Source organism: Melanerpes formicivorus, unplaced genomic scaffold (assembly GCF_026170545.1).
Source record: "Melanerpes formicivorus ecotype bairdi unplaced genomic scaffold, bMelFor1.0.p_v2 SCAF_2, whole genome shotgun sequence".
NCBI classification, from domain to species: Eukaryota; Metazoa; Chordata; class Aves; order Piciformes; family Picidae; genus Melanerpes; species Melanerpes formicivorus.
In genome coordinates, this window is record NW_027142354.1 from 40385680 (window position 1) to 41421438 (window position 1035759).

The following is a 1035759-nucleotide window of genomic DNA, read 5'->3' on the forward strand; positions in this document are numbered from 1 at the left end:
AGTGTGGCCAGGAGGTTGAAGGAGGTTTTCCTCCTCCTCTACTCTGGCCCCAGGGAGGCCATTTCTGCTGTACAGGGTCCAGCTCTGGGCTCCCCAGTTTAAGAGAGACAGAGAACTACTGGAGAGAGTCCATCAGAGGCTACAGAGATGCTGAGGGGCCTGGAGCAGCTCTGGGAGGAGCAAAGGCTGAGAGCCCTGGGGGTGCTGAGCAGCCCCAGAGGGGAGCTGAGCAATGCTCAGCAAGAGAGAAAGGAGCTGTGGGGGGCAAGAGGCTGGGACCAGACTCTGCTCAGTGGTGCCCAGGGACAGCACAAGGGGCAATGAGCACAAACTGGCAGCCAGGAGGTTCCATGTGAAGAGCAGGAGCAAGTTGTTTGGTGTGAGGGTGCTGGAGGCCTGGAGCAGGCTGCCCAGAGAGGTTGTGGAGTCTCCTTGTGTGGAGAGCTTCCAACCCCCCCTGGGCATTGTGCTGCTGGGCAAGCTGCTGTGGGTGCCCTGGGGGCTTGGGCTGGATGATCTCCAGAGGTCCCTTCCAACCCCAGCATGCTGGGTTCTGTGATTCTGTTTAGGGATGGCCTCCCTGCAGACACCAGGTGGACCACCTTCGTAGCTGGCATGTAGTTAAGGCCCTTTCTGCCTGCTCAGGGTGGCTGAGCAACACAGGCAGGAATGAAAGCTCCTTGCAGCAAACTCCTGCCCACTAGAATCCTCTTGTATCTTTGCTGCTAGTGACTACAGGGCTTGTAATAAAATGTCTTCTCTGTGTGGCTTCCTGAGCTGAGGCATCCAGCTCCCAGGCATTTAGGTAAAGAAAGGCAAGAATAAATGATTAGCAGGAGTTTGAATAAATCCTGATGGGGTCTTTTAGCCTGACAGATCCCCAGGGGTTGTTTATTACTGTGCCTTGTAACTCACCCAACCTGCTTTATGGCCATGCTTACAGCTCCCTATGAAATGTCTGCAACACACTTAGAGAATCAGAGCATTCCAGACTGCTTTGGGTGGGAAGGGACCCTGAAAACCCACCCAGCCCAACCCCCCTGCAGCCAGCAGGCACATCTGCAACTACAGCAGGTTGCTCACAGTCCCAAATGACCTAACCTGGAATGGTGCCAGGGATGGGGCAGCTACCACTCTCTGGGCAGCTTGGGCCAAGCTCTCCCCACCCTCAGTGTCAAACATTTCTTCCTTCTCTCCAGTCTGACTCTCCCTCTTTGAGTTCAAACCATGACCCCTGGTCCTGTCACAACAGCCCCTGCTCAAAACTCTGTCCCCAGCTTTCTTCTTGTACCCTTGAAGCACTGAAAGGCCACCAAAAGGTCTCCCTGGAGCCTTCTCTTCTTCATGGTGAAGAAGCCCAGCTCTCTCAGCCTGGCCTCACAGCAGAGGTCTTCCAGTGTTCCAAGCTGTGCCTCTTCCATTTGTCCAACATGTTGGCAATGTACATCCTGGAGAAGAGAAGGCTCCGGGGAGACCACTGAACACCCACCAGGTCTTCTGTCTGTCTGCTTGTCTGCTGGTGTTGATGCTGACCCTCAGTGTGTCCCCCAAGGATCAGTGCTGTGCCCCATCCTCTTTAATATCTTCATTGATGATCTGGTTGAGGGGATTGAGTCAATCATCAGCAAATTTGCAGATGACACCAAGCTGGGAGCAGATGTTGGTCAGTTAGAGGGTGGAAGGACTCTGCAGAGGGACCTCGACCGACTGGACAGATGGGCAGAGTCCAACAGGATGGCATTCAACAAGTCCAAGTGCCAGGTGCTGCACTTTGGCCACAACAACTCCATGCAGAGCTACAGGCTGTGGTCAGATTGGCTGGAGAGCAGCCAGGCAGGAAGGTACCTGGGGGTGCTGATTGACAGCTGCCTGAACATGAGCCAGCAGTGTGCCCAGGTGGCCAAGAAGGCCAATGGCATTCTGGAATGCAGCAGGAATAGTGTGGCCACCAGGAGCAGGGAAGTCATTGAGCCCCTGGACTCTGCACTGGTTAGGCCACACCTTGAGTCCTGTGTCCAGTTCTGGGCCCCGCAGTTTAAGAAGGACATTGAGACACTTGAACGTGTCCAGAGAAGGGCAACAAGGCTGGGGAGAGGCCTTGAGCACAGCCCTGTGAGGAGAGGCTGAGGGAGCTGGGGTTGTTTAGCCTGGAGAAGAGGAGGCTCAGGGGAGACCTCATTGCCCTCTACAACTACCTGAAGGGAGGTTGTAGCCAGAAGGAGGTTGGTCTCTCCTCTCAGGCAACCAGCACCAGAACAAGAGGACACAGTCTCAAGCTGTGCCAGGGGAAGTTTAAACTGGAGGTGAGGAGAAAGTTCTTCACAGAGAGAGTCATTAGTCATTGGAATGTGCTGCCCAGGGAGGTGGTGGAGTCACCATGCCTGGAGGTGTTCAAGATGGGATTGGATGTGGCACTTGGTGCCATGGTTTAGTCATGAGGTCTGTGGTGACAGGTTGGACTCGATGATCTTTGAGGTCTCTTCCAACCTTGGTGACTCTGTAATATCCATGGTAAGCCACCCTGTGCCCTCACCACAGTGCTGGCAATTCACAGGGGCCTAGAATTGTTTCAGCTGCAAGAGACCTTTAAGATGCCTGAGTCCAACCTTCTACCTATCACCACCATAGCCACTGAACCACAGCCCCAGGTGCCATGGCCACACATTTCTTGAACACCTCCAGTGATGGGGACTCCACCACCTCCCTGGGCAGCCTGTGTCAATGCCCTACAAAGCAGCTGGAAGCACAGCCCCACAACCACTGAGAAGGAAAGTGGCTTTTGGAAGATGGGACACACAACCACAGGTTGCAAAAGACCTCTAGGATCAGAAAGTTCAACTTTCAACCCAACACCTCCATGACCACCAGACCATTCTCTTCATCTTCCCCAGCAGTGAGGCCCCACCAGTTCTTAAGACTTCCAGAGGCTTTTGGAGACCTTGTGCACAGTTTAAATTTTGAGCATTGATTTAGTTAAAAGAAATCACTGAGAAAGCAAAGGCCAAATGGTGCTTTCCAGCTCTTACTAAAGAGCTGGTGGGTTCTGACCTTTCTCAGAGAATCATAGAATCAATAAGGTTGGAAGAGACCTCAAAGATCATCAAGTCCAACCTGTCACCCAACACCTCATGACTAGACCATGGCACCAAGTGCCACATCCAATCCCCTCTTGAACACCTCCAGGGATGGTGACTCCACCACCTCCCTGGGCAGCACATTCCAATGGCTAACAACTCTCTCAGTGAAGAACTTTCTCCTCACCTCCAGCCTAAACTTCCCCTGGCACAGCTTGAGACTGTGTCCTCTTGTTCTGGTGCTGCTTGCCTGGGAGAAGAGACCAACCCCCTCCTGGCTAAAACCACCTTCCAGGTAGTTTTAGACAGCAATAAGGTCTCCCCTGAGCCTCCTCTTCTCCAGGCCAACTCCTCCTAGCCATGTCCCACATCAGCTGGTCCCTGGTCATGTGCTGATCTCCTTGCAGGCTCTCACCCCACTAAAAGCAGGCTCTTGCTAGGCAGAAGCAAGTGAAGGCTTCTCCAGGAGCTGTGCTGAGGACAGCAGCAGACTCACGTGTGGTCAGCCCCTCGTTACCCTCATCCAAAGGCAAGAGTCACCTGGCTGGAGGTGCTGGGTCAGCTGTGGGTGCTGAGCAGCCTGCTGGGGTTTTTTGAGGAGGGGGAGGAAGCTGCTCCTCTTTAGTGTGGCTAATATCAGCAGTTGGCAAAAAATAGCAACAGCAGCAGGCTCCTGAGCCCCACGGTCTGGAGGCACGTTGTGCTCAGCCTGGATCTTGCAGAGAAAGGGAACTGCAGCTTGGGACTAAGACATGAATTTAACTCCTGTCTTTTTTTCATGCTGTGGCTCCAGCAAGAGACTGCAGCTAAAAAAAAACGACCAAGGTAATTAATTACCAATGTCTGTCGCCTGCTGAAGGACCAGAAGGAGGGAGAAAACAAGGCTGAAGAGGACAGCATTCCCCACAGACGTGGGAAGACCAGGCTGAGGAAGCCTTCTGCTCCACCATCACACAGTCTCTGTTGACATGAGCTTAGGAGACAGCCAGGTTTGGCCAGGTAAGAACAGGATAAAAGGAGGAAGCCTTCAAAGCCTTTGCAGGCTGCTGGCCTCCCAGGGTACCTCAGGCTGGGAGCATGCCTGCCATGCTGGGGCCCTGCAGTGCCACCCACCCTAGGTCACAGAGGTCACGCTCCTCACTGAGCAAGGATCAGGTGATGCCAACCCCTAGTCCATGCTGCTGGCTGGAGGCACTTGAACCCTGTCAGGGAGTGATAGGACTCAGGGGGATGGAGTGAAACTAGAAGTGGGGAGATTGAGATTGGATGTGAGGAAGAAGTTGTTCCCCATGAGGGTGGTGAGAGACTGGCACAGGTTGCCCAGGTGGCAGCCTCATGCCTCTTGCCCCCCACAGCTCCTTTCTCTCTTGCTGAGCATTGCTCAGCTCCCCTCTGGGGCTGCTCTTCTCCAGGCTCTCAGCCCCAGGGCTCTCAGTCTTTGCTCCTCCCAGAGCTGCTCCAAGCCCCTCAGCATCTCTGTAGCCTCCACTGGACTCTCTCCAGCAGTTCCCTGTGCCCCTTCAACTGGGGAGCCCAGAACTGACTCCAGTATCCTACATAGAACCTCACTGGGGTTTCCTTCTGGAGCAGTGCAGAGGATTTCTGACTTCTGGGGATGCTCATGGGCTCAGGAGAAGGTAAAGCAGCTAATATATTTAAGGAAATTAAATTAACTAAACTAATTAATTAATCAAATAAATAAAGTGTCAGGAGAAGCAAAAATAGTTTAAACCTCCCAGAATTATATTTGTCTTAGCTCAGCACATGAAGCATCTCTGAGAGACCAAAGCCAAAGCCTCAGACATCTCCTTTGAGGGCAGCTTGGCCATCAGGACTGGTTGCAGCAGAGCTTATTTTCCCCTTCCTAATCTCGTGCCTAGGATGGCTGCTGAGCTGCTGCTGCAGGCAGGGGAAGGGAGGGCAGGAAGAAGAAGGGAAGCTTGCAGCATGTGAGGCTGCCCATACTAACTCCGAGACATACCTTGGGGGGATGTCACAGCAGACCTCCACTCCCCACCCTCAAAAACACCCTCTTGGCAACCACCACACCCAGCAGCCTGCAAAGCAGTCCCCTCACCCTGCTCTAGGTCTTCAGCAGCTCAGGCAGGAGGCTCACCAGAGGAGACCGAATGCCCACGTGCAGCTTTCTGGGTGAGGAGCTGGCAGCAGGGTCTGGAAGCAGGAAAAGAAGCATCAGAGAATACAGAATTAACCAGGTTGGAAAAGACCTTTGAGATCATCAAGTCCAACCTGTCACCCAACACCATCTAATGAACTAAACCATGGCACCAAGTGCCTCAGCCAGGCTCTTCTTAAACACTTCCCGTGATGATGACTCCACCACCACCATTCCAATGGCCAATCTCTCTTTCTGGGAAGAATTCCTTCCTAACATCCAGCCTAAATCTCCCCTGCTGCAGCTTGAGACTGTGTCCTCTTGTTCTGGTGCTGGTTGCCTGGGAGAAGAGACCAACCCCCACCTGGCTACAACCTCCCTTCAGGTAGTTGTAGATGGCAAGTAGAGCTCACTGGAGGGCTGGCAAGGGACAGGCAGAGTGATGTGCTGATGTGGACACAGTCTCAAGCTGCACCAGGGGAGGTTTAGGCTGGATGTTAAGAAGAAGTTCTCCATAGAAAGAGAGATTGGCCATTGGAATGTGCTGCCCAGGGAGGTGGTGGAGACACCATCCCTGGAGGTGTTTAGGAGGAGACTGGATGGGGTGCTTGGTGCCATGGGTTAGTTGATTTGATAGTGTTGGATGATAGGTTGGACGGACACAATGATCTCAAGTCAAGGTCTCTTCCAACATATTCTATTCTATTCTATTCTATTCTATTCTGTTCTATTCTATTTCTATTCTATTCCTGGAGGGAGGGGAGGGTGGCTGTGGTGCTGGCTGTGTGCAGACTGGGGTGTGGAGCCAGCACCAGGGGACAGGTTGCAGCAGAGCTTTTTTCCCCCTTCCCAAACTAGTGCCTAGGATGGCTGCTGAGCTGCTGCTGCTGCTGGCAGGGGAAGGGAGGGAAGGAAGAAGAAGTGAACCTTGCAGCCTGTGAGGCTGCCCATACCATCTCTGAGACATCTGACAGCTGTTCCTTGATTGCTCAGTGGTTTCCCAGCCATCCCAGCTCTCAGCAGGCTGGTGTGAGCCTGTGAGCCCAGATGCTCCCAGCTCTGGCTGGTGACAGGCCGAAGGACACCTTCCCCCCAAAGTTTATTCACTTCAGAATGGCCAAAACAAACAAAAAAAGCCCACAAGATGTGGCTGAGTTTTGAACTAATAGCAATTTTGTATGCATTTGACCATTTCTGCCCTGTGTGAGCCAATATCAACTCTATCTCATTTATCAATTAGCATTTATAAAGTCCTTATCACCATGGAATCCAAACACTGTAAATGGATTAAAAAAACCCAACCAAGAACACATCAGCAGGCTGCCTGGGGGCAGTTGGTAACTTCATCTACTCCCAGGCTTTGTGGAACAGCAGTGTGATCTCATTGTGGGTGACAGGGACAGGCAGAGTTTGGAAGGCAGCAGGGATTTAAGGCAGGAGTCATTGAAAAGAATTAGAGCAATTATTCCTGAATGAAGTGGCTCTTTGTTCTCGTCCTGAGTGTGCATGAGGGGAGCTGTTCTGGAAGGCCTGTCCTGGAAGAGCTGTCCTGGAAGAACTGTTCTGGAGGAGCTGTTCAGGAAGCCCTATTCTGGAACAGCTGTTCTGGAAGATCTGAAAGACTTACTCTGGAAGCCCTATTCTGAAAGAACTGTCCTGGAAGATCTGAAAGACTTACTCTGGAAGCCCTATTCTGAAAGAACTGTCCTGGAAGATCTGAAAGACTTACTCTGGAAGCCCTATTCTGAAAGAGCTGTCCTGGAAGACCTGCTCTGGATGATGCATTCCAGAAGAGATCTTCTGGATTACCTATTCTGGATAACCTATTCTGGAAGAGGTGTTCTGGAGGACCTGTTCTGGATTGTGTATTCCAGAAGAGACCTTCTGGATTACCTATTCTGGAAGCCCTATTCTGGGAGAGCTGTCCTGGAAGACCTGCTCTGGATGATGTGTTCCAGAAGAGATCTGGGCTACCTATTCTGGAAGAGCTATTCTGGAGGACCTTCTCTGGATTGTGTATTCCAGAAGAGGTCTTCTGGATTACCTACTCTGGATAACCTATTCTGGAAGAGCTGTTCTGGAGGACCTGCTCTGGACTGGGTATTCCAGAAGAGATCTTCTGGATTACCTATTTTGGAAGCCCTATTCTGGAAGAGCTGTTCTGGAGGACCTGCTCTGGATGATGTATTCCAGAAGATATCTTCCAGGTTACCTATTCTGGAAGCCCTATTCTGGAAGAGCTGTCCTGGAAAATCTGCTCTGAATGATGTATTCTAGAAGAGGTCTTCTGGATAACCTATTCTGGAAGAGCTGTTCTGGAGGATCTGCTCTGGGAGACTCCACTGTCCAGTAGCTCTGCTCACTAGCTGACACTAAGTGATTGGAAGAGCCTGAGCTACACATCTGCCCATCACCATGGGGCCATCCACATCAACACAAAGTGCCTGCAAAGCAATGTCAGTGCAGGCTGCTGATGCCTCCAGCCACTCTGAAGTAATTGATGGCAGCCAAATGAAGGTAATGTTCCTGCTGTCATCAGGAGCAGGAGATGTCCCCAGGTGCCTCATCACTTAGCATAAACACAAGCCATTTGCTCCAGAGCTGGCCAACCATGAGCTGGATCGGTGCTTCATCAGTGGGAAGCTGAAATGGGTGTCAGGAGGCTTTGCTGCCAGGATTAGAGAGTGAAACTGGCAAGGGCTGTCTTAACCCAAGAGCATTTTAAGGTTGCAGCTCAAGGAGCAACATGTGGAAATGAGGATCCTGTTTCCCCATCTTCTCCCCTGTCACCTCTCCTGCTATGGAACTAGTGATGTGTCCCACTGCAGCAGGAACAGTGGAACTGCCACCCCGTGCTGGTCACATGTGAGGTGCCAGAGCCCTGGAGCAGGCTGCCCAGGGAGGCTGTGGTTCTCTGGAGAGCTTCCAGCTCCCCCTGGCCATTGTGCTCCCGGGTGCCCTGCTCTAGCAGTGGGGTTGGACTGGATGAGTTCCAGAGGTCCCTTCCAATCCCTACCACGCTGTGATTCCGTGAGACAATCACTCACTGGGTTGCACAAGCAGCAAGCAGTTGTGAAGCTCCTGGAGCTGAGAGAGATGTCATGGGCTGGGCAGCAAGCAGCCATCCCTACTAATGCAGGAGTGGTGGATTTGGGGAGCAGCCCAGTCGCTAATCACCTGCAGCATCTGGGCTGTAGCCACCAGGTATTATCAGGCATTAGATTAATGATCCAGCAGTCAGAGCAAACAATTCACAGCCAAGGCTGGGCTGGATGCTCACCCCCCTCCTTCATGCAAGAGTGGTAATCCTGGCTTTGGGTCTTTGTTTTATTGCTGCTCAGGGTCAAGCAGAGACCAAGAGCTGTACAGCTGCCCTCTGCCCTGGACAAGTGACCCTGTGCCACAGGACACTGCTTTTCTTTCCCCCCCTGTGCTAATGAAGCACCACACAATGTCACCTCAAACTGTCAACAGCAAAAGGGGGGGAAAAAAGCATAATGAGAATCTAGAGAGGACATTTTGTCATTCCAGGGATGGGTTAAACCAGGAATATTCATGAGAGATCATTTGTTTATCCAAGTAGCCTTGAGCACTCATCAGCGAAGGAATGGACTCCTAGTAGCCACAAGTCAATATTTGCCCAGCATTAGCAGAGCAGAAGTGGTCATTTGGGGGCATCAAAGGAGCCACCAGGCTTTGATTTCAGAGATATCTGCTTGGTTCCCTGCTGTGGTGTGAGAAACAAAACTAAACAAAACCAAACCCAAACAAACCACAAGCAACAACCCCCAACCTCAGTGAATATTGAATGCCACATCAAGGACAAGGGCCCAGGAGCTAAGAGGCTGTTTGGGTGGTGTTTGCACACTGAGCATTTTCATGCTGAATTGGCTTTGGGCTGCAGGTGCCAGCTGAAAATCACCACAGCCATGGGATGCTGCTGATTGCTTAAGCAGAGCACAAGCACACCGAGCACACACAAGCTGCCTGACCTTTGCTTGCGAGAGGTGGATGGGCTGGCTGCCTGCTGGGCCAAGCATAGCATCCACACCAGGCTGCTCTTGAATCATGGAAGCATGGAATGGCTTGGGTTGGAAGGGACCTTAAAGATCATCCAGCTCCAACTCCCCTGCCATGGGCAGGGACACCTCCCACCAGCACAGGATGCTCAAAGCCTCACCCAGCCTGGCCTTGAACACATCCAGGGAGGAGGCAGCCACAACCTCCCTGGGCAACCTGTTCCAGTGTCTCCCCACACTTACTGCAAAGAATTTCTTACTAATATCTGTCACTCAGTTATCTCCTGAGCTTCTCCACCAGCCTGGTTTTGCCCACTAGGTATGCCATGAGTGATGTCTCCATCTTCCCCTGGATGAGTTGTGTTTGGCTTTGCCCTTGGATGCTCACAGGTTGTCAGGAGTTTTTTGTCCCCCCTCTCTTCTCCTTGGATGCTCACTGGTTACAAGAGTCTTCTTTCCCTCTCTTTTCTCCTTGGATGCTCACAGGTTCCAAGAGTCTTTTTTTTCCCTCTCTTTGCTCCTTGGATGCCTACAGGTTCCAAGAGTCTATTTTTCCCTCTTTGCTCCTTGGATGCTCACAGCTTCCAAGAGTCTTTTTTTCCCTCTTTGCTCCTTGGATGCTCACAGCTTCCAAGAGTCTCAAGAGTCTTTTTTTTTCCCTCTTTTCTCCTTGGATGCTCACAGGTTCCAAGGGTTTTTTTTCCCCCTCTTTGCTCCTTGGATGCTCACAGGTTCCAAGAGTCTTTTTTTCCCTCTTTTCTCCTTGGATGCTCACAGGTTCCAAGGGTTTTTCCCCACCTCTTTGCAGTAGGTTGTGGGTTTGCATCACATCTCTGAACATGAAGGCCTTGTCTTGGATGCTCACCCTGGGATTAACTTTTTCTGCCTTACCTCAGGCTATCGAGCTGGTGAAGGGCCTTGAACAGAAGCCTTATGAGGAGCAGCTGAGGGAACTGGGGTTGTTTAGCCTTCCAAAGAGGAGGCTGAGAGAAGACCTCATCACTCTCTACAGCTCCCTGAAAGGAGGTTGGGGTTGGCCGCTTCTCACATGCAACAAGAGACAGAAGAAGAGCAAATAGTCTGAAGTTGTGCCCAGGGAGAGTCACGTTGGACATTAGGAAACATTTCTTCCCAGCAAGGGTTCTCAGGCACTGGAACACGCTGCCCAGGGAGGTGGTAGAGTCACTGCCCCTGGAGGTGTTCAAAAGCCCTGTGGATGTGGTGCTGAGGGGGATGGTTCAGTTGCAGTGACTTAGCAGCAGTGGTGACATTGTGAGATCTAGTGGAGTGGCTGAGCTTGGAGACCTCAAAGGTCTCTTCCAGCTTCAACAGTTCCACAGGCTCAGAGGATGTTAGGGATTGGAAGGGACCCGTGAAGACCATAAAGTCCAATTCCACTGCCTGAGCAGGACCAGAGAATCCAGCACAGGTCACTCACTCAGGAACACATCCAGACGGGGCTGGAAAGTCTCCAGAGAAGGCAGCCTGTCCCAGTGCTCTGTGAGCCTCACAGTGAAGAATTTCCTCCTCATGTTGAGGTGGAACCTCCTGTGCTGGAGTTTGTATCCATTGCCCCTTGTTCTATCACAGGGTTCCATGATTCTGTGAATAGGCAGACCCACATCTAAAGCCACAGCATCAAACCTCTAGCAGAGCCAGGCTTCCTTGGAGCAGCTTTTGCTGTCTGAAAAGCCTCAGCAGCCGAGGAGATGGGCACACATCACCCCTGAGAGCTGTTCTGCAGTGGCGAGGTGGCAGGGGCAGGGAGAGGAGCACGGCAGCGATGAGCAGGTCTCCGGCAAACAGCTGTAAAGGGGCTGTACCACAGCTGCTGTGCCAGGTGGTGAGAGCACAGAAGGGCACTGGGAAATAACTGAGAGCAGGCTGTGAAGCCAGTGAGGGCTCCTGTCGAGAAGCCTCTCCAGCTGCCATCACTGCTGCCTCGGCCCCAAAATATCCACACCGCATCCCTGCCACCCACCACCCCTTCCTCCAGGCACCTGCTCCACACTGGTCACGCTGCTGACCAAGCATCCCCCACTCCCTCCATCCTCACCAGCATGCTAGGACCTTGCACAGCAGCACAGAGCTTCATTCCAGCTGTCTCCATCATTTTTCCTGCTGCTTCAAGGCTTGCAGCTCACATTTTCTGGGCTTGCATTTCACGGCTAAGCTGAACTTTGCTCTCAGGAAACCTTTGTGTTAGTAACACCAGAGGAGCTGCAAGCCAATCTTCTCAGATGATAGTATCAAGTGATAGGACACGAGGAAATGGCCTGAAATTGTGCCAGGGGGAGGTTTAGGTTGGAGATGAGGAAAAATTTCTTTTGCTACAAGAGTGGTCAGGGACTGCAAGAGGCTGCCCAGGGAGCTGGTGGAGTCCCCATCCCTGGAGGTATTCGCATGCATTTGGTACCATGGTTTAGTAGTCATGAGGTCTTGGGTGACAGGTTGGGCTTGATGACCTCTGAGGTCTTTTCCAACCTTGTTGATGCTATGATTCAAGAAACCTGTGGCCATGGCACCTGGGGACATGTTTTGATGGCCATGGTGGGGCTGGGTTGATGGTTGGACTGGCTGATCTCAGAGGCCTTTTCCAACCTAAACCATTCTGCACAGAACACCTTTACTGCAGCCCTTAATGCATGGCGACAACTTTGTGTCTGGGTAAAAGAGGAAACAACACAGTGACAGAGCTTCCCTGATGCTTCCTTTGTGTAAGTGTGGGGTCACCTTAAAGCCCCAGCTCACCCAGCTCCCCTTTGAGGCACCTGACAACCCTTCCACTTCTCCTGCCCAACAGAATGGAGAGGGTAACGCAAGAAAATCAGTTGCTGCTGCAAAGCACCTCCACCCACAGTGGCAGCAAACATCCCTCCCCTCACCTCCCTCTTGTGTGGCAGCTGCTGCAGTACTGACACTTGGGTGCGCAGCATTGCGCCCAAGGGTGCTCGCTGGGTGCAAATGGTTCCAGGAGGCAGAGCAGTTAGGCAGCACTGCCTGGAGAGGGGCACAGATGGAGCCCTGGGCTGCATCCAGCCATGCTGTCGGAATGCCAGCCAGAGCTGGAGGCATAGCCATGAAGGCACAGCATGAAGCACATGCACAGTGACAAATAGTCACATCTAGGAGGGGAAGGGTAGGGCAGGGGGCTGCACACCTCTGCTGCCTGCTGAGGAGGGTCTGCAAGAAGAGCCTCTGCTACCTGCTGGGCACTAAGAGGGCGATTCTGAGATGAATCCTCCTAAGCTGTGTGAAGGGAGGTTGAGGTTGGGTAGTAGGAAGAATTTCTTCCCAGCAAGGGTTCTCAGGCATTGGAACAGGCAGCCCAGGGAGGTGGTGGAGTCCCCATCCCTGGAGGTGTTTAAAAGACACCCGGATGTGGTGCTGGGGGATGTGGTTTAGTGGCAGTGGCTTAGCACTTAGTCGTGGTGACACTGGGAGCCTTAGCAGCAGTGGTGGTATTGTGAGCTCTAGGGGAGGGGTTGGATCTCCAAGGTCTCCTCCAACCTCAACAGTTCTGTTTTTTCAGGTTCCCAATTAGCAGGTGTGGGCTGCTGTGCCAGGCTGAAAACAGCAAAGAAAGTGCTTGCCTGAGGCCAAAAGCTGGGGCAGCTCCTGCCTGGGGCTCAGTGGAGTGTCTCCTGCACCGTGCAAGAGGCAAGAGCAGCACAGCCTCCCCCCCCCACCCCCCCCAGCCTGGACAGTCGGCAGCAGATCCACACAGCTGTGAGGGTTTACCACGAGAACTGCCCTCAGAGGCAGCACTGGAGCAGCGGTGGCACGGCAATTTGTATCTGGCACAAACCCCGGGAGGAGGAAAAAAGCCCCAGCAGCACGCTGCTGCTTCCTGCCCTTCCACTGTGACCCCGCACCCACAGCTCACAGCTGACACGAATCCTTTGCTTACAAAGGTGACCCAGCGCCAGCCACCTGGCTGCGGTGGCTCTGTGCAGCAAGGCACAGCTCCAGCAGATTGATGGGAGAAACTCAGCTCGGGCGCAGAGGGAGCTGGAGATGTGTTCTCCTCCCCTCCCAGGTGGCTTTCACGCCGCTCCTGAGCTCTCGCTGTGGAATCCGTGTTCCAGCCAGCTCTCCTTTTCTTCCCCTGCCCTGTCATCGGGAAGCAAGTGCTGCCGGCAGAGGTGTGTGCCCGGCTGGTGTGTGGCAAGAGCCTCTCTGACTCGGGCTGGGCGTGCTGGCGCTTGCTCTCCAGGCAGGCTGCAGGCAGGCAGCTCCCAGGGCCATCAGCCCTGTGCTCAGCAGCCTTTTCTCTCTCAGACTGGGCTTCAGGCTTCCATTCTCTCTTATCTGCCACGATTATCCTGGCAGACCTGATTCATCTCTACTGCCTGCAGTTCTGGTTCCTCTGGGAGCAGCAGGGATACCTGGTGACATACAGCCTCCTTAAGGCAAAGGAGGATTTGGAACCAAAGCCAGAGTAGCACTTGGGGAGGGGAAAAAAAAGGAAGAGATCATTTAAAACAACAACCTCCACACCCTGCACCCTAAACCTCACCACCCTGCACAAGTGCTGCTCTCCTTCCTGAGCCACTGCTGGGGTTGGTGTTTCTGAGGCTTTGTATCTGAGTAGGGAGGGTCCCTTTGGATGCAAAGCTAGGCTATGATGTGTGCAGGACCATGGGAAGGAGCAGGGAAGATGCAGCCAGCACTTATAAACATCCTCATCAGGCCCAGGAGAAACACTGAGAGTGTGGCTTGAGGATAGCAGAATGACAGTCTGCATCTCAAGGGCTGGAACAGGTCTAGAGAAGGGCAACAAAACTGGGGAGGGGTTTGGAGAAAGGGCTGGTGAGGAGCAGCTGAGGGAACTGAAGGGACTGCTCAGGATCTCAGGTAGTGATAGGACTAGGGGGAATGGAATGAAGCTGGAGGTGGGGAGATTCAGGCTGGATGTGAGGAAGAAGTTCTTCACCATGAGAGTGGTGAAACCCTGGATTGGGTTGTCCAGGGAGGTGGTTGAGGCCCTGTCCCTGGAGGTGTTTAAGCCCAGGCTGGACAAGGCTCTGGCCAGCCTGATGTAGTGTGGGGTGTCCCTGCCCATGGCAGGGGGGCTGGAACTAGATGATCCTTGTGGTCCCTTCCAACCCTGACTGATACTATGATACTATGAACCTGCAGAAGAGAAGTCTGAGGGGAGACCTTCTGGCTCTCTACAACTCCCTGAATAGAATAGAATTAACCAGGTTGGAAGAGACCTTTGAGGTCATGGAGTCCAACCTATCATCCAACACCCTCTGATCAACTAAACCATGGCACCAAGCACCCCATCCAGTCTCTTCCTGAACACCTCCACTGAAAGGAGGTTGGAGCCAGGTGGGGACTGGTCTCTTCTCCCAAGGAACAAGTGTCAGGACAAGAGAAAACAGCCTCAAATTGCACCAGAGGAGGTTTAGTTTGAGGAACAATTTCTTCCACAGAAAGGTGGTCAAGGCCTGGCCCAGGCTGCCCAGGGCAGTGGTGGAGACCTCATCCCTGAAGAGTTTTCAAAGCCATGGAGATGTGATGCTGAGGGCCATGGCTTAGTGCTGGACTTGACAGTGTTGGTTTAATGGTTGAACACAATGACCTTAAAGGTCTTTAGCAGGCTGAATGATTCCATGATGCTATCTTGAAGCACAAAGCCACAAACAAGTCTACCTTCTGCCAATGCCTCCCTGGCAATGCCCAGGGGCAATTGCACACATCCAGCATCGACACCTTTGGAGGCTGACTCCATGCTTCCCTATTGTGATTGGAAAAGGAGAAAGAAAAGAACTTGGGGTTACTGGTGGAGGAGAAGCTCAACAGGAGCCAGCAGTGAGCACTTGCAGCCCAGAGAGCCAAGCAGAGCCTGGGCTGCAGCAAGAGAAGTGTGGCCAGCAGGGGAGGGAGGGGATTCTGCCCCTCTGCTCCACTCTGCTGAGACCACAGCTGCAGCTCTGTGTCCAGGTCTGGAGCCTCTGTGCCAGGAAGGAGCTGGAGGTGCTGGAAGGTGTCCAGAGAAGGGCCATGAGGATGAGCAGAGGGCTGGAGCTGCTCTGCTCTGGAGACAGCCTGAGAGAGTTGGGGTTGTGCAGGCTGGAAAGGAGAAGGCTCCTGGGAGACCTTCTTGTGGCCTTCCAGTATCTGCAGGAGGCTCCAAGAAAGCTGGGGAGGGACTTTGTAGGGTGTCAGGGAGTGATAGGAATGGAAGGAATGGAGCAAAACTAGAATCCCTCTGATCATCTTCCTGGCTTCCTCTGGACCCTTTCCAGCAGCTCCAGGTCCTTCTTGTGTTGGGGTCCCAGAACTGGAGGCTTTGCTGCAGGTCTGGTCTGAGCAGAGCAGAGGGCAGAATCCCCTCCCTGTGCTGCTGCTCTCCCTGCTCTGGATGCAGCTCAGCACTCAGCTGCCTGCTGGGCTGCCAGGGACCATTGCTGGCTCCAGGGGAGTTTGTCACCAGCTGACACCCCCAGGTCCTTCTTCTCCAGGCTGCTCTCCTGCCACTCTCTACCTACCCTATCTATGTGCTCAGGCTTGCCTTGACCCATGTGCAGGACCTTGTTGAGCTTCACGAGGTCAGGATGGGCCTCGTTTTCTTTGCTGGAGTTTCATCTTGCAGATCCTGTGTCCCACCCCCCGCTGCCTCCTGCTTCTCCATCCCAGCTTTAGCATTAGAGAAGATCTCTGGGCCCAGTGGAAAGGTAATAATTGACTCATATGCAGCATTACACTCTGAGGTTGGATTCATTTTCACACTCCCAGGATGTGCAGCGTCTTACAGCCGAGGTCTCATCTTCAGCCTGTCGCCCTGCCCGGCGACAACAACTTCAGGCACACACCAAACAATAAAACAAATAGGTAAAATAACAAAAATGAAGGGGGAAAAAAAAACCAAGAGGAGGGAAATATTTCAAGTCAAAAAGCTGAGAATTACCTCAAACCATCTTCTGGAGCCTTTCATTCCCGTGTCAGGAGCTGGCTCCCGCAGCGCGTTAGGAAGGCAGAAGCCCTGCGACGCTTTCAGGGGGTCGGATGTGGCAGCATTTCTCATTTCAATTAGGGGGGAGCAGTGCAATTAGATTCCTCAGCCTGGGCTGGAAAGGAAACACATTTCTTGCCTCAGGGTGAAGATCTTAGCAGGATTCATCAGCACTCACATCTTCAGGATCTTCTGCCAGGTTGGCCCCGCAGCAGCCTGGTTGCCAGGGGAAGTTGCTAGATTTATTAATCTATTCTCCAACTAATCCTCCCTGCCCCAGAAGGGAGAGGGGAATCAGAGCTGTCTCAGCAATGCTATTCTGCCTTTCTCAGCTTGCTGAGGTTCCTCCTTAAAGGTTTGCTCCAGGGCTGAGGAAAGTCATTGTGGTGGGCTGAAATTACCACCTCCCACCCCCCGCCCCCCAACTAATTTCAGAGAATGACTCCCCAAAAGGAAATTGCCAGGCCAGCTCAGTTTGGGATGGATGCAAATGAAGCTCCATTTACAAGCAAACTCAAAACATCAAGAAATATGAAATGCAATGAATAGGTACAAAACATGCAATATATGTCCTATATATAGAATCACAGGATCAACCAGATTGGGAAAGACCTCAGAGATCATCAAGTCCAACCTAGTACCTATCACCCAACACCTCCTGGCAACTAAACCATGGCTCCAAGTGCCACATCCAAGCCTTTTTTGAACACCTCCAGGGACAGGGACTCCATTACCTCCCTGGACAGCACATTCCAATGGGAAATTCCTCTTCCTGTGAAGAACTTTCTCCTCACCTCCAGCCTAAACCTTCCCTGGCACAGCTTGAGACTGTATCCTCTTGTTCTGGTGCTGGTTGCCTGGGAGAAGAGACCAACCCCCACCTGGCTACAACCTCCTTTCAGGTAGTTGTAGAGGGCAATAAGATCTCCCCTGAGCCTCCTCTTCTCCAGGCTAAACGATTTACAAACAACACAGAAACTTCTCAGACCCCCTGGTTCGATCCAGGGCACCATTCATCTCCTCCCCTCCTCCCTCCCTCCTTCCCATTACCTCAGACAGTAGTCCCAGAATCAACCAGGGTGGAAGAGACCTCCAAGATCATCAAGTCCAACCAATGATCTTTGAGGTCTTTTCCAACCTTATTGATTCTATAATTCAATCACCCAACCCTAACTGATCAACTAAGCAAAGCAGAGATACCCTGCAAGGCCACAGGAAGAGAGACAGAGAGAGAGAGAGAGAGGTTGCAAGCAGAAGCAACAGAAGAAGGAGAGCAAGAACTGTTTCTGCCTCTTCTCTATATCCCATTAGCAATCCAATGAATTCTGTAGACCTTAACATTGTTTTACTTCTACAGCCAATGGTCATTTTGCAGTCAGGATCTAGGCTAAAGTTCCCCCTTCAAACTGTAACAGTCATGGAATCATAGAAACATTACAGTTGGAAAAGACCCTGAAGATCACAGAGTCCAACTTTCAGCCTATCACCACCATGGCCACTAAACCATGTCCCAAAGTGCCCTGAGGGTGGTGGAACACTGCAGCAGGTTGCCCAGGGAGGTGGTTGAGGCCCCATCCCTGGAGACATTCAAGGTGAGGCTCAACAGGGCTGAGCAACCTGATCTGGTGGAGGATGTCCCTGCTGATTGCAGAGGGGGTTGGGCTGGAGGAGCTTTGCAGGCCCCTTCCAAGCCAAACCATTCTGTGATTCTGTAGAGCAGACCAGCCATGGTCAGAGAGTGAAGAGCAGCAGGACAGAGCTTCTTCCCCAAGCAAAGGAAGCACTGGTGGGAAGTGTAGCAAGGGAAGCAGACCTCTGAGCTAACCGCCAGAGATGCACAGCACAAAACCTTGCAGCCCATTGACTGCTTTTCTCCAAGCTGTCTTTACCTGTAGTGCAGCTGCATCTTGTAGGACACTTTCAAGTTGGATCCTTTGAACTTTGCTAACCTCAAGCAGCATTTGCTGGTGAGAATTTGGACTTCTCCCAGGTCCCAGCCATTTTTTGGCCACGAATGGTGTAGTGAGAAGCTCATGGAACTTGCAAGTCATCGAGTAAAATCACAACTATCGTCAAATCCCTTCCCTAGTTCAAGAATTTTAGTGCCTGGCGACTGAAGTTCACAAATTTAACATGAAATAAAGCAAAGCTTTAGATTTGAGAAGCTGGGCTAAGCTAGTCTCAAGGCTCGTGTTATGAAATCTGGCAGAGGAGAAGCTGCAACTCCAAGGGCTTTGCACAAAGGTGTTTGGAGAGCTGGAAAAACTGAATCATGAAGTTTCCTACAGCATAGCAACCAGGGAATACCTTATTAAAAACAAAACCAGCACAAAAAGCCAACCTCAACATAGCTGTGGGCTCCTGCCAATCCCATCCATATCTCCTTGGCTACCCAGCCCCAGGTGCTGCAGGGAAGCCTGGTCTTACAGAGCACAAAATCACAGAATCAAGGAATGGTAGGGCTTGGAAGGGACCTCTGGAGCTCATCCAGTCCAACTACCCTGCTCCAGCAGGGCACCCACAGCAGCTTGCCCAGGAGCACAATGGCCAGGGGGGGTGGGGGAGGGTTGGAAGCTCTCCACACAAGGAGACTCCACAACCTCTCTGGGCAGCCTGCTCCAGGCCTCCAGCACCCTCAAAGTAAAGAATTTTCTCTTGTAGTTCAAGTGAAACCTCCTGGGTTGTCATTTGTACCCACTGCCTCTTGTCCTATCACTGGACATCCCCGAGAAGAGCCCAGTCCTATCCTCATGACCTCCACACTTCAGATTCTTATAATGATGTGCTCTCAGGCTGCTCATTTCCAGGTCTCTCAGTCTCTCCTCTAATCATCCTCATGGCCCTCCATTGTACTCTCTTCAGTAGTTCCCTGTCCCTCCCAAAGTGAGAAGCCCAGTATAGGCATCACAATCATCACCCAGGGCATCCAGCAGGCTTCATGTCAAGGCAAGGAAGCACAGACATCTTTCCCACATCAGTATGAGGAGAGCATAGTTCCAGGGGTCTACAGCATCAGCTATCTTCAGAAGTGATTCAAGAGCTGGAGTGCAAACTTACAGGCTCACAGGATGTTAGAGCTTGGAAGGCACCTCCAGAGGTCCTTGAGTCCAAATTCCCTGACAGAGCAGGACCAAGGAACCCAGCAGAGCTCACACAGGACACATCCAGACAGGGCTGGAAAGGCTCCAGAGAAGGAGACTCCACAACCTCTCTGGGCAGCCTGTTCCACTGCTCTGTGAGCCTCACAGTGAAGAAGTTCCTCCTCATGTTGAGGTGGAACCTCCTGTGCTGGAGTTTGCATCCATTGCCCCTTGTCCTATCCCAGGCTGCAACTGAGCAGAGCCTATTCCCTCCCTTTTGACCCCCCAGCCCTCAGATATTTACAAACATGTATTAAATCCCCTCTCAGTCTTCTCTTCTCCAGGCCAAAAAGCCTCAGGGCTCTCAACCTCTCCCCACCAGGCAGTGCTCCAGTCCCTCAATCATCCTTGTAGCCTACTCAAGACAAGCCACAGCAAGTGGCATTTGAAAAAACAACCAACCAGTGGGGAAAAGGTAAAGAGGTGTAGAAGAGCAAGATGAAATCAGAGGAACTGAGCTTCATCACCTAGAGGATAGGACAGAAGGTGACACCAGTTTAGTAGTCACAAGGTGTTGGGTGACAGGTTGGACTTGATGATCTTTGAGGTCTTTTCCAACCTTATTGGTTCTATGATGTGGAAAAGGCAAATATTTAGACTGAATTTTCCTCTCTGAATGGGATGCAGAGAAGAGAGACAAAGCTTCTGCACCAGCACTGTGAGTCCAAGGAATATCAAAGGGAAGGTGATGCATGAAGGGAGCTGAAGTTCACACTTACCAGTGGTCCATAAGCTGACCACCACTGCTGAGGAACATCACTGGCTTGGGGCTGCGAGAGAAGCTCCTTGAAAAGATCAGTTCAGGGCACAGTGAAGACAAAACTCACACAGTTGAAGCTCTGGGAAGCGACCAGTGAGGAACTGAGAAGAAGAATACACAGCAGCAGCAGCACATTGCTCTGTAAGCTCTACCTATGCAGCCCTGGTGCCCTCAGCCCTATGCTGCGGAACGTGCAGGGACCCCCTACAGACTGGGAACAACTGCCTAACTAGGCTGTCAGTCTAGGAGAGAGGGAAAGGGGGCTGTGATGAGCAGGGGCAGGGACATCTCAAACCTGGGGACACCTCACACAGCTTTAGTTCTGCAGCATCCAACATGCCCTTCAGTCCTATGCCAGGTAAGTGGCTGCTGGGGGGAAGCACAACACAAGCAGCATCTCCACCAGCGTGGTACAGCTTGGCATTAGAAGAGGCAAGCAGCTGACCTGCTGGCTTTCCTATTTCAAGGCTGCTTGGAGACAGAGATGATGATTCAGCCAACTCTCAGCTGAGGCTTTGGCTCATTTGCTGCAATTACCTAAACAGAAGTGCTTGGACCCAGAGGTGAAGCTGCCAGAATGAACACCTGGGCTTGTTTCAGACCAGACAATAATGTAAGGTGGAAGATCCCAGAATCCCAGAATCTCATCATGATATGGGTTGGAAGTGACCTCTAGAGATCATAGGCTGGTTTGGGTTGGAAGGGACCTCTAAAGGTCATTTAGTCCAACCCACTCTGCAGTCAGCACAGAAATCTTCCGCTAGATCAGACTGCTCAGAGCCTTGTCCAGCCTGACCTTCAATGTCTCCAGGGATGGGGCTTTAACTACCTCCCTGAGCAACCTGTCCAGTGCTAGACCACCCTCATGGTAAAGATCATCTAGTCCAGCCTCCCTGTTAAAGCAGGTTTGCCTAGATAAAGTTACAGAATCATAGCATCATAGAATTATGGAGGTTGGAAAAGACCTTTGAGGTCATCAAGTCCAACTGGTTGCCTAGAGCTCACAAGCCCATCCCTGCTGCTAAGACACCACCATTAAACCATGTCCCTAAGCACCAAGTCCATAACCCCAGGGATCCAACTCCAATGGATTGCACAGGAACACATCCAGAAGGTCCCAAGACCCTGAGCTTGAACTTGCCAAGCTCAAAAAGTCCTAAAGAAGGCACATTTTCTCACGACCAAAGCTGGATCCTTGCGGGATTGGGTCTGTTGAATAGTCTCTCAGGCTGAGGGGACAAGTGGGTCACAAGGGAGGGCCACAAGGATGATTGAGGGACTGGAGCACTGCCCTGTGAGGGGAGGCTGAGAACCCTGGGCTGGTTAGTATAGAGAGGAGAAGGCTAAGAGGGGATTTAATCAATGGCTATCAATATCTGAGGGCTGGGGGTCAAAAGGGAGGGGACAGGCTCTGCTCAGTTGCACCCTGGCATAGGCCAAGGGGCAATGGATATAATCCAACACAGGAGGTTCCACCTCAACATGAAGAGCAATTTCTTCACTGTGAGGCTCACAGAGCAGGCTGCCCAGAGGGGTTGTGGAGTCTCCTTCTCTGGAGACTTTCAAGCCCTGCCTGGATGCATTCCTGTGTGACCTGAGCTGGATTCTCTGGTCCTGCTCTGGCAGGGGGATTGGACTGGAAGATCTTCAGAGGTCCCTTCCAACCCCTAGAATCCTGTAAGCCTCTGATCCTGTGACAAAAACCCATGGAAAAAAGACAGCTGAGTCTACTCCTCCCATAACCAGAGGGCAGACAGCAAGGCCCTCACTTCTATTTCCTACATTTGCCCACAAAGATAAACATGCAAATGGATTAGGAAGTCAAAAGTGAGCCATTTTCCGGTCAATTTTGATTCAATCAGGCCAGCCAACAAATTCAAACTGGTTCTTGGGCAAAACGTGCCAGCCATCATTTCTGCCTCAGCTAGCAAGCGTTGGGAACACAAAAAACCCACCCTGGTTTGCAAACGGTCTCTCTCTCTCCCTCTTTCCAAGCAGCTCCGGTCCAGACGCAGCTTCCATTTTTCCCTGTGCCTAAATAATGCTCTGGCAAGCTTTAGAGGAGCAGCTCAGCCGTGCTGCAGCTAAAGCTTTCTCGAAACATCAAAGACCAGGAACAGTAAAACCCATCAACATTTTCCTAATCAAAAGCAGATGTAATTGTCAAGCAAAGGCAGATAACAGAAGCCGGGCAGCCTCTGTGAACCCCCAGCTTCACTCAGACTTAGCAATTAAGCATCAGCTGCCGCTGCCAGAGTAGCTGTGAAACTGTGGGGTAAAAGTCACAGCTCGCCAGTACCAATTAGCTGCTAATGAACATCAGCAATCCTCGCCCCCCTCCCCCCCCCCGCCCCGGTGAAGGGAGCCTGAGACCAAATGAAGCCCCAAAATACCACCCACGCCCTTCTGCCACCGCCGCTGCCAGGGGATGCTCCCTGTGCCTCTCTGCCCTGCTGCATCCCCGTGGCTAGGCAGTGACCAGGGCAAAAGGAGCCACCCCAGTGGATTAAAACCCCCTCTGTTGGAGGAGAAAAGGTTGGGTTTGAAGTGTTGCTTCTCCCAGGTCACTCAGCTGCAGCGAGGGGGAAGAGGGGGAGAGGGAGCCGGGGCTGTAATAATTTAAGCGGCGCTGCCATGCCATGTGAAATCAGCAGCCTTAAAGGAAGTCAGTCAATTTCAACCTCGTTCCTGAAGGGGAATAATTAAACACTCGAAAGATGAGGGAGAATTTTAAGCAGTCAGCAAGGATTTAAGACAACACATCATTCCTACCCCGAATAAAATTAAAAGGAAATGATAAAATGTAGGCGAGGAGAAGCAGGACTGATGGTGGCTGGATGAAAAGAGAGCTACGTCAAGAGGAGCCTCAGTCAATCAAAACCAGCTCACCTCTCCAGGCTGAGATGGAAGGGTTGAAGGAAAGCTCTGTGGTTGCATGGTTTAGCTCAACAATAGTGGTGTATAACTCGAGAGAAAGAGGGGGGGGAAGATGGAAAGGTCTCAGGAACAGGGGAATTTAAACACAGCTCCAGAAACAGGCAGACTGACCCTTAGGAAAGGGGTAGAAAGGCAAAAGGCTTCCAAGGACTTTGAAGCATGGGTTGGTGCACGTGTGGCTGTCTTGTAGACACAGGAGACCTATGCAGGACCATCTCCTGCAAGACCTGTCTGTAGACACAGGAGACCTATGCAGGACCATCTCCTGCAAGACCTGTCTGTGATACAGCAAACTGCAGGAAGATTGTGAGTGTGAGAGAGCTAACTGCAGCGGAAGTGTGATTAGAATAGAATAGAATAGAATAGAATAGAATAGAATAGAATAGAATAGAATAGAATAGAATAGAATAGAATAGAATAGAATAGAATAGAATAGAATAGAATAGACCAGGTTGGAAGATGGGGAAGGTGAGGGGATGGTTTGAACTCAAAGAGGGGCATTCAGACTAGAGAGAAGGGAGAAATCTTTGACACTGAGGGTGGAGAGCCCCTGGCCCAGGTTGCCCAGAGAGATGCCCCATCCCTGGAACCATTCCGGGTCAGGTTGTTTGGGCATCTGAGCAACCTGCTCTGGTTGCAGATGTCCCTGATGGTTTGAGGGGTTGTGGAGTGGATGAGCTTTAAAGGTCCTTCCCAACCCAAACCAGTCTATGATTCTAGGAAGTTTTCCAAGTGTAAGATGCTTTTGAGACTTCTGGATTCACCAGAGTCCAAAGGGAACTTCAGATCCATCTAGAAGTGGAAAGGCCTGAGGCTGCAAAGCATTGGACATCACTCACTTGTAAGTTTATCAGGTTCATAATATTTATGTGAGATGGAAGGAAGAAATTCTTCAGTTTGAAGGTGGTAAGACACTGCAACATGTTGCCCAGAGAAGCTGTGGATATCCCATCCCTGGAAGGGTCCAGGGCCAGGTTGGTTGGGGCTTTGAGCAACGTGATTTAGTGGAAAGTCTCCCTGCCCATGGCAGGGGAGATGAAGCTGGACGAGGTTTAAGGTCCTTTCAAGCCCAAACATTCTATGTTCATGCTGAAAAGAAGTCTCTGCTGACACAGTGGAGCCACTCCTGCCATTTCCTAGGCATCTCTGAAGCATCCCACTCTCCAGAAGACTACTCCCCACCCCACTTCCAGAAGACTAATCAGCTGCAGTCCATCATTAACCAGAGGGGAGCTCACACACGTGTCACAGGGAGAAGGAGATGAGCCTGCTGGGGGGAAAAAAAAGGAGCAGAGCAAAAAGAGTCAGCACCTTTTGGTGTTCCAAATGATAACTGCGTGCAATATGGATTATGGAAAGGTGCCTCTGTGAGCATTATTCAGTGGCAATAGTTCAATCTTAATACTAGTGTGAAGGATAGAGCCCAGGCTCCAAAGATAACTAAAAAATCCATCTTAGGCACCGTAAAGCAGTGTGACATTAGAAAAGGCAAACACAGAAAACAAGCAGATCCCTGCATTTATGAAACCAAAGCCCTCTGTAAGCCTTTTTTTGAAGGTAATTAGGGTGATTTGGGGCATCTCAGTCACATCTGACCCAGCAGATAATCATAATAGCAATGCTGGAATCCAGGAGAACTGAAACAGTTCCAGGAGGTGCCCAGGAAGGCAGCTCACTATGCACCCCAAACAGGTGTTGACCTAGATAGAGATGAGGAAAGGGCTGGGAATGGAATGGAATGGAATGGAATGGAATGGAATGGAATGGAATGGAATGGAATAGAATAGGGAAATAGAATAGAATAGAATAGAATAGAATAGAATAGAATAGAATAGAATAGAATAGAATAGAATAGAATAGAATAGAATAGAATAGAATAAGGAAATAGAATAGAATAGAATAGAATAGAATAGAATAGAATAGAATAGAATAGAATAGAATAGAATAGCATTAACCAGGTTGGAAGAGACCTTTGAGATCATCAAGTCGAACCCATCACCCAACACGATCTAATCAACTAAACCATGGCACCAAGCACACCATCAAGTCTCCTCCTAAACACTTCCAGTGATAGTGAATCCACCACCTCCCTGGGCAGCACATTCCAATGGGCAATCTCTCTATGAAGAATTTCTTCCTAACATCCAGCCCAAACCTCACCTGGCACAGCGTGAGACTGTGTCCTCTTGTTCTGGTGCTGGTTGCCTGGGAGAAGAGACCAAGCCCCACCTGGCTACAACCACCTTTCAGGGAGTTGCAGACAGCAAGAAGGTCTCCCCTGAGCCTCCTCTTCTCCAGGCTAAGCAACCCCAGCTCCCTCAGCTTCTCCTCACAGGGCTGTGCTCCAGACCCCTCCCCAGCTTTGTTGCCCTTCTCTGGACACCTTCCAGCAGCTCAACATCTTTCCTAAACTGAGGGGCCCAGAACTGGACACAGGACTCAAGGTGTGGCCTAACCAGTGCTGAGCACAGGGCAGAATGACCTCCCTGCTCCTGCTGGCCACACTGTTCCTGATGCAGGCCAGGATGCCATTGGCCTTCTTGGCTGTCTGGGCACACCACTGGCTCATGTTCAGCCTACTATCAACCAGGACCCCCAGGTCTCTCTCTGCTTGGCCGCCCTCCAGCATAGAATGGAATGGAATGGAATGGAATGGAATGGAATGGAATGGAATGGAATGGAATGGAATGGAAAGGACTAGACTAGGCTAGACTAGACTAGACTAGACTAGACTAGACTAGACTAGAATAGAATAGAATAGAATAGAATAGAATAGAATAGAATAGAATAGAATAGAATAGAATAGAATAGAATAGAATTAACCAGGTTGGAAGAGACCTTTGAGATCATGGAGTCCAACCTATCACCCAACACCATCAAATCACCTAAACCATGGCACCAAGCTCCCCATCCAGTCTCTTTTTCAACACTTCCAGTGACGGTGACTCTACCACCTCTTCCTGAACACCTCCAAAAGTGTGGAGGGGAACTCTGGCTCTTTGTGAATCTCTTGAAGTCCTCCAGAGCTGTTAAAATAGGTGTTGAATTCTTGGGGGGGAAGCACAAAGGGGAAAAAATTGTGCTCAATCTGCAGATCTGCAAGGAAAATAGAAACAAATATCTGGCAGGAGGATGGGAGGAAGGAGCATGAACTCTTCAGAAAGTCAATGCTTTTTCCTTCAGAGGGCTAAAAGCAATCTATTAGAAGATCACACACAGGAAAGAAAAAATAAACACATCAGACATTTCTTGTCAAGGAGGGGTTGGAGAGGAGGATGAACATCGAGCAATAGCTAGAGAAAATATCTCCAGGCATCACCCATCTCAGGATTGCCTGTAGAAAGAGCATGGAGATGAGAAGGTAAAAAAAACCACCCTACAACCAAAAAGCAGACAGCATTTTTTTCTTTTGCAGGCAGTCTAAGGACACAGTCCAAGACCCATCAGCATTTACAAATTCTCCAGGAGCTTTGAAGGCTTCTGTCATATTGCAGCGTCTTGAGCTGGCTGATCCCGAGCTCACGTTCAAAGGTAGACACATCAAAGGCAATGACAACGCTCAGTGAGGCTGCAACATGACTAGTAGCAATTATTTGAATCACAGGGTTCAGTGACCAAGTTCTGCCCAAAGCTTCCTCCAACCCACCCTGGGAAGCCACAAGGAATAGGCAATCACAGCCTGGGCTGCAGCAAGAGATGTGTGGCCAGCAGGGCCAGGGAGGTGATTCTCCGCTTCTGCTCCACTCTGCTGAGACCACAGCTGCAGCTCTGGGGCCAGTTCTGGAGCCTCTGTGCCAGGAAGGATCTGGAGGTGCTGGAAGGTGTCCGGAGAAGGGCCACGAGGAGGAGCAGAGGGCTGGAGCTGCTCTGCTCTGGAGACAGCCTGAGAGAGTTGGGGTTGTGCAGGCTGGAGAGAAGGCTCCCAGGAGAGCTTCTTGTGGCCTTCCAGGATCTGCAGGTGGCTCCAAGAAAGCTGGGGAGGGACTTTGTAGGGTGTCAGGGAGTGATAGGGCTGGGGGGGCTGGGATGTGGAGCAAAACTAGAAGTGGGGAGATTGAGATTGGATGTTAGGAAGAAGTTGTTCCCCATGAGGGTGGTGAGAGCCTGGCACAGGTTGCCCAGGGAGGTGGTGGCAGCCTCATCCCTAGAGGTTTTTGCAGCCAGGCTGGATGCAGCTGTGAGCAACCTGCTGTAGTGTGAGGTGTCCCTGCCCATGGCAGGGGGGTTGGGACTGGCTGAGCCTTGAGCTCCCTTCCAGCCCTGACAGTTCTGTGATTCTGTGAATAGACTTACTCTGGAGATGGCTGAAAACATCCCCTTCATGCCTAGCCCTCCCACCCCCAGAATGAATTTTTAATGTGAAGGGGGGAAAAGGATGCGTGGCTGCCCTTCAGCTGCTGAACCACTTCATGCAAGCCCTTCCCCAAGTGAAGCTTCCTTCATTTGCAGCAGTCCATGCAGCACAAACCACCTGGCTAGGTCACCACTGACAACAGAGTTGTTCTGCTTTCAGCTGGGATAAAGTTAATTCTCTTCCTAGTACCTGGTTCAGTGCTGTGGTTTGGATGTAGGATGAGAATGGTGCTGGAGGGGTTGGACTTGATGTCCCTTCAAGGTGTCTTCCTACCCAAACCACTCTCTGATGGTTGGACTCCATGATCTTAGAGGCCTTTTCCAACCTAAACCACTCTATGATGGTAGGACTGGATGATTTTAGAGTCCCTTTCCAACCAACAGTTGCCTTTGATGGTTGAACTCAATGATCCTTGAAGTCTTTTCCAACCCAAACTACTCCATGATGGTTGGACTCTATGATCCTAGATGTCTTTTCAAAGCCAAACTACTCTATGATGATTGAACCCAATGATCCTTGAGGTCTTTTCCAACCCAAACCACTCCATGATGGTTGAACTCAATGATCTCAGAGGCCTTTTTCAACCCAAACCACTCTATGATGATTGAACTCAATGATCCTTGAAGTCTTTTCCAACCCAAACCACTCCATGATGATTGGACTTTATGATCCTAGATGTCTTTTCCAACCTGAACTACTCTATGATAGTTGGACTCAATGATTCCAACCCAAACCAGTCTCTGATGCCTGGACTCAATGAACTTAGAGGCCTTTTCCAACCCACAGCTGCCTATGATGGTTGAACTCAATGATCCTAGAGGTCTTTTCCAACCCAAACTACTCTGTGATGGTTGGACTTGATCTTCATTTCCAACTGAAATATTTCTCTGACTCTGTGGTAACTTGCTGGTGGTTTGGTTGTTGCTGAGCCACCAAGGCAAGGACTTTTCAGCTTCTCATGCCCTGGCAGCAGAGGTTGAGGGTGCAGAGGATGCTGGGAGGGGACACAGGCAGGACAGCTGACCCAAATGGTTATTCCATGGCATATGACATCATGCCCAATACATAAACTAGGGAGAGTTGGCTGGGAAGGGCAGATCATTGCTCTGGGACAATCTGGGCACTGGTCAGTGGGTGGTAAGCAGTTGTCCATCACCTGTCTTTTCTTGGGTTTACTTCTCTCTCTTTTTGCTATATTAATTATGATTATTATTGGACATTATTTTCGTTATCAAATTGGTCTTCTCTCAATCCAGAAGTTCTAATTCTTCTTTGTTGATTCTCCTCTGCATGCCAGTGAAGGGGTAGGAGTGAGTGAGCATCTGCATGGTCCCAGCTGCCTGCTGGGGTTAAACCACAACAGGAACCCCAATGCTAGGGCTCCTGATGTCTGCTCAAAATCACTGCAGCTTGACAACTCAGACAACCCATCTGACAAGAACTCACTCTGCCAATCCACATTCACTCAAGAGCTGTTGATTGCTCAACAAAAGAATACTGAGAGAGTACAGCCTGGTCCTGTCTGTGGCACTCCAGATGCCATAAAGCCAGCATCAGATCCTGAAGCTGCTATAAAGCCTGAGCTATGTCTGCTGGCTCCATCAGCTGAATCTGCACCCTAAGGTGTTCCAGCAATGCAGAGATTCAGCCTGACTGATGTCAGAAGACGTTCAGATGCTGCTGAAAAGAGAGTTGGTTTAAGCTCAGTGCTAACAGAAGGCCATTTTAAGCTCAGTGCTAACAGAAGGCCATTTTAAGCTCAGTGCTAACAGAAGGCAAAACCTCTGGACAAGAGCATCACGCTGGTGTTGCAGCAGGTAAGTGTTACAGGGCTCATTTCACTTGGACAAGACCTTTAGGATCATGGAGCCCAACTCTGCCAAGCCTGGCATTAAACCATGTCCCTCTGCACCACAGGCCTTTTGGGGCCTGTCCCTTCCCTTCCAAAGGCCACACCTGGCACTCTAGGGTGCCTTATTTCTGCAAGCACCAGGGCTCAAAAATCATAAGTGTTGTTGGCAGTGGCCATGATTGCTATTACCATGGACTCCAGTCCAATTTTTGTTCCTGTCTCCCACTCCAGTACAAGCCAAATGCTGGTGGAAGGGGGTTAATTTCTTAATTTAAGAATCGTTAGTGAGAGAAATTGCAGCACACAGCTGTCTGGGGTCTTTACTGCAATGTCTCCACCAGCTGTGATTCCAGCTGACCAGCTTTGTTCTCCTAGCGTTGACACCGATAGCAACAGTCAGCTTGGGTCAATTAAATGTTTTCTTCTTTGTTTATCACCAGAAGGCTTTATAATGCATCTGGCAGCCTTAGTCCACCCAAGCAGGACAGAGCATCCATAATGTATGGGGACTTGCAAACCAGCACCAAAAGGCCTCCTTTCTCCCAGATGAATTCTCCCTCTCCCCAGCCGCCCAAGGGCTTCGCACCAGCGTTAGGTGCAAGCTCGGCCTCCACCTAACGATTTCCCACCTGGCTTTTAATTGCTTCCTCCTGCCCCCTGAGAAGGCAGCTCTGTCAGCACAAAGTCCTGAGCAGTGATGAAGGCAGCAAAAAGCCAGCCCTGGTGCGGCATGTGCTGGCCTGCCCAGCCCCTCTTCCACCAAAGTGACACCAGGCGAGGGGAGAGACGCAGGAGCGTGGACTTCAGCTTCTGCTGGAAAGCAGCACAGTTCCTCGGGAGCTTTTCCTCTGCTTGTTAGCAGGAGCTAATACCCATGTTAATGCTATTGTTACTGTGCCCTAGAGCCAGCCTGGTTACAGCAGCAGACACTGCAATCACTCCTTCATTTGGTTGTGTAGGCATGTCTGCTGCTTCAGTTAATAACCTCAGTCTTGGCCTTAATTCAACAGAGCCAGGTTGATCAAGCTTTTGACGCCGGCTCCCTCAGCTTTGCTCATTTGGAAGCTGAAGAAGTAGGGGCTGGATGAAAAGGACTATTAGATGGCTTGAAAATTGGCTGGGCTGCTAGGCTCAAAAGCATGGTAATCAATGGCTCAACATCTGGTTGGCAGCCAGTAATAAGCAGAGTGCCTCAGGGGTCAATACTGGGGCTGATATTGTTCAATATCTTCATCAGCTACCTGGGTGATGAGACAGAGAGCACCCTCAGCAAGTCTGTGGACAGTACTAAATTAGGGAGGATGATTGGCACAGCAAACAGTGGAGCTCCAATCCAGAGGGACCTTGAGAAACTTGAGCGTGGGGCCAACAGAAACTCAGTGGAGTTCGACGAGAAGTGCAAAATTATGCATCACGCCTGGCACCAGCCCAGGCTGGGAGCTGATGGGCTGCCAGGCCAAACAAGCCTCCAGCACACTTTCAGCCTGAATAATGCAAACCTCATCTTGGGCTGCACTGCCATGAACAAGGCCAGGAGACTGTGAGAAGTTACCATCATAGAACCACAGAAGTGTCAGGGTTGGAAGGGACCTCAAGGCCCAGCCAGTCCCAACCCCCCTGCCATGGGCAGGGACACCTCACACTACAGCAGGTTGCCCACAGCCACAGCCAGCCTGGCTGCAAACACCTCTAGGGATGAGGCTGCCACCACCTCCCTGGGCAACCTGTGCCAGTCTCTCACCACCCTCATGGGGAACAACTTCTTCCTAACACCCAATCTCAATCTCCCCATTTCCAGTTTTGCTTCATCCCCCCCCAGCCCTATCCCTCTCTGACACCCTACAAAGTCCCTCCCCAGCTTTCTTGGAGCCCCCTGCAGATCCTGGAAGGCCACAAGAAGCTCTCCTTGGAGCTTTCTCTTCTCCAGCCTGCACAACCCCAACTCTCTCAGTCTGTCTCCAGAGCAGAGCAGCTCCAGCCCTCTGCTCCTCCTCGTGGCCCTTCTCTGGACACCTTCCAGCACCTCCAGCTCCTTCCTGGCACAGAGGCTCCAGAACTGGACACAGTGGGGTCTTACCAGAGCAGAGTAGAGTGAGAGCCTCTGCCCAGTGAAAGGAAGGCAACACCTCAGTGCCATGTCCAGCTGTGGGCCTCCAGGTTCAAGAGTGACTTGGGAAAAGCAGAGATCAGCCAGCAGAGGTTAGCAAGATTTATAGCTTGTGGGCTATGAGGAAATGGGATCCTGGGGTGCATCAAGAAAAAGTGTGGGCAGCAGGGCTAGGGAGGTTCTTCTTCCCCTCTACTCTGCCCTACTATGACCACATCTGCAATCCTGTGTCCAGTTCTGGGCTCCCCAGTTCAAGAGAGACAGAGACCTGCTGGAGAGAGTCCAACAGAGAGCCATGACAATGATTAGAGGACTTGAGTATTTCCTCTGTGAAGAGAGATTAAGAGTCCTGGGGCTGTTTAGTCTGGAGCAGAGAAGGCTGAGAGGGGATATGTAGTGGGTTGAGAGAGAAGGCCTAGCTTTCTCTCCCCCACAAAGAGGAAAAAAACCACAGCTAACTCATCTGGAGAAGCAGAAGGAATGCTATGTTTTACAAGCAATATGGACATCTGATCAACGTCTATCAATATCTGAGGGGTGGGTGTCACAGGATAACACAGGCTCACAGGATGTTAGGGAGTGGAAGGGACCTCTGGAAATCATCCAGCCCAACCCCCCTGCCAGAGCAGGGCCAGAGAATCCATCACAGGTCACACAGGAACACATCCAGACAGGGCTGGAAGGAGAAGGAATCTCCTCCAGAGAAGGAGACTCCACAACCTCTCTGGGCAGCCTGCTCCAGTGCTCTGTGAGCCTCACCGTGAAGAAGTTCCTCCTCATGCTGAGGTGGAACCTCCTGTGCTGGAGTTTATATCCATTGCCCCTTGGCCTATGCCAGGGTGCAACTGAGCAGAGCCTGTTCCTCCTCATGTTGGGGTGAAACCTCCTGTGCTGGAGCTTGTGTCCATGAGTTTTGTGGAGACAGTAGAAGAGATTCCAACCATCACCCACCTCTCCCACTCCTTCTGCCACAACAAATCACTGACAGGATCTCCTGATGTGCTTTTAAATAGGAGAGATCAAATTATATGTTTGCAAGTCGTCATTAAAAAAACACCCCTAATAATAATAATAATATCTCAGTAAAAAATCTGCAGCATTGTTACAGAACAATGGGTTTAATTATTGAGAAATGAGCTATTTGCAAGCAATTTCACTCATCACTTGTGCTGCTCCTGGGGCCTGGGAAGCTCTGAAGGATAAGGAGATTGAAGGGAAGCTCTTGGAGGGTAATTTGAGTCCCCGCATGCAAAGGAGTGAACAGAAGAGCTTCTTTCTTGGAGGGCAATGCACAGTTTGAGAGTGCTGCCAGCCAGGTTTAAGGTCTGGCCCCATCTGCAGCCACACACTGGCTGAAGGCACAAGCACAAGCCCTGTGAGGAGAGGCTGAGGGAGCTGGGGGTGTTTAGCCTGGAGAAGAGGAGGCTCGGGGGAGACCTTATTGCCCTCTACCTGAAGGGAGGTTGTAGCCAGGTGGGGGTTGGTCTCTTCTCCCAGGCAAGCAGCATCAGAAGGAGAGGACACAGTCTCAAGCTGTGCCAGGGGAGGTTTAGGCTTGATCTTAGAAAGAAGTTCTTCACAGAAAGAGAGTCTGCCTATTGGAATGTGCTGCCCAGGGAGGTGGTGGAGTCTCCATCCCTGGAGGTGTTCAAGAGAGGATTGGACGTGGCACTTGGTGCCATGGTCTAGTCATGCAGTCTGTGGTGACTTGGTGATCTTTGAGGTCTCTTCCAACCTTGGTGATTCTGTGAGATTCTGTGATTAGTTAGGGTTGGGTGATTGGTTGGACTTGATGATCTTGGAGATCTCTTCCAGCCTGGTTGATTCTGTGATTCTGTGATCTGGCATATCTTGAAAACATCCTGGGTCCAGGAGTCCCTCTGTGGGGAAGATCTCCAGACTTTTCTACCCTCTTAGGTTTATCCAAGGCCAAGCTGCACCAGGGGAAGTTTAGCCTCGACGTGAGGAGAAAGTTCTTTCCAGAAATAGGAACTGGCCATTGGAATGTGCTGCCCAGGGAGGTGGTGGAGTCACCAGCACTGGAGGTGTTCAGAAAAGGATTGGAGGTGGCACTTGGAGCCATGGTTTAGCTGTCAGGAGGTGTTAGGTGATAGGTGATAGCTTGGACTTGATGACCTCTGAGGTCTTTTCCAACCTGGTTGATTCTATGATTCTATGATTCTAAGGGCTGCACCTTAAACCTCAGGAGGACAGAGCTGAGGCTCCCAGTTTGAGAGCTAGGATAGCTGGCTGGGAAAATTCACAGCCCTTTTTTTTGGGAAAGCACAGCTCATCCCAGAATGCTGCTGGGGTTTTCATATTTATCCTTAGATCTAAGCAAGTCCTTTTTATCCCTTGCATTCCAAACCTTGGCTGCAAATCATTGGGAACAAACCACGTCCGACTCCTAAGAAGATCATTGCTGACAGGCAACAGGAGATTCCCACTGAAACAGAAAGAATCACAGCACTACAGAATGTTAGGGGCTGGAAGGGGCCTCAAAAGCTCACCCAGTGCAGCTCCTCCTGCCAGAGCAGGTCACACAGGAACACATCCAGGCAGGTCTTGAATATCTCCACAGAGGGAGACTCCACAACCCCCCTGGGCAGCCTGTTCCAGTGTTTCATCACCCTCACAGTGAGAAAACGTTTCCTCCTGTTTCCATGGAACTTCTTCTGCCTCAGCTTCCACCACTGCCCCTTGTGCTGGCATTGGGCATCCCCCAGCAGAGCCTGGCTCCAGCCTCTGGGCACTCACCCTGCACATCTTTATCAACAGCAACGAGGTCACCCTCAGGCTCCTCCTCTCCAAGCTACAGAGCCCTCAGCTCCCCCAGGCTCTCCTTATAAGGAAGAGGTTCCACTTCCTTCATATTTTTTGTGGCTCTGTGCTGGACTCTCTCAAGCAGTTCCCCGAGGTCCTTCTTGAACTGAAGAACCCAAAACTGGACACAATACTCCAGATGTGGCCTCACCAGGGCAGAGTGGAGGGGGAGGAGAACCTTCCTCAACCTACTAACCACAGAATGCCATTGGCCTTCTTGGCCACAAGAGCACATGGCCAACAGCTCCTGCTTTGTACTGTTACTTCTGCTGCCCCTCTCCTAGGCTTCATTTCACTCTTAAATCTTAATCACATCTCCAAATTAAACTGCTATCTGCACTTTTCCACCAGGAAACTCAGGTATCTCTAAATTCTTCCCTCCTGGGTCCTCCTGCAGTGCCTGGCATTCTGCCTTTGCCAGCTAAATCAAGGTCCACTATTTTCTTGCAGTCTCCCCATCAAAAGCAGTTAACAGAAGGATCATAGAATTACAGATTTGTGGGAGCTGGAAGGGACCTCCAGATACTGAGTCCAACCTCCCCTGCCAAAGCAGCATCACCTAAGGCAGGTCAAACAGGAATGTATCTAGATGGGTCTTGAAAGTCTCCAGAGAAGACCACACACCCTCTCTGGGCAGCCTGCTCCAGAGCTCCAGCACCCTCACAGGACAGCTTTTCCCTCTTGTTGAGCTGGAACTTCCTTTGCTCCAGTTTGTGACCATCTCCCCTTTTCCTGTCACAGGACACCACTGAAAAGAGACTGGCACTTTCTTGGCACTCACCCTTCAGATATTTCAAAACATTGCTCAGCTCCCCTCTGGGGCTGCTCTTCTCCAAGCTGGGGGGAGGAGTTGATCTGCTGGAGGGTAGAGAGGCTCTGCAGAGGGACCTCGACAGGCTGGACAGATGGGCAGAGTCCAAGGGCAGGAGATTGAACACATCCAAGTGCCAGGGGCTGCACATTGGCCACAGCAACCCCATGCAGTGCTACAGGCTGGGGTCAGAGTGGCTGGAGAGCAGCCAGGCAGAGAGGGACCTAGGGGTGCTGGTTGATGGTAGGCTGAACATGAGCCTGCAGTGTGCCCAGGCAGCCAAGAGGGCCAATGGCATCCTGGCCTGCATCAGGAACAGTGTGGCCAGCAGGAGCAGGGAGGTCATTCTGCCCTGTGCTCAGCACTGGTTAGGCCACACCTCGAGTCCTGTGTCCAGCTCTGGGCCCCTCAGTTTAGGAAGGAGGTTGACTTGCTGGAACGAGTCCAGAGAAGGGCAACAAAGCTGGGGAGGGGTTTGGAGCACAGCCCTGTGAGGAGAGACTGAGGGAGCTGGGGCTGCTTAGCCTGGAGAAGAGGAGGCTCAGGTTAGACCTCATTGCTCTCTACAACTACCTGAAGGGAGGTTGTAGCCAGGTGGGGGTTGGCCTCTTCTCCCAGGCAACCAGCACCAGAACAAGAGGACACAGTCTCAGGCTGCACCAGGGGAGGTTTAGGCTGCAGGTTAGGAGGAAGTTCTACACAGAGAGAGTGATTGCCCGTTGGAATGTGCTGCCAAGGGAGGTGGTGGAGTCACTGTCATTGGAGGTGCTCAGGAGGAGACTGGATGGGTGCTTGGTGCCATGGGTTAGTTGTTTAGGTGGGTTGGATTGGTTGATAGGTTGGACATGATGATCTTGAAGGTCTCTTCCAACCTGATCTATTCTATTCTATTCTATTCTATTCTATTCTATTCTATTCTATTCTCCAGGCTCAACCACCCCAGGGCCCTCAGCCTTTCCTTATCCAGTCTCTTCTCCATCCTTGTAGCCTCCATTGAACACTCCCTAGTACTTCCCTGCCTCTCTGGAACTGAGGAGCCCAGAACTAGACAAAATATTCCAGATATGGTCTCATCAAGGCAGAGCAGAGGCAGAGCAGAGCATCCCTTGAGCTGCTGGAAGGATGAAAGGACATCTTCCTATCTGTCACCTCCTTCTACCTGGTACCACATGCATGTTTAGCATGAACTGCAACACCTTTTGAATTCATCATTCCAGTGCTGGCCAGAGTCACTTGAGGCTCAGGGTTTGATGCAGTGAACCCCATTTTGTCAGCCCTGAACATCTCCAGGGCTTTTTTAGAATCATCTCCACCACAGCAGAATACTGGACCACAAATCTCCATCTCTGGAGACATTCAAAACCCACGTGGACATGCTCCTGTGTGACTTTCTCTAGGTGATCCTGCTTCAGCAGGAGAGTTGGACTTGATCTCCAGTGGTCCCTTCCAACCTCTACCATTCTGTGACACCCAGCTGCAGCTCTGACTGATGCCTTTGCACAGCCTGCTTGGCATGGGGTTGGGATTCTACAAGCAATGACTTTGCATTCCTGGCTCCTTCCTGCTCCATCAGCCCCACAGATGAGCTACCTCCACTCACACAACCTCCAGTGGTCCCTTCCAACCTCTACCATTCTGTGACACCCAGCTACAGCTCTGACTGATGCCTTTGCACAGCCTGCTTGGCATGGGGTTGGGATTCTACAAGCAATGACTTTGCATTCCTGGCTCCCTCCTGCTCCATCAGCCCCACCTCCACCCACACATTGTGTGGGCACCCAAGGGGAGCAGGAGTGTGTGTGGGGAACCCCTTTGCTGCAGTACCCTCACAATACCCCACTCACAAGCATCATCTTATCCTTCAGAAGTACAGGCAGCTTCCCAATCATAATCCCCACCTAAGTGTCCTCCAGCTTGCCTTTCCTGCCAGAAATTGGGCGAGAGCACTGTGCTGTAATCACATAATTCCTGTCAGCAAAAGTAAACAAGGATGGCTGAGTGATTTCCCAACAACACACTAATGGCCAAAGCTGGGGGAAAGAAAATAATAATCCACCTCAAAATCAAAATCTCCTGCTTCACTTCTCTTGGAACCCTTCTTGAGTTGGTCTCTTGCTGTTCATATTTATTGTAGGCTTTTTCTCCTCATTTTTTAGGTTTATTTACCCAGAGCTAATGAATAAACCAGGAAAGATGTGCAATAAACCACCATTAAGATGAAATTGGGAGAAAAGAAAATGCCTTGGGTGGGAGAGTTCAGGGGATGCAGAGCTAGCAAATGGCCAGGACAGGCCTCTGAAGCCTTCTTAAGGAGAGGTCTCTTGAGGGTTCTTGGTCAAATAAAAAGAGGCATTCTGGAGGAATGATCTCTTCTCAAGGCTGTATTCATTTTTCTAACAGTTTGATGCTGGCAGAAGTGCTGCTGGGGACCTTTTCCACATTGAAGCTTTTGTATCTCGTTTTCATAGACTTACAGAATGGGCTGGGCTGGAAGGGACCTCCATAGGTCATCCAGTCCAACCCTCCTGCAGCCAACAGGCACATCCCCCACCAGATCAGGTTGCCCAGAGCCTCACCTTGACTATCTCCAGGGATGAAGCTCCAACCACCTCCCTGGGCAACCTGTTGCAGTGTTCCACTACCCTCATGGTGCAGAACTTGTTCCTCACATCCAATCTCAATCTGCTCTTCTCCAGTTTCAAGCCATTGTCCCTGGTCCTGTCCCTGCAGGCCTTTGCAAACAGTCCCTCTGCAGCCTCCTTGTAGCCCCTTCAGGTACTGGCAGGCTGCTGTTAAGTCTCCCCAGAGCCTCCCCTTCTCCAGGCTGAACACCCCCAGCTCCCTCAGCCTGTCCTTGCATCAGAGATTCTCCAACCCCCTCACCATTTTCATGGCCTCCTCTGGAGCCTCTCCAGCAGCACAGTGAGCAGTACCAGCAGATGACACCTTGCACACCAATTTCCCTGGGGGGCTTGGGTTTGTTTGTTTGCTTGACCACCTTTCAACAAACTCTTGCAAGGACATATGTGAAAGAAACATTGGGGAAGTATTTAGCACAGCACCAGCTCCAAACTTGCTGGAAACTTAGGTTTGCAGAGGAGCTGTTGTCAGAGTGAAAGACATCAAAGGAGACTTTTCCAAAGCACATCTGTCTAATAACATTTGATTTCTCATTAGTGACCTGAATGCTGCCCTGTAGAGGATGCTTATTAAAGTGGCTGGTGAAAAGGCCAGGAGGAGCTGCACACATGTTGGAGGACAGGATTAGAGCACAGAATACAGCTGAAATAAAAAGAAAAGAAAATACTTTGTTTCTTTATTTTTAATTAAAATGTCAGATTCCAAAGGGATAAGAGAAAGATCCTCTGCAATGCTTGCAGGATGTTTGGTGCCTCTAGCTCCAAAGCAAATCACAGAACGGCCACAGAATAGTGCGGGTTAGAAAAGGCCTCTGGAGAGCATCCAGTCCAACCCCTCTGCTAGAGCAGGGTACCCACAGCAGAGACCACCTCAGCTCTTAATAGCTGCTCCATGTTCAGAGCTTATGATGTTCACAGAATCACAGCGTGGTGTGGGTTGGGAGGGACCACTGGAAATCATCCTCTTCGACCCTCCTGCTCAGGCAGGGCACCCACAGCAGCTTGCCCAGCAGCACAATGACCAGGGGGGGTTGGAAGCTCTCCACACAAGGAGACTCCACAACCTCTCTGGGCAGCCTGCTCCAGGCCTCCAGCACCCTCACACCAAACAACTTGCTCCTTATGTTTTGTTGGAACCCTTCCTAGCTTCCAGTCTGTGCCCATTGCCCCTTGTCCTGTCCGTGGGCACCACTGACATAGTCTGGCCCCAGCCTCTTGCCCCCCACAGCTCCTTTCTCTCTTGCTGAGCACTGCTCAGCTCCCCTCTGGGGCTGCTCTTCTCCAGGCTCAGCACCCCCAGGGCTCTGAGCCTTTGCTCCTCCCAGAGCTGCTCCAGGCCCCTCAGCAGCTTTGTAGCCTCCTCTGGACTCTCTCCAGTAGTTCCCTGTCTCTCTTGAGCTGGGGAGCCCAGAACTGGACAGTGCTTCAGCTGTGGCCTCACTGGGGCAGAGAAGAGGGGGAGGAGAATCTCTCTGGACCTGTTGGCCACTCTCTTCTTCATACACCCGTGGCAGCACAAGCAGGATCTGAAGTCCACTTCCTCAAACATCTGTTGACTTTCAGAAGACCTTGAGAACCTGGTTGGCCATCAAGGAAAAAGCACATGCAAGACACAGACAGGGAAAGCTAATCAGCTTGAGACAGTTCCTAAGTCTGCCAGCTCCTGAGGTGCAGCCAGCAAAAATGCTCAAATCCAGGACCAGGCATTTGAAAGAGCACAAAAGACCACTTAGACAGGAGGGCTCAGCATGCCAAGAAGCAACTGGAGCCACAGAGCCGTGCACATTAACTCCAGGTTCAAAGGTGAAGCTGCCATAAACCTTTGGAAAGCAGCAGGAGGGAGCAGCCAAGCAACTGCAGCGCACGTTGCAGAGACAAGCAGTAGGACACGGGGATGGAGTGCTTGCCCTGGGAAGTCAATCATCCTGGCAGGCACACAAGCAGGCACAGCTTCCAGAGGACATCTGAGGGCCTTTGGGGCAGAGATCAGTTTTATGGACATGCAACATGCTGATAAAAGACCTGAAGGGAGTCTCCAGACACCTCCTTTCAGAGGTGCAGCTCACGAAGGCCATCCCCGACCAAACCTGCGGCGTTCATTGGGTTTAGGTGGTGAGCTCTGAAGTGGCTCTCAGAGTTATTGCTAGGAAAAAAGTTATTTCCCCTCTGCTTCTCCTGGTGGGCATGAGCAGTGAAATCTCCAAGGCTCCAAAAGGACAGGCTGCACTTGCCTGGTGGATTCAGAATGCATTTTGGGTGTGATCTGAGCTATCGATTCCTTTCCCCCGGTCTAATATCGCTGCTCATGATTCTGGAATCCCATCAGTCATGGCCCAACAAGCACCTTTGAAACACAACTACATCTCCTGTCATTTGAACTGAAGCACAGGAGCTGCAAGAGGAGAAGCTCCCACAACAACCAGGATGCAATTCAGGTTTTCCTGGGATTTCAGAGGGCAAAGGGTATAGAAAGTTAAATCTGTTGGATGGCTACGGAGGAGCTAAGCTTTATTGGAGTAACTGATGGCTTCTTTAGGTCTGAAGGAGATGTTAGGGGTTGGAAGGGACCTCTGGAGTTCATTGAGTCCAACCTCCTGCCAGAGCAGGACCATAGAATCTAGTGCAGGTCACACAGGAATATTACAGTATCACAGTATAACTTAGGTTGGAAAGGACCTCGAGGATCATCGAGTCCAACCCATAACCCATAACCCATGAATGCATCCAGACAGGGCTGGAAAGGCTCCAGAGAAGGAGACTCCACAACCTCTCTGGGCATCCTGTTCCAGTGTTCTGTAAGTCTCACAGTGAAGAAGTTCCTCCTCATGTTGAGGTGGAACCTCCTGTGCTGGAGTTTACATCCATTGCCCCTTGTCCTATCCCAGGGTGCAACTCAGCAGAGCCTGTCCTCTCCCAAGAGGGGATAGAGATGCAAGACTGGGTTTGATGCTGTCAGCCCAAGCCAGTGGCCATGCAGTGGAGCAAGAGTGTGTTTGGCCATGCCAGTAATAAAAGAGAAAGGGCAATCAGTCCAGCCCAGTGAAACCACCTGGCAAACTCGAATCAGCAGGTTTAACCTGTGTGAAGTTCAGTGGTGACTTCCAGAGAGCCAGGTGAAATGACAGCTTTCTGGGAGCTGCACTGCAGCCCTCCACTGGCTGGGGCTGCTCAGCTACCAGGACTTGAGGCTCCCTTCGCAGCTCATCCCATAGAATCATAGAATCATAGAGTCAATAAGGTTGGAAAAGACCTCAAAGATCATCAGCTCCAACCTGTCACCCAACACCTCATGACTACTAAACCATGGCTTCAAGTGCCACGTCCAATCCCTTTTTGAACACCTCCAGGGATTCCACAACACAAGCTGGATGATTCACAGCATCATGGAATTGTTTTCATTAGAAAAGTCCTTTGAGATCTTTGAGTCCAACTATTCTCTAACTCTACCAAGCCTGGTGCTAAACCACAGCCCTCAGCACCACATGGGTGGCTTTGAAACACCTCCAGGGATGGACATTCAACCACCTCCCTGGGCAGCCTGTCCCTGTCTTTCAGCAAAGAAACTTCTTCCAATATCCAACTTAAACCTCCTTTGGTGCAACCTGAGGCCATTTTGTGTTATCCTGTCACTTGTCACTAGGGAGAAGACCCCAACCCCAGCTTCACTGCAACCTCCTCTCAGGGAGCTGTAGAGAGCAATGAGGTCTCCCTTCAGCCTCCTCTTCTCCAGGCTAAAGAACTTCAGTTCTCTCAGCTGCTCCTCCCCAGGCCTGTTCTCCAGACCCTGCCCCAGTTTTGTTGCCCTTCTCTGGACCTACTGCAGCTCCACAATGTCCTAATTGGAGTGAGGCCCCCAAAGCTGAACGCAGATCTCAAAGTGTGGCCTCAGCAGTGCTGAGTCCAGACCTGCTTTGGGAGCTTTCTCCTTCTCCCATACCTAGCAGACAACGCACTTCCAACCCACCTCCACTACCTGGGGCACATGCACTGGCCTGGCCTCAGGGCTTTTAATCCTTGCCTGTCCAGCTCAGGTGGCCTTGCTTTTCAGAGCCTTTTCCCCAGCCTAGCTGTGGCTTTGCTTTTTGCACTTCAAGTGAAGCCCAACGAGCAGCCCAAGTGAGTGTGAAACCTTCAGTGTTTACATAGGTGCCAGAGCCTTCAAACAGAAAAGCCAATTGCAAACATCTCTGCAGCCTCATTTGCTTTATGTCCAGCGATGATGACTGTAGCAGCAGCTGGTGCTGCTTCAAGGCTGTCTCTGCCAGCCTTGCTTCCTTGTCTGTTTCCTCAAGCAGCACCACGAAAGGCTCTGGTTTCATTTTCTCCCTTTCATCCTTGCATTAGCTCTGCAAACAGCCCTCCTTGCTTGCTCCTCGAGTAAACCCTTTGTCGAGAAACCTCAGCTGTCTGAGGCCAGCATTTTGTTGTCTGTGGTCCTAGTCGCTGCTTTGTTTGTTCATTAATGACACTCTGCTCTTCCCTGTGATCCGACAGCACTTTCTTCTTTGCTTGCAGGGTCCTGAACTTAATGACTGGGGAGTTTTCTCTCAAGGCTGAGCAGCAGGCTCATGAAAAGCATCCAGCTCAAGAGGTGCTTGTACCTGGAGAGGCATTCAGGAGAGCAGAGCTGGCTGTTCAGGCAATGCTAAACAGCCAAGTGAGAGATCATTTCTTTTTCCACTCTCAGTGGGGGGTGTGGGGGGGGAAGCTTGGTGTTCTCCAAGAGACACTGTCCCAGCTTGCACACCTTGTAGAATCACAGAATTGTCAGGGCTGGAAGGGACCTCAAGGCTCAGCCAGTCCCAACCCATTAGCAGGGACACTTCACACTAGAGCAGGTACCTCACACTAGAGCAAGTACCTCACAGCCACATCCAGCCCGGCCTTAAAAACTTTTGACACTCTGAGATGATCTTTGCAACTTACTGGTGACCCTTGAGCCTAGATGCCAAGAGGCTCAGATCATGGAATACACAAGACCAGGGTTAGATTTATTGGGGTTTTTAAGCAGAGCTGTGAGAAGTGGTACAAGGAATGTGGAACATGTCCAGAGAAGGGCCACAAGGATGAGCAGGGGGCTGGAGCTCCTCTCCTATGAGAACAGACTGAGAGAGTTGGGGTTGTTCAGTCTGGAGAAGAGAAGGCTCCCAGGAGTCCTTCTTGTGGCCTTGCAGGATCTGCAGGGGGCTCCAAGAAAGCTGGGGAGGGACTTGTTAGGGTGTCTGGGAGTGATAGGGCTGGGGGGGATGGAGCAAAACTAGAAGTGGGGAGATTCAGATTGGATGTTAGGAAGAAGTTCTTCCCAATGAGGGTGGTGAGAGCCTGGCACAGGTTGCCCAGGGAGGTGGTGGCAGCCTCATGCCTGGAGGTGTTTGCAGCCAGGTTGGATGTGGCTGTGAGCAACCTGCTGTAGTGTGAGGTGTCCCTGCCCATAGCAGGGGGGGTTGGGACTGGCTGAGCCTTGAGGTCCCTTCCAAACCTGACAATTCTGTGATTCTATGATTCTAAGACCTTAACCCCCCTGCTGTCCTGAAAAGGAAGAGAAACATCTGGTAGGTCATTATCAGGGATTGTAAATGGCCCATCTGGAAACCAGCAGAGCTAGGCTTTCCAGCCCTCTTTCAACACCTCTGGAGACTGTGAGGTCTACACCAGAGCCTGATTAGCATCCTAACCTCTCTCACAGGAAGACACACTGCGATTCTTCTATAAGCAGCCCCATGCATCCAGGTCTTGCCTCACCTTACAAAGGTTCTTCCACTCCCTGGGGAGCTCTGTTATCACCTTCAGTTAAGGCAATGTTCTCTTTCCCTCAGTGCAGCTTCTGAGTAGGACCTGCAGTGGGCTGGGTGTCATTCACAGCTGCCTTTGCCTAGGCATGAGCTGTCCTGTACTCAAGTAGCATCGAGGTGGGAGCTTGACTACATCAGAAGCTGCATCCAAGATTTCATCACTTAGTAAAGCAGCTGAGCTCACTGTGGAATCTTGCTGCAGCCCTATTTCATCTTCTTGCCCTCATACAAAGGCTCCAGACTCATGGTTTACAGCCAGCTAGTGGGAGGTGCCCTGCTGATTCCTTCCTGGCCCTTACACTTTGAAACACTTGGATGCTGTGTGGGCTCTGAGCATCTCATTAGCGTGGTCTTAGCAGGGGAGCACGCCCCTGGAAATCACCACTCAGATTCATATTACAAGGATGGAACAGCAGCTGCTGAAATACAGAATACAGAATTTACCAGGTTGGAAAAGACCTCAGAGATCATCAAGCCCAACCTATCACCCAACACCATCTAATCAACTAAACCATGGCACCAAGTGCCTCAGCCAGTCTCTTTTTAAACACTTCCAGTGAGGGTGACTCCACCACCTCCCTAGGCAGCACATTCCAATGGCCAATCTCTCTTGCTGTGAAGAACTTCTTCCTAACATCCAGCCTAAACCTCCCTTGGCACAGCTTGAGACTCTGTCCTCTTGTTCTAGCGCTGGTTGCCTGGGACAAGAGACCAACCCCACCTAGCTACAACCTCCCTTCAGGTAGTTGTAGACAGCAAGAAGGTCTCCCCTGAGCCTCCTCTTCTCTAGGCTAAGCAACCCCAGCTCCCTCAGCCTCTCCTCACAGGGCTGTGCTCCAGACCCTTCCCTAGCCTTGTTGCCCTTCTCTGAACACATTCAAGCAATTGAACATCTTTCTTAAACTGAGGGGCCCAGATCTGGACACAATCATCCCATTTTCCAATGCCAGGGTAGAGATCAGGCCTCTGTGCTCCCGAGGTCAGCGCAGTCCAACACACCTTCAAGTGTCCGTCAAGTTCAAACAGATACAAGTTCATCCTTTTTGATGCCCCTGGCAGCACTCCTGTTAAAATGGTTTCCCAGCCTCCAGAAAGGCCAGAAAGCCTCCTCACCTATTAATTTGCCACTTGCTCTACTCTCCAGACCAGCACTCCCCTGCAAACCCTTCCCTCCAGCACCATGTTTCCAGAGCCACTGCAAGACGTCTTCTCCCTTCTGCAAGAGAACTACAGCTAGTTTCCTACTGAAGTGTGGTGGATTGAAAATTCCCCCTCCACCCCCAACATTAAATTGCCAGACCAGCTCAGCTGGAAGCAAATGAAGCTGTATTTACCAGCAAGACTACAATCTACAACCGAGTGCAATGAATATGTACAAAGTATAAAATATGACAATGTTGTCACCCTCAAATGCTTTCCTGCCCTGACCAAGTCATAGAATCATAGAATCATAGACTTGTCCAGGTTGAAGGGACCTCCAATGCTCATCCAGTCCAACTTCCCTGTAGTCAACAGAGACATCCTCAACTAGGTCAGGTTGCCCAGGGCCTCACTGAGCCTTGCCTTGAATATCTCCAGGGAAGGGCCCTCAAACACCTCCCTGGGCAACCTGTTTCAGTGTTCCTGCACCCTCATAGTGAAGAATTTATTCCTGATATCCAGTCTAAATCTGCCCTTCTCTAGTGTGAAGCCACTGTCCTTTGTCCTGTCCCTGCAGGCCTTTGAAAACAGTCTCTCTGCAGCGTTCTTGTAGCCCCCTTCAGGTTACTATTGGGTCTCCCCAGAGCCTCCTCTTCTCCAGGCTGAACAACCCCAGCTCTCTCAGCCTGGCCTCATAACAGAGCTGCCCCAACCCCCTGATCATTTTCATGGCCTCCTCTGCACCCTCTCCATCAGGTCCATGTCCTTCTTGTATTGAGGGCTGCAGACCTGTACACAGTACTCCAGGCGAGGTCTCACCAGAGCAGAGTGAAGTCCACCAGGAGTGGGAGAAGTAGTAGTGAAGCTTCCCATCCAGCCTGCAAAAGAAGTGGGAGTTGGTGGCTGTTCTCCTTCTCCTCTTCTCTGACTATGTGCTACTGGAATTTTAAACAGCTTATGTAAGTGGCTCTCATTTAATCCATCTGAACCATCCTCTTTTAATCACACACCAGATCAAAGCTCCTGCCTGTGAAACGAGGAGCGAGCAGCCCAGGCTCTCCCCCAGTGTGAGCTGGTCTGCAAGTGGCTGAGGAGGGGACAGGTTGTAGGGGCACAGGGCAGGATGGGATGCTTTGGGCACAGGGCAGGATGGGATGTTTTGAGCACAGGGCAGGACAGGATGCTTTGAGCACAGGGCAGGACGGGATGCTTTGGGCACAGGGCAGGACAGGATGCTTTGGGCACAGGGCAGGATGGGATGCTTTGGGCACAGGGCAGGACAGGATGCTTTGGGCACAGGGCAGGACAGGATGCTTTGGGCACAGGGCAGCATGGGATGTTTGTTTTAGATGTGATCATAGAATCATAGAATTATCAGGGTTGGAAGGGACCTCAAGGCTCAGCCAGTCCCAATCCCCCTGCCATGGGCAGGGACACCTCACACTACAGAAGCTTGCTCACAGCCCCATCCAGCCTGGTCTCAAAAACCTCCAGGGATGAGGCTTCCACCACCTTCCTGGGCAACCTGATGCTCTCTTGGTTGGGTTTTGTTTGGTTTGGGTGAGATGCTCTCTTGATTGGATTTTGTTAGCTTTAGGTGAGATGCTCTCTTGGTTGGGTTTTGTTTGGTTGGTTTAGGTGAGATGCTCTCTTGATTGGATTTTGTTTGGTTGGTTTAGGTGAGATGCTCTCTTGGTTGGGTTTTGTTTGTTTGTTTTAGGTGAGATGCTCTCTTGGTTGGGTTTTGTTTGTTTTAGGTGAGATGCTATCTTGCTTGGTTTCTTGTGTGTTTGTTTTAGGTGAGATGCTCTCTTGGTTGGTTTCCTCTGTGTGTGTTTGTTTTAGGTGAGATGCTCTCTTGGTTGGGTTTTGTTTGTTTGTTTTAGGTGAGATGCTCTCCTTGTTGGTTTCCTCTCTGTGTTTGTTTGTTTTAGGTGGGATCTTTTCTTGGTCGGATTTTTCTTTGATTCTTTCAACATCAATGTGGGAAACACAAGTGCTGCTGTTGGAACAGGTTGCCCAGGGAGTTTGTTGAGCCCTGCAGATATTCAAGGTGACAGAGGCTTGATAGGGGGTCCTGCTCTGGCAGGGGGCTTGGACTAGATGATCTTTAGAGGTCCCTTCCAGCCCCTGAAATTCTGTTTTTCTGTGATCTAGTTGTGGAGAGGAGGAGACTCAGGGGTGACCTTATTGCTCTCTACAACTACCTGAAGGGGGGTTGTAAACAGGCAGAGGTTGGTTTCTTCTCCCAGGCAACCAGTACCAGAACAAGAGGACACAGTCTCAGGCTGCACCAGGGGAGGTTTAGGCTGGAGGTTAGGAGGAAGTTTTACACAGAGAGAGTGATTGCCCATTGGAATGTGCTGCCCGGGGAGGTGGTGGAGTCACCATCACTGGAGGTGTTCAGGAGGAGACTTGACAGGGTGCTTGGTTGCATGGTTTAGTTGGTTGGGTGGTGTTGGATGATAGGTTGGACGTGATGATCTTGAAGGTCTCTTCCAAGCTGGTCTGGTCTATTCTATTCTATTCTATTCTATTCTATTCTATTCTATTCTATTCTATTCCATTCCATTCCATTCCATTCCATTCCATTCCATTCTATTCCATTCCATTCTATTCTATTCCATTCTATTCCATTCCATTCCATTCTATTCTATTCTATTCTATTCTATTCTATTCTATTCTATTCTATTCTATTCTATTCTATTCTATTCTATTCTATTCTATTCTATTCTATTCTATTCTATTCTATTCCATGATGTCCCTGATGGCTGCAGAGGGGGCTGGACAGGATGACCTTTGGAGATCCCTTCCAACCCAGACCATTCCATGATTCTCTGCTACCTCCAGCGTGCCTCCACATCCTGGAGGGTGCTGGGAGGCGCCTGTGCCGTGGGGGGCAGAGTAGCTTGGCTGGGGAGCCGTCCTTCAAAGAAAGAGCGCTCTCTCTCTCTCTCTCTCTAACTCTGTCTCTGTGAGATTTATCCAGTTTACCTTTTTTCATTTCTTCTCCTGAAAGGCTGACATTTAAAAATGTGTAATTGTGTTTATCCCTGGCAAGCCGTGAATGGCTCCCCGGGCTGCCCGAGCCTCCCGCGCCGCTGGATAAATTACACTGACAACCCCTTATTACAAAGGGAAAAAAATAAGTTAATGGGGGGGGGGGGGGGGGGGAGGGGAGGAGGGGAGAGGAGGGAGGGGGGAAGGAAAGGAAAAAAAGCCACCAACAAAAACAGGCAAAGCAGAAAGAGATGCATAAACCCCCCCCCAAATCCCCAAAGTGCCTGAGTCAGCAGAATCGGCCTCACGTGAGAGTCGTTTGCCAGGATTTAATTAAAGAGCGATCGATCGGGTGGGTGGGTGGGGGGTGAGCCAGGGTGCCCACACGTGCAGGGCAGCAGCTGCTGCCTTTCCACTGCCTAGGAGCTCGGGAGGAAGGAGTCAGCAGTGTTGCAGCAAAGGGTGGTGAGCGGTGTGGCCTCAGGGAGGGAGGGAAGGAAGGAGGGGTACAGGCAGCTTGCCGTGGGCGCGTCGCCCGTCGCTGAGGGATGGCAGGGAGGTGGCATTAGAGAGTGGGTTGGGTTGGAAGGGAGCTTAGAGATCATCCAGTTCCAGCACCCCTGCCATGGGCAGGGACATCTCCCACCAGCCCAGGTTGCTCAAGGCCTCATCCAGCCTGGCCTTCAGCACTTCCAGGGAGAGGGCAACCACAGCCTGCCTGGGCAACCTGTGCCAGTGTCTCACCACCTTTACTGGGGAGAATTTCTTCCTCATCTCCAGTCTAAATCTGCCCTCCTCAAGCTTTAATCCATTCTCTTTTGTCCTATGACTCTCAGCCCTTGTCAAAAGTCCCTCCCCAGCTCTCCTGTAGCCCCCTTCAGGATTCTAGAAGGCTGCTCTAAGGTCTCCCTGGAGCCTTCTCTTCTCCAGGATGAACAGCCCTAAGTCCCCAACCTCACTGAAAAGAGTTTCTTCCTGATGTCCAATCTAAATCTACCCTGCTGTAGTTTCAAACCATTGCCCCTTGCCCTCAGCACCAAAGCTGGGGAAGGTCTGGAGAACAGGACTGGGGAGGAGCAGCTGAAGGACCTGGGGTTGCTCAGCCTGGTAAAGAGGAGGCTGAGGGGAGATCTCAATGCTCTCTACAACTCCCTGCAAGGAGGTTAGACTGAGGTGGGGTTGGGCTCTTCCCCCTAATATCAGGTGACAGGAAAAGAGGAAATGGCCTGAAATTCTGCCAGGGGAGGGTTAGGTTGGAGATTAGGAAACATATCTTTGCTGCCAGAGTGGTCAGGGATTGGCACAGGCTGCCCAGGGAGGTGGTGGAGTCCCCAGCCCTGGAGGTGTTCAAGAAACCTGTGGCCATGGCACCTGGGGCCATGGTGTGGTGGCCATGGTGAGGTTGGGTTGCTGGTTGGGCTGGATGACCTCAGAGGTCTTTTTCAACCAAAACAATTCTATGTTTCTGCCACCTAATAAATGCATCAGGGGAAAGAGCTTGGGTACTGCAGAAATGCCAGGAGCAGCCAGGCTGCAGTTCCCCCTGCATTCAGGGCTCTGCATCACAGTGTTGCCAAGGCTGGAAATCCACCTGCCCCAAAGTGTGAGCAGCACACCAGGAACAGAAATCCCATTGCCTCCCAGAGCAAGGCTTGAAGCTTTTGGGAAATGAACATCTAGATGAAGGCTCAGGAGGATGTGTGAGGAGCCATGAGGGAAACCCACCCCTGGTCACTCCTGCACTCCTGTCCTGCTCTCCTGTCCCGCACTCCTGTCCTGCACTGAGAAACACTGAGCACCACAAGCTGAGGTCTGGGACCTTTGGGCTGGGATTTAAGGTGCTTCAGAGAGCTCAGACATCCTGAGGATGCTGTGAAGAAGAGGGAGATGCATCAGCAAAGCTGGGGTTCATGCAGCTCATCGCAGCTGATAGCTCCCATGGCATGTCCAAGCTGACCCAGGCAACAGCCACAGAGCTGGATCAGAGCTGGAGAGCCCTGAAGTGACCCAGAAACCCTGCAGAGGGATGGAGTTTGGAGGCAGGGGAAAGGGGTCTGGTGCTGCCTAAGCCTCCTAACCCAGATTATGAGGAAATCACAGAGTGTTAGGGGTTGGAAAGGACCTCCAGAGATCATCAGTCCAACTCCCCTTGCCCAAGCAGGATCACCTAGGGCAGGTCACACAGGAACACATTCAGGTGGGTTTTGAAAGCCCCCAGAGAAGGAGCCTGCTGGGAGCTATGGGAGTGGAAATTTCCTCTGCCTCATGGCTGCTCTGAGTCTCTCCTGAAGTCCAGGAACTTCTGACACGGTTCTGTGTGCCTCTGCTTCCCTGCTTAGTCACACAAAGCATAACCTGCAGGGTGAAATGCCAGCCACCAGTCAATATCTGAGCAGGCTGCTGGTGGAAATCAGAAGCAGGTTTTGCAGAGGTTCTGTTTCAAGCCAAAGAGCCAGGCAGAGGTGAAAACGCTTGGTTGGAAACGCTAACCTCTGCCAATAGGAGCCGCAAATGTTTCCTCCTGGGACACCAGTCCAGGAGCTGCGCCTGCTGAGTCTCCACCTCCCTCCTCTGACCCTGACAAGTCCCCCCCATCACTCTCATGGTCAGTGGTCCTTGGCCTCTGGGCTTTGACACGAATGTTGTGCAAAGCATTACGTGGAGATGCGCAGACTTCAGCGCTGGACTCCATGGCCGGATCGATCCAAACTCAACCATCTTGGGAGCAGAGCAAAGAAGTTAACAGCAGCTGGAAGCTGCACACAGCTCCCTTCATTCCCACACATTTTTCTCGCCTAATTGGAGTGAGCTGGGTGGTTGGGTAGGAGCTGTGAGAGGTTGAGGAGCTGGACACAAGCTCTCTGTGACTCGTTTCTGCAGGAGGGAGGAAAGGAGGCATTGCCTGCTCCCTGGGGTACCAGTTGTACCTAGCTGCTCTTACTGGGGGAAGAATGCCCTTGTAGCACCCACCCATGGCCTTTGGGGGAAGACAAAGCCCCTTGCAGCACCCACACATGGCCTTTGGGGGAAGAAGCAGCCCCTTGCAGCACCCACCCATGGCCTTTGGGGGAAGAAGCAGCCCCTTGCAGCACCCACCCATGGCCTTTGGGGGAAGAGGAACCCCTTTGCAGCACCCACCCATGGCCTTTGGGGGAAGACAAAACCCCTTGCAGCACCCACCCATGGCCTTTGGGGGAAGACAAAACCCCTTGCAGCACCCACCCATGGCCTTTGGGGGAAGACAAAACCCCTTGCAGCACCCACCCATGGCCTTTGGGGGAAGACAAAACCCCTTGCAGCACCCACCCATGGCCTTTGGGGGAAGACAAAACCCCTTGCAGCACCCACACATGGCCTTTGGGGGAAGAAGCAGCCCCTTGCAGCACCCACCCATGGCCTTTGGGGGAAGAAGCAGCCCCTTGCAGCACCCACCCATGGCCTTTGGGGGAAGAGGAACCCCTTTGCAGCACCCACCCATGGCCTTTGGGGGAAGACAAAACCCCTTGCAGCACCCACCCATGGCCTTTGGGGGAAGACAAAACCCCTTGCAGCACCCACCCATGGCCTTTGGGGGAAGACAAAACCCCTTGCAGCACCCACCCATGGCCTTTGGGGGAAGACAAAACCCCTTGCAGCACCAACCCATGGGCTTTGGGGGAAGACAAAACCCCCTGCAGCACCCACACATGGCCTTTGGGGGAAGACAAAACCCCTTGCAGCACCCACCCATGGCCTTTGGGGGAAGACAAAACCCCTTGCAGCACCAACCCATGGGCTTTGGGGGAAGACAAAACCCCCTGCAGCACCCACACATGGCCTTTGGGGGAAGAAGCGGCCCCTTGCAGCACCCACCCATGGCCTTTGGGGGAAGAAGCAGCCCCTTGCAGCACCCACCCATGGCCTTTGGGGGAAGAAGCAGCCCCTTGCAGCACCCACACATGGCCTTTGGGGGAAGAGGAACCCCCTTGCAGCACCCACCCATGGCCTTTGGGGGAAGACAAAACCCCTTGCAGCACCCACCCATGGCCTTTGGGGGAAGACAAAACCCCTTGCAGCACCCACACATGGCCTTTGGGGGAAGAAGCAGCCCCTTGCAGCACCCACACATGGCCTTTGGGGGAAGAAGCAGCCCCTTGCAGCACCCACCCATGGCCTTTGGGGGAAGACAAAACCCCTTGCAGCACCCACACATGGCCTTTGGGGGAAGAAGCAGCCCCTTGCAGCACCCACACATGGCCTTTGGGGGAAGAAGCAGCCCCTTGCAGCACCCACCCATGGCCTTTGGGGGAAGACAAAACCCCTTTCAGCACCCACCCATGGCCTTTGGACAGCATGGGGCAAAGGGTAAGGACAGGTCTGCACGCTCTGGCCGTGTGCCCTGGCTGTGGTGCTGCTGCTTGGCTTTCCCACACCTCCTCCCCCTCTGCAGCAGCAGCAGCCAGGTTCCAGCCCTGTACAGCTTAACCACGAATCCAATGCAGAGGAAATAAAAATAAGAAAGGAAAAAAGAAAAGAGGAGGTGAGAAGAAAAAAAAAAAAGGCAGAAAAAGCCCCAAACCCAAAGGAAACAAGAGGAATCATTTCTATTCTTGCTCAGTTTGAAGATCAGTCTCACAACCCTGACATCTTCCAGATAATGACTGAAAATCCCTTCTGCCTGCAGCCCGGACACCAATCAATACCCACAAGCAATTTCCAGTGCTGGGCTGCCTTGTTAAAGGCCTAACATTCCCTTTCCTCGAGAAGTGGGTGGCACAGTGAGTCACAGAGAAGCTCAGCAGGATGCAGCTTCTACCTGATGTAATGCTGAAGCCAGGCTCGACATCAGAAATCAGCAGGAAAAGCTTTTTCAACCCTCCCTCCCTCCCCCCTCTCAGCCTAGGACTGCATCTCAGTGGTAGACAGGAGGAGCCTGAGGAGCCCTGCTGGGCAGCAGATCTCTGAGGTCCTGATGGTGCCACCCTTGCTGGTCCAGCAGCAGGAGCAGGACCACAAGCAACCTCTGGAGAGCTCATCCTGATCTCTGGGGCTTTTGAAATGGGTTTGTGACATGAGTCCGTCACAAGTGGCCACTCCTCCCCCTGCCAGCACAGCCATGCTGCACAGAGCCTTTTGCTCCATGCAGAGACACACCACAGCACCCCAGAATCACTGAATCATTTCAGCTGGGTGAGACCATCTGGTCCAACCATCCTCTAGCTCTGCCAAGGCTGGGGCTAAACCATGGCCCTCAGCACCACATCTCTGCCTCTCTGAAACACCTCCAGGGATGAGGATTCAACCAGCTCCCTGCAGAGCCTGCTCTAGGGCTTGATGAACCTTTCAGTGAAGATTTTTCTTCTAATAGCTGACCTAAACCTCCCTTGGTGCAACTTGAGGCCAATTTCCTCTCATCCTGTCCCTTGTTCTTTGGGAGAAGAGACCAACCCCTACCTGGATCCATCCTCTTTTCAGGAAGTCATAGAGAGCCAGAAGGTCTCCTTTTGTCCAGGCCAAACAATCCTAGTTCCCTCCAGCTGCTCCTCAAGAGATCTGTGGATGTGTTCAAGACTTAGCAGGGCTGGGCTCCAGCAGCATCCAGACAGCCCTGCATGAATCCTGGCCCCCTTTCCCCACCCCCATGCTGCCACGGTGGATGGAGAGCTGTGATAAGATCCTTTGCAAGAGGAAGCAGCAAGCTGCTGCAGGAGCCTAAGTCCCCTGTGAAGGGCAGGGAGCTCATAGAATTGTTAGGGTTGGAAGGGACCTCAAGGATCAGCCAGTCCCAACCCCCCTGCCATGGGCAGGGACACCTCACACTACAGCAGGTTGCTCACAGCCACAGCCAGCCTGGCTGCAAACACCTCCAGGGGTGAGGCTGTCACCACCTCCCTGGGCAACCTGTGCCAGTCTCTCACCACCCTCATGGGCAACAACTTCTTCCTCACATCCAATCTCAATCTCCCCATTTCTAGTTTTGCTCCATTCCCCCCAGTCCTATCACTCCCTGACACCCTACAAAGTTTTCTTGTAGCTCTCTGCAGATACTGGAAGGCCACAAGAAGGTCTCCCTGGAGCCTTCTCCTCTCCAGCCTGCACAACCCCAACTCTCTCAGGCTGTCTCCAGAGCAGAGCAGCTCCAGCCCTCTGCTCATCCTTGTGGCCCTTCTCTGGACACCTTCCAGCACCTCCAGATCCTTCCTGGCACAGAGGCTCCAGAACTGGACACAGAGCTCCAGGTCTGGAGGTCATCAGGTCATCAGCTACTGAAGGAGCTTCTCCAGCACCCAGAGCCTGGCTCTGGCAGACAGTCTCACAGCCAGGAGGTGGCTGGGGCAGGGAGCTTGTAAAGCTCCTGTCTTCCTGCCATAATCAGGCTAACCTTCTCCACAGCAAGGAAGCCCCCAGGGGAGCTCCTCAGCCTGACAAAATGCCTTTCTTTTCAAGTTGCTTTGCTTAATTACTCTGGGAGATGGTTAAAAATATGAAGTGCCACGAGCCTTTGAAGTTCAGAGAGACTTTAGCAGGTGCAGTAATCCCCTTATTCTAATCCTGATGACAAAGATATGTTGGCTGCCCTTTCTTCCTGGTCTAGTGGGACCCAAGGGGTTTAAAACCTGGGGTCTTTTCCTGCTGTTCTAGGATGGGACTTGCAGAACCATGCTGGCCTGTCCTCAACTTGAGTGGACCAAACCTGCTAATGTGTTGATGCACCACTGTGGCTTGTGTATGCCTTCCTAAAAGCCCAGGTGAACATCCAGAAGGACAGTGGTTGGGCACCTCAGTCTGGAGCTGATTCTGCTGAAGCAGGAGAAAGGTTTAATCCATCCCTGTGAGGAGCTGGACCCATGCAGCTAGGAATGGGTTGGAGGCTGCAGACCAAAGCATGCAGAGGCAGGAATCATAGAATCCTACAACTGTTGTGGTTGGAAAAGGCCTCTGAGACCATCCAGTCCAACCAGCAACCCAACCCCACCATGGCCACCAAAACAAGGCTCAAAGTGCCATGGCCACAGGCTCTTTGAACACCTCCAGGGCTGGAGACTCCACCACCTCCCTGGGCAGCCTGTGCCAATCCCTGATCACTCTGGCAGCAAAGATATGTTTCCTAATCTCCAACCTAGCCCTCCCCTGGCACAATTTCAGGGCATTTTCTCTTGTTCTGTCATCTGATCCTAGGCAGAAGAACCTAACCCCCATCCCACTCCATCCTCCTTTCAGGGAGCTGGAGAGATCAATGAGGTCTCCCCTCAGCCTCCTTTCCTCCAGACTGAACAACCCCAAGTCCCTCAGTTGCTCCTCCCCAGCCCTGTTCTCCAGACCCTTCCCCAGCTTTGTTGCCCTTTTCTAGACCTGCTCCATCCCCTCAGTGTCCTTCATGGAGTGAGGGGCCCAAAACTGAACCCAGCACTCAAGGTGTGGTCTCCCTAGTGCTGAGTCCAGGGGGACAATCACTTCCCTGCTCCTGCTGGCCACAAAAGGAGGACCCTCTTACTCTGTGAGTGGTCAGGGAGAGCACTGCAAAAGCTGAGTGTTGCTGCCATCCTTCAGTCACAACGAGCAGGGAGAGAATTCATTTCTCTTATGCAACCAACAGGAGCTATTGCCTGAAGCACAGGCTGCTGTGCAAGACTAATTAAGAGCTGAGCTATGTGCATGAAAGAGCTAAATGGATGTTGCTTTGTTAGAGAGGTCTACGGGCCTGCCTGTCTGAGGGAGAGGAGGCACCACAGAAACAGTCTGAAGCAACACCAGAGAGCCAGCAGTGGCCAAAAGCAACATCAGAAAGCCAAGGGTGGCCAAAGCAAAACTTTGCAGCCTTCAAAGAAAGCAAAGGTCAGGAGTTTGGGCAGCTGGGAAAAGAGGCTTGGGAAGTCTGGTGGCATCTCAGACTGTTAGGGATTGGAAGGGGCCTCGAAAAATCATCCAGTCCAACCCCCCTGCCAGAGCAGGGTCACCTGGGGCAGGTCACACAGCAACACATCCAGGTGGGTTGGGAATCTCTCCAGAGAAGGAGACTCCACAACCTCTCTGGGCAGCCTGCTCCAGTACTTTGTCATCCTCGCTGTGAAAAAGTTTTTCCTCATATTCCCATGGAACCTCCTCTGCCTCAGCTTGCCCCCAGTGCCCCTTGTCCTGCCATTGGACATCCCTGAGCAGAGCCTGGCTCCACCCTCCCAGTACTGCCCTTCACATCTCTATTAACAGCACTGAGGGGCACCCCTCAGGCTCCTCTGCTCCAAGCTCCAGAACCCCAAGCTCTCTCAGCCTGGCCTCAGCAGGAAGATGTTCCACTGCCTTCAGCAGCTTTGTGGCTCTGTGCTGGACTCTTTCATCAACATCTCCTGCTGCACCAGTGCATGGTGATGGTTTCTAGGCAAAACAACATCCCCATCGTTCTGTCAGGGATTGGCACAGGCTGCCCAGGGAGGTGGTGGAGTCCCCAGCCCTGGAGGTGTTCAAAGAGCCTGTGGCCATGGCACTTGGGGCCATGGTTTGGTGGCCATGGTGGGGCTGGGTTGCTGGTTGGGCTGCATGATCTCAGAGGGCTTTTCCAGTCACAGCAACTCTGTGTTTGTGTCTTCTCCAGCAAAGGTTTTGCATACGAAATGAACTCCCCCAGCAATACCTGGCTGCCGCGCAAGTTCCTTCTGCATGGGCAGAGGGAGCTGCCAGAAGCCAGGCCTGAATATGAGCTAACAGCTTCAATCAAATCACCTAACTACATGGTGGTGGTGAATAAGATGAGAAATAAAGTCAATTGTGGGAGCAGCAAGTGAAGTATTTCCTGCCCCAGAGGCTCTCCAGCTCCCCAGGCTTGCAAAATGTCTTCTCTTTGCCTTTTTTTTCCCCCCTTTCTTTTTAACTTTTTTTCCCTCCCTCCAAATTAAATTTCCTTGAAATCAATGCATTCCCATGGAAATTCTTTGTTACAACAAAATGCCATTGAAATGCCATTTTTTCTGGTGGAAACGCTCTCTTGGTGTGCCCCTGACACGGTTTGATTGCTGCAGCGCTCTGCCCCACGCAGCACCCAGGGTGTGCTCCTCTCCTCCCCTCCTTCACCTGGTGGTTTGTCTCCCCAGAGAGTCAATGGCTGAACTCCAAGAGTCCCTACAAGCCCTATGAGGAAAGGCTGAAGGAGCTGGGGATGTTTAGCCTGGAGAAGAGGAGGCTCAGAGGGGACCTTATTGCTGTTTACAACTACCGGTAGGGAGGCTGTAGCCGGGTGGGGGTTGGTCTCTTACCCCAGGGAACCAGCACCAGAACAAGAGGACACAGTCTCAAGCTGTGCAGGGGCAAGTTTAGGCTTGATCTTAGCCAGAAGCTCTTCACAGAAAGAGAGATTGCCCACTGGAATGGGCTGCCCAGGGAGGTGGTGGGGTCAATGTCCCTGGAGGTGTTTAAGAAGAGATTGGATGAGGCACTTAGTGCCAGGGTCTGGTTGATTAGTTAGGGTTGGGTGATTGGTTGGACTTGATGATCTTGGAGGTCTCTTCCAGCCTGGTTGATTCTGTGATTCTGTGATCTGGCATGTCTTGAAAACATCCTGGGTCCAGGAGTCCCTCTGTAGGGAAGATCTCCAGACTCTTCTACCCTCTTGGGTTTATCCAAGGCCATCTGCATGATGAAGTCGGATCAATGCTCATCAATATCTGAAGGGTGAAGTTCTGGGTGCCCAATTCAGAATGAACAGGGAGCTACTGGACAGGGTCCAGTGGAGGCTACCAAAGTGCTGAGGGGCCTGGAGCAGCTCTGGGAGGAGCAAAGGCTGAGAGCCCTGGGGGTGCTGAGCCTGCAGAAGAGCAGCCCCAGAGGGGAGCTGAGCAATGCTCAGCAAGAGAGAAAGGAGCTGTGGGGGGCAAGAGGCAGGGGCCAGACTTTGCTCAGTGGTGCCCAAGGACAGGACAAGGGGCAATGGGCACAGACTGGAAGCCAGGAATGGTTCCAACAAAACATAAGGAGAAAGTTGTTTGGTGTGAGGGTGCTGGAGGCCTGGAGCAGGCTGCCCAGAGAGGCTGTGGAGTCTCCTGGTGTGGAGAGCTTCCAATCCCCCCTGGACATCATGCTCCTGGGCAAGCTGCTGTGGGTGCCCTGCTTTAACAGGGGGTTGGGGTGGATGATCTGCAGAGGGCCTTTCCAAACTACACCATGATGGAATTTGGGGATTCTGTGACTGTCTGTCCACGCTGGACTCCATGAGAGAAGCAAGGACTCAACCCAGCCATTATATCTGTTGAGTGTTCCTTAGAAGAGAGGTCCCCAGACCTGCTGAGTTTCTTCTTCAGGCATGGGAATCATTCCTTTGACTCCCATCTCATGCTCCTCTGGCAAGGGATTTGCATCTTCTGCCTTTGCATTTTAGGTCTGTGATTTCTCATGCTCTGGGATCCCACAAGCCCTCTGAGGCTGTCATCAGACTGGTTCCCACCCAGCCTGTCTGGTTTTGTCCCAGAACGCCCTGGACCTGTTGGAATCACAGCCCTTGCCCATGCCAGGCTGCACACAACCCTCAGCTGCTTCAAGCTTAAGGCAGCTGTTCCTTGCATTCTTTAATGTAGTAAACCTGGACAAGCATCAAACCTTCTTTGAGAGGCATCACACCAGCTTCTACCTTTGGAAGCCATGCTGCAACCAGGAAGGCAGAAAACAAGTTTCCTTCCTGGATTAAGCTGATCTACAGTTTGGCAGCCTGGATAAGCTCCTAAAATGCTCCTGCATGGCTCATTCTGTCCATCCCCATCAGCAGGGGCTCCCCAGGAACAGGCCTGCAGATGCAAGCTGTCTTCTCCTGCATGCCACTGCCAAGCTGCCTCAGCCCCTTGGGATGCCATGAGCCCTTGCCAAAGTACCAGCACTTGGCTTCAGCCACCCAACCTCCCTCCTGCAGGGCCTGCCTAGCCTCCTGTCTGCACACACTCCACAGCCATGAGGACCTGAATCCCACCCTGCAGCCATCCCTCCAGAGCTAGGCCACATGTAGAAGGGATTAATTTTATCCACTTTAATAATTTGCATGAAATGGGCAAAACTTATTATTTGTCTGTGGTCTTCATTCGCCACAGTGACCCTGGTTCTCCTCCACAGCTGCCCACAGCTCATGTACATGGAGAGTAAGAGACTCAAAGTTTATTCTCAGAAATAAACCCAGGAACCTGCAGACCCACACCACTAACATAGGATCCCAGCATGGTGGCATTGGAAGGAACCTCTGGACATCATCCAGTCCAAGCCCTCTGCTCCAGCAGGACACCCACAGCAGCTTGCCCAGGAGCATGATGGCCAAAGGGGGTTGGAAGCTATCCACACAAGGAGACTCCACAACCTCTCTGGGCAGCCTGCTCCAGGCCTCCAGCACCCTCACACCAAACAATTTTCTCCTCCTCTTCACATGGAACCTCCTGGCTGCCAGTCTGTGCCCACTGCCCCTTGTGCTGTCCCTGGGCACCCCTGAGCAGAATCTGGCCCCAGCCTCTTGCCCCCCACAGCTCCTTTCTCTCTTGCTGAGCATTGCTTAGCTCCCCTCTGGGGCTGCTTTTCTCCAGGCTCAGCACCCCCAGGGCTCTCAGCCTTTGCTCCTCCCAGAGCTGCTCCAGGGCCCCTCAGCAGCTTTGTAGCCTCTGCTGGACTCTCTCCAGCAGTTCCCTGCCTCTCTGGAACTGGGGAGCTCAGAACTAGACCCAGTACTCCAGGTGCAGCAAAATTCCAAGCAGTGATGTGGCTGCACAGCCATCTTCAGCTCCATTTGTTACTTCAGCTTTGGCAGTTCATTAATTACAGCCCACTGGTGTGGAGGGAAAAAAAGGCAAAAACAAAACAACAAACCACACCAAGCAGTCAGCATCACAAAGGCAGGATCCTCACAGTGCTGAGAGGGAAAGGAAACAACAAAAGGCCACAGAAATGCAGCCTCCCAGTTACAGGCAGCCAAGTGAGTCACTGCAGACACTTCATTGGATTCACTTTATCCTTTTCATACACTCATAGAACTGTTTGGGTTGGAAGAGAGCTCTGAGATCACCCAGTCCAACCAGCAACCCAACCCCACCATGGGCCAGCAAATCACATCCCCAGGTGCCATGGCCACACATTTCTTGAGCACTCCCAGGGGTGGGGACTCCACCACCTCCCTGGGCAGCCTCTTCCAGTGCTTTATCTTTTCATGAATCACAGAATTGTCAGGGCTGGAAGGGACCTCAAGGCTCATCCAGTTCCAACCCCCCTGCCATGGCCAGGGACACCTCACACTACAGCAGGTTACTCACAGCCACCTCCAGTTCCTAAACTGAGGGGCCCAGAACTGGACACAGGACTCAAGGTGTGGCACATCGACCCCAGCACCTCCCTGGGCAGCCCAGGCAAGGCCATGCATGCCAGTGGTTACACATATCTTGCTCTGAGCAGGGGAACCTCATTCCATGGCTCAGTCCAGGGCTGCCACCATGAAGAGGGGAGCTTTGGGGGGGCTGAATCCAGCAAGGTTCCCCATGGCCCGAGGAGTGAGGAGATGTTCTGCAGCCACTGCAGCCCAGGAAGAGCTGGCTGCAGAGGGGGTGTGGTCTCCTTGGTTCAGCCTGCAGAGAGGAAGGATCATGCTGCTTCTTACAGCAGAACCTCCTTGGGATGAAGGACCCTATGATATCCTTGCAAGTGCCCACATGTCTTCGTCATCATTGGAGAAAGGATGATCACTGCCTGATGGGGAGGAGCAGGTTTGCAGTCACACAGAAACCCAACCTTTGGTCTCTTCAGATCCTTATCCCAAACAGCTTTGCAACAGCTACTGCCCTGTCCTAAGAAACTCCTGAGATCCTTGCTTCCTGCTCCCCTTCCCCACAGGAGCTGCTTTCTGCCCTAGGGTGAGTGGGCAGCAGCAGCTGGCCAGCTGTGCAAGTGGGTTGTAGAATCAGAGAATCACAGAATTGTCAGGGCTGGAAGGGACCTCAAGGCTCAGCCAGTCCCAACCCCCCTGCCATGGCCAGGGACTCCTCACACTACAGCAGGTTGCTCACAGCCACATCCAGCCTGGCTGCAAACACCTCCAGGCATGAGGCTGCCACCACCTCCCTGGGCAACCTGTGCCAGTCTCTCACCACCCTCATGGGGAAGAACTTCTTCCTGACATCCAATCTGAATCTACCCACTTCTAGTTTTTCCCATTCCCCCCAGTCCTATCACTCCTTGACACCTTACAAAGTCCCTCCCCAGCTTTCTTGGAGCCCCCTGCAGATACTGGAAGGCTACAAGAAGATCTCCTCAGAGCCTTCTCCTCTCCAGCCTGCACAGCCCCATCTCTCAGTCTGTCTCCAGAGCAGAGCAGCTCCAGCCCTCTGCTCCTCCTCGTGGCCCTTCTCTGGACACCTTCCAGCACCTCCAGCTCCTTCCTGGCACAGAGGCTCCAGAACTGGACACGATGCTCCAGGTGTGACCTCACCAGAGCAGAGTAGAGAGGCAGGCACAGCTGTGGGGTTTGTTTTAGGAACTGGCTGATCCTTGAGGTCCCTTCCAGCCCTGACAACTCTGTGATTGCAGGAAGCTGCTCCTTGCAGGATGCCAAACGACACAAGGAGGTGCAGGCAAAGATTCCAGCAGGGAGAAGCCAGTGTGGAATGACTGATTTTCATTTAAACACATTAACCAATACACTCTTTTCAAATATAGGCTCAAGCCTACTTAAGGCAAAGTTCAAGTTAATATTGATATTTGAAAGGGAGAAGCACTTTCATATTAATCACCTCACTATTAAATGTCTGTTATGAGGGAGAGCTTATGGGCTGTGTCTCCAGACACATTTTCAAATGGTTCAGGCTAACTTTGATCCTTCCTAATGATGGAGAGCAATTATATAATGGCTTCAGAAACACTCTGAGCACACAGCTTTCATGAGAGCTGGTTGGGGTTGGGGTTTGGGTTTGTGTTGTGGTGTTGTTTTTTATCCCTCCCTGCAGTGTTGTCAGATAACATCTCAATAACAAAGCCAAAGCAACCATCCTTGGCTCACCCTGAGTCTTGCTTTGCAGCAGGCCAGAGTCTGAGGAGCAAGGAGCTGCATTGAGAGTGTCCAGCAGATCCAGAGGGGTTCTCCTCCCCCTCTACTCTGCCCTGGTGAGGCCACACCTGGAATGTTGCATCCAGTTCTGGGCTCCCTAGTTCATGAGGGACAGGGATCTGCTGGAGAGAGTCCAAGGGAGGGCTACAAGGATAATGAAGGGACCTGGAGCACTGCCTGGTGAGGAGAGGCTGAGACCTGGAGCTGGTTAGTCTGGAGAGGAGAAGGGTAAGAGGGGATTTAATCAATGTCTATCAATATCTGAGGGCTGGGGGTCAGGAGGAAGGGGACAGGCTCTGCTCAGTTGCACCCTGAGATAGGACAAGGGGCAATGGATATAAACTCCAGCACAGGAGGTTCCTTCTCAACATGAAGAGGAACTTCTTCACTGTGAGGCTCACAGAGCCCTGGAGCAGGCTGCACAGAGAGGTTGTGGAGTCTCCTTCTCTGGAGCCTTTCCAGCCCTGTCTGGATGTGTTCCTGTGTGCCCTGTGCTGGATTCTCTGCTCCTGCTCTGGCAGGGGGGTTGCACTGGAAGATCTCCAGAGGTCCCTTCCAACCCCTAACTTCCTGTGAGCCTGTGCTTACGAAAGCACAAGATGTTGAAGTGGTGCAGAACCTTTGTGGGCTTCTCTTTCAGCCAGGGATTCTCAGAGTTCTCCATCACAGGTAGAGAAGGAGCTGGGGAGTGTTATCCTCTGCAGGGCTGCTGCCAGGCAGTCCAGACCCTCAGCTCAGTCATTGCCATGGCAACTGCATCCTGGGGCAGCAGAGATGGTGAGGAAGCACAGCAAAGCTCTGCTTATACCAAGCCTGGCCATAGTTGGGAATGCAGTGGAGCCTGACACTGTGGCCAAGGTAGGAAGGGTGACCCAACAGCCCTGGTGTGGGGGGAAGGGACGTGAATTTCCTCCCAGAGGTGTCTGAGAGGGGCCATGCCCTTGGGAGTGTCAGGGGCTGTTGGCATGTGGAAGGATTGTGCTTGGAGAAAGGGATGAATGAGAGCAGAAGTGCCTGTGGGGAGCCTGTGTGTGCACAGGAGTTGGACTAAGATGATCTCCAGAGGTCCCTTCTGACCTCAATCATTCTGTGCCTCTGTGTGATTCTGTGCCTCTGTGTGATTGTGTGCCTCTGTGTGATTGTGTGCCTGTCTGTCTGTAGGTGACACCAAGGTGGGTGGCAGCCTTGGTCTGCTTGAGGGTAGGAAGGCTCTACAGAGGGACCTAGCCAGGCTGGATCAATGGACCAAGGCCAATGGGATGAGGTTCAACAAGGCCAAAGTCCTGCACTTGGGTCACAGCAGCCCCATGAAGGCTTCAGGCTTGTGGCAGTGTGGCTGGAAACTGCCTGGTGGAAAGGAACCTGGGAGTGCTGGTTGACAGCAGCTGAACCTGAGCCAGGGTGTGCCTTCTTGGCCACCAGCATCCTGGCCTGGATCAGCAACGGTGTGGCCAGCAGGACCAGCACAGGGATTGTCCCCCTGTAGTGAGCACTGCTGAGGCCACACCTGGAGTGCTGGGATCAGTTTTGGGCCACTCACTCCAAGAAGGACATTGAGGGGCTGGAGCAGGTCCAGAGAAGGGCAACGAAGCTGGAGAAGGGTCTGGAGCACACAAGTCTTGTGGGGAACCTGGAGAAAAGGAGGCTGAGGGGAGAACTTCTGGCTCTCCACAACTCTCTGAAAGGAAGCTGGAGCAAGGTGAGGGTTGGTCTCCCTATTAACAAGTAGTAGAACAACAGCAAATGGGTTGAAGATGCCCCATGAGAAGTTTAGGTTGGATAGTAGATGAAACTCCTTCACTGAAACGGTTCTCAAACACCGGTCCAAGATCCCCAGGGAGGTGGTGGAGTCCCCATCCCTGCAGAGGTTGCAATGCCTGTAGATGTGCTGCTAAGGGAGATGGTTTAGTGGTGACCTGGCAGTGCTGGCTTGGGCTTTGTGATCTGAAAGGTCCCTTCAAGTCACCATTCTGTGACTCCATCTTTGTGCTTGTGTCCATTGCCTACGTGCAGCTGCCCATGCAGACCTGGAGCTGTGCAGGCAGGGGCCCAGATGGCCAGGAAGCTCCACCTGTGTGCACTGCCACACTCCTGCATGCCCTGCAGCACACGTGGCTGGACATCCACAGCCTTTGGTGAAGAGGCCAGGGGATGTCAGAGCCATGCCTGTGCTCCCACTGGCCAGGGCCTGCCCAAGCACCTGCATTCATGTCGAACAAAACCAAAACAAAACCGGCCAAGCAGTACATCTTCCTTTCAGCGTTGGTGGGGAGGGGCTGCCAAGACCACAAGCAGGGGACAGGGCTCTGTCAGAGAGAGATGGACTCACACTTGGCTCTTCCCCACTTCATCATCTCTGCATTTTGCAGCTGAACATTGACCTTTTCTCTGAGAGCAGGGCCATGGCTAGCCAGCACATGCAGGTGTGTGGAGAAGCCTCACACCCACAGCCAAGGCATGGAAATGTCCATCTGGGCATGTAACAGCACTTGAGAAGCCCAAGCAGCCCCACTTGCCCTCCTCAGCCTAGCAGAGCTGAACAGGTAAAGCTGCTGCTCACCTATGGACACAGCAGGAGCAAGCAACCTGGCTCTGGGGGAGTCCTGTGGGCCAAGCTGCACATCCTGGTTATAGAATCATAGAATTATTAGGGTTGGAAAGGACCTCAGGGATCAGCCAGTTCCAACCCCCCTGCCATGGCCAGGGACACCTCACACTACAGCAGCTTGCTCACAGCCACAGCCAGCCTGCCCTTCAAAACCTCCAGGGGTGAGGCTGCCACCACCTCCCTGGGCAACCTGTGCCAGCCCCTCACCATCCTCATGGGGAAGGACTTCTTCCTAACATCTGATCTGGATCTACCCATTTCTATGCAGCTCCTTAGGAGGGTCTGGAGAGGGTTGTAGACCACTGAAAGGCTGCAGCAGTCATAACCCATTTCTATTTTGTTTCCATTCCCTCTAGTCCTATCACTCCCTGACACCCTAAAAAGTCCCTCCCCAGCCTGAAATCATCCCCAGCTAGAAATCATCCCCACACTGTACTCACATGCTGGGATGCATCAGCTCTCCCTCTCCTTGGGTTTCCAGTGGGACAACCCCAGTGAGAGGAGGAGAGCAGAGATGTGGGGGAAGAAGGGCTGCTGGGTGTGCCCCACATGTATGCATGTTCAATACCCTCCCAGCCAGCCAGCTCCAGCCTTCTGCAATCCCTTCTCCCTTTGAGTGTCAGCATCTGCTCTGTCATGACCAGGTCCCCATCACATGAAGTATCCACTCAGCAGGGTCTGTGCTGCATTTGGCTGCAGACACAGGCTGCAGCTGCCTGGTCAACATCCTGCAGCCTTGTGTTCCTCAGCACAGAATCCCAGAATCGATCACAGAATCCCTCAGCCCTATGAGGAGAGGCTTAGCCTGGAGAAGAGGAGGCTCAGGGGAGACCTTATTGCCATCCACAACCACCTGAAGGGAGGTTGTAGCCAGGTGGAGGTTGGTCTCTTCTCCCAGGCACCCAGCACCAGAACAAGAGGACACAGTCTCAAGCTGCACCAGGGGAAGTTTAGGCTGGATGATAAGAAGTTCTTCCCAAGCAAAAGAGATTGGCCATTGGAATGTGCTGCCCAGGGAGGTGGTGGAGTCACCATCACTGGAAGTGTTTAAGACGAGGCTGGATGAGGCACTCAGTGCCGTGGTTTAGTTGATTAGATGGTGTTGGGTGATAGGTTGGACTTGATTATCTCAAAGGTCATTTCCAATCTGGTTCATTCTGTATTCTGAATCAGAGAATCAGAGAATCATAGAGTCACAAGGCCATAGGATCACAGAACCATAGAATCACAGAATCATAGAATCACATAATCATAGAATCACAGAACCATAGAATCACAGAACCATAGAATCACATAATCATAGAATCACAGAACCATAGAATCACAGAACCATAGAATCACAGAACTGTAGAATGGTCCAGGCCGAAAGGGGTCTCCAAAAGTCATCCAGTCTGACCTCCTCACAGTCGGCAGGAGCATCCCCAACTAGATCAGGTTACCGAGGGCCAGGACATGATCTTCAGTTCTGCAGAGGAGCCCAGCACAAAGCCTCAGCACACCAGACCCACTGAAGGTAGGTTAAACCAGTTAGATGCCTGGAAGTTCTCCCCAGAGAGAGTTGTTAGCCGTTGGAATGTGCTGCCCAGGGAGGTGGTGGAGTCACCATCCCTGGAGGTGTTCAAGAGGGGATTGGATGTGGCACTTGGTGCCATGGTCTAGTAGTCATGAGATCTTGGGTGACAGGTTGGACCTGATGATCTTTGAGGTCTTTTCCAAGCTTGTTGATTCTATGATTCTATGACAGAAGGGGAAAGAGCTGACAGCACAAAGTCCTTCAGTGCCTGCTCTCTTGAGTCCTTCCAAATTTCTCCTCTTTGAAGAGTGGAGAGTTTCACTCTGCTCCGTTTTGTTACCTTGTTTAGGCTCAGGTTTCCTTGTCTGGCTGAGTGGCTCATTAGGGAGCGGATAACGAGCTTCCTCTGCCCACTGCTGATAGCAGTTGGTGCAAGATCTGGAGCAGATACACTGTGTTCCGGAGGAGTTCCCCGGCGTTGGCTCCAAACTGACGGCAGCAAAACAGAGCAGGGGGCGAAGGTTTCAAAGAACTCCAGCACAAATAAAGTCTCTTTGTTAAGCAGAGTTTGCCACCGTGCTGTCAGGCACCCCACTGCTCCAAGGCACTCCTCGGAGGTGCAAATCACACAGCATGGTGAGGGGTGGAAGGGACCTCTGGAGCTCATCCAGTCCAGCCCCCTGCCCCAGCAGGGCACCCACAGCAGCTTGCCCAGCAGCACAATGCCCAGGGGGGGTTGGAAGCTCTCCACACAAGGAGACTCCACAGCCTCTCTGGGCAGCCTGCTCCAGGCCTCCAGCACCCTCACAACAAACTTGCTCCTGCTCTTCACATGGAACTTCCTGGGTGCCAGTCTGTGCCCATTGCCCCTTGTGCTGTCCCTGGGCACCACTGAGCAGAGTCTGGCCCCAGCCTCTTGCCTGCCACAGCTCCTTTCTCTCTTGCTGAGCATTGCTCATCTTCCTTCTGGGGCTGCTCTTCTGCAGGCTCAGCAGCCCCAGGGCTCTCAGCCTTTACTCCTCCCAGAGCTGCTCCAGGCCCCTCAGAAGCTTTGAAACCTCTGCTGGACTCTCTCCAGTAGTTCCTTGTCTCTCTCCAACTGGGGAGCCCAGAAATGGACCTAGTACTTCAGAAGTGGCCTTCAATGGGCAGAGTAGAGGAGGGGGAAAACCTCCTTCAATCTGCTGGCCACACTCTTCTTCATGCACCCCAGGAGACCATTGGCTTCCTGGCCACAAGAGCACACTTCTGGTTCTCTGTGACACTGTGCTTTCCCAAGTCTTTCTCCATGGAGCTGCATCCTAGCAGGTCAACCCCTCAGCTGCACTGGTGCATAGGTAGCCAGGTTCTCCACATATTAGTGAAGGAAAGCAAACTCCTGTTCTGAAAAACCATCAGGTGCCACTAGACCTGCTAAAGGTCCAAGAATTTAGAGTCACAGGAGCCAAAACTCCTGTCCAGAAAAAGGCCACAAGGTTGATCAGAGGGCTGGAGAACCTCTCCTATGAGGACAGACTGAGAGAGTTGGGGCTGTTCAGTCTGGAGAAGAGAAGGCTAGAGGAGACCTTCTTGTGGCATTCCAGTATCTGAAGGGGGCTACAAGAAAGCTGGGGAGGGACTTTTGAGGGTGTCAGGGAGTGATAGGGCTGGGGGGAATGGAGCAAAACTGGAAGTGGGGAGATTGAGATTGGATGTTAGGAAGCAGTTCTTCCCCATGAGGGTGGTGAGAGACTGGCACAGGTTGCCCAGGGAGGTGGTGGCAGCCTCATGCCTGGAGGTGTTTGCAGCCAGGCTGGCTGTGGCTGTGAGCAACCTGCTGTAGTGTGAGGTGTCCCTGCTCATGGCAGGGGGTTTGGAACTGGCTGATCCTTGAGGTCCCTTCCAACCCTGACAAGTCTATGAAACTCCATCCACACTGAGGCACCTGACCAACCAACCTGTTTTGCAGGAGTTCTGAGCTAGCCAGGGGCTCCTGATGGTTCTTCTGCAGCCCCTGCCACTGCTTAAGGCACAAAAGCTGGTGGCTTCAAGTGGCCCAAACGTGCCAAGGGGAAGTGATGGTTATTGGGCAGCATTTTTTTACCTGAAATGCAGCTTTTTATTTAGAAAACAAAGATATAGATATAGAGAGTATAAAGACATAGATATAGAGACACCAGAGAGTGGTGGTGAATGGTGCCACATCCACCTGGCAGCCAGTCACTAGTGGTGTGCCCCAAGGATCAGTGCTGGGCCCTGTGCTCTTTAACATCCTCATTGATGATCTGGATGAGGGCATTGAGTCCATCATCAGTAAGTTTGCAGATGACACCAAGCTGGGGGCAGGAGTTGATCTGCTGGAGGGTAGAGAGGCTCTGCAGAGTGACCTTGACAGGCTGGGCAGATGGGCAGAGTCCAAGGGCAGGAGATTGAACACATCCAAGTGCCAGGTGCTGCACATTGGCCACAACAACCCCATGCAGTGCTACAGGCTGGGGTCAGAGTGGCTGAGAGCAGCCAGGCAGAGAGGGACCTGGGGGTGCTGGTTGATGGTAGGCTGAACATGAGCCTGCAGTGTGCCCAGGCAGCCAGGTGGGCCAATGGCATCCTGGCCTGCATCAGGAACAGTGTGGCCAGCAGGAGCAGGGAGGTCATTGTGCCCCTGTACACTGCACTGGTTAGGCCACACCTCGAGTCCTGTGTCCAGTTCTGGGCCCCTCAGGTTAGGAAGGAGGTTGACTTGCTGGAACGAGTCCAGAGAAGGGCAACGAGGTTGGTGAGGGGTTTGGAACACAGCCCTGTGAGGAGAGGCTGAGGGAGCTGGGGCTGCTTAGCCTGGAGGGGAGGAGACTCAGGGGTGACCTTATTGTTCTCTACAACTACCTGAAGGGAGGTTGTAGACAGGCAGAGGTTGGTCTCTTCTCTCAGGCAGCCAGCACCAGAACAAGAGGACATAGTCTCAGGCTGCACCAGGGGTGGTTTAGGCTGGATGTTAGGAAGAAGTTCTACACGCACAGAGTGATTGCCCATTGGAATGGGCTGCCCAGGGAGGTGGTGGAGTTGCCATCATTGGAGGTGTTCAGGAGGAGACTTGATGGGGTGCTTGGTGCCATGGGTTAGTTGATTAGGTGGTGTTGGATTCATTGATAGGTTGGACACGATGATCTTGAAGGTCTCTTCCAACCTGGTCTATTCTATTCTATATAGAGATAGAGATAGAGATAGAGATAGAGATAGAGATAGAGATAGAGATAGAGATAGAGATAGAGATAGAGAGAGATAGATATAGATTATAGATATAGATATAGATATAGATATAGATATAGATATAGATATAGATATAGATATAGATATAGATAGATATAGATATAGATATAGATATAGATATAGATATAGATATAGATAGATATATTAAGGGCACCTTCAAGTGAAGCTGTTTGGAGGGTGGCAGCAGAAACCCAGCATGAACAATGCCAAGGGACTATGAAGTCCTCCACTTGTCAGGACTGTGAACATCAGAGGTCAATTAATCTCCAGCAAACTCTCAACCAGCTGGACCTGACTCAGCTGCCCCTCTCAGGACTGTGTGGTAGCACAGCTGGGCTGCTTGGCTGGAGAGCAGCTCCACGTGCAGGATCAACAGAGGTCTGGAGGAGCCAGGACGTGGCTTTTCTCGGCCCTGTCCACTGGCTTCAGCTGCTGCGACAGCAAAGCGAGCCTCTGCCAGGTGTGGATCTGCAAGCCCCAGCTTCTGTGGCATCATCTGAAAAAGAACCTGGGGCTTGGGAATGCATTTGAAGCAATTTTCTGTCGCAGCTGCTCTGGTTTTATGCCTTGGTCGATTCTCCTGTGGCAGGAAGGAGGCTGGAATGCAGAATTAACAGCCTCACTCAGTGCCCTTGGAGAAGCAGAGAGATAGGCAGTTCTTGTGGATTCAGATAGGTGTTGCACCCTCTGCAGCCTTCAGAACTGTGCAGAACAGGGGAAGCAACTTCCAGGCAGTCACTGGAGAGATGCCTGGGATGCCTCACACTACAGCAGGTTGTTCACAGCCACATCCAGGCTGCCCTTAAAAACCTCCAGGGACGTGGCTGCCACCACCTCCCTGGGCACCCTGTGCACCCTGTGCCAGTGTCTCACCACCCTCACAGGGAAGAACTTCTTCCTCACATCCAATCTGGATCTACTCACTTCTATGCAGCTCCTTAGGAGGGTCTGCAAGGCTGCAGCAGTCATGACAGAATGCAGGAAGAGTCTCTCAGCTCAGGTAGAGCAGCCAGCCTGGCTGCAGAAGCCCTCACCCACGGCCTGGCTCAAGAGATGTGCTTCCTCCTGAGCTGCCCCAGCCAGGGCTCAGCTCACAGGCTGCTGGATTGGAGCTGACACCTGTCACCTCCAATGTCCAGGGAGACAGTGCAGAGCCCTGAGCCCAGAGCTAACCTTGGCTCCTGGCTTGGCCTTGGAGCTTGCCCTCTCCATGCATCTCCACTATTGGGGACAGCTCCTGCCCCTGTAGTGCCCTAGTGCCCTGCTCCATGAATGGAGGGTGGGGAAAACCTCCCCCACTGCTGGGTCTCTAAAGCCATGAGGACTGCTCTCAGATGGTGATTTGGTCTTCCAGAGGGGATATGGAGGTGCAGAGCTGGGAGGAGGCTTTCAAGCTTAGCTGGAATCAGTAAAGAACATAGTTCTTTACTATGAGGGTGGTGGAACACTGGAACAGGTTGCCCAGGGAGGTGGTTGAGGCCCCATGCCTGGAGATATTCAAAATGAAGCTCAACAGGGCTCTGGGCAACCTAATGTAGTGGAGGATGTCCCTGCTGACTGCAGAGAGGGTTGGACTGGATGACCTTTGGAGGTCCCTTCCAACCCAGACCACAGAATAGTCATAGAATGATTCTATCATCTCCTTTTGAGGATCAAGGTGGGACAGAAGGGAGGGAAAGCCAGTTCATCTGTCTTCTCCATAGCAAAACAAGCACAGAGGTCCATGCTCCTCTGCAGAGACCACAATCATCTGGGCTATCTCCAAAATCAAAGGTGAGATGTAGAGGGCTCCAGAGAGTGATTTCTCCAGGCTTGCCTTTGACACCTGCAGCACAGAAGAGGGGAAGCACCCTGAAAACATCTGTGGGTTATGGGATCCCACAGAGCCATGGGGTTAACTGCTGTGAGGTGGCAGGCAGGTCACAACCACCCACCAAGCTTGAGCAACAGCTCTTCTACAGCCAGAAGTACCATTCTCTATGCAGAAGACATCTCTGTGGGGGTGCATCCTACCAGCTGTGAAGATCTAGAGAGAGGTTATTGTGAGCAACATGGGGCTGGCCTAGCACTGATCCCACTAGGGACAGGGTAGAGGAGCCCCTGGGGATGCATTGGATTCAGAAATCCTCATCATCAGTGGCAGCAAGGTGTAGGCCTTCCAGGTGAGACCACCTGATCTCATAATAGGTGCCTCATGTTCAGGGCTTATGATGTTCACAGCATCCCAGCACGCTGGGGGTTGGAAGTGACCTCTGGAGCTCATGCAGTCCAAGCCCCCTGCTCCAGCAGGGCACCCACAGCAGCTTGCCCAGCAGCACAATGCCCAGGAGGAGTTGGAAGCTCTCCACACAAGGAGACTCCACAACCTCTCTGGGAAGCCTACTCCAGGCCTCCAGCACCCTCACACCAAACAACTTTCTCCTGCTGCTCAGATGGAACCTCCTGGATGCCAGTTTGTGAGCCACTGAGCACCACTGATAACAGTCTGGCCCCAGCCTCTTGCCCCCCACAGCTCCTTTCTCTCTTGCTGAGCATTGCTCAGCTCCCCTCTGGGGCTGCTCTTCTCCAGGCTCACCACCTCCAGGGCTCTCAGCCTTTGCTTCTCACAGAGCTGCTCCAGGCCACTCAGCAGCTTTGTAGCCTCCTCTGGACTCTCTCCAGCAGTTCCCTGTCCCTCTTCAACTGGGGAGCCCAGAACTCGACCCAGTTGCCTTTAGCTGCCGCTGGCTTTGAGGAGCTGGAAGTGCCATTCTGCTCCCATGGTGCTGCTGCCTGCAAGGCTATGTGCCAATGGCCACTTCATGGGCCCTGGGAGCAGGACACCAAAGGATGTGCCAGCAGAGATCCTCCCAGGTGGCATTGCTGGAGCAAAGCCCTCACTGGGCAAGCACTCTGCTGCCACCCATCTGCCTCGTGCCAGGAGTGCTCTGTGTCCCACAGGAAAGGTGAGGGAGCATTTAAGCCACTTTTAAAGCTGTGTAAGGCCTTAAACCCTTAGTGTCACATAAGGACTTAAATGCCTTAAGACTGCAGCATGTCATAAGAAGACAGAGTTAAAGCCACATAAGCCTCCTTTAGCTGCTGTGGTCCTCAAGGGCAGTCTTATGGCATCCCAAAGGCTCCTGTTTGAAAGGTCCCACAAAACTGGGCTTCCAGAGAGTTGTTCCTTTTGATAGGCTGCTCTGATAGCTCTCATTCAACCCTGGCTGCCTCAGGCATGCAGGAGAAATCTTGCCCTTCCTTCAGCAGGTTTGGATACCTCATGACAGTCAGACTCCATGATCTTAGAGGTCTTTTCCAGCCAAAAGAGTTCTGTGCTTCTACGAAGACAAAGGGCCAGGCCTTCTGGAGCTTGCCAAACCCAGATGGTTTTCTCCCTTTCCTTGACTGAGGGCTTAAAGAAGCAGGTCACAGAATCATAGAATCACAGAACTGTTTTGGATGGAAGAGACCTCTAAGAATATCCTGTCCAAGCAGCAACCCAACCACACCATGGCCATTAAACCATGTCCCAAAGTACCATGGCCACGGGTTTCTTGAACACCTCCAAGGCATGGGGACTCCACCACCTCCCTGGGCAGCCTGTGCCAATCCCTGACCACTCTTGCAGCAGAGAAGTTTTTCCTAATAGTAAACTTAAACCTCTCCTGGCACAACTTCAGGCCATTTCCTCTCCTTGTATCACCTGAGAGCAGGGAGAATAGCCCAACCCCCACTTCATTCCAACCTCCTTTCAGGGAGCTGTAGAGAGCAATGAGGTCTCCCCTCAGCCTCCTCTTCTCCAGATTAAACAACCCCAGGTCCCTCAGCTGCTGCTCCTCCCCAGCTCTGTTCTCCAGACCCTTCCTCAGCTCTGTTGCCCTCCTCTGCACCCAGCATCCACCATCCTTAGAGATTCTTTCTTCCACAAATAACTGATTTGCAGCATCTGAGTCACTGGAAGTCCTTTTGGTGCACCTGGTGTGTCTGGGAGAGGAAAAGGCTGCTGCAAGCTGAATCAAGAGCCTTCTCCAGCTGGCACAGAGAGTGGTCCAAGCACAGAGGCAGGAGCAGCAGCATGCAAGGTCAGGCAGAGGCAGGCAGATGATGGTGCACACAGCCCCTGATCCGTGGGGCTTATCACAGCCTATAAAGACACATTTTGTGGCAAAACCCCCGTGTTAAGATACTGTCTGCACATCACTGCTTTAAGCCCCTACAGCAACTTAAACTGGCTATAATGTTAAGCCTTTAGAGTATTTTAAAGTGCTTAGATTGCTCAAAAGACCAAAAGCTTAATCTTAAACTGCAGTGCAGCTGCTTAAACAGTTTAAGCTGATCTAAAAGCTTGCAGGAACACGGAGTGCTTGAACTGTGCTGAGCCCTGCTTGTTGGCTGAAGCAGGGTGCTGGCCCTGTCACACCCAACGTGACAGGGGGGCTGACACAGAAGCTGTTTTCCTAAATAGACCTTGCAGAGCCTGAGGGAGAGCACAGACCTTTGGTTACACAGCTTCCCAGGTGAGAACACTCATCTCTTAAGAGCCTGGCAGGGGGTTCCGGCCCTCTGCTCTGCCCTGGGGAGACTCACCCCACCTGCGGCACTGCACCCAGCTCTGGAGCCCCCAGCACAAGAAGGAGATGGAATGGTTGGGGAGGGTGCAGAGGAGGCCGTGAAGACTATCAGAGGGGTGAAGAACCTCCCTCATGGGGACAGGCTGGGAGACTTGTGGCTCTTCAGCCTGGTGAAGGTTCCAGGGAGAGCTTAGGACAGCCTTCCAGTACCTGAAGGGGCTCCAGGAGAGCTGGGGAGGGAGTTTGTACAAGGGCTGGGAGTGCCAGGATGAGAGGCAATGGCTTTGAGCTGGGAGAGGGGAGACTGAGACTGGAGATTAAGAAGAAATTCATTCCAGTGCATAGACACCTCATCCCTGGAGGTGCTCAAGGCCAGGCTGGATGAGGTCTTTGAGCAACCTGGGTTAGTGGAAGGTGTCCCTGCACATGGCAGGGGGGTTGGAATTGGATGACTTTGAAGGTCACTTCCAACCTGAACCATTATATGGTTTTATGATTCTATGATTATCCCTTCCTGGTACCGGGAACAGCTCCAGGTGTGCTCATCCTTCTCAGCTCCACCAGCTCCCCAGGAAGAGGAAGGTCTCCAAGTACCATGTCCTCAGCTGAGGAGGGCACAGCATAGCAGGAATCATCACCTTTCCCTTTCTGTCAGACACAGTTAGGCTTTGCAAGCAGAGCCTTGCAGGGGAAGCTGCTCCCCAGTTGGGTTATTAATGGTGCTTTCTTGCACAGCCCAGCAGGAGTGAATGTTCCTTATCATCCTCCTCTAAAATAAGTAATTGCTGGAATCTCCAGCTAGGAGGACAGATGCTCCATCCCTCAGCAGGATCTAAACCAACACCCTGGTTCCCATTGAGTCAGCCCAGGCCTGTGAATCTCTTCCCAACGGGGCCATTTTTTTCCCCCACTCTCACAGGGAAAACAAAACCAACCCCAAACAAAACACTAGGTTGTTTCACTGGGTTTTATCTTTTTTATTATGATGATGAAATCTTTTCCCCCTCCCAATTTATTTGTTGTTTGGGTGATTTTTCTCTCTCTCTCTATTTTACCACCCATGAATGCAGCCAATGACTTGTGCAATATGTGTGTTGGCTTGGGGAAGAGCTGAAATCATTCTCCAAAGTTCCTGAAGACTGGCTGGAAAAGCTGCCCAGGTACATGGAAACATGCAGATGAGGGTGGCCCAAAGTACAAACTGTGTCTGGCTCAGCAGAAGCACTGCCCAGTGGCTGAAGTCAACTTGCTGAGAGGCACCTGGGTGATGATTTTGGGCGGCCACCTGAAATTCTCAGCTTTTGTGCCATCATGATATGCAGAAAAATAAATAGAACAAGGCATTCACTGCTCAGTTGTGCCAAACACTCATGGAAAACACAGGTTGTGCTCTTCCACCTCTGCAATACTGAGTGCATTAAGGAGAGTGCAAACAGCAGATCAAGGGAGGTTCTCCTTCCCATCTCCTTTGCCCTATGCGAGGTCGCTTCTGGAGGACTGGATCCAGCTCTGGCCTCCCAAGGTCAAGAGGGACAGGGAACTGCTAGAGAAAGTCCAGCAGAGCTTACAAAGCTGCTGAGGGACCTGGAGCAGCTCTGGGAGGAGCAAAGGTTAAGAGCCCTGGGAGTGCTGAGCCTGCAGAAGAGCAGCCCCAGAGGGGAGCTGAGCAATGCTCAGCAAGAGAGAAAGGACCTGTTGGGGCAAGAGGCAGGGGGCAGACTCTGCTCAGTGGTGCCCAGGGACAGCACAAGGGGCAATGGGCACAGACTGGCAGCCAGGAGGTTCCATGTGAAGAGGAGGAGAAAGTTGTTTGGTGTGAGGGTGCTGGAGGCCTGGAGCAGGCTGCCCAGAGAGGTTGTGGAGTCTCCTTGTGTGGAGAGCTTCCAACCCCCCCGGGCATTGTGCTGCTGGGCAAGCTGCTGTGGGTGCCCTGCTGGAGCAGGGGGCTTGGACTGGGTGATGTCCAGAGGTCCCTTCCACCCCCAGCATGCTGGGATGCTGGGATATTTAACATTTATATTCATATGTGTGGGTGTTGATAGTAGAGGCTGTACAAGTTGCAAAGGTGTTGGATTGGTCTGAATTGTCTTGTGGTGCTTTTGTGGTGTTCCCTACAACGATATCTACACTATGCTCAGCAGCACCACCCACGCTATGGTGTTTGCACATCTGATGTTCACACACAGAGGGATCATCACTGCTAAGAACCATTCCCCAACATGAAATGCTGCAGGGTTCTGGGAATGTGTCCCACTGACCACAGACTTACCCAGCTCTTGCAGTGGGCTGCAAGTCCAGACCCATCTCTGGTAACATCTGAAGCTAGTTCATAGAGTCTTGTTGAGATATGAAAATCTCAGAGATTCAGACCTGTGAAAGGGCCTGGAGGTATCAAAGAAAAGGCCATGAGTGTCCCTGGTGCTGTGGATGAGCTCACCACAGATTAGCTCTCACCACCTATCAGAACTCCACATGGATTAGATCTCAACACAGCTTCCTCCAGCCCTCCTGGCAGAATTCAGTGCCCACATCAAACACCTCTGTTTGCCCAGAGGGGGGTCATGCCTGGTAGGGAACACATTCCCCCTACCCTTTGCTTTCCTGCTCACCAACACAGCAGCTGCCAGCCCCTCAGCAGTGCACCAGCACCCCAATGCTCATCTTAGCAGCATCCTTCCTCCTGTGTGTCCTCTGGGAGCTCCCCCTCCTGCTCTGGGAGCCTCTGGGACTCTGAGCTGGCTAGCTGGCTTTCTGACTCAGGAATCACCATTATTTATTGATAGGATGCCTTTTGCAAGCCTCAGGGCTCTCCTGCAGCCTTTCAGGCTGTGCACAGCCCGCTCCAGCTCACCCAGCAGCTGCTGCATGCAGAGGTGTTACAAAACTGTCTTGGCCAGGAAGCAAAAAGCAGCTTCTCAGTGTGTGTGCAGCAACTGCAGCAAAAGGGCTGGGCTCACCAGCCTGGAAATGTGTGCAGGAGCAGCACAAGCCCAGGGCTGGGAGCAGGGCTCCTGGGAAACACCACAGGCTTCTCTCTACACAGGGTCTACCACGCAGAGCATGATTCCAACAACATCAGCCCAACATCATCTACTCTGTCCCCAGCTCCTGGACACCTCCACCCAGCTGACCCACACTTACCCTCTGCCATTACTCCCACACTAGTCATAGAGTCATAGAACCAGAGAACTGTTGAGGTTGGAAGAGACCTCTGAGATCATCAAGTCCAAGCCCTCCCCTAGAGCTCCCAATGTCACCACTGCTGCTAAGCCACCACCACTGCACCACATCCCTCAGCACCACACCCAGGGGTCTTTTAAACACCTCCAGGGATGGTGACTCCACCACCTGCTTGGGCAGCCTGGGCCAGTGCCTGAGAACCCTTGCTGGGAAGAAACTCTTCCCAATACCCCACACTCAGTGCCATGGTTTAGTTGATTGGATGGTGTTGGGTGATAGGTTGGACTTGATGATCTCAAAGGCCTTTTCCAACCTGGTTCTTTCTGTATCCTGTAAGTGTCCCTAATGGAGGACCTCCAGAAGCTTTGTCAGCCTTCCTTCCACCCTCAGCTACTGCCATGGGCAGACAAACTCATTCTACAGTCCGAGTTCCTCAGGGATCTGCCTCAAAAGAAGGAGTGTGGCATGTTTGGAGCAGGTTTTTCCTGGGCAGCTTTTGGCCCTGGATTGAATGCAACATGGTCTCCCGTGGTTGATGGTTGGAGGAGAAATGCAGCAGCCTTCCTTCTCAGCTTGCCTGGAGTTCTCCCATGAGAGGATATTGCAGTCGTCAGTGATCAGAAATGGAGTGACTCAGAGAAATGCACCATTTCCAATAAATGGGCAATGAAACAAGCTTGAGGTCAAAGAGAAGCTGCCAGCTCTTTCTAATGGCTTGCTCCAAAGTGCAGATTCATCCTTGGGGCTGAGACTTTAAGGTCACCTCTGCTTGTTGAAGGCTTCAAGGTGAAGATGGCAAAGCTCTCGAGGCTTCTGAGATGCCTGATGGAAGCATTTGGACAGACAGCAATGATGTCCTCATGGCCTTGAAGTGGACCATGTGGAGATGGGGATGTTACACCCAGGTGCAGCAAGGACATGGATGGGTCCTGGAGGCTGAAGAAAGCTGTTCTGCTGAGGAACACCATGGAGATGGCTTCATGTAACTGCATGGTGCAGCCAGGACGTGGATGTGTCCTGGAGGCTGAAGAAAGATGTTCTGCTGAGGAACACTATTGAGATGGCTTCATGTAACTGCATGGTAGAGCCAGGACGTGGATGTGTCCTGGAGGCTGAAGAAAGATGTTCTGCTGAGGAACACTATTGAGATGGCTTCATGTAACTGCATGGTAGAGCCAGGACGTGGATGTGTCCTGGAGGCTGAAGAAAGATGTTCTGCTGAGGAACACCATTGAGATGGCTTCACGTACCCCGTTTAGCCAACCCTTTAAGGAGAGTTTCCATGAACAAATGGGGCCAGCAGCATGCTGATATTCATTGCAGCCCACACATGCTCCTCTCACCCCTGAGGACTGTGTGCCTAACCTGCCAGAGCACATCCTCCTCCCGGGGCCCCAGCTCCTGCATCTCAGCAGCAGCACCGAGACAATGTCCTCCCCTAACTGGGTTACAGGAGATTGGATTAGCAATTTGTGAGTTAGTAAAAGTCTAAGAATGGAAGATAAAACAAAGTGTGACAGGCTAAGCAGCCCTTGTCACCGGGGATTGATCACAGTGCTAATAGCCAGCGACAGCCGCACATTAATAACACAATAACCCAGCTCTGGATATTGGCACTATCACAACCCCTTAACCTGGTAATAACTCATTGGGAAAATGCTAACAATGTCATAGCCAACATGTCTCTGCTGCTCACATCCCTCTCTACCTGCCAGCAGGACCACCGCGGGGTCGTCGGCTCCGCCACCCATGCAGGTGTCAGGTCCTGACTGAAGCTCCATGCCTGGCCGTGGACATGGTGCCCTGGGGTAGGGGGAGGAGCTGGGAAGGCAGAGAGAAGAAGATGGAAGGCAGGAGAGAGGCATCGTGGATGCCTCCTCCACTGAGGTGTTTGCAGCCAGGCTGGATGAGACCTTGAGCAACCTGCTGTAGAGTGAGGTGTCCCTGCCCATGGCAGGGGGGTTGGAACTGAATGATCTTGAAGGCCCCTTCCAACCCAATCCATGCTATGGTTCAATTCTATGATTATTCCTTCCTATGATTTCATGATTTCAAAAGCCTCTTCCAATTCTACCCATTCCATGATTCTGTGATTCTGTGATTCAGGGCTGAACTCGTGGTGGTGACACAGGACAAGGAAGACCTGGACTGTGGGGTCTGGTGGAGTTAGAAAGTGTCCAAGTTCATGGTCAGTCATAGAATCATTGATTCATTGAAATGTTTTGTTTGGAAAGGACCTCTAAGATCATTGAGTCCAGCCATCAACCACCATGGTCATTCAACCAAGTTCCAAACTGCTGTTTTATAAACACCTCCAGGGATGGTGACTTCACCACCTCCCTGGGCAGCCTGTTCCAATGCCTGACCACTCATTCAGTTCCCTCAGCTGGTCCTCCTCAGCCTTGTTCTCCAAACCCTTTCCCAGCTTCATTGCCCTTCTCTGGACACACTCCATCACCTCAATGTCCTGCTTGGAGTGAGGATCCAAAACTGAACCCAGTGCTCAAGCTGTGGCCTCAGCAGTGCTCACGACAGGGGGACAATCCCTGCCCTGCTTCTGCTGGCCACACCATTGCTGATCCAGGCCAGGATGCTCATGGCCTTCTTGGCCACCTAGGCACACACTGGCTGTCAGCCAGCACTACCAGATCCTTTTTTTTATGAGTCCTATCCATCAGGGACATCCAGGAGAATTCACAAGAAGCAATTTGAGGCTTTTTAATCTTCTCCCCACCCCAATACTCTGGGTTTTAGTGCTAGGAACCATGCTCAATTTGCCTAGGAGTTCTTCTGCTGCTCCTTGTGGTGATGGTAGAAGAGGCGCTGTGGAAATTACAAGGAAAAACAGCAACAGCAACAACAACAACAAAAACCACCACAAAAAAACCACACCACCTCAGGCTTATTTAGAAGATGGAAAATGAAATCAGAGATCAAGCTGTATGAAAAATGGAGATCAAAATCGGGGGGGGGGGGGGGGGGAGGGAGGAGGAAGCAAAACCCTGCCTTAAAAGCAGGCAGCACCACCTTGTTTACAACGGATCTTCTGAAGGCTGCTGGGTGTCACTGAACACCGAGGGGGAGGAGAGACGGAGAAAGATCGCTGCTGTTTCTCCACCCCGCCACCCCCCGCCCCGAGCGGGAGCAAGCAAGAGGCATCTCCCTTCCTCGGCTGGAGCCCAGGCTGTGCTTTGGCACCCACCCAGCCGCTGCATCTCTTGGCTGCGCTCGCCGGAGCGCCGCGGAGAGCAGCCGAGGGAAGGGATTCAAAGGTCAGCAAATCCTCAGCGCCAGTCGCGGGAGGGCAGGGCTGCGGCACCAGCCGGGCAGCTGCAGAGGAGCCCAACCCCTCCCGGCAGGGCCCCGCTGCTGGCCGCTGCAGCTGCACGCAGCCCAGGACCCCCCCCCCCAGGCCAGGTGGAGGACACACCCCGGGCTGGGTCTAGCAATAATTCTGGGGATCCCAACACAAGAAGGATGTGGAACTGTTGGTGTGGGTCCAGAGGAGGCCACAAAGATGATCAGAGGGCTGGGGAACCCCCCACTATGGAGACAGGCTGGGAGAGTTGGGGCTGTTCAGCCTGGAGAAGAGAAGGGTCCAGGGAAACCTCAGAGCAGCCTTCCAGAACCTGAAGGGGCTCCAGGAGAGCTGGGGAGGGAGTTTAGACAAGGGCTGGGAGTGATAGGATGAGGGACAATGGCTTTGAGCTGGAAGAGGGGAGACTGAGACTGGAGATGAGGAAGAAATTCTTTGCAGTGAGGGTGGGGAGACACTGGCACAGGTTACCCAGGGAGGCTGTGGCTGCCTCCTCCCTGGAGGTGTTCAAGGCCAGGTTGATCAGGGGGTCTTGAGCAACATGGGCTAGTGGAAAGTGTCCCTGCTCATGGCAGGGGGGTTAGAACTAGATGATGCTTAAAGTCCCTTCCAGCCCAACCCATTCCATGATTCTATGAACAAGAGGCCCAGAAGAAGTAAAGTTACATCAATGATGTAACTGCAGCTGCCCCATTTTGGCCAGGTCAGCGTTTTGGGAATGCTTATGGCCAGCTACATCCATGGGGTGTGTAGAACACCCTCTGTATCATCCTTCCAGCACACCCTACTGTCCTCATTTTGGGCTCAGACAATCCTGGGAGTGACTCCATGTCAGAGGAGGAGATGCTGGTGAAGGAGCAAAGTCCTGTGCCATAGCACAAGGACCTGTGTCCCCTCTTTTTTTTCCTGGGGGGCTGCTTGCTGAGAGCAGAAAGCTCCACCTCTTGTGCACCAAGCCATGAAACTGAAGGGCAGAGGACCCCCAGCTGTTGCAAAATGGTTTAGCTAACAGCATGGTGTCTTCTGCTCCACCACCCCAAAGGTTCCTGCTCAAACCCTCCTTTGGAGCTGTGACCACTTGTAGCATCCAGTCACCACCAGCAAGGGGGTTGTGGGAGGCAGGGCAAAGTGGGGTGGGAAGGTTATCTGGGGAAACAGTGGGGTTGCTGTACCCAAGGGGAAAGCAAACCCCTGCTCACCGCACCTTCCTTCAGCAGGCCAGGAGAGAGCTGACTTTCCTCCCTTCCCAATGGGCTCCTGCCCACATGGTGCCACCTGCCATCCCTCTGGGACAGAAGGCAGACCTAGAATGAAAAAAGGAAAGGTGGAAATGCAATCTAGCTTTGAAGGATTCCCTGACTAATTAGTTCTGGAAGCCAGGCTGGCTGAGACCAGCTTGCAATTACTCTGACAAGAAAGGACCCATTTGAGTCTTGCTGCCAAATGGGACCAGTTCCCCCTGCTGCCCAGCTCAGGGTGCAAGGAGCAGAGGACTGAAGGCATCCTGATACTTCCATGCCGTCTAGCTGCTGGTTTTCTCCCAGGATGCCCTGACAAGGGCTTTTGCTGCAGTGTAGCTCTGCTGCATGCAAGAGACATGCATCAAGAGTGGGGGAAAAAAAAAGAAGGGAGGGCTCAGCTTGTTTGGCTTAATTAGAATAATGAAGCTGTGAGCCTAATAGGAGGAGGTTGGGAGTGCTGGGGCTGTAATTGGCAGAGATTGGGAAGCGTGAGGCTGTCGGCTGGCAGCCATATGGAAGCAGCAAAGTGAGGGCAGTGAGTGACAGCCCGAACCTGTGGCGCTCTCATTAATTCCAACAGCAGAGCCGTGATTGATGTGTCAGCTCCCTGCTGCTCCGCGATTCGGGCGGCTGCTTCCACCTCGCTGCTGCTGCTGCTGCTGCTGCTGCTGCTGCTGCTGCAGCAGCCGCAGCCCCGGCCCCGGCTGCCCCGGCCCCGGCCGGGGAAAGGAGTCAGGGAAAAGGGAGGAGAGGGGAGTAGGGGAGGAGAGGGGAGTAGAGGAGGATGAGGAGTAAAGGGAGGAAAGGGGCAAAAGAGGATAGGTTGTGGGGTGAGATGGAGGGAGGAAGGGAGGGAAGGAAAGAGGGAGGGAGGGAGTTGGGGATGGATGGAGTTGGGGATGGACAGATGGAAGGATGGGGGCATGTAAGTAGGGAGGGAGGGAATGATGGATGGATGGATGGATGGATGGAGTGGGAGGTGGATGGATGGAAAGATGGAGGAATGGATGGAAGGAGGGAGGGAAGGAGGGAAGGATGGAGGGATGGATGGATGGATAGATAGATAGATAGATAGATAGATAGATAGATAGATAGATAGATAGATAGATGCATGCATGTAGGGATGGATGGATGGAGGGATGTTTTAACCTTACTGTGCCCTGGTGAGACCACATCTGGAGTACTGCATCTGGTTCTAGGCTCACCAGTTCAAGACAGACAAGGAACTACTGGATAGAGTGCAGCCAAGGCTATGAGGATGATGAAAGGACTGGAACATCTGTCTGATGAGGAGAGGCTGGGAGACCTCAGACTGTTTGGCCTGCAAGACTGAGAGGAGATCTTATTAATACTCATAAATATCTGAAGGGTGGGTGTTAAAAAGAAGGGGCCAGACTCGTTCCAATGGTGCCCAGTGTCAGGACATGGGACACTGGGCACAAACTGGAACACAGGAAGCTCCACTTCAACATGAGGAAAAACTTCTTTGCTGTGAGGATGCTGGAGCCCTGGAGCAGGTTGCCCAGAGAGGTTGTGGAGTTTCCTTCTCTGGAGACTTTCAAGATCAATCTGGATGCTCTCCTGTGTGACCTGTCCTAGGTGATCCTGCTCTGGCAGGGGAATTGGACTGGGTGATGTCCAGAGGTCCCTTCCAACCTGCACCATTCCATGATTCTATATCCTGCACCAGCAATCCCAACCTCATGCAGCAGACACAGAGTTAAATGTAGTGGATTTAAATCCCTTTTTACCTCTCTTTAGGGAAGGGAGGATGTCTGGGCAGATCCACCTCGGTGCTGTGACTAAATGGGTGCTCTGACACAGCATCCAAGCAGTTTTCCCCTCATGGAGCAAGTTGCGGCTGTGGGAGGACGTGGGACAGAAGGCCAGGAGAGTCCTGTCTGTGTCACCATGATCTGACGTTTCCTCCAGCCTTGCCTGCCTGCGTGAATCAAGACTTCTCATCCCTCCCTCGGAGGGAAGCAGCTACCCATGAAGGGGAACGGGGGATAAACTGCCAAGATGATAACTCATTTGGGTAAGGCTATCAAGGCTCATTTGTTTTGCCCTGTTGCCTTCCTGAAGGAGCATGCAAAGTGAAGGATTAGCGTGTGGAGAGCAAAACTTCAGCTTCCTCCCCCCCTCTACATTCCCTAGTCCCGGCTGGGGGGTGGGAAGCCGAGGTGATACCTCACTCCAGGGCTGGTTCCTCTGCACTGCAGAGATACTGGGGGGAAATGAGTTGCCTTTCACTTTGGGCAACTCCACTGCAAGCATGCAGCCACTCCACTAATTGGAAGAAGCATGAAAAGCAAGATGGAGAAGGGAAGACTCATTTTGATTGTAGAGCTCCAGCCGTGGAGTTCCTCTAACAGGAGAAGAAGTACCAGTCAGGGTACCCAGAAGCTTTGTATCCACCACAGTCTTTTTTTTTGCAGTGGGTAATCACTTGTAGGCTAAAGACCATTAGGTAAAGTGTCTCAGAATAACTCATTTGCAGGCTACATGGTGAGGAGGTGGTTTCTCAGCAACTGGTACCTCCTACACAGAGACTGCGACTGTTCCTGGACTAAGATGAAGCTTCTGCTCATGATGATGCTGAGATGTGGTTCATGCAGCTCCACTCTGGTCTGGGTGGTTTCCTCAATGTCTCCTGTCATATCTGGACATGAACAAGTCATAGCAGGGTCCACGATTAACTGAAGGTCTTCTGCCTGCTTCCTCTGCACAGAAAAGCTGCCAGGCTGAGGTCGCTTGGCTGATGCAGTGTCTGCGGGGAGGGGGGGCAAGGCAGTAAGCTTCTCTGTGAGTCTGGGTCAAGCAAGCTGTTCAGCAATCAGCTTGTTCCTCAACAAGTGAGTTTCCTAACAGCTAGCTACCACTTCACCCCCAAGCTGGGCAAACCAGACTGCCACAAGCTGTTCTCACACCCACTCTGCCAGCCGTGCCTGTATCTTTGCTAACCAAGGACAGCGCTGGCCCCATTTACCCTGGACCCATCATCAGTGCAAGACACCCACTGCCCTACCCCACCTCAGATGACTCCTGCAGGGCTTGGCACCTGAGCTAGACCATCAGCCCACAGCTGGCTCTCTAAGGGGCCAGGCTGCCCTACAGTCTTTGCATGTACTCTGCTTGCTCCTAGCTGGTTTGGCCCAGAGCAGAGCTGGGCAAAGCTTCAGGTCCCCATTGGGGGCTGCGGGTCAGTGCTGCAGGAGTGGCTGGGCTCCTCCAGCTGAGCTAAAGCATGGCATGGGTCCCAGGTCTGAGCAGCTTCAGCAGGCAGCAGCACTGATCCTAGGCTGCAGCTTCACTTTGGAAGAGCAGTGAAGAAATTAATTAGAAACCTGCACCAGCAGCCAAATGCAGCAACTCTGTCAGATTTTTTTCCCACACATTTCCCTTCCTATAGGTGTTTCCAGGGGCTGAAAGGCAGCGTGAAGCTGGCTGAGAGACTGTGATGCTGTTTCCAAGACTCTGTCCCTACAGCTCTGCAGGCAGCCAGCCTGTCTTCCAGCTACCCTAGCTGAGCAGATGAGCTGAGTGTTAGGTCTCTGGAGCCTCCCAGGTCCCGCATGGGTGGTAGACAACAGAAGGCAGCATTTGTTGAGTAGCCAAGAGAAGAGAAATAACCACATGTCAGCACATGATTTGTCCTCTGTGTCCACCTTAGAGCTCCTGAAGCTCATGAATGAGCAGCAGAGCGAGGTGGAGTGGGGATGGCTGGTTGGCATTGGCCAGGGTATTGGCGTTGGCAGTCCTTACACGGCTGGGGCGCTCTGAGCTCCTGCTGTGGGCAGTCTGGAGGCTAGAAAAGCTGTAGGGATTCATGGGCAAGGTCTAAAGTGTCCATTGTTCATTGTGATCAACATAAGAACGAGACAGAAAACTATGAAGGTGGTCACAGCATCCCACATGCTGGCTCAGGGGGAGGTCTCATGTACCTGGTGATGTCTCCTATATGGCTGCAGGCTCAGCTGAGTGGTGGCCAGAGATCATGGCCAGGCCAGGCCCCCTCTGCTTGGTACCAAAGACAGAATCAAGGAATCATAGAATTGTTAGGGTTGGAAGGGACCTCAAGGAGCAGCCAGTTCCAACCCCCCTGCCATGGCCAGGGACTCCTCACACTACAGCAGGCTGCCCAGAGCCACATCCAGCCTGGCCTTAAAAACATCCAGGCATGAGGCTGCCACCACCTTCCTGGACAACCTGTGCCAGTTTCTCACCACCCTCATGGAGAAGAACTTCTTCCTAACATCCAATCTCAATCTACCTCCCCTGGCACAACTTGAGGCTAGTGTGCAGCTGGGAGGTAGCAGGTCCTCAAAACCACTGCTACAGCTGCTGAGATCTAGCACCAAGCCACAGATCTGGCTCTGAGAGAGCTCTTCACCGTTTCCCACCAGTTCCTTGCAGTGAAACAGGGTGGAGGAGCAGCACCTGTACAGCAGCTGTGTCTCAGCTGGGTGCTGCTCTCTGTGACAAGCAAAATACAGCAGCTTCCCAAACTGCTGCTGGCTGGTAGGAGCCCAGATGAATTCCTTGTTCCTGTCTCCATGCATCCCTGCAGGGGCAAGGGGGGGCTCAGCTTCCCCTGCCAATCCATCACCCTCACTCCTGCTCCACAGCAACCTGTGCCAGGGCTGTCACTGAGCTGCAGCACTGCAGACATCCAAGTGCAGGGAACAGAGGGAGCAGCACCTGGGACAATCTAAGCTGGGCCTGCTTTGGACACCAGACACTAGAACACATCTTAGTATTGCTGTTTAATGTCTTCACCAGTGACACAGACAGAGGGGTTCAGTGCACCCTCAGCAGGTCTGCAGGTGACACCAACACCAAGCTGAGTGGCGCAGATGGCACCATTGAGGGACAGGGTCCATCAAGAGGTTCAACAAGGCCAAGTGCAAGGTCCTGGCCTTGGGTCAGGGCAATCCCCAGTATCAGTCCAGGCTGGGGATGCAGGACAAGAGCAACCCTGTGGAGAAGGACTTTGGTGTGCTGGGGGCTGCAAAGTTGGACATGAGCTGGCACTGAATACTGCCAGCCCAGCCCCAAGCTGGTTCAGTGTGGGCAGCAGGGGCAGGGGGGGGATTCTGCCCCTCTGCTGTGCTCTGCTGAGACCCCTCCTGCAGTGCTGGGGCAGCTCTGGAGTCCTCAGCACAGGCAGGGCTGTTGGAGTAGGGCCAGGGGAGACCACAATAGTGCTGGCAGGGCTGGAAACCCTCTGCTGTGAGGCCGGGCTGAGAGAGTTGGGGTTGTGCAGCCTGGAGAAGAGAAGGCTCCAGGGAGACCTTCTGGTGGCCTTGCAGTGCTTAAAGAGAATGAGAAGAAAGCCATGATGCCAGAGAGCTGCAGGTTCTCAGTATCTCTCACCCAGCTATAACCTCAGTCTCCTGTGGGCCACAGAGCACACACCAGCCCCACTGAGCAGGGACTTCCCAGCACCTCTAACGGCTTTAGGTGACATCAGGGTTCTACCGTGGTTAGTTCCCCTTTTTCAAGTTACAGACAGAAAGGTCTGATCTCCCTGGTCACTAATTGTGCCTGGCTGGTTTTCATCAGTGTTTGTAGGAACCACCATGTGTCCTCTTGGCAGAGCTCCCTGGAAAAGCTGCAGAGCAAATCCCTGCAGGGACCTCCTGGCAGGTTGCATGGCTAAATGCAGTGCCTGGTGAAGGGCTGCGGGTATGGAGGAGTTCCTTATTCTCCATGGTTCACCCTGCTGCTGCTCTGCTGAGACCCCACCTCCCATACTGCCTCCAGTTCTGGTGCCCCCAGTAGAAGGAGGACACAGAACTGAGCCCAAAGGAAGCCACAAAGATGGTCCAAGGGCTGGAGCACCTCTGCTGTGAGGATAGGCTGAGGGAGCTGGTGGTGTTCAGCCTGGAGAAGGGAATACTCCAGGGGTACTTTAGAGCTGCCTTCCAGTACCTGAAGGAATCCTACAGGAAGGCTGCAGAGGGATTTTTCATGAGGGTGTCGAGAGGCAGAAAAAGGTGGAATGGTTTGAGCCGAGGGAGAGTAGGTTCAGACTGGACCTCAGAAAGAATCATAGAATCACAGAATTATCAGGGCTGGAAGGGACCTCAAGGCTCAGCCAGTCCCAACCCCCCCACCATGGGCAGGGACACCTCACACTACAGCAGGTTGCTCACAGCCAAATCCAGTCTGGCTGCAAAACCTCCAGGGATGAGGCTGCCACCACCTCCCTGGGCAACCTCTGCCAGTCTCTCACTACCCTCATGGGGAAGAACTTCTTCCTGACATCCAATCTCAATCTACCCACTTCTAGTTTTTCCCATTCCCCCCCAGTCCTATCACTCCCTGACACCTTACAAAGTCCCTCCCCAGCTTTCTTGGAGCCCCCTGCAGATACTGGAAGGCCACAATTAGATCTCCTCAGAGCCTTTTCTTCTCCAGACTCAACAACCCCAACTCTCTCAATCTGTCTCCAGAGCAGAGCAGCTCCAGCCCTCTGCTCCTCCTCCTGGCCCTTCTCTGGACACCTTCCAGCGCCTCCAGCTCCTTCCTGGCACAGAGGCTCCAGACCTGGCCCCAGAGCTGCAGCTGTGGTCTCAGCAGAGTGGAGCAGAGGGGCAGAATCCCCTCCCTCCCTTGCTGGCCACACTTCTCTTGCTGCAGCCCAGGCTCTGCTTGGCTCTCTGGGCTGCAAGTGCTCACTGCTGGCTCTGTTGAGCTTCTCCTCCCCCAGCACCCCCAAGGCCTTTTCTCCAGGGCTGCTCTCAAACCAGTTCCTGCCCAGCCTGTATCAGTGCCTGGGATTGCCCTGAGCCAGCTGCAGGACCTTGTTCTGAAGAAGTTCCTCAGTACAAGGATGGTAAGACACTGGAATAGGTTCCCCAGAGAGGTTTGGATTCCTCCCCTCTGGAGGTATTCAAGGCCAGGTTTGAGGAGGTATCCTTGCCTATGGCAGGGAGGTTGGAGTAGATGAGCTCTGAGGTCCCTTCCCACCTAAGCCATTTTATGATTCTTTCAGCTATTAACTGAGTTTTGTCTTCTTCCCAAGGACACCTTTCCTGCTGGCTTGCCCAGATGATGCAATCTCATCATGTCTCCACATTTAAGGATGTTTAAGGATGTTGCTAGGTCATGTAGGAAAAAAACATTAGAGAGGCAAAAGCCCATTTAGAACTTACCTTGGCCACTGCTGGGAAGCACAATAAAAAATGGGTTTATAAATATATTAATGGCAAGAGAAGGGGCAAGGACAACCTCCACTCCTTAGTGGACATGGAGGGGAATAGAGTAACAAAAGATGGGGGAAAGGCAGAGGGACTTAACGCCTTCTTTGCCTCCATTTTCAAGAGCAGGATAGGTTGTCTGAAGGATAAGTGGCCTCTTGAGCTGGCAGATGGAGTCAGGGAGCAGTACAGTCCCCCTGTAATCCAGGAGGAAGCAGTTAGAGACCTGCTGGGCCACTTGGATCCCCACAAGTCCATGGGAGTGGATGGGATCCATCCTAGGGTACTGAGGGATCTGGCAGATGAGCTGGCCAAGCTGTGAGGAGAGGCTGAGAGCCCTGGGACTGGTTAGTCTGGAGAAGAGAAGACTGAGAAGGGATTTAATAAATATCTATAAATATCTGAGGGCTGGGGGTCAGGAACAGCCTCTGCTCAGTTGCACCCTGGGATAGGACAAGGGGCAGTGGATATAAACTCCTGCACAGGAGGTTCCACCTCAACATGAGGAGAAACTTCTTCACTGTGAGGCTCACAGAGCACTGGAGCAGGCTGCCCAGAGAGGTTGTGGAGTCTCCTTCTCTGGAGCCTTTGTAGCCCTGTCTGGATGTGTTCCTGTGTGACCTGTGCTGGATTCTCTGGTCCTGCTCTGGCAGGGGGGTTGGACTCGATGATCTCTAGAGATCCTTTCCAACCCCTAAGATCCTTTCAGCCTGTGAAAAACTCTGAGGAGGGTCACCTTGGCGTCCAGGGCTGGTCTGAGAGCCCAGGTGAGAGCAGCCAGGGTGGGCTATGCTCAAAAATCTCCATCCTACTTGTAAGGCCAAGCATGATTATGAGCCACCATCACCACCTGATTGGGCTTTTCCCTAGCATTTCCTGCAGGCACAGCATCCCACAGTACTGTGATCATCTCCTCTGCAGGCAGAGGCTTTAATGCTCTCTCCTGCTCACTCCAGGGTTTTATTAACCCCAGCACACTGTGCTGAACGACTTCCTGCTTCATGCCTCACGCCGCCTGCTCAGCCGGCCCCGCTCAGGGAACAGATTCACACCGAGGTGGAGCTGGGTGTGGGGGAGAGGTACTTCTGCCAGCAGCTGACCACCTTGGGGCTGAATGATTTTCCTCCTTCAGAGCTGGAGCTGTGGTGACTGCAAACAAGCCGTGCCATGTGGATCTGCTTCTTAATCACAGCCGACTCCTCGGGTTTCCAGTGTGACTACTCATAAGTTCAACACTCATGTCTGAAACACATGCTGCTGCATCTTTGTGTGGGGAAAAGAAAACATTCCTGTTGGCAAGCTCTGCAGGAGTGCTTCTAAAGAACAAATATCAAAGTGTGACAACCAGGGCTGATTACAAATAGCAGGAACATTTGCAGAGCACTGCTCTGCAGAGCTGCCGGCCCCCACGCCAGAGGCATTCCCCAGCTGCCCTCCAAGCGGAGCTCAGGGGCTCCCCGGGGATGGTCTGACTCTCTGCATTGCTACCCCAGCACCACCAGAGCCAGGGAAAATAACTTCAATGTGTAAGGAGGAATCTACCCTCCCCTGATGAAAGGACAAGGGGCAATGAATCATAGAATCACAGAATTATCAGGGTTGGAAGGGACCTCAAGGCTCAGCCAGTTCCAACCCCCCTGCCGTGGGCAGGGACACCTCATACTGCAGCAGGTTCCTCACAGCCACATCCAGCCTGGCCTTCAAAGCCTCTAAGGATGAGGCTGCCACCACCTTCCTGGGCAATGTTTGAAACTAGAGCAGAGGAGATTTAGATTGGACATGAGGAAGAAATTCTTTGCAGCAAGGGTAGTGAGACACTGAAACTGGTTGCCCGGGGTGATAGGATAAGGGGCAAAGGATACCAACTCCAGCACAGGAGGTTCCACCTCAACATGAGGAGGAACTTCTTCACTGTGAGGCTCACAGAGCACTGGAGCAGGCTGCCCAGAGAGGTTGTGGAGTCTCCTTCTCTGGAGCCTTTGTAGCCCTGTCTGGATGTTCCTGTGTGACCTGTGCTGGATTCTCTGGTCCTGCTCTGGCAGGGGGAGTTGGACTCGATCTCCAGAGGTCCCTTCCAGTCTCTAACATCCTGTGAGCCTGTGACCAGGCTGGATGAGGCTTTCATAGAATCATTCAGGTTGGAAAAGACCCCTGGGATCATTAAGACCAACTGTTAACTCTGCTCTACAAAGTTCACTCTTAAACCATATTCCTAAGCACCACATCTAAATGACTTTGAAACACATCCAGGGATGGTGAGCAACCTGCTCTAGTGGGGGTTGTCCCTGCCCATGGCAGGAGGCTTGGACTAATAGAATCAAAGAATCACCAAGGTTGGAAAAGACCTCAAAGATCATCAAGTCCAACCTGTCACCCAAGATCTCATGACTACTAGACCATGGCACCAAGTGCCACGTCCAATCCCCTCTTGAGCACCTCCAGGGACAGTGACTCCACCACCTCCCTGGGCAAGAATCATAGAATCACAGAATGTTAGGGGTTGGAAGGGAGCTCAGGAGATCATCCAGTCCAACCCCCCTGCCAGATCAGGATCACCCAGGGCAGGTCACACAGGAATGCATCCAGACAGGTCTTGAAAGCCTCTATTGAAGGAAACGAGATGATCTTTCGGTCCCTCCCAACTCAAGCCATTTTATGACAGTAAATCCATGCAAGAAGATGAATCCTGAAAGCAGGAGCAGGATTAGGAGGAAAGCTGAAGAATTCAGCTCCTGCTGTAGCCTGCACAAAGGCAGAATGATGGACATGCAGAAGTAATCCTTCTGCTGCCTTTCTCAAGCGGGAATCAGGAACAGGTTAACCAGCCTTTTCATGTCGCTGCTGCAGAAGGCACTGTCCCACGCCAGGACTGCCAATCCCACTCCAAAACACCAGAACAAGTTCTTGCAGCCAAAGCAAAACACAACAAAACATCTTCTTGTGATTCCCACACACACACCCCCGGTGCATTCACGGGCTGCCTCTCAATATCTGTGCAAAGTGTGCTGCCTTGGGCATTCTGTCTGCATCCACATCAGGATGTCTGAGATGAACTTGGTCTTCCTTGCATCAAATGGCAGAATGGTTTGTGGGGTTTTATGGAGTCAGACTGAGAGAGTTGGTGCTGTTTAGTCAGGAGATGAGAAGGTTCCCAGGAGACCTTATTGTGGCCTTCCAGTATCTCAAAGGGGCTGCAAGAAAGTTGGGGAGGGACTTTGTAGGGTGTCAGTGAGTGATAGGACTGGGGGGAATGGAGCAAAACTAGAAGTGGGGACATTCAGATTGGATGTCAGGAAGGATACTGTGATACTGTGATTTCTTCTGCTGAGACCACACCTGGAGCACTGTGTCCAGTTCTGGAGCCTCCATTACAGGAAGGATCTGGAAGTGCTGGAAGGTGTCCAGAGAAGGGCCACAAGGAAGAGCACAGGACTGCTGGAGCTGCTCTGCTCTGGAGACAGACTGAGAGAGTTGGGGTTGTGCAGTCTGGAGAAGAGAAAGCTCTGAGGAGACCTAATTGTGGCCTTCCAGTATCTGCAGGGGGCTCCAAGAAAGCTGGGGAGGGACTTTGTAAGGTGTCAGGGAGTGACAGGACTGGGGGGAATGGGAAAAACTAGAAGTGGGTAGATTCAGATTGGATGTCAGGAGGAAGTTGTTCCCCATGAGGGTGGTGAGACCCTGGCACAGGTTGCCCAGGGAGGTGGTGGCAGCCTCATGCCTGGAGGTGTTTGCAGCCAGGCTGAATGCGGCTGTGAGCAACCTGCTGTAGTGTGAGGTGTCCCTGCCCATGGCAGGGGGGTTGGAACTGTATAATCCTTGAGGTCCCTTCCAGCCCTGACAATTCTGTGATTCTGAGTCTGAGGCAAGCTGGAGGATTTCTGGATGTCACCCATAAAGCAGTGATCCAGTAATAGCAGCACAGGCTGCTAGCAGTCAGTGTGCTCAGATATTAAATAAATGCTCCTGGATGATTTTCAGGCTATGCATTGTGCCATCTGTCAGAGCAGCACTGGTAGGTTTTAATTACTCTTTATACTCTGTCTTCTAGCACCTGGATTCATCTTCTTTTTTTTTTTTCCCATCCTGTCTATTATTCATGTTGATGATCTGCTAAACTGTGCCTTGCTTCTGTGTTCTTCTAATTCCTCCCAACAGCTGGACCAGCAATGTGCACGGGAAAGAGTCAGAGGAGTGCAGGATGGGAACACAGCTCTTGCTTAGGCGCTTGCTGATGTGGGAGTGGGATTCCATGACCATTTTCACATTCATCTGGGGAATACTTCCCATACTTGAAGGGATCCTACAGGGAAGCTGGAGTGGGATGTTTCATAAGGGTGTCTAGAGACAGGACAAGGATACAAAATGCAGAATACAGAATGAATCAAGCTGGAAAAGACCTTTGAGATCATTGAGTCCAACCTATCACCCAACACCATCTAATCAACTAAGCCATGGCGTTGAGTGCCTCATCCAGTCTGGTGTTAAACACTTCCAGTGATGGTGACTCCACCACCTCCCTGGGCAGCCCATCCCAATGGGCTCTCTTTCAGTGAAGAATTTCTTCCTAACATCTAGCCTAAACCTCCAAGGAGGAATGGCTTGAAGCTGAGGGAGAACAGATTAGAGAGAAGGTTAAAGAGTAGGAGAGTAGATTAGAGAGCAGGTTAGAGTGGATCTTAGGAAGAAGTTCTTCAGTAGGAGGGTGGTGAGGGTGGGAACAGGTTGCCCAGGGAGGTTGCAGAGGCCACCTCCCTGGGGTCGTTCAAAGCCAGGTTGGATGAGGCCTTGAGCAGCCAACTCTGTTTGAGAGGTGCTCCTGCTCACAAAAGGGGGGTTGGAATACATGACGTCTGATGTCCCTTCCAGCTTAGGCCTTTCTGTGATGCTGTGATTCTATGAAGATAATTCACCTAGAGAATTACTTAGATAGAATCATGGAATTGTTTAGGCTGGAAAAGGCCTTGAAGACCATGAAGCCAAATCATGTGGCCCAAAACTACCACATCCTCTGCTAGAGCCTGTCCCTCAGCACCACATCTAAGCACGTTTTAAACCCCTCCAGGCATGGGGACTCCACCACTGTCCTGAGCAGCCTGGGCCAGAGTTTCACAACCCTTTCAAGGAAGAAATTGTTCCTAGTCATAGAATCATAGAATAATAGAATCAACAAGGTTGGAAAAGACCTCAAAGATCATCAAGTCCAACCTGTCACCCAAGACCTCATGATTACTAGACCATGTCCAAATTAAACTGCCCCTGGCCCAATTTCATTTCTTCTCATCCTATCACTTACTAGGAAGACCAACCCCCACCTGGCTCCAACTTCCTCTCAGGGAGCTGTAGAGAGCAATGAGGTCTCCCCTCAGCCTCCTTTTCTCCAGGCTCAATGACCCCAGTTCCCTCAGCTGCTCCTCCTCAGCCCTGTTCTCCAGACCTTTCACCAGATTCTCTGTCCTGCTCTAGACCTGCCCTTCTTGGAGTGAGAGGCCCAAAACTGAACCCAATATTGGAGCTATGGCTTCACCAGTGCCAAGTGGGTGAACGATTTGCAGAGAGAAAATGGCTCACAGCAGCTTCCCAAAGAGGAAGGAGACCTTGATGCAGAAGAAATAGCCCTGCTCCAGTAATCCCCCACGCAGCCCCCGCCAGCAGCAAAGCCTCCTGCTTGCCGTCTCCCTCCAACCTGGGTATTTCAGACCAATTTGCTCTTGTCAGCTCAGCCATGAGACAGCTACTGGTGGAGGTTTGCAGCTCTGTTATTAAAGTTACTGCCTGTGGGTTGTGAGCATCAAGGGATGGCTCTAAAATCATCACTGAGTTGCGGTGAATAACGTCTTCAAGCTGCACTAAAGCCACCGATGCAGTGAAGCTGTGCTCAGTGGAGTAGCTGGAATGCCACTACAGAAAGTCCAGGAGGGGTGTGGGATGGGTCAGAGAAGACCTGCTGCTTGCATGTTGAAGCCAGGCAGGATAGCATCACCTCACAGCGACTTCACCATCCCTGGAGGTGTTCAAGAAGGGATTGGATGTGGCACTTGGTGCCATGAGGTCTGTGGTAACAGGTTGGACTTAATGATCTTTGAGGTCTCTTCCAACCTTAGTGATTCTATGATTCTGTGAAAGCAGAGCTCTGAGTTTGAGTATCACAGTATGGTAGGGGTTGGAAGGCTCTGGGGGTCATCCAGTCCAACCCCCCTGCCATGGGACGGTCACTTAGAGAAGGTCACACAGGGACACATCCAGATGGGTTTTGAATGTCTCCAGTGATGGAGACTCCACCACCTCTCTGGGCAGCCTGCTCCAGGGCTCTGTCATCCTTAGATTAAAAAAGTTCCTCCTCATGTTTAGGTGGAGCCTCTGATGTTCCAGTTTGTGCCTGTTAGCCCTTGGCCTGTCACTGGGCACCACTGAAAAAAGCCTGGTCCCATCCTCCTGACACCCACCTTTGAAGTATTGATCAGTATTGATGAGATTCCCCCTCAACTTTTTACGCATTCACAGATTCCATTGGGTATGAAGGGACCCTCAAAGCTCATCTTGTTCAATCCTCTTGCAGTCAGCAGGGACACCTCCAACTAGATCAGGCTGCCCAGGGCCACATTGAGTCTGACTTTGACTGTCTTCAGGGACGAGGCCTCAATTACATCCCTGGGCAACCAGTTCCAATCTCTTCCAAACCAAAAAGCCTCAATTCCCTCAGTCTTTCCTCATGAGAGAGAGGCTTCAGCCTCCTCAGCATCTTTGTAGTCCTTTTCTGCACCCTCTCCAGCAAGTTCCTGTCACAGGATCACAGGCTTACAGGATGTTAGGGGTTGGAAGGGGCCTCCAGAGATCTTCCAGTCCAACACCCCTGCCAGAGCAGGACCAGAGAATCCAGCACAGGTCACACAGGAACATCCAGACAGGGCTACAAAGGCTCCAGAGAAGGAGACTCCACAACCTCTCTGGGCAGCCTGCTCCAGTGCTCTGTGAGCCTCACAGTGAAGAAGTTCCTCCTCATGTTGAGGTGGAACCTCCTGTGCTGGAGTTCATATCCATTGCCCCTTGTCCTATCCCAGGCTGCAACTGAGCAGAGCCTGTCTCCTCCCTCCTGACCCCCAGCCCTCAGATATTTATAAACATTGATTAAATCCCCTCTCAATCTTCTCCTCTCCAGACTAACCAGCCCCAGGGCTCTCAGCATTTCCTCATAGGACAGTGCTTCAGTCCCTTCAGCATCCTTGCATCACAGTATCACAGTATCACATTATCACCAAGGTTGGAAGAGACCTCAAAGATCATCAAGTCCAACCTGTCACCACCGACCCTCCTTTGGATTCTCTCCATCAGATCCCTGTCCCTCTTGACCTGGGGAGCCCCAAACTGTCCTTCTTGCCCAAGCCCACCACCCTTCAGGGCTCACAGAACCCAAGTGTGGTCCCACCACCTCCGCAGTCTCTCTTTACCTCCACAGTCTCTCTTTAGCGTGAGCTAAACCAAACCCTCAGCCCCTGTGCCCTAGGAGAGAGTGTGTCCACGAAACAATAAAGGCAGGGACCCAAAAGAGGTGGGGAAGAGCCGGGCTGCCAGATCCACTCCCATCCATGATGTGGCACTTCCAATGAGTAATCCCTTGCCAATGCATATGGTGTTTTTGTAGATGTGAAATGTCAGGGAACATAACGTGCTGGTATGTTTAAAAATAAATTGCTGGGACAGCTCAAAAAGAGAGAAAAAAAGAAGAAGAAGAAGAAAAAATGAGTGGAATGGAAGTGCCTCGTGGTGAGTGCCTCTGCTGTGGATTAATCCTGTCGTCCAGCTTGGGCAGAGCTTCCTTCAGGTGTCAAACCAAACATCCACTTAATAAAACTGGGTGGGTTTTTGGCTGGCTCCCTGAGGAGTGCTGGCTACCCAGGGCAGCCTTTTAATTAATCTATGCAAATGGCTGTTTTCTTCTCCTCTGTTTAAATGTTAGTGATACCTGTCTGAGCTCCTTAGAGCTAATTGAAGAGCAACAAAGACAGAGCCACAGGCAGGACTTCAGGAAAGGCACAAGCAGGTAGGAGGAAACTCTCAGAATCAGGTCAGAACAGCTGCCAAGTGCACACAGACACAAATCTTTAAGCTCTGCTCAAAGCACAAGATACCAAAGTCCCCCCCATGACCATCAGGATGTGTTATCTGAAGGCATTATGACAGCAGCCTGAGCTCCCACCACAGACCTTGCTCTGTGCATAGAGCAGAGAAGAATTGAGTCACAGAGTAATAGGATCAGAGTCATAGAATCATAGAATCACAGGATCATAGAATCATAGAGTCATAGAATCACAGAGTCATAGAATCATAGAGTCATAGAATCACAGAGTCATAGAACCATAGAATCACAGAGTCATAGAATCACAGAGTCACAGAACCATAGAATCACAGAGTCATAGAATCACAGAGTCATAGAACCATAGAATCACAGAGTCATAGAATCACAGCATCATAGAATCACAGAATCACAGAGTCATAGAATCATAGAATCACAGTCATAGAATCACAGAGCCATAGAATCACAGCATCATAGAACCATAGAATCACAGAGCCATAGAATCACAGCATCATAGAATCATAGAATCATAGAATCATAGAATCACAGAGTCAGAGCCGTACATTAGTAAAATCATAGAATCATTGAATTGTTTCAGGTGGAGAAGTCCTCCAAGTTCATCCAGCCCATCCCTACCATGAAGGTGGTGGAACACTGCAACAGGTTGCCCAGGGAGGAGATTGAGGCTTCATCCCTGGAGATATTCGAGGTGAACCTTGACAAGGCTCTGGGTGACCTGATCTAGTGGACTGGATTGGGTGATCTTTGGAGGTCACTTCCAACCTAAACCATTCTATGATTCTCTGATCAATCTAACACCATCATAGCCATCAAACCATGTCCCAAAGTGCCATATCCACACGTTTCTTGCACACCTCCAGGTGATACCCAGAGGCTGTTTGCAGGAGCATCAGGCATCAGGCATGAGGATCTTATCAATGCATGTAAATATCTAAAGGGTGGAAGTCATGAGGATTGGGCTGGGCTCCTTTCAGCTGTGGCCAGTGATAGGACAAGGGGCAGGAGGTACAAGGTAAAGCACAGGAGGCTTCACTTGAATTTAAGCAGAAACTTCCTTACTTTGAGGGTGATGCAGCACTGGAACAGGCTGCCTGGAGAAGTTGTGGAGTGTCCTTCTCTGAAGACTCTCAAAACCCACCTGGACATGTTCCTGTGCAACCTGATCTAGACATACCTGTGTTAGCAGGGGAGGCTGGACTGGATGATCTCCAGAGGTCCCCTCCAACCCCTTCCATTCTAAGATTCTATGATTCCACCATTCTATGAGCTTGGCAAATCCACCCCCACATCCCCTTTCTCAGCTTCCCCCATGTTTGCCTCATGTCTTCCACCCACAAGCACGTGATTCCACCCCCCCACCCCCCCCCCCAAATCAAGAGCTTGCCTTCCAAGTGCAGCTTTGCAGAGTGATGACTCCATCCCTAGAGCTGTGCTGTAAGCTGAGAGAGGAACACACAACAAAGAACTATAAGAAGCCATCCAGCTGTTGAAAGCGGGATGTAGAGAAAGGTAGGGTACCATGGGGATGGGCAGGATGGGACCTGGCACTACTGCTGTGGTCACTGAAATAATACTGCAAATGGTGCAGATTCCTGCCCCACAGGGAGCAGAGTTAGGGAAATGAGCTAGGAAAGGGCTACAGATGCCTACCAGCTCCAGTTACTGCAATGGGAATGGTGTTCCCCACAGCCTCTCTCACTCTGCTTATCACAGGATCCCAGCATGGTGTGGGTTGGAAGGGAGCTCTGGAGATCATCCAGTCCAAGCCCCCCTGCTCCAGCAGGGTGCCCACAGCAGCTTGCCCAGCAGCACAATGGCCAAGGGGGTTTGGAAGATCTCCAGAGGAGACTCCACAACCTCTGTGGGTAGCCTGCTCCAGGCCTCCAGCACCCTCACACCAAACAACTTTCTCCTCCTCTTCACATGGAACCTCCTGGGTGCCAGTTTGTGCCCATTGCCCCCCGATGCTGTCCCTGGGCACCATTGGCAAAAGTCTGGCCCCAGCCTCTTGCTCCCCCCACCCTTGGGCTGGGTCCATGCAGATGGAAAGCCTGCCTCTTTCCCTGGTGGCAGATCCTACACAGCCAGCCAGCAAATGGCCACAAGCTTCTTTCCAGGAATTTGGGAGGATCGTTTGTCACAATTTCCTTCAGATCTTTTGCTTCTTATTGGGAGGGGGAAGAAAAAACAAAACCAGCAAGAAAAAGTGATGCTGAGGCAATGGTTTAATGATGGCACAGCAATGGTGGCTGCCAGCTGGGCTCAACAGCCTGCAAGGTCTCTTCCAACCCATGGTGTTGGTTCTGTGATTCTGAGTTCTACGCTGGGTGCTTGTTCTGCAGGTTCCTGGACAAAAGCCTCCAGCACTATTTCTAGAAGGTCTTCTTGGTTTGTTCCCTTCTTTTGCATTTTTTTGTTCTTTTTCTTAAGAGAACCACTAGGAAAAAGAAATAAATCCAAATTGCATTCACTGGGAAAATCAAACCCAGCAGTGATGACAGCCACCTACCCTTGGTTGTGCAGAAGAGAAGCAGCCTCAGCCCAGCAGGAGAGCTGAAGGTATAAGGGCAGGAGGCTGGCCCATTACCACTTCTATGGCACAGCAGGATCCCTACCTCTCCTTTGCTTTTTGATGAGTAGAGTAAACAGCAGAGCCACTTTTCCCAAGGAAAATGTTCTCTGTTTTTTTGCAAAGCTGCTCTCCTGCCTCCCCACCAGGGCTCTTCTCTCTAACCCATCTCATCCTTCCCCTGCATCCCTTCAAGGTTCAGCCCAGCTGTTCAGGCTCCCCTGGATGGAGATGAAAGTGTGGGTGTAGGTGAGCTTGTCCACCTACCTCTCTCCACATCACAAGTGTCATAGAATCACTGAGTCAGAGAACTGTTGAGGTTGGAAGAGACCTTTGAGACAGAGCCCAACCTCTTCCCTGCAGCTCCCAGTCCCATCACTGCTGCTAAGCCACTGCCACTAAACCACCTCCCTCAGCACCACATCTACAGGGCTTTTAAACAACTCCAGGGATGGGGACTCCACCACCTCCCTGGCCAGCCTGTTCTAGTGCCTGAGAAGCTTTTCTGGGACGAAAGGGTGCTACCAGCAGACCCAGACACCTACAGAGGGAATTCAGGATGCTGATGACTTAGTCCTGAACAGCATCCCAGCCCCTGGGGCTGGCTGCCCAAGCATTTCTCATCTATTTCAGTGCAGAGTCATAGATTCATAGGATGGATTGGGTTGGTTTGGAAGGGACCTCAAGGATCATCCAGTTCCAACCCCCCTGCCATGGGCAGGGAAACCTTCCACTAGAGCAGGTTGTCTAACCTGGCCTTGAACACCTCCAAAGAGAGAGCATCCACAGCCTCCCTGGGCAACCTGTTCCAGCGTCTCCTCACCCTCACTGTCAAGAATTTCTTCCTCTTCTCCAGTCTCAGACTCCCCTGTTCCATCTAAAAGCCATTGTCCCTTATCCTGTCCCTACAAGCCCTTATCAAAAGTCCCTCCCCAGCTTTCTTGCCCTTCGCTTCCAACCCACCCCCGGCACTGCCGCCGAGCCTCTGCCAGCTGTGTGGAGAGGCCTCAGCACACACAGGAGCCTGAAAGGCGGAGGCAAATTCGGTGTTGGAGCAAAGTGTGAGACTGTGGGAAGCGTCTGGAGCCGTGGAGGCTCCACTGTGACTGGCAGTGAATCGCTAGGTGCCAGCCTGGCAGCCAGCTGCCACCGTCCGTATGGCTCTGCCCACATGCATCCCCTCTGCAGCGCTCCCTCAATGTGCAATATCAACATTGCAGGAGCACAGGATTCTTGGGGGTTTTTTTGCATGTAATTATCCTAAGGTTTATTTGAATAACAAGATGGTTTGGGGTGGGGAGGGGGAAGAGGAGGAGGAAGAGCTCAGCTACCTCTTGCAGATCATGCAAAGTCTAGCAGCTCTGCCAGCAGAGCTCGGAGATGCCGACAGACAGGGAAGAGCTTGCAGACACACAGCCATGTCTGTGTTTGCTTTGAAGAGGGCTGCTCCAGCAATGTTGCCATTGAGATTCCTCAGCCCCACATCCTAAAATATTCATTGCCACAGCCCAGATTTTCTCTCTCCTGAGGAGAAGCAAGCCAGGCGGAGAGGAGAATCTATCTGGCATCCCCTGGTGGCTTTGCTTCTCCCTGCTGCAATGGGAGAGCCAAGTCGGAGACTCATGGAGTTGTTTGGGTTGGAAAAGGCCTCTGAGATCATCCAGTCCAACCACCAAACCAACACCACCATGGCCATCAAACCATAGCCCCAAGTGCCATGGCCACAGGTTTCCTGAACACCTCCAGGGATGGAGACTCCACCACCTTCCTGGGCAGCCTGTGCCAATCCCTGACCTCTCTTGAAAGAAATACATTTCTCATAATGTCCAAACTAACCTCTCCTAAGCCTCTCCTGGCACAATTTCAGGCTATTTCCTCTTGTTCTTTCACCTGATATTAGTGAGAAGAGACCAACCCTCCACCTGGCTCCAACCTCCTTTCACTGGGAGTTGTAGAGAGCAATGAGGCCTCCCCTCAGTCATACAACCAAAGGACCCTCCAGATCTTTGTGGATCATGACCAGACCTCATGGCAGAGAAGAGAGAGTCTTCTTCCAGTTATCTCACCAATATCTGTAGCAAGGAGTTCCAGGGTAAAAGATCAACTCTGATGAATCCCACAACAAGTTATCCTTAAGGAATATCTATACTCCCATCAAGGGCTGCAACAAGGAGAAATACTGCGGGAAGAGTCCTTTAGTGACACACTTAGGGTCACCTGGGTACCCTTAGAGACACCTGAGACAGTTGTGCCATGTCCAGGGGCAAGATGGATGCCCAGGATTGACCTTGAAGCCTGGACCTTCAGCCCTGCCCTTCCTGAGGTCAGCTGTTTTGTTCCAACCCCCAGCATGCTCTGCTTGCCTTTTGGAATCTCATTCAGTTCCTGCCCTGGCTGCTGCTACTCACAGATGCCATGAATGGCTTTAAGCGAGAAAAATGCACACAGCATAGCCAGCAGGGCCAGGGAGGTGATTCTGCCCCTCTGCTCCAATCTGCTGAGACCATACCTGGAGCTCTGTGTCCAGCTCTGGAGCCTCTATTACAGAAAGGATCTGGAGGTGCTGGAAGGTGTCCAGAAAAGAGCCATGAGGATGAGCAGAGGGCTGGAGCTGCTCTGCTCTGCTCTGGAGACAGACTGAGAGAGTTGGGGTTGTTCTGTCTGGAGAAGAGAAGGCTCCCAGCAGACCTTCTCGTGGCCTTCCAGTATCTTCAGGGGGCTCCAAGAAAGCTGGGGAGGGACTTTTTAGGGTGTCAGGGGGTGATAGGACTGGGGGGGATGGAGCAAAACTAGAAGTGGGTAGATTCAGATTGGATGTGAGGAAGAAGTTTTTCCCCATGAGGGTGGTGAGACCCTGGCACAGGTTGCCCAGGGAGGTGGTGGCAGCCTCATGCCTGGAGGTTTTTGCAGCCAGGCTGGCTGTGGCTGTGAGCAACCTGCTGTAGTGTGAGGTGTCCCTGCCATGGCAGGGGGGTTGGAACTGGCTGATCTTTGAGGTCCCTTCCAACCCTGACAATGCTATGATTCTATGACCTACAACTGCACTACTGAAGTTTTATTCTCCCCGACATTTCCTTCAGGTCTTGGTGACAAAGCAGGGATCAGTGCATCGAGCGTGACCCCAAGGCGACCACAGCTGCTTCCAAATGACCTTAACCTGGGGACAGGGGTCCAGTTTCAAAGAGCTCAGGCCCTTCGCTGTTAGGTGCAGGGACCGATTGAGCCTCGGCCCCGTCAAAAGGCTGAGATCAGGAGCTGCCCCAGGGGTTCCAAGCCGGGCTGCAAACCACAAAGTGTAGCTGTTCTTCCCACAAGCACCCCCTCCCCCCCGCAATCTGCAGATCAAACCATCCGGTTTGGGTTTGTGTTGGGTGGTTTTGCTTTGGGGTTTGGTTCGGGTTTTTTTGGGGGGTGGAGGGTGGTTTGGTTTGGTTTGGTTTGGTTAGGGGTGGGATTTTTTTTGCGGGTGGGCGGGTGGGTTGTGGGTCAAATTTCGTTAGAGGAAGGCCGGCTGCTTCTGAGACATTTAACATTTGTCTGTGGTTATTGTCCTGGGTGATTTGCATAATGGATTAGTACAGATTAGCCCCGTATCCGGGGAGTCGCTGGGTTGCTTTGCATGCACCATAGGCGAAGGATTCAGGCTGCAAATGGGATGATCTAATAACGAGCGTAATTGCTGTTTTATAGACTGTAAGTACTGCCGTGTCAGTAGCTTGTCTCTCTCTACAGCGAGGCCATTGTACAAACAGAAATCCCCCAGTCACCAAACAGCTCTTCAGAGGCTGCTCCCTGCAGCAGCTCCAGCGAGGGTCCTCTCGCTGCCGCGGGCGCAGGAGAGATGCTGAGCACATGTGTGAGGAGCTACCAGCACCGCAGCAACTGAGCCAACCCCTCGCAGCTGCTAGCCTGAGCAGCAGGGCTCCCTCGGTACAAACACTGCTGCTTTCCCCAAGCGCCAGTGTGATGGCTGAGAAGGGGAAACTGAGGCAGCAGAACAGGAGGACCCTCTCAAAATGGAGCATGGGCTATAGGAAGGGATTTTTATTGTATCTCCTCCTGCTTTGAGCTAGACCAGAAGCAGTTCTGCTCAGTGCTGTCACTTCCCAGCTCAGGCTCTGCTCAGGGAGGCACTTGCTGCAGTTCAGGGCAGCTTGGCGCAGTCAGGGGCTGCTTCCAGCAGGGAGAAGCTCATGAGAAGAGTTCTTGCCAAGGGCTGGGCTGCAGAAAGGCTCTGCCTGAGACTTGCTCCTCTGCAGACCAAGGGCACTGCCACAGCTTGTGCCACACCTTGGGGTGCAGGAAGTCAGAGGAGGCAGCTGCAGGGAGGAGCAGACAGGACAGGTGACCCTCAACTACCCAAAAAGGGATTGCAGCCCATGGATGGCATCTTCAGGAGCAAGCTGAGGCATCCCAGGATCAAGCTCTTCTTCCACTGCAGGTGTCCCAGGAGGACTTTTTCTGTTCTGCCATTGACCTCTATCTATGTTTTCCTGGATCCAGTTTCAGAACCCAGCTCCTGAATCTGGTCCCTGTTTGCTGCTGAGTCCAGTCTGGGACTTGCCCGGTGCCTGCCCCCAGCATCAGAGGTACCAATGGTGCCATCAGTGCCCTCAAGGGTTGGGTTCCATATTGGTTTGTATAACTTTGTCTCTGTTTCATTGCATTGTTCTCATCTCCATCCCAGCTGGTTCAGTTTCTTCCCCACCCAATCAGTCTCTCCTTTCTTCCCTTTCTCTTCCCTTTGGGAAGCAGAGGGGTTCATGGTGGCCAGCCCATTCCCAACCCTTGCCATATCCCTATATTCTTTTCACAGCATCACAGAAAGCCAGGGACTGGAAGAGACCTTCAAAGCTCATCCAGTCCAACCCCCCTGCCAGAGAAGGGTCACCTAGAGCAGATCACACAGGTAGGTTTTGAGTATCTCCAGAGAGGGAGACTCCACAACTCCACTGGGCAGCCTGTTCCAGTGTTCTTTCAGCCTCACACTGACAAATTTTTCCTCCTGTTTCCATGGAACTTCCTATGCCTCAACTTCCACCACTGCCCCTTGAGCTGTCATTGGGCATCACCCAGCCTGGCTCCAGCCTCTGGGCACTCACCCTGCACATCTTTATCAACAGCAATGAGGTCACCGCTCAGGCTTCTCTTCTCCAAGCTACAGAGCCCTCAGCTCCCTCAGGCTCTCCTTGTAAGGAAGATGTTCCACTCCATCATTTTTTGTGGCTCTGTGCTGGACTCAATTCCCTGAGGTCCTTCCTGAACTGAGGAGCCCGGAACTGGACACAATACTCCAGATGTGGCCTCACCAGGGCAGAGCAGAGGGGGAGCAGAACCTCTCTCAACCTACTAACCACAGCCCTTCTAATACAGCCCAGGATGGCATTGGCCTTCTTGGCCTCAATTCCCTGAGGATAAATCCAGGGTGCAACAATTAACTTCTCTCAGGTGTCTCTCGGTGCTGGGCGGCAAACCAGCCTCGTGCTATTAATGCTCCAGAGCCCTTTAGCAGCACAGAGGCTGGCAATCACGACAGCACTCTTGAATCATTCATCATTTTGCACGGGGGCCACTTCTGTAGGTGTCTTGTTTCCTCTGTGTTTGTAATGTTTGAGGACTAAAAATAACAAGGAGCTGCTGTTGCAAATGTGAGCAAGGAATTAAGAGTGGTGAAGAAGCTTTGAGAGGAAAGCCTTGGTGGAGGACATCAGAGCTTTCCCACAGCCGTAGCTACAAACCCAATTAATCCTGGGTTAGGCAAAATGAAAATGTGCAGTTGGAGAGATTCACAGGGAAGGCTCTGAAGCAGCTTTAACTTTCCCTCCAAGCAGTATGCAGATAGTGAGGAGAAAAGGCTTTGGAAGACATTTTTGAGCTCCTTTGTGACCACAAGCACTGCACCGCTGTGATCCTTCCCACATGGCTGCTTGAGAGCATCACTTGCTTCCCTGTGGTTTAGCCTGTGGAGGGCTCAGGAAAGAAGCGATGCTTTGGGGCACCAGAGCTTCACTCCTGCCATGGGGCTGTTCCCATCTCTTGGACCAGCATTCTGAAGCAGCTTTGAACAGCTACTGTGGATCATGGAATCATAGAACTGTTTTGGTTGGAAGAACATCCTGTCCAACAGATAACCTAACACCACCAAGGCAATTAAACCGTGTCCTGCAGTGCCATGGCTACTCTTTTCTTGATCACCACTAGGAATGGTGACTCCACCGCCTCCCTGAGCAGCCTGTTTCACTCTTTCACTGAAGAAATTTTTCCTGATGTCCACCCTAACCCTCCCCTGGCACAATTTCAGGCCATTCCTTCTTGTCCTATCACCTTCTAGGGGGAAGAGGCCAACTCCCACATAGCTCCAACCACTTTTCAGGGAGTTGTAGAGAACCAGAAGATCTCCCCTCAGCCTCCTTTTCTCCACGCTAGACAACCCCAGGTCCCTCAGCTGCTCCTCCCCAGCCCTGCTCTCCAGTCCCTTCCCCAGCTTGCTTGCCCTTCTCTGGACCTGCTCCTCAACTCGATGTCTTTCTTGTAGTGAGGGTCCCCTCCTGCAGATGGGCTTTGGTCTCCTTGCTGGAGCTGCCTGGGCTCATTCAGTGGTGAGAGCCATGGAGCTATGCAGATGGGCTTAATGGTGGGAGCCGAGGCTGCATGGGGAACATGGCTGTTGCGTGCACAGAGGCACCAAAGCTTCAGGAAATCACAAGCAGGGCAATCTGGAGAGCTGGAAATGGGGCAGACACTTGTAGTGGCGTGGGAATGGGGCACGAGGTGACAATCCTGCTGTAAGGATGCTTTCAAAGATCTGCAAGGGCAGAAGATAGTCAACAGCACCTTGGGGCTGCGAACAGGGCATGTGCAGGGGAGCATCAGCATGCCCCTCTGTGACCCTGCTCAGGACCCTGAGATGACCTGAGGTGGTTTGAGAAGGCAAACTCATCACAGACCCCAACACCTATGCTCACCAACCCCTCTCACCAGGAAGGGACACATGGCTTGGAGTCAGCCCCAGCCCTTAGCTCTCTTCAAAGCACATTTTGCTGTTTGCTCAGGGCTGGGCTGAGCCACACAGATCCTCCTCCTCCTCCCTGCTCCGTGGGGCTGGATCAGAAGGACTGGCTGATCCCCCGCGACTGGCAGAGCTGCTGACCCGAAGCCAAGGCCACCCTCCAACCCCCTTGGGTGCTGGGATAAGCCGAGGAGCGGGTCACTGCCTGCGTTCCTCCCCGCAGTTCCCAAGCACATTGCCGTGCCCATCTCCTTCAAGCAGCGGGTGTGTGTGTGTGTGTGTGTGTGCTGCTTGAACTCCTTGCCTAACGATTTCCACGCCGACTTCTCCTCTGAGCCTAGGGGGCGGTGGGAGGGGTGGGGGGGAGCGGGGGGAGAGAGGATGAGAAGAATTCACGTCCTGGAAAGTTTCAGCCTCTTATTTCAGAATTAATTTTGCAAGCTCCTCCTTGGACCCAGCTCTCTGCGGGCTCAGGCAGAACAGGGCCAGCGAGAGGGGAAAGTCATGTTGCTGGTTAAATCTCCAAAGCCAAAAAAAAACAACCCACCAAAAAAAAAAAAAGATAATCCATTTTAATGAAGGTTCACAATCTGCAGTGAATGTGAAACAATGTTGTCAGCTAAGCTGTTGCATTATTCACTTTTATTTGTACAAGGTCCTTCCATTAATATTTGACTACAAGAGAATGCAATTAAAAATTTTCTACTTGAATAAACCTCTCACCACTGTGTTAGTTAAAGGATAAAAACCTTCCCTACGTCGCCGGAGAAGAGAATTTAGCACACTCCGGGCTCCGGGCACGTGGGTCACACGCTGACTCTCGGCGCTTCCCTCCCCCGATTTTGTTCCCTGCTCCCTTTTCTCTGTGCCTTCTCTTCATCCCTCACCCCCATACCAGCTCCTCTGCGCTTCCCTTCTCCCTCTCCCTGTCATTTGGAGTATCCCAAAGCAATCATTTCCTTCTGAGCGGAGCCAAAACAAGCTAGGATGCGAGTGTCTCTGTGTGTGTGTGTGTATGTAGAAAGGGTTGTGCAGGCAGATGAGAAGCACCCACAGTACCCAGTTCCCAACAGTCTCAGTACCCAGTTCCCAACAGTCTCAGTACCCACTTCCCAACAATCTCACAACAAAATCATGGTGGGCTTGTCTCAGGGTGAGACAGAGCCACCCCACCCCCAGCTTGCCAGGAAGCAGTGGGGCATTGCCTTTGTGCGCAGGGGTGTTGGCTGGCAGGGAGAGGTGATTCATTATTTACATTTTTGCATGCATGGATGGGCGCTGCATTAGTTGTGGTCTCCCAGGGAGGGAGGGGGAAAAAAAAAGCACACCAAAAAAACCCCACAAAAAAAACCCTTCCAGGATCCTGGAAGACAGTTCAGAGAGACATGAGGTCAGCCCGCAGAGTCGTCACCAAAGAGTAGATGTTACAAACAAGGGCATGGAGGAGGATATGCACAGCATGGGGTTACATGTTTAAGCTTGGTGCACCATTTCCCCTTCCAGAGCATCCAAGAACAAAGAGCTGCTGGTGAAAATAGAGAAAGAGAGTTTGGGTGGGCACAGAGTGGCTGTGGTTGGTATGTGGAGCATTCTGCCACAAGGCACTGATGAACACTGTGCATGTGTATACAGACTTGGTTGCAGAGAAGAGGGCAAACCATGTGGGGATGGGTGACAAGCAGTGTCCCTCAGGATCTTTGTGGGGACCACTGCTGTTCAATATCTTCATCTATGATATCAACAGGGAGATTGAGGCACCCTCAGCAAGTCTGCAGATGATACCAAGCCGAGTGGTGTGGTTGATAAGACTAACGGATGGGATGGGTGCCAGCCAGAGAGACCTGGACAGGCTGGAAAGGTGGCTGAGAAGAACCTCATGAGGTTCAATAAGGCAACCCTTGGTATCTGTCCAGGCTGGGGGATGATGAAATAGAGAGGAGCCCTGCAGAAAAGGACTTGGGGGTGCTGGTGGATGAGAAGCTGGACAGGAGCCAGCAATGGGCACTGGCAGCACAGAAGGCCAAGGGCAGCCTGCAAGATCTGCCACGGGACACAGTGGACTGCCAGCTGTTCTCAGAGGTGATGTATAACCCCAGCACATGTTAAGACCTCACTGGTCCCTGTGGGACCATGAAACACTACCCAGGGACATGGCAACATTTGTAGATCTACGTCTGCCTCCTTTCAGGGCCAAACAGCACCTTCCCACTGGGCAACGAAATCTGTACCATGGGGTAAGAAGCTGCTAAGTGTTGTCTCCCTCTTCCAGCAATGGACTTTTCCCTGTTTCTGTGACAAACACAGCCCCAGAGCTATATGTCCCCCTCTGAGCTGCTGAGATCCATTGCTGAGGTTGGAACAGCCCAGGTTCATGGATCCTGGGGCAGAGGGACACAGCCACCAACCAGGAGCAATTGCCACTGATAATTAGGGAGCATTCAGCCTTTCCATCCTCTCCTTGATCTCAGCTGGGCTCTTTCCTGGTTGTTAGTAAGGAAATTGGCACTGATGTCCAGACTTCATGAAGGAGCTGCTGGCACCATCTGGGGGCTCTTCTGAGCTGCTCCAGCTGCAAGCCTGGAGATCTCACATCCCACAGCTGTTACTGCAAGTGGGGGAATTAGCTCCTCTAATGCTAAGCAATCCATCCCTCGAAGACTAAGCACCTCCTCAAGCAGGTCTTAGGAGTCTCAGGTTGCACAAACCACATGCAGAGGAATCTTTGGACCTTAAATGCTTCTGCACTCCGACTCTTCCCTGATAAAATGAGGATTAAGAAGCCCATTCATCTCACAGAGTGTTGTGAAAAATCAGTCCATTAGTTTGCGTCCCATTAACGTTATCTAGGCCAAGGAGATGAATAATTCTGTCCCCAGAAGAAGATTTGTATAGTGAGCAGCATAGAAGACAAGGGACCAAAGCAAACAATCAAGCTGAAGTCAGATGCTGAGAAATGGTTGTTTGAGTGGGTGCCATTCATTCCAGCACAGGGCCAGGCTGTGCTGGGCAGGAGCAGGATGTGTTTGTAAGCAGAGGCTCTGCCAAACACCCTGGATGGAATGTGCCCAATCCTTCATGGAATCAGAGAATGGCTTGGGTTGGAAAGGACCTTAAAGGTTATCCAGTTCTAACCCCCATGCCATGGGCAGGGACACCTCCCACCAGCCCAGGTTGCTCAAGGCCTCATCCAGCCTGGTCTTGAACACCTCCAGGGAGGAGGCAGCCACAACCTCCCTGGGCAACCTGTGCCAGTGTCTCCCCACCCTCACCGAAAAGAGTTTCTTCCTCATCTCCAGTCTCTATCTCCCCTCTTCCAGCTCAAAGCCATTGTCCCTCATCCTGGCACTCCCAGCCCTTGTCAAAAGTCCTTCCCCAGCTCCCCTGTAGCCCCCCCCACCTTCAGGCACTGAAAGGCTGCTCTGAGGTCTCCCCACATTTATTGCCTGTATTCCCCACCTTTGTTCTCTGAAGAGTGTGACTCCTTCCTTACCAAAGATTGCATCTGGACATTTAAATGTCAGAGCTCATGAAGAATGCATGAGCTTGGAGCTGCGTCCCTCCTCAAACACACAAATCTCTGCTTGAGGAAGGGTGGGTGCTGCCAGCTAACTGCAAGGAGTTCTGTCTTTGACCCCTCTGGACCCTAACCTGTCCATCTCAGGCACCCTGACATCACCCACAGCTGTCATAGAATCACAGGATGATAGAATCACAAAATCCCAGATTGATTTGGGTGGGAATGGACCTTCTGAAGCTCATCCAGTCCAACCCCCCTGCAGTCAGCAGGGACATCTGCAACCTGAGCAGGTTGCTCAGAGTCCCAAACAACCTCACCTGGAATAGTTCCAGGGATAGGGCATCTCCCACCTCTCTGAGCAACCTGGGCCAGACTCTCACCACCCTCAGTGTCAAACATTTGTTCCTTCTCTCCCTCTTTTGGTTTAAATCCTGTCACAACAGGCCTTGGGCTAATGCTCCTCTAGCCATTGTAAGCACCTGAGCACAGACCCCTCTGCTCTTTGAGGTCCTGGAGAAAGAGGCCCTTTGAGCATTCAGAAGTATCTGCTGCATGGCCAGTGCTGCTTTCCAACACAAATGCAGAGCAGGAGGGGGATTTGAAAGAGGACAAGTGTGTTCAGTGAAGAGGACAAGTTTTCTGATGCCTCTCCTGGTTCTTGAGGAAGCCTTGGTTGCTTTGCACAGCTCCTTGCAGGCTCCCATCAATAATACCAAATGCCAACAAAATCCATGGCTTCAAGGCTTGTTTTCAGAGGTGAAATACTTAGATTTCTTCCTCCCTGTCCTGCATCAGTCTCTAGTCGGGAAGGATTTGGGTTAAAATATCCCATTTTGTTTCCTTTCCCCTCTCAGCTCTGGGAAGAGCTGGAATACATGTAGTCTTCAAGAGCTGGGCTTATGTACTGAGCCTCAGCCAGATTTCAAAGCCTCTGCAGAATGTGTGAGTTCTTTGGGCTTCCAGCCAGAGATACCAGAGCTTTTCTTCTGTCAGAGCTGGTTGAAGTTTGCCTTCAGCACAAGAAGGACATGGACCTGTTGGAGTGGAGCCAGAGGAGGCAAAAGTGATCCAACCCACAGGCTGAGAGAGTTGGGGTTGTTCAACCTGGAGAAGAAAAAGCTGCAGGTGGCCTTTCAGTGCTTAAAGAGGCTGATCAGAAAGCTGGGGACAGACTTTAGAGAGTGCTGTGACAGGACAAGGGGTCATGGGTTTAAGCTGAAAGATGGAGATTCAGAGTAGAGGGAAGGAAGAAATTTTTGGTGCTGAGGGTGGTGAAACCCTGGCCCAGATTGCCTGGAGGGGTGGTGTGGATGCCCCATCCCTGGAAACATTCCAGGTCAGGTTGGACAGGGCTGTGAATGACCTGCTCTAGGTAAAGGTGTCCCTGAAGGTCAGGTGCCTTCAATCCAAACCATTCCATAATGGTTTGATTCTAAGTGGAGTCTCTGGATATCCAGGAGATAGAAGACAACATGGAAACAGACACCTCCACACAACCTGCTCAAGTAATGTGCCCCAGGGCTCCACAACTGGGCAACCAACCCAACACCCACATTTGAATCTGGGGCTTTAAAAGGTGCACCCAGTGCTGCACCTGGCAGCTTTGGCATTTGGCCTGCCCAGGGAGGTGGAGGAAAAGGTTCAAGAGGGGATTGGATGTGGCACTTGGTGCCATGGTCTAGTCATGAGGTCTGTGGTGACAGGTTGGCCTTGATGATCTTTGAGGACTCTTCCAACATTGGTGATACTGTGGTATGGTGATACTCTGATACTGCGATACTGTGAAATGCCTCTTTCTGACCACCTCCAAGGCACTCATGGGTAAGACCTGTGACGAGAGAAAGAAATATTTTCCCTTCATTCAAAACCACCTCTGCTTGTCCTTTTAGCAGAGACTGATGTGGGAAAAGCTCAGTGGCAGAGAGGCAGCCTGGAAAAAATTAGGAGTAAATGGAACAGGCAGTGGCTGAACAGGAGCTGGCAACTAATCTTCTCTTCAGCGAGCCCCTCTTGTAATAGGTACTGAGCTGCTTGGGAAGGACTAAAGGTGCTAAAATATGATGTTTATTGAATGATCAAGGAGTAGTGCTCTGGCTGTTCAGGGAGATTTATTCTCCATCTGTGCTTGTTTTTATTCTGCTGGCATGCCTAATAAATATCAAATCTCTTAAACAAAAGCATCTCCATTTGCAAACGCGTTAGCAAGCCTTTGGCATTTCCCAGTGATTCGGCCTCAAACCTCCCCTCCTGGAAGCCCAGGTGTTCATCCTCAGCACTTGCTGGGATTTCTCAAGCTGGAACTCTCTCACTCCTCTGCTAGTTGCCTGGAAAAAAACAAACCACCAACCAAAACCACAAAGATGTGTGTGACCAGCAGGATGAGGGAGGGGATTCTCCCTCTCTACTCTGCTCTCCTGAGACCCCATCTGGAGCACTGCATCCGGTTCTGGTGCCCCCAGCACTAGAAGGACATGGAGCTGCTGGAGAGGGTCCAGAGGAGGCCATAAAGATGATTAGAGGGCTGGAGAAGCTCTGCTATGGGAATAAGCTGTAAGAGATGGGGCTGTTCAGCTGGAGAAGAGAAGGCTCCAGGGAGAGCTTAGGGCAACCTTCCAGGACCTGAAGGGGCTCTGGGAGAGCTGGGGAAGGACCTTTGACAAGGGCTGGGAATGAGAGGGTGAGAGGCAATGGCTTTGAGCTGGAAGAGGAAGACTGAGACTGGAGATGAGGAAGAAATTCTTTCCATTGAGGGTGGGGAGACACTGGAACAGGTTGCCTGGGGAGATGTTGAAGGCCAGGTTGGTTGAAGCCTTGAGCAAGCTGGGCTGGTGGGAGGTGTCCCTGTCCACGGCATGGGGGGGTCGGCACTGGACGATCTTTAAGGTCCTTTCCAATTCAAACCATTCTCTGATTCCATCATCTATATTTTTTATTCTTTTTTTTTCTTTCTTTCTTTTCAGCACAAGCACTTCCAGATGCACACACAGATGACTCCCAGTAATCCAGGGAATTGGAGAAAGCAATCACCAAGTGGAATGTCCACGGCACACGAGCACACCAAGGCTTGGAAAACCTTTGTTGTGCAGCGAGAGAAGGATCAAAATGAAAATAAGAATAGCAATTATTTTTTTTTTAATCTAAAAAAATATTAAAAATCCCCAAATCCCAGAGCCCTCTGAGGCAGTGAGTAAAGTTTGGCAACTTCCAAATGCATAACCCGTCGCTACAAGCTGTTCCATGTGGCTCCCCAGAGGGCTGGTCCATAAAGGATAACAACCTTTGCCTGCTGGGAGCTATTAGCTTAAATGGTAGCGGGCTGCTGCAGCATTTAAGCCTGATTATAATAGTGTCATTGGATTTGGATGTGCTGGGATCCATGCAGATGGATTTCACACACCAAAAAAAAATGGGAAGAAATTCCATCCAGGAAAGGGAGTTAAAGGGAGGTCTCTGTGCGTGGCAAGCGCTGGCTGACTGCAAGTGCAAATCGAGGCTCGCCAGAGAGAAGGGGGGGAAAAAGGAAAGCTAAACACACACAAAAATATAAACCCCAACAGGAAACCTCTAGGAAGTTAGATGAGGTTCAGCTTTGTCATGGGGAAGTTAGGAGAAGAAATGTTTCCCACGCTCTGGAATCAGCTGGAATGGGCTGAGCTGTAGGATTATAGACTCATTTTGGTTGGAAGAGACCTTTAAGATCATCGAGTCCAACACAACACTACCAAGTCCACCACTGAACCATGGCCCTCCATGGTTTTTAAACCCCTCCAGGGATGGGGACTCCACCTGGGCAGCCTGGGCCAGGCCCTGACAACCCTTTTGGAGAAGAAATTGTTCTTAATATCCAACCTGAACCTCCACTGACACAACTTGAGGCCATTTCCTCTTCTCTTATCTTTTCCTGCCTTGTCTATATTAATGATCCAAATGCCCACACCTCTCTGCTTCACTTTTGCATTAAATTCATATTATTTTATTTAGACAGTCCCTGGGCACCTGCACATTGCATAGGTGAGCACATTAAATCATGAACTGTGTCACACGTGGTGCTGCACAAAATTTGGCAGGTCTCATAACCCTCCATGCAGGTGTTACCTGCTGGGTAGCACTGCTCCCTTCCCATCATTTCCAGGGATTCAGAGGGCAGACTTCAGGCAAGAAAATCCCATTGGATCAGAGAGCAAACCCTAAACCTCCACATCTTGAAAGCAAGCTGGGAATTTCCACATGGCTAAGGGACATGACCCAGAAAAGCATCACTCTCGTACAATTCATTCTTCTGTCTTTGACTGGCAGACCTCAGGTCATTTACACACAGTCACAGATTGCATCAGCTTGGAAGGAACCCTCAAAGTCATCCTGTCCAACCCCCCTGCAAGCACCAAGGACACCTCCTAGATCAGGCTGCCCAGGGCCACACCAAGTCTGATCTTGAATGTCTCCAGGGATGGGACCTCAACCACATCCCTGGGCAACCTGTTCCAGTGTCTCACCAACCTCATTGTGCAGAACTTCCTTCTGATGTCCAACCAAAATTTCCCCTCCTCCAGTTGCAAACCATTGCCCCTAAGACCATTACACACGTCTTTGACATGCAGCCCATGAAGCTGGGCCACCACAAATGCAGCAGATGATGCCACAGACAAACCCAGAAGTGCCTGGCACTGAGGCACTGAGCTTTCCAGCAGCTTCTTTGTTTGCAGAGGCATTTATAAGCTTCCACTTAATTAAAATAATCACTAATCAGCCTGGCAGCTCAGCAGAAGCAGCCTGCATTGCTCATGTCATTGCAGAGGATCACCTGCTCCCAGTGCCTAAAGCCATTGCTGTGGCTCAGTCATGTTCTACCAGGGATGTTTTAGCACAGACATCTCTCCAGGGAGACCCTAGAGTGGTCTTCTAGTACCTGAAGGTGGCCTACTAGAAATCTAGGGAGGGCTTTTTACCAGGGCATGTAGTGATAGAGAGACCTTATTGCTGTCTACAACTACCTGAAAGGTGGTTGTAGCCAGCAGGGGGTTGGTCTACTCTCCCAGACAACCAGCACCAGAACAAGAAGACACAGTCTCAAGCTGTGCCAGGGGAAGTTTAGGCTGGAGGTGAGGAGAAAGTTCTTCACAGAGAGAGTTGTTAGCCATTGGAATGTGCTGCCCAGGGAGGTGGTGGAGTCACCATCCCTGGAGGTGTTCAAGAGGGGATTGGACGTGGCACTCGGTGCCATGGTTTAGTAGTCATGAGCTTTTGGGTGACAGGTTGGACTTGATGATCTTTGAGGTCTCTTCCAACCTTATTGATTCTATGATTCTATGATAGGATGAGGGATGATGGCTTTGTGCTGGAAGAGGGGAGATGTAAACAGGACATTCAGAAGAGATTCTTTGCAGTGAGGGTGGGGAAACACTGCAACAGGCTGCCCAGGGAGGTTGGGGATGCCTCCTCCCTAGAGGTGTTGAAACCAGGTTGGATGAAGCCCTGAGCAGAAGGCTTGGAACTAGCTGATCTTTAAGGCCCCTTCCAACCCAGCCCAACCCTAACTATTCTCTGTTTCTGACTCTGTGCTGGAGGGAAAGAAAGGACAAGAGGAGCCATGACTTCAGACTGCCTGAAACAATCTGACAGTAATCAGAGCCAGGCTTCAGCATCGCATCACGTCTCCCTCTTTGCAAAGAGGACACAGAAGGGCAGAGTACCCACAACCTGTGCCCAAACACAAGCCAGCAGCCCTCTGTTTTCACTCCCCCACACACTCACCAGGGCAGTAATTCTTATTCTACAGCCTCGGCCAGGGTCACCTCCCCAGCTTCAAGAGCTTTAACCCTGTGTTACCTCTCCAAATCTCCACTGCTTGGACAAGCAGGGTCTCATCACCCAATAATCCTTTTTTTAACATTTCATCAAATCTTTCCTTCCTTCTTAAGGCTTAAGGAGAACAAGAGAAAAAAAAAGAGGAAGGAAAGGGGGGGGAAGCAAAAAGCACATTCCCTATTTAGAAACATTCCTGTGATGTTTATTGGAAGGGGCTGAAAGAGCTGAGGTTTGAAAATTAGTGTCTGGCAAGGAAACAGTGTCCTCAGGGGCCAGAGAACAAGCTGCACTGGGAGGAAAGCGATGGGACCAGCCTTTAAAGGCTGGAAAATTGCAAACCAAGTGTGCTCAGCAGTATTTCCCTTTGTGCACTTCTTTTATTCCTAAGATGAAAATTGCTCAGGACAAAAGCGGCGGCCTGCTACCTGGGACAGGCTGCTCCTTGCTCTCCCTTTCTCCCTGGGAAAAAGGACCTGGCTCTTTGAAGGCAAGAAGTGTTCGGCACGAAGCAAATGCCAACGTGACCGTTTTTAATGCAAATGCACCCAGATCGCTCCCTGCTCCTCTAATACCGCCTGGGAAATGTGTGACAGTTCTTTGGCAGGGCTGTCACTCTGCCCTCCCCTGCGCTGTCAGGAGAGGAACAGGGGCCTGTGGTGGTTCTCACAGAATCACAGAATCAACCAGGATGGAAAAGACCTCAGAGATCAGCAAGTCCAACCTATTACCTATCACCTAACACCTCCTGACAACTAAACCATGGCTCCAAGTGCCACGTCCAGTCCATTTTGAACACCTCCAGGGATGGGGAGTCCACCACCTCCCTGGGCAGCACATTCCAATGGCCAATTGCTCTTTCTGGGAAGAATTTTCTCCTCACCTCCAGCCTAAACTTCTCCTGGCACAGCTTGAGACTGTGTCCTCTTGTTCTGCCACTGGCTGCCTGGGAGAAGAGACCAAACCCTACCTGGCTACAACCTCCCTTCAGGTAGCTGTAGAGAGCAATGAGGTCTCCCCTGAGCCTCCTCTTCTCCAGGCTAAGCAACCCCAGCTCCCTCAGCCTCTCCTCACAGGGCTGTGCTCCAGACCTCTCCCCAGCCTCGTTGCCCTTCTCTGAACATGTTCAAATATTTCAATGTCCTTCTTAAATTGAGAAGCCCAGAACTGGACACAGGACTCAAGGTTTTACATGATGAGAAAGCACCTCCTTCCTTTCTCATCCTCTGATCTCATCTCTACATGACAGCAAGATCCTCTTCCACCCCGCCATGGAAGTCTATGGGATTTGCAATCCAGTCACTCAGAGATTTTATTGAGTGGACACAGGTGATGCTGGAGGTGTCACTGTGAGGATGATGTCCATAATGCCCATTGGATGGAGGGACAGGCACAGAGGCATGTCAGTACTGAGTCCTGTTTTATTCAACATAGAATCATAGAATCCATAAGGTTGGAAGAGACCTCAAAGATCATCAAGTCCAACCTGTCACCACAGACCTCATGACCACTAAACCATGGCACCAAGTGCCACGTCCAATCCCCTCTTCAACACCTCCAGGGATGGGGACTCTACCACCTCCCTGGGCAGCGCATTCCAATAGCTAACAACTCTCTCTGTGAAGAACTTTCTCCTCACCTCCAGCCTAAACTTCCCCTGGCACAGCTTGAGACTGTGTCCTCTTGTTCTGGTGCTGGTTGCCTGGGAGAAGAGACCAACCCCCTTCTGGCTACAGCCACCCTTCAGGTAGTCATAGACAGCAATAAGGTCTCCCCTGAGACTTCTCTTCTCCAGGCTAAACAATCCCAGCTCTTTTAGCATCATCATCAATCATCTGGATGAAGGGATGAAGTGTGCCCCCAGCAGGTTTGCTGATCATAGAATCATAGAACTGTTTTGGTTGGAAAAGGCCTCTAAGAGCATTGAGTCCAACCATCAACCCAAGATCTCCATGGCCATTAAACCATGGCCCAGTTTGCCACATCTACACATTTCTTGAACACCTCCAGGGATGTTACCAGACTGGGAGGAGGGGCTGACATTCCATCAGCTGTGCTGCCAGTCAGTGAGATCTGGACTGACTGGAAAGCTGGGCAAAGAGGAACCTAAAGCGGTTCAACAAGGGGAAGTGTAGAGTCCTGCATCTGGGCAGGAAGAACCCTCTGCACCACTACAGATTGGGAGCTGACCTCTCGGAAGGTTTGTGGAGAAGGACCTTGAAGTTCTCATGAGCAGTAAGTTACCCCTGGCATAGCAATGTGCCCTTGTGGCCAAGAAGGCCAATGGTCTATTAAGATGCATGAAGAGTGTGACCAGCAGGACCAGAGGTTCTCCTCCCCCCTCTACTCTGCCCTGCTGAGACCACATCTGGAGTATTGTGTCCATTTCCAGGCTCCCCAGATCATTAGGGCCAGGGATATACTAGAGAGTGTCCAAGGGATGCTGAGGATGATGAAAGGACTGGAACATCTGTCTGAGGAGGAAAGGCTGAGAGCCCTGGGGCTGTTTAGCCTGGAGAGGAGAAGGAACAAACTGATTATGTTTACAAATGTTTATTAATGTTTACAAACATCTGAGGGGTGTGTCCCAGAGGAAAGGGCCAGTCTCTTTTCACTGGTGCCCAGTGACAGGGCAAGGGGCAACAGTTGCAAACTGGAACACAGAAACTTAAGATGAGGAAAAACTTCTTCACTGTGAGGGTGCTGGAGGCCTGGAGCAGGCTGCCCGGAGAGGTTGAGGAGTCTCCTTCTCTGGGCACTTTCAAGACCCATCTGGATCTGTTCCTGTGTGACCTGCCCTAGGTGATCCTCCTTTGGCAGAGGGGTTGGACTTGATCTCCAGAGGTCTCTTCCAACCCCCACCCTTCCATGATTCCGTATCCTGCACCAGCAATCCCAGGCTCACGCAGCACGCACAGAGTTAACCCCCGCTCCGGCATTCCCAGGGGGCTCATACTTTAGCTGCTCTGACTCCGGGGGGATGAGGCTGTGACTTTCCCAGCAGTTCTTCCCACACTCTCCCTCCGCCGGGATTCGGCCGAGCCCCGCGCACTGCTCCGTGGAGCATCGCACCGAGCCGCGACCCCGCCCGGCTGCCGCTGCTCGCCGCCCCCGCGGATGGACGAACCCATGGATGGGGAGGCCAACGGTTCCCACAGCCCACGCTGGGGAGCAGGAGGAGGTGCAACCCACCAAATGCAGCCCCTGGGAGTCATCAGTCACATCAAACCACCACCACCGCCGCTGCTCTCCCCTCCGCTGCTCTCCGCTGCTCTCCACTGGTCCTGGCCCGACTGCGAATGCTGTGCCGGCAGCTGTACCCCGAGCTATAGCCGGCGCTGTGCCTCTGAGCCGTACCCCTGGGGGGTCACTGGGATGAGTACATGTGCCTTCCAGTGAGTGTCCACACTCCTGTTCAATATAGTGCCCATCCTCCCCAGAACAGACCCACACCGATGGAACTCCATCCACTCACTTTGCTATCATCTCAGCACCTTTGTGCACTGATCAGCATCCAGGGAGAACTTCTGGTGGCTTTCAGTGCTTAAAGGGCTGATCAGAAAGCTGGGGACAGAGTTTTGAGCAGGGCCTGTTGTGACACGACAAGGTGGGATGGTTTGAACTCAAAGAGGGAGACTGAGAGTGGAGAGAAGGAAGAAATGTTTGACCCTGAGGGTGGTGAGAGCCTGTCCCAGGTTGCCCAGAAGGGGTGGGAGATGCCCCCATCCCTGGAACCATTCCAGGTCATGCTGTTTGGGGCTGTGAGCAGCCTGCCTCAGTTGCAGATGTCCCTACTGACTGCAGGGGGGTTGGACTGGATGAGCTTTAAAGGTTCATTCCCACCCAAATCATTCTGTGATTCTGTGATCCACAGCACTGCATGCTGGAGCACGCAAGTGCAGACCTGCAGGGGATGGATGCCTCTGGCTGACTGCTCCTCTGACAGATAAATCCCACCTTGATTAACATCCCATAAACACCATAAACACAGCCTCATTTGCAGTCCTGAGCCAAGCATCACCTGTACCACCACATGTGCCACAGCACAGTCACCCACACAGGTGCTGGAGGAGCACAGGAGCTCGTGCACCATCACTGGTAGCCCAGAGCAGTTTCTGCAAGCTCAGACCTGCACCCTCAGGCTAACTGAAGGTGACTTCAGTGCCCCAGAAATGTCCATACTGACTGCAGCTGTGGAGGGAACACTGAGTGTAAGGGTTCAGCAAGTGATGATTCAGAGTTTCCAGGTGCTTTAGTAGTATTAACTAATTCATACTCATTAATTAGTCCCATCTGACCAGCAGGTGTCTGAATGTGCATGCAGGGCAGGTCATTCCCACCATGTGCCCATACATCACCTTGTCTTTCCCTGTGGAGACAACATTCCCAAAGCAGGAAAGCACTGGGATGGAGAGCAAAGGGCTTGTGAATAGTGTCCACATGTTCAAGACAACCAGAAGAGAGTCACTCCTGTGAGATCATAGAATCAGAGAATTGTTAGGGTTGGAAGGGACTTCAAGGATCATCACAATCCCACAGCTTAAAAAAGGAGCTGAGCTGCTTTAGCAGCCTTCCCCAGGGGAGAAGGGCACATGAATTGTAGAATTGTTGGGGTTGAAAGGGACCTCAAGGATCAGCCAGTCCCAACCCCCCTGCCATGGGCAGGGACACCTCACACTACAGCAGGTTGCTCACAGCCACATCCAGCCTGCCTTTCAAAACCTCCAGGGATGAGGCTGCCACCACCTCCCTGGGCAACCTGTGCCAGGCTCTCACCACTCTCAAGCTGAAGAACGTCTTCCTAACATCCAGTCTGAATCTCCCCATTTCTGGTTTTTGTTCCATTAATGACTCCATTGCAGACTAGGAACACCCAAGCTGATTTTCCCATCAGAGATGCACAGGAGGTGTGAGGGAAGATGGGAGGAGAGCCCCAGTGACTGTTACCAGCCTCCAGGACACCCTGGCAGGCAATGGAAACCCACTGGAAGTCCACAGCAGGTGGGGAGCTGCCGAGCTGTAATCCAGCACGCTTGGCTATTTAATGCTGCTTATTGCAGCCCTCAATTCTTCCTCTCCCTGCAAGACAAATGTGATCACTGCTCCATATGCTTCACTAGCCTTCCCCAGCAACATTCAATCCACCACTGAGTTTAGCTGGGGGGCAGGATAAGATTGTGCAGATATAATAACTTCATTCATCACCGCCGAGCAGCGGTGGGCAAGCAGTGCTTTGTAAATGACTCGGGAAGTTTGGCAGCTCCCATCCCACCAATCTCCCTGACAGGCAATACCAGAGTGCCCTCCAGCCCTGGAGAGGCACTGCCAGAGGAGCCAGACCCACTGTCACCCAGCCATCGTGGTCCTTGTCGCCCCGTGGTGCACCAGCCTGTGTGCACATGGGAGCTGATCCCATTGCCCAGCCTCTCCCAGGGAAAACACTGACAGCAGCAGGAACAATAAGCCTGGAGGTGCTGCTACCCCCGTGAGTGATGATGGTCTGAGGCTGGCTGCTGCAGACAACCCACCCACAGCTCCTAGAAGGACCTATCTGCAGCATCCAGGAGGCTTGGGGAGCTTTGCATATGGATCCCACCAGGTTGCTGTGCTCTGCCGTGGCTGTTACCCGTGGTGGACCTGAATAGCAAAGGGGTTTGGTGGTCTCCCAGCACACCCACACACACAGACACACCACAGATGCACACACACGCAGCCTGGTGCTGCTGCCCCAATGCATCCCCTCCTGATCTCTCCTGCCTTAGAGAAGCAGTTCCCACTAGGCACAACAGAAAAGCAAATCACTGGTATTTTTAAAACAAAAGGTGCAGACATACCCAGCAGCTCCAGCTGCATCCCACGCTGCCTCCTGAGCCTCTAACCACCTGAGAAATGCAATCCTGCTGCTGACATGTGCCTTTGATTCAGGAGCTGCATTAGCCCTAATTCCTTGTACTCATATCCTCTGCTGAACCAGGATCTGTGGGCAGGGAAGCCTGAGCCAGCACTGCTAATTTCCATAGGTATCCTTCAACCTCTCTTGCACCCCACATTGGAAACAGCTCTGCAAGTCAGAGCTGTGGGGAAGTGCTCCCCATGTGCTGGGCTCACATGGGGTGGAGACAAATCACTGCAGGGCCATGGCTTGGTGACCTCCTGGGCATGCTGGCTGTTACAGAGTCATGGAATCACAGAATGGTTTGGGTGGGGAGGGACCTTTAAAGCTCATCCAGTCCAACCCCCCTGCAGTCAGCAGGGACATCTACAACTAGAGCAGGTTGCTCAAACAACCTCACCTGGAGTGGTTCCAGGGATGGGGCAGTTATCCCCTCTCTGGGCAGCCTGAGTCAGGGTCTCACCACCCTCAGTGTCAAACATTTCTTCCTTCTCTCCACTCTCAATCTCCCTTTTTAAGTTTCAAACCATCACCCCTTGTCCCATCACAGCAGGCCCTGCTCAAAACTCTGTCCCCAGCTTTCTTCTCAGCTCCTTGAAGCACTGAAAGGCCACCAGAAGGTCTCCCTGCAACTTTCTCTTCTCCAAGCTGAACAACCCCAACTCTCAGTGTGGCCTCACAGCAGAGGGCTTCCAGTCACCTCTTCTGGACCTGCTCCAACACCCCCAGGCTGAGGAGATTGTCCATTATCTGCTCAATTTTTGGCCTGCATCTGTTTGAGGGTTTTTTTGTATGCTGGGTTTCTCTTCCAAACCTTTCATTACCAGAAGGAGAACCCCTTGGAGAACTCCTGCTTCACTGGGGGACTTGCTGCTCTCTTGGGCTAGCTTCTGTTAAAGGAAATACAAAGGGCTGCCACTTCTTTTTTTCCCCCTCCTTCCTTGACACAAAACAGCCTTTCCAGAGGCTTAATGGAAATTTGAGTCAGGCACTGGCTGCCAGGGATGCAAAACACCCAAATCGATTTGGTGTGTTCAGGTTCATTCATTACACTTCACAAAATTATTTGGGAGGGTGAAATTCCCTGGGTTGGTTTTCAGCAGTGTCTGCAGGAATGTGGGAAGAGGCTGCTCAGGAGAACCTTGATCACTGCATGCTCAGCTGCAGCATTAAAAAACCATAAAGACCAGGTTCTCACCACTGTTTTCAAGGGGAAAAAAACAAACTCTGGCAGCTTTCTCCACAAGCATCATCTCCTACAGGAAGGACATTGAGGTGTCCTTGTATCCTGTGTCCAGTTCTGGGCCCCTCAGTTTAAGAAGGACATTGAGAGACTTGAATGTGTCCAGAGAAGGGCAACAAAGCTGGGAAGGGGTCTGGAGCACAGCCCTGTGAGGAGAGGCTGAGGGAGCTGGGGTTGCTTATCTTGGAGAATAGAATAGAATTAACCAGGTTGGAAGAGACCTTTGAGATCATCAAGTCCAACCTATCACCCAACACCATCTAATCAACTAAACCATGGCTCCAAGCACCCCATCCAGTCTCCTCCTAAACACCTCCAGGGATGGTGACTCCACCACATCCCTGGGCAGCACATTCCAATGGGCAATCTCTCTTTCCATGAAGAACTTCCTAACATCCAGCCTAAACTTCCCCTGGCACAGCTTGAGACTGTGTCCTCTTATTCTGGTACTGGTTGCCTGGGAGAAGAGACCAATGCCCACCTGGCTACAACCTCCCTTCAGGTATCTATAGAGAGCAATAAGGTCTCCCCTGAGCCTCCTCTTCTCCAGGCTAAGCAGCCCCAGCTCCCTCAGCCTCTCCTCACAGGGCTGTGCTCCAGACCCCTCCCCAGCTTTGTTGCCCTTCTCTGGACACATTCCAGCAAGTCAACATCTTTCCTAAACTGAGGGACCCAGAACTGGATACAAGACTCAAGGTGTAGATATAGATATAGATATAAAGGTATATATATCTGTATATATATAGAGAGAGAGAGAAGAGGAGCTCAGGGGTGACCTTATTGCTGTCTACAACTACCTGAAAGGAGGTTGTAGCCAGGAGGGGGTTGGTCTTTTCTCTCAAGCAACCAGCACCAGAACAAGAGGACACAGTCTCAAGCTGTGCCGGGGAAGTTTAGGCTGGAGGTCAGGAGAAAGTTCTTCACCAAGCAAGTAATTTGTCACTGGAATGTGCTGCCCAGGGAGGTGGTGGAGTCACCACCCCTGGAGGTGTTCAAGAGGGGATTGGATGTGGCACTTGGTGCCATGGTTTAGTCATGAGGTCCGTGGTGATAGGTTGGACTCGGTGATCTTTGAGGTCTCTTCCAACCTTGGTGATTCTGTGATTCTGTGTTGGAGAGGGTCCAGAGAAGGGCAGGAAAGCAGGTGAAGGGTCTTCAAAACAAGTCCTGTGAGGAGAAGCTGAGGGAGCTGGGGTTGTTCAGCCTGGAATATAAAGAGGCTGAGGGGAGACCTCATTGCTCTCTACAACTCCCTGAAAGGGGGTTGGAGCCAAGTGGGGCTTGGTCTCTTCTCCCAAGGAACAAGTGATAGGACAACAGGAAATGGCCTCAAATTGCCCCAAGGGAGGTTTAGGTTGGGCATTAGGAAAAACTTCTTCACCAAAAGGGTCATCAAGCACTGGAAAAGGCTGCCCAGGGAGGTGGCTGGGGCTCTGTCCCTGGAGATATTCAAGGTCATACTTGATGTGGTCCAGGGCATCCTGATCTAGTTGGAGATGTCCCTGCTGACTGCAGCAGGGGTGGACAAGGTGACCTTTGAGGGTCCCTTCCAACCCAGTGCAATCTGTGAATGTGTGAATCTGTGTTGCAGTCACTGTCCCTGGAGGTGTTCAAGAGATCTGTGGACATGACACCTTGGGGCATAGTTTAGTGGCCACAGGGGTCTTAGTTTGATGGTTAGACTTGATCAAACCAAACCAATTCTGTGACTCTGACAGTTGTACACAGGGAGATGTTAGGTTATCAGAGAATCACAGAACGGTTTGGGTTGGAAGGGACCTTAAAGATCATCCAGGTCCAACCCCCCCTGCCGTGGGCAGGGACACCTCCCACTAGCCCAGGTTGCTCAAGGCTCCATCCAACCAGGCTTTGAACACTCCCAGGTAGGGAGACATCCACAATAGCCCTGGGCAACCACCTTCACTGGGAAGAATTTCTCCCAGTGATCTTCAGGTCGTTCCCAAGCAGGCACTTCTGCAATTCTGAGGCTCTAAGCCTCTCTCTCTACAAAAGCTAGGGTCTTGTTGCAAGTAAGAATTAATAAATAAGTCATGAAATGACACAAATCATTATCAAAATGCCTTCCAGCCACATATATTCCAACAGAGTAATGAAGCCAGGCAGGCATTGTACTCTGTCAAAGCAAACAACTCACTTTTAGTGTCCCTCCAGCGCTTTCTTCCAAGTAAGAGCTGTATTTACTGCCACCCTGCTATACAGGCACTATATTTACTTATATATGATTATATAGGCACTAGATTTGCTTAGATATTTCCTCCACTTTCCATATTTCAAGGCAAAGGCATCACAGGTGCATTACGTCAGAGGACAGAGAAGAGTCATCCAGAACATGCAAGTTAAGCCAGGTTTGGATCAGTCCTGCAGTGCCCATTCCTCTCATCCTGGGAGCACACAGGATCACAGCATCACAGATCACAGAATCACCGAATGTTAGGGGTTGGAAGGGACCTCAAAAGACCATCCAGGCCGACTTCCCTGCCAGAGCAAGATCACCCAGGGCAGGTCACACAGAAACACATCCAGGCAGAGTTTGGAATGTCTCCAGAGAAGGAGACTCCACAACCTCTCTGGGCAGCCTGCTCCAGGGCTCTGTCAACCTCACAGTGAAAAAGCTTCTCCTCGTGTTCCCATGGAACCTCCTCTGCTCCAGCTTGCCCACAGTGCCCCTTGTCCTATCATTGGACATCACCGAGCAGAGTGTGTCTCTCCTCATGGCACTGCCCTGCACATCTTCATAAAGATGAATGAGGCCACCCCTCAGGCTCCTCTGCTCCAAGCTGAAGAGCCCCAGCTCCCTCAGCCTGTCCTCGGCAGGGAAGGTTGTGGAGCAGCGCACTTAGGAGTATGGGGACACAGCAAACAGACCTGTGGCTGGTCTGGTATGGGCAGACTGGGAAGACCAGCTCAATAGCAGGCAGGGCAGGAGCAGCACTCTAGGAAATCCACACAGGAAGTGGCCACACAGGACACAGGCAGAGACATCACTTGAGAGTGTGTCCACAAGCAAAGGACATGCTGCAAGCACCCATGGGAAACAGCCACACACAGCAGGATGCAAGGGTCATTGGACTCAGGTTCAAGGACTTCTGGCAGGGTAGCTTTATTTTGCAGAAAGCTTCAGGGTTTTTTTATTGCTTCTTGGAGTGTCCTCTCTGCATTTATTGTTTTGCAATAGATGAACATTTTCCCAGAGCCTGTGGTGTCTCCTGAACAGACCAAGGGATGTTGGGAACATCATTCTCATCCCTGCACCTTTGACTCCTTGAGCAGCTTGTGAACAGTGCCCAGAAGAGATAAGGCATCACAGAATCATGGAATGGGAGGGGATTGTAAGGGACCTCTGGAGGTCATCCAGTCCAACCCTCCTGCCAGAGCAGGTTCACTCACAGTGGGCTGCCAAGGATGGTGTCAGGAGGCTTTTGAATGATTCCAGAAATGGAGACTCCACCACTGCTCTGGCCACTTCTTCCAGTGGTCTACCACCCTTGCAAGTAAAGGAGTTCCTCCTCATGCTCAGATGGAACTTCCCATGCCAAGTTTGTGCCTGTTAGCTGTTTTCCTGTCACTAGGCACCACTGGCACCTACCCTTTAACCATTTCTAAACGTTGAGAAGATCCTCCCTCAGTCTTCTCCAGGCTAAAGAGCCCCAAGTCCCTCAGCCTCTTTTCTTTAGCCAGATGTTCTAGTCCTTTACTCACCTTGGCAGCCCTTTGCTATACCCTCTCAAGCAGTTCCCTGGCCTTCTTGGTCTGGGGACCCCAGAAGAGGACACAGTTCTTTTCCCACAGAGCTGCTTCCCAGCAGGTCCCCCCTCACCTGTACTGGTGCAGGAGGTGATTTTTCCCCAGGGGCAGGACCCTACACTTGCTCTGGTTGAACTTCAGGAGGGTCCTCTCTGCCCAACTCTGCAGCCTGTCCAGGTCTGACTGAATGGCAGCACAGCCTGAGGGGTGTCAGCCACCCCTCCCAGCTCTGTGTCATCAGCAGACTGGCTGAGGGTCCTCTCTGTGCCTTCATCCAGGTCACTGAACAGGACTGGACCCAGTGCTGGCCCCTGGGGAACAGTAGGGATTACAGACCTCAAGTAGAGGTTGAAGCAAGGAGAACTGAGCTGGGACAAAAGAGGGGCCTGAAGATGTCATGAGACCCAAGGCCAACCCGGGGGTTGACTCCATTCAGTCTTCTCCATTATCCTTCCTCTCTTCTCTTCCAGGTGCAGCCCCCATGGAGCATTGGGAATGAGAAAGAGCTAAATGCAGAGGTCCAGACCACTGGCAGAGTCACACAGAATCAGTCAGGGTTGGAAGGGACCACAAGGATCCTCTAGTTCCAACCCCCCTGCCATGGGCAGGGACACCCCACACTAGATCAGCCTGGCCACAGCCTCATCCAGCCTGGGCTTAAACACCTCCAGGGACAGGGCCTCGACCACCTCCCTGGACAACCCATTCCAGGGCTTCACCACTCTCATGGTGAAGAACTTCCTCCTCACATCCAGCCTGAATCTCCCCAGCTCCAACTTCATTCCATTCCCCCTAGTCCTATCACTACCTGACATCCTGAGAAGTCCCTCCCCAGCCTTCCTGTAGGCCCCCTTCAGATACTGGAAGGCCACAATGAGGTCACCTCGGAGCCTTCTCTTCTGCAGACTGAACAGTCCCAACTCCTTCAGTCTGTCCTCCTCTGAGCAGTGAGGAGCAAGATCAGGCTTCTGGAAGGCGCAGCCTTGAAACCAGCCATGAAGTGGGGAAACAAACTCGTCTGTCTGATGGAAGAGATGCAAATCTGCCAGGCTGCAGGGACGTTTTCTGCCAGTGTCCTAATGAAGCCCAAGCACAGACACATTTCTGACTGGGGCTGTGAAAGAGCCATTTGCATAATGTTTGCCTGCAGATTGCTGTGTGTTACGCTGCGGTGGCTTTAGAGGAAGGACAGGCTGTCCTCTTGAAAGTGTCACTGAAAAATGTGCTTCCCTCAGAGACAGAGGGGCAGCATTTGTATGCTCCACTCGGCGGGAAATAAGCAGCCCAGAGGCGGCGCGGTGAGACGCTCCCCGGGTCGCCCTTGTGCCTTGGGACAGCAGGGAGGGGGCAGGAGGCTGCTCACAACCTTTCCCAGTCTGGAAGGAGCCAAGACCACTGTGTCAGGCAGATGCCAGGAGAAGGAGGTGCAGTGAGGAGGGATGTGGTGGCAAGAACAGCTGAAATTGGGACCCATCAGCCCTAGGAAGAAAGGTTTTGGGCCAAGGAGCACCAATGCTTTAGACTCAATCATCTTCAAGGTCTTTCTATGAAGGAGTGGTCAGGCATTGGCACAGGCTGCCCAGGGAGGTGCTGGAGTCACCACCCCTGAAGGTGTTCAAAACACATGTAGACATGGCACCTGGGGCCATGGTTTAATGGCCATGGTGGTGCTGGGTTGGGATGATCTCAGATCTCTTTCCCAACCCAAACAATTCCAAACCAGTATACAAGCCTGGGTGTAGGGCAGGGAAGCTACTTGCCAGCTATTGGGAGGCAGGAGATGTCAGGAAAAGACCAGGACAGATGAAAAAGTTGCACAGGTCAGCAAGGTGGATGGCCATGCACACGAGGGCTTGGTAGGAAATGATCTCCTGATAGAGCTCGAGTTAGTAAAGCTGGATAAAAGCAGGCAGGATTTATGTGCTTGCTTGAGGGGTGCACCAGACAGGGAGCTAATTACTTGTTGCAACCTGAGGTTTAAAGTTGGTGGGAGGGGGGGGGGCGGAAAGCCACCGTGTGGGCATTAGAAATGCTGTTTTCAGTGGCCTGGCTGCTGCAAGAGAGGGTGGAAAAAGCCATGGCAGTACCACCAAACCCATCCTTCCAAGTGAAGGGGATGTGAGATCCGAGGAACTGGAACCATAGCCAGCCCCCCACTCAACCTTCTCAACCTGCAGGAGGGCTCATATTAGTTAAACTTGGACTTCAAGAAAGCTGGGGAGGGAGTTTTTAAAGGGGCTTGTTGTGATCAGATGAGGGGGAATGGTTTGAAGCTCGAGGAGGGTAGATTTAGACTGGGGATTAGGAAGAAATTCTTTCCAGAGAGAGTGGGGAGACACTGGAACAGTCTGCCCAGGGAGGGTGTGGATGCCCCAGTCCCGGAGGAGTCCATGGCCAGGTTGGGTGAGGCACTGAGCAACTTGCTCTAGTGGAAGGTGTCCTTGCCCACAGCAGGGGGTTGGAACTGAGTGATCTTTAAGGTCCCTTCCAATCCATTCTGTGATCCTTCCCAGATTCCAGCAACAGAAGCTGACAGCAGACACCAAAATGGACTATATTTTTTTTTTCATTCTCCTTTTTAAAGGCTTCTATACTTGGAAGTCTCTCTCCTGTTGGACCTCAAAGTGGACTTGTTACTCTGTGCTCCTTAGATGATTTATTAATTACAGGCAGGCAGCGTTAGAGCTGAGCTGCAGCTCCCTCAGTCCTGGTGATTTGTGTGAGAGGGGAGGGGGGGAAAAAAAACCACCCACCCAACCTTCAGCGTTTGCAGGAACAAACCCCATGTGCAGAGCCAACAAAAAAAAAAAGTAATAATAATAAAAGAGGAGGCAATGTGGTCCTTAAAAGACAAAACACACACCCAAAAATATCTATTCATATATATTTTTATATATATATACATATAGCTTTGGGTGATGTGCATCATGCTTCAGGAGACTGGATCTATTTTTGTGCCTTCATAAATGACCATGGAAGAGCATTTCAAATGCATCTCAAAGAATAAGATCCTTTTGTTCCCAGGCACAGACCCACACAGAATGGACTTGGCTGGAAAAAAAGAAAGAAAGAAATACATAAAATGAGACTTTGAAAGAAGGAGGCAGAAGAAAGTTACCTGAATAACTACTACAGGCTTTGGAGTTTCTCATCTTGTTGTCACAGCAGGAGATAGTCCTCTGGTGTGGAGGAAGAGCTCGGGGTTCCCATCTGAGTAAGGATACAGAGAACAATAATCGAATCTCCTGCAAGCTGTGAATGAAGAGAGGCTTTTGGTACCGTTTTGGAAGTCATTAAGTGCTGAGGATGCTTTATAAAGACGTGTTAATTATGGAGCACTCACTTCTGGCTGGCTGGATGCTCAGCCATGGAGGATATTTTAGTGCGTTCAAGGAGACAGTGAGAGCAGACACAGCAAAAGCTGAATCATTAGGTGGACTTTTATGGTCTTTCTTAAACTTCAAGAGAGTGCCAGGCTTGGAGGAAAGAGCTGATATTGTTTCTTACTGAGCAAATTGAAGAGATCTTGGCTTTATTTCTCCAGGCAGAAGGGCAGGTACGTGGTGGTATGAACCCAGAGGCAGAAGTTCTTCACTCTGAGGGTGGTGAGACCCTGGCCCAGCTTCCCCAGAGAGGGGGGAAATGCCCCATCCCTAGATGTATCCCAGGTCAGGTTGTTTGGGGGTGTAAGTAACCTGCTCTAGTTGCAGATGTCCCTGCTGACTGCAGGGAAGGTGGAATAGATGAACTTAAAAGGTCCCTTCCAACCCAACATTTGGACTTGATGATCTTAGAGACCTTGTCCAACTGATTCTATGATTCTATGATTCAATGATTCAGTGATTCTATGGTTCTGTTATTCTGTGCTACTAAGATTCTATGACTCTATGACAAGCACAGTCCCTCAGAGATCAGTCCTGGGACCTGTCTTGTTCAACATCCTTGTCAGTGGCATGGACAGTGGCATTGAGTGCACCCTCAGCAAGTTTGCTGATGACACCAAGCTGTGTGGTGCAGCAGACATGCTGGAGGGAAGGAAGGACATCCAGAGGGACTTTGACAGGCTGGAGAGGTGGGCACAAGCCAACCTCATGAGGTTCAACAAGAGCAAGTGCAGGGTCCTGCATCTGGGTCGAGGCAATCCCAGGCACAAATCCAGGCTGGGCAGTGACTGGCTGGAAAGCAGCCCTGAGGAGAGAGACTTGGGGGTGCTGGTGGAGGAGAAGCTCAACATGAGCTCTCAGTGTGCACTTGCAGCCCACAAAGCCAATCAGATCCTGGGCTGCAGCAAGAGAAGTGTGGCCAGCAGGGCAAGGGAGGTGATCCTCCCCCTCTACTCAGCTCTGGGGAGACCCCACCTGGAGTACTGTGTCCAGTTCTGGAGCCCCTATTACAAGAGGGATGTGGAGGTGCTGGAAGGTGTCCAGAGAAGGGCCACGAGGATGATCAGAGGGCTGGAGCACCTCTCCTGTGAGGACAGACTGAAGGAGTTGGGGCTGGAGAAGAGAAGGCTCCGAGGTGACTTAATTGTGGCCTTCCAGTATCTGAAGGGGGCCTACAGGAAGGCTGGGGAGGGACTGCTCAGGATATCAGGTAGTGATAGGACTAGGGGGAATGGAATGAAGCTGGAGGTGGAGAGATTCAGGCTGGATGTGAGGAGGAGGTTCTTCACCATGAGAGTGGTGAAGCCCTGGAATGAGTTGTCCAGGGAGGTGGTTGAGGCCCCATCCCTGGGGGTGTTTAAGCCCAGGCTGGATGAGGCTCTGGCCAGGCTGATCTAGTGTGGGGTGTCCCTGCCCATGGCAGGGGGGTTGGAACTAGAGGATCCTTGTGGTCCCTTCCAACCCTGAATGATACTATGATACTATACTACGATACTATGATGCTGATTCTGTGATTATACGATTCAATGATTCTGTGATTCTGGTATTCTGTGATTCTCTGACTCTATGATTCTCTGATTCTATGATTCTATGACTCTTAGTCTGTGATTCCATGATTCTATGATTCAATGATTCTATGACTCTACGATTCTATGACTCTATGATTCTATGGCTCTTATTTATTCAGTGACTCTATGATAAAATGATTCTATGGTTCTATGCTTCAATGATTCTATGCTTCTAAGCATCCACAACTGTGTTCAGGACAAATATTTAGGATGCTCTTGGTGTGACACCAACACCGAAGAGGCTGATGGGAGCAAAATGTTGGGTCACTGACATTTCTGGGGGGTTGTGGTCTCAATTAATTAACCCCCAGTGGGCTCTGCACCTTATGGCAAACCTTGACACCTCTGTGTTGGGTGGAGGCTGGGTGCTGAGCTGTGCAGAAGGCAGGCTGGGAAAGGCTGGGGCTAGTCTAGCCTCAGGGTACATGTCTGTGCTCGGTACCTGCTTCTCCAGCTTCATCTGAAGAAACCACTCCAGCTAATGCACCTTTATTTGGTTTGGAGGAATTAAATTTCAATTCCCAAGGAAATTCAATGAAACTGGGTAATAGACAGCACAAAGCCCAGGAGCCCAACCTCTGCCTGCCTTCAGACCAGAACAAAAATCCATCTTTTCAAGACACAGGGATTGCAAAATGAAAGTGTCTTCTTCTTAGTTTTGTTGGTTTGGTTTTGGTTGGTTTGGTTTGATTTGGGGTGGGGGTTTTTTTGGCTATTGTTGTCAGAAAGACACCTGGACCAGAGCCAGGTCTTGAAGCAAGCAGGAGGCAGCCTGGCCTGTTGCTCCAAAGTAAGGATTTGGAACACAGAGTTCCTGCAAGACCCCAGAACATGAGATCCAAAGCGAGGATCTTCAGTCCCCTTTGTGTTGAGAACATCAGCAGGAGGAGGGCTAAACAAAACCTGTCACTGTTATTTTTCTTCCTGTTGTCATTAGGTGGTTGGAAGTGAAAGCAGAAGAGGCCTTTTTGCAGCAGAGGATATAATACAATCTGTAGGTGTTGAAGGAAGAAAGGGAAAAGAATAAGCAGAAGGGGAGGCAGAGAAGATGAGGGGAAAGTTACATAAAGCTGCAAAGCTGAAGCCATTCTGGGCAATGCAGGTATTTAGGAGACTGAAAAATCATGAAGTCTGGCTGGCCTTGAGCTGCTGTCCTTGGTGTCATCCATCTGATCCATGCCCTAAGATGGAGAGAGGCTACCCATGGGGTTGTCATGGAGCAGGTATCCACACAGAGCTTAGCCAGACACCATCAGCAGGTTGGGTTGAACTTCTGAATCCCAGCAGGGGATACCCTGGACAAGCTGGAGAATTGGGTCCATGTGAACCTCATGAGGATCAACAAGGCCAAGTGCAAGATCCTGCACCTGGGTCAGAGCAATCCCCAGTATCAGGCCAGGCTGGGGATGCAGGGCTGGAGAGCAGCCCTGCAGAGGAGGACTTGGAGATGCTGGGGCGTACAAGGCTGGACATGAGCTGGCACTGAGCACTGCCAGCCCAGCCCCAGCCTGTCCTGGGCTGATCCCCAGCAGTGTGGGCAGCAGGGGCAGGGAGGGGATTCTGCCCCTCTGCTGTGCTCTGCTGAGACCACCCCCCTGTGCAGTGCTGGGGCAGCTCTGGAGTCCTCAGCACAGCACAGACAGGGACCTGTTGGAGCAGGGCCAGAGGAGGCCACAGCAATGCTGGCAGGGCTGGAAGCCCCCTGCTGTGAGGCCAAGCTGAGAGAGTTGGGGTTGTTCAGCTTGGAGAAGAGAAGGCTCCAGGGAGACCTTCTGGTGGCCTTTCAGTGCTTCAAGGGCTGAACAGAAAGATGGGGGCAGAGTTTTGAGCAGGGCCTGTTGTGATGGGACAAGGGGGGATGGTTTGAACTGAAAGAGGGAGACTCAGAGTGGAGAGAAGGAAGAAATGTGTGACAGCGAGGGTGGTGATACCCTGTGCCAGGTTGGCCAGAGAGGCTGGAGATGCCACGTGCCTTGAACCATTCCACGTGAGGCGCTCTGCACAACCTGCTCTAGTTGCAGATGTCCCTGATGATTGCAGGTGGGGGTTGGATTAAATGAGCCTTAAAGGTTCCTTTCCACCCAAAACATTCTGTAATTCTACAATGAAGAGGATGAGAGCCTCTGGCAGGTGCCTTCAGCCTGTCTGAGCTCCAGGAGCTTCAAAGCAACTGGATCTAGCATAAGGTTTCCAAGTCAGCAACAAAGCCAAGGGGAAAGGTGCGGGTTCCCTTCCATCTGGGAGAAAGATTCTGAACCCAGAGGTAATAACACAGAGTCACAGAACTGTCAGGATTAGAAGGACCTCAAGGATCATCTAGTTCAACCCCCCTGCCATGGGCAGGGACACCTCACACTACAGCAGGTTGCTCACAGCCACATCCAGCCTGGCTGCAAAAACCTTCAGGGATGAGGCTGCCACCACCTCCCTGGGCAACCTGTGCCAGGGTCTCACCACCCTCATGGGGAACAACTTCTTCCTAACATACAATCTAAATCTCCCCTCCTTTAGCTTAGATCCATTTCCCCAAGTCCTGTCACTACCTGACACCCTCCAAAGTCCCTCCCCAGCTTTCTTGTAGCCCCCTTCAGATATTGGAAGGCCATAACAAGGTCTCCTCAGAGCCTTCTCTTCTCCAGACTGCACAACCCCAACTCTCTCAGCCTGTCCTCACAGGAGAGGAGCTCCAGCCCTCAGCAGCAGCTGCAAGGTGGGGCAAGTCCTGCTGCCCCTCAGGTGCTCCTCAGCAGGGATGTGTGACACCAGGCAGTGGGAGAAGCGTCGTCAGAGCCCACCCAGCACGGAGGAGAGGGTAGTGGGATCTGATGCCCACAGCTGGGGTTGGGCATTAGGGCAGCAGCAGAGATAAAAGCAGGAGTAAGAGCAGAGCAGCGCAGAGCGCGGCTGAGCCGCGGGGCAGAAGGGAAAAGCACCACGCAAGAAATTGATTCCATTAAAAAGTAATCTCAAATTTAATAAAAGTTATGATTTGATTATAGCTGTAGAACTGGAGGGCAGAGAGAGAGCTGGGCTGGGGGTGGGGGGGAGGCACTGGGGAGGGGGGAGAGCGGCTCTCAAGTCTGGCCAAGGCTCCAGAATGGTTCTCCCAGCCTGCCTGCCTCCTGCCTGGCTCATCCCCAAGGACCTCTGCTCCTGCATCCATCCCTGCCCAAGCTGCCCGTGCTGAGCTCCTCCATCCCCACCATGGGACTCACACATGGGAGGGTGCCACAGCTGGGCTGGATGGGGAGAAACATGAGGGAGCTCATCCAAATAAAGGCAAGGTTAATGAAACCAATTCCTCAGCATGCTTGCACGAAGGCTGAGAAGCCCCTCTGCAGCCCAGAAAATGCTTTGGCATTTCTGAAGCCTGCTGGCACTGCTCTTCTCTGCAAACCCACCTGCTCCACTCCAACCCAGCTTCTCCAGCAAGGCAGAAGCCCCTACCTCTCCTCTCTAGGTTCCCTCTGGGCACTGGGACAGGGATTGGCAGACTCATTGGCTTGGGACAGGAGAAATACAACAGAAAACAGAATTAACCAGGTTTGAAAAGACATTCAAGATCATCAAATCCAACCCATCACCCAACACCATCCAATCAACTAAACTATGGCAAAGAGTGCCTTATCCAGTCTTATTTTAAACACTTCCAGGGATGGTGACTCCACCACCTCTCTGGGCAGCACATTCCAATGGCCAATCTCTCTTTCTAGGAAGGATTTCTTCCTAACATCTAGCATAAACCTGCCCTGGTGCAGCTTGAGACTGTGTCCTTTTGTTCTGCCACTGTTGCCTGGGAGAAGAGACCAACCCCCACCTGGCCACTACCACCCTTCAGGTAATTGTAGGCAACAATAAGGTCTCCCCTGAGTCTCTTCTCCAGGCTAAAAAAAACAACCAGAGATCTGTCCACACCAGGACCAGCAGATGCTGAGCTGAATCAGGTGGCTGCTGACAGAGCCCAAATGCTAGGGAGGAGCTGATGAGGCTGATATTTTGAGTGTGCTCAGCTGTGACACATCTGCAGCCTTTAAAAGCTTGTCCTTGCCCCTGAGAATTGCTTGGTTCTCTTTCTTTTGGTTCTGGTGGAGAGATGGCTCCTGGTCACAGTGTGTGCTCTCTGGGTAAGCTGAAGCCACCTTTGGGGGCATGGCTAGGAGGGATATGTTAGGGTAACACCAGCAGAAGGCTGGTGTGGGGATGGGTGGGTGGCTGGCAGCCTGATGTTCATCCAGACCCCACACTGATACATGGTTCCTTCCCTTCATTTTAGCTGGAGGATGCATGAGCGCGGTCTTGGGGAGGAGGAGAGGAGGAGCAGGGTGGGGAGATTCTGTTTTGATCCTGTTGGTGTTGAGCACAACTGGTGGTGAAGGAAAACAGAGAGGAGCTTGCTTGTTCCCAGGGAGGCTTCTCTTGTATCTGTTCTCTTAGATACCCCAGACCTCTGATTCTGCTCTGCAAAATAAACATACACAAACTGTTTGGCTGGTTAGAGTAACCCAAAACCCCAACAGGGTCTAAAAAGAGCAACCACTCAGTCTGTGAGTTAATATCTGTAGGGCCATCATTTGTGTCCTCTGCTGGGCCACTGCCCCTCAGCCAAGTCTCTCAACTTGGCATCCACAGGACTTTTAAATACCTGTAGGGGTAGTGACTGCACCACCTCCCTTAGGCAGCCTGTGCCAATGCTTGAGAACCCACTCTAGGAAGAAATTGTCCCTAATATCCAACCTGAACTTCCCCTGACAGAACCTGAGGCCGTTTCCTCTTGTTACTCCTTCCACTTGAGAAGAGACTGAGCCCCACTCAGCTCCAGCTTCGTTTCAGGTAGTTGTAGAGGGCAATAATGTCTCCCCTCAGCCTCCTTTTCTGAAGACTAAACAATCCCAGCTGTCTCAACCATTCTTCACAGGAGTTGTGCTCTGGACCCTTCAACAGTTTGGTTGACCTTCTCTGAACCCACTCCAGCACCTCAAAGTCTTTCTTGGAGTGGCCCAAAACTGAACCCAATATTTGAGGTGTGGCCTCACCAGTGCCAAGTGAGGTGGACCTTTGAAGTTGAGCTATTACCACAAAATCACAGAACACTAGAGGTTTGAAGGGACCTCCAGAGATCATCCAGTCCAACCCTGCTGCCAGAGCAGCATCACCCAGGGTAGTTTGCACAGGTGGGGTTGGAAAGTCTCTAGAGAAGGAGACTCCACAACCTCTCTGGGCAGCCTGCTCCAGGGCTCTGTCACCCTCACTGTAAAGAAGTTTCCCCTCGTGTTGAGGTGAAACCTTCTCTGTTCAGGTTTGCATCCATTGGTCCTTGTCTCATTCCAGTGCACCACTGAAAAGAGCTTGGCCCCCTCCACCTGACACCCACCCCTCAGCTATTGATAGGCATTGATCAGATCCCTCTCAGCCTTCTCCTCTCCAGACTAAACAGCCCCAGGGCTCTCAGTCTCTCTTCACAGGGGAGATGCTCAAGTGCCCAAATCATCCTCCTGGCTCTCTCTTGGACTCGCTCCAGCAGGTCTCTGTCTCTTGGGAGCCCAGAGCTGGACCCAGGATTGCAGCTGTGGTCTCAGCAGGGCAGAGTAGAGGGGCAGAAGAACCTCCCCAGCCCTGCTGGCCACACTTCTCTTGCTGCAGCCCAGGTCCCCATTGGCTCTCTTGGCCACCAGGGAGCTTTGCTGTCCACCACCAGCACCCCAAGGTCTTTCTCCATGGAGCTGCTCTCCAGCAGGGCAGCCTCTAACCTGCCCTGGTGCCTGCTGTGATTCCTCCCCAGCTGCAGGACTTTGCCCTCGGGGTGGTTAGGGCAGCACAGAAGAAAAGAAGGAAACAACCTGTGAGGACTAAAAGCAATGTTGACATGGGGAATTAAAGAGGAAGTCTAAAGTTGGTCTGAAGCTGAAGTGGGCTCAGTAAGATTGATAGCAGCTTCAGTGAAAAGTCAAATGTGTTCCCCAAATATTTCTGCTTGGTAATTAAAAAGGAAAAACTCAACTAAAATAAACAAAAAGAAGAAACACCCCCCAAAACCCAACAGGAATTGCACAGTGCAAGTTTACAGAACTAATGAGGTATTTTTCATTCTAAACAGTAACTGTGGTGGTTATTAAATTGTATTATTGAGTCAAATGCATTCAAATTAGAGATGCTGTGCAATGGGCTTCCAAGTGGGCTTTGGAGAAACTCCTGGGGAACTTTGTGGCTTAATCATAGGGAATGTGATAATGTGAAAGACACAGAAAGCTTCAGAGGATGGGGGGGGGGGGGGGGGGCGGGGAGGAGGGAGAGAAGGGAACACTGAGCTAACACAAATAAAGGGAGGAAAGTTATTCTGCTGGGCACTGATCCTGCAGGAAATAGCAGGACAGCTGGTAAAAAGATCCAGCTAATAATTAAATGAGAATAAAACCTTATATGAAGAGAATATTGTGGCTGCTCAGCAGGCTTTTCAGAGTGCTCTTGGTAAGGGGCTGTGAATCAGTGAGGGGAACAGCTGGAGTGCTTTTCTTGAGTCGTGTGGACAGCAATGTGGCCAAAAAGGCCAATGGTTTCCTGGGGTGCATGAAGAAGACTGCGTAACAGGTCAAGGGAGGTTCTCCTCCCTTTCTATTCTGCCCTGGTGATAACCACATCTGGAGTATTTGGTCCAGTTCTGGGCTCCCCACTTCAAGAAGGACAGGGATGTGCCAGACAGTCCAACAGAGGCTGTGACAAGAATAGAATGGAATAAACCAGTCTGGAAGAGACCTTCAAGATCGTGTCCAACCTAACATCCAACACCACCTAATCTAAACCATGGCACCAAGCACCCTGTCAAGTCTCCTCCTGAACATCTCCAGTGATGGTGACTCCACCACCTCCCTGGGCAGCACATTACAATGGACAATCACTCTCTCTGTGTAGAACTTCTTCCTAACATCCAGCCTAAACCTCCCCTGTCACAGCCTGAGACTGTGTCCTCTTGTTCTGGTGCTGGTTGCCTGGGAGAAGAGACCAACCCCCACCTGGCTACAACCTCCCTTCAGGTAGTTGTAGAGAGCAGTAAGGTCACCCCTGAGTCTCCTCTTCTCCAGGATAAGCAGCCACAGCTCCCTCAGCCTCTCCTCACAGGGCTTGTGTTCCAAACCCCTCACCAACTTCGTTGCCCTTCTCTGGACTCGTTCCAGCAAGTCAACCTCCTTCCTAAACCGAGGGGCCCAGAACTGGACACAGTACTTGAGGTGTGGCCTAACCAGTGCAGTGTACAGGGGCAGAATGACCTCCCTGCTCCTGCTGGCCACACTGTTCCTGATGCAGGCCAGGATGCCATTGGCCCTCTTGGCTGCCTGGGCACACTGCAGGCTCATGTTCAGCCTACCATCAACCAGCACCCCCAGGTCCCTCTCTGCCTGGCCACTCTCCAGCCACTCTGACCCCAGCCTGTAGCTCTGCATGGGGTTGTTGTGGCCAATGTGCAGAACCTGGCACTTGGATGTGTTCAGTCTCATGCCCTTGGACTCTGCCCATCTGTCCAGCCTGTCCAGGTCCCTCTGCAGAGCCTCTCTACCCTCCAGCAGATCAACTCCTGCCCCCAGCTCGGTGTCATCTGCAAATTTACTGATGATGGACTCAATGGACTGGAGCATCTATGTGATGAGGAAAGGCTGAGAGTGCTGGGGCTGTCTAGTCTGGAGAAGAAAAGGCTGAGAGGGGGTCTTATGAATGTTCACAAACTTCTGAAGGGTGAGTGGCAAGAAGCAGGGGCCAGGTTCTTTCCAGGGATGCCTTGTGATAGGGTGAGAGGTAACGGACACAAGCTGGAACACAGCAAGCCCCACCTCAACAGGAGGAGAAAATTCTTTGCTGTGAGGATCACAGAATCACCAAGGTTGGAAGAGACCTCAAAGATCATCAAGTCCAACCTGTCACCACAGACCTCATGACTAAACCATGGCACCAAGTGCCACATCCAATGATGCTGGAGGCCTGGAGCAGGCTGCCCAGAGGTGATGTGGCGTCTCCTCTGGAGACTTTCAAAACACATCTGGACGGGTTCCTATGTGACCTGCCCTAGGTGACACTGCTTTGCAAGGGGTGTTGTACTTGCTGAGCTCTGGAGGTCCCTTCCAACCCCTACCATTCTCTCATTCCATGTGCATTGCTGTGTAGCTGGTAAAACAGGAGGATGAAGGACTGCATGGGGCCACCCTGAGCTCAGGCAGCTCTGAAATGGAAATTAAATCCAGAGGCACAGAAGAAACATCCTGGAGCTTCAAAAGCTACAGATAATCCTCCAGCATACTTTAATGTACTTAATTCCAGGTCTAAAATCCCAAATACTACACAAAAACAGTGTGGCAGGGGTAGAAAGAGGAGAGGCTGTGAGTGCTGAGTGTCATGAGGCTCCTGCAGCAGTGTGGCATTTGCCCAGTGGCAAAAAGGCCACGTGGCTTTTGATGGTGTGATGCCATCTTACAGAGGAAGGTGGAAAAACATTAAGGCACCCCTGTGATCCTTTATTTAAAGAGCATCTTCTTGATCCCAAACCTGGTGCTCAGCTTAATCCTGGGCATGCCAGCAAGAGGCAGCTCCCCATGCAAAATCCACCTTTACCTGTGGCTGTTTGCTGATGCCAGAGAAGGGAAAAACAACACTCAAAGAGCAGTCCCCAGACCAGAGAAGAGCAGCCCCAAAGAAACAAAGAGCAGCCCCAGACATCAACAGGCAAACAAACAAACAAAACACCCAACAACTAAACAACAAAGAGCCCCAAAGGGACAAACAACCAAAGAGCAGAGCAGCCCCAAACAAACAGGAAGAAAATAAACCCCCACAACCAAACAAAAGAAGCCCCAGCTCAAAACCCAACTCATGAATCAAGTGGCAGAAATGGTAATTCTTCCTGATCCCCAAGTCCAGAGGATTACCCAGCATGGTGGGACTTCTGGAGATCATCCAGTCCAAACCCCCTGCAAAGCAGGGCACTCACAGCAGCTTGCCCTGGAACACAATGGCTGAGGGGGAAGGAGGGGTTGGAAGCTCTCCACAACCTCTCTGGGCAGCCTGCTCCAGGCCTCCAGCACCCTCACACCAAGCAACTTACTCCTCCCCTTCAGATGGAACCTCCTGGCTTCCAGTCTGTGCCCATTGCCCCTTGTCCTGTCCCTGGGCACCACTGACAAGAGTCTGGCCCCAGCCTCCTCCCCCCACCCCCCAGGTCCTTTATCTGTTGCTAAGGCTTGCTCAAATCCCCTCTGGAGCTGCTCTTCTCCAGGCTCAGCAGCCCCAGGGCTCTCAGCCTTTCCTCCTCACAGAGATGCTCCAGGGCCCTCAGCACCAGGGACAGAGGTGGTGGAGTCACCATCCCCGGAGGTGTTCACGAGGGGATTGAATGTGGCACTTGGTGCCATGGTTTAGTCATGAGGTCTGTGGTGACAGGTTGGACTTGATGATCTTTGAGGTCTCTTCCAACCTTGGTGATACTGTGGTACTGTAAAGTAAGCATCTGGAGGGCCCAGAACTGGACCTAGTACTCCAGGTGTGGCCTCACTATGACAGAGCTCATCAGGTCCAACCCCCCTGCCAAAGCAGGATCACCCAGGGCAGGTCACACAGGAACACATCCAGACAGGTTTTGAACGTGTCCAGAGAAGGCAGCCTCTGGGCAGCCTACTCCAGGGCTCCAGCACCCTCACCATGAAGAAGCTTCTCCTCGTGTTGAGGTGGTGTCCTTAGTGGGAGGCAGGATGACTCAGCTGCTGTCATGGTTGGTTCTACCAAGAAACCAGAAAGAGGAACTCAAAGATCTCATTGCTGTGTTTTGGGAGAGGAGCAGCTGGTTGCTGCCTGTCCCTCATCCCTTCTTCTTTCCTTTCTTGCTCTGCAGAGCTGTCTGACTCACCACTGCTGAGTGGGAAAGTGAAGTTTGCTGTGAACCCAGGCAGCTCAATTTTTAGCTTTGGATCAGGACCTGGTTCATCAGGAAGGCTGGAAGGCAGAGCTGGCCCATGGGTGCAAAGTGGGGGTGATAGCTGATGGGTCTGAGGAGACCTTATTGTGGCCTTCCAGTATCTGCAGGGGGCTTCAAGAAAGCTGGGGACGGGCTTTGGAGGGTGTCAGGGAGTGATAGGACTGGGGGGGATGGAACAAAACTAGAAATGGGGAGATTCAGATTGGATATTAGGAAGAAGTTCTCCTCCATGAGGGTGGTGAGAGACTGGCACAGGTTGCCCAGGGAGGTGGTGGCAGCCTCATGCCTGGAGGTGTTTGCATCCAGGCTGGATGTGGCTGTGAGCAAGCTGCTGCAGTGTGAGGTGTCCCTGCCCATGGCAGGGGGGTTGGAACTGGGCTGATCCTTGAGGTCCCTTCCAACCCTGATAGTTCTACGATTCATGTGTCCTTCTCCCAGTTTCTCCATGCACTGTGCCAGCTCTGCTGCAGGCAGGAGCCATGGGGAAGGCTGCTAAAGCAGCTCAGCTCCTTTCTTAAGCTGTGGGATTGTGAGGTTTTGGCGTCATGTCAACTCTCCTTGAGCTGCCTCCCAAGGAGAGGCCTTTTCTCCGTGGTTTGTTTCTTCAAGTGTGGTGTTTTCCTCAGACAGTTGGTGTCCTGGTGTTCTCAGAGACGTGAAATGGGTCCTTGGGAGGCTTTTCAGCAAATGCTTGTCTGGATGCATTTGCACTTTTATTCTTCTGGCTTGTAGCTGAGTCATTGAAACTGTAAACCGTGGTCTCACACACAAAATAACACAACTGTGTGCTTCTGTGGTTCTGTTTTCATCTGTGCAGGCTGCCTGGTGCAGAGCTGGCTGTGGCACTCTTTACATCAAGTGACAGCCCATAACAACTATGAATCCTGTGATTGCTTGAGCCCTGGCAGCATGAGAGAGCTCAGAAACAAGCAGGAGAGCAAAGCCTCAGCTTGCAAACATGCTTGGTCCAGCAATTGGAGCAGGTTGCCCAGGGAGGTGATAGAAGCCTCATCCCTAGAGGTTTTTAAGACTTCCAGTGGGTTTCCATTGCCTGCCCATCAGCTAGGGTGTCCTGGAGGCTGGCAACAGTCACTGGGGCTCTTCTCCCATCTTTTCTTACACCTCCTGTGCATCTTTGATGAGAAAATCAGCTTGGGTGTTCCTGGTCTGCAATGGAGTCTTTAATGGAGCAAAACTACAAATGGGTAGATTCAGACTGGATGTTAGGAAGAAGCTCTTCAGCATGAGGGTGGTGAGAGACTGGCACAGGTTGCCCAGGGAGGTGGTGGCAGCCTCATCCCTGGAGGTTTTGAAGGCCAAGCTGGATGTGGCTCTGAGCAACCTGTGAGGTGTCCTTGCCCATGGCAGGGGGTTTGGAACTGGATGATGCTTGAGGTCCCTTCCAACCCTGACAATTCTCTGATTCTATAATTAAGCTCCACCTTCCTACTAGTCAAAATTAAGCTAGGTTGTTACTAAGCAAGACACCAGTTTGTCCTCAGGGAAAAAAAAATCAAAGGGCACCTGAAGGATGGCCAAGGGATCAGGTCCAGCCAGCATGGATTTAGGAAGGGCAGGTCCCGCCTCTCCAACCAGATCTCCTCCTATGCCCAGGTGACTGCCTGGTGGATGTGGGGAGGCCTGTGGATGTGGTCTGCCTGGACTTCAGCAAGGCCTTTGACACTGTCCCCCATAGCAAACTCCTGGCCAAGCTGTCAGCCCATGGCTTGGACAGCAGCACTCTGAGCTGGGTTAGGAACTGGCTGGAGGCTGAGCCCAGAGAGTGGTGGTGAATGGTGCCACATCCAGCTGGCGGCCAGGCACCAGTGGTGTGCCCCAAGGATCAGTGCTGGGCACCATCCTCTTTAACATCTTCATTGATGATCTGGATGAGGGGGTTGAGTCAGTCATCAGCAAATTTGCAGATGACACCAAGTTGGGAGCAGATGTTGGTCAGTTAGAGGGTGGAAGAGCTCTGCAGAGGGACCTCGACTGACTGGACAGATGGGCAGAGTCCAACAGGATGGCATTCAACAAGTCCAAGTGCCAGGTGCTGCACTTTGGCCACAACAACTCCATGCAGAGCTACAGGCTGGGGTCAGAGTGGCTGAGAGCAGCCAGGCAGAAAGGGACCTGGGGGTGCTGATTGACAGCCACCTGAACATGAGCCAGCAGTGTGCCCAGGTGGCCAAGAAAGCCAATGGCATCCTGGCCTGCATCAAGAACAGTGTGGCCAGCAGGAGCAGGGAAGTCATTGTGCCCCTGTACACTGCATTGGTTAGGCCATACCTTGAGTCCTGTGTCCAGTTCTGGGCCCCTCAGTTTAAGAAGGACATTGAGACACTTGAACGTGTCCAGAGAAGGGCAACGAGGCTGGGGAGAGGCCTTGAGCACAGCCCTGTGAGGAGAGGCTGAGGGAGCTGGGGTTGTTTAGCCTGGAGAAGAGGAGGCTCAGGGGAGACCTCATTGCCCTCTACAACTACCTGAAGGGAGGTTGTAGCCAGGAAGGGGTTGGTCTCTTCTCCCAGGCACCCAGCACCAGAACAAGAGGACACAGTCTCAAGCTGCGCCAGGGGAAGTTTAGGCTGGAGGTGAGGAGAAAGTTCTTCACAAAGAGAGTCATTGGTCATTGGAATGTGCTGCCCAGGGAGGTGGTGGAGTCCCCATCCCTGGAGGTGTTCAAGAGGGGATTGGACGTGGCACTTGGTGCCATGGTTTAGTCATGAGGTCTGTGGTGACAGGTTGGACTTGATGATCTTTGAGGTCTCTTCCAACCTTAGTGGTACTGTGGCTTCTAGAGACAGCAGCAGGTTGGCTCTTGCAGAAGAGCTCTTCCTCAGTGTCTCCAAAGAGGTTTAGGTCCAGGCCAGGCAGATGTGAGTTGAAGCAGTTCCTCCTCGTGGTACAAACTTCATCCAGGGAGTGCTTCAGAGAAGCTTGCTGGAGAGCTGTTTCTCACCACACCTATTCTCCTTAGATCTTTGGGGGAATGACCGTTACTGGCTGCTGTACTGGGGCCTCTAAAGACAAGTAGGAGAGCTGAAATGTAGATGTGCAAGTTGAAAACGTCTTTGGGCAAGTGACAATTAAATCTTGGCGTGTCCCTGAAGTGTAGACAGCAGAGTGTGTTATACAGCAGAGGGCTGAAGAGCCTCTGCTATGAGGACAAGCTGGGAGAGTTGGGGCTGCTCAGCCTGGAGAAGAGAAGGCTCCAGGGAGACCTCAGAGCAGCCTTCCAGTACCTGAAGAGAGCTACAGGAGAGCAGGGGAGGAACTTTTGACAAGGGCTGGGAGTGACAGGATGAGAGGGAATGGGTTGAAGCTTGAGGAGGGCAGATTGAGACTGGAGAGTAGGAATAAATTCTTTCCAGTGAGAGTGGTGACACTGGAACAGGTTGCTCAGGGATGTTGTGGATGCCTCCTTCCTAGAGATGTTCAAGGCCAGGCTGGATGAGGCCTTGAGCAACCTGGGCTGGTGGGGGTGTCCCTGCCCATGGCAGTGGGGTCAGAGCTGGATGATCTTTAAGGTCTCTTCCAACCTAAACCACTCTATTAATCAGAAGGTGGTTGAGATGTGAATAACCCCAGGGTTCTAGGACTGGTCCTGCTGTTCTGCTTTCAGCCCCAAGTGATGGTCTACATCAAGGGTCTGGAGCACAGCCCTGTGAGGAGAGGCTGAGGGAGCTGGGGTTGCTTAGCCTGGAGAAGAGGAGGCTCGGGGCAGACCTTATTGCTCTCTACAACTACCTGAAGGGAAGTTGTAGCCAGGTGGGGGTTGGTCTCTTCTCCCAGGCACCCAGCACCAGAACAAGAGGACACAGTCTCAAGCTGTGCCAGGGGAGGTTTAGGCTGGATGTTAGGAAGAAGTTCTTCATAGAAAGAGAGATTGGCCACTGGAATGTGCTGCCCAGGGAGGTGGTGGAGTCACCATCCCTGGAGGTGTTTAGGAGGAGACTGGATGGGGTGCTTGGAGCCATGGTTTAGTTGATTAGATGGTGTTGGATGATAGGTTGGGCACGATGATCTCAAAGGTCTCTTCCAACCTGGTTAATTCTGTTCTATTTCCTCTTGTCCTATCACTTGTTACTAGGGAGAAGAGACCAACCCTCACCTCGCTGCAACCTCCTGCCCTGTCTTTGGGCTGTGCTGCAGGCCCTCCCTTGGCTTGCTGAGTTTCCCTCCCTGTTCTGCAGCACCTTTTGAGTCCCAGGGAAATGTGATTTTTTTCTTTTATCAGGCACTGATTTTTTTTTTTGCTACTGAGGCAAAAAAATCTTTGCTGTTGCTCATTTCTGTGTCGTGCTGTCACAACATTTCCTTGGACCTGGCTCTCTCTCTCTTTTTTCATTATTATTATTTTTATTATTCATTATTGATCATGGGAAATTGTTTCTGGGAGTGTGGGATGTGATTTATTTATTACTGAGCCTTCCAGTGGGATGTGATTTGTGCTGAAGCCCTTTTCCCTGTATTGTGCTTTGGCAAATATGATGAGGCTCTGGAAGTAGGACAGCTTTGATGCTGGGAAAAGTCACTCTTAACATCCCAAACACACTGCTGTAGATGTGGCTGCAACCTCCCACCCCCCCTCTTCCCTTCTGTGCTGTCTTTCTGCTGGTGCCAGAGGCTCCCCCATCCCTTCCTTTTAAAATCCAGGCTGTCTCCTGCCATTGGTGGCAATAGGTACAGCCTGAGGCACATCAGATCCACTCATTTCACATCACATCAATATTATTACCCTTGATAAACTCATAGGAAGCTTCTTAGACAGATTAAACTTTTCTGGGTTTTTTTTCTGGATGTGAGCAAATGGAAGTGATTGTGCCCTTGTACTCTGGTGGGACCCCACCTCCAGTACCATGTCCAGTTTGGGGCACAGTTTTGAGGTGCTGGAGCTGGTTCAGAGAAGGGCAGTGAAATTGGTGAGGGGTTTAGTAAGCAGGTCTTGTGAGGACAGGCTGAGGGAGCTGGGGTTTCTTAGTCTGGAAAAGAGCAGACTGAGAGGAGTCCTTATTGCTCTCTGCAGCTACCTGAAAGGGGCTTGGAGTGAGGTTGGTGTTGGCCTCTTCTTTCCATACACCTGTCCAGAGAAGGGCAATGAGGTTGGTGAAGGATCTGGAGAACAGGGCTGGTGAAGAGCAGCTGAGGGACCTGGGGGTGTTTAGTGTGGAGAAAAGGAGGCTGAGGGGAGACCTAATTGCTCTCCACAGCTCCCTGAAAGGAGGTTGCAGTGAGATGGGGGTTGGGCTCTTTTCCCTAGCATGAGGTGATAGAGTGAGAGGGAATGGCCTGAAATTGTGCCAGGGAGGGTTAGGTTGGAGATTAGGAATAATTTCTTTGCTGCAGAAGTGGTCAGGGATTGGCACAGGCTGCCCAGGGAGGTGGTGGAATATCTATCCCTGGAGGAGTGGCCATGGCATTTGGGGCCATGGTTTGATAGCCATGGCAGGAAGGTTGGAGTGTAAGGTGATGATCTGGAAGGTCCCTTCCATCTTAAGCCATCCAGTGATCTTATTATTTATATTCACTGCTGTGAGAACATCCACAAGAGCCTGCTGCAGCTGAGGGCATGCTGTGAGCTCCAAAGATAACTGGGGGAGAAAAGAGGAATGCTCCTAAAACTGGTGCCCCCATCTGTAATGCCAGAAAAGCTTTCTTAATCTCGCCTTGATTGTTTTCCGTCAGGAGGTGCCCTCTCTTTCACTTCCTCTGCTCTCCCTCTCTCCTGATTTGCTTGCCTTCCCACCCATAAAAGCCTGGAATGTCCTCTTGCACTTCTGCTCCTCTTGTACCCTGGGTTTTAGTGGGAACATTTGAAAAATAAATAGTAGCCAAGGAGCACATTCCTTTTTATTACAGCTATTCTCCCTGCATACGCAGCGGTGAATTAACTCCATTTCTGCGAGTCTCTTGATTTTTATGTATGGGTGGAGAGAAGCTGGGGCCATAAAGCTTGGGTTTTTCTGGTCCTGTAGACATTTGTGTTCTCACACATCTGAAGGCACCCCTAGCACAGCCCATCCAGTCCCCCCTGGTCCTGGTGCAGTTCTATTTCAGCTCGTGCACCGCCGGTGATTTCCATTTCCTTTAATTCTCTTTTAAAAGCTGGGGGGGGAGGAGGGAGGAAAAAAAATCTCTCAATCTTTTTTTTTTTTTCCTCTTTTCCTATTTCTGAGACTGCTGGTTATTGTTGCAGAGTTATAGCATGACACTGCCTGAATATAGGCAATTTTCTCCTGCAAACATGTTATCATTACTCTGTCAATACATTTATTGCTTCAGAACCTCTGGGGCAGGAATCGCTTTGCTCGAGCGAGCACCAGAGATAGACACTTGCAAGGTCTGAAGCTTTGCAGTAGGTGCCCTGGTCCTTATTACACTGGCTGGAGTGTTGTGGTAAAACCTGTGTCTGCTTAAATAGCATTTTCAGTGCTTCCCTCAGTGTTATTTGGGGTTTTTTTTTTTGACCTGATCCCAATGTATCCCTGGGTTTATGGTGGTGGATGTACAGATTGGAGCTCTCGGTGCCTTGTTTATTGAGTTACTTTTATGGCAGCTTATATCCTTCTGTCTTAATCTCATTTTATGTCTCCTTTTTTTTTTTTTCCCCCCTTTCCTTCTCCCTCTCCCTGTCTTTACAGCAGTAACTGTCTCTGATATTTAAATGCCCACATACATGATCAGTAGATCTCAAGAGCAGTATTTTTTTCTTCCTCCATTTAGCCAGTGCTGGGCCTGGCTGCCTTTCCAAGTCAGTCTGGATGATGTGGTGCTCACATGGCATGGGCTCTTCTTCACTGGTCACAGTGGTAATAAATAGGTTTATTGCTATTGTCAGAGACATATGTTTTAAGGCCAGCAGGGCCTTTATGATTATTTGGTTGGAGATTATGGATTGCTCAGAGCAGAATTCAAAGCACTGAGTCAAACTTAATAATGTGAAAGGGAGAACGCGTGAGCTGAATACATCACTGGGGAAGACACAGCCCTTCTGGAGGTGTCACTTGAGTGTGGCATGCAAGCCGTAGTTGTGTGGGCAGTCATCTCCCTTCTCCACATCCACAGTGCTCTCCTGAATCAAGGTCTCCCAGGCTGGAGGTGATTTAAACTCAACGTGAGCCAGCAATGGTTGCTGGCTGCCCAAAAGGCAAATGTGACCTGGGCTGCATCAAGAGAAGTGTGACCAGAAGGACAAGGGAGGGGATTTTGCCCTTTTGTTCTGCTCTGGTGAGAAGCCACATGGAGTGTTGCAACCAGTTCTGGTGTCCCCCACACAAGAAGAATGTGGAACTGTTGGAGGAGGTCCAGAGGAGGCCACAAAGATGATGTGAGGGCTGGAGAACCTCCACTATGGGGATAGGCTGGGAGAGTTGGGGCTGTTCAGCCTGGAGAAGAGAAGGCTCCAGAGAGACTACAGAGCAGCCTGCCAGTACCTGAAAGGGTTACAGGAAAGCTGGGGGGCGAGAATCACCTCTGTGGCCTTGCTGGCTAGGCTTCTCTTGATGCAGCCCAGGATGTGATTGGCTTTCTGGGCTGCAAGTGCACACCACTGGCTCATGTTGAGCTTCTCAAACACCAGCAGCCCCAAGTCCTGTTTCTTCAGGGCTGCTTCTCAAGCCAGTCCCTGCTGTTTTCCTTTGCAGCATGAAGAGCCTGCACATTATTTACCATTTGTATTCCTGCAGCAGCCAGACCTTGGAATGACAGCGTCTGTCAGCGAGCTGGCTGCAGCCTCTTAATAAGTATTACATGAGCCACTGCCTCCTTATGGTCCTGGAGACTTTCTTTAGCTGAAGGAAGTGCTGCTCCCAGAGATGCCATCTCCAAATGACACCTCTCCCCCGACTCCCCCCAGAAAAGCACATTCCTCAAGGGGTCTTTAGAGGCACTCTGCTGCACTTAGGCCCTGCTGAGTTGTGTGGCTGATTATGATGCTCTGCAAAGTGTTGTTTCACAACTATGATTTTCCAATTACTTAAATCACCTGGAACTGCAAACCAGACCACAGTTCCCTGTGATTTGTTCTATTTTCTCTTGGATTGTTTTTGGTGGTGGCTTTTTCTTCCCCCTATTTGTTTTAAGTGCAGTATTTTGGGTTCTATTTTGCTTCCTTCCAGAAAGCACTTTCCTAATGCCTGGCTTTGCTGGCTGGGTGGAGAAGTGCAGTCCCAGCCACCCTTCCATTGGAGGTGGGCTTCAAATTAAATTTAGGGCATGATTGCAGGTGTCTACATGAGAGCCAGGTGTCTGAACTGCTGTTAAAATGACAGCAGCATTCACAGGGCACACAGGAAGCTACACTGCAGTGCCTTCAGCTCCAGCTCAAACATATCCTTCCTAGACTGGCTGTCCTTTTGCTGAAACCAAAGGAGAAAAGTTTCCTTTGGTGGCTTTATCCATTATCTGTGTGAAGAGGGTGTTGAGGGCACTCTTGGTCAGTTGGCAGAGCAGCTGGCCAAGTTAGGGGGATGTGTCAGTCTGCTTGAGGGTGGTAGGAAGGCTCTGCAGAGGGATCAGGACAGGCTGGGTTGAGGTCAGCAAGTCCAGGTGTCAAGTCCTGCACTTGGGTCATCCCATGAGAAGCACAGCCAGCAGGGAGGCAGGTGATTCTCCCCCTCTGCTCTGGTGAGACCACACCTGGAGTACTGCATCCAGTTCTGGAGCCTCTATTACAAGAAGGATCTGGAGGTGCTGCAAGGTGTCCAGAGAAGGGCCACGAGGATGAGCAGAGGGCTGGAGTTGCTCTCCTGTGAGGACAGATTGAGAGGGTTGGGGTTGAGCAGTCTGAAGAAGAGAAGGCTCCAAGGAAACCTTATTGTGACCTTCCGGTATCTGCAGGGGGTTACAAGAAAGCTGGGGAGGGACTTTGTAGGGTGTCAGGGGGTGATAGGACTGGGGGGGATGGAGCAAAACTAGAAGTGGGGAGATTGAGATTGGATGTGAGGGTGGTGAGACACTGGCACAGGTTGCCCAGGGAGGTGGTGGCAGCCTCATGGCTGGAGGTGTTTGCAGCCAGGCTGGATGTGGCTGTGAGCAACCTGCTGTAGTGTGAGGTGTCCCTGCCCATGGCAGGGGGGCTGGGACTGGCTGATCCTTGGGGTCCCTTCCAACCCTGACAATTCTGTGATTCTATGAACAATCCAGGGTTGAGGAAACTTGGATGGTAAGTGCCTAGCAGCAATAGAAGCTGTGGGTGCTGGCTGACAGCTAGCTGAAGATGAGTCAGCAGTGTGCCAAGGTGGCCACCAGCATCCTGGCTGGGATCAGGAATGGTGTGGTGAGCTGGGCAGGGTTTGTGCTTCTGTAGTGGACATTAGTGAGTGTGCACCCTGAATATTGGATTCAATTTTTGGCCCTTTCTTCTGAAAAGGACATTGAGGAGCTGGAGCAGATTCAGAGAAGGGTCTGGACAACAGGGCTGGTGAGGAACAGCTGAGGGAACTGGGGGTGTTTAGCCTGGGGAAAAAGAGGCTGAGACCTCGTTGCTCTCTATAACTTCCTGAGAGGAGATGGCAGTGAGGTGAGGGTTGGTCTCCTCTCCCCAGGAACAAGAGACAGGACAGAAGGAACTAGCCTGACTTTGTGCCAAGAGATGTTTAGGTAGCACAGGAGGAACACTTTCTTCCCCAAAAAATTCCTGCTTTCAAACTTGTTTTAGGTAACTGATTCACTGATTTCAGGGTTGCTGCAGGCTCTGCACAGCTGCTTCTCATCCTAGATCTTCCTTTTACAGTCTCTCCTAGGCCTGGCTTTTTGATCCCTGCCCCTCAACATGGACTATCTAACACTTCTTGGATTGCAGATTCCCATCTCCACCTGTCCCACCCTGATACCACCCATCCTCTCCAGCACCATTTTTCTGGAGCAAGCTCAGCAGCAATTATTGGTTTCCCCCTCCCTCCATGGCATGCCACCTTCTCTAAACTCCTTTCAGGAAGATGAGACACCCGAGGATGCCTTTTCCACCCAAGATGCTTCATAAGGGTCCTGGTGAGAGCTGAGGGTAGCTGGCTGTGCCGTTGGGGGAATTCCCATGACAACTATAAATTGGTTTTTAGCAGAGGGAGGGGCAAGGCTGGATAAGGACTTCACACAAAGCAGTCCAAATCATTTGGAGACAGGGAGCCAAAGGGTCTGAGCTTCATCTTGCCCAACCTTTTTATAGCCCACACTCAGGAGAGGCAGAGGGAACTTGGAATTACCTATCCAGAGCAGTTCCCCATCTTGCTGCCTCTGTGAGAACAATGTGTTATAAACCACATACCAGTTAAGTTTTAATTAACCAATTATCTCTTCTGAGTTTCTCATAGCTCTCTTTATCTCTCTTCTTTAGCTACAGCACAATCCGGAAATGAGAGTAAATGAGAGCACTTGGAGACAAAATGGAATTAATAAAGAGAAGCAGAAGGTACAGCCAAAAACAACCCAGGCTGACCATGCTTGTGACGTGTGAAGTGATGGCTTGAGCTGTTAAAACAGACAAGTGAGTGTGGTGGGCTGAAAATTTCCTCTCCCCCTCCCACCTTCAATTTGCCAGGCCAGTGCAGCTGGAAGCAAACGAAAGCTGGATTTACAAGCAAAGCTACAATCTACAATGGAATGCAGCTAATAAGATCTTGAAAACCTCCAGGGGTGGGGATTCTGCCACCTCCCTGGGCAGCCTGAGACACTGAAACAGGTTGTCCAGGCAGCTGGTGCAGGCCACCTCCCTGCAGGTCTTTAAGGGCAGGCTGGATGTAGCTGTGAGCAACCTGCTGTAGTGTGAGGTGTCCCTGCCCATGGCAGGGGGGCTGGAACTGGGTGAGCCTTGGGGTCCCTTCCAACCCTGACAATTCTATGATTCTGTGATAAAGCATCATGAAATCAAGCAGTTCACCCAAGTCATCCTATAGTTGCATCCTAGAATCATCAGGGTCGGAAGGGACCTCAAGGATTATCCAGTTCCAACCCCCCTGCCATGGCCAGGGACACCTCACACTACAGCAGGTTGCTCACAGCCATGTCCAGCCTGGCCTTAAAGACCTCCAGGGATGAGGCTGCTACCATCTCCCTGGGCAACCTGTGTCAAAAGAAGCTGTATCTGCAAGCTGCTGGTGAGACAGGTGTCTTCTGGAAGAGTGTGAAGCCCTCACTAGCACTGTGTGAGCTTATTGTTGTCTGCAGGAGATCATCTGTGCCTGCATGTCCTGTCCTACTTCAGGCTTGTATTGGAGCAGCATTTCAATATCTGTAGGGGACCTACAGGAGGGCTGGGGAGGGACTGTTCAGAAGGCCCTGTGGGGGTAGGATGAGAGGTTTGAATGGTTTGAAACTGGAGCAGGGCAGATTTAGGTTGGAGATCAGGAGGAAGTTCTGCACAATGAGGGTGGTGAAATATTGGAATAGGTTGCCCAGGGATGTGGCTGAGGCCCCATCCCTGGAGACATTCAAGATCAGGCTTGATGTGGCCCTGGGCAGGCTGATCTAGCTGGGAGGTGTCCCTGCTGACTACAGGGGATTGGACAAGATGACCTTTGAGAGTCCCTTCCAACCAAATGCGATCTGTGAGTGCCCTTTAAACTGCGGTTTCTCCCCAGTGGGACCTAATCTGCAAGGCTTCCAAAACGCACATGAGAGAAAGCTCCACACAAGATCCAGAGCTGCTGTGTGCTTTCAAAGCACAGCAGGAGAATCCCCTCTTCTCTCCACACTTGTTGAAATAAACCCATTATCAGAGCACTCATTTGAGGCACAGGGCAAATCCCATCCTTGCCTGAGGGCACAAACACATCATCTACCTCCAGGCAGTTTGTTGTCCCCAGCTTAGCAGCAGCCTTGCAGGCAGTGCTTTAATGAAGCAGCTCCGGTCAGGATGGGCAGACTGGACTGAAGAGGATTGCCTGTTGTGGTGGGTTGAAAAATTCCTCTCCCAACATCAAATTTGCCAGCCCAGCTCAGCTGGATGCACATGAAAGCTGGATTTACAAGCATAACTACAATCTACAATGGAGTGCAATGAATAGGTACAGAATCTACAGCATTTAACCACATTTAGAGGGATTTACAATTGATGAACAGCGCAAGGACCCCTCCCTGCTCAAAGATTAAGGGAAGCCAATAGCTTCTCCCTCCCTGCCCTGTATATAAAAGGGACAAGAGAAAAGAGCAGAGAGATGCTAGAACTTAGCCAAAACAATGCAGCCAAGGTCAAGCAGAAGCCGGGTAGTATCTCCCAGCCCCAGGAAGCCAGAAGAGGAGACTGTTTTAGTCCAACCAGTTGAAGTCCCTTATCTCTCCAATGGGATTGTGTAGAACTATCACCGTTTTCCTTTTTACACCCACTAGTGATTTATTGACATTTGACTACTGTCTGTGAAACATTTTTAAAGGCATAGCCTAAAGCTACCACACCTGTCTGCGGGGTGCTGGTTTTATTTCCCCTGCTTCAGGGTCCTTGCTGGATAATGCAGCAGGGGCCAGCACCTCTTGGCCCCGCCGTGGCGGTTCAGCTTGTTCACAGCACGACTGCTGTGCCGAGACAGGCAGCAGCTTTCCGTGCAGGCGGGTTTTTGCCGCGGAGACCGTGTGTGCTGAGCAGGCTCCAGCTTCTTAATACAGCCAAAAAAGCAGGCAAAGGGAGGCTGTGATTTCTGCCAGGCTTCCTCTTCGCAGGTTGTTCTTCACACCGCTATTGCCTCCTGCGCAGCGGCAGCTCCCTCTCCTCGGGAATCAAGGAAGAGCATTAAAGGCTGAGGTCCCTTGCAGGGCTTTAACTAAGGTACGTGCTTTCAGGGAAGCATCTGGGTACAAAGAGTTGTCTTGTCACTTGGGTAAACAAGACACAACTATCAGGCTCAGTTTGGGGCTTATCAATTGGAACCAGCATGAAAGCGAGTTCTCCAGCTCTGGCTCGCAGTCGCAGTGACTGGTTTCTCAAGATAAACTAAGAGTGCATTCAAGTACTTTTTCCCCCCCCTCTCAAAGTGATATGAAAGTCACATTGTTGTTGCTCCACATCTTAGGAGCCTGTTCCCTAAATAGGATTTCAGAGAAATGAAGTTGCTGGGATGCTCGTCTGGGATGCGATTGGAGCGTTACCGGATGGCTTGGTGACTGCCAATCTTCACTGCTCCCCCAGTCTTCCTTGGGATGCTTTGTGCTGCAGGGAGAGGAGTGCTGGGGAAAGAAAGCCTGTTCACACAATCCCAGCATGATGGGGTTTGGAAGGGACCTCTAAAGATCATCCAGTCCAAGCTCCTTGTTAAAGCAGGGCACCCACAGCAGCTTGCCCAGGAGCAGAAGGGCCAGGGGGGGCTGGAATCTCTCCACAAGAAGAGACTTCACCACCTCTCTGAGCATCCTGCTCCAAGCCTCCAGCACCCTAACCCCAAAGAATTTTCTTCTCCTGTTTGTATGGAACCTCCTGGTTGTGCCCATTGCCCCTTGTCCTGTCCCTGGGCACCACTGACAAGAGTCTGGTCCCAGCCTCTTGCCCCCCACCCTTTAGCTGCTGATTAATGCTGATGAGGTCTCCACTCAGTCTGCTCTTCTCCAGCCCCAGGGCTCTTGGCCTTTCCTCCTCAGAGAGATGCTTCAGTCCCCTCAGCATCTTTGTAGCCTCCTCTGGACTCTCTCCAGCAGTTCCCTGCCTCTCTTGTACTGGGGAGCCAGCAACTGGACCCAGTAGTCCAGCTGTGGCCTCACTAGGGCAGAGGGGGTTTGGAGGGGAGAACCTCTGCTGACCTGATGGTCACAGGTCACCTTCACTCCCATGGCATACTGCTGGCTGATGGTCAACTTGCTGTCCACCAGCACTCCCAGGTCCTTCTCTATAGAGCTGCTTTCTGGCAGGTCAGCTTCTCACTGTACTGCTGCAGGACCCTACACTTGACCTTGCTGACCTTCACGAGGTTCCCTGTGCCCCGCTCTCCAGCCTGCCCTGCTGTTCCTCTTGGCAAAGTGTACCTTTGCTAATCAGATGATCAGATGGGTGAACAATCAGATGTCCCCCTGGAACAAGTCTTCTCTTGGCACTTCCCAAGAAGAGAAGAAAGCAAATTGTGTGTTTCAGTTGTTCGTTTCTGGGGATGTAACAGGAAGTGCAGCCTTCCAGTCTGGGTAGCAGCTCCAACCATCTCTGACCTCTAATTAATTGTACAGCCACAACTTATCCTGGGATGTCTGTCAGCGGAGCCACTGACCAGTAATGACTTCTGCATGGTGCAGATTCACTGACCTGCAAACTGAGAGGCCATCCTGAGCTGTCCACAGCCATCCTTCTCCAGCCTGTTCAGACACTGGTGCTGGCTGGAGATCTCCGTTTCAAAGCTGTAACAAGGTCCCCTGGGGATTCTCCTCCTGCTCACAGGAATGGCACTGATGGGGGGGAGCTGGGAGCTGTGCCTGCCCTGTTGCCCCTTCACCCTGTCTCACCAGCCTGTTAGACCCAAATTGTCATTAGGGGTGAAAGGGAACCACCTCTTCCATGGAGCCAGAGGTTTATTGTTGGTCTAATTATGGTCTGAACAGTCTAATCAAAATATTACAAACAGTTATTATCCCAGTTACAACAATGCCAGCACTCTGAATTCTTGTGGCAAAGCTTCATTAAATACTACAGTCACAAAAAACCCTGCTGCTATCTGCATCAGGTTAGCTCCACCCTTCTGCTGCTCCTCAGCCTCCTGCCCCTGCTTCTCCTGGAGCAGAAAAAGAGTCTGGGTGCCAAATGGTTTGGTGATGTCTCAAGGCCATTATCAGGATAAGCTCAGGACCCCTTTCCTGGGGTGCTTGGTGTTACCTTATTGCTCTCTACAACTACCTGAAGGGAGGTGATAGCCAGGTGGGGGTTGGTCTCTTCTCCCAGGCAACCAGCACCAGAACAAGAGGACACACTCTCAAGCTGCGCCAGGGGAGGTTTAGCCTGGATGTTAGGAAGAAATTCTTCACAGAGAGAGTGATTGCCCATTGGAATGTGCTGCCCAGGGAGGTGGTGGAGTCACCATCACTGGAGGTGTTTAGGAGGAGACTGGATGGGGTGCTTGGTGCCATAGTTTAGTTGATTAGGTAGTGTTGGATGATGGGTTGGACTCGATGATCTCAAAGGCCTCTTCCAACCTGGTTTGGTCTATTCTATTCTTTCTAATGCAGCCTCCTTTCTTGTAGACTTCAGCAGTGACAAGTTGCATGAAAGGTCCTCAACCTCAATTCATGTCAGGGGTTGGTGGTTATGCAGAGCTAGAATAAGTTAAGCAGTAGCCACTGACCAGCTAAACCCAGCTTGTGGGCCAAGGCAAGCCCAGCAGGTCCCAGTATCTTACTTTTCAACTGGAATGCCAGCAGATGGTCCCAGGTGCTGTGTGGTGAACATCAAGTTGCAGACAGAGGTATTTGGCCCATTCAGTAGTGGTGTCAGTGACAGCTGATGGGGAGCTCAAGGCAGTGAAGAAACCCTTTTACTGTTTTATGAATCACAGACCAATGTAGGTTGGGACCTCTGGAGCTCATCCAGTCCAACCCCCCCTGCTCCAGCAGGGCACCCACAGCAGCTTGCCCAGCAGCACAATGCCCAGGGGGGGTTGGAAGCTCTCCACACACGGAGACGCCACAACCTCTCTGGGCAGCCTGCTCCAGGCCTCCAGCACCCTCACACCAAGCAACTTTCTCCTCCTCTTCAAATGGAACCTCCTGGGTGCCAGTCTGTGCCCATTGCCCCTTGTGCTGTCCTTGGGCACCACAGACATGGTCTGGCCCCAGCCTCTTGTCCCCCACCTTTCTCTCTTGCTGAGCATTGCTCAGCTCCCCTCTGGGGCTGCTTTTCTCCAGGCTCAGCACCCCCAGGGCTCTCAGCCTTTGCTCCTCCCAGAGATGCTCCAGGCCCCTCAGCAGCTCTGTAGACTCCACTGGACTTTCCAGTGGTTCCTTGTCCCTGTTGAGGTGGGGAGCCTAGAACTGAGCAGTTACTCCAGGTGTGACTTTACTAGGGTAGAATAGAGGGGAAGGAGAATCTGCTGGCCACACTCTCAATGCTCCCCAGGAGACCACTGGCCTTGCAATGCTGCTTTGGACATTGTTTGTTGCATTAATAACATTATATTACAATATTGATTTTATTTCAGTTTCATGTTATATTGCTGATATTTAAGTTTATATATTTTAGACAAATTAATATAAACATTTTATCTTGCTGCACTTTTATGAGTTATCAAATATTACAGCCAGGGAGATTTTAAAAGGTTTGGGGGTTTGTGTGTTTTGAGGGTTTTTTTTTACCCCCCCTCACAAAATGCTGCTTGGTCAAAAAGGAATCTTTAAAGCAGAGCAGGCTTCTACAGAGGCTCTGAGGCTTTTATCAAGGAGAGCCAGAATCATGGAATTGTTTAGGTTGGAGGAGACCTCCAAGATACAGTCTGCAGAAGAGAAGGCTCCGAGGAGACCTAATTGTCGCCTTCCAGTATCTGAAGGGGGCCTACAGGAAGGCTGGGGAAGGACTTCTCAGGATCTCAGGTAGTGATAGGACTAGGGGGAATGGAATGAAGCTGGAGGTGGGGAGATTCAGGCTGGATGTGAGGAGGAGGTTCTTCACCATGAGAGTGGTGAAACCCTGGAATGGGTTGTCCAGGGAGGTGGTCGAGGCCCCGTCCCTGGGGGTGTTTAAGCCCAGGCTGGATGAGGCTCTGTCCAGCCTGATCTAGTGTGGGGTGTCCCTGCCCATGGCAGGGGGGTTGGAACTAGATGATCCTTGTGGTCCCTTCCAACCCTGAATGAAACTATGAAACTATGAAACTATAATAATGAAACCCAACCATCACCCCAACACCACTCTGGCCATCAAACTATGCCCCCAAGTGCCATCTTTACACCTTTCTTGAACACCTCCAGGCATGGGGACTCCCCCACCTCCCTGGGCAGTCTGTGCCAACCCCTGGCCCCTCTTGCAGCAAAGAAATTGTTCCTCATCTCCAACCTAAACCTCTCTCAGCACAATTTCAGGCCATAATGATGACAGATACTCTCAAAATAATTTCTTTCTTTCTTTTTTTTTTTCCCCCCATAACTTTTTATTTATGGACAACTAGCACAAAGAGTCTTTAATCCTGGAACTACAGCAGGATGATTTGCTGCAGAGGGTTTGATCCAGTCCCTGCTCTCGCTTTTAAACGTGATGGGTACTGAGATTTTCAAGGTGTGTGAAGGCACCATGGGAACTGGCTTCTGACTGAAGTTCTTCTGCCTTTGGGCCTTGAGTTTCTGGCATTAGTAGATGCTCCTTGGGGACCCAGCTCAACCTATATGAGATAATTGTGTGAAATCTGAAAGGGTTCCCTTATGCCTCTTCCACTCCTGCTTTCAACGGCTGCGAGAGAATTCCAGCTACAGCAGCGTGCAGCATGCAGAAATTTTCACTGACTCCCTGATTTTAGTGCTGGGGGAAAAAAAAAAGGCCTGTTAAATGACACAGCCTGATGTGCTTCAGACAAAGGCTTGCTCTCTGCTTGGGATTACAGAACCTTCCATAGAGCCTGAGAGGTGTCACAGGCAGCGGCATCCGCAGCTGGTTCAAAGCAGAGGGGTGAGAGCTTGTTTTAATAATATATTGCAGTGTTCACACTGCCCAAGCATCTGCTAACTGCCCTCAATTTTAGGTTAAAAGTTTTGAAAGCAAGAGGAAAAAAAAAAATAAAAGAGAGAGAAAGGAAAATAAGTGGACCTCTTCCAGGGAGAAGTGCATGTTTATATCTGCAGGCAATAATTAGAGGATGGTGATTCATAGTTTCATAGTTTCATAGTTTCATTCAGGGTTGGAAGGGACCACAAGGATCATCTAGTTCCAACCCCCCTGCCATGGGCAGGGACACCCCACACTAGATCAGGCTGGACAGAGCCTCATCCAGCCTGCTCTTAAACACCCCCAGGGACGGGGCCTCGACCACCTCCCTGGACAACCCATTCCAGGGTTTCACCACTCTCATGGTGAAGAACCTCCTCCTCACATCCAGCCTGAATCTCCCCACCTCCAGCTTCATTCCATTCCCCCTAGTCCTATCACTACCTGATATCCTGAGAAGTCCTTCCCCAGCCTTCCTGTAGGCCCCCTTCAGATACTGGAAGGCGACAATTAGGTCACCTCGGAGCCTTCTCTTCTGCAGACTGAACAGCCCCAACTCCTTCAGTCTGTCCTCACAGGAGAGGTGCTCCAGCCCTCTGATCATCCTCGTGGCCCTTCTCTGGACACGTTCCAGCACCTCCACATCCCTCTTGTAATAGGGGCTCCAGAACTGGACACAGTACTCCAGGTGGGGTCTCACCAGGGCTGAGTAGAGGGGGAGGATCACCTCCCTCGACCTGCTAGCCACACTTCTCCTGATGCAGCCCAGGATCTGATTGGCTTTGCGGGCTGCAAGTGCACACTGAGAGCTCATGTTGAGCTTTTTGTCCACCAGCACCCCCAAGTCTCTCTCCTCAGGGCTATCCTCCAGCCAGTCACTGCCCAGCCTGTATTTGTGCCTGGGATTGCCTCGACCCAGATGCAGGACCCTGCACTTGCTCTTATCGAACTTCATGAGGTTGGCCTGTGCCCACCTCTCCAGCCTGTCAAGGTCCCTCTGGATGGCCTCCCTTCCCTCCAGCGTGTCTGCTGCACCACACAGCTTGGTGTCATCAGCAAACTTGCTGAGGGTGCACTCAATGCCACTGTCCATGTCCCCCACAAAGATGCTGAATAAGACAGGTCCCAGGACTGATCCCTGAGGGACTCCACTTGTCACTGGCCTCCACTGGGACATGGAGCCATTGACAGCCACTCTTTGGGTGCGGCCATCAAGCCAGTTCCTTATCCATCTAGTGGTCCACCAATCAAACCCATGTGTCACCAGTTTGGAGACCAGGATGTGGTGTGGGACAGTGTCAAAGGCTTTGCTCAGATTCAAGGTACTGCAAAAGAAAGAGGAAGAAAAGAAAGCCTATGGGGAAAAAAGAGCTGAAAAGCACTCAGCTACTTGATCTAGGATAAATTCAACCTTTCCAAAATCTACCCAGGCTGAGCCTCTCCCTCCTCGAGGGAGATGTTGTAAGGCTGGCTGTAGCCAGTATGTGTTCTCCATGACTCACCTCACCCTGATCCCACCAGATGCTCCACTGAGGGGCTGGAGTGTGTGCAGAGAAGGGCAACAAAGCTGGGGAAGGGTATGGAGAACAGGGCTGGGGAGGAGCAGCTGAGGCACCTGGGGGTGTTTAGCCTGGAGAAAGGCAGGCTGAGGGGAGACCTCATTGCTCTCCACAGCTCTCTGAAAGGAGGTTGGAGTGAAGTGGGGGTTGGTCTCTTCTCCCTAGTAACAAGTGACAGGATGAGAGGAAATGGCCTCAAGTTGCAGCAGGGGAGGTTTAGGTCGGGCATTAGAAGCCCTGGAACAGGCTGCCCAGGAAAGTGGTTGAATCCCCATCCCTGGAGATGCAGAGATGTGGTACTGAGGGATGTGGTTTAGCATCAGCCTTGGTAGGGTTAGAGAATGGTTGAACTTGTTGAGGCCCCGTCCCTGGAGGTGTTTAAGCCCAGGCTGGATGAGGCTCTGGCCAGCCTGATCTAGTGTGGGGTGTCCCTGCCCATGGCAGGGGGGTTGGAACTAGATGATCCTTGTGGTCCCTTCTAACCCTGACTGATACTATGATGGCCTTACAGGGCTTTTCTGAAAGAAATGATTCTGTGATTCTATGTCCCCAGTGCCTTTGGCTTCACCCCCAGGTACAACAGGAGCCTCCTCTGATGCAGACTCCCCCATCCTGCTAGGTGAAGGCCTAGCTCCCCGTTTTCTCCCCTGCAGCACTCAATCCCCAGGTACAAGGCTGCTGCAGAGAGCTCTGGGACTGTTCCTGTAGTGCCAGCCACTTTAATCATTCTCTTGCATCCTACAAGAACATGTTCACAAACTTTTAATAGCTGATCTGCAGAGGCTGGGAGCAAGGCTCCTGAACAAGCAGCAGGGCTTGACCGCCACTATTAAATAGTGATTTTTATCCATGTTCACACAGGTCCTGGGTGAGGGAGTGGAGAGCACACAGCATAAACCAGGTTTATTTATTTCTTCCTTGTACAGGAGAGCTTTAGATTCAATAAGTTTGTGGGAGCTGGGAGGACAAATTAGATAGGAGCTGGAGAGAGATAGTGGGAAGGATTAGTGGGGGCTTTTAGCAGTAATGGAGAGCAGGTCAAAGGTGAGAATCATAGAATGGCTTTGGGTGACAGGGACCTTAAAGATCATCTACCCCAACCCCATCTGCCATGGGCAGGGACACCTCCCAGCTAGACTTGGTTGCCCAAGGCCTCATCCAACCTGGCCTTGAACACACCTCCCTGAAGGAGTTATCCACAACCTCCCTGGGCAACCCATTCCAGAGTCTCCCCACCCTCATATCAGAGAATCATAGAATTGTTAGGGTTGAAAGGGGCCTCAAGCATTATCCAGTTCCACACACACCCCTTGCCATGGTTAGGGACACCTCACACTATGTCAGGTTGCTCACAGCCACATCCAGCCTGCCTTAGAAACCTGCAGGGAAGAGCTTCTTCCTAAGATCCAGTCTAACCCTGCTCTCCCTCAGCTTAGGATGGTTACCCAGCAAGTTGAGGGTCTCCAGGTTCCAAGGGAGCACAGCTAACACCAAGGCTGTGTAAGGACCAGCCTCAAAATGTTCTCATGTCTTCATAAGCTATGGTGTCCCCCAGCTGCTTTTGCACAGCCTAGTGTGATGGTAACATCACTCTGCAACGAGAAATTCTCCTTTAATTGGCTTTTGGGTTGTTTTTGTTTTTTTCCCAGGGGTAGGGAGCAATCTGGGTAAACTTGTGAAGAAATCCAGGAGAGAACATTAATTCTGTAGTTCTCCTCTTCATCAGATAGCTGCCTCTTAAAATATGCTCAGGAACTCATTTTGCTCTTGCCTTTCTTTGCAATATCTACAGTGAAGAGGTACTCAGGCAAAACTTTTGTTTCCTGTGCCCTCCTCGAGTGCACTGTCATTGTTTGCACATTAAAACAAGAGTTTGTCCCCCGCTCCTCACTGCGTTTCACCTTCACACTTTGAAGGAGTTTCTTCAGTCCTCTCTTTGCTCAAGAATAGTTTTGTTTGGGGAATGCAGTTTCCACTAATTCTGCAAGTTACAGGAGGTGGGAAGGGACCTTTAAAGCTCAGCCAGTCCAACCCCCTCTGCAGCCAGCAGAGGCATCTGCAACTAAAGTAGGTTGCTCACAGCCCCAAACAACCTGAGCTGGAATGGTTCCAGGGATGGGACACCTCCCACTCCTCTGGGCAACCTGGGACAGGGTCTCACCACCCTCAGTGTCAAACATTTCTTCCTTCTCTCTGCTCTCAATCTCCCTATTTTAGTCCAAACCATCACCACATGTGCCATCAGAACAGGCCCTGCTCAAATGTCTGTCCCCATCTTTCTGATCAGCCCTTGAAGCACCGAAAGGCCACCAGAAAGTCTCCCTGGAGCCCTCTCTTCTCCAGGTTGAACAACCCCAATTTTCTCAGCCTTGTCTTACTGCAGAGGGCTGCCAGCATTGCTGTGGCCTCCTCTGGCTCTGCTCCAGCAGGTCCCTGTCTGTGCTGAGCACTCCAGAGCTGCCCCAGCACTGCAGGGGAGGTCTCAGCAGAGCACAGCAGAGGGGCAGAACCCCCTCCCTGCCCCTGCTGCCCAACACTGCTGGGGATCAGCCCAGGACGTGGCTCTATTGCAGATGTGCAAACCCTTTGGGACATCCATCACTTTTCTTTTGCTGCCCAGTCAAACCAGACAGGTCACTCCAGGTTTTCCATTAACTCCTCAGGCTCCTTTGGGGCTGATTAAATGCAAGTCTTAACGGCTGCCTCCCTGCTCCACTGCAGGGAGGGTTTGCCTTTCCCAAACACTGCTCTTGTGCTGGCTGTAACATCTGTGACAACAGAGAGCCATTTCCTAAGGAGCACAAAGATGTGCTGCAGACCTCCTGATGCCTCTGGGCTTGCTCGTGGCCCTTGTGCAAAGGGACCTACTTATCTGGTGGTGCAGCTCTTATTAAAGCACTAAAACACACCAGACAAGAGCCAGAGTGCTTGTGTGGGCAGCTAGTTTGAACTTTATAATGCCAAAGAGTTGCTTACTGAGTGCTGGGAGAGTGATTCAGTGTGCTGAAGGTGGGTGATGATGACTAACCCAGAAAGCCATGCTGTCTGGCACAGCACTGACCCTGCTCACTCTGTTGATCAGAACTCTTGCACACAAGGCTTAGATCTTTCTTTTTATCTCCCTGAGAAGCTCTTCACTCCTGGGCAGGTTGACAAACGTTGGATATGAGAAGAAACTTCTTGCCTGAAAGGCTTCTCAAACCCTGGAACATACTTCTCAGGAAAATGGTTGAATCCCCATCCCTGGAGGTGTCTCAGAGAGGCAGAGATGTGATGCTGAGGGCCATGGCTTAGCCCCAGCTTTGGTAGAGTTAGAGAATGGTTGAACTCAATGATCTTAAAGGTCTTTTCCAACCAAAAAACTGTTCTATGATTATTTGGGGGGGGGGGTGTGTGTGGGGGGGGGGGGGTGGCATAGTGTGTTCAAACAGCTCAGCACAGAATCACAGAGTGTTAGGGGTTGGAAAGGACCTCTAGAGATCAACGAGTTCAACCCCCACTTCCAGAGCAGGATCACCTAGGGCAGGTCACACAGGAAGGAGACTCCACAACCTCCCTGGGCAGCCTGCTCCAGGGCTCCAGCACCCTCAAAGCAAAGTTTTTCCTCATGTTGAGGTGGAACCTCCTGTGTTTCAATTCCTATCCTTTGTTCCTTGTTCTGTTACAGGACACCACCAAAAAGAGCCTGGCCCCTTCATCTTGACACCCACCCCTCAGATAGACATTGATCAGATCCCCGCTCAGCCTTCTCTTCTCCAGACTGAACAGCCCCAGGGTTCTCAGCCTGTCTCAAACCAGTGCTGGAAGTGTAGAGAAGAGGGAGCAGGACCATGCTGGTCACCAGGTAGGTGACACAATGAACTATATCCATCAGCATAAATCAAGAGAAAGTGGTAGTGACATTGCTTCCTTACTCTTAGCAATGTTCACATAAAGCCTTCTCCCAAAGGCAAACCTGAGGACCCCAAGGGACCTTCAGTCCATAATTCCCCTAAGTCCCTCACCCTTCAAGGACATGTCCCCATGCTTTTGGTTTGGAAGTTCTCTGCACAACACAGGCACAGCCCAAGAGCCAAAGAAGCAGCAAGGTTTTGTCAGTGCCCGTTGACCTCTGTGTTCACACTGGTGGGACCTTGAACTCCAACCCCTCTGAGTTCCACACAACTCCTAGAAATGTATCCATCTGGAGTCTTCAATCCCTCTTAGCTGTGTCTCACTTTGCTCCCATTGCCCCTGCTCTGCCTGGGTTGCAGTCACAGTGGTGACAGGACAGCAAAGTCCCCCTGGGAGTTTCTGAACGTGGCTGCTCTTGGATGGATCAATTTGCAGGGCAGTTTTTGCAGTTAGCAGCTGGGTATCTTCATTTATCAAGGTTCTAGTTTGTTTGGGCATCCAAGATGACTGTGACCCAAGACTGGTATTGTACTCTTCACCTTCAGCAGAGCAGTTACCCTTTCTGAGGGAGGGGTAGGAGGGCAGAAATTCCAGGTGAGAAATGGAGAGCAGCAAGGTTTGTAGGTACACCACAGCTCCACACCCATACCTTGATACCTAACCTTTAGCTTTGCACCTCTCTTAGGGTATTACTTCAGCTGGGGCTGCAGGAGGCCACCTCCAACCCGTCAAGCCAGTCTCACCTCCAAGGGCACAGCAGGCACATCACCAACCTCTTTCCTTCCACGGCACTTATCCCTGCAGGCTGCCCTGCTGAGCTAGAAGGCTGCAGATGGTTTGGGTGGTGAAAGGCTGGCTTCAAAAAGGCAAGGAAAAGGACAAGCCTGGACATGAGAAAACTCTGGGGAAAACCTTAGAGCTGCCTTCCAGTACCTGAAGGGATCCTACAGGAAGGTTTCAAGGTTTCAGGGAGACTTTTCACAAGGATGTCTAGAGACAGGCCAAGGGGGAATGGTTTGAAGCTGAGGGAGAGCAGGGTCAGACTGGAGCTGAGGAAGAAGTTCTTCAGTACGAGGGTGGGGAGACTCTGGAATAAATTGCCCAGGAAGGCTGTGGATATGTCCCCCCTGGAGGTGTTCAAGGCCAGGTTGGATGAGGCCTTGAGCAGCTGAGTCTAGTTGAGAGGTGTCCCTGCCCATGGCAGGGGGGTTGAAGGAGACGACCTCTGAGATCCATTCCAGCCTAAGCCGTTCTATGGTTTGTAGGTACACCACAGCTCCACACACATACCTTGACACCACACCATTTAGTTTTCCACCTCTCTCAGGATATTACTTCAGCTGGGGGCTGCAGAAGGCCCCCTCCAACCTGCCTGTTAATGGAGGATTCCCAAAGCTCAAGCCAGCCTCATCTCCAAGGGCACGGCAGGCACGACACCAACCTCTTTCTTTCCACAGCACTTCTCCCTGCAGGCTGCCCTGATGAGCTAGAAGCCAGCAGCTATTTTGGGTGGTGAAAGGCTGGCTTGACACCTTCCTGCCGAGAGCCTCCCCCCCAGTGCCCACTAAACCCGGGTGAGCTGTCGGGGAGAAGCCTGTTAATGAGCAGCGCTCCTCATGCCTCATCTGGGAGCAGCAAGGGTGTCTCTGAGCAGCTCCACACACCAGGGTGACAGCTCCAGCTTCGCTGATCCCTCCTGGCTCGTGTTTTTGTGGTTTGTTTGGGGGGTTGCTGCCTTTCTTTAATATTGGAACTCCGCATTAGATGTGGCAAAGGCACAATTAGAGGCAGTTAGGTGATTGATTCCTGGGCGCCAGGGCCTCTCCTCCTTTGCCTGGAAGGGCTGGCAGGTATTATTTAAAGAGCTAATGAATGTTAATGGGCACATTATTTGCAAATCTGGAAGTGGAATATGAGATCAGGGCTCCTGCATGTCATGGTAATCAGCTTTGCCTGGCTCGCTCTGGCTCGGGGGGGGAAACACCCTGCAGGGGCTTTGTTGTAGGCTCTGCAGATTAATATCCTTTTGCCAATCCAGCAGCTTTTCCCTGGGTGTTTCAGTCAAAGAAGCAGATGGCTCACACGCTGCTTCCTGATGCCTGACCAAAGGGATTGTCCCACTCAAAACCACCCCAGAAGGCAGCCAGGTCCCTGCTTTGTCGTCTCACTGAGGGGAGAAAGGTGCTTGGAAGCAGGTAGGGATGGGGCTGGCTTGCACCGTGCCATGGCAACATGCCCATGAGGAAGGGCAAGGGCAGGGATGGGAAGGAAGCATCTCTTCTGCTCAGTGCCTGGTAGAGTCCATGTGAACCCTCCTCTGGTCAGGGACTGGCTGTGAGAACCCTAAGGTCTGGATGTGAGAACCCTGAGGTCTGACTATGGGAACCCTGAGGTCTGGCTATGGGAACCCCAAGGTCTGGCTGTGGGAACTCTGAGGTCTGGCTGTGAGAACCCCAATATCTGGCTGTAGGAACCCCAAAGTCTGGCTGTGGGAGCAGCTCACAGCTGTGGTGCTGAGAGATGTGGCTGAGGGGTGACCTGGAAGTATTAGGTCAATGGTTGAACCTGATGATCTTGAAGGTCTCTTCCAACCAAATGAGTCTATGATCTTGCTGGGTTCCTGCTGCTGCTCTGAGCTGCCTTCCCTTCAGTGCTTCCCTAGTCTATTTCACATATCCCCACCCCAATGCTAGCCCTGCACCTCAATCTCTTACTTTCAGTGCCCTCCAGTGTGCCCACATCCATCCAGAGCCATGTGCCAGCCAGCATGGAAGCCAGTCCAGACCTCCATCCAGGCTGGTGGCTCCACCAGCCTCACATGATCCTAGGCAGTGAGCTGCTGCTGAATGCCACAGGTAAGGCTTCAGTCTTCCTCACTGTGCTTTCAAAGAGAACACAGAAGTTCATCTTCTGACTTCCACACAACTTCTAGAAATGTGCTGATCTGGAGACTTCTACCCCTCTCAGCTGGATGTCAGTTTGTGCCTGTTGCCCCTTGTCCTGTCCCTGGGCACCTCTGACCAGAGTCCAGCCCCAGCCTCTTGACATTCACCCTTTGATTGCTCAGATCCCCTCTGGGGCTGCTCTTCTCCATCCTCAACAGCCTCAGGGCTCTCAGCTTTTCCTCCTCACAGAGATGCTCCAGGCCCCTCAGCAGCTTTGCAACCTCTGTTAGGCTCTCTCCAGTAGTTCCCAGTCTCTCTTGAGATGGGTAGCCTAAAACTTGATCCAGTGCTCCACCTGTGACCTCAAAGGAATGGAATGGAATGGAATGGAATGGAATGGAATGGAATGGAATGGAATGGAATGGAATGGAATGGAATGGAACAGAATAGAATAGGTTGGAAGAGACCTTCGAGCTCATCACATCCAACCTATCATCCAACACCACCTAATCAACTAACCCATGGCACCAAGCATCCCATCAAGTCTCCTCCTAAACACCTCCAATGATGGTCACTCCACCACCTTCCTGAGCAGCCCATTCCAATGGCCAATCATTCACTCTATGAAGAGCTTCTTCCTAACATCCAGTCTAAACCTCCCCTGGCACAGCTTGAGACTGTGTCCTCTTGTTCTGGTGCTGCTTGCCTGGGAGATGAGACCAGCCCCTGCCTGTCTACAACTAGGACACAGTAGAGGAGGAGGAGAACCTCCCTTGACCTTCTGGCCACACTCTTCATTGACCTGAGGAGATCATTGACTTTCTCAAGCAGGAGGGAACAAAGCTGGCTGATAGTGATCTTCTTGTCCACTAGCACTCCCAGGTCCTTCTCCACTGAGCTGCTTCCCAGCAGGTCACCCCCTCACCTGGCTGTGTGTATTTCCAGCACCCTTCTGGGTGAACCAGGCAGGTTCCTGCCTTTAAAAAAGGAGAAGCTTTCTACTGCGTTGCCTCCAGACTTCTCAGCACCTACTCACCCATCCTCCTGAGCTTCTTGGTGCCAACCTACTTTGTATTAACAGCAATTCAAACATTAACAGCTGCTGTCCATGTTAATGGGGGGAAAAAAAAGCAGCAGCAGCTTAATACAAATATACCACTGCTGTATGTGCATTGTCTAAATGAGACTTGGTGGTGTCTTCAGCTAAAGTAACAATCTCCACTTTTATCCAATCCTGATATGTTTATAAATATATTTAAATGGGTATAAATATTTATAAATAGCTTCTGTAATCTTCTGTAATTAGGCTGTAAGCTGTGTGACAGACAGCATCTGTTTGATCTGCCTGCACTCTCGGCACACACCTCTGGCAGGTTCCCCCTAATAAAAGCATCCGAGGCAGGCAGATGCCTCCCAAGGCAAGCAGCCCTACCTTAGAATCATGGAATTGTCAGGGTTGGAAGGGATCTCAAGGATCAGCCAGTTCCAATCCCCCTGCCATGGGCAGGGACACCTCACACTACAGCAGGTTGCTCACAGCCACAGCCAGCCTGGCTGCAAAAACCTCCAGGGATAAGGCTGCCACCACCTCCCTGTGCCAGTGTCTCACCAACCTCATGCTGAAGAGCTTCTTCCTAACATCCAATCTCAATCTACCCACTTCTAGTTTAGCTCCATCCCCCCCAGGGAGTCCTATCACTCCCTGACACCCTACAAAGTCCCTCCCCAGCTTTCTCGTAGCCCTTTTCAGATACTGGAAGGCCACAAGAAGGTCTTCTCAGAGCCTTCTCTTCTCCAGACTTTAAAAACCCCAACTCTCTCAGTCTGTCTCCAGAGCAGAGCAGCTCCAGCCCTCTGCTCATCCTTGTGGACCTTCTCTGGACACCTTCCAGCACCTCCAGATCTTTCCTGTACTAGGGGCTCCAGAACTCGATGCAGTACTCCAGGTGTGGTCTCACCATAGCAGAGAAGAGGTTGAGAATCACCTCCCTCGACCGGTTAGCTATGCTTCTCTTGATGCACCTTGCTCCTTCCCATGGCAGCAGACAGCCTAGACCTGCAGCAGCCTCCCAGCTGTGGGAGGAGGAGGTGAGGAGTAGCCCAAGCAAAGATTTGGGAGGTTACAGCCTGTGCCCGGACACTGTGGAGGGGAGCAGGGGGTGATGGAAGGTGAAACTGCCCAGCAGGGCTGATGATGCAGATGCTACAGCTATTGTCAGGAAGGACCACTTGCTCCAAGAAGGACTTTGAGGTTCTTGAGTGGGTCCATAGAAGGGCAACAAAGCTGATGAAGGATCTGGAGAACAAGTCTGGTGAGGAGCAGCTGAGGGAACTGAGGTTGTTTAGTCTGGAGAAGAGGAGGCTGAGAGGAGACCTCATTGCTCTCTACAGCTCCCTGAAAGAAGGCTGGAGTGTGGTGAGGGTTGGTCTCTTCTCCCAAGGAACAAGTTATAAGACAAAAGGAAGTGGCCTGAAATTGTCCCAGTGGAGGTTTAAGTTGGATATGAGGAACAATTTCTGCCCTGAAAGGGTTGTCAAGGCCTGGAACAGGCTGCCCTGGGCAGTGGTGGAGTCCCCATCCCCAGAGGGCTTGAAGAGCTGTGGAGATGTGGCGCTGTGGGACATGGTTTAGTGATGGACCTGGCAGTGCTGGGTCAGCTGTTGAATCTGGTGATCTGAAAGGCCTCTTCCAACCACAACCATTCTGTGACCAGCAGCAAGAATGTGATGGTCTGGGAGGCTCTTCATAAAGCCTTTTGTATTTCTGCTCATAACTCTTCATCTCTGCTCTGTTTGACTTGATCGCTTTGAGCTATCTTCATCTCAGAAGGAAAGAAAGAATCCTAACACAGAGTCAAACAAAAGTGACCCTTTTTGCTCTAAAAGCCTCTTGGGGATGCTCTCTACACAGAGAAAATGGGATTTATCTTTGTTCTCAGGGCTTTAGGTGGCACCTGATGACTCCTTGGAGCCAACTGCTGAGCATGGTGGGAAAAGGGCAGGAAAATCTGTGGCCACACAATGCCATCTGGAGCTCCCACAGGTTCCTCCCTGCACCCAGGTCTCAAAGCACCTGCTGGGATAGTGCTGGATACCTGCTGCCTGAACTGCTCCATGCTCATCCTTTTACAGTTTCAGGGCAGGCTGGCATTGCTCAGATAGCTTCTGGCTCTCCAGGCAACACCACAGAGGAACACCGAGGTATGGTGGAGTGTGGTGAGGGTTGGTCTCTTCTCCCAAGGAACACGTGATAGGACAAAAAGAAGTGGCCTGAAATTGTCCCAGTGGAGGTTTAAGTTGGATATGAGGAACAATTTCTGCCCTGAAAGAGTTGTCAAGGCCTGGAACAGGCTGCCCTGGGTAGTGGTGGAGTCCCCATCCCCAGAGCATCTCTGTATGCTCAAAGGATCACAGAGGGGCTCAAGCAGGACAGAGGACATCTGCTGCCTGGTGCCAAGGTGGCTTGATGAGTGTGTTCAGTGAGAGAAACTGCCAAAGTTTTACTGGGCACCTCCTTTTTTTTGTCTGGTTGGTTGTTTTTTTTCCCACTGGGGAACTCTCTTTGGGGATGTTGACAAAGACCACTCTGGAGGGATGTTACTAAGTGCTCAGAGAGGTTGTGGAGTCTCCTTCTCTGAAGACTTTCAAAACCTGCCTGGATGTATTCCTGTGCAGACTACTCTGGGTGATGCTGCTCTGGCAGGGAGGGGGGTTGGACTGGATGATCTCTGGAGGTCCCTTCCAACCTCTAATGTTCTGTGATTCTGTGGTCTCATCCTCAGTGGGCACAAGGAAAGGGAGCAGCAGAGGTTGCTCAGTCCAACAGATGGATGCCCTGAAAGGTTTTGCCAGGCTTTGACCCCTGGAACTGGTGGGCTGCAACAGAGAGATGTCCTGGTTCCCATGGGTACCACTCTGCTCCCTTTGGAGATGGTGGACATGTCCCATGTTCTTGGCCTGTTTGTCCAACCTGCCCAACTGGGTGACTCCTCCTGGTGCATGGCAAAATCATGTTTGGAGTATCTCCTAGGGGCAAAATAAATCTTATGGGGGGAGATGGAAGGATCTTGGCTGTCATCTAGACTGAGGAAAAGGACGTGGGTGAGGGTGGCACTTTGGGACATGGTTTAATGGCCATGGTGGTCTTAGGTTGATGGTGGGACTTGATCTGAGAGATCTTTTCTAGCAGCAACAATTCTGTAGGGAGGTTTGTAGGAAGACAGTACTGAGAATGGAGGAAAAACAGAAAGTGAGGTAGGTCAGAGCAAAGCTAGACCAGAGCAGGAGCCTGGGGCTGAGTAAGAGTTGGAGACCCACCCAACAGATCTGGACTGGCTGTGCCAAAACACTGGGATGGGAGGAAATCCCTTAGGAATAGGGACTGAGCAGAGCCTGGCTCCCTATTTTCATCCCTGCTCTTGAGCAGGGGCACTGTGGTGATTGTCTTTTCCACTTTGCATGTTTAAAATGCAGGAGAAGAGGCTGAAAGAACCTCACCCTGCAAACTGAGGAGCTGCAGGATGATCTTTGCTTTGCAGCTTTGACTCAGGCCCTGGCTGTGTATCTTTAATCTTTCAGAAGTCTTTAATCAGAACAAAATCTGGCTTATCCCTAAAGCCCAGGGTCTGAGCCTGTGAAGTGCAAACAGAATCCTCTGGAGCCCTATGGGAAGAGTTTGCACAAAGACAAGGGAAGAGGTGGCTGTGGCTGAGGCGACAGCCAGGTGCCCAGCGGGAGCCGTGCTTGGCTCCGGGAACGGAGGAGGAGAAGTGATGCTCAAGGCAGGAACAGGGAAGGAATGAAACAGTGACAGCTGCAGATGAATCAGAGAATCAGAGAATTGTTTCAGTTGTAAAAGGTCTCTGAGATCATCAGCTCCAAGCACCAATCTCGCACCACCATGGCCATTAAACCATGTCCTCAAGTGTTACGGCCACAGGTTTCTCCCTGGGCAGCCTGTTCCAATCCCTGACCACTCCTCCAGCAATGAAATGTTTCCTAATGCCCATCCTAAATCTCCCCTGGCACAATTTCAGGCCATTTCCTCTCATCACCTGAGACTAGGGAGGAGAAAGCAATCCCCACCTCACTCCAACCTCCTTTCAGGGAGCTGTAGAGAGCAATGAGGTCACCCCTCAGCCTCCGTTTCTCCAGACTAAACAACCCCAGTTCCCTCAGTTGCTCTTCACCAGTCCTGTTCTCCAGACCCTTTCCCAGCTTTTTGCCCTTTTCTGGACTCTCTCCAGCCCCACAATATCCTTCTTGGAGTGAGGAGCCCAAAACTGAACACAGGATCTGAGGTGCAGCCTCCCCAGTGCTGAGTCCAGGGGCACAATCCCTGCCCTGCTCCTGCTGGCCACACCATTGCTGACCCAGACCAGGATGCTGGTGGCCTCCTTGGCCACCTGAGTACACACAATGGCTCAACCAACACCCCCAGGTCTCTTTCTGCTGGGCAGCTTTCCAGCCACTCTGCCCCAAGCCTGGAGACTTCATGGGGTTTGTAAATCGCAGGCTGAGAGTTTTAAAAGGGAAATTGGAATGCCAGGGCAGTGTCTACCCTCACCTGGATGGCACCTTGGTGCTTCTTGTGAGCCTGTATTTATTTAAGGGTGACACTGAGGATCTGCAAAGGGTTTTTTCACAAATGGGACAGTGGGGCTTGCTACCAGGTTACTAAGAAGTGGCACAAACCAAACAGAAAAGCCATAGAAACCAGCAGAGCCTGTGCAGCTGCTCTGCTCCTGTGAGACAAGCAAAGTCAAACCCCCTACTGAGCCCTTCCATTTACAGCTCAGCCGATCTACTGCAGACCTTGCTGGGACAAATGGGGTTTTGGCATGAGGCAGGCTTTCCCCACTGTCTTCACGGGGAGCAGACTTGCTTTACTAAATGTTTTCAGGCAGAGCTAGCCAGGGTAGAAGCAGATCCTGCCGGCTGTCCTCGGAAAAGCTCCTGCTGCCTGCACCTCCCCACTCCTGTTGCCGGCTTCCCCTTCCCTCCTCTCCTCCCTTGTGACTCTCCCTGGCAGATTTAGCTGTGGTAAAAAAGCTCAGAGCTGGAAACAATCCCGCTCTCAGCCTAAAAACATTGGAGAGGGAAAGGTGCTTGGAGATAGGTTAGGATAGGATAGGATAGGATAGGATAGGATAGGATAGGATAGGATAGGATAGGATAGGATAGGATAGGATAGAATAGAATAGAATAGAATAGAATAGAATAGAATAGAATAGAATAGAATAGAATAGAATAGAATAGAATAGAATAGAATTGACCAGGTTAGAAGAGACCTTTGAGATCATGGAGTCCAACCCATCATCCAACACCATCTAATCAACTAAACCACGGCACCAAGCTCCCCATCCAGTCTCCTCCTAAACACCTCCAGTGATGGTGACTCCACCACCTCCCTGGGCAGCCCATTCCAATGGCCAATCTCTCTTGCTGTGAAGAACTTTCTCCTCACCTCCAGCCTAAACCTCCCCTGGTGCAGCTTGAGACTGTGTCCTCTTGTTCTGGTGCTGGGTGCCTGGGAGAAGAGACCAACCCCCTCCTGGCTACAACCTCCCTTCAGGTAGTTGTAGAGAGCAAGAAGGTCTCCCCTGAGCCTCCTCTTCTCCAGGCTAAGCAACCCCAGCTCCCTCAGCCTCTCCTCACAGGGCTGTGCTCCAGACCCCTCCCCAGCCTTGTTGCCCTTCTCTGGACACCTTCCAGCAGCTCAACATCCTTCCTAAACTGAGGGGCCCAGAACTGGACACAGGACTCAAGGTGTGGCCTAACCAGTGCTGAGCACAGGGCAGAATGACCTCCCTGCTCCTGCTGGCCACACTGTTCCTGATCCAGGCCAGGATGCCCTTGGCCTTCTTGGCCACCTGGGCACACTGCTGGCTCCTGTTCCACTGCTCTCAACCAGCACCCCCAGGTCCCTTTCTGCCTGGCTGCTCTCCAGACTTGCACAACCTCTCCTCCTGTTGTGACAGGCTGAGGGAGAGGGGGTGTAAGGGACCTTTGCAGATGATCTTTCTTGTCATGGAGTATCACAGCAAGTTGCCAACCAAAGTGAAACCTGAATACACTCAACATCCTTCCCAAAGCCATGGGTTTGGTTTGTTGTTGGACATACTCCATCAAAATGGCAGCCCTGGTTTCTTCTCCCTAGTCTCAGGTGACAGAACAAGAGGAAATGGCCTGAAATTGTGCCAGGGGAGGGCTAGGTTGGAGATGAGGAACAATTCTTTGCTGCAGGTGTGGTCAGGGACTGTCCCAGGCTGCCCAGGGAGGTGGTGGAGTCCCCATGCCTGGAGCTGTTCAAGGAGCCTGTGGCCATGGCCCTTGGGGCCATGGTTTGGTGGCCATGGTGGGGTTGGATTGCTGGTTAGACTGGATGAGCTCAGAGGCCTTCTCCAACCCAAACCATTCTGTGATTCTATGATTTTATGAAGGGCTGGGAACTGTGAGGAGGGGAGGAGAGGACTGGTTTTTAATGCAGCAGATGTCAGAACCACCTCTGGACAATTTTAAATGACTTTTTTCTACTCAGGCACAACCTGAGGCTTTTAATTGCTTTTTAATGTTGTCTCACTTGTCTGGAATAACACTTAGTGCAACAAGAAATGCAAAGTCAGTCTGGGGAGAGGATCCAGCCTGTGAGTAAGCTCTTGAGGACGAGGCCCTGGAGCCAGCTCCCAGCAAGACCTACAGGCTGGGATCCATTGCTCTTCTGCAGTGCTCAGCCACCAGCCCGGCTCGCAGGGGTGATGTGGGAGACCTGGGGGCACATGTCGCTGCACAGATGCTGAGGAGCTGCAGGAGCAGAGCAGCAAGCAGGCCTCTGCACAAGGTTGCCTCAAAAGAGGTCCTGACCCAAGACCCACAGATGGAGGGGAAGAGAAACCTGGAACATCACCAGGACAACTTCATAGACATTTGAAAGAGAGGTGAGACCACCTCAGAGCATTTAGGTGGCTCACAGCTGCTGTTTCAGGAGAGGCTGGAGTATTGCCTGGCACTCCCAGACTCCCTCTGTTCCCTGCTGCTGTCCCTTGTGTGATGGGGTGGCATCTGTGGCAGACAGCTCTCCAGAGCTGCTCTCTGGGTCCATGCCTATGCACCTGGGTTCGTGGGGCTGGCACAGGAAGCTTCCCTGCACTCTTCACATCAGAAGGAGCTTGGAACCAGCTGGAGGTGAGGGGAAAGCATCAGATGGCTTAACCAGCTCCCTGCCACCTTCCCCCAGCTCCCATCCTGCTGCAAACCAGGAGAGGGGGAGATTCCTCTTAGAAATGCCAGGATGGAGTCAGGAATCAGGTAAGAGGCAAATCTGAGTTCACCTGGGTTTATTTGAATGCTGGGTGTGCTGGGAGCACAGGGATCAATGTGTGTGTCTGCTCCCAGGCTACTCAAAGCACAGTAAGAATACACAGAAGTGGTGGTCAGGAGGACCTCCACACCTATGTGAGCAGCATGTGATGAAAGAATAGTGTGTGGGACAGGACCAGGGCAGCTGGGCACTCATCTGTGGAGATGCAGAGACAGGTCTGTGGTGACAGGTTGGACTTGATGATCTTTGAGGTCTCTTCCAACCTTGGTGATTCTGTGAGGGCTTGGAAAGAAAGTGATGAGGTTGGCTTCATGAGCTTGGGAGGCTGCCTGAGTCTTGCCTGGGTGTGTGCCTTGTGGAGAAAGAAGTCTGGGATGCAGCCAGGGGTGTGTTCAAGCATTTGGAATCAGACAGGAGTGCCACATAACCAAGGATGTGCTGGGGGAGAGATCTTCAACACACACCAAGGCTGGGATATGTCTTCAGGAGTTGAGGTGAAACACCACAAACATCACAGCAGCCTTCTTCCTTTGGAAGAGCTGTGAGATTCTGGGGGGCTGTCAGCCCCCTCTTAAACTGTGTCACGAGGGAGAGAAGCTTTCCCCCCTTGGACTGAAACAGGTCATTTTGCACTGTTTTCTCCTGTGGTTTAATTTTGCATCACATAGGAACCCCAGCAAAGCTGCAGGATCATGGGCATGCCCATCCTCAGGAGCAATGCTTCCAACTAAAGTTGACAGCTCTCTCAGGCCATTACTTTGGGAAAGGGATATCCTGGACATCCCTTTTGTGCAGCTAAGAAGGTCTGTGTGGAGCTCTACTGATATTTTATCCCAGCCCATGGGTATTCTGTGAGAACCAGATGAACAGGATGACCCTCATGGTGCCCACTGACTCCAGACTGTGAGAGCACACCAGGCACGTCAGACTGGGACAGAAAGTACATGCACCAGTGGGCTGGATATTAATTAGTGCAGAATAAGACAATGGACAATCAGTGGTAGAGAGTAATAGACCCCTGTGGGTTTAAAATCAAAGCCAATGAAGAAGGCTGAACCTAAATCATCATCCACCCAACCAGAGAACTCTTGTGACCAGAATGGTCATCAGGAAGATGGGAGGGCCAAGGGGGTCAAGGGCAGAGCAATACCTGGACGACTTCAAATACTCCCATAGGGAAATTAATCATAGATTCATAGAATGGTTTAGGTTGGAAGGGACCTTAAAGATCATCCAGTTCCAACCCCACTGCCATGGGCAGGGACACCTCTCACCAGCCCGGGCTGCTCAAAGCCTCATCCAACCTGGTCTTGAACACCTCCAGGGAGGAGACATCCACAACCTCCCTGGGCAACCTGTTCCAGTGTCTCCCCACCCTCACTGGAAAGAATTTCTTTCTAATCTTCAGTCTAAACCTGCCCTCTTCCAGCTCAAAGACATTGCCCCTCATCCTATAATTACAAGCCCTTGTAAAAAGTCCCTCCCCAGCTCTCCTGTAGGTACTGGAAGGCTGCTCTAAGGTCTCCCTGCAGCCTTCTCCAGGCTGAACAGCCCCAACTCTCTCAGCCTGTCCCCACAGGGGAGTTTCTCCAGCCAGCAGGGACATCCCCAACTAGATCAGGCAGCCCAGGGCCTCGTTCAGCCTCACCTTGAATATCTCCAGGGAAGGAGCCTCAACCACCTTCCTGGGCAACCTGTTCCAGTGTTCCACCATCCTCATAGTGAAGAACTTCTCCCTGAGGCTCGAGGTGAGGAGAAAGTTCTCCACTGAGAGAGCTGTCAACCATTGGAATGTGCTGCCCAGGGAGGTGGTGGAGTCACCGTCTCTGGAGGTGTTCAAGAGGGGATTGGATGTGGCACTTGGTGTCACGGTTTAGTCATGAGGTCTGTGGTGACAGGTTGGACTTGATGATCTTTGAGGTCTCTTCCAGCCTTGGTGATTCTATGATATCTAAATATCTTCCTGATATCTAAATCTTCTTTTCTCTAGTTTGAAGCCATTGTCCCTCATCCTGTCCCTGCAGGCCTTTGCTAGCAGCCTCTCTCCATCCTTCTTGTAGCCCCCTTCAGGTACTGGCAGGCTTCTATTAGGTCTCCCTGGGGCCTCCTGTTCTCCAGGCTGAACACCCCCAGCTCCCTCAGCCTGTCCTTGTAGCAGAGGTGTTCCAAACCCTTGATCATTTTCATAGCTTCCTCTGGACTCTCTCCATCAGGTCCATGTCCTTCCTGTCCTTCCAGAGCTGGATGCAGTGCTCCAGGTGAGGTCTCACCAGAGCAAAGCAAAATGTCAGAATCACCTCTCTGGCCCTGCTGGCAATGCTGCTTTGGATGCAGCCCAGGCTGTGATTTGCCTCCTGGGCTGCAAAGCTCGCACTGCCTGCTCCTGTCCAGCTTAATCCTGAGCAGGCCACGGGGCTAATTTAAAATGCCATTATTGAAGGTTCCCTCTACCAAAATAAAAAGAAGTGTCTGCAACTCAGTAACATCACAGGAGCCTAAAAATAACACTGAAAAAAAAAACACACCAAAAAAAAACCCCATAAAACTAAAAAGAAGGAAAGTTCATTGCAACTTCATTTCAAAAGGGCTTTCCACATAAAAGCTGAGAGCCTTGTTAAGAAGAAATTAAAAGGAGCCACCAAAAGGGTAAATTATCATTTGGTTTTTTTCTTTCCAGGGGACACAGGCATTGTTTAAAGACCTTCTAGTAGAGGATGAGAGCAAATCTATACCAGTATCAAAAAGGGGACATGAAAAGGGGGTAAAGAAAAATTAGCTGCTCTCATTAAAGGGCCGACCAAAGGAGGCTGGCAGGGGTAAAACAGTATCCTTCAAAAAGGAGAAGTCATGTTCAAACATGGGCAGGATAAAAATAAACCAAGAGCACAGGATGACAAATGCAGTGTGAAGCTGTGACAAAGGAGACAACTCCCTATTTTTATCCCTTCCTCTTTGATTTTGGTGGGTTTCTTTGGGTTTGGTTTGGGTTTGGTTTTAGTTTTTTGGTTCGGTTTGGTTTTGCTTTGCTTTGCTTTGCTTTGGCTTGGTTTGCTTTGGTTTTGCTTTGGTTTGGCATTGTTGGTTTGCTTTGCTTTGGTTTGGTTTTGCTTTACTTTGGTTTGGTTGGTTTGCTTTGCTTTGCTTTGGTTTTGTTGGTTTTGCTTTGGTTTTGCTTTGGTTTTGGTTTGGTTTTGTTGGTTCGGTTTTGGTTTGCTTTGATTTTGCTTTGGCTTGGTTTTGCTTTGGTTTGGTTTTGCTTTGGTTTGGTTTGGTTTTGTTGGTTTGGTTTGCTTTGGTTTTGCTTTGCTTTGGTTTTACTTTGCTTTGCTTTGCTCTTGCTTTGGTTTGGTTTGGTTTTGTTGGTTTGCTTTGGTTTTGCTTTGGTTTGCTTTCATTTTGCTTTGGTTTGGTTTTGTTGGTTTGGTTTGCTTTGGTTTTGCTTTGGTTTGGTTTTGTTGGTTTGCTTTGGTTTGGTTTTGCTTTGGTTTGGTTTGGTTTGGTTTTGCTTTGGTTTGGTTTGCTTTGGTTTTGTTGGTTTGGTTTGCTTTGGTTTTGCTTTGGTTTGGTTTTGCTTTGGTTTGGTTTCATTTGGTTTGCTTTGTTTTCCTCTGCTTTGCTTTTGCTTTGCTTTGCTCTTGCTTTGCTTTGCTTTGCTCTTGCTTTGGTTTTGCTTTGCTTTGCTTTGGTTGGTTTGCTTTGTTTTGTTTTTTTCCTGATGAGCATCATTCTAAGGGTGTAAAAATCTAATACTAGATCCTTTACCTCAGCAGCTATGGAGTCCTTTCCCCACCCTGGGCTCTTTCCACCATGGAGGACCCATCCCAAAACTCAACAATCATTGGAGGAGGTTGGGAAGACAAAGTGAGGGGGAAATAGAAAGTATCCAAAAGAGTAGATGACAAAGAGCCCAGAGCGTGGAGGATCACAGAACCATAGAATTGTCAGGGTTGGAAGGGACCTCAAGGCTCAGCCAGTTCCAACCCCCTGCCATGGGCAGGGACACCTCACACTACAGCAGGTTGCCCACAGCCACATCCAGCCTGGTTGCAAAAACCTCCAGGGGTGAGGCTGCCACCACCTCCCTGGGCAACCTGTGCCAGTCTCTGACCAGCCTCACGGGGATGAACTTCCTAACATCCAATCTCAATCTCCCCACTTCTAGTTTTGCTCCTTTCCCCCCAGTCCTATCACTTCCTGACACCCTCAAAAGTCCTTTCCCAGCTTTCTTGGAGCCCCCTGCAGATACTGGAAGGCCACAATTAGGTCTCCTGGGAGCCTTCTCCTCTCCAGACTGAAAAACCCCAACTCCTTCAGTCTGTCCTCATAGGAGAGCAGCTTCAGCCCTCTGCTAATCCTCATGGCCCTTCTCTGGACACCTTCCAGCACCTCCAGATCCTTCCTGGAGCAGAAGCTCCAGAACTGGACACAGAGCTCCAGCTGTGGTCTCAGCAGAGTGGAGCAGAGGGGAGAATCCCCTCCCTCACCTGCTGGCCACGCTTCTCTTGCTGCAGCCCAAGATGTGATTGGCTTTCTGGGCTGCAAGTACGCACTGCTGCCCCAAGTCCTTTTCTTTAGGGCTGCTCTCAAGCCAGTCCCTGCCCAGCCTATATCTGTGCTTAGGATTGCCCCAACCCAGATGCAGGTGGGCAACCAGGTGTAGGAGGGCAACAATCCATCAGTCCTGTGGCCAGCTAAGGATCAAAGTTTGCTTCACCATGAGAGACCCTGGCACAGGTTGCCCAGGCAGGTGGTGGCAGCCTCATCCCTGGAGGGTTTTGCAGCCAGGCTGGCTGTGGCTGTGAGCAACCTGCTGTAGTGTGAGGTGTCCCTGCCCATGGCAGGGGGCTTGGGACTGGTTGAGCCTTGAGCTCCCTTCCTATCCTAACAAATTCTATGATTTTGCATATCTCACTGGGGAATTTCGCTCTTGTTTTACTGTCCAGTTGGTCAGTATTGAGGGATCCTGCCACAGCTTTTCACCATCAGCTCTGAATACTGCAATATTGTCATCAGCTTCATCCTCTGCTTTCCTTTCCCTCTCCTTTCTTTTCTTTCTCTTGGTCATCTCCTGAACTGGAGCTGATGCTCCACTGCAGTTCCATGGGGGCCTCTCTTGGTACTTTCACTCCACTGCAAAATCTGCTCATTTATTCCTCATTTGCATTTGGTACTCTTATGCAATTATTGGATAGAGGAGGACTTTCTCTTTTACACTACATTGGTCTAATTTCTTTAAGAGCTTCTGCTGAAGAAAATTTTCCAGAGCTTTTGCCGAGCACCCCTGGCTCTCCAAGCTTTCCAAGGGCTCAGGACGTTGGAGCAGATGATCTCTAAGGTCCCTTCCAACCTCAGCCTTCTATGAAGGCTTTGCTACCACTCTTCCCCAGGAGATCATATTTATCTGGGGAAGAACTATTTGCAGTGAGAGGATGAGGAAGCAGTGGTTTGAAAGTAGAGCAGGGTCAAGCTTGATGGAGCCCTGAGCAAGCTGATCTAGTTAGAGGTGTCCCTGGTGACTGCAGGGGTGCTGGACAAGATGACCTTTGAGAGGCCCTTCCAGCCTGATGCATTCTGTGGTTCTATGATTTGTACTTGAACCAGTCCTGAGGCTTACATGAGCTATAACTGCTCAGGGAAGACAACTCAGTCCTTGTGCACCCACGTCATAGGTAGTGTTACCAAAAAGAAAGCATCACCTCAGTGAGCTGTGAGAGCCTCAGAAGTAAACTGAGGGTGGAAAGCTTTTAGGGAAAAAGCATTAAAACAAGGAGAAGAGATCAATTTGTCACAGAGTAGATCAATCACTACAGAATCACAGAATCCCCTGGTTGGATCATTGAGTCCAACCACAACCTAACATCTTGTTCTGGAGTCCATAGTACAAGAAGGATCTGGAGGTGCTGGAGCATGTCCAGAGAAGAGCCATGAGGACGAGCAGAGGGCTGGAGCACCTCTGCTATGAGGGCAGGCTGAGAGAGCTGGGGTTGTTCAGTCTGGAGAAGAGAAGGCTCCCAGGAGACCTTCTTGTGGCCTTCCACTATATGAAGGGGGCTACAAGAAAGCTGGGGAGGGACTTTTTAGGGTGTCAAGGAGTGATAGGACTAGGGGGAATGGAGCAAAACTTGAAGTGAGAAGATTCAGATTGGATGTTGGGAAGATACTATTCAGCATGAGGATGGTGAGAGATTGGCACAGATTGCCCAGGGAGGTGGTGGCAGCCTCATCCCTGGAGGTATTTGCAGCCAGGCTGGATGTGGCTGTGAGCAACCTGCTGTAGTGTGAGGTGTCCCTGCCCATGGCAGGGGGGCTGGAACTGGCTGTTCCTTGAGGTCCCTGCCAACCCTGACAATTCTCTGATTCTATGATCTCCCTCTACACAACCAGTAGACCATGTCCCTAAGCACCTCATCCAAACATGCAGGGATGGTAAGCAGGGATTCAACTGTGACTTAAATCCTGTTTGCAATTCTGTTCCCCCCACTGGAGGAGGGGGGTGGGGAAAAGCCAAGAAAAATCCCCAGAGACTGAAGAAGATTGAGAGAGAGGCGGGAAAAGATAAGGGTTAGGGAACGGCTCTGCGGGTAGAGAGATTACACAGGCTGAGACTCTTCATCCTGGAAGGAGTGTGAATGATGGGCTGTGAGCAGAGCATGGCACGGGAGAGATTATTCACTGTTTCCTGCAGCACAAAAACCAGGAGTATCAAATCTCAGATCAGGACACTCCAAACAGGCACAAAAAAAAAAGGAGGAAAAAAAGCTTTTTTTCACATTCTGTATCACTAAACCTCTTCCCCTTGGGGTGTTGCTGTAAGGTTTGGATAGCCTGCAGATAAATTAATCACTTCAGGAAGAGCATCTGGAGCAGGTCCAGAGGAGATGATGTGAGGGTTACAGCACCTTCTCTATGGGGACAGGCTGGGGAGTTGGGGCTCTTCAGCCTGGAGAAGAGAAGGTTCCAGAGAGACCTCAGAGCAGCCTTCCAGTACTTGAAGTGGCTCCAGGAGAACTGGGGAGGGACTTCAGAATAGGGTAGAATAGAATAGAATAGAATAGAATAGAATAGAATAGAATAGAATAGAATAGAATAGAATAGAATAGAATAGAATAGAATAGAATTAACCAGGTTGGAAGAGACCTTCGAGATCATCGTGTCCAACCATTCATCCAACACCATCTAATCAACTAAACCATGGCATCAAGCACCCCATCCAGTCTCCTCCTAAACACCTCCAATAATGGTGACTCCACCACCTCCCTGGGCAGCCCATTCCAATGGCCAATCACTCTCTCTATGAAGAACTTCTTCCTAACATCCAACCTAAACTTCTCCTGGCACAGCTTGAGACTGTGTCCTCTTGTTCTGGTGCTGCTTGCCTGGGAGAAGAGACCAACTGCCCCCTGGCTACAACCTCCCTTCAGGTATTTGTAGAGAGTGATTAGGTCTCCCCTGAGCCTCCTCTTCTCCAGGCTAAGCAACCCCAGTTCCCTTTTGACCAAGGCTTTAGTGACAGGTTGAGGAGCAATGGATTCAAGCTCGAGAAGGGCAGATTTAGACTGAAGATGAGGAAGAAATTCTTTCCAGCAAGGGTGGGGAGACAATGGAAGAGGTTGCCCAGGGAGGTTGTTGATGTCCCCTCCCTGGAGGTGTTCAAGGCCAGGCTGGCTGAGGCCTTGAGCAACCTGGGCTGGTGGGAGGTGTCCCTGCCCATGGCAGGGGGGTTGGAACTGGATGATCTTTGAGATCCCTTCCAACCTAAACCAGTTTATGATTATGTGTATCTGCATATCTAGTTCAGACTGGAAACTGGGAATCTGCCTTTAACACAGGCCATGGGATTTCAGGATGAAACACAGGATCCTCCATGTGCTTTTTCATAAGGAGACTCCCCACTGTACATCATGGTCATCTTCTGTTGTTAGAATCACAGAATCATTGAACTGTTTGGGTTGGGAAAGCCCTCTAAGATCATCCAGTCCAACCATCAACCCAACATCACCATGGTCATTAAACCATGTTCCCAAGCACCATGTCCACACATTTCTTGAACACCTCCTGGGACGGTGACTCTGCCACCTCCCTGGAGGTGCTGTTGTGAGACATCAGGTTGATGATTTAATTTTCTGAGGAAGATGGCCAGCAGGAGCAGGGAGGTCATTCTGCCCCTGTACTCAGCACTGGTTATGCCACACCCTGAGTACTGTGTCCAGTTCTGGGCTCCTCAATTTAAGAAGCACATTGAGATACTTGAAGGTATCCAGAGAGGGAAACAAGGCTGGGGAGAGGTCTGGAGCACAGCCCTGTGAGGAGAGGCTGAGGGAGCTGAGGGTGTTTAGCCTGGAGAAGAGAAGGCTCAGGGGAGACCTTATTGCTGTCTACAGCTTCCTGAAAGGAGGTTGTAACCAGATGGGGGTTGGTCTCTTCTCCCAGGCAACCAGCACCAGAACAAGAGGACACAGTCTCAAGCTGTGCCAGGAGAAGTTTAGGCTTGAGGTGAGGAGAAAGTTCTTCACAGGAAGAACAATTGGCCATTGGAATGTGCTGCCCAGGGAGGTGGTGGAGTCCCCATCCCTGGAGGTGTTCAGAAAAGGCTTGGATGTGGCACTTGGAGCCATGGTTTATTTTTCAGGAGGTGTTAGGTGATAGGTAATAGGTTGGACTTGATGATCTTTGAGGTCTTTTCCAACCTGGTTGATTCTATGAGTCTATGATTCATCTCATGCTGCAGGGAAGCTCCAGCCCTCCAAGCAGACAAGCACTGCTGTAGCTGCCCCCAGGGAGGAAGGTGGCATCCCGGGGCTGAGGGCCACGTGACAGCTTCCATCTGATCCTTCACATGGTGCCAGCTGAAAGCTGGCAGGTCATCAAACACAGGCAGGAGAATGGAAACAACAGGGCTCAGCTTCAAAGCACATTTCTACGAGGATGCAAGGCTCAAAGCACATTCCCACCACAGCTCTGGAGACGAAATACCTGTTTTGCTCACAGGCTGGAGTTCTGCCTCGCTCAGGTTTCCACCTCAGCAGCGGTGACTAATGGCAGAGGGGTAATTTGTCACCCTACCGGCCTGAAAATGGTTAAACCCTCGTGTGTTCAGGGTTAAAACACCCCACAGAAGTTCCTCCTGTGCTGAGTGGAAACAGGCAGATTTTCTGCCTGGAAAGCCAAGTGGATCAAGCTTTGAAGGCTTGGCGCTGGGATAGGAGTTGCGGTGGTGCCCCAGCCCCGCCGGAGGTGTGCTCGGAACAGGGGATCCATCAGATAATCATTTAGCTTCTCAACTGAAATTTATTCCATCAAAAGTCATTATCCTAAAATCAATGGAAACAAATCAAAGTGCAGATGAGAGCAGACCTCCAGCATCAGGAGCAGCCTGGGTGCCTGCTGCAGGCAGCGATGCCATGGCTGTTAATGGCAGAGCTTTGACAGCTGGGCTCACAAAGCATCAGGGCAAAGTTCTGCTATGCCCTTCTGGTTTGGGGAGCAGTGAGGAGTGCACACTTTGATTTTATCCCCCTGCTCTGCTGCATACCTCACAGTATTTCAGCCAGAGTCTGTTGTGAGGGGTGCTCTGGGGTGCTGTCTGATGTCTTCATTGGTGATACAGACAGTGGGATTGAATGCACCCTCAGCAAGTCCATAGGTGACACCAACACCAAGCTGAGTGGTGTAGATGACACACCTGAGGGACAGGGTGTGTCCAGAGGGACCTGGTTATGCTAAAGAAGAGGTCCCATGTGAACTTCATGAGGTTCAACAAGGCCAAGTGCAAGGTCCTGCACCTGGGTCAGGGCAATCCCCAATATCAGTCCAGGCTGGGGGTTCTGGGGTGGAGAGCAGTCTTGAGAAGGACTAGGGGGTGCTGGGGGTGCAAAGCTGGACATGAGCTGGCACTGAGTGCTGCCATCCCAGAGCCAGCCTGTCCTGGGCTGATCCCCAGCAGTGTGGGCAGCAGGGGCAGGGAAGGGATTCTGCCCCTCTGCTGTGCTCTGCTGAGACCTCCCCTGCAGTGCTGGGACCAGCTCTGGAGTCCTCAGTACAGCACAGACAGGGACCTAGAGGAGCTAGAGGAGGCCACAGCAATCGCTGTCTGCAGCAGGCACCCAGGCTGCTCCTGATGCTGGAGGTCTGCTCTCATCTGCACTTTGATTTGTTTCCATTGATTTTAGAATAATAACACCCTCCACTGGCACAATTTCAGGCCATTTCCTCTCCTTCTATCACCTGATACTAAGCAGGAGAGACCAACCCAATACATTCACTGGAAGCTCTCTGCTGTGAGGCCAGGCTGAGAGAGTTGGGGTTGTTCAGCCTGCAGAAGAGAAGGCTCCAGGGAGATCTTCTGGTGGCCTTTCAGTGCTTCAAGGGGGTGATCAGAAAGCTGGAGAGAGGGTTTTGAGCAGGACCTTTTGTGACAGGACAAGAGGTGATGGCTTGAACTGAAAGAGATTTAGATTGGAGAGAAAGGAGAAATGTTTGACACTGAGGGTGATGGGAGCCTGGCCCGGGGTGCCCAGAGAAGTAGGAACTGCCCCATCCCTGGAACCATTCCAGGTCAGGTTCTTTGGGGTCCTGAGCAATCAGATTTAGGAGAGTTGGATTAGATGACCTCTAAAGGTCCCTTCCAACCCAATTCAACCTGTGATTCTGTACCTATATCTGCAGGACAAGACATTTTCAGATTTATCAATGTATAACCTGGTGGAGAGACACTGAGGGGAGGTTTGGTGCTGAGACCAGGCCAGGGAGCAGAGCAGCTCCTTCTGACGGGCTCTGCCTCTGTGAGAGACAGCCCAGGAACCAAGCAGCCCATCCAGAGGCAGTAAGCAGGCAGAAGCCCCCAGCAAAACCTGCCTGGCCAAGTCTCCCACAGGCAGCATTTTGAGAGCTCTCTCCACTGATTCATTGGCAAACAGAGATTTGACAGAGCAGTAAATGCCTTTTGTTCCAGTTCCCTCTTGACAGATGTTTTTATGATGATCAGAAAGAAAGAAAGAAAGGGGGGGAAAAAAACACCAACAAATCCTGGCTAAAAAAAAACAGAAGGGAAAGAAAAGGAAAGCAAAAGAGTAAGCTGAGCTCCAGCTAATAACTAACAAATCAGGAGAGAGGAAATAATGGTGATGATTAAAACAAGATCAGATGCTAGGAAATAAAGAACCACGGCTGCCAGGAGTAAATCTATTAAAATAAATAAATAAATAGACAGATAACTAAATAGATAGCTAGAAAGATGAAAATCCATCTCCAAATGTGTTATGGACAACAGGAAAGCCTTTTAAATTAGCTGGAATAAAAGGAGTGCTAACAAAATTACAGCATTATGGATCTGTCCTGTGATAGGCGCAGGGCTGCTGTCAATACTCATGAAGAAGAATCACAGAATCACCAAGGTTGGAAGAGACCTCAAAGATCACCAAGTCCAACCTGTCACCACAGACCTCATGACTAGACCATGGCACCAAGTGCCACATCCAATCCCCTCTTGAACACCTCCAGGGACGGTGACTCCACCACCTCCCTGGGCAGCACATTCCAATGGCTAATGACTCTCTCAGTGAAGAACTCTCTCCTCACCTTGAGCCTAAACCTCCCCTCGTGCAGCTTGAGACTGTGTCCTCTTGTTCTGGTGCTGGTTTTTTGAGAGAAGAGACCAACTCCCTCCTGGCTACAATCTCCCTTCAGGTAGTTGTAGACAAACATAAGGTCTCCCCTGAGCCTCCTCTTCTCCAGGCTAAACAACCCCAGCTCCCTCAGCCTCTCCACACAGGGCTGTGCTCAAGGCCTCTCCCCAGCCTTGTTGCCCTTCTCTGGACACATTCAAGAGTCTCAATGTCCTTCTTAAACTGAGGGGCCCAGAACTAGACCCAGGACTCAAGGTGTGGCCTAACCAAAGCAGAGTACAGGGGCAGAATGACTTCCCTGCTCCTGCTGGCCACACTATTCTTGATGCAGGCCAAGAGGCTCCTTCCCCCCCCCCAAAAAAAAAAAGAGATTTAAACAACCCTGCTCTGGGAAATAATGAAGGAGGTTTTTCTCTCCAGCTCTTGTCCTGCCCTGGCAGGGTAGGGGTTGGACTCGATGAACTTCCGAGGTCCTTTCCAACCCCTTAACACCCTGTGAGCCTCTGATCTGCGATTCCTCTGGCAACGGAGTAACAGCTCCCAAATTGTTAAGAGTTAAAAAAAAAAAAAAAGAGAGACACACCAAAAAAAAAAAAGAAGAAAAAGAAGAAAAGAAAAGAAAAAAAAAAAAGAATTAAGCTGCAACCTTAATTAACTGAAATAATTATTAATTTTTAAAAGCTTTGGATTAATTTTTAAACCACTTTCCAGCCGCAGGATCGGCCAACTCGCTGCTGAAGTTGTGGAGAGGACAGGAAAAAATAAAGCACACTAAATATTTCAGAAGGATGACAGAATAGGATCATAGAATCATCACAGAACCGTCAGGGTTGGAAGGGACCTCAAGGCTCAGCCAGTCCCAACCCCCTGCCATGGGCAGGGACACCTCACACTACAGCAGCTTGCTCACAGCCACATCCAGCCTGGCTGCAAACACCTCCAGGCATGAGGCTGCCACCACCTCCCTGGGCAACCTGTGCCAGGCTCTCACCACCCTCATGGGGATGAACTTCCTAACATCCAATGTCAATCTACCCACTTCTACTTCTCTTCCATCCCCCCCAGTCCTATCACTCCCTGACACCCTAACAAGTCCCTCCCCAGCTTTCTTGGAGCTCCCTTCAGATACTGTAAGGCCACAAGAAAGTCTCCTTGGAACCTTCATTCCTCCAGACTGAACAATCCCAACTCCCTCAGGCTGTCCTCACAGGAGAGCAGCTTCAGCTGTCATGGCTCACTCTCGTGGCCCTTCTCTGGACACCTTGCAGCACCTCCAGATCCTTGTTGTAACAGAGGCTCCAGAACTGGACACAGTGCTCCAGGTGTGGTCTCAGCAGAGTGGAGTAGAGGGCGAGAATCACCTCCCTTCAGATACTGGAAGGCCACAAGAAGGTCTTCTCAGAGCCTTCTCTTCTCCAGACTGAACAACCCCAACTCTCTCAGTCTGTCCTCATAGGAGAGGCATTCCAGCCCTCTAATCAATAAAGCTGACATCATTGTGACATGGAGAAAAGAGAGGGAAACGGGGATATGGAGAATCACAACCCCCATGACACCACTTTGGAGGTGCCACTGTCCACCTAAAGCTTCTCCTCTCCTTCCATGTATTCCAACTTCTCTGTAGCTTTAGATGGGTCTGCACCATCAGGGAATCAGAGAATGTATTTGGTTGGTCTCTCCTGGTTAGTATCAGGTGATAGAAGGAGAGGAAATGGCCTGAAATTGTGCCAGGGGAGGGTTAGGTTGGAGAATAGGAACAATTTCTTTGCTGTAATTGTGATCAGGGATTGGAACAGGCTGCCCAGGGAGGTGGTGGAGTCCCCATCCCTGGAGATGTTCAAGAAACCTGTGGCCATGGCACCTGAGGCCATGATTTAGTGACCATGGTGGTGTTGGGTTGCTGGTTGGACTGGATGAGCTCAGAGGTCTCTTCCAACTAAACAATTCTATGGATCTATGGTTCTATGGCAGGGAGCTCCAAAGGCCATCCAGTCCAACCCCTTCTGCAGTCAGCAGGGACATCCTCAACTAGATCAGGCTTCCTGGAGAGGTTATGGAGTCTCCTCTGGAGACTTTCAAAACCCACCTGGATGTGTTTCTGTACAGCCTGCCCCAGGTCATTCTGCTTTGGCAGGGGTGTTGGATTCAATGATCTCTAGAGGTCCCTTCCAACCCCTAGCATTTCTGTGATCCTGTGATTCTGTGATCACATTGCCCAGAGCCCTGTTGAGCATCAGGGCTGGGGCCTCAACCACCTCCCTGGGCAACCTGTTCAGGTGTTCCACCACCCTCATGGTGCAGAACCTGTTCCTAACATCCAAGCTTCCTTTGTTTTCCCCTCAGCCTCCAAAAATGCAGTGTTTTTTTTTTGCTGTCAGCTGGCTAAATACATAATTAATTACATACAGAAAAATAGTGCATTTCCAACACCATCTTGAGAGCCTGAGGTCCTCCTCTGATGCAGAAGTTTGTTAGCCTTGCTATTTCAGAAAAGGTTTTGAGGCATTTCAGTTGGTTGGGGTGAAGCAGGTAGAAGGTAACATGGAAGGCTGGGTTGGTGATTTCACAGAAGCACAGCATGGTAGGGGTTGGAAGGGACCTCCAGAGATCATCCATCCCAACCCTCCTGCCAAAGCACGCTCACCTAGGGAAGGTCACACAGGAGCACATCCAGATGGGTTTTGAAAGTCTCCAGAGATGGAGACTCCACAACTTCTCCAGGCAGTCTGCTCCAGGGCTCCAGCACCCTCACAGCAAAGGAGTTTCTCCTCATGTTGAGGTGGAACTCTCTGTGTTGTAGATCGCTACCATTGTTCCTTGTCCCATCACTGGGCACCACCAAAAAGAGCCTGGCACCTGCATCTTGACACCCACCCCTCAGATATTGATAGACATTGATCAGATCCCTTCTCAGCCTTCTCCAGACTAAACAGCCCCAGGGCTCTCAGCCTTTCTTCATAGCAGAGATGTTCAAGTCCCCCAGTCACCCTCGTAGCTCTCTGTTGGAGTCTGTCCATCAGATTCCTGTCTAACCTGGACCCAGTATTGAAGGTAATTGTGAGATTAAGAGATGTTTTGGAAATACAGAAGGGCTTGCTCTGATATAATGACCACAACTCAAGCAGAAGCTCAGCAAGAGTGGCAGGGACAGCATGACCCCAACTTAATGAGAAAAGTTGATGCAATAGCAGTGAGTTGATGTCTAAGCAGGGAAATGAGGTGTTCCACTCCTACTGTGAAACACAATCACAGAATGGTTTGGGTGGGAAGGGACCTTTAAAGGTCATTTAGTCCAAGCCACTGCAGTCAGCAGGGACATCTGCAACTAGAGCAGGTTGCTCAGAGGCCCAGACAGCCTGGCCTGGGATGGTTCCAGGGATGGGGCTTCTACCACCTCTCTGGGCAGCCTGAGACAGGGTCTCAGCGCCCTCAGTGTCAAACATTTCTCCCTTCTCTCTACTCTGAATCTCCCTCTTTTAGTTTCAAACCATCACCCCTTCTCCTGTCACAACAGCCCCTGCTCAAAAGCCTTTCCCCAGCTTTCTTACAGGCCCCTTTAGGTATTGAAAGGTCACCAGAAGGTCTCCCTGAACCCTTCTCTTCTCCAGGCTGAGCAAGCCCAATTTTCTCAGCCTGGCCTCACAGCAGAGGAATTCCAGCCCTCCCAGCTTTGCTGTGGCCTCTGGAACTCCTTCAACACAAAGCCAGAAAAGTGGAAATCAGGTGATTTGGGTTCCTAAAGGAGACCTTCAAGAAAGAACTCCCTTGAGCCTTCCTTGAGCTTGGCTTTCCTTCTAGCACATCACTTCTCTCCTTTGGCCATGTTGGGGAGGTTTTGCTGCAGGAAAATGCTGGCAGCTTGCTGGCAGGACTCTGTTAGCATGGCTCCTGGGGTGAGAAGGAACATTTTGTTGCTGCTGCTGCTGCGTTTCTGCCCGAGCGAGCCCAGACCTTCCCATGACAGCTTCCAACGTGACTGGTTGGAGTCAAACCACCAGAAGCAGCACATGTTATTTAAGCTTCCTCTAATCCCAGCCTCACTGGGCAGTGAACTGGACTGGAAGGGCTCCTGTGCTGCTGCAGAAGGAATTAACACCCGCTGGGGTGTGCTGGCATCCGTCCCCTGGCACCCCTGTCTGTTGGCATTGCCGGCGCTCCTGAATTCCAGCAGGGCTCTGCGCAGCGGTGTCCTGGCTTGTGACACCAAGCAGCGATGGGTACGGCTGGAGAGACATCAGCCATCCCCCAGGGCAAAGCCACTGCTGTGTGAGGGCACCACAGGGAGCTGTAAGGCAGCAGCACAGTGTGTTCCCCCTCCTGCTGCCCACAGAAACTGCTGTCTGCTATTCAGCAAGCTGCAGAGCCAGCTCCTGGCTACAGCTGCCATGAGGCTGTAGGTGAGCCCAGCCCGTGGCCAGCTGCAAGGTTATCCTGGGTGAGTGATGGAGAAATTGGAGCAGGGATGCTGAAGTCAAAGCTTCTGCACATGCTGCTGAGCTGGGAGAAAGTCACACAATCAGGGAATGGTGGGGACTGGAAGGGACTTCTGGGGATCATACAGTCCTACCCCTCTGCTCAAGCAGGGCACCCACAGCAGCTTGCCCAGGAGCACAATGACCAGGGGAAGCTGGAATCTCTCCAGAGAAGGAGACTGCACAACCTCTCTGGGCAGCCTGCTCCAGGCCTCCAGCACCTTCACACCAAAGAATTTTCTTCCAGTTTGTGCCCATTGCTCCTTGTCCTGTCACTGGACACCACTGACAAGAGACTGCTCCCAGACTCATGAGCTCCAGCCCTCCAGGCTCAACAGCCCCATGTCCTTCAGCCTTTCCTCATAAGACAGACCTGCCAACAGGATGGTAGCATCCAGGCATTGAACTCAAGTGGCCACCGGTATCATTACCAGGTCCTCAGTGTTATAAGGGCACCTTTAAATGGAAGCAGAGGATGCTCTTCAATGAAAAATGCATCAACAGAAGCTTTAGCTGGAAGATTTCTATGTTTTACCATCTTCCTTCTGGTCCCTCTCACTAATATTGAAGCCATTCACCATCCCCTGGCAATTCAGTACTTTCCAAGGCAGTCCCCACATGTGACATCATTCATTTTGATGCAGTACAAACATTAGAGAGCTTTTTTTCCTTCCCTTTCTTTGCCATAATGGGTTTCAGTGCTGAGCCGGAATATCTTTCACAGCAGGCAAATGAGTTTTCCTGCACTGGAGCCAGGAGAGGGTGGGTTTTATCCCCTGCCCCTTGGGCTGAAGCCCTGGGCTCAAACTGTAGCTGCACCAACTGTTCAGCCTCATGTGTAGGCAGCAGTGTCACATCCTCAGTGGCTGGAGAATCACAGAATTGTCAGGGTTGGAAGTGACCTCAAGGATCATCCAGTTCCAACCCCCCTGCCATGGGCAGGGATACCTCACATTACAGCAGGTTGCTCACAGCCACATCCAGCCTGGCTGCAAAACCTCCAGAGATGAGGCTGCCACCACCTCCCTGGGCAACCTGTGCCAGTCTCTCACCACCCTCATGGGGAACAACTTCTTCCTAACATCCAATCTCAATCTACCTACTTCTAGTTTTGCTTCATTCCCCCCAGTCCTGTCACTGCCTGACACCCTAAATACTCCCTCCCCAGCTTTCTTGTAGCCCCTTTCAGATACTGGAAGGCCACAAGGTCTTCTCAGAGCCTTCCAGCCTGCACAACCCCAGCTCTCTCAGTCTGCCTCCAGAGCAGAGCAACTCCAGCCCTCTGCTCACCCCCGTGGCCCTTCTCTGGGCACATTCCAGCACCTCCAGATCCTTCTTGTCATAGAGGCTCCAGAACTGGACACAGTACTCCAGGTGGGGTCTCACCAGAGCAGAGAAGATGCGTTAATGATGAGGGACTACTACTCTTTAAGCAAGCCTGGCTGGGGAGTTACAGAGATGGGTGTTTGAGAAGGAGCACTGCTTGGTGCTCTTCATCTGCTCCCCTGGGACTGGGCTGGGACAGGTGCTGATGATGCTTGGAGGCTTCAAGCCTGGAAGTTGGAGAGGGCCCTGATCAATCTGATCTAGTAGGAGGTGTCCCTGCCCATGGCAGGAGAGTTGGAACTAGATGATCTTTAAGGTTCCTTCCAACCCATTCCATGATTAAATTGATCCCCCAAGATGACCTCTGGCATCTCTAGGAACTGTTACTCATTTATGCAGCTGCTTCTTGTGACCTATGGCACACACAAATCTCTGAAGGCAGAGAGGTACATTTGGAGGTGGAGATGAGGTTCTCAGATCTTTGTGTATCACATCCCAATGTTTTTCAACCAGTACAGGCAAGGCTGTGCCCAGTGTCCCTCCATGTCTTGAGCATCCCACTTCTCTGGCTCCACAGTCTCCCCTTGAAGGAGATGTGCACAAAACCTTCCCCAAGCTAAAGCTCTGTTTTGCACCCTACTCCACCAGTATTTGAAACTGGGTGGCCTGATTTGAGTTCCACTTGCAGGAGCACAACTGAGAAAACATCAGCTTCTCCATACCCAACCTGGCCAAGCCTGTAGGAAAAGCCAGAAAATCTCCCAAGCAAGAAGCTGCCTGCCCCCTGCGGCAATGGTTGCTCCTCACCAGCACCGGTGAGAAACATCAGCCCAATCACACACCCTGGAGGCAAGCAGGGCAGCACCACTGGGCTCACAGCTGATGCCTACCACATTATCAGAACTGACAGTGTGCTCACACCTTGCACAGCACCGACCCTGCCCGAGCAGGCTCAGCCCCCCTGATGCTGTGGCTATAGCTGGGGTTATGCTTTTCCCTGGCACTGCTTGGGCAGAGTAGATGTTCTCCAGCTGGGAAGGGGGAGTGGGGGGGGTCACAGGTGCTTCTGGTTCATCAGCAGAGCCTTTAAATTCCCACCAGCAGGGCAGCACTTTGAAGTGGGCTGTGAAGGGTGTGGAAGGATAGACAGACTGACTGACTCCCCTCGGACATGCTGGAGTGGTTATATTGTGCTTGGAAGGACCTGGCCTGGCTTGTATGCCTGTTTGCCCAGCTGATGATGGCTTGATAGCTGCAGCAGGGAGCTTGTTAACTGAATTCCAAAGGGACTAATTACAGCATGAATCTGTCATCTCACAGCTTGTTCCATGCCTCTGGATCTGAGGGGGCTGCAGGAGCTGGGACCTGTTGGCAAGAAGCAGCTGGAGGAGTTGTGTTGCCCCATACTTGGTGTTGCTGCCTTATTACTGGGCACAGAGAGAGCTGAAGTCAGGCTCTGGGGAGATGCCAGCAGCTGTCTTCCTTCTCTGGGAGCCGAAGAGGTGCTCAGGTCCCTGGAGACAGAAGGATGCTAAGTCAAGCAGGAGGAGGCGGGTGCAGCACATGAACCCTCCAAGTCTGGGGTATTTTAAGTCCTGCTACATGTCTCCTGTGGTGCTGCTGAGTGGATCCTTTCAGCTCCTCCCCTGAAAGCAGCACAGTTGGGGTGTGGGCCAAATCACAACAGGGAAATGCATTTCTCCCTGGCTATGTGTTTTGAGGTCATCATGGCAGTTTGGGGATAGCAGGGGGGAAGGTGCCCAGTGCTGATGCTGCTACAAGGGTGGAAAGTGACTTTTCCCCAGGGCAAGGAGAAGCCTGGTCTTCCCAGATAGCTGAAATAGATGTTGGGGTACCCTATACCAAACCCACCCTAGCCAGGTGGATTTCATGGAATCATATTGTTAGAGCTGGAAGAAACCTCAAGGATCATCTAGTTCCAACCCCCTGCCGTGGGCAGGGACACCTCACATGAGATCAGGTTGCTCACAGCCACCTCTAGCCTGGCCTTAAAAGCCTCCAGGGATGAGGCTTCCACCACCACCCTGGGCAACCTGTGCCAGTGTCTCACCTCCTTCCACCCAAGGCATTGCTTGTCCTTGGGGGTGGGGGTGGCTGTGCTCATCCATGGTTTGCAGTGGGAGCAGGACCCATATCTGTAGCAGCCTTAGCCATGACCTCAGTTGTGTTTGCCCAGGGTCAGCCCCTCTGCTAATGGCTGTGTGCTCCCCTGCTGGCAGAGCTCATAAGGTTATTTAGGGAGTGGCTGGAGAGGTGCAGGACTGAAAATAGAGCTGAGAGCAAGGACCTTCCTGCCAGGGATGAGTATTTCTATTGTTTTCTGTAGCTGAGGAGCTTCAGCTGCTCTAATAAAACCCAAATCCTGGGTTCTGTGCTCTCCCTTGGGGTAGAGGTGCAGCCTGAGCTCCTCCAGCCCAGCTCTGGGACCTTATTGGGGGGGGGGAGGGTGGTTTGCTGGCACATTATCAGTGATAGAAATGATGCTAATGAAACATCTCCGGGAGCTTCAGCTTTCATTTCTTTTCCAGCCCTCATGTCTCAAAGGTAAACTATTACATTGCCAATATTGAGTGCAGGGCTGTTTGAAAGCATTAAGGCTCCAGTTCATCAGGGGTCAGGTTTTATTTGAGCTGGGCCAATTGACAGTTCCTTCTGTTTGCATCCACTCTGGGCTGTAGAAGTCTGCTCTCTTCCTGTGCCAGTGCAAGCGGTGGCTAAAGGCTTCCTGGGCACCTGGGAATGGGATCTTCACCACCACTCTGCCCCAAGGCTGGCATACAGGAAGATCTGTCAGCCCTCTGAGGGCTGACATGGAGCCTATTCTAGCATCTCTGGCTTCCAGGCTGGAGAATCCTGATCCAAGTCTCAGACTGAGCAGAACAATTTGAACCAAGCAGGAACCCCTATTCTGTGTGCAGACCTCTCAGCTCACATTAACAACCATCCTACTGCTGCCTTCCTTTCTGCTCTGTACATGTGGTGGTCAAAGATCTCAGCCCAGGGATGAGGGTTAGGAGCTTTCAGCATTGATGTGTGGATGCCTCCCAGCACCCACAATGGTCTTGCATGTTCACATTGTGATTCCTGACCTGGCAACTGCCAGGCTTGTTCCAAACCAATTGTCATGGGCAGTCTAACCTGACCACGTTGAACACATCAAGGTTGGATGCTGTCAGTGATCACAGAATCATAGAATGGTCCAGGCCAGAAGGGTCCTCCAAAGCTCATCCAGTCAAACCCCACAGCAGTCAGCAGGGACATCCCCAACTAGAACAAGTTGCTCAGAGTCCTGTTGAGCCTTACCTTGAATATCTCCAGGGAAGGGGCCTCAGCCACCCCCCTGGGCAACCTGTTTCAGTGTTCCACCACCCTCATGGTAAAGAACTTGTTCTTCACATCCAGTCTAAATCTGCCCTTCTCTAGTTTGAAGCCATTGTCCCTCATCCTGTCCCTGCAGGCCTTTGCAAACAGTCTCTCCCCATCTTTCCTGTAACCCCCTTCAGGTACTAGAAGGCTGCTATTAGGTCTCCCTAGAGCCTTCTCTTCTCCAGGCTGAACACCCCCAGCTCCCTCAGCCTGTCCCAAGCCTCTTAATATTTTTGTGGCTCTCCTCTGGACCTGCTCCATCAGGTCCATGTCCTTTCCTGTCTTGAGGGCTCAAGACTTGTACACAGTACTCCAGGTGAGGTCTCACCAGAGCAAAGCAAAGTGTCAGAATCACCTCTCTGGCCCTGCTGGCAACATTGCTTTGGATGCAGCCCAGGCTGTGATTTGCCATCTGGGCTGCAAGCTCACACTGCCTGTTCCTGTCCATGTGCCATCATTCCTCTGGAAGACAAAGAGTCACAGAATGGTGGAGGGTTGGCAGGGACCTTTGGAGGTTGGGGTTGGTCCCTAGTAGCAGGTGATAGGGATGAGAGAAAATGGCCTGAAATTGTGCCAGGGAGGTTTATGTTGGAGACTAGGAACAATTTCTTTGCTGCCAGAGTGGTCAGGAATTGGCACAGGCTGCCCAGGGAGGCGGTGGAGTCCCCGTGCCTGGAGGTGGTCAGTGAAGCTATGGCCATGGCACTAGGGGACATGTTTTGGTGGCCATGCTTGTGTGAGGTTGGTGGTTGGACTCATTGATCTTTGAGGTCTTTTCCAACCAAAACAATTCTAGGATTCCATTTTAAAACACCCACATGGACCCCTCTGGATCTGCCCTGCTGAGCTCCCTCAGAGAATCACAGAATCAACCAGGCTGGAAAAGACCTCAGAGATCCTACCTAGTACCTATCACCTAACACCTCCTGACAACTAAACCATGGCTCCAAGTGTCACATCCAAGCCTTTTCTGAGCACCTCCAGGGATGGGGACTCCACCACCTCCCTGGGCAGCACATTCTCACACAGTCTTAGCCTGCGCCAGGGGAGGTTTAGGCTGGATGTTAGGAAGAAGTTCTACACACACAGAGTGATTGCCCATTGGAATGTGCTGCCCAGGGAGGTGGTGGAGTCACCATCACTGGAGGTGTTCAGGAGGAGACTTGATGGGGTGCTTGGTGCCATGGGTTAGTTGTTTAGGTGGGTTGGATTGGTTGATGTGTTGGACGCGATGATCTTGAAGGTCTCTTCCAACCTGGTCTATTCTATTCTATTCTATTCTATTCTATTCTATTCTATTCTATTCTATTCTATTCTATTCTAATTCTATTCCAATGGCAAATTGTTCTTCCTGTGAAGAACTTTCTCCTCACCTCAAGTCTAAACTTCCCCTGGCACAGCTTGAGACTGTGTCCTGTTGTTCTGGTGCTGGTTGACTGGGAGAAGAGACCAACCCCCACCTGCTTACAACCTCCTTTCAGGCAGTGAAAGGTAGTCCTCTTCCCAGGACTGCAACACAACTTCAAACCCAAGCAGCTGGACTGGGAAACCACCTCTCCATCTCCATTAGGGCTCTTTACAGGCCACAGGTTACTGTCAGACTCTGTTTGCTCTTGCTTTCTGAACAAGGGCTGCTGCTGTCAGCTGGCTCTTACCCTGTTTATTTTATAGGTGCTTTCATTTGGTTTTACTGCCCCTTTCTTTCCCCCTGTCCCCCCAGTCCAGCTGCTCTTTTGTGGTCGCCTCATTTTTTCAATCAGCCTGGCTTTTCGGAGCACATTTAGAGTCTCTTTTAAAAGTGCCCTTCGACAACTCTGAATTAATCACTCCAATTACTCTGATAATTTCCCTCCCACTCCCTCCATGCTGTCAGCAGGCCCCTTCTCACGCCACAGGACGTGGCTGTCTCAGGATTGCGTTCGGGCAGAGCGACAAAATCGGAGCAGAACGGTTAATAAGGAGCTTGGTTTGGTGATCAGTTCACCTTAATCCATTAGAAAAGCAGCTAAGACAACAATATTCTGAAGGTAATGAATGCTTTGAGATGGAAAATACATCAGAGTCTGTTTCTGAAGCTTTGAGGAGGTGTGATGATGAGCCACCCAAGGCCTCAACACAAGAAGGATAGGAAACAGTTGGAGAGGGTCTGGAGGAGGCCAAGGAGATGATCAGAGGGCTGGAGCAGTTTCCCTGTGGGGACAGGCTGAGAGGGTTGGGGTTGCTCAGCCTGGAGAAGAGAAGGTGCTGGGGAGACCATAGAGCAGTCTTCCAGTACCTGAAGGGGGCTGCAGGAAAGCTGAGGAGGGACTTTCTACAAGGGCATGGAGTGACAGCATGAGAGCTGGGGAGGGACTTGTGACAAGGGCTGGGAATGACAGGGTGAGGGACAATGGCTTTGAGCTGGGAGAGGGGAGATTGAGACTGGAAATGAGGAAGAAACTCTTTCCAGTGAGGATGGGGAGACACAGGCACAGGCTGCCCAGGGAGGTTGTGGATGTCCCCTCCCTGGAAGTGGGGCTGGGTTGGACAGGCCCTTGAGCAGACTGATCTAGTGGAAGGCATCTTTGCCCATGGTGAGGGGGCTGGATCTTTAAGGTCCCTTCCAACCCAAACCTTTTTATGATTTCTGTGGTCCCTTGCCAAAGAGCTGTGCCTGGAGCCACAACAGCATGGGGCGTGCTCCTCTCCCTCTGGGCACAGTGACACCAGGGTCAGTCCATCTCCATCACTCCCTTTAGGGCACCAGTGTGGGCACAAGGAGGACAATCCTCCTCCTTTGGAAGCGATGGCTTGAAATTCCCCCACCCACAAGCACAGGCTGAGGAGCAGCAAGGGACCTTGTGTCTCATGGGAGATGCTGGGGGCTGGCTCCTGCCTCTCAGCACTTTGCTTCGAGAGCAAACCAATCTTGAGCCACCTTGGGTTTCCTTTCCACCAAACCCTCTTGCTGGCAGTTGCCTTGGAGCTAATAACCTGGCACAGCAGCTGCAAACGTTTGCAGCATGGGTGTGCTGCTTCTGTGCTGGAGACTGACACTGCAGGTCTAGAGGCTTATTTTCCTACCACCAGCTTGTGCTCCCAGTGCATCATCATGGAAAAAAAAAAGAAAAGGCCCATGAAAGGTAGGTGATTTGTCATAATACAGAAAGAAAAGGCATGGTAATGTAAATTATGCACATCATTAACCCCAAGCATTGCTCTAAAATGGACACAAATTCAGCAAGAAAAGCATCTTCAGGTTGAACTGTGACCATTCGCTCTGAAGGGCTTCCCTGTAGCTGCTGGCAGATCCAAGCTGAGGAGGGACTGTTCAGAAGGTCCTGTGGTGATGAGACAAGGGGCAATGGTTTGAAACTGGGGCAGGGCAGATTTAGGTTGGACATCAGGAGGAAACTCTGCACAATGAGGTTGGTGAGACACTGCAACAGGCTGCCCACGGATGTGGTTGAGGCCCCATCCCTGGAGACCTTCAAGATCAGACTCTGTGTGGCCCTGGGCAGCCTGATCTAGTTGGAGGTGTCTGCACTGACTGCAAGGGGGTTGGACAAGATGACCTCTGAGGATCCTTTCCAGCCTGATGCAATCTGTGAAACTAGCAGCAGCATAAGGTGCTTGTTCCTCTTTTGGGGGATGTGTTGTGTTATCCATGGAGGGGTTGCAGCACCTCCTGGTATAGTCCTGCTCCACCAGGACATCAAGAGCAGGTCAGGCAGCACAGATGGGATCATAGAATCACAGTACATTAGAGGTTGGAAGGGACCTACAGACATCATCAGGTCCAACACCCCTGCCAGAGCAGCATCACCCAGGGTAGTCTGCACAGGAAAGCATCCAGGTGGGTTTGGAAAGGCTCCAGAGAAGGAGACTCCACAACCTCCCTCTGCAGCCTGCTCCAGGGCTCTGTCACCCTCACTGTAAAGTTACTCCTCATGTTGAGGTGAAACCTTCTCTGCTCAAGTTTGTATCCATTGGTCCTTGTCTTATTATTGTGCACCACCCAAAAGAGCTTGGCCCCCTCCCCTTGCCCCTCAGCCCTCAGCTATTGATAGACATGGATCAGATCCCTCTCAGCCTTCTTCTCTCCAAACTAAACAGCCCCAGGGCTCTCAGTCTCTCTTTACAGGGGAGATGCTCAAGTCCCCTGATCATCCTTGTGGCTTTCCCTTGGCCTCTCTCCAGCAGGTCTCTGTCTCTCTTGAACTGGGGAACCCAGATTGGGTGCAGTATTCCAGGGCAGAGTAGAGGGGGGGAAGAACCTCCCTAGCCCTGCTGGCCACACTTCTCTTGCTGCACCCCACATTCATGGGTCTGTAACGGACATGGACCTGGCACCATCAGCTCCTCATCTGTTCATGGAATCATGGAGTTGTTTTGGTTGGAAAAGACCTTTAAGATCCTCGAGCCCAACCATTCTCTAACTCTACCAAGCCTGGGGCTAAACCATGTCCCTCAGCACCACATCTCTGCAGCACAGAAACACCTCCAGGGATGGGGATTTCGAGGCAGGTGAAGTCGATGGCACAACTGATCTCACCCTGCAGGAGACATCAGGGAAGGGTGGGTGAACCCTACACCACCCCAAAGTGTTTCACATCCCCTCTGGCTGTGGAGGAAGCCAAAAATACCCAGCTTGGGTGCCTGGCTTTGATGTCTAACGTTGCCAGAGGTGAATCTCGTGCCAAGCTGCCGTGTCTTCAAGAAACATAAAGGGGTGAGGAGGGAATTGGTGTCGAATGCCTCCTCCTCTCCAATTTCTCCCTTTTCTTTCTGCTCACTTCTTTAGCTGCTTCAAAGAGGAAAGAGTCAATTTAAACCCTTTCATCAGATCACCCTCATCAAAGGCAAGAGGGCTGCAGCCTGAGTGGGATTTCTCAGCACCCCCTCCCTCTCCCCCAACCCCCCTTCCCCCCCCCCCCCCCCCCCAGCGCTCAGATTCTTAAACCTGGTGGAAAGCAACTTTAAAAACCTTTTATTTTTTGTCCCCTTGTGTATGTGTGGAGATATTTTTTTTCCTTTCTTTTCCTTGCAAAAATTAGACCTCATGAAAATAAATAATTCCCAGAGGAAATTTCAATTTGATTACAAATATTGACTTGCTTGGGGGGAAGTTTTTTTCTCTCTCTCTCTCTCTCTCTCTCTCTTTTCTTTTCCTTTATTTTTTTTCTTCTTCAAGAAAAATCCATTTGGAATCAACATTTTCAAATTAAAGATGTATGTTCACTTAACTTGGGAAGAGAGGGGGGGAAAAAAAAAGCCAGCAATTTCCTGTCCAGTTGTTGGGGATTTTAGGAGGTTTTGGGGGGTTTTGGAGGTTTTGGGTTGGGGTTTTTTTTTTTGGGGGGGTTTTGGGGTTTTTCTTTCCATCCATAGGGGCTTTATCTTTTTCTGCACAACCTCTGCCAAAATAAACCAAAGCTATCTCTTTTAAGCCTGAAAGGTGCTCATGGTAAGTGACTCTGGAGCTGGAGGCTCTCTTGGAGCAAAGGGGTTAAGCTCTCCCCAGGACCACCGCAGGTCCCCAGCAGCAGTTGCCCGCTGAAGATGAGCAAGCTGCAGCTGAGAGGCAGCTGGCTGGAGGCATCCAGGTGTCAGCCAGAAATTCCTGCAGGCAGTGGCAGTGGGTTTTAGGAGCACTTAATGAACAGAGGCACATAACACATGGCTGATCACAAAGGCAGCAAGCCCTGAGACCAGAGCCTGTTTGCCCAGGCGATGTCCATGCAGAACGTGGCTGCCATTGGTGGCAGTGGGAGGCAGCAGGAGCAGCTCTGGCATGCAGCAGAGCCCAGCTCTCACATCAAAGCAGGAAAACACAGCAGAGGTGCAACCTGTGCATTCTGCCAGCCATCCCATGCACACACCCTGCTAGGCTCCAGTGGGTGATGCTGCAGCTGGTCTTACAGCCTGCATGGCACAGCAGAGTCTGGAGAGCTGTTGCAGTCCCCCATGCCTGGTGGTGGCTCATCCCTGTGGTGAGCAGTGCAGGGGTTCAGGGCTCACTCCATGATTCCTCAGTGCTTTCCTCAAATGAATGTGTTTGGGGTGTTAGGTGAGGGGTTGGTCTGCTGGAAAACAGCTCTGCAGAGAAGGACTTGGAAGTCCTGGTGGACAACAAGTTCACCGTAAGTCAGCAACGTGCTGTTCTGGCCAAGAAAGCCACTGGTATCCTGGGGTAGTTTAGGAAGAATGTGACCAGCAGTTTGAGGGAGGTTCTCCTCCGCCTCTAGGGAGGCCCCATCTAAAGTACTGGGTCTGGTCCTGGGCTTCCCAGTCCAAGAGAGACAGGGAGCTACTGGAAAAAGTGCAACAGAGGCTATGGAGATGCTGAGGGGCCTGGAACATCTCTGTGAGGAGGAAGGACTGAGAGCCCTGGGACTGTTGAGCCTGGAGAAAAGCAGCTCCAGCGGGAAGCTGAGCAATGCTCAGCAAGAGATAAAGGGTAGGGGACAAGTGGCTGAGGCCAGGTTCTTGTCAGTGGTGCCCAGGGACATAACAAGGGGCAAAGGGCACAAACTGGAAACCAGGAGGGTCCATCTGAACAGAAGGAGAAAATTGTTTGGTGTGAGGGTGCTGGAGGCCTGGAGCAGGCTGCCCAGAGAGGTTGTGGAGTCTCCTTCTCTGAAGAGCTTCCAACCCCCCCTGGCCATTGTGCTCCTGGGCAAGCTGCTGTGGGTGCCCTGCTGGAGCAGGGGGCTTGGACTAGATGATGTCCAGAGATCTGCTCAAAGCTCCACCATGCTGGGATTTGGGGACTCTGTGTTTCAGTTCCCCCTCTCTGGGCAGACATGATTAAGCTATTTAGGATGACAGATGTTGCCAATGAGGATCACTCCTCTTAAGGTTAATTAATCATTTGTAAACCCACCTTTGGCTGTTTCATTATTCAGCAGCACTCCTGAACTCTCTGGCCAGATAACTTTCGAGGGGTTTGTCAAAGCCTTGAGTTATCCCAGAACTGAGAGTAATTGCTGGGGTACAAGGAAAGCAATGGCCCTGGGTGCCACCTCTGTGCAGGATGCTCCTGCTTGCCCATCACTGAGACCACGTCCTGGAGACAGGCTGGATCACAGGCTGGGCTCAGGCTGGACCACAGCCCGACAGCCGCTGTTCTTCCTCACCTGCATATTTCTTCCTTGAAGCTTGACTGACCTTAAACTATCTTGAAGCCTCCTCTCCAGGAGCCTGACATTTAAAAGTGCAGTGACAGAAAATAACTTCTGCTAAAAATATGTGTTACTTATTTACCAGCACAAGGAGAGGGAGAGAAGAATTCAAATGAAGGCATGCATACACATGGTGCTGCTCCATTGTCACTTGGGGCTGATGCTGTGTGCTGGAACACCTTTCACCTCCTCCAAAAAAAGAAGGCTGCCCCCTGCATTATAGTGCCATGCAGGGCTTTCCCTCCATGTCCAAACCTTGCACTGGTTGAGCAGAAGAAGGGATAGGGAGAGAGGGGATCTCTGTGTCCCTTCTCAAGCTGCAGAGGAAGGTCAAGAGGACACAGACTTAAGCTGTGCCAGGGGAAGCTTAGGCTGGAGGTGAGGAGAAAGTTCTTTCCAGAGAGAGTTGTTAGCCCTTGGAATGTGCTGTCCAGGGAGGTGGTGGAGTCCACCATCCCTGGAGGTATTCAAGAGGGCATTGGACGTGGCACTTGGTGCCATGGTTTAGTAGTCATGAGGTCTTGGGTGACAGGTTGGACTTGATGATCCTTGAGGTCTTTTCCAACCTTATTGATTCTATGATTCTAAGGTTCCAGTCATGGGGGACCCAAGGAGCAGGTTTAACATCTCACAGGCACCAAAAATGGAAGGCAGGGAAAGATAAGCCAGCTCTTGTTGAGAAAACACCCAATAGATCACTCTTTGTCAGGTCACATAAATTAAGGAGAATGACAAAAATGAAGGAGAATGACACAAAAAGAAATCATAACCACAACTCTGCACAAGTCAGTGAGCTCAAAGCCAGGTGTCAGGAAGGGACAGGGGCAGCCTCTGCTCACTTGTGCCCTGTGACAGGACAAGGGGCAATGGATGCAAGCTACGGCACAGGAAGTTCCACCTCAACATGAGGAAGAATTTAAGGCTCACAGAGCATTGGAACAGGCTGCCCAGAGAGGTTGTGGAGTCTCCTGTGGAGACTTCCAAGCCCTGTCTGGATGTGTTCCTATCCAACATGCCCTGGATTCTATGGTCCTGCTCTGGCTGGGGGTTGGAGTTGATTATCTACAGAGGTGCCTTCTAACCCCTAACACCGTGTGACCCTGTGAAACAGTTTTTATTCCCATGGGGAAAATCCTCAAGTTCACAGGCTCACAGGATGTTAGGGGTTGGAAGGGACTTCTGGAGATCCCCAAGTCCAACCCCCCTGCCAGAGCAGGAGCATAGAATCCAGCATAGGTCATAGAGGAATGCACCCAGATGGGTCTGGAAAGACTCCAGAGAAGGAGACTCCACAACCTCTCCGGGGAGCCTGTTCCAAGCAAGTTCTCCCAAGCAGGAGCAGACCTCACCCAAACAAGCTCCTCACCCTCTTGTTTGTTTTTTCTTTCCTCAACCAAAATGCCAGAGTAGCCATGGAAGAGGAGGGGGAAGCCTCCTGAACGTGAACCGTTCATGTATCTTTAATTATTGTTTTCAGCCACATAAATCCAGGCTGAATTAAAATTCATGATGGTTCTAGGGTACAAGTGCAAACAATTTGTTCAGTAAACTTTGCTCTAATTGGCATTCTGAAAATTTCCTGTTAATCAAGCCCCTTGGGCTCATTTCTTACCAGTGTAGCTCTGCCTTGCCAGTGTCAGCTGCTGGGAGGGTGCACACGTGTCTGCTAGATTTCAAGGGTCTTTATGCGATATTAACTTATCCACCTTGTCCTCACATTAATTTGCAAGTGATTTTTGAACAACCTTCTGTGGCCCTGCCTTTTATCTCCCTGCTTCATTACTCCAGGCAAGCGAGCGAGCAGAGGAGCATTTGTAAAACCTGAAAAGAGGGGAAGGAAAAAAAAACAAAACCACCAAACCCTGAACTCAGAAATGTTGGGGGAAAAAAAAAAGACAACCAAACCCAAGGGGGCCTGAGATTCCTCCCTGCAAGAGCTGCCTTTCCAGTGGCACTTGAATCTGAGTGGCCATGAGAGGAGGAAGAAGACGCGCAAGGCCAGCAAGGTAAACGCCAGCAGTGTGAGCGGTGCTGCTGCCTGGAGGCTCCAGCCAAGTGAGCCCAGGATACAGAGGTGGGTGAGGCTTTGCTCCTCTTGAGCCAAGGGTATGGAATCATGGAATCACAGAATGGTTGTGGTTGGAGAAGACCTTTAGGATCAGCAAGTCTGACCATTCTCTCTACCGAGTCTCGTGCTTAACCACACCCCTCAGCACCACTTCTCTGCCTCGTTTAAACCCCTCCAGGGATGGGGATTCAACCACCTCCCTGAGCAGCCTGTGTCAGTTTCTGAGGACCCTTTCAGCAAAGAAGTTTCTTGTAATGTCCAACCTAAACAACCCCTGGTGTAACTTGAGGCCATTTCCTCTCATCCTGTCACTTGTTATGAGGGAGAAGAGACCAACATCCACCTGGCTTCAACCTCCTTTCAGGGACCTGTAAAGAGCAATGAGGTCTTCCCTCAGAGTTCTCTTCTCCTGGTTGATCAATCCCAGGTCCCACAGCTGCTCCTCCCCAGCCCTGTTCTCCAGACTCTTCCCCAGCTTCGTTGCCCTTCTCTGGATCTGCTCCAGCCCCCAGTGTCCTTCTTGGAGTGAGAGGCCCAAAACTGAACCCAGGATTTGAAGTGTGGCCTCACCAATGCCATGTACAGGGGGACCATCCCTGCCCTGGTGCTGCTGGTGACACTACTGCTGATACAGGCCAGCCTGCAGAGTCATGGCATGGGCAGAACTGCTGTTCCATCCCATCCCCACGTGCATGGAGAACATCAGAAATTACTCCAGGAGATACTGGGGTGTGGGGGGGCCTGCTGCAGAGCCTCACTTCCTACACACTGTCCAACATGGACCAATTGGCCCAGTTCTGGCTCTTTTTTCCTCCAAGCAACACGCTCTCCACAGCAATGCCCAAGTCAGTCCCACCTGGGACCACTGCCAGGAGGATTTTTCAGGAGCTCCAGTTTTGCAGCCTTATCAAGCTAGTCCTTAACTTACATCCCTAGAGATTTGGGACTAGAGGAAGCTATGTATAACCCAAGTGTCTCTTCCCACCAGCACAGTAAGACAGAAGAATAGAAATAACAAAATAATGAGCATCTGACAGAGATGAGGGAAGCAGTGGAGAAGCTCTCCTGGATGGAAAAATACGTGGTGAGGAAACGTATGAGAACAAGCAGTTCCCAGAAGAGAACAAAGATGGTGCACAACAGCAAACTGCTCCCCTGTGAAAGCTGATAAGAAGCATAATTAGATGGCATTACAGCAGCAGCAGGGGCTGGGAGCTGGAGAGAAAAATGGTATGGAAAGCTGGAACAGGCACATGCCTGCGGGGAGCAGAGAGGAATAGCACAGGTTCAGAGCACAGCAGAGGCTAAAGGCTGCACACACACAAGGGTAGGGAGGCAACCAGCAAGGGTCTGCAAAATGAGAACAGCAAGATCATAGAATCATAGAATGGTTTGGGTGGGAAAGGACCTGGAAGATCACCCAGTTCCAACCCCCTCTGCAACTGAGCACAGCCTGTCCCCTCCCTCTTAGAATCATAGAATTGTTAAGGCTGGAAAGGACCTCAAGGATCATCTAGTTCCTACCCCCCTGCCATGACACTTCCCACCAGCCCAGCTTGCTCAAAGCCTCATCCAGCCTGGACTTGGACACCTCCAGAGAGGGAACTTCCACAGCCTCCCTGGGCAACCTGCGCCAGTGTCTCCCCACCCTCACTGGAAAGATTTTCTTCCTAATCTCCAGTCTCAATCTGCCCTCTTCCACTTCAAAGCCACTGCCCCACCAACCCTCCCCAGCTCTGGTGCAGCCTCTTTCAGGTACTGAAGATCACAGCATCACAGTATCACCAAGGTTGGAAGAGACCTCAAAGATCACCAAGTCCAACCTGTCACCACAGACCTCATGACTAGACCATGGCACCAAGTGCCATGTCCAGTCCCCTCTTGAACACCTCCAGGGACAGTGACTCCACCACCTCCCTGGGCAGCACATTCCAATGACTAATGACTCTCTCTGTGAAGAACTTTCTGCTCACCTCCAGCCTAAACTTCCCCTGGCATAGCTTGAGACTGTGTCCTCTTGTTCTGGTGCTGGTTGCCTGGGAGAAGAGACCAACCCATTCCTGGCTACAACCTCCCTTCAGGTAGTTGTAGAGGGCAATGAGGTAACTCCTGAGCCTCCTCTTCTCCAGGCTAAACAATCCCAGCTCCCTCAGCCTCTCCTCACAGGGCTGTGCTCAAGGCCTCTTCCCAGCCTTGTTGCCCTTCTCTGGACACCTTCAAATGTCTCAATGTCCTTCCTAAACTGAGGGGCCCAGAACTGGACACAGGACTCAAGGTGTGGCCTAACCAGTGCAGAGTACAGGGGCAGAATGACTTCCCTGCTCCTGCTGGCCACACTATTCCTAATGCAGGCTAGGATGCCATGGGCCTTCTTGGCCACCTGAGCACACTGTTGGCTCATGTTTAGGTGGCTGTTGATCAGCACCCCCAGGTCCTTCTCTGTTTGGGAGCTCTCCAGCCACTCTGACCCCAGCCTGTAGCTCTGCATGGGGTTGTTGTGGCCAAAGTGCAGCACCTGGCACTTGGACTTGTTGAATGCCATCCTGTTGGACTCTGCCCATCTGTCCAGTCGGTCGAGGTCCCTCTGCAGAACCCTTCTACCCTCTAACTGACCAACATCTGCTCCCAACTTGGTGTCATCTGCAAACTTGCTGATGACTGACTCAATGCCCTCATCCAGATCATCAATCAAGATATTGAACAGGATGGTGCCCAGCACTGATCCCTGGGGCACACCACTGGTGCCTGGCCACCAGCTGGATGTGGCACCATTCACCACCACTCTCTGGGCTCAGCCCTCCAGCCAGTCCCTAACCCAGCACAGAGTGAAGATGTCCAAGCCACAAGCTGACAGCTTGGCCAGCAGTTTGCTGTGGGGGCTGTAGGTGTGTATGAATTTACCCCATCTCCCTTGCCTCAGCCTTTTATAAAAGGTCCATTGTGGAGGGAACTTCACAAACCAGGCTTTGAACAGAGCTGTGGGGAAGGCCAGCGTGGGGAAAGAAGTCTGAAGTCATTTGGGGATGGCAAATGTATTCAAAAGGAGAGGATCTGATGAAACGCACTCAAGGACATTGAACTCTTGCTGCTTAACTTCAATACTTATGAAGGTGCAGAGGCCCCTGGAGATGAGAGAAGCATCCCTCTCTAAAGAGGATACATTAAAAAAAGAATAAAAGGGTTCTTATTAAAAATATAATCATCTTAATCTCAAATCCTTGAAAGAGGTTGGAAGAGAGACTTAAATGAGCAAGTCACAAGATGTAAACTGATAAATAAAATCAAAGAACAGGGGTTTGTCAAGAGCCAGCCACATCAATCCACTTTAATCTCCTTCTTTGATAAGGCAACAGGTTTACTTGATGATGGGAAGGCAGGAAACACAACTGAGGCCTTTCACAATTTCCCAGTGGACAGCCCTGAACAAGCTGAGAAAACCACCTCGGCAAACTCTGGAGTACTGGGGCCAGTTCTGGGCTCCCCAGTTCAAGAGAGACAGGGAACTGCTGGAGAGAGTTCAGCAGAGGCTATAAAGCTGCTGAGGGGCCTGGAGCAGCTCTGTGAGAAGCAAAGGCTGAGAGCCCTGTGGGGGTGTTGAGCCTGGAGAAGAGCAGCCCCATAGGGGAGCTGAGCAATGCTCAGCAAGAGATAAAGGGTGGGGACAAGAGGCTGGGGCCAGATTCTTCTCAGTGGTGCCCAGGGACAGAACAAGGGGCAAAGGGCACAAACTGGAACCAGAGAGGGTCCATCTGAACAGAATGAGAAAGTTGTTTGATGTGAGGGTGCTGGAGGCCTGGAGCAGGCTGCCCAGAGAGGTTGTGGAGTCTCCTTCTCTGAAGAGCTTCCAACCCCCCCTGGCCATTGCGCTTCTGGGCAAGCTGCAGTGGTTGCCCTGCTTGAGCAGGGGGCTTGGACTGGGTGATCTCCAGAGGTCACTTCCAACCCACACCGTGCTGGGATGCTGTGATAACCCTGTGGACTTGGGGATCAGGTGGACTTACCATCTCTGATACTTGATTCATAACTTGGGGTGTTTTGGTTGGTTGTTTTGGGTTATTCTGTTGGTAGCTGGGGTCAAAGGAGAGAGAGGGTTTCTCCAGCCTACACTATGGCTCTAGATGAGGTGCTGGCAACTTTCCTCTCCATACAGTCAAGGTCTACCTTTCTCCAATTCAGCAGTTCCACCTTTACCCAAGGACACCTCCTTTCCCAAGGAAAACTCAGACTAAACCTTTAGGTTGATTTGTAGCATCTCCTGTTGGTTTGTACCTTACTTTCACCAGGACATCAGCATCCCCAGGTGTCCTGAAGCAGCAACATTTTGATGCAGCATTATCCCACATTAACCGCGGATATTGGCATTGAGCTGAGAAGATGCTTTTGGAGGAGCTTCCCTCATTCCACCTGCCCTGGAAATGGTGCTGATTAAATCTCCTCTCAGTCTTCTCTTCTCCAGACTAAATAGCCCAAGGTCTGTCAGCCTCTCCTCACTGGAGGAGTGTGTCCAGCAGATCCAGAGAGGTTCTCCTCCCCCTCTACTGTGCCCTGGTGAGACCTCACCTGGAATATAGCATCCAGTTCTGGGCTCCCCAGTTCAAGAGAGACAGGGATCTGCTGGAGAGAGTCCAAGGGAAGGCTACAATGATGCTGAAGGGACTGCAGCACTGCCTGGTGAGGAGAGGCTGAGAGCCCTGGGGCTGGTTAGTCTGGAGAGGAGAAGATTGAGAGGGGATTTAACCAATGTCTATCAATGTCTGAGGGCTGGGGGTCAGGAGGGAGGGGACAGGCTCTGCTCAGTTGCACCCTGAGATAGGACAAGAGGCAATGGATATAAACTCCAGCACAGGAGGTTCCACCACAACATGAGGAGGAACTTCTTCACAGTGAGGCTCACAGAGCACTGGAACAGGCTGCCCAGAGAGGTTGTGGAGTCTCCTCCTCTGGAGCCTTTCCAGCCCTGTCTGGATGTGTTCCTGTGTGCCCTGTGCTGGATTGCATGATGCTGCTCTGGCAGGGGGGGTTGGACTTGATGATCTCCTGAGATCCCTTCCAACCCCTAACATCCTGACATCCTGTGATCCATACAGGCAGCCTGGGCAGCTCGACCATGGAGGCTTCGCTGCTCTACTCCTGGCCTTCTGGACGGACAGAGGGACTGCCGGCTGGGCGCCCTTGGAAGTCCCGAGCAGGGGGCTTGGCGAGCTGTAAGAAAGGCTGCCGGAGGACTGCAGGAACAGAAGCTTTTGATACAGTTTCAAACAATGTGTAATTATCAGGTAGCTGAAAATTAGCCCATCTGTGCCTCGGGAGAAGACAATGAGAAGTTGTGTGTTACTAATGGCTGGGGAAAAAAGCGCTGGCAACACTAAACAGGAAATTTCCACTCCACTTTTCTTTCCTTTTCATTTCTCTCTTCTCAAGGTAATGTAATTACACGGTGTAATCCCCAAATCTCCTGACTTTTTGGGGGCTTTGGATAGAGCTGACGAGGTCTTCAGCCTCCTCTCTCTCTTCCTGTCCTCGCAGCAACACAAGCTGCGGCGTTTTGAGCAGCGCCAGACGTCTGGCTGGGCCACCAGATGTGGGGAACAACATAAACTGCCTTTACAACACAAGAGCTAATGATATGTAGCAGGGTTTTGTTTTTTTCCTCCAGCAGATTGTAGATCCCCACTGTGCCTGTGCCACAGCCCCACCAGCTGAATGCAAAGCACCCAAGCTTGCGGTGCTGCTTTGGATAGAATTTCTGTGCTGGTGGCGCTGGCCAGCCAGAGCCTGGGGTCTTTGCTCCAGGTCAGTGCACACATAAGAATATAGAACACAGAATTAATCAGGTTGGAAAAGACCTTTGAGATCATCAAGTCCAAACTATCACCCAACACAATCTAATCAACTAAACCATGGTGCCGAGTGCCTCATCCAGTCTCTTCTTAAACACCTCCAGGGATGGTGACTCTACCACCTCCCTGGGCAGCACATCCCAATGGCCAATTACTCTTTCTGGGAAGAATTTCTTCCTAACCTCCAGCATAAACCTCCCCTGGTGCAGCTTGAGACTGTGTCCTCTCCTATCACAGGTTGTCTGGGAGAAGAGACCAACCCCCACCTGGCTACAACCTCCCTTCAGGTAGTTGTAGAGAGCAAGAAGGTCTCCCTTGAGCCTCCTCTTCTCCAGGCTAAGCAACCCCAGCTCCCTCAGCCTCTCCTCACAGGGCGGTGCTCCAGACCCCTCACCAGCCTCGTTGCCCTTCTCTGGACACCTTCCAGCAAGTCAACATCTTTCCTAAACTGAGGGGCCCAGAACTGGACACAGGACTCAAGGTGTGGCCTAAGCAGTGCTGAGTACAGGGGCAGAATGACCTCCCTGCTCCTGCTGGCCACACTGTTCCTGATGCAGGCCAAGATGCCATTGGCCTTCTTGGCCACCTGGGCACACTGCTGGCTCATGTTCAGCCTGCTGTCAACCAGTACCTCCAGGTCCCTTTCTGCCTGGCTGCTCTCCAGCCACTTTGACCCCAGCCTGTAGCTGCCTGGGGTTGTTGTGGCCAAAGTGCAGCACCTGGCACTTGGACTTGTTGAATGCCATCCTGTTGGACTCTGCCCATCTGTCCAGCCTGTCAATGTCCTTCTGTAGAGCTCTCCTACCCTCCAGCAGATCAACTCCTGCCCCCAGCTTGGTGTCATCTGCGAACTTACTGATGATGGACTCAATCCCCTCATCCAGATCATCAATGAAGATATTGAACAGGCTGGGGCCCAGCACTGATCCCTGGGGGAAACTACTGGTGCCTGGTTGCCAGCTGGATGCGGCACCATTCACCACCACTCTCTGGGCTCAGCCCTCCAGCCAGCTCCTAACCCAGCTCAGAGTGCTGCTGTCCAGGCCATGGGCTGACAGCTTGGCCAGGAGTTTGCTGTGGGGGACGGTGTCAAAGACCTTGCCGAAGTCCAGGCAGACTACATCCACTGGCTGCCCCACATCCACCAGCAGGGTCACCTGATTAGAGAGCCCTTCTGTTTTCTCTGCTTTTGGTCCTTGCTGATCCAGCATGGGAGAAAAAAAAAAACCCACTAAAATTAAACCCTAGTGTGCTTCCTTTAAGTGCCTTCAGGACCCAGTGATAAGGGTCTTTTGAGGGTTGGTGAAGCAAAACTGGGACAGCATAAAACTCATGTAAACAGTCCAGGCAGGCTAAACAGCTCATGATTTTTTTTACTCATACTTTTGTCTGTGGAATAACTGGGAGCAAATTGCCTTTTTTTTTTTTTCCCCTTTCCTTAGCCCAAATTATTCAGGGAAATATATTTTTTTTTTCCCCTGCTGATTTTTGCTATTCTCTCCTTTTGGAGAAGCACTGGCTCTCAAAGATGGCCTGCTTGAGCTCTGAATGGAAAGCAAATGCTGCCTTCACCTTCAGTGAACTTTGAAGAAATTGATTTTTTTACTGACATAAAAGAAGAGTTGAGAAGTGACAGCTCGTGGGCTTTGCCCAGGATGAATTTTGCCATTTCCTGACTGTCTATGCAGGCAGGATGCAGGCAGGATGCAGGCATCCCAAAAGAAAGATGAGAGATGCCCTTACAGCTTGGCCCTCATCAACCACCAGCCCCGTCCTTCTTCACACATGGCATCCCTGCACTGCCAACCTCTCTACAGTCTTCTGAAGAGCAGCTGAGGGAAATGGGGTTGTTTAATCTGGAGAAAAGGAGGCTGAGGGGAGATCTCATCGCTCTCTACAGCTCCCTGAAAGAGGGTTGGAGTGAGGCAGGGATTGGTCTCTTCCTCCTAGTATTAGAATCATAGAATCAGTAAGGTTGGAAAGGACCTCAAGGATCATCGAGTCCAACCTGTCACCACAGACCTCATGACTAGACCATGGCACCAAGTGCCACATCCAATCTCCTCTTCACCACCTCCCTGGGCAGCACATTCCAATGGCTAACAACTCTCTCAGTCAAGAACTTTCTCCTCACCTCAAGTCTAAACTTCCCCTGGCACAGCTTGAGACTGTGTCCTCTCATTCTGGTACTGCTTGCCTGGGAGAAGAGACCAACCCCCACCTGGCTACAACCTCCCTTCAGTTAGTTGTAGAGAGCAATGAGGTCTCCCCTGAGCCTCCTCTTCTCCAGGTTAAACCACCCCAGCTCCCTCAGCCTCTCCTCACAGGGCTGTGCTCAAGGCCTCTCCCTATCCTTGTTGCCCTTCTCTGGACACCTTCAAATGTCTCAATGTCCTTCTTAAACTGAGAGGCCCAGAACTGGACACAGGACTCAAGGTGTGGCCTAGGTGATAGGACAAGAGGAAATGGTCTGAAATTGTGCCAGGGGAGGGTTAGGCTGGAGATTTGGAAGAATACCTCCACTGAAATAGTGATCAGGGATTGCAACAGGCTGCCCAGGGTGGTGGTGGAGGTGCAAAGATTCATGGAATGGTTTGGGTTAGAAGGGACCCTGATGATCATCCAGTCCCAGCCCCACAGCCATGGCCAGGAACACCATTCACCAGCCCAGGCTGCTCAAGGCCTCATCCAACCTGGCCTTGAACACCTCCAGGGAAGAGGCATCCACAGCCTCCCTGGGCAACCTGTGCCAGTGTCTCCCCTCTCTGACTGGAAAGAATTTCTTCCTCATCTCCAGTCCAGATGTGGCCATGGTAATTCGCAACATGGTTTAATGGCCATAGGGCCTGGAGCATCTCTGTGAAGAAGAAAGGCTGAGAGCCTTGGGGCTGATGAGCCTGGAGAAGAGCAGCTGGGCTGATGGTTGCCCTCCATGATCTCAGAGGTCTTTTCCAACCAAAACAATTCTCTGATCCTATGATTTCGAGCAACCCGTGACGGGGAGGACTCCAAGGCAAACCACTCCTGCTAGCTTTCTGTCTGGTAATCTGAGGTCAGGCAAACAAACTGCTTCCTCCCTGCTCTCCCCAGCACCGTGGTGAGAAATGCAGCCAAGCTCCAGCATCAAGAAGAACAAAAAAAGGCAGAAGCTGGCACAAAAGACAGCAGCTCCTTAAATGAGTTTGCCATTAGCCGGAAGGGCTGCAAATTGAAGCGAAGATAAGCCCCTTAGTGTTCCCCCCCCCTTCTTTAATCCCAGCCTGGTAAGAGCAGAGATGTGTTCCTATTCAGTGGGCTTTATACAGAGGCAGGTATTTTCCATTTACACCCCCCCCCCCCTCCCCCCCATCCCCCCCCCAAAAGAACCCACCACCACCCACCCCAGATGGGATAAATTATTAATGTTATTTAGAAAGGCAACTCTGCCATTCAGCAACTCCTTTCAGATCCCCACGCTTAATCTGGCTGCTTAGCATAAGATACACTCCAGTTAAGAATAAAAAAGGGCAAAAAAAAATCACATTCCCTCACAAGGCCTGGAAAAAAGGGGAAAAAAAAGAAAGCAGCAGCGAGTGCTGAGGTGCCTGAACAAGGGCTGGAGTTTAAATGCTGCTCTAAAGACTAATACATTTATCAGTGGCAAACATAAGCCCAGATTTCCACTGGCTTGTCCCCTCCCTGCCTGTGGAGGGATGGGGACCTCACTTGCATGCATCCAGAGCCATCAAAGCTACTCAGTGAGAGAGATGGAGGTGCAAAACCTGCTGCTGCTGCTTGCATAGCCCCTGTCAGGCTGCCTGCTGGCTGATGGAACCCCACGGTGACACATTAAGCGACACCGTCCTCCTCTCCTAGCATGCACAGGAGCTAGCAGTGTGCTCTTGTGGCCAAGATGAACAATGGTCTCCTGTAGTGCATTGAGAAGAGGGTGGCCAGCAGGATGAGGGAGGTTCCCCTCCCGCTCTGCTCTGCCCTGGAGAGGCCACAGCTGGAATGCTGGGTCCAGTTCTAGGCTCCTCAGTTCAAGAGTGAGAGGGAACTGCTGGAGAGAATCCAGAAGAGACCACAGAGATGCAGAAGGGCCTGGAACAGATCTATGAGGAGGAAAGGCTGAGAGACTTGGGGCTGATGTGCCTGGGGAAGAGCAGCCCCAGAGGGGAGCTGAAAAATGCTCAGCAAGAGATAAAGGTTAGGGGGCAAGAAAAGAGCCAGGATCTCAAAAAAAATTATATGTATGTATGTATGTATTATATGTATGAAAAATAGTGTGCTCAAGCTCAATCAAGCTCAAGCTCTAGGAGGGGAGCAATGGCTCCTTGCTTCTACATCAGGAACACTCAGTCTCTACAGAGGGATCGGGACAGGCCGGATTAACAGGCCAAGGTCAACTGTACAAGGTAAACCTCATACTGTCCAAGTGCCAGGTCTTGCACTTGGGTCACAGCACCCCAGTGAATGCTCCAAGCTTGGGGCAGAGTGGCTGCAAAGTGACCAACAGAGAAAGACCTGAGGGTGCTGACTGACAGTGACTGAATATGAGGCAGTGTCTGTCCAGGTGGCCAAGACAGCCACCAGCGTCCCAGCCTGGATCAGCAACATTGTGAGCAGCAAGACCAGGCTAGGGTATTCAGCACTGGTGAGGCCACACTTTGAGTACTAGGCTCAGTTTTGGGCCCCTTACTCTAGGAAGGACATTGAGGTGCTGGGGCATGTCCAGAGAAGGGCAACAAAGCTGCGGAAGGCTTTAGAGAGCAAGTGCTGCGAGGTAGCAGCTGAGGGACCTGGGTTTGCTCAGCCGGGGGTAAAGAAGGCTGAGGAAAGACCTCGCTGCTCTCTATAACTCCCTGACAGTGAGGTGGTGGTTGGTCTCTTCTCCCATGGAACAAGTGATAGGACCAAAGGAAATGGCCTCAAGTTACAACAGGGGAGGTTTAGGTTGGACATGAACAACAATTTCAGCCCTGTAAGGACTGTCAAGCCCTGAAACAGGCTGCCCTGGGCAGTGGTGGAGCCCTCACCCCTCGGGGGATTTAAAAGCCATGGAGATGTGCTGCTGAGCAACCTGTTTAGTGCTGGCTTAATTTTTGAACTCAATCATCTTCAAGGTCTTTTCCAACCTAAATAATTCTGTGACTCACTGAATTCATTCAGTGCATCCCCTACCTGAACCCTCACACAGACAGACACACGCACACGCACAGACACACATACCTCCTGGCAGCTGTCACAGCCACACGCAGCCATAAACCTCCTTCCAAAGCGGAGGGCAGCGCAGGTGCCACACGGCCGAGCACGGCCGCGGCTGGGAATTGCAGGCAGGGAGGCTGGTTTGGAAGCTCTCTCCGCGGATGCATTCTCCACGCAATACCGGAGGAGGCTCCCTGCCATCCTCGCTTCAGCGTTTTTCCTCTCCAACGGCTGCACAACAAACTGTTTAATTGAGCAGCCGGCGCTGCGCCGATGTTTCCTTTCAGCAGGGTTTTGAAGCCAGGCGAAGTTATGCCTTTTTTTTTGTGTTGTTGTTGTTGGTTGTTTGCTAAACTCACTTCAACCCTTCTCACGGTAGGGTTACGACAGCGCCGTTGTCTTCCTCCCGAAGACGGCGTCGCCCCCAAAGGGAAAGCAGCACCCGGGAGGTTTTCAGGCTCTGGGGGTTTTTTTGTCTCCCGGGCCGGGTGCTGGCGGGGGGACGAGCGGCGGCTGGCGGGTGGCAAGAGCGGGTTTGCCTTTGATCAAGCCACGAGCAAGGGAGGGCTCCTGCAGCTGCGCTTGAAGCTGGAGAGATGTCTCAGCCACGGGCGAGCACAGAGAGAAACGGGAGCTTTTATGTCAAAACGGCTTATAATAAGATTGTTGTTGTTGTTGTTGTTGCTGTTGTTGTTTTTAAGTTTGTTCAGGGGAGCTGGGATGAAATATTTAAAGGCAGCATCAGAGCGGCGGGGTTTTATTCTCATGGAAAATGCTGAAATGCCATTTGCAAACCAGAAATGGCTTCGGTTTTCCCGTGCTTGGAAACGGCAGCATCCTGAGGCAACTGCTTCGGGTTGGGTTGGGTTTGTTGTTTGGGTTGGGGTATTCTGTTGGTTTGTTTTGGGGGGGGGGGGGGTTGGGTTGGGTTTGGTTTTATTGGGGTTTTGTGAGGGGTTTGGGGGTTGGCTTTGTTTGTTGGTTTGGGGTTTGGGGGTTGTTGTTAGGTTTGGGGGGGTGGTTGGGTTTTTGTTTGGTTTTGGTTAGTTTTCTGTTGTTTAGAGGTTTGTGGGGTTGTGGGGTTTTGCTTTCTGTTGTTTAGGGGTTTGTGGGGTTTGGGGTTTGGGGTTTTGTTTTCTGTTGTTTAGGGGTTTGTGGGGTTTGGGGTTTGGGGTTTTGTTTTCTGTTGTTTAGGGGTTTGTGGGGTTTTGGTTTGGGGTTGGTTTTTTGCTTTCTGTTGTTTAGGGGTTTGTGGGGTTTGGGGTTTGGGGTTTTGTTTTCTGTTGTTTAGGGGTTTGTGGGGTTTTGGGTTGGGGTTGGTTTTTTGTTTTCTGTTGTTTAGGGGTTTGTGGTGCTCTGGTTTTGGGGTGTTTTTTTTCACAGAATCACAGAATTTCAGGGGCTGGAAGGGAGCTCAAAAACTCATCCAGTCCAAACCCCCTGCCAGAGCAGGATCACCTACACCAGATCACCCAGCAATGCATCCAGGTGAGTTTAGAATATCTCCAGAGAGGGAGAATCCATCACCTCCCTGGGCAGCCTGTTCCAGTGCTCTGTCACCCTCACAGTGAAAAAATGTTACCTCCTATTCACTTTAAACTTCCTATGTCTCAGCTTCCACCCATTGCCCCTTTCCTGTCATGGGGCACCACTGACAAGAGCCTGGCTTCTTCCCAGGAAGAACTAAATCAAGGGGGAACCAGCTGAGCTCTTGGCCATTTCCTCCCAAATGAGATCTTCTGTCTGTTCTGGTGAGTCTGTTCAGAGCCATCGTTCCCGTTTGGAGCAGGGAGACTCAACCTCGGAGAGCAGCCCCACGTTGTTGCAGCCAGCATTCAACTTGCATTAGCTTTGTTTCTTACCCTGACAACAAGACATTTCGGTTGGAGAACTCCACTGGGCATTAAGAGCTGCCCTGAAGGGTTTGCATGGTTTGAAATCAATGTCATAAAAGAGATATCAAGTTCTGGTTTGAAAGCACAGCTGTCCTACTTTAGGGTTTGGGGTTTGATTATTATTGGGGCAGTTTTTCAATGTCTTTAGATACAGTTTATTCAGTTGCAGTTCTTCATTCCCCTATCTGTGCATTAGATCTTGGTAAACATGACAAGCCAACCTGCTTCAGCTCTTTTCTGAAAACTTGGGTAGATTCTTATCCACATCAAGTCCTTTGAATGTGATTGCTGTTACCCTCATAAAATCACCCAGAGAATCCCAGTATTGTGCTGCTTGGAAGGGACCTCTGGACATCATCCAGTTCAAGCCCCCTGCTCAAGCAGGGTACCCACAACAGCTTGCCCAGAAGCACAATGGCCAGGGCAATTTGGAATCTCTCCAGTGAAAGAGACTCCACAACCTCTCTGGGCAGCCTGCTCCAGGCCTCCAGCACCCTCACACCAAACAACTTTCTCCTCCTCTTCACATGGAACCTCCTGGCTGCCAGTCTGTGCCCAGTGCCCCTTGTGCTGTCCCTGGGCACCACTGAGCAGAGTCTGCTCTCACACTCATGGCCCCCTTTAGACATTTAGAAGATCCCCTCTGGAGCTGCTCTTCTCCAGACTCAACAGCCCCAGGGGTCTCAGCCTCTCTCCTCCCAGAGCTTCTCCAGGTCCCTCAGCATCTGTTGCCCCACCTCCTGAGAAGAGTCTGGCCTCATCCTCTTGGCCCCTGGCCTTTTGATATTGATGAGCATTAAGAAGATATTGATAAGCATTAAGAAGATTCCCTCTCAGCCTTCTCCATGCTTAGGTGGCACTCTTTGTGCTCCTGTTGGTGCCACTGTGCTCATTATCCAACTCTTCGCTGGTCCCAAGCAGCGCATGGCTCCAGGTATAGGTAGCTCGGAGCTCCCCAAGCTCTTTGGTACCTGGATCTGGGTGATGTTGGGGCCATACCATAATTCAGTTGCTGGTAAGTGAATTTTGAGGAGCAAATTCAGCTGGTTTCACTGGGAAAATCAGTTCTTTAGGCACCTCTGGCCAACTTCAGCACCCGAGGCTCAACACGTAATCAAGAAAAGGTTATTGCAGAGTGGTGACCAAAACATACTTGAACTCAATATCTCAGCAGGATCACAAAAGCCCCAAATCCCTCAAGATGATGCCTGAATTTTAAAGAAGAGACCTTCTGCTTTGTATACACTTTGTTCACAGGGCTTTTTTTTTAATACCAAATTCAAAGAAGTGTGCAGATGAAATGTTGGCAAGCAGCATAAAAAAGAGAGAGAGAGAGAGAAAATCCTGCTTAAAAATAACATAGGAAAGCATTAGAGGAAATGTATATCATTTATTCCCCAACACTGAGCATCCAAAATAGCTGAGATGGTTCCAAGGAGTAGAGGAGGTACAAAGGAAATCCTTCTGAACAGAGAGTGCAGACTGCAGTGTGGCTTGACCAGTTAAATGCAAAATGGTAAAGTCAGGCTAGTAGGAGATTTCAAGGGTTAAAAGGCAGCTTCCTCAGCAGCTGACATGGGTAGGACAGACCTGGGGTTTTTTCTAGCTCTAATGGAACCTGTGGTGGTCCTAGGGGTTTCTCTTTGGATCAAGTTGTCCTGCATAGAGTCATAGAATCATAGAATGGTCCAGGCCAGAAGGGACCTCCAAAGGTCATCCAGTCCAACTCCTCAGCAGTCAGCAGGGACATCTGCAACTAGATCAGGCTGCTCGGAGTCTTGTTGAGCCTCACGTTGAACATCCTCAAGGATGTTCCACTACCCTCATGCTGTAGAACTTGTTCCTCACATCCAATCTAAATCTTCTCTCCTCTAACTCAGGAGTTGATCTGCTGGAGGGTAGAGAGGCTCTGCAGAGGGACCTCGACAGGCTGGACAGATGGGCAGAGTCCAAGGGCATGAGATTGAACACATCCAAGTGCCAGGTTCTGCACATCGGCCACAGCAACCCCATGCAGTGCTACAGGCTGGGGTCAGAGTGGCTGGAGAGAGGCCAGGCAGAAAGGGACCTGGGGGTACTGGTTGATGGTAGGCTGAACATGAGCCTGCAGTGTGCCCAGGCAGCCAGGAGGGCCAATGGCATCCTGGCCTGCATCAGGAACAGTGTGGCCAGCAGGAGCAGGGAGGTCATTCTGCCCCTGTACACTGCACTGGTTAGGCCACACCTTGAGTCCTGTGTCCAGTTCTGGGCCCCTCAGTTTAGGAAAGATGTTGACTTGCTGGAAGGTGTCCAGAGAAGGGCGACAAAGTTAATGAGGGGTTTGGAACACAGCCCTGTGAGGAGAGGCTGAGGGAGCTGGGGCTGCTTAGCCTGGAGAAGAGGAGGCTCGGGGGTGACCTTATTGCTGTCTACAACTACCTGAAGGGAGGTTGTAGACAGGCAGAGGTTGGTCTCTTCTCCCAGGCAGACAGCATCAGAACAAGAGGACACAGTCTCAGGCTGCGCCAGGGGAGGTTTAGGCTGCAGGTTAGGAGGAAGTTTTACACAGAGAGAGTGATTGCCCATTGGAATGGGCTGCCCAGGGAGGTGGTGGAGTCAGCATCATTGGAGGTGTTCAGGAGGAGACTTGATGGGGTGCTTGGTTGCACGGTTTAGTTGGTTGGATGGTGTTGGATGATAGGTTGGACACAATGATCTTGAAGGTCTCTTCCAACCTAGTTTATTCTATTCTATCCTATTCTTTCCTCTAACTGCATTGTCCCTCATCCTGTCCCTGCAGGCCTTTGCAAACAGTCCTTCTGCAGCCTTCTTGTAGCCCCCTTCAGGTACTGGAACGCTGCTGTTAGGTCTCCCCAGAGCCTTCTCTGTCAGGCTAGTAAAAGATTTCAAGGGATAAAAGGCAGCTTCCTCAGTAGCTGGCATGGGTAGGACAGACCTGGGAATCTTCTGGCTCCAGTGGAAGCTGTGGTGGTCCTTGGGGTTTCTCTTTGGATCAAGTTGTCCTACACACATTCAATATTTAGGAAGCTGGCAGGTTTTCAGCCTGTAAACATTGCTCCTCTAAATCCTCCTTGAGATTTGATCATAGAATTATTTAGGTTGGAAAAGACCTCTAAGAAAAAGTCCAAGTGTTACCCCAGCACTGCCAGGTCAACACTAAACCACGTCCCTCAGCACCACATCTCCACAGCTTTTCAATCCCTCCAAGGATGGTAACTCTACCACTGCCCTGGGCAGCTGGTTCCAGGGCTTGACAAACCTTTTGGGGAAGAAATTGTTCCTCATGTCCAGCCTAAACCTTTCCTGGTGCAATTTCAGTGCATTTCCTCTCATCCTATCGCTTGTTCCTTGGGAAAAGAGACCAACCCCCTCCTCACTCCAACCTCCTTTCAAAGAGTTGTAGAGAGCAATGAGGTCTCCCCTCAGCTTCCTTTTCTCCAGGTTGACCACCCCCAGTTCCCTCAGCTGGTCCTCACCAGCCCTGTTCTCCAGGCCTGTCCCCAACTTTGTTGCCCTTCTCTGGACCTGCTCCAGCTCCTCAATGTCCTTCTGGGAGTGAAGGGCCCCAAATCAAAACCAATATTTGAGATGCAGCCTCACCAGTGCCAAGTACAGGGGGATGATCACTTCCTTTGTAAAGCCTCTCACGAGCTGTAGCAGCCCTGTGAAATAAGATAAAATCAGCCTCTTTCAGCAATGCAATAATCCACCTCCAGCTGATCCTGATTTGCCCATTACTCACCAGCTTGCTGATGCTTCAGGACCTGATGAAGCTCTCACAGCTATTTATAGAATCATAGAATTGTTTTGGTTGAAATAGGCTTCTAAGATCATGAAGTCCAACCATCAACCCTACACCACCCATGGCCACTAAACCACGTCCCAAAGAGCCCAAATGTTTACACATTTCTTAACGCCTCCAAGGACATTGATTTCACCACCACCTCCCTGGGCAACTTAATTCCAATGCCTGACCCAGGCTCCTCTGGAGAGAAACATCTCAGAGCCCACCTGTATCTCCCAGGCAAAGCAAAGCATAGAATCACAGAATTGTCAGGGTTGGAAGGGACCTCAAGGATCAGCCAGTTCCAAATCCCCTGCCATGGACAGGGACACCTCACACTACAGCAGGTTGCTCACAGCCACATCCAGCCTGCCCTTCAAAACCTGGAGTACTGTGTCCAGTTCTGGATCCCCTATTACAAGAGGGATGTGGAGGTGCTGGAGCGTGTCCAGAGAAGGGCCACGAGGAGGAGCAGAGGGCTGGAGCACCTCTCCTATGAGGACAGACTGAAGGAGTTGGGGCTGTTCAGTCTGCAGAAGAGAAGGTTCCCAGGTGACCTAATTGTGGCCTTCCAGTATCTGAAGGGGCCTACAGGAAGGCTGGGGAAGGACTTCTCAGGATCTCAGGCAGTGATAGGACTAGGGGGAATGGAATGAAGTTGGAGCTGGGGAGATTCAGGCTGGATGTGAGGAGGAAGTTCTTCACCATGAGAGTGGTGAGACCCTGGAATGGGTTGTCCAGGGAGGTGGTCGAAGCCCCGTCCCTGGGGGTGTTTAAGAGCAGGCTGGATGAGGCTCTGGCCAGCCTGATGTAGTGTGGGGTGTCCCTGCCCATGGCAGGGGGGTTGGAACTAGATGATCCTTGTGGTCCCTTCCAACCCTGAATGATACTATGATACTATGATACCTCCAGGGATGAGGCTTCCACCATCTCCCTGGGCAACCTGTGCCAGTCTCTCACCACCCTCATGGGGAAGAACTTTTCCTAACATCCAATCTGAATCTACCCATTTCTGGTTTTGTTCCATTCCAGTCATGTGGCTGTGACTCCTTCCACCCTAAAACCAGGTCCTAACCAATGATGTTCCCACCACAGGAATCTCAGAATCATGGAATTGTTAGGGTTGGAAGGAACCTCAAGAATCATCCAGTTCCAACCCCCTGCCATGGGCAGGGCCACCTCACACTACAGCAGGTTGTTCACAGCCACATCCAGCCTGCCCTTAAAAACTTCCAGGGGTGAGGCTTCCACCACCTCCCTGGGCAACCTGTGCCAGTGTCTCACCAATGCTTCACACCTAGCCCTGCTGGGGGACTCTGGTGTGTCAGCCAGCACTTTTGGCTGTGGGCCTTCCTCACTCACCTGCTCCTTGCTGCTACAAGCAGGTAGGCAAAGCTCCTGTGATGGTGGTGCAGGTGATTAGAGGAAATTGCCTTGCTGAAGCACCCCGTGGCTTGCCTGCTGGTAAGCTGCCAGGGCGAGGGAAGCGTAGGTATCGAATGAATAGCAGAAGAGATTGCAGGTAATTATGTTCCTTAAGCTGTTAACAGGATTGGCCATTTGATAAATGAGAGGATTTGGGGAATGTTTTGTCACTGACAAGGCATTGTGAGAGCCGAGTGGGAAGGGGAGCGTTCCTATGCCATACGTAGCATCTCCCGGGATGATGCCGCACCGTGAAATCCAGCTCAGACCTGCGTGTGCCAGCACACCGAGGAAGCACGACAGGTGTAGGACTGCCTCTGCAGGGAAAAGGGGGGAGGGAAGACAAGAAGAAAAAGAAAAGGAAGTGGAAAGAAAAAAATGGGGGAAATAAAACCCCAGAAAACCAAATCTCCTACCTATGGAATTAATTTGGAGTTGGAGCCCCGACGATGTCCCCCAGGGGCTTCTGGTAATTCATGGCGACACACACATCCCCACCCCACCTCCCACATCCCTGTATACGGGTTTGGTGCCACTCAGGGCATCTCAAATTCAAAGGATCACAGGATGGAGAGGGTCCAGAGGACGCCCACGAAAATGATCAGAGGCTTGGAGCACCTCTGCTACGAGGACAGGCTGAGGGAGCTGGAGGTGTTCAGGCTGGAGAAGAGGAGGCTCTGGGGAGACCTAACAGCAGCCTTCCAGTACCTGAAGGGGGCTACAGGAAGGATGGGGATAATCTGTTTCCAAAGGTTTGCAGTCACAGGATGAGGATATTGACTTGCTGGAACAAGTCCAGAGAAGGGCAACAAAGTTGTTGAGGGGTTTGGAACACAAGCCCTATGAGGAAAGACTGAGGGAGCTGGGATTGCTTAGCCTGGAGAAGAGGAGGCTCAGGGGTGACCTTATTGCTCTCTACAACTACCTGAAGGGAGGTTGTAGCTAGGCAGAGGTTGGTCTCTTCTTCCAGGCAGCCAGCACCAGAACAAGAGGACACAGTCTCAGGCTGTGCCAGGGAAGGTTTAGGCTAGATGTTAGGAAGAAGTTCTATACAGAGAGAGTGATTGCCCATTGGAATGGGCTGCCCAGGGAGGTGGTGGAGTCACCATCACTGGAGGTGTTCAGGAGGAGACTTGATGGGGTGCTTGGAGCCATGGGTTAGTTGATTAGGTGGGTTGGATTGGTTGATAGGTTGGACACAATGATCTTGAAGGTCTCTTCTAACCTGGTCTACTTCTATTCTATTCTATTCTATTCTATTCTATTCTATTCTATTCTATTCTATTCTATTCTATTCAAATTAGAGCAGAGCAGATTTAGACCAGATGTTAGGAACAAGTTCTTTCCTATGAGGGTGGTGGAACACTGGTACAGTTTGCCTAGGGAGGTGGTTGAGGCCACATCCTGGAGGTATTCAAGGTAAGGCTTAATGAGGCCCTGGGCAACCTGATCTAGGGGATGTCCCTGCTGGCTGCAGGGAGGTTGGACTGGCTGAGCTTTGGATATCCCTTCTGGCCTGGACCGTTCTGTGATTCTGTGATTCCATGTTAGGGGTTGGAAGGGACCACCAGAGATCATCAACTCCAGCACCCTGCTGGGGCAGGACCATAGAATCCAGCACAGGTCACACAGGCACACATCCACACAGGGCTGGAAAGTCTCCAGTGAAGGAGACTCCACAGCCTCTCTGGGCAGCCTGCTCCAGTGCTCTGTGACTCTCACAGTGAAGAAGTTCCTCCATCTGTTTCTCAGTGCTCTGGCTCTCCTCTAGCTCTCTCAACCCCTTGTTTGTTTGTTTTTTGCAGTTCCCCACCTAGCTGGAGAGGTGAGAGGGAAACCATTTCATGTCTTTCTGCTCCAACAGTGTCCCTCAGGGTTGTGTTGGGTATCTCTGGAGCTCCTCTCATTCTTTTGCAGTGCCCTCGAGGGCCTTGGGTTGCCTTTTGGGCTGGCCTAGGGCTTTTGGACTGCTTCTTGGTACCACTCACCCCTGAAAATCTGCATATTTGGGTGTTCCCAGGAGCCTGCCATGTGTTCTGCAGGACCTTAGGACTATCAGTCCCATCCCAGAGCACTGAGGGAAGGGCAGGACCCATGATCTCACAGCCATCTGCATGGGGAAGGGACACAAGGACGCATCTTTTTAAGACATTCACCAATGAGTTGGTCTGAAGCAGAAAGGTACGATGAGAGCTGGAGCTGTTGCAGTAATCTGCTGCCTTGGCCCCCCCTGGATGGGCCTTGTCTCAGCCCATCAACTGCCCTCCACTCACTTCATCTTGTTACCTTTTCAATAGAATATTTTAGAGACCCTTTTTAAAGAGTATCAAGGTGAGACTGAAGTGCAGTGATGATCAACACCCACCTGGAGCAGCTGATGCTGCCAGACTCTGCTCCCCAGCCTATGTCAATGGTGGGGCACAGAAAAGCCACTTCTGCCCTCACACACAATCTCTGCAGTGATCACCATACAGCTTCCAGTGAAGCTGAGGTGGCCTTGTCTTGCCAGGTGCCCTACAAAGCTCCTCCTTAATAAACCCTTTCTACCCTCCTTTGCACAACAATGTTGGAGTTCAGCAGCTGGAGCTGCATTTGCTGGGCCCCTGCTGAAATGGAGCAAAGAGCATGTTGGGCTGAAGAGAGCATCTGAGGGCAGAGAAACAGCCCTTCTGGCACTTAGCATCTCCAAGGAAATAGGAGCTGCTGCAGCAAGAGAGCCATGGCTGCTGGCTGCCCCTTTCAGCTCCAGCAGCACGGAAGTGAGCTCCTTCTGAAGCAGGAGCTGTGGGACGAGCTGAGGAAGAGGAAGAGCAGAGCAAGGTCTGCTGCAGAGATCTGCTAGCAGGCACTAAGTAAACAGTTCAGTGACTAAAGCAAAAGTCACCTTGTCTCATTTGTGGCTTGCTCCACTTTCTCCTTCCAAGAGGAGAAGGAACCCAGCATGATGCCAGCACGCCTGATTCCTGCTCAGCGCTTCCTGCAGTGCAGCTCCCTGGCAAGGGCTGCAGGGAACTGGCAAGCACAGGCCCTTCCCTCAGATCCTCAAGGGGTAAATGAAGGTACAACCCAGTTCCTGCTCATTCAGACAAGGTCCTTGAACCTTTGCAGCACAAGCTGGAGTCTAGAATGGTGGCCCCAAGCAGCTGGTGGAGGTGAAACAGCAGCTCCTGTCGTCAGGGAGCACCAGGGAACGAGCAGGAACAGAAACTCTGGATGCTTTCCCTTAACAAACAAGAGAACTCCAGCCCATATTTTCACCCAAGCAGCCAGATCACAGAATCACAGAATGGTAGGGGCTGGAAAAGACCTCAAAAGATCACCTTGTCTAACTGTCCTGCCAAGCAGGATCACCCAGGGCGGGTCACAGAGGAACACATCCAGGCAGGTCATGAATGTCTCCAGAGGAGACTCCACAACCTCTCTGGGCAGCTTGCTCCAGGGCTCTGTTGCCCTCCCAGTGAAAAAGTTTTTCCTTATGTTCCTGTGCAACCTCCTCTGCTTCAGGTTCCTCCCAGTGCCCCTTGTCCTGCCATTGGACATCCCTGAGCAGAGCCTGGCTCCATCCTCCCATCACCACCCTGCACATCTTTACCAACAGGAATGAGGGCACCCCCCCAGGCTCCTCTGCTCCAAAGTAGAGAGCCCCAAGCTCCCTCAGCTTATCCTCAGCAGGGAGATGTTCTGCTCCCTTCAGCATCATCACAATAATCATCTCATGCACACTGGATTTGTGTAACCCCCAGCCAAGCCCAGGGCTTCACTTCTCCACACACAGCTTCAGCCACAGCTGGGAGAGGCCAGATCTCTCCCAGAGCTTATCCAAAAGCACAGGGCAGCCACAGGAACACAGCTGCCACCTTGAGTAGGTTGCAGTTCAAGCACAGAGGTGCTTGCTCTTGCCAGCACGTTTAGGAAGGGAAGATGGGCTGCCAGCCTGCTCCTGGGTTAGCTGGATGAGGAGAACTTCCCAAAGGCTGACCCACACTGACAGCCTTTGCCATTTATAAAACCCTTGCCAGCCATGGGAGCTGGAATGATCAGGAAAAGCTTTTATCCACAACGAAGAGCATCTGACAAGGGAAGGCTAAGCCAGCTGCTGCCTTTAGTCCCAGCCAGCCTTACAAGACATGCCCACAGGCAACCCCAGCACCACGAAGATGATTGCAGTCCGGAAGCCAACCACCACCCACTCCAAACAGCCTCAGCTCAGCAGCTGACATGCGCCGGGGGCAGCCCTCCTGCAGCCCTCACACCCCTGTGAGGGAGGTGCCAAGTCTTCTGCAGGTTCCTTTCAAGCATTGCCTGGGAAAAGAATCCTTCAGCTCAGGTTTAACTGTGCTCCTGCTTGTTGGACCCACATCAGCCTCTCCCATGGGGAGAGCACAGTCCAGCTCCTGCAGAGCCAGCTCCTGCCTCTGCAGTGCAGTACTCTCTGCTTTCACTGCAGAGCCCTAAAAACAGCCCCACCACCACCACCACTTCAGCCATGGGGCACCTTGCAGAAGTGCTTGGGATCACCATGCCTCTGGCTAGCGGCAAGGGATCACCTCCAGGTCCTCCTGGGCACAACTGATCCACTAGGAATGGGGTACACAGGCCCCCAAATCCTCCTTGGGGTCACCCTCCACTTCAGAGCACCTACACAGCATCTCCTCTCATGCCCACACCCTCCTTTGCACCACATTTGGTCAGGGCTGTGCTGCTCACCAGGGATTTCTGATGCTTCACTGCAGTAAAACCAGCACCACCCCTGTTTGAAAGGAAAGCTCCTTGTGAGTAGATGAGCACATCCAGACCCACACAGGTCTGCTCAACATCCCACCTCCCAGGTCAGACTCCTGCACTGTAACTCCAACCTGACAAACTCTGCTTGGGAACTGGCTGGGAAATTGCTGAGGAAAAGCCCCAGATCCCACCAGCTTCCCAAACTGCTCTACCTGACAGGGAATAGCACTCACTGTGCTCCAGCTGAGGGCACATCTCTTGTGCCCTGCACGTGGCTGCATGTCCCCCCCCAGGCAGGAAATAAGTGTCCTCACAGGAAATAGAATTTTCCTCCTGTTCAGATGGAGCCAGTTTGTGCCTACTGCCCCTTGTCCTGTCACAGGGCACCACTCACTAGAGTCTGGCCCCATCCTCTCTCCCCTTGCCCTTTGGATACGCACTGAGAAGATCCCCTCTCAGGCTGCTCTTCTCCTGACTAAACAGCCCCAGGTCTCTCAAGCCTTTCCAGGCTTCCAAGAAGCAGCTGCTGTTGTGCTCCTGATGTCATCTGCCCTCCTCTCTGCCACAGATCCCTGCAATCCAGACTCTACTAGGGGATCAAGTGATCACACACAGAGGAATGAATCTCCCCATCTCCTGAGCCGAGCTGGGAAGAATAAGCCAACAGCCTTCTCCTTGCAGCCTTCCTGAAACCTTGCCACTTTAGCCCCCACACTTCACTAGCAGGTTTGAAGCAATCTCTGGAGACCAGGCACCTCCACAGCATCTGGAGACAAACCCTGGAGAGAAAATGTGAGGAGACCAAAGAACCTCAGCCAGAGAGAGTGTGCCTCACACCACAGCACAGCATGTGGAAGCTCTGGCAGCTGCCCTCCATCCTGGCAGCCTGTGCCAAGGCATGGCAATGGCTTTAAGATGGAGAAGAGTAGATTGAGATTGGATGTGAGGAACAACTTCTGCACTGTGAGGGTGGTGGAACACTGCAACAGGTTGGCCAGGGTGGTGGTTGTGGGCCCACTCCTGGAGATATTCAAGGTGAGGCTCAATGAGGCCTTGGGCAAGCTGATCTAGTTGGGGATGTCCCTGCTGACTGCAGGAGGGGTCAGACTGGCTGAGCTTTGGAGGTGTCTTCTGGCCTGGACCATTCTATGATTCCATGGGGATGTCTGCCCTTGAGAGCAGAGAAGCTGCTCCAGCTCCAAGGGGAGATGGTTGGAATTAGCTGTAGTTTCCAGAGAGAGAAAGAAAAGGACCAGCACAGGCGCTTGATGTTGTAGCTGCTCCAGAGGGGCAGTGTGAACTCAGGGTAGGGCTTGATTGATGTGAGCACAGGAACCAGGCAGCAAGGCCTTAGATGTGAGAGAGTGCATTATTTTGGGGGTTTTTTTACAGAGGAGGAAAAGGCAACACAATAAAAACTTGCTTCTAACTGTGTTGAAAAAGAACTGCAAGGACTTGAAAGGGTGCAGGACAGACTCAGGGACAGCTGTGCTGTTCGTTAGTCTGTGCTCTTCCACTTCAGAACATTGTTCCCTCAAAACAAAAAGAAACAAGGGAAGGAAAAACATCCCTCACCTGTAGCCCTCTCAGCAGCCCTGGCACAATCACAGCTCTCATCCTTCACCTCCCCTCCACCACAGCCATGCTGGCTGCATCCTGATGGGTAAATCACGATTCTGCCCTTTATTTTTGGTGAAATGGATGCAGCACAAAAAAACAACAACAAGGGATTAAATTAAACCCCTCCTCGTTTCCCCCTCCTCCATGGCCACCAGCAATTTAGTTTGGTGCTGGCAGCTTCCAGCCTCTTTTAATTATCCTTGTGGTTAGGTTGCAATCTGTGAGTTGCCTTCCTTGGGAAGTGGTTAGCTCCAGGTTTGTGGTGTGAGAGTCTTTCCGTACAAAGACCTGTAAGTAACCTTACTCCATCTACTGCTGAGGTTTCTAAGCTGCTGCCCAAGGTTCAGCTCCATGCAGACATCAGAGCCAGGCACCAAAATTAAGGAGGGAGTGTTTCTGAATGCTCACAAAGAGCAGCCCTGAAGAAAAGGAATTGGGGGTGCTGGGGGAGGAGAAGCTCAGCAGGAGCCAGCAGTGAGCACTTCCAGCCCAGAAAGCCAAGCAGAGCCTGGGCTGCAGCAAGAGAAGTGTGGCCAGCAGGTCAAGGCAAGTGATTCTTCCCCTCTGCTCCACTCTGCTGAGACCACAGCTGGAGCACTGTGTCCAGTTCTGGAGCCTCTGTTCCAGGAAGGATCTGGAGGCGCTGGAAGGTGTCCAGAGAAGGGCTACAAGGGTGAGCAGAGGGCTGGAGCTGCTCTGCTCTGGAGACAGACTGAGAGAGTTCGGATTGCTCAGTATGGAGAAGAGAAGGCTCCAAGGAGACCTCATTGTGGCCTTCCAGTATCAAGAAAGCTGGGGAGGGACTTTTGAGGGTGTCAGGGAGTGATAGGACTGGGAGGAAACAAGAAATGGGTAAATTGAGATTGGATGTGAGGAAGAAGTTGTTCCCCATGAGAGTGGTGAGACACTGGAACAGGTTGCCCAGGGAGGTGGTGGAAGCCTCATGCCTGGAGGTTTTGAAGGCCAGGCTGGGTGTGGCTGTGAGCAACCTGCTGTAGTATGAGGTGTCCCTGCCCATGGCCCCTTGAAGCCTTCCATGTGGCTGCCAGCACTAACCAGAGTCCTCTGTTTGTCCTTGAGTGCCATCTCAGAGCCTTTTGCGTTCATTATGGTTTGCAAAACTTGTGTATGAGTTTATCTGAATTTTTATGCCCCATGGAAAATGTCATATCCATGCATGGGGAGGCTCTGTGGGGACCCAGACCAATGTCTGGAGTGCTTCACCTCCCCTGGCCATATCAAAACAGCATCACACAGAGAGGCACAGGACAAATCAGCCCACTCAATACGTACAAATCTTCCCTCTGTGCTCCCCGTTCTGGCTTTTCTGTATTCTCACTCCTCCACCATAATAATGTGTAAAAGAAGTGTCTTAAGGCTCCATTGCTTGCTAACAGCCACAACCCCAGCACAGCAGATGAACCAGAAAGCAATCAGGAGGGTTTACGTGTCTAGAAAGAAGTAGCCTCAGCAAACAGTGCTGGGAGCAGCAGCAAAGCTTCATTGCTGGAGGGAGGCTCAGAACAGGCAGCATGGCCAGGACACCAAACACTAGACCCAAGCTTCAGCCAGGTCTGGAAGGGACACTGTCCTGCTCAGTGCTGTCACTTCCCAGTTCTGTCTCTGCTCAGTCCTGGCACTTGCTGCAGTCCAGGGCAGGTTTGCACAGCCAGGGGCTGCTTCCAGCAGGGAGAAGCTGATGAGAAGAGTTCCTGTCAAGGGCTGGGCTGAAGAAAGGCTCTGCCTGAGACTTGCTCCTCTGCAGACCAAGGGCACTGCCACAGCTTGTGCCACACCTTGGGGTGCAGGAAGTCAGAGGAGGCAGCTGCAGGGAGGAGCAGACAGGACAGGTGACCCTCAACTGCCCAACAAGTGATTGCAGCCCATGCTCTTCCGGAGCAAGCTGAGGGATCCTAGGTTCAAGCTTCTCCTTCCACTGCAGGTGTCCCAGGAGGACTCTGTTCTGCCATTGACTCCTATCTATGTTTTCCTGGATGCAGTTCCAGAATCCAGCTCCTAAATCTGGTTCCTGTTTGCTGCTGAGTCCATCCTGGTACTTGCCCAGTGTCTGCCCCCAGCATCAGTGGTGCCAGTGGTGCCACCATTGTCCTCAGGAGGTTTGTGTCTCTTTTTCTCTATTTCATTTCACTGTTCTCATTTCCATCCCAGCTGGTTCAGTTCCTTTCCCAGCCCATCAGCCTCTCTCCTTTCTTCCCTTTGGGAAGGAGAGGGGTTCGTGGAGAGCCTCTGGCACTCCTCGGGTGGCCAGCCCAGCCCTGCCCCTTGACAAGAGCAGCTGGTCCATTTTCTCAGCGCCCCAGCACCAGCCACAATAACTGAGACTTTCTGCTTAACCCAGTGGAAAGAGTTTTGCAAGACCTGGCAGGGAGCAAGCTGAATATGCAGCAAACAAGGCTCCAGACCTGCTGCCTGTTGCAATGGCTCATTAATACTGCACAGAGAAAGCAAATGACTGATGCTTACTGCAGAGTCACCAGCGGCCGTAGCTGCGCTCGGATTATCGAAGCAGCGCAGAATATTTCACCCCATATGGTTTGCCTGAAGAGGTTGTTTCAGATAATGGTTCTCACGTTGTTTCCCTTGAATTTCCAATCTCCCCCAGCAGACACTTTGCTGGAGCACTCCAGAGCAACCTTTGTGTCGTTTGGTGCCGCCTGAACTAGCAGAGTGCTGGGGACTCACAATTAAAAGGGGATTGCAGAGAATCAGAGAAGCACAGAATTGTCAGGGTTGGAAGGCACCTCGAGGATCAGCCAGTCCCAACCCCCCCTGCCATGGGCAGGGACACCTCACACTACAGCAGGTTGCTCACAGCCACAGCCAGCCTGCCCTTCAAAACCTCCAGGCATGAGGCTGCCACCACCTCCCTGGGCAACCTGTGCCAGTCTCTCACCACCCTCATGGGGAACAACTTCTTCCTCACATCCAATCTCAATCTACCCACTTCTAGTTTTGCTCCATCCCCTCCAGTCCTATCACTTCCTGACACCCTCAAAAGTCCCTCCCCAGCTTTCTTGGAGCCCCCTGCAGATATTGGAAGGCCACAAGGTCTCCCTGGAGCCTTCTCTTCTCCAGACTGAACAGCCCCAACTCCCTCAGTCTGTCTTCATAGGAGGGGTGCTCCAGCCCTCTGATCATCCTTGTGGCCCTTCTCTGGACACCTTCCAGCACCTCTAGATCCTTCCTGGCACAGAGGCTCCAGACCTGGACCCAGAGCTGCAGCTGTGGTCTCAGCAGAATGGAGCAGAGGGGCAGAATCCCCTCCCTCCCCTGCTGGCCACACTTCTCTTGCTGCAGCCCAGGCTCTGCTTGACTCTCTGGGCTGCAAGTGCTGACTGCTGGCTCCTGTTGAGCTTCTCCTCCCCCAGCACCCCCAAGGCCTTTTCTTCAGGGCTGCTCTCAAGCCAGTCCCTGCCCAGCCTGTATCAGTGCCTGGGATTGCTCAGATCTAGTTGCAGGACCTTGCCCTTGGTCTTGTTAGGCCTCGTGAGGTTCAACAAAAAGAAATAATAATGAAGTTCAAATTGCAGCAGGAAAAAGTTAACAAAAAAATAAGTTAAAAAAAAAAAAAAGAGAGAGAAGAGAGAGAGGGGATGAAATGTTTTCATTGGAATCAGGCTCAGGCTGGTAAAGCCTAACTCCCAGCATCATGTTTTTAATGGGAAGTGTCAGTCACAAAACAATTTCGTGTACGCAGCTGAAATTAATCAAAATCACTGGGTGCAAAGGAGCACAAGATGAAGTGCCCACAAAACAGGCCCAGGCACCAGAGATCTCTTGGCAGCAAGGATGGAAGGGAAGAGCTGGGACTCAGGCTCCACCTGCTTATTAATGCAAATGAAGAGATACAGTGGTGGGAGAACAAGAGGAAGGTTCACTAAGGAAAAGCCCCTCAAGACTGAATCTCCCGCAACTGTACCGATGAGAAACAAAAGCCACTGGGCTTTAAGGTACAAAGAACACAAAAACCCACCCTAGTCAGACACATCAAAGGGCTGGAGACATCTTCTGACCTGGAGTAAGTGCTACGGAAAATCCTTACTGCTGAAAAACCTTACAGCATAGAAAATGAGAAGAGGAGGCTGAGGGGAGACCTCATTGTTCTCTACAACTGCCTGAAAAGATGTTGGAGCAAGGTGGAGGTTGGCCTCTTCTCCCTAGTCTCAGGGGATAGGAGGAGAAGAAATGGCCTGAAATTGTGGCAGAGGAGGTTGAGGTTGGAGATTAAGGAACAATTTCTTTGCTGCAAGAGTGGTCAGGGATTGGCACAGGCTGCCCAGGGAGGTGGTGGAGTCCCCGTGCCTGGAGGTGTTCAAGGAACCTCTGGCCATGGCACCTGGGGACATGGTTTGATGGCCTTGGTGGGGTTGGATTGCTGGTTGGACTGGGTGATCTCAGAGAGCTTTTCAAACCCAACCCATGTTGTCATCCTTAATAAAGCCCTCAGGTAGTCCAGGTCTGAAGGCACACACGTGGTTGGCGCTATTATGCGCATGCTGCCAGACCTGCACATGAGGCACTGTGTGATGTTGGGCTCCATTCCACACCCCTAACAGGCAACACACCTGAATGAGCACTGCTCCTTCCACATGTATTATGTAGACTTTCCCTGGTGCCACCTGTGCCTGTCCAGCTATTTTCACTTCTCTTTCTACCTTATATCTGTTTATCTTCTAAGTCCTCCCATCTGCCTTGAATCTGAGGACTGCTGGCACTTACCACCTCCTCTGCTGTGCTCTGCAGGTGAAATATTGCTGGTGCCTGAAACAAAGAGCGGGGCTTGTTGCTGGACGAGATCTCTGGGGGACACACAGCTGAATGCTGGCATGTCCCAGCAGAATCGCTCAGCACAGCTGCCCCTCTGCTCTCATGAGACCCCACCTGCAGCACTGCACCCAGTTCTGGTGCCCCCAGTGAAGAGGGTCCAGAGGAGGCCATGAAAATGATCAGAGGGCTGGAGAGCCTCCCCTATGGGCACAGGCTGGGAGAGTTGGGGCTGTGCAGCCTGGAGAAGAGAAGGCTCCATGGAGACCTCAGAGCAGCCTTCCAGTACCTGAAGTGGCTCCAGGAGAGCTGGGGAGAGACTTTTGACAAGGGCTGGGAGTGACAGGAGGAGGGACAACAGCTTTGAGCTGGGAGAGGGGAGATTTAGACTGGAAATTAGGAAGAATTTTTTTCCAGTGAGGGTGGGGAGACACTGACACAAGTTGCCCAGGGAGGTTGTGGATACCTCCTCCCTGGAGGTGTTCCAGGCCAGGTGGATGAGGCCTTGAGCAGCCTGGGCTGGTGGGAGGTGTCCCTGCCCATGGCAAAGGGGTTGGAACTGCATGAGCTTTAAGGTCCCTTCCAACATAAACCATTCAATGAACCTATGACTGTAGATAGACTGGTGTGGTGAGAGGCTCAGGACATGCCAGATTTGGGAGGAAAAGCAAAAAGTATCCATCTTTCACTGGGGCTGTTCCTTTCTTAAGTTTCAAGCCTTCAGTTCAACTATTAAGACTCTGGCTTGTCAAAAGTGGACTACATAGCATTGCCCCTGGGGGGTTTATATATATATATACATATATAGTAATAATAAAAGGTGGGAAAATATCACAGTCAGCACAAAATCTTAAAGCAATTGCCTCACCTGGTTTTGATATAGAATCACAGAATTGTCAGGGTGGGAAAGGACCTCAAGGATCAGCCAGTTCCAACCCCCCTGCCATGGCCAGGGACACCTCACACTACAGCAGGCTGCTCACAGCCACATCCAGCCTGGCCTTCAAAATCTTGAGGCATGAGGCTGCCACTACCTCCCTGGGCAACCTCTGCCAGTCTCTCACCACCCTCATGGGGAACAACTTCTTCCTCACATCCAATCTCGATCTATCCATGTCTAGCTTTTTCCCAGTCCTATCCCTCCCTGACACCCTACAAAGTCCCTCCCCAGCTTTCTTGGAGCCCCCTTCAGATACTGCAAGGCCACAAGAAGGTCTCCTTGGAACCTTCTCTTCTCCAGAATGAACAACCCCAGCTCTCTCAGTCTGTCTCCAGAGCATAGCAGCTCCAGCCCTCTGCTCATCCTCATGGCCTCTCTGGACATGCTCCAGCACCTCCAGACCCTTTCTGGTACTAGGGGCTCCAGAACTGGACCCAGAGCTCCAGCTGCGGTCTCAGCGGAGTGGAGCAGAGGGGAAGAATCCCCTCCCTCACCTGCTGGCCACACTTCTCTTGCTGCAGCCCAGGCTAAGCAAAGGAAGTAAAAATATCTCAAGACAGAAATGTCAAACACCAGTGCTGCATAAACCCAGTGGTAAATCAATAGCCAGGAACACTCCTGACCTACATGAACAGAAGCACGAAACAAAGAAACCTCAGAATAAAATCCATGGCTGACAGAGCTTAGCACCAGAAAGTTGTGTTTGCAAAGGAAATCCTAGCAACAGCACAGGGTCACTGCTCAGTGCAGGCAGGAGAATTGGGGAAGGATTATGCAGAAAACGCAGAGGTGTTCAAACAGACCTTTTTTTTTCCTTCCCCTTTTTTTTTTTTCCCAGGCAGTATTTGGAAAGAGGGATGATTTGCTTTCATTGCTTGAAGATGATGAAATGCTTTCCAGTCTATTAGTAACTGAGAGAGATGTTAGAATCTATCAGCAATGAACATTTTTTTTCCTCTTTAACATCAGCAGGCTCCCAAGCTCCAGGGTGGCTGGCAGAGCAGCTCTTGGCTCCACTAATGTTGAATGTTAATAGCAGCAGATCTGTAAATGCCCAACTTACAAAAATCTATTCAATGGGAAGGGAAGTTGAAGAGAATCAATGAACCATCAGAGGAAAGAGCAGTTCTGGGTCAAAGCAATGGAGGGTTGTTCGGGCCTTTTTTTTTCCCCCCATCTTATCTGTCGTTAGGACAGTCAAGGAGCCCAGATCTCCTAACTGACTGGAGCCACCACCTTTCCCAGGCTCGTTTAACCTGATGGCTTTGAGGTGTCACACAGACTTGGTAAGGAAACTTGACATCTGGGCTGGCTTGAAACCTTTGCTGGGGTTAAGAAAAGCAACTGTGAAAGGATAAGATCAGGTCCCTGCTCCCGGTTGCTGTCCACGTGCAAGGGCAGGCAGTTTTCAACCCAGGATGTGATGTCCTCCGAAGGCTTTTCCTTGGTGGGCAGTCCTCCCAGAGACTGTGCCTGGGAAGGGGGTGGCTGGTGGCTGTGAAATGGCCCAAAGGGGCACACAGGAGCTCAGGGAGAAGCACTCAGGAGTGCAGCAGTGTGGTTCATAGATTCACAGATTGCATTGGGTGGGAAGGGAGCCTCAAAGGTCATCTTAGAATTGTAGAATCACAGAATTGTCAGGGTTGGAAGGAACCTCAAGGATCATCCAATTCCAACCCCCTGCCATGGGCAGGGACACCTCACACTACAGCAGGTTGCTCACAGCCACACCCAGCCTGCCCTTCAAAACCTCCAGGCATGAGGCTTCCACCACCTCCCTAGGCAACCTGTTCCAGTGTCTCACCACCCTTGTGGTGAAGAACTTATTCTTAACATCCAATCTGAATCTACCCATTTCTAGTGTTGCTCCAACCCCACTGCAGTCAACAGGGACACCTCCAACCACATCAGGCTGCACAGGGCCATATCAAGTCTGATCTTGAATGTCCTCTGATATGGGGCTTCAACCACCTCCCTGGGCAGCCTGTTCCAGTATCTCACCTCTCTCATCGTGCAGAACTTCCTCCTGATGTCCAACCTAAATCTTCCCTGCTCCAGATGCAAACCATTGCCCCTCCTCCTATCCCCACAGGCCCTTCTAAACAGTCCCTCCCCAGCTCTCCTGTAGACCCTCAGATACTGGAAGGCTGCTCTAAGGTCTCCCTTGAGCTTTCTCTTCTCCAGGCTGAACAGCCCCCACTCTCTCAGCCTGTCCTCACAGCAGAAGTTCTCCAGCCCTCTGATCATCTTTGTGGCCTCCTCTGGACACACTCTAGCAGCTCCATATCTTTCTTATGTTGAGGACTCCAGAGCTGGACACAGCACTGCAAGTGAGGTCTCAGCAGAGCAGAGCAGAGGGGCAGGATGCCCTCTCTCCATCTCTGGCCACACTGCTTTGGATGCAGCCAAAGCTGCCATTGGCCTTCTGGGCTTCAAGTGCTAATTGCTGGCTCCTGTCCAGCTTCTCATCCAGCAGCACACCCAAGACTTTGTCTTCAGGGCTCTGCAAGCCAGCAGCCTTACCTCTCCCAACCCATACATGCATCCAGACCATTGCTAGCTTCAAGCACCAGCCAGAGACCTTCCTTAAACGAGTTTGACTCCTCTTCTTTGTAACAAGCTGCAGTTAGAAGCAAAGTGAATTAAATCAGCGCACACTTTGCACCACTATTTAAGCTAATTCAAACACCTGAGCAAGTCTCAAACCCATTAGCAGGTACTAGAAGCCATTACTGCTCCGGGATAGCACCAAAACACATTAGACAGGCCCAGCTGGGCACAAAACTTCGTCTTTGGAACTCACTGATGTTTTCAAAGCCCCTTCCACCCCCCCACCCCCCCCAAAAAAAAAGTCTTGCACTAAACAAGCTGGCGCAGGGTGGAAATTGTAATACACTGTGTTTGATCTCCCATTTAATGTAATGAGGCTTCACTGGAGGCAACCAACACAAAAAAAAAAGTGAAGAAGAGGGGGGAAAAAAATTAATCAAAATCCTATGTGAATTTATTTATGGATCACAAAAAATGTTTCGAGCACATCCAAGACATGGTGGAGGGATAAAGTTAGATGAAGTTAGGATTTATCTCGATTACCTAACCTGGCATTAAAATCCTTTCCACTGATCAGCAAACAGAGGGATAAAAAGATTTCAGAGACATTATGTAGGTTTGGAATAATTCCCAGTACGGGTCCCTATAACAAGAGGAATTGTGGGAGGAATACAAATATTAATCAGAAGAAAAGGTTCTAAATTGGGAAAGCGCTCTGGCAATGAGACAAAAGTCTAAGTCATTAGTGTAACAACCTCTAATCCCTATCAGAGCAGCCAGTCTCATGACAGAGATGGACGTGAAAATGGCTTTCTCCATAAATATTTCAGGTTTTGATTAATTCCAAGGCTCCACGTCCGGACGTAACAAATATGCTGTGAAACGTATCGTGGAAAAACAGAAGACGGGTGGCTCCACAACCCAACACAGGAGAAAAAAAATAACCCCAAACAACCCAGAAAACTCATTTTCTAGGAAAGGGAGAAGCACATTTGAAAGCTGTTCCCTTCTTAACTCAGTGCAAAAAAAAAAAAGAAAAAGAAAAGAAAAAAGGGGAAAAAAAAATTCCCCTGGTGCCCAAACTCTTTCAAGTAACTTCTGCCCCCATAAGGCAAACCTCTCTAATTAAGTCCAGAGCCATGCTACTGTGTTGACCCTGATTTCCATTGGCAGCTCCCTGACAGGCACCAAAATACCTTATTAATTTGGGGTTTTGTTTTCCCCAGGGATAGCTGTACTGATTTCTAACCAAAATATATATATATACACACACACACACATATATACACACATACATACATATATAGATATATAAAAATACAATATATATATAATTTTAATACATTTTTAATATATATCTATTTATATATGGATATATATGGATATATATAGAAATAAATACATATATTTATATATATATATATATATATATATATATATATGCACCCCCAGCCAATCACATCCTGGGCGCCATCAAGAGAAGCGCAGCCAGCAGGGCCAGGAAGGTGATTCTCGCCCCTCTACAGGTTGGACTCGATGACCTTTGAGGTCTCTTCCAACCTTGGTGATACTGTGATACTCCACTCTGCTGAGACCACACCTGGAGCACTGAGTCCAGTTCTGGAGCTTCTGTTCCAGGAAGGATCTGGAGGTGCTGGAGCATGTCCAGAGAAGGGCCACGAGGATGAGCCATGAGGGCTGGAGCTGCTCTCCTGTGAGGACAGCCTGAGGGAGTTGGGGTTGTTCAGTCTGGAGAAAAGAAGGCTCCGAGAAGACCTCATTGTGGCCTTTCAGTATCTGCAGGGGGCTCCAAGGAAGCTGGGGAGGGACTTTTGAGGGTGTCAGGGAGTGATAGGACTGAGGGGAATGTAGCAAAACTAGAAATGGGGAGATTGAGATTGGATGCTATGAAGTTCTTCCCTATGCAGTTGGTGAGACCCTGGCACAGGTTTCCTAATGGCACAGGTTTCCTAGGTTTCCTAGGGAGATGGTGGCAGCCTCATCCCTGGAGGTTTTGAAGGGCAGGCTGGATGTGGCTTGTGAGCAACCTGCTGTAGTGTGAGGTGTCCCTGCCCATGGCAGGGGGGGGTGAAACTGGCTGATCCTTGAGGTCCCTTCCAACCTCAACAATTCTACGACTCTATGATTCTATGGTATTTTTATATAGATATAAAATATTTTTAATATATATATATTTAATTTATAGATTATATATATTTTTATATATCTAAATTAAATAAATAAGTCAATATTTTCTAGGTCAGGAAAGGCAAGAAATGCTGGGAACAGTCCCCCCCGGTCACAGAATTTGCAGCAGAGCATCAGGCAATAAGCTCAAAGTCCTGCTATGGTGACAAGTACTCATGTAAAGCAGATCATCCCTATCCAGAGACTGAAGAACATACATATGCATACCAAAGCTTTCAGATTACTCACAGCACTCTCCTGTGTGTTTTTTTTTTTTTCCCTTATTTATTTGCATGTAATTACAAATCTTTGCCTTTCAGAGCCTGTGCCAGCCTGAGAAGCTCCTTGTGACAGCCCCACGGCTCTGCGAGCGCAGCTGTGCTTGGGTTGGATCGAGGTGGGTCCCAGGTAAAGAACAGCCCTGTCTGGGGAAAAGTGGGTTTTAAGCAACCCCAATCTCCAACCCAGGTTTCTAGGCAGCCTCATTGTGAGCAAACACTGGAACCAATCCATTTTGGAATGGATTTAAGCTTGACCTCATAGTGGCCTTCCAGTACCTCAATGGGGGTACAAGAAAGCTGGGGAGAGATTTTCTAGTGATAGGATGAGAGGCAATGGCTTTGGCCTGGAAGAGGGCACATTGAGACTGGAGATTAGGAAGACATTTTTTCCAGTGAGGGTGGGGAGACACTGGCACAGGTTGCCCAGGGAGGTTGTGGATGTCCCCTCCCTGGAGGTGTTCCAGGCCAGGTTGGATGAGGTCTTGAGCAACCTGGGCTGGTGGGAGGTGTCCCTGCCCATGACAGGAAGCTTGGAACTAGATGATTTTTAAGGTGCCTTCCAACCCAAACAGGCTCCCCAGGGAGGTGGTTGAATCCCCATTCCTTGACATTTTAAAGGACACAGAGATGTGGTTCTGAGGGATATGGTTTAGCACCAGACTTGGTGGAGTTACATAGTGGTTGGACTCAATGATCTTAAAGGTCTTTTCCAACCAAAACAATTCTATGGTTCTATAAAAGGGATCAGGGACAGGAAGGAGTGAGAACTGCTTACGTCTCATACTGCCCCTGGAAGAGACAGGCTCATGGTGATGATCTTTGGTTGAGGTGGTTAATAAAGCAGGATTTTCAAGCAGGAGCAGGAGACTGGAGTGTTTTTCTGCTAGGCTCATGGACACGAGGCTCAAGTTGTTCTGGAAGAGGCCAATGCTTCCTCAGTCAGCAACAGCAACTCTCACCAGCACTTGCACATCCTTACAGATGATTCACAGCCTCATAGGAGAGCTCAAGTTAGACAGTACCTCAGAGATCCTCTCCTTCAACCCCCCTGCCATGTTGGGGTTGGGGTTGTTCAGCCTGGAGAAGAGAAGGCTCCAAGGAGACCTTCTTGTGGCCTTGCAGTATCTGAAGGGGGCTCCAAGAAAGCTGGGGAGGGACTTTTGAGGGTGTCAGGAAGTGATAGGACTGAGGGGAAAAAGCTAGACAGGGATAGATCGAGATTGGATGTGAGGAAGAAGTTGTTCCCCATGAGGGTGGTGAGACACTGGCACAGGTTGCCCAGGGAGGTGGTGGCAGCCTCATCCCTGGAGGTTTTGAAGGGCAGGCTGGATGTGGCTGTGAGCAACCTGCTGTAGTGTGAGGTGTCCCTGCCCATGGCAGGGGGGTTGGAACTGGCTGATCCTTGAGGTCCTTTCCCACCCTGACAATTCTGTGATTCTATATCAAAACCAGGTGAGGCAATTGCTTTAAGATTTTGTGCTGACTGTGATATTTTCCCACCTATTATTATTATTATTATTATTATTATTATTATTATTATGTCAGGTAAAATGGCAAAAGGATTAGGAAAAAAAATACCATTTTCCTTTTTTTTTAATACATATATACACCTTTGTAGTCTATGTTTAATATTGACTCTCTGTATATATATATTGAATATATATATATATATATATATATATATATATAAACCCATATAAACCCCCCAGGGGCAATGCTATGTAGTCCACTTTTGACAAGCTAGAGTCTTAATAGTTGAACTGAAGGCTTGAAACTTAAGAAAGGAACAGCCCCAGTGAAAGATGGACACTCTTTGCTTTTCCTTCCTAATCTGACATGTCCTGAGCCTCTCACCACACCAGTCTATCTACAGTCATAGGTTCATTGAATGGTTTATGTTGGAACGGACCTTAAAGCTCATCCAGTTTCAACCCCTCTGCCATGGGCAGGGACACCTTCCAACTAGACTCAGCTGCTCAAGGACTCATCCAACCTGGCCTTGAACACTTCCAGGGCAATCTCCCTGGGCAATCTGTTCCAGACTCTCACCACTCTCAGACTGAAGAACTTCCTAAGCTCCAGTCTAACCCTGCTTTCCCTCAGCTTCCAACTATTCCCCCTTGTCCTGTCTGTAGACGCCCTCACAAGAAGTCCCTCTCCAGCCTTCCTATAGGATCCTTTCAGGTGCTGGAAGGCAGCTCCAAGGTCCCCCCAGTATCTTATCTTCTCCAGGCTGAGCAGCCCCAGCTCCCTCAGCCTGTCCTCATAGCAGAGGTGCTCCAGCCCTTTCAGTTTGAGTTGATGAATGGTTCCTAACTTAATTAAAAACAAAACCACAAGCCTGATCCCCAAAGTACTAAATGGATTTTACCACCTTGCAGCTCAGCATGCTTTGCAATAAAGGATGGAAAAGTTGCCATCAAATTCACCCTCGTTTAAAGGTTTCCACTTCTGGTGTTATCAGGGGCTTCTTATGCAATACTGAAGTGTATTTTAAAGACAGCTGCATTAGATTCCAATTTTGCTTTCAAGGAGTGCTACCAATCTAATTAAATCATCGTTCTCAGAGTTTGCACCCTGCAGATGAGCAATGCCTCTCTTGCAGAGTACACCGAGTCCTTCCGAGGTGTGTGGAGCCAACTTCGTGGCTGCTTCAAGAGCACAGCAAATGCCTGCAACCACTTAAGAGCCAGGTGGGAACACCCTGGGGACAGCCAGTGGAAGAACTCAAAACAAGTAAAAGTCTCTTTCTCAAGCAGGGAACTAATAAAGAAGACATAGCCACAGAAAACGGAAAACGAAAAGAGGGCTGAAAGAGGAAAGTTTGGGACCACTCCGCATAGGTTTATGCTAAACTAAACAGATCCACATTCATAATTCACCTCTCCCCCCGCAGTGGAGAGCTGGACATGTTCCCCACATAGAATCACAGAATCATTGACTGGCTTAGGTTAGAAGGGACCTCAGTGATCATCTACTCCAACCCCCCCTGCCATGGGCAGGGACACCTCTCAACCAGACTCAGCTGCTCAAGGACTCGTCCAACCTGGCCTTGAACAGCTGCAGGGAGGGGGCACCCACAGTCTGCCTGGGCAATTTATTCCAGCATCCCACCACCCTTGTACTGAAGAACTTCTTCCTCAGCTCCAGTCTAACCCTGCTCTGCCTCAGCTTCAAACCATTCCCCCTTGGCCTGTCTCTAGACACCCTCACAAAAAGTCCCTCTGCAGCCTTTCTGTAGGATCCTTTCAGGTACTGGAAGGCAGCTCTAAGGCTCCCCCAGAGTCTTCTCTTCTCCAGGCTGAACAACCCCAGCTCCCTTAGCCTATCCTCATAGCAGAGGTGCTCCAGCCCTTGGATCATCCTTGTGGCCCTCCTCTGGACTTGCTCCAACAGCTCTGTATCTTGTTATCTTTTTCTCTGAGACAATGCATCCAAAGTGACCATATTTGTGTCTTTATTGATGACATTCAAGGTCACAACTGCAACTTCAGCAGTGACTGAAACACTCCTGATCAGTGGAACTCAGGCAGTTTGGAGAGAGCAAGATAAACATGGCTGGATGTGCTGGTCAGCAATTTAAGTCTTCAGAACCACAAGAGCATCGCTCCAGTAAGGACTACACATAGTAAATGCCTTCTAGTACCTAGACTTCAAGCCCCAGGCAGGAGTGTAACCAGCACCAAGCCTTGGGAACTGCTGTACTGCTGGTGGCTTCTAGGATTTCCTTCATTCAGTCAGCTCTGAGGTGCTGAAGATCAGGACCTAGGAACACTGCTTCTTGTTTCTGTGTTCTGGACATGTCCTATGCTAATGGCTATTGCTTGGTGGCTGTCATCAGCCTCCCTCACAGATTGCATTGGTGGGAAGAGGCCCTCAAAGGTTAACCTGTCCAGCCTCCTGCAGTCAGCAGGGACATCTCCAACTACATCAGGCTGCCCAGGGCCACATCAAGACTGATCTTGAACATCTCCAAGGATGGGGCCTCATCCAAATCTCTGGGCAACCTGTTCCAGAGTCTCACCACTCCTTGCACAGCCTGGATTTGTTCTTGGGGTTGCCCTAACCCAGGTACAGTACCTTGCCCTTAGCCTTGCTGAACTTCAAGAGGTTGGCTTTTGTGTCTGTCCTGATACCATTCCGTCCTCATCCCCTTCCCATGGGTGGAACTCAGATTGAGAAGGTTCAATTCAGAGCTGGAGTTAAGCAATAGGCTTCCCAGATTGACACCTCCAGGTAGAAACCTAAATTTAGGTGTCTCAAGCTCCAAGCTAAAGAACTCCCACCCCTCCTTTTTCATTCCGTTTTATTCTTGATGAAGACAGGATGAAGAGCGCCGCACAGATTAATCAATACGTGGGCTTGCCAAACATTTATACAGTGACATAATCACATAATGGTGTTTCTTTCTTTCCCTTTTTTCTTATTCTCCCCCCCCTCCCCCTTCACTAAAATTTTCTCTCATTCAGGTTGAATTTGCAATCGCCGTGGTCACCAAATTGCTGTTTCTGCAGAGTTATCCCACGGCAACTCTATTTCTGAGTGATAATAACATAACCATAGAATGCTTTAGGTTGGAAGGGACCTTTAAAGGTCACATCCAGTCTAACCACCCTGCAGTCAGCAGGGACATCTGCAGCTAGAGCAGGTTGCTCAGAGCACCAACCAACCTGACCTGGAATGGTTCCAGGGATGGGGCAGCTACCGTCTCTCCGGGCAACCTGGGCCTGTGTTTCACCCCCCTCACAATAAAGCATTTCTCCCTTCTCTCCACTCTAAATCCCTCTCTTTCAGTTCAAGTCATCACCCCTTGTCCTGTTACAAGAGGCCCTGCCCAAAAATCTGTCCCCAGCTTTCTGATCAGCCCTTGAAGCACTGAAAGGCCACCAGAAGGTCTCCCTGGAGCCTTCTCTTCTCCAGGCTGAACAACCCCAACTCATATCAGAGGGCTTCCAGCATTGCTGTGGCCTCCTCTGGCCCTGTCTGTGCTGAGCTGAGGACTCCAGAGCTGCCCCAGCACTTGCAGGGGTGATCTCAGCAGAGCACAGCAGAGAGGCAGAATCCACTCCCTGCCCCTGGTGCTGGGGATCAGCAGGATGTGATTCCATAACTGCATAACCATAACACATCAATGAATATGGATGTGCCCAGACAAACCACTTTGCATTTATTTAGCATTGACTTTCACATACCATTTCTGACACAGTCACTCACTGCCATGAGAACCATCTGCCTCTCTTCTCAGGGTCAGATTTTACTATCTCAGCTAATTTTGTGCCATCCACAAACCTTGCCACCACAACACTCAGCCCCCCCTCTTTGCATATCATTTGTAAGGAGATCAAAAAGCACACCTCCTAAATCAGACAGCTGCATGCCTGAGCTGTAGAATTCCTTCCACTGGGGAAAAACTGAGCTTTCCTCCAACTTTTTGTCCCATTTTGTCTCTATCTTATTTACTTACCAGAGGACATCTTATTATCAACAAGGCCAAATGCCAGGCTCTGCACTCGGGCCACAATAACCCCAAGCAACACTACAGGCTTGGGGCAGTGTGGCTGGAAAGCTGCTGGCAGAAAGGGACCTGGGAGTGCTAATGGACAAGCAGCTGAAGAGGAGCCAGCAGTGTGCCCAGCTGGCCAAGAAAGCCAAAGGCCTCCTGGCTGGGATCAGCAATGCTGTGTCCAGCAGGAGCAGGGAGGGGATTGTCACCTGGTACTCAGCTCTGGGGAGGCCACACCTCAAGTGCTGTGTCCAGTTTGAGGCACCTCAATGCAAGAAAGATGTGGAGAGGCTGGAGCCAGGGCAGAGGAGGGCAGGGAAGGTGGGAAGGGCCTGGAGAATAAATCTGATGAAGAGCAACTGAAGGAGCTGAGGATGGTTAGTTTGGAAAAGAGGAGGCTGAAGGAGACCTCACTGCTCTCTACAGCTCTCTGAAAGGAGGTTGTGGAGAGCGTGGTGCTGGTCTCTTCTCACAGGTAATTAGTGATAGAACAAGAGGGAATGGCCTCAAGCTGTGACTGGGTAGGTTTAGACTGGACAGTAGGAAAAAAGTGGTCAGGTGTTGGAATGTGCTGCCCAGGGAGGTGGTGGAGTCGGCAGCCCTGGGTGTGTTGAAAGGTGGTTTGGATGTGGTGCTTGGGGATCTGGTTTAGGGGTGAACCTTGTAGAGTAGGGTTAGTGGTAGGACTTGGTGATCCTGAGGCTCTTTTCCAACCTGAATGTTCCTGTGATTCTGTGATGTCATCTTAACTACTCACAGAGTCTTTGCAGAAAGACTTATTGCCGTTTGTTTGGGAAGTCCATGCCCCCTTTATCAACTACATCAGCCTTACCCACAAGCTTGTTGACATCCTCAAAGGGTTCAGCTAGATTTACAAGCCATGGTCTCCTTCTGGAAGGACTGTAATGACTTCTCCCAGATAAATCACATTTATGAAATTGTCTATGGGTTCTCTTCTTTATTATTGTAGCTTTTTGCCCAGTTGTTCAGTTTGGAAGTGAGATTTACTGATCTGTGGGGTTTCCACATTTCTCCTGGAGTTCTTTTCCTCAAGGCTGGAGACACATTCCATCCTTCTTGCAGCGTGGTCAACTTAAATGACACTTTTCATGCTACATTTAGCTTTCTCTTAATCTAGTGTTGGAGGTCTTGCAGGACTCTTGATTGAGCATCATCTCATCTCGGTGCTTTCTTACCCTTCATTTTTATTGATTCCTTCCAAAATGTCCTCTGCTGAAACTTCATTTAGGGATAATTCCTCATTGCTCTCCCCTGCTTCACCACTAATGTACCCCTTCCCCAGCCTTCCTCTATAATTTGTTCCCCATTATTACAGTTTCCCAGCCTTCTGCCAAGTATTTTTGAGACATTCATTATGTCAATAACTTCCTTTAAAAATCAGACAGCCTAAGTTCAACCTCTTTTAGGCTCCAGACCTGCAGCATTTGTATAGATATATTTCTACATTATTTCTATTGATCTGGTTGCCCATTTTTCATGGGGCCTACTTAAGCTGGGACTTTAATTGCTGAGCCCATTCTTTGCTATTTCCTTCCTCAATGTTATTGATTGCAGTTCCTTCCATCCTCATAGATTCATAGATTCATAGAATGGTTTCAGTTGGAAGGGACCTTGAGCATCCTCCAGTTCCAACCCCCCTGCCATGGACAGGGACACCTCGCACCAGCCCAGGTTGCATCCACAACCTTCCTGAGCAACCTGTTACAGTGTCTGCCCACCCTCACTGTGAAGACTTTCTTCCTAACCTCCAGTCTCAAACTCCCCTGCTCAAGCTTAGAGCTGTTTCCTGTCATCCTATCACTACAAGCCCTTGGGGGGTGGGGGGAAGTCCCTTCCTGGCTTTCTAATTCCAGGCAGAGAGGGACCGGGGGGTATTGGTCAATGGTAGGCTGAACACGAGCCTGCAGTGTGCCCAGGCGGCATTCTGGTCTGCATCAGGAACAGTGTGGCCAGCAGGAGCAGGGAGGTCATTCTCCCCCTGTACACTGCACTGGTTAGGCCACACCTTGAGTCCTGTGTCCAGTTCTGGGCCCCTCAGTTTAGGAAGGAGGTTGACTTGCTGGAGCATGTCCGGAGAAGGGCAACAAAGCTGGTGAGGGGTTTGGAACACAAGCCCTATGAGGAGAGGCTGAGGGGGCTGGGGTTGCTTAGGCTGTAGACAGGCAGGGGCTGGTCTCTTCTCCCAGACAGCCAGCACCAGAACAAGAGGACACACTCTCAAGCTGCACCAGGGGAGGTTCAGACTGGATGCTAGGAAGAAATTCTTCACAGAGAGAGTGCCCATTGGAATGGGCTGCCTGGGGAGGTGGTGGAGTTGCCATCATTGGAGGTGTTTAGGAGGAGACTTGATAGGATGCTTGGTGCCATGGTTGAGTTGATTAGGTGGTGTTGGATGATAGGTTGGACATGATGATCTTGAGAGTCTCTTCCAACCTGGTCTGGTCTATTCTATTCTATTCTATTCTATTCTATTCTATTCTATTCTATTCTATTCTATTCTATTTCTATTTCTATTTCTATTTCTATTCTACTCTATTTCTATTTCTATTTCTATTTCTATTTCTATTTCTATTTCTATTTCTATTCTACTCTATTCTATTCTATTCTACTCTATTCTATACTACTCTATTCTATTCTATTCTAATTCTCCTAAATTACAAGAATTTCCTTCCTCCCTTGGAAGAGGAGTGGCACTCTTCACCCATGTGCTGCTGTTGATTTGGTGACTTCCCACAACTGTCAGCCATAAAAAATCCCTCATTGCTTCTGCATGCTTAAACCCTCGTTTACAATCTAGTTTCACTTTGATTTATACAGCTTATCTCTGCCTGTAAAAAAAAAAACACACACACACCACCTCACCAAGGGCTGGAAATCTGCTTGTCTGCTGCTCTGACAATTTATAACGCTGATTCCACTTCCACAGTGTCTTTCCTCCTCCCTTGTCGGTGCCCACATCATTCCCAGCACCAGCTCCCTGTGTCCCGACTCGCTCTGTCCCCCATGTCCTGCTTCCCACCTCTCTGTGTGTCCACTGAAGGCCACAACAGCACTGCAGCAGAAAATATAATAAATAAATGAGGCTTCCTTCCTCCCAGATTTTAATAATACATTTCCTCCACACCTCCCAGCGTGAGACTTGTGTGATTGCTCATTCATGTTTAATTTGTCATGTTCTCTAATTCCCATATCTTTTGCTGGCACGCTTCAGGCAGGCAGGCAGAGCTTTTCTGGCATTGTGGCGCTTGTTTCCTCCTTCATAAACACTCCCAGCTTCATCACAGGGAATGGCTGAGAGACCTGGGGCTGTTGAGACTGGAGAAGAGCAGACTAAGAGGAGATCTTCTCAACAAAAGGGCAAGTGTCAAGAGGCTCGGGCCAGACTGTTGTCAGTGGTGCCCAGGGACAGCACCAGGGGCAATGGGCACAAAATGGAAGCCAGGAGGTTCCATCTCAAGAGGAGATAGTTGTATGGTGTGAGGGTGCTGGAGGCCTGGAGCAGGCTGCCCAGAGAGGTTGTGGAGTCTCCTTGTGTGGAGAGCTTCCAACCCTCCCCGGGCATTGTGCTCCTGGGCAAGCTGCTGTGGGTGCCCTGCTTGAGCAGGGGGGTGGACTGGATGAGCTCCAGAGGTCCCTTCAAACCCTCATTGTGCTGGGATTCTAGGATTCTGCTAGATGTAGCACACAGCACTGGTTTCTTTTTCTTTCAAACTGTTAAGAATGACTTAGGTCAGAAATAACCTGAGATCATCTACTCCCAGCTCCCTGCCATGGGCAAGGACACCTCTCAGCTAGACTCAGCTGCTCAAGGCCTCATCCAACATGGCCTTGAACACCTCCAGGCAGAAGCCATCCACAACCTTCAATGTGCACTTTGGTTTATCCACAACTTTTATGAGTGAGCTCTTTATTAAATCATGCAAGTCACAGAATCACAGAACATTAGGGGGTTTGGAAGGGACCTCAAAAGCTCATCCAGTCCAACCCTTCTACCAGAGCAGGATCACCTAGAGTAGGTCACACAGGAATGCAACCAGGCAGGTCTTGAATGTCTCCAGAGGAGGAGACACTAACTAAAAGACCAGATAGAACTGGGCACAGAACATACACCAGCAGGACTCCATTCAAAAGAACCTCCCAGGCTGCACCATTGCCACCCACATTACTGCAGCATTAAGTACCTTCCAAATGGTGAACCTCAAGCTATGAACTGCACTGGGCTTGCCAGAACAATGCATTTGGCTGTGGCCTCCCTCATTCCTCTCTGGATGCAGACTAGAGCCCACAGGGAGGGAGGGCTGCCGGCTGGCTGGAGTATTTTGAGCCCACTGTTGGCCATCCTTGCTGGAAGCCCACTCAGGGCCTCTGGTGGTGGCAGTATGTGGATGTGCCTGCACGCAGGCAATTAATCTCAGTGCCCCAGGAAGCACTGCCTGTCCTAGGCTTGTACAACACAGCCATGCACTACAGGAAGGGCTGCAACATATGGTCTCTCCCTTCTACAGAAACAAGGTAAGTGTCTCAACCCAGCCAGAAACCCTGGGCTCACTGATACAGACCATATTTCTTTAGTCTGCTTCTGAGAGAATCATGTGGAACAGTTTCAAAAGCTTTCCTAAAGCAAAATATGTCCCATCTGCTGCCTCCTCTTCATCTACTAGGCATTATTTTCTCCAAGACAGAAATTAGAGTGAGACCAGAGGATTTATTCATGGTTAATCTATGGGTTTGGTGGTTTTTTTCCCCTCTTTTCCTTTCTATCTTCTCTTTGCTTTACATTGATTGTGCAATATATTTTTACCTTTTTTTTTTTCCCTCACTTAAGAGTGGATTTTAATTCCCTGCTTTCCCCTTTTCACATAAGTGAACTGTGGTTGCCTTTTCTCTCGGGCTCAGTGATCTCACCTGCCTGAGAGAGCTTCCAGGGTAGTCACTAATGCTCCAGTAATTGCTTCAGCTACTTCTTCATTGCCCACATGGCTCTCACAGCACACACCCACAGCAGTCTGAGGCCAGAGCTTCCAATCTGGGGAAACAAAGAGAGAACAAATATAAGGCACAAACCCAGGGCAAAAGGACTTGGGGGACTAGGTCAAGCTCAGACTGCTTCCCTTGCTCTCACCTTCAAGGAGGCTCAGCCTCCTCTCACTGTGGATAGTTTAGCACAGCACAGCATTAGCATGGCAGAAGGCTGCCTTCCAGCTGAGGCAAAGCAAGCTGACAGCTCCAGGAAGGCTGTGTCTGAAAAGACATTTTCAGCTGAGAACTTTAGGTCTGCTGCACTGATGGGAATTTAAACACCAAGCACATCCCGGCAGCCACACAGCTGATGACAGAGATGTGCTGACTTCTAGGCAGGAGATGAAGAGGTCTTTTATGAGACACCTGGGTGGAAGCTAGAAAGAGCTGGGGAGGAGCATGAGGTCCCACTGCATGTCACAAATGTAAAGGGAAATGCAAGTGAAAAGATCCTGGAAGGCAAAGTCAGGCTGCTGGCTAGAAGATTTAGCCCCAGGGTACTGCTGACAGTTTGTCTGAAATCCTTCCAGTTAGAGACACAACTCCAATTAGGCAGAGGGGAAGCCGATGCTATCTGGAGGTGATGGTCTCCATCAAAAGTCAAGAGCGAAATCAGACTTCTCACAGGGAAAACACACATGATGTGCTTCATTAAGAGGGAGCTGGGGGAAATCTGTCACAAGCTAAGGCAAACAGATTGCTAAGGGGTTGGGAAAACAAAAAATACTCTGTTTATCCAGATAGTTCAGAGAAAAAGCTTAGTACAGGGACACTTCACAGGTGACAATTCATTATATCAGCATGAGATTGGACTCCAAGAAGCTAAACAAAAGTGCCCTTGCAAGGGAGAGCTAGAAATGCATGGATACAAAAATGGGGAGGGGGTAAATGTAAATAAATAAATAAATAGGTTAGATAAAGTAAACCACAGGTAATAAAATCAGATTTCAACACAGCAGAGAACAGTAAATCCCAGTGCCAAACCCCACACTACACCATTGCATGGGAGTTGGATTAGATGAATGCTGGAGCATCTCCCCTGTGGGGTCAGGCTAAGAGAGTTGGGGCTGTTCAGCCTGGAGTAAGAGAAGGCTCCAGGGAGAGCTTAGAGCAGCCTTCCAGTACCTGAAAGGGGGCTATAGGAGAGCTGGGGAGGGACTTTTGACAAGGGCTTGTAATGATAGATCAAGAGAGAATGGATTGAAGCTTGAGGAGGTTGGACATAGACCGGAGATTAGAAAGAAATTCATTCCAGTGAGGGTGGGGAGACACTGGCACAGGTTGCCCAGGCAGGCTGTGGCTGCCTCCTCCCTGGGGGTGTTGAAGGCCAGGCTGAATGAGGCCTTGAGCAACCTGGGCTGGTGAGAGGTGTCCCTGCCCATAGCAGAGACCTGAAACTGGATGATCTTTAAGGTCTCTTCCAATCCAAACCATTTTATGAATCTCTGAATCTATGAACCTTAAAAGGTTTCTTCCAACCCAAAGAATTCTATGATTCAATGTGGCCATAAACTCCAGAAAAGAGAGCATAAGTCATAAAAAGGGAGAGAATATTTTCTTACATCAAAGAAAATGTTTTAAGGGAAATCTTGTCAGCCTCCAATTCTTACTGGCAAAGCCTATAGCCTGGCAGTAAGGATGTAAATATATGAGCAGAGTCATCCCATCAGTCACCAGAGGAAGAAGACAGAGTGCTTAATGTTGAGAGGTGAAATACTAAACATGGGCACCTCTATTATTCATAAATAAATCAATTTAAGGGCACAAAGGGAGAGGGAGGAAAAAAACATTAAAAAGAAGGGTAGAGAACTAATTTCTTAAGGGGCCTCCAAGAAAGCTGGGGAGGGACTTCTTAGGGTGCCAGGGAGTGATAGGACTGGGGGGGATGGAACAAAACTAGAAATGGGGAGATTCAGATTGCATGTTAGGAACAAGTTCTTCAGTGGTGGTGAGACACTGGAACAGGTTGCCCAGGGAGGTAGTTGAGGCCCCTTCCCTGGAGGTTTTTGCAGCCAGGCTGGCTGTGGCTGTGAGCAGCCTGAGGAGTCCCTGCCCCACGGCAGGGGGGTTGGAACTGGCTGATCTTTGAGGTCCCTTCCAACCCTGACAATTCTATGACTCTATGATTCTATAAACACTGCTTTTTGAGAGCTGTTAGATCCTGAACATCCACCAGGACAGGCTGCTCTCTGGTTGCCATTACGCAAGGCACAAGGGGAAGCAGCTGAAAAAGAGGCAGTCGATGAAGTGACTGAGAGTCTGAGCTGCTCTGACAGAACAGAAAGCTCTAGCTCGGAGTGCGACGGTTATGACTTTGCAGGTCTAAATGGGCCAGGAGGCTCACCACAAACACTCAAGGTAAAAGCGTGATAAAAGAGGAGAAGTGGTTAGAAATAAAGAAGCTGTTGGACCTCTGGGTACAGCACTGAAACCACCCCAAGTCTATCTCCTTCTGATGCTCGCATTTAAAGCTGGTGAAAGATTAGTTCGGGGGCAGAAAAGGGCCATAAAAGGGGAGGGGGGGGTGAGGGGGGGAAAGGATATGAGGAGAGAAGAAGATGTAACTGGGAAACTTAAACAGCTCAATTGTGGGGCTCTTCCATAAACACCTTCACAAGGGGGAAATATCAAGCAGCACTTTTTAATCTAGCGGAGACAGAAGAAAGACTAAGGGCTGAAAAATGAAAGTGATTCAAAGCAGAAATGAAACACACATTTTTTAACAGCACTGATGATTAAATTTGGGAACAAACTACCACCTGAAGTGATGGATTTGGCAACTCTTGACATCTGGAACATATGTTCCTGTGAAAAGTTCAAGTTTTGATAAATAAGATTTTTTTTTTCCTTTCTTTTTTTTTTTTTCCCCTGGATTTTTCCTTTCTTGGTTTTTTTTTTTTTTCCCTTTTTCTTTCCTTTTTTTTTTTCTTTTTACTTTCTTTTTTCTTTTTTTTCTCTTTTTTCTTCCATTTTTTTCTCTTTTTTCCTTTCTTTCATTTTTCTTTTTTCCTTTCTTTTCATTAATTTTCTTTTTTCTTTCTATTTCCTTCTCTCCTTTTTTTGCTCCTTTTTAGTTTGCTTTTATTTTTTGTTTTTTTTCCTTCTTTTTCTTTTTTCCTTCTTTCCTTTTTTACATTTTTTCTTCCTTTTTTCTTTTCTCTTTCCTTTTTTTATTCTCTTCCTTTCTTATTTCCTTCTTTTGTCTTTCTCCCCTTCATTTTTCTGTCTTCTTTTCTTTCTTTTTTCTTTTTTCTTCCTTTTTTCCTTCTTTTTTTCTTTTTCCCCTTCATTTTTCTGTCTCCTTTTCTCTTTGTTCTTGCTTTGTTCTTTTTTCCTTCTTTTTTTCTTTTTCCCCTTCATTTTTCTGTCTCCTTTTCTTTCTTTGTTCTTGTTTTGTTCTTTCTTTTTTCTTTTTTTCTTCCTTTTCTCCTTCTTTTTTCTTTTTTCTCTTCATTTTTCTGTCTCCTTTTCTTTCTTTGTTCTTGCTTTGTTCTTTCTTTTTTCTTTCCCTTTTCTTCCTTTTTTCTTTCTTTTTTCTTTCTTTTTTCTTTTTTCTCTTCATTTTTCTGTCTCTTTCTCATTCTTTGTTCTTGCTTTGTTCTTTCTTTTTTCTTTCCCTTTTCTTCCTTTTTTCTTTCTTTTTTCTTTCTTTTTTCTTTCTTTTTTTCTTTTTTCTCTTCATTTTTCTGTCTCTTTCTCATTCTTTGTTCTTGCTTTGTTCTTTCTTTTTTCTTTCTTTTTTCTTTCTTTTTTACCCCATTCTTCTGTCTCTTTTTCTTTCTTTGTTCTCACTTTGTTCTTTCATTTTTCTTTCCCTTTTTTCCCATCATTTTTCTGTCTCATTCTCTTTTTGTTCTTGCTTTGTTCTTTTTTCTTCCTTTTTTCTTCCTTTTTTCTTTCTTTCTTCTTTCTTTTTTTCTTTCTTTTTTTCTTTCTTTTTTCCCCCCATTCTTTTTCCTTATATTCTTTCTTTTCTTTATCTTTCTTTTTTTTCTTCTTTTTCTTCTTGGAAAGCAATTTTGCCAGGAATTTTTCAGCCACTGTTCAGGTTTCTTGTCTAGACGAGCCAAAGAAACAGCTTCAGACACTAAAAGCTGGCCAAAATTATAATTAGAAGCAGAAGAATGGAATTGCTCAATAAGGATCAAGATACAGTAAGAGCTAATTCACAGATTCACAGAATGGTTGAGGTTGGAAGGGACCTTAAAGATCATCCAGTTCCAACCCCCTGCCATGGACAGGGACTCCTCCCACCAGTCCAGGTTGCTACTCATCCATCCTGCCCTTGAGCATCTCCGTGGAGGGGGCATCCACAACCTCCCTGGGCACTGTTCCAGTAGTCACACCATGCAGTGTCTGTAATGACAATTTTGTATCACTAATATTTCAGAATTATTTGAACACAGCTTTAAAATAACAACCAGAAGGGAACTGCTTGACATAATCTACTGGAACAGGCTGGTTTTTGACAGCCTCGTTTCAGGCAGGGCCCGTTCCAGGAGAATCCTGCATGGTCAGATGTCGTGGATGCTAAAGCACAGACTGACAGGCAAGGAGTACACCAGCAGCCATGATGTGGCTTTGTATCATGGAATCACTGAATCCCAGCATGGTGAGAGTTGGAAGGAACCCCTGAAGATCATCCAGTCCAAGCACCCCTGCTAAACAGGGCAGTCACAGCAGTTTACCCAGGAGTACAATGGCCAAGAGGAGCTGGAAGCTCTCCAGATTCCACAACCTCTCTGGGCAGCCTGCTCCAGGCCTCCAGCACCCTCACACCAAACAACTTTCTCCTCCTCTTCACATGGAACCTCCTGGGAGCCAGTTTGTGCCCATTGCCCCTTGTCTTGTCCCTGGGCACCACTGACAACAGTCTGGCCCCAGCCTCTTGCCCCCCACCCTTTGTCTCTTGCTGAGCATTGATCAGACCCCCTCTGGGGCTGCTCTTCTCCAGGCTCAACAGCCCCAGGGCTCCCAGACTTTCCTCCTTACAGAGATGCTCCAGGCCCCTCAGCACCTTTGTAGCCTCTACTGGACTCTCTCCAGTAGTTCTCTGTCTCTCTTCAACTGGAGAGCTCAGAAACGGACACACACACAGAGGCACTTCACTAGCAGCTTGTTTTTTTAGGTAGAGGTGCTCAGTGGCATTATACCAAGAGTAATCTTTGTAATTGCAATCAAGGCCCCAAGAACACTTGTGCGAGAGCTTTTAATGCACTACAGGAATGAAATATGCCACAGAAGGCACCAACAACTTGTAGAGCATCATTAACCACACCACCATCATTAACAAATGTGCCAAGGCAGGCTAGTACATCTGCACATAATTCAAGCAGAGGAGCTGGGCTCCACTCGAGGTCGGTTTATTTTAGATTAAAATACTTCAGAAGACTCCTGTTTATCCTGAGTCAATAGAATGTGAAGCATCAGTGAGGAAAAGAGGGGGAAAAAACAACCCCACCCAATATCCTCCTGGGATCTTTCATTGGACTGAGAATTGTGGCACTTCTCAGTAAATGTCAGGCTTATCAGTGTTGTGAGTAAGCATCAGTTAGCTCTCAAACAAGCTGACTCTGTTCATTTTTTTTCTCTCAGAACTGTATGTAATATTCTCCTGGCAAGGAGCAGCTCATTTAGTAGACTGCAGCACAAATTTGTAAAAGAAGCTTGCCTCAGCTCTGATCAAAAAAAAAAAAAGAAAAGATCTAGAATAGATTAGATGGCTGCAGAAAGATCAGAGGCTCACAGGATGTTAGGGGCTGGAAGGCATCTCTGGAGATCATCGAGTCCAACCCCCCTGCCAGAGCAGGACCAGAGAATCCAGCACAGGTCACACAGCAACACATCCAGATAGGGCTGGAAAGGCTCCAGAGAAGGAGACTCCACAACCCCTCTGGGCAGCCTGCTCCAGGGCTCTGTGACCCTCACAGTGAAGAAGTTCCTCCTCATGTTGAGGTGGAACCTCCAGTGCTGGAGTTTATATCCATTGCCCCTTGTCCTATCTCAGGATGCAACTGAGCAGAGCCTGTCCCCTCCCTCCTGACCCCCAGCCCTCAGATATTTATAAACATTTATTAAATCCCCTCTCAGCCTTCTCCTCTCCAGACTAACCACCCCCAGGGCTCTCAGCTTCTCCTCACAGGGCAGTGCTCCAGTCCCTTCAGCATCCTTGTAGCCCTCCCTTGGACTCTCCAGCAGATCCCAGTTCCTCTTGAACTGGGGAGCCCAAAACTGGGTGCAATATTCCAGGCATGGCCTCACCAGGGTGGAGCAGAGTGGGAGGAGAGCCTCCCTCAATCTGCTGGCACACACTCCTCTTAATGCACCTTTTTTGTAGTCTTTTGGCTACGGTCCCTCTGAAGGCGCACAAGAAATTGAGACTTCTCCCTGTCAGATCGTAACAGCCCCACTAATTGTATGAAAACTTCCTCCTTAATATCTGTTTACCTACTTCAAACTGCATCAGCGGCTTCAAGTGGTATTTTTGACCTGTGAGTGGTTAATGCCATCAATATTTACAAGCTATTTTCATCCCTTTTATAGAGATCCTCACTTTATTTCCACCGTGCAGCCTTCTCCCTTTTATATTGCTAGACGGGAGCCAGCAGCATCGTGGTGAGGCCTTCATTAGCATTCCAATAAAAATTCATTGTTTGCTGATGTGGTGGGGAGATGAGTTCAGCCTTCAGCCTGTGCTGGTACCATCAGAAGTGTTTACATTCACGCCTATGCTTGGTTTTTCTTTTGACAGAACAGAACAAAGCACAAGAAAGGCTGCACTGGGTCAGATCGAAGGTTCCTCTGCTGCACCATCTGGTTTTCAATACAGATGCCTGGGGAAGGAGTTTCAGAACATCCCAGGCATGCAGCAGTGCTTTCTTGGAGTATTATTCTGTTTTCCAACAATATGTGTCTTGGGACCTTTTGAGTCACAATCCCTGGTTTTTACTATTTAACAGGTTATGCTTTAACTTCTCTCCATTAACTTTTGCTGTTACCCCCCGGAGCACAAGTAAACTTTGAGCATCCATAATATCCTGTGGCAAGGGATTTTACAGCTCAATTACAAGTTTTGTAAAGAGCCATCAACCACATGAAACTGATTTCTAGCTGTTGCTTCAGAAGAGACACTGAAGAGGCTTCTCAGTTCACAGAGAAGGCTGCAAGGGAGATAGATATGACATTTCCAGCAGTTGGGTCACAACAACTCCATGAATGCTGAAGGCTTGGGAAAGAGTGGCTGGAAACTGCCTGGTGGAAAAGGAATTGGGAGTGTTTGTCAATAGCCAGCTGAAGATGAGCCAAGGAGTGCCCAGGTGGCCAAGGCAGCCACCAGCATCCTGGCTTGGATCAGAAACAGTGTGGCCAGCAGGACCAAGACAGTGATCATGCCCCTGTACTCAGCACTGGTGAGGCCACACCTTGAGTACTGGGTTTCACTCCAAGAAGGACGTTGAGGGGTTGGAGCAAGTCCAGAGAAGGGCAATGAAGATGGGAAAGGGTCTGGAGAACAGGGCTGGTAAGGAGCAGCTGAGACTACTGGGGTGGTTCAGCCTGGAGAAGAGGAGGCTGAGAGGAGACCTCATTGCTCTCTATGCTCCCTGAAAGAAGGCTTGAGCCAGGTGAGGGCAGTTTCTTCTCCAAAGGAACAAGTGGCAGGACAAGAGAAAACAGCCTCAAGCTGCACCAGGGCAGGTTTGGGTTGGATATTAGGAATAATGTCTTCTCTGAAAGGTTTGTCAAGCCCTGGAACAGGCTGCCCAAAGAGGTGGTTGAATCCCCATACCTGACAGTATGTAAAGCCCACAGAGATGTGTTGCTGAGGGACATGAGGTTTAGCATGAGACTTGGTAGAGCTAGAGAATGGTTGGACTTTTCCAGCCTAAATGATTCCATGGTTCTGTAGTTCCACGCTCAGTAGAACTACAACAGGTGGACAGCCCAGGCAGTGACCCTCTAGAGCCTTTTTCTACTGTTCTGGCTAGGACACGTTAGTTGCATCTTCAGGTCCCATTCAAGAGCTCTCACAAATTACTGAGCTGAAGTTTCTCACCAGAAGAGCTTTCCCTAACACGCTGGGGTTTAGCCATTTAATTGTTCCTCTCAGAATGCCTCCTCCCTTGCTCAGCACAGACTCCAGTGTGACGGTCTGCAGCTCTCCACTTGGCTCCTGGGGACCTTCTCAGGGATTGCTGTCACATTTACCAGCTTCCAGCCCTCCTGCAGGGAAAGTGATTTAAGTGACAGGTTGCACACTATAGTAGCTCCATAATTGCATATTTGTTTTCCTCTGGAGCTCTTGAGTGATTACCATATGGTCTGGGCAATTTCTGACTCTTCGTCTTATCAATTAGTCCTAAAATGTATTTTATTGTCATTTAATTTCAGACAGTTCCTTACACTTGGTCCCCATAAGTTTGGCTCTCACAGGAGCATAACCTACCTCAACCGTAGTGAGCATAAACAAAAGCGTCAGTCTACTTTTCAAACCAGAGTTTTCCTCTCTTCCAGTCAAACTTTTAGAGACTGATCATCTTCTCCCTACTATCAGGGTCTTGGGTTCAGTTTTGGGCCCCACAGTCCAAGAAGGAATTTGAGAGGCTGGAGCAGGTCCAGAGAAGGGCAACGAAGCTGATGAAAGGTCTGGAGAACAGGGCTGGTGAGGAGCAGCTGAGGGAGCTGGGGATGTTTAGTCTGGAGAAAAGGAGGCTGAGGGGAGACCTCACTGCTCTCTACAGCTCCCTGAAAGGAGGTTGGAGTGAGATGGGGGTCACAGAATGTTAGGGGTTGGAAGGGACCTCCAGAGATCATCCATCCCAACCCTCCTGCCAAAGCAGGCTCACCTAGGGCAGGCCACACAGGAACACGTACAGGAAGGGTTTGAAAGCCTCCAGAGATGGAGACTCCACAACTTCTCTGGGCAGCCTGCTCCAGGGCTCCAGCACCCTCATAGTAAAGAAGTTTCTCCTCATGTTGAGGTGGAACTCTCTGTGTTGTAGATTGCTACCACTGTTCATTGTCCCATCACTGGGCACCACCAAAAAAAGCCTGGCACCTGCATCTTGACACCCACCCCTCAGATATTGATAGGCATTGATCAGATCCCCTCTCAGCCTTCTCTTCTCCAGACTAAACAGCCCCAGGGCTCTCAGCCTTTCTTCATAGCAGAGGTGCTCAAGTCCCCCAGCCACCCTTGTAGTTCTCTGTTGGACTCTCTCCAGCAGGTCTCTGTCTCTCTTGAACTGGGGAGCTCAAAACTGGACACAGTATTCCAGGTGTCTCACCAGGGCAGAGCAGAGGGGGAGGAGAACCTCCCTAGCCCTCTTGGATACACTTTTCTTAATGCACTCCAGGATACCCTTGACCCTCTTGGCCACAAGGACATGTTGGTGCCAGTCTCTTCTCCCTAGTCTCAGGTGCTAGAAGGAGAGGAAATGGCCTGAAATTGTGCCACGGGAGGGTTAGGTTGGAGATTAGGAAAAATTTCTTTGCTGTAGAGTGGTCAGGGATTGGCACAGGCTGCCCAGGGAGGTGGTGGAGTCCCCATCCCTGGAGGTGTTCAAGGAACCTGTGGCCATGGCCCTTGGGGCCATGGTTTGATGGCCATGGTGGGGTTGGGTTGCTGGTTGGAGTGCATGATCTCAGAGGCCTTTTTCAACCCAAACCATTCTCTGATCCTTTGATCTGTTGACCAAACCTCTTGAAAAGTACCTGATTCTGGAAAGTTGGAAAACTTTTTTACTACTACTTTATTATTCTTTTAGTCAGTTTCTCCTTTCCTGCTCTGCAGATTTAGCTTCACAGTTAATGCCTTTATTTCTTTTTTCTTTTCCTTCCTTCCTTCCTCCCTTCTTCTTTTAAATAGTTTCTTTCTTTGCTCAAAACCTCCTGATTTTGAATAGTCTTTTCCACTCTGTGCTTCAAATATTGCATTTTTGGTCCCTGGTAGAATTATTTCACTTAGTGATATATTGCTCTGAGCTTCAGATAGGGTGTTTTTATCTAGTTTCTCATCTTCTGCATCCTTAGAGCAGCTGCTTTTAATTTCCTTTGAAGCAGCTCATGCACTTTTGAATAGGTCCCGGTTTTGAGTTAGGGATTACTGTGAGGTAGGGGTGGGGGGAAATCAAATACTGCTAAGATACTCTGGCACCAATTCTTCTGAAGAAAAGAGAGAGAGGGAACCACCAAAGGTGGCTTTGGAGGAAAGAAGATGCCTGAGATCTCTTGCTGGAAGGGGAAGGAGGGGGAAGGACTCTGCCACAGCATTCCAGACAACAGGGAGCTGGATGCTTGGTGAGACAAGCAGAGGAAGCTCTAGCACCATACTCTCAAAAGGTCCTGCAAGGAGGCTGTATCAGGGCCTTATTCCAGGCAGGGGATGTAGAGAAGCAACTGATGAAGCTCAACAAGGGCAAGGGTCCTGCACATGGGGAGGAACAACCTCCTGCACCAGCACAGCTGAGGGGTGACCTGCTGGAAAGCAGCTCTCTGGAGAAGGACCTGGGGGTGCTAATGGGCAACAAGTTCACTACTAGCCAGCAATATGCCCTCATGGCCAATATGAACAATGGGCTCCCAGGGAGCATTAAGAAAAGTGTGCCCAGCAGGTTGAAGGAGGTTCTCCTGTCCCTTTAGTCTGCTCTAGTACCCCACATCTGAAGTACTGGGTTCAGTTCTGGGCTCTCCAGTTCAAGAAGGATAGGGAACTACTGCAGAGAGTTCAGTGGAGGCTACAAAGATGCTGAGAGCCCTGGAGCTGTTGAGCCTGGAGAAGAGCAGCCACAGAGGGGATCTGATCAATGCTCAGCAAGAGCTAAAGGACCTGGAGCTGAGGGGGGGGGAGGAGGCAAGAGGCTGGGGCCAGACTCTTGTCAGTGGTGCCCAGTGACAGGACAAGGGGCAATGGGCATGAACTGGCACTAAGGAGGTTCCACCTAAATAGGAAGAAACTGGTTTGGTGTGAGGATGCTGGAGGCCTGGAGCAGGCTGCCCAGAGAAGTTGTGGAGTCTCCTTCTCTGGAGAGATTCCAAACTCCCCCTGACCATTGTGCTTCTGGGCAACTTTAGCAGTGAGGTTGGACTATGTGATCTCCAGAGGTCCCTTCCAACCCCAACCATGCTGGGATTCTGTGAAACCCCAGAGGAGGATTCATGCTCAAAAGCATGAATGCCAGCAGGATGATGTGAACTCCCTCACCCAGAGAGCAGAATTGGAAAGACCTTCTGCTACTGCAGCTCTCTACACTCACAGTGGTGCTGCTCATGGAGCAGAGCTGTCACAGGTGGCCTTCTTTCAGCATACTCCCTGTCTCTCTTCTCCTACCCAGGCTCTGTGGAGGCCGTGGGGAGCTTGGGGTGAAAACCTGTGAGCGTTTCCCTACATCACACCTCCACCTCTGCTGCACTGCTCAGCACCCTTGTGGCCTACAGGAATGAAGGTTTCGTGGATGATGGAAAAGCTGTGCTGTTTTCCTGGCTGGCTGGCATCCAGCTCACCTGGAAGAAAGGACCTCACAGCAGAACAAGAGGGGCCAGCTCCCAAGGGACACAGCAGGGGCCATGCAGGACAGCTCTGTCACTGCCTGCTGTCATGGCACATTTGGATGTGACAGTGGCTGCTCAGCCTCAGGGTGCTTAGGGCACTGGTTGCTCTTAGGGGACTGATCCATCTTAGGGTACTGATCCTTATTAAGGTACAGGTCCCTCTTAGGGTACTGATCCTTCTTAGGGTACTGGTCCCTTTGAGGGTATGGGTCCCACTGGTCCCTCTTAAGGTACTGGTCCTTCTTGGGATACTGGTCCCTTTTAGGATACTGGTCCTTTCTAAGATGCTGTTTCTCTTAGGGTACTGTTCCCTCTTAGGATAGTGCTCCCTCCTAGGATTCTGTTCCTTTTGGGTTACTGCTCCTTCTTAGGCTACTGGTCCCTCTTAGGACAGTGCTCCCTCGTAGGATTCTGTTCCTTTTGGGTTACTGCTCCTTCTTAGGCTACTGGTCCCTCTTAGGACAGTGATCTCTTCTAGGATTCTGTTCCTTTTGGGTTACTGGTCCCTCTTAGGATAGTGATCCCTCCTAGGATTCTGTTCCTCTTGGGGGCGCTGGTCCTTCTTAGGGTACTGGTCCCTTTTGTAGGGTACTGGTCCCTCCTAGGATTCTGTTCCTCTCGGCAGTGCTGGTCCCTCTTAGGGTACAGGTCCCTTCTAGGTTACTGGTGTGTGCAGGCAGCTGTTTGCTCACAGATGTGGATGTCCCAGCCCAGCAGCCCCCCGTCCCCGGGGAGAGGCTCCCTCCTCACACAGACAAGGTCTACAAAATGAAATATAAACGGAATACAAAGCAGGCAGCTGGCAGAAGCCAGGCAGGCCTGCAGCTCCGCCACGGCTCCCAGGAACAATCCCGCCAGATGTTCCAGCCTCACAAGGGAGCCAGGCACCCCTCCTACTGCAGGAACTGCCTTTTGCCTCCTGTTGTGTTGGCTTCTTGCAATAACACTGGGGGGGGAGGGAGGAACGGCGGCAGTTAGAGAGTTACTTTCCCTTCCTAAAAGCAGCAGCGCTGTAGATTTGTGTAGTTAGTGAATACCGAGGAGAAATAAATCAGAGCCGGGAGAACTGCTGTTCCCTGCTCTTCCTCCAGCCTGCAATCTGAGAGAACGCCATCCATAATGAATACTAAATAGTGGGAGGCTTTCTCTCAGCACTGTGTTACTCAACCTGATTGCTGTGCAGCATAATGTGCCGGGAGAGGAGAGCGGGGGCCTGGCTGCGTTCCTCTGTTTCGTGCAGTCATAGAAACTGTCAAGCTTAGGTGCCTCTGTGATCTCCAAGCAGCACGTGTCCCTGCACCCTTTCCTAGCCACCCACAGCTTTGGAAGGGGCTCCCGTTGTTCCTGCAGCTCCCATTTGCCCACCCAGGCTTATTTCTGTCCCTTTAAAATTTATCTGCTCAGGGAATTTTAATCCTTTTTTGCCTGCCTGGTTGGGTGGTGGTGGTTGGTGTGTTGTTTTTTTTCCAAAGCAATTCAGAGGGATATGTTAACAGCTGCGTGTAGTGGAAGTCACCTGGAGTTAACACTCACAAGCTCTCTTCTGTTGAGCAATGACTCACCTCTGTGTGGTGTAAAATCTGTACTGCATTCCTGGAACCCTCCCCCCACCTGCAGACATTCCCAAGTGGCTCTGAAGAACATTTCCCACCTTGCAGTGAGCACCTGCTGGTTGAGGGTACAGCCAAAACCAAAGGAGAGCAGAGAGTAAGAACATTTCTCCACGGAAGAATGACTTCTAGAGTACTCCCACAGCTCCTTCAGCTTAAAGGATCAAGGAATCACAGAATTTATCTAGTTGGAAGAGACCTCAAAGATCAGCCAGTCCAAGCCTCAACTCAGCACTAGTAGAAGGGGATGTGTAGAATCACAGAATCACTGAAGTCCAAAAAGGCTTTAGGATGATTAAGTCCAACCATTAACCCAGCACTGCCAAGTCACAGAATCACAGAATCACCAAGGTTGGAAGAGACCTCAAAGATCATCAAGTCACCACTGATTCCTGTCCCTCAGCATCACATCTACACATTTTCTGAACACATCCAGGGACAGTGATCCTATTGCTTCCCTGGGCAGCCTGTTCCAGGCCTAGGCAACACTTTTGGAGAAGAAATTGTCACTAAAGTCCAACTTAATCTCTCCTGATGCAACTTGAGGCTGCTTCCTCTTGTCTTACTGCTTACTTGGGAGAAGAGACCAACCCCCACCTCACTCCAGGAGCTCAGGAACTCAGGGAGCTGCAGAGGGAAATGAAGTCTCCCCTGATCCTCCTCTGCTCCAGGCTGAACAACCCCATGTCACAGTATCACAGTATCACAGTATAACTAAGGTTGGAAGAGACCTGGAGGATCATCAAGTCCAACCTGTCACCACAGACCTCCTGACTAGACCATGGCACCAAGTGCCACGTCCAATCCCCTCTTGAACACCTCCAGGGATGGGGACTCCACCACCTCCCTGGGCAGCACATTCCAATGACGAATGACTCGCTCAGTGAAGAACTTTCTCCTCACCTCCAGCCTAAACTTCCCCTGGCACAGCTTGAGACTACTTTCAGGCAGTTGTAGAGGGCAATAAGGTCTCCCCTGAGCTTCCTCTTCTCCAGGCTAAACCACCCCAGCTCCCTCAGCCTCTCCTCACAGGGCTGTGCTCAAGGCCTCTCCCCAGCCTTGTTGCCCTTCTCTGGACACCTTCAAGTGTCTCAATGTCCTTCTTAAACTGAGGGGCCCAGAACTGGACACAGCTGCTCCTCACCAGCCCTGTTCTCCAGCCTTCTCCCCTGTCCTTCTTGAAGTGAGGAGCCCAAAACTGCTCCCAGTATTCAAGATGTGGTCTCACCAGTGTCCAGGACAGGGGGACAATCACTGCCCTGCTCCTGGCCAGACCGTTGCTGATCCAAGCCAGGATGCTGTTGGCCTCCTTGACCACCTAGGCACACACTGGCTCATACTCAGCCAGTGGTCAATGAACACCCAAGGACTTTTTTCACCCAGTAGTTTCCAGAAACTCTTCCCCAAGCCTGCAATATTCATGGGGTGGTTGGGACCCAAGTGTAGGACCCAGCACTTGACCTTGTTGTCGTACCTCCTTCCATTGGCCTTAGCCCATCATATTGCACAAGATGGTAAAAAAAACCAGGATGAAAGTTTGACCAAGGCTACTATTCACACTTCAAAATTCCTGCAGCCAACATGGAATACATCTGCCTCTATTTGGGGAGTTTGATGCCACTTCTGATTACCCTCTTCTGCCAGCAGCTCCATCTTCCAGACAGTTCAAGGCACAACCACGATGATAATTCCTCCTAACAAAAGGCAGAGCAGAATTGATGCTGACCCAAAGTCTTGTTAACACACAGCAGAGACAGCAGTTATTGGGTGGTATGTTTTTTTCCCCTTTAGAATACTGAATTCAGGCAAAATCAGAAGTCCTGAAGAAGAGCAAGTTGTCCATACCAATGCAGTGCATATTCTTCTTCCCTTGGCTCATATTCTGCATTCATATCAAAAGACACAGACTTCCTACACTGCCAGAGTCAGAGACTCCAGCAGCAGGGCTACAGGACAAAGAGCAAAACCTTGTTTGACAGATTCAGAGAATGGGGTGGGTTGGGAATGACCTTAAAGATCATCCAGGACCAATCTTCCCACCATGGACAGGGACACCTCCCACCAGCCCAGGTTGCTCAAGGCCTCATCCAACATGGCTTTGAACACCTTCAGGGAGGGGACATCCACAGCCTCCCTGGGCAACCTGTTCCAGTGTCTTCTCACCCTCAATGGGAAGAATTTCTTCCTCGTCTCCAGTCTCAATCTCCCCTCTCCCAGCTCAAAGCCATTGTCCCTCATCCTGTCACTCCCAGCCCTTGTCAAAAGTCCCTTCCCAGCTCTCCTGGAGCCACTTCAGGTACTGGAAGGCTGCTCTAAGTTTTCTATGGAGCCTTCTCTTCTCCAAGCTGAACAGCCCCAACTCTCCCAGCCTGTCCCCCTAGATCATCTTCGTGGCCTCCTCTGGACCCTCTCCAGCAGCTCCAAGTCCTTCTTGTGCTGGGGGCACCAGAACTGGAGACAGTGTTGCAGGTGGGGTCTCAGCAGAGCAGAGGAGAGCAGAGCAGGGGGACAGAATCCCCTCCCTCATCCTGCTGGTCACACCGCTTTGGATGCAGCCCAGCACATGGCTGCCTTGTGGACTGCAAGAGCACCTTGCCAGCTCACGTTGAGTTTTCCATCAACTGACTCCACCAAGTCCAAGGTTTGGTAAGATCAAACCCCCAGTCACATGGATGCACAGAGCAGGAGATACTCAAACTTCCCACACTCACACTTCTCACTGAGCTCTGCAAAGGTCACCCTGTTCTGAGAGTAAGCCCATGTCAACAGCAGGTATATATTAGGGTGCAGAACACACTTTGCTGAGGAGATCCAGGCTCTCTGGGTTAAAAGGTTATGAAATTTAATCTAATCTCTGTTTCTATTTTCTTAGCTCTTCCCTCCCAATTGGCAAAGAAGTCAGAGCAGCCCCAAATTAAGGTTTCCCAACTTCTTTTACATGTTTCTCCAAGGCTATTCAGACTTGTAGACCAAACTCTTCCCCATTCTCTCCAGCCTGCCTGAAATCTCTCCTTGAAGTCAAGCTGATTTGCATCATAATTACTCAGAGTGGAATAAAATAATTTCCTTTTGTTAAAGCAGTCCTTCCACCACTCTGCTAAGAACTTTTTCTGCTACAGCACAGAGAAGTCACATTTGGCTGGTGAGAGGCTTCTATCTGGTACCTTTGCAACCATCCACAAAGTTCTTACACTTCCAAACCCCTGAGAGCAATGATGGCACCACTGGCACCACTGATGCTGTGGCAGGCACTGGGCAACTCCCAGGATGGACTCAGCAGCAGACAGGAACCAGATCCAGGTGCAGGGTTAAGGATCTGGATTCACAAACACACAGATCAAAATCAAAGGCAGAACAGACAGAGTCCTCCTGGACAATGGCCACTGAAGAAGAGGCTTGACCCTGGGATGTCTCAGCTTGCTCCTGAAGATGCCATCCATGGGCTGCAATCCCTTGTTGGGCAGCTGAGGGTCACCTGTCCTGTCTGCTCCTCCCTGCAGCTGCCACCTCTGACTTCCTGCACTTCAAGCTGGGGCACAGGATGTGGCAGTGCCCTTGGTCTGTCCAAGCCAAGAATCTTTCTGCAGCCCAGCCCTTGGCAGGAACTCTCCTCATCATCTTCTCCCTGCTAGAAGCAGCCCCTGGCTGTGCAAACCTGCCCTGAACTGCAGCATGTGCCTCCCTGAGCAGAGCCTGAGCTGGGAAGTCACAGCACTGAGCAGAGCGGGGTTTGGTCCAGCTCAAACCAGGACAACTTGTCAACATCAACTCCTCATGGCCAAAACAAGCTGATTCAGTCTAATTTTGCTCTCCAGTGGATGAGACTTTGTGGATAAGGAAGAAACAGTAGACACCACATAACTCAGTGTCACTGAGGCTCATGACATTGCCCCACATGACATTCAAGAGTGCAGTGATTGAATCATTTAGGTTGGAAAAGACCTTTAAGATCATCGAGGCCAAGCACTAACACCCTGGCTGAAGTCATGACACAAATCTGGTTGGGCTCTGCACTCTCAGAGCAGTTTCCAACGGTTCCCTGTATAATGTGAAGGACAAATTGAATGGTTACTCAGTTGCTCATAAGTTCCATTCAATATTTTATTGATAGCCTGGGTAAGGGAATGGACTCTGTATTTATTAAATCTGCCAAGATTAAATCTGTGAAGAGCAGCTACAAACACAGGGGGGATGACAGCATTAAAAACTTTTGACAACTTGGACAAGCTGTCTATAAATGCAGGAGTCATATCCATTCTAAAAAGCAAAGTGTTTGAACTCAGGCAGGAGTAAAGTGCACAAATGCAGGACAAACATCAGCTGAGCAGAAAGCAGTCTGGGGAGAAAAGAGAAAGGGGAGGGGCGGTGGAAAGAGAGAGATCTGAAGGCTCTGCTAGATCACAAGCTGAACAGGGGTTATTGTCCTGAGCAAAGGGAAAACACCACACAGCTATATTAACAAAAGTATTACCTGCAAGACATCTTGCAGGTCCTTTCAGTGTACTCAGGAATGTCTCGGTGCAGAAGCACATCCAGTCTTGGGCACTGCTCCTCAGCAAAGGTTGACAGCAGCAAGAATAACAATAATGGTTAGAGGTCTGGAAAACATGACCTGAATCAAGAGACTGAGAACAGGAGGTGCTCAACAGGGAGAAGACCACGGAGAGAAGCAATGACAGCCCTGACAGAGTCAGCATCAGCAGACTGCTGTAGCAGATAAAAGGCTGCTCCAAAATGGCAGAGGAACAACAGGGCTGTGCTTGCCAAGGATGGCATGAGCAGAGCTGACGGCTGTGGAAGAAGGAGAGGGTCTAAGTGAGCAGCTGAGATTTCTTCTACCTTCACTTTGCAGTGATTCTGTGCTCAGTTGATCACAGATCACAGGATATTAGGGGTTGGAAGGGACCTCTGAAGATCTTCAAGTCCAATCCTCCTGGCAGAGCAGGACCAGAGAATCCAGCACAGGTCACACAGGAACACATCCAGATGGGTCTTGAAAGTCTCCAGGGAAGGAGACTCCACAGCTTTCCTGGGCAGCCTGTTCCAGTGCTCTGTGAGCCTCACAGTGAAGAAGTTCCTCCTCATGTTGAGGTGGAACCTCCTGTGCTGGAGTTTACACCCATTGCCCCCTTGTCCTATCCCAGGGTGCAACTGAGCAGAGCCTGTCCCCTCCCTCCTGACCCCCAGCCCGCAGATATTTATAAACATTTACTATATTCCCTCACAGTCTTCTCTCCAGAATAACCAGCCCCAGAGCTCTCAGCCTCTCCTCACCAGGCAGTGCTGCAGTCCCTTCAGCATCCTTGTAGCCCTCCCTTGGACTCTCTCCAGCAGATCCCTGTCCCTCCTGAACTGGGGAGCCCAGAACTGGATGCAATATGCTAGGTGAGGCCTCAGCAAGGTAGAGTAGAGGGGGAGGAGAACCTCCCTGGCTCTGCTGGACACACTCCTATGAATGCACCCCAGGATCCCATTGGCCTCCTTGACCAGCAGGGCACATTGCTGTCCCATGCAGAACTTGCTGCCCACCAGCACTCCCAGGTCCTTCTCCACAGGGCTACTCTCCAGCAGATCATCTCCCTACCTGTCCCGCTGCAGTTTATTCTTCCTTCCCAGATGAAGGACTCTGCACTTATCCTTGTTGAGCCTCATTAGGTTCCTCTTTGCCCAGCTCTCCAGTCTGATGCTGAGCAGAGTTTGTCCTGGTGTGGCCCAGTGAGTCCAATTGCTCATCCACATTTACATCACTCCCGCATTAACACCACCATTAAAAGGAGAGTACTTAACGTTCATCTCAGCCTCCCCAGGCTATCTGTCTTACAAATATCTTATCAAAATGCTATTTGCCAAACCAGCTTGACTTGCAAGTCATTAATCAAAAGCCACTTTAATAATTAGTCCTCAAATAGTAATTCAATAAAATCTTTGGATTGGATTTGCCTCCCCAACTGGTGCAGTGGGCAAAAGGGTTTGTAATCATTTGGCACCATTCCTCTCAGCTTCAGAGAGTCTAGATTAGAGCTGCTGGTGCCAGTCTCCCACTCCCCTGCCATCATCTGAGAAACTACAACAGTTTTAGTAAGAGTTTTATCTATCTTGGGCCTCTCCGTTCCAGACTCATACAGGAGATGCCAGACCACTGCTGCTGCCATTAGCCTCTGCTCACATTCCTGGCTCAAATGCAGGGCCAGCACTACCTATGGCCATCTGACAGTGGAACATTACTTTAAATCTTCCCCAGATTATAGATGCATAGAATGGTTGGAAGGGACCTCAACATTCAGCTGGTTCCAACCCCTCTGCCATGGGCAGGGACACCTCCCACCAGCCCAGCTTGCTCAAGGCCTCATCCATTCAAGGCCTTGAACACCACCAGGGAGGGGGCATCCACAGCTTCCCTGGGCAACATGTTCCAGTGTCTCACCACCCTCACTGGAAAGAATTTCTTCCTCATCTCCAGTCTAAATCCAACCTCCTCAAGCTTCAATCAATTCCTTCTCATCCTATCCCCACAAGCCCTTGTAAAAAGTCCTTCCCCAGCTCTTCTGGGGTTTCAGGTTCTGGAAGGCTGCTCTAAGGTTTCCTTGGAGCCTTCTCTTCTACAGACTGAATAGCCCCAGCTCCCCCAGCCTAAGGGAGGTTCTCCAGCCCTCAGACCAACCTTGTGGCCTCCCCTGGACCATGTCCTTCTTGTGCTGGGGGCACCAGAGCTGGACGCAGTATTCCAGCTGTCTCCCCAGTGGGCACAGAGAACCATTTAAGAAGCAGTGGCCAGACAGGGCAGCTAACTTGACTGCTCCTTAGTCACAGCTGCTTCCCAAGGTGCCAAGGGAAAGCAGTGATGCCTTATCAAATCGTTATCATCAATTGCCAATATCGATCAGAACCAGTTATAGCTGAGCCTCTCCCAGGATCTATCGAACCAAGTGGCTGTGCTGTAGTGCTGCTGGAAGGAGAACAAAGATCTTTGTGGAGTTTTGAAAGTTCTGAGATTTATGGAAACAAAGCCCAGTAATGAAAATACAGCTAAGCCAAAGAACATCTCCCTGAGGAGGAAAGGCTGAGAGCCCTGGGGAGAGCCGGGAGAAGAGCAGCCCCAGAGGGGATCTGAACAATGCCTAGCAAGAACTAAAGGGTGGGGGGAGGGAAAGGATGGGGCCAGTCTCTTGTCAGTGGTGCCCAGGCACAGGACAAGGGGCAGTGGGCACAAACTGGAACCCAGGAGGTTCCATCTGAACAGGAGGAGAAATTTGTTTGGTGTGAGGATGATTTCCAGAAGCCCCTTTCAACCCCTACCAGTCTGTGATTCTGTGATTTCACTAGCACATAAACAGTTAAATCAACACTGTATAAAGCCAGAAATAACCCAAGCTACAGAGCTTGTTAGCTGTGCGTTCCCTTCCACCACTCTCAAATGCAGTTGAGATGTCAGAGAGTGGAAGTCCAAAAGATTTTAGATTTATCACCCTAATTCTTTACATTTCTTCTCAGGAATGCATGCTGTTGCTGTTTTCCCTTCCATTCTGATTACCTTCTCTGTAACATATTGGCTTTCTTACTTCTACTGAATAGCTCCTGGTCTATTATATCTATAATTGTATTACTAATGAAGCATGCATCACGGGTTAGAAGCCAAGCTAAAGGTGGCAGCCTCACATTTCTCAGGTCTATGAAATGGTTGCCAAGGGGTTTTGGATTCATAGAATGGTTTATGTTGGAAGGGACTTTGAAGATCATCCAGTTACAACCCCCTGCCATGGGCAGGGACACCTTTCACTAGCCCAGGTCGCTCAAGGCCTCATCCAGCCTGGCCTTGAACACCTCCAGGGAGAAGCCTCCCTGGGCAACCTGTTCCAGTGTCTCTCCACCCTCTCTGGAAAGAATTTCTTCCTAATCTCCATTCTAAACCCTCTTCCAGCTCAGTGCCATTGCCCCTCATCCTGATACTACAAATCCTTTGTCACAAGTCCCTCCCCAGCTCTCCTGTAACCCCCATCAGGTATTGGAAGGCTGCTCTAAGGTCTCCCTGCAGCCTTCTCTTCTCCAGGCTGAACAACCCCAAATCTCTCAACCTGTCCCCACAGGGGAAGTTCTCCAACCCTCTGATCATCTTCCAGACCCTCTCCAGGTCCTTCATGTGCTGGGGGCCCCAGAACTGGAGGCAGTGTTACATTTGGGGGTCTGAGCAGAGCAGAGGGGCAGAATCCCCTCCCTGTGCTGCTGCTCTCCCTGTTCTGGATGCAGCTCAGCACATAGTTAGCTGCTGGGCTGCCATCGACCATTGCTGGCTCCTGGGGACTTTGTCATTACCTGCCACCCCCAAGTTCTTCTCCTCCATGCTGTTCTCCAGCCACTCCTCACCCAGCCTGGATCTTTGCCTGGAATTGCCCTGACCCAGGTGCAGGACCTTACACTTGTCGAACTTCATGACGTTGGCTTGGTCCCAACTCTCCAGCCTGTCCACGTCCCTCTGGATGGATCCCTTGCCTGGGCTTGCTGGACAAGAGCATCCAGTGCTGGCACTTTCCCTGCTGCAGCAGGAGCTGGACATTTTCAGTTTTGAACCTGAGCTCTTACAGAGCCTAAATAAAGCTCAAAGTTTTATCAGCTAGCAGCTAATTACTTTCCTTCCTAGCCAGCTAGCTCTGAAAACAGTCAGTTCATCTGCATCCATATCACTCTCCCTGTTGCTAGGCAGTCAATGCTAGTCAGCAGTTGCACTGTAAGCAGCGTGGCAGGGCTCACCCTGGCTTTGAACACACTGCAGTAGCTGGGAGGTGCTGCCTTCCAACCTCAAAGCAAAGGTTTTACACTGGCCAGCAAGCATTGGCAGCAAGCTGAAGTGCACAGCCTTATCCCCACCGCTTCCAGGGCAGCTGTGGAGCTGTTTGGGAGCAGCTGCTACCCACTGCAAGGAGCAGTGTGCAATGGGAGAGACCCAAAAAGAAACAGCTACCAAAACCACCTTGACCAACTGCAGTCTCAGGACTGTTTTGGTCAGCTCTTATCCAAGAGGTTGTTACACACAAACCCAAGGCAGAGAACCACAGACCATTCGGGTTGGAAAAGACCTTTAATATTATGAAGTCCAACCATTCCTTAACTCTGCTAAGGCTGATGCTAAACCAAGTCCCTCAGCACCACATTTCTGAATCTTTGAAACACCTCCAGGGATGGGGATTCCACCCTCTCCCTGGGCAGCCTGTGCCAGGTTTTGAGAACCCCTTCAGGGAAGAGATTTTTTTCTCATATTCAACCTAAACCTCCCTGGTGCAACTTGAGGCCATTTCTTCCTGTCCTGCTGCTGGCTACTTGGAAGGGGAAACCAAGCCTGACCTGGCTCCAACCTCCTTTCAGGGAGTTGTAGAGAGCAATGAGGTCTTCCCTCAGCCTCCTTTTCTCCAGGTTGGACAAACCAAATTCCCTCAGCTGCTCCTCACAAGACCTCCTCTCCAGACCCTTCCCCAGCACCTCAATGCCTTTCCTGTAGTCAGGGCCCCCAAACTGAACACATCAGCCAAGTGCTGAGTACAGGGGGACTGATCTCCAGAGGTCCCTTCCAACTCTCACCATGCTGGGATTCTCTGTGTGTGTGATTCCAGAGAAAGGGAGAGGAAATTTGGTTAAAAAAAACAACAACAACAACAAAAAACCTGCTCAGAGTGGCAGTCAGGAAGGGAAAATGTTTTTCAGATGGCAGGTAGACTATTTTAGGCTTCTATATTGGAGGCTCAAAGCAAATGCATATAACCTGTCAAAAAAAAAAAAGAAGAAGACTTGAGAGTAAAAAGGCAAAAAGCTAGCTTCATAAAATGGCAGGATCAGGGAGGCTGTTGGAAGTTAAAAGGTACCCTGCAAAAAAAAAAAAGCTGAAGTTGTGTCTGAAAGAGGAAAACTGAAAAGAACATAAATTCTGGCAGACTAAATGTAAAAAGCCCAATAACACAGACTGAAGAAAGAGCTTAGGAGCAGTTTGCTAAATAAATAAATAACTCTAATAAATCCATCTTGAGCACTTCAAGAGAGTTGCACCAACCACTGAGCTAAACAGGTATGAAAGGAACGCTCAGGAAAGATGTCAGCACCAGAAACAAAAGGGCCCAAAGCCTCCATTTTTAACATCTCTGTTTACCTGGAGAATCTTGGAGGATCTCTGAGCTCAGCATCTTCTTTATAAGGCATTCACAAAGGGCTTTGGCTTAATTGAAGGTGGTTAAGAGGAGATGGTAAATCAGACCAAATGAGCCACAACACATAGCTGGGTGCAGCTGAGAGTCACACAAGGATTGTGCAGAATGGCCTCTGGGCTGATGCCCTCAGTATGTAGCCCTTTGGTCAATGGTTTGTGCTGGGACAGCCACTAGGTGAGTGACAGACCCCTTCTGTGAACACCTCTGCATTCCCAAAAGGAAGGGAAAGGGAAGAAGGGAGAGAGAGACTGATGGGATGGGGAAGAAACTAACACAGCTGGGATGGAAATAAGAACAATCCAATGAAACAGACAAAGAGACACAAACCAATATGGAACCCAACCCCTGAGGGCAATGATGGCACCATTGGCACCACTGATGCTGTGGCAGGCACTAGGCAAGTCCCAGGATGGACTCAGCAGCAGACAGGAACCAGATCCAGGAGCAGGATTATGGATCTGGATTCAGGAACACACAGATCAAAATCAAAGGCAGAACAGACAGAGTCCTCCTGGACAATGGCCACTGAAGAAGAGGCTTGACCCTGGGATCTCTCAGCTTGCTCCTGAAGAAGCCATCCATGGGCTGCAATCCCTTGTTGGGCAGCTGAGGGTCACCTGTCCTGTCTGCTCCTCCCTGCAGCCTCCACCTCTGACTTCCTGCACTTCAAGATGGGGCACAGGATGTGGCAATGCCCTTGGTCTTCAGAGGAGCAAGTCTCAGGCAGAGCCTTTCTGCAGCCCAGCCCTTGGCAGGAACTCTCCTCATCAGCTTCTCCCTAGAAGCAGCCCCTGGCTGTGCCAACCTGCCCTGAACTGCAGCAAGTGCCAGGACTGAGCAGAGCCTGAGCTGGGAAGTGACAGCCCTGAGCAGAACTGGTTTTGATCCAGCTCAAACCAGGACATTTTTTTGCTGTAAAGTGCTGCAATTACCAAAGGACTGGAAGGTAACAAATAAGAAATGTGTGTTTAAAAAATAAATCCAGTAGTGGTTGAAGAAACCACAGATCACTAAGTCTGATGCAGATTGGTCATACTGCAGCTCTAGTAAAGAACAGACTTGGTGAATATATGAATAAAAGCAATACTTGAAGGAAAGGCAGCATGACTATTGTAAAAGGAACCTGAGCCTCCTAAAGCTGCTGGAATTCTTTGAAGGAGTCAAAAGCATGTAAATAACAATGATCCAGCTGAGAAATTTTCCCTCTATTTCCAACTCACTCCAAGCTTCCAGAAACCTCAGGCATTGAAGGACTCATCAAAGACTTCGTAATAAACTAAACAGCTGGGGACTACAGGTAAAGACCTCACAGAGTTCAGTAATAGTTTAATACTGGAAAAAGAAGATAAGACTAAAGATGAGGTGAACAGTTGGCCTTGATGATCATAGAATCATAGAACCTTAGAATCAAAGAACCATAGAACTATAGCATCATAGAACTGTTGAGGTTGGAAGAGACCTTTGAGATCATCAGGGCCAACCCCTCCCCTAGAGCTCACAATCCCACCACTACTGCTAAGCTACTAACACTCTCTTCTAACCCCCAGCATTTTATGATGGTGTGATTCCAATCACAAGGGTTCTATGATACTATGATTAGTTTCCCCTGTGTAAGATGATCATCCATCACTGTCCAACTGTCCAACCGCAATCATCAAGCCCAACCGTTAACCCGTGGAGATTATGGTCTAGAGTGTCCAGGTCAGAAGTGAGCTGGAAAGCAGGTAGCAGAGTGAAGATTCCTGATGCAAACTAAATTAGTTAGGACAATATTTACTACCAAAAACGTAAAGATCTGATGGCGCTGAGCAGCCTCACGATGAAGTGGAAGATAAATTCCACCCCTGACAGCTCTAATCTGGCTATCCAGGGAAAGCGGCGCCAAGTTTACACACAGAGTGATGGGCTCTGAACTAGTTTGCACAATTTGGGAAATGAATCTTGACGTTCCAACAGCCTGCTCTATGAATGCATCACCTCCCTGCTCAATAGCAGTCAAGCCAAAGAAAACCCCAAGTTTAGAAGTCTTAGGAGAGAGGAATGACTTTGCCACGGTATGAAATGCATGCTGCGGCCGCTTCTCGAATAGCAAGTGCATCTGTGCTACTCTCACCTCGAAGAAGAAGACACTGTGACAGGAGGGAGAAAAGAAACACAGCAGAATGACAAACGTGGTCAGTCCCAAACTGCTTCCAGGTGAAAAACAAACTTAGCATGCAGAAGTTGGATAGGAAGCGATCGGTTGCCATTTGTCTTGCCCAATCGGACCAGGCAGGCCAGGTGCCAGGAAGGGGAGATGGACGCGGTACAAGAGCTCTGCTGTGTGCTTTTTGTTCAGCTGCTGAAGCCTTTGTGTTCTGTCAGGGAAGAATTTCAAGGGATGTGTGAGAATTGTGACAGTTAGTTTTCATACACAACCCCAACATGCTGTCAGGAAAAAAAAACCACATAAGGGTGGGGGGGGAAAAAAGGAGGAACAGAAGACTGCTGCACTTGCAGTGCCTTTTGTTTTCATTACTTGCAAATCATAATTCATCAGAGGTCTCCACTTCCTTTCCCAGCTGCCTTCCCCAAGCTACAATTTCAGAATTAAAATAAATAAAGCCCCACTTAGGCAGCATTTGCTAACACCTGACTGTGGCAATCCAGCCATGCTGCTTGCCAGCCTCTGTAGCTTGAACACAGCTCCCCTCCCCGTGCTCCATTTGGCTCATTTTCACACTCCTTTGAGCTCTGTGGGTTTGGGTTGTTAGCTCAGCTCCTTCAAGGACAGCAGTACTTTTCATTCTATCCTGCAGTGGGCTAGTACCACCTAGTCCCACACCTGATAACAGCCTTAACCTATGGGCAAGCTATTAATAATACACAAGCAATCATTTTAATTGCAAGCCGGGTGCCTAGGATTTAGAAGCTGCAGGGAGAGCTCCTTCTAGCTCTGAAATATTATTGTCCCGATGAGCATTTTGGAGTTTAGCTCTCATTAAAAGTAATAGAGGGAAATAGTCTGTAGCAAACTGAATGTGTTTGTTTTCACAGTTCACCTCCTGCTCCTCCACACTGAAACACACTCTCACTCAGTGACAAGACCACAGCTGTTGCCATCTTTTACTTACCTGCTGTGTGCAATATTTAGCTGGAGGGACAGTGAAGTTTTCTGTTTGTTAGTTATCAGGTCAATAACTCTCACCTTATCACTTCAGTTTCCATTCTGTTGATAAAACCTGTCAGCCTTCCTTGAGTGGTTCCTGGCCCCCAGAAGAAATCACATTAAATTGGCACAACCAAGTAAATCTGTAAGGGATGTGCTCCTGACTCACCAAAGGGAAGGGGGGGAGGACTTCAATTTCTCTCCCTCTTCCTCCAATGTCCAAGCACTCAGGGCTGTGTTGAAACCCTTCCTAAGGATCCAGCAGTTCAAGTCAGCTCAGGTCTTCAAATATGGCCCAAAGGAGATGTCCATGGAGCTGAAATTGATATGTTTAAGTGCAAGAGACAATAATAATTTCTTCAAGTATGAGCTAAAAATACCCAGAAGAAAGTGGAATTCGTAATGGAGATTTTAAAGGTCTGTGACATACCAGAGCCTGCACAAGGGGTTTAATGAGAGAGGAGCCAATTTAATTGGTCAGTGGGAGCAGATGCTTTGCTGGGGGAGCGGGCTCCAACGTCTCACATTCCACTTTAATGCCAGGAGCATCACTGCTGTGCTTAACATGGCTGCGACAAGCCCATGTCAGAGGAGCACGCTGTCAGGCTCGGAAGAACGTTGATAATCAACATCTCCAGCTTGTCAGATCACAAGAGCCGAGCCACGAGGAGAAAGCACTCAAAAGAGGAGGCCAAAGCTGACAACGAAACCTTCCAAGAGGTAATTGCATGACTGACCACCTTCCCGGCGCCATTTGTTTCATTATTATGCCAGGCGTGAGGCTAAAACAGCCTGTTAAGTTTGAGAGCCTCTTAATGCTGCCTTAACAGGGAGCTGCTGAGCACCACAGTTCAAAGCAGCAGGGCTCCCCTGTGAAAACCAGCCTGCAGTGTGTGGCAGCCTCACAGGGACCCCCCAAAATAACTTCCCTGGACCGTTCAATTAGAGGCAATCACTGCACAGTGCTCGGCTACTTGTGGCATGGCTCATCAATCAGGTTTGCTGTCACCATGTCTCTTCTCATAGCAGTCACCAGAATGCTCTGAGCTCCCTCCAAATGCATGTGACATTTACTGTCAGGGGCTGTCAACACCACAGGATTCTCCCAGGGCCTCCGAGTTCATCGCAAAGCCACAAGATACATCCCCAAAATGCTCTCCCACTTCCAGCTCCGGATTACTAGGAGTGACTGAGGGGCTTTGGAGCACTTGGGGAAGACTGAAACGGTGGCTCCAGCTTCTGACAAACACCTCCTTCTCCTTCTCCTTCTCCTTCTCCTTCTCCTTCTCCTTCTCCTTCTCCTTCTCCTTCTCCTTCTCCTTCTCCTTCTCCTTCTCCTTCTCCTTCTCCTTCTCCTTCTCCTTCTCCTTCTCCTTCTCCTTCTCCTTCTCCTTCTCCTTCTCCTTCTCCTTCTTCTCCTTCTCCTTCTCATTCTTCTCCTCTCCCTCTCCTTCTCCCTCTCCTTCTCCTTTTCTCCTTCTTCCCCTTCTTCTCCTTCTCCTTCTTCTGACAAAAATGCAACCATGTCATGACAGGGTTTAGGCCTGTGAGGATGAACTTCTTGGGTGTAAGGGTACTGGAGCCCTGCAGCAGGCTGCCCAGAGAAGCTGCCCAGAGAGGTCTCCTTCTCTGGAGAGATTCCAAACCCACCTGGACATTGGTGACAGTCAGGACAAGGGAGGAGATTCTGCCCCACTCCTCTGCTCTCATGAGATTCCACCTGGATTATTGCATCCAGTTCTGGTGCCCCCAGCATAAGGGGGACATGGATCTGCTGGAGCAGGTCCAAAGGAGGCCACAAAGATGATCAGAGAGCTGGAGCAGCTCTACTATGAGGAGAGGCTGGGAGCTGGGGCTGTTCAGCCTGGAGAAGGCTTCACAGAGACCTTAGAGCAGCTTGCCAGTCCCAGAAGGAGGCTACAGGAGACCAAGAGAGGGACATTTCACAAGAGGTTGTAGTGATAGGACAAGGGGCAGTGGCTTTAAGCTGGAAGAGGGGAGAATTAAACTGGAGATAAGGAAGAAACTCTTTCCAGTGAGGGTGGGGAAACACTGGAACAGGTTGCCCAGGGAGGTTGTGGATGCCCCCTCCCTGGTGGTGTTCAAGGCCAGGCTGGATGAGGCCTTGAGCAACATGGGCTGGTGGAAGATGTCCATGGCAGGGAGAGTGGAACCAGATGATTTTGAAGTCCATTCCAACTTAAACCATTCTATGAATCTATGATTCGACGAATCCTGGGCAACCTACTGTGGGTGACCCTGCTTTAGCAGGGGGTGGGGGTTGGCATGGATGATCCCCTCAAAATGCCTTCCTCCAAAACACCCCTCCTCAACTTGTGAAGAGCGAGATGAGATGGTTTCCTTGGAAATTTAGCCTTGCCTTCTTCCCCATTGATCCTGTATCTGATGGCTGTTTAACGACACGGTGACCTGAGTGGCAAAAATTTGTAAAGCTTAATAAATTGCAGTTGGCAGTATTGACAGAGTGTGTCGAGGCACGTTTGGCTTTGCAGGAGCGTGCCATAAGGAATCTAATAAAGGAAAACAAACACATTTTCTTTTGTCTGTGAGCTGTGAAACTTAAATCATCTGTAATTACCAACGTTTCAAAGTAGACTTGGTCCGAGTCGGAGAGCAGAGCGGGGTTTGAGCCGTAAATTCCTGGCTTGTTGTGTCTCAAAAGCTTTGGTGTTTCATTAAGTTATTGTGCTCAGGATGCAGGAAAAGAAGGGGGGGGAAGGAATGGAGATGAAAATGAGAAGATCAGTAAAAGCAAGAGGAAGCAGCTCCAGAATCCAAGGAATAAAGTTCAAGTGGCAAATGTGCCTCAAAGACATAACTAAGAACTTGGGGGGGGTGTTGGTCTTGCTTGGACTTTAAGGGGGAACTGGCACTAGCAAGTCTTTAAACCAGTGACTCATAGAATCATTAAGGCTGGAAAAGACCTCCAAGATCACTGAGTCCAACTGTTAACCCAACACTGCCACGTCACTACTAAACCATGTCCCTCAGCACTGCATCTACACATCTTTTAAATCCCTCCAGGGACTGTGATTCAACCACTGCCCTGAGCAGCCTATTCCAGGGCTTAACCATTCCTTCAGTGAAGAAATTCTTCCTCGTGTTCAACCTAAACCTCCCCTGGTGCAATATGAGGTCATTTCCTCTTGTCCTTTCTCTTGCTCTTTGAGAGAAGAGACCAACCCCCACTTCATTTCAACCTCCTTTCAGGGAGCTGTAGAGAGCAATGAGGTCTCCCCTCAGCCTCCTTTTCTCCAGGCTAAACAACCCCAGGTCGCTCCGCTGCTCCTCACTAGCCCTGCTCTCCAGACCCTTCAGAAGGTTTTCTGCCCTTCTTTGGACCCACTCCAGCACCTCAATGCTCCTCTTGTAATAATAGGCCTAAAGCTGAACAGTGAATAAAAGAGTGCTTTCAATTACAAGGCTTTAAAAAGACCTCTGAATGTGGCTAACCTCCTAGAAGTTCAGTGTTTATTTTTAACTTGCCCTCTCCAACCAGCCTGGTTTCCTCTTTCCACCAAAATAAATACATTTCTTAAGAAGCACAGTATTTCTTAGGGAGCAAAGTGCTTCTTGTCCTAAAATTATTGTGTGATAGCAAATGCAGTTTGCTCAGCCTCTCCTTTTACGCTCGGCATGCTGGCCCACTGACCACCACCACCTGAGTCCAACAGTCCTGGCAATTTTCCATCCCACTTATAGTCCATTTAGCCCAATTCAAAGCTCACCAATTTGGTAAATTGATACTATGGGAAACCTTGGCAAAGGTCTCATTGAAGTCCAGGTAAACAACCCCTACTGGTCTCCCCTTGTTCTCTGAGCCAGGCTCACCGCTGGGAAGTAAGGCATGATTGCTCTTGTCAAATCCACGCTGGATGTTCCAAATCACCTTCTTGTCCTTCACATGCTCAAAACAAAGCTTCCAGAAGAAGGTCTGTCATCACCTCCAAAGATCCAGGTTTCATAAAGTGGTTTAGAGTTGTCCATTCCTTCTCCTTACCCTTCTTGAAAGAGTGTGTGATACTTGCCCTTAGAATTGTTGGCTGGAAAAGATCTCTAAGATCGCTGAATCCAACTGTTAAGGCAGCACTGCCAAGGCCACCACTAAACCATGTCCCTCAGCACCACAGTCAGCAGAATCCTCTCCTGAACACTGTGACCTTCCAAAGTGGCCTTGCAACGACAATGGATGCCTCTCCCAGCACCCTTGGGTGCACAGAACTGAACTACTACCACCACCAGTCAGAAAATCTGTAGTAAGACACTCTGCACCTGCAGTAATTCCTCATGGCTTGTCACTTCTTCCTTCTCAATGTCCTTTCCACTCTCTGACCACAGGCTGCAAGGACACAAACTAGCTGAGCTAGAAAGACACAAGAAGCAACCCTTGTGCTGTCCTCCTGCCTCCATAGTTCAAGTAATTTCTCTCTCTGTTTACTTCTTCAGCTGCATTACTCCACACCAGCCTACACCTCTGCACTTTGCTATCTTAACTTTGTCTTGATCTGGACAATCCCCTTCCTCATCTCTCAGAATCCCCCTCTGATCTCATCTTCATTCATAGATTCATAGAATGGTTTGGTTTGGAAGGGACCTTAAAGATCAGCCAGTTCCAACTCCTCTGCCATGGACATCGACACCTCCCATCAGATCAGGTTGCTCAAGGCCTCATTCAGCCTGGATTTGAACACCTCCAGGGAGGGGGCATCCACAACCTCCCTGGACAAACTGTTCCAGTGTCTCCCCACCCTCACTGGAAAGAACTTCTTCCTTATTTCCAGTCTAAATCTCCCCTCTTCCAGCTCAAAGCCATTGCCCCTCATCCTATCACCACAAGCCCTTGTCAAAAGTGGCTTCCTGGCTTTCTTGTAGCCTCCTTCAGGTATTAGAGGCCCCATGTTCAGCTGTTTTCCTTCTCCAGACTAAAAGACATAAAGGCAGAGTGACTGCACAACAGACATTGTTCCACTCCAGTGGCATCCTCACGAGATGAATCAAAACAGACCAGCTCTGCAGTCGTAGAAAAGATGGAGAGCACCACACCCCCAAATGCTGGGGACTCAGAAGGGAACGAGGACTACGAGTGTTAAAAACACAGTGATTAGCCAAGAAGAACGTGGATGAACAAACACCAACAAATTTAAGCCTTCTGAGCATTAATTACTGATATCAACTTGATGAGCAAGAAAATGAAGGCAAGATTACAGAGTGGAGTCGCTGATATTTCTCTTTTGCATCTAATTTTCATCCCCAAACAAACTGTAGTAGCTTAGGAATACCCAGCTACTAGCACGAGACAATTACAAACACATTTACCAGAACAAGCAACTAAATGACTTCGTAATTACAGTATTAAGCCAAATCTGGGGTGAAAAGGATAAAAGATTTGTGTCCCATATGACACACCAGGGGAAAAAAGAGAGAGAGAGAGAAGCGATGGGAAACCAGAAGGAGTTTAGCAGTTTAAAGCAAGCATTTTGGCTGATGAAAGAGAGCGATTAAGTATCTCCTGGAAAGCCACACTTGGAGCTGAACTTGCAGTCAGCCAAGCATCAAATATGGGTAGTGCTGCCCAGGAACAAGGTGTCCACAGCAGGAATTACCAGCAAAGAGAACACCGTATTCTGGAAAGGGAGCCAAACTGCCGGCACGACCCAAGAGTGGCTGTGCCCGTGGAAGGAAGAAATAAACCAGAAAGTACATTGTTGAGCTGGAAGGGGCAGAGGAGTGGCAATGTTCACCCTGCTGAAGGAAAGCACCAGGGTAAGCAGAATATAAAGCCTATCTTCTCCTCACACCAGCATGCCAGGCTCTCGGTTGGGAACTCTGCCATCTCCTGTCCTAACACCGTTGAAACAAACACACAGACACGCAGCAGACAGGAGCCCAGGAAGGCCTCTGCCAGCACCATCCATCACAAGACAAGAGGTGGACACAAGTTCATACACAACCCAAATGCTTCAGCACCACATCTTGACGCAGCTCTTTACACATTTCCATTCACAGATGTTTCCTGTTCATACCTGCCTCCCAAACACAATTAATCATACCACTGATTATAGGAAGATTAACCAACTGAGTTTCTGATCACACCTGAAATGGCTTTCTTGCTGTCAGAAAAGCAACTTGCAGCATGCAATTTCTCCTTGTCTGACTCGCACCCAAATGTCTCCCTGCCCTGCTGTTGCAGGCTGTTCTGGGTCAGAAAAAGGCACCATTCATGAGGTTCAGTAGGCAAGCACAAGCTTGGTATACCTCAGCACTCCCCACTTATGAATTTGGTCCCTACATTTAATATCTTCATCAGTGACACAGACAGCAGGATCAAATGCATCCTCAGCAAGTCAGCAGATGACACCAACACCAAGCTGAGTGGTGCAGTTGGCACACCTGAGGGACAGGATCCATCCCAAGGGACCTGGACAAGCTGGGGAAGTGGGTCCATGTGAACCTCATGAGGATCAACAAGGCCAAGTGCAAGGTCCTGCACATGGGTCAGGGCAATCCCCAGCATCAGTCCAGGCTGGGGGATGAAGGGCTGGGGAGCAGCCCTGTGGAGAAGGAATTGAGGGTGCTGGGGAGTGCAAAGCTGGACAGGAGCTGGCACTGAGCACTGCCAGCCCAGAGCCAGCCTGTCCTAGGCTGATCCCCGGCAGTGTGGGCAGCAGGGGCAGGGAGGGGATTCTGCCCCTCTGCTGTGCTCTGCTGAGACCTCCTCTGCAGTGCTGGGGCAGCTCTGGGGTCCTCAGTACAGCACAGACAGGGACCTGCTGGAGCAAGGCCAGAGGAGGCCACAACAATGCTGAAAGCCCTCTGATATGAGTTGGGGGTGCTCAGCCTGGATAATAGAAGGCTCCAGGAAGACCTTCTGGTGGCTTCCTGGTGCTTAAAGGGGTTGAGAAGAAAACTGAGGACAGGCATTTGAGCAGGGCTTTTGTGATGGGACATGGGGAGAAGGGTTTAAACTAAAAGAGGGAGATTTAGACTGGAGGGAATGAAGAAACTCTTTATTGTGAAGGTGGTGAACCACAGCTCCAAGCTGCCCAGAGAGGTGGTAGCTGCCCCATCCCTGGAACCATCCCAGGTGATTGTTCAGTGCTCTGAGCAGCCTGCTCCAGTTGCAGATGCTGCTGCTGCCTGCAGTGGGGTTGGACCAGGTGAAGCTGAAAGGTCCCTTCTAACCCAAACCCGACTGTTATGCTGTTGCAAGTCCTCACCCCAGGGCTCAGGGACCCCTCACGGAAAGCTCAGTGTTGAACAGTCTGCTCATGCTTCCCAAAGAGAGATTTCTCTCCCGGAGCCGCGGGGGGATGCAGGGAGCCCTTCCTAAAGACACCCACAGGAGGAGGCTCGGGCCTCCAGGGACCGTCCCTGCCTCTCACCCAGCAGCACCGGGGCCTACAGAGCGCCCCCCTCCCAGCCCCTGCGGCTCCTAGCGCGGCCCGTCCCGGGACGCCGCGCCCGCTGCGCCGTTCCCGCGCTGCGCCGGGGGCGGGCCGGGCACCGCTCTAGCTCCTCTCTATGGTCCGGCGCCTCTCTGGTCTTAACCGCCCGCTGGGCTAAGGCCGCCCGAAGCTGTTCCTCGGCGCCTTGCCCGCGCGGGCTCCGCTCTCCCCATCGCCCGGGCTGCGGATCGCAGCCGCTGCCCCGCGGGAGGCCGGCCGCGACCGGCGGATCCCCTCTACCGCCGCCTCCTCTCTATGGCCTAGGCCGCCGTCGCTGGGCAACGCGCCCGCTCTGTGGCGCCGCGGGTGGGATGTGGCGGCTGCTGCTGGGCCGCGGCCTGGGCCGCTGCTGGCCGCCCCCCGCCCGCCCCGCCTGCGCCGCCGGCCCTGCCGCCGACCGCGGCCCCAGCCCCGAGCGGTGAGTACGGCCCGGCCTGGCGGGTGGGAGGCCGTGAGCTGGCCGCAGCCAGAGCGGGGTGGGTGCCGGCCCTCGGAGCGCGGCGAGGTGGTGGTGGGAGGGTGTCTGAAGGCCAGGTTCTGGCCTCACGGTGTTTTCTGGTCGTTTTAGAGTGCCCGGTAGCCAGGATGGACGGTCCCGGGATGGCTCGGGGAGAGGAAGAAGGCAGCAGCCCCTGCCCGGCCTGGTGCCCCGCTGCACCGTGCTGGAGGCGGTCACCTGGGTGAGCAGCAGCGAGCAGGGCCGCGTGGTCCCGGCTGGGAGGGATGTGGACTTGGGGGTGGGAAAGGGAACGGGAGCAGTGGGACCTGTTGGGAGAGAAAGCTCCCTGAAATGGACCTGTGGACAAGCTGCTACATGGAAACGGAACACAGGGAGAGAGCAGGGATCTTTTCCTTAATTTGTGCTTTCTTTTCGTCAGGGAGCACTCGGTGCACTGCTGCTGCAGCTGGTCAGACAGATCTCCTGGTTGAGATCGCTACCCGACACCAGGAGGGAGCACAGGGCTCTCTGGCTTTCTTCACTGCCCTCTCAGCAGACAGGTTAGCAGCTCTGGCTTGTGAGAAAGGATTGTGGGAGGGCCAGGCTGTTGGTCAGAGTTGCAGCCTCCTGATACATTAACGAGAAGCTGACAACCAGCTTCCAAGCTGTCTGGGGAGGTCGAGGGCTGGTAACTGTCAGGGGAAGCTCATTTGTTTCTTAGGGATTTGGTGCAATCCCACTTGGCATCCTGCATGCCCTTAGCTTCATTTTCTCTCCTGGACCCCCTGAACTTTCTTCCTGCTTAGCTTTGTGGCTGGGTAGCTACACAGCCCAGTGTTGTCTTCTAAAGCAGACACTGCACAGCTAATGAGAACTGGTTTTCACTCTCTATTCCAGTGGTGACTGAGGCCTCAACCAGCTGTCCCAGTGCACAGCTGGGGTCCCACCTCCAGCAGAAAGCAAGCCCAGAGGTCCTACCAGAGAATTCATCCTCAGGCATCCCCTCAGGGCAAGGAAACAGCCAGCCCTGGGCAGAGGCAGGTATGTGCAATGTGCAATACTTGTGCCAGGAGGACTTCTGAGTCTACATTTCCTCAAGGCAAAGCTAGTAGCCAAGAAATGTGTAGCCATTTATTGACACTTGAGGAGGGAGGTTAGAGTCAGAAGACAAGAACTTCAGAGAGGTGAATTGAGAGTCCAGAGACAGGAGGAAAAAAGCTCCTGCAGGCAGGCAGGAGCCTGTGCTGTAACTGCAGGTGACATTGGCTCTGGCAATACTGGGCTGCTTTAGCAACCTGATTACAGCATCCAGTTTCTGTTCTTTCATTGTGGACAGATGTTTACAGTCAAAAGGCTTCAGGCAAATAAGAGCAGTTTGTGTACATGGTGTGAAACTAAAGGACTTCTTTTCTTGCTGGAAGCTGAGGATGCACTGACGAGTGCTGATGCTGTTGATAAAGACAGTGGCAGGAGGTATCAAAGACATTCTTATTAAAATGAGTTTTCTAAAAATAGGAAGATACACTGCAGGGAAAAAAAAAAAAGGAAGTCTTATCCAAGAAAGCATGTCCTCAATGATAAAGTCCTATCAAGGAAGATCAGGTAAGGCCTACAACAGAACTACTTAGAAGGTATATAAGCACTAATAATGGCTTCAGGAAAGTTGTTAGAAGCAGGAAACCTGCTGGAGCAGGTAGAAGAAGAGACAGCATAGGATCACAGAATTGTCAGAGTTGGAAGGGACCTCAAGGATCACTCAGTTCCAACCCCTCTGCCATGGGCAGAGACACCTCACACTACATCAGGTTGCTCACAAACACACCCAGCCTGGCCTTAGAAACCTCCAGGGATGAGGCTTCCACCACCTCCTTGGGCAGCCTGTTCCAGTGTATCCAGTTCTGGAGCCCCTATTACAAGAAGGATCTGGAGGTGCTGGAACATGACCAAAGAAGGGCCGTAAAGATGATCAGAGGGTTGGAGCTGCTCTGCTCTGGAGACAGACTGAGAGAGGTGGGGTTGCTCATCCTGGAGAAGAGAAGTCTCTGAGGAGACCTTCTTGTGGCCTTCCAGTATCTGAAGGGGGCTACAAGAAAGCTGGGGAAGGGCTTTTTAGGGTGTCAGGGTGTGATAGGACTGGGGTGCATGGAGCAAAACTAGAAATGGGTAGATTCAGATTGGATGTTAGGAAGAAGTTGTTCCCCCTGAGGGTGGTGAGACCCTGGCACATACAAAAGCCAGTCTGTAGATGGTGGCTAGATAATGTAAGGTGTTGCAGAAAAGGTCAGAGGAGTTCCACATTCTTTGCTTCCAGATTTTTGGCTTTCTACAGTGCTGACTTAAGCTACTGCCCATCACTGCATACCAAAGCCACCTCCTGCCAGAGGTTATCAGTCCCATCACTTGGCAAATGGAGCATTTTGTTTCCATGTCTCCTAATTAGCTCCAGGAAAACAGCCAGGTTAATTTACCTAAACAGCCAATTAGCCCCATCTGGTTTTGCCTGGAGCATATTAAGAAGCACTCAGACACAAAGCTTCCCTGGTAGGTTACTGGACATGGACTTCTGGGAGAAGTGGTGGGGAGTAAGTGGAGACAGTGATGCCTTCAGTTGGCACAGCTGAAGTTCAGGGGTGACCGCGTGTCTGTGTCTGACACACAGTTTCCTACTGAGAGCCAACAGGAAGAGCTTTTAGGCAAACTGATAAATTGAACAGTGACAAGTCACCAAGGCCAAGTGCTCTTTGTTGTTCAGATGTTCTTCAGAAGCAATGAAACCACTGAGCCTCTAATGAGGATCTGTAATCCGGTGCTTCAATCTGTTCTGTGACCTGAAGGATGACAGGTTGGACCCTGGCTTTTAAAAAGGCAGGAGGGTTGTTTGAGGCACAGAACTGCTAAAAAGGTACTTCTGCAGTGGTAGAAACTGTGTTAAAGAATAGAGGTGTTGGATTCATGATGGTCAGGATGAAGGTGCCAGTCTCCTTTTGGTGGTGCCCAGTGATAGGACAGGGTTCATCAGGTATAAGCTGGAACCCAGGAGGTTCCACCTCAAAGTGGAGAGAAACTTCTTTGTGGTGAGGGTGATGGAGCCCTGGAGCAGGCTGCCCAGAGAGGTTGTAGAGTCTCCTTCTCTGGAGACTTTCAAGACCCATATGGATGCTTTCCTGTGTGACCTGCCCTAGGTGGTTTGGACTCAAGGATCTCCAGAGGTCCCTTCCAACTTACCATTCTATGATATATATGATACCTGGGTGACTCTGCTATGTCAAAACATCAAAGGGCTTCTAAGGATTTAGGCCAACTTGCTCCATTGCAGAGATTGAAGAGACCTGTAGATTTAATAAGAGTCCTTTGGAGAAGACAACAGGAATGTGGAGCAAGATTAGCCAGCACTTTGCTTTCTGAAAATCTGTCAGCTAGAGCCTGAAGGACCTGGAGAAACAAAACTGATGTGAGGGAAAAGAGGGGCTGCTCTTGGGCTAGTAACCCCTTCAAGTACAGTAAGTAATTCTCACATGGAAAGCTGTTACTGGTGAATTCTGCAAGTCCTTTGTTGAAACATGTTCTGTTAGGCACAGTCAGCAGTGATATGGGAAAAAAAGGTGACAAGTGAAGTGACAGAAGCAGCAAATGGTAGAGAATTATTCAGGACAGTCAAATCTGAAAGTCACAGCAAAAGATTGCACAGGAGCTAAAACCAGGGTGGTAATCCCAAGGTAGGTTAAATGAGCATAGGCAGGGGAGTGCAGCTGTAAATACACAGAATGAGGAGTGTCACATTAATTATACTGCAGAGGGAGCATTTAAAGTCACTGTGGATATAGTTTTGATAAGGTTAAGTCAGTGCTCAGCAGCAGTGAGGCCAATTAAATGTTAATTATTGGAAAGGAAGGAACTGAGGACAAGGCAGTGTCATAGGTTTGTGGAAGTCTGGTGAGGCCACGTCTCAAACACTTGAGGAAAAGACACTGACTTAAAAACAGCAACCAAAAAAGGCTGACAAGGAGACAATTACACAGAGACTGCCTCTTCAGGTTCATAAAGAAGTGGCAGAGGGTGTGCTAGTGCTTTGTGAAACTAAGTGTCCTGGGCTGCATCCAAAGCGGTGTGACCAGCAGGATGAGGATTGTGATTCTGCCCCTCTATTCTGCTTTGATGAGACCCCCACCTGCAGCACCACCTGCAGTCCAGTTGGGGGGGGGGCAGCATAAGGGGGACATAGAACTGTTGGAGCTGGTCCAGAGGAGGCCACAAAGATGATCAGAGGGCTGGAGAGCCTCCCCTGTGGGGAAGGCTCCAGGGAGAGCTTAGAGCAGCCTTCCAGTACCTGAAGGGGCTACAAGAGAGCTGGGGAGGGACTTGTGACAAGGGCTGGGAATGACAGGGTGAGGGACAATGGCTTTGAGCTGGAAGAGGGGAGCTTGAGACTGGAGATGGAAATTAAATTCTTGGCAGTGATAATGGGGAGACACTGGAACAGATTGCCCAAGGAGGATGTGGATGTCCCCTCCCTAGAGGTGTTCAAGGCCAGAGTGGATGAGACCTTGAGCAACCTGGAGGGGTGGGAGGTGTCCCTGACCGTGGCATGGGGGTTGGAACTGGAAGATTTTTAAGGTCCCTTCCAACCCAAACCATTCCCTAAACTCATGAGTATTTGTCAGAATAGACATGTTAAGAGGCAGCACAGAAATGATCAGGTAGCAAAAAGGCAGGAAACAGTAGTGGTTCAGCCAGGGCAGAGGTAAGTTGTGGAACTCATTGCTACAGGCCAGAAGTAGAAATGGATTCCAAGAAGTGATTAGGTAAAATTGCACATTCAGATTGGTCTTAATTGGTCCAGCCAAAACCTCCTGCTCAGAAGATCACAGAACAGCTGATTGCTGGCAAGTTGTGCCAGGAAAAGCCTGACTCTATAATCCCTCTTCCTTACCCTCTCTGCCCAAACATCCACAACTGTCAGTTGTCAGAGGCAATATATGTCAGGAATAATTGGATTGTGCTCAGTACATAAGTCCTCAGGTTGCATTCTCACATTAGGCTGTGCATCCATGTGGGGGGAATTTGCTGAGGAAAGGCAGGGTGAAGAGATTCAGTCATTTCCCCTCAAGAGTCTTAAAAGAAATGCTTAGTTCTGTAATGTGAGAACGCCTGGAAAGCTTTTCATGGGAAGTTTGAAAGTGAGCCTTGGCTGGTGCTTTTCTCTCAGACTCTGTTTTGCTTTCTATAGACAAAGCTGCCTAAGGTTGAGGGATTTTTTTTCCTGCTGTTTAGCTGCTGAAAAAGAATGAGGCTGGTTAAATCCAACTGCAGCAAGAAGCTGGGGCGAGCAGAAGGAAGGGAAGGACAAACGTCTGGCAGAGGATGCAGGGGAATCTGGTTGCAAAGCTTTGCCATTAGAGAACAGACCTCCAGGGCTCAGAGTGAAGCAAAATGTACCTTCAGTTCTCCAGTCTTCTGTTGCCAGTGATGGCAAAAGCCCTTCTGGAGAGAATTCCACATCCTCAGCCTTTATTTCAGTGTTTCAGCTGACTCCCAGCCTTGCTTGTGCTGATCCGCACGTACAGTGACAATCTGCTACCGCTGTCAGCTACTTCATTACCTCGAGTGGCAAAGATCTTTGTGATGGATCCAAACATCCCAATGCTGCAGATGAGCCTTCCCAGTTACAGCATCACACACTGTGATAGAATCTATTACTTTTGGGGTGTTTAAAGAGAAAACTTGAAGAAAGTCATTTAAGAGTTGCCTTAAATAGAGCTGTGGATATTATTATCATCAAGTCCTCAGCTGTATGATCACATCTTTTTTCCTTTCCTTCATGCAATTCTGGCCTCACTCAAAGGTTTGGCTGTTGGGTTGGCTTTTTTTCTTTGCCTCTGGAAGGTAAAGGCACGTAGTGAAGGAGGAGGAAGTGATTACAGCCAGCCTCAGTGTTACAGCAGCTGAATGCTGCCCTGGGGAGTTGTATTTTACCCCTGGCAGAAGTGTAAAATTCGTTATTTCAATTTGGAGATTACAGACATTTCCAAAGTGTGTTTTCATTTCAAAGCACAATGAAACCAATTGGAAACACTAACATTTTCCATGAGGCAGAAAGCCTGGATTTTGTCCAGCTCTTGTGGTGAATTCGTTCTTGGGAAGCGTTTGGATGTTTTGGGATGGGCAGATCTTGGCTGTCCATGGGAAGGTTATTAATTCCTCCTTTGGAGGTAGCTCTGAGCAAGATGATTAGCACAGGATGAACAGTGGGGAAGTACAAAGCAATTATTAGCTGCTGAATATGTGAGCACTGGGCATCTGGTGCACTGAGAGCTGCTGGGTTGCACGGAAGAAGAAAGGATGGATAGTCCTGTTACATGGTGTTTGGAGAAGGAGAAATAAAGTTAGACACAAAAATTCCAGCCATGGCATTCCCAGCTTTTGTGTGCCTTGAATGTACAACCTAAAGAACAATATGGTGTGGGTCTGTGTGTGTACAGTGTAGTGATCAGCTTGTTCAAAGCCCAGTGCCTATGAATTTCCTGCAATCCCAGCAAGGTGGGGTTGGAAGGGACCTCTGGAGACCACCCAATCCAACCCCCTGCTAAAGCAGGGCACACACAGCAGCTTGTCAAGGCTCACAACAACCAGAAGGGTTTGGACTAAGAGATAGAGTCTTCCAGTGAGAAAGATCAGATCATTCTGTGCCTGCTCCACAAACAAACATGAAGCATAGCTACTGAGCTCCCAGCTTACATTACCTTGGGTGGAGTGATGAGTAGGAATCACGTTTGCCACAGTGATCCTGCTCCTTGGGTGAGTGGGGCTTTGCAGATAAAAGACTCCTGATGGGCTGCATCAAGAGGAGTGTGGCTGGCAGGTAGAGAGGAGATTCTTTCCCTTTGCTCTTGTGAGACCCCACCTGGAATACTGTGGTTGGTTCTGGTGTCCCCACCTGTCCTCGGTGACCCTGCTTTGGCAGGGGGGTTGGACTTGATGCTCTCCAGAGGTCCCTTCCAGCCCCTGCCATTCTATGGTTCTCTGATTCTGTGATATTTAATTTGTTTTAGCTCCCTGCTTTACAGCTTGAGAAGGAGGATGGAGAGACACAGGGAGGGCACAGCTACTTCTGCTGTTAGCAGCACTGCCTTGAAGTGATCCAGACGTCAGCACCTGGTGTTAGGTGCTCAGAGGGATCCAGCTGCTGGTGGTGATAGAGGTTAAAAATAATTGGCCTCAGTCAGCCCTGGCCTGCTTGTCCTCTTTGCTAGAGGTCACCATCCTCTTAGACTAGCTGGTGTAAATGCCTGTGTAATCACCTCTAGCACAGTGCTGTTAAGAGCAGGGTGGCTTAGCTTCTGCAGTAGATGTTTTTGTTAGATAATTCTGATTGAAAGTGGTGGGATAGTGGCTGAGCAGATGGTTGTGCTATCGTATCTAAGAGGGCAGCCAGGAGCAGGCAGGGCACATTGGGGTGATAACCTCAGCCTGCAGAGAATGCAGCCAGAGCAGCCTGTCTGATCAGCCCTGGGAAGAGGCAGAAAGAAAGAAATCACCTAGAAAAGGAGCTAGAGGAGCAGGCACCTAAGTGTGAGATCTCGGTGTGGTGCCCCGGGCAGTGGGGATTGGAGCAGAGTTCTGACACGTGCCAACTTAAGCTGTTAGGAATTTGAACAAGGAGGCAATTTCACCTTCCCTGTGACACTGGTGAGAGGGGTCACCACTTCAATGACAATGTTGAAAATTGAAGAAGAGTGGCAAAAAAAAAGACATAAAATTAATCAGCTGGGGCAGAAAAGTGCTTGAGCTGAAAGCCAAGAACAGTACAGTCTGTTTAGAATCACCGGTAAGAATCAAGAGAGGTTGATTAGTCCTCTCAGGACCTTGAAAAGGAGAATAGGGTTTTTTAGTGAAGAAGAAGAAAAGCCTAGAAGAGCCAGAGCCTGGGAGCAGAAACCAGATGTATTTTAATTTGAAATGAAGCCCAGAGGTTTAAAGCAGCGATTACAAGCTGCTGGAACAAGCTTTTCAGAGGGAGCAGGAGATTCTCTACCTTTTGGTGTCTTCAAATCAAGTCTGGGGGCCTGTCTGGAGGAGGTGTGTTAGCCAGCTGTGGATTACAGGGCTGTGTTCACAAGCATTTGGTTGCTTTTGATAGAAAGGGCAGATTGCTTGGTGTTCCTTCTGTTCTTCAAGTCCCTGACTGAGTGGGCGATCAATCCTCTAGGAAAAAGCTGCGGAATAGAGGGGATCGGAAGAGGAGGAAGAGGCAAAGGTGCAACATTGCTTTACCCTGCTCCTCATGTTCTTTGCTTTGTATTGTAGGGGAGTTCCAAGTACCTGAGAGCTCCAGCCTGGGCCCAGTTCACCCCAGTGCCAAGGTATGCTTTCATTGTCACATCCTCTCTCTGCACCTAGGACCCCTTCCCTACAAGAAGGTATCTCAGGGTGACCCCAAGCACAGCCTGAGCAATCCACTTGTATGTGAGGCTGGAGTCTGTCCCGTGCAGCTGGAAGCCAGGAGAACCTCCAGGTCCAAAACCAGGAGATAAAGGGAGGTTCTTCTCTTCTTCTGCTCTGCCCTAGTGGGGAGGGGCCAGTGGAGGCTACAAAGGTGCTGAGGGGCCTGGAGCATCTCTGTGAGGACCAAAGGCTAAGAGCCCTGGAGGGTTGATGAGCCTGGAGAAGAGCAGCCCCAGAGGGGAGCTGAGCAATGCCTAGCAAGAGATAAAGGGTGGGGGGCAAGAGGCTGGAGTCAGACCCTTATCAGTGGTGCCCAGGGACAGGACAAGGGGCAGTGGGCCAAACTTGAAGCCAGGAGGTTCCACCTGAAGAGGAGGAGGAAGTTGTTTCATGTGAGGGTGCTGGAGGCCTGGAGCAGGCTGCCCAGGGAGGTTGTGGAGTCTTCTTGTGTGGAGAGCTTTCAGCGCCCCCTGGGCATTGTGCTGCTGGGCATTGTGCTGTGGGTGCCCTGCTTTAGCAGGGGGGTTGTACTGGATGAGCCCCAAAGGTCCCTCCAACCCACACTGCAATGGGATTCTATGAGAAAGCAAGCTGTGATGTGATGCCTTCTGCTTTTAACACACCAAAGGTCCAGGAACAGCAGACTGGCACCTCCACCATTCAAGGTGTCTGTGTAAACAGGAGTGCTGGTAGAGAAGTACTGAAAGAAAATGGGGGGGGGGGGGAACCAAATCAAACAAAACCCCTCAACCTTTTCCAGCAGCACCACTCTGTTCTTGTGTGTTTGCATTTTGATGCAATTTCTCACTAGGTGATTACGTGCTGTTGCTATTTTGGTTTTCACCAGACAGCCCATGACTGGAGAAGGTGGTGTCACTCCTGAAGCTGCAAATCAGGACTGCCTCTTGTCTGTTAGAGAGAGGAAGAGGCTTGGGGCTTGAAGAGGGCGCATCAGCTTGAGAATCACAAGGGTGTCAATGATATTATTGTTCCTCTTGTGATTAAACCTGCTAATTCCTTGCAAATCAGTCTTGGGTGCAGACAATTCCCTATTTTAAACATCAGTCAGCTGAGCAATTGCTCAAGGACACTGTGAAGGGAGCAGAGGTAAATTCAGTGCTTCGCAGAGTGCAATGGCGGTGTCCTCTGCTCCCCCACCAGAAAGCTTGATCTGCTGGGGGGGTGAGCACTGAGCTCCCCATTCCTGTGCAGGGCTGTAGGGAGGGTCTGTAGCTCATTCATAGTGTCAGGAGGCTCTGGGCAGAGGAAGGGAGCTGGTCCATGTCTTGTCCTCTTGTGAGCAGCTCTGAGTGCTGCCTGAGCAGTAAAGCTATTGGGTGACAAGGAGGATTTTTGCTGGGTGAGGTCCCCGAGCTGCAGAGGTGCCTCAGCCCCTGTGCAGTGTGTGCTGCTGCCACTCGATGGCACTGCGTTTGGAAGTCAGGCCGGGAAACCAAAGCTGCAGGCCAGGCTAATCCTCTTCCACCCACCTCCTGGAGCTGTGGTGAAGTCAAAAATCCTGTTCATTACTGAGAAAGAAAAGAGCTTGTCTATGGTGTGCAGGCTCTGAGCAGTGTGCAGTAAGCTGGCAGGGTGGGCTCAGCTGGAGTGCTGCAGAGTGCTGCACAAATGTCAGAGCTGCTTTGGCAGAGGCTGTTTGTGCTGCTGGCGTCATGCAGGAGGGGGAACAAAGGCTGATGGCACTTTAGAAGGGGGGAGTCATGAGTGGTGTCAGGTATTTGGTGTCAGGAAGGGCCTGCTGATGTCTGAGAAGCTACACCAAGCCGCCTGGCTGCAGGGGAGGTGAGCAGTGTCGTGCAGCCTCCCTAACGAGCTGACTCTCTTAAGATAGGACACATGACACCAGATGACATCACCCTCTAGATAACTATAGTACAGTAGCAATCTGTCTGGCTGCTCAGTTTCCAAGAAAGACTCTTGGATGTGTGGTTTTTTTTCCTGCTGTCTTAACAGCTTTCTTCTTTAACTCCTCAGGGTGACCCAGCTCAGCGAGGGCGTCTGGAGGAAGCTGCTTTCCAATTGCAGCAGATTTTCCGGATTGACATTTCCATTGCACTCAACATCCTTGGTAATATGGACTTGGATTTGTTTTGTCTTTAAACCACACGTTTCTCTTTGTTGTTTTGGCTGGGTTTTTGTGTTGGCTTGTGGGGTGGTTTGGGGTTTTTTTTGAGGCCCTCCAAATTGGTGCAGGTCTTGCGTGAAGGCGGAGGTGTCACAGACTCAAGCTGAGGCCTCCTTCCAAGCCCATTTCAGTCGTGCTTTGAAAGATTTATTGCCCCCTGTCCCATTCTGCCACCTGATTTATATCAGCATATTTAAACCCAGGCTTGGTTGGAGCCTGCACTCTCCTCCTGACACCTAGCAGTTGGAAGTGAAGCCATCTCTGTCTTTTTTTTTGCACCACGAGCTGTCGTATCCTCGTATCCTTTCTCATTATCTGAGCTCTCACTCTTCCTGGCAAGCTGAAAAAGGAATTGCAGAGTTGCAGCTCTGAGAAGAGCTGAAGGAAGATGTGATGATCTAAGAGGGAAAAAAAAAAAAGAGTCCTTGCCCTATATACACCACTAGTTGCAGCACTGAGAAAGCATGGCACTTCTGTGCAAGCCATACGCTGTGCGAGGCCATCAGCCTCCTTTGCAGGGAGGCCAGAAAAAGCCCTAAAGCTCAGTGGGGCCATTGCTCCCGTGGAAACTTTGGGCCTGTGGTTTTGAGGGTTGGTGAGCCAGCTGGAGGTGGAACCAGAGCGCTTGGCATAGGCTAGAAAGAAAGAAAAGCGAAGCTCAGTAGCTGTTGGAGGCTGTTGCTGCATTGTAGGCTGCATTCTTTTTCCCCTGTCTTTACCCTGGTTTCTTCTCAGGGATTGAAAGCATGAGAGCAGGCCACCATGGGATAGCCTACACCTGCTTCAAGCTGGCAGCAGATCGAGGCTACAGCAAAGCCCAGTTCAATGTGGGTCTGTGCTATGAGCATGGCAGAGGCACAGAAAAAGACTTGGAAAAGGTATCCATGGCGTGTAGGGCTGGTTGTGTGGGGCACAGAGCAGCAGAGTGGTCTTTGTGGGGTGCCCAGGTGTTTTTTCTCCCTTTGCATGGGTGTGGCACTCTGTGAAGGCTCATTAGAAAGTGCTGGAAACGATATAAAGTGGAGCTGTGCAGTGCTGGCTTCAGTGTCACCGATCCCTTCAGAGATGTGCTCCTGAAATCCCCTTTCTCATAGCTTCTCAGGTCTCCTCATAGGTCCACGGGCTGTGCTGCTAGCACCCAGGAGAGTGTGAGGAGAAAACTGTCATGTTGCTGTATTTAAAACACCCCTGCACATCCCAGGGCTGCTTTACATCTCCAGCCCTCCACTGCAGGTACCTTAACTAGAGCTGCCACCTAGTGCAGGCTGGCTGCAGCCAGCATCTTCTGGAGCTGGAGAGATCTGCAAAGGCAGCTTGTTTCCAGCAGTTGTGCAGATCCCTGCTGGCACAGAGTCAGCTTTGCTATTGTTGGCCCAGTGCCACCCCCTTCATCATGGGCAGCTTGGAGTCGAGAAGGCAGAGGGGTTGGAGGGCTCCAGGGTAGTCACAGTCCGTTGTCTCACCTCAACAGTCTCACATTACCAGCACCTAGCACTGCCAGCCCAGCCCTAGGCTGATCTCCAGCAAGTGTGGGCAGCAGGGGCAGGGAGGGGATTCTGCCCCTCTGCTGTGCTCTGCTGAGACTCCACCTGCAGTGCTGGGGCAGCTCTGGAGTTCTCAGCACAGACAGGGACCTGTTGGAGCAGGGCCAGGGGAGGCCACAGCAATGCTGGCAGGGCTGGAAGCCCTCTGCTGTGAGGCCAGGCTGAGAGAGTTTGGGGTGTTCAGCTTGGAGAAGAGAAAGCTCCAGGGAGACCTTCTGGTGGCCTTTGCTTCAAGGAGTTGATCAGAAAGCTGGGGACAGACTTTTGAGCAGGGCCTGCTGCAATGGGACGAGGAGTGATTGAACTAAAAGAGGGAGACTCAGAGTGGAGAGAAGGAAGAAATGTTTGACACTGAGGTTGGTGAAACACAGTCCCAGCTTGCCCAGCGAGGTGGGAGATGCCCCATCCCCACAACCATTCCAGGTCAGGTTATTTGGTCCTCTGAGCAATGTGCTCCCGTTGCAGGTGTCTGTGCTGACTGCAGGGGGGTTGGACTAGACGTGACCTTTAAAGGTCCCTCCCCACCCAAACCAGGCTACAGGGAAGTGTGGGACAGCTGCCAGGGTAAGCTTGTGCAGCTTTTGACAGATTAGACAGAGAGGCTAAGCTTGTCCTGGGCAGAGGGGAGTCAGGTGCTATTTGAGGACACATGGTACCCAGGTCACACAGGGCTGTTTCTCTTTCTCCAGGCAGCTTTGTATTACTGGCACGCAGCCAGCAGCCGGCACCCCATGGCACAGTACCGCTACGCCAGGTACCTCCTGTGCCACGCACCTGCAAACAGCTGGCACAGGCACCAGCAGGCAGTGACCTTCCTGGAGCAAGCAGCAGTGGCTGGCATCACAGAGGTTAGTGACCACAGCATGGGAGCTCATAGGAAAGAGACCCAGCAGAGGCTAAAGGATTTGAAGACATCTTCAAAAGCAGAGTCTGTGGGACTGGAGGGAAAATGCTTCTTTTGTATGTTCCTGGCAGTGTGTAGGAGACAGCCCTGGCTGCATGTGGGAGGCAGCTAGGTAGAATAGAATAGAATAGAATAGAATAGAATAGAATAGAATAGAATAGAATAGACCAGACCAGACCAGACCAGACCAGACCAGACCAGACCAGGTTGGAAGAGACCTTCAAGATCATCACATCCAAACTATCATCCAACACCACCCAACCAACTAACCCATGCAACCAAGCACCCTGTCAAGCCTCCTCCTGAACACCTCTAAAGAGGGTGACTCCACCACATCCCCAGGCAGCCCATTCCAATGGGCAATCACTCTCTCTGTGTAAAACTTCCTCCTAACCTGCAGCCTGAACCTCCCCTGGTGCAGTCTGAGACTGTGTCCTCTTGCTGTGGTACTGGTTGCCTGGGAGAAGAGACCAACCTCTGCCTGTCTACAACCTCCCTTCAGGTAGTTGTAGACAGCAATAAGGTCACCCTTGAGTCTCCTTTTCTCCAGGCTAAGCAACCCCAGCTCCCTCAGCCTCTCCTCATAGGGCTTGGGTTCCAAACCCCTCACCAACTTCGTTGCCCTTCTCTGGACTCATTCCAGCAAGTCAACCTCCTTCCTAAACTGAGGGGCCCAGAACTGGACACAGGACTCGAGGTGTGGCCTAACCAGTGCAGTGTACAGGGGCAGAATGAGCTCCCTGCTCCTGCTGGCCACACTGTTCCTGATGCAGGCCAGGATGCCATTGGCCCTCTTGGCTGCCTGGGCACACTGCAGGCTCATGTTCAGCCTACCATCAACCAGCACCCCCAGGTCCCTCTCTGCCTGGCCACTCTCCGGCCACTCTGACCCCAGCCTGTAGCACTGCATGGGGTTGTTGTGGCCAATGTGCAGAACCTGGCACTTGGATGTGTTCAATCTCCTGCCCTTGGACTCTGCCCATCTGTCCAGCCTGTCGAGGTCCCTCTGCAGAGCCTCTCTACCCTCCAGCAGATCAACTCCTGCCCCCAGCTTGGTATCATCTGCAAATTTACTGTTGATGGACTCAATACCCTCATCCAGATCATCAATGAAGATGTTAAAGAGCACAGGGCCCAGCACTGCTCCCTGGGGCACACCACTGGTGCCTGGCTGCCAGCTGGATGTGGCACCATTCACCACCACTCTCTGGGCTCAGCCTCCAGCCAGTTCCTGACCCAGCACAGAGTGCTCCTGTCCAAGCCATGGGCTGACAGCTTGGCCAGGAGTTTGCTGTGGGGGATGGTGTCAAAGGCCTTGCTGAAGTCCAGGTAGACTACATCCATAGCCTGCCCCACATCCACCAGGCAGTCACCTGATCAAAGAAGGAGATCAAGTTGGTCAGGCAGGACCTGCCCTTCCTAAATCCATGCTGGCTGGGCCTGATCCCTTGGCCATCCTGTAAGTGCTGTGTGATTGCACTCAAGATGACCTGTTCCATGATCTTGCCTGGCACTGAGGTCAGGCTGACAGGCCTGGGTCAGCAGCTTTGGGTCTGTTGGGTCTGTGCTGGACTTTTTCATATGGTTCTTGGATTAGATGCATAGATTGGACCATTGGTTTAGGAAAGCTGACCTGCACTTTTCCAAGCTGGCCAAGAAGACCAACAGCATCCTGGCCTCTGCCAGCAGGACCAGGGAAGTGATTGTCCCACTGTGTCCCACTGGTGAGGCCACACCTTGAGTACTGGGTTCAGTTTTGTGGCCTTCACTGCAAGAAAGACATTTTGCTGCTGGAGCATGTCCAGAGAAAGGCAATGAAGCTGGTGAAGGGTCTAGAGAACAGGGCTGGTGAGGAGCAGCTGAGGGAACTGGGGTTGTTTATTCTGGAGGAAAGGAGGCTTTCTACCACTGCCTGAAAGGAGATTGAAGCCATATGAGTGTTTGCATCTTCTCCCAGAGAACAAGTGACAGGACCACAGGAAATGGCCTCAAGTTGTCCCAGGGAAGGTTTAGGTTGAACATGAGGATTTCTTCCCCAAAAAGGGTTGTCAAGCCCTGGAACAGGTTGCTGTTGTAAGTGGTTGAATCCCCATCCCTGATGGGGTATAAACAAGGCAGAGATGTGGTGCTGAGGAACATGGTTTAGCACCAGCCTTGGTAGCGTTAGAGAATGGTTGGAGTTGAAAATCTTAAAGGCCTTTCCCAACCAAAAAGGATTCTCTGATTCTGTGTGTCATCTCCTCTTAATTGCATGAGTACAGGTTGCTTTGAGTGGAAGAGCTTCCTTGAGACGCTTGAATTTAGAACAGATCCTCATATTGTGTCTGGGAGTTTTCAAGATGATTCATCCACAAGGATCTGTGTACCTTGCCCTCCTTTCCCACTCCTCAGGAGATGCACTGAGGCATGTGCCATCTCCTCGTTCTGGCAGTCCCTCTTGGAGCACACTGTTCCAGGAAGTACATCTGCTCTGTCTTATGGACAGCTCACGAGTAGGAGCCTTGCTCTGGCTTTCCACAGTACAGTTTGAAAGGATATTCTGGGCCTTGTGTGCCGTGAGTGTGGTGATGTTCACTGCACACAGCGGAGTTCTGCAGATCAAATGTCATCTTTTTTGTGTTTGCCACCTCAGAAGGATTTTTACTTGGGCCTACAGGAAGGCTGGGGAGGGACTGCTGAGAAGAGCTTGTGATGATAGGACGAGGGGCAATGGTTTGAAACTGGAGCAGGGCAGATTTAGGTTGGTCATCAGGAGGAAGTTCTGCACAGTGAGGGTGGTGAGACACTGGAACAGGTTGCCCAGGGATCATAGAATCAATAAGGTTGGAAAAGACCTCAAAGATCATCAAGTCCAACCTGTCACCCGAGACTTCATGACTACTAAACCATGGCACCAAGTGCCACATCCAAGCCTTTTTAGAACACCTCCAGGGATGGTGACTTCACCACCTCCCTGGGCAGCACATGTCAATGGCTAACAACTCTCTCTGGGAAGAAATATCTCCTCACCTCAAGTCTAAACTTCCCCTGGTGCAGCTTGAGACTGTGTCCTCTTGTTCTGGTGCAAGGTCAGACTTAATGTGGCCCTGTGCAGCTTGATGTAGTTGGAGGTGTCCTTGCTGACTGCAGGTGTTTGGACAAGGTGACCTTTAAGGTCCCTTCCCACCCAATGCAAGCTCTGAATTCCACCTTCCCTCGAGAGGCTCTGCAGCAAGCAGGGTGCTGGGCACACATCTTGTCACAGTAACTGTGGCATTCAAACAACTTGCTGAAAACCTAAAGTTCTGAAGAGGCAAGATGCTGACTGATGTGTGTTGTGTGGTTTTGTTGCAGGCACAGGCTTATCTTGGAGTCTTCTACCTGAGGGGCCTGCAACCTAAGGAAGAGAGAGGTCTGAAGTACCTGCTGCTGGCGGCCAAAAGCGGCGTAAGTAAGCCCTTTGCAACTTCTGATTGCTCTCAGCTTGGGATCATTGCAAGTTACAGGTGCCAGGTTTCAGGGCCTCTTGGAAATGGCAGCTAGTGCCAGGACTGGAGAGCAAAATCTCATAGGGCAGAGTGGAGCCGTGGTAAATCTTGGAGACGAAGGAGGCTTTGGAGTGCTGAGCCCACAGAGCACGAAGGGAGGAACAGCCCTGTTGGCTTGGGGTGGTTCTTGCACCACCAGTGCTTGTATTCATCAAGCACAATTTGGCAGGTTTCCTTTTGTGGAGCATCCACACCCTCTTCAGATAACCTCTTTCACTGCTCAGTCATTTTGAGAACTTGGAATCATAGAGTTTAGTCTGGAAAAGACCTTTCAGACCATCAGTACCAACCCTTAACACAATACTACCAATGTCCCTCAGTGTCACTTCTCTGTGGCTTTGAAACCCCTTCAGCTATGGTGATTCAACTACTGCCCAGGGCAGCCTGTTCCAGGGCTTGACAGACCTTTTGGGGAAGAAATTTTTCTTAATGTCCAGCCTAAACCTCCCTTGGTGTAACTGTGAGACCATTTCCTCTGATCCTGTCACTTGTTACTTGGGAGAAGAGCCCAACCCCCACCTCACTCCAGCCTCCTTTCAGGGGGTTGTAGAGAGCAGTGAGATCTCCTCTCAGCCTGCTTGTCTCTAGGCTGAACAACCCCAGTTCCCTCAGCTGCTCCTCCCCAGCCCTGTTCTCCAGACCCTTCACCAGCTTTGTTGCCCTACTCTGGACAAGCATCAGCACCTCAATGTCCTTCTCAGAGTGAGAGGCCCAAAACTGTACCCAGGATTTAAGATGTAGGCTCATCAGTGCTGAGTACAAGGGGACAATCCCTGCCATGGTCCTGCTGGCCACACTATTGCTGGTACAGGTCAGAATGCTGGTGGCTTTCTTGGCCACCTGGGCATACCCTGGCTCACCTTCAACCAGCTGTCAGCCAACTCCCCCCCAGGTTTTTTTCCACCAGGAACTTTCCAGCCACTGCCCCAAGCCTTTAGTGTTGCATGGGATTGCTGTGACCCAAGTGCAACAACCTATTGATCCAGCCTGTCCAGGTCCTTCTGCAGGCCCTCTACCCTCCATGTTTTGATCATAACCATGCCAATTCCCAGAACCCAATCATCTCTCCCATCTCTGCTTCCCAGTGGACACTGACAGCAGAGTTACCACAGCCTGGGCTCTGGTGGCAGGCTCCTGCATAAGCTCTCTGGGATGAGGGAGCTGGGATTGTTTAGCCTGGAGAAAAGGAGGCTCAGGGGAGACCTCATTGCTCTCTACAACTACCTGAAGGGAGGTTGTAGCCATGTGGGGGTTGGTCTCTTCTCCCAGACATCCAGCAACAGAACAAGAGGACACAGTCTCAAGCTGTGCCAGGGGAAGTTTAGGCTGGAGGTGAGGAGAAAGTTCTTCCCAGAAAGAGCAATTGGCCATTGGAATGTGCTGCCCAGGGAGGTGGTGGAGTCCCCATCCCTGGAGGTGTTCAAGAGGGGATTGGATGTGGCACTTTGAGCCATGGTTTAGTTGTCAGGAGGTGTTAGGTAACAGTTTGGACTTGATAATCTCCGAGGTCTTTTCCAGCCTGGTTGATTCTGTGACTCCTGATGTTCTGCTAGGGGAAGGGCTCCATGAGTAGGTGATCTTTAAGGTCCCTTCCAGCCCAAAGCATTCTGTGATTCAATGATAATCATTTAGTCTGGTTTACTTTGGGACTGTGGGGTGCCAAGAGAGATTAATCAGTGCCCAAAGTTAATCCTGATTGGAGAAAGGATGTGTGAAACCTTCATGGTGATCCCAGACTGAGCAGGAGTTGGACTAGATGATGTTTAAGGTCTCTTCCAACCCAAACCATTCTATGATAACTGTTCAGTTGGCTTTACTTTGGGACTATGGGACCACAGAATCACAGAATGTTAGGGGTTGGAAGGGGACCTCAAGAGATCATCTAGTCCAACCCCCCTGCCAGAGCAGGATCACCTATACCAGATGCCAAGAGGAATTATTTGGTGTTCAAAGGCAAACCTGCTTGGAGAAGGTGTGTGTGATAGCTTCCTGAAGATCTCAGACTGGCTGACCCACCGCTGTGCTTTGCAAGAGAAAAGGAATCTCAAAGCCTTGGTTTGTCATGACTCAGGTCAGAAGCTCATCCCAGGCACACAGGGAGGCTGAAATGCCAATGTGACTCCAGGAGAGGATCTCCTGCTGCTTCTCCTGGAAGCTTCCACCCTGGGAGATACCCTTATCTGTGTTTGAATGGACAGCACAGCCCAGATGAACTCAGGTCTGAGCTGGTGCTCAGCAGACCCTGGGCAGGACAAGCACAGGGATTTCTGGAGGTCCAAAGCCAGACTCATCATTTACAGGGGGACATTGGAGGCTGCTCAACCCCTTGCAGTTCCATCTCAGTGCCTGCTCCTCTCCACCCCAAGTCCTTGCCCCTCTCATAGAATCAGAGAATAGTTAGGGCTGGAAGGAACCTCAAGGATCATCCAGTTCCACCCCCCCTGCTGTGGGCAGGGACACCTCACACTAAGGCAGGTTGCTCACAGCTACATCCAGCCTGGCCTTAAAAGCCTCCAGGGATGAAGCTTCCAAAACCTTCCTGGGCAAACTCTGCCAGTGTCTCCCCACCCTCACTGGAAAGAATTTCTTCCTCATCTCCAGTCTCAATCTCCCCTCCCCAAGTAGATTTAGTTGGACTAGATGGTCTTTAAGGTCTCTTCCAACCTAACCCATTCTGTGTTCCTTTCCCATTACCCTCATAAGAACCCTGGAGCTGGGTGAGGCAAAGCCAGCACTACTCATCTCCAGCTCCAAAAAGGCAGAACAGGCACAAAAAGTCATGGGTTCAGTGCTTCTGTCTCGGGTTCTCCCTCTCTGCTGGGGCTGACAAGTGTTCTTCCAAATACAAGGAAGCTTCACAGAGCTGCTTTTTACTTTGGTTACTACTTTTTATCCTCCTCCCTCATTTTATCCACGCAGCCATGGAATCTCGAAGGCACAGAGAAGTGTTGTGGGGGAACCAGGCCTGACCTCCTCCGTTTCCGAGCGCCTCGCCGGCGCTCCTGCCATGCTAATTTGGGGATCTGCTCTCCTCCTGTTCTTGTCTCTGAGGTGTTCAGCAGCCACGAGATGGCTACTGGAGTGCTTCATACTTACTTAACCCTGTCTCTTGTCACATCTGAAGTGCCAATCCTTCAACATGTTTATCTCCTCTCTGAAGAAGTTTGTTGCTGTCAGAAAGGGAGGCTTGCAACATTTTGCAGAGCACCCACTCAGTGAAGTTCCTCGCTTGCCTCTACCAGCTACATCCCCAGGCAGCAACACTTGCAATATGTTCTTTCCTCATGGCTTCATTAAAACTTGCTACTTTACTTCCTTTCTTCTTTTCTGGGGCTTTGCCAAGCCTTGTTTAGATCATGCTTCTGGCAGGCACGCACTGAGGCACGTTGCTGGCTTGCTTGCCAGGAAAGGTCTGTGTGACCGCTAGCCCAGGAGGGCTTTACAGTGTATTCAGAACCATCATCTTGCTTCCTTGCTCTCTGGGAGACCCTTTTTCTCCTTGCTCTCTGGGAGATCCTTTTCCTCCTATGGGATCTCAGATAAAGTGCACAGCCAGCACATAAATATATCAGGAGTTTGGGTTGGCATCCCCAGCAGCATGGGCAGCAGGGGCAGGGAGGGGATTCTGCCCCTCTGCTGTGCTCTGCTGAGACTCCACCTGCAGTGCTGAGGCCAGCTCTGGAGTTCTCAGCACAGACAGGGACCTGTTGGAGCAGGGCCAGGGGAGGCCACAGCAATGCTGGCAGGGCTGGAAGCCCTCTGCTGTGAGACCAGGCTGAGTGAGTTGGGCTTGTTCAGCTTGGAGAAGAGAAAGCTCCAGGGAGACCTTCTGGTGGCCTTTCAATGCTTAAAGAGCTGATCAGAAAGCTGAGGACAGGCTTTTGTGCAGGGCCTCCTGTGACAGGACAAGGGGTAATGGTTTGAACTCAAAGAGGGAGATTCAGAGTGGAGAGAAGGAAGAAATGTTTGACACTGAGGATGATGAGATCCTGTCCCAGGTTGCCCAAAGAGGCAGGAGATGCCCCATCCCTGGAACCATTCCAGGTCAGGTTGTTTGTGGCTCTGAGCAACCTGCTCTAGTTGCAGATGTCCCTGCTGACTGCAGGAATGTTGGACTGGATGACCTTTGGAAGTCCCTTCCCACCCAAACCATGCTGTGATTTGCACAGCTTGGTTTCCACTGCCTGAGATTTCTTCTGGAGTATAATTAGGTGTGGCTGAGCCAGGCAGTGGTGTCAAAGGCCTGATGACCATCACGATGCTGCTGAGGTGACTCTTCCAACACTTGGCAGCAAGTATCTCTGTGGCATTTGTTATGTTTCCATGAGACTTCTGCATGACCTGAAGTAGGGCAGTCCACAGGGTGTGCTCAGTTTGGGTGTGAGCAGTATGTGGGTGCAGTCAAGACTGCCCAAGTCCCCTTAGCCCCTAGACAATCCATCAGGATACTCTGCAGAGGCAGCAGTTCCTTTGTTCCTGTGACAATGCTCTGAATGTTGAAGGCAATCAGTGAATTTAACTAGGAAGAGATTTGATTGAAGCTGGAAGAGAGGAGATGTAAGCTGAAGATTAGGAAGCAATTCTTTAGCGTGAGTGTGGGGAGACACTGGAACAGGTTGCCCAGGGAGATTGTGGATGCCTTCTCCCTGCAGGTGTTCAAGGCCAGGCTGGATGAGGCCTTCAGCAACCTGGGCTGGTGGGAGGTGTCCCTACCCATGGCAGGGGGTTGGAACTGGATGATCATTAAGATCTCTTCCAACCCAAACCATTCTATGAAGGAGCAGGGTCCTTGGACCACTTATTCTGGAGAAGAGCAATGCTCAGTGCTCAGCAAGAGATAAAGGGTGGGGGCAAGGGCATAGGGCCAGACTCTTTCTCAGTGGTGCCCAGTGACAGCACCATGGGCAGTGGGCACAAACTGCAGCCCAGAAGATTTCATCTGAACAGGAGGAGAAAGTTGTTTGGTGTGAGGGTGCTGGAGGCCTGGAGCAGGCTGCCCAGAGAGGTTGTGGAGTCTCCTTGTGTGGAGAGCTTCCAACCCCCCCTGGGCATTGTGCTGCTGGGCAAGCTGCTGTGGGTGCCCTGCTGGAGCAGAGGGGTTGGACTGGGTGATCTCCAGAGGCTCCTTCCAACCTCTACCATGCTGGGATTCTGAGACTCTGAGTTGGAGGCAGGTGGTAAGCAATTCTGCTTCACTGTATGCTCAGAGAAGAGATGAAATTCCTGCAGACATGGTCTGAGGGACGGAGGAGTAAACTCGCAAGGAGGTGACCGAGGACAAATCAACCAACTTCAAAGGTGGTGCTACAGGCTCGCTGTTCCCCTTTCATGTGCTGTCATCACGTCTCCCTGGTGTGAGGCTGATGGCTCTGCTTTCTCCCGTGGCTAGGATGCCCAGAGCAGGTACCACGTGGGCATTTGCTATGAGCAGGGCCTCGGCGTGCAGCAGAACCTGGCGGAGGCAATGAGACACTACCGGGAGTCAGCCGCCGCGGGGAACCCCAGCGCGCGGCAGCGGCTGCGCCTGCTGGAAGAGGAGCTGGAAGGTACCAGGGGTGGGGAAGGAAGGAGGGAGTGTGGGGCTCTGTGGGGCTGTGGACCCCATAAAAGGGGGCTTGGATTGTCTGAGGAGAAGTAGCACAGGGCCATGGCAAGAAGAAGTCCTCTTTACTGAAGAGAGCGCTTTCTTTTCTCAGTTCTTTCCGCTTCTCACCAGTCAGGCTGAAGTGGAGGAACTGGTCCCATGCTATGGTGTGTCATCAAGAAGCAGGAGGTGAAGGGAAGGGTTTCTCCCACTCTACTCTGGTGAGACCCCACCTGCAGTGCTGTGTTCAGCTCTGGAGTCCCCCAACACAATAAGGACATAGAACTGTTAAAGCAGGTCCAGAGGAGGCCATGAAGATGATCAGAGGGCTGGGGAACCTCGCCTATGGGGACAGGCTGAGGGAGCTGGGGGTGTTCAGCCTGGAGAAGAGAAGGCTCCAGGGAGACCTTAGAGCAGCCTTCCAGTATCTGAAGGGGGCTATAGAAGAGCTGGGGAGGGACTTTTGACTAGGTCCATGGAGTGAAAGGACAAGAGGTGATGGCTTCAAACTGGAAGAAGCTCCATTTAGATGAGACGTTAGGAAGAAATTCCTCTCTGTGAGGGTGGTGAAGCACTAGGACAGGTTGCCCAGAGAAGTTGTGAAGGCTCCAAACCTGGAAGTGTTCAATGGCAGGTTGAGCAAGGTGGCCTATTAGGAGATGTCCCTGTTTATGGGGGATTGGAACAAGATGATCTGTAAGATCCTTTCCAACCCCAGCCATTCTGTGACTCTGTGATCACTACCTTGCTTTCCTCTCCTTTCAGACACACCACCAAAGCACACTTTCCCTTCTGGAATAAGAGCCTCTTCCTCTAGCCCCTCTTTCTGGGCTAGCAAGCCTGTGCCTGCAGGTCTGCACACCAGCCAGCCAGCACAATCTGCCCTCACCCTGCCCCACTCCTGGAGTGCAGATGGACTCCACACGATGCTTGGTGCCGCAGGATGGAGCCGTGCCCTGGGAAGCAGCACAGCCCCGCTGGAGCTGCAGCGCTTGGAGCCCCATCACTGCTGCTTCTAGAGCAACAGGTAAGGGACACAGGCAGGAAGGGCAGGCAGCTCTTCCTCTGTGGAGCTGGAAGCAGGCTAGCAGTGAGTGGAAGGAGAAGGTTTTCTCTTAATGCAACAGGAGCCATTTTTAAGTACTGGGGGGTTGAGAATGAGCCTTGTGGTATCTCCTGTGGCTTGTAGTGGCAGGATGAAGGGCAATGGCTTCAAACTAGAGAAGAACAGATTGACGTTAGATTTGAGGAACAAGTTCTGCAGCACGAGTCCCAGTCAGAGGGCAGGTGCTGCTGTATTAGTAATAATAATGTGGCCCTAGCTTAACTTTAGGGGACTGGAGCACCTCTGCTACCAGGACAGGCTGAGGGAGCCAGGGTTGTCCAGCCTGGAGAAGAGAAGGCTCCAGGGAGACCTTAGAACAGCTTTCTAGTACCTGAAGAGAGCTACAAGAAAGCTGCAGAGGGACTGTTTGCAAAGGCCTGCAGTGATAGGACAAGGGGCAATGGTTTGAAGTTAGAGCAGATTTGGATTGGATGTTAGGAACTAGGTCTGCACCATGAGGGTAGGGGAACACTGCAACAGGTTGCCCAGAGAGATAGCTTGCCCCATCCCTGGAGATGCTTGACAAAGCTCTGAGCAACCTGATCTAGTGGAGGATGTCCCTGCTGACTGCAGAGGGGTTGGATTGGACAAGCTTTGGAGGTCCCTTCCAACCCAAACCATTCTGCAATTCTGTGAAGGTGACCTCTGAAAGGAGGGTCCCCATCCTGTGCATGAGTCTTGCTACTTCCAGAGGACAATCATAGAATTATGGAAGTGATTTGGTTGGAAGAGACCTTTAAGATCATTGAGTTTAACCTAAGAGCACTGTGGGTCCTTGGACTTGCTGCACTCTTGGCAATGTCCTTTGGTCCCCAGTTTCTTTCCTGCCAGAGTGGTCAGGTATTGGAACAGGCTGCCCAGGGAAGTGGTGGAGTCCCCATCCCTGGAGGTGTTCAGGAGCCCTGTGGCCATTACGCCAGGGGCCATGGTTTGGTAGCAATGGTGGGGTTGGGTTGATGGTTGGACTGGATGATCTTAGAGGTCTTTTCCAACCCAAACAAGTCTATGATTCTGTGGGATTCCTTCAGCTCTGGCAGCAAGCTGCTCCCATGGGTACACCCCTTTGAGTCACAAGGAGCAGGGCTGGCTGCAGAATGTGTTGTGTAGCCACTTGCTAAGGAGGCCAGCTCCTTTTCACTGCTCCCAGTGGGCAGTAACCTCTGGCAGGCAGGCAGCAAGCAGCTGGTAGGATAATTTCTTCCCCTGGAGCAGCTGGATCCGGAAAAAGCCATTTGTCCACACCAGTTTAAACTGGTTCAAGGGCATCTGTACAAACCCTCTGGCTTCCTGTAGCCACACTGCTCTCGGTGCTTTGTGTAGACTCAGCCTCTGGAAAACAAAGGCAGTGGCCCCATCCTGAACTTGCCGTGGTCCCCATTCAGCAAGGGAGGAGCTCAACGCATCTGATTGTTCTTCTGGTCTAGTCTGGTCTCTTTCTGCCCAGACCAAGCTTTCTTAGTCCATTTCCTTTATCAAGCAGGATACAATTAGCAGGAAATTCCTCGGGTGGATTTCCTATGCTGCGATAATCCACAAGGTGCTTACCCGGCCGTCAGCACAGGACAGGGCTGAGGGAGGGGGGAGGGGAGGGAAGCAGTTTGAAGAGTCAGGAAACTGAACCAAGAGAGAGGAATTTGGCTCCTTTTTTAACCTGCTGCTTAGGATGTATTTTTGTGTAAAGCTTGCCCATTGACAGGCAGATCAAAGTAACTTGGCAGAGGAAGAGGTGAGATGGTGCAGTGCGTTCGTCTTCCCTCCGTGCTCCTGGGATGCCGAGGGCTGCATCTCCTCCCAGCCACAGCTCTGCCTCCTGCCTGCTTTGCACAGCTGCATCCCAGCCAGAGTTTGGCTGTTGACATTGTTGTGGTGCAGGAGACTCTTTTGTTTGTGAAAGAACAACAATCAAAAACCCAGCAAGATATTTCTGTAGCAGCACGGCTGGGGCAAACCCATCAGGCCTGCTTTATTACCAGAGATGGAGTCATCTGTGAAGCACTTTGGAGACTCCAGGTGCAACAGTGGATGGTTTGGATATTAAAGAGTCTTACCTGGGGAAATCTCACTCTGTTGCTTTTGTCATTTGCTCCCAGGAGCAGCAGAAAAAGGATAACTCTCATGTACTCTGTTTTAAATGAGCTGTGTGAGCGGCTTGCTGCTATGGCTTGTGTGTGTGTGTGCGCACACTAAAAGCAGGGCACTGGCACCTCGGGGGGTGTGGAAAAAGAACACAGGTAGGACACTGCTGAGGTGCTCCAGGATCATGTCTGCTGGGTTGAGCAACTTAACAGTAAAGTGAAAGCCAAAAGTCTCACCCAGAGACACCTGATGGCAACAGCCCTACCCTGAGCAAATGCACAGATTCCTAGAATCACAGAAGGGGTTGGGTTGGAAGGGACATTAAAGATCATCTAGTTCCAAGTCCCCCTTGCTATGGGCAGGGAGACCTCCCACTAGATCAGGTTGCTTAAGGCTTGTCTTTGGAGGAAGGCATGTTGTCAACTGTGATGTCTGGAGAAATCACAGACAGTGGTTTCAAACTGGAGTATAGGAGGTTGAGGTTGGACATGAGGAGGAAGTTGTGCTGAAATACTGGAACAGGTTGCCCAGGAATGTGGTTGAGGCCCCATCCCTAGAGACATTCAAGATCAGACTTGATGTGGCCCTGGGCAGCCTGCTCCAAGTTGGAGGTGTCCCTGCTGGGTTGGACAAGATGATCTTTGAGGGTCCCTTTCCAAGCTGATGCAATCTCTGAAATCAGGGCAGTATTTTTAACACAAATGTGATGAAGCAGAGCCAGCAGGGGTGGCCCTGAGCTGTCACGAGGGGAGGCTGGCAGGCTCCTCCTAGCAGCAGAAGAGACAGCTTACCCTCATGCCCAGGGCTTGAGCCACCTCTTGCCTATACAGCCACTTTGCCATCACACCCCAGATCTGCTCTGGGGGGGTTGTATCATGCTTGGAAGGCCCAAAGAGTGGTGCAGAAGACTCCTGTTTGTGCACCACTCGCCAGCACCTGCCTGCCATCCGCGCAGCACCGCATAAGCCTGCAGCTGCACTCCAGATGCTTCTGCCACCGTTCTCCTGCCACGCTCTGCAAACCCCCAGGGCTTGCAGCACCTGTGTGTGCTTCCTTTGTCACTGATACCTGGCCCCTGCTTTCCTAGCCAGGCTCTGCCTCGTGGCTCACGCGCACACAGATCAAAGCAAAACACCCTTCACGCGCTTGAAGCTTACCACTGAGTATTTCCAAGCGGCGTTTTCACGCTTCCCTTTTCCCAGGTTACCTTTGGCAGACTCCAGCCATCTGTTGTCTGCTTCTGGGCAAGGACTAGCTTCCAAAATCCGATGGCCTCAAAAGAGAGCTTGGAGAAAGAAATTGTGGGCGTGCAGTGCAGCTGTAGGAGAGGTGCCAGTGCTGATTTTGGGGTGTTGCACTCCGTGCCAAGCTGACTGCGGTAGAGCCACAGAAGCTGAAAGGATCAGGTGGGGACAAGAGGCAGATCTCCCCTTTCTGAGCTGCCGTTTCAGGCTTTCTGCAGCTCTACCATTACAGCAGCTTGGTCCAGAGATGGTGGTGGTAGGGAAAAAACAACCCAATTTTATTTAAATAAGAGCTGAGATCCTGGAGCCCAACCCTGCAGCACGTCGCAAAACAAGTGACTGCGGCATCTGATCGTCCCTGGCGCACAGGCTGTGATCACAAGGGTAGAGCTGACTCTGGCGTGCTTCTGGTTAATCTGATACCCACCCCCAGCCCCTCTATCAGCCTGGCCTGGGAGGAGAAGGCCCTCCTGGAGGGTGGTGGGAAGGTGGAAGAGGAGGAAAGCAAGGAGGGCAAGAAGAGGGTGGGTGAAAAGGAATTAAGCAAGGTGAGATCAACCGTGGGGAGAGCTGCAGGGTGAGGCAAAGGAGGGAATGTGCCTGTTGTGATCAGCCTCGGAGAGGGAGGATACACTGACCCTGTTAAAGCACACATGTGCATCCCAACTGTAGAATGAAACTCTTGATTCTTCTCTCCTTTGCACAGCCACCAAGCTGCCTATACAACGGGAGCGCCGTCCTCCGGCGCCAGGCTCTTGCCATGCGCCGACAGCTGCCGCAGCAGCCCTGAGCCTGTTTCGCTGTGCACTTGGACCTTCTGGGACAAGATCATCTCAAAGAGGGTGCTCATTTCTGAGAGGAAAGTGCTGGCTAGTCTTGTCCCAGCAGCGTTGGAGTCTGCCCCAGCACCTTTGCCAAAGGTCTCAAAGGTCCTCGGTTTCTCCTGCCTTGCAGCTTCCTCGTCCTGAGGTGAGTGCGGAGAGTCAGGGCAGAAGACGTTGTCCTTGTAGCTGCCGGTGAGGGGCAAGGAGAGCCGAGCCACCCACGCTGGGTCAGCAGCTGTCAGCCTCTTGAGGGCCAGCTCTGGAGGGAGTGGGGGAAAAAAAAAGCCAATGAAGAGCTGTGGGTGAGGCATGGAGTGGAGAAGACCACACAGCGTGGACGTGAAGAGATGAGGAGGAAACCAACAAAGAAAAGAAACTCTGAGAAATAAAGAGACTTCCCCCCCCCAACTGTGAGACTGTAAAGAGGTCCAGAGACAAGCTACCAGCAGCACCAGCCAAACCAGCAGCTTGAAACACCAAAGTAGAAGCAGCTTCAAACTCCCTGGGGGGGTTTATCTTTTGGGTTTTGTTTTTAATGTAACCACCCCGAGGGTCACTTTGCTTTCTCCTTTGGTGCAGTCTCAAGTGGCACTTCACTAAAGTGTTAGCACAGGCAGTGAAAGTGAGGGGTTAGGACTGGCTGAAAGGGAGGCAACAATGGAAAGCTTTCAGAGTGGTGGGGGGGAGGGGAGGGGGGGAAGTAGTGGGCAGAAAGAAGGTCACTGGTAGACTTCCACTCTAGGGAGGGAATTTGCTGCTGAGAAGGCATATTGAAACTGCAGGGAAAAGGGTTCTTGTGAATACAATAACAGCAGCAGTAGAATGAAATCCTGGATTGTAAAATGCACAGCTGGGTGGCTGAAGACCAGTGAGGAAAATTTGAGCTATAAAGTAGTTGTTGATCAATCAGGAACAGATGAGGAGCCTGCTGTGGGTGTGGGCTGCAGGCTCATCACTGTGCCACTAATGTGATTCTGCCCCGAAATGAGCAAATGAAATCATACAGTTTGGTGGTCAGGCTGTTCCCTGTTGGCATGAAAGCATCCATGGGATTGTTGCAAGGGCTGGTGAGATGTGATTAGGACTATTGCACACAAATCTGATTGTCCATCAATAGGAAAAGGGGGATCTGAATCACAGAATGGAAGGGACCTCTGGAGATCACCAAGTCCAACCTCCCAGCTAAAGCAGGATCACCTAGGGCAGGTGACACAGATTTTGAATGTCTCCAGAGATGGAGACTCCAGCATGCCTCTGGGCAGCCTGTCTGAGGGCTCCACCACCCTTAAACCCAAGTTCCTCCCCTTGTTCAGAGTTGTTCCAGCTTGTGCCCATTACCCCTTGTCTTGTCACTGGGCAACACTGAAAGAAGCCTGGTCCCATCCTCCTGCCACCCACCCTTGAAGTATTAATCAGCATTGATGAGATGCCCCTCAGGCTGCTCTTTTCCAGCCTAGAAAGACCTCATTCTCTCAATCTTTCCTCATCATAGAGGAGTTCCAGGCCCTTGATCATCTCTGTAGCCCTTTGTAAGGACAGAAGAAGAAAGAAAACTCTGGAGACAAAAGCAGGAGCAAGTCCAGGCTTACGTGAGGGGGCCCTGAGGGTTGCTGAGCCTAAGGAAGCAAATCCTCACTGGGGACCTGACCACAACCTGCAATTATTTGTATGAGATAAGCACTGACAAAGGAAGTGTTGCTGCTTAAAATAGTGCTGGCAAAAGCAGAGGTGATTACAACTGTCCAGGAATAAACAGCTACTGGAAATGAAAGGAAGGACCCCACAGCAGGCTGAGCCTGGAATAGCTTCCTCCTCAGACAGCAGGGAAGGAAACAGGGCTCTTGTTTGTCAAGGTAGAGCTTCCCAAACAAGAGCTTGCAGACACAATATGCAGTTGGTAAACAAGGCTGCGTGATGTGGTGCACAGCCACTGCCTCCAGCCCCCTGCCCACAGCCCCATGAGGGTCAAGTTGACCGCTGGGTTTGGGAGACACTGACTGAGAGCAGCAAAGCCACAATACAAGTCTCAGTCAGAGGACAGGAGCTGCTGTCATCATAATTATGTGGCCCTAACCTGAGCAGGTGGAGCAACTCTGCTATGAGGACAGGCTGAGGGAGCTGGGGTTGTGCAGCCTGGAGAAAAGAATGCTCCAGGGGAGACCTTAGAGCAGCCTTCCAGTAGCTGAAGGGGGCTACAAGAAGGCTGCAGAGGGACTGTTTGCAAAGGCCTGCAGGGACAGGACAAGGGGCAATGGTTTGAAGTTAGAGCAGATTTAGATTGGATGTTAGGAACTAGTTCTGCACCATGAGGGTAGGGGAACACTGCAACAGGTTGCCCAGAGAGATAGCTTGCCCCATCCCTAGAGATGCTTGACATAGCTCTGAGCAACCTGATCTAGTGGAGGATGTCCCTGCTGACTTCAGGGGGCTTGGACTGGATGAGCTTTGGAGGTCCCTTTCAAGCCAAACTATTCTGTAATTCATAGAATTGTCAGGGTTGGAAGGGACCCCAAGGATCATCCAGTCCCAACCCCCCTGCCATGGCCAGGGACACCTCGCACTACAGCAGCCACATCCAGCCTGGCTGCAGAAACCTCCAGGCATGAGGCTGCCACCACCTCCCTGGGCAACCTGTGCCAGTCTCTCACCACCCTCACGGGGAAGAACTTCCTTCTAACATCCCATCTCAATCTCCCCATTTCTAGATTCTGTGAAAATGACCTCTGAAAGGAGGGTCCCCATCCCATGCATGTGTCCTGCTACTTCCTGAAGACAGCTATAGAATCATGGAATTGGTTTGATTGGAAGAGACCTTTAAGATCATTGAGTTTAACCTGAGAGCACTGTGGTCAGTAAACCATGTCCTGAAGCCAATACCCTGCCAAACTCTGAGGCATGTGCCCCACAGTCACTGAATCAAGTCCCCTTCCTGGGCCAACCACATAACTGGTCCTTGTTCCCTGTCCTGGGAAAACAGCTCTGTGTGGGGGTGGGGTAGGGGTGAGGGCTGGGATTCAAACCTGGTAAGGAGAGGAGAGCAGATACATCACTGAGATCAGAGAATTGGTTTGGTTGGAAAAGATCAGTAAGATCACTGAGCCCAACACTGTTAAACCACGTCCCCAAGGCAGGCAGGAAGCACCAGACACACGACCACCCTGGTCAGGCAGCTGCTGCATGCAGCAGCTCTCCCTGCCTGTACCACCTCCAGCCTTAGCCCAGCGTCCTGCCAGTGTAACCCCTGACTGCACTGCTGCCAAGAGCAAGCCTGGACCACACAGGTGCAGGACTGCAAGAGCAAAGCAAGCAGGAGAGGAGCACCCATCTCCCACCCTTCAGCAGCTCCACGCAGTGTGCTGCCCTGAGCCAATTCCACCACCAGGGATGACAATTTTCTTCCAGCTGAAGGCTCCAAACCTTTTTGTGCTGCTTAACTTCCATAATGTATTCCTACAGTCTTTCAGCCTCAGTGCCTGCTCCTTCAGGGACCTCCTCAGGCTCCCCCACCTTTTTGGCTCTACAGCATCCATCATTCTCCTCAGCCTGCAAGAAGCCACTGCCATTGCCTGGAGGTTTGGGTGCTTTGGCTTTTCAGGAGGACACCACAGCAGCCTGGTTGCTGTGCAGAGAGCCAAGGCTGCTGGTCCTGGTCCTTCGGTTTGATCATTTCATTTGATTGATAACTCTTCAGTGCCTCACTGTGATGGTGTTTGGGGAGGGGTGGTTTGGTTTGGAATCAATAAAGTTGTTTTACCTGCTGCTGCAGGCCCTGTTTTGCTGATGGGGAAAGGTCTTAGCAGACAGCGCTGAGCTGAGCACCCCTGCTGGGTGCTGCCGGCATGAACCCCAGGTCTGGCAGGGACAGAGGACTGGGGCAGTGCCTCCCCCACTGTGAACAGCACAAAGCCTGGGCCAGCTGTGGGGATATTCCTGAGCACAAGCCATGCTTCCTTCCTCCTTCACTCAGGATGCAAGTCCATGTCTCTGTTTGTGTTTGGGGGGAGGAAGGAGGCCCGGCGGTGCCGTCTGGGCTCGTGGTGAAGGTTACTTTGCTCCAGTGAAGCAGGGCAGCCTCTTTACTCACAGAATCCCAGCATGGTGGGGTTGGAAGGGACCTCTGGAGATCATCCAGTCCAAACCCCTGCACAAGCAGGGCACCCACAGCAGCTTGCCCAGGAGCACAGTGCCCGGGGGGGGGGGGTTGGAAGCTCTTAAGAGGAGACTCCACAACCTCTCTGGGCAGCCTGCTCCAGGCCTCCAGCACCCTCACAGCTAACAAGTTTCTGCTCCCATTTAGATGGAACCTCCTGGCTTCCAATTTGTGTCCATTGCCCCTTGTCCTGTCCCTGGGCACCACTGACAAGAGTCTGGCCCCAGTCTCTTGCCCCCCACCCTTTATCTCTTGCTGAGCATTGCTCAGCTCCCCTCTGGGGCTGCTCTTCTCCAGTCTCAACAGCCCCAGGGCTCTCAGCCTTTGCTCTTCACAGAGATGCTCCAGGCCCCTCAGCATCTTTGGAGCCTCCACTGGACTCTCTCCAGCAGTTCCCTGCTTGTAGCTCTGCTGCACAGGCAGAAAACCACACTGGGACAGCCTCAGCATCCAGTGAACCAGGGGACACTGAAATTCCAGTCACATGGTGAAAGGGGTTAGGAAAAAGGAAGAGGTTTAGGAAGGGGCTTAGGAAACCAAATCAAGCAGCACAGATGAGACTCCATGGTTCTCCTCCACAGCAGAGACTGGTTTGTGGAGCCTGTCTGGGCAGATCTACCTATGTCAGTACACCATTGGGTTGGAACTGGACAATCTGTTCACCCCCTGCCCTTGCCTGCAGGATCTGTAAACCTGAGGAAGCTTGTGCCTTGTTTCTCCCAGCCCCTGCTTCACCTGCAGCTCTCCTTTCTCCCAGCCTCTGCTTCCTCTGCAGCTCTCCTTTCTCCCAGCCCTTCAACTACAGCTTTCTCCCAGCCTTCCTTTCACTTATAGCTCTCCTTTCTCCCAGCCTTTCCTTCCTCTGCAGCTTTCTCCCAGCCTTCCTTTCACTTATGGCTCTCCTTTCTCCCAGCCTTTCCTTCCTCTGCAGCTCTCCTTTCTCCTAGCCCTTCAACTACAGCTCTTTCTCCCAGCCTTCCCTTCACTTGTGGCCCTCCCTTCTCCCAGCCTTTCCTTCCTCTGCAGCTCTCCTTTCTCCCAGCCCTTCAACTACAGCTTTTCTCCCAGCCTTCCCTTCATTTGTGGCTTTCTTTTCTCCCAGCCTCTGCTTCCTCTGCAGCTCTGCTTTCTCCTAGCCCTTCAACCGCAGCTTTCCTTTCTTCCAGCCTTTCCTTCCTCTGCAGCTCTCTTTTCTCCCAGCCTTTCCTTTGCCCTTACAGGAACAACAGGTCAGGAAGGCAACACGGAGAGGCAGCCTTGGTTCTCCCTCTAAGCAAGGGCAGAGAAAACCCCCAGCTCTGGAAATCAACCCACCACAGCAGCAAGCCTCAGCCAGCTCCTCTTGCTGTGGCAGAGCAGAGGGGCTCCACGGCAAAACGTCTGTAGCAGGACATGAGTCAGCCCAAGCCTTTCAAATTGAAATGCCAGGAGAAGAGATTTTTTGTAGAACAAATCAATAAAAGGAGCATGTAGAAAATGTCAGGCCCAGATGGCATTCACCCTGCAGCGCCCCAGGAACTCAGATATGAAATTGCTTGGTTTATTAGCTACTGTTTGTTAACTACTGCTCCAAATGAACCTGCTGTCGGGAGGAGGCAAGTTGGGAATGGCGACAAGAGCCTCTGAGGCCGTCAAGGGTTCATGGAAACCAGTGCAGGTGAGACTCAGCAGCCAGCCATTGAGACAAGGACTGACCTGGCACCTGCAAGGTAGGCAACTGTGTGTGGAAAACTCTGTTGGTGCCTCTGGAAAGAGGTGGATGAAGAGCAAAGCAGAAGACCTCCTTAGAGCAGCACCGTAGATGTATCTTAAACACTGCTCACAGGTCTGGTCACCACATCTCCAAGGTATGCTAACTTTACTAATGGGTTGATCACAGGAGATGAGACCAGACTAGTTCAGCCTGGTGGGAAGTATGTGACATCCTGAAGGGCTTGGCCAGGACAGCTCCTCACCTTCCTCACTCTGCATGGACCATGAGAACAACCATGAGGCTGGCAGAAGTCAGCCTGCCAAATCAGTTAAACAGGAGCAGATACATCCATGGGAGTAAAGACCTGCCAAGGGTGATCAAACACATGGGGAGAACACCACCATGAAGCTCAGCAGGTGCCCAAAGCACAGGAGATGGTCCACAGATGCTCTCTCATGCATCTACTACTCTCAGCCACCCTAGAAGATTAAGTGTCCCCTGGCTTGCTGCAGGCCAACCAGTTTTCTCTCCTGAATGAGCTTAGTGTGTTTTTGAGGAGATTCCACTGCTGGAGCCCTCCATCAGCCCCAGCATGCTCCCGACAGTGAGGCCACCTCACCTGCCTGTGGCTCCAAGAGGGTCTCCAGCTCCTCTCCCACCAGCTGCTGCACAGAGAGCTCAAAGCCGCTCTCGGAGTCGCGATCCTCCGCCTCGCTCTCGCCGTGCCCGCTGTCCTTGGTGCTCATGCAGTCAGCATCCAGCCCCGCAGCCCTGCCAGGGGGTAAGGCACTGCAGTCAATCCCACCCTCAGCACAACCCTGCCCCGTCCATTCCTCTGAGTGTGGTGCTTGTTAGCCCCCAAAATGACCCAGAGACAGGATGTGGCCATCCTTTCAGAGTCCCAGCTTGGTGGGGTTGAAAGGGACCTCTGGAGATTACCCATTCCAAGCCCCCTGCCAAAGCAAAGCACCCACAGCAGCTTGCCCAGGAGCACAATGGCCAAGGGAGGTTGGAATCTCTCCAGACAAGGAGACTCCACAACCTCTCTGGGTAGCCTGCTCAACCTCTTTCCAGCACCCTCACAGCAAACAAGTTTCTCCTCCCCTTCAGATGGAACCTCCTGGCTTCCATTTTGTGCCCATTGCCCCTTGTCCTGTCCTTAGGCACCCCTGACAAGAGTCTGCCCCCAGCCTCTTGCCCCCCACCCTTTTTCTCTTGCTGAGCATTGCTCAGATTCCCTCTGGGGCTGCTCTTTTCCAGACCAAACAGCCCCAGGGCTCTCAGCCTTTGCTCTTTCTGGCTTCTCAGAATCTCTGTAGCCTCTCTTGGACTCTCTCCAGTAGTTCCCTGTCTCTCTTGAACTGGGGAGCCTAGAACTGGACCCAGTATCCAGATTTGATCTCCCTAGCACAGAGTAGAGAGAGAGGAGAACCTCCCTCAACCTGCTGGCCACACTCTTCTTCACACTCCCCATGGTACTTGTCCTCTCAGTGCATTGCTCACAGACCCAGTGGTATCATCACTTCAGTCCCCACCAATTAATGAATGAAAGCAGTGGGATCAGAAGCAGATCCTGCAGGAGCAGACAAGGAGCATCACAGCCCAGCCTTGTCCCAGATGTCCCTTCCTCTCCATCCTTAGAAGACAGAGCAGATGATGAGTGAGGAGGAGAAAGCTGTGCCTGACCATGGCCTGGGCAGCTGAGGACAGAGGGGACATGGCAAGGCAGTGAAGCTCTGGCAGCCTTAGGAGTGCTCACCCAGAGCTGTCAGGAGCATCATGTACTGGGAAAGCTGCATAGGTTGTCTCTGGGAATGTCTTAGGCACACAACTGGGATCTCAGACTTGGCAGAGTTGGATAATGATTGGGCTTGATGACCTTAAAGGTCTTTTCCATCCCAAGTGATTCCATGATTTCAGCCCTTACCATCCTTGCTGGTGACATCTCCCTTGTCCTCCTGGGGACAGGTTCCCCAAACTGATGTCAGCTGAGCATCTCTGAGAAAGCACCCAGGGCTGGGAGAAAACTCACCCTTGTGCTGCTGCCTCCCAGGCTGGCACCCTCTGTGCCCATGAGTGCACCTTTCCATCACACTTGAACACTTTGGTGTCCTACCCAGGATGGAGAGATGGTTTGTGGCCATGGAGGAGCTCAGCTGAGTACAGAAGGAGCTGCCAAAGGTGCACCAGGAAGGAGGCAAAGAGCAGCTCTAGGAGGGTGCTGGATACCAACATGAGGCCAGGGCCTGAGGATCACAGGGAGGACCTTCCACCCCAGCCTCAGGTCAGCAGAACCAGGGGTGAGGTTTTGCCCTGAGTGTCTTCTGCCCTTGGGGACCCTCTTGGAGCCAGTGGGGCTGAAGCATAGGCCTCAGAGGCACAGGGACTGTGAGATGGAGAAGGGAAGGGCCTTACCTGCTGCCATTCTTGGCCGTGTACTTGTTCCCCCTGTGGTTTGTCCTGGGCTGGAACTGGCCCTGGTGCAGCAGGGAGAGCAGCTGCGAGATTTGCTGTAAGGCAGGAAAAGCCTGTTGAGCCCCAGCAGTGGCCACTCAAGCTGCTTCCTGCCAGGATGTCCCCTGTGGACACCCCCTCCCCGGCCTTTTTATAGAGTTTCCTCCTGCAGATGGTTCAGCATCCCCATGAAGGAGGGAAAACAAGTGGCTGGGCAGCCCACCTGGCCCCACACTGCTTCCCCTGCCTGCCAGACCGTGCCTACACACTCCCCTGGGGTTGTTCCCTTCTCCCCGTGGCAGCCATCCTCCACCCCAGCTCCCAGGGTGGTCTGGTGGGTGTGGGGAGATCCTGTCTGTGGTGGGGAGACCCTGTCCGTGGTGGGGTGGCCGTTCAGCCCACCCAGCCCCTTCTGCTGGAGCACTTCTACCCAAGGCTAGGAGAATCAGCCAGAGATCATCAAGGCTGCACATTGTCACCACCCCACATTATGCAAGACCTGGGCAAGGAAGGATTTGAGGGGGGTCTGCACCTCCACTAACATGCTGGGCAGCTCCTACCTGCACTGGTGGTGACTCCATGGCAAACTCCCCACTGGGGCTCTGCTCTGCCAGTGCCACCAGCGACAGCCGGACCAGGCTCCTGAGGATCTGCTGGTGGGGCTGGGGGTGCCCAGGTTCCCCAGCACCCACAGGCTGGCTGGGTGGCAGTAGGGGCTCTCCCATGGGCCCTTGTGGTGGCTTCACCAAGCTCTTGGAGTGCAGTGTTGCATCCGGGGAGCTCACAGCTTCTTTGGCTGAATGTTTAGGTCTGTGGGGCTGGCAGGGCCGGCGCTGCAGGATGGGCAGGCTGAAGGTCTCCTGCTCCTCCTCTGAGTCTTTTTGGGTCCTCTGATTTCTCAGGGTCCTGTAGAGAGTGGGGGTGAGGTGGAGGGGAGCTTGAGGGGGGCTTCCCGGTGCTGGGGCAGGCGTGCTGGGCAGATCCTCCTGGCAGGAGCGGGGAGGCTCATCCTCCCGGGGCCGGCCCCGGAGCAGCGGGACGAGGTGGATGTCTGCCTTCTGGATCTGCCTGTGTGGCTTCTTGAGCTGCTGCTGCCTGCGGGCATCCTCAGCCTCCCTGCAGTTGTAGGCCATGCCATCCTTCTTCTCCTTCTTCCTCAAAGACAGGGTGAAAGCCAAGAGGAGAAGACACCCTCCCAGGAGAGCCAGCAGGCAGATAATGACCAGCAGAGAGGAGCTCAGCTGGCTGGGATCCTGGGCCAAGATCTTGGAGAAGGACCCGTGGCGCCGGAAGACCAAGCGGAGCCGGGCCAGGGTGTGCAGGGGCACGTCCCCAGCGTCGCTCACCCGCACCACCAGCTCCCGCTCGCTCCCCGCCAGGCTGCTGCCGTTGCTGGCATTGAGGAAGACCTGCCCCAAGAGAGGGTCCACGATGAAGAGGCCAACATCATCCCCCCCCACCACCTCATACCGGAGAGCCCCGTTGAGGCCAGAGTCCAGGTCCCTGGCTGCGATGGCGAAGAGGAGAGGCGTGCCAGCACACGACACCAGCGTGGCGTTGGGCACTGCTGCCGCCCCTTGGGTGCTGCCGTTCCCGGGGGCCACCCAGAAGCACCCAGTCTCTGCGTGGACCAGGACAGAGAGCGTGGCCACCCCTCCCACCAGCGCCGGCGCGGTGACGACGGGCGCGTTGTCGTTCTGGTCCAGCACGGCCAGCCTGAGGGAGACGTGTGATGCCAGCTTGGGCTGACCACCGTCCTCTGCAGTCACCAGGAACTCCAGGTTCCTCACCTGCTCGTAGTCAAAAGCTCGCAGGGCAAAAATGTCCCCAGTGGAGGGGTCGATCGAGACCAGACCCGAGGCAGAGGGGTCCAGGATGCTATAGGTGATTTCGCCGTTGAAACCCAGGTCAGGGTCGGTGGCACGGACAGTGAGCAGGAAGGCAGGAGCCTCGCTGTTCTCGGCCACAGCAGCCTCGTAGGAGGCCCTCTCGAAGGAGGGGGCGTTGTCGTTGACATCGCTGATGCCGATGGTGAGGTGCTTCAGCACAGCCAAGGGGAGCTCCCCCTGGTCCCGCGCCACCAGCGTCAGGTTGTACTCCGCGCACAGCTCTCTGTCCAGCACGGCGCTGGTCATCAGCACGTAGCTGTGGCTGGTGGTCCGCTTCAGCCTGAAGTGCTCGGCCCCCTGGCCGAGGGAGCAGTGCACCTGCCCGTTGCTGCCCGAGTCGGGGTCGCTGGCCGTCACCAGAGCCACGAAGCTGTCTTTGGGGAGGGCTTCGGAGAGCACCGGTGCCCGGGCAGCCCAGGTGACACGGACGTCAGGAGGATTGTCGTTGACGTCCAGGACCTGGACCAGGACCTTGCAGTGCGCTGGGATGGGGTTGGCACCCAGGTCCCGGGCTTGCAGGTCCAGCTCGTATGCCTGGGTCTGCTCATAGTCCAGCGGGCCTTTCAGGACCACGCTGCCCGTGCGGGCGTCGATGCCGAAGGTGCCCAGCACCTCCGGGGGCGCATGCCTGCTCAGGCTGTACTCAATCTCCCCGTTGGGGCCCTGGTCGGGGTCGGTGGCCGTGACTCTCACGAGGAGGGTCCCAGGCAGAGCATCCTCCCGCACCTTGACCGTCAGAGAGCTCTCCGCGAAGACGGGGCTGTTGTCGTTGGAGTCGAGGACAATGACTTTAATTAAAGCGGTACCTGACCGGGGGGGCTCCCCCTGATCGGTGGCCGTCAGCACCAGGTCGAAAGAGGAGTGCAGCTCCCGGTCCACTTCTTTAACTACGACGAGCTCGGCGTGCCGCGTCCCGTCGGAGCCGGGGACGAGCTCCAGAGCGAAGTGGTGGCTGCGGGAGAGGGCATAGGAGCAGCGGGCGTTGGGGCCGGCGTCGGCGTCCAGGGCTCTGTCCAGCGGGATGCGCGTCCGCAGGGATGCGCTCTCCGAGATCTCCAGCTCCAGCTCGGGGGTGGGGAACCGCGGCGCGTTGTCGTTGATGTCCAGCACCTGAACCTCCACGTGAATCAGGGCCAGGTTTCGGGCGGCCAGCACGTCGAAGGAGACCCAGCAGGCTTCGCTGTGCCGGCACAGCTGCTCCCTGTCCACCCTGCCGGCCGTGCTGAGCGTCCCGTCCCCGCTCCCCACTCGCAGCGGGAACCTGCCGGGGGTCTCCATCAGCTGGAAGGCGTCCGCCGCGTCGCCGCTCTCGCCCCCCTCGAAGTGCTCGGCCAGCGTCCCGATCAGCGTTCCCGGCGGCACTTCCTCGAACACCCGGTACTGCACCGTGAAGGTGGCCACCTCCTGCCCATCGGCGGAGAGGAAGAGGTACCACCAGAAAGCTGGCAGCTGGAGAGCGGAGCGGCCGAGCAGCAGCATGCTGCAGGTGAAGCCCAGCGCCGCCGGCCTGCCCTGCTGCCGCCCCATGCCCACGCGGTCCTCACGGCGAGCACCGGTGCGCAGCATCCTCTGCCATCTCCCTGCCCCAAAGGCCACCGGTTGGAAAGGAGGAGAAACGCTGAGCGAGCCCAGCCGGTGTCCCCCAGCCGGCCATCACTGGGGGACAGCCAGGAGAAGTAGCTGCTCCCCAGGCTGACAAGCTCAGCCCGGCGCAGAGGGGACCACAGCTGCCACCACCGCCGCCACCACCGCCGTGTGAGCGGCGTCCGGGCGGTGCGGGGCCGGGAGCCGGACCGGCCGTGCTTCCTATGGAAACCACACCTACAGGAAAAGGGAGGCCCGGGCTGCCACAATGCCTGGGCGGGGTAGAGGCTCGTGGGGTGGCTTCTCAGCTGGTAGAAGGGTGTGGTGATGCCCGGGGCACACAACCCGGGGGCCATCGCCACCGCCTCTTGTCTCCTCGAAGGCGCGAGTCCCGCAGACAGCCCCTGAGCCATCTGCAAAGCCTCAGCGGTGCTGCAGGAAGATCTTCACAGAATTGTTTTGTTTGGAAGAGACCTTTCGGATGGAGTCCAACCATTAAGCCAGGTCACCACTCAATCCTCAGCACCACAGATGCCATCTGCAAGGGCCAGCAATGGTGCACTTCTGTTGTCCTAACCCAAAGGCTTCTTCTCCACACTGCTGGACTCCTGACTGACTTGGATGAAAATCAAGGACCCAGCTGTGCCCAAGTCCTGCTTTAATCCCTGCTGCTTGCTCTGCCTTTTCCTGTCAGGCTTGAAGGCGATGCACCCAGGTCACCTTTCCCAACATGTGGCTGTTGGTTACATCACTGCTTTGCTTGCAGCTGGGCACACCAAAATGAGCTGATGAGTCCCTGGGAGAGCTGCCACATCAGACAGGGGCAGAAGAACACACAGGAAGAAAGGAGACTCTGGCTGACGCAAGCTGTGTCCTGTCAGGCCTCTCCCCACCCCTGTGTCCATCTGTCCTGGCTAGCTCCCCTCAGCTTGGCACATGCTCTCTTCTCTGGCTTGGCTCTGCTGTGATTTCCCGGTGTCACTCCTCACTCAGCACTGACTGTGCACCACAAAGCCCCACCTTTGGGCAGCCTGCATGGTTGGTGGCCACATGGACATGCCCAGGTAGCAGAGCCTGAAGCTGTGTCTTGTGTTCCTCCTGGCAGCTTGGGTGCCAGCAGAACCCTATTACCCCAGGCTGGGCTGTACTGCGAGTCTCCAGGTGAAGGCACTCAGCACAGAGAAGCTCACTGCAGCAGTTTCCTTGGCTGTTAGGGAGAGCAGAGAGCCCTCATGTTGTGGGTTGAGTTCCACCAGCCACAGCATGGGGTTGAGCTTGTTCAGCCTGGAGAAGAGGAGGCTGCAAGGAGACCTTTCAGCACTTTCAGCTGGGGAAGGACTTACCCTGTCACTCCATGCCTTTGTGAAGAGGGGAGATGGCTTCAGACCAGAAGAAGATCGATTTAGATCAGACCTCAGGAAGAAATTCTTCCCCATGGGGGTGCTGAGACACTGGAACAGGTTGCCCAGAGAAGCTGTGGAGGTGCTAAGCCTAAGGCAGGCTGGTGGAGGCTTGAGCAAGGTGGCCTAGCAGGAGATGCCCCTGCCCATGGCAGCAGGGTGGAACTGGCTGATCTTTAAGACCCCTTCCAACCTAAACCATTCTATAATTTTATGATCATCCTTATCCTGGTCCTCACACCTACCAGGCAGCCTCCAGCAGCCCTGCAGCTGCCACTCATGTTCTGTGCCCACCTTGCCAGGCACCCTCATACCTCCATCCTATTCCCTTCCCTCTCTGCTCCCCTCACAGCTCTGATTTTCCCAGCTGATGGACCCCATGACCTGCCTCCCCTCCCAGTTCCTGGCTCTCATCACTTTTCTCTCTTGTGGTCCATTTTAACACCACAACGACCAGCAGAAATAAAACCAACCCAGTGCCAACCAGCTGCTTGTCCTCAGCTGGGTTAGTGCCACCTCTCAGCACACTGGGAAGAAGGAGCAGTGCAGCTCAGCCATGGTGGGGGGTGGCAGGAGACCCAGACCTCGCTCCAGGTGACCTTTGCCAAGTCACTTCCCTGCTTTGTGCTCTCACTTCCCCCTCAGCTGAGCAAGGCCATGCCAGGGCTGTCCCAGGCGGATGCTCTCCAGCTCGCTGGCTGTCCATGGATGGGGAAGTGGATGGCCCCCAGCCCATGCCCTGTGTCTGGGTGGGGAGGGTGGGAAGGCTGCTTCCTTCTGGAGGGGGAAGTCTCATCCTTCCCCCTCCCATCTCTTACGCCTTTCCTTTTCAGGGATGGAGAGGAACAGAACCACCTCACTGAAATATCACCAAGCAAAGGAGAGAAATATTGCCCTGAGACCAGGGCAGGACCCCCAAGAGCCTTGTGGGACAGAGCCTCCTCATCATCACCTCCCAGCCCATCTGCAGAACATCACCAAGAGACCCACACTTAACTCAGCACTCACATGGCAGGAGATGGAGTCCCCCTGGCAGCAGCACCCATGTGTGCTGGAGCCCTTTTGGGGGGGAGGATGGAGGGGGGATGCCCCTTTAGGTTGCTGGTGCCCCAAACCACTCCATTTTCTCCCCAAAGGCAGGAGGCAGGGGAGATTTTGAGCAGCAGTTGTCTCAGCCCCCTCAGGGAAAGGCTCATGTGACAGTGCCAGCACTGGGAGAAGTCAGTCACCAAGATGAGGGCTGTGACCCCTTCCTGAACACAGTCCCCACACCTCCACAACCAGCTGGACACTGGTAACAGGACAGCAGGATCTGGAGGTGCTGATGCATTAATTGTGATGCTTCAGGAATCGATCCCTAGAGACTGGACTGGTGACCTTGAGCCACCAGTTTGGGGAAAGGACAGCTGCAGGATGGTGCAAAAGCTCCACAGAGCTGCAAACCACTCAGGTCCCAATCTCAGTGGAAGGTGGGCAAAGAAAAGAGGAAAGAAAATTGGGGCTGGGCTGAGACCTGCCTGAAGCACAGACAGTAAAACAAGGTCTGGTGATGAGAACAGAAGCCATCTCCTCCCAATTCCTGGGCACACAGAGGCAGGTTTCCAGCCTGCAGGTGCTTTGAAGCCTCCACAGACCATAAAATGACCACCTTAGGAGGTTGTCTGCAGCTACAAACCTTCATTTAAGCTCAGAAAGAGCATCAGCTCCACTCAGTTATTGCAGCAGCGTTCTCCAGCTTCTGTGTGATGCTCTCAGTGCCCAAAGGAGATGTGAATGCTGTTCACTGGTGGGAAAAATATGGCTGCTGTGAAGCTCAGCTGCTCTCCAGGCTCCAAGCACGGGCACAGGGACACCACAACCTCCTTGGGGTGCAGAGCTGTGCTGCAGGCATTGCACACTCCCCCCCTCCATCCATCACACAGCAGAGAGCAGCCCAACCACCTGATTTTGAGCTCCACTGCACTGCTGGAGGGCTTCACATTTTCACTGTCATTTTGTGGTTGGCTTGGTGTTGGCTGGTGGACCACCATGAGCTGGGCTGCACATCACCAGGTAACAACAACAACAAAAAGGAAGATAAATGAATTTCAAATCTAATTAGGAAGAGCAACCTCAAAAGGAGAAGAGATCAGAATGAGCATGACTAAGTGTCATGCTCATGGCCTAACTAAGGTGCTCAGGGCTTACTGTATTGTGTAGACCACTCAGGGATGCAAGTCTTGGTCTCATCTCTGCCTTACAACTACTCCATGGGGTGAAAAATGGTTGCTGAGGGTCAGGACACAGAAGCCATAGACAACAGGTCACACCTTGAGGTAGAGCTCCCCTCTTCCAGGCTCAGCTCCATGCCTCAGAGCATTATCCTCAACAGGAGGATGGCTGCAAATCCTGATGGAGCAAGTGATAGCCTGGATGCTTCTCACCAGCTGGTGCCTTACCCCAGGGATCATCCTTTTCCCCCTCAGCTGTCCCAATTTTCAGCCCTTCCAAGACAGGCTTTGCTCCTCCAGAAGTCTCCTGCCCTTTTCAGCAGAATAAATGTTTTCTCAGTCCCTCTCATTGCATTAGGTGATTTAGGAGCCAGGTGCAGATGTGCAAGGCCCCCCATCCTCCACTGCCTGCAGGGCTCCAGGCGGCTCTTGGGGAACCTTTCTCAGGAGGAAGGAAATTATTCACCTCTCACACCAGACAGCAAGCACCAAGATCAGCAAGAGGTGCATGGATCTTCTCTCAGGAGGCTCTGGCTCTCCCTGTGCTGATCTCAACAGTAAATTCAGAAGGTGACACAAACTGAAAGTGACCTCCACCACCAGCTGGTCCGTTCTGCCACCCCCATCAAGTCCTTCTTGGGCTTGGTTGCTCTGTACCTGGTCCTTCAAAGCAAAGACAGAGTCATAGAATCCCAGAATGGTTTGGGTGGGAAGGGGCCTTCAAAGGTCATCCAGTGAACCCCACCCCCCCTGCAGCCAGCAGGGACATCTGCAATTAGAGCAGGTTCCTCAGAGCCACAAACAGCCTCACCTGGAATGGTTCCAGCCATGGAGCATCTCCCACCTCTCTGGGCAACCTGGGACAGGGTCTCACCACCTTCAGTGTCAAACATTTCTCCCTTCACTCTGAATCTCCCTCATTTAGTTGAAGCCATCTCCCCTTGTCCTGTCACAAGAGGCCCTGCTCAAAAGTCTGTCCCCAGCTTTCTGATCAGCTCTTGAAGCACTGAAAGGCCACCAGAAGGTCTCCCTGGAGTCTTCTCTTCTCCAGGCTGAACAAGCCCAACTCTCTCAGCCTGGCCTCACGGCAGAGGGCTTCCAGCCCTGCCAGCATTGCTGTGGCCTCCCCTGGCCCTGCTCCAGCAGGTCCCTGTCTGTGCTGAGGACCCCAGAGCTGCCCCAGCACTGCAGACTCAGCAGAGCACAGCAGAGGAGCAGAATCCCCTTCCTGCCCCTGCTGCCCACACTGCTGGGGATCAGCCCAGGACAGGCTGGGGCTGGGCTGGCAGTGCTCAGTGCCAGCTCATATCCAGCTTTGCACCTCCAAGCCCTTTTCCACAGGGCTGCTCTCCAGCCCTTCATCCCAGCCTGGACTGATGCTGGGGATTGCCCTGACCCAGGCGCAGGACGCTGCACACAGACTTCTCTGCATCTCTTTGGAGCCTTCTGCAGCAAAGCCTTCGGTGCTCCGAGGACCCCCAAACCAGGCTCAGCCCTCTAAAGCCCGGCTTACCCGCGCTGCGCTGCTGGAAAGCTGCAGGAGGAGCAACAGGAGGAGGAGGAGGAGGAGGGTCCCCCCGCAGCCCTGCAGTTGGCTGTCGGCGCCACCAGAGCTCACTGCTGCTCCGCGCTGGGCTCCGCGCCGCTCCCAGCCTCCCGCAGCGCCCTCCGCACGGCACCAGCCGAACTGCCGGCAACCACCACACCTCCAGCGCCAGGCTGGCTGGCTGACCACCCTCACCCCAAGGCAGTGGTCCTGGTCGGGCTGAGCTGGCTCCAGCCCTGCTGGGAGGCACTAGGAGATCACAGAATCATTTGGGGTGGAAAAGACCCTTATGATCACCAAGTACACCCCCTGCCTGACTATGGTGCTAAACCACATCCCTCAGCATCACATCTCTGCACTTTTGAAACACCTCCAGGGATGGGGATTCAACCACCTGCCTGGGCAGCCTGTGCCAGGCTTTGATAACCCTTTCAGTCAGTAAGTTTCTTCTAATGTCCAACCTAAACCTCCCCTGCAGCAACTTGAGGCCATTTCCTCTTACCCTGTCCCTTGTTCCTTGGGAGAAGAGGCAAACCCCCACCTAGCTCCAGCCTTCTTTCAGGGAGTTGTAGAGAGCCAGAAGTTCTCCTCTCCAGGCTGAACACTGCCAGCTCCCTCAGCTGCTCCTCCCCAGCCCTGTTCTCCAGACCCTTCCCCAGCTTTGTTGCCCCTCTCTGGACAGGCTCCAGTACCTCAATGTCTTTCTTGGAGTGAGAGATACTGCAGGTCCCTCCATCCTCACCCTGCTACTGATGCTCCCCTCAGTTTTGCACCATTTTAGGCAGCACAGCAGCATCCTAAGCAGACCTTCCTACAGCTCCAGCTGAAAAAAATCCCTGTGAAAATGCTCCCAGGAGCACACAGGAGGTTCTGGAAGCTTGTATAGGTGCTCCCTCCTGCAGCAGGTGAACACCCTAATTAGGAGACAGATAAAAGGACAGAGTCACTAATGAGGCTATAATCAGGCTGGTGAGAACAGGTGATGCAGCAGCTTCTAAACTTCTCCTAAGGCAGCATTGTGGCCTCCAGAAGAGCAGGGAAGGCTCTGCCAGCTCCAGGAGCAAACCTGTGCAGGGGCTCTGATAAGGGGGAACCATTGTTGCTCTGCATTCATAAGCAGATGGTTGTTGTGGAGGGGGAGAAAGTACTAAGTGACTAAATGGGAGTGAGCTGAGAGTAGGAATGGAGAGCCATGACAGTGATGGTGCTGTGCCTGCAGAGCCTCTGCTGCTCCAGGACCTGAATGTGCCTCCTAAAGGCTTCTGCTACAAAGAGCAGAGAGCAGCAGAGCTGGCCAAACACAAAAGAGAAGGACCTGTTAAGAAATGTTGTTTGACTGTGTAGGAGGAAACAATGAGCAGCAGAACTGGGATATAACCCTTGGTGTCCTTCTGGAGGAGAAAGCTGGCAAAGGCTCGGTGCTTGCTTGCTTGTATGCTGCTAGGAGCCTCAGAGTGATTCATAGTTTCTTTCCCAACACTGTTTCAGAAGGTTCTGCTTCATATCTGTTTGCAAATTAAACAAGTGGGAAAATCCTGGAGGACAGAACTTCAACACTCAACCTTGACTAGATAAACAGAATAAGTGTTTTATGTTGAGGGTGGTGAGATACTGTCCCAGGTTGCCCAGAGAGGTGGTAGAAGCCCCATGCCTGGAATGATTTCAGGTCAAGTTGGACCTGATCAGCCTGCTCTAGTTGCAGATGTCCCTGCTGACTGCAGAGGAGTTGGACTACATGACCTCTAAATGTCCCTCCCTCCAGCTGCTGCACACACTGCTGGGGATCAGCCCAGGACAGGCTGGCTCTGGGCTGGCAGTGCTCAGTGCCAGCTCCTGTCTGGCTTTGCACCCCCAGCACCCATAAGTCCTTCTCCACAGGGCTGCTCTTCAACCCTTCACCCCCAGCCTGAACTGCCACTGAGGATTGCCTTGCCCCAGGTGCAGGAGCTTGCGCTTGGCCTTGTTGAACTTCACAGAGGGTAAGGGTGCCTCAGTCCCACTCTCTGCGTCATTAAACAGACATTAAACAGCACTGGCCTCATTCTGGACCTCTGAGTAGGGATGTGTACATCCAAACACCAGCCCTGGGCCTGACCTGCCGAGGGTGGTGGGACTCTGGGTGACTTTGAGTTGCAGTGACAGCCCTTACCTCCTCTAACATAAGCTGATCATGCACCAGCCCCTCCTGAAAACAAGGAAGGGAAAAACCAAACCAGAAAGCAAACACCACCACCCCCACACACACCCCAAAAAAGTGATATAAATTATGTTTATTGTAAAGATTAAACTGCTCCAGCAAGTCCAGCCAAGACTTCACTCTAAAGAAGCTGGAAATCAGTGAGAGGAAGGACATTGGAGCATCTGCCATGCCAGAAACCCCTCCAGCACGTGGAGGAACAGGTGAGAGATCCCATCTCGTGCCCACGGGGATTTGTGCCAGGAGCACAGCTTGGGATGGACACAGAGCTGGCTTCTCTCTTCTGGGATGAGAAGCAGAGAGTCAGGAGCCTTATTTTGTCTTCTCCTATTCAGCAGGGTATATCCTTGAGGGTGATCCCAGGGAGTGTCCTCCAAGCCCACACACTGAAGACAGACTTCCACCTGAGAGCAGCAGCTTCTCCAAAGAGATGCCCAGCTCCTCTGGCAGAAGAGAGACTCCCAGGACTGAGAGGTCACCATAGTCTGCCACCGCCAGAAGCCTTAGAGAGCTCAGGATGACTTTTTCACCCTCCTGGCTGCTCCCTCGACAAGCTTCTGCCTGGTGTGACCAAGTCACATCAACATCCATAGCCAACTCCACCATCAATCCCTCCTCAGGTGGGGACATGCCCTGCTGCTTCCAACACTGAAATATCTCCCAGCAGAGCTTCCCTTGGCACAGGGAAGCAGGCAGCAATGGAGACAATAAAGATGACCACAAGGAAGATGACTTCAGGTCTCTCCACCCCTGCCATTGTGCATGGAGATCTGGCAGGTTCTGGCCAGAGCTGCACATTTCTCCACCAGTGCCAATACCTTGAGATGTTCAAGCATCTGCAAGGAGTGGTGGTGGATACACACTTCTCACCTCTCCATGCCACCTCTCTTCTCTCTCCCACCTTAACTGGGTGACTAAGCACGTTGTCATCTGCTGCTGGCTCCATCACTGAAACACTAGCACCGGTTCAGCTGCTGCCTCCTTCTCCTCTGGCTGCTTGCCCCGATGGGCTGAGCCCACTGCTGGGGCTGGCAGGAGGCAGGACAGGGTTTCAGCCATATAAAGAGCATAATGAGGACACCCTGTGTGTGGAAACACCTTCAATCTGGGAAGCAGCTCCAGGTGATGTAACTCCCAGCTCCTGCCAAGGGGCCAAGCATACACCCAAAGTTCCCCAGCTGGTGCAAGGACCAAGACAGCTCTCCTGGGCACTCCCAGATGGCGTGGGACAGGTAAAACCAGGGCAAGAAAAACCAGAAGAGATGCAAACGCTGTCCTGCGTAGGCTGACCCAGCCCCAGGGCCTGGGCTGGAGACCCAGCTCTTGCTTGGAGGCAGTGGTGCTCCTGGGATGGACTTCTGAGGGCTGCTGCTGTTGGGTCACTGCAGTGACACAACCCTTCTGTGTGAGCCTCTCTGGGAGAAGACACAACCCAGGGAGCCAAAAGCTCCACCTGTGGGACCCAGTGAGTCTCAAGCTAAGCTAACATCCCAGTCACTGCCTTGCCAGGGGTCCCTAGAGTCCTGCCCGGGCGGCCCACAGCCTGGTCACAGGTAGGTGACCTCGATGACGTTGGGCTCAGAGCTCCTGCAGGGCAGGTGATGCTTGCAGGAGCACTGGCAGCTCATGCCAGCCACATCCCTGCTGCCTGGCTCCAGCTGGTAGGGCTGGGCAGGCAGCCTCCTCTGGGAGCCCAGCCTCCTCCAGTCCGTCAGCAGCACCCCGTGGTCCAGGTCCTGCGGCATGGGCTCCTGGTAGAGGGTGATCTGGATGGTGCGCAGCTGGGGGCCGTAGTGCACCAGGATGATGATGAAGATGGCCAAGAGGACGAAGATGACCACGATGAGGGAGATCATGGGCAGGCCATCGGGCTTCTTGGTCATGCTCCTGACAATGGAGACAGGAGTGAGGGCAGCTGCCTCCTGGGGCTCGGGCTGTCTGGGCTGGCTGCTGGGCAGGGAGGTGTTCATGGCTGAGCAGGCTGACCTGGGACAGAGAAATGTGGGGTGGAAAGGGGTGACCAGCGAGCACAGGCCCTCTTTCATCTCCTGCCCTCGTGCCAGCAGTTCCTGCCTGCATGAAGAGCAGACTCTCCTGCAAGTTCTTCCCCCCTCAGGCTTGTGAGACAGGATACATTTCAGCAGGAGTAGCTGGAGCTGTAGGGCTGGTGCCCTGGCCGTGATGCCCTGTGCCCCCTTGTCCTGACTGCCTTCAGTGTGGGGGTCTTCCTCCCTGCTGCAGCCAGTTATGGGAATGGGGAGCCTTCCACCCTTCCCTCTTCACCCCCAGTCCCACAGTGCTACTCCAAACCCCACGGGAACCTCCCTGCGAGACCCAACCCCACCCAAAAACACACCATGAGGCAACCCTTGTGACAGCCACCCATGGAAGCCAGCACGGGTGGGAGCAGTAGGGGGGGAGAAGGCAGGGAGAGCCCCTCGGGGGTTACCTCGATGTCCCTGCTGTGTGGGAAGCATCATCTCCAGAGGGGAGGCTGGGGAGCCGAGAGCAGGACCAGCAGACAAAGCCTCCGGGATGGCTCTGCAGGGTAGGTGCAGCCAGAGTCACCTCGGCAGCTGCCACGTCACAGCTCCCCCCGGGACTCTCCGGGGCAGAGGAGGAAGCGGCTGCCCAGCCCAGGAACGGCAGAGGTGCTCCTTACCTAGTCGCTGCCACATCATCGCCGCCGCCCCCTCCCTCGCTGTCACACACCCTCGCTGGGGGAAAAAAAACCCAAACCTTCCTCTGGCCCGAGCACAAGCAGACTTTTGTTCGGGCAGAAGGCATCTACCTCCCCTTGGCTGCACACGAACCAGCCCTGGCCTCCCAGCTGCAGGAACCCTCCTCCCGCCTTCCACCAGCCCGGCCTTCAAACGGGATGTGGTTAAGAGCTGGGTGCAAGAAGCTGCCCTGCTGCACAGGAGGGCTTTGCACAGCCCAGCAAAGTGCCCACAAAACGCTCCAAGCTGGAAGGATCCTCACCCCAAGAGAGGCTGCAGCCCCAAGGTTGATCTTCTCTGCTGGGGAGCTCTGTGGGAGGACCATCCCGCTATGGGCGGCAGCAGTGTGAGTCCGCGGTGGAGAGTCCATGGTGAAGCTCTGGACCTTGGGACCCGCCTGGGGTCACAGGCAGGGGCCAGTGCCAGGTCAGTGCTCTCACATATCTCCCCTCATGCAGCAGATGCTGCCCTTGGGGCCAGCATCCTTCACCCTCACACGCAGGCAGCTGGCCCAGGGATGCTGTGTGGTCGGATCTGCTGCCACCCAGGCTGGACTTGGATGGTCCCAGAGATCTATTCCAGCCTCAATAATGCCACGATTCTGAGACCCTGAGCACACCTCAGAGCAGAAAAGAGGGATCCTCTGGGGCTTCAGCCATTACAAAACACATCTCCCTATCTTTCCATCCCCAAACAGCACTGCTCTTACCTGGAGGCTCTCAGCAGACAATCTGGGTTGAATGTTTGGGCTCCTTCTTCCCTACACATGGGGAGGACAGGCTGGGAACTGCCTCTTCCCCCATCCAGCCGAGCATCCAGAAGAGATTTGGCTGCATGTTGGAGCTTCTGGGAATTTGCACTCATCTCAGGATTCAGTAAAACCTTAATCTATAGCATAATCTCTGAGCACCACATCTGTGCAAGGCAGAGGCAACCCACGGGGGGAGGCTGCTGGCAGAGGTTTGATAAAGCAAAGGCTGCTGCAGGGTGCCTGATAAAGCAAAGGATGCCTGGTGGACGCCTGGCCTGATGGTCTGCTCAGGGCTTTGTACAGCTTTGAAGACATTCACTGAAAACCAAGGAGCTGCACAGTGCAGGGGAGCCCACTCCCTCTGTTCCTGCCAACATCTCCCAGCCATGGGAAGCAAGGCCCTTGCTGGCAGCAGCAGTACCCCCTCGATGTGCTCGGTGCAGTGAAGGAGCAGCTCCACTGCCCTCAGCCAAGGCTCTGCGGCTTTCTAGGGAGTGTGGGAGAGGGTTGGATGCAGCTCCCCAAGCCAGGAGACCCAACCCTGGGGATTTGCATCCTGAACACCTGCATGGACCCTCTGAAATGGGTGGACAGAAGAGTCTTTCCCACATGGGGACACAAAGACCCTTCTCCCCTAAAACCTACTTGCTCACAACCAGCATGGGGCAGCTTCTTACCTCTGAAGTTCAAACTGTGCCAGGGGAGAGACGGACAGACAGGACACACACAGACAAGGTCACAGCCAACAAACCACACGTGCTGAACCCCTTGGGCTGGGTGGGGAGCAGAACTGGCCCATTTGTTTTCCAGCTCTTCCCCTTGCCAAGGAGCTGGGGTTAGGCTAAGTCCAAGCCTGCCATGTGCTGCACGTCCTGTGGGGAAGGAAGCTGCTGCTACCTGAAAGCCTGCGTCCCTAAACCAGCACCCCCAAACCAGCATGTCCTGGTGCCCAGGCCTGCAGGAGCTGCACAGGAAGGCCTAGGGCACAGGGAAGCACTGGGTGCTGAGATACCCTGGCCCTGGGAGCTGTAAATATTTCCAGATCCCTCCATAGATGCTCAGAACTCCCCTCTCAGATGGGAGGTAGAATAGAATTAACTAGGTTGGAAAAGACCTTCGAGATCATGAGTCCAACCCAGCACCCAGCACCATCAAATCAACTAAGCCATGGCACCAAGCTCCCTATCCAGTCTCTTCTTAAACACTTCCAGCGATGGTGACTCGCTCAGGAAGGCACAGTGCATCTGCAGCCCTCGTGGCTGATGAGGAGCGGGTTGGACCTGGGGGAGACATCCTCCCCACAAACCAAGCACCTCCCCAACCCCCCCAGCACCACAAGAGAAGGTGCTGAGGCCCAGAGCAGGGCAGGCCCTGGCGCCGCTCTCCCTGGCTGCAGAGCCGAGTCCCCCCACAGGCTGCTGGCGAAGTTTCCTTTGCCGTCGGCAAGCGATGTCTCACATCCTCCCCGACCATAATGGGCTACAAAACACAGTTCCCCTGTGGATTCAGCCCGTTTCCTCCTATTCTTTAACAGGAAGCTCTGGGAGAGTCAGCCCAGGCAGGCAAATCGCTCCTCACCCTCCCGGGATGGACAGAGCCTTAGTGAGGCTGCAGAGCCACAAACCACCGAAGAGATGCTGGCTCCAACCCTCCATCCCCTCCTCTGGCTTCTCTGCTGCATGCTGCTCCGAGGTGAGAGGTCCTGCGTGCATGCTGGGGAGGGGAGAACGTGCTGGGCAGGGGGATCTGGGGAGCCTGGCTTCCTGGGGAGCACTAAAGGGAGCCAGCCAGAGGTTTGAATGTGTGACTGCTGCCATGGCAAAGCTCAGCCTTTAAATTCAGGGGTGGCAGGAGGCAGGTAGCTGGGGAAAAGGTAGCCCTGCCAGGCTGGAAGGGGTTGTTTGACAGTGCTGGCATAAAAGGACTTGTTTCCTGGTTCACCCAAGGTGTTGTTTCCTGGTTCACCCAAGGTGGTGTTTCCTGGTTCACCCAAGGTGTGCTTCTGCTGCTGAGGAGCTGTCCTGCAGCAGGTGACTTATGCCAAGCCTCCAGGCAGGACATTTCAATGTGCAGGACATTATTTTCCTCAGGGAGAATTTTTTCCCTTGGCTGATTTTCATTTCATAGAATTACAGAATCCACCAGGTTGGAAAAGACCTCAAAGGTCATCAAGTCCAACCTTTTACCTAACACCTCCTGACAACTAAACCATGGCACCAAGGGCCACATCCAAGCCTTTTCTGAACACCTCCAGGGACAGTGACTCCACCACCTCCCTGGGCAGCACATTCCAATGGCCAATTGCTCTTTCTGGGAAGAACTTTCTCCTCACCTCCAGCCTAAACTTCCCCCTGGTGCAGCTTGAGACTGTGTCCTCTTGTTCTGGTGTTGCTTGCCTGGGAGAAGAGACCAATCCCCTGCTGGCCACAACCTCCCTGCTGTAGACAGCAATGAGGTCACCCCTGAGCCTCCTCTTCTCCAGGCTAAACAACCCCAGCTCCCTCAGCCTCTCCTCACAGGGCTGTGCTCCAGACCCCTCCCCAGCCTCGCTGCCCTTCTCTGGACACATTCAAGAGTCTCAATGTCCTTCTTAAATTGAGAAGCCCAGAACTGGACACAGGACTCAAGGTGTGGCCTGACCAGTGCTGAGTACAGGGGCAGAATGACCTCCCTGCTCCTGCCATAAATACAAAGCCCATGTGCAAGACTCATGCAGAGCACACCTCATCCCTGTGGGAAGAAGTCTGCTCCTTGGTGAGAAGCCTGCTTTAGCTCCCCTTCCCCACCTGAGTGGCAGGGTGTGGGATGGAGGAACCCCTTTGCTGCTCTCAAGGGGGACAGGTTGTCTTTTCGTGCACCATCAGGCACCTCTTGTGCTGCTGACAGCTGCAGTAGCTGGGAGCTGAGACACAAAGGATTGCAGACTGCTGCTTCTAACAGAGGAGTCCCTAAAACATGTCTCTCCAAGCCAGAGCTCCAGCATTAAACCAGAGGGGCTGCCTGTGGGTTGCAGCCACCACACTGGTAATAAAGTGGTCTTTAAAAGGCAGGGAAGACAGACAGCAGCTCAGACAGTGGCTGTGTGGTTCTGAGAAGTGAGAACACACGGGTTGGAAAACTCCTCTCTGCACTGGAGGCCATACTGGTGGTTTCAGCAGAGGGCTGAGCTCTGTCTGGTAGCAAAGGGCTTTGAGGGCCTTTGGCCATAGTGTGGCACTCCTCAGCACCTGCCCAGGATGCACTTTTCCCTCTTGAAATCAACTGTTGTGGTCTGCACAGGACAGGAATGGCACAGAAGTCATCAGGCTTGGCTGCATCATGCCAAGATCCAGCCCCTGCCCAGTGTAGAGTCAGAGATCCACCTCCCAGGTGGAGCCAGCTGCTGCAGCTTCAAGGAGAGGAGAGGTCACCCTCTGTGCTTTGCTCCTGAGAGCATCACTTTGTCCTCTGCCATCTGCTTAACACCACGAGGCAAGGACTGCTCTCAATGCCTGTGTGCTCAGCAGCTAGTGCCAGACCCCAGCAAGGCCAGCACCAACAGATCACAGAATCAGGGAATCCTTTAGGCTGGAAATGATCACAGGCTCACAGAATGTTAGGGCTTGGAAGAGACCTCCAAAGATCATTAAGCCCAACCCCCTGCCAGAGTAGAGCCATAGAATCCAGCACAGGTCACACAGGAACACACCCAGGTGGGTCTTGAAAGTCTCCAGAGAAGGAGACTCCACAACCTCTCTGGGCAGCCTGTTCCAGTGCTCTGTGAGCCTCACAGTGAAGAAGTTCCTCCTCATGGTGAGGTGGAACCTCCTGTGCTGGAGTTTATATCCATTGCCCTTTGCCCTAAGGCAAAGGACCTTCGGTGTCATCACTTCTACTCTGCTAAGTCCACCACTAAGCCATATCCCAAAGCACCACAGCTTGTAAACCCTTCCAGGGATGGTGGCTCCACCACCTCCCTGGGCAGCCTGTTCCAGTGCCTGACAACCCTTTCAGTGACTTTCTTCCTAACATTCACCCTAACCCTCCCCTGGTACAGCTTGAGGCCACTGATGATAACAGCACTGCTGCTGCTGCAGATGCACCTCTCCAGCTTCAGTCAGAAACACCAGCCTTCCCCCCTGCCTCATCCCTTTGCATTGCCCCCACACTTCTGAAACTGCTTTAATTTGATTTGGAATCACACAGCAAAATCCCTGAGGTGATGCAGGACTTGGGGAGAAGCTCCAAGCAGCAGGCTCAGGCAAGGGATCAGTGGTGCCACCAGATCCCTGACACACACAGGCAGCTGAAGAAGGGAATTCAGGGCTCTTCAACAAGGCAGAAGAGGCAATCCCAGGCACAAATCCAGGCTGGGCAGTGACTGGCTGGAAAGCAGCCCTGAGGAGAGAGACTTCGGGGCGCTGGTGGACAAGAAGCTCAACATGAGCTCTCAATGTGCACTTGCAGCCCACAAAGCCAATCAGATCCTGGGCTGCATCAGGAGAAGTGTGGCCAGCAGGGCAAGGGAGGTGATCCTCCCCCTCTACTCAGCTCTGGGGAGACCCCACCTGGAGTACTGCCTCCAGTTCTGGAGCCCCTATTACAAGAGGGATCTGGAGGTGCTGGAAGGTGTCCAGAGAAGGGTCACGAGGATGATCAGAGGGCTGGAGCACCTCTCTTGTGAGGACAGACTGAAGGAGTTGGGGCTGTTCAGTCTGCAGAAGAGAAGGCTCCCAGGTGACCTTATTGTGGCCTTCCAGTATCTGAAGGGGGCCTAGAGGAAGGCTGGGGAGGGACTGCTCAGGATCTCAGGTAGTGATAGGACTAGGGGGAATGGAATGAATTTGGAGCTGGGGAGATTCAGGCTGGATATGAGGAGGAAGTTCTTCACCATGAGAGTGGTGAAGCCCTGGAATGGGTTGTCCAGGGAGGTGGTTGAGGCCCCGTCCCTGGAGGTGTTTAAGTCCAGGCTGGACGAGGCTCTGGCCAGGCTGATCTAGTGTGGGGTGTCCCTGCCCATGGCAGGGGGGTTGGAACTAGATGATCCTTGTGGTCCCTTCCAACCCTGACTGATACTATGATACTAAGAGCTTTAAATGTCTCCCTGCACCTGAGGAGGTGATCTCAGAACTTGCTCTTGCTGGAAACTAACAGCTGCCTTCTCCCCCATGAGCCTTTTCTTGTTGCATTTTGTCTGCCTTCATTCATTTATTAATGAATTTGTTATTCCTCTCTTTAAGCTCTCTCAGTTCTCTCTGGAGGAAGGTTCAAATGCTGTTATTTTGCAGTTGCTGGAGTGGGAAGGGCTGGAATTTTTCCAATCAGTTTTTTCCTCCCCCAGAAACACTGAGCAGCAAATCTGTCCAAACAAACCCCTTCCCCTGGACCTTTTCCATTACAATGGGCAGGCATTTCCCAGACAAAAGGTTTCCACTGAAAAAAAAATCCTTCTGGGAGCTGATGAGAACCCAGCAGGATTTTCCCACTGCTTACTCCATCCACTGCTTGCCTTATCTGCCCCACAGGCAGTGGATGGATGAGAAGCAAGAGTATCATAGTATCATAGTATCATAGCATCATAGTATCATAGTATCAGTCAGGGTTGGAAGGGACCACAAGGATCATCTAGTTCCAACCCCCCTGCCATGGGCAGGGACACCCCACACTAGATCAGGCTGGCCAGAGCCTCATCCAGCCTGGGCTTAAACACCTCCAGGGATGGGGCCTTGACCACCTCCCTGGACAACCCATTCCAGGGCTTCACCACTCTCATGGGGAAGAACTTCCTCCTCACATCTAGCCTGAATCTCCCCACCTCCAGCTTCATTCCATTCCCCCTAGTCCTATCACTACCTGAGATCCTGAGTAGATGAGGTGCAGCTAGAGGACAGACATTGACCAAGCAGGAGGCCTTCCAGAAGGCTTGTGGCCTTGAAGCAAGGCCTCCACTGCATCCTGAAGCTGGTTCCTCGGTCAGAAAGGAGAAGGCAACCCAACCTGACCTGGTGAAGAAGGAAGAGAAAGCAGGAGGTGGTTAGGAGAAATGTTTGCTCACACAACAAACTGCTCCCTTCCAGTAACAAGAAACCCCACAGATAGCTCTGCAGAGCTGACTGAGGTGGCCAGACACTCCCCACAATCTATGTCCCATTTACAATAGGTGAGTCAGCAACAGGTGTACTTGGAGGGGACCTTCCTGCTGGGAAAGCCAAGGCGTGGGCTGAAGCTCCAGGCTGGGGAGAATAAAGGAGATCTGTGCCTCGTGGTGCTGAGGACAGCCCCCACCGGTTGTGGGCAAGATGAGGGGTGCAAGGTGGGTCTCCTCAACCTTTCACACCGTCATCCTGCACAACCGCAGCCTCTGCAAGGCCCTGAGGGCAGCACAGCTCTGGGCAGGCAGCTGCAGAGGTGCAATTCAATCAGCTCCTCTCACACATGAGCTAGAAATGAGCCTGGAACTACTCAAAACCTTGGAATCACACCGAAACTGGTGCAATTAGAAAGGAGTCACAGCTGGTGATGGGCTGGATGGGGGGACACAGGACCACTGGGCTTCATCACGGGCACACAATGCTTCTGTGCCTTGTTTTCCCCAGGGCTAACAAAATTACCTCTTCCACAAAGTGGTTTGAAATCTGGGAATGAAGCCTGGGTGATGTCACCAGGGTCAATAAAATGTGGACTCAGAGGAAACTTGTCAGGGCAAGGTGCTTTACCTGCTGCTTCTGTGAGACTCAGCACTTCAGGCAGCAGCTGCAAGGAGCCTCCTCAGCACCCATGTGCTGCAAGGGCTGCACCCAGGCAGGGACACCCTTCAGCTGCTCCTCTGGGGCTCCAGCCAGGAGAATTAAGGAAAAAATAAAGGAAATAGCAGGAATTGTGAGAAATTCCTGTGCCACCAGTCCCTTACACACAAGGTGGGAGCTGAACCAGCCCCAGCAGATCACATTCCTGCATGGTGCTTCCTAAATACCGCACTGCCTGGTCACCACCAGCAATGCCCAGAGAAACCTGGGGGATCTTGGAGCTCCTGGGAAGAATAATAAACTTGGGAATAAACTTGGAAATGGTAGCCAAGAGCCTCCATGAAGGTGGAAGAAGCAAGGTGTGTCTGGTTGGCAGCTACTGCTGTGCTGCTGCAGGGGATGGTGAGGTGTGTGCTGTCACAGCGCTCTGTGGACACCAGGCCGGGGGGGTCCTGTACAAGCAACCACAGCAGCTGGAGCACACAACAGCCTTTCATTTGAGTGGGCATGGAGTGAGCTCCTCCAAACCCCCAGAGACCCAGGGTCAAGCCCTAAGAGAAGGGCAGGACCCATGGAGACCAGGAGCAGAGAGTTCTAAAAGAAGCAGGTCACAGAGGAAACTGGAACCAGTCAGCAGCTGGGAGGGTGATGGCACAGCAGCCTGATGGAGCAGCTGTTTACTTCCTAAACACACAGACTTGCAGACTGGTGGGGGTTGGAAGGGACCTATGGAGATCCCCCAGTCCCACCCCTCTGCTAAAGCAGGGCACCCACAGCAGCTTGCCCAGGAGCACAATGCCCAGGGAGGGTTGGAAGCTCTCCAGAGAAGGAGACTCCACAATCTCTCTGGGCAGCCTGCTCCAAGCCTCACACCAAAGAAGGTTCTCCTCCTCTTCAGATGGAACCTCCTGACTTCCAGTTTGTGCCCACTGCCCCTTGTCCTGTTTCTGGGCACCACTGACAATAGTCTGGCCCCAGCCTCTTGCCCCCCACCCTTTATCTCTTGCTGAGCATCACTCAGATCCCCTCTGGGACCACTCTTCTCCAGGCTCAACAGCCCCAGGGGCTCTCAGCCTTTCCTCGTAAGAGCCTCCTGCAGTGGTGCATCACATGGAGTGGTGAGGCATGGAGCAGTGGTGGTGCAGCCATGGAAAAGCAGACTTTAGCACAGGTGGTGATGCAGCAGAGCCTGCTCCATGCATGTGGCTTCCCATCATTGTTTGTCTCCCAGCTTGTTTTCTACCTTCAAGTGGTTTCTCATGGACTTCCTCTCGAGATGTGCTTCCAGCAAAGCTCAGCAGAGAGGAGCAGCACGGAGCATGGTCCTCAGAGAGGATGCCCAGGCCTGGGTGTAACCTTTGAGGAGGGGCAGAGGAAGGCTACAATTAATTTTAATTGCTGAGGAGATCCAGGGTTAATTCCTGGCTCTCTAAACTTTCCACAGCACTTTGGCCAAGTCATTACAATTCAGAATCACTTGGCAGTGAGTTGCCAACCCCCTCCTCCCCCCCATGCCACTTGGGAGTGAGACAATGCAACACCTCTGTGGAGCTGGGACCTGACTCAGGCTGTCAGTTATCCAGCATAATGACATTTCTCCTCTCTCTCCTCCTCTGTTTCATGCAATCATAGGATGGTTTGGGTTGGAAGGGACCTCAGAGATCCTCTCCCACCTCCCCTGTTCTGCTGTGAGACCCTCAAGGCAGAGGCACTTCATAAAGGAGGATCTAAGCTTTTGCAGAGCTCTCTGCTTTCTGGATGTTTTGCCATGTGGAAGGCCCATGAATGGGGTGGTGTTGCCCTCTGCTGCTTCAGCAGCTGCTGCCTTGCACCCAGGAAACAGCTGCACATGTGTGAAGCTATTTTTGTTCTGGGTCACCTGACCAAAGTGCCAAAAGATGAATTGAGAAGTCTGAATTGTGGTGGCCAGGCAAAGCATTTGTCTGTGCAGCCTCCCAAGCTGAGGGTGACACAGAGGTTAGCACAGCAAGGCCAGTGGGTTCCACAGCTCCCTGTCATGCAATCTGCTGCCTGGAGACAGGTAGGAGATCACCACATCTCCCGCCAAGGGAAGGAGAAGGGTCCAGTAAGTCCAAGGTTACACATCAGCAGGGATTGATGGTCCCTCTCTGTTAGGAGTTCTGAGTGGGAAGGACCAGCCTCAGTCTCTGTGTCTTCATACCAGTGCCACAGACCCTCCCCTGGGGCTCCATCTCTCTGTGAACACAGCCTGGGCACCACCACAAGCACTTCTTGAGCCTCACCTAAGCCCTGCTGAAGTGTTTCTGACAGCTGGTACAGGTCTCTGCCACAGCAGTGCTGCCTGACAGAGGCTCTTATGTAAAATCAGGGGGAGGATGTTCAATGTCAGTGCCTCTCTTTGGACACTGCTGGAGGAACTCTCTTTAAATGATTTCCAGAAATACCTGCACCTCACCTTTTTTGTTGGGTTGTTTCTCTTTTTGTTGCTGAGGAGTGAGCAGGGAGAGCTGCTGGCTCTGGCAACAGCTCAGCTACCATGAGTAAGCTCCATGGAAGGACCCTTCTGCTCTCAGCCTCACACCTCTAACCTCAGGGAAGAACTGCTGCAAAGAAGAGAAATCCAAAGACTAATCAAAAAATCAGCCAAAACTCAGTTCAGGAGGGACAGGGACAGACTACAAAGTGTCCAGTGGAGGCTGTGAGGATGATACAGGGATTGGAACACCTGCCTGATGAGGGAAGGCTGAGAGCCCTTGGGCTGTGAGCCTGGAGAAGAGCAGCCTGAGAGAGGATCTTATTAATGTTTTTAAGTATCTGAAGGGGGGGAGGCAAGAAGAAGGAGCCAGGCTCTTGTCAGTGGTGTCCTGTGATAGAACAAGGGGCAATGGATACAAACTGGACCAGAGCAAGCTCCCCTTCAACAGGAGGAGAAACTTCGTTTGTGTGCGTTCTGGAGGCCTGGAGCAGGCTGTGCAGAGGTGGTGGAGTCTCCTTCTCTGGTGACTTTCAAGAGCCATCTGGATGCATTCCTGTGTGACCTGTCCTAGGTGACCCTGCTTTGGCAGGGGACTCGGACTCCATACTCTCCAGAGGTGCCCTCCACCCCCTACCGCTCTATGGTTCTGTGATTCCCGTGCTGAGGCAGAGCTGAATGCACCTGCAGCTCCTCTGCAGCCCCAGGGCTCAGATGGGCCATCAGGAGTTCCCCATTTCGGTGAGAGCAGAAAAGGCTCATTTCCCATCACAGCTCCCTTGGCAAGCTCCTGGCCTCCACCTCGAGCAGCTCAATCTGGCCATAAAGGGCTCACACCCAGCACGCAGCAGGTATCTTGGCAGCGATCAGGCTCCGTGGGGAGTCACTCCAGGGCTTTGATGTTTATTGCAGTTACAGCTGTGCTGGCTGCATCCTGCTGGTCATTGCTGGCTGTTTACACAGTCGGGGCCCTCGGTGGCAGCAGCACTGGCAGGAAATGGCTCCCAGCACCGTTCACAGCAGGGTCCCCCGGGGATGCCTGCAGGGAGCCTCGACGACAAGTGGCACTTCAGCGTTGCTACCCATCCTGCTGCCCAGCCCCACGCTGCGACTTGGGTCTCTTCCTGCTCCAATGCAACTGAGTCAGGATGCTGAGCACCTTCACCTAAAGCAAACACCTCATAGAGCAGGGCTTTTGATTATTTGAGTTGGCAGGGAAGGCACAACAAGCAGCAGCAATGACCAGAAGTCAGAGCTAGACCGGCTCTGCTTTGAACTAAGCCATGGCTGTGTTTAGAGAAACCAGGGCCACTGACTCCTGCTGAGGGGGGATCTCCATCCCTTGGCCTCCCCCCACCTCTCTGCAGCAAAGCTCAAACACAAGCAGACCAGGGTGGGCACCTCCTTGGCTTATCCATCCAGTAAGCCCAAGGTTTGGTTTTGCAAATGGAGAGCTCCATCTGAGCCATGGCTGTGCTGTGACCTTCAGCGAAGGGCTGCAAGGAAGTGTTGAGTGGAAAAGGACCGGCCAGCTGGGTATGAGCAACCATGTGCCTAGGGGGCCAAGAAAGCCACCAGCATCCTGGCCTGTGCCAGGAACAGTGGCCAAGGAGGACCAGGGCACAGATTGTCCCCCTGTACTCAGCACTGGTGAGGCCACACCTCCACCACTTTGGTCAGTTTTGAAGGCCTCACTACAAGGAGGACATTGAGGTGCTAGGGGTGCTGGCATGTGTCCAAAGAAGGGCAACAAAGCTGGTGAAGGGTCTGGAGAGCAGGGCTGGTGAGAAGCAGCTGCGGGCACTGCAGCTGTTCAGCATGGGGGAGTAAGACCACCTCATTCTCACAAGTCCTTGAAAGGAGGTTGGAGTGAGGTGGATGCTGGTCTCTTCTCCCTAGCAACAAGTGACAGGACAAGAGGAAAGGGCTTCAAGTTCTGTCAAGGGAGGTAGAGGTTGGATGTCAGGAAAAATTCCTTCTCTGAAAGGGCTGTCAAGCCCTGGAACAGGCTGCCCAGGCAAGTGGTGGAGTCGCCATCCCTGAAGGGATTTAAGGGAGGTGTGGATGTGGTGCTGAGGGACATGGTTTAGCACCAGACTCGTCAGACAGTGCTTGAACTCAATGATCTTAAAAGCCTTTTCCAACTAAAATGATTCTATGATGTCCTTCCTCTTGCCCTAGCACTGTGAGTGCAGAAGGTAGCCCCCAGGAGGGTCTCACAAGGGATGGCAGAACAGAGCAATGTCCTCTCCCTTGGTCTCAGCTCCCCCCCATCCCTGTAGGCTCTGTTCGAGCTCTTAGATTTCTCCTCAGCTCCACAAAAATGCTGGAATAAATGGGCAGCTCAGCACCTTTACCCCCCTTTTCCTTTAACAAAGGCTAAGTGCAGACAATAGCTCTTTCTTCAGCTATTTCTTGATGCTCTCACGTGACACCAGCACTCAAAAAAAAGAAGCAAGCACCTGGGATCACTTCAAGGAGAAAATGTGTTCCAGGCAGCCTCTGCGCCCCACAGGAAAACAAGACAATGCCTTCTGCAAGGGAGGTTGGGATAAAGAGGAGCTGCTTGAGCTTGGCACCTGCTGGAGGATATTGGCCCCCGTGATGAGCTCAGCACATTATTATCCACACTGAATGTCTGCAGTGTCTGAAAGCATCTGCAAGCCCAGGGCCAGAAATGGTGGTGTAAGGCTGCTTGAGCAGCCCCCCAGGGATCAGTGCTGGGCACCATCCTCTTTAACATCTTCACTGATGATCTGGATGAGGGCATTGAGTCAGTCATCAGCAAATTTGCAGATGACACCAAGTTAGGAGGCAGATGTTGGTCATTTAGAGGGTAGAAAGGCTCTGCAGAGGGACCTCGACTGACTGGACAGATGGGCAGAGTCCAACGGGATGGCATTCAACAAGTCCAAGTGCCAGGTGCTGCACTTTGGCCACAACAACCCCATGCAGAGCTACAGGCTGGGGTCAGAGTGGCTGAGAGCTCCCAAACAGAGAAGGACCTGGGGGTGCTGATTGACAGCCACCTAAACATGAGCCAGCAGTGTGCCCAGGTGGCCAAGAAGGCAAATGGCATCCTGGCCTGCATTAGGAATAGTGTGGCCAGCAGGAGCAGGGAAGTCATTGTGCCCCTGTACTCTGCACTGGTTAGGCCACACCTTGAGTCCTGTGTCCAGTTCTGGGCCCCTCAGTTTAGGAAGGACAGGAAAGACACTTGAAGGTGTCCAGAGAAGGGCGACAAGGCTGAGGAGAGGCCTTGAGCACAGCCCTGTGAGGAGAGGCTGAGGGAGCTGGGGTTGTTTAGCCTGGAGAAAAGGAGGCTCAGGGGAGACCTTATTGCTCTCTACAGCTACCTGGTGGGTGGTTGTAGCCAGGAAGGGGTTGGTCTCTTCTCCCAGGCAACCAGCACCAGAACAAGAGGACACAGTCTCAAGCTGCACCAGGGGAAGTTTAGGCTGGAGGTGAGGAGAAAGTTCTTCACAGAGAGAGTCATTGGTTATTGGAATGTGCTGCCCAGGGAGGTGGTGGAGTCCCCATCCCTGGAGGTGTTCAAGAGGAGACTGGACGTGGCACTTGGTGCCATGGTCTAGTCATGAGGTCTGTGGTGACAGGTTGGACTCGATGATCCTCGAGGTCTCTTCTAACCTTGGCTATACTGTGAGAAGCTCAGCCACACAGGAAACCTGGCAGACTCGGGGATCAGTGGAAACAGCCCAAATCACCACAGGTCCTCCATGGAGTCGAGCAGGCAGTGCCCCCCAGGTGACAGGACTGTGAATGACATCCCCTTCCTCAAGAGCAGCCTTTCCTCCTCCTTCAGAAGTGCAACCATGTGCCCAGAAGATCTTTTTCTCATCTTTTTTCTCATTATATTGAGGGAGGTTCTCCTCCTCCTCTACTCTGCCCTGGTGAGGACCCACCTGGGCTCCCCAGTTCAAGAGGGACAGGAATCTGCTGGAGAGTCCAAGGGAGGGCTACAAGGATGCTGAAGGGACTGGAGCACTGCCTGGTGAGGAGAGGCTGAGAGCCCTGGGGGTGGTTAGTCTGGAGAGAAGACTGAGAGGAGATCTGATCAATGTCAGGAAGGAAGGGACAGCCTGTGCTCAGTTGCACCCTGGGATAGGACAAGGGGCAATTGAAACTGCAGCACAGGAGGTTCCACCTCAACATGAGGAAGAACTTCTTTGCTATGAGGCTCATAGAGCACTGGAACAGGCTGCCCAGAGAGGCTGTGGAGTCTCCTTCTCTGGAGGCTTTCAAGACCCATCTGGCAGTGGGGCTGGACCTGAAGATCACCAGAGGTGCCTTCCAACCCCTAACATCCTGTGAGCCTGTGATATTAATTGACCCCATGAGTGATGTTGCCTCTGTCTATAATCCTCTCTATGTTACTAGGCTGCTGGCCACCTAAGCTGCTTTTTGGAGAAGGATATCCCATAATTTTCCTACACAGTCACTTCCTTTCCTCACTGCAGTTAAAAGTCCTTTGTTTTCTGGTCCTGTTCCCAATGGATTTAGAAAACCAATTAGCCTTCTCCTTTCTCTGTAATTAAAGACCTGCTCTTATCTCCCCTTGAATGGACCAAACAAGACAGATTTTGCCAGCCTGCTGCCTGGGAAGCTAGAAGAGAAAAGCATGAAAAACGATCTGAAAAGTGAGGGTGTGCTTTTCACAGCCAATTCCTCTCTGGAAAGAGACCATGTTTGATGGTGTGCTCACCATGACTGACACTGCTTTGGTTCCTCTTTGGCTGGGATCATTGTCAGAAAGCCTCAGACACACACTAAAAAAGAAACCCCAAACAATTAGGGCTCCCATGCAGTTAGGTGAGAAAAATGAGATCAATTAGGAGCTCACAACACCCAGCTGGTGCCAAGGGGTGGGCCCTGAGCCGAGCACTGCTAACCCACACACACTGGATGCTGAAGATCTCACTCCAGACACGGCCCATCCTCAGGGCACTGATCTGACCTCTTTTCAGACACCTACAGCATTGGTACCCACCATGAAGTTCAGCATCTGCGTTGCCTCTACACCTCCTGCTAAGAAATGGGATGCTGCAGGCTGCGGTTGCTCTACAGATTCATAGATTCACAGACTGCATGGGGTTGGAAGGGACCCTCCAAGGGCATCTTGTCCAACCTCCATGCAGTCAGCAGGGACACCTCCAACTATATCTGGCTGCACAGGGCCACAGTAAGGCTGATCTTGAATGTCTCTAGAAATGGGGCCTCAACCACCTGTTCCAGTGTCTCACCACCCTCACTGTGCAGAACTTCCTCCTGATGTCCAACCTCATGCCCTGCTCCAGTTTCAAGCCATTGTCCCTCGTCCTATCCCCACAGGCCCTTCTGAACAGACCCTCCCCAGCCTTCCTGTAGGTCCCCTGCAGACATTGAAATGCAGCTCTAAGGTCTCTCTGGAGCCTTTTCTTCTCCAGGCTGAACAGACACGATTCTTTCAGCCTGTCCCTATAGCAGAGGTGCTCCAGCCCTCTTTGTGGCCTCCTCTGGACCTGCTCCAGCAAGCCTACATCCCTCTGGTGTTTGGGGTCCCACAGCAAGAGTAAGGTAGAGATCTGAAACAGGGTTTTGTAAGTGCCTGGCCCTCTCTTTGGTGAGAAAGAGAGGCTGTAGATGAGCTCTCTCGCAGGCTGCCTCATGAGGGATGTAAAGCAGCAGGCAGGATGAATCTTGCATCCAGGGCAGACAGGCTCTGGCTGCCCATGTGCACACAAGCACTGCTCTGCTCTGGCTGCAGCTGGACCTCCCCTCCAGCCACCCCATGAGGTGCAGCACCCTGCAGAGGCACAGCACCTCATCACAGACCACTGCTGTGATGGAGCTACATGGCATGACAAGGGGACAGCCAGCTGGAAGGGTTCAACCTTTGCTGATGTTCCTCTTTGTTCAAACTTCTGCTGAGCCTTTAGCTCCCTGGAGACTCTGGGGAGGTGGAGCACCAGGGGCAGCAGATCCAGCAGGTTTCTGTAGCTGTAATGTAGTTTCTTCCATTAATCTTAGCTACAGACAGCACCAGGACCACCAGCAACAACCACTGTGAAATGCCAGCTAGGAGCTGCTCTGGGTGACCCTGCTTCAGCAGGGGGTTGGAATAGATGATCTCCAGAGGTCCCTTCCAAACCATTCTGAATCGGGCCCCCAGGGGCAGCCCTCTTGTTGTGCCCAGACTGACACAGCCACAGGGCTTCAGTCAGCTTCCCAGGATGCCAGTCCATAGGATGAGAAGTAGGAGACAGGCAGGAGGACAGTCCCACCAGCTCCTGGAAGCTTTGACAAACCCCATCCATCCATCCCCTGAGGTGACAAGGGAACAAAGATTTCAAATGCATGACTCAGAGTCCAGCCTCTTTAAGCAGCTCCAGAATACAGGTCACTTGGCCTTGCTCCACCAAGACCTCACTGGAGGCAAACAGCTCATGGGGAGGGAATGACCCCATGGACTTAGGAGACTTTCTCCCTTCAGCAGAGGAAGACAGCTCCCTGAAGGGCTCAGCTGCATGTGGGAAGGAGGGCATTTCTCCTGGCTGAATAAACTCCAGAAGTAACTCACTCAGAACCTGATCATTTTGCATTCAGTGTCTTCTGCTACTCCTTTGCTGTCCAAGCTATTGCTGCAGAGGAAAGCCTAAACCACACAAGGAACAAGAACAGCTCTTGCTTTAGTGCCAGTCACAGATTAGCTTCACTCAATCCTCTCCTCCTTTCATTTCAGGTACTGCAAGCTCCACAGACCCCTCTGTCCCTGCTGTAACAGGTACCTCCTGGGCTGCTGCCTCCTTTCTGTGTCTGTTTAAATGTTGATGCCCTTGTGGGGATGCAAATGGGCAGCCCACATATGGCAACCAGATTCAAAACTCCCATGAGCTGAAGCACCTTCTCCCAAGGCCTTGCATTGCCTGCCTCTTCTTGCCCCTTCTGTCATCACTCACCCCTTCCAGGGACCATGGAGGGCACTGTGTCCCAGAGAATGGCCTTGCCTGGTTCCCTTTTTGCCTGGAAGAGAACAAGGTGGTGTTCCAGGAAGCCTAGTGAAGGCAGAGGGATCCTGCCCCACCCTTGCTCCCTATTCCCCAGCAGTTAACATGTTCTCCTCCATGGGTCCTCAGAGCCAAGGTCTCTTTGCCCACAGGACCTCAGAGCCACACCAGTGACAAAGCCCCTCCTTGGTACCTCTTATCCCCATCACCCTTCCAGCTCTACAGGGCTACAACAGCCCCTTTCCAGCCCATCCTTCAACCCTCCCCAAGAGGATCCTACCAACAAGGAGCACACATAGGACATCTCACCTCCATGTCTCTCTGCTTGTGTTATAGGTCAGCCTCAAGCAGGAACACACAGTCCTGAAGTACAGAACCATACCTCAGGTAAGGCTCATCTGGAGACCTAAAAGTGCAGCTCCTGGGCATCCTGGCTTGTAACTGCTCTGTCCTTTGCTCCATCTGGGCCACCCAGCAATAAATGTGGCTGTGCAGTGGCAGCTTAAATGGGAAGAAGGAAGTTTTGTGGTATGTGGGCTTCTCCTCCAGCCAGCTCACCCTAGAGGGCTAGAGGCATGGAGGTGAGAAAGAACCGGGTACAAAAATCCCTAAATTGAATAGGGAGAAGCAGGATCAGCAGGACACAACCCAGGGAAAACCCTGGGCTTTGCATCTTGTGTGCACACAGAGTTGGGAGTGCACCAGAGCCCAGGAGCCAGGTGTGGGCACCCCACTCACTCTGCTCAGCAGCTCTTCAGGTGAGGACCATGGGGTGTGCAGCATGTGCCAGCACAGCATCTCACACACCAGCCCTGGCCTTGGCTCCTGGTGATGAGCCAGCAGTGAGAGCTTCCCTGCACTACCCTTGCTGCTCAGTACTGCTCTCTTGGCAAGCCTGACCCAATTGATGAGGTTTTTAACTAAAAACACACAGTGCTTTGCACATCCTCAGCACCTCCTATACAGCAGGTCAGCATGCTTCCCATTTCTCCAGGAGGAAAAGGTGGCCAAGAAGGCCAACAGCATCCTGGCCTAGATCAGGAATGGTGTGGCCAGCAGGACCAAGGCAGGGAGGGTCCCCCCAGTGCTCAGCACTGGTGAGGCCACACCTTCAATACTGGGTTCAGTTTTGGGCCCCTCACTCCAAGAAGGACATTGAGGGGTTGGAGCAGGTCCAGAGAAGGGCAACAAAGGTGGGGAAGGGTCTGGAGAACAGGGCTGGTGAGGAAGTGGGGGTGTTTAGTCTGGAGAAGAGGAGGCTGAGGGGAGACCTCATTGCTCTCTACAGCTCCCTGAAGGGAGGTTAGAGATAGGTGAGGGTTGGTCTCTTCTCCCTAGGATTAGGTGATAGAAGGAGGGGAACTGGCCTGAAATTGTGCCAGGGGAGGTTTAGGTTGGAGCTAACCCTAAAACTACCTCCACTTTCAAAGCAGGGAAAAAAGTGGTGACAAAAAGCAGACTTTCTCCTTGTGTGTCCTGAGCTTTTCCATTTCAGCACCTCCATACACTAAAAAGCCCAAAAGCTAATGCAAAGAGCTCCCTGACTGAGCAGGACAAAGACCCCTGTTTACTCAGGCCCAAGCTTCCCCTAGCAGACTCCCAAGGAGTTTGAGGACCTCTCTCAGGCTGAGAGAATTTGGGCTGTTCAGCCTGAAGAGAAGAAGACTCCAGGGAGACCTTGGAGCAGCATTTCAATATCTGAAGGGGACCTACAGGATGGCTGGAGAGGGACTGGTCAGAAGGCCCTGTGGGGATAGGAAGGACAATGGTTTGAAACTGGAGCAGGGGAGATTTAGGCTGGACATCAGGAGGAAGATCTACACAGTGAAGGTGGTGAGACACTGGAACAGGTTGCCCAGGGACGTGGTGGAGGCCTCATTTCTAGAGACATTCAAGGTCAGGCTTGAAGGGTGCCCTGAGCAACCTGATCTAGCTGGAGACAGGAGGGGTGGACATGATGACCTCTTAAGGTCCCTTCCAACACAATGCATCCTGTGATTCTATGAGGCTTTCTAGCAGCCACACTCTCCTCCAGGCTGTTTCTGAGCAGAGCTTGTGATGAGGGGAGCTTTCTGAAGTGATGCTTCATTTTCCCTACAGAGCCTTCAGTAAAATCAACACCACCAACCACCTTGAGTCTCAGCTCCACGGCCCCAGCTGCTGCAGCCAAACCCTTCTCTGCTGCTACAACACTGCTGACATCACCTGCACGAGGTAAGCATGGAAAAATCCCACTTCAGCTCAGGCAGGGCCTGTTGGTGCATCCCTCCTTAGCCAAGCAAAACTGGGAGCAGCAGAATGACTGTGCCAGCCCATGCCGTGCTACATACTCAGCACTTTGGAGTCTTTGCTGAAAGAGCAGCTCATTCCAGCTCCCCATAAGCACAGGGCTGGCCACAACCAGGACAGAGATGTGGCAGCAGCCCAACAAGGCCCTGTCAGAAACGCCAGACCATGCTGGAACAGGCTGCCAGGGAGATCAGGGATGCTCCCTCCCTGGAGGTGTTCAAGGCCTTGAGCAACCTGGTGTCATGGGAGGTGCCCCTGCCCATGGCAGAGGGGCTGGAACTAGATGATCTATAGGGTCCCTTCCAACCCAAACCATTCTATGACTCAGTGCTTTACCAGGCAATGTTTTATGGAGCAGCTACAAGCACCCCAGCCTCCCCAGCAGCCCTCTCCCAGGCTCACCTCCCAGACATGACGTCTAAACTGACGGCTCAGCTTGCCAGCTGCACATCTGGAGGTTTGTTTGGAGGGGGAAGTCTCAGGCAAACAAAGTTTTTTGCTCCATGGAAACCTAGCAGCACTCCATAGGGGACCAATGGTATCCTGGTCTGCATCAGGAACAGTGTGGCCAGCAGGAGCAGGGAGGTCATTCTGCCCCTGTACACTGCACTGGTTAGGCCACACCTCGAGTCCTGTGTCCAGTTCTGGGCCCCTCAGTTTAGGAAGGAGGTTGACTTGCTAGAACGAGTCCAGAGAAGGGCAACGAAGTTGGTTAGGGGCTTAGAACACAGCCCTGTGAGGAGAGGCTGAGGGAGCTGGGGTTGCTTAGCCTGGAGAAGAGGAGACTCAGGGGTGACCTTATTGCTGTCTACAACTACCTGAAGGGAGGTTGTAGCCAGGTGGGGGTTGGTCTCCTCTCCCAGGCAACCAGCACCAGAACAAGAGGACACAGTCTCAGGCTGCGCCAGGGGAGGTTTAGGCTGGAGGTTAGGAAGAAGTTCTACACAGAGAGAGTGATTGCCCATTGGAATGTGCTGCCCAGGGAGGTGGTGGAGTCACCCTCTTTAGAGGTGTTTAGGAGGAGATTTGATAGGATGCTTGGTGCCATGGGTTAGTTGATTAGGTGGTGTTGGATGATAGGTTGGACTCGATGATCTCTAAGGTCTCTTCCAACCTGGTTTATTCTATTCTATAGCACAGTCAGTGGCAGCTTCAAGAGTTAATTCTCCTTTTCCCTGTTTTCCTTATCCAGATGAAAAGCCTACAGGAGGCAAAAGCACACCAGCTTCACCAACTCAAGGTACTTTTTCCTCTTATAGAGTCACAAGCAGCTGAGATCATCCCATGTCAATTAGCTTGCTTGGTTCACAGGGTGCAGGTTATCTAAGCACTTGTCTTTACCTTGGGATTGAGCCATCAGCAACACCCCAAAAAAAAGCAGCCTGGATTCCTTACAAGCAGTGATGAAACACCAGATCAAATGCACTTCACATCATCTGCCTGGGAGGAACTTGAACAGCAGATGAAAGCCTGATCTGTGCTCAGGAAAAGACAGCCCTTCAAACACCCTTTTAACAAAATATTATCCTTTTGCTCCTGACACTTTGCTTAACCCAGCCTGTAAGGGAAAAAAATGAGAGACTCCAGTCAGAGGAGTGGCTGAATCCCCAGCCCTGGAGGGATTGAAAAGCCAGGCAGATGTGATGCTGGGGGACATGGCTTAGTGGTGGCTGGGTAGTGTTGGGTTAAGGGTTGGGCTTGAGGAGCTCAAAGGTCTTTTCCAGCCTGAATGATTGATTTGCTGATTCTCTGCCTCTCCAAGTACCTCTCAGATCTTCTCTAACGCAAGCAAGGTTAGAAACCCTCGGTCAGCTCTGCTGCACAGATGTCCAAGCAGCAGGCCTGGGCCCAGCTAAGCCAAGAGCCCCTCGCACGAGCAGGCTGCTATTAATTACAAGCCCTTGTAGAGCTGAGCAGCTCCATACATCTCTGACTGCAGAAATGTTGCTGATGCTTCCAGAAGCCAGCTCTCCTGCTGCGTGAGACCCAACATTTCCCAGGCACAGGTTATCCCTGCCAGGCTCAGCAAACCACAGCTCCTGCCCACAGCCCCCCATGGCTGGAAGAACAGTTCCAGGATGCAACAAAGGGGTTCATGACTGGTGGGGGGAAAATAAATGTACAGCAGTGATCCCTGCTTCTCAGGAATGTTCTGCTCCCAGTTTGATTTGTTATTTCATACTTCCCCCCCTCTTTTTCTTCTGAGCTTTGGCAAAACTGCATTCCAAAGCAGTGATGTTTCTGCAAGACTGGAACCCCAGTTTCAGTTCACTGCAGTGCCAGGAGCTGTTCCACACTCCTCCAGGCAGCCAGTCCTTTTGGCCAGATGGGACTCATAGAAGAGTTTGGGTTGGAAGGAACCTCCAAAGGTCATTCAATCCAACCACTCTGCAGTCAGCAGGGACATTTTCCACTAGATCAGGTTGCCCAGAGCCTTGTCGAGCCTGAACTTGAACAGCTCCAGGCCTGGGGCCTCAACCACTTCCCTGGGCAACCTGTTGCAGTGTTCCACACCCTCATATTGCAGAACTTGCTCCTAACATCCAATCTAAACCGGCTCTGCTCTTATTTCAAACCATTGTCCCTCATCCTATCACTGCAGGCCTTTGCAAACAGTCCCTCTGCCTCCTTCTGGTACTGGAAGGCTGCTCTAAGGTCTCCCCAGAGCCTTCTCTTCTCCAGGCTGAACACCCTCAGCTCCCTCAGCCTGGCCCATAGCAGAGGTGCTTCAGCCCCCTGATCATCTTCATGGCTCTCTCTAGACCTGCTCCATCAGGTCCATGCCCTTCCTGCGTTGAGGGCTCCAGAGCTGGATGCAACACTCCAGGTGAGATCTACACCAGGGGCAGGATCTCCTCTCTCCATCTGCTGGCCACACTTTTGAACAGCAGAGAGAAAATCCTCCCTGACCTACGAATAGAATAGAATAGAATAGAATAGAATAGAATAGAATAGAATAGAATAGAATAGAATAGAATAGAATAGAATAGAATAGAATAGAATAGAATAGAATAGAATGTCCTGAAGCTCTAAAGCATCATTTTTAGTGTCTGGACACAGCCTGTAGCTGTTCCATAACGGCTTTTTTCCCCCTCTTCATAACTGAAACACAGTGGCTAGCTTCAAATTTGCCTGCAGAGGCACTGGCAGCAGCTGTCACAAACCAAAGAGCTTCACACAAGCCAGTTCATCCCACTGAGAACTGGAGTCCTTGCTCGACCAAACCTCTGTGCTGCCACACAGAGGTTTGCTACATACGGTGCACAAGTTAGCCCAACTCAAACCAGCTTAATTACTTCTAGGTAACCCAGGACAGCACAGCCACTAATTGCAGGCCCAAGGATATGCCAACCACTTGATCCAGAGCCACACTCTGCAGAATTTTTTCCCCCATGTCCATTTCTTTGTTGTTAAAGTCTCAACATATAGGAGCAATACCAAAGCTATGACCTTCCCGGTTCAACTGCTGCACCTGCCCCCAAACTACATCTGGGACTGAAGAACTGGAGATTTTGTACCAGGGTCCTTGAGTTTTGGTTCCCTGAGTTTCACTATGGACACATAAAATAGCACAAAGGATGTTTGGTGGGGAGATTTAGCCCAAGTATGGAATTCCCAGGTATCACCAGCACTGATGGATGGACCACTGGGTGGATGAGGAACTGGCTAGGTGGTTGCACTCAGTGGGTTGTGGTCAATGGCTCAATGTCCAAGTGGAGTTCCTCAGGGGTCTGTCCTGGGTCCAGTGCTGTTTAACATCTTTGTCAGGCACATGGGCAGTGGGGTTGAGGCACCCACAGCACATTTGCTGATGGCACCAAGCTGTGTGGTGCACTGGAGTCATTTGAAGGAAGGGATCCATCCAGAAGGATCTTGACAGGCTTGGGAAGGGGGCCAGTGACAACTGCATGAGGTTCAACAAGTCAAAGTGCAAGCTCCTGCATCTGGGATGGGCCAATCCCAGGCACAAACCCAGGCTGGGTGTGGAGGGGGTTGAGAGTAGCCCTGAAGAAAAAGCCTTGGTGGTGTTGATTGCTGAGAAGCTTCCTGTGAGCCAGCAGTGCCCTCATGCAGCCCAGAAGGCAGCTGTGTGCTGGGCTGCAGCCAGAGGAGTGTGGCCAGCAGGGCAAGAGAGGAGATTCTGCCCCTTGCCTATGCTCTGCTGAGACCCCTCCTCAAATACTGTATCCAGTTCTGGTGTCCCCAGAATAAGGAGGACAGACAACTGCTGGAGTGAGTCCAGATGAGGCCACAAAGTTGATCCAAGGACTGGAGCACCTCTGCTATGAGGACAGGGTGAGGGAGCTGGGGTTGTTCAGCCTGGAGAAGACTCCAGGGAGACCTTAGAGCTGCCTTCCAATAGCTGAAAGGATCCTACAGGAAGGCTGCAGAGGGACTTTTCATGAGTGTCTAGAGACAGGACAAAGGGAATAGTTTGAAGCTGAAGGAGAGCAGAGTTAGACTGGAGCTGAGGAAGAAGTTCTTCAGTACAAAGGTGGAGATTCTGGAATAGGCTGCCCAGGGAGACTGTGGGTGCTCCCACCCTGGAGGTGTTCAAAGCCAGGCTGGATGAGGCCTCGAGCAACCAAGTCTAATTGAGACGTGACCCTGCCCATGGCAGGGAGGTTGGAGGAGATGATCTCTGAGGTCCCTTCTAACCTCACCCATTCTATGTTTACCACAACTCCACACCCCCCTCCAGCCTGCCCATTAGTTCTTTAGGTTATTAGGTGACACTCAAGGGCAGGGACTCACCTTCTGTGTTTCTCTTTGCAGGTCAAGAGCTCAAGAGAAGCGAGAGTACTACATCATCAACAACTCAGGGTGCTTCCTCCTTTCTCTCACAGAGAGGTGACTGCTGATAGATATTTTCCAGCCCTTCTCACAGCCAACAGCAAGGCCACCACATTGCTGCCTTCAAGGCAGCATGGTGAGTGGCCAGCAAGCACCTGAGGGCTGTTGGCCATCTCGTTTAGCCCTTGAATATCCCCAGAAGCAGATCTTTGGGACAGCCTGTAGAAGCTGGGAATAGTGATTGTGCATCACAGCAGGAGAGGTGCCACTATGGTAAAAGGAGGGAGATGAGACAAGCTGCCCCCTCAAACACTCTGCCAGATCACTCATTCACCTGCCACACTCAGCTCCCTCACTAGAGCCCCGGCACTAAACCCTGGGGGTGCTCTCAAGCTGTCTGTAAAAAGGGCCACATCAAGGCAATCTGATCCCCACACAGGTCTTGGTCACTGCTGGTCACTCAGGATCCCACATTATTCCCTTCAACAAGGTGCAAGTTCTATCCTCCAGCACTGCTAGGAAAGCTCCTCCCAGCCTTGGAAGAAAGTCTTTCATACAAAGCTGCCTTTTTCCCCTCTTGTAGGCACCTCGATGCCAGCCACTCCAACACCACAGCCCTCTGGCTACTTGCCTGTGCCCACCCCAACAGACGACAAATCACCGCTGACGGTGGCAGCTTTTGGTAAGGCCCTGGGCAGCCTGGCAGAGGGGAGGGTGTCTTTTGCCAGGCCATGCCTCAAAGATACTTCCCTGCAGTTGGATCCACACTTAGCTCTTTCAGCATGCCTGGTCCTGGGCATTCAGAGTGCAAGGCAAAAGCCTTGAGGAAAAGACTTGTCATCAGCAGACAATGAAGTACCTGACAAAGAGAATCACAGAACTGCTTAGGCTGGAAAGGACCTTTAAGACCATCCAGTCAAGCTGTTAACCCACCACTGCACCAGGGCCCTCAGCACCACATCCACCTGGCTCTTCAATCCCTCCAGGGATGGTGATGCAACCACTGCTCTGGGCAGCCCACTCCAGGGCTTGACAACCCTTTCAGGGAAGAAATCATTTCTCACATCCAACCTGAGCCACCCCTGGAACAATTTGAAGCCCTTTCCTCTTGCTAGTGGTTACTTGGGAGATCAACCCCCACCTGATTCCAACCTCCTTGCAGGCAGTTGGAGAGAGCCAGATCTCCCCTCCTTTTCTCCAGATTAAACAACCCAAACTCCCTCAGCTGCTCCTCATAAAACCTCTTCTCCAGACCTAGTGTCAAAAGGAACAGATAATCTGGAAGGCCATCATGGCTACACCTGGGCTTGAGATCTTGCTCCCAGCATCAATATTTGCCCCAGCTCCATGTTACAATAAAACCTAGGCACAAATCATCCCAAACTATGCCTTGGTTTCTGTGACAGGGTCTAGGATAAATACACTGCCTGCCTGGAAGCCTAAACAATGTTCTGTCCTGCAAACCTGTTGAGACTGCAGTCTCACCCTTGCTTTGCTGCCTTCCCCAGCACCCTGCTTGGCAGGCAGCCAAGTCATAGAATCATTTTGGTTGGAAAAAGACCTTTAAGATCATAGAAAGTTTTGGGTTGGAAGAGATCTCCAGAAGTCATTTAGTCCAACTCCCCTGCAGTCAGCAGGGACATCCTTCTCTAGATCAGGTTGCTCAGAGCGCTGTTGACCCTCACCTTGAATATACCCAGGGAAGGGGCCTCAACTATCTCCCTGGGCAACCTGTTCCAGTGTTCCACCACCCTCCTAACATCCAATCTAACTCTGCTCTTCTCTCAAACCATTGCCCCTTGCCCTGTCCCTCCAGGCCTTTGCAAACAGTCCCTCTGAAGCCTTCTTGTAGCCCTCTTCCGCAGCCTGAAGGCTGCAATTAGGTCTGCCCAGAGCCTAAGATCAGCAAGTCCAACCATTATACAACTCTACCAAGTCCTCCACATCCTCTGGGCTGTGGAAGGCTGAAGCAGGAGGTGCCACAGCTTAAGCTGCCAAGAGACTTGGACAGAGGCATGGAGTAAACTTAACAGACCTTGTCTGCCCTGGGCTATACTGTCCCACACCTCCATCAAGCTGAGCAAAAACCCCAATCTTCTATGACACTACTGGAAAAAAAAAGATCATTCAGAAGCACTTTGAACAGTGAAGTGTTAACTCCCTGAGTAACCCTTTGCTTACATCCTCCATCAGAAGTGCTGACAAGGCAAGATTCCCATGTGAAGAACAGTTGGATTGTTTGAGGCCTGATGTCAGGACCAAACCTCCACTTGGCCACTGGTTTATCACAGATAACGCCAGCCACAGCCTTTACCTCTTCTTTCCCAATCCCAGCATTTACCTGACCTTATACCCTTCTAGGAGAAGATTTACTAACTGTGGTAAGGACACCCTGACTCCAAACAACCCCCAGTGTAACTGGCTGGCTTCTGCCCTTCTGTCACTGCCCCACCAGAAGTCCTTTGAGGCTGAACCAGAAGAGGATAAAGCTCTAGTGACCATTTACCTCTCTGTCTGTTGTGTCCCAGGCTCATTTGAACAAAAATCTTTGATTCCTACCCAAGGTGAAAGCCTTTGTGCTACCCCAGAAGCCAAGGCCAGGCACATTGTGCTATCAGCCACCATGAGGGTGGTGAGACACTGGCACAGGTCGCCCAGGGAGGTGGTGGAGGCCTCATTCCTAGAGGTTTTTGCAGCCAGGCTGGATGTGGCTGTGAGCAAGCTGCTGTAGTGTGAGGTGTCCCTGCCCATGGCAGGGGGATTGGAACTGGCTGATCCTTGAGGTCCCTATAAGAGTTCTCTCCTTCATCCCCAGGTGTCATCAGCTTCATAGTCATCCTGATAGTGGTTGTGATCATCCTGGTCAGCGTGGTCAGCCTGAGGTTCAAGTGTAACCGCTCAAAGGACTCAGAAGGTATTTGCCAGGGGTGCTCTGTCTTTGCCCAGCCAAAAAACCATCAGTTTCCTCCTGGACTGGGTAACTCCTGAAAGCTTACATGGTGGGGAGGCTCTGAAGCCAAACTGGAGCATAGATTCATAGACTCATGTAATGGTTTGGGTTGAAAGGAACCTTAAAGATCACCCAGTTCCAATCTCCCTGCCACAGGCATGGACAGCTACTACACCAGGTTGCTCAAGATCCCATCCAACCTGGCCCTGCACACCTCCAAGGTTGGAACCTCCTGCCACTGTCACCCCAGTTGAAGGATTTTCTCTAATCAGCTCCCAGCTATTCCCTGTGGTGTCTCTGCTCCCACTTGGATTTCATTTATACCCCTGTACAATGTAATTCTGAACACAGCTGACTCATCATCTTGCTTGGCTCTGATGGTTTCTCACCTGTACATCAACAAGTGCTTTTCTCCTTCCAGACAAGCAGAAGCCAGGGAGCATCATGGTGTCAGAGAGGTAAGGCTGCTCACAACCTTCTGAAAAACCTACTTTATTCCAGAACTAAGTTTAGCAAGGAAAAGAGGCTGCTTTGGTTATTTCAGGTTGCAGGAAGGACTTCAAGACATCCTTGAGACAGGTTTAAAATAAACCAACCAAAAAAAAAAATCAGCTTTGATAGAACCTCATCCTGTGCCTGATGGAGTCAAAGGTGGAAGTGGTATAAAGGGCCTTCATGTCAAAGCTGCACCAGTACCTGTGAGGACTCCTCCTCTTCCCAAAGCAGTTGGTTTATCTTTCTTTGCCTACATACAGAATTCAAGTCTAAATTTGGGGTTAAGGATCTCAAAGTAGCCTCAAAGTAGTGAGATGAGGTCAGGTCCCCATAAATATGTATCTCCCAGATGCCTGTTGCTATTATCTAGCAAGAGCAGAATAAGGGAGCAGAGACCTTTGGAAGAGAAGCACCAACTGGAGATTCACAGGTGGGAAGGGACCCTCAAAGGTCATCTTGATCGACCCCCCCTGCAGCCAGCAGGGACACCCAACAAGATCAAGGTGCACAGGGCCACAGCAGGTCTGCTCCTGAATATCTCCAGGGATGGGACCTGTCCCAGTGTTTCACCACCCCATTGTGAAGAACATCTCCTGATGTCCAACCTAAATCTCCTCTGCTCTATTTTCAAACCATTGCCCCTCATCCTATCCCCACAGGCCCTTCTGAACAGTTCCTCCCCAGCCTTCCTGTAGGTCCCCTGCAGATATTGAAATGCTGCTCTAAGGTCTCCCTGGAGCCGCCTTCTCTCCAGGCTGAACAACCCCAATTCTTTCAGCCTGTCTTCACAGGAGAGGTGCTCCAGGATGGTCCACCTGAACCCCATGGCCTATCACTGCTGCCAAAAAAGAGAGGCTATGTGTGGGGAAGCAGCAGCAAATAAGAACTGGAAGGGACCAAAACATGTTGCTCGTACTTTTCCATGTGATAGTTTCTTACTAAAGTTACAAACCCTGCTTTGGAAAGAGGCAAGGGACACAAGGAGTAAGGTCTATAATGTATTTAGGTGTTAACTTTGTATCAACATCAGTGGTTTCCAAATACCCCCAAAGGCCATGATCTGAAGCCACCAAGGCAGGACATAGCAGAGCAGTGGACTGCGCCCCTGAGGCACCTGAAATCCCCAAGGCCATTCAGTCTCCACTGGCACTAAGCTGCATATCCCAGCCCTCAAGGTAGGGAGAAAGGGGAATTCCACCTTCCTGACACTTTGACTCTTGGGAGACAAGGTGGCAATGCATGATGTAAAAATAGCCAGGGCTTCCTTTGTGTGACAAATAAGGGTGCAGAACAGACACACACAGTCAGGTTTCCTGGTGTTCCAGTCCAGGCAGGGGCTGCAGGGCTTGAAGGTAATTCGGCCACCCAGAGTCAGATCCAAACTGCTCCTTGATTGTGCCTGCAAGAGGCAAACCAGCACCACATCCCAATTCATCTGAATGTGCTGCTTGGCTCCCTAGGGAGCTCCAAAGCCATATTCAGATAGGGAATGTGGGATGAGGCACTAAAAGGATGGGCCTGAATCAGGACATCAGCTCAAAGGGCAATGTGAGCCAAGCCTGGTCCCTTGGACTAGCCAGCCACAGCCTTGCCTGCTTGCCCCCAGCTGTGTATGAAGAAAGGCCTCTCTTGCATTTTGAGAGGAGTTAATACCACCTTCTCCTCTTGACAGCTGCTCAGCAGGCCCAAGCCAGAAGGATAACAGCATCACTCTGATCTCCATGAAGAACATCAACATGAACAACAGCATGAGCTACCCACCATCAGAAAAGGTTTGCCTCTAAAGCCTGCCTTTCTAGAGGGTCAGCTGGGGCTTGTTTTCTCTTGCTGGATAAGAACATGCCTCTCAGCTAGCTCTTTGGTCTCCTGTTCCTTCACAAAAGTAATAAAACTCAGCTGCCAGCCAGCTCCTAAAGGTACCAGTCTGGTTCCACTGAGCCTAATCAAAGTTTGGATGCCTATCTCAGGTTTAGCCAAGTTCCCTGAAGCCAAAGTGCCTGCTATACCTCATAGCTAGAGGTGCCATCATCTAGGGCCAGCCAGCAGAGCTACAATGCTTTGTCATTAGAACTGCTTTTGTTGCAAAAGGCCCTTAAGGTCATCAAGTCCAACCATTCTCTAACCTCAGCACTGCATCTATTAATCTCTTAAAGACCTCCAGGGATGGGGATTCAAACAACTCCCTGGGCAGCCTGTTCCAGGTCTTGAGAATCCTTTCAGGGAAGAAGTTGCTTCTGATGTCCACCCTAAACCTCCCCTGGTGCAACTGGAGGCCATTTTCTCTTGTCCTGTCTCTTATCCCTGGAGAGAGGAGACCAACTCCCACCTGACTCCAACCCCCTTTCAGGGAGATGCAGAAAGCCATAAGGTCTCCCCTCAGCCTCATTTTCTCTGGGTTGAACACCAACAGTTCCCTCAGATGCTCCTCACAATGTCTAAGTGCTAGACCCTTCACCAGCTTCATTGCTCTTCTCTAGACCCTCTTCAGCCCCTCAATGTCCTTCTTGGAGTGAGGGGCCCCAAACTGAACCCAGTACTCAAGGTGTGGCCTCAGCAGTACTGAGTACAAGGGAACAATCCCTGCCCTGGTCCTGCTGGCTACACCATTGCTGATCCAGGCCAGGATGCTGGTGGCCTTCCTGGGGACACCCTGGCTCATGTTCAGACAGCTGTTGATGGACAGCCCAAGGTCTTTCTCTACTCAACAGCTTTCCAGCCACTCTGCTTGAAACCTGGAGCTTTGTATGGGGTGACCAAAGTGCAGGACCTGGGACTTGGCCTTGTTGTATCTCATACAGTTGGCCTTGGCCCATTGCTCCAGCCTGTCCAGGTCCCTCCCTGAAGAGGTAATCAAGCTTGCCTTTGAGAAATCAAGGTCTTCCCCTCTTAGTCAAGGCTTACCCACTCCTGCTCCACAGGTGATGTTGGAGGACAGAATCACAGAATCACCAAGGTTGGAAGAGACCTCAAAGATCACCAAGCCCAACCTGTCACCACAGACATCATGACTAGACCATGGCACCAAGTGCCACATCCAATCCCCTCTTGAACACCTCCAGGGATGGGGACTCCACCACCTCCCTGGGCAGCACATTCCAATGGCTAATGACTCTCTCTGTGAAGAACTTTCTCCTCACCTCCTGCCTAAGCTTCCCCTGTTGCAGCTTGAGACTGTGTCCTCTTGTTCTGGTGCTGGTTGCCTGGGAGAAGAGACCAACTCCCTCCTGGCTACAACCACCTTTCATGTAGTTGTAGAGGGCAATAAGGTCTCCCCTAAGCCTCCTCTTCTCCAGGCTAAACAATCCCAGCTCCCTCAGCCTCCCCTCACAGGGCTGTGCTCAAGGCCTCTCCCCAGCTTTGTTGCCCTTCTCTGGACATGTTCAACTGTCTTAATATCCTTCTTAAGCTGAGGGGCCCAGAACTGGACACAGGACTCAAGGTGTGGCCTAACCAATTCAGAGTATGGGGCACAATGACTTCCCTGCTCCTGCTGGCCACACTATTCCTAATGCAGGCCAGGATGCCATTGGCCTTCTTGGCCACCTGGGCGCACTGCTGGCTCATGTTTAGGCAGCTGTCAATCAGCACCCCCAGGTCCCTTTCTGTTTGGCAGACAGGACTTTCCCATCAGGACTCTCAGGTCCATTCCACATGAGCACTTCACATCACTTCCCACCCTTCTGAGGCTGGGGTTGAGCTGGGTGGAACACAGTGCTTACCTCCTTTTGCCATCCCCAGCAGGCTGCTGACACACCACTACGTCTTCTTTCTGCAGGTGCTATGAAGCCAAGGGGCCCAGAGCTTGAAGCTGACTCATGACAACCAGCAGTGACCTTCTAGGTCCTTTGATGGTTTCTTTCCCTTGAGGAAAGAGCAAGGGTGGACTTTCTCTATAAATTATGATATCCTTTCTGATCGATACATTTCCAGTAGCATCCCACATAGCTCCCCCACCTGGGGCCTAAGGGCCTTCTCCAGTTACAGCTTGCCATGCTCAGTGGTTGGTATCTAACTGAAGTTGTGATAGGCCTTCAGACACTCAGAAGCATGAAGGAACATCTACTTCACTACTAAACTGCTGCCTTAATGGCCTTCATGGTCCATGCAGCCAGTCAAGGGGTCGTTAACCAAGTCAACCCCACGCACGGTCTGAGGCTGGAGGCCTAATGGGACACAAATGGCCAAGTGCAAGGTCAAACCCCAGCACAACTGCTCCAAGCCCCTGATCCTTGGTGTCCTCACTGTCTCTGCAGAGATGGGGGATGATCCCAGCCACCTACCTCACAGGGTTGTTGTGAGGCTGTGCTGAGTGATGTCTGCAAAGCATTTGGGGAGGCAGGGATTAAAGGTGCTGCTGAAATGCAAATTGCCCTCTGAAATCCCTGATTATTGATAGCTGGGCTTCAGGCAGGCAGGGGGCAGATTCTCACAGCTGCAACGTGCTCAATGAAGACTCATCTGGAGCATGAAGCACAAGGGCTGTGCATTGACAGGGCTTGATCTCAGTGCAGAATGGAGTGGCCACAAAGGAAATGCTGAGCTTCATGGTCTGAAGTCTGGTAGCCTGAGCTTGCTGGGAGAGCTTCCATTTTCTGCACCATCCCTTTCCCAGAGCTTCCAGAAACGCAGCTTCCACCACCACCATCTGCACCAGAAGCACCCAAGAGCTTCCAGAAGTACAACATCCCCTTCCAGGGACCAGCCAGAGCACCCAGCTTACTGCAGCACCAAGAACCACCAGTGGCACCCCCAACTGTGATAACCAGGTCAATCCTGCCTGTGAGGCTCCACAGTGCCACAGCTCATGTTTGGAGGCCCTGTTCCCCAGACCCTTCCCCAGCGCTGGTCCTGTCCTTCTCTGGACCCGCTCCAGCCCCTCAATGCTCTTCTTGGAGTGAGGGCCCAAAACTGAAGCTAGTACTCTAGGTGTGGCCTCAGCAGTGCCCAATACAGAGGGACAATTACTGCCTTGGTCCTGCTGGCCACCCTATTGCTGATCCCAGCCAGAATGCTGGCAGCCTTCTTAGTCACATGGGCACACGCTGCCTCATGTTCAGCCAGATGTCAGCCAACACCCCCAGGTCCTTTTCCACCAGGCACTTCCCCAGCCATTCTGCCCCAAGCCTGCAGCATTCATGGGGTTGCTGTGCCCCAAATGCTGAAACATGTCCAGAGAAGGGCCACGAGGATGAGCAGAGGGCTGGAGATCCTCTCCTATGAGGACAGACAGAGAGTTGAGGTTGTTCAGTCTGGAGAAGAGAAGGCTCCCAGGAGACCTTCTTGTGGCCTTCCAGTACCCACAGGGGGCTACAAGAAAGCTGGGGAGGGGGGTTTTAGGCTGTCAAGGAATGACAGGACTGGGTGGGGAAAGGAGCAAAACTAGAAGTGGGGAGATTCAGATTAGATGTTAGGAAGTACTTCCCCATGAGGGTGGTGAGACACTGGCACCTGCTGTAGTGTGAGGTGTCCCTGCCCATGGCAGGGGGGTTGGGATTGGCTGAGCCTTGAGGTCCCTTCCAACCCTGACAGTTCTGTGATTCTAAGTGCAGGACCCAGTACTTGGTTTTGTCAAACCTCATACAGCTGACCTCAGACAATCTATCTGATGATATTCTGCTGGAACAGAACAAGTGAGCCTGATTGAATTGCATTGGCTGGAGCAGAGATGCCCGCTGGAGCCCATGCTGCTGGAGGTCACTGGGCTCTGCAGCTGCCAGCAAAGAGTTCAGCAAAATAAATGCAAGGCTGTCACAGGTCCTGCTGAGCCCCCACCACATCTTCTGTCTTGAACAGATGCACCCACCAGGCTGAGGAGGTGCTTCTCATCAATTAAGCTCTTATGGTCAAATTCCTGAACAGCAAAAGGACAGTGTTCTACCAGCCTGGGGAATCTGCTTAAGCAGGAGGTCCCAGGTGATTTCCAGGGAGGGAGGGGAATCCAGACAGCTCCAGATCCCAGGGGGAGTCTGACTGAGCGCACGGACCATGGAATCACTGAATTGGTTTGGTTAGAAAAGACCTTTAAGATCATTGATCCAACTGTGAATCCAGCATTGCCAAGTCTGCCACTAAACCCCAGCCTTCAGCATCACATCTACATGGCCCTTCAATCTCTCCAGGGATGGGGACTCCATCAGTTCCCTGGGCAGCCTGTTCCACAGCTTGACAACCCTTTTGGGGAAGAAATTGTTCCTCATGTCCAACCTAAACCAGGGCAACCAGGGCCCTTTCCTCTCACCTTGCCACTTGTTACCTGGTGCAAGAGACCAAGCTCCCCCTGGCTCCAGCCTCCTTTCAGGGAATTCACAGTATCACAGTATAACTAAGGTTGGAAGAGACCTCGAGGATCATCGAGTCCAACCTGTCACCACAGACCCCATGACTAGATCTAACACCTCCTGACAACTAAACCACGGCACCAAGTGCCACATCCAATCCCCTCTTGAACACCTCCAGGGATGGGGACTCCACCACCTCCCTGGGCAGCACATTCCAATGACCAATGACTCGCTCGGTGAAGAACTTTCTCCTCACCTCGAGTCTAAACCTCCCCTGGCGCAGCTTGAGACTGTGTCCTCTTGTTCTGGTGCTGCTTGCCTGGGAGAAGAGACCAACCCCCACCTGGCTACAGCCTACTTTCAGGAAGCTGTAGAGAGCAATAAGGTCCTCCCTCAGCCTCCTCTTCTCCAGGCTAAACAATCCCAGCTCCCTCAGCCTCTCCTCACAGGGCTGTGCTCAAGGCCTCTCACCAGCTTTGTTCCCCTTCTCTGGACACGTTCAAGTGTTTCGATGTCCTGCCTACACTGAGGGGCCCAGAACTGGACACAGGACTCAAGGTGTGGCCTAACCAAAGCAGAGTACAGGGGCACAATGACCTCCCTGCTCCTGCTGGCCACACTATTCCTGATGCAGGCCAGGATGCCATTGGCCCTCTTGGCCACCTGGGCACACTGCTGGCTCATGTTCAGGCAGCTGTCAATCAGCACCCCCAGGTCCCTCTCTGTTTGGCAGCTCTCAGCCACTCTGACCCCAGCCTGTAGCTCTGCATGGGGTTGCTGTGGCCAAAGTGCAGCACCTGGCACTTGGACTTGTTGAATGCCATCCCATTGGATTCTGCCCATCTGTCCACTCGGTCGAGGTCCCTCTGCAGAGCCCTTCCACCCTCTAACTGACCAACATCTGCTCCCAACTTGGTGTCATCTGCAAACTTGCTGATGACTGACTCAATGCCCTCATCCAGATCATCAATGAAGAGTTGAAGAGAGCCAGAAGGTCTCCTCTTAGCCTCCTTTTCTCCAGACTAAACAACCCCAGCCCTGTCCTCCAGACCCTTCACCAGCTTTGGTACCCTTCTCTGGATCCTCTCCAGCAGCTCAATGTCCTTTCAGTGAGTGAGTGGCCCAAGCATGAGAAGTAGGGGTTTAGCTCCCAAACACCAGAAAGACAGTTTAGACACCAGAAAGGCAGCTTGTAAGCACCTGAGAGATCTCTCAGTTGAGTGTCAAGCTTTAACTAATGTCCCCTCCTATAGAGGAGAAGACAAATCCCCCCACACCTGAAGGTTCTCCCATGAGATCTCACTGCTGCTTTAGTTTTCCTTCCTTGGACCTCCTTTTCCTCCTAGCCTCTCCTGACAAACAACCTGAACCTGCTCCACCTCCAAAAGCAAAGTTCCATCTTGGATCTCAGTCAAACTGAATCAAAACTAGACAGTAGCACTGATGTGAGCCTCAGCTGCCAGTCTCCACTGCCCACAAGAGAGCTTGCCTCTCTGCAGCTGCACTCCCACAGAGCACAATGAGGGAAGATCCCAGCTCCCTCACATCACAACTCCGTTCCCAGGGCTCATGAGCCCAGCCTGACATGTAGGCAGAGGGCAAACAAGCAGCAGCAGCTGATCAGGCATGGATGCAGCCAGGAGGAGCCAAAGGACAAGCCCTTGGGGGCTTCCCACCAAAGCTTGGGCAGAAGGCATGGGGCAGGTGTTCCTGCAGACTCCTTCCAGCCTCAACACAATGATTCAAGAACATCTCCCATGCCTCTGTCACAACAGCAGTGCTGCAAAGAAGGAGACTTGAGCACCACAGCTACAGCCTGAACTTACTCCATCACTGAGGGCACCTCCCAGGGCCCCTGGCCATCACATCCAGTCACTGAGGGCACCTCCCAGGGCTCCTGCCCAACACACCCACCTCTGAGGGCACCTTCCAGGGCTCCTAGCTTCCACTACATCTCTCTGGGCACCTCCCAGGGCTCCTGGCCTTCACTGCATCTCTGAGGCCACCTCCCAGGCCTACTGACTTCCACTATGTCACTGAGAGCACATCCCAGGCCTACTGGCCTACACTGTGTCTCACTATGGACCTCCCAGACCTCCTGCCCTCCACTGCATCTCTCTGGGCACCTCCTGGGGCTCCTGCCCTCCACTGCATCTCTCTGGGCACCTCCCGGGGCTCCTGCCCTCCACTGCATCTCTCTGGGCACCTCCCGGGGCTCCTGGCCTCCACTGCATCTCTCTGGGCACCTCCCGGGGCTCCTGGCCTCCACTGCATCTCTCTGGGCACCTCCCAGGGCTCCTGGCCTCCACTGCATCTCTGAGGGCTTCTCCCAGGGCTGCTGGCCACCGCTGCGTCTCTGAGGACACCTCCCAGGGCTCCTGGACTCCACTCCATCCCTGAGGGCACCTCCCAGGGATCCTGGCCTCCACTGCGTCTCTCTGGGCACCTCCCGGGGCTCCTGGCCTCCACTGCATCTCTGAGGGCACCACCCGGGGCTCCTGTCCTCCACTGCATCTCTCAGGGCACCTCCCAGGGTTCCTGGCCTCCACTGCTTCTCTGAGGGGACCTCCCAGAGCTCCAGGCCTCCACTGCGCCTCGGAGGACACCTCCCAGGTCTCGTGGCCTCCACTGTCTCCCCCTGGGTCATTCCCGGGGCTCCTGGCCTCCACTGCGTCTCTCTGGGCACCTCAGGGGTTCCTGACCTCCACTGCTTCCCTAAGGGCACCTCCTAGGGCCCCTGGCCTCCACTGCGTCTCTGGCCACTTCCTGGGGCTCCTGGAGTCCACTGCATCTCTGAGGGCACCTCCCAGGGCCCCTGCTTTCCACTGCATCTTTCTGGACAACTCTCAGGGCTCCTGGCCGCCACTGCATCCCTCTGGCCACTTCCCGGGGCTCCAGACCACCACTGCATCTCTCTGGGCACCTCCCAGGGCTCCTGGCCTCCACTGCATCTCTCTGGGTCCCACCCGGCGCTCCTGACATCCCCTGCGTCTCTCTGGGTCCCTCCCGGCACTCATGGCCTCCACCGCGTCTCTCAGGGCACCTCCAGGATTCATGACCTCCACCGCATCTCTGAGGGGACCTCCCAAGGCTCCAGGCCTCCATTGCATCTTTCTGGGCACCTCCCAGGGCTCCTGGCCTCCACTGCGTCTCTCTGGCCGCCTCCGGGGGCTTCTGACCACCACCGCGTCTCTCTAGACAACTCCCAGGGATCCGGGCTTCCGCTTCATATGTCCGGGTACCTGCCGGGGCTCCCGGCCTCCACCCACACTTACCTCTCAGGTCACCTGCTAGGGCCGGTCACCTCCACACATACCTCTGAGGGCACCTTCTGGGGCACCTGGCCTCCACACTTACCTCTGAGGGCACCTCCCAGGGATCCTGGCCTCCACCGCGTCTCTCTGGCCACCTCCCAGGGCTCCTGGCCTCCACTGCATCTCTCTGGGCACCTCCCAGGGCTCCTGGCCTCCACTGCATCTCTGAGGGCAAAGGCTAGGGCTCCTGGCCTCCACTGCATCTCTGAGGGCAAAGGCCAGGGCCCCTGCCTCCACTGCATCTCTCTGGGCACCTCCCAGGGCCCCTGCCCTCCATTGCATCTCTCTGAACAACTCCCAGTGCTCCTGGCCTCCACTGCATCTCTCTGGCCACCTCCGGGGGCTCCTGGCCTCCACTGCCTCTCTCTGGCCGCCTCCGGGGGCTCCTGGCCTCCACCGCCTCTCTCTGGCCGCCTCCCGGGGCTCCTGAACACCACCGCGTCTCTCTAGACAACTCCCAGGGATCCGGGCTTCCGCTTCATATGTCCGGGTACCTGCCGGGGCTCCCGGCCTCCACCCACACTTACCTCTCAGGTCACCTGCTAGGGCCGGTCACCTCCACACATACTTCTGAGGGCACCTCCCAGGGATCCTGGCCTCCACCGTGTCTCTCTGACCACCTCCCGGGGCTCCAGGCCTCCACTGCACCTCTCTGGCCGCCTCCAGGGGCTACTGCCCTCAACTGCATCGCTCTGGCTGCTTCCCGGGGCTACTGCCCTCAACTGCATCTCTCTGGCTGCTTCCCGGGGCTCCTGCCCTCCACCGTGTCTCTCTGCCCGCCTCCCGGCGCTCCTGGCCTCCACTGCGTCTCTCCGGGCTGCTTCCCGGGGCTCCTGCCCTCCACTGCGTCTCTCCGGGCTGCTTCCCGGGGCTCCTGCCCTCCACTGCGTCTCTCCGGGCTGCTTCCCGGGGCTCCTGGCCTCCACTGCGTCTCTCCGGGCTGCTTCCCGGGGCTCCTGGCCTCCACTGCGTCTCTCCAGGCTGCTTCCCGGGGCTCCTGGCCTCCACTGCGTCTCTCTGGCCACCTCCCAGGGCCCCTGCCTTCCATTGCCTCTCTCAGGACAACTCCCAGTGCTCCTGGCCACCACTGCATCTCTCAGGCCGCCTCCAGGGGCTCCTCGCCTCCATTGCGTTTCTCTGGCCACTTCCCAGCGCTCCTGGCCTCCACAGCATCTCTCTGGGCACCTCCTGGAGCTCCTGGCCACCACTGCCTCTCTCTGGACACCTCCCAGGGGATACTGCCCTCCACTGCGTGACTCTAGCCGCCTCCTGGGGCTCCTGGCCGCCACTGCCTCTCTCTGGCCGCCTCCCGGGGCTACTACCCTCCACTGCCTCTCTCTGGCTGCCTCCCGGGGCTCCAGACCTCCACTGCATCTCTCTGGCCGCCGCCAGGGGCTCCTGGCCTCCGCTGCTTCTCTGAGGGCACCTCCCGGCCTCCTGGCCTTCACTGCGTCTCTCAGGGCGACTCCCAGGGTTCCTGGCCTCCACTGCGTCTCTCTGGGCACCTCCCAGGGCCCCTGCCTGCCATTGCCTATCTCAGGACAACTCCCAGCACTCCTGGCCACCACTGCATCTCTCAGGCCACCTCCAGGGGCTCCTCGCCTCCATTGCGTTTCTCTGGCCACTTCCCAGCGCTCCTGGCCTCCACTGCGTCTCTCTTGGCACCTCCCGGGGCTCCTGGCCTCCACAGCATCTCTCTGGGCACCTCCCGGAGCTCCTGGCCTCCACAGCATCTCTCTGGGCACCTCCCGGAGCTCCTGGCCGCCACTGCCTCTCTCTGGACACCTCCCGGGGGATACTGCCCTCCACGGTGTCACTCTAGCCGCCTCTTGGGGCTCCTGGCGTCCACTGCCTCTCCCTGGCCACCTCCGGGGGCTCCTGGCCTCCACTACCTCTCTCTGGCCACCACCGGGGGCTCCTGGCCCCCACTGCGTCTCTCTGCCCGCCTCCCGGGGCTCCTGGCCTCCACTGCGTCTCTCTGCCCGCCTCCCGGGGCTCCTGGCCTACACTGCGTCTCTCTGCCCGCCTCCCGGGGCTCCTGGCCTACGCTGCGTCTCTCTGCCCGCCTCCCGGGGCTCCAGGCCTACACTGCCTCTCTCTGGCCGCCTCCCAGGGACTCCTGGCCTCCACGGCCTCTCTCTGGGCACCTCCTGGGGCTCCTGGCCTCCACCGTGTCTCTCTGGCCGCCTCCCGGGGCTCCTGGCCTCCACCGTGTCTCTCTGGCCGCCTCCCGGGGCTCCTGGCCGCCACTGCCTCTCTCTGGACACCTCCCGGGGGATACTGCCCTCCATGGTGTCACTCTAGCCGCCTCCTGGGGCTCCTGGCCTCCACTGCCTCTCTCTGGCCACCTCCGGGGGCTCCTGGCCTCCACTGCCTCTCTCTGGCCGCCTCCGGGGGGTCCTGGCCTCCACTGCCTCTCTCGGGCCGGCTCCCGGGGCTCCTGGCCTCCACCGTGTCTCTCTGCCCGCCTCCCGGCGCTCCTGGCCTCCACTGCGTCTCTCTGGCCACCTCCCGGGGCTCCTGGCCTCCACTGCGTCTCTCTGCCCGCCTCCCGGGGCTCCTGGCCTCCACCGCCTATCTCTGGCCGCCTCCCGGGGCTCCTGGCCTCCACCGCGTATCTCTGGCCGCCTCCGGGGGCTCCTGGCCTCCACCGCCTCTCTCTGCCCGCCTCCCGGGGCTCCTGGCCTCCACCGCCTCTCTCTGCCCGCCTCCCGGGGCTCCTGGCCTCCACCGCGTCTCTCTGCCCGCCTCCCGGGGCTCCTGGCCTCCACCGCCTCTCTCTGGCCGCCTCCCGGGGCTCCTGGCCTCCACCGCCTCTCTCTGGCCGCCTCCCGGGGCTCCTGGCCTCCACCGCCTCTCTCTACCCGCCTCCCGGGGCTCCTGGCCTCCACCGCCTCTCTCTGCCCGCCTCCCGGGGCTCCTGGCCTCCACCGCCTCTCTCTGGCCGCCTCCCGGGGCTCCTGGCCTCCACCGCCTCTCTCTGGCCGCCTCCCGGGGCTCCTGGCCTCCACCGCCTCTCTCTGGCCGCCTCCCGTGGCTCCTGGCCTCCACCGCCTCTCTCTGGCCGCCTCCCGCGGCTCCTGGCCTCCACCGCCTCTCTCTGGCCGCCTCCCAGGGCTCCTGGCCTCCACCGCCTATCTCTGGCCGCCTCCCGGGGCTCCTGGCCTCCACCGCCTCTCTCTGGCCGCCTCCCGGGGCTCCTGCCCTCCACCACATCTGTCTGCCCACCTCCCGGGGCTCCTCGTCTCCACCACCTCTCTCTGGACACCTCCTGGGGGATACTGCCCTCCACGGCGTCACTCTACCCGCCTCCCGGGGGCTCCTGGCCTCCACTGCGTCTCTCTGCCCGCCTCCCGGGGCTCCTGGCCCCCACCGCCTCTCTCTGGCCGCCTCCTGGGGCTCCTGGACTCCACCGCCTCTCTCTGCCCGCCTCCCGGAGCTCCTGGTCTCCACCGCCTCTCTCTGGCCGCCTCCTGGGGCTCCTGGCCTCCACTGCCTCTCTCTGGCTGCCTCCGGGGGCTCCTGGCCTCCACTGCCTCTCTCTGGCCGCCTCCGGGGGCTCCTGGCCTCCACTGCCTCTCTCTGGCCGCCTCCGGGGGCTCCTGGCCTCCATTGCCTCTCTCTGGCCGCCTCCGGGGGCTCCTGGCCTCCACTGCCTCTCTCTGGCCGCCTCCCGGGGCTCCTGGTCTCCACTGCGTCTCTCTGGCCGCCTCCCGGGGCTCCTGGCCTCCACTGCATCTCTCTGGCGGCCTCCCGGGACTCCTGGCCTCCACTGCGTCTCTCTGGCCACCTCCCGGCGCTCATGGCCTCCACTGCATCTCTCTGGCCGCCTCCCGGTGCTCCTGGCCTCCACTGCGTCTCTCTGCCCACCTCCCGGCGCTCCTGGCCTCCACTGCGTCTCTCTGCCCGCCTCCCGGCGCTCCTGGCCTCCACTGGGTCTCTATGGCCGCCTCCCGGTGCTCCTGGCCTCCACTGCCTCTCTCTGCCCACCTCCCGGCGCTCCTGGCCTCCACTGCGTCTCTCTGCCCGCCTCCCGGCGCTCCTGGCCTCCACTGGGTCTCTATGGTCGCCTCCCGGGGCTCCAGGCCTCCACTAACCCTCCCTGGGCACCTCCCAGGGTCCCTGCCCTCCATTGCACCACTCTGGACAACTCCCAGGGCTCCTCGCCTCCATTGCGTCTCTCTGGCCACTTCCTAGCACTCCTGGCCTCCACTGCATCTCTCTGGGCCCCTCCCGGCGCAACCGGCCTCCATTGCGTCTCTCTGGCCACTTCGTAGCGCTCCTGGCCTCCACTGCATCTCTCTGGGCCCCTCCCGGCACACCCGGCCTCTACTGCCACTCTCTGGCCGCCTCCCGGCGCTCCTGGCCTCCACTGCATCTCTCTGCCCGCCTCCCAGCACTCCTGGCCTCCACTGCGTCTCTCTGGGTCCCTCCCGGTGCTCCTGGCCTCCACAGCGTCTCTCTGGCCACCTCCGGGGGCTCCTGGCCTCCACAGCGTCTCTCTGGCCACCTCCAGGGGCTCCTGGCCTCCACTGCGTCTCTCTGGGTCCCTCCCGGTGCTCCTGGCCTCCACAGCGTCTCTCTGGCCACCTCCGGGGGCTCCTGGCCTCCACAGCGTCTCTCTGCCCGCCTCATGGGGCTCCTGGCCTCCACTGCGTCTCTCTGCCCACCTCCCGGGGCTCCTGACCTCCACTGCCTCTCTCTGCCCACCGCATGGGGCTCCTGGCCTCCACAGCGTCTCTCTGGCCGCCTCCGGGGGCTCCTGGCCTCCACCGCGTCTCCCTGGCCGCCTCCGGGGGGTCCTTGCCTCCACCGCCTCTCCCTGGCCGCCTCCCAGGGCTCCTGGCCTCCACCGCCTCTCCCTGGCCGCCTCCCGGCGCTCCTGGCCTCCACTGCGTCTCTCTGCCCGCCTCCCGGCGCTCCTGGCCTCCACTGCGTCTCTCTGCCCACCTCCCGGTGCTCCTGGCCTCCACTGCATCTCTGAGGGCAACTCCCTGTGCTCCAGGCCTCCACTGCGCCTCTCTGGCCACCTCCCAGGGCTCCTGGCCTCCACCGCCTCTCTCTGGCCGCCTCCGGGGGCTCCTTGCCTCCACCGCCTCTCTCTGGCCGCCTCCCGGGGCTCCTGGCCTCCACCGCCTCTCTCTGGCCGCCTCCCGGGGCTCCTGGCCTCCACCGCCTCTCTCTGCCCGCCTCCCGGGGCTCCTGGCCTCCACCGCCTCTCTCTGCCCGCCTCCCGGCGCTCCTGGCCTCCACCGCCTCTCTCTGCCCGCCTCCCGGCGCTCCTGGCCTCCACCGCCTCTCTCTGCCCGCCTCCCGGCGCTCCTGGCCTCCACCGCCTCTTTCTGGCCGCCTCCCGGCGCTCCTGGCCTCCACTGCATCTCTCTGCCCACCTCCCGGCGCTCCTGGCCTCCACTGCGTCTCTCTGCCCACCTCCCGGCGCTCCTGGCCTCCACTGCGTCTCTCTGCCCGCCTCCCGGCGCTCCTGGCCTCCACTGCGTCTCTGAGGGCAACTCCCTGGGCTCCAGGCCTCCACTGCGCCTCTCTGGCCACCTCCCAGGGCTCCTGGCCTCCACTGGGTCTCTATGGCCGCCTCCTGGGGCTCCTGGCCTCCACTAATGCTCCCTGGGCACCTCCCAGGGCCCCTGCCCTCCATTGCACCTCTCTGGACAACTCCCAGGGCTCCTCGCCTCCATTGCGTCTCTCTGGCCACTTCGTAGCGCTCCTGGCCTCCACTGCATCTCTCTGGGCCCCTCCCGGCACACCCGGCCTCTACTGCCACTCTCTGGCCGCCTCCCGGCGCTCCTGGCCTCCACTGCATCTCTCTGCCCGCCTCCCAGCACTCCTGGCCTCCACTGCATCTCTCTGGGTCCCTCCCGGTGCTCCTGGCCTCCACAGCGTCTCTCTGGCCACCTCCGGGGGCTCCTGGCCTCCACAGCGTCTCTCTGGCCACCTCCGGGGGCTCCTGGCCTCCACAGCGTCTCTCTGGCCGCCTCCGGGGGCTCCTGGCCTCCACTGCCTCTCTCTGCCCGCCTCATGGGGCTCCTGGCCTCCACTGCGTCTCTCTGCCCACCTCCCGGGGCTCCTGACCTCCACTGCCTCTCTCTGCCCACCTCATGGGGCTCCTGGCCTCCACCGCGTCTCCCTGACCACCTCCGGGGGGTCCTTGCCTCCACCGCCTCTCCCTGGCCGCCTCCCAGGGCTCCTGGCCTCCACTGCGTCTCTCTGCCCGCCTCCCGGCGCTCCTGGCCTCCACTGCGTCTCTCTGCCCGCCTCCCGGCGCTCCTGGCCTCCACTGCATCTCTGAGGGCAACTCCCTGTGCTCCAGGCCTCCACTGCGCCTCTCTGGCCACCTCCCAGGGCTCCTGGCCTCCACCGCCTCTCTCTGGCCGCCTCCGGGGGCTCCTTGCCTCCACCGCCTCTCTCTGGCCGCCTCCCGGGGCTCCTGGCCTCCACCGCCTCTCTCTGGCCGCCTCCCGGGGCTCCTGGCCTCCACCGCCTCTCTCTGCCCGCCTCCCGGCGCTCCTGGCCTCCACCGCCTCTTTCTGGCCGCCTCCCGGCGCTCCTGGCCTCCACCGCCTCTTTCTGGCCGCCTCCCGGCGCTCCTGGCCTCCACTGCGTCTCTCTGCCCACCTCCCGGCGCTCCTGGCCTCCACTGCATCTCTCTGCCCGCCTCCCAGCACTCCTGGCCTCCACTGCGTCTCTCTGGGTCCCTCCCGGTGCTCCTGGCCTCCACAGCGTCTCTCTGGCCACCTCCGGGGGCTCCTGGCCTCCACAGCGTCTCTCTGGCCACCTCCGGGGGCTCCTGGCCTCCACTGCGTCTCTCTGGCCGCCTCCTGGGGCTCCTGGCCTCCACTAATGCTCCCTGGGCACCTCCCAGGGCCCCTGCCCTCCATTGCACCTCTCTGGACAACTCCCAGGGCTCCTCGCCTCCATTGCGTCTCTCTGGCCACTTCCTAGCGCTCCTGGCCTCCACTGCATCTCTCTGGGCCCCTCCCGGCACACCTGGCCTCTACTGCGTCTCTCTGGTTCCCTCTCGGCGCTCCTGGCCTCCACTGCGTCTCTAAGGGCACCTCCGGAGTTCCTGAACTCCACGGCTTCTCTGAGGGCACCTGCCACGGCCCCTGGCCTCCACTGCGTCTCTCTGGCCTCCTCCCGGAGCTGCAGGCGTCCGCTACCTCTCTCTTGGCACCTCCCAGGGGCCCTGCCCGCCTCTGCATCTCTCTGGCCACCTCCGGGGACTCCTGCCCTCCACTGCGTCTCTCTGGCTCCCTTCCAGCGGTCCTCGCCTCCACTGCGTCTCTTTGGTTCACTCCTGGCACTCCTGGCCTCCACTGTGTCTCTCTGGCTCCCTTCCGGTGCTCCTGGCCTCCACTGTGTCTCTCTGGCTCCCTTCCGGTGCTCCTGGCCTCCACTGCGTCTCTCTGGGCACCTCCGGGGGCTCCTGGCCTCCACTGCCTCTCTCTGGCCGCCTCCCGGGGGTTCCTGGCCTTCACTGCTTCTCTCTGCCCGCCTCCCAAGGCTCCTGACCACCACTGCCTCTCTCTGCCCGCCTCTCAGGGCTCCTGACCACCACCGCCTCTCTCTGGCCACCTCTCGGGGCTCCTGGCCTCCACCGCGTCTCTCTGGCCACCTCCGGGGGCTCCTGACCACCACTGCCTCTCTCTGCCCGCCTCCGGGGGCTCCTGACCACCACTGCGTCTCTCTGGCCGCCTCCAGGGGCTCCTGACCACCACTGCCTCTCTCTGCCCGCCTCCGGGGGCTCCTGACCACCACTGCCTCTCTCTGCCCGCCTCCGGGGGCTCCTGACCACCACTGCCTCTCTCTGCCCGCCTCCGGGGGCTCCTGACCACCACTGCCTCTCTCTGCCCGCCTCCGGGGGCTCCTGACCACCACTGCCTCTCTCTGCCCGCCTCCCAGGGCTCCTGACCACCACTGCATCTCTCTGGCCGCCTCCGGGGGCTCCTGAACACCACCGCGTCTCTCTAGACAACTCCCAGGGATCCGGGCTTCCGCTTCATATGTCCGGGTACCTGCCGGGGCTCCCGGCCTCCACCCACACTTACCTCTCAGGTCACCTGCTAGGGCCGGTCACCTCCACACATACTTCTGAGGGCACCTCCTGGGGCACCTGGCCCCCACACTTACCTCTGAGGGCACCTCCCAGAGGCCCTTGCCGCCACACTTACCTCTGAGGACACCTCCACGAGCTCCTGGCCTCCACTGAGTCTCTCTTGGCACCTCCCAGGGCTCCTGGCCTCCACTGCGTCTCTCAGGGTCCCTCCCAGGGCTCCAGGCCTCCACTGTGCCTCTGAGGACACCTGCCAGGTCTCCTGGCCTCCATTACGTCTCTCAGGGCACCTCCGGGGTTCCTGACCTCCACTGCTTCTCTGAGGGCACCTCCCGGTGCTCCTGGCCTCCACTGCATATCTCCGGCCGCCTCCCGGGGCTCCTGGCTTCCACTATCTCTCTCAGTGCACCTCCCAGGGCCCCTGCCCTCCATTGCATCTCTCTGGACAACTCCCAGGGCTCCCAGCCCCCGCTACCTCTCTCTGGGTCTCTCCCGGCGCTTCTGGCCTCCACTGCGTCTATCTGGAAACCTCACAGGGCTCCTGGCCTCCACTACCTCTTTCTGGTCACGTTCGAGGGCTCCTGGCCTCCACTACCACTCACTGGGCACCTCCCAGGGCCCCTGCCCTCCACTGCCTCTCTCAGGCCACCTCCCGGCGCTCCTGGCCTCCACTGCCTCTCTCAGGGTACCTCCGGAGTTCCTGACCCCCACTGCTTCTCTGAGGGCACCTCCCAGGGCCCCTGGCCTCCACTACCTCCCTCTGGGTCCCTCCCGGCACTCCTGGCCTCCACTGCATCTCTCTGGGCACCTCCCGGCGCTCCTGGCCTCCACTACCTCCCTCTGGGTCCCTCCCGGCACTCGTGGCCTCCACTGCATCTCTCTGGGCACCTCCCGGCGCTCCTGGCCTCCACTACCTCCCTCTGGGTCCCTCCCGGCACTCCTGGCCTCCACTACCTCCCTCTGGGTCCCTCCCGGCACTCGTGGCCTCCACTGTATCTCTCTGGGTCCCTCCCGGCACTCCTGGCCTCCACTGTGTCTCTCTGGATACCCCCCGGGGGTTAGTGCCCTCCACTGCATTTCTCTGGACGGCTCCCGCAGCTCCTGGCCTCCACTGCCTCTCTCTGGGCACCTCCCATGGCCCCAGCCTTCCACTGCCTCTCTCTGGGCACCTCCCATGGCCCCAGCCTTCCACTGCCTCTCTCTGGGCACCTCCCATGGCCCCAGCCTTCCACTGCCTCTCTCTGGGCACCTCCCATGGCCCCAGCCTTCCACTGCCTCTCTCTGGGCACCTCCCATGGCCCCAGCCTTCCACTGCCTCTCTCTGGGCACCTCCCATGGCCCCAGCCTTCCACTGCCTCTCTCTGGGCACCTCCCATGGCCCCAGCCTTCCACTGCCTCTCTCTGGGCACCTCCCATGGCCCCAGCCTTCCACTGCCTCTCTCTGGGCACCTCCCATGGCCCCAGCCTTCCACTACCTCTCTCTGGGCACCTCCCAGGTCTCCTGGCCTCTACTGCATGTCTTAGAGCACCTCGCAGGGCTCCTGGCCACCACTCTCATCTCTCAGGGCATCTCCCAGGGCTCCTGGCCGCCAGTCTCATCTCTCAGAACATCTCCCCGTCCCCAGTCTCCCCCGGGCCATCCAGCTGCTTTTATTCTCTGGGCTGCGGGGCTGCCCTATGTCCCCTACCGCTGCGGCTTTTATACCGCACCGGAGCCCCGCCCAGCACTGTGTCGAGACCGCGCTCTCGGCTCTATCTCTATGACGTCACCTCGCCCTGTTCTACGGCCCGCCCCGCGCGGTGCTCGCTGGGAGCTGTGGTCCGCGGTGGCCCGCGGGGGACTCCCGTCTCCAGCAGGCCTCGCGCTGTCGCCCCCGCGCACACAAGATGGCGGCGCGGGCGGGCCGGGGCCGCGGGCGGTGAGGCGCGTGGGGGGCGGGCGGGCTGGCTGCCCCGCGGCCCGCCGCAGCCGCCATGACCTACACGGCGGAGCAGTTGGACGGCGTGCGGCGGTGAGAAGGGCCCGGGGCGGCGGGCCGGGAGTTGGGGGGTTTAGGGGGCGTATGGTGGGGGCCTGCGGTGTGGTGTAGGGGGTGAAACGGTGGCGGTAACCTTGTGTTCGGTTGCAGAATCAAGCGGTGTCGGAACTACTATGAGATCCTGGGGGTAGAGAGGGACGCCAGCGAGGAGGAGCTGAAGAAAGCCTACCGCAAACTGGCCCTGAAATTTCACCCTGACAAGAACCGCGCTCCCGGCGCCACCGAGGCGTTCAAAGGTGAGGGGGGGGGGATCGGCCCCCAAGCCCTAAGGCAAGGTGCAAAGCAGGGCAGCCTGCCTCCGCGCTGTGCCTGGCGTCAAGGCATCGCCCGGGCCCACCGATCGGTGTTGGGCTTAGAGACGGGCACGGACAGCGCCACAAAATCCTGCAGCTGCTCGGCGAGATTTGCCTTTTCATCCCCCGAATACAGACTGCCATTAGGAGCAAAGCGAAAAGTATCCCAAACCTCCTTCCTGGGTGCTGCTAGGGGTTCAGAGCAGTGCTTGGAGGTGATGCTGGCCGTGCAGGAGAGTGTGGTGTTGTGTAATCAATAGCTGCTCTGTGCTAGAAATAAAACTATCTTCATATATATATATACATATATATAGCTTCAGGCAGATGAGATTGGACTCCCAATATCCTGTGTGTGGGTTTTCAGCCATCCAGACCTGTGCCCACCATGTCGGTGTCTGAACTCTGTGACACCGTTTGCTTTTTCCATGCTGTCTGCAGCAGCCCTGCAAGGCAGCGTGAGGAGAAGAAGATACTCATCACAGTCCTGCTTAGTGGGTCCAGAGGAGGCTAAAACTATGGTGCAAGGGCTGGAACCCCTCTGCTGTCAGGACAGGCTGAGAGGGCTCACAGGATGTTAGGGGTTCGAAGGTACCCAAAGAGATCATCTAGTCCAACACCCCCACCCCGCCAGAGCAGGACCATACAACCTAGCTCATGTCACAGAGGAATGCATCCAGTTGGGCCTTGAAAGTCTCCAGAGAGGGAGACTCCACAGCCTCTCTGGGCAGCCTGTGCCAGTGTTCTGTGACCCTGAGGGTAAAGAAGTTCCCCGTTGTGTTGAGGTGGAACCTCCTGTGCTGCAGCATACATCCATTGCTCCTTGTCCTATCACAGGGAGCAAGTGAGCAGAGCCTGTCCCCTCCCTCCTGACCCCCAGCCCTCAGATATTTATGAACATTTCTTAGATCCCCTCTCAGTCTTCTCTTTTCCAGACTACCCAGCCCCAGGTCCCTCAGCCTCTCCTCGTAAGGCAGCACTCCAGTCCCCTTAATCATCTTCGTTGCCCTCTGCTGGACCCTCTCCAGCAGATCCTCTTAAACTGGGGAGCCCAGAACTGAATGCAGTACCTGAGATGAGATCTCACCAGGGCAGAGTAGAGGGTTGGGATTATTCAGCCTGGAGAAGGCTCCAGGAAGACCTTAGAGCAGCCTTCCAGTATTTCAAGGTGGCTACAGGAGAGCTGGGGAGGGACTTTTTTAGGACAAGGCAGGGAGTGATAAGATGAGGAGTGATGGCTTCACAAGCTTGATTTAGATTAAACCTTAGGAAGAGATTCTTCACCAGGAGAGTGGTGAGGCACTGGAATGGGTTGCCCAGGGAAGCTGTGGAGGCTCCAAGCCTGGAAGTGTTCAAGGCCAGGCTAGAGGGGCCCTTGAGCAAGGTGTTCCAGTAGGAAGTGTCCCTGCCCTTAGCAGGGGGTTGGAACTAGATGATCTTTAAGGTCCATTCCACCCCAAACCATTCTATAACACTATGAATAAGGAGCTTTTGAAGGTCTTTGCTTTATGTTTTGTGCCAGGGTTGTATTTCTCAATGAACCATCATGGTTGGACTCAATGCTCTTAGAGGTCTTCTCCATCCTAAACAATTCCATGATTCTGTGAGCTTGTTTGCAGCCCTGTTATGTCACAGATAAAGGAAGAAGGTGAATCAGTTGAATACTGCTGGGTGGTTTGAAGTGTGAAGCAGAAATGCTGTGCAGCCTCACAGGTTCCCAGAGCAGCTTGGAGCCTGGTTCTGCCTTTCAGTTAGTCTCAGAGGTTATTAACTTTGTGTTAGGTGGCTATGGAGGTGCTCTTTGGTGTGATAAAATGTTACATTCTCACTCAGTCTCTTGACTGTTGTGGCTCTCTCACCTCAGCTTTACAGATATTTCAACTCCCTGCATCCTCAACACTTTTGTCTTTCTCCTGCTGTCAGCCCTAGCAGGATGTAGGGTTCCATCACAGGTGATAATGGTGCCCTGACACCTCATTCACAAAGGCAGCTCCTTCAGAAGTGACTCAGTCTTGGGTCAAGCACACATTTCCTAGGCCTGTTGGGGCTTTTTTAATTCCTCTTCTTATCTAATATCTGGAAATACTGTGTGATACCATACTGCTCCTAGTATCAGGTGATGGAACAAGAGGAAATGGCCTAAAATTGTGCCAGGGGAGGGTTGGGTTGGAGATGAGGAAAGATTTCTTTGCTGGAAGAGTGGTCAGGGATTGGCACAGGCTGCCCAGGGAGGTGGTGGAGTCCCCATCCCTGGAGGTGTTCAAGAAATGTGTGGCCATGGCACTTGAGGACATGGTTTAGTGGCCACGGTGGGTGGGTTGATGGTTGGGCTGGATGATCTCACAAGGTTTTTCCAACCAAAACAATTCTCTGGTTCTGTGAATCCCAAGGGCCCTTGAGGATCATTTGGTCCAACCTTTATTGGTCTAGACAAGCACAGTCTAGACAAGCTGGTCCAGCACCTTGTCCAGCTGAATCCTAACAGTGTCCAATGCTGGGGACTCCACCACTTTCCTGGGGAGGTCATTCCCATGGCTGATTACAGGCTCACAGGATGTTAGGGGTTGGAAGGGACCTCTGGAGATCCTTGAGTCCAATCCCCCTGCCAGAGCAGGACCAGAGAATCCAGCACAGGTCACACAGGAACACATCCAGACAGGGCTGGAAAGGCTCCAGAGAAGGAGACTCCACAACCTCTCTGGGCAGCCTGTTCCAGTGCTCTGTGAGCCTTACAGTGAAGAAGTTCTTCCTCACATTGAGGTGGAACTTCCTGTGCTGTAGCTTACCTTGCTCCCTGTACTATCACAGGGCACAAGTGAGCAGAGGCTGTCCCTGTCTCCTCCCTCCTGACCCCCAGCCCTCAGATATTTATATGCATTGATTGGATCCCTCTCAGTCTTCTCCTCTCCAGACTGAACAGCCCCAGGGCTCTCACCCTTGCCCCATAAGGCAGTGCTCCAGTCCCTTCAGCATCCTTGTGGCCCTCCACTGGACTCCCTCAAGTAGATCCCTGTCCCTCTTGAACTGAGAAGTCCAGAACTGGATGCAGTATTCCAGGTGGGGCCTCACTAGGGCAGAGTAGAGGAGGAGAACCTCCCTGGATCTGCTGGACACACTGCTCTGAATGCAGCCCAGGACCCCAGTGGCCACCAGGGCACATTGCTGCCCCATGCAGAACTTGTTATGCACTAGACTCCCAGGTCCTTCTGCCCAGGGCTGCTCTGCAGCAGATCACCTCCCAGCCTGTCCTGCTGCAGCTTATTCTTCCTTCTCTGGTGCAGGGCTCTGCACTCATCCCTGTTGAGCCTCATTAGGTTCCTCTCTGCCCAGCTCTCTGTTTTGTCCAAGTCTCGCTGCATGGCTGCACAGCCTTAGGAGTCTCAGCCAAGCCTCCCAGTTTGGTACCATCAGCAGACTGCTGTTTGTCCCTGGTGTGACCAGTCCTCCTCCTGTGCATTCCCTCTGCAGCCATAGGCAATGCCTTTGCAGTCCTGAGCAACCCAGAGAAGCGCCTGCGGTACGACGAGCTGGGCAGCGAGCAGGAGCACCTCAGCACCGGCCCCGCCAGGCACTACGACTACTACACTGAGTTTGAAGCAGACATTACACCAGAAGAAATATTCAATGTCTTTTTTGGGGGGCACTTCCCTACAGGTCAGTATCTCTGCACTGAACTGCCACTGCCAGACCATCAAGGCAGTTGAGCTTCTCTGGGTGCTGCTGGGTGGGTTGATGATACACCTGGGAAGAAGAACAACTGCTTTGCAGTGACTCTTTAGAATCATAGCATCACAGAACTGTCAGGGTTGGCAGGGACCTCAAGGATCAGCCAGTTCCAACCCCCTTGCCAAGGGCAGGGACGCTTTCCACTGGATCAGGTTGCCCAGAGCCACATCCAGCCTGGCCTTAAAAACCTCCAGGGATGAGGCTGCCACCACCTCCCTGGGCAACCTGTGCCAGGCTCTCACCACCCTCATGGGGAAGAATTTCTTCCTCACATCCAATCTGAATCTCCCCACTTCTAGTTTTCCTCCATTCCCCCCAGTCCTGTCACTCCCTGACACCTTAAAAAGTCCCTCCCCAGCTTTCTTGGAGCCCCCTGCAGATACTGGAAGGCCACAAGAAGGTCTCCTGGGAGCCTTCTCTTCTCCAGACTGAACAGCCCCAACTCTCTCAGCCTGTCCTCATAGGAGAGGTGCTGCAGCCCTCTGCACAGCCCTCTGCTCATCCCTGTGGCCCTTCTCTGGCCCTTTTCTCCCATCCCAGCTTTTTATACCTGGAAGAGTTTCCTTGAGGCAGGATTTAAAGTGTGGATTCATCAACATAGGTTGTCAAAGCCCAGCACTGCTCTCCAGGAACGCACCTGGAAGAGAGAGCTGCCAGTGGGGCCCTGGCTGTTGCTGCAGGGGGAAGTTCTCAACCTCCCACTCTCTCATTTAAAGGTTCTGCCAGTAATTTTAGGCAGGAACATTTCAGCCTGGCACGGGGTTAAGCTGTTTGGTCCTTGGGTAGGCAACATTTTAACATCAGCTGTAGCTGGAAACCTTTCTTTTTCTTGCTGCCTTCATTGCCTCCATTGTCTGAAGCCAAAAGTGACATGGGGGGTAAAATAGGTGTGATGGAGGAAGGGTTCAGAGGTGTCTTTGCTGGTAGTGCTGTTCTTGGGACACTTTACAGCGTGGCAGCAGCTCCTGGCACGGTGATCTCAGTGCCCCTGTAACAAGTGGAACACAGGAGATATTTTGGCCTGCAGCAGCTTGCATCTGGGAAAGAAATTAAAACTCCTTAGCCCAGAAAGTGATGCCAGGCAGCTGTTACTGGATATACAGTGTCCAGTAACAGCACTAGATTCTTCCCTACCTGTAGCACCTCTGTGTGTGTCTCAGCCCTGCCCTGGCTTTTGTGTTTGCAGTAAAGCTAGGAAGGTCCTGCAGGATGAGTGGAATACAGGTTTGGGTTAAATCTGAAAGGCAAGGGAAGCTCAAGGATCTTCCTGGCAGTATCTAACAAATTGCCTTGCCACTCTTGTAGTCTTTCTCACCTCTAAGATATAAAGTACCATCCCCACCACTTACTACAAGTAGTATGTACAAATAGTGGTTTAGAAGCTTCCCATCACCTTAGTCTATGTGGGAGCATCATGCAGTTCAGAGCATCTCAGCTTGCTTTCAAAATGTGGTTGATCAGTTCTAGAATGCCAGCATGGTGGGGTTGGGAGGGACCTCTGGTGATCACCCAGTCCAACCTTCCTGCTAAAGCAGGGCACATGCAGTGGCTTGCCCAGGAGCACAATTGGCCAGGGGGGGTTTGGAAGCTCTCCAGAGAAGGAGACTCCACAACCTCTCTGGGCAGCCTGCTCCAGGCCTCCAGCACCCTCACACCAAACAAGTTTCTCCTCCTGTTTAGGTGGAAGTAGAGAAGTTTTCCCTTGTGTGCAAAGTGAGCCAAGTTCAGCATGGTAATTCCACACTGGGTTGATAAGAGGACAAGAAATTGAAGAGTTGGGAGGATTCATTATCAATAGATACCAATCCAAGCTGAGGTATGATGAAATTGAAAGCCGCCCTGCAAAAAAGGGCTTGGGAGTGTGGTGGATGAGAAGCTGGGCATGAGCCACAAATGGGCACTTGCAGCCCAGAAGGCTAATGGCAGCCTGGACTGCATCCAAAGCAGCATGGCCAGAGATGGAGAGAGGGGATCCTGCCCCTCTGCTGAGACCTCACCTGCAGTGCTGTGTCCCAACTCTGGAGCCCTTAGCACAGGAAGGACTTATATCTGCTAGAGCAGGTCCAGAGGAGGCCACCAAGATGATCAGGGGGTTGGAGCAGCTCTGCTATGGAGACAGGCTGAGGGAGCTGAGGGTGTTCAGCCTGGAGAAGAGAGGGCTCCGGGGAGACCTTAGAGCAGCTTCCAGTACCTGAAGGGGCTCCAGGAGAGCTGTGACTTTTGACAAGAGCTGGGAGTGCCAGGATGAGAGGGAATGGATTGAAGCTTGAGACCTCAGAGCAGCCTTCCAGTACCTGAAGGGGCTCCAGGAGAGCTGTGACTTTTGGCAAGGGCTGGGAGTGCCAGGATGAGAGGGAATGGATTGAAGCTTGAGACCTCAGAGCAGCCTTCCAGTACCTGAAGGGGCTCCAGGGGAGCTGAGACTTTTGGCAAGGGCTGGGAGTGCCAGGATGAGAGGGAATGGATTGAAGCTTGAGACCTTAGAGCAGCCTTCCAGTACCTGAAGGAGGCTACAAGAAGGCTGCAGAAGGACTGTTTGCAAAGGCCTGCAGGGACAGCACAAGGGACAATGGTTTGAAATGAGAGAAGAGCTGATTTAGATTGGATGTTAGGAGCAAGGTCTGCACCATGAGAGTGGTGGAACACTGCAGCAGGTTGCCCAGGGAGGTGGCTGAGGTCCTGTCCCTGGAGATATTCAAGGTGAGGCTGGACAGGACTCTGGGCAACCTGATCTAATGGAGGATGTCCCTGCTGACTGGAGCAGGGTTTGGATTAGATGACCTTTGGAGGTCACTCCCAAACCATCCTATGATTCAGTGTTGAATGACAGAAAGAAACTTCCAAGGAAGAAATTTGCCTTCTGCCAGCCAGCCTTGTTTGGGTCTGTGTTGGAGCTCTGCCTGCAAGCATCCTGAGACCCTTGGGAAAATCTTCAGCCTAGCAACTAAACAGATGCTGTGACCACAGCAAAGGTCACTTCCTTCCAGGCTTCTTGCTGAACTCTTTGAGCAACTCAGAGAAAGGACACTGTAAGGGTATAAAATGAAGTGACATCATTGCCAGGGCTTATAAATAGCTGTGCAGTTCTGGTGGTGTGATAAGGCCACAGACTGCAATTCCCTAACACAAAGACATTCTGTATTGCAAAAGGAGAGCACAGCTGTTATTAAGATACTCATATGGTGATAAAAATCAGAGTTGGGGCTTCAAATCCAAGCAGCAACTCTTTGCTCAGTTTAGAGTGGTTAAAAATAACTCAGCTGCAGTCAGTGCTCAAGAAAGGAAATCCTGAATTGTTCCTTTTTACTCAAAACATTTGGACTTTAAATCTCTTTCCTTAGAGAATCACAGAATGGGGTGGGTTGGAAGGGACCTCTGAAGGTTGTCTGGTCCAAGCCCTCTGCAGTCAGCAGGGGCATCTTCTACTAGGTGAAGATGCACAGAGTCTTGTTGAGCCTGACCTTGAGTATCTCCAGGGTTGGGGCCTCAACCACCTCCCTGGGCAGCCTGCTGCAGTATTCCACCACTCTCATGGTGCAGAACTTGTTCCTCACATCCAATCTAAACCTGCTCTGTTCTCCTTTCAAACCATTGTTCCTTCTGCTGTCACTGCAGGCCTTTGCAAACAGTCCCTCTGCAGTCTTGTAGCCTCCTTCAGGTACTGGAAAGCTGCTCTAAGGTCTGCCTGGAGCCTTCTCTTCTCCAGGCTGAGCACCCCCAGCTCCTTCAGCCTGTCTGGTAGCGCATCAGACCCTTAATGGGAAGGTCGTGAGTTCAAGCCTGCAGTGGGCAGTAGTGTCCTTCCTATTCTAGTTATGAGGTCTGTGGTGACAGGTTGGACTCCATGATCTTTGAGGTCTCTTCCAACCTTAGGAATACTGAATAGGTTACTGTCCTCACACCAGAGGTGCTCCAACCCCCTGACCATTTTCACAGCCCTCCTCTGGACCCACTCCATCAGGTCCGTATCTCTTGTGTTGAGTGCTCCAGATCTGGACACAGTCCTCCATGTGAGCTCTTCCCAGAGCAAAGTGGCAGAATCACCTCTCTCCATCTGCTGGCCTTATTATAAAGTGATGAAGTGAAACTATTAATAGCTTGAAGGCACTAGAAATGAATGTGGGCAACCATATTCGGTCATTATGAGACTATAAATCATGCCTTGAGTCTGGTGAAGCAACTGAATTCTGCTCAGAGCCTGGGGATGCAGCACCAGCTGCAGCCTTGCAAGTGAATGTGACAACAGTAGTGTTCACAAGCAAAATTACAGCCTGTTTCTGCAGTTTTGAGTTCAATTAAGGTGATCTTGGGGCAGGCTCTTCCATATCTCTGCTGCACATTTGGGAGCGACAAATCTGTTCGATGTGTTTGTGCTTTTCAATCCCAGCCCTGGTTCAGGTGGTCTGCTCTAAGCCTGGATGAGCAACTGGAATGCCAGAGCACTGGGTGAGTAGCAGCAGGAGGATGGACATCACAGCTGTCTCTTGGTTTCTTTTCCCCAGGAAATATCCACATGTTCTCAAATGTAGCCAGAGACTCACACTATTACCCACGGCGGCACCGAGCTGAAAGAGCGTGGACACAGGAGCAAGAGGAGGAAGAAAACAGGCCACAGGTAGCCAGGAAGAGGGATCACAGAATCACACAATGGTAGGGGTTGGAAGGGACCTCCACACATCATCCACTCCAACTCCCCTGCCAAAGCAGGGTCACCCAGGGCAGGTCACACAGAAGCACATCCAGGAGGGCTTTGAACGTCTCCAGAGCAGGAGACTCCAAAAGCTCTCTGGGCAGCCTCCCTTGGGCTTAACTATTTCCCTAGGGTGAGAGGTCCATTTCTGCATCTGAAGCCAGGGCAGACTTTCCCATCCATGTTGCAGCCAAAATGTTTTCAGAAGTAACTGGATTGTCCTTTATTGATCACTGCTTTACAGATTCAGTGTACTGGTAGGCTCACAGGCCCTGGAGTTTCTGTCACTGAGTGTTTTCTCTGGTGGTTGCTTTTTGCAAACTCCAACAGCTTGGTAATCCAGCAGCAATTAGTCTGATTGTGGACTGACAATGGATATGACAGCACTGACCTGTCCTTCTGGAGCAATTCATCCACCACATCTGCCCAGGTGCTGCCTAAGCTTCTTCCCACCTGGGGCAGAATGGATTTGGGTTGCATTCCTACCATCTGAAACCTCCAGATGAGACACCAGGTGTCATTTGCTGCTGCCACACATACTCACATGCCAGCTGGCTTGGGATAACCTTCCTCTGGGGGCAGTCTGTTAACCTGAGATCATTCTCATGGGAAGATGAATTTTTCCCCATGTGTCTCTTCCAATCAAGCTCTGAAAAGCCTTCATCCACAGCTAAGCTAAGGCAAAGGGATCCTACTTACTACTGCATCAGGCATCCTTGCTGCTCTCCCAGGGCAGAGGGCAAAGCCTAAACAGGGGCAGGTTATATTTTGCTCCTGCCTAAGAAAAGGAATTTTAGAAGCCAGTTTAGAACCAAAGACAGAAGTAAACTTCTGTGTTTTCTCTTCAGTGTTTTTTCCACTCTTTTGTTCTACTGAATTCATCCAAACAATAAAGCCCCAGGTCACACTATGTAGGGTCTCTTAACCCTTTATTTCTCAGCCAATTCATCCAGTGGTGGGAAAGGAGATTTGAGATTTTGAGAGTGCAGGTAGCAGAGCAGAGAAGATGCACAGAAAGTGCTGTGCACAAAGAGGGGTTGCAGCCTGTTCCTTCAGGCTGGGCTGTCAGCTAATCACTGACAGCTACACCACTGTGGACATATGTTGCCTTGTGAAGGAAGCCCAGCATGGGGGGGGGAAGACCTCTTAGGATCATAGAATCACAAAATTACTTAGGTTGGAAGGGACCTCAGAGATCATCTCCTCCAACCTCCCTCCCATGGGCAGGGACACCTCTCAACTAGACTTGGTTGCTCAAGGCCTCATCCAGCCTGGTCTTGAACACTGCCAGGGAGGAGGTATCCACAACCTCTGGGCAGACTGTTCCAGAGTCTCTCCACCCTCCTCCTGGAGAACTTCTTCCTAAGATCCACTCTAACCCTGCTATCCCTCAGCTTCAAACCATTCCCCCTTGTCCTGTCTCTAGACACCCTCATGAAAAGCCTTCCTGTAGGCTCCAATCCCACCCCCTACTAAAGCAGGGCACCCACAGCAGCTTGCCCAGGATCACAATGACCAGGGGGGGCTGGAAGCTCTCCAGACAAGGAGACTCCACAACCTCTCTGGGCAGTCTGCTCCAGGCCTCCAGCACCCTCACACCAAAGAAGCTTCTCCTCCTGTTTAGGTGGAACCTCCTGGCTTCCAATTTATGCCTGTTGCCTCTGGGCACCACTGACAATAGTCTGGCCCCAGCCTCTTGCCCCCCACCCTTTATCTCTTGCTGGCATTCATCATATCCCCTCTGGGGCTGCTCTTCTCCAGGCTCAACAGCCTCAGGGCTCTCAACATTTCCTTCTCACAAAGATGCTCCAAGTCTCCTCAGCAGCTTTGTAACCTCCACTGGACCATCTCCAGCAGTTCCCTGGCTCTAAAGGCAAAGCTGTAGGTGAAAGAAATATCATGGGAGAAGGGCTTTAAGGATTTGAGGGAGATGACAGACCTGCCAAACAACCTTTACTGATCATCTCAGAAAACTCTTCCAGAGCTGTTTGGGAGTTCTGTCGTCCTCCTGCCATCCAACACCGCTTCCTCATTTCTTTCCTTTCGGTTCACATTTAGCCATCTTTCTCTGAGGAGAGGCATCTTTTTCCCATCTAGGCCTTCTCTTGACTAATCATTGCTGTTCTTTCCAGAACTCCTACTCTGCATTTCTTCAGCTGATGCCTGTTTTCATCATCATCGTGGTGTCGGTTGTAACTCAGCTGATGGCCACCAACCCGCCCTACAGCCTCTTCTACAAATCGTAAGTCACTTGCAAACACCTGCCTCTGGTCCCCACTCTCTGCTGCAAGGGAGCTAGATGGGAAGCTGGGTTTGATGGCAGAGCCTTGGTGTCCTGTTCTGCTCATGCTGGAGTTTTATTTAGAATAAACCTTTATTTAGAATAAACCAAACCAGGTTGGAAGAAACCTTCAAGATCATCATGTCCAACCCATCAACCAATCCAACCCACCCAAACAGCTAACCCATGGCACCAAGCACCCCATCAAGTCTCCTCCTGAACACCTCCAATGATGGTGACTCCACCACCTCCCCAGGCAGCCCACTCCAATGGGCAATCACTCTCTCTGTATAGAACTTCTTCCTAACATCCAACCTAAGCCTCCCCTGGCACAGCCTGAGACTGTGTCCTCTTGTTCTGGTACTGGCTGCCTGGGAGAAGAGACCAACCTCTGCCTGTCTACAACCTCCCTTCAGGTAGTTGTAGAGAGTGATAAGGTCACCCCTGAGCCTCCTTTTCTCCAGGCTAAGCAACCCCAGCTCCCTCAGCCTCTCCTCATAGGGCTGTGCTCCAAACCCCTCACCAACTTTGTTGCCCTTCTCTGGACTCGTTCCAGCAAGTCAACCTCCTTCCTAAACTGAGGGGCCCAGAACTGGACACAGGACTCGAGGTGTGGCCTAACCAGTGCAGTGTACAGGGGCAGAATGACCTCCCTGCTGGCCACACTGTTCCTGATGCAGGCCAGGATGCCATTGGCCCTCTTGGCTGCCTGGGCACACTGCAGGCTCATGTTCAGCCTACTGTCGACCTTCGTTTGTAACTAAGGCAATACCTTAGGGCTGTGCTGAGGAGTTCTTCAGAACGTTATGGCTGTGAAGTTAATCTGGAGGTGCTGGGAAGGTGTCCAGAGAAGGGCCACGAGGATGAGCAGAGGGCTGGAGCTGCTCTGCTCTGGAGACAGACTGAGAGGGTTGGGGTTGTGCAGTCTGGAGAGGAGAAGGCTCCCAGGAGACCTTCTTGTGGCCTTCCAGTATCTGCAGGGGGCTCCAAGAAAGCTGGGGAGGGACTTTTTAAGGTGTCAAGCAGTGACAGGACTGGGAGGAATGGAACAAAACTAGAAGTGGGGAGATTCAGATTGGATGTGAGGACGAAGTTGTTCCCCATGAGGGTGGTGAGAGCCTGGCACAGGTTGCCCAGGGAGGTGGTGGCAGCCTCATCCCTGGAGGTTTTTAAGGCCAGGCTGGATGTGGCTCTGGGCAACCTGATCCAGTGGAAAGTGTCCCTGCCCATGGCAGGGGGTTTGGAACTAGATGATCCTTGGAGGTCCCTTCCAAGCCTGACAATTCTGTGAAGTTAACTGTGGTGAGCTTCACTGTACTACTGTGTGCTGAACAAATAGAGGCACCCAGCCAGAAAGCTTTCTCAGCTGCTATGAAATGGTTTTTGCATGGTGATACAGCACCAGGAATGTGGGTGTAGCTCAGCAGTCTCTGGTTTACCCAGCCCCAGGGCTCTGTGGGCCACCACTGAGGTTCCCAGGCTCAAGTGATTAAAAAATTAAGCCAGTGGTGTGCAGTATAAATCCAAATCTCCTCTGGAATGCCACTGGCAGAACTGTCAGGCTTCCCAGGTCATTAAAGCTCTGAAATGCCCAGGTTTAACATCTCTAAAGTACTAGTCCCAGGAGCTGCAGGGGCAAAGTGGACTGCCCAGCTCTGAAAGCACAAGGAGCACAACCAGGCCTGCTGTCATCTGAGCCTGTGAGGCTGAAGACTGCAGATTAGGAAGAAATTCTGTACAGTGAGGGTGGGGAGACACTGGCACAGGTTGCCCAGGGAGGCTGTGGATGTCTCTTCCCTGGAGGTGATCAAGGCCAGGTTGGATGAGAACTTGAGCAGCCTGGGCTGGTGGGAGGTGTCCCTGCCCATGGCAGGGGTTTGGAACTGGATGATGTTTAAGGTCCCTTCCAACTAAACCATTCTATGAACAACCCCTCCTGCTCTCAGCATCCTGTGGTGGGATGAGGGAAACTCTGTAGTGGGGAAGAGCTTGGTTCAGTCACCTCCACTGGCTCTGTTTGTGATAGCAGTGGGAATGAGCAGCTTTTGGAGGAGCTGCTGCACACAGGAGCTGCAGAGCGCTCCAGACACTCCCCTTGCTCCCTTTGGGCAGCAAAAAGTCCTTGGGTTTAGGCTGATGTCCTTTGCACTGCCACAGCAGCTGAGTCTTACTCTGTACCACAAGATGTCAGTGTGTAGACCTGACACAAAAAGTCGAGGGTGGAGCTTTTTGGGGGGTGGTTTGGTAGAGGTTTTTTTACTTCTCTTTTTGAGCAAGTGTTTTTGCTATCTGTGCCAGTCCCATGTGGAACCTCCCACGCTGCCCCTGGAGCAGCTAATCTCTCCTGCTTCCCTTCATTCCTTCCCCGTCTGCTGATCTGAGATAGTCAGGTCTAAGCCTGGGACACAGCCTGCTTCTCCAAATCATACCCTTAGAAGCCAGTGGCAGCCTGAAAACTGAAATAAACAGTTTATGTAAAGGGAGCAACCCCTCTGAGAGGCAGAGAGAAGGGCCAGAGGAGCTGAGGGGATAGAAGGGGCAAACTAGATCCCACTGGGCAGTGTAACCTTTGTGTTTTGGCTGCCTGCCCCTTTCTCTGGGCAGCCATTTGCAAACCTGCCTGGGAGCCTCTGCTCAAATTAGGCCATGTGGTATCAGAGCATGCTTTAACCCAGTGGCTGTGCCAGGGGGCCTGATTCTGCCTACAGGATGTTCTCTGGGATACTCCATGCCCCACTTCACTTACTTTTATTTAGAATAAACCAAACCAGGTTGGAAGAGACCTTCAAGGTCATCATGTCCAACCTATCAACCAATCCAACCCACCTAATCAACTAACCCATGGCACCAAGCACCCCATCAAGTCTCCTCCTGAACACCTCCAATGATGGTGACTCCACCACCTCCCCAGGCAGCCCATTCCAATGGGCAGTCACTCTCTCTGTATAGAACTTCTTCCTAACATCCAACCTAAGCCTCCCCTGGCACAGCCTGAGACTGTGTCCTCTTGTTCTGGTGCTGGCTGCCTGGGAGAAGAGACCAACACCCACCTGTCTACAACCTCCCTTCAGGTAGTTGTAGAGAGTGATAAGGTCACCCCTGAGCCTCCTCTTCTCCAGGCTAAGCAACCCCAGCTCCCTCAGCCTCTCCTCACAGGGCTTGTGCTCCAAACCCCTCACCAACTTCGTTGCCCTTCTCTGGACTCGTTCCAGCAAGTCAACCTCCTTCCTAAACTGAGGGGCCCAGAACTGGACACAGGACTTGAGGTGTGGCCTAACCAGTGCAGTGTACAGGGGCAGAATGACCTCCCTGCTCCTGCTGGCCACACTGTTCCTGATGCAGGCCAGGATGCCACTGGCCCTCTTGGCTGCCTGGGCACACTGCAGGCTCATGTTCAGCCTACCATCAACCAGCACCCCCAGGTCCCTCTCTGCCTGGCCACTCTCCGGCCACTCTGACCCCAGCCTGTAGCACTGCATGGGGTTGTTGTGGCCAATGTGCAGAACCTGGCACTTGGATGTGTTCAGTCTCCTGCCCTTGGACTCTGCCCATCTGCCCAGCCTGTCCAGGTCCCTCTGCAGAGCCTCTCTACCCTCCAGCAGATCAACTCCTGCCCCCAGCTTGGTGTCATCAGCAAATTTACTGATGATGGACTCAATGTCCTCATCCAGATCATCAATGAAGATGTTAAAGAGCACAGGGCCCAGCACTGATCCTTGGGGCACACCACTGGTGCCTGGCTGCCAGCTGGATGTGGCACCATTCACCACCACTCTCTGGGCTCAGCCTCCAGCCAGTTCCTAACCCAGCTCAGAGTGCTGCTGTCCAAGCCATGGGCTGACAGCTTGGCCAGGAGTTTGCTGTGGGGGATGGTGTCAAAGGCCTTGCTGAAGTCCAGGTAGACCACATCCACAGCCTGCCCCACATCCACCAGGCAGTCACCTGAGCATAGAAGGAGATCAGGTTGGTCAGGCAGGACCTGCCCTTCCTAAATCCATGCTGGCTGGGCCTGATCCCTTGGCCATCCTGTAAGTGCTGTGTGATTGCTGATAGCCCTAAAGGAAAGGGCACCCCCCTGAGTCTCCCCTGATTTCATGGAATTGCTTTGGTTGAAAGAGAGGGTTCAGATTTTCAGGTCCAGCAACACCCACACTGCCAGGTCACCACCCAACCATGTCCCTCAGCACCACATCCCCACAGCTTTTAAAGGCCTTCTAGGCATGGGGACCCCACCACTTCCCTGGGTAGCTTCTCCCAGTTTCTATTTCTAGTAAAGGATTCAGAAACTGGGGACATCCAGACCACACTGCAGTGTGTCCTAAGCAGTATGGAGGCTCTTTCCCATTCCTCTAATCTCTACCTTTGCTACTAACTCCCATGGATCTCTGGACCAATTTTACCACAAGTTACCAGCAGGTAGAAGTTGGTGGAACCTTCATTCACAGATTCATAGAATGGTTTGGGTTGGAAGGGACCTTAGAGATCATTCAGTTTCACCCCCCTGCCATGGGCAGGGACACCTCCCAGCAGCCCAGGCCTCAGCCAGCCTGGCGATGAACACCTCCAGGCAGGAGGCAGCCATAGCCTCCCTGGGCAACCTCTTCCAGTGTCTCCCCACCCTCACTGGAAGGAATTTCTTTCTAATCTCCAGTTTAAGTCTCCCCTTCTCAAGCTTCAATCCATTCCCTCTCATCCTGGCACTCCCAGCCCTTGTCAAAAGTCTCTCCTCAGCTCTCCTGGAGCCCTTCAGGTACAGGAAGGCTGCTCTGAGCTCTCCCTGGAGCTTTCTCTTTTCCAGGCTGAATAGCCCCAACTCCCCCAGCCTGTCCCCATAGAGGAGGTTCTCCAAGCCCTCTGATCATCTTCATGGCCTCCCCTGGACTTGCTCCAGCAGCTCCAGGTCCCTTTGATGCTGGGGGCCCCAGAGCTGGATGCAGTGCTGCGGGTGGGGTCTCACCAGAGCAGAGAGGGATGAACTTTGCTGTTACGCTTTGGAAGTGTCTTGACTGAGCTGCTGGGGACAGAGTGGTTGGGAGGAACACTGCCGGCCCAGAGCCAGTTCTTTGTAGATCTCTCCAACTGTTAGCTATTTCCCTGTGGTTTGATGTGGGGGAGGGGACCTGAATCCTCTTTGAGGTGCACAGCTCGCTGTGCCGGGGGCTTGTAATTTCCCAGCTGGGTGGCTGAGGGAGCTGTGGCCCTGCAGAAAGTCCCTGTAAAGAAGCAGTAAATATTGCCCTCTGGGAATGTGGGTATGGAGAAACATCTCTCTTTGATTCCTTTGCTTTTGGACTGCTAAAAGCTCTTCTTTCTCCACGCTGTGTTGGCAGGTCCATCGGCCACGTTATCAGCAGAGAAACAGAGAACTTGCAGGTGCCTTACTATGTTGATAAAAACTTTGAGAGGAACTACCAAGGAGCAGAGCTTCAAGAGCTCGAGAAAACAGTTGAAAAAGATTACATAGACTATATTCAGACCAGCTGCTGGAAGGAGAAGCAGCAAAGTAAGTTCTTTTAGTCCCAAGTGTCTGCCTGTGACCCCTGGGTGGCTGTGAGGGCTCCGCTTGACAAAGCACTGCTAAGCTTAGCCTCACTTCCCAGTGCTTGTAACAGCTCCAGCCTTCCACTGGTGTTTCACACATCTGCTCTGCACACTCAGTTTTGCTGTTGTTGAGGGGCTGTCAAAATTCATTGTGGTACTCAGCACTGGTGAGTGCTGTGTCCAGTTCTGGGCCCCTCAATTCAAGAAAGATGTTGAGTTGCTCAAAGGTGTCCAGAGAAGGGCAACAAGGCTGGGGAGGGGTCTGGAGCACAGCCCTCTGAGGAGAGGCTGAGGGAGCTGGGGTTGCTTAGCCTGGAGAAGAGGAGGTTCAGAGGCTTATTGCTCTCTACAACTACCTGAAGGGAGGTTGTAGCCAGGTGGGGGTTGTCTCTTCTCCCAGGCAGCCAGCACCAGAACAAGAGGACACAGTCTCAAGCTGCACCAGGGGAGGTTTAGGCTGGATGTATTCTTCCCAGAAAGAGAGATTGGCCATTGGAATGTGCTGCCCAGGGAGGTGGTGTAGTCACCATCCCTGGAGGTGTTCAAAAAGAGACTGGATGAAGCACTTAGTGCCATGGTTGAGTCGATTGGATGGTGTTGGGTGATAGGTTGGACTGGATGATTGTGAAGGTCTTTTCCAACCTGGTTAATTCTGTATTCTGATTTGGGGAGACAAGTAGAAAGGAGATTTCACCAGCTGAGAGAGTTCTTTTTCTTCCACTCAGTTTTGTTTATCCTGGAGTAACATGTAGTGATGTTTTAAATGTAGAACCAAGCCCTGAGAGATCATTAGGGCTGGAAAAGATCTTCAGGCATCAACTATTCCACGTTCCCCTTGCTGGAGCAGAATTATTTTTGCTTCCATGAGAAGTTTAGCTTAACTTTCCCAGCAAAACCTCTCATCCTTTCACTACAGGCCCTTCTAAACAGTCCCTCCCCAGCCCTACTGTAGCCCCCTTCAGCTACTAGAAGGCCTCTCTAAGGCCTCCCTGGAGCCTTCTCCAGGCTGAACAGCCCCAACTCTCTCAACCTGTCCCCCCAGAAGAGCCCACAGCCTGTGCAGGTGCTTTTGTTGGTCCTGCAGAGGACTGTGCCTGGTGTCAGTTTTCAGAGCATGCTTCTGTGCCTGTGCTGTGAGCTCATTTGCATTTTCTATCTTTAGATGTGTTTGAGATCTTCTTTCCACCAGAGTCAAGATTGTCTTTTAAAAACAAGAATTGAATAGAGGAAAGGAGAACAGAGAAATGTGAGCATTCAAAGATGTTATGCTCCCATCAGGCCTAAGGCAGTCAGTGGCATGTTTTAACCCCATGTTGTAGCACTTGTGAGGTGGCACTGAGACAGCTCACTGCCAATAGAGCAAATCCCTGCTGCTTTTGGAGCTGTACAGAATAACACAGTCCCAGGATGGTGGGGTTGGAAGGGACCTCTGGAGATCATCCAGTTCCACCCTCCTGCTAAAGCAGGGCACCCACAGCAGCCTGCCCAGGAGCACAATGGCCAGGGGGGTTTGGAAGGTCTCCAGAGAAGGAGACTCCACAACCTCTCTGGGCAGCCTGCTCCAGGCCTCCAGCACCCTCACAGCAAAGTTTTTCCTTGTGTTCAGGTGGAACCTCCTGTCCTGTTTCTGGGCACCACTGATCAGTCTGCCCCCATTCTCTTGCCCCCCACCTATTATCTTCTGCTGAGCATTGCTCAGATCCCTTCTGGGGCTGCTCTTCTCCAGGCTCAACAGCCCCAGGGCTCTCAGCCTTTCCTCCTCACAGAGATGTTCCAGGCCCCTCAGCACTTTTGTAGCCTCCTCTGACTCTCCAATAGTTCCCTGTCTCTCTTGAGCAGCTCTCAACAACATGGGCAACAGGCAACAGGGTGTGCAAGGCTGTGAGAGATAGTTTGGCAGAGAGGTAGGGAGATGATCCATCCAGCAGGGAATGCCAAGTGATGCCTGCAGAACAGGGCTCCTTGGATGCTTTCTGCCCTTAGAGACTGCATTAGTCACATGCCTGCAGATGCATTTGCAAGGTTCACAATTAGCAGTAGCCTGAGGAGACCACTGTAATTAACCCCCCCCACATCTGCACAATGATTACCAGGCCAGCAAGCAGGTAATGAGCTCAGCAGAGGCTCTGCTAACCTTGGTCCAGCTGGGATGGTAAAAATAAACTGAATGCCAGACAGAGTGCTGGGGAAAAGGTCTCTGGAGGTGTTGAGACAGCTCTGAGTCAGCTGTTGCTTCATCACTTTGGTCCATTAAAGCTTGTTGGAGTGTTTTAACTTCACATGGTCAGCCCATTCTGGGCAGTTGAAGGCCTATTAATAGGACTTTTGTTTACTGAAGGTGCATTTCTCCTTAGCACCAGCAGAATGGCCATGGATTGGTTAGCTAGGAACAGATTGGGTTTGAAAGTTGTTTAGGACTTCAAGGGTGCTACTGGTTTCCAGCTACCTGAGTGAGCTTCACAAGCAATTGGTATGTCAGTGTCTGGTTCAGCCAGCTGCTGTTACAGTGCTGCCCTAGACAGGCTTCCTCCCTTCCCTGCAGAACAGTGTGAAAGCATAGAATAGAATCACAGAATGGGGAGGGTTGGAAGGGACCTCCACAGTGCATCCAGTCCAACCCCCTGCAGTCAGCAGGGACATCTCAGGATGCTTACAGGCAGAGCTCCAACACAGACCCAAACAAGGCTGGCTGGCAGAAGGCAAATTTCTTCCTTGGAAGTTTCTTTCTGTCATTCAACACTAAATCATAGGATGGTTTGGAAGGGACCTCCAAAGGTCATCTAGTCCAAACCCCTCTCCAGTCAGCAGGGACATCCTCCACTAGATCAGGTTGCCCAGAGCCCTGTCCAGCCTCACCTTGAATATCTCCAGGGACAGGACCTCAGCCACCTCCCTGGGCAACCTGCTGCAGTGTTCCACCACTCTCATGGTGCAGAACTTGTCCCTCTAAATCAACTCTTCTGTCATTTCAAACCATTGTCCCTTGTGCTATCCCTGCAGGCCTTTGCAAACAGTCTCTCTGCAGCCTTCTTGTACTGGAAAGCTGCTGTAAGGTCTGCCTGGAGCCTCCTGTTCTCCAGACTGAACACCCCCAGCTCCCTCAGCCTGTCCTGGTAGCAGAGGTGCTCCAGCCCCCTGATGCTTTCTGTGGGCCTCCTCTAGACCCACTCCATCATGTTGACTTCTGCTGACAAGATAATGAGAAATACCAGCCATTTCTCCTGAAACCTTTGCTGTGTTCAAGTACCAGAAGCACAGCCCAGGTTCTTTCTCCAGGAGGTGGTCCAGCTGTGGTAGCACAACTCTGAAGTAAGGCTGCAGATTGCTCTGAGTTGTAGCAAATACAACTGAAACCAAGAGAGAGCTAAGGATCTGTTGTTGGCATTTGGTATTCTAGGACTTGGTTCAAAGGAGCAATTCCATGTAGAGGACTGAAAAGCACAAGAAACCTACCTGACAGGATGAGTGCTGTGAGGACTGCAGGCATTTAGAGTGGACAGGGTTGCCCAGTTGGAGAAATGTAAATGAAGATTCTTCCCTGCAGAACTCCAGGGCTTCTGGACTGGGAGACATTTACCAGAGCTTGAGTTCTGCTGCAGGCTTGTCAAGGCTCTGGGCACTCCTTGAGTGGCATTTTAGTTCAAAAGCCTGAAAATTGATTCCTGATCTGAACTGAAAGGTTGAGGGCTGGCAATTCCTAAAGCTTTTCAAGCCATAGGAGATGGGTTAAATGGCTTTGCATGTCAGTGGGACAGGGACAGAGGACCTAAGATGTGAAAGGACCTATTGAAGCTCTTTCCACTCTGAATTATTGTGTAAAATGAGGTGGGCTTGGGAGGTGTGGAGAAGCCCTTTGAGAAAGTGGAGTGTCACCAGGCAGCCTGTGCTGAGGGGAAGTTCTGACCTTTGCAGAGACCAATTAACTGTGGCCCTCTGAGGTGCATCTAATCCTGCAGCTGCATTGTTCTGCTGGGAGAAAGCTGGCTGAAGGTTTCCTTCCCTCCTCAGCAAAAGGAAGTGCTCTGAATTACTGAGGGAAATCAGTTTGAATGGCTGGGGGGAGGGACATAACTGAAACAATGGAATTATTTCAGGCTTGTGCCACTTTGGAGAAGGGGGAAGAGCAGGCAGAGTACATTCAAGACTGTGCTGTTAATGAATGGGCACAGAGGCCTTTCAGCCAGCTCCCTTGGGTCCTCCCATCAGTGCTAAAGCAAATAAATGAGAAGACTTTCTGATGACTTCTGGGCAAAGCAAGAGTTGGAGTTCTGAGCAGTTGCAATACCAAAGCCCCAGTTGTCTCTACCTCAAAAGTATGCAGAATGCACCTGCCAAAAGACTTGTGGTTAAGGGTCAGGTGGGCAGGGCTGTGTCTGGCAGAGCCTGCATCACTTAGTCAGCTGCAGGCAGCTGACACAGCCCCAGGGAAGAGCCAGGAGGATCCTTCCCCCCTGGCTTGTCACTCTAACACCACTGGCAGGTGCAGAGTGACCCCCTCTGCCAGCCTGGGGAGATCTCATGATGAGATCTAGCTCAAAGGCAGATAGCAGTATCACCCCAGTGCTGTAGAAGACCAGGTGGTGTCCTGCTCCCCCCTCTTCCTGCAGTTACTCTAACCTGATCTGGTGTGGGGTGTCCCTGCCCATGGCAGGGGGGTTGGAACTAGGTGATCCTTGTGGTCCCTTCCAACCCTGACTGATACTGTGATATTATGATTTTAAAGCAATCACCTGCTCTTTATAAAATCATAGAAGGGATTGGGCTGGAAGGGACCTCCAAAGCTCATGCTGTCAGCAGGGACATCCTCCCCTCCAGCAGGCATCTCAGAGCCTTGTTGGCCTTAAGTATCTCCAGGGATGGGGCCTCAACTACCTCCTTGGGCAACCTGTTGCAGTGTTCCTCCACCTTCATGCTGCAGAACTTGTTCCTAACATCCAATCTAAATCTGCTCTGCTCTCATTCCAAGCCATTGTCTCTCATCCTGTCCCTGCAGGCCTTTGCAAACAGTTCCTCTGCAGCCTTCTTGTAGCCCCCTTTAGATACTGGAAGGCTGCACTAAAGTCTGCCTGGAGCCTTCTCTTCTCCAGGCTGAACAACCCCAACTTCCAGCCTTTCCTCATAGCAGAGGTTCTCCAGCCCTCTGATCATCTTGGTGGCCTCCTCCCTGAGGTTCATGTTCTTCTTCTGTTGTGGGTCCCATATCAGGACTCAGCCCTGCAGGTGAGGTCTCAGCAGAGCAGAGAGGCAGGATGCCCTCTCTCCATCTCTGGCCATGCTGCTTTGGATGCAGCCCAGGCTGCCACTGGCCTTCTTGGCTGCAGGTGCCCATTGCTGCCTCCTGTCCAGCTTCTCATCCACCAGCACCCCCAAGTCCTTTTCCACAGGGCTGCCATCTATCACCTCACCCCCCAGCCTGGATTGCTAATGAGTATTGTTCCAACCTAAGTACAGTCAGCTTAACCACAGACCTTTGTTTTAAGGCCATCAGCTATTCTTTAGTTCATAGTATCATAGTATCAGTCAGGGTTGGAAGGGACCACAAGGATCATCTAGTTCCAACCCCCCTGCCATGGCCAGGGACACCCCACACTAGATCAGCCTGGCCAGAGCCTCATCCAGCCTGGGCTTAAAGACCTCCAGGGATGGGGCCTCAACCACCTCCCTGGACAACCCATTCCAGGGCTTCACCACTCTCATGGGGAAGAACTTCCTCCTCACATCTAGCCTGAAACTCCCCACCTCCAGCTTCATTCCATTCCCCCTAGTCCTATCACTACCTGAGATCCTGAGAAGTCCTTCCCCAGCCTTCCTGTAGGCCCCCTTCAGATACTGGAAGGCCACAATTAGGTCACCTTGGAGCCTTCTCTTCTCCAGACTGAACAGCCCCAACTCCTTCAGTCTGTCCTCACAGGAGAGGTGCTCCAGCCCTCTGATCATCCTTGTGGCCCTTCTCTGGACACCTTCCAGCACCTCCAGATCCCTCTTGTAATAGGGGCTCCAGAACTGGACACAGTACTCCAGGTGGGGTCTCACCAGAGCTGAGTAGAGGGGGAGGATCACCTCCCTTGCCCTGCTGGCCACACTTCTCCTGATGCAGCCCAGGATCTGATTGGCTTTGTGGGCTGCAAGTGCACATTGAGAGCTCATGTTGAGCTTCTTGTCCACCAGCACCCCCAAGTCTCTCTCCTCAGGGCTGCTTTCCAGCCAGTCACTGCCCAGCCTGGATTTGTGCCTGGGATTGCCTCGACCCAGCTGCAGGACCCTACCCTTGGTCTTGTTGAACCTCATGAGGTTGGCTTGTGCCCACCTCTCCAGCCTGTCAAGGTCCCTCTGGATGAACATCATTTCAAATCTCATGTGACTTCTAAGCCATACTTTTGCACTCTGCATTTTCTTTGTAGACAGCAATAATATCAGTCTTGGGGCTTGGTTTGGTTGTTGCCCTGCCCCAGTGCACTGCTGGGGAGGGTCATTTCTACCTGTTTGAGTTTCCAGGCAATTATGGAAGTGCTGCTTCCCCAAGCAGCCAACCTGGTTGAACCTGATGGCCTCTCCTTAAAGAGAAGGTGAGGCTCAAGAAGGCTTTGGGGGATGTTCCTGCTGAGTGCAGTGGGGGTTAGGCTAGATGACTTTTGGAGGTGCTTTCCAGCCCAAACCATGCTGTGACTCACCCTAACAAGCATTTTTTTGCCCTTCTTTCAGAGTCTGATTTGTCCAACCTGGCCAAGCTGTACAGAGACGAGCGGCTAAAGCAGAAAGCAGAATCCCTGAAACTTGAGCACTGTGAGAAGCTCTCCAGTCTGATTGGAATGCACAAAGGGGGCTGAGCCTGGCAGACACCTTCTGGACTTGTTATTTATTGCTGGCTTAATTTAATTCCTTTTTTCTTTCCTTTTGATTTTCCTCTGCCTAGAAAAGGGAAGGAGTCTGTTGTAAAGAACCTGAGTACGTGGTTCCTTCTGCGTGTAGTGCAGAGCTGGGCCCAGCTGAGCTCTAGAGCTGGTGCCTGCTGTACCATGGACACTGTACACACTAGATTGGGTTCCAAGGACCAGTGGCACTTTGTACATTAATCCCTTGGGAAACACCCTTAGTTTGGAAGCTGTCTCCATCGCTGGTCTGTCTGCCACCCAGACTCCCCAGGAGAGCAGCCCAGCGCCTTTGCTTGCTGTGTTTGACAAGGACCTGCAGTTCACTCCATCCCCCAGCAGCTGACTGCAGCAGCCTTCTCCTGCTGACACCACCTGGGCCTCCTTGCTTCTACCAGAGCTGTTTCTTCTGCCAGCATCACAGCCAACCCTTGACTTGGAAGAGTCAAGCAACCTGCTGCAGGTGAGCACCCCAGTGGGCTCCCAGCTCCCCCTGACGCCACGGATGGAACCCTGTCCCTGTCTGACTGGGGGCCTTGGGATGTAACCACTGGAGGGCCATGGGACACAAGCATGTCCTCACCTGACTGGAGGGCCATGGGACACAAGCATGTCCTCACCTGACTGGAGGGCCATGGGACACAAGCATGTCCTCACCTGACTGGAGGGCCATGGGACACAAGCATGTCCTCACCTGACTGGAGGGCCATGGGACACAAGCATGTCCTCACCTGTCTGGAGGGCCATGGGACACAAGCATGTCCTCACCTGTCTGGAGGGCCATGGGACACAAGCATGTCCTTATCTGAGAGCCATGAGCTGTAAACCACTGGAGGACCATGGGGCACAACCCCCCATCCTTGTCTGGCTGGAGGGTCATGGGATGTTAACCACTGGAGGACCATGGGGCACAACCCCCCATCCTTGTCTGGCTGGAGGGCCATGAGCTGTAAACCACTGGAGGGCCATGGGGCACAACCCCCCATCCTTGTCTGGCTGGAGGGCCATGAGATGTTAACCACTGGAGGACCATGGGCTGCAGTCCTGTCCTTGACTGACTTTGAGCTATGGGACTAAGCCCATCCTTGTCTGGCTGAGGGCCATGGGATGTATCCACTGAGGGACTATGGGATGTAATGGTGTCCTTGTCTGACTTTGAGCCCCATCCCTGCCTGCCTGAGGGCCATGCCTGTTCCCTTCTGTGGTGACACAACGGACTGAGATGCCAGCAGGTGAGAAGCTGAGAGCCTGTGAGCTGCACCATCTCCAGTGTCTGCCAAACTGTAGAGAAAGGACAACTTGTGTTTATGTCATCTTCTCATGGGCCTATTTTTCAGCTGGCTGTTTCACTCTGATTTGGTTTTGTCTGCAGACTCTTCTGTTGCAGCTGTTACAGGGGTCCTGCTTCTGTTTGTTTGGTTTTTTTCTGGTACAGTTTTGATGTAGCACATTTTTACTCTGCTGAGCAGTTCTGGATGTTTCAATGTTAGTACTGTAAAGAAAAAGCTCTGTGTAGTAGTGTCCTGTTTTTTCTTGATCCTCCTTTGAGAAGCCAGGCCTTTAGAGGCAGGTTGAGGATGGCTTATACTGGGCAGCAGCAGGGAACAGTGTTACTCCATCTGAGCACTGTCCCTGAGCCACTGTCTCTGGGGGGATGCCACATGTGAATGAGAGATTCTCACAAAGGCCATCTCCAGGTGCTGCTGGCACTGCAGGTGCAGGCTTCTGCCCTCCAGCCCTGTGTGGCAGTAGCTGTGCTCCCCTCTCCCTCACAGAAGGGCCCTCTGTTAACGCTGAGCTAGGCTCTTCTTACCCCCAGTCCTAAAACCAGCTGTGAGTAGCACAGGGTGGCCTTGGCTTGAACCTAGGGAACAAAGTGCTCAAAAGTTTGAGAAGTGCCAGAATTCAAACTGCCTTTAGGTAGGGCTTAGGCTTCGGGTCTCCACCTGCCTGAGGGGGGTGGTGCAGTCACAGAGCAGTGCTCTGCCCAGTGAGGATGATTTGCCAGTGCGGTGGCACAAGAGGGCTAGGACTGAGGACAGGGAATTGGGACCACTGGTGCCAGAACGTGTCCCCTTTGTGCCCCTGTCCCCTTCATTACAGCAGTGGGAGGCTGGGCACCAATCAAAGCAGGCCACTGCAGAAGAAAAGCTTTTCCCACCTGGAGTACTGTGGCTCTGCAGCACTTAACACAGGAAGGACATGGACCTGATGGGGCAGGTCCAGAGGAAGCCCTGAAATGATCAAGGAGCTGGAGCACCTCTGCTACAAGGACAGGCTGAGAGAACTGGGATTGTTCAGCCTGGAGAAGAGGAGGCTCCAGGGAGAACTAACACCAGCCTTCCAGTCCCTGAAGGGAGCTACAGGAAGGCTGCAGAGGGACTGTTTGCAAAGGCCTGCAGGGACAGGATGAGGAGCAATGGTTTGAAATGAGAGCAGAGCAGACTGAGATTGGATGTGAGGAACAAGTTCTGCACCATGAGGGTGGTGGAACACAGGAACTGCCCAGGGAAGTGGTTGAGGCCCCAAAGTGAGGCTCAACAAGGCTCTGAGCAGCCTGACCTAGTGGAGGCTGTCCCTGCTATCTGCAGGGGCTTGGGACTAGATGGTCTTTGGAGGTCCCTTCCAACCCAATTCTGTCAATGATTTTTGTGCTCTGCACCAGAGGGCTGTTATCCTTCTGCAGGAGAGATAGTTTCATAGTTTCATAGTTTCATAGTTTCATTCAGGGTTGGAAGGGACCACAAGGATCATCTAGTTCCAACCCCCCTGCCATGGGCAGGGACACCCCACACTAGATCAGGCTGGACAGAGCCTCATCCAGCCTGCTCTTAAACACCCCCAGGGACAGGGCCTCGACCACCTCCCTGGAAAACCCATTACAGGGCTTCACCACTCTCATGGGGAAGAACCTCCTCCTCACATCCAGCCTGAATCTCCCCACCTCCAGCTTCATTCCATTCCCCCTAGTCCTATCACTACCTGAGATCCTGAGAAGTCCTTCCCCAGCCATCCTGTAGCCCCCTTCAGATACTGGAAGGCCACAATTAGGTCACCTCGGAGCCTTCTCTTCTGCAGACTGAACAGCCCCAACTCCTTCAGTCTGTCCTCACAGGAGAGGTGCTCCAGCCCTCTGATCATCCTCGTGGCCCTTCTCTGGACACCTTCCAGCACCTCCACATCCCTCTTGTAATAGGGGCTCCAGAACTGGAGGCAGTACTCCAGGTGGGGTCTCACCAGGGCTGAGTAGAGGGGGAGGATCACCTCCCTTGCCCTGCTGGCCACACTTCTCCTGATGCAGCCCAGGATCTGATTGGCTTTGTGGGCTGCAAGTGCACACTGAGAGCTCATGTTGAGCTTTCTGTCCACCAGCACCCCCAAGTCTCTCTCCTCAGGGCTGCTTTCCAGCCAGTCACTGCCCAGCCTGTATTTGTGCCTGGGATTGCCTTGACCCAGATGCAGGACCCTACCCTTGGTCTTGTTGAACCTCATGAGGTTGGCTTGTGCCCACCTCTCCAGCCTGTCAAGGTCCCTCTGGATGGCCTCCCTTCCCTCCAGCGTGTCTGCTGCACCACACAGCTTGGTGTCATCAGCAAACTTGCTGAGGGTGCACTCAATGCCACTGTCCATGTCCCCCACAAAGATGTTGAACAAGACAGGTCCCAGGACTGATCCCTGAGGGACTCTGCTTGTCCCTGGCCTCCACTGGGACATGGAGCCATTGACAGCCACTCTTTGGGTGCGGCCATCAAGCCAGATGCAGACATCCCATACATGATGTGACCATCACAACTGCAGCAGTATTGCTGCCATGAAACAGTGGCAGGGGGGAAAAACCCCAACGCCTTACAATAGTATTTTGATGTCAACATTTGTCCCTTACTCTGTCAGAGGGCCTGGGGAGGCTGAGCAGAGTCACAGAATCACCACTCTGGAGTGGAGGAGCACTGCTGAAGAAGGCATTTCCAGGGGGGTGTTGTGGAGAAGCTGTAGTGTGAGAGGCTGTGAGGGCAGAAGCGTTTGTTTCCAGCCCACCAACCTCGCATGAGGACAGCCTCATGCTGGTCTGTGCCAGTTGTGAGAAGGTACTACCAAGTGTACAGCAAGCAAAGTCCTCTGAATGTTACTTTTTCTATATGAAATAAGGCTGTAGAATGGATTTGGAATCTACTGAAGGGGTTGGGCTTGGCTTCAGGTTTGGGGTCTTGCTTGACCCTCCTGTTTGACTCCCCCGGCCGTGAAAGGCTATGGGTGGGGAGACCAAACACCATGACTTCACTGGACCACTGATGTCTTGGCCAGGGCTTGAACTCATCCCTAAGTATTTTGCACTTAAACCAGACTGCACCTTTCATCCAAAGAGCTCCAAGGGCTTTATGGAGAGGGAAGACCTCTTGAGAGCTGCACAACGATTGTGGGAGTCTTCTTGGGGACTAGGAAAGAGGCCAGGGTGAAGGAGAGAGGTTGTGGATGCCTCCTCCCTGGAAGTGTTCTAGGCCTGGCTAGGTGAGTATAGTTGAGAGGTGTCCCTGGCCATGGCAAGGGGATTGGAGTAGATGATCTCTGAGGTCCCTTCTAACCTAAGCCATTCAATGATTCTACAGAGGAGGAGGCTGGAAGGTGAGGTAAGTACCCAAAGCAATAAGCTGTTCGTTGTCCCTGTCTGCAGTCAGGGCTGTCACAGGTGACTTGAGTGCTGCTCTTGGAGGCTGTCAATAAAGGCTCTGAACTCTCCTCGCTGACCCACATGAGAGCTTCTTTCTGGCAGCCAGTGGCACCCTGCTCAGCGTGGGCGAAAAGGGAAGGAGAAGCCTGATTTGTGCCCATGGCTGCCATTAAGTGAAGGTTAGGTGTCAGGATGGGATTGACTTCCAATTATTAATAGGGCCCCTGAAGGGAGAAAACGGAATTCCCAGAGCAGAACTGCTTCTGCCACCAGCATGCGGTGCGGGTGGGCACTGGGCTCTTGGCATTCCTTGGGGAGCAGCACGGCCGTCCACAGGGCCCATCTGTCTCTGTTCACGTTAAAAGGGAGCACTCGGCACGGCCGTGCACAGGGCCTTGCCCACCTGTCTCTGTACACGGTTTAAAGGGAGCACTCGGCACGGCCGTGCCTGGCTGTGCCGCCCCGCAGCCCCGGCTCTAACCAGGCACTGGCGGCGCCTGCGCCTCCCTGCCGCGCAAATGGCGGCGGGGCAGCACCCGCGGGCGTGGGCAGGGGACCAGCCCCGTGCCCAGCCGGCAGCTGGCCCGGGAGAGCCGCGGGTGTGCCCCCGTGGCAGCTGAGCCCCTCCCCGGGTGCGGCGCCGGGTGCCGCCCGCCGGCCCGGAGCCGGGCACCGGGGTTTGGGTGGGGCGGTTGTTCCCGGGGGCGGCCCCTTGATGCTGGGGGCGGTGCGGCGGTGGCCGCCATTTGCCGCGGGGCTGCGGGAGATGGCGGCAGGCGCTGAAGCCTTGGGCAGCTCCCCGGGGCTGGGAGCTCGGCTCCAGCGGCGGAACCGGAGGCGCCGCAGCGCCGAAGCCCTCCCAACGGCGTCCCCCAGCCCGGGGAGCGGCGGCTGTACGCGGGGGGCGGAGCCTCTTGTTACGCCGCACGGGGGCGGAGCCAGCGCAGGCCGCGCCCCCTGGCACCGCGCGTGCGAACGTGGCGGGGGCGCCGCTGCCAGCCGCGCCGGGGCAGAGCCGGGAGTCACGGCCCCGAAACAACCTGTCCCTGCGGCTCCGCCTCTGCTGAGCCCCGGCCCCTGCGCTGGCAGCTGCCCCCTGAGCCACAGGAGAGACTCGGTTTGGCTGGAAGAGAGCTCAAGGCGTCACCGAGTCCAAGAGTTGCCCCAGCACTGCCAAGTCATCACCAAACCATGCCCCAGGCACCACATCTGCACGGCTTTGAACCCCCTCCAGGCATGGGGACTCCAACGCTGTCCTGGGCAGCCTGGGTCAGGCCTTCACAACCCTCTTGGGGCAAGAAATTGTGCCTCATGTCCGACCTAAACCTCCCCTGGTGCAACTGGGTGCCATTTCTTCTTGTCCTATCACTTGTTCCTTGGTTTAAGCCACCAGCACAGCAGACTGGAGCTTCATGGTGGTCTCTGTTGTGCAGCCCTGGGTGCCTGTAGCCATGTGACATGGTTGGGATGGAAAAGGACAGTGGTGTGAAGCCCTTGCACAGACTCGGATGTGGGTCACCCTCCAGGCTCGGGCAGCCATGCTGTTTGTATCTGCCCCAAGCTCACACAGCCAACCATCCCTGCCAGAGCTGTTTCAAATGCCAGATTCCCTTCCAAACCTCAGGGGCATCTTCCAAAGCCTCTGCCAAGCAGGGCCAGAGTTTCTTGCTCCTCTGGAGTTGCACAACGCAGCTGTGGCGTGGGAGAGACCACCAGCCTTCCTCTTCCTTCTTGCTGCCTCCTGGCACAGGGCTGGCCCAAAAAAAGAATGGGTTAATGAGCAATGCAGTGGTGAGTCTAAGGGCAGTACCCTGCTGGCTTCAACATAAAAGCAAACCAGTGTCTCATTAGTGACTCTGTTTGCTAACAGCCTCACTGTAACGTTGCTCTGTAACAAGCTTGTGCCTAACAGGCTGCTCACACACCCCCTGAACTGTTCTGGGTGCCAGCAGATGAGTTAACAGCCTCTTAGCATGAAACTGATTGGTAGGAGGACCCTGGGGATCGTTGCCATGCCATCTTCTTGTTCCTGTGCCAAAATCAAGAGCCACACTGAGAAGGGGGTGATGCACGGCAGGCCTAGGAGGAAGAGATGCAAGCTGGAGTCAGCTCTCGTCCCCCAGGTTGCTGCCCTGGCGGTGAGATGGAGCTGGCTTCCTCTACGCCCCAGCGACACACCCAGACGGGGTGTTCCTGGCAGCCTGGGGGGCTTGGAAGGAGCAGCCGAGCCAGCAGTCCTTGCCACGACCCAGCCACGCTTTCCCACAGCGCTGGCCCGCTGGAGCAGGGGTGTGGGGGCCAGCCCCTCCCGGCAGCACTGGGAGCGAGGAGGCGGATGGACACCGGGCGTGCCGCGGCGCTTTCCAGCCACCCCCGCAGCGCTTTCCAGCCACCCCCGCAGCCTCCGGTCTTGCCGCAGCTTTGTGGCAGCAGCTGCCTTTCTGACCGTGTTGGTGTTGGCAGGATCTGGATGTCAGAGTGAAAGCTGCTGCTGCAGCAGCAACAGGAGGTGTGCCTAGTGCAAAAGCTGGAAAGGAGGGAGAGGAAAGGAAGGTTGAAAGCGTTTATGTGAGCCCTAAATCTGCCTTGCACCTGCTGCCGGGACAGCAGGACCTGCAGGCAGGAGCACAAGGAACCTTTCCTTTGTGCCCAGGGAGAGCTTGCTGGGATCCTCCCACTGGCCTGACTATTTTACCTTATCCAGAGCTTCACCAGCTTCTGCAGCCCGTGTTCCCCCTGTGCCAACTCTGCTCTTCATCCCCACCTGCAGTAGTGGTACCCCAGATGCACTGAAGTCATTGATAAGCCTCCTCCCAGGGAGGGTTGGCAGGACACTGGTGACCTTGGGCTGGACCAATCAACTTCCAGTGGGACACTGGGCACGACCCTCAGTGGAGAAGGGAATGAAACAGCATCACCCTGGGATCTGGAGGCCAGTGTCTGAGGGGTCAGGTTAGCCCTAGAGGAATCGCATCCCCTGACGCTGTGGGTCTATACTCTTCCCCCTCCCCCCCCCCATACTGCAAGCCCAGCAGCAGGAGGGGGCTGCATGCATGTCCCTGCGGTGTTCCCGGCTGTGCTGTGCCAGGGCTGGAGCCAGCAGTGATTCAGCAGGAGCCCATCGGGCTGCAGTGCCATGACTCCAGCCCAGGAGGCTTGGGGATGCTTCTAGCCGGGCTCAGAGCTGCACCTGTCACACATAGGGACTGTGGGTGGTTGCAGCACCCAAGAGCAGCCCAAGGTTTTGGGGTGCAACCTGCCATCCACAGGGAGCTCCTCTGCTGGCAGCCACATCCCACCAGCTCCCTGCAAAGCCAGGCTGCAGGGATTTGGGGATTTGAAATCCTGCACACACACTCGCTCTTAAGAGTTCAAGGCTACTATGCTGGCAAGCTGCCCACACCAGGTCACCTCCTGGCACAAATGCCACCTGTGAGCACAGCCCTGCTGGCCAGTGAAGGGTTAAGTACCAGGCCAGCAACCGGGCAGCTATCAGGAGCTTTCCTCTCATCCTTCTCCTTGCCAAGGTTTAAATTTAGTCCCTGCATGAACCCGGACAACTTGGGCATCAGGTTGCTGCAGGGCTGGCAGCACCAGGGAGCACCTGCTACTGCTGATTCACTGCAAAAGACCCCCTGAAAGCTGGGACTGAGCTTCAGTGTGGCTGTCAGAGCCAGCAAGCTGCAGAGACCCCCGGGCTATGCCGGGCACCCTGGCCATTTGCTTTGAGCCCCCCCAAAAAAGGCAAATAGAAGCTGTTCATCACTTGGCTCTTGTGAGTCCCAGCATTGCTCGGTGCCTGGTTTAATTTCAAGCCTTGAGTTTGCTCCTGGCCACTCGTGATGAGTTTTGGGGGAGCTGCTGCTTGGGGCAGGGCTGTTTTGGGTGAAGCCCGTGAGATGGGTTCATGCCACCCCTGCAGTGAGGCAGACAGAGGTGCTGGTTTAATTTCAAGCCTTGAGTTTGCTCCTGGCCACTCGTGATGAGTTTTGGGGGAGCTGCTGCTTGGGGCAGGGCTGTTTTGGGTGAAGCCCGTGAGATGGGTTCATGCCACCCCTGCAGTAAGGCAGGCAGAGGTGCTGGGAAAGGAGCAGTGGCAAGGACAGAGCAGCAGCCCGGGGCCAGGCCATGCCCTCTGCACTGAGGATGGGATGTCCCCAGAGGAGTCTGCGGGTCCCCCAGCCCCATGGCAGCCCAGCCCACCGCACCAGGGGTCATAGCTTGGGCACCCCTGTGGGGTACAGATATCCCCTGGCACCTCGCCTGCAGGTTTGGGGAGCAGTGGCGTGGGGTGAGAGGGCAGAGCTGGCAGCCCCCCGGCAGACCCCTCAAGCCGGGGGTGGCAGTGACATCCCTGCAATGCTCTTGGCATCGCCTCCCCCGGGCTGGCGCTCGCTGAGGTCCATGTGATCGAGAGGCTGCTCCGTCCCGGCGCTGGGTCCAGCCGCCGCCGCGACGGCGACAGAGGCAGAAGGTCGAGCCAGCGGCCCCGGCGGAGTGTCCCCAGCACCGAGGTGGGACCCCCAGCACAGGCTGGCACCCCCGGGGTCATAATGCCTCGTGGGAAGACGGACCCCGTCCTGCTGTCCCACGCTGAGCTGCCCGTCACCGATGGCGAGGGTCCCCGCGGCGGCGGCGAGGGCCGGAGGTCCACGTCGGAGGAGGAAGGCCACCTCCCCGGCCTCCCCCGCGACGACCTCACCAAGAGCATGTCAGGCTCCTCCGTCTCCTCCTACCACTCTGCCCTGTGCTCCGAGGGGACCGAGACCTTCAAGGACTGCCTGGAGTTTCTGGACGAGGAGGCGCCGGTGCCCAGGGACGCGGGGCAGAGGGGCAGCCGTGCAGAGGGGGCTGCCCCGGGACGCTGGGCAGTGACGGAGGCCCCCAGCGTCCCCCCGCCGCCCGTCCCCCTCGCCCGCCCGCAGCAGGCTCAGCTGTCCGTCGCGGCTAAGAATAGCTCAGCGCTGGGGCAGGGGGGCAGGATGGGTCCCCTCGGCGGGGACCGGCAGCCTGCCACCGTTGCCACCACCGCCAGCAGAGAGCTGCCTCTGCCCCGGCCGCCCGGGGGGATGCTCGGAGGGGCACCCAGCGATTCGGACGAGGCGGACGGCGAGGTGCGGGCACTGACAGCTAGGGCTTTTCGCAGCCTCTCAGGTCTCCCCGGTGCCCACCTCGACATGTACAGCTCCCACACCTCCTCCAGCCTTTCCAACTCGCTGTCGGAGGATGGCGGGCGGCCACGGCGGAGGCCAGTGGACAGCGGCGAAGCTCGGGGCACGGTGGCAGCTCTCCACGGTAGGGTGGGATGGCCCTTCCCCGCCAGCGTGGACGGGGAGCTGCTGGGCTTGCTGGGGAAGGAGCAGTTCGAGTGTGTGGACGTGGAGCTGGAGAGCGGGGAGACCAGGAAGGGCCACTGCAAGAAGAGGACCGTCCCGAAGCGCCAGATCCTGCTGAAGAGGAAGGAGAGGAAGGAGACAAGTTTTGGCCCGAGGGGGGACATCTCAGTCCCCCAACCTCTGCCCCCCACCAGGAAGGAGCCCCTTAGCAAGGGCAGGGCCGTCGGAGAGGACTTCAGGCTCAACTACAAGCAGTTCATGAAGACAGCATCCCTGGACACCAGCGCTGACAAGACCAGAGCAGCCTCTAGCCTGGTGAAAAACGTCCTCGCCAAGAAGATGCAGTACGAGCAGATGATCAAGATGGAGCAGAAGGGACTGCGGGGCAGCTCGACCTCCTCGGGGCCGTCCTCCACTGGCACCGACCTGCTAGGGGATGGCCTGGAGGGCAAGTCCAGCTCACTCTCCCGCTCAGACTGCAGCTTCTCAGCCGAAGACTTACGGGGCAGTGGGATGCTGACAGCTACGGTGGACACAGTGACCGTGGGGGACACCACCACCGCCACGCATCCCGCCAGGGGGGTGGTGCTGAGTGAGGCGATGAGGGAGAACGTCTGCAAACTGAAAAAGACTTTCAACGAACTCAACGAGAGGATGAAGTATCAGGAGGTGCTGGAGGGCCACCGGCTGCCTGACGCTGATGAGGAGCCCGAGTCGGAGAGGACTCGCTACCGGCGAGCACGAGCCTTGTTTGAAACCCACTGCGGGGTGGGGAAGGCGCTGGATGTTGCCCCCAGATTTGAGAGGGTGCCAAAGCCGTGGCCCAGCTTGAGGGAGCGAGCCATCTGCCCCAGCCACCCCCAGCCCCGCCGCTGCGAGCCCAACAGCCGGGCGCTCCCCGCCATGCCATCGCGCCACCTCTTCACCTCCCGGGCGCAGGACGTGAAGCTGCTGCCACAGAACCAGCAGGAGGAGAAGCCACCAGTGGTGTCCCACCAGCTGCCCGGCCCTGGCTCCCCAACCCGCGGGTCCCCACCAGCCATTCCCCCTAAGCCAAAAGAGAAGGGGAAGGTTTGCATCCCGCAGCCCCGGGACGTGCGCAAGCTGGTGAAGAACAGCTACAGCCTCTGCTTCGGGACTGCCAGCACATCCCGCGGCACATCCCGTGGCACTGTGGCACCAGCAAGCAGTGGGGAGCCACCCCCAGCCGCCCCGCTTGTCATCCACTGCACCTCGGTCCGACGCCAGGAGCCTGTGACAGAGCCGGGGGATGAGGAGGGGCTGGCAGCCGCCAGCCAAGAGCCAGCCCCGGCGTGTGCCGAGGGACCCACGAAGCTCACCAGCAGCCAGCCCTCGCCCACTCAGGGCTCCCCTGTCCACATCACGAGGGTCCAGGCCACACGGAGAGGAGTGAGCGCTGCGGAGGGGCCACCGACATCACCCCCACACCGAGAGCGGAGCGAGCTCAGGGTGCCACCACGGGCACCGGCAGCCGAGGGCGTGCCACACGTGGAGACACACCTCCACGTCCTTGTGGGCCGGAGGTCCCCGGCCAGCACTTCTTTTGGGACCTCTGCAGTCCCCAGCCCGGAGGCGGCCAGGGAGGGCTCCCCGGCTCATAGCACCGCGGTGCTGCGGACGGAGAAGACCGTTCTGCTCCCACCATCGCCATCGAGTCCCACGGAGGGGAAGGAGGGACGTAGCCATGGTGGCACCAGAGCGCTCCAAGGGGCTGAGGAGCTTGAGTCAACGGTGCATCAGCATGGCAGCAGCGACAGCAGGAACCCCCACGCTGGACCCCCGGCTGGCGACATCGTGCACCCACAGCCTGCAAATCCAGGAGCAAGAAGAGCACCAGAGCCACTCACAAGAGAGCAGAGGCAGAAGCAGCCAGTCAGCCAGCCGGTGGCAGCAGGGGGTGGTGGCTTTGCTGGTGGCCCTGGCCCTACTGCCCCGTTTCGAGCTGGGGAGGGGGGTGAAGGTGCCTCTGGCCAGCTGCCGGAGCAGAGGGAGGCCTGGGAGCATTCACCCAAGTGGCTGGCGGTCACCGAGGCACAGCTTCCTCCTGCCCCAGCAGACACCTCCAACTACTTGGCAATTCCTGTGAAGGCCCCCAGATCCTCTCCCATGCCAAAGCTGCCCTTGGTCCCCAGCCCAGCCAGCGCATCCTCTGGGACCTCTGCAGTCCCCAGCATAGCCAGCACATCCTTTGGCACCCCCTTGGTCCCCAGTCTAGCCAGGACATCCTTTGGGACCTCTGTAGTTCCTAACCCAGCCAGCATGTTCTCTGGAACCCCTTTGATCCCCAATCCATCCAGCATGTCATCTGGAACCCCTCTGATCCCCAGCCCAGCCAGCATGTCCTTTGGGACTCCCTTGATCCCCAGCCCAGCCAGTGTGTCCTTTGGGACCTCTTTGGTCCCCAATCCATCCAACATGTCCTTTGGGACCCCTTTTATCCCCAACCCAGCCAGCATGTCCTTTGGGACCCCTTTGGTCCCCAACCCAACCAGTGTATCCTTTGGGATATCTGCAGTCCCTAACCAGCCCACCAGCACATCATTTGGGACCCCCATGGTCCCTACCATGACCAATTCACCCTTTGGCTATCCATCAGCCTCCAGCCTGGCCAGTGCATCATTTGGGACTTCCTTGACCTCCAATCCTACCAACAAGTCTTTTGGCACCCCTTTGATCCCCTACCTATCCAGTGCATCATTTGGGACCCCCTTGGCCCCCAATCCATCCAGTGCATCCTTTGGGACCCCTTTATTCCCCAATCCAACCAGCGCATCCTTTGGGACCCCCTTTGTCCCCAGTCCATCCGGTGCACCCTTTGGGTCCCCCTTGATCAACAACCCAATCCCCAGCTCCCTTAGGCACCCATCAGTCCCCAGTCTAGCCAGCACATCTTTTGGGACCTCTGTAGTTCCTAACCCAGCCAGCATGTCCTCTAGGACCCCTTTGGTCTCCAACCCAGCCAGTGTTCCACTGGGAACTGGTTTGCATCCGCTGCCCAGTGTGGAAGCACCTTGGAGCAAGCCTGGCCCCGAGCACCCCCTGCCCCAGCCCCCTGAGGGCCTGGTGGCTGCGGAGCACCCAGTGCTGCTGCCCTCAGCCCAGCCCCAGTCTCGCCTCGAGGACCCTCCCCACTTCCTAGGGAGTACCGACAGAGCCCCACCGAGCAGCAAGACCATGCCAAGCCCCACTAAAGCCTTTGCCCCCCAGCCGCCCCCGCACCGGAGGATGCTCGTGGATCCCGACAGTGGAAAGTGCTACTACATGGAGCCACCGCGGCAGCCCCAGCTGAAGACACTCTACGACCCCGAGACCGGGCAGTACCTGGAGGTGCTCATCCCACCGGCAGCATCGCACACGGGGCTCTACCAGGCTCCTTTCAATCCCCTGGTCGTGGCCCCAGGGGTCTATGGCCCACCCCACGTGCCCTACAGCAGCTTCCCAGGGCTGACGGCACCCCAGCCACCCTCTGCACCCTCTCCAGTGCGCCCTGACCAGCCAGCTGCCGAAAATCCCAGCTTCTCCGGGACCTTCAGCTCTGCCGCCAAGGCCGAGGGCCCGCCCGCTACCGGGGGTCCTGACTGCGGCTACCTGGAGAGCCTCTACTACATCCCCACGGGCATGCGGGCCAGCCCCGGCCCCAGCCAGCCTCCTGCCCACGCCAGCCCTGCTGAGCCCGAGAAGGGGCCGATGCTCCGGATGTGATGGTCCCTGGGGCTGCGTGGTGTGTCCCGTCCTGAGCAGCTGGGCTTTAACCCCCAAATCAGCATCATCCTTGGCACAGGACAGATTCCCCTGCCCACGGCTGAGCTGGTGAAGTGGTGAGGGTAACAAGCACCGGCTGGACCTCACCAGCTCCTCACGGGAATGGGCAGAGAGTGTTTTCCATGGTCAGCATCTGGCAGCCCTGCAGGGGGCTGAAGCCACAGGCCCAGGCTAGCAAAGGTGCATGGCCCCCACTTTCCTTGTACTACTGGATCCATCCCAAGGGCATCTGGAGCTGCTTGGAACACAGGGATGGTAGCTTGGCCACCACCAGTCCCCAGCAGACATGGTGGACAACCTAAATTAGTAATAAAACTGCTGAGGCAGCATTGAAACCCTGCCTGTTCATCCTGCCTTGGTGTGCTCTGTAAAGGGGAGGGGGTTGAGGGAGTCCCACAGCCCCTCCAGGGGTGCACTCCACAGTCTGTCTGTCCCAGAGAGGCCACTGGATGAATCTGAGTCCATGGAAGGGGGCTCTGCTGTCATCAGCGAGCCCTGAGCTCCTGCCCTTGAGCCCCAAACCCTACCCTGAGCCCCCAGCCTCAGCTCCAGTCATGAGCACCAAACCCAAATCCTTGATTTCCAAATACCATCCCTGAACCTCAAACCCCAACTTTGAGCCCCTAGCCTTGAACCCCAAATTCTAGGCCTGAATCTCAGTCCTAAATCTCAAATCCCAACCCTGAGCACCATCTCTGAATCCCAGACCCCAGCTCTGAGCCTCAGCCCACAGCCCTGAAAGCTAGTCCTGTACCTCAAACCTCAGCCCTGAGCTCCCATCCTTGAACCCTAAATCCCAGCCCAGAACTCCAAACTCCAGCCAAGAACCCTAAACTCTGTCCTTGAACCTCAAACTTGAGCCCTGAATCCCTAATCCCAACCTTGAGCCTCATCCCTGAACCGTAAACCCCAGCCCAGAACGCTGAACCCCAGGCTCTTTGAACCTCAGACTCAACACTGAGCTCCCAGCTTTGAACCCTGATCTCCATCCCTGAACGCCAAACCCCAGCCCTGAGCCCCAAAATGCCACTCCAGGAGGGTGCACACCAACCCCGGGCGGATGTGGGTGGAGGAGGTGTTACAGGACGGGAGGACACCGAAACCCTCCCGGAGGGTTCAGAGACACCAACTCCGACCCCCCGGGGCCGCCCCAGCCGGATGCAGGTGCTGGAGCCGCGCATCAGCAGCCGCTCGCCAGCCCCGCGGGGTTTGTAGCCGGCCCCCGCCTCCGCCCCGCCACTTTCGCCATCGTGGCAGGATGCGGCCGGTGCTGGCGGCGTGGCTGGTCCTGAGCCTGCTGGCAGGGACAGGGGCCGAGGAGCAGTGCGGGGACCCCCCCGCCGCCCCAGCCCGCTCCATCGCAGCGCCCCAGCTCAGCCCCGAGGAGCGGCTTTCGCCCCACATGCCCGAAGCCCTGCGCTGCGACGCCTGCCACGCCATCGCCTTCCAGGTGGGCATCAGGGAGCTGACACCCCAAAAGGCTAGTCAGGGCGCCCGTGGGGATGCTCTGGCTTGGGGAGGTGCTTCCAGATCCCCTGGGGCATCCAATGATGACTACCCACTTCTGGCACCCCAAAAAATCCCTTTAGGGACAGCGAGCTCCTTGCAGCTGTTTACAGACCCACCACCCTGTGCACAAGTGAGGCAGCTGCTGGGGCTGCAAGGAAGGGGGTGCAGACCCTGACCCACTCAGGAGTGGGTCATAGGGAGGCTGCTACCCTCACTGGGCGGTTTCTGCCCTTTTTCACCCCAGATTGAGCAGCAGCTGCACAAGGCAGAGGGAAAGATGGGCGGGAAGGTGCTGAGCGAGTCCGACTACTTGGAGGTGCTGGAGAGGAGCTGCTCAACGAGCTGGGAGAGGTGAGTGGAGCATCCCCACGATCAGGGTGTCCCTGGGGACAGGAATGTCCCTGGGAACAGGGTTGTCCCAAGGAAAGGGGTGTCCCTAGGGACAGGGATGTCTCCAAGGACCAAGGTTTCACAAGCCCCTGCTTCTCCCCGCAGCTACGGGGTGCAGGAGCTGGATGGGGTGAAGCGGCTGACGGGGCCAGGGCTGCTGAGACAGGAGCCCATGAGCGTGGTGGTGACAGGGGGACCCTGGCCGAGACGGTAAGTTGGGAGATTTGGCAAGGGGGCGGGGAGGGGGGAAGGGGAAAAGGGGAGGGGGGCATACTGGGCGCTGCCCGCTCGCCACCATGGCAAGGGCATGCAGTGTGACCCACACTTGTCTCCCCACAGGCTGTCAAAGATGTGCCTTGGCTCCCTGGGCGAGTGGGGAGAGGCGCAGATCTACGAAGCCCACCGGCGGGGCGCGGGCACCCTGCGGGAGCTGCTTTGCCATGGGGAGAAGGGGCCCTGTGCCAGCGGCAAGGCCGGGGCACCAGCCCCAGCCAAGGCGCTGCAGAACGAGCTGTAGCCCCGGGGCGGTTAATGCTTAATGCCCCGCTGAACTTCGGAGCCGACTTCGTCCCCAGAGAGAGCCGACACGTGTCGGGAGCTGGGCACCATCCCGGTGTTGCCCATCACCAGCGCTCTGACTGTCCCTCGGCGCCCAGCGCGGCCGTGCCAGGAGGGTGCCGATGGCAGCCGGTGCCCAGCGTCGCCGGACCCCCCACCCCCGAGCCGGGCATTACTCTGTAACCCACCGTCTCTAATGTTTTACCAACACGGTGCTGGCGGCAGGAGTGCCCCGGCCCCGCTGGCAGTGCCAGCCCTAATTAAAGGAGTTAATAGCTGATCCGTCCCCAAGGCAGCGCTCCCTGGTTTCACAACTCGCAGCCAATGGTCGCCTCCCAGCCTGCCACCCCGCGCCACGGCCTGGGTGACAGCGACTAAAGTCCTTCCCACTGCCATAAAACCCCCTGCGCGGTGACATCGCCACCACGGCCACGTCGCTGGAGGATGGGGACTCGCTCGGGAGACCTGGCTCAGCCCCAGGTGAACGCAGCCTCTGTCGCTGTCCCCATCCCCGTCCCCATCCCCTTCTTGGCCGTATCGCAGGGCAGTGGGGAGGGAGGCAGGTGACTGGGGGTACTGACTCCGGTGATGGCCAGCTCGGGGCCTTGATGCCCAGTGGGGTCCGGTGAAAGATGGGGTGAGCTTTGGGGCTGCAGGGCACCTGCTGGGATGCTGAGGCTGGGACTGCCAGTGTCATCCCTCCTGGTATCTGTAGAGTGATCCAGGCAGCCCCGGGGCAGTGGGGAGTCCCCTCCAGCCTTCCCTGGGGAGGGATCGGTGGGTTTGGGAGCTCAGACACCTCTCGGGGGTCAGAGCCGGTGCCGGGTGGGGCTGTCCAGCCACGTGTGTCGAGCTGTGGCCCGGTGGCCTTTGCGTCCCTGGGCAAGAGCCCAGCCCCGTTCCCCGGGACACCAAAGACAACACTGATCCAGCTCCCACCTTGCCCTCACTGCCAGAATGGGAATGCAGCTCTCACTCCTGCCAGCCCTTCACACCCCCCTGGGAATGAGCTGTCTGCAGTGGGCAGGGTGAGTACCAGGGCACCTCTGTGGGCAAATCCTTCTGTAACGTGACATCGATGGAGACCAGCCAGCAGGACCCCTCCCCACACCTGAAGGCACAGAGCGTCCTGTGGGGCAGTCTGTGCCATCCGTGGGGACAGTGTGGGGTGTCCCCAGCTCCTCAGGGATAGCTCAGGGCTGAGCTGTGCCCCCTGCACAGCAGGACCCCAGAGTGAGCACTGGGTCCCCCCGGCCAGAGGTGGACATGCTCTACAAGATTGAGGACGTGCCCCCCTGGTACCTCTGCATCCTGCTTGGCTTCCAGGTACGGCCTGGAAAGGGAATACCCCCACCAGCAGAGCCCAAACCCCAGCTCCCTGTGATGTGGGACATCCCACCGCCCCACTGACCCCCTTCCTCACCCCCCAGCACTACCTGACCTGCTTCAGTGGCACCATTGCTGTCCCCTTCCTGCTGGCCGAGAGCCTATGTGTGGGCAAGGACCAGCTCACTGTCAGCTACCTCATTGGCACCATCTTCACTTGTGTGGGCATCACCACCCTCATCCAGACCACCGTGGGCATCAGGTAGAGCCGTGGCCCTGGTGGGGAAGCCCCCATGCCCATGCCCAGGGCACGGGTGCAGGCATCCTCTCTCACCCCTCCCAGGCTGCCCCTCTTCCAGGCGAGCGCGTTGGCCTTCCTCATCCCTGCCAAGTCCATCCTGGCCCTGGAGAAGTGGCAATGCCCACCTGAAGGTGAGGGCAGGGAGGTGCAGGGGCAGCGCCCAGCTGTTCCCCACCTCCAGGCTCCGCCTCACGCCCCTCCATCCCCAGAGCAGATCTACGGTAACTGGACGCTGCCGCTCAACACCTCCCACATCTGGCAGCCCCGCATGCGGGAGGTAGGTCCCCTCCTGCCACCGCCCCGCGGGACCCCGGCCCCCACCGAGGGCTGCTGACCGCCCGTCTCTCTGCCCCGCAGATCCAGGGGGCCATCGTGGTGTCCAGCCTGGTGGAGGTGGCCATCGGGCTGCTGGGGCTGCCCGGGGCGCTGCTCAGCTACATCGGGCCGCTGACTGTCACCCCCACCGTGTCCCTCATCGGGCTCTCCGTCTTCCAGGCGGCCAGCGAGCGGGCTGGCTCCCACTGGGGCATTGCTGTGCTGTATGGCCTGGGGGTGGGAACGGGGCGGTAAGGGGGGGCAGAGCTGTCCCCCAGCCAGAGCCAGGAGCACGCTGGATGAGTGACCTCATCTTTCTCTCCAACCAGGACCATCGTCCTAGTTGTCCTCTTTGCCCAGTACCTGCGGAACGTCACCATCTTCCTGCCTGGCTACCGGTGGGGCAAAGGCTTCGTCCTGCTCCGCGTCCAGATCTTCAAGATGTTCCCGGTAGGCACCGGCCGAGAGCTGCTGGGTCCTGGGGCGTCCCAAAGGCTCCCCACGTGCCCACGCACCAGCTTGGGAGCGACACGGGGTGCGTGCCCCCACAGATCATCCTGGCCATCCTGCTGGTGTGGCTGCTCTGCTACGTGCTGACGCGCACCGACGTCCTGCCCAGCCAGCCCGAGGCCTACGGATACAAGGCCAGGACGGACGCACGGGGGGAGATCCTCTCTGTGGCACCCTGGTTTCGGCTGCCCTACCCCTGTGAGTGCCAGGCGGCCCCATGCGTGGGTTCCCCGCTGTCCCGTTGGAATGGGCTGCCCAGGGAGGTGGTGGGGTCAATGTCCCTGGAGGTGTTTAAGAAGAGACTGGATGAGGCACTTCGTGCCATGGTCTAGTTGATTGGTCAGGGTTGGGTGATCAGCTGGACTGGATGATCTTGGAGGTCTCTTCTAATCTGACTGATTCTGCGATTCTTCACTCTGGGGGATGCAGGGACCTGGCACAGAATCACCAGGGCTGGGGAGCACCTGGGAGGTCCCAAAGCAGTGAGCATCAGGGGGGGCTGGGTCCCAGGGTGCTCCCCACCCTGACACCTCATTCTGCCCCCTGGGCAGGCCAGTGGGGTCTGCCCACGGTGACCTCGGCAGCCGTGCTGGGGATGTTCAGCGCCACGCTGGCAGGCATCATTGAGTCCATTGGGGACTACTACTCCTGTGCCCGGCTGGCAGGAGCCCCTGCTCCCCCCGTGCATGCCATTAACAGGTACAGCCAGCTGCACCCACCCCCCAGTACCCTGCCCATGCCGTGCCATCCCTGGGAACCAGGCAGGGATGCTGCAGCAGGGTGGTGGCTGGGCCCAGCCTGTTCTTGCTGCTCCTCAGGGGCATTTTCACTGAGGGCATCTCCTGCATCATTGCGGGGCTGCTGGGAACCGGCAACGGCTCCACCTCCTCCAGCCCCAACATCGGTGTCCTGGGCATCACGAAGGTACAGGGGCCAGGGAGGGGTCTTGGCTCAGTCACGGGGGATGGGCACTGTCACCTGCTGCCAGTCTCTCCATGCAGGTGGGGAGCAGGAGGGTGATCCAGTACGGGGCTGGCATCATGATCGTGCTGGGGACCATCGGCAAGTTCACGGCGCTGTTCGCCTCCCTGCCCGACCCCATCCTCGGCGGCATGTTCTGCACCTTATTCGGTAACCCCACGCCCAGAGACCTGCTGCCAGCAGCCCTGGGGGCTGCTGAGCCCACCGGATGCTGGGGGGGCTTGGAGCTTTGGGATTGAACCACAGCGGGCGTTGGAAGGCCCCTGGCTGCCCACTGGCCGGCTCCCCGCTGGCGGCAGCAGCAGCATGGGCATCGCTGCCCACCTAGAGCGCGGGCACTGTCTCTGCTGGCAGGCATGATCACGGCCGTCGGCCTCTCCAACCTGCAGTTCGTCGACATGAACTCCTCCCGCAACCTCTTCGTGCTGGGCTTCTCCATGTTCTTTGGGCTGACCCTGCCCAACTACCTGGATTCCCACCCCGGGGCCATTCGCACAGGTACCCACCATGACAGGCCCCAGTCTTAGAACAGGGAATCATTTTGCTTTAGAAAGTCCTTCAAGACTGTCCGGTCCAAGCATTAACCCAGCACTGCCAGGCCACCACTGAACCACAGCCCTCAGGACCACGTCTACACAGCTTTGGAATCACTCCAGGGATGGGGACTCCAACCACTGCCCTGGGGACTCCAACCACTGCCCTGGGCAGCCTGCCCCAGAGCATGACAAACCTTGCAGGGAAGAAATTGTTCCTCATGTCCAACCTAAACCTCCCCTGGTTCAACCTGTGGCTGATTCCTCTTGTCCTACCACTTGTTCCTTGAGAGAAGATACTGATCCCCTCCTGGCTCCAACCTCCTTTCAGGGAGCTGTAGAGAGCCAGAAGGTCTCCCCTGAGCCTCCTTTTCTCCAGGCTAAACCCCAGTTCTCTCAGCTGCTCCTCACCAGACCTGTCCTCCACCCTTCTCCAGCTTCATTGCCCTTCTCTGGACCTGCTCCAGCCCCTCAATGTCCTTCTTGGAGTGAGGATCCAAAACTGAACCCAGCACTCAAGGTGTGGCCTCAGCAGTGCTCACTACAGGGGGACAATCCCTGCCCTGGTCCTGCTGGCCACACCATTGCTGATCCAGGCCAGGATGCTGGTGGCCTTCCTGGCCACCTGGGAACACACAGGTGCTTCTGCTGGCTGTCAACAAGCACCCCCAGGTCCTTTTCCACCAGGCAGTTTCCAGCCACTCTGTCCCAAACCTGGAGTATTCATGGGGCTGCTGTGAGCCAAGTGCAGGACCTTGGCGTTGTTGAACCTCATCCCATTGGCCTCAGCTCACACAGCCTTCCAGGTCCTTCTGTAGGGTCTCCCTATCCTCAAGCAGATCAACACTGCCACCCAACTTGGTGCTGCCTATAAAGTGACTGAGGGTGCCTGGATCCCCTCATGCAGATCATTGATGAGGATTGAAGAGAATGGGCCCCAGTGTTGAGCCCTGGGGGCACCACGTTGGGTGCTGAGGGTGAGGAGGGCACTTCCCGATGAGCACACCCCCAGTGAGCACCAATCCATTAGGTAAGTGCAGGTTATCAGAGCATGTCCCAGCTCAGTCCCCACACTCTCTCAGGTGTCCCCGAGCTGGACCAGATCCTGACAGTGCTGCTAACGACGGAGATGTTCGTCGGAGGGACCCTCGCCTTTGTCCTGGACAACACCATCCCAGGTAAATGAAGAGCACTGAGCCAGGGGGAGGCAAAGGCACAGGTTGGAGGCAGATTCACTTCCAGAGCTGCAGGAGGGGGGTGGGAGGGTGAGAGGAGGCTGACGCCGGGGGGCAGGCAGAGGCCGGGCTCCGGACTGAGGGGGTGCTGGCTGGCGCAGGCACGCAGGAGGAGCGGGGGCTGGTGCAGTGGAAGGCTGGAGCGCACTCGGACAGCACGTCTAAGGCCAGCCTGAGGAGCTACGACTTCCCCGTGGGCATGGGCGCGGTGCGCAGGAGCCGCTGGCTGCGGCGTGTGCCCATCTGCCCCGGCTTCACCGGCTACCGGCCCCGGGCGGGAGGCTGCGGCACGGCGCCGGCGGCGCCCGCGGACGAGCATGACGCCGCGGACATAGTCTCGGTGTGCACCAAGGTCTGAGCGAGGGCAGCGCTGCTGCCCCGGCGCCACAGACGCCGAGCCGAGCTGCCAACGGCGCTGCCGGAGCTCGTTAGTGCCTGCCAAGTCCACAGCCAAAGCCTCCCGGGGCTCGCCTCAAAGGCGAGGCCGTCTCGGGGCCATCCTGAGCTCCTGCGCTATCGGCCCGGGGACCACCACCCTTCGTGACATTGCTCCACCTCGAGCTCTAGCTGGCCGAGACTCGTTCGGCATTTTGCTAAGGCTCGTTAGCCACTTGCTGAAGCTCATTAGCCACCAGCTGAGCCGGTCAAGAGTCCCCGAGCCAAGAACTCCCAGCAGCCAAGAGCTCCCAGCGGGGGCCATGAGTTTTGCTGCTGTGCCCTCAGCTTCAGCAGGGCTGCCGGGCAGCTGAAGGGGCTCTGTGCAGGGGTGCAGCATCCAGATCAGATCCGATCCAGCTCAGTTTCAGACGCCTCCTTTAAGATCATAAATGGGGAAAAAAATGCAATAAACAATCCAAGCCCACCTGCCCTGCCAGTGTCTTGGCTCTTCCCTTGTCCCTCCTGCATGGTGAAGCCTCCCCATGCTCTCTCCCAGGCTGCCCAACATGCTGGAGTTTGTTCAGCTCTAGCAACCACTTTTGGTGGGCTTCTCCCAGCCCCTGGCACAGCAGGAGAGGTGCTCAGCACAAGTCCTTGGCAAACCCATCCCGCTTTGGGCAGCCCTGGCCAGCTGGCTCCATCCCACTTGCTGCCTCCTGCAGCTGGGTGGTTTCCAGCGGAAGGCAGCTGAGGGCATCATAGCCAACAGTCAAGGCCATCCCTGGGCTTGGATTTGGCACCAGAATGCCAAGGCTGAAGCCAGGCTGCATGACCCTGTTGGCCTGGGCACGCTGGCATGGTGGCATGGCCACACACACTCACTCCCCAGCCTGAGCAGGGAGAGCAGGTGTGAAAACCCCATGGGTCGAGACCAAGACAGTTTAATAAGTGAAGAAGGAGGGAAAAATAATGACCAGTGCCCCCCAGACGATGCAAATTTGGTCACCTGCCCCCTCCCACGGGCCCAGCAGTGCCCAGCCAGACTGTGATCAGCCAGGAGCTCCCTCCCTGCTGCTGCTGCCCCATTTTTGCTGCCCAGGGTGACCTTACATGGTGTGCAACGCCCTCTCGGCCTGCTGTGCCCCCTCCCAACTTCTTGCCCACCCCAAGTCTACTTCCCCGGGGCTGGAGCAAGACAAAGACCAAGCCCTGATGCTGTGCAAGCAACAGGCAGAAGGTTGGTGTGCTGGCACTCCAAAAGCAGCAGGGCAGAGGCTGAGATGGAGAAGAGCCTCTCCCTCCCAGCAGGCACCAGCAGGAGATTCACCTCTTCACAGAGCCTGCCACTGTGATACAGTTGGCTGGGAGACAGCAGGGGGGAAAAAAACAAACCAAAGCCAAGGCAGCAAAGCGTGGCTGTTTCACAACAAGCTGGCTCCCAGCAGCAGCAGCAGCACCACAGAGTTGCCAGCCACCCTGAGCTGATCACACCCAAGCTGATACTCTGAGAGGAAGCTCAAGGACAAGCCACTGCTGCCAGCCGCGTGGGGGTTGTCTGCTGAAACTCCCACTCCAGCCAAAAGCAAGCTGGGGCATGGCAGGATGTTATTTCCTGACCTTTTCTGTCTTTAGGTGCTCACATCTAACCCATCTCCAAGTCAGTGGGAAGGCCAGAAGGGTTTGTTTTTGCAGCTCTAGGAAGGTCAGGAGTCAGGCTAGGGAAGGGAATGCATTTTGTGGAGCACCAGCAAAATGAGTTGTTCTGACTGCATTCTTGTAAGGGGGGGCCTTCTTCCACCTGCAGCCAGCCTCACACAGTGATGATTAACATAGAACCATGCAAGTGTTTTGGTTGGAACAGACCTCGAAGATCATCCAGTCCAACCATTAACCCAGCACTGCAGGCCCTCAGCACCACAGCTACACAGCTTTAAACCCCCACAGGGATGGAGAATGCACCTCTGCCCCGGGCAGCCTGGGCCAGGCCTCAACCCCTTTGGGCAAAAAAATGCTCCTAACATCAGGAAGACATTAACAGCCACGCTAGGCAAAGTCATGAAGCAGAGTGGAGCACACTGGGATTTGAAAGCTGCTGGAGGTCATCACTGCCACACGTTCACAGATTGCATTGGGTGGGAAGGGACACTCAAAGGTCATCTTGTCCAACCCCCCTGCAGCCAGCAGGGACATCTTCAACTAGATCAGGCTGCCCAGGGACACACCAAGTCTGTCTCCAGGGATGGGGCTTCCACCACATCCCTGAGCAACCTGTTCCACTATTTCATCACCCTCGCTGTGAAGAAATTCCTCCTACTGTCCAACCTAAATCTGCCCTGCTCCAGTTTCAAACCATTTCCCCTTGGCCTATCCCCACAGGCCCTTCTGAACAGTCCCTCCCCAGCCTTCCTGTAGGTCCCCTGCAGATATTGAAATGCAGCTCTAAGGTCTCCTTGAAGCCTTCTCCTCTCCAGGCTGAACAACCCCAATTCTTTCAGCCTGTCCCCACAGCAGAGGTGCTCCAGCTCCCTGATCATCTTGGTGGCCTCCTCTGCACCTGCTCCAGCAGGTTCATGTCTCTCTTGCGCGGAGGGCCCCAGAGCTGGACACAGCATTGCAGGTGAGGTCTCAGCAGAGCAGAGGGGCAGGATGCCCTCCCTCCATCTCTGGCCACACTGCTTTGGATGCAGCTCAGGCTGCCATTGGCCTTCTGGGCTACAAGTGCCAGTTGCTGGCTCCTGTGCAGCTTCTCATCCACCAGCACCCCAAAGTCCTTTTCTGCACTGCCACCCCCACACAACTCATGTACAGCCTGCAGCAGCTCTCATGCTCACAGCCCTAACAGCTGCCATGCCAAAGCCCCTGGCTGCATGCACTGGACCGTGCCAGGGCTTTATTTAGTGCCATCAGCTGTTATCAAGGACTACCCCTGCTGCCAGCAGCAGCAGAGCTGAACTGGGATTAGCAGTGGTGAGAATGAAGGAAAATACTTTCACAGACTCAAAGTGGTTTGAGTCAGAAGGGACCTTAAAGATCATCTAGTTCCAACCACCCTGCCATGGGGACACTTCCTACAGGCCCAGGTTGCTCAAGGCCTCATCCAGGCTGGCCTTGAGCACCTCCAGGCAGGAGGCAGCCACAGCCTCCCTGGGCAACCTGTTCCAGTGTCTCCCCGACCTCACTGGAAAGAATTTCTTCATGTTCTTCAATCTGCCCTCCTCAAGCTTCAAGCTAGTCCCTCTCATCCTATCACTCCAAGCCCTTGTCAAAAGTCCCTCCCCAGCTCTCCTGCAACCCCCTTCAGGTACTGGAAGGCTGCTCTGAGATCTCCCTTAGAGCCTTCTCTCCTCCAGGCTGAACAGCCCCAACTCCCCCCGCCTGTCCCCATAGAGGAGGTTCCCCAAGCCCTCCGATCATCTTCATCCTCAACAGCGTGCAGAAAAGAGGAGGCAAGGAAGAGAAGAGCAACCAGAGCCCAACCTCAGGTGGGGGAATTCCAGGTGCTTGTGTTCCCAAACAGCTTCCTGAGCACCGTTGTGTGTGTGTGTGTGTGTGTGTGTCCCCTCCACCCTCACCACCCCGGTAACACCGCCCCCTGCTTTGCCTTTCTCTCCACAGGTTGCCACGAGAGGCAAGAGCATTCACCAGACAGCCACCAGAGGTCAGTTCTACCATTATTTATTGGTTGTTGTTTTTTTTTTTTGTTTGTTTTCTTTTTTGGTTTTTTTTTTTAAATATTTTTGAAAAAATAGACTTTTTTTACAATATTTTCAACTTAAAACACACTATTCACACTGAACACGTATGGCAGCTTCACCCTACCCGAGTATGAAGTTTAAGAAGCCAAAACTGTTCTAAGCTTTGATTAAAACAAACCCCAACCCCCACCACCCCCTCAAAAAAAAAAAAGAAAAGATTAAAACAAAAACAACCCCCCAAAAAACACAAACAACCATTAAAAAAAAACCAACAAAAAACACAACCCCCCCAAACCAAACCAAAAGAAGTTGTTGTGCTGGAGACCTATTTGTGTAGTGATGATTAAACAGAGCGAAGGGGGAAAAGCACCGCTCGGATCGCTAACGCTGGGGGGGGAGGGTGTGGGGGGTGTGGGTCCTCCTGGGTTTAAATCCCACGGTGGTAAAAGCTGTGCCCTAGGAGATACATAGGCAGAGCTATGCAGGGATGTGGGGAAGGGGGTCTGGGAAGAAAAAGGGGTGATGGAACTCTGCCAACATCACGGGGAAAGGTTTGGAACATGATGCCACGCTGCAAAAGTCGAGGGAATTCCTTCCTGCCGGGGTGTTAATTTGGGTAGCTGAGACCTAGGACTCTGCACGGGTCTGTCAAGCTGCTGTTAAAGCTCCTGCTGCTTCCAAGGAGCCTGGAAGTTCTCCGGGGAGAGTGGGGGGGAACTGTTAACGTTAGTCACAATACTGCTGTTCCAAAGGGAAGTTAGCCGATTTGCATAACAATCAGATCTCCTCGCTGTCACTTTTTAAGTTAAGGCATTATCAGGTGCAGGCTAGCACCGATTAACATATCCTTAGTCAAAAACCAGACCACCTGGAGCACATCCCGAGTCCTAGCTCAAAAAAAGACAGAGTCTGCAGAAGGTTTAGAAACATGGTACTTTGTCCCAGCTCCACTGGTGCTTCTGAACTTGCAGCCCCAGCTATGGTTCCATTGAGAGATTGACTTAGTAACAGTCTCAGCACTTTTATTGAGCATGCAAGACTAACAAAACTTTGGCAATGCATAAGTGTAACACAGTGACAAGAAGAGAGAGCTTTTAACAATTAAATCTTCTAATACTGGCTTCACAGTGTGGAAATTGTGCTACATCCACCAAGAGAGGGCCCAGTCTACTCAAATGTTTAAGTACTTCACCCCAGGGACAAACTCCTTTGCGTTTGGATTCAGGTTACTCTTGACCTGAGGAAGGGAAAGAAACAGAAGTGGAGGTGAAGTTGTGGCTTTCATCTTCCATTGTCAAGCTGAACACAACCCTGGGTGGGCAGCACCAGGAATGCTGTGGGGGATTTCGAGCAAGGGGCACACAACAGGGCTGCTGCCTACACCGAGTCTCTGTGGTGACTACAAAATTCCACCCCTCTGTGCCAGCTCCCAAATTATCCACCCTCCCTTAGCACCACCTGGATGTTTCAGGCAGAGCAGGGGTGGGGGAATAGGAAAGCAGCAAACCACAGGCATGCACTGTGCACAGCAACTTCTCTTAGTGCTGAAGCAGCTTTTTCTGCAGTTGAGCTGTTCAGACGTGCCAGGAGCTTTGGGGATCTTGCTTATTTAATCAAGAGGAGGCTCCCTCCAGCCACTTCCAGGCTCTGAATGCACATGAGCACTACTGAATGTTTACATTTCTGTGCCTACCCTCTCCTCCCACTTGGCAAGCTGCTGCTCCAGCAAGTCCTGCAGTTAGAGGTGGGCAGGCAGATACCCAAAGTGAGCTCTTTATCACAAAGAAACAGAGGATTAGGCTTTTGTGTTCTTAACTGAGTCAGAAAGTGCTGCCTTGCAGCTGCTTAAGCTTGGCAGAGTAGGGGTTTGCAGCTGAAATTCACAGCAGCTGGTTTTCGTACTCTGGATCAGTAACTTTGTGTTTTGGTAGGGAAAAGCCTGTCCAGGCTGCCCCTTCCTTCTAGCTAAGCTCTGCATAGAGTCACACAGCAACAAACAGGGAAACACAACTACAGAATTGTTTTGGTTGGAAAAGACCTTCAAGATCAACTGCAACCATTCTCTAACTCTACCAAGGCTAGGGGCTAAACCATGGCCCTCATCACCACATCTCTGCCTCTCTGAAACACCTCCAGGGATGGGGATTCAGCCACCTCCCTGGGCAGCCTGTGCCAGGCTTTGAGAACCCTTTCAGTGAAGAAGATTCTTCTAATGTCCAACCTAAACCTCCCTTGGTGCAACCTGAGGCTGCTTCCTCTCACCCTGTCACTTGTTACTAGGGAGAAAAGACCAACTCCAACCTGGCTCCAACCTCCTTTCAGGGAGTTGTGGAGAGCAATGAGGTCTCCCCTCAGGAGCCTCCTTTTCTCCAGGCTGAATAAGCCCAATTCCTTCAGCTGCTCCTCACCAGACCCTTCACCAGCTTGGCTGCCCTTCTCTGGACCTACCCCAGCACCTCAATGTCCTTCTTGGAGCTCTCACTCCCCATAAAAACAATCCTATTTTAACTGCTTCCCCCTTTCTCAGAGTTCCTAGAGAGATCTGCTATGTTTCCCAAACCAGCCCTCAGAAGGTGGTTTGCACCTACCCAGCACTCAAGAGATGCTGTATTAAATGCTTGCAGCCCTGCCACTGCCTGGCAGCTCACAGGGCCAGCATGCTTCATCCACCTGCCCTTCCTGCAGAACATTGCATGCCTACCCAAAGCCACTTAAATTTTAAGCCATGGGCTAGGAAAGGCCCCCTGTGGTTAAGAAGGAAGTCACTGAATAGGTCATGTCACTTAGAGGAATATCCCCTACCCAACCATTCCACATTTCCCCTCCATCAGAGGCAGGCAGGGGTTAAGAGCCTCTGGGCCCAGGTGTGAAGAGTTTACTCTTGCCATTATCAGCCACAAAAGAAGTCAGCCTGGGACAAAGAGAGCTGTCAAGCTTTAGAAATATGACCAGAAAGTGAATTTACCACCAGATCCTCCAGTGATGAGCTGTCACTGATAACAAGGTCATTGAACTGGTCCTGGATTTGATCCATTGTCTGTGGGAGATCACGGGCTGGAATGAACCATTCGTGCTCCTCCTCCTCTTCCAGCATCTCCTGGAAGCAGCGCTCAATGAACTCTTCTTCCCACAACTCCTCTTCAATCTGTGCAACAAGAACACACTGCCTCAGCAACCAGCTCAGGGAGAGCTTGGGTCTCCATGCCAACAGCTGTGCACCCAGCTGACCACCTCCCCAGCTCTGCAGGGAGACCTGTGCTGCAGGAAGGCAAGCAGCTTTCATTTCATTTTTGAAGGCAGGCAATTGTTTTGCCCCAGGACTATGGGCTGCAGTCAAAGGGGAATGGCAGAACACCACCACCACCCCTGCCCCCAGCCCTGCCTGTTCCACCTGCAGCTTGTTACAACGTCAAGGGGAAGGAAAAGATCAGTTCCAAGTGAGAACTGAAGTTGTACCTACAAACCTGGACTGAATTCACTGCACACATGAGGAAGGGAACCAGGGGCAACATATGTTTAAGTGAAACCTCCTGTGCTCCACTCTGTGCCCACTGCCCCTTGTTGTATCACTGGGCACCACTCAGAAGAGCCCAGCCCCATCCTCTTGACCCCCAGCCTTTAGCTATTGATCAGCACTGAGAAGATGACCTCTCGGTCTTCTCCAGGCTCTAAAGAGCCTCAGGTCTCTCAGCCTCTCAGCTTCAGTGCCCTCATCATCCCTGTGGCCCTCCAGGGCTCTCTCCAGTGCTCTCTGCCTCTCTTGAACTGGACACAGCACTGCCATGCAGCCAGGCACACTCACTCAGGAAAGGGCTCTGCAGGATTTCTAGGGGGAAAAAAACAAGCATTGCCTGTCACTTGGAACCAGCAGGATCTCCTTGGCTGTGGACTACCTGCTCACCCACTGTGCTAGGGATCTCTATCTACATGGTCTTAGAAGCTGTTCAGAATGCCAACCTGCTGCACTACGAGCAGGAGGACTCAACCAGTGCAGAACTGACAGGCAGTGCCAAGATGAAAGTCTTGCTTGGTTGTGCAGTAAAGAAGCTCTGGGGGGAGTTGATCCAGACAAATTTTCCATGTCCTGCATGATCTTACTTAGGAGTGGAAAGCAGGGAAACAGAAGCTGGAGTGAATGACTTGCCAGACACAAGGGAGTGGGAAATGATCCAGGACAGACCGAGAAGCTCACTCAGTGGAAGACTGAATGAGTTTTTCCTATCTATCCTTCACTCAACCCAAACATATTCTTGATCCTGAAGTGGAAATTCAGTCACACACCACAAACACCAGGTGACAAAACACCAGTGTGAGATTCCTGCAAGATATAGCTCCCCTGTGCTGTGGGTGAACACATCCAGCAGCTCCCTTGGCACTCAAGCTGAGTCCCTGCTGCTCAGAGCCACTGCCCAGACAGCTGTTCCCACATGGAACACTGACTTAGTAATTTCCCCAGTAAGCACTCCAGCAAGTTTCCAGTCAGTCCTGCTGGTGAGGCATTGCCTCCATGCTGCATGTGGTTAAAGGCAGCTGTGGGCACAAAGCCACCAGCTCGTGTTACAGCGGGGCTTGCCTGGCTCCAGGGCTTTGGTTACCTGGTTGTACACTTACAGGTGCCTCCAGGAGTACCAAATAAAGTTGAATTCTCCCAAATGTCTTTAAATCAATAGGATTTGTCCAGCCCAAGTTTGCCTGGTTGAGAAGTGCCTGCAGCTGCAGGTGAGCAGGCTGCCACACGGTATTTGCCTGCCTCAGTGAGACCGCTCTCCCCTCATGCTCTCCCCTTTCCTCTTCTCTGAGACCACTCTGCACTCCAAAACCAGTTTATTTGCAGCACAGCTCTCAGGTCCTTGCCCAAGAAGTACACATCCCATTTGCTAACTGCAGGACAGTTCCCAGACAGAAAAACCCACCACAGAGACAGTGATACCGGGACCATTCTGGCCTATGCACAAGAGAATGGAGATTTTTGTGAGCAACCCGAATTGCAGATTAGCTTTGAGCCCTGCTGGCACCCCAGAGAGAGCAGCAAACAGAGCCTGCTGCAGCTCAGAAAACAGAGCCTGCTGCAGCTCAGATGCAGCAGAGCCACACTGCTGGAGTGCAGCACAAGCAGCTACTCAAGTGCAAAGACCAAGTTTTGATTAAGGAAGGGGTGGTGCAGAAGCAGGCTGCTGACAGGCAGCTGCCTGCAGAGGCAGGAGAGGAAGTTGCATCCAGATGCAAGGTGAGAGATGAAGTGAAGGCTTCCTTGCAGCCCAACTGCAAAGACCAGCAGGATGACACTGAAGTATTAAACAACAAACAGGACTGTCACCCAACAGCTCTCCCTCTGAGGAAGAGCAGCCTTGTTGAGGAGGCAGGGATGTGCCCAGACATATCCAGCTCAGAACTGCCACAGCCAGCATGTCTGCACACGCAGAGCTTCACAGCCTAGCAGGACCTGTCCCTTCCAAAGGGCCATGTTAAGCCTCTCAACTTGTTTTTAACTCCATCTTGCAGAGGCAGATGCATTAGAACGTGCTGCACTTCCCAGACTGTCCACCAAGATTAGAGAAAAAGAAGAATTTCATGCTAGAGACAGAGCTCTGCCTGCTCCCCACCATGCTTCTAGCAAGCCTATCTAAAAACTCCTTCTGCAAAGGACTCCCAGTCTGGTTGCTAAGCCACTGCACCACTCCCTTCAGCTAGAACATGGCAAAGCAGCCCAGGAGGCCTTTCTGGAGGGCCATGACTTGCCTGCCTGTTGAACTCCTCTTCGTTCTCCATCCACATGTACTCTGCAAAGGGATTGTCATCTTCATGAGAATGCCCATTGATGATCACATCCTCACTGATGATGCTGGGGCTGGTACTGCTGCGACTCGGATCTTTCATGGCTGCTGCTTTGACTGGAGGTCTGCAATTAAGCAAAGCAGTCATTAAGAGGTGTGCAGACTCACTCATCACATTCCACATGCCCTGCCCACAGGGAGGCTGCAGCTGGATTGGAAGGCTCTAGGTAGCCTAGCAGAGGAGCTCTGCTAATGCCAGGGAGTCCAAGAGCAGCAGAAGTGCTGCTTCCATTGTTTTGGCAGAACATGGATCATTCCAGGAACAAATTCATTTCCCAAATGAAACCTCACCAAGGCCAAAGAACAGTGACAGAAAACACAACCACAAAGCCCATGTGCTGGGCAGCAGGAAAACAGTGAAGGCAGAAACAAAAGAACAATTTGTTTGCCAAAACACTTCCAAAGCTCCCACCTGAGTTCCCACAACGTCCCCTGGGAATCAACCGCCCAGTGTCCAGAAGGAGGTCAAACAACACTTCAGGAGAGTTCCCAAGGACATGCCCATGGTAGGGAACATTTGGGTGTGATTTTCAGCCTCCTCAAATTCAGTTATGGGATGTTCTGTGTGTGGCATGAACCAACTTTTACAACCACTTCACCTTGTGAGCAAGGCAGAAACCATTGCCTGCCGATTCCCTCCGGAGCCCAGCCAGCACAGCAGCTCCCACAGCTGCCTCCCTGGCAAAAGCCCACTGCCTGGGAAGCTGCAGGTGAAGACACACCGTAAGGTGCTGGCAGACAGTCTGTGCTTGCCTCTTGTCCCACGTCATTAACAGGGACAGGCAGGCCTGGAGAGCAGTCAAGAGCTCTGCGTGCCCACAATACGTGACAGCAGGCAGCCCGAGCTGCAGCCACGAAGGTACAGCTGGCCAGCACCAAGTGATGGACAAACCACACATGGGGGCTGAATCCTTGTCCTAAGAATGGCATCACAGCCCTGCCAGGGGCTCTCTGAGCTCAGAGAGCCAGGTCTGCTCAAAGCCCAGCTTCTAACTGAAAACCTTAGCTGTGAGGTACCCTAAATAACCCAGGGGTGCCCCTTCCCCTACATGGTGCTGGAGCACAGGCACTGGAACAGCCAAGTGTCTGTAGATACCAACGCAGGCAGTGGGGATTATTTGGACAACAGCACACAAAGCATGCAGGCAACAGGCTCCAGAAAACACATCTTGAATGGTTTTCAAACACTGCTAGAAACTGCCAACAAAAAGAAGGCAGCAGTGAGGGGAAATCCTTTTCTCTTTTTCCCCAAGAAGCGTTCTGGCTCACTGTCTGCATATCAAAAACTGAGAGGACATCCAACTACAGCCTCCATTGCTGCTAAGAGTACAAGGGCTTACCATGCAGCAGCTCATGTTTGCTTTCTGTCTATCAGCTGGTCCTATTTTCTCCAGAACTCATGCAAGTTTCAGTTCAAAGTGTGTTCTGGAACGCAGCAGGTCACAAACCTGCTCAATTAAGAGAAGCACACAGCTGAAGAGAACCTGCCTGGCTTCACTGTGTTCCAAGGTTTTGAAATCAAAGTAGGGAAGTCACTTTAGCTCCCTAGGAAGTACAACAAATGAGAGCAGAACCCGGGCATTCTAACCAGAGAAAACAGGTTCCTTTTGATGTGCTTTCAAAACAAACCTGCCAGGGATTACCGGCAGCGTTTAACATCAATCAGGAAAAGCCACTGCGTGTAGTACCCTGATTCAAGCTTGAAACGGCTTCAAGCAACTTCAGCTGTTCACAAGCTAACAAACAGGGCAGGCTCAGAGAAATAAAAGAGGTCCAAGTTTAAAAAAAACCAACCCCACAACCCTAACTTCTTTATTTTTTTCCCACCTTTGTCTGTGTGTGTGGAGTGAATCCTGCTATGAATATTCCACTGGGCTTCCACACACCAACAACTCACACTGCAGGTGAGTAACTGCATTAACAGGGTGGGGTAGTGGGGCCAGACTCCAGCCAAAAGAGCACCTAAACAAGTCCATGAAGGTAAAAAGAATAGCAACTAAAACACCCCTGGTTCCTTTGTGTAAAAACCTCAAAGGCTGATCTGTTGAATCATGGACAGGTTTGCCAATCTCTTAAGCGTTCCCACAGCGCAGAAGGGATTTGCTGAGGGAGGGAGGGAGGGAGGGAGGGAGGGAGGGAGGGAGGGGAGAGGAGGGCATTGCTCCATGTTGAAGGCTGAAACATTTCATCCCCTTGCTGCCCAAGGACGATTGGATGATTATCTTCAAGATCCCAGAGGCTCAAGCTGCATAGCTGAAGTTTATCTGATGAAGCCCTAAGCCTGCCGAGGTTTTCCCACAGGAAAACACGTCCACAACCATCCTGCATGAACAGTTAGGGAGCCTCGGGCCAGTCCCTTACTCCCAAGCACTCCCTGTAATTTGATTTTCTGCAACTTGTAATAAAACAACACTGCAGAGGGAGCTTGCCACTGCACCGTGGCAAGGCACAAACCAGCTGGCTGGCTGTGCTCTTTGGCCAGGACAAGCCCGGGCTCGTTCCACCAGATCCAGGGTTTTCAGTCACTAGCTACAGGCAGTTCTGAGGAGGAGAGCCAAATACCTCCAAGCCTTGCAGAAAGTCACAATCTGAGAGGGTTGCTGCAGGAGGAAAAAAAAAAAAATACAAAGTCCCAGTGACAGGCTATACTACAGGGTGTGAATAAAAATAACCCATTTTCCATCTGTGTGTAGGTGGAAAGCAGAGGATGGCAAAGCTCCTCACACCAGAACAGGAAACAGAACATTAGCGGTGCTAAGGAACAGAAAACATGGAGAACTTCACCGCAGGGCTGGGACTGCAGACCCAGCCCCAAGTTATTCCAGGATTCAGTCAGGGGGTGGGGGTGGGGGGAAAGATGCAGAAAGCACAGCTTAAATGCAGAGGAAAAACCAGACAAAAAATTAGGGTTTTTAATCTCAGGCATGAAATGAGAAATCAAAAGATCCTGCAGAGCAGCAGGGCTTGCAGCTGACTCAAAGTGGTTTCTGTCCCAAGTGTGGGACCTGTTAGTCCAGACTATCATTAAGGTTTATTAATTTACCTGCTTCTCTGAATTCTGCTGCATCTGCAACGGAGAAGCGCCCTGAACCACCCATCATTGAAATTCAAAGCTTTGTGAGTGAAGATCCTGCACTTAAACCACAATGGAAGATGATCTGCTGCCCAGCTCGGGGAGGGGCTAGTTCCAGACATCAAACCCGAGGTCAAGTACGAAGGTATTGACTTCAAGCACCCCAAAGCAGCGGCAATCAGCAAGCAGCACACTGGGGTTTTAGCATCAGCTGAAGTGTAAGCAGAGCTGTTTGTGCAGCAAGGAGCACTCTGAACTTCTGCAGATGGTGGCAGCTGTTTATCACCCTGTGATTACTCCTGTGAGTCAGGAGCGCTTGGCCGAGTTCCTTGTTATCTAACTAGATTAGCAAATGGCAGTGCTCGAGTGCACTGATTATACGCCGTGCAATAAACACATTTCTTCACCGAGATCAGGAGGGCGGCTATCTGATACCAACGCTTCAAAGCACTCCCCTGGAGTTTAGGTGTGAACAGCCCAGGCATTCACACACTGTGTCAGAACCGGGGCTGCAAAAAATCCAGTCGGCTCTAAGGAGCAGAGCCCTCCCAGAGGGGAGCCAGGCAGGCACGGAACGTCGGGCAGGAGGTAGCGTTTGCTCCCCAGCACACCCTCCTTGGTGCCGATGCCCTCGGCAGCAGCAAGGGCCGACGCTTCGCTTCAGCGGGAGCCGGCTGAACCCGCCGGGACGCGGCGTTCCGCTGCTCGCTCCCAGCTGATTATCAGCTCGGTTACGGCGACGAAACGGGTCCTGGCCCGCCCGCGGGCGACCGCACAGCCGCTGCGGGGATAATCGCAGATTCCCAGCTGCCGGCACGGGCGGCTCAGGTCCTGGCTGCACACCGAACCTCCCCGCCGCGAGCCCCGCGGCCCAAAGAAACCTGCACGGCCTCCCTGGCTCAGCGCCGCGGCCGCGACGGCCGGGGCCGCCCCCTCCCCCGCCCGCTTTGTTCGCCCACAAGGGCCGCCCCCGCGACGGGGGTTCCGTCCCGTCAGGCCCCGCGCCGCCGAGCGCCCCCCCCATCCCCCCCCATCCCTCCCCAGGACCCGGATGAAGCTGGAGACAATAAAGACGATGCCACGGGGCCGTCCGGCCGCGCAGGCCCCGCCACTGCGGGACGGGATGGGGGGAGCCGGGGTCTGGCACCGCCTCGGGGGAGGGGGTGGTTCCCCCCAAATCCCCCCCCGCCTCCGCGACGGTAGCGGCAGCCCCTCCTGCGCACTCTCTCCCGCGCCGCCTCACCTGCGCGCAGAGAAATGGGCCGCGGTCGCGCACGCCGGCTTCGAGGTGCTCTGCCACTGCCTCGTTCCCCGTTCGCTCCCCGGTTCCGCTCCGTGCCCGCCGCCCCTCTCACCTCCCAGCGCCGCAGCCTGCCGGATATGAAGTCACTTCCGCTACCTGTGTGACCTCACAGGCACTGCCCCGTGCTTCCCCGGAAGTGGCGGCGGCAGGCTGGCAGCCCTGCTGGGCAGGCGGCGCGGTGGGCACCGGGAGCTGTAGTCCGGCCGGCCGCCGCACGGCATGCCGGGAGCTGTAGTCCCGCCGGGCGGCCATTTCGCGTTGCTGCGCGGGACACGCCGGGAAAGGTAGTTCCGTCGGGGCAGGGCGAGCCTCCATCTTGTGGCGCCGGCTGGCATGGAGGCGGCGCGGGTGGTGGGGAGTAGCCGGAGGTTAATAGAGCTAATAGATTGATCTGCTTGTAGTGGCACTAGAGCGAGGAGGGCACCGCACCCGGTGTGCAGCTCCGCTTCGCCTTCTCCGGGGGGTGGGGGGGGGGGAGAAGGGAGCAGGGAGGGAAGCCTCGGAGAGCGCTGCGGGGTGCCGTGCCGTGCCGCGGGGGCTCCCGAGCCTTTCCCAGCCGCCCTCGGGGGTCACCGGTCTGCACGGGCAAGCCCTTGAGCGCTGGGCTTCACTGAGGGCAGGGACATAAGAGTACTTCACGAGCTGTAGGATCTTCTGTTTACGAGCCAAGTGCTTCTGCACTAGCCTCAGCTTAAAGCTCTGTTAGGAAACGGGACACAGTGAGCACGCTGCTGGGACCCACGTTAAGAGCCTGCACTTCAGCCCTGTCTACAAAACCGGTTTAAAACAAAAGCAATTTTTGTATTCTCTCCTTTGTTTCCCCTCCTCCTTCTCAAAGGCAGGATAGAAATGCCTCTGTCCTTCAAACAGCACCTAGTAAAAGACTCAGGTTTTAGCAGGGATCAGAGGCAGGCTGTGCTCCTGGCTGTGTTTACCCGAGTGTCTGCCTCGGTACAAGCTTTTCCAGTCCTCTGATCTTTACAGTCTCTTAAAAGGCAAAGAAAACCAGACCCTGCCAGTTAAAAGCCCTTTGTTCCAGCCAAGCCACTGCTGAATGCAACCTTACTGGCTCTGCAGTCAAAATGCAGTGTTTGCAAACCCACCTCCACTCCACACCCACCTGGGCATGGAGCATTGGAAGCTAACCACCACCACGAGCATCAAATCTGCCCCAACAGCAAGCTGGCAAATGAGTGGTTGGGGAATGTTTCTGTGTGCAGCTACAAAGCCCCTCAGTGTCTGTTGCACAGAAGTAAGGAACCTTGGCTTACCCTGGGAACCCATTCATGATTGAAGAGATACCAAAGGTGAGCGGATTTGCTTGGGCTGAAGCAGTGAGCCAGGAAAGTGCAGACCAACTTGCTCAGCAGAGCTCTTCCCATCACACCCCCTGTGAGGCTGCAAGGTCTCCTGTGCTATCACCACACTCTCCTTCCTCCCCTCCCAGGTCTTTTCTCCACCAGGCCCTTTCCAGCTGCTCTGCCCCAAGCCTGGAGTGTTCATGGGGTTGTTGTGCCCCAAGTGCAGGACCCAGCGCTTGACCTTGGTGAACATCTAACACCCAGTGTTTACCAGAAACCAAGAGCTGATGGGAGCAAGGCATTTTGGGAGGCTAAAGTTGGACTATGTCATGGATACTTTCCACCTGAGAGTTTTTGTGGTGGGACACTGTAGAGGATGTAACATCCTCCTCCAGTTTAATCTGCAGCAGTTACAAGAGGCTGAAGCCTGTCCCTGCAGGATGCTGAAGCTGCAGGGGATGGCTAAGGAAATGCTGCTTCTCCAAAGAAAGCACACAGAAGTGTAACATTTCAGTAATTAATCTTAGCTACAGGGTGGGAGGAAGTTTGAAATGCTTGGAAGAGATGGAGAGGGTGCATCCGGAATATTGCATCCAGTTTTGGGCCCCTCAGTTCAAGCAGGACCTCAAGGAACTGCTTAAAAGTCCAGCACAGAGCCACAAAGCTGCTGAAAGCAGTGAAACAGACTTCCTGTGCAGACAGGCTGAGGGAGCTGGAGCTTGGTGCAGCAGAGCCTGAGGGGTGTCCTCATTCATCTTGATAAAGATGTGAAGGGCAGCACTGGGAGGATGGAGCCAGGCTCTGCTCAGGAATGTCCAATGATAGATAAAACAAGGGGTGCAAGTTGGAGCAGAGGAGGTTCTATGGGAACAGAAGGGAAAACCCTTACTGTGAGGGTGACAGAGTCTGGAGCAGGCTGCCCAGAGACGTTGTGGAGTCTCCTGTGGAGACTTCAAAGCCCTTCCTGGCTGCATTCCTGTGACATGCCCAGGGTGGCCCTGCCCTGGCAGGGGGATCGAGAGTGGATGACCTCTGGAGGTCCCTACCACCCCCTAGCATTCTGTGAAACCTTCCAAATAAATGTACATCTACCACCTTGAGAGAGAAAACAAACACTGCCAAACAGTGGGTGGTTGCTTTGAAGTTGGGTCCTCTGCTTGGCTGATGAGCTCAGCAGCCTGTTGGAGACAGATGAATGACAAGTGACAGCATGAGTGAGTGGGAGCCCAACCACAGCCTTCTGACTTGGGCAGAAGAGAGCTGAGTGCAGGGCTGCTGCTTACACTTCCTTTCAGGGCTCTAGGAGAGATGCAGAGCACTTTAAGACCATCACTGTAGATGATTTCATACAGCCACCAGCGAGGGCTGTGCAGAAAGCAGCAGTTTCCCTTTGTTACGGAGCGGGAACCAGGCAGTGCCTGGGAAGGTTTTGTGAGGTGGCTGTGTGAGTTAAATCCAATCTGCACCATTAGCTGCTAATTAGCATTTCACCACTCAGCCCAGAAGCCCCAGGGGAACTGCCAGCAGCACAGCAGACGGGTTTTGAAGCTACACTGAACTCCTGCAACACCTCCCCTTTTTGGGAGGATGCATCAGCAGAAAACTACAACAGGGAAGACAAGGTAGCAAGAGGCTGCTTCCACCAAACACCCCACCCCACCTCTGTTAGGTGGATTTGGCCACGTAACTTCAGCAAGATTCAGCCACCTCCATTGTAAAACCCTTCTTAGCACCGAGGCTTCCTGGCTGGGCAGGAAGCTCAGGCTGAAGGACTGTCCCCTAGTCACAGAACTGTACTTGGAAAAGACCTTTAAGATGACAGAGTCCAACTGTTCTCCAACTGTACCAAGGCTGGTGCCAAACCATGGCCCTCAGCACCACATCTCTGCCTCTTTGAAAGAGAGGTGGGGATTCAACCACCTCCCTGGGCAGCCTCTTCCAGTCTCCAAAAAACCTTTCAGTAAAGTTTCTTCTAATATCCAACCCAAACCTCCCCTGGTGCAACTTGAGGCCATTTTCTTGTCCTAGTGCTTGTTCCTTGGGAGAAGAGACCAACCCCCACCTCACTCCAACCTTTCAGGGGGTTGTAGAGTGCAATAAGGCCTCCCTCTCATCCTGCTTTTTCTCCAAGCTGAACAACCCCAGCTCCCTCTGCTGCTCCTCACCAGCTGTTCTGCAGACCCTTCACCTTCACTGCCATTCTCTGGCCATTCTCCAGCGCCTCAATGTCCTTCTTGGAGTGAGGGGCCCAAACCTAAACCCAGTACTCAAGGTGTGGCCTCAGCAGTGTTGAGTACAGGGCAAATTTTTACCCACATCATCCTGATGTGGCTTGAACTTCAGAGCTTTGATAATACCATCAAACCTCAGAAAGAAAACTGGCAGCAGAATATACCTAGGGCTGTTTTAACAAGTGACATTTTAATTTGTTTGGAAACAAAAAAGAAGGTTTAGGAAAAGAGAAAAAGTAAAAGTTATGCAGCAAGCTGCTCAGTCACAGGTGTTAAAACATGCAGAGTTTAGAGGGCTACGAGTTTCAGTGTGGTACCATGAACACAGGAGAGTCAAGAGCTGAGTAGACACAGTGGTTAACATGCCAAACATCTCTACCAAAATGACTGTCACCTAAGCTTTGTTTATTGGTAACTCACTTTTAGTAACCTGAATTCACAGAGAAGCAGTAAAGAACAAAATAAAGAACTACAGAGAAACACAGGTTACACATGCAAATTCCTGGTCACATAGCACGTGTGCAGGTACATTAAAGAGCACAGTTCTAAGGAGTCTTGACAAAACCAGATCTTAACAACAGCAACAACAAAAGTAAAAAGGGTTTAAAATGCAGGTATGAAAAAAAATTACAGGTGAAGAATATAAAGAGGCTTTGTTTTGTTTGGGGTTTGGGTTTGTTTTTTTTTACATTTCAGGACTCAAATGCTGCTTTGGAACATTACTAGAGATGGACAACAGCTACAAGATTCAAGTAAAAGCAGGAAGAGCTCGAGGAAATAATACTGGTCAGAGGAGAATGGGCATTTACTTGTCACTAAAAATACAGGGAACAGCTGAATGGGCAAGTCTACCGAGAGCTTTGGGAGGGGGTGGGAAATCATCACAAAGTTGTAAAGCTGACTAATCTCTAAAGGTTTCCTATCTGCTATAGAACAGCAATGACATTAAAAGAAACTGCAGTTCAACACTTAAGAAACTTGCAACTTACATTTTAAAGGCTTCTTCCAGAGTGAAATGCAATGACAACCTTACACTGGAAATCAAACAGCTGCTAGGCTCAGACTGAAATCTGGAATGTTCTAGGATAAAACTCAAAAATACAGAGGGGGGGGGGAGCTTTGTAGCTTTTATTGAGAATGGAACTGACAGACACATTTCTGAAAAGCTTGAAAAGCAGGTAAATTCCACTTAAATCAAGTTTGCCTTTCCATGGATCAGCCTTCCACAAGGGTGCAAGGATCTTGAACAGCGTGTCGAAGTGTCAAAACAAAAACAACTTGTTGCCATTCTCGCATGAAGAACAAATTTGTGTCGTTAACTTAACTGCTTTATGCCTTTTCCTTTCTTTTTGCTACAACATTTAAACACAGGACCAGACCTAAAATGCCTACTGTTTTTCACTAAACCCAAAAAAGAAGACAGTATTCCCAGCTACTACTTGTACTGCTTTTAAAAAAGATTAAACATTTAAAAACCAAAGCCACTTGCTTTCCTTACAGCTTGCTTTAAGCTTCTTTCTTTTGCCTGTAGTCTTCTGCCATTTTATCCAGAATTTTCTGTGGAAAGAAAGCAATCGAGGGTTTGGGTAGGTTTCAGGAGTTTCTCACAGCAATAAAACACACACACAAAAAATAATCTAATTGGCCAGTCTGAAAACCTGTGAATATTCACCGACAGGACTGGCACTTCTCCATGTGCTGGAGCGGAGCTCCCCCGCAGTGGGCCACTATCTGTTTGTCACCAAACGGCTCACTGCCAGCAGAGGCCCAGTGGCAGCCTCTGGGAGCATCATCTGCTCCTGCTGGGAACACCTTGTGGCAGGCTGGTGAGCTACCAGAATTCCCTGCCATTTTTTCATGGGCTTGTGACAGCAGCTGTGCCACTTACCTGGGTGAAGCTTGCTGCCTATAAAGGCAGGGTCAGCACATCTCCCCCTCCCTAGAGAAGGGTTATTTTGGAAGTTTGAGGGATTTGGGATCACTTTGATGTCATTTAGTAGCAATTGTCATGATTTATTTACTCCTGTTGCTCTCAAAGTGAAGGAGGCTCCCAGCTGGAGAAGTGCCTTGCCACTGTGACACAGAAGCTGCATTTCCCCCCCACTTCCTTCCTTCCCCCATCCCCAAGCCACACCAATGCTGAAAGTCATTCCAGAGCAGCTCACTAGTCCTTCATGCCATGGGAAAAACCAAAAAGGCAAAATCAAACCCACATTTCATTTAAGTGATAAAAGCTAATAAGTTGGGATTATTTCCCCCACCTCCCCTCTTACATCAAGCCTTTAACATCCCATCATCAGGTACCTCAATGGGAAAAAAACCAAAGAAACAAAACAAAACCAAAACAACAAAACAACCAAAAGAACAAAAAAAGCTATGGGTGATGGATGAGGTGGGTTTCTCTCACTCTAAGATGGTAGCTGAGTTTCTATCTGCTCCTTGCTAATGTTTGCTTTGTGATACTGATTTGTATCACCTGCCTTGGAGGGCCCTGGATCCGTTTAGGGTGCCCTATGCGTTACTGCAAGGGAGGAAAGCAAACGTTTTGAGTCTGAGCCACGGAAGCCACCAGGGTTTGTTTTCAGCTCAGTAAGCAACTGCTGTGACACAGTTGGTGTGAACACTGCATGGTTCTTGGAATTTCCTTTAGGAGTTCCCTCTCTGGGAGGTGGTATTGAAAAGCAGCTCGCAGTACGGAAGATAGAGCAGCAGCATTATCATTCATGCCATGCAATCACGGGACACCTAATCCAATCAGGAGTTGTAAAACATGCTCACAAAATCAGAAGTTGCAAATATGGATTTATTTTGTCTTTTTGGGTATCTAAAAACTTCAGCTTAAGCTCTGCTGACTGATTAAAAGCCACCCTGCAAGGCACAACTGGAAGGGATTTGCGTCACCTGTATTTCACTCTGCACCCCTACTGCTAAAACCTGGCTTTTACTCCAACTGGAATGGCCTCTGATCCAAATTGACAAGGAAATCCCCTCTTTGAAACGTGTCTCCTGCGTGTTATTTGCACAAGATGAAGTTTTGGAGAGTTAAAAGGAGTTCTTCTAGAAGAAGCCAAATTTCCACTGCCTGAAAGGTTTGTTTGGGGTTTTTTTTTTTGGCTCCTCAGTCCAGTCTCGTTCAGCTCTGTTCCCCAGGAAAGAATCACGCCATTTAAAATGAACAAGGTTTTTGCCTTACCTTCAACTTTTGATAATGAGGAAGGCTGCTGCAATGGGTCTTTTTTGCAACATCTTCATTTGTGTAGAACAGGGAACACAATTTGCAATAAAACCCTGTTTTGGGTACCACATAATTCACACCTAGAGAAGTAAACACCACAAAATAAACTAAGAGATCTACTCTACAGCATTGCTTTTCAATTGTCATATGTCATTTCAGCTAAAGCTCAAAACGATTCATTCACTTCACATTAACAGCTGCTTTATCTTTCAAACTCCTTGGTTTAAGTTTAGTCAAGCAGGGGCCTAGGAAGAACCAAGTCTGTGCAGGCTTTTGCTTGTCTTCTTTCCACTTTAAAAGCCACCTTCATTAAGCTGAAATTAAGGGTCCGTTTCTATGCCTTCAAAACGAACTAACAATGCTCTGTGATCAATTCCTGAGGATTTAGTATGACTCTAAGCTGAGTACACTGCTGTGCTTTGTGCTAGGCATTGAATTTGTGCTGCTAGAGTATACCTCTTCCAATTGAACTGCTTCTGCCTAAGGAAAGTGTTATGGAGAACTGTATGAAAATAAAGAGGGGGAAACAAAACACAACAAAAATAAAAAGAAAGAAAATTCTAGGGGTGAGGGCAGGAGTGAAGAAGGGGAGGAGAGAGGGAAACCCTAAAATGAAAGGTTCAGAGGCAATGTGTTGCCAGAAATCAAAGTCAAATGGAATGAGAAACGCTACTGCGGTGCTCAGAGACGGGTTTGGAAAGGAACGGAAAGAGCCTTACCAAGGGGAACGTTTGGCTGGTAGGGCCCAATCCGGAACTCATCTGGGATGAGAGCCTTGTCTGCGACGTTCTTTGCTTCCTGCTCGTCCTGAGGCTCTGTGCTTTCCTGGGCGTTCTTCTCGGGATCCTGTGGTGCTGTGGCGTCAGAGCCTTCGACAGGCTCAACCCTGACGTTCTCTTCCGGCTTGGTGCCGTTTTCTAACGTCTCGCTCTCCTGCTCCGCCTCCTCAATCTTGTCTACCTTGATCTCTGCCAGGCTGTCATCGTTTTTGGTGGCAGATTTCAGAGCCAGCCCTGCCTTGCGCAGCTTCTGGTGGTCAGAGTCTTCCTCGTCACCAACTTCATCCAGAGTGACGAAGCCTTCCATGCTCCGCGGAAAGCCACCCACATAGCGCTGTGGAGAAAAGGGTTTCCTTCAGTCAGGCTGCTCTGAAATGCTTCCTGCAAGCTGGCTGGAGCAGCAGCAAAGAACCACCTTCTACACAGGCCTCTTGGAAAAACACTCAAACTCTTCCTTCAGGACCTGCCTCACTCCTACAAAACACTACTCAGCCAGCAGGGGTGTAGCAAGCTCTTTTGGCATATAAGTAAGAGGAGTTCCCAAGGGATCAGTGCTGGCTCCAGCCCTGGTCAACATCTTTATCAATGACGTTAATGACAGGACAGACAGGCATGCAGACAGAGCATCTGCTCAGTAGGTTTGCTTACTATACCAATTTCCTTACTATACCAAACTGGGAGGCTTGGCTAAGACACCTGAAGGCTGTATGGCTTGGTTGTCCATTAAGACTTGGCCAGACTGAGGAGCTAGGCAAGGAGGAACCTAATGAGGCTCAACAAGGGTAAGTGCAGGGCCCTGCACCAGTACAGCTTAGGAGGTGATCTGCTAGACAGCAGCCCTGTGGAGAAAGACCTGGGAGTCCTGATAGACAACAAGTTCTTCACGGGACAGCAATGTGCCCTTGTGGCCAAGAAGGCCAATGGGATCCTGGGGTGCATTAAGAGGAGTGGGTCCAGCAGATCCAGGGAGATTCTTCCCCCCCTTCTACTCTGCCTTAGTGAGGCCCCACCTGAAATACTCCATCCAGTTCTGGGGCCCCCCAGTTTAGGAGTGACACACATCTACTGGAGAGAGTCCAAGGATGATAAAGGGACTGGAGCACTGCCTTATGAGGAAAGGCTGAGAGACCTGGGGCTATTTAGTCTGAGGAGGTGAAGACTGAGAGGGGATCTAATAAATGTCTATGAATATCTGAGGGCTGGGTGTCAGGAAGGAAGGGACAGCCTCTGCTCACTTATGCCCTCTGACACAAGGGGCAGCCTCCTGCCCAGGGACACAGTGGCCCCAGGCACAGACTTACAGTCCCAGTTATTCCATGCAAAGCATCCTGGGGTGAGCCAGGCTCCCTTGTCCTGCAGGCAGATGGTCCCTCCCAGGACTTCCTTGGAAAGTTCCCAGGAAGCACACATCCCTGCTGCCTCCCCTGAGAACAGCACTAACATCTCCACTCCACTGAGTTTGCCACACCACAGCAGCATGGGTTGAGGACCAAGAACAATTGATAAACACCTTCCCATAAGGTGGAAGCAAGAAGGCCATAAATCTCAGTGGTCTTGCACAATTACAGGAGAGGGGATGGTTATGAGCCTGCAAAAATGAGCTTTACATCACCTTCCATCACCAACACCCTGCACTGGGCGCTCTGGAGTTGGCCAGCAAAGCCTTTGTGGCTCCTTTCTGCCATGGTGTGAGTGGACCACAGTGCTCATCACCTGCAGACCTCTGTTGTGCCATGGCACCCATATTCTTAAAACCCACACTGGGGCTTTTTAGTCTGAAGACTGAGAGGGGATCTAATCAATGTCTATCAGCATCTGAGGGCTGGGGGTCACGAAGGAAGGGTCAGCCTCCACTCCTGTGCCCTGTGATAGGACAAGGAGCAATGGATGGAAACTACAGCACAGGAAGTTCCACCTCAACATGAGGAAGAACTTCTTCACTGTGAGGGTCACAGAGCACTGGCACAGGCTGCCCAGAGAGGTTGTGGAGTCTCCTTCTCTGGAGACATTCCAACCCTGTCTGGATGTGTTCCTGTGTAACCTGCCCTGGATTCTATGGTCCTGATCTGGCAGGGGGGTTGGACTTGAGGATCTCCAGAGACCCCTTCCAATCCCTAACATCCTGTGAGCCTGTGATCCACTCACCCAGACTCAATTCCAGAATAAGGATTTTTTTCCATCAACATCTGATCTTCAATTTGCACATTTCAGGCTATTTTTACTCTACTCCTACTTCAAAACTCCTTCTAACCCGAGTATTTTAAGTGGAAGTCATTTTGGAATCCACAAGTTTTGTTTTCATCTGAGAGAGCCCCACAAAATTCTCACCTTCATGCCTGAATGAGAGGTAAGAACCCTACCAGAACAATTTTGTGCCCACTACTAGTATGAAATTTCATTTAAAAAAAGTAATTTAGAGCTCTTCTTTGAAGTAGTGGAAAGCTTGGAGCCTCCACATTAAAAGAAACAAACCACCAAATAAAACCAAAGCCAACCAAACAAATCCACACCAAAACCTCACAATCAAACAGAACATCCCCCCCAAAAAAACAGCCCCCAAACCAGGGAGGTCTTTTACAAACTTCATCAGAAGACAGCAAATTTGCCTGAATCCTGAGTTTTTGGAAGCATTCCTGCTGATGGAGGCATCAGCAATCCACACACTTCACAGCAATCATGAGCAACAGTGAAACAACATCAGCTTGAAAGGTCTTCAAGGGAGCAAGTTTGGGATCTGAGGCAGAAACTCCCCTGCTGTGTGTTAGCACTCTTAAATCCCAACACCATGTAATGGGCTTCCTGGCAGAAGGATTCCCTCCAAACTGAAACCCCTGCACAGCTACACAAGGAACATGCCTCTCTTTATGCAAAACAGGATTCCAAGTCAATAAAGTTACTACAACTCTGCTTGCTACTCCCTATCAGGCAGCAGGAGTGAAAAAGCAGCTGGTAGGACAAGGCACAACAAGCATGGGATCATCTGGGGAGGACAAGGAAACTCACACAGCAAGGAGGCTGTGACTGGAGACACCTTCAAACTTTTTTTTCCTCCAACTGGCAATGGGCCTTGGCTAACCACAAGTGGACTCGGCTACCTTTCCAGCTAAGCATGAAGTGGAGATGTGTACAATTCTGTCCAAGTCTAGATTAACCTCAAGTCCCAAATAAGTAATTTTTGGGATTTCCTTGTCCTGCAGTGTACTCATAGGAAGCCACTACAGGCAGTCATGAAAGACTGCTCAGCTCCTGGCTGCTTAGAATGAGGCAAAAAAGGGGTGAGAGGCAAGAGAAACTCCTGGGTGGCACTCCTCAAGATAATTCCTGTCAAATTCTGTCTTGCCAGTTTGTCCAATCAGCGATTTCTAACCATTTTCCTCCAGAAGCTGCATCCCATGGGACCTTCCATTCCCTCCCAGGAGCTTTAACACCCATTTCTCTTCAGAGGTGTGCCATGCACATGTTTTAAAGACCTCCAGGAAAGACCTGAAGCAGAATGTCTGTGGTGGGCTAAGTCAGGCAGGGTTTGCATACCCAGGCCCTCACAATTACCTTCTTCAGCTTCTTCTTCGCTGCTGGACTGGCCGCAGCATTCCCCTCGGTTTTGACAGTCGCGTCCTCAGCCGCGTCCTTCTTCTCCTCCGCGGTCACATCTGTTAGGTTGGCGACATCTGCATCATCCCCTGCCGAGCTGCCGCTTTCTAGCAGTGCCGCTGCTTCCTCCTCGTCCACAAGCAGCTCATCTTCAGACTCCAGGAGTAAACTGGGCTCATCTTGCTCTGTCTGTTCATTAGTTTTAGTGCCCGATGGCTCGGCAGCATCCTCTGGTTTCTCCTCTTTTACTTTATCTTCTGCATTGCCACCTTCAGGTTTCTGAGGAGCGTCTGTTTTGGACTTCTTATCGCTTGGAGAATCTTTGTTGTCTGGAGAGTATGTTCTCTTCCTGTGAAGAACAAAGAAGACTTGCATGTGAGCCTGAGGAGAGCCTACAAATGATTAGAAAAAGGCAGGTTCTATTTTTCTAGACAAGCTTGATAAAAGATTGTGTGAAGGTGGAGGGGAACATGAAGGATTCCATTCCTCAAACATGAGAAGGTTACTTCAAGGAGGAACTGTCCTTGCAGGGCAGGACAACTGCTCATGAGTTTAAGTGGCAGGAAGGGAAGGCTAATTCAGGACTGGAAAAGATTTCCTGAGGAGGATGTGAGCTCTCCAGCCTCAGAGGAAGAGGGTAGGCAGGACATCAGAAAGTTAATCTCAGGGCACAACAAACAATAATTTGATCTCAGACCTTGCCTGGCTGCCTTCTGCATCATTTGTATACTCTGAGTGAGCTATTTTCACCTTTCTTTGAAACAACTTGATGCTTTACTAATAGGAAATTACCTGGTTTTATCCTTTTTCAGCAGTTCAACTCCTTTGTTTGGAATCTAAAGCCAAAAAGAAAGGATTTGTTAAGTCCCAGCAGAGCATTACTTATCCAAGTGTTGCAGCATTAACTCGGAGCAGGCAGCACCACCTAGCCAAGCACTTCCAGTTAACATTTCTCCACAGGTTCTCTTTGACCATGCCCACCCACCAAGCAGTAAATAAACCCTGCCAGCCTAGAAATCTCATGTCTTTACCCAAAGTAATTACCAGTTACTCAATACAAGTGGGATATCCTGCTCCAGAGAATTCACACACAACTCCTCTTGTTCATGAGCTGCTACAATGTGGTGCAGCCAATGGCACAGATCACTTTTCACCTACCTTTCTTCTCCGTGCCACCAGCAGTGGGGCTACATGGAAAGCTTTAAGCAGACTCACATCACTTATTTAGGAGTTACTGAACAGGAAGCTCCACTTGGATGGCAGTAACATGGAAACAACTATTCGATGCATTGGTGGAGTACTCAAGTTTGCCCAAAGTGCTCATTTTTGGGGCATGATCATATGCAACAGTAAGATTTCTTCATACTCCACCACAGAAAGCTGCTCTTTTTACAGACAGCTTGACAGTTCAGCTTTCTTCTGCATTTCTACCCAGGGTCCTAAGCCTGCTGGAACAAGGCTTAGAGTATTAACCTGGTGTTAATGTCAAAAAAGCAAAGCTATCAGCCACCCCTTCTCTCCTAGTTACACTCTAAGTGCTAATAGAACTGCTTCTTAAAAATTGGATCATAAAACAATCTGTCTGGGTTGTTGGGGTTGGGTGCATCTCAGGGATCAAAACACTTTCTGGTACTGAAGAAAGGTTTTGGCTGACATCCAGTGCAGGAAACATTCTGTTGTGATAGTCATAGTTTAAAGGGAGTCCCTAATGTATGTTGTCATTTTGCTGTACACAAGAGGACACGGACAAACTGAGCAGAAGCTGTGAACAGCCAAGGACTGACATATGAGGAGATGGTTTTGCCACCCAGCTTTATCATTTTCAAAGAGAGCAAGAAAAGCAGAACCCCCCATACAACACATCCTAAATAGAGAAGTGTTCATTAAAATCTACACCTGAATACTAGTAGCTGTTTGGGAGCTTGCTTTAACAGAAAGAAAAATCCTTCTCCTTTGTTCTAGGCCTGACACCACTGTACTTCAATAGCCAAAAGGTACTAAAGCAAATCCATTCTACAAGCAGCCCTGAATCCTCACAGTCAGCGACACCTGTACTTCACAGAATCACAGAATTGTCAGGGCTGGAGATGTATTACCATTTCCAGTGCTTAACCTCCACATTCATCTGCTGATCTTGCACCAGCCTTTTTCTTTGGCAGGGAAAGCAGCCCCTCCACATCTTAGAATCATAGAATTGTCAGGTTTGGAAGGGACTTCAAGGATCATCCAGTTCCACCCCCCCTGCCATGGGCAGGGACACCTCACACTATATCAGGTTGCTCACAGCCACATCCAGCCTGGCTGCAAAAACCTCCAGGGATGAGGCTTCCACCACCTCCCTGGGCAGCCTGTGCCAGTCTCTCTCCACCCTTATGGGGAAGAACTTCTTCCTGACGTCTAATCTTAATCTACCCTCCTCTAGCTTGGATCCATTCCTCCTGGTCCTATCACTACCTGACACCCTAGAAAGTCCCTCCCCAGCTTTTTTGTAGCCTCCTTCAGATATTGGAAGGCCACAGTAAGGTCTCCCCAGAGCCTCTTCTTCTCCAGACTGACCCACTCCGACTCAGCGTGTCTCATATGGGAGGTGCTCCAGCTCTCTGATCATCCTTGTGGTCCTTCACACCTTCAACTACAATTAAACACCTAAACCCACTACTTACCCTTAAGACCAGTTTCTTGTATTTTTCAGATAAATCCACTTTCACACATCTGCCTTGGAACCAAAGTGCTTTGTTAGCACAATGCTCAACCATAGCTAAAGCATCTTCTCTGGTCTCCATCTCGATGAAAGCCTGAAAAGGTTGAAACAGACATTAAGAATGCCTGGGAAACACACACTACTTCTGCAGGCAAAGCTAATTGAAACACTTCCAAGTACTGAGTCAGAATGGTGAGATTCAGCTATGAACATCCTCTCCAAACTAGCTCTAAATACCCTGAGCTTTTCAACTCAGTAAGATCTGTCCCACGGTAAGTTCTGGAAGTAAAAAAACAGGCATTTAAGTAATGGGGGGGAAAAAATGCCCATGAAGTAAAATGATTCCAAATTTGGTGCTTAACACCATCTGGGAACTCCAGGGTGGTTAAGGAACTACCTCTGTATTTTATCTGTATGCTTGAAGCAGAAAAGCAGCAGCTGCTGGTTGACAAGTCCTGCTTTGGGAGGTGATCCTCCAAGGGACAAGCTTGTGACAAAGTTTGCTGAACACACTTCTAAAGCACACTTGTGGCCAAAGTATCATTAGCAGAGAGAAAAAGCTGTTTCTGCATCTAAAAGACAGCAGGAGGTTTCAATTTTCCAATGAAACAACATCAGGGAGAACTTCCTAGGGGTCATAGGATAGATTCTAGCAATGTTTCACTCCACAAATGTGGCATTAGGGGATTCAGACACTCATCTCTGAAAAAGCACTGGGATTTCCCATTTAACTCAAGGGAGGAACAAACTGGGACAGCAAAGCTGGAAAATAAGCAGAGCTGAATACTTTAAACTCCTATTTATAGAAATCCTGTATGTGTACATCCAAAGCATTTACAGGCAAGGCACTAACTTCAAACTTTATTCACAGAGCCACTGTAGGACTGCTTTTAAAGAATGGAAAGTAAAGGCTGACAGAAATGTGTAAGAGTGAAATGTAGTTGTTACTGTTTCATAGGTAATGGGTTTTCAGCCTTAGAACAAAGCTGCAAGGCTCTTAGACACCTGCATAACAAAGGTTAAGCCTCAAGGCCAAGTACATCTTCCTCAGAGCAGCTCACACAACAGGAAGATGTCCCAGTCAGCTTCGTGCCAAATGATCACCTACATACATCTCCAGTCAGTCCATACCCATGCTAGAGCAGCATGCTTACACAGGCACCAGCTAAAGGCACAGCATCTCTTCACAGGACAGCCCAACCTCTGCTCAGTTACCTGGCTTTTCATCCTCATGAGAATGTAGTTCTTGATTTTTCCATAGGGTTCAGCCAGTTTGAGCACTGCGTTGTCAGAGTAACCCGAATGAGGCAAGTTGCTCAGGTGAATCACACGACCAAGCTCTGGTTTGGGAGGCTCATTCTTCTGGTCAGGCTTACCCTCAGGCTTCTACAATGAAAAGGGAATGAAGCTTTTCAAAGCACACATTACATAAAATATACATTGATTTACAGAATGGTTTAGAAGGGATCTTAAAGATCACCTAGTTCAAACCACCCTGCCATTGGCAGGGACACCTCCTACAGGCCCAGGTTGATTAAGGTCTCATCCAACCTGGCCTTCAACACCTCCAGGGAGGGGGCATCCATGACCTCCCTGGGCAACCTGTTCCAGGGTCTAACCACTTTCACTCTTTCTTCTTAATCACCAGTCTCAATTTGCCCTCTTCTAAATCAAAGCCATTGGCCCCCTGTCACTACAAGCTCTTGCAGAAAGTCCCTCCCCAGCTCTCCTGTAGCTCCTTCATGAACTGGAACACTGCTCTAAGGTCTCCCTAAAATCTCTTCTCCACACTGAACAGCCCCAACTCTCAGCCTAGCCTCTTAAGAGAGATGATTAAGATGATACAGGTGAGAAGTGCATGAAGAATAACTCAAATACAACAGCCTCATACCACTGACTGCCCCAGAGAAAATCAGGCAAGGTTAAGAAGAGCAGTAAAGTTTTACCTTTATTCTCTTATACTTCTGTGACAAGTGGACTCTGACTGGTTTACCAAACACCAGGGCAGGTGTCGTCGAGTAGTATTCTACTGCAGCCTGGGCATCTTCAGTGGTTGACATCTCAATAAATGCCTGAATTAATATAGAAAGAAATTAAACACTTCTCCTCCAAGAAGCAGTTCTGTTTAAAAATCTTCCTTGCTGTCCTGTAAAAACAGCTGCATCAACCAGGAAAGTTACCTTTTGGTTAGGACATGAACTGACCTGCAGAACTTGGCATGAATTCTGCACGCTTTATTTAGGTGCACAGACAGAGCTATTTGTTTACATTCTACCTAGATTTGGCTTCAGAACATTCAATTACTTCCTGCTTTTTCTTTTCTGTGATACTGGTTTTTTCCACACTCAAAACCATGACTCTCTGTAACACAGACTAAGAGCAAAGTGATGTTTTTTTCCCAGAGACTATAAGAGAAGAATTTACCCTCTTAGTGTGTTTCAGAGAAAGCTGAACCAAAGGACTTTATCTCACCTCATTGATCTTGTTCAGAATCAGGTGATTTGTAATGATTCCAAATGGTTCAACGAGCTGAAGCAGCTGGTATCTTAAGTTCTTTCCCCTCTGGAAATCCATGATGTGAACAACTCTGCTTGTCTCCTGTTGAAGGTAAAGCATGCAGACACACCATTTAAAGACAACGTGCATCAACTAACCTTAAAAACAAAGTCTGTCAAGGCTCTGCTCTACCTGCACCATTATTTTCTTTTCCAGTTTTTAAGCCTCCAGTAGTAACCAAACCAAGATGCATAAAGGCATGGAACCTCCAGACACTTCCACAGAGGAAGATGTCTGAATGTTCCTGTCCCACAGCTTCATCAGGTGAGGATGTTTTAACAGGGTCTGTACTTTGGTGAACAGTTAAAATCACAGAATCATTACAGTTGGAAAAGACCTTTAAGATCAAGTCCAACCATTAACCCAGAACTACACAGTCCAATGCTAAACCATGGCCTTCAGCACCACATTCATGGGGCTTTTTCATCACTCCAGGAACAGGGATTTTCCATCACTGCCATGGGCTGCCAGTTCCAGGCCCTGGCAATCCATTCGGTGAAGAAATTGTTCCTCATGTTGAATCTAAACCTCCCCACTGCAACTTGAGGTCATTTGCTCCTGTCCTATCACTTGTGACTTGGAAGATGAGACCCACTCCCATGGATTTGCAGAGCTGTTCCCTCAGCTGCTCTTCACCAGCTCTGTTTTTCAGACACTTCCCCAGCTTGGTTGCCCTTTTCTGGGTAGGCTGCAGCCCCTCAATGTCCTTCAGGGAGTGAGGTGCCCAAAACTGAACCAAGTATTTGATGTGTGGCCTCACCAGTGCCCTACAGGAAGCGGGGGATGATCCCTGCCCTGCTCTTGCTGGCCATACTGTTCCTGATAAAGGCTAGAATGCTGCTGGCCTTCTTGGCCAGCTGGGCAAGAAGGCAGCACAATTAAAATTCAGTATTAAAGCTTTAATATTTACACACACACAAACAAAAATTCTTCAATATCTTGAGTTTAAGATAATGCATTCATTCAAAAGAAAACTTATGAAAGCAACCAAAATTAAATCACAGAATTGTGGAGTTCACAAAAAAAGCTCCCCCACCCAACAATAAATTTTTAATACTAACCACTCTGCCCTTCTGCATGTGTCTGGGTCCTTGCATATTTCCATTTCCAGCTCCTTTGAGAAATTAAAAGAATGAACAAGCTTAGTTCAGCCTGCAAGACTGGCATTAACATGTCTCTTCACAAGCCCTTAAAGAAAGCCAAGTCATTTGTGTTACTAAACCACAATGACATCAAGTTTTAAACCCCAATTATTTCATTAGGGTCAGAAAAGGCTGTTAACTTGTTTGGTTTAGAGCTCTGGTAACTTGAGGTCCTCCTTCCTGATCACTCTGTGCAGGTTAACGCTGAGGAAAGAGCTGCATGTACTGAGTGCAGAAGTAACAGAGAATGAGTAAGATTTGCCACAACAAAACCGCCTCTGCACAGGCAAGATGTGAAGCCTCTTTAAAGATACTCTTTTTAAAATGGATGTTTTAGGCGCAGAAAGATTCCATAGCTTTGGTGGTTGAGGCCCCATCCCTGGAGGTGTTTAAGACCAGGCTGGATGAGGCTCTGGCCAGCCTGATCTAGTGTGGGGTGTCCCTGCCCATGGCAGGGGGGTTGGAACTAGATGATCCTTGTGGTCCCTTCCAACCCTGAGTAATACTATGACACTATGAGCTTTGGTTCTAAACCAACACCATAATGCCCATTTTACTATGAAACACCCAAGAAAAAGCCTTTCTGATAGCTTGGCTCAAAGTTATGTTTGAGAGGTTTGGCAAAGTATTATTTTAACAAAATGAAGGCACCTAAGACCTAAGAATTCTTTTACAGCATCTGAAATGTTTGTACTCTGTCAGGACTTGAGTAAATTAAGCAGTTTGTCTCTTTTAGTTACTCAAATGATTTAAAACACAAGGAAAATTCAGGCAAGACATTAATTCTTAAGTCTGCCCTCTTGTAAGGAAAGGCTTGCACCAACTGCCTTTACCTTTCTCAGTTGCCATTCAAATCTATTTGCCAAATTAATTTGAACTTAAGGGGGGGGCAGAATTACTTAAAAGGCTGAATTACTGCAAGTTTCACCAGAAAATCTTCACCAACAGGTAGGTAGCCAGAAAGATTGATGCCAAGAACTTCTAGGCAAGAAAAAGTACAAGTCCAAACAACATGGCTAATCAAACTGTTCAAAACCCCAGCTATAATCACATAGCTGGTAGCCAAGAGATGGTAGAAAGGGGAAAGTGTGGGAGATCTGAGTCTTTGGGCAGGGAGGGACTGAGAAGTGTTTTGTTCTGGTGAAGTACTGATAACAAAACAGACAAAGAAAAACAAATCAAGAACCTAAGTCTTGTAAAAGTAGGGGCTGGTTGGTATTACCTCTTGGCCCAACAGGAGGTCCTCCAAGGTGAAATGGAGGTGGTGGTGGTCCCAGAATTCCAGGTGCAGGGTTTGTGGACTGCTGCAACATAAAGGGATCACCCCTAGAAAGAGGAGATTAAAAAAAAAAAAAAATCTTATTTAAAAGAACCCAAACATGCAAAATCTGTGATGCTTTCATTCTGAAACAGACTCCAATCTCTGCAGAGCATCTAAGGAGAAGTCAGCTTCAGCTCCTTTCACTGCTGCTCTTCATTAGCAACACACAAAGGGAGGTATCTGTGTGAAGGAAGTGTGCTGTTTCACATGAAATGTTAACAACACCTTCCACTTCAAGTAAAGAATTATAAATGCTTAAAAATTCATTGCTACTTACATTCCATGTCCTGAATCACTGTCAGGATTCCATTCTGGGTATCTTAAAAGAAGCAACAATAAAAAAAAAAGGTAAGATAAAGTCTGCTCCAGCTGTGTTACAATTTCCATACAAGCAGCAATGCCCTTCTGTGCTACCACAAACATATGGCAACAGTGCCCACTGCAGGAGAAACAAGGAGAATCTATCAACCATCAGCATGCCTCATGACAGGCTGCCTGCAGAACAGGGCTGTCAGTTTACAACACAAACTGCACCTTTGGTATACAACAAATATTTACAAGCTGGGCTAAGGGACTCCTGAAAACTGGCAACGAACTCTCAAGAGTGACCAATAAGTTGAGGGAGGTCCTCCTCCAGTCCTACTCTGCCCAAGTGAGCCTACAGCTGGAATACTGGGTGCAGTTGTGGTTTCCCCAGTTCAACAGAGATAGAAAGCTACTGGAGAGTCCAACAGAGGCTACAAAAATGCCAAGTGGACAGAAACATCTCTGGGAGGAGGAAAGGCTGAGAGCCATGAGGCTGTTGAGCCTGGAGAAGTGCAGCCCCAGAGGGCATCTGAGCAACGCTCAGCAAGAGATAAAGGGTGGGGGACATCATAAGGATGTGGATTTCAGTGGTGCTCAGTGACAGGACAAGGGACACAAACTGGAAGCCAGGAGGTTCCATGTGAATAGGAGAAAATTCTTTGGTGTGAGGGTGCTGGAGCCCTGGAGCAGGCTGCCCACAGAGGTTGTGGAGTCTCCTTCTCTGCAGAGATTCCAACCCCTCCTGGCCATTGTGCTCCTGGGCAAGCTGCTGTGGGTGCCCTGATTTAGCAGGAGGGTTGGACTGGATGATCTCCAGAGGCCCCTTCCAAGCCCACCATGCTGGGATTCTGCAGTTGTTAAGATCCAACTCTTTAAAATGCTGCATATAGATCAGTAGGATTCAGGAGTCATTCACTGACATCCCTTTTGTCCTGAACAGGCTCTTTTAAGTTTCTTTTACTCCCTACAAGGCACTGCACGTTCTCTAAACCTGCTTTGTGCCCTGTGACTGACCATTCTTTAGCTGTCCCTGCCCTCCTGCCCCAGGAATGAGTAGAGTTGTTTAAATTCATACATTTCAAGCAGCAGCTGACAGCGTCGGCTGTGAGTCGCTCCATTGATATGGTGGTTCCACTCCTGCAGCAAAGTAAACAGTTCCAAATTAGAAGCCACACTTGACAAGCCCCTTGGAGCACAACCCTGCTGTACAGCGCAGTTAACTTCTCTTCTAAGCTGAAGTAGGGAAGATACATGGATAACAAAATCCCCTTTCTGTAGTGCTTTAAAGAGACACTGAAATTGGACCTACCTCTCAACTCCTAACCTGGGTGAAAAGGTGGCTGGTGAAAAAACATCTGCTGCAATCTAAGGGTAGGATCCTGCCTCAGAGGCACAAAGCTCACCAGGGGAGAGCTGCTACAGCACATGGGGTGTATCGCTGCCATTCCAACTTCTCCCACTGCATGCTGAGGTGTTTCTTTTGTCCTCTGTCATTTGAGAATTTCCTCCACTCTCTCTGCTTCTTTCCTCAGGCTTTTAAACATTAATTTCAACCAAACACTTGAGTTTTAGAACCATAAAGCAGCCAAGAAATCACCAGGAATACAGAAAGGAAAGACTAAAAGAAACCAAAGTATGTAGCCAGGGCAAACTACAAGTAGACAGGGGAAACATAAAAACCACAGCAGGATTCCAGGTGAATAATCAAGGGGGAAAAAAAGATCTAAATTACATGGTACAAAGGAGGAATAATGGAATTAAACCACATCAGGCACCTGCTTCTGCTGCAGCACCTGCTTCTGGCACCTCCTTCTGGTTCCTAGTAAGGAATGAGGGCTTCCCACTGTTTCTCTGCAGACTGTTTTGATTATGGAGTCATTTCTTTCATGAGGAGAGAAGGCACAGGGACTCCTCCTGCATCACACTGCCTCTCTCCATATCCAACAGCACTAGGCTGTGCTATATTCACCTGAATAAAGTGACAGAACTTTGCAAGTTCCACTGCTGCAGGTCTGTGAGCCACTCTGCTGCTGCACAGTTAGCAAAGGGACCAGCAGAGACAGATGGGGTCAGTTAACTTCAGGTTCACAGAGAAATGAAGGGGACAGCAACAAAGGTTTTTTTGGGGGGGGCAGTTTAACAGCTGAAGATTCTCTCAACACCTACATTTTCATGTGAGCACCTGTGTTTCACTGCCCAATTCTTTTACATGCCTCTTCTTACATAGGTATTTCTGCTCAGCACTTATAAATCATTTGTTTCCCCTGATCACTCACCTTTCCTGATTTTCAGTCTCCACCACACTACAGCCACCCTCTTGGATGCAAGATGTCCACTCCTGAGGCTTACTCTAGTGTTTCCATATGCTAACCATCTACCTCACACTGTTCACAAAGGAAAGAACCCTGGATTTGAAGCCTCCCATACAGTAATGTTGTTGAGCTGCACTACTCCATGATACACGACAGAATGTGGAGCAAGACAGACATTTCATTTCTTTTATAGATATGTAAAATGACAGCTCCACCTTTTCTTGTTAACTGCACAAGATGAAAGGTTCTGCAACTATAAATTAATAAATGTGCTGGCAACTAGGATGAAAAATTCACCAAACTCCCACAAGTAAACCTGCCCACAAAACATTCCATACTTTGGGTTTAAGTTTCTGCAGTTTAAAACTTATTTAGTCCTATACTACAGAACAATCTTTGAAACACTAAAACCCCTCTACATTTGGGTGCAGAATCTGTAAAGCCCCAGTGGGCTGCTTGTGCTAGATGTAACATGCTTTGAAGCTGTTTTAACACACCAATTTAATACTTTTATGAACTGAAGTGGAAGTTATCTGCAACTAGAGGCAAAGCTTGGGAGATTTAACTCTCATTATATTTCAAATACTTTTCAATGGGGAAAAAAAAAAAAGGAGTTCTGACATTAAAAAAAAATCCTATGTTCTCTTTCCCCAGGGAAGGTTCTCAGAACAATAGCTCATCCAGACTATTCATTTTTCACTCAATACAATTCTTAACCTGGACTTCACTCCCTACCTTTATCCAGCCTGAGGCATCACTCCTCTGAGGGCTAAGGGCACTAGGTATTGACAGACACTAATTAGTACGAATGCTCAAAGTTAAGGTGGAGCAAATCTGAACTGAGTCCTTTAAAAGTGAAGATTACCTTTTGCCTTAACGCTGTGAGCAAGAGGACAAGCTGTTCTTGAGAAAAATCAGGCCAAACCTAAGCACCTAATTTTAGACAACTCTCTTATCGGGGACAGGGCCACAATTTCCTTTGAGATGTAGTACCATTTCCACTGCTTAACCTCCACATTCATCTGCTGGTCTTGCACCAGCCTTTTTCTTTGGCAGGGAAAACAGCCCCTCCACATCTTAGAATTGTCAAGGTTGGAAGAGACCTCAAGGATCATCTAGTTCCAACCCCCCTGCCATGGGCAGAGACATCTCACACTAGATCAGGTCGCTCAGAGCCCCATTCAGCCTGGCCTTAAAAACCTCCAAGGATGAGGCTTCCACCACCTCCCTGGGCAACCTGTGCCAGTCTCTCACCACCATCATGGTGAAGAACTTCCTCCCAACATCCAATCTGAATCTACCCACTTTATTTTAACTCTACTCCCCTTAGTCCTATCGCTACCCAACATCCTAGAAAGTGCCTCCCCAGCTTTCTTGTAGCCCCCTTCAGATACTGGAAGGCCACACCTCATTTCTTGTCAAAGGGAATTGGATTGACAAAATGCCTCAAGACGCTGGGGCACAATTTACTCCCCAGTTACAGGGAAAACAAACTGGGTCTTACAACATTAAAGCACAAATTAAAGATGAAATTAAGAACACTGCTAAAAGAAAAAAACCCAAACCAGATGACTGCTCTGCCATCTGAAGTGATACAAAGGGTATTTAACCCCTTGCTTGGGCTTGAAATACACATTGCTTTATCTTAGGTTTTTAAAAAATCTTCAATGTTTTGTTTTATTTGGTGGGCAAAATGAGACTGTGATATTGCAGCATGAAGTCTGCATTGTCCCAGCTAAGAACAGCCTTCCCTTTCTGCTTTCCAGAAATCTTGGTTCAGATCAGACTACTTTACAGGTTCTACTCAATTCTGTTTTGTGGAAGATCCAAAATAAGAACTTCTGGAATTGTTAGGTATGCAAAGCAGAGGAAAAAAGGAGAGAAGAGAGAAAAATTCTGGTGGTGATATGACTTCTGTAATTACAAACAAAGCCCAAACTTGGGTTGTAAGAAACAGACGCTCCAATCTCAATTATTTTATGGTGTGCCAGCAGTTTAAGTCAAAGTATATTCCTAAAACCCAGATGATTTTAACTGTTACAGAAGAAGTCAGCTCCTTAAGTTATGCTGTCAAAAGAATTTGGTATTTCTCATACCTGGAAAGCTATTTCATGTTGGATATCCTTTTGATAGATCTTCATAGCAGAGCAAACTAAGAACCAACAAGGATTTAAAACAAAGTGCTAAAAAGAACCCTACTTACAGGATTTACTGGTTGCCATCTTCAAGGGCCTCAGAAGTTTATGCTTTCAAGCTAACCAAGTGAAGTCCTTTTACAGAACTGAGCATGGCATCTAAACTGTTAACACTTAAAACCTTTTGTGAACACAAATGGCAAAATATAGGAGAGAAGAAACCCGGATTACTGTGAATTTGTATGTAATAAAAGTCATTAGAGCAGCACAAGTTCCCAAACTGTCGGATCAGCTGGAGTCATACAGCGGGTGCTCTACAACTGGTCTGAGCATTTCCTCGCAGGGACAGAACAACTCCCGTGTGTCAAAAAGATTAGATGCAGAGAAGCAGCACTTTGTGAGAGGTAACTGTAAAGAAATGGTTAGTAACAGCAATTCCACATTGTATCAATTTCACAGTAATAAGCATGTATTATATTTTCAATTGAAGGCCTTCAAGCTAATTAGCCACTAATTGTGACAAGAGGGGCACTGCATTAGCCAATTAGCCAATTAAATTGCCTAGTGGACTGAAAATCAGCAAGATGAGTAACATTGGAAAAGCTGCAAGTGAGAAGGCTCTGAAAATACCATCTGAATAAACAGGCTGTGTTGAGCAACCTGCTACCTTGGCAGAGAGTCGAGCTACTGGTGAATAAACTAAGAGGGAAGGCTCAGCATAACCGAATCTCCCCGAAGATCCACTCTAGTGGCCAGGCAAGTGAAGAACGCTACTAGGAACAACAGAGCAGCAGGATACTGCAGCAGCAGACTGATTGCTGGGAGAGTCTACAGGGAGAGATGCAACATGGGACAATAAAAAGTGAGTCTGAAGTGTCTAAGAAAGTTGTGAAAAAGGAGAAAAATGACGACAAATTTCAGCCACAGTATGAGATAGATTGTTAAAGTGAAATTAAAAAGGCAAGAATGAGCTAATCTAAAAAGTGGGGGGTTGGTGTTGTGTTGTTTTGTTTTTTTGTTCACTTTTGCAAATGAGTTCCAGGGCTCTACATTAACTCTTTCCCTCTGGACAGGGAAAAAGCAGAACTGTGCAAGAACGCATCGTAGCTACATATAAATCAGCAATCAAGACAGATGTGGAGGAGAGCTGAAACTGGCTTCCTGAACAGCACAGCAGATAGGCTGCAAAAACCCACCAAACCAACCAAAAACCAGAACACCCCACCCCAAAACTGCTTGAATGCCAGATGTCTGTGGTTAAGAGAACATGTAGATGTAAAATATAAATAAGATATCCCAGCAGATGATAGCTTGTTTGACTGGAAGTTAAGCAATCTGGGCAAACAAAACACATTAATGTAAAGCCCTGGTTTACAGTGTTAACAATTACCTTGTAAATAAACCAAGTGCCTTTTTTTTTCTCCACTCTCCAACCAACTTTCAGATCATTTCAAAAGCAACCAGGCTCATAGAAATAATTAAAGAAATAGGTAAAAACAGAACAGATACTACAACGTAAAGGAAAATAGAAGTATCTGGTGCGTAACTCACCTTATTAGAATGAACTGGCATATCACATATAGAGCACAGATGGGGATAACCCTTCGGTAAGAATCCATGGAAGTCTTCAATATTGCTATTTGGAGGAGCACCTCTCTTTTTCTCAAAGAGAGATCTCTCAGGACCAGGACCACGACCCATTCTGTCATACTCACTGTCAAATTTATGATAGTTATGCGAAGTCTCACCATAGAAAGATTCGTCCCTACACCTTTCTCCATCTCTTAATCTGTCATCTTCATAATCCATTCTGTCATAATAACCAGATTCTTGAGAACGACTTCCATGGTCATAGTCAACCACTGGGTTGAGACTAGGACCACGATCATCAAAGCTATCTCTTCTAAAATGCCTTTTTTCTTCCCAATCATCCCTAGGTACTCTGTACGGTGGTTCCCGTGCGGATGATCTGCCATCTCTACCATAACCTTCTTCAGCTCTCCTCCTTTTAAGTTGTAGAAGGATCTGAGGCAAGTTTTCAGGAGTGATCTTGTCCTCGGGATAGCGACTCAGTTCATCTAAGTCTCTAGCAGACAGACCAAAGCTGGCCAAAATGTTAGTGGCCTGGTCTGCGTCTCCACGGTGCTGAGAAGACAAAGGGAGCGGACCTCTACTTCCAATGTTAAATATAGACTGCAAATTATGGGAAGAGGTACTACCAGAAGACAGTGCACTATGAGATCCTTGTTGGTTCAATGAAGAACTCATCCCAAGATTCATTAAGCTAGCAAGGCGTGCAGTACCCTGGTTCATCCTTCCAAGAGATGGCATATTTAAAGACTGGGTAGCAGCAGCAAGAAGGCCTATTCCTGCAGAGAGGTCACGCCCATGACCTTGTGAATCCCTACTCAGAGATGACTGCTGGAATGACTTGGACATTGTAGAACTAGAGCTTGTCTACTTTATGGATCAAAAAAAAAATATATTTTTCCTCTTTTTTTTTTAAGATGGCTGAAAAGAGAGCTCACACTAGAAAGCTAGGCAAACTTCACTTCGAAAATGGTAACGCCAAGAAAGAGGATCAATAATGACTGCAGATCTTCTTCAAGCTGAGAAACACCAGACAATTCTGTAGAAAAACAAGCAGTTTTAGTCATAAATCCCTTGAAACAGATGCAGTTTTAAACTTATGCATCATGTTGATCTAAAAAAAAAAAAAACCAAAAACCCAAAACATTAAAAGATCTCAATCTTACAAGGCTTTTCATTACATAACTTAACAGATTCAAGAGGTACCCAGAGCCTACAAATATCATTTCAGATAAAAAAAAAATACAGCAGTGTTTCTGATACATGCTACTCCTCTTCTACAAAAAGCTACTTTCATACCGAAGACAAGTGAATTGCAGAAGTTTGGGATGTCTGAAAGCATCTCAAGTTTACAAGCATATAAGCCTTGATCTCTGGGTTAATGGTTTGGCTTATACCCTACGTTGTTGTGTCTGTGAGAAGACCACAAAAAACCCCAAACTTAAGCCCACAGAATCTGAGATGACTTTGGCATGTAACACATTTGAAAATGAAACCTATACCATCACAGAATAGGACAAAAGGAAGTTAAAAGCAAACTGAAGTTTGGGCAAAAAGTTTCTACTGTAAGACCTGGTAAAATGAGAGCAAACATAGCATTCAATCTTTATGCAGTAAAACTCAAATTACCGCTGTGAAGACAGATGTGAGCAAGAAAATAAGTGTTACATTTTGCAGGAAGTAAACAAGACCCCTTGCTCAAATTGCAGTCGTTACAGGTAACAGCACTCAGGAAGTGATTCTTTGTCATACTGCAGCTGTGACATCAGCCTGTACTTGCAGAGCTCAAGCTAACCAAGGGTCAGGCTCAGCTGTGGGATAGGAGCCCCAAGGAAAACCCTGCTCCTGCAGAAAGAGTTGCCAGGTGAGTCAGGAGATGGCACCACGCTCCAGCTGTCTCTGCAGCAAACCGCTGCTGCCTTGCTTCAGGCCTGACACTGACACAGCGACCACATGTGATAGTTAAAGACTCCAAGATAATGCTCCAAAGAGACAGATACCTGCCTCATGCCCCAGTGAATATTAACCTTGTATTTCAATATTTGTGTTCAACAGCATTTGCTTGAAGATTTAGCTCAATAGAGTATCAATATCCACAGTATAATTACAGTGCGATGTTCTTTATCTGTAGTGGAGAGCAAAAAAACTGTAACACTGCTCCCCAAACCCTCTTCAGCCTTGGGACAGATACACAAAATTTAAAGCAGTGCAACACACATAAAAACACTGCACTGGGAGTGAGCTGGTTTTAGGCCCCTGATGCAGTAAAGCCCTTTGAGATCTCTGCAGAGCAGTTGTGCTCCTCCAGCACTGCCTGTCAGAGGCACATCAAATGCATCAGCACTTGGAAAAAGAAACAGGTCCAAATTGCACAGCTCCAGATGAAGTCAGCTTCTAAGAGAGCAGGTACATTTGGGGAGGAATGGGAAAGACAAAACAAAACAAGGATTTTTCCTTGAAGAGAGCAGTTCTACAGAAAGCAATTTCTCTTGTACTGGAAACAAGAAAGAACATCAAGGTTATGAGTAGTCTCTAACCCTGCTGCCTACTCAATCCAGAGCCCTCTTTCAGTAGCACAAAGTTATATCAAGTTGAAAAGCACTTGGCAACAGAATGTTACAAACCTAAGCACTGATGTAGAAAAACAATGGATTCTGAAAGATTAGAAATGAGATACTCCCTGCCCCCAACTCCACCTTTGAAAACTGCTTTATAGAGTTTGCTACATATTCTGTTACCAGTACGTCTGAACTCAGCCATGCCTTTATGATCTAAATACGTTGAGGTGGTCAGAAGTAAGCTCAATTGTTTAATATTTAGTTAAGAACTAGAGATCAAGAAACATGGGGATGGTAAGTTTGAAAGCATCTGAGGCAGAAGACAGAAGTGCACTGGAGAAAGTTTGGAGGAAAACAGTAAAACAAGAACACAGGGAGAGTAAAGGAGGCAAAATCTCGGTGAGATACCCAGGACAAACTGCCCAAACTAAAGACCACCTGGATAGAAAGCATCTAAAAACTGCATTGTATAAAGCAAGACTCTTGAGGTCAAGCATGAGAGAAACACTAATATTCACCTGGATACCATGTTTTGTTTTATATAGAGTTATCTTCCAAGTACTTCATGACAATTTTACAAATCAATCCTTACTCTTTCCATTTTTTCAGATAAATTCCCTCCTGGTTCACACACATGCTCACAGAATGGTTTCAAGCTGAACTTACTAGGGTCTTCATAAATCAGGTACTCTAGAGGGCTTCACAGGCTAGACCCTGACAGTGATTCAGCAGACAACCACGGGGTCAGGCACAGTGCACCCTGCTGTTAATGCAAGGACCCACCGTTATTCAAGTTTTCTCTAGATCAGGAAAGTTCTCCACTCTTCCAAGCCACCCTTTCCCTTTGAACAGATGCTGGCTAATCCTCAGGTCCCAGTTCTCAATTGGGAGCTCATTGTCCACTGCTCTGGAGAGATTAGCAGAGAACAAACCCCATCACATCACAGGCTGGCAGGGAGCTGGGTGGCAAGGACCCTGGTGACATGCCATGCTGTCACCCCATGTACACAGGGAGGTTTTACATAACCACACCATGGTGGTGCTGCTCCTGCTGCTCATAAAAAGGGAAAGGCAATGGGAAAAATAAAAACTGGAGATAAAAACCCAAACACATAACAACAAAAAACCCCAAGACAATCTTATGAAAAAGCATGAAGTGGGACAGGAAGACAACTGCATGATGAAGATAGGATATAACCTTGGCTTTTGGTGTGCTAGCCAGGGAACTGCCTTACACCTGAGGTATTCAAGGGGAGGATTTCTGAAAACTAAGCTTCAGTTATGCTCCAAAATCTCTCTATTTACCCCATCACTGCCACCTCAGAACTGCTGCTCTTCTCTACTCCTAACCACCCCCATTCTTTAAGATCAGATGGAAGACAATAAAACAAGGTGAAGGAAGAGCCCTAAAATCCTACCAAGGAATGTTTAACTTCCATGTGGTCAGGTTTACTGGCTGAGTTCACTCAGGAAGGATTTCATGTCAGTATCTGATAGAGACAGGTTCCCAGGGCCCAATGCCAGCCTGGAAGCGCGTGTGCCATCGGCTGAGTCACGGCAACAAGATGAGTGTGACTGAACAAAGCTGTCTAAAGAACCAGACGTGATTTAGGCTGGTTGAAAGCGTTATGCTTAATTGTTCTTCAGCTCATTTCAGCTATACTGGGCACAGACATGCTTTTCAGATCTACACTTTTAAGATCTGCAGAAAGAAATTTGGCCATGTTAAAGACTTGAAAAAAAATCTGTTAATACAAAGCAATGTTGAAACAAGTTGAAAGGCAAACCGTTACTGGATTTCCAGACAAATGCAGGCAAACATTTTTAGATCTACAAGTTGCAGAAGAGTTTTCTGTAAAGTCAGACAACAAGAAATTTGGATCCTAGAGATATGCTGCTAGCAAAAGCCAAAATGAGGCCGATTTTCCAACACTATATACAGAAGGTGTTTCTTTGCACGTAAAACTGATTATAAACTCTACTCAATAGAACTCTGGCTCCACGTTAAGTGTTCTTGGAATACATGGATCATGTTGGATATGCTAACCCTGGATTATCATCTTTTATGGGACACCAGAAGGTTGAAAATAATTCCCTAACTCTCTGCTCCTTCTACCACTGTCTGTTCGAGTATTTTTTAACCTGTGTATACACACTATAGCTTTAATATTGATCTTGTTCTCACAACAACTCATCTTGTACTCATTCCTCTTTCCTTACTTATAGAAAAGTCTCAAAAAGGAAGGGGAAAAAAAATAAATCACTTTCTACTCAGTTTCACTTTCATTTCAATCCCAAAATTACACCAAGCATATGGAATTTAAGCATCACAATTATGGTGAAAACATTAAGCAATTTGCAAGCTGAAAACCAGCTCCAGTTTGTAGCAACTTGAGACTTAAGATTGTGCACCTTTGGGGAAAAAAGTCTCTAAGATGTTTTGCACCCACAATCCATGCTCTTGGGATAAGAATCTAGAGAGGTTTTCCACCCCTCCCTCATGTGTGACACTCATGCAGCCATCCATCTATTCCACTGTGGAAGGACTCATACTCTTTTCGGAGGAACTGTCACTAGCATATGGCAAAAAAGGTTACTGAGGGAAAAGATCTCAAGTCCAAGTGACAAATGTAGACAGCTCCCCTTGCTGCTCTGGGAATTAACAGTAATAAAACCAAAAACTTGCAAGGAAATGAGAAGCAGATGTTATCTGCTGAATGCAGTGGATTTGGAACCTAGGGGATTATTTAATCTTGGACAATACCAGAAAGGCCCCTGTCTTTCAAAGGCAAAGGAGGAATTGTCTAGCAGCCTTAGAGAAAATGCAGATTACCCCCCATTTCAGGTACCAGTATTCAGAGTGGTCATTTAATATTGTTGGTTCACATGCAAGAAAACTCATCCTGTCCAACTGAGCTCCAAAGGTCAGTGACCTCAAAAATCTAAGCAGCACCTGGCACATTGGATGCCTGTGCTTTTTCTTCTGTGCAGATCAGTCTGTCTCAGGCCCTGCAGAACAACTGCAAGAGTCTCATTTCTTAGCATTATGTTCAGCTTCATCTCAATGACTTGCTGGATCAGGGGAGTACATCATGAACTGAGATCTGAAGTTACTGTAGCAGATGACTGCTTCAGAACAAGACATATTATGCTAGAAAAAGACTTGTTTATAAATGAGGAATTAAAACAACTAGCTTAGCAATTAAGAACATTAAAAGAACTTAGTTCAAAGAATTTAGTTTTTAATATTTGAATGCACAAAAAGCAGCACTGTAGAAGACATGAATTTCCTGTTTCTGTAATATAATAAATTCAAACATTCTTCTTTCTGTAATACATACACAGGGGGAAAGTGCATTTATTCCTTCAGAGAAAGTGAAAAAAGGGTCCAAGGAACAGTACAGAAAAAGCAGAAGAGGCAAAAAAGGTACATTTTTAGAAAGAGAAAACAGAAACAGCCAGGAACATAAAGAATAACTATCATGGGTACTGACAGTTACCTCGATGGCTTCCATCCACTCCTTCCTACCAGTTTTAAGTCCACTCTTTGTCACTACCTTCAGAACTTCAACTCTGGAATAAGATAGATGCACACACAGGTTCCAGCACATATGAAAAGCTCCATGAAGCCACTAAGATCTGGTTGAACACAAGGCATCTGCCAAACCCAGAGTCACTGGGGAATGCAAGAGGACCTCAGGCTGGAAGCTGTGGTAATAATGAGCGTATGTTGCTGCGCTTGGCAGAGCAAGTAGACAATCGCTATTCATCCATGTCAGTTGTGGAGATGAATAGCCTGATGGGCACCAAAGCTCTGACAACAATCACAGCACATACCATCACTATTTCATAAAATAAACAGACCAAATCAGAGAGTTAATCACTGTAACAGAGAAGCCATTTTTACCTTTTCTTTCAAAGCCAAACCAGAACACTTCTGTATTGTGATGCAGTAGGTAATTTAAAAACCCTTCTGACTAATCAGCCAGTCTAAGTCTGCCTCCAGGCATTCCCAGAGCTGGGATAAAATCACATTCTTTCCTTGCTGAAATTTTGCATGAGGCTGTGCTGATGTATTCGAGTGGCAGAGAAGAATCAAGGGACTGTTTGCCTGGTTTTGTGCTCAAAATAAAAACCCTCTTATATAAATTATGGCTACAAATATAGGACTGAAACACTTGCAAACTTAATTAATTGGGAAATATCGTGGGGTATTTGGTTGTTTTTTTTGTTCAAGACTTGTTGACTTAGAGCACTGAGGAAGAATGCAAACAGCACAGAGGCTACACAAAAACACTCATAAATGAACAAATAAACTGAATGGGGATAATTTATCCGCAGCTTTGCTTCTAACGGCTTCTCACCCAGATTTGCTGGGCAACCTTGAGCACCATTAGGTGTTAAATTACAAAGTACCTCTGCATTCAGCAAAGCTCACAGCACAGACGCAGCAAGTCACAGAAGAGGGCTGGAGACACCATTTACTTACTTCCCTACAAACCTGTGAGAATTTTAAGTGCAGTCCTGAATAAAACAGGTGCGTCATATTTCTAGTTGTAAGGATCACAACACCATGACTCCTTAATGTAGTTCACAAACTCAAAGCCTGACTCTTCTTCCTTCCTCCTCAATTGGGTTTTAGCTTTTACCTTTAAGGACAAAGAGATTCACATTTTAAGAATGCCTTTAGAGATTTCTCTTGGTTATTTTCCCCATCATTTAGTGCTGGGATGTATGCAGCATCTAGATGTGTGCAAACGACTGCAAACTGAAGTTTTCCATGCATGCTAAGCTCAGAGAACTGCTCTAACACACACAAAAAGGCTCATGTGACACCGAGTCTCGCTAGAATCGTTAAGAAGCAATCAAACCCCTTTAATTTGTTCAGATGGAAATCTCTTTACCTAGTGCACAACGTCAAAATACAGCTACTGGTCTACCACTGAACATAAATAAGGCTTAAGTCCCAGTGTCCTCAAATGTAATTATTCTGGGGAATTCAATAATGAATCATTTTGTGGGGGTTCTGATCAAATTCAAGCCGCAAGTTCATTAATGTCCCGGTACCAGATTAATAAGTTTTTCCACTATGTACTGGGGGGGGGTGGGGGGTGGGGATTAAATCTATGCTTTTAATATATTAAAATTTACAATGTTTACGTTTCAAAGGTCAGAAAGATTAAACCATTGCTCAGCGTATCCTTTAGAAGAACGAGCAAAAAATGCTCCCTTTTCTGAAGCATGAAAACTACAGAGACTGCTTGAAGAGATGTACTTCCAACAAGAGCTGCTCCCTACTCATCTGCAAACGTGATAAACCCAAAGAATTTAAGGTTGAGTAAAAAGAAGAAAGCCTGTTCAACTGTTTAAAACAGATTCAGGTACTTTTTTCCCCAAAGGTGTGCTTTGTGGAAAGGAAAAGAGCCTCACATCGACAAGCATAAACACTTCATTTATCAGAACAAAGCCGTTCCTCGGGTTCCCAGAAAGTTCCTTTTAACTTTGGCTTGGTTTTCGGCATAAGCCAACTTTGTATCGCATTGTTTTAACTCTGGAAACAAAACACGTACACAAAAAGCACAGAACGTTATAACCCACCACAGGAGAGGAAAAAAAATCAATCGGTCCCTGCAGCGCGATTTGTAATCACAGCCTAAATTATATGAAAGTGAAACTGAGCAGAAAGAGGATGCTTCCACTGTATGTCTTAATGCTCGATTCATTAATTCTTAATGGCAGAAGAACATCAGAACCAGCAGTTTTGGAGACTAACAGCCATTAGAGACGTTAAGAAGGCCCGCATGATACTGACACGCCGTTAACCTTCCAAGTGAGGGTTTTGGGGGGCTGAGGAGCAAAGATGCCGACTCCAGAGCCTCAGCGGGAACCAGAGGCGCCGTCAGGGCGCTCCGGCGAAGTCTCAACCATCAGAGGAAGCCTGGGGCCACCCCCGAGAACATGTTTCTCGTGCCGAAACACCAAGCAGAACGCCTGCTTCCCGCCCTCGGAGAGCGCTGGGCACAGTCCGCGAGGCGGTCGAGGAAGGGGCACCCAGCCCGAAGCAACGCAGGCCGCGCATCGCCCTCGCGGCTGGCCCTGGCCCTTCCAGAACGCGGCGAAATATGGGGAGCTGCGGAGGGCCAGCAGGCCGGGCCAGGCCAGGCCAGGCCGTGCTTTGTTCGGGCCCGGCGGAGGCCGCACGGCACGGCACGGCACGGCACGGCCGCAGTACCAGCAGGCAGCGGGCGGGGGCGCTGGGTGCGGGGACGGCCTGTGGGGCAGCCAGCGGGGCCGCGCACCGGCCGGCCCAGGCCCGCCGCTCCCGCATGCGCGCTGCCGCCGCGCACCGGTCCCTCTCCCCCGCCCCCCTGCCCGCGGCCGCTCCTAACGGTCGCTTCCCCCTCTCCTCTCCTCCCTCTTTCACAGAGCGGCGACCGCCGCCGCCAGTTCCCAACATGGCGGCGGGCCGTAGGCGGCCGCAGCGCTGCTCCTACCTGAGGACCGAGGGCAGCGGCAAGGGAGAGCGACGGCGCCTCCCGTTCGCTGTGGGAGTAGCGGCGGGGAGAGACGGACGGAGGGACTGCGGGGAGAAGGGAAGGAGGGAGGGAGGGAGGCGGCTGCGGTCGCCCCGCAAACGTCTCGCCGCGCTCGCGAGAGCACGCCCGCCCGCTGCCCGCCCGCTCACGTGCCCGGCGGCGGCCGCCCCGCTCCGTGCCTCCGCCCCGCTCCGTTCCGCCTGACGACGGCCGCCCGCTCTGCTGTGCTCTGCTCCGCCCCGCCCTCCGTGTGTGGATGTGGCCGGGAGGTGAGAGAGGAGGAGGAAGAGAAGGCGGTGCTGACCGGCCCGCGTCTCGCGAGAGGTAGGGGCCGCTTACCCTGCTCTCGCGAGAGGGGCGCCACGCCGTGAAGCGCCAGGCCGCCGCCGGGACCCCGCTCATTGTCCGCGCGCTCCCGCGGGGGCCGATGGAAATGCGCGCGGGGGCGGCGCCCGCTTGTTCCACCGATCGAAACACCCCCCCCAACCCCCGCCTCGCGCTGGGGTTGAGGGAAGCGGCGGGAGGGGAAGGGAGAGGGGTAGCGCCTCGCGGCTGCCCTGAGCCTTCTCTGCGCCCGTGCAGCTCTGCTGTTGTGGAGCGATGTGAGGGCACAAGAAGGAGGCGAGTCCCAGGGTCGGTGGCCTCCGAATTTCCCTCCCTCAGGTAAACCCGGGTCCCCGCCCTGGAGGAGGGAAGCCTCAGGTAGAGACAGGGCTCCCCTGAGGGTGAGTGCCAGCTGCTGCGTCTCCGTGGCTGGAACGGAGGAGGAACGAGTAACACCAGCCAAGCGCCAAATAATACGTATTGCTGACTGCCGCTTGGCTTTTTTAAGCCCCAAAGAGCTGTTAGGTCCGCGATAGGGCAGACAGTCCCAGTCCCTGCAGCTCCCTAGGCCGTGCTCTGTCAGCCTGAGCCTAAGGCTTGCTCTCCCCTGCACAGCGAAGGGACACCATCTCTGGAACAGTTCAAACAATGGGCTCTCGGTGCCTCTTGAGTTCAGTAGAAGATTCTGGTAAGACCCCTCCAGCTTAACGTCTGAGGACTGCCTTTTCCTCCAAGCCAATATTGCCACCTTCTGCTGTGTGAGGGAAGTTCACCTCTCCTGTGCTTTAGAGCAGAGCAGAATAGAATAAACCAGGTTGGAAGAGACCTTTGAGATCATCGAGTCCAACCTATCACCCAACACCACCCAGTCAACTAAACCATGGCACCAAGCACCCCATCCAGTCTCTTCCTAAACACCTCCAGTGATGGTGACTCCACCACCTCCCTGGCCATTTCAATGGCCCATCACTCTTTCTGTGAAGAACTTCTTCCTAACATCCAGCCTAAACATCCCTGGCACAGCTTGAGACTGTGTCCTCTTAGATTGCTTCAGCTTTTGACCGAGGGAGTCCTCGTACCACCAGGCACATAGTATTTATGCTTTGAAAGCCTCTCATTGTCAGTATCTTGCTTTCCAGTTTCATTTCATGGCTAAGGAACCAGTTTCTCCCATCATCTTGGAAGCTGCTGTCTTCCAGCAGCTGTACAAAGGTGAAGCAGTGTGGCAGTCCCCAGGGGAAAAGAAAAACCTGCCCTTTGAATTCATCACAGGCTGGTTTTTCTTTCGTTCTCTGTATGTGGCTGCAGAGAACAATCAAACAGTAACACAGAAGGTATTTGACAAACCCAGGGTGCAAAATACATGTTGAGATAATATGAGAGTGCTCAGAGAACAATCACAAGAAATTCAGCTCTCTTAACAAGCTCAGGAAAACGAACAATTAAGTGCTCAACAGCAAATGCATAAATCTAAGTTAACAATACCTCTGTGCTCCGGTAAAAGCAAAGCACCCTGATGAAATGTAAAGCAGCTGAGCCACTTTTGCCCAGTGCAAGTCATCTATAGATTGCAAAATACATGGTGCTAATAAACAGAATCATAAATCAAGTTTGTACCTCCTGAGTACCAAAGTGAGCCCTGCTCCATTTCCCTTCATTTCAGTGCCAGTACTTTGTTCCTCTTGGAGAACAAGGGTTCTCCATTTCTTTTGTTGGCCTTTGGTCAAGGCACCGAACCAGGAGCAAAGTGAACCTTTTTGACCTTTATTGATCGCATTCACGCTGCAGAAGACACCACAGGGCACTGGCCCTGTTGACACAGCTGTTGTGCTGATGCAGACCTCCAGTTCCCTAAGCTCCTACTTGGACTGATCACTGGAGAACATTTATGACATTCCCGTGTGTTTTCTTCTCCAGAAAAGCAGTACCCTTGCAGCTGCCTGGGACCTGTGGGGCCTCAGAGGAACCCTCATGCATTGAGCAGAGTTCTGCCACCATTCCTAAGCACCCTGATGGGATAACCACCCCTGCCAGCAGAATCCTTGTCCTTTTCCTTTTTTTTTGTTACAGTCTGGGGCTCAGCCCTGAAACAAATGGACTAGAGCTTTATCACAGAAACAGTTTTTCAAGGAAATAAGCCAGCCAGCATGTATTTATAGTCCAGAGAGCACATGCTTTATGTGGCTGACAGTGTACATTCCTCATTTTTTGTCAGCTTCAGAAGTACCTGGTACAGAGGCAGAGCCTCTGACAGTGAGCTTGTTTATTGGCAGGCAGCAGCCCACACCAAAGGCAGCAGGGCACCACTGCTCCCCTCCTGGGTGAGTGCTGGGCACACTGTAAATCCTTAGGAAACCTGGCCAAGGCAGCCAACAGCATCCTGCCCTGTATCAGTAACAGTCTGGCCAGCAGGACTAGGGTATGGATCAACCTCCTGTACTCACCACAGACTTTATTTCCTTCCACAGGTCAGGACTGGGTCCAGTCTTGTTCAACATCTTTAACAACCTGGATCAAAGCACAGAGTGCCCCACCCCCAGCCCATTTGCTGATGATAGAAAACAGAGTGGCTGCCATTCAGCCAAACCTGGACACACCATAGAGCTAGTTGGAGAGGAACCTCATGAAGTTCACCAAAGGCAAGTGTCTTGGACCTACCCCTAGGGGAGAAGTTACTCCATGCACCAGTACAGGTGAGGGGCTGACCTGCTGGGAAGCAGCTCTGAGAAGGACCTGGGAGCACTGGTGGACAAGTTCACCATAAACCAGCCATGTGCTCTCACAGCCAAGAAAGCAGATGGTCTGGAGTGTGGCTAGCAGGTTGAGGGACTTTCACCTCCCCCTCTACCCTGCCCTGGCAGTCACATCTGGAGCACTGGGTCCAGTTCAAGAGATTAGGAACTACTGGAGAGAGACCAGCAGAGGCTACAAAGCTTCTGAGGGGCTTGGAACATCTCTTTGAGGAGGAAAGGCTGAGAGCCCTGGGAGTGTTGAGCCTGGAAAAGAGCATCCCTAGAGAGGATCTGATGAAGGCTCAGCAAGAGCTAAAGGGTAAGGGGATGAGGTCAGACCCATCTCAGTAGTACCAGGTGACAGGACAAGGCAATGAGCAAACTGGAATCCAGGAGGTTCCATCTGAACAGGAGAAACTTGTTTGGTGTGAGGGTGCTGGAACTCTGTAGCAGGCTGCCCAGAGAGTTTGTGGAGTCTCCTCTGGAGATTCCAACCCCCCTGGCCATTATGATCCTGGGCAAGCTGCTGTGGGTGCCCTGCTTTAGCAGGGGGCTTGGGCTGGATGATCTCCAGAGGTCCCTTCCAACCCTACAATTCTGTGACAATGTAATTTATGAAAAGCATGAAACTCCTCATCTCCTTGCAAGTGCCAGAGAAAAAGAAACCTACCCTGGCAGCAGAAGCCATGGAGGAGGGCACGAGCCACCCAGGGCCACACTCCTGCCTCTTCAATCTCCCACAGACAAGAACACAACCTGCTGTACCCCCTGACCTTAATGATAATGAAACCCCAAATGAGACAGGTTCAAATATAAATAAGTTTAATAAATAGAGGTAATAGACAATTGTTATCTCTTCTTGCTGTTATTTGTGCAATTCCTCTTACACCTTGCCGCCAAGCCACTCCTGACAGTTCCACTTACTACACCCAGGCCCTAAACACTTCTCCAGCAGTCTAATAGAGGAAGTTTCCATCTTCTCTTTCAAATGAGGATTTTCAAAACAGCACCAACAGGTTGCTCTTTCTTCTGACAAAGTGCTGCTGCCACTCCAGCAAGACCCTGTCTGCAGCAAAACACACAAACCATTTGCTTTTAATTAAAACCCACCAAGAAAAAGTTAGCAGGAGCATCTCTCAAGACCTCAAATTCAACACTGAGCACTTAATTAGCTTTCATTTTTATACAGAAAGATGCAGCATTAAGCAAAACATCTGCCACAGAATTTATTACTTTCTGACTGTGCACTGTCTGCATCCAATCTAGGATTAACTCCACCGAGCAGGAGTTACTCCACTCTCAGGCATGCAGCGTGCTGCCAAAACCTGGCATCGTGCAGCGCTAAGACAGCGCCGCTGGTGCCAGGAGCAGCTTGGCAGCACATTGTTCTCCCAGCAGTGTAACACTATCACAGGCACTGAGCAGCAATATGTAGCTGACCACTGCTGGGTGAAACAGGACTCAGTAGGAAGTTTTGAAAGGACAGAAGTAGTGGCCTGAAGTACATCTCTCTGGTAGTGTGGGCCTGGCTTCCAACCCCTCCTCTCATCAGGGCTTCTTGCAGCAATGGGAAGCACAGCATGCTTCACTAGAAATAACAGGTTATTTCCACCCTGCAGCACCAGAGGATGGCCAAACAGCCCATTCACAAGCCCGCAGAAGCCATTTAGTTTACTCAGCATGCCAGAGCAGTCTTTTTGCCCATCTCCCTTTGCTGGCCTGAGGCAGGATCTCACTCATACCTCAGATGGCTCTCCCCGTGCCTCACATGCAGGCTATTTATTGGCATCTCCTCTCCACAGGCAGGACTCAGAGGTTCTCTTAAACAAAAGCCAGTAGTGAGGACCTGTTACAGAGGGCTGCATCTTCCAGACAGCTCTGCCACGATGACCTCCGAGTTATAGCCATCCCTTCACACACACTTGAGCTGTGGTATCAGCTGGGAGCCCTGAAGAGAACACAAGAGAAACATCACTTGAAACATTCAATTAATTAAGTCCCTATTAATAGAGCTAAACTGCTGGGATGTGGCTTGCAGAAGGGAGAAAAATTAAACTGAACAGCAGGCTGAGAAACTACTTCTAAACAGCACAGCCTGAAGAAATTACCCTTCGGTCCCTCGGCCTCACAGGCCAGCCAGCGCGGGCCGCCAGGCACGACCGCCCTGCGGCCGTTGTGACAATTAAGAAAAGGGAAAGAGTTCACCTTTTCCGTCGTCAAAGACCCAGAGAAGGATGAAGCACCCCAGGCCTCCAGCAGGAGACCGAGTGCCCCCCACCTCGCGGCGGCCAGGCCGAGGGGATCCCGGCACAACCAATGGCGACCGGCGCACGGGAGTCCGGCGCCTCCACAGCCCCTCGTGGCGGCAGGGGACGGGGGGAGCCCCGGCGCCAAACCTCCCTTCGCCTCCTGGCAAGGGCCAAGCCGCATCTCACGACGCCCCTCACGATGAGAGGAGCCCGGACAGCTCACCTCACAGCAGGAGAATCCCGGCGCCTGTACTTCCCCTAGGAGTGACCATGCCGGCTCCAGCACACCACCATTTCCCATGGCGGCAGCCGCCGAAAGAGGCCAGGCCCTCCTCCTCCGCCGCCCAGGTGGTTCCGCAGGCACCGCCCACTCGCCTCGGCCACTCCCCTGGGGCGGCCCCGTCCCGCCCCGGCGCGGGGGGCGGAGGCAGGCCCCGGCAAGGCCTGGTGGCCACGCTGGATGAGAGCTCACCGAGAAGAGTCGTGGAAAAGAACAAAAAGCAGCGGGGACGGCACGGCTCTACCTGCTTCTTCGTGTGAGGAGTTGGAACAAGTTATTAGCTTGTATCTCGTCACGCAGTGCTCGCAGGAGCAAATCCAGCCTGTCACCGTCCCCAGCTACCATAAACAAGTAGGGTTGTTAAAGTGCAAGCTTGTCATCAGGGCTAATGCCCCACAGCTGCTCTGCAGTCGGGCTGGATGTCATAACCAGGTGCCCAAAGGAAGCGGGGCCGCAGGCTACGCAGCTTGTCCTGCAGCCGTGTACTGGGTTTTGTTCCCGCTCCCACAGTGCTGCTTCTGCCCGAGGCTCTGACCCTCAGCGCAGCTGCTGCTGAGCCACAGCCAGCCAGGTACGGAAGGCTCAGGGTATGGAGCCTGGAGATGCAGAAGAGCAGGAGACCCAGGGCAGGCAGTGAGTTCTCAGGCGTGGGCAGCTTTGGAGCTGAGGATAACATTAAAGCGTGGCTCTTGCTGTTACAGGATCTCCCGACACTGGTCTGTCCCATCTTAGGCCTGCAGCACGTTTTTGAAGCATCACAGCTCCACGCTACTGCAGGTCCCATGAGCAGATGAGCTATGCCAGCAGAGAGTGGGTTCATGTCCTGATTTAACCCATCCTGCTAATTTACAGGAGCAAAATCTCCTGGGTGTGATCCCTCCTTTAGTCTGTAACCCAGTGTTCACACAACAGGGGTTAGACAGGCTTCTGGAGCCTGCTGAGCTGCTCTGAACACAGAGGGCTGCGTTGGGATGCAGGGAGTTCAAGGGAGGCTGTGTCTAGACTCGAGGAGCTCTTCTGAGAGCTGACTGTGCTTTTGTTGTGTGCTAGCTGATATCTCTGGCTTGAAACAAAGTGCCTCAGCCCCTTCAGTCCCCAGTGTGGTACTTGCAATGAGAAAAGAAGGCTGTGCTTAGCTTCCATCAGGCTAGGAGGAGTAACAGGTCAAGCAGGGCTCTTGGTATCAAAGATGTTTGCTGACATCAGCTATGGCCTGGGAGAGAGGGAAGGCCAACACAGCTAGGCAGAGGAAGCCACCATGAAGCCAGCTCTCAGGTGGTCAAGCCAATGCTGTGGACATTGCTGGGGAACTGCTGTAGGCAATGGCCCTTATCACTTTGAACCAGAGGTTCTCCCACCATAGCTAGCACTGCATCCTTCCATGCTGAGAAGGAGAATTAGCCCTCAGCACCTGAGGAGAGACCCAAGTCAGATTCTTCAGCCTGGAAAAAAATTGCTTTTGTAGACAGATAATGGAACTAGAGAGAAAAATATTAAAAGAATTAATTACTTCTTTGGGGCCTATTTAATCTGACATCATTGTGGTTGGACTTGATGATCTGAAAGGTCCCTTCCAGCCAAAATGAGTCTCTGATTCTATGATTTCCACTCTCTCAAAGCAAGGATAGAGGCTTTACTATTATAGACAAATTTGCTCTTAGCTCCTAGCTTGTTAAACTGGGGTGTTTTGGGGCTTTCCATCCATCTGACCATAAGCCACCTGGCTCTACAGAGGGAACCCTGCAATTCCCACTTCCATCTAACACCACAAGATGGCATTACAGCCTTAAAAGTTGAGCTGGCTCTGCTGATGCTCGGAAATCTTTCCCACACCCTGGGGTGCCCAACCCCAGCAGCAGCTGTGGACTTGGCCCCACCTACTGAGCTCCTCCACCAGCTCCCAGCCCCTGACACTTGCCTTTAATCACGGCTCCTTCATTCCAAGGCTAAGCTTTGACACAGCTGACAGTGGTGAAGTGTTGCAGCCCTCACTCCCACGACGTGAGCCATCTAATGCCACTGATTGAAGATGGTTATAGTTTTGACAGTCAATGGCATGCAGAGCACTTTAATTTTGACCTGCATCACCTCCAGCTCTTCCAGGGCCTCCTCTACCCCCCGAGGAGTCACCACCAATCAGACCAAGCAGCGAAGTAGTTTGAGACAGGCCTGAAGGGAGCGAAGGGCGAGGCGTGAGCAAAAGGCAGCCGATTCACTTTGCTGCAAAGCGCTGGCAGATTTAGAACTGCCTTTGATTTGCCTAAGAACGGTTTGGGAGAGCAACCACCAGCCTTGCAATAATTTACAGCTCTAAAGTAATTGTGAAAGAAAGAGAAAAATCACTCTTCTTAGGCATAATTTAACAAAAATCCCAGCTCATTCGGAGTTAGTTGCAGAAAGACTCAGTGCCATTTGTTATGCCCTCTGCATACCCACCGCTACCTCTGTAGCCCTATTAAGCTCAGCTGTGAGGCTTTATCACTCCCTTGAATGATGCTGCAGGAGTGCTTGGCTTCAGTCCTGCCTCTGCTTCTGCTCTTGGATGAACTCCTTGGCTCCAGGAAGGGTTCTCAGACATATTGTGACTGTGTCTCTGGCTCTACTTCTAGGTGAGCTTTGGACCCATATTGTAGCTCTGTTTCCAGCCTTGTCCTTGGCTCATCTTCTCTTGCTCCTAGGTATGTTCTGGACCTGGGTTTCAGCAAGCTAGACCTGGAACTGTTGGTGGACCCTGTAAACTAGCACCTGGCTGTGCTCAGACCTAGTAGGATTCTTGCCTGCTGGTGAAAATGGTATCTGTGGTGGAATCATCTTGGCTCCCCTTTCCTCAGGGAGCAGCTGGCTCTTCCTGCTCCCTGCTGGGCCCATCATCTTATTGCTACAGAACAAATACAAACCCTGTGAACCTCTGCACTAACGCTGCTCCTCTGTGGACCCAGAAAGGATCCCAGTGGGACAGAGGGAGCTGTCTTGCTGTGCTGCTCAGTAACTGTATCAGGAGATGAAGATGCAGGGTTAACGTGAGGCTTGCTGTTCCTGCTCGTGAGGGGGTGCTCCAGGATTTATCCACCAGTTGCTCCCTCCAAGAGATAGCTATGATCTCCTTCCCTAGCCAAGGGCCCTGCAGCCTCCCACCAGGGCTGAGTATTTGTCTGTCTTGCTAGATGGGTGGCTGTGCTCATTCCTAGGGTGACAGCTCTCCTGGGCATGGCTGCTTGAGGCTGGCAGTGGGGCAAGATGTGTTGCTGAGCTGTGAGGCTGTAGCTGATGAGTCCCTTTGGGCAGCACAGGGAAATGTCGCTCAGGCTGTCCCTTTCTCTGTAGAGCGAGGAGCAGCCTCCCCTGGCCCAGAGGAAAGAGCCATCAAAACAGCTTACACAACCCAGCTCAGCCTGCCTGAGGTGTGCCAAGAGCAGGGCTGCTCAGCCTCAGGCTGGGCAGAAGCATGAGAGCCCTGCCTGCCCTCTTTGCCCTTCTCCCCAGGCCTGCCTGGGTTCCATCTCCCTGCCAGAGCCTGGGGCTCGCTCCTGTTCCATATATGCTTGGGCAGCATGAGGAGCCTGTGTGGTTTCCTCTATTCACATCTGAAACTGCTGCAGAGCAATTTCTTTTTGTTTCTGGCAAAGCCCTGCAGCTCTGCTCCTTTCCACTCCCAGCCCTCCTGTCAAGCCCTTTGCTGGCCCAAGTTCCTTGCTTGGTGTCCCCTTCAAGTATTGTGTCCAGTTCTGGGCCCCTCAGTTTAGGAAGGAGGTTGACTTGCTGGAACGAGTCCAGAGAAGGGCAACAAAGTTGGTGAGGGGCTTGGAACACAAGCCCTATGAGGAGAGGCTGAGGGAGCTGGGGTTGCTTAGGCTGGAGAAGAGGAGACTCAGGGGTGACCTTATTGCTCTCTACAACTACCTGAAGGGAGGTTGTAGACAGGCAGAGGTTGGTCTCTTCTCCCAGGCAGCCAGCACCAGAACAAGAGGACACAGTCTCAGGCTGTGCCAGGGGAGGTTCAGTCTGGAAGTCAGGAGGAAGCTCTACATAGAGAGAGTGATTGCCCATTGGAATGTGCTGCCCAGGGAGGTGGTGGAGTCGCCGTCACTGGAGGTGTTCAGGAGGAGACTTGACAGGGTGCTTGGTTGCATGGTTTAGTTGTTTAGGTGGTGTTGGGTGATAGGTTGGACATGATGATCTTGAAGGTCTCTTCCAACCTGGTCTGGCCTATTCTATTCTATTCTATTCTATTCTATTCTATTCTATTCTATTCTATTCTATTCTATTCTATTCTATTCTATTCTATTCTTCTCTTCCCAGCAGGACAGGGAAGTAATTCTTCCCCTATACTCAGCACTGGTTAGGCCACACCTTGAGTACTGTGTCCAGTTTTGGGCTCCTTTTGTAAGGAGGACATTGAGACACTTGAACATGTCCAGAGAAGGGCAATGAGGCTGGGAAGAGGTCTGGAGCACAGCCCTGTGAGGAGAGGCTGAGGGAGCTGGGGTTGTTTAGCCTGGAGAAGAGGAGGCTCAGGGGAGACCTTATAACTCTCTACGACTACCTGAAAGGAGGTTGTAGCCAGGTGGGGGTTGGTTTCTTCTCCCAGGCAAACAGTGGCAGAACAAGAGGACACAGTCTCAAACTGTGCCAGGGGAAGTTTAGGCTGGAGGTGAGGAGAAAGTTCTTCCCAGAAAGAGTAATTGGCCATTGGAATGTGCTGCCCAGGGAGGTGGTGGAGTCACCATCCCTGGAGGTGTTCAGAAAAGGATTGGACGTGGCACTTGGAGCCATGGTTTAGTTGTCAGGAGGTATTAGGTAATAGGTTGGACTTGATGATCTCTGAGGTCTTTTCCAACCTGGCTGATTCTGTGTGATTCAGCTCCCATTTTTTCACTTCTCTTCCTCTCTCAGTGCTCCCATCCAGACCGACTTTGAGCACTTCTAGGCTTGGAGTCTCTACGACTTCCCTGAGCAACCTATCCCACTGCTTGCTTCCAGCAAGGAAGAAGCTTTGTGAGGCAAGTGGCAAGGTATGGGACTAAGTATGTGGAGAAGAGCTGGAGGTAGGCCAACAAGAGCATACAAGTGGGCTGTTCTGGATCTGTAATTACTCTAAGTCACAAGAGGATAATAAACCCCAGTTACACCAAGGGCCATTTTGCTGCTGGTGGTTTATTTCTGTGAGGTGTTGTGAAGCCTGACTCAAGTCCTAGGGGAGTTTGGCCAAGTGCAGGATGGTTTAAGCATGATCCATGTATCCTGGGGTTGGCTGGTAGGTGGGGATGAGTGGATGCACCACAAAAAGCAAACCCCAGCACTTCAGAGGAAAGTTAACTGGGAACAGCTTATCCCATTAAAAAAAAAGGAATAAAAAGAAACGGGGCGGGGGGAGGAATCATTCTTAATTAGGACAGAAACCCTCAGATAGTGTTGGGTTTTTTTTTTTCTTTAAGAAAAAGCCTAAAAATACAATATTTTTTTTTGCTTTGATTTGAGAGCTATTTTTAGCTCTTCAGGCTGTGAGATGAAACACATTGATGATGCATTTCACAACCAAAAGATAGCCCTTTCCATCCTGAAAATGCTGAAAGGGGTTGTTCCAAGATTTTCAACATATCCTCCCCCCCCCCCCCCCCCCCATTTTTTTCTTATTTTTCAATCCCAAACTTGAATTTTAGCTGAAAAGTCTTTTTAATGTTCTTTTTCTTTGAAAGGAAACTCTTGATTACATTCCCCCCAGCTTTAATTAACAATTAGAGCTGCTTCTTAGCTGGGTGATAAACACAGAATCACAGAGCGTTAAGGAGTTGGAAGGGACCTTGAAAGATCATCTAGTCTAACTCCCCAACAGCTGGACTGAATCCACTCCACAGCCCTCCCTGCTCTGGGACTTCCAAACAAGCTCCAGCACTAGCAGGAGTTTAGCCCTCTGCAACATTTTAGCCTTGTTTAGTCGCTGGAATTTATTTTCCTCTTTTCACCCTCCACTCTTCTGAGGATTAGTTTTTACCACTGCAGCATCTCTAACAGTCAGGGAACTTCACAGTGAGTTGAGCTCACATTGATTTCTCCAGGAAGCAGCAGAATACTAATTTTTCCTCTTTTTCTCCTGTGAGGAAAGCAGCTAACAGCCTCAGGAAGGCAGTGGGGTTTGTAGATCTAATGTTCTCCTGCTGGATGGCAGGAAGGTCTGAGGTCTGTGGGACCATCCTGGGAAAAGGAGACCTTGGCAATGTCAGGAGTGGAAGCAAAGGACAGGGTGCGAAAGCAGAATGGGTTAAACCTGAGTAAAGCACGGGGTGAGGATCAGGGGATGGATCAGTCCAGCTGAGAAAAAGGCCAGGAAGAGCTTAAGCCAGCCCTCAAACCAGGCAGATCAGACCCCTTGCCTGACATGCACAGGCTGACGCTTTTTGGAGGCAGCAGCTCAGGATCCCTATGGCAAAGGCATGTTCTGGGCAGCTCTGAATCTGCTGGCACAAGCTGCTGTCTCTGCAGCAAAACTCACTGTCAACTGGAGGATTCCCAGGCTCATGACCACCCTGGAAGGCCCCAGCACAAAGGTGCTGTAGAGAAGCCCAGTGGCTTTTCAGGGCTGGAGGACATGACAAAGCCTTCTCGGATGGCATCACCAAGGTATCCAGGGCCTTCTGCCCTACAGTGAGGGCCTGGGGCCTCAGTTACTGTTCTGCCAGTGCTTTCTTCTGTGTCCAGAATGATTTTTGCACACCCCAAATCTTTTGGGACAAGGGGAGGAACACCACAGCAGTATGTGCAGAGAGGAAGGGCATGGTAGTGGAGGGAAGATACTAGTCTGCTCTTACAATCCCTAGGACCTCTGTTTCAGGCATCCAGGCAGGTTTGTCCAGCCTTTGCAGGCAACCTCCAGAGATGCAGCAGGCAGTGGAACATTCTCCTTTGATGAAACCAATGTCCCTGGTGCTTGCTGTGGCTCTCTTGCTGCTGGGTCGTCTTCACTGCTCATCCCTGCAGTGGCTTGTAGCTATTGAGGGTTGATCTCTTCTCCCTGGAGACAAGCCCACGGCTTCAGCCTGTCCCACCTTGTTCCTCCTACTCCCCTGCCAAACAGTTATTACCATCTTGGATGATCTCAAGATGGCATTAAGTGAGAGGGAGGTTTGGGTGTAGAATTCTCCCTGTGAAGAATGGATTAAGAGATTTTTGTGAGAGTTAAAGCCTTTCTTTATGCTTCACAGTGCCAGTGCTTCAGCTGTTGCTTTTTTCCCCCCTTCTAACTCTACAGAAATCTCCATGGGCCTGGCTTGCCTTGTCCCTTTTGCTGCTGTTTGCTCCCAGTGACCTGAGATGTGGCTGGCAGCACTCACTGCTCTTTGCCACCTTGTTGCCATGAAAACTTCACTGTGCTGCTCCCAAGCCAGTGGCTGTAGAGAGGAAGGTGCCTTGAGCTCAGCTTGTTTATACATGAACCCAGTCCAGCAGAGGGGCCATGAATGCCTTCTTATTTCCATGTTTCTCATTGCAGCTCAGATGGATGAGGAAGATGATGGGAACTTCAGGGGAAACGGGGAGGAAATGAAAGAGTGTTGTGAGGAGCAGCTCACTGATAGCCTGCAGAGTTTCTAGCAGCAAAGAGCTTTTAATTACCATGCTGCTGCTGTTCCAGAACATCTCCATTTCCCCAGCTGTGCTGATGGGATGGATGGAACAGCAGGTCCTTGCTTGGAGCACCCCATGCCCTGCCATCATGCTCCAAAGGCTGCAGCCTGGTCATTACAGGATATGGACCCTAAACCCCCTGCCATGTTGGGTCTTGGTGTTTTACAGGGCTGTTTTCTTCCCTGGTGGATACCATGAGCAGCAGCAGGATCACAGGATGTTAGCTTGGAAGGGACCTCTGGAGATCTTCCAGTCCAACCCCCCTGCCAGAGCAGGACCATAGAATCCACAGCAGGTCACACAGGAACACATCTAGACAGGGCTTGAAAGTCTCCAGAGAAGATGACTCCACAACCTCTGGGCAGCCTGTTCCAGTGCTCTGTGACCTTCAGAGTGACTTCCTCTGCTGTAGTTTCCATCCATTGCTCCTTGTCCTATCACAGGGCACAAGTGAGCAGAGGCTGTCCTTTCCTTACTGACCCCCAGCCCTCTGATATTGATTAGACATTGATTAGATCCCCTCTCAGTCTTCAGACTTAAATGCCCCAATGTGGGCTTTAAGAATATGGGTGCCAAGGCACAACAGAGGTCTGCAGGTGATGAGCACTGTGGTCCACTCACAGCAGGGCAGAAAGGAGCCACAAAGGCTTTGCTGGCCAACTCCAGAGCACCCAGTGCAGGGTGTTGGTGATGGAAGGTGATTTAAAGATCATTTTTGCAGGCTCACTCTCTTTTAATCATGCAACTGAGATTTAGTCTCCTTGCTTCCACCTTATGGGAAGGGGTTTATGAATTGTCCTTGTTCTTGCTCTTCTACTCCTGTCTGCTGTGGTGTGGCAAACACAGTGAAGAGGAGGTGGTAGTGCAGGGTGCTCCTCTCAGGAGAGGCAGCAGGGATGTGTGCTTCCTGTGAACTTCCCAAGGATCTGAGACCTTCAGTCCTGGGAGGGACCATCTGCCTGCAGGACAAGGGAACCTGGCTCACCCCCAGGATGCTTGGCATGGAATAACTGGGACTGCAAGTCTGTGCTGGGGCCACTATGTCCCTAAGCAGGAGGCAGGATGGAGCTGCCCCATCACTGCCTGCAGTTTCCTTCCAGTACCCCATTCTCATGAGTTTATTCTTACCTCTATCCTTCTTTGACACCTAGAAAGGCTCTTACTCAGATCATTAGAGGCGACTGCTTCTAGGAAGGGTCCCTGAAGACCCTACTGTCCTCACAGTCCTGGGATGATAGCACTAAAAATTTGATGTTCCTTTCACACCTCAGTTGTGTACCCACCAGGTCCCTCAGCTCTTGCTGTGGGCTTTATTCTCCTCTCTGCTTCTAAATCATTTGTGCATGGCTTCCTAGGAAAGCAGCTTGGAATTGATCACCCTTGCCACCTTACCTAATTTAATCCAAACCTGGTATCAGATGGGAGCAAGCAAGGGAAGCCTGGGCACAGCAAACCACTTGGCTGTGATGAATGGTGTCATTAATAACCTGTAATGAAATGCTGGAGTCATCTGGCACTGCCAGGCTCCTGAAATGAGGCAGAGCCTGCCCTCTGCCCAGGCTAGAGCCACCAGGCTCTCATGAGGGCTGAGCTGTCCTGTGGATGCATTTGAGAGGGAGAAAAGTCATCGCAGACTGACACCCACCAGGATCCTGACCCCAGGCTGTGCCGGCACAGTGCTGGCAGCAGCTCACCCAGAAACCTTCATGCTTTGCCCCCTGGCCTCGGTGGCAGAGCCTCCCCAGGAGCAGAGATGGCTTCTCAGCTTATCACATCCCATTTACTGCTCTGGAGCCTCTGAGGCATTGATGGCCCAAGGCCTTGGATGAGTCTTTTCCTTTGGTTGGTGAATGAAGTGCTGTGGGGGCTAGTGGTGATGAGAGGCTGCAAGGGGGACCCATCTGATCCTTACAGTGATTTGGAAGGGCTGGTGCTGACATGGGCCTGCATCCCACCACACAAAATGGGTGAGAAAAAGCATTTTGAAAAGCAAGTGAAGTAATCCTGCAGCTGCCATGCCACCCCAGCTCCAGCCTGGGGTCCCCCTCTGTCCCCTCTGGATGTATATGCACAGCACAGCTCATCTGCTCTGAACTCAGCCTGGGTTGTGACCCACTTCTTGGGTTGTAAAGATGTCCTTCAGCATCTCAGTGTGGAAAGTGGCTGCTGCCAGCTCTGTGACAGGGGTAAAGCTGGCTAGGGCAGGTGATGGGAGGTGATGTAGCATGGCACTGGAGCTGCAGGTCCTTAATTACACCTGTTGGAACCTGGATTTCATCTCTTCTTCTGGAGCTACAAAAGGGGAAGGCAAGGCTTGAAGGTGAAAGTGTCTCAGACCACACTCCTGTAGGACTCTCTTCCCAATGACTTCCTGGCTACAAATCCACCTGTTTTGATGCAACTGTGGATTGCAATGCCTGCAGCTGCCACCTGGAAACTCAACCTAAGGAATCTCCTGCAGCCTGTGGAGTTTGCTTATTAGCTGGAAGAATGACATCTTCCATGCCACATGGAATGGCACATGCCACATGCATGCCTGCTGTCCTCCTGCTAGGGCAAAAAGAGCAATGGAACCCTCCTGGTGACAGCAACCCAGAGCAGGAGCCCTGTGAGTGCAGCAGGGTGACTGGGGAAGAGTGCTGGCATGGGGGGGACATGGAGGTCCCTGGTGCCTGTCTGAGCCTTGCTCCACTCTCCACTGAACAGCACCTTGTGGCTCTCCTCTGGGTCTGCAGCCAACCAAAACTACCAAAACCTAGGAGTTACCTGCTGAGAGGCAGCCCTGTGGGGCTTCACAGCAGGTCATGGATTCATACAATGGGTTGGGTTGGAAGGCACCTTAAGGAGCATCCAGTTCCAACCCCCTGCCATGGGCAGGGACACCTCCCACCAGCCCAGGTTGCTCAAGGCCTAATGCAATCTGGCTTTGAACACCTCCAGGGAGGGGGCATCCACAACCTCCCTGGGCAACCTGTTCCAGTGTCTCACCACCCTCACTGGAAAGAGTAGCATCTTGTTACTTGATTTTGCTTTTGGACTTAAACTGAATTTCAAATTATGTCTCAGGGAGTAATCAGCACCAGCCAGGTAAATTCATTTCTGACCAAACTCAGGACATTTTGCCATGGCAGAGCTGCTGGAGAAGCTGGATGGTCCTGAAGGGGGTACAAGGAGGAGAGGCAGCTCCAGCTGGGCATGCAGCAGTCCTGGGCACAAACCCACATGCCATTTCCTGGGGAAAACCTGAGTTTCTAATAGCCCAGGAGTCACAGGAAACCAGTCCCTGCAGCAGTGGCACCATCTCACCTCCAGCTCCTGCCTGGGGAGGCAGCACTCCTTGAACTGAAGTAACTGGGGCCAGTTGCAAAGACAAGGAAAGGTTTTATTGACTTTATCATGACAGCAAATCTCACTGTGGTGTCAAGCTATTGATCTGGGCTTGTGCTGAGCAAGGGCAAGTCTTGTATCATCCTGCCTGTTGGATACTGAGCTCTCCTGCTGCTGTGCTGCTGCTTGGCTGCAGGACTGGCCACACTTTCCTGGGTCCTTGGCCCAGTTCACTGCTGACTTGAGAAGCTGTTGACTAAGCAGACAATCAGTGCTGTTTCTCAGGGAATAACCCATTGCTGCATCCTCAGATTTTCTGATGTCTTCATTTGAGCAGCCCAGGGTTATTGACAAGGGAAGGCTGAAGGTATTTGGGGATGCCAGTGGCTCTGGAGCTGGCAGCCCCTGGGAGCTCCTGGCGGCTTCTGTCTGGCAGAGGAGAGTGTGCAGGATGTGGCACACATCTGGCCAGGATGCTTAGCCCAGGGAGATCATCCCCAAATCTCCCTATGTGCAATGTTGAGCTGCTCTGAGCAGCACTTGACTTCAAAAGAATCACAGAATGGCTCAGGTTGAATGGGACCTCAGCAATCACCTAATCATCCAACCTGGCCTTGAACACCTCCATGGAGGAGGCATCCCCAACTTCCCTGGGCAACCTATTCCAGAGTCTCCCCCCCCTCCCCCTACTGAAGAACTTCTGAAGATCCACTCTAACGCTACTCTCTCTCAGCTTCAAACCATCCCCCCTTGTCCTATTGCTAGACACCCTCATGCAAAGTCCCTCTGCAGCCCTCCTGTAGGATCCCTTCAGGTATTGGAAAGCATCTCTAAGGTCTCCCCAAAGTCTTCTCTTCTCCAGGCCGAACAACCCCAGCTCCCTCAGCATGTCCTCACAGCAGAGGTGCTCCAGCCCTTGGATCATCTTTGTGGCCTCCTCTGGACTCACTCCAGCAGCTCTGTGTCCCTCTTGTGATGGGGACACCAGAACTGGATGAAGTATTTGAGGAGGGGTCTCAGCAGAGCAGATTAAAAGGGCAAAATCTCCTCTCTTGCCGCCTTCTGGGCTGCATGAGGGCACTGCTGGCTCACAGGAAGCTTCTCAGCAATCAACACCCCCAAGGCTTTTTCTTCAGGGCTACTCTCAACCCCCTCTGCACCCAGCCTGGGTTTGTCCCTGGGATTGGCCCATCCCAGATGCAGGACTTTGCACTTTGACTTGTTGAACCTCATGCAGTTGTCACTAGCCTCCTTCCCAAGCCTGTCAAGATCCTTCTGGATGGATCCCTTCCTTCAAATGACTCCAGTGCACCACACAGCTTGGTGCCATCAGCAAACGTGCTGAGGGTGCCTCAACCCCACTGCCCATGTGCCTGACAAAGATGTTAAAGACCCAGGACAGACCCCTGGGGAACTCCACTTGTCACTGGTCTTCATTTGGACATCGGGCTGCTGACTTTGAGTGTAACGATCTAGCCAGCTTCTCATCCACCCAGTGGTCCATCCATCAAGAAGGTATTAAAGACAAGGAATCAAGCGCAGAGTAAATCCACCTGTGGCTGCCGCTGTCTGGGGCAGAGCAGCCATTGGCCGTTGTGCTGCAGGGACTTGTGCTCATTAACACCCCGGGCTGCTAACGATGCCCAGCAGTGGCTGCAAACAAAGACAGCTGAAGTCTGAGGGATGAATGCTGCCTCCCCCCAACCCCAAAAGCAGCCTGCAATCCATCAATTACCTATCTGCTTAGGCCTTTTTCTCCATCCTTTTGCAATCTAAACAGAGCATTTTATAGTCGCTGCTAAGTGATGTGATCAACATCAATTACCTACTAAAAGAGAATCGAGCCTTGATTTAAAATTAAGTGCTGCATTTTGCCATGTTCTTTATATGTAGCCAACAGAATAATTGCAGTGACATAAAAACTAATTACACAACTCCACAATTAGGCCTCCCTCCTAGCGCTGTGATTGTCTTTAAGTACATTGATGAAAAATTACTCCCGGCCCTTAAATTACTCTCTCACACACCCATCTTCTCCAATACCTTTGAAAAGAAACCTCCAGCCCATCAGATCAAACACAACAACTCCAACTGCAGAAGATAATGCATGCAGAGCCTGTTTTCTAATCTCTTTGATGTGTGAGCAGTCTCAGACGGTGGGATTAGGCTGGTCTGCAGCAGTGTGATGGACCCAGCGCCTCAGGGAGTCTTCCCAAACCACCTGAGGCTGTGGTGGGGCACCGAGGCTGGTCAGGGAGAGGCTCCTCTTCCTTATGCCCCAGTGTGATGTTTGGATCTTGAGCTGGAAGGTGAGGAGAGGCCAGGCCTGCCTGACTGGTGGTGGAATACTGGAGCAGGTTGCCCAGGGAGGTGGTTGAGGCCCCTTCCCTGGAGATATTCAAGGTAAGGCTCGACAGGGCTCTGAGTGACCTGATCTAGTTGAGGATGTCCCTGCTGACTGTTGGACTGCATGACCGTGGGAGGTCCTTTCTGGCCTGGACCATTCTATGATTCTATGACTGCAGTGTGTCCAGGTGGCCAAGGAGGCCAACAGCATCCTGGCCTGGATCAGCAATAGTGTGGCCAGCAGGACTACAGTGGGAATTGTCCCCTTGTACACTGGTGAGGCTGCACCTCAAACATTGTGTTCAGTTTTGGGGCCCTCACAACAAGAAGTACACTGAGGGGCTGGAGCAGGTCCAGAGAAGGGCAACAAAGCTGGGGAAGGATCTGGAGGACAGGGCTGGTGAGGAGCAGCTGAGGAGCTGTGGGTGTTTAGTGTAGAGAAAAGGAGACTGAGGGGAGACCTCATGGCTCTCTACAACTCCCTGAAAGGAGGTGGGAGCCCGGTGGGGGTCAGCCTCTTCTCCCAAGCAACAAGCAATAGGACAAGAGGAAAGGAGCTCAGGGAGGCTTAGGTTGGGCATTAGGAACAATTTCTTCCCCAAAAGGTTTGTCATGGCCTGGAAGAGGCTGCCCAGGACAATGGTGAAATCACCATCCCTGAAGGGGTTTAAAAGCTGTGTAGACGTAGCTTAGCTGTGGAGTTGGCAGTGCTGGGTTAATGGCCGAGCTCCATGACTGCAAAGATCTTTTCCAGCCTAAACAATTCCATGATTCAATGGTTCTGTGACTGCTGACCTTGAGTTTGAAGCATGAAGGGATTTTAGTGCTGTACCTGAAAAGGAGGCTCTGTACAGCTTCAGGGAGATGGCTCCTCATCCTGTCAGTGCTGCGCCACCTGCCAGGAACAAGGACAAGAGCTCAGGTCCAGCTGAAGGGAAGATCCCACTGCAGAGACCACAGCAGGGCAGAGCTGGCTGGATAAGCCCTACCCTGAGGCTGCAGCAAGGCTGCTCTGGGAGCTGAGATGGCCAGGTCCCCAAAGGGAGGAGGAGGAGGCTGGAGTATGACAGCACTTTCACAGCTCCAAAGGTCAGGGGTTAGGTCTTGCCAGAAAACACACAGATACCTTAAAACCCATCAACCCCAACAAAAACATGAACTCCTGTCGATCATTCCTGGTGGGCTTTGTGAATTTTGATTCCAGATTCTGATTTGAAGGTGTTTACATCCAACCTGGGAAGACTGAAAACCTTTCATTTACTGGAAGAAAACAGCTGAAGTTTGTTTACAATCAATCTCCTGCCTCCAGGATCTCAGTGAGTACCAGCAGCAAAGCAGGGGGCATGGCTGAGTGGGAGTGTGGGCACACTGGTCCAGGGGGCAGAGTGAGCATGCAGCTTCTTGCTGGTCCCCTGTCCTCCTTTTGGTTGTCACTTGCTGCCACTGAGCATCCTTCCCTAGATAATTAAACATTGCAGGTTCAATTTTGATGCTGGCAGGGTCTTTTTTTTGGCCACTGCCTGGTTCGTGGTGCAGCCCACAGGCATCCTCATGCACCAGCTGTTCCTCAGCCCAGCCCTTGGCGGGGAGGAAGGTTGCACAGCTCATGGCTGTGGTTTTTCTGTCACTTCTGCAATGCCATGGCTCAGCCACCAGCGAGGAGAGGGGTGGGAAATGCTTTGGCACCCGATTTCAGTCAGTGTGGTGCTGCAAGCTAACGAGGCAGAAGGGACCCGTGGGCTCACGCCTGTGGCAGCCTGGCAGTCCATGTGCCTTTCAGCCTTTCTCACCTCTTCTTCAGCCTGGTCCAGAGGACTTTAGGTGCCAAGGCTGTGAATTAACACACTCGTACTCACCTGAAACTTTACTGCCCCCCTCAAAATGTGTGAAAAACAAGGGGGGTGCTGAAGCAGCCAGTGGCAGGGGAGATGTGATGTGTAAGGCCAGCAGCATCTCGTGAACCTTACAGTTATCACCTCATTCCTTACTATTCATCTGGTGCAGGGAACAGGGGGAGCTCAGGGCACCCCACTATGGATGGGTAGAGGCTGGAGCAGCCTGCCACATGACCAGCTGCCCTGGCAAGGAAGACCCATAGGGCCAGGCACCCTTCCCTGGCTGATGTCTGGGAGCTCAGGGCTCCCCATGGCCCTCCTGTTGCTTTTCCATTTCCCCCCAGCAAAGCCACCTGCTGCCAGCACCTCAGGGCTGTCTGGAGGGTGAGTATGGGAAGGGTGATCCCACACAAGTCCAAGGGATGATGCACAATGAGCAAAGGCTGCGGTGCTCAGTCTTCACGCAGACAGCTGCAGTGAAAGGCCACCCCAAAACAAAGCAGATGCTGTTCAGAAAAGCTCTTTACCTTTTTCCACTACAACTGATATGGAACCGTTGTAAGCATCAGTCAGCAGTCCCTCCCTCAGGGTGGCTGGATTCCACAGAATCCCACAGTTGGAAGGGACCTCAAGGATCATCTGGTCCAACCTCTCTTGGCAAAAGCATGGTCTAGACAAGCTGGCTTAGACCCTGTCCAGCTGAATCTTAGGTGCCCAGTGCTGGGGAATCCACCACTTCCCCGGGGAGATTATTTCAATGGCTGATTGTCCTTGGGGTGACAGCTTTTCCTTCTGTGGCCAACTGGCATCTCCTCAGTTAACTTGTCCTCATTAGCCCTCATCTTTCCATGTGACTCTTTGTAAAATGGGAGTCTCCATCTTCTTTGTGGGCCACCCTTTGAATGCTGCAACATGGCGATAAGGTCTCTGCACAGCCTTCTTTTCTCCAGGCTAAACAAGCACAGTTCTCAGCCTTTCCTTACATGGCAACTTCCCCATCCTTGGATCACTTTGGTAGCCCTTCTCTGGACTTTTTCATATGGCTGAGGGAGATTCTCTTCTCTCCTAGTGAGCACTGGGTCCAGCTCTGGGCTCCCCAGTTCAAGAGAGCTGCTGGAGAGAGTCAAGCAGAGGCTACAAAGCTGCTGAGGAGCCCTGGAGCATCTCTGTGAGGAGCAAAGGCTGAGAGCCCTGGGGGTGGTGAGCCTGCAGAAGAGCAGCTCCAGAGGGGAGCTGAGCAATGCCCAGCAAGAGAGAAAGACCTGTGGGGGGCAAGAGGCTGGAGCCAGACTCTTGTCAGTGTCGCCAAGTGACAGGGCAAGGGGCACAAACTGGCCCCCAGGAGGTTCCACCTGAAGAGGAGAAAGTTGTTTGGTGTGAGGGTGCTGGAGACCTGGAGCAGGCTGCCCAGGGAGGTTGTGGCGAGCGTCCAGCCCTCCCTGGGCAAGCTGCTGTGGGTGCCCTGCTCCAGCAGTGCTGAGGACTGGACGGTCTCCAGCGGGAGCTCCCTCTCCGCCATCTTGGGACTCGGTGGGGCGGTCCCGGGGGCGTTCCCTTCCCGGGCCCAGCGGCGGGCGGTGCGGGGCGGGCCCGGGCGGCGCCTGCGCGGTGCGGAGCGGTGAGTGCCGGGAGGGGGCGCGGGCTGGGGGGCGCTGCCGGGACACCCCTGGCCCGGGCAGGTGCTCTGCAGCGGGGCGTGGGGCCCGGCACGGGTCCTGCGGGGCCGGGCGGCTGCTTCCCGCGCCTGAGCGCGTCCTGCCGGTGCCCTTGTGGGAGAGGAGCCGGCGGCGAGGCCTTGCCGGGGCTAGGGGCTGCCCGCCGCGCCGCTTCCCCACCGGGCGGGTTCCTAAGCGCTTCTGAGGCGGACTGACCACCCGTGGCCCAGCTCTGGGGGCTCGGCGTGCCTCGGGCACGGCTGGGCGGTGACGGCACCTGCCTGGGCTTCCTGCCCTGGCAGTGACCGAGAAGCAGGGCTGTGTGGCAGCGGTGTGGGGCACGGCGCCTCGGCAGAGCGGGGTGCCTTGCCGGAGGGGTTTAAATACAAGTGCAACAGAAACGGGAGCAGTTTGGCCTCTGCCCTGAGCGTGAGGATGGGCTGGGAGACCTCCAGTCCCCTCCGGGTATGGAATCCCAGTGTCCTGGTACCGCTCTGGGACATGCAAAAGGCTTTTTCTTCCACGTGGTTAACACGGGGCCTGGATTTTTAAAGCTGTTTAATTATTTTGCTGCAAGCTTGCATATGGTTCTCTTGCCTGAGAACCAGTGAAAATCACATGTCGGGCAAAGCCAGGGAGTGAAAAACTGAGCAAATGAGAGTTTTGTATGTAAACACTCTTTGGAATATTGCCTTAAAGTGTTTAACTTCAGCGGTTGACTAACACTCTGCGAGAGAAGTAATCTTTGACAAATAATCAACACTACCCCGCCTGGCAAGACGGCCTAGGCTTACACTTCACAACTTCTGTAGACACAGTTTCTTCGGGGCAAGTTGTTTATTTTGCAGTGTTTTGCTGATAGAAACCAACCCAGCACAAATCTGGCTGGCAGGCAGAAAGCATTAGCTTCACGGATAGGCTTTCATTTGCTCGCCAAAGGAGCGGGGTGCACGCAGGCACTGCTGTTGGTGGAGCTGCCCGCGTGGGGAGCCTGCTCCGGCGCACAGCCCTGGCAGCAAACCTTTGCAAGAGCAGAGAAGTGCGCGGCTGAGAAGCTGCTGACACACCCCAGCGTTTACCGAGCGCTGCCGCAGTGCTGCTTCTCCCTGGGAGCCTCTCGAATTAATTTGTGCTCTGGGAGTAGCATCGCTAAGGAACAGGCTGCTTTTTCGCTCGCTTTCTTTTCCACCCTGCCCCGCCAACTCCGCCTTTAAATGACCAGCCTGGAGTGCGTTGGCATTTTTCAGGTGTTTAGATGATGGAAGCATCTGAATTCTTGCCACAGACACTTTGGAAGTGCAGCTGATGGAGGTGAGAGCAAGTTCCTAGGGTCTGCTACATATCTGACCGTGTATTTACTAGATTGGAAGGGATACCAAATATCCTTCTGTTACATAGGTCCAGGGCAGTCTGCTGTACTCAGCACTGGTGAGGCCACAGCTTGTGTGCTGGGTTCAGTCTTAGGGCCCCTCACTCCAAGGACATTGAGAGGCTGGAGCATGTCCAGAGAAGGGCAAGGAAGCTGGGGGATGGTCTGGAGAACAGAGCTGGTGAGGAGCAGCTGAGGGACCTGGGGGCGTTTAGTCTGGAGAAGGGGAGGCTGAGGGGAGACCTCGTTGCTCTCTACAACTCCCTGAGAGGAGATTTGAACCATGTAGGGGTCACTGTCTTCTACTAAGGAAAAAGAGGCAGAACAAGAGCCTCAGGCTGCACCAAGGGAGATTTGGATTGGGCCTGAGGAACAATTTCTTCATGGAAAGGGTTGTCAAGGCCTGGCACAGGCTGCCCGGGTAAGCCGTGGAGTCACTGTCCTGGGTGGGATTTTAGAGCCATGTGGATGTGGTGCAGAGGGCCATGGTTTAGTGGTGACCTGGCAGTGCTGGGTCAACACTTGGACTCAACAGTCTGAAGGTCCTTTCCACCATAAATAATTTTGTGATTCTGTGGAAACTGGCAATTCCTAATGCATTGTCAGAACAACTCCTGAACCCACAGCACTGTCTCTGTGCCCAAAAGCAACAGAAGACCAGCACAGGTGCTACCACCACCACCTTCTCCTTTTTCACAGCTGAGAATTTCTTTAGCCTGAGCAATAAACCAGCTGTAAAACCCTCCAGCACCCCCAGACCTTCTCCCTGTCTGGTCTTTTGTAGCCAGGAAATAAAAGGCTACTTAAATAGAGCCGTGGCCAAGCTGGGCAGGTGTGGTTGAAAGCACGTCAGCTCTACCCTGGGAACTGGCAAGGCAGTGGATTCTTGGGATAAATTTAGGGATAATAATCAGCCTTTCTGTGTGCTAATCCTCTCTGCCACTGGCTTCCTCTGTGGCTTTGGTTACCCACCTCAGCTCTCTTACCACTCAGCTTTTCCCCTTGAGAACTAATGTTTAACTTGCACTCGTGAGGTAGGTGAATCAGCTTTAATTGAGATTGGTTGAGCACTTTGTTGATGAGTTCCCTCTAAAGCTGGTTACTATTTTTTCATTAATGCACAGATATTCTTAGCACCTGAAGTGAAGAATGACACAACACTGGGGATCTTCTGGGAAGCAGCCCTGTGAAAGGAGACAGTGCGTGCTAACAAAGGCTTTGTCAGATCTCCCCTGGCTGCAGCTCACGAGGCAGCCTGCATCTAAAGCTCTGACTCAAAACCCTCCCAAATCCTCTTGAGTCACTGGGAAATCTTAAGTGTTCCTGGAAGTTAAGCCCAGCTTTTCATACAGTCATAGAATCATTAGGGTTGGAATCCATCTTTAAGATCATCCAATCCAACCCTTAACCCAGCACTGTCAGGTCACCTCTGAACTATGGCCGTCAGCACCACATCTACGCAGCTTTTAAATCCCTCCTGGAATGGTGGCTGCACCACTGTCCTGGGCAGTGTGGTCCAGGGCTTGACAACCCTTTCAGTGAAGAATTTGTTGCTAATCTCCAGCCTAAAGCTCCCCTGGTGCAACTTGAAGCTGTTTCCTCTTGTCATATTGCTTGTTTCATGGAAGAAGAGAATGACCTCACCTCATTCCAAACTCCTTTCAGGAGATTTTGTGTAAGATCTTGTCCCCTTGGTGGATTTCTCTCAGAGGCTGCAGTTGGGGTTTGGCATCACCTGCTCTGCCCTGCTTTGGAACACCTTGTTTCAGTGATTTTATAGAATTCATAGAATGGTTTGGGTTGGAAGGGACCTTAAAGGACATCCAGTTCCAACCCCCTGCCACGGGCAGGGACACCTCCCACCAGCCCAGGTTGCTCGAGGCCTGATCCAACGTGGCCTTGAACACCTCCAGGGAGGGGGCATCCATGAATCCCCTGGGTAACTTGTTCCAGTGCCTCACCACCCTCACTGGAAAGAATTTCTCCCTAAGATCCATTCCAAATCTGCTCTCCTTGAGTTTAAAGCCATTGCCCCTCTTCCTGTCACTTGCTTTCTGCAAGCATCACCTGATATTCCTCAGTCTGGGGCTGGGTGGTGACCCATATGGACTACAGATGGGTGGGGTGGTTTGGGCTAAGAGAGGAGTTGGGAAACCTTGCCCTTCCCCACAGGCAGCATCTTCAGCACCAAAGGAGCTTGGTGGCAAATGGAGCTGCCCAGCTTGGTTTCTGAGGGGCAGCGAAGATGTGAATTGGAAGGGCTGCAGTTGTGCTTGCTCTGCCTTGCTGCGTGGGTGCCCTTGGGCAGGGTGAGGAACTGTGCTGTGTTTTGGGGCAGAGCAGGTTGGTAATTGAGCTCTGAGATGTCACTGCTCTAGTGGTGCAGGAGTGGCCAGGTGGAGGATGCTGAAATGGAATGCAGGGCTGGCAAAGCTTCCTTGTCCGTGGGAAGCTGGATGGGAGATGCTCGGCTCCAGGCTGGGTGGCAGTGGGTGTAACTGCAGATGAGGGCAAGTTCCCTCTGGGAGGTGTTGAAATCCTGATCTCAGAGAGCCTGACAACTCATCTGGCTGCTGCTTGCAGCAAATTGAACAGAACACTTTGCCTCCTGCCTTCATAGAAGGTTTGGTTGTCCTTTTAAATGCTGGTAATGACCCTGGAGGGGAGCAGGGATGGAGAAACCCTCCCACAGCTGATGAGGGGCTGCTGACTGGTTGTTGCCCGGACACCCCCCCCCACACACACACATTGTCTGTGACTTTCTTAGGGCTGATACCCAGCAACAAGTGTGGCCTTCCAATCCAGAATTGGGAATTTGCTGTTCTTAAATGAGAAAATGGCATTTAGCTCTTTGCAGCTGGAGCTGCAGCATCAACATGAGCCACAGGCCCCATTTTCAGCCCCTGATTTTCTGTGGCGTTACCTTTGTCCAGAGAGGCTTCCCCTGTGCTGTGTTGGTGTGCTTGATCTCTGGTTTTGCTGTTTTCAAGAGCAGGTCTTTGCATTGTTTTCCTTTCTGTTTTTTTCTTTTTATTGATTCATGGCTGGGTTTGGAACTTTTCTGCAGTTTATCAATTCTGATCATGACCTCCGGAGTGCTTCGAGCTCTTAGCTGCTGGGCATCCTTTCAGCTTTTAGAAAAGTACTTTCTCTACCATTCTTCAGGCCATTAATGAAAAGGATGAATAGGAGCATTCCTGGACTGAGCTCCAAGGGCTGCTACGTGAAGCTTTCTCTCACTGTGACAGGGAATCATTGAGAGCTACCCCTGAAGTGTGGGTGGGTGGGAGTTGCTTTGGTTTGTAATGAGCACTGTGCCTCGTTAAGGTGAGCTCACCTCGTGTGAGTCCTCTGCTCTGCCTGGGAGTGTGGGATGCACACCCTGCTTTAACACCACTGTGCTGGTTGGAGGTCTGGTGGCAGAGCTCTGGTGAGGAGGATTTGTGCCCCCATTCCTGAAGACTCAGGTGGTTTTCAAGAGCTTTCCTGAGTCTTGTTTGATCTGGGGCTTCTCAGCAGCACCCACTGAGATCAGCATCACTCAGAGGCAACCCTCTGGTTACTCAGCCCTGCTTTCCACTGAGACCATTCCCCAGGTGTCTGCTTTGGTAGCAGTGGGGGGACCCATGTCTACAATGTCCTTCTTCCCTTTGTTTCTCCATAGGTCTGTCCTCAGTGAGGGTTGGGCTTATCTCTATCTGACTAAGGTGGTAAAAATACACTTTTCTCCTCCAGCAATTCCAAGTTCCTTGTCTGGTTGCTCTGCTGTGGGGGAAAAAATATTTTCTATGGAAAAAAACTAATTACCCTCATTTTTATCCCTCAACAGTGTGTCAGTGTGGGAGCAGTTGCAGGACACCTTGTTCCACCAAGGCTCTGCTGCTCACCTTCTCAGCACGAGCTAAGCTTTACTTCAACTTGAATACATCGAAGTGGAGAAAACATCACTGTCCAGAGAGCACCACCAGCTTTAACTGCCTCTGAGTTCTGTGAGTACTGAGCTTCTGTCTTCAGCTTTGTGAATGTTAAGAGGCTGGTTGTTTTCTGAAGTGCACTTCCCACCTCTGTACCCATGGGTGCAAATGTGGGATGAGGTTTGGGCCCCACAGAAATAAAGGCCAACACAGAGTTCCCCTGTGGTTATCTCTTCCTCCTACAAAAGCTGGCAGCTGGAGATATCCAACTGCAGCTGACTGCTCGGGCTGTGCTCCAAGGACATCATCAGTGGGAGGGAAAAGCTGTGCCCTGTTTGTGTTGTTCTAATGGCCCATGGTTGATGGTGGGTGTCCTGACCAGTTCCTTGAGAGAAAACTCAGCCTCCCTAAAGATTTGCTGTGGTTTCTGTTGGATTCTTTCTTCCTTATGGCCTGAAGCTGTGCCAGGGGAGGTTTAGGCTGGAGGTTAGGAAGCACTTCCTCTTGGAAAGGGTAATAGAATAGAATAGAATAGAATAGAATAGAATAGAATAGAATAGAATAGAATAGAATAGACCAGGTTGGAAGAGACCTTCAAGATCATTGTGTCCAACCTATCATCCAACACCACCTAATCAACTAAACCGTGCAACCAAGCACCCTGTCAACCTAAACACCTCCAATGATGGTGACTCCACCACCTCCCTGGGCAGCCCATTCCAATGGCCAATCCCTCTCTCTGTGAAGAATTTCAGCCTAATCCTCCCCTGGCACAGCTTGAGACTGTGTCCTCTTGTTCTGGTGCTGGTTGCCTAGGAGAAGAGACCAATCCCCACCTGGCTACAACCTCCCTTCAGGTAGTTGTAGAGAGCAATAAGGTCTCCCCTGAGCCTCCTCTTCTCCAGGCTAACCAACCCTAGCTCCCTCAGCCTCTCTTCATAGGGCTGTGCTCCAGACCCCTCCCCAGCTTTGTTGCCCTTCTCTGGACCCCTTCCAGCAAGTCAACATCTTTCCTAAACTGAGAGGCCCAGAACTGGACACAGGACTCAAGGTGTGGCCTAACCAATGCAGAGTACAGGGGCACAATGACCTCCCTGCTCCTGCTGGCCACACTATTCCTAATACAGGCCAGGATGCCATTGGCCCTCTTGGCCACCTGGGCACACTGCAGGCTCATGTTTAGGCAGCTGTCGATCAGCACTCCCAGGTCCCTCTCTGCCTGGCTGCTCTCAGCCACTCTGACCCCAGCCTGTAGCACTGCATGGGGTTGTTGTGGCCAATGTGCAGAACCTGGCACTTGGATATGTTCAATCTCCTGCCCTTGGACTCTGCCCATCTGTCCAGCCTGTCGAGGTCCCTCTGCAGAGCCTCTCTACCCTCCAGCAGATCAACTCCTGCCCCCAGCTTGGTGTGATCTGCAAATTTACTGATGATGGACTCAATGCCCTCATCCAGATCATCGATTGGACACTGGGATGGACTGCCTGGGGAGGTGATGGAGTTGGTGTCCCTGGAGGTGTTTAAGGAAGGGTTGGATGTGGCACTTAGTGCCATGGTCGAGTCAGTGTGGTGGTGTTAGGTTATAGGCTGGACTTGATGATGTCAGAGGTCTGTTCCAGCCTCGGTGGTTCTGTGATTCTCTCTGGGGAGCTTCCTGCTGTAGTTAAACACGGGTAGAAGGCTGTGTTCCACTCTGGATTGCAGCCACAGCTTGGTGGCAGATCAGCTGCGTCCCGGGTCCAGTTTGCAAAGCCCTTTGGGCTTCGTGGGATGCCAGAAGCTGTGGCACATTCTAGAGGTGTGCTTGCTGATAATTCTGTAGGATTTCCAGTGAGCAGGCTGTAAGAGCCCTGATTATGCTGCTTCTCCATGCAGTCAGACTCTCTGCCCAAATAATTCCAAAGCTTGCTGCAGAGAGAAGAAAAGGAAGCTGGAAGGAGGATTTAGAAACCTCTGGAGCACTGGAATAGGTGGGAAGCAGATGCTTATGTTGATCTGGGCCAGGTATATACCTAAAATCAGGACTTAGTATTTTTTAATGCCTGTCTAGATGAAACCCAAGTAGTTTCATTAATGAGAGTTTGTAGAGGTTTAACTGTTAATTTTAGAAGGTTTATTTCAAGCATGCTTCCAGAAAATGAACATTTTTTTTCCCTTCCCCACCCAAAATGCTTTAATGCCTTCCGTGGTGGTGCTCCTTTGCCAGAAATCTATGTGCAATTATTTCTTATGTACCAGTTGAATCTATCAGCCAACAGATGTCAAGTGTAGGAAAAATGCTATAACAATATTATGGTCTAATAATAGTTCTAATGATTCTAATTACCTGGCTTGGCTTTGGAGGGAGGCAGAGTCGGGAACTGGTGCAAAGGAGATGTTTAACCTTCAGCTTGCAGAAGCAGGGCACTGTCAGAGGTCTCTGGGCTGCACCCTTGTCTCCATGTCAGACATTGCATTCTCCTTTTCTCCAGCAGACTGCCAGGCTCAGAACTCACTCTTGGTGGGTTCAGAGGTGGGGATTGTCAGGGCTGGAAGGGACCTCAAGGATCATCCAGTTCCAACCCACCTACCATGGCCAGGGACACCTCACACTCCCTCATGTTGTTCAGAGCCACATCCATCCTGGCCTTAAAAACCTCCAGGGATGAGGCTGCCACCACCTCCCTGAGCAACCTGTGCCAGTTTCTCACCACCCTCATTCTGAAGAACTTCTTCCTCACATCCAATCTGAATCTACCCATTTCTAGTTTTGTTCCATTCCCCCCAGTCCTGTCACTACCTGACACCCTATAAAGTCCTTCCCCAGCTTTCTTGTAGCCCACTTCAGATACTGGAAGGCCACAGTAAGGTCTTGGAGCCTTCTCTTCTCCAGAGTGAAGAGCCCCAACTCTCTCAGTCTGTCTCCAGAGGATAGGAGTGCTGGTGAGCTGTAGGATCATAGTGCCAGGGAATTGTTTGGGCTGGAAAAGACTTTAAGATCAGCGAGTCCCAACACTTAACCCAGCACTGCCAGGTGACCACTAAGCCATGTCCCTCACCACCGCATCCCTCTAGGGATGGGGACTCCACCATTGCCCTGGGCAGCCTGTTCCAGTCTTTGAGAAACCTTTCCTTGAAGAAATTGTTCCTGTCCAACCTAAACCTCCCCTGGTGCAACCTGAGGCTGTTTTCTCTTGCCCTATCTGTTGTTACTTGGGAGAAGAGACCAACCGCCAGCTGGCTCCAACATCCTTTCAGGGAGCTGGAAAGAGCAATGAGGTCTCCTCTCAGCCTCCTCTTCTCCAGACTAAGCAACCTGTTCTCCAGACCCTTCACTTTGCCCTTCTCTAGACCCACTCCAGCTGCTCAATGTCCTGCTTGGAGCGAGGGGCCCAAACCAGAACCCAGGACTCAAGGTGTGGCCTCACCAGTGCTTAGTACAGGGGCATGATCACTGCCTTGGTCCTGCTGGCCATGCTGTTCCTGATGCAAGCCAGGATTCTGGTGGCCTTCTTGGCCCCCAGGTCTTTCCCTGCTGAGCAGTTTCCGGTCACTCTGCCCCAAGCCTGGATCTTTCATGTGATCCAAGAGCAGGACCAGGCTCTTGGCCTCATTGAACCTCGTTCCATTGGCTCCATCCTGCCACTCCAGCCTGTCCTGCAGAGGAGGACCTTTCTTGTCACACCTATGCATGTGAAGCCCAGGTGGTCATTTTCCACCTCACACTGCAGCCTAGCTGCTCTGGTTTCAGAGATCTCCTGCTGCCTGATGATTTCACTGTGCACAGGTTCTGCCACCTTGGGAAGGCTGCAGGAGGCTCAGCAATCTCCACCTTTTATGCAAGCTGTTTGTGCTGCTTTTAAGTGTCAAGGAAGCTTTGCCACAGCCTGGAAGGCACAGAGCCAGCCTGAATCTGCCTGAGTGCTGCTGAGCAGCTTTCATGCTGCCTGCTGGAGGGAGATCAGGAAGGTGGAGTGTTGTGAGCTCCATCCTAGTGGAGGCTGTGGTGTGAGAGTTGAGGAGAGTACCTCAGCATGCCTGGCTGGTGCACACCTGCTGTGCTTGCTTTGCCTTCCACACTTTGGACCTGCACAGCCACATCTGTCTCCTCCTCCAGTGCAGGAAGGATACATTTACCCCTGTACTCAGCACTGGTGAGGCCATGCCTTGAGTACTGGGGTTCACTTTTGAGGCACTCACTCCAAGGAGGACTTTGAGGTGCTGGAGAGGGTCCAGAGAAGGGTAACAAAGCTGGTGAAGGGTTTGGAGGAACAGGGCTGGTGAGGAGCAGCTGAGGGAACTGGGGTTGTTCATCCTGGAGAAGAGGAAGTGGAGGGGTGACCTCATTGCTCTCTACAGCTCCCTGAAAGGAGGCTGGAGCCAAGTGAGAGTCTGTCTCTTCTCCCAGGCAATAAGAGACAGGACAAGAGGAAATGGCCTCAAGTTGCACCAGGGGAGGTTCAGGTTGGACATTAGAAGAATCTTCTTCACTGCAAGGGTTCTCAAACATTGGAACAGGCTGTCCAGGGCAGTGGTTGAATCCCCATCCCTGGAGGTGTTTCAGAGACACAAAGATGTGGTGCTGAGGGCCATGGTTTAGCTCCAGCCTTGGCAGTTAGAGAATGGTTGGAGCTGATGATCTTAGAGGTCTTTTCCAACCTAAACAATTCTGTGGTGCTCTGTGTGCCAACTCTTTTGTCACTCCCAGTGCCTCTCCACCACCATAGTTTTTCTTTAGGAAGGACTCTGGGCTGCATTTCCTCTGTTCCAGTGGGTTTTGTCCAACCTTGTGCTCTGTGGTGTCTTGGGGTTGTAGAACCGATAAGGTGATGCATAGTGGATCACCCCCAGCTGTTCCTTCTAATTGTGTGAGGTGGAGGTGGTGAGGAGTCCCTGGTGCACAGGGGAGGATCCTTTCATCAAAGGAATCTCTCCATAAGCTGGAAGCTGACAGGTTTTAATGATTAGATGCCAGGCTGACCCTTTCTCCTTTCAATAATAGATTGAGCAATGCTGATGAGAGCTGAGGAGGACCTACGGGAATTGGGCTGTCGGCTGCTTGGTCCCTGACATGGGCAGCAGCTGTGAATCTTTGACTATCTTCCTGTAAAATGGATCCAGAGATGCCCTTGCCAGCTTCTCTTCTTCATTTCCAGCTGGCTGGTGGGCTGGCAGGCTCTGCTTCTCACGAAAGCCCTGCCTGGCAGCACCAGACATGCTCGGCACGCACAGCACACCTTTCCCAGGCCCCCCACCTGGGAGAACTCTGCCATCCTCAGCCCCTTCTCTGGGGAAATTTGCCTTCTTGTTGGAATCTGGGCCTCCATTGGTGCACCACCATGGAGATGGGGCTGCAAGTGCTGCAGGGCCCAGCCTTTTCCAGGCTCACTTGAAGAAGGCTGTGGGAATGGGCTGTGCTGGGTTAGGGCAAATGAATTCTCAGAGTAAACAATTTGTCAAAGAACACTTGGCAGCCCCTCAGATGCTATTAAGGGAAAGACAGGTCTTGGATGTCTCCAAGCCTGAGCTGTAAGGCTCATGTAATATTCACTTGCTTTTTAACATGCTGCTTTGCTTTGCTCAACATCAGGCCTTGCTGCCACGACCGGTGCTGACTCACTAACCTGCTTGTGCTTACCCTGAGAAACCAAAGCTCCCTTTGCTTCTCTCCTCCCTGTCAATATTAGCAATGTGTCATAGAATCACAGAATTGTTTTGCTTGCAAAAGCCCTCTAAGATCGAGTCCAGCTGTCAGCCCAGCTCCACCATGGCCATTAAACCATGTCCCCAGGTGCCATGCCCACGCATTTCCTGAACACCTCCAGGGATGGCGACTCTACCACCTCCCTGGGCAGCCTGTGCCAATCCCTGACTACTCTTGCAGGAAAGAAACTGTTCCTAATCTCCAACCTAAACCTTCCCTGGCACAATTTCAGGCCATTCCCTCTCATTCTATCACCTGATGCTCGGGAGAAGAGACCAACTCCCCCCCCCGCCTCCTCACTGAAACCTCCTTTCAGGGAGTTGTAGAGAGCAATGAGGTCTCCTCTCAGCTTCCTCTTCTCCAGGATGAGCATCCCCAGTTCCTGCATCTGCTCCTCATCAGCCCTGCTCTCCAGACCCTTCACCAGCTTCCTTGCCCTTCTCTGGATGTGCTCCAGCATGCCTCACCCTGCCCCAGCTGCACCTTTTCTCAGTCCCGTGAGACTCCTGATATTCACTGCTCCAAGTTGCAAGGATTTATTTCCCTATAGCTGGTGTGGCTCTGACTGGGTTTCCAAAGGATGTGCAGGTGCCTTGGGCTGTCCTCCATGCAGAGGAGCACTGCAGAACCTGAAACCTCCTTGTGTTTGGGGCCAGTGCCCTTTCTGCCTGCCTGCCCCTAGTGCACCTCTTAATCTCTTTTCTGTGCACGGAGAGCTGCCTCCACAAGGCCTAGAGAAGCCCTGCAGCACCTCTCTGCCTCATTGCCTCCACATCTCATTTCAGATTTCATCTGTAAACATCTCTTTGCCCTTGCTGAACACTGTGTCTTTTAATTTCTCCCTGCAAGAGCATTGTTTAATTTGTGAATGTTTTTGGGGACGTTGTTTGAGGGATAGGCTCCGGAGCTGTATTTCATTCACTGTAACGATCCACTAATGGGGGCGTATTTCAAAGCCAGGCTCTGCACTACTGTGGGGTTTAATTAAATTTTGTTTTCCAAGTAGGCATCAATAGACAGACAAGAACAAATGGTGGACAATGTGCTTACAGAACAAAGACACTCCATTTTCTTCTCCAAGACTGTGGAAGTGAAAACATATAACCCTTAGAATGTACTTGGCCTGCCCACGAGTGCAGCTTTAGTGCAGTTACTCACTTTAAGGGAAAGGTTGTTTTGGGTTTTTTTTCCCTTCTTAATTAATTTTCTTGATCTCTTCCTGCCCACAAAATAAACTGCTGCACTGTGGGAAGCTTCCAGCAGGAGTCTTGGGTGATCTAAGTTGTGCTGCATGCGCTGCGCTTAGTTTGTGGTGTTGCTTAACCACACAATCATAGACTGCTTTGGGTTGGAAGGGACTGTGATGGTTTAACCCCCTGCCATGGGCAGGGACACCTCCCACTAGCCCAGGTTGCACAAGGCCTCATCCAGCCTGACCTTGAACACCTTCAGGGAGGGGACATCCACAGCCTCCCTGGGCAACCTGTGCCAGTGTCTCCCCACCATCACTGCAAAGAATTTCTTCCTCATCTCCAGTCTTCATCTCCCCTCTTCCAGCTCAAAGGCATCGTCCCTCATCTTGTCACTCCCAGCCCTTGGCAAAAGTCCCTCCCCAGCTCTTCTCAAGCTCCTTTCAGGTACTGGAAGGCTGCTCTAAGGTCTCCCCAGAGCCTTCACCAGGCTGAACAGCCCCAACTATCTCAGCCTGTCCGCATAGGTGAGATGCTTCAGTCCTCTGATCATCTTTGTGGCCTCCTCTGGACCTGCTCCAACAGTTCCATGCCCCTCTTATGGAGGCACCAGAACTGGATGCAATGCTGCAGGTCTCATGAGAGAAAAGTAGAGGAGGAGAATCATCTCCCTCATCCTGCTGGCATTGTGGCTTGTAGAGTTTGGTCCTCACCAGGGTCACAGAATCATAGAATGGTTTGAGTTGGAAGAGACCTTAAAGATCACCAATTTCAACCTGCCTTTGTTTGCTGGATGTGGAATGTGTCAGCCGCTTGGGAGGTGCAAATGATGTTGTAGCCAACTCAGGAATCAGCAAGTGGCTCTTGAGTGCATTTTGTTCCTTTTCTTCCAGTGAGGGTGGAGTAATCAAGTACAAAATGCATGCAGGGAAGCTTGGAAATCTGCTCAATGTCAGCAGGAGGCTGCTGGAAATCATAATGGCACTTGTACAAGTTTTCTAGGGGCAAAGAAATTCATTGGTGGTGATGTAAATGGGCTCCTTTGTTTGGTTTTGGGCAGAGCCTGGCTTGAGGAGCAGAGTGAGGCTGCTGGCTGGAGGATCGTTGGGTTCTGACTGGTTTCTGGTGGCTGGCTCAGGGTTTGTTCTCTCAGGGCAGCTGGGAAATTGTCCATTGTTCAGGAGCAACCAGAATTTGCTGAGGAAATCGGTGGGGGTGTTGGAACTGCATGATCCTGAAGGTCCCTTCCAAGCCAGCCCATGCCATGGTTCTCTGTATTCCTTCAGCAGATGCTGCTGATGGCTGTGTTGCATGGCAGCGCTGCGCGGGAACAGCTTGTGTCGTACCGATGGGTTCTAAAATGAGGAGTGTGCTGATCTTCAGGAGCACTTGGGGCTGCCACGGGCCAGCTAGGCTTCTTGGATTCCTCCTTTGGAGTTTGGCAGCCGTCTGCTGCAGGGAGCAGAGTGGTCTCATAAGAGTTTATTTGATCTGACACATGACAAATTGTTTCTGCTGGCAGGGACTTGAGGCGCAGTCTGTTCGCTGGCAGACAGGGCTCGCGGGCACCGGGGAAGTTAGGGAAGGGAAACCTGCCCTCCTCCTCCTCCTCCTCTTAGAAGGGAGGTTTAGCCCACCTCCTGCTCCAGCCTCATTTTTGCCAGTTGTTAAGTTGTGCTGTTTGTTTAGATGATTGTGTGCTGGGTGTTCCTGCGGGTTCTCACTGTGTTTCTCCTTACGCTTTGGTGTGTGGGATGGGAGAAGAGATCCTGCATTTCTGCAGCCAGACCCAGCTGCCATTAAAGACACTTCCTTAATTTGCACCCTTTTAACTGTGTAATGAAGAGCTGAATATTCCTCAGCAGCAGCAGCAGAAGTACATGTCCCCTGTGAGACACTGTAAATACATTTTAGCTGTTCTATTACCTGCAGTTTTGAGAATACGTCCCCTAAGCATTTAAATCTCGTGCTCCAGACTTGTCCCAGGGTGAGGAATCACCCTGATTTGCAACTTTGGGAATAATTACCATGTTCATCTCCATGTTCATCTCCTCTCCATCTGTTACTGCTGCTGAGAGAAAGCCCTCTCAATCGGCTGGGTGCGGAGGGGGTTGAGAGTAGCCCTGAAGAAAAAGCCTTGGGGGTGTTGGTTGCTGAGAAGCTCCCTGTGTGCCAGCAGTGCCCTCATGCAGCCCAGAAGGCAGCTGTGTGCTGGGCTGCAGCCAGAGGAGTGTGGCCAGCAGGGCAAGAGAGGGGATTCTGCCCCTTGACTCTGCTCTGCTGAGACCCCTCCTCAAATACTGCATCCAGTTCTGGTGTCTGCATCAGAGGACACAGAGCTGCTGGAGTGAGTCCAGAGGAGGCCACTAAGATGATCTAAGGGCTGGAGCACCTCTGTTGTGAGGATAGGCTGAGGGAGCTGGGGTTGTTCAGCCTGGAGAAGACTCCAGGGGGACCTTAGAGCTGCCTTCCAATAGCTGAATGGATCCTACAGGAAGGCTGCAGAGGGACTTTTCATCAGGGTATCTAGAGACAGGACAAGGGGGGATGGTTTGAAGCTGAGAGAGAGTAGGGTTAGATTGGATCTTTGGAAGAAGTTCTTCAGTAGGAGGGTGGGGAGACTTTGGAACAGGCTGCCCAGGGAGCTTGTGGATGCCTCCTCCATGGAAGTGTTCAAGGCCAGGTTGGATGAGGTCTTGAGCAACCAAGTCTAGTTGAGAGGTGTCCCTGCCCTTGGCAGGAGGGTTGGAGTAGATGATCTCTGAAGTCCCTTCCAGCCTAAGCCATTCTGTGATTCTGTAGAGTGACAGAATCAACCTTATGATAAGGCATTGGAAAATGCTGCCCAAGGAGTGACCTTATAGTCAGGCACTGGAACAGACTGCCCAGGGAGGTGGTGGAGTTCCCACCCCTGGAGGTGTTCCATCAACCTGTGGCCATGGCACTCTGGGACATGGTTTAGTGATCATGGTGGTGTTGGGTTGATGGTTTGACTGCGTGGTCTTAAAAGTCTTTTCCAGCCCAAATGATTCTCTGATTCTCTAGATCTGTGCTGAAGCAGCAGTGCCTGCTGGATTGTGAGGAGAGTTGTGTGCTGTGGAGAGCATCTCTAGCCCCGTGGGGTGCACCAGCAGGGTTGGGCAGCACTCAGGCAGGCAGAGCCTGCAGCTGCCTGGGCCGGCTCTCAGGGCTGCCTGTGCCACGATTGAAGCAGGAGGCAGTGTGGGCAGCCCTGGCACACCTGCAGCCTGGGCCGGCTCTCAGGGCTGCCTGTGCCACGATTGAAGCAGGAGGCAGTGTGGGCAGCCCTGGCACTCCTGCAGCCTGGGCTGGCTCTCAGGGCTGTCTGTGCCACGACTGAAGCAGGAGGCAGTGTGGGCAGCCCTGGCACACCTGCAGCCTGGGCCAGCTCTCAGGTCTCCCTGTGCCATGATTGAAGCAGGAGGCAGTGTGGGCAGCCCTGGCACACCTGCAGCCTGGGCCGGCTCTCAGGGCTGCCTGTGCCACGATTGAAGCAGGAGGCAGTGTGGGCAGCCCTGGCACACCTGCAGCCTGGGCCAGCTCTCAGGTCTCCCTGTACCATGATTGAAGCAGGAGGCAGTGTGGGCAGCCCTGGCACACCTGCAGCCTGGGCCAGCTCTCAGGGCTGCCTGTGCCACGATTGAAGCAGGAGGCAGTGTGGGCAGCCCTGGCACACCTGCAGCCTGGGCCGGCTCTCAGGGCTGCCTGTGCCACGATTGAAGCAGGAGGCAGTGTGGGCAGCCCTGGCACACCTGCAGCCTGGACTGGCTCTCAGGTCTCCCTGTGCCACGATTGAAGCAGGAGGCAGTGTGGGCAGCCCTGGCACCCCTGCAGCCTGGGCTGGCTCTCAGGTCTCCCTGTGCCACGATTGAAGCAGGAGGCAGTGTGGGCAGCCCTGGCACACCTGCAGCCTGGGCCGGCTCTCAGGGCTGTCTGTGCCACAATTGAAACAGGAGGCAGTGTGGGCAGCCCTGGCACACCTGCAGCACTGTGGTGAGGCAGGAGGCTGAAGGGCAGGGCTGCTCAGCCACCCGCGCTGCCCTGCCCTGCCTCCTGAAGTGCTTTGCCCGCAGTGCCTGGCTGCTGTTACGAAACAGGAATTAGAGAGGACAATGAGGAGCCAGGCACTGGGCCCTCTTTTGTCCAGCAGCTAAAAGCTGGTGCAGGGACTTTTGTGGAAGCCTCCTTTGCTTTGGTCCTTTTTTTTGCCTCCCCCCTCTGCCCTTTCTTTAAGCACAGGCTGAAAGAGCTGGAGACTGGAGGCCACTGTAATTATGATTCCTTCCTGAACAGCAGAACAAATGTGCCATTGAATGCAGGAGTGACAGGGGACTTGCTCCCAAAATACACACGGCCTGACCCTGCTGCTGCAAACCCTTCCACTGCTGCCTGCCTCTGGCTGCTTCAAGGCTTCTTGCTCCCTGGGTCGGGGTCAGTGCCCAAGCTTGTCTTGAGGTGTGACATCTGTGCTCACTGCAGGCTGTCACTGAAGCAGCTTTGCCTTGCCTGGCAGCTTGGTTTAGATGGCAGCTGATGGAGGAGCTCTGCAGAATAGTTTGTCTGTCACAGGAGAGGACAGATGAAGTTTGGGTCTTCATGGGACAAGCCCCCTCCATATAACTGTGTCTTGGCAGTGCTGTGATGGACTTGACATCTCCTACCGGGGTGTGGAGGAAGGTGCTTGGGATGTTCTGTTCTGAGCAGAGAGGAAGCTTGGCTTTTACAGCAGGCAGGGAGGTGTTGAGAAGCTGGTGAAAGGTCTGGAGCACAAGTCTTGTGAGGAGCAGCTGAGGGAACTGGGATTGTGTAGTCTGGAGAAAAGGAGGCTGAGGGGACACCTTCTGGCTCTCTACAACTCCCTCAAAGGAGATTGGAACCAGGTGGATGTTGCTCTCTTCTCCCCGGTAACATGATAGGACAAGAGAAAATGGCCTCAGATTGTGCCAGGGGAGGTTTAGGTTGGGTGTTAGTTAAAAACTCTTCCCTCAAAGGTTTGTTAAGCCCTGGAACAGACTGTTCAGGGCAGTGGTGGAGTCATCTTTCCTGGAGGGATTTTGAAGACATGTAGATATGGTGCTGAAGGACATGGTTTAGTGGTAGGCTTGGCAATGTTGGGTTACTGGCTGGACTCAAAGGTCTTTTCCAGCCTAAACAATTGTATGATTCTGTGATTCTGCTGCTGATTGAACCCCACAGCTCTGAAGAGCAGTGTGTGTGGTCCTGGAGCTCAGGAGGGACCTGTGGACTGGGAGCAGGATTCCTGCTTGGAAGGTTTAGTACTCTTGGGTCTCTCTTCATGACCCTTCATTGTGCACACCTCTAAGGCCCAGACTTGCAGGTCAGGCTTCTGCATGAAGAGGTTATTTGAGCTGTGTGGCCCTTGCAGCCCTTGAGTATGGTGACCACTGTGAGTGACTTGATAGAATCATAGAAGGGACCTCAGAGATCATCTCCTCCCACTCCCCTGCCATGGGCAGGGATGCCTCTCAGCAAGACTCAGCTTCTCAAGGCCTCATCCATCCTGGCCTTGAACATCTCCAGGGAGGAGGCATCCACAACTTCCCTGGGCAGCCTGTTCCAGAGTCTCCCCACCCTCCTATTGAAGAGCTTCTTTGTCAGCTCCAGTCTGACCCTGCTCTCCCTCAGCTTCAAACCATTCCCCGTTGTTCTACCTCTGGACACCCTCATGAAGAGTCCCTCTGCAGCCTTCCTGTAGGCTCCCTTGCTGGTGTTCATGGAAGTGCTGTTTCCCAACCTGTGCTGGGATTCATGAACTGTACAGAGGCAAACTCCCTGATCTGTCACCGTGGTGGAAGGACTGAAGGTTGAGGAGCTCTTTGAAGCAGCAGTGCAGCCTGTTCTGCCATGACAAGGTGTTGCTGAGCATCGCTGTGGCTTTCCTTCCCCAAGGAGAATGCTGCTTTGCACCGGTCACAAGCAGGGGTCTGCAGCTGTTTGAAGAGACCAAACGAGTTGCAGATGGACACTCTGCAACATCAAAGTCTGCCTATCACAAGCTGAGATGCTGAGAAGCTCCAGCTCAGCATCCTTCATGTCTGGGCAGCAAAAGGAAAGAAGGAACCAGGAGGCATTTGGGGGATCAAAGCTCTGCTTAGCGGAGACAGGATAACAGCAGAAAGGTCACAGCCCGTGTGGATGATTTGGGCCATCTAATAATGGCAGGCAAGCCTCCAGAAGACTCTGGGAAGCATCCTCTCTGCTGGAGGACTCAGGCCTGTGTCTGCCCCTGAGGAGGGGGATGTGCAGTGTCCTGTGCCTGACCAGAGCAGTTCTGCACTGCCTGAGGGATTGTTTAATTAAGAGGATGCTTCACTGTCACATTTTCAGCTATTTTTCCCTCTGTTGCTAAAAGTAACATCTAAAATAGCTCTCCCTGTCTGACAAGAGCTGAGGAGGAATGTCTTTTTCAGCTGTGGCCTCCTTGCATTTGATGGTGCTTTGCATGCAGGCAGTTCCCTTTCTTCCCCCCTGATTCTCATTAAGCTTCAAACAGGGCCCAAGGAGCAATAAGGCCTAGAGCACCTTGGTCCTAGGTGCAGCGTGAGTGTGTGTCAGCCTACAAGTAGGAAGGCAAAAATCCATTCCCCAAAGTGGAGGTGGCAGGTGATGAGGAGCAGGAGAGGGAAGGGATTGTGTTCTCCTTCAGCTTCCCATCTCTGTGCATTCACTGCTGTGTTCGCAGCCCTTGGAGCTCTTTGCTGTTCTCCTTTTCCTTAGGAAAAGCTGCTGGAGGGATGCCGCCTGCTGCTGCCTGGTGGCTTTGCTTTGGCTTTGGGCTGGGAAGGCTCTCACCCCAAGGGAGCAGGACTTGCTTTTTCATCTTGCTGGGAAATGCCTGGGTAGAAGAATGGAAATCATCACAAGAATCACTTCTAGATGATCACAATGGCTGTCTCTCAGTTCTCCCTTTGTGCTCATTACTGTCCCAGGGCTTTTTTAATTGCTTGTGAAAGCCATCCTCTGAGACCACTTTGAAAGTACTAATGCAGGGAGAAAAACACACTTGGATACTCCAAGCAAGATATTACTGAGGACCTTGGTGGAAGGAGCCCCTTATTTATAACTGTGGTGTTAATCTTAAAAGTGGAACAGCTGAGCCCTGGAGTGGGGAATGACTTGTAGAGATTCAGGACAAAACCAGGAGCGGTCCCAAGGGAACCTGTTTGGCAGTAGGTTATGTTCATCCCCAGGGAGCTCCTGAATGCCAGCATGGTGGGGATTGGAAGGGACCTCTGGAGAGCATCCAGTCCAATTCCCCTGCTAAAGCAGGGCACCCACAGCAGCTTGCCCAGGGTCACAATGGCCAGGAGGGGTTGGAATCTCTGCAGAGAAGGAGACTCCACAACCTCTGTGGGCAGCCTGCTCCAGGCCTCCAGCACCTTCACACCAAACAAGTTTCTCCTCCTGTTCAGATGGAGCCTCCTGCCTTCCAGGTCGTGCTTGTTTCCCCTTGTCCTGTCACTGGGCACCACTGGGCCCCATCCTCTTGCCCCCCACAGGTCCTTTAGCTGTTGCTGAGCATTGATCATATCCCCTCTGGAGCTGCTCTTCTCCAGGCTCAACAGGCCCAGGGCTCTCAGACTTCCCTCCTCACAGAGATGCTCCTGGCCCTTCAGCAGCTTTGTAGCCTCCACTACACTCTCTTCAGTAGCTTCTTGTCTCTCTGGAACTGGGGAGCCCAAAACTAGACCTTACTTCTTATTTCTTAAGGCCTTAGTCCTTATTTCCCTTCAGGGGAGGGTTTGACATTGGCTCACTAGGACTTTATTCTGGGGTTTGGTGCCAGTGGCTTGTCTGGCAGATCCTAATTGGCTTTAGACCACAAGGCAGATCTCAGTGGCCCTCCAGCTGTTCAGATTTTATCTTGCCACAAAACTGGAAGCATAAGGAAGCTCAGCTCACTTGCAAGGGAGATCCTGAGCTGGGCTTCTCGGCAGGCACCCTGTGCAGTTAGTCCCATGGGCTGCTGTGCCGGGTTAGTGCTGGCCAGCGGCCGTGGAGGGTCAGCCACGCGCTTGCCACCCATGTGCTGTGCTGCTGCCTGCTGTGACCTGTACCTGTGGGCTGTCACATCGAGTAAGAGCTGTCAGTGCTGCCTGCTGCTCTGTGGGGAGGTGAGGAAATGCATTTTTCATCAACTTCCCAGCTCACCATTTCTGGTAGATCGATGGGGCTGCTGGCGGAGCCCTTCGCTCGCCCTCTGCTCCGCAGGGCTGCAGCTGCAGGCCTCCTTGCTGCCGGGGAGGTGCAGTCCCCAGGGAAGCCTCCTGCCCGAGGTGGAGCTGGCAGGGAGGGTGCTGATGGGGACAGATGGGGGGGGGACAGGTGGCACGGTGTGGGTGCTGCTGTGGGAGTTTGGTGCATGGTCCATCGGTGCTGGGTTTCGGTAGTGCCAAGCCTGCATTCTGCGTATCTTTTAACCTCTTAATTGAGTCTCTTCGTAGGGAGGCCAGCACCTGGCAGGGGAAGGAGGTTGTTATTCCATGTGAGAGCCATGAGTGAACAGCAGGAACTTGGAGAGAACAAAAAGCTGCTTCCAGAGTGTCTGGGAGTATGCCAGTTCAGTCTCTGGCTCCGTGTGGGCCCAGCTGCAGTGGGATGTCAGGGTGCCCTGGTGAGCCTGGTGTGTGCCTGGCTTCCTGCAGGATTCTCCAAGTTTGGGAATGCAGAGGAGGTAAAAAACCACGCAGAACTCTGGCAGCCTCCCAGGTTAGTCCAACCCAAAGTGTCACCTTGCAAATAGGGGCTGAGAGAAATGATAAATACACATGGAGGGGGAAATATCACTCAATTGCATGTGCTGGGTGTGGGGAGTTGCAGCAAGGAGCAGGAGAAGGGAACAGGTACAGGCAGGAGGAGAGGAGTTTTCAGCTGGGGTTTGGGGATGAGGAGGGGACAAGCTCTTCCTTAAGCTTGAGGTCAGGCAATGCCAGCTTTCAGACAGATGCCTGTCTTGAAGGTCATGCAGATCTCTTCTCTCTGTATGAGTCCTAAACTGGTGTAAATCAGTCCCAGTGCCCTGGTGCAGAGCTGAATGTGCTCGCTGACCCTGAAGCTCTGCAGGGTGTTGTGTGTGTGCAGAGCCCTGCCAGAGAGTCAGGTAGAAGCCTTTTTCATCAATAATAAATGATAGACTCAGTCCTCTGGTCTCTGAGGCATGCTCTGTATCCTGAGTGGAGCAGATAGCCCTGTCCTGGCCCTGACACTCTCCGCTGTGGAGGGGCTGGGGGCTGCAGTCTCTGGAGTCAGGCGTCTTGCAGAGCTGCCTGGGAGAGTGGCCCCTCCTGCCATCACTGCTGAGGGGTGGGTGGAGAGGATGGTGACAGCCTCACTCAGACTTCAAACCACCAAGTACAAAGCTGTGCTGGTGCTCTTTGGAGAGCAGTGTTTGCTGGAGCACTGCTTTCTGAAGGAATTCGTTAAGTCAACCTAATGAATAGCCTAAACGGTGTTTAATGCTGAGCTGTGGGAGGTTAGCTGTGCAAGGTCAGGGTTGCTGTAGCTTTATCCATAGATGACCCACAGCAACCCACTTCTCTACCCTCTGCAGAGCCAGAGCTGCCCTTACTGTGCCTGAGCAGTGCTGTGCCATCTCCTGTCGCTGCAGACGTCTGTGCTCTGCTCTTGCTTGCACTGGCACCCAGCAGCAGGTGCAGGAAGGAAGGAGCAAAGTGAGATGGTATCATAGCCAGGCTGCCTTTAGAGGGGTGATGTTAGCTGACAGCCAAGCAAGTAGCCTGCAGGGGTTGTTAATATTTATTGTTATTGTTTGTGAGTGGCAGTGATAAAAGTTGCATGATTGCAGCGTGGATGCCAGGCTTTGTAAGCATGTGTTTCATAGAGGCACAGGACCAGAGAATGCTTTGGGTTGGAAGAGAACTTTAAAGCTCATCCAGTCCAACCCCCTGCAGTCAGCAGGGACATCTGCAACTGGAGCAGGTTGCTCACAACCCCAAACAACCTCACCTGGAATGGTGCCAGCCATGGGGCATCTACAGCCTCTCTGGGCAACCTGGGACAGGGTCTCACCACCCTCAGTGTCAAACATTTCTTTCTTCTCTCCACTCTGAATCTCCCTCTTTTAGTTTAAACCATCACCCCATGTCCCATCACAGTAGGCCCTGCTCAAAAGGCTGTCCCCAGCTTTCTGATCAGCCCTTGAAGCACTGAAAGGCTGCCAGAAGTTTTCCCTGGAGCCTTCTCTTCTCCATCCTGAACAAGCCCAACTCTCTCAGCCTGGCCTCACAGCAGAGGGGTTCCATCCCTGCCAGCATTGCTGTGGCCTCCCCTGGCCCTGCTCCAGCAGGTCCCTGTCTGTGCTGTGCTGAGGGCTCCAGAGCTGGTCCCAGCACTGCAGGGGAGGTCTCAGCAGAGCACAGCAGAGGGGCAGAATCCCCTCCCTGCCCCTGCTGCCCACACTGCTGGGGATCAGCCCAGGACAGGCTGGGGTTGGGCTGGCAGCACTCAGTGCCAGCTCATGTCCAGCTTTGTAGTCCCCAGCACCCCCAAGTCCTTCTCCACAGGGCTGCTCTCCAGCCCTGCATCCCCAGCCTGCATTGATACTGGGATTGCCCTGACCCATGTGCAGGACCTTGCACTTTCCTTGTTGAGCCTCATGAAGTTCACCTGGCCCCATTTCTCCAGCTTGCCCAGGTCCCTCTGGATGGATCCTGTCCCTCAGATGTGCCAGCTGCACCACTCAGCTTGGGCTCATCTGCAGCCTTGCTGAGGGTGCACTCAATCCCACTGCCTGTGTTCTGTTCCTGCCTTGGTATCCTTCTCCTCCCTCCCCACCCCGTCTGCTTTGTGTCAAGACATCTCCCTGTGCACTGGTCCCAGTTGAGGTCAGAGAAGGAGCTGTGCCTAGCCAGCAGAGCTCAAGCCATGATTTTATTCCTGCAAACCTCAAAATGTGGCCTCCTTGCTGCTATGGGCTCTCTGTAGGCAGCCAAATATGGGAAGGTGTTCCCACAACTTTTCCCTTGTGTGGGAGTGTTTTTAGCACACCAGAGCAGCACCCTGGTAGGAGTAAATGAGGAGGAGCAAGCAAGAAGAATCAAAGTTGGGTTTAAGCCATCTCAGAAGTGGTGTCAGTGGGCTAGTCTGGATTGCAGCTGCAGCCTCTCACTGAGATCTTGGTGCTGGGTGGCTGTTTGCAAACAAGTGGTGCTCTCTCTCCTGGCTTTCACCCAGGTGTGTGAGGCTTCCTGCACAGGTGGCATCCTCCAGCAAGGGTTGGAGGCAGGGAACTCCTGCATGGAGCTGGGCATGCTGGCTGGAGGCACAAGTGTGCTTCCCAACAGCAGGACACCAGGAGGGGACCACAGCTGCTGAGACAACACCTGGAATACTTTATCCAGTTTTGGGATCCCCAGTTCAAGACAGAGAGAGATCTGTCTGGAGAGTCCAATGGAGAGCTAGCAGGATGACTGGGGGACTGGAACTGTTGTGAAGAAAGGCTTAGAGCCCTGGGGCTGTTTAGGCTGAGAGAGGATCTTATGAATGTCTATAGATACCTGAGGGGTGGGTGCCAAGATGAAGGTGCCAGGCTCCTTACAATGGTGTCCAGTGATAGGACAAGGAACAATGGATATGACCTCAACATGGGGAGAAACTTCTTTGGTGTGAGGGTGCTGGAGCCCTGCAGCAGGCAGCCCAGAGAGGGTGTGGAGTCTCCTTCTGTAGAGGCTTTCAAGACTTAACTGGATGTGTTCCTGTGTGACTTGCCCTAAAAGTGGCCCTGCTTTGGCAGGGATGCTGGACTGGATGAACTCTGGAGGTCTCTTCCAACCCCTAACATTCTGTGACTCTAGGGTTCTAGGAGCAGAGCTGCCAAGAGCATCTTGAATGTGGCAGAAGCAAGTGCAACATCAGACCTTGAAGGGAGCACAGGGGCTGTGCCAGCCCAGCGTGGTGCATCTGTCCCCAGAGAAGTCTGTTCCTGCCTGGGAGGAGCAAGGATCCTGCCTGGGAGGAGCAGGGATCCTGCCTGGGAGGAGCAGGGATCCTCCCAGCTTGTCCTGGGAGAACTGGAGACAAACAACTTGGGGCAGATTGAGATTTGAGATTAGGAAGAAATTCTTTCCAGTGAGAGTGGTGAGACACTGGAACAGGTTGCCCGAGGAGGTTGTGGATGCCCCCTCCCTGGAGGTGTTAGAGACCAGGCTGGATGAGGCCTTGAGCAACCTGGGCTGGTGGAAGGTGTCCCTGCCCATGGCAGGGGGGTTGGAAGCGGATGATCTTTAAGATCCCTTCCAACCCAAACCATGGAAGAGTGGCGTGTCCCCAGCAGCAGAAGGCAGGAACATCAAATATGTTCCTCTTGCTGACTTGCTTTGAACTGTCAGCTGCCACTAGAGCAGCGCACTCAGGGGGCTGTGCAGCTCTCACTGATGCACAGCTAGTGACAGCAGGGAGAGTGTCCCTGCTAATAGGCGACAGAAGGACGCTGCTGCTGTTTCAGTGGCCACGGCTGCAGATGAGGTGTTCTGGAGCTGTGGAGCAGGACCTCCCTGCACTGCTGAGGCCAAGAATATTGCCTGCTCTGATGGGAACAACACTGCCACAAATGCAGGTTTCTTGGAGTGTGAAACTTTCCCTTGTTCCCTAACACCTGATTTTCTTTGACACAAGAAGAGTATCGGGGAAAAAAATCCCCAGCACCTTGCCCTGCACAGGGGGAATTTGTGGTCCTGCTGTAGCACTTCTGCAGCTGTAGGTGAGTGCTGATGCAGCCTAAACAACCATGGAATGATAGAAAATTTTAGGCTGGAAGACACCTTTAAAGCTCATCCAGTCCAACCCCCCTGCAGCCAGCAGGGACATCAGCACCTAGAGCAGGTTGCTCACAGAACCAACCAACCTGACCTGGAATGGTTCCAGGGATGGGGCATCTCCCACCTCTCTGGGCAACCTGGGCTGGCATCTCACCACTCTCAGTGTCAAACATTTGTTCCTTCTCTCCAGCCTGAATCTCCCTCCTTGAGTTTCAAACCATCACCCCTTGTCCTGTCATGACAGGCCCTGCTCAAAAGTCTGAGCAACTCCAACTCTCTCAGCTTGGCCTCACAGCAGAGGGCTTCCAGCCCTGCCAGCATTGCTGTGGCCTCCCCTGGCCCTGCTCCAGCAGGTCCCTGTCTGTGCTGTGCTGAGGACTCCAGAGCTGCCCCAGCACTGCATGGGGGGAGGGGTCTCAGCAGAGCACAGCAGAGGGGCAGAATCCCCTCCCTGCCCCTGCTGCCCACACTGCTGGGGATCAGCCCAGGACAGGCTGGGGCTGGGCTGGCAGCACTCAGTGCCAGCTCATGTCCAGCTCTGTAGTCCCCAGCACCCCCAAGTCCTCCACAGGGCTGCTCTCCAGCCCTGCATCCCCAGCCTGCATTGATACTGAGGGTTGCCATTAAATCAGATCAAATGCCCTCTGTGCAGGCGGTGCCAAGGCTCCCACCCTTTCTGCTTTGCAAGCTGCTTTTGGGTCATTTCTGAAGCTTCCCTGGACCCACAGAACCTTGGCTTTGGGAATCCTCTCATGCCCTCTGCGTGTGTCTGCCTTGTAGTGAGATGCCAGCCTGTGCAGGCTTCTCCTCCAGGGGCTTCAAACCCTTGTGTGTTTCACTTGTTAGCTCCTCCTGCCTACCTGGGACCTCAGCAAACTGCTAATTGTTGTGCAGATGTCATCTTGCAGGCAGGCAGGCAGGCATGAGGTTGTAGGCTTTCAAGAGGCTGTGCTGTCGTTTGCTCCCAGCCTTCTGGGTACACGTGAGCTCTATTTTTATGGGAGTGAAGGTTTTCTTTCAGCCTTGCTTTGTTGGATTTCTTTTCTTCTCTCCTCTATTGCCAGGCTTGCAGGTAGAGTTTTAGGGATGCATCTATTTTTCATTATCCCAGTTTTTGCTGCTTGTTTTATAACTACAGAGCAAAAAAAAAAACCCACCAAGAAAACCAACAACCCAACCCCCCCCCACATCCTGTGTATGAAGCAGCAGTTTGTTGCAAGGTGAGTTGAGGAAAGGGCTGTGTGGGTCTGACACTGAGGTCATAGTATCATAGTATCACTCAGGGTTGGAAGGGACCACAAGGATCATCTAGGTCCAGCCCCCCTGCCATGGGCAGGGACACCCCACACTAGAGCAGGCTGGCCAGAGCCTCATCCAGCCTGGGCTTAAACACCCCCAGGGACGGGGCCTCGACCACCTCCCTGGACAACCCATTCCAGGGCTTCACCACTCTCATGGTGAAGAACTTCCTCCTCACATCCAGCCTGAATCTCCCCACCTCCAGCTTCATTCCATTCCCCCTAGTCCTATCACTACCTGAGATCCTGAGAAGTCCTTCCCCAGCCTTCCTGTAGGCCCCCTTCAGATACTGGAAGGCCACAATTAGGTCACCTCGGAGCCTTCTCTTCTGCAGACTGAACAGTCCCAACTCCTTCAGTCTGTCCTCATAGGAGAGGTGCTCCAGCGAGGGCTGATCGTCCTTGTGGCCCTTCTCTGGACATGTTCCAGCACCTCCACATCCCTCTTGTAATAGGGGCTCCAGAACTGGACACAGTACTCCAGGTGGGGTCTCACCAGGGCTGAGTAGAGGGGGAGGATCACCTCCCTCGACCTGCTGGCCACACTTCTCCTGATACAGCCCAGGATCTGATTGGCTTTGCAGGCTGCAAGTGCAAGTGCAGGTCCTCACTATGGCCTTGGCCAGAAGGGTACTTGGCAGGTCCTTGTCTCAACAACCCCAGGAATGTTCCAGGCTTGGGGCAGGGTGGCTGGAAAGTGCCCAGCAGAAGTGGACCTGGGAGTCTTGGTCATCAGCCAGCTGAGTATGGGCCCAGGTGGCTGTGAAGGCCACCAGCATCCTGGCCAGGATCAGACCACAGCAGTGATGTGTAAATGGCACTGGTGAGGGCACACCTTGAGTACTGGGCTCAGTTTTGGGCCTCTCACTACAAGAAGGACACTGAGGGGCTGGAGCATGTCCGGAGAAGGGCAGTGAAACTGATGAAGGGTCTGGAGAACAGGGCTGGTGAGGAGCCCCTGAGGGAACAGAGGTCTGGTTACAAGGACACTGCTGAAGGGGGGACTGCCTTTTGGCTCTCTGCAACTCCCTGAAAGGAGGTTGGAGCCAAGTGGGGGCTGGTCTCTTTTCCCAAGAAACAAGAGATAGGATGAGAGGAAATGGCTTCAAGTTGCACCAGGGGAGGTTTAGGTTGGGTATTAGAAGAAACCTCTTGACTGAAAGGGCTCTCAAAGACTGAAATAGACTGCCTAGGGAGGTGGTTGAATCCCCATGTCTGGAGGTGTTTTAAAAGGGCAGAGATGTGGTGCTGAGGGACACAGTTGCACCAGCCTTGGTAGAGTTTAGATGGTGGTTGTGTACAGTGATCTTCAGAGTCTTTTCCAACCTAAACAGCTCTATCATTCTGTGATCTTTTGGGAGCTAAGGGGGTTTGAGCCCAGAAATTCTGCTGTGGCTTTTCCAGAACCTGGGTGTTGGTCATAAACTGGTTGCACTTGCCAGTGCCCCAAGAGAGGACAGGATTTGGCCACAGGTTGTCTTTGCCTGCCTTCTGAAAGCAGATGCTTTTTCTTCTGCTCTGTAGATTGATTTGGGCATGTGGGTCCTCAAGGTGGTTCTCTGACTCTTTAGGTAAGTGGAGACACAGAAGGAGGAAGAGCAGCAGGTCAGAAATGCAAGGTGGTGCTTTCATGCAGGGTGTGAGTTAAGCAGGGGGAGTCATTGCTGAGGGGAGCTGTGGGTGTCAAGAGCCCAGATTTGCCCCAAAAGCAATTAATGGGGAACCCCAGATCTGCTTGATCTGGATTGAAGCTCGAAGCTAAGAATCACAGAATCACCAAGGTTGGAAAAAGACCTCAAAGATCATCAAGTCCAACCTGTCACCACAGACCTCATGACTAAACCAAGGCACCAAATGCCACGTCCAGTCCCCTCTTGAACACCTCCAGGGATGGGGACTCCACCACCTCCCTGGGCAGCACATTCTGATAGCTAACAACTCTCTCAGTGAAGAACTTCCTCCTCATCTCCAGCCTAAACTTCCCCTGGCGCAGCTTGAGACTGTGTCCCCTTGTTCTGGTGCTGGTTGCTTGAGAGAAGAAACCAACCCCCTCCAGGCTACAGCCACCCTTCAGGTAGAAGCTGCTTTTCAGGCAGACCCTGGGTCAAGAGATTTTAGAAGCTGCAGAAGAGTATCAGATTTATAACTGGTTTTGCTCCTTGCTCTGCTGCTTTTTCCTAGAAGTCCACCTCTGACCAGCCTGATGTGGTATTTTGCCTTTTCAGTTTTGCTACAGCAAAAACCAAGCAGGAAGAGGAAGAAGTAGAAGTAGTTGGCGTCTTCTTTCCAGTATGAGGTGATAGAATGAGAGGAAATGGCCTGAAGCTGTGCCAGGGGAGGTTTAGGCTGGGGATTAGGAAGAATTTCTTTGCTGGGAGAGTGGTCAGGCACTGGAACAGGCTGCCCAGGGAGGTGGTGGAGCCACCATCCCTGGAGGTGTTCAAGAAACCTGTGGCTATAGCACTTGGGGATGTGGTTTGATGGCTTTTCCAACCAAAACAATTCTGTGATTGTAAGTAACAGAGTGGGGAGACAAAATAGCAGGAAAGGGGTGGGAGGTGAGGGCTGCCCTTCCTCCCTGTCCCCAAAGTCAACTGAGGGAAGAGGGCTTTTGGTGGCAGGAGCTGTTGTTGGGTGTGCCTGTGAGGATGTTTTTTGCTTTGTGGAATAGAAGATGGTTGCTTCATGGAAGGGAAGAAACAAAATCTGTGAGATGATGGACAACAGAGACAGAAAGGAGGATATTTAGAACTTGCATGTATGGGAGGAGATCCTTTAAAACCTGGAGAGGAGTAGGAGCAGGCTTGATGGCGGGATGAGTAATGGAGGAGTGTTTGAACGGAACTAATCAGTCCCATCTTCTTTCAAAGGACCTCATTTGGTTTAATTTAGCAGCGTGTAAATTTAGAGCCAATCAAAGGAAACACTTCTCCAGGCTGTGTGCTGGCAGGCTGCTCCATTCCCTGCCCCAGCAGAGAGCTCAGTGCTGGAGGTGGGTTTCAGGGCTGGTGTGGTGAGGCAGCAGGGGCAGATGTGCGCCTGAGCCTGGTTCCAGCAGCGCTGGTGGGAATACCAGCTCCACATGGGGCAGCTGACAGCCACCAGAGCAGCACCCTGCTCTTTTCTCCCCTCTCTTGGTCACTAGGTGGTCTGTGCTGGGTCAGGGTGGCTGTGTGACATGGGACTGCTTCGTGGTTTTCTGCAGGCACAGGCAGAGCTGGCTCCTGTACTCTTGGGTCAGAGGAGGTGGTGCTGTGAGGAGCAGGGAAAGCCTTGTACTGTAGGAACCACCACCTAACCCAAGCTTGTTCACCTCTGCAAATGTTGCTTTCCTAAAAATACCTACATGTGGATTTGGAGAAAACCCTCATCACACAACCCCAGAATCCCAGCGGGGTGGGGCTTGGAAGGGACCTCTGGGGATCACAGGATCACCAAGGTTGGAAGAGACCTCAAAGATCATCGAGTCCAACCTGTCACCACAGACCTCATGACTAGACCATGGCACCAAGTGCCACATCCAATCCCCTCTCCCAGGCAGCCAGTACCAGAACAAGAGGACACAGTCTCAGACTGTTCCAGGAAAGGTTCAGGCTGGAGGTTAGGAGGAAGTTTTACACAGAGAGAGTGATTGCCCATTGGAATGGGCTGCCCGGGGAGGTGGTGGAGTCACCATTGCTGGAGGTGTTCAGGAGGAGACTTGATGGGGTGCTTGGTGCCATGGGTTAGTTGTTTAGGTGGGTTGGATTGGTTGAAGGGTTGGACACGATGATCTTGAAGGTCTCTTCCAACCTGGTTTGGTTTATTCTAAATGACATGTTTGTTTATTCTAAATGACCTCCAGGGATGGTGACTCCACCACCTCCCTGGGCAGCACATTCCAATAATGAATGACTTTCTCAGAGAAGAACTTTCTCCTCACCTCCAGCCTAAACTTCCCCTGGTGCAGCTTGAGACTGTGTCCTCTTGTTCTGGTGCTGCTTACTAGAGAGAACAGACCAACTCCCTCCTGGCTACAACCACCCTTCAGGTAGTTGTAGAGGGCAATGAGGTCTCCCCTGAGCCTCCCCTTCTCCAGGCTAAACAACCCCAGCTCCCTCAGCCTCTCCTCACAGGGCTGTGCTCAAGGCCTCTCCCCAGCCTTGTTGCCTTTCTCTGGACATGTTCAAGTGTCTCAGTGTCCTTCTTAAACTGAGGGGCCCAGAACTGGACACAGGACTCAAGGTGTGGCCTAACCAGTGCTGAGTACAGGGGCACAATGACTTCCCTGCTCCTGCTGGCCACACTATTCTTAATGCAGGCCAGGATGCCATTTACCTTCTTGGCCACCTGGGCACACTGCTGGCTCTCCCTTTCTTAAGCAGGGCACCCACAGCAGCTTCCCCAGGAGCACAATCCCAGTAGCCAAGTGGCTCTGGAACCTCTCCAGAGGAGGAGACTCCACAACCTCTGTGGGCAGCCTGCTCCAGACCTCCAGCACCCTCACAACAAAGAATTTTCTCCTCCTCTTCAGGTGGAACCTCCTGGGTTCCAGTTTGTGCCCATTGCCCCTTGTCCTCCCACTGGGCACCACTGACAGGAGCCTGGCCCCATTCTTTTGCCCCCCACCCCCTGTAGCTCTTGCTGAGCATTGATCAGATCCCCTCTCAGGCTGCTTTTCTCATTCTCTTCCCTCAGTGGCTGTAGTAGATCTGTTTAATGTGAATTACCACAGCCTCCTCTGTGCTTGAAAGGAGGCGCAGACGTAAGAAGCCTTCACAGGCTCGTGCTGATCTCTGTTTTTCCCCGGTGCTGTCATCCATGGCACTAACGCAGGGATTTTAAACCAGACTTGCAGCTATCTTCATATTTTCCAGGGGAGGTATCAGCCCCTGCAGGGTCAATAGAAGCTGCTTTGTCATTACCTGTCACAAACTCCATTAGCAGTTAAAATCCAACCCCCCCTGCTATCTGCTGTGCGCTAACACCTCCAGCTGTTCTCTGTCCCGCAGTGTCACACCCCTGAACCCCTGCTGTGTTGCAAAACATCACAGAGAGGCTGCTGAAACTTGTGAAAACATGGACTCAGAGATTGTTGGCTTTGTTTTCCTTTGCATTTCAGGCTGGTGGCGATGTCTCACTGGGCTGGACTCCCCTCTGCTGCTGCCAAAGTCAACCTGCTGCTCTTGGTGGTTGCTGTGCTGTTTTCCTGGTCAAGCCTGAGTGACAGAGTTCCTGTAAGTGTTGGCTACCCTGGCCAGGAGCTGTGCTCACAAACAGCTGTCCAGCCACTGAGTCCCTGGTGGGGACAGGCTTACCTGATCCTTCTGTAGGGCCAAGCAGGGTGTAGCAGAGGTTGGTGAATCACCTCCCCTCCACAGTGGGTCTCCAATGAGAACATCTCAGAAGGGTTTGTTTCTCCAGACTGCTTGCTGCACCCCAGGAAATCAGCAATATGCTTGATGTGGAGGCTTTGCAACGGGGACAGTGCAACTCAGGCAGCTCTGGCTTGCTAGGTGCCACTTTTTCTATTTGGAGTTGTCACATGTTCCCCCCAAGGCAAGAGCAATGCTAATTATGTGGTCTAGTAGCAAAAAAGAGGGGAAGAGCTGTCCTCAATTAGGTTCCTCTGCTGAGTCATTGGAAGTGAGTCAGGCTTAGAAGAGCATCCTCTCAGGTCCTGGTGTCCCACGTGATGGATTTTGCTACTAGCAGTGTTACTCTGAAGTGGCAGCTGAGCTGAGTGGATGCTCCTTGGCCCTTTCCAAACAGGTGTGCACAACTCCCCTGGCTTGGGTTCTGCTGCCGAGCCCCAGGTGCCAGACCCTCCTAGATCAGTAGGTTCATGGGATCCCAGACTGGTTTGTGTGGGAAGAGGCCTTTAAAGCTCAGCTGCTCCAAGCCCCTTGCAATCAGCAGGGACATCTGTAACCTGAGCAGTTGCTCACAGCCCCAAACCACCTGGCCTGCAATGGTTCCATGCATGGGGCATCTCCCACCTCTCTGGGCAACCTGGGACAGGGTCTCACCACCCTCAGTCTAAAATATTTCTTCCTTCTATGTGGTCTAGATTTCTCTCTTTTAGTTTAAACTATCACCCCTTTGTCCTGCCACAACAGGCCCTGCTCAGAAGTCTGTCCCCATTTTTCTTCTAGGCCCCTTTAAGTCCTGAAAGGCCACCAGAAGGTCTCCATGGAGCCTACTCTTCACCAGACTGAACAGCCACAAACCTGGGGCCCACCTGGGGTCCTGTAATGATGAGATGATTTATATTTATTGCAGAGAGGGGTGGGAGGAGGCTGGAGATAGAGCACAGTCATCCCAGCTGGAGAGCAAGCACTGAGATAGGCATCCAGTGATAGGTGCCTGAGTTGGCAGGCACCCTGAAGCTGAGGTTCAGGCAGGATTAATGAAGTGGGTTGTTAGCTCTGCCCATGGCAGGAAGGTTGGAGGAGATGATCTCTAAGGCCCTTCCAACCTGAGCCATTCTATGATGATCCTGATTCTGCTGCTCTGCTCTGCTCTTGTAAGAACCCACCTGGAGCACTGTGTCCAGCTCTGGAACCCCCAAAACAAGAAGGACATGGACCTGTTGGAGTGGGTCCAGAGGAAGCCACAAAGGTGATCAGAGGGCTGGAGCCACCTCCCTTATAGGGACAAGCTGAGAGAGTTGGGTTGTTTAGCCTGGAGAGGAAAAGGCTCCAGGGAGACCTTAGAGCAGCTTTCCAGTACCTGAAGGCACCACAGGAGAGCTGGCGGTGGGGGGGGACACTTTTTGTAAGGGCTGAGAGTGACAGGATGAGGGACAATGGTTTGAAACTGGAGCAGGGTAGATTTAGGATGAACATTAGAAAAAAAATTCTTTACTGTGAGGGTGGTGAGATACTGGAACAGGTTGCCCAGAGGAGTTGTGGCTGCCTCATCCCTGGAGGTGTTAGAGACCAGGTTCGATGAAGCCTTGACCGGCCTAATCTAATGAGAGGTGCCTCTGTCCATGTCTGGGGGTGTGGAACTGGATGATTTTCAAGGTCCTTTCCATCTCAAGCCATTCTATGATTCACCTTTTCCTGCACTGCCCTGCAGCAGCTCTGTGGTGGCCACATCCCTCCTTTACTGCACACAGACCTCAGGTTGTCTCTCAGCCTCCCCACTGAGGCTTTGCAGCCTGCTGCAGTTGATTTCAGGCTGCTAAAGCCAGGAGGCTTTTTGCCTGTAAGGAAATGCTCATTGTTCTTTGGAAAACAGCTTGCTTTCTACTGTTTTAATTATGAAAACAAGCCAAAACCCAACAAATAACCCACCAAAAAAAAAGGATTCTGCCTAATTTCTGCATCAGTGAAGAATCACTTTTTATTTTTGCCATAAATACTGATGAAAATGGAGGGTAGCAAAGGAGCTGGGAGGCCAAGCAGAGGCAGAAACGTTGTAATGAAGCAAGTCACATCCTTTTATCCTTACTGCACACTTAGAGCTGGTAAACATCAGCCATCACCATTATGTGTTTTAACAGATACAACACTGGGAGGCCTGTTGGTAAATTTACAATGCCTTGTATCCTTAAGCTGTGCTTGGATAATAATATAGTGGCATAAATAAGCTAAGTAATAACTGCTCTGACTCATTTATTTTAGTCCTGTTGGTGTCTTGGCTCAGAAAATGTTACCATTGATTTTCATTAGTGGAACCTGGCTTTTGATGCTTCTGATTGGTACTGAGCTTTAACCATTTGTCATCATCTGATCACTTGGAAGGCCCTGATGCACAGGGAAAACAGGAGTGGAGCTCTGCTTCCTGGTCTGTTTCCCAAATGTCAAGCCCCCCTGGCAGATGAAAATCTATGTAGGTTTGTCACCCCTCTTTTGAGTGCTGCCACTGTGGGGGCTAATCCATAGAACCATAGAATGGTTTGGGTTAGAAGGGACCTCCAAATGTCATCCACTCCAACCCCACCCCCAACTACCAGCAGGGACATCCTCCACTAGATCAGGTTGCTCAGGGCCTTGTTGAGCCTCACCTTGAATGTCTCCAGGGCTGGGGCCTCAACTACCTCCCTGGGCAACCTGTTGCAGTGTTCCACCACCCTCATGGTAAAGAACTTGATCCTAACATCCAATGTAAACCTGCTCTTCTCTCATTTCAAACCATAGTCCCTCATCCTGTCCCTGCAGGCCTTTGTAAACAGCCCCTCTGCACCCTTCTTGTAACCCCTTTCAGGTACTGCAAGTCTGCTTTAAGGTCTCCCTGGAGCCTTCTCTTTTCCAAGCTGAACAACCCAAGCTCCCTCAGCCTGTCCTCGCAGCAGAGGTGCTCCAGCCTCCTGATCATCTTTGTGGCCCTCCTCTGGACCCACTCCATCAGGTCTATGTCCTTCCTGTGCATGTTGTGCTCAGGCTGGCATTCCTCTTGCTCAGAAAGCCTCTCCTAGGCTGGCTAATGGATCTTTACATGCAAAGCACCCAGGTTCTGCCAGAAAATACAGGGAGGTTTTTGTGCCAAGAGGTGGAAGAGGTGGAGGCAGAACACGGTCTGAAACTTCCACTTAACCTTTTAATTGACTTTTTTTTTCCCCTCCAGTTTTTTTCCCCCCTCTGTGAAAACTGTTCTAAGGATTAATATCAAAGCACTTCCTGAAGTGAGCTGTAACTCTTATTCTAATTGCCCCCACTTAGGAATAATCTTTCCCTGGTTATTTGAAGTTATTCGGCGGTGTCGTCCTTGGCGATATCAGGAGCTGATAATGGTCCCTGCTATGGAAGCTGAGCTGGCTGGGGCCAGCTTATCTGTGCCTATGAAAACCAGCACAGCAAAGCCCTGCTTGCAGAGCACTTAATAGCCTGGGGTGAGATAGTACCAGGTCGTTACTTGCTGCGTGCTCTCCATAATTTTACCCCTTGCGGTTCTGCCTGACTCCCACCAGCTCCCCAGGGAGCTTTTCCAGTCCACCACGAGGTTTCCCTCACAGCAAGAAATTATTTTACCCCCTGCTTTTCATCCTTCTTTTTGGTGGTTTTTTTTTTCCCTCCCCACACATTCACAGATTGCATCAGGTTGGAACCGACCTTCAGAGGTTATCATGTTCAACTCCCCTGCAGGCAGCAGGGACATCTCCAACTAGATCAGGCTGCACAGCGCCACGTTGAGTCTGATCTTGAATGTCTGCAGGGATGGGGCCTCCACCACATTCCTGGGCAACCTGTCCCAGTGTCTCACCACCCTCATGGTGCAGAACTTCCTCCTGATACCCAGCCTAAATCTCCCCTGCTGCACTCTCAAACCATTGTCCCTCATCCTATACCCACAGGCCATTCTAAACAGTCCCTCCCCAGCCTTCCTGTAGATTCCCTTCAGACACCAAAATGCAGCTCTAAGCTCTCCCCGGAGCTTTCTCTTCTGCAGGCTGAGCAGCCCCAATTTTTCCCTCTGTGTAACGTTGCACCCCTCATGCCAGCTGATCTACCACACCTCTGCCATCCCCATGCTGCACTTCCTGTGGGGGTGGTGATGGAATTGCTGCCTCATTGTTTTAAAAGCCTGGGAGGACACTGGGAACAGGTGGGGAAAGGGAGGCTCCCGTTTTGAATCCTGTGGGCAAGCCGGTGTGCTTTCCCCGTGTCCTATTTTGGAAGGAGCTGAACTATTTTAGCTGAAATCTTCTCCAAGCCTGAAATAAATGCATTTAAGGGACAAAAAAAGGAAAAAAGAAAAAAAAAAAAAAAAGAAAAGAAATGAGAAAAAAAAAAGACAAGACAAAAAAATAGAAGAAGATAACAAACCCAACAAACCACCCCCCAACGCTTCAGGCCTTCCACTCGTGTGGAAGAAATCCAGCTGAAGGAAAGTTAAAAGTTTGACATATTTTTAGGCAAGGGAAAATAGGGTCTGCCAGTGTTACACAACCCTGAGAACAGCCAGGGCTCCTGCCTCTGCCATAGGTGAGGCCCTCGCTTTTTAAACCTCCAGGAGCAGGGAAAGGAGCGGCAAGTGCTTTGTTCAGCACAAACGTCTCGCTAGTTATGCATCTTTAACCTTTAATACTGCTTTAAGTCTAAATTTAACCATGTGGAAAGAAGCTTGGATGTCACCAAAAAAAAAACCCCAAAAATCCCCACCCCACAACCCAAAAAAAAACCCTTGCAAAAAAAAAAACCCAACCCAACCCCACAAACCCCCAACCCAAACCAATGATAATCAAATGCTCTCTGCTGGCGAGGGAGAAAAATCTTGTGTTTTCAGCTGGCAGTAAATCGTTACCCAGCTGCAATTGCTAATGAGCTGAATCTCTTCTCTCCAAAAGGAGTTTGCCCTGACAAAAATAGAAGAGAGCGACCTCAAAGATGACAGTGGGAAAGAGCCTCTGACAGAAGATGATGCTGATCCTGAGGACCTGGAAGTGTTTTACCCCACACACCAGTGGCAAACCCTCCGCCCAGGTAACTTGCTGCTGGCTAATTATAGCCTCCCGCTGAACCCCCACCTGTCAGTGCTGCCAGGAGCCTCACAGGGCTCTGAGTCCCTCTTTGTTCCCATGACAGTCAGCTCCTCTGCTGCTGTGCAGCCAGAGAGGTGTGGGCCCGGCACCCCAGCAGAGGGGCAGGAGGCTGTCACCGAGCTGACCAGCCATGGGAGCGGCGCTAAAGTGCCTTGAGTTCACTGAAGCCGGGCGAGGGGGCTGCCACTCGGCTTGTGGGTGGTGATGTGGACTTGGAGTGCTGCTGGGTGAGAAACTCAATATGAGCCACCAGTATGCACTTGCAGCCCAGAAAGTCATCCAGATCCTGGGCTGCATCAAGAGAAGTGTGGCCAGCAGGGTGAGGGAGGTGATTCTCCCCTGTCTGCATGGCTCTGGTGAGACCCCACCTGGAGCTCTGTGTCCAGTTCTGGAGCCTCTAGTACAGGAAGGATCTGGAGGTGCTGGAAGGTGTCCAGAGAAGGGCCACAAGGATGAGCAGAGGACTGGAGCTCCTCTCCTATGGAGACAGACTGAGAGAACTGGGGCTGTTCAGTCTGGAGAAGAGAAGGCTTCAAGGAGACCTTCTTGTGGCCTCCCAGTATCTGAAGGAGGCTCCAAGAAAGCTGGGGAGGGACTTTTTAGGGTGTCAGGGAGTGATAGGACTGGGGGGGATGGAGCAAAACTGGAAATGGGTAGATTCAGATTGGATGTTAGGAAGAAATTCTTCACCATGGGGATGGTGAGACACTGGCAGAGGTTGCCCAGGGAGGTGGTGGCAGCCTCATCCCTGGAGGCTTTTAAGGGCAGGCTGGATGTGGCTGGGAGCAACCTTCTGTAGTGTGAGGTGTCCCGGCCCATGGCAGGGGGGGTGGGACAGGCTGATCCTTGAGGACCCTTCCAACCCTAACGAACCTATGATTCTATGTGTCTCTGTCACTAGCTCAGGAGCCCTTTCATTCTTTGTAGGCTTGCAAGGGACAGCTTCTCTCAGGTTTGGTGGCACATAGGGTCCCAGCTCTACCATGCTCCAGTGTGGGCTGCTGGAACGCTGCACTGTGGCAGGCTGATTAGGAACCAGCAACGTGATGCCACAAAGCTTTTAACAATGGATTTTCCTGTTCCTTGTCTGTGTCAAATGCAGCCTTTTTATATCCCACCAAAGTGCTCTACCCAGGTTTTGTTTGGTGTCTTTTATTAGATGAGTATGGGACATGTATGGTGAGAAGACAACAAAGGCAAGCTCAAGGTCCTGCACCTGTGTTGGGGCAGTGTCAAGCACAGATACAGGCTGGGTAGAAAGCAGGTCTGAGGAGAAGGACTTGGGGGTGCTGGATGATTAGAAGCTCAGCGTGAACCAGCACCATGTGTTCGCAGCCCAGAATCTATCTGTATCCTGGGCTGATCCCCAGCAGTGTGGGCAGCAGGGGCAGGGAGGGGATTCTGCCCTTCTGCTGCACTCTGCTGAGACCTCCCCTGCAGTGCTGGGGCAGCTCTGGAGTCCTCAGCACAGACAGGGACCTGTTGGAGTAGGACCAGAAGAGGCTGCAAATGTGATTAGAAGACTGGAGCACCTCTCCTACGAAGACAGGCTGAGAGAGTTTGGATTGCTCAGCCTGGAGAAGAGAAGGCTTCAGGGAGACCTTAGAGCAGCCTGCCAGTATCTGAAGGAGGCTACAAGAGAGCCGGGGAGGGACTTTTTGCAAAGGCATGGAGTAAGAGGACAAGGAGTAATGGCTTCTAATGGAAGAAGCTTGACTGAGATTAGACATTAGGAAGAAATTCTTCCCCATTAGGGTGGTGAGGTGCTGGAACAGGTTGCCCAGAGAAGTTGTGGAGGCTCCAAGCCTGGAACTGTTCAAAAGCAGGTGGTGTAGTAGGAGATGTCCCTGCCCATGGCAGTGGGGTTGGAACTAGATAATCTTTAAGGTCCCTTCCAACCCAAACCATTCAGTGATTCTAAGACACAGTAAGCAGGCTGGCTTCACTGCAGAACTGGTGCACTGGGGAAGGCTGTGGAGAGGATAAACCCCTTTAAACACACACCCAGCTGCCTCTGCACACAGCTTTCAGCAATTAGGATGATCAGTAAGCCAGCCTCTGGGGTTTTGAGCAAGGTGTTTAATCCACTTGTGCTTTGGTGTCCTCATGTATATGCAGGTGTAATACCTCCCCACCTCAGAAGGGTGAACTACCTGGTAATTAATTTCTCTAAAGTGCTCTGAATTTAGAAGAGCTTTATCCTGGGCTCAGCATTGTCACTGACTGAATAAATACAGGATACATTTGTCTCAAAGTTTCTGCCAGATACAGCAGAAGGACTTTTCCAAAGGTAAATCTTTGTATAAGGTAAGTGCCTAGCAGAAGCCCCTGCAGTTCCCAGAGCTGCACTGTGTACTGCTCTTGCATTTTGATACCATTATGTATGGCAGGCATGTGCTGGCCCTGCTCAGCATGCAGGCTGGCAGGTCCCCACCACCCTTGATGAAGCAGAATGTGTGTAAAGCTTGCAGTCATTATCAGCAGTGTTGCTGGTTGGGTTCAGAAGCACCTCCTCCATGGCTTGGGTGGCTTGTTCTGCTTCGTTTTTGTAGGAGTTCCACATGCAGCAAGGGGCTTGTGGAGGTGGGGAGCTTGTCACCATTCAGTCACTCTTGTAAAAGGCTTAAGTGGTGACCTGGCTCATTGTCTAGCCCCCAGGGATCCTCATTTCAGACGTGTGCAGTGTTAGAATCATGGAATCATTTGGGTTGGACAAGCCCTTTAAGATCATCCAGTCCATCCATTATCTCACTCTGCCAAGTCTGGTGCTAAACCAAGGCCCTCAGCTCCACATCTCTGCAGCTTTTGTGCACTGTCAGGGATGGAAGTTCAAACCTCTCCCTGGGGAGCCTAGTCCAATGTTTAATAACTCTTTCAATGAAGAAGTTTCTTCTAATATCCAACCTAAGCCTCCCCTGGTGCACTTGAAGCCATTTCCTCTCATCCTATCACTTCCTACATGGAAGAAGAGACCAAACCCCACCTGGCTCCAGCCTCCTTTCAGGGAGCTGTAGAGAGCAGTGAGGTCTCTTCTCAGCCTCCTCTTCTCCAGACTAAGCAACCCCAGTTCCCTCAGCTGCTCCTCACCAGCCCTGTTCTCCAGACCCTACACCAGCTTCATTGCCTTTCCCTGGACCTACTCCAGCCCCTCAATGTCCTTCTTGGAGCAAGTGCCCCAACACTGAACCCACTATTCAAGGTGTAGGTAGAAACATATCAGAAAGAGGAGTCTTCCTTGATCTCCTCCGAGCAGCCTGGTTTTGGGTCTCGTCTGTATGTCTCTGAAGTAAAACCTTGTGTGTGGGCTGTGACTCACTCTTTTAGCTCATGTGTTACCCAAAGCAAGGCTGGGCAACCTTGAGCCCATTCCTGCAGCCTCTAACCTTGAGAAGTTCTCTCTTGCTGGTGCAGTTCTGTGCCGGGGAGGGAGCTAGCCTGCAGAACGAGGGGAGCAGCCAGCGTGGCTGCACCAGGGCTGTGCCTTGCAGTCCTTTAGCAGTGTTTTAGACACCTTGGCAGTGTATCTAATCTTTTGCTGATGGGATTTCACTCCCTCATAGCCGAGCAGAGCCCTAGCTCAGCTGGCTGGTGTCTGCTTAGCACAGTGCTCAAAGGTTTGCTCTCCAGGGTGCCCTCACAGCATCTTCCATTGTATCCCTGCAGCAAACAGTCACAGTCTCTCCTGGGGAAGCTAATGCTTTGGTTTAAAGCCTGGATCTTCAGTCTTGAGCAGTGGCAGGGAGCTCAGAGCTGTGTTTCCCCCCATCACCCCTCCTGTTTCATCTCATTGCTGCCTGACCCTGCTGTTGCTCACATTACCACGTGTGTTTCCAGTTTTGCTCTGCTCTTCCCCATTCCCTGTTGCATCAAACCATGCTTCCTCCAAGCCTGCAGCGGTGTCATCAGCCTGTAGCCTGTCAAATCCCTTTTACCAAATCCAGCTGTTGTTGTGCAGGTGACACTGCTCTGAGCAGTTGTTCCCTTGCTGCCTGAGGTGCGAGCTGGGACTTCATCAGGTGCTTCCCTGCACACTTCAGGCTGCTGGAGGTAGCTGGATGCAAACACAGAGAGACAGTTCCCCTAAGAGCTCTGCTGCCTGTGGTCTGCAAGTAGGGAGCTCTGTTGTTTCTTCTGCCAACAGCTGGGCAGCTGGTGGGCTGTGGAAAGGTTGGTCAAACTTCTGAGTCCTTTAACTCTTAGTTAGCCGTTGCTGCTGCCTGCCTTAGCTCTGAGTAATGTCCTAGCCAGGTGGCTTAGGCAATAGGATATGTGTGCCTTGGGCTCAGCACTGGGGCCAGTTCTCTGTCACATCTTTTTCAGTGATCTGGACAAGGGGATTGAGGTCACCCTCAGTCAGTTTGCAGATGACACTAAGCTGGGAGGGACTGTTGGTCTGCAAAGGGGGCTGCACAGGCTGGATAGATGGACTGAGGCCAGTGGGATGAGGTACAGCAAGGCCAAGTGCTGGGTCCTGCTCTTGGATCACAACAAGCCATGAATGCTCCAGGCTTAGGGCAGAGTGACTGGGAAGTGCCCAGCAGAGAATGACCTGGGGGTGTTGGTTGACAGACAGCTGAAGATGAGCCAGAGTGTGCTGAGGTGGCCAAGGCGGCCACCAGCACCCTGGCCTGGATCTGGGACAGTGTGGCCAGCAGGAGCAGGGCAGTGATCGTGCTGCTGGACTGGGCACTGGTGAGGCCACACCTTCAGTATTGGTGCAGTTTTGGGCCCCTCACCCCAAGCAGGATATTGAGAGGCTGGAGCGTGTCCAGAGAAGGGCAATGAAGCTGGTGAAGGGTCTGGAGAACAGGGCTGTTGAGGAGCAGCTGAGGGAACTAGGAGTGTTCAGTCTGGAGAAGAGGAGGCTGAGGGGAGACCTCATTGCTCTCTACAGCTGCCTGAAAGGAGGCTGTAGTGAAGTGGGGGACTGGTCTCTTCTCCCAAGTCTTCCAACCTAAACATTGCTATGGTTCTATAGTAGCCTTGTGAGTCAGAAGCTCTCTGGAGAAGCATAGCAGAGGTGACTTGCTTTTGGTGCTGCCTACCTTAAGCTCTGCTGAGTGTGTGGAGCTGAGTCTGTCAGCAGAAACACCCTGCTGCTTTTAAAGGGGGTCTTCCTTGATGCTTGATCTTTGTAGGTTGCAGAGATGAACAGAGAGATTGGATGGGGCTGGTGATCTTCTCTGTCAATGTGACAGTGTTTTGGAGTTTCTGTATAAGGAACATGTTTTCCATGTGTCCAGGTGACCTCAAATCTGCCATGCAACATCCTACAGCATCAGAATGATTAATTTTCCTGGAATTACCTACTTTTGTTATTTGGGCTCCTTGCTTCCCTCTGTTTTCCTGATGATGATGGAAGCTTGGATTGCTCTGACCATCTGCTCACATCACTGACCAGCAGATTTCCCACCCAACATTAGGGTCTGAGGTGACTCCTCTGGGAAAACGTTGCTGTGAAGATTAAAAACAAGGAGATAAGAGACAAGGGAAGGCAAAAGGCAGTGAATCATCTCCTCCTCATCAGCCCAGTGCCTCTGCAAGATGGGCTCTCTGTTCACCTCCCTGGCAGCTCCCTGCCAGGCAGAAACTGGCTGGCAGGTGTCTCAGCTGACACTTTGAAGCTGGTAGTTAATGTGTCCACTGTTCAAGCAGGACCCTCATCTGCCCAAAACAGCAAACCATGTCCAGCCTGCTCCGCAGGCTTCCCGTTTGAGAGGAGCCAGCAGTGGGGCACAGAAAGGCTGCCTTTGGTCTGGTGCAGCTCCCTGCAGCCCAGAGAAGCAGAGCAACACTGGTGATGGAGAGGTGGCAGTGCTGGATCTCTCTCAGGTTTGCAGAGCGTGTCTGAGGAGCCAGCTCTGCTGGCCTGCAGCTCTAGCTGTGGTGACACTTGCCGAGCTCCGTGCTGGGAGCTGCAGTCACTCGGTAGCAATTGTGCTGCTCAGAATCATTTTCCCAAGTGCCTAATTATATTGCAGTTTAAAAATAAGAAGCCATGACTGCTGCTGTTGATCAAACTGCCAGAGTGAAGCTGCTGTGAGCATGCTCCTGTTGCTGCTTCTGCAAGGATGAAACCATCTCATGTTCAGTAGGGAGCCGATGACACCTTGCTTAGCATTTACATATCCCTGACTGCAGCTTCCACTCATCCTGGGGCTGCTTTCTCTGCTGGAAGCTATCTTTGCTGTTCATACTTGTCTCAGGTCTTCCCCTGTCATGTTTACTCCCCAGACAAGGTTTTCCAGCTATGGAAACACAGTTCTCAGAGAAAGCATTCACACCAGAGAGGTAATTTCAGAAGGTGCTTTGAAGGACTTGCTGTGGTTTTGGAGAGAAGAGGACTCGGGGTGGGGAATAACTTGATCAGCTTTTGTGTCCAGTCTTTGTTTTTCAAGGGCTTTCAGTGATTGAGTGAGCCAGCACTGCTCTAAGCCAAGAGGTTTTTTAAGCTGGGAGGAGAAGGTTGTGTCAGGAGGGATCCCTTTGGCTCAGGAGTTGTGTGCCAGGGCCTGTCCCACAGTCTGTGTGGGTGATGTGGTGGCTGGCAGCACTTCCCTGCACCTTGTTGGTGGCTATCTTGCTCCTGCTGTTCACCACGATGCCCTGAGCTGCACCAGCTCCTGCTAATTGCTTTGCTGAATTAATGAATCTGTGAATTGGCTTCTTGGTGACCTAGACCTGACCCAAGCAGGTGTGTGCTGGGCTCTGAAATCTTTCTGTCAGCAGAGTGGAGGGGAGGGCTGTGAAAGAAGGGTGTGAAAGCACCAGGGTGTGCTGGGTTGTGTGTGTGTGATCCAGGAAACAGGAGCCTCATCAGCTCAGCACAGATTTGCATGAAGAGGGAAGGCAAATGGGATTTGAACCCCTTTATCTATACCAGAGCAAATGCTTCTTTTCCAGGGTTTTTTGAATGAAAGATCTGGTTACTGATGGGTGGGGGCGGGAAATCTGTTGTTATAATCTTCTCTGGCCAGCAGCAGGGAGAGCCACAGGGTGATTACAGTAGGTAGGAAAGCCCAGGCAGTCTGCAGAGTGGTTGCAAATGTCCAGTGCTTGGAGGCAGAGTTATGGTCACCAGTAGCTCTGCCTCTGCTTGTTTTCCACCTGCCCTCTTGCACAGGAAGCTTCTGATACCGTAAACACATCTTGAGGCTGTCCTCCTTTTCATTACCAGGTGCCTTCATGCTCTCCTCTCTGGCCTTCCCCAGACCTCTGGGCTTTTCTTGACTTCTCACCTTCACATCACAGGATGCATCAGCTCCATAACACCTCTTTGGGCTTAATTCCTCCTTACACTCAAAGTCTTCTCTGGCAAAAGAGCCAGGGCTGAGGCCCCATGTGCCACTTTTGGCTCTGGTGAGGGGCACTGGAGGCAGATGTGTCAAACAAAGCAAGCTCTCCATCCCTTAGTCCTGATCTGTGGAAGAGGGATCACAGTGTTTCCCTGCCTGTTGTTGTTGAGAGGGCAGGATTGGGACTGATTGAGATGCTCAATCAGTATGGTAGAGAATCACAGAATGCTTTGGGTTGAAAGGAACCTTTAAAGGTCATCTAGTCCAATCCCCCTGCAGTCAGCAGGGACATCTGCAACTACAGCAGGCTGCTCAGAGCCCCAGACAACCTCACCTGGAATAGTTCCACAGCTGGGGCACTCATCACCTATCTGGGCATCCTGGGCCAGGGTCCCACCTTCCTCACCATAAAAAATTTCTCACATGATGAATGTTAGTGGGCTGGCACAACACTGACCTTTTCCAGAAGAGGACAGAGCTGCAGAGCCTGTGTCATTCACACTGAGAAATCACAGAATCACTAAGGTTGGAGAAGACCTCCAAGACCACTGAGTCCAACCCAGCACTGTCAATTCCACCACTAAACCCTGTCCCTAGGTGCCACACCACTGGCAGAGAGCAAGTTTGTTTTTGAAGGGTTTGGGAGGAGGAACAGAGGAAGATTGGTTTGTTGCTTAAGCCTTCAGAGTAACATCCATGTTACAGCCCCTAAAATTAATGGCAAAGTGCTTTTAACCCTAGATGCAATTAGTAATCTGTTGTTCATTTTACATAGCTGTGCTTGGAATATTCTGAAGGCATTCCTCGAGTGGCCAATCCACAGGCTTGTTAAAGGCTGCTGTCTAACCACCCAAACACCTGTAGCCATTTATTCTTCCACAGGGTTGGTTATAAAGCAGTTACACACCTCTAAAAATTGCAGTGGTCTCACTAGTTCACTGTTCTAAGTCTAGCAAGTTGCTAGACATAATTAAAAGCTTCCTATCACCAGATATGATCTGTAAGGTGGTTTTACTGCATTTACTTTCACTGTGTACAAATTCATATTCAAATACCACGCACAGATTAATTGTTAAAGACAGGAATAGCTCACCACTTGAGGCATTACAGCTTCTGAGCAGCAAAGCTCATTTGCACTTTCACTGGAAGGTTTTAGGCCTTTCCTAGCAAGAGGTATTTCATAAACTATATTTTATTTAGATCTTACTTAGCTCTCATCAACAAGTGGAGGTTGTAAATATATTGCCTTGAGTATTCATGACTTAATTATAGTTATAGATTAGTAGATGCATTATAAAGAAAAATAAATCTGCAAGACTTCCTTTTGAATGAGATTATAGCTTAAAGATAGGAAGGGGTACCCAGGTTTCTCTCTTTAGCTGTGCATTGGCTTATTCACATTGTAGTCAAATAATGTCTTTCAAATACCAAATTTAGTAGTCTTACAAGTCTACTACTTACAAAGTCAGTAGACTACAAGTAAACATGCCCCTTAATGAAAGAGCTTTACCTGTGTCTTTTTGTTCACTTTTAGAAGCACAACTTTGTTAGTGCTATTGCACATCTAACAGGTACGGGGTTTAGACATGGATTTTAAGAGGCTCAGGGGAGACCTTGTGGCTCTCTACAACTACCTGAAGGGAGGTTGTAGCCAGGTGGGGGTTGGTCTCTTCTCCCAGGCAACGAGAAACAAAACAAGAGGACACAGTCTCAAGCTGTGTTAGGGGAGGTTTAGGCTGGATGTTAGGAAGAAGTTTTTCACAGGAAGAGTGATTGGCTATTGGAATGTGCTGCCCAGGGAGGTGGTGCAGTCACCATCACTGGAGGTGCTTAAGAGGGAACTGGATGAAGCCCTTGGTGCCATGGTATAGTTGATTAGATGGTGTTGGGTGATAGGTTGGACTTGATGATCTCAAAGGTCTTTTCCAACCTGTCTAATTCTATCCTAATTCTATCCTATCCTGTTTTGTTTTGAACACTTCCAGGGATGGTGCTTCCACCACTTCCCTGGGCAGCCTGTTCCAGGGCTTAGCCACTTTTTTTGATGAAGAAATTTTTTCCAACATCCAACCTAAACCTCCCCTGGCACAACCTGAGGCTGTTTCTTCTCATCCTGTCACTTGTTACCCAGGAGAAAAGACTATGTCAAGATGTGATGTCCTGTCTTACCTAGATGTTACAATACCTGCTTTGTTTGGAAGACACATGACTTGGATAAAGCAGGCAGCAAAGTCTGCTTCCCAAGGATGCTAGGAGGGAAAATATTTTCTTTCTCCCTCTGTTTTCCACACAGCGCTACAAATACAGGCACTCAGTGGTCAGAGACTCAGAGAATGCTTTTTATTGGAAAAGACCTTCCAACTCTTCCAAGGCTGCTGCTAAACCAAGTCCCTCAGCACCACATCCCGGATGGGGATTCGACCACCTCCTTTGGGAGCCTGTTCCAGTGTTTGAGAACTGTTTCAATGAAGAAACTTCTTCTGATCCCCAACCTAAACCTCCCTTGGTGCAACTTGAGGCCATTTGCTCTTGTCCTATCTCTTGTTCCTTGGGAGAAGAGACCAATCCTCATCTCACTGCAGATCTCCTTTCAGGGCGTTGTAGAGAGCAATGAGCTCTCCCCTCAGCCTCCTCTTCTCCAGGATGAACACCCCCAGTTCCCTCAGCTGCTCCTCAACAGCCCTGTTCTCCAGACCCTTCCCCAGCTTTGTTGCCCTTCTCTGGACATGCTCCCACCTCTCAGTGTCCTTTTTGGTGTGAGTGACCCAAAACTGAACCCAGGATTCTAGGTGTGGCCAGTGCTGAGTACCGGGGGACAATCACTGCCCAAGTCCGGATAGAGGAGTATGGGATGAGAACCAGCAGCAAATAACAGAAATTGATAGGACCACCCCTGAAGATGTGCAGTGAAATCTAAAGGGCTCTCACTTGATAAACCACTCTGTGGCTGGAATTGGATGAGTGTAGCACTGCAGTTGGGATGCTCTGCTCTGTAGTGTGTTGTAAATGCAGGAGGTGTCTATATCTGTATTTAAATATTGATAATGTGAGCCCTCAGAACTGTGCAGCTCCTGCTGCTGAATCAGAGAATCACAGAATGGTAGAGGTTGGGAGGGACCTTCAGAGATCATCTAGTCCAACCCCCTCCCAAAGCAGGATCACCTAGGGCAGGCCACATAGGAACACATCTAGGTGGGTTTGGAATCTCCAGAGAAGGAGGCTCCACAACCCCTCTGGGCAGCCTGCTCCAGTGCTTCATCGCCTCACACTAAAGAAGTTTCTCCTCACACTGAGTTGGAACCTCCTGTGTTCCAGCTTGTACCTGTTGTTCCTTGTCCTATCACTGGGCACCACCAAAACCAGGCTGGCACCTTTGTCTTGACACCCACACCTCAGCTATTTATAGACATTGGGCAGATCCCCTCTCGACCTTCTTCAGGCTAAACAGCCCCAGGGCTCTGAGCCTTTCTTCATCCTGGAGACTGGGCTGGGCTGTTGGGTCTCAGTTCGCTCAACCTGCAGGTTTTAACTGAGCAGAGTTGCAGGGCTTGGAGGTGTTCAAAGCCAGGTTGGACAACCTGATCCAGTGGAAGGTGTCCTTTCCCACGGCAGGGGTTGGAATTAGATGATCTTTAAGGTCCCTTCCAATGCAAACCAAGCTGTGATTCTCTGGTCCTGTGACCAGCTGTCTAGCCACAGCCATAAGCAGTGGGAACCATCCACCTGGTTTAATTTACCTTGTTTGGAGGGGGAGAAGTGCTTTGGAAGAGGAGAAATTGTTTCCCAGAGAAGAGATCTCCTATGTCCAGACAACATGGATTTAGGAGGGGCAGGTCCTGTCTCTCTAACTTGATCTCCTTCTATGCTCAGGTGACTGCCTGGTGGATGTGGGGCAGGCTGTGGATGTGGTCTACCTGGACTTCAGCAAGGTTTTTGACACCATCCCCCACAGCAAACTTCTGACCAAGCTGTCAGCCCATGGGCTGGACAGCAGCACTCTGAGCTGGGTTAGGGACTGGCTGGAGGGCTGAGCCCAGAGAGTGGTGGTGAATGGTGCCACATCCAGCTGGCAGCCAGGCACCAGTGGTGTGCCCCAAGGATCAGTGCTGAGCCCCATCCTGTTCAATATCTTTATTGATGATCTGGATGAGGGGATTGAGTCAGTCATCAGCAAATTTGCAGATGACACCAAGCTGGGAGCAGATGTTGGTCAGTTAGAGGGTGGAAGGACTCTGCAGAGGGACCTCGACAGGCTGGACAGATGGGTGGAGTCCAACAGGATGGCATTCAACAAGTCCAAGTGCCAGGTGCTGCACTTTGGCCACAACAACTCCATGCAGAGCTACAGGCTGGGGTCAGAGTGACTGGAGAGCTGCCAAGCAGAGAGGGACCTGGGGGTGCTGATTGACAGCCGCCTAAACATGAGCCAGCAGTGTGCCCAGGTGGCCAAGAAGGCCAATGGCATCCTGGCCTGCATTAGGAATAGTGTGGCCAGCAGGAGCAGGGAAGTCATTGTGCCCCTGTACTCAGCACTGGTTAGGCCACACCTTGAGTCCTGTGTCCAGTTCTGGGCCCCTCAGTTTAAGAAGGACATTGAGACAGTTGAACGTGTCCAGAGAAGGGCAACAAGGCTGGGGAGAGGCCTTGAGCACAGCCCTGTGAGGAGAGGCTGAGGGAGCTGGGGTTGTTTAGCCTGGAGAAGGGGAGGCTCAGGGGAGACCTCATTGCCCTCTACAACTACCTGAAGGGTAGTTGTAGCCAGGAGGGACTTGGTCTCTTCTCCCAGGCAACCAGCACCAGAACAAGAGGATGCAGTCTCAAGCTGTGCCAGGGGAAGTGTAGGCTGGAGGTGAGGAGAAAGTTCTTCACTGAGAGAGTCATTAGACTGGACGTGGAACTTGGTGCCATGGTCTAGTCATGAGGTCTGTGGTGACAGGCTGGACTTGATGATCTTTGAGGTCTCTTCCAAGCTTGGTGATTCTGTGATTGTATCTTCCTCTTGGCCAAGGCAGGGATGCTGTGAGCATGTGAGCTGCTGAGAGGTGCTGGGATGTGTACTGGGGGGAGGATGAGGAATATCTGGCCCTGGTGTTTAGTGCAGGCATGCTGCTTTCTCCTCTGACGTTAATAACCTCCCTGTGACTGTTTAGAAGGATGAACCTCATTACAGAAGAGGTATTTAATAACGAGCCTATTTTTATCTCTGTCTTTATCTAACAGTACATTTATTAGAAGCTCCTAACTGCTGTGGAAGAAAAATGTTTTGCCTCCTGGAAAACGTTTTGGGAGCGCATCCAGCCTTGGGTTGTCTTGAATCTCCACTTGGAGTGTGCTCCCTCCTCCTTCCAGAGCCAACCAGCCACACCAGGACCTTGAGTCCAACATTTTAGCTGGGGGTTATGGGAAAGTGTCTTTCAGAAAGTGTGATTTGGGTTCCAGAGTCAATGGTCAGACACTTCTGGTCGAGGGCAGTGATCATCCCCCTGTGCTCAGCACTGCTGAGGCTGTACCTTAAATGCTGCCTTTGGTTTTGGGCCTCTTGGGAAAGGCATTGAGGCCATGGAGCACTCCAAAGAGGAGCAGTGAAGCTGGGTCTGGAGAACAGGGCTGGTGAGGAGCAGCTGAGGAAACTGGGGTTGTTCAGCCTGGAGAAAAGGAGGCTGAGGAGAAACCTCATTGATCTCTACAGCTCCCTGCTCAGTCTCTTCTCCCAGGTAACAGGATGAGAGGAAACAGCCTGGGGAAGGTTTGCACATGAGGAACAATTTCTTCCCCAGAAGGGTTGTCAAGGCCTGAAACAGGCTTCCCAGGGTAGGGGTGGAGTCCCCATCCCTGGAGGGCTTTCAAAGTCATGGAGCTGTAGTGCTGAGGGGCATGGTTTAGAGTAGAATAGAATAGAATAAACCAGGTTGGAAGAGACCTTTGAGATCATTGAGTCCAACCTATCATCCAACACCACCTAATCAACTAAACCATGGCTCCAAGCACCCTATCCAGTCTCCTCCTAAACACCTCTAATGATGGTCACTCCATTCCAATGGGCAATCACTCTCTCTGTGTAGAATTTCTTCCTAATCTCCAGCCTAAACCTCCCCTGCCGCAGCTTGAGACTGTGTCCTCTTGTTCTGGTGCTGGTTGCCTGGGAGAAGAAACCAACCCCCACCTGGCTACAACCTCCATTCAGGTAGTTGTAGAGAGTTTAGTGGTGATCTCAGGTAGTGATAGGACTTGGGGGAATGGAATGAAGCTGGAGGTGGGGAGATTCAGGCTAGATGTGAGGAGGAAGTTCTTCACCATGAGAGTGGTGAAGCCCTGGAATGGGTTGTCCAGGGAGGTGGTTGAGGCCCCGTCCCTGGAGGTGTTTTAAGACCAGGCTGGACGAGGCTCTGGGCAGCCTGATCTAGTGTGGGGTGTCCCTGCCCATGGCAGGGGGGTTGGAACTAGATGATCCTTGTGGTCCCTTCCAACTCTGACTGATACTATGATACTATGACCTGGCAATGCAATGCTGGGTTAACAGTTGGGTATGGTGGCCTTAAAGGTCTTTTCCAGCCTAAATGATTCTGTGATTCTGTGCACCAAGTGTCTCTGCTTTCCTGAAACAACCTCTTTTAGCATCTTCAGGAAGCTTCTGAGCTACAAAATAAATGTCTGCCTGCTTTTCCTGCTCTGCTTTACCAACATGAGCCTGGGAAAGAAACATGACCTCTGTGGGCCTGTCCTGATGTCTTGCAGAACTGATTCCCATTAATTGCCAGAACTCTCACACCACCTATCCCAGTTGAACCTTTTGGGATGTGTTTATGCTGTGGAAGGAGTAGGGGTGGTTGAGATGCTAATTAAGGAGAACATTTCTGATTCAGAGGAACTTTCTTCAGTCCAGAGATTGGGGGATTTTTTCTCCTCTCCTGATTTTCTGCCTGCTCCTTAAGACTGCAGGAAGTTTTGCTTGGGTCATTCACTTGCAGCAGAATGTTATCTGAATGCTGAATTAATGCATGCAGCCTGTCACTTGGTATTTCTTCTGGTCTTCTGCTGGAGATCTCCCAGGGTTGCAAAGACCTTGCAGGCAGCAATGGCAGCAGGAGGAACGTGCCTATCATCCTGCAAAGGGGAAGCAGCAGCATTAAGCTGGGTGTCTGTCCCATCACTGCAGGGTGTGAATAAGTAGATTCCATTAACATTTCCATTTGAACCCCAGACCAGGTTTTATTTTTAGGATTTGTCATTCAGCCCAAGCAGAACCTTTCCCTTCCTGTCTGCTGGTGGTGGTTCAGAGAGCCTTGAAGTTCTCTCCCCCGCTGCATTTACATCTTGATATCATCTGCTGCCCACTTGCTCATCTTTAATGACACTATCATTTAACCTGCTAACCAGGTTTGCTGCTAATTGCAGTTATCTCACTGCTCTGCAGCTGATGACATGCTGACTTCTATGATTCTAAGTCAGTAGACTTCTCTGTGTCTTGAGCAGCTAGAGCTGTAATGGGTGGCAGGTTGTGAAGGCTCTTACAGGTCTTGTGAAGGTGTTTATGGACTGTGTGGCACAAAGCTGGGTGGACTTGCTGCTCTGCAGAGGGACCTCAACAGCTACAGGTCTGCTTAAACAGAGAACAGTTTGGTTTAGTGTAGGAAATCGAACGCTGGAGCAGGCCAGCTCCACCAGAGAGGTTGTGGAGTCTCCATTCACAACCTAACTGGACACAGGCCTGGATAGCATGCTTGAGGTGACTCTGCTTGAGCAGGGCTTGGAGGCTGATCTCCAAAGGTGTCTTCCAACCTCAACTGATCTGCAGTTCTGTATGGCAGAAGATCTCATGGCAGACTCCACACAGAGCTGTAAATCCTGGTGGTGATGCTGTCTGTTCCCCCTTGCTAACATCAGCTGAAATCTGAGCAGAGCAAACACAGGAGGAGTTGTTGGAAACTTCTCTGGAATGTCTGAGACCAGCTGCTGGGGAACTGTGAGTCCAGCAGGGCTGGAGCCAGGAGCCAGAGGCTGGTATGAAGGCACCCTGTGGGACCAGAGCATTTGCTGGAAGATAAGCCATGAGAACTTTCACTTAAGGCTTGTCTTATCATCTTTCCATCCACTTTTATCCCTTCAGTTACTCTTCAAAGCTTTGTACTACATCCTGAAGTGGACAGGACATGTCTTGAAGCAGGAGCAGAGTGAAGCTGCTGACAGAGAATCATAGAATTTTAGATTCACAGAATGGTTTAGGTTGGAAGGGACCTTAAAGATCATTTAGTTCCAATCCCCCTGCCATAGGCAGGGACACTCTCCTAGAATACCAGGTTGGAAGGGACCTCAAGGATCATCTGGTCTATCTTTCTTGGGAGGACCACACCCCAAACAAGCTGGCTCAGCACTTTGTCCAAAGGGGGTTTTCTTGCAGTCTTAGGAATAGAATCATAGAGTTGTGTGGTTGGAAAAGAACTTTAAGATCATCCAGTCCAACTATTAACCCAACAGTGTTGGGTCACCACTGAACCATGTCCCTCAGTACCACATCTACAGAGCTTTAAACCCCACCCAGGGATGGTGACTCCCCCCTGTGGGGCTGTGACAAGGGAAAAGTCTTGTAATCAGTGGTGGTCTTTATGTCAATGAGAAGAAGGGGGAAAGTGGCTTGTGGATGGCACCTGGAGTTGGAATACTAGGTTACAATTCATGCTGGGTTTAAGAAAAGAGCAGAAATGGGCTGGAGTTCCAGATGCTGATGTGTTCTTTACTTGAAGAAATCACCCAGGATGGCAAAAAAATGTGGTATAGATCTGGCACCTCTTGTTTTGGCTTTAGAGAGGGAGAAAAGGAAGAAAGAAACAACACAGGACAGAGGTCTGTGAACAGGAAGGGGATGTGGCATGGACAGTATATAGAAAGAGGGAAAGACAAAAAGAAACCACAAAGAGCAGGCTAAGAACAGTGTTAGAAGAAACTGTTCAGCCTAGGAATGATCAGGGGAGGAAGGGACCAGGGACAAGAGGTTTTTCCACACCTCATTGTAAAAAACCCAAACCCAAGCCCCTGATGTGCTTGTTGTAAAAAAGAGAGACAGTGGAAAGGTAAGGTGAAAACCCCCTCCAAATCCCTCACTCTCAATACAAGAGGACTGAAGGGGACTGAAGGAATCTTTCCCAGCAGAACCTCAGGTTACTGGAAGGCTGGAAAATGGGAAATTGAATTTCTGATGGATACAGGAGCTACCTATTGTGTTTGAAATGCTATGGCAGGGGAATTGAGTAATGGAAATATAAAGGTCAGTGGTGTGACAGGGGATTCATGGAACTTGGCCAGCTTCCAAACCTTGGTAGTTGAAATTGGGAAGGCAATGGATGGGTCACTCCTCAGACTCTCCAAAACCACTGCTGGGGAGGGACTTCCTCCAACAACTACAAGCAGAAATGAAATGTAAAGGAAAGGTTGAGATTTGAAATCCAGAATCTAAGTATGTTGAGGTGACAGCCCTGCTGTTACAGGATATAGATCTCAGGAAGGAAAAGATGCCCCAAGAAGTGGAGGATGCTGTACAGATCCATGTTGTGTAGACTGGAGAAGTCCTGGGAAGGTCTAGTAAGAGTCAATTTTAAAGGGCAACAAGGCTGGGGAGAGGCCTTGAGCACAAGTCCTATGAGGAGAGGCTGGGGGAGCTGGGTTTGTTTAGCCTGGAGAAGAGGAGGCTCAGGGGTGACCTCATTGCCCTCTACAACTACCTGAAAGGTGGTTGTAGCCAGGAAGGGGTTGGTCTCTTCTCCCAGGCAAGCAGCACCAGAACAAGAGGACACAGTCTCAAGCTGTGCCAGGGGAAGTTTAGGCTGGAGGTGAGGAGAAAGTTCTTCAGTGAGAGAGTCATTGGTCATTGGAATGTGCTGCCCAGGGAGGTGGTGGAGTCCCCATCCCTGGAGGTGTTCAAGAGGGGATTGGATGTGGCACTTGGTGCCATGGTCTAGTCATGAGGTCTGTGGTGACAGGTTGGACTCGATGATCCTCGAGGCCTCTTCCAACCTTAGCGATACTGTGATACTGTAATTAAACAATAACCTCTACAGCTGGGATCACAGAATCCCAGAATGGTTGGGGTTGGAAGGGACCTCCAGAGATCATCCACTCCAACCCCTCCTGCCAGAGCAGTATCACCTAGGGCAGGTCACACAGGAACACATCCAGATGGCTCTTGAAAGTCTCCAGGGAAGGAGACTCCACAATCTCTCTGCTCCAGGGCTTCCACCCTCATAGTAAAGAAGTTTCTCCTCATGTTGAGGTGGAACCTCCTGGGTTCCAGCTTAAAGCACATGTCCTTGTCCAAGGAAGGATTGAGTTAGCACCAATAATTCAGAACTTTCTGAAACACATTTTACTGGTAGCATGGGCATCAAAATCCAACACCCCCAACTTGCCAGTCAGAAAGGCTAAGGGCAGAGATTACTGAATGAGTTTCAGAGCTTAGAGCAATGAACCAGACCGTGCAGAACATTGGTCCTGGAGTGGCATATCTGTGGACATTGCTAACAGCCCTTGCTGGCCAGCCAGGGTTGGTTTGCAGTCTTGGATTTTAAGATGCCTTTTTCTGCACTCCTCTGGATACTGAGGGTCAGGAGCTTTTTGCTTTCAAATGGGAAAATGCAGAGACAAGGAGAAAGAAGCAGCAAACCTGGACTGTTCTACCACAGGCCTTTAAGAGCAGTCTGGTGGGTTTTGGAAACCAATGGGCAAAAGAATTAGAAATCTGGAGAAAGGAAAATAATCAAGGGACTATGCTGGAGGATTTGTGGGTGATACCTTAATTGCAGCAGGAACCAGAGAACAATGTCTCTCCCTAGCCATAAGCCTCTTGAACTCTCTGGGAGTCAGTGGATATTTGGTATCAAAGGAGAAGGCAGGAAGCAGTCACATACTTGCCTTTGACACCTGAAAAGAAGAGAGACAATTAGGATTCATTGATTCATAGAATGGTTTGGGTTGGAAGGGACCTTAAAGATCATCCAGTTCCAGCCCTCCTGCCACGGGCAGGGACACCTCCCACCAGCCCAGCTTGCTCCTGGCCTTGAACACCTCCAGGCAGGGCACATCCACAACCTCCTGGGCAACCTGTTCCAGTGTCTCTCCACCATCCCTGTCAAGAATTGCTTTCTCATCCGCAGTCTCAGTATCCCCTCCTCAAGCTCCATTCCTTCTCATCCTAGCACTACAAGCACTTCTCAACAGTCCCTCTCCAGCCTTCCTGTAGGTCCCCTTCAGATACTGAAGTGCCTGAGGCCATTCCCTGTCATACCAATAAAGCACAGGAGGTTGATCACAGCAGTAGAACTCCTGCAGGTCCAGCAGAAACCTGGGAATAGACTCAAATTTTACATCAAGTCACCAAGAATGATACATCCTGGGGATTTGAAGAAATAGGGAACAGACTTACTTCATGGCCACAACCCTTTTGGGTCCTACCTAAACCTTCCCTGGTGTACTTGAGCCCAATTCCTCTTGTCCTATCAAGACTATATGCTACACAAAGAGATAAAACAAGACATTCAGTGAAGACCACACTCCAGAAAGATTGTATGCAGAGTCTGAAAGCCAAATATGGAGTCACAGCAGTGCCCTTGGGCAGTGGTAATGGAGACGGGAACCTTGGACAGCAAAGTTTCCTGCAGTTCTCTCATGAGGAGCCAGAGAACCTGTGTTTCTCAGCGGTTCTCCATGGTGACCTCCTGCTGCTTCACACAGGGCTTGTTGTGACAGCAGGCAGGAGCGTGCTGGTGGGGCTGCTCTGCCAGCATAGGCCATGGTGCAGCCCAGGAGGGCTGCTGGGACTGTACAGCAAATGACCCCTGGCCCTTCTCAGCAGGCTTCTGCTGTGAAACATCACTGTGCATGAAGATCTCATCCCACAGCAGCTTCTCCTTGTCTGCATTGCTTCCATCAGCACTAGAGGGACAAAGACTCCCTCCTGCTGCCTGGCAGGCCACCCTGTGCAGCCAGCACGTCGGGGAGACCAGGAGACAAGTCATACATTGGAACAGGCTGCCCAGGGAGGTGGCTTAGGCACCATTCCTGGGTGTGTTTAAAGGTCCTTTAGATGTGGTGCTTGGGGATTTGGTTTAGGGGTGAACTTTTGTAGAGTAGGGTTAATGGTTGGACTTGGTGATCCCAAGGGTCTTTTCCAACCTGAATGATTCTGTGGTTCTAATTGGGGTGCTTGGTGCCATGGTTTAGTTGATTAGATACTGTTGGATGATAGGTTGGACTTGATGATCTCAAAGGTCTCTTCCAACCTGGTTAATTTTATTCTATTCTATTCTAATTCTGTGCTGGGCAGTGCTAGTTTGATCACTGATCCCTGTTCACACCTTCAAAGCTTTCTGCTGGGTGGAGAAGGTGTATCTGGATGGAGGTTAACCCTAACCATTAGCTTCTCAGGTGTCAGGCAGCATTTGCAACCCTGGCAGCTGGGGAGGAAAGCTGTTATTAAGTGTAAGGCAGCACCTTGGATACAGAAAGCTTGGGGAGACAATCAACCCAGGCTTCCCTACCGTCACTGCCAGTGTCACTCTTCAGAGCTGATTGAGGCTGGGCTGCAGTGGTGGCTCCTCTCATTCTGTCACCTGATAGTAAGGATACTTGTTGCTGCTGCTGACAGCACTGGTGCATTTCAGGGGCTCCTCACTCAATGAATCAAAATTGTGCCTTTCCCACACTTTCTGTTCAGTACCAATCACAGCAGTGATGTGTTGCCTACCTTTACCCCCACCGTCCTCAGCACTTAGCAGCTGTCTGGGTTAGAAGGAGCGGAGTTCAAGCCCAACTTTCTGATAATTTATGATGTTCCTTGCACTTCAGGGCAAAAATTTAAGTTGCCAAAAGCAGATGTTTGCTTGCTCCTTTTTTTAGCTCTCAAAGTACTTTTGAGTGTGCTTGATTGATGGACGTCCCTATTACATTTAATAGCTGGGCTTTGCAGAAAGCTGTTATTACCAGGAGAATCTGGTGTGGGTTTCCATTTTTCTCCTTGCATTGAAAATCCATTATTAATGTCTTCTCACGGAAGAAAAGGCTTCAATTCCAGGCATTTTGCTTTGCTTTCTCAGGCTCCTTTGCAAGTGTCTTCTCTTGAGGCACTTTGAAAATCAATATTACAAGTGTTCTTCAGGTTCTGCTGGGTGGTTGAGGGCTTCTGCGCCTCGCTATCGATTTCTGATTGTGTTGCAGGATGTCTGGGTGCACGCAGATTGCGCTGGGAGGGATTGCTTCATCCGTGCCTTGCCCATCATCCCCGAGCTGACTTTCTGTGCAGGATGCTGCTGCTGAGCCTGCAAGCTACCAGGAGAGCTTTGCTGGCTTGCAGCCTGTCAGTGTGATGTTGAGATGCTGAACGTGTGGCCATTTGATTTTGGGTTTGATGTCAGGCATGGAGGTGCTCTTGTGAGGGCTTCTCTTCTGTGTTGTCTGCACAGAGGTATTCTGTCCTGTCTGAGCCAGCAGTGTGCCCAGGTGGCCAAGAAGGCCAATGGCATCCTGGCCTGCATTAGGAATAGTGTGGCCAGCAGGAGCAGGGAAGTCATTGTGCCCCTGGACTCTGCATTGGTTAGGCCACACCTTGAGTCCTGTGTCCAGTTCTGGGCCCCTCAGTTTAGGCAGGACATTGAGACACTTGAACGTGTCCAGAGAAGGGCAACAAGGCTGGTGAGAGGCCTTGAGCACAGCCCTGTGAGGAGAGGCTGAGGGAGCTGGGGTTGCTTAGCCTGGAGAAGAGGCTCAGGGGAGACCTCGTTGCCCTCTACAACTACCTGAAGGGTGGTTGTAGCCAGGAGGGAGTTGGTCTGTTCTCTCAAGCAACCAGCACCAGAACAAGAGGACACAGTCTCAATCTGTGCCAGGGTAAATTTAGGCTGGAGGTGAGGAGAAAGTTCTTCACAGAGAGAGTCATTAGTCATTGGAAGGTGCTGCCCAGGGAGGTGGTAGAGTCCCCATCCCTGGAGGTGTTCAAGAGGGGATTGGATGTGGCACTTGGTGCCATGGTTTAGTCATGAGGTCTGTGGTGACAGGTTGGACTTGATGATCTTTGAGGTCTCTTCCAACCTTAGTGATACTGTGGCTTCTAGGGCAGCTTCATCCTCTGCATCCTAAGTACATGACAGTTTGTCCTGGTTTTGTTTGGGGTTGTCTTGAGTTGCTGGCATCAGTTCTTACCAGTACAGGTCAGGGGCTGCCCTGCTGGAAAGCAGCTCCACAGAGAAAGACCTTGAAGTCCTAATGGACAGCAAGTTCTCCATGGCACAACAATGTGCCCTTGTGGCCAAGAGAGCCAATGGGATCTTGGGGTGCAGCAAAAAAAGTGTGGCCAGCAGGGCTAGAGAGGTTCTTCTCCCCTTCTACTCTGCCCTGGTGAGACCAAACCTGGAATACTGTGTGCAGTTCTGGGCTCCCCAGTTCAAGAGAGATACAACGACCTGCTGGAGAGAGTCCAACAGAGAGCCATGAGGATGATTAGAGGACTTGAGCATCTCCCCTGTGAAGAGAGACTGAGATCCCTGGGGATGTTTAGTCTGGAGAAGAGAATGCTGAGAGGGGATCTGATCAATGTCTATCAATACCTGAGAGGTGGGTGTCAAGTGGAGGGGGGCAAGCTATTTTTGGTTGTGTGCAGTAATAAGACAAGAAACAACAGGTTCAAGCTTGAACGCAGAAGATTTCAGCTCAGCATGAGCCTCCACAGTGAGGGTAACAGAGCCCTGGAGCAGGCTGCCCAGAGAGGTTGTGGAGTCTCCTCTGGAGACTGTCCAACCCCCCCTGGATGCATTCCTGTGCAGGCTACCCTGGGTGATGCTGCTCTGACAGGTGGGTTGGACTGGATGATCTCTTGAGGCCCCTTCCAAACTCTAATGTTCTGTGATACTGTGATATTAGAGCCCCAGCAGGGTGGTGACTGGCAGGGATCCTGCAGTCCAATCCCCTTGCTAAAGCAGGGTCAGCCAGAGCAGCTTGCCCAGGATCACATGCAGGCAGGTTTGGAAAGTCTCCAGAGGAGGAGATTGCCCAGCCTTTGTGGGCAGCCTGCTAGCCTGCCCCATGGATGAGCTCTGCTAGCAGGTGTTGGTGTTTCAGAGATGCTGGTGGCACAGCATGGAAACCCAGCCCACATCTGCAGGTGCTGTAGAGCTGGGTTTGCAGATAGAGGCTCTTGGAGCACATCCGCACTGACGGAGTGTGAGCGCATCGGTTTGAGAGCTTGTTGGGACCAAAGGAGGGTGTGAGGAGTGACACAGCTGTGGCCAAACCAGAATGCATCCATTCCTCCAGCTGGGCTGCAGCAGGGGCAGAGCATGTGCTGAGGAGGGCAGGGGATCCTGTGTCTGAGTGTCTGCACATGGCAAGTCCGAAAATCTCAAAGGAGGAAGAGCAGCAACAGAAGTTTTCTATGCAGGAAGGGTTTGCAGGTGCCTCTTGTGAAGCAGGGGGGTGAGCAGTTCCTCTCCAGGGCTCTCCAGCCAAGTATGGATGTGTTTGTTTCTTGACCTACCTGTGAGCAGGCTGCTTCCAGACCTTCTGTGCATTCCCAGAACAGGCTCCACATCTGCTGGATGCTTTGGTTGCAGTGATGTGAGATGTGGAAGCGGTCTGCGTGTACAGCAAGTTGCTGCCAGCTGGACTAGGGTGTTTGTTGTCAGGATTATCTTCAGTAAACTTCAACTCCTACCCACCTAAACCAGGCCAGGTTTAGCTTCTGAGGAATTTGGATCATAGAATGGTTTGGGTTGGAAGAGAACTTTAAAGGTCATTCAGTCCAACTCCCCTGCAGTCAGCAGGGACATCTGCAACTAGAGCAGGTTGCTCACAGCCCCTAACAACCTCACCTGGAATGGTTCCAGCCATGGGGCATCCACAACCTCTCTGGGCAACCTGAGACAGGGTCTCACCACCCTCAGTATCAAACATTTCTTCCTCCTCTCCACTCTGAATCTCCCTCTTTTAGTTCAGACCATCATCCCTTGGCCTGTCACGGCAGGCCCTGCTCAAAAGTCTGTCCCCAGCTTTCTGATGAGCCGTGGAAGCACTGCAAGGCCACCAGAAGGTTTCCCTGGAGCCTTCTCTTCTCCAGGCTGAACAAGCCCAACTCTCTCAGCCTGGCCTCACAGCAGAGGGCTTCCAGCCCTGCCAGCATTGCTGTGGTCTCCTCTGGCCCTGCTCCAGCAGGTCCCTGTCTGTGCTGTCCTGAGGGCTCCAGAGCTGGTCCCAGCACTTCAGGAGGGGTCTCAGCAGAGCACAGCAGAGGGGCAGAACCCCCTCCCTGCCCCTGCTGCCTACACTGCTGGGGATCAGCCCAGGACAGGCTGGGGCTGGGCTGGGAGCACTCAGTGCCAGCTCATGTCCAGCTTTGCACCCCCAGCACCCCCAAATCCTTCTCCACAGGGCTGCTCTCCAGCCCTGCATCCCCAGATGTTGTAGTTTATCCATCCATGCTGAGGAGCAGAGCAAAGGGTTGGCAGAGGCTCCTGTGCCATGGCTCTGGAGAAGCAGCACACAGCATGGGTGCTCCTTGAGGGGACATGGGCAAGCTGGCACTGTGGTGAGCCCAGCAGTACTACTGGAGCTGGCACTGGGGAGGGGCACGATGAGCAAGCTTTGACCTTGCTGCTGGGACCTCGTTAGCAATTCTGGTGATGTGCTGGAAAGGAAAATATAATTCAGGCCACCTTCTCCTCCAAGCTGACCCTGAGAATCGGGGAGGAGAAGAGCTGCTGAATAATTAGGTGCCTTTTTTTGGTGCTTTTTGCTGGAGTTCCTGCCCAGCACTGAACTCTGCTGTGAAGTGTCGTTTGTTTCCCTGAACTTACTGCTCCAGGCCCACTTTGCATTAATATAATTAGGTAAATTGCAGACTCATTAATCAGCGTGCTGCAGCACAGCACTGTCTCATCTCATTTTGCAGAGGGGAGCCCCTGTAACCCTGGCCAGGGGTGAGGGCTGTGGCTGGGGCATTCCCCCTGTACTCCTGTGCTCATTTTAGTTCATGTCTGTACACCTCTTGCCCTGTGAGATCTGGGGGCATTTGCCTGGGCTGCTTCAAGGAGTAGCCACAGCACCACAGAGGAGTGTGGCTGGCATGCAGCTGGACAAAGTCAGGTCTGTCTAGAGGGAGTTTTGCAGGACCACATCCCTGCTGCTGCTGTTTTGTGTTGGGTCTGGGGAGGTCCCAGGCTCTTGGCTTTGTGGTAGATGTTCAGCCCCTGAGCTCCTGCGCTGCTGCAGGGTCGTTTGATGATGCTGTGACTCTGTCTCCGTGGCAGAGCTCTCGGCCCTCCTGGCAATGTAAATTCTCCTGGCTGCATGCAATTACACTGAGTTATTGATTTATCTTTGAGAGGATTTCCTTCCCAAGGGACATTTCTGGCTGTTGCAATGATTTAGTTCTCCTGTGAGCGCAGAATCCGGAGCAGAGCAGAGCCACCCTCCTGCCCTCCAGTCTGCAGCCCAGGCTCTTGCTTCTGCAGGCTTCCTCTGCAAGCTGATTCCTGTTCCAGAGCTGGGACAAGGTTGTACTGCTGTGACTTCTGAGTGGCAACTGCACACAAAAGGGCATTTGCAGCTCTTATGCAGGAAGCTGCAAGCCTTGGACTAGCCTTTATGCCACGACACCACTTGTCTTATCTTGGACTTGTTGCAAACTCAGCTGTGAGATGTGGAAACCATGGAATTGTTTTGGTTGGAAAAGATCCTTAAGATCGTCAAGTCCAACTGTTAACCCAACACCATGAGGTTACCACTAAACCATGGTCCTCAACACCACATCTACACAGCTTCGAAACCCCTCCAGGAATCTCTGCTGCTGCTCTGGGCAGCCTGTTCCAGGCCTTGACATCCCTTTTGGGGAAGATATTATTCCTCATGTCCAACCTATTATTCCTCATGTCCAACCTAAACCTCCTGGTGTGAATCACGAAGCTGTGCCAGCATTAACACACCCAGGCAGAGTTCCTGCTTCTCACACTGGTGTTGGATTATCCCTCTCTAGAGTTGTGGCCATTCCATGCCCCTGTGCTGCCACCTTGGTCAGGAGTGGTTTTCTCTGCACTTATGTTCATTCATGGTGGCCACCTCAGCAGGCACTGGAGAGAGGAAGGGAGGCTCTCTGAGGGCGACAGCTGTGGTTGCTGGTGTTCTGTAGGTGCTGATCTTTGTGGGCTGATCAGAGGGCTGGAGCTCCTCTCCTATGGTGCCAGACTGGGAGAGTTGGGGCTGTTAAGTCTGGAGAGGAGAAGGCTCCAAGGAGACCTTCTTGTGGCCTTCCAGTTTTCTGAAGGAAGCTACAAGAAAGCTGGGGAGGAACTTTTTAGGGTGTCAGGGAGTGATAGGACTGGGGGGGAAATGGAACAAAACTAGAAGTGGGTAGATTCAGATTGGATGTTAGGAAGAAGTCCTTCCCTATGAGGGTGGTGAGAGATTGGCACAGGTTGCTCAGGGAGGTGGTGGCAGCCTCATCCCTGGGGGCTTGTAAGGGCAGGCTGGATGTGGCTGTGAGCAACCTGCTGTAGTGTGAGGTGTCCCTGCCCATGGCAGGGGGTTTGGAACTGTCTGATCCTTGAGGTCCCTTCCAACCCTGACAGTTCTATGATTCTATAGTAAAGAAGCCAAATATGCCTGGCTCAGAAAGGTATTAGAGGCCTAAAGTTAGGCAGGATAAATATCATCCTCAGTTCCTTTTGTCTGCTTCTCAGTTCTCCTGGTCATCCCCCTCATCCTCCTCTGCCTATGATCTGCATAGATCTTCTCTGAACATAGATAAGCCTCCCAGCTTCCCAGAAGGACTCTCAGCTATAACAAATGCTCCTGTGGGACGACAATTATTGAATAGATGGCAGGGACATTATGAAGTAGCTTAGGCTTGGGGATGAATAACTTAGTGAGCTGCAGAGGGATTCAGCCTGGCTTTGGTATGCAGTGTTTCTGTTGGATGTTGGCTTGATGGCATGGTGAGAGAGGTCTCAGCCCAGCATGCTGCTTGATAGCTGAAATAATCAGAGCGGGGCTGGACACCTTTCATCTCCACCTTTCTTCTGCTGCCCAGGCCTTTGTGGGATTAAACCCTCTACATTGCTGCAGTTCACAGAATCGAGCCCAGTGTCAGCAGAGAAAAGAAATCTTCATTTTGAATGGCTGAGCACAAGCCTTCTGCTGTAGCCAGGGGGCTGTGGTAGTGCATAAGAAGTGTGTGGCTCGAGGCTGGAGATAAGGGCTTGCTTCTGAAGTTGGAACGTGCTTTTGCCAGTTCTGCAAAGGGGCAACCCCTTCCTCTTCCTTCCCTGCTGTTATTTTTCTCCTGGTGTATGTTCTGCTGTTGCAGTGCAAGCAGGAGAGAAGCCTTGGCAGAGGGAAGGTGGAAGGGCAGAAGCACTTGTTGCGAGGAGCTCTGTGCCATATGAAGCTTTTCTCCATTGGCAGCAGCAGGAGATGGATCAGCAGATGCTACAGCAGCGGCTCCCTTCACAGAGGCACCATATGTCCTCTCCTGATCTTCCTTCCCTAAGCCTTCTCCCCCAGGCACCTAGCTAGCATCCAGCTTCACTTCCATTGCTTCTGTGCTAGCCTAGGCTTCTAGGCTCTACTGAGGGACCTACACAGGCTGGATTGGTGGGCCGAGGCCAGTGGGACAAGGTTCCACAAGGCCAAGTGCTGGGTCCTGCACTTGGGTCACACAACTCCATGAATGCTCCAGGCTTGGGGCAGAGTGGCTGGAAACTGCCTGGAGGAAAAGGACCTGGGGGTGCTGGCTGAAGGCTGGGTGAAACTCAGCCATTATGTGCCCAGGTGGGCAAGAAGGCCAACATCCTGGCCTGCATCAGGAGCAGTGTGGCCAGCAGGACCAGGGCAGTGATTGTCTGCCAGTACTCAGCACTGTTGAGGCCACACCTTGAATACTGGATTCAGGTTTGGACCCTTCACTTCAAGAAGGACATTGAGGGGGTGGAGCATGTCCAGAGAAGAGCAACAAAGCTGGTGAAGGGTGTGGAGAGCAGGGCTGGGGAGGAGTGGCTGAGGGACCTGGAATTGTTTAGACTGCAGAAAAGGAGGCTGAGGGGAGACCTTCTGGCTCTCTACAGCTCCCTGAAAGAAAGTTGGAGTGAGGTGGGGTTTGGCTTCTTCCAAGTGACAGGACAAGAGGAAATGGGCTGAAGTTGTGTCAGGGGAGGTTTAGGTTGGACATGAGGAACAATTTCTTCCCAGAAAGGGTTGTCAAGCCCTGGCACAGGCTGCCCAGGGCAGTGATGGAGTCCCCATCTCTGAAGAGGGTTAAAAGCTGTGTGGATGTGGAGCTGAGGGCCATGGTTTAGTGGTGGACTTAGCAGTGCTGGGTTAAGGTTGCACTTGGCAATCTTGAAAGCCTTTTTCAGCCTGAACGTTTCTGTGACTCAGACTGTACCTCTGAGCACCCTGGAAAGCAGCAGACCCCTGATGGGAGGTGCATGCTCTGCCCTGCTCTCTCTCCCTGGGGGTTATCGTGCCAGGAGAGGGTGGAGATTGGGTGGACTTCAGCTCAGCTCTGTGCATGCTGCAGCGATGGTGGACAGGAGCTGAACAAACCCTCTCTGACAGCATCATCTGGGGCCCATTGCCCATCACTGCCAGGTTCTCCTGCCTCTCCCTCCCCTTCCTCTTCTGCTGCAGGAGCTGGAGGCAAAGCCAGGCACAGGTGGATCTGGCAGGAGGTGTCAGGAGCCTGTGCCAGCAGGGTTTGCATACCCCAGCTGACGGCCCCTGGCGCTTCAAGAGCAGCTGAGAGGACGTAAATGCTGCTGCTGTGGGACAGCGCTGGGTGAGTTAAACTGGCAGGCAGGAGTGGCTGTCCAAGCCCAGTGTCCACGTTTGAGTGATGCTTTCACATCTCCAGCCAAGTCCCAGTTGCTGGAGAGCCCCTTCCTTGCCATGCTTTGTTCCCTGCTAGCAGCAGATTGAGCTGCGGGAGCAGGGAGTTGATGCTGGCATCATTTAAAAAACGTTGTCCTTCTGTCTGCTGAGGGAAACAAAATTGCAGAGAAGACCTCTCAGCTCTAGGACAAAGAGAGTGGCTCTTAAACCCTTTTCAGAGAAACAAACCTTTGAGCTGTAGGCCTGATGGATGCTGTTTAAAAGCATGGTTATTTCTGCAGCAAGCAAGAGCTTGGCATTAAAAATCATAGGATGGAAGGAGGGAAGTTCTCCCGAGGTTCACTGCAGGCACAGGTCTCCCTTTCAGGCAGGAAGGGTCCTGGGGGTTCTAATCAACAGGCAACTGAGTACGAGCCAATAGTGTGCCCAGGTGGCCAGTGGCATCCTGGCTTGTATTACAAATGCTGTGTCCAGCAGGAGCAGGGAGAGGATTGTCCCCTGGTGCTTAGCTCTGGTGAGGCCACACCTTGAGTGAGTATTGTGTCCAGTTTGGGGCACCTCAGTACAGGAGAGATGTGGAAGTGCTGGAGCCAGTCCAGAGGAGGGCAAGGAAGCTGGGGAATGGCCTGGAGAATAAATCTGATGAGGAATGACTAAGGGAGCTAGGGCTGGTTAGTTTGGAGATGAGGAAGCTGAGGGGAGACCTCATTGCTCTCTACAACTCCCTGAAAGGACATTGCTGGTCTCTTCTCACAGGTAATTAGTAATAGAACAAGAGGGAATGGCCTCAATCTGCAACTGGGTAGGTTTAGATTGGACATTAGGAAGAAGTTCTTCCCAGCAAGAGTGGTCAGGTGTTGGAATGTGCTGCCCAGGAAGGTGGTGGAGTCACCAACCCTGGATGTGTTTCAAGGTGGTTTGGATGTGGTGCTTGGGGATATGATTTAGGGTTGAACCTTGTAGAGCAGGGTTAGTGGCTGGACTTGGTGATCTTGAGGGTCTTTTCCAACCTGAATATTTCTGTGATTCTGTAATCCTGCCTCTGCAGAGCCCTTGGCACCCTGACTTTATGCAGTGACATCAGCCATGGGAGAGCAGTAGCCCGGAAAGCACCACTGAGTAGCTTCTCTCATGGCAAATTAGACACTGGAATGGAAATGACTCTTTCTCTGCACCCTGCTGGAGTAGGGCTCCAGAGCAGCACAAAGCTGTGCTGCTTCCTTGAGACACAGCTGGAACCTGGGCAGGAGCAGAAATGGTGGCACTCTGTGTGGGGATGTCTCCATGCAGATTTTGAGGTTTTCATGGGGGTGGCTTTTGAATGTTGAACTAGGAACAGATTCACAGTGTCCAGGAATCCCAGCACGGTGGGGGTTGGAAGTGACCTCTGGAGATCATCCAGTCCACCCCCCCTGGTAAAGCAGGGCACCCACAGAAGCTTGCCCAGGATCACAATGGCCAGGGGGGTTTGGAACCTCTGCAGAGAAGGAGACTCCACAACCTCTCTGGCTCCAGAGCTCCATCACTCTCATAGCGAACAAGTTTCTCCTCCTTTTCAGGTGGAACCTCCTGGGTTGCAGTTTGTGCCCATTGCCCCTTGTCCTCTCCCTGGGCAGCACTGACAAGAGTCTGGCCCCAGCCTCTTGCCCCCCACCCTTTAATACTTGCTGAGCATTGCTCAGATCCCCTCTGGGGCTGCTCTTCTGCAGGGTCACCAGTCCCAGGGCTCTCAGCTTTTCCTCCTCACAGAGATTCACCAGGCCCCTCAGCAGCATCTTTGTAGCCTCTGCTGGACTTTCTCCAGCACTTTCCTTTCTGTTTTGAACTGGGGAGCCCAGAGCTGGACCCAGTACTCCATCTGTGATCTCCTTAGGGCAGAGTAGGTGTGTGGGGGGAGAACCTCCTCGACCTTCTGACCGATTCACACTCAGTGAGCTTGAAACTGTTTCAGATGTCCCTGCTTTGCTGCAGCATGGAGCTAAATCAGTGCTGGAGAAGATGTCTTCTTTAGACATCACCACTTTGACAGGTCAAATTGCAGGATATTTATTAGCATAGCTTGGAGTATTATATAAAAGATTTGTCAGATAAATGAGCCAACTAAAGTGTCTTATGGGAAACAGGTTGGGGTTTTTTTGTTGAGGCTTGTTAACTGTTTGTTCACTCCCTCAAGAATTCATCACCTTCAGGCACTCCTGGCAGACAGTGGTGGGAGTTGGGGTGGTGTGGGTGGGGATCAGGCCCTTCTGTGTGCTCTGGCAGCAGGAGAAAAGAGCTCTTCAAGTTGCTTGCTCATACTGTAAGGACAGAACTCCCACATCATGGTTTTGTCTCTAATCCCAGGAAGGGATAGATGTCTCTTTATCCTTGTTGGCTCTCTGTACAGCAGGGTGTTTGGCCATGTAGGGGGGCAATGATGAGACAATACAAGAGTGACAAAACCAGCCTGACACCACTGGAGTTTTCATGTGCAGGCAGAGGCAGCAGGACTGCCTTCAGCCCTGAGAGGAGTGGCGTGGTGGGAATGGACATGGTGGATCACAAGCAGGAGTTCATCCACCTGCCCATCTCATGAGCCAGCAGTGTGCTCTTGTGGCCAAGAAGGAGAGTGGTCTCGTGGGCTGCATGAAGAAAGTGTGGGCAGCAGGTCAAGGGAGGTTCTCCTCCCTCTCTGCTCTGCCCTGGTGAGGTCACAGATTGAGTGCTCGGTCTGGTTCTGGGCTCTCCAGTTCAAGAGAGACAGGGAAATACTGCAGAGAGTCCAGTGGAGGTGACAAAGCGGCTCAGAGGCCCTGGAGCATCTCTGTGAGGAGGAAAGGCTGAGAGCCCTGGGGTGTTGAGCCTGGAGAAGAGCAGCCCCAGAAGGGATCTGCTCAGTGCTCAGCAAGAGATAAAGGGGGGGAGCAAGAGGCTGGAGTCAGACTCTTGCCAGTGGTGCCCAGTGACAGGACAAGGGGCAGTGGGCACAAACTGGAACCCAGGAGGTTCCAACTGAAAAGGAAGATAAATTTGTTCCCTATGAGGATGCTGGAGGCCTGGAGCAGGCTGCCCAGAGAGGTTGTGGAGTCTCCTTGTGTGGAGAGATTCCAACCCCTCCTGGCCATTGTGATCCAGGGCAAGCTGCTGTGGATGCCCTGCTTTAGCAGGGGGGTTGGACTGCATGAACTCCAGAGGTCCATTCCAATCCCCACCATGCTGGGATTCTGGGGTTCAGGGATGCCCTACGGATGCTTGGAAGCATGTGCTTAAGGGTAGAGAGGTTCTGCAGAGAGACCTCGACAGGCTGGACAGATGGGCAGAGTCCAAGGGCATGAGATTAAACACATCCAAGTGCCAGGTTCTGCACATCAGCCACAACAACCCCATGCAGTGCTACAGGCGAGGGTCAGAGTGGCTGAGAGCAGCCAGGCAGAGAGGGCCCTGGGGGTACTGGTTGATGATAGGCTGAACATGAGCCTGCAGTGTGCCCAGGCAGCCAAGAGGGCCAATGGCATCCTGGCCTGCATCAGGAACAGTGTGGCCAGCAGGAGCAGGGAGGTCATTCTGCCCCTGTACACTGCACTGGTTAGCCCACACCTCGAGTCCTGTGTCCAGTTCTGGGCCCCTCAGTTTAGGAAGGAGGTTGACTTGCTGGAACGAGTCCAGAGAAGGGCAACGAAGTTGGTTAGGGGTTTGGAACACAAGCCCTATGAGGAGAGGCTGAGGGAGCTGGGGCTGCTTAGCCTGAAGAAGAGGAGACTCAGGGGTGACCTTATTGCTCTCTACAACTACCTGAAGGGAGGTTGTAGACAGGTAGAGGTTGGTCTCTTCTCCCAGGCACCCAGTACCAGAACAAGAGGACACAGTCTCAGGCTGCACCAGGGGAGGTTTAGGTTGGATGTTAGGAAGAAGTTCTAGACAGAGAGAGTGATTGCCCATTGGAATGGGCTGCCCAAGGAGGTGGTGGAGTCACCATCATTGGAGGTGTTCAGGAGGAGACTTGATGGGGTGCTTGGTGCCATGGGTTAGTTGTTTAGGTGGGTTGGATTGGTTGATGGGTTGGACAGGATGATCTTGAAAGTCTCTTCCAACCTGGTCTGGTCTATTCTATTCTATTCTGTTCTGTTCTGTTCTATTCTATAAAAAAGTTAAGGAACAGTTTATGCAAAGATGCAGTGAGTATAAAATAGTTTTCTTTATAACTAACTACAGAAGGTAATTAGAGCCTCTGCTGTCAGTGACGGTGTGGACCTGAAAAATCAAGGAGCACTGGGCAGTGACAGGGAGGGTGCTTCTCCAGGGGTGGGCTGCGCCGAACAGCACCTGTGGTTTCCCAGCAGAAGTGCAGGACTGATGGCAGTAACAGATGCACATGAAGTGGCTGAGTAGAGGACTGAACCCGTTGTAGAGTTCCTCCTTGACATGTGGGCACTGGTGTCTGAACTCCCTCCCTGCCTGCCCTGTGGGCGAGCTGCGGTGGGAAATGCTGCAAGGTGCTGGGGTGGCTTCTGGGTGTTGCTCCCAGGCCTGGTGTTGTTCACCCTCTGTGCCAGCTCTCAGCAGGAGGTGATATATGGCATATTAATGACCTTTTCCGGTGGTACTTAACTGGGAGGAGCTGTGAGTGCCAGAGAAGGAGCTAATAGAAAAGGCTGCAGATGAGTGAGAAAAGGACAGGAAGCAGCAAAATGAGATTCAGGTGCTGGGCTTCCTTTTCCCATCAGTAATCTGTCTGTTCTTGACCTATGTTTTCTACACATCTTCTTTTCCTTTTGTATGTAAAAATGTTCTGTTTTGAGTTAAGAAGCCAGCCAAGGAGTACTGTGACTCACCCTTACAGGAAAAAATGGAGAAAACAAGAAGCCAGGCTTTGCTGCTTCCTCACTCCACAGCTCCAGGGAGTCCAGAGTGGGAGCATGCACCCAGCCCCACCACACCAGGGCTGGGTCCTCTTCTCCTCTCCCCTTCTCCATGCATCCAGAGCCTTGTGTTTGTAGGAAACCCCATCCCCTCCCCAGGCAGAGCCTGTGGCAGGAGCAGGCAGCCTAGGTGCCAGGGCAGTTGTGTCCTCCTGTGCACGACCAGCCCGAAGTGCCCCATCCTCTCCCCTTTACCCGCTGGTGGCAGCTGGAGCCAGCGATGTGGTGAGGGGAGCTCTGCATCTTTCTGGGATTTGTCTCCTTGTAACTTGTTTGGGGGTTTTCTGTTGTTGTTGTGTTTTTTTTTCCCTAATCATTATTTTATTAGAGGAGTGTGGTGCCATCAGATAACTTTTTGTGGCTGCTCTGTCAGTCTTTTGCAGCCTTATTATCCCTGCTGCCGCAGCGCTGCCAGCTTGTTGTGTTGGGAACGCTCCGGGATTGATTTGCGGATTCTTTTGTTGTCTGTATGAGAATGTCCCCTTCCTTTCACTCCCCTGGGGAGAGAAACAAAGAGTGAAGAGAGGTTAGATGCTATCTGCTGCTGGCTCAGGGGCTGAGGCGATTGCTGAGAACTGACTCACAACTGGGGCTCGTTTGCACACCATTAATAGATTTATGATTTTTCCCAGTAGCAAATGAGGACACTGGCTTGGGCAGGAACCAGCAGATCTGCCTCGGTGTGATGGATCACCTGTTTTCTGCTTGCTGAAGCCTTCCCAGGGGGACAAGTTCCTTCCCCAAGGGACATTTGCCTTCCCAGGGAAACATTTCTCTGCTGAAGGGGGCAAAGTGGTGCCAGAAAGTGTTTCTGAAGGTGGAGAAGGGAGAGTCTCCGATCCTTCCTGGGCTTCTCTTGCTGGGCAGCTTGATAGGTGGCAGCTCGGGGCTGCAAAGAGTGGGTCAGGGGTGAGGAGGCCACTTGCAGAAGCACAGTGAGTTACTGCATGATCTCAGAATGAGATTTGCATGTCTGTGTGTGATGGGAAACCTGCCCTCTTCTTTTGAATGCCTGCCGGGTGCTGTGAAGTGAGCTGGGGCTCAGCCTTGTCCCCATGCAGCAATGCAAACCCACTTGAGGCCAGCACTAAGTGGAATCATGGACTGAAAAGGGTCTGTGCAGGGTGAGACCTTTCTTTTAGCAAAGAAACACACTTGGTCATTTGGCTGGTCCTGCTTTGAGCTAGACCAGAATCAGTTCTGCTCAGTGCTGTCACTTCCCAGCTCAGGCTCTGCTCAGTCCTGGCACTTGCTGCAGTCCAGGGCAGAGTTGCACAGCCAGGGGCTGCTTCTAGTAGGGAGAAGCTGCTGAGGAGAGTTCCTGCCAAGGGCTGGGCTGCAGAAAGGCTCTGCCTGAGACTTGCTCCTCTGCAGACCAAGGGCACTGCCACAGCTTGTGCCACACCTTGGGGTGCAGGAAGTCAGAGGAGGCAGCTGCAGGGAGGAGCAGACAGGACAGGTGACCCTCAGCTGCCCAACAAGGGATTGCAGCCCATGGATGGCATCTTCAGGAGCAAACTGAGGGTCAAGCCTCTCCTTCCATTGCAGGTGTCCCAAAAGGACTCTGTCTCTTCTGCCTTTGATCCTGATCTGTGTGTTCCTGAATCCAGTTCCAGAATCCCACTCCTGAATCTGGTTCCTGTTTACTGCTGAGTCCATCCTGGGACTTGCCCAGTGCCTGCCCCCAGCATCAGTGGTGCCATCATTGCCCTCAGGGGTTGGGTTCCATATTGGTTTGTGTCTCTTTGTCTCTCTTTCTTTGGGTTGCTCTCATTTCCATCCCAGCTGGTTCAGTTCCTTTCCCAGCCCATCAGCCTCTCTCCCTTCTCCCCTGTGGGAAGCAGAGGTGGTCATGGAGAGCCTCTGGCACTCATTTGGTGGCCAGCCCAGCCCTGTCCCTTGACAGTGGGTGCAGAGAAGGAGGGGTTGGCTTATGTGGAGGTTGCTCTGTGGTGCACATTCAGCAGAGCAGCTCCTGCTCCCAGTTCTCCCGTGGGCACTGCAGCTGCTTGTTGCAGTAGCCGGGAGCCCTCTGGCACCCTGCTCTGCTTTGCCTTCGCTTGGTTTGTTTATTTATTTATCATCATGTTTCCAGCTTCTGCCGAGCCTGATAGAGGTGTAGGAGCTTCAGCAAGCCTGCACAGCAGATAACTGTGATTTGGTTACAAGGCAATAATTTCAGCTGACAGCTTTAGCTGATAACAATAAAAACACAAGAGAGAAACAGCAGCGGTTTATAAATGTCAGCAGAACCCCCTGCGAGCGACTCCTCGACGCCGGCTCTGCTGCTGCTGCTCCACCTAATCCATTCTGAGGAGAGAAGAAACAGATGCCTGAAAGGATCTGGCTGACCAAAATGGGAAGAATAGGGCTAGAAATTAAATTCTCTCTCACACACACACACACCCCCCCTGCTACTTTAAATGCATTTTGTGGGTGCTTGGATGTGTGGTAGGAGCCCAGGCATGGGAGAGGTTTGCTGGGGAGCAGTGTAAGGCAGAGGCATTAGGCTTGGCTTTGCTCTCCTACATCTCCCAAGCCTGATGCCTCTGCAGCCAGTGATGGGATTCAACCCAGCATCCTCTTACAGGAAGGATCTGGAGGTGCTGGAGCAGAGAAGGGCCACAAGGGTGATCAGAGGGCTGGAGCTTCTCTCCTATGAGGACAAACTGAGAGAGTTGGGGCTGTTCAGTCTGGAGAAGAGAAGGCTCCGAGGTGACCTCATTGTGGCCTTCCAGTATCTGAAGTGGGCTACAAGAAAGCTGGGGAGGGACTTCTGAGGGTGTCAGGGAGTGATAGGACTGGGGGGAATGGAGCAAAACTAGAAGTGGGTAGATTCAGACTGGATATTAGGAAGAAGTTCTTCCCCATGAGGGTGGTGAGAGACTGGCACAGGTTGCCCAGGGAGGTGGTGGCAGCCTCATCCCTGGAGGTTTTTAAGGGCAGGCTGGATGTGGCTGTGAGCAACCTGCTGTAGTGTGAGGTGTCCCTGCCCATGGCAGGGGGTTGGGACTGGCTGAGCCTTGAGGTTTCCTCCAGCCCTGACAATTCTGTGATATTTTTAAAGTAGTGTAAAACATTCCAAGGCTGGGATGTTCTTGAAGTGGTGAGAGACATTCCAAGGATGGGATATTTTTGAAGTGTTAAAGAATACAAAACAATTGTGGGGGAAGAAGTTTCCTCCTCCAACATTTATAGCCTCTTCTGGAGGATCACAGAGGGGTTTCACAGCTACTTCTCGTAGCTGATTTGGAGGTGGGAAATTAATTAGCAGGGAATCTCTTCTTTCCCTTTATGAGGAATGAGGGAGGAGGGCAGGATGAGATGCAGCAAGTGTAGGGATTGGGGATCCCTGGAAAGCTAAGCCCATTCAGCTCCACTCAATAACACTATGGGCAACCAACCTGTTCCTGTTTGGATAAAGACTTTTTTATTTCTCTGAGGAGACAAGAAAAAAGAGGTCAGAAAATTGCTTAAGCAGAAACTTGTTTTTCTCTCTCTCTTTTTCTTTTTTTTTTTTTTTTTGTTTCCCTAATTGAGTTTTATTTCCCAAATACAACTTAATACAAACACTAAGTACAAAATGAATCCCTCCAGGAGAAAAGCTATTAAGAGGCTGGCTCTGTGTGAAGGGCACGTGGGGCTGTGTAATTGCTGACACACGTAGGGCTGCTTGTTGGATGCTATCACATTGGAGGAGGCACAGAGAATCAACTGTTTTTAAGGGAAGTGTCTAGCAGCTCCATGTTGGGACGTGACTAAAATGCAAGGTTTGCAGTCTGCTTCATTGACATCAGCAATTTTAATCACATTATTCAACTCAACCCACCCTCAAGCACGCTTTAGGAATCGTGCTTCCAAATAGCCCAGACTAAACAAGAGCCTAACCTCATCCCATCCCAGAGGGTTGGGATGGTACTGCCTCCAGTTCTGGAGACCCTCTTACAGGAAAGGTCTGGAGGTGCTGGAAAGTGTCCAGAGAAGGGCCATAAGGATGAGCAGAGGGCTGGAGCTCCTCTCCTCTGGAGACAGACTGAGAGAGTTGGGTTGTTCAGTCTGGAGAAGAGAGAAGGGTCTGAGAAGACCTAATTGTGGCCTTCCAGTATTGAAAGGGGCTACAAGAAAGCTGGGGAAGGACTTTTTAGGGTGCTAGGTAGTGACCGGACTGGGGGGGATGAAGCAAAACTAGAAGTGGGTAGATTCAGATTGGTTGTTAGGAAGCAGTTCTTCCCCATGAGGGTGGTGAGACACTGACACAGGTTGCTCAGGGAGGTGGTGGCAGCCTCATCCCTGGAGGTGTTTGCAGCCAGGCTGGATGTGGCTGTGAGCAACCTGCTGTAGTGTGAGGTGTCCCTGCCCATGGCAGGGGGGTTGGAACCAGATGATCCATGAGGTCCCTTCTAACCCTGACAATTCTATGATACCTTGCAGTGGCTGTGCCAGTCTTTCTGCTGCAAACAGAGAGGTCTGTCTCAGGTTATTAGTGCAGCAGAACCTTTGTCCTGCTGTGGCATCAACCTGCGCTGCCGTGCTGGGTGCTGAGGAATCCCCATAGCGATGAAAGCCACTTCGAGCACATCCAGGCTGAGATTCTGCTCTGGGGTTTGGGTGGGCTTGGTCACATCTGGTTTAGGAAAGTGTGAAGAGGCAGAAGCAAGAAAGGTTTGTGTCTTCTCCAATAATTCAGTCATGCTGGGTTTGTGAGCTTGTTTGCTTTTATTTACTGATCATGGAAAATGGAAGCTGGGAGGGCTGGTCCCGCGGGAGCCCCTCAGCCCTCCTGGGGGAGGCTGGTCCCACAGGAGCCCCTCAGCCCTCCTGGGGGGGGGCTGGTCCCACGGGAGCCCCTCAGCCCTCCTGGGGGGGGGCTGGTCCCACGGGAGCCCCTCAGCCCTCCTAGAGGGAGCTGGTCCCACGGGAGCCCCTCAGCCCTCCTGGGGGGAGCTGGTCCCACGGGAGCCCCTCAGCCCTCCTGGGGGGAGCTGGTCCCACGGGAGCCCCTCAGCCCTCCTTGGGGGGGCTGGTCCCACGGGAGCCCCTCAGCCCTCCTGGGTGGGGGGCTGCTCCCATTGCTTTCCTCTTTGATGTTTCTGCTGAGCCAAGCCCCTCAGCCTCCTTCCTCTCTCCTGGCAAGCGAGCGAGCGAGCATGGCCAGAAGCTCTTGGAGCAGGGCAGCCAGAATCTCCTGTGCTCTTCAGACAGGACATTTATTTCTGGCTGTGTCTGACAACTCAGGAGCTGCTTCAAGTGGGTGCTGTGCTTGTGACCTGGGCTGGCCCAGTGGCTGTGAGCCGATGAGGAAAGGCCCCAGCTGGCCCCTCGTTTGCTCCCCCGAGTGGTGTTGGTGCCTGTGCAGGAGGGAGATGTCCTTGTGCATCTGCATGTTCAGCAAGGCCATTTAAATAGGCTTTCTTTTTCCCTGCTTTTGTCTCCTGAAGCAGGATGAGAAGTGCTGGTGTCCTTTCCATGGCCTTCCTACAAACCCCTGTTTGACCTGCAGCACCTGCAGCTGTCCCAGCAAATTGGGAAGATGCCTGTCTGGATAGGCATAAGATTGAAACTCCTGCATGTCACAAGTAAAGGAGCAGGAGGAGGTCTGGGTCCATAGGCGCAAAGAGAGCCAAGTGTGGAGGGGGCATTTCTAGCCTGGCCTTGTGGAGTTTAGAATGAAATTATAATCACACCTATGCCCTCACAGAGCCAACCAAAGCAGCTTCCTATGGACAGGATGCCATAGAATCACAGAATGATTTGGGTGGGAAGGTCATCTAGTCCAACCCCTGCAGCCAGCAGGGACATCTGCAACTCGAGTAGGTTGCTCAGAGCCTGGAATGGTTCCAGGATTGGGGCATCTCTCACCTCTCTGGGCAACCTGGGCCAGGGTCTCACCACCCTCAGTGTCAAACATTTCTCCCTTCTCTCCACTCTGAATCTCCCTCTCTCAGTTCAAAACATCACCCCGTGTCCTGTCACAACAGGGCCTGCTCAAAAGTTTGCCTCCAGCATTCTGATCAGCCCTTGAAGCACTGGGAGGTCTCCCTGGATCCTTCTCTTTTCCAGTCTGAACAAGCCTATCTCTCTCAGCCTGGCCTCACAGCCTGGCCTCACAGCAGAGGGCTGCCAGCCCTCCCAGTATTGCTGTGGCTTTCTATGTCCTTCTTGTGCTGAGGAGTCCAGAGCTGCACCTAGTATGGTGGAGAGAAAGAAGAGCTCTTAGAAATGCATCCTGTTTTGATAGGAGGTCCTCAAAAACTGGATTTTCCTGGTTTTCTTTCTCTGTGCACTTGTGCCTGCTGCCTGGCTTTAGGCTTTGAAATGGTTTTTCATTTGAATTGTGACAAACATCCCAGTCTTGTGTAGGAAGCACCAGGCCCTTTGATCAGGGAGATGTCTCTTTGGTGTTGAAGAGGAAGGGATCAATCCAGTTGTTCCCCAGACTGGATGATTTTGTCTGGGAGAACATGCATTTATTGTGTGCAATAATTACCCTTGGCTTGGCTTCCCTTTGGCAGGAGCTATTGCCTGTCTCCTGCCTGCATTGTTTTGTCCTAGGCTGCTCTCTAGGTAACAGGGAACAGATGAGGGAAAAGCTGAACAGGGAAACCTCTTGGAGAGAGAGGAGCATGAGCAGCTGAGTGTCTGTCTGTCCATCCATGTGCAGCTCAGACCTCCATAGTCATTCAGCTACCTCCCTGCCCTGCTCAGCAGGGCAGTAAGATCAAACAACACCAAGAAACAACCAAATGTTTCCCCTCCTCCATCCCAGTGCCACCACTGGCCACCAGGATGTGTCTGGGGTAGATTCTGCCAGGAGAAAGCAGTCTGATTTCCCTTCCCTTTCTGCATTTAAAGGCAGAGCTTGATGTATTGCTTGTATTTTGGGTGGTGGATTGCAGTGATCTTATATTCCTTTTAATACAATATTTCCAAACCCAACAGCCTCCCCCTGGTACAGCTGATGTGCAATCAGCCTACCTGGCTGTGCTCCACAGTGTGCTTTGATTTCACCTTGGCAGCTGGAGTTTATGCTCTCTACCCCAATCAACAGCCAATCCCCCTCTCTCCAGGTCTCCAGATCCATTTGAGTTGTGGAATGGTAGTGCTCTCTTGGCATGGAGGAGGGAGCTGCAGCTCTGCTGGGCTCAGCTCTCACCAGGGCAGAGTAGAGGAGGAGGAGAAGCTCCCTCAATCTGCTGGCCACATTCTTCTCAATGCCCCCCAGGAGACTGCTGACCTTCTTGTCCATGAGGGCACGTTGCTGGCTCGTGGTGAACTTGTCCAACAGCACTGCTGGCTCCTTCTCTGTGGAGATGCTTTCCAGCAGGTCCCTCGCTCCCTGGGGCATGCAGTGTGCCTGGCTACATGAGGATGCATTTGATAGGTCTGGGGGGCATCTCTGCCGGGCTAAAGTGGCACTTGGGCCAGAGGGGCATTGCTAGAAGGGAGAGTGCTCAGTGATGGGTAACCTGCTCCTGCTCACCACGTTGGACAGGGCTTTTACATCTCTCTCTTGGGTGGGGCTGTGTGCCCTCAGCAAACGCTTCCTGCACAAAGCTGGAATGATGCCCTGACATCACCTGACCTTTGTTTGTAGGTCAAGCTGTTCCTGCAGGCTCACATGTACGGCTGAATCTGCAGACAGGAGAGAGAGAAGCCAAGCTCCCAGACAGTGAGGATGGAAAAAGTGAGGCAAGAGAAGAGAGAAGGAGAAAAAGGTACCCTGGTGGAGAGCCTCAGGGGTGGGTGGGCTGTGGGGTTCATGGCTTTCATCAGAAGCTGAGTTCCCTGGTGCAGTTCCTGAGGCTTACCTGCTGGGTTCAGCAGTGAGAGCAAGGACAAGGGGCAGAGGGCATAAACTGGAGGCCAGGAGGTTCCATCTGAACAAGAGGAACTTGTTTGGTGTGAGGGTGCTGGAGCCCTGGAGCAGGCTGCCCAAAGAGTTTGTGGAGTCTCCTTCTCTGGAGAGATTCCAAACCCCCCTGGCCACTGTAATCCTGGGCAAGCTGCTGTGGGTGCCCTGCTTTAGCAGGGGGGCTGGTCTGGATAACCTCCAGAGGTCCCTTTCAACCCCCACCATGCTGTGATTCTGAGATTCTGTGGGAGCCAAGCCCTGTCCTTTGACATCCCTTTGGGATGGCTGTAGATATGCCCTAAGCATGTCACAGAATCACAGAATGATATGGGTTGGAAAGGACCTCTGAAGATCATCCAGTCCAACCCCTCTGCTAGAGCAGGACATGTCTGCATAGACACCTTCATGGCTTCTCATGCTGAAACTGTTTGCCATATGGCTTCTTCAAATGACATTTAGTCCTTGGAAACATCCTCAGTGATCTGTCTGAAACTGCTTTGAGAGCTTAAACCGTCAGAGCAGTTGTGAGGGGCTTCCTTTGTGCTGACCTGAGCCAGGCAACAGTGCTTGTACCTCTGCAGTCAGCATTCATTTACACATCAGTTACTGTGATGTTCTGAGATCACACAGCTCTCCCTGCACCCACATTTCTCTACTTGATTTAAAAGTTCTCCTGAATTTCCCTGTGGCTTCCTCCAGACAAAGACAGGCTTAGTTACCATGGGCAGTTTTCTTTCCTAAAGCAAGAGGGATTTCCCCCTGCTTCCCACCCTCCTCCAGTTGCTCCTGTTCAGAGCCTGGGGAGACTTTACCTTCATGATGTCTCAAAGCTGCCTTTCCTTTTTGCTCTGCAAGTGTTTGTGGCCCAGGTAAACAATCCCTGAACCAGTGGGACAGGCATAAAGAGCAACACCACAGACTTTTGAGCAGGGCCTGTTGTGGCAGGACAAGGGGTGATGGTTTGAACTAAAAAAGGGAGATGTAGACTGGAGGGAAGGAAGAGAGGTTTTTTATGCTGGGGGTGGTGAGACCCTGTCCCAGGTTACCCAGAGAGGTGGGAGATGCCCCATCCCTGGAACCATTCCAGGCCAGGCTGTCTGGGGCTGTGAGCGACCTGCTCTCGTTGCAGATGTCCCTGCTGACTGCAGGGAGGATGGACGAGATGTGGCCTTTAAAGGTCCCTTCCAACCCAAACCAGTCTGGGATTCTCTTGCTTTTAGTATTTCTGTGTAATTTCTCCTTGGATTTTGCCTTCTCCCTACTTTCTGTGTGTCCATCACTAGCTCTTCACCTGTAAAGCTCCCTCTTAAAGCTTGCAAGTCCTTAGCAATGATTTAGTGGCCTCTGAAGCCTTTCCTCCTTTTCTGTATTGCAACCTGGAAATCAGAGGCATAAATTAATGAAGAACTTGTATGACTGTGCTAGGACTTGAGATTTTGGGTCAGCATGCAGAGCCTTTTTCTCCTTGTCAGTGGGAGATATCTGCAAAGCGCACACAAGATCCAGCCCTTGGGCTCAGCTTTTCTTGGGTGTGGGTTTTCTTTGTCTGTTTTAAAGTGAGATGCCTGGGAATGCAGAGCTCTTAGTTCCTCTCCTCCTGATGTTCTCCCTTGCTTGCCTGTCACAATGATAAGGTGTCAGGCACAGTTCTTCACTCCTAACATGTTTTGATTTGTTTCCCCTGCAAGGCTGGCCAAGGTGGACGTTGATGCAAATTCATTCACATCCCAGGAGCTCAAAAAGGCGTTGGCTAAACTGAAGGAAAGTGAGAAGGCAGAAAGAAAGGTGAGTGAGGAGAGCTCCCTGTTTCTCCAGCAGCTCCCAGTGCCCAGATGCAAACACCCCATGTTACACACCTCAGAAGTATGATGGTTGAGCTAATCCCTTGGGAAAATCCTGCGCAGACTAATCTTCTGGTGAATGTGGACCTGAAATACCTTTGCAAGCCTCTTAGTGAGATAGTTCCCTGAGAAACTCTCACCCCTTTTTATGCTAATCCTGGGGGCTCTGTAAGAATGGAAAGCTTTTGTTCAGGCCCAGTTTATTAATTCCAAACTTCAAGGCCTTGTGTTGCAAGCTGCTGACAAGAAGTGCAGTGTGTGCTCCCCTCCCAGTTCAGAATGTTTGCTGGTAATAAGGGGGAGAATGGTCCAGTGGTGGAGTGGGTTGGGATCAGCCACACATCAGCCAGCAGGTGATCTGAACAGCAGGAGAAGCTTCCTTGCTGTGAGGGTGCTGGAGCCCTGGAGCATGCTGTCCAGGGAGGTTGTGGAGTCTCCTTCTCTGGAGAGATTCCAAACCCAGCTGGCCATTGTGCTCCTGGGTAAGCTGTTGTGGGTGCCCTGCTTTAGCAGGGGAGTTGGATGGATGATCTCCAGAGGTCCCTTCCAACCTCCACCACTCTGTGATTCCCACGTAGTTACAAATAGCCCACAAACCAAAGTCAAATGGAAATGAAGTGCTGCTTTTAGCCCTCTCCAGGCTTGGAGCTGGTCTCATGACACTGGTGGGATGATGTGGGACTCATTAGGTGGACCACAGCCTTCTCCCCTCAGCTTCCACTCTGCATTATTGCCTTAGGCCTTTGCTGTTCCTGCTGCCTTGACATTGTCTGAGACAGGAGTTGAGGCTCTAAAGTGTAGGAGTTGCAGAAAGTCTTTTTTCTGCTGTGTGGCACTGGGGTGTTCTTCCATTTCCTGCAGGATTATTTAGGTATCAGCCAACATTCCAGATAGCAGGACTTCTGGAAATGAGTGTCATTTAAATGCAAGAATTAGTGATACTCCATTATGTGAAAATAAGCCATATTTCCAACCCCCTGTTAGAGCAGCTATTGTCCCAGACACGAGGCTAAACTCAGCTACATCTAATGGGCCTAAAATACTCCATTTAAAATCACTCCTGCAGGGAGCAAATTCAGCCTTGCAGTAACTGTGTCAGAGTAAATGGACTTCTCCCAAGCCTCTTCCCATCCATGCTCTTGCAGGAGCACTTCTGTGTGATTGGGGTGGGGATGGTGTTCTCTCTAGGCACCACCTGGCACCTGCAGTAAATTTGGCCTGGTCATTAGCCCCGGGTGTGGGGCTGGTATCAGACTGACAGAGCTCTCACTTTCATCCCTCAGTTTGTTTCTCTCCAGCAGCCCCAGCTGCTGTTCATATGTGAGGGAGCAGGGCAGAGCTCTGTGTGGGCAAACCCCCTATTTGGGGGTCATCCTCTTCCTAAAGCATGCTCTGGTATTTGTATTTATGACAAACCCCTTCCAACAGGCTCTTTCTTGCTTTCTCCTGCTCTTGGGGCAGCCCATCTTCAGCCTGACTTCTCTGCTTCCTCCCTCTCCTGCATCAGCAAGTCCTGTCCACACCTGTCCCAGTGCCACCAGTGCTGGTCCCTGCAGGCCCTTGGGCTCTCTCAGATCTTTAGCAGATCCTTGTCCTTCTCACCACACGTGTTTTAGCAGCTCTCACCTCATCCCAGCCCTTGGGGCTGTCTCCTGGCCAAGCCCCATGGCAGGGTCCTGCAGCTGCCCCCGTCTCAGCTGGTCCTCCCACCTTGCTTTCTGACTACTACTGTCCCCAAGAGTGATTGGTTGTGTTTCCTGGAGCGACAAAGCCATCCTGAAACCTGTGAAGTGATTGGGATGATGAAAGTGCCTGTGTACATGTCCAACTAGATCTCCTTGATGTCACTGGCATGGAGTCACTGCCGGTTTAGGCTGAATGGGAGAACCAAAGGTCTCCAGCCTCATCCCCAGCTTCAAGTAGGGTCAGCTGTGAGATCAAGTTCAGGAGCTTTTGTGGTAAAATTTTTTGGCAGTAAAATTTTTTGCAGGGAGACCTTAGAGCAGCCTCCCAGTATCTGAAGGGGGCTGCAGTAGAGCTGGGGAGGGACTTTTTACAAAGGCATGGAGTGAGAGGACAAGGGAGCATGACTTCATATTGGAAGAAGCTTGATTGAGATTAGACATTGGGAAGAAATTCTTCCCCATGAGGGTGGTGACGTGCTGGAACAGGTTGCTCAGAGACATTGTGGAAGCTTCAAGCCTGGAAGTGTTCAAAGGCAGATTGGATGGAGCCTTGAGCAACCTGGTCTAGTAGGAGATAGCCCTGCCCATGGTAAGGGGGATGGAAGTAGATGATCTTTATGGTCCCTTCCAACCCAAACCATTTTGTGAAAGTAGTATCATAGTATCAGTCAGGGTTGGAAGGGACCACAAGGATCATCTAGTTCCAACCCCCCTGCCATGGGCAGGGACACCCCACACTAGATCAGGCTGGACAGAGCCTCGTCCAGCCTGGGCTTAAACACCTCCAGGGACGGGGCCCCAACCACCTCCCTGGACAACCCATTCCAGGGCTTCACCACTCTCATGGTGAAGAACTTCCTCCTCACATCTAGCCTGAATCTCCCCACCTCCAGCTTCATTCCATTCCCCCTAGTCCTATCACTACCTGAGATCCTGAGCAGTCCCTTCCCAGCCTTCTTGTAGGCCCCCTTCAGATACTGGAAGGCCACAAACTCTGAGAACATCCACTTGCAGTGAATGGAGAGCAGCAGTGCTGCCTGCCTCTGGGCTGATGGTGTTTTGGAAGGTGTGTAGGACATAGAAATGGTGTACAAAGCCCTAGGTACAGGCTTAGGGAGGGCTTTCTGGTACCCAGGGGTGGGTATCTTAGAGATAAATGGGTTCCTGGGCTTCTCAGAAGGACCCTCCAATGCTGCCCTTTCATCTCTAGATCTGTTTGCTCAGCCAGGTTCCCCATGTCAATTTGGGGCTGGGGTTTCTTCCTGCATCTTTCTTGCCACTCTTTATCGTTTGCCTTCCTTAATCTGCCTTCCTCCTTCCACTTTCCAGGCCCGCGAGGAAGAGGTGAGGAAGAAGTTCCGGCCCATAGAGCAGCTGAAGGAGGAGTTTGAAAAGCTGAATGTGAAGATGGAAACAGATTATGAGATTATGGTCAAATTAATCAGCAAATTCAACAGCTCTGCCTCCACGCTGGCCGACAAAGTGGCAGCGCTTTATGATCTGGAGTATTACGTGCACCAGGTAACAGGAAGGCATTAGCAGCTCCCATGGACAAGCCAGTGTCAGACACGGGGCTTTATTTTGCTTATCAGTGTCAGGTAATACAAATTGCTTCATTATCATAATCCCAGGACAAGAACCTGCAGGCTGGGTTTCTATCCAGGCTGGAATAAATCATCACTCGTGCCAGTAGCCAGCGTTTTCCTAGGGCTTGGTGGTACCTCGTTTCTTCTCTGTTTTCAGGCTGTTGGGGTTTTTTTTCTTCCCCTCTCTTTTTTTTTCATCTTGTGTGTGCTTAGTGTTACACCAGAGGGCTTTATCTGTTGCTTTTGGGTAAGTGGAGCAGTGGTGTCTAAGTAAATGAGTGATTTTTCTCACTGCTTCCACGGGCAGTCTCTGTGCCGCTGTATATCTGTGCTAATACGGTGTAGGTGGGCTCACACCAGCTTGCAGACATTGTCTTTGTGCAGGGTAGACAGCAGCCACACTGTGTTGTCATAGAGTCATAGAAACACACAATCATTTCAGCTGGTAAAGACTCTTAACAATCATTAACCCCAACCATTCTCTAACTCTACCAAGCCTAGGGCTAAACCATGGCCCTTAGCACCACATCTCTGCAGACTGAAATACCTCCAGGGATGGGGATTCAACCACCTTCCCGTCTCAGTCTTTGAGAACCCTTTCAGTGAAGAAGTTTCTTCTGACCTAAACCTCCCCTGGTGCAGCTTGAGGCCACTTCCTCTTGTCATAACTCCTGCTGCTTGGGAGAAGAGACCAGCCCCACCTGGCTCCAGCCACCTTTCAGGGAGTTGTAGACAGCAATAAGGTCTCCCCTCAGCCTTCTCTTCTCCAGAATAAGCACCCCCAGTTCCCTCAGCTGCTCCTTACCAGCCCTGTTCTCCACACCCTTCACCAGCTTCATTGACATTCTCTGGACCCTCTCCAGCCCCCTCAGTGTCCTTCTTGGAGTAAGGGGCCCCAAAACTGACCCCAGTATTCTGGGTGCAGCCTCACCAGTGCCCAGTACAGGTGGACAATCCCTGCCCTGCTGCCAGCCACACCACTGCTGGTGGCCTCCTTGGCCTTGGGGGCACATGCTGGCTCATCTTCAGCTGGTTGTCAGCCAACAACCCCAGGACTTTTTCTGCTGTGCAGTTTCCAGCCACTCTGCCCCAGCTTGAGTTTTGCCTCATTGTCAGAAGTGTGGTGCTGGGGTGGTGGTGACAGCAACTGAAGGCTCAGGCCAGGGCAGGGCTGCTGAGCAGGAGCTGAGCTGTGCTCGTCACCTCGGTGGGAGGTTGAAGGTACTTCCTGAAGTCTTGCTTCCTCAGGTTGCTGCTCATACTTCTTCCCCGCCCTCTGGTCTCTCAGCTCACACACTTTTATGTCCCTTTGGTTGCAGGCTGTGGGAACATCACTCTCCTCCCTGTGCCCAGTGCCTTTCCATGCTGCAGTGGCTTGGGTGGGTGCCTGGGCATTGAGGTCCTGTTCTGCTTCATGGGGGATGAGTGAACTTCTCCCTCCCCAGCAACTGGGAGAGTCTCAAGCAGACTGGGAGAACTTCCAGTGCCTTGTTCAGTGACTTTATCATTGCAGAGGGTGGAGAGAACAACTCTCAGGAGATGCCAGTGCAAGACCTTTCCCTGGAACGTGTCTTAAAAGCAGATGTGGTACTTTGGGGGATGTTTGCTGGAGGAGTGTGCTGCTGAGAGAGGGAGTCCAGGCTCCAGCTAACAGAATTGTTATTTCCAGGGCCTTTTGTCTTCAGTTTCCACACTGAGTCTCTGTCACATGCATGCAGAGGCTTCCTTGCTGTTTATTCTCCACGCTTTTGTTTCACTGATGGCATCTGTCTGACTCAGAGAGAAGTGTGAACAACGGGCACCTGAAGAGCCTCATGTTTATACTCAGGGCTCATTCTCTCTGGTTAAGGGTGCCAGAGCATCAGGCCAGCATGCTAAAAAGCATCCTCCAAACGCCCTGGGATGCTTTGGATTCCAGCATAACCGTCTGGACTATTCCAGCCTCAAATCCCTCCTGCTTGTAGCACAGAATGGGGCAAAGCATTGCAGAAAGGCAAGAGGAGCAGGGAAGTGGTTCCCACTCCCTGTGCAGGGACTGGAGCATCAAAGGGAACCTCATCAGCATCAAAGGGGTCAGCAAGGGGGAAGTGGCAGTGAGGCTGGCAGGGAGCACAGAGGACTCCTTTGTGCCTCGATCACAAGGTTGCTCTGTGACTGCGCTGTCGGGGCAGATGGCTGGGCAGCACCTTCTCATCAGGCAGGAAGCTGATAAGAAATATGACTTGTCTCTAAGCCAGCATGGCTTTTCCTCCTCTTTCTTCTTCCAGCCAGTTGAATGCGTCCAGAGCATTATCTCTGCTTGGTACTGACTTTAGCAGCACCAGCTTAATGTAATTACTGAACAGCAGCCAAAGACGCTTGTGCCGCATAACCCTGCAAGGGCTGAACTTGTCAGGAGTCTTCTGCAGCGAGCCACAGCCCTGCCACTGGAGGAGGACAGGGATCCTTGCAGGGCTGGGTGGCCCAGGGCACCATGCACCCACGTGTGGGACCAGTGCTGCCTCTGCTGCTCCCTTTTCCCCCAGTCTCCATCTGAATGGTAACATGCCATGGCTTTTGATAATCGTTCATCTCCCAGCCGTCCTGCTGCTGCCCCTGGGGCTCACAGTGCCCTGTCAAGTGGAAAATGCCATGGCCTGGAGGGTCTGTAAGCCAAGGATGCTCCATAGCATGGTCATGAGCATCCTGGAGTGCTGGGAGGCAAAGCAGTGAATGCCTCTGAGCTCGCTGTGAGGGACTGGAGGGGAAGCTGTGGCCAGTGAGGAGCCAGGGGAGAGCTTGTCTCCCGTGCTCTTGAGGAGTCAGCCCAAGGGCTCCGTGTTTGCTCAGCTTTTGGTTGCCAGCTCTGCTTTGCTTCTCATCAGTCAGGATTCAACTTGGCATGTTTGGGAGCCCATCCTGGAGAAGGAGCAGGAAGGGTTTGGCCTGCTAGGTTATCTCTAGTGCATAAAACCCAAATGCAAATGTGAAGAGGCCAGAGCATAACTCATTTATAAGGAGGATTCACGGTGCTTGCACAGCAGTCTGCGGAGCCAGGACCCGCTCCACGTGTTGCAGGCTCTTTCTCTCAATTATTTACTCTCCTTATCTCCCTCTCTCCCCTCCTCTGACACACTACACCATTTCTCTCTGCTAATTTCCTCTCCGCCGCGGACGCCTGACACGCCGCTCTTCCCTGCTCTCATTTTCTAGCGTTTTCCTCTCTTGCCTTCCCTCCCTCTTTCCTTTCTCCTCCAATTCAAAGCCTCTCCCCGAGTAACTTGCTGTCATATCTGTGCTTCTCCCATCCCTCTTCTCGCCCACCTTTCCTCAAGAGCTCTTTTGATCTTTGGCTTTCTTCTGCGCCGGTTTCAGCAGACTGAAGCGAGGCGCAAGCTGCTGCCTGGCGGCATCCTCTGCTCCCCAGAGAGGTTAATACCTTCAAGTTGTTGAGTTTTGGGGGGTTTGTTGGTTTTAAAATGGTGAGTGAGGGAAGGAAGGAGCTCTTGCAACAGACTCCAGTGTTTTAAAAAATGAAGGCATCTTCAAACTAAGCTCTCCAGCACCATTTCTGTTTGGCAGCAGAGGTGGCTCACTGGGGCTGGCCTGAAGGGCTCTGGAGCTGAGGAGGTTACAGCAACAGCTGATGCTGGACGCAGACTTCTCCCTGGCTTTGCATTCCCTCTTCAGCAGAAGTCAACGTCCAATTCCAGCATTAAAGCAGCCCCAGAGTTTTCACAGAGGCTGAGCAACAAAAGGACCCACTGGTAGCTGAAAGTGGGTTGCTACCTAGATGTCTTTGTAGACAAAGATGGGCCCTGCAGAAAGCTAAAGAGTTCTGGCAGGTCCAGTTTATAGGGACAGCTAAAATAGGACCTGAAAGGACACAAAAGCTGCTGCAAATCCTGAATCAGCCCCAGCAGACCTGCAGAGATCAGCTTTCTGTTGCCAGCTTTGCAGAGGGAGAGCGAGGGGTGGGTATTGTCCCGTTGGGGAAAGGAGATGAGTCATAGCTCCCCAGGTCTTGCTTTGGTAAAGACATACCCATAGGATATAAAGCTGAGTAGCTTCTTCATTCTTTTGGGTACCTGAAATATCCATCTGGTGGCCAATTTTGGTGAAGGGACATGGCTGAGATAAAAATAACCCTGAGCATGAAGTCACTGGTGACTAGAGAGTGCCCAGGCTGGAGCAAGAGCCTGAGCTTGACGTGCCAGGTGTGCCTTGTGGTGATGGTTCTGGCCCACCCCAGCAGTGGGGTCTGCTCACTGCAGCCATGGAGGTCTGTTTGCCCAGCTGGTAAATCGTTTTTAGGTTCTATTTCTATCTTCCAACATATGCTGTGGTCTCCCTGTCTCTCAGGGAGGAGAAGTGTGGAAATTCTAAACCCAAAGTTTTTGTGCACACGATTCTGAGCATCCCTCAGATTCCCCCTTAGACTGCAAAACAATGCTTGGACCCCAAAGTGCATTGTTTTGTCTTTGGGCTGAATTTTGTTCTTAGAGAACTATTAAATCATTAAGATTGGGAATGGTCTTCAAGATCATTGAGTCCACCTGTTAACCCAACGCTGCCAGGTCACCACATCTCCATGGCTTTAGAATCCCCCCCAGGGATGATGACCCCACCACTGGGCAGCCTGTGCCAGGGCTTAACAACCCTTTAGGGGAGGAAATTGTTCCCAGTGTCCAATCTAAACCTCCCCTGGTGCAACTTGAGTTCATTTCATCTCATCTTATCTCTTGTTACCTGGCCAACCCCCACCTTGCTTCAACCTCCTTTCAGGGAGTTGTAGAAAGCCAGAAGGTCTCTAAAGGGAAGCCTCAGCCTCCTTTTCTCCAGGCTGAACTACCCCAGTTTCCTCAGCTGCTCCCCACCAGCCCTGTTCTCCATACCTTTCAACAGCTTTATTGCCCACCTCTGAAACAACTCCAGCCCCTCAATGTCCTTCTTGGAGTAAGGAGCCCAAAACTGGACCCAGTACTCAAGGTGCGGCTTCACCAGTGCCCAGCGCAGAGGGACAGCCCCTGCCCTGGTCAGTGGCAGTTAGTCCAATATCCTCTGCTTCAGGAAAATCACTGCTCAGGCTGCCCCAAGGGGCAGCTCCTGGTTGACCCTTCCAAGCAGGGCCTGCTTTTTCTATCCACATCCACAAGAAACTGTTGATGGAGCTCATGACAAGCTCCCAGAACCAGCCTTGCACCTCGCTGTGAGCAGAGACGACTCTGCCTGTGTACTGCTGCTGACAGGCTGCTGACAGCACTCCTGGTGCTGCAATTAGAGCATCAATTAATTAATTACATTTGCAAAACATACAATTCCCTGGGTTGCCAACAAAGGCCTGCTCAGGTGAGAGAGCAAAGAGCTGGGGGGTTTTCTACATCATTGGATTTACCTGCGTTACCAGAATACGTGGCAAGAATAGTTTTGAGAGCTAATCAAAGTGTTGGAGTTTTAATTGATCCCAGGATGCCAGTGTGGTGGGGGTTGGAAGGGTCCTCTGGAGATCATCCAGTCCAACCTCCTGCTAAAGCAGGGCGCCCACAGCAGCTTGCCCAGGATCACAATGGCCAGGGAGGGTTGGAATCTCTCCACACAAGGAGACTCCACAACCTCTCTGGGCAGCCTGCTCCAGGGCTCCAGCACCCTCACACCAAACAAGTTCCTCCTTTTCAAATGGAACTTCCTGGGTTCCAGTTTGTGCCCACTGCCCAGTGTCCCAAGGGGATGCCTTCTGAGTGCCACATGTCAGCAGACTGCTCTCCTGCAGCCATAAGATCCCCTGCTTGCAGGCAGTGTTGTACAAAGCTCAAGTCCTGTTCACAGCCTTTTAATGTTTAATTGCTTTTCAAATTCAGGGCTGGTTTAACTGGGAGGGAAGAGACACTTGGCTGTCTGAAACAAGATTTTCTCAAAGACTTCTTGAGTGGAAGGTGGCTGGGGGTTTTGTACTGATGGGGACCTGCTTTCTCCTAGGTGGACAATGCCAAGGACTTCCTCTCCATGGGTGGACTCCAGCTTGTGATCGAGGGGCTGAACAGCACCGAGGCCGCGCTGAAGGAGCATGCTGCCTTTGTCCTGGGAGCTGCACTGTCCAGGTAGGCTCTGACCTGCCTTGGGTGGCAGGATGAGGACCTTGGTGAAGAGAGCAATGTGCATCTCTTTATCTCTCTTGATTGACATCTAATAGCAATAGCTGCTATCTGGCAACACACCTAAATGTCTTCTCTGTCTAACCTATCCTTGAGCACCACTTACCCTGGTCTGGTTGTTAGCACATCCTCCTCTTGCTCATTAGACTCAGCCAGAAGTAATTCAGCATGGAAGCTGTAGGTTGTTTCTTGATTTCCTTAGGTTCCTTGTTATCATAAAGTCCAAAATATCTTCTCCTCTATCTAACCCTATCCTTGAGCACCACTGAGGTCAGGAAAAAGTTCTCCCCCTTGAGGGTGGTGAGACACTGGCACAGGTTGCCCACAGAGGTTGTGGAAGCTTTATCCCTGGAGGTTTTTAAGGCCAGGCTGGATGTGGCTCTGGGCAACCTGATCTAGCGTGAGGTGTCCCTGCCCATGGCAGGGGGGTTGGAACTAGATGATCTTTGAGGTCCCTTCCTACCCTGACAATTCTGTGATTCTGTTTAACTTGCTGACCAGAAGAAGATGTGCTCTTCCACATCAGAAACACAGACCCAACTCTTCACAAGGTGTATCTTGATGCTTGAAGCACTATGTAGCTGTTTCCTTAGGTTCTCTAGTAGCAGGTGGAGCCTTAATGATATGTTTCAGAAAGAGAAATTCACTTGGAGGCTCTGGAAACACTTGCAGGTTAACTTGCACACTGTCAAGGCCTATTCAGTGACTTCTTTCCTGATTTAGCTGATGTGATGTGATTGAGACAGGGCTCTACTTGGGAGAGTCCAACTGAGGGCAACAAGGATGCTGAAGGGACTGCAGTACTGCCTTGTGAGGAGAGCCTGAGAGACCTGGGGGTGGTTAGTCTGGAGAGGAGAATACTGAGAGGGGATTTAACAAATGTTTATAAATATCTGAGGGCTGGGGGTCAAGAGTGAGGGGCAGGCTCTGCTCAGTTGCACCCTGGGATAGGCCAAGGGGCAGTGGATATAAACTCCAGCACAGGAGGTTCCACCTCAACACGAGGAGGAACTTTTTCACCATGAGGCTCACAGAGCACTGGAACAGGCTGCCCAGAGAGGTTGTGGAGTCTCCTCTGGAGACTTTCAAGACCCATCTGGATGTGTTCCTGTGTGACCTGTGCTGGATTCTCTGGGCCTGCTCTGGCAGGGGGGGGTTGGACTTGATGATCTTTGGAGGTTCCTTCCAACTGCTAACATCCTGTGAGCCTGTGAGGCTCAGAAAATTCATTGTCTCTTGATATGAGCATGCAGCAGTGGCCACCAGCCTAATGGCTTTGTATAGGATTCCTCAGTGAATTGCTAATGCCTTTCTTAGGACAGAAACAGTCCCTTTTCTAATTTGACAATAGTAAAATACAGCTTTGGAAACCTGCAGACCTTTTCTTTTTGTTTCTTCAAAGGACATTCTGACAGATGGTAATTCTGAATGCTTTGGGTGATGTATTGTCTGTGAGCTCAGTTCCAAAGGGTGAGGGATATTATGCCTGGGGTTTTTGGGTTAGGTTGTTTGGTTTGGTTTTTTCTTTATCCTCCCCTTGCTGTACTTAAGCTTTCTCAATAGGCACATACCAGCCAACTCATCTGCTTTCTGCTATCAGCTTAATTTGTTTGTTCATACATTTTGTCAGCTTACTCCCTGCTCTGCTGAAGCTGCCACGGGCGGCCTGAGTGCTTCACACCAAGTGTTTTCTGATGTCTTGTGTTCTTCTGGGGCTTGCTGCTTGCTTCCCTCACTCCTGGTTGTTCCTGAGGGCCTCAGTTAGGTGTCAGGGCGTTCCAGAGGTTACAGCTCGCTGGGCTGTAGGGACATGATCTGATCTGCACTCCTATGCTGGATGCTCAGCCTTGCCTGGGTGAGAGGAGATGGTCTGCTGCTCACCAAATGTCCGTGGCCACCTCTGAGGTCTCTTCAGCCAGGTTGACTCAGGCCAGTGGTTTCCAGCCAGGCAAACCTTCCCTGAGGACAATCAGGGCATGATCATGGCCTGCCCATTTGGAGAAGAGGAGCCTGAGGGTATTTATAAACACCCTGCAGATGTTTATAGATATGTGCAGGGTGAGTGCCAAGAGGCTGGGGCCAGGCTCTGCTGGGGGATGCTCAATGCCAGCACAAGGGGCAGTGGTGGAAGCTGAGGCAGAGGAAGTTCCATGGAAACATGAGGAAAAGTTTTTCACTGTGAGAGTGACAGAACACTGGAACAGGCTGCCAAGGGGAGTGGTGGAGTCTCCCCCTCTGGAGATATTCAAGACCTGCCTGGATGTGTTCCTGTGTGATTGCTCTAGCTGATCCTGCTCTGGCAGGGGGGTTGGACTGGATGATTTTTTGAGGTCCCTTTCAGCCCCTAACATTCTGTGATTCTGTGATCATAGCAGCTCCTCAGACCAGCTCAAGAGGTCATTAACTCCTGGCAGAGCAGAGTCTGGAAGAGGCAGCTTGGCATTGTTGGCAGGCAAGGTGCTTTATGCAGGAGAAAACCACTAGACAATGAGCGTGTTTGGGTCACATCCAGAACTTTCCAACTCTTAACATTGCCTTGTCCTTAACTCTAATCAGTGAACTAGATAAGGGATGAGCAACCAGCTGCATCACCCAGTCTGTCTGGAAGCTGTCTTGGAAGTCTGGCTGTGATGAAAACCAATTTGGGATGAAGGGGTTTCAAATGGATCAACATCTTGAGCCAAGAGGCCAGGTGGCTGGCCAAGACATTGGATCAGCAAAGGCAGGAGAAGGAGAAGGCACATCAGGGGCAGCTCAGGATATCTCCCTCCTGATATAACTTCTATTTGTTTGGCTTATACTGGACTTGAAAAGCAGCCCTTAGCTTGGCAGTTTGGTCCTCAAGGCAAAGGGTCCCAGGATCTGGCTGCCTGCATGGATGCTGCCCTCCTGGCATCCTCCTGTCCTTACTGGTCGATGATAGGCTGAACATGAGCCAGCAGTGTGCCCAGGTGGCCAAGAGGGCCAATGGCATCCTACCTGCATCAGGAACAGTGTGGCCAGCACTCCCCCTGTACACTGCACTGGTTAGGCCACACCTCGAGTCCTGTGTCCAGTTCTGGGCCCCTCAGTTTAGGAAGGAGGTTGACTTGCTGGAAGGTGTCCAGAGAAGGGCAACAAAGTTGGTGAGGGGCTTGGAACACAAGCCCTGTGAGGAGAGACTGAGGGAGCTGGGGTTGCTTAGCCTGGAGGAGACTCAGGGGTGACCTTATTGCTCTCTACCACTACCTTAAGGGAGGTTGTAGACAGGCAGAGGTTGGTCTCTTCTCCCAGGCAGCCAGCACCAGAACAAGAGGACACAGTCTCGGGCTGCTCCAGGGGAGATTTAGGCTGAATGTTAGGAAGAAGTTCTACACAGAGAGAGTGATTGCCCATTGGAATGGGCTGCCCAGGGAGGTGGTGGAGTCGCCATCGCTGGAGGTGTTCAGGAGGAGACTTGATGGGGTGCTTGGTGCCATGGGTTAGTTGATTAGGTGGTGTTGGATGATAGGCTGGACACGATGATGTCAAAGGTCTCTTCCAACCTGGTCTGGTCTGGTCTGGTCTATTCTATTCTACTGTATTCTATTCTATTCTATTCTATTCTATTCTATTCACCTCTGTTGTGAGCCTCTGCTGTGGGAGAGGGTGACCTGATATGGAAGGACTCAAGCTTTCATCTCTTGTCTCTCTTACATATCCTCCATTTTAGGCATTTGGGTTCTAATCACCAAGCTTGCGACCAAATCAAACATCCTTCCATCTGGTGGCGATCTCTGAGCAGGGCCCCTGCGAGACACTTGAACGTGTCCAGGGAAGGGCAACGAGGCTGGGGAGAGGCCTTGAGCACAGCCCTGTGAGGAGAGGCTGAGGGAGCTGGGATTGTTTAGCCTGGAGAAGAGGAGGCTCAGGGGTGACCTCATTGCCCTCTACAACTACCTGAAAGGTGGTTGTAGCCAGGAAGTGGTTGGTCTCTTCTCCCAGGCAACCAGCACCAGAACAAGAGGACACAGTCTCAAGCTGTGCCAGGGGAAGTTTAGGCTGGAGGAGAGGAGAAAGTTCTTCACTGAGAGAGTCATTGGTCATTGGAATGTGCTGCCCAGGGAGGTGGTGAAGTCACCATCCCTGGAGGTGTTCAAGAGGGGATTGGACGTGGCACTTGGTGCCATGGTCTAGTCATGAGGTCTGTGATGACAGATTGGACTCGATGATCCTCGAGGTCTCTTCCAGCCTTGGTGATACTGTGATGCTGTGCAGCTCACAGCCCTCACTGCAGCCCTTTCCCCTGCTCAAACCTGCCACAAGAATGTTTTTGCACCCGGCAGCTTGCAAAAGCAGACTCCATCTGAAGAATCCTCAAGTGCTCTGATTGCAAATAAAAGTTAAATGCCCTAACAAAAATAATTGCCAGGCACGTGGGATTGTACACTTAGGTATCCATAATTCACTAACACTATATGCCAATACACGACGTTATCTGGGGCGTTTTCAGTGATTGCATTAGCATAAAAGCATGTTAGCATTTATCCACTGCTACTAACATTTAAATATAAATATATATATAAAGTATGAAATATTAAGATCCAGCATTTTTGGAGGCAAAGCAAAGCTGTTGCCTGCAAAAATGTTCTGTGCTTCGTTCTTCAGCGTCTTTGGGTGACGATCGGCGTTCGCACCGTTGGGTCCAAAACATTGCAAAAATGTCAGTGTTTTATGCAAAGAGGAGCTATATTCAGCTGGGGGGAAAAAAAAAGAAAAGAAAAGAAAAGAAAAGAGCTTGCTGATGAGGGAAGTGTCTTCTGATGTCCTCTGAGCTATTTACAGGCAGCCCAGAAAGCCAATCACATCCTGGGCTGCAGCAAGAGAAGCGGGGCCAGCAGGGCGAGGGAGGTGATTCTCCTTCTCTACTCCACTCTGGCGAGACCCCACCTGGAGCTCTGTGTCCAGTTCTGGGGCCCCTAGTACAAGAAAGATCTGGAGGTGCTGGAAGGTGTCCAGTGAAGGGCCACAAGGATGATTAGAGGACTGGAGCTCCTCTCCTCTGGAGACAGACTGAGAGAGTTGGGGCTGTTCGGGAGAAAAGAAGGCTCCAAGGAGACCTTCTTGTGGCCTCCCAGTATCTGAAGGGGGCCACAAGAAAGCTGGGGAGGGACTTTCGAGGGTGTTGGATAGTGACAGGACTGGGGGGAATGGAGCAAAACAAAAATGGGTAGATTCAGATTGGATGTTAGGAAGAAGTTCATCCCCATGAGGGTGGTGAGAGACTGGCACAGGTTGCCCAGGGAGGTGGTGGCAGCCTCATCCCTATAGGTTTTTAATAGGCTGGATGTGGCTGTGAGCAAGCTGCTGTAGTGTGAGGTGTCCCTGCCCATGGCAGGGGGGTTGGAACTGGATGATCCTTGAGGTCCCTTCCAACCCTGACAATCCTCTGATTCTATGATTTTCCTTTGTTCATAGCACAGCCAGGCCCTGGTGCAGTTTGTGTGGAGATGTTTCACCAGCCTGGCACTGTTAGCCAGAAAGGATTTGGCTTGTGATTCAAACCTCAGTTTTTTAGAAACTTTACCTCCAGGAAATGTTTTGGTTTTTGGGGTTTTTCTTTTTTTTTTCCACACCAATAATTGGAACATTTTAATATTTTGGAATCAAAGGCTTTTTGTAATCCCTTTAGAAGGGGAATAATAATTTGTGTCCAATGCTTTATCCAAAGCGCTCCCCAAAGGCTTTGTTAGAGGTGGGGACAGAGAGCAGCTAAGCCCTGGGACCCTGAAGGCAAAGAGCAGCAGTCTGCCCTTCATGGGGAGAGTACAGAATGTGCCAAGGGTGAGATTTTGACAGGGCCACTGTGGGGAGCCAGGAGGAAAGTCACTTGTGCAGCTACACTGAGAGGTTTGTGGTGTTGTGGCCAGTCCTTTAAAAACCAGCCTGCTGTTCAAACTGGGCAGCTGGGGACAGGAGTTCAGACTGATGGGCTGAGATGAGTTTGCCATATGTCCTAGCAGGGCATGGAGCAGTCCCAGTGCCAGCACAGCCTCTTCCAACAAGCCCAGTGCTACTGGGATCTTGCTTGTTCCCTCCTTTGGCTCTAGGGGGTAAAACAAATGTTACAGGACTTGGTAAAGACTTGGGAGTAAACTCATCCCAGGCAATAACTCAAGCATCATCTTGTAGCAGCACTCAAGAGTCTCCTAGAGGTGGCTTGCATCAGGATATTGCTTCTCTTAACCATGTCCCATGAAATTAAACCCCTTAAAGTATGACAGTGTGCATCAGGAACTTCCCAGTCACCAGAGAGGTGATTCTGCCTCTTTGCTCTGCTCTGGTAAGAGCCCCACCTGCAGTGCTGTGTCCAGCTCTGGAGACCTCAATACAGGAAGGACATGGACCTGATGGAGTGGGTCCAGAGGAGGCCATGAAGGTGATCAGGGGGCTGGAGCACCTCTGCTACAAGGACAGGCTGAAGGAGCTGGGGGTGTTCAGCCTGGAGTAAAGAAGGCTTCAGGGAGACCTTAGAGCAGCCTTCCAGTACCTGAAGAGGGCTACAAGAAGGCTGCAGAGGGACTGTTTGCAAAGGCCTGCAGGGATAGGATGAAGAGCAATGGTTTGAAATTAGAGAACAGGTTTAGATTGATGTTAGGAACAAGTTCTGCGGCATGAGGGTGGTGGAACACTGCAACAGGTTTCCCAGGGAGGTAGTTGAGGCCCCCTGAAGATATCCAAGCTCAGGCTCAACAAGGCTCTGGGCAGCCTGATCTAATTGAGATCTGCTTACTGAAGAGGGGGTGGGACTGGATGGCCTTTGCAGGTCCCTTCCAACCCAACCCATTCTGTGATTCTATGATTATTCATGTTACCCAGCTCTGGGGCTTGTCCAGAGCTCACACTGTTTTGCAAAGCCAAAAGAGGCATAAAGCATGTCTCTGCTTTTCAAGATAAGCCTGAAAGAGGAGCCTGGAGTGATGGGCTCCGTGTTTTCCCTGTGCAGTGTCATGCTGGGGTGTCCCAGCAGTGCTCAGCAGCCTGACGTTCATCTGGCTTAGGGTCTGCTTTCTCATCTCCTTTCCTTTGGGAGAAGGGACAGGGAAATGCTGTCTCCCTGTCATCCCTGCTCTATCCATCAGTATTTTGGTGGTGCCCATTGTCCTGGGGGGCACAATGTCATGGTTTGTCAGGGAGGCAGCAGCTCCTTCAGGATGTGGGGAAAGCTCTCACCAGATGTAACGATTCTGAACTAAGTCCAGCTTTGCAGTGAAACTGGTTGATGTTCCCTGCTGTTAGAGAACATTAAAGCCCAAGCAATAAACCCAGGAAAAGGAAAATTAAAGACCTTGCTTCGCTGCTGTCTTGTAGGGATATAAGAATTCCTGGGCAGAGAAATAAATCTGGTTAGCTTAACAAGCTCTGTCCGTGCCCATTTAATTCAAACCCATCTTCCTCTTCATCCCTTCCTCCTCCAGCTTCCCCTCTGACACCCTCCAGCCTCTACTCATTTCTTTACCCATCTTCAATGGGTTTTCAGTACCCCTTTGCCAACACCCACCAGCCTCTACCCATGTCTTTACCCATCTTCAGTGGGTTTTAAGTGCCCCTTTGCCAACACCATGCATTTGCCACCTCCCTGTTGCACTCATTCCAGCTCCGCTCCCTGGCCCACTTGCAATTTCTGACTTTGTAGATTGTCTCCTCTGTTTTTACTTGAACTCCTGACTTGTGTGGAGTTAGCAGCCTCACTGCACTTAATTTCAAATTAATTTGATTGGGTCACCTCATTTATTTCCCTCCCCCCTCCTGTAACAATAATGAACTCAACCTATTTGGCCTTTCCCCATTACGAATAACCTCATTGAAAACTGCAGCATGGTCTAACCCGGGGCTTCCATCATGATGGTTAATTACACAGAAGAACAAATCCCTAAACATTTTTCAGCATCTGAAATCCAGCAATGGAAGTGTAATTAACAATTAAATAGTAAATTGCCATCCTTGTGCTGCTCTCAGGAAGAAGATAGGCAGGGAGAAGAATCTAGAATCCAAGGTTCGCTCCTAGTTCTGTGCTTGGAAATACTTTGGTAGTTTAAATGCTGGGGAGGTGTTGGTGTTTGGAAGGGCATGGTTGGGTGTTCATCCTGTGCCAGGATGCCTGCAGCTGCTGGAGAGTTGACCAGGTGGGATGTCCAGCTGTGGGCTCCCCAGTGCAAGAAAGACAGGGATCTACTGGAGAGGATGCAATGAAGAGCTGGGAGGATGATGAAGGGACTGGAACATCTCTCCTGTCAAGAAAAGCTGAGAGCCCTGGGGCTGTTTACTCTGGAGAAGAGATGGCTGAGAGGGATCTGATCAATGTGTATAAATATCTGAGGGGTGAAGAGGAAGGGGCCAGGCTCTTTTCAGTGGCACCTGGTAATAGGACAAGGAATGATGAATAGAATAGAACAAGAATAGAACAAACCAGGTTGGAAGAGATCTTCAAGATCATCGCATCCAACCCATCAACCAATCCAACCCACCTAAACAACTAAACCATAGCAAATGGATATAAGCTAGCGCCCAGGAGGTTCTACCTCAGCTTGAGGAGAAACTTCTTTGCTGTCAGGGTGACAGAGCCCTGGAGCAGGCTGCCCAGAGAGGTTGTGGAGTCTCCTTCTCTGGAGACTTTCAAAGCCAACCTAGCTGTGTTCCTGTGTGACCTGCCCTAGGTGACCCTGCTTTGGCAGGGGGCTTGAACTGGATGCTCTCTGGAGGTCCCTTTCAACTGCTAACATTCTATGATTCTGTGACATCTTAGCCTCACCCTGTGGGTCTGGATTTAGGCTGAGGATGTGGTCACCTCTGTAAAGTGTGGGAGCTGTCAAGTGAGTTACCCCATCTAGGGGTTCTGCTTTGATGGGTTAAGACAGGAGGACAAGGAGGTTAAGCAGTGAGGATGCAGACTGATGAAGCTGGAGTATTTGGCCTCACATCACAATTTGGCAGCAAGAAAACCTGTGTGGTTCCTTCCAGCAATGGCTGCTGTTGCATTTGACCTGTTACCACTGGGCTCTGATCACAGCAACACAGAGTAGTGTGAGCTGAAGGGACTTTTGGAGGTCACATAGTCCAACTCCTTGCAGTCAGCAGGGACATCTGCAATTAGAGCAGGTTGCTTAGAGCCATGAACAACCTGACCTGGAATGGTTTCAGAGATGGGGCATCTCCCACCTCCCTGGGCAGCCTGGGCAAGGGTCTCACCAACCTCATGGTATACATCTTCCTTCTCTCCAGTCTAAACCTTCTCTTTCAGTTCAAACCATCACCCCTTGTACTGTCACAACAGACCCTGCTCAAAAGTCTCTCCCTGTCTTTCTGATTGGCCTCTTGAAGCACTGAAAGGCCACCAGAAGGTCTCCCCAGCCTGAACAAGCCCAACTCTCTCAGCCTGGCCTCACAGCAGAGGGCTTCCAGCCCTTCCATCATTGCTGTGTCCTCCTCTGGCCCTGCTCCAACAGGTCCATGTCCTTCTTGTGCTGAGGGCTCCAAAGATGACTCAGCTCCAAGAAGACGTGAGGAAGAGACCAATGATGCAGGTGGTCTCTTACTCCATGTGGGAAGCTCTCTTCCACCTTCGCATGGAGTTGAGTGCTCCTAGAGCTGTGCAGGGTCTTGCTAGTCCCCTGCGGCTCACTGTTCTGAGACCTGTGTGTGGTGACCTGCCCTGAAAACACATCCCTGCAGTGCTGCCTGAGGATGTGGCAGGATTTGGGAGCGCTGTGGAGCCTGGAGATTGGTGACACAACCTGCGGGAGCAACTCCTGGCAGCCAAGTCCTGTATTATGTAAAGCACGTTGGGTTTGTCTCCTCTCGTTTAGTAACTGCTCTCTGCTGAAGTGTTTGAGTTCTTGTGGTGGTTTCTGTGCCAAAGGAGGGTTTGGCCTGGTTACCTCATCACTGCCTGCAGAAAAAACCTGGCCCAAACTTGCTGTTGCTCAGCACAGACCTGGTTTCATCACTGGGTGCAACGTGTCCCTCTGTCTCCTCAGCCACTCTTTATCCCTCACCCATGTTCTCTGTTTATCCTTTTCCCTCTGCACTCAGCTAGTGGCTTCACCAGCTTCTAAGGTTTCCCTCCCTCCCCACCTGTTATTTCCCTGACCTGCTGTGACCTCCCATGTCACCTGTTCTCTGCATTCCCCCCAACAGGTGCAAAAGGCTCCTCAAAGAGGAGGCATCTGCATTGTCCTCTTCAGTCAGGGCCCACAGGAGGCTGCAGCAGCCCGTTGGTGATGCACTTCACAAGGGAGGGTGGAAGAGTGCCTTGAATAGAACAAAGAGATGGAGAATGGGAGCAAGATGAACAATGGGAGTGGGAGAAGCAGGATCCAGCCTCAATTACCTACCCGCTCGCAGCAGGGCTTGGGGGGACAGAACTGACCCAGTGATTATGATTTCAGCCATTGTCTGAGCTTCTGTGAGAGGATCCAGACCCCAGCTCCTCCTCTGCATGTCCTGCTGGCTGCTCCCTCCTACTCCTTCCCTGATTGCAGCCTTTGTTGGCTTTAATTGCTGGCAGGCATTACACAGCATGCAGAGGCAGATCCGGCCAGGTCCGTGGTCTGACTGATGGTGCCAGACTTTAGAGTGCTCTTGGTGGGGCTGCCCTTAGCTCTCATGGGCTGTCTCATCATCCCTCTTCCCCTTGTGCTGCTAAGGAGCAGCAGGCAGAGCTTCTGGACTCAGAGCTTGCATAGGAGGCAAAACAACATGAGGCAGCAGCCATAGGCTCTCATGGCATCTAAGACTGGCCCTTTCTTGTCCTGACTGAGGAAGCTTCAAGTCCCAGCAAGGGTCCTTGTTCCCACATTGACATCTTCCAGCCCAACCCCTTTTCCTGATGGAGTGCTTTGATGAGTTTTTCTTCATCTGTCTATTCCTGTGCTTTAAGATTCATTGAAAGAGTTTGATTATTCATCCTTGAAGGCAGTTCCTCAGGTCTTCCATCAGATTGCTGCCAGCAAGGCTCTCCACGTGGCTGAAGAGGCTGATCTTCTGTGGAGAGAGAACACCACAGCTTACTGGAGATTCTTCTGAAGAAACTCATCATTACTGTTGGCTGCTTGCTCTGCCCTCAGGTGCTGTCATCCTGTGTCTTCCTGTGAGCTGGATTTTGATCTCTCTCTGGTTTAGATGGTCCTATTCCTACTTAAAAGGAGATGTCCATCAGAGGGCCTCAGAGCTGCCTGAGATGCTTTGGAAGAGGGTGTCTCACTGATTTGGCTGCACGAGGAACTGTGCAGACCTCTGAGACCTGCTGGTGAGGGCAATTGCCTGTGGCTGTGAGACATCTCTGGGGAGCTGGACTGGTGGGCAACCCCCCTCCCTGGCTCAGAGTCATCACCCGAGTTGGAGAATCATTATCCCAGCTGCTTCCCACCGAGTCTTAGCCCCTTGGTGCCACAAAATGAGCCCTGAATAGATTTGAAAGCTAATTTGCTGCTCAGAGCATCAATAGATGCACGTCACTTGTCCTTTCTGCTGCATTTAATGAGCTTCCAAGGTACTGCAGCCAGTTCCAGAAGGCAACCATGAAAGGCTGGCGTCTTTGCTGCCATCACAAGTGCCTGGCTGTCCCTCCAGCGTGCTTCAGCTTCTCACAGATTCTCTCTGGTTCTGTCTCTTGTGAATTTAACGTGGAGTGTGGTGCATAATTTCTTGCAGCCAGCCTTTCCAGACTGTCTCTCCTTTTATTTTTTCCCTTGTTCTTCTTTTTCACTGAATGCCCTGGAGCCAGGGGATGGGAAGGCGAAAGGCCTCTCCCCGCAGTCAGATGGTGTTAGCTGGAGCCCAGGTGATACGTGGGTCGTGGCAAATGTCCTCTCACCCTGCTTCTCTCCACTTTCATGACTCTCTGGTGTGCTCTCCTGTTGCCCAGCCATACCTCTTCCCTTCTGTTCATCACCCTGGAGCTGGCCTATGCATTGAGCCTGCATCAGCCTCGGCTGTCACCCAGGTGGGACCATGTCTTGGCATGGGTGAGGACTGAGTGAGTGCCTTGGTGCTGCCGGGAGCCCCACGGGGGCTGTTTCAAGGGACGGGTCATTAATCCATAGCTCCATCTGCCAAGATAATAATTAGGGCTGTGGCTTTATCTAAACCACCAGATCAGTGTAGGGATTGCCTTCCAGAGGCCCCTGTGGCTGGATCTTGCGGAGGCAGGAATGGAAACACCAGGGGAGTAATGGTACAGATTAAGGTTTCCTTGAGCCCTAAGGGGCTAGAACCTGCCATATGTGGTGAACCACAAGGCTCTTGGGTTCTTCTAGGGATATACTGGCGAGTGTCCAAAGGATGCCGTGAGGATGATGAAGGGACTGGGACATCAGCCTGATAAGGAAAGGCTGAGAGCCCTGGGGCTGCTGAGCCTGGAGGAGAGCAGCCTGAGAAGGGATCTGATCAGTGTTTATAAATACCTGAAGGGTGGGGGCAAGAAGCAGGGGCCAGGCTCTTGTCAGTGGTGTCCTGTGATAGGATGAGGGGCAAAGGACACAAACTGGACCACAGGAAATTCCAACTCAACATGAAGAAAAACTTCTTCAAGGGTGCTGGAGCCCTGGAGCAGGCTGCCCAGAGAGATTGTGGAGTCTTCTCCTCTGGAGACTTTCAAGACCTGTGAGGATGTGACCTGCCCTGGGTGACCCTGCTTTGGCAGAGGGGCTGGTCTGGATGATCTCCTGAGGTCCCTTCCAACCCCCAATGTTCTGTAATTCTCTGATTCCCTGATTCTCTGTCAGTGCAACAGGGTTGAAGGAGGTTTCTGGCTGCTGGAGCAGCAGGGGCTGCTGCTTTGGTCAGCAGCTGCACACATGAGCATTTCAGATCTCCCTCTGCATGTTCCTCACCTCCCTTTGGAAGCAGGCTGGGTTACATTTCCATTCATTCTCCATCCTAAAAGCCCAGAACTATGATTTGAGTGTGTCTGTGTGCCTTGCAATGGGCCAGAATCCACCTGAGCTGTTTTCCAGATTAATACCCCACTGCTTTTCCTTACCAAGTGCCTTTTCCAAGCTGAGAGTGGTAATGGCTCTGAAATTTTCCTTTTAAAACATGCATTTTCTGCTCAGGCACTTCATATTGAAATCTGTCTTAATTTCAGCTCAGCTACTGTGTGAAAACACACGGTGAGGCATTATTAGTCCCTGAAGGAATAAAGACAGATGGAGCCCAAAATGGAATTGACTTTATGATTAATTGGAACCTTCAAGAGCAGAACGGAGTCGGGGCTTGGTCCTACCCTGGCAGTGTCTGGAGATCAATTCAGCCTGTGTGTGAATCTCCACGAGCAGCTCAGCAGGAGAAACACAGATGTCACTTGGTAGAGTTGGCCCTGGCTTGTCCCCTCTGGGTGGGACCTGTTGCTGGAGGAGGGCTTGGGGAGGGGAGGTGGAAGTGGGGGTGCTTTGTGCCTGGTGATGAGCTTTAGTAATGAGCTGCTATTTCTGGCCTCGGGCTTCCCACAGCTGTGCACAGTGGCCCTTGTGTGGCTGCCACGATGGAGAGCAGAGCTGGGAGGAAGGGAATGTTTTGAGATATGCTCCAGAATCTTGGAAGTAGGAATGTGGAGGTGTGGAAGTGGCTGCTTGGGGCAGTGAGTTAAGGCTCTGCTCTGGGCTTCTGTTCCATGTGTGATCTGAACAGTTCCCTTGGGGGCTGTGGTTTCATGTTCATGCCTGTGACATTGAGGATGGACTTCCAAAGGGACTAGGGGAGCCATACCAGATGGTGTTATCTGCACTGGCTTTGGCATTAATGCATGGTTTCTGGAGCCTGTAGCCACAGACCTTCGCAGCATTTCTAACATACCTGCTGGAAATGAGGAGGAAAAACATTGCAGAACTTTGCTCCATCCTGCTTTGGGAGCAAGTCCTCCCCATGCAAACCAGCTCTACAGCTCAGACCACCACCAGGCAAACATGGGTGGCAAGTTCTGAGCAGCTATGGAGTTACAGGGAGAAGCAGCAAGTGAAAGCAAAGTTGCTTTGCAAAGGCGAACCCAGGTGAGTTGTGGAGTTGTGTCAGTATGTCTGTCTGCAGAGGCGGTGAAGGGCATGGTTGAGTGCAGTGCTGGCGGCCCCAGGAGCTGGCCCAGTTTCCCATCCCATGGCTCTGTGCACAGGGTTGTGCTGACATGGGGCATGCCTGCCAGAGAGAGGACTGGGTGCCTTCACCTTCACCTAGCTGAGCAAGGCAGAGGGGTCTGAAGAAGGATTTGGTGTCAGAAGTTGATGTTGCATGTGGAGATTGTGGCTTAGGGTGCTCTAAGTGGTCAAGGGGCTGTGGCTGTGCTTGGCTTGCTCTGCACTCCCTGCACCCTTGCCAGGGGTATGTTGAATCCATCTTCCTGGGGCAAAATGGATGAGGAGCAGCATCCATGGGTGAGCATCAGCTGGCAAGAAGGTCCAGAGGGACACATCTCCTAGGTCCAACCAAGATGGTCCTTTCACAGGTGCCAGCACCCTCTCACAGACTCACACAGAATCACAGAATGTTAGGGGTTGGAAGGGACCTTGAAAGCTCATCCAGTCCAACCCCCCCTGCCAGAGCAGGGTTACCTAGAGTAGGTCACACAGGAACACATTCCAGGTGTGCTTTTGAGTTAGGAACATGACCTGGACCTTGCTAATTGTCCTAAGGAGTGGGACAGACACTGCAGGTCGGTGGGGAGCTGGTGAGGCATCACACCCAGCACCTCACAAGCATCTGCTGCTCACTTATTCTGGCAAATGCAATCTGAATCTTAGTCTCCCTGCCCCTCCCCTGCCACCAGTATGGCAGTATGGCAGCCAAGGTGTACTTTGTGAAGGGAGGAAGGCCCTGTGGTGTGAGCTCATTCTGCAGGACCTGGCCAGGGAACCTTTGAGAAACACTGAAAGGCTGCCTTGGATTTTCTTTGCTTTCCCTGGGGACTCTGGGGATTGCAAATCAGCAGATTGTGGATTAGTGGATCAGGAATTAGAAATGCATTTTCCATTCTTCTGTTACACACTAATGAACTGACAAATTTAATTTCTTTAAATCCAGCTATTTCAGCTAGAATAAGTGAAGACTTTTTCCATCTCTTTTGGGAAAGGCTGAATCATAGAACTGTTTTGGTTGGAAGAGACCTTGAAGAGCATCATGTCCAATGGTTAACCCAGCACTGCCAGGTCTAACCCATCACTAACTCACATTCCTCAGCACCACATCTACACATCTTAAAATGCCCTCCAGGGATGGGGAGTCCATCACTGCCCTGGAGAGCCTGTCCCAGGGCTTGACCACTGGAAGAAATTGTTCCTAATGTCCCAAGCTAAACTTTCCTGGTGCAGGCTGAGACCATTTCTCCTTGTCCTATTACTTACTACTTGGGAGAAGAGACCAATCCACACCTGGCTCCAGCCACCTTTCAGGAAGTTGTAGAGAGCCAGAAGGTCTCCCCTCAGCCTCCTTGTCTCCAGGCTAACCAGTGCCAGGTCACAGTATCACAGCATCACAGAATCACCAAGGTTGGAAGAGACCTTGAGGATCACTGAGTCCAACCTGTCACCACAGACCTCATGACTAGACCATGGCTCCAAGTGCCACGTCCAGTCTCCTCTTGAACACCTCCAGGGATGGTGACTCCACCACCTCCCTGGGCAGCACATTCCAATGACCAATGACTCTCTCGGTGAAGAACTTTCTCCTCACCTCCAGCCTAAACTTCCCCTGGTGCAGCTTGAGACTGTGTCCTCTTGTTCTGGTGCTGGTTGCCTGGGAGAAGAGATCAACCCCTTCCTGGCTACAACCTCCCTTCAGGTAGTTGTAGAGAGCAATGAGGTTTCCCCTGAGCCTCCTCTTCTCCAGGCTAAACAACCCCAGCTCCCTCAGCCTCTCCTCACAGGGCTGTGCTCAAGGCCTCTCCCCAGCCTTGTTGCCCTTCTCTGGACACCTTCAAGTGTCTCAATGTCCTTCTTAAACTGAGGGTCCCAGAACTGGACACAGGACTCCAGGTGTGGCCTAACCAATGCAGAGTACAGGGGCACAATGACCTCCCTGCTCCTGCTGGCCACACTATTCCTAATACAGGCCAGGATGCCATTGGCCCTCTTGGCCACCTGGGCACACTGCTGGCTCATGTTCAGGTGGCTGTTGATCAGCACCCCCAGGTCCCTCTCTCTTTGGCAGCTCTCCAGCCACTCTGACCCCAGCCTGTAGCTCTGCATGGGATTGCCGTAGCCAAAGTGCAGCACTCGGCACTTGGACTTGTTGAATGCCATCCTGTTGGACTCTGCCCATCTGCCTAGTTGGTCCCTCAGCTGCTCCTCACAAGACCTGTTCACCAGACCCTTCAGCAGCTTTGTTGCCCTTCTCTGAACCTGCTCTAGCCCCTAAGTGTCCTTCTTGGAGTGAGAAGACCCAAACTGAACCCAGTATTTGAGATGCAGCCTCACCAGTGCCCAGTACTGGGGGACAACCCCTGCCCTGGTCCTGCTGGCCACATTACTCCTGGAACAGGCCAGGATGCTGGTGGCCTTCTTGGCCACCTGGGCACACACTGGCTTATATCATGACCTCTCTGGGTGTCACACAATCCAAATTCTGTTGTGTGTGTGGCTGTTGTGTCAGTGCAGTACAGTATAGTCTGCAAGACGGAGCTCATCACCCATGGGGCACTGCTGCACAGCACGTCAGAGTGCTGTGGAAGGGGCTGTGGCTCTCTGCTGGCCAGTACAAATGCAGAGGTGGACTCAGCCTCAGGGAGCTGCACCAGGCTGGTGGCTCCATTCCCCTGGTAGAGACTCAGGTGTTGCCACCAGCTGCTGCTGGGCAGGGGCCCTGTGAAAACACAGTGCTGCAGCTCTGCTGGGTGCCTTGGTGGCGCTGCACTGTGTGCTTGCTCAGCTCCAGGCGTGGGATGTGCTTGGCTTACATTCGAGATGGATTTTTATGCCTGTGGGCAAAATGTGAATGAAGCTGAGATCTTCCTCCTTCTTTTGGACCTTCCAGGGAGAGAATCCCAATGCCTTGAGCAGCCCCTTCTGGGCTGGGATTTGGGGACCACTGGTGCTGGTGGGTGCAGAGGCTGCAGCAGACTCCACATGGCTCTCCTTCAGCTGCAAGGCTCTTCAGGCCCTGCAGTTTGGGGATCGCTGGTGTGGTGGGTTTGGGGACCACTGGTCCTGGTGGGTGCAGAGGCTGCACGTGGCTCTCCCTCAGCTGCACAGGTCTTCAGGCCCTGTGGTATGCACCTCCCTACCCAAAATCTGTGCCAGGGCTAACGCAGAGCAGAAGAAAGTCATTGATGTGGCTGAAAGCCTAACGGCCGACGCTGTGGGACCCCCATCTGCAGGGGGAAACCAGCTCCATCATTACCCAGTCGCTCTTCAGAGCCTTCAATGCCGGCTAAACAAAACCGGCCTTGGCTCTCCGGAGCAGGCTTTGTTCCTTCACTTTGTGAAGCCAAAAGTGGGTCTGAAGCCTGGCTGCCTCCGGAGGCGAAGCGCCGGCACCCCCGGCAGAGCCGTGGGCTGCTGCCTGCCGTCGGAGCCGCGCTCGCTGCTGGGGCAGGCACAGCCCCATGCCCCGCAGGAGCAGAGCCCTAGGACATCGTTTACTCCCCTTGGCCGATGAGCCAAGGTTTTGGGCTGTGCCCGTGGTATCTTGATGAACAATTAGTGCGATGGAACCACCTCGTTCCTGCCTCTGAACCGGCCGGGTGAGGCTCTGTGTCCGCGGGTTGATTGCTGTGCCTCGTTAGAGCCTATTTACGATTGATTGAGAAGCAGAGGCTTTGTTGGAACAGAGACCTTTAATCTCCTGGCACAGCCAAGTGTGTTTCCCTTCAGGAAACGTTCCTTCTCTTCTGCTTATCTCCAACCCCCACTTTAAAGCTGAACCTGGCAGGGACTAGAGAGAAAGCAGGATCAAAGGAAAAATAATTGGGATCTCTGGCTTCTGTGGGCAGCCTGAACCCGTTGTTCCTACTGACTAACTAGTTGTTCCTAAATAACTCTTGCAAGAGACAATTCAGCAGTGGCAGCATCTTCTTGATGAGAAGCTCTCATATGTAATAACCATGGCAACAGTTGCTGAGGACCAGCACAATGAGGGATGGAGATGTGCTCTGGGAAGGACAATGGACCAAACTTTGCTGAGGAATGACATGTAAAGCACCAAGGAGATGATGCGTGGTGAGCTCCCTGGCTGTTGGCTTGGTGGGCACCCAGCCACATGTGCTGTGCTGGAGATGCAGGTTGCCCCATAACACACAGCAACAAGTCATGCTTCATTAATGGTGGGCATCTTCCTCTCCAGGTGAAAAGGGAGCTCCTAACCTGAAAGCCAAGGGGGAATCATGGTCCTGTTTGACTGGGAGGGAAAGGCCAGAGAGAGAAGCTCAAGGGAATGACACCACCTCTCATCCCAAAGTCACAGATGACTTCCCAGGGTCTGTTTGCTCTGGGAAAGACTGTGTTGTTCTGCTGCCTATCCTCACCCAACCTGACTGCTGCCAGAGGCACATATCAATAATAGTACTTGGCATGTCTAATTTCAGAGCTGCTTCTTTATAAGCCATCTTTAAAACCATATTTGAATGCTTCTAGGAGAGCTGCCAGAAGCAGGTGAAGGTGAAGGACTTGGTAAGAAAGGACTTGAAGAGTCAGGGCAGGGGAGAGTGCAGAGCCCAGCTTTGACTTATCCTGGAGAGTCTGCTTTGAGGGCCCTTCATCCCTCAGGCTCTCCCCTTGCTCAGGGATCCTCTGAGTGTTCATCATTAAGAGAACACTGGAAACACCTCTCCAAACTCTCTGGTCTTAGGTTATGGCATCAAGGCCTCTCAGATAGGTTGTGAGGATTGTGTTGTTTTTATCAGGCAATATTTTATCTCTCTTGACTTATTTAGGTGGACATTTTATCACAGTCACAGAAGGTTAGGGGTTGGAAGGGACCTCAAAAGCTCATCCAGTCCAATCCCCCTGCCAGAGCAGGATCACCTAGCCTAGGTCACACAGGAACACATCCAGGTGGGTTTTGAATATCGCCAGAGAAGGAGACTCCACAACCTCCCTGGGCAGCCTGTTCCAGTGTTCCATCAACCTCACAGTGAAAAAACTTCTCCTCCCGTTTCCATGGAACTTCCTGTGCTTCAGCTTCCACCCAGTGCCCCTCAGAAGCCTGAAAAGTAAGAGAAGGCAACTCGCTCATCTTCATCAGGAGACAAGGGGAGCCTGCTGAAAGGCACCATTGTTGCAGATGACTGAGAAGGAGGCAGTAAATGCTCCACCTCTGCTGAGCAATAACAACAGGCTTAGGGATGTCTAAAAATAAGCAATAACGTTTGGGACAGTCAGCATCCTCCCCAGCCCCGCTGCCAGCTAGAGATTCAGGGCATGATCTCCGATGGCTGGGAGCAGCTGGAGCTTCTTTGACTTCAGTGAAAAGTCTGAGTGCTTGGCACGGCAGCCAAGCCAAGCCTCTTTCCTTTCTGCTTTCAAATTGGGTCTTGATTCTAAGTGAGATGAATTTTTTTCTGCTCCCGATAATTCCCTGCATCTGAAGTGATTACAGCTCCGCCTGAGAGCTCTTTTAGGAGATTTGAATGCGGCGTTTTCTTCCTCCGGCTGAAAAAGGTTCCTTCAAGCCTTCCTGATTCCGGAGGGGGAGAGGACTGGGGGGAGGGGAAAGGGGAGGGGGAGGCGGGTGGGGCGTAAAAAATGCCCCCAACCTATAAATCCTGGTGGAAACCATCACATCTTCCTATGCAGATTAGAGATTAAAAGGTTTGTATTTATAAAACGCATACGGGGGCTAAATGGGGAGGGGGGAGGGGGGGAGAAAATCCTTCTGTTGAGGCGAGTGGGTTTTGGCTGGTGGCAACGTGCTGCTGAGTCCTTATCTGGTGATGGAGAGGCAGAGCCAGGCAGTGCTATTATTTGGAGTTCTTAGAGAGTGAGCTTGAATGTTTGCTTAACTCGGCTAAAAATAGAGGCCACCCTCTTTTCCTAATGGGCGGCATTTGTCACACTTGATTCATTTCCTCTCCCGAACTGAGCTCCTTCATGAATATTCATCTCCACTCCCCAGGAATCTGCCTGTCCTCAGAAGCTGTACTCGCAGGGCCACCCTGCGCTACCGATGCCAGTCAACTTTTCAAAGCCACTACCTAGCCCGAGCCAGAGAACTGTTGTGGGATCAACAGCTCTCCTTGATTTCCACCTCCTCCTCCTCTGTGAGCCCTGATTGCTCCTCAGCCCTCTCGACGAGGCCCTTAATGAGTCTCCCGTTCTTGTTGTCATAGCAGCACGGCATCGCCCGGGATGTCGCTGTTCATTGTGAAATGGGAGGATCAGTTTGGCAGTTTTCTCCAGTGGGGATTAGGCCAGAAGGTCCCTTCTGAACGGTGACGAATGCAGGTTCCTTCGGAAGGTACTGAAAGTTGGGAGTAACAGAAGATTTCTGAAGCAGGAAGGAAGCTTTACATAGGGAGTAGGGGGAGGGCAGTCCTTGCAGAGCTCTTCTCATTCGTGCTCAGCTCCTGCTTAAAGCAGGAGAAGACCAACCAGGAACGCTAAAGCAGAACATCCAATGGTAGATTCGTGGTTAAGGAAGTCTCTTGGTACCTCAGACCTTCCAACCTTGGAAGCATATTGAAGGTCCCTGCTAACTCTGTTGCTCCAAGTTGCTGCTGAAATGGGAGAAATCTGCTGCTGTCTGGTTGAGTGTTGAGGAAGCAAAGGACATGACTCCATGAGGGCAGTGAGACACTGGCTCAGGGAGGTGGTAGAAGCTTCATCCCTGGAGGTTTTTAAGGTCAGACTGGATGTGGCTCTGAGCAACCTGATGTAGTGTGAGGTGTCCCTGCCCATGGAACTAGATGGTGCTTGAGGTCCCTTCCAACCCTAGTGATTCTATGATGCTGGAGGAACCTGAGGCTGTTTGACCTGAAGCCCTTGGCCAGTGGATGTATGAGTAGGCCGTCTGTAGGCTCTTGTGATAGGTGACTGTGTTTCACTTGGCAGGGCCCAAGGAGAAGACTTGAGAGTTGCTCTGCAGGGCACTGGTATGGGTGGCATGCCAGTTTGCTGTGTGAAAAGCTGCTGGCAGTCACCCACGCTTGGGTGGTACCTTCCAGCACATCAGGCTGCAGGAGAACCCTGACAGTCACTCCAGCCTCACTCTGCTCTCTGCGTTGGTGTCTTTCAATCTTGCTAATTGTCAAAGCAATACAACTGATACTGTCTCAGCAGAGTGCTGTCTGCTGGGCTTCTGAGGACCACACAGTGGGGTCTTTGCTGTTAAGGAAGGCTGTGTTGATTTTCAGCAGTGTGCTACAACGGGTTGCTGTGGTGGTGTGGGTGAGAAAGGTGCACAGCAGAAAGAATGGTCATAGAATCCCAGACTGGTTTGGGTTGGAAGGGACCTTTAAAGGTCTTCTGGTCTAGCTCCCCCCAGCAGGAACGTGTGCAACTCAAGCAGGTTGCTCACAGCCCCAGACAACCTGATCTGGGGTGTTCTAGGGATGTGGCATCTCCCACCTCTCTGAGCAAACTGAGCCACCTTCAGTGTCAAAGATTTCTCTCTTCTCTCCACTCTGAATCTCCTTCTCTTAGTTTCAAACCATCACCCCTTGTCCTGTCACATCAGGCTGTGCTCAAAAGTTTGTCCCCAGCATTGTTCTCAGCTTCTTGAAGCACTGAAAGGCCACCAGAAGGTCTCCCTGGAGCCTTCTCTTTTCCAGCCTGAACAACCCCAACTCTCTCAGCCTGGCCTCACAGCAGAGGGCTTCCAGCCCTGCCAGCATTGCTGTGGCCTCCTCTGGTCCTGCTCCAACAGGTCCCTGTCTGTGCTGAGGACTCCAGCTCTGCCCCAGCACTGCAGGTGGGGTCTCAGCAGAGCACAGCAGAGGGGCAGAATCCCTTCTGTTGATCATACTGCAAGTCTTAGAGTGGCCACATTGCCCTGCTGCAGTGAGACATAGCCATGGTTGAAGAAGACCAACAGGCGACGTGCTGTTTGTGGCTTGACCTGAAGAAGCAATTTATCATCAAGGATGTAATTGTTAACTGGTGGGACCTGTCCAGGACACTGAGTCAGCATCTCTACTCTTGCACACAACAGTCATGGGGCAGCAAAGCTGGGGAAGGGTCTGGAGAACAAGTCTTAGGAAGAGTGGCTGAGGGAACTGGGGCTGTTCAGCCTGGAAAAAAGACAGCTGAGGGGAGACCTCATTGCTCTCTACAGCTCCCTGAGAGGAGGCTGGAGTCAGGTGGAGGTCGGTCTCTTTAGTATCGGATGCTCAAACGAGAGGAAAGGGCCTGAAACTGTGCCAGGGGAGGTTTAGGTTGGAGACTGAGAAAAATTTCCTTGTTGCAGGAGTGGCCAGGCATTGGAACAGGCTGCTCAGGGAGGTGGTGGAGTCTCCATCCCTAAGGGAGTTCCAGAAACGTGTGGACAGGCCACTTTGGGACATGGTTTAGTGGCCGTGGTGGTGGCTCCATGATCGTAGAGGCTTTTCCAGCTGACACAGTTCTCTAATTCTATGATTCTATGGTTGCTGATCATGTGTCATCTCCAGGGATGGCAGCTCATCTGCAGGCTGGCTGCTGGCACAGCACAGAGGCAGGCAAGAAGGGCTGTCTGTAAATCATTTGCTCTGTCTCCTCCATGCCAAAGGATGGAGATCAGCTCTGCTCTTCCCAGAGCCCCCCTCTCTGAGCCTGCAGGGCAGATTCCTCCTCCGCACCTCCAGACCCTAAGCACTGTGAGTGGCCTTGTTACAGCATGAGACCCCCTCAGGTTGTTCCCCAAAGTGAAAAGCTGCTGGGCAAGCCCTGGGGATGAGTTTGTGTTTGTGGCTGTGTGGAGTGAGGAGCCAGGTTTCTGCAGGCTGTCTCTCAGCTCCACAGGCAGTTGTGGCAGGCAGGAATAATTGCTGGCAGCGTGCTGCCGCTGCTGGAGTTTGCTCTGATGGGCAGCACAGCTACACGTGTAAGCCCCTGAGTTACAAGCTAAAGCACAACTGAAGTGGCTTCCTGGCCTACATTTCAAGAACCAGTAATGTGTCCCCACTCAGCTGTAGGTCCCCAGCTTTGTTCTGTTGCCATAAGAAGGGCGTGGAAACTGTTGGGGTGAGTCCAGAGGAGGGCATGAAGATGATCAGAGGGTTGGAGAACCTCCCCTGTGGGGACAGGCTGAGAGAGTTGGGGCTTTTCAGACTGGAGAAGAGAAGTATACAGGGAGAACTTAGAGCAGCCTTCCAGTACCTGAAGGAGAGCTGGGGAGGAACTTTTGACAAGGACTTGTAGTGAAAGGATGAGAGGGAATGGATTGAAGCTTGAGGAGGTCAGATTGAGACTGGAGATGAGGAAGAAATTCTTTCCAGTGAGGATGGTGAGACACTGGAACAGGTTGCTCAGGAAAGCTGTGGATGTCCCCTCCCTGGAGGTGTTCAAGGCCAGGCTGGATGAGGCCTTGAGCAACTTGGGCTGGTGGGACCATGGCAGGGGGGTTGGAACTGGATGATCTTTAAGGTCCCTTCCAAGCCAAACCATTTTATGAATAACTATGTGGACCCAGACTGTCCAAGGCATTATACCACATGCACTGCCCCAGCACAGCTGAAGCACACAAACATGGATGAGTGTGTGAGGGCCAGGAGCTTGCCCAGATTCATCCCATGGCAAGTGTGCTAGAAGGTTCATGCTGCATTTGGGGAATTCACAGAGAGTGCACACAAAGGAGAGAGAATTTGAACTAAACAGAGTGGTTCTGCAAGACAGATTGAACAAAGCCTGTCCAAGCCCTGTTTCCCAATGTGATAATTGGTTTGTCTCCAGCTCTTGCTGTCCAGTGAGCCCTCCTGGGGGAGAAGAAAGGATGACAACCATTAATGAATTTCTAATTGATCAATTGAGATCAAAGTGAGAAGTTTTCCTTGCTTTTTGCACACCAGGCAGAAGAAGAGTGTCAAGGAGGGAGATCAGTGTGATGGCTGCTCCTCCATGGGCTGATGGTTTCCAGACAGGTGCTTGGATAGGTCAAGTTAGTCTTGATAGCTGTTGGCCTGGACTCTGCATGGGGAGCATCTCACTTGCTGTGCTGGTACTACAATCCATACCATCAGCTGTAGGGTCAGGTGAAGAGCCAAGCCCATACAATGAGGGAAGATGAGAAGCTTTACTGATCCTTTTGGAGTGGTGTCCAGCTGGTGTCCTTGCTGCTGGGAGGATGTCAGTAAGAATCCTAGAATCCAAGAACAAGAGGACACAGTCTCAAGCTGTGCCAGGAGAAGTTTAGGCTCAAGGTGAGGAGAAAGTTCTTCACTGAAGAGAAAGTTCTTCACTGAGAGAGTTGTTAGCCATTGGAATGTGCTGCCCAGGGAGGTGGTGGAGTCACCATCCCTGGAGGTGTTCACAAGGGGATTGGATGTGGCACTTGGTGCCATGGTCTAGTCATGAGGTCTGTGGTGACAGGTTGGACTCGATGATCTTTGAGGTCTCTTCCAACCTTGGTGGTTCTGTGATTCTGTAATTGTCAGGGCTGGAAGGGACCTCAAGGATCATCCAGTTCCCACCCCCCTGCCATGGGCAGGGACACCTCACACTACAGCAGGTTGCTCACAGCCACATCCAGCCTGCCCTTAAAAGCCTCCAGGGATGAGGCTGCCACCACTTCCCTGGGCAACCTGTGCCAGTGTCTCACCACCCTCATGGGGAACAACTTCTTCCTAACATCCAATCTGAATTAACCCATTTCTAGTTTTGCTCCATTCCCCCCAAGTCCTATCACTCCCTGACACCCTAAAAAGTCCCTCCCCAGCTTTCTTGTAGGGCCCCTTCAGATACTGGAAGGTCACAAGAAGGTCTTGGAGCCTTCTCTGCTCCAGGCTGAACATCCCAAACTCTCTCAGTCTGTCTCCAGAGGAGAGAAGCTCCAGTCCCCTGCTCATCCTCATGGCCCTTCCCTGGGCACCTTCCAGCACCTGCAGATCCTTCTTGTACTAGGGGCTCCAGAACTGGACACAGTACTCAAGGTGGGGTCTCAGCTCAACCTGCTGGCTACGCTCCTCTTGCTGCAGCCAGGACATGATTTGCTTTCCGGGTTGCATGTTGAGGCTGGCTCATATTGAGGCCAGAATGTAGGAGGATGCTTGGGGATGCTGATATCACTGTCACAAATCAGCAGTGGACACTGCCTGTAGGAGGTAACAGCAGTTGCTCCCAGGAAGGAGGCTGGTGTGTCATGGTCCAGGGGATAGCCAAGGCAGGATGATGCACTTGTGACGTTTGTCATCAGCGCAGAGCGGGCAGCATCTCATCTTGTAGGGTTTGTGTGCTCAGCTGGAGGTCATGGCAGCTTCCTGTGTGCAAGCAGCCCCAAATCAGTCTGACTGCTGTGTGCTGAGCTGATGGACCTCGGCAGAGAGGCACTCCACATGGGGGTGCTCCCACCTGTGTCCACAGGCATCCATCTGGACCCAGGTGCAGGAAGCAGTCATTTAGGACCATCCCTTTGTGCAGCGATGTCCTTCAGCACCTACAGCTTCCAAAGGCAGTCATAACATCCTGGTCCCCCCTGGGCAGGCAGACCAGCTGGCAGCACACACCCTCAGCAGGCCTGCCGGGCCGTGGCTTCCCCCTGTCCTCGGTGAGGGGCAGGTGGGAACGCAGCCCCAGATTTGTTTACTAGGCTCCAGCCGAGTGGGGTTTTACCTCCTGGCACTTGCTGGCAAGGCTGGTCTCCTCCTGCGCCTCCACAGCCCATGTGTGAGCTCCTGGTGCTGTCACCTTCCTGTCCTCTCCTGAGTCTGGCAGTGGGAAGTGATCATCACAACTCACATTTGTGTGGCGTCTGCCTTTCCACAGCTCCGGAGACACTGATCCCTGCCTCCTCCTTCACCCTTCAAGCTGTTACTGAAGCCAGGCAGCTCATCTGCCATCACTCAGAGCTTTCTGCTGTCCTGCTGATTAAGCCCTTTGCAGAAGCTGCCTCTGATGCCTGTATCACTGCTCTCTATGACAGTGTTCATCTCATGATCACAGATCACAGGTGTTAGGGGGTGGAAGGGACCTCTGGAGATCATCCAGTCCAACCCCCCTTGCCAGAACAGGACCCAGCACAGGTCACACAGGAACACATCCAGACAGGGCTGGAAAGACTCCAGAGAAGGAGACTCCACAACCTCTCTGGGCAGCCTGTTCCAGTGCTCTGTGAGCCTCACAGTGAAGAAGTTCCTCCTCATGTTGAGGTGGAACCTCCTGTGCTGGAGTTTATATCCATTGCCCCTTGTCCTATCCCAGGGTGCAACTAAGCAAAGGCTGTCCCCTCTCTCTTGACCCCCAGCCCTCAGATATTTATAAACATTGATTAAATCTCCTCTCAGTCTTCTCCTCTCCAGACTGGACAGCCCCAGGGCTCTCAGCCTCTCCGCTTAGGCCAGTGCTCCAGCCCCTTCATAATCCTCTTAGCCCTTTATGGACTCCAGCAGATCCCTGTCCCTCTTGAACGGGGGAGCCCAGAACTGGATGCAATACTCCAGGTGAGGTCTCACCAGGGCAGAGTAAAGGGGGAGGAAAACTTCCCTGGATTTGCTGGACACACTCCTCTGGACCCAAGGATCCCATTGGCCTTCTTGGCTATAAGAACACATTGGTGACCTATGGAGAACTTGTTATCCACCAGGACTCCCAGGTCCTTCTCCATGGGGCTACCTTTTCCTGACCATTTTGTTGCCCAGCTGAGCCTGTTTGCTCGCTCCTCCACGTGGCAGATGAGGGCTTTTTCTCTTTGCCTTTGGGGTCGTTAAAGCTTGATTGCCACCTTGGCATTCTTTGTCAAGCTACCCATCCTCTCCCCCCAGCAGTGATGTAGGGCACTGCTGCTGAAATTCCCTTCTCCTTCTTCCATAATTGTTTCACCTTACTGAATGGTTTATGCCTAATGCTCCCTTCTCCAAGTGCTCCTTGCTCCAGCCTCTCCTGAGCATCCAGCTGGGCTGCTCTTCCTGCTGTGGCTTTGTTTCTTACATAGGCACATGAGCTCATGGCGTTATGACCATGTTTTATTGGCTAGCTTGGTCATTTTAGGTCCTTGACAGCTTGACTCAGGCATAAGTAGGTGTTCCCTTCACCCTCTTGCTGCAGAAGGGATTCACATCACTTACCTTCAGTCTTTCTACATGGGTGGGAGCTCATGCAGGTAACTATCCAGGCTCCATCTCCAACCAAGGAAGAGAGACTCCTCCAAAAGGCAAATCATCCTGCAAAAGGCAAGAGCCAAAGACCCATGGGACAAATCACCATTTCTGCTCACTGCTGGTGACCAGGAATTTCTCAGACACTTTCCAAAACAGATGCAACCCCCTTTAGAGTGGATCTAAGGCCTTGCACTGTGGATTTGCCTTTCTGGATCAGCCTGGGCAAGTCCTGTGGAGATAGAGAAGCAGTGGCTGGGTCTGCAGGGCAGGTTGCAATGAGTTACTGAGGCAGCCCAGGCAGCTCTTTTGTGCTGTGTGCCTTCATTTTAGGTGCCTGGAAGCTGACACCTTGAAAGGTTTGGGGAAATGTTTCTATCTGATTATGTATTTAGAAAACATAAAGGCATGGAGGGAATGTTTAAAACCAACAGTAACAACAGCAATTATAGGTGGGTGAAATTCAGCTTTGAAGTGAGGCTGCCAGAAGAATTCCTGCTGTGCTGAGAGTTGGCAGGGACATGGATGCCAGTACCCACTTGTTCCTGAGACATGCTGTTGGATTTTTAATGACCATCAGCAGCACACCCTTGATTTTTAAATGTCATCCTAAATGTGGCAGTTCCAGCCTCCTCTGCCGTGGCAGCACGTGGGTGTTTGAGCAGGGATGAATCAGAAAGCAGAAAGGATTGCTGCTGCTTTCTGTGACTCCCAAGTTTTCCTTAAGGGCTTCCCACCCTGGAACTGGCTGGAATTGCCTGGGGCTTGTGTGGCAACATCACAATCTTGCTCATGTGGTGGCCACTCCTGCTCTCACTCTTCCCTCTCTTGAGGCGTGATTAGAATCATAGAATTGTCAGGGCATGGAAGGGACCTCAAGGATCAGCCAGTCCCAACCCCTCTGCCATGGGCAGGGACACCTCACACTACAGCAGGTTGCTCACAGCCACATCCAGCCTGGCCTTCGAAACCTCCAGAGATGAGGCTGCCACCACCTCCCTGGGCAACCAGTGCCAGTCTCTCACCACCCTCATGGGGAAGAACCTCCTCCTAACATCCAATCTGAATCTACCCATTTCTAGTTTTGCTCCATTTCCCCCAGTCTTTTCACTCCCTGACACCCTAAAAAGTCCCTCCCCAGCTTCCTTGTAGCCCTCTTCAAATACTGGAAGGCCACAAGAAAGTGTCCTCAGAGCATTCTCCAAACTCAACAACCCCAACTCTCTCAGTCTGTCTCCAGAGCAGAGCAGCTCCAGCCCTCTGCTCATCCTTGTGGCCCTTCTCTGGACACCTTCCAGCACCTCCAGCTCCTTCCTGGCACAGAGGCTCCAGAACTGGACACAGTGCTCCAGCTGTGGTCTCAGCAGAGGGGAACAGAGGGGAAGAATCCCCTCCCTGGCCCTGCTGGCCACATTTCTCTTGCTGAAGCCCAGGCTCTGCTTGGCTTTCTGGGCTGCAAGTGCTCACTGCTGGCTCCTGTTGAGCTTCTCCTCCCCCAGCACCCCCAAGACCTTTTCTCCAGGGCTGCTCTCAAGCCAGTCCCTGCCCAGCCTATATCAGTGCCTGGGATTGCCCCAACCCAGCTGCAGCACCTTGAATTTGGTCTTGTTGAACTTCATGAGGTTGGCTTGGGCCCAGCTCTGCAGCCTGTCCAGGTCCCTCTGGATGGATCCCTTCCCTCCAGCTATCAGCTGCACCACACAGCTTGGTGCTGAGGGTGCCTCAATGCCACTGTCCAGGTCACCAACAAAGATGTTAAACAAGACTGGTTCCTGTGCTGATCCCTGAGGGACTCCTCTTGTCCCTGGCCTCCACTTGGCCATGGACGCACAGACAGCCCCTCTTTGGGTGTGGCCATCAAACCAGTTCTTTACCCACTGAATGGTCCATCCATGAAACCCATCCTGCACCAGTTTGGAGACCAGGATGTTGTGCAGGACAGTGTTGAAGGCTTTGCTCAGGTCCAGGAAATTAAGTTGCTTGATGCAGAGTAAGTTGCTGAGGTTTCTCCAGGAGCTGCTGTTATGCAAACCAGCTAAACAATGAAGGTTCCCCAGCTTTTGTAGATGAAGCTTTTATCTTCTTTCTCTCCCTGGCTGGAAGCATTGCCCAGGCCTCACTTTTGGAGCTGAAATCTCTGCTTGGCATTTGCAAGGTGGTGATTTGGTTTTGGAAAGGGAGCAGAGTCTGGGGTCTGAATCATGACTCAGTGAAACAAATTGACTCAAAATGATTCTGATGGCACTGTGAAACCTAGTGGGACTGGGAACAGCCAGAGCTTCACACGTGGCATCGTGATGGGGGTGACTCTCCCTGTGTGCCAGAAGCTCTGGGGGAGCAGACTGGGCTGAGATGATGCCAGTGTCCAGTTCTGGGCCCCTCAGTTCAAGAAGGACCTCAGGGAACTGCTTGAGAGAGTCCAGGGCAGAGCCATGAAAATGATTCGGGGAGTGGAACATCTTCCTTATGAGGAGAGCCTGAGGGAGCTGAGGGCTCTGTAGCCTGGAGAAGAGGAGCCCGAGGGTGACCTCGTTGCTGTTGATAAAGATGTGCAGGGTGAGTGCCCAGAGGCTGGAGCCAGGCTCTGCTGGGGGATGCCCAATGCCAACACAAGGGGCAGTGGTGGAAGCTGAGGCAGAGGAAGTTCCATGGAAACAGGAGGAAAAATTATTTCCCTGTGAGGGTGACACAACACAGGAACAGGCTGCCAGGGGGCTTGTGGAGCCTCCCTCTCTGGAGATATTCAAGACCTGCCTGGATGTGTTCCTGTGTGACCTGCCCCAGGTGCTCCTGCTCTGGCAGGGGGGTTGGACTGGATGATCCCTCAAGGTCCCTTCCAGCCCCTAACACTGTGTGATTCTGTGACTCTGCAGGTGAGGAGCAGCTCGGTTCAGGAGGAGCCATACCCCGGGTGATGGTGGCCGGGGGTGCTCCGGGGCACGCCGGGAAGCAGAGCAGGTGGGAGCTGAGGGAAGGCTTTGCTTGCTGCAGGGCTCCGCCTGCATGGGTGAGGGGAGGAAGGCGGTGAGCTGCGAAGCAGATGGCAGGGTTAAAATAGGACAGAGCATGGTGGAGCTGCTGCTGGAAGGGAGAGGAGTGAAGTGCCTGTTCTCACACTTCGCTTTGTGTCTTGGGGAAGAGCTGGAGAGTGCCTGCGCTCTGCTGGCATTCCCAGCAGGGACACGGCAGGAGAAGGCTTCCTGCTGAGGCTTGGTTTTTGTATACAATATTAGCACTTGTCTTAAAGAAAAATCAGCTCAAATGAGCAAGCAAACAAATAAAGCAAATAACAATGGAAGGCCTTTTCCTCGGGCCACCTTTTCCTGTCTCTCAGGATAATCAGTGGGATGTGTTAGCTGGGAACTAGCTGCTGCTGGAGAATCTGAGCTGAAGTGTTGGGAGCCTGGCAGTTAGCACCAGGGCTGCTTCTCTTGGTGCCTTCAGACAGCTTTTTGCAGTGATTTTGTGCTGCCTCAGGCTTTTGGTGGAAGATTTGTGTAATTTTGCAAGCCTTGAATTATGCTCAGTGCTCGTCCTCTCCTCAGCCCCAGTGAGGCCACAGCTGCAGTACTGGGTCCGGTTCTGGGCTCCCCAGTTCAAGAGAGACAGGGAAGTGCTGGAGAGAGTACAGCAGAGGCTAAAAAGCTGCTGAGGGGTCTGGAGCATCTGTGTGAGGAGGAAAGGCTGAGAGCCCTGGGGCTGGTGAGCCTGGAGAAGAGCAGCCCCAGAGGGGATATGAGCAATGCTCAGCAAGAGATAAAAGGTGGGGAGCAAGAGGCTGGGGCCAGACTCTTGTCAGTGGTATCCAGCAATGGGAGAAGGGGCAATGGGCACAAGCTGGAACCCAGGAGGTTCCATCTAAACAGGAGGAGGCCTGGAGGCCTGGAGCAGGCTTCCCAGAGGTTGTGGAATCTCCTTGTGTGGAGAGCTTCCAACCCCCCTGAGCATTGTGATCCTGGGCGAGCTGCTGTGGGTGCCCTGCTTTATCAGGGAGGTTGGACTGGATGATCTCCAGAGGTCTCTTTCACCTCCCACCATGCTGGGATTCAGAGGGTCGTGATTCTGTGACGTGGCAGATCTGTCAGGGATGCTTCAGAGCAAAGCTGCCTCACTGTAAGTGACTGTTGCAGAGAGGTCTTGTTCAGGGGCTCCGAAGCAGCAGCCAGGAGGCAGGTCAGACCTCAGGTGCTCTGCACTTGCCACCATCCCAGGGTGGCTGAATTTTGGAGGGAGAAAGCTGGAGGCATGCAGAGTGTGAAGAAGGGAAGGAGCAGGCAGGCAGGAGCCCAGCACTCACATTTGCACCCTGGTGCTGCTGCTGCCTGCACCATCTGCAGTTTCCCCATCGATAAATCAGGGGCTGCTTTGAAGTCACTCTGATGAAAGGCCCTGGGTGAGCTCCAGGACATGGCAGTAATCCTCCAGCATTGCTCTTCTTCCTTGCTGGGCTGTAATGGTTAAAAAGAAAGCAACACAGTTTCTGTGGGCTGGAGCTAAAGCAGTGTGGCAGTGCAGGAGTTCTGCTGGCCTCCCGGAGAAGCACTCTCTGGTTGTGAGGAGCCAGCCCACCCTTGGGCACCCGTCTGCGCTTCACCAGGCCTCAAATAACAGGCAGTGTGCTGGGAGCAGGGCACACAGACCCTCAAAATCAAGCACTGCTTTGGGTGATTGACAGTGGCAGTTCCTGCGGTGTCCTACTCTTGCTCATGCCCCCTGGAGTTCCTGTGGTGTCCTCTTGCTCGAAGGGCTGGGCTGGGCTGGGCTGGGCTGGGCTGGACAGGGCAGGGCAGGGCAGGGCAGGGCAGGGCAGGGCAGGGAAGGGAAGGGAAGGGAAGGGAAGGGAAGGGAAGGGAAGGGAAGGGAAGGGAAGGGAAGGGAAGGGAAGGGAAGGGAAGGGAAGGGAAGGGAAGGGAAGGGAAGGGAAGGGAAGGGGCTTTTCTTCTGGCTTGCTAGCCGTGGTGCAGGCAGGCCTTGGTGAGGCTTTGGGGGGGTGTGCTCCACCTCGGGGGTGACTCAGAAGCTCCCTGGGTGCCAGCCTCCATCAGCCCATGGCAGTCACACCGTCACGTGCTGGGCTCCGGCTCCCGCGCCGCGGTCCCTTTGCTCCTCTTAGCAACAAACCCTCCCTAACCTAATTGCTCATTACAGGCTGTGCTGGCATCCTGTCATCCATTATGTCACGTTGAGGGCTGCTGCTGCTCCCCTGCTCCCGCGGCGAGCGCCTGGCTCGGCCGAAAGTGAGCAGGCAGCCTCGCATTGAAGTGGAGATTTTCATCTTCTGGGGGCCTTTTGTGTCAGTCTCTCCTGTATTCCCTGCTTTTGAACATCTGAGGCTGCTTTCATGCCTCACATCTTCCCTAGGAAATTGTTGTATTGTGTTGCCTATTGAAACCTCGTTTGCCTTTTGTCGGGTTCCTCTCCCCCCTCCCCCGGCCCCCCCCTTCCTTCTGGGCTCTATTTTGATCACCACAACTACTTAGGGCTCTATTTTTTTTCTGGGGTTTTTTTCATCTCCTTAAGTTGCAGCTCTGAAGGCCTTTGTCTGCCATAAACTCAGGTTTGAGCTGAGGCTTTTCTAGGCCAGTTCTGCTGCCTGCAGACCTCAGTGGGGACACTGGGTGCTTCATCCCTCCTTCTCCTCCTAGCTCCAAACAGCCACAGGCAGCCTTGCTGAGGTTGGGGCTGTTTGATCACAACTCTGTGCACCTGATGCTGTGCATGCAAACGGCTCTTCGGCTGGCAGCGTCCTCCTGGACCCTGCAGTAACAGAAATGCTCTGTGCTGATGTAAGAGATTCAGCAACCTGCACTAAAGAATCATCTCCTGACATGACAGAGCCAGGACAAGCTCACCATGAGCCAGCACTGTGCCCTCGTGGCCAAGAAGGCCAATGGTCTGTTGGAGAGCATTGAGAAGAATGTGGCCAGCAGGTTAAGGGAGCTTGTCCTTCCCCCCTGCTCTGCCCAGCTGCAGTACTGGGTCCAGTTCTGGGCTCCTCACTTCAAGAGGGACAGGGAATTGCTGGAGAGAGTCCAGAAGAGGCTACAAAGCTGCTGAGGGTCCTGGGGCAGCTCTGTGAGAAGGAAAGGCTGAGAGCCTTGGGGCTGAGAGCCTGGAGAAGAGCAGCCCCAGAGGGGAGCTGCTCAGTGCTCAGCAAGAGCTGAAGGGTGGGGTACAAGAAGCTGGGGCCAGGCTCCTGTCAGTGGTGCCCAGGGGCAAGACAAGGGGCAACAGATGCCAAGTGGAACCCAGGACGTTCCATCTAAACAGGAGGAGAAAGTTGTTTGGTGTGAGGGTGCTGGAGGCCTGGAGCAGGCTGCCCAGAGAGGTTGTGGAGTCTCCTTGTGTGGAGAGCTTCCAACCCCCCCTGGGCATTGTGCTCCCAGGCAAGTTGCTGTAGCTGCCCTGCTTTAGTAGAGGGCTTGGACTGGATGATCTCCAGAGGCCCCTTCCAACCTTCACCATGCTGGGACTGTGGGATTCTATGAGCTAGACTCAGTGCTGCTGCTGTCAACCCTCTGAGCTGACATCACCACCAGTGCTTTGGCTGCAGGAGGCAGCAGGTTCCCCACACCTGTCACCTCTCACTTGGACTATTTTAGTGCTTTTTGTTTCTTTTTCTTCACCCTCCAATCTCAGAGGCAGTCGTGCAGGCTCTAATGAGCTGCTCCTCATCCTGCCTCTTTGTTCTGCCCTCACTCAGAGTCTCAGACTTACAGCTGTAGTTAGGGCTGGAGCTGCTGAATTCCAGTCAAGCCTTTAAATGTTGACATTGTAATGACCAGGTTTGCCTCCCTGTCTGTTATTTGCCAGGTACTTTTAAGATTAATGTACTTACCAGGGCTGTCAGAAACCCTCCAGATACCCAGATCTCTGCAAATGTGGTTGGCTTTTCTATCTGTGTCCCTGCTTGCATTGCTTTTGGCTTCCTGGACTCACACAAATCATAAATCATAGAATGCTTCAGGCTGGAAGGGACCCTTGAAGGTCATCTTGTCCCACCCCCCTGCAGTCAGCAGGGGCAGAGAATCATAGAATCCTAGAGGTTGGAAGGGACCTCTGAAGGTCATCCAGTCCAACCTTGTTGGCATGGGCAAGGACACCTCCCACCAGCCCAGGCTGCTCAAGGCCTCATCCAGCCTGGCCTTGAACAACTCCAGGGAGGGGACATCCACAACCTTCCTGGGCAACCTGTTCCAGTGTCCCAAGACTCCCACTGGAAATAATTTCTTCCTCATCTCCAGTCTCAGTCTTCCCTCTTCAAGCTCAAAGCCATCTTGTCTTGTCCTATCACTCCAAGCCCTTGTAAAAAGTCCCTCTGCAGCTTTCTTGTAGCCTCCCTTCAGGGACTGGAAGGCTGCTATAGATCCCCAATTCCTTCAGCCTGTCCCCACAGGGGAGGTTCTCCAGCTCTCCAGTCATCTTTGTGGCCTCCTCTGGACTCAGGAGCTGCATGCTAGAACTGGATTCAGGAACACACAGATCAGGATGAAAGGCAGAACAGAGCCCTCCTGGGACACCTGCAGTGGAAGAAGAGGCTTGACCCTCAGCTTGCTCCTGAAGATGCCATCCATGGGCTGCAATCCCTTGTTGGGCAGCTGAGGGTCACCTGTCCTGTCTGCTCCTTCCTGCAGCTGCCACCTCTGACTTCCTGCACCCCAAGGTGTGGCACAAGCTGTGGCAGTGTCCTTGGTCTGCAGAGGAGCAAGTCTCAGGCAGAACCTTTCTGCAGCCCAGCCCTTGGCAGGAACTCTTCTCATCAGCTTCTCCCTGCTGGAAGCAGCCCCTGGCTGTGCAAACCTGCCCTGGACTGCAGCAAGTGCCAGGACTGAGCAGAGCCTGAGCTGGGAAGTGACAGCACTGAGCAGTAATGGGTCTGGTCTAGCTCAAAGCAGGACACTCCCAGGATGACCCCAGGTGCATAAATCTAGGACAGACCTTTCAAAGTTGATCCAGACTGCACATGCAAGGTGTGTGGGAAGGCTGAAAAGCAGCAACTCAGCCCTGAGGCAACAGTGGCTCTGGAGTTAGGTGAGAACTTGCAACACAGCAGCAAAATTAGATCTAAATTAAAAAACACCAACAGGAAAGCCAAGATGTGTGGAGGGACCTGGGGGCTTGAAGCACAGAGCAGGGCAGGCAGGCAGGCAAATGCCTTCATCTCTGCTGCTCTGGTAAGGACATGCTCTGAATATTGATTGCACAGGATCCCACAATCCCAGCATGCTGGGGATCTATTCCCTTCCAACCCAAACCATTCCATGATTCTCTGATTCCAAAAGTGTGTCCAGCAGGTCTGGGGAGGTTCTGCTCCCCCTCTGCTCTGCCCTGCTGACACCACAGCTGCAATCCTGTGTCCAGCTCTGGGCTCCCCGGGTCAAGAGACAGAGACCTGCTGGAGAGATTCCAAGAGAGAGCCATGAGAATGATTTGGGGACTTGAGCATCTCCCCTGTGAAGTGAGACTGAGAGCCCTGGGGCTGTTTAGTCTGGAGAAGACTGAGAGGGATCTGATCAATGCCTATCAATAGCTGAGGGGTGGGGGGCAAGGGGAGGGGGCCAGGCTCTGTTGAGTGGTGCACAGGAGTGAGACAAGGACCAATGGAGACAAACTTGAACAGAGAAGGTTTCAGCTCAACATGAGGAGAAACTTCTTTACAGTGAGGAGGAGGTTCTTCACCATGGGAGTGGTGAAGCCCTGGAATGGGTTGTCCAGGGAGGTGGTTGAGGCCCCGTCCCTGGAGGTGTTTAAGCCCAGGCTGGACGAGGCTCTGGCCAGGCTGATCTAGTGTGGGATGTCCCTGCCCATGGCAGGGGGGTTGGAACTAGATGATCCTTGTGGTCCCTTCCAACCCTGACTGATACTATGATTCTAGAGTGAGGGTGACAGAGCCCTGGAGCAGGCTGCCCAGAGAGGTTGTGGAGTCTCCTCTGGAGCCTTTCCAGCCCCACCTGGATGCTTTCCTGTGTGGACTACCCTGGGTGACCCTGTTTTGGCAGGGGGGTCGGACTCAATGATCCCTGCAGGTCCCTTCTGCGACTCTGTGATTTCTTTTGTTCAGGCTGATGTTCCCTGAGTTTGTCCAGAGCTGTGCTGGGTTCCCTAAGCTCTCCAGCAGGCACTGCTGTTAGTGTCAGGCTGCTGACAGTAGAGACATCAAGCAACAGGAGAGCTGAGCAGTGAGCAGCACGGCTGCCATCCAGGAAGGCTTCCCAGCCTCCAGACGTGCTCCTTGGCAAATGCTCCATGCTTCAGAGGTTTTAATTAGATCCAGGCCTGCAGGTGACCAGCCAAGCAGTAAGAGGCAGGCTGATTTTTTTGCAGTGGTGTCCCTTGCTGTGGAGGTTTCTGTTAGTTATTGCAGACAGATGTGACAGGAGAACCTGGCTGTCCCAAAGGCCACGTTTGACTGCCACGAAGTGGTCACTGGCACAGGGCAGGGCCTGCTTGCAAGCTTGGGCTGCACTTAATGCTGCTCTCTCCCTTGCCCACAGTGACCTGCAGGTGACATTTGGTCAGATGTTTGGATCTGAAGTTGTATTTTTCTATGTGTCAGAGGTGCCAGCTTCTCCTTGGGGTTTGGAAATGCAGATGGAGTTTTGTCTTCTCTCATTCTGGGGTTGTTCAGCCTGGAGAAAAGGAGGCTCAGAGCTTCTGGCTCTCTACAACTCCCTGAAAGGGAATTGGGCTCTTCTCCCTAGTGACAAGTGATAGGATGAGAGGAAATGTCTTCAGATTGTACCAGGTGAGGTTTAAGTTGGACGTGAGGAGCAATTCCTTCCCCAAAAGAGTTGTCAAGCATTGGAACAGGCTGCTCAGGGCTGAGTTCTCCTGCCTTGAGGGCTTTCAAAGATATGTAGACCTCTCCTGTTGCTGCAGGAGGAGCCTGCTGCACCTGCTGGCATGGTGAGGGTGGGGGGTAAACATATCTTGGTGTGTGCATCATCAGATCTCCCCTGGACTCAGGCACCATCACAAGCTGGTTTGCTCCCAGGGCTGCTGGGGCTGCCTCGGGCTGCTGGGGCTGCCTCAGTCTGCAGGCACATGTCTGGGCCATGCTGGCCAAATCCCTCCTGCAGGAGGATCTTGAAGCTCCTGGGATTTCCCTTTCTCCTTCTTGCCCTCTCTGGGCCGGTCACAGATGTTCCCTCCTCAGCGAGGTGCCTGTGCCGTGGCTCTGCCTGGGTGCCTGCCACAGCAAGTGGCTGAGGGAGGAGAAATCCAAGGTAGTTTTCAAGAGCCCCCCTTTCCCTGCCTGGAGGTCAGCTCATATGGTAGGTAACTCTCCAATGGCATTGCTTAGAACTAGCATTATTTTCCTTTCTACACCCAGTAGGGCTTTGTTTACATTTTGCCACCTTCTGTTCAAGATCTGTGACCTGTTTCAAAGGCACAGCCTAAAACTACCACAATGGGAGTTGCAGCCAGGAGCCTGCCCAGCAGATCTGCCACCTCTGAGCTGTGGATGACCCCCAACGGTGCACGAAGCAAGGCCTGGATGGAGCAGGGAGGGCTGGGAGCTTGCCCAGCACCTTGGCTGCCCTTAGTGCTTTGCTGCTGCGTTTCTGGGAGCCCTGGGTTTAATTCAGAGCTGCTCTCTGCCCAAGTCCATTGGCCTTCTGTTGTTGGTTTGTGTGACCCTCTCTGCCTGTGTGTCTCATTTCTTGGATGATGCTTGGCACTGGCTGCTCCCGCAGCTCTCTAGGAGCCGTGGGAGCCGTGTGTGTGGTGCTGCAGCAGGGCTGTGTGACCTTTGTCTGGCCAGGGTGCAACTGCTGCTTCAAAGCCAAGTTAAAGTCAAGTGCTTGGAGCTCTTCCTCAGAGCGTGGGAGCCCTGGGATCAGGGATGCAGACAGCTGGTTTGTTGTGCTCCAGCAGTGAGAGCCCTGCCAAAGAGGGAGCCTGTAGCTTCTAACCTCTTCTGCCACCTTCAAAGGCACACAAGAAGCAGCTTTGCAAAGTGTCTGCTTGGCTGAGGTGCCCCTGCCCAAGCAGCTGGTACCCAGGGGCAAGGCTTCTCTTTATCTCCACCCAGAGCAGCTCTTCACATCCAGACCTGAAACTATGGCCTGGTTCTTGTGGGCAGAAGGATGTGTTTAGCCATTTTCAGTCCTTGGGGAAAAGCTCTTCAAGCAAGAGATGTGTGGGTGGTGAGACCAGGCACAGATTGTAATTCAGAGGCACTGGGGCCAAGCAGGACCTTCCTCCAGGTGAGCTGCAGGGATGGAGCTGCTGCAGCACAGGAGGCTTTACATAAATCAGCATCTTCACAGCCAGGGAGGAGCAGGCGAGGGGGGGAGAGGGGAGCTGGAATAAAGGGCTGGTGAGGAATCCACGTGCTGTGGGTGACCCTGCTTTAGCAGGGAGGTTGGACTAGATGGTCCCCAGAGCTCCCTGGCAAGCCCCCTGCCCCTGCCCCCATGCTGGGATTCTGCAGCAGGAGCAATGCAGAGCGAGAGGATTCATAGCTGAGGGTGACACACAGAGGAAGGCTTCTTGCTGGGGAAGAGGGGAGGATGTGGGCACATGGTAGGGTGCTGTGGATGGCCCAGGGTGTCCTTCCCTAGCCCTGTGGACATTGCTTCAGGTTGTGTTGGTTGTGTGCTGTACTGCAGGTGGCCTGCAGGGCTTTGCACCTTCTCCATAACCACATGCTGTGGCTGGTGTGAGCCTGTGGGATTTGCTCTGGCATCAAGCTGGATTGACCCTCATCCATGTGCACCATGAGGTGCTGCCCCAGGCAGAGCTGGTGTCCATCCCATCCTGCTGTGCCATGCTCTCCTCCTGACATGCCTTTGGGTTTCTTTCCTGCAGCAACCCCAAAGTCCAGGCAGAGCTGGTGTCCATCCCATCCTGCTGTGCCATGCTCTCCTCCTGACATGCCTTTGGGTTTCTTTCCTGCAGCAACCCCAAAGTCCAGGCAGAGCTGGTGTCCATCCCATCCTGCTGTGCCATGCTCTCCTCCTGACATGCCTTTGGGTTTCTTTCCTGCAGTCACCCCAAAGTCCAGGCAGAGCTGGTGTCCATCCCATCCTGCTGTGCCATGCTCTCCTCCTGACATGCCTTTGGGTTTCTTCCCTGCAGCTGCCCCAAAGTCCAGGCAGAGCTGGTGTCCATCCCATCCTGCTGTGCCATGCTCTCCTCCTGACATGCCTTTGGGTTTCTTCCCTGCAGCAACCCCAAAGTGCAGATCGAAGCCATCGAGGGGGGAGCGCTGCAGAAGCTCCTGGTGATCCTGGCCACCGAGCAGCCCCTGGCTGTCAAGAAGAAGGTGAGCAAATGGGGTGAAGCCATGGCTGTGCTGAACTGGCTGCAAGTGCTCCTCAGGACAGCACTGACATGGGCAGAGTGTGGGACTCCATGCTGGTAGGGCTTTGCTCCCCAGGGGTGCAGTGGCTCAGATCTCCCCCAGCAGCGCTGGCTGGCCACGAGTCTCAGCCCTGGCACACACAGGAGCTCTGCAGGGGACAGGGCTGCTGGGGGAGGAGGGGGCAGGGTGCCCATGGCAGGCAGCAGGCTCATGGGCCAACAGCCGTGGGAGGTGAGGCTTAGCAGGAGCTAATTTGCGGGGCCAGCGCCGCCTCCTGCCCCGGCAGCGGCTACGGAGCCCCCAGGCAGATGTGCAGCGCTGTCCGTCGGGCGGGGGGCCCTGCTCGGCGGCTCCCTGGAGCATGAGATGTGATTACCCTGCCGCAGCGTGCCCTGCCACCTCTGCTTATGGGACTGGCTGCTCCCGGAGACACGGCCCCACGGCTCTGCGGCTGTCCTCTTGCCGGAGGGGCTTCTGCAGCCCGAGCAGCCCCCGGCCCTGCCCGTGGCACTGGTGCCCCTGCCGGCCTGCAGCCAGCCCCTTCGGGCCATAGGAAGAGTCCTCCAGCCAGGGAGAGGCACTGGACAGGCTGAGGAGCTCCCTTGCTTTTGGCCATGGGTGTGAGGAGGTCCAGGCTGGGACTCATCATGGTCATGTCCACGGGTTGCACAAGAGAGAATGTTCCCCTGTGCCTCATAATCTCTAGGGGGTCAGGCTGTGCTGAGCAGTGCTGGACCCCTCCTCCTTCACCCCATTGCCACTGTGAGGCTCACAGAGCCCTGGAGCAGGCTGCCCATAGAGGTTGTGGAGTCTCCTTCTCTGGAGCCTTTCCAGCCCTGTCTGGATGTGTTCCTGTGTGACCGGTGCTGGATTCTCTGGCAGGGGGGTTGGACTTGATCTTCAAAGGTCCCTTCCAACCCCCAATATCCTGTGATCCTATGATCATCTTGAGAGGATCGGGCTCTGCTGAGCAGTGCTGGATCCCTCCTCCTTGCTTCACCCTGTCCTTAGCCTGTAGCAGCCTCTGTCCCAAGGACCAGTGTGGGTGAAGTAGGAGAGGTGATGGTGCTGGGTCTGTTCAGGTGCTGGCCACAGGTCCCTCTGGGTTATCATTCTAGCAAACATGGTGAGAGTCTGCCTTGGAGTCTGGGTGGAAGTCACCCAAGTTTGGGCAAGATTGTGGCACTGGGAAGGGTTGGGATCAGAAGAAAAGGGAAGAGTCCCTCAACAAGAGGCAGTTTGCATCTCCTGAGGGGTTCTGCACAAACAAGTTGGAGTCTGTTTCTCCTGTCGCCATGGGGTGCTGTGAAGAGAGGCTGTGCCAGTGGAGCTGCCACCATGCTGATATCAGGACCTGTCTCCCCCCCAGGCTCTCTTTGCACTGTCCTCCATGCTGAGACACTTCCCCTACGCCCAGCAGCAGTTCCTCAAGCTGGGAGGCCTCCAGGTCCTCAGGAGCCTCTTCAGGCAGAAGGGAATGGAGACGCTTCACGTCCGTGTGGTGACGCTGCTCTATGACCTCATTGTGGAGAAGGTGAGGAGCCAGGAGGGAGGGATGGCACCCAACCAGGCACTCCCAACCTTCACCCCTTGCTCGGCTGAAGGGGCTGTGGAGTTTCAGCTAAAATGATCATATTTTTAGAGTCTTAGAAGTGGTTAGGTTGGAAGAGAGTTTTAAGGTGAGCAAGTCCAACCATTGACTGAGCATTGCCAAGGCCATCGCCATGTCCCTCAGCACCACATCCATGTGGGTTTTCAGTCCCTCCATGGATGGGGACGCCATCACTGCCCTGGGCAGCCTGCTCCAGGCCTTGACAACCCTTTTAGGGAAGAAATTGTTCCTCATGTCCAACGTAAACCTCCCCAGATGCAACTTGAGGCCCTTTCCTCTTGTTGTATCTCTTGCCCCTTCAGAGAAGAGAGTCACAGAATGGTGGGGTTGGAAGGGACCTCTGGAAGGGACCCCCCCCCCCCGCTAAAGCAGGGCACCCACAGCAGCTTGCCCAGGAGCACAGTGGCCAGGGTGGGTTGGAAGCTCTCCACAACCTCTCTGGGCAGCCTGTTCCAGGCCTCCAGCACCCTCACACCAAACAAGTTTTTCTTCAAGTGGAACCTCCTGGGTTCCAGTTTGTTCCTGTTGTCCCTTGTCCTGCTGTCAGGCACCATGGACAAGACTCTGGCACCATGCTCTTGCCCTCTTCCTTCCCTTGGGTCCCCTTCTGGGCTGTGTGATGCCCACTTCCCCAGTCACTGAGTTTTCCAGGTTGGGCAACCAGCTCTGTAGCCAGCTCCACGCACAGACAGCGAGGAACTGGGACAGCACCTTCTGTGGCGAGTCACCCCCCAGGGCAGGCGTTCTGGGGCAAGCAGCCTCCTCCCCCACTGCCTGCCACCTCCTGGAAGCAGCTGCTCTCTGGTGAAGGTATTAATGAATGAATCCCCCCTGTCCCCTGCTCCCCACAGCTGCTGCTGGAGGACTCCCAGCAGGAGGACCAGCTGGAGGAGAAGATCCTTCAGTACCGGCAGGTGAGGCTGGTGCCGGCGGTGGTGGAGCAGGACTGGTGCGCGGCGGTGTCCGGCCTGCTGGCGGCGCCCGAGCACGACACCCGGGAGAAGGCGCTCAAGACGGTGGCGGTGCTGATGGCCTTCTGCAGGGAGCGCTACCGGCGGGACCGGGCCCTCAGCAGCACCCTGGGCCTCCTGCGGCGCGAGTACGAGGAGCTGGCGGCCCAGGAGCGCAGCGAAGGGGACAAGGATGGCTACTTCGGTGAGCTCCTGGGCTCTGTCAACACCGTCATCCAGCAGCTAGGGTGAGGGCGGCTGCAGGCGCCCTTCAGGGGACTCGAGGCAGCAGCCTGAGGGAGGCTTGCTGGCCCCAGTGTAAAAGCACTCTGGAATAAACTGCCGGGCTGGATGGGGTCCCACCAGGGGCTGGGGGTGCTGATGGCGTCGTTATTCCCAGCCCTGCGTGGGGCACCTCTTTCACACAGCCTCCTGCTGGAAGCACACAGCTCTGTGCCCTGGAGGGAGCCAGGGAGAGCCTCAGCTTACCGTGCCTCCACCCACAGTAGCTTAGGAGTGTGCTCAGCCTGCCTGCAGGACTGCTTGGGGTGGGAAGGACTGGGGGATGAGGCACTGTCCTTGCTGGGCAGCCCTGCCCTGCTCTTGGTCTTGCCTGGTGCTGACCCGTGGAGCCTGTCATCATTGCTTGGCTTCTGCAGGATGCATCTCAGCACTTGGACAGCCCCAGAGCTCCACCCTGCTGTCCTCTCCTTCTGCCGTGTGCATGGAGGGGAGCCTTTCACACCAGGCTTTTGCCTTCTCTTGGCCCACACAGCCCAGGTGCCTGGTGTCCTGCGTGGGGCCCATGCCCAGCTGGTGCTAGCCAAGATGTCTGGTGTCCTGCATGTCCCCACGTGCCTCTGGAAGGTGACAGAGAAGTGCAGGCAAGCACTGGGGCAACGTCCCTGTCACAAAAGCCAGCCCAGGCTGGTGTCCCTGCTAATGACAGGTTTGGGCCCAAAACGGTGCTGCTGCTCCACAGCCTGGGGTAATGACAGGGCTGCTGCCCTGCTGCCAGCCTCTCCCTCAGTGGCTGTGGGCAGGACAATGACAGGGACAGGGACAATCCTGTCCTGCCCCAGTTGCTGTGCACAGGGAGCAGAGACATGGGATTGTCACAGGCACGTCCTGCTGCACTGACTCACATCCCACTGACCCAAATTCCCACAGCTGGCACAGCCTGGCACAGCAGCTCCTTGGGACTGCCACCGTGGTCCTGGCACTGAGCGAGCAGGGACTAGGGGAGTCCTGGGGCAGATGGGGACCCCAGGTATGGTTTGGAAATAGCAGGACACCCCCCCCACCACCCCCCCAAATGTCCCCATGGCCAAGGTGTAGAGCATTAAGCAGCCTGTCTGGGTTGGCATTGCACACACAGCCTGGCCAGCAGCAGCCTTTTTGCTCCTTGTGCCCACAGGAACATCAAGAGGGTCATGATGGTCCCACCTCAGCTCCCCCAACCCCAAATGCTGGCATGGGATGGGCAGGGAAGGGGCTTGGAGCAGACAACAGTGGCTCTGCTTTGCTGGGATGCTTGCCAGGCTCCAGGCACAGGGCAATCCTGAGCCTTCAGCACTCCAGTAGCTGATGTTAGCTTCCCTGCCCATGTGCTGGGGGGTTGGACCCCCCCCTTCCCTCCCACCCCCACTCTGCCTTCCCTAATTGCATGGTTGGGGGTTGGCCTCCTTGGCTTGGTTTGATCCTGGCATCCATGCTGGCTGCTGCCCATCAATGCAGCTTAGGGTGCTCTGCTCACCCTCTCCACACCCATCCTGCCCTGCTCATGAGGACCTCCCTGCAGCCAGGAGAGCCCCCATCCCCCATCTCCAAGCCAGGCAGCAGGAGAAGCTGTTAAAGCAGCATAAATTCAGTGTGACTTCATTCACCACTGAGCTGAATTCAGAGCACTTGAAATTTGGCAGCAGGCCTTCTCCTGGGGGCTTGCTGTGCTTCCACTGGCACCCTTTAAAAGATGATGCAGGATTCATCCTCCTGAGCTGCCCTGTGCAGCCAGGTCCACTCTCCCAGGGCGGGCAGGAGAGCTGCTGGGCTCAGGCACGGCCTCACTGTGTGCTCCCAGTGCCACAGCAGAGCAGAAACATCCCAAACCCTTCCTGTTCCACATGTCACAGCATCTTGGGGTGTTGGAGGTGGTGACTGAGGGGCAGCCATGGGCAGCTCCTGTTCCACAGCCATCTCAGGGTGTTGAAGGTGGTGACTGAGGGGCAGCCATGGGCAGCTCCTGTTCCACAACCATCTCAGGGTGTTGGAGGTGGTGACTGAGGGGCAGCCATGGGCAGCTCCTGTTCCACAGCCATCTCAGGGTGTTGGAGGTGGTGACTGAGGGGCAGCCATGACCAGCTCCTGTTCCACAGCCATCTCAGGGTGTTGGAGGTGGTGACAGGGAGCAGCCATGACCAGCTCCTGTTCCACAGCCATCTCAGGGTGTTGGAGGTGGTGACAGGGAGCAGCCATGGGCAGCTCCTGTTCCACAGCCATCTCAGGGTGTTGGAGGTGGTGACAGGGAGCAGCCATGGGCAGCTCCTGTTCCACAGCCATCTCAGGGTGTTGGAGGTGGTGACTGAGGGGCAGCCATGGGCAGCTCCTGTTCCACAGCCATCTCAGGGTGTTGGAGGTGGTGACTGAGGGGCAGCCATGGGCAGCTCCTGTTCCACAGCCATCTCAGGGTGTTGGAGGTGGTGACTGAGGGGCAGCCATGGGCAGCTCCTGTTCCACAGCCATCTCAGGGTGTTGGAGGTGGTGACAGGGAGCAGCCATGGGCAGCTCCTGTTCCACAGCCATCTCAGGGTGTTGGAGGTGGTGACAGGGAGCAGCCATGGGCAGCTCCTGTTCCACAACCATCTCAGGGTGTTGGAGGTGGTGACTGAGGGGCAGCCATGACCAGCTCCTGTTCCACAACCATCTCAGGGTGTTGGAGGTGGTGACTGAGGGGCAGCCATGACCAGCTCCTGTTCCACAGCCATCTCAGGGTGTTGGAGGTGGTGACAGGGAGCAGCCATGGGCAGCTCTCAACCATGCAGGTGGTGAATCTGCAGGGTCTCACAGCCCTTCCCTGCCCAAAGCTGCTGCTGGTCCCCTCTGTCCCCACAGAGCTGAGGCCTAAGCTTGGCCTGCTCCCCAGCTGGGTTTTCAGACCAGCCTGCATCAGGTGGAGCGGTGACCTGGTGCTCCAAGTTTGTAGCATGAACTAAGGTGATATTTATTGAAGCTCTAAGAACAGAGGCATGTGTCTGTGCAACCCAGGAGCTTCCATCTGAACAGGAGAAACTTCGCTTGTGAGGCCACAGCTGGAGAACTGGATCCAGTTCTGGGCTCCCCAAGTCAAGAGAGAGTGCTGGAGAGAGTGCAGTGGAGGCTCAGAAGCTGCTGAGGGTCCTGGAGCAGCTCTGTGAGGAGGAAAGGCTGAGAGCCCTGGAGGTGTTGAGCCTGGAGAAGAGCAGCCCCAGAGGGGATCTGAGCAATGCTCAGCAAGAGATAAGAGGGGGGAGGGGGCAAGAAGCTGTGGTGACTGCTCAGTGGTGCCCAGGGACAGCACCAGGGGCAATGGGCACAAGCTGGCTCCCAGCAGGTTCCAACTGAAGAGGAGGAGAAAGTTGTTTGGTGTGAGGGTGCTGGAGGCCTGGAGCAGGCTGCCCAGAGAGGCTGTGGAGTCTCCTTGTGTGGAGAGCTTCCAACCCCCCCTGGGCATTGTGCTGCTGGGCAAGCTGCTGTGGGTGCCTGCTGGAGCAGGGTGCTTGGACTGGATGAGCTCCAGAGGTCCCTTCCAGCCCTCCCCCCCGCGCTGGGATTCTGTGGTGGCTTATGAAAACCAGAACAGAATTGAGCTGTTTATTATTTGTACTTAGGAGGCTGAAACGCTTGAAAATATATAACAACTGTGGCAAAAAAAATACCCCACCCCACCCCCTTAGCTTAATTTAGCTTAATTCTGATCGGTGTTGTGGTGCCACGACAGCAACAACCTTGATCCAGTCAATTAGAACTGATCGAGAGGAATGAGAGTGCAGCATCCCACGGCCAAGGCTCTGGCATGCCACCGCGCAGGCTGCTTTCCATCTCAATGGCTGCTTTCGAGCGGCTCCGACCTGTGCCAGCTCGTCCCCTCCTCTCCCGCGCTCGACTGGTGAGTGTAAAACACCCTGGAATTCTCCAAATTGAAATGAAAACGTTGGGATGATCGCCTTGGAGCCGCGCTCGGCACACATAACGCGGAGGCTAAACGGCGGCCCCCGCAAAGGCTCTTTGCTGGGTGGCACCGGGAGCCGGAGCAATTAAGAGCTGGTGAGTACAGAGCCCCATTTGCATCTGAATGGTGGGGAGGGGGAGCAGGGGCGGCTCCATTCGCAGCACCACAATGCACCAGCTGGTAAAAGCAACTTTATTAGTGTCCCGCAGCAAAAAAAAATACATTAGTCATTTGTAACCAGGCATTAAAATTCCCCTCTGGTGTCACACAGAAAGCGATCGGCCGCCTCCAGGCTCGCCTGCTGAGCTGGCTTTGCTCTGGGGGCCTCCCTCAAGCTGAAGGGAGCACTAACCCCCCCCCCCACCGAAAAGTCACAACGACCCAGCCCCGAGGCAGCCCAGGAGAGGCAGCGTCACATAACCAACTCACCACCGAGGACATCCCCAACCCCAGCCCAGCCCAGGGTCTGTGTTCCAGCCGCGGCAGCACCAGCCCGTGGTGTTCTCTGAGCACACAGAGCTCGCTCCCTCTGCACCCCACGGCAGGAAGCCACTAAGAGAGACCAAGAGTTAATTCTTTCTATCCTTTCCTGAACAGACCTACACTATCCTCTCTGGCTCGCAAGCCAGCCTGTGCTGTCTCTGAGCAGCACGCTTCACCTGTCAGAGTTAACCTGTTAGTGTTAACCTGTTAGTGTTGCTGTCAAACCCTCTTTGGTTATAGAAATATTTGATTTAAAGCAAGATTATACAAAAAAAACCCCACCCAAACCAAACCCCCAAACCAACCCAGTTTCAGCTAAAACTGCACCCCTGCCATCTAAAAAAGCCACCTAACTGAACACGCTGCTGCAGGCTGAGGGCTACAGTGATTGACAGGACTTGGAAAGGCTGGGGATTGCCCCAGGGAATCTAAAACACAGTTATCAAAATTATATTAAGTAAATACATTTGGAGCTGGAAAAAAAAAAAACAACAACCAAACAATAATTCCTTGGAATAGTCAAAGTAGAGTTCAGGGAAGTAGCAGTGGGAGGGCAGAGCCCACAGAGAAGCAGGCCGGGGAGGCCGCTTCAAATGCTCTCCATGGCCTTGAACTCGCTGAGAGCCTGCACGGGGTTGACGTGTTTCTTCTGGGAGGCTCTCTTGATTTTGGTTTGGGTTTCATCCTGCTTCTCCCTCTTGACCAGAGGTTTCTTCTCTGGTGCCTTCATCTTCCACGAGACAGCAGGCAGATTGAGGGAGGCCATGCCCTGGGACTTCTGGTACTTGGTGGATGCCACGTAGGAAGCCTTGACGGTCTGCACCACCGCGTTCATCAGGTTCTTGGCCGCTTGGATGAGAGACATGGCACTGTCCACCTGCCAAGGGCAACACAGAGCGCATGGGGTTGGGAGGCACCCTCCAAGGGCACCTTGTCCAACCCCCCAGCAGCCAGCAGGGATGCCTCCAACTAGATCAGGTTGCCCAGGGGCACAGCAAGTCTGATCTTGAACATCTCCAGGCACAGGGCCTCAGCCGCATCCCTGGGCAGCCTGTTCAGTGTTTCACCACCCTCATGGTACAGAGCTTCCTCCTGATGTCCAGCCTAAATCTCCCCTGCTCCAGTTTCAAACCACTGTCCCTCAGCCTATTCCCACAGGCCCTTCTAAACAGTTCCTCCCCAGCCTTCCTGTAGGTCCCCTTCAGACACTGAAATGCAGCCCTAAGGTCTCCCTGGAGCTTCTCCTCTCCAGGCTGCACAGCCCCAACTCCTTCAGCCTGAGGAGGGAGGAGTGGCAGAGTCAAGATGTGGTGTGACCACAACCCATTCACCTGTGCTGCTGGTGGGGAGGAGGTAAAGAAGTCAGGAGGGAAGCTTAGCAGGAACAAGGTGGTGGTGGGGAGGGAGGCAGGGGAAGCGGTTTTAAAATGTGGTTTTATTTCTCATCACCACTCTGACTTGATTGGCAATCAATTAAGCTAATTTCCCCAAACTGAGTCTGTTTTGGCCATGACAGCAACTCCTGAGTGACCTCCTTGTCCCTATCTTGCCCCATGAGCCTTTCTTTTTATCTTCTCTCCCTTGCCCAGCTGAGGAGGGGAGTGACAGAGTGGCTTTGGTGGCCACATGGCATCCAGCCAGGACCAACCCTCCACTGTGACTAAGCTTGAACAGTAGCTTCTTCTCTAATGAAGTTAATCAAGCTGTAATAATGTCTTAATCACTGCTAATAGATATTTAAATCACCCCAGCATATTGAGTTACATTGAAAGGAAGGAGCAGGACTGCATCTTCAGCCAGGCCTGCAGCCCTTCCCCAGGAGGTTCCTGAGTTACAGCTTTAGAATGAGGGAAAAAATAATAACAGTGGAGAAAAAAAGCTGAAGCTTTAGTGTCAGCAAAGGGGGAGGGCCAACAATGGGGCAGGACACCTCACCTGGCACCCCACTTCTCCAGGTCCTAGTGCTCTGGCTAGGACCTTCAGCTTGTGAATGCTGAATGGCCTGGGGTCAAGTGTTGGTCTTCAGCAGGGTTTTGGTCTTGGGCAGGGTCTACACCCTGAAATTCCTGTGTTGTGGGCATCGAGGGAAGGTGTTGGGGGAAAGCTTGAAGCCATTGCTTGCCTAGCAGCAAACCAAGCTGCTTCTCTTACAGCACTGCTACCTTGCTTTCCATCAGGCTGGGCTTTGAGTGCTGCAACAGCAGGGCAGGTCTGTGCCCCCCAGCAAAGCAGTGCTGTCTGCTTTCCCCAGCCCAGCCACCATGCTGGAGAACACCTGCAGTGCACTCCCAGGAATCTCCACAGCAGGAACCACCATTTTAAATGCAAGGAGGGCATGGAGGCACTTTGCTAAAGGAGCTGTGGGACTGCTCTGCCTGCCTCGGATGGTAGGTGGATGGGGCAGGATGGTAACACTGAGGAGAGCTTCACTCAGCCTGCTGAAGTCCCTGGACTGGCAGAGGTCTCCATCTGGTAATGTGACAGAAGTTTCACACTACTGCTGTTGGCAGTGGGCAGAGTGGTGGAGAGCAGCTCAGCCCAGGTGAGACTGCAGCCAGCAGCCTGTTCATGGCAGTAATTCCAAGGGGAAGGATCTGTAAATTCTGCAGACACAGAGTAACTGCAGTGAAACCCTGGAGCAGGGAGCCCTGCACAATGCCACAGCCACTGCTGTGACAGCAGTGTGCCCTCAGCCTGCCAGCTAACAGGACAGAGGGACACAGCCACATGCTGTCACCACACCTCCCGGCTGGGCTGCGGGTGTGCCTGCTAGCAGCCGGAGGTGCAGGGACAAGCCCAGCTCCCTGGGGAAGGTGCTGAGCTGATGCCTGTGTGCTCCACCAGCACCACCACTGCAGACCTCCCACAGCACTCATTCCACAGCTGCTGCTTGTTTGCAGGGGACAAAAGATGTGCTGCTAAGTTTGAGCACTGGAAATATCTGACTGGCACAGGGTGGTTAAGTTTTCTTCCCTTGGCTTTTAAGGATTCCAACAGCAGTGTTGGACTATCAGCCACTGATGCCCTTTCTTCACCCCTCCTCCCTCAGTCATGATGTGAAAGGACAAAGCACCAGTGACCAAACATACTCATCCAGGGCAAGGAAGAACATCAGAGAATGGTTTGGGTTGGAAGGGACCTCCAAAGGTCACCTAATCCAACTCCCTCTGCAGTCAGCAGGGGCATCCTCCACTAGATCAGGTTGCTCAGAGCCCTGTTGAGTATCTCCAGGGAAAGGGCTGCAACCACCTCCCTGGGCAGCCTGTTCCAGTGTTTCACTACCCCTATGGTGCAGAACTTGTTCCCAACATCTAATCTCAATCTGCTCTTCTCTAGTTTGAAGCCACTGCCCCTTGTCCTGTCCCTGCAGGCCTTTGCAAACAATCTCTCTCCATCCTTCTTGTAGTCCCCTTCAGGTACTGGAAGGCTGCTCTGAGCCTTCTTTTCTCCAGGCTGAACACCCCCAGCTCCCTCAGCCTGTCCTTGTAGCAGAGCTGCTCCAACCCCCTGATCATTTTCATGGCCCTCCTCTGGACCTGCTCCATCAGGTCCATGTCCTTCCTGTGCTGAGGGCTCCAGAGCTGGCTGCAGTGCCAGAAGAAAGAATTTGGCTCCACTCCCCTCCCCCCAGACACCCATCATGCAGATTGCTCCTAGAAGAAAGCATTTCCTGAACTGCAGGGACAAAATGGTTTGCTGGAATGGGGGAGCAGGCTGGCCTGGGGCAGCCTCAGCTGCCAGAAACCAGAGCAGCCCCTGAAAGCCCCTGCTCAAAGCACAGCAGCTTTGAAATATTACCACCTCTGGAGCACTGCAGGAATTCAGCATGGTCCACAGCTGTGCAGAGACCTGGGGTAGGTTCAGTTGTGCTGATTAAAGTGATTTAACCTCACCAAGAGTGATAATGGCCTGGAAAGCAGCAGATTACTCCAAAGTGAAGGGAATGTGCCTGCAAACACTGGAGTAAGGAGAAGTGAAGCTGTATTGCCCCTTTCAGTGGTTCCTCCCACAACAAAGTGGCAGTGCAGGCAGCATCCTGAACTTTGGAGGCCTCAGAACTCGCTGAATGCTCCCAAATCTCTTTCCTGTGCTGCAAAATGTTTGACAGAAACACGTGGCTTGGAATCATTGTTACCCCTGGAAGAGAATCTCTCCCTCTGTGACCTGGATGAGGGAATTAAGTGCACCTGCAGTAAGTTTGCAGGTGACACTAAACCAGGTGGGAGTGTTGATGTGCTTGAAGGCAGGAGGCTCTGCAAAAGGATCTGGCCAGGCTGGATCCATGGGCAGAGGTCAACTGTATGAGGTTTAACAAAGCCAAGTGTTGGGTTCTGCACATTGGTCACAGCAACCCCATGAACGCTGCAGCCTTGGGAAAGAGTGGCTGGAAAATGCCCAGCAGAAAAGGGCCTGGGGGTGCTGGCTGACAGCCACTAAAGATGAGACAGGCTGTGCCCAGGTGGCCAAGAAAGACAATGGCATCCTGGCCTGGATTGGCAATGGTGTGGCCAGGAGGAGCAGGGCAGGGACTGGCTCCCTGTAACAGGCACTGGTGAGGCCACAGCTTATATCCTGGGTTCAGTTTTGGGCCCCTCACTCCCAGAAGGACATTGAGCAGGTCCAGAAAAGGGCAACAAAGCTGGGGAAGGGTCTGGAGAACAGGGCTGGGGAGGAGCAGCTGAGGGACCTGGGGGTGTTTAGAGAAAAGAAGAGGAGACCTCACTGCTCTCTACAGCTCCCTGCAAGGAGGTTGCAGTGAGGTGGGGGTTGGTCTTTTCTTCCTAGTATCAGGTGACAGAACAAGAGGAAGTGGCCTGAAATTGTGCCAGGGGAGGTTTAGGCTGGAGATTAAGGAACAATTTCTTTGCTGCCAGAGTGGTCAGGGATTGGCACAGGCTGCCCAGGGAGGTGGTGGAGTCCCCATGCCTGGAGCTGTTCAAGGAACCTGTGGCCATGGCACCTAGGGACATGGTCTGATGGCCATGCTGGGGTTGGGTTGGTGGCTGGACTCAGAGGTCTTTTCCAACTGACCAGCTCTGTGATTCCCCAGAGCCTCCTGCACAGCCCCCCAGTGCATACGTACCCCGGACACCACCAGCTCGCCGCCCAGGTTCTGGACTTCAGCCTTGACCTTGCTGCAGATGTTGAGCTGGTGGCAGTAGAGAGCGATGCGCTGCAGGTAGGCCAGCAGGTCCTGCTTGCAGGCAGAGTCAGGGCACTGCAGAGACAGAGGCCAAGAGTCACTGTGCAGCCACAGAAACCACAGCAGACAGCACTGAGGGGTGAGCTGCACAACTCCCCTCTGGAATGGTCAACGTGCTCCTCGGATCCTTCCTCCTCCCTCTGCGCTCTGGGTTTCAAAAGACAGCTTGAGCACCACCACATGCACAGGGAAACCCAGGAGCAATCAAGATGGGAGAGAGGAGAGGGGAGGACAGGGAGAGGAGAGGACAGGGAGAGGGGAGGACAGGGAGAGGGGAGGAGAAGGGAGGACAGGGAGAAGGGAGGACAGGGAGAAGGGAGGACAGGGAGAGGGGAGGAGAAGGGAGGACAGGGAGAGGGGAGGAGAAGGGAGGACAGGGAGAAGGGAGGAGAAGGGAGGACAGGGAGAAGGGAGGAGAAGGGAGGACAGGGAGAAGGGAGGAGAAGGGAGGACAGGGAGAAGGGAGGAGAAGGGAGGACAGGGAGAAGGGAGGACAGGGAGAAGGGAGGAGAAGGGAGGACAGGGAGAAGGGAGGATGGAGAGGGGAAGACGGAGAGGGGAAGACGGAGAGGGGAAGACGGAGAGGGGAAGACAGGGAGAGGGGAGGACAGGGAGAGGGGAGGACAGGGAGAGGGGAGGACAGAGAGAGGGGAGGACAGGGAGAGGGGAGGGGAAGACGGAGAGGAGAGGGGAAGACAGGGAGAGGAGAGGGGAAGACAGGGAGAGGAGAGGGGAAGACAGGGAGAGGAGAGGGGAGGACAGGGATAAGGGAGGACAGGGAGAAGGGAGGACAGGGAGAAGGGAGGACAGACAGGGAGAGGAGAGGGAAAGGGGAGGGCCACATAACCCTTGCAGGTCTGTTAACTCTAACAGGTCCTTCCTGCACACTGCACATGACACAGCAGCAATGATTTGACATCCAAGACCTCAAGCTGCAGCCAGCAGGTGTTAACCAACTGCAGCCTCAGTTCTCCATCTGCAGTATTTTAAGGCAGGTAATGATAACCTCACAGCCACTCAATTACAGGCAGTGAAGGAGATATTTTCCACGACTCCTCTCCCATTTCTTAGCAGTGTGGAAAGCAGATTCCTCACCAGGCATGAAATAACATTTGTAAAGTGCTGGCTGAAGCACTCATCTGGAAGATAACAGTAACTTTGTCACAGCTTTAAGCTGAAAGCCTGGGCAGGTAGTGGAGAGTGCAGCGCAGTTCAGAGAGCTGCTCCTCAGACAGGACCATCCCTGGCTTTGCAGAGGTGGTTAATGAGCCAGGATGTGACAAGAGGAGCCCTGCTGAAGGGCAGCTGCCATCCAAAACAGGATCAGCACAGCATAAGACTAAAGGGCTCTGGGAAGTCCCTGCCTACCCGTGCCAGCCCTGCAGGATCTTCACAACCATCACAGGGCATGGTGGCCAGCAGAGCTGCTCCAAAGAGCAACCAGCCATGGCAGAGCCACTGGGGGATACAGACTGGGCAAGAAAGCAGCTGGCACTGAACTCCACAACCCCCTTGCCCACCAGACACTCATGATACTGAATAAACCCAAGGCCATGCCCTGTGCATGTAGCAGTCACAAGGCATTGGTGGCTGCCTGCACCCCAGCCTGGGGCCACCAAACATGGCTGGCTGAACACTTGGGGAGGCTCTGACCTTCAGATGTAGCTGATGGTGCTGCACCTAGGACAGAATTTAGACTAGCCTGGATACATTCTCTGCCCCTCTGCTGTGCTCTGCTGAGACCCCCCTGCAGTGCTGGGGCAGCTCTGGAGTCCTCAGCACAGACAGGGACCTGCTGGAGCAGGGCCAGGGGAGGCCACAGCAATGCTGGCAGGGCTGGAAGCCCTCTGCTGTGAGGCCAGGCTGAGAGAGTTGGGCTTGTTCAGGCTGGAAAAGAGAAGGCTCCAGGGAGACCTTCTGGTGGCCTTTCAGTGCCTCAAGGGCTGCTCAGAAAGCTGGGGTCAGACTTTTGAGCAGGGCCTGGTGTGCCAGGCCAAGGGGTGATGGTTTGGACTAAAAGAGTGTGGAGAGAAGGGAGAAATGTTTGACACCGAGGGTGGTGGGAGCCTGGTCCAGCCTGCCCAGAGGTTGTGGATGCCCTATCCCTGGAACCATTCCAGGTCAGGTTGTTTGGGGCTGTGAGCAACCTGCTGCAGTTGCAGATGTCCCTGCTGGCTGCAGGGGGTTTGGACTGGATGACCTTTGAAGGTCCCTTCAGCCCACAGCATTCTGTGACTCTAGGCTGGCATAAGCTATTGCAAAAGGGATGCAGGAGACATTACAATCCAGCAGGTCATAACCTGCTGCTTGGGGCTGAGGACACCACACTGACAGCACAAACACCTCTGCCTCAACAGAAATCACCTTCCCAAGGAAGGAAATGAACCCCCCAAGCGTTTCTGAGCCTGCAGCCCTTCCCCAGGCACCGGTGGAGCCGAGGCAGTGAGTAAGGGAGCAGCAAAGCTTGCAGGTTGGTTTTTTTTGAAGCTAATCAATATTAGTCAGCAGTACAAGATGTTTTAGAGAAAAACCACAAATAGCCTGGGCCAAAGAGCTAATGAAAAGCTGGAATTACCATTTGGGAAAGGGCTTCTCCATCTCCCAAACGGCTCAGCAGACAAAGGCCTGCCTGGGGTGGTGACACCCACACAATAGAGCAGGACATTGTGGGGCTCTGTGGCTCTGAATTATGGAAACCATCTCAGGGAAGGCACCTCTGAGAAAGAGGCTGCCCTGTGTTTACTGATGATGGCTGAAGAAGGCAGGGAAAGGTTGGTGGGGGAAGCAGTGGGCTAGGGAAGGCGATTTGGTTGTATAGATCACAGCCTATAATGTGTGCTGTGTCCACCAGCAGGGAGGAGGACCCAGAGGCAGGTGACAGGGATGGAACACAGGAGGAGAAGGAACAACATCAAAAGGCACTGTGGATGCCTATGTGAGCTCCTCTCCTATGTAGGAGTACTCCAATAACAACCAAAACCCCTCAAAGCAACAATTTCCAACCAGATTAAGAAAGATCACCTGAACTGCACAACCCCCTGCCTGCAGAGCTTGTCTGGGAGGATTCCCACAGCACAGCCCCAGCAGGCAGCTGCAGTACAGACAGAAACAAATGGGGGGGGGGGCACACTCCCACCTCCACAAGCCCCTCAGAATGAGATGCTGCCACACACCTGGGGGAGGCTGTGGCAAAAGCTCCAAGTCAAACCAGGATCCATCCCAGACAGAGCCAACACACAGGGACATTCACTTCCTACGGCCCCAGCTGAGCCTGAGGAGCAGCAGAGGCACCTCCTTCTCCCTTTTTGCAAAGAAAAGGGGCAGGGAAGGACAGAAGAGCTGCCCCATGGTGTGTGCAGACTGAGACAAGCACACAGCCCCCATCCCCTTGTGCCTGGTAGGGGTAAGCAAGCAGCCACGGAGAGTTTTCTTCCTTCCACCCATCTCCAGCTTAGGGCACAGGCACTGCTGTAACCATCACTCACAAAAAGATGCCCCCCAGAGCGGTGTGACAGCTGGGCTCAGTGCTGGGCTTGGTGCTGTCTGGGCAGAGAAACTGGAAGCAGGCAGGCAGGGGAAGCAGGCAGGGCACCTGGCAATGTGTGCCAGCAGCTGCCACCCCGGAGAGCCATCAGCCTGCCTCCAGGGCATGTCCCTGTGCCAGCCCCCACAGTGTGTGCACCAGCCTGGCCAGCAAGAGGCTGCTGGAGTGCCCGACAGGGAAGCAGGGTAGCCCCTACCTGTGACATGATCACTAACTGATGCAACCACTGCCGAAGGGACAAACCAACAGAACTCTTCTTCTGCTTTGTGAAAAGAGCTGGACCCCAACCCCCCCGAGAACCATTCATTGCCTTGCTGCAAATCACCTTCCCCTGTGTCATGCTCCCAGCTGCTCCACGTTGCCCCCTCCCGAGGTGGAGGGCGGAGGCACCTCCGGGACAGCTCTGTGGCCACGGCCAGACCCTTGCCAACAGAAGGGAGCTACCCAGGGGAACAGCTTTTCTGGTTTCCAGGGCAGTGTGTTGTAAAACTGCCTGGTGGCAGGAGTTAGGAGCTCCTGACACACTAACACGAGGGGTCATGATGTACCTGCTGTCAGCCAGCCAGCAGGACACAATCCCCAGCACTTTGCTGGGAGCCCGTGGGAGGCAGAGGCAGGCAGCGGTGCTGCGCTGCCAGGCTGCCCTTGTACCTCCTCTGTAACTGTCAGATAGTTCTGCAGGAACAAGTTCCTAAAGAGGCTGTGAGCACAGCTAATGAAATATGCAGGCTGGAAGTATTAGCAGAGTATGGAGTGGGAAAGAGGAAGGCTATATCCTTGTCAGGATGACTAACTGTGCAGTCCTGCTGGGATTTATCTTCCAACACGGGCTTCAGCTTTTACATCCTTAAGGCCCCTGCTTCTGCTACAAGGAGACAGCTGGTTTTCTTCTGTGTTTTGGCTTGGTGCAGAAAGCCATGCTCTGAGTTTGCACAAAGCAGGTGAGTTACAAAACACCCCCAAAGCATGGCAAATCCTCTGCCCAAGGTCCTCCCGAGACCTGCACCACAAACTGCTCCTTGCTTCCATTACCCATACCCACAGCAGCAGTGCACCCAGATGCCTCCCAAAACAGGGCTGGCAAAGTGCTGCAGCAAGGAGAACCGTTCCTGGTTGCCCACAGGGCAGCAAAGCCGGGGAAGGATCTAGCTAAAAAGTCCTATGAGGAGCAGCTGAGGGAAGTTGGGTTGTTCAGCCTGGAGAAGAGGAGGTGGAGGGGAGACCTCATTGCTCTCCACAGCTCCCTGAAAGGAGGCTGGAGCCAGGCAGGGGTTGGTCTCTCTTCCCAGGTGATAGGAGAGGAAATGGCCTGAACTTATGCCAGGGGAGGGTTAGGTTGGAGATTAGGAACAATTTCTTTGTTGGAAGAGTGGTCAGGGACTGGAACAGGGAGGTGGTAGAGCCCCCATCCCTGAAGGTGTTCAAGAAAGCTGTGGCCATGGCCCTTGGGGCATGGTTTAGTGGCCATGGTGGTGTTGGGTTGATGGTTGGACTGGCTGAGCTCAGAGGGCTTTCCTAGCCCAAACAGTTCTGTGATTCTATAAAGAAACACCTTTCAGCTTCACCTGCCCATTGAGTATTTCTCACTGCACCACTCCTAAATTAGGGGGAAGGCAACATCCTCTGGATGAAAGGTTTAAAGAGAGATCTGCAGTACAAAGATTGACCTCCAAAGTGCCAGGGTTCTGTTGAAAACCTTGCATTATGGAGGGCTGAAAGGCAAGTGTCAGCTGTACAAAACAAAGTTTAGCCCATGACCTCAGACTCAACCTACCTGCATTTCAGGGTCTCTCTGCAAGGCATAATACTATTACTAATGCTGATGTTTCTCTGCAATTTGGGTGTGGACTGAGACCAAAGGCACTTTTGCTTGGCCCAGCCCAGTCTGTGAAGTGGCTCAGGACAGGCAGATGGATTGCATAAAACCCCTGAGCTGGCCATGCCTGCTCATTGCTACAGGAATTAAGCTCAAATCACAGACTCACAGAACTGTCAGGGCTGGAAGGGACCCCAAGGATCAGCCAGTTCCAAGCCCCCTGCCGTGGGCAGGGACACCTCACACTACAGCTGGTTGCTCACAGCCACATCCAGCCTGGCCTTCAAAACCTTCAGGGATGAGGCTGCCACCACCTCCCTGGGCAACCTGTGCCAGTCTCTCACCACCCTCATGGGGAAGAGCTTCTTCCTAATGTCTAATCCTAATCTCCCCTCCACTTGCTTGGATCCATTCCCCCCAGTCCTGTCACTACCCAGCACCCTACAATGTCCCTCCCCAGCTTTCTTGGAGCCCCCTTCAGATACTGGAAGGCCACAAGAAGGTCTCCCTGGAGCCTTCTCCTCTCCAGCCTGCACAACCCCAACTCTCTCAGTCTGTCTCCATAGCAGAGCAGCTCCAGCCCTCTGCTCATCCTCGTGGCCCTTCTCTGGACACCTTCCAGCACCTCCAGATCCTTCCTGGCACAGAGGCTCCAGAACTGGACCCAGAGCTGCAGCTGTGGTCTCAGCAGAGTGGAGCAGAGGGGCAGAATCCCTTCCCTCCCCTGCTGGCCACACTTCTCTTGCTGCAGCCCAGGCTCTGCTTGACTCTCTGGGCTGCAAGTGCTCACTGCTGGCTCCTGTTGAGCTTCTCCTCCCCCAGCACCCCCAAGGCTTTTCCTTCAGGGCTGCTCTCAAGCCAGTCCCTGCCCAGCCTAGGGAATCCTTTTCTACATGTCTCACAAGACCAGCCTGAGACAGCACAGAAAACATTCAGGTCACCATTTGCTTGGCTCAGAGCCTTCATTGAGCCTGACTGGACACCAACCAAAATACCAAAGCTGTGATCACCTCTCCATTCACTCTGTGGGGTCATTGGGAAACTTAATATCAAAAAGCTGCCTCAGAAATGATACTGAAGCTTGTGCAACAGGTGCAGTAATGATGGTGTTGCTTATGCAGCCTCATCACTGGTTTGGAAAGCAATGGGCATACTCTGGGCATGAGAGAAGCACCAGGAATTCAGTTCCAGTCCTGTTCAGGTGCAGAAACTGGCCTGGATACTGGGTGACGTCAAGAGGTGTTGCTGCCTTAAAATGGGAAGAGCTTGAAGTGCTTGAAGGAGCTGCTGGATTCACTGCTGGGCCTATTTAACTGCTTACAGTGTTGAAAGGGGCAGGACAGCAGCCAGAAAGAAAAGGCTAGAATTTCCCAGCAGCAGCAGATTAGGCAGATCAGCTTAAAAACCCACCCCAAAGCTCAAAGCTGAGCATACTGCCTTCTGCTCATCAGGCCTGCAAGTACCAGAACATCTCCCATGGCTCACTGGTGCTGGAGGCTTATGCAAATGAGTTGTGACTTACATGGTCAGCAATGGTGCGTCCCAGCTTGTCCATCCTTGACCCAGCCTCTGCAATCTTCTTGGCTGCACTGATCACATCTGATGTATTTTTCAATGGACCTTTACCTCTGCAAAACAGAACACAGGCTGCCTTCTAGCACCAGATGACCAGAGGAGTGAATTAAATACTGCTTTTCTCTTCCTGCTCCATACAGGACTGGCAGTGATTCCTCACCCAAACTGCATGGGTAGGGTTGCACAGAAAGAAGCAGGTGTAATCATCACACAGAAGCCCACAGTCCCAGCATGGAGGAGGGTGGAAGGGACCACTGGAGATCATTCAGATGTCCCTGCTAAAGCAGGGCACCCACAGCAGCTTGCCCAGGAGCACAGTGCCCAGGGGGGTTGGAAGCTCTGCGCACAAGGAGACTCCACAACCTCTCTGGGCAGCCTGCTCCAGGCCTCCAGCACCCTCACACCAAACAACTTTCTCCTCCTCTTCAGATGGAACCTCCTGGGAGCCAGCTTGTGCCCATTGCCCCTGGTGCTGGGCCTGGGCACCACTGAGCAGAGTCTGGCCCCAGCCTCTTGCCCCCCACAGCTCCTTTCTCTCTTGCTGAGCATTGCTCAGCTCCCCTCTGGGGCTGCTCTTCTGCAGGCTCAGCACCCCCAGGGCTCTCTCTCAGCCTTTCCTCCTCACAGTGCTGCTCCAGGCCCCCCAGCATGTCTGTAGCCTCTGCTGGACTCTCTCCAGCAATTCCCTGTCCCTCTTGAAGTTGGGAGCCCAGAACTGGACCCAGTACTGCAGCTATGGCTTCACAAGGGTAGAATAAATTGGGAGGAGAACCTCCTTCATTTTCAGGACAGTTTTCCCCTCCAGCCTATCCCCACATTTGGATTCAGTGTAAGACTAAACACAAATGTTACTGTGTGTAAGCAACCTAATGATAATAAGGGATAATATTTTTGGAAAACACATTTTCCATCTCCATGGCACTCTAACACCAGGTTTGAAAACCACCTCTGGAGCCTTTCCAGCCCTGCCTGGATGTGTTCCTGTGCAACCTCTGCTGGATTCTCTGGTCCTGCTCTGGCAGGGGAGTTGGACTCAAAGATCTCCAGAGGTCCCTTCCAACCCCTAACATCCTGTGAGCCTGTGAGCCTGTAACCAGAGCTGGATAAAACCTGGGAAATGAATTTCCAAAGGCATCCAAACCCCTCTCTCTCTTTTCATAGGATCAACAAGGTTGGAAAGGACCTCAAAGATCATCAAGTCCAACCTGTCACCCAAGGCCTCATGACTACTAAACCATGGCTTCAAGTGCCACATCCAATCCCCTCTTGAACACCTCCAGGGATGGTGACTCCACCACCTCCCTGGGCAGCACATTCCAATGGCCAACAACTCTCTCTGGGAAGAACTTTCTCCTTATTTTGCAAATAACTGTGCCAGGAAGGCTTCCTGCACCACAGTAATATAGAGAACCTATAGAATTTAATGTTGTAAAGAACTGAGCAAATAGACCTATATAAAAATCCATCTATCTATATTGCCTGGGACAAGAATCACCCCTAAGAAAGACAGACAGACAAGGCACTAACTGCTGGGTATCTCTAGATCAATTCCAGCAGTTATTACCACCCAGGCACTGCAGAGTAATGCATCTCCTGAGTTACACACAGGCTTCCAGAGGGTAACATTTAGAGGAAATTACAAGAAGTAAAGACTCTTGCAAAAGATTTCTGTGGAAGCTGAGCAGCCCAGCCAGCTGCTGAGGGCCCAGCCTGAGCAAGCCTCACCTGGTGAAGTCTGTCATTTCCATCATAATCATACACATCTGTTTTGCCAGGACAATGATGTCATTACCACTGTCATCCCATTTTGATACTTCAGCATCCAGTTTGCTCTTTTCTTCCTGGAAGCTGGCCACTTGCTCAGCAATCTTAGCTTTCTGCTCTTGAGGCAGCTGAGCCATGATAGCCTGCAAGAGAGAGACAGAGAGAGAGAGAGTTTTCTCATGTCACCTTGTTCTACCACTTGGAGAAGGCTTTTTGGAGCATTTCACTAATAACTAATTTAAGTCACACAGATGGGGGATAAAATTTAATAGCAAGCTTCTACCTAGAGGCTTCCCAGAGCCATTTCCTTCCATTTTGAATCGAGGTTTATAGAGCCATAGAATTGTCAGGGTTGGAAGGGACCCCAAGGCTCAGCCAGTTCCAAGCCCCCTGCCATGGGCAGGGACACCTCACACTGGATCAGGTTGCTCAGAGCCACATCCAGCCTGGCCTTCAAAACCTCCAGGGATGAGGCTGCCACCACCTCCCTGGGCAACCTGTGCCAGTCTCTCACCACCTCACTCTTAAGACAGAATGCCCAGAAAGACAAACTGACACCTCAAATGTGGCCATTTGGATGATAAAACCATTAGACTCCAGACCACTTTGCCACATCTTAGCATCCCTCAAAGCAAAACTGCATGGAGAGGGAGGGGATTTGCCTCTTCTGCAGAATGTGAGGGTTTTAAAAGGCACTTCCATTTGGGCATATTTCAGCTGCATGGAGAGGGAGGGGATTTGCCTCTTCTGCAGAATGTGAGGGTTTTAAAAGGCAGTTCCACTTGGGCATATTTCAGTGGTGCAGTGCACAGAAGAAATATGGAGCTCTTCCCTGCAAAAAGCTAGCTGTACTATTTTGAAACATGCATAGCTGAGGAAAGAGTGAGTGCAAATAAAGAGTATGTGCTTACTCCTGAATAAAATCTATTAGGCTAGGTTTCCAGCCTTGTATGAGACTCAGTGCTCTCACCCTCATAAATACCAGGAGAATTCATGCCTTCAGGAGCAGGTGAAAAGGAATCTTCAGTACTAAAAAGCCCCTGGCAGCAGCAGTGTGAAAATGTAAATTAGAGATGTCTGCATTTAAATAAAAGGGGGAGAGGAATGCAGGGATCTCAAGTGCTTGTGCAAGGACTGAGAGCATGAACTCCACCCTCAGTTAAGTGTCATCCCCAAACCAACGTGGCAGAAGCTGGATAAAGATGGTCCAGCTGCCTCTTGCCTGGGTTCAAGCTAGAAGAGCCTTCACAAAATCTCTTCCATGGCACTTTCCCAGGAGTGTAAATTGCTATTGACCCAGAAGGGGACATGTCAAATAAAAACAAGAGCTAAGGCCTGGTTTTCCCCCTCAATGTACTGGTTTTAAGTTTTCACCTATTAATGGTTATATATTGCCCATCATTTTTAACAGTCATAGGAAATGCAGTAAGTTTGAATGATTCTATTCTTGAGCTCCTCTCAACACTGTCCTGATAAATGCCCAGTGGCCAAACCCCACACATTCATGAGAGGACATCTGGTAAAGCATTCCCTGCCCACAAACTTAGTATTTGCCTGTTGAACATGTGAGAACAAGGGGATAGTTCACCCTGGATCTCTCCACAGGAGCTCACCCAACGAAATGGCAGTGCCCACAACGTCTGCAATGTCAAAGCAGAAAGTAGCTCATGGGTACTGAAGGGATTTTGATCTTTCACAACATCCAAAATAAAAGACCAGAGGTTTCTCACATCCATCAGCCCAACACACCTGGCATGCCACTTAACCTCCTTTGCAGAAGAAAACTGGGAACAAAGAACGCCGCTTCTCTGATCCAGCCAGTTCACTGCCACCCCCCAAAGCTTTAACCTGGATTTTCAAAGCAAGTTGGACTGTTTCTTGGAAGCAAGGTCAGAGTTTTGTAATGCTCAGATTTCCTCCTTACCCTGGCACTTTGTCCAGCAATGAGCTGATCATCTTCGGTCTGGATACTCGTTCTGCTCCGGACGTCGAAGTCCTCGGTCTCAAAGTCGGAGTCATCCAACTCTTCAGGAGTCTGAGGGAAAGAGTAATTCAGGCAGAGTCAAACAAGAGCTCTGATGGCTCTCAAAATCCACCAGCATATTGTTTTTCAAGCAGAGAGAGAAGGGAAGTCAGTGAAGGTAAAAATTATTCAATGTTTTCCACAAAAAGGTAAATACAGGGACTGCATCCAGCCTGTTGAACACGTGTGATTATAAATGCTTGGCTGCTCCTCTTAGACACCATGGGGATCTCCAAAATTACACACCAAGCAGCTACACATCTGAGCTTTGTCAGGACACTAATGCACTCAGGGTTTGAGACACAGAAAACAAGTGCTGGGGTTTTTTCTCTCTGCAGTGAGTGGTATTTTTGCCACTTGGTTAACTGTAAGAGCTTTGCTCGCTGGGCTGAAGCTAAAAGTCCAAAGAGCTCTTAGGCCTGGTTCAAAAGCACAGCCCCTTGTCTTCAAGCACAATTATGCAGCTAAGCATTAGCCAAATTAATGACAGATACAAAACACAGAGAAATTTATTCTTATCCCCTCCCCCCCCCCCCCCCCAGGAAAAGCTGAGCAATTTTTAGCTAGGAAGGGCCAGCTTTTCTGCTGGAGGCTAAACACATCTGACCCAGTTCCTGCTTGCCTAGCCATTTATTTTTTGCTACTGCCAGTCTAAGAGCTGGCAAAGTTTTTATGCAGCTTATCAAGTTTAAACAGCATGTTTGTCAAAATGCTACACCTTCACCTCAGGACAATTAGGCAGAGGTGGAGCAACAAAGGGCCACGCTCACGGGGGGATGCTGCTAAGGTGAGCTGGGGCAAATGAGCCAGTTCCCTTGCAACCATGTCTGGTGGCTCTTGTTCATTACAGGATCCAGGAGGAAGAGTCACTCAAACACCTGATTCTTGTGCTTCTGCAATAAATTGGAGCGAAGAGAGAAGATGCAAATGAAGTCCCTGTTCCTCAGACTCTTTTCCCTATGTTTTGAGCTTTACTTGTTTTCCCATAGGTCTGCATCTTGTGATACAGTCAAAATAAAGAGGGATACCCAAAACAGCTGCCAAAAAGCAGAGGTGAGCATGCTGACCATCGAGACCCAGAGTATTTCTTGGAACAGCTTGCTCAGGAGGCCTCATCCCTGGAGGTTTTGAAGGCCAGGCTGGACGTGGCTGTGAGCAACCTGCTGTAGTGTGAGGTGTCCCTGCCCATGGCAGGAGGGTTAGAACTAGATGATAATTGCAGTCACTTCCAACCCTCTCCAATGCTATGATTCTGTGATTGCAGCTGCCATCTCCTCTCCAAGTCTTGAGGAACAGAGTCCATCCACAAAAGCTGTGTAAGGCCATGTGCAAAGCAGCAGCTCAGTGTATTTATAAAATTAAAGAAAGGAACCAAACAGTCCTGCTGTAGCTTTAGGAATCATTCTGTGGTTCTCCAGCCCCCTGCTCTGCCCAGCCCTCCCAAAGCCCAAACAACCCCAGGCATACTCAATGTCATTCTGCCTTTCAACTTGTCACCAGGGGCAAAATCTCCTCTGGGGGTGATGAAGGACTGCCTGGGGATCGGGAAGGAAAAAGCTTCACTCCAGTAACTTATAGATACAGGAAGATTTGGTTTGAAATGTTTTTGCATAAGCACAAAAAGTAGGTGCTTGAGTGACTTATTCCTCCTGGATCCTCTGTAAGGAACAAGAGCCACCAGACACAGTTTCAAGGGACTTGGCTCGTTTGCCCCAGCTAACCTGTGAGCAAGGTTCCTCCTGTGCTGCAGTGTCAGACAAAGCCCTGGGGAAGGGGCGGCCTGGTACCTCCATTTGGACAGCTCTCTCCATTCCCAATACATCCCAAACCTCGCAGGCCTCTGGTAACAAAGGCCAGCGTTTGAACTTCTTTATAGGTCAGGGATGTGTCAGCAGCGCCGCCCGTAGCTACTGGCAGCTGCAACAAAGCCCTGGCACCCTGGCATCAGAGAGGTGGCATGAGGGGAAACGTCAGGATTCCTGGCAGCCCCAGCTCAGCTAATTACTGACGACGTGGCATTGGCAGCGGTGCCTTCATGTCCTGAATAACAAGGCCTGTGGCAGGGGGTGAATCAATGTAGCTTGTCTGCATAGCAGGAATGCATTGATAGCTTCATCCAGCACTGGCTGTCTATAAAGCCCTGAAGTCTGAGGAGAATGACATGGAGAGCACATATGTGGTTGTCAGCTTTCCCATCTGATTCTTTGCTTGGAGCAGCAAACATGGCAGATATTATTGCAATGGTTACTATAATCACACATATCCTGGGTCCTTAATTTACTTCTCACCGAAGTGCCATAGTTACCACTCTGAAAGACAAAGCCAGCTCCTCCGCCAGGCATTTGTGCTTGAGTCAGAGTACAAGGGGAAAACAAAAGAAGGAACCACCCCTAGACACTTCTTCTTGCTGTGCCTGACTCCTGCCCATTTTTACCAAGAACTGTGCCCCAGAACTTTCTTTTCTGCACCCCTTCAACGAACTTCAGGAGCCTTTCTGTGCCTTTTCCCCATGCCTTCTACCAGCTTAAATGCTGCCTGACCTGCCAGAAACGAGAGGACTTCCAAGTCACACTCACTGCACCTGAGGAGACAAAGCCTCTCCGAACTGCTCCCTGCTTCCTGAGGTTAACCAATTAACGAATTACATGCTCTAGGAACTGCAGCCCAAACCTGTTTTGGCATTCATTCTCAACATTTCCTTAACAGCCATCAAGTTTTACTTCTAGGCTCTCGACCCATCAAAAAGCATCTTTCCTTCGGAATCCACTTGCTGTTGTTAAACCAAAGGTCAGTGATTTTAGCACATTAACAAGCAAGACATTAACATGACATTACAGAAGATGCATGAAGGGTATTTAGCATCACAGCTCGGGCTATCATGGGCGCTCAGCTCTGTTTAATGAACGTGAATCACAGCCTGCTTCTGAAGCACTCCACAGAGCGATTAGCGCTTTTTAAGACTCCGCATGTTAATAGGAGCTAAACGCAAATCTTCCACGCTGTCTGCTCCCAATAAAACTGATGCCTGTCAGTTCACTAAAGTAAGGGGAAAGTGAGTGGTGAAAAAAAGAGAGCGAGCGAGCGAGCTGCTGAAGCAGGCTGTGCTCACCCGGATCATCAGCACGGCTTTCCTGATGTCCCGGATGCCGTCGTACACCAGGCGCGAAGCGTCGATGAATTCGTTCTCGTCCATCGGCTGAGCAGGGTCTGAGCTCAGGGCTTCCACAGCAGCTTCTACCTGCTCAGTAAACCTCGGCATAACTGAGTTGAGAAGACAAAAGAGCAGTCAGGCCCCACCCCAACGCCACTTTCTGCTGCATGCTCCCGTAAAAGACATGCCTGTGCCTCCTCCTTAGCTGTGGCTGGGAGCTGGGCGCTGCTTCCATTTCAATTCAAAGCACTTGTCAGAGAAGGACAGCGACTCTCTCTCCATTTCATTTGCTATTTACTCTGCTGCTATTTGTTTGGGTTTTTTCCCCCTTAGACAGTAAAAGTTTATCAGCCCCTTCCAGTGGACAAGGAGAAGCCGCTAGGAACTATGGGATACAATCCCAAGCGTTTGTTTAATGTTCCCTGCAGCTGCAGGTTGGGTTTGGGGGTAAAACCCAAAGCAAACCAAGCAGCTATTACCAGCACCCAGCTCAAGTTTAACAAGGCAGTGGAAGAGGGCAGGTTGCACTGCTGTACTTCAGTGACTCACTACACCCCGGGAAGAACATCAGAGAACCATTTACAGTCTGCTCATTTCTTCAGTGTCACCCCTGCTTCTTCAGCAAAGTAATTAAAGCAAACCCAACAACTACCAGTTGGCACAGGGCTCACTGCGGCAGCCAGGAGCATTCCTTACCCTATATGGATGTTACTTACCAGCTAGTTCACAGGAGACACCCAGGTTTACTGTTCAGGTGCTGAGCACCACCAACCTTCAATGTTTTTTTTAACAGCTTTAAAGGTACTTGACAAAATTTCACACCCCAGGTTTTTTCTACTGGGCTTGGAGCACCTCTGCTATGAGGACAGGCTGAGGGAGCTGGGGGTGTTCAGCCTGGATAAGAGAAGACTCCAGGGGGACCTTAGAGCTGCCTTCCAACACCTGAAGGGATCCTACAGGAAGGCTGCAGAGGGACTTTTCATGAGGGTGTCTAGAGACAGGACAAGGGGGAATGGCTTGCAGCTGAGAGAGAGTAGGGTTAGAGGGGATCTTAGGAAGAAGTTCTTCAGTATGAGGGTGGTGAGACTCCAGAATAGGTTGCCCAGGGAGATTGTGGATGTCTCTTCCCTGGAGGTGTTCAAAGCCAGGTTGGATGAGGCCTTGAGCAGCCAAGTCTAGTTGAGAGGCGTTCCCTGGCAGGGGGATTGGAGTGGATGATCTCTGAGGTCCCTTCCGACCTGAGCCACTCTGTGATAGCACGGCAGATAGATCTTTCTGGATCCTGAACACTTCTGCAGAGCCTGGCACAAGAGGTTCAGCACAACTCTTGAGCCTTGACTCACTGCCTGGGACTCATTTCCCTGGTGTTTCAGCTTCCGACAGCCCGGCTGACGACAGCGGGTGCACCGAGGGAGACCTTGTGTGCCGTGGAGTTTTAAGGCAGTCAACACAGGGAAATTGCATTTCTCACACTGCAACAGCTCTGCAAACAGCCCCCACTAATTCCCATTACTCTATGTAAATGGAGCCTTGAATACATTTCAGGGCTACATTAGTATCCCTCGCCCGTCTGCCTGCGAGCAAGATGAACGTGGGGCTCTTGGCAGCCAGCAGCTCCTACCTGTGTTGGACAGTAGCTTGGTGGCTTCCAAGACCTTCTCTGTGTAGACCCCAGGCTCGTAGTTGTCCATTTCAGAGGTGACAACATGGATGACTCTGGCAGCACGCCCCCGGATGGCCCCAGCTGTGCGGTCCAGGCCGTCCACGTCCTTTTCTTGGAGAGCGATGACACATTTGTTTACATCTTCGAGAATGTGGTTCTCTGGGGGCAAAGGAAGGAGGATTTAGATGGCAATATCTCCTTTTCTGCTGCAGTCATCAGCATGGCACTGGCTCAGCTCGTGACCTGCTCTTATAAACCAAGATGCTGTCAAGCATTAATGGTAAAGCTTCCAGCAGCAAACAGCTGCCCTTCCACACCAGGCAGCAAAAGCCTCAGCACTCCACCCACCCCCTGGCACCCACACTTCCTGCCCCTCTTTGTACTCCATTACACCAACAGAAAAGCAGAGCTCAGCTGAATTCTCCCTGGACTTCTTTCTTCCCATATTCCTCCCCTGGACTGCCAAAGCCCTTATTCCAAACATTAGCAAGCCCCTCCCAGCACCCTCCCCAGCACCACACCCAAGCCTCTCCCCTGCTCTCACAGACTGGGTGCTCGCTGCACGCTCCCAGCTTCCTGCACAGTGCCTGCCTGCAACCACACACATGCCAGCAGAGAATATTAAACTGTTAGTCCTCCAGTCAGGTGTAAACCACAGAACACCTGTGGTGATGTATGCAGAAGGTGTTCCAGCCACAGAGCACTCACTGCCTCTTCGGCAAACGAAATGCAAGGCCAGGATCTCTACAATTTACTTTGAGGATATACATTTTGGGTTTTATATGGAGATATTTCCCCCCCATTTATCAAGTCTAAGAAGCCCTAAATGAGTAAAACCTCCTAAGAGATTTCTGAAGAGGCCTAAAGAGGATGGGATCTTCTACTCCTATTACAAGAGGGATCTGGAGGTGCTGGAAGTAGTCCAGAGAAGGGCCACGAGGATGAGCAGAGGGCTGGAGCTGCTCTGCTATGAGGACAGACTGAAGGAGTTGGGGCTGTTCAGTCTGGAGAAGAGAAGGCTCCAAGGTGACCTAATTGTGGCCTTCCAATATCTGAAGGGGGCCTACAAGAAGGCTGGGGAGGGACTGCTCAGGATCTCAGGTAGTGATAGGACTAGGGGGAATGGAATGAAGCTGGAGGTGGGGAGTTTCAGGCTGGATGTGAGGAGGAGGTTCTTCCCCATGAGAGTGGTGAAGCCCTGGAATGGGTTGTCCAGGGAGGTGGTTGAGGCCCTGTCCCTGGAGGTGTTTAAGCCCAAGCTGGATGAGGCTCTGTCCAGCCTGATCTAGTGTGGGGTGTCCCTGCCCATGGCAGGGGGGTTGGAACCTAGATGACCCTTGTGGACCCTTCCAACCCTGACTGATACTATAATACTCTGCTTTTGTGAGACCCCACCTAGAGTACTGTGTCTAATTCTGGGGCCACCAACACATTGAACAGGTCCAGAGGAGGCCACCAAGATTATCACAGAGCTGGAGAATCTCCCCTGAGGGGACAGGCTGAGCAAGTTGGGGCTGTGGAGAATGGAAAAGAGAAGGGTCTGGGGAGAGCTTAGAGCAGCCTTCCAGCACCTGAAGGAGAGCTGGGGAGGGACTTTTGACAAGGGCTGGGAGTGACAGGGTGAGGGACAATGGCTTTGAGCTGGGAGAAGGCAGATTGAGGCTGGACAGGAGGAAAAAATTCTTTCCAGTGAGGGTGGGGAGACAATGGCACAGGTTGCCCAGGGAGGTTGTGGATACCTCCTCTCTGGAGGGGCCAGGCTGGATGAGGCCCTGAGCAACCTGGGCTGGTGGGAGGTGTCCCTGCCCATGGCAGGGGGGTTGGAGCTGGATGATGTTTAAGGTCCCTTCCAACCCAAACCATTCTATGAATCTATGATTTAAGGAACCCACTAGAAGACCATTTTGGAAACTCAGACCTTTTGGTCTTCCAAACTCTGTTAGTGACCTCTCTAATGTGTCAGTGTCAACACTTTGATACTGCCAGCCAGCATCAGCAGCTGGGATGGTTGGTAAGAAACCAACTTGGAAACATTTCTGCTGTGTCACTTAACATAGTTTCCAGCGTTACTTACCACTGACTTCATAAAGGCACAGTGCCAACCCGTGCAGCCCCTGGAGTGGCTTTTACTCCCCATGCAGGTAGTAAAAGAGCCATTTTGCAGGAGTTTGTGGAGGGGAGAAGCACATTGAGGTGACTGATGGAGGACTGTATGAAATGGCCAGAGGGATTGCTGCTGGAAGTGCTACGCTTCAGTGACAGAGAATTAACTGAGCCAGCTGCAATGCTGTAAGCAAGCTGGACACAATCCCACCCTTGTGAAACACCTCTGAAGCAACCCAGCCTCCAGGAGTTCAGCCCAGGGCAGGAGGTGGCCCTGAAAGGGAGGAGTGCAGGTTCATTAGTGATCTGACAGGCAGGTGAGCAGGCAGGCAAGGCACAGGGCTGCGGCAAGCAGCACGCAGAGTTTGGGGATTTAAAGCAAGAGGCAGGGAGCCCTGAAAGCTGCCAGGGCAAGGAGCAGCCCCGGCAGCAGGCCAAGAGACAGCCTGGTTAGTGCTTCAGTTCCTTAACCATTAAGCCACAGACCATGTAAAAGCCTCTTTGGACTGCGGGAACTTTAATAAAGGGCAGGGACAAAATGAGGATGGAGATTTAAACGCCTGCCGATCATTTAACGTCTGCTGCAGAGGCAAAGCAGCCAGAGAGACACTTCTGAGGCAGGGTCACCCCCCATGGGCGGTCTGCAAGGGGCCCTGGGGAGTCAGGGGGCTGTCAGGGGCATGCACTCTGGTTAGAGCCTCCTAGTTGGATGGTAACAAACAGGAGCTGACACTGTTCTGGGTGCTTGTATCCGCGCACGCCGCTGCCTGTCCCACAGGCATGTGGACCCCGAGCGCCTGGCATCGAATGCCAGCTGCAGAGGCTGGGGGTGGCAGAGCCCAGGAAATGCTGACGCACAGGTGCAGCACCAGCACCTTGGGGGACATGGCAACGCCAGCCTGCACCAAAGCCAGCAGCCTTGAGAAAGCCCTCACAGCAAGGGAACGTCGCCCAGCATCCACCACAGGCGTCAAGGCAAAGGGAACCTGCCCTATCAAAACAACTGCAGGGGGAAATGGTGTGGCTTGGCAGCGAGGCAGACGGTCAGAGGAATGCCATTTTTCCAACAGAAAGGGTTTTCAGAGCGAGCAAGGAAATGCATAAACCTGAAAAGCTAACAGAATTCAGCCCCTGGCTGTCAATCCGCAATCCACTCCCACGAAACACCTTCCACTTCCACCCACATCCCCATTACAGGGATTAAGAATTTCTTTTCCAAACATCCCAAGAAGGCTGTGAGGAAGCCTGAGAGCTCCAGGAGATCACAAGCTAGGAGCAGTAGTCAGGAGATAAAGCCTGAGATGCATGAACACAACTGCTCCTCTGCTGTGTGCCCTGCGGAAGGTCTTAGTTTCCATGTTGGACCCTCTCTTGACAAGGCACTCAGGAGGAACCAGGTCAAGCAGCAGTGTCAGGAGACAGGGTTATGGAACAAATACTCGAGTGCTCATGCACTTGTAAAGACACTGCTCCACTTGTATTGGAGGAGGACAATCAGCAGGCTCAGGCAACGTTCATCTGGGGGCTCTGAAGACAAACCAGCTCTGCTGTGCTGGGCACTCTCCCACGTGGAGCTCCGTCAGCAGCGCAGGAACAGAAGGCAGCAAACGGAATGATTTTTTTAGAGGGCTTCAAAGGAGATCCAGGTAATTTCAGAACATTGAATGTGACACTTACACGGTGCTATCAGCAGCTGCTCTAAAGGAGGGAGACAGTGGGCACAGAAACACACCCAGAGTGCTTAGGGAAGGCACTGACAAGAGGACTAAGAATTGCAGGAGGTACAGAAGAGCTCTGAAAGGAGGAGCAATGAAACAGGCAAAGGCCCTGCAGTCAAGTGAGAGGTGACTGACTGAGCACACCATGGAAGCCTGCACGTTTACAGACAGCATGAACAAAGCCAGCAGGGAAAAAAAGTAAAGCCCTTTCACCAGCCACTGCATCTTGGGGCATCAAATGAAGCAAATAGGTGACACTGCAAAACTGAGCTGGTTCTTCACACAGAGCACAGTCCAGCTGGGAATTCTCCAGAGGTGCCAGTGGTTTATGGTGGTTGGAAGGACAACTAACACAAGATGAAATGAGAGAAACCAGTCGAGAACTCTTCAGTAGATAGCACCTCTGATGGTGGAGCTCTCTGAGCTGCAAATCACTCATGGTTGGGAGAGTTTAGGAAAGGTGAGGCCACACCTGGAATACTGTGTCCAGTGCTGGGCTACCACATTCAAGAAAGACAGGGGCTTGCTGGAGAGGGTACAGCAAAGGGCTGCAAGGATGCTGAGGGGACTGGAACATCTCTTTGATGAGGAAATACTGAGAGAATTGGGGGCTTTTTTGCCTGGAGAAGACCAGACTGAGGGGGATCTCATCAATGCTGATCACTGTTTAAAGGGTGGGTGTCAGGAGGATGGGAGCAGGCTTTTTTCAGCCCAGTGACAGGACAAGGGATCCTGGGCACAAACTGGAACACAAGAAGTTCCATTGAAACATGAGGAGGAACTTGCTGAATTTAAGGGTCACAGAGCCCTGCAGCAGGCTGCTCAGAGAGGTGGCAGAGTCTCCATCTCTGGAGACATTCAAAACCTAGGTGTCCCTCTGTGACCTTCTTTAGGTGAACCTGCCTTGGCAGAGGAGTTGGACTGGATGACCTCCAGAGGTCCCTTCCAATCTCCACCATCCTGTGATTCTGTGAAAGATCTTTAGGCTACAGGGCTCCTCTGCTATTAACCTCCTATGCCTCTGCCATCACCAGGCCCTTGTCCAAACTCAACAGGGTCCTACTTGTGCTAGGCCCTTCATAAAAGGTTGCAGCCTGCAGGCTCATCTGCAGCACTGTGCACTGAGCATCCTCCTTCTCCGGTATTGTGCTGTTATCTAAACCACACACCTCCTTCATCACGCCTTTACTTGTGGATAATTGCTGCCATTCTGCAGCAGAAGCTGAACAATGAAACAAACACTTCATGATGCACAAATCTTTTTCTGAAGCACAAGTCTTGTGAGGAGCAGCTGAGGGAACAGGGCTTATTCAGCTGGGAGAAAAGGAGGCAGAGGGGAGACCACCTGGCTCTCTACAGCTCCCTGAAATGAGGCTGGAGTGAGGTGGGCTCAGTCTCTTCAAGTGACAGGACAAGAGGAAGCAGCCTCAAGTTGCAGCAGGGGCGGTTTAGGTTGGACATGAAGAACAAATTCTTCCCCAAAAGGGTTGTTTCAAGCCCTGGAAGAGGCTGCCCAGGGCAGTGGTGGAGTCCCTACCCCGGGAGGAATTGCAAACCTGTGCAGATGTGATGCTGAGGGCCATGGTTCCAAGGGAGTGGAACATCTCCCTTAAGAGGAGAGCCTGAGGGAGCTGAGGGCTCTGTAGCTTGGAGAAGAGGAGCCTGAGGGGTGACCTCATTCCTCTTGATAAAGATGTGCAGGGTGAGTGCTCAGAGGCTGGAGCCAGGCTCTGCTGGGGGATGCCCAGTGACAGCACAAGGGGCAGTGGTGGAAGCTGAGGCAGAGGAAGTTCCATGGAAACAGGAGGAAGAATTATTTCCCTGTGAGGGTGACACAACACAGGAACAGGCTGCCAGGGGGCTTGTGGAGCCTCCCTCTCTGGAGATATTCCAAACCTGCCTGGATGTGTTCCTGTGTGATTGCTCTAGGTGCTCCTGCTCTGGCAGGGGGGTTGGGTGATCTTTTGAGGTCCCTTCCAGCCCCTGGCATTCTGTGATGCTTTAGTGGTGAGCTGGCAGTGCTGGGTTAACAGTTGGCCTCAAGGATTTCGAAGGTCTCTTCCAACCGAAACGATTCCACGTGGTAGGAATCTGTGAGGGTGTTTGTGTGTACACACACACACACACACAGATACACTCAGGAGAACTCGTTTACATTCTGCTTCCTTTGCAGTTAGGAAGGGATACCAAGTAAGACAAACACCCCAATAACCCTGAACAGAAGCTGGTATAAATCACACTCCTCATGAGTATATCCAAGGGGATGTTCAGACCTCCAGCAGACTGAGCAGAGCTGTGGCAGTTAGATGGAAAAGATTCATCAAAGTTCACACAAACAGTGCTTATTGCTTTCATATTTTTCTAACATCCCTTTGATAAAGCAGCACAGAGAAACAACTGCTGGGCGCACTCGAGCGGCAGTAGTCTCAAGCTACACCGTTTCCAGGGCATCACTGTGGGGGGCAACACACAGAAGGACAGAATGGCAGGGGGTGGAAGGGACCTCTGGAGATCATCCAGTCCACCCCTCCTGCAGAGTCACCTGGGGCAGGCCACACAGGAGCACATCCAGGCAGGTTTTGAAAGTCCCCAGACAAGGAGACTCCGCAACCTCTCTGGGCAGCCTGCTCTGGGGCTCCGGCACCCTCACACCAAACAACTTCATGGGTTCTAGCTCACATCCCTTGTTCCTTGTCCTGTCACAGGATACCATTGAGAGGAGCCTGGCACCTTCATCTTGGCACCCACCCCTCAGACATTCATAGACATTGATCAGACTGATTCTCAGCCTTCCCTTCTCCCAGCTAAACAGCCCCAGGTCTCTCAGTCTTTCTTCACAGCAGAGATGTTTCAGTCCCCCAGTCGTTCCTGTAGCCTCCATTGGACTCTCTCCAGCAGATTCCTTTCTCTCTTGAACTGGGGAGCCCAAAATCAGGCAGTTTTCCAGGTGTGGTCTCACCAGGGCAGAGTAGAGGGGGAGGAGAACCTCCCTGGCCCTGCTAGACACTTTTCTTGATGCACTCCAGGATGCCATTGGCCCTCTTGGCCACAAGGGCACATTGCTGTCCCATGGATAACTTGCTGTCCACCGGGACATGCTTGAGGGCAACTCTCTCACGTGTCAGCCTGCCACCCCCCTGGAAGAGAAGCATTCCCTGCTTGCTGCCAAGCCCTTGAAAGCCTTCAGAGCAGCTCAGCAGTGGGCCAACACCATCAGCTGTCCCCTCAAAAGCAGAGCACCCATCTCCTTGAATGACCTATACAGGGGGTGGACACCACTTAGTTCCCGTGGCTTGACCCAATTCTGAGCCACAGCTGAAGGTGAAACACCCCAAAGCAGCTCCAGGCAGAGCAGCAGCCTGTTCTCTTGGAAACGTGCTGTTCACTGGTGGAGCCATGAACTTCAGCAGGCAATTGTCTCTAAATAGATTTCCCCCAAAATAGGCTCCTCACAGCTGTGTGATCTCACCCACCACTGCAAGGCCAGGCAGGCACAGAGCTGCCATCTGCAACCACCTTCTGTGTCTGTGCCCACTGCAAACTGATCCAGAACCCAGGGCAATGCAGTACAACAGGTGTGTGACAGAGGGGCCCCACCACACAGACATGGCCTGGGTTTGTTTCTTTTTCATTCAGGACCTTAAGTTTTTGATCCCTACTCTGCCCTAGTGAGGCCAAAGATGGAGGACTGGGTCCAATTTTGGCTCCCCAGTTGAAGAGAGAAAGGGGGCTACTGGAGAGAGTCCAGCAGAGGCTACAAAGATGCTGAAGGGCCTGGAGCAGCTCTGTGAGGAGGAAAGGCTGAGAGCCCTGCAGGGGTTGAGCCTGGAGAAGAGCAGCTCCAAAGGGGAATCTGAGCAATGCTCAGCAAGAGATAAAAGGTGGGGAGCAAGAGGCTGGAGCCAGACTCTTGTCAGTGGTGCCCAGGGACAGCACAAGGGGCAGGGAGCACAAACTGGAACTCAGGGGGTTCCCTCTGAAAAGGAGGAGAAAGTTGTTTGGTGTGAGGGTGCTGGAGGCCTGGAGCAGGCTGCCCAGAGAGGTTGTGGAGTCTCCTTGTGTGGAGAGCTTCCAACCCCCCTGGGCACTGTGCTGCTGGGCGAGCTGCTGTGGGTGCCCTGCTGGAGGATCTCCAGAGGTCCCTTCCAACCCACACCATGCTGGGATTTTGTACTCTATGTTTTCTAGCTGTGTGCACCTGGCACTTCTGACTCCACACATCCTCCTGTGCAATCTCTCTTTACAACTGGAGTTGCCCAAGCTTGCTTGCACCAGCACAATCAGCCCCTCAGTGTGTAGCAGTCATTTGGAAGATTACTGCAGACACAATTCCTGTGGTTCTATCACCATGTCCTCTGAGCAGAGCAGAATTAGAAGGTGTGGAAAGAAGAAGGCCCCCCCTCATTTACAGGTGACAGCAGCCAACAGGAGGTCTTATCAGTGATGGTGCTAAAACAGATGACCCTGGCAAGCCCTCTGCAAATGGAATCCTTGCTCTGCTATAATGATCTTTTCAGAATTTTCCTAAAACTGAGCTAGTTGAAAACCCTCAGAGAACATTTCTGCACGAACAGTTCTGCTGCAATTAACTTGTGTGACTCTGGTTTGGTATTCATTTTGTTTACATAAGAAGAGTCTGAAGTGAACCGAGGGCTCATCTTTTGTGCTACTTCACGACTTGAACACAGACTCCTTCCCCTGACTCACACGTTCACAGATTGCATTGGGTGGGAAGGGACCCTCAAAGGTCATCTTGCCCAACCCCCCTGCAGTCAGCAGGGACACCTCCAGCTACATCAGACTGCCCAGGGGCACAGCAAGTCTGATACTGAATGTCTCCAGGGGCAGGGGCTGAACCACATCCCTGGGCAACCTGTTCCAGTATTTCATCACCCTCATTGTGCACAACTTCCGCCTCATGTCCAACCTAAATCTCCCCTGCTCCAGTCTCAAACCATTGCCCCACATTGTAGCCCCACAAGCCCTTCTAAATAGGCCCTCCCCAGCCTTCCTGTGGCTCCCTTCAGGTAGTTCTGACTCCCTGGAGCCTTCTCCTCTCCAGGCTGAACAGCTCCAGCTCTCCCAGCCTGTGCCCATAGCAGAGGTGCTCCAGCTCTCTGATCTTGGTGGCCTCTGGACCTGCTCCAGCAGGTCCATGTCTCTCTTGTGTTGGGGGCCCCATAGCTGGATGCAGGTGAGGTCTCAGCAGAGCTGAGGGGCAGGATCCCCTCTCTCCATCTCTGGCCACACTGCTTTTGATGCAGCCCAGGCTGCCATTGGTCTTCCAGGCTGTAAGTGCCCATTGCTGGCTCCTGTCCAGCTTCTCATCCACCAGCACCCCCAAGTCCTTTTCTGCAGGGCTCCTCTCTATTTCATCACCCCCCAGGCCAGACTGATATTGAGGATTGCCTCAACCTAGCTGCAGGACCTTGCACTTTGCCTTATTGAACCTCATGAGGTTCTCCTCATTCTACCTCTCCAGCCTGCCCAGGCCCCTCTGGATGGCGTCTTGTCCTTCAGTCTCATCAGCTGCACCACTCAGCTTGCTATCATCTGCAGACTTGCTGAGAGTGCCTCAATCTCACTGTTGGTGTTAGAGATGAAGACACTGAACAGCACTGGTCCCAGTACAGACCCTGAGGGACACCACTTGTCACACATCTCCATCTGGACATCGAGCCCCTGACCCTTTGGATGCTATCATCCAACCAATTCCTTATGCATTGATGTTCTGGTGAGGTTTGTGTGCAGCAGCTAGCTGGTAGCTCATGGGTAGTTGAGGCAGCAACCCCCAAAGCTTGAGCCATGAAGTACCTCCCCTGTGCTGAAGGTGCTGTGGCTGCTGAGCTGTAAGCACAGCGGTTGGAGCAGGCAGCGCAGGGAGGGCTCCGGGGTACCTGCCCAACGGAGCTGTCGCTGCCTTCACACTACAAAAATACCTCTCCTCCCCCTGCCAAAAGCTCCTGCTTTGCTTTCACACTTTGCTCAGCAGCAGAGGATGCTTGCCAGGTGAAGTGTACCAACAGCATCCCTTCTCCAAACCCCAGAAGACTCCCTGAGGCGTGCTGCAACCACCTGTTTGCAGGGATGAGCTCCGCTAGCAGAGGCCTGGCTGCTGAGGCGGGAGCCCTGCTTACCTGACACGGCCAGGAAGTCATCGATGGAAGTGATGTCATCCACAGCGTCTGTCAGCACACGCACTTGCTTCTCCCACTGCTCCTTGAAGAGATCCATGTTCTCTTGGGCCAGCTTGCTTTGGGGTTTAGCAGCCAGAGCCAGGGCGGCATTGATGACCTGCAAAACACCCCTGGGTTTAAAACACGCCCTTCAAGAAACAGTGACATTCCCCACCTTTATCACAGGGTATCTGTGGTTGGAAGACACCTTCAAGATCATCCAGTCCAGCCTTTGACCCGGCACTGCCAGCTTGACACTAAACCATGTCCCTATGCACCAGGTCCACATGGTGTTTAAACAGTTCCAGGGATGGTGACTCCACCACTGCCCTGGGCAGACCATTCCAGTGTTTGAGAACCCTTTCACTGAAGAAATATTTCCTGCTATGCTGCCTAAACCTTCCCTGCCACAGCTTGAAACCGTTTCCTTTAGCTATATCACTTGCCACCAGGGAGAAGAGGCTGTCCCCCTCCTTGCTCCAACCTCCTCTCCAAGAACTCAAGAGCAGACCAAGGGAGTTCAGTAAGTTTTCAGGAGCCTGATGTTTAAAACCCAAAGCGTTTGTTGTGTTGCTCCCACGCCTGCTCCCACACTTATTAGGGTTAGCCATCGCAAGCAAAACACTTGGCAAGTATTCACAGGAGTGAGCTTCACCCTGCTTTAGCAGCTCCTGCTAAGAAGTTGTTGCTTTCTGGGAGCAGGTTGTGCTGTTAAGGATTTCAGACAGGATGACATTTAGTACATTGGAGACTCCATCTCCTAAGCTACTTGGCAGAACCTGAGAAAAAAGGTCAGGAAAGGATTACCCTTGCACAGCTGAGAGTGGAAGAGCTATGCAAATATAAAATTAAAGATGGGTTCTGCCCTGATCGTCCTTACCTTACAGCTTTACTCTCTACCTTGGCAGAAATTGTTACAGTGCCTTAAGAGCTCTGTTACAGCTGACAGAGAGTCAGATTAGCCAGGTGACAGGACAAGAGGATTCTGTTTGATGCTCCTCCTGAACATCCCTCTACTAATTTCCTTCAAACCCTGTTTTCACAGAGTCACAGATTCACAGAATGGTTTAGGTTGGAAGGGACCTTAAGGACCATCCAGCTCCAACTCCCCTGCCATGCGCAGGGACACCTCCCACCAGCCCAGACCGCTCAAGGCCTCATCCAACCTGGCCTTGAACACCTCCAGGGAGGGGATATCCATAACCTCCCTGGGCAACCTGTTCCAGTGTCTCCCCACCCTGACTGGAAAGAATTTCTTCCTCATCTCCAGTCTCAACCTCCCCTCTTCCAGCTCAAAGCCATTGTCCCTCACCCTGGCACTCTCGGCCCTTGTCAAAAGTCCCTCCCCAGCTCTCCTGTAGCTCCTTTCAAGCACTAGGAGGCTGCTCTCAGCTCTCCCCAGACCCTTCTCTTTCCCTCAGCTCTCCCAGCCTGTCCCCACAGGATAGGTTCTCCAGCCCTCTGATCATCTTTGTGGCCTCTTCTGAACCCACTCCAGCAGCTCCATGTCCCTCTTACGCTGGGGGCACCAGAAGTGGACACTGTGCAGCATGGGAGCTCTCAGCAAAGCAGAGGGGCAGAATCCCCTCCCTGTGCTGCTGCAAGATACCACACAGAGGAGCTCAGCCCCAGTAAGGAGGCCCAGCCAGCACCCATGGTTGATACTGGAGGGACCAACAACACTCTTCCTGTCTAACCAGGGGATCATGAGGGCCCCCAGCCTTTGTTACCATCACCTGGTGTGCATCATGGGGACTCACCAGTGATGAGAAGAGGATCCCTTAGTCCAGATGGGCTCATCAGGGGGCTTCTGCCTTTCCCAGGGGGTGGGGTGGAGGTAGGGTGTGGTTAAAAAGGGGAGTGGGTGGGGCAGGCCAAGTGGCCACACCTGGGGTGGGAGGAGATTCCAACAGAGCCCAGGTGCTCTGGGATTTGAAGGGAAAAAGGGGGGAAATGGAGCAGGTTAGGGACTTTCAGGGTGTCAGGTAATGATAGGACTGGGGGGAATGGGAAAAAAATGTAGAAATGGGTAGATTCAGACTGGGTGTTAGGAAGAAGTTCTTCCCCATGAGGGTGGTGAGACACTGGCACAGGTTGCCCAGGGAGGTGCTGGAAACCTCATGCCTGGAGGTTTTAAGGGCAGCCTGGATGTGGCTCTCGGCAACCTGCTGTAGTGTGAGGTGTCCCTGCCCATGGCAGGGGGGTTGGAGCTGGCTGAGCCTTGAGGTCCCTTCCAACCCTGACAATTCTGTGTTTCTAGACCATTTTGCAGTTTAGGCTGGATGTTAGCAAGAAATTCTTCACAGAAAGAGTGATTGGCCATTGGGATGTGCTGCCCAGGGAGGTGGTGGAGTCGCCATCCCTGGAAGTGTTTAAAATATGACTGGATGAAGCACTCAGTGCCATGGTTTAGTTGATCAGGTGGTGTTGGGTGATAGGTTGGACTTGATGATCTTGAAGGTTTTTTCCAGCCTGGTTAATTCTGTGATTCTGCTCTCCCTCCTTTGGATGCAGCCCAGCATACCACTGCCTGCTGGGCTACCAGTGACCATTGCTGGCTCATGGGGAGTTTGTCACCAGCTGACACCCCCAAGGCCTTCTCCAGGAGCCGCTCTCAAGCCACTCCTCACCCAGCCTGGATTTGTGCTTATCTTACTCCTGATCCTTTTTTTTTCACCTCCCTAAAGCAGAACAAATGCTACAGACACTGCTGGGTGACAAAGTTTGTGCTGTATCAACTGACTGGGCAGGAAGAAAGCAATCTGAGAGCCTGCTCCTGTTCTTGCTGCACTGTGCTCCAGCAGAGCGACCTGGAAATGCACCAGGCATGAGAAACCACCCACAGTCAGACCAGCACAACAATCCCAACCCTGTTTCCAAGCACCTGGGAGTTAGAGCTGATTACCTTAACAAGTTCCAGGGCATAATTTTTCTCCTCTTCTTTAGGACCATATGAATTCCACAAAGCTGCTGAAGCAAACATGCCAGCACCAGATGTCCCTGGTCCCCCCAAATCCACTTCCCTCTACCTGCTTCATTTCCCAGTGTCACAGAGCATTTTAAAGCCTATCTAAGTGGCTAAGGAGGGAAATGGTGGTGATGGCAAACACATCAGGATGGCACTGACTGGATCAGGCAGAAAGAGGCCGATTCACCCTAGGGATGCTAGAAATTAGCAGTGACTGAGGAAAATCCCCAGCAAAGCTCTGCTGCTCTTTCTCTCCACCCTCCCATCCTGCCTCTGGAGGTGGAGGCTGTGTGTCTGGGTCACGAATCACAAGCAGCTCCATGGGTTTGCCAGCACAGACAAATGTGAGAAACAATTTGGCATGAACAGCAACCTGCTCAAAAGATCTGCAGGGGTGGGACACTGCTTTGAACCCTGGCAACAGCAACAGAGTCCTTGTCCTTCATGAAGAAGGTGAGGTCCTCTGCTGCTTCTCCTTTCTCAAACCAGCCACAGAAGACACATTTGGTGTGTAGGCAGCTGCAGTAATCAGGATGGCCCTTCAGAGAAGGATCTGCTGACAGTCAAGATCCATGCCCTGCTACCCTCACTCACACTGCCAGCTAAGATCATGGATTTCAAGGCCTGCTAGTCCCCCCCCCAAAGCCTTGCAACACCCACCAAAGTGATGTTTAAAACCAGAAAGAGAGGTTTTATGAAGGGAAATCTGTCCTCTGCCCAAGAGCCCTGCTTCTTAACTCTACCTACTGCCATTTCATCTGCTGCACTCTGCTGAGACCCCACCTGCAGTGCTGGGGCCAGCTCTGCATTCCTCTGGACAAGGACACAGACCCATTAGAGAGGGTTCAGAGGAGGCCACAAAGACAAACAGAGGGCTGGAAGCCCTCTGCTGTGAGGCCAGGCTGGGAGAGTTGGGGCTGTTCAGCCTGGAGAAGAAAGACTCCAGTGAGGCCTTCTGGTGGCCCTTCAGTGCTTAAAAGGCTGATCAGGAAGCTGGGGACAGACTTTTGAGCAGGGCCTGCTGTGACAGGACAAGGGGGGATGGTTTGAACTTAAAGAGGGAGATTCAGACTGAAGAGAAGGAAGAAGTGTTTACACTGATGGTGGTGAGAGCCTGTCCCAGGTTGCCCAGAGAGGTGGGAGATGCCCCATCCCTGGAACCATTCCAGGTCACGTTGTCTGGGGCTCTGAGCAGCCTGCTCTGGTTGGGGATGTATTTGCTGACTGCAGGGGTGTTGGACCAGATGACCTTTAAAGGTTCCTTCTAACCCAAAGCATTTTATGATTCTATTAAGTGCCTTGCAAAGAAGGGTAAACCAGACAATGCCCCAGAAATCTGCTTCAGCTTTCATCCTGCTAGTAACTGCAAGCACTGAGGCAGAGAGGATGGTGATACCAGGGGTCAGGACATTTTCTCCTGCTCTCTTCCAGCTGCCTTGGCTAATATCAGATATGAAAGCATCCTTTAAGCACTGAGACAGGTCAGCATTAAAGCTGAAGGAACATATGGCTCATGTACCTGCCTGATGTATGTCTGGACAGCAGCATCTGTCTGGACAATTAATCCTTGTCAACAGCCCATGTTCAGCCCCAGATGCCTGCATTAAGCAACTCTTCACATGTAATGGAAGAGCTGTCATAGATAGAAGTCTCTGCAAGTGCTCAAGAAACTCATAGAAGGCATCAGCACCAAATCTAAATGCAGGAGGCACAAGCTGCACCATCATCCTCCCAACAGGCAGCCTTCCAGCTGGAAAAAAAAAGCAGTTTCTTACTACATTACAACAGCAGAAATGCATGGCTGAGGACAAGGTGTCTGAGAAGAAAGGCCAAGCAAGACCAGTCTGTAAGATCTGCCTTACAGACAGCTGAGTCCTGCACTTGGAAAGCAGCCAGCAGTGCTGGAGATGTGGACAACCCAGTGAGGAAATGGAAGGCTATCAACTGTCACTGTGGAGATAAAGACAAAACCCCAGCTGAGGAAACCCATCCAGGCAGGTGTGTGCTGGGGAGGGAGCTCCAGGCAGCAGGCACGGCTCACCAGCCTTGTTTTCAGTAGCACATGTACAAAGTGGTCACCACATTCCACTTTAGCACCTTCACTCTGCCCAGCCTAGCATTTATGTGGCATGTCCCACACCTCTGCTTGAGGGAATGTCCCAGGGGTTTACTGAGAACCCCCTGCTAATTATCCATTGAGTAAATGTGCTCCTACACAATGCCTGCTGTCTGGCACCCAGTGATTGGTTTGTTTTCCAGCAGAGGCTGAGATGGACATGGCAAAAGGGAAGCTGGATCTGAAATTGTCTGTGTGGATGTGGGGCAGGCTGTGGATGTAGTCTACCTGGACTTCAGCAAGGCCTTTGACACATACCAAACTCCTGGCCAAGCTGTCAGCCCATGACTTGGACAGGTGCACTCTGGGCTGGATTAAGAATGGGCTGGAGGGGTGAGCCCAGAGAGTGGTGGTGAATGGTGCCACTAGTGGTGTCCCCCAGGGATCAGTGTTGTGCCCAATCCTGTTCAACATCTTTACTGATGATCTGGACAAGGGCATTGAGTCCACCATCAGTAAATTTGCAGATGACACCAAGCTGGGGGCAGGAGTTGATCTGGGTAGGAGAGCTCTGCAGAGGGACCCTGACAGGTTGGACAGATGGGGAGAGTCCAAGGGCATGAGATTTAAGAAGTCTAAGTGCTGGGTTCTACACATTGGCCACAACAACCCCATGCAGTGCTACAGGCTGGGGTCAGAGTGGCTGAGAGCAGCCAAACAGAGAGGGACCTGGGGGTGCTGGTTAATAGTAGGCTGAACATGAGCCAGCAGTGTGCCCAGGTGGCCAAGAAGGCCAAGGGCATCCTGGCCTGCATCAGGAACAGTGTGGCCAGCAGGAGCAGGGAAGTCATTCTGCCCTGTGCTCAGCACTGTTTAGGCCACACCTTGAGTCCTGTGTCCAGTTCTGGGCCCCTCAGTTTAGGAAAGATGTTGAGCTGCTGGAAGGTGTCCAGAGAAGGGCAACAAAGCTGGGGAGGGGTCTGGAGCACAGCCCTGTGAGGAGAGGCTGAGGGAGCTGGGGTTGCTTAGCCTGGAGAAGAGGAGGCTCAGGGGAGACCTTTTTGCTGTCTACAGCTACCTGAAGGGAGGTTGTAGCCAGGTGGGGGTTGGTCTCTCCTCCCAGGCAACAGAACAAGAGGACACAGCCTCAAGCTCACCATGGGAGGTCTGAGCTGAGGTTAGGAAGAAACTCTTCACAGAAAGAGAAGGGGATTGGAATGGGCTGCCCAGGGAGGTGTTAGGAGTCACCATCCCTGGAAATGATTAACACCAGACTGGATGAGGCACTCAGTGCCATGGTTTAGTTGATTGGACGGTGTTGGGTAATAGGTTGGACTCAATGATCTCAAAGGTCTTTTCCAACCTGGTTAATTCTGTGATTCTGGAGCAGGACTCTGATTCCTCCCAATGATTGGCGGGGGTGGGGAGGGGAGGGGAAGGGACTGATTAAAGCACACTAATTCTTCTCCAAAGACACTAGGGAATCAATTTCAAACACGAGTAACCCTTACTGGAAGGAGATCTCTATGTATCTGTAGCTCAAAATAGAGGCAGAAGCTCTCCAGCCTACCTGAAACGTAAAACATTTGGCAATTTCAGGGCAACGCTCTGCATTCCAGAGCTTTTCCAACTGCTGCTGGAGCAGTGTGATCACAGTGACTCACTGAAGTGGTACAAAGGAGAGAAGGAAGCAGGGACATTCTGAGCCCATGCAGGAGGAAACGAAGCCTGGCAAGCAAACAGACTATTTTTATCAGGGCTTTGTTTCGTGCAGCAGTTGTGGCGCTCGACTCGCAGCCCAACGCTCCCCAGCCTGCTGCCAGCAGGTTACTTGGAGCTGCCCTCCTCCACCTCCCAGCTTCCTGCAAGGTTCCAGATTCAACATGCTTACAACTGATGTCACAAGTTGTACCTCAAAACATAGATTCACAGATTTACAGAATGGGTTGGGTTGGAAGAGACCTTAAAGATCATCCAGTTCCAACCCCCTGCCATGGGCAGGGACACCTCCCATCAGCCGAGGCTGCTCAAGGCCTCATCCAGCCTGGCCTTGAACACCTTCAGGGAGGGGGCATCCACAGCCTCCCTGGGCAACCTGTTCCAGTGTCTCTCCACCCTCACTAGAAAGAATTTCTTCCTCATCTCCAGTCTCAAGCTCCCCTCCTCAAGCTCCAATCCATTTCCTCTCATCCTATCACTCCATGCCTTTGCAAAATGTCCCTCCCCAGCTCTCCTGCAGTCCCCTTCTGGACTGGAAGGTTGCTCTAAGGTCTCTCCATGGTCCTTCTCTTCTCCAGGATGAACAGCCCCAACTCTCCTGGCCTGTCCCCACAGGGGAGTTTCTCCAGCCCTCTGATCATTCTTGTGGCCCCCTCTGGACCTGCTTCTGCAGCTCCATGTCCCTCTCATGCTGGGGACACCAAAACTGGATGCAGTGCTCCAGGTGGGGTCTGAGCAGAGCAGAGCAGAGGGGCAGAATCACCTCCCTCATCCTGCTCATCACACTGCTTTGGATGCAGCCCAGGATAAATCCTCTTCTTGTGTCTTTCATGAAGATCCATTTCTTGTTTTCTTCCCTCACTTCTAATTTCACAGCTACACCTTTGCAGGGCAGGACTCTCTAAGGTTCTCCTACCTGAGTTAGAAGACTGTGGCTACTTTGCCCTCAAGCTCTCTTACAAAGCAGAGAATAGTATTCCAGGACATAAATCACCTTACCCTTAGGTATACTTCTTGTGGGTAAATTAAAGCCACTGAAGCACCCCAAAAATAATTTTCTTTTGGAATCATAGAATTATTTTAGTTGGAAAGGAACTTTAATCATTTAATCATCCAGCCCAACCAGTCCTTAACTCTGCCAAGGCTGGGGCTAAACCATGGCCCTCAGCACCATACCTCTGCCTCTTCGAAACACCTCCAGGGATGGGGCTTCAGCCACCTTCTTGGGGAGCCTGTTCCAGCCTTTGAGAACCCTTCCAGTGAAGAAGTTTCTTCAAATATAGGCTTAATTTAGGATGGTTTCCAGCCTCACCTTTACAGCAACCAGCTGAAAGACTGACAGAGGCTAGAAGAAAGCTTTTATATGTCAGTGTTCCCACAATGAAGTTTTGAACACTTGGCTAGCATGGCCATAGGTAAAATCATCACTTGGGAGAAGAGATCTATCACCTATTCATTTTGCACAGCAATTCCTAGGTGCTGGAGCTTAGTACCCTCTCAGTGCAGACCATGCCTGCCAGCCACACAACTCCCCATTTCAATGGCTATGAGCACTGCTTAATTCTTGCCTCACTCTTTTTGACAGAGGCTCTTTAGCTCTTTACAGGAGAATGTTCTTCCTGCAGGTGCTTGAACTCTGCCATGTTCCCTGCAGGCCTGGTTTTAGGCTGCTCCTGTGCCACAAGAGAGAGAGGAGGTTTTCAGTTTCCAAAGCTCTAAACCAAACACCCAGTCCTCTCCCCTCTCCTCACTACACTATTTCTTTACAACCAAAATATCTGCACTTCCTAAATAACTCTCTTGTTTGTTTTTAAATAGAGATCCTGATTTACCAGTTTGCTGGTGGCATTTGGGTAATGAGTTGGAAAGTAGCACCATGGCCTTAAATTCCAGGATGCTTTGCATTTGGAAAATGAAAGCTAAACCCAAACACCCAGCCACCAGCTAGCAGCTCAGGGGTAGAGGAAAAAGGGGCATGCACAAACCAAGCCTCAGCTAAGACACAAAATCAGTTTTGGTCTGGAGGATTTCAAAGGGAGCTCGTCAAGCACACCACAGGATCAGGTCTGGGTTGGGAAGAACATCTTAGATATTAGCAAGAAATTCTTTACAGTGAGGGTGGGGAGACACAGGGAGGTTGTGGTTGTCCCCTCCATGAAGGTGTTCAAGGCCAGGCTGGATGAGGCCTTGAGCAACCTGGGCTGGTGGGAGGTGTCCCTGCCCATGGCAGGGGGTTGGAACTGGATGGATGATCTTTAAGGTCCTGTCCAACCCAACCCATTCTATGAATCTATGAATCTGAGCATGTGCAGGCAGAGCAGAAGCAGTGATCTCAGCTTGGCCTTTTGGAGCGACCTCAGCACAAGGCTGGGTGGAAGAAGCCTCTTATTCCACCTGCCCAAAGCAGTAACTGCACCAGGCAGTGCCCCTCAGTGACTCTGACTGCTGCCTCACAGACACTCCTGTGACATGGAGGCTTGGTTGTAAGGTAGTAAGAAGCAAACCCACAACTCCCACACCACAGCTTTCCAAATGCTCAACAAATGAAGTCATGACTGTATCACCAAAGCTGCCACAGCAGCTGAGCCCAGCCAGGACTCAGCCCTTGCCCAGGTGGCTTTCAGAGCCCCTGGTTTTCTGTCCTAGAGCAAGCCCAGCCTGCTTACCAGCACTTTGTAAGGAGCTGCTCATCATTTAATTTTACATATGCCAGACGCCAGTTACCTCCAGCGTTCACCCTGCTCATGCCTCCTTCCCTGCTCCTAACTGCATTTCGCTCTGCGTGGGGAAGAAAGGTTCCCAAGCAGGACATCTCAGTCGCTTCCAGTTACATCCAAGCCCGGGTGTGCACCCACATCTCTGTGTGTGCTCAGCCTCTGCCTGCTTCAATACAGCAAAAAGCACTCTGCAGGCTCTGCTGAGCTGAAATGCCTGCAAGCAAAACAGCCCAGGGATTGTTTTGCACTGTCACGAGCTATAATGGCAGTGACCAGCAAGTGTACAGAGGCACCACAAGAAGAAGTTTGCTTTGATACCCAATACTTTGTTCCAGTGTATAAAAGGGACTTTGAGCACTTCCTTTTCCTGCCAGATAGGCACAGAGTGACTGGGGGCACCTCTGCAGCGCTCATGTATGATTTACTCTTGTTGTTGAAGTGCCACAACGACCCACAGATACTGTTACTGGCACAACATGACCTTCCCCAGGTTGGCACCTACTGCTGGCAAATTATTTGCTCTTTGCATATTATTCTGTCAAGTTCCCCACAGACAGAAAAGGCATTTCCATGTGTAGCTGAGGACTGGTATTGTACTGCCAGCCAATGCAGAAGCTAAAAGGATCCTTGAATGGTTTAGGTTGAAAGGGACTTTGACGATCATCCAGTTCCAAATCCCCCTGCCATGGGCAGGGACACCTCCCACCAGCCCAGGATGCTCAAGGCCTCATCCAGCCTGGCCTTGAACACCTCCAGGGAGGGGGCATCCACAACCTCCCTGGTCAACCTGTTCCAGTGTCTCCCCACCCTCACTGGAAAGAATTTCTTCCTCATCTCCAGTCTCAATCTCCCCTCTTCCAGCTCAAAGCCATTGTCCCTCATCCTGTCACTCCAAGCCCTTGCAAAAGTCCTTCCCCAGCTCTCCTGTAGCCCCCCTTCAGGTACTGTAGGGCTGCTCTAAGCTCTCCCTGGAGCCTTCTCTTCTCCAGGCTGAACAGCCCCAACTCTCCCAGCCTGCTCCCACAGGGGAGGTTCTCCAGCCCTCTGATCACCTTCTTGGCTCCTTTGGATATGCTTCTACAGCTCCATGTCCCTCTTATGCTGGGGCCACCAGAACTGGAGGCAGTGCTCCAAGTGGGGGTCTCATGAGAGTAAGAACTTCAGCACCATTTCTTTTGGTGTCCATTTGTGTTCATTTTGTATTTCACTGACTCCAGGTGCTGGAGGCTTTGGGGGTTGGAGGGATTGTGTGCCTTTTCTGGAAGCTGTTCTGCTACTGCACTGTACAGATCACACTGTGCCTGCAACACAAACACAGGGTCCCTAAACACTATCTCCTTCTACAGAATTTCATCCCTTCCTCCTGTCTTTGCTTCTTTTTATGCATCAGTAACTGCTCAAGCTCCTGGTACTGTTTTTTGATGGCAACTCCTGTCCTGTGCTGACTCTTCTTCTCAGCAAGCCTGCACGACACCAAACTGCTACCCAAGTGTTAAGTTTTTAATAGAAGTATTCCTACTCCATGCCAATAAAATGCTTCAAACACCTGTAATTAAAGTCTGGAGAGAGATCTGCTCATTAGTACATTCAAAATATCTGACAGGCTTTCCAAGAGAAGGGGAAAAAAAAAAAGGGGGGACAATTGTTCAGTGTTGTTAAGTCTTTAACTGCAATCAAAATGAAGTTACCTCCTTCCCCAACAGCCCCCAGGGAACTGGCAGTTAACTGGGGACTCAGGGAGGAGAGAAAGTCTGCCAGTCACACTTGGGGCTGCTTGATCTGAGGGGGTGGACTGGAAGGGAGGGCTGCTGTTTTAGCTCTAAGATGCTGCAAGTTTGAAACAAAAGTTGTTGGCTTTTTTTCTCCCCCCATGCTATTTGGAAGCTGTGCATGGAATCCCTTCTGCTCTGGTGGTATTTTGTCTATCTGTGTCAGTAGGTGTGCTCAGCATATGTAACCATCTGCCTCATCAGAAATCTATAAGCAGCAAATTACTTTGCATGCATTTCAAAATTGGAATGTAAGGATGTGGAACAGCAATTATTAAAACAAGATGTTAATAAGAGAAAGGCCAATTTATTTCTATTAAAAAAAATACATATAAAATATGTGAAATGTAATTTAATCCCAGAGTTGTCTGGAGCCTGTTAAATGGGCAGCGCTCAGCCGAGCGTGCTGGGGAGCCAGGCCGAGCCTGCTCTCTGGGCTAGGCCAGGTACAGGGGCAGCTGGGGATGCTGCCTGGTGCCCTCCCACCCACAGAATTGTCAGGGCTGGAAGGGTCCTCAAGGCTCAGCCAGTTCCAAACCCCTGCCATGGGCAGGGACACCTCACACTACAGCAGGTTGCTCACAGCCACAGCCAGCCTGGCTGCAAACACCTCCAGGCATGAGGCTGCCACCACCTCCCTGGGCAACCTGTGCCAGCCTCTCACCACCCTCATGGGGAACAACTTCTTCCTAATGTCTAATCTAAATCTACTCTCCTCCAGCTTGTATCCATTCCTCCTGGTCCTATCACTCCCTGACACCCCAAAAAGTCCCTCCCCAGCTTTCTTGTAGCCCCCTTCAGATATTAGAATAGAACAGAACAGAACAGAACAGAACAGAATAGAATAGAATAGACCAGACCAGACCAGACCAGACCAGACCAGACCAGGTTGGAAGAGACCTTCAAGATCATCGCATCCAACCTATCAACTAATCCAACACCACCCAACCAACTAAACCATGCAGCCAAGCACCCTATCAAGTCTCCTCCTGAACACCTCCAATGATGGTGACTCCACCACCCACAATTAGGTCTCCTTGGAGCCTTCTCTTTCTCCAGACTCAACAGCCCCAACTGTCTCAGTCTGGCTCCATAGCAGAGCAGCTCCAGCCCTCTGCCCATCCTCGTGGCCCTGGTCTGGACACATTCCAGCACCTCCAGATCTTTCCTGTGCTAGAGGCTCCAGGTCTGGACACAGAGCTGCAGGTGGGGCCTCACCAGAGTGGTGCAGAGGGGGAGCTTCCCAGGAGGATGGGCTGTTTAGCCAGCAGATGGGAAAAACCCAGCACTGGCTCAGAACCTTCCAGATGGAAGAACAGGTCTTGCATGTCCACATCAGGGAAGTGCAGGATCTACCCTGTTCCTGCAACCCACCTCCCAAAAGATGGTGAGCCTCGAGGGCAACAGCCTCCAGCTCATGCTGGCAGAAGCAAACCCCCAACCTGATAGAAATTCTAATCCACAATTACCTTCTAAAACTCTCAGCTTGGGTTAGAAGTTGAGAGATGAACCTCAGAGAGGCTTTAAAGCACCAGCAAGTCAACATATAGCTGGTAAGAGCAGCTCCAAGTGACAGCAGACTGTCACATCAAAAGGCTGGAGCAACACTCTTCCCTTTCAAGAGCTGCACTGGGGCATTTTCACTGTTGCTTTCTAAACACCTACAGCTTGTATGATCAGAAACACTCCAAAGCTTCAGCTCTCTTCTCAGACATCTTTAATGCAAAATGCTGTTACAAAACAGCTTTTGCAGGCTTCCAAAGCAAGTGCTTCTTGGAAACAGCACTCAGAAGCCAGAGTTCCGAGTGAGGATCCAGGTTTTCGAGTTGAGATAAACAAAATCTTTGCGCTAATTTACCATTGGCAAGCTCTGTGTTTAGCAAGAAGGCAAAGGAAACTTCCCCCAGTGCTCTGCTAGGCAAATGGAAGCACAGGCAACGGTTCAAGCAATTCACAGCAGTACTTTTTCCATTTCCATCATGGAAGACATCTTCAGCAATTTTTTCTTCCTTTATAAACATTTAACTGGAGGACTTTTCTTCCTTCATCTTAACCCACCACAGGCTGGCCTGTTTCCCTCACCACCCAGGCAAGGCATGAAGCTGCAGGTGGCTCCTGCTTAGATACCTGACAAAGTTGTTTCACTTTGATATGCAGTGTTCTCAACAAACAAATGGAATGCAGGCAGGCTTGTCAGTCATTTCACCATGAAAACCACCAGTGACCTCCTACTGCTGCCTGCTTCCCTCCCTGTAACCCCAGACTAACACAAGTCACCCAGCAGGCTACTGTGGAGCATGCACAGCTCCTTCTGCACCATCAAAAGGGAGCTCTAAATAAAACACTGAGTCTTCAACCTCACATTGGTTTCTGTGTTCGTTGGCTGGGGGCTCACAAACAGGAAGGATGATCTTACTCTTCTGATTTCCAGGAACACCAAAGAAATTTAACTGCTTGCTTGCCCATCATCACAGTATCACCAAGGTTGGAAGAGACCTCAAAGATCATCGAGTCCAGCCTGTCACCACAGACCTCATGACTAGACCATGGCACCAAGTGCCACGTCCAATCCCCTCTTGAACACCTCCAGGGAGGTGGACATGGAACTGTCCATAAGGATGTGGAACTGCTGGAGAGGGTCCAGAGGAAAGCCACTAAGATGATCCAAGGGCTGGAGCACCTCTGCTATGAGTATATGCTGATAGAGCTGGGGTTGTTCAGCCTGGAGAAGAGGAGACCTTAGAGCTGCCTTCCAATATCTGAAGGGGTCCTACAGGAAGGCTGGGGAGGGACTTTTCACAAGGGTGTCCAGAGACAGGACAAGGGGGAATGGTTTGAAGCTGAAGGAGAGCAGGGTTAAACTGGAGCTTGAAGAGGAGATTTTCAGTATGAAGGTGGTAGGTGGTGAGACACTGGAACAGGTTGCTCAGAGTCCTTGTGGATGCCCCCTCCATGGAGGTGTTAAGGCCAGGTTGGATGAGGCCTTGGGCAGCCAAATTTAGTTGAGAGCTGTCCCTGCCCATGGCAGAGAGGTTGGAGCAGATGAGCTCTGAGGTCCCTTCCACGCTAAGCTGTTCTAGGATTCTGGAGAGACTTTTCAGATGCATAATCTGCTGCATCTCCTTCTTCCTCAATGAATTAAATTTCAAACCTGAGGATGCCTGAAGATGTGGGTGACACTGGCAGTGACTGTTTTGTCTATGTAACAGAACTCCCCAGCTTTCCCTAACCAGTTTGAAGTGTGGCATGTTCCTTACTTCTGCTGCAGGCTCAGAGAGCCTTGCTCTGGCACAGGATTGAGTAAGTGCTCTATTGGAGAATCAGCTTTTATAATTAACTCTAAGGATTGATTTCTGCAGAAATCATTCTTTACCCCTGGAATTCCTTGCTCCCAGACTGGCCTCCACTCAGCCACGCTGTTTAAGAGGTTACCTGGGACTCAAGTGCATTAAATCTCAGTTTCATCTTTGCAGCCACAGCAATACCTTGAATTAAGTTTCATGCTTCACATTTCTGGGTGGTATTGATAGAGCCACTTGAGTTTCAGAGACTATTTTAATTACTGATTGACTTGACTGTGAGATCAGCATTTTCCTGGAGAAATCCCCTCCAAGCAACACAAAACAGAACAAAAGGCAGCAGATAATGCTGGATTAAATCTGTACTTGGAATCATAGAATCAATAAAGTTAGAAAAGACCTCAAAGACCATCAAGCCCAACCTGTCACCCAACACCTCATGACTACTAAACCATGGCACCAAGTGCCACGTCCAATCCCCTCTTGAACACCTCCAGGGATGGTGACTCCACCACCTCCCTGGACAGCACATTCCAATGGCTAACAACTCTCTGTGAAGAACTTTCTCCTCACCTCCAGCCTAAACTTCCCCTGGCGCAGTTTGAGACTGTGTCCTCTTGTTCTGGTTCTGGTTGCCTGGGAGAAGAGACCAACCCCCACCTAGCTACAACCTCCCTTCAAGTAGCTGTAGAGCACAATAAGGTCTCCCCTGAGCCTCCTCTTCTCCAGGCTAAACAACCCCAGCTCCCTCAGCCTCTCCTCACAGGGCTGTGCTCAAGGCTTCTCCCCAGCCTGGTTGACACTTCTGCTTTACTCACACATTTGCTCAGCACAGCCACCCTAAAACTATGATACTATATTGCAGCCCGCAAAGCCAATCAGATCCTGGGCTGCATCAGGAGAAGTGTGGCCAGCAGGGCAAGGGAGGTGATCCTCCCCCTCTACTCAGCTCTGGTGAGACCCCACCTGGAGTACTGCCTCCAGTTCTGGAGCCCCTATTACAAGAGGGATATGGAGGTGCTGGAAGGTGTCCAGAGAAGGGCCACGAGGTTGATCAGAGGGCTGGAGCACCTCTCCTGTGAGGAAAGACTGAGGGAGTTGGGACTGAAGGAGTTAGGTGACCTAATTGTAGCCTTCCATTATGTGAAGGGGGCCTACAAGAAGGCTGGGGAGGGACTTCTCAGATATCAGGTAGTGATAGGACTAGGGGGAATGGAATGAAGCTGGAGGTGGGGAGATTCAGGCTGGATGTGAGGAGGAAGTTCTTCACCATGAGAGTGGTGAAGCCCTGGAATAGATTGTCCAGGGAGGTGGTTGGGGTGCCATCCCTGGAGGTGTTTAAGCCCAGGCTGGATGAGGCTCTGGGCAGCCTGACCAAGTGTGAGGTGTCCCTGCCCATGGCAGGGGGGTTGGAACTAGATGATCCTTGTGGCCCCTTCCAACCCTGACTGATACTATGATGCTAAAGATTTGGGAGGCAGCTGGGAATCTGATCAGGAACAAACAGCAAAATGAACAGAGAAGTGCCTAAAACCAAAGGAAACATTTCTGGCTGTTCTTTATACCTAGAGGTTCTATAGAACAATCCAAGTTTGGGGGAGCATGCAGTGAGGCTGTTGAGGAGGATGGAAGTGTGCTGTGTCACTTAGACTGGCACAAGCCAGCCTTCTGCATTGTTAGGAGAAAACACAGATGCCATTTGTAAAACAGTTTAGACAAGTGCCCCTCATTTTCTCTCAGGATCTGCAACATGTTTAAATACTCTGGGAGCATTAAAGAATCTAGCAGAGAACATGTAATGGAACTTAAAAGCACTCTTTCAAGTGCTACAAACATCTATAGTGTCATTTACTAATCTCTTGGTGACAACCCTGAAATTAAGGCGAGACTGTGGAGTGGAGCATCTAAACTGCAGGCTTGGAGGTTCAGATGTGACCTTTGGACAGCCCAAATCCTGTAGTTATAGCCCTGGCCCATTTATACATAATCAAAGCTTCCAAGGCCTGTTAAATATATTATCCATAATCCCTGAAGCCAAAGGTTAACAATGGCACTCCAGCAGCCGTGCCCAGGCTTTGAGGAGTGGAGTCTGCTCATTATTTCATGTTGACTGGCACAGTGTTTATTTTCTAGAGGAGATTTATTTAAATAGGTAGTTGTTGGAAAAGCAAAGATAGAAGAGTTTGAAATACACACAATTTCTGCATTTGAGGAGGGGAAAACACCCCCACAGACTTGGACAACTACCAGAAACATTTAGATTCAAAGAAAAGCTCTCCTTAAGATGATGACTTTCCAAAGCAGCAGTGTTTGTTTGGAACAACACACATTAGACACTTGTTTTGGTGAGAACTCAAAGTATTCCACCAGGCCTAGTGGGTTCCTGGAGGAAACAGCAAGACCTTATACCAGGTAAGATGTATTTTTAAAAGCTTTTCCTTCCACATGCTTTGTTCCCACTCTAAAAACTGACCTTTAGTATTCATGAGCAATAGACACCACTTGCCCCAGATGCAGGAGGCACAGAACTGCACAGCCAGCACAGCTGAGGCACCAGCCCCAGGGGCTGACACTAGGAGTGTGAACCATGTGTGCTGGCAGCCTGGAAGGTAGCCATGTGTTGGGCTGCATCAAAAGCAGTGTGAGCACCAATACAGGGAGGGGATTCTGCCTCTCTGCTCTGCTCTCTCAGACCACACTTGCAGCACTGCCTCTAGTTCTGTGTCTGCAGCATAACAGGGACATGGAACTGCTGGAGCGGGTCTGGAGGAGGCCATGAAGATGGTCAGAGGGCTGGAGAAGCTCTGCTATGGGGACAGGCTGAGACAGTTGGGGTTGTTCAGCCTGGAGGAGAGAAGGCTACAGGGAGACCTTAGAGCAGCTTTCTAGTATCTGAAGGGGCTACAGGAGAGCTGGGGAGGGACTCTTGACAAGGGATTGTGGGGTATGATGAGGGACAATGGCTTTGAGCTGAAAGAGGAGAGATTGAGACTGGAGATGAGGAAGAAATTCTTTCCAGTGAGGGTGGGGAGACACTGGAACAGGTTACTCAGGGAGATTGTGGATGCCCCTTCCCTGGAGGTGTTAAGGCCAGGCTGGATGAGGCCTTGAGCAACCTGGGCTGGTGGGAGGTGTCCCTGCCCATGACAGGGGGTTGGAAATGGATGATCTTCAAAGTCCCTTCCAACCTAAACCATTCTATGAATTCAATGAATCTATGAAGCACAGGACAGAAGACCTCCTAGATAGCACTTAATGGTTTATATTCAGATTCCTATCATAGAATCATTAAGGTTGGAATCTTCACCTATTTTATAGCCCTTAAGAGTAATAAAAAGGTAAATCAGCTCTGCTCTTCACACTTCCTGCACCTATTGCCTTCAAATTCCCATCCTGCTGAGGCAGGTACAGATGAACTTAATTCTCTTCCTTTCAACTGGTTTTAAAAAAGCCCAATAAATATGGGGAAACCTGAACACATTCCAAATGATCCTGAGCTAAGAAGCTTTACTTTCATAAAATGTCCCTGGACTGATTTTTGCAGCATGCATTTTCTATTAGCTCCTCGTTAACAACCACAGCTTGTTTGTCTGCTTTAGATCTGAATTTCCTGCTGCATTCAAAGATGTCAATTGCAAGAGCTGACTGTAGTCTTCAGGGGGTCATCCAAGTATCTGGTGGTTGACATTTGAAACATCAGGGCTGTCAAAATGGAAGAGGATTGTCCACTGCTTAGAGAAAGCTCATTTGCTTGTTTCCCTTAAAAGGTTACTAATTTAATGGTGGTTTCAGCCAGGTTCAAACTCTTCACATGTTGCCAGCTTCCCTTGCTTTTGCTCTCTGAAGAAAATTTTATTAGGGATGTATTTATATTCTCCTCAGGCAAAACATAACTTATCTATAATTCATCTTAGAGCATGCACAGGAGCAGTGGTAACATCTTCAGAAGACATCTCCCTGCAGCACGACCGTGCACAGTAAACTACCAAAGCCTCCCCAGTTCACTGTCTTGCTGGTTATTGGAATGCTCTGGCCACATGAAATTAGAGCTGTTCTGTGAAAAAGGACTTTTTCCTCCCACCAATTCCTTTGTCATGTACATTAAAGTGGCTAGGTCTTGATGCTCAAACTGCATTTAGAATCATAGAATTGTCAGGGTTGGAAGGGGCCTCAAGGATCAGCAAGTTCCAACATCACTGCCATGGGCAGGGACACCTCACACTACAGCAGGTTGCTTACAGCCACATCTAGCATGACCTTGAGCTATGAGGCTTCCACCACCGCCCTGGGCAACCTGTGCCAGTGTCTCACCACCCTCATGCTGGAGAATTTCTTCTTAACATCCAATCTGAATCTACCCATTTCTAGAGTTTTTTTCAATCCCCCCACTCCTATCACTCCTTGACACCCTAAAAAGTGCCTCCCCTGCTTTCTTGTAGCCACCTTCAGCTACTGGAAGGCCACAAGAAGGTCTCCTCAGGGCCTTCTCTTCTCCTGACTGAACAACCCCAACTGTCTCAGTCTGTCTCCAGAGGAGAGGTGCTGCAGCCCCTGATCATCCTCGTGGCCCTTCTCTGGACACCTTCCAGCATTCTTTACATGTACCAAGGAAAAAGTGGAGCTCTGCAGCTAGTCAACAGACAGCACTAAGAGGCCAAACCGTGCATTAAGAGGAGCAGTTGCCCAGTCTGTTAAGGTATGTCTTATGCTCTCACTCTCTTCCTTACCTGTGGACACAGGGCTTCAAGCTGGCTGGCTGACATGCGAACCAATTTCACGCCTTCTTCGTTGTTCGAGATGGAACAGGCCAAGTTGGCCACCTGTGTGGGAGAAAACAGAACACAGCTGTTAGAACTGGGGTTTACTTTGCAGGAAACATTTCATCTCCCCCAGCCATCACCAGTAACCCATCGTGGGGTCTAGAGCAACTTGGTCTAGTAGGAGGAGTCCCTGCCCATGGCCAATGGGATTCTGGGGTGCATTAGGAAGAGTGCGTCCAGCAGATCAAGGGAGGTTCTCCTCCCCCTCTACTCTGCCCTAGTGAGGCCTCTCCTGGAGTATTGCATCCAGTTCTGTGCTCCCTGGTTCAAGAGGGACAGGAATCTACTTGAGAGAGTCCAAGGGAAGGCTATAAGGATCTTGAAGGGCCTGGAGCACTGCCTGCTGAGGAAAGGCTGAGAGACCTGGGGTTGGTTAGTCTGGAGGAGAGTGGATCTAATCAATGTATATCAATATTAGAGTGCTGTGTGTCAGGAAGAAAGGGACAGGCTCTGCTCACTTGTGCCTCTGACATGACAATGGCCAATGGATGTAAATTACAGCATAGGAAGTCCCACCTCAATATGAGGAAGAACTTTTCTACTGTAAAGGTCACAAAACACTGGAACAGGCTGCCCAGAGAAGTTGTGGAGTCTCCTTCTCTGGAGGCTTTCCAGCCCTGTCTGGATGTGTTCCTGTGTGACCTGTGCTGGATTCTCTGGTCCTGCTCTGGCAGCAGGGGTTGGACTTGAAGATCTCCAGAGGTCCCTTCCAACCCCTAACATCCTGTGAGCCTGTGATAATCTCTGAGATCCTTTTCAACCCAAACCATTCTGTGACTCTGTGAGCTACAGAGCATCCAGGTTTGCTCACATCCAGTCAGTTTTGGACCACTGGTGAGATGTGTTCCTTCTCTGGCCATAACACCATAACACATCATAAACCCAGAGTCAAGCAAAGAGGGCAGCCAGATTGCTTTTACCATTGCCCGGGTTAAGCTCTCTCCAGCCAGAGGAGCAGGAGCATCACTGGCAGCCCTTGCAGTTCCAGCTCCAAAGTCTATTCCCACTTGAGTGAGACAGTAGCAACCACACAGACCAAAAACCCAGTCCAGCTCCCCTGCATCTGAGGATTAAGGATTCTGATGTCCATAGGGATGCTCCCTTCTTCTCACAACATGTCTATACCCTCCTGCACGTCAGCCCAGAAGGACTCGGAGACTCATCAAGCAATTCAGCCATGCAAGTGGTGCAGTGGGGTTGCAAAGCTCAAGCTGTTCTGCTGATGCTGCACAGAGCACACCTCTGCGACAGGACACAGGTTCGTGAAGGAGCTGTCTTCAACTCTGCTATGAGGACAGGCAGAAGGAGCTGGGGTTGTTCAGCCTGGAAAACAGAAGGCTTCAGGGGGACCTTAGAGCTGCCTTCCAATACCTGGAGGGAGCCTACAGTAAAGCTGGAGAGGGACTTTTCAAAAGAGTGTCTAGCAACAGGACACAGGGAGAACGGCTTTAAGCTGAGGGAGAGCAGGGTTAGGCTGGATCTTAGGAAGAAGTTCTTCAGTAGGAGGGTGGGGAGACTCTGGAACAGGCTGCCCAGGGAGGCTGTGGATGCCTTCTCCCTGAGGTTGTTCAAGGCCAGGCTGGATGAGGCGTTGAGCAGCTGAACCTAGTTGAGTGGTGTCCATGCCCATGGTGGGGAGGTTGGAGTAGATGATCCCTAAGGCCCCTTCCAAACGAAGCCATTCTGTAATACGTGAGGTACTTCTAATCTACTCAGAGCCTGCAGAATCAGGCACATGCTCCTCCAGTCATGCTTCAATTCATCAAATAAACCCATTTGCTGGTACAGGTGATCTGGAAGATCCCATCCACAATTCCAATAGCATCCTATGATGCTAAAAACTTTACTGCAAGACCTTGACCTGCTGCACAGCAGCATCCTGAACTAGGTCATGCTGCAACAGAGGCCTTTTTGTAAACGCCTGCCTTTTAAGAGCACACAGGAAGGGGACAGCACAGAATTTTTTGGTAAATTAAGATATTCCTCCTATTGGAGCTACTCTCAGGGGAAGGAAGTCTGAAGTAAGTTACATTTCTTGGCTGACAGGTGAATGACAAGCACGTTATTCTGAGCCAGCTGAACACAGAGAGCTGTAAAAATAGCACCAAGCGAAGGGAGATGAACACCGAGTGCTGTCCTTTCAGAGACACAGCAACCTGCAAAACCCCTCAGCAATGTGCAGTAAAAGCATCATCACAAGCCAGCAGATGCTCAGCAACACCAGTGAACCAAACTTCTCCCTACACTTTTCTCTGTAGGCTGGAGAAATTCCATTCTCCCTTTAATTAAGCTGCCCTCTACACAAGCCATTCTGTAGTTGCATCTGCAGCTCTGTCCCATGCTTTGACTCCTCCCCAAGCCATGCCCTTATGGCAGATGTTCCCCCTTAGCACACATCACTGTCCCACAAACCATCAACCATGTGCCAATAGACTTGAGCAGTGTTTTTCCATCAATCCCATCATTAATTTTGGGACCAAAACCCCAAAGTGCAGAGCCACTTCCTCCCTCCAGTTCCAAATGAAGTTCCAAAGGACAGAACACAGTCTGCTGTCAGGAAGAGAGACAGGTTTCCACCACTGACCAACCAAGTAAACAGATGCAACAGCAGCTCTTTGGATGAGCAGAAAGGTCTCTCATGAGACCTTATCTTCAGTGACGGGTCCAGCTCTGAATCCCCCAACACAAGGAGGACATCAAACTCTTAGAGCAGGTCCAGAGGAGGCCATCAAGATGATCAGAGGGCTGGAGTACATCTCTATGAATATAGATTGAAAGAACTGGAGGAGTCCCTAGGGAGACCTTAGAGCAGCCTTCCAGGACCTGAGAGCAGGGAATAGACTTTTCCCAAAGGCATTGAGTGAGAGGACAAGGGGGGACAGCTTCAAATGGAAGAAGCATTAGTGCAATTAGATATTAGGATGAAATTCTTTCCAGTGAGGGTGGTGAGACACTGGAACAGGTTGCCCAGAGAAGTTTTTGGGGCTCCAAGCCTGGAAGTTTTCAAAGGCAGGGTGGATGGGACCTTGAGCAACCTGGTCAAGTAGGAGGCACATAGCAGGGTGTTGAACTAGATGATCTTTAAAGTCCCTTCCAACTTAAACCATTCTATGATTCTATGGAAACCAACTGAAGTTGAAAGACCACACAGCATTACCACAACAAAACACTCTGCCAGCTGTCAGGAACATTAGTGCTTTACTCCTCAACCTCCTTTACCACTAATCTTTCAGACAAGACCTATGTAATAGGAGGTGGAATAGGAGCAAGTCTTCAGTTCCTTGCAAGGTCGTGCAGTTTGCACCCAGCTTAGCCAAGGCTCTTGTCTTCCTCCTTTCTGGTGCCACATTTGCTGCAGGCTCCAGCTCAGCTCCTCTCTGCATGGCACTGCCACCAACAGCTGTAATGCCCTATCAGGAAGGGATTTCAGCTTGAATATAGTGGTATTTTTTCCCCTGTAGATCTGCCACGGCTTAAACCCCTAGCTCCCAGCCAGCTGCGGTATATCACGCTTTTGTTTAGAGGCTCCAAAGAATCAAAAGCCACCGAGATGCCATGATTTAAAAGTCAAATAAAGAGTTTGCTGTTGCTTTAAGCACAGGTCATATTTTTGAGAAGCACCAGTTTGCCAATATTTTTTATGGTCCATATTTCCACGCCGCTCCTGCCTCTGCGGCAGCAGTTACAGTCTCTAGGAGAGAGAAGTCCACAAAGCTCTATTGAGCAGGGGCCGAATAAAAGGGACATTGAAGCACTACAAAATCAGCCTCGCCGCTATCTGGAGATGTTGTGCTCTCTCTCAAGCCAAGTGTGATGAATCAAGCACACAGAAACCCCGCTCTGTCTGAATACAGAGAGGCAAAGAAGTTGATAATCGAGCGTCCCCGCCATGGTATGATGAAATTTTTGCCCCTTTTTTTTTGCACAGTCATTTTTGAACAGTCATTTTTTCTCCTGAATACCTCACTGATGGCAATTCTTCTTCAGAAAGGGCCTGGCCGGGCCTGCCAAGCTCGATGAAAGAAGTGTGTGTGCTTCCCTGACTGAGGGGCTTTGGCAGTTCAAGACAATCCAACTGTTGGCTGCCACATCCCATCCCACTGCTGCGTCTCCCAATCTCCACACTTCATTTCAGCCCGCTGGGCCAAAAGAAAGCTAACTCGCTCTGGAGGGTGACTTTCCCTGCCAGAGTAGCAGCCTAACTCCCCAGCCAGCTATTTGCTAAACATCAGAGCAAAGCAAGGGATGTGGCAGCAGCAGAGATGACTTTGGAGCATGACACGTCCCTCAATTCACAGCAACCCAGCATTTACTGCATCCGTGGGAAGACTCTGCCGAACTGCTGGAAAACACTCACAAAGCTCTTAAAGCTTGAAATGTAAGAGCTGTGTCAACTGATTAATCAAGTAGTAAATGTCATTGCAGGGAGGTGTTCTCAAGCATCATTATCTGGTGCTCTCTAGCAGTACCTGGAGGGGGCCTACAAGAAAGCTGGGGAGGGACTTTTGACAAGGGCTTGAAGTGACATGACAAGGGACAATGGCTTTGAGCTGGAAGAGGGGAGATGTGAGACTGGAGACAAGGAATAAATTCTTGACAGTGGGGGTGGTGAAACACTGGAACAGGTTGCCCAGTGGTTGTGGATACCTCATCCCTGGAGGTGTCCAAGGCCAGGTTGGACTGGATGATCATTAAGGTCCCTTCCAAACCAAACCATTCTTTGAATCTATGAATTCACCTGAGACGGATGGCTGTGTGAGTCATCTTCAAACTACCTGAAAGGGCCCTTCATCCATAACCCACTGATAACTTCCAATGCCCCATCTGGAAAGAGGACAGGGTACTGCTGTCAAGTTACTTGACAGGTACACGCAGGATTCTGCAGCTGAGAGCAAGATCAGGTGCAACCAAATTTGTTTTAAAGCATGCAGAGCACTCACAAATCAGACACTTCTAAAACTTCCAAATAGAACAGAGAACCTCCAGCAAACAAAATTTCTCCTTAAATCAAATGCAAATGGAATAGTTTCTCCATGTCTCCAGCAAACATAGCTGACTGACACAGTAAGTGGTCAGCCTTGATTTAGAAAGAACACTTGTGCTCGAGAGCAAAACAGCAATTGAATCCCCGCTGCATTTGTTCATTCTTACCATTCAACATCATCAAGCCCCTTTACATAAGCACCACTGGCACAGGCATCAAAGGAGAGCAAAAAAAGAAAAAATGGCCAATAATGCAATCAGCCATAACGAGCAATCTCTTGAACAAAGTTAAAAATACCCTGGGAAGGAAGACAGGCTGGAGAAACCAGACTGACGCCGCTCAGATCCCTCTTCAGCACTGACACAGCCATTTAAAGCGTCTCCTGCTGCAATATCCAGGCTCTCTCCACTCACAGAGTACGCAACCAGGTCCCACAGGTGGCTTCATGTAGCCCAAAAGGCAGGATGGACCCCAAGCAGCTGCCCATGGTTGGCCAAAGGAGCTTAAATTCACCCCACCCCGTGACAAAAGCACTGAGCACCAGCGCACAGGCACAACCATTTTCTCAAGCTGAACTCAGGAACCGGTGCCAAGTGGAACTCCAAGCGGGATGAACTCAGCTGAAAAGTGGGTTTCATGCACTGAGCAGTTTTGAAACTCAAATCTGATTGGTATGAACGATGACATCAGAGGACTGCGAGATGGGATGATGCCTCAGCAACAGAACAAGAGGACACAGTCCTGAGCTGTGCAGGGCGAAGTTCAGGCTTGATCTTAGAAGAAAGTTCTTCACAGAAAGAGAGATTGCCCCTTGGAATGGGCTGCCCAGGGAGGTGGCAGGGTCAACATCCCTGGAGATGTTTAAGAAGAGACTGGATGAGGCACTTAGTGCCATGGTCTAGTTGATTAGTTAGGGTTGGGTGATAGGTTGGATGCGATGATCTTGCAGGTCTCTTACAACCTGGTTGATTGTGTGATTCTCTGGAGGAGGTATTTACCTGAACTGGTTCCTTCCAGAGACAGGTGCTACCTCAGTGCACAAGGTCAGGCAGGAACACCTTAGCAGCAAGAAGGTCAAATCCCAATATGAAAAATAGATTGCACCATCTGTCACAGAGTGATTTCATCTCAACTTCCAGTTAGTTTGCTTCTTCAGAATTTACTTATTTTGCATGAGGAAAAAAACTTGGTGTTTCTAAAGCAGTTTTATTCTCCCTTAGTGACAGTTTGCCAGCCTGTGTTTGTGCTGGCAGCTGTTGGAGACAACTGCCTTCTCTAACAATGGGCAGGTTGTACCTTTTGCACCTAAAATACATCTTTTTTTTTCTTCCACTTGAAGTTTGTTCAAATAATGAGTAAGGAGATGTGTTTTCCAGCAATGCAAAGCCTCAGTTACAGGGGTTTTGGGGTCATAGCCAAGTTTCTTACATGGTCTTCTTACAAGGAGGTTGTAGTGAGGTGGGTGTCAGTCTCTTCTCCCTAGTAGTGAGTGATAGGACAAGAGGAATTGGCCTAGAGTTGCACCAGGGGAGGTTTAGGTTGGGTATTAGAAGAAACTTCTTCCCTGAAAGGGAAATACTGGAATAGCTCCAAATCCTGGCACAGGGAGATGGCTGAATCCTCATCCCCGGAGGTGTTTAAGAGATGCAGAGATGTGTTGAGGGACATAGTTTAGCACCAGACTTGGCAGAGCTAGATTAACGGTTGGATTCAACGTTTTTAAAGGTCTTTTCCAACCAAAATGATTCTGTGATTCTTACATAACACTGTTGGAAACAATCAAGCAAACTGCTGCAGCTTTGTCCTGCTAAACCTTCCCTGTGTACAGACGCCCTGGCTGCTCAGGTAGAAGGGATTCTTCACAGCAGCTGTTGACTCAAGGATCAACAAACTGCTTATTTAATAAGAGACAAAAGACACAAGAGGAAAAAAAAAGGAAGCAGAATCTCTAACACACAAAATCATCTTTCCCAAGGCTTTTGAAGGCTGACACTGAAGATTGGTATTGAAGGCTTTGCTTTGTGCACCTGGATTGACATCAGAGACGCAACCTTGAGTTTCTCCTCCTTGCTTACGGGTCATGTTTTCAGGACAGCTTCTCAGAGCGGTCCAGCCCTTCCAAATGGGTGCTGGGTGCAATCCCCCAGCAACAGTGCAACCTGGAGAAGGCTTCAGTAATGTGTTTATTGCTGCATAATTTAAAATGGGCAGAGCTGCCTCTGCCACACAGCATTATTATAAGGAAGGATTACAACAAACACTAAAGGAATTCTGAGAGCCTGACTACTCAGAAACTGCAGCTGTAAACACAGCATTGCAGAATTAAAGAGTTTTCAGATGGCCTCACCACTGAAAAACTTCTTTTTTTTCCCCCCCTTCAGTTTAGCACTAACCTGTAGCCTCTCCAAGTATCAGTTTGGCGAGAGTTTGTGGGTGAGGGTTTGTGTATCCTCTCCTCCCTCAGTTTGGAGAGGACACACAAACCCTCACCCACAAACCCTCCTGCAAAACTAACATGTCCCTTTATACACCCATTTATAAGCCTTTCATACTGGGGGAAGCTCAACAACGTGGAAACAAACCTTTTCAAAAGTGTTCCTGGCATTTTAATTCCTGATTAGACGACAAAACTTCGGCTTCTTGCTCCGCTAGTTTTTTTTCCTTTTTGCCTTTTGTTTTACACCGTCTCTGGGAATGTCAATTCCCACTTTTAAGCAGCTTAAAATCACCCATTTTAAATGCAATTAAAAGGAAAAAAAAAACAAAAAAAGGACAGGCAGCCATTCAATATTTTCCTCTTGAGGACCTGCTAAAGAAGAGTGCATCTGACAGTCTCACAGAGCACCAATACAGCACAGCTAATTCCTTCCTCCCCCCCTATTAAGAAAACAGCCCAAATCCACGTCATGATGGTCAAAGCCCATGAAATTAATTTATCTGCAGAAACAACTGTTCTGACAAAACTAAGTGGCAACTGAGGGCTCTGAGGACTCACAGAGGAGATGTCAATTATGTAACCTCCATCCCTCTTTCAAAAGGGCTTTTATTATTCACCAAGCCCATGCATTTATTCATTCCCTTGTACACTACAGGCAATATTCAAGACAAATGTGACCATTTTAACGTCCACTGCATGAGGCTGTGTTCTAGCTGTACTCCTATAAACTCTTTAGTTTTGCTAATTATGAATCACTCAAAACACTTTCACTTCTCCAGTGCATGAAGGGGTGGCAGGAGGACTTCAGCTCAAGCCTGCTGGGACTCTGGAGTAAGCTACCCAGAGTTACACTGTCAGCTACTCTGTGATTTTATGTGACTTGTGAGTGGCTGCAGCTCCACAGAAGGTACCTCACAAGAGCTTCTTGTAGCCAACAGAATCCAAATGTATTAACTTAAAATAGTAAAAGTCTTTAAGTAAAAGAGGCTGCACACAGGAAAACTCCAGACGTAAAGCACCGAGGGGAACGAAGGACTAAAACGGAGAGAACTTCTATTTCCAGAGCTCTGCAGCCTGGAGTCTGGCTAGGAACACATGGAGGGGAGATTTCAGCTAGATGGGACAAAATTGGCCAACAGAACAGTTTCATCTTTGATTCAAAACTTTCAGACCATGAGAAATGGGGGGCTTCAGGGGCTTTTGTTTCAAGAGGCTGGCAGCCGACTGAAAGGGGAAGGGGATCAGAGATGGTAAATTTCTGCTCCCCAGAATGCTGAGGGCAGCTGCTTAATATTTTGATGGGTAACCACCTTTCTTTTGGAATTAAATCTCAAACCCAGCACCTCTCACGTTGTATCTGTGTGTCTGAAAATCTAAGTAAGGAATACAGCTTTGCATTTTCATTAGCAAGCCATCTCCAGCTACCTGCTGCCTTTCTAGGCACAGCTGTCCCGTGAAACCCTGGCAGGCTCCTTACAGCCCCCCAGGAAATGAATGTCTCCAACACATGCAGCCCCACGTGATGACAGAAGTTTCATCAAGAAGGGAAAATTTTCACACAGTTGGGCAAAGCCAGAGCTTGTGCAACATGACAAATTGAACTGGGCTCCATTTACTCAGCAGCAAGTGCAGGAGGAAGAGCACTTCTCTCTCTCTTGCCAAGAGGAAAGGTTTTCAATCAAAGAGGGGGGAAGACGTTTTTGAAGGGAGCCAATACATCTAGAGCATAGAACACACCCCCAGCAGTAAAGTGCCAGCAGCACAGGAATACCTTTCTTTCCAGACTGCTGGATTATCCTTCCTATAGGCCTGACAGAGAGCAGAGCTGGTAAAGGAACAGCAGTGTGCTACGTGGGCACCGTGCCCCTCATCCATGCAGCTGTAGCAGCAGATGTAACTATTGGCACAGGAAGGATTGCTTCCCCAGACAAACAAGTTAAAGGGATAAAATGTTGTTATGAGCACAAAACACATTAGTTACACGAGTCCCTCTGAGCTGCCATGACAGAAATCACCCTACTGGTACGTAACATAGACCTGATCTTGCAAAGCAAATCCTCATCTTAGATGCCTCTAAGCAAATAAAAGTGCTTCCAGTAGTGATGTTAGGACAGCACCTGAACAATCAGCCTTAGCCTGGAGAAGAGAAGGCTCTGGGGAGACCTAATCACCACCTTCCGGTACCTGAAGGGGGCCTGCACAAAGGCTGCAGACGGACTGTTTGCAAAGGCCGAGGGGCAATGGTTTGACATGAGAGAAGAGGAGATTTAGTTTGGATGTTAGGAACATGTTCTTTACAATGAGGGTGGCTGAGCACTGGCACAGGCTGCCCAGGGAGGTGGTTGAAGCCCCATCCCTGGAGATACTCAAGGTGAGGCTTGACAGGGCTCTGGCCAACCTGATCTAGTGGAGGACGTCCCTGGTCACTGTAGTGGGGTTGGACTGGATGACCTTTGGAGGTCCCTTCCAACCCGGGCCACTCTGTGACTCTATGATTACAAAGCCTCTGTGTTGATTGAAGTGGGAATTCATAATTCCTCCCTGTCTCGTTTTGGTGATCACTCAGAGCATGCTGCACTACGGCCTTCCTAAAGGCTTCCAGCTCGGTGCTGTTGGAACTAGTTTGTGGTGATTCAGACAACCCTTCATGGCGAGTTTAACGGTAATTAGAAGTCCATTATGCTCTTGAAGGAGGCGACAAAATACTAAGAGGAATGAGCTCCACACAGACTTCAGACAACTCCTTGATGACACTACATGACTAATAATCCAATATGGCTAATGACTAAGATGATGAAAATCCAGACGTGGCATCGAGGCTTTTAGTTGTATAGCAAGAATTAAAACATTCATGTCACAGCTCTAAAAGCTGCCCAAGAAGCTACTTAAAAATGCTGCTGGAATTAACACTCTCTCTCTGGAAAATGGAGCAGCCCAGGACTCTTGTTGCTTTTTACCTGCTTCTGAAGACATCAAGTCAAAAGCACCTACACTCAGCAGTGCTTTATCCTTCCTGACCTCTTTCCCAGACAGCCATTTTGCCAAGTGCTTCTGTTTCCAAAGAGAAAATGAACAGAGTAAATATAGGGCTGATTCTGATGGGGTGAAAGGACATTAACAGTCTGGAGAAGAGAAGGCTCTGGGGTGACCTTAGAGCAGCCTTCCAGTACCTGAAGCGTACCTACAAGAAAGCCAGGAAGGGACTTTTTACAAGGGCTTGTAGTGATAGAAGAGGGAGAATGAACTGAAGCTTGAGGAGGGGAGATTCAGACTGAAGATTAGGAAGAAATTCTTTCCAGTGAGGGTGGTGAGACACTGGAACAGGCTGCCCAGGGAGGCTACAGATTCCCCCTCCCTGGAGGTGTTCAAGGCCAGGCTGGATGAGGCCTTGAGAAACCTAGGCTGGTGGGGGGTGTGATGATCTTTAAGGTCCCTTCCAGCCCAAACCATTCTATGATTCTGTGAACAGTTTTTCAAGCCTTAACCTCATTCACCTCCAACTTCTACACCTTTGCACCTCCCTAGGCCTGAGTACTTGAACACCAGGCCCCACACTGATGATGACTGCCCCTATGGGAAAAGTATGGCAGAAATGCCTCTCCTCCGTGTAGCAGCAGCTAACCTGGATGTTCTTCAAGCAGTAGAATGTCTCCAACACCCCAATCACTATCCAGATATGTGAAGGTTCAAATTCATCTTTAAACACTTCATCAGTTTCACTGTCAGATTACTGATGACCCTTGCTTCTCCCATGTGGACTTACAATGAAACCTGGATAGAAAGATTACCCCTGAGGTCTCTTACTCCTCTTCTAACATGGTTTTTAATCTCTGCCAGCAGGCTCCTTTCATATGTGATTTCACAGGCTCACAGGATATTAGGGGTTGGAAGGCACCTCCAAAGATCTTTGAGTTCAACCCTCCTGCCAGAGCAGGACCATAGAATCCAGCACAGGTCACACAGGAACACATCCAGACAGGGCTGGAAAGTCTCCAGAGGAGACTCCACAACCTCTCTGGGCAGCTTATTCCAGTGCTCTGTGACCCTCACAGCGAAGAAGTTCTTCCTTATGTTGCGGTGGAACCTCCTGTGCTGTTGTTTATATCCATTGCCCCTTGTCCTACCCCAGGGTGCAGCTGAGCAGAGCCTGTCCCCTCCCTCTTGACTCCCAGCCCTCAGATATTGATAGATTTTGTTAGATCTCCTCTCAGTCTTCTCCTCTCCAGACTAACCAGCCCCAGGGCTCTCAGCCTCTCCTCACCAGGCAGTGCTCCAGTCCCTTCAGCATCCTTGTAGCCTTCCCCTGGACTCTCTTGAGTAGATCCCTGTCCCTCTTGAACTGGGGAGCCCCAAACTGGATGCAATATTCCAGGTGAGGTCTCAGCAGGGCAGAATTTGGTGCAGCATTAAGAAGATTGGCCACAAAAAACCCCCAACAACCAGTTACAAGAACACAAGTTATCCTATTAAAAGGTCACATGCTTTTACTTATGTATGATGGATTAAATTTGTATATCCAGTTTTGTGGGAAAATGGAAGGACTGTTTTGATGGGGTTTTTCCCCTCCTGAGGCTTTCCTGCTTTAGTGATTATGAATGTAAGGAAAGCTTGTTCTGTAAGCAGAACTTAATGTATTTATAATTAGTTGACTAATAAAATGAACTTGCAAGGGAAGTTCTTGTAGAGTGTCAGACTTCAGAGGGCACATTAAGAGTTCTAGTGGCCATTTACTGAAGCCATTTGTTTTAAATTGCTGTCAAGGTTATCTATAGACAAATTACAGAAAGCAAGGTCTTTGGGAGAGGCATTTTGCTCTCCTTCACATGGGAAATTATCCTGGAGTTGGCCTGGCTTTGCCTCTCTTTGCCAGCCCATAACTGCAATGACACTGCTCTTATAATACACAATTACTTTACAAATAAAAGCAAGTCAAAGACAAACTTGAGCTTGTAGATCCCCCACCCCCCACCCTATAAATTAGCTTACTGAACAGAAAAAGGAGGTGCTCAGGATAGCACAGTAATGACTGATAATGACTGCAGCCTGGAAAATGCTGAGTTTTGAGAGATGAACATGCCCAGAGTTCAGAAAAACATTCCAAATCAGTATCTGATCTGGCTGTCAAGTGCTCTGCTCATCTGCCCTTTTCACCTAAGATCCATCACCTGTCTTTCAGTACTGATACAGACCTCTGATGGCAAGTGTGCAGACAGAACATCTATTGAATGAGCAAAGCCAGTCCACTCCCACCTCCAATGTGGTTCTGCATATTGGCCACAACAACCCCATGCAGTGCTACAGGCTGGAGTCAGAGTGGCTGGAGAGCAGCCAGGCAGAAAGGGACCTGGGGGTGCTGGTTGATGGCAGGCTGAACATGAGCCTGCAGTGTGCCCAGGCAGCCAAGAGGGCCAATGGCATCCTGGCCTGCATTAAGAACAGTGTGGCCAGCAGGAGCAGGGAGGTCATTCTGCCCCTGTACACTGCACTGGTTAGGCCACACCTCGAGTCCTGTGTCCAGTTCTGGGCCCCTCAGTTTAGGAAGGAGGTTGACTTGCTGGAACGAGTCCAGAGAAGAGCAACAAAGTTGGTGAGGGGCTTGGAACACAAGCCCTATGAGGAAAGACTGAGGGAGCTGGGGTTGCTCAGCCTGGAGAAGAGGAGACTCAGGGGTGACCTTATTACTCTCTACAACTACCTGAAGGGAGGTTGTAGACAGGCAGAGGTTGGTCTCTTCTCCCAGGCAGCCAGCACCAGAACAAGAGGACACAGTCTCAGGCTGTGCCAGGGGAGGTTCAGGTTGGATGTTAGGAAGAAGTTCTATACAGAAAGAGTGATTGCCCATTGGAATGGGCTGCCCAGGGAGGTGGTGGAGTTGCCGTCATTGGAGGTGTTCAGGAGGAGACTTGATGGGGTGCTTGGTGCCATGGGTTAGTTGTTTAGGTGGGTTGGATTGGTTGATGGGTTGGACGCGATGATCTTGAAGGTCTCTTCCAACCTGGTTTGGTTTATTCTAAATAAAGGTTTATTCAAAGGTGCTGAGGTTGGAGGACCTCTGCTATGAGGACAGGCTCAAAGAGCTGGGGTTGTTCAGCCTAGAGAAGAGAAGGCTCCAGGGAGACCTAACAGCAGCCTTCCAGTACCTGAAGGGGGCTACAAGAAGAATGGAGAGAGACTGTTTGCAGAGGCCTCTGGTGATAGGATGAGGAGCAATGGCTTCAAACTGGAGAAGAGCAGATTCAGGTTGGATGTTAGGAACGGGTTCTTTACTATGAGAGTGATGGAACACTGGAACAGGTTGCCCAGGGAGGTGGTTTGAGCCCTATCCCTGGTGATATTCAATGTGAGGCTGGACAGGGCTCTGGGCAGCCTGATCTAGTTGAGGATGTCCCTGCTGAGCGCAGAGGGGCTTGGACTGGATGAGCTTTGGAGGTCCCTTCCAACCCAGATCATTCTGTGATTCCATGATGCACAAACACCTTTATCATGAAGCTATGCCCAGGCAAGTCACTGCTCACAAAGGGAGGACAGGCAAGCCTCAGTTTCCCCACACCTCTGCTGTGCCTGAAGTCCAAAAGGCAGCGATTCTTTCAAAGCCCAGCTACATTTTTACCCTCTTCAGATTCTTTACAAAGCCTTTCACATGTAAAACCTGCAGCTCTTAAGACTCTCTGAAGAATATCTAGGCCGCAAGTATGGGCAAAATCAGAGCAAATTATCAGAGAAATGCTGCCAGAGCGCAAGGCTTTGGGCTTTTGGAGAGTGGTATTTTTAGAGTGAGGTCTGAGGCGTTACTCTGGGACATCAGGGCCAGGCAGTTAGGGCAACAGAAGGGGAAAATGTCAGCGCGAGAGGCTACAGATAGCTTATGGAGTTAAGTGCCCAAATGTGATTCTTTCCAAGCAAATAAATTTGCAGACTGCATCTGTTCATGGGTTTTTCAGTGAAGATGAGAAAATCAGCTCTCCATATGCAAGATACAGCCCAGTGCATTAAAAAAAGGCACAGAGCAGTCTTTTTGGATAAATTAAAGCAATTGGGGAAAAAAAAATAAAGATGCTTATGAAACATCATTGAGAGCTTTTGCCTCTCTGGTCCTACCAAAGCTTCTCTGAGAAAGAGAGGCTTGGCTTCAAAATGAAATTTGAAGACAAATATTTGACACAGGGGTACTGGCTTGCAGAATAAGAGAAGATTATTTGATGTTCTGAAGGAATTACAAACCCTGCCTTTCCAAAACCTTCTTCATGAAGCCAACAGCTACTGGAAGGTTTTAAACTGGACTCTGCTCTTCATCTACCTTTTAACTACCTAATTTCTCAAGCTCTGAAAAGCTTTTCCAATTTAAAGCACCCAGTATAAAACCAGTGACAAGCTGACAACCTAATTTTTTGTTTCTCTAAAGCATTCAACAGCGCAGCCAAAGTTGCTTCTGGACCTTTGTGGCTTTTTTTATTTTCCAGAACTGTGCCCGCAGTGACTACAGGGAGCAGCACAAAAGCGACTTGTGCAGGAGGCACACTTCAGAGGCTGGAGCATACAAAAGAGTCAGCATGGTGCTAAGTGACATCATTAAACACAGGCACCACGTCGCAGGACAGCCTTGCTTCTTCGCGGAGGAGCACTGAATCTAAGGATGCCAGTGCCAAGCCGTGCCTCAAGAGCAAAGCTACAGGTTGGACAGCCAAGGCGACTTTGCCCCGCATTACAAAAACCACTGGCACACAAATCAGCACTTGATGAGCTGTAAATCAGGAAGGCTTTCAGGAGTTCACGAGTGAATGTAAACTTTTTCTTATGCTGGTTCCCAAAATGCTGTTTCTTTGGTTATTTTTGTGGGCTGCATTTTAATTGGCTTCTCAGTTCCTGAACTGAACTCCTCCAACAAAAGCCAGGCAGAGTGCTGGCTAGTTACGGACTGTTAGCACAGAGCCATTTTGAAACGAGTTACTTAGCCAAGACAAGTCTCCTTTCACTGTTTAACCATCACTTAGTTTTCAAAAGGCAGGCTCAGGGGCTTAGGATTTCCTACATGAGAAACAGATGAGGTGGAAGCCTCTTGAGCCATGGCTTTGGTATGGTTTCACCAGAAGGCACAGATCCAGCAGGCAAAACTGATTTTTGCGGTTATTGCACCTTTTGGTCATGTTTAGCTGCCTGGACGTTAGGGAGCACAGAGCAGACAGTGCTCTGCTGCCAGGAAAGCAGGGCTTCAAAATAAAAATACCCAAATCACAGGATGGTTTGGGTTGAAAGGGGCCTCCAGAGGTAATCTAATCCAACCCCCCTGCAGTCAGCAGGGACATCCTCCACTACATCACATTGCCCAGAACTGCACTGAGCCTCACCTTAAATATCTCCAAGGATAGGGCCTCAGCTACCTCCCTGGGAAACCTGTTGCAGTGTCCCACCACCCTCATGGTGCAAAACTTGTTCCTAATATCCAAACTAAATCTTTACTTCTCCAATTTCAAAGCATTCTCCCTTGTCCTATCACAGGAGGCCTCTGTGAACAGCATCTCTGCAGCCTTCTTGTAGCCCCCTTCAGGTACTTGGATCATGTGCTGGCATCTGCAGGTATGAAGCCACACCTGGATTAATGTGTCCAGTTCTGGAGTCCCCAGTTTAAGAGAGACAGGGAACTGCTGGACAGAGTCCAGTGGAGGTTATAAAGATGCTGAGGGTCCTGGAGCATCTCTGTGAGGAGAAAAGCCTGGGAACGCTGGGGCTCTTGAGCCTGGAGAAGAGTGGCCCCAGAGGGAAGCTGAGCAATGCTCAGCAAGAGATAAAGGGTAGGGGGCAAGAGGATGGGGCCAGTCTCTTGTCAGTGGTGTCCAGCAACAGGACAAGGGGCAAGATCCACAAACTGGAACTCAGGAGTTTCCACCTGAACAGGAGGAGAAACTTTTTTGCAGGTGCAGGAGCCCTGGAGCAGGCTACCCAGAGAGGCTGTGGAGTCTCCTTCTCTGGAGAGCTTCCACCACCCCCTGGCCACCGTGCTCCTGGGCAAGATGCTGTAGGTGCCCTGCTTAAGCAGGGGGCTTGGACTGGATAATCTCCAGAGGTCCCTTACCACCCTCACCATGCAGGAATTCTGGGATTTATAGCTGCTTGGAGGGCCTGCACATGCCTTTGCCCTGCAGGAGCAAGAGCTCCCTGTGCTAACCCAGGGCAGAACCAGCACTGCCATTTCTTCCATCCAGTCAACACCTGCAGCAGTTTCTAGTGTTCAATATACATACATATATTTATCACAGTCCCTTCCAGGGCTGGTTCACCAGGAGAGCAGCACAGACTCCTCCAGGTCACAGGACAAAGGGGTAAAACCTCTCCCCAATCCTGATGGGGACTTTACAAGTTATCTGGTGCAGAGCAGATCTCTGCCTTTCTTTCACATCCCCTCCTTGCATTAGAGGGAAGGACACATTCTCTTCTACATGTAAAACACAGGAGGCTGTCAATCACAGCATGATACACAACACAGCTCCATTCTGCACTGCAGCTGTTTTGTCACATTTGATGTCTTGAGTCACTCAGCAGCATTTCTGAGGGTAGTTACGACAAACTCCCCTGCACACTTATCTTCCTCTGAAAACAGGGGGAAGCAATCACTTCTCATCTCACCAAGTGGAACATCTTCTCTCCCGCTCTTACACAATCTTTCATTGTTTCTCTGGATACCTGCAGTTGAGTTTTCTGCCCGAGAGCAGAATCAGATGGGAACTTGCAAACATCCTTCTCCATTTTGGCAGAGGCACGGTGAGACATTGTAAGTGCAACCCACCCCGACCCGTCTTCCTTCACAGTAAATGCGACGTCGCATACAGCCCCGCAGTGGCTCTCCATCCCCCGGAGACAAGGGCTCTGCAGGAGTGCCATTCCCCTGCTGTCGAAGCTGAGTGTATATATTAATCCATCTACATTCATGGAAGAGGTTTATAAGCCACCTAGATCATGCTCCTCTATAGCTACAGTTACATTTCAGACAGCAAAAGCAATAAGCAAGCCTTCAAAACGTTGTTGCGGCAGCATATCATTTTAGCAGAACCTTTTGATGCCAGTCAGAAATATTGTTTAATGCACACTTCCAGGGGAATAGTCTTTCTTGAGAGACAGGCTGTTGGGCTGAATAGAAGTGCTGTAAAACTCATTTGCAGCTTGGCATTTTGCACATAAGGTAAGGTCAGTAAAAACCACTCTTAGGTGGCAGCGAGGACAGCCACCCGTCGCTTTTCATCCAGCACATGTGTTCCAACCTCAGAGGGCTTGGACTAGATGATCTCTGGGGTCTCTTCCAACCTCAGCCATTCTGTGATTCTGAAGGAGCAAGGAGTAAGGGTTTCCCTAGCCAGGACAGGAGGGGAGCTTGCAGATGGAGTAGTGCAATTACTCCTTTGTAATTAAACCAATAAACCCACGTGTGGACGCCAACCATCCACTGAAGAGGTGGCAGAACTATGACAGAAGAAGCACTCATCTCCTTCTGCCAGTCAACTTCTGTAAACAAGCCTTAAAAAGAATTTTCTAGCTAAATTAGGCTTGCAACATGAAGAAGGGAAGCTTCAGACAAAACCTTCCAAAGTGTTGCCACCACTAGACATGGCATGGCCACGTCCTGCTGCTAAGGCAGGGCAGGGCACAGCAGCATGGCCTTGTTCTGTTGAACAATGTTAGTTACTTACAATTTCGACTAAAATAACTTTGAAAGGCTATGAAGGTGGCATTTACACTGCAACACAGCACACCCAGAGTGAAAAAGAGATCTCCAAAGAAGTAAAGTTATTGACTGCTCAGACTGCTCTGAGGAGCTGGGCTAGCTTCACACCCCCCACACTGGTGTCACACCAGTTACAGGGCAGTTGAGCACCATGCTCAGAGCCCCCAAGGCTTTAAAAAAAGTGAGAAAACCATATTGAGCAAGAGACAGAAACGACTTTTACTTGTGTCTTGAGTAATTTAAATCTGTCAAGTTGTGTGAAAGTATTCCCCACGAGCCTAGGAGACACATGGAGTGTCAAACGCAGTGAGACCAAGAGAGCAAAATCACATTAACCAGTGCCTGGCTGCTCCTGGGTAGCTGCTGAGGTCAAGCAGAGGAGCCAGCCGGTGCCTCAAAGGGTCCTGAAATGCACAGGAGGAGGTTTTGAAGTTTATTCCTACTGGCATGGCTCCTCAGCAATACCTACAGATGTTTGCTCCTTGGCATTTAGCATGAGACACAAAACTCCCAGACAAAACAGCAGCAAGAGGACAAGGTTACCGAGCTGAGCTCAGAGTATGAACTCTCGTTGCTCTTTGTAAACCTGCTACCTGTTGGAAAACTGTTACATCTGAGAGCAGACCTTTAATGCATTTCAGTTCAGAGAGGCCAGTCCTATCTGTGCTGATCCTTCCTCTAGTCTGGAGGAACATCAGTTGGAGAGACTTTGGGGTTTTATTAGGAAAAAGTGGCAGGGAGCACTTTTCTTGTCACTGTGAGTTCTCTGCCTGGCCCTTGTTTGCTCTCTCCAAACACAAGCAGGTTTGCATCCAAAACATCTCCACAGACGATTATGTTCCCAGGTATTAGACTTAAAAGAAAAAAACTCCAGGGTTCAGTTCTTCAAATTGTACAGAAGGACCTTCATGCCACAGTCTCCCTTACTCCACATCAACATATTGACCTGGACAGGCTGGAGAGATGGATGGACAGGAACCACACAAAGCTCAACAAGGGTAAGTGCAAGTTCCCCAGCACCTGGGGAGGAAGGAGCCCCTGCACCAGTACAAGTGAGGGGTTGGACCTGCTGGGAAGCAGCTCTGCAGAGAAGGACTTGGAAGCGCTGGGGAACAAGTCCACCATGAGCCAGCAATGTGCCCTCTTGGCCAAGAAGGAAAATAGTCTCCTGGGGTGGATTAAGAAGAGTGTGGCCAGCAGGTCCCTTCCAACCCCCACCAGTCTGTGATAATGTGATCTCCAATTAACAACTCAAGTACAGGTAACAGCCTCACATACTCACATAGTGTAACATCTAAAGCTAACTGGGCTATGTTACAGTACCTGCTGCTTTTTGGTGAGCTTACTTTTTTAGTTAAATATTAACTCAAATTCATTGCAATCAGCTTTGACAAGCAGATTTGTTGCAGAATTTGCTGTTTCTTTCAGCAGAATTGAAAAATTCATCAATTCCTAGACTGGTTTGGGTTGGAAGGGACCTTCAAGATCAGCCACTTCAAACCTCTCTGCCATGGGCAGGGACACCTTCCAGCAGCCCAGGTTGCTCAAGGCCTCATCCAACCTGGCCCTGAAGGGCCTCCTCCTCCATTTACCCAGCGCTAATTGTATTTGTCCCACCTTACCTCAATCAATTTGTTGGCATGTTCACGGAAAACCTGGGCATATTCTTTCACTTCTTTTTCATTCCCATTCTTGGCAGCTTCAATCAATACCAAAAGTGGAACATTTGTTTCCAGAAAAGAGTCTGACACATGGTCCATTACAGCTTTGCGGAGCTACAACAAAAAGCAAAGAAAGAAGGAAAGAAAGGGAGAGATTTTCAGGTAGTGTTCCACTGCTGATTCCCTTTTACTGCATGACTATGTAAAGCTTAAGCACTTTTTGTGGCTGATCCTTTTTCCTTTGTGTGGTCAAGGCTTTCCCTGCACTAAGTCTTGTCTATATCTTGTCAATTTAAATTAAATCTCCTTTAAAAAAAACTGGATTAGTTCTATAAGTGCAAGTCACCAGTTTGGCCACAAATATTGATCTAACAGTTCATATTGGTTTTGCCTGAGTAAATTTGCTGCCTTCCCTTGGCTGATTAAACAACATGCTGATTTAACTGTGTTATTTTTCTACTGGAATAAAAACATTTGCTTCTTTTTCTTTTTTTTTTCCCCTTCTTTCCCCCAACAAACCTGATCCATAGTCACATTTACTTGAAAGGAGGAATACAGCGCTTTAAAACCCGAAGGGACAAAAGATTCGTGTTACATAAATGCAGCCCTCAAAGAAAACAGCCTCTCTGGAGCTGAATGCCATCAGAATCCCTAACCCATACCTGATTAGCTTCACAATCCATAAAAAGGGAGTTGGTTTTGCTTTGTTACAGCTCTCTTGTCGTCAGGATGATTATGAATCCCACACCTTTATTACACAGCCAACAAGGGGCTACATTTCCACCCTGCGCTTCCCCTGGAAGCTTCTGGCTTTTAATTCAGTGGGTAGAAGGACTGCAGGACACAAAGCAACAGAGGAGGGCAGACATGCAGGAATGCTCTCCTTTGTCCCAGCAAGCAGGCAGTTTCTGTGTGAGTTACCTGTCTGCGCAGGTCTCTGGTCTTTTTGGTCATCTTATCAATGGCAGAGTTGAGGGCATCGCTCCTTTCTTTGCGCCCAGCCTGAAAAACAAGAGGCAAGGAGGTAAATGGGCATGCAGGGTCTCAAAGTCAAGCCAGTGGTATTCATCTCAAGGACGCTGTCAGCTTCTTCAAAGTGATTATGCACACCACAAGTCAAGTCTCCACCCCCCTGATCAGGCACTGTCATGCTGGCTGTCTTGGGCAGAACAGTAACATCTGACATCTTAAGACACCTCTAACACTCTTCAGCTTGCCTTCAGAAGAAAAGGCAAGCTTTTGGCCTTTTTGGTCTTTTTGCTCCTGATCAGCTGGAGACCATATTCAACCTCTGAGTTTTACATTTCTCTTTTCTGCCAGCTCAGTCAACCATGCCTGGCACTGCACTGAGCTCAGAACTTTCATGCACTCCTCACGTACTACCTTCAATCTGCAGGTATGACCACCAGGAGAGCAGCCCACAGGGCTGTGCATCCAACACAGGAGTGCTCCCTTCATACCCTACTACCATATGCAACAACTTCATACACAAATACCATACCCAATGTCCCCTTCACACCCCACTCCCATACCCAGCACCACCTTCATACCCTGCTACCATACTCAGTGCCCCCTTCACACCCCACTACCATACCCAGCACCACCTTCATACCCTGCTACCATACTCAGTGCCCCCTTCACACCCCACTACCATACCCAGAACCACTTTCATACCCAGATGCCATACTCAATGCTCCCTTCACACCCCACTACCATACCCAGCACCACTTTCATACCCAGATGCCATACTCAATGCCCCCTTCACACCCAACTACCATACCCAGCACCACCTTCATACCCAGATGCCATACTCAATGCCCCCTTCACACCCCACTACCATACCCAGCACTACCTTCACACTCCACTACCATACCCAAACCCACCTTCACACCCCACTGCCATACCCAATGACCCTTTCACACCCCACTACCATACCCAGCACCACCTTCATGCCCCACTATCCCAGGAGACTGCTTTGAAGCAGTCACTCCAAAGCCCCAGATCATTTCTCTTCAGGGTAAAATCCTCACAGAACATTTGTTGGGGCTGAAATCCAACATTCCAAGTGTCTGCTGAGAGCTGGATTGCACTAAGGTTCCACACAGCAAGTTCTGCATTAGCCCTGTTGTCAGAAAGGGCAAAGGGCCAAGAAGTGGTGGCAGCTTCTCTCTTTTTAAAGCAGACTCTGGGTTGAAAATCCCTTAATTTGTATCAGAGTGGCAGTGTTAAATCACACAATGGTGGTGATCTGGGTTTGCTGGGAGGTTTTTCTCTCTAGCACAGCTTATATCAGAGTTTTGAAACACACTTTATGCAACCACAATCCAATTGCTTAAGTTCTAAGCCACGATCAATATAATTATCCTGTTGAGAAGCAAACTCATTTAGCAGCTCTACAGTGAGGCTATGCCAGCTATCAATTCTCCAGGTGACAGGCTGGTTTGCAATACCTGCCTGAGCAGCCTTGGCTCTAAAACATGGAGCCCATGCTACAGCAGAAATAAAAATGAAAGAAACTCAGAGGGGAACGAATCAGGACGTTGTAATGTCATTAGAGTTTAATGAATTATTGAAGATTTGTCACCTCCCTGATCAGGTAATTTGATTCTCCTCACAAAAGGTAACTGAAAAGTGACTGAAATCAAAACCAGGAGCTCCTTCTGACTACACCGCAGCCCCAACAGACCCAGTGTTGACTTGTTCTTAACTTCACATCCATAAATCAAAGCTGAATGATCCAAGGGCTGGAGCACCTCTGCTATGAGGATAGGCTGAGGATGCTGGGGTTGTTCAGCCTGGAGAAGAGAAGACTCTGGGGGACCTCAGAGCTGCCTTCTGGCACCTAAGGAAAGCTGGAGAGGGACTTTTTGTAAGGGTGTCTAGCAACAGGATAAAGGGGAATGGTTTGAAGCTGAGGGAGAGCAGGTTTAAACTGGATCTCAGGAAGAAGTTCTTCTGTACAAAGGTGGTGAGACACTGGAACAGGTTGTGGAAGCCCCCTCCCTGGAGGTGTTCGAGGCCAGGTTGGATGAGGCCTTGAGCAACCAAGTCTAGTTGAGAGGCTTCCCTCCTCACGACAAGGAGACTGGAGTAGATGATGATGCCCCTTCCAACCTAAGCACTCCTATGATTCTACTCCTTTGTTGCTGTTGCCATGCTTGGTGGATATGACAACCAAACCACAATTAGGTTAGGAAGCTTCCATTCTGTGTGTGCTGAACATGATGGCTTTGTCCCGAGTGGCAGCTCTGGGTGTGCTGGTGGGTGCTGCCTGCACCCCGAGGTGGGTAGCAGGTGATTCACCCCCAAAAATGAAACCTGCTAATTGGCACAGCAAGAACTAAATGCCTGCTCCAAGACACGAGCCTGTGATTGCAGCTGCTTGCTCCTGATGCTCTCACACCACTGCAGCACGACTGTATCACCAACCCATGGCACGCCCCCCGTACATGTGGGGTGGCTTTTTACTTCAGGAATATCTTTGGATCTCAGATACAGGCTCATGTATTATGCAGAAAGGCAAACATTCAGCTGTTCCAAGAAGTGCCATTTTACTTCTCCCTGGGTGCCCCTCCATTACCATTTTAGCATGAGGCAGGAGCATGCTGCTGAAATGAGTCCGCCCATCGCTTCCACTTTGCTGTCCCTGGCTTCACAGCCCAGAGCAGCCTTGGTGCACGAGGCCCAGATGCCTTTTGGATGAGCAAAAAACCAAGAGATTGCTTCCACTAATGGACATTGGGTTCATGAGACCAGAGCTCAGCCAGTGCTTTGTAAATGCCCTGAAGAATGTGCCATACAGACAGCAGAGCCTGGGCAGCACCACCTCAGGATGCCGATCTGTTCCTGTTAGGCTATACCACATCTGAGCACAGACAGAGCTGTACAAGCTAAACCCTCTTGAGTTTAGCAAGGCAGCTCCGGCTGATTTCCACCTTGTTGGTATGCAGACATCTCAGCACAGAAGCTTGTCATAGGTACTAACAGAAAGTCCTCCTGCAGGTTGCAACACCAAGCCCCGCTGTAAACATAGCTGAGGGAATCAAACCATTTAGCACACACAGCTATGGACACAGCTCCTTCCTGAGGGCTGGGGCAGAGCAAGACAGGCCTGATGGACATCTGCACCACTGAACATCTTAAATCAACATCAGTACAAGGAGGGGACTACAAGAAAACTCAGGAGGGACTTTTTACAAGGGCTAGGAGTGATAGGACAAGAGGGACAATGGCTTTGAGCTGGAAGGGGGGAGATTCAGACTGGAGATGAGGAAGAAATTCTTTCCAGTGAGGGTGGGGAGACACTGGAACAGGTTGCCCAGGGAGGTTGTGGATGCCCCCTCCCTGGTGGTGTTCAAGGCCATGCTGGATGAGGCCTTGAGCAGCCTGAGCTGGTGGGAGGTGTCCTTGCCCATGGCAGGAGTGTTGTAACTGGATGATCTTCAAAGACCCTTCCAACCTGAACCATTCTATGATCACAGTCAATCTAACCTGGCCTGAAGACAGGAATGTGAAGTTTTGCTCATCTGAATTTTGTTGACTTCTTCTTGCATAAAATGATCCATAAAAGCAGTAACTGTGGGACCAGCTACACCTCATTAGGTACAAGTGAAGGCAGCTAATGGAACAGTGATTGCTGGAACACATGAAAAGCCTTAGAGCTCAGAAGGTTGCTCAGAGCCACAAACAACCTCGCCTGCAATAGTTTCAGGGATGGGGCAGCTCCCACCTCTCTGGGCAGGGATATCCTCAGTGTCAAACATTTCTCTCCTCTCTCCACCCTGAATCTCCCTCTTTCAGTTCAAACCACCACCCCTTGTCCTGCCACAACAGGCCCTGCTCAAAAGTCTGTCTCCAGCTTTCTGATCAGCCCTTGAAGCCCTTCAAGATCACCATAAGGTCTCCCTGGAGCCTTTTCTTCTCCAGGCTGAACAAGCCCAACTCTCTCAGCCTGGCCTCACAGCAGAGGGCTTCCAGCCCTGCCAGCATTGCTGTGGCCTCCTCTGGCCCTGCTCCAACAGGTCCCTGTACGTGCTGATGACTCCAGAGCTGCCCCAGCACTGTAGGGGGTCAGCAGAGTGCAGGAGAGGGGCAGAATCCCCTCCCTTCACCTGCTCCTGGTGTTTCTTTACATGTCCACTTTGGGGTAGCCTCTCTCTGTCTCTCAAGTAATAAAACATGTTTGAAAGGCTCCAGGTGACAGTGTTCCACCTTTGGGTCATTTCTCCAGTAACCAGTTTCCCTCACTATTGAAAGCTGGTCCTTGTTTTCACTCCAAACCTTCACTGAGAAGCCAGTTAACCAATGACTCAGCAGCACAACTCTTCCCAGCTATCAGCTTCTCTTATCCATGGGATTAGGAGGACTCGCAATACCAAAGCCTGAATATTCAGATTACTAATGGGATTTTTAGATCTCCAGCACAAAACTCTGCTGAGGGACCAGCAGTTCTGCAGTCAGGAAGCAGCTCAGAGATTCAGCAGATTTAACAGGGTCACGCTGGCCATGCCAGTCATTCTGCAGTATGATACCACAGCTATGTCTAGTATCATGGATAACAACTTCACCCAGACAGCAATTTCACTTCCAACGAAATCAGATCTTTATCAAAGAAGCTAGAACTGGTATGAAAAGCTGTTGTTTTCCCTCCAGTCCCCCCAGTCTTCCACCATCACTGCTGCTTGGAGAACACCACAAGCAGTCACAGTTGCATCCTTGCTGTTCCAGCTCGCACAGCTATCCCCAGTGGGGTTTATTTCAATGGCTGAGAGCAAAGCAAGGGGGTTTGTATACACATGGAGGCAAGTGGAATCACCATCCCTGTCAGGAAGCGTTCCCTTTGTAGGCCTGCCATCCAAATTCAAACAAACACTGAGCCAAGTTTTTCCTATCACTGCTGCTGTTAAAATCTAGCCTCGACTGGTTTATACAGAGGCAATGGGGCACAGTGGTGGTGCTGCATAAATCCAGTCTTAAAGCCACCAGGACCAGCAGCACAGGTATGACAACAAGCTACTCACAAACCCATCCTTTTATATCTAAATATCATCACTGACCTCAATACTTCGCAGCAGTTCAGATTAAGTCAAGACCACAGAGTTATTGAGAGAAATGGTGCCTCCTGCCTGGCACCAGCCCTCACAGCCCACCCACCCCTGCAGAGAGAGAGAGGTTTCTGCTTCAGGTAATCTTGACTTCTAAGATGGACTTCTGCAGATTGTCCAGTCCAACCCCCCTGCTAAAGCAGGGCACCCATAGCAGCTTGCCCAGGATCACAATGGCCTGGGGGCAGTGGAAGCTCTCCAGAGAAGGAGGCGCCACAGCCTCTCTGGGCAGCCTGCTTCAAGCCTCCAGCACCCTCATACCAAACAAGTTTCTCCTGTTCAGATGGAACCTCCTGTGTTCCAGTTTGTGCCCACTGCCCCTTCTCCTGTCACTGGGCACCACTGACAAGAGCCTGGTCCCATTCTCTTTACCCTTTAGCTCTTGCTGAGTGTTGCTCAGATCCCCTCTGGGGATGCTCTTCTCCAGGCTCAGCAGCTCCAGGGCTCTCAGCCTTTCCCCCTCACAGAGATGCTCCAGCCCAGTGGAGCATCTCCCTTGTCCACGGCGCTCTCAGCTCCATGGCAGCACATCCCAGTGGCAGCACAAGCACAGTAACGCTACAGCCACACTCCTGTGCTCACCTCCTCACCACCTCACTGACACAGCACAACTTTTATCTTTTAGCAAAAAGGCAGCAATTCCTCCCAGGAGCCCCCATGTGCTAACATGCAGCCAAAATTAGCACTGATCTCTTGAGGCAGCAGGACGAGCTGGCTGGCTGCGTGGTGCCGGAGCCACGGCTGCAAACCCCAGCTGCCCCGGCCTCCCAGCACCACACAGCCCACATCCACATCAAGGAAGATCAGCTTTTGTCTTGTTCTTAATGCACTAGGAAGGCTTCCACAAGATGTCAGCCTAACTAAATGACAACACTGGCCTCAGGGTGCAATTCTACTTCTCCAATGCGCTTAGCTGGAAAACCAGTCCTGCTGCTGCTTGAAGAGTGGGGTAAGGGAGAAGCCCCCAAAAGGCTGATTCGGTCCTAGCAGGCCCTTTCCTGCAGTGGACATGCCAGCTCCCCTCCTCGTGGTGCGCATGGGCTCTGCACTCTCAGCACCCACTCTAGCACAAGTCCCCAGATGGCACTGGTATGTGGTTTTCCTTGGCACGCAAGCGAGTTTTCAGGCTGGGGAGAAGCACAATGGAGTGAGTTTTGCGGGCACCTGAGGTCTGTTCCCAGCCTATTTCATCTCGACAGCTCAGGCAGCTCCCAGGGAACAATGTGACTGTTACTGCAGAGCCCCACTTCAGACCATCAGAGGCAGGCTCTGGGCTGTACCTGCTATTTCATGACGAGTGTTTAGCTAAGAAAGTTCACGGTACCGGTTTCCCAAACAGGAAACTGGCTGGCAAGGTGCTAAATAGCCCTTGTTTGGTTACAGGCCAAAGAATGGAGAGCTTCAGAAAGGAAGCAACTTCCCATGTTTGAACATTAACTCTTCACTCTGTGCCAAATTACACAATCTTAATGTGGGAGGAACCCACCAACAGCTACTGATGCAGAACGGCAAAACGTTTCCAAGAGACACCTCATTCCAGCCTCCCATTATAGCAAAAAAGAGGTGGCACAGGAGAGGAGCCACACTTGACCTTCCAGCCCTCAGCATTTTATTAATGGCACCCTTTGGAGTGCTGCTTTCAAACATTCTCATAGTCAAATGCTATCAAATCAACACTTCAAACAAGGGGTTTGCACCAAATGAGCTGCTATGGGAAAGCTCAAGCACAGGTACCTCGGTGCAGCAGCTTCCTCAGACAGCTGGCAACTGACAGCTGAGGCTGGGTTTCAGCTGCTGCATGCTTTGTACACTGAACGTTAAACATGAGGAAACTCTTTATGGAATTTCTTTGCATGTATTTGCTGGTTGATGAGAAACTCAGCATGAGCCAGCACCGAGTGCTGCCAGCCCAGAGCCAGCCTGTCCTGGGCTGATCCCCAGCAGTGTGGGCAGCAGGGGCAGGGAGGGGATTCTGCCCCTCTGCGGTGCTCTCCCCTGCAGTGCTGGGGCAGATCTGGAGTCCTCAGCACAGACAAGGACCTGTTGGAGTAGGGCCAGAGGAGGCCACAGCAATGCTGGGAGGGCTGGAAGCCCTCTGCTGTGAGGCCAGGATGAGAGAGCTGGGGTCCATGGGGACCTTAGAGCAGCCTTCCAGTATTTGAAGGTGGCTACAGGAGAGCTGGAGAGAGACACTTAACAAAGGCATGGAGTGACAGGATGAGTGGTGATGGCTTCAAACTGGAAGCTCCGTTTAGATGAGACGTTAGGAAGAAATTCCTCCCCATAAGGATGGTGAGGCCCTGGACAGGTTGCCCAGAGAGGCTGTGGAGGCTCCAAGTCTGGAAATGGATTTTCAGCTTTGGTTTGGTTTATGGGTGGGTTTGAGGCTTTTTTTTTGTTTGCTTTCAAAGAGTTCACCTTCTCCATTCCTTTACTTCCCATCACAGTTAGGATCACAGTTAGGCCACTGGGACAGGGATGGGAGCAGCATGCAGGAAAAAGCAAGTCCTGGTTTAAAGAAGCACTTCTGAGGAGCCAAAGTTTACTAACTAAGCTGAACAGCCATTTTGCTTTAACATCTTGTGAGACAGTTCATCACTTCCTCCACCTGCATGGCAGGTTTGTTGTTCTCAGCTCATTCCACACCTTGAGGTTGTAAGCGATACCTCAGCTGCTACAGCACAAACAGGTGCCTTTCACTATTTTATTGCTTTGCATCTCAAGATGAAAATAATCCAAGTTGCTTGGAGCAGGAACCTAGCACCCCCCCTGCCTCATCCACACCGAATCATGGCCAGAGCAGCTGCTCCAAGGCTCTCCTGCACAGGCACACAAAAATCCTGATACAAAGATTTAAATCAAGTCTATTTCTTTACCTGTTCATTCAGCATTTACCTTTTGGTACCAGCTGTCCCTCCAGAGAAAGAGACAATGAACTTTCAAAGCCAGCAGCCACAACAGCACATTTGCCTCCTCCACTCTGTGCATGCACCCCCCGGCCGCAGACCAGCCAGGCTGTAACAGCACAGAGAGCTTTACAGGGTCACCCTTCCTGCAAATGCAAATTCCTGCGACTCTGAACCTCCCAGGGTAGCTGCTGTGGACCAACCCCGCAGGCAGATGCTAGGGGCAGCGCCGTCTCCCCTTTCACGGGGGGCATACGACGCCAAAACGCCATCAGCGACCACAGCAAAGCCCTCAGGCTGCTTGGAGCCCCGACGGTAGGTGCCAACCTCAGGATTTTCTCTCCTGCGCTCCAGTCCTCAGGAAAAAGCGAGCACAGAAGCCACCATTTGGGGAGAAAAAGCCCAGCTTTTCCAGTTTCATAACCGCGTGCTGGCAAGCCGGGATCCACTTCCATTTTTCCTGTACCTTAACGCAAGGTTTACTTTTTCCAGAAATTTCTCACGGCTCGAGAGGCTCCTTCCTGTCCCCTGCCTGGGGAGCTCTGTGCTACACTTGGACACAGCACCCTCGGCTACAGCGCTGCTCTCTGCCTTCACACTTCTGCAGGGACCACAGCGCACGCAGCTGTTATGCGCGGCTTTAAGCCACCAAACCCCCTCTCACCTCTGTGAGGAGCCGGTGGCAGCCAGCACCCTCTGCTCATACCGTGCACACTTTGCATCTGAAAGTTCCTTTCCTGCAGCGACCCCGAGCAGAAAGCTGGCAGCTGCCAGCGCTCTGCCACTTCCACCCGCAGCCCTGCGTCTCGCTCTCGCTGGCCAAGCACCGCTGCAGGCGGGGGGGAGCGGGCTGGGGCAAGCCTTCCCTCTTCCTTCTAGCGCGGGGACCAAGGACTCCTACTGCTGTTCCTCTTACCTTCCCCCCCCCCATCAGTGGTCTGGAACAGGATGGCAGTATGCAGCACAATGCTTTAAAGCAGCAAAGCTTCTGGAAAACCCAAACAAAAGGAACGTCACCGGGTGACGTCAGCCTATATACAGCCCTGTGTGGTCGCAGCGCATAAGCAAACCCATTCTTGTGCCGCTTCCCTGAAAAGCTTTTCAGTAAATGCACTCATGCTACTACAGGAGCTTCTCCCAGCAATAAGCCACCCATCTGCCATCAACAAGTTAGGACTAAGGGAAGCCACAGCTACGGGAAAAGGAAACGTGAGCTTCAATTGAGCAGCTGAGCAGCCTCTGAGGATGAGAACTTGTCTGAAGCACTGACTCGGAAATCGCCGAGCTGTCAGAGGGGACCGAGCCGGCGATTTCACCAGGAATATCCCGAGAGGGCATCGTGGATTCGGTTTTGCACTGATATCAAAGGACGCTGAGCCCAGTGAGTTACTCAAAGGCTATCTCCCGTTAGAGCCTTTTTACAGACTCACAGCGTTGGGTCTAAAAACTACGACTGAATGCAACCTCCAATGTACTCAAAAGAATGGGTAAGTTCTGCCTTTCTCTATCCCTTGTGTAACGAGTGACCGGCTGTGCTTGAAAGGAGAGTTAGGGGGCTGAAGCAGGTTTCTCTGCGCTGAGCCTGACTGAGAAGAGAGAGAAAAAAAAATAATAATAAAAATAACCACTGTTGTTCTGATTGTGACACTGTAACCCTCAGTGATGGAGCTAAAGACTCCTCCTAAGTGTAATACCCGAGTATTCCCTGTTTGGTAGTTAAGTTGTTTCTTGCTTTTAGAAGCTTAGCGTGTCGGAAATGCATGGCAATGTTATCTGCAGTGAAATCTTCCACTGTGATGTTCCAAGTGTACTGATGAGGCTGTCCTATCTTGTTGTTTTCCTAAATTATATTCTGCAGGCTTACATTTCAAGTGGCCATTAGGGGCTCGTATGCTGGCAGCACTATATGCAATGAGTATGGTTTTAAAAATGCTGCCTGCCTTGGGCATGGCTTGTCCACCAAAATGTCGCTGTGAGAAGCTGCTCTTTTACTGTGACTCTCAGGGGTTTCACTCAGTGCCAAACACCACTGAAAAGGGCTCGCTAGGTTTGTCACTGAGGCACAATTCTATTTCTGAACTTGAAAGGGATCAATTTGCAAGCTTCAGTCAACTTACTTGGCTTCACTTAGATCATAATCAAATTGCAACAGTCAGAGAAGATTCTTTTCAAGGACTGTATAAACTTAAGGAATTAGTCTTAAGTTCCAACAAAATCTTTCATTTGCCAAACACAACTTTTAGCCAGCTGCTTAACCTGCAGAATTTGGACCTCTCTTTTAATCAGTTATCCTCTCTGCACCCCGAGCTCTTCTACGGCCTTCGCAAGCTACAGACCTTGCACTTGCGATCCAACTCCCTGCGGACCATCCCGGTCCGCCTGTTCTGGGACTGTCGTAGCCTGGAGTTCCTGGATTTGAGCACAAACCGCTTGCGAAGTTTGGCTCGCAACGGATTTGCAGGATTAATCAAGCTGAGGGAGCTGCACCTAGAGCACAACCAGCTGACAAAGATTAATTTTGCTCACTTCCTCCGGCTGAGCAGCCTGCACACGCTCTTCTTGCAGTGGAACAAAATCAGCAACTTGACGTGCGGGATGGAGTGGACCTGGGGCACCTTAGAGAAGCTCGATTTGACTGGGAACGAAATCAAAGCCATCGACCTCACCGTCTTTGAAACCATGCCTAACCTTAAAACCCTCCTAATGGATAACAACAAGCTCACCACTCTGGATTCCAAGATCCTGGGATCGCTGACGTCCCTCACCACCGTGGGCCTCTCCGGCAATCTGTGGGAATGCAGCCCAAAGATCTGCGCCTTGGCCACATGGTTGAGTGGCTTCCAAGGTCGGTGGGAGCACTCCATCCTCTGCCACAGCCCCGACCACACCCAGGGAGAGGATATTCTGGATGCAGTGTATGGTTTTCAGCTTTGCTGGAATTTATCAACTGTTGTTACACCCGTGGCTACCACGTCCGCGGCTCCAACTACTGAGTACACCAAAAGGATCAGCTCTTCTCATTTCCATACGGGAGACAAAGAGATTCCAACTACAGCAGGCATGGTCGTTACCACTGAAGAACAGTTCCCCGAGTCAAACAATGCCATCTTCACTCAGAGGGTAATTACAGGAACAATGGCTTTATTGTTTTCTTTCTTTTTTATCATTTTTATAGTCTTCATCTCCAGGAAGTGCTGCCCTCCCACATTAAGAAGAATCCGGCAGTGCTCCATGATTCAAAACCACAGGCAGCTCCGGTCCCAGACGCGGCTGCACATGGCAAACATGTCAGACCAAGGACCCTATAACGAATACGAACCCACCCACGAAGGACCCTTCATCATCATCAACGGCTACGGACAGTGCAAGTGCCAGCAGCTGCCGTACAAAGAGTGTGAGGTATAATGCCCACCTGCCCTCCCAAATTCAAGTCAGATAAGTAACCTTACTTTAAACTTGTAGGGGACCTACAGCAGAGTCTAATTTTTACAAACGTTGACATAGAGCCTAATTTCCCCAAGCTCCTCACTGGAAACATTGCTCACAGAGTGGTGCCCTATTTTTAAGTTGGGGTTTATTTTTTTGTTTGTTTTGTGTTTTTCTTTTAAAGATGATAAAACAAAACAAAAAAAAATCTATAAATCCATAATATTTTCAGTGGTACAGAAGCAATGATTGCATTTGAACTTGCACTGCTGGTGTGGAGAAGTCTCAAGAGATGCTCACCTCAAACGATGTGAACTGTTCCATGTTCTGTAACTATGTGGCCGTGTGTAAACATTTCTACCCCAGGCTCCATATCCTACTTTTGCTACCGCAAAGGGAGCGAGGGAAGGACAGTGGCTGGCTGTGCAGAGCTCTGCGGGGGGACATACGCTACGTTTGTTCTACTGCAGCTGGAGGATCCCAAACACTCCAGCTGGCTCTGCTCACTCGAAAGTCAGCCCTGGAGGAGGATTCCCCCCCTGCCCCCCCCCCACCCCAACCTCCCTCCTGATAATTTCACTCCAGTAAGAAAGGGCAGGGGAAACAAAAAGAGCAGCCGAGGTCCAGGTGGGGATTTCAGGGCAGCAGGGACCGGTGAATTTATCTGAAGTACCGTTTCCCTATCTGCACGTTGATAGTTTGGCTTGCTGGAAAGGAGCTTGCTGAAGCAGCCAGCAGCCAGAGAAAGGAGCAGTTCAGCTGGGCACAAGGGAGCAGGCTGGGCACAAATGAGCTGGACAGCTCTGCCGGCGCTCACAGAGCAGGCAGTAGAGGAAGGCTCAGGGTGAGAGGATGGATTCGAAATATGAAGTGCATTTAATTGCTGTCAGCTCTGCTCTGGCTGGCTGATGCTTTCCATCAACTCAGGCTAGGAACAAACAGCATCTCAACACCTGTTCATGTGTAAATATCCTTAATCAACTTTTGCTTAATTAAAAGTAAATATCAACCAGGAGGTTAAGGAGAAGAGGGAAGGAAGGAAGGAAGAAGCCTCTCTTTGTCCCCCCGCAGCTCCCCCCCGCCCTGCCCCAAGCTGAGGCTTCCTCTCAGCCTGGAAGCTATTTTCATGCACTAACTCCACTGGTTTCTCTGGAAACAGAATTAGCCCCTGTAATATAAGCTCTCACTTGTCCTCCTCTTTCAAAATTCAAGGTAAAAAAACAAAAAAGCAAACGAGCCACCAAACCACCCCAAATCCAACCTACCTTCTGATAAGCTAGGATAATAATGATTAGTTTATAGAATAGTTCACTGAAGGAAATGTTTTTTCTTACTGGATGTGGGACAGAATCTAAACTAGAAAAGAAAAAAAAAAAGGAGAAAATCCTATATAAATATATACACACACACAAACAGACCCCTCAGGGGGGAAGGAGTAATCTGATTTCTTCAGCCAGAAGTAGGATCTTGCTGTTGATGCTAGGTGATGAAACGATATGTAAATATTTGCAGATCTATGCAGCCAGGGTGGTACTCCGATGCCACAGGGGTAGAGGGGGGTGGTGGTGGGAGGGTCAGCAACAACAAAATAATAAAGGATTCCACGACTTTGAAATCAACTGCTCCAATATTGTAAACCATTCTAACCAAAGCTACAAGGAGCAGAGGGAGGGTGACTTTTATTTTAAGCTCTATATATACCTGTATGTATAAACTAAACAAAATGTGTTGTGTCCGATGCTGCAGTGTTCAAACAATTTACCAGCACCCCCCCAACGGAGGGATTCCTCTCGGTGTTGCCATACCTTGAACAAAACCAGTTAATGACAGTGTGCTAATTGTCTTTGTACTCAGCAACTGCTCTGCAAACTTTGCCAGCAGAACAATCACCGCGTCCCAAACCTGGTTGCTGTTTCACTCGGCTTTTCTCGGTCTGTGTTAACCACTCAGTGAGGTATTTAGGGTGCAATTAGCCGGCGGTTTGATGTTTTATTGTGAAATGAATTAGTCCAAGGCCAATTACAGCAAGCTTAGTGTGACTTCTGTTCCCATCTGAGATAAAAGATTTTATTTTTTTCAAGGCCTGGGTTTGAAGAGATTAATTTGCATCATTTTGCTGTCACCTGCGCTGCCCCTGTTACAAAACAAAGATTTTTGTTTACTTCCTGTGACTCTGTACTCCGATGGAAGAGGAGCCTAACAGGTCTCCACAGAGGTACCTCTGAACCCTCCTCACTGTTTAGACTGAGATGAGCTGATTTACACCTATCCTAGGAGATCAATTACTGCTTTTAGCCGAGCACAATAAATCCTGTGGGGCAGGTGGACAAAGAGCAAATATTCTGTAACATTAAATCCCACCTGAGCCAGCAGGCCAGAGCTAAGCCAGTAAATACAGAATGGTGGTGGTGTCCATGTGTCTCCAGTTGTCTGTAGAAAGCCTTGCTTTGTTCCTTGCCATGAGGAAGTGCTATGCTCAGGGTGGGAGAAGGGGCCTCACCATCTCCACAGCAGCTAGCCCCTGCCCCAGGATCTCTGGGTAACTGACAGGATGGTCTGCACTCGGGGGAGCTGGAAAGCAGGCACTCAGGGAATGATGTTCAGGTGCAGCTGAGAGTTATAATTGACCTCATTAATTACACTGGCAGGTAAATAAGCTGGCAACACCATCAGATGTCAATAGTGAGCACTGATGGCCTCACTGCATGTGCAGGAAGGAATTCCATCTTTCTCCTCCATGCCAAGAGAACCCCTTGCTGTAAGACAGTTCTGAAGCTACCACGTCATTCAGCCACCTGGCCACTTGACTGAAGCACTGAGGTCCCTCCCTAGGAGGTGCTTTCATAGAATCATTTTGGTTGGAAAGGATGCTTAAGCTCATCGAGTCCAACCATTCTCTCTCCAAGTCTGGTGCTAAACCACATCCCTCAGCACCACACCTGTGGCTTTTAAACACCTCCAGGGATGGGGATTCAACCACTATCCTAGGGAGCCTGTTCTAATCTTTAAGAAGCCTTTCAGGGAAGAAGTTTCTTCTAATGTCCAACCTAACCCTCCCCTGCTGCAACTTGAGGACATTTCCTCTTGTTCAGTTACTGGTTCCCTGGAAGAAGAGCCTGACCCTCATCTGGCTCCAACCTCCTTTCAGGGAGCTGTAGAGAGTAATGAGGTCTCCCCTCAGCCTCCTTTTCTCCAGGCTGAACAACCCTGCTTCCCTCAGCCACTCCTAACCAGCCCTGTTGTACAGCCCCTTCCCCAGCTCTACACAGGAACCCAACTTCACCTTCATTAGTTTATAATTGTGCCCGAAAAGAGTAAATACAGATGTTCCAGCAGCACTGGCTGTAATCCTCTTCTCCATACCACTCCTCCCCCTTTCCCAAGCATTAAAGCACTGTTCCAGCATCTTTCAAAGGAAACACGCTCAAGAACCCAAGATGCCCAGGTTGTGCAGGGAGCAAAGCAGGAGGCCAGCAGCCTCACCGTCAAACAACCCTGTTCCCCTGCACTCGGGCTCTCCGTAGGACACTAATGCACAGCCAGGCTCCCAAATGCTGTGCTTTATGCCTGCCATTTCCAAACCCATTTGTTGCCAGGTTCCAGGCATAAGCAAAGCAATTCTGCAAACATTACATTTAGGGTAACAGGTATCATAAAACTCACGGAATGTCAAACACTAGCAGTGAAGTCAGCCTGAATTCCCTCAGGAGGGACAGCAAGCGGCAGGCAGAGCCATCACTCTACCCAAGGACACGACCAGAGGCTGTTAATTTCTGCTTTATTTATTGCTTTTGTGAAAAAAAGGAGAAAAAAAAACCCAACACCACCAAACAACAACAACAAAAAATTACTGTCTTCCATTCTCAATGGCTTGTGACTCTTCCAAGCAGGGAGGGTATTGTAATAATTGTATTACTCAGCAGTCCTTGATTTGTTTATGGAACGAGGACCACAATGGCTTGGTTTAAACGGTTCGTATTTCAGAACGAGCGCTGCCTGATGACAAGAGGTTGTTAACTGGCTCTCCAAGTACCACCTCCCTTGAAGGGGCTCAGCTTCTACAGACACTAAATGGCATTCTAGGTGCTTCACAACCTCCAGGCACAGCTTCATACAAGCGTTCAGGGCCTTTTAGAAATAAAAATGTCTTCTACTGCTCTGCAGATCCTCACACCATCCAAAGACCTCCTCCAGCCTTCACTGATCTCCAGGCAGCTCTTCCCTCCTCCCCACCCTCACGGCAGTGACAGGCAGACCCAGCAGCACAAGTTCAATTTTTGAGTCAGCACAGTGGAACAGGTCTGAATTAATGCTCCCAGTTCCCCTCTCGTTAGTCGCTCGGCATTAGATCATCCTTTAAATGCACGCAACTAAGAATCACTGGAGAAGGAGTAAAATGGGTTAGCGTTTAGTCTCCAGCTGAAGCGCTCCCCTGCGCAGAGCTCCCGTTCCCTATCAGATGGAAACATAATGAGTGCTGCTCTATCAATGTTTGGCTTTGTTTGCTTTTCCCCCCAAGCAGAAATGATCTGATTTTTCACTGATATGCCCAGATTGAATGCAAATCTAAGCATCCAAGCTTGTATCCTATGACTCCCAACATTAGATGAATCATAGAATGGTCTGGGCTGGAAGGGACCTGCAAAGGTCATCCAGTCCAACCTCCCCTGCAGTCAGCAGGGACATCCCCAGCTAGATCAGGTTGCCCAGGGCCTGGTCAAGCCTTACCTTGAATATGTCCAGGGAAGGGGCTTCAAGTACCTCCCTGGGCAACCTGTACCAGTGTTCCACCACCCTCACAGTAAAGAACCTGTTCCTGATATCCAATCTAAATCTGCCCTTCTTTAGGTTTGAAGCCATTGCCCCTTGTCCTATCACTGCAGGCTTTTGCCAACAGTTACAGTATCACTAAGGTCAGTATCACACTATCACTAAGGTCGGAAGAGACCTCCAAGATCATCAAGTCCAACCTGTCACCACAGACTTCATGACTAGACCATGGCGCACCAAGTGCCAGGTCCAGTCCCCTCTTGAACACCTCCAGTTTCTCTCCATCCTTCCTGTAGGCCTCCATCAGGTACTGTCAGGCTGCTCTAAGGTCTCCCTGGAGCCTCCTCTTGCCCAAGCTGAACACCCTCAGCTCAGCTCCCCCAGCCCGTCCTTGTAGCGAAGGTGCTCCAATCCCCTGATCATTTTCACAGCCCTCCTCTGGACCCACTCCATCAGGTCCGTGTCCTTTGAGAGTGGCCTAACACTAACATGTCAAGTCAGAACTACCCAGTGGCTTTAAACCACCAGAAATCTGCACTGCACACATATTTTTAATGTGGCTAAGTTCATTTCTGCACTACTTCCATGAAAATAAAGCTGATTTAATTTTGTGATCTGCACAGCTATCAAAATCCATCTGTTCAGACCTATGAAACCTACTCACAAGCTCAATTTCATCTTTCTTATGAAGTTTCCCATAAAAATTAAAAGTTCAGAGAGGAATACAGTATTTCTCCTCCCCACCTCCCCTCCCCCCCCTCAAAATAATAAAAGAACAATCAAGGAAACAACAAAAATATCAAAGGCAGTTGCAGAGCAGCAGCTACTCCCTCCCCACACCTTCCCTCCCCTGCAAGAAGTCTTGCAGGCTCAAACTGGTGCTGGGATTTGCATTTTAAGCCATCACACTAGCAGGATGCCTAAAAGATCATTTCAGAGTCAGCTGGAACCTCAGCATTTCACATCTTGCATTCAAATCTTTTGGAGAGGTATCTAGGGAAAGGTGACAGAAGCTTTGATGGTTATAATGAAGCCTCAGATGGGGGGCAAAACACCGCACAACTTGTGCGGCCCAGGTGTAAGCGCTGAAAAGCAACACCTCCTTATCCTTCAACCACTCCTCTGTTCAAAAAGAAAACAAAACCCCAAGCAAAAGCCACCCCATTTTGGTTTTTTACTAATGAAAACATTAGTAAGTGAACTATTCTACCAGCTTAGCAACCAGAGATGAAAGAGAGTCCGAGACGTGTTGTATTTAACTTCTGTTTCAAGAGCCAACTTGTGGTGGGAGGGGGTGTAAATAATGGAGTAAAACAAAGTGCAGTGTACAGACAAATTTTGTTATTAAAATTGTGTATACTGTAAAAACTGCATCTGCCTCTTCCTTCCTCCCTTTGCAAACAGAGGTGTCCAAAGCTCATCCTCTCAATACACAGCCACCACCCAAAGCGGACAAGGCAGGTCTAGGTCAGTGATTTGCCATAACCGTATGGAATACTGCACCTTCTGGTTTGCTGTGCGGCTTCTCCCCGAGTAAGATGCCTCCTGACTAGCAAAATCTTTGTATGTGCAAGACATGAGAGTGAAATCCAGACTCTTAAGACTGAAGCCCTGTGCACACCTGCATGAGAAACAGCACAGGTAGTAGCATCCTCTCCAGCACAACCCAGCAGAGGCTGCCTGCAGGGCTGCTGGGTGTGACCCTAGGTGTTCCCCTTGGGCTGCCTGGTAGACCACCATACCCACTCCTTGTTCCTGGTACCAGCCAGGAGCATGATATTTCCAACAGGACACTCAAAAGGATCTGCTCCATGATGTGCCCTGGCACCAAGGTCAGGCTGACAGCCCTGTCATGTCCTAGATCCTCCTCTAGCCCCTCTTGTAGATGGGCATCACAAATACTAGCCCTCCACGTCCACCAGGACCTCACCAGTGAGCCAGGACTGTGGAAAAATGATGGAAGAGTGGCCTGGTGAGCTCTTCTGCCAGTTTCTTCAGCACCCTTGGGTGGATCCCACCTGGTCCCATAGACTTATGTGCATCTAAATGGTGCAGCAGATGACAAACCTCCTTGGAGCTCAGGGGCCTCATAGCCTTCCCCCTCCCTGTCTCCCAGCCCAGTGGCTGGGTACTCAGAGAACAGCTGCTCTTGCTCCTAAAAGACTGAGGCAAAGAAGGCATTGAGAACCTCAGCCTTTATCAGAACTTTTCCTCCCTGCTCTATTCAAGGCTGGAGATTCTCCTGAGCTCTCCTTCTGCTGGTGATATATTTATAGAAACATTTTTTATTACCTTGCCAGGAGTTTAGCAAGGACAAACAATCCCTACCATTTAGAGATGTCAAGCTAACAAGACATCTCTTCAGCTCTGACTTACAGCCATCTACATAGTGTCAGAAATGCAGTCCCTGTGCAAGAAGTGTCCTTTTGATGGGCTGCAGCAATGAACAGGGCGTTCAGAGCCAGAGTGCTCCAACAACAGAGGAAAGTTGGGATTTAGAGCGGGGACAAGCTCACAGGCACAAGCCCAAAGCCTTGTTACTACAGCTGAACAAAAGAACAAGTTTCAGGATGTTCTGAGATGATTACACACACCAAGCTGCCAGCTAAAATCATTTTAGTCACTAAGCCTTAGCTGCATTTACTTTTTTTTTTGCACAAGGTTTGGCTGGAACAAGTTCTCAAGGGTTTTAAATGTCAGCTGGCTAACTGCCTCTCAAATCCTTCTAACACTTCAAAGCAGCACATGATAAATCTATTCTCTTAAACTCTCAAAGAGACACATTTTCAGATAAAAGGGGGAAAAGTCTCTGTCTCAAATGCAAACCCAGTTGTTCTCACAAGCAAAGGTAAGATAGATAAGAGAGGGGGGGGGAAAAAAGAGTATTTGACTATGGAAAACCATTAAATCCAATTAGTAACAAGGAAATGTCAACATCACTAGCAACTTCCTCTTAAATGTAGGCTGTGTTAAGACAACTGCAAAAAAAACCTGAGACTCAAGAGCCTGACCTCAGTGGACTGCACAAATGAAGTGAAAATTGCAGCACATTTGGGAAGGTGCCAGCTCCCTCCCCCAAAGAGGGCACAGGCTACGGGACAGCACCCACCAGGAAAACCAATGCTCATCTTCACTGGAAGCTGCTCTGCAGGAAAAAAGGCTTCATGGAATCATCTCTACCTAATCATAGCTTCACTACCATGAAGATGGTAGAAAACAGACAGGAAGGCTGGGGAGGGACTGTTTAGAAGGGCTTGGAGTGATAGGACAAGGGAGAGTGGTTTGAAACTGGAACAGGGGAGATTTAGGTTGGACGTTAAGAAGGGAGTTCTGCACAGTGAGAGGGGTAAAATATTGGAACAGGTTGCTCAGGGATGTGGCTGAGACCCTGTCCCTGCAGATGTTCAAGATTAGACCTGATGTGGTCCCAGGCAGCCTGATCTAGTTGGAGGGGTCCCTGCTGACTGCAGGGGTTTGGGGCAAGATGACCTTTAACAGTCCCTTCCAACTCAATGCCATCTGTACAGCTGAGTGAAAACTACTGGACTATAATGAATTCAAGCTTTATCTGTCAGAAGAGACATGAGGAGCCAGGAGCTCAGGAAGGCACCTTGGAAGAATTTCTTTACACCAAGGGTGGTGAGACACCAGCTCAGGCTGCCCAGAGAGGTGACAGAAGCCCCATGCCTGGAACCATTCCGGGTCAGGTTGCTTGGGGCTCTGAGCAATCTGCTCTAGTTACAGATGTCCCTGTGGAATAGATGACCTCTAAAGGTCCCTTCCAACCCAAAGCTGTCTGGGATCCTGTGAAACAACATAAATTACTACAATTGCCTCACCAACAAACCTTTTCTTCTGTGATGCATGACTGTGGAGGTTTGGCTGCTAAGAGCATGCAGCAAATGTTCCTGGGTTAAGAGGTAACCAAAACATTATTTTAGTTCAGTATTTTAATTGGTTTTAATCAACAAGGTCTAAGAAATTGGACTTTCTTAGCCTGCTAAAAGGACAAGAGCAAAGACTTAAATATACACAAAAATCATTTGAGACCTCCTGAGTTGGCAGCATACAAAACAGCTGCTAGGAGATGATGAGGAGAAGCGAGGAATAGGTCCTAAGCTAAACGCAAGGTCTTCTCTTCAGTGTGTAACACAAACACTTCCAAAACACACACAAGCAGAACTAAAGTGGTGCTCTCTCCTACCAGGATTTTAGACAGCTAATAAATCCTTTTAGAAAAGCAAAGTAGTTATTCTAAATGCTGTTCAAGTCACTCACTGCTTGTAGCAGTCTCTGCTACTTGTATGTGGAATACTCAAGCAAACTAGACAGAGTCAAGTACTGGGTTTCTCTTCCACCAGTCCTTACCCCTCAAGAGTGCATCCCCTGGTCAGCACAGGCGCACTGTGCTCCATCCCAGTTTAAATAAGCAGCCTCAGTTCCTGAAAAGTCTTGAAGCAAGTGGAAAAGCTTCATCCATCAAGAAGGCCCTTAAATAATGAATAGGCCATCATTCTTTACAGTCAAAAGCAATTAATTTTCTGTATTATAATCAGGAGAATAAATCTGGAAACCCCATTTTAATGGCTCTGAATCTGCAGGTGGTGTTGCAGCTGAATTTTTAATCTCCAAGTACAGGAGCAAGGAGGACTTCTGCTGTTTAAACACAATATCCTACCAAACAGAACAGCTTCACTGCATATTTAATAGGTAGAATGGGTTTGTGAGACCACATGAGATTAAAAGACAGCACTACATACAGGAAATGCATTTCAAGCAGAAAGGTCCTTCCAAGATCCTTTTGAAACACCCTTCACAAAATGTACAAAACGCTGCAGGAAGGCTCCTTGCAGCAAGCAGCTTTACTTGGGTGTTTGCAAAGAGCTCAAAACCTGGAGAGGAGTGTTAATGCACAACCCAGCTCTACCCTACAGCAAGGATTCTTACCAGGATGCATTTGCTCTCTTCCCTTTAACTAACTCCTAAATAATCCATCACGTACCCAGAGCCTCTGCCTCCAGAGCCATGTGCTGTTAGCTGGGACTACCCACTCCTGCCCTCAAATAGATTGTTTCAACTCTAATACCACCTTAAGTTTTAGAGAAGAAAACACCAAAAACCACTTATAAAATTAAGACAGCTCTTAGTAAAGCTAATAATGACAGCAGCTGCTAGCAGGGAGAACATGGAAAGGGACAGCGACACCGACTCCAAGCGAGTTTCCATCTCTCCAGGCAGCACACAGCAGTTAACAAGGTGCAAACACATCAGCACTCCCCTGCACTGCAGACACTTTCAGAAGCTTGGTTAACAAGCTCAACTTCAGATCACATTTTTGCTCCCCAGGCTGACTCACCTGACCCAGAACATCTGACTCAGTGAATCATAGAATGGTTTGGGTTGGAAGGAACCTCCAAAGGTCATCTAGTCCAACCCCCTGCAGTCAGCAGGGACATCCATCCTCCACTGGATCAGGCAGCCCAGAGACTTGTCAAGCCTGACTGTGAATAGCTCCAGGGATGGGGCCTCAACTACCTCCATGGGCAACCAGTCCCAGGGTTTTACTACACTCGTGGTGCAGAACTTGGTCCTTGCATCCAATCTAAATCTGCTCTTCTTACATTTAAAACCACCCTCACCCCTCACTGCAGGCCTTTGTAAACAGTCCCTCTGCAGCCTTCTTACGGCCCCCTTCAGGTACTAGAAGGCTGCTATTAGGTCTCCCCAGAGCCTTCTCTTCTCCAGGCTGAACACCCCCAGCTCCCTCAGCCTGTCCTCGTAGCAGAGGTGCTCCAGCCCCCGATGGTTTTCGTGAATATCCTCAGCAGGCAGCTATCAAAAGATGCCAGCCAGGAACAAGCTACTAAGTTGGGAAAAGCAGACAGCAGGCCATTCTGCAAGCCCCCAGGCCCAGCTGCATAGCTCTCATTTAAAGAGCAAGAGATATTAAAGCATCATCTCTGTTGTCCTCAGGACAAGACAACATGCTTCAGTAAAGACGTGGAACCACTTATTGATTGAGTCTAGCCCTGAAGCTGTCCCCAAACCAACAGCAACATCTGTTCTATAAAGGTCTACAGAGACTTAACATTAACTCCATGCTTGAAATTCTGTTTGAATAATTTAAAGGCAAGAAATTCCTCCTCAATCTTTCCAGATAGTCCTGAAGATGGAAATAGCAGAGTTGCTGGGAGAGACTCCCAGCACAGCACTGCAAGGCAGACCCAGAGCACAGCCAGCCAAATTTGGTAGCTCTAACGAGAGCTGGAAGCTCTGTGGGTATCAACTGCCTATCTTCAGGGTTCAGGTCTTCAAGAACTGAACAGCCACAAGGCAGACAGGCAGAGAGAGAAAGCCATCTCTAGTTTACATTATTCTCTGTGGACGACTGGTTTAGCTCTAGGACTTCTATTAGCACTGTGGCAGCTGTGGAGCTCAGAAACGAGAGAGCTCTGACTGCATGACAGATGCCTTTTGCCTGGAATTAGCAGCCAGTCCTGAGACACCAGAATCTTGAAAAAAGGCTAAGGTTAGACATTGGATTAGGTTGAACCAAAGGAAAAAAAATACAGCAAGTGCTGGCAGGTACTACATGTCTGACATGACACTACTCTCCTGAGAGAGCAGAAGTACCACATACCTGCAGCAAGTTACCGTGCTCTGCAGTGACAGTTCACTTCTTGGAGATACCAGGCTGCCCAGGGAGGCTGTGGAGGCATCCTCCCTGGAGATGTTCAAGGCCAGGTTGGATGAGGCCTTGAGCAACCTGGGCTGGTGGAAGGTGACTATGAGCAGGGGAGTTGGAACTAGATGATTTTTAAGGTCTCTTGCAATGCAAACCACTCTAGGACTGTATGATCTGTGCATCCTTTCTGAAGGCACAGTGGCACGCTCAGGGTGTCACTCGCTTTAGCCAGGTATTGCTCTCTGCCTGTGAGTGGAGAGCAAACCTCTAGGCCTGCTAAAACATGTCAGGCCTTCAGATGAGGTGCACCTGCTGCTCATAGTTAAGATACCTGAACCCCCACACAGCCCAGCACACACCAGAATGTGACCATGACCTGAGGATGAAGGCAAGTGAGTTATTTACAGACCACATCTGCAACCTCAAGATACCTTCAGTGCTGGGAGCTGCTGAACAAGCTGCAGTGCCTCTTCCACTCCAAGCTTTGGATTTGTTAGCAATGTTTGTCATACTTGTTGACAAATCTGAGACCTGGAGAGAAATCAGCACTTTGTTCCATCTCTGAGAAGTGTTTGTGGAATGAATTCAAAGCTGTTGCTCCCATGTTGCAAATGTACTTTCAAGAGCAGGGACCAGGACAGCCACCCGACACGCTGTAAGGTCCTTGTGCCAAAAGAGGAGTAGCATTACAGAGGGACATGGCATGTGAAGGTGCTCAGCACCCTCCTGTAACAGATGAAGCCTGCTCCAGGACCTCCTCATGACTAAAAGCTGTCTGACAACAGGCCATAAAATGTTGCAAACCAAAGCCCTGCCAGAGTGGAGGAGGACTGCAGTGCACCGTGCAGATAAATTCCAGGGATATTACCCCTGCATATTTGCAACTGTCTGTGGACAACAATTACCTTGACAAAGCACAACAATGAGCATCCAGAGACACATCCCAAAGTTTTATACCACATTTAAATGAGCTGATGCCACCAGACTGAGACTGTTTCCTTCTTCTTAGTGGGTACTCCATCATATGAATATACCACAGTGAAGCTGCATCAAGAGAGGAACTTTCTGACACCTCCTTTTACTGCCCCTTCATTCAGAAACAGCAATCTTCAGGCACATTAGGAAGTGATCATCAGCTTTAAAGAACAGCTTCAGTTGCTTATGCAGACCTGGCTATGCTGCAGCACGTTCTGTTCACTACATCTCCTCTGACTTCATTCTGTGCTGTAACTGCCAAGAACAGAACTTAGTCTGTGCTCGCTGACCATCAGACACCCACTGGGAACCAGGAAATGCAAGGAAGCCACTTGAAAAAGACAAGGTTATGTAAACAACCACCCAGCTACCTCTAAAACATTAAATCACACACAAACATGCAGTGATGAAGATGATAATCTAACAGATATGTAAGACAGTAAATGCATCTAAAGCAAGATGAAATGGATGCAACCAGTGATCCTGAGGCACTACCCCAAAGCTGGATTTCAAATCCAAAGTTCATCTCATAAAACATCTCACTTATGGTGAAGTTCATCTGTAGAAGGCAGACAAGCTTCTAAACAACCCAAAGAGTTTTAAGAAGAGTTTGGGCCTCTGCAGGGGCAGTGGCACAAACAGGAACCCAGGAGGTTCCATCTGAACAAGGGGAGAAATTTCTTTACTACAGTCCTGGAGCAGGCTGCCCAGAGAGGTTGTGGAGTCCCCTGCTCTGGAGAGAGTCCAAACCCCCCTAGCCATTGTGATCCAGGGCAAGCTGCTATGGGTGCCCCTGCTTTAGCTGGAGGGTTGGAGTGGACGATCTCCAGAGGTCCCTTCCAATCCCCACCCACGCTGGAATTCTGTGTGGTCCTCTGCACCGATTCCAGGACATAGAAATCCTTTTAGAACCAGACATCTGTTACTATGTTAACCAACTACTTAATGCTCTCCTTACCTACACAGAAGTATCAGATGATCTTATCCTAACCTCCATCTGTTAAAATTGCGTGTCTGCTACTTCACAGTCAGCTTTTCCCTGACCTTTTTACCCATTACCAGCTGCAGACGACCCCATTTGAACTTCAGCTATCTCCTGGCGCCTAAACCTGCAGCTTAGCTGCTGTAAAGAAGTAAACCAAAAATATCACTGTATTTTTCTCCCAGGTTTTGGTTTTGTTAAAAATAATTAGTACATACTGTTTCCTACACCTGCTTATGCAAGAGAAACGTTTTAAAGCACTGCCAGGATCGGGACTAAGTGACAAGTCCACACATGTGCCGCAGATTACTCACAGAGACAAGGTGAAAAATAGGATAAAGAACACGAGAACAGGTTTCAGTGATCTGAGCCAGGGGGGGAAAAAATACACCACCACACAACCACCCTGAACAGAAGAAAAAAGAGCTCCTTTGTGATTATTGAAAGAGCCTTGGTAGAAGCTATCACACAGCCTGAGCACTGTTTGGACAAGTGGTTTGGTTATTCCTTTTTGGTTTCTGTAATGCAATTAACAATCAGGGAAGGCCACATTTGGCTAAATCAGTCTAGAGAGAAGAAGGCTCTGAGGAGATCTTCTTGTGGCCTTCCAGCATCTGAAGGGGGCTACAAGAAGGCTGGGGAGGGACTTTTTAGGGTGTCAGGGAATGATAGGACTGGGGGGAATGGAGCAAAACTAGAAATGGGTAGATGTTGGATGTTAGGAAGAAATTCTTCAGCATGAGGGTGGTGAGAGACTGGAACAAGCTGCCCAGGGAGGTGGTGGAAGCCTCATCCCTGAAGGTTTTTAAGGCCAGGCTGGATGGGGGTCTGGACAAGCTGCTGTAGTGTGAGGTGTCCCTGTCCATGGCAGGAGGGTTTGAATTGGATGATCCTTGAGATTCCTTCCAATCCTAACAATTCTGTGATTCTATGACATTTACCAGCCCATCATCAAAAGCATTCCACTGCCTCTGAAACAGATACTTCAATTTCAGGAACATATTTCCAGTCACTTCATTAATATGTAAAGAAAAAAACCCAAACACCTCCAAAGGATCTTACTTCCTTGCACCAGAGCTGTAATTTGTAACCAGTCCCTTGCAGAGCCTGTTCCCCAACTAAAAAGGTGGGAGGGGAAATAAATCAACAGAACACACAACTTACTCTCCTTCCAAATTTCATAACACCATGTAACTTTAATGGCAGCTGACCAAAATCTTCAGGACTGCTCCAGGCCAAAACCCATTCCTAATTCCTGCAACTTGCTCCATAATTCCCACTCCAGGGCAATGCAACAGCACAAAGTAATTTTGCTTTATTTTTGACCTGTGCTGCAGGGGAGGAGGTGAAAGGATGAAGAGAGATGTCTGTCTGGTCTGGAAAACAATAGATTCTCAAACATTTTGTACCACTGCCAGGTAATGAAGCTGCTGGTGAGGTCATGAGAGGTTGCAGAGGCTCCTTCTCTGTAGGCTTTCAAGACCCATCTGGATGTGTTCCTGTGCAACCTGTGCTAGATTCTGTGGTCCTCCTCTAGCAGGGGAGCTGAACTTTAAGATCTCCAGAGGTCCCTTCCAAGCCCTAACCCCTGTGAGCCTGTGGTGTTCTCTTATTCTTGTAGTTAAAGCAGTGAACATCAGGGATTCTATAGTACAGAGCACACAGGTTCATAGAATGGTTGGAAGGGACCTTAAAGACCATCCAGTTCCAACAAACCTGTCATGGGCAGGAACACCTCCCACCAGCCCAGGTTGCTCAAGGCCTCATCCAGCCTGACCTTGAACACCTCCAGGGAGGGGGAACCCACAGCCTCCCTCCCTGGGCAACCTGTTCCAGTGTCTTCCCACCTTCACTGGAAAGAATTTCTTCCTCATCTCCAGTCTGAATCTCTCCTCTTCCAGCTCAAAGCCAGTGCCCCTCGTTCTGTCACGCCCCAGCCCTTGTCAAAAGTCCCTCCCCAGCTCTTCTGTAGCCCCCTTCAGATACTGGAAGGCTGCTCTAAGGTCTCCCTGAAGCTCTCTCTTCTCCAGGCTCAACAGCTCCATGTTATTATATACATACAAACATACACACACACACACCTCTGCAGCACATTTCCACCCCTGAGGCAAAGCTATCTATTCATACAGAAAAATAATGGGAAGAAAGTGCCAGGGTGCCAAAAGAAAGAATCACCCTGCAAGACCATGCATCTTCTCTTTAAGAGCTCAAAAGCAAACTGGAAGCAGCAGTAATACATCATGTGCCAAAACTGAGTTTTGATTGAACAGAGTTTTCCTAGCTTCCATGAAATCACAATGCTGGGGCAAAGGTCAGATTCTACAAGCCAGGCTTTGGCCCCAGCATGAACAAAGTGAAGGTATCTCAAATCTTTTGCAAAAATAGGTTTGTGGTTCCTGTTACCTTGAAGGTAATCTCTAGCTGGGCTCCAAGAGCCAGGCTGAAGGGCTCTAAGCTGCATTGGTGTCCTGGTTTAAGGCCAGGCAGATCCTCTCTTGCCCTTGAGAGGGGCAAAAGAATGACACTCACACAAATGGGTTGCAAAAGTGACAGACCGCCTCCAACCCTTCAGAAGGGGCTGGATTAAGTCTCCTGAGGTCCTTTCCAACTCCAGCCATTCTGTGATGCAGCAGCATGCATGCTCCCCAGACATCTCCATGGCCTGGCAGTTCATGCCTGCTCAACAGATGGAGCATTGAAGCTCTACCTGACATAGTTCCAGCCATGAAGGGGTTATTTTGTGGTGGTTATGGCACCCTGCTCCTTCAGGAACTCAAGGCTTGCATTCCTCTTCTCTCCCTCTGTCAGCAGGCAGGTTGTGTGCAGGAGCTGGGGCTCAAGGCTCCAGCATCCCAGGTCTAAGCTGCTCTGCTGTGGGCATTGTGCCTCCACAGTACAAGAGCTGACCCAGGCAGGCATCTCCTCTGAGGTCATCCTGGGCCACAGCCTCAAGCTGCAGCAGCTCCCAGGGGAAAGCATACAATGGAAAAGCCCCACACAGGCCCTGGAGATGTGTCAGCACTGCTGGTGAGAGTTCTGCTCTAAGTCTCCAGTGTTTCTTCATGCAGCATGCAGACAAGGAGCAGGCTGCTGAGCCCTCAGACCAGGTGAGGTCTAACGCAGGCTGCTCGGGAATGACAAGCCAGGAGCTCAAGGAGGGCAGCACAATATTTTGTCAATACTTGGAGCTGTTTCCTCACAAGTGGTTCTGTTGAATGACGACTAGTTAAGCTTGGCAACAGGTCAATTCATCTCACTTTCAGCATGGCTGGGTAGAAGGGAGTCACAGGATGGATGGGGGAACGTCTCAGCATACCAAATCAGAGGGACAAAACACTTCTGCAGGAGCCAGGAGACAGCTGCTGGGGCTGGTGAGTAATCCACTACTGCAGAGCTGCCTTTACAAGGCTTGATTTTTGCCTTTTTGATGTTAATTAGTAACCTTATCTAAAGAACATCTCAAGTCTTTCCTTTGCAGATTACATGAACTAATAGCTACATCCAAAAATATGAAAAGCAGGCTGAAGTTTACACCCTCAGCAGTTGTAAGAGCCTTGAAGCACTTGAGGTTTTTTTAATCATATTTTACATGCATGTGAAAAGCTTTAGAAATAGAACAACTAAAATAGGAACAACACAGACCCCTGCAAAACTCAACTTGAAAAAAAAAAGAGTGAGCCAAGACAGCATATGCCCTTTCCAAGAGGAAGAGAATGCATTCTAAATCTGGGAATAAAGCCACCTAACTCCTGGCAAGACAGCTTAGAAACAGATAATAAACCAATCCAACCAGAAGACATTCAAGGCTGGAATTCCTGTAGCCTTTGTTCATTATTAGTAATACATCCAGCTTTAGTTTGGGACAGGCTTTTAAGCATTTCCTGTAACAAGGGATTCAGCAGCCTTAGCTTGCAATATAGCAACAAAAACCCCTAGATATGAAGTCGCCTTTGATGAGAAGCCAGAGGCATTAAACACTGGAAGTTTGCATTAAAAGCATCAGTAGTTATCAAGCACCTCCAGTCTCACCAGCATCCAGGAGCACAGGGGTCTCCTCTCCCTCCCCCATATTCATAGACTTATGGAATGGTTTGGGTTGAAAGGCACCTTAAAGATCATCCAGCTCCAACACCCTGCCATAGGCAGGAACACTTTCCACTAGCCCAGGTTGCTCAAGGCTTCATTGAACCTGGCCTTGAACACCTCCAAGGAGGCAGCATCAACCACCTCCCCGGGCAACTTACTCCAGTGTCTCACCAACCTCACTAGAAAAAATTTTTTCCTTACATCCAGTTGAAATCTGCCCTCCTCAAGCTTCAATCCATTCCCTCTTGTCCTGTCACTCCCAGCCCCTGTCAAAAGTCCCTCCCCAGCTTTCTTGTACATCCCCTTCAGGTATTGGAAGGCTGCTCTAAGGTCTCCCTGGAGCTCTCTCTTTTCCAGGCTAAACAGCCCCAACTCTTCTCAGACCCACAGGGAAGGTTCTCCAGCCCTCTGATCATCTTCATGGTCTACTCTGGACCTGCTCCAGCAGTTCCATGTCCATGAATATGCATCTTAGGAACTTTTCTTGCCTCCAGAGAAGACAAGAGGCCTCTCTCTGACCAGCAGGTTGACTCCACTGATTGCAGTTAAAGCCAGCCAGCAAACTTCTTCCCACCTCCCTGGAGCAAGTGAGGATTCAAAAGGCACTGAAACGATGGCACGTGTAACGTCATCTTTACAGAGACATTATCAAGCCATTATTTACTAAGCTAACTAATTAGCTAGCCACGCTTGCAGATAATGAGACTGCATTAAAGCATTTGAAATTCCAACATGAGCCTGACACATACAAAGTGGCTGCCCTTCTTCAAAAGCAAACAAATGTCAAAGGGAATAAAGCACCGAGGAGCAGTCAGCACATCTGAGGGGAGGGGGGGGGAAGTGGCATCACCTGTGGGAAGCAAGGCAGAGAGCGAAGGGCTGCAGAGGTGCTTTGCATTTGTGCTCTAGCAGCCCCCACTTGGAAGGCAATCGTTAGCTAGATGACTTAAATTAGCATTAGCGAGATGATAAAGCAGCAGCTATTCAAAGCAAACAGAATTCGTGTACAGAACTGTACAATCTGGCACAGGGTAAAAAAAAAAGAGGCAGCAGGGAAATTGGATGTGCTTAAACTGACAGTGATTTGAAAAAGCCAGCTGGTTAAATTCGGTTTTCCACCAAGAAACAAGCCTTCAAGTCAAGCTGCACCTCACTGCAGCCTGGGACCCAGAGCAGCTTCACTGCTGCAGGAGCGGGTACTGCAACCAAAGTCACGCAGCAAGTCTAGCAAATCCATACAATAAATTAATCCATCTACTGGAAATGACACCAGCAATGCTCTCAGGGGACTCAAGTTCTCTGTGTTCTTAATGCAGTCCTGCTGCTTCAAAAAGATCTCCTCAGCTCCAGCTAAAAGGATGCAGCGTTTTGTCTGTGTGAGGAGACTGAGAGGGGATCTCATCAGTGCTGAACAGGAGATAAAGGGTGGGGGGCAAGAGGATGTGGCCAGACTCTTAGCACTGCCCACTGACAGGACAAGGAACAATGGGCACAAACTGGCACCCAGGAGGTTCTGTCTGAACAGGAGGAGAAACTTCTTTGGTGCTGGGGCCCTGGAACAGGCTGTCCAGAGAGGTTGTGGAGTCTCCTTCCGTGGAGAGCTTCCAAACCCCCCTGGCCGTTGTGAACCTGGGCAAGCCGCTGTGGGTGCCCTGCTTTAGCAGGGGGGTTGGACTGGACTTCCAACATTCACCATGCTGGGATTCTGTGGTGGTAGGGAAAATGTTTCCCCAGCACTAGAAAACTGACTGAGGATAAAAATCTCCAGGAAGTGTGGAGACTTCAGCTTCTCTCAGCAAAACGCCAGCTCTGTGTTCGCTGTGGATACGCCTTCATGACAGCGTATGGGGGAGTATCAGGACACAGATTTGCTGCTTAATTACTACCTTTCTCTCTGCACACACATTCCTCAGAGGATCTCCTCATTCATTTCAGTCACAGTTCCCAGAGTAGAGTTCCACAGCACCTGCACACACAGCAGCAGCCGCCTCTTGGGGTAAGAAAAAGCTGTGGGAGCTGAGCAGAAGCCCTCCGTAGCCAGGTGAGCCTAAGCAGCAATCTTCCCTGCAGCTACAGGAGAGCCAAGCCTGCTCCAAACCAGCTCTAACAACACAGGAACATAAACTTTTGATTTGTGAACACCCTGCCTTCCTCAATTAAAACCTCCTGTGGGAACAAACACAACCATCTTGTAGGCCATTAGCTCCAACGGGGTCAGACTGCTGAGGTGCAAGACAAAAGGGCTTTTGACTTTCTGCCTTTTAAAGCATTTCAGTTATTTCTGCATTAACTTCTCGTTTTCTTGGCGCTTTTCAGTCCAGTGACCTCTAGAATTTGGCTTCTTTGACTCCTGGAGAGGTGCCCAAAAACTCATTCTGCCTCTAAGGAAATTCACAATTTGGCATTTAAGGGGAACAGTATCAAATGATATAGCTGCAATCTGATTTTGTACTTGACATCAGAGCTCTCATGTCACCTTCTTTCCCCAGAATGACTCAAAGAAGGAAGTTCTCAAAGGAGAGGTTTAAAAGGCACAGCAGTGAAGAGCAAGCAAGCCCCAGGATTTTTTTCCCTACGCAGTTCAAGAAGCTGACTGGTGAGGTGGGGATGATACACACATGAAAAAGGGGAATGAAATTGAAGCCACAGACAGAGAAGGCACCTGGGCAAGACAATATAGCCAGCTGCTCAACCTCTACACATGTAGAATGAATAGCTGGGGTTTAGTTCAGCTGTTTTGAGGATCAGTATTAGGGGACAGCATATAAATGGAGGTAGGTAACTGGGGCCACCATTTGAAAAGGAGAAACATCCACATACCTTCCAACACTAGAATCATAGAATCACAGACTGGTTGGGGTTGGAGGGATCTTTAGAAGTCATCTAGCCCAACCTCTCTGCCACAGGTAGGGCCATCTGGGAGACCTTACTGCTCTCTACAACTACCTGAAGGGAGGCTGCAGCCAAGTGAGGGATGGTCTCTTCTCCCAGGCAACCAGCACCAGAACAAGAGGACAGTTTCAAGCTGTGCTAGTGGAAGTTTTAGGCTGAATGTTAGGAAGAAGTTCTTCCCAGAAAGAGAGATTGGCCACTGGAATGGGCTGCCCAGGAAGGGAGCATCTCTCTTGTGAGGAAAGACCTAGGGCTGTTTAGTTTGGAGAAGAAAAGGCTGAGAGGAGACATTATCAATGTCTAAGTATCTGAAAAGTGGCTGTCAGAAGGATAGAGCCAGTCTCATTTCAGTGATACCCTGTGACAGGAGAAGGGACAATGGACATAAACTCAATCACAGGAAATGTCATCTCAACAGGAATTAAATTCTTTGGTGTGAGGGTGCTGGAGCCCTGGAGCAGGCTGCCCAGGGAGCTTGTGGAGAGACCTTCAAAGCTCACCTGGACACAATCCTATGTGACCTGCCCTAAATGGTCCTGCTTTGCAGGGAGGTTGGACTCAATGATCTCAGGAGATCCCTTCCATCCCCTACCATTCTGTAATCTTTGAAATATGAGACCAAAATATAGTCCCTAAAGTGAAGCTAGAAGGAAAATCTAGAGCAGACAAGAAGCAGGAAGGGCTTAGGTGGGCAGAGAACCCCCCACCAGGGGCACCTGCCTGCTGTAACACCTCAGCCTAGCAGAGCTGGCAACACCAAGCCTAACTTGTGTGCAGCCACAAGACCTTTGCCTCATCTCTCTCCAGTAATTCCACTGCAGGCTCCCACATCACCCAGGTTTTCTATGTTCCACAGAGACCATGGCTCTCCAGATACCATACCCAGAAAGCTAAACAGTTCCTAGCCCAAGAACCTCCTGTTTGCAAAGCCTTTTTATTTATTCCCCAGGAGCTACCAGGCTTCATTTTCCACACTCTTTCCCCAGGTTCCACAAAGTAACTGATAATGTCAATCCAAATTATCATATCCAGTAAACCACAGATGACAGCACCTCAGGCATACAGAAGAGATTCTGAGCTGAGAAAGTTCCCCCACCCTGGCCACATATGGCAGCAGTGGAGCACCCAGTGAATGGCAAACCCTTTTTCACTTGACAGTCAGAGGTTAACAGAGCTGCAGCATGAGTCAATAATCCACGAATGGCTGCACATGGCACAGCATTTGCATTCCCTCTGAAACACACAGGCAGCAAAGAAAAATGCACTCCACTGCTGAAAGGCAGAGCTGGTGCTGAAGGCGAGCTCAGAACCACACAGCTTTGTCCTCTCTCTGCCTGCAGCTCTTTCTGGCTTTCCTCTCAGGACCTCGAGCCCAGGGTAAAGGGCAGTTGATGCTGAGGAAAATGGCCCTTGTAGCACACCTTAGCATGCAAGTTCTTGCCCTGAGAGCCCATAGGTTTGTTGCTGTAACTGTAAAGACACCACTCTTTTGGAGGCTCAGTTCAGCAAAAATCCTTTTTGGAGTGCATGGTCTCCAAAGTCAGGAAGTGTTTTCAAATAGCTTTGAGCAAAGGGATCAGGGAATGGCTTGAATCAGAAGGGACCTTAAAGATCATCTAGTTCCAAGCTTCTTAAGCCTGGCATATACACATTTTCCCTCCTCTTTCTCCTCTGCCTGTTGGCCTCTAGCTCCTGTCCCTCCTGCTGAAGAAATGTGTCCCCATACAGAGCAGAACAAAACCATAATCATAGAATGGTCTGGGTTGGAAGTGACCCCTAAAGGTCATCTAGTCCAACCCCCTCTGCAGTAAGCAGAGCTCTCCTCTATTTCCAAGACACAGCTTAACCTTCATCTTTTCCTCCACCATGAGAAAGATTAAGTCACTCTTCTGCCTCCATTTACATTCAAGTGGGCTGCCACAACTTGGATAAGCCACAACAGCTACTTATCCTGTATTGAGCTGACTTTCTGGGACAAAGTAGGTCTAAAGCTCCAGGACACATTATGAGCAGCATAACAGAACATCAGCTGTCTTACCCAGCATAAAGGAGGTAAAAGAGAGCACAGTCCAGACAGTAAACACCACATCTAGCACAGAAATTCTGGGTTCCTGTCAAGACCTGTACTGCTTGCACTGGGATCTCTCACTTTATTATCTTCTGAAGCTCATCCTGCAGAAAGACAGGAACTTAATCCAGAGTTTGTATTAGATGAAGGCTCAAAAAAATTAAAAAGGGGAAGTCAAGGATCCGAGATGAAAATACTTAGCTCTAAAGCAAGAATTGGACTGTTCCAACTTTGTCATAATTCTATGAGCTCTTTCCTCCAAGAGGGGAAACTCAAAAGCCCAGTTGTGTGTGTAATACTTCTGCACACTGAGAGCATGATCCTGCTGGAGGCTAAAAGCCTATTTATCCACAGATCAGTAGGCGCTGTACAATCTTACATGCTCTGCTCCATCTCTTCTCCTCAGCTTGGGCTTTGAGAGCACACTCAAGTATCACCAAATGGAGCTTCATTAGGAGCAAGGATGTATTCAACCTTACGTAGGCAGACAGGAGTTCAAATCTCTTCCTCCAAATCAGTGGGATTCAAGTGAGTTGAGTCACAAACCACAGAGTTTTGAAGCTGAATCCATGCATCACCTTATGGCACTTTTATGTAAAGTGGTTTACAGCTCAATAAAAGTAAAATGCTGCTAAATGCCTACTGCCATATCCCAAACAAGCGTGCACACCGTGCTGGCTCAGCTCTCCTTTCGGGTCTACATGTTATTTGATCCACTTTATAAACTTAGATCTTCCTTAATCTAACGTGGTATTAGATGTGTGTGAGCACTGGAGACAGATGTGTGTCTCAAAGAAAGGGAAAAAAAACAAAACAAAGATGTTTCATCAGCAGAAACCTAAAGGGGTGAGAAGAGAAAGAGAGAATGGAAGCCCAGAAGCCTTCGCTGCCACACACAGGACTCAATTCCTAACCTGAGGCAGCACTGGACTTCACTTCTGCTGCACACACAAAAGGAGTAAGTGTTGGAAGTGAGGGTAGCAACTTGCCTTCTTTTACATGTATTAGCAGTCTACAAAGCATGGAAAACCTGCAAGGCTGAGCACTGCTGGACACAGCAGTTTAGACCAAGTCTCAGCTACTGTCAAATCTGTTCCATGGCAGAGTTGTTCTTAGCAATTCTGCACCAAACAAGCAGGAAAGGCTGAAGGTAGTGGAAAAAGAGGAGCAATGATTTAAGATTTCAATAGAATGCTAGGCTTTTGATGGAACTAGACTTCAGGTGTGAGCCTTGGGATTTGTTTGGTTCTTCAAAGCAAGGACTACGTGCCACTTCAGGATACAGTTTAGTGGTCATGGTGGCTGGGTGTTGGTTGGACTCAATCTTAGAGGTTGTTTGCAACCTTAATGATTCTATGTTTTTTTAAGAAGTGCACCCTCAGCATGTGGCACAAACACTGCTCTGAGCCAGAAAAAAGTATTGACAACTTCCAAGTTGTGCCACTTGCATGAATGAATTGGGAGTCTCAGTAGAGGCTGGCTGCAGAGCCTTTACCACCAGCCGCCACAAACCACTGGAGCCCAGATGTGCTGCCTACTCCCCTCCCAGGCTGAGCACTCTCATAACACCTGTCTGGAATCTCTGAACCAGCAGTTCCACAATCACATCAAGATGAGCCAAGAGCAGCTGCTGGGATGACAGAGAACTCAGAAGAGCTTTCCAAGCCAAAGCTCCCAGGGCTGAAAGCTCTGCATGAGTTGGTTTCTGTGTATTTCCATAGAACGCCAGAGGTTGGAAGGGACATCCAGAGACTGAGTCCAACCAAAGCAGGATCACCTAAGGCAGGTAACACAGGGATGGGTCCAGGTGGGTTTTGAAGATCTATAGAGAAGGAGACTCCACAACCTCTCTGGGCAGCCTGTTCCAGTGCTCCAGCATCTTCACATCAACATTTTTTCTCCTGTTTGAGATAGAATTTCCTGTGATTGAGTTTACATCCATCGCCCCTCATCCAGGGACTGGGTGTCACTGAAGAGAGTCTGGCTCCATCCTCCTGATAGCCACCTTTCAGGTATTTGTAGACACTGATAAGGTCTTCTCTCAGCCTTCTCTTCTCCAGATCTCTCCACCTTTCCCCATAAGACAAATGCTCCAGTCCCTTCATCATCCTCCTAGCTCTTGTGTTACTGCCTAAGAAATAAAAGCTTCCAGAATGTCTGCTGCAAACATGCTCCCTGCTCAGTCCCAAGAGGATGATGGTGGGTAAGCAACCTGGAAGCTTGTTTCTGTGGCCTGAAAGCACCTAACTGATGCTGTGGGAGATTCTCATCCTCCTCATCGGGCTCCACTCTGAGCATGCTGAATTATTTACCCCGTGTCAGCCTGTAAGCATTAAACTTCAAAACTCTATCATTGCAGGAATCTTTCTCTTTCAGAGCAGCATCTTTGTCAAGCTGATAATGTCTATGGAAATTAGTGCCCAGCACCACAGCACAGCTCTCTTTAGAGAGCAGGCAGGGCCACGACAGGAAAAGCCATCGAGGCTTTCAAACCCTGTCCATCACATCAGCGTTCCAGCATCTTACACTGACAGCAACGGTATTAAAGAAGAAAGTGCAGATTATCTCAAGGCAGAATTTTTGTCAGCATCTTTATCATGCACACTGATCACACTGCCATTTGAATTCACATCTCCTTCCCCCCATACACAGCGTTCCACTTCGAGCCACACCAGAGCCCTTCCAAATACACACTGGCTGGGTCTAGTTCTGGGCTCCCCAGCTCAAGAAAGACAGGCATCTGCTGGAGAGTCTCCAATGGAGACTATGAGGATGATTGAGGGACTAGAACATCTCTGCTATGAGGAAAGACTGAGAGAGCTGGAGCTGTTGAGCCTGGAGAAGGGAAGGTGGAAAGGGGATCTTATTAATGCCTATAAATACCTGGGGGGTGGGTGTCAAGACGAAGGTGCCAGGCTTTGTGGTGATGTCCTGTGATAGGACAAGGAGCAACAGGTACAAGCTGGAACCCAGAAAGTTCCATGTCAACATAAGGAGAAAATTCTTTGCTATGATGGTGCTGGAGCCGGCTGCTCAGAGAAGTTGTGGAGTCTCCCCTGAAGAGTTTCAAAACCCACCTGGATGCATCCCCAGGTAACCTGCCCTGGATGATCCTACAGGGGGGTTGGGCTCAATCTCTGGAGGGCCCTTCCCACCCCTAACATTGTGTGATTCTATGGCTTGCTGTAAATGAATTTTACAGTCACATGAACATTCAGGCATGCTCCTTTCCAAGCTTGGATCCTTGATAGCAACACAAAGCTATAGATTTCCACTATTAAGTGTGAAAACACAACTCAATTCTGCAAATCACAAGCATGTCAGGAACAGAAATACCCTTCCCTGGCAGTTCTGAAGACAAAACAGCTTCTGCCACAAGATATTTGTGGACTTTGGGGTCTCTTCCAATCTGGCATTCTGTGTTTCCCTGATATCAAATAGATAAGCTAGGTGTTTTCTTGCCTGTTCATTGTCAAGCATCACTGATGCTCAGAGACTCAGGGCAGAACAACAACACAGTGCTATAAAGACTAAGGACACAGCACACCTGTTTGGAGTAGTGCATTTCCATAAGCATACTAAACACAGCACCAGGGTGCTGAACAGGCAACTAGCAAGTTGTGAGACCACAAAGACTGAAAACAGAAGCATAGAGACCTACTTCAGATACCCTAAGAGTCAGACCACACTGCCTAGCAGGAACTCTTGCAAGCTGACCAGTGTAGAGTTCAACTGCCTTGCCCACCTCCAAAAGCTGTGCTTTACAAGAGCAAATCACATCAAAAGTGAAAAGAAACACAACCCACCCCCCAACACACCCAGACATGGTACTCAACCACACAAAATCAGACAGAAGATGGAATCTGAGGGGAAAGAAAAGTGTCAGCTGAAATTCTTAGAATAGTTTGGGTTGGAATGAACCTTAAAGATCATCCGATTCCAATTCCAACTCCTCCACCATGAGTGAGGACACCTTCCCCTAGCCCAGGCTGCTCAAGGCTCCATCCAACCTGCCACTGAGGGGGCATCCACAACGTCCAAGGGCAGCCTGTTCCAGTGTCTCACCACCCTCACTAGAAAGAATTTAATCCTAATTTCCAGTCTCAGTCTGCCCTCCTCAAGCTTCAATCCATTCCCTCTCATCCTATCACTAATAATCTGTGCCTGGAACACCTGCTCTGAAATCAGCCCCCAATGGTTTTCTTCACTGTCAAGCACCTCTCATTCAATCCAGACATTCAAGGACACAATCAGACTGTTAATATGAAAGCATTAGAATTCCCATTGAAATGGGACCTGTCAAGCTACTTTCTGTAACATGATTTATGTTTTCCAAGTGTAGGACCAAGGGATTTTATTGTACGAGAGTACGGTGCACAAGGGGGGCTCTGGGTTCACATTCCACACCAGCCAAACTGGAATAGCTGACAACCTTTCTGCTAGCACATGGCTGAGTTGCTGGGGTGTACATGAAAGGGTGGCTACATACAGCAAAAATTGATGTGGTACTGAACAGGCTTAAAATGAGAGCTCTCTGCATGCTCCTGTGCATACCAAACAGAGCTGGACCCCTCAGATCACTGCTGGGAAATGGCTCTAAACCAGTGCTGATAGAGAGAAGCTGAACTGTCCCTGTCCCTCAGGGCACTTGCATCAAGCAATAAAAATGGACTGGCAAAAGCCTGAAGAAGTTTTTACTTCCAGTCTTACATGTCAGTTGGATTAACTGATGTCTTCTGCAATTTCAACACAGTCAAACAGAGCAGACTGGAAACTTCTGGCCTGCACTTCCTAATTCGCTAAAGCCTGACTGCAAAACCCCAGGCTCAAAACTCACCACCTCCTGTGTCACACAGCAGCTGAGATCCAGGCAAGCTGCCCAGGCTCGGTGCTAATAACACCCTTGGAGACTTTCAGCACAGCACACACCATGTCATGACTTAAAAGCTGTGAGGTTTTGTGCCTGTAGACAGTTTCTCAACTGTGGGTCTACAAGAAAGCCAGAAAAGGACTTTTTACAAGGGCTTGTAACAGGATGAGGGACAATGGCTTTGAGCTGGAAGAAGAGAGATTGAGACTGGAGATGGGGAAGAAATTCTTTCCAGTGAGGGTGGGGAGACACTGGAACAGGTTGTGGATGCCCCCTCCAAGGAGATGTTCAAGGCCAGTTTGGATGAGGCCTTGAGCAACCTGGGCTGGTGGGAGGTGTCCCTGCCCATGGCACAGGGAGGTGGAACCAGATGATCTTTAAGGTCCCATCCAACCCACAGCATTCTACGAACCTATGAACTCTCCATTCTACACACCAGCTTCTCAGAGATGCAGGAGTATCTGAGCTCCATCAGCCCATTGTTCTTATTTTATGCATCTACTTCAAGTAGCTTGGATAATGTAACTGCACTGAAAGTTACAGCTCTAAATTTGAGGCAGTTGATAAGTACAGCCCAGAAAAGCAGAGATGTTGAGGGGAATTGTACCTGCTCTCTGCACTGGGAGAGGCATCACTAGCTGCTAGTACAAAGGTAACGCTGGATAAACTGGTAGTACTGTCAAAAAAATCTTCTGCTTCATACCTTTATGTGGAGCAAACTGCAAGTGCTCAATGTCTACCCACACAAGATTGACAGCAAATGAATCACAGATTGGCTTAGGCTGGAAGAGAGAGACCATCTACTCCAACCTCCTTACTCCAACCACTCAGATAGAATCAGGTGTTCAAGGCCTCATCCAACCTGGCCTTGAACACCTGCAAGGAGAGGACATCCACAACCTCTGTGGGCAACCTGTTCCAGAGTCTCACTACCCTCATACTGAAGACCTACTTCCTAAGATTCAGTCTAACCCTGCTCTCCCTCAGTTTCAAGCTGTTCCCCCTTGTCCTATCTCTAAACACCCTTATGAAAAGTCTCTCTCCAGCTTCTGTTGTATTTTGTTGTACTGCTGGACTCTGCTTCCTTACAAATTCCTTCACTGGTGTACTAACATTCTTGCAATCATTCTAGTAGGTGCCTTGTGCTGTCTTCTTCCTTACCTAAATCTGGTGTCAATGTCCAGCTGAACTCAAGCATGCCTTGAGGTGTCTTCATTTCATTAATCAACCACACACCTGACTGCAACACCACACAGAGATCTGCACCTTGCCATCAATCAGGCACATAAACTCTGCTAGGACTGATGTGGTCATTAGAGGTGGTGAATTCAAGGCAGCTGATCTCAGATTCAAGTCCTTGGACCACTTCACTTTCACACCAGTAGTCAGTCAATTAAATTCTTCAGGCCTTCCCATCTTTGTTCTACCATTCATAGAATCATAGAATTGTCAGGGTTGGAAGGGACCTCAAGGATCATCCAGTTCCAACCCCCCTGCCATGGGCAGGAACACCTCACACTACAGCAGGTAGCTCAAAGCCACATCCAATCTGGCCTTAAAAACCTCCAGAGATGGGACTTCTACCATCTCCCTAGGCAACCTGTTCCAGTGTCTCACCACCAGCAGCAAGAACCCAGTAAGAATTTATACCAAGCAATAAAAATCAGATGCATACAGACACTTGTATTTGCTGTTTCAATCCAGGAAGGATCTGCAATGCAAGTTTAAAAAGGAAAAGTATTTGTTGCTGGAATTGTGAGAAGTGAGCAAAAGCCATGATGGAAACCAGCTCTCCCTAGGTGAAAGAGAAGATGAGGGGGGGAAGCAAAAAGACTCAGCTGCTACAATTAAGGGATGAACAGCTGGCATTTTAAGGAATCTGGCTTACAAACCAAGAGGCTGGGTCATAAAATGGCAGCTGGAGCTCAGTGGACACAGGTAGTAAGTGATGCTCAAAAGGAAAAACATCTAAACTTAGCATGTGCAAGAACAGATTCCCACCAGTGTGGCTCAGAAGCTAAATGCTGATGGTGGCTGTTTCATGGAGATCCCAGCTCAGTCCTCAGCAGCTATCAAAAAGCGTATCAAGTGTTAGGCACTGTTAACACCGGACTGGAGAACAGCAGCAGAAGAGACCCTGGCACTGCCTACAGGGCAGCTGCATTTCTGGTCACAGAATCAGACAGCTGTCAAGGTTGAAAGGGACCTCAAGGCTCAGCCAGTCCCAACCCCCCTGCCATGGGCAGGGACACCTCACACTACAGCAGGTTGCTCACAGCCACATCCAGCCTGCCCTTAAAAGCCTCCAGGGACGAGGCTGCCACCACATCCCTGGGCAACCTGTGCCAGTCTCTCACCACCCTCATGGGGAAGAACTTCTTCCTCACATACAATCTGAATCTCCCCACTTCTAGTTTTGCTCCATTCCCCCCAGTCCTATCACTCCCTGACACCCTAAGAAGTTCCTCCCCAGCTTTCTTGTAGCCCCCTTCAGATACTGGAAGGCCACATTAAGGTCTCCTAGGAGCCTCACACCTCAAAGGGAATCTGGAGATCCAGAGAAGATGCAGGAGAAGACTACAGAATATGTCTACATCAGCATTTTGGCTCAGATCAGAATGACAGAATCATTTTGGTTGGAAAAGATTAAGTCCAACCATTAGCTAACTGTAACTGGTGACACAGCATGTCCATGGAGTCACCATCATTGGACATGCTTAGGAGGAGACTTGACAGGGTGCTTTGTTGCATGGTTTAGTTGATTAGGTGGTGTTGGATGATAGGTTGGATGCGATGATCTTGAAGGTCTCTTCCAACCTGGTTTATTCTATTCTATATCCTTAAGCATGTCTCCATCTTTTAAACACCTCCAGGGATGGGGATTCAACCATAGGTCCAACAACCTAAACACTCTGAGTTGTAACCTGTCTAGGAAACAGCCTTTCTACTGCCAGAGATCTGAAAGAAACCCCACAAGCTAGAGGAAGTCAGCAACAGAAGGCACTGAAAACGAAAAGGGAATCTGCCTCAAGACACTCCTGTGCTTCAGCCTTTCCAGGGTATTCTTCAACCAATCTTCTCTCTGCATTTTTGCACTTGGCCAATGAATCCCTCTCATCCCAGCACTTGGGATTTGTGATGCACTGCAAATGCTGTGCAATTAACAATGTCCAATTCACTTCCTCCTTCAAAGGAGCCTGGGGAAAAAGGCAAGCAGGAGGTGGGAGGGTACTGGAGCTGTGGGTTTATCATACATACACATGATATGACAGCTCCTCTGCTGCTACTGGAAGCCAGCACATCCCCACTCTTCCTGGAGATGCATCAACTCTTCTTCACTGTTGAGATGCCCAATTATCCACTCTTCAGCTTAATCACTGAGGTTTCTTTTTTCCCTCTCCTACCCTCAGTATGGATTTATTTAACTTTTTTTTACACCCCATCCCACATCTCCACCATAATTTATCATTTGCTTTTTCCACTCCATTTCACTGAATTTCTAATCTCATTTCCCCAACTCCACTGTCTACAGTCATAACATAGCAGTGACTTGACAAAATTCAGCCTGCTCCACTAATTTCACAATGTGTTAAGAGAGATAACAGAGGGGGATACATTCTTTCTAGCACAGCACCGTGGCTTTAACTTGCATATCAGAGACAACAGCACACAGCAGAAGAGGAGGCCAGGCACCTCTGTGAAAGGAAACCACAGCTCTGCAATCCTACAGAGGTATTGACCAACTCTCAGGGAGAGAAATGCCACCAGCTCTGATGTGCCAGACTAAGCATTTCCCTCTGCCACATTTGTAATGAGCATTTGGTGGATGTTTTCTTCTGAATCATGAAGACAGCAGCACATTTGTTAGAGGGATTACTACAGATGCCTCACAGACTAATAGAACACCCTGCTCTGGAAGGGATTGTAGAATTGCACAACTTAGCTGCTTGCTTCCCAGCTGCAGTGTGAAGCTCTAGCCAGTGTGAGTGTTGAGTGCAAGCCACTTTTCACAGGCAATTAAGACTACAGCAAGCACCTACCTCAGCCTGCAGGCTACAGGACACTTGGCTTACAGCTTTGTTCAATTACTTTGTCCTTGTCTGTGGTAAATAGAAATCCTTGTTTTACTCCCTCTCTACCATGTGCTGCACCTGTTCTCCAAATTAGTTCACCCCAATCTGCCTCTGGACCAGTTTTAATCCACACTGAAGGTTTTCACCCAAGGATTTGAAGGTCAAGCACAGAATCATAGAATAATAGGAGTTGGAAAGTTGCTCTGGAAATCATCCAGTCCAACCCCCCAGCCAAGGCAGGGTCACCTGGAGAAGGTCATATAGGAACATGTTCAGGTGGGTTTGGAACATCTCCATCTCTGGAGATGTCACCACCTCTCTGGGATGCCTGTTCCAGTGCTCCAGCACCCTTGAAGTTCCTCCTCATGTTCAAACAGAACTTCTATGTTCCAGCTTGCACCCATTACCCCTTGTCCTCTCACTGGGCACCACTGAAGGAAGCCTGCTTCCATCCTCCTGACAGACATCCTTTAAGTATTGATCAGCATTGATGAGATCCCCTCCTCAGACTTCTTTTCTCCCCCTGAGACTAACCCCCCACAATTCTTTCATTCTTTCCTTCAAGAGATGTTCCAGTCCCCTCAGCATCTTTGCAGCCCTTTTCTGTATCCTCTCCAGCATGTCCCTGTCCTTCTTGAATCGGGGAGCCCAGAACCAGATGCAGTACTCCAGATGTGGCCTCACCAGAGCAGAGTAGAAGGGCAGGAGAATCTCCCTCACCCTGCTGCCCACACTCTTCTCAATGAACCCCAGGATGCCATTGGACTTCTTGGCCATAAAGCCACATTGCTGGCTCCTGATCATCCTGCTGGCCACCAGCACTCCCAGATCCTTCTCTCCAGAGCAGCTCTCCAACAGATCAGCCCCCAGGCTGTACTCACATGGGGGAAGAACAGAACACAGCAGTGTTCTTCAATCAACTCTACTGTCTAACAAAGGCATCTCTGAAGTAAATTCCACCTCAAGCAAGCTCAAAAGCACAAATAAGACTTTACCTTATGCCAGGAAGGTTTCTTCAGTCAGTTTTACTTGTCACAGTGCTACAAGCCACATGCTTTGCTCAAGCTGTTACCATCTCCGCAACTTTCCTTTCCTAAATCAGCTTTGACAGTATTTGAAGTCTAGACAGGATCTAAATCTTCTGATACCCCAGCCTCACCTCTCAACACAGCAAGAGCTATTCAGACTAAAACCCACTGGGATAAGAACAAAGAGGCAATGAGGGGAAAGAAGTCCAATTTTATACCATGATGCCCTCAGATGCAGAAGCTCATCCGCATGACATGACGCTTACCCCAACTGCAGCAGCACTCCTGGGCTTCAAATGCTGTGTGCACATTAAATGCCTAAACACTGGAAAACACTCCTCAGAAGCCAATATTTATCCCAAACCCTTCTCAGGTTTCTTACCGAATGTTTCACTTTAGTTATCACCTCCCTCAAACTGAACAGCAGCAGTAAGGAGCTTGAGTCTGACAATCTGAATGCTGAGAGGAGTCTCAACTTGAAGGTCTTGGGGGTGTCAGCTGATGACAAACTCACCAACAGCTGTTGGCAGCCCAGAAGGCAGTCACATGCTGGGCTGCATCAAAAGCAGTGAAAGCAACAGGACAGGGAAGGGATTGTCTCTCTGCTGTGCTCAGACCCCACCTGCAGCACTGTGTCTACTTTTGGTGTCCTCAGCATAACTGGGACATGGAAGTGCTGGAGTATGTCCAGAAGAGACCACCAACATGATCAGAGGGCTGGAGAACCACCCCTGTGGGGACAGGCTGGGAGAGTTGGGGCTGTTCAGCCTGGAGAAGAGCAGGCTCTAAGGGAGACCTTAGAGCAGCCTTCCAGTATCTGAAGGGGGCTACAAGAAAGCCAGGGAGGGACTTTTGACAAAGGCTTGACGTGACAGGATGAGGGACAATGGCCATAAGAACACATTGCTGGCTCATGGTCATCCTTCCTTCCATCCATCAGGACCCCCAGGTCCTTTTCCCCTTCAGCACTCTCCGGCAGATCTGTCCCCAACCTATACTAGCGCACAGAGTTGTTCCTTCCCAGGAGCAAGACTCTACACTTGCCCTTGTTGAACTCCATCAAGCTTCTCCCTGCCCAGCTCTCCAGCCTAAGTCTGGCTGAATGGCAGCACAACCTTCTGCTGTGTCACCCACTCCACCCACCCAGCAAAAGACAGACAAAAGAGAAGAGCAGAGGCTCACATTGCCCATGTACTCCGAGAGCAGGTCCTGCAGGGCCTGTCGCACGGCGTTGCACTCGGCCACGATGCGCTCCCGCCGGTCGTCGCGGGTGCAGGACGAGTCAGCCATCAGCGCCGCCCCGCTAATGATGCTCTCCAGGCGCTCCTCCAGCGACGGCCGGAAACGTTCCTCGCTGAAGGTAGAGGGGTCCACGATGATTTGTTTCTAGTCAGGAGAAAAAGGGTGAGAAATCAGTATGCAGAACGAGCAGGAAGTTAAGTGTTAGGCCAGAGAACCGTAGAATGGGCTGGGCTGGAGGGAGCCCCCAGGGTCATCCAGTCCAACCTCCCTGCAGGCAGCAGGGACATCCTCAGAGGCTGCTCAGGGCCTCGTTGAGCCTTACCTTGGCTATCTCCAGGGAAGGAGCCTCAACCACCTCCCTGGGCAACCTGATCCAGTGTTCCAGCATCCTTATAGCAAAGAGCTTCCTGATACCCCATCTAAATCTGCCCTTCTCTGGTTTGAAGCCATTGCCCCTCGTCCTGTCACTGCAGGCCCTTGTAAACAGTCTCTCTCCATCCTTCCTGTAGCCTCTTCAGGTACTGGCAGGCTGCTATTAGGTCTCAACGGAGCCTCCTCTTCTCCTGGCTGAACAACCCCAGCTCCCCCAGCCTGTCCTTGTAGCAGAGGTGCTCTAACACCCTGACGATTTCCACAGCCTCTGCACCCTCTCCATCAGGTCTACATCCTTCCTGTATTGAGGGCTCCAGACCTGGACACAGAACTCCAGGTGAGGTCTCACCAGAGCAAAGCAAAGCAGCAAAATCAACTCTCTGGCTCTGCTGGAAACACTGCTTTGGATACAGCCCAGCTTGCCGTTGGCCTTCTGGGCTGCAAGCTCACACTGCCTGCTCATGTCCAGCTTCTCATCCATCAGCACCCCCAAATCCTTGTCCACAGGGCTGCTTTCTAACATCTCATCCCCCAGCATGTATTGATAATGAGGATTGTTCTGGCTTAAGTGCAGAACCCTGCACTTGCTCTTGTTGAGCTTCATGAGGTTCACCTGGGCCATCTCTCCAGCCTATCCAGGTCATCAAGACCACCACCATGGACAGCAAATGCTTGGTGGGGCCTGAGCAGCAAACAAGGCCCAGTTTTGGCAGCTGGGAGGATTTGCATGAGTGGCTGTGTAAAACTACTCCAAGGCTCCTCAGCAGATGACAACACTAGTCATTTCTTGAGCTGCTTTGACAGCTAAACACAACTTGGCCACAGGAAGCCTCATTACATGAATGGCAAAAAAAAAAAACAAACCCCACCATGCCAGCACAAATAAGGTTCAAAGTACAGAACTCTCCTTAACTACATGTCAATCCAGACATGGCTTCACTAGCTAACTTGTCAGAGAGAATTATCCCATCATGAGCAACAAGATAACAAGGAAAACAAATGGCCAGAATTAGCCCTCTGTGGACTGCTCTGTTGTCCTACTTTATCCAATCTTCCTCCTCCCCACGCTGCTGCAGGTAAATACAATGGTGCTCTCCAAGCTCTGAGTGAAACACCAACACAGATGTTTCCCACAGCACAAATTCATGTCTTCAGGGCAGAAAACCGTCACAGGCTTCTCTTGACAGAGTGTTAGTAACCACAGCTCATACTGGAGAGGCTTAAGGCTGCAGCAGTGGTGCTGATGGATCTGCTTTCCAAAAGGCCAATGCCACCACCCACAGAAGGTCACCAGGAAGCAGCAGTGGCAGATTTATCACCTTGTAAGTATTTTCAGGCCATTTAAACAGGTTTAAAGTTTATTATGGAAAACAACATAGATTTATAGAAGAGTTTGGGTTGGAAGGGAGCTTAAGAATCAGCTAGTTCCAATCTCCCCCACCATGGGCAGGGACACCTTCCAGTAGCCCAGGATGCTCAAGGCTTCACACAGCCTGGCCTTGAACACCTCCAGGGAGGGGACACACACAATCCTCCTGGGCAGCTTCTTTCAGTGTCTCACCACCCTCACTGGAAAGAATTTCTTCTTCATCTGCAGTCTCAATCTGATCTCTTCCAGCTCAAAACCATTACCCCTCAACTTATCACAGCAGACTCTTGCAAAAAGTCCCTCCCCAGCGTTCTTGCAGGCCCCTTTCAGGTACTGGAGGGCTGCTCTAAGGCCTCTCCACAGCCTTCTTTTAGCCGTGGTGATCACACAGTGGCAGCACACCGAGTCCAGAGCTGTGGCATCAACCCCAGAGATAATGATTACCTTGTTATCTTCTGCTAGCCATTTAATATTTTGCCAAGGCAGCAAAAGCTCTGGAGCACTTGGGGGCACATGTGTGTGTGTGCACAGCCTTTATTACAAGGGTGCAATAACGCTCAAACATCAGCAGGAAATGAAGTGGAGGGATAACATCTGCCAAGAACCTGAAGACATTTGTTTTGTCAGTCTCCTCTGGCAGGAAGGAGATGACAACGCTATCACATGCAAGGCATTGAGGCTGGCCTGCTCAACAGGCCCTGCTGCTATTAGACAGCCTCACAAAGCAGAGCTGAAAATCCACAAGCTCCATCTGAACTGCAAGGCTCAAAAAAGAGAGTCTTAAGTCTTATTAGAAACTTCATCTGTAAGATAGAGCCATACATCAGAAACCACATTAAATGGTTTGAGCTAGATTAGCCAGTCCATGAACCTGAACTAATTGCTTCTTCAAGTTGTCAGAACCCCAGCCAGTCCTCAAGGCTGTGTGCTGGGACAGAACCTGCCCTTTCCTCCCACAGACCCCTGCTCAAACCTGACATCCCTTCACTGCTAACCTGAGGCACATTCTGAAGGCTTACACAGCTGAACATAAAACTCATGAGATTTAAAAGCAAACTTAGTCACAGAGATCGAGACAACCAGAAAGTAATGGAGGGGAGGAACAAGAGGGTAAGAGCAAACAGGAAAAGAGCAACAAATATCAGAGGGATTCAACAAAGGCCACAAAAATGACCCAAAGGAACCCCTCTGCTGTGAGGCCAGGCTGAGAGAGTTAAGGTTGTTCAGTCTGGAGAAGAAAAGGCTCTGGGAAGACCTTCTGGTGGTCTTTCAGTGCTTAAGAGAGACCTCTAAGGATGATGGAGACAGACTTTTGAGCAGGACTTATGACAGGACAAGGAGTAGTGGGATTAAAATGGAAGAGGCCAGATTTAGAAAGAAGAAATTTGTGGTGCTGAGGGTGGTGAGACCCGAGCCCAGGTTGCCCAGGGAGGTAGGGGCTGCCCCACCCCTGGAACTACTCCAGGATGTTTGGGGGTCTGAGCAACCTGATCTAGCTGAACACCTCCCTGCTGACTGTAGGAGGGTTGGGCTAGATGGCCTTTGAAGGTCCTTCCAACCCAAACCATTCCATGAGTATCTGGCAAACCCCAAAGTGTTCAACATCTTTTGAGTGATGGCTTTGCAATATTAAATGAAGTTTTAGAGGTAAGTTAGCACCAAGGTGTTTAAAATTCAGAGGCTGGATCAGTGTTAGACAGAGAATACTGGCTTCAAAAGGGAAGTGTTCTCAGTAAAAATGCATGCCTCTGCTCAGCACCCTCCTGAATGCAAGATCAGGTGTACGACAGAGCAGTCCAACACTGAAAGGACTTCATTCCCACCCAAAGATCACATTAAACTTCCCACTTCATGTCTCACTCAGTAGGCTGTTTGGGCAATTCCAAATGCATTATTCACTTTTAATAAGTCATTTCTGTCACCTACAAGAACACATTACATAAATATATTATGAAATAATCAATTTCAAATAAACCCAGGCCTTCCATCTAATGTAGCAGGAGGCTAGCTGCTGTTTCAGAGCTAGGTTAATTTGACAGCCTTCAGTCTTCTAGAATCACTTGTGTAACTCCTCACATCCCATCAATCCTAGTCTAGGAATAGACTTTTTAAAGAAAGAAAAGCCTGGTTTACCTGGGACCTGCTGTATTGCAGCAGGAAGTGATCAGCAGTACAAACTAAAGCAAGATGTTGTGCATCAGGTGAACAAAGACAAAAGTAGGAGTTACCACTACTTGTTTGTTTCAGAGGAAGGGTTCCAAACTTACATCAAAGTTGTTGAGAGCATAAGCCAGCTCTCCACCTCCACCCTGCTGCTGGGCAGCATCATCTGAGGCGGTGGCCTGCGCTGCATTGGAGATGCCTGTGACTGCCTGCTGGAGCTGTTTGTAGATCAGGTCCCTGTTGGCTTTGTAAGCAGCTACATCAGGGTGTTGCAGACAGGCCTGGGATGCTGTGTAGAGAATGGGGACATTCTTCTGCAGGATTCCTCTGGCTGCTGCCATCTGATCACGGTGACCCACATCTTTCAATTCCTGTTAGGAAAAGTACAGCAGAAATGGCACTGGAGGACATTCCCCACATTTAACATCTATACACCACCTCCCTGCATCTTCTCTTAGTCTGATCAAACCTTCTGATGGAGGATCACTCCTCTTAAGGGGTCAACTAGCTTCATAGAGTCACAGAAGATTTTGGATAGGAAAGGACCATCCAGTTCCAACCCCCCAGCCGTGGTCAGGGACACTTTCCACCAGCCCAGGTTGCTCAAGGCCTCATCCAACCTGGCCTTGAACACTTCCAGGGAGGGGGCAGAGATCTTCCCAGTTGTCATCAAAACACAACAGCTTCATAAAGACAAAACCCTTTAAAGAAGTACTCTAAGGTGATTGAATGATCTCTGGATGTCCCTTCCAACCCCTAGCATTCTGTGATTCACAACTCCATGGTTTGAAATCCGAAGTTGCATTTCTGGATGTTTTGAAAGCTGTAAAGTCAGCACACACAAGTTGTAAGCACACAGTTTCCTCCCCACTCCTTGTAATTCCTATTACACACAAGAAACACCCCAAACCTTACAACTACCAAACAAAAAACCACAACCAAACCCACATCTAAACCAAGGAAAAAAACCAAACACACACACACAAACCACAAAGAAACCTAAATCCTCAAACCAGAACACCCTGCATTTTTAGCTAACTTAAGAACCAAGCTAATTGTAAACTATCAATCTAGCAAGAGGCTTCCCCTGCAGTCTCGTCTTGTGCTTGCACATGAGGAGCAAGATCATCTTTAATTTAAACTCCAAGCCTCACAAGCAGAATGTTTTCTTTAATCACACCTAGAAGCTGGAGTTGACATTCCTCAAGAGATTTGAGTACTTAATTTTACAGGAACAACTCTCACACCTAATTCACCTTCTTCTTCATCTCTAATGAGAGGAAATTAATCCAATGACTAACTACCACTAATTTAATATCAGGGAGCAAAGTCCACACCTTTTCCCAAACAGCTACTGCTGAATTTCTCCAAAGCACCAACACCACCATTTTGGAATAGAAACACTATGGTTAGGTAAAGCTTCTGAGTCTAGCATGAGCCACAAATTTAGGAAAGGAAGAATCAATACAGTTGTTAGATTTAAGAGGTGACTTTAAAATGGTGACCCAGCTAAGGGAGAGATGAAAGAATTGGGGCTGTGCAGCCTGGAGAAGAGAAGGCTCCAAGGAAACCTTAGAGCTGCATTTCAATATCTGAAGGGGACCTACAGGAAGGCTGGGGAGGGACTGTTTAGAAGGGCCTGTGGGGTTAGGATGAGAGGCAATGGTTTGAAACTGGAGCAGGGGAGATTTAGGTTGGACATCAGGAGGAAGTTCTGCACCATGAGGGTGGAGATACTCAAACAGATAGCCCAAGGACTTGGTTGAGGCTCTGTCCCTGGAGACATTCAAGATCAGACTTGCTGTGGCCCTGGGCACCTGATCTAGTTGGAGATGTCCCTGCTAACTGCAGGGGTGTTGGACAAGATGGCCTTCAAGGATCCCTTCCAAGACGAATGTGTGATGAGAATGAAGCAGAGGCCTGTCTTACCGGGAGGAGGGAAAAACTACTCTGACAGGCTCTTGAAAATGAATGGGTAATGTGTGACCTCTGTAAGATACATACTAAGCAGGGAGGGCACTCCAAGCAGCCTTACAGATGTACAGATTTAGTACAAGCACTTCCCAAAGCGTGGCACAATCCATCACAAAGCAGTTTAAGAACATTTATTGCATTGCCATCGCAACCCTACTCCCATTTACTGCAATCAGATTGGAGATACATAACCAACTGACAATCCATTTTAGACTGGACCCAGTTTACTTGCAAAGCTGAATCTGGGCGGGGGGGAACCAAAACAACAAAAAACCCAGCCAACCCAGCAGTGTCAGAGGGGCAGAAGCAGTTCTGGTTTGTACAAACAGTAGAACAAACTGAAAATGCTCTACAGGAATGATGGTGTTTCTGATAAGTGGGGCTGCCTACACCTCTCCTTTCTTCTGAACACAGCAATGAGTCACAGCAGTGCTGTGTTGAACAACACAAATTTCACAGGCAATTTAAGGCTGAGGACAAGCTATGCAAACACAGAACACACACACACACACCCCAAACAGTAGTGTAAAGCCCTTCCCCAAAGCATTTCAGAGCAAGACTACCCAGCATCACCCCTCACTCCCTGGGAAAGAGCTGTAATTCAGTGCCCAGCCACAACTTGTAACATCTTTATCAACATCCTGGATGAAGGGACAGAGTGGGCCCTCAGCCAGTTTGCTGGAGATACCAAACTGAGAGCAGTGGCTGACACCCTATCAGGTTGTGTTGCTATTTGATCAAGCCTGGACAGGTGGGCAGAGGAAATTCCATGAAGGTCTACAAGGGCAAGTGTAGAGCTCTGTACCTGGGAAGGAAGAAGCCCCTGCACCATGACAGGTGAAGGGTGATCTGTAGCTAAGCAGATCTGTGGAGAAGGACCAGGGAGTGCCAGTGTTACCACAAGTTAGCAATGTGCCCTCAGGGCCAAGACCACCAATGGTGCATTAAGAAGAGTGTGACCAGCAAGAGAGACAAGGAACTGATGGAGAGAGTCCAGCACAGGCTACAAAGATGCTGAGGGACCTGGAACATCTCTGTGAGGAGCAAAGGCTGAGAGCCCTGGGGGTGTTGAGCCTGGAGAAGAGCAGCCTGAGAGGGGATATCATCAATACTTCTTGATATCAAAGGGCAATAGCATGGGACCAGACTCTTCTCAGTGGTACCCAGGGACAGGACAAAGGGCGAAGAGCATAAACTGGAAGCCAGGAGGTTTCACCTAAACAGGAGGAGAAACTTCTTTGGTGTGAGGGTGCTGAAGCCCTACAGAGGCTGCAGAGTCTCCTTCTCTGGAAAGCTTTCAAACCCCCTGGCCATTGTGCTCCTGGGGAAGTTGCTGGGGGTGCCCTGCTTTAGCAGGAGGGTTGCACTGGATGATCTCCAAAGGCCTCTTCCCACCCTTGCTGTGCTGGGATTCTATGAGTTTCACTCCCTGTGGACACACTCATGCTCAGTGTGGTCTAATGGTGAGTGCACCTGGCACCAAGTCACAGCTCTTCTCTTTCCTTACCCACACTTGTACTGCTTCAAAATGGGAAGAACCAGGCTTGGGAAGCAGCATTCCATTAAGGTACTAGAGCATCAACATAAACAAATGCCCCTAGACCAAATTCAGCCAGAAGCAGCACACTACAGCTGAGCTGGCTTCCTGCTTGCCAGGCAAGCTCAAATTTCCTAAACACAGCCCAGTGCAACACAAAAGCACTGGGTGCTAAAGTCCTAACAGCAAGGGGTGGTGCCCAGCAGCAGCAAGGCTGCCTTGTTTTCTTAGTTTGAAAAAGGAAAAAGAAATAACACAGAAGACATCACTGTACCTGTTGTCTTTTGGCTGCCATTATGTTAAGCTTGTCCACTTCTGGTTTGAGGGCTTTGTACTGGATACCCAAATCCTGCTCTGTGCCAGCATTTCTCAGTTTCAGGATGCCTTCTTCCACCTGAAAGAACATACAGTCACATGTTTTTCCAAGTCACACAGGCTAAGGTTCAGGAAGTCATTCCAAATGCACTCCATCAAAGACAGAAAAAGCAATCTTCCTCCAGCCCTTTTAATCTTTTCTTTATTCAAAGGTTAATAGTGTTCAAGCTACTCCTTTCCTAGTCACCAGCTACCGGTGACAGCCCAGTTTGAAAGGGCGTGAAGGAGTCCAGGGCCCTGGCAGCAGCCAACAGGCACTAGGAAAGTCCTCAAAGCTCTGCCATGAAAGTGGGCCCAGAATCAAATCTCATGGCATTCCGAATTCTGTACCAAACACCCACCCTCCCTCTTCGCTGTGGGAAGAGAACACTTCCTGCAATGTGCCACACTCATTTTATTTAGTCTACCAGAGCTACTCATCCCTAGGAGCTACAAGGGAGTGCTGCTTATAAGCAAGCCAAATTATTTCAGAGGAAAACAAAACCCCCTAGTTATGACCCAGAGTTGTGAGCATCATAGAATCACCCAGGTTGGAGAAGACCTCAGAGTCATCAAGTCCAACCTATTACCTAATACCTAACACCTCCTGACAACTAAACCATGGCTCCAAGTGCCACATCCAATCCTTTCTGAACACCTCCAGGAATGGTGACTCTACCACCTCCCTGGGCAGCCCTGGCCAGTTACTCTCTCTGGGAAGAACTTTCTCCTCACCTTGAGCCTAAACTTCCCCTGGTGCAGCTTGAGACTGTGTCCTCTTGTTCTGCTGCTGGTTGCTGGGAGAAGAGACTAACCCCCACCTGGCTACAGCCTACTTTCAGGAAGCTGTAGAGAGCAATAAGGTCTTCCCTCAGCCTCCTCTTCTCCAGGCTAAACAATCCCAGCTCCCTCAGCCTCTCCTCACAGGGCTGTGCTCCAGACCCCTCCCCAGCCTTGATGCCCTTCTCTGGACATGTTCAAGTGTCTCAATGCTCTTCTTCAATCAAGGGGCTCAGAACTGGGCACAGTACTCAAGGTGTGGCCTAACCAGGGCTGAGCACAGAGGCAGAATGACTTCCCTGCTTCCTCCATCTAGTTTCAATATTACAAATTGAGAATGAAGTGCCACACCATGCCCAGAGCTGCTGGCCAGGAGCATGCAAACAAGCGACAAAGCTTCGCTGTGCTCCTTTCGCTCACGACAAAAACCGTGAGAGCCTCCCTGCTGCAGGAGCGACCTACTGAGAGTGCACACACTGCCAGGCAGCGCTGGGTGATGGTTTGCTCAAAGAACCCCAGCAGAGGACCTCACTTACTACTTTGAGTTGGACAAGCAGCTTGTAGACATCTGCCATGTCGGCCAGGATCAGCAGGCGCGTGACGGCGGACAGCAGGGCGCGCGCCGCCCGCACCATGTTCCCGCGCTTCACCGAGGAGCAGGGGTCATCGGCAAACTCCCCTGAAGCACTCTTCATCAGCTCACCTGTGCAAGGGCAGAAGATCACAGAATGTTAGAGCCTGTAAGGGACCTCCAGAGATCATCAGGTCCAACCCCCACCAGCCACCAAAGCAGTGTCACCCAGGGTAGTCCACACAGGAATGCATCCAGGTGGGGTTTGAAAGGCTCCAGAGAAGGAGACTCCACAACCTCTCTGGGCAGCCTGCTCCAGGGCTCTGTCACCCTCACTATAAAGAAGTTTCTCCTCATGTTGAGGTGAAACCTTCGAAGTTCAACTTTGTATCCATTGTTCCTTGTCTTTCTACTGCACATCACCCAAAAGAGCTTGGCCCTCTCCACTTGCCCCCCAGCCCTCAGATATTGATAGACATGGATCAGATCCCTTCTCAGCCTTCTCTTCTCCAGACTAAACAGCCCCAGGGCTCTCAGTCTCTTCATAGTGCAGGTTGGATGGTGCCTTGACCAAACTGGAGGTGCCCCTGCCTATGGCAGGGGAGATGGAACCAGATGATCTTTAAGGTCTCTTCCAAGCCAAACCACTCCATGATTCTATTTCCAACTGCACAGGTGTTTTAACACACCAGAATCCTCCAAAGAGCCGAATTCAGCCTGCAGGACTGCAGGCATCTCACAAACTGTAGTGATTCTGAGGCTTGAGCAAGAGTTGAGATTTGTGTACATGCAGGAGTTAAGCAGAAAGCAGCAGAGTCCTGCAAGCACACAAGCAAGGGCCCCAGCTCCTGGGACTGTAAGCACCTCAGGGCGCTGGCCTGCCTGGATGGTCCCTCCCCGGTTTGCATTCAGAGCAGGGCAGCGCTTTGTTAAAATGCTCCAGCGTTCCATAGCCCCTGGGCCTGCATCTGGTGCAGGAGGAAAGAACTTGAGTTTCAGATGGTAACAGTGCAATTGGTTAACTCTGAAAAAGCAAAGGCCACTTTACACAGCTAAAGAAATTCCTCCAGGAGGCATTTGGAAAGCATAAAAGGAACGTCTGTGTACAGGCAGAGGAGGAAATTTTGGATTGCTCTCCCACTTTCTGGAGCAGTGTTTTGCTTCCTGTACCACAGCTCCTACACAGCAGGAAGTTTTGGAATCTACATTATTATTCTTGGATCTCTTTGCAGCTCAGAAACATTTGGTGATCAGCTAGGATTTAGCTGAGAAAACCCTAGGTACTCAAGGCCAAAGACTTGTGGCAGCTGGAGATGACCAGAGCGTAGGTGAGCTATGTCACAGCTAACTGCTGTGTCAGGGGCTTCCCAAACCTGCAAGGACAAGTGGCCATATGGCCAGACACCAGACCAAAAAAGCATGTCTCAGATGAGACAAGAACCTCTGACAGTGCTTCATTAGGGAAAGTTGACAGAGGCTCCATGGAGCCCACTGCCAAATGGGGCTGGGTGAGATCCCCACTGGAATCTCACCTTGCCAAGAGCTTCCTGCTCCCACAGCTAGGCAACCAGCACAGCATATGCACAGGATGGGAAGGGCTTCACTTGCACTGTAATGACTATTTTAACTACTCAGGATTACCTACAGCTGGAGAGCCTGGGGTTGACCATGCACATCCTTACCATTAAGCAATTAATATCTAGCCCTGAAAGAGTTTCTAGCCCCCCAGCGTTCTCCACCTTCATAGCTAAATACAGCCCAAACACAGCTGCCAGCTTGTCCAAGCAGCTACAGCAAGAACTCAGTTTTGTTCCACTGCTCCCTCCCATGTAACACCCTTCCATCATCTTAAATAATACAACCAAGAGTGGCACACAACATTTTAAGATAAAAAAATATGCTACTTCAGTGCTGTGAGATATGGAAAAGGCTTCTGTCCAAGTACAGACCAGCTATAAATATCAACCCAAAGCTATCCCTGGCCCAGCCATTGGAGGAACACAACTCTTGATTTTATCAAGTGTTAAGAGCCCCAGATTTCCAGATGGGTGGAAGATGATGCATCTTCAGTGCTGAAAAACTGCAACCAGCCCTGAGATTATAAAACCCTGACAGGGCTGGCATCCCTCTCTGTATTCCTTCTGGAACAGGCTAACAGCAGCAAAATTCAGGTCAGCACCACAGGTATGACACTGATTAGCAAGCTCAGGATTTAAGGAGAGATGTCAGGAACAAAATTCACAGGATGGTAGGGGTTCGGAAGGGACCTCTGGAGATTGAGTCCAACCTCCCTGCCAGAGCGAGGCCAGAGAATCCAGCACAGGTCACACAGGAACACATCCAGACAGGGCTGGAAAGTCTCCAAAGAAGGAGACTCCACAGACTCTCTGTGACCCTTACAGTAAAGAAGTTCCTCCTCACATTGAGGTGGAACCTCCTGTGCTGTAGTTTATATCCACTGCCCCTTGTTTCCTCCCTTATTTACTTCTAGGTAAAATTCCCACCTCTCCAACTGCCAAAAGAAAGGGAGGTTGTTTTCATTCATTTCCCACTTTAAACAACTTTGAGGTGGCCACTCACTTCAGGAGACTCTCTGAAACTGGTAGCAAAGTTAAAAACCAAAATTATCCTCCACCCATCCCATCAACTGCAACCTTGCAAGCCAGTCCTGAAATAAAACATGATCCATTTATAAGCAGAGGCTTCAAAAGATTCAGAGTTTCAAGCAACTTGTCAGGGTGTCAAAAGATAACCAGCTTCCCAGAATTAAAGCAAAATTTATATTTAAAGTTGTTGCATAGCTATTTTTTTCCCCCCTGCAAATCCAAGACAGCTGGCTTTCAGATTGCTTTTACACAGGAAAGCCAACATGGGGTAGATTTTAGCAGGATCCAAAGACTAAGAGGGAACTTGGCCTGATTAGAGCTAGACCAGAACTAATTCTGCTCAGTGCTGTCACTTCCCAGCTCAGGCTCTGCTCAGTCCTGGCACTTGCTGCAGTTCAGGGCAGGTTTGCACAGCCAGGGGCTGCTTCCAGCAGGGAGAAGCTGATGAGAAGAGTTCCTGCCAAGGGCTGGGCTGAAGAAAGGCTCTGCCTGAGACTTGCTCCTCTGCAGACCAAGGACACTGCCACAGCTTGTGCCACACCTTGTGCCACACCTTGGGGTGCAGGAAGTCAGAGGAGGCAGCTGCAGGGAGGAGCAGACAGGACAGGTGACCCTCAGCTGCCCAACAAGGGACTGCAGCCGATGGATGGCATCTTCAGGAGCAAACTGAGGGATCCCAGGGTCAAGCCTCTTCTTCCATTGCAGGTGTCCCAGGAGAACTCTGTTCTGCCTTTGATCTTGGTCTGTGTGTTCCTGAATCCAGCTCCTGTTTACTACTGAGTCCATCCTGGGACTTGCCTAGGGCCAGTCCCTGCATCAGTGGTGCCAATGGTACCATCACTGCCATCAAGGGTTCGGTTTCATATTGGTTTGGCTCTCTCTACTTCATTGCACTGTTCTCATTTCCACCCCAGCTGGTTTGGTTTCTTCTCAACCCAGTCTCTCTTCTGTCTTCCCTTTGGGAAGGCAGAGGAGTTCACAGCCCCTGAAATTCATCTGGTGGCCAGCACAGCCCTGCCCCTGGACAGAGCTCTGCCCTAAGCATGCAGTGAGTGCATCACATGCAAGCACTTGCAGTTCAGACTGGATCCAGCACCATCCTCCCATTTTCAGATCTGAACCAGAGGTAACTCAGCAAGTTTGAAAGCAGGGTTTCAAGAGTTAAAAGAAACACTGCAGATGTGTCAGACTATGAGGCTCAGATTATAGAGCTGGGACAGAATCTTGTATGAGTAATCTGTTTTTCCAATATAACCTTAGATTTTCAGCAGATATTACAAGGGAAAGCTAATAAAACATGGTTGAGAAAAGAGAAGGCCACGGTAGCCATGCTCTGATCTTGTCAATAAAGCACTAAGAATTCAATTAAATCTAATGGAACAAAGCCCATTTCTGAAACTGTAAGATTTTAGTCCATCAGAAGAAAATTACCATTTCCCATCTTCATTCCCTCCATGCCCAGAGGCTCTGATGGCACTTTCAGACAGCACCATTAATCCTCCCCAGCAGCACAGTGCAGGATGACCACAGCAGAGAGAGCTTGCTCCGGCCCTGACTGAATGGGACAGCAGCAAAGGGGACAAGCAAGGCAAGGCAGGCTGGTCCCAGGGCATACAGGGACACTGATGCTTGTATCCCCAAGCTAGAAATGTGCCCACACATCACCCTGTGCCCTTCAGCACCTCCCAGTTCACAGCCAGTCCCCAGGCTGCTCTGCTGGCAGCACTAGAACGCAGTGACATCAGGGCATCCTTCTGCCTGCTCACAGCACTGCCACAGCTCCCTGCAGAATCAACTTCAAGACTCCTCTGGACTGGATACTGGAGTCCTATCTTCACTGTTCACTGTGAGTGTCCCAACAGGCTGCCTTTGCTTTCTACCATGACTGACAAGGCTCTGGATCTCCTAGTCACAGACCGGTTTGAGTGGGAAGGGACCTTTACAGGTCACCTAAGTCCAACCCCCTTGCAGTCAGCAGGAACATCTGCAACTTGAGGAGGTTGCTCAGAGCCCCAAAAAACCTGACCTGGAATAGTTCTAGGGATGGGACATCTACCACCTCTCCAGGCAACCTGAACCTGTGTTTCATGGCTGTCATTGTGAAACATTTCTTCCCTCTATCTAGTTTAAGCCTCCTTCTAGTTTCAGACTATCACCACTTGTCCTGTCCCCTGCTCAAAAGCCTGTTCCCAGCTTTCTGATCAGCCCCTTTAAGCACTGAAAGGCCACCAGAAGGTCCCTGTGGAGCTCTCTCTTCTCCAGACTGAACAAGCCCAAGTCTTTCAGCCTGGCCTCACAGCAGAGGGCTTCCAGCCCTCTGATCCCTCTGGACCACTAGATGGATAAGGAACTGGCTGCACCCAAAGAGTGGCTGTCAATGGCTCCATGTCCCAGTGGAGGCCAGGGACAAGCAGAGTCCCTCAGGGATCAGTCCTGGGACTGGTCTTGTTCAACATCTTTGTGGGTGCCATGGACAGTGGCATTGAGTGCACCCTCAGCAAGTTTGCTGATGACACCAAGCTGTGTGGTGCAGCAGACACGCTGGAGGGAAGGGAGGCCATCCAGAGGGACCTTGACAGGCTGGAGAGGTGGGCACAAGCCAACCTCATGAGGTTCAACAAGAGCAAGTGCAAGGTCCTGCATCTGGGTCAAGGCAATCCCAGGCACAAATCCAGGCTGGGCAGTGACTGGCTGGAAAGTAGCCCTGAGGAGAGAGACTTGGGGGTGCTGGTGGACAAAAAGCTCAACATGAGCTCTCAATGTGCACTTGCAGCCCGCAAAGCCAATCAGATCCTGGGCTGCATCAGGAGAAGTGTGGCCAGCAGGGCAAGGGAGGTGATCCTCCCCCTTCACTCAGCTCTGGTGAGACCCCACCTGGAGTACTGTGTCCAGTTCTGGAGCCCCTATGACAAGAGGGATCTGGACATGCTGGAAGGTGTCCAGAGAAGGGCCACGAGGATGATCAGAGGGCTGGAGCACCTCTCCTGTGAGGACAGACTGAAGGAGTTGGGGCTGTTCAGTCTGCAGAAGAGAAGGCTCCGAGGTGACCTAATTGTGGCCTTCCAGTATCTGAAGGGGGCTACAGGAAGGCTGGGGAGGGACTTCTCAGGATCTCAGGTAGTGATAGGACTAGGGGGAATGGAATGAAGCTGGAGGTGGGGAGATTCAGGCTGGATGTGAGAAGGAAGCTCTTCACCATGAGAGTGGTGAAGCCCTGGCATGGGTTGTCCAGGGAGATGGTTGAGGCCCTGTCCCTGGAGATGTTTAAGCCCAGGCTGGACGAGGCTCTGGGCAGCCTGCTCTAGTGTGGGGTGTCCCTGCCCATGGCAAGGGGGTTGGAACTAGATGATCCTTGTGGTCCCTTCCAACCCTGACTAATACTATGATCATTTTTGTAGCCCTCAGTAATGCCATACCAACAGGGGAGTTGATACTTATGGCATCAAAACCTTCTGCTAATTCCTTCACCTTCAGTTAAATCCATATCCTGCCTACAACACTCTTCCCACAGTTTGCCAAGAGCTGTCTCAGAGCTCCCTGAGGTTATGGCTTGTCAAAGAACTCCAGTCCTTGGCTGCAGGATCACTGCTAATACAAGTGGCACACTTCTCAACATTTTTCTTGCAGGAGAACAGCTGAGAACTCTTTGCCTCCTTCCAAGAAATTAAGCTCGCAGGTCACAACAGACTTCTAAAGTTGCTTTTCCAAGAAGAGTTCAGTGCTTTAACTTCAAGTAATTCTGCAGCTGGCCGCCTCCTGTTCCTGGGAAACCCTTAAGCCACACAGCTTGTGTGAAGTGCAGCTGAAGAAATGTTTTTGCCCTTTCACAGCTTGCATGACTGCTCAGTTTTGAGAAAGCTTCGCTCCAACACAGGACAGGACGACACCACGCTGCACTGGGAGGTTCACACCCCTGCATCTGCAGCCATGAAACATGATCAGAGTCCCCAAGACTGCTAAGACCATCCATCCATCCATCCATCCATTCTCTTACCTCAAACCCTATACACAGGCTGCAGCTTTTTAATTTTAAGCTTTCATTTCTGGTCCTTCCTGTAAAGTTATCATAGGAAGCAGCACAACAGTAAGAGCACAGTTAACACCATGGAGCCTCACACCAGCACAGGTGTATAGAAGCAGTGAAGTATGGGCACCAGTACTCCAGGAGACCAGGAACAGCCTGGCCAGGGCAGAGAGACCTCTAAGATCAAGCCCAACTGTTAACCCAGCACTGCCAGGTCACCACTACATCATGTCCCTCAGCACCACACCTACACAGGTTTTTAATTCAAACCCAGCAGCAGGTTGCCCAGGATCAATGTCCAGGTGGGTTTGGAATTCCTTCTTGACCTTGAAGGTCTGTAACCTCTCTCAGTGCCAAACACCTGTCAAGAAAGCAGTTCAGCTCCAAAACACCCCCTAACAGCTCCAGAAGATCATTTCACTGCACAATTGATCCTCAGGGCTTTCTATGAAGATAAAACTCTACGAATAGCTTAGTGCACAGGGACTACAACTGAGCAAGGTCAGTATTGCCTCTTCTATTACCCAGCAAAACTCCAGCAGCAGAAATCAATGTAACAGAAGCTGCAAGGAGGCTGAAATCCGAGATGTTCACACCAGACACTTCCCCAGTCCTAAGTCTTTTCTGTAACTGCAGCAGGATCTGTTCTGAAAAACACTTTGGTTCTGTGTCTCCACTACTCTGTTCAAAATTTACCTGATGAACCACAGAACAGCAGGGGTTGGAACAGACCTGTAGACATCATCAAGTCCAATCCTCCTGCCAAAGCAGGGTCACCTGGGACAGGTCACAGGAACACATCCAGGTGGGCTTTGAAAGTCTCCAAAGGAGACTCTACAACTTCTCTGGGCAGCCTGCTCCAGGGCTCCAGCACCTTCACAGTGAGGAGGTTTCTCCTTGTGTTCAGGTTGAACTTTTGGTTGTTCCTTGTCCTATCAGTGGGCACCACCAAAAAAGAGCCTGTCCTCTTCATCTTGACACCCTCTGGATACTTAAGAGACATGAGTAAGATGCCCTCTCAGCCTTCCCTTCTCCAGGCTAAGCAGCCCCAGGGCTCTCAGTCCTTCCTCATAGATGTCCAAGATCCCCAGTCATCCTCACAGCCTCCATTGGACTCTCTCCAAGTTTCACCCCTTTAAGAGAAGTCAAAAGTGCAAAGCTTTAAAGGCACCAGGAATCTTACTTCAGGATACTTCACAAACTTGCTTAATATTTAAAGCAAGTTGTAATTTATTCTTCCACAGTAAAAAATGAGGAAGACTTTGAAGCTCCACTTCCATTGATTTAGGACGGAGCTGAACGATCACTCATCCTAAAGAGCTCTTCTCCCTTCTTTGTTTTTACCCCCAGCAAATGAGATTTTATGAACAAGCATGCTCACTACAATCATGTACCCTCTCCATCTTCTTCTTGCCAGGCTGGGGGAAAAAAAGAATTTTAATTTTCTCTGATGAGACAAGTTATCTATTGTCCTAATCATCTTCATAACCTCTGTCTACATTCATTCATCTTTTTTTATTATGGTAACTAAAGCGCTCCCCACTCCAAATAGAGGCATTATTAATCCTATTTTCCTGTCCTCTGCTGAAGAGAAATTGTGCTCTACAGCTAGAATCCCACTGCTGCCACCAGCCACACAGAGGCTGCCAGTTCATCATCACCCCACTGCTGACCAAGACAGCCAGAGTCTCCTCTCCGCTTCTGCCGTGCCCCGGTACAAAAGGCAGATGAGGGTCTCAACACCTGGGAGTTCTGCTCTACACGTGCAGAGGCTTCGTGGTGCACTCCCTTTAGCTCTCCAGTTTGTCAATTGAATTGGTCCACCACACTGCTGAAAACACTTCTGAAGTGCATAGACTGTGGAACACACAATCACAGAAGTGTTTAGGCTGAACGAGACCTTTGAGATCATCCAGTCCAACTGTTAACCCAGCACTGCCAAGTCCACTGCTAAACCATGGCCCTCAGCACCTGGCTTTTCATTCCCACCAGGGATGATGGCTCCACCACTGCCCTGAGCAGCCTGATCCAGGGCTTGAGAACCCTTTTGGGGAAGAAATTTTTCCCAATATCCAATCTAAACCTTCCCTGACACAACTTGAGGCTGCTTCCTCTTATCATGTCACTAAGCCCAGCTCCCTCAGCTGCTCCTCCCAGGAGCACACCTCTATAAACACCTACACTGTGAGCCTGTCTCCCTGCTGTTATCAGCACTGCTGAGAGCTGCTTTCTCCCCTAGGCTTTGGCAGCAATAAACCTGCCCTCTGCTCTATCTCATTTTTCACCATTTGCTTCTAATTTCCTCTAAAGGTTTGGGCTTTTTCATTTCATTATGGAGAGCTGCTCTGCTAAACCTGACTGAACACTGGCACCATGACAGAGCACAGGTTTTTTTCTCCCCAGCAGCCCATCCCTGCTGCAACTGCATTCCCAAAGCACTTGTGGGCACTAGTCACAGAACCCCAGCATGGTGGGGGGTGGAAGGGACCTCTGGAGATCATCCAGTCCAACCCCCCTGCTAAAGCAGGGCACCCACAGCAGCCTGCCCAGGATCACAATGGCTGGGGGGGGGAAGGTGAAAGCTCTCCAGAGAAGGAGACTCCACAGCCCCTCTGGGCAGCCTGCTCCAGGGCACAAGCACCCTCACACCAAAGAATCTTTCCCTCATGTGTCATGTTCAGTCAAATCACTGAAGTCTAACCATCATCTACCCAGCTTCAGGAAGCAGACACAGCTATCCTCTCTATGCACAAAGACTATAAAGGGAGGAAGAAATGAAGCAACATTAAGATAGAAAGTTATTTCACTCCAGCATCTCTCAGCTACAAGCTCCACCTCCTCTCTCAAAGATCAAGAGAGCCAAAGAGGTTTTGGCATTGTCTGTGTGTAGGTTCAGAATCAAGCAAGGACCAAGAAACAAGTGAAAGGTCATCCTGAAGGTTGTTCTTCCCCTCCTTACCAGCTTCTTACTGCAATATGCTAACACAAATTCAGCTAATGGAACTTCCCAATCCTGAGGACTGAGTGCAGCTCCCTCGCTCTCTAACATCACCATGAGTCATTTGAAGGTACTCACAGCTGAGGTCCAACTCTCAGCTCTGAGCAGCAATCAAGCAACCACCAAGAATTAAAGGCTTCAGGACAAAGGGGTCTCTCTTGCTGCTGTTTGCTGTTGTTAAATTAAGCCAACTCAATTAGCCCCTTATAGTGCCACCTCCTTATGCTGATCTTTCTCTGGTCCATCAACCAGACTCATCCAGAACTTAAGACCCATTTTCAACTAATATTTCATCACTGGGTAACTTCAACTACAAACAAGTAATTAATGCTAATGAGTTTTCCTTTTTTTTTTGCAGCAGCAGCAGCAGCCATCACCATTAATACCAGCTGACTGGGTTTCACTGAAGCATAGAAAAGGCTCATGACTGGAAGAATGATAAATGATTTATGAGCAGCAATATTTACTTTAGAGTAAGCCAGCTCCATGGGCTTCTCTTGCAGGTCTTCTCCAAGAAAGTAAAAGAGAAAATTATCAAAACCAACAGTGGTAGAGGAGGAAGCCTGGAATATTTAATCAAGGTCCTTGCATTCTGTTTGTTGCTGTTTACATTTTGCATATTCAAGACACCAGGCTCTGTCAAGTCAACACTCAGCTCTTCCTCCTACAATGCTGCCTTATACACACTAAAATGTTGAAGTTATAGAATAGACCAGGTTGGAAGAGACCTTCAAGATCATCGCGTCCAACCCTTCAACCAATCCAACCCACCTAAACAACTAACCCATGGCACCAAGCACCCCATCAAGTCTCCTCCTGAACACCTCCAATGATGGTGACTCCACCACCTCCTTGGGCAGCCCATTCCAATGGGCAATCACTCTCTCTGTATAGAACTTCTTCCTAACATCCAACCTAAACCTCCCCTGGCGCAGCTTGAGACTGTGTCCTCTTGTTCTGATGCTGGCTGCCTGGCAGAAGAGACCAACTCCCTCCTGTCTACAACCTCCCTTCAGGTAGTTGTAGAGAGCAATAAGGTCACCCCGAGTCTCCTCTTCTCTACGCTAAGCAACCCCAGCTCCCTCAGTCTTTCCTCGTAGGGCTCGGGTTCCAAATCCCAACCAACTTTGTTGCTCTTCTCTGGACTCGTTCCAGCAAGTCAACCTCCTTCCTAAACTGAGGGGCCCAGAACTGGACACAGGACTCGAGGTGTGGCCTAACCAGTGCAGTGTACAGGGGCAGAATGACCTCCCTGCTCCTGCTGGCCACACTGTTCCTGATGCAGGCCAGGATGCCATTGGCCCTCCTGGCTGCCTGGGCACACTGCAGGCTCATGTTCAGCCTACCATCAACCAGCACCCCCAGGTCCCTCTCTGCCTGGCTGCTCTCAGCCACTCTGACCCCAGCCTGTAGCACTGCATGGGGTTGTTGTGGCCAATGTGCAGAACCTGGCACTTGGATGTGTTCAATCTCATGCCCTTGGACTCTGCCCATCTGCCCAGCCTGTCGAGGTCCCTCTGCAGAGCCTCTCTACCCTCCAGCAGATCAACTCCAGCCCCCAGCTTGGTGTCATCAGCAAATTTACTGATGATGGACTCAATGCCCTCATCCAGATCATCAATGAAGATGTTAAAGAGCACAGGGCCCAGCACTGATCCTTGGGGCACACCACTGGTGCCTGGCTGCCAGCTGGATGTGGCACCATTCACCACCACTCTCTGGGCTCGGCCATCCAGCCAGTTCCTAACCCAGCACAGAGTGCTGCTGTCCAAACCATGGGCTGACAGCTTGGCCAGGAGTTTGCTGTGGGGGATGGTGTCAAAGGCCTTGCTGAGGTCCAGGTAGACTACATCCACAGGCCTCCCCACATCCACCAGGCAGTCACCTGATCATAGAAGGAGATCAGGTTGGTCAGGCAGACATATTTAAGATGTGATTCCACAACAGTAATAGGCAAGGGAAGGGGGGGAACCTGGCTTTTTACCCTAGACTGAGTTTTAAATGCTCTTTGAGAAGAGAAGTAGAAGGGCTGATTCTTCAGTCTCTATTTGGGACATCCAGTTTCCAGCTCTGCCCAGTTCATCCTATTAATTTCTCAAGGAAGCCAGGTGAGAATCCACCCAAGTAGAGAAGCACCAAGTCACAAGAAACATCAGCAAAAGAGAAATGGGAACAATTGTAGTTGCTCTGAGACCCCAGACTCATACAATCCATCAGGCACAGCTCTTACCTTGCTTGCGGACATCCTCCACAGCTGCCACCAGCTCCTCCTTCAGGAACTGGCTCTCCTTTGCTATTTTGTCTCCTTTCTCCAGGAAATTCTCTGTTGCTTGTTCAACTGAAGCAGCCAAAACGTGGGCCTTCTTGGAACGCCCTCGCTTTTTGTTAGAGGGGCCCTTGTTGCTGGTGTTCACCAGCGTTGTCACCTAAAGGCATGGATGAAGGGGGGTGGGGAAAACAGAACAAAAGCAACCCATGAAGCAAATGAGGGGTTTATCAATTTGACAGCAAGGCAAACTATTATTTTCTAGACAGTGTATCAATACCTGCACTACTGCCAGCTCCAAAGGTTAAACTCAAACAAGTGTTTCTCATTATAAATCTGTCTAAAGTGCTTATCGGTGGCAGGCCTGAAAATCTGATTTGGAGCACTGAGATCTATTTGTGGTTTTCATAAACTGCTGTCTCAGGAACAGGCCAGAGCTATTTGGCACCACATAAAAAGAAACCAAGTTGGGATAATTAGTTTGGGATAGTTCTGCAGGCATAAAGGATCCCAAACAAGGCTGCAGTCATTATGTACAGGAAGCTAGCAACACGGTGTCTATTCAGTCCAAAACAGCTCTATAGCCAATGGACTGAATGCAGAGCAAAAGGGCTTCCTGCAGCTCATTATTTCCCTTACACAACGCAAAATGAACTCTCACAGTCCTCCTGCAACAAACAAATACTTCCAAGTTTTCTGCTTTAGCCTGAAACCCTGCTAGGCACTGGTCAGCAGCAGCCAGATGACCACCAGGTTCTCCATTAGCTCAGGATCCACTCCCTTCAATCAGAAAGAGGCCACCAAATCCACACAGATGCTTTTCCCTTTGCCTTTTTCTCACCCCCTCTCCTTTTTGTTAAGTTTAAGCTACTTCAGAGGGATATGAAATCACAGCATTAAAAATATGTCTCCTCTAGAGAGCCCAAGGACCACTGACAAAGGCTCTCAGGGCTGAATCCATTTTCTCAAGTAGGTTGATTTAGCAAGAGAAAGCCATCAGCTGGGAATAGCCCTCATGGTTAACAGGAGGCTTTCATACCGGGTAGCTTCAGTTCATCATGTGCTCCACAGACAAGCTGCAACATGGCAACTTACTCCTCTTCCCTCTCTTTTTGGCAGCCCCATCATTCATATCATTTGGGATTGCCAGAAGAGCTACTGGAGGAGCAGGTTACAGACACTGACAGAAAGGTCTTATAAACAAGTCTGTCCAGTTACGTTTACCAGATTAGGGCAATTTCTCATAGAGACAGACTCCCTCAGTAACTCCAGCTAAAAAGCTATAGAGAAGATGATCCAACTGTCCATCTGAGTATCTGGACAGGTAGGAGCAGCAGCTTGGTGATTAAAGGGATGTTAAAACTGGAAACAGAACCTTGATTGCTGCAGGCTGCGCTTGGCAGGAGCTTGTGACAAGTTCCTACTGTCACTGAAATGATGCTGAAGAAGATAGAGTTCCCTGTCTCCAGTGCACCTCCTCTCTCAGGCCTCCTAGAAAGTTTCTTCCAAGAAGCTTCAGAACACCCAGTGCACACAGCTTACATTCACAAGGCTTACTCTAGGCTCTCCTGTGCTCTTTGGTGCATTTCACTGAGCAATGCACACCATGCAGAAGAAATAGGCTTTTAGTCACAAGCATCAGCAGAAATGGCATCTTGTAAAAGATACCCTGAACAGTACCAAATGCCATCAAAGCATACTCCTTGGGTGGAAGAGGGGTCAATAACCTAGCTGAGGCTGCTCCAGACAGGTTGCAAACATCCCCCACCACGCATTTCAGTTTACCTGAACCTCCTTCCAAAGGGAACTCAAAACACAGATAAAAAGAAAACAAACCCAAGACACCCAAACAAAAACCCAACAAAACAGTCAAACAACAAAAATCATGCAAAACCACAACCCCACCCCAAAAAAACCCAGAACCAAAAAATAAAAGACAAATGATAACAAAACCCCAAACCAGCCAACCAAAAATAACCAACCAAACCCCCTAAAAAAATCCCTAAACCAACATCAATAAAAACAAACAAAACAACCCCCAAAACAACCAAAATCCACACACACTCCCAAAAAAGGGAGGGACTGAAGGAGTTGGGGATGTTCAGTCTGGAGAACAGAAGGCTCCAAGGTGACCTCATGGTGGCCTTCCAGTATCTGAAGGGGGCCTACAGGAAGGCTGGGGAAGGACTTCTCAAGATCTCAGGTAGTGATAGGACTAGGGGGAATGGAATGAAGCTGGAGGTGGGGAGATTCAGGCTGGATGTGAGGAGGAAGTTCTTCACCATGAGAGTGGTGAAGCCCTGGCATGGGTTGTCCAGGAAGGTGGTTGGGGCACCATCCCTGGAGGTGTTTAAGCCCAGGCTGGACGAGGCTCTGGCCATCCTGCTCTAGTGTGGGGTGTCCCTGCCCATGGCAGGGGGGTTGGAATTAGATGATCCTTGTGGTCCCTTCCCACCCTGACTGATACTATGACACTACTCCTCCAAAACTCTCCCTACTCCCCCAAAACACCCAACTTCCCCTAAACAACAAGAAGAATAACCAATATACACACACACACTACCACACTTGAGAGGCCCTCCTTCTATAAGCATAAAGCCTCCATTCCAGGGACTTCCACCCCTCCCAGACACCAGTTTCTATGTGATACAACACAGCTTTTGTAAGACTCTACAGATCAGCAGCAGAGCACCCAAAACACAGGCAAGGAACAGCTCAGCAGCCACAGAAGGTGAGATACCAGCATGCATTTCTGCACTGATAACTGAAATCTGCTGCTTCATCAGCTGCACCTTTCTAGCCATGTGCCCAATCACAGAATATATTTGGTTGGAAGAGACCTTCAAGATCATCCAGTCCAAACTGATCCAGAACTCAAGGGGCAGCACTAAGCCATAACTCTCTTATAATAGAATTGAAGGAGTTATTAACACAACTTCTCCATCTTTAGTTTTGTAGTGTTTTTACTCCTGGAATTTAAGCTTTGAAAGTTAATTAATTAATTAATCCATCAACACAGTAAATCATAAAATCACAGAATTGTCAGGGTTGGAAGGGACCCCAAGGATCAGCCAGTTCCAACCCCCCTGCCATGGGCAGGAACACCTCACAGTACAGCAGGATGCTCACAGCCACATCCAGCCTGGCTGTAAAAACCTCTAAGGATGAGGCTGCCACCACCTCCCTGGGCAACCTGTGCCAGTCTCTCACCACCCTCATGGGGAACAACTCCTTCCTAACATCCAGTCTCAATCTCCCCACTTCTAGTTTTGTTCCATTCCCCCTAGTCCTATCGCTACCTGACACCCTAAAAAGTTCCTCTCCAGCTTTTTTGTAGGCCCCCTTCATATACTGGAAGGCCACAATAAGGTCTCCTCAGAGCCTTCTCATCCTCATGAAGGTTTTATTTGCCACCCCCTTTTTTCTCCCTACCTGTGTAACAAGAGGCTCCAGTAGTCTTTCAACCGCCAGCGTCCTTATCTCCAAGCTTTTGGGGTCCCATTTGAAGTTCACGTTGCCTGCAGTAACAGCAGTCATTTCTGGAAGAAGACAGAGAACTGTAAGAACACAGATGTTGCTTTATTTACTATAAAACAGTGGATAGATACACAATGTGGTGGTTTGCTGTAAATGGAGGTTACCCTGTCTCAGGGTTGGGTCGAACTGGAGAGAACTTTAAAAGCTGCTTGCTACAGACATTCTTGCTAGAAAATAAACCCAAAACAAAACAATCACACCAGGATCACTGAGTGATTTGGGTTGGAAGGGACCTCCAAAGGTTATTTAATCCAACTGCCTTGCAGTCAGCAGGGATATCCTCCACTAGATCAGATTGCTCAGAGCCTTGTCAAGCCTGACCTTGAATAGCTCCAGGGATGGGGCCTCAACCACCTCCCCGAGCAACCTGTTCCAGGGTTCCATCACCCTCAAGCTGCAGAACTTGTTCCTCACATCCAATCTAAATCTGCTCTGCTCTCATTTCAAACCATTGTCCCTCATCCTGTCCCTGCAGGCCTTTGCAAACAGCCCCTCTGCAGCTTTCTTGTAGCCCCTTGAGGCACTGGAAGGCTGCTATTAGGTCTCCCTGGAGCCTTCTCCAGGCTGAACAACCCAAGCTCCCTCAGCCTGTCCTTGCAGCAGAGGTGCTCCAGCCCTGATCATGTTTGTAGCGCTCCTCTGGGCCCAATCCATGACCCTGCTGGTTGAGGGCTCCAGAGCTGGGCACAGTACTCCAGGTGTGGTCTATACCAGAGTGAAGCGGCAGAATCACCTCTCTCTATCTACTGGCCATAGTATGGCTTTTGGGCAGAAACATCTTGTCAGAGCAATGGCATGACAGGTGGTGTTTGGTCTGTTTATCAGTTGTTTGGGTTGGAAGGAACCTTAAAGATCATCCCATTCCAACCTCCCTGCTTTGGATGGGGACACTTCCCACCAGCCCAGGTTGCTCAAGGCCTCATCCAACTTGGCCTTGAACACCTCCCGGCAGGAGGCATCCACAACCTCACTGAGCAACCTGTTCCAGTGTCTCCGCCACCCTAACGGGAAGAAGTTTCTTCCTAATCTCCAGTGTAAATCTGCTCTCCTCCAGCTTCAGTCCATTCCTTCTTGTCTTATCACTACAATCTCTTGCCACAAGTCCCTTCCTTGCAGGCCTGCTTCAGGTACTGGAATGGCCAGCCTGTGCTCCCAGACCAGCTCTGAGGGCAGCAGAAGGCAACACCTCAACTGCAACAGCATCAGGTCTTAACTCACATCATTCAACCTGCCCCTTCACCCAACTTGCCCTTTGGAGTATAAAGGCAAAGTAGTGAATAAAAGCCTTATAAAGCCAGAAGATCCAGTTGCTTCATATTCAACAGCTTCCATATCTACTACACTTCTTTTTTAACATTTACATAGGAGGAAAAGGCAGATTTGCATGAAGAGATCTGTTAAGAGCTGTCACTGAGTCATCCCTTCCTGTTCCGGTTTGATATCAACATCCCAATGGAACAGCAAATATGACTGTGGGAAAAGTTTACTCCAACTACTGAAGACAGCTCTGCTTCTGAGAGCAGCAGCCTAAAAAAGAAAAATATTAAAAATAAACTACACCACATCACTAGAGGAACACTGTGATGCTGTACAGCACAGCAGAGGAAAATCCAGAGCCATAATGTCAGGAAGAAACTGATTTTAAGTGGTTATAGGGGGGAGGGGATACTTCCCCTCCACACTTGTGAGACCCCCACTCTGAATACTCTATCCAGTTATGTTCTTCCCAGCACAAGGAGGACACAGAGCTGTTGGAATAAGTCCAGAGGAGGCCAAAGATGATCCAAGGGCTGAAGCACCTCTACTATGAGGATAGCCTGAGGGAGCTGGGGTTCTTCAGCCTGGAGAAGACTCTGGGGGGACCTTAGAGCTGTCTTCCAATACCTGAAGGGATCCTACAGGGGGATTTTTCATGAGGGTGTCTAGAGCCAGGACAAGGAAAAATGGTTTTGAGCTGGAGGAGAGTAGGTTTAGGCTGAATCTTAGGAAGAAATTCTTGAGTACAAGGGTGGTGAGACTCTGGAACACGTCTGGAGAGGTATCACAGTATCACCGAGGTTGGAAGAGACCTCAAAGATCATCGAGTCCAACCTGTCACCACAGACCTCATGGCACCAAGTGCCACGTCCAATCCCCTCTTGAACACCTCCAGGGATGGGGACTCCACAACCTCCCTGGGCAGCACATTCCAATGACCAATTGCTCTTTCTGGGAAGAACTTTCTCCTCACCCCCAGCCTAAACTTCCCCTGGCGCAGCTTGAGACTGTGTCCTCTTGTTCTGGTGCTGGTTGCCTGGGAGAAGAGACCAACCCCTTCCTGGCTACAACCACCTTTCAGGTAGTTGTAGAGGGCAATGAGGTCACCCCTGAGCCTCCTCTTCTCCAGGCTAAACCATCCCAGCTCCCTCAGCCTCTCCTCACAGGGCTGTGCTCAAGGCCTCTCCCCAGCCTCGTTGCCCTTCTCTGGACACATTCAAGTGTCTCGAAGTCCTTCCTAAACTAAGGGGCCAGTTCAAGTCCAGGTTGGATGAGGCCTTGAGCAACCAAGTCTATTTGAATGGTATCCCTGCCCATGGCAGAGGGCTTGGAACTAGATGATCTCTAAGGTCCCTTCCAACCTAAGCCATCATATGATAAAACCAGTTCACACCACTTTAGGCTTAGCAGATTGCAGTTCCTCTCCTGCCCTGGGTTGCCCTCAAGAGTCAAGATGAGACTAAAACCTTGTTTGTAACTTTTAGGTTTTAAGAAGTCACAAGGAGAAACATTTCCAAAGTCCTTTTACCCCTTTTCCCAAACACCTACTGCTGAAGCTGATTTAGAAGCTTCTTAGGCACTATTTTTAATCTCTCTGGACAGGGCATTGTCTCTGCATGGTGCCTCAACAGCCAGATTGCTCTGACAGCACCAGATGTCCCCAAGCTGCCAGCACGACTTCCCATTATTTTGAAGAAGCAGGAGGCAAGGCACTAATTTTGGTGGCTAATGATGTTTTTGACACATACCAACCACCAGCCCCTTTGTACTGACACTGCACAAACAGCCTGGGCAGGGCAGCTTCCTCCCCACTGGCGCTCAAGCAGCTCAGACTGAGAGGGCAGAAAGAAGTTAGGGCTTGGCACCACCTGCACCTTCCTGCCAGGCTGATCCCAAGGCAACACACAGGCTGTCTGACACCACAGACACCATATGAGGGACCAAGCTCTCACTACCCTACCAGAAATCACATCTTTGCCCTGAAAAGCCTGCAGGCTGTTACACACTGAAGCACAACCTTGCAAAGTAGGAAGAGTCACCTAACCTGTACTGAAGTTCGCCACCTTACACTCACACTCCAAGTGCCCACACTGGAAAGCTGAAAGCCTAATGCACAAGAGAATTATCAGCTGAGACTGCTCCATGCTAGCAAACATGCAACATTTCTGATGGTTTTAAATCAAAAAGCTTGAAGGTCCTGAGGGATCCTACAAGGATTTGTAGTGACAGGATGAAGGGCAATGGTTTTGAGCTGGAAGAGGGGAGAGCGAGACTGGAAATTAGGAAGAGATTCTTTCCAGTGAGGGTGGGGAGACACTGGAACAGGTTGCCCAGGGAGGTTGTGGATGCCCTCTCCCTGGAGGAGTTCAAGGTCAGGTTGGATAAGCCCTTGAGCAGCCTGGGCTAGTGGGAGATGCCTCTGCCCATGGCAGGGAGGTTGGAACTGGATGGTCGTTAAGGTCCCATTCTATGATTCCATGTCAGGTTGCAGCACCAGACCCTTCAGGGAGCTAGCTGGAGAAGGGAGGAAGGAGGACCACCTCCTCCTCCTCCTCCCCCCCCTACCTCTGACATGTATATAAGTCCTGTGAACTCACTAAACATCCTTCTCTCATCACCCCTTTTTACTTTTGCTGCTCCAGCTTTGCACTGGCTTCTGACAAAGCCCAGACTCCAGCAAGCTGTGTGAAGTCCTCAGCTCCCGGTAACGTCCTCAGCGAGGAATGTCACCGGTTGCTTCCCTCCCCATTAGCTCATTGGGAATGCTTCCTACGTAAGCAGGCAAGAAAAATACCCTGAAAGGCTTCATGGTTTCTGAGAAACACACCCAGGGCTCTGGAAAGCCCATTAGGTTTCTAGGTAAAAGCTGTTGCCAGCTATTTACTGCTGCTCTGCCTCTGGCAGCGCCACGGCACGGGGTGAGAAGATGCATTAATTGTAGGCTTAGAATAATGAGGGCAATTCATCTGCAGCCACCTTGGCGTGCTAGCTCACCACTCAGCCCAAAGTAATGGACTAGAAAACCACTCAGCATGAACTTCAGCTGAGTTTACCCAGGAAGAGGAGGTCGATATCCACTGCACTGGCTGGCAGCAACGACTTGGGTAGCGTTTGTGCCTTGTAGCAAAGATGTGATTTGGTTAAATCCTTGGGGAGAAGAGAGAAGCAGGTGAAAGCACAGAAGTGTGCATGGTGGGGAGGGTGTAGGGGATAAAAAGACAACTTTCCCATCCTGGAGAAGCCTCTAGGGTCACCTAATAGCAGCCTTTCAGTACCTGAAGAGGGACTGTGTGCAAAAGCCTGCAGTGACAGGACAAGGGGCAATGGTTTGGAATGAGAGAAGAGAAGGTTTAGACTGGAGGTAAGGAACAAGTTCTGCACCATGAGAGTGGTGGAACACTGCAACAGGTTGCCCAGGGAGGTAGTTGAGGCCTCACCCCTGGAGCTATTCGAGCTCAGGCTTGACAAGGCTCTAAGCAACCTGAGCTGGTAGAGGATGTCCCTGCTGACTGCAGGGGAGTTGGATTAGATAACCTTTACACAAACCACTCCATGAGTCTAACTGCAAGAGCTACCTTAAAGCACCCACCATGAGAACACTCCAGTTCTCTGGAATCTGCCTTGTCCCTATGACTGCTCAAGCTCTCACCTCACTGGTAACAGAGCAATGCAAGCCAGAGGATGGTCTAGTAGAGCACTTCATCATTGGCCCTTGGAGTGACCACAACAGTTCCATGACACCTGCAATAACTGCAGCAGCTCATGGACAAACAGAGCATCTTCTGGAAGTTGGACCCAAGTGCAGGCCAGCATAGCACTGGCCTCAGAGAGCTGGGGTGACCAAGCTGACAGAATCCTTACAGCTGGAAAAGACCTTTAACATCATGGAGTCTGACCACCAACTCACTTGACAGGCTGCTGCTAAACCACATCCCTCAGCACCACATCTGCTTTTAAACACCTCCAGTGATGGTGATTCAACCACCTCCCTGGGCAGTCTGTTCCCTTTCAGTTGAGAAGTTTCTTCAAATATCAAACCTAAATACCCCTGGTGCCACTTGAGGCCATTTGCTCTCATCTTCCCACTTGTTCCTTGGGAGAAGAGACCAACTCCTATTTGGCTCCAACCTCCTTTCAGGGAGTTGTAGAGCCAGAAGGTCTTAGCCTCCTTTTGTCCAGGCAGAACACTGCCAGTTTCCTCAGCTGCTCCTCACCAGCCCTGTTCTCCAGACCCTTCACCAGCTTCATTGCCCTTCTCTGGACTCACTCCAGCACCTCTATGTCCTTCTGAAGTGAAAACCCCAAAACTATCCCAGTGCTCAAGGTGTGGTCTCACCAGTGCCCAGTACAGAGGAGCAATCGCTTTCCTGGTCATCCTGGCCATGCTATCCTTGATCCAGACCAGGATGCTGGTGGTCTTCCTGGTGCCCCGGGCACACTCTGGCTCACCTTCAGCTGGCTACTGACTAACACCCCCCCCCAATTCTCTCTCTCTTCTGGGTAACCTTCCAGCCACTCTTCCCCAAGCCTGGAGCATTTATGGAGTTGGTGTAACCAAAAGAGGTTCTCCACACCACAGAGCATGGTAATGCACAGGGCAGGCACTCAAAGCAGGAATCTCAGGGCCCAGGCAGCACAGAGCATGCAGTGGAAGGGAGCAAGTGACACTGAATCTGAAGTGCTGGAATATATAGAAAGCCACCAGCACACAAGGAGTTGTGGTTGCCCAGCCTATGGTTTCATAAGCAGCAGAAAAGCTGCTGAAAACCCAACATTCATCCTCCCACACCCCTTTAGGAGCTCATTCTCATCTTCACATCACACCCCCTCGCTACTGGCACAGCCTTCCCCATGGCTGAGTGATTAACCAGATGGGGAAGAGCTGCTCTGAGTAGAGGGGAGGAATCCATTTCTGTGGGGTGGGCTGAGATGCCCATCTGGTTCACTGTGCCACCACAGATACCATTGTGAGCAGAACTGCCAGAAGCAAGAGGAACTGGCACCCCTGGCAGAGCCCTCCAAGTACAAACATGGGGCAAAGTCAAATGTCACATTGAGTTGAACCTGGTGCCACTGAGAACAGAGCATCAAGCACAGCTGCTGCAGGGAGCAGAATGTATCCCAAAACATGTAATGCTCAGGCACATGAAGCTCCAGCCATGTTAACAGCCTAGCATGGTAACTGCAAACCCTTTGGTGGTGCTCACTACTACAACTATATCTTGCTGGGGTTCAGTGTGCTTGCAAGGATGTGAGGGAAAGAACAGGAGTTTAAAGAAGTCACTTCCACATCACTCTGGTGCCTCCAGAACCTCCACAATTCCCAGCCAACAAGCAGCTCTGCTTGATACAAAGAATCAAGATCTTAGCAACAGCTAAAGCTTAAGAAGTCTCTGCTAGGCTTTAAGCCAACACTGCCACAGTCCTACTGCTCCTTTCTCTGCCACACACTTGCTGGGACAAGCACCCATCTATGTGGTGAGCCACTTTGTGGAGCTAAGAGGGCCTCAGAGTAAGCCAGGAGCTGTCAAAAGTACCTTGCCAGGTTATTGTCCTGAAGAAGAAGGTGTAACTGCAGCAGCAGTGCCATGAGCTCTGCCCCAAACCCAGGCCCTGCTCAGCAGTCCCAAATTGCTGGGGGCTGCAGTCACACACCATGTGCTGGCCTGTGTGGAAGCACTGGGGGGATGAATGCAGTGCTCTTTCCAAAGGCCACAACTAAAGGTCACAGGGGTTTCAAAAACTGGTAATTCAAGGTTTTAAGACGACCTTCAGATGCCTCCTTTCAGAATACTGGCATGCAAATCATTCCTAGACTTTGGGAAGCACAGGAATGCAACTCTGCAGCTTCTTCCCAGCAGTATCCCGAAGGCACCAGAGGCGTTTCCCATGAAGGGCACCGTTTCAACAGCGAGCTCTGCACCCCAACAGCATCATGGAAAGATCCAGTGCTCATGGTCCTGTTTTTCCAGGCTGCCCTCCCACACACCCCCAAAGGCAGTGCTGCCTCTCCCTCAGGCACTGCTGAGCCAGTTTGTTCCACCTGCCCTGTACCAAGAGCAGTACCTCCCAAACTCCGGACCACAGCAACTCCCTTTGGTTGCACAGTGGAAGAGCTAACTGCCCACTTCTGCTGCTGCAACTTCAGCCCCACCACCTTCTGCTACCTGAGGAGTCTTCCACATGCCATCTCCTATCAGTCTTCAATTTCCAGCTATCCTGAGAAGCTGCTTTCCACAAGCTTTCAGCTACACTTGCTGTACTCTTCTAGTTTCTCAGGGAAGATGATACTCAAAGTGGCCTCACCAGCACAGCGTGGGGCTGACCTGGGCCCGGCTCACAGGCCACACAGGCTGGATTGAAGCATTATGCTACCCAAAAACTGATAAAAGAGCATACAACAGAACATTTCATACCTAGGAGGACATTCTCCACATGAACACCCTTTGTGCTGCCTGCCTGCCCTTTTGGGGCAGATAATTGTGCCCAGGCACAGGAGAAGAGGAAATGGACTTCTTGTGCCAGGGGAAGTTTAGGCTGATTACAAGTGGTCAGGCATTGGAACAGGCTTCACTGGGAGGTGTTCAAGAAGCATGTAGATGTCATCATAGTATCATTCAGGGTTGGAAGGGACCACAAGGATCATCTAGTTCCAACCCCCCTGCCATGGGCAGGGACACCCCACACTAGATCAGGCTGCCCAGAGCCTCATCCAGCTTGGGCTTAAACACCCCCAGGGACGGGGCCTCAACCACCTCCCTGGACAACCCATTCCAGGGCTTCACCATTCTCATGGGGAAGAACCTCCTCCTCACATCTAGCCTGAATCTCCCCACCTCCAGCTTCATTCCATTCCCCCTAGTCCTATCACTATCTGAGATCCTGAGAAGTCCTTCCCCAGCCTTCCTGTAGGCCCCCTTCATGCTTCAGGATAGAGTTTAGTGGTCATAGTAGTTGGATTATAGTTGGACTTGATCTTAGAAGGTCTTTTTCCAATATTAATGATTCTATGACTGCATTATTTTGCAGCTTGTTTCTTTCTCTCCTAGATCTTTAGGGAGTCACAGGCATTTCAAATGACAATCCTGGCCTCTGCCACTCTTACTGGCACCTTACAGATCTTATTCCATCACCCACGTCATGAGGCTGGTTCACAGTGGGATTCACAACAAAGACTCAGCTTCAACTTCCAGCCAGAAAATGAACCAACTTCCTAGTTCCCAAGGGAATCCTTTAGGTAGTTCAGGTAGGTAACAAACCCCAACCCACATGAGAGACAGACAGGATCCCTTGCCTCTGACAACAGATAAAGACTTGTGAGGAGGATCTAACACACACTCTTAACACTAAACTTCTGAACAGTGTTGGTTTCCAAAAGGTTCAGACGCACTTCATCTCAAAGCCCAGCTCAGATGCAGGCAGTTCATGACAACTCACTGACAGTTCAGAACTGTTTTCCACAGAACTAAGAGGACCCAGGAAGAGTTTCATTCTTTCCTCTTCCCCTTCAGTTTCCAAATAAATTTATCTGCTCCATTCCACAAACAAAGCCACACTCCTCTCAGCTAGCCAAGGATGTTTGGGATACATGATGCTTTTCAAGGAGGACTGAAGCAGGTTAGATTTAAGCTGGGTTTATTTAATACAAAGTTACCCTCTTCTAACACAGCCCTCAACCTTAAATTTCATCTTCTGCTCAGCTATCAAGTCTTCTCCTCTACCATAGATGCCATGAAAGTACCACCTCCTTAGGAACCCCTACAACTCCAACCTGAAGCATGAATACAAACTCAGACATTGCATTGCCTATATTCTGCGCCTGTTTCACACCTGGAGCACTGCTTGCAGTTTTAGTGCCCACAGTAGGAAAAAAACCCAAAGGTGTGGACAGGCTGGAAAGCATCCAGAGAAGGGCCATGAGAATGATCAGAGCCATGGAAGCCCTGCTAGGAGAGGGAAGACAGAGCTGGGTTTGTTCAGCCTTGAGAAGTGAAGGCTTAGGGGAGACCTTATTGCTGTGGACCAGTACATGAAGGGTGGCTACCAAGAGGGTGGAGACTCCCATTTAACAAAGAGTCCCATGGAAAAGACAAGGGGTGGTGGGGACAAGTTACTGCTGGGGAGCTTCCCACTGGACTCAAGAAAATGTTTCTCCATGAGGACAGTCAGGCATTGGAATCATGTCCCAAGGGAAGAAGTGGATTCCCCTACCCTGGACAGTTTTAAGACTCAGCTTGACATACTACTGGGCCAACTCATTTCAATTCCACTCTCACCTAGAAAGGCTGGATCAGATGATCCTTGGAGCCCCTTACAACCTGGCATTCTCTGTGATTCTCCACACACTTCTGCCACATCAGTCTATTCAGCTGTGCTGTGATTTCCCCCCCCAGACTGCAGTAACCAGCCAAGCCAAAAGAAGAAATTCCAGTTCAGATCAGCCTATTTCTCACCATTCCAGCTCTCAGATCTGTTTTGGGATGCTTTTCCCTCTGTTCCCTCTGCTCTTGTGGAGAAGGCCTGCAGAGAGGCACCTGAGAGCACTCATCAGAAAGCCTTCCACAGCCACTACCAAACACTCTTCTCTACTTCTCCCTTTATTTAGCAAATCTTCAGGCCTAGCTGCTGACTTGAGATGCAGCCTCTGTAGCTGTCCCTACAGTGAGGTTTGTAACTCTGTTTTCTCCTCCACACAGGAGGTGTCACCTCCTGCCTGCTACCTTCTTACTGAAGCCAGCAGAGTGCCACAGAGCCTGCCACCTTGTCCCATCTGGAAGCACAACCTACCCTGCATGATGCACTCTCACATGAAAGCAAGCACAGGGCATGGCATCAGATGAAGCAGCACCACACATGCCAAAGCAGTACATGCTATCTCCTGCAGCTTACCAACTGCTGCAAGACCATAGATCCAAGCCACAACGATGATTCAGGGGCCACAAAGATGATTCAGAGGTACACCTCTGCTATGAGGATAGGCTAAGGGAAGTGGGATTCTTCAGCCTCAGCCTGGAGAAGATTCACAGTATCACCAAGGTTGGAAGAGGCCTCAAAGATCATCAAGTCCAACCTGTCACCCAAGACCTCATGACTAGACCATGGCACCAAGTGCCACGTCCAATCCCCTCTTGAACACCTCCAGGGATGGGGACTCCACCACCTCCCTGGGCAGCTTATTCCAATGGCTAACAACTCTCTCTGTGAAGAACTTTCTCCTCACCTCGAGCCTAAACTTCCCCTGGCACAGCTTGAGACTGTGTCCTCTTGTTCTGGTGTTGGTTGCCTGGGAGAAGAGACCAACTCCCTCCTGGCTACAATCCCCCTTCAGGTAGTTGTACCTTAGAGCTGCCTTCCAATACCTGAAGGGAACCTACAGGAAGGCTGGAGAGGGACTTTATACCACAGTGTCCTCAAAAGGACAAGGGGAAATGGAATTAAATTGAAAGAGAATGTTTAGATTGGATCTTAGGAAGAAAGCCTTCATTATGAGGGTGGCAAGACTCCAGAATGGATTGTCCAGAGAGGCTGTGGACGGCTCCTCCCTGGAGATGTTCAAGTCTAGGTTGGGGGAGGCCCTGAGTAACCTGGGTGTCCCTGGATTAGATGATCTCTAAGTTCTCTTCCATCCTAGGCCATTCTATGATCTCCATTCCAAAGGCAGGGATGCACTCCCACAACAGGATTTCAGCCCTTCACTTTGCTCTGGCTCTTGTCAAGAAGACAGGAGGCACACTCCGCGCAAACAGCTTCCCGGTGGCGTTCCTGGAACCACAGCACTGATTTCACAGCCACAGATAAGCCACTTTTTGGAGCCACCAGTGCCAACAGGGGCCTCTTGCCTACAGTTACATAAGTGTCAGGCTCTGAGTGTTTTCTTTTTGCCAGGACTGCTTTGCCTCAAAGGCGCTAGAAAGGAAGCACACAGCAAGCCAAATGACAGCGAGCACAGGCACTTAGTGCCTTACTTATGTCCCACTAAGGCTCCAGTTCATAGATAGCATCCTGAAAGAATGCTAGGACTACACTGCTGCTCGTAGCCAGCAGTTCAGTGTCCAGATGAATATCCTGGTATCTCCCAACAAGCACCCAGTTTACTGCTGCAAGGTTTGCAGTGACCAGAACTCAAGCTATGTAAAGAAAACCGAGAGGGTACCAGAACACCGCTTTAGAGAGGATATCTCCCCCAGAAAAGAGAATCTCCTGCATAACTAAGATGGACTTCAACATCTGGGACAGGAGAAAACACATCACAAGCAGGGAGCTACCACTATCACTAATAAACCCACTTTTCAGTCTCCACAACAAAAGGTATCTTGCATTGAGTTTGGAAGTTAGCTTCCAAACCCAGAATAATTAATCAGCAGATAATCGCTGTATTTAGCTGTGTGCTCTTTGGAGCAGGGCTGTCACACTGGGCCACACAGCAAGGCAACACACTTGAATTTAAGCAGGAAGCAACAACTTTCAACTTAAGTTATCCCTGAGGCAATGGTTAATTTCAAACAGTAGAATCCCAGCCCTATCTGTCACATTTCCCACACTGAAGCATATAGGGATAGAACTTCCCAACCAAACAAGGGGACTCAGCCTGGAGAGAGGATAGCAGAGCTCAGGTGAGATATATATAGCTACATTTCAGTATCTGAAAGGGACCCACAGGAAGGCTGAGGAGGGACTGTTTAGAAGGGCTTAGAGTGATAGGACAAGGGGCAATGGTTTGCAACTGGAGCAGCAGAGATTTAGGTTGGACATCAGGAAGAAGTTCTTCACAACAAGAGTGGTAAAATACTGGAACAGGTTGCCCAGAGATGTGGTTGAGGCCCTGTCCCTGGAAACGTACAAGGTAAAACTCAATGCAGCCCTGAGCACCCTGATCTAGTTGGAGGTGTCCCTGCTGACTGCAGGGAGGTTGGACAAGATGCCCTTTGAGGGTCCCTTCCACCCCAATACAACCTGTGAATGCATGTCTGCTGGACCTCTTTGATTCCACCCACTGAGAACTCTTCTAACCTCAGTGTTTCTTCCCACCCTAGAGGCAGAAAATTGTGTAAAGCTTCTCTAAAATCATCGGGAAAGAATGGAAGAGCAGCTTACAGCCACTCTCAGAACCACAGGATGCATTTCAGACCCTAGGGATACAGTCACTGAAGATGATACAGTCTCTGAAGATGTAATAAGTAGGCACAGCTCTTCAAACTCCAAACACCACCGGCACAGATTCCAATTACCAACCTGCAGTCAGCAATGACTGCAAGAAGGGGCAAAACTTAATTTGTTAAGAGGTTGCCACGAGCATTCCTCAAATAAGGGAAAAAAAAACACCCCACCAAGTTTGTTATGAATTAGCCTACTTTATCTGCTGGCACAAGAATTCGCCAGTGCTGCAAAAGCAGTTCTTGCTTAGCCTGCAAAAACCCCACTGATGGCTGGCAATAAAAGGAAACCTAGGTATTTGAGTGCCGAGGACCAGAATGAAATCTGCACTAAAAAGTGCTATTTAAGCTAGAAAGTCAGAAATGATCAGAATCTGACCCCACTCCAACCGCATTTTCATTGCTAAATTGGTTATGTTGTGATGCAGCACCCTCCCCTGCCTTCAGCTGACCGCATCTTCCAAATCCAGCCCTTCAGGAACCCACTCGAAAGCAGGCAGAAGTGCACAAATCCTGGAGCTGTTTGAGCTGATGTGTGGCTTATTTAAAAAAAAAAAAAGAAATCAAAAGAGAGACTCCTATAATTAAAGGTTTGATCAGACAATTTGCTTCAGCAGAAGTGGACAGCGTTGCATTAACAGAGCTCACATACCAGCCTCTCAGCTACACGCCCAGCCCAAGTAACAAAAATCCACAGTGCTACAAGAGGGGGAAGAGTCTGCCACAGCTTTTTTCCATTTCTAAAAGCTACTCAAAGGGCAGCACCACTGAAGCTAGAGAAAACATGAGGGTAAAGATTCCTGCCAAGGGTCAAGGCTGAGCCAGCCACTAGACAAGTGCCAGATGCTCGCTGTGAAGCCCTCTGCCTTCCCAAAGGGAAGGAGGGAGAGACACTAATGGGGCAGGAAACTGAAACTAATGAAAATGAGAGCAATAAAATGCAACAGATACAAATAGACACAAACCAATACTGAGCCCAACACCCTGATAGCCACTGGTCATCGTCACCACTGCAGCTGGATCTGGCAGCAGATGGGGAATCAGATTCAGGAGCTGGCTTTGGAAACTCAAGGACCAAGACCAAAAGCATAATAGAAAGAGTCCTCCTGAGACAAGGGCCAATGAAGCAGAGTGAAGGAGAAGCAAAGTACCTGACCATGATGATCCCTCAGCTTTATCCTCAAGACGTCCCCTCTGCCCCACAGGTGCAGCTTTTTACTCTGCACCCACACATAGTATACAAGATTTATCAGAGACCTTGGTCTGCAGCCCAGCACTGTCACTGCTAGACGCAGCCCCTGGCTCTGCAAACCTGCCCTGGACTGCAGGAATTAGAATAGACCAGACCAGGTTGGAAGAGACCTTCAAGATCATTGCATCCAACCTATCATCCAACACCACCTAATCAACTAAACCATGCAACCAAGCACCCTACCAAGTCTCCTCCTGAACACCTCCAATGATGGTGACTCCACCACCTCCCTGGGCAGCCCATTCCAATGGGCAATCACACTCTCTGTGTAAAACTTCCTCCTAACCTCCCTCCCTTGGTGCAGCCTGAGACTGTGTCCTCTTGTTCTGGTATCGGATGCCTGGGAGAAGAGACCAACCTCTGCCTGTCTACAACCTCCCTTCAGGTAGCTGTAGAGAGCAAGAAGGTCTCCCCTGAGTCTCCTCCTCTCCAGGCTAAGCAGCCCCAGCTCCCTCAGCCTCTCCTCACAGGGCTGTGTTCCAAGCCCCTCACCAACTTCGTTGCCCTTCTCTGGACACGCTCCAGCAAGTCAACCTCCTTCCTAAACTGAGTGGCCCAGAACTGGACACAGGACTCGAGGTGTGGCCTAACCAGTGCAGTGTACAGGGGCAGAATGACCTCCCTGCTCCTGCTGGACACACTGTTCCTGATGCAGGCCAAGATGCCATTGGCCCTCTTGGCTGCCTCAGTGAGCAGAGAAGTCAAACCTCTGAACAGTCTGTTCTGCTCTAACTGAAACCAGGACAACTCTTCAAAGCAACACACTGTTGAAAGTTTTGAGGAGTCATTTAGAATTCCTTTTTCAGTCACTCCCTTTGATTCAGGAACACTGTCAGTCTTACCTAAGCATTAGAAACCAATCATTTCTCTTTAAAAAAAGACAGAAAACCCACAAGCAATGAGGGGAAGAATTTCACTCAATGCCCACGGCAACCTCCAGCAACATCTCTTAGCTACAAACAATGGTTGGTTTCACAGGAAGAACTGCACCATCACTGCACACCCACACACAACTCTCAACTTGCAGCTCCACCAACACAAGCTGGGAACGAAAGAAAAGAACATTATCACAAAAAACAAATGGCAGGGAGAAAAGTGAGCATGAAGGTAATGCAGAAGTGTTGTCACGATGAGTTTAGCAGGTTTGGAAGTGACTGCAGCTCTCAGGAGGAACATGTAACGTAGGATGCTCTAGCTCACCCCTTGGGCAAAGGACCTGGTGGCCAACAGGATGATCATGAGCCAGCAATGTGGCTTTGTGGCCAAGAAGGCCAATGGAATCCTGGGGTTCATGTAGAACGGTGTGGCCACCAGGCCAAGGGCCTTGTGAGGCTACATCAGGAGTACTGCATCCAGTTCTGGGCTCCCCACTTCAAGAAGGACAGGGACTTGCTGGAGAGGGTATAGAAAAGGGCTGCAAAGATGCTGAGGGACTGGAACATCCCTCTTGTGAGGAAAGGAGGAGAGAATGGGAGGGGTTTAGTCTGGAAAACAGAAGACTGAGGGGGAATCTCATCAATGCTGATCAATACTTAGAGGGTGGGTGTCAGGATGGGATCAGGCTTTGTTCAGTGGTGCCCAGTGACAGGGCAAGGGGTAACAGGCACAAACTGGAACATAAGCAGCTCCATCTAAACATGAAGAGGAACTGCTTTAAGGGTGATGAAGCCCTGGAGCAGGCTGCCCAGAGAGGTGGTGGCATCTAAACCTGCCTGGATGTGTTCCTGAGTGACTTTTCTAGGTGAACCTGCCTTGGCAGGGGGGTTAGACTACCTCCAGAGGTCCCTTCCAACCCCAACCAATCTTCAATTTCCTCTTCCCACAAACTGCAAACAAGGCTGCAGACACTGAGGACACAGAGGGCAGAGGCTGACAGGAACTCAGCAGCATCTCCAGGAGAGCAAACAAGTACTAATAAAAACACACTGGTGTGGCTCATTTTTGGATACTCAGCAGAGTTACCTGCAAAGCCACAACCACCTTCAAGTACTAACTCACTAAGGGTGCACAGAGGGGCATGAAATCCACAGCTAACCACAGCTGCCTGGGCAGGAATCCTCTCCAGTCACTGCCTTGGCATGTGGATCATAGAATCACAGAATGTTAGGGATTAGAAGGGATCTCCAGATGTCAGGTCCAACCCCCCTACCAAAGCAGGATCACCTAGGGCAGGCCACACAGGAACACATCCAAGCAGGTTTGGAATCTCTCCAGAGAAGGAGACTCCACAGCCTCCCTGAGCAGCCTGCTCCAGGGCTCCAGCACCCTCACACCGAAGAAGTTTCTCCTTAGGGTTGAAGTGGAACTTCCTGTGCTCCAGCTTACACCCACTGGAAGACCAATTAAAGCAACTTCTGGTTCAACACCACCATTGTCATGGGTCCCACCCACATTTCAAAAAAGCAACAGGAAGGAACAGGAAGGTGTCATTGCTTGGCTCACCTTGGAGGAAAACACAGGGATTTTCAGCTAGCAACACAGCCACTTCTTGAGCAGAACCCAACTTGGATCTGATTCATTTTCTCTTTCCACCCCTTCTCCTCACCCCCAGAAACAGGAAACAAGACAAAGCTACCACACACACACACACAAAAGAAGCAAACAGATGAGCTAAGAAATCCCCTTCAGTTGGCTCTGCACCAGTGCCTCGCCTCTGGTTCTGCTGCTTTTTCCCTGGGCCCACCACAATATTCTGTTCAACATCAAATTGTCTTCACCTATTCCTGCAAACTAAGTAAAACAGCTTAAAACACCTGATTGCTGAAGTACTGATGCACACAGACCAGGAATTAATCTTTCCTTGAGGTTATAAACTTTCAACCACACACAACTCATTTGCATTATTCTGTTTAGCTACAAAGAAGCCTTCTGGATGGTTGGCTTGGGGGGGTTGCTATTATTCATTGCACCTTTGGTCATTTTTATCCCTAAACTCATCTGGAGAGGGGGAGAAAGCAAAGCACTCACAGTGCTATGACACTCTCCACTATACCAGTGCAGAGTGCCAGGGATGCCAGAGTGCCAGAAGTACCAGAGGATGTTTAGATTGGATACTGGGTTTGGACTAGATCTCTAGATCTCCCTTCCAACCCCTAACATTCTGTGGTTAGTAGAAATTTCTGTAGTGAAAGAGTGGTCAGGCATTGGAACAGGCTGCCCAGGAAGGTGGATGAGTCACCAACCCTGGAAGTGTCCAAAAAAATGTGCAGACATGGCACTTGGGGACATGGTCTAATGGCCATGGTGGTACTGGGTTGACAGTTGGACTGGAAGATCTTGGAGGTCTCTTCCAAAGCAAGCAGTTCTATAATTCTATATAGAGTATTGTGACTGGGGACTCCAGCAGCAGTGGAACAAATCAGGGCCATGCCTCCTTCCCTAAGAGCCTTCCCCACAATTCTGCTTTTATCCTGTTTAACACCAGTCAGGAAATGTGCTCCCAGCTGTGGGGCAGCAGTTTGTAACCAAAGAGCTCCCAAGCAGTGGAAGTGGCAGTGACAACAAAGCCATACTCCAACCAGAAAAGTAAACCACTCCAGAGCTTTTTCACACAGCCAAACCAGAACCTTGCTTTCTACTCTGGAAAAAAAATACACTGTCTTTTTCACCTCACTTGTACCTGCTCTGAAGCTTTCCAACTCTCAAGCAGGTTTCTAAATGCAAGATAAATGAAGTCCTTGAACTGAGCCTGTTGGACACAGCAGAGGGACAGGTGGCGTGCACCTGCAGGCAAGCCCACCAGCATCCAAAGCACAGCCACGAGAGCCTCTGGACAAATCTGCAGATCAGAAGTCAGCCTGGGCCCCAACTCCTGGCTCAGGAAGCTGCCACACTGCAAGAGCCTGGCACAGCACCTCAGGCAAGCGGTACTACTCCACTGCCCTGCGCTCATGGCTTTATTGCTTGGTTTATTGCTTGCTCTTTAAGGAGCAAGCAATACACATTGATTGTCACCACTCAAATAAAAAAGTGGGGGCAGGATACAGGAAAGGAAAGCCAAACAATTGTGGGGGGTCAATAAAAAGAAAGAAGGCAAGGGTCAAAGATTATGATCAGGGAACCAGAAAGGGACACCAGACACAATCCAAGAGCATCCATCACTCCTCTAAGGCATCAAAGGAGCCAGAGGACAGTGCTCAACAGTGCGACAAGCAGTGGGAATGGAAATAACTCCTTAAGTTCCTGCCTTTTTGCCTCCTCATAGTGTTAACAGCCAGCTTGGCCAAGGGCAAGCAAAGGACTGGAATTTAGGGCCTCAGATGAGAGCTAGACTAATAAGCTGATGGCAGCAGAACAGCCAAAACCTCCTGATGAGAGTCATGAAGCGCAACAAGGGCAAGCATAGAGTCCTACACCTGGGGAATAATAACTCCCTGCACCAGCAGAGGTGAGGGGTTGAGCTGCTGGAAAGCAGCTCTGCAGAGAAGAGCTTGGGAGTGCTGGGGGACAAGTTCACCATGAGCCAGCAATGTGCCCTCTCGGCCAGAAAGGTGCATGGGGTCAGTGCACTAAGAGGAGTGTGGCCAGCAGATCCAGGGAGGTTCTCCTCCCACTCTGCCCTATTGAGGCCACACCTACAATACTAGGTCCAGCTCTGGGCTCCCCAGTTCAAGAGAGACAGGGAACTGCTGGAGAGAGCTCAAGGGAGGCTACAAAGATGCTGAGGAGCCTGGAGCATCTCTGTGAGGAGGAAAGGCCGAGAGCCCTGGGGCTGTTGAGCCAAGAGAAGAGCAGCCCCAGAGAGGAGCTGAGCAGTGCTCAGCAAGAGATAAAGGGTGGGGGGCAAGAGGCTGGGGTCAGACTCTTATCAGTGGTGCCCAATGACAAGACAAGGGACAAAGAGCACAAACTAGAACCCAGGATGTTCCATCTGAACAGGGAAAACCTGTTTAGTGTGAGGGTGCTGGAGGCCTGGAGCAGGCTGCCCAGAGTGGTTGTGGAATATCCTTCTCTGGAGAGATTCCAAACCGCCCTGACTACTGTGATCCTGGGCAGGCTGCTGTGGGTGACTCTTTCACCAAGGGGGTTGGACTGGATCATCTCCAGAGGTCCCTTCCAATCCCTACCATCCTGTAATTCTGAAACAGGACACTAGGCTCTTGGCTTCACAAAGTCCCCTGTGCACCTGTTCAACTTTTCATCCTCTAAATGAATGAATAACTTAAGATGCCAAGACTCTGGAACACCTGGACATCAGGCATGGGTTGAGATTAACTTGATAGTAAATTGTACCTGAGTTTTATAGGAGACTTGTCACCTGCATACATGTCCAGAGCCCATCATGAATGATCCAAGATTGCAGAACAACTCTTCAACACAACTCACAAGGCCTTTAAGTCATGAAGAAGACAATTCAGTTTGTAAAGGTATACTAGAGGCACACAGAAAGCAAGCAAGTGAAGTCCAGGCAGCTTGATTAGTAGTGCTCACACACAGCAATGCCTGCTTGCACCTTCTTGCTTCCCAGCCTACCACCAGCTCTGTCCTCTGCTACACTGCCTCTGAATTTGTTACTCTAGTCAATTAAGGAAACCATTTACCCATCTAAGGCTCCACTTTACAAAGATGAATACTGACCTGCTCAGTGTTACACAGGTTAAACACCGTTTTATAGGCACACAGCTCAGCCTTGTTTACATGAAAAATTAACCTGACCCTTTTGGCTACATAAAGCTATATTGCTACTGCAACCCCTGTGCAGAGCATTTGTTTAAGTGGATCTTCTGGGCTGGGTTTGTACCACCCAGAAAGAGATAGGGAAAGCCTCAGATCTGCCAAGATGTTGCCACTAAAAGTAACCAGAATAAAACAAAACCAAACCTCTGTGAACCCTGGGGGAGTGGGAAAAGCAGGGGAAGGGAGGAAAAAACCCCACACGCCATCAGGTTCCTGACAGCATTAATTCTTACCAGCTTATTAACTGAAAAGAATCACAGCTATAATAGCCTTCATCTACAACTACCTGAAGGGTGGTTGTAGCTAGGTGGGGGTTGGTCTCTTCTCCCAGGCAACCAGCACAAGAATGAGAGGACACAGTCTCAAGCTGTGCCAGGGGAAGTTTAGGTTTGAGGTGAGGTGAAAATTCTTCACAGAGAGAGTTGTTAGCCATTGGAATGGGCTGCCCAGGGAGGTGGTGGAGTCCCCATCCCTGGAGGTGTTCAAGAGGGGATTAGACTTTAGTAGTTATGAGATCTGTGGTGACAGGTTGGACTTGATGATCTTTGAGGTCTCTTCCAACCTTATTGATTCTATGATTCTTCACATCTCCTTTCCATCCACAGGTGCCTGAACTTAAAGCCTTCCAAAAGGGATTCTCAGGCACCTACATGAGTAATCAAGTGGTTGTCTTGTAAGTTAGAGAAACTACAAGAGAAGAAACTGGGGGAGAACTTCCCTTTGCAACCTGTTCTGGGTCAGATCTGCCCATTTAATAATTTCCATCACTTCACAAAGCACAGAGAAAAGGTTACTCCTTTCCCATCCCACCAGAGCTGATTATAAACTCAGAGGACACAGTCTCAAGCTCCACCAGGGGAGGTTTAGGCTGGATGTTAGGAAGAAGTTCTTCATAGACTGATTTGCCATTGGAATGTGCTGCCCAGGGAGGTGGTGGAGTCACCATCACTGGAGGTGTTTAGAAAGAGAGTGGATGGGGAGCTTGGTGCCATGGTTTAGCTGATTAGATAGTGTTGGGTGATGGGTTGGACTCAATGATCTCAAAGGTCTCTTCCAACCTGGTTAATTCAATTCTATTCCCATGTCAAAGGACTAGCAGATGTTTGCAGTAGTCCATCTGGGATTAACAACAAAAACACTTAATCAGGTTCAGAGAAAAGGTAGCTGGCTCTTTAAATACGACAGCCAAGGAGGAACTATGAATCATATTGATGTATCAGCTTTGCCAACAGAAGAGCCTACACCAACCCATTGCACACCAGAAACGGGCGTTGACATCCCTTCTCACCCCGACTGGAAGATAAGCAGTCTCTGTCATCCAAGGAGAAAGGCCCCACTGGTAGCTGCACAGGCTCTATTCCTCTGCAACTCCTTCACCTCAACAAATCCTCCTGCACCCACCTCTGTTTGTGGCACAGCAGGTCCCTCTCAACCCCTCGCCTTCCCAGCGTGGCTCCTCCAGCAAGCCTGCTGCTGTACAATTTTGTGGTAGGCTCTATTTTAAGTCTCATATGCTGGATTAAAATAGTGCAGAGTTAAAAGTAGTAATTATCAAACATCTGCACTTTCTCTATAGCTGCAGCTCTGCTGTTTAACCAGCACACAAGCTGCAGACTCGCTGAATAGAGCTGCTGCAGATCAGCTGTAAAACTGAGTCGGGGTGAACTCCCAGAGCAGGGAGGCATTCAGCTCCTCAAGATGAAACACAGTGGAGTTTCACAGCACAAGAATGTCAAAGAGGCACAGAATGGTTTGGGTTGGAAGGGACCTTAAAAGAGCATCCAGTTCCAACCCCCCTGCCATGGGCAGGGACGCCTCCCACTAGCCCAGGTTGCTCAAGGCCTCATCCAAACTGTCCTTGAACACCTTCAGGGAGGGGGCATCCATGACCTAACTGGGCAAACAGTTCCAGTGCCTCACCACCCTCACTGGAAAGAACTTCTTCCTAATCTCCCCTCTTCCAGCTCAAATCCATTGCCCCTCATCCTGTTGCTCCAAGGCCTTGTCAAAAATCCCTCCCCAGCTCTCCTGTAGCCCCTTCAGTACTGGAAGGCTGCTCTAAGGTCTCCCTGGAGTTCTCTCTTCTCCAGGCTGAACAGCCCCAACTATCCCAGCCTGTCCCCATAGGGGAAGTTCTCCATCCCTTTGATCATCTTTGTGGCCTCCTCTGACCCACTAACAGTTCCATGTCCTTCTTATGCTGGGGGCCCCAGAACTGGATGCAGTGCTGCAGGTGATTTGAGTGACTTCCAACCAAGGCACAACAGCAGAAAACAACAGGCATTTATCACAGTGTTGGATGACTGTCTCAACATGGCACTGGCCTAACAAAATCATCCTCAGTCCTCTTTTCTTCATCATGTTTCCTTTAATGTCCAGCAAAGCCAAGAGATGCCAGTAAACCTTTCACAGAAACATAGGCCACCTGTCTAACTACCCACCTACGAGCAGACTTGTCATGCTGCTAAATATTTAACTAATTCTCTGCATAAGAAAGGCAATTCAGAAATCAAACAGTGGATATTCATTTCAAGGAAGCCTTAAGCCCCACTAAAGCACACTTCCAGCTCGAGCATTTCCACTAATGTGAATTCCTTCCTAAGGATCACTTTCTCCATCTTACAGCTGCAGAAGGCAGACATTCATGCTGCTGCTGCAAAAGAAAACCACCACAAATTACTTTTTCTATTACATCTTTCAGTTCACTTTATCAAACCAATGGAAGCCCTACAAAGAAGCTGCACATTAATGTCTGCCATTACCCCTTGTCAGCACAGAAAACGCTGATGCCTCACAAAGCTCGGGAATTCATCGTGGGTAAATATTTACATTGGGATTTTAAAACCATGGGTTTGGAGGGGGATTTCTAATCCCTGCCCGCTGTGCTCCCCCCCTGCCACCTTGGGTAAACTTTTAATCTCTGATGCAGAGGCCTATTATTAGAGCTGGCTGATAAAATCCCAAGGCTAGCGGCATGTTGTTGAGCACAGAAAAGGTTAGGTGTTTTAAAACCCTCTGCCCTAACAAACCTCTGTCATTTTTCTCCTGAGGAAAGACAAACAAAAAACTCCCCAAACCAAACCCAAAACAAAACAAAACCCCGCAGCAAACCAACAACCTACATTTCCTCGATGCTTTAAAAACAGTTTCTTTGTCAAGGAACAGTGACTCAACACAAAGTTATGCCCTTTTTAAACAAAGTTTCGATTCAGCAGGGAGAAACCAGTCCCGTGAAACACTTACACCTGGCCTTAGCACCCCAAGACAGACCAAATGGTAGCTAAAAGGCTTACTGTACACTAGGCTTCACCTCCATTTAAACGCAAACCTGCTTACAAACCAACCTGGAGGAAAAAAAACCAACAAAACAACCCCACAGCCAGCAGCCGGGCTGGAAAGCACTGCAAGCCCGAGGATGTGAGTTAGCAATAGGGTGCAACCGCCAGAGCCTCTCCCACCTCCCCCCTTCCCCACTCACAGCGCAGGAAAAACGCAGGAAACTCCAGCCCCATGAGTGCCTCTGATAACCCCCAGCGCAAAAACAAAAGGCAAAGTAAAACAACAACGCCAGGAGAAAAAGAACTAAAAGTGGGGGGGGAAGGTGGTGGGGAAGAGCTCCCAGACTAGTTCAATACAGCTAACCCAGATAACCCAGACACTGCCTTAGGTCACAGCTCCGAAGGCTGGAATGAGGACAGGGTCACGGAGGCTCGGACACCAGATAGGGTGGGTGCGATCGATCCAACCCTCTCGCCAGAACACAATCAGTAGCCTCCTGGGCGGGGCAGGGCCAAGGGCAGATAGAGAATGAGACTGGATCACACCCAGCGTAGTAGTTCCTCACTGAACTTTCCTGCCAACTTTCCAGCCTGGAGAATCCCACGTGTTGAAGCAGCAAGAGCGATGGGTGGGTGAATCAAAGCCGGCCGACACCCACTGCACGCTGACCCCCCAGCTACAGGCAGCGGGGACAAGGGTCGTGCCCAAACGGGCGGCTGGGAGTCGATACCTGCCCTCCCTTTTGGCCGTAAAAAGTAGGAGGAAGCTTCTCGCCAGCGAAGGAGCAGCGCTCGCCCTGCCGCACGCACCCAGACTAGCGGTGGGTGTCAGAAAACGTGCCAGAGCCGAGCGAGGGCGAGGAGGCGGCGCGGGGCTGCCAGCCAGCAGAGGCTGGGGGCTAAGCGCTCAGCCACAGACACCAACTCGGGCGGGAGGCAGCCTGCTCACCTGGGCTGCACCGCCCCCAGCAACTCGGGGGGCGAGAGGAGAAGGAGGAGCGCAGCGGAGCCAGGGCTGCCTCCGCCGCACCCGGGCCCTCGGCCGGAGAGCGGCGCCGGGGCGGCCCCGCCGGGCTGTGCCCGGCTGCGCGGGGAGGAGCCTCTCCGCACAGCCCCACCGCCACCGAAACTTCTGCGGGAGCCGGGCTGGCCTGGCTCCTTTCCTCCAGAACATAAGGCGCACCAACCCCAAACGCAGCCGGGTGCCCCCTTGCTCCGCACCGGCCCGGCCCGGCGCGGCCTCCCAGCCGGCCGAGGCCCACGCCCCGGAGGCGGCAGCGGCGCGGCCCGCTCCTCTCCGCGGCGCTCCGCTCCGCCGCCTCCCCGCGCAGAGAGCCGCCGGGGCCCAGCCCGCCGGGGCCCAGCCCGCCGCCCCGCCACAAACTTTCCAAGTGCGGCAGCCCGAGCGCAGCGCCCCGCGCCCCAGCACCCCGCAACTTTACCGGCAAGCTGCAGGATCGCCTTGCCCCGGCCGCTTTGTCTCTGCCTCCCGACACCGCTGCCGTCCCGCGGAGGAAATCGGCTCTTCCGGGCGCCTCCCCGCCCTGCCGGCCCCGGCCCGGCCCGGCCGCTCTTCCCGGCACCGCCCGCCGCGCCGCCCCCGCGCCCTTCCCGGCACCGCCCGCCGCCAGGTGAGGGCCAGAAGCCTCCTGGCGAGGGGCCGCGGCCCCCGCAGCAGAAAGGGAAGGCTCCCCAGAACCAGCCTGTCCTGGGCTGATCCCCAGCACTGTGGGCACCAGGGGCAGGGAGGGGATTCTGCCCCTCTGCTGTGCTCTGCTGAGACCTCCCCTGCAGTGCTGGGGCAGCTCTGGGGTCCTCAGCACAGACAGGGACCTGTTGGAGCAGGGCCAGGGGAGGCCCCAGCAATGCTGGCAGGGCTGGAAGCCCTCTGCTGTGAGGCCAGGCTGAGAGAGTTGGGGTTGCTCAGCCTGGAGAAGAGAAGGCTCCAGGGAGACCTTCTGGTGGCCTTTCAATGCATCAAAGGCTGATCTGAAGGCTGGGAACAGACTTTTGAGCAGGACCTGGTGTGGCAGGACAAGGGGGGATGGTTTGAACTGAAAGAGATTTAGATTGGAAAGAAGGGAGAAATGTTTGACCCTGAGGGTGGTGAGAGCCTGTCCCAGGTTGCCCAGAGAGCTGGGAGATGCTCCATCCCTGCAACCATTCCAGGTTAGGTTGCTTGGGGCTGTGAGCAACCTGCTCCAGTTGCAGATGTCCCTGCTGACTGCAGAGGGGTTGGACTAGATGAGTTTTAAAGGTCCCTTCCCACCCTAACCATTGTATGATTGTTGAATACTGGCATTTGAAAGAGATGGAAGAAAAATAAATATAGCTTATTACCTCTTGGGCTTTGTGAATTGGAGTTTTGATTTGGAAACCTGAAGTACATTAACCTTCTTGAGAACTTTTAGGAAAAGTCTTGTTTTCGTGCCAGTGTCTCTAATAACAAGAATACAGGGGAGAAGAAATCCCAGGAGTACAAGCTGGGCTATCAGAGCCTCTCTCAGACAAGAGGGAGGTTTTGAGACCCCAGCCTCACCCGAGAGGGACAGGCTTGCAGAGCGGGAGAGCTGTCTTTAGGAGGTAATTTGTTTCAAAGGCTTCTTTGAAAAGCCTCAGTGAGCTTCTCATGTGAGAGTGACCGGTTTTATCCTACAACAAATTACTCTGGGATTTTTCATGGTGTGTTTTGAGAAGGTTTTTAATACAACTGTCTCTTACAGAACTTACACTTGTACTGGATTGTAAGAACAGCTGCATAAATTTCATACGTTTCATGAATCATTTGCCAGCACTTCTGAGACATCTGAATCTCCTCGCTCCATCCTTTGATACGAAGCAAAACAGAGAGAGTTTGGGCAGCCTCCCAGGGAGATTCACTCCAGGTAGGTGATTTAGCCAAGGCAGACAGGCAGCCCATGCAATTCCCAAGGTGTCTGGCCCCCATGTCAGTGTCACAGCAAAGGCACACAAGATTCATAGAATCATAAAATGACTTAGGTCAAAAGGGACATCAAAGATCATCTACTCCAAATCCCCTGCTGTGGGCAGAGATGCCTCTCAGCTAGACTTGGTTGCCCAAGGCCTTATCCAGCCTGGCCTTGAACACCTCCATGATCTCTCTGGGCAACCTGTTCCAGAGTCTCACTACCCTTGTACTGAAGTACTTCTTCCAAAAACCCAGTCTAAACCTACTCTCCTACAGTTTAAAACCATTCCCCTTTGTCCTGTCACTACACACCTTTCTGAAAAGGCCCTCTGCAGCCTTCCAGAATAGAATAGAATAGAATAGACCAGACCAGACCAGACCAGGTTGGAAGAGACCTTCAAGATCATCGCATCCAACCTATCATCCAACACCACCTAATCAACTAAACCATGCAACCAAGCACCCCATCAAGTCTCCTCCTGAACACCTCCACTGAGGGTGACTACACCATCTCCTTGGGCAGCCCATTCCAATGGGCAATCACTCTCTCTGTGTAAAACTTCCTCCTAACCTCCAGCCTAAACCTCCCCTGGTGCAGCCTGAGACTGTGCCCTCTTGTTCTGGTACTGGTTGCCTGGGAGAAGTTCCCTTCAGATACAGGAAGGCAGCTCCAAGGTCTCCTCAGAATCTTACCAGGCTGAACAACCTCAGCTCCCTCAGCCGATCCTCACAGCAGAGGTGCTCCAACCCTTGCGTCATCTTTGTGGCCCTCCTCTGGACTCACTAGAGCAGTCCCATGTCCTTCTCATGATGGGGACACCAGACCATGGCTCTGCTCCTGGTTGAACAGCTTTAGCAGGCCCCTGTTTCTGATTTGTGCAGGAAGAGAGGCAGGGTCCCGCAGCGACTGAGATTGCGTTTTCCCTTGCTGCAAGTTTAATCCAAGACAGGGATCCCAGACAAGGAAATAAATGGAGCACTGTTGTTTTACAATCCAGCAAGCAAATGGGAATCGAGAACCAAGTCCTGGCAGTGAGGGAAGCTAATTGAAAGTGAAATCTGTAATTAGGATACTGCCTGAGATACCTGTTATTGAAATAATACAGGGGCTGCAGTGCCTTAACAAACAGCCTCCCCTCTGGAAACACAGAGAAAACCGATTCTTATTATTGTTTTTTGAGCTCTTTTTATTTTCCTCTTTGTACCAAACCATTAATATTTTGTGTGTGTGTGTGTGTGTGTGTGTCAGTTGCACCAGGGATTCAAACTACTCATTTCTGATCTGCAGCACACTCTCAGTAAAATTGAGTTTACACTTCAATAGCTTGCTTTCTTTCATTACTCCTTTTAATATCGTGCCTCGGTCTCCCGTGGTGGCTTCCACATTCGGCAGTTCTGCACGTTCTCACAGCCTTTCAGGACAAAATGTCAGATCTGGGGGAAAAAAATAAAAGAACATAAAATAATAATAAAAAAAAAATATTAAAAAGCCCTTTTCAAACTCCAAATTCAAAGGTAGAAGACTTGGAGTTGTGGAGAGCCACGCGTTCTGCACCGCGCCGCTGAAAAGCAGAGCGAAAAGTAGATCAGCTGGCAGCTCTGTCGGCTCGTGGAGAGAGTTAAAAGAGTCAGCAAACAAAAAAAAATATTATAGAGAGAGAGAGATAGAGCCAGCTAGGTGGAGATTGGACTTTGTCTCTTAATTAATAGCTCGCTCTGGAACATGGTGGCAGGCCCTGTCAGGGAGCCTAAGATGCAGGGTGCTGTTTAGACAGGCACCCAGGAACAATAGCTAACGTTTCCCATCCAGTAAATGTCATTAAGACAGCATCAGGCTGTGCTGGCAGCCTGAAAGCTAATCCATTTTCTGCAATGAGTTAGAAGTTTTCTGCTTGACCCTGAATCTTCCTTTTAACTGTGTTTGCAGGTTTAGCAATCCCATTTTCCCGTTGTGTTGTGCTGTGGTTTGTTTTGTTTTTTTAACATTTCTTTTGTCCCTCTTCTCTTGGTGAAAACCAAACATTAAGCCCAGGAAGAGGACAGGCAAGGAGAGGCCACAGGTAGGTTGTTAAGTGCATAATGTAAACCAAGGCTTCCAGTCTCTCCTCTGTCAGGGTGATTGAAGTTGCAGCACGTCAGAGAATGTGGTTGGTGACTGTGTGCTCCTGGCAGAGAGTTCACATTAGTCAGATGTGTGCATAGGGTCAGTCCCTGACTTGTGCCATCTGAAGACACCTGTGTGGGTGTAGTCACAGCAGGAAAGCTGCCCTTTCACTGTTAACCCTGAGGTAGGTTTGTGTGGTAAGCAAGGAAGGGTCATCATAGAATGGCTTAAGCTGGGAGGAACATTAGTGATCTCCTGCTCCAGACAGGGGGGTGGTGAGGGGAGATTCATAGAACCATAGAATGGGTTGGAAGGGACATTGAAAATCATCCAGTTCCAACCCCCTGCCATGGGCAGAGACACCTCTCAACTAGACTTGGTTGCTCAAGGCCTCATCCCACCTGCCCTTGAACAACCCCCTCCCAAGGGAGAGGACATCCATGATCTCTCTGTGCAACCTGTTCCAGTGTCTCACCACCCTCACTGGTAAGAATTTCTTCCTAAGATCCAATCTAAACCTATTCTCCCTCAGCTTAAAAACATTCTCCCTTTTTCTACCTGTAGATCCTCGTATGAAAAATCCCTCTGCAGCCTTCCTGTAGGCTCCCTTCAGGTATTTGAAGGCAGCACTAAGGTCCCCCTGGGGTCTTCTCTAGGCTGAACACCCCTAACTCCCTCAGCCTAGCCTCATAGCAGAGGTGCTCCAACCTTCTGATCTTCTTTGTGACCTCCTCATGCCAACAGCTCTGTGTCCTTCTTATGCTGGGGATACCAGAACTGGATGCAGTATTCAAGGTGGTATCTCACAAGGGGCAAAAATCACCTCTCTTGGCCTGCTGGCCACAGTCCTTGTTTACGTAGCTATGTTGTCTGCAAGTCCCAGCACACATGGCATCTAAATTAAATGCTTCAGCTGGAACTGGGTTTTCCATTTCTGTCACAACGTTGTTGAAATGAAGTCACTGCTCCATGCATCCTTTCAGGTCTGTTTCAGAATGTGTTTAATCTTTGCAGGGTTTTTGTTAGATTAGTTTTGTTATTTGTGAGAAGCCAGCTTTGAAACAGGAGTGAGTGGTGCAGAGACAGGAACTGCTCAGTCAGGAGATGGTAATGAGAGAGGGAAGGAGATAAAAGTGGAAAAGATGTAGAGTGGTGTCAGGATGGGCAGAAGCTGCTGCAGGAGGGGTGAACCGGCAGCAGTCAGACATAGAAAGAGGAAAAAAAGAAATATGTGATAAAAGAATCTCAGGGTCCAAATACCAGCAGGCTGAGGTTATCTGCAAGCTGATGTCATGCTGTGCAGGGAGGACAGCCCCAGGGCAGCCGTGCTGTGCCACCAGCTGCTCTGACTGCAGAGGAGCAGTGCTGTCACCTCTGCTCTGACTGCAGAGGTGTCAACAAGGGGGCCAAGAGCAGGGTAAGGGACCTTGCAGCTGGATGAGCTTCTCTATGGAGGCCCCCCCCCTCCCAAAACACTGCCTCCCATGAGGACTGGTGGCTCTGAGCAAGCCCACAACACAGCAAAGGGACAAAACTGAAGATCTGGCACAAACATCACCTCATGGATGCTATAAGATCAAATCCTAGGGGCTCCTCAGTGTTGGTCTCAGCATCCCCATGTAGCTGGAAGGCATCAACATTCCTCTTCAGGGCTCAGATACAAAAAGAAGTAAGATAAAACTAAGATATAAAAACATCTCCCAAGATCCAGTTAGAAATCCACATCTGCACAACCAGGAAGAAAGTCCCAGTGTCCCAGGGCCTCAGGGTATGCCTCAGGATTTCACTAGCAGGCTGGAAATAGGTGGTGATTTTGGTGGGACTGCAGCTATGCCACCTAAGCTGAAGAGCTAAACACCCACCTCTATGAAATCAACCTCACCAAGGGTGAGAATGGATTTACCAGTACACCTGCCTCTATACTGGGGCTCCTCCTGGCACCACTGACTGCCCAAGGATCAGCCCTTACTGCTTTCCATGGTCAGCCAGAGCTGCAGCCACTGGTGCTCAATGCTCCAAGGCTGCTGTGTTCACCATCACTGCCCACCCTCTCCAAATAAAACTGTCTACTAGGAACATAGAATCATAGATATGTCAGGGTTGGAAGGGATCTCAAGGATCATTCAGTTCGACCCCCCTGCCATGGGCAGGGACACCTCACACTAGATCAGGTTGGTCAGAGCCCCATCCAGCCTGGCCTTAAAAACCTCCAAGGATGAGGCTTCCACCACTTCCCTGGGCAACCTGTGCCAGTGTCTCACCAGCCTCATGGTGAAGAATTTACTCCTAACATCCAATCTGAATCTACCCATTTCTATTTTTGCTACATTCCCCCCACTCCTATCACTCCCTGACACCCTAAATAGTCCCTCCCCACCTTTCTTGCAGACCCCCTTCAGATACTGGAAGGCCATAATAAGGTTTCCTCAGAGCCTTCTCTTCTCCAGATTTCCTCTTAGAACTCTTTGCTAAGGCATCCTGATATGGAAAGGACTTGTACTCCCAATCTGTTGCATCATTTTAAACTCAGCTCAGATCTTTGATTTTTATCACAGTATCACCAAGGTTGGAAGAGACCTCAAAGATCATCAAGTCCAACCTATCACCCAAGACCTCATGACTAGACCATGGCACCAAGTGCCAATTCCAGTCCCCTCTTGAACACATCCAGGGACAGTGACTCCACCACCTTCCTGGGCAGCACATTCCAATGGCCAATTGCTCTTTCTGGGAAGAACTTTCTCCTCACCCCCAGCCTAAACTTCCCCTGGGGCAGCTTGAGACTGTGTCCTCTTGTTCTGGTGCTGGTTGCTTGAGAGAAGAGACCAACCCCCTCCTGGCTACAACCTCCCTTCAGGTAGTTGTAGAGAGCAATAAGGTCTCCCCTGAGCCTCCTCTTCTCCAGGCTAAAAAACCCCAGCTCCCTCAGCCTCTCCTCACAGGGCTGTGCTCAAGGCCTCTCCCCAGCCTTGTTGCCTTTCTCTGGAGGCACTCAAGCATCTCGATGTCCTTCTTAAACTGAGGGGCCCAGAACTGGACTCCCAGTTGAATGTGTCTCTCCTTTTCCTGTTTCTCAAAGCTCCATCCAGAGCTTAAAAAATTAAAATTAATTTTTAATTAAAAATTAAAAGTATGAACCCCAGTTCATACTCAAGAACAGGATCCTAACCAAAAGCCACTGTCTCTTCCTCCACCACCAGGAGCTCATCCTGCAAAGAGCAACCCAGAAGCAATCCATAACCATGAGCCAGTACGGAGCAGCATCCCCCCATGCACGCACACTGCACAGCGCAGGCACCCTGAACAAAACAGGTAGAAACCATAATAAGGAGAAATTGTTCTCTCCCAAAAGGCTCAGCCTGAACTGGGTTCACTGTTTGCTGCTCTGCTGGAGCAGTTTGCATTCACCTCCAGTTCACACAGCCTTTGTGTAATAAACTGTCATAGCCCCAGAGAAGGAAGCATTCAAAAAAGCACCCTGAGGCAATGCATAGCAGAAGCCTGAGAATCCAACTGCATGAGTCACTGACCTCCACACACTGCATCTATTTCAGCCTTTAATTAATAAGGTTTTACATTTCTATGGCACTTCCCAAGCCAGAAAGATCCTAAAAGACTAAGGGGGTACAGAAGGGATGAAATGTGGTTCCTGGGGAGAGAGGTGGGACCTTGCAGGGAAGGAAAGCTTAGCCAAGGCCACTGGGGGGAACAGATTCTTAATTTTAAATGGACCTTTTTTTTACATCATTATTTCACATCCCTGGAGAACAGACAGTAAGATTTTGGTTTCTAAGGCACTGCTTGAATGAATTGCATCATGGATTGCTGGCTTCATCCAAGGGGGATGCAGTGCAAAACAAGTGCTGGGTGATTTTAATTTAGGGTGTTCAAGGACCACATCTTAAGCTACACATGGTTGGATCAAGGCTTTCCTTTCTCCTGGTGAGTGAGTTATTCCAAACTGCTAGACCTAAAGGAGCAGCCAGGGGAGAAAGCAAATCCCATGCTGACAGCAGCTGACCTTACACTCAGAGCACCAAACTCCCTGGAAGCTCAGCAGCATTGCCTGAGGCTTCAGTGAGCTAAAAGACGTCCCCAAGCAAGTGGGAGAGCAACATGGAGAGAGTCCTCCTGTGCCAAGACTGACATGACCACCAAAGGAGCCGGGGCTTTGCAAAATGGGCACAATCCTCTTCCTTTCTATTTCCAAACATTAAACCAGTCCAGTTGCCCTGCTCAGCTGCCGTCCCTTAACAGGGACTTATTCCTGCCCATGAGCGTGGCTTGTGCTAAACCAAGGCCAACCAAAGAGCTGTCAGCCACAGCTGGCATCCCTCTTACTAAGCACTCAGCCAAAACGGGCTGGGAGCATTTGGCCTCAAAGAATTTTCAAAGGAACGTCCAAATTCTCTTTTGCCCAGTGCAATTCCAGGCTATTTTTATCCAGCAGTCTCTGGGAGAGATGCAGGGGCATTGCCATGGCTGGTTGTAAAACTTTGATTGCTTCCCAAGGAGAAATTGCAGGCAAATTACAGACTCGGGGGCTCTTTTTATGTCTTTCCTGCTCGGGGCATGTCAGTACTGCTGCAGGATTCCCTCTACCCCCTACACAGTCCTCCTGCCGTGTCTCTGACGGCTCTTAATGACCCCTCTCCATAATTAACACATCTAGCAGCGCAGTCAGCAGGGGATGAGCCCTCAGTGCTGTGTCAGCAGGGTGCTGGAGAAGTGCACAGCTCATGCCTGTAGAGTGGGGTCCCTCCTGACAGCCACCTCCACCCCAGCATCTCTGATGGCCACACTGCACTTGAGCTCCACCTGTGACATTAACACACAGCAAGGGCAGGGCTGTGTGATTGCACGGGCTGCCCTGGGGAGGAGTACCCTTAACCCTCAGTGTCTCAGCATTACCCAGGGGAAGGTATCACTGCAAGGTGTTCATTACCCCTTTCCCATGAAGGGAGAAGGTCACATGAGCAGTTTTTAGGCTCCTGTGGCAGCAAGGAAACTGAGGCATGGCAGGTTACTGATTATATCCCTGTAGCTCCTGCCCTGATCTTGTATCCCCACCATTCCCAGCCCTGAGTCCAGGCTGTCAAGGGGCAAGGCTGAGCTAGCCACTAGATGAGTGCCAGAGGCTGTCTGTGAGTCCCTCTGCTTCCCAGAGGGAAGAAGGGAGAGAGACTGATAGGCTTGGAAAGAAACTGAACCAGCTGGGATGGAAATGAGAATAATCCAATTAAAGGGAGAGAAAGAGACACAGAGACACAAACCAATAGGGAACCCAGCCCCTGAGGGCACCACTGATGCTGGGGACAGGCTCTGGGCAAGTCCCAGATCAGATTCAGCAGCAGAAGGGAACCAGATTCAGGGGCTGGATTCTGGAACTGGATTCAGTAACACACAGATCAGGATCAAAGGCAGAAGAGACAAAGAGTTCTCCTGGGACACCTGCAATGGAAGAAGAGGCTTGACCCTGGGATCCCTCAGCTTGCTCCTGAAGAGGCCATCCATGGGCTGCAATCCCTTGTTGGGCACTTGAGGGTCACCTGTCCTGTCTGCTCCTCCCTGCAGCTGCCACCTCTGACTTCCTGCACCCCAAGGTGTGGCACAAGCTGTGGCAGTGCCCTTGGTCTGCAGAGGAGCAAGTCTCAGGCAGAGCCTTTCTGCAGCCGAGCCCTTGGCAGGAACTCTTCTCATCAGCTTCTCCCTGCTGGAAGCAGCCCCTGGCTGTGCCAGCCTGCCCTGAACTGCAGCAAGTGCCAGGACTGAGCAGAGCCTGAGCTGGGAAGTGACAGCACTGAGCAGAATGGGTCTGGTCCGGCTTAAACCAGGACAGAAACCCAAGACCACTCTGCCTGCACTCCATTAGAAGGCCCTGAGGCTGGAAGTCCCATAACCACAGGGCCTTTTAGGCACTGAAACTTCAGGCAGAGGGAGAAAACCTGCTGTCAGGGTGAGAAGCATTGCTACCAAAATGTGATCAAAGAGAGAGTTATCAACTTAAGTGTACTCAGGAGTTCCTGTTCCAGGCAAGAGAATTATCAACATGAAACCAATCTTAGAAGGTAGCTGCTATTGACAGGGAAATAAAAGGAATACAATTCTTACCAGACAGACCTAAGTTGCTCCAAATTGCTGTCAGTTTGAAATATCTTGCTGGTAATTTGTTTTCAAATTCTTTCTTCCTAAATTTGATTTGTTGCTGTACAGTGGATGATCTATTCTGTGCAGCAGCTCCAAGAGCCTTCTCCGCCATCCTCTCGCCGATTGTTTGTGAGCTGTCACTGCTGGGAGCTGGCAGCATTTGTTATGAAAGGGGACATCATCACTTGAGGAGAAAAAGCAGCTTGGGGTCTGAGGGTCTGGTGTCCACTGCTGTTACAAAAGGCAGCTGGGATGAGTGGGAGGAAAGGCACCGGGGGGAAAGTCGCATTTCCTCCCCATCTTTGGAATGGAATGGAATGGAATGGAATGGAATAGAATAGAATAGAATAGAATAGAATAGAATAGAATAGAATAGACCAGACCAGACTAGACCAGACCAGGTTGGAAGAGACCTTCAAGATCGTTGTGTCCAGTCCATCATCAAACACCATCTAATCAACTAAACCATGGCACCAAGCACCCCATCAAGTCTCCTCCTGAACACCTCCAATGATGGTGACCCCACCACCTTTCTGGGCAGCCCATTCCAATGGGCAATCACTCTGTGAATAACTTCTTCCTAACATCCAGTCTGAACCTCCCCTGGTGCCACTTGAGACTATGTCCTCTTGTTCTGGTGCTGGTTGCCTGGGAAAAGGACCAACCCCCACCTGGCTGCAACCTCCCTTCAGGGACTTGTAGAGAGCAAGAAGTTCTCCTCTGAGTCTCCTCTTCTTCAGGCTAAGCAACACCAGCCCTCTCAGTCTCTCCTCACAGGGCTGTGCTCCAAACCCCTCCCCAGCTTTGTTGCCCTTCTCTGGACTCGTTCCAGCAAGTCAACCTCCTTCCTAAACTGAGGGGCCCAGAACTGGACACAGGACTCAAGGTGTGGGTTAACCAGTGCAGTCTTTGAACTGGGCTGTGCTGTGTCTGTACCCCAGGGGGAGGGAAGAATGGGGCAGCATTCTCAAACAAGACTTGAATGAATCCTATTGCTAGGATCTTGTTTAACCAGGAGAAAAATTAGTTGGGGTTCCCTCCTCATGTGGGATTTATTTTTTTTTTTTTTAATTAACCAGGTTGGAAGAGACCTTTGAGATCATGGAGTCCAACCTATCCCCCAACACCATCTAAGCAACTAAACCATGGCACTAAGTGCCTCATCCAGTCTCTTTTTAAACGCTTCCAGTGATGGTGACTCCACCACCTCCCTGGGCAGCACATCCCAATGGCCAATCACTCTTTCTGTTTAGGAATTTTTTCCTAATATCCAGACCAAACCTCCCAAACAAGGAGGATTGTAACAAGGGGACGAAGATCACACCCAGCAGGTTTGTATTTTTTGTGTGTGTGCTGATCTCTGCTCTTTCTCACATGAGGAAGGACAAAGTAACCCTGACTGAGGAAGCATTCTGCTGGATTCAATGATGTCCCCTACATAAGGTGTCTGGGGCTTTCCCAGGCCTCTGCATGATCACTCCCAGCTCTCTGCAAGCTTGGACAATGCATGGGATGATTCTGCACACTTGACACAGAGGTAGAAACACAAAGCTCAGGTCTCACCTATCCACCTGGATCCATCCAGCCTGTGTGCAGTTGCCCATGGTAGAGTTAGATAATGGTTGGACGCCATGATCTTAAAGGTCTTTTCCAACTGAAATGATTCTGTGATCCCAAGAACATCAACATCCTTGCCCCAGCTTTCTCATTCAAGAAGGTGTTTCATCTCCTGTCCTTTCCTTACTTATCTAACCCCACTTTGTTCAATCTGTTGAAGCAAATTCAGAGAAATTCCAGTTTGGGGGGGAGGCTGGGAGGGGTGGGCAAGGAGCTGCCTTAGCTTAGTTACATGGCTTTAAAGCATGGGCAGAACAGAGAGGCTTGCCTCAGTCTGCCTGAGCCTGGCTCACAGGGCATGAGGTGAATGTCCAGAAGGTACAGAGTCTCACCCATCTTCTGCATGTAGCTATAGTAAAGAAAGCCTGGAAGGTAACCTGTACACCTGGCAAGTGCTCACTTCTGGATCTTTCTGGTAAAGTATTGCCAACTTCAGCATCTTTCTGCTCACCAGTTTCTTGGCAGGACCCAAAGGCAGGATGCAGATGTGGTGTTGAGGGGCATGGTTTAGCAGCAGACTTGGTAGTGTTGGGTTAATGGTTGGACTTGATGATCTTTTCCAACTGAAACAATTCTATGCTGGGCGGCATTGCATGGAAAGGGCTGGGCAGGCACAATGTCAGGCACTTTAAATCACTCCTGGAGCTCCTGCTGAGCTTTGGACAGGTGTTGGTACCATTCAGGGCATGGAGAGTTTTAGCTGGTGGAAGGATCACACTCACTTAAGCACTAGAAAGCTAACAGTTGTTGCAAATGCTGGAGAGCAGCAGCAAACAGAGCTCTAATTCAGCTGGCTGTGATTTTGCCACAGAGCTTACCCTGATATCACATCAGGGAAAGCTCCACTTAAGCAATTGTAACACCACTGGAAAAGCTGAATTAGGAAGAAAAGAAGGAACATAAACCTCCCACTATTGTTATTTGCAGAAAGGAACAACAGGAAGAGCCAGTTAAAAGGCCTTGAGGCTCCAGGCTGTTGTTCCTCCCTGAAAACCAGCCACATAGGACACAGAAAACACCCTGAGCCATGGGGGACATCTGGTCCATACCCACCCCAGGGGACATGGATCTGTTCCCATGGACAAGTCCCTGCAGAGGACCTGTCCTGACTTTGGCTGCCCTTGGCATATGCTCTGCTCTGCTGTGGGATGTCCTGGGCAGATTTACAGATTGCATTGAGTTAGAAGGGACCTTCAAAGGTCATCTTATCCAGCCCTCCTGTCGTAAGAAGGGACAACTCCAACTAGATCAGGTTGCCCAGGGCCACATCAAGTCTGATCTCTAATGTCTCCATGGACAGGTCCTCAACCACATCCCTGAGAAACCTCTTCCAGTTTTTCACCACTCTCATTGTGAAGAGCTTCCTCCTGATGTCCATCCTAAATCTGCCCTGCTCCAGTTTCAAACCATTGCCCCTCATCCTATCACCAAAGGGCCTTCTAAACGGTCCCTCCCCAGCTCTCCTGTGGATTCCCTTCAGATACTGAAATGTAGCTCTAAGGTCTCCCTGGAGCCTTCTTTTCTCCAGGCTGCACAGCCCCACCTCTGCCAGCCTGTCCCCCAGGAGAGGTGCCTCAGCCCTCTGACCATCTTTAAGGCCCTCCTCTGGACCTGTTCCAGCAGGTCCATCTCTCTTTTGTGCTGGGGTCCCATAGCTGGACACAGTATTCCAGCTGAGTTTAATGCTGTGCCCTACCCAGAGCAGCAAACCTCTCAGGTGCCACTGCCAGGGCTGGGGACACAGAGGTGTCCCCAAGCACAGGTGTTGCTGCTGGGCTGCTCAGGAGCCAGCAGTTTTTCCTTTTGCAGGAGCAGGCTGAGCCTTTCCAAGGTGAATGAATGCAGGTGTCAGCCAGGCAGGAGCAGTACAAATCCATCTCTCACCGCTTCCAAATCTACCTGTAGATGAGATCCAAACCCTTCCCTCTAGACTCCTGTGGCAGAAATGGAGTTTGAAAATACTCTAATTTTTTATAGCTGAAATGTGAGGGGAAAACAAACCAACCAACATCATTTGTTCTGCCAGAGCAGAGTGTGCTGGTCCCCATCGGCCACCACTCACACAGTGACAGTCAGGAGATCAGGTCAGGGTTATGAAGAGCAAGGAGAAAGGAGCAGTATTCAAAAGCAGAGTGCAAACAACCTAAAGCAGAGCCAGTTCACCCAGGCACACAGCCCTAAATTATCACCCCCATGAGGTGTGCCCACTGCTGCTTTCCTGCCTGACTATTAATTACCAAGTGGGGTGGGTGGCTCCTTAAGTACAGGCTGCTCCTGGCAGGTCAGGGAGAAAGGACAGGTTTGGGAGACCCAAGGGTTGTGTCCGATGCATGCTTTGCAGATTCAGCAGCTTGGAGAAGGGAAGCTATGGGAATTCCTCCAGAGGAGGATTATCTGCCTAAACTTGCCTTTCTCTTTTCCTTTCCCTGTGTTTTGGAAGGGCTGCTGCTTGCCAAGGGCCTGGCACAGCGGGTGGGCAGCGCAGGTCTCTGCCTGTTGAAGGAAGGGACCACAGTCTGACATGACACATGGCAGCAAGAGCAGATGAAAGAGGGCAAATATGAGAGACCAGGGGACAGAAAGACATCAAGCATCACATGCCAGGCAAGAGCTGGAACGATTTTGTGTGAGTGCTGGACATAAATTAATAATTATGGCTGTACAGAGACTCCCTTACCAAGTTCCCTGCTGGTTTTGACTAGTGCTCATGGCCAGGCAGTGGCATGAGGTGAGCCCTGGGGAGAGGTGGATGGTTTGAAGACAAATGCACCTTCTTCTGGTCTAAATGAGACAAGTGAAGGGGGCCCTGCTAAATGAGACAGCTGGGGGGCCATGCTTCCTGCTGGGGAACAGACTTTATCTTCTCTGTCCTAGGGAAGATGAGTATCAGGGAGGCTCTGAAATTCCAGCACCTTCGCTCAGCTGCTTTGTGATGTAGCACCCTGAGCAGTGGCTACAAACCAGAAGGCTGGTGAGGAAAGTGCCTGTAACCATAGCAATCCTCTCAGCCACATCCTTCCCTGCTGCAACCCCTTGCCCCCCAGCAAGCAGGCACTCCTCCTGCCACCTGCATTTTCCAGGGTAAAAAGGTGCAACCTGAAGAAGATACTCCCCCTGGGTAACTTGGAGATGGTCACTACCACCTGTGCCACCAGCCAGGTGCAAACAGCTCCCAGGAGTTAGGGACAACCATGCCACAACAGGACCCACTGGATGCAGAAGCCAGCAAGAAGGCCTTTTGATCCAGCTCTGGGGCAAGCATCACCCTGGGACATGCATCACCCTGCTCCAACTCCACAGCATCCATCCTTCTGTCACCACATGATGCTCAGGCACTTGGGAGATTTTGGGCCACATCCTCCTCAACATGAGGAGGAACTTCTTCACTCTAGGGGTCACAGAGCACTGGAACAGGCTGCCCAGAGAAGTTGTGGAGTCTCCTCTAGAGACTTTCAAGACCCATCTGGATGTGTCCCTGTGTGACCTGTGCTGGATTCTCTGGTCCTGCTCTGGCAGAGGGGTTGGACTGGATGATCTCTGGAGGTCCTTTCCAACCCCTAACATCCTGTAATCCTATGATCCTCCAATGAAACCAGTAAGAGGTACAGCATTTGGCAGCTGAGGAGCTGGTGATTTGGTTTGCTCTTAGGATAAGAGGAAATTCTGTTTAATTCCTTCCCACCTGAGCGCTGCCATCCCACACGGCTCTGGTAGCATGGCCTGCACAGAATATCAGGGATTAATGAGACAGGTGATTAAACACAGTTCTGCTTGAACTCAGTCCCAAGAGGCTGGCAGTGGAGCAGCCCTGCTGAGAATTAAGCAGTGAAGCAGGAGGCAGGGGAAAACACATCAGGGAAGTGGCTGTGTTTCATCAGTGCTCTTGTGCCCAGTGCCTCTGTCTGCTTCAAGTGTGACTGCAACACCATTTGGGCAAACCTGTGCAGACCTGTGCTCCTGGCTTGCCACAGCCACGTCACAACTCTTCACCACCCCAGCTCTGGCCAAAGCCTGGGACAAGTGCTCCTGCAAGGGCCAGCAGTGCAATCAGGTGAGGAGAAAAAGGGAGAAACACAACTTTTTGTTGAACTGCTGTGACCTTCTTGTGCTTAATACACCACTTACAAATCCCATCTGTGCCATGTGTTCCCCTCCAGCACCTGTATTGGCTTTGCAGGGCATGGATGTGGCCCTGGGGGATGGTGCAGGAGGTAGTTTATGGTGCAAAGCAGCAGCACATATTCTTAGGACAGCCAGAGCTCCACAGTACCTCCTTATACATGGAGAAGCCATCCCAAATTCCATAAAAGTTTCAAAGTGAGAAAGTTGGAAAGGGCAATAGTAAACTGCCTCCAGTGACAGCATCTCAAATCCGTGGCTCTCAAAGGGCCCAGCAGTGATACCAGCACCATTACCCTCTGCTTACAGATGGAGGAACCAAGAAAATTATTTGCCCTGTGTAACCCAGGAGAGCTGGGAATGCAGAAAGTGCCCAAGTCAGGGGAATCTCAGCCCTTGGGCCATAAGCAAGTCATCAGATGTCATCAAGATGTCATTTTGCAGCATCAAAGACTGTAAAATCAGAGCCCAGCTGGCCCATGCAGTTGGGGCTATCTCAATGCCAGCAAGTCCAAGATGCAGCCAGGACTGCCCAGCCCCATGCCCTCTGCCAGCAGCTTCAGTTTCCTTCCAAGACTCTGGGATAAAAGCTTCCCCTGAGTGTCACTAAAAATCTCTGGGAGCAAATAACTCCAAAGCATCCATCTGCTCCACTGATCCACAGCCACGAGAGCATGCAGAGACCGAGCGCCCTCTGCTCAGGAGGAGCAGTGCTGGGTTTGTGCTGCTCCAAACCTCCCACCTGGATGAAGTGGTTCCTCCTGTTGGTCACAGACTCATTCTTGACTGCACAGTCACTGGGGCTCAAATCCCCATTTTGTCCCCCACTGCCTGACCATTTTATCCATCCCCTGGCTCCTGCTGCCAGCCCTACCACAAGTCCAGGGGACTACTCAGCTGCTTCACAGTGGAGCAGCCTGCTAGTAAAGTTAATGTTACTTGGGATTTGCTCAGAGTTCCTGCCCTGGGCTGCAGATTGATGGAATGAGCCAGTCCCAAGTGCTTCTGATGGCTATAAAAAGGACATGCAATCAGAGGTGCACTTAAGCAAGTATATTACCCAGTTAGATGACTCCAGTTTTAGGGAGCTAATTAAAAGTGGAACAAAGCAGTGATCAGATTAAGGTCATAATTAATAACTCTAAAGGTTCAAATTATCCAGTCACCAAATAAATACCACATGTAATCACAGGAAGCTGCAGCTGATAACTTGAGGGAATTCATGACCTGCTCAGAGGTCTTCAGAAAGCAAGAGTGGGTTTTGAGAAGTGACCTCAGCTCACTGAGGAGACCCTTCTCCTACAGCCACACTCTCTGTACAGCCCAGGTTTTTTTCCTTCAAGGGAATTGTTCTGCTTTGAGCTAGACCAGAACCAGTTCTGCTCAGTGCTGTCACTTCCCAGCTCAGGCTCTGCTCAGTCCTGGCACTTGCTGCAGTTCAGGGCAGGCTGGCACAGCCAGGGGCTGCTTCTAGCAGGGAGAAGCTGATGAGAAGAGTTCCTGCCTAAGGCTGGGCTGCAGAAAGGCTCTGCCTGAGACTTGCTCCTTTGCAGACCAAGGGCACTGCCACAGTTTGTGCTCCACCTTGGGGTGCAGGAAGTCAGAGGTGGCAGCTGCAGGGAGGAGCAGACAGGACAGGTGACCCTCAGCTGCCCAACAAGGGTGTTGCAGTTTGAGCTGGGTGCCCCCCTGCAATGTTTACTTCCTGTGTCCAGAAGTCCAGCCCAGAGGGGTGGACACAGGAAATCATGTAGTATTTCCTACCACAGTCCTTTGCACCACTATAAGATCCAGTGCGGGGTCTAGCACCCTCTCTTTTCTTCCTCCTCCGTCAGCCGGTAACTGGGGGAGATGTCTCCTGGCTTTGGGGCTGGCTAGGCCCAAGGCCATGGGGGGGATGGGAAGCCTCAGACCTGGCCAGCTGAGACTAGCCTAGCAGGGGGGGGGGGGGGGAAGAAGGAGCCCTGGGGGTCTCAGGTGCACCCTCAGGTGGGGATGGGATCTCTCTGGGTCTGCTTTGGGATCTTTCTTTGTCACTGTGCTTTTGGCTTTCTGTAAATGTTCACTGCTTTCTATTTAAACTTTCCACCACTTTTGCAATCCGTTTGTCTGAGTGTTTATTGTTGTCAGTGGTGGGGAAGGGGGCTGCCTCAACCCAGCACATTCTTGGTAGCAGAGGATGGTTAAGGTGGGCATCTGTAGAGCCTCGGGCTGCGGCTGGAAGCGGTCAGCACTGGGCTTGGGATAGGTCCGTGCAGGGTTGTGGAAGGCTCAGCGTGCTGTTTTCCTGGAGGGGTGGAGAAGCAGTTAGAGCCTGATTGTTCTGATTAGCTTGCCCCAGGGGTGGAAATATGCCACTGAGTAAATACAGATGGAAATTAAGGTTTGGTTGAGAAGTTGTGAGGTTCTTTCCAGGTGACCAGGATGTCCAACGGATCCGTGAAAACCTTGCACCGCAGAAGAGTGAACTCTGCATCGCTGGGAGGTTCCATTAGATGAGGGAAGAAGAACTGGACTGGACTGACACTTGAGCCTGAATGACAGACTGTTTGGGTGGACGCCCAGATGAAGATATGGACTTCACCAGACATGTCTGAGTGTTTATTGTTGCCAGGGGTGGGGAAGGGGGCTGCCTCAACCCAGCACAAAGGGATTGCAGCCCATGGATGGCATCTTCAGGAGCAAGCTGAGGGATGCCAGGGTCAAGCCTCTTCTTCCATTGCAGGTGTCCCAAAAGGACTTTGTTTGTTCTACCTTTGATCCTGATCTGTGTGTTCCTGGATCCAGTTCCAGAATCCAGCTCCTGAATCTGGTTCACATCTGCTGCCGAGTCCAGTCAGGGACTTCCACAGTGCCTGCTGGCATCAGTGGTGCCAATGGGGGCATCATTGCCCTCAAGGGTTGGGTTCCACATTGGCTTGTGTCTCTTTGTCTCTATTTCCTTGGATTGTTCTCATTTCCACCCCAGGCTTCCAAAGGAGACACCACAGGCCTCCCAGCACCCTGGTACAGAGAGGAGACAGGTAGGGACATGGCCACAGCACCCTGTACCACCATCTTCACTGCTTCAGCACAGCTTTGCTAGCTGCAGGCAGCATGCTAGGGCCAGGCCAGCAAAGGATGTGCTCTCCTGGCCTGGAAGTAGAAACCACCCCACCTCTGTTTTTGGTATGGGTTAGGTGCTCCCTCTGAGCTATTTGTAGATGAGCACACAAAGGGGGCCTCTTTCCCTAGCCACCAGCTGAGGACAATGATGGGCTCCACCATTCCATTCACAACAAGGGACACCTGCTTTGGGTCCCTTAAATAATATGTGATGGGCATCAGCTGTGGGTGAGCAGCACTATGGGGATAACTTCTCCTAGGGATATCTTAAGGATAAGAGAATCCTCGAATCCCAGGTTGGTTGGGATTGGGGAGATCATCCAGCCCAACCCCCCTGCTCAAGCAGGGCACCCACAGCAGCTTGCCCAGGATCACAGTGGCCAGGGGCTTTGAAATCTCTCCAGTGAAGGAGGCTCCACAACCTCTCTGGGCAGCCTGCCCCAAGGCTCCAGCACCCTCACACCAAGCAAGTTTTTCTCCTGTTCAGATAGAACCTCCTGGGTGCCAGTTTGTCCTCAAAGCCCCTTATGCTGTCCCTGGCATGACTGACAAGAGTCTGGCCCCATCCTCTTACCTTCCACCCTTTCTCTCTTGCTGAGCATTGCTCAGATCCCCTCTGGGGCTGCTCTTCTCCAGGCTCAACACCCCCAGGGCTCTCAGCCTTTCCTTCTCACAGAAATGCTTCAATCTCTTCAGTATTTTTGTAGCTTCCACTGGACTCTCTCCAGTAGTTCCCTGTCTCTCTTGAACTGGGGAGCCAGAACTGGACCCAGTGCACCAGATGTGGCCACACTAGGGCAGAGAAGTTCTATGCCATGCTCATGGTGTGGGGTCTCCAAGCTGGGATTTGTGCTCTTTGCATTCACAGGATTTGGATGTTTTAAGAAGGTTGTTGGAATAAGTTGCTGCTGTGTACAGTGCAGCTTTGTCCTCTTACTGCTCAGGGCCTGGAGCAGCTGTAAAAGAGGAGCCAAGAGCAGGAAGGTTTGCCAATTACATGCTCCTATTGTTAATTATCTTAATTATGAAGGATGTGTTGTTAGGTGACAGCTCCACCAGAGGACTGCACTGCAGCCTTCTGGTCCCAAGTCCTGAGGGCTTCACATGGAGATTTGTCTGGACCCTTTCTGGGGGCTCCTGAGCAATGGGGGACAAGTCTTGAGCAGTAGGGGAGCAACCCATCACCCAAAGGGCTCCCCAAAGCAGGAGGGAAACATGTGGAACATAGGGGTGGGAACTGGGGGGCTCCCTAGAGCTGAGCCTGGCAACGCACCCAAGCACCCCCATGGGAGGGTGCCTGCAGCATCCTAGCTCTTAGGGTTGCTGGGGGGGATTTAGAGGGAAATTTGCAAGGTCCCTTCTGGTTGTCTTCCACCCCCAGCCCTGGGGCAGCCCTGTCTGGTTCTCTGCCCTCCCAGTTTCATCGCCTGGAGAGGATGTTTGCAAAAAGCAAATGTTTTCCTGGGAGCTAATCCTGCTTGTTTGCCAAAGCCCCCAGGGCTCCTTTTAATTGCAAGTAAATGATTCTTAACGATATAAATCAGAGCCAGCCCAGGCTGGGAGTGTTTGTGATATCTTGCACTGTAACCAGGAGTCAAGGAATGAATTAGTCTCAAATTGAAAAAGGGGAAGGTTTCCGTCTGAAATTGGGCAAATATGAGACTTCATCAAGGAGAGATAATCACTTTGTGGGATAATAATGAGGCTTCAGCTTATCAGTTTTGCATGGAGAATCCTTAATATGCCTGTGGCGGATTCTGCTGCGAGAGACAACTCAATAAGAAAGGTAATGGAGAGAGAAGAGCCCCAGCAGCCCCCCCCCCCCCCCCCCAAGCCCAGAGGCTCAAACCCACCTGGCTTCCAAGGCAAGAGTTTGGGAAATGAAAACACATCAGATGGATTCCAAAGGGGCTGGCTGGGGAGGAAAGATCTGCTTTGGTAGGCTCCCCACCTCACAGTCCCAGTGTATCCCAAGGGATGAAGATGTCTATCCCCAAATGGAGTACCCAGCTTGCCTTCCATCACCCCACCCATGGTCCTGGCCTGCCTGGCTGAGATCAGCAGGAGTTTTACCCTTGGTCTCAGTGCCAGCTGGATTGGCCTCAGGAAGATAAAACCCTTACTATGAGTACATGAAGGGATGGGGAAATGAAAGAGATGAGTCTGGCATGTTTAGGATGCTGCTCTCTGTCCCATTCCTCTTGTTCTGGGGGCTCCCCAAGCACAAGGGATGGATTCAGACTCCAGGCACTCAGCATCCCCTTCCCACCCCTTGACAGGCAAGGAAGTCTCAGCTGGGGCAGTGCAGGGCTGTTTGGGTGACCACAGGCTGTGTCTATGGGGGGACAGGTCCTCAAAGTCATCCTGTCCCAGGGGCTCGGCAGTAACCAGGGATGGTTCCTGTCCCTGTATACTCCCTGCTCCAGAGCAGGACTCATCTTCATCTCAGGGAATCAGCTGTAATTACTTTATAGTCCTGCTGATTTCCCATGAAATTGGGCAGAAGCTCAGACTTGAGCTGGGGACTTGGCTTTCTCAGGAGGAAAATGGAAAAGAAAAAGGGGAACCTGGAATGTTTGATTTCATTTCAGTGCTCAAGGGAATGTTCATTTCCCCAAGCCAGGCTGAAAATGTCTCCTTGTTTTCCTCTCCAAATTGCTCCCATTGTTTGCATTGATTTCCACCTGCTAGTGCCCAACAGAGATGCTGCCTCTTAGCATGGCTGCAAGTGTCTCCTTAGAGCAGAAAAAGTTACCTATACACTCAGCCAGCTCCCTGCCAGCCCTGGGGACAGCTTCTCTTGCCCCAGCAAGGACACCCCATGGCTGGCACTGTGGACAGAGGAGAAGCAGAAGGGATGTTTCAAATTCCCCTCTAAAGCCCCTGCAGCATCCCTGAGCATGGGGGTGCTTTGTGGACCCTCTCAGGGGGGTGCTGGGAGCATCCATGGGCTCAGCTCTGGGAAGCCTTTGCACAGAGGTGCTTCCAGCATCCCCATCTCCCACACCTCTCCCCATCTCCTTCCTCTCCTGCTTTGAGGACCCTTTTGGGTGACAGGTCCTCCCTGCAGCACTCATCTCCCATTGCCCAGGAGCCCCCAGAAGGGTCCAAATGAATCTCAGTGTACAGCCCCAGGGATCTGGAACCTGCTGGGACAGCTGGCAGTGGCTACACAGAGAGAACAGGGAAGGGGTACTGTTGGCACTTATGGTGCTGACCTCGGGGAGAGGCAGGGTCCCTGTCTGCTCACTACTGGGACATGCCAAATGAGGCTCTCACAGGGACACCAGCCACAGCCTGGCCATGCCTGGGGAGCACAAACGGGGCTTTGATGAAGCTTTCATCAATATGGGGCTGTGAAGAGTAATGGAGAGAGGGCTGCAGAGCTGAGCTGAGCGCAGCATCAGCTCATCTGCAGCAGATAAGGGGCTCAGACTGAGCCCAGTGTCTGCCTTAATCCCCTCTCTGTCTGTGCAGGGCTGGGCTGGCAGGACGAGCTGCCTGGCCAGGGGATGCTGCTGGACTGGAGTCACAGCAGGAGCACCGTGCAGCCCCTGCACTGTGAATTCCCCATGTGCTAGGACAGCATCAGCATCAGCACCAGCATGGGTCCAGGGGGCAGGAGAGGCTTGTCATGGCTGAGTCAGCTCCAGTGCCACCAGCAGAGCCTGGGGACCTGGCTAACAAGGACATGGGGCACCAATCCTACCAGGCCACACGCGAGGACATGAGCAGGTGGTGCGACCTGCCAGACACTGAGGGCTGATTCTTCACAGAATCAACCAGGTTGGAAAAGACCTCAGAGTCAACAAGTCCAACCTATCACCCAAAACCTCCTGATAACTAAACCGTGGCTTCAAGTGCCACATCCAAGCCTTTTTGAACACCTCCAGGGATGGGGACTCCACCACCTCCCTGGGCAGCACATTCCAATGGCCAATTGCTCTTTCTGGGAAGAACTTTCTCCTCATCTCCAGTCTAAACTTCCCCTGGTTCAGCTTGAGACTGTGTCCTCTTGTTCTGGTGCTGGTTGCCTGGGAGAAGAGACCAACCCCAACCTGTCTACAAAAATTGTGGAGAGCAAGAAGGTCTCCCCTGAGCTTCCTCTTCTCCAGGCTAAGCAATCCCAGCTCCCTCAGCCTCTCCTCACAGGGCTGTGCTCAAGGCCTCTCCCCAGCCTTGTTGCCCTTCTCTGGACACCTTCAAGTGTCTCAATGTCCTTCTTAAATTGAGGAGCCCAGAACTGGACACAGTACTCAAGGTGTGGCCTAACAATGCTGAGTACAGGGCAGAATGACCTCCCTGCTCCTGCTGGCCACACTATTTCCGATGCAGGCCAGGATGCCATCACTCTTCTTGGCCACCTGGGCACACTCCTGGCTCATGTTCAGCTGCTGTCAACCAGATGAGCTGCTGGACCTGTTGGCCAAAGGGCTCCTGTGCCACACTTGGCTTGCCCAAATAGCACCTGATAACTTGCAGACAAATGAGCTGTGATTACCCCAACTGTGGCATCTTGGGCTGTGGGGAGGGTAAAGCCGGGCTGGTGGGCACTGAGAGACCAGCAGTGAGCCAGGCAGTGCACTGGCAGCCACCAGGGCTGTGCCAGCTCCTCTCAGTCTGCCCTGACCTCCCCTTTCTGAACCTAGGACAAAACATTCTTCCCCTGGAGCATCCCTGGGCAGGGTCTGGGTCCAGGGGCAGCAGGCTGGGGGTGGGTGCAGCTGCTGCTGAGAGAAGCTGTGGGTTCATTACCAACCTTTTCAAACCCCGTGCTTAAAAATATCCCCCGCTGGCAGGGGCTGGCTCAGCTGCACGGCTGCTCCTCATCTGCCTCTCGGGATATAAATAGCCAGTGCTGAACGGCAGCGCTGCCCCAGCACTTCTCAGGCTGCTGCACAGGAGGGAATGGTGGCACAAGCCCCCACGGGCGGCCTGCCCCTGTCCCACCAAGTCAGGCTGCAGCTCTGTGTGCCCCAATGGGAACTGCTGCCAGCCAAGAGCCCAAAGCAAAGGGGAGCAGCCAGGAACAGAGCCCAGGGTGGATTTGGGGGGATGAGCAGAGTCTGTGCCCACTGTCTGGGCCCTGCAAACCGGCCCTGGTCCCATGGGACCTGCCCTGGGCACAACATTTTCAAGAGGAACCCTTTCTGAGCAAGCCTTACTTCCCTTTGACAAAGTGTCACAGGGATTTGGGGGAAATGGGTGATTTTGTGATGAATTCTGAGGCAAAATTAGAAGTTTGCTCTTTGCAGAAGAGGAGTCTCCTGTGTTGTGGCATTTGGTGGCAGTGGAAGGAGATGCTCCCACACCATCTCCTGTCCCATCGCTTGCTATGAAGCCAGGCTGATGTACCCAGGAGGACAGAGTTAGACTGGAGATTGGGAAGGCATTTTTTTCAGTGAGGGTGGGAAACGCTGGCACAGGTTGCCCAGGGAGGTTGTGGATGGTGTCCCTTGAGGTGTTCAAGGCCAGGTTGGATGAGGCCTTGAGCAACCTGGGCTGATGTGAGGTGTCCCTGCCCATGGCAGGGGGTTGGAACCGGATGATCTTTAAGGTCCCTTCCAGCCCAAACCATTCTGTGAATCTCTGAAATAGATGCTAAAAAACCAGAAGAAGAAATATTTCTCCCTTTTTATCTTCCACCAAGAGCTTGGCATTGTATAAATAGAAGACTCAGGTGCTGTCATTAAATCACAGAATGTCAGGGGCTGGAGGGGACCTCAAAAGATCACCTAGAGCAGATCACACAGGAGCACATCCAGGCAGGTTTGGAATATCTCCAGAGAGGGAGACTCCACAACCCCCCTGGGCAGCCTGTTCCAAGTGTTCTGTCACCCTCACAGTGAAAAAAATTCTTCCTCATGTTCACATGGAACTTCCTATGCCTCAACTAGGAGCAGATGTTAGTCAGTCAGAGGGTAGAAAGGCTCTGCAGAGGGACCTCGACAGACTGGACAGATGGGCAGAGTCCAATGGGATGGCATTCAACAAGTCCAAGTGCCAGGTGCTGCACTTTGGCCACAACAATCCCATGCAGAGCTACAGGCTGGGGACAGAGTGGCTGAGAGCTCCCAAACAGAGAGTGACCTGGGGGTGCTGATCGACAGGAACCTGAATATGACCCAGCAGTGTGCCCAGGTGGCCAAGAGGGCCAATGGCATCCTGGCCTGCATTAGGAATAGTGTGGCCAGCAGGAGCAGGGAAGTCATTGTGCCCCTGTACTCTGCTTTGGTTAGGCCACACCTGGAGTACTGTGTCCAGTTCTGGGCTCCTCAGTTTAAGAAGGACATCGAGACACTTGAACGTGTCCAGAGAAGGGCAACGAGGCTGGGGAGAGGCCTTGAGCACAGCCCTGTGAGGAGAGGCTGAGGGAGCTGGGATTGTTTAGCCTGGAGAAGAGGAGCCTCAGGTGAGACCTCATTGCCCTCTACAACTACCTGAGGGGTGGTTGTGGCTGGGAGGCAGTTGGTCTCTTCTCCCAGGCAACCAGCACCAGAACAAGAGGACACAGTCTCAAGCTGCACCAGGGGAAGTTTAGACTCGAGGTGAGGAGAAAGTTCTTCACCAAGCGAGTCATTGGTCATTGGAATGTGCTGCCCAGGGAGGTGGTTGAGTCATCGACCCTGGAGATGTTCAGGAGGGGATTGGATGTGGCACTTGGTGCCATGGTCTAGTCATGGGGTCTGTGTAGATAGGTTGGACTCGATGATCCTCGAGGTCCTTTCCAACCTAAGTTATACTGTGATACTGTGATACTGTGAACTTCCACCCAGTGTTCAGCTATCAGACCAAACACAGGACAGAAGATGTTGACACCTCCTCCAAGCAAGTGGATACTCTCATTACCCACCACTGCAGCTGCAGTTTCCTCTGTCCAGGAAGCTCTTTAACTGCTTCATCACATTCCCACCTCAGACTGTGTCCTGTGTCCTGCCAGGAATTCATCACTGTGCTCCATGTATCAAGAAGATATTCCACCAGGCAAAGGCAAGAAGAGGGAAAGTCCATGTGAAGCTTGCCCTCATCGTGGCAGCACACCGTGGTCCTTGGAAGCAAATCAGTCATGGTGCCACCAAGAGATGCTGTGAAATAACCCTGGGTGCCCAGTGGGCTGATATAAGCAGGAGGAAAAATTCATGCCCATAGGCAAGGTGAGGAGTTTCTTGGTTGTAAATGATATTTTGGATTCAGTGGTGAAGCCTCTTCTGCGAAAGGGTTGGAAGAACCTGCTGCAAACTCAGACAATCCTCATTCCTCCCTCAGTGCCCATCCAGGCTGGGCCTTGGCTGCAGAGAGACACCAGTAATGGCACAGGCAGGGGCTGTACTGGAGGGTGATGCTGAAGCTGGCTGTCCCTTTCACCCAGAGAGCCACGAGCAATGGCTCTGGTGGCACAGGCAGGGGCTGTACTGGAGGGTGATGCTGAAGCTGGGGTCCCTTTCACCCCAGAGAGACACCAGTGATGGCACAGGCAGGGGCTGCCCCAGAGGGTGATGCTGAAGCTGGGGTCCCTTTCACCCCAGAGAGACACCAGTGATGGCACAGGCAGGGGCTGCCCCAGAGGGTGATGCTGAAGCTGGGGTCCCTTTCACCCCAGAGAGACACCAGTGATGGCACAGGCAGGGGCTGCCCCAGAGGGTGATGCTGAAGCTGGGGTCCCTTTCACCCCAGAGAGACACCAGTGATGGCACAGGCAGGGGCTGCCCCAGAGGGTGATGCTGAAGCTGGGTGTCCCTTTCACCCAGAGAGCCACCAGCAATGGCTCTGGTGGCACAGGCAGGGGCTGTACTGGAGGGTGATGCTGAAGTTGGGTGTCCCTTTCACCCAGAGAGCCACCAGCAATGGCTCTGGTGGCACAGGCAGGGGCTGTACTGGAGGGTGTTGCTGAAGCTAGGGGGTCCCTTTCACCCTCTGTCCCTCCAAGGTGTTGTCAGTGGCTGTGTCACCACACAGAGTGGAATCCCTCCCTTAAGCTGTCTCCCAGCATCTCTGCTGGAGAAGAGGGGATGCTCTGAGCCAGCCACCTGCTTCAATGTTCAGTGAGAATCCATGAAGCCTGTTCCAAGCATCCCTGTCCTGTTTGGCCAGACTACCCACCCCCTTTGAAAAGCACTTGTCCATGAAAAGCAGTCATCTCATCTCCAGCAAAATAAGGCACAGCTCAATTTTGGGTGTCCCTGCTGGGAGAAGGCTGAACCAGTGCCCAGACTGTCCAAAGGTATCACACCAGGATGATCTCTGAACCCCTTCCTGGCCAAAGCTGCTGCAGCTTAGTGTGAGTCATCTGAGTCATCTCAGTGCAGAGTCACTGCTGGTCCCTGCTCTGTCATCTCATTGGGGATGGGCTCTTGCTTATTCCTCTGCTGCAGGCACAATGGGGTGGGAGCCAGGGCACAGGAGAGAACCTCTGGGCTGGGCTTTGTGGCCACTCCTCTGGAGAAGACATCTCTTTTCCTAGCCAAGGCATCGAGCCAAAATAAGCCCTGCCAGAGTGACTCTTCCCTGAAGATCCAGCTGCTTGCAGGGAACCTGAAGTGGTGGTTACACTCCCATCATAAGAAGATTATCTCTTTTCTTCACTGGGCTCCTTGCCTGCACACAATTGGCCACTAACCCTATCTTTTTAGCTAGTTAACTTGGAGTTTATCAGTCTGAGCCTCACCTCTATCAGATCTCAGTCTTGCTGAGCCAAGGATCATCACTTCCTGGGCTCCCTGGAAGATCTCTGTCACTTAATTTAAATGTGCTGAAAGGATGCCAGGCTTGGGGAAATTGCCCAGAGAGGTTGCAGAATCTCCTGCTCTGGAGAGACTCTGACCCCTCCCTGGCCACTGTGATCCTGGGCAAGCTGTGGGGGGTTCCTCTGCTTTAGCAGGGAAATTGGACTGGAGGATCTCCCGAGGTCCCTTCCGAGCCCCTCCATGCTGATATCCTGTGTGATTCTGTCTCTCCTCAGCTGCTGTGCCAGGTGTGCTGTGGCACTCAAAGGGTTAATAGTGCAGCCAATCCCCTGCTTGGGCTTATTTTCTTAATTGACAATAAGCCTTTTTTTTCCCAGGGGAAGCAGCTGGGTGCATGGAGTGAAACCTCATCACTTCAGGGGTTCGTGGTGCTGCCAAAGCCAATTGCAGGAGCAAATAGGAGTTTTGAACATCTCCCTCAGGCTGAAAGGTGGCATGGATGGGTGGCGGTGAAGCCACCTGAGCTGAGGGCTTGGCTGGAGCTCTTCCAAGCAGCCTGTTCATGCACATGCATAGTTTGGGGCTTTGCTTGGGATGTAAATGTTTTTGATCTGTGCTGTTTGCCTGCTCTCTCACTCCCTGTCATTGTTCTTAATAATAATAATAAACCTGGTTGGAAGAGACCTTCAAGATCATCGTGTCCAACCCATCAACCAATCCAACCCACCTAAACAACTAACCCATGGCACCAAGCACCCCATCAAGTCTCCTCCTGAACACCTCCAGCAATGGTGACTCCACCACCTCCCTGGGCAGCCCATTCCAATGCGCAATCACTCTCTCTGTATAGAACTTCTTCCTAACATCCAACCTAAACCTCCCCTGGTGCAGCTTGAGACTGTGTCCTCTTGTTCTGGTGCTGGCTGCCTGGGAGAAGAGATCAACATCTGCCTGTCTACAACCTCCCTTCAGGTAGTTGTAGAGAGCAATGAGGTCTCCTCTGAGCCTCCTCTTCTCCAGGCTAAGCAGCCCCAGCTCCCTCAGCCTCTCCTCATAGGCCTTGTGTTCCAAAACCCTCCCCAGCTTCATTGCCCTTCTCTGGACTCGTTCCAGCAAGTCAACCTCCTTCCTAAACTGAGGGGCCCAGAACTGGACACAGGACTCAAGGTGCAGCCTAACCAGTGCAGTGTACAGGGGCAGAATGACCTCCCTGCTCCTGCTGGCCACACTGTTCCTGATGCAGGCCAGGATGTCATTGGCCCTCCTGGCCACCTGGGCACACTGCTGGCTCATGTTCAGCCTACCATTGACCAGTACCCCCAGGTCCCTCTCCACCTGACCGGTCTCCAGCCACTCTGACCCCAGCCTGTAGCACTGGCCCTGGTCCATGCTTGGATGGGAGGAGAAGGTCAGCAGATGCTGAAGGTGGATCTGGTGATCTGGTCATGGATGTGCTGGCAGAGGGCTCGCTTCTGAGCCACGTGTGATGATCAGCAGCAGTGGAGCCACCAGCTTCTGGTTCATGGCTTGCCCCTGGGGCAATAAGGATGCTTCCTGTCTGGCAGAGACCAACCAGCTTGTCACCCTCTGTAAGGGCCATCTTGAAGTAGGATTCAGCAGGTGCTTGGAGGTTCTTGCACTTGCTGCTGGATCTTGAGTAATTTGTGGACATTGGACTTCTTCCCACCACCAGCAAGGAACATGGAAGGGTTTTTTTTAAACTTCTTCATGGCTTCCTAGCAGCTCTGTACTGAGAGAGGAAGCTGCACTGTTGGTGAGCCTTTTCCTTTTGCTCCAGCTACATCCAGGTCAGTCCATGGATTGTGGGACATCCTGCCACTTCAACATCTTGGGAGGTTAATCACAAGACAGAGGTGCTCCTGCTCTCCCCTTACCTGGAGAAGAGCCTCTCACCAGCTCAGATGCCCAATGCTGGTCGCCAGGTTGGCATGTCCTCTCCTCTTATCTCACACAGACCTCTCTCCTCACTCCCTGAGAAACTCAGAGCAACCCCTTGAGCACCTTAGTGGGCAGCTCCTCTGTAGCAGGAGAGCTTTCCACCGTTGCTGACTCCACGCCCAGGCAGCAATGAGTGACCAAGGCATGGGGTAGCAGATGGCCAGAAATACACCAAAGCCAGCTTTGCTGTGCTTTGCAGGAGGCTATTGGGCATTTGCTTGGAGGAATCATCTCTCCAAGCAGCACAGAGAAAGTGAGCATTTCAGAGCTGTGATTACAGATGTTAACAGGGGGCCAGCATTCAAAGGGGCTCTGAATTCAGACCACTACAAATGAGAGTGAGGCTGAGTTGGGTGGGGAGAGCCTGTTGAGGACTCCTGGATGGAACCACTTGCACATGGTGGGAAAAGCCACACATCCCACCCACTGCTGCTGGGTTTGGCCACCCTGAGAGGCAGCTTTTGGCAAACAAGGAACTTTGAGCTGAAGTGCTGCTGTGATCACAGAGCCTGGGACATGAAGGTGCTGGCTTAGAGAAAGCAGCTCTTCAGCTGAATTCCCTGGTGAGACTGCATCCAAACAGCTTCAATAACCTTCTCAGCACTGTGACAGGCTTGGAAATCAAAATCCAGCACCAGATTTAAGCCAGCCTGTCTCTGTCAGGCCAGATGATGAAACAGCAGCCTGCTGCCTTCAGCTCTCCAACCCTCTTCTGATGTGGCTTCCAATTAGCTCTGGAGCAGGTTCAGCTGCTCCCTCTGAGCTGGGAATGACAGAGCTGGGATGAAAGGCATCAGGTACACACTGGAAGGGCTGGGGTCATGGTGGAGAGCTGGCCTGAGGTTGTATGGGGAGATTCCTGAAACCCTCAGGATGGCCTTGGCTGATGGCAGGGTCCTTGGTACCAGCAATCATAGAATCACAAAATCACCTGGTTGGAAAATACCTTCAGATCATTGAGCCCAGCCAGGACCTAACATCTCCCTCTCACAACTTTGACCACATCCCTAAGCTCCTTGTCCAAACACCTTTTAAATACCTCCAGGGATGATGACTCCATAGGATGGTGGCCAATAGGAGCGACCTTGGACAGCTGTGTTGAGGGAGCAGGGAGGAAACAAACCCAACAGAAGAGGATATTCTGGATTGTTCTCACACCATGCATAAAATAAAGGCTGCATTTCTACTTGCCATGCTGACTCAGAGCCCCTTGTCACCCCTGCCAGCTCCAAGGGCTCTTCCCTCTCTTGCTGCACACCCTGGGCTGGGGGTCAAGAGTGAGGGGCAGGCTCTGCTCCGTTGCACCCTGGGATAGGACAAGGGGCAATGGATATAAACTACAGCACAGGAGGCTCCACCTCAACATGAGGAGGAACTTCTTCCCTGTGAGGGTCACTGGAGCAGGCTGCCCAGAGAGGTTGTGGAGTCTCCTCTGGAAAATTTCAAGCCCTCTCTGGATGTGTTCCTGTACAACCTGCACTAGATTCTATGGTCCTGCTCTGGCAGGGGGGTTGGACTTGATCTCCAGAGGTCCCTTCAAAGCCTTAACATCCTGTGAGAGTTCCACATGCTGAGCCCTCTCACCAGGGTCACCACATTTCTGGGCATGCACATGGGATCATGTTGGAGGTCTGACACCCTGCTCCATCCTCATCACACCCTCCTCTCACACATACTCATGGCATACTTACCCCAAAGGGCACAAAGTCCTTCTGGGCATGATAGAACATCTCACCTGGAGTACTGTGTCCATCTCTGGAGTCCTCAATGCTTACAAAGGTCTAAGGAGTGGGTGTCAAGAAGGTGGGGCCAGGGTCTTCTCAGTGGTCCCAAATGAGGGCACAAGAGGTAATGGGCATAAACTTGAATGTAAAAAGTTCCATCTAAACCTGAGGAGGGATTTCTGTACTTTGAGGGTGGCAGAGCACTGGGGCTGGCTGCCCAGAGAGGTGATGAATCCTCCATCTCTGTAGATTTTCAAGGCCTTCCTGAATGTGTACCTGTGTGATCCTTCAGGTCATCCTGATCTGGCAGGAGGGTTGGACTTGATGATCTTCAGAGGTCACTTCCAACCATTCTGTGACTGTGAACTAAATATCAGCTGACATATTAATTCTTTCCACCTGCTAATTTGAGGATCAAAGTGCCAGGTTTTTGCCTGCTGTAGCTTCTCTTCTTCTTTTTCCCCCATGCTCCAGCAGAGCCCTTTGCTAGACCTGTACCTCCCAGGAGCTTGCTGCCCCCAGGGAGCACCAAAAAACCTTCAGTACCACTTTTAAGGGCAGCACACCAGTTTTGCAGTGCATGAAGCTGGCTGCCACAACACAGCAATGCTGCCACCATCCCCAAACACCCCATGGGGTCCTCCCTGTGCTACCACAACCCCTTGCCACCTGCGATGGCTCAGTGCACACAGGGTACCTGCAACAACCCAGCTAAGGTGCAGTGCTCATAAATGGTTAGAGGCAATCTCAAACCCTTCAAGGAGGGTACCCTAAAAAACCTGAGGTGAACTTCTGGCTAGATGGAGACCAGGGCAGTGGGAAGCCCTTGATGGATATATCCGTGCTGAGTCAGGAGCCCCACTGCTTCCCATGGAGTATGGGAGATGCACAAGAGCCTTGTGGCAGAGCAGGTGATCTGTCCACGAGGGACTTCCCAGAACAGGCTCTGCCCACATGCATAAATGTGGCAAAGAGATGGGGGGAGGGGAATGAAGTGGCTTCATCCAGAGGGCAGCAGTGGGTGATGGAAGCCCCTGGATTGGTACTCAAAGCCCAGAGCAAGTCTCCAGACTTCGCCCAGCTCAAACACAAGTGATGCTGCTCAAAGTCTTCTGGGCTGCTGTTGGCTCCCTCCTAGAGATCCCCCTTTGAGTGGTTAACATGGGGTTTATGTCAGAGAAGAGCAGCTTTTAGCTGGATGAAGGCAGAAAGACCAATTTTCCTCTCTTCTCAAGAAATGTAAGTTCCACTTGCTCCCCAGTTGACCTAATAATTGTAATTCTAAATTAAATGTAAATGTATTGGCTGCTGTAAAGGTCATCCCACAGCAAATGGCTGTGTTTGCTTCCTCTTCAGATGCCTGAACACTAAACATGTATAATTCAGAGGATCATTAGCAGATAAAGATGTTCACCACCTCTGCTCCCTAATCCTCACACAAAACCATTTCATATGTCAGTGGGCAAGAGCAAAACTCTTCAGCCTGTTAAACTGCTACAGACTGATCCAGCTGCTAGGGAAAAATGCAAGTGCTCAGCATCCTTCAGCACCCAGCCCTCTGGAGATGGAATTCCTGTCTTGCAGGAGATGGAATGACTGCAGGCTATCCTTCAGGGTTCTGTGCAGTTGGGTTTTCTGCTCTGCCAGGTCATCAGCCTGGTTTAAAAAGGATTGCTGGCAGTCCTCTGCTAGCCATCAGACTCAAGGGAAGGTCTGTGAAACCTCCTTCAGACCCTCTCTCAGGGGAATTGGAGAATGCAGGGCTGAGTGGAAGGCACAGATGCTCTCTAGGGTGGACTGGATCATGTTGTGCCTGCTCAGGGAGCTCCTAAAACTGGAGATCAATGACCTGCTAGTGTTTCGGGGCTTCAAAATCAAGGTGAACCTTCCTACACACAGCACCCAGATGCAGCAAGAAGCACTGGAGGAGGACAAACCACAACCTACAGCAGAAACTCGCCCTTGGCAGTAGGATGAGATGGTTGGTTGGCCACCTCCAGTCAGGCCAGAGCAGTAACTCAGAGTCCTCCCAGGCTGAGCCTCCCGTTGCCTGACAATGTCACCATCTCCTCAGTTGTGCTTGGGAGCCAAAGCTATTCCATCTGTTCAGTTTCCCTCCTCACTTCAAGCAACCTGCCCCAGTGTGCTGGGGCATCCCCCACTCCACAGACAAAACTGGCAGCAGACGCTCCTGCCAATGGCAGCTTTGCCCTGGGGGTTTCTGAGCCGCGCTGGGGGGGTCTTACAGCACAGTCCCCTCCCCATATGCAAGGCATTCCCCAGGGCAGCCCTCTGCTGGAGGCTGGGGGTCTCTGCTGGATCCCCAGGCTGAGTGCAGAGCTGAGTGTTCTTTTGTCTCCCTGCTGCATACTTACTGCACCTGCAGAGGGTCCAGTGGGCTCAGTTTACCTGCTGGCCTTTGCAGCCTGGGGAGCCACCCCCACCACACAATAACTCCATTTGCCAAGTGCAGATGCTGGTGGCCACAGAAACCTCAGCAGATGAAGCAAGGCCCTCCTCTGCCATCACAGCACAGGGCCAGGCAGTGAAGCTTCCCACCCTGGATGCCACCTGTAGATGCCAAATATCCCTGTTTAGCCCAGGGCTTTGCCATTCCTCCAGCACCACACAAGGACTGGATGTGTTTCCCTCCTCCTAAAACTAATGTGAAGCCTGCCCCCACCACAGACACACAGCTGCTTTAAAACAGAAAAAGGACTCACTCCCAAGCAGCCAAGACAGGTCTCAGGGCAATAGTGCCATCTGCACCTCACCCCCTGCAAGCTGAGAGGTCCTTCAGGTCTGCTCTCCCGTTCCCACTGAAAGCTCACTCAGGAAACATTGTCCTGGGAAGCACACAAAGGTTCTCAGCTCAACATACATGAACCACAAAATTGACTTGAAGATGGATGGAGAAGCTGCTCTTTGTCTTTCCTGCTCACCTGAGGCTTTTGGAGGTCCTCCACTACCAAGCTTTGTGGTCAGCCACAGCCATGCTCCCCACAGGACCTACCTCAAGAGGCTCTGCACAGGATGGGGACAGTTTCACAGATAGTGGGAAACAGGAGCATGTTCCTTTGAGCCAAAATGTTGCCAGCAAGCAAGGGCTCAGAGTGCACACCCAAAGCTCTGTCTCAGCAGACAAACTGGGTATCACTTCAGGTCTAATACTGAGACAGTTCTAGATTGGGTTTTTCTGGGCTGCATTCCACTCCTGCCCCACATGGTTCAGAGAAAGGCTGCTCTAATAAAGACAGAGTCCTACTTGAGGCCAAGCTATTGCACCTACCTCAGGCACCCCAAGAGGTACTAGGGCCAAGAAACACAGCAGCAGCAACTCCTAGCAAAGACCCCACAAGTCCCAGAAGCACTCTCAGCTACCAACCATTCTTTCACTCCAGACAAAACCCCAGCTACAAGCGGGAAGCCTGTCTGACCGGTTAGGACCTGCCACACCCTGCTTTTGTAACTGGTCTTAATTTCCCTGACCAGCCCCAGCTGGACACAGCTCTGTACAAGCTCCAGCTCCTCCATGGCTGCTTTTCAGATTGAGCTAGCTCTTGGAGAGTGGCTGGAGCTGACTTACTCTGCTGCTGTTACCCTAGCAATGTCCTCACTGCTCTGAGTACCATGCCCTGGGACTGAGCAGAATCCCAGTGATGACAACTTCATTGGCAGTTTAAGGGAGGCTTCACTGTGAAGTGACCCCAGGAACAGATGACAGTAAGGCTGTAATTCTCAGGAGCTGTGCAGGAGACTGAGTTGAAGATAAGTTCAGCTGCAGCATGTCTGCTATCCTCCAGGAAACCATTTCATGAGCTGGGAAGTAGAGGAGAGGAACCATTATTCTACACCGGAGTGGTCTCTTCATACAGGTAGGACATGAGCATGGCTATAACTGGGAGGGATGTTTGGGTTTCAGTGGGGCTCCTACCTGTGGGCAGAGGGTTGAGGGGCGATAGGCTTGGTGTACAGGTGGCTTTTGTTGGGTTTTTGGTGGTCTTCTATGGGTGGCTTTGTGTCTCACGGAGCGTGTGCCACTAGTGGGCTGGCTTCCTTTGTCTAGTGAGGAAATGCTGAGTCTTGGTGAAGTCCTGAGCTAGTCAGGTCCTCCTGGGAGCTGCTTAGAGGTGGTCAGGCACCTGTTGTCAGGTGGTGAGCCTGCAGGAGAGGAATCCTTCATGGTGCCACATAAACTCAGAGGGTGCAGTCTCTGTTACGCTTGAGCTGTTTTCTCTACTCTGCCAGCATCTCCTCAAATCATACAGTGGCTCAGGTTGGAAGGGACTTCAGAGACCACCTACTCCAACTTCAACCTCCTACCAGGGTCAGGGATATCTCTCATTTGGTTGCTTAAGGCCTCGTCTAACCTGGCCCTGAACACTGCTGGGTGGAGGCATCCACAACCTCCCTGGGCAAGCTGTTTCAGAGTCTCACCACCCTTGTACTGAAGAGCTTCTTCCTCAGCTCTACTCTAACCTGCTCTCCTTCAGCTTCAAACCGTTAGCCCTTATCCTGTCTCTAGACACCTTTAGGAAAAGCCCCTCCGCGCCTCTCCCCGGGGCCCGCCCTCGGGCGCAGCCCCTCCGCGCCTCTCCCCGGGGCCCGCCCTCGGGCGCAGCCCCTCCGCGCCTCTCCCCGGGGCCCGCCCTCGGGCGCAGCCCCTCTGCGCCTCTCCCCGGGGCCCGCCCTCGGGCGCAGCCCCTCTGAGCCTTTCTTGTAGCCTTCTTCAGGTATTGGAAGGCAGCTCCAAGGTCCCCCCTGGAGTTTTCCCTTCTGCAGGCTGAACAGCCCCAGCTCCCTCAGCCCATCCTCACAGCACATCCTGATGGAGCCTGGTAGGACCTGGGCACAGCTGCCACCAGCTGGGCTGCTCCCTCTCTCCTGCCCTTCAGCTGGCTGCAGAGGTATGAAGCAAGGAGGGAAGCTGGCAGTCCCTTTTCCTTGGAAGGTGTTCATTCATGCACTGACGTGTTTATTTGCATAGAGATTTGGGGCTGTTTTGTTGTTGGCTGACTTATTGTAGGAGTTCTCAAAGCTGTGATATTGAATTATAAATGGAGACAGTGTAGCCATGAAAGATTGCTGCTCCACCATAGGCAGCCTTATCGAATGTGACAGTCACAATAAATGCAGGCTATAAAGCCAAACTAAATATGCTCTGCAATCCAAGATGTGCAAATCAAGCAAGTAGAAAAATAACCATTTCCCCCCTCCCCCCCCCTTTTTCTTTCTCTCCTTTTATTCCTCCCCTCCCCACAAACAGAATCCTGAACCTTGGGTTGTGGTTTTGTTTAGCTTCGTGTCTTGGCTCCTTGGCAGAATAGGCTGGCAGCAGATAATGTAATGACCTACTTCTGCTGTCTTTGTTCATGGCAACACATAAATTAACAATTATGCCCTTTCAAATTAAACTTAGGGTTCTAGCAGAAATTAGAGTGTCAAGAGGGGCTGGGGGAGGAAAGGAGAGGGGGAAGTGGGAGCTGCTCCAGCTCCTGTGGGCGTCCCCTTGCGCCATGCCCTGCTCCCAGGAGAGGAGGGCTGAAGGCTGAGGTGGTCCTGGGCTGGTACCAGCCACCAGCTGGGGCTCCTCTTCCTATCAGTTTAGCTGACTCATGAGCTTTACTTTCTGGTGAACTTGTGGAGGCCTCAGAGGCTAAGCAGTGCCATTTAGCTGATGATTTAGATAATGACTTTCACCCAACTGCTAACTTCCAAAGCTTCCATAAATGGGTGTCACTTAGAGCCAGCACCCAGGGAGACCCCCCTCCCTTCTCCACGGGAATTGTGTTGCCTCCAACTGCATCTGATGTGCACTTTGTAATGCTTTGACTGGGTGACAGCAAAACAAATGTTGGCTTTAATTGAATTTCAGACTGGGAGTGCTGGCTGCAGCCTGAGGTGTTGGTTGCAGGGGTTGTGGATCCTGTTTGGATGTGGGGGACTGCTGAGCTGGGGGTTCAGGCTCTCATCAAGAGTGGAGGTAATACTGAAGAGGCTGGAGGGGTGGGTATGGTCCCTGCTGCCTCAAAAATGGGTGTCTGAGTCAGAGCAAGGATGGTTAATAGCAGTGGATGCTTTCCTGAAGATGACAGAGTCACGAAGAAGGGCGGAGGGTGGCTTGGGATCATGATGCCAGGTGACCCTGCAATGTTGTGCTAGCTTAGGGTGAGGTGGGTTACCATGTCTGGGGTAACTTCTGTCCTCTCCAAATACCACCAATGAATTCAATAGACTGCAAAATCCATTATGAAACCAAATGATGTATTTCCATAAGCAAGAGGCTAAGCATAGCACTGGGAGCTTTCTGTTCCTGAGCCCTGCAGGTATGTCACCCACCTCTGTGTGCTCCAACTGCAGGAACAGGGCTGGGGGTGATGGCAGGGTCCTGGGGACCTTCCTGCCTGTCCTAGCCATGGGGTTCTCCTGGGGTGTTGATCCTAGAGCCCATCCAGCCTCTCTTCCCAAAGCTGGGGAAGAGATAGAGGTGTATCCCCAGTGGGATGCAGGGGTGGTTTCACTGGGTTGGTCTCCATCCCTGGCAGAGCCCAGCAGGAGTGTGGGGCAGGATGGAAGGTGAAGTGCAGCAACACACCACAGTGAGATGGGACAGCTTTAAATACATTCTTGCCCTCCTGGAAACTACCCCAGACCCCCATACAGCAATTTCTCTCTTGCAGATGCTTGCTCCAAGCTTACAAGTGCTGGACAAGGAATATTGTCCCGTGCCAGGGCCTTTGCTGGGCTCCCTGAGCCCTGCCCTGGCTGGGGTGAAGCCAGCAAGGATGATACTGGTTTCCATTAGTCCTGGATCTGGTCTGCTTGATCCAGAGTCATGTCCAGACCCTAAAGAGGTTTGTGCTGTAGCTGCTGCTGCTGCTGCAGCATGGTACTATGACAGGAGGTATGAGAGGTGCTTCCATGGTGTTCTCTTCCATCCCAGCATCCTTGCTCTCTCATTTGCCAGATAGTGCTTGTCACTGAGGGTTTCTCACAGCTCCTGACTCCCACACACAGAGGCAGGAGGGTTTGAGGGAGTTTGGGCTGTGCTGCTCAAGAAATGTGCACACCAGGGATGGATGGTCTTTAGAAGCAGAAAGAGACCACTCACAGACCCCGAACCACAACATATCCCCTAGTGATTCCCAGTGATATCCCTAGCAGGGGCTGAGCCTTTGACCTGGGAATTTGGGGATGCTGTGCCTGTCTCAGCCTGGCTTCAGGCCCTTGTGTGGTTTGGGCAGGTGCAGACTTTCCTCTACTGTAGAAGAGGAGCATGCCTTGGCTGCTGGCATGGGCAGCTGCACCCTGCAGCAGAGATTCCCAGCCATGGAGACCCTGGGACCCCACACCAGTGGGGCCTTCTCTATCATCTCTTCAGCACTTTACATGCTGCCAGAGTTTCCCAGAATCCTGCAGGGCTACTCCAGTCACAGAATCCCAGAATGGTGAGTTTGGAATAGACCTCTGGAGATCATCCAGTCCACCCTCCCTGCTCCAGCAGGGCACCCACAGCAGCTTGCCCAGGAGCACAGTGGCTGGGGGGGTTGGAATCTCTCCAGAGAAGGAGGCTCCACACCCTCTCGGGGCATCCTGCTCTGGGGTTCTGTCAAGGCTTTAGGTGGTTCTGCACCCTCTCCAGGCTGGCTCCTGTGTTGTGCTGGTTTTGAGATGTGGCTGGCAAGGAGCACCTCTGCTTCTTCCTTTCAGTCTGTTGTTTCCAGGTTCAGTGAGGAACTCCTGATGAGCTGTAATTTCTAAAATTAAACCCTGAGGACTACAAACAAGAGCCTTGAATTAATATCCCTGCAGTGTGTGCTGTGTTAACTCCTCCTGGGCTGTCTCACCTGGTGGCTGTGTCTCTCCTGCAAGCCTGGCTTTCCTTCCAATGGCACCAGTGCTGCTGGGGCCAGGGAGGGCAGGAACACAGAACGAGTTGGGAGGGACCTTTAAAGCTCATCTGGTCTGACCTCTAAATGAGATTTTTCTTGCTTTGGACCTTGACCCAGCTGAGGATGGATGTGCTGCTCTGGACCACAGCTGCTCTCCACACTGATGTCACCTTTGGAAAAAAAAAACTCTTATTTAGGTCAGGTTTTTTTTTATTCATGCAGGTTTTCTGTCAGTCTTTCCTTCATCTGAGCTAATTGTGGGCTTCTAATTCAGCTGAACACGCTGCTATCAGAGTGAAGCAACCCTGGCCTCGTGGCTTGGTTTATTTTCTCTTCCCTTTTAGCAGAGGATTGATATATGGCTTTTTTTTCCCTCCTCTACCACTGTGATCTCTCCCCACTGAAGTTCCCATCACTGCAAAGTTCAGGCTCCTCTTTGTTCTAATTATCACTGTCTCCACACAGAGTGGAAGCAGCAAATGCTCTGCTCTATTTTAAGGTGTAACTGAGATGATAATCCTGCACAGCTGGGAAGGCTGCAGGAAACTTCTGCTCAAAGGATCATCTTTCCTTGCCCAGAATCAGAGGAGCAGCTTGTCTTCACTGGGAACCCCCAAAGGAGGGCCACAGCCAGGCTGTCCTTGCAGGGAGGAACATTGGTGTCCCCTGACCAAGGCAGGATCTGCTGTCTCTCTCCTGTGGAACAAATGGAACTTGCAGATGTCCTGGGGATGCTCCTTCTCCTTCCCTTGTTATGGGAGCAGGTGTTTAGTGAAAGGAGCTGCTCCAGGGTTGCTCTTCTCCCAGGCTCCAGTAAGGAGACTTTTTGTGGCCCTAGCTTAGTTACTCTTAATTCTCCAGTGAAGTCCCCAGAGAATTTAGGGTTTTCCCCACACCAGATTGCCAGCATTTGCTGTTTCCCACAAAATCAGGTGGCAGGAGCAACACAGGCTCAGCTGCCCTGGCTTGGGTCAGACACTGCTGTGCCCTCCTGGGAGCTGGCCATGCCCAGGCAGCAGGAGATGTGCAGCTCTCCCTCCACCCACACGAACTTTTTGCTCTGAACCCCAGTTCATGGAATCATTGAACTGTTTCAGTTAGAAATGACCTTTAAGATCACTGAGTCCAACCATGACCATGCCAGCCCCATCTCCCCCAAGTGAAAATTACATGAGGGGAGCAGACAGCCCCAGCAGCCTGGTGGCAAGTGAGCTGTGGTACCAACACCATGGGCATGCCCTCGGCTCCAGATGGATGGGATGTTGCTCTGGGGAAGGGAAACCAAAAGGGGATGTTGACACATCAGTGTGTGATCCTGTTGTGCATGTAGGGAGCCAGAAATAGAGCCTGAAAGGGCTGGGGTGACTCATGCACCTGTGTGGCTGGCAACTGGTGATACTCTGTATTGAGTGGGATGGGCTGATGTGATGCTGGGCCCTCTAAGCTGCTCTGCAGGTGTAGCAGATTTAGGATGGGAGACTTGTGATTCAGAGGCTGTCTCAGTGTGGAATTCTTGGGCCTGGATGCTGGGAAACAGGAGTGCCAGATGCTGCAAGTACCCCAAATAGCTAGAGCAGCCTGTAGGCAACCTGTCTACGGCCAAAAAAAGCATCTCCAGGGACTCAGCAGACCCTGAGCTTGCTTATTGTGGTCCCATCTTCACTGCCTGTGACAGGATGAGAGGGAATGGCTTTAAGCTTGAGCAGGGGAGGGATTTAGACTGGACATGAGGAAGAAATTCTTTCCACTGAGGGTGGGGAGATGCTGGAACAGGTTGCCCAGGGAGGTTGTGGATGCCCTCTCCCTGGCGGTGTTCAAGGCCAGGTTGGACGAGACCGTGAGCAACCAGGGCTGGTGGAAGGTGTCCCTGCTTATGGTAGGGGGGGTTGGAAGTGTATGATCTTTGAGATCCCTTCCAAACTAAATCATTCTACAAATCCATGAACTTTACCTGACAAAGAAGATAAAACTTAGTCCTGCTTGCTCAGGGTTTTAACTTCCTAAATAAGGCAAGCAGAGGGCCATGCAAGTTGGGAGCGAGTCCCAGCTGAGCTTGATCTGAGATGTGATTGTGTGAAGCTACTGCAGAGTGCCATGGCATTTTGCAAGTTAAAATGCTCTTTTGCTGCTAAGATTCAGCTGTTGGCTAAAAGGCTATTTACTGAGAAGGCTCCTCCTGACAAAATATTTGAAAGTGTTTTAAAATAGTTTGCATGGAAAGATGGGAAAAGCTGGAAGGAGCTGTGGAGATCATCTGTTCTGCCCCTCTGCCAAGAGCAAACCCACCCTGAGCTAGATCCAGCTTTGAGTTTAGACCTCATTATTGTTTTGCAGTGCATATCTGATTTTTTTGGTGGTGGTTTTTTTTTTCCCCCATGTCTTGAAGGAACCTTCAAAATCCCTGTCAAAGCAGTTTAACTGCAAGGTTCTTCGAAAGGAGCTGGAAAAGGCTGGTGTGAAGAGAAGGATTCCAAACTGAAATGTTTAGTGACCTCATCTGGATTCCTTTCAGAGAGTTTTATTTTGTTTTATTGTTGGTTTGTGGGTGTTTTTTTTTCTGCTCTATCTGACTTATAGCAGGGAAATGCTGTAAAATGCTCAGGTCTGGAGGTGGGAATGAGCTGTGGCTGAGCCAGCCTTATCTTGCACTCCCACATGGGATGATTCTGCTGTGCTGAGCCATTTTGGTAGCTGTGGGGCAGTGACTGACCTGGACACTGTGGCACAAGCAGACAGAGCAGATAGGTGATGGTCTTGAGCATAAAACCATAGAATTGTCAGAGTTGGAAAGGACCTCAAGGATCATCCAGTCCCAACTCCCCTGCCATGGGCAGAGACGCCTCACACTACAGCAGGTTGCTCACAGCCACATCCAGTCTGGCCTTACGAGCCTCCAGGGATGAGGCTGCCACCACCTCCCTGAGTGATCTGTGCCAGTGTCTCACCACCCTCATGCTGAAGAACTTCTCCCTAACATCCAATCTGAATCTCCCCATTTCTAGTTTTGCTCCATTCCTCCTGGTCCTGTTGCTCCTTGACGCCCTAAAAAGTCCCTCCCCAGCTTTCTTGCCGTGGGCACAGCTCAGTCCAGACCCACAGAGCAGTGGGGGTGAGGAGCAGGAGGTGTGGGCATCCAGACCCTCTGCAGCTGTGATTTGAATCATAGAGTTGTTAAGGTTGCATTACCATTTGAAGAGGGAACTTTAGCCTAGATGCTGACTGCAAAGACTGAAAGTAAAATAAATTGCCATTGGAGATAAAATAATGATAAGGTCTATAGAATTCATTGGCTTGCTAATGGAGATATAGAGTAGTGGCATAAACAGTTCTTGCTCATTTCTTCTGTTGCTTCTGCTTGCAACTTCTGTCTCTGCTGTGGCCTTGCCAGGGGATCTCTGTTTTGACTACTGTGTGAGGAAGGGGAGGGAGGGAGTAGAGGGGGGAAATGAATGGTGCCCTGGATCCATCCATGGGGGTCTGAGGAGTTTGTGTTTATAAACTGTAAAGATATAGATATAGTGCAGATATTTTCTATTTTGTACCTGTTCATTGCATTTCATATTTCTTGTAAATAGAGCTTCATTTGCTTCCATCCCAAACTGAGCTGCTCTGGTGATTTTAGGTGGGTTTTTTTGGGGGAGGTAGTTTCTCCAGATTAGTTGGGGAGTGATTTCAACCTACCACAGGTTGGAAGAGCCCTCTAAGGTCAGGCCCAGCCAGCATGGATTTAGGAAGGGCAGGTCCTGCCTGACCAACCTGATCTCCTTCTATGATCAGGTGACTGCCTGGTGGATGTGGGGCAGGCTGTGGATGTAGTCTACCTGGACCTCAGCAAGGCCTTTGACACCATCCCCCACAGCAAACTCCTGGCCAAGCTGTCAGCCCATGGCTTGGACAGCAGCACTCTGTGCTGGGTTAGGAACTGGCTGGAGGGCTGAGCCCAGAGAGTGGTGGTGAATGGTGCCACAGCCAGCTGGCAGCCAGGCACCAGTGGTGTGCCCCAGGGATCAGTGCTGGGCCCTGTGCTCTTTAACATCTTTATTGATGATCTGGATGAGGGCATTGAGTCCATCATCAGTAAATTTGCTGATGACACCAAGCTGGGGGCAGGAGTTGATCTGCTGGAGGGTGGAGAGGCTCTGCAGAGGGACCTCAACAGGCTGGGCAGATGGGCAGAGTCCAAGGGCAGGAGATTGAACACATCCAAGTGCCAGGTTCTGCACATTGGCCACAACAACCCCATGCAGTGCTACAGGCTGGGGTCAGAGTGGCTGGAGAGCAGCCAGGCAGAGAGGGACCTGGGGGTACTGGCTGATGGTAGGCTGAACATGAGCCTGCAGTGTGCCCAGGCAGCCAAGAGGGCCAATGGCTTCCTGGCCTGCATCAGGAACAGTGTGGCCAGCAGGAGCAGGGAGGTCATTCTGCCCCTGTACACTGCACTGGTTAGGCCACACCTTGAGTACTGTGTCCAGTTCTGGGCCCCTCAGTTTAGGAAGGAGGTTGACTTGCTGGAATGAGTCTAGAGAAGGGCAACAAAGCTGGGGAGGGACTTGGAGCACAAGCCCTGTGAGGAGAGGCTGAGGGAGCTGGGGTTGTTTAGCCTGGAGAAGAGGAGACTCAGGGGTGACCTTATTGCTCTCTACAACTACCTGAAGGGAGGTTGTAGGCAGGCAGAGGTTGGTCTCTTCTCCCAGGCAGCCAGCACCAGAACAAGAGGACACAGTCTCAGGCTGCACCAGGGGAGGTTTAGGCTGGAGGTCAGGAGGAAGTTTTACACAGAGAGAGTGATTGCCCATTGGAATGGGCTGCTGGGGGTGGTGGTGGAGTCACCATTGCTGGAGGTGTTCAGGAGGAGACTTGGTAGGGTGCTTGGTTGCATGGGTTAATTGGTTGGGTGGTGTTGGATGATAGGTTGGATGCGATGATCTTGGAGGTCTCTTCCAACCTGGTTTATTCTATTCTAATTCCAACCATCATTCCACCACCACCATGCTCGCTAAACCATGTCCCAAAGTGCCATGTCTAGACATTTACTGAACACCTCCAGGCATGGTGACTCCACTTCCCTGGGCAGCCTGTTCCAATGCCTGACCCAGCCCCTGCAGGCCTTCATGATGTGTCCCTTGCAATGCTGCTTGCCCCTCTGCGTCTCCTGCAAGGTCCTTGCACCCTGGCTGCTAACCTCTGCTTTCATTCAGCTCCTGAGAGCAGGAGTTTAAACCTTCCTGCTGTGCAGGGTGAGAATGAGGCTTCTGAAGGCAAAGAGCAGGACGAGCACAGATGATCTGTATTTCAGTACTCATTTTGTTGGTGTTTTTTGTTGTTGTTCCCTGCTGCTCATCTCATTATCCTTAGAGGTATAAATTTAGGTTGGCACAAATCTGTATTGCTAAAATATTTTACCTTAAGTTCTCAGAAGCTCTCTCCATCTGTGAGGATAATAGGAAGTATTAATTAACCAGCTAATCCTATGCAGAGCTTGGAAAGCATAAAGCATGTCACAGGAGCAAGTCCAAAGGGTGATTCCAACCTAATCAAAGGAAACCTGCCCTTTCTCCAGAGAAGAAGGCTTTGGGATTTATTTCTTTCTTGGTTTTTTTCCCTTGGAGAACAGCACTCAGCTTGCTTCACATACCTGCTTGGAGCTGCAGGTTGCTTTGCTCGGTGTGATTCTAAAGGCAAAGTGAGGCTGAGAGGTGACCAGGGAATTGCAAGCGTGCTGCTGGGTGCTCCTGCCCAGCTGTGGCTAGCAGCTCTTTCTCTATGCTTGCCATGGCAGCATGTCTTGCAGGGGAAGGGCTGGAGAGCTGAGGGGTGTGCTGGTAGGTGTGCCCTAGATGGGCACTGATTGGAATAGAATTAACCAGGTGAGAAAAGATCTTTGAGATCACTGAGTTGGATTGCTGCTCTCTGGGTCTGCTCCCCTGCATATGTGGCTGTCCCTGGCTCCTTGCCTTGGCACCTTGCAGTGAGAAAAAGCCCATAGCTGGCTCATGCAAACCCACCCCTCTGGAATCTGAGGGAATTTGTATGGTACAGCAAAGCTGCTCTAGGGAGGGTTGTCTCCATGGTGGTGGCATTAGGGTGCTGCGTGGCATCTGAGGTGGCCCCAGTGTGAGCACCCAAGCTGGGCTCGGTACTGATGGGCTGGCAGCATCTCCTGCTTCTCACCACCTTGATGTCCTCTGCACATCCTGAGATTCCTGGGCATTTATTTCCCCAGTGTGGGGCAGGGTTCATATTGTATAGAAAATGAGGCTGAGGACAGCCCTGAAGCCTGAGTAGTGAAGGTGATGATAGAGGGTTAGTGATCTACTTAGGGGGAAAAGGCAGCCCCTGAGCAAGAAAGTTCTGATGCAGTGAGCAGCAGGGGTTTGGATTTAGAATCAGACTGGCTTGGGTTGGAAGGGATCTTTGAAGCTCAGCTGGTCCAACCTTCCTGTAGTCAGCAGAGACATCTGCAACTAAGCAGGTTGCTCCCAGCCCCAAACAACCTCACCTGGAATGATTCCAGGGATGGGGCATCTACAACCTCCCTGGGCAGCCTGGGATAGTGTCTGACCACCCTCAAGTGTAAAAATCATCTTCCTTCTATCTGGTCTAAATCTCCCTCTTTTGGTTTCAAACCATCACCCCTTGTTCTGTCACAACAGGTGTAAGCACCTCCCAAAATACCAGCCTGGAGCCTGGGGGTTGGCTTGTTGGGGAAGTGATTTGGGGCAGGGACTGAGAAAGAGATGTTCTGTGCAGCAGGGGCTGCTGAACCAGCAAGCAAGGTTGCTCCATTGCTGCTCCAAGGCAGCACCTGCCCATGCAGGAGTGTTGCTGAGGTGTAGGCTCTGTGGGTCCATGTATGTCTGAACATCTGGGCTGTGAGGAAGGCTCCTCAGAAACAGCTGGAGGCCATCACGGAAGCCCATGGGGTGGTTGGTGACAGCCTGGCCCCTACTCCAGAGCCTTCTGCAAAGACAAGTGGTTTATTTGTAGGCTGTCATTCAGCAGGCTTCTTTTAGGTCTTTGATTTGCTGGGGTGGCATCAGCCACTGGTGTGATGCTTGCTGGCATGCAAAGCTTGCAGTGGGTGAGGGAGCTGCCAGAGCTTGTGCCTGGGATGATCCATACCCCTGGAAATCCATCCCCTGCCTGTGCCCCAGGAAGCCACTGCAGCTCAGCAAAGCCTCACAAAGCACTGAAAGCCTTTGGGCAGCAGGTGGCTAGGTCAGGGCTGGAGAGGTGGTGATGTTCTGTTGCAGTTACAGCAGAGTGGTGAATGCTGACACCACTCCTGACTTCAAATCTAACTCCCACACTGACTCCTACTTCCTGTGCTCGCTGGTTTCCTTCCCTGCTTTCAACCCTGCAAGTGCCTGAGTGCAAACTAGGATGTTCAGGGTGGTCTGTGGATGTTGGAGATGGAGGTGTGGTGCAAGCTGTGGGTCAACACAGCATATGGCAAGCCAGGACACCTATCTCCAGCTTCAGGCTCTGCCCCACCTTGGCAGTCTCAGCTCATCTCCCCCTGCAGCCTGTGGCAACCATCCATGGGAAAAAAACACCATCCTGGAGGGGTGTTTGTTGTGATGTGCAATGGATGGAACCTGCCCTGAGAGTGGACAACTGCAGTGACAGCACCTGGATGCTCTGCTCTGTTGCAGGAATCCATCTCAAGACCATCTTCATGTCAAATATCACTGTGCAGGTCTTGGATCAGTGTTGGTATTTGAAACACTTGTGTTCCTCTTTGAAAAACCTGGATCAAAAGAAGTGTTCTGAATAAAGCCAGGCAGGGCAGGGAGCTGGGGAAGTGCTCCTTGGAACCATAAACCAGAGGGTTATCATCCATGAAGTCAATTTGGGCCCCGAACACAGAGCGCAGAAAATCAAAGAGGAACTTAAAAGAGGATCCAAGGCCAAGTGGTGCCTGTGTGCCAGGGGCTGTAAAGCAGGGGGTGACTTTGTACTGTGTTGTGTGAGCAGAGACTCACTGCCCAAACAAGGCAATCCTGACCTTGCTGTTAGCCAGCAGCTTGGTTCAGCCCTTGTCCTGGGTGCAAGGTTGGGGCAGGGTCCCCATCCAAGCTACCCCCTGCTGGAACCTGCTCTTCTCCCCCTCTTGTTGCTGTTCATGTTCAGACTTGGCAAGTGGCATCTGATTGAAACTCCTCAGCAGAGCTCTGATAATAGAACCATAGAATGGTCTGGGTTGGAAGGGGCCTCCAAAGCTCATCTAGTCCAACCTCCTCTGCAGTCAGCAGGGACATCCTCCACTAGATCAGGTTGCTCAGAGCCCTGTTGAGCCTCACTTTGAGTATCTCCAGGGAAGGGGCCTCAACTACCTCCCTGGCAACCTGTTCCAGGGTTCTACCACCCTCATTGTAAAAGAACTTATTCCTACCATCCAATCCAAATCTTCTCTTCTCTAGTTTGAAGCCCAGGATTGTCCTGTGCTGGTCCAGTACTACTTGCCTGGTCCATAGCCACTACTTCCAAGAAGAGTCACCAACAGGCAAAGCCACTTCCAGCAACAAATGTTCCCAGTTCAGGATGGCTATAAGCAGTGAATAAATCAAGCTCCAGGCCTGGAGCCCCTGGAAAGATCAGTATCCCACTTGGTGACTCTTACTTAGAGGTATGAGGGGCTGCTGCTGAAGGCTGGAGATGCTACCTGAGAAATACAACCTCTGCCCCAAATGGTCAGCAGCAGAACCAGACCTTGGAAGCCTAAGGCTGGTGCCATTGCTGCTGGATCATACTTCTCACTGTCTGCACATGATCCCTGCAGAAACTGGGATACAATCTGTGAGCTTTCTCTCCTTTAATCTTTAATTATGGATCCAAGTAGTAAGTATTCTTCCCTCACCCAGAATTATGGAGCTGTGGAAAGATCCTATCATTGCTGTCACTCTTGATGCTGGCAAGGGGTAGGAGGACAAAACACCAGTGTGAGCATTTGCAGTGCCTGGGAAATGTGCTGGGAGAAGGTTGAGTCAGCTGAGGGGCTGGGAGATGCATCCACAGCTCCAGGGAAGCAGTGTCTCCTGGAGAGGTGACACTTGCAAGCTGTTGGATCCCACCACTGTGCTATCATTCCAGCAGACAGCAGTGGGGACCATTCCTAGGGTAGTTCCCATTGCTGGGAGCCCTCCACACAGTCCTTCTGCAAGTCCCTGCTCCTGCAGCTTTGTTAGGAGTGGTTTAGCTTCACACTAATCTGATGTGACGTGTCTCATCTGTCCTGCTCACAATGTGAGCATGGCCAGTGGTAGACCTGCAAGCCCTCCTGGCACAGACCAAGCTCACACCAGCTGGAGGTATTTTGGTTGCCAGTTCTCTCTGAGATGTAAGCTGGAAGCACTTCTGCTGCTCTGAATGCTAAGGAGTTCTGCTAGGATCAGAATGTCACCTGGAAATCTGCTCCTGCATGCAGACCTGGGACCAGAGTCCTCATGTGGACTTGGCCAGACCTCTCCAGTTTGACACAAAATTGGAGTGCATGCTTCCTCAAAGGCCAGTTTAAAGAAACCCTTTTCACCTGCAGACTGGCTGTGCTAGCCTCACATCCCATTCCAACCTTGGAAAAAGCATCTCCAAGCATGGCTGGGCAGCCCATGCAAGGCACTGCATCCCCCACAGCAATCCCTGCAACTACTCATGGACCAGCCATGGTGTGCTGCCCATCTGCAGGCAGATCTGGAAGTGTTTAGTCCTCCAGCTCTGCTCTGACCTTAGTCTTGAGTCTATCTTGTAGCTGAGCAAGTGACACCAAGCTGAGTGGTGTGGCTGACACAGCTGAAGGACAGGATCTCTCCAGTGGGACCTGGGGAAGTGGGGCCAGGGGAACCTCATGAGGATCAACAAAGCCAAGTGCAAGGTCCTGGGTCAGGACCAGTATCAATCCAGATAGGGGAATGCAGGGCTGGAGAGCATCCCTGTGGAGAGGACTTGGGTGTGCTGGGAGTGCAAAGCTGGAGAGGAGCTGGTACCAAGTGCTGCCAGCCCAGAGCCAGTCTGTCCTGGGCTAATCCCCAGCAGTGTGGGCACCAGGGACAGGAAGGGGATTCTGCCCCTCTGCTGCACTCTGCTGAGACCCCCCCCTACAGTGCTGGGGCAGCTCTGGAGTCCTCAGCACAGACAGGGACCTGTTGGAGCAGGACCAGAGGAGGCCACAGTAATGCTGGAAGGGCTGGAAGCCCTCTGCTGAGAGGCCAGGCTGAGAGAGTTGGGCTTGTTCAGCCTGGAGAAGAGAAGGTTCCAGGGAGACCTTCTGGTGGCCTTTCAGTGCTTCAAGAAGCTGATCAGAAAGCTGGGGACAGACTTTTGATCAGGGCCTGCTGTGACAGGACAAGGGGTGGTGGCTTGAACTGAAAGAGGGAGATTTAGACTGGAGAGAAAGAAGAAACTATTTTGTACTGAGGGTGGTGAGACCCTGCCCCAGGCTGCCCAGAGAGGTTGTAGATGCCCCATCTCTGGGACCATTCTAGGTTGCTTGGGGCTCTGAGCAGCCTGCTCTAGCTGGGGTTATCTTTGACTGCAGGGTGATTGGAGTAGGTGACCTTGAAAGGTCCCTTCCCACCCAAAGCATTTGATGACTCCATTTCAACGTTGCACTGCTTCAGCTCCTGCCTGCCAGCCTCCAGCTCTACCACCCAGCTCCCTGGGGTGAAACCAGGATACAGCCTGTGTTGTCCATGCTCCCCTGAAGAGCTGCTTCAGATCTCTTCATAGACACCTGTGAAATCCTCACCTTGCTGAAGTCAAAGACTAAACTCCTCTTGGCTTCAAAGGTGGAATGATTTCACACTGAGCCTGCATCTCCCATCCCTTCCTACTCAGCTCCTGGACCTTTAGATATCCTTCCCTTTTAACTCCGGATGATTTGCACAGTCTGCAGCTATATTTGGGTTGCAATAGGCTGAGTTTGCCCCCTAACAGCATTTGATGAGCAATTTTAAGCTGGGTTTTGCATCACTTGTCAAAGGGCTGTCACGTGGAGGTGCTGTGTCAGATGTGCTTTCTGAAGGGAGCTACACTGAGAGCAGATGTCTGAAGGCATCTGTGCCCTCAGGGTTTTCTTTTTCTGGATTTGAGATTTATTCAGACTTGGAAAAATACCATCTTGCTCTCCCTGGAGAGGCATGGAGTTCTCTCCTGGCTCTAAGGACCGTTGGAGCTTTAGGGATCTGTTCCAAGGGCAGTCCCAACCCTGCCTGGTTTCCAGCTGAACTTGATAAACATCTCCATGGCACTTCCCAGTTCTGACAGATCACTCATTTCTACCCCAAAAAGGTCTGGTTCTGAATTTTTCTGACCATGGGGGATGTATCTACTCTGTAGGAAATGGCAAAGAAGTGCATTCACCTTTTACAGACCATTTCAGCTGGAACAGACCTCCAAGATTGAGTCCAGCTGCTGGCTTAACACCACCGTGTCCCCAAGAGCCATGGCCACAGGTTTCCTGAACACCTTCAGGGATGGGGACTCCACCACCTCCCTGGGCAGCTTGTTCCAATCTCTGACCACTCTGGCAGGTAACAAATTGTTCCTAATCTCCAACCTAAACCTCCCCTGGTGCAACTTGAGGCCATTTCCTCTCATCCTATCACTTGTTACAGAGAAGAGACCAACCCTCACCTCACTCCAGCCTCTTTTCAAGGAGCTGTAGAGAGCAATGAGGTCATATCTCAGCTTCCTCTTCTCTAGGATAAACAGCCCCAGTTCCCTTAGCTGCTCCTCCCCAGCTCTGTTCTCCAGACCCTTCCCCAGCTTTGTTGTCCTTCTCTGGACCTGCTGCAGCCCCTCAATGTCCTTCTTGGAGTGAGGTGCCCACAACTGATCCCAGCATTCAAGGTATGGCCTCACCAGTGCTGAGTCTAGGGGCACTTTCTCCCTTGTGTCCTGGAGATGATGATGTTCCTCTGAGGAAACACAGCTTGTTCCTCTGCAATGGTTTTGGACTGACATTGTGTCACTGCCATCAGAGTCTGACCACCTCTCTCTCATTACAATGAAGTTTTCCTCTGCCACTGTCTGGTTTTCCTCAGCTCCACACTATTGTGGGCCACTGCAGCCTTTCCCCTCTAGCTTTAATTCGTGGCCCATCACAGTGTTGGGTAAGAGAATCAATCTTTAAGTTCATTACCTCAAGCTCTTTCTCAATATGTTCTCCTGTAGCCTGGATAGATAGAGGTGTTCTTCATTCAGATCTTTATTTTCCTCCTCTGTGGCTGAGTCAGACAAATTACCCTGGGGGTGAGGAGCAAAGCTGATGTTGTGTCCTCAGCGCTGAACATCACCAGCAGTGGCTTCAGTGAGCTCAGAGTGGCCCCAACAGAGACATATCCACTGAGGAGTTGCTTGCTGAAGATGTCTGGTGGTGATATCGTGGAGTTCCTGAGTGAAGCTCCACAAGGGGATTGGTATTTCTGCAGAACACCTGGTGATGTTCCCCAGGGCTCTGTACTGGGACCTGTTCTCTTCAGTATCATCACTGATGATCTGGATGAGGGGACTGCAGCACCCTCTGCAAGTTTGCAGACAACATCAGTTTGGGTGGGAGTGTTGATCTGCTTGAGGGTAGGAAGCTCTGTGGGAGGACCTGGACAGGCTGGATCAGTGGGCTGAGGCTAGTGCTGGATCCTGCACTCGGGTCACAACCACCCCTTGAACCATCAAGGCTTAGGGCACCACTGTAAAAAGGCTGGCCCCATCATCCTGACACCCACCCTTTAAGTACTGATAAGCATTGGGATGATCACCCCCCTCAGTCTTCTCCAAGCCAAACACCCCCAAGACCCTCAGCCTTTCTTCACAAGAGATGTTGCAGTCCCCTCATCATCATTGTAGCCCTTGGCTGTACCCTCTCAAGCAGTTCTCTGCCCTTCTTGAACTAGGGAGCCCAGAACTGAATCCAGTACTCAAGATGTGTGTTCACCAAGGCAGAGTAGAGAGGGAGGAGAACCTCCTTCAACCTGCTGGTCACAGTCTTGGTGTACACCAGGATACTATTGACCTTCTTGGCCACAAGAGCACATTACTGGCTCATGGTGAACTTGTCCGCCAGCACTCATGGCATCCTTCATGGAGCTGCTTCCCACCTGTACTGGTGCTGGAGGGTCTTCCTCCCTTGGTGCAGGATCCTACACTTGGCCTTGTTGAATTTCATCAGGGTACTCTTTAAAGACTAAATGTAACTGGTTTAGCCTGAAATAGAGGCCTCAGAGTCCTGAAGGAATTAGCTGATGGAGCTGCCAAGCCACTCTCCAGAGCAGCTAACAAGTCCTGGCAGTCAGGGGAAGTCCCTGGTGACTGGAGGAAGGGAAACATTACATCTGATTTTAGAAAGGTGGACCCTAGGAGCTAGCAACCTGCTAGCCTCACCTCTGTGCCTGGGAAGATCATGCAACAGGTCCTCCTGCAAGCTCTGATAAGGCACATGGAGGGCAGGGAGGTGATTTGAGACATTCAGCATGGCTTCGAGGGCAAACCTTCCGTGACCAACCTGGTGGCCTTGCGTGATGGAGTGACTACGTCAGTGGACAAGGGAAGAGCTATAGATGTCCTTTGGCTTCTGTGAAGCCTTTGGACCCTCAGAACATCCTTCTCTCTACGTGGGAGACACATGGCTGTGACTGGTGCACTGTTCATTGGATAATGAATTGGTTGGATGATCACATCCAGAGGGGACTGGTCAGTGGCTCAAAGACCAGACAGAGCCTGGTGACAAATGCTTTCCCCTGGGACAAGGGGTGATGGTTTGAAGCTAAGAGAGGGTTCAGACTGGAGAGAAGGAAGACATTCTTTTACACTGAGGGTGGGGAGATCCTGGCCCAGGCTGTCCAGAGAAGTGGGAGATGCTCTCTCCCTGGAACCATTCCAGGTCAGGTTGTTTGAGGCTGTGAGCAACCTGCTCTGGTTGCAGATGTCCCTGCTGACTGCAGAGAGGTTGGACTGGAGGACCTTGAAAGATCCCTTCCTGCTCAAACCAGTTTGGGGTTCTATGAAAATGTGATTGTATCTGACTCCTGGGAACCTTCCTGCTCTCCACCACAGAGCTCCTCAATCCTGCTTGGGAAGTGGCTGTGGGGGTCACAATGCTGCTGCTAGTGAGATGTTATTTGGGCTGTCCTGGTGGCAGAGCTGGGCTCAGGTCTGAGGCTCACTGCTGTAGTTGTGGCTTTTTATCACAGCCCTTTGCTTAGTCCCAGGAGCTGGAGACCATCTCCTGTCCCTTGACTGTGGCAGCAGGTGAGGGCTGAGGCTGTGGGTCACATTAAGGATCCAGAGAGCCGCTCTCCACAGCTACAAACAGTTGTTTTATTAAGATGTGGAGGCCACCTGGAAGAAGGAGGCTTGAGACACAAAGCCTCCAGTGAAGTATTTATTTACCATCCCCATTATCCCTGCTCCTGTTAAGCAAAGTGAGTTTCCATAACCTTGTTTGGCCACTGTCTTGCTGGTGTTGGGGACAGCAATAACTGTCTTTTGGGGGGCAGACAGAGGAAAAATTAGTCAATATGTGCTGGAGAAATTGCTGCTGTTCTTCTTCTTGGTGGCTGATCCCTCACACATTTCCCTCAGGACAAAGACTGTAAGAGGCAGAGCAGGGGAGGGAGCAGCACTCTCTGCTTGGTCTGACCCATCCTTGCTGCCCATAGAGATGCTGTTCTTGCTTCCAAGGAGTGACAGCAGCTCTGGGCTCTCCCCACAGGGTTCCATCCACCTGGGAAAGTCCTAGGAGCATCTGGGGGCTCCATCCACGGGGGAAGGTCTAAGGGTCACATGGAAAACAGGGCACTGAAAGGCCTGGGAGCTGCCTAGGGGACAGGTCCCTGCCCTTGGTACCCCCTCTCCATCCTGGGGGAGAGCCATTGCTCCCTGGATCAGCTGCCAAAGCCTCCTCTGATGTGGTGCCTGTGCTGAAGCGTCCAAAATTAGACCAAGTGGTCATTTTTCTGCAGAGTACCGAATCCCAGTGGATCAACTACCAAACCTTCAGTAAAGGACACATCCTCCTGGCCTTTTTACTTGTGTGCTCTCCCCAGCTCTCATTAGTGGGGATTTACTCCTGCAGCCAGCCGGGGGGGGGGTGACCTGCCCATGCTGCAGGCAGTTCCTGCTGGCCCTGCCTGTCACAAGGGTTGGGCAGTGGTGGGTGCCTGTGCACCGGCCCCATCCCCAGAACCCCTGTTCTCTTCAGGGAGCTACCTCAGAGCAGTGTCCCTGCTGGGTGATGAATCAGACTTGCAGCTGATTCTGCATTGCCTACTTAATTTGAACCCAGCAAGAGCAGAACAGGGAGCACCACTTACTCAGCAGCTGCTTTCAGGTGCAACCCCACAAAGCTCACAGCCTCTCCTGAGCCTAGGACTGTTATTTGCTGCTTTCCTGGGCTTTTTTAATCTCAACACAGGGATGCTTCTTGAAAGTAGGTCTCATCCTGCACACATGCATATGATGACTTCCCATCTTTCCTGTGACTTTGCCCTCTCTCCTATTGAGGCTATGTCTAGAGAACTGGGTCCAGTTGTGGGCTCTCCAATGTAAGAGAGACAGGGAGTTGTTAGAGGGTAGAGGCTAAAATGCTGCTGAGGGGCCTGGAGCATCTCTGTGAGGAGCAAAGGCTGAGAGCCCTGGGGGTGTTGAGCCTGGAGAAGAGCAGCCCCATAGGGGAGCTGAGCAATGCTCAGCAAGACACAAAGGGGGAGGGGGAGGCAGGGCAGGAGACTGGGGCCAGGCTTTTGTCAGTGGTGCCCAGGGAAGGACAAGGGGCACAGACTGGAACCCAGGTGGTTCTGTCTGAACTGTAGGAGACACTTCCTTGTTGTGAGGGCACTGGAGGCCTGGAGCAGGCTGCCCAGAGAGGTTGTGGGGTCTCCTTCTGTGCAGAGATTCCAACCCCCCCTGGCCATTGTGCTCCTGGGCAAGCTGCTGTGGGTGCCCTGCTTTAGCAGGGGAGTAGGACTGGAGGATCTCCAGAGGTCCCTTCCAACCTCTGCATGCTTGGGCTGTGTGACTCACCTGCCTTTCCCTGTGTTCCCCATGCAGCAGATGTGTGCACACAAGGTGACTGGTGGCTCTGTAGCAGTGGCTGGCAGGAGTGCCTGTGCTGGCAGTGCCAGGAGCTTCTGTGCTATTTGTTTGCTTTCCTTTACTCCTCTTGTTGACTTTGCAGGAACACTCTGCCTGTGTAGGGACCTGAATACAGATGTCGCCTGAGTGGCTGGGAGCTGAATCATGGATTGGCTCTTTTGTCTTTCCCACCCCACCCCCCTGCCCCAGACCACACTGACATTGAGTTTAGGGCTTTTCTCCTCCCTTGTGCAGGGCTGTTTCCTCCCCTAGATCACAAGCTCACAGGATGGTAGGGGTTCGGAAGGGACCTCTGGAGACTGAGTCCACCCCCCCTGCCAGAGCAGGACCATGGAATCCAGCCCAGGTCACACAGGAACACATCCAGACAGGGCTTGAAAGTCTCCAGAGAAGGAGACTCCACAACCTCTCTGGGCAGCCTGCTCCAGTGCTCTGTGAGCCTCTGCAGGGTGGGGTCTGTGTCCAGGCAGCTGCCACCTCCCCACCCTGCTGCCCCGAGCTGCGTGAGCCCCGGTGCTTTTCTCGCGGGGCGAGCAGCAGCTCTGTGGTTGTGCTTTGGGGCCTTTCCAACCCCTCCCAGCGATGCCTTCTGCTGGTTCCAATTCTTGCTGCCTATTTTTATTTCCTTTTATCTCAAATCCCTTCTTTTCCCACCCAGGAACGATCCCGCCAGAGGGCGATTTTTGTCGGTGATATTGCTCTTGCGTTTGAGACTTCTCAAGGACTAATGAACTTTATTAGATTATAATGAACTTATTACTCAGTGCTGCTGACCTGCTTTCTGGAGAACTTGAATTATTATTTGGAACAGGCCTGTTGAGGGACTCTCTTTTTTTCTCCCCTCTCTCTTGCAGAGCAGTGTGGCTATATTAACTATTCAGAGTCAGATTTCCCCCTCCCCCCCTCCCCCTCGGTTTTAATTATCTGGGATTCATGTGAAATGTAGCTGCTCTGCTTTGATGGGGAGCTAGGGAGTGGAGCATCAGGATGGGGCTGCTTCACACACACACACCCCCTCCCTCCAGCAGGCTGGGTGTCCTGATGGGTTATTTGGTTTCCCATCTCTCACCTCCCTCCAGAGCATTGTTCTCCATCCTGTCCCCGAGGTTCAGCCCATCCAGCTGTGCCAGTTCCCACTCTCAGCAGCTAAGGGATGCTCTCAGCCTCAGTTCCCAGTGGATCTTGAATCCCTGTGCTGGCTCTGAAGGTGTTTTGATGCCAATGTCTTTGATTTGGAGTGTGTGGTAGGTGTCCTTGGCTAATGTGAAGGGCAGGTGACTGTGGCTCTGGAGCATGATTTGGGGTGTCCTTGGCTGACGTGAAGGGCAGGTGACTGTGTCTCTAGAAGATGATTTGGGGTGTCCTTGGCTGATGTGAAGGGCAGATGACTGTGGCTCTAGAAGATGATTTGGGGTGTCCTTGGCTGATGTGAAGGGCAGATGACTGTGGCTCTAGAAGATGATTTGGGGTGTCCTTGGCTGATGTGAAGGGCAGATGACTGTGGCTCTGGAGCATGATTTGGGGTGTCCTTGGCTAATGTGAAGGGCAAGTGACTGTGGCTCTGGAGCATGATTTGGGGTGTCCTTGGCTGATGTGAAGGGCAGGTGACTGTGGCTCTGGAGCATGATTTGGGGTGTCCTTGGCTGATGTGAAGGGCAGGTGACTGTGGCTCTGGGGCATGATTTGGGGTGTCCTTGGCTGATGTGAAGGGCAGGTGACTGTGGCTCTGGACCATGATTTGGGGTGTCCTTGGCTGATGTGAAGGGCAAGTGACTGTGGCTCTAGAAGATGATTTGGGGTGTCCTTGGCTGATGTGAAGGGCAGGTGACTGTGGCTCTAGAAGATGATTTGGGGTGTCCTTGGCTGATGTGAAGGGCAGATGACTGTGGCTCTGGAGCATGATTTGGGGTGTCCTTGGCTAATGTGAAGGGCAGGTGACTGTGGCTCTGGAGCATGATTTGGGGTGTCCTTGGCTAATGTGAAGGGCAGGTGACTGTGGCTCTGGAGCATGATTTGGGGTGTCCTTGGCTGATGTGAAGGGCAGGTGACTGTGGCTCTGGGGCATGATTTGGGGTGTCCTTGGCTGATGTGAAGGGCAGGTGACTGTGGCTCTGGACCATGATTTGGGGTGTCCTTGGCTGATGTGAAGGGCAGGTGACTGTGGCTCTGGAGCATGATTTGGGGTGTCCTTGGCTGATGTGAAGGGCAAGTGACTGTGGCTCTGGAGCATGATTTGGGGTGTCCTTGGCTGATGTGAAGGGCAAGTGACTGTGGCTCTAGAAGATGATTTGGGGTGTCCTTGGCTGATGTGAAGGGCAGGTGACTGTGGCTCTAGAAGATGATTTGGGGTGTCCTTGGCTGATGTGAAGGGCAGATGACTGTGGCTCTAGAAGATGATTTGGGGTGTCCTTGGCTGATGTGAAGGGCAGATGACTGTGGCTCTAGAAGATGATTTGGGGTGTCCTTGGCTGATGTGAAGGGCAGGTGACTGTGGCTCTGGAGCATGATTTGGGGTGTCCTTGGCTGATGTGAAGGGCAGGTGACTGTGGCTCTGGAGCATGATTTGGGGTGTCCTTGGCTGATGTGAAGGGCAGGTGACTGTGGCTCTGGGGCATGATTTGGGGTGTCCTTGGCTGATGTGAAGGGCAGGTGACTGTGGCTCTGGACCATGATTTGGGGTGTCCTTGGCTGATGTGAAGGGCAAGTGACTGTGGCTCTAGAAGATGATTTGGGGTGTCCTTGGCTGATGTGAAGGGCAGGTGACTGTGGCTCTAGAAGATGATTTGGGGTGTCCTTGGCTAATGTGAAGGGCAGGTGGCTGTGGCTCTGGAGCATGATTTGGGGTGTCCTTGGCTGATGTGAAGGGCAGGTGACTGTGGCTCTGGGGCATGATTTGGGGTGTCCTTGGCTGATGTGAAGGGCAAGTGACTGTGGCTCTGGAGCATGATTTGGGGTGTCCTTGGCTGATGTGAAGGGCAGGTGACTGTGGCTCTAGAAGATGATTTGGGGTGTCCTTGGCTGATGTGAAGGGCAGGTGACTGTGGCTCTGGGGCATGATTTGGGGTGTCCTTGGCTGATGTGAAGGGCAGGTGACTGTGGCTCTGGACCATGATTTGGGGTGTCCTTGGCTGATGTGAAGGGCAAGTGACTGTGGCTCTAGAAGATGATTGGGGGTGTCCTTGGCTGATGTTAAGGGCAGGTGACTGTGGCTCTAGAAGATGATTTGGGGTGTCCTTGGCTAATGTGAAGGGCAGGTGACTGTGGCTCTGGGGCATGATTTGGGGTGTCCTTGGCTGATGTGAAGGGCAGGTGACTGTGGCTCTAGAAGATGATTTGGGGTGTCCTTGGCTGATGTGAAGGGCAGGTGACTGTGGCTCTAGAAGATGATTTGGGGTGTCCTTGGCTAATGTGAAGGGCAGGTGACTGTGGCTCTAGAAGATGATTTGGGGTGTCCTTGGCTGATGTGAAGGGCAGATGACTGTGGCTCTGGGGCATGATTTGGGGTGTCCTTGGCTAATGTGAAGGGCAGGTGACTGTGGCTCTGGAGCATGATTTGGGGTGTCCTTGGCTGATGTGAAGGGCAGGTGACTGTGGCTCTGGGGCATGATTTGGGGTGTCCTTGGCTGATGTGAAGGGCAAGTGACTGTGGCTCTGGAGCATGATTTGGGGTGTCCTTGGCTGATGTGAAGGGCAGGTGACTGTGGCTCTAGAAGATGATTTGGGGTGTCCTTGGCTGATGTGAAGGGCAAGTGACTGTGGCTCTAGAAGATGATTTGGGGTGTCCTTGGCTGATGTGAAGGGCAAGTGACTGTGGCTCTGGAGCATGATTTGGGGTGTCCTTGGCTGATGTGAAGGGCAGGTGACTGTGGCTCTAGAAGATGATTTGGGGTGTCCTTGGCTGATGTGAAGGGCAAGTGACTGTGTCTCTAGAAGATGATTTGGGGTGTCCTTGGCTGATGTGAAGGGCAAGTGACTGTGGCTCTGGAGCATGATTTGGGGTGTCCTTTAATGATGTGAAGGGCAGGTGACTGTGGCTCTAGAAGATGATTTGGGGTGTCCTTGGCTGATGTGAAGGGCAGGTGACTGTGGCTCTAGAAGATGATTTGGGGTGTCCTTGGCTGATGTGAAGGGCAGGTGACTGTGGCTCTGGAGCATGATTTGGGGTGTCCTTGGCTGATGTGAAGGGCAGGTGACTGTGGCTCTGGAGCATGATTTGGGTTGTCCTTGGCTGATGTGAAGGGCAGGTGACTGTGGCTCTGGGGCATGATTTGGGGTGTCCTTGGCTGATGTGAAGGGCAGATGACTGTGGCTCTGGAGCATGATTTGGGGTGTCCTTGGCTAATGTGAAGGGCAGGTGACTGTGGCTCTGGAGCATGATTTGGGGTGTCCTTGGCGAATGTGAAGGGCAAGTGACTGTGGCTCTGGAGCATGATTTGGGGTGTCCTTGGCTAATGTGAAGGGCAGGTGACTGTGGCTCTGGAGCATGATTTGGGGTGTCCTTGGCGAATGTGAAGGGCAAGTGACTGTGGCTCTGGAGCATGATTTGGGGTGTCCTTGGCTAATGTGAAGGGCAAGTGACTGTGGCTCTGGAGCATGATTTGGGGTGTCCTTGGCTAATGTGAAGGGCAGGTGGCTGTGGCTCTAGAAGATGATTTGGGGTGTCCTTGGCTGATGTGAAGGGCAGATGACTGTGGCTCTAGAAGATGATTTGGGGTGTCCTTGGCTGATGTGAAGGGCAGATGACTGTGGCTCTGGGGCATGATTTGGGGTGTCCTTGGCTGATGTGAAGGGCAAGTGACTGTGGCTCTGGAGCATGATTTGGGGTGTCCTTGGCTAATGTGAAGGGCAGGTGGCTGTGGCTCTGGGGCATGGTTTGGGGTGTCCTTGGCTAATGTGAAGGGCAGGTGACTGTGGCTCTGGAGCATGATTTGGGGTGTCCTTGGCTAATGTGAAGGGCAAGTGACTGTGGCTCTGGAGCATGATTTGGGGTGTCCTTGGCTAATGTGAAGGGCAGGTGGCTGTGGCTCTAGAAGATGATTTGGGGTGTCCTTGGCTGATGTGAAGGGCAGATGACTGTGGCTCTAGAAGATGATTTGGGGTGTCCTTGGCTGATGTGAAGGGCAGATGACTGTGGCTCTGGGGCATGATTTGGGGTGTCCTTGGCTGATGTGAAGGGCAAGTGACTGTGGCTCTGGAGCATGATTTGGGGTGTCCTTGGCTAATGTGAAGGGCAGGTGGCTGTGGCTCTGGGGCATGGTTTGGGGTGTCCTTGGCTAATGTGAAGGGCAGGTGACTGTGGCTCTGGAGCATGATTTGGGGTGTCCTTGGCTAATGTGAAGGGCAGGTGACTCTGGCTCTGGAGCATGATTTGAGGTTTATTGATGATCTAGATGAGGGCATTGAGTCCATCAGTAAATTTGCAGGTGACACCAAGCTGGGGGAAGGTGCTGGTCTGTTAGAGGGTAGGAGAGCTCTGCAGAGGGGCCTTGACAGGCTGGACAGATGGGCAGAATCCAACGGCATGAGTGCCGGGTTTTGCACATTGGCCACAGCAACCCCATGCAGTGCTACAGGCTGGGGTCAGAGTGGCTGGAGAGCAGCCAGGCAGAAAGGGATCTGGGGGTACTGTTTGACAGTAGGCTGAACATGAGCCAGCAGTGTGCACAGGTGGCCAAGAAGGCCAATGGCATCCTGGTCCTGGATCAGGAGCAGGGAAGTCATTGTGCCCCTGTGCTCAGCACTGGTTAGGCCACACCTTGAGTCCTGTGTCCAGTTCTGGGCTCCTCAGTTTAGGAAGGAGGTTGACTTGCTGGAAGGTGTCCAGAGAAGGGCAACAAAGCTGGGGAGGGGTCTGGAGCACAGCCCTGTGAGGAGAGGCTGAGGGAGATGGGGTTGCTTAGCCTGGAGAAGAGGAGGCTCAGGGCAGACCTTATTGCTCTCTACAACTACCTGAAGGGAGGTTGTAGCCAGGTGGGTGTTGGTCTCTTCCCCCAGGAAACCAACACCAGAACAAGAGGACACAGTCTCAGGCTGTGCCAGGGGAGGTTTGGGCTGGATGTTAGGAAGAAGTTCTTCATAGAGAGATTGGCCTTTGGAATGTGCTGCCCAGGCAGGTGGTGGAGTCACCATCCCTGGAGGTGTTTAAGACGAGACTGGATGAGGCACTTGGAGCCATGGTTTAGTTGATTGGATGGTGTTGGGTGATAGATTAGACTCCATCTCGGAGGTCTTTTCCAGACTGGTTAATTCTGTATTTGAAGCTCTGAATCTCTTCTTGCTTGGTGAGTTTTGGTTCCCAGCTTTCACCTTTCGCCTCCTGCCTTCTGCTGTGTAGGTCTGGGGTGTGGTCTCTGCATGCTGGGACTCCTGCTGCATGGCTTGGGTTCATACTGGTGTTGTCTGGAAGCCTTTTAGGACTCCTGAGTGCCTGTGGTCTCTGGCAGTGCCCCTGTTCAGCTGGGTGCAGGGTGGACACTGGGCAGTGTGGGGCTGTGCACTGAATGGATGAGTCAAGTACTGGCAGGGCACCAGTTCATTGCAAATCAGTTTTTATCTGCCCAAAGCCTCTGCTGCCAGTTCAGAAGAGAAAAAGGGAGGGTGAGGGGAAGAGAGGGCTGAGGGAAGAACCTCCCCTCCACCATCCAGCCATCAGGACTTGGCTGCAGCCCTCTGCTGAGCTGCAGAAGAGAGGAACAGCCAGGAAGGGAGAGAGAGAAGATAGGTCCTGGCATGAATCCTTAGCCACTGAGCACCAAGAGAAAAGCATGGGCAGAAAAGAACAAGCTGCTCCTTGCTGCATCACTTGCATCAGGATGAGATCCTGCAGTAAAGGTCCTCAATGTGTCTTCTCCAGAGGCATGTTGCTGGTGGTGGAGGCTTAGGTTGCTTAGTGCTCCTAGGAGCCCACAGCTGACCCCAAAATGCCAGTGCGTGAGGCTATCACCCCAGAGAGTTGGCTGTAGGACAGCCTACTGCAGCACAGCATCTACATGAGGCCCCTGTGGCATGGATGTGTGTGTGGCTGAGGGCAACATCTATGGGACCCTGGAAGCATGTGGGCAAGTAGGGGGTGAGAGGTGCTGCCAGGACTGGGGAAGAACTGCAGCCCTTTCTTCCCTCCCTCCCCCCTGCAGTGGTACTCATATTCTCAGCCTTGCTCCTGTGCAGAAACCCTCCCTTCAGTGTCCCCATGTTCTGCTGGAAATGGTTTTCCATTGGGAGGTGGAGGGCTGTGACAGTGGGGTGGGTATAGAGCTGGCACGTAGATTCACAGCAGCAGGGAAGGACTTGCCAGCTCCTGGCAGACAGATGTTATAGGAGAGTGGTGGCAGGAGATCCATGTGCTGGATGGGGAGACAACCCCCACAAACCTGCCCTGCCTCTGGGCAGAGCTTGCCCGGAGCACCACCATGCCCATGGGCTTCAGCAGAGACCCAGGGCTTGATGCAAGCCCAGTAACCACTCTGTGTGGGTTCTTTGTCTCTTCACTGCCTTGGACCCACTGAGCTGAGGTGCCCTTGTTGACAAAATCTCTGGCAGAACAAAGCACCAAGTGCCTCTTTCCAGGACCCTGGCTGGCCTCATGCTCCCATGCTGACCATCCTCTCCAGCAAGCCTTGCTGGGGACCCTGCTGAGTATGGGAGTCATAAATCAAAGGAATTAGCTGTTTGTTTGGGGTGGCTTTTTGTTTGCTGGTTTTTTTTCTTTTCCATTTAGCTGATTAAGTTAGAGCAAAACAAGGGAAAAGCCTCCTTACAGCATCCCTCCATGCCAGCCTGGTGGTAGGCACCAGCTGAGAGCAGCTGGGAGGGTCTCACCCCTGCAGTCAGCTGGTCCCCAGGCTGGCAGGACATGGCTTTGTGATGGGGATAAGCCACTTTGTGCAGCGTGTTAGCAGGGTCTGGTCAAGGGCAGCCCAACTGCTTTTCACGTGCTGGTGGCACCTCTGAGCTGGTCCCAGAGCTGCCGGGGTTTGGCTCAGCTGAGGGGAGAGGCAATAAGCTTGGGTGATCCCTGACCACAGAGCAGAGATAACAGCGACCTTTTCGGCTGCAATTATCCTTTTCTCATAAAAACCAGATGCTGAATTTAATAAAACAGAGGAGGGAAGTGATGGTTTCATAAAGGCTGCCAAATAGGAGCCTGATCTCTCCCTCCAAAGCCAGGGAGACCCGAGAGCCCTCTCAGAAGGAGGTGGTGCGGGCTCCAGTTTGCATGGCAGGGTGATGCTGGATTCCAGCCCTCACCTGGATGCAGGGCAGGTATGAAGAGGGCAGGTGGTTTGAGCAGCACACACCTGTAGGGATAGGATAAAAGTGGGTTTGGTTTAATGCAGAGTTTGGCCATCAGCTGTCCCCAGGACCTGGGATTTCACCTGGGATCTGAGAGCCCAAGGTGCTTTGAAGGTGTCACTGGCAGGTCTGCTCAGCGAGGGCAAACTGCTTTGGGCTGTCTACATGCCAGCCTCCCATTCCCAGCAAGCCTCATCTGCAGTGCAGAAGTTCCCAGCATCTCCCCTGGATGTAAACCGGGAGCCAGCATCCGGCAGCATAGCGCAGTGCTGGTCAGCGCCTGTGGCTGCCGCGGCTGCTGCCGGCAGAGCTGCCCACGATGGGGAAATACTGCACCGAGATTGATGTGGCTCTGCAGCTGTAAAGCCAAGGGGAAGAGCTAGCACTGGGACACTCGAAAATTATGGGGTGTCGTAAAAGCAGCCCCTTCCACACTTGCTGCTGAGCTTCTGGAGGGAAGGATGCTGCTAGAGCTCCTGACTGCTTGGAAACTGCTGCTGCTCTTTACTGGCTGGGAGCTGCTGGAGAAGGGTGTGTGGCCAGATTGGTATCTGTTAGAGGGGACTGTGGACAGGGAGAGAGCCCCAGGACAAGGGGGGAGGGAGTGGAGGAAGAGGATGGATGCTGTAAGGAGCAGTTGCAAGGACCTTCTGTCCCCAGTGAAGACAAGTGGAGCAACAAGGCTGGGTGTGGAGATGTCAGCATGCAGGGATCAGAGCGCCTGCAACAGAGTCTGGGCCCAGCTCATGTTGGACCAAATGTGGTCCCTGTGGCCAGGCTGGATGTAGGCAGGGGATCAGGGCAGGGATGCTCACAGGTTGAGCAGAATCACAAGCATCCCTTCTCAGGGTTGCTCTTGGCCAGGCAGCACCTTGCAAAGCAGTGTCTTCACTCCCAGCCTCTTTCATGTTTTATTCAAACTTTCTTCTTAGCACTGCCAGGGAGGGAAGGTGCCCATGAACCTCCAAAGGCTCATGTTCTGATCCTGCTTCTCAGATCCCATTAGAACCCATGTCATGTTTGCTCTGGGGCAGTGATACTGCTGACAGCTGGAGGCAGGGTAAGGGTAGCTGCCTGCAGGGCAGAGCTGCTGGGCTGTGGGGACAGCCCTTTGCTGCTTCATTCTGCAGCTGTCACAACTCGTGTCCTTTGCAGAACCACGGAATTCCAGGTTGGAATGGACCTCAAGGTTCATCTGGCCCAACCACTCTTGGCAAGAGCGTGGTATAGACAAGCTGGCCCAGCTCCTGCCCAGATGAATCTTTAAAGTGACCAATGCTGAGGACTCCACCACTTCCCTGAGGAGGAGATTGTTCCAACAGCTGATTGTTCTCATTGTGAGAACAATCCTTTTGTAGAGGAAACAGAGAGCAGCTTTAGTTTCTAGCCTACCCTTGTTATCACTTATCTCAGACCATGCTTGATTGCTTACAATCACAGAATTGTTTTACTTGGAAAAGGCCTTTCAGATCATCAAGTCTAACTGTTAACCCAGCACTATGAGGTCACCACATGGCCTTCAGCAGCACATCTACTAAGATTTTCAAGCCCTCTAGGGATGGGGACTCCACCACTGCCCTGTTCCAGGGCTTGACAGCCCTTTTAGGGAAGAAATTGTTTCTCACAACCTCCTCTGGCACAACATGAGTCTGTTTCCTCTTGTGCTGTAACTTGCTACTTGGGAGAAGAAACTGACCTCCACCTGGCTCCAACCTCATTTCAGGGAGTTGTAGAGAGCCAGAAATCTCCATGGAGCCTCCTTTTCTCCAGAGTAAACACCCCCAGCTGCTCCTCACAAGCCTTGTTCTCTGAGGATTTGATGTAAGAGCTCTGTCTCCTGTGGATGGGATCATCCAATGTCATGACTAACATCACAGCCCCTCTCTACACATGCATGTTAGCTGTGAGCACCCACACACAATGCAGGAGACATCAGGGCCCTCCCCATGGCCAGCAAATACCTTCCCTACAGGGAAGACATTCTGCCCCTGTATTCAGCACTGGTTAGGCCACACCTTGAGTACTGTGTCCAGTTCTGGGCTCCTCAATTTAAGGAGGACACTGATACTTGAACAGGTCCAGAGAAGGGCAATGAGGCTGGGGAGAGGTCTCAAGCACAAGCCCTGTGAGGAGAGGCTGAGGGAGCTGGGGTTGCTTAGCCTGTAGAAGAGGAGACTCAGGGAAGACCTTATTGCTGTCTATAACTACCTGAAAGGAGGAGGTAGCTAGGTGGGGGTTGGTCTCTCCTCCCAGGCAACCAGCACTAGAACAAGAGGACACAGTCTCAAGCTGTGCCAGGGGAAGTTTAGGCTGGAGGTGAGGAGAAAGTTCTTTCCAGAAAGAGCAATTGGCCATTGGAATGTGCTGCCCAGGGAGGTGGTGAAGTCTCTGTCCCTGGAGGTGTTCAAGAGGGGATTGGATGTGCACTTGGAGCCATGGTTTAATTGTCAGGAGGTGTTAGGTATTAGGTAATAGGTTGGACTTGATGATCTCTGAGGTCTTTTCCAACCTGGGTGATTCTGTGTGTCTTTCCCAAAGGAGCTGAGACCTTCCCAAGGAGAAGGGGCAGGGCAGAGTCAGCCTCTTGGGCAGAGGCGCTGCTGGATGTGCATTTATGGATGGCTATTGCTGGCAATTATGATAATGGTGGGATCTCCAAAGCTGACATCTTCCTCCTGGATGATGAATAAGCTGTCTGACTCCTGTTCATTTGTTATTCAGAACTTCAGTGCTGCCTACTCCAGAGTTCCCGGTGCTAAATGCTAATGAGCAGCACGTTGCCTGACTCCCATACTTAATACCAAAGCAGCTCCCAGGATCAAGGGGGTTAAGCATCAAAATTGTCTTGTACATTAAATAATTAGTAGATAAACAGATTGACTTCTCAAGCCACCACCAGCCCCATCTGTTTGCTGCGTGTTTGCTCCCTCTCGTTGCCTGATCCAATCATTGGGTAGGGCTTTGCCCACCGTCGCTTCCCTTTCTTTGGGCAGCCTGTCAGGAGAGAAATGTGATGATGTGGCTCTAATCAAGGCTGGCCACAAAGGCAGAGCACAAGGAGAACAGCTTGCCCAGGGAGGTTGTGGATGCCCCCTCCCTGGAGGGGTTCAAGGCCAGGCTGGATGTTGTCTTCAGCCACCTGGTCTAGTGGAAAGGGCTCTTGCTCATGGCAGGGGGGTTTGAACTAGGTGCTCTTTAAGGTCCCTTCCAACCCAACCCATTCTATGAAGCTAGGACTCTATGAATTGTCATAGAGTAGGGAATCAATGGTGTCCCTCTACTCAGCCCTGGTGAGGCCACAGCTTGGGTACTGGATTCGGTTTTGGGTGCCACAGCATTGGAAAGACATTGAGGTCGTGGAGCGTGTCCAGTGAAGAGCAACAAGGCTGATGAGGGGTTTGGAGGGCATCATATGAGGAGCAGCTGAGGGACCTGGGGTTATTTAGTCTGGAGAAGAGGAGGCTGAGGGGAGATGATCTTGCTCTCTACAACTATCTGAAAAGAGGGTGGAGTGAGGCTGGTGTTTGTCTCTTCTCCCAGGCAAACAGCAGTAGGATGGGAGGAGATGAGTTTAAGTTGTGCTAGGCTAGGTTTAGGTTGGAAGTCAGGAAAAAACTTCTTTACTGAGAGAGTGGTGAGGCACTGGAACAGGTTGCCTAGGGAAGTGGTGGAGCTGCTCAAGGAGTGTGTAGATGTAGGTGCTGCAGGACATGGCTTAGTGGTGATGGTAGCTGAGTTATGGTTGGACTCGATGATCTTAAAGGTCTTTTCCAGCCTTAGTGATGCTATGATTCTATGAGTGTAAGTGGAGGTGGTGGGGCTGAAGGAGCTGGCTGGAGCCACTCTGGGCCACCCACAAACATCTGAGGATGAATCTATCAGATGGTGGTGATGAAGCTGCTGTGGGATGGGTGGTGTTGGCTTGGAGGTGGGGGATGATCAGGCAAACAGGGAAGGGGAGTGGTTGGGCTTGGTTTGAGTCTTTGCTGAATCACAGAATGCATCAGGTTGGAAGGAGCCCCCAAAGGTCATCTTGTCTGACCCTGCTGCAGTAAGCAGGGACATCTTGAACTAGAGCATGTTGCTCAGAGCCCCATCAAGTATAAGCTTGAGAGTCTCCAGGAATGGGGGCTGAAAGAGGGTAGGAGCCCAAGTCTCCACGGGTGGGTACACATGTGCATGGACACGGGCTTGGAGGGGGGAAAGTGAGGACAGAAACCCAGGAGAAATAATGCTGATGTGCTTCATGAAGCTCAGAGTGCACAGAAATAGCAGAAAACGGGAACTCCGTGGCCTGACCAGAAGGGAATGCTCTGAGAGGCCATTTGCTGCACTACAATGTTTCTGTGAATGTTTCAAATGGGGCTCTGTGAGCTTTGATTCCTTGATTTCTTTCAGAGCTAATGCTTGAAGCTTCCCTGTAATTGCTTCCCTGTTTTGTTTTTCTTTGTTTGTTTTGGGGTGGTTTGTTTTACTGCTTTGTGTTTTGTTTTAATTACAATATTGATTTAGAGACAATGCTGAGGAGACCCCTGGTAAAGGAAAAGGAAAAAGGAAGGAGGCAAATGAAAAGCAATTATTAGAGAGTGCTCTAATGGAAAGGATCCTCACGTGGGGGCCTCAGCAGTTATTATTATTTATGGAGCCCTGGAAATGAGCACTTGGCCAGCCTGGCATGAAGAGTTATGGATGGGCAGGCTGCTTCCATCAATAAACCACCCAGACACTTGCCCAGTGCCTGCAGGCAGGGACCTGCTGGTGGTCACCATGGGCTCAGTGGTGTGCACTAATAAGACAAGAAACAACAGGTTCCAGCTTGAACATGGAAGATTTCACCTCCACACGAGGTGAAAGAAAGCTGGTGAGGGACTTTTTAGGGTGTCAGGTAATGACAGGACTAAGGGGAATAGAAAAATAAGTGGGTAGATTCAGATTGGATGTGAGGAAGTTCTTCAGCATGGGAGTGGTGAAGCACAGTGGAACAGGTTGCCCAGGGAGGTGGTGGCAGCCTCATCCCTGGAGGTTTTTGCAGCCAGGCTGGATGTGGCTGTGAGCAACCTGCTGCAGTGTGAGGTGTCCCTGCCCATGGCAGGGGGGTTGGAACTGGCTGAGCCTTGAGGTCCCTTCCAACCCTGACAATTCTGTGATTCTGTGGGAAGAAACTTCTTTACAGTGAGGGTCACAGAGCACTGGAGTAGGTTGCCCAGAGAGGTGGAGTCTCCTTCTCTGGAGCCTTTCAAAACTCACCTGGATGCATTCCTGTGCAGACTAACCTAAGTGACCCTGCTTTGGCAGGAGGGTTGGACTTGATCTCTGGGGGTCCCTTCCAACCTCTAATGTACTGTGATCCTGTGACTCTCTCCAGGTTCAGGTTCTGGTTGTGGAAGAAGATTGTCTGCAGCACATGCCTGGAGCAACATTTGCACCCCCAACAAGCCTCAAACCACTTAGTAAAGCCTTGGCTGGGATAGAGCACAGTGGTTCCCAGTGGTGGGTTGTCAGGAAGATGCCTTGCTGTGGGCAAGCCATCCATGGTAATCCCACCAAAGGTGATTTGAGCACCAAGCCACTCAGGCAACCTTCTGTGGTGCCTTTAGCTTGGATTTTTCATTGTGAAGCTTCTGCCATAAGGCTGTTACCATGACAGATGACTCTTGAGCTGGAAAGGCGTGTGAGGGCAATGTGGGCTGGGGAAGAGAGGCAGGCGTGGGGAGGGGAGCTGGATCTTGTCAAGGTAATGAAAGGAATGAACCTGCAGCGTGCCATAAAGGGGAAGTTGGCTCTTTTGTCCAGCACAGAAGACATATTGCTGGGAAAACTCTATTAAGGATTTTAAAAGGTGAAACCCTTCCATCCAGTTGACTGGAGGAAGGTTCCTTGGCACTGAACAGATAAATAGAGGCTTTTGCCCTTAGCTATTCTCTCAGGAAAGGAAAAGCCTTGTGCATACTCACCAGATTAATGAGACAGAGCCCTCATAAATATGTCAGAAAAACACAAGAGCTGGAGATTAAATAGATGTCTCCTCGGGATGCAGATTAATACTTGCCAGGCTGAGGGGTTGGCCAGAGGTTGGCTCCCCTCTGGAGTGGGTTGTGCCTCTGGCCAGCCATGCCAGGCAAGATGCCTGCTGCTCTGTCTCAGTGTTTGGCCTGGAGCAAGGAGCTCATCCTTTGATTCTTTCACCTTGCAAGGCCTGGGCCAGGCAGGCAGAGGTAATGGTCTTTGCTGCTGGAGAGCAGCCCTGGGCAGAAGGACCTGGGAGTCCTGGTGCATAACAAGTTCTGCATGGGGCAGCAATGTGCCCTGGTGGCCAATGGGGTCCTGGGCTGCATTCAGAGCAGTGTGTCCAGCAGACCCAGGGAGGTTCTCCTCCCCCTCTACTCTGCTTTAGTGAGGCCCCACCTGGAATATTACATCCAGTTCTGGGCCCCCCAGTTCCAGAGGGACAGGGATCTGCTGGAGAGAGTCCATAGAGGGCTACAAGGATGATTGAGGGACTGGAGCTCTGCCCTGTGAGGAGCGGCTGAGAGCCCTGGGGCTGGTTAGTCTGGAGAGGAGAAGACTGAAAGGGGATTAAATCAATCTCTATCAATATCTGAGGGTCAGGAGGGAGGAGACAGGCTCTCTGCTCAGTTGCACCCTGGGATAGGACAAGGGCCAATGGATATGAACTACAACACAGAATCCACCTCAACATGAGGAGGAACTTCACTGTGAGGGTCACAGAGCCCTTGAGCAGGCTGCCCAGAGGGATTGTGGAGTCTCCTTCTCTGGAGAGATTCCAAAGCCACCTGGACACTGTGGTCATCTGTGATGTGCTGTGGGTGCCCCTGCTTTAGCAGTGGGGCTGGACTGGATGAGATCCCTTCCAGCACTCACCACACTGGGATTCTGTGCGAGGACCGGCATGCAGAGTTGGCTCTGATCTTGTATTCACCCTCCTGCCAACCTCTGTGTACTCCATAGACTTTTGGAAACTCCCTGGGGATGTCAAGTCTCTGCATGGCAAAATAGAAGGAGTCCCTGCAGCAGTCCCTGTGGCCCTCTCTGGGGTCAGGGGAGGGGCAGGAGGAGATGCAGCTGAGCACAAGGTGCAGGGAGTAGCTGTGGCGTGGGTAGGGTGGATCTGGGTGAAGGCTTCCCAAGGACTTTGGGAGCTCATCCCTGGTGTAGGTGTTTGAGGGGCGTAGCATGGAGCAGAGCATTGTTAATCACCATGGAAACATGGCAGCAATAAACAGGCTGAGATCAGCCCCAAAACACCCTGCCAGTGCTCACAGCTCCTGATGCGAATTAGCAACCAAGTTGGCAATGACTCAGTGGAGCATGAAGCACAGCCATGGCATCACAGAAGGCCCCCAAAGGGCAGGAGCAGAGTGTGCCAGCCAGAGAGCAAGCCCTGCACCCCAGAGAGGGGGTCTGCTGGGTGCCAGGCAACTCCCTGGCCAAGGGCACCCTTGGGAAGGCTGAAGTAAAAGAGCTCTGAGTACCCGGAGCAGAGTATCTCCTTCTGCCTGCCCTGAGGGAGGTGGGCAGGGGCTTGGGGCTTGGGCACATCCCACTAGTGGGCTGCTCTGGTGGCCCTGTCCCCCTCAGTGCCACTCACTATCCTATGGCATCTCTTTCTCAGCCGTTTTCCCCAGGAGCTCAACTGGCAGCTCGCTGTGGAGTTCAACCCATGGTCAGGCTCTGCTGGCCTGTGTGTGCAGAGGGTAAAATCATAGAATGGTGGAGGTGGGAAGGGACCTCCAGAAACCCCTGTCAAAGCAGGGTCATCTCTGGCAGGTCACACAGGAATGCATCCAGATGAGTCTTGAAAGCCTGTAGAGAAGGAGACTCCACAACCTCTCTGGACAGCCTGCTCCAGTTTATACTGGAAAACCTCTTTCCTCTCTGGACCTCATCTTCATCCCCAGCTGGATGACAGTCCACCATATGCTGCACCCCTTCCCAGCAGGTCAAATGCCTTCCTGGCACATCCAAACAGGGTCCCTGAGCATTCTGCCTTCAAGAAGCATCCTGGGCCCCAGCTGCTGGCAATCTGAAACATGTCCTCAAGCACAGTGTGTGCTGCTGGTCCCCAAAGCCACCTTCCTTAAAGCTCTCCTGAGATGTAAGCAGAAGACCACACTTGGAGTTTTGTGTCTAGTTCTGGGCTTCCCAGTTCAAGAGAAACAGGCCACTACTGGAGAGAGCCCACTGGAAGCCACAAAGATGCTGAGAGGCCTAGAGCAGCTCTGTGAGGAGCAAAGGCTGAGTGCTGCCAACCTCAATGGGTTATCTCATCAGGCAACAGCTTCTCTGGGTACAGAACCAGGGAAACCCCAGTCCAGCCCAACATATAGACCAAAGAAGGAACCTAGAGCCAGTTTTGGCCAAGGTGCGCATCAGGAGATGCCCCACACCATGAGAGAATAGTATCATAGTATCAGTCAGGGTTGGAAGGGACCACAAGGATCATCTAGTTCCAACCCCCCTGCCATGGGCAGGGACACCCCACACTAGATCAGGCTGCCCAGAGCCTCATCCAGCCTGGGCTTAAACACCTCCAGGGACGGGGCCTCGACCACCTCCCTGGACAACCCATTCCGGGGTCTCACCACTCTCACGGTGAAGAACTTCCTCCTCACATCCAGCCTGAATCTCCCCACCTCCAGCTTCATTCCATTCCCCATAGTCCTATCACTACCTGAGATACTGAGAAGTCCTTCCCCAGCCTTCCTGTAGGCCCCCTTCAGATACTGGAAGGCCACAATTAGGTCACCTCGGAGCCTGCTCTTCTCCAGACTGAACAGCCCCAACTCCTTCAGTCTGTCCTCATAGGAGAGGTGCTCCAGCACTCTGATCATCCTTGTGGCCCTTCTCTGGACACGTTCCAGCACCTCCACATCCCTCTTGTCATAGGGGCTCCAGAACTGGACACAGTACTCCAGGTGGGGTCTCACCAGAGCTGAGCAGAGGGGGAGGATCACCTCCCTCAACCTGCTGGCCACACTTCTCCTGATGCAGCCCAGGATCTGATTGGCTTTGTGGGCTGCAAGTGCACACTGAGAGCTCATGTTGAGCTTCTTGTCCACCAGCACCCCCAAGTCTCTCTCCTCAGGGCTGCTTTCCAGCCAGTCACTGCCCAGCCTGTATTTGTGCCTGGGATTGCCTCGACCCAGATGCAGGACCCTGCACTTGGTCTTGTTGAACCTCATGAGGTTGGCTTGTGCCCACCTCTCCAGCCTGTCAAGGTCCCTCTGGATGGCCTCCCTTCCCTCCAGCGTGTCTGCTGCACCACACAGCTTGGTGTCATCAGCAAACTTGCTGAGGGTGCACTCAATGGGAAACAATCCCTGAGCAGCAGCTCTACCATGCACTGCAGGTCTCATTCCCAGAGGGAATGGGGCTGGGTGTATGTCCCCATGGCCACTGGCCAGTCCTTGGAGCCTACTGTGCCACCAGCATGGCCAAATTCTTGATGCCTCAGCAGTGGGACAAGGCACGTGCAAAACCCAAACTCTTTGGCTCATCTTCAGCTTCTGGGAGGAGAAGCCTCATAAAAGCTTCTAGCATAAAAGGATACTTTGTGCCATTGGTGAGTGAAGAGGGGTCAGCAGCCCTAGGCTGTGAGTGCCCATCAGGGTGTCATGGGCAGGGGTATGCAGGGAACATAGCTGATAGGACAAGGGGTAATGGATATAAATTCCAGCACAGGAGGTTCCACCTCAACATGAGGAGGAACTTCTTCACTGTAGGGGTCACAGAGCACTGGAGCAGGCTGCCCAGAGAGGCTGTGGAGTCTCCTTCTCTGGAGCCTTTCAAGACCTATCTGAATGTGTTCCTGTGTGACGTGTGCTATGGTCCTGCTCTGGCAAGGGGGTTGGACTTGATCTCTGGAAATCCCTTCCAACCCCTAACATCCTGTGGTACCCAGCCAGGCTGCACTCAGAATGGGGAAACAGTGCATGGCAGGAGCTGGTTTTTGTTTTTGAGGATGTTGTGCCTTGATTTAGCCAGCAGAGATGGAGGAAGGGAAAGCACCTGGCAGCTCTGCTTGGGCAGAAAGGGCCAGAGAGGGTGGTGCCACCATCACAGCAAACCACCTCCAACAGGCATTTCACACCATGTCTTCTTTTCAACATCTCAGAACCCTCTTGGTTTCCTGGTAGCTCCCACAGGGGTTTGGGATGAAAAGGAAGGACATGTTCCCCACCAGGCATCAGGACTGCTCTGCTCCATGGCCAAGAGCTATTGGTATCCACGCCACGTTCCCAGGCTTCGTGTCCGTGAGCCCAGCGGTGTAGGAGGAGGAAGGGTTTCTTTCAGAAAGCCTTTTTCCACAGCAGTTTGGAGTATTTGCCTTTTCATTAGACCCCCAAATCTCCTGCTTGCCCCACTTAACTTCTGGCACAGAGTTTCCTCGTTGTGATTTCCGAGGCTGTTTCAAGGTTAGCGCAAACTCCTCACGCTGCGGCGCCTGCAGCTCTCCAGGGGAAGGTTAAAGGATGCAAATTGTTGACAGAGGGCTTTTCAATTTCACATGCAAAGATCTGCTGGTTGAAAGGTGAAGGCAGACAAATCCAGGGTAAGAGGAGGGGTGATCAGCAATTGGAGCAATTTGCTAGGGCTCGTGATGGTATCTCCTTCACCCATGGTTTCAAAAGGAAGAGTGGAAGCTTTACACGTTCAAAAAGCACTAATTCAGGGAAACACTTCAGAGGAGCTTGGGCTGGTCCTACCTACAAAGCTATGGGCCTGCAGCCCTCTTAGGCTTTCCTGTATCTCCCCTTTCTCAGCCTTGGGCATATAATTGCGTGGTCAGTGGGGCTGTCATGGATCACCTGGCAGACACTTGTTAACCTCCTCTAAAGATGTTTGTGGGTGGCCCAGAGTGGCTCCAGCCAGCTCCTTCAGCTCCACCACCACACCTCCACTTACATCCATAGATTCAAAGAATGGCTTGGATTGGAAAAGACCTTAAAGATCATCCAGTTCCAACCCCCCTGCCATGGACAGGAACACCTCCCACCAGCCCAGGTTGCTCAAAGCCTCATCCAGCCTGGCATTAAACACCTCCATGAAGGGAGTATCCACAACCTCCCTGGGCAACCTGTTCCAGTGTCTCACCACCCTCACTGGAAAGAATTTCTTCCTAATCTTCATTCTTAATCTGCCCTCTTCAGCTCAAAGCCATTGCCCCTTGTCCTATCACTACAAGCCCTTGTAGAAAGTCCCTCCCTAGCTCTCCTGTAGCCCACTTCAGGTATTGGAAGGCTGCCCTGAGGTCTCCCCAGAGCTGCCTTTTCTCCAGGCTTGTGGCTGTAGTTGCTGCAGCAGCACAGGCTGAGCTCAGACACCATGGTGCTTCTAGCTCCCTCCTGTCTCAGCTCTCCTGGGCAGGGATGAGCTTTGGGAGGCCACCCCACTTCTTGATAGCATCCAGCTTCTAGCTTCTCAGCAGCATTAGGAGCTGCCACCAGCAGCCCCTCCAGCTTCAGATGATGGATGGCACCTCTGCCTTGCTCCCTCTCACGGTCTGGTCCCACTTTCCATCAAGTACAACTGCCAGCAGCAAGTACCGGCTTGCTCCCCTGTGACTGTTAGTGGATGGGAGCACAGAGCAGAACATTCCAGCTCAGCAGCACCACGTCCTGAGCAGCCATCTCCTCCCTGCTCACTCACACTGCAATGCTGGGAGGAAACTGGGGACTTTTTATGTTATTTTTATTGCTTAATGTTTTCAGCACACAGGCTCCAGAATGCCTGTCCCCTTCCCCGCTCTGTCACTCAGATGTGCCTCCTGGGTTCATTTAAGCTGTTTGCCTGGCTCTTTCATTTCTTCTTTTCTTTTTTTTTTTTTTCTGCTGGAATTTAGTGCCCAGCTGACAGGTCTGGAAAACAGCTTCCACCCTGCAGCAGTGCATGTGCTGCTGCCTCCAGCCTCAGGCAGCCCTGCCAGGGGTAGGTTTAGAGGGCTGGAGCCCCTCTCCTATGAGGACAGATTGAGGGAGTTGGGGTTCTTCAGTCTGGAGAAGAGAAGGCTTCCAGGAGACCTAATTATGGCCTTCCAGTATCTGCAGGGGGCTACAAGAAAGCTGGGGAGGGACTTTGTAGGGTGTCAGGGAGTGATAGGACTGGGGGGGATGGAGCAAAACTAGGAATGTGTAGATTCAGATTGGATGTTAGGAAGAAGTCCTTCCCCATGAGGGTGGTGAGAGACTGGCACTGGTTGCCCAGGGAGGTGGTGGCAGCCTCATCCCTGGAGGTTTCGAAGGCCAGGCTGGATGTGGCTGTGAGCAACCTGATCCTAGTGTGAGGTGATGAGGTGTCCCTGCCCATGGCAGAGGGGTTGGAACTAGCTGATCCTTGAGGTCCCTTCCAACCCTAACAATTCTATGATTCTAAATGTTTTCCCCAGAGGGGATCTGAGCAATGCTCAGCAAGAGATAAATGATGGGAGGCAAGAGGCTGGTGTCAGACTCTCCTCAGTAGTGCCCAGTGACAGGACAAGGGGCAATGGGCACAAACTGCAACCCAGGAGTTTCTATCTGAACAGGAGAAGAAAGTTTGGTGTGAGGGTGCTGGAGCCCTGGAGCAGGCTGCCCAGAGAGGTTGTAGAATCTCTTTCTCTGGAGAGATTCCACCCCAGCCATTGTGATCCTGGGCAAGCTGCTCTGGCGCCCACAGGAGGATTGGATTATATGGTCCCCAGAGGTCCCTTCCAGCCCAACCATGCTGGGATTCTGTGCCCCAGTTGAGCACTGCCAAACAATCTCACCTGAAATGCAACAGGGAATGAATGTCTCTCTGTGTTTTCATCATTCTCTTGCTTCTCCTGTAATTTAAAGCTGTGTTCTTCATAATACTCAAACCAACCACTGTGAGGCTTTCTTGAACATTCAGATCTAAGAATTCTTGTTTTGTGCCACGTATATGGAAAGAAAGTAATGAATGTTTCTAGCTTAATGGTCTAAAAGTCTTCCTTGCTGTGCAAAAAAAAAAAAGCCCCAGATCCATTTTCATTTATAACATTATGAGTAATTCTACTGGCAGCAGTTTTCCCTTCCCATATATATTTATTAGAGGGAGAAATTCCCCATCCTAAAATAATGCTCTTGCCTGGATTGAATTGTTTTCAAACCCTGACTCCCTGCTTAACCCTTTCACTGCCTCTCACCTGCTGTTGTGTCACACAAAGGTGGTCCTGAGGGATGCAGGAAGCAGCCTCACAGATGACTGAGAAGCAGACAGAGGCAGTGCCTGGAAAGCAAAACCAGAGCAGCTTCTGAATGAGGTGTGCTACTTTGGTGCAGGGAGGAAGCCATGGGGACTATCATCCCTCTCCCCCAAGAGCATAAACCACCTTCCCACGCTCCTTAGCTGATGACCAAGAAGTCGTAACTAGGGCATTGCCATCTCCACACACACACCCTGAGCTCAGCTGGGCTTCTGAAGGTACATGGCTGGGTGTCCCAGCCCAGCTAAGAGGACTCTGATGGGTGGATTGAAGGCATCTCTGAGCTTTTATGGATCCCAGTGTGGTGGCACTTGTGCAGTGGTTGAAAGCCTTGCCTCAAGTTGTTTGTGATCTTGCAGTGGTTCATATCTCTAAGACCAAGTCACCTGTGGAGGGTCTACCTCCCAGCTAAGCTTGAAGGTAAGGGCCTTGAGAGGAGGGGATCCCTCCCTGTTTCCTGGTCAGATATTCCTGTGGCATCTGTTTCTGACAGTGTGGGAAGGAGAGGAAGAGAAGTTGGTGCTGCCTGGGAGGTGGAGGCTGAGGCCACCATAGACGAGGCTGGAGATCTCAGAAATGTCGGTGGGCACCGGCCGTGGGGTGGTGATTGGGGGCAGTGCCTCCTGATGAGCAGGGTATTTGTCATCCTGTCGGTGACAAATGGCCCTCAGTTGAGGAGAGAAATGGTTTATTGATTAGCCAGCACAGCTGCATGGGGGCTGTGCTGCTAACAAACCCTGTCTCTGCTTCTGGGGGGACCTGGCCAAATGTGACCTCTGCCCCTGTGGCGTGGGTCCTGCAGAACACAGAATGGAGAGCAGCAGAGCTCTGGGGAACCTTGTCCTACTCCTTCCTCTTGGGGCTTGCTAGGGGAGGGTATGTCACTGTCCTTAAGGCAGGGCCCACCTGACTTCCAGGCACTATTGGTGGCAATCTATGGGGGTTACCTCTTGGCAGTCAGTCTCTCTGCTTTTCTATGTTCTCCACCCAGTCTCCTCCCAGACTAAACCCAGCTCTAGCGAAGCACTCTAATGAAGTGGAAGAAGTTCTGCTGAACTTTGCCAGTGACAATCCCAGCATGGTGAGTGTTAGAACACACCTTGGAATGCCATCTAGTCCAACCTCTCTGCTACAGCAGGACACCCAGAGCAGCTCACCCAGGATCACAATATCCAGGGGGTTTGGAAGGTCTCCAGAGAAGGAGACTCCACAACCTCTCTGGGCATAGTTTCATAGTTTCATTCAGGGTTGGAAGGGACCACAAGGATCATCTAGTTCCAACCCCCCTGCCATGGGCAGGGACACCCCACACTAGATCAGGCTGGACAGAGCCTCATCCAGCCTGCTCTTAAACACCCCCAGGGACGGGGCCTCGACCACCTCCCTGGACAACCCATTCCAGGGTTTCACCACTCTCATGGTGAAGAACCTCCTCCTCACATCCAGCCTGAATCTCCCCACCTCCAGCTTCACTCCATTCCCCCTAGTCCTATCACTACCTGCAGCCTGCTCCAGGGCTCCAGAACCCTCACACCAAGGAATTTTTTTTTTCCTCCTGTTCAGACATAACCTTCTGGGTTCCAGTTTGTGCCCTCTGCCCCTTGTCCTCTCCCTGGGTACCACTGACAAGAGTCTGGCCCCAGCCTCTTGCCCTCCTTCCTTTATCTCTTACTCAGTATTGTTCAGATCCCCTCTGGGGCTGCTCTTCTCCAGGCTCAACACCCCCAGGGCTCTCAGCCTTTGGTCCTCACAGAGATGCTCCAGGGCCCCTCAGCATCTTTGTATCTACACTAGACTCTCTCCAGTATTTCCCTGTCTCTTGAACTGGGAGCCCAGAACTGGACCCAGTACTGCAGCTGTGGTCTCCTTAGGGCAGAGTATAGGGGGAAGAGGACCTCCTTCAACCTGCTGGCCACACTCTCCTTCATGCACTCCAGGAGACATGGGACATCCCCAGGAGTATCCCCCATTCAAACCAAGCCTGTTTGGATGCTGCAGGTAGGAAGCTTTCAAGGCACACTGCCTGGGAACACAGTGAGGTGTGGCAGGATTCCTCCCGAATCAGAGCTTCTTTGCTGGGGGAAAAAAAAAGAGGAAAAAAACATAAGGCAGCCTAGTTACTTTGTTTTCCCTTTTTATTTCCCATCTTTGCCTCTGTGTGCATACCCCCAGCACACCTTGAGCAAGCCGAGCAGAATTAATCACAGTTTGCTTCCCGGCGCTCGCCTGGGATCCCTAATCCGCAGCAAATCCTTTGGGGGGCAGATGCAATTATGAAAGAGTGGCTGATTACAAAGAGCTCTGTGTGCCACAACAGCAATGTCAGGGCAGTTGTCCTTCCCCCTATGCAGCCTTGCCAGCTGGAAGCTTGGGTCCCGTGTGCGCTGCCTCGGCTGGCCGCGGCCCCCTGATGCCCTGGGCTGCAGCCGCGGCTCGGGCTGGAGCTCACACGCAGCTGCACAGAGCCCCCAGAGCTCAGCTGCTCTTCCTTCCCTCCCCAGCCTGCGAGCACCTATTCTTGTCTCGTCACACAAAAGCCTGTCACAGCCACAAGCCTCCTGTAGCAAACGCTATTTTCGATCTCTCCTGACGGAAAGCAAGGGATGATGAGCTGCTTGGAATGATTATCTTCTGCGTGTGTCAGTGTGACCAGACGCCGGGAGAAGATGTGCTTGACAGTGATATGTTGGTTTGTCTGGCTTGGCAGAGGAAGCACCACAGACACCAGGCTGCATGCATGCACTGCACCTTTCCATCTGGTGGTGTTTCCTTGCCTAGTAAGGGGTGAAGAAGGAGATTATAACCAGAGTCATAGAATCACAGAATGTTAGGGGCTGGAAGGGACTGAAAGAGATTATCCAGTCCAACCCACCTGCCAGAGCAAGATCACCTACACCAGATCACACAGGAACTGATCCAGGCAGGTCTTGAATATCTCCAGAGAATAGAAGTGTAGAATGATTTGGGTTGGAAGGGACTTTTCAAGGTCTTCTAGTCCAACCTCTCTGAGATGAGCAAGGTTGCTCAGAACCCGGTTCAGCTTGATGCTGATGCAAAATGCTGAGCAATCAGCAGGGACTATAAATGGTGATAAGCTGCAGGTAGGTATTTTCAGATTGATCAAGACGGGCAGGAGCCATCTCCAGGCTGTTACAATGCTCCAGAGCATGAGCAGAGGTAAAGGTAAATCCTGTAGTTACAGAGAGGTAATAGAGTCAGAGAATGGCTTAGGCTGGAAGGGACTTCAGAGATCATCTACTCCAACCTCCCTGCTATGAGCAGGGACACATCTCAACTAGACTTGGTTCCTCAAGGCCTCATCCAATCTGGCCTTGAACACCTGCAGTGAGGGGGCATCCACAGCCTCCCTGGGCAACCTGTTCCAGAGTCTCACTACTCTCATACTGAATAGCTTCTTCCTAAGATCCACTCTAACCCTACTCTTCCTCAGCTTCAAACCATTCCTCTTTGTCCTGCCACTAGACACCCTTAGGAAAAGTCCTTGTCCAGCCTTCCTGTAGGCTCCCTTCAGGTATTGGAAGGCAGCTCTAAGGTCCCCCTGGAGTCTCCTCTTCTGCAGAATTGTTACTCGTGTTGTGTTATAACAGCATTAAATCAATTCCCAGAAACAAAATCATTGCTGAGTGCCAGAGAGAAAAGAATCCTTCCCCAAAGGAGAAGCACACACACACGTCAAGCCAACCTGATCTCCTTGTGTGATGAGACTAAGTATTTTGGATTGAGGAGAAGCCAGAGGTGCCTGATGTCTTGGCTTCTCGAAGGGTTCTCTTGTGCTACAGAGATACTCCTCCTGAAAAGGTCCCCACAAAACTGCTGTGGGAGAGGCACAAAACATGGCTGGAAAGCAGGCAAGAGAGGTCAGTGATTTGCTGTCAGATGAAAGGATGGATTGGGTGAGTTTCTGTGGGAATCCATCCCAGCTCTAACAGGAATCAGTATTTTCCCTAACGACCTGGATGATGGAACATTCTCTGCTCCAGCCACAGAGGTTCAAGATGGGAATTAGTGCTGCGGTTGCAGGGAAGGAGATTTCTAATCTTGTCACTGTAAGGACAATTAAGCACTGGGAGGTTCTGCCTGGGGAGGCTGTGGAGTTTCTATCATTAGAACTGATTAAGAAGAGGTTGGAGGAACATCTCTTGGGGAATAATGCAAGAGCCAACCCGACACGGAGGCAGGGTCATCGCTGGAGGTCCGATCCAGCCCTGTGTTCTGCATCATTCCAAAAGCAGTGTCACATCTCCCATGGCTTTTGGGGGCAAGTATGAAAAATGCCACAGAAGAGCTGAAAAGATGTGATTGCTTTAGAGAGAAAGCCTCCTGCTTTTATTTACCAACATCTCAGTTGATTAACCCAGTTCTCCAAACCAGGAGCAGAAGTTAGTTGAGGCTGGAGAAGAGCAGCCCCAGAAGGGATCTGAGCAATGCTCAGCAAGAAATAGAGGGTGGGGGTCAAGAGGCTGGGGCCAGACTCTTGTCAGTGGTGCACAGGGACAGGACAAGGGGCAATGGGCACAAACTGGAACCCAGGAGGTTCCATCTGAAGAGAAGGACAAACTTGTTTGGCGTGAGGGAGCCCTGGAGCAGGCTGCCCAGAGAGGTGGTGGAGTATCCTTCTCTGAAGAGATTCCAACCCACCCATTGTGATCCTGGGCAAGCTGCTGTGAGTGGCTCTGCTTTAGCATGAGGGTTAGACTAGATGGTCTCCAGAGGTCCCTTCCAAACCCCACCATGCTGGAGTTTTGTCATAGATGCCTGTGGATACATTCCAGGTTAGGCTGACTGGGGCTCTGAGCAATCTGATCTAGTTGAAGATATTCCCACTCACTGCAGGGTGGTAGGTCTGGATGACCTTTAAGGATTCCTTGCAGACAAGCACATTCTATGATTCTAGATAGAGTAGCCTGGCCTCCTTGTGTGTAGGTCTGCTGGAGGTCTTGCTGGCTTCCTCCACCCTGCATTTGGAAAGCCTGGATGGGGAGGTCTTAGTGCTCTGGCAAAGTGTTGGATTTCTGCAACTGAAGCACAAACAAAGCCTGGAGAAGGCAAGACTCAGAAGAGACCTTATTGCTCTCTATGACTACCTGAAGGGAGGCTGTAGCCAGGTGGGGGTTGGTCTCTTCTCCCAGGCAACCAGCACCAGAACAAGAGGACACAGTCTCAAGCTGCACCAGGGGAGGTTTAGGCTGGATGTTAGGAAGAAGTTCTTCCCAGAAAGAGAGATTGCCCGTTGGAATGGGCTGCCAGGGGAGGTGGTGGAGTCCCCATCACTGGAGGTGTTTAAAACCAGGCTGGATGAGGCACTCAGTGCCATGGTTTAGTTGATTGGATGGTGTTGGGTGACAGGTTGGACTCGATGATCTCTGAGGTCTTTTCCAACCTGGTTAATTCTGTGATTCTATGAAATGGGAAGGAAAACACTCTTTCCATCCTCCTCCTCCTCCTCTGGCACAGACATCTGGGCATTAGTAGCGATGATGTTTGCAGGCAAAGTGCCCCTCACTGGAGAGCTGCAGGGCATGATCCACCCAAGGAGCGTGCTCCCGGTGCTGGTTCACAGCACTCAGCTGTTACTCCTGGTTCTGCCAGCACTCTGGCTGCCTCCACTCTGAGCACCAGGGGAAGGAGGCTTGGATCAGGCATTCCAATCCCCACTGCAGCTTGCATGGCTCAAAGCAAGATGACTTGCAAACATCTAACACAAACGAGGAAGGCGAATCGTATGCAAGGTCAGGCACGACACCAGCGAAGCGAGAGAGGCTAAAGCAGTTAATTGCTTTAGATTCCAGCAGCCCCCAAACGTGCCCTGTGTGCAGACATCCCTTCCCTTCACACAGCAGTGGACCTCACCCTCCAAACCAGCAGATAAAGCAGGAGATGGAGGTGCTGCTCGGGATTTTTAATGTCAAAATGAGGTTTGGTGTTGCCTTATGGTCTCTGTAATTACTAGACATTACTCATCATCTTTTTTCCCCAGCTCAGGGGATAGTCTGTTATTGACCTCCCTGGGAAGATAGAAATACATTAGTGAGTGGAAATATCCACCATTTGCTGTGGTGGAAAGGTTTGCATCATAGCTCAGAGGACTCTGAAATCTTCCTCTCAGTGTCCCTACAGTGGAGGAGAATGCTTGACACTGGGGATAGGATGGCAAACCACTGCTACAAAGGTCTGGGCTTAGAGGAGAAAATCCTCCTGCAAATTATCAGAGGAGAGAAACCACAGCAAACCACAAACTTGCAGGAACCTGCCACGGTCAGACAGCTAAAACCACCATGCTGGGCTAGCACAAAGCTGCTAGAGATGGAGGTGACCAGAGGGCCCCCATGGTCCCAAGCTGGTGGGGCCACAAAATCTCTTAGGAGCATAGAAGGATGACAGAAGATGAAATAATGTTATTTCCCCTGAATGTGATGAGTGCTGAAAGCAGGGAGAGGCCAGTGTGATGTTCTTGGGTAGCCTGGTATGGAGCACTGGGGTGGTGAGATGCTCTTGTGTGGCTTTGTATGGACAGTCATGGTGTGGCAAGGTGCATTTGTGAAGCCTGGCATGGGAACATCATGGGAGTGAGGAGTTATTGTGAAGCCTTGTGGTGGCAAGGAGCTGTTGTGAAGCTCTTTTCTGGGGGGCTATTCACAGATTTCATCCAGGATCAGTAGCTCAGCACATACTTGGCTGAAGTGGGTGACAAGGAGGCTGGGACTTGATGGAAAATCAGGAGATGGTGACTCCCACCATGTCCCAGTGACTTGTTCCTGAGGCTAATCACCCCTCCTTCTCATTAACTGTTAAAGCCACTGTCACACACATCCCTGGCTGCCTTGGAATATCCCTGGCTGCTTTGGAAAATCCCTGTCTCTGCTCTTTACCTTCCACAGGAGCCTCTCTTGCGTGGAAAGCTGCATGCCCCCAACAGCTGCTTTGGGCACCAAAGGGAGAGGACCTGGTGCCCTTCAAGTTGGAACCCTTCTTGGGGTGACAGACACTGTGGGGACACTCACCACACCTGGAGCTGTGTCACCAGACATCTAGGTGTGGCATTGGTGGGGTACATAAGTCCTGCTGCCCCTGCCTGCTGCTCCCTGCACAGCAGCACCCCAGGGCAGAGCTGCCTGGAGGTCCTGGAGAACATGGGGGCTGGTGGAAGGGGGATCCTGCTTATTGTGAGGCAGGGAGTGAGGGGCCTCCTGGCATGGGGAGGAGGTGGAGGAGAAGCCCTGGCCTTAGAGCACATGGCAGGATGGGGGGCAGGAGAGGGGGTGTGCATGCAGGCACTTGTTTCACCTAGAACTGCTTATCTTCTGTGATGCCTAAAGAAACAACCATGACTGAGCCCTCTGCAAGGGCTGTCCTAGGAGTGAGTGTCTCTAGGGTGGGGATCCATACAGCAGATACGACCTCAGCTTTGAGCAGGGACATATGTCATGGAGGAGACCCCCAGGGACCTCCCAGCACAGCCCTGGGCAGGAACCAGCCTCTAGCCCCAAGCACAGAATCATAGAACTAGGTTGGAAGGGAGATCCAGGGGTCATCTAGTCCAACCCCCCTGCAGTCAGCAGGGACATCCCCAACTAGATTAGGTTGCTCAGAGCCCCATCAAGCCTGACCTTGAATGTCTCCAGGGATGGGGCCTCACCAACTCCTGCAGTGTTCCACCAGTCCTCACAGCAGCAAACTTGTCCCAATGTGCCTTCTCGATCTCCCTTGCTTTAGTTTCAAGCCATCGCCCCTTGTCCTAGGTGCTACACACCTTTACAAAGAGTCCCTCCCTGGCTTTCTTTACTGCATCACGAGAGGGAGGAGCTGGACAGCCCAGACTAGCTGCCTCCGGGCCAGGGCCCTCTCTTCCCCTCCTTGCCGGAGCAGGATGAAGGGAAGCCAGCCGGAGCCCGGCCGAGTCGCGTCCCGCAGGGAGAGCTGGCCCTGCAAATTGCACTCTCTCTGCCTGCAAGTGCTTATTATAGTTTATTGAGCCAGGGAGGCTTCTCTGCTTTCTATTTTGGGCCAAGCTCCCTTTGTACTTATTTACCATCAGCAGAGCAGCTTGTAGCCACTGGAGTTGAAGAAAATTGCTGTGAAAAGCAGGAAACTGGCTTCTCACCTTACAGAGCAAGCTGCATGCCCAGGAGTTGTGACTGCCCCTGAGGGACCCCAGCCCCAACTCGCTGCAGCACAGGGGTGCCATGGGGTGGCCTTAGCTCCCAGCCAGGGCATCAGCCTCTTGTCTTGGTCCATGTGGCTCTGAGTTCAGGTCTTGCAGGATTGCCTGAAGTGACCTCCACTGATGGCTTGAAGGTACACAGCAAAGTGTGCTTGGCACTGGCTGTCAAGCCTGCCTCAGGTGGTTGGTGCTGCAGCACCTAGCAAGGCACAAGTCACCAACCTCAGTGCCAGCTCAGGCTGGATGGTACCTATAGTCTTTGAATGGTGTGGTTATCCTCAGGGGTGTGTCTCAGGAGGATGGAGGCCTGGCTAGGGCTAGGGCTGAGTCAGCCCTAACCAGATAAAGATACCCGCCATGAACCCCTGTGCTTTCCCAGAGGGAAGAGAAAGGGAAGATGGAGAGAGGCTGTTGGGGTGGGAAAGAAACTGAACCAGCTGGGATGGAAATGAGAACAATCCAATGAAAGAGAGACAAAGAGACATAAGGCAATATGGAACCCAATGCCTGAGGGCCCTGGTGGCACCACTGGCACCACTGATGCTGTGGCAGGCACTGGGCAAGTTCCAGACTGGACTCAACAGCAGAAGGGAACCAGATTCAGGAGCTGGATTCTGGAACTGGATTCAAGAACACACAGATCAGGATGAAAGGCAGAACAGAGAGAGTCCTCCCGGGACACCTGCAATGGAAGAAGAGGCTTGAGATCCCTCAGCTTGCTCCTGAAGATGCCATCCATGGGCTGCAATCCCTTGTTGGGCAGTTGAGGGTCACCTGTCCTGTCTGCTCCCCCCTGCAGCTGCCACCTCTGATTTCACAGAAGCATAGAATCAATAAGGTTGGAAAAGACCTCAGAGATCATCAGGTCCAACCTATTACCTAATACCCAACACCTCCTGACAACTAAACCATGGCTCCAAGTGCCACATCCAATCCTTTCTGAACACCTCCAGGGATGGTGGCTCCACCTGGGCAGCACATTCCAGTGGCCAGCTGTTCTTTCTGGGAAGAACTTTCTCCTCACCTCGAGCCTAAACTTCTCCTGGCACAGCTTGAGACTGTGTCCTCTTGTTCTGGTGCTGGTTGCCTGGGAGAAGAGACCCCTACAGCCTCCTGCTCTGAACAGTTCTGGGCTCTTCTGCCCTGCAAACTGTTCCCATTGGCAGCACTTCACCCCCACTCAGGCATTGCCACTGCTCAGGTCACAGTATCTTCCAAGCTAAGAGATGAGAAAGCTGCTGTGTGCTAGGGTGATGGCCCCAGACCTCTACACCACTCTGGGTTGGGAGGTGGCTTCCTCATAGCAGCAGGGTGCTGAGCACTCAGCCCTCCAGCAAAGCCCAGCTCCCAAAGCTGCAGGGCTCAGCCTGGCTCTGCCTGTCTCCAGCTAAACCCAGTCCCTTGGAAGAGGGAAGATGTGCAGCTGCCTGTGCAGCAACTCTCTCTGGACTGATTGTAAATGTCATGGCAGTGTCTATAAGTGGCCTAACATATTAAAGATCAGGCAGGCAGGGGAGGGAAGATGACCTTTTGCATTTTGCCCAGAGCAGGCAAGGGTAATGTAATTACAATTTCATGTAATTCATCTCCTGACACTGTGTAATAGCTGAACTTGGCCTGCCCAAGCCAGGGGTGGAGTGGAGAGAGGCAGGAGGACAGGAGACCCTCAGCTCTGAGCTGGGACAACACCCCCTGGGCAGAGCCCCCCACCCTCACAAGGGTCCTGGGTCTGGCTGGGTGCAGATGGAGCCTCTCTTCCTTGCAGGAGCTTTCCAGTGCCATCAGTTCCAAGCTGTGTGTTGGGAGCCCAGAAGCCTCAATGCTGCCCAGCCTGTGGGAGCAGCCCCAGTCTTCTCCTCTGCCTGGCTGAAGCTCTCCTTCTCCCTTCCCCATGATGTTATCTGGAGCTGGGCTTTTTGAATGGCACCAAGCATGAAAACCACTTTTCTCTGGTCCAAGAATGCTGTACCTAAAGCCTGAATGGACCTTAGGCTGCATTCCAGTGTCTGCAGGGGACCTACAGGAAGGCTGGGGAGGGACTGTTTAGAAGGGCCTGTGGGGATAGGATGAGGGGCAATGGTTTGAAACTGGAGCAGGGTAGATTTAGGTTGGACATCAGGAGAAAGTTCTTCACAATGGAACAGGTTGCCCAGAGAGGTGGTGGAGATCCCATCCCTGGAGACGTTCAAGGTCAAAGTAGATGGGCCCTGAGCAACCTGATCTAGCAACCCCATGCAGAGCTACAGTCTGGGGTCAGAGTGGCTGAGAGCAGCCAGGCAGAGAGGGACCTGGGGGTACTGGTTGATGGTAGGCTGAACATGAGCCTGCAGTGTGCCCAGGCGGCCAAGAGGGCCAATGGCATCCTGGCCTGCATGAGGAACAGTGTGGCCAGCAGGAGCAGGGAGGTCATTCTGCCCCTGTACACTGCACTGGTTAGGCTGCACCTCGAGTCCTGTGTCCAGTTCTGGGCCCCTCAGTTTAGGAAGGAGGTTGACTTGCTGGAACGAGTCCAGAGAAGGGCAACAAAGTTGGTGAGAGGTTTGGAACACAAGCCCTATGAGGAGAGGCTGAGGGAGCTGGGGCTGCTTAGCCTGGAGAAGAGGAGACTCAGGGGTGACTTTCTTGCTCTCTACAACTACCTGAAGGGAGATTGTAGACAGGCAGAGGTTGGTCTCTTCTCCCAGGCAAACAGCACCAGAACAAGAGGACACAGTCTCAGGCTGTGCCAGGGGAGGTTTAGGCTAGAGGTTAGGAAGAAGTTCTATACAGAGAGAGTGACTGCCCATTGGAATGGGCTGCCCAGGGAGGTGGTGGAGTCACCGTCATTGGAGGTATTCAGGAGGAGACTTGATGGGGTGCTTGGTGCCATGGGTTAGTTGATTAGGTGGTGTTGGATGATAGGTTGGACGCGATGATCTTGAAGGTCTCTTCCAACCTGGTCTATTCTATTCTATTCTATTCTATTCTATTCTATTCTATTCTATTCTATTCTATTCTATTCTACTCTACTCTACTCTACTCTACTCTACTCTACTCTATTCTTCTCTATTCTACTCTATTCTATGATGTCCTTGCTCACTTCAGGGGGTTTGGACAAGAGGATCCTTGAGGGTCCCTTCCAACCTAATGCATTCTATGATTCTATCCTCAGTTCCTTGTTAATTTGCTCTCCTGTCCATAGGTCAGAGCACTTCATTGAGGTGTGCTCTGGCTTTTCTGTATGGAATGGAGTGATGGGGCCAGAGTGTTCCCAATCCCTCTAGGTCAGTAATGAGCTGCTGTTCCTTCTGTGTGTGGTGCAGGCTTGGGCAGGACGGGCTGGCTGTGCAGGAGGGGTTATTAGCAGAGCAGATCCTGGTTTTTCCGAAAGCAAGTTAACACCTATTTAAAAGCTGCTGCCACTTGAAATTTGTTTTTCATCCCTAACTGATTAAATTCTGCTAGTCAGAGATTTTTATCTGGGAGAAATCCTCCAGGAAGATCTAATAGCAGAGTCAATCTTTATAACATCAGGAACAATAAACCAGGAGACTTCATTTTGCTGCGGGTTTTATTTGCCGGCACGGGGCTCCGCGGGTGTACCAACCCCATTACCATCCCAGCACCCACCAGGAGCCACCAGATATTTGTTTTAAAGGGGTTTTTATCCCTCAGTGGTGAAATAGAAAAGGGCAGTGGTGAAATGGTTTTGTTAAGATGAACAGTTTGGAGGAGGGCACAGAGTGCTGCGTGGCTCAGGGGAGCCAGAGCGGGCGGTGGGATGCAGGGCTGGATGCTGTGAGCTTCTGGGCTGCTCTGGGGGGATCCCCAAGCACCATCAGATAAATGAACCAAGGGACTTTGTTACTGGGTGGGTGTTGTTGGGTGATGCTGAGCCTGCAGGAGCTGTCAGATCTGTGTAAGCTGACATGGGGACCTGGTGCCCAGAGTTTGCAGGGTGACAGCCACAGAGTCATAGACTCATAGAGTCACAGAATGGCAGAATCACAAAGTCATAGAATCACAGAATCACAGAATCACAGTCATAGAATCATAGAATCACAGAATCATATAACTGGTTTGGATGGAAAAGACCTGTAAGATAATTGAGTCCAGCCATCAACCTATCACCCCATGGCCATCAGACCACGTCCTGCAGTGCCACATCCACAGGTTTCTTGAACACCTCCAGGGACAGTGATTCTGCCACCTCCCTGGGCAGCCTGTTCCAATGCCTGACCACTCTTGCAGTAGAAAACCCTTCTCCTAATATCCAATCTAAACCTCCTCTGGCACAATTTCAGGCCATTTCCTCCCACCCTATCATCTGATAGCAGAGAGACCAGCCCACACCTTACTTAAAACTCCTTTCAGGTAGCTGTAGAGAGAAATGAGGTACAGAAATGAGGTCTCTCTCCTCCCAGTTCCCTCAGCCACTCCTCACAAGACTTATTGTCTAGACTCCTCATCTTCCCTGTAGTCCCACTTTTAAGTACTGGAAAGCTGCTCTAAGGTGTCCTTGAAGCCTTCTCTTCTCTAGAATCAGAGAATCATGGTTTGCTGTGGTGGCTTGCCATGAGAGGAAGAAGCAGGGATACTGTTTAGGGGTTTTACCATCAGATCTGCTATGCTCTCAAAGCCCAGAAACCCCTGCTCTGGCCCACCACAAAAGAAAGAGCTCCATCAGCATGGTGATGCTGCTCTCCTCAGAGGCTCCAGCAGTGAGGGCAACCTCAGCAGTGTCACCCTCTAACTCATCTGCCTGCCTGTTCACACCTGTCTCCTGTGGATCCACCATGGCAGCCCTCAGGAAGCCCTCAGTAAATGCATTTTATGCTGTTAAAAATCCCCCCAGCCTCAGCCCAGCAAGGGGGGTTTGCCAGCGTTTCCCACCGCCCTGCCTGTGCTCAGGTTTTGCCTTCCTGGTGGCAGGGTGCCACATTCCCACCTTTCAAGTTGCCCTTTCCTTCCATTAAAAAGTCTTTTGTGCTTTCTCTACCTCTTAAAAACTAAAAATAAGGAAAAAAAGACAGTTATGGACTCTCCCCCTCCTCCAGCTTCCCTGCAGCAGCAGCTCTGCCGGGCACAGAGCTATGTGGGGACAATGGGCTGTGCCTCAGGGATTGGGCACCTTGGGTGCTGTTGAAGAAACTGGGTGGAATTGAACTCCACCAGGAGGTGGGAAAGTGGGCACCACAGCCTTTCTGCTAGGAGGATCTTCGTAGTTGCATGCCAGCCCTTATCAGAAGGTAGAAAAGCAGGCTGGTGTTGGGCTAGGGGACACCAGCAGCTTCAGCACTGACCATGTAGGATCCAGCTCTGCACTTTTTGCACCCCATCAAGCCCTTTTCCAAGCAAAAAAACCCTCCTCTTTTCCACCTTGCTGCTGACAGCTGAGCTGATGTGTCTGTCCAAATCCATACCAACACCTGCAGCTTTTATTGGGATTTTTGTTGTGTTTTCTTTTTTTTTTGGGGGGGAGGAGTGGAGATTTCTTGGAGCAGGCTAAAGGTGAAAGCCCAGCAGTTGAACCAGCACAGTACCTCCCCTCTATGGATTGAATATATAACACCCTATTATTTTACAACATTAAAATAGGAAGTGTCCTACTTATTTCTGAAGCATAGATTTTTCTGCATGATGAATGGGAAGGAGTTCTTTTGGTCAATACAATTTAATTATGCTACAAAGCATTGAAGAGCTGAGCTGCCATTCCTGGCCTCCCACTGCCCTCAGCTCGCTGGGGAGCACAGGGACACATTGTCAGCTGCTTTGGCATCATCCTACAAACTTCTCTCCCCTTGCTTGGATTCCTACAGTTTCTTTCCTTGTTGCATTTTAGCAGACAGTTTGCTGAGCACCCTTCACTTGCCCCAAATCAGGAGCCTCTGTGTCATAGAATCACAGAATCATAGAATTGTCAGGGTTGGAAGGGACCTCAAGGATCATCTAGTTCTAATCCTCACACTAGATCAGATTGCTCTGAGCCACATCAACCCTGGCCTTGAACGCCTCCAGGGATGAGGCTTCCACCACCTCCCTGGGCAACCTGTGCCAGTGTCTCACCACCCCATGGAGATGATCCTGTTCTCTGCAGCCCTTTGATCTTCACCACAGCCACTACAGCCACAGCAATTCACAGGCTCAAAGGATGTTAGGGGTTGGAAGGAACCTCTGGAGATTGTCTAGTCCAATCCCACTGCCAGAGCAGGACAATAGAATCCACTGCAGGTCATCCAGGAACACATTCAGCTGAGTCCCATGTGGCTGGGACTCCCCAGCTCCCCCCACTGAGCTGATCTAAATATCTGTAGGAGCCTGGAGCTCTGTAGGAGCCTGGCCTCCTTGTCCTAGAGGTTGGTCCCAGCTGGCCTGACCCACAAAGTCCCCAAAGCCCATTTAACCTCCAGCAGCACCAGCAGCGCTGGCATGAGCGACGCAGGCACTGAAATCAAAGGGTGCTTTGAATGCTGCAGAGCATTTACATTCAAAAGTCTTGGAAAGGTTTGGGATTTATCTGCACCCTGGGAGGGAGCCTTATTAGCAGCTTTTGGGTACACCGCTCCTGAATAATGAGGACAATCCTGTCTCAGGAAGATAAATCCCAATATAATGATGCCATTGTCTTGCCTTATTGTAAGGCTCCGTCAGCCCCTCATTTAACTGCTGTTTTACCCAAAGATTTTGACAGCCTGTTTTAGCACAGGAAGGATAACACAATGCTTTTTAATTGCCACCCAAGCTAAAATTAGCCCTTTCTTCTTTGGCTAATGAGCCACCACGTGGTCCTTTGGGGATGATGGTTTGCGTGTGGCCAGCTCCATCTCTTCATCCTTCTCCCTGGAGACATTCAAGACCAGGCTGGATCGCAGGCTCACAGGATGTTAGGGGTTGGAAGGCACCTCTGGAGATCACCAAGTCCAACCCCCCTGCCAGAGCAGGACCATAGTATCCAGCACAGGTCATACAGGAACACATCCAGACAGGGCTTGAAAGTCTCCAGAGAATGAGACTCCACAACCTCTCTGGGCAGCCTGTTCCAGTGCTCTGTGAGCCTCACAGTGAAGAAGTTCCTCCTCATGTTGAGGTGGAACCTCCTGTGCTGTAGTTTATATCCACTGCCTCTTGTCCTATCCCAGGGTGCAACTGAGCAGAGCCTGTCCCCTCCCTCTTGACCCCCAGCCCTATTTATAGACATTGATTAAATCCCCTCTCTGTCTTCTCCTCTCCAGACTAACCACCCCCAGGTCTCTCAGCCTCTCATCATAGGGCAGTGCCCCAGGCCCTTCATCATCCTCACAGCCTTCCATTGGACTCTCTCCAGCAGATCTCTGTTGCTCTTGAACTGGGGAGCCCAGAACTGGATGCAGTATGGATGGGGTCTTGAGTAACCTGGTCTAGCTGAGAGGTGTCCCTACCTATGGAGGGAGGGAGGTTGGATTAGATGATCTCTAAAATTTCTTCTGGCCTAGGTCATTCTATGATTGTATGATGATTCTGTGATCCTCACAACCATGCTGGTTCTGCTGCTTTTCCATACCCTGCAGAGGCCACCCAGCCCCTCTGTAGCAGGAGGTGCTGTCTGCTTGAATCCCTCCTTTCCTACACTGAAAGGGAAGAGTAATCAATAGGAAAGGGGGTGTCGCCATGGAGACCTTCTTGTGGCCTTCCAGTATCTGAAGGGGGATACAAGAAAGCTGGGGAGGGACTTTTTAGGGTGTCAGGGAGTGATAGGACTGGGAGAGAATTGATCCAAGCTAGAGGAGAGGAGATTTAGATTAGACACTAGGAAGAAGTTCTTCCCCATGAGGGTGGTGAGAGACTGGCACAGGTTATCCCAGGGAGGTGGTGGAAGCCTCATCCCTGTGGGGTTTCAAGGCCAGGCTGGATGTGGCTGTGAGCAACCTGCTGTAGTGTGAGGTGTCCCTGCCCATGGCAGGGGGGTGTTGGAACTGGCTGATCCCGAAGGTCCCTGACAATTTGGTGATTCTTTGAAAAGGCTTTTTTTTTGCTGCTTTGCAAATTCTCCTGCCACGGTGGCATGAAAGAGGGTGGCTGAGAGAAACAAGCCCAGTGCAGAAATACTGCTTGGAAATAAATTTGTGAGAATGTTTTCCTGCCCTGCCAGGCTCGGGGAGCGGCGGAGCCGGCCTAAGTAGGCAGGCAGCTCATAGGTCATTACGAGTTGGAATCAGTTACCAGGGGGATGCAAAGGGAGACAGAGATGGATGTATTGTGAGAAGGTTTTCTGGAGAGGATTTGAGCAATTTCAACTAGCTGCCATGGTCAGGATCGGCTTGAAAGTTTCCTAATGAATTTCTTTGTCAGGAGGAAATTGGGCTGTTGAGTGGAGGGAAGTGCAGAATAGCAAAGCAGGCTGAAAATCCACCAGTGAACAAAGCCAAAGAAAGCTGAAATTCCTGAGCCTTTTGGCACGGGTCCCCTGGGATCTGCAGTTTGACATCTTTGTGTTTGCTGTTCCCCTCGGGTGCTGGAGGTGCATCCCTGCTTTACAGAGGTGGGGTGTGGGGCAGAGACCTGGCCCAGCTCAGTTCAGCAGTGTGAAGGGAGCTGGATCCACTGCCATGCCAGAATGTGCAGGAGCACAGCCCAGGCTTTCCTCCACATGCAGCATCCCCAAGATATTTCCCCCTGGGCTAACATGCCCATGACACACACACTGAGCAGCAGCATCCCTGAGCTGAAGGCTGTTGGCTCTGGGTGTGGCCCCGGTGTGGCCTCACTAGTGCAGAGTAGAGGGGGAGGAGAACCTTCTGTGACCTGCTGGTCACACTCTTCTGCATGTACCCCAGGAGACCATTGGCCTTCTTGGCCACAAGAGCCTGCTGGTGGTCTTGCTGTCCCCCAGCACTCGCAGGTCCCTCTCTGCAGAGCTGCTGTCCACCCCTCCCCTGTGCTGGTGCCATCCTCTGCTTTGCTGTGCTGATTGAATTTTGATTTTTCCTCAGGGATTGGTGTCCCAGTGGAGGACATCAGGGCAGCTTTGCAGGGATTTGCACCATTCCCAGGAGCATGTCTTGGGCTCATCAACAAGGTGTGTACCCCAGCCAAATGACAGCAGTGCTGCAGTCACCTCTGTTGTGTCTGTGAATGTCCTGCCTTCATGGGAAGAAGGACCTGGGGTTTGGTGCTGGGATCCAAAACCTGCTGAGCCTTTGGAAAGGGGCATGTGGTCTGAGTGCTTTGGACTGAGATGGTAGGCAGTTAAAGGAAGATCCCTATGGAGTCCAAGCCAGCTTTTGTATTCATTACAGCTCTAGTGCCTTCAAATTACTTCAAAGGTCTAATTTTCCTGCTGAACCCAAATTTAGCAGGGATGGGATGATCAGTAAGAAAACTAGGAGAGATGCCACTTGCCTAGCAATGGGTTTGCTGGGTAGATGTTTGCAGGCTAGGGGTTTGTGGTACCTTACTGATGCAAAGGACCCTTAGGACCATTTGGGCAGTGAGATAATCTCTGTGGCATGATGCAGAAGGTTACTGAGAAAAGGGTGAGCCTGGCTCCCTGTGCATGTGAGGATGCTGTTAGCTGGTGTGACAATCTGCAGCTGGGTCAGGGCAATCCCAAGCACTGATATAGGCTGGGCAGGGACTGGCTTGAGACCAGCACTGAAGAAAAGACCTTGGGGGTGCTGGTGGAGGAGAAGCTCAACATGGGCCAGCAGTGAGCACTTGCAGCCCAGAAAGCCAATCACGTCCTGGGCTGCATCAAGAGAAGCATAGCCAGCAGGGCCAGGGAAGTGATTCTCCCCCTCTACACTGCTCTGGTGAGACCCCACGTGGAGCACTGTGTCCAGTTCTGGAGCCTCCATTACAGGAAGGATCTGGAGGAGCTGGAAGGTGTCCAGAGAATGGACACAAGAACAATTAGACAGCTGGAACTCCTCTCCTATGAGGATAGACTGAGGAAGTTGGGGCTGTTCAGTCTGGAGAAGAGAAGGCTCCCAGAAGACCTTCGTGTGGCCTTCCAATATCTGAAGGGGGCTCCAAGAAAGCTGGGGAGGGACTTTTGAGGGTGTCAGGGAGTGATAGGACTGGGGGGAATGGAACAAAACTAGAAATGGGTAGATTCAGATTGGATGTGAGGAAGAAGTTGTTCCCCATGAGGGTGGTGAGAGACTGGCACAGGTTGCCCAGGGAGGTGGTGGCAGCCTCATGTCTGGAGGTTTTTAAGGCCAGGCTGAATGTGGCTGTGAGCAGCCTGCTGTAGTGTGAGGTGTCCCTGCCCATGGCAGGGGGATTGGGACTGGCTGATCCTTGAGGTCCCTTCCAACCCTAACAATTCTGTGATTCATCACTGCTGTGGGAAGGTCAAGGTGGGTTCTGTGATTGTGTCTCTGGAGCTGTCCATGCCCATTTTGCCCCGCTCTGTACCGTGAGTGCTGACCCTGCCATTCCCTGCCTGAGCGGGTGTGATGCCTTTGTTACCAGCTGGTGTCTGGACATAGAGCACAACACTTCTGTCAGAGGGGACTGCCTGTGTCCTCCTTACCCCAGAGCACTGCAGAATTAGAGCACAGCAGCTCACGCTGCAGCTGCTGGCGGCAGTGGCGTTACCCAGAGCTGGCTGCTGCTGGCTGCTCCCTGCCTCCATCAGCACGGTCACTGAAGCCAGGGCCAGGCTGTGCAGCACACGGCACTGGGACCTGCAGTGGGATGCGTGCTGGCAGTGGGGGGGTTGGCTGGTGGGGCTGTCAGCAGCAAAGAGGGTTTGCAAAGGAACTGGATCACAGCTGTGTGGTGGGGGTTGGAAGGCACCTCTGGAGATCATTAGTCTTTAGCCTCTGCTGGACTCTCTCCAGGAGCTGCCTGTCTCTCTTGAACTGGATCCAGTACTCCAGATGTGGCCTCACTGAGCAGAGTAGAGGATGAGGAAAACCTCCTTTGATCTGCTGGCCACAATTTTCTTAATGCACCCCAGGAGACTATTCTTGGCCGCAAGAGCACACTGCTGGCTGATGGGCAGCTTGGATACTGCAGCTCTGCTGACCCACAGTGCTCACGCTGTGGCTGAGTCCACAACCCCATTTGTGGCCAGCCCATCACCAGGGTGAGTGGGATGAAGTAGCGATGTAGTTTTCCTAATCCCCAGTAATCTGCAGGTGAGAATGCTGGTACCTGGGCTTTGCTTTTCACCTTTTTCCTTCATTGAAGGAGTCATAACCTGTGGCTCTCAGGACCTTGGGTGGCATTGATCACAGGATCACAGGATGTTAGGGGTTGGAAGGGACCTCGGGAGATCTTCAAGTCCAACCCCCCTGCCAGAGCAGGACCGTAGAATCTAGCACAGGTTGCACAGGAATGCATCCATATGGGTCTTGAAAGCCTCCAGAGAAGGAGACTCCACAACCTCTTCTTCTCCTTCATCCAGGGTCTGCCACCAGTTTTCACTGGAGCAGGGACATGGCACTGCTGGAGATCTCTGCTCAGGCTAACAGGGTGGGAAATGCTTGCAGGAGGGTGAGAAGCAGCCACAGGCAAAACCTTGTCTCCCTGCCCTGCTTAGTGCAGACCCAAGGACTGAAGCAGGGAGCAGCTTCTCACAGAGCTGCCCTGCTGCAAGCTCAGGCAGGATGGACCTCAGCTTGGAGAATAAGCTTGTCCTTAGGATGCAGGAGCAGCCCGAAGGCTCCTCCTGACTCTTTTCCCTTGCAATGCGACGCTCTGTGAGTACTGTAAGAATGAAGCTGGTTATGTGCTGGGGGTGAAAAAAAAAAGAAGAAGAAGAAGAAACCTCATTTATTTATGAGGTTATTTGATTTCCTCTGAAATGCCTCATCTAGCAGCCCCCCTCCATTAGCAACCCTCCGAAGCCAGGCAAGAAAAAAACCCGAAGCCACCTCTTATAATTTAAATTAATAAAGCAGCTGCATAATTTTTTTTTCTTCTTTATTTTTTTTTTGGGGGGGGGGGCTTCACTTTAAAATATGACTATAGAAGAGTATATTTCCATGGACCTTTTAATTGTTTTTTTTTTCCCCCTGTGGTTTATTTCTTCCTGGACCTTCCTAATTGCGGCCGTAATTAATTTTAACGAGTCACCCACCACCATCAATTCTGTGGTTAATTTGTGTGAGTCCTGCAGCTGACTGGGGAGGAAGAAGAAAGAAAGAAAGAAAGAAAGAATAGAGGGAGAATTCAAAGTGATGCCCTCCTCCAGCTTGCCTCCTTAATGAAACCTGGGATTACTTAAGGGGTTGGCAGAACTGCCTGCTCCTCGGCCAGAGCCGCCGCCGCCCGCCCGCCCGCCCCGCTGATGGATGGCATCGTTCCCGGCGTTTATAGGCGCAGCAGGAAAGGGCCAAGCTGTCCAACCTGATCAATCTCCATCTTTTATCATATTTCATGCTTTCACCAGACATATGGAGGAAGCTGAGTGTTCCCAGGGAAACAGCTCCTCCGAGGCTACTGGGCAACAGCAAAGTCCTTGGGCGAGCTTTGACCTATGGGGGAGGAGGCTGGGAATGGCTGAGAAGGAGGATGGAGGGTCACGGGCTCACAGGATGTTAGGGGTTGGAAGGCACCTCTGGAGATCATCGAGTCCAACCCCCCTGACAGAGCAGGACCAGGGAATCCAGCACAGGTCACACAGCAACACCTCTAAACAGGGCTGGAAAGGCTCCAGAGAAGGAGACTCCACAACCTCTCTGGGCAGCCTGTTCCAGTGCTCTGTGAGCCTCACAGTGAAGAAGTTCCTCCTCCTGTGCTGTCGTTTATATCCATTGCCCCTTGTCCTATCCCAGGGTGCAACTGAGCAGAGCCCGCCCCCTCCCTCTGGACCCCCAGACCTCAGATATTGATAGAGTTTGACTAAATCCCCTCTCAGTCTTCTCTTCTCCAAACTAAAAAGTCTGGGAGGGAGGTCAAGATGGTCTGGGAAGGAGGTTCAAGGGTGTGGATGGAGGTTGGGAAAGGGGTTGGAGGGTGTGGAAGAAGGTTGTTAAGGAGACTAGGAAGGTCTGCATGAAGGTCTGGATGGAGGTTAGAAAGGCCTGGATAAAGATTGCAAAAGTCTGGATGGAGGTTAGAAAGGCATGGAGGATGAGAAGAGGGCTGGAAAGGTCTGAATGGTGGTTGGAGGGTGAGGATGAAGATTGGGAAGGAGACTAGGAAGGTCTGGATGGAGGTTGGGAAGGTCTGGATGAAGGTTAAGAATGCTGGGAAGGTCTCAGTGCTGGTTGAAGGGTGTGGATGGAAGTTGGGAAGGAGTCTAGGAAAGTCTGGCTGCAGGAGCAGGGTGTGTTGGTAGAGCCTTGCAGGAAAGTGGAGCTGGAAGGCACAGAGAAAATCCTGACCTCTTAGGGCAGCTATGCCAAGGAGTCCTGGTCCAGCCCCTGGCACAGCAGTTACGGCTGGGGCTTGATCTGCAGCAGCTACAGAAGGGAGAAGCTGGCTGCCTGGAGAGCATCAGTAGGCTTAGCAATGTTTGTAAGGAGCAGCAGGGAGAGAGACTGGCTGGAAAATTGTGAAAATATTGAAATATGATCGGGGGTTTATCTCCTGGTCCTGCACTGCTGGCTGCACAGACCATGTTTGCAGAGTGCTGTGAGCAGCCAAAGAGTGCTGCGGCTGCTGAGCCTGGAGAAGAGCAGCCCCAGAGGAGATCTGATCAATGCCCAGCAAGAGATAAAGGGTGGGGGGAAAGAGGATGGGGCCAGACTCTTGTCAGTGATGCCCAGGGACAAGCAGTGGGCACAAACTGGAACCCAGGAGGTTCCATCTGAACATGAGGAAAATCTTCCTTGTTGTGAGGGTGCTGGTGCCCTGGTGCAGGCTGCCCAGAGAGGCTGTGGAGTCTCCTTCTCTGGAGAGATTCCAAACCCCCCTGGCCATTGTGATCCTGCTTTAGCAGCGGTTTGAACCGGATGATCTCCAGAGGTAGAGACCCAACCTCCATCGTGCTGGGGTTCTGGGATTGGGTTCCTGGTGGTTTCCAAATAGAGTACTGAGGTTTCTGTGCATCCCACAGCTGGCTTCCTGGGAAAGTGCCCATCCCTTCTCTTGGCCTATGCTCCCAACACAGGCACCTTGGGATGGAGACACTCCCTGAAGGAGAAATACCCAACTTAATGTTAGGAAAACCAGAAGTGAAAACAACACAGAGCTACAATTTCACTTTAAATCATAGAACCACAGAATGGTTTGGGTTGGAAGGGACCTTAAAGCTCACCCAGTTCCAACCCCCCTGCCATGGCCAGGGACACCTTCCACTAGCCCAGGCTGCTGAAGGTCTCATCCAACCTGGCCTTGAACACCTTTATGGAGGGGGCATCCACAGCCTTTCTGGGCAACCTGTTCCAGTGTCTCCCCAACCTCACTGGAAAGAATTTCTTCCTAACTTCCAGTCTCAATCTCCCCTCTTCCAGCTCAAAGCCATTGTCCTTCATCCTGTCACTACAAGCTCCTGTAAAAAGTCCCTCCCCAGCTCTCCTGTAGTCCCTTTCAGGTACTGGAAAGCTGCTCTAAGGTCTCTCCAAGATCCTTCTCTTCCCCAGGCTGAACAGCCCCAACTCTCTCAGCCTGTCCCTAAAGGGGAGGTTCTCCAGCCCTCTGATCATCTCCATGGTCCTCCTTTGGACCCACTCCAGCTGGTCCATGTCCTTTCTGTGTTGGGGGCACCAGAATTGAGCACAGTACTCCAGGTAGGGGCTCAATGGAGCAGAGCAGAGGGGGAGAATCACCTCCATATCCTGCACTGGATGGGTGTTGGAGGCTTGGGCAGACATCTTGGTGGCGGCATGACCGCTGAGGATGGGAAGGGCACAGGCTGGCACCACGAGCAGGGGAAGTGGGGGCAGGGCATACATGAAGAGCATTTAATTGCCTGCAAAGCCCAGGAGGCCATGCAGGACTCTGGCTCTTTCCACGCGCCGGGTTCAGGGACGCTGGCATGAGACCGTGAAATCAACGTTTCCTCTTTCACTGCAAGCTGAAATGATGAAATATGGGCTGACCAGCAGCTACAGCAACTGTGTTATCCTCCAATTTACTGCTCTCACTTCCAGCCTGGCCCCAAGAGCCCGGCTCCCTTTGTACCGGTTTTCTATTAGCAGGGTTTATTTGCGGCCGGCGGCTTGGTACTCACAGAGTAAATCCTGCCTCTGCTCCTCAACCTTCCTGCCTGGGCACCGCCTGGCCTCCTGCCCGGGGAGAGCTGCTGGGCTGGGTGCTGTGCCCGCAGGGGTGCTGCCAGATAACGGTGCCAGGAGCAGGGGCTGAGCCATGGGAAGCTCTGTTGAGCCACGGGAAGCACAGCCACGCCAACTCTGTGTTGCACAGTGATGTGCAAAATGCCAAGTATGAGTCAAGGAGAGTGAGTGGGTTCAGTGGTGCCTTGGTTTCCCTACCCACTTTCCTCCCTGGGGGTATCATAGAACCAGAGAACAGTCCAGGCCAGAAGGGACCACTGAAAGTCATCCAGTCTGACCTCCCTGCAGTCAGCAGGACATCCCCAACTAGATTAGGTTATCCAGGGCCCTGTCGAGCTTCACCTTGACTACCTCCAGGGAAGGGGTCTCAACCACCTCCCTGGGCAATCTGTATCCTAGATTGAGGAGGGGTACAAGAGGCTTGGAGAATCCATGCTCTGGCACTGCCACCCAGAAGGTGGCAGTCACCTGCCCAGGGGACTCTGGGCACACCATGAGAGCAGAGAGCAGTCCTGGCTTTCAGACAACCCTCAGTTTTCCAACAGGCTCCAGCAAGATTTGCCAGAGGTGTCAATCCTACCTCTAAGTATCATTTTCCAGCCTTTGCCCAGTCAGGGCCTTCTTGCTCTTTCTCTGGCCTCGTTCCCAGCCCTCCCAGTCCTCAAGGAACAAACGCAGCTGCAGTTGCCTCGTGCCTGGCTGGCAGCGTTTAATCACTGTCTGGGCATGATGGAAATACGACGACTCCTGTGCCAGTCAGGACACGCTCTTCGTGCATGGGCGAAGATGAGCAAGGAGCCATCAGAGCATGAAATAGTTGTCAGGCTTCCAGAGGGTCACAAGATATATGGATTATGAAGTAGAGCCTCCCCCAGATCGCAGATGATCAAACGGAAAGGCTGCGGGAGAAGATTGCTTCAGCGTCTTAGGTCACAGGAGTGCCAGCCTGAATTCAGAGCTGGGCTGGTGGTGTCCATGGGACTCTGGCTTGGAAGCTTTGGCTTCACCCCGAATTTAGCCAGCCCTGCACAAAGCTTCTCAGTCATCAGAGTGCTCTCATGCCCGTTCCTCTCCCCAGCTCGCAGGGCTGGGCAGGTTTCGCACACGGGTGTGCTCTGCAGAGCAGAAGCCATCTAAAGGTTAGAGACTTGGAGATGGGCATTAAAGGGGACACGCCAGGCAGGCTGAACAGCAGCTAACAGGATTACAGGCATTAGGTTTGACATGGTGGGAGCTGCCTCAGTGTGAGCAGATCAAGCACCTTCAGAAGAAGCAGCAGTCGCTGGGGGGAAGCCCAGAGGCAGGATGGCAAATCCTCGAGAGAGGCAGCCCCTGCGTGCCTGAGATCCAAGGGGATGCTGGTGGGAGGATGATGCTCTGCCCTGGAGCCTCCTTCTTAAGCCCCAGAGATAATGAGTTGCAATGCCATCAGGGGGTTAGTAGCAATACTATCAGAGGATCAGTAGCAGAGCTATCAGGGGGTCAGTAGCAATGCCATCAGAGGGTTAGTAGCAATACTATCAGAGGATCAGTAGCAAAGCTATCAGGGGGTCAGGGGCAAAGCCATCAGGGGGTTAGTAGCAATACTCTCAGAGGATCAGTAGCAAAGCTATCAGGGGGTTAGTAGCAATACTATCAGAGGATCAGTAGCAAAGCTATCGGGGGTCAGCAGCAATACCATCAGAGGATCAGTAGCAATGCCATTGGGGGGTCAGTAGCAATGCCATCGGGGGGTCAGTAGCAAGGCCATCGGGGGGTCAGTGGCAATGCCATCGGGGGGTCAGTGGCAATGCCATTGGGGGGTCAGTAGCAATGCCATCAGAGGATCAGTAGCAAGGCCATCAGAGGATCAGTGCTCAGAGGCTGAGGAGGGCTGGCTGCTGTTTCCCTCGAGGTGGGTTTTAGCACTGCTGGGCTCTGAGCTGTGACAGGCAATGGCCTCTCACAGGAGATCACTGCACTTTCCCCCTTTTCAAGGCTCTAGGAGATGCAACTGGGGGTCACCTCCTGTTCTCGTGTCTCAGTGCCCCGTGTGCATTGCCGGCAGCCAGAAGCATGGCTCTGGCCAGCAAAGCCGTGGCTCCCTGGGCTGCTTTCCACCAGGAGGAGCTGAGCCACTAACACAGATGATGCCTGTGAGATTGCCATGGGCACAGAGCATGGTGACTGAGGAGGTCTCTTCCAGCCCTGGGTCCCTATGTCCCTGCTGGACAAATGTCGAGGTCACCTTCAGAGGGTCCCTGTTCCAGATTTAAGGGAAACGGGGAAAAGGCTGGGGAAAGGAGGGAAATGGAGTCAGCAGAGAGCTGCAAGCATGCCCCCCTCTTGGTGTTTCTGCTCTGCCTGTCCCCCTTTCATTGTTAATCCAGCCCCTCCACCTAGGTCTGCCCTTATAACTGAGTATTTTCACTGACATATTGTAGAGGTCCTGACCAAGAGTGTTCATTAACTCCAGCCCTGGTAGGGACACACACCACCCTCCAGCTCTGCTTACTCTTTGCTTTCAGTGCTGCTCAGCCCGGGCTGAATTAATTGCAGGAGCCACCCTTCATCAGCCGCTTTTATCTCAGGCTCCTGTGTAATCCACCTGCTTCTTCCTGCTCCCCCACTCATTTATTCACTCCAGGGTTGTTTAAATCAGCCTAGCCTTCTTTGGGTTTGTGGGGGCTTTTGTTTGTGTTGTTTGTTTGGTTTGGTTGTGGGTTTGGTTGGTTGGTTTGTTGGGCTCCCCTCCCCTCCCCTCCCCTCCCCTCCCCTCCCCTCCCCTCCCCTCCCCTCCCCTCCCCTCCCCTCCTCTCCTCTCCTCTCCTCTCCTCTCCTCTCCTCTCCTCTCCTCTCCTCTCCTCTCCTCTCCTCTCCTCTCCTCTCCTCTCCTCTCCTCTCCTCTCCTCTCCTCTCCTCTCCTCTCCTCTCCCCTCCCCTCCCCTCCCCTCCCCTCCCCTCCCTTCCCCTCCCCTCCTCTCCCCTCCCCTCCCCTCCCCTCCCCTCCTCTCCCCTCCTCTCCCCTCCTCTCCCCTCCTCTCCCCTCCTCTCCCCTCCTCTCCCCTCCTCTCCTCTCCTCTCCCCTCCCCTCCCCTCCCCTCCTCTCCCCTCCCCTCCCCTCCCCTCCCCTCCCCTCCCCTCCCCTCCCCTCCCCTCCCCTCCCCTCCCCTCCCTTTTTTCCCCTTTTTCCCCCTTTTCCCTCTTCTCTTCCCTTTTCTTTTCCACAAGGTCTCATTGTAAGCCATGTTCCTCAGCCGAGGACTTGGGTGTTCCCCAGGTAACTGGGGTGCTCAGGAGCAAGCCCCAGGGAACCCTGACAGTGGGGATCATGTGGGTTTGGCTGTGCTGAGCACTTCTCATGACTTGCCTCCTTCCCTCTCCCTTCCAGTATCCCAAGGGGCCTATAAGCAGGCAGGGGAGGGACTGTGTATAAGGGCTTGTAGCACTAGGACAGGGGGGAAACAGTTTGAAGCTAGAGGACGGGAGATTTAAGCTGGGTATTAGGAAGAAGTTCTTTACTATGAGAGTGGTGGAACACTGGAAGAGGTTGCTCAGGGAGGTGGTGGAGGCCCCATCCCTGGAGACATTCAAGGTCAGGCTTGACAAGACTTTGAACAACCCAATCTAGTTTGGAATGTCCTTGCTTTCTATAGGGGCTTGGACTAGCTGACCTCTAGAGGTCCCTTCCAATCCAATCCATTCTGTGATTCTTTGATTGTAACAACTCCTGTTTCACTGTTTTCTTCCACTGCTTCAGCACAGGATGAGGCCAGGCTTTTGAACCAGACTCCCCTGCAGCACTAACATGCATATGTGGGTTTTTTTTTTCCTCTTCTTAATATTTTCCAAGATGCATGGTGAAGGAGAAGAGCCTACCTCTGCCTCACAGCACTCCTTCAAACAGCAAATGGCTCTTCATTTAGCTCTTGTGTCGACAGGGCTCAAATTAAGAGGCAATTCAGGCAGCTCTGGGAGCGAGGGACACGCACGTCCTTCTGAGCAGGCAGCAGGGCTTGTAGGGAATCCAGCATGCTGGATTATGATCCTGGGCTTCATCTTCACATCATGGTTAACCCCATCTCACCCTCCTAATCCAGCCTCCCCCACCAGCAAACCTCTTGAGCGGAGTCAGACGTAGACCATCCATCACGGCACTGGAAGAGTCCCCCAGTGGGGCTGGCAGTCCAGGGGCTCTGCAAGGAGAGCTATGGGAGGGATTAGGATCCAAAAATCCCCTTATTTGCTTATTGATTTCCAGTAAAATCTAATCATGAGACAAACAGCCCTGCCGGCCTGCCTGCGCCAGGCTGCCAATGGAAGGAGGCAAAATCACTCAGAGGGTGACAGAGCTCCGATGCTCCCCCTGCAACTCCTCTGGGCAGACAGACAAGTCTCCCTGCAGCCAGCATCACTCTGTGGCAGCCCTGGCAGCCCAGGGCATCCCTGAGGCATGAGCAGGACCAGGAAAGGGCTTCTGTGTAGATAGGGTTGCCATAGAGGGGACCATGAGACCACCACTGTAGTGTGGGTGCTGGTCCCCTGGGATAGTCAAGGTGGTATTACAAGCCTAGAGGTGATCTTGCCTCTGCTAGCATCACCCACAGCTCCTGTTTGAACCACCAGGGAGATGCTGCCCTGAAAGCAGCTAGTACCATGTCTCTGAGTGTGTAGGATGAGTCTGGTCAGTGACAAGTGGTGTCCTTCAGGGGCTCATACTGGGGCTGGTGCTGCTTCATATCGTCAGCAACAACACTGCAGTGGAACTGAGTACACCTTCAGCAAGTTTACAGATGGCACCAAGCTGAGTGGTGCAGTTGGCACACCTGAGGAACAGGATCCATCCTGAAGGACAGGATCCATCCTGAGGGACAGGATCCATCCAGAGGGACCTGGACAAGTTCAAGAACTGGGTCCATGTGAACCTCATGAGGTTCAACAAGGCCAAGTGCAAGGTCCTGACCCTCAGCTGGTTCTATAACTCTCTCTGGTTCTTCTGAGAAAGGACACTCCCCACAGGCAGTGCCAGCACAGCAGTGAAGGTGACACTGCCAAGGATCAGATTTGCCTCCTATGTGTATAAACAGAATATTTTGCTCTCTGCAGGCTCCTTATTTAGTGCCTTCTACCATCTGTAAATAGCACACCTAAAGAGCAGGTTATCAAAGAACAAATCTTGGGGAATTATCTGAAATCAGCCTGTGTGAAGGGCTGGGAGCTGGGGGGAGGGGGGTCACAAACTGCACAGGAGCCTGAGAGCTGCAGAATAGCAGCAGCATTGAAGTTAGAATGCACTTGCTGCACTTTGCTGTTGTTCTGCTGCCCAGACTCTGAGCAGACCCCCTCCCCAGCCCCCAGTGCAGTTAGGGGCAATGGCTGCAGCCCACAGCTTTGCACACTCTGTACATGATTGATGAAGTCATCAGGAGGTTTTTGCAAGCCAGCTGATCTCTTACCTCTGAACCATTCTCATCCCAAACATCCCAGTCTTTGCTTTCTTTCTGTTTCCCAGCCTTGCTTGCCCCTTCCTGCTGACCTGCACTGCCTTTCTTTACAGCTGCTCTGTTGTGCTTCCTCTGCTGACCTGTCTGCTCCTCTCTAAGGGAGACACAGAAGCATTAATTGCTGGAGTTCATTGGCTGTGCCTGAGCTTTTGGGAATCTCTGGAGCTGGCAATCCACTAGGAGTGTGCACAGAACTCTGCAGAGGGAGTTTGCCCAGCCAGGGCAGGCATCACTGCCTCCAGTGATGATGGGCACCACCCTTGGCCTCCAGAGACCACCCATCCTGTTTGGGGAGGAGGACAAAGAAGTGAAGCAGATCTTGGGTTCCCAGTCCCCAGCTGCTGGCCATCCCCATGGTGGTTTCACCCCACGGGACAAGGACCACGTCTCATTCAGGATGTGTGCCACACTCATTCCCAGCCAGGGATCCCAAGGTCTCAGAGCTTCTCAAGGCTCTCATTATCTCCTTGGTACTTATCAGAGGAGCAATAAACAAGAAGAGGACTGGGAGGAAGCTCTGCTTGGCAGCCAGGTGTGCTCCAGGGGTTGGAGCAGAGTGTTTTTTAGGGAGACAGGATCTGTGCATGGGAATCTCCAGGGAAGGGAGGCTCTGCTCCTTGGGGCTCCAGTTAACTGTTGTGTGGGTCAGGAGCAGCAACTTCATCTTGCCAAGTCTTACTGATTAGCATTCTGCTCCAGCCTGGGTTTCATAAGCTGGTCTGACTTCGTAAGATAAAAAAGTAATAACACTGCCCTCTATTATTTATTAGCAGCCTTTCTGTCTCCTGGCAAAAAAGTCCTTCCTCCTCTCCAGCTTCCTCACTGGGCTCTCTGAGCAAGACATGATGCTGTTGCTCCACAGGCCCCATCCCCCATGACTTCACAAGGCTCCAAATAAACCTATCTCATGGCTCAGGAGTTATATTCCAGACATGACAGGCACTTGTTCAGCCCTGTCCTGCCTTCCTGCATGCCCAAGGGTGGCCTCATGCTCCAGCTCCAGGCAGCCTGGGACACTTGGCTGAGCATGGCTGGGGAAGGCACATCAATCAAGGTGTGATGGGGTGGGATCCTCACCACAGCACTTGACTTGTGCTCTGATTTCAGGGCTGTTAAGCTCCTGCATTTAAAATAATTTGGCCTCCAAAGCCTAAAATGACAGCTCCAAAGGAAGCAAGCACTCAGTGGGGAGCCTGGGCTGTGTCTCAGATGAAGGTGGTTTACAACTACCTGAAAAGAGATTATAGAGAGGTGGGTGTTGGTCTCTTCTCACAAGTCACAGCTGATGGGACAAGAGGGAATGGCACCAAGTGACTCTAAGGGAGGTTTAAGTGGGACATAAGGCAAAATTTCTGTGCTGAAAGGGTTCTCAAAGATTGGAACAGGCTGCCCAGGGAGGTGATGGGGGTCACCATTCCTGGGTGTATTGAAAAGCCATCTAGATATGGTGCTCAAGGATATGTGGCCGTAGTGTAGTGCTTGGACTTCATAGAATCACAGAATCAGCCAGGTTGGAAAAGACCTCAGAGATTAAGTCTAACCTATTACCTATCATCTAACACCTCCTGACAACTAAACCATGGCTCCAAGTGCCACATCCAAGCCTTTTTTAAACACCTCCAGGGATGGTGACTCCACCACCTCCCTGGGCAGCACATTCCCCTGTCCAATTACTTGATGCTCTTGATGATCTTGAAGGTCTTTTATATGCTTATATGTTTATATCCTTTATATGTTTTCTGAGTAGACAGGAGTCCCTGGTGTCCCATCCACATATTCCTGCAGTGTTTACCCCACCTGGGAGCTGTAGCCAGTGCCCCCCTCTCTGTGCTCAGCTTGGACAGAGGGCATTGGAGCTGCCTGAAGTGGCAGCAGTGTCCCTGCATTGCCCATGGCTTGTTGATGGCACTGCCTGAGTTCATTCCAGCTGAGGTTCAATATTGAAGTGACTCAGGGCTCTGGATGGCCAAGCTGCATCAATTAGTTTATTAGTGAGAGCCAAAGCCAGACCAAGAGCGAAGGGATGCTAAGGGAGGAGGCAGAGCATCAGAGATGCACTTTTAAAGCAATCTTTGGGGTTTTGCCTGGTTTGGTCCTAACAGCCCACACCCAGCAAGTACTTCATTTCACCTCTGGTGGTTTGGGAGGCTAGGCTGGATCCTGGACACCCCTGCAGCAGCACACATCATCCTCATGGCCAGCAGTGCACTGGTGAGGGGCTGTGGAAGTCAAACAGAAGGGAGGTCTTGGTGGCTGTGAGGTCTGTGACACATCCATGATATTTCTGAGCCCCAAATGTGGATGTGAACAGCAGCAATAAACATATATCACTAACTAATATGAAGATGTAGGACTTGGGTTGGCATACAGATGTCACAGGATGGTGGAGGTTGGAAGGGACTTCTGGAGACCACCCAGTCCAGCCCCTCTGCCAAAGCAGGGTCATCCATGGCAGGCTGCCCAGATGTGTCCAGGTGGGTTTGGAATCTCTTCCAGAGAAGGAGGCTCCACATCCTCTCTGGGCAGCCTGCTCCAGGGCTCCAGGACCCTCACAGCAAAGATATTTTTCCCTGTCTGTGCTGTTGACATGCTTCATCAAGCATCCTGGGGTTTCCATCAAGGAAAGGCTTTCTCTAAAATATGAACACTGTACTAATCTGCTGACTGCAGCATTCCCTGGCCATGACACTGAGAATTAAATGGCTCCTTCCAATTCTCTTCGAGTCCAGGTCTGTCTCTGCCAGGAGGTATCAGGCAGGAGTTTGTCTCTGCTGGCAGTCCACTTGGTGCACAGCCTGCCAAGTGTGCTCAGACTGGGGGCTTTAATACCCAGCACCTTTTCAATGCCACTGCTTGAGCTGCAGGAACAGCAGCACCTTTGTACATGCAGGTGTCCAGCTGGAGATTTGCTGGAGATTTTTGTCAGAGAAGCACCTGGAGGGCTGGTTTGCTGGGGTGTAGCTGGCTTCTCACAGGTGGCAGGGGTGGCATTGCTATGGCAATTGTCACCTGGGAAACAGAGAGGTATAGAAATGCCAGAGCAGCGGTGTGCTCTCACATCTCATGAGCAGGTTGGCTCAGTGTGGCATGGAAACCCAGAGCAGAGCCCAAAAGTAGATCCATCTCCATGCCCCACCCTTGCAGGTAGCCATGGGGCTAAGAATGGGGCGTGGATGTGAGGAAGAAGTTCTTCCCCATGAGGGTGGTGAGACACCACCCTGGGCACAGGTTGCCCAGGGAGGTGGTGGCAGCCTCATCCCTGGAGGTTTTGAAGGCCAGGCTGGACGTGGCTGTGAGCAACCTGCTGTAGTGTGAGGTGTCCCTGCCCATGGCAGGGAGGGAATTGGAATTAGATCATCCTTAGGTCCCTTCCAACCCTAACAATTCTATGGTTCTATGAAAAGATCCCAGAATGGAGAAGGAGGAGGTGTGCCGAGGTCAAAACTTCAGCTCCTTTCCACACCGAGCTTCCTGCTTGGGAGCAAAGAGGCTTTTTTGCTCCGTCTCAAACCTGCAGAAGCAGAAAATTCCCAACCTGCACAGGAACAGCTCCTAAGCCGTCATCGTGTGTCTCACTTAAATGAGACCTTCACAGAGATGCTCTTTGGATCCTTGCAGTTTTATTTATTTAGTTGGTTTAGTTTAAGATTAATCAGAAACGAGGGGGGGGAAGAGCCAGAGACACACAAAAGAGGCTCTAGATAATTCTGAGTGATTGAGAGCACCGTGATTAATGGGATCTGCTGATGCCATTTGGAGGGGGGCTGGGGGAGGGGGGGGGAGAAAGCAGCCTTCTGTAAAATAGATTTATGTTAAATGGGGGAAAAAAAATACAATAATGTCATTCACAAGAGGAGAAAACAAGCAGTGGAGGAACCTGCCTTCCACGGCCATTGCATATAATTCAGGCTCGCAATGAACCCAACTCGACTTCTTTAAGGTCTGTGTGCCCCCATGCTAAAAATTCATTCATTACACTTGATTATCCTCACAGCCCTCCCCAAGTGTGATAGATTATTTCTTACAGAATTCAGCCTGCTTTGTGCCAGGCGTGGTTTAATATTTCATACAGTTCATTAAATAACACAGTCAGCTGGGCTCACAATGCCTTATTCATAATCCCATACACAGCCCTGGGAAACCAGGGAAACACAGAAATAGGAGGGATGGGGAGGGGGGGGGGGAAGGAGAGGGAAACGAAATGGTGCTGCAAAAGGACCCTTTGCAAGGCTGGCGATCGAAGGAGCTTTGCAAAAGGAGAGGGAGAAGCACAGAATCGCAGAATGGGCTGGGTTGGAAGGGACCTCCAAAGGTCATCCAGTCCTACCCCCTCTGCAGTCAGCAGGGACATCCTCTGCTAGATCAGGTTGCCCAAAGCCCTGTCAAGCCTCACCTTGAGTATCTGCAGGGAGAGAAGATCACAGAATCACAGAATCACCAAGGTTGGAAGAGACCTCAAAGATCATCGAGTCCAACCTGTAACCACAGATCCATGACTAGACCATGGCACCAAGTGCCACGTCCAGTCTCCTCTTGAACACCTCCAGGGATGGGGACTCCACCACCTCCCTGAGCAGCACATTCCAATGACTCTCTGGATGAAGAACTTTCTCCTCACCTTCAGCCTAAACTTCCCCTGGCGCAGCTTGAGACTGTGTCCGCTATATCTTCAGGGAGAGAAGATTACAGAATCACACAATCACCAAGGTTGGAAGAGACCTCAGAGATCATCAAGTTCGACCTGTCACCACAGACCTCATGACTACTAAACCATGGCACCAAGCGCCACGTCCAATCCCCTCTTGAACACCTCCAGGGACGGTGACTCCCCCACCTCCCTCCGGGGGCACCACACTCCAATGGCTAACAACTCTCTCAGTGAAGATCCCAGTCTGCTGGGAGAAGCAGTGGTAGGAAGTGTGGCTACAGGGCAGGACAGAAGAGGACATCTGGATTTTGCCTTGTGTCTGGTAGCACCTAGCAGACTTATGCCTCCTCCTCTCCTTCCACACTCCAGGCATCAACCAGAGAAAGCTGCCTCTTACACAACCCCACCTTGCTGGGGCTTGGAAGTGACCTCTAGAGAACATCTGATCATAAAATCATAGAATTGTCTCAGTTGGGAAAGAACTCTAAGATCAGCAAGTCTAACCTTCAACTTAAGATCTCCAAGGCCATTAAGCTATGTCCCAAGGTGCCATGTCCACCAGCCCCCTGCTAAAGCAGGGCACCCACAGCAGCTTGCCCAGGATCACAATGGCCAGGGGGGTTTGGATTCTCTCCAGAGGGGGAGACTCCACAACTTCTTGTCTTGTGCTGACCTGGTGGATTTGATTAAAGCCATAAATACATATTGTCCCCTTGCTGGAAACGAGCTAGGCAGCTGGTGAACTGATATGCAGGCTTGCTCCTGGGGTGTGGACAGGGAAGGCTTTTTGCAGACTCTGGGTGTTTCCAGGCACCTGATTCAGTTTGGCACCCCAAGGCACTCTGTCTGCCTTCAGCAGCAGGTTTGCATCCTGCTTCCATGAACTTCAGCCCAAGGACAGCTTGTCCCCAGTATCACACCAGGAGCTCAGCATCCCCACCCAGCGCAGACTGCACGGGCAGCTCCCACAGAGCAGGCTGGAGGGGGACCATCGGCTGTGCTGCTGCAGGAGTTTGCTGGGTGGCTTCCTCACCAGAGCTCAGGTGTGGACCCATCTAAAGAGGAAAGCAGCATTTAAAGGCTTCCCTGTGGGCTTTCACACACGGAGCAGCATCTTCAGTCCAGAAGCCAATCATGCCCTGTGCATCCCCAGCACTGTGGGCAGCAGGCGGGAGGGGATTCTCAGCTGGAAGCCCTCTGCTGTGAGGCCAGGCTGAGAGAGTTGGGGCTGTTCAGCCTGTAGAAGAGAAGGCTCCAGGGAGACCTTCTGGTGGCCTTTCAGTCCTTAAAGGGGCCAGCAAGAGAGATGGGGACAGACTTTTGGGCAGGACCTGTTGTGACAGGACAAGAGATGATGATTTAAACTAAAAGGGGAGATTCAAACTGGAGAGAAGGAGGACACTTTTTATGCCGAGGGTGGTGAGACCCTGGCCCAGGTTGCCCAGAGAGGTGGTGGATGCCCCATCCCTGGAACCATTCCAGTTCAGGTTGTTTGGGACTCTGAGCAACCTGCTCTAGACCTTTAAAAGACCCCTCAGGCCCAACCCATTCTTCATTTCTGTGATGTTCTCCTGAAGGTAATTTCCTTGACTTTGGGCAGCAGAAGACCAAGGAGAAATAATTCACTGCAAGCACGAGGACCTTCTTATTTTTTGACAGGAAGTTAGAGATCTCCAGCAGTGGGTGGAAATTCTTCCCCTGCTCCAGAACATGGCAAACTCTTGCAAATGTCTCCAAGGAGGGCGAATTCTGGTCACTGCATCCACAAGGACACTGCCTGATGAGCGAAGGCTGGTGTGTGGTGGAGTCCATTACTCCTTCATGTGATTAAAGTTAATAATTTATATGGGGACAAAGTGACTTCCTCATAATTTCTTGTGAGCCTTGATTCCTCCTCGGCAGCACCAGGGGATGCCAGAGGAGACCCAAGGAAGAAATAATGGAAATAGATGAAGATGGCCCTGTAAAGGGCTGAGTGAATAGCCCCCATCCTCCTGGTACAGTGTCTGCTGCCCCATGAATGTAGGAGCTCTGAGCTGGGAGCAGACAGTCACCCCAGCAATAAATATCCCCAACTAACCCATGCATACCAAATGAAGATACATGTTATGACCAGTCCACAGGAGCTGAAATATCATCCACTCCCTCGCCAGGATTGTTCTGTCCTTGTCAGGAGGACCTGGTGCAGTGCTGAACCTTTGAACAGAGGACCTCAGGGGATGCATCATTCAAAAGCCAGGGAACAGCAGCACCAGGCTGGGACTGTCTGTGCCACAGATCAAGGCATGCTCTTGGGTCTGTCTTTCCATTCCTGCATCTCAGTTTTCCTTCAAGACCTGCTCACACATGTGTTCACACCTGATTTTTGCTCTGCCTTTGCAAAGGGCACCTCTCTCAGTGCAAGGCCCTGAAACCTCTCTCAGTACAAGGCCCTAAACAGGGACTGGCCAGGGAGATGCTGTGGCACCAGCAGTGCAGGTGCAGGTCATGCTCTTCACTCATGCCACCCTATCTGATCAGAAGTCCCCAGGGTGTGTCCCAGTGTCCTCCTCCTCATTAGTGCCACTTTGCACAAGTGGGTTTTGTTGCACAAGTGTTCTCTTCCTCTCATCATTCTATCTTTCTGCATCTCTGCCTCTCTCTTCAGCTGTCCACTGCCTTGCTCCCAAACACCAGAAGATGTGTGGTGTTGGAGTTCGTCCCCTCCCTCTATAAAGATAAAACCTTCCCCCACTCTCTGACTGGGGAGAGGAATTTGGGCTTGAGCATTTCCAGTGGTGGTGGATGGGTTTCACTCCAAACTCTCTCACTTCTTTTGTGTCTCTCCAGAGCAATAATCCTGCCTCCACCATGGGCTGGATTTTCTGCCTTTTTTTTCCCCTTTTCCTCCTCCCACCCAATTTGCTAGCACAGAAGAATTACAAGAACAGAAGGTGAAGCTAGATCTTCCTCCTTTTCCTTTTTTTTGGCACCCATCCCTTGCTCTTTTGCCAAGCTTCTCCGATTCCTCTTCCCCAGTGCCCACGCTGCCTGCCCAGCTTGCCCAGCGTGGGAGACTCATGGTGCCCATGGAGCACAGTGCTGTGTGTGGTGGACATCAGCTCCTCCGTGGCAAGAGGAGGGGGTGGCAGAAATACCAACTTGAAACCCAGGGGAAGCACCTTCTGTGGGCTTGTATCACCCCCTGATAAGGAGCCACCAAGTCAGTGGCTGAGCCGTGGCCACTGGCTGTCTTCCAGCAGAAGGAAAAGGCCATGGTGGAGCTCCATCCAGCCTTGGAGCTCCCCACCTACATCCTCATTCCCTGCCCAAAAGCCATTCAGCACGTGGAATCATCCTTCCCAGGTTTCTTTGAAGCTCTCCCAGCTCTACTACATCCCTTCTCACCTGTGTAGTGTGGAATGTGTAGGTGCATGAGGGATTGATATAGCAGCAGGGTGAATTTTGCTGCTGCTTCCTTCTCTGGTCTTCTCCGAGTAATCCCTAGCACTCAGGATGCTGCTTGGTTTTAGGGTGGTTTTTTTCTTCCCCTCTACCTGTGCTGAGCACTGAGCTGATGTTTTTGGAGAACTATCCATTATAATCCCAAGATCTCCTTCCTGAGAGTTAACAGTCAGCTCAGAGCCCATCATTTTCCTTCTGAAGTTGGGAATGGGCTCCCCCCACATGCACCTCTATTTATCCACACTGAATTTCTCCTGTCACATTCTTGGCCAGTCACTCAGCACAAGGTCCTTCTGCAATTCCTCACAGCCAGCCCTTGTCCTTAATACCCTAAATAATTCAGAAGCATCAAAGCTGTCATTACACCCTCCAGTCCTTTCCTCTCCTCTTCCAATGAGCCTCCACATAGGATCTCAGAGAAACTCTGGGGGAAGCCATGGACTTGTGGACTCATGGGAAAACTGTCACCCATGGAAGGGGATGGGACAGAACAGCTTCTCCAGCTGCCCATGGTCCCAGTGGGTATCAAGAGTCTGGGAGAGTGGGGGTGGGCTCCAGGAATCAGTTATTGTGAGATAATACTTAGACTTAATGATCTTACAGGTCTTCTCCAAGCAAAAGGATTCTATAATTCTATGATTCTGTGGAATCATTTTTGTTGGAAGAGATCTTCCAGATGACCCAGCCCAACCATTAATGCAGCACTGCCAGATTGCCACTAAACCATGTTCCTCAGCACTGCATCTGCATGGCTTCACTCCCAGCAGAAGGATTGACTAGAGATACAAAACTTCCCAATTTTTCGCCCAGGATTGCTCCCCTCCAGGGATGGGGATTCCACCACTGCCCTGGGCAGCCTCTTCCAGGCCTTGACAACTCTTTCAGGGAAGAAATTGTTCCTCATGCCCAAACTAAACCTCTCCTGGCACAGCTTGAGGCCATTTCCTCTCATCTGTTCACCCCTGTTCCTTGGGAGAAGAGGCCAACCCCCACCAGGCTCCAACCTCTTTTCAGGGAGCTGTGGAGAGCCAGAAGGTCTCCCCTCAACCTCCTTTTCTCCAGGCTGAGCAACCCCAGTTCCTTCAGCTGCTCTTCATCAGCCCTGTTCTCCAGACCCTTCCCCGACTATCTTGCTCTTCTCTGGACCCTCTCCAGCACCTCAATGACCTTTTGGAGTGCAACTGAACCCAGTGTTTGAGGTACAGCCTCACTAATGCTGCGTACAGGGGGACAATCCCTGCTCTGCTCCTGCTGACCACAGTAGTGCTCATCCAGGCCAGGATGCTGGTGGCCTTTTTAGCCACCTGGGCACAGGCTAGCTCATACCTAGCCAGCTGTTGATCCTAGCAACGGATATCTACAGGGACAACATCTTTTGGTGCATTGCCCTTAGGATTTGTCAGGAAATGGGGGGGCTGAAGGGCCTCGAATGAGCAGGAGCGAAAACTTTGGGTGGGGGAGCGGCTGCGGTTCTCCTGCACCAAGCAGATGCTCGGCAGAATCGATGCTCCCCAGGGAATTGCTCCAGAAAGTGGATGGAATCAAGTGATTCACCACAGTATTAGAAAAAAAAAATACATAAAATAAAATTAAAAAAAAAAAAAAAGAGAGAGAGGAGAGAGAGAGGAGAGAGAGACATCAGAGCTCCTGGAAGCTGTTCAGTTGGCATCGTGAGGTCTGCGAATAACAGACACCCGAGGGAACTAATGTTTGAAGCCAAAGCAATTTGGGAAACAGGACAGGCTGGAGGGATGGGGGGGGGGCCGTTGGGGGAGAAATAAAAAAACCACCCAACCCACAGTGCCAGATTTTTTGGATTGTGCTGCACATCAGTGCTAAAAAAGAAGACACACATGTTGCAAACCCACAGCCCAGGAGCACATTTCAGAAGCGGCTTCCTAACGCCGGCACGTGGTCTGCTCGTTCTCACTGCTGCTAATAACTACCCACAGCTCCTCCTTCAGCTCTTCCTCCTGCTTCCCACCGCTCTGCTGTGGGGATCCAGCTGCTGTTAAACAGCTCCAAACATTCCCAGGTGGACAGAGTGGTTGTTTCTGAAGGGCTGCCTTGAACCTGCCGGGCTTCCGCCGACAGAGCAGTTGTCTCCGGGGTGGGATGAACACATTCGTTTGCTATATCCATCCAAAAGGGAGAGCTGGGGATTTGTCTTCCATCCAAGGTAGCCTAGGCATTGGCTTTATTTGATCAATAAGGCTGTGTGGCAGGAATAGCAGGATTCAATCTGGCCAGAAATACTTCTCTTAAAAATGTCAGATGATGCGTCGAGCCCCCGCAGAGCTGACAGCGTGGGGTTTGCCTTCTGCAAACCCAAATCAAACCTCTCCATTCCTCTTCATCCCCACTAACAAGCCCAGAGGAGGCACTGGGAACCTGGTGATAAATCACCTTTTCCCTTGGAGGGGAGGAAGAAACATTCTTCCTCTTCCTCCCCCTAATCCAGCCTCCGTGCTCTCCTCATCAATGTGAAGCGGTGAGAGCCACGTTCCTGCTGCCACCACCCCTTCAGCAGAGCAATCCTGGGTGAAAAACTGGGAAGGTTTTCATCCCTGGCCAAGCCTTCTGCTGGGAGTGAAGCAGCATGAGATGCTTGACACCCATCAGTGTCCCTCACAGTCCTTCATGACTGTGCTGGTCTCATTTGAGTGCATCCTCAGTGACCTTTACATCTCTGACCCCAGTTCTAGCTGAAATGTCTAAAAGCCCTGATTTTATTAACAGTTTGGGGGAGGTTTATTAGGCTGGTAAAACAATTCCACATCTGAGATTCATGTCCCAGCCCTGGGTGACCTGGGAGCTGACTGCCTGGAATGCAGCCAGCCTGTCACCACTTTAGTCCCACTGCCACCATTCTGTGCTGAGCTGCTGAGCTGCTGTAGCATCGTTCCCCAGGGAGATCCAACACTGGAGCAGGCTGCTCCTGGTCACTGATGAGCTGTCCACAAGCAGGTCTTCGCGCAAAGCACTCCTTGGGGCTTCCCACCATCACCTCTGGGATACAGGAGGTTCTTGTAGCTCATGTGGTGAGGGGCTGGAGTGGATCCATAGAAGGGCAACCAAGCTGGTGGAGGGTCTGGAGAACAGGGCTGGTGAGTTGCAGCTGAGGGAACTGGGGTTGTTCAGTGTGGAGAAAAGGAGGCTGTGGGGAGACCTTCTGGCTCTCTACAACTCCCTGAAAGGATGTTGGAGTGTGGTGGGGGTTGGTCTCTTCTCCAAAGAAACAAGTGATAGGACAAGAGGAAGTGGCCTCAAATTACACAAGGGGAGGTTTAATTTGGACATGAGGAGCCCTGGAAGAGGCTGCTCCTTGCAGTGGTGAAGCATTTAAAACCGTGTAGATGTGGTGCTGAGGGCCATGGGTTAGTAGTGTCCTGGCAGTGCTGGGTTAATGGCTGGACTGGATGGTCTGAAGGGTCTTTTCCAAACTAATGAATTTTGTGATTCTATTGCTCTGTCTCTGCATCTACCCATTTCTACCTGGAGTCCAGACATGTGCTGGGTGGTTTGCAGACTATAGAAAAAGTGTTTGGTGGTTCTGCTCCCTAAGAGCTGGTGCATGAGCCACCAGTGGTGAGTGTGCCCTGAGGAGCAGCTGCTTGGCTGGCCATGGGCAAGGTTTGGCAGGTGGCATAATGAGTTTCTGTAAGGACTGGCTTGGCCATGAGCTCTGAGGCTCCTGTGTGATGGTGAGGAAAGCTTTTAGGGGGACAGGGAGCAGACTGATGGGGACAGAGCAGCTCCCAGATGAGTGTCTACGGTGGATGGCAAACCCACCATTAGATTTCACATTCATAGATTCATAGAATGGTTTGGGTTGGAAGGGACCCTGAAGTTCATCCAGTTCCAACCCCCTGCCTTGGGCAGGGACACCTTCCACTAGAGCAGGCTGCTGAAGGCCTCATCCAACCTGGCCTTGAACACCTCCAGTGGTGGATTCTGCTCCACATCTCCATTTCCTCAATTTTTCAGCACCCTATGGAAGAGCCCACCCCATCTTCTTAATCAGGTGCCACACTGGGCCTCCTGTCTCCACCAGCCACAACCAGATGGGGCTGGACACCGGCCCCAAGAAGTGCAGCTCCTCCCCAGCCCGGGGGAAGGCAGCCTGGGCAGCCAGCTCATCCCTCTCCCAGCACATCCTGGGAGAGGGGGGTGAGGGAGCAGGGTGCCAAGCTGGGGGTGGCACAGGGGGAAGGAAGCAGAGCTCACCCCCATCCCCTGACTCACGGTGGGTCCCCACGATGCCACGGGGCTCAGCGTGACAGCTCGGCTGCCTGCGGTCGTCTATAGCAACTGAACCACCTTGGAAGGCTGTGCTGCCTGTGTGGGCTTGAAATTATGTGGTTGTTTTTGTTCCCTCTTGGAAAAGGGGGGGAAATGGGAAAAAAAAAAAAATACAATCTGATTTGTATGGAACTTTGAATAAATTCCTTGTTAACCTTTACAGCCATCTGGAGGGAGAGTCACTCCGCGCTGCAGAGCACACCGGGGCTGTGGGAGGGAGCTGTGCTTCTGCTGGCAGATTTTGCACGAGCTGGTGTGGAGAGAGCTGGAGGCACCGTGCCAGAAAAGAGCCAAGAGCCTCAGCTCAGCCTGGGAGATCTGGGAGGTGGAGGATGTTGGGGTGCAGAGGTGTCCTTGGGGTATCAGGAGCCAGTTCGGCACAGGGGAACTGAGAGCCCTGCAGCAACCTGAGAGGGGATCTGATCAATGCCCAGCAAGAGGTAAAGGGTGGGGGTTAAGAGGATGGGGCCAGACTCTTGTCAGTGGTGCCCAGGGACAGGCAGTGGGCACAGACTGGAACCCAGGAGGCTTCATCTGAATGTGCTTTATGGTGAGGATGCTGGAGATCTGGAGCAGGCTGTCCAGGGAGATTGTGGAGTCTTTTTCTCTGGAGAGATGCCAAACCCCACCTAGCCATTGTGATCATGGGCAAGCTGCTGTGGGTGATCCTGCTTAGCAGGAGGGTTGGACTGGATGATCTCCAGAGGTGCCTTCCAAACCACACCATGCTGGGATTCTGTGCAATAGCTTCTCAAGTCTTGTCTTAGCAGGAACAGAGATGGAAGTCCCCTTCCTGAGAAGCTCTGAGCTGACAGCTCACTGGGCATCTCCATTTACTGCCTGGGTCATGCTGCCCCAATGCCACGCTCCCTGCACGTCCCTAGCCCTGCAGAGCACATCAACACTGGTGTTTGCATTTGAGGGTTGAGGGTTCAGGTATGCCCCAGGTAATCACAGAGTATCTCATGTCGCATGGGAAGAGCTGAATCAGATCTGAAGGTCCATTCACAGTCTCCAGGACCATGATTCAGCTTACCAAAGACATCTTACTCCTTAGACATCTCCTTCCTTACACATCTCCTTCCTTACACTTCTCTGCCTTGGAGCAGTCCCCTGGTAAGTCTGCTTTGAACCTGCACAGCGTTTGTTCATTTCCAAGTGCTCCTTGCAGATTCTCATCTCCTCTGGCACTGTGGCTGGTGGTCACTTCCGGCCATCCTTGCTGTTCTGTTGACTTTCTGGACTGACAAGACTGGAAAGTTTATCACCTTCCAGATGCAACTGCATCATCCAGCTGGGTAGTGACCTTCTGCATGAGCCTGGTGCATCCCTTGCTGAGCATGGTTGGTGTCATCTCCTTCTGCAGTCAGCTCAGCACCTATGTTCCCCCCCCCCCACACCCTCCCCCCATGCAGATTCCTCCTGGCTGGGCTTACATCCTGGGTACAGCATTGTCCTGGGGATATGGTGCTGAACCTGCAGCTCCTAACCATGATGCTCCAGCAGAATTCCCATAAGACCTGCCAGTGTTTGGATGCAGACACTTTCTGGGCACTTCTGTAGCTCCTAAAGCTTTCATGGCTATTGGTAGAATGATAGAATTCCTTTGGTTGGAAGAGATCTTTAAGACCACTAAGTCCAGCTGTTAATCTGTTCACATGTGATGATGTCAGGCAAGAGGAAGTCTTCTCTGGAGTCTTTCAAGCCCCACCCGGACATTGTGATCCTGTGCAACCTGCTCTAGGCTTTAGCAGGGGGATTGGACTCAATGATCTCCGGAGGTCCTTTCCCACTCCTACCAGTCTGTGATTCTGTGTGATTCTCTGTGACGTCTCCTCCCTGACATTTTGGGGTAGTGAAGCTAGGAGGGCAGCAGAGGACCCTCCAGAGGAGAGCTGCCCATGCCATCACTGGGGGGGATTCTCTAGTATGGGGTTTTCCAGCAGCTCCTCTGGGATGTTTGCGCTTTGGGTGGGATTCATGTCAGCCTAAAGACCTCAAAGCACTCCCCAAGGCAACCCATGCAATTACCCCAAGGTGCAGGTCAGTGGGTGCATGCATCTCCAATCCTCCAATCCTCCCTGTGATGGCCTTTACCCTGAGATGAGCTCCATCACCCCACTACACCACCTCATGCTTGGCTGCATGCCTGCCCATCAAAAAGGGATGAGGGCACACCGAGCATCCATCTGCTGAAGGCAACCCGGTGGCAGCCAGGACAGGGGCTGAACGACAGTCCCTGCAGCTGAGACAGAGCAGGGGGAGCTCCAGCCAAATAAACACAACACACAACTCCCTTCCCTTCCTTTCTCTGCTCCTGTGAACATTTATAAATATTTTGAAAACTTTCCAAAGGGAGGGGGGGAAAAAAAAGATAAAGCAGCAAGCTGCCCATCAGTGACTCACTGCAGTGTCACTCTGCTCATTAAGAGAGAAGGGAATCAAATCATTACTGGAATTAGTAAAAAAAGAATCTCGTGGCTGATGAGGAGCAGGGGAGGAGGCTGCACGTTAAATGGGTGGGCTACAGCAGAAGGGTGGCTGGTTGCCAGCCATGCTGAGCTCTGTCTGAAGGTCTCAATTATAAGCAGCTCGGGGGGGGGAGGGGGAAATAAGCCAACAAGAAGAGGAATTTCCAACACGAAAGAAATAAATTAGATCTCGGATGCCTCTCTACGTTTTTAATCGCCAGGATGCTGATGAAGAGGAATCTTTAATGGGAGCTGTCCAGCTTTGCTCACGGAGGGCTCTGGGCCAGCAGGTTTGGCTGGTGGAGAGGATGCCACCCTGGTGCATGGCGCTCAGTCACAGAATCAGACAGGTTGGAAGAGACCTCCAAGATCATCAAGTCCAACCAATCTCCCAACCCTATCTAATCAACTAGACCGTGGCACTAAGTGCCTCATCCAGGCTTTCTCTTAAACACCTCCAGGGTCATCGACCCCACCACCTCCCTGGGCAGCCCATTCCAGTGGGCAGTCTCTATTTCTGTGAAGAACTTCCTTCTAAGATGAAGCCTAAACTTCTCCCTGTGCAGCTTGAGACTGTGTCCTCTTGTTCTGGTGCTGGTTGCCTGGGAGAAGAGACCAACCCCCACCCGGCTACAATCTCCCTTCAGGTAGTTGTAGACAGCAATAAGGTCTCCCCTGGCACAGATGGCAGCCAGAGAGGAGAAAAACCCAAGCTTTGGGTCTGGAAATTCATCTGGAGCAATGGTGGGATCAGGCACCTCCTTGGAGCACCCTCCAAACACAAGGACTTGGCTTTGATGCTCGCTAAATGCAAGAGCATCTAAAGCCATGCAGGCAGGGCACCCAAACCCCCTTGCTGAGCCCTCAGCTCAACCCTCTTCCATTTTTAAGCCAGTCTCACCAAGTCCTCCCTCAGCTCCTTTAATTCCTTTAGCCATCACAGCCCTGATAACCTCACAGATTGCTCCCATTCATCTCGCAGCAAATTCTGAGTCTCCCGAACCTTCTTCTCCTTTATTGATCTCCCACAACCTCCCGGGGTGACCCTCTTCTACTGCATCTTTTGAAGGCTGGCTTTAGATCTTATCTCTCCCCTCCTGTTTGCTTTTGCATAGCACATCCTCATTAATTAGGATGTCTTGTCTGACAGAGCGGAGCCTTCGGGGAGTTCCTCTAGCGATTTGTTTACAGATGTCAGGTTAGCAATAAATGGGGAGGAATAATTGACCTTTTGCTGTAAGACTTCGCTAATCCTGTCTCTTCTTAACCGTTTCCAATTGCCTCCGTGTGTGTGTGTGTGTGTGTGCTGCAGTGTTTTTCTTAATCAATTGTTCAGACTGTGAGAACATTAAGGGAGATGCACTCAGGACCGCGTCGGGGTGATGCAATTTTAATGATTCATTCTCCCTTGCTCATCAATCCATCGCATTTCATCTTCCTTCAAGTGCTGACTTTGGAAGTTTGCAAGGCTTTAAATTGTTTGGGGGTAGGGAATTTTTGTGTGTGTGTGTGTGTGTGTCTGTTTGTTTCTATTTTCTTTAAAGACAATTCCCACAGCCTGCTTGGTGCGAGCCCGGTCGCTGGAGCGGGCTGCGGGAGCGAGGAGCTCAGCCCAGCCTCCAGGACCTTGTGCTGCGGCGGCGGTGGCAGAGCAGATTCCAGCTGATGTGAGCGGGAGAAGAGTCAGCAGAACGTTTCTATTAAAAACTGTTACTTTTAAACAAGTTAATTTCCCCCATGAATCAAGCTGCTGTAAAGAGAAGCCCCACGTGGCAGGCTAAGTATAATCGTGATGCTCTCATTAGAAGTCCTCGAGCTGGGTTTTAATTTTTTTTCCCCCCCTTTTTTAATGTTGTTCTTTTTTTTTTTTTAACTCAAGAATTCAAACTGTTGGAAGCTGAATGATTTGGAAGAGATCCAGCTTTTGTTTTTAAAGGAAATTGTTCCCTTGTTAGAGCACGTTTCAGAAATCATCGAAATGCTTTGGAGTTCGAAAGCCAAAGCCAAGGGGAGCGTGATGAGGGCTCGACAAGGGTAAGCCCAGAGCCCTGCACCAGTATGGGTTAGGAAGTGGGCTGCTAAGAGCAGCCCCATGGAGAAGGACCTGGGAGTGCTGGTGGGTAACAAGTTCTCCATGGCACAGCAATGTGCCCCAGTGGCCAAGAAGGCCAATGGGATCCTGGGGTGCATTAGGAAGAGTGTGGCGAGCAGATCGAGGGAGGTTCCAATGGAGGGCTACAAGGATGATTGAGGGACTGGAGCACTGCCCTATGAGGAGAGGCTGAGAGACCTGGGGATGGTTAGTCTGGAGAGAGAAGACTGAGAGGGGATTTAATAAATGTTCATAAATATCTGAGGGCTGGGGGTCAGGAGGGAGGGGACAGGCTCTGCTCAGTTGCACCCTGGCATAGGCCAAGGGGCAGTGGATATAAACTCCAGCACAGGAGATTCCACCTCAACATGAGGAGAAACTTTCTCACTGTGAGGCTCACAGAGCCCTGGAGCAGGCTGCCCAGAGAGGTTGTGGAATCTCCTTCTCTGGAGCCTTTCCAGCCCTGTCTGGATGTGTTCCTGTGTGACCTGTGCTGGATTCTATGGTCCTGCTCTGGCAGAGGGGTTGGACCAAAAAGGTCTTCAGAGATCCCTTCCAACCCCTAACATCCTGTGAGCCTGTGAACCCAGGGAACTGCAATGTTGCGTTTTGTGACGAAAGCATTGGGAGTTTTCTAGTGTTGGTTAATCAGCTGCACTAGCACCTGATGGAGTCCTGGTTGATCATAAGTTGCCCGTAGGATAGCAATGTACCCTGGTGTCCAAGAAGGCCACTGGTATCCTGGGGTGCATTAAGAAGAGTAAACCCATCAGGTCGAGAGAGGTTCTCCTCTGCCTCTGCTCTGCCCCAGTTAGACCACATCTGGAATATTGTGTCCAGTTCTGAGCTCCTCAGTTCAAGAGGGACAGAGAACTACTGGAGAGGGCTCCACAGAAGGCTATGAGGATGATGATGGAGCATGTCTCTTATGAGGAAAGGCTGAGAGGCCTGGGGATGTTGAGTCTGGAGAAGAGAGGGCTGAGACCTTATAAATGCCTGCAAATATCTGAAGGGTGGCTGTCAGGAGGATGGAGCCAGGCTCTTTTCAGTGATACCCAGGGACAGGACAAGGAGAATGGATGTGAACTCAATGACAGGAAATTCCATCTCAACCCTCTTACTGTGAGGGTGTTGGAGCCCTGGAGCAGGTTGTGGAGTCTCCTTCTATGGAGACTTTCAAAACTTGCCTGGACATGTTCCTGTGTGACCTGTCTTAGATGACCCTGCTTTGCAGGGGGGTTGGACTCAATTATCTCTGGAGGTCCTTTCCAACCCCCTATCATTGTATGATTCTAATGCTGCTACTAATATGCAACTGTGGGTCCTCACTCCTGATCCTTGACAATTAACAAAATGATGATTAAGTGCTGTGCAAGGCAATCCTTTCTCCAGTTAATCCCCTAATTAGAAATTCAGGGATTGACTTAAACTTATCAGATGTGATGGGTTCAGTGCAAACCCATCTCTCCAACCCACAGCTGAGCCGTTTCTGCCATGGTGGGGCAGCTGTGACCTGAGCCCAGGTAACTTGTGCCCCTAATCTGCCTTTCCACAGGCAGTAAAGCCACTGTGAGACTCTCCAGTTCATAAATCACACCTTCATTAGGACAAGTTGTTATCTTGTTCCACACAAAGCTGTCGATGCAAGGCAACATTGCAAATGAGGTGTTACCTCCGGGCTGTAACTGCCTCAGGGATACTCTGCGTTGTGAGTTCCTGGGGTGGGACACACCAGCCCTGTCCTCTGCCAGGAGCAGCAGAGTGAGGAGGTGTGGCTGATTTTCTGCTCCAACCACTCAAACCACCACCAGTGGCTTTGGGCATCCTGGGTGCTGCTTGCCCAGGAGCAGAAAGACAGCTGTGCATCTAAATCGTTGAGGCTTTTTAACCCAGGGATGTCCTCCACCAGGAACAGCTAAACCCAAAGCCAAGCCAGTGGAGTAAGACTCAGCATTTGCCATTCATCATCTGGAAGGAGACTCTGGATGTTTAGCTTAGAATTTCAAAGTCACATTCATCATTCAAAAACCCAAACCCCTCCATGCATTTCAGGCTATCTGCTGACAAAGGCACTCTTGTCCACTTGGGTTTTCAAGCAAGCCTTGGGAAGTCAAGCTGGTGTCCAAGCATTTGTAGCCAGGAGGTAACTCTGGTTTCCTTCCTGGTTCAGGAGGTTAGGACTCATGGGGCACAATGTTTTGAGAGCTGCTCCCCTGAGCACAGCAGCAGGGGCCAGGCTGACAGGTCCAGTGTGAAAAAAACCTCGCTTTGGACTCACTTCCCAAATCACTCCCTTAACTGGTCTGCACTGGACAGCATTACAGGTCTGTGTGTTTGTTTGCAAACTCCTGCTCCACAGAAAGCCAGTCTCAAGAGGCAGAGCACCAGACCTCTCCCCTGCCTCCTGAGGTTCAAGCTGAGCGCTGCATCTGACACACCTGAGGGACAGGATCCATCCAGAGGGACCTGGACAAGCTGGAGAAGTGGGGCCAGGTGAAACTCATGAGGTTCAACAAAGCCAAGATCCAGAGTGGAGACAATCCTGGTATCAATGCAGGCTGGAAGATCCATGTCAGAAGGACTTGGGGGTGCTGGTACCCAAGCACCAAGTGCTGCCAGCTGAGCCCCAGCCTGTCCTGGGCTGACCCCCAGCTGCATGGGCAGCAGGTGCAGGGAGGGGATTCTGCCCTTCTGCTGTGATCTGCTGAGACCCCTCCTGCAGTGCTGGGGTCAGATGGGTTATGACCTGCAGTCTCCCACTGGTCTGTGCAGTGGTGCCACAATTAAGGAGGTTTGTTTGAACTTCTCTCTGCAGATAGGAGCTCTTTAATGGAGGGGGAAATCATGCAATTGCACAAAGCTGAAGAGAAACTGAAGCTCAAAGGCGTTGGTAATCATATAATTGACATAAACCCAAAGGACAGGAGAGAGAGAAGAGACATCTGACCGCTTGGCCAAGCTGCATGAGTCGTCTGACCCCACAGAAAGCCCCAGCTAGAGCAAAAGCTTCTGAAATGATGCTTGGAAAAAAATAAATTAGAGCTAAGATAGCTGCATTTTAAGATGAGATGTGTTTAAACCCAGACTGAGCCTGAGAGCTCCTGTAGCTGCTGTGGCTAATTACTGAGGATGCTTTGCAACCTCAAACTGGCTAGGGCTGCACTGCTGGGGGTGGGGGAAGTGGGAGGGGGGTGTAACAGCAAGCTACTGGTCATCACCACATGTCCTGCTTTTGATGGGATGGAATCCCAGGCTAGCCATGGTCTGCTGGTCATTAGAAGCTTGGAGGCAGCCAGGAGCTTAATTTGGGAGTGGCAAAAGCCAGGGCAGCTGAGTCAGAATACAGAATCAACCAGGTTGGAAAAAAACTCAGAGATCATGGAGTCCAACCTATCACCCAACACCATCCAATCCACTAAACCATGGCACTGAGTGCCTCAGCCAGTCTCTTTTTAAACACTTCCATTGATGGTGACTGCACCACCTCCCTGGGCAGCACATTCCAATGGCCAATCTCTCTTTCTGAGAAGAATTTCTTCCTAACATCCAGCCCAAAGCTCCCCTGGCTTGAGACTGAGTCCTCTTGTTCTGTCACTGTTGCCTGGAATTAGAGACCAAGCCCCACCTGGCTACAACCTCCCTTCAGGTAGTTGTAGAGAGCAATAAGGTCTCCCCGAGCCTCTTCCTCTCCAGGCTAAACACCCTCAGCTGCTCCTCACAGGGCTCGTGCTCCAAACCCCTCACCAGATGGCTGACAGATGTATCCCATAACACACAGGCCATCCTCAATATAAAAGGGGAAGTTTGCAGAGGATGGAGCTCCTCCTTTTTTGTTCTTTTTATCCTTGGAGGGGCTTGCTTACCATGCTGCTCCCTAGGGCTGTTGTCCTATTTGTGGTGACCACCACAGGTTCAGCAGGCTGAGTAGAATTTTGCCTGCTTCGCTTTGGCATTAGTTTGACTCTTTCACTAAACCCACTTGAATTTCAGCCCACAGGTCTCCTCTTCTTTTTCCCATCCTCCTTCTTTGCTGGGGAGGGCTCATCAGGTGGCAGAGCTGCTGCTGCAGTTTAGCTCCAGATATGAGCTAAATACAGACCTAATGCAAGAGCAAAAAGCACCAAAGACGAGCACAGCAGAGAAGCAAAGGGTTTCAGCCCCAAAGAATGCAAATAATAATGAGAGAGGTGGTGAGTGGAATTAACTTCCCTTGGTGGCTGGTCACAAGTGGTGTTCCCTGGGGCTCAGGTTTGAGGTCTGGTCTCTTCAGTATCTCTACAAATGATCTGGATGAGTGGAGCAAGGCATCCTCAGTCAGTTTGCAGATTACTGCAGGAGAACTGATTTGTTTGAGGGTGGGAGGCTCCACAGAGGGAGCTGGAGAGGCTGGATTAATGGTCTGAGGCTGGCGGGATGAGGTTCAACAAGGCCAAGTGCTGGGACCTGCACTTGGGTCACAGCAACCCCATGAATGCTCCAGGTTTGGGGCAGAATAGCTGGCAAGTGCCTGGTGGAAAAGGAGCTGAGGTTGCTGGTTGATAGCAGCTGAACATGAGCCAGCAGTATGCCCAGGAGGATAACAGCATCCTGCCCTGGATCAGCAACAGTGTGGCCAGCAGGAGCAGGGTAGGGATTGTCTTCCTGTGCTCAGCACGGGCCACACCTTGAATACTGAGATCAGTTGTGGGCTCTTCACTCTGAGAAGGACATTGAGGGGCTGGAGCAGGTCCAAAAACGAGGCAACAAAGCTGGGGAAGGGTCTGGAGAACAGGGCTGGAGAGGAGCAGCTGAAGGAGCTGGGGTTGTTTAGCCTGGAGAAGATGAGGCTGAGGGGAGACCTCATTGCTCTGTACAGCTCCCTGAAAGGAGGTTGTAGCCAGGTAGAGCTTGGTCTCTTCTCCCAAGGAGCAAGTGACAGGAGGAGAGCAAACAGCTTCCAGTTGTATCTGGGGAGGTTTAGATTGGCCATGAGGAACAATTTCTTCCCCAGAAGGGCTGTCAAGCCCTGGAACAGGGCAGTGGTGGAGTCCCTGACCCTGGAGGAGTTTCAAAGTTGTGCAGATGTGTGGCTGAGGGACGTGGTTTAGTGGTGACCTGGCAGTGACAGGTCAGGGGTTGGACTGGATGATCTTGAAAGTCCTTTCCAACTAAAATGACTCAATGAGAATATTGACTGGTAAAAACCTTTATTGACAGGGCTGGGTGCATCTTCCCCATGACACAACTGAGGTCATACCCAGCATGGCAACTCCTTGCTGACTGTGGACTCTAATCCTGTAGGATTATTCCCATGTGAAGAACTTAGCTCCTACTTGCCAGCCAAAGAGAAGGTATCTCCAAGCCTGTTGAGGAGTAGGATTTTGACTGAAGAAGGCCATTAGGCACTGCAGGTGGAGGGGCTGCTTCATCCATCCCTGGCTCCTCAGCTGTTACATGGTGGAGGACCATGGTCTCAGCAGAGATTTACCACCTGACAAATGGAGGACCCCAGTTAAGGTAGCTGAGTTTAGAGCCTGCTTTGTGGGACTGACCACATCTGCTGGTGCTGAGCTCAGCAGCCTTCCCCACCTGACTGCAACTACTGGCTACCTCCAGGAGTGATCCAAGTGCAGCACAGTGCGATGGCTGCGGGGCTCTGAGAACAGCAGCTTGCAGAGGGGAAAGCTGCAGTGAACTGCAGCTGGGAGCCAGCAGCTCTTCACAGCCCTGACAGAGTGCCTGAAGCTCTGGGGCAGGTATGGTCAGAGAGAGATGGAAGGGCCAGGCTGGGCAATGTTCAGCTGAAAAGTCAGATCTGCATCCCTGCAGCTCTTCCTGGTCCTCTCCATTGGAGCAGAAGGCGTGTGGAGCTGAGGCCCTTCCCAGCAGTGGTGGCACTGTGGTGGTCTTCTCCACAGTGTTTAAAGCCAGGCCACCTCCAGCACCCTGGGCTGCAGCCTCCCTTTAGGATGACCAGAGCCTGAGGACAGAGTCCTCAGAGTGGGGCTGTTTCTCATTGGGTTGGCGTGATGCAGCTCCAGTGGAGAAGCAAGCACATCCCTGCTGCGTCACCAATGCCTTGGGAACAGAGCCAAGAGACACCAGCCCCAAGCCACAGCTCCTCCAGCCCCCTTCACAACTCTGGGGCCCATTCAAACTGCTCTGCTGTCCCGAGGATGGACCTGAGAGCAGGCAAGCACCCTTGCTGGCTCAGCTTCTACTCATCATGGATGAAAGTCAAGGGTAGGCACATCAAACTTTGTTGTTGTTTTTTTCTGTTTCCATAGAGCCCAGGAAAGTCTTGGGTTGGTTCTTTAGTTTTGGGGTAGGTCTGGGGAAAGACAGCTCTGTCTTCATGACACCTGTGCTCCACAGCTCCTGCTCTTCAGCCATCTGAGAGGTGAGCTGATCTCGACCTGCTTGTGGGTCTTGTGCTGATTGGAAATAACTTTGTCTGCTGGTGCTGTTGATGGTAGGAAATGTGCTGAACCCTTCACATCTCAAAATGCCAGTGGTGAGCTGTTGGGGCTCTTGGGAGGTGCTGAGTCCAGTGAGCAGTGTCCAGCATGCAGAAGGCAATGGGCACTGACTGCATCCTGTAACTGGGTTTCAGGTTTGTTCTCTCTTGCTCTGTCACTGATCGCATTTGTAGGATAACAGAATGGGGGGAGGGGGAAGGGGGAAGACTTCTGCTGTAACCCTGTTTCTGCTGCTGATCCCGTGTGTAGATTTGGACACTTCTTCATGGTTTCTGTTCCTGCAAAGAAGGCCTCACACAGTTGCCACATGCACTGACGGGGACCTGCGCTTCTCTAGAGCCGGGGAGCACCACAGGCCAAGACCAGACTCTCACTTGGCAAACCAGTGCATGGCAGCAACCTCCTGAGCTGTGCCATCACAGTGAGTGAGGCCTGGCCAAAAAACCCAGAGAATTTCCAGGGCAGAAACCTTCTGAAAACCCACCCAGCTACCCTCCATACACATCTATGAGGCACAGCAGCATTCCTCCCTGGCTTGGGTACAGCTTCTGCATCAAGGAGAAGCAGGTAAAGCTTGGAGTTGCTCTGGTATCTATATTCAAGCTCTAACAGGCTTCCCCTTGCTTTTCCAATCTCAGTTTGCTCATTTATTCAGCTTTTGAGTGCTGAGAAGCCCCAGTGCCAGTGATGTGCGTGGGAGGAGGACACGGCCAGCACTGCTAGTCCTCGGCCAGAAGCTCTGACCCCACAGAAATGAGAGAATTTGTGCTGCTTTGATTTGCACTTTGCCTGGCTGGGGGATGCTCTCACCATCCCTCTGTGTGGTGGGCAGGCATGGTAATTGGACACTTGGCAGCAGTCATCACGCACCGCACATTTTTAGTGAGCGCTTGCAAGGGAAACGATCCGGCGCGAGCTTCTCGGGCTTTCCAGCACGACTCAGACAGCTGCCTGCAAGCCCCTTCAGCCAAATGGCCAAGCACTAGCAAGCCACAGAGCTGTCCCTCTGCACAGGTAGCTTGGAGGAACCGAACCACACTGGTGCAGGCGCTGATTGAGTGCAGAGTCCAGCAGTAAATATGAGGGTGAGCTCGACAGCTCTTGTGTACTGAGGTGCTACTGAAGGGATTGCAGAGTTTCAGGGGCTGGAAGGGACCTCAAAAGCTGATCCAGTCCAACCCCTGGCCAGATCAGGGTCACCTACAGCAGATCACACAGGAATGCATCCAGGCAAGCTTTGAATACCTCCAGAGAGGGAGACTCCACAACCCCCCTGGGGCTGAGGGATGAGTTGAGCAGCTGGGTCTTTAAAAAGCAAGACAGCACTGGGGCTGGTTTGAAGGACAGTTAGCACTGTCTTAACAGAAGAGGTGCTGAGGGTTTGAAGCTGAAGGAGAGTAGATTTAGACTGATCTTAGGAAGAAGTTATTCAGCTCAAGGGTAGTGAGACTCTGGAATAGGCTGCCCAGGGAGCTTGTGGATTCCTCCTTCCTGGGGGTATTCAAGGCCAGGCTGGATGAGGACTTGAGCAGTCAAGTCAAGTTGAAAGGTGCCCCTGCCAACAGCAGGGAGGTTGGAGTAGATGATCTCAAAGGTCCCTTCCAATCCAAGCCATCCTATGATGTCCCAGAAGCTGTGAAGAGCTCCTGGTTACACTATTTTAGGGGCACAGACTGCTGGGTCTTCAGTGGTGAGAGTGTGGAGCATGTTCCTTTTCTGCGGGCACGACAGGACCACTCCAGGGATGTTTTCATTGAGCTATCAGAGAAGCATTGTGATTTCAGAAGGGCCTTGATTGCATCCACCTCAAAGCTAAGACTCTCCAGCTCCTCATTCTCGTGTGCTTTGCTACCCTTGCAGAGCATCCCTGGCTGATTGATGGGCACTATGCCAGCTCTGTAGCTATCGTGACACTAAGAAAATAGATTTTCTTTTCTCTGCTAGAAGAGTCATGTGTAACCTTTGAGAGGTGCCCTGGATTGCATCTGCCCCTCCATCCCCTGGTGTGACAGTGCATGAAAATTAGAAGTTAAAGACTTAAGCAAAGTTGAAGTGCAGAAGCAAAGCTGAGCCCTGAGTCGTGCAGCATCATTCAGAGACAGCTTTTCTCCGTGCCCTACCGTGGCACTACCTTCTCATCTTGCTTATCCTGACAGCAAAAAATGAAAACCAGGGCACATTTTATTATCCTGTCTCCTCTCATGCACTGCACAGAGCCTGGGTAGAAGAGGCAAATGGGTTTTCTCACCAGGCTGGATATGAGATTCTGAGGAGTATCACCGTGCATCCCTTGCTTTCCTCACCCAGCTTTTGTTTTTCTCTTAAAACTCCCTCCAGCCCTTCAGTGAGTTTCTCCTCTTTGCCCAAGAGAGTACCAGACAAGTGGAGTGGAATCTGTGCTTCCAAACACTGTGACTTGTGGCCTTCCAGTACCTGAAGGGGGCTACAAGAAAGCTGGGGAGGGACTTTTTAGGGTGTCAGGGAGTGATAGGACTGGGGGGAATGGAGCAAAACTAGAAATAGATTCAGATGGATGTTAGGAACAAGTTCTTCTCCATGAGGGTGGTGAAATACTGGCACAGGTTGCCCAGAGAGGTGGTGGAAGCCTCATCCTTGGAGGTTTTTAAGGCCAGGCTGGATGTGGCTGTGAACAACCTGCTGTAGTGTGAGGTGTCCCTGCCCATGGCAGGGGGGTTGGAACTGTCTGAGCCTTGAGGTCCCTTCCAACCTTGACAATTCTGTGATTTAGAGAAGGAAATCCTCCTGCCTCTGCCCCTTGATTTTTTCCAATGAGCTCACATAGGGCTCTTGGAGATCTGTCCCTGATTTATCACAAGACCTCAAAGCCACCAAAAAGCTAATCCATCCATACATGAAATGCACACTGCTGAGGCCACAAGGGGTGGTCAGAATCCAGTGTAGTTTTGTTTGCTTGTAAGTGAAGAGACCTGTGGGCACACTGCTTGAGGAGCTTCATGGCTTTCCATTCAAAACCATGGAAAAGCACTTGAAGGAGAGGGGAGGTGTGGGGTCTAGGAGACAAAAAACAGTTGCAGATAACTGGTCAACAAGGACATGGACCTGTTGGAGCAGAGCCAGAGGAGGCCATAGCAATGCTGGCAGGGCTGGAAGCCCTCTGCTGTGAGGCCAGGCTGAGAGAGTTGGGCTTGTTCAGCCTGGAGAAGAGAAGGCTGCAGGGAGACCTTCTGGTGGCCTTGCAGTGCTTCAAGGGCTAATCAGAAAGCTGGGGACAGACTACTGAGCAGGGCCTGTGACAGGACAAGGGGCTTGAACCTTAAATAGGGGAGATTTAAATTGGAAAGAAGGAAGAAATGTTTTCCACTGAGGGTGGTGAGACCCTGACCAGGTTGCCCAGAGGTGGGAGACGTCCAATCCCTGGAACTATTTCAGGGTAGATTGTTTGAGACTCAGAGCAACCTGCTCTAGTTGCAGATGTCCCTGCTGACTGCAGGGGGGTTGGACTAAATGACCTTTAAAGGTCCTTTCAAATCAAACCATTATAGGATTCTGTCCTTTCTGAGCCACACAGACTTTGCAGTGGACCTCTGAGGTTCTCAGAAGAGTCTCCATCTCAGTAAAGCCTCTGTGCTCCCCTTCCATGCCAGTGGCATTCTGCTCATGTAGCTCAGCAAACACAGGAACCTAGCGAGCCTTGTCATCAGATCTTCACTTGCTGGGTAGATAGGGCCAGGTACCTAACACCATAGTTAAATGGGCACAAAACAGGTGGAGAGAGTGGTGGCAAGAAGCATTCAAAGGTTAGGTGGCCAGTTTTGTTGGCTTGTAAAGTCTTGGAATCTGCTTACTCCTTTTCACTAGGATACAGTAATCCTACAGTCCTGGGTCAGCACTGGGACCAGAGCTGTTCAATATATTCCTCAACGACCTGGATGAGGGCACAGAGAGCACTGTCAGCAAGTTTGCTGATGACACCAAGCTGGGTGGAGTGGCTGACACACCAGAAGGTTGTGCTGCCATTCAGCAGGACCTGGACAGGCTGAGAAGTGGGCAGGGAGAAACTGAATGAAGTTCAACAACGGCAAGTGTGGAGTCTTGCACCTAGGAAAGAACAACCCCAGGTACCAGTACAGGTTGGAGACTAACCTGCTGGAGATCAGTGAAGGAGGGAAGGACCTGGGGGTCCTAGTGGATGGGAAGTTGACCATGAGCCAGCAATGCGGCCAAGAGGGCCAATGACATTCTGGGGTGGATTGGAAGGGCTGCAGTTAGTAGGTCAGAGAGGTTCTCCTTCCCCTCTACTGTGCCCAGGGGATGGAGCCAGGTTCTGCTGGATGATGCCCAATGACAGCACAAGGGACAATGGTGGAAGCTGAGGCATAGGAAGTTCCATGGAAACAGGAGGAAAAAATTTGTCCCTGTGAGGCTGATGGAACACTGGAACAGGCTGCCCAGGGGGGGTTGTGGAGTCTCTCTCTCTGAAGATATTCAAAACCCACCTGGATATGTTCCTGTGTGATCTGGTGGAGTCACCATCCCTGGAGGTGTTCAAGAGGGGACTGGATGTGGCACTTGGTGCCATGGTCTAGTCATGAGGTCTGTGGTGACAGGTTGGACTCCATGATCTTTGAGGTCTCTTCCAACCTTGCTGATCCTGTGATACTGTGTAGATGATCCTGCTCTAGAAGGGGGATTGATCTGGGTAAGCTTTTGAGGTCCTTTCCAGCCCCTAACATCCTGTGATTCTGTGATCTGCAGGGGTTGGCACAAAGGGACCCAAAACTGTTGTTTTTTTTCCCTTTCCTCATTGCACAAATGAAGACTGACACAAAAAACTGCAGAAGGAGACTATCCACTAAGCAATCCATAAGATTTTGGGGGCTGGAGCTTCTGAAGGAGGCTGGTGGAGGCTGTGCACTATGGGCATGTATCCCCTGGGCAGGCTTTCAGAGCCTGGCCTTAAAACTCAGCTTGAACAAAGTGCTGCTGTTAGTACTTTTAGTAACAGCAATAAAGGTTTTTGTTGTTGTTGTTTCACGCAGGAATTTCACAGCATGTCCCTATTGTTATTTTGAGGTTGTTCCCCAGCTCCAGCTGCAATAATCGAAGAGGCCAAGGCTTGAGCATGTTCTGCACAGCATGGGGATGGGCTGCAGGCATCTATAAAAAGCTTGGCTGGAGCTGAGAAGGTTGCTCACATTCCCTTCATGTGGAAGCCTTGGGAAGCCTCTGTGGCTGCTGCCCAGAGGAGCGCTGAACACTTGGGAAAGAACTACAAGGCTTTGTGCAGGGATTTAGAATCACAAAATCAAAGAATAGTTTGGGTTGGAAGGACCTTGGTCAGAGGCTCTGCTGAGCATTAGCATAGCAGATGGAGACTCTTCTGAGAACCTCAGAGGTCCAGTGCAAAGTCTATGTGGCTCAGAAAGGACAGAATCCTATAATGGTTTGGGTTGGAAGGGACCTTTAAAGGTCATGTAGTCCACACCTCTGCAGTCAGCAGGGACATCTGCAACTAGAGCAGGTTGCTCTGAGTCCCAAGCAATCTGACCTGGAATGGTTCTAGGGATGGAGCATCTCCCACCTCTGGGCAACCTGGTCAGGGTCTCACCACCCTCAGTGGAAAACATTTCATTCTTCTTTCCAATCTGAATCTCCCCTATTTTAGGTTCAAGCCCCTTGTCCTGTTGCAACAGGTCCTGAAGCACTGCAAGGCCACCAGAAGGTCTCCCTGGAGCCTTCTCTTCTCCAGGCTGAACAAGTCCAACTCTCTCATCTTGGCCTCACAGCAGAGGGCTTCCAGCCCTGCCAGCATTGCTGTGACCTCCTCTGGCCCTGCTCCAACAGGTCCCTGTCTGTGTTGTGCTGAGGACTCCAGAGCTGCCCCAGCACTGCTGGGGGTGGTCTCAGCAGAGCAGAGGTGCAGCACCATAGTGATGTATGGCAGTAGCTGCACTCCCAGGTGTCTCCCAGTCCCCGTCACATCCTCTGCTCACCCTGCAGTGGCTCAGGGAGCTGGTGGTGACACCACAGTGTCCCTTCACCAGAGGGGTCAGGGCACTGCACTGCTGTTTCCACATTCCCAAGCAGAAATGCTCTGCTCACAGCCCGCTGGTCGCCCTGCCTGCCGCTCCTCCTGCAGCTCTGCCATGTCGCCCATCTGCCAGGGTGGCACTGAGCCCATGAGGGTGTGCCACGGTCGAGGTGCCAGCTAAACAAGCGTGGAGGGGAGCAGCCTGCTCCTCCTGTTTGCAAACAGTGCCAACTCTGGGCAACTGGCTTCTCAGCAGAGCGGGCATCTGGAGCGGCTGGCGGGCACGGCACCCTTGGCACGTGCCACGGCGCTGCCTCCTCGCCCACGTTTCCGCACGTGGGTGGTGAGCTGGGAAGGCAAAAATATGTTGTGGAGCTTTTCAGACCAAGGGCAAAGGATAACTCACTGGAGCAGAGCTTCTCGGGCAGCCTGTGCCAAGGGCTGGCTCGTCTGATGTTCCTGCTGCTTTCCCTCCCTCCTTTTCAGCTGCTGAGCTGCCCCTTCGCCTTCACTGTGAATTCTTCCTGCCTGGGGAAGGCAGTCCCTCTGCTCACAGAGGTGGATTTATTTCCCATTATATAGGCTTTGCTCTCTGCAACTACCTGAAAGGAGGTTGCAGCTAGTTGGGGGTTGGTCTCTTCTCCCAGGCAACCCGTGGCAGAACAAGAAAACACAGTCCCAAGCTGCACCAGGGGAGATTTAGGCTGGAAGTGAGGAGAAAGATCTTCACAGAAAGAGTGATTGGCCATTGGAATGGGCTGCCCAGGGAGGTGGTGGAGTCCCCATCCCTGGAGGTGTTCAAAAAAGGATTGGATGTGGCACTTGAAGCCATAATTTAGTTGTCAGGAAGTGTTAGGTATTAGGTAGCAGGTTGGACTTGATGATCTCTGAGGTCTTTTCCAATCTGGTTGATTCTATGATTCTATGAAAACGTGGCACTCACCGGGAAGCAGGTATGGAAACCTCTGGTTTTAAACTGGAAGCCTTGATGGGGAAGTCACTCAGGTCCTCCATGGCCTTAGCAGCTTTGAGATCAGAAGGAGTGCCAGAGATGGCTGATCATGGAATGCATTGGGTGGGAAGGGACTTCTAGAGGTCATCTAGTCCAACCCTCTCTGCAGTCAGCAGGGACATCCCAAACTGGATTGGGTTGCTCAGAGCCCCCATCAAGCCTGACCTGGAATATCTCCAAGGATGAGGCATCCACCACCTCCCTGGGCAACCTGTTCCAGTGTTCCACCACCCTCAGAGTAAAGAACTCCTTCCTAATGTCCAACCTAAACCTACTCTGCTCTAGTTTCAAACCATTGCCCCTTGTCCTGTTTCTAGACCCCCTCATGACAAGTCCCTCTCCAGCCTTCCTGTAGGATCCCTTCAGGTATTGGAAGGCAGCCCTAAGGTCCTCCTGGACTCTTCTCTAGGCTGAACAACCCCAGCTCCCTCAGCCCTCCCCAGCTTTCCTTTGTAAATAGCTGATGGTCTTCTGGCAGGAGGCTGGAGCTTCCCAGTGCACAGACCTGCTAAGTTCCAGGAAACTGGAAGGGATCATCCCACCAAGGATGCTACTTCGTGGCCTGGTGCTCCTCACTGGTAACTGGAGATGGTAGGAGTCGGAGTGAGGATTTGTTTGACATGAGTTATCTGTCCCAAATCACTCTGTTCTGCATTTCCACTAATGGTGACTCCTCAGGAAGAGGTAATGCTATGCAGACATAACGAGGTTCAGATCAGAGCTGGACTTAGGGAAATGCTTGTCATCATGAAATCTATTTGATACGGGTGGTGGTTAGCCTGGTCTGGGAGCTGAGAGGCATGAAGGATGAGTAGGAAAGCAGCTGTGACTAATGGAAGCTTTTCTCAAATGTATGTAGTCAGAGGAGTTAATGAAAAGAGGAAAAAGAGCTGGCTCTTGAACTCTCCATCAGGAGAAGTGAAGCTTAGCGCCAGGCAGAAAAAAGGAGCTATCATTTCCACATTCCTTTCCAGCAATTAGTTTGTATTTGCCAGTCCCTCCGAGCTCCCAGATCAGCTTAGGACACTCCATTTTTCTGAGCATTTCCTGGAAAGACCCAGTGCTGCTGCAGCAAATCCTCTTCTCACCGCGTTCCCCCCGTTCCTTGCAGAAGCAGCAAGCACAGGGGAGGATTAGCTGAACTCCTGTCCTGCTGGATGCTTACCTAAATGAGCTGCCGCACCACCCTGAGCCGGGCTGGCGCACCTCTCTCCGCAGTGCCTGGCCGCCACTCATGCCACAAGCAGCTCAGCCACCGGCTCAAGTCATTTATTGCATGCAGGAGCCTAAGTCTGAGCAGCTTAACCTCATTGCACTGGGAAGGTTTGCAGGAAAGTCTCCTGTGCGGCCTCAGCACACCACAAACTCTTATGTGGAAAGCAAGAGCTGGATTAATTATCTCTGGCTCTTTGTAAGAGATGACTGCAGGTTGTACAGGGAATTAGGAGGTCTTGCAAAGAAGAGCTCCCTTAGTGCTCTTCAGCTTGGGCAGCGAGTTTGAGCAACTACTTTTTCTACATCCGTGGATTAAGCAGCACTTAATCAAGGCTCTGTCCTCAGCAGGCCACTCAGCACAGAGCTCACAGTCTGGGAGCTCCACTGCTCTTCCACTGCTTCCCCTATCCTCTAGACCCAGACCATTTGCTCATGCCCTGGTCATTCAGTCAGCACGTGTTTCAGAGGTTGAAATGGAAAATGCCTGACCTGATGCATTTGTGTGATTAATGCAAAACATGTCCTCCAAAGCCTGAATTTAAACATCCCAACTGGAGCTTTGCAGCAACCCCCTGTGCCAGCAGAAGCCTGGGGAGTTCAAGCTCCCCCAGGCTGAAGGAAAAATCATGCTTTGGTTTGGTCTGGAGGGAGATGAGAGCTCAACCCACTCAGCAGCCAAGGTGGGCTGTGCACCCCACAAGCCCCAAACCCCAGAACTGCTGCCAGCTGGGAAACCACAGCACAAGCAGAGCTCTTGGCACATCCATACCCTCCAGTCTGTGGCAGGATGAGGCTAAAAGGAGCTTTCTTGAATTTGGCTCTTTTATTCCAGTTATATAAAGCTATTACCCAGCTTCAGGAGAGCTGGCCCATACCCTGCTGCCTTCCGCTTGTGCCTACCCTAACAGACAGGAGCGGAGCTGCCTGCTTCCATCAGAGAGCAAACAGTCTGGGGACAGCAGGTGCTTAAAATATCTGCAGGAAGAAGAAAAAAATTCAATTAAAGAAAGGAAGGGCTCCTGGGGGAGGCCAGGAGCTGGGAGGGCTTTGCTGAGTGGAGAATGTTCTGGTAGGGCAGAAGGGAATAGGCTGGGGGTGCATGTTGGGGAAGGAGTGTGGGGTGATGCTGTGCTCTGAGGTTGCTCAGGGGGACCATCTTCCTGCTCTCCTGTGAAAGCTGAGCCCTTGGGCTCTCTGTGTTCCTTTTATCTCCCCTCAATCCCTGTTTCAGGTCTGTAAGTCAGTGTGTTTGTTACCCGACTGCCTGGGTCGCTGGGGTGGGAGTAGGGAGACCTAGGAGGACTTTCCACCTGCGTTAATTAAGCTGGATTTTAACAGGAAATCTCCTTGGGTAAAATCGAGCCCTGATAATAGTTAATAGCAAAACTTTATTGACTAGAGAGGAGTTAGGATAGTCCCTAATTAGTCTTTGATAAGCCTGTTATAGTTTTCCCTGGCTGTCTGGACCCAAGAGCTCTGACTGTGGAGCAGGGCTCACTCTGATCCTCAGCACAAGGAGACTGCTCTAGCCCTGCTGGTTCTGCACAGCCTGGTGTCCTGTCCCCATGTCACAGCAAGCCCTCAAGAGGCTGAGCCTTTACCACCCTCCCCAATTGCCACATGTGCCTGGGAAATCCCTGCAGAGATGATGGGGAGCCCCGTGTGTCACTGGCTCTGCAGTGAAGGTGCATCCAAGGAGGGGGAGATCTCCATCACAAGTAACTGCTCAACCCCATCCCTGGTGTTTCTACCTTCTTTGCCAACGTGGTTTTTAACCTGCCCCCTCTTCGGGGGTTCAGCTTTAAAATCGAGGTCACCATTGGCAGGAGGCAAACAGCAGCAGGAACCACGGGAATGGAAAGTGAGGGGTGAGGTGGTTTTGCAGACAGGTAGGGCCCAAGCAGTGCTCTGGTTTTACACCACCTTCCTCTGCTTCTCCTTTGATGGTGCTGGTGAAAGTCAGGCAGGATGAGACTGGGGCTCTAGGTATAGATAAAGCAAATCACAGCAATTTTGATGGATTTTGGTGGCCTGAAGTGCAGAGAAGCCACTCATCCTGTCCTCCCACCCCATGCTGGTAAGGTGAGGGAGCAGGCAAGGGGCTTGGTCACTTTGGGAGAGGTCACAATGAAGTGAGAAAAGTTCCCTTTCCAGAGTCTTGTTGCATTTTTAGGGTCTGATTAAAGCTTCTCCACGATGCAGGCAGGGACATCAGAGGCATCTTTAAAGGAGGGAAAATAGCTGTTACCTGCTGTTATGCTTAAGAGGGAAAATGATGGATCCCAAAGACTCCTAATGCTCACTCCGGCCACTTTAAAGCCTTTGAGATGGCAATGTCATTAGCTGCACAGCAGGACAAGCATTATCTCTGCCTTCCAGTTTCCCCAGTCAGGTCATCCAAACCCATAGAAACACCAGGAGATGGTCTCAGGCTGGTATTTCTCTGGCTGGTGCCTGCAGCAGGAGATGGTGGGCACAGGTGGGGGAAACGTGGGCTTTCCTTGTCCTGCTCTCCTTGCCAGCCCAGAGCATGAAGGACATTCCTGCTTTTTCCCAACTTCCAAAGCATTTCAGGGTGTTTTTTTCCCAACTGCAAATCACAATCATGTTCAGGATTATTTTCCATCGTCCCTGCTTTGGAGGCTTACAGGATCTGAAACCAACCTGCTGTCTGGGAGCAGGTGCCCTGCCATTTGGGGATCTACTCTGCAGCAATCCAGTAGATATTTAAAGCCACCAGACCGAGGTTTCCAAAGGACTTTAGAGAGATTGATTTCCTCAGACCACAGTGACTGCAAATGGAGATGTCTTGTCAGCTTCCCCTCAGCCAGCCGTTTCCAGAGAGTCTAAATGTGAACCTCAGATGTACTTGGCCAAGCAGGGACTTGCCGCTCCCCCGTGAGCTGCTGTGCTGAGATCCTTCTCCTCCATAGCAAGACCTAAAGGGCATGGGCTGCTAGCAATGCTCTGCTCAGACATGCCATGCTGTCATTTGCTCTGCCATTCGGGATGTCTGGTCCTCTTGGTTTCCTGTTGGCTCCCTCCATGCATCTTCCATCTCCTTTTTCTGTGTGTGTGTGTGCTGAATGTGAAATCTGGCGGCTCCAGCCGAGCTCCCAAGTGCCTGGAGCTGGGGTAGGATGAGGCTCCAATTCTGTTTGGCAGGCTCAGCCTGGGAGGATGCACTTGGCAGTCAGGATCACACAGCATGGTGGTGGAGCTCTCCTCCTTCAGCGCCTCCGCTCCCAGGCGCAGCACCAAGCTGTGCACACCACAAGCAGCACAGTGCTGAGGCTCAGCCTGCTCCCAGCCAGTGGGCAGCTGGCCCTGGAGCAAAGCCTGGCACGGGGTTATGTGGCCACGGTCCTTGCCTATGGACAGCAGTGGCCATGCAACCCTCGTGGCTGCACCCCCATGCCACCTTGTCTGTTCACAGGCATCAGGATGATGTGGTGAGGGGTCTAGGGGACTTGCTGCTGCTTTTTGGAGCCTCTTGCATGACTCCACCTTGGAGTCCACCAGAATTTTGTGGTCCTGCTGCTGAGGATCCCTCTCCTCTTTCCTTGGGGTGTTCCCAGGCTTGATGTGATGGTTGGTACATTCTGAGGGTGGTCAGTCAGCCTGTCCAGCTCCTCCTAATCACCTCCCCAGGAGCTATATAGCAAGGGAGTGTTCTCCCTGATAAGAACTAGTAACTGAGTAGATCATACAGCCATGATCATTTGGGGAACCTATGTGCTTTTCCTTATCTGAGCACTGACCTGCATTGGTGCTGGTATCTCCCTCCTGCTCTGCTTTGTCACATCTCTGCATGTCCCTGCCCAGACAATCCATGCTGTGTATAATTATGGTGTTTTTCCAGGGAGGAAGGACCTGACACCAGGGAGCTTATCAGGCTTCCTAAGCCCATTCAGCAGGTGAGGACCTGAAGTATAGACACCCTAGAGCCTTTGGGTGGCATCGCTGCCAACCCATCCTCCTCTCACCTGTCCTGGAACCTACCTTGAGGTGAGCAGCAACCTTCAATGATCACAGAATCATAGAATTGTTTTGGTTGGGAAAGACCTCCAAGGTCATTGAGTCCAACTGTCAACCTAAGATAGAATCCCAGAGTGGTTTGGGTGGGAAGGGACCTGTCAAGGTCATCTAGTCCAAGCCCCTGCAGTCAGCAGGGATATCTGCTACTAGAGCAGGTTGCTCTGAGCCCCAAACAACCTCACCTGGACTGGTTCCAGGAATGGGAATCTCCCAGCTTTCTGGGCAACTTGGGCCAGGGTCTCACAACCCTCAGAATAAAAGATTTGTTCCTTCTCTGGAGTTTAAATCTCCCTCTTTTACTTTAAACCAAACACCCATCACCATAGCCCTGCACGGCTCTGGAGGTCAGGGCAGATAGGCACTGCTCTCAGGGCACCGGGGGCAGAGAGAAGGGGCTGGCTTGGGAGGGGCTGGTGCCAGGCTGCCAGCAGCTCCCTGCTCCCTGCTGGGTCACAGCCCTAAAGCTGCTGATGTTCCAGGCTGGGGAAGGCTTCCCCAGCTCAGCCCAGAAAGGCTGCAGCAGGCTCTGGCTGCGCTTGCCCGAGGCCAGGCATGTGCTCATGAGAGATCTCACGCCACGAGAGGCAAAGTCTCTTGGATAAGGGCAGAGAGCCCTGTCCCCAGACCATGTCAGGGAACATTGAGACAGGGCTGGCTGCAGAGGAGACTCGAGCAGGAGGGAGAGAAGAAACAGAATGATGTCAGTGTAAATTGGGGCTGAAATGATGTGAGTGAAATCCCCAAAGATGAGATGCCAAGAAAAATAAAGCCCAACAGAACGTCAGAAACCCAAATTGCAACAAATAACACAAGGGGGGAGGATGAGGGGAGGCAAGAAGAAGGAAAGGATTAATAACGTGGATCAGGCAGAAGAGAGCCTGGGTGACTGGCAGAGGTGGTGCAGAGCTCAGCACCAGGCAGGCACCAGGAGAAAACCTGGAGGAGAGGCAGAGCTGGGGCAGAGCAGCCAGGAGTGACTTGTAAATCACACAGTGAATCAAGGGCAGGAATAAACTCCTGTGAAGAGCTGAAGGTACACTGCAAAGCTGAGTGATGTCATGCCGAGCACAAACGGGCAGGGCTCCTGGAAATGCAGCTGCTTGAGGTGGATGGACGCCGGGTGACAAAGAAAGCAGAGTGCTGCGGACAGGGAGCTGGCTCTGCTCACAGTGGGGCACTGTGGCTCCAGGAACAGGGCTTGGGAGGTGCCTTTGCCGCGGGGCTGCCAGACACCAAACTCATACTCGCTGCAGCCACCTGAAGGAGCTCAGCTACCTCGTTCTGCAGATGGGGAAACCGAGACATAGGAAGGGCAGGCAGCAGAACTTCCATGTGTTGTCCTTGAGGTTCTCCCAACCCTACTGCCATCCCAGAGCCAGGATGGGAGCAGGAACACCCAGGCACAGTCCAAACATCACTGCCCCATCCCTGCCACCCGAGCTCTCCTCTACCTCTTGCATCTTAGTACAGCTGAAAAGCGAATTTCAGAGAGCAGACCTCGATGTCTGCATTTGCCCTGCTCAAACGCAGCAGTAAGCCCCTGGGCCAAGGTCAGGCAGTGGTGGGGTGGTGGGAAAGGCAGCATGGATGCTGGAGCTCCTTCTCACAGTGCTTGTGCTGCCCAGCAGCCCTCTGCAGCACACAGCCCTCGATGCTGAATTCATGCTGCATGCCTTACAGTAAATGGAGCTGTGGAGACAATAGCAACCCAGATACATTTAGTACATCAATAAAAGTTAAATATCAGCTCTGGGGAAGGGAGATCTCTGCCACTGCACTTCTCCATCAGTGCCACCCACTGCCTGCTCCCTGCTTTGTGACTGGGCAGGGCAGGATCATAGAATCTCAGAGTGGTTTGAGTTTCTGAAGGGGCCTTTCAAGGTCATCTAGTCCACATCCCTGCAGTCAGCAGGGACATCTGCAACCAGAGCAGGTTGCTCAGAGCCCCAAACAACCTGACCTGCAGTGGTACCATGGATGGGGCATCTACAGCCTCTCTGGGCAACCTGGGACAGGGTCTCATAACCCTCAGTGGAAAACATTTCTTCCTTCTTTCCAGTCTAAATCTCCCCTGTTTTAGGTTCAAGCCATCCCCCCTTGTCCTGTCACAACAAGCCCTGCTCAGAAGTCTGTCCCCAGCTTTCTGATCAGCCCTTGTAGCACTGAAAGGCCACCAGAAGGTCTCCCTGGAGTTTTCTCTTTTACAGGCTAAACAACCCCAACACTCTCCATTTGGCCTCACAGCATTGTTGTGGCCTTCTCTGGCCCTGCTCCCCAGCAGGTCCCTGTCTGTGCTGTACTGAGGACCCCAGAGCTGCCCCAGCACTGCAGAGGAGGTCTCAGCAGAGCACAGCAGAGGGGCAGAATCCCCTCCCTGCCCCTGCTGCACACACTGCTGGGGATCAGCCCAGGACATGGCTGGCTCTGGGCTGGCAGTGCTCAGTGCCAGCTCCTGACCAGCTTTGCACTCCCCAGCACCCACAAGTCCTTCCCCACAGGGCTGCTCTCCAGCCCTTCACCCCCAGCCTGAGTTGATACTGGAGAGTGTCCTGACCCATGTGCAGGACCTTGCTCTTGGCTTGTTGAGCCTCATGAGGTTCACATGGACCCACTTCCCCAGCTTGTCCAGGTCCCTGGGGATGGATCCTGTCCCCCAGGTGTGCCAACTGCACCACTGAGCTTGGTGTCACCTGCTTGGTCCCACCATGTGCAGGCAGGGAGGGATGTGCAGGCAGCATTGAGGCAGGGCTCACACAGGTGGGGCCAGGCTGTTTGTGTGCAGCTGGGGTAGCCAAGGAGGACATGGCTTCATCTTCCAACAACTTCCAACCTCTTGATTTTGGTTTAAGCTGTGTTAATTTTGCTCTCTCTCCCTGTATGAGATGCAGGGAAACCCTCACCCTACCTGTAAAGGGGAATTTGGGCTTTAATGTGGCCCTGGCTTGAAGCAGCAAATGTGCCACTTTTCCTTTTAATTTCCCCAGGAATCTTTGCTCTTGAAGGCTGAATGGCAGCCTGAAAACTGAGAAGTCACCTGGGAGAGATCTGAACCAACATGGACAAAGCCCAAGGGAAGCCCCTCCTGTCTGTTTTTCTCCTACAGTCCCACCAGACTGTTCCTGGAGGCTCAGGGCCAAGAACACCCCAAAACCATCCTGTTCCCATCCCATCCCCTGCCTCTTGACCTACTTTCAGTTTGGTCAGGCTCAAAATAGTGCTCCCAAAGCCATTAGATATATGGGGAACATCCCCCTGCAGCAGGATTCACACACACACACCCCTTCTGTAATAACTCCTTCCCAAAACCTCACTTGGAGGATCATTTATGTCTGGCATAAATTGTCCCCAGCAGCAGAGTGATGGGAGACCATGATGCTATGGAGACCATCTAGGTGTGGGGGAGATTGTCCTCTGTGGGGAGGTGTAGTTGTGTGACTCTGGGCTGGAACTTCTCTGGATCAGCTCTTGGATCCTTGAGCCCACCTGGGATCGATGCTCTAAAGGAAAAGCCTCTCATGTTGCCAGGCTTCCCAGTGCCCCAAATCCCATCTGAAAGGTGGGTTTGGGGGCTGACAGCTCCCAGCCCTGCCCAAGTGTGCCAAAGGATCCCTCTGAAGCTAGCACTGCTGGGTTGTCACACACACACACACACACACACACACCCCATGTGCCATCTGGGGGTTGCTGCTGGGGTTTGGAGGCAGTGCTGCCTCTCAGTGCCAGGAGGTTCAGCCCCGGGGGTCCCTCAGTGTTGCTCTTGAGGGCACCACAGGAGATGGAGCTGCTACAGCAAGCAGGGAGGGTCCCGGTGGGGCAGCGTTTCCCAGCTAGCAATGACTTCCCTTTAACTCTTGGGCACCGAAGCTTTTCTAGGGGGGTGCCGGCTGCAAATTAAAAACAAAACAAAACAAAATCAAAATCAACAGGAGAAAATGAATAAATATTTAAGCAGTAAGGAGCCCATTTAGCCTCTCACAAACATCTATATCCCGGAGCAGTTTCTCGGCGAGCTATTTGCGTTTCATTACGAGGAGAGTGGACATGCGCTAGCAAAAATCCATCCTTTGTTTATACCTCCAGTGACCGAGGCGCCGAGCAGCCTTCCCAGCTTTTTACAGCAGCCTCCCAGCAAATCAGCCTGCTCCATGGCCCATTACAGCCTTTAATCAGCCACCTCGGTGACTCGCAGCCCGACCAAACACAAACAAACCCTGCCGAGGCGCTGGCAGGACCCAGCGCCTGGCTTTCGGGAGCAAATCTCTGCCTTCGGTGGTGTCTGGTGCGATGGAGGTCCCTGCAGTGCCTCCGTGCCCCCGGGTGCTGCCTCCTCGCTGTATGTGGGGATGAATCGTAATTGTTTCAGTTGGAAAAGACCTTTCAGACCCAAGAGTTTGCTAGGCAAGGTGAGAGGGTAAGTCCTCTGTGGAGCTGTGCTAGGACCAGGTATGGAAGGGGCTTCTCCCCTGGGGGCAGAGCCCGGGGCATGAGGCTTGGGCATGCCCCACTGGTGCCAACTAGCAGGGATGGCAGTGGGGCAGGAGCAGGCAGTTTCATGGGGCTGCATCTCACGGGGGCTTGGACCTGCCCTTCTGCCGGTTCCCAGCTCCCAAGAGGAGAGAGATGGAGAGAGGCTCAGACTGGCAGGAACGGGCTCCAACCCAAATCCTGTCACTGTGAAGGAAGAAAGACCTTGTTGGTCCCCAGCCACTCTGGGGGAAGCAGGAGCTTGAGCTCGTCGGTCTTCTGCAGTGAGAATGGGAGAGGTGGGAGCAGCAGCACGGCTGGTCCTCAACCCGAGTGTGACTGGGCTTGTCCTCAGCCGACCCCCTTCACCACCTCCCAGCAGGTAAGCAAGCAACAACCAGCTCGCACCGATGCGCCACGCCGTGATGCTTCCCTCTGCCCGAAGGAGTGCTCTAAGGAGAGCCTGCGAGCCAAGGGCTGCCCAGGAGCAGCTCCAGCCCCGGGGAGGGGCCGGCTGGGTTTCATCAGCCCTCCAGGCTGAAGGATTAACAGCAGCAATCTTGTTGCCAGCCAGCCTCCAGATGATACCACATAATAAGACGTATAACAGCCTCTTGGAAGAAAAAAAAAAGAAAAGGAAGAAACGAGAAAGTTATAGTTCCCCCAGCAACCATATCTCAGCCATATTACACAGAGATATATATATATTAAGGCATAAATTTAACAACATATATTTTAATGTAAAATACCAGCAATGCGCAGGGGGACAAATAACAGTGGTGGAGGGATCCACAACGTTTGGTTCTTCCTCCTTCCCTCTGCTCCAGTCTCACCACCAGCAGCAGCACAGTTCCTGCCTGCGGGCACAGGACCTGCCTGCAGGCACAGACACCCCCATCCGTGCAGCCGCAGGTGGTCACCCAGAGGTGGTGCGAGGTATGGAAACGCGCTGTAGAGTGACAGCGCATCTTATGGGGCACCGAGACACCTGCCTGCACGCAGCCAGGAGCCCTCCCATCAGGCTGAGTGCAGGATGAGAAGCCTCTGGAAGGTTTCTGGGGCTCTGCAGCTTCCCCCTAGAAAGGCAGCACGGGGATACACGATGTGAAATAGCTCAAAGCTGTGCTGTTCCAGCTCGGGTTTGCCAGCCTTCTCCCGGACCCTGGCAGCAAAGCCTGGGCAGTGCTTTCCCCACCAGTGCCAAGCAGGTTGCTCCTGACAACTTGCAGGGGAGAACCACAGCTGCAGACACTAAAACCAGTGCCAGGGCAAGCACCCAGCAGGGTCACTGCATCTCCAGGTCTCTTACAAATGGCTGTTCACAGAATCAACAGAACTGCCTAGACTGGCACAGACCTTTAAGATCAAATCCAATCCTAACACTGACAAGTCCTTGACTAAACCGTGTCCCTCAGCACTATGTCTCCACCACCTCCCTGGGCAGCCTGTTCCAGTGCCTGAGAAACCTTTCTGGGAAGAAATTCTTTGCAATATCCAACCTGAATCTCCCCTGGAGCAACTTGAGGTCATGTCCTCTTGTTCTATCACTTGTTACTTGGTTGAGCAGACTAACCCCCACCTCTCTACAACCTCCCGCTCTGATCCCCTGCAGCCAGCTGGATGCATCCTGCCCACACCACCGCTGCTTTCCCTCCCAGCCACCTGATTCCCAGCCTGGCGGGGGGGGGGAGGATTAATTGATGCATGCCATAAAAGTGTTCAAGAAGCTCTGAGAATCAGGGTCCTGGTGTGGCACAGCTGCATCCAGGGCTTCTGCTGCAGAGGCAGGTGGATGCTATGGGAGTGGGTGTGAAGGGCAGGTGGGGGTGGAGGGGTGCTGTGGGTGTGGTTGTGAAGGGCGGGTGGATGCCACATAAGTGGGTGGATGCCACTTAAGTGGGTGCTAATGAGGTGGGAGTAGCTTAATTTGGGAGCCTCCCCCTTTAGCTTGGGAGATGCATTTAAGCAGAGTCCCTTGCTCCAGTTATAGGATGGTTCATGTTGAGTGCATGGTTCCCCAGGCTCATTCTTTGCTCTCCTCCATCCTGGTGACCCCCTGGGCTGTGGCTGGTGCTGTCAGTGGGCTGTATGCTCATCTCCTGCAGGTACTATGGCTCTGCACTTTGTTGGGAGGGGGAGTCAGCTGCTCTAGAGGGGTGTCCCTGGATCAGGGAGCTGTCTCCTTCCTCTGCTCATAGCGTTTTATGTCTGTCTCTTAGCTCTGCGTGGTTTTCTATCATCTCGATTCCGCACCAGGAGCCAAGCTGGGGCTGCAGTTATGGCTGGTGCTGCCTGAATGTCTGTGGCGTAAGCACCTCCATTTGCACTTAAATGAGCTTGCTTAATGGCATCGTCCCCTACATGCCTGCCTTATGGGAAGGGCTGGTCCGTGCTAGGATGCTTTGCTATGCTGCCACATCCCTTCTCCTGAGCTGCAGCTGGGACCACCCCAGGTCTGAACCTTGCCTTGCCTGAGTTAAAAATATGTATTGTGTGTGTCTGTTTCTGTGTTTATACACACACACATGCACAGCGCTTGCAAAGCAATCCCAGCTAATCTCTCCATCTAGTCAGAGCTTTAGGGTGCCCTTTCAGCAGGGATTTGGAGAGTTTGCTACAGTTATTTCCTAAGAATGCATTACCTGGGGCTCCGGATGAATAATGTAGGCCCTTGTTCAGCAACTTACTTACAACTACCGAGCCTTAAACCACCCCAGTCAATGGAGCTGCTTCTGTGCTTAAAGTTAGGCACAGCTTAAGTGCTCCGGTAAATCAGGGCCTGATAGCCTACCCTGGCACTCCTCGTCAGGGCTGCTGATATAAACAGCCAGCAGTATCGACCCACAGCTATGTTTGCCTTGGTCACTGCTGCATCCTGCAGGACAGATGCTGATGGTCCTGGCAACCAAACCAAAAGGTCTGTGTGGCTCTGCTGCAGGTGTCCTCGGTGGGCACATTGGCACTGCCCCCTGCCAGCAAATCTGGGGGGAACCCAAAACTGCCAGTGCTCCTGGTTGCATGTGGGTTGGTGCTTTGCCAGCCCAGGGCAGTTTTTCATCTCTTGTCCCCTCCCTGAGGAGGAGCAGGTGGTTCTCTACCTTCCTGGAGGTGATGAGTCCACGGAGTGTCCATACAGGAGTAGCTGAGTTAACCTAAGGCTTTGCAGATGCTTGGAAAGGGTTGGAAAACCTTGAGCAAAAATGCTTGAGATGACACTGCTGTCTGTCCAGGGGCCAGGAGCTGGCTGTCCCCAGGGAGTCACTTTGCGCTGTGCACTGCTGCTCCTGGAGGAGGAAAGGGCTCTTCAGGAAGGGTTTTGATGCTGCAGAGTCCTGTGGCAAAGCTTGCAGGACTTCTGCTCACTGTAGGACCCCAAGGCAAAGGTATCCTGGCAGGTGGGTCCCCACTGAGCACCACTAGTGCTGCAAAAATGGATGGCTGTGTTCCTTCCAGTGTGTGTAGAGCTACCCCAACTGCCTGGGCAGCTGAGCTGAATAAATGGGAAGAGCAATAGATCTTCCTTGGGTGCTCCTGGCTCAGTGCCCTCAGTGGAGCCAGAGCTGCAGCTCTGCCCAAGTCAGTGGGAGTGTGATGTGAAATAATTCAGTCCTGTCAAAAGACTGAATTTGATTTTTGTTTATCTCTGTTGCTTCCTGTGTGTGCTCCTGTGGGGTGGCAGAGGGACCCCTCGGAGCAGGAGGGGCCCATCAGAGCACAGCCCGTGAGCACAGAGCAGAGGCAGTGTTTCAGCAGAGATCTAATTAGCAGTTCTAATTAGCCCTGATTTCCTCATCACCTGCAGGTCTCAGCTACTGCTCAGGCTGCATTGCAGAGCTATAACATCAAGGGGTGCACGTGGGCGGGGGATCCCTCGCAGTGAAAGCACCCTGGGATGACACAGCCCTCACCGCCTCTCCATCTCTATGTCCCAGCTGCAGGGGCATGGTGGGTGCAGGGGAGAGGGCAGCAAGGGCAAGGAGTGTGAATTAAACCCTTCTCTAACCTCTGCTGTGCTCTGGCTGGCAGGGAGCTGCTCCAAGGGGAATACAGAGTCATGGTAGAGTAGGAAAATGAGGGCATGGGGTAGAGGGGCAATAAGGCGTAAAATCACAGCTAGGCAAAAGAGGATGGAAAATGCTCCCAAGCTGCGAGCTCTGCTCTGCTTTGTTCTTTGAGCAGCCCTGGGAAGCGCTGCTCCCGGGTCACAGCCAGCCTGTCCTTGCGGGCACAGCTCGTTCTGCTCTAGAAACAGAACCGAAGGCACATCTTTATCTCAGACCTCTTGGGAAGCGGCTGGGATGAGCTGCGTCGTGGCTGGGATGCCCTTTGGGCAATGTAGAGCAGGAGAAAACAGCCAAGCTTAAAGCATGTAAACTGATGGTTATCCCAGTGAAGAGGCAGTGGCAGGCATAGTGCAAAGTGGAGGGAGAGTCTGTGCCCCTTGGAGAGGCGGCTGGGCTCTGGCCGTGGCACTGGGAGCCTGCAGGCTCAAGAATATTCATCCCCCGCGTCATGCTCCCATCCCTGCTTTCTAGAGAGGCTCCTGCTTGCCATGATTGCTTGGACAAATTCTTGCGAGCAAGCCAGCAGCTCTCCTCTTGTCTCTTGTAATTACTGTCCCAGCGTTCTCCTTGAGAGAGACCATCTGCTACTCCTCCATCACCAGTCATCTTCCCATCTCCCTGGTGGAGCCCTTTCCCCAGAGAAGGAGGCTAATTGTGCTGATGGTGCATCTCCTGGGGTCCTGTACTGCTCGTTAGGCTCAATCAGATCAAAGGCTGTGACTCCCTTAGCTGATGCACCAGCCATGTGCTCAGGGGGCTCTCCTGACTCCCTCCCAGCCTCAGACAGGACATGCCAGCCAAGAAATGAAAAGCCAGGCTGGTGCTTCTTGCTATGTGCAATGGGAGCTGCCAGTTCTATAAACTCTTGCACGGCTGCCAAACAGACCAAGGCTGTAGGGAACCTCTTTGCAAGGGCTTTTGTGGAAGCCAGCTGGGAATGGGATGTCCCCAAAGAGACAAGTGCTAGGTTAGAACAGGCAGCCTGCAGTGGATGTATAGAATCATAGAATGGTAGGGGTTGGAAGGGACCTCTGAAGATCCTTCAGTCCAAAGCAGGATCACCTAGGGCAGCTCACCCAGGAACGCACCGTATGGGGACCAGCCCAGCATGGAGAGGATGGGAGCACTGGGATGACATTGCATGCTGTTTAGGGGTGAAACAGCTGAAACAAGCAGTTTGGGGATTAGAAACCAGATGCGTTTCAGAGAGCTTGGGGGCTCCCAGGAGCAGCAGGGCCAGGCTTTGAGTCGCTGCACCGGCAGCAGCGCGGGGGGGACGCGGCACAGCGCTCGGCTGCACCCCGGTGCCTGCTGCTATTAGTCTCTTGCTTTTAATCAACAGCAAATGAGTCCCTGGGGGCCTGTTCTGGCGACTGCAGGATGGCAGAAACTTTCATTGAAGTCAATAGAAGTTACTCATACCCTTAGGCAGAAGGCTGTGGTCCCGGGAAGTTGCTAGGGAGCTGTGATTGATGCTGCGTGTCACAGGCTCGACCAAAGCCAGCGCCTGCCTCTCGGTATAATTCAAAACTAAATGTACATTTATATATAATACACATTAAAAAAAAAAAACCCACAACAACAACCAGTAAAACCATCACTTTTTATTAGGGGAGGGCATGCCATAAATTTTTACATCGAAGCTTCCAGCAGCCAGAGATGAAAAGCATCTTCAGGCAAATCACTGCCATGGAGATAAGGCTTTCCAGGTGGCTCGTTTGTGTTTTTAAGGAATCTCATTAGAGCATTAAATGATCTGGAAAGGGTAGAACATGATTTTTATTTATTTATGTATTTATTTAATTTTTGTCAGTGGTTTTAGTGCTGCCCAAGCTTGGAGCCACCACGTGCTGAACCCGCTGCGGCGTGCGCTGCCCCGCAGCCCCGTTCCCAGCCTGACCTCTGGGAGCCGGGCATTGCTCATTGTTTATTCATGCTGGTAAAAGCTCCTCCTAAAAGCCCCTATAAACCCGATTTTTCTGTCTGTTAATCAAAGTTACTGCCTACAAAAACACACGAGCACCTCCTCCAGAATTCATCCCACAGCTTTAGCTGCGTTATTTATACCAGGAGCCAGGTGCCTCCTGATTCTCCTCTGCCTGGCTTGCTGTGGCTTTGCACTGGCGTGGAAGTGGTCCTGGGTGGTGTGATCACCATGTGCTGACGCCTTGCAGGCAGCCTCCCAGCTGGGAACCCCAGCTCCTGGCTTTTGCTCCTGCATTCTCCCCCCAGGCCCTGCTGTCCTCACTTCATTTACTCTCACCCAGGAGCTCGGGCGGCTCTCCCCTTGTGGAAGCGTCTGCTTGCCCGTCTGCGAGCCTTTCAGAAGGGCTTCCTGGGCCCCTAGCAGCCCTTCTGCTCCAGCTCCTCCCAAATCCCTCACCAGGGCTTTGTGAACTGATGGCAGACTGCGAGGGGACAGTTTTTAAAGACAACCAGGCACAGAATATTAGAAACTTTTTGAATTCTTCTGATGGTAGAAATAAAACCACACCTGGAAGGATTTCAAGGTAGAGTTTCAGTTTTAAAGCTGCTGGAGAGATGGTGAGGGTGGTTTAAACCTCTACAAGACATGAGGCTCGTTTTATGAAGGAAGAAATAAAATAGGCAGGACAGCAAAGAGCTGAGCAATTTTGCAGACATTTATCCCTTCCTCAGCAGTGTTTCAAGGACGTGTGGCACCACCTGCACCTGAGCAGCTCAGGTTAGCAGCTCTGCAGAGGAGCTGGGGTACCTTCTGTGGCAGGATGGTGCACTGAGGGGGCATGTGTGCAGCAGGGATGTGCTTTGCAATGAGCCCCTAAAGCTCCAGTTCAGCCCAGTCTGGAGTGTGCAGTTGCTGCCTCTCCAGCTGCCCAGGGCAAGACCCAGCTTGGCTGAGTCAGGGGAAGTGCAGGGAGGGAGGCAGGCTGCAAAACCTCTGTGATATCTCTGTTATTGTCTGTGTCCTGGTGCCCACAGGATGTGGTTAATTCCCATGAAAGCTTCCAATTCATTATTTCATGACAAGATTGGCTTTCACAAATGAGCAGCTCTTAAAAATGCTGGCAGATAACCCAAGTCATAGAATCACAGAATTGCTAGGGTTGGAAGGGACCTCAAGGATCATCTAGTTCCAGCCCTCCTGCCCTGTAGCAGGGACACCCCACACTACATCACATTTCTCAGACTTCATGATCTTTGAGGTGGTTTGCAACCTTTATGATTCTATGATTCAGAGCCACATCCAGCCTACCCTTCAAAACCTCCAGGGATGAGGCTTCCACCACCCCCCTGGGCAACCTGTGCCAGTGTCTCACCACCCTCATGCTGGAGAACTTCTTCCTAATGTCTAATCTAAATCTACTCTTCTCCAGCTTGGATCCATCCCCCTCAGTCCTATCACTCCCTGACACCCTTAAAAAGTCCCTCCCCAGCTTTCTTGTAGCCTCCTTTAGATACTGGAAGGCCACAATAAGGGCTCCTCAGAGCCTTCTCTTCTGCAGGCTGAACAGCCCCAAGTCCCTCAGTCTGTCCCCATTGGAGAGGTGCTCTGAATGCAGCCAAGGTTGGGTGTAGGATGAGTGAAGGTGTGCACCTGCTTTGTTTGCACACATACCCACACCCCATATTTTGATGAAATGAGTAATTCCCAGAAAATTATCCATGTCCCTCCACAAGAAGGACTTGGCAGAGTTTGTCAGATGCTCAGGGTTTTTACAGAGTTGTTCTAATCCTCTGGTTTTTGAGTGAGGAAAAGCTTGGCAGGGCAACGCTTACCTGTCAGAAACTGGCAGGCAAATGAAGGAGGATGTACAGCCCCAGTTTATTATTTTTTCCTCTCTGTGTTGAACCCAGCTCAAGCTTTTAGGAATATTTGGGTGTGGCTGTGCTGCACTGATGCTCCAGGAGGGGGGATTTGGGAACAGCCAGTCAGCAAGCCCAGCTGTGCCCAGCTTGCCTCCAGCACATCATTTGGGTCCCTGCCCTGCATTTGTAACGGGGGAAGGAGAAGCGGCGCTGTCTCATTAGCTGCTCAAGTGCTGGGAGCATGTACCAAGGGCAAGATCATTTCTTACGTGGCCTGGATCCTTTATTTTTTCCGCTGGCTTTTGCTCCCAGGCTCTGTGACATTCGGCTGGGCCATGAGCAGCACAGCTTTGGCAGCCTCTGCCCTCTAAACGTGCTCTTGGATCTCACCGGTGTGGTCTCCGGTGCTGCCTGCTGCAAAGCTCCCTTAAGCAGCATTTGAAAAGGGGCAGAAGGCTGGGAAAAGGAACCTCAGTTAAGAGAGGTGAAAGTCAAAACTTCAAGAAAAGCTTTTAATTGACAAGCAGCTCCGCAGGGAAATGCCGAGGCGAATCGCTCGCTTGGCACTTTTACAGACGGTGAGAATGTCACACTTTGGGGAGGAAGGAGAGGAAAAAAGCTAGCTGGGGTGAGCAGGAGCTTCCAAGAAGTAGGGCATGGACAGGAGGAATGAGGGAAGGCAGAAAGCGCCGCTGTGTGTTGGCTGCCAGCTCCCCACCGCAGCCTGCTCCCAGGGATGGCCCCATGCCTGGGGCCCAGCACCACCAGCCCTCCAGCCAGTACCCTGGGTCTGAGGTGCAGTAGAGCTTCTCAGACCTGCCCAGCTCAGCCAGCACACAGAGAAGCTCCATTTGCTGGGCTGAGTGTGTGTGACTTCATAGAATCATTAAGGCTGGAAAAGACCTCTAAGATCAGCAAGTCCAACTGCCAGCCCAGCATCACCGTGGCAATCAAACCATGCCCCAGAGTCCACATGTTTCTTCAGCACCTCCAGTGATGGTGACTCCACCACCCATCGGGGCAGCCTGTTCCAATGCCTGATCACTCTTACAGGAAAGAAATTGTTCCTAATATCCAACCTAAACCTTCCCTGGTGCAATTTCAGACCCTTTTCTCTCATCCTGTCATTTGTTCCTTGGGAGAAGAGACCAACTCCCACCTGGCTCCAACCTCCTTTCAGGGAGTTGTGGAGAGCAATGAGGTCTCCCCTCAGCCTCATCTTCTCCAGGTCCCTCAGCCACTTCTTCCAAGCCCTTTTCTCCAGCCCCTCCCCCAGCTGTGTTGCCCTTTTCTGGACCTGATCCAGCTCCTTGATGTCCTTCTTGGAGTGAGGGGACCAAACCTGAATCTAGTATTCAACATGTGGCCTCACCAGTGCTGAGTAGAGATAGACAATTGCTTCCCATGGACTTCCCAGGCTCTGGAGAAGGTTTCCTCTTTCACTCAAAGTATTAAGGAATACAGTTTTCTATTGCTCCTGTCAGGTGGCACTGGTGTGGCAACCTCAGCCAGTCTGCCATGACTGCCTGGATGCCAGCTTGGCAGCAGGGACCCAAGGGAGCAGGACCACTGTTACACCCCTGCAGTTCTTCCCTTCCTTATTTTCATTTGACTTGCATTCCTCTTCTCTTTCCACTTTTTCCTCTCTCTTATCACTCTAGCTGTATTTTTGTGTTTGTCCCCATCCTGTCCCTGGGAGCTTGCCTCAAGGGAGGAGACACAGCAGCATTTTGCACATGAATCTCTTCCATGTCTCTGTGGTTTATGACCTGGAGGAGCAATTAAAGGAAGGTTTGAATCCCCCCCTCTACATTCTTAGAGAAACCACCCTGCAGAGCTCCTTCCTTTTGCAAGCAGGGTGACAACAACTCAGATAACTCAGTATTTTGCCATCACTGGATTTTGGTGAGGTTCAATTTTTGCTTGCAGGGTTTCACTGCTAATAATTCCTAGTGGGCTTCCAGCATTCACTCTCTGACATCCCAGATTCCTGATCATTGCTCCCAGGAGATGCTGCCCTGTGCAGGACATGACCTCAGAGCTCCCAGGAAGATCAACAATTTCTCTGGCTGTGAGTGCATCGGCACTACCCCATCCCTGTCCTTGCTCATGCACAGAGCACAAAGCCAGCAGGGGCTCGCTGGTGGAAACCACCTCGAGGAGCGCAAGGTATGGCTCAGTCCCAGCTTGATCGGTCTTGGGAACACAAATGCTCCCAGAGGAGGGAGTTATGGCTGTAAAGGTCCTGTAGCTCTCCAGTTTCACCTAGGTTTCATCTCAGCTCTGAATTAGGAGGGAAGTGTCAGCTGCCACTCTCGTTAGAAAGATGCTTCTCTGAAGGGCACCTTGCAGCGAGGAGGTGGAAACCTTGGAGCTGCTGAAACGGAGCGGGGTGTTCCCGCTGGCAGCGCCTATGCCTGGGGCTGAGTTTTCATTAATACCCAAGAGAACCGGTGTGCAGGCAGGAGCAGGAATAAAAATGGGATGCTTTGCCAATCTGATCCTGTACTGAGAACCACGAGATTGGTGGAGGGCTGTGAAGAATAATGCTGAAATCACAGAAATGTCAGGGCAGGCTGGGAGCCAAATCCAAGGCTGGATTTGTGGCAAGTCACATTTTCAGTCATCTTCTCCCTGAAAGCCTCGCCTAGGTTTCACGCTCATTAAATCAAAGGAGAAGACCGCCGCGTCTGACCAAGCCTAACCAGTCCGGCTCGGCTCTCACACTCTGGCTGGCACAGGCTTACAATGAGATGCTGAGGAGCAACCTGCAGCTGGGGAGCTATTAGCAAAAATTATTCAGTGAGTAGCTTGGAACAAGGAGCAGACCTGAGAAACTTCGGCGCTTGTTGGCTAATCACGAGGAAAAAGAGCAGAGAGGACTTGGTGCCTGAATTATTTGTGATGAGTTAATTACAGCAGCAGAGGATGATGGAAGGTAGGAACAGCAGTCAAAATTTTCTGCCTCCTTCCGCCTACACAGTTTCCTTAGATCCACTCAAAATGGATGTGCTGTTCAATATCGGACCCTCTCCAGGCTCTGAGCCTCAGCAATTTTTGATTTACTACTCTGTCCAGGACTACTGTGCCTTATTTTATTTAATATATAGGTATATTTTTTTTGGACCTCTCCATGATGTAAATCAGGTGGGAAGTGAAAGGCTTTGATAATCCAAAACCCTGCTTCTGCAGGGGGGGTGGGGGTGGGGGGTGTGACAGCCCTTCCTGGATGTTCCTAAACACTTCAAGATAGGACAAAGCTTTCACCTTGTAAGATCAGCCTAGAAAATTATGTGGTGATACCAACCCAGAAAGCAAATTGCAAAGCCAAGGAGGTGGCAGGGGAGGAAGATGAAGCAGAAAGACCATGAGCTGAGACCTCTTGCGGACATTTGGGGTTGGGAGATGGGAAGTCGGGAGGAGCAAATCCCATCAAGGTGATGCTGATTCAGCTCTCAGCATCTCACCATCAGGTGAGCTGAACCTCCCCACAGCCCTGAGCAGGTCTGTCCAAGCTCAGCCCCTCGGGACTGGTACCGGGGGGGGATGTCTATTCCCAGGTACCTGCAGGATTTACACTGCTCTCATTTTCCATCCCACTAAAAACTGCAGATCTCCCAGGGAAAGCTGCTCTCCCAGGAGACTTCCCACTGAATCTTGCATGTCCCAGGGGGGCTGCAGAACACCCAGCAAGCTCGGGTTCTGTGTAGGCTTAGCTAAATCCAGAAGCACAGAGGATATTCCCCAGGGAGGGTGCATTGCCTGCTCCTGTGCACACAGCAGCCAGCGCTGGAGCAGAGCTGAGAGCCCTGCTGGGATCAGCGCATCCCCAATTAACGTCAGAAAGCACTGTGTGTCCAAAACGACCCTGGGAAGAACTGAGGCACGCTCTCTTGCTCTGATCTTTGTTTTCCATCACATGCCCCAGAATCTATTGAGATATCCAGGGAGGTGGTGGAGTCCCCATCCCTGAAGGCGTTCGGAAGGGGATTGGATGTGGCACTTGGAGCCATGGTTTGGTTGTCACGAGGTGTTAGGTATTAGGCAATAGGTTGGACTTGATGATCTCCGAGGTCTTTTCCAACCTGACTGATTCTAGGATTCTGTGATCCAGGCTGTGTTTTCTGAGCTTTAGGAGGCTCCTTTCACTACGAACTCACCGATTTTGATTCGTTACTTATTGTTTTTAATCCCTTCGCTATTGGATTTTCTGACGGAATTTCAAAGCCGGAAAGAAGCCACTAGTGAGGATCCTTCTGGGCACCTGAAGGAGGGCAAAACAACAGGGAGAAAGAGGTGGGGGTGGGGGGGTGGGGTGGGGGAAAACTTAATGAAAAAATGTATTTGTCTAAACAACCCCCGAAGCTCGCGTTCGCGTGTTAAACAACCACCTTGAAATTGGTCTGTCTCAAAGGACTGAGCGATTGCCGACTGCCTCGGCATGAATGATTTATGACATTCATGAACTTGGCAACTGCATCAGTTTTTCCTCAACCTGGCAGCCAACACCACCTGCATATTAAGTGAAGATTTATGATTTCGCAAACTCACCTCATTATGCAGAGGAACATGAATTGTCTTATGTGTGCAGTCTATAACTCCCGGGACAGATGAAAAGGCAGCTCTGACACACAATTTATGTGCTCTCCCCTTTGCTCAAGTTGGTGAGGGGAAAAGGGGAGGGGGGGGGGGGGAGGGGAAAGGGGGAGAATAACTAGGTCTTTGAGTAGGGTGTCTTCAAAGCTGGCCACCTCCCTCTCCCTCCCTCCCTCCTAGAATGATGCTGTGGCTAAAATTGCCTCCTCTCCGGGAGGAGAAAGGAGGGGGAGGGGTGGAAAAAGCCTCACAAAGATTAATGGTGGAGGTCATCTGAATCAATGTGCTAAACGATGTCCTCCCTCCAAAAAAACAACCACTGGGATAGGAAGCATCTGAGATGCCTCCATGGAAATAACAGGCTTGATGTTGAGCTCATTGCTCGTATTTTTTCCCCCCACACTGTCCTCTTCTGATCTCTCTTACCCAAGGACACAGGTTCCTGGCTTCAATGAGTTTTTGGTCTTGTGGAGACCAAAATGCAGCATGTGTTAGGCGTGGAGCTCGTGTCCCCCAGAAAGGACTGAAGCAAAAAGATGAGAACCCAGGGTACAGCTGGTGTCCCTCATTTGGGGTCAGGAGGGCATTTGAGAGACATGAAAACACGCAGGGCTGATGGACTGAAAAACAAGTGACATGATCCAAGGAGAAACCCCCCCAGGGCAGAATTTCTCCCTGATCTACCACGTGAGATTGAGTGAACTGTGGTCTGCACATCTCCTTTCTCTTTTGCTTAAAAAAAAATTATCATTATGTCCAGAGAGCAGATGCTGGTACAGCTTGATAGGTAGTGCTGCTGGGGAGCTGTCAGAGGGCCCTGGAACTCCATGTTCCTGCTGAGAGCAGGAAAAATCCCACTCTAGTGTGCCTAGGACACCAGAGGACACAAACATTCCATCCTCAGTGCCCCAGTTTGGGCAGGGCTCCCACAGACTGGACAGGGTGGTCTGTGCTGTCCCCAGGCTCCTGGGAGTCCATGGAGCAGCTTCTGCAGCAGGGCTGGGGATGGAAATGCAAGGACATCACTGCTGGGGGCCACTGCATGAAGCCCACTTGCCCTACCAACCTCAGGCTGCTCCTAGATCTGGCCAGGGGTCACAGGCAGGACACAGGGGTGCAGTGGGGACATGAGGCTCCCCCTGCACTTCATGCTGTGCAGCAGGGCAGCCATGTGTGGGTACATCTGATCTTGAAGGGCAGCTCCTCACCACAGCCATCTCCTTCTGAAGGGAGGGATGTGACCTGTGAGCAGCAGTTTGGAGCACAGGCATCTGAGCTGGCCCAGCAGCCGTGCAGCATGCTGCTAATTACACCCAGGAGTTTTGGCAGGAGAAAGCCATGTGTGAAGCCTTTGGTTCTGTAATTGGCTGCAGTGCTACTTAAATCAATTTAAGCCTCCTCCGTGCCCAGCCTGGCTGCTTGTGCCCACCCTGTGCTGCAGTTGTCTGTGCTGGGAATTGGCTCAGGAAAAAGGGAGCTGGGAAAAGCCAGCCTGCAGGAGAGGGGCAGGGAGCTGAGTACCCCCTACCCCCAGGCAAGCAGGGCTGTGGGAGCTCCCAATATGAAGGGTTTGGGTGCACCCTCCTTCAGCAAGAAGGGATTGGCACAAAACCTGTCCGTACCCTGGCACAATAACGAGGCTTGGCTCAGCAGGAGGTGAGGAGCTGAGGCTGGAGGCAGGCAGGATGTGTTCTGCTGCTGCTGTAGGTTGCAGGGGGGACACAACTCACTGTTTATTTCCTGCAGTAAAAACCTGCACTGAAGCTCTTCAAAATATATATTGGTGCTACTGGAAAGGAGGGAGTCAGGAATGTGAATGATTTTATGCTTTCCTCCCTCACTCTCTCATTGCCAAGGTAGCAGAGATGGAGCATTTCTTCTGTCTAAGCACAAATCAGGATTTGTTTTGTGTATTTTTTTTCTCCTCCCAACGTTACCTTTTTGTTCCACACCTGTCTCATGAGGCTGATTTCAAAATGGAATTGTTGTAACTGTACACATTAAATAAATTGCAGGCTCTTACCTCGGCCGGGTGTGTTGGCAGCAGCTGATCCAACAGGAGCTTCCTGGCACCGGCCCTGCCAGGCAGGGAAGAGTCTTTCTCTCCTGGCTCTGTATGCAAACAGTCAGCACAAAGCAAAGAGTGTTTGCACACACAGGTTCAAGGCACCGGTGGCTTTCAAAGGAAGGGACGCCTATTTAAGAAATGACAAAGGAAACAGCAAGTATGTATCAATGGGGTGATTTATATCCTTTTCAGAATAAAATGCTGCATTCTTCCTCAAAAGACAAAGTGCTGGATGGGAAGTTTTGCATCCTTCCAGCTGCTTGAGGAATGGGAAGCAAGGGTTCGGGGCTGGTGGGTACAAATCCAGAGGGCAGGATAAAGTGGCAGAGGGTGCTGTGAGGAACAGCATCCTGATGGCCTGGAGGAGGGAGCACAGAGCTGTAAATTTGGTGTTCCTGCAAATACTAGAGAGGGCAAAGAGTGGAGGAGCTGGGAAGGACGGGAGGCTAGCAGTCAGGGAGAGATTCATGCCAGCACAGGTGGGAGTGTTGTAGATGATTTGATGAGGAAGAAATGAGGGAAGCAGAAATTGGGAAACACATTTGGGTATCCCATTGCATGCTGGAGGGTATGTGGGAGAATGAGCCTACTCCAAGACACCACACAAGAGCAGGGGACTGGGGTGTGCTGGAAAACCTCACCATGAGCGGAGGAGAAAGGACAAGCCCAGCCCTGCCCAGCAAAGGGCAGAGGGGAGACTTCTGCCAGAGCATGTACGAGGTGAGCCCTTAACAGAGGGGTCCCCAGGGGCTTCCTCTGCCTGCAAGGTTAGCTGGCTGAGCCCCATCAGTCTTCCCATTGTGGCACAGCTTGGCCATCGGTGACCTTCAACCCAGCCTGTCCTCTCAGCAGGGCTGAGAGCAGCCCTGGGAGCTGCACCATCCTCCTGGAAACCAGTCTCTCTTTGTACCTCAGCTGCTTCAGATCAGGGTGAAAAAAACCCAAAACAATCTGCAGAGCACAGCATTTGGAAGTTTTCATTTGTAACACACTAATTGTCCTCATTATTATGGTTCCTGGAGGCACCTCAGATCCTTATTACGGCAGCTGCAGTCGTGTCGGGGTGAGATGCGGTTTGCTGCTCCCTCCGGTCTCCTGCCTCCTCGGCTGAGTGACAGGTCTCTGCCACACGCACTGCAGGAAGAAGGTCTGGTGAGCTGCCGGCAGACTCGCAGGCAGCCCTCACAACTGTCTTGTTGCTGGTTTGTTGCTTCTGTGTTGCTTTCTGATTTGTTTTGTGATGCTCTGCAGGCTGATGCTTGTTGCCGGCCTCACTGGAATCACCATCAGGGTGAAACCAGGGGAGCCTGGAAGGATGCTACGAGGCGGACCAGCTCTGTGTTAAATGCCCACCCCAAACCCTCATGTCCCTGCAGCGAGCCCCTCGAGGTGATTACCTAGACAAGCATCTGCCCGGGAGTTCTTTACAACACCGGTGCATACAAACCGTTAAGTACCCAAGCCAAAGAGAAACGCCTGCATCCCTTCCACCCTTGCAAATGGGAGGACTTCTCTTTTACCCTGCTGCCCTCTTCTCATTGCTCCTGCACACTGCAGCTTGCCTGTTCCCAAAGCCAGCCCTCCCCTAAGCCTTTTGGGATAACCCTGCACTAGGTATGAGTTTCTCCTCCTGCACAGCGAGCATGGTGGCCCTTGGCTTGTGATTCACCCTGAGTCAGGGTTCAGAGCGATGCCATGGTGTGTTTTGAACATCACTGCTTTTCCTATCAGACTCCACTGCAGAGAGCAGGGAAGTGCCTGAAGTGCAGCTGTTTTGGCAGCTGCCTCGATGAGCCTCTTCACACCAGGTCACCTGAAGTTGTGCAGTCATCACTCCAGGTAACTCCAATGCACTTAGGAGCCAGGGCACAGGAGCTGTCCCTAGATCCCTGCCAGAGGGGAATAATGAAGGTGGAGGAGCTAAGGCGTTTCTCTGCTCAGCCTAGCAGCCTTAGCCTGCCTCTGACATACTTCTTCCACTGAACACTGTGGAACCTCATTATGCTTTTGCCATTCACAGTGACATCCTTCTGAGACAGATGCCTACAGAGCTGACAAACACAACCAAGCAGCTTGAGGCTTTGCAAGGAAGGAGCTACGGCCCTGCTCTGCTCCTTTGGGAGTCAAGCAAATACTCCACTGATGTCTGTGGGACATCCACACGGACCCCTGCGTTTGCAGCTGCCAAAGGGCTGCCCTGCTACCAGAGCAGTGTCTGTCGTGCTTCAAAGCAGCCTGATGTCTGGCAACAGTTAAAGGAAGGAAATTAATTGAGTCCCCACAGGGCAGCTCCTTCACACCATTTCTGTGTTGCCGTGCTGCAGGCAGCTGGTGCCTGGTCCTCACTGCAGGCTGTCCCAGAGAAACCACATCACCTTGCCTACCAGACCCCTCCCTGCCAGCCCCTTGCACTGGGAAGTGCAGGCTCAGGGACAATCCTGCCTGATGCAGAGCATCCTCTGGGTCAATTTGAGCCAGCAATGTTGAAGCTGTGAGTGCCTTGCCCACTGCCTGAGCACCAAGGGGCATGGCTGTGGTTTTGGCTAGCACTGTTGGCTGCCTGGCATGATTTAGGGAGCAGAGGAGGACATGAGATAGGTTGCATCAGAGGAATCAAAGCATGAAAGAGGAAGAGAGCAGAAGGCACAAAGGATACCACAAGTGAGGCCTGTGAAGATGATGACAGGGATGGAGCACCTCTCCTATGAAGACAGGCTGAGAGAGTTGGGGTTCCAGGAAGACTTTAAAGCAGCTTTCTGGTACCTGAAAGGGGCTACAGGAGAGCTGGGGGGGGACTTTTGACAAAGGCATGGAGTGACAAGAGGAGGAATAATGGCCTCAAACTGGAATAAATTGGATTTAGATTAGACATTTTCTTCCCTATGAGAGTAGAGAGTCATTGGAGCAGGTTGCCCAGAGAATTTGAGGAGGCTTCAAGGCTCCTCAGGAGCCTCAGAGCCAAGCTGGATGAGGCCTTGAGCAACCTGATCTAGTAGGAGGCGTCCCTGCTCATGGCAGTGCATTAGACTTAAATGATCTTTAAGATTCCTTCCAACCCAAACCATTCCACGATTCTATAACGATTTCTAAGTGGTGCAGCTAAAGATGACACTAAGGACAATTTGAAGCCCACATCTGTGGCTTTTAGAGAGCAGAAGGTGAGCAGCTCACGTTTCAGGAGTGGAAGAACTCATCTCTGGTCTTTCACTGGGGGGGGGGGCGGGGGGGACGGGCTTGCTGCCGTGTGCTTGCTGTGCCTGGAAGGCAGACACACCAGACACTGACACCTGACCTCAGCCAGACCCCAGGGACAGAGACTTTTTACAAAGGCATGTAGTGACAGCACAAGGGGTAATGGTTTCAAGGCCCAAGGACACTGCAGGTCACATCTGTCTTCTTAGCAGCAGCTGGACAGGGCTGGGGGATTTTGTGACCTTTGGAGCAGGAGGATTTGCCCTTTCCCTTCTTTTTGCCACCTCTGCAGGGACTGCTGAAACAGGCTGGCCTGTTGCTCTGTCAGCTGCTGTCTGAGCAGCTCCTGTCCCAGCCCAGGGTGCAGGGCTTGCACGCTGCGGGACGCCCCCTCAGAGCCGAGAGCAGGGAGGAGGGGCAGAGGGCTCCCGGGGATCCGCTTCCAGGTGCGTTACTGGTTTAATCGCAGCCGTGCCAATGCCGGGGAGTTGTCAGCGAGGAGAATTAAGCTGTCATTCTCCGGGCTTGTGATTCACAGCAGTAGCCAGAAAGCAGCTCTAGCACGGCTGGCTGCTGCCCCTTTCTGGCAAGGGGAGAAGGTGGCACTGGAATGTGCCCTCCCATCTTGCTGCGTTAGAGCTGGCCCACCCCAGGACATGAGTCAAAGATGCCTGACGGATGAAGTCAGACTTGTGTGAGCCATGCAGGAAGGATGTGAGTGAATGGTTATCACGGGTGTGCACTAACCCTGGCTCAGTTACTGTCTGGTATTTACTGGGCCTCAGCAGTGGATCCTGACCCTGCAGGATGAACCCACTCAGGCACCAACAAGCAGCCAACGCTATACCCTGCCCTACCTTTCCCCACTGGTGCCCCACGGGCAGACCCCAAACATACAGTGCCAGCAGGCAACACAGCCACAGCCCACAGCTTTAGCTGGAGAGCTGCTGCTGGGTGAAATGACCTTCCCTGGGCAACCCAGGAGGCTGTGATCAACCCAAAGGCAGCCTCCTGTGGGGCAGGGAGCACAGGTCAGTGGTGCACTAGCACTGGGCTCTGTCCTTTGCTTTTTCAGAGGTGTTTGGCTGAATGTGTTTTGGGGGAGGGCATCAAGCTGGTATGATTAGGGAAGAAATGAGGACATGCACTCAGAAAGGCCTCTTAGGGGCATCATGATGGTGAAGGATGTGGAGTAGAGATCTTGTCAGCAGCAGCTGAGACACCTGGGGGTGTTCAGCCTGGAGAAAAAGGCTGCAGGGAGATCTCATTGCTTTCTGCACTGCCCTGAAGGAGGTTGGAGCCTGGTAGGTCCCTTCTCTGGAGGAACAAGTAATAGAACAAAACTAAATGGGTCTCAAATTGGACCAAGAGAGGTTTAGATTGGACATTAGGAAAACTTTCTTTATTGAAAGAGTAGTCAGGCATTGGAACAGGCTGCCCACGGAAGTGGAGTCACTGTCCCTGGAGGCACTGGCACTTCAGGACGTTGTTCAATGGCCATGGTGGTACTGGGCTGACGGTTGGCCTTAAATGACCGTAGAGATCTTTTCCGACTATTCGGATTCTACGTGACAAACTGATACTGCGCTGCTTTCGGTCCTGCCTCCAGCACTGGGGAGCTGAAGGCTCACCTTTACCTGCAGGGGAAAGCCTCAGGGCAGGCCTAGCTTCGCGTTCCCGCTCCTTGCCACTCGGCTGAGCAGCAACAAGAGACACCCCCCACCACCAAAGACCCCGAACCCGGCCGCGAGAAGCTGCTGCTGCTGCCGCCGCACCGCACACCCCTCCGCATGCGCGCCGGCCCCGCGCTGTCATTCGCTGCGCATGCGGCAGCTCGGAGCCAAAAGCGCATGCGCGCCGCCCGGACTGACGCAAGGCCACTGCAATCGGCCTGCGCTTTATCCTGTCCGACCTTGAGTGCGCGGCCTCCCGCAGGACCCGAGCTGTCGGAACCGTGCCGGTGTGTAGCTGACCCATTCGAAGCCCGTGTCGCGCCCCAGTCCGTACGGCGTAAGGCAGGGGAGTCTTCCACAGTCTCAACATTGTAGAGCGCAGCCCTGCTAAGCGTGCTGGTCTCCGAGCGAAGAGCCAAGGAACGCGCGTAAAGATCAGGCGAGTCTCCAGGCAGCCCGTCCCGGGGGTCCTGCGACGCACTCTCAGCCCCTCCCCACGGCCCACGTGGGTGGAGGTTTCCAGAAGAGCCGCGGCCCCGCGCACACCTTGTCCTGCCACCGGTCCTGCTCCATCGCCCTGCAGCCATGCTCAGCGCCCGCCGCGCCGCCGCCCGCCTTCCGCTGCTCCTGCCGCGCGCGGCCCCTGCGCCCGCGCCGCCTGGGCTGGCGCAGGTGGGGACGGGGAGGCCTCGGGGGCATGGGCCCGGGTGGGAGAGGCCTAGGGGAGGTCGGAGGGGACGGGGAAGGCCCAAGGGGACGGGGACGCCAGAGCGGACGGGCGAGACCTGGGGGAGCGTTGGGAGGTCGGGAGGTGGATACGGGCATGGCGGGGGAAGCCGCTTGTTAGCGTGTGAGTCCCGACAACGCCGGGGATGGGCTCAGGCCGCCGGCTCCTTGATCTGTTTCGGGCGTGGAGGGAGTTTTGTGAGGGGGAAAAAAAGCGTTAATAGCCGTGCAGGGGCTAACGGCAGCTGGTGGCTGAGGAGGAAGTAGCGTGCCAGCAGCGTACCAGCAGCGTGTTCCACGTGCCTGGCCTGGCTTTTGAGGAGCTTTATAGTGAGATTGTACAATTCCATGTGAGAGTTACGGTGGATATCAGGCAGATAAAGCGTTGGTAAAGCAGTTTGCGAATAGATCGGGTGCCAAATCCTGTAGCTTTCTGTGCTGGACGGACTGATCGGTGTCTCCCACGCAGAGCAGGTCGGTGCTTCAAACACGGTGCTGTCTAGGCCTTCCCCAGCCCACATCTGCTCAGAGAGTGCAGCTAGGCCAAGTACTTTCAAGAATTAGCAAAATCTTCCTGTGTTGCCCTGGTCCTGTTTGTGATAAGATACCTTATTAAAAACTCGTTCTCAGAAAAAGGGGATGCTGCTTTCAGAATTCTCAAAGGTGCTGTTTCGTTTGTGCCAAGTAAAGACTTACTGCAAAGTTTGGGCTCCAGGTTCTTGAAGGGATGTAGTCGATCATTTGTTGCTGACCGCAAATAAAGCTTTGAGGAATGGGGTTAATGTTTATCTGCTGCTGTTCGGTGGAAGTTGAAGGTTCAGAGTTAATTTACTTAAGTGATTTTTTTTGGGGGGCTGGTAGCATATTTGGAGACTGGCTTGCATGAGAAAGCTCTGTTGTGATAATACAAACCAGGGTTATGCCAGATGTAGTAACCGAGGCTTTGTGCCAGTTTGAGTCTTTCTCAAGTTCTTCCTTAGTTTGTACTGAAGTTTTTCAATACAGGACACTGTAGTGGGGCTCTGTTGCTTCAGAAGCTTTTTTCCTTTGGAAGCTCACTTAATATTTAAAGCTAAGCTTTCATTTGACTGTCTTTACTTCATAGACATTCTGGAATGGCCTCAGTCAGAATGTTCTCAGAGCAGCATCCAGCAGAAAATATGCGTGAGTATCTCCTTTTTGGTTTTCAGTTTGGTTGTTTGATACTTATTTTTACTCTGTTCTTGATACCAAGACTGATTATTGAAGCTTGAGATGGAGTAGCAGAGCAGAAGTGGCAAGATAAACTTAGATCTTATGCATTTAACTTTTTAAAGGCCACTTCTTTATCTCTTGGTGGTGGTGTTTGTTTAGGTTTTTCTCAAGCAGAGCTTTAAGATTTTTTCTTCCCCCCCTTCTTTCACCACCAGCAGCATCTAGAAAGTGTGGATTGTGGTGATCTGTTTGATAAACAAACATATCTCCCACCCAAACAAAAATACCCCAAGTGCTGAAGGAACAACTTCTAGACTGATGTGAAATGAGCAGAATCATAGAATGATTTGGATTAGAGGGGACCTCCAAAGGTCATCAACCCTCCTTCAGTGAGCAGGAGGCCTATGAGTGGCTCTGTTTCACTATAGATAAAGCTTATTTCAAGGAGCTTGTGCATTTTAATCCCTGTTTCTTTCCTGTTGCAAGCTAATGGGAAATGTGTGGCAGTTGTGTAACTCAGGTCCTTTGTGGCTGTTGCTGGTTTGGGACACAGTGGGAAATGTGTGTGTGTTAGGAAGACTGCCCCATTCTGGTTTGTGCAGAGAAAATGAGCAGCTGCACATCTCTGAGATCACTGCCTGATGTTTGAACTGGAGTTAGAGCAACTTAACACTTGAGTGAGCAGGTGACAAACATAGTCCTGCTCTATCTTCAGTGTGCTTCCTCCATCCCAGGACATGGCTTGGTTTAAGGCAAAACTGATTCAGGAGTTTGCTTCAACCTGTTGTCAGGGGCAACATACTCTCACTAGGAAAGAGGAGGAGGTTCACTTTTCTCTCATGTAAGAACCACTCCCATTTTTCAACATTACATTAATTTCTTGCCCTCAGGATCAAAAAGATAACCATCTTTGGCTCTGGCTCAGAGAACCTTGCATGAATGGAGTCATTTATTGTCTCTCTGTATTCTTTTCATGTTAAGCAACAACAACAAAAAAACCCCAGTACAATATAGTATTAGCATTTTGATTCCAGTTGGTGAACATCAAAAGTAATCCAAAAGAGACCCTCTGTGTGTAGGGACAGAATTAGTTGCCACTGGCCTATGTCAAAAACCTAACAGGATGTTGGCAATGTATGTAGTAAAGGTTATTCTGGGGAGGAATAATAATGTTGAGGCTTATTTTAACAAAGAAGAGTTTACCTGACAGTGATCCCATTGAAAACAGAGAGGCAAGGTTAAACTCTTGTGTAAGAGCCAGAATACGACCTGTACTTCACAGAATCCCAGCATGGTAAGGGGTGAAAGGGACCTCTGGGGATCATCCAGTCCAATGCCCCTGCTAAAGCAGGGTCACCCACAGCAGCTTGTCCAGGATCACAATGTCCAGGCGGATTCCTGAACATCTAGTGAAAAATGGCTTTGTTCTGTCTTCAGGGTAGGAAGTGTTTTGCTGTCATTTTCTTCTAGTAGTAACTTTATTTTTCTCTCACATTGTTTTGCAGCTCAGAAGCAATTAAAGGTGCTGTTATTGGAATTGATCTGGGGACAACCAACTCCTGTGTGGCAGTTATGGAAGGAAAGCAAGCAAAAGTAAGTAAAGCATGAACCCCAGCTTGCAGTGATGGTGTTGCAAGTTGAATGTCTAAATTGGTCTTAAACTCACAGAATTGATTAGGCTGGGGAGCACCCTTGAGATTCTCAAGTCTAACCATTAACCCAGCACTAGCAAGTCCACTGCTAAAGCACATCCCTCAGCACCACATCTACATACATTATGAATTCCTCTAGGGATGATGATTCAATCAGCTCCCTGGGCAGCCTGTTCCAGGGTTTGACAAGCCTTTCCATGAACAAATTGTTCCTTTGCATCCAACTTGAGGCTGTCTTCTCTTGTTCTGTCACTTGTTTCTTGGAAGGAGAGACCAACCCTAACCTGGTTCCAGTCTTTTCAGGGAGCTGCAGAGAGCCAGGTGGTCTCCCCTCAGCCTCCTTGCCCCAGGCTGAACACCCCCCCGGTTCCCTCAGCTGCTCCTCACCAGCCCTGGTCTCCAGACCCTTCACCAGCTTCCTTGCCCTTCTCTGTACCCCGCTCAGTGCCTTTTACTTGAGGGGATATTCTCTGGGGCCGTGTTTTATTTGACTGTGTCCTGTTACAATTTTCCCTCAGGTGCTGGAAAACGCGGAAGGTGCCAGGACAACCCCTTCCGTTGTGGCGTTCACAGCCGACGGGGAGCGGCTGGTGGGGATGCCGGCCAAGCGGCAGGCGGTGACCAACCCGCACAACACCTTCTACGCCACCAAGCGGCTGATCGGGAGGCGCTTCGATGACTCTGAAGTGAAGAAGGATATGTGAGTGAGGGGGAGGGGGAAGATACTCCACTGGCAATGCACCAAATGCAATGCTGTGTAACGAGGCCTGTTTAAAATACAACCCTCGTTGGGGGGAGTGGTTGTGCCCTTGTGTCTCAAGGGGTTCTTGTTTAGGTTCTTAGGGTCGTAGAATTGTAGGATCAGCCAGGTTGGAAAAGACCTCAGAGATCATCAAGTTCAACCTAATACCTAACACCTCCTGACAAGCAAACCGTGGCTCCAAGTGCCACATCCAATCCTTTTTGAACACCTCCAGGGATGGTGACTCCACCACCTCCCTGGGCAGCACATTCCAATGGCTAACAACTCTCTCTGGGAAGAACTTTCTCCACCTCAAGCCTAAACCTCCCCTGGCACAGCTTGAGACTGTATCCTCTTGTTCTGGTGCTGGTTGCCTGGGAGAAGAGACAATCCCCTCCTGGCTACAATCTCCCTTCAGGTAGCTGTAGAGAGCAATAAGGTCTCCCCTGAGCCTCCTCCAGCTACACAACCCCAGCTCCCTCAGCCTCTCCTCATAGGGCTTGTGCTTGAGACCTCTCCTCGGTCTTCTTGCCCTTCTCTGGACACATTCAAGTACCTCAATGACCTTCTTAAATGGAGGAGCCCAGAACTGGACACAATACTCAAGGTGTGCATTATAGACAATCACTGAATGGTTTGGGTTGGAAGGCATCTTGAAGCTCATCTACTTTCAATCCACCTGCATACTGAGGAGGAACATCTTCCAACTAAATCAGGTTGCTTAAAGCCCAATCCAACCTGACCTTGAGTACTTCCAGGGAGGGGATATCTGCAGCTTCTCTGGGCAACCCATAACAGTGTCTCATCTCCCTCACTGAAGTATGACTTCTCAATACCTAATGTCAATCTCCCCTTTCTGTTTTGCTGTGTTAGTTACCAATCTTTGAAAGGTTTTCAGAGGAATCGACAGTCCATTTTTGGACTTTCTGGTCCACTTTTGTTTGGTCTATCTCTGGGCAGCCCATGATAGTGTCTCACCTCCCTCACTGAAGTATTACTTCTTAATACCTAATGTTAGTCTCCCCTCTCTGTTTTGCCATGTTTGTTACCAACCTTTGTTGAGGCTTTCAAAGAAGTCAAAGGTCCACTATTTGGTCTGTCTTGCCTGGTAGCCTCCCCTTCTTGCTAAAAGCATCTGCCAAAGGAGACCTCTCATTCCTGAGTGTGCTTACAGTCACAGCTGTATGATCCTACCTAAGGCTTGTGATTAAAATGATGCAGCTAATTAAGAGCAGTAGTACACTGGCGCTTCTGGGACTCTTGGATTTGAGGCTGCTGTTGGCAATTTCAGCATTCTTTGTCTGTCTGGAACTCCTACATGTTGGTCTACTGCTGGCTGTAGGAGTTTAGTGCTGTGTGCTGATGCAGGAACTGAGGGTGGAATCCTTCTCTTTCAGTAAGAACGTTCCGTTTAAAATTGTCCGTGCCTCCAACGGTGATGCCTGGGTAGAGGCTCATGGGAAGCTCTATTCTCCGAGCCAGATTGGTGCCTTTGTGCTGATGAAGATGAAGGAAACTGCAGGTTGGTACAGTTTTTCTGGTCTTTGCCCTCAGTGTGCACCAGTGTGACCTTGCTGCTGGGCTGTGGTAAATGGGAAGTACAGCCCTCAGGTAGTTTTTGTGGTACGGGGGTCCTTCAAGAGCAGCTCCTTACGTGGAGCAGATGGTGGAAGGCTGCGGTGATGGACCCACTACAGAGCCTCAAGGAAGATCAGTGCCTACCTCAGCCTGGGACTTTTTGGCAAGATCAAAGTATCACAGTATAACTAAGGTTGGAAAAGACCTCGAGGATCATAGAGTCCAACCTATCACCACAGACCTCATGACTAGACCATGGCACCAAGTGCCACGTCCAATCCCCTCTTGAACACCTCCAGGGATGGTGACTCCACCACCTCCCTGGGCAGCACATTCCAATGACGAATGACTCGCTCGGTGAAGAACTTTCTCCTCACCTTGAGTCTAAACCTCCCCTGGCGCAGCTTGAGACTGTGTCCTCTTGTTCTGGTGCTGGTTGCCTGGGAGAAGAGACCAACCTCTGCCTGTCTACAACCTCCCTTCAGGTAGTTGTAGAGGGCAATGAGGTCACCCTGAGCCTCCTCTTCTCCAGGCTAAACAATCCCAGCTCCCTCAGCCTCTCATAGGGCTGTGCTCAAGGCCTCTCCCCAGCCTTGTTGCCCTTCTCTAGACACGTTGAAGATACTAGTGCTTTACTGACAACATTCTGACAAAAACTGAATACTGATGGAGTTGATGCTCAGTTTGAAGCAAAGTGAGCCCATGCTTACTCAGAAGGGGAAACTCCTTTTCCTCCTGAGCTGCAGGCCTTGTGCCTCCCAGGCTGGGTGAGCAGCCAGGGATTTGAGTGGCTTTGTCCTTAATCAACTGCAAGACTTGTAGCAAGAAAAGGAGTGTTTAAGGGACCTGATTTGGGGACTGATGGATTGGCTTCTTAGCCAGTGCTGACTTGAGATCTTCACTAGGGGAAAATATCCATTGGCCTGCAGAAAGTTTTATTGTTGTGGTTTTGGGGTGTAGGTTTTTTATTCTCTCTCCTTTTCAATTCCTAATGTGTTTGGGTTTTTGGAGGAACTGAGTATCATACATAGAGATAATAGCTGCCTTCCACAGCCTTGTTTGATAATCATGCAGCCAGTGATAAGTGTTTGGAGGACAAGGCTAAACATTGTTAGAGCTTCATCCAGAGATGTGGCGGGGCTTGGGTCCTGGACACATGCTAAAGCTCTATCCAAAATGTGAGCAGCTAGGTGTGATCAGTCTGACTTACTCTGAGGGTGATGTTCCTGTGCCTTAAGCAGGGCTCTGCTTGCTGTTGGCTTTTGGCCTGGATGCCACATGAGCTGTGGAATGATCGGTGTGGAAGGGTTGTGCAGAGCTGATGCATAAGTGTAAATCCTCTCTCTGCATTCTCACTGCACCATGCACATTCTTATTGTTCAGCAGGTCTGAATCTGCATTTGATGACATCCTTCTCTTTTTTTAAGGGAAGTTTGTGACCTTAAGTCACAAACCTAAGAGTGGCCTCAAGGGTGCAACACCTGGTTTTGCTGACTTGTGGTCAAACCTTTGCAAAGTTCATGTCTCTTATTTGTACCATATAAAGGTTATCTACAGCAGACTCTATAAACAGGGTGAAAATGAGTAAGTTTGAAGTGCATCACATGTTGAACACCCCAAAAAGGGAGAACAGCTTCAGTCCCACGCACTAAAAGCTCTCAGATGAGTTCCCACTTGCTGGCAGCATCCAGTCACTCGTTAATTGCAGAGGTACTTAGTTCTGTCAGAAGCCCACAAAGTACTCCATGTTATGTGGAAAATCTGCACAGCTCTATCTGCATTTACCTAGAGAGCAGTGAGTTCTTGAGCAGCAAGCCTGTGTTCTCTTCTTAGTTCAGGAAAATTACTTCAAACTACATCATAATTTGGTCGTATTCCTCTCATGACTTCTGGCTTGTCTCCTCTTTCTTCCAGAAAACTACCTGGGACATGCAGCCAAGAATGCTGTGATCACAGTCCCTGCTTACTTCAATGATTCCCAGAGACAGGTATTGACCAAACTGGATGATTTGGGGGCTTATAAATGATTTGGTTTCCCTCAGCAGTCAGCACTCTTCCTCCTTTACCTTCAGGCCACTAAAGACGCTGGGCAGATCGCTGGCTTGAATGTTTTGAGAGTGATTAATGAACCAACAGCAGCTGCACTTGCCTATGGTCTGGACAAGTCTGAAGACAAAGTGTAAGTGCCTGTTCATAACTCCTACCCTCTCCTGTAAGCACGCTGGAAATTGCTTTGCAGATGCCTCTTCTGCTTTTTGTTTGGTAAAATCATTGGTTGGAGTTCTGCCAAAGCAGACTCACTGCTGTGAGTCAGTGCTGTGTAATGTCACCTCTGCTCTATGCCAACCCTACTCCTTACAGTGAGTTCATAACTTGCAGCTACAACTTAATTATCAAAGCTAAATGTCAGTTTAATTATCTTACTTACAGCTAGGTGTGGTTAAGGACAGCTGGGTGAGAGGTTCTCTGGTGCTGGAGTAGCACCAGAGGTGCGCTGAGGTTTGGTGCCTGGCCTCCACAGCTGGCATCATCTTCCTTGGCTGCATTCAGCCTTCTGTGAGGGGTGGTTATATAAATGCAGGGGGTTGGTAACAGAGTTTGTATTTCTGATTGTAGATAATGGTGCTGTGAAAGCCTCAGGCTTTGAAAAACATGTTTCATAATGGTTTGGGTGTGCCTGGCCTTGGCGTTGGATGGGAGGGTGTCTTGCTTTGGAGGAGGAGCTGCCCTCTCTGAAGTAATGGGCAAGGTTAAGCATCTTGCAGCTCATCTTTTGAGCAGGCTTCATGAGGACTTGGAGTGCTCCAGGAGGGTGTATGCTGTGGTATTTGCTTACTGCTGACTTCAGAGAGGCTTTTAACTCTGTGAATTCTGCACACTTCAGCTCCTGAGGAGTGGGATTTTCAAGCTTTGTCTCTGCAGTAATGGTTTTGTGCTTTGTGCCTCTGTCCTTGTAGGATTGCAGTCTATGATTTGGGTGGTGGCACATTTGATATTTCCATTTTGGAAATCCAGAAGGGAGTCTTTGAGGTGAAGTCTACCAATGGTGACACTTTCCTAGGTGGCGAAGATTTTGACCAGGCTTTGCTGCAGCACATTGTTAAAGAGTTCAAGAGAGAGGTAAAGGGTCTCATAAAAATCCAATCTCCTCTTACACTGAACTCCTGTAGCAGAAAGGCAATTTCCTTAATTATTAGACTTGGCTTGCAATTTATCATACAGTTGAAATTTAAGATGTCTGTTGGCCTTGCTTCCAGTTCTTAAACTTGTTTCCTTGAGGTGGAATATTCCTTTTCTGGAAGACTGGAATAGCATCACTCTACCTTCTTTCCTCTAGGACTGTCCTGTACATAGTCTGCTTGCTTTCCATTGGAACAGAGATTTTTGTTACTAGATGTGTCAGCAGACTTACATACAGTACAGTGTTGGCTGCAGTGTAATTCTACCTCCTTCACCCATCCAGTCTTGCCTTTATGCTCCATAATGTGACTGTTTTTCCAAGCTTTAATCAGTTCCTTACTGTATAATCATTGTCAGAGGGTTAGTGGATGTTCTCGAAATGCTAAATACAGTTGCCAGAAGCGAAAGATCAGCTGAAGATGAGCATCCTGGGCTGTGTTTCCACAAACATCTTCATGCTGAAGAGTGGTGGGAGGCTGAACTGCAATGAAGACCACCTCTCTGTGGCTCTTGTGCAATGTTAACCTGTATTGTTTCTCACCTAGATGGGCGTTGACCTGACTAAAGACAACATGGCCCTTCAGAGGGTGAGAGAGGCATCAGAGAAAGCAAAGTGTGAGCTTTCATCATCTGTGCAGGTAGGTGGCTGGGCTCAAAGCGGTGCAGTAGAACATTGTGATACACTGAGGTCTGCATTATTTTTGTTTACCAAGCTCTATGAAATGGTTGCTGCTTTGTTTTTTTTGTCTGTGGTAGCAGAACAAGCTTCTGCTTTTTGTGTAGCAATGACATCACTGTATCCTGCTAAAGGGCTTTCTGTTAGACTTTAGCAGCACAGTTAGTAGTTGGAAGCTCAGAATGTTAGCAGGTGCTGGGTTGTGCCTTTCTTCTGGCACCGTATTTTCTCATCTTGCAGGGAATGTGGCCCTGTTCCCAACTTAACTCTGTAATTTAGATATATGAAATCAGGGCATTTAGCTGCAGCTGGTGCTGCTGGGTTACTGGAAGCACTTGGCAGCTTTGTGCAAGCAGTTCCAGAGCCTTGGTGCTGCTCACTCCATTGAAACAGCTAATTTGTCTAATAAGACATAATTTCTGGAAAGAATCTTTGCTTATTTGCCTATGGGACTGCCTAGACAATGGGCAACATACACCCTTTATTTTTTCCACTCACTTGGTATATTAATGCATTCAAGCATGTCCTTTATTCACTGCTGAATAAGGAGCTAGAGAGGCAGCAAGTTGGGGGTGTGTGTAATAATCTTGCCTAAGTGAAATTAAGGTCAATTATATAGTAATTGAAATGGGGACTCTGCCAATTTCTAGGTTCTGAACAAACATATTTTTTTCCTTTCTGATGGTGGTCTTTTTATTGGCCAGTGGGGAGCTCCTAGCAAGGAGTTTAGGCCAGTCACAATGGATGCATAGTTCTGCCAGACACATAGCAGGCTCTGTTTTACTAGCTCAAGAGTTGGCAAGTACAGGCTGGTCATACCAGGAAAAACTGAATTCCTTAACTCTTTAGCAGGGAGGAGGAAACAGCTTGGTTTGGGCCTTGCTTTTGATGCTATTTATAAAGTGAGTGCACACCTCTCATCCTGAACATGGCTTGAGTTCTTGTTGTGTAAAGTTAAAGCATCAGTAGTTTTCATTGCCTTGATTTGTAGCAGCTTTTGATGTCAGCATGACTCAGCACCTGAGCAAGGTGGTTTCAGTTGAGACTTGCTTGGGAAATCCAGCGTGTGAATTTGTAGGATCATTCACAGATAGCCAGGAGAAGAGATTCTGGTCTCAGGCACTGATGAACTTAGAAGCATAGAATTGTCAGGGTTGGAAGGAACCTCAAGGATCAGCCAGTTTCACTCCCCCTGCCATGGGCAGGGACACCTCACACTAGATCAGACTGCTCAGAGCCACATCCAGCCTGGCCTTCAAAACCTCCAGAGATGAGGCTTCCCCCACCTCCCTGGGCAACCTGTGCCAGTCTCTCACCACCCTCATGGGGAAGAACTTCTTCCTAGCATTCAAGCTGAATCTACCCTCTTCTAGTTTTGCTCCATTCCCCTAGTCCTATCACCCCCTAACACCCTACAAAGTCCCTCCCCAGCTTTCTTGTAGCACTTTTTGGATACTGGAAGGCCACACTCACATCTCTTCAGAGCCTTCTCCTCTCCAGACCAAACAGCCCCAACTCCCTCAGTCTGTCCTCATAGGAGAGGAGCTCCAGCCCTCTGCTCATCCTCATGGATGTCAACTTCATGTTAAATGGCAATGGATTGGCTGTCTAACATGAGTTGTTTGCATTTAGAGGAGAGTTGTGAGTTACTGCCTTCAAGCAGCTTACCTTATATGACACGTTAAGTTGCTCAGCAAAGGGTTTTTGGAGCTCTGCAGGTAGGTTTGCTTCTGTGTTAGGCTAGAGGAAAGGGATCCAGGTTGTCACTTCTAAGATTTTGACTCTTGCTTCCTGGATAAGATAGAACTGGCATTATTTTGCTCAACAATCCAGTAAGCACAGTATTAAAATTGAGACTCAAGAGCTGTGAGCAGGAGATGTTTTGCTAATGGTGTGCCTAAAGTGTTAAAAGCTCATCTGCTGCCCCTTAAAGTCTTGGCTGTAGAGCCAGCAGCCATGTCAAGGCTTCAGAACAGAGCCTGAAACTTGATCTAAACCCTGCCTGTATCTCATTTCCTGTTGCTGTTTTTCACCCTGTGCGTGTGTCTGTGCTGCAGACTGATATTAACTTGCCATACCTCACGATGGATGCCTCTGGACCAAAGCACTTGAACATGAAGCTGAGCCGCGCGCAGTTCGAGGGCATCGTGGCCGACCTGATCAAGAGGACAGTGGCACCCTGCCAGAAAGCCATGCAGGATGCTGAGGTCAGCAAGAGTGACATCGGTGAAGTCATCCTCGTCGGTGGCATGACCAGGATGCCCAAGGTATGAGCTAAGTCCCCGCTAGGGGTGAAGCTGGCACAGCTTCTGTCGGGGGGTGATCTGTAACAGGAAGGTTGGGAGTCTGGTAACTACAGAGCTTCAGCAACTGAAGGCCCCCAGAAGCAGAGCAAACATGCTGAGTAGTCACGTGAAAGCAGCAGCAAGGGCCTTTCTCATCCTGTGTAATTAGCTCAGCTTGGATCTGAGGGCTGTAGCTGAGCTGCACCTCACAAAGACAAGTAGGAGGTGCCAGGAGCTGAAAACTCACCTTGACTTCCTCATGTGGACTGACCATAGCAGTGCTGTTGAGATACACAGCATGCTTCCTCTTGTGGGCTCCAGAAATGTGGTACAGGTGCACTTCAGTGACAACAGCCTGTCAGTAGCCTTCACCTTCCAGTGGATTTCTACCCCTGTAGAGCACTTGCAGCTAGCTGTGAAGAAACAGAAGCAGAAGGGCTGCTACTTGTTGGCTGCATGCGTTCAGCAGCCTGCTTGAGGCTGAGTGTGTCAAGCATATTGAGCTGGCTGTTCCAAAAACCCTTCTTACCTAATACTTGGCCCTGGTATTCTGTGGTGATAAGCACCCACAGGTAGCTTAGGAGCTTGCTCTGCTGACATGCAGAGTCTTGCAGGTGAAGCCCTGTCTGTTTATGAGCTCTTGCTCAGAGCAAGGCAGAACACTGCTCAGCTGCCCTGAAATCAGAGCTGAATGTGTGTGGGCACTGCTGTCCTCAAGGGTACAGCTTGTCCTCTTCCCCAGAGATCATCAAAATCTTGGGACTATCTGCTTGTGACTTGCAGGTCTTTTCTTCTGGGGCTGGTGTCCCTGCCTGTGTCAGGAGCTTGGAGCTAGATGATTCTTGTTAAGGTTCTTTCCAATCCCAAACCCTTCTGTGATTCTGCAGTTCTGGGTTTGGTGGGGGGGCTTTTTCTTCCCTGTGTTAAATGAGACTGGTGGCTGGAGATGATATTGGTGTGTGCTGAAGGTCAGCCAGGCAGGGGAACCAGAGGAACAAGACAAACAGAAGCTGCTGGTCTGGGCAAAGCTCAAGTGGAGTAAGTGTGTTGTACCTTTCCAAAGTCCTTGCTCTTCCAGCTGGGAACAGGAAAACCCCTGTGGTTAGCTATGTAAAAAGTGAGGAAAAGCACTTCTGGGATTGGGGAAACCCTTCTTGAAACATTATGAATCCTTCAGGGGTGGAAGACAGTCCTCAATATTGATTATTTTTAATTACCTTTTTTCCTTTTTGCTCCCTGCTTATGACCTACAGCATCTGTGGCTTTCAGCTGCCAAGATGCTTTCACAAGTGCCTGCAGGTACAGCTCTGGCTCAGAGCAGTGCACAGAGCCTTCTCCTGTGTGTGTGTGGTTGTTTCCTCACCCTGCTCAGAGGGAACAGGCCTCCTTTGGAGCTCTCACAAGGCCAGTGCTCCAGGAAACCTACCGTGGGTGGTTAGCAGTAATGTTTCTTTTGTACTCTAAAATATGCCTCCAGAGGGAGAGGCTTGCACTTAATTATCTGCTCACACATTGTCTTCCTCTGCAATGAGTACTCCCAGCAGATGTCTCTTGGCTGAAGTGCAGAGGAGTTGGACATTTGCTTCCAGCACAGTTTTCAAAGCACATCACTCTGTGCCCATGTGTGCCTGGGGAGGGGCAGCAGCTGTGAGCAGGAACCAAACCCCACACCCTTCTGTGAGGAGGAGGAGCAGCAGCAGCAGGCTACTGAGCGGCGCTCTGGAGCGGACACCTCACGGCGTTCCTATCTGGATGCTTCAGCAACAAACATTTTGCAGTCATGAGCACATCCTACCCAAAAGGCAGAGCAGGGCCAAGCTAGTGACACAGCTCAGGCTGGCTGCTGGCACAGCAGATCTGCTGCTCTGTTGAAATAGCCCTTTAAATAGAGTTCAAAAATGCTGTACTTCATACCAGCTCCTTTTGACCTTTGTTATGCACAGAGAATCACAGGATGGTAGGGGTTGGAAGGGACCTCTGCGGGACATCAAGTCCAACCCCTCTACCAATGGAAGATCACCTAGGGCAGGTCACATAGGGACACATCCAGATAGGTCTTGAAAGTCTGCAGAAAGAGAGACTCCACAACCTCTCTGGGCAGCCTGTTCCAGGGCTCCAGTACCTCCACAACAAAGAAGTTTTGCCTCATGTTGAAGTACAACTTTGTGTGCTCCAGTTTGTATCCATTGCATCTTGTCTTATTCCAAGGCACCACTGAAAAGAGACTGGTCCCTTCTTGATGCCTACCCTTCAGATACTTATAAACACTTAACAAGAACTGGCCTTCTGCTCTGGATTTTTATTGCCTCCCCTGTGCTCTGCCTCCACAGCACTGCTATCCTTGACAGCTGTGTTCTGCCCAGTGTTGGTTTGTGCAAGTTCCCTAGGAGCAGTCCTTGACTCCTGCTTCATAAGCATGGAGTGATCCTTTCAGACTGGCTGGGCTACCTGACAGGACTGACCTCTGTGGTGCTTTGTACCTGGCAAATGTGGCTGCAGGAAAGTCTCCAGTGAAGGTTGTCTAGGCTGAAGCAAGTGTGGTTAACAGGGTGTGGGGAAGCTCAGAAGCCAGGTCAGATGGGGCCTTGAGCAGCCTGGTCTAGTGGGAGCTGACCCTGCTCATGGCAGGGGGATTTGGAATGGGATGGTTTTTAAGGTCCCTTCCGACCCAAGCCATTCTGGGATTCTAAGGTGAAGAAGTTAAGAGCAGTCACAGGCTTGGGGCTTAGTATTTCTATTGTGCCGCAGAGTTTCATGACGGCATAAAGCTGTAAGCCTTTAGCTTGGCTCGTATGTTCCTGTGGCCACAGGATGGGATGGCAGTGGCTCACTCAGCATCTGAGCTGTGCTCTCTCTCCATTCAGGTGCAGCAGACTGTGCAGGAATTGTTTGGCCGTGCTCCCAGCAAAGCCGTTAATCCTGATGAAGCTGTGGCTATCGGGGCAGCCATTCAAGGTGGTGTCTTGGCTGGTGACGTTACTGATGTGCTGCTGCTGGATGTGACTCCCCTCTCCTTGGGCATTGAGACACTGGGAGGTGTCTTCACGAAGCTCATCAACAGGAATACTACCATACCAACCAAGAAGAGCCAGGTATTCACTGACTCTGGTTGAGTGGGTCTTTAGTGGGCTCAAACACCCCGTGAAGGCTACCCAAAGCATCCTCATGGATAGTCTTGTCTCCTCTGGCAAGGAGGAGCAGTACTGAAATAGAGTTTGATGTCAGCCACTGAATACTTCTGTTAATTATTAGTGTGCCTAAGTGGGGGGTAAGTTGTGTTAATGTATGCCAAGATGCCCCAGGGGTGTTTGTGGCCTGGCCAGGATTGCAGTGTGTGCTATGATGCTAACTGTCAACACATCATTCTGAAGAAGAATTGTGTGGAGACCTTCTGTAACTGAGCACCACACCCATTCCAGACCACCTTTGTTGGTCTGCATGCCTCAGAGGGGAATCTTTTTTTTCCTGTGTTGTAGGCTTGGGTGGATCCTTTCTCTCTGTGCCTTGCCTGGTTCTGCTGCTGTATGCTCTTACTGATAACACTTCTGGCTGGAGCATGGGGCTGGGGCAGGAGCCTTGCTCTCAGTACTGTGGCTGGCTGCAGCCTGCTGCTGCCATGGCACTGCCGGTTTTCCTGTGCTCAGTTGCCTACAGGACAAGGTGCCAGTGAGCTTGGCTGTTGCTAACCTTGTTTTAACAGAGGAACAAACATTTAATGGCTGTCTCTTCAAAGGAGCTTCTCTTTGTTCCTTGTTTAGTCAGTAACCACAGCAGTTCACGTGTTGTCTTTTACTGGCTCTCCAGTAACTTTCTGTTCCTCTTCCATAGGTGTTTTCTACAGCAGCAGATGGTCAGACCCAAGTGGAGATTAAAGTGTGCCAGGGAGAGAGAGAGATGGCAAGTGACAACAAGCTTCTTGGCCAGTTCACATTGGTACGTTCCCACTCAGCATGCATGACCTTAGACTTGACCTTCTTTGAGAAACTCAAAGCCTTCTCCATTTCATTTGACCCCTGAAGGCAATGTTGAGGGGGAATCATCTTGCAGAAGACATTTGACCCTGTTTGTAGTAAAAAAGCAGTCTCCAAAGGCACAGCCTGCTTCTGGGATGGCCTTTCAGTGGCAGGGGAGATACTAAATTTTAAGATGGGGCTCAAAGCTCCTGAGCAGTCTTACATGGCACAGGGACTTGAGGGCCTGATCACCTAGAAGGGCTCTCTTTGCTCATGAGGAGAAAGAGCTGCAAGAGCACCAGGCCTGTGCTGCAGATAACCTGAATGTTTGCCTTTCTTCTGGGGCAGGGAAGAGAAAACATGGAGCAGGCTCCAAGACACCTTTGGTAACCCATTTCTGGCCTCATGCCACATGGCTATGAATGCCTTTGGAACTGCCCTTCCTCCTGGAGACAGACATGCTCCAGGGATGTATCTGAGCAGTGTGGCTGCCCAACCAGCTCTCTGCACAGAATTGGTTTGGTTGGTGTGGGCAACATTTGGCACTGTTAGAACTGTCTAAGCTCACAGTTGCTATGAAGAGCCCCACAGAAGGGAAGGGCTTTGCCATTCACAGATGCTATTGGGTGGGAAGGGACCCTCAAAGGTCATCTTGTCCAACCCCCCTGCAGTCAGCAGGGACACCTCCAACTAGATAAGGTTGCCCAGGACCACAGCAAGTCTGATGCTTCCAGGGATGGGGCCTCAACCACATCCCTGGGCAGCCTGTTCCAGTATTTCACCACCCACACTGTACAGAACTGCCTCCCAGTGTCCAACCTAAATCTCCCCTGCTCCAATTTCAAACCATTGCCCTTCTACTGTTGCCACAAGCCCTTCTCAATAGTCCTTCCTTAGCCTTCTTGTAGGTCCTGTTCAGATACTGAAATACAGTTCTGAGGTCTCCCTGGAGCTGAACAGCCCCAACTCTCTCCTGTACTTATGAAGGTAGCTATACTGTCTGTGACTCTGTCACTGAAACCTAGGTGTATCCAGAGCTAGAGTGCCCTGCCACATCCAATTCCATGGAAAAGAAGCCTGTTTAGCAATAAAGCAGAACCTGGGTCACCCTGAAACCAAACTTGGGGGCTAGCTCATTGTTTTATGTGCAGTAGTGCTGAGCAGAAATCTGTATCCTCTCAAACCTGCCAAGGTGCAACTCATTAACCAGGTGGCACCAGCAGGGATTTAGAGGACTTGGTTAATGGTTGATTCAATTGCCAGATGGAGTGCCCAGCGCTGGTGAGCTCAATGCCTGTGGGAGCTAATGTCTAAGCACTTGTCATTCTCAGGTTGGGATTCCCCCAGCACCCCGTGGAGTGCCACAGATCGAGGTCACTTTTGACATCGATGCCAATGGCATCGTTCACGTCTCCGCCAAGGACAAAGGCACCGGACGCGAGCAGCAGAGTAAGTGCCCTGGGTTGCTGCCTGGCCAGGAGGGGAAAAATGTGGAGCAGTGATGGTGCTGTAGCATGCTGGGCTCCCAAAGTGACCCTAGGTGGCTGCCTCGATCATAGAATTGTAGAATGCTTGCCTGGTTCTGTCACAGAATTGCCAGGGTTGGAAGGGACCTTGAGGATCCAATTCCAGCCCCCCTGCATGGGCAGGGACACCTCACACTACATCAGATTGCCCATAGCCACGTACAGCCTGGCCTTGAAAACCCAGGGATGAGGCTGCCACCACTTCCCTGGGCAACCTGTGCCAGTGTCTCACCATCCTCATGGGGAAGAACTACTTCCTAGCATTCAGTCCGAATCTACCCTCTTCTAGTTCTGCTCCGTTCCCCCCAGTCCTATCACTCCCTGACACCCTACAAAGTCCCTCCCCAGCTTTCTTGTACATACTGGAGGGCCACACTAACATCTCTTCAGAGCCTTCTACTCTCCAGACCAAACAGCCCCAACTCTCTGTCTCTGTCCATAGGAGACAGACTGATGGACATCCCACAGGCCAGAGTGGGGGACTCTGCAGCATCTTAGCTGATCAACAGGCAACCTGTTGCCACTGCAGCACAGATGCAGCTGAAGTCCTCTCAGCTTAAGAGCCTCTTCTGGAAAGGAGGGCTGAGTATTACTGCAAAATGAAATAGGGAAGGGGAGAAGCGACAGCTGATGTGTGGTTTTGTTCTGAGGAGGCAAAGCCTCTGTGAACACCCAGCACTCCTCTGCCTGCTAGCAGCGGATGCTCTCTCCTTGCACCTTAAAGATGAAGCACCTGCCTATCCCAAGGTTAAGGAAGTCCTTGCTGGCAGGGTTTCACCACCTTCCAAGTCACTTTGCACTGTGTGACAGTTCTCTCTTGCTGTCTGCTGTGATCACCACAGTGCTTGTTTCATAAGGTGGCAGCTGTTTGCTGGGGTTTCCTGTATGGATCAGCTGTGCCTCAGTCCTAGGAGAGGTGTAGGGGTAGAGGTGAGCTATGGAGGGCTCACAGGAGTTTGTGGAGGAGTGCTCCTCCTGCTCTGCACAAGTCACCTGTGTCATTGGAGGAGCTTGAAGCAGTGACATTTTGCCCCAAAGGGACAGAAATCAGGGTTTGGGACTCCAGTGTGCATTGTTCTTGAGCTGTGCTGCTGGGCAGGCTGTCCCTTGCTAGCACAGGGAGGGGATTGCTGTCTGTCTGAGGCTGCCTGTGAAGGTGCCAGCTTTTAAGGGAGAAATCAAATTAGGGAGATCTCTGCTGAATCCAAGGCATGTCACGTACAGCCAAACAGATCAAGCCCTGTGCCCAGCCCCTGCTTTGCTTCCAATTACTCCATTAGGAAGGGTTTGAAATTCAAGTATCTTGCAGCAGCAGGTATTTTGTGTAACCACCTTGTTCATTTCCAGCCATTTAAGCTGTAAACATCTCTAAATGGCAGGAGGCTTGGGGACTTCAAGCTGTCAGGATACTGTGCTCTGCAGTGCAGGGTGTGGTGGTGTGGGGTAATTAAGCACACAGCTGACATTTTCTACAGCACTGCTGTGGGCTCAGAAAATTAATTTGAAGCATTTGTAGATGGGCCTGATGTAAAATAAATCTCTTTTGTGACCCTTAACTGGAAGGCCTCTGGCCTGCCCAGCAGTTGTTTCTTTGAGACAGCCACTTGAATGTGCTCCAGTTAAGAAAAACACTGTTAATTCTGTCCTGGCACCTGGAAGGGATATTGTTGGTCTTCACCATCCTGCTTGGCTCCTAGCATAAAACCACACTGCTGCTTGTTCTGATTTCCTTGTAGGTTTGCCATCTGTGGCAGTCTTCTACCTCTGATAATAGACAACCAGAGTGCTTTAGCTGCCTGTATGTATGCAAATGTGGTCCTGATGATAAAGCTGATCTCCCCCTGCCACATCTACATCCAGAGGACACGTGTGTGGTCCTCTGCCACTGAAACTGCTTCACTGCAGAGCTTTGCTTATGTCTAGGCTGTATTTTGGGGAGCTTTTTGGCACAAATGGAGAAGACTAGGGAACCTCTAGGACCCCACCTGTAGAATCTTGTCTTATCCTGCTACCAGCCTGGGCTGTTGTCCCACACAGACAGGAATCTCTGCCCTGGTAAAACCGTTCCTCCTGTCTGGATTTTTTTGTTGCTGGGGTTTTCTTTGTGCAATGTTTTTAACCTGCTGGAAGCCTTTTTGGTTTTGAAGCTTTGTGTCCTTGGTTTCTAAGAGGAATAACTGAAGAGCTGTCAAAGGGACTTGTAGGCCAGGGGGACAGGAAGTGTTTGGCAGAATGGAGGAGCTCATAGATGTAAGATGTCAAGCTTTTGTTTTGCCAGCAGCATCACTGCCTCTTCAAAGTCTGGCTGCCTTTGTACTGCCCACGGGGTCCTCATGGGTGCAGAGCTCTCGAGTAAGAGAGGGCCTGGGGCCAGGGAGAGGCTTTGGGAAATAACACTTTTCCTTTCCCTAGAGATGAGAGCACATTTGTAATGAATGCTGCTTCTCTCCTGCAGTTGTTATCCAGTCTTCTGGTGGCCTTAGCAAGGATGAAATTGAGAACATGGTGAAGAATGCAGAGAAATACGCAGAGGAAGACAGGCGAAGAAAGGTAATGTGATCATTGTTGTATGTTCCAGCTGGCAGTGACCTGCTAGCTGGGCACACCTTTGAAGGAGCTGTAGGCTCTGGTCTGTGGTGTTTGTGCAGTTACCCAAATACCTGCTTGCTGCTTACACTCCAGAGTTGCAAGGTGCAGGCAGAGGCATTTGTGTTTGCAGCTGGTTTGGTGGCCCTGTGTGCCAAGTGTTGTTATTCCTCCCTAAAGAACTCCTGGGATGTGGAGGCAGCAGTAAGAAAATTCACCTGTCTTCATCAGAGAGCCACAGAATGGTTTGGGTTGGAAAAGATCTAGTTCCAGCCCACCTGCAACTCCAGGTGGACTTCTTGTCATCAGTGCTCTTTACTGTCCACCTCATTCCCTTGGATGTTCATTTGAATCACACAGTCCCACCATGGTGGGGTTGGGAGGGACCTCTGAAGGTCATCCAGTCCAACTCCCCTGCTAAAGCAGGGCATCCACAGCAGCTTGTCCAGGATCACAACAGCCAGGGAGGGTTGCAAGCTCTCCGGAGAAGGAGGCTCCACAGCCTCTCTGTGCTGCCTCCCCCAGGGGTCCAGGACTCTCACACCAGAGAAGCTTCTCCTGTTCAGATGGAACCTCCTGGCTTCCAGTTTTTACCTGTTGCCCCTGGTGCTGTCCCTGGGCAAGACACTGACAAGAGTCTGGTCCCATCTTTCTGCCCCCCCATCCTCTAGCTGTTGATCAGCATTGAGAAGAGCCTCTCTCAGGCTGCTCTTCAGACTCAACAGCCCCAGGGCTCTCAGCCAAGCTAACTGGGTTCTCACAGTGATGTTCCATTTAAATGGAGGCAGAATGGGGATATTTAAACTACTTTGAGTTTATTTTGAAGCTTAATTTATAGAACCTGCCAAGCAGAGCTGCACCTGAGCCTCCTCTAAGTGGGAAGATGCTTTCCACAGCAGTTAAATCTCAGTGTGGTGTCTGCAGTGCTGTATTCATCTCAGGACAGAGTTTGCCCTCAGCACAGGTCAGGCCTTCAGGTGGTGTTTGAAAGCCTCACTGACTATGTCAAGAAAAGGCTGGCACTTACTGTGGTTGAGTGACTGAACCTGTGATATACATAGGATTAATGGTTGGAACTAATTGGTTTAATGAGGGTAGTCCTAATGAATTATGCTACCTAAATATAGAGCGTTGATTTTTAAGCAGACACAGCTCAGGTCTATGTGGGGATATGACACCAACATATGTTGAGTGATTCCTGAAACTGGCACACTGAATTGGTCCTCTTTGTGTTCTCCTGGCCTGTAGAAACCTCTGAGGTGTTCAGGCAGCTCTAAGTCTCACCCTCAACAGTGAAGGGATCAGAAGAGGACTGAAGGGGGGAATGCATGGAATAAATTCACATGAAGCAGCATCACCTTGCCTCAGAACCTCTCAAGCCACAAGCTCAGTAGCATTTGTAGTTCAGGTGGAGAACCTTTGAAGACCTTGGTTTGAAAGTCCCACTGGTCAGATAACCACGTTGTTGCCCTGAAGCATAGGTAGTGGCCTAGCATGTGAAGAGGCTGCACTGAAGACTCTTCCCTGTTGCCTTACTGTGTGTCTTAAATTGCTGAGGAGGTTATTCCCTCTTGGTAGTCCTCATCTCGCTCCAGTGGCCCATCAGGTGCAGGTGATTAGGTTTCTTTCCTAACACACACTTCTCTTCACCTGACTTGCACAGCTGCAATTGTCAGCATTCCCTCATTAGACCTTTCTGGTCGTGGTTTTGCTGCCATGGAAGTGTCATGACTGCATGCACAGAGTTACCGCTCTGCTGGCCTCTGCCTCCTGCTGTGAACTTCGGCATCCCACAAAGATGTGTTCTAGAAACAGCAGCTTTGTCATCAGCCTTCTGCTGGAGGTGGTTAGTCTCCTGAGAATGTGATTACTGCCTTGCTGAGGTAGACTTTTCTTTCAAGTGGAGAGGGCTGGGTGTCCCAGGGAGTGTTGCCAGTGACACTAGGACTGAATTATGTCTCAGTGAGACTCATGCTCCTCTGTACCTAAGCCTGCCCTGTCCCCTGTTGTTTTTGCAGCAGCACCATTAGGATCTGGTGTTTCTTAGCTAGCACAGTGGGGTTTTGCACTGTTCCACAAGCACTTGTAGTAAGGGGATGTGGTAAAACAACACAGTGCTTTGTCTCCAGTATCCTTCTTGCTGGAAAAGCTGAAGAACAGTTGCCAGAAGCTCAGTTGCTCTCCTGAGGAGCAGAGCAGGCTGTGCTGTCCTGCACTCCCTGCCTTTTTCAGTGTGCCAGCACTCATGCTGCTGGAATTGCTTCCACTTCCAGGGAATTAAGCTGGAAGTATGAAAGCATGAGGACTGCCTTGCATAGGCTACCTGTATGGGCTTTCTGGTGCCAGAGCATGCCTAGAGTTGGCTTAGCTTGTGTTTCTTCTTGCCCTCCTGCTGTTGAGAAGGACCCTGAGTGGAAGCTGGAATGGAGTTTGGCAGTTAACTGCCAGCTGCTAGCTCATAGGTGGCCAGGTCATGTCAGCAGTGCTGAGAGCAGTAGCTTCATACAAGCTCTCTTCTCCAGGAACGTGTAGAAGCTGTGAACATGGCTGAAGGCATCATCCATGATACAGAGTCCAAGATGGAGGAGTTCAAGGATCAGCTGCCAGCAGATGAGGTAGGTCTTCTGATCCCATAACAGTGAAGGAGGTAAGATTCCTTACTAAGTCTTTGCCCATATTCCTAACTCCTAGCTGGCTCTGGCCAGTGACACCAACTCTGTATTTCCATGGCACAGTCATTAGCTCCTGGTTTTTGCCCTTGAATGGCTGAGGGTGGCTGATGGGAGGATGTAAGGCCATGCTTAGAGGAACACGGTAATAGCAAATACCCTCTTTCAAAGTGTGAATTCAGTGTCACTGAAGATCTAAGAGCCTGGGAAGCTGTTAATGAAAAAGCTTCTGTGTGAATTGTGTCACTGACTTGGCCTTGGTGGTGATTTGATAAGGGCTGTGCTGTGGCCTGAGGGGAGAGTTTCTCTCAAAAGCTGGAGATTGGGTAGTGCCTGGCAGTGCTAGCAGGGGGACAGAGCTGCAGTGCAGGCCCAGCAGTACAAAGCACCCAGGAACCTGGAGGCAGTGACACCTGTACTGGCCACTTAACTCCCATTTTTCTTCTTGGGAGAGGATATTTAGCATCAGAAGAGTGCTTTCCACATCACTCCAAGGACAGTTTAATTTCTGCATTCTGAATACCAGAAGCCAAGTTTAAAACAGATTGCCCAGCCTTCAAGTGATCAACTCTTGGAAGCAGAAAATCCAAAGGCTCCCTGGGGCTTTGTGAGGTGTTTGAAGGAGCAAGGTGTAGCTTCTGACCAGTTCAGCTGCTCCTCTCTTCCAGGGTGGATATTGTCTGACTGTTTGGGGTTATGATCACTGCAGTTTCTCTCACAGGAGCAGAGAGCCTAAAACCCTGTTCCCTGTAATGTTTTTGGTGGGGAGGAATACCAGGGGAAGGTGGGGCAGTGCTGGTCCCTATAATGTCTTTGGGGGAGGGGGGGGGGGGATGCCAGGGGGAGGGGGGCAGTGCTGGGAGGGAGCCCTGTGCTGTCTGGGAGGAGATGGTGACCTGACTCAGGTGAGGAGAGCTCTGCCTGCGGTTTGCCTACAGACACTGCTGAATGTGTGCTGGCAGCACCACTGTCCCCCAGTCACCTCACTGCTCCAGGCCTGCCTTTCCCAGCAGTGTGCCAGTCTGACAGGGACTGGCAGTCGTGCCAGACTGCGTGGAGGCTTTGACAGATGGCTCCAGGGACTGGAGATGGCACAGTCTTGCTTTTGTTTGCCGCTCTGCTCCTTCTCCCACACACAGCAAAGGGATTAAACAGGGTGGTGAGCAGCCTTGCTCTTGGCTGACAGTGCCTTAAATATGGATGCAAACAGCTTTCTCTTGCCTTTACCCTGGCTCCTGGGGTGGGTGACTCAGTGGTTGAGGTGTGCCAAGGAGAGTGGCTCTCATCCTTGGCTGGCTGCTCAGTCTCTGCAGGGCTTTTTGTCCTTGGCGCCTCTGCTGAGCCGGCAAAGGAGGCGACCGATTAATGCCAACTGTGGCACGTTTAGTCAAGTGGACAGGTGCCCAGTGGGATCTGAGCATAGTCCCAGCCTCTGCAGACTGTGGCTCAGTTGAGTCTCAGTCTTCGTGGCTTCTGGACAACACCACCACCACCAAAAAGAAAAGGGCAGTTTTGCTGTGGCCACTAGGTGGTGAAATGACAAGAAGCAGACTGGCCGAGGCGCAGGGTTTCATCGTGGGGTTTTTTGTGTCTTTACTTGCAGTGCAACAAATTAAAGGAAGAAATTGCTAAAATGAGGGAGCTGCTGGCTCGTAAAGATACTGAAACAGGAGAGAACATCAGGCAGGCAGCCACCAACCTGCAGCAGGCTTCCCTGAAACTCTTTGAAATGGCATACAAGAAGGTAGGTTTGTGGTCGTCTCTGTGGTACTCGGATGGGGAAGGGGCAGTTGGGACATCACGCATTTAGGTACAGCTGTGCTTGGAGGTAGCACTGACTCTCAGTGCAGCTCCCTGTGCTGAAGGGGCAGCTGTAGAAGGTCAGCTGGTGCAAGGCCTGAAATCTTTGCCGTGCTGCTGTAGGTAGCCCCCCTCCCAGGTGGTGTGTTACAATACTGAGCAGTGTCACATGGAAAAGGGCTGGAAGCTCTTAGGGAACATGAAGAAGAGCACAAACAGGACTTTCCCTGTGGTGTGTAGAGTGCCTAAAGAAGTAACATGGACTTGTTTTAAAGGTAATTCTAAAACAGGCTACTTAAAACCACAGCAATAAGGTCGTTGGGACTTATCAATCCCTTTCCCAGTGAAGGGCTTACCTGAAGGAACTCTGTCAGATGTGTGCTTCACCTCTGCAGAGAAGTCTCCCAGGATGGAAGTGGCACTCCCTGCCCAGGTGACCTTGGTATTGCTAAGCTCTCCTCATAGTGGAAAGCTCCTTTTCTGGTACCAAACTGAAAACCTAGATGATTTCCTTCCTCTTAGCAGTAGTCAGGCAGAGATGAAGATTTAAGAAGTTTAAGAAAGATGCTGAGTTGCTCAAATGTGTCCAGGGAAGGGCAACGAGGTAGGGGAGGGGTCTGGAGCACAGCCCTGTGAGGAGCAGCTGAGGGAGATGGGGATTGTTTAGCCTGGAGAAGAGGAGGCTCAGGGGAGACCTTATTGCCATCTACAACTACCTGAAGGGAGGTTGTAGCCAGGTGGGGGATGGTCTCTTCTCCCAGGCAATTGGCAACAGAACAAGAGAACACAGTGTCAAGCTGTGCCAGGGGAGGTTTAGGCTGGATGTGAGGAGGAAATTCCTCACAAAGAGTGATTGGCCATTGGGATGTGCTGCCCAGGGAGGTGGTGTAGTCACCATCACTGGAAGTGTTTAAAAAGAGACTGGATGAGGCACTTAATGCCATGGTTTAGTTGATTGGGTGGTGTTGAATGATAGGTTGGACTTGATCTCGAAGATCTTTTCCAGCCTGGTTAATTCTGTACTGTTTTCCTTCTCCAGTGGCCAGTTGCCTTTTTCACTGACTGAAGGGTTTCTTCAGGCTAGAACTAACTAAAGCAGTTAGCTAGGGGAGGAAAGAGAAGCAGAGTTCTGTTGTTACAACTAACCCACCACCTCTTCCACAGATGGCCTCCGAGCGAGAGGGTTCGGGAAGCTCAGGGGATCAGAAGGAGGAGAAGCAATAAGAAGTCTCTGCCTTGCCTTGACCAGAGCATGAAGAGGTCGATTTTTTTCCTTGAAGCTTGGGAGAGAAGGGACCTTCCTGAGCAGCAGTGGGCAGAATTCAGACTTACTGTGTTTTTGCAGTATTCTATATATAAAATTCTTTAATGTATAAACTTAGTGATGTGTCTGCTAGATCAATTGTCACTTGATGAAAGCTGATTCCGTGCCAGACGAACTTGTAAGCGTTTGGCCACCCCCGTGGGACTTCCACCTGTGGCACCTGGGGACTTGCTGATCGTTTTATTTCTGATACTTGACACAATGGTGTACTAAAGCTGATCTCAGAGGTTGGAAACCATGTCACTAAAGCAAAGGGTGGAGATGGAAGTCCTGCTGGAACCAAGAGGAGAATGGCACCTGCGTGGACCCCTCCTTGTGGCTCTCAGTACTTGAGTGGGTGGTGTAAGGCCTATGAGCAGCAGTGCCAGGGCTGGTCGTGTTGCTGGAGAAGATGCAGATCTGCAGCTGGGGGGTAGTGCCCTTGTTGAAGCAGAGGAGGGGGTCACTTCTTCAAATTTAGCTGTAACCTTATTTCTTACACGAGAGGCTATGTGGAAGTTCAAAACTTTGCTTGTCTGAGCCTTCTGCTCCATCCTGTGTCTGTTCTCTGCTATAGTAAAACAGTTTCCTAAATAATAAAACCATCACTGGATCCATCCTGGATTTTTTTAAAATAAAAGCAGAAAAGTGTCCAACATGGAGTGCTTGGTATCCTGGCCTTTGATGGAGAACATCAGCACCTTACCCCCTCCTGGGAGGGGAGCAGTCAGCACAGCAAGTTGTGCAGAATAAAAGGTACCTGCTATCACATTGGGGTCCACCTTTCTGAGAGCATCAAGGAGTTGCCTGGAAGTGCACTTGCAGCTCTGTCCTAGGCTGCATCAAAAGCAGTGTGGCCAGCTGCTGCAGAAAGGTGATTCTGCCACCTGGTGAGACCTCACCTGCAGTGCTGCATCCAGCTCTGGAGGTCTCCACACAGGAAGGACAGGGAGTGGATGGAGTGGGTCCAGAGGAGGGCCACAAGGATGATCAGGTGCTTGGAACACCTCTGCTATGGGGACAGGCTTGGGGAGCTGGGGGTGTTTAGCGAGGAGAAGAGAAGGCTCTAGGGAGACCTTAAAAAAGCCTTCCACTACCTGAAGGGGGATACAGGAAGGCTGCAGAGGGACTGTTGGCAAAGGCCTGCAGTGACAGTATGAGGGGCAGTGGTTTGAAATGAGAGAACAGATTGAGATTGGATGTTAGGAACAAGTTGTGTGCCACGAGGGTGATGGAACACTGCAACAGGTTGCTCAGGGAGGTGGTTGAGGCCCCAGCCCTGGAGCTGTTCAAGGTCAGGTTTGACAAAGCTCTGATCAACCTGATCTGGTGGAGGATGTCCCTGGTGACTGGCAGGGGCTGAGACTGGATGACCTTTGGAGATCCCTTCCCACCCCAAGCATTCCATGATTTACAGTAGCAGTGGGACTTCACCTGCAGGCTGAACCTCCTGAAAGGGGCTGTAGGTGCCCACTACTGCTTCTGACAACCACATCATCCATGAAGGTGCATTCTGCTTGCTACTCTTTTTACCTGCTCATTTTTTCTGTCTGTTTGTGGTGTCAAGTGGAAAGGAAAAAACCAGCCTTTAGAGAGGCCTTGTCCTGACAGCTTGGATGCTGGGAAGAAAGGGTTTCCTTTTATTTTTTTCTGGCACTCTGGACAGCTTCCTAACAAGAGGAGCTGTTGGGGAAAGCTACACCTCCTGATTCTGTGAACCTTCAAGTTATGGACTAGAAGGGACCAAGACTGCTTCAGACACTGAGCTCTCCTCATCAGTCCTAGTAAGAAGTGTTATGAGGTGGTGGAGAGGGTCCAGAGAAAGGCAATGAAGCTGGTGAAGGGTCTGGAGAACTGTGCTGGTGAGGAGCAGCTGAGGGACCTGGGGGTGTTCAGCCCAGAGAAAAGGAGGCTGAGGGGAGCCCCCATTGCTGTCTACAACTCCCTTAAGAGAGGTTGGACCAAGACTCTTCTCCCAGGTGACAGGACAAGAGGAAACAGCCTCAAGTTGCAGAAGGGCAGGTTTAGGTTGGACATGAGGAGACATTTTTTCCCCAAAAGGGTTATCAAGCCCTGGAACAGGCTGCCCAGGGCAGTGGTGGAGTTATCATCCCTGGGGGAACTTAAAAGCCCTGATGCTGAGGGACACAGCTTAGTGGGACCCTGGCACTGCTGCATTAATGGTTGGGCTCAATGATCTCAAACCTCTCTTCCAACCAAAACATTTCTCTCCTATGTCTGGAAGGAACTTCCACTTGGGAGTAAATCAGCTGAGCCATTTGAAGTGGACAGGGACAAAGGAGTAAGGAGTGAGTAGTGAGTGAGCTAATGGTAAAAGGAGAGGAATCTTGAAGTATATTGGCCTGGACAAAAGTGAGGAAGGGGCCTGGTGCAGCCATAGGAGTAGGTCAGAGGCAATGCCTTGGGCACTCAGCCTGCAGCATCCTTGGTGTGCTGTAGGGGGGGAGCCAGGTGTGCAGAGGGCTTAACAGCAGTTCCAAGTGTTGAGCTGTCTGGCTTCAGGTGGGCTGAGAAGATCCAACTCAAAATTCAGTGCTTTGCTTTTGCCAGGGGAGTTAGTGGGGTCTGGGGATCCTCACTGCTGTGGCTGTGGGGAGGAGAGCAGAGCACAGTGCAGCAGGTCAGTCTGTGGGGCTGGTGGTGGTCTCTTCCACAGGTGGCCAAAGGACACAAGGAAATGGATTTGGTGTGGGTCCAGGTGCTGTTTTGTTGGGTTGCTGAGTGGCAAGGCTCTATTTGTCACAGGCATGTGGTGACAGGCTGTGGTGTACTTGAATTGTGCAACCAGCATGCTTCCCTGGAAGTTTTGAGGAACATCTGGCCCAGGATGTTCACAGCAGCTGCTGCTTCCAAGAGCTGTTTGTGCCATCTAAGTGTGGCTGCCACAGCATAACCCTGCTCCTGCCCTACCTGTGGGTTTGGTAGTGGCAGGGAGCATTGGCTGTGCATCTCCTGAGAACAGTCCTCACCAAATTCAGCTGCAGGTGACTTCTGCCCACCCTGAATTTCCCCTGCCAAAAGTGACAGCCTGTGTAAAACCACAGTCTGAAAAAGAGGAGGAACTCTCCAGCAAAGGGAGTTGGGTAATTCAGGGGCTGAAGGGAAACATCCTCATTAATTCAACAGGTTAAAACTCATCTTCTCCTGCTGCCTCCCTGAAACTGCCACCAGATGTTGGTGCAGCAGAGCTGGGGAGAGCCCAGGACAGTGCTGCTGCCCATGGAGCCCACTGTTCACACGCTCTTGCCTCTGCTCTTGGCCTGTAGTGCTGCCATGGCCAGTGGGTAACCACCTTGGGGTCTTCAAGCTCCTGAATCATTGATCAGGACTGGCTTTTGTTTCTCCCATTAATTCTTTTCCCTGTTGCAGTTTAAATACAGCTCTTGGAGATGTTCTTTACCTTTTAATGAGCCGCCCTTAGTTCCTCCTTTATAAGACAAATTGACTTGGGGAGGGGAGAATTCAATTGGGTGATGTGTGTCATGCTGAGAAAAGTTTCCTGCTGTGAAAACTGCCAGGAAGGCAGTAATGAGGCAGCCGGGCTGTTACTTCTTGTGTAAAGGAGCAGTTGCTGTTCTGAGAAGTGAAGTGCTGCTGTCCCACCAGGGAGGTGTCTGTCAGCACCAGGGGAAAGGGCGTTTGGGCTTCATTGCTGTTCTCTGCCTAGGCTGACAGTGATCTGTAGCCTCAGCAGTGCTGCAGCTCTGGACTAAATCACTGGTCTGCTCATGAGAGTAATTAAGGCAAGTTTTGCACATGTTCTCCGGGGGGGGGGGAAGTGATGGAGTGATGTTTGTGCTTCCTCTGACAGTGTCCTCTGCGGGCAGGAGCAGGTGAGTGCAAGGCACAGCCTGCTTGGCTCTGCTTTCAGATAACGACATCCCAGCACAAACAGCATTGGGACAGCAGATTCCAGCGGCACAGCTCCTGCCTGACTTGAACAGGGGAGGGAAGGCTGCGATCTCAGGTTGATGCAAAACATCTTGACTTGCTGCAGTGCCTTCTTTTCTGCCCTAGCAGCATCTTCCCTCCATTCAGGACAGCCACAGCTGTGTTTGGGGAGCATGCCTGCTGTTGACAGAGACCTGCTGTGTTGGCTCTACAGGCAAGAGATGTTCAGCTTCCTTGGCGACTGAAGGAGGAAAATGAGATGGAGTCTCTGTTCTCCCCAGGACAGTGATTGCCAGCAGGCTGTGACAGTGCTGGGCTGTTTTAAATGGCCTCTCTCAAGAGCAGAGTGGTGGATTGAGAAAGTTCTCTCCAAGGCAGCGGCTCTGCCTCCATAGCCACTCTTGGCACCCTCCTAGGTCCCAGAGAGATGTGGACATAGGCACTGCTCAGCATCATTGCTGGTGGTGGTGTCTGTCATGTCAGGGAGGCTGGAGCAGAAAGTGCCACAGCACAGTGGGTGCATCCAGGGCTGGGGCAGAAAGTGTCACAGCACAGTGGGTGCATCCAGCTGGGAGCTGGAAACTGGGATATTCAGCAGGCAATTTTTGGAGCAGAGTCTCTGGATTAAACTGGAAGGACAGGGAAGATGCACAGGGTAAGCTGTTGTTGTCCAGTTGCCCATCTGCATACACTGTCCTTGTCATATCAGGCACAGAATCTTCCACCTCAGCAGATCATCTCCTAAAGCCAGGCATAATCCACTGTCTTACTGTTCTGAGGAGGATTATAAAGGGCTGTATGGGACCAGATGCCCATGGAAAAAAATACCTGTAGGGGTTGAAATTGCCACTTGCTCAGCCCTCAAAGAGAAACAGGACCTTAAATCTAACCAGGTAGTTCAGAAATTTACAGTGTCTCCCTAGAACCACCCTGGCAGTAGAAAAAGCCAGCCTCAGGCTGAGCCCCAACCTAGTCCCTGTTCAGCTAACTGTGCTGCCCAGCTGTGCCCTGTACCCCGTGCCTGGCATAGCTTCAGTGGGCCAAGGATCCAAGAGGCAGCACAGGAGGGAGAGGGGGTTGCAGTGGGCTCAGAGCTGTGGCAGCACTTGTGCTGTGAGCCTAATCCCCCCATGGCATGGCACAGCACAGTGTGGAGGCTGGCTGCTCCAAGGCAGGACAGGGCTGGAGACCAGGCTGATGGCAAACACCAGAACTGGAATGTCCCAGGGAGGCAGAAAATTGGGCTGGAAGGACACCGCAGCCATGAACCACCTCAGCTTCCAGCTGTTGGCGCCTGCTTAGCATCACCAGGAAAGCATCAGCAAGAGAGCATCACCTCAGGGAAGGGGGAAGCAGCCTCGCTGCTGCCACTTAATAAAAGAGACAAATAAGTGGCTTTGGTGTCAGTTTCACAGAATCAACCAGGTCGGAAAAGACCTCAAAGATCATCAGGTCCAACCCACTATGTAAAACCTAACACCTCCTGACAACCAAACCATGGCACCAAGTGCCACATCCAAGCCTTCTCTGAACACCTCCAGGGACAGGGACTCCACCACCTCCCTGGGCAGCACATTCCAATGGCCAACAACTCTCTCTGGGAAGAAATTTCTCCTCACCTCCAGCCTAAACTTCCCCTGGCACAGCTTGAGACAGTGTCCTCTTGTTCTGGTGCTGCTTGCCTGGGAGAAGAGACCAACCCCCACCTGGCTACAACCTCCCTTCAGGTAGTTGAGGATGGCAATAAGGTCTCCTCTGAGCCTCCTCTTCTCCAGGCTAAGCAACCCCAGCTCCCTCAACCTCTCCTCCAGACCCCTCTCCAGCCTCGTTGCCCTTCCATGGACACGTTCAAGTCTCTCAATGTCCTTCTTAAGTTGAAGAGCCCAGAACTGGACACAGTACTCAAGGTGTGGTCTAACCAGCACTGAGTACAGGGCAGAATGACTTCCCTGCTCCTGCTGGCCACACTATTCCTGATGCAGGGCAGGATGCCATTGGCCTCCTTGGCCACCCAGCAGGTCCCATTTCAGTCTGTCCTGGAAGCAGACCCAAGAGGCTCCCTAGGCTGGGACGCTCCCAAACCCACTGCCTGGCATCTTTGGGGCAAAACAGGCAGGTTGTGGGTTTGCAAAGCTGGACACAGAGGTTGTAGGTGTGCTTAGCTGCAGTACTTGGATGTGTGCTCAGATATGCAGGGGTGGGTAGACTCCTCACAACCCTGCTGTCCTTGCAGATGGTGGCACAGGGGTGGCTTTGATGGCTCATCACTGCAACATGCTCTCTGAGAGCCAGGAATTGCTGGCATGTGTCACCTTAAAAATGCAATAATCCAGGGATAACGCAGCAAAATGAGAAGCCCCAGCCCATGGGTGCAGTGGGGGCACGTAGGGCACGCTGCTCCCCATGCTGAGCCACCACTGTCCTGGAGAGGGGCTGCCATGGCTCCTGCTTGTCTGCAGCAGGACAGCCCTGGCCAAGCAGGGCTGCAGGGCCAGGCTACAGCCACACCGCGGGGCCGGGAGGCCTGCGCCTCTCGCCCAGGGACACCAGGCAGCCCGGTGCTTATCTTTCCCGTGCAGGACCGGGCTGCAGGGGCACAATTTCCCCAGCCAGGCACTGCTACCTCCACCCTGGGCTCACTGCAACCCATTTCCCCAGCATTTCCTAAACCTCTGGCCAGCCTTGCTGCCCTTCTCCAGACACTGACCAAGGCATTGGTGCCTTCAGAGCAGCTCCCTGAGCACACCACTGAGGCTGGCCAAGACCTCTGCGGGCATCACAAGTTGCTGCAGCAGCTCTCAGTCACCCCTGGCGCTGATAACGACAGCACAAAGGTGATGTTTCCAGGGGAAGGAAACACGTGGGATAACCCTGTGGCTCCATAGAACCATTCCACTTGCCCCATCTCCTCTCTTCCACGCTTTGCTACCTCCAAACGCCTATGACGAAGGGATGGCAGGAACCAAATGTTTCCAAGCCCCTGGCGGTGTGCTCGAGCCTCACCGTGGGGCAGCAACTGCAGAGGGACAGGGGGCAGGATGGAGAGCTCTGCCTGTGAGGAGGTGGCCGCAGCCCCCCAGAGCAGCGATGCTGGGGGGGGGGCTGGCCCAGGGGACTCACGCTCTGCTCACCCTGCCCAGGTGCGCTGTTGAGGGGTGAGGAAGGGGCACCGAGGCTGGCACGGGATGTAAAGCAAGTGACACATGGTCCAGAGGGTGATGCTGCCGGGGCGGGGGCGGGGGTGATACCAGAGCCAGCAGCCGGACCCGGGCAGGGCGGCCGTGAACTGGCGCAGGGCGGCCGTGAGCTGGCGCAGGCCCCGGTGCGGCTCGGCCGGCGGCAGACCCGTTCCCAGGACACCGCCACACACCCATACCCTAGGCCACGCCGCTCCCGCCCGCCGCGGGCCCTTTAAGCGCGCCCGGGGCTGGCCGCGCAGCTCTCGCGAGACCGGCCGCAGCGCCCCGCCCCGACGAGCGCGGCGGCAGGGCAGGGGCGGGCCGCGGACTACGCGCCCCATAATGTCCCGCTCGGGGCCACGGACCAATAGCGGCGCGGGAGAGGGGCGGTGGCGGGGGGCCCGGCGGCCTATGGTGTGGCGCCCCGCTCCCGCGCGGGCGGGGCGGGAGCCTGCCCCCCGCCCCGGTCCCCCGGAAATGATGTCACAGGCCCCATGTGAGCCGATTGCAACACATGCAGCGCGGAGAGGGGGAGCGCGAGCAGCCGGTGTCCGACGTCAGCGCCGCCGCCAGCCGCGCGCCGCCGGGGGGGACCGGGCCTGAGGTGAGGGCGCGGCGGGCAGGGGGGCGGCGGCGGGGCGGGGGCGGGCCGGGTCTGGGGCTCTAACCGCTGTGTCTGTGCCGCCGGCCCGCCGCAGGCCGCCGCAGCCGCCGCCGCAGCAGGAGGAGGAGGAGGAGGAGGAGGAGGGAGAAGATGGCGGACGATCCCAGCGCTGCCGACCGCAACGTGGAGATCTGGAAGATCAAGAAGCTCATCAAGAGCTTGGAAGCGGCCCGCGGGTGAGCGGCGGGGCCTGCGCCGCCTTCGGGGAGGCCGCGGCGGGAGGGCGGGCCGGCGGGCAGCGGGGTCGGCCGCCCCGGGGATGGGGAGAGGGGGGATCCCGGTCTTAGCGGGAACCGGAGCGAGGGGTTGGCCGCCCGGCCCGGCCGGCTCCGGGTCTGCCGCCACGGGGGCGGGGGGAGGGCGAGGCTCAGTCTCGGCCCGACGGCCCCTTCCCGGGCCCCGGTGCCCTTTTGTTTCGCCGCGTGGTGAAGCGGCCAGGTTCCTGCGGCCGCTCGGGGGCTTGGACTTGGCGAGAAATGCGGGCTGGGGGTTCGGCAAGAAGGGTCGGGACGGTCCTGTCGCTCCCGGGGGCGCCGGGGAAGGCTCAGTGGCAGAAAGGAAGCGTAACCGTATTTCCCTCACGAGAAAAGGGCAGCGCCTGTCGCCCAGCTCGGCCTGGCTGCCGCTCGTCAGCTGGGTTTCCCCCCACCCCCCTAAGAGGTTGAGTTCCCTGCGGGGGTGTCACAGGTGTGTGTCTCTGTCCCGGCCAGAGGAGAAGGGACGCGGGCCCGTGCTGCCTGCGGAGCTCCACGTCGCGCCCGGCCTCGCTGTGCCCACTGGCTGCTTCGTGCCAGCTGGCACCGGGGAACAGCAGATTCCAGCGGGAGTAGACGGCTCCTCTGCCCCCCGTGCAGGCTTGGGTTCTTCCCAAGGGACCAGCTGGCTGAGGATGGCAGGAGGAGAAGGGCAGGAGGCAGGGGCCCAGGCAGCAGTTACTTTATTACTTCTCTTACTGATATATATTTGCTCTTTCTCATCCCCTCACTTGCCAGTAAAAGTGCTTCGCTCCCTTTCCCCCAAATCAAACTCTTCCAAAGTTTAGTTAGTGTTAAATTTATGGTCTCCAATCCCACTTTTATCATCCTTGCACTATGATTTGGGCCTTTTTTTACCCCCAGAAGTAAAACTGCTAGATGTTCTTCCAGCCTGCCCCATGCCAATGGTGACATGGTGTCTGCCTTGGTAACTTAGCAGCTTGTTGCATGGGTCGAGAAGCCACTTGACTTTGAATTACTGTAAAAGCTCTGGGTCCCAGAGCTGTAAAATAGCAAGGAAAGTGTCTTGATCTGCCACACAATAAAATAAAAATGAAGTGTGGCTCCTTTAGCTGCCCTTGTGGCTCCAGTTTCCATGGGCTCATCTGACCCAGTGTTCCTCTAGCTGGGGCAGTGTTGGCATTGCTCTGTGGCCACCCAAAAGGCAGGTTGCATTTGGACAGCTTGCATTTGGACAGCTTGCATGAGCCCAGCTGCTGTCTCGTTCTCTCCCTTACTCCTGGCTTCTGTTCTGGGGTGTAGAGTAGGGCAGGGAAATTGTTCAGCTGGAAACGAAGCCAGTCAGGAGGGGAAATGGGAGGAGAACACAAGCCACAGGTCTCCCTTATTTATTTATTTGTTTATTTTAATTCAACTTGCTGGCTAGCTCTGCATAGGATGAAGGTGTAGGAAAAGGGAGTGGGGAGCCAGAGTTTTCCTTCCCTGCAAGAGTGGACTTTGGCTGCCGAGGCTGATCACTCAGCTGTGCCTTTGCGTGGCGCTGACAGCAGGCACTGTACTTGCAGGGAGGTCCCAGCAAGCAGGGGAGCCTGTAAACAACTCCTGCCACGAAGCTGAAAGGGCTTGGGGAGCTACAGGCAGCTTGTGGAAAGTGCTGTGGGTCTCTGTAACGGCACTGAGAGAGCTGGGCTGTGTTTTGGAAATGTACAGTTAGCTCTTTGGGTCTCCCTGATTCAAACTGTGCTAACAGAAGCACGTCTACCTCTTATGTTGTTTGGGACAGATGAATGTTGCAGAGAACGGGGTTAAAGCTGGTGTTGGAGAGCTCCAGTGAGAGGTGAGGCTGAAGGGCTAGCTAGGAGTTGGTGGCTGTTAGAACTACCTGCTTCTTGGGGCCGCAGCCTAGGTGTCTCCCTCCTCCGTGACATCTTTGCTTTGTGACAAAGAGACTGCAGGTGCAGTAAAATGCATGTAGGAGGTTTAGCTGAGCCCTCTGTATCCAGCATATCTCCTTGATGTTGTCATACTACTGCTCCTTAATTTAATGTGTGCTAGCTGCTCAACCACCACCTGATGAAGGCTGCTGATGCCAGCAATCCTTGCTGTGAGCAAGGTTATGCTGGTTATGTGTAAATGTGCGTCGTGCTTCCAGGGAGTCCTAGCTAAAATTATCCTAGCCTGGGTTTCAGTCAGGGGAAGGGATGCTGCAGCTTCTGCCCCCAGGAGCCTTGGGCTCCCTGGCACCAGAAGGTGTGAGGCAGTGGAACAGGCTTTTCCGGCCTTTGGGAGAGTCGCTTCCTCTTCCTGTCAAGTAGGAAGACCTGTTCTGGGGTGGATTAGGGGGCAAAGCCTTTAAACAGGGTGATGTGGAGGGCCAGGGACTCCTTGGCGTCTCCACCTTCCCTTACTCATGTACTCCTAATAGTGACCCAGCAGCAGTGCCCCAGTTTCATGCGCTGCCTGTTCCTGCAGCGTATCGAAGGGATGGGAAGGAGAGGAAGCTGGAGCTAGGCATTCGATTCACATGTTGTGCTTGGGGCACCTCTGCTGCTAGCCAGCTGCTCGGGTAAAAATCTCAATGAAACCTGCAGAATGGTATCAAAATGTTAAGTGAGCATAAGGACAAGGAAATGCTTATCTTGTGTCTGGGGCAGATGAGGTAAGTGGCAGTGTCTGGTCAGAAAACCAGGGGGGAAGGTGAGAGCTTCAGCTGTGCCAGAAGCTGATTAGTTGGAGGCCAGCAAGGGTAAGACCCCTTCTCAAACTAGGTAACATCCTAGCAAGGATGTCCTGTGTTGGTTTGAAGCCCTGCTTAGGAGAGCTGGCTTTATCACTGATCCCTGGATAGCAACAATCTAAAAAAGAACTTTTCATTGCTTTGATTTGCCAAAGTCCTCAAACCCACCCTAAAACCTCCTCTGCTGGCAGAGATTAGAAGGAGCTTTTGTCTGTGTCTTGCTTCCTAAAACAGAAATGTCTGTTATTTCTTTCTGGCTCTTCCAAAGTTGGGTTGCAAACTGTCTGATACTACACAGTTAATGAGTTGAGCTTTCTGATTCAGTGAGAATGGAGGGGGAAATAGCTGGCAGAGTGTGTGAGTGAGAGCAAATGGGGTCCACCTTCTGTTCCACAGGCAATTAACCTTTCTAGCCAGAAGATGAGGGTAAAAGGCTGGTGATAAGGATGTTAAGCCCTTGTGAGCACTCTAGCCTTCTCATTCAGCTCTGGTAGCTTGAAGTACTGAGACATTCATCAGGCACCTTCCCTAAAAAGGCATTCTGCTTCCAGTGCAGCTAGGTTTTGTCAAACAGAGTCTTGGTGAAGTCTGTGCCCCCCAGAAGCTGCAGCTGTGTCTTTGCCTGTGGATGTTGCAGCAGCACAGGGAGAAGTGGTATCAGCCACTGTGTTTTTCCCTTCATCTCTCTCTCAGGGCTTTTCTGCTGTTGCTTCACACAGTTTTCCAGTGTCAGTGTTGAACTGACAATCACTCTTTGTTCCTTTGGTCCCTGCAGTTCTGAATAGTTAGCAGAGCTATGGTCACTTATTTCTGCTATCCTAAGCTGTAAATGCTTGGTGAAATCAACTCTCAGCAACAACTGGCAGGCTTCTTCCAGGCCTGGGCCTGAGAGGTCCCATCTGAATCACACCTGGGAAACTTCTCAATGTCTTGGGGATGAGGGCTTGCCTCCTGCCAAGGGCTCTGCTCAGGAACTGTTGACTGGCACCTCTGCTGGGCAGATGGATGTTCTGACCCTCAGTGAAAGCCCAGCAGGTGCTGGTGCAGGGTGTGGAGCTGCTTTGCAATGGTGAAACCTTCATGATAAAACCTTCAGGAACCTGCTCCCTTGAGCCTTTTTGTTTCCTGGCTTGAAGTTAAAAGCAGGGCTAGGCTTCACTTTAGAGCAGTAGCCCTTATGAGTTGTTTCACTGAGGCAGGGAAGGAAGAGGCAAAGAGAATGGTGCCTTTGATGGCTCTGTAGACACAACTGAGGTTGGCAGTGATGGAACCCGGGCAGCTACAGAGCAACTGCAGAAACAAAGTCTCAACAAGTAACTGATTCTGGTTGTAACTGGAAGGGATACGTCAAGGTGGGAGAATGGAGAAATGGCAAGAGAAGAGGAAGTCTTGGTGTCTGCAGAGCCATGGGAAAGCAAAGCAGTCTGCTGCTGTATGGGAGAAACCAAACATGAGACAAGTGAAAAGTCACCAGGAAGGACAGAGGCCTGAAAATGTGTGGGAATTGCTGCAAAGTGAATCACTTTGCTTAAGGGTGGCAAAGCTGACCTGTTGTTTAGATGTGAATGATTTGCCCAGCTTGTGTTGCAGAAAGCATCATTTGCAGCTGGCTTCTCCTGCAGTCCATCTGGAGCCTCGTTGGTCCTGATGGAAGGGCCTAGCTTTGGAATTAGCCTCAAGCTGCTGCTGTTTCACAGCCTTGTGTGAGAGGAGGCTGCTGGGGAGAAGGTGGGTGGGAGGCCTGTGCAACTCCACACCTTGTTCTGGGTGTCCTGGAATGGTGTTGCTGCTGTGACTGGCTGAGATGTGTTTGGACAACTTGTTGGTTCTGGAGAATGAGATAGTCTTAGCCTGTTCTGGTGTTTAGCATGGTAAGCCTTTCCAAACATGACCTGGAAGCTCACCTTCTTCACACTGCAGCTGTGAATGCTGCTGGGATGCATGTAGGGAATAACTGGGGGATCAGTTACAAGTAGATGTCCTGTATGAGTTTGCCTCATTGTGATTTCTTCTGAGCAAAGTGTTGTGGACCTGATGGTGCTGGGGTTATCTTGTGCTGCAGCCGTGAGCCGTGTCTCTCCTGAGATGAGCAGTGCAAATACTCAATTGCTTCTGAGAGTACCTCTAGCACTTGGCTGTAGGTGGCTTGTTCTGTTCTGCTGATCACAGGTGCTGCACAGCTCTGTTGCACTGAGGTTGCCCCTGTGCTGGGTGTTGATTAATTCTGGTGTACTCTGTGTGACTGTAAGGACACCACCATGTCTAGGCAAGTACCAGTACTACTGTCTTGTCTTCAAGTGATGTCACAGCTCAGGAGGAGGGTTTGCTGTGGTCTGTCATCGCTGTGACTGGCTTCTGGCCACACTGCCAGAGATGTGTTGGTTCAGAGGCCCCCTCCTGGGCTCCCAGGCTGGCAGCAGATCTTCCTTTGTCACTGGGATCTATTTGTGGTTGTGGCTGTGCCTCAGGGAAACAGTTTAACCATTGGTAGAGGAACTGTTTCTGCAGAGCTGAATCTTTACCTTAGGAGCTGGTATCTGATGGAGACCTTGAGCTGGGCCTGGGTGAGCTGCTCTGTCTGTGAAGAGCAGTCCTGCCATAAGGTACTAGTTGGCTTTCCAACTTGTTAATTAGGTTGCAGTGCTGATGTGTCATGCTAGTGCCAGTCATGGGGTAGCTTTGGGGATGTCTCCACAGCAAGCTGATGTCTCCAGTGGACCTCCCTCTGCTTCTGCTGGAATCTGCTCTGGGCCAGTTTTGGGGTATAGGGCTGCCTTACACTCTGTGAGTGGGGCAAGGACTGGAAGGACTGTGTCCCCAGGGTGGCACATGGAATTTTCCTGACAATGAGTTTTCTGCTTTGGCTTTATGATCCATCATTAAGGTGTGGAGTGTTTAGGGAAGAGGGGAGGGTTTATGTTCCTACCTAAGCTGAACTACTTCCTCAAAGTAGTGCTTTGTCAGCCCACTTGTCTTAAGGGTAGTTTCCAAAGGAGGTCACGTTTCTGTTACAGAAGTAAAGGCTGTAGTAGTAATGCTGCCTTTTGCTTCTGGTAGTGTGAGGAGGAGGAGGAGACATTTGCAGAAGCTGGAGTAGGAATAATGCAGGGTAGATGTTATACCTGAGGACTCTCAGGTATGAGGTGATCATGTAGGATGTGCTGTAGCTCCTTACATGCTGATTCCATGCTTTGGCTGATTCTCTCCATAGTGCCAGGGTTAGAAGCTGAGTGTAGGTTTGATGTGAACAGCCTGATCAGACCTCTCAGATCTGAGACAGAGTCTCTGCAGAGCTTGTGCTCTGGTGATATTCTAGGTAGGTGGTCTGAGAAAGCTGCCCTCTCCCTGTGCCAGGTGAGAAGGCAGAGGGAGCTGGTGGGGGGAATGTCTGAAGGGTTGGGACATCCTACTGGTTGCCTTCATCTAGTTGTAAAACATTTCCAAGGCTTTCTTATCTGCCTGCCCTACCTGTCCCTTTTTGAATTACAGCAGCGATTAGGAAGTGCTTTTTGAGAGCACACACTAGCAAGTGGCAGCAAAGGACCCGAGCTGGCAGGACAGTGACGTGTCAGACAGCAGCTCCCATGCTTTATAGCCCTTGGTAGTTAGCAGCCTGATACCCTCCTTTACAACTGCCTGAATCATTAGTGAGCAGTGTGATTCATACACAGATCATCATTCACACAGAGCTAATGAATGAGCCCCTGCCTGCTGAAGACAAATGACGTGGTAGAGGATGGGAATGAGCACCTCAAAAGAGGACAGACTTTTTTGGCTTTGTGGCAACTGGATTTCTTTCCTCCCTCTGACCCCCCCCCCCCCCGTTAGCTCCCTATTCCCATGTAGCTCTGAGGCATTAACATCTTAACAAGCAAATCTGGATTTGTTGCTTCTAGTCCCTCAGTGTACATCTTGTACCCAACTTGCCCATTAGCATAATGCAACAAGTCTTTTAAACTTGGAGCATTAATAATTGGAGAGGGAGAAGGGAGGGCAGGGGCTGTGGCAAAAGCAAGCCTCCCAGTGAGTCACAAACGTCTGAAGTGCAGAAATGTCTGTGCCACTTACTGGTAATTGGGCATCCAGGCTTTCTGCATGAGGTCAGGCCCAGCCAATGGGGCCTGTTCAAAACATGCCTACGCAGTTGTGCCTGCTCATGTCTTGCCTTTGATCCAAGGATTTCAGAGTGCCACTGATTCACCTTCCTGGTCAGGATCTGCTCCTGCAACTGCACCACCAGCTTGTGGTCCGGGTGCTGGTGGTTGGCTGAGCACCACTTGGCTTCAGTTGGTTGGGGTTGGGATGGAAGTTGCAGCAGTGAGCTTCTCGTGTTGACCTCTGTGCAGGTAGCCCCTGCTGGACCAATGGGCAAGGGCCTGCTGTCACCTGCTACCTGTGCAGCTTTTGGACACGTGATACCTGGCCAAATTCTGCTCTGTGGAGAAATGGAGGGCTGTGACCTGATTCCTCTTCCACCTCCTTTCTGTCCCTGGGGAGCGATGCATGCTGAGCTCAGGAGACACATCCTGGCAGCAGGCCAGCAGCTGCTGAGGGAGGGGAAAGCACTACCTTGCCTGACCCTTGGTGGAACACCAGGCAGTCTGGCCTCTGCTCCTTTGCTGAAGCAACCATTTGCTGCCTCCCTGTGGGAAGCTCTCCCTTGCTGCTGAAGCAGGAGGTACACTGGGGAGTGAGCAGCCTCACTTTTCCCTCCCAGAGTGGGTTCTGCTCTGCTGCTCCACTCCTCAGCCATCACTCGATAAGATGCACTGCTTGGCATCTGGAGGCTTCTCCCTGTGGAGAAGGGCAGTGGATTAGGGTGGGAGGGCAGAGGACCTTTTCATGATACTCTTAATGTCTTAGCAGCTTCCAAGTTGTTTCTGGTTACACAAAGTGTTTTTCCTATCTCATCTGCTGTCACTGCAGGAAGAGGATATACAGGATTGCTGTCTCAGGCTCTAGGACACAACCGCAGCACTAGAGCTTGGCCATGGTGCCAGTGGCTGCGTGGCCTCATGCTGTGCAGCTAAGTGATGTTCCTTTGTCCAGGGTAGAGGTGACATTCAAAGCCTGATGGGGGAATTAGCTACCTGGAGTGTCTCCTCTGGGGAGGGGAGCTCACTTTCTCCAATTAATGCTTATGCTGAAAGATACTATTGAGGAAGGAATTATTTGGTCTGCTGGCCCTGCGGTCATATCCACCCTGCCTTCATCTTGTGCTGTTTCTGTGCTGCTGAGGTGGCACTGGAGCCAGAGAGGTCCTCTCTCCTTTGCTTTTGTTTGGGAACTGATCACTTCTACATCTTCATACCCTTCAGCTGGAAACCTTTGGGGAACTGCTTGTATCGATGTCACCTTTCAGCAGCAGATCCACGGTTGGGGTGTATGATGTGGTGAAATGCAGAATGCCTCTGAGATTGGGGTTGTGAGGTTCTTGCTGCAATGATGCTGTAGAACCAGCAGCATGGCTTTCATCTCAACTTCACATTCAACTTTAAGGAGCTAATGATAGGTCCCATTGGCAGCTAACTGGTGGTGTATGCTCAGTCTGGGTGCCTCCATCTGAAGCTGTGCTTTGAGCCCCCCATCTGAACAGGGGCTGGGCTTTCACCTACTTGTGATGGAGACCTCACCAAAAGCTGTTGCCTCTTGAGCAGCAGTTCGGTTGAGGCCTGTTGGCTGTGCTTATGGCAAAGCATTCAGCCAAGGTTCTCACAGGCTAAGCTTGCAGATGACATTGCCTCTGAAGGGATCCCAGACTCTTGTCTCTGCTCTTTCCTTGGAGGCTGACAGGGGTTCCAGGAAAGTTTATGTAGCTTTTGCATCTGCCATCGCCTCTCGAGATTTAGCATCTCAAGTGGACTCCAGCCACTTCCTCTTTGCTGAAGGCTTTGTCATATTAAAAGACATGGAGTCTTCAAAGGGCACAACTCTGACCTGTTGGTGTACTTCACAGCCATAATTCCTGAGCTGGAAGAGCGTTTGCAAGGTCAGCGCTGTTGTGTTCAGGGCTTCTCTGAACTGAGAGCCTAGTTCTGCAGAACCCAAACCACCAATTTTGTCTCTCCCTATTCCAGAGGACACTTAGCCTTTTGTAGCACATCACTCAACATCTCTGCTCAGATACAGGATCAGAAACCCCTCTGGTGTTCTTTACTTATGCTGCTGCTTGTGTGGCCTATGCTCTCAGCTTAGTCCTTTGGAGGAGTATTGTGTGCCTGCAGCCTCCTGTGGGTATGTGTTTAGCAGCAGCTCTCTTCTCTTGAACCTGTGGTACATGCCTGGTGAAGTTCTGCTTTGGATTGCACAGATATTGCTGCCATCTGTCTTGCAGCTGGCAGTATCAGTGATGGAAATGGTCTAACTTCAGTAGTCTTGGCTATCTGGGCGGCTTGGGCTCCTCAGCACACGTGATGCCTGCCGTGGTCCTCTGGGCTGGAGACTAGCAGGTCCTGCCTTGGGAAGGTAACATTGCTTGAAGCAGTATGTGGCAACAGGTATTTCATAGAAAGCTTCCTAGCTGTGGCATGTGGCTGAGATCAGATTATCTGAAAGCTGTTTGCTCCACACTCCTGCCGGTCCCTGGCAGTCACATATAGGCCTCGTGCTGCCCTTGGTTGCTGAGGAAAGCAAGAAGCTCTTGAAGCTTGTGCCCTGTGAAAATAAGCTCATTTTGAGTCATAGGGAATGAGTGACCTTCCTTGTGTCTGTGTCCTCCACGTCACACAGTGTGCTGGTAAGTGTGAAATGGTTCACTGTGGAACAGCTACAGCTCAGCTGCTGTTTGTCAGCTCTCCTCTGATACCACAGGATGGGCCAATAACTGCTATTTATATAGCAAGTCTGTGCTCTCCCTTGCCAGCTCATTTCCCAAATTCCAGAAGACAGGTTGAGTGGCTGTGCCTCCTCAGACTTCTGGTTGGGATTGCCAAGCCAAGGGTGACTACAGTTGGGGCTTGCTGGTTTGGTGTGTGGTATGTGGCCCTGCAGGTAGCTGTGTAAGATGGCAGGAGTCTTGGAGAAAACCACTAGAGCAGTTTCAGCTGAAAGCTGAAGGCCTGAGGATCTGCTCAGCTGTTCCTTCTGAGGAGCGAAAGAGTAGAAACCAAATCCCTGTAGATGAAGATGGCCACCCAGAGCAGGAGGCTTAACTGCCAGCTGTTAGGCAAACCATCCATGGGGTGCACTTGGCAGCTGACCTCAAATGTGATACACTGCTTGCTTTGTGCACTTGCCCTCTGTTGTGGTGGCTTCCTCGTGCTGAACCGCGGAACGTGGATGCAGGGAGCACTGCTCCTGGTGCCAAACGTGGCCCAGGACCCGGCACAGCAATCCAGCTGGGCTCAGTGTCCTCTCTGAGATCCCTTTTCGTGCTTCTGGAGAGAACCCAGCAGTTCTCCTCTTGATCTGCAGTACCACAGCAGTGTGAGGCCTGGTGAGATGCTGTTGGGTGATAACATCTTGGGCTGTGCAGGAAGAGCTTGCAAAAAGTAGGTGCAGGCGAGGAGGATTCAAGGGTTTGCAGAGCCTGTAGAGTTCTTGACTGCTAATAAAGCCTGGAAAATTGATTTGAAGAATTAATGTGAAGGTGTTTTCCCCATCCCTGTCTGCATCTCTGATATCACTGTATTTCCTCACACACCTGAAGAACTTCCTGCAGCAGCTGTGCTAAAGCCACCTGGAATTGCCTCTTTCCCAGTTCCACCACGGCTTTTACCTGGAACGTTGGAAGGTTCCACCTCAGCATGAGGAAAATCTTCCCTGTAAGGGTGCTGGAGCCCTGGAGCAGGCTGCCCAGAGAGGTCTCCTTCTCTGCAGACTTCCAAAACCCATCTGGATGCATTCCTGTGTGACCTGCTTCAGGTGATCCTGCTTTGGTAGGGAGGAGGTTTGCTTGATGATCTCCAGAGGTCCCTTCCAAACCCTGCCCTTCTCTAAGTCAAGCTGCTTGGATGCCATAGTACCTGCTTGCAGGGACACTGGCAAAACTTTTCCCTGCAGCTTTCCAGGGCTGGGTTAGTGATGGTTCAGCTCTGCACATGTGAGAACTTATTAATGTGTGCTCTTAGCCTCCCTGGCAGGGAAACTGCTGCTTTGTGGTGCAGGTGTCTGGAACTCAAGCTGTAGTGACACTGAAGTTTTAGTTGTAGCACAGGCTGTCCTAGCCACAAACCACCTTTGTCAAAGGAAATGGCTGTCTCAAGAGAGCAAAGCATCCTTGGTTTTGCTTCCCTTTTCCCCACAAACAGCTTGCTGGCAGGTTGTAGGAGCAAGGTCAGAGCCCACCTGCAGTTTAGGAGCAGAACTGAAGCTGTGATCATCATCTTTTCTCCTAGAGATACCTCCCAGTCCATGTTAAATCTGAGCTAATTGCAGGGCTGGCACCGTGAGAGTAGTAACCATAGCACCCAGACAGCCAAGTGTTTCCACCTTCCCAGAGGTTGGCACTTCATTGCCCTCTTGTCTCTCTGTACTGCATGGGCAGGTGCCCTTAATGCTTTTGTTTTGTCTCCTTCAGACCCTTGTGCAGTGGCACATGCTGTGCCCAGGGATGCCTGTGTCTTACCTAGCGAACATCTCAGATCCTTTGGGGTCTGGGTGGATGCACTTGTGTTGCAGCAGCAGCTCCTTGGCTGCTCTGCAGGCACTCCTTAGCCCAGAATAGGGACAGCAACTGTCTCGAGCTGCTTAAAACTTCCTGGCTCAGCTCAGTCTGAAAGCATTAGCTCCCAGCTGGTCAGCTGTAATTTGCCTTGGGCCCACTAAAACCAGGGAGGGGAAACTTCTTAGCAGTGGTGTGTTCTGAAACTGGGATCTTGAGGGAAGGGGGAAATTTCTTCAGCATGAGGGTGGTGAGACACTGGAACAGGCTGCCCAGGGAGGTTGTGGATGCCTTTTGTGTGGAGCCGTTCAAGGCCCGGTTGGATGAGGCTCTGAGCAACCTCATGTAGTGTGAGGTGTCTCTGCCCATGGAGGGGTAGAACTAGATGGCTTTTAAGGTCCCTTCCAGTGCAAACCATTCTATGAACCTGGAGTGCTTTGGGTCCATCCTTCCTGCTGGAGCCCTGGGAATGACCCAGGGAAGCCACAGCTCTTTGCCTGTTCGATCCCAAGCTGCCAGTGTGAGCACTGCCCTTAATCTGGATCGATCTCTTAATTGTTGACTGTAACAATCCTGTAATGAAGTTCTGTCTGGCAGTGTGCTCACCAGGAGATTTGTGGCTGGCAGCAAGTGTCCCATGTGCTTGGTGTGCAGCAGAGCCTGTTGGGTTTACAGGGCTGCTCTTTGGAAAAGGCCCTTTTGGGAGGCTGTAGTCAGTATGATTTGTCCTACCTCATCCCCAGAGCAGATGTACTCTAGAACCTGATGTGCAGCTTGTCCAGCAGTCAAGGAGGTTTGGCACACAGAATTGCCAGGGTTGGAAGGGACCTCAAAGATCATCCAGTTCCAAGCCCCCTACCATAGGCAGGGACACCTCACAATAGATCATGTTGCTCACAGCCACATCCAGCCTGGCCTTAAAAACCTCCAGGGATGAGCTTCCCCCACCTCCCTGGGCAACTTACGCCAGTCTCTCACCACCCTCATGCTGAAGAACCTCTTCCTAACATCCAATCTGAATCTCCCCATTTCCAGTTTTGCTCCATCCCCCCCAGTCCTATCACTCCCTGACACCCTAAAAAGTGCCTCCCCAGCTTTCTTGGAGCCCCCTTCAGATACTGGAAGGCCACAAGAAGGTCCCCCTGGAGCCTTCCCTTCTCCAGACAGAATAACCCTAACTCTCTCAGTCTGTATCCATAGCAGAGCAGCTCCAGCGCTCTGCTCATCCTCGTGGCCCTTCCCTGGACACTTTCCAGCATCCTTCCTGTAACAGGGGCTCCAGAACTGGACACAGTGCTCCAGCTGTGGTCTCACCAGAGCAGTGTGGAGGGGGAGAATTGCTTCCCTCTAGATGAAACCCAGTCACAAATACCTGTCCTTGTTCAGGCACAGTGGCTGCAAAGGCTGACAGGAGCCCTGGAAGCTGTGTTGCTATGCAGGATAACCTGGTTTTCTTCCTGACTGCTTTTGCACAGCAGCTTTCTTAGAAACTCTTTGCTGGGGTTTGTCTCAGTTGTGGTGAATTCAGCAGATGCAACCACAGGGAGTTTTAGACCTTGCCAGCCTGCAGTAAGGTCACATACAGGTGCAGGCTGTAGGTAGGATAACACGGTGTGTGAGGGAGCTCTGCAGCCATCCTGCTCACTGGGATGCAGGTCTCCTCCAGCTGCTGTCTTGCTGGGTCTCAGCCTCTGTGGGACATGATCCAATTTAGTGATCAGATCCTGGCTGTGTGCTTGTCTAAGGATGAGGGAGAGGTGCAGGGGGTGCTGATGCTACCTTCAGTTCATGACTGCTTAATGAACCCCTTGGTTGGGTGGGTTGGCTGTACCTAGCAGACAGCAGCATGGCTGGGTTTGCCTTCCTTTACAGAATCAGAGTGATAGGGGTTAGAAGGGACCTCTGAAGATCATCTAGTCCAGCTTCCCTGCTAGAGCAGGATCATCTGCAGTAAACCACACAGGAACATGTCCAAGTGGGTTTTGAATAGCTTCTGAGATGGAGACTCTTTGAACAGCCTGTTCCAGTGCTCTGCCACCCTCAAAGTGAAGAATTATTTCCTTATGTTTAATTGGAACCTGTGTTCCAGTTTGTGTTCATTGCCCATGGGGTGCTAGGTGCTTGGGGACACTGTGGACAAGCTGGCTGACTCTCCAGCAGCCTGGGATGCTGTTGAGGTGCTCCTGTGGCAAGCTGCACCCCAGCTGTTGTGCTGGATTCTGCAGGTATTGGGTAGTGTCTGATATAGCTTTGGCTGAGCAACTAGTGGTGAAAGCACCTCAAACCCAGGAAATGCGCTTGATGTTGGGAATGGAAGGTGCTCCTAGACATAAATCCAGGCTCACAGGGTGGACCAAGCCCAGTACTGTGCTGTTAAAACTCATTTGAGACTCCAAGAGACCCTTTCCTCTTTGTTGTGTGCAGTGTTCCAGCAGGAGGGCTTGTGAAGGCCACTGTGTTATCTTGGGTAGGGTGCTTTGGGCAGGGTGCTCCTCAGGAGCAGTGATCTGTCTGGCACATGTGACTGTCTTGGAGATAAGACACTGTGTCATAGAAATAACTGCCAGGAGTGGTGGCCCCTTCAAGGTGTGGCTTTGGCACAGTGCAGCCAGCTCACACCGTGCAGAGTTGCGCTCTGGCCAGTGGTTCCACTAATGCAGTGGAACACAAAGCCAGGAGCTGGGGTTTGTCCTGTGCCTGGGGTGGAATAACCCCCTAAGCAGTACAGGGAGGGGTTGACTTGCTGGAAAAGAGCTTTGGGAGAAGGATCTGGGAGTCCTGGTGGAGAACAAGTCTGCTGTGAGCCAGCAATTTGCCCTGGTGACCAGGAAGGCCAATGGTCTCCTGGGGTGCATTAAGAGTGTGGGCAGCAGGTCAAGAGAGGTTCTCCTCCCTACCTAATCTTCCCTAATGAAGCCACAGATGGAATATTGTGTCCAGTTCTGTGTTCCCCAGTTCAAGAGAGACCAAGAACTGCTGGAGAGAGTCCAGTGGAGTCTACAAAGCTGCTGAGGGGCCTGGAGCATCTCTGTGAGGAGGAAAGGCTAAGAGCCCTGGGGGTGTTGAGCCTGGAGAAAAGCAGCCCCAGAGGGCATCTGCTCAATGCCCAGCAAGAGCTAAAGGGTGGGGGGCAAGAGGTTGGGGTCAGACTCTTGTCACTGGTACCCAGAGAGAGGACAAGGGGCACTGGGCACAAACTGGAAGCTAGGAGGCTCCATCTGAGAAACTTGTTTGTTGTGAGGGTGCTGGAGCCCTGGAGCAAACTGCCCAGAGAGGTTGTGGAATCTCCCTCTCTGGAGAGCTTCCACCTTCCCCTGGCCATTGTGCTCCTGGGCAAGCTGCTGTGGGTGCCCTGCTTTTGCAGTGGGGTTGGACTGGATGATCTCCAGAGGTCCCTTCCAACCCTGCCATGCTGGGATTCTGGCATTTGAGGGGTGGCTTGCATTTGAAAATTGAAGATAGCTTTACAAGATTTTTTTCCCTGAAGAACTGCTCCTGGTAGAGCACACCCAGTCTTCCTCCTGGCTGTTCCCACCTGCTGCCCAAGCTTGTTCTCTGCTTTTCCCCCCTTTGTCTTGAATACTAGAAGAATTGCATGAAATCATTTCTAGCAGGAGAGCCATGGATTGCCAAGGGGCATAGCAGTCCCATCTCCCACCTTCTGATGCCCTTAGTTTGTACAGCAAGTTAGGCCTGATGTGCAGAGCTTTCTTATCTCTGGGAAGCCTGAGAAGCTCTCCTTTGAGGAGGAAGTCACCTGTGTGAGCTTGCCTCCAGTGCTGCTTTCAGAGAAGCCAGGAAGAGCTGCTTTCCTTCTGCTCAGCCTCTCACTGAAGGGAGCCTGCTGGGAGTGATGGGCCATTATATCTCCCCTAAGGCTGCTGCCATTCACAGGAGGAGTTAACTGCTTTAATTGAGTGGTATATGGAGTATTCTTGGCTGGTGTGACCTGGAAGTCTGATAGGTGTCAGCATGGCTCAAAGCTCCTTCTGGGAATGATGTCTGCAAGTGTCTCTCTGCAACTTTCTTGATTAGCGTGTATGGGGATCTCGGATATTAAACCCAATTAGTTGCTAATTCTTCAAGGTCAGGGACTTGTCTGACCCAGCAGCATCCCTTTCCACTTGGCCTGAATTGGAGATCTTTGGGAGAGGGCTGCACAACCTTTGTGAAGAGGCTAATGAAGTGATGCTTTTTAAAGCACTTCCCTGCTGTCTCTGTAGCCCAAACACTTCAGGCAGGATGCTGGTGCATGACAATCTGAAACAGCAGCAGGCAGGTACTGTGTTAGCCTTCTCCCACTGTAGGAAATGTAAAGGAGCAACCTCCTTTTTCTGTTTTTTTTATGGCTGCAAAGCACTTTGTTGGTGCTCTGACTCAGAATCCTGAGCAGAGGGTTTTTTTTTTCAGAGAGCTTTAGCCAGTTTGCCCTTGAGAGGGCCAGAGGACGTGACGAGCTATTTGATTTTTGTGCCATTACTCTTAATGTGAAGTATGAGGTCTGGGATAAATTTGAGACAATGCAGAAGCAGCACTTCAGACATCTGGGATACTTCAGCTGCAAAAGGGAGGTACCTGCTGCCAGGCAGATGGGAACTTCCCCGATCTTCATTTTGGCTTTGGATGGATTTGAACCACAAGGCTGCTTGGGGGATTAAGACCTCTGCAGGATCCACCCTAAACCCATAGGAAAAAATGAATATCAAACTGAACCTTCTTTCTTTTTTTCTTTCATTGAACTTAATCCATTTCTGTGATTTGTGGGGTCTTATCTCCTGACTCCATGCCTGGGGGTTGACACTTCTGAACTCAGCCATGTACTTAAGCACTCTTTATTTAAAGCAGCTGCCGGAGTTGGTGAGCTGCTTCGTAAAGCAAAGCACCAGCAGGGAAGTGGGAAAGACTGACTGCCACAAAGGCATCCTTCCAGTTGAGCCTTCAGCATTCATCTGAGGAAACCCAAGTGTTAAATTGGCACTTGGGCTGGCTAGAGCTCCAGCTGTCTGAGAACAAATGGAATAGGCTTAAAAATGTCTTTAAAGTATGTGGCTGCATTGTTTGAAATAATCTCTGTTGGAGACAGCTTACATGCCTTTAGCTTGCAGCCCCTTGGCTTGTGCATAAATCCTTGTTTCCAGAGTAGTGTCCCAGGTTAGACAAGCAACTTTTGGAGGACTTGCTTGGCAGTGGCTAATCTGAACATTCAAAAGAGCTTTAAGCTTGAGGAGGGAAGATATAGACAGGATATTAGGAAGAAATTCTTTCCAGTGAGGGTGGTGAGATGCTGGCACAGGTTGCCCAGGGAGGCTGTGGCTGCCTCCTCCCTGGAGGTGTTCAAGGCCAGGCTGGATGAGGCCTTGAGCAACCTGGGCTAGTGGAAGATGTCCCTGCCCATTGCAGTGAGGGTTGGAACTGGATGATATCACAGTATTACAGTATAACTTAGGTTGGAAAGGACCTTGAGGATCATCGAGTCCAACCTATCAACACAGACCCCATGACTAGACCATGGCACCAAGTGCCACATCCAATCTCCTCTTGAACGCCTCCAGGGATGGTGACTCAACCACCTCCCTGGGCAGCACATTCCAATGATGAATGACTCGCTGGGTGAAGAACTTTCTCCTCACCTCTAAACCTCCCCTGGCGCAGCTTGAGACTGTGTCCCCTTATTCTGGTGCTGGTTGCCTGGGAGAAGAGACCAACCCCTTCCTGGCCACAACCACCTTTCAGGTAGTTGTAGAGAGCAATGAGGTCTCCCCTGAGCCTCCTCTTCTCCAGGCTAAACAATCCCAGCTCCCTCAGCCTCTCCTCATAGGGCTTGTGTTCAAGGCCTCTCACCAGCCTTGTTGCCCTTCTCTGGACACGCTCAAGTGTTTCGATGTCCTTCTTAAACTGAGGGGCCCAGAGCTGGACACAGTACTCAAGGTGCGGCCTAACCAAAGCAGAGTGCAGGGGCACAATGACTTTCCTGCTCCTGCTGGCCACACTATTCCTAATGCAGGCCAGTCCCTTCCAACCCAAACCAGTCTGTAGTTCTAAGAGCCTGTTCAGCTTTCTCTTCTCTCCCACTGTTGTCTGGCAGAAGAGGAATTGCACTGCTAACAGTGAAGTGAAGCATCCCTGGTGGGGCAGGGGGGAGCAGAGACAGCTGTGTGCATGGAATATGGCATGAATCCACTCGTTGCTTTGGCTGGTGGCTGCTCACAAGCCTTCTTTTTTTTCCTTCTCAGCAATGGTACCAGCATGATCTCGTTGATCATTCCCCCCAAAGACCAGATCTCACGAGTGGCAAAAATGTTAGCGGACGAGTTTGGCACAGCCTCCAACATTAAATCCCGAGTGAATCGCCTTTCAGTACTGGGAGCCATCACATCTGTACAGCAAAGACTGAAACTCTATAACAAAGGTAACTTCTACCTTCTCTGGGTGCTGGCAGAGCTCTTCTAGGTGGGAGCAGCCTTAAGTGTTGCAGTAAGCGGTTTGCTGCTAACCAGACCTGCTGGCTCGCAGTGATGTTCCAGGTGCGTTGCCCATGGATGGCTGCTTGGGACTCACCTAGCAAAGCTGGTCCTTGTCTCTACTGAGTGGGCTCATGTAGAATCACATAGTCATGAGGTAAAACCAGGAGTACATGGTATTTGTAAGGAAGCTTGGGTCTGTAATCAACTTTTTCCAGTGAGGATTAACCAGTACCCTGTTTATTGTCAAATTCTCAATTCATGCCTTCTGGAAGTGGCAGAATAGGAAAAGATTTCAAGTAATAACATAAAATACAATACAAACTCATATTTTTAATGTAAATATGAAAGTCTTTCAAGTAAACTAAGACATTTAGTGCTCATGATTCTATCCTTAGCAGTGCTGAGTCATCTAAGCCTGACCAGCCTTAAGAGCTATTCTCTAATAGTTGCATTAAAACAGTGGGTTTCCATCAAGCAGAAACTCATGTCTGCCTTGTGCATGCCACTGTGCAGCTACCAGCATTTAGGGAGGAAATAGACCCAGGCCATTCAAAATGAGTACTGGAAAAGAGTTCACCATGACTGTCTTTACACTGGCAAGTGGCCTTCATTGAGCTGGCCAGGCTATAAATCACTGAGTCAGAACTATGAAAGCTTCACGGGGTTGTTCAGCCCTTTTCTGGATTCTAGGAGCTTGCAGGCTCATTGTACATGTTCTTGCAGCTCTCTTGCAAGGCTTACCAGCACTGGTACTTTTCCTGCTCCAAGCTGTTCAACATAGGTGCACTAAATTACTTTGGTTTTCGTTGTAGTGAGCTGGGAGGGAATGGGGTTGGGGAGATGGGAAGTCAAAAAACCAAAACTTGGGATCTTCAATTTCAACTCTCCCTCAAGTCTTATGGCTTAGCACTGAGTTTTTGATGGGTGCAGCTTGCAATGTTTGTCAGTGATCTAAAATTGCATTGTGTCCTTTGCAGTACCTCCAAATGGTCTGGTTGTTTACTGTGGAACAATTGTGACAGAAGAAGGAAAAGAGAAGAAAGTCAACATTGACTTTGAACCTTTCAAACCAATCAATACGTCGTTGTACTTGTGTGACAACAAATTCCACACAGAGGTAAGAAGCCTCCTGTTGCCTGCTGGTCTTGCAGAAGTCAGGCTGCTTTTCTAGGCTCTGGAGCAACCCCTGGTGTGTTTGAGCCTGTAGTCTGTAGAGCAGCAGGTTTTGCTGGAGACACCCTGCTGGTGAAGCCGTTGGATGGCTGTGTGGTAGTTGCTGAATGGAGTTGAGGCCTCATCTGGAGTACTGTGTCCTCTTCTGGGCTCCCCAGTTCAAGAAGAACAGGGAACTGCTTGAGAGGGAACAGCAAAGGGCTACAAAGATGATCAGGGGACTAGAACATCTCTATTATGAAGAAAGGCTGAGGGACCTGGGGCTGTTTAGCCTGGAGAAGAGAAGGCTGAGGGGGGAATCTTATCAATGCTTAAAAATAAAGATTGGGTATCAGGAGGATGGGACCAGTGGTGCCCAGTGACAGGCAAGGGGGTAACAGGCACAAACCTGAACATAAGAAGCTCCATCTAAGCCTGAGGAGGAACTTCTTTGAGGGTGGCAGAACACTGGAGCAGGCTGCCCAGAGAGGTGGTGGAGTCTCCATCTCTGAAGTCATTCAAAACCCACCTGGATGCTGACCTGTGCAGCCTGCTTTAGGTAAGCTCTGTCAGGGGGGTTGCAGTTGATGCTCTCCAAAGGTCCCTTCCACCCTGTCTTGATCATTCAGGGATTCTGTGAGATGTTGTCCAACCCCTGCTGTAGGTGACTTACAGGCCCAGCTAGTAACTGCAGAGTTTGTGTAATGCACAGACATAAGATTTCCTCTGTAACTGGAGGCAGGTTCTGTTCTTTCGAGGTCCATAGATCTTATTCCAAGCCAGACCTTAAAGCAATGCCAAAACAATATTAGTGTTGCCAGGCTTCATGTCAGTGTTAACCCAGCCCCTTGAGGGAGAACTGGCAAGTGCCCAGTCTGGCTGAGGTAAAGTGGGGATATTTTTATCAAACATAATCTTATCTGAGTGAAATGAATGGTTTGAGGCATATTTAATGTGCATTGCACTAGTCTTGCCTGCACAGTGTCAATTCATGGCATCTAAATCAGTTTTGGCTCTGCTGGCAGTTGCAGAGGTCTCCATATTTGTAGTAGATGACTGATTGCCTTTCATGTCCATGGTGTTCACCACCATGTGTGGACTGAGAGTTAATTGCCTGTCACCAAACCCATATATCATGGGTTTGACAGGACTTCAGTGATGTACCTCTGCTTGTTTGCTTGACTTTTGGGAGACCTGGTCCATGCTTTGGTTTCCAAGCATTGGAGGACTTAAAGGAAGGAAAGGTGTGCTTGTTGTACAAGTGAGATGTCCCTGCTACTGTCTCCCCACAATGGATGAATTCCCAATAGACCTTTGACCTGCCAGAATAACAAAACTTCACCTAGGGACAGCTCTTGAGTTCTGCTGAGCCCACATGCCCATAGGCAATTGAAAGCAGGAGGTAAAGAAGACAAATCAGGCAAGAGCTAGAGGTGCAAAGCCAAGGGAGATGCATGTCCATGCGATTGTTGGCAGTGGGGGGACAGTGGTGGGTTGCCCTCTGCCCTACCAGGAGGGGGATTAATTTGGTCTAGGCTGCAGCCATTTGCCTCAAGGTGCTGATGGAACACCACAAAAGGAGCTGTTGCCCAGTGGGCTGTTCCCGGAGGCAGCTGTGGATACACCTCCTGCTGGTGTGAAGCAATGCTCAGCAAGAGAGTGGCCATGACGTGAGAGGACTTTGGGGTAATTGCTGCCAGTGATGTGATTGCTAGCAGCACCTTTCTCCATGGGCTGTTTGCTCTCAAGTGTGTTATCACTTGGTATTTGTCTGTGCTGCAGAATCCCATCTAGCTGTCAGAGCTCTCCTGAGCAATGAGGTGAAGTCTTGATTTGCCCATTGATGCTGCTTGGTTGTAGAGCTGTGCTGTTAACCCACTGCTTGCCCCCAACATGCAACTAGAACTCCAGAGCTAAGGCATCTGGCTTGGGACATCAACAGATGCCCTCTGAAGGAGAGGGCATGTCAAGGAGCAGAGGATGGGATCTTCCCTTCCCTCTTCACAGCTTCAGTCTAAAACTTCAGTCCAGGCTAAAGAAACAACAGAAAAACAGTGTCCCCTTTTTTTTTGTATTTGATAGCATTGTAGAATGGTAGGGATTGGAAGGGACCTCTGAAGATGAAGTCCAACCCCCTTGCCAAAGCAGGATCACCTAGGGCAGCTCACACAGGAATGCATCCAGATGGCTCTTGAAGGTCTGCAGAGAAAGAGACCCTTGAGCAGCCTGCTCCAGGACTCCAGTTCCCTCACAGTAAAGAAGTGTTTCCTCATGTTGAGGTGGAACTTCCTGGGTTCCAGTTTGTATCCATTGCCCCTTGTCCTATCACAGCACACCTCTGAAAAGAGCCTGGCCCCTTCTTCTTGATAGCCACCCTTCACATGTTTATAAACCTTGATCAGATCCCCTCTCAGGCTGCTCTTCTCCAGGCTAAACAGCCCCAGGTCTCTCAGCCTTTCCTCATCAGACTGATGTTCCTTACAGCCTCTGTTGAGCAGTCTCCAGTAGATCCCTGTCCCCCTTGAACTAAGGAGCCCAGAACTGGACACAATACTCCAGATGTGATCTCACCAGGGCAGAGTAGAGGTGGTGGAGAATCTCCCTTGATGTGCTGGCCACACTCTTAATGCGCCCCAGGATCCCAATGGCTTTCTGGGCCACAAGGGCACATGGCTATCCCATGGCTAACTTATTGCCCACCAGGTCTCCCAAGGTCAAACAGTGGAATTGCTGACATAGAGCCACAGAAGGGGGAACTGAGGGAACTGGTGATCGTTGGACACTCCATTAAAACAGAGGGAATCTGGAAGATCAGAGCTGCAGTCATCTGCTGCTTGGCAGGAGTATCTGATAAGATTTCCTCCAGATATTTTATTGCCTGTGTGAAACCAGAGTAACTTCTCAAGAGGGATATGAACCCCTGACATGTGTCTGAAGGGTGGGATTTACAATGACTTATTTTGATACCTTGGCTGGAGCGTTCATTCCAGTCACAGGATTGGCTTGGCTGTGTCCCAGTTAAATAGATTGCAATGTAATATGGCACTTCCTCCTCTCATTCATCCCACTGCTGAGGAATTAATACAGAATATTTATTTTGGCCAGTAGATTCCATTAAACCTTAGAGTCTGTTTCTTTTAAGCTTTGAAAGCCGTAGCCTTGGTGGTGTGGATTTGGGATGAAGTTGACTGATGGGTTTTAGCCTTTCTGTTCAGCACAGTAATCAAGCTGGCAGGCGTGCAGGCACTTAAAGGTCCTCTGCAGTAAACCAATGCCATCACTCTTTCAGTATTAAACTGGTGACTTAAAACACTCTGGAATTTGACAAGTCCTCCATCCTGCTGAAGTGGGTTTGCCAGCCAGGAAGAGGATTCTGGCCATTATTTTCATTGGGCGCAGTGAAGTGAGCAGGAGTGTGCGTGTTGAGTGTGCCTAACCTGCTCAGGCTGCCCTTGGGGGAGCTGTAGCTGTTTCTCTTGGGAAAGAGGTATGGGATGTGAGTAAGCTGTAATGTTCCACACCACCAGAACCAGGGCTGGGCAGGAAATTGCACCAAAGTAGCTCAAAAAAAACCTTGATACTAAGCTCTACTTGTAGTCAATTTAAATGACCATTTACTAGGCTCTTGTGAGACCCCTCCTCGAATAGTGCACCCTGTTCTGGTGTCCCTAGCAGAAGGATGTGGAACTCACATGAGTGAGTCCAGGGCTGGAACACCCCTGAGTTGATCTGGGGTTATTCAGCCTGATGTGGAGAAGAGTCTGGGAGGACCTTAGAGCTGCCTTCCAATACCTGAAGAGAACCTGTATGAAGGCTGGAGAGGGACTTTTCATAAAGGTGCCTAGAGACAGGACAAGGGGGAATGGTTTGAAGCTGAGGGAGGGTAGGATTAGAGTGGATCATAGGAAGAATTTCTCATGTACAAGGGTGGAGTAGGTTGCTCAGAGAGGTTGTGAATGCTCCCCTCCCTGGAGGTGTTCAAGGCCAGGTTGGATGAGGCCTTGAGCAACCAAGTCTAGTTGAGAGGTGTTCCTGCCTGTGGCAAGGGGGTTGGAGTATAGAATCATAGAATAGAATCAATAAGGTTGGAAGAGACCTCAAAGATCATCAAGTCCAACTTGCCACCCAACACCTCATGACCATGGCACCAAGTGCCACATCCAGTCCCCTCTTGAACACCTCCAGGGACGGTGACTCCACCACCTCCCTGGGCAGCACATTCCAATGGCTAACAGCTCTCTCTGGGAAGAACTTTCTCCTCATTTCAAGCCTAAACTTCCCCTAGCACAGCCTGAGACTGTGTCTTCTAGTAGATGATCTCTGATGCCCCTTCCAACCTAGGCCATTCTGTGACCTTACAAGATGAATTTAGCTGCCTACTTTAAAGGGAAGAAAACTGAAAGATAACTTCATTTGCCAGCAAATGTTGTGGCTGTCTTCTCTCTAGCCAGTTGTGCACAGAACAATTATTGCTGCTGTCACTTGGCTCTGCTATGTAAGGCTGAGTTTGTCAAAGCCACTGTAGATTTCATCCTTCTGCCTCTGGGACTCGAAGCCAGCAGGTGCTGCAAACCAGTGTTTGTGGTAGTGGGCAAGTTGAAGGTGATCTGTATAAAACTGAGCAGTGAACTAAGCAAGTTAGAGAAGGGGAGATTTAGATTAGACACTAGGAAGAAGTTCTTCCCCATGAGAACAGGTTCCCCAGGGGGGTGGTGGAAGCCTCATTCCTGGAGGTTTTGAAGGCCAGGCTGAATGTGGCTCTAAGCAGCCTGATCTAGTGTGAGGTGTCCCTGCCCATGACAGCAGGGTTGGAACTGGCTGGTCCTTGAGGTCCCTTCCAACCCTGACAATTCTGTGAGTCGGTGAAGTTCTGCCTTCCTGGCTGCAGTGCTAAGAAAGCCTCTTGCGCTTTTGTCAGCCATAGAGGTAAGTGATCTGTTTGTTTGCTTAGCAGAGCTGATCTTCAGGGCTTGGGTGTTCCACCTGCCTGTTCCACCTGTGATGCCATGGAATGAACTTCTCATGCTCTGAACATAGTTATTAAGCATAACCATTAGTTTCCTTTCTGCCCTTGGCAGCATTGTGTGAGATGGTCCTCAGGGCTAGTCTCGCCTCCTTAATCTGCAGCTGTCCCTCTGGTTTAGTTATTAATAAAAGGAAATGAGCACCCCTGAACTGAAATGTGGTGAGGTGTACTGTCCATGGTAGCCTTTCTGAGCTTTCTGGGTGCTTGGCAAAGCAGTGCTTCCTGCTGATAGCATCATTTTGTGTTGCAGGCTCTCACGGCGCTGCTTTCCGACGACAGCAAGTTTGGCTTTATAGTAATAGATGGTAGCGGTGCACTCTTTGGAACCCTTCAAGGAAACACACGAGAAGTCCTGCACAAATTCACTGTGGATCTTCCAAAGAAGCATGGTAACACATTAGCCTGTCTCCAGACTCTTGGCTGCAGAATGTCACGGGGTGGGATGTGAGGGTAGAAGCAGGGAATTTGGCCTGTAGGTGTTTAGCTCAACTCAGTTCTTTGCTCCCCTGAAATCTGACAGCAAAGCCTCTCCTCTGAGCCTTCTGTCAAAAGGAATGAATCACTGTAATGTGCAGCTGAGCTGCTGAAAGTGGCTTCTCTTGGCTTTTTGGGATGTGCAGCCCTTTACTTGGGTTTTGGGACAGTCTTCAGTAAATTACTGGCACAAGGAGTGATAGCCCTTGGTAGCATCTTTGAAGTGTGCGTCTGGTGTAGTGAACAGCAAGAAGCACCGAAGCCTAAACCAGAGTGAGCGAAATTCTACTTCCACTGCATGATGCTGTAGTACAGTAAGCCTCTAATCCATTCAGCAAATTGGTAGCTACTCCTGGTTTACCTGTTAAGTTACTCCTGTCCTCTATAGATCAAGAAGGGACAAAATTAAACGGAAGCATTTTCCCCAGAAGGTTTCTGCAGCAGGGACTGCTGGGATGGGTTGCATGGGCGATAAAAGTGCGTGAGGCAGTGGAAGAAAGGAATTAGCTTTAATGCAGGTGCAGGCCATGGAAGATGTGCACAGATGTTCAGATTCTCTATAGAGAGTTGAGTCTGTGTACAAAGACAAAAACCCCAGCATGTTTCCCTCTGTGGAACAACAGAGAGAAATCTTCTACTGTGAACGATCCATGTTTATTCTCTCGCTGTTTGAATGAGTGCCTCTGGCTCTGCTTGTGGCAAACCAATTCTGAAGGCTTCATCTGCCCTTAGCTTCAGTTACTCGGGGCCCAGTTGGGACCATGTGCTACTAATCTTCCTGAAATGCCTTGCCAAGAGGTCCCTGTGCTGTGGTGCAGGTAGAGGAGGCCAGTCTGCCTTGCGCTTCGCCCGCCTGAGGATGGAGAAGCGACACAACTACGTGAGGAAGGTAGCGGAGACGGCCGTGCAGCTCTTCATTTCTGGAGACAAGGTGAACGTGGCTGGGCTCGTGTTAGCTGGATCAGCTGACTTCAAAACTGAACTAAGTCAATCTGACATGTTTGATCAGGTGAGTGGCCTTCCCTGAGCAAAGCCCAAATGTTTCAGCTGTCAGCGTGGGGACAGCAGTAGTAGCTGTGCTGTAAAATGCATCTCTGTGTCTGAAGTGATTGGATCAAAACATGGGATGGGGCCTAGGGAGGTCTCTCTTTCCTATTGCCTCCTGCAGGGAAGTAAGGTCTCCTTTTCTTAGTAACAGTGCTAATAAGAAATCCATCCTCCCTGGTTTGAAGCCACTGCTGAAGTCCTTCATGTTCCCAAATCTAAAGCAGAAGCTTTATTGGAATTAAACTCCACTAAACCTAATCTCCGTGGCCCTGCTGCCTGAGAACTGTGCTTTCAATATTAAGCATTCTGAGGTTCCCCTGACTCAGAATCTCTGCTTGCAAGTGAGGCAAAATAGATTAATGCTGTGACTCTTGCCAGGTACTTACTCTTGTGGCATTATGAAGTGGTCTTGTGGCAGTGCTGTGTAATAGACTCTTTGTCATGTCTCCTCTCTCTCTCGTGCAGCGGTTGCAATCCAAAGTGCTCAAACTAGTTGACATTTCATATGGAGGAGAAAATGGATTCAATCAAGCAATTGAGCTGTCAACTGAGGTCCTCTCCAATGTGAAATTCATTCAAGAGAAGAAACTAATAGGTATGTGGCTACATGCACAGCCTTCTCCAGAGCCAGATGTGCTTGATTGAACGTGCTGATCTCTTAAAACCTCCTGGTAACGCCTTTGTGTGCTGCCTCAGCCCTCAGTGCATTCTCTTATAGTGGTCTTCTCTGTTGATCACCATCTGGACACCTCAAATGCTGCAGCACTTAATGAGACTTTAAGGGGTGGAGGTTTTTTGTTGGTTTTTTTCCCCTCAGCAGTCTTCTCAATCTTTTCTGTCTCTTTCTTCATCAGAGATCATCTTAGTTTCAGCCCTTCTGATGACATTTGGGTGGGAGAGGGCAAAAAATATCCTTGGATTGTTTGCATCTTCAGCAAGATGAGAGTTGAGATGTGCTTTGCTTTAAGATGGCAGTTGAAATCATCCCTTGTCTGGCTGTCAGCAGACACATAGCTCATTGGAAAGCACAAGATGGCAATAGTAAAAGTATCACAGAGTCACAGAAGGGCTTAGGTTGGAAGGGACATTAGACATCTACTCCTACCAACCAGCCATGGGCAGGGATGCCTCAACTAGACTTGGCTGCTCAAGGCCTCATCCAGCCTGGCCTTGAACACCTGTAGGGAGGAGACATCCATGACCTCCCTGGGCAACCTGTTCCAGAGCCTTGCCACCCTTGTACTGAAGAACTTCCTAAGCTCCCATCTAACCCTGTTCTCCCTCAGCTTCAAACCATTCCCCCTTGTCCTGTCTCTAGGCACCCTTATGAAAAGTCCCTCTGCAGCCTTCCTGTAGGATCCCTTCAGGAGTTGGAAGGCAGATGCTCTCAGCCTCGCCCCAGAGTCTTATCTCCAGGCTGAACAACCCCACCTCCCTCACCCTATCCTCATAGCAGAGGTGCTCCAGCCCTTGGATCATCTTTGTGGTCCTCCTGGACTTGCTCCAACTGTGTCCTTATGCTGGGGACACCAGAACTGGAGAGAGGTTAAATAGTGCCTGCTGCTGAGTTAATCCAAGTGATTTTTCCACAGTGAAGGTAATCTCTCTCCTCATTGGAGTGAGATTCCTTGCAGGGCAGCGTTGGCTTCCTGACAACGAATGTTCTGAGTTACATGTTACCATATCCCTGACTTCCTTCAGCAGCACTGGAAGCTGCTTTTGCAGTTCTTTGGTGCATTCCTCTCAGGCTTGTTTAAAAACCCATGTGGCTCGGTCACTGCTCCTGACAATCTCTTTGTACCCTGGCTGCAGGACGATACTTCGACGAGATCAGTCAGGACACGGGGAAGTACTGCTTTGGTGTTGAAGACACACTAAAAGCTTTGGAAATGGGAGCAGTAGAGATCCTGATAGTCTATGAAAATCTGGATATCATGAGATACGTTCTGCACTGCCAAGGCACAGAGGGTAGGTAGCGCTTCTGGAGCGGCCCTGGGGGTTTAACACCGAAGCTGTTGTGCTTGGATAGATTACGCTGGAGGGACTCCTTAAAGAGATCTTGAAGGACTTGCTCATGGGGTTGTGGTGGAGGCAGGTCACTAACTTGCAGCTTCTCAGATACTCTGGGGGAAAGTCTGAAACTAGAAAACTTCCACTGTGCAGAAAGAACTACAGCACTGGGGTGGCAGTTTGTGTCACAGAAGCAGCCTGAAACCTGCCTGTCAGTTGTGTGAGTATGAATGTGCTACCAGGGGGTTGCAGAGGGGACACTGACTTGACCTTTCTGGCCAAACCCACAATCCCTAGTGACTGCAGACAAACCCTACAGCAGGGCCTCTGAATTTTTTTTGGTGTTGGCACTACAGGTATTCTCTACTGGCAGACTCTGTGTGGTTTCCCATAGAGCTTTGGCTATAAAGAGGCACTGCCAATGGCCAAACCCTCTGTGTTGTCATTGCTGCCTGTTGTGAGTCTCTTGCTGTGTTTAACCTGATAGCCTTACCCAACCTCGTTTGTTTGTTTGCTTTTCTCTCTCCCTTCTCAGAGGAGAAGATCCTGTATTTGACACCAGAGCAAGAGAAGGATAAATCCCACTTCACAGATAAAGAGGTATTTCAGCTTTGGGGCTTGTAGATTTATTCTCAGTGTACTGATGCAGCATTCTGAACGTGTGAGCTTAGCTGGTCACGAGCACGGGAGCCTGATGACCTTTCTGGCACTCAGATGAGACTCCAAGCTGGTAGCCTCTGGCTCTTCCTGTTCACCTTCAATGTAACCCCTGGATTCTAGACTTGCTTTTCTTTAACCTTTCCTGCTGCCAACTCCAAGACTGTGTAAAGCACAGAGGCAGTTTGGGACCTTTGGCCACCATCAAACCACCTGCTAGAAGAGATTGGTAGTTGCCATACAGCATGCCAGGCTAAGGTTTCAAACCATTGCTCACTGCTTATTGTGCACTGATTTGGTCAGCACACAATAATTGAGAGGGGGTAGAACTGTGCCATTTAAGTGCAGAGGAGTGTTTGCTTCTAGGTATATTGACAGTGTGGACCTGTCACTCACTGCCTGTGCAAATCAAAAAACCCTGGGGGGGTGGGGGGATGAGAACTGGGCAAAAAAAGTCTGTCCTTGGCAAAAACAGGTGAGCATCTACGTCCCATACTAGGACTGCCAGGGAGGTCTCTTCCAGCTGCTCTCCTTCCTGGAGGGGTAATTGCTAATTCCTTCTGTGCATGGAAGGTTCACAATGCTATCTGCCATGCTGTAGTGTTTCTATGCCAATAATCACTTGACCTTCTCCCTGTAAAACCAATGCTTTTTGCCTCTGTTTGCCTAGATCAGGATTTCCTGGAGTCAACAGCACCACGTTTCTAAAGAACCACTGAGCCTGAGTGTAGCATGAGCTGAGCAGAAGAATGAACAAGGCATTTTCTCTTCTGCTTCTGTAGTATAGTAGCCCCAAACAAGGCTTGTCAATAGTTAGCTTCCTAGCACCAGCAGTCTTCTGTTTGTGTCTTGTCTGATACAGATGTGTCAGGGGCACCCACCACCCAGTCCCTGCCAAGTCTGCCAGGCTGCTCTGGTGTACACCTCACAGGATGTTAGGGGTTGGAAGGGACCTCCGGAGATCAAGTCCAACCCCCCTATCAGAGCAGGACTCTAGAATCTAGTGCAGGTCACACAGGAACACATCCAGATGAGTCTTGAAAGTCTCTAGAGGAGACTCCACAACCTCTCTGGGGAGCCCATTCAGTGCTCTGTGACCCTCACAGTGAAGAAGGTCCTCCTTGTGTTGAGATGGAACCTGCTGTGCTGCAGTTTACATCCATTGCCCCTTGGCCTGTCCCAGGGTGCAACTGAGCAGAGCCTGTCCCCTCCCTCCTGACACCCAGCCCTCAGATATTTATAAACGTTTATTAAATCCCCTCTCAGTCTTCTCTTCTCCAAACTAAAAAGCCCCAGAGCTCTCAGCCTCTCCTGCCACTCCCTGAGAGCTGCTGTCTCTGCCTTAGGACTAGAAAGACAGTGAGGATGTTTAAGCCAAAGACAAACTTTTTGGCATGAATTTTCTCTACCTAACATGTAGTGACCATAACGTTTTTATAACGTTTTTATTTCTTCTTCTCTTCTTCCCCCCTTCCCCCCCCCCCCCCAAATACCTGCACAGACTGGCCAGGAACATGAACTGATAGAAAGTATGCCCCTTCTGGAGTGGTTTGCAAACAACTACAAGAAATTTGGAGCAACATTGGAAATTGTTACAGACAAATCACAGGAAGGATCCCAATTTGTGAAAGGATTTGGAGGAATTGGAGGTAACTGCAAGGGGGGGATAAAAAGGGTGTGTGTGTGTCTTTTTAATGGTTGGTTTAATCTCAGGACAACACAAGGGGGATTAATCTTACTCCTCCTAGTCATGATGCCAGTTCAAGTGACTGCTGTGCTCATCAGGGGTGTCCAAGTGAATTCACTCTGCAAGGTGATGCTGCATGTTAGGCAGCTGTCACGTTCCAACTGTGTTCCTTGGGTCCCTTTGTCCTTTGGAGAGCTCAGAGGGTAGAGTGTCCTTCTTTCCAGCTGCTGACTTTCAGAAGGGCTGTGAACTGCTTCACTGTGTCCCTGCACAGTTGCTGTTTTGTGGCAGACCATGCCCTGCTGTGTGGAAGTGGTGTGTGACAAGCTCCAGCCTAGTTTCTGAAGCAGCTGGATATCTGTTACTCATCTCTCAGAATTTTCCTGTACTTTGCTCCTCAGTCTTCTCCTTCTTTTCAAAATAAAAGTATTTTTAGCCCAACTTCAGGGAGAAAGAAGGCTTCTGAAATCCTCTTGAGCTCACTGACCAGTCTCAGTGAAGTCTGGCAGAGGTGCAGATAGCTTCAGTCCAATAAAATCATTAGCAGGGTAGAGCAAACCCACCTGCCATGCGCCTTGTTCTACCCAGACTTGCTGGTGATTCCAGCACAGTGCTGTTGCTTATTTACTGCTAAGCCAGCTGTGGCTGATGGGTGCCAAGTAGCATTGGTTTGGTTGAAGTGACCTTTATGACTGAGTCGAGCTGTTAACCCAGCGCTGCCAGCTCCCCACTAAACCATGGCCCTCAGCACCACATCTGCATGGCTTTTTAGCCCCTCCAGGGCTGGACGTTCCATCACTTCCTTTGGGCAGCCTGCTCCAGGCCCTGACAACCTTTTCAAGGAATAAATTGGACCTAAGCCTCTCCTGGCACAACTTGAGGCTGTTTTCTCATTTCCTATCCTTTGTTACCTGAAAGAAGAGAGCAACCCCCACCTGGCTTCAGCTTCTTTCAGGGAGTTGTAGGGAACCAGAAGGTTGGACTCTGATCCTCGAGGTCTCTTCCAACCTTAGTTACACTGTCTCCCTTCAGTCTCATTTTCTCCAGGCTAAACAACCCCAGTTGCCTCAACTGCTCCTCTCCTGCCCCCTCACCAGCCGTGTTGCCCTTCTCTGGACCTGCTCCAGCCCCTCAATGTCCTTCTTGGAGTGAGTGGCTCAAAACTGAACCCAGTATTCGAGGTGTGGCCTCACCAGTATCCTGATCACTGCCCTGGTCCTGCTGACCACACTTGCTGGTGCAGGCCAGGGTGCTGTTGGCCTTCTTGGCCACCTGGGCACACGCATGTTTTTCAAGTGGCTTTTAACCAGCACCCCCAGGTCTTTCTCTGCTGGGCAGTTTCCTGCCACTCTTCCCCAAACCTGTGATAAGAGCCCAGCACCAGCTTCTCCACAACATCCTTTCAGGTAGTTGCAGACAGCAGTGAGGTCTCCCCTTAGCCCTCTCTTAAACCAAACAGCCCCAGCTCCTTCACCGCACTTATTCCCCAGCTTCCTAGCTCTCCTCTGCGCGCTCCCCAGCGCCTCCACACCTTTCTTGCCTTGAGGCGCCCCTCAGTGCAGCTAAAGCCTGTTGTTCTCACCCAGGTATCTTGCGGTACCGAGTGGACTTCCAGGGAATGGAATACCAAGGAGGAGACGACGAATTTTTTGACCTTGATGACTACTAGGTAGTCGACCTGGGTCCGGCGAAAACGTGCCTCGCCCCTCCAGCATCCAACCCAAGGAGCAAACTCCCGGTGGAAACACACACAACAAGATCCCTGCCTTACAATTGGAACGTTTCCAGAACTTGGTCCACGAGCATTGGATTGAAAAAAAAACCCAACCAACCCAAATAATAAATTAAAGAAAACAAGCAAAAAAAAAAAACCAAACAAAAAGCAAAACCCTACACTTTGATCTGTCATAGTGTCAGTACAGCAGCAAGCTACTCAGTTCCTCTCTATGCCACTTTGGACTAATTTAACAACCACGACCACCACAGGAAAAGGAACGAATCCCAGTTTTTACTTTTACTCAATGGTGAAATTGGTTGCTCTTGTCTTTTATGGAAATGATTTTTTTAACCTTCATGATGCATTAACTGCTGTAAAACCTCTTCCTTCCAACCAACCCACCCAACCAATTAATTACTTAGAAGTAAGGTCCTACTGGTTTCTTTTTTGACTTTGATTGGAGAAATCGCTCGCTGCGTTTTGCAGCGCCCTTGACCCATTTACATGGCATCCTCAGCTTAAGCCTGCAGAAGGAGACATGCAGTGAGGTGGGAGCCGTCCATTCCCCTCACAGGAATGAGAGAAGGCACTTGCCCAGGGTGCTAGCTTAGAATGTGTGGGGCTTGCAAATTCAGATGGTCTGGGGAGGCTGTATTGGCCTCAACATCCTTTTCTTTGCAGAAGCACTGCTCTCACGAAAGAGAACATGCAGCTCTCTCGGCTTGCAATGAAAATGCTGCTCGAGGCTTGGGCTTAAATTTGGCTTGGAGCAGCCTTCAGGATTGATTTTTGTTTTACTTTGCCCCAGTCTTGGTTATAAATAAGAAATAAACAGATGATTGAAGTGAAGTAAGGTAAACTTTGGTTTGTTCCTTAGTTGTTTTGATTTAGGGCTGCGTGAGGTGTCCTCGATGATGTGAATTTGAGCCCGCAGTTCTTCAGTGGAAGTGGGTGCTTGGCAGGAATAATTAGGCAATGGAGCCCTTGCCTGAAACCTTGGTGCTGGTGCATTTGGAGCATTTCGTACTTAGCACAACCCCCTGGGGATATCCATCTCCCAGCACTAAGGCAGGCTGTGGTGGTGGTTCCAGTGTCCCCTGTAAATCTGATGATAAACTCTCCACAGGCCCTTAATAGGTTAAAAGTCCTGGTGGCACCAAGGCCGAAGACAGCTTTTTGTCATGCTCTAACAGAATGCATTTCAACCTGCCCCCCAGTGGCTGGGGGGGTGTTCAGGTGGTCTCACAGGCAGAGAGGGTGCAGTGACCACCGCCATGAGGTCATGCACAAGTCCTGCTTCTTTTTTTGGGAGCTCTCTGGGCACTCTAACAGCATAGTGCCTGCTAGGTCTGTCCTCCACTGGCTCCCCCACCCCCCGGTGCATCGCTCCAAAGCAGCTCCTGTTCCAGTTGCATCCCTGCCTCTTGTTCCAGTAAATCCTGTTTCACTTGAATGGAGGGAGGGGCGGGGAGCTGGTCTTCAAACTTCTGCCATGCTCTTCTTCGAGGTCCAAAATGACTCTGCTGGTGAGCAATAGAATTTGTACTCCTTCTTTCTAACCTGGCAGATGGCTTTGCTGTCGTTCTCACATCCAAGCTGGAATCTCTCACAGAAGGTGTGACCGGGCCCACCACAGAACTGGCACAAGCTCAGGGTTTTGGGGCACAATTGTGGCTTTTCTTCCTTCTCTTCTGTTATTTTTCTTTCTTTCCTATGCTCCCCCTGAGCCTGGGCCCAGATTTGTGGTCCCCCACGGCTGTATGTGCTGGATTTTGCCATTGTAAATGGGTCTGATGTGACAAGGCCAGAAAAAAATTGGGTGTAAATTTCCATTCTTTTTTTTTTGTTTCCTTATTGTTTTGGTTTTTTTCTGGGGGGGGAGTATACTGCTTGTTGTTTCACATGATACATTTTAGGGTATGCAGCTCCTTTTTTTTTTGTTGTTGTTTTGGTTTTCTCTCTTTTTTCTTGTTTATTTTCTTTTTTTTCCCCTTTTTTCTTTTTTTTTCCCCTTTTCCCCCCCTTATTTTCCTTCCTTTTTACTTCTTTTTTCTTTTCTTTTTTATTCTTCCTTTTGTATTTTTTCTTCTTTTTTCCTTGTTTCTTTTTTCTTTATTTTTTTCCTCTTTTCCCTTATTTTCTTTCTTTCTTTATTCCCCTTTTTTATTTTTTCTTTTTTAATCTTTCCTCCTTCTTTTTCAGCCTTTTTTTCTCCTTCTTTTTCAGCCTTTTTTTCTCCTTCTTTTTCAGCCTTTTTTTCTCCTTCTTTTTCAGCCTTTTTTTTTCTCCTTCTTTTTCAGCCTTTTTTTTTCTCCTCCTTCTTTAGCCTTTTTTTCCCTCCTTCTTTAGCCTTTTTTTCCCTCCTTCTTTAGCCTTTTTTTCCCTCCTTCTTTAGCCTTTTTTTCCCTCCTTCTTTAGCCTTTTTTTCCCTCCTTCTTTAGCCTTTTGTTTCCTCCTTCTTTTTTAGCCTTTTGTTTCCTCCTTCTTTTTTAGCCTTTTGTTTCCTCCTTCTTTTTTAGCCCTTTCCTTCTCCTTCTTTTTTAGCCTTTTCCTTCTCCTTCTTTTTTAGCCTTTTTTTCTTCTTTTTTTTCCTCCTTTTTTTACCTTTTTTTTCTCCTTTTTTTCCTCCTTTTTAATCTTTTTTTCCTCCTTCTTCTTTAACCTTTTTTCCTCCTTCTTCTTTAACCTTTTTTTCCTTCTCCTTCTTTCTTTAACCTTTTTTTCCTCCTTCTCCTTCTTTTTTTTAACCTTTTTCTCTCCCCCCTTTGTTTCCCTTTTGTTTTCTCTTTTTTTCCCCTCCTTTTTATTTTTTTTGGGGGTAGTTTTTATTTTTGCTATTTAAGTTTGGAAATGATGCCAAATTATTTTTTTTTTTTTATTTCTTTAATCAATGTGTTTCTCTTCAGTGATATATATTGCATTATATATTGATGTGTTTATCAATATATACTGATATGTATTACACTTACACATGCAAACACGGTCAACGGGGGTGACAAATCCTAGCCTTTGCATACTATATAGCCTCTGCAGAGAGATCCCAAGCAGTGATATCTTGGTGTTGTGATGTACAGAAATGGAGAAGATTATTAAACCATATTTAAGAATATACTTTGGACTCCTGACTTGTTTTCTTTGCTCCAAGAAATGGTTTTTATTCGCATCTTGGTGCCAGCTTCAGGTCGCTGCCGCAGCGGTGGTGGTGTGTAGCTTGCACTGGGCTGGATGGGAGCCTCAAAGGTCATCTTGTCCAACACCCCTGCAGTCAGCAGGGACACCTCTAACTGACTCAGGCTGCCCAGGGCCACAGCAAGTCTGATCTTGAATGTCTCCAGGAATGGGACCTCAACCACATCCCTGTTCCAGCCACCCTTATAGTGAAGAACTTCCTCCTGATGTCCAACCTGAATCTCCACTTTCAAACCGTTGGCCCTCATTCCAGTGCCTAATGTCCAGCCTAAATCTCCCCTGATGCAGATTGAGGCTATTCCCTCTTCTTCTATCACTTGCTACTTGTGAGAAGAGACCAACCCCCACCTTGCTCCAAAGCCCTTTCACAGGGAGTTGTAGAGAGACAGAAGCTCTCCCTCAGCTTCCTTTTCTCCAGGCTAAACAACCCCAGTTCCCTCAGCTGCTCCTCATCAGCCCTGTTTTCCAGACCCTTCACCAGCTTTTTTACTCTTCAGTGTTGCTCTTTCAGTGCTCTCTGTGATGGGCTGCAGAGCCTTCAGCATACCGAAGTGCTGCAGCCTGGATCTGGGGAGGCTCAGTGCAGCTGAGCCTGACATGAGCATAGAATGTGAGTCAGATTGCCAGGCAGGATGGTTTCTGTTTGCCTGCTGTTCTGTGGGCTCTCAAACAGGTTTCCTCAGCAGGGATCCCATTCTGATTAGCTGGAATCAAGAGAACAAGTGAAGTGTCATTTCCAGCATGCCCCAGGGAGCTGCTTAGGTGCATCTCAGGCAGGTTTCACACCTGATCTTAGGGTGGGTGCTGCTGGGCATGCGCTGCCAGGAGCCTCACCAGAGCTCTTGCAGCTTCTGCCTGCTCCCTGAGCCTGTTTTTTTTTATCTCCTTCAGCTCTTCTAAACACTTCACCGTGCCTCACCCTCAGAAATGAGTGTTGGTTTGGTGCATGGTGAGTCCACAACATGCCACCCTTAGCATGCGCCCAGCTTCGGTTTGGAGTTGGCGCTGCCTGCTCAGGTGCTCAGATGAAGCTCTTTTTGGACACCACTTTTTGTGCAGCTGTAATGAAAGACAGAAACTGCCCTTTAGAAGTGGTTATTTTGGGACCTGGAGCCTGGCCTGTGCTGTTGTTGCTGGCTGGCTACAAGTGCCATTGTCCCAGGAAGCCGAGCGCAGCTGGGAGGCAGCTCTGGAATTTTGCTCGGCTATTTTTAGCCGGTGGTGAAAAATTGCACTTCCACCACTTCTGTGTCTTTGTCAGTGCTTAAGTAAATAAAAGGTGACCTTAGGCAACTGCAGAGGCTGAGCTGATGAAAAGGTGAAGTGAGGATGGGGGGAAAGAGCCTCAGCTTTGCCTGGCTGGTTGCTACCTTGCTCAGAGCGCGCTGGGATGTCAGTGTGCAGCTGTAGCCACTGCTTTGTGCAGGTGGGCTGTGGCCTTTGCTGCACTGGGATGGCTCCTGGCTCCTTGCTCTTCTCCCTGTGCCCTCTTTGAGCCCAATCCCACCCTGATTTCCTTCTGCCTCCCTGGCTCTCCTCCTGTGTGGTTCCACATGTGCAGGTCTGCTCTCTGCAGAGCCACGGTGGTGAGCACCCTGGATGTGGCAGCTCTTTGAAAGCCAGAAGCTGGAGGCAGGAGCTGCTTAAGGATGATGCTGTGTGTGAATCTGGGTGGCTGTTACGTGTTGGACTATTCCATTCAAGCCCAACCACCTCTGCAGCTGTAAGGCAGAATCAGCTTCTAACCCACAGTTTCTCCTTTTTAATGCTGGTGCAGGAGGTTTCCAAGGAACTGCTTCACCTGTTTGGCCACATTGGCATAAAGCCCCCAGTTCTCTGTCAGCAAGATCCTCACAGGCAAATCTCACTTTAGTGTTTGCTGCCATGAGCTTGGAGAACCCCAGGTGGCTGCTTTGCTTCTTGCTTCTCTTGTGCTCTGACTTCAGGACTTGGTTTGAATGAGGAGACCTTTGACTAGGCCTGGTTGAGGTTCCCAGTAGCCTCCAGTTACCTGAGAGCAGCTCTGCATATTGTCCAGGCTCCAGCAGCCCATGCAGGTAAAAGAACAGTGAGGGCAATAGCTTGTGGAATTCTGTGTAATGAACCTGTGCTTAACCTAACTCACAGCCAGCCCCAGGATGCCCTGAAGTGTCCCCAAGGGAGGACGCCCATGGCTGCTGCGAGCAGGGCTGATGCTGCCCACGCTGCTGGGTGCTGCATTGCCGAGCACCCCAGGTCAGCTGCAGCTGCTGTGTGCCTGTGCCAGCCCCTGCCCAGCCCTGCCCCAGCCAGCTGCCAGAACTGCTCAGCAGGAGGAAGCTGCTGGGGAGCAAAGCTCCACTATCACCTCTGAGGCTGTGGCACAGCATGAAAACAGTGTCAAGAGAAACTGGGGATGGTGATGCCTTGCTGCAGGTGCATCTTGTTCCACCAAGGATGCTGTGGTTCACTCACTGTACCTGCTGAGGTTCCCCTGCACCCCTCAGCCCACCCTGAAGTGCTCGCCCTGAGCCCTTGCCCTGTCCATTCCCAAACCCACCCCATGAGGCTGAGGGTAAACCTCGTTGCGCTCTACAGCACCCTGAAAGGAGGCTGGAGTTGGTCTCCTCTCCTGAGTATCAGGTAGGAGGGCAGGAGAAAATGGCCTGAAATTGTGCCAGGGGAGATTTAGAATGGAGATTAGGAACAAGTTCTCCACTGCAAGAGTGGTCAGGGATTGGAACGGATACCTGGGGAGGTGGTGGAGTCACCATCCCTGGAGGTGTTCAAGAAACCTGTGGCCATGGCAGCTGGGGACATGGTTTAGTGGCCATAGTGGTGGTGGGCTGACTGTTGGACTGAGTGATCTTGGAGGTCTATTCCAACAGAAACAATTCTATGATTTTTGGGAGCTGCTTTTGGCTTAGGTTGCTATAATTTGGTAGACAGCTCCTGAATTCTCTGATGTTGGCACTCGTGCTGCTCCTCAAAATCCCCTTGGGAATGCTCAGGATGCCTCAGGTGGCCACTCTGAGCTGCTGACCAGTTAAGCACACCAAAGAGCCCTGCAGCCCCAGCTCTCCACCACAACTGCTGAGCAGCTGCAGCCATGCAGCCCCTGTGCTACAGCATCACAGCCCTACATCTCCAGTACTACAGCCCTAGACCCCTACAACCCTAGCACTACAGCCCCACCCCTACAGTAATACAGCCCCACAGAAATATGGCCTCAGCCCTAGAGCCCCACGGCACTACAGCCCCAGTCCTACAGTCCCAGCCCTAAAGCACTGCAGCTCTGGGGGAGAAAAAGGAGAGGAATAAACAGAGCAAGAGAGGTGTGCAGTGAGCTGAGCTCTCCAGCGCAGTGCCTGCCGCCGGCCTCCCCGTGCCGCTGTTGCATTAGCTTTGGAATCGGGAACGAGGGAATTCCCTCCTGCGCAGGAATCCTCTCCTTCCAGTACTGAGCCATCTGCCTGGGCTGTTCAGCAGGTCGGGAAAGTCATTAAGAGTCATCAGTCAGACCTTGCTACGCACATCGTTTTGAGACGGTAAAGTCATTAAGGGCTCTCACACTCTACAGCCCTATAGACATAGCCCCAGATCTACTACCCTATAGTCCTACAGCCCCAGATCTACTGCTCTGCAGTCCTACATCACTACACCCCTATAGCCCTACAGACCAGACCCAGTCCTGCAACCCCAGATCTACTGCCCTGCAGTCCTACATCACCCCTGAAACAGACCAGACCCAGTCCTGCAACTCCCCAGCCCTACAGCCTTGCAGCCCTACATTATTACACTCCAGTAGTCCTACAGCCCCACAGCAAGACAACCCTACAGCTTCACAGCATCACAGGCCAAGAGCCCCAGCCCTACAGCTCTAGAGCCTCACAGCCCCAGCCCTACAGCCCGTTGGACACGTTGCCTTCCTGTTACCTTCTGTGTCTTTGCTGTAAGCTGACCATGTAATAACACCAGGGAGAAGTGACCTTGTGGCCACGTTGTCCAAGTGGAATTAATAAATGTCCCTGACAGGGTAATCAGTGAGCTGGTTCATGTGCTGCAGGAGTTCAGTGCCTTAACAGGCAGCAGCGTGAGAAAAGTTTTCCTCCACCCTGGTGTGGAAATGAAGAGCCAAGAGCAGCCCAACAGAAGGAGCCCAGCGCTGCCTTTGCTGATCAGCTGCTGGTGGCCAGGTGGATATCTGGGTGGTGCCCTTGTCAAGCATCTTCAGCTGTGCTGAAGTGAGGGTGCATCCTCCTGGGGTGCTTACCTAGAGCTCTTGGGTCAAGAGTTTAGTTTACAGCTCACTCATACATTACTTAGAC

General features: G+C 51.6%; 15 protein-coding genes, 1 long non-coding RNA gene and 2 other non-coding genes across 28 annotated transcripts; 11 read left to right on the forward strand and 7 right to left on the reverse strand.

The window, feature by feature from the left end:
• Positions 1 to 285325: 285325 nt before the first annotated feature.
• On the forward strand, positions 285326 to 316814 carry DELE1 (DAP3 binding cell death enhancer 1). 2 transcript variants are annotated; one of them, XM_068157617.1, is made up of 12 exons: positions 285326 to 285638; positions 285789 to 285900; positions 286099 to 286219; positions 286557 to 286700; positions 293964 to 294019; positions 296097 to 296190; positions 296983 to 297125; positions 298481 to 298639; positions 302029 to 302121; positions 307612 to 307768; positions 308572 to 308833; positions 312938 to 316814. In XM_068157617.1, exons 1-11 carry the CDS (start codon positions 285532 to 285534, stop codon positions 308823 to 308825), a joined length of 1440 nt encoding a protein of 479 aa, XP_068013718.1. In that variant the 5' UTR covers positions 285326 to 285531; the 3' UTR covers positions 308826 to 308833; positions 312938 to 316814. The 2 variants fall into 2 exon arrangements, with proteins under 2 accessions (XP_068013718.1, XP_068013728.1); XM_068157627.1 differs by lacking the exon at positions 312938 to 316814 and adding an exon at positions 310593 to 311523.
• PCDH12 (protocadherin 12) lies at positions 312489 to 324979 on the reverse strand. Its single transcript, XM_068157604.1, has 4 exons — positions 321913 to 324979; positions 321314 to 321408; positions 319518 to 319669; positions 312489 to 313314 (listed from the first exon to the last, which is right to left on the reverse strand). The coding sequence occupies exons 1-4, from the start codon at positions 324805 to 324807 to the stop codon at positions 312950 to 312952; spliced, it is 3507 nt and encodes a 1168-aa protein (XP_068013705.1). The 5' UTR covers positions 324808 to 324979; the 3' UTR covers positions 312489 to 312949.
• A 7263-nt stretch (positions 324980 to 332242) lies between these two features.
• On the reverse strand, positions 332243 to 336647 carry SMIM33 (small integral membrane protein 33). Of its 4 annotated transcripts, XM_068157676.1 has the most exons (4): positions 335608 to 335698; positions 334841 to 334895; positions 334628 to 334719; positions 332243 to 334164 (listed from the first exon to the last, which is right to left on the reverse strand). In XM_068157676.1, exon 4 carries the CDS (start codon positions 334146 to 334148, stop codon positions 333726 to 333728), a length of 423 nt encoding a protein of 140 aa, XP_068013777.1. In that variant the 5' UTR covers positions 334149 to 334164; positions 334628 to 334719; positions 334841 to 334895; positions 335608 to 335698; the 3' UTR covers positions 332243 to 333725. The 4 variants fall into 4 exon arrangements, with proteins under 4 accessions (XP_068013777.1, XP_068013768.1, XP_068013776.1 ...); XM_068157667.1 differs by having other exon boundaries at positions 334628 to 334895; XM_068157675.1 differs by lacking the exon at positions 335608 to 335698 and having other exon boundaries at positions 334841 to 335220.
• Positions 333382 to 366725, forward strand: ECSCR (endothelial cell surface expressed chemotaxis and apoptosis regulator). Of its 2 annotated transcripts, none has more exons than XM_068157646.1 (12): positions 333382 to 333410; positions 337184 to 337341; positions 351569 to 351610; positions 352170 to 352220; positions 353934 to 354047; positions 355315 to 355362; positions 358899 to 358973; positions 359500 to 359598; positions 361732 to 361830; positions 362288 to 362324; positions 364034 to 364133; positions 366137 to 366725. In XM_068157646.1, exons 1-12 carry the CDS (start codon positions 333397 to 333399, stop codon positions 366143 to 366145), a joined length of 846 nt encoding a protein of 281 aa, XP_068013747.1. In that variant the 5' UTR covers positions 333382 to 333396; the 3' UTR covers positions 366146 to 366725. The 2 variants fall into 2 exon arrangements, with proteins under 2 accessions (XP_068013747.1, XP_068013741.1); XM_068157640.1 differs by lacking the exon at positions 333382 to 333410 and adding an exon at positions 335215 to 335324.
• A 15192-nt stretch (positions 366726 to 381917) lies between these two features.
• DNAJC18 (DnaJ heat shock protein family (Hsp40) member C18) lies at positions 381918 to 406972 on the forward strand. The gene is made up of 7 exons (XM_068157680.1): positions 381918 to 382033; positions 382151 to 382296; positions 385819 to 386004; positions 390579 to 390691; positions 392899 to 393008; positions 398378 to 398550; positions 405291 to 406972. The coding sequence occupies exons 1-7, from the start codon at positions 381996 to 381998 to the stop codon at positions 405413 to 405415; spliced, it is 891 nt and encodes a 296-aa protein (XP_068013781.1). The 5' UTR covers positions 381918 to 381995; the 3' UTR covers positions 405416 to 406972.
• A 7637-nt stretch (positions 406973 to 414609) lies between these two features.
• Positions 414610 to 419575, forward strand: PROB1 (proline rich basic protein 1). The gene has a single exon (XM_068157685.1). The coding sequence runs from the start codon at positions 414677 to 414679 to the stop codon at positions 419180 to 419182; it is 4506 nt and encodes a 1501-aa protein (XP_068013786.1). The 5' UTR covers positions 414610 to 414676; the 3' UTR covers positions 419183 to 419575.
• Positions 419576 to 420465: 890 nt separating this feature from the next.
• Positions 420466 to 421979, forward strand: MZB1 (marginal zone B and B1 cell specific protein). Its single transcript, XM_068157709.1, has 4 exons — positions 420466 to 420692; positions 420996 to 421102; positions 421247 to 421351; positions 421481 to 421979. The coding sequence occupies exons 1-4, from the start codon at positions 420501 to 420503 to the stop codon at positions 421656 to 421658; spliced, it is 582 nt and encodes a 193-aa protein (XP_068013810.1). The 5' UTR covers positions 420466 to 420500; the 3' UTR covers positions 421659 to 421979.
• Positions 421980 to 422040: 61 nt separating this feature from the next.
• SLC23A1 (solute carrier family 23 member 1) lies at positions 422041 to 427767 on the forward strand. Its single transcript, XM_068157694.1, has 15 exons — positions 422041 to 422179; positions 422656 to 422727; positions 422924 to 423025; positions 423130 to 423287; positions 423369 to 423457; positions 423536 to 423603; positions 423684 to 423865; positions 423971 to 424091; positions 424193 to 424349; positions 424703 to 424850; positions 424970 to 425075; positions 425153 to 425282; positions 425487 to 425630; positions 426748 to 426843; positions 427002 to 427767. Exons 1-15 carry the CDS (start codon positions 422144 to 422146, stop codon positions 427256 to 427258), a joined length of 1866 nt encoding a protein of 621 aa, XP_068013795.1. The 5' UTR covers positions 422041 to 422143; the 3' UTR covers positions 427259 to 427767.
• A 4211-nt stretch (positions 427768 to 431978) lies between these two features.
• PAIP2 (poly(A) binding protein interacting protein 2) lies at positions 431979 to 441233 on the reverse strand. Its single transcript, XM_068157723.1, has 4 exons — positions 441124 to 441233; positions 436713 to 436872; positions 433939 to 434118; positions 431979 to 432210 (listed from the first exon to the last, which is right to left on the reverse strand). Exons 2-4 carry the CDS (start codon positions 436848 to 436850, stop codon positions 432145 to 432147), a joined length of 384 nt encoding a protein of 127 aa, XP_068013824.1. The 5' UTR covers positions 436851 to 436872; positions 441124 to 441233; the 3' UTR covers positions 431979 to 432144.
• A 3866-nt stretch (positions 441234 to 445099) lies between these two features.
• Positions 445100 to 475648, reverse strand: MATR3 (matrin 3). 4 transcript variants are annotated; one of them, XM_068157743.1, is made up of 15 exons: positions 475631 to 475648; positions 466345 to 467422; positions 461422 to 461483; positions 460318 to 460359; positions 459942 to 460045; positions 458639 to 458691; positions 457494 to 457619; positions 456968 to 457093; positions 456237 to 456407; positions 454984 to 455115; positions 453113 to 453156; positions 452279 to 452669; positions 448670 to 449063; positions 447909 to 448030; positions 445100 to 446272 (listed from the first exon to the last, which is right to left on the reverse strand). In XM_068157743.1, exons 2-15 carry the CDS (start codon positions 467230 to 467232, stop codon positions 446222 to 446224), a joined length of 2706 nt encoding a protein of 901 aa, XP_068013844.1. In that variant the 5' UTR covers positions 467233 to 467422; positions 475631 to 475648; the 3' UTR covers positions 445100 to 446221. The 4 variants fall into 4 exon arrangements, with proteins under 4 accessions (XP_068013844.1, XP_068013836.1, XP_068013852.1 ...); XM_068157735.1 differs by lacking the exon at positions 475631 to 475648 and adding an exon at positions 475436 to 475525; XM_068157751.1 differs by lacking the exons at positions 447909 to 448030; positions 475631 to 475648 and adding an exon at positions 475436 to 475525.
• A 3690-nt stretch (positions 475649 to 479338) lies between these two features.
• On the reverse strand, positions 479339 to 481115 carry LOC137450845 (uncharacterized). Its single transcript, XR_010989663.1, has 3 exons — positions 481006 to 481115; positions 480276 to 480481; positions 479339 to 479599 (listed from the first exon to the last, which is right to left on the reverse strand). It is a non-coding gene; the product is annotated as an uncharacterized lncRNA (long non-coding RNA).
• Positions 479780 to 479983, reverse strand: LOC137454056 (small nucleolar RNA SNORA74). The gene has a single exon (XR_010990529.1). It is a non-coding gene; the product is annotated as a small nucleolar RNA SNORA74 (small nucleolar RNA).
• A 16678-nt stretch (positions 481116 to 497793) lies between the features above and the next one.
• SIL1 (SIL1 nucleotide exchange factor) lies at positions 497794 to 629135 on the forward strand. Its single transcript, XM_068157828.1, has 11 exons — positions 497794 to 497808; positions 503044 to 503203; positions 529219 to 529333; positions 534391 to 534526; positions 575232 to 575352; positions 577178 to 577274; positions 580345 to 580536; positions 586557 to 586678; positions 626070 to 626166; positions 627575 to 627739; positions 628669 to 629135. Exons 3-11 carry the CDS (start codon positions 529229 to 529231, stop codon positions 629017 to 629019), a joined length of 1386 nt encoding a protein of 461 aa, XP_068013929.1. The 5' UTR covers positions 497794 to 497808; positions 503044 to 503203; positions 529219 to 529228; the 3' UTR covers positions 629020 to 629135.
• Positions 629136 to 633147: 4012 nt separating this feature from the next.
• Positions 633148 to 798168, reverse strand: CTNNA1 (catenin alpha 1). The gene is made up of 18 exons (XM_068157813.1): positions 798054 to 798168; positions 773891 to 773997; positions 770423 to 770618; positions 758530 to 758696; positions 757134 to 757253; positions 753453 to 753719; positions 749385 to 749588; positions 704259 to 704339; positions 703299 to 703451; positions 683449 to 683541; positions 664155 to 664311; positions 654155 to 654355; positions 652492 to 652643; positions 649284 to 649394; positions 647321 to 647502; positions 645543 to 645648; positions 638541 to 638675; positions 633148 to 634334 (listed from the first exon to the last, which is right to left on the reverse strand). Exons 2-18 carry the CDS (start codon positions 773993 to 773995, stop codon positions 634047 to 634049), a joined length of 2718 nt encoding a protein of 905 aa, XP_068013914.1. The 5' UTR covers positions 773996 to 773997; positions 798054 to 798168; the 3' UTR covers positions 633148 to 634046.
• On the forward strand, positions 713378 to 721911 carry LRRTM2 (leucine rich repeat transmembrane neuronal 2). 3 transcript variants are annotated; one of them, XM_068157781.1, is made up of 2 exons: positions 713378 to 713834; positions 714206 to 721911. In XM_068157781.1, the coding sequence occupies exons 1-2, from the start codon at positions 713831 to 713833 to the stop codon at positions 715750 to 715752; spliced, it is 1551 nt and encodes a 516-aa protein (XP_068013882.1). In that variant the 5' UTR covers positions 713378 to 713830; the 3' UTR covers positions 715753 to 721911. The 3 variants fall into 3 exon arrangements, with proteins under 3 accessions (XP_068013882.1, XP_068013892.1, XP_068013902.1); XM_068157791.1 differs by having other exon boundaries at positions 714634 to 721911; XM_068157801.1 differs by having other exon boundaries at positions 714655 to 721911.
• A 165149-nt stretch (positions 798169 to 963317) lies between the features above and the next one.
• Positions 963318 to 989382, forward strand: HSPA9 (heat shock protein family A (Hsp70) member 9). Its single transcript, XM_068157840.1, has 17 exons — positions 963318 to 963522; positions 964682 to 964740; positions 966276 to 966363; positions 966941 to 967122; positions 968562 to 968686; positions 970657 to 970730; positions 970815 to 970921; positions 971700 to 971862; positions 972468 to 972560; positions 974656 to 974865; positions 977748 to 977975; positions 978712 to 978816; positions 980168 to 980285; positions 982818 to 982912; positions 985471 to 985563; positions 987221 to 987361; positions 988582 to 989382. The coding sequence occupies exons 1-17, from the start codon at positions 963436 to 963438 to the stop codon at positions 988639 to 988641; spliced, it is 2028 nt and encodes a 675-aa protein (XP_068013941.1). The 5' UTR covers positions 963318 to 963435; the 3' UTR covers positions 988642 to 989382.
• Positions 978218 to 978289, forward strand: LOC137454062 (small nucleolar RNA SNORD63). The gene has a single exon (XR_010990530.1). It is a non-coding gene; the product is annotated as a small nucleolar RNA SNORD63 (small nucleolar RNA).
• A 6917-nt stretch (positions 989383 to 996299) lies between the features above and the next one.
• ETF1 (eukaryotic translation termination factor 1) lies at positions 996300 to 1031374 on the forward strand. Its single transcript, XM_068157878.1, has 11 exons — positions 996300 to 996415; positions 996510 to 996651; positions 1014263 to 1014438; positions 1015471 to 1015610; positions 1020922 to 1021060; positions 1021964 to 1022154; positions 1022658 to 1022787; positions 1024005 to 1024160; positions 1024738 to 1024802; positions 1026361 to 1026508; positions 1028133 to 1031374. Exons 2-11 carry the CDS (start codon positions 996566 to 996568, stop codon positions 1028213 to 1028215), a joined length of 1314 nt encoding a protein of 437 aa, XP_068013979.1. The 5' UTR covers positions 996300 to 996415; positions 996510 to 996565; the 3' UTR covers positions 1028216 to 1031374.
• Positions 1031375 to 1035759: the final 4385 nt, after the last annotated feature.

What these genes read in the sequence shown, in the direction of transcription:
- DELE1 (XM_068157617.1), top strand. Translation starts at nt 285,532, where the DNA reads ATGTGGCGGCTGCTGCTGGGCCGCGGCCTGGGCCGCTGCTGGCCGCCC. An exon ending in ACTGCCCTCTCAGCAGACAG is followed by an intron (nt 286,220 to 286,556) that starts GTTAGCAGCTCT and finishes TCTCTATTCCAG; the next exon opens with TGGTGACTGAGGCCTCAACC. An exon ending in CAGTGGCTGGCATCACAGAG is followed by an intron (nt 298,640 to 302,028) that starts GTTAGTGACCAC and finishes GTTTTGTTGCAG; the next exon opens with GCACAGGCTTATCTTGGAGT.
- PCDH12 (XM_068157604.1), bottom strand. Translation starts at nt 324,807, where the DNA reads ATGCTGCGCACCGGTGCTCGCCGTGAGGACCGCGTGGGCATGGGGCGG. An exon ending in TGGAGTCACCACCAGTGCAG is followed by an intron (nt 321,409 to 321,912) that starts GTAGGAGCTGCC and finishes CCTGCCTTACAG; the next exon opens with CAAATCTCGCAGCTGCTCTC. An exon ending in ACGGCCAAGAATGGCAGCAG is followed by an intron (nt 319,670 to 321,313) that starts GTAAGGCCCTTC and finishes ACCCCCTGGCAG; the next exon opens with GGCTGCGGGGCTGGATGCTG.
- ECSCR (XM_068157640.1), top strand. Translation starts at nt 335,230, where the DNA reads ATGGGCGGCAGCAGTGTGAGTCCGCGGTGGAGAGTCCATGGTGAAGCT. An exon ending in CAGGCAGGGGCCAGTGCCAG is followed by an intron (nt 335,325 to 337,183) that starts GTCAGTGCTCTC and finishes ATTCTTTAACAG; the next exon opens with GAAGCTCTGGGAGAGTCAGC. An exon ending in CTGCTGCATGCTGCTCCGAG is followed by an intron (nt 337,342 to 351,568) that starts GTGAGAGGTCCT and finishes CTTTCATTTCAG; the next exon opens with GTACTGCAAGCTCCACAGAC.
- SMIM33 (XM_068157658.1), bottom strand. Translation starts at nt 335,762, where the DNA reads ATGAGTGCAAATTCCCAGAAGCTCCAACATGCAGCCAAATCTCTTCTG. An exon ending in TGTCTGCTGAGAGCCTCCAG is followed by an intron (nt 334,165 to 335,607) that starts GTAAGAGCAGTG and finishes TCTCTGTCCCAG; the next exon opens with GTCAGCCTGCTCAGCCATGA.
- DNAJC18 (XM_068157680.1), top strand. Translation starts at nt 381,996, where the DNA reads ATGACCTACACGGCGGAGCAGTTGGACGGCGTGCGGCG. An exon ending in CGCCACCGAGGCGTTCAAAG is followed by an intron (nt 382,297 to 385,818) that starts GTGAGGGGGGGG and finishes TTCCCTCTGCAG; the next exon opens with CCATAGGCAATGCCTTTGCA. An exon ending in CTGGAAGGAGAAGCAGCAAA is followed by an intron (nt 398,551 to 405,290) that starts GTAAGTTCTTTT and finishes CCCTTCTTTCAG; the next exon opens with AGTCTGATTTGTCCAACCTG.
- PROB1 (XM_068157685.1), top strand. Translation starts at nt 414,677, where the DNA reads ATGCCTCGTGGGAAGACGGACCCCGTCCTGCTGTCCCACGCTGAGCTG.
- MZB1 (XM_068157709.1), top strand. Translation starts at nt 420,501, where the DNA reads ATGCGGCCGGTGCTGGCGGCGTGGCTGGTCCTGAGCCTGCTGGCAGGG. An exon ending in GCCACGCCATCGCCTTCCAG is followed by an intron (nt 420,693 to 420,995) that starts GTGGGCATCAGG and finishes TTTTCACCCCAG; the next exon opens with ATTGAGCAGCAGCTGCACAA. An exon ending in TGCTCAACGAGCTGGGAGAG is followed by an intron (nt 421,103 to 421,246) that starts GTGAGTGGAGCA and finishes TTCTCCCCGCAG; the next exon opens with CTACGGGGTGCAGGAGCTGG.
- SLC23A1 (XM_068157694.1), top strand. Translation starts at nt 422,144, where the DNA reads ATGGGGACTCGCTCGGGAGACCTGGCTCAGCCCCAG. An exon ending in GAGACCTGGCTCAGCCCCAG is followed by an intron (nt 422,180 to 422,655) that starts GTGAACGCAGCC and finishes CCTCACTGCCAG; the next exon opens with AATGGGAATGCAGCTCTCAC. An exon ending in AGCTGTCTGCAGTGGGCAGG is followed by an intron (nt 422,728 to 422,923) that starts GTGAGTACCAGG and finishes CCTGCACAGCAG; the next exon opens with GACCCCAGAGTGAGCACTGG.
- PAIP2 (XM_068157723.1), bottom strand. Translation starts at nt 436,850, where the DNA reads ATGAAAGATCCGAGTCGCAGCAGTACCAGCCCCAGCATCATCAGTGAG. An exon ending in AAGAGGAGTTCAACAGGCAG is followed by an intron (nt 434,119 to 436,712) that starts GCAAGTCATGGC and finishes CTTGTTGCACAG; the next exon opens with ATTGAAGAGGAGTTGTGGGA. An exon ending in CATCACTGGAGGATCTGGTG is followed by an intron (nt 432,211 to 433,938) that starts GTAAATTCACTT and finishes TCCCTTCCTCAG; the next exon opens with GTCAAGAGTAACCTGAATCC.
- MATR3 (XM_068157743.1), bottom strand. Translation starts at nt 467,232, where the DNA reads ATGTCCAAGTCATTCCAGCAGTCATCTCTGAGTAGGGATTCACAAGGT. An exon ending in TGCCAGTTCATTCTAATAAG is followed by an intron (nt 461,484 to 466,344) that starts GTGAGTTACGCA and finishes ACTTTGCTGCAG; the next exon opens with GAGTGGAACCACCATATCAA. An exon ending in ACAAGAAACTGGTCTTAAGG is followed by an intron (nt 453,157 to 454,983) that starts GTAAGTAGTGGG and finishes TTTTGGCTTTAG; the next exon opens with ATTCCAAACAAAGGAGTTGA.
- SIL1 (XM_068157828.1), top strand. Translation starts at nt 529,229, where the DNA reads ATGTCTCACTGGGCTGGACTCCCCTCTGCTGCTGCCAAAGTCAACCTG. An exon ending in GCCTGAGTGACAGAGTTCCT is followed by an intron (nt 529,334 to 534,390) that starts GTAAGTGTTGGC and finishes TCTCTCCAAAAG; the next exon opens with GAGTTTGCCCTGACAAAAAT. An exon ending in CCCTGGCTGTCAAGAAGAAG is followed by an intron (nt 626,167 to 627,574) that starts GTGAGCAAATGG and finishes TCTCCCCCCCAG; the next exon opens with GCTCTCTTTGCACTGTCCTC.
- CTNNA1 (XM_068157813.1), bottom strand. Translation starts at nt 773,995, where the DNA reads ATGACTGCTGTTACTGCAGGCAACGTGAACTTCAAATGGGACCCCAAA. An exon ending in CCAGAGACCTGCGCAGACAG is followed by an intron (nt 703,452 to 704,258) that starts GTAACTCACACA and finishes TTTTTGTTGTAG; the next exon opens with CTCCGCAAAGCTGTAATGGA. An exon ending in TGACTTCCTGGCCGTGTCAG is followed by an intron (nt 654,356 to 664,154) that starts GTAAGCAGGGCT and finishes CTTTGCCCCCAG; the next exon opens with AGAACCACATTCTCGAAGAT.
- HSPA9 (XM_068157840.1), top strand. Translation starts at nt 963,436, where the DNA reads ATGCTCAGCGCCCGCCGCGCCGCCGCCCGCCTTCCGCTGCTCCTGCCG. An exon ending in GAAGATGAAGGAAACTGCAG is followed by an intron (nt 968,687 to 970,656) that starts GTTGGTACAGTT and finishes TCTTTCTTCCAG; the next exon opens with AAAACTACCTGGGACATGCA. An exon ending in TTAAAGAGTTCAAGAGAGAG is followed by an intron (nt 971,863 to 972,467) that starts GTAAAGGGTCTC and finishes TTTCTCACCTAG; the next exon opens with ATGGGCGTTGACCTGACTAA.
- ETF1 (XM_068157878.1), top strand. Translation starts at nt 996,566, where the DNA reads ATGGCGGACGATCCCAGCGCTGCCGACCGCAACGTGGAGATCTGGAAG. An exon ending in ACTGAAACTCTATAACAAAG is followed by an intron (nt 1,014,439 to 1,015,470) that starts GTAACTTCTACC and finishes TGTCCTTTGCAG; the next exon opens with TACCTCCAAATGGTCTGGTT. An exon ending in CCCACTTCACAGATAAAGAG is followed by an intron (nt 1,024,803 to 1,026,360) that starts GTATTTCAGCTT and finishes ATACCTGCACAG; the next exon opens with ACTGGCCAGGAACATGAACT.